Source organism: Sus scrofa, chromosome 8 (genome assembly GCF_000003025.6).
Source record: "Sus scrofa isolate TJ Tabasco breed Duroc chromosome 8, Sscrofa11.1, whole genome shotgun sequence".
NCBI classification, from domain to species: Eukaryota; Metazoa; Chordata; class Mammalia; order Artiodactyla; family Suidae; genus Sus; species Sus scrofa.
The window spans coordinates 95,655,592-96,748,994 of record NC_010450.4 but is presented as its reverse complement, the minus strand read 5'-3'; the positions used below and the strand labels follow the sequence as shown (position 1 = coordinate 96,748,994).

The window sequence follows — 1,093,403 nt, the reverse complement described above, 5'->3', positions numbered from 1 at the left end:
AAAGCATTGTTACTCTGTGAAAAGAAAAGCATTATTGACTATAAACCCAAATAGCCTTACTCAAAATTTATATAAGTTCCTAGTGACCTTAGATGCTTTCTTCCTTGTGATTTTGCAGTTTTCAATATTATTAAATAAAAAGGCATCATTAAAGTATTTAAATATAAACTACTTGTCCTTTTAAAGGAATAGGTAAAGCCATTTTTAGAATTCTTTATATTAAAAAGAATTAAAGTTGTGTTTTAAAATACGTATCATTTTAGTTTTTAAATAGATTTTATTATTTAAACGTTTTGCCAGTTTGAGACTTCGCTCTGACATTCTATATTAAATGATAATATTTCTTCCTTCTGTGTTTAATCATAGCTTTCACCTAATTTCTTCACCTTTATGAAACTGCCTATTTTTATTATATAGGAGACTGATCCAAGAGAGTAATATCTAATTATATCGCCGCTAGATGGCAGAATGGAATCAGTCAGATATGTAAGACTTGACAGATGTGTTTGTGTGAGTGTGTGTGTGCGCGCGCGCGTTTTGGAACTCGAACTCCATCTTGTGGTGATATATAATTATATCAATTACTCTTGCATTCCTAAGTCACATGTTCTCAACAACTCCTGATTACCTTGTTATGGCAATGCTAAACTGCTTAGTTATTAGTAAATAAATGCAGCAACAGGGTTAAGGTTTGCATATGGTTAAAGATAAAGATGCTATTTCTTTTTTGTCGTTTCACTTGGAAGTTAGAGGTACTTCATTAGCATTATTTGCAATTAACTCCCAAGATGTAGACAAGGCAAGAAAATTGTAAGATGCGTCTGATTAAATATCTAGCTAACCCAAGTTCCTGTCGTGTCACAGCAGAAATGAATCTGACTAGGAACCATGAGGTTGTGGGTTCCATTCCTGGCCTTGCTCAGTGGGTTGAGGATCTGGTGTTGCTGTGAGCTGTGGTGTAGGTCACAGACACAGCTTGGATCCTTTGTTGCTGTGAATGTGGTGTAGGCTGGCAGCTGTAGCTCTGATTCGACCCCTAGCCTGGGAACCTCCATATGCTGCCAATGTGGCCCTAAAAAGCAAAAAAAAAAAAAAAAGATAAACCTAAGCTGTATAGTTAAATCCTGCCTGAAACATAAAGAATTTAAAACTAGATGATATTTGTAGTTCTGTTGTAGCTCAGCACGTTATGAACCCAACTAATATCCATGAGGATGCAGGTTCAATCCCTGGCCTTCGTCAGTGGGTTAAATGATCTGGAGTTGCCATAACCTGTCGTGAAGGCCAGCAGCTGCAGCTCTGATTCACCCCCTAGCCTGGAGCTTTCCTTTGCTGCAGCTGTGCCCTTAAAAAGAAAAAAGAAAAAAAGCAGGATGTGCTTTTTGTTGTTTTGATTTTGTTTCTTCCAGGTCATACTATGACAAGTTTAAAAATTGAATACCCTTCTCAGGGTATTTTAAGGCACGTTAGACTTTCATTACAACATGAACATAATCATATTACTATAATGTTAATGTTTACGTTAATGTTAAAAATTTCTGGTTTCTACTTGAATTCCTTTGAATATAATCTAAGGTGAGACTGACTTTTAATGAGTCAGTAGAACAGTTTTTAGAGGGAAGGTGTGTGAAACCCCAAAATTTAATATGTAGAATTTTTTTTTAAATTTATTTTATTTATTTATTTATTTATTTATTTTTTGCTGTTTCTTGGGCCGCTCCCGAGGCATATGGAGGTTCCCAGGCTAGGGGTTGAATCGGAGCTGCAGCCACCAGCCTACATCAGAGCCACAGCAACGCTGGATCCGAGCCGCGTCTGCAACCTACACCACAGCTCACGGCAACGCCGGATCCTTTACCCACTGAGCAAGGGCAGGGAGCGAACCCGCAACCTCATGGTTCCTAGTCGGATTCGTTAACCACTGCGCCACGATGGGAACTCCCAATATGTAGAATTTTAAATACTACAGGTTCTTTTGGGTTGATAATCTATAATTTTATCAAATTCCTACCAGGATTTATGATCCCAAATAAGTTTAAGAATTACTCCTCTAGAAACAGTTTATTTGTCAGAAACATGAATTGAATCCTGGCTTCCCTCACTAAGTTACAGTTATTCACCTACAAAATTTCACTTACCTCATTGTGTTAAAAAGATTAAATGGGAGTTCTTTTGTGGTACAGCAGGATAAGGATCCAGCATTGTCACTGGGTCACTGCTGTAGTGTGGGTTTGATCACTAGCCTGGGAACTTAGACATGCTGTGGGCATATCAAAACAAGATTAAAAAATTAAATGTAAAGCATTTAACACAGTATCTACAAATAATCACTCAGTAAACAGTGTCATTAGAACTAAGAAGTGGATTAGTTATCTTCAGGTATGTAAAGATATTTTCTGCAATAGGCTTTGAATATAATATCGTTTAAAGTCATCATGTGAAATTAATCTACTTAAAACATTTTTAGTAGTAAATTCAGATTCCTTATATTTTTTTTTATTGTCCCAGGTTAATAAGTTATACTTTTCTGCCCTTATGGTGGCTCTCTTACCTCCATGTGAGAAGTAGTAGGGTGTTTAGATGCTGCAGATTCTGAACAACTGGCAAGGGTATAAATTCCTTGAAGCAGTCACCAGGTCATAGATATGGTCTATGGTAATATCTCACTTTTAGTTCTTTCCTCTTGTTTATTCAGTTCACAGTGGTGCTCATTTATGTTTTCCCAACATCACCACAATCTATTACTCTTGTCTCATCATAAATATGCCGTCTCTGAGTGGGATGTGAGAATCTGTCTTTCCATGACCCATGGCCTCTCCCAGGTTCAATGCCACCCTAGTGACTTTGCCACTGCCATTCATTGCTACTTTCTTTTTTTTTTAATCTTTTTTTTTTCTTAGGGGTGCACCCACAGCATATGGAGGTTCCCAGGCTTGGGGTCTAATTGGAGCTGTAGCTGCCAGCCTATGCCACAGCCACAATAATGCCAGATCTGAGCCGTGTCTGTGATCTACACCACAGCTCATGGCAACGTAGGATCCTTAACCTCCTTAACCCACTGAAGGAGGCCAGTGATTGAACTTGCAACCTCATCGTTCCTAGTCAGATTAGTTTCCACTGTGCCCTGAAGGGAACTCCCATTGCTACTTTCTTTTGCATGAACCAGTGTATACAATGTAAGAATCAAGGGAGGCATCAAAATATCTCTGAAGTTTGTCAAAAATACACTTTTAGAAACTCCTTTGTTGTAAAGGCACTGTGTAGTTACACCCACTCAAGTTGGGGGTATGCCCAGAAATACATACATACTGTCAGAGGAGTTTACATAGGCGTGGAACATTTTAAAGGAATCAATTTCCAAATTCTTAACTTCCATAAGTACTCTTTTCTAAAACTGATTTGTCTGATAATATGCTCAAGTTCCTTATTAGGAATAGTCTTTTTTCCATGATATAAAAGAAATCCATTGTCCTTACCCATCCTAAATATTATTCTAGATATGAAAGCCATCATGGGCTACACAGACGTGAAATTTTTAATGATTCATTGAGCTCTCATAACCTCATAGGATTTGCAGAATTACTCTGTATTATAAATATTCCTGTTCAGGGAAAGGCTTTGTGTGTATTTTTGGTTGATGTTCAGTGTGTTAGTGAGAGAGTAGGAACATGTTTTTTTATCAAATCATACAAAATATATACTACAATTACTGTTCTCATTTTATTTCATCTGATAAAATGTTTAAATTTTTATAATTCCTAGTTGTAAGATATTTTATTTTATTGCTTTTTTAGTGCCATGCCTGCAGAATATGGAGGTTCCCAGGCTGGGGTAGAATCAGAGCTACAGCCTCCACTGGCCTACACACAGCTACAGCAACTCAGGATCTGAGCCGCTTCTGTGACCTATACCACAGCTCATGGCAACTCCAGATCCTTAACCTATGATCAAGGCCAGGAATTGAACCTGAATCCTCATGGATACTAGTTGGGTTCGTTAACCACTGAGCTCCAAGTGGAAGCTCCAAGATATATTATTTTCAAATAGCTGCCAGACATCTCTAGAGAGCTGGGACACAGGTTTGATCCCTGGCAGACACAATGGGTTAAGGATCTGCCACTGCTGCAGCTGTGGCATAGGTCACAGAGGAAACTCAGATCTGATCCCTAGCCTGGGAACTCCATATGCCATGGGGTGGCCAAAAAAAAAAAAAAACAAACAAACTAAAACATTCAATTTTAGTAAATGAAAACCTTCTCTCTCTCTCTCTGTTTTTTTTTTTTTTTTTTTGTCTTTTTAGAGCCTCACCCACAGCATATGGAGGTTCCCAGGCTAGGGGTCTAATCAGAGCTGTAGCCGCCCGCCTACACCACAGCTACAGCAACGCCAGATCTGAGCCGCATCTGCAACCTACACCACAGCTCATGGCAATGCTGGATCCTTAACCCACTGAGCAAGGCCAGAGATGGAACCCACAGCCTCATGGTTCCTAGTCGGATTCATTTCTGCTGTGCCTCAACAGGAACTCCAAAACCTTCTCTTTCATTAGATTTCTTTTAAAAATTGGATTGTGGATCTTCTCAAAATAAGCATTTCCAAGAAAACTTTTGGTGAAGATTGTTTAGCTATTTATCCAGTCCATTTCTGCTTCCTCTGGTCACACTGCTAGACTGTATGCTTATCCCCCTGCTGTTTTAGGCTTGCCAGTATAACTGCTCTGGATACTGGGAGAGGAGGGAGAACCAGAGGTTAAGGGGCACCACTTTTAGATGTGCCTGTGTGCCATCTCCATGCTCATTCTTTCCTCTTTTGACTATGTGGAAGCTACATGTTGAAGACAGCAAAGCCCCAAGGTGGAGGAATTTGTATCCCTGAATCACCATCTAGTCCTTTTTGGGACTCTATATTATCAAGAAATAGTCTTTTATTGTATTAAGCCACCAATAACTTGGAGTTTATCTGTTAGAGTAGTATTACCTTAAATGATTATTTAAAATTTATTACCTATGTGTAGTAATTACCAAAATGTGTATATCAACCATTGTGTATTAATATTTGTAATAATAATCCAGAAGGAAAAAAAAAACTTTTATCATTAGGGAAACTTACGGTCAGAAGAAAATAAATTAAAAAATTAATTATATACTTATTTTTGTTGTAGATACATACCTGATGTTCAATAAGACTTTCAAACATTAAAATGTATTAGGATAAAAATCTGGAGAAAATGGAATGGAAATACAAGTTCAAGGAGAAAAGAGAGGTGTAAGTTTTCTAAATGTTAAAGAAGAGCTTGTTCATACACTTACAAAAATGGATTTAAATGATATAGTCAGGTTTCATTGAGTGATATTTATAAGTCAGTATTATATGCTGAAAGTTATTACCTTTAAAACTATTAAAATGAAAAAATTTAAACATCAACTTAAAGTTTGGGAGGGATTCATAAGTTTATGAAAATTATTCTAGGAGGTTTTCAAGGGAAAATATGTAAAGATTGATGGGGGAGTGCAGAATTTTGTGTCAAGTAGCTCAGCATCCAAAGATTTTGCTGGATCACTGGACAAGTTAGGTTAACCTATCTTCCCTTATTCTCCCCAATATTTAAATGAAAATACATGTATGTTACTCTCTGTATGACACTAACCTGCTCTTGCTATTAAGAATTTTAAGGGAGGAGTTCCCACTGTGGTGCAGTATGTTAAGTATCCAGCATTGCCTCAGCCTTGGCATATGTCAGAGCTGCTGCTTGGATTCAATCTCTGGCCCAGGAACTTCTATATGCTGAGGGTGTCCCCCCACCAAAAAAGAAAGAGAGAAAAGGATAAAAAAAAAGAATCTTAAGGGGGCATGAGGGACAAATTAGAAGCTTAGGATTAATAGATACACACACTACATAACATAGATCAACAACAAAAACCTTACTATATAGCACAGGGAACTATATTCAGTATCTTAGTATAAAATATAATGGAAAAGAATCTGAAAAATTTCCTGGTAGCCTAGTGGTTAAGGATTTCACATTATTACTGCTGTGGCTCAGGTCACCGCAAAGCCAAAAAAAAGAAAAAAAATCTGAAAAAGAATATATATATATATATATATATACACACACACACATATACATATATATGCACACACACATATATATTCTTTTTCAGATTTTTATATATATATATATGTGTGTGTATATATATATATGTTTGGAATATATATATCCCAATCACTGAAACTAATAAAACATTGTAAATCAATCATACAATTAAAAAAAAGAATCTTGGAGTTCCCATTGTGGCTCAGTGTAAACAAATCCGACTAGTATCCATGAGGACGTGGGTTCGATCCCTGGCCTTGCTCAGTGGGTTAAGGATTTGGTGTTGCCCTGAGCTGTGGTGTGCGTCGCAGACACAGCTCAGATCCCGCGTTGCTGTGGCTGTGGCATAGGCTGGCAGCTGTAGCTCCAATTCGACCCCTAGCCTGGGAACTTCCATGTGCCAAATTTTCAGCCCTAAAAAGACCAAAAAAAAAAAAAAAAAAGAATCTTAACTACTTCTAGGAGAGGAAAAAATAGTCACTCAGGTGAAATTCATTAAATCCCTTATATCCAAGAGTGAATTTAAAAATTAGGTACAGAGTGGAAAGATCTTTATTTGGGAGAAATGGGATTTTTTTTTTTTCTTTTGTCTTTTTGCCTTTTCTAGGGCCGCTCCCACAGCACATGGAGGTTCCCAGGCTAGGGGTTGAATCAGAGCTGTAGCTGCCAGCCTATGCCAGAGCCACAGCAACACAGGATCCGAGCCACATCTGCGACCTACACCACAGCTCACAGCCATGCCGGATCCTTAACCTACTGAGCAAGGCCAGGGATCGAACCCACAACCTCATGGTTCTTAGTCGGATTCGTTAACCACTGAGCCACAATGGGAACTCCAAGAGAAAAGGGATTTTTATTGTTTTGTCTTTTTGCCATTTTTCGGGCTGCTCCCGCGGCATATGGAGATTCCCTGGCTAGGGGTCAAATCGGAGCTGTAGCCACCGGCCTATGCCAGAGCCACAGCAACGCCAGATCCGAGCCACGTCTGCAACCTACACCACAGGTCATGGCAGCGCTGGATACTTAACCCACTGAGCAAGGCCAGGGATCGAACCCATGTCCTCATCGATGCTTGTCAGGTTTTGCTAATCACTGAACCACGATGGGAACTCCGAGAAAAGGGATTTTTAAAGCATGTAGCATGAACCAAGGAAAGAAGCTCTGTTACATGGCAAAGTGGCACTGGGAGGGATCTTAAAGGGTACTAGGAGGGATGGCAAGGCTATATGTAAAGGAAAAATGAGAAGGATGCATAAATTTGCTTTAACTTACATTGTTGGTTTTAGTCCAGCATACAATTGAAATAGCTCTTAAAATTTAAAGCTACTCAAAAGATTGGTTTTAAGTTCCTGCTGTGGCACAACAGGATTTGTGGCGTCTTGGGAGCACTGGGACTCAGGTTCGATCCCTGGCCCGGCACAGTGGGTTAAGGATCTGGCATTGCCACAGCTGCAGCTTAGGTCACAACTGTGGCTCAGATCTGATCCCTGGCCTGTGACTTACAAAATGAAAAAAAAAAAAAAAAAAAAGATTGTTTTTAAGTTGGTGTAATTATTTTATATGTACCATAAATAGCATCTGCTTTATGAATCTCCTCCCTTGTCTTCCGTGTGACTTCTATTTTAAGTAGCTCCAAAATGATGCCAGAGTTAACTAGGTCAACCGGCACCTGTGTTTGTTTCTTTTACAATTCTTTTAAATCTCTCAGAGAATTCAAGACATTAAGTATGGCAATTTCTTTACCTAATACCTCTGATTATGGCGTATACCTATTGATACAGCAGATGAATGCTGGTGGTCATGACTGGAACAGAAAAGCTTGGGAAGCCTATGGAATTGCAAAGTTCATGCCTGGTAAACAGGACAAATGCAGTACCTGGGGTCACTTGACCTTTCCATTACTTAAAATTCAGATTTACCACTAGAGTTACTGTATTTAGGAAGGGATCAGAGAAAGTCACAAGAGAACCATATTTTCATAATTGTTAGCCATTGTTGGTGGGAGTATACATTAGTACAAAAGCTCTATGATTGAAAATTTAGCAGTAGCTTTCAAAATTTTAAGCACATTTACCATTTGACCTAGCAATTCCACTTCTAGGAATTTACCCTGAAAATACAGTCTTTGCACCTGTGTACAAAGATAGACTGACTGATCTCTCCTAATTCCACTGTGTTGTCTTATCCCAGCTTGATCATGATCCCTGATATGCCCCACACAGCTTCCTGCCTTTTGCAGTTTTCCTGGTGTTCCTTCTTCCTCCACTCCATTGCGCCTATTTGCCTTTTCAGGTCCAGATCAAGGTCTGCCTCTCAGAGCCCCTTGCTCTTCTCAGCCCTTTCAGAACTTGTTCTCTGACCCCCACTTTGTGCATGTGGTGCCTGTCTTATTACATCTCTCTTTATGGCTCTAGGCTCTAGTACCTGTGCTTTTCACTCCTAAAGTGATCATTTAAGAAAAACAAGTTCAAGAAAAAAGACCCTATGGACTGCAATCATATAGTTTATATGTGGCAAACAAAGATTTATAACTTGTGATTTACAACATCCCAAATACAATACCGAAGACGGTGTGTGGTGGAGGGACTGAGATGTCCCTTCCCAGGCTGTGGAACTTAGTGTGCAATAATGGACATTTAATCTTTCTCCCCACTCCCATCTCTTGTTTCCCAGGATACTATGGCAATTGTTTGTTCATAGATGCCACATAAGCTCTTAGAGGCAGCTGAGAATTAAGTTGCTTATTAATTCATTTGGTCTTGACCTACATATGGTTGAATAATCACAGGGCCATCTGTCTTCCTTAATTAACATGCAGAGATGAGGAGATTTCTCCCTACCTTCTGTGGATCGCTTGTGAATCTTATCAAGAGGGCCCCTGAAACGACTTGGTGCCAGAGTCCAGGCAATTGCTTATAAGTGAGACTAACAGCTAATGGGGAGGGCTTTTGTTGTTTTCACTTGTTTCGTCTTTTTAAAAAGACCTCCTGTTGTGACTAGCCCTTGCTATTTCACCAGCCAAAGGCAATCTCATAAATGAATAAGCAATAGTGTATTTCAGGTTCAGGAGATGAAATGAGAAATTTTCCCAGATGCCTGTGAACTTCATCTCCCACAGGCTTCTACTTTTCCCAAAGGTCCTCACATTTACCTGTATGAAATAGATGAACTAAAGCAGTTGTATGGGCTGAAAAAAATTTTCCCTTCTTCTCTTCTAGGTTCTTTGTCTATTCTAATAAATTGATGTAAAACAGACCAACGATAGAAAAATGACAATAGTTTAATAACATGTCTACCTCCTGTATATGTGGGGGGTGCCCAGGACAACTGAGTAACTTGCCAAAATGGCTGAACCTCTCACCTTAAATACCATCTTCAGCCAAAGGCAAAATAAGATGGGGGTGGAGAGTCAGTGAATTTACCAGGAAAAGCACAGTAAACAAGGGTAAGGCTCTTAGGCAGATTTGAGTTCTTGCTTTCTCCATAGGTAAGATTTTCTAGTGATTTGGTCATCTTCCATGTATAGAGAGGGAGATACCCTTACAAACAGAAATTTTCCTTATAATTTTTTTTTTTTTTTTTTTTTTTTTTGCTTTTTAGGGCCTCACCCGTAGCATGTGGAAGTTCCACTAGGGGTCTAATCAGAGCTACAGCTGCCAGCCAGAGCCAGAGCCACAGCAACAGTAACACAGGATCTGAACTGCATCTGCAATCTACACCACAGCTCATAGCATCATTGGATCCTTAACCCACTATGTGAGGCTAGGGATCAAACCAGAGTCCTCATGGATCCTAGCTGGGTTCATTATCACTGAGCCACAACAGGAAATCCATAAATGTAAATTTTTTTTTTGCAAAAGGCCAACTTCTACTCAGTTTTCAGGGCTTCTCTCATGTCTGCTGTTTTTTTTGTTTTTTAATATGCCAAAAAGGTATATTTTGGGGTGGCAAAATCTGTGTTCCTTCACAGTCTATTATAGAGTGCTACTTCCTCTTCATTGTTGACATGAATATGATGGGTAAAAAGACTGTCAATTAAAACTAGACAAACCCTTATTTATTTTTTTATTGTAGTATAGTTGACTTACAGTATTATATTAGTTTCAGGCATAAATGTAGTAGTTTGATATTTTTATAGATTATGCTCCATACAAATTATTACAAAATATTAATTATATTCCCTGTGCTGTACATTATATCCTTGTAATTTATTTCATACCTAGTAGTTTGTACCTCTTAATCCCCTTCACCTATTTTGCCCCTCCCCCAACCCTTCTTTCCTCTGTTCTCTGTTTTCTGTTTGTTATGCAACCAAATTTGGGTCCCCTTGCCTACGCGCAGTAAAGCCAATCTTCCTACACCCAGCTGTGGTAAAGGAAAGTGCAGCATTTATTGTAAGACACCAGACAAAGAATCTAGGGCAGCTAATGCTCAAAAAACCTAAACTCTCTGAAGGATTTCAGAGAAGCATTTTTAAAGGCCAGGTGAGGAGTTCCCATCGTGGCTCAGCTGAAGCAAATCTGACTGGCACCCATGAGGACTCAGGTTCGATCCCTGGCCTAGCTCAGTAGGTTAAGGATCTGGCATTGTCATGAGCTTTGGTGTAGGTTGCAGATGTGGCTCAGATCTTGCGTTGCTGTGGTTATGGCCTAGGCTAGCATCTCTAGCTCCAATTCAACCCCTAGCCTGGGAACCTCCATATGCCAGGGTATATGACCAGCTCATGCTCTCTGATTGGTTGATGGTGAGGTAACAGAGCAGTGTCACAGGGGTTAACATTATCAATCCTCAGGCTCCAGTAGGTCTGGGGGCTGCCTGCTCATGGTCATCAGGTAATTAACTTCTTCCTTTGAGTGGGTGTTTAAGCATCTGTAAAAGCACTCACAAAATGAGCATCAGATTGATAGAATTTGCTCCAGAATGATAGAATGGCAGTTTCCTCAGTACCTGCCCTGTGATAGGAAATCATTGAAATAGCAGGTGCTTTACAAATTTACTAAAGCAAAAGTACATATTCAGAGAGAGAGTAAAAAGAGGTCCTACCTCACTTTACAATTGTTTTTATATTCCCATGTTGCAGACCTGAGTGGGGACCAAATTTCTGCTCCAGTCCCACAAATTTTTCCTGTCCCATCCCCCCTGTGCGCTGTGTAAGGGCTGAGTGTTGTTTGATCTCTGTATAGGGCATATTTGATCTTCTGATTGGCTTCCGGCAGGGCAGGATACCTTATTTGCATGGGGAACAGGTTATACAGCCGTGGGAGGAGAGATGGAAGACATTCCTTCCCTAGTAGGGAGTGAGCAGGCCAATTTGCTCAAGGTGGGGGAAGGGGCATTACAGTGAGACTCGCAGAGGCTTTTGTGTTTAATCTCCTTGAAGAGGACTTGAAACCCATAACAAGATTGTGTTATCTAAGTACTTCAGAGAGGAACTAAAGATTCTGTGACTGCCACTTGTCTGATTTACTATTTAAATTCTTACCAGTTCTCCTGGCCCAATTGCTACTTTTGTTGCTACATATTCACATCTGTTCAATCATTAATTCTTTTTTTTTTGTTTTTTGTTTTTTTTTTTTTTTTAATGGCTACACTTGCAATATATGGAAGTTCCTAGGCCAGGGGTTGAATTTGAGCTGCAGCAGCAATCTGCACCACAACTGTGGCAATGCATTATCCTTAAGCCAGTATGCCAGGGCAGGAACTGAATCCATGCCACCTATAGACAATGCCAGATCTTTAACAGGCTTTTGGAACTTAGAGGAGGCCTGGGAGACTACAGCATTTCTACAAACAAGAGACAGGCCAAGGACATGGGATGATCCCCTACATCTACCATTCTGCTGCACATAAACTATTTATGTCACTTGAGCCCTAGTATACCCTGTGAGGTAGCAGGGCAGGTGTAAAGTAAACTGAGCCCTAGAGAGGGGAGATACTTGTTAAGGTCATTGGTTGTAAGCGCAGAGTTGGAATTAGAAACCTGATTCTGGTCTTTTTTTTTTTTTTTTTGTCTTTTTGCCTTTTCTTGAGCTGCTCCCGCGGCAGATGGAGGTTCCCAGGCTAGGGGTCCAATCGGAGCTGTAGCCACCGGCCTACGCCACAGCCACAGCAACTCGGGATCCGAGCCGCGTCTGCGACCCACACCACAGCTCACAGCAATGCTGGATCCTTAACCCACTGAGCATGGGCAGGGATCGAACCTGAAACCTCGTGGTTCCTAGTCAGATTTGTTAACCACTGTGCCACAACAGGAACTCCCTGGTCTCCTTTTAAAGTACTCTTTCTGGAGTTCCCATCTTGGTGCAGTGGAAATGAATCCGACTAGGAACCATGAGGTTGCGGGTTCGATCCCTGGCCTCGCTCTGTGGGTTAAAGATCCAACATTGCCGTGAGCTGTGGTGTAGGTCAAAGATGCAGCTTGGTTCTGGTGTTGCTGTGGCTGTGGCGTAGGCTGGCAGCTATAGCTATGATTCGATCCCTAGCTTGGGAACCTCCATATGCTGTTGCAGCCCTAAAAAGACAAAAGACAAATAAAGTGCTCCTTCAGTTCTACGACCCTAATGGGGTTCCATATACATATAATATATATGTATATACATACAGTACCATAACATCATGACCAGTTATTTGTAATGTGACCACAAGCTACTGTAGGGAGCAGAATTTGCCATCCTAAAATATATCTCTTTGGCATATTCATTGTTTTAGGTTAGTTATTTTCAGATAAACAGCGGACAGGAGGAGGACTCTAAAAAACAAGTGGGATTTGTCTATTGTAAGAAACGTTTACATTTGTAAATTGAAAATGTCCATTTGTAAGGGTATCACCCTCTCTATACCTGGAAGACAGTGACCAATCTTGAGAAACTCTTATCTGTGGAGAAGGCAAGGACTTAAATCTGCATAACAATCTTACCCTGCTTTTCCTGATAACTTTACTTAACTCTCCACCCTCAACATTTTCTTTTGTCCTTAGCTGAAGATGAAGTTTAAGGTGAGGGCTTTGGCCATTTTGGTAAGGTACTGAGTTTCCTGACTTTCTCCCATGTATACATGTTATTATATACATGTTATTTCTCCCATGTATACATGTTACTGAATTTTCTCCTGTTACTGCAACTCATGTCAATTTAACTCTTAGATCAAGGAATTCTCTTCTTCTAGGTCTCCGAGAAGCTGGAAAGGGAGAGGAAAATTTCTTCCTCCCCAACACTGCTTTATACCTCTAAGAGTGCAGAGTGGGCCCGTCTGAATAAAAACACATTGACTGGGACCTTGCTAGAGGTAAAGAACTATGAGAGCATGAGTTTGAATTTTCTCCTTCTTCTCTTGAATGCTTCTGTTGCCAAAACTAGGCCTCTGTCAGCTGTTACCAAATAGAAATGTGGAGACAGTTTTTGAGTGAAGGAGAAAAAGATAGCTTTATTTGCCAGGCAGAGGGGGCCATGGTAGACTAATGTCTTAAAGACTGTGGAAGAGACTGGGAGATGGCTTTATAGTTTGGGGAGTAGAAAAATAGGGCCATTGATAAGGATCAGCATAGAGGCAAACTTGCGTTGTCTTTCAAAGCTGGTGTTTAGTGTCCCCAAGACTGGTTCTGGTGGTCCTCCTTCCTGGAATGAAGAATGATTCATCAAGTAGTTCTCCAGTTTGTTGGGTGTTTTAATTCTACCGAAAGGCTCAAAGATATTGTTATATTCCTTGAGGAGGAACCAGGACCCTGCCCCAAGCCTGCACTATTGTCTCTCTGCTCCTCTCTGGTGTCTGCATTCCCTCCCTTCCCTGATTAGCAACTACCCTTTGGAACTTAGGGAAGGTCATGGAAGCTGAAGCTTATTCCCTAAAAACAAGAAATGGAGGACACAGAAAGACTTGTGCGCCCAGGAGCCTCACAGAGCCCTGCTTGGCTATACTTCCACCACATATTGAAATCCATCTGCATATAAATGATGGGCTACGAAAAGAATCTTAAAATAGAATAAAATTGAGTTCCCGGTTGTGGTTCAGTGGTTAACGAATCTGACTAGGAACCATGAAGTTGTGGCTTCGATCCCTGGCCATGCTCAGTGGGTTAAGGATCTGGCGTTGCTGTGGCTCTGGTGTAGCCCAGCGGCTACAGCTCTAATTAGACCCCTACCCTGGGAACCTCCATAAGCTGCAGATGCAGCCCTAGAAAGAAACAAACAAAGAATAAAGTTGGAAAGCTCACACTTTCCAATTTCAAAATGTACTACAAAGTTAAAATCAAAATATGTGATATTGGCATGCACCTGGACATACAGACCAATGGAAAAGGCTAGAGAGCCTAGAAACAACCCTCACATGTATTCAGTTAATTTTCAACAGGGGAGCCAAGATCATTCAATGAGGAAAGGACCATCTTTTCAAGAAATGGTACTGGTAAAACTGGATATCCAACATGCAAAAGAATGAAATTGGACATTTCCTTTATACCGTATACAAAAATTAACTTGGAATGAGTCAAAGACCTAAGTGAACGAGCTGAAGCTATAAAACTCTTTGAAAAAAATACAGGGATTTGACAATGGTTTGAGTATGACACCCAGAGCACAGGCAACAAAAGAATATACAGGTAAATTCAACTTCATAAAAATAAAGAACTCGTGTACATCAAATGATGCTATGGAAAGAATGAAGAGATAACCTACAGAATGAGGAAAGATATTTGCAGATCATAGGTCTGATAAGGGATTAATATCCAGAATATGTAAAGGCTCCTATAACTCAACAACAAAAACAATTCAAGGAGTTCCCGTCGTGATGCAGCAGAAATGAATCTGACTAGGAACCGTGAGGTTTTGGGTTTGATCCCTGGCCTCGCTCAGTGGGTTAAGGATCTGGCCTTGCCTTGAGCTGTGGTATAGGTCAGATGCAGCTAGGATCTTGCACATTGCTCTGGCTGTGGCATAGGCTTCAGGTGCAGCTCTGATTAGACCCCTAGCCTGGGGACTTCCATATGCTATGGGTGCAGCCAAAAAAAAAAAAAAGACAGCCCACAGAATAGGAGAAAATATTTGCAATGATGCAACAGACAAGGGCCTAAACTCCAAATATACAAACAACTCATGCAACTCAACAACAAAAAAACAGCCAAACTGAAAAATGGGCAGAAGACCTAAATAGACATTTTCTCCAAAGAAGACATATGGATGGCCAATAGGCATATAAAAAAAAATTCAATATCACCAATTATTAGAGAAATCAAAGTTAAAACTCCAGTGAGGTACCACCACACACCAGTCAGAATGGCCATCATTAACAAGTCAACAAATAACAAATACAATGCTGGAGAGGGTGTGGAGAAAAAGGTACCCTCCTCAACTGTTGGTGGGAATGTAAACTGGTACAACTGCTATGGAAAACAGTATGGAGTTACCTCAGAAAATCTAAATATAGATTTACCATATGATCCAGCAATTCCACTGCTGGGCATATATCTGGGCAAAACTTTCACTGAAAAAGATACATGCACTCCTATGTTCACTGCAGTACTATTCATAATAGCCAAGACATGGAAACAACCTAAATGTCCATTGACAGTGGAATAGATTAAGAAGATGTGGTACATATACACAATGGAATATTACTCAGCTATAAAAAAAAGACAGACTAATGCCATTTGCAGCAACATGGATGGAACTAGAGACTCTTGCATGAAACTGACTAATATCAATAGTCATTAGGGGAATGCAACTTGAAACCACAAGATACCACTCATACCCATTGGGATCGCTATTATAAAAACAAAAATTAAAAAGGAAATTGTGGTGTTCCCATCATGGCTCAGTGATTAACGAATCTGACTAGTAACCATGAGGTTGTGGGTTCTATCCCTGGCCTTGCTCAGTGGGTTAAGGATCCGGCATTGCTGTGAGCTGGGGTGTAGGTCGCAGACTTGGCTCAGATCTGGGGTTGCAGTGATTGTGGCATAGGCCAGAGGCTACAGCTCCAATTAGACCCCCAGCCTGGAAACCTCCATATGCCACGGGAGTGGCCCTAGAAGAGGCAAAAAGACAAAAAAAAAAAAAAAAAAAAAAAAAAAGTAGAAAATTGCAAGTGTTAGTAAGAATGTGGAGAAATTAGAACCTTTGTGCATTGCATGTAGAAATGGTACAACTGCTGTGGAAAACAGTTTGGGAGTTCCTCAAAATGTTAAATGTTAAATTACCATAGAACCTAGCTATTCTTTTTCTGGGTATATACCTAAAAATAATTGAAAACAAGGACTCAGGTATTTGTACACCAGTGTCCATAGAGCATTATTCACAATAACTGGAAGAGGACTAACCCAAATGTTCACTGATGAATGGACAAACAACGAATGGAATATTATTCAGTCATTAAAAAAGGAATGGAATTCTGATACATGCCACAGCATAGATAAGCCTTGAAAATTGTATGCTAAATGAAAGGAAATAGGCACAAAAGTACAAATATTGTATGATTCCACTCAGATGAGGCACCTGTAATAGGAATATTCATAGAAACAACTAAAACAAGTTACCAGGGGCTGGAAGGAGGAGTAATGAGGAGTAACTGATTAATGGGTATAAGATTTCTGCTTGGGTTGAAGAAGTTTTAGAAACAAATTGTTGCACAATATTAGGAATGTACCCAATGCCACTGAATTATGCAGTTAAAAATCCTAAAATGTTATGTATATTTTACCACTATAAAAAAGTTTTGAACGTAAAAATAATGGGCTAGTTGCTTTAAAGAGATAGGAAGGAACACATAAATGTTCAGAAGATAATCACAATCTTAGTTGGAAAGAAGGGAACAGGCCTTGAGTGGCTGAAACAAGAGGAGTGAGTTGGAGACAGCTTCGTGGAGAAGGTTGAGGAATAAGAAGGAAAAGAACAAAAAGGTATTGACTACTCACTATTTACCTGACTCCATGAAAAAGCTTTCATTTTCCATTACATCTTCATAGAAATTCTGTGTGGAAGATACTGTTATGAATCTAGTTTTTTGTGTGAGCAAACTGAATTTTAGGTTAACAACTTGCTTAAGGACTTAATGTTATGAGTTGCAAAGCCAGAATTTACAACCCAGTCTAGGAGTTCCCATCGTGGCTCAGTGGTTAACGAACCTGGCTAGTATCCACTTGCTTGGTGGATTAAGGATTCATTGTTGCTGTGCTGTGATGTAGGCCAGTAGATGCAGCTCCAATCTGACCCCTAGCCTGGGAACCTCCATATGCCGCGTGTTCAGCCCTAAAAAAATCCAAAAAACAGAAATAAAACAGTCTATCACCTCCAGAACCTATACTTTTATTTGGTTGATCTCAAATTTTTTTTGGTTAAGAACTGGAACAACAGTATCCATCCCACAGGCTTATTGTAAGCTTTAAAGAATTTTCTGAGCTGGAAAATTCTGAATACACCTAAGGATTTTGTATTGTTCTTTGATTGCTCTATCTTCTATGCTATCGTTGGACGTCAAGACTTCTTTTTAAGCATTCTACTATAACAGTTCCTTTACTTGGTTCTTCTCATACTCTTTCACCATTTGTGAATTTCTCAATGGCAAAGACTCTATCTCATGCACTGTTTTTGGAAACTTTTTTTTGGGGGGGGGGTCTTTTGCCTTTTTACGGTCACACCTACGGCATATGGAGGTTCCCGGGCTAGGGGTCGAATCAGAGCTACGGCTGCTGGCTTACACCACAGCCACAGCAATGCCAGATCCGAGCCACATCTGCAACCTTCACCACAGCTAACAGCAACACTAGATCCTTAACCCACTGAGCGAGGCCAGGGATCGAACCTGCATACTCATGGATACTAATCAGATTCATTGCCACTGAGCCATGACGGGAGCTCCCCTAAAGCAGTTTTAGATTTACAAAAAAATTGAGAGGAAGGTATAGTTTACCCATATACCCCCTGCCCATCCACATGCATAGCCTCCCCATTATCAACATCAATCACTCAACTTTCTGCTACTTTTTTTTTTTTTGGACCAAGGATGAATATATATGGACTTATCATAATCATTCAAAGCCCATAGGTAATTTTAGAGTTCTCTCTTGGTGTTGCATTCTGTGGGTTTGAACAAATGTATAATAGCATGTATCCATCATTATAATATCATATAGAGTATTTTCACTGCCTAAAAATCATCTGTGCTCTATCTATTCATCTCTCCCCATAACTGTGGCAACCACTGATCTTTTTATTGTCTCCATAGTTTTACTTTTTCTGGAAGATCATATAGTTGGAATTATACAGTTTGTAGCCTTTTTAGATTGGATTCTTATTGCATGCAGTTATCGTTCCTTCATATCTTTTCATGGCTTGAGAACTCATTTATTTTTAGCTCTGAATAGTATTCCATTGTCTGGATGTGCCACAGTTTATTTATCCATTTATCCACTGAAGGACATCTTGGTTGCTTCCAAGTTTTGGCAATTATGAATTAAGCTGCTACAAATATCCACGTGCAGGTTTTTGTGTGGACATAAGTTTCCGCTCCTTTGGGTAAGTACCAAAGAGGGTGATTGCTAAATTATATAATAAGAGCATGTTTAGTTTTGTAAGTAACTTCTAAACTGTCTTTCAAGATAAGTTGTACCATTTTGCATTCCCACCACCAATGGATGAGAGTTCTTATTGGTCCACATCTTCACAAATATTTGGTATTTTGCCTTTGGTTATTCTAATAGGTGCATAGTGATACCTAATTGTTCTCATTTGTTAATCATTCCTTTTTAATTCCCCACACACCAAATGCCAGCATAGTTTTCCCAATGGATCATCTCAAGATTCCAAATATGCCTTTATTTTATTCCTGCCTAGAATGTCATCCTTCTCCCATTCAAAATCATTTAAAGTTTTTTTGTTTGTTTGTTTTTTGTTTTGTCTTTTTGCTTTTTTCTAGGACCGCTCCCACAGCATATGGAGATTCCCAGGCTAGGGGTCGAATTGGAGCTGTAGCCGCCAGCCTACGCCAGAGCCACAGCAATGGAAGATCCCAGCCGCCTCTGCAACCTACCACAGCTCACGGCAATGCCTGATCCTTAACCCACTGAGCAAGGCCAGGGATCGAACCTGCAACCTCATGGTTCCTAGTCAGATTCATTAACCACTGCGCCACCAAGGGAACTCCTAAAGTTTTTTTTTTATTACTCAATGAATCTATTACACTTATAGTTGTATAATGATCATCACAATCCAGTTTTATAGTATTTCTATCCCATAGCCCCAGCGCATCCCCCCACCCCCTAAATTGTCTCCTTTGGAAACCAAAAGTTTTTCAAAGTCTGTGAGTCAGTATCTGTTCTGCAAAGAAGTTCATTCTGTCCTTTTTTCAGATTCCGCATGTAAGTGATAGCATTTGATGTTGGTGTCTCATTGTCTGACTGATTTCACTTAGCATGATAATTTCTAGGTCCATCCATGTTGCTAAAAATGCTGGTATTTCTTTCTTTATAATGGCTGAGTAATATTCCATTGTGTATATGTACCACATTTTCCTGATCCACTCCTCTGTCGATGGACATTTAGGTGGTTTCCATGTCTTGGCTATTGCAAATAGTGCTGCAAATGAACATTGGAGTACATGTGTCTTTGTGAATCATGGTTTTCTCTAGATAGATGCCCAGAAGTGGGATTGCTGGGTCAAATGGTAGTTCTGTTTTTAGTTTTCTGAGGAATCTCCATACTGTTTTCCACAGTGGTTGCACCAATTTACAATCCCACCAACAGTGTAATAGGGTTCCTTTTTCTCCACACCCTCTCCAGCACTTATTGTTTGTAGACTTTTTGATAATGGCCATTCTGGCTGGTGTAAGCTGATACCTCATAGTGGTTTTGATTTGCATTTCTCTAATAATGAGTGATGTTAAACATCTTTTCATGTATTTTTTGACCATCCATTTGTCCTCTTTGGAGAATTGTCTGTTTAGATCTTCTGCCCATTTTTTGATGGGGTTGTTTGTTTTTTTGGTATTGAGCTGCAGAAGATGTTTATAAATTTTGGAGATTAATCCCATGTCAGTTGATTCATTTACAAAGATTTTCTCATATTAATGATGGCCGTTTTGGAGATTAATCCCTTGTCAGTCGACTCATTTGCAAGTATTTTCTCCCATTCTGTGTGTTGTCTTTTCATTTTGTTTAGGGTTTCCTTTGCTGTGCAGAAACTTTTAAGTTTAATTAAGTCCCATTTGTTTATTTTTGTTTTTACTGCATTGCTCTAGGAGGTGGATCTGAGAAGACATTGCTATGGTTTATGTTGGAGAGTGTGTGGCCGATGTTTTCCTCTAAGAGTTTTATAGTGTCTGGTCTTATATCTAGGTCTTTAATCCATTTGGAGTTTATTTTTGTGTTTGGTGTTAGGAAGTGTTCTAATTTCATTCTTTTACATGTGGCTGTCCAGTTTTCCCAGCATCATTTATTGAACAGGCTGTCTTTTCTGCATTGTGTATTCTTGCCTCCTTTGTCATAGATCAGCTGGCTGTAGGTGTGTGGGTTTAAATCTGGGCTTTCTATCCTGTTCCACTGATCTATATTTCTGTCTTTGTGCCAGTACCATATGGTTTTGATGACTGTAGCGTTGTGGTATAGTATGAAGTCAGGGAGCCTGATTCCTTCACCTCTGTTTTTCTTTCTCAGGGTGTCTTTGGCTATTATGGGTCTTCTGTGCTTCCAAACAAACCTTAAAATATTTTGTTCTAGTTCTGTGAAAAATACCCTTGGTAATTTGATAGGGATTGCATTGAATCTATAGATTGCCTTGGGTAGTACAGTCATTTTGATAATATTGACTCTTCTAATCCAAGAGCATGGTATGTCTTTCCATCTATTTGTGTCATCTTTGTTTTCTTTCATAAGCATCATAGTTTTCAGAGTACAGGTCTTTTGTCTCTTTAGGTAGGTTTACTCCTAGGTATTTTATTCTTTTGGATGCGATGGTAAACAGGATTGCTTCCCTAATTTCTCTTTCTGCTCTTTCATTGTTAGTGTATAGAAATGCTGTTAATTTCTGTGTATTAATTTTGTGTCCTGCAACTTTGCCAAACTCATGGATGAGCTCTAACAGTTTTCTGGTAGAGTCTTTAGGATTCTCTAGGTATAGTATCATGTCATCTGCAAATAGTGATAGTTTTACTTCTTCTTTTCCAATTTGGATTCCTTTTATTTCTTTTACTTCTCTGATTGCTGTGGCTAGGACTTCCAAAACTATGTTGAATAGTAGTGGGGAGAGTGGGCATCCTTGTCTTGTTCCTGATCTCAGCAGGAATTCTTTCAGCTTTTCACCACTGAGAATGATGTTCGCTGTGGGTTTGTCATATATGGCCTTTATCATGTTGAGGTAGGTTCCCATTATGCCCACTTTCTGAAGGGTTGGATTTTGTCAAAGGCTTTTTATGCATCTATTGAAATCATATGGTTTTTATTCTTCAGTTTGTTAATGTGGTGTATCACACTGATTGTTTTGCAGATATTGAAGAATCCTTGTATCCCTGGGATAAATCCCACTTGATCATGATGTACAGTCCTTTTGTTGGATGCGGTTTGCTAGTATTTTGTTGAGGATTTTTGCATTGATGTTCATCAGTGAAATTGACCTGTAGTTTTTTTGTGGAATCTTTGTCTGGTTTTGGTATCAGGGTGATGGTGGCCTCATAGAATGAGTCTGGGAGTGTTCCTTCCTCTGAAATTTTTTTGGAATGGTTTCAGAAGGATAGGTGTTAGATCTTCTCTAAATGTTTGATAGAAGTCACCTATGAAGCCATCTGGTGTAGGAATTTTGTTTGTTGGAAGTTTTTAAATCACTGTTTCAATTTCAGCACTTGTGATTGGTCCATTCATCTTTTCTATTTCATAGTGGTTTAGTCTTAGAAGATTGTACTTTCCTAAGAATTTGCCCATTTCTTCTAGGTTTTCCATTTTATTGGTATATAGTTGCATATAGTAGAATCTTATGATCCTTTGTATTTCTGTGATGTCTGTTGTTACTTCTCCTTTTTCATTTCTAATTGTATTGATTTGAGTCCTCTCTCTTTTTTGCTTGATAAGTCTGGCTAAGCGTTTATCAATTTTGTTGATCTTTTCAAAGAACCAGCTTTTTGTTTCATTGATCTTTTCTATGGTTTTCTTTGTTTCTATTTCATTGATTTCTGCTCTGATCTTTATGATATCTTTCTTTCTGCTAACTTTAGGTCTTGTCTGTTCTTCTGTCTCTAGCTGCTTTAGATGTAAAGTTAGGTTGTTTATTTGAGCTTTTTTCTTGTTTCCTAAGGTAGGCTTGTATTGCTATAAACTCTCCTCTTAGAATGGCTTTTGCTGCATCCCATAGGTTTTGGAGTGTCGTATCTTTGTTGTCATTTGCTTCTAGATATTTTTAAATTTCCTCTTTGATTTATTCAGTGATCCATTGGTTGTTTAGTAGCATGTTGTTTAGTTTCCATGTGTTTGTGTTTTTTGCAGGTTTTTTCTTGTTGTTGATTTCAGTCATATAGCGTTATTGTCAAAAAAGATGCTTGATTTCAGCATCTTTTTCAAAATCATTTTCAATTTTCTTAAAGTTACCGAGGTTTGATTTGTAGCCCAAGATGTGATCAATCTTAGAGATTTATCTACGAGATTGTTCCATGTATTAAGGATTTTGATATCAAAGATTTCTCCAGGAAGCATACATTTAGTGATTTAATGCCTAATAAATAGAAAAGGAGGGGAGAGGAAAGAAACTAGCTTCTATATTTTGGGCCCAGAATGTCAAGAGGTGACACTAAAATGTTTTCGTTATTATTAGGCAGTTGAAGTGAGTTTTCTTTTAGACTTACTGGAAAACAAACAAAGCACTGAAAGCCAATACTTTTTTTTTTATGACTCTTTACAATCACACTGTAATACCATTAAGTGTCTGTGTGGAAGGAGTAATTGCAGTTTGACTTATCTGACCAGATTTGGTGAATCTCATTTCCCTTGAGAGGAGCAGCTATCAAAATGATCTGATTTGTGGCACCCTGAGAAGGAGGATTGCTATGTGTACAATACCAGTCTAGTGAAGATGAGGAGTGGCTTGGGCCCCTTGGGGAGCATCTGTCTTCTTTCCTATGTGCCCTTCATGTTACCCCTGAAGGAATGGTTAACAGAGTTTGCAAGAAATACCTAATGTTAGGATACCTGTCTTTTACTCAGTTGATAACCTTTAGAGAGCCTGAGACTATTCAGATAATCCACTTTTTTGGATAAAATTCTTTTTTTTTTTTTGCTTTTTAGGGCCATACCCATGGCATATGGATGTTCCCAGCTAGGGGACTAATCGGAGCTATTGCTGCCAGCCTACACCACAGCATCAGCCATGCCAGATCTGAGCCACATCTGCAAACTACACCATAGCTCACGGTAACACCAGATCCCTAACCCACTGAGTGAGGCCAGGTATCGAACCTGCAAACTCATTGTTCCTAGTCAGATTTGTTTCTGCTGTGCCATGATGGGAACTCCTGTGGATAACGTTCTTGTCCTGAAAACTGAAAAGCGCTAAATGGAGTGAAAACTATCTGTCAGATATAACTCACCAGCTTGGAAGACCATATGGTTGCCTTATATGAAGATTATATTCTAGTTCGAGGACTCCCCAAAATATCAATTTTTTTTAATTTTTAAATTTATATATCCTTACTTCATTCTATAAAAGAATTAAGGTAATTTATAAGAATTTTAACCTTATGATAAATGGAAATTTAAAAAGCAAAAATTTTGGAGTTCCCATCGTGGCTCAGTGGTTAAAGAACCCAACTAGCATCCATGAGGACTCGGGTTTGATCCCTGGCCTTGATCCGCAGGTTAAGGATCTGGCATTGCTGTGGCTGTGGTGAAGGTTGGCGGCTACAGCTCTGACTAGACCCCTAGCCTGGGAACCTCTATATGCTTCCAGTGCAACCCTAAAAAAGACCAAAAATAATTTTTTTAAACTAGGATAGTAAATCAACTATAATAAAAGATAAAAAATTATAAAGCTAGGATAGCATGCAAATTTGTAAGTCAATAAAGTAGTTTATGGTTATTAAAATTGAGCTGCAAATATTTTTTTGAGCTGCTTAATAGCCATTGTAAAAAAAGAAACATGGTAGGTTAAAACCTCACATTCCATTAAAGCTATAACAACTTAGGTGAAAGGAAGATTTTCTTGTTAGTTCTATAAGATATTTGTGTGGGTTTTCATGTGTGGGCATCAGGTGCCATATGGACTTTTTTTTTTGTCTTTTTAGGGCTGCACCCTCGGCATATGGAGGTTCCCAAGCTAGAGGTTGAATCCAGTCTCAGTAACATGGGATCTGAGCTGCATCTGTGACCTACACCACAGCTCATGGCAAGGCCGGATCCTTAGCCTGCTGAGCGAAGCCAGGGATCAAACCCACAACCTCATGGTTCCTAGTCAGATTTGTTTCTGCAACACAACGACGGGAACTCCTTTATATCATATTTTATTAGATTTTACTATTAGTGATCTCATATGCTATATGTCTTTGTCTGACTTAGGTCACTTAGTATAATCTCTGGGTCCATCCATGTTGCTACACATGGCATTATTTCATTCTTTTTATGGCTGAGTAATAGTCCATTGTAGATGTGTACCACATCTTTATCCATTCATCTGTCAGTGGACATTTAGGTTGCTTCCATGTCTTGGCTATTAAAAATAGTGCTGTGATAAACATTAGGGTACATTTATTTTTTTGAATTCTGGTTTTCTCTGGATATATGCCCAGGAGTGGGATTGCTGGACTTTATGCACATGAACATCTTTAATAACATTCCTCGATAAACACAATAGTAGATTCTGTCACTGGTTTCCTCTACCATTCTTTTATAGAAACCAAAGATATAACAGTATTTATAGTTTTAAAAAGGTGTTCTCGGAGTTCCCATTGTGGCTTAACAGATTTAGAGCCCAACTAGTATCCATTAGGATGTGGGTTCAATCTCTGGCATCACTCAGTGAGTTAAAGATCCAATGGTGCCGCAAGCCGTGGCATAGATCACAGATGTGGCTCAGATCTGGTGTGGCTGTGGCTGTGCCATAGGCCAGCAGCTACAGCTCTGATTCAACACCTCCTAGCCTAGGAGCTTCCATATGCAGCAGGCGTAGCCCTGGTAAGAAGAAAAAAAAAAAAAAGTGATCTGAAGGAAAATAATAGATTCTAGACATAACTCTCTGGTAATCCAGGATAGAAGTGAGATAACTAAGGAAATAGAGTATGCTCTTCAAAATCTATTCTTTGCATATTTCCTTCAGTTGGCCTTTGTTTGTTTGTTTATTTATGGCTGCACTCACACCATATGGAAGTTCCCAGGCCAAAGAATGAATCTGCAGCTGCAACTGAACCCATAGCTGCACCAATGCCAGATCCTTTAACCCAATGCTCAGTTTGGGGATCAAACCCATGCCTCCACAAAGACCTGGGCTACTACAGCCAGATTCTTTTTTTTTTTTTTTCCCCCACTGTACAGCAAGGGGGTCAGGTTATCCTTACATGTATACATTACAATTACATTTTTTCCCCCACCCTTTGTTCTGTTGCAACATGAGTATCTAGACAAAGTTCTCAATGCTATTCAGCAGGATCTCCTTGTATATCTATTCTAAGTTGTGTCTGATAAATCCAAGCTCCCAATCCCTCCCACTCCCTCTCCCTCCCATCAGGCAGCCACAAGTCTTTTCTCCAAGTCCATGATTTTCTTTTCTGAGGAGATGTTCATTTGTGCTGGATATTAGATTCCAGTTATAAGTGATATCATATGGTATTTGTCTTTGTCTTTCTGGCTCATTTCACTCATGAGATTCTCTAGTTCCATCCATGTTGCTGCAAATGGCATTATGTCATTCTTTTTTATGGCTGAGTAGTATTCCATTGTGTATATATTCCATATCTTCCGAATCCAATCATCTGTCGATGGACATTTGGGTTGTTTCCATGTCCTGGCTATTGTGAATAGTACAGCCAGATTCTTAACCCGCCGCAGAGTGAACTCCTTAATTGGACTTTTGATAAAGTTAAGTGGAAGCCTGGTGGATGTGTTAACTAGGTGGGGGGAATTCTTTCACCACAATGACCATTTTAAAACTGAACTTATTTTTTAAAGTTGAAGAGAGAATTCATTGCATAAAATCTTACATGGCCTGACATTCAGACATTCTCTGTAGTTGTTTAAGAGAAGGTCCACAGATTCTCAGAATCAATCAAGAATAAGAGGGATGGAGTTCCTGTTGTGGTGCAGCGGAAACGAATCCGACTAGGAACCATGAGGTTGTGGGTTCAACCCCTGGCGTTGCTCAGTGGGTTAAGGATCTGGTGTTGCTGTGAGCTGTGGTGTGGATTGCAGATGCAGCTCATATCTGGTGTTGATGTGGCTCTGGCGTAGGCCGGTAACTACAGCTCTGATTAGACCCTTAGCCAGCGAACCTCCATATGCCGCCAGTGCAGCCCTAAAAGGACAAAAAAAAAAAAAAAAAAAAAGAATGAGAGAGATGGCAACATTTGCAAAAACTGAGGGTCTGGTATCATGAGCATAATTTTTTTTTTTTTTTTTAAGAACACACTGGAGGCATATGGAAGTTCCCAGGCCAATCAGAACTGTAGGTGCTGGCCTACACCACAGCAACTTGGGATCCAAGCCCTGTCTGTGACCTATACCACAGCTTACAGCAATGCCATATCCTTAAACCACTGAGCAAGATCAGGGATCGAAAACGCATCATGGATACTTTTTGGATTCACTACCCCTAAGCCATGTCGGGAACTATCATGAGCATAATTTTGATTGCAACTTCCAGGAAGCCCAAACCAAAAGACCTAGATAATTTAATATTTATTTCCTAAAATTTTATGTAAAGCTATAAATTTCCTAAGTGTTGAAAAGGTGAATCTCATAGATTTTGGCATATACATAGTGTTGTGTTCCTATTATAAGGCAATAAATGTGACACTAATATTTAGTAATATTTTTCAGTTTCTATATACAAGAGTTTTTTTTTTTTTTTTTTTTTTTTTTGTCTTTATAGGGCTACACCCACAGCAATATGGAGGTTCCCAGGCTAGGGGTCAAATTGGAGCTACGCTGCCAGCCTCTGCCACAGTCACAGCAACACTAGATCCGAGCCACATCTGTCACCTACACCACAGCTCACAGCAAGGCCAGATCCTTAACACACTGATCGAGGCCAGGGACCGAACCTGAGTCCTCATGGATGCTAGTTGGGTTCGTTAACCACTGAGCCACGATGGGAAGTCCTCTAAATACAAGAGGTTATTTTAAAGGTACTCTTTGGTTGCTAATTTCTAAGTTTATTGTGTTATGGTAAGATAATTTAGTCTGCATAAACAATCCTTTAGAATTCAATCCCTGGCCCCCCTCAGTGGGTTAATTATCCAGCATTGCCATGAACTCCGGTATAGTTTGCAGACACTGCTCGGATCCCATGTTTCTATGGCTGTGGCCGGCAGCTGTAGCTTGATTTGACTCCTATGACAAAGGTAAATGCAAGTTCGAAACAGAGATTGAGTTTGGTTATAGGAAAGAAAGAAGTTCTATGTATCGTATTCTCAACTACAAGCTTTGAATATGTAACTATTCCATATGGTTGCAAAGGGGATCTGTTGAACAAAAGTGTTCATGTCCTTGTGAGGTATGTTTCAACAGATATGAGAGCTTGCAGAGAGGATGTCTGCCTGACTCTTTGCAGAAAGTTATTTCTTGGCTGCTTTAGCTCCTGGCAGATACTCAGGTAAGAAACCCATCTTTAAAGCCCCATACACTTAGTCCCTACCTTGTATGAGGAGATATTATAAAGAGCATGACTTTTGAATAGCCTAGAGCCATAATTTATCTTAGGCCTAAATGGGTAAAACTTGTGAAATTGTCTCCTTTTTATGTGAAGTTCAGTCTGTGATTTGTTTTAGCAAGATAAGTTCTGGCTAAAGGTAACGATAAGAGAAGTCCTCGTGACCGCAAAGTTAATGTACAGAGACAAGGCCAGTGTAGAGGAAAATGTTAAAAGCCTTTATTTATTTATTTGTTTGTTTATTTATTTATCTATCTTTTTAGGGCCACACCTGCAGCATACGGAGGTTCCCAGGCTAGGGGTCTAATTGGAGCTGTTGCTGCTGGCCTACGCCAGAGCCATAACAACACCAGATCTGAGCCATGTCTGTGACCCACACCACAGGTCACGGCAACACCAGTTCCCTAACTAGATGAGCGAGGCCAGGGATTGAACCCGCAACTTCATGGTTCCTAGTCGGATTCGTTTCTGCTGCGTCACGACCAGAACTTTGTAATACCCTTATTCTAATTACCACATCCAGGGCATTCCCATTATAGCTCAGTAGATTAGGAACCTGACTAGTATCCATGAGGACTCAGGTTCAATGCCTGGCCTTACTCAGTGGGTTAAGGATTCAGCATTGCTGTGGTTGTGGTGTAGGCTGGCAGCTACAACTGTGATTGGACCTCTAGCTTAGGAACTTCCATATGCCACACGTGTGGCCCTGAAAAGTTAAAAAAAAAAAAAAATCAGAAAAGAATCAGACTGCAGAGGTTTGGGTAGCTGCTGAGGCATGGGTTACAGTCCCTGACCCAGTGCAATGGGTTAGACTCCTGCATTGCTGCAGCTGTGGTGTAGCTGTGGTGTAGTTTGCAGCTGTGGCTCAGATTCAATCCTCTGGCCCAGGTACTTCCATATGCCCTGGGTGTGGCCGTTTAAAAAAAAAAAAAAAGTCATTGTCTTTGCTAGGTCCACGTGAATGTTCCATCCTATTCTTTTACTAGCTACATTTAGGTGAAAAAATACACCATTCATTTAGCCTTGGAATCCACTTGAAAACTCTCACTAGGACTTAGATTTTGGTTCATCTTTCTTTCTTTTTTTGTCTTTTTAGGGCCACACCCGGGGCATATGGAGGTTCCCAGTCTAGGAGTCTAATCAGAGCTGTAGCTGTTGGCCTACACCACAGCTCATGGCAATGCCGGATCCTTGACCTGCTGAGCAAGGCAAGGCCAGGGATCGAATCTGCAGCCTCATGGTTCCTAGTTGGGTTCGTTTCCACTGAGCCACGATAGGAACTCTGGTTCCTCTTTCTTGTAAAGCACAGTATATGTTTGTCATCCTCTGAGCACCCTGGCAAGTGTGCTGAGGGTGATGTTATTTTCTCACAGTGCAGACAGTGTTTTCCATGGCTTTGTGCTCTGTCTCCCACTGGGGCCTGGTCAGGCAAGCTGTGTGTATACTTCTTAAGAAGGCTGATTGTTGTGAAAACCTTTGCCACAAACAGAAATATGGCATTGGTTCTTTCAGTTACGACTGCCAGCAACTTTGCTCTTATAACTTCTGGAACACAGTTGCATCAGTTCAGACATGTGACTGGGAAGAAATATTAGCTCAAGGACCATCTGGTTAAGACTGAGCAGTATTTCCCTTGGTGGATGGCAAAACAGCAGAATGCCCCAGGCACATCTGCCTTGGTTCCCAGTGCTTAAAGGATTCACAAACTGACTGGTTCTGACCCAGCCTCATAAAGGTGGGTTTGCCACAGAGGAAGATGGCATGATCCTCACCTCAGGTCTCATGCCTTTTGGAGCACTTTCAGGGGCCTTTGTGTTACTGCAGTTAACCTAAGGAGTGTTGCTTTAGGACAAATCTAATTTAGCTAAAATTATTCATTCATTCATGTACTTGTTCATTAATATTTATGAACAGATACTGTCCTAGGACTAGAGACACAGAGATAAGATTTAATTTCTGCTCCTAAGAGTTCATGCCGTTGGGTGAGGATCTAAGAGAGGGAGAGAGGAGAGATATATAAATAGATGTTGATAATACAGAACCCTTCCCTCACTTTTTAAAAATGTGAAATAGGCTTTGTCCTGCTATGACAAGTAAAGGATTAATCGGTTCATTTAATCAGCAAACATTTGCCAAATGCCTGCTTTGTGCCAGGAGATATGCCAGGTGCTGTGCCTACAAGGGAATCCACTTAAAGAGCAGCCTGACAGTAATGTCAGGAAGATCCAAGAAGCACCTCCCTCATCTCCCTTTGCCTCCTTTCCATTGCCCTTTCACCTAACCCTCTGGGGATGGTCAATGACAGTGTGATATGAGGTGGCAGCAGTTCCTAATCCTTTTTGGATCCCAAAGAGGACAAGCGCTTGAAAAGGGAACTTCAGAAAGAAACAGAACTGCAATGTAAACATCACCTCAACCCTACCAACCATTTTCCCCCCTTGCCTTTATTTAAACACACAAGCAGCTTCATTCAAGGCAGTGAGGCAGCAACTCAAGTTATTGGAAGAAGGGAGAAATAGAACATCCAGAGTATGAAAACTTTGCCAATGACTGCTTACATCTTTGGTGAGTCACCATTTTAGTAAATGTAAGGCAAACCTCAGAAATGAATGGAGGCTATCAAGGGGAGTAATGAATATGACATCTGTACAAGTATTTCTATAATGCTTTTTATTTACCAAGCACCCCCCCCAGACATATTAGTTCACTGAAAAAGAAATAAACTATTTTTTAAAAAAAGAAAATTTAGGGCCGCACCCTCAGCATATGGAGGTTCCCAGGCTAGGGATCCAATCAGAGCTACAGCCTCTGGCCTACACAACAGTCACAGCAATGCAAGATCCGAGCCATGTTGGTGACCTACATTACAGCTCACAGCAATGCTGGATCCTTAACCTACTGAGTGAGGCCAGGGATCTAACCTGCATCCTCATGGATACTAGTAGGGCTCGTTACCACTGAGCCACAATGGGAACTTCCTAGATGAACTCATTTGATCCTCCCAACATCTCCATGAATTGGGTACTGTAATATCATCCCCATATTACAGACTTGAAAACTGGGGATGGAGAAGTTGAGTGTCTTGCCTCAAGTCATACAGCTAGGATTTAAACTCAGGTAGTTCACGTGCAGATTTTGGAACATAAGCTTTGCAGTATTTCCACAGGTACAGTTATATGAATGCAATTGCTTAGAGAAAAGGTCAGAAGGATACATAACTAAACTGAAAATAATGGTTATTTTTGGAGAAGAATCAGGAATTGGAGTTTGGGCAGGGTTAAACATGCGGCCATGTTTTGAATTTTCTTTTCCCCAAAATATAATCATTTCATGTTACTTCTGTTAAATTTATTAAAGAATGAATTTAAAATATTTTAAAAAATCAATCTTGGGGTCAGTGGAAGGGATTTCAAATAAAATTACTAGATTATGCTCTTCTAAATTTTGCATTGACTTTGGTATATTTGAGAGCAGAAGGATTAATTGCGTTCATCTTTTTCCTTGTCAGCCTTATAACCTCTGATGAAATCTTATCTCAGAAATTAGATAAAAAGCTATTTCAGATTTTATCTGGACCAATGGGAGGCATATTGGTAAAAGCATTATATTTCATAACTGAAATGTCTTTCATAGTTAGAAATGGAAGCTCAGATGGCCATATCAGATCAAGTTTCAAGTACTGAACTAAAAATCAAGAAGGGACTTGTCATTTAATTACAAAAATGAAAAAAACTTAAATTTTACTTTGTTTTTTAACTTTATGGCTGCACCCACAGCTTATGGAAGTTCCCAGGCCAGGGACTGAATCCAAGCCACAGCTGTGACCTATGCTGCAGTAGTGGCAATGGTGGATCCTTTAATCCACTCTGCCAGGCTGGGGATCAAACCCTGACCTCTGCAGGCTGCAGTTGGATTTTTTTGTTGTTGTTGTTTGTCTTTTTAGGGCCCCACCCTCGGCATATGGAAGTTCCCAGGCTAGGGGTTGAATCAGAGCTGTAGCTGCTGGCCTATGCCATAGCCATGGCAATGCCAGATCTGAGCCGGGTCTGCGACCTACATCACAGCTCATTGCTAGCCAGATCCCCAACCCATTGAGCAAGGCCAGGGATGGAACCTGCACCCCCATGGATACTAGTCAGTTTTGTTATCCCTGAGCCATGATGGGAAATCCTGCAGTCAGATTCTTAACCCACTGCACCATGGCAGGAACTCCAAAAATGAAAAAACTTTTAAAGTCTTATATGTGCTAATAACTAGAAAATAGTAGCACATTAAGAGTTCTCCAGGAGTTCCTGTCATCGCTCAGTGGATAACAAAGCCGACTAGAAAACTTGAGGGATCGGGTTCAATCCCTGGCCTCGCTCAGTGGGTTAAAGATCCTGTGTTGCCATGAGCCGTGGGGTAAGTTGCAGACACAGCTCAGATCTTGCATTGCTGTGGCTGTGGTGTAGGCCAGCTGCTACAGCTCCAATTTGACCCCTACCTAGCCTGGGAACCTCCATATGCCGTAGGTGTAGCCTTAAAAAGACAAAAAAAAAAAAAAAAAAAAAAAAAAAAAAGACTTCTCCAGAGAAAAAGACCAATAGGAGGATAGATAGATAGATAGATAAATAGGGAGAGATAATATGTAAATCTTTGAACATAGATCTAAATCATTGGAAATTATATATATATATAATCTATATAGCTGTATCTCCCCTGTCTATATACTCTGATCAATAGCTAGATAGATAGATAAATGAAAGAATAATTTATTTCAAGGAGTTGTCTTACACAGTTGTGAGGGTTGGTAAACTTGAAATCTATAGGGCTGACCAGCTGGAAACTCAGGTAAGAGTTAATGTCTCACTCTTGAGTCTGAAATCTACAGGGCAGGTCATTAGGTTTAAAACTCAGGAAGCATTTCTGTGTTGCAGTCTTGAGGCAAAACTGCCTCTTTTTTGGGAAACCTCAGTCTTTACAATTGAGGTCTTCAACTGGTTGGATGAGGCTCACCCACATTATGGAGGATAATGTTTCACTTAAAGTCAGCTGATTGTAAATGTTAAATTGCAAACAAAAATACCTTCACAGCAACAGTAAGACTAGTTTTTGACCAAACAACTGGGTATCAGAGACTAGCCAAGTTGACACATAATTATCATAAGTCAAGTCTAACTTGAACTAAATTCTGACTGCTCAAGAATAAATGTTAGATATATATCAGTCTGGTGATTTTTTTCACTTAGGATTACTCTAATTCTAATTTAAGAGAGTCAGTCATTTTGTGGAAAATATTTGAATAGTACATTCACACATATTTGGCCATTCTAATCGATAGTTTTGCTTAACACAGGTTGGGTTGTGAGATGATTCTGAATTATTTCATGGCAGTTGAAATAAGGTTAACGAACAATGCATACAAATCTGTGAAGCTGGAAGTTCTCATCCTGGCTCAGCAGTTAACGAATCTGACTAGCATTCATGAGGCCGCAGGTTTGATCCCTGGCCTTGCTCAGTGGGTTAAGGAACTGGAGTTGCCGTGAGCTGTAGTGTAGGTTGCAGACAGGGCTCGGATCCTGTGTTGCTGTGGCTGTGGCATAGGCCGGCAGCTGTAGCTCCGATTCTACCCCTAGCTTGGGAATCTCCATATGCCACGGGTGCAGCCCTAAAAAGTAAAAACAAACAAACAAACAAACAAAAAAACCCAAAAACAAAAAAAACCAAAAAAAACCCCTGAAAATCTGTGAAGCTAAGCAGTAAAGATACTGCATTTATTGCTCTAGTCTAGCATTTACATTTTTTTTCCTAAAGATAGTTAACTTAAGGAATTCCCTTCATGGCTCAGCAGTTAACACACCCAACTGGTATCCATGAGGCTGCAGGTTTGATCTCTGGCCTCACTCAGTGCGTTAAGGAACTGGAGTTGCCGTGAGCTGTGGTGTAGGTTGCAGACACATCTCAGATCTGGCATTGCTGTGGCTGTGGTGTAGGTGGGCAGCTACAGCTCTGATTCGATCCCTAACCTGGGAACTTCCATATGCCACAAGTGTGGCCCTAAAAAGGCCAAAAAAAAAAAAAAATCGTTAACTTATACACAGTATGCATATTGTTCTACAGTGAAGGCGATCAGTAATGAGGTATTTTCAATTGAATATAATCACTCAGTTCTGACATCTCATCTGCAAGTTTAAAAATGATTAACCAAGTTATGCAAATGATTTCAGGGTAACCTCCACCTGAATCTAGATTCTAAATAAAGGATGAGTTGGGCATGTGAGACTATTAATAAATGTGGATCTAGAACTTCTGGCATTATTACTTAACTTGAGTGTTGGGTTGATGCTCTGTTAGTAAACATATCAATACTTTGTTACTGATAAATTGAGAAAAGCTAATCATTTTTCAGACTTAGAACAGTTTAATCAACAAAAATGTTAACTTTAAATAAGAAGAAAATTATGTGCAACATAAAAAGAAGTCTTTTTTTTTTTAAAGAAATGTTTTTCTGCTACCACAGAGTAGAGGACAGAGGGAAGAGTGTGTAGTATGTCATGGAGTTGGCGGCCTTTATCTTATTTTTCTTATTTCCTCTCTTTGAGGAAAATAAGGCTCACAGAAGTTCAGAAACTTGATCAGGATCACTAGAAGGCAGCAGACTCCAATCAAGGCCTAAACTCTTCTACAGATCCAGCTGAAACAAGTAAGGAATTAAAATGCTTACTCTTGTATTTATTACATTTGAAAGGTGATTTATTCCTATCTTGCTTTTGTCTCCTTATTCACCATTAGCAGTGTTGTAAGGACAAAGATCTTCCCCTACAAATAAGGCATTTCTTTCCAGGCAAGTGAGCAGATGGAAGTGTTTTCATTATGTTTGTGTTACATTGAAGTTTGTCTTTGGCAAGATCAAATTTAAACTTGCTTCTCACCTTAACTTGCTTTTTTCTAAATTATCACTGGAGTAGACTAGGAATTGTAGTCAGTGCCTTTGTGATGGGAGTGGTGAGGATAGAGACCAGTGGGGCGTAGCGGGAGGAAGCAAAGAACTCCTCAGGTGGAATTTGAAAAGCATTGAAGAGTACTTTCAGTTATAAGAAAAAAAATTAGGAGTTCTTTCTTCTGGTCACCCTTCAACAAAACCTGTAAGCTGTTGCTCCTGAAGTTTTGATTAGATAGGCATCTGGGGCAAGGTTGCACCATGGTGCTTATACCTTCATCTAGTTGTGTCATGAAGACAGATCTTTATTTTGTAGTCATATTGCATTGTTAGATATAAATAAGACTGCACAGTTCTCCCCCTGAATTGTATTCATAAGTTGAAAGGGGACTAGAGATCATCTAGCACGAAAACCTCTTTAATCTTATTTGCAAGGCCACAAACAAAACCAAGAAGAGGTGCTTCTCTGATGCAGTTTATAGGCTCTTTTCTCAGTTCTTTTGTTATATTTCTTTTCTCAGTTCTTAGTGTTTCCTTGGGGCCTCCACTTAAAATCCATTGATACTAGTCTACCCTTTCATTTTATGAACTTAGCTAACAAAAAGTTCTGAGCAAACACTATGTGTCTAACTAGCACTGTACTAAGTTTAGGAAGAACAGTGTAAAACATGGCCCTGGTCCCTGGCTTATCAGGGGAGATAGATTACAACATAACATAATAAATTTAGTGACAAAGAATTATGTGTGAAGTTAAGGAGGCATGGAATTGGGGCTCTTTAATTTAGTCTGGGGGCATTGAGTCTGAGTGTGAGTGTCTAACACTGAACAAATTAGCTAGGAGGGCAGTGAATTTGGGAAAGTGTGGGTAAGAGTATAATATAGACTTAAGAATGGAGTGGGTAAGTAGGGAAGGGTATATTCTGGAAGCTATGTCATTTAATGCAGCAGATAGTACGGTGGGAGCTGACGAAGAGGGCCTAAGCTTTGTCTTGAAATAGGGAGTAAGATGCCACTGAAGGCCTTTAAGAAAGAAATAAAGAGATCAAATTCATTTCAGACTGCCAACAGCGACTGAGTTTGATGAGAACAAGAAGGGAAGTAGGAAGGAAGACAAGACAGGGGAGTATATCGCAACAGCTATAGGAGAATATGAGTGGGAGCAAGTCTGGGAGGAAGATGACAATTTCAAGTTGAGGTTCCAGGTAGAAATGGCCTGCACAACTGAATGGATACCTCAAGTCTGAAGCCTCAGAGAATGCATTATGATTCTGTATGTCAGGAGAGATGTGGAAAAAGGTTAACTTTGCTTAACTCAATTTTTGGTTGTCTTCTTTTCTCAATCCTTTTATGTACACTGAATATATATTACTATCATAACTGGACAAAAGCAGTTATTTTAAATTCTGTTGAATTTATCTTCCAAACTGCTCTTTAACCCATTAGGCACCATACCATATATATATTATCCTTCATTTTTACTAACAATACTATGGAGGAATTACAAATCATGTTTTCAAAAGTATGGAAATATTTAAACTTTACAATTTGGTTTAGTTGGGCCCTATGCAAATACAGTTAAGACAGAAAAATCTCTTGTGAATATATCAGTGTTCATAGCACATCAAGTGCTCTCTTGAGTGGAGTAATCCCAGGCAGCCCAAATGTCACTAGTGATGGTAGAAAAAATGCAAAGCTGAAATCTAGCCCAGGGACTCCTCAAAGTCTGACTCAGGAGTGTGTAAGAAAGTACAGGTTTTTCTGACATTGCCTGGGAATGAGGAATCTTGCCTTAAAACAGTAAGAGTTGGGTGGATTTCACTTGAACTTTTTTTTCATGAACTTCTTTGCCGTAAAAGATAGATCATTATCTGTGATTAATGTCACCTTCCTAATTGATGTCTGACCTTAATGGAACCTACATACTTAAAAGCTATCTTTGAATATTTGTTACTTTTAATTCATTAGAGAAAAAGAATCATCATTACAATATTGAACTTATTTCCACTATGCTCAAAGCAACTTAACAAATTTTATAAATTTTATTTTTTGGCTGTGCCTGTGGCATGTGGAAATCCCTAGGCCAGGGAACCGCACCACAGCAGACAATGCCAGATCCTTAACCTGAGCTACCAGGGAACCCCTATTTTTTTTTTTTTTTTTTTTTGCTTTTTGGGGCTGCAGTTGCGGCATATGAAGGTTCCTAGGCTAGGGGTCTATTTGGAGCTAGAGCTGCTGGCCTATGCCACAGCCACAGCCACACCAGATCTGAGCTGCGTCTGCAAACTACACCACAGCTCATGGCAACACTGGATCCTTAACCCACTGGGCAAGGCCAGGGATCGAACCTGCATCTTCACATCAGATTCATTTTTGCTGAGCCACAATGGGAACTCCCTAAAAAATCAAATTTTTATGTGAAATCCCTATTTTTTACCTCAGAAATGCTATGGGAGTTTAGAGAATGATACAAAACCAAATACAGGACTTCCCTCATGGCTCAGCGGGTTAAGGATCCAGCATTGCCACTGCCATCGCTCTAGTTACAGCTGCAGTGCAGATATGATCCCTGCCTGGTAATTTCTGCCTGCTGTAGCTGCAGCCAAAACAAACTAAAACCAAAAAATCTTCACAAAGAATCAGGCCCAAATTATCTACAGTTAAGTCATTTTAAGTAGGTGGCAGAGAACACAGCTGACCCCTGAACATCAGGTGGGGGTTCAGAGGTTGCCACCCACAGAGTGAAATTCCCAAATGGCTCTCTGAATCTGCAGTTCCACATTCAGATTCAACCAAATGTGTATTGTGAAGTACTGTAGTACCTATTTATTGAAGAAAACCTGCAAATAAACGACCCAAACAGTTCAAATCCTATTGTTCAGGGGTCATTTGTGTAACTTGAATTTGTATTGTAAATATGTCACGTGGTTCTAATAATCACCTAAGTTAGGGAAAACAGGAACAATACCTCAGCCCCCACCCCTTTACTCAGTGACTGGCTATCAAACTACCTGAGAATGAGAACACTCAACTGAAACTGAGGAATTGTCCATAGAACACTGTTTATTTCAAATTCCAAACACAAAATTACTCATTTTTCTTAACAGACTGCATAATTTTTACTGAATATTTAGTTTCTCTATTCACAAATGTAGATTTACTTAACTTTAGGCTCAACTGACATATATATATATTATATATCAGTTTACTTCAGAGGACAACACGTACTTTTAACAAATCTGTTTAGAAAATATTTTACATAAAAACACACAAAGCATTTACCAACACTCTTCAGTTGCTGCAACCAGTCTTCAGCAAGGATTTGGCTGAAGTTCATTATTTTCTACAAAATGTTCCAAGATTGAATATAATAGAATGTAGTATTTTACATACTTTAGCTTATTATTGCAGTTAAAAGTTCCTCTTTCTTTGATGGCTTCTGTGTATCTTATACCCATCAAGCAAAATTCTTTTTTCTAACTGGTGACTTTTTTGGCATAGTTTGTCTCCAATTGAGAACTGAAATAGGCATGATGAAATCAAATGGACATATATAGGGCTTTTAGTAAGGGCTTTTTCAAACTAACAGAAGAATTTAATACCTATCAGTATAATATCCTTTATTGTTTTGTGTTCAATAACTACCACTGGAGTGCTAGTACTTCTAGTATAATCAGTTGGCATCAAAATATAAAGTAAAAATATGTACATTTTTTATATATCAGTTCTTACCTGAATAACCTCAGATCTCTTGAGAATGTTCCACAAAGTGGAATTTCTTCCTAAAGTTACAGTGAATGTGGTACAATGTGTACAACTTGGTTAAACAGTGCCTGCTTTTCACTTCCAAGATTTTTCCTTATCTTGAATCAGGTGCACAATCTTGACCACCATATTATAATGCACTGGCTTACAGTTTGTATATAAAGTCCAACTCAAGCTTATTTTGGTTTACGGTACATGCTTTATTAAAATGGTATGGGTATTTACAGTATCTGCAGAGTCCCTTCCAAGGCACTCTCACACACTCTCTGACACACCCATACGACATCCACACTACAGCCCCATGCACCCACACCAGTGAGATGTGAGAGTCAGACTCCTTAAATTAGGCAGCTGTTGGGGGACAGAGTTGTTGATTTGTTTCTCAATTTTTTTTTTTTTTTTGAAAAGAGAGAAGCATGGGAGAATCCATTTGGCCATTAACAATGCTAATTAAGTTTGTGTATATTAACATATACGGCAGTAACACTGAGTATTCCTTTTACATTCTATACACACAGAATGATATCAAGGTTTTGCAGTCAACAGAATATTCCAACTTCAGTCTCAATGCTGCTTGTAGTGACTTCTGAATTCACATAAGGGCTTTTCCCTAAAAATAATTCAAGTCTATGTAAGTGAAATAAGGCACAATTAATATTAATTTGATCTAGGGGAAGGAAAGGGATGAAAACTAGTTTCAAACGACTTACTTTTGGGAAATTAGCTTTGACTTAAATCCACTTCTTCTAATTTCCAAAGATTTCTTAGAAATAAAGTTTTTTCTTTTCCCTGACAAAACCCCAAAAGAAAAGTTTGGGAATTCATATTTTAATGTTTCGGTAGCCTTAACTACTCAAATTAATGTGCACCCTCACCTCTCCTCCCCAGGTCTCCTCTCTCCCTCACTGTTAAAAACACAGCACATGAAACAGGAATCACTTGTTGTTTTTTGAGGAAATTTGTACAGTTAGGTAGCAAATACATATCAGGTTGTCTTTGATTTAAGGAAAAAAAAAAAAGAAAGAAAAAAAAGGAAAAAGTAATATTGTGACTTTCTTGCTCTTTAAAAGATCCCTGTCTCCTTTTCAGGATGAAGAAGCCCCACCAGACATTACAAACAACTGCAACAAAAGAATTTGGCAGCATAAATAATGTCTAGTATTCAAATCTTCATAGTGAGACTCATTTAGCTTGTACAAACAATCTGTTGAATGTTTTTTGCAGCAGGTGAACCAAACCCAAAGACGCTGGACATTCTGTGAAAGGGAGTTAAGAATTGCAGTTCTGAAGGCCCCTGACTTTGGTTGTTTACAAAGTTCAATCCTGTTTATTGTGATCCTTGGTATCTTCTTCATCTGTATATTCTGACGGTTCTTCCCCTGGTTTTAGGAGTCTGCCTACATAATCATATTTTTCTGAAAGATACATCAAAAGAAAATCAGTAGTGATCAGATTTGTTTCACTATTCCATTATATAGCAGGGAAGGTGTTTGCTTCTTTTAGAGTCATATAGAACAAGCTAAGTTTTTCCTTTTGCTTACCTGGTCCAGTCTTTGTACTCAAGTAAGGCTTGAACAAAAGAAAACAGGATCAGAGAACTTATAAAGCTTGGGAATTGTGCTCTGCAGGAGATTGCTCCATACAACCAGTACCAACCCCCACCCCCTTCTTTTTAGAGCTGTACCTGTGGCATATGGAAGTTCCCAGGCTAGGGGATGAATTGGAGCTGCAGCTGCCGGCCTACACCACAGCAATGTCAGATCTGAGCTGCGTTGGTGAACTACACTGCAGCTTGCGCCAACACCAGATCTTTAACCCACTGAGTAAAGCAACAGATTGAACTTGTGTCCCTCATGGATACTAGTAGGGTGCTCAGCCCACTAAGCCACAAGAGAAACTCCCATACAACCAGTTCTTAATCAAGAACACTGCATCAGAATCACTTGGAGATCTTTTTAAAAAATATGCATACCTAGGACCCATCTTGGAGTCACCCATGCCAGGCTCTTGGAATATGTCTGAGGACATGTACTTTGAAAATGGTTTAACTCCAATATGCACTGTGAGTCTCAGAATAATTCTTTATTTAAAATCTATAAACATATTGGATTTTGTACAGAACCCTAGTTTGGACTAGAGAAGACCACAAAAAGGAAATAGTGGAGTTCCTGTTGTGGCTCAGTGGGTTAAGGATCTGATGTCTCTGTGAGAATGTGGGTTCGATCCCTGGCCTTGCTCAGTGGGTTAAGGATCCGGCCTTGCCAAGCTGTGGCATAATGTGGCTTGGATGAAATCCGGTGTTAGCATGGTTATGGCCCCAGCTGCCGCTCTGACTGGACTCCCTAGCCCAGGAACTTACATAAGCCCCAGGTGTAGCTGTTTAAAAAAAAAAAAAAAAAAATGGTGATGGAAATGGTGAAGAAGTGGAGAGAAGAGTACATGATGTGGAAAAATCACATGGAGAGTAGATTTAACCTGGAAATATTCTTGGGAAGAAAATGTGACACATGCTAGTGGTCCCAAAGAAAACAAACCAAATGAGAAGATGAAAATTCATTTGTTAACTTATTATCCTGTGTACTCTGAGGTCTTGGTGTGTGGCCCCTAGTCATTATTTTTCTTTCTGCTGTTAAACTCTCTTCTTAGGTTTCTGTTACGTAGCTTGTTTTATGTGAGCAGGTGTTTGAGAACATCATTATGTCCAATGTGATAACATGTTTAGTCATTTCTTGGTCAAGAATTTGTACCCAGGTTAAGTGAATTAACTGACAAACCAAGAGGATAAGATGGAAGAACTGCTTCATACAGCAGATCCAGTATATGTGCCAAAAAGCAAGAACTATTCCAATGGATCCACAGGTCACATAAACCGCTGTCCAGAGTGCCACAAGAGTATAAAGGAGAATGACACCTTTCCTTTATGGTTTGAGGCTAACTAAGATCAACAAAATCATTTTGGAACACACCAAAATTACGGTATCAGTATCAGTAATCAATTCAGTTTTAAATATAAGCTTATGTTAAAAAAATTATACCTTAATGAACAAGCCTTCTAAGAGTAAAGATGTCGAAATTTTATAGTTTATAACAAGTCAATTTTTAAATATGGATTTTATAAATAATAATCACAATAATATTGATAGCTATGTTTATCATCAAATAATGACAGCAATGAAAATGGTATTCTTAGTCTCTTAAAGACTAATGAAATAGTGTACATTTTTTTTGGCCATAAATTTAATATTTGCAAAGAACCCAACAAAATGAAGGTACCTTTAAATTGCATTTCCCATTCTCGAACACTCTCCATTTGTACGGCATTCAAATCTGAGAGATCATCATATTCATCTTTAAGTGCATCTTTATCTAGGCAAAATGTCGCCAGTCCTCTGGAGGCATCCCTACCAGCAAATATTCCATATGGACCCGCTGGAGAAAAAAAGGAATTATTTAGATTACCTAACAATATTTTGGAGTGTCTCAAAGGGAAAAGTCAAATCAAAGAAGCCTCATGACTTGTATTTCTAAACAGCCTTAATTTCAAAACATTCACAGACACTAGATGGGATATGAGAAGAAATTCTAATGAGAAGAAATTTCTTGGAAGCCTGCCTTTTGACCAAAAACTTTTCATTGAAATGAAAACTGTTGGAGTTCCCATTGTGGTTCAGTCATTACTACCCCCACAAGTATCCATAAGGATGCGGGTTCAATCCGTGGCCTTCTCAGTGGGTTAAGGATCCAGTGCTGCAATGAGCTGTGGTGTAGGTCACAGACATGGCTCGGATCTGGCATTGCTGGGGCTGTGCAGTAGGCCAGTAGCTGTAGATCGGATTTGACTCCTAGCCTGGGAACTTCCATATGCTGCAGGTGCAGTCCTACAAAGCAAAAAAAAAAAAAAAGAAAAAAAAATTGGTTACATATTACTTTAATGAAATAGTACATAGCTATCAATAAGCACAAAGAAAAAAACACCAGGAATACAAACCAAGCACTTAACAGTGGCAACATTTCTGTGGAATGGAGAGGAAAATTTTATTTCATGTAACTGGTTAAGTCTGGCTCTTTAAAAAATGACTTTATAATACACGAGTTCCCATCATGGTGCAGGGGAAATGAATCCACCTAGGAACCATGAGGTTGCGGGTTCGATCCCTGGCCCGGCTCAGTGGACTGAGGCTCCAGCTTTGCTGTGAGCTATATGTGGTGTACGTTGCAGACGCAACTCCGATCTCGCGTTGCTGTGGCTGTGGCACAGGCTGGCAACTGTAGCTCCAATTCAACCCCTAGCCTGGGAACCTCCATATGTGGCAGGTATGGCCCTAAAAAGCCAAAAAAAAAAAAAAAAAGATTTTATAGTACAAACCTTTTAAGACTTAATTCTTCCTTTATTGTAGGCTGCAGAGCAGACCACATAGATTTCTCTGTTTAAAATGCTGTTTTAAGAATTACATGCTAACAGTTAAGGGTCCCATGCTACTGTAGCTATGGCATAGACTGTCAGCTACAGCTCCAATCTGAGCCCCAGCCTGGGAACCTCCACATGCTGAGGGTGTGGCCCAAAAAAGATAACATTAAAAAAAAAAAAAATCACATGCCAAAAAAAATACTTCAAAATACATAATTTTACAAGTAGTTCTTCCTTGAGTCTCAAAGTTATCCATACATGACAAAAGTAATTTATTAATTCAATTGTTTTGGCTACATGCACGGTATATTGAAGTTTCCAGGCCATGGATCAAACCCATGCCACAGCAGCAACCCAAGCTGCTGAATGACAATGCAAGATCCTTAACTCACTGCACCACAAAGGAACTCTGTCAAAAGTAATTTATAGAAAATAATTTTTTTTTGTCTTTTTAGGGCTGCACCTGAGGCATACGAAGGTTCTTAGGCTAGGGCTTGAATCGGAAATGTAGCCGCTGGCCTATACCACAGCCATAGCAACGAGAAATCACAGCCGCTTTTGTGACCTACACTACAGCTCACAGCAATGCTGAGTGAGGCCAGGGATCAAACCTGCATCCTCATGCATACTAGTCAGATGTTTCCGCTGAGCCACAATGGGAACTCCTAGAGAAAATAACTTAAAAACTAAATTACTGGCTTAACTCTTATGAGCAACAGAGTGGCCAGTAAGAGACTATTCTCTAGTTAACAAAATAAAGTTTTCTAATGAGAAGTACACAAGTAAAAAAAAAAGGAAACTAATTGATATTTAAATGAGCAAAATAATGATTATACCCATATTCATATTTGAAAACATTCAGGAAATTGTTATGTGTCAGAAAAGTATCTATAAAGAACAGAATTCAGAAATTTACTTAAAAATTTATAAACATTAATTTGAATTACGGAAAGTACTGCACCCTAAAGTTCATTGGATACAAAAAGCTCATTCTCTGAAAAGTTTATTGCATGGAACCAAAAGTGGCATTAGCAATAAATTTAAAAAGTAGCATTATTAGGTATTAATATATTAACATGAATATAAAGGTAATACTTCCAGTAAAGTACTTTTTATCCTGCTTTCCCATTATTTTTCATACTGCTACTTAATATTAGGTGACTATCACAATTATCACTTAATGGTCATATATTTTCCTACTGAATAGATATAGCTATAATTTGTTTAATCATTCTATTAATGTAAACTTAGGCTACCATTTATACTTTTAAATTTGTCTTCTATATAAGAAAATGGGACACTATTTACAACTGGCCAAACTTTGCCCTTTATCTCAAATAACATTCAAAAGGGTATGATTAAGCATTTAAGGAAAGAAATTCAATATTGTTTCTATTTAAAGAGCAAAATCTGAAGTTCTTTAGAGTTTTTATTTTAGAGAAACATTAACTTTTAACACTAAGTAAGAAACATTGTAAATCAACTACAATAGAAAAATTAGGAGTTCCCGTCATGGTGCAGAGGAAATGAATCCAACTAGGAACCATGAGATTTGCAGGTTTGATCCCTGCCCTTGCTCAGTGGGTTAAGGATATGGCGTTGCTGTGAGCTATGGTGTAGATCGCAGACTTGGCCTGGATCTTCCTGGGAACCTCCAAATGCTGCAGGTGCAGCCCTCAAAAAGACAAAATAAATAAATAAATAAATAAATAAAACTAAGCAAGATGAGTCCCCAGGGAAAAGAAAAGCAGCCCATGTTAAAGCAGGTGTGGTTTTATTTATTTATTTATTTTTGGTATAACTCTCTGCTTTGTGGCAATCGCTGTTTTCAGGAGATGGAGGAAACACACACACACACACACACACACACACACACACAGGACTTGAGTGATATTTTTTCTTGAGAAACAACAATGAAGAAAAATCCCATTATAAGGTCTCAGTGCTGACTGTATGAGTGCTTACAAAACAGTGATGAGTCAAACACACAAAAGGAAAAATAAAACTGATCAGGGCTATAAAAACCTATAAATATAAAATGAGAATTTCAACTTTTTAAAGAATTTCCTAATAATCTCACTTTCTTCTCTCACAATATTGCAAAGTGAAATGGACCGGTTTTGCCCTGTCTACTTGGCAGATGAACAGAAGCATACAATGACTTGTCTAAAATCACTGAAAAAACTGGGAAGATTTCCACTTTTTAACTACCTCAAACAGAGCACATCTTGAGAAAACATCCAGAGACCTCACAAACTGAAAGATGGACTGACAACCCTGAAAACTGCAGCATTTCATTAATCACAAAATTTCAGGAGAATGGCTATTTCAGAATACCTGTTAAATGAAAATGGAAGAACATTAACAAAAAAACTATAGAAATCAACAGCTTCATTGTGTTATAAATATTTACCTCCCTGGCCTGCAAAAGTCAATCGACTTCAGGATACCTTCCGAGTATCAACTATAAAGCACATCCAAATGGTAAAGAGGAGAGAAGAAAACATGATCATTATAAAAAAAGGAGTCAGAATACCCTCCAACTTTGAGTATTCTATCATATAGCAATGCATTCTCTAGTAAAATTCTCTGCCAACTTCCCTTAGGAAAACAAAACTTCATAAAACATGTTATTTTCTTGGTTTGGCTAACTTAGTAAGAGTGAACTTGAGTCAGCAGTCAATAGTCCAAGTCTAATTCTAGACAGATGATGTTTTGTTAACTCTTGAATAGAAAAGAATGATTCAGTGATTAACATATTCCCCCACCCTCTAACTATATTAAGCTATTCTCTCCATGTGTTTCAAATTTCCCTCAGGAAGCATTTAGCTTCCGAAAAGGTCTTTTTGAAAACAATTTTCTTTACTTTTCCTCTAAGACCATAAAGAACCTAAATCAAGATTAAGAACTACAGTTGGACAAGGATGAGATGCTCAAAGGGGGATTTGAGGTCCAATTAAAGTATATTTCTCTGCATCCGTAACACAATCAGAACCCTATCTGAGAAGTCAGTCAGTAATCTCTTCTTTCCACAACTCCCCTTACATAACAGATTCAAATATTACTGATTCCCATATTGATAACTACACTTGGGTATCCATAATACTACAGTAACAGAGAGCTACCCAAGGAAAGCAAATTTTAAATGATATTAGGTCTTTAGGTGTGGTATAATTTAGTAAAAATAAAAATAAAGGCTAGCTTATACAAACTACTTTTACTGTTTTGACTATTAAGGCTTATTTAGACATTAACATTTCAGTAATAACTAAGAGAATTATACTCTTGCTTTATCAAAGACTAAAATATAATGCTAATGCAAAACTAGATTTATAATTTCAAGTGAGCACAATTCAGTCAAAACAGAAATGAACTTACAAAAAAATATTCTAGGCCATCATTTTAAAGATAAATCTTACTTCCATGACATTGTTAAACATACTAAAAATGACATTTTAATAGTTAGAATTCAGACTTCGTTAATAGTTTTAAGAGCTAACACAACGTATGGCACAAATTTTTAAAGTTCAAAAATCAATAAATAAGAATCCCCTAATGACGTGATGGTTAAAGGATCTGGAATTGTCACTGCTATGGCTCAGGTCACTGCTGGGGTGCAGGTTCAATCTCTTGCCTTAGAATTCCCACATGCTGAAGTGCAGCCAGAAAAAAAAAAATCTAGCTTTAAAAAAAATCTTTTTAGGGATGCACCTGCAATATATGGAAGTTCCAGGGCTAAGGGCTGAACAGGAGCTGCTGGCTTATGACACAACCACATCAGATCCAAGCTGCAGCTTGCTTCAATGCCATATCCTTAACCTCCTGAGCAAGGCCACATCCTCATGGACACTATGTTGGGTGCTTAACCTATTGAACCATAACAGAAACTCCTAAAAAATAATTTAATGAGCAGAAAATTCCAGGAGGCAGTAAATACAACATCTAAATATGTAACAGATAATTCTGTGACTATTAGGGTGATTATGTGTCTGTATTAGTGGTTATGAAGAGGAGAAAATTCCAGAATGAATAGTTTTTCCTGTGGTACAAAAACCACAGCTCTAAGACACAAACTTTTAATTAAGTTCATTATTAATTTTTTTTGTAATTTATTGTTTATAATCAGCCCAGTTTTCTGGCATGTTTTGACAGTTATCTTCTGTGATCGTTAGAGCAAGTTTTTTTTTTTTTTTTTTTTGGTCTTTTTAGGGTTGTGCCCACAGCGGAGCTATAGCTGCTGGCCTACACCACAGCTGCAGCAATGCCAGATCTGAGCCACATCTGAGATCTACACCACAGCTCACGGCAACGCTGGATCCTTAACCCGCTGAGCAAGGCCAGGGATCGAACTGGCCACCCAATGGTTTCTAGTCAGATTCATTTCTGCTGCGCCACAACAGCAACTCCATAAAGCAAGTTTAAAAAAAAAACCAAAAACTAGTAATTCTTGGTATTGAGTAATTTATTCCAAATAAAATTATAATGGGCCCAGGAGACAATATGTACAAGTGACTAAATGAAATCCAACTAATACATATTTTTTTATACTTAGTTCTAGGAAGTCCTAGGAGTTAGAATGTAGCATGGTAAAACTGGAGTATACCTCTTTTTTTTTTTTTTTTTTTTGGCCATGCCCACAGCATGCACAAGTTCCTGGGCCAGGGACTGAACCTGCACCACAGCAGCAACACAAGCCATAATACCAATGATGCCAGAACCCGCTGAGCCACAGAGGAACTCTGAGAATACCTCTTAAAGAAATCAACTTGCATTTGAGGCCCCACCCTACATTCAACATTGAGCAAATTTTACATGCCTAAAATTGGAGGTCAAACTAGATAATCTCTTGACTACCATAATTCTAAGAGGAACTGAAAACTCAACCTTGCTTCTAAAATTTAAATTGGGAAGGATGCTCTCAGTAATACTGTGGGTTGAGCTGATGGCCTGGCTGGCCCCAGGGCTCACAGCTGGGGTAGGAGGAGGGGATTTGAAAAATTAAAACTCCAGGCCTGTTCCATTCATGGAGTGGGGCCTGAGTTTACAAGGCACACAGAGAAAGAGAATTCTAAGGTGAAAAAATTGCATGGATTTAAATATCTGTTGGAGGAGTCCCCACCGTGATGTAGTGGGTTAAAGGATCCAGTGTTGCTGCAGCTGAGATTCGAATTCAATCCTGGTCAGGAACTTCCATATGCTGTGGGTACAGCCATAAAAATAAAAAATAAAAAAAATTAAAAAAAATCTGTTGGAACTTAGCAAACAGTAATGGTAATACAGCAAAGGCTGGGAAAAATAAATTATTCTATAAATGGTGTTGGGATAATTGAACAGCCCTCTGTAAAAAAAAAACAGAAGCTGGATCCTTATTTGGCCTTAAAACGAAATAAATTCCCAAAGTAACAAACCAAAACCATAAAAGTATCGAGACCACAGATTTTTACAAATAATCTTTAAGTGCAAAAAGGCTTTAAGTATGATATAAAACTTAGCAGCTATAAAATAGTCATGACTGAAAAACGGTGGCAAAAAATATATTAACATAATGTGTAGGAAAGGAAACCTAAGCGACTCAAAAATTTGAAGATGTCCAAACTCACCAAGAAAAAGAGAAGTGTAAATTGAACTAATATTGAAATACTATTTTAACTTCTCAGATCGACAAAGACCAACAAATTTAATATCACATTTCTGGCAAAAGGGTAAGAAATAGGCATTTTCATGTGAATACAAATTGGTCTTCTCTGGAGGGCAATTTGAGAAATGAGTATCCAAATAAAAAATGTCGATACCCTAAGACTCAGTAATTTTACTTTTAGGAATTTATTTTATAGATAATTATGATTTTACTCACATGCTTAAAATGTTATGTACAAGCATATTTAGAGCAGTATCATATAATATGAAGTCTGGAAAACAACCTAAATGTTTGTTAAAATTGACTGGTATGATATAGTCATACAATCGAAAAGAATGAAATGGCTCACTTTATACTGATATGATAGGCTCTCAGTATATTAAAATATTATAGATTTGAAGAGTATGCTACAATTAGTGCATGGAGTGGGGGTGGGGAGTTCATATCCACATGTTTGCACTTGCAGAGATTTGCTCTGGAACAATATTCAATACTGAGACTGGTTCCTCACTTCCAGGGAGGGAACATGGTGGCTTGTTATAGGAAGGAGAATATTTTTCACTATATAGCCTTTACAATTTTTCTATTCTGGCCATGTATTACCAAATAAAACTTTTTTTTTTTTTTCCCTTTTTAAACTTCTGTGAGGCTGTATTTTGGGACATACCCCATACTTCCACAATCCAGGGCTCATGGCATATCACAGAAAATATTCAAGAAACAAAAAGACAGCAATTGCTGAAGATGAGTTTAACTGTATGAAGAAACAAACCACCATGGAGAAGTGAGCACACAGAACAAATATGAGAAATGGCATCCTAAGAATAAGGTAACAGAAGCAGGTTAAAGAGATACAGTATGTTTTCTTAAAATCATTAAGAAATTAAGAGATGGATCATAAAGACTAAGAGACATGAAGGATGGAATGGAAAGCTAATGTGTATCTACTAAGATTCAGAAGAAAAAATGAGAATGGGGGAGGCAATAACTGAAGAGATAATGGGTTCAAATTTTCTAAAATAAATGAACATTCTCAGATTTTAGTCTGGCACAAATCAAAAGAACATTATTAAATAAAAATTTAAAAATAAAAAAAAGATTTGAGGTAAAAACAATCTTATATCTAGATATACCTAACTAAAATGAAAATCAAGTTCCCAACGTCGTTCAGTGGATCCTGTGTTGCTGTGGCTATGGCGCAGGCCAGCAGCTATAGCTCCGATTCAACCCCTAGCCTGGGAACTTTCATATGCCAGGGGTGTAGCCTTAAAAAGCAATAAATAAATAAATAAATGAGGAAAAAAAGGAATCCTGAACAAAGAAATGAGACAGATGTAAGCAATGACAGTGAATAAAGAAAATGGTAACTACGCTGGTAAACTTAAATACTGTTACAAAAAAGTTACAAGTCTAATAAACAGAAAATGGGATGGGGGAAGGATTAAAGTTTTTTAACCAGAGCCATAATTTATGGCTGTGTACTACACAACTCCAGTGGACATCGTCCACATTTGTATACATGGTAGTTTTTTATTAATGAAATCACCAATAGAAACAGTATACAGCCAAATCAGTCTGAAAAGAACTGGCAGGACCAATCTGAGAAGGAAAAAAAGGTGGGAGAAAAGGCAAAGAAAAGTATAACAAAACTACTAAATAAGATGGTAGAAATAAATCTAACACTTATAGTGACAAAACATATGAACTGATTGAGTTGTTAAAAAACAGTACTGATATTAAATTTAATGAAAAAAAAACCCAAGTATATGTTATTTATAAGAAAAAAAAATAGATTGGTTGAAAGTAAAAGGATGGATAGAGTCCCCTGGTGGCTCAGCAGGTTAAGGATCCAGTGACAAGTCCCTTTCACATCATATTTAATTACAGAGTATAATCATTTATTGAATACTTGCTGATCATCATTCTCAACAGATGATTTTCCCCATAAATTCTATGAGGGTAGGGAAGCAAATGTTTTGAAGACATCGAGAACTCTCATTTCTCAAAACATCTTATCTAGGCAATACAATACAATGAAATTCAAGCAATTCCTTCTTCTTTTTTTTTTTTTTTTGACTTTTTAAGGCTGCACCCGTGGCATACTGAGGTTCCCAGGCTAGGGGTCGAATTGGAGCTGCAGCTGCAAGCCTATGCCATAGCCACAGCAAGGCGGGATCTGAGCTGTTTCTGTGACCTACACCACAGCTCATGGCAGGGGATGATCCTTCATCTACTGAGTGAGATCAGGGATCCAACCCTTGTGCTCATGGATACTAGTCGGGTTCATTAACTGCTGAGCCACGATGGGAACTCTGCAATTCCTTCTTAAAACAGGATTTCATCTCCACCTTTAAATTCCAAGAAGAAATTGCTTGAGATGAAAACAGGAGATGAAATCCTGTTTTAAAGATCCTGAGACAGGATGCAGGCTCTAAGAGCACAGCAGTTATTTATTGATGTCTGTCACAGGTACATAGGGAAGGAGTGGTCTAGGTCACCTTATGAACTATTAAAACAACCAGAATGGCCAACTTCAGATGTTACTAAATCTACTCTTTTCCTCCAACTTCAGTACCATCTTCTGATCTCATATATTAAGCCTTCCTTTTATACTTTGTGGTAGTATTTAATACAAATATAATTCCCTCAGATTAAAAACAATGGAATGATGTTGAACTCAGAGGAGCCAACCAAGTAGGTACCTAGAAATAACTAATAAATTTGAACAGAGTATCAAAATTCATCATACAATTTAGCTGATCCCTTTGTCTTGACTGGCAGGGAATGAATGTGTATGGCATTAGCCCTACAGACCCAGCTGGCTTCAAAGCAAGAAGCTAGGATGAGAGCTAGGTAGTGTCAATAGGACATTCATGAAAGAATAGGTTTGTTTATATGTTGCAACTCTTGCTTCAGCTGTAATTCTACAAACTATAAATAAAAGTTAACATATTAAACATAAAGTTAAAACAGGAGGAAACGCAAGAAAGGTATATATGCTCATTTCCTCCATCTGCTAAATATTAGTTATCTCAAGCAGTACTTTTTCTTTCCAGTGGAATTTAAATAGTACGTTGGAGAAAACACAGCTTTGGAATATGTCAAAGAATACTGTACATGGAATAAAGGGGAAGCTATATAACTAAATATCAGAAATGAAGATAACCATTAGAAAGGTCAATTGTATAGTGTAATTTCTTGCAATTCTAAATAATTAAAAAAACCCACTGTTTTGGTAGAGTTCCATTGCAGTAATACTACCTACAAATTTTATTTATTTAGAAAAAATTTTTTTGGCTGCACCATTGCATATGGAAATTCCTGGGCCAGGGACTGAACCCAAGTCAAAGCTGTGAGCTATACCACAGCTTTGGCAACACAAGATCCTTAACCCACTGCACCACAGTGGGAACTCCTACCTCAGATTTTTAAAAAATTATACTATCTGTTGGAGTCTTCTTCATCTATTATGAAACTAGAAAGTGAAATTATGTTGTGATACAGTGAAAGACACAGCTTGCGAAGCCAGTTGGACTGAGTTTGAGTTCTAGTTTTGCCATAGAACTTTGATTTGGGGCAAAACGTCTCCGAGTTTGTTTCCACATTTGTAAAATGGGAACAATATTTATCTGCTAGGGCTGTTTGAAAATTGAGATAATAAGCTCAAAGTGGAGTTTCTTCCTCCTTCTACCCTGTCCTCATTCTAGAATTAACGCTATTGAACAGAACTCTACTGGAAGGTGAAAATACTCTATCAAGAGCGCTGTCTAGTATGGTAGCCATGTGACTACTAAGCACTTGAAATGTGGCTAATATGACTGAGAAGCTCAAATTCCAATTATATGTAATTTTAATTAATTTAAATTAAAAAAGCCACATGTGGCTTGTGGCTACCCTATCTAATAATATATATTATTATTATTATTATTTTTTAATAGGGCCACACCTGCAGAATATGGAAGGTCCTAGGCTAGGGGTAGAATTGGAGCTGCAGGCCTTTACCCCAGCCACAGCAATGTGGGATCTGAGCAGCATCTGCACCCTACATGGCAGCTTGAAGCAATGCCGGATCCTTAATTCACTAGCAAGATCAGGGATGAGACCCACATCCTCAAGGATACTAGGTGGATTCTTAACCCACTGAGCCACAACAGGAACTCCAACCATATCTACTATATTAAGCAGCACAATAAAGCATTGAAAGTATTTTTCTTTGAGGCTTTAAATCCTTATGGGAACCAGGAGAAGGTATAAAAAAATAAAGCAGGGAGATTCTCTGTAAATTTATTCCAGAATGCAGTTTACCTGAAATAGGGTAGATAGGCTTTGTGGTCATATATATCTGTGTTTAAATGCCATGTCTGTGTGACCCAAACCAATTTACCCCAAATTGCTAACACTCGGGCTCTCCATCTGAAGGATAGGAATATTCACTAAACTTACTGAACTAAAAGCACTGTGGAGATGACAAATTAATGGATTTGAGGTAGTAGCTGCTTAACAAATCTGGCTTTCTTTCCCCTCCCACATTCATTGTTTCCAACATGATCACTTTCCTCAAACTCTGGGCAAGTGCCTGAACTGTGCTAAATTTAATATCGACAAATGTAGTTAATGCCAACTGTTTGCCAATATATGTTTACTCCATTAAATGAAACTGCCAATATTTAGTTTTTTAAGAACCTAAACTTTAAAAATTATGACTAAAAAGAAAAATACTTTCAACAGAGAAAAAGCCTCACAAAACAAACTTTCAACTCTATTATTGAGAAACGGGAGTAGATATTGGCTAGGCATAGAAACTAGGTTTTCTGGCTGCCTTAATTCATTCAAGCTACTAAAAGTCCCAGATAAGGATTACTGCTTCTGAATTATCCTGCTACAAAATTTCTTAGTTGATTTGAAGATGAAAATAAAAAAATTAAAACCAAAACTGAACTTATGTTTGTTTTTATAACCAGAAATATACCTTGAAGACTTATGGCAAGTGTTATATCTTCTCTTAATGTGAAATATCAACATATTCCAAGCCCAATAAGATGTTCTGGCTACCTTTAAGATTCCTTTCAATAATGAAATATTCCAAATATCTTTATTAGGTTGTTAATCAAATACTTATAATGAAATAATTGATTATCACTCAGCCTCTTCATCAGGACTGGAAATTGGTGGAAGTTAGCCTAAAATTGACTTCTCTTGTATCTGAGGAACTCCGTCACTAGCTCAAGCCACACAAAGGCTATCTACATAATAACTACTACTCTTATCTTAATTTTAAAATGTCTGTTGCAGAACTTTTGCCACTGGATACTGCCAAACTGTGTCTACGACTGTTTCTCTTAACTTTTTTTTTTTCAGATAGTGGCAAGGCATAATGTGTGAAGACTAGTATGCTTCTTTGCACTAATATTTTGGTTGCTTCATTGTCATTTTAGATAGGGACTACAGAGGCAGATATTTTTGGTTGGGTAAATGCTATATTAAAAATCTAAACCTGTACACAATTTCTAACCACAGAACACACATTCTGTGCGAATCCTTGACTTAAAAAATATATCAAATAAAATATTTAATTTGGTCTGTCCGTTTAAATAATGTACTTTGGCCGTATTGTATTATCCCACAAGCTCTTTTAAGTAAACACACAAAAATAACTATTTCAGCTGATATGAGTTGGAAGACTTCTGGTTTTCATTTTACTTAACCAGAAGCAAGTAGTTTATCTATGACTTGCATTGAACATAGATATGCACACAAAATACAAGCAACTAAGAATCTCCACTTTCTTATTTCTATTCCAAATAACAAACAACACACCAAAGCACTTCTAAAGTATCTTCCTGCCACTAAGCACAGAAATCAGAAGTATATACTAATTTGCAATTGTCAATAAATCACACATACTAACAGATTAAGAGGAAATCAACTTGTTTTTAGACTTACCCTGGCTTGGATGTATTCTTTTGAATAACAGGTCACTTTAAGTCTCTAATTTTATTATTTTTATTGTAGCCACTTTTTAAAAATTTAGAATAACTACAAAACCAGCATGTACAATGTTGCTCAATTTTATGGTATGCCAACAAGTTCCATGAGTCTGAAGTTTATTAGTGTTATCTGGAAATGTATGTTATAACTACATTGCAAAAGAAGGGTTTCTAAACCAGCAACCTAAATATACACAGCTCTCTAAACGCAAAGTTCCAAAAACTTTTGGCTTGCAAAACTGGTGCGGGGTGGGGGTGGGGGGGTATGAATTTATAGCTCTTTTTTTTTCCTCAGTGAAAATACAATAAGTCATAATCAACGTGTATTTGAATACCTGCCTTCCTACTACCAAAAAAAAAAAAAAAAAAAAAAGAAAAAGAGAAAGAAACCGGACAGGCATGCCTGCTAGGTATATGAGCTCCACCCCCAAAACTCAGGGCGAATACCCTTGCCAGTATTTACTAGGATCTGCATTCTGGTATGCTTCATCTCACATTCATTGTTAATCTTGGAAAGCGTCTCCATACTAAAACTATTTTTTTTTAAGGTTGAAGTGTTGCTTATGTACCCGGACTTCATAGAGGGTTGGGACTTGGAGCTACGTGTACCTAAACGTGGCCCTATGAGTACTAGTAGAGAGAAAAGGGACATCAGTGGCAAAAAAAGAGTAAAGAAAGGAAAGCTGTGAATTACAGGGCCAAAAACTTTAGGTCCCTACTTTAGAAATTTTCCTTCTCTCCTGCCCACTACCATCCCAGGAGCTACAGTCTGAGGGCCAAGGTGACTGACGACAACTAAAAGGATTTTTTAAAACTCAGCACAAGAAAAAGCTGCGAGAAGAGTTGGGAAGAGAGAAAGATAAGAACTGAGAGCTGGTTCCTGGGACAACACTGGGACCCCGACTTCGGGGGAGAAACGCTGGAGGTGCCCGCGGCTGGGCTGGGTTGGGGACGGGCTGTCTCAGGTGCGGCAGACAAGGCGCGGGGGTCCAGATGTCGAGAAGGCTGCCAAACTAACCCGGTGCCCACGGGCCCTCCCATCAGAGGGGGGTCGCGCTTGATCTGCAGGGGGTCCTCACCCTCCCCTTCCAACTCCTCACCCGGGCCGTAGAACTTGCTGCCTTTGGTCACGTCGAAGACTTTCCCATTGACCGCGAGTAGGATGCGCGGCGTGCGGGACCCGTCATACTGGCGCAGCTGCTCCAAGCTGAAGTCCCGCTTCTTCATACGAGGCAGAGAAGCGGCTGGGCTCTCCTCGCCTGCCCCGGCTCCGGCGCCCAGACCCCGCCGCCCCCAGCGCACCCACAGCCGGTAGGCCCCCAGCAGCACTAGCGCCACCAGCGCCACGTTCAGCAGCATCTCCCCGCCCCCGTCAGAAGCGCCAACGCCGCTGTCGCCCAACCGCCCCCTTCTGCTGCCTCTCCCGCGCCGCCTGGGCTCTCGCTGCTGCCGTCGCTGCTGCTCTCGCTGCCACTCCCTAGGGTGCCTAGCTTCACGTCCCCATCACCCGCCGCCATCACTGCCCGCCAGCGCCTTCCTCCTCCTCCCCGCCCCCTGCCCGCCCCAACCTCACGGGGGCCCCGCCCATATGGGGGCCTCTCAGCCAATAACGTGAGGGTAGGGGGCGGGGCCAGATGGGCTCCCGATTGGGTGTTGACGGGGTAACGTTGTCTAGGATCCCTCCTCCACCTCCCTTCTTTTGCAGGCCGCGCTCGCGTGCGGCGCCCCGCCTACCTCGCCCCACACTTCCCTGCTTTTGCCCGTCATCTCTTCTAGTTGAAGTAGAAGGGGCGGTCCTGAAAAGATGCTGCGCGGGACGCGCGCGCGCATAGGCGGGGCAAAATTACTGCGCGTGCGCGGGTTCCGGGGCGCCACGCGCTCTCCTTTCCAATGCAACCCCTTCGGAAGGCACGCTCCGCCCAGTCCCCTCGCTGTGCGCGTGCGCCTAAAAGTCTCTTCCCTTCCCAGGCCTGGGTTGGCGTCCGCGAGCAGTTGCCTGTCTCTTGTCGCTCCGCCCGTGAGCTTCACGTGCGCCGAGGCTGCTGCTGAGGCGGGGCGGTCCCGGATTCCTTTCTGAGGGCATGAGTGGCTAGTGCGAGGCCTCGGCATAGTATTAACTGCTTTCGCAAATCGGTGAGGGGTGTCTCTCCCCTTGGACGCCGTCGCGCCCGTCCGGAAGCTATGAGCGTGGGCACTCAGGCAAAGCTACCGCCAGAAGTTTTGGCGATGAGCTGGTCTCCTGGCGCAGAGAGTGTACATAGAACCCGCATTGGAATTGTTTGGCAAAAGGAATCTACGTGCTGTCTGCGACAACGAGTAGCCACTCCCCAGTGGTTTTGGCCAAGGCTACTCTTGTCCAGTTTTCTTTCAGGTTTCAGTCTAAAGGTGTTATTCCTTAAGTCGTAATTTCTGGGGCGGTAGGGAAGTAGATGGGATAAGGTGGCCCTTCAATTCATTAGTTTAGCTTTATTTACAGTTTCTTTTCATCTACCTGGGCGTTGTAGAGTCTTAGCCTCACGTCCTTAAAATTCGGGTATAAGTGTCACCTGTGAAGCCTCATTCTGGATCTTTCACCTCACGCGCGCTCTCTTCATTTCACATACTCCCTTAGGCCTGAGTCTGTTTTTCTGCGTCTCAGTCTATGCCCCGCCCCGCCAAGCTGCTGTAAACTACTCTTGTGGTGAATGAAGGTTGTATCAGGGGAGTAACGGTTTCCGTTTAATCTTGAGGAATTGATGAGATGGAGGAGAGACGTGGGGGAGTATGGTATGCATATTAGGGAAACTAAGTGGTCCACTTTGGCTTTAAGTACTGAAGAGGGGCAAAGTCTGGAAAACTGAAATTTTAGTCTTTTGTATCAAGGGGTAGACTTGGGCTTTATATTGCCGGTTTTGGAGAAGCCACTGAAGATATTGAAGGGGCAAGTGACAGATGAGAGCTCTAGAGAGATTATCTACTGGGATTAGTATGAAAGATTGGAGTGGGGAAAAGAATGGGAAACCAGTTAGTAGGCTTCCGTATTTGTGCAAGAAGTGAGGGCTCACAGAACTAATTGTGCCATGAGAGCAAGGGTCTGCAGGCTTTTCTTTTTTTAAAGGGCCAGATATTAATATTTTAGGCATATTTGTCATAATTACTGAACTCTGCCTTGTAGTGAGAAAGCCTCTATTGACAGTATTTAAAGGAGTGAGCATGACTGTACCCAGTAAAACTTTATGAACACTGAAACTTCAATATATTTTTAGATATCATGAAATAGCATTCTTTTGACTTTTTTCCAATCATTTAAAAATGTAAAACTTTTTGTTGTTGTTGTTGTTTTAGGGCCACACCTGTGGCCATATGGAGGTTCCCAGGTTAGGGGTAGAATTGGAGCTGCAGCTGCTGGTCTATGCCACAGCCACAGCAACTAGGGGTCTGAGCCACGTCTGCCACCTACACCACAGCTCATGGCAACACCAGATCCTTAACCCACTGGCCCACTGGGCGAGGCCAGGAATCAAACCCGCATCCTCATGGAGCCCAGTTAAGTTCATTAACCGCTGAGCCATGAAGGGAACTCTTAGGGAGTTCCCATCATGGCTCAGCGGTTAACGAATCCGACTAAGAACCGTGAGGTTGTGGGTTCCATCCCTGACCTTGCTCAGTGGGTTAAGGATCCGGCGTTGCTGTGAGCTGTGGTGTAGGTTGTAGACGTGGCTTGGATCCCGCGTTGCTGTGGCTCTGGCGTAGGTTGGCAGCTATAGCTCCGATTCAACCCCTAGCCTGGGAACCTCCATGTGCCGTGGGTGCGGCCCTAGAAAAGGCAAAAAGTAAAAAAAAAAAAAAGTTTTTCATTTACAGATGTACAAAAACAACCTACAGGCCATAGTTTAGTGACCCCTAGTTTAGAGGTATTTCCTTTAGCCAAGAGAACAAGGTTTAGTTAGTAGTAAATAAGTGACCATGTTTAGTCTATCCTCCAATCTGAAATACTTTTTTGGAAGTGAAAGGGGCATTATTAATTCCATTGAGAGAATAGGAGTTAAATAAGATTGTCTCAAGATGCATTTTAATGAGTGGTCATCCTAAGGTTAAGAGAAGTCAGAATTGCTTTAGGACCTGGTAAAAGAAAATGGAGGATGGAGATGCCAATAATGGAAACAACGAGATTGGAAAGAGGTTGGTTTTAAGGAGAACACAGCTGTCCCAAGTGTCATATGGTTGAGACAACATCAATAGATAGGAAGAAGCCACCCCGGAGGTTTCATAGCAGGCCACTCCTTGTATTTTATTTACCAAATCCGGGTCACTTGCTAGCCCCTAAAGCAGTAACTGACAAGGAGCATGGGACTGCCATGACTATTTAGCATTTATCTGGCCTTGGGCAGTTTTTATGCAGGACTGTGGTATGCACTTCTGTAATTTAGCATGCTGATTTCTTCCTACTAATATATCAGTAGCAACCCCAGGCATTGTGACAACAAAAAGCCATCCCTCTTCCCCTCCACCCAACACATACTCCCTTAGATGATACTGGTTGAGAACCACTGGCTTATCTACAGGGGTGCTCAGCTATCTCAGAAACTCAGTTGGAACTCAGAGGCCTTCGTGAATCTACAAATGGCTTCCCTGACTCCCCCTTCCACAGCAAACCTAATCCGCTTTTCTGTTACTCCTGTCTAAACATATGCCCTCTATTAGAATGATATGTTTTCCTTTACAATACATAATCTTATTCTTTCTAGTGGCCAAGTTCATTCCCCCCCAAGACTACTATTTTGTCACTTAGAGTGCTCATCTCTCTCCTTTCCAACCATCCAGATTGTTACTTTCCAAATTCCTTCTCTAATTCTACCTCTGTACCAGGCTTGTGACTCTATCAGGCCACACTGATCTCTTTCTTCTTTGAACTTCTGTGCATTCCTTTCTTTTTTTTTTTTCCTTTGTAGAGCCACCCCTGAGGCATATGGAAGTTCCCTGGCTGGGGGTTGAATCAGAACTTCAGCTGCCGGCTTACGCCACAGCCACAGCAACTTGGGATCCAAGACACATCTGTGACGTATGCCATGGCTTGTGGCAGTGCTGGACCCTTAACCCATTGATCGAGGCCAGGGATAAAACTTGCATCCTCATGGATACTAGTTGGGTTTGTAACCTGATGAGCTACAGCGGGAACTCCCATATGCATTCCTTGCTATACCACCAGTTTTGACCTTTTATGTTTTTCTTGACTATTCTGTCCTTCTTTGCTTTTGTTTTGACTATTCTGTTCTTGAAACTGTCCTTTGGATCCTAAGGTTTATCCTTTTGCCTCTGTAGATGTTCCTTTCTGACTCCTTTTCACCCTCCTTTCCTCCTTCTATCCATCCTAGCCTTACTCAGAGGTCATCTACAAGCATCTGTTGTCATCTCTGTTTTTCTTTCTTCTTGTTACTTTTTGTTCCTTGACATTTCATCTACTCACTGATTGACTTGTCAACTCCATGGAAAATGTACCTCTCTAGGCCTGATCTCTCTGGGAGATTTCGTATAGCCAACAAATGTTTCCATTTCTTTTCCCATACACACAGTGGACTTGCATTTCCCTATTCCTTTGAGCTCAGCATAACCATTGAAATGTGATTGAAGTAATCTGTGTCACTTCCAAGCAAAAGCTTTAGAACCTGTGCAGTTTCTCATGCTCTTTCCTTTTGGCACACTGACAGAATGTTTCAGTTTTCTATTACTGCATTACAAGCCATCCCAAATTTTAGTGACCTAAAATGGTAACCATTTTATTATCGTAATGGTTTTGTGGGTTGCGTGGGCTCCTAGGCAAGTTGTCTAATATGGCTTGGGGGCTTTCATATGACTCCAGGCAGGGGAGTAATTTGGAAGTTCAACTAGGATGCTAGAATGGCCAAGCCTTGCTCCCCTTTCCAGTGTTATCCCAGGGCCTCACTTTGCATTGCTTCTTCTGAAGAGTAGCCTGACTTCCTACAAGATGGCTCAGGATTCTCAAAAGTGCAAAAGCTGTAGGCCTTAAGCCTGGGAATAACACACTTTACTGGTTCAAGCATTCACAGGGCCAGCTCAGTTTCAAGGAGAGGAGAAATAAATTCCACCTCTTGATGGGGATTGGGGAGAAGAGTGACAATTTGTGGCCTTCTTTATCTACCACCCAACAGTGTTTCATACGGTGGCAGCTTCTATCAGCCAGGATCCTAGAGTTAGGACAAAGTGAAAAAGAGCCTTCAGTTAACACACATTCTTGTATGAGCAAGAAATCCATTTCTCCTGTTCTAAGTCACTGAGATATTTGGGGTTATTTGGTAGCATATAAAGCCTAATCTCTACTACTACAAAAATTGGTATGGATAAGAAAAAGAATGCATATATTTATGAGTGGGTCATTTTGCTGTGCAGCAGAAATTGGCACAACATTGTAAAACTATAACAAAAAAAATATTGGTATGGGAAGTAGGGCACTATGGTCGTAAAAACCTAAGGTAAGGATTCCTGTTGTGTCTCAGGGATAACGAACCTGACTAGTATTCATGAGGATGTGGGTTTGATCCCTACCCTTGCTCAGTGAGTTAAGGATCCAGCATTGCCTTGAGGCCACAGACGTGGCTTGGATCCTGTGTTGCCGTAGCTATGGCATAGGTCAATAGCTGCAGTTCCGATTTGACCCACAGCCTGGGAAGTTCCATGTGCCACACGTGCAGCACTGCAAAGCAAAAAACAAAACAAAACAAAACACAAAAAACCCCGAAACACAAAAAAAACCCAAAAAACAAAACCCTAAAATATGAATTTCCCAGCAAACACAGCTTAGAAATTTGAGTGCAATAATATTTCTTAAATAAGAGAGATTGTTTCTTGTAATTCTGTTCTGTTTCTCTATTTTAGGGGAAAACACTTCTTTCCCACATCAGATGTTTCCTGAAGCATGGAGGGGGTGCCACTAACATAACACTCAATACTTTGTTCCAGCGCTTCTAGCAAGTTTCCTGATGTGTAAGTTTGGCACTGTGAAGCTCACCTTCTTCCTCTTTCCTTTCTCATGGGAGCCAGGCCGCCCACAGAAAGTGTGCTTTCTGCTTTGCTGCTTCATACCACAAGTTTCTTAGGGGTCTGCCCGGGCCAAGGGGGTTCTGCCCAGGCCAAGGGAGTAAGCTTAGCAGGATAGGCCCTGTTATATATCTAAATCTGCAGGAAGAGAAGGTTCAGGTTTGGGAGCCACGTTCAGTGCCAGAGAGTAATTAAGCCTGTTGTTTGAACTTTAATTTACAAGCACGAGAGAGTTCAATGTTGAATGTTAATAATTTAAAATTTTAGTATAAAGTTGCTACTGATTACTTTGGGTTGTAATTCAGTACAAGGTAATTTCTGAGCTTTTCATTTCTTGCTGGAAAATTCATGTTGGGAAGGGGTCATAAGCAAATTGAGGACTTTTTTTGGCTCTTAATTTTTAGAATATTTTTGTTATTATTTGATTTTTTAGAACTCTTGATAATGTTTAAACAAGGTAATGGCACATAATTTGAGGTAGTAATAAAAAAGGTTGTGAATTAGTTTTGGGTACAGAATAGCATGGGAGCCAATTTAACTGATGTATGTTCTGACCCATTCAGGGCATTTGGGGGACAACACCTGACTTTACCGGTAGCCCCACAAGATTCCACAAAAAAAGTGACTTCTTACCTAAGAGGCTAACCACATCCCAAATTGATCTCAGTGGTAAGTGGTCTTTATATATTTTTACTGACGTACAACCCAAAATAATTTTTAGATTCACATGTAAAATTTTTTTCATTAGTTCAAAAGATGTAATTTCTGGTGTAATGTAAATATGAATATGTTTTTTCAGCTTTTTTTTTTTTTTTAAGTTTTTAGGGCTGTACCTGTGGCATATGGAGGTTCCCAGGCTAGGGGTCAAATCGGAGCTACAGCTGCCGGCCTACACCACAGCCACAGCAACCCAGGATCCAAGCCAAGTCTGCAACCTACGCCACAGCTCATTGCAACACCAGATCCTCAACCCACTGAACAAGGCCAGGGATCAAATCCAAAACTTTATGGTTCCTAGTCAGATTCGTTTCCGCTGCGCCACGATGGGAACTCCTAAATATTTTATTTTATTTATTTATTTATTTTTGTCCTTTTAGGGCCGCACCTGTGGCATATGGAGGTTCCCAGGCCAGGGGTCTAATTGGAGCTGTAGCCACCGGCCTATGCCACAACCATAGCAACATGGGAGGTGAGCTGAGTCTGCGACCTACCTCACAGCTCACGGCAATGCTGGATCCTTAACCCACTGAGCGAGGCCAGGGACTGAACCCTCAACCTCACGGTTCCTAGTCGGATTCATTAACCTTGAGCCACGACAGGAACTCCAAAATATGAATATTTTAAAATAAAAAGGGTTATGTCACTTAAAAATGCTTTTAATGAAACTAAATCCCATAGAAATTGAGTACTCATCAACATCTATTTTAACAGAAATTTTACATTATTTTTTTTGCTCTCTGAATTTGTACTTTTATTCTACTTCCCCATGGAAATCTTAAAAATATATTTCATGGAAGTTCCCATTGTGGCTTAGTGGCAGTGAACCCAAATTAGTATCCATGAGGATGTGGGTTTGATCCCTGGCCTCGCTAAGTTGGTTAAGAATCCAGCATTGCCATGAGCTGTGATGTAGGTTGCAGACACAGCTTGGATCCCTCCTTGCTGTGGCTGTGGCATAGAACAGCAGCTCTGATCGGACCCTGAGCCTGGGAACTTTTTAGGGCCGCAGGTGTGGCCCTAAAAAGCAAAAAGCAAAAAGCAAAAAAAAAAAAAAAAAAAAAAAAATATATATATATATATATATATAGAGAGAGAGAGAGAGAGAGATGTATTTTATTGCTTATCGTATCATTCCTTTTTTCTTTTTTTGTCTGCACCCATGGCATACACAGGTTCCTGGGCTAGGAATTGAACCTGTGCAAGAGCAGTGACAATGCTGATACCTTAACCACTAGGCCCTAGGGAACTCCTACTGTATCATTCTTTTTTGCAATAAAAATTTATGTATATTAAAAAAATTCTATAACCAAAATGTTCTAGGTGCCAAAAATTTTTTTGCATTGAGTTATTATTATAATTATCATTAGTAATACATAATCGATCATAACTACATTATAAATTCTGTAAATGATTACTGGAGAGAACTAAAATCTTATTTTACTTTATTTTTTGGCCGCACCCATAGCCTGTTGAAGCTCCCTGGCCAGAGATTGAACCCACACTGCAGCTGTGACAATGTCAGAATCTTAACCCACTGCACCACAAGGAAACTCCTAAAATTTTATTGAAAATATGTTTCTTAATAAAATTGATGAAGATCCTCTCTCCAGTGGGGAGATTCCTCTCTCCTGTGAATGTAATTTTCTGCTAGGTAACAGAATAAGAAACATGTTTAGGACTATTAGGTGTAGGGTTTACAACAGATGAATAAATTAATTGTTGTTCAATGCTTTATTTACAACAAAAGTTTATGTATCTAAATCTAAGTTTATTACATAAAAGATGAGCATGAATAATGAGGTGAGAAATGATTAACAAGTGATAATGAACAGAATTGTTTGGGTAAAAAAATGAACATTGACCGTATTCAGTAATCTTTATGTGAAAATTAGTGAAAGTATTTTCTTCCATGAGTCTGAATAATTGTTCAAAAACCACTAAAGAACATTAACATATCTCTGATATATTTTCCTTTTACATGTAATATTGATCTTTTGGAAGAAAATTTTGAATTTTTTAAACTTCTTTTTCCTTGCAATCATCTGAAACATGCAAAAAACCCCAACAAAGACCAACATTCCCAATTTCTAGCACCATGCTTTCTCTCTCTTTTTTTTTTTTTTTTTTTTTTTTTTTTTGCTTTTTAGGGCTGCACCTGCAGCATATGGAGCTGTACCTGCTGGCCTACACCACAGCCACAGCAACGCAGGATCTGAGCTGCGTCTGCGGCCTACACCACAGCTCACGGCAATGCCAGATACTTAACCCAGTGAGCGAGGCCAGGGATCATACCTGCGTCCTCATGGATGCTAGTCAGGTTGATTAACTGCTAAGCTACGATGGGAACCCCGCCATGATTTTCTCTTAATGGAAATATATTTAGTTAAGGATAGCCAGGAAATCCTCCTGCTTATCATACCTTGGTTATATTAAATATTGACGTCAATATTTAGAATCGTTCCCTTATATGGTGACTTAGAGGCTTTTTGCACATGGGAGATTAGAATACGTGAGAGATTGCCTGTCTTTTATAAGTGATGATAGAATGATTTTACAAGTGAATTGGGGGAGTTCTGGCTGTGGTGCAGTAGGTTAAGAACTCAGCATCAGCATCTTGGGTAGCTGCGGAGGCGCAGCTTTAATTTTCAACCCGGAACAGTGGGTTAAAGGATCTGGCATTGATGCAGCCGCAGTATAGGTTGCAGCTGCAGCTTGGATTCAGTCCCTGGCCTGAGAACTTCCATATACCACAGATGCAGTCATTAAAAAAAAAACATAATGAAGAAAATTAGGGACACTCCCTGGTGGCTCAGCAGGTTAAGGATCTGGTGTTGTCACTGCTGTGGCATGGGTTCAATTCCTGGCCCGGGAACTTCTGCATGCTGCAAGCGAGCCTGAGAGAGAGACGGAGAGAGAGAGAACTGGATACGTTGAATTGTGTGACATCTCAACCTCGGTCATATTTTAGACCGCTCAGTTTTAGGAGAGTAGATGAAAGTTGAATAAATTGAATGATTTCCTTAAAATTATCTGTGTTTATATTCCCCTTGTAAAGTACTTGTAGAATCCCAAACTAATTCTGGTTTAAAGATTACTAGGTTAAGAGGATAAAATTAGGTGGGGAGGGAGTTCCCATTGTGGCTCAGTGGGTTAAGAACTCAGCACAGTGTCTGTGAGGATGAAGGTTTGACCCCTGGCCTCACTTGGTGGGTTAAGGATCCAGCACTGCCATAAGCTGTGGCATAGGTTGTAGATGTGGCTCCAATTCTGTGTTGCTTTGGCTGTGGTATAGGCTGTAGCTGCAGCTCTGATTCAGCCCCTAGCCCAGGAACTTCCATATGCTGAAGGTGTGGCCATAAAAAGAAAAACAAAAATTAGTTGGGAAATGTGGTATAATTGTTGGGGGTTCTATTAACTCTCAGGGCCTCTTAGGCCAGCCCTACCTTTTCCCCATCGAGTAAGACACTAGATAGTGAGAAACCATCTAGAGAAAGCTCAGCCCTTTGGCTAGTCTTACTTTGGGAACCAGGTTACCATCAGGAATCATGACTTTTGGTCTGTACCTTTATGCAGCAAAATTTGGAAGGATGAATTTTTGAAGTGAATGGAAGGGAGAGTCTCTGTTGTCCTGCTCTGTCAGTTAGCAACTCAGTGGTAAGTCTGCCTGGTTTGGGGTTAGTGTTGGGAGGTCCATTGCTACCATTTTGTCTCCAGCATCAGCTTTATCAGTAAGAGTGATAGTTCTCAGCTGTCTATTCTTTTTCCTATTTTTCAGTTGGTTCACAAGTTGGTAGGAAGAGGGATGTGCTTCACTGAGTCTCCTAAGCCTTCTCAGCCCTTAACAGTGCTATGACTATTAACACAACAAGTATTACTGTGACTTTTCCTTTGTTCTTTTAGCCATGAAATTATATTCAGTCTTGCATGTTTTTCCTAATATTTTGTATATATTTCATAAATTTGTCTACAGTAATGAGTGTAGTTTGTTTTTATATGTATATTGACTATTACTGGTCAATATACATATAAAAAAATCAGAAGAGTTAAGTTCAGGAAAAAGAGAATTGCTCCACATCCTTAAACAATTAGTTCTTCAAGACACTATTGTGGGGAGTTCCCATCGTGGCGCAGTGGTTAACGAATCCGACTAAGAACCATGAGGTTGCAGGTTCAATCCCTGACCTTGCTCAGTGGGTTAAGGATCCGGCGTTGCTGTGAGCTGTGGTGTAGATCACAGACATGGCTCGGATCCCGTGTTGCTGTGGCTCTGGCGTAGGCCAGTGGCTACAGCTGCAATTAGACCCCCAGCCTGCGAACCTCTATATGCCATGGGAGCGGCCCTAGAAAAGACAAAAAAAAAAAAAGTCACTATTGCCAGATTTTTGTAAAAGGTGAGTGAATATATTAGGGGGTTGACTCTAAGGAAATGAAGTTTGCCATTCTGTTTCTTCCTGAGTTATAAGGTACTTGGCCTGCTAAGCCTTCATTTTGATATATATAAAACTATGATATAAAATATGGCCCTTATATGAGAAAATAAGTTATGGTTATAAAGCAAAATAAAGAAGTGGCAACTGTAGTAGAAGCTCTGGGCCTATAGATCTCTAATATTTCAAGGAAATGGCACTTTAAAAAAATTCCTAAATTATTTATTTATTTAAAGTATAATTGATATACAATGTTGTGTTAATTTCTGTTGTATAGCAAAGTGACTTAGTTATATACATATATACATTCTTTTTTTTTTTTAATTGGTCATCCCCATGGCTTGCAAATAGTCCCAGGCCAGTGATTGAGTCTACACCACAGCAGTGACTACGCTGGATCCATAACCACTAGGCCACCAGGCAACTCCCTATGCATTATTTTTAAAATTTTAAAAATATTCCTTTTCATTATGGTTTATCCCAGGAGATTGGATATAGTTCTGTGTGCTGTACAGGAGGACCTCACTGTCTATTCATTCTGAATATAATAGTTTGCACCTACTAGCCCCAAGCTCCTAATCCATACCACTCCCTCTCCACCCCCTTGGCAACCACAAGTCTGTTCTTCTTGTCTGTGGGTCTGTTTCTGTTTTGTGTTAGGTTCATCTATACCATATTTTAGATTCTACATGTAAGTGATACTGTATGGTATTTGTCTTTCTTTTTCTATCTTCACTTAGTGTGATAATCTGGTTGTATCCATGTTGCTGCAAATGGCATTACTTCATTTTTATGATTAATATATCATTTTATATATGTTTCATATCTTCTTAATCCATTCATCTGTTGATGGACATTTAAGTTGTTTCCAGGTCTTGGCTATTGTGAATAGCTAGTGCTGCAGTGAACATTGGGGTGTATGTTCATTTGAATCATTGTTTTGTCTGGGTGTCTGCCCAGGAGTGGGATTGTTGGAATATCTGGTAATTGTATTTTTAGTTTTCTGAAGAATCTCCATACTGTTTTCCATAATGGTTCCATTAAGTTACATTTCAACTAACAATGTAAGAGGGTTCCCTTTTTGACAAACTCTCTCCATTATTTGCTATTTTTAGACTTTTTTTTTTTTTTTTTTTTTTTTTTTTGCTTTTTAGGACTGCACTCGCAGCATATGGAGGTTCCCAGGCTAGGGGCAGAATTGGAGCTACAGCTTCCGGCCTATGCCACAGCCACAGCAACATGGGATCCAAGCCTCATCTGTGACCTACACCACAGCTCATGGCAACACCAGATCCTCAACCCACTGAGCAAGGCCAAGGATCCAACCTGCAACCTCATGGTTCCTAGTTGGATTCGTTTCCACTGCACCACCATGGGAACTCCTATTTTTAGACTTTTAAATGATGGCCAGTCTGACCAGTGTGAGGTGGTACCTTATTGTAGTTTTGATTTGCATTTCTCTTGTAATAAGTGATGTTGAACATCTTTTCTTGTGTCTATTGGACATTTTTATGTCTTCTTTGGAGAAATGTCTTTTTAGGTCTTTTGCCCATTTTTCAATTGGGTTGTTTATTTTTTCGTTGTTGAGTTGTATGGGTTGTTTATATATTTTGGAGATTAAACCCTTGTTGGTGGCATTGTTGCAAATATTTTATCCAATTCTGTAGTTTGTCTTTTTTTTTTAATGTTTTCCTTTGCTGTGCAAAAGCTTGTAAATTTAAGTCCCATTTGTTTATTTATTTATTTTATTTATATTGCCTTGGGAGACTGACCTGAGATACTATTTGTATGGTTGATGTCAGAGAATGTTTTACCTATGCTTCCTCTAGGAGTTTTATGGTATAATGTCTTATGTTTAAGTCCTTAAGTCATTTTGAGTTTATTCTTGTGAATGGTGTGAGGGTGTGTTCCAATCTCAGCACTATTTGCTAAGGAGACTGTCTTTCCTGCACTGTATATTCTTGCCTCCTTTTGAGTTGAAGATTAATTGACCATTGTTGTGTGGATTTATTTCTGGGCTCTCTGTTCTGTCCCATTGATCTGTATATCTGTGTTTGTACCAGCACTGCTTTGATTACTGTAGCTTTGTAGTATTGTCTGAAATCTGGGAGAGTTATGCCTCCTGCTTTTTTTTTTTTTTTTTTTTTGCTTTGGCAATTTTGGGTCTTTTATGGTTCCATATAAATTTTAGGGTTGTTTATTCTAGTTCTGTGAAAAACGTCATGGGTAATTTGATAGGGATCACATTAAGTCTGTAGATTGCTTGGGGTAGCACTTTTTAAAAGGACACAAATCTTTGTTTTTGTAAGTACTTGGGTCTTTAGAAAATAAGCTGCTTTTTCGATTGCAAAAATTAAAAGTAATAATCAGGAACTAAAAGCTTTAGTTTAATGCAGAATAAACTGTTCTCGAATCTTCTGTAATAAATTGGCATGCACAATTCAAATATTGTCATACACTTAGTGGAAATTTTGATTGGCTTTGACTTTGTTATGGTTACTGAAAGGAAGTTCTCCAGCAGAACACAGATTTTTTTTTTTCTTTTTATTGCTTTCTTAGGGCCGCACCCAAGGCATATGGAGGTTCCCGGGCTAAGGGTTGAATTGGAGCTACAGCTGCTATTGTACACCACAGCCACAGCCCCAGCCACAACCACCTGGGATCCGAGCCACGTCTGCGACCTACACCACAGCTCACGGCAACGCTGGATCCCCGATCCACTGAGCGAGGCCAAGGATTGAACCTGCATCCTCATGGATACCAGTTGTATTCATTTCCGCTGTGCCACGGCAGGAGCTCCAGAACACAGATTTTTAACATTAAGCAGGTGCAGGAATTTCTGATTAGAAGAGCTGAAAGATCACAATTCTGATTCTTCCTTTTCTTTTGCTTCCAACATCCAATCTAAGATCAACTCCAGTTGACCCTACCTCCAAAATACTATCCCAAATTAGGGAGTCCCATTGCAGTGCAGTGGGTTAAGAATCTGGCTGCAGTGGCTCAGGTCCCTGGTTTGATCCTTGACTTGGCACAGTGATTGCTGCAGCTATGGTGTAAATCAGTCCCTGGCCTGGGAATTTCCATATGCTGTGGGTGCAGTCAAACACACACACAAAACAAAAAAACCCCAAAGCCCCAAAACAACCAAATTAGACCAACCACTTCTCACCATGTCTGCTGCTGTCATTCTGGTACAAACTATTAGCAGCTTTCATTTAGACCATGACAGTAGCCTCTTGTCTGGCTCCTGGTTTCCCCTCTTGCCTTCCTAGAGTTGATTCTCTATCATTAACCACTTAGTAGAACTCAGACTATCACTTTCCAATTTATACCTCACTAGTATCTTCCTTGTGCAATTAGAATAAAATCCAAGCTCCTTATCATGACCATATGATCTGTTCTACACCTACCCTCCGATTGCTCTCAACTTACCTTCCTTGCTCATTATGCTTCAACCAAATTGATTCTCTATCTTTGTGTCAATGCTCCAAGTTCATTCCTACCTTAGAGGTTTTGCATTTGCTCTTTTTCAGGTCTGGAGTTGTCTGTCCCCAAATTTTCTCATGGCAGATTCATCTTCATTACTTAGGTCTCAGCTCAAATATTCATCTCGCAGAGAAAGCTTATCTGACCACACATCTAAAGAGTTGTCACCCCTTCTCCCTAACTCTAATTATTCCTTATCCTGCCTAATTTTCTTCACAGTATTTAATACTGCCTGAAAGTATTTTATTTTTTGCAGGTTTATTATCTGTCCCTCTGCTAACCCCCAGTAGAATGATGGATAGGGCCGTCTTACTCCTTGTTATATTCTCAGAGCATGGAATGAAGGTTGCCATTTAGTGAGGGTTTATTACAGACTTGCTGAATGAGTGAGTGAGTCAAGGTCCACATGTAGCCAAGGAAGGCCCCCAAGATGCTTTTACCTTAATAATAATTTGCCATAGTTCACAGTTGTGACCCTTTGTTTTAAATGGTCACATTTCAGCTTTTGCCAGCACATGGAGGTTTTTTCCCTCCAGGACAGAACTTGCATTAACCAAAGTATAAGATTGACATATAAAACCCCTATGCCAGTTTATTAGTTTTCAGTGAGCAATGTAATTGTCCCATGGACCCAGACTTGCAGTGATATGATCTCTTGTGGATTTTCTGCCTGTGGGCTGACATGCATAGGATATGGAACTAAATGAGAAACTTTTGGGGACACAGTGATAGAAGAAAGAGGAAAGAGATGGCTTGTGTGTTTCAAGACATTCATTTATTTAACAAATATTTGTGATTTCTGACTTTGTGTTCTCTGCTAGGAACTGAATACTATTAAGTTCCAGCCCTTATGAATTTGTAGTTTAGTTGGAGAGGCGGACAATAAACTGACAGTTACAAATCAGTGACACAATTACTTTTTTCAGTTTAGTGCCAGGTTGATGTAGGAGAATCTAGAAGGGAAACTGAGCCTTGGGGGATCATGGTGAGCTTCCCAAGAGATGTGGTGTTTGAGCTGAGCTCTGAGGAGTTACCTAGGCAGAACAAGAAAGGTATGGGGGAAGGACACTGCTATCAGAATCTATAGTCTGAGCAAAGGTCTGGAAGCTGGAGAGAGCAGAGCTTTCTAAGTACAAGTCGTTCAGTGAGACTGGGACAAGGAGGGATAAGATCCTGGCTACCAGACTCACAGACCTAAGTAGGTCTGGATTTTGTCCGTATATAAAGAGTAAAACAGAGCTTTTGAAAGTTTCTGATTTGGTGGAGGGGCAGAGTTCATCATACCAGAGTACAGCCAATACTTTGCATTCCTCTCTTCCAAAGGATTTCCATGAATATCTGGAGAAAGTTCACAGTCCTTTTCCAAGAACACATTATTCTTCCTTTACTCATTCCCAGCCTTATACTTGCTGCCCTCCATTGCACATGCTGTGCCTCAGACCGACTGAACTTCTCAGCTTCCGGACTCACTTCCCAATAATTTTTTTCTTTCTTTCTTTCTTTTTTTTCTTTGTGGCCACATCTGCAGCATATGGAATTTCCTGGGCCAGGGGTTGACTCTGAGCCACAGAGGCAACCTATGCTGCAGCTGCAGCAATACCGGATCCTTTAACCCACTGCTAGGGACTGAGGATTGAATTTGTGACTCAACAGCAGTCCACGTTGCTGCAGTCAGGTTCTTAACCCACTGCACCACAGTGGGAACTCCCACTTCCCAGTCTTTAATTATGCTTTAATACCCCTCACTCCTGCTAGCACTCTCACACATGCCACTTTCAAAAAATGTTATTGGATTAGTCTTCCAAGCTATAAAAGCAATACATGTTCTTTGCAACAAGCCAAACACAGAGATATGCAAAGAAGGAGTTAAAACTTTCTCCTCTCCTCTCATCACCACACACATACATACAGAGTGTGCTTTAAAATATATATACCTTCAACTAAAGTAGATCTCTGCTCTTCAGTTTGTACAATTCTCCCCCACTCCCCCAGCAGTATATCCAGTATTGCTGGATGCCAGGCCCTATGCTTTATCACATTTAGCCTACAACTACCGTATGAAGTAGGTACTGTTATCCTCAGTAGATAGATGAGTATCTCAGATGTTATTAATTTGCCAAGCTTGCACAGATAATGGGAGCAGCAATTTGAACTTGAGCACTGTGGCTCTCAAGTCCGCTACCTTTTACTATCTTCTAAATAATGAATGTTATTTTTGTTCCTTTTTTTTTTTTGTCTTTTTAGGGCCTCACCTGTGGCATATGGAGGTTCCCTGGCTAGTGGTCTAATCGGAGCTGTAGCTGCCGGCCACAGCCACAGATACAGCAACATCAGATCCAAGCCACGTCTTCGACCTATGCCACAGCTCATGGCAATCCAGATCCCTAACCCACCGAGCAAGGCCAGGGATCCAATGGCAACCTCATTGTTTGTAGTCAGATTCATTGCTGCTTTGCCACAACGGGAATTCTCCTGTTCTTTTTAGTAATTGTACACTGTTTATATGGATGTCCAGAATTTATTCAATCATCCCTCTGTTAATGGATGTTGAAGTTGTTTTTTGCCACTTAAAATGCTTCAGTATATAATTCTCCAAAGTGGGATTTGAGGTCAGAGAACGTACTTTTTTTTTTCTTTTGGCGCTCTTGTGCCATGTGGAAGTTTCTGGGCCAGGGATCAAACCCATGCCACAGCTGCAAACCGCACCATAGCTGTGACAACACCGATGCTTAACGCTCTGCACCCTGAGGGAACTTCCGAGGGCATACTTATTTTTATTACAGTACAGCCAAATTATGTTTTAAGGATTATACAGCATTCTTATACCCCCAAGAAACGTGGGCCAGTGTCTATTTCCCTATATCCTCACTAATCCTAATGATACTGATAGTTTTAGATTTTGGGGTTTTTTTGGACACTGTGGTCAGTAGAAACAGTGCACCTTTGTTTGATTTGCATGTTTCCTGACTGTAGTTGAAACTGAGAATATTTCTGTGTTTTTAAGATATTTGCATTTCCTATTCCATGATTTGTCTATTCGTTTTCTCTCCTATTAATTTTTTTCTGTTGGATTGTTCTTGATCATTATTTTGGAGAGGGCAAGGGGGAGATGGGGAATGTTTATGGTAGTAGCAGTATTAACCCTTTTTCTGACATGTGTTCAAATATTTTCTCTTCTTGGTTCATTCACTTTTTAATATATTTTTGGGGGGTGTCTTTTTAGGGGTGCACCACCCATGGCATATGGAAGCTCCCAGGCTAGGGGTTGAATCAGAGCTGTAGCTGCTGGCCTGTGCCACAGCCATAGCAACGAGGGATCTGAGCTGCGTCTGCAACCTACACCACAGCTCATGACAACGCCAGATCCTTAACCCACTTGAGCAAGGCAAGAGACTAGTCCTCATGGGTGGTAGTCAGATTTGTTTCCACTGAGCCAAGACAGGAATCCCAGTTTTTAATTTTTTAAAAGCATCCTTAACCTTATAGAAATGTTTAATTTGTATGTGTTCAAGTCTCTTGGTCTTTCCTGTTATGGCTTTTGGCCTTCCTGAAATTGACAGGTTTTAGGCATTTCTTCATTAAGGACTGGAACAGCAGATCAAAATTCTCCTTGGTGGAGCTGCCTTTGTGGCTCAGCGGTTAATGAACCTGACTATATCCATGAGGATGTGGGTTCAGTCTGTGGCCTCGATCAGTGGGTTGGGGATCCGGTGTTGCTGTGAGCTGTGGTGTAGGTCGCAAATGTGGCTTGGATCCTGCATTGCTGTGGCTGTGGTGTAGCCTGGCAGCTGTAGCTCCAATTTGACCCCTAGCCTGGGAACCTCCATATGCCGCGGGGTGCGACCCTAAAAAGCAAAATAAATAAATAAATAAATAAGACTCTCTTTGGTGGGTGCTTGATGGGCTTTGATGATTTTTGTCTCAGGCTCTTTTACCTTTGCTACTTCCTCTCAGTCTCCTTCTGTGAGATCTGTTCTTTCTTGAGATTTATTATTACATTTAAGCAAAGGCTTACTGGCCTGGGAGTCATTTATCACTTAGAAAAGTTTGTTTGTATATCTTTGCTCTGATTTACTATTGGCTAATTTTGTTTCTTTCTCCTAGTTTTAAGAAGCAGTCACCATGGGATCTTCTATTTTATATTTTGAGTTTTGGGCCATTTTCAGCCTCTGAGTTCTTAAGCTTTTGAGAGGCAGTTTAGAGGGAAGATATGCCCTTGATACAAGACTTACATGGATAGTGAAGATAAATTGGTAATGGGGAAGGTGTGGGCTTGAGAGTGAGTTTGATTTTGTCTTTGATTACAGCTGTAGAATCCTGGCGAGGTTGTTATAAGCCTTAGGGCCCTTTTCCATAAAATGGAAGTGATAATAATACTCCTCTGAGTTTGACACAGGATAGGCCTCTAACAGTTAATTTAGATGTTTTTCCCCTTTTGGTCACATTTCAAGAATATTTTAATGAGGTCAAGTCTTCACAAATTACCTCGCTGTCCCTTTTGGCTAAACAAACTCTTTTCGTTAGCTGTCAACCTGTAAAAAAAGGATACAATTTCTTGGCCTTAAAGACTGAAATCCTTTACAGCCTCTGGAATGAATGCACATATTTCATTATTGAAAAGAGAGACATTTAAACTCTTAGTGGAAATTAATTTTGAGGCCATTTTACACAAACCTTGGCTTAGGACCAAGGATCCAAGATAGAACATGTGTGGGTTGGGGGTAGACACTAGGGAGAAGAGGCTGGCCTGCATTTTGGTGGATTTTGAAATGTTCACAGAATTTGGGAGTTCTAGTCGTGGCTCAGCGGAAATGAATCTGACTAGGAACCAAGAGGTTGTGGGTTTGATCCCTGGCCTTGCTCAGTGGGTTAAGGATCTGGCGTTGCTGTGAGCTGTGGTGTAAGTCACAGACATGGCTTGGATCTGACGTTGCTGTGGCTGTGGTATAGGCTGGCAGCTACTGCTCCGATTCGACCCCTAGCCTGGGAAACTCCATATGCCATAGGTGCGGCCCCAAAAAGCAAAAAAAAAAAAAGCAACAAAAAATGGAATTCACAGAATTTGTTCTTTGTTCCAGGTCATATTAATGGGCTCTTAGAGAAGAAAGTTAGAGGGATCCAGGTTTATCACCCAGGCTTGTCCCCTGCCCTTAAGCTGGTGATCATGAAACCAATTAGTGAAGGTAGTTTGTTGAATTGCTCAACTGACAATATTCCTGGATGATAACTAATTTTAGATTTGGGGCTAAGTACTGGGGTTGAGAAGTTAAATAGAAGTAGTGCTCAGGAGAGCTTACTTCTTCTTTTTTTTTTTTTTTTTTTTTTTTTTTTTTTTTTTGGCTTTTTGCCTTTTCTAGGGCCGCTCCTGCGGCATATGGAGATTCCCAGGCTAGGGGTCTAATTGGAGCCATAGCCACCGGCCTACGCCAGAGCCACAGCAATGCAGGATCCGAGCTGCGTCTGCAACCTACACCACAGCTCACAGCAACGCCAGATCCTTAACCCACTGAGCAAGGCCAGGGATCAAACCCACAACCTCATGGTTCCTAGTCGGATTCATTAACCACTGCTCCACGACGGGAACTCCAGGAGAACTTATTTCTGACCCTAGGTAATCATCTTCATTCCTGCCTCCCACCTCCACATTTGAGCTGGCATACACCTGCTCTTAGATCTGGATCCAATAGACAACAGCAAGGAGGCCTAGACCAGTTCCTAGCTTAATAGTCTTGCTGTCCCTTCAAGCTCCAGCCTTGAAAAGTTCAGACTTTATGCAAGTGTTCAAATCAACTAACATAATGCCATGTTTAAGACACTGTGTGGGATGTGAGAGAGAGACAGAACTAGGGGTGAAAGAGGGAGAAGTGAGGGTAGAAAGCAGAGTTTTTGCCCTCAAGTAGTGAAGGTTGTTAACTCGAATGCCTTTAGAGGCCAGGCATGTTGGTAATTAAGTGGCTTTGCCTGTAAAGGGAAAAAAACAGAGTAAGCATAATAATTGACAATGAATATTTGTGTCACTGACAATAGGAGGTGGTGTAGCCTTTGGCAAACTGGGTGTGCATCCCTGTTTAACAGGATTTCTCATCTCCAGGTGAGAATCTAGTGCAGGGGTTCTGAGAGTATGATCTCTGGCCAACAGCATCAAGATCACCTGGAAACTTGTGAGAAATGCAGTTTTTCGGTTCCATTCCAGACCTAATGAATCAGAAACTCTGAGGATGGGGTCTTGCAGTCTATGTTTTAACAATCTCTTCCTGTGATTCTTATGCTCCCTAGAGTTTGAGAGTTGTGGGAATCCAGACCCAGTGTTGCTAGATCTTGATTTTTTGAGGGAAGCTAGAAAACTAAAATTTTGTGGGAGCTATATGATTTTTAAATATTAAATACTAGAGAATATATGTAATGGTGGGGGGGGGAAGGGAGCAGAGGTACACACTACAGGCCAAGGAAAGCACATCTGTGGGCCTTGGCATCTCTAGGTCTCCAGTTACAACTTAAAATAGACTAGTCAAATATCTTATTGACAATAGAGTAATCAAAAATACTGTTGGCCTAGAGGACTGAATCTCACTGTGTGTTTGTAGGGCTGAGCAGAGACAGCAGGACTGTCTGGCAGGAGGGGGCTTTTAAGAGCTGCACAGATTCTGATACTAACCCAGCACAGGTGCTTCCTCACTCCCCTCCATGGTGGAATGCTAGCATTGTCAGCCACTGTTCCTCTTGCAAGTTCGGAGCATCCCTTGGATATGCAACAAAAGAGAAAAGAAGGTGGGTCACAGGTCTAGAGCACTGTGGTTTATAAACAGCATTCACATCTGTCCTTTTATCACATTCTTACAGCCTTGTGCAGTAGGTATAATGATTGTTGTCTCTATTTAAAATTGCTGAAATAGGCTGAAAAAAGGTCAAGTGATTTGCTACAGGTCACATAATTGTAAGGGGTAAACATGAGACAATATACCCGACTTTATAATTTCTAAACTGGAGTTTTTCTCCCATATATAGTTTTATGTTTTTGTTTATCCATACCACCACTAATTTTTGAAAGGATCTGATGTGGAGTTCCTGCCATGGCACAGTGGACTAAGAACCCTACTGTGGCAGCCTGTGTTGCTGCAGAGGTATGGTTTTATCCCTGGCCTGGGAATTTCCATATGCTGCGAGTATGGCCATTTAAAAGAAAGAAAGAAAAAAAGAAAGAGTCTAAAGTTCTGATGTGGCTCATTTCACTATGACCAATGACTGTTTAGTTTAGTTTTTTTTTTTTTTTTTTTTTTTTTTTTTGCCGTTTCTGTGACCAAGCCTCAGCTGGTCCCTCCTTGGCTTGGTGTGCTACCTGGGACCCCACATCTTTTTCTGTGGGCTGGGAAAATACCAGGATCTGCGCAGCTTTTAAAGGTCCCCTCCTGTCAGACTCTAATGCCTTGCTGTCTCCCCACAACCCTGCAAACACATAGAGTCATTCCTCTAGTTCAACAGTACTTTCAATTATTTTATTGTAATAAGCAAATGAATCCCCCAGACCAGCCATCCCTCTTGGGACGCTTCTCCCTATGGGCTCTGTCTATCTGCAGGGTTTTGGGTCTCCTTGTTCTGGCCTATCTTGTCACCCACCAAGCCTCAGGGAGGACACTCTGAGTCCAGAGCTGTCCCCAGTACAGGTGATATATGACCTGGACACCATTGTCTGGAACTGGACTGAGCATCCTGACTCATTTTACATAAGCTGCAGAATAGCTGCCAAAGCAATGGCTTTCTGACATAATAACAAATTTGGATGCTAGACCAATGGACATTTTTAGGGGAGCTATAATTTAGAATTCTTCAAGTATTCTCCTTAGTCTAGCTTAAAATGGCAACACAATGGGTAGCACTACCAGAAGAATTTTAGTAGTTTGACATTTTTTGGTTCTTTAAATATAGCAGTTGACCCTTGAACAGGGGACTGGTGAATTGGGACTTCATCCTGGCACAGTCAAAAATCTACATTTAATTTAAAGCCAGCTCTCCCTATATCCTTTTTGTCTATATGAGCTATCCTGCATCTGTGGATTGAGCTAACTGTGGATCAGTAATATTTATTATTTTTAAAAGTCTGCATAGGAGTTACCATTGTGGCTCAGTGGGTTAAGGATCTGACATTGTCTCTGTGAGGATGTGGGTATGATCCCTGGCCTCGCTCAGTGGGTTAAGGATCTGGTGCTATAAGCTGCAGCCTGGGTTGCAGATGTGGCTCAAATCCAGTGTTGCTATGGCTGTGGTATAGGCCTACAGCTGCAGCTCTGGTTCGACCCCTAGCCCAGGAACTTCCCTAAGCTGCAGGTGCAGCCATAAAAAGGAAAAAAAAAGTTAGTATATAAGTGGGCCTGTTCAGTTCAAATCTGTGTTATTCAAGGGTCAACTGTACTTTGTCTTTTTTTTTCTTTTTGTCTTTTTGTGCTGCACCCATGGCATTTGGTGGTTCCCAGGCTAGGGGTCTAATCAGAGCTGTAGCTGCTGGCCTACACCATAGCCATAGCAAGGCAGGATCTGAGCCGTGTCTGTGACCTGTACCACAGCTCATGGCAATACCAGATCCTTAACCCACTGAGCAAGGCCAGGGATCGAACCCACAACTTTCATGGTTCCTGATTGGATTCGTTTCTGCTGTGCCATGACAGGAACTCCATGGGTCAGCTGTACTTTGAAGAATTCTGGAATGTTCAGCGTTAGGTGGACATTCTGGCTGTCTTCACCATCGTCTTTAAAGGGGTTCTTTCTTTCTTATCTGGAAACTTGCCAGGGAGGCATGGCTGGGAGAGTTGGTTACTGCTAGGTGTCTAGGTACTTATAGCAGGGCTCACATGTCAAGTGAATGAAAAGCTGTTAAGAGGGGCAGAGACAGAGATAGAGACAGAGAGCGAGGGACAAAGGGAGAAGGGGTGGGAAGAGAAAGAGAGTGAGAGAGAGAGATGAAGAGAGGGAGCCCATGAGCCTGAGAGAGGGAAATACTTTAATGACAAGAAAACACTTGGTACATAAATGGCTTGGTACAGCCCTGCTGTGGATATTTGTAGGAGGAAATGGAGCATTTTGCCAGGACCTTGCTTTGCTTAAGATTGGCTTTGATTACAGTTTTTTGTTTTTGTTTTTAATCTGGGGGTGGCAGATCACCACTGGGAAGGGTGTGTGTCAGCCTTATCTTGAATACTTCCTTACTTTACTTAACTAAGAAACTAGACAATTTAATGTGTAGCTTGTACCATTTCCTTTGCATGTAATGAAAGTTTTATTTAAAGTCCTCATGAGCATTTTCACTGTTTTTCAATAGTAAGAATGAGCAAATGAGAATTGTAAATACTTTTGAGGCCATTTTTTACTTGACAAAACAGTTCTTCTAAGCTAGAGCTTTCTCTGTCACTCTCTGAAACACTTAGGGGCAGGAGAACCAGACATTTATAGGAAGAATATGAATTCTTGTGCACTGTCACATAATGCTCAAGGCCTTTTCAGGAGTTCCTGCTGTGGCACAAACCTCTTGGAGTTCTGGGACACAGGTTTGATCCCTGGTCTGGCACAGTGGGTTAAGGATCTGGTGTTGCCACACCTGCAGCTCAGTTGCAACTGTGGATTTGATCTCATTTCTGGTCTGGGAACTCCATATGCTGAGGCACCACCAAAAAAGAAAAAAAAAAATTCATTGTGGTTGGTTACATCTTAGCGTTCATTTTTAATCAACAATTAGCATTTGGTTCCACTTTATTTAATATACAATGTATATTTATTTTTTATTCATTCCTTTGGCCACTGTTGATGCCTTCACTGTTACAGTTGCCTACTACAGCTGCTAAGGTAGCAGAATTACTTGCAAATAGAATCAACTCATTTACAGGCATACCTCAGAGATATTGTGGGTTTGATTCTAGACCGTTATAATAAAGTGAATATCTCAATAAAGCTGGTCAAATGAATTTTTTGGTTTCACGGTACATGTAAAAGTTATGTTTACACTATACTGTTGTCTATTAAGTATTTAATAGTATTATGTCTAAAAAAACTACGTACATGCCTTAATTTAAAAATATTTCATTGGAGTTTTTGTCGTGGTTAAGTGGAAATGAATCTGACTGGCATCCAGGAGAACTCAGGTATGATCCCCAGTCTCGCTTAGTGGGTTTAGGATCCAGCATTGCCGTAAACTGTGGTGTAGGTCGCAGATGCAGCTTGGATCCTGTGTTGCTGTGGCTGTGGTGTAGACCTGCAGGTACAGCTCTGATTTGACCCCTAGCCTGGGAACCTCTATTTACTGTGATGTGGCCCTGTAAAGACAAACAAAACAAAACAAACAAACAAACCCCCCCCCCCACTTTCTTGCTAAAAGAATGCTGGCCTTCATCTGACAATGCAAGGTGGCCACAAATCTTCAATTTGTAAAAAAATGCAATATCTGGAAAGCACAATAAATTAAAGCACAATAAAATGAGATATACCTGTATATAAACTATCAGCGTTATAAAAAGAATAACTAGTAATGCCAGTTGTATAAAATGAAAGTATAAATCTGTTAGATTTTGCATGAGGATAGTAAATGTTTAATTCTGGCATCTTCCCTAGATATCTCTTATTTCAACATCCTGTAAGCTCTTTCTCACTCTCTTTGTAGGTGCTGAAGTATAAAGATAAGTAAGCCATGGACCCTGCCTTCAAGAAATGTGCAGTCCTTATTGGGAGACAGTTTGGTAAAGGGCTCTGAAAACACACAGGACAGGATGCAATTCAGAGCAGAGGAGTGGGGTGAGATGCTGGCCAGGAAGGCCTCTTGGAGAAGACAGTCCTGGAGTGTCTAGTATATTACATTGATGGGGCAGGGTTGGTGCTGAGCAAATAGACTCTGGAGTCAGGGGTATTCAAATCCTGTCTCTGCCACCTTCTAGCTCTGTGGCCATGGGCCTTGATCTGGTCTCTCTAGGCCTTTATTTCTTCAAGTGTAAAATAAGGTGACACCATCAAATTTACAGGTGGTTATGGGAATTGGGAGATGAAATCATTTAGAATAATTATATAGACATAGGCTTAGCACAGCATAAGCATTCAGTACATGAGAGCTGTTATTTTATAATGTATAACAATATAAAATCACTTTGTATCTTCGAGTTTATGGACTTAGATTCTCTTTATCTCCTCAGATATTGACCACTTATCTAGATTTTCTAGTTTCTAAAATTCTTCTACAATTCCTTTGTTTCCCAAACTGCTGATTACCATACTAAAGGCAACTGTAGGGAAGTATAACCAAGGGAGGTAGTACTTGAGCTAAGGTGTCAACCTTGCCAGGAGATGTCAAAAGTCTCATTTAAAACTGAAAGATGTATTCTAGATAAGGGTTTGGAGAAATCTGACTGACTCTTGGGTCAGAGTATTCTAAAATTAAAATAGATTTTGTTCTTTTCATTAGGTGTAAGGCAAAACTCAATAATTATCCTCAAGATAAGGAGAACATCAAACCTCAAACCAAAGTATAAAAAGAGAAATTTCTAGTTGATTCCAACTTAATTCTTTTTAGTGGAAATATTAATCAGAAAATTTGTCATCTAGGATTCCCACCATTCCTTGGAAAGTTAAGTTTTAAAAAAGTCACCTTGAATTTCAGTACAAATTTCAGATGTCATATTTTTAAACTTTGGGAGAGATGTGTAAGTTCAGTTTTTCCCATTGGCCTGGATTGGAGCACCTGTCTATTTATTTATTTATTTATTTATTTATTTATTTATTGTCTTTTTTTCCCTGCCATTTCTTGGGCCACTCCCGCAGCATATGGAGGTTCCCAGGCTAGGGGTCGAATTGGAGCTGTGGCCACTGGCCTACGCCAGAGCCACAGCAACTCAGGATCCGAGCCGCGTCTGCAACCTACACCACAGCTCACGGATCCTTAACCCACTGAGCAAGGCCAGAGATTGAACCCGCAACCTCATGGTTTCTAGTGGGATTCGTTAACCACTGAGCCAGGAAGGGAATTCCCACCTGTCTTTCTTTTAAATGGTTATATCTCCATTAACAAATTTTCTGGAAGCAAAGATCCTGGGATAGTTAGCTGTGGTCAAACAAGAAAATCCTCATGATATGCCAGTCAGGATAGCACAAGCTCAGCCAGGCCTGCCTGATAGCTCCCTCATTGAGGACCCTCCGACAGCAGCAGCTGTGTGTCAGTTTCTCTGTCTGTACATAGCTGCAGAGCAGCAAGGCTGCAAGTCTTCACAGTTTCTCTTTGGGGGGCTATATCTTTTCCTCTCTCTGCCATTTCCCTCTCTTGGCCATGATTCTCCCCACCGACACAGGGCTAGTCTCTGATGTCAGTTGTTTCCTCATTCTTAGGCCCCCAAACTATTTTTTCAGAAGCCTGGGATGCTCTTTGTGATAATTCTCCCTTTCCTATCTCTAGGCACTTTCCCCCTCTTTCTCTATCAAAACGTAGACAGATTATGAGGTTCCAGCTGTACATTTCTGCCAGAGAGCCCTGGTGTCCTTGGGAGAAGATGCCTGGGCCTGATCACAGTGCACTTTCCAGAGACCTAGGCTCCCCTCCCCACTGCCTGAGCCAGTGAGGATGGCAGCAAAGATCCTGCCCACTGTAGCAGTTAATTCCTACGTAGCAGGTCCTGCCTACTCTTTTCGCTTGGATCTTCATCCCCTTGACTAAACCTCTCCCTTCTGTTTGCCCCAGAGTCTTCTGTTGCATATTTTATGTTTTTCAGAATGTCTAGTGCTGTTTTAATAAACATTTAATTCTGTTTTCATACTGTATTAAATACTTTGTCTGAAATTGGGATATAACTCTCATTGCCTCATGTTATTTCTGTCTGAAAATGAAGTTTATAACAAAGAAATATGTTGATAGAATATCTCCATTAATAGAAGCAATTAGTAAACTGATTCATTTTTCATTAGGGAATGTTTAAATTTGCTTTTTGACAAAATAGTGATTAAAGAATATTTAATAACAAGTATGAATCAACAGTTATTAGCTTCTTATCACATCTACATTAAATAACAAGGAAATACATGTAGAAAACTTTGCTTATAATTCTACCACTCCATATAATTACTGTTTTTTATCTTCCTGTGTTCTCTTCCAGGCCTAGGCCATGTGTTTGTGAAGCTACCAGATGGTGTTCCTTGCAGTTCTGTGGTAGAGGAATTCTTGTGAAAAGTTGTGTTCCATTTGAGGATTATACTTCAAGCTTGCTCTTAGTAGTACCTACATTTTAACTTGCTGTATTAGCAAGCTTAATCTGTTATCTCAGAACTCTGGCCACACCATTATTGTATTGAGATGCATCTTTGTTTCTGTTCTTGTTTGATGGTAGTAGTGGGCTATGACTTTATCACCAGCCTCTAGAAGGATAGCTGCATGAGACTAGGTTTTCATTACATGTTTCATTGTATGTAGTGGGTTTGTGGGTTTTAATAGGCATTTACACATAAGAGTTGAAGTCTCCTATTTGTCTTGGATTCTTATGTACTGTTGACATTAGGAGACGTTCTCAGGAGTTCCCGTTCTAGCTCAGAGGGTTAAGAATCCAACTAGTATCCATGAAGATGTGGGTTCGATCCCTGGCCTCGCTCCGTGGGTTAAATGATCTGGCGTTGCAGCAAACTGCAGTGTAGGATGCAGACGTGGCTCAGATCTGGGCTTAGATATTATTGGTGTGTGCTGCAGCTTTAGTGAAGACCAGCAGCCATAGCTCCAATTTGACCCCTAGCCAGGAACCTCCATATGCTGCAGGTGCCAACCTAAAAAGAAAAAAAAAAAAGAGGAAAAAAATTTCTCAGCTCAAGATAGGCAGTGGATAGGGCCTGGAGTAATAATCTACTTTATCCTCCAAAAGGAACAACAGTGTTCATTTCCAAGCTCAATGGAGAAACAACTCCCTCTGACCTCTCCCTCTTCCTAGTTTTCTTTCTGGAATTGCAGATTTCTTATCTTAGTATTTATAAAACTTGCCTAATTGTAAAAATTATCTGAAGTGCTGGTGAAAAACACAATTTTCTGGGTCCTTGCCAGACCTATTGAATCAGAATCTGAGGGACTGCTTGGTTTAAACAAGTACCCTGGATAATTTTTACAATCCTGGCAGATTTGGGAAACAATAGTTTATTGAAGCAAATTCATAGCTGTCGACTCACACATTTGCTTAGCTCACCTTTGGAGAGAGGTGGCCGACAATTCCGTCTTCAGGAGAATAGCAGCCAGGCAGGTCCTGTTCTTATTCTACTCTGAATACAGCTGTGGCAATGACTGGATGAAGTGTAGCACAGGAGGTCAGACCAGTGTAGGAAGATCATCTTCCCCACCCAATGTCATCATCCAGATGACTGCCACAGCCCTTTGCCTCAGTGAAGAGCAAGAAATGTATAGATGGGGTTATTTTCTCTGTGTCACTTGAAACTTCAAAATTCTTCCTTATTGCAATAATTATGTACATGATAGGTTGCGTGTACATTTAGAAATTTTCCTTGTGCTTTCTCCATGTGGCAATTGGGTTATTTAAAATTCAGTTTATGTACCCAAAAAATTGCTTCTTCATTAATCCCAGTGGCAGTAATTTGAAAGAAAAGCAGAGTTTATGCAACTGTAGGTCATTGTCCAGATCTGGAATAGTATTCCCTGAAGTAGGCTGGTCCCAAAGTTGGGAAATATTGGGGATTTTTGAGTTTAAACTCACTTCCTGGAATACTCTGCTCACCCAGTGCCATCAGGGCCCTCCTGCTGTCCTCCAGCTGCCCGCTCTCTCTCCTCTCTCTCCCCTTCCTTCATGGCAGAGCCCCATGCTCCAAAATCATTTTGCTTCCCCTTTAAATTCTTCTTCTGAGTCAAAAGATGAAATAGAATGGCAACAACAAAGCATAACCCAGTAACTGATCCTCTAGATTTGGTTAGATCTGCTACTAGCCAGCTTGTACAAAGAAAGTAATGGATGAAATGAACACATGTCATCCTGGGAATGACTAATTGATAACTTACTGCATTAACAAAATGTCCCAGGGATACTGGCATTCGAAGACAATGTGTCTTAAAGGAATAAGTCTCAAATATCGCCTTTCAGGCAGTTTCAAACCAAAGCGAGGGCAAATTTGGGGCAAAGGGATCTTTAAATCACACCACAAAGGCCATAGTTCACTCTACTATCCGAGGTCAGCTGTTGCTCTTGGAAACACAGTGATATGGTGTTCAGGTCAGGGAAGCATGCTTGCTTCTGGTTAAAGGACAAGACCAGGCTTTTCTCCCCACCCTCTTGGTCTCTCTTATCTCCAGCAGGGCACTACATGGGTACACTTTGTGCAGGGTGGATTGTCACAGAAGCAAACAGTCCCAAATAGCTGGGAGTTTTGGAAATCCATAGGTAGGGTCCTTGCATTTTTGATATTTAAGGCTGTTGATTTGTGGACTAAATGTGTGTCAGAGCACTTTCACATTGATAGAATCAAGAACCTTTGGCACAGGCTTTTATCACGATGTATAAAGGTGAAAAATTGATTGGAAGAAAATGTAGTACTTTATTCCTGCTTGTGTCAGTTGAAAGTGTAGTCTCCATGTCTGTCTTTGTCACTGAAATAATAAATTTGAATTTGACCAGGTAGGCTTTTTTCCTTCATTAAAGGATTTTGCATTAGGAAATGGAAAAATTTGACAGTATAAATGCAGAGTGAATAGTAGAGTAAGCAAATTGTACCTCCTCCAATAAATCTACTCATTCATTGGGCCCTGTGTTGCAACATTTTGTGGTACAAAGCTCAGTCATTCATTAGGCCGTGAGTTGCAACATTTTAGGCTGTCCTTGGCTCCTCAGGTATCATGACTACTTGGTGATTTTTAGTGATGGAACAGACCTGCAGAGAAAAGACTGGATGTGGCTCTGTTGAATTTCATTTTTCATCCCACCCTTACCCATTTAGTCCTTTTCATATTAAAGAAAAATCTGAAATGTTGGCAACAGAACTTTGATGGGCCTGATTTCCATCTACAAGGTGCACTGAATGATACTGAGGAAATTTTTTAGCTCAAGACTAATGATTAAATATTCCAAGACACCTATTTCCCTGAGTGCCTTTGTATTTAATGCAGCTCTTTGAGTGACTTTGAGTTAGAGTGTTTAAATTACTTGTTCTTGCAGTTCCCATTGTGGCTCAGCGGAAATGAACTCGACTAGTAGTATCCATGAAGATGCGGGTTCAATCCCTAGCCTCATCAATGGGTTAAAGATCTGGCATTGCCATGAGCTGTGGTGTAGGTTACAGACGCGGCTTGGATCCCATGTTGCTGTGCCTGTGGTATAGGCTGGCAGCTGCAGCTCTGATTTATTCTCTAGCCTGGGAACTTCCATATGCTGCAGGTGCAGCCCTAAAAAGCAAAATAAATAAATAAATAAATAACTTGTTCTTCAACTATATTTAAAGAAACAAGTGTAGATATTTTATTTATTTATTTATTTATTTGTCATTTTAGTGCCACACCTGCGGCATGTGGATGTTCCCAGGCTAGGGGTTGAGTCAGAGCTGTAGCTGCTGGCCTACGCCACAGGCATGGCAACGTGGGATCCAAGCCGTGTCTGCTACCTACACCATAGCTCATGGCAACGCCAGACCCTTAACCCAATGAGCGAGGCCAGTGATCAAACCCACGTCCTCATGGATACTAGTTGGGTTCGTTAACCATTGAGCCAGGACGGAAACTCCCAAGTGTACATATTTTATTATGAATGAATGGTTGCCATTTTTGTTGCTGTTTTTATTTCATTTTTATTTTTAGTGTGCCTTTTTTTTTTTTTTTGTCTTTTGTCTTTTTAGGGCTGCACCCGAGGGATATGGAGGTTTCCAGGCTAGGGGTCAAATCAGGGCTCTAGCTGCCAGTTCCCAGCAATGTGGGATCCAAGCCACATCTGCAACCTATGCCACAGCTCGTGGCTATACCAGATCCTTAACCCACTGAGCAATGCCAGGGGTTGAACCTGCATCCTCGTGGATACTAGTCGAGTTTGTTAACCACCACTGAGCCACAACCGGAACTCCTGATGCTGTTTGAGTTGGGAAAACTGAAGTACAGGGATTTAAAAAAATTTTTTTTTCCATGAACATCTTTTTAATACTACTTTAAAACTACCAAAACATCAAACTTTTTTGGTCCATTAATTTTCTTTTTTTTTTTTTTTAAATTATTGAAGTATAGATGACTTACAGTGTTGTATTAGTTTCAGGTCTTCTATAGCGAAGAAAATCAGTTATACATATATCCATCATTTTTTCCTATAGAGGTTATTACAAATTATTGAGTAGATTTCCCTGTTACATAGTAGGTTCTTATTAATTATCTACTTTATTCAGTAGTGTGTATATGTTATTTCCCTCCTCCTAATTCATCCCTTCCAGCCACGGTTTCTCCTATAGTAACTGTAAGTTTTGATTTTGAGATCTGTGAGTTTGTTTCTGTTTTGTAAATAAGTTCTTTTATATTGTTTTAATTAGAATTCACATATAAGTAATAACATATGATATTTCTCTTTCTCTGTCTGACTCATCTCACTTAGTATGATAGATAATCTCTAGGTTCATCCATGCTGCTGCAAAAGCTATTATGACATTCTTTTTTGTGGCTGAGTCATATTCCATTACACACACACACATCACATCTTCTTTATCCATTTTTCTGTGGATGAACATTTATGTTGCTTCTGTCTTTGCTATTGTAAGTAGTGGAGCAATGAACACTGGAATGCATATATCTTTTTGAATTATGGTTTTCTCTGGATAAATGCCCAAGAATGGGATTACAAGATCATATGGTCATTCTATATTTAGTTTTTAAAGGAACTTCCCTACTGTCCTCCATAGTGGTTGCATTCCTACCAACAATGTAGGAGGGTTCTCTTTTCTCCATACCCTCTCCAGCATTCATTGTTTATAGATTTTTTTGATGATGGCCATTCTGATTGGTGTGAGGTAATGCCTCATTGTAGTTTTGGTTTACATTTCTCTGTTAATTAGTGGTGTCAACCATCTTTTCATATGCTTTTTTGGGCATCTGTCCCTATTCTTTGGAGCCATGTCTATTTAGATATTCCATACTTTTTTTTTTTTTTTTTTTTTTTTTTTTTGTCTTTTTGCCTTTTCTTGAACTGCTCCTGCGGCATATGGAGGTTCCCAGGCTAGGGGTCTAATTGGAGCTATTGCTGCTGGCCTACACCAGAGCATAGCAACACGGGATCCGAGCCTTGTCTTCAACCCACACCACTGCTCACAGCAATGCCGGATCCTTAACCCACTGAACAAGGCCAGGGATCAAACCCACAACCTCATGATTCCTAGTCGGATTCATTAACCACTGAGCCATGACAGGGAACTCCGTTGTTTTTTGTTTTTAATACTGACTTTAATTCCCTCTGTGGTATAATACATCCTTTTTTTTTTTTTTTTTTGTCTTTCCGTTTTTCTCGGGCCACACCCATGGCATATGGAGGTTCCCAGGCTAGGGGTCTAATTGGAGCTGTAGCTGCCGGCCTATACCATAGCCACAGCAACACAGTTTCCGAGCCTTGTCTTCGACCTACACCACAGCTCATGGAATGCCGGATCCTTAACCCACTGAGCAAGGCCAGGGATAGAACCCATGTCCTCATGGATGCTAATTACGTTCATTAACCACTAAGCCATGACGGGAACTCCTAGATATTCCATACATTTTTTTGATTGGGTTGTGTATTTTTTTGATATGTATGCGATGTTTGTGTAATTTGGAGATTAATCCCTTGTTGGTTTCTTCCTTTGCAAATATTTTCCTCCATTCTTTTTTTTTGTTGTTATTGTTTCCTTTGCTGTGTAAAAGCTTTTAAAGTTTAATTAAGTCCCATTTGTTTATTTTTGTTTTTGTTTTCATTACTCTAGGAGGTGGATCCAAAGAGACATTGCTATGATTTATGTCAAAGTGTGTTCTGCCTATGTTTTCCTCTAGGAGTTTTATAGTATCTGGCCTTACTTTTAGGTCTTTAATACATTTTTAGTTTATTTTTGTGTATGGTGTTAGAGAATGTTCTAAGCCATTCTTTTACATGTAGCTGTCCGGTTTTCCCAGCACCACTTATTGTAGTGACTGTCTTTCCTCCATTCTTGCCTTCTTTGTCATAGATTAATTGACCTTAAGTACATGGGTTTATTTCTGGACTTCCTATCCTAGCACAGGGATTTTGGATATAGATTGAAAAAAAAATACACAATCTAAACGTTGAGAATTATGTTTTATTTGGCAGACACAACTGAGGACTTAAGCCTGGGACGTAGCTTCTCAAATAGTTCTGAGAGACAGCTCTGAAGAGGTAAGGGAGGAGGCAGGATATATAGGAGTTTTTTTTAATAAAGACCAGGCAGTCAGAACATCAAAGATTATTGTTAATTAAAGAAAACCAGATATCTCAAGTTATGAAACTTAGTGCTTTTTCATGTATGGAAAGATGCAAGAGTTAGGGCTCACCAAAATCATTCCTCTGATATGTAGGAATGATTTCATTCCTCAGCTATCTGGAGCCAGTATCCTGTGCTTTCTCATCTTGAGTCTCCTCCGGGTGTATCTTTGAGGGTGGCTGCAGTGGCTGAGGGCTGCATCATCCTTGGTTTAAACTGGCAGGCAACATTTTTTTTTTTTCATTGGTATGAGTGACTTCAACAAGGTCTTCCCTGGCTACTGGTGCTGCTGGGCTGTGGACCTGGGCAGCACTACTCCACAGTCTTCATTCCCAGCTGGAGAGCCTTACTACCTCTGTAGCAGCAGCAACAAAAAAAACCTCATAGAAAACACTAAAACCTGGCAGGACAGGTTGTCTCTAGGCTTATGAGAAAGGGCTAGAGAAAACATTTATCTATATTACTTGAACTTCCATTTATAATGATAATGTATTCATGTATTAATGTAATTGAAACTTTTAAAATTGAAATTGTCAAAGTCCCCAGTCAGGTTATTAATTTCCATAAACTGTTGCTACTTAAAAAATTATCAATTAGACTCTTAAAGCTGGTAAAGAATTTAGTGATTGTGTTAAAGAGATCATTTAACACAACTGTTTTTCAAATAAGGAAACTGAGGTTATATGACTTGCTTAAGCCCACAGAACTAGTTCGTGACAGTAATTCTGCTGATCTTGTGTGCTTTCTGTTGCATATTTCTTTTTTTTTCTTTGTCTTTTTGCCATTTCTTGGGCCACTCCTGTGGCATATGGAGGTTCCCAGGCTAGGGGTCCAATCGGAGCTGTAGCCACCGGCCTATGCCAGAGCCACAGCCACGCAGGATCTGAGCCGCATCTGCAACCTACACCACAGCTCACGGTAACACCGGATCACTAACCCACTGAGCAAGGGCAGGGACCTTACCCGCAACCTCATGGTTCCTAGTCAGATTCATTAACCACTGAGCCACGATGGGAACACCTCTGTTGCCTTTTTCAAGGCATGTCTTACATGGAGTAATTTACAGATATTTAAATGAATACTTTGTGAATTTCTTCAAATGCAGGTACCCATGTAACCAATTTCAAAGCCATATATATTATTTAGATCCTGTGATGTAATTTCCCTCACCCCTGGACATTCCCTTGTGCTAGGAAACTCTTTGAAAACTTTACCCTTGTTCATTAGTGTGTATTAGTAAGAATTCAAAATCTTACATTTCATATATCCATACACTTTCCATTTCTCAGCAAAGATACATCTTCGTGTGTAAGAGTGTACATACTTCCTTAAAAACTGAAATAAGGTTTCACAAAGTCACATGCTCTTCTTCTTATCCTTTACAGCCAGTTCCTAATTACTGAAATTACTAATTGGTGTTCCTTGTTAATAATCATTTGCTCCAGTTGGTCTTTAGCCTGACATAATTATCATTACATACAAAATTATTCTTCAGTTGTTTGATGCTCAAGCCCCAGACATATTTAGAGTCAAAATACATGTCTTTTTTTTTTTTTTAACTAAGCAGTTTCTATATTAAAATCTTGGAAGTTCTGTAAGAATAAGACATATTGGCTAAAATCAGTGCATCTGAGCATGGGCAAGTTTGGTCTGCTGTGGTTTGTGTTAACTAGAAAAGCTTTTTAACTGAGTTGGTAGTGAGTCAACACAGCTATAGTCTGTCAGCTTGGCTCCTTGTGCATCCTTTTCTTTCTCTTCAGGCTTGGTGAATGGTGTGTGTGTGTGTGTGTGAGAGAGAGAGAGAAAGAGAGAGACTGTTGTCTGGCAGTGTACCAGTGTGTTGATGAACAATTTTCAAAACTTACTCCAAATTTTAAAGTATAGAAAACGTCCTCTGTCTTGAGTGAATCTCAATCCATATAAGTTTGACATCTAAAGCAGTATAGTCTTCTTTCCACAGAATTATTCTAAAACCCCTAGGGCCACACACTATGGCATGTGGAGGTTTTCAGGCTAGGGGTCAAATCGGAGTTGTAGCTGCTGGCCTGTGTCACAGCCACAGCAATGCAGGATCTGTGTCTTCAACCTATACCACAGCTCACAGCAATGCCAGATCCCCAACCCACTGAGCAAGGCCAGGGATCAAACCTGCACCCTCATGGATGCTAGTCAGATTCGTTAACCACTGAGCCACTACAGGAATTCCAAGACACAACATTTCTTTTGTAGTTTCTTAGCCAGACATCTAATTTCCTCATGAAGAAATCTGAATATAATCTTGAAACATAACACAAATCCAAACTGAGGAATATAATACAAAATAACTGGCCCATGTTTTTCATATATGTCAATGTCATAAAAGATAAAGAAAGATGGGAAGTTCTTCCAGATTAAAGGAAACTAAAAGAGACAACATGACTAAACACAGTACATGGTCTTGGACTGAATCCTGAACTAGAGCAGGTAATGCTAGAAAAGGACAATGTTGTAACAATGGATAATTGAAATATAGACTATATGTTATTTAAAGTATTATATACATGTTAAATTTCCTGAATTTAATAACTCTACTGAAATTACACAAAAGAACATCCATGTTTTTTAGGAAAAATGCACTGAAGAATCAGAGAGTGTATGGGCATGATGTATGCCACTTGCTCAGAGGATTCAGAAAAAAAATATGTACATCTATAGGGAAAGAAAGCAAGTAATAAAACAAATGTAGCAAGATGTTAAAAATCAGTGCCTACAAGTAAAGGGGATAGGAGCTGGGGGTGGGGGGGGGAGTTCTTGGCATCATCCTTGCAACTTTTTGTAGTTTTAAATTATTTCAAAATAAAAACTTTTCTTAGAGAAAAGACTCCATAAAACTTCAAAGCCCTGGCGTAGGCTGGTGGCTACAGCTCCCATTAGACCCCTAACTTGGGTACCTCCATATGTTGCAGGTGTGGCCCTGGAAAGACCAAAAAAAAAAAAAAGTGTTGTCTAACTTCTCCACAGTATAGTTACTATTTTCCCCCTTACAATTGATAAGCAACCTGAGGGGAGATGTGTTAAGAGCACATAAATATGCGCCTTATCCTACTCTTCCCTTCAGACTTAGTATCTATCTTGGCTCCTTTTAAAAGCCGCATTTGTCAGGAGTTACATATACCCTAAGTAAATAGGAAAACTTGAGTGATTTTGCTGAGATTGTACCTTTGCCTGTAATACCCTCATTCAAACCTGTTTAGTTTGTACCACAGTTTAAGCCTATTTCAAAATGCTATTTCCTTCCCTGTTTGTAACTAGATTTAATGTTTTCCTCCTTGACCTCCAGGAACACTTTGTACTTTTCTTGAGGGACATAATAACTTCTACTTCCTGCTTGTACTTGTAAAGGAAGAAAATGGTGTACTTCCTTTATCCCACTTACCAGACAGCCAGGGCCTTGAGGGCATGGACTGTGTCCTAATCATTTCTGCAACCTTTGCTGGGCTCAGAAGAGGCAATCAATGGGAGGAATGTGATCAGTGTTTGTTCATGAAATGCATGTTTAGGCCTTCTACTCACTGCTTCTGATGTGCCAGTTGAATGCTCAGCTGCATATTTCAAGAACTCAGTTTCATCTCTTTAACATCTCTATACCTCCTGTTTAACGTGTTGCTATTTTGCCCCTGAAGTAAGAAGGGAAACCCTTCGTTGTCTTTCATTTCCGTATTCTTAGCTCAGGTGTTAAGAAAAGCATTGCTGAGTGAATGACTTGCTTCCTTACTGTGAGGATTGTGTTTTGTGTTTTCCTCCAAGTCTCTTACTAGGGCACTGGGCCAGCTTCTCATTGCTTTGACAAGAAGGTGCAATGAGGTCTGCTCTTCCTCTGGGGCATTCTTCTAACACTCATTAAGGGTAACTCCGTTTGTATATTGATAGGAGAGCACATCCCTCCCTAAGGATTCCTTTGTGTATAGGCTTTAGAAACTGAAAGTATAGCCTGCCAAAATCACAGGAGTTAGGAGCCAAGGTTATTAATTTGTTCAGATAGTATTAATTTGTTCTGCCAAGACATGTAAGAATAAGCATTAATTTAGTTTGTAAGTTTAATGAATGATTAAAAGAACTAATTTTTTTAATTTTTCTATTTTTTATCATTTATATATATATATATTTTTTTTTTTTCTACTGTACAGCATGGTGACCCAGTTACACATACATATATACATTATTTTTTCTCGCATTATGTGTTCCATCATAAGTGCCTAGACAGAGTTCCCAGTGCTACACAGCAGGATCCCATTGCTGATCCATCCTGAAGGCAACATTCTGCATCTATTTACCCCAAGAACCCAGTCCCTCCCCTTCCCTCCCCCTCCCCCTTGGCAACCACAAGTCTATTCTTCAAGTCCATGATTTTCTTTTCTGTAGAAAGGTTCCTTTGTGCCGTATATTAAATTCCAGATATAAGTGATATCATACGGTATTTGTCTTTCTCTTTCTGACTTACTTCACTCAGAATGAGAATCTCTAGTTCCATCCATGTTGCTGCAAACAGCATAATTTGTTCTTTTTTATGGCTGAGGAGTATTCCGTTGTGTATATATACCACATCTTCCTGATCCAGTCATCTATCAGTGGACATTTGGGTTGATTCCATGTCTTGGCTATTGTGAATAGTGCTGCAGTGAACATACGGGTGCATGTGTCTTTTTTAAGTAGAGTTTTGTCTGGAAATATGCCCAAGAGTGGGATTGCTGGGTCATATGGTAGTTCTATGTATAGATTTCTAAGGTACCTCCATACTGTTCTCCATAGGGGTTGTACCAGCTTACATTCCCACCAACAGTGCAGGAGGGTTCCCTTTTCTCCACACCCCCTCCAGTATTTGTTATTTGTCGACTTATTAATGATGGCCATTGTGACTGGTGTGAGGTGGTATCTCATGGTAGTTTTGATTTGGATTTCTCTAATAATCAGAGATGTTGAGCATTATTTCAAGTGCTTGTTGGCCATCTGTATAAAAAGAACCAAAACTGTAAGTAGATCAATCAAATCTTATGGTACGACTAACTTGAGATTATACTGGAAAAAGTTGTCCAGACAGATGACACTAGACTGCTTGTTACTTTATATAGAAAATTTATAAAATACATAAAATCCATGTTTTATAAAGTATTTTTTTATGTTAAGTTTTAGAAATGGATGAAGCTATATCATTCTTCATAGTGGGGCTTTTCTTTAGATTATGAATTGGTCTTTTATTTTAAAAATAATTTAAAAATTTTATAGCAGTTTTAGATTTTCAGAAAAGTTCCACAGATAGTACAGAGAACTCTTACATATACCTCTTATTTCCTCTATTGTTTAACTCGTACATTTGTCACAAGGTAAACATAAACATTGGTATATTCTTATTAACGAAACTTAATACCTTGTTCACATTTCACCAGTTTTCCTCTAATGACCTTCCCTTTGTTCTGGGACACCATATTACATTTACTTAATATATCTCCCTAGCTGCCTCTGGTCTGTGACAGTTTCTCAGACTTTCCTTGTCTTTGATGGCCTTGACAGTTTTAGAAGTGTTAGTTGTGTTTTTTGGGAGAACGTCCATCAGTTTGGATTTCTTTAATGTTTTCCTCGTAGTTTGGCAGAGGTCAAGGGTTTTTGGAAAGAAAAGCACAGCATTTTCATTACATTATGTTAAGGTTACATACTGTCAACATGATTTATTATGTTGATGTTAACCTTGCCAAAGTGGTTGGGTTTTCTCTCCTGCAAGTTACTTTTCCCTCCTTTTCCACACTCTACCTTTGGGAAGCCAGTCACTATCGCCAGCCTACACTAAAGGGAGTAATGGGGTGGAAAGTTAAGTTTCACCTCTTGGAAGGGGGACTGTCATCATAAATTATTTGGAATTCTTCTGTAAGGGAGATTAGTTTCTTTTCATTTATTTATTCAATCATTTATTTATATCAGTATGAACCCATTAATATTTATTTTATACTTTGGGTTATAATAAAATTCTTATTTGTTTTGTTGCTCAAACTGTTCAAATTTTGGCCATTGGAAACTCTTTCAGTTGCTGTGTCTCTGATGTGCCTCCATCATTTTTGTTTTTTGGGCACTTCCTTTCTTTCTAGTACTACAGGATGCTCCAGGCTATCTTATGTATTCTCTGCTCCAGCCTTGGAATCAGCCATTTCTCCAAGGAGTCATGGTTCATTTTGTAGGAGAATGGTATTAGAAGGCAAAGATCTGGTCCATTTTTTGATAATATAATAATTTTGGAAATGAAAGTAAGAGATGCGAAGAGGTAGTGAGCATAGGCTTTGATAGCAGCTATTTGAATGACTTTGAACCATAGCTTTGCTGTGAATTAGGCTGATCAACCATCCCAGTTTGCCTAGGACTGAGAATTTTCCAGGGATGTGGGACTTCCAGTGATAAAACAAGGATGAGTTGGCTACCTTAGTCATAGAAATGACTATGTCTCTTGGTAGCAAGGGACAAAAATCCAAATAAAACTACCTCAGTTTTAAAAAAGGGGATTTAGGAATTCCTGCTGTGACACAACAGGATTGGTGGCATCTTGGGAGTGCTGGGATCCAGCTTTAGTCCCCAGTCTGGCACAGTGGGTTAAGGATCTGGTGTTGCTGTACCTGTGGCTTAGGTCACACCTGTGGCTTGGATCTGATCCCTGGCTGGGGAACTCCATATACCTCAGGGCAGCCAAAAAAAAAGGGGGGGGGAATTTAAAATAAATAAATAAATATGTATATTCATATATCCAGATATATGCATATATACTTATAAAAAGGGGGACTTAATGGCTTATTTAACTGGGAGGTCTAATGATGAAGGGGTTTCAGGAAGAACTGGATCAAGGGATCAAATGATGTAATTAAGTTTCCTCTGACTCCATGTTTCAGCTCTGCTTCTCTCTGTTACTTCTTTCTTAGGCTTTCTATATGTGGTGGGGAAAGTAGAGGCTTTCTTTAATGGAGATGAAGAGCTGTACTTATCCCCTAGGACAGGGATGAAAACTGAAATGCCTAAAGAGGTGAGAGATATAGTGTAAATGAGTGGAACAGATTGAATAAAGATAATAGAGAGTGATGGGAACAGTAAGGGGAACCTTTAGTTGTTGATGCTATGCAGGAAGGCAAGTTCACTATTACCAGATATTCCAGTTCTTCAAAAGAAGCTAGAAATGTGAAACCCTGATTTTTTTTTTTTTTTTTTGGTCTTTTTGCCATTTCTTGGGCCACTCCTGTGGCATATGGAGCTTCCCAGGCTAGGGGTCTAATTGGAGCTGTAGCTTCCAGCCTACACCAGAGCCACAGCAGCAAGGGATCTGAGCTGCGTCTGCGACCTACACCACAGCTCATGGCAATGCCAGATCCTTTACCCATTGAGCAAGGCCAGGGATCGAACCCACAACCTCATGGTTCCTAGTTGGATTTGTTAACCACTGAGCCACGACGGGAACTCCGAGAAATCCTGATTTTTAGATGTAGTGACTGACTCAATAACAACAACACTATTTATACCAAGAAACTATACTCATAGGGCAAATACTTGTGGGCTACCAGTTTATAACCTCTGCCTTCAGAAGTCCAGGGCTACTTCCTGGCTGCCTGAGAATGTACTTGGGTACATAACGTGTGGAAGGTTGTTTATTTAGTGTTCTCAGGGTATATTTACTTTTTTTTGAAAATAGATCCCATTTAACTTCTATTGGTGAATTCACCAAGCACTTGCTATGTGCCTGGCATTGTGCTAAGCAATTTACACATTTCTTTTATTTATTTATTTAAAAAATTTAAAAAATGATTTTTATTTTTTTCCATTATAGCTGGTTTACAGTGTTCTGTCAATTTTCTACTATACAGCAAGTTGACCCAGTCACACATACACATATGCATTCCTTTTTCTCACACTATCATGCTCCATCATAAGTGACTGGATATAGTTCTCTGTGCTATACAGCAGGATCTCGTTGCTTATCCATTCCAAAGGCAACTGTTTGCATCTATTAACCCCAAATTCCCAGTCGATCCCACTAGCTCCCCTCCCTCTTGGCAACCACAAGTCTATTCTCCATGTTCATGATTTTCTTTTCTGTAGAAAGTTTCATTTGTGCTATATATTAGATTCTAGATATAAGTGGTATCATATAGTATTTGTCTTTCTCTTTCTTCAGTTTCCTCTTTCAGTATTTTATAGTTTGTAGCACATAGGTCTTTCACCTCCTTGGTTAGATTTATTCCTAGTGTTTTTAAACGTGATTTTAAATGGGATTTAAAAATTTTTATCTTTCTGATATTTCATTGGTAGTATAAAGAAATGCAACAGATTTATTTGTATTAATGTTGTATCTTTATGCCTATTATTTTCTAGTTCCTAGGTAAGTTTATATATTGTACCACCATTCAGTTCACATAGCAGCGCTGTGAAACTGAGCACTGTAATTGGTTTGCTCATGTTCTCACAGTGCATTTATCTCCTCGCTATTGAACATCTACTGTGTGCCAGGTCCTATTCTAGTAAGGACTTAAAGTCTTACCGCGTAAGGAAATGAGGGAGAGATTAGGTCCATATGTGAAGAGTTATAGGGTGAAAATAACATGAAGATACAATCTAGGGAAACACCCAAGCTTTGGAGAGTCAGGGGAAGAGGAAAAAGGCCCAGAAGAATATAGATAAAGTGCAGTTATGGGGAGGAAAGAAATCAGGAGAGCATCATTTCGCAGAAGAGGAGAGAGAAGTAGAACTAGAAGGAAGAAATATTTATCTTGCCAACAATGTCAGATGCTGCAGAATGAGCAAGTATATGAAAAATGAACAAGTCTCTCAATTTTTTGGTGAGTTGGTTAGATGAATTACAGAAAAATAAGAAGAAAGTAGCATCAGCATGGCAGTGTGTATTGAAGCCAGATTTTTTAGAATTAAGGAATAAGTGGGTGAAAAAATTGAGGCAATGGACAGAGATAGTTTAGTAAACATGGGGATAGAGAGACAGTGATTGACAAAGTGGGAAGGGTAGGAGACCAAGGAACAGGGGATTCTCGGGAGGCAGTGACCATGGAACAAGCCTGGATAGGAAAGCAAATCAAGCTGAACTAACATAGATTATAGGATTTGGGGCTATTATGAAATTCAAAGGGCAGGGTGATGAAAGAATAGGAAAGTCGATGAGATGGCAGGTTATGATTTTAAAGGGTGAATTGAATTTCACTTAAAGAATTTAGAAAAGGGATAGTATGAATGATAAAGAAAACTAAGGTTTGACTATAGGAGTCAAATCCTTTGAAAAGAAGCTGAGATAGAATGAAGACAATTTGCTTGGATGGAAGAATAGGGAAGCCAGTGTCCTGCCAGGGTCATCAATAAGTACAAATTTTCCCACCTGCAGAGGAAGATCCAAGGATGTTGGTGGAGGACTGGGTATGAAAGAAGATATGGATCCTGATTCTGAAGCAATTGGGGAGGATCCTTTAGGTCTACAGACAACTATGAAGAGGGACAGCAGATAGTGGGGAAATCAAATGGGCTTCACCCGAGATTAGGAGAGGTTATTAAATAAAAGTTTTAGAAAATAGGACAGTCAGTATGTGAGGTTTAAAGCATAAAGAATGCTTATTCACATTAGAGACATTAAAGAAATAGATTAAGTGAAATAAGATGGTTGATAGCTAGAGTACATTTGGATGGGGATTAAAATGCTGGAGGATGCTAGAAAGGAGAGGAAGAAGGATAACAAACATTTGAGAAGAGGCTGGAGGGGATGGGGGATTCTAAAAAAGTCTAATTGGAATTCTGGCTAGATTATAGTTCCATGTGTGCCCTAAAGTGGATCTAAACCTAACATAAGTAACTATAGCTCAAGTGTGTCATGCCATACAAATATTTTGGAATACACAATGGAGCTGTTGTGCAATAGTGTCTGAAATGCTTACTTTGGATTGACTAATCAAGGAATAATCAACCTGAGAGGGTCAGGAGAGTTCTCCCTCTTTTTAATGCAGCAAATGTCACCATGCACCAGCACTGTTTTAAGAGTTGTGGTAGCTACATAAATAATTCTGTGCCTAGGAGGAATAATGTTCAAAATTTTTGGGGGTAGTTTACTTTCTTTTAAATATTGTAGAATTTTTAACAAGTTCTGATTTTGGGGGGATACCTGTTATTCTGCTTTAAAAAGTGCAAAATAGGAATTCCCGTCGTGGCTCAGTGGTTAACGAATCCAACTAGGAACCATGAGGTTGTGAGTTCAATCCCTGGCCTTGCTCAGTGGGTTAAGGATCCGGCATTGCCGTGAGCTGTGGTGTAGGTTGCAGCCGTGGCTCAGATCCTGCATTGCTGTGGCTCTGGTGTAGGCCGGTGGCTACAGCTCCGACTCGACCCCTAGCCTGGGAACCTCCATATACTGTGGGAGCAGCCCAAGAAATGGCAAAAAGACAAAAAACAAAAACAAAAACAAAACAGAACAAAAAAAGTGCAGAATAGTTTTGTGTGTATGTTTGTGTGTGAGTGTAGTGTTTAATAAAAAAGCAACTTTGATCAGTGAGAGGAAGTCCACCCAACTTTTAAAATCAACTTTTTTCTTCTGAATTTCAGGACTCCATCCCCCCCCATGGTTGTAAGCATAGTTGATACAACACAGGATCCTGCACATAAGTCCAGCCTTATCATACCTTAGTAGACTGACTTGTCGAAGCTACTTAACTTTCATCAGCTTCAGTTTCTTCACTTGTAAGATGGGATGAGAACAACATCTTCCCCAAAGATCAAACACAAGGATGAAGTGAGGTAAGGTATTTTAATTCATTGACTTTGAGGGCTGGGTGCTAGGAGTTTACCATTTTGACACTTCTCACTGGGGAATTCAGAGGTACATCAGAGTGTGAGAACTTACGGTCTAGGATATGTCTACTTTCTCATCTAGGTCTCTGGAATGTCATAAGGGTTCTATAACCAAGAATAAAACTGCAGTGCTTATTTACAGGAGATTAGGGAGAGTTTTATGAGCCACTGGGAGAATCAACTCACTGCAGGGCCTTCGGTGTGGCCCTTGAAACTTGCTCCTGATTTCCTTCTTGAGCTGCCACAATCCACTGGCTGATCCTTCTTGAGACGCAATGCCAGTTCCTCGTCATAATAGTGAGATTAACCCTGATTTAGAAATCTTGCTTTCCTGGCAGGAGCAGAGTTCATTTCTATTTATAGCAGATCTTTGGACTAGAACTCTCTCACTGCCTCTGAACTGATTCTTTTAGCTCAGGAATTTTAAAATCAGTTCTGATTCAGAGGTTAGGAAGACAATCCCAGAGTAGCCTTCTAACTCTTCCTTTAGGCCTTTCATACTTCAAATCTACATTTAGTCTGGAAGCTGTATTGCTTTTTTATTTTTATATTTTTTAATTTTTTAATTTTATTTTTTAGGGCTACACTCAGAGCATACAGATGTTCCCAGGCTAGGGGTCTAATCAGAGTTGTGGCTGCCGGCATACACCACAGCAATAGCAACAGCAGATCCAAGCCGTGTCTGCAACCTACACCACAGGTCACTGCAATACCAGATCCTTAACCCACTGGGCAGGGCCAGGGATGAAACCCGCATTCTCATGGATACTCCTCGGGTTTGTTACCGCTGAGCCACAATGGGAACTCCTGTACTGCTTTTTTAGATATGGATGTTGAGGAATTAGGAAATTAGCTTTCATTTTGCTAATTAGCTTTCTAAATAAGATTATCCTTTTCACAAGATTATAGAACTGGATTAATCCAAAGAATAGCTAAATATTTTTTTAGCCCTCAAAGCATTACCTAGATCTTTACTTATCTTCCCCTCCCCACTTCTCTCCTCCCCCCTACCCCTCTTTTCTGTCCTCTTCCTTTTCTTTTCTCATTCATCTTTTATCTGTCATCCATCTTTCAGTCTGCTTATCCTATTCTTTCCTTCCTTCCTTCCAGTCCCATCCTCCCTCCTTTCCTTCTTATCTATCTATCTATCTATCTATCTATCTATCTATCTATCTATCATGGGTCTTTGTCTACCTGTATTTTGTTTTGTTTTGATGGGATTGGGAGCAAAGGTTATAAGGGAGGAGTAATTATCTAAAGTTTTAAATATCATTGAAGTTCATTTGACATTTTGCATGTAGGCAGATCATTTATACTTATATGCTGAAGGCTAGAATTCCTGGTGACAAGAAAATGGTTATTCTCCTTTACCTCTTCAGAAGAAGAGAAACTAGTGGCTACAGCTCCTCACCTGGCCTCATTTTCCAATTGCTGTAGAACTTTCTCTTCTGAGAGTTCCTGTTATTGCTCAGTGGAAATGAATCTGACTAGGATCGATGAGGATGCAGGTTTGATCCCTGGTTAAGGATCTGGTGTTACTGTGAGCTGTGGTGTAGGTTGCAGACGAGGCTCTGATCCCGTGTTGCTGTGGCTGTGTTGTAGGCCAGCGGCTATGGCTCCAGTTCGACCCCTAGCCTGGGTACTTCCATATGCCACAGGTGTGGCCCTAAAAGAAAAAAAAAAAAAAACAACTTTCTGTCCTGAGATAAACTGTGGCCCTTCTGTCTGCATCTCCCATCTGGGGGAGCAACTATCAGCCTACTGGTGCTCAGGTTGTGAAAATAGTGCAATGAAGGGGGAGAACAGAGTCTGCAGGTCTCAAAAGCAACTGGTATTCCCAGTGAAACTGCTCCTTCCCCAGCTAGCACTGCTCATTGAACAGCTTACTGCCTAAAATGACCTGTTTCCCAAGGAGTCCCTCTTCTATTCTCCAGGCCCAAACACCCTTGATGAAATACTAAATAATGACCCCACACCTCCCAGCTAAATACTCTGGATGACAGTGGTTACTCACCTTCCTTCAGTTTTTCAGGACTACTCCCAACGAGACCCCATATCCTAGTTATCTCAGTTAGCAACCTCCCAGATCATCACTACCTGTTGTTTATCTTGACATACGACTTTCTACCTCCCTAATCTGACTCCATCCCCTAATATTTCCCATGATTTTCCAATTCCTTCATTATACTCTCTGGAATTTCTGGCTTGCTATCAGCCAGCTCTCCTATGTCCCAGACTCTTCTCTGAGTGTTTGCATTCCTTTTTCTTCTAGCTGAAACCTGGCTGTCCCTTTCAAATGGAAGATGTCTTTTCTTTCACCTCTTATTTGCCCCAGGACTTGTAGTAGAGCAGGTGTCTTTTTGTTTCCTTTTGATCCTTCTAAGCCATCTGTTTGAAGACCCAAGTTCATTGAGCTCATGTTTTTAGATTTATCACCTAACATCTCTCCCAAATCATCTTCGAGAATATCTTTGCCATCTCTTGTCATACTTTGGTGACTGTGTCATATAGTTTACTGTCTTTATTTATTTCTACAATTAGTTCTCTTATCTCTGTAGATGATCTACTCAAGATTCTGGTCTTTTACTTTCTTGCACTTTTTCAACTTCAGTAATTTCCTTCATCCCACTACAGCCCATATTGCCACTCTCATTGTTACATGGTAACATTATTATTATTCTTTACCAGTAGCCTCTCCTCCTTCAAAAATCTCTGGACAGCAGGCATCATCCCATTCTCTGATCACCACCTTCTAAGCCTCAGTCTCATTCCTACCAGTTCCTTTGGAACTGTTCTTTGACACCGTAGGGACATTCAAGCCATTGACCCTATGTTTTTTGTTTTTTTTTTTTAAATTTCCCTTCATCTTCATGTTGTCACTTTCCTTCTTGCTCAGCTAGTTTCCATAATCTGGCATTGTAATAACACATCTTTGCAGAAAAGCTGAACTTCATTGCCCTCTCTCTTTCCATAGAACTCATTTGCAAAGACTCAGCCTTGTGAAACCCAGTTAACCTATGCTGTGACTACATGAAGATCTCTTGATAATTCACTTAAATATAATTGAATATATGACATATTTTGATTAGTAACTGCTGATTCTTGATGGAGTAGATAAATATCTCCTGCCTTTTGGAATCTCTTTCTCCTTTAAACCACCATATTTTTCTCCAGATTTTCTCTGATATTCCTTTTATCACATGGGTTGAAATTTTGGACTTTTGCTGGTCCTTGTTCTTTACTCAACCTCTGTGCTGGAACATCCCAGCATTGGGAACATAGACTCTGGAGTCAAATTGCTTGGGTTCAAATTCTGATTATGTCATTTCCTTGAAGTATGACCTTGAGAAATGACCTTTGGAAATGTACTGTATCATTTCCCTCTTTGAAAAATGAGGGAAACTCATAGTACTTGCTTCCTAGAAATATTGTAAGGATTAAATGAATTAATATATACTGAATATCTTGAAGGATATCTGTTTTATTAGTGATATATATTAATGTGCTATATTAACGGCAGTTTGTTATTATTCCCCTTGCTTATTTATTTGGTTTTAAAGTGAAAAAGGACTTGCTTTTAGAGTCATGGAGCTGTAAAATGCCATGCCAATTAATAGCTTCTGGTGGTCCTTTTCTCTGCCATGTAGAGAAAGTCAGCTTTAGAAGAATGAGGTCAACACATAAAAGTAGCCAAGAAGTGAGTGGTATAATAGTTAGCATTCCTGGTTGTGAACATCAAAATCAATTCCAATAGTCCAGCTAAATTAAACAAAATGGATTTATTAAAAATATTAAATAGCTTGAAGAATTTCCATGATAACTGGAAAACATGCTTGTTATTTCACTGCCATGTACTTAGCAACCAGGAATAGTATAGCTAAGAACACTGACTAACCTCATTGAAAAATTATTCTATCAGAAACACCATTCCTACTACCTTCTACTACTTAACATGTCCCCAATCCTGAACATGATGGCAAAATCTATGTCAGTGATGCCCCAGAAGAATAAGAAAACTTGACCACTATTACAGTCAGAAAATCAAGGCCAGCACTGCTTGTTGATCCCATCTACACTCAAATCTTGTATGGCTGTATCTGCTCAGCAAAGCCTAGGTCATACGCTTTTACTCTAGCTGCAAAGCAGTCTGGTAAATGTAATTTTTTATATTCTACTTTTGGAAGGCAGGATTCACAATGTGGAAAACTATAAGAATATGAGAATGGTTTTGGGCAGGCACAAATGATGTATTTCCAATATAGATTTGTGTCATGAAGGGGAGACCTGTTAACTTCATGCGAATCCCTTGGTCCAGCTGCACCTAAGCCTACTCCTTGGACCTTCCTGTTTTATGAGAGGATAAGTTTCTACCTTTAGTTAAGATGGAGTTATTTATTTATTTATTTTTGCTTTTTAGGGCCACACCTGTGGCATGCGGGAGTTCCCAGGCTAGGGGTTGAATCGGAGCTGCAGCTGCCAGCCACAGTGACATAGAATCTGAGCAGCATCTTCAACCTATACCACAGTTTATGACAATGGTGGATTCTTAACCCACTGAGCAAGGCCAGAGATTGAACCCACATCCTCTCGGATACTAGTTGGATTTATAACCTGCTGAGTCACAATGGGAACTCCCAAGATGGAGTTTTTGGGTCAGTTTTGTCTAGTGTTCTTATAAGTACAACTTCTTCTGAATCAAGCCCCACTATTATCATATCTTTTCAATTGGTCTTTACTCTAGGCCTGCCCTCCCTCCCTTATGTTCGTTTTCTTCTCTGGAGTTGGATAATCTTTCATAAAAGTAGGTCTGTTTATGTCACTCTTCTAGTCAAAACCCTTGCTGGCTTTCTGTTGCTTTAGGATAACAACCATAGTCTTAGCACAGTGTACAGCTCTGTGTAATCTGGGCCCTGCTCAGTTTAGATTACCTTTTTGCTACTTTCTCTGTTCAGGTCTTCGTAGACTTCAATTCATTCTCTATACACATCACCTTTCCTTTTCATTTTTTTCTGTGCATTCAGACAGTTTCTTGCCCTCCTTACTGAGGACTTAAGCCTGGGTTACAACTTCTCAGATAGCTCTGAGGGACTGTTCCAAAGAGATAAGGGAAGAACCAGGGTGTATAAGAGTTTTTGAAAAAAAGCAAAAAGCAAGCCCCACGCCTGCCCCACCAACCAAATTAGGCAGTTGAACATCAAAAAATTACTGCTGGTTAAAAACCAGACATCTCTAGTTAATGAATTTAGTGCTTTTCTATGTATGGGGAGATGCAAGAGTCTGGGTCTATTGAAGCTGTTCCTTTGATATGCACCTTAAGTGTCAGGCCAGTTATGTGTTTATCTCAGTCCTGAGTTCCCCTCAGGGTATAACCTTGTGAGTGGCTGGAGGCTTGATGGAGGCAATATCCTTTGTTTACTGAAATGGCAGGCAGCATTCTTTGTCCACAAGTCCTCAACTTGCTTCTTTTTGGGGTTCTTGAGAGAATCAAATGATGTGCTTTGTAGGAGCTATTCTAGTGTAAGGGATTACTCAGCTACTTTTTGCATGTGTCACAGTCCTGGGCTCTTCCCCTGAGATAATGTTTTTGCTGCTCAAGCCAGGAGTGACTTAAACTCACCTGTCTCTCTTCCATTGTCAGATCTGTCCCTCCTGATGTATCTCAGCTGCTGCTGTTCTTCTCCTTCCCTGGAGGCACTGGAGCTGCATTATGCTTTAAAAGATGGACCATAAAGCCTTTGTTAAGTTGTCCCTATAATATATCCTTTATGTCTGTACTTAGATGAGACTGTAACCCCTAGAGGAGCAGAGCCAAGTTGTTAGCTCGCATTCATGGTTCTAAATTCAGTGCTCTGAGCAGATCGGGTTTATCCTTATGACGATGATGAAGAGGAGTTGGAAGATTTTTCTTCCATTATATCAAATGCAACTACTGAGTTTTATAGGCTCCCTCTTAGAATTTTCTGGATGGTCTCCTCTTTTTTTCATTTGAATACCTTACTCCCCTGGAGTAAAATGCAGGATTGAGAGGTAAATGATCTGAAAACAAATGTACGGTAATACATTCACTTTGGCTTACAAAAATAAAACAACCCAAACCTAGTTTTTCTTACAGTCTTTAAATCCAGATGGTAGTAAAATTTGACATTTCAATTCTGTTTGTGAAATTCATTTTGTTTTTAAATTGGGAAGAACCATAGAGCTAAAAATTGTCTGAAGTACTAGGAAGGCCTGGTGAGACCTCTTTAAGAATGTTATTAATAAAGGACTTGGTATTTTAAAGTGAATGTAAAGGCACTGTAGACAGAGACTGCAAATAACCATAATGGATGTGAATAAGGGTCGTGATATCAAGAAGTAATGTGCTACCCTATACCTAATATGAAAAAGAGATTTGGCTTGGACAATGAAAGAAAAGGGAAATCTGGACAAAAATATAGACTGTTTTGGTAGCCAAATTTAGTTAATATTTTTTAGTGTGCTCATTTTTGTTTATAAGTCTCATTCCAAAAGATGAGTTATTGTTCTCAATAAATCTGTCTTTGTAAAATTCTTAAATTTAGATCATGTAGGGTCTTTTTATAAATAAATATCTATACTGTAAGGATCCAATTTAATTGATTAAACTCAAAATTTAGAGGTCCAGAGTGTTCAAAACAAGGTTAAAAAAAAGGCCCTCTCACAGAATACTTTATTGGCAAGGTCTATTTCTGACTGAATCTGATCTATATATATTCCTGGAAGAAATCATAGAAACGAATCACTGTCTATATGTATAAATGTGTATCACTTAAGTTTCTTGTGGTTGAAAGTGAAGAAAGCCTAACCTAAATGATTTTAATCAAAAAGGGAATTTACTGGCTTGTGTAACTGGCAGGTAAAGTGCAGTGATTGGCTTACCTGTTGCTTGACACAGGTGTTCCAGAAATATCTCCAGGGCAGTATTTTACCTCAGCTTCTCTCTTTCTTCCACATATAGGCCTCATTCTTAGACAGAATCTTCCTTCATAGTTGGAAGAAGACTACAGCCTCCAAAGGCTTCATGTTGCCAAGACTTTAAGTCTACTGGGGAGGAGAAGACCTCTCATTCTCAGCAGATGACCAAAAGTCCTGGGTCTGGTTCTCAGTGCCTCAAGTAGGTCATCTACTCATTCTTTAATCACTTTGTGTAAGAAGAATGAATCTGGAGTTCCCGTCGTGGTGCAGTGGTTAATGAATCCGACTAGGAACCATGAGGTTGCGGGTTCAGTCCCTGCCCTTGCTCAGTGGGTTAACAATCTGGCGTTGCCGTGAGCTGTGGTGTAGGTTGCAGACGCGGCTCAGATCCCGCGTTGCTGTGGCTCTGGCGTAGGCCGGTGGCTGCAGCTCCGATTCAACCCCTAGCCTGGGAACCTCCATATGCCGTGGGAGCGGCCCAAGAAATAGCAAAAAAAAAAAAAAAAAAAAAAAAAAAAAAAAAAAAAAGTAGATTGAATCTGCTGATTAACTTAGTCATGCCTTACTCTAAATTTAAAGGTGATGACAAGTCATTCAAACCCTGTGGCTGAAATTGGTGGGCAGGTAGTTCCTTTAAGGAGATTCATGATGAATATAGGGGCCAACACAGTAGATACCAGTTATTAATTAAAGTATTTGAAATTTTAATAGATTGTTTTCTTTTTGTCTTTTGTCTTTTTAGGGCTGCACCCTGTGGCATATGGAGGTTCCCAGGCTAGGGGTCTAATCAGAGCTACAACTGCCAGCCTATGCCACAGCCACAGCAATGCCAGATCTGAGCCGAGTCTGCAACCTAAACCATAGCTCACGGCAACACCAGATCCTTAACCCACTGAGCGAGGCCAGGGATTGAACCCGCAACCTCATGATTCCTAGTCGGATTTGTTTCCGCTGAGCCATGATGGGAACTCCTTAATAGATTATTTTCTAATACTGACTATTTACTATGTGCTAGGACATGCAAAGATGAATAAGAAAGGTCTTTTCCTTCAGATTTCTTGAGGAAACTTGGGACATCATCTAATTCTTAAAGTTGAGGCTACTGTGAGAGTTTTTTGTTTTTGTTTTTTTTTTCCTTTTTATGGCTGCACCTGTGGCATATGGGAGTTCCCAGGCTAGGGGTCGAATTGGAGCTGTAGCTGCAGACCTGTGCCACAGCCATGGCAACAATGGATCCAAGCTGCATCTGTGAACCCGCATCCTCACAGACAGTGTGTCAGGTTCTCAATCCACTGAGCCACAACGAGAACTCCAAGAGCTTAATGCTTCCTAGCTCTCATATACTTAATTATAAGAGTCTGAGTACCTGACTGCTTCGATAAGTTGTAGAAAGATATATTAATGAGCTATTTTCTCCTCACCTTTAACCAGGGAAATACGCATTCTCTGGAGATGGAGAGAATAAATTTCATCATATTCTCTCTTCCTTTTCCTAACTGTATTCTATATATAGGCTAAAAGGAGAAAGAGTTATTTCTAGCATTGGGTTGAAGGAAATTCCTCTGTGTGTGTCTTGCTGCTGTATACATAAACTGTGTATTTTTGTGTGCAGTGACAGTTATAGTTTCCTCCACTGGCTGGGATTCAGGTTCTTTTCTCTCTGATGATTTCTTCTCTGTTTCCTTTCATGTCTCTTCTCTTCTTCCATAAATGCATATTACATAAGTGTGTGTGTGCCTGTGTGTATACAGAGTTGATATTGAAAATATGTGACAAATGATATGGCATTTTCATCTACCAGTCAGAGTGGATGCCACCTGTAAATGTCCAGTACAATAGTAGTGGGACATAAAGGCTATAAAGAGAGAGAAGCCATGTTTTAGCTGAGGAAGCAGAGATTCAGAGGTACAAAGAATAGGGTGAAGGAGCTAGTTAAGAATGAAGGAAGAGAAGAACTAGGTTGTGAGTGGGAGAGAGAGGGAAGTGAAGAGAGAATTCATTATCAGCTTCTACAAGTGCAGAGGCTTTCCTTCCCCCGAGGGCTGTCTGTACCATGGTACCTTGGAGATCCCTGTTTCCTTTATTGCTCCATTGATTCTTCCATTAAACCACCCCCTTCCCTTTAAAATCTACCTTGAGGGACTCCATTAGTAGAAACTAAAGCTAACTAACTAAAGTGAATGGGCTCATGATCCATATATGTAGTATATATTTTGTAAGTTGCTATAGTTTCTTTGTTTTTCTCTTATCAGTAGTAGACATCTTTCATATCAGTAGATAATGGAACAAAATCATCACTCTTATGGCACCTGGTATTTTTGTTAGACACCTCTAGCTCTCACACCTCATATCCTCTCAGGCCCAGTTTTACTCCAGCCATTGCACAGGTTTTACCTTTTTTATTTTAATTATTTTTATTTATTTATTTATTTATTTATTTATTTATTTATTTATTTTATTTCATTATTTGGCCTCCCCATGGCATATGGAGTTCCCAGGCCAGGGATCAAGTTCTGAGCTGCAGTTGCGACCTAAGCCGCAGCTGTGGCAGTGCTGGATCCTTAACCCACTGAGCCTGGCCAGGGATTGAACCTGTGTCCCTGCGCTCCCAAGACACAGCCAATCATGTTGTGCCACAGCGGGAACTCCAATCTTTTTTATAGAAAAATTTCTTATGTTTATTAATTTAGTCACCACAACTTACACAGGTGTTACCTTACATGTATCTGCTTTATCTGTACCAAGTATTTCTCTGTCTGCCCTGGGCTTTTCATACCCCTCCTTTACCTGTGGGGATCTGTTTAGCACTTGCGCATGGGTGGACTTGAAGTGTGAGGATGTTAGTTGTCATGCGAAAACCTTTATCAGTGGGGGATGAGAGCCGCGGATAAATGCTCCCTGATTCTTTCTCTGATGCTTCCTTAGAGGCCTCCACTCAAATCAAGCTCTAGTTTCTCATAGTTTCTGGTTTGATAATTCACCTTTATGTTGGGTTTTCTTTTTTCCTTTCCTCCCAATTCTTCTGCTCCCTCACTAATATTCCTATAGTGTTCACTTCTCAAAAGAAACTATCTAAACACAAGACCCACCCCCTCTTTTTTTGGCTGTGTCCTTGGCATGTGGAAGTTCCCAGGCCAGGAATCAAACCTTTGCCATAGCAGCTACCCAAGGTGCTGCAGTGACAATGAAGGATCCTTAACCTGCTTCACTACAAGGGAACTCCTCACCACAAACTTTTTGGCCTCTGCTTTCTGGCTGGAACCCAGTCTAAGACAGTTTTACATTGCCTAGATGTATCCTTAGTTGTTATTTCCTTATTAATTAACACTTAGATTATTTTCTTTTTTATTGTTTTAAACAGTGAACATTCTTATAAATACCTCTTTGCCTACTTGATGCTTATTTCCTTAGGAAAAAGAATTACTGTAAGTGAAATTGCCAAATCCGCTACTGATCCATAGGCACACACATTTTAAAGGCTATTGATACATACTGGAACAAAAACATTTGTGTTTAACAGTTCTACATATTTGTCAAAAAAACTAACCACTAACAATATCTATTAAAATTCACCCAAATGACTGATTAGATGTTGAAGGCTGGCTGCCTTCCGTAACTATAAGCTACAGCTCAGTCGTGACCCAGGTGGAGAAACTTGCTTTGCTTGGTTCAGACTTGGTTCAAATAAAATTTAGTGCTGAGTTCTTTAGGCTTTGCTTTGCCCACCACACTTTGGGTGGTTTTATTTTCTATTTTATGTGTTTTATTATTATTATTATTTTTTTTTTTGCTTTTTAGGGCCACACCTGCAGCATAGGGAGGTTTCCAGGCTAGGGGTTCAAATAGAGCTATAGCTGCCAGCCTACACCCACAGCCACAGCAACATCAGATCCGAGCCACATCTGCAACCTATATCACAGCTCACAGCAACGCCAGATCATTAACCCACTGAGTGAGGCCAGGGGTTGAACCTGAAACCTCATGGTTCCTAGTTGGATTATTTTCTGCTGTGCCACGATGGGAACTCTGGGTCTTTTTTTTTTTTTTTTTTTTTTTTTTTTTTTTTTTTTTTTTTAACACTGTGAAGTAAGTAGTGGCAAGAAATTTTAAAAAATGAAAATTTAATTGAGGCTTACTTTTAGTTATTATAAGGTGATTATGCTAGTGATACTGCCACTCAGGAAAATTTTCAAAGACACAAAGATCTTCAGTTTAATCTCTAATGCTTAAGCTTTTAAGTTTATTGCAAGAAAATTTTTCCTGAGAGAGAAAAAAAAGGGGGACAACCAATAATTTAGGTCTCTCTGTGTCAGTATCACTGAAAAAAGTCACAAGTAGCCCTGGATCTCTCTTTCTTGAAGATGCTGTCAGAATTGACCCAAAGTAAGCCTCCTAAATTCTGTGTCCTTGGTGAAGGTGTCTTTCACCTTCTGACTTACTGCAGTGAAAATAAAGTGGAAGTTATCAGGTAAGCAAAGAAATGGTATAAGTTTTGATAGCATATCATATTAAATGCATTCTTATGATTGTATTACCTGAATTGCTCCCATTACATTTTAGAAATCTTTATATATTAGAGTGCACATGGAGGTGATGTGAGTGTGTGTGTGTGTGTGTATTTTTTTTTTTTTTTAAGGGACGCACGCACTGCATATGAAAGTTCCCAGGCTAGGGTTTGAACCACCAGAGCTACAGCTGCCAGCCTACATCACAGCCACAGCAACATGGGATCCGAGCCTCATCTGTGACCTATATCACAGCTCTTAGCAACACCAGATCCCCAACTCACTGAGTGAAGCCAGGGATTGAACCTGCATCCTCATGGATACTAGTCAGGTTCATTACCACTGAGCCATGACAAAATTTAGTGTTGTGTTCTTTGGGTTTTGCTTTGCACACCACACTTTGGGTGGTTTTATTATTATTATTATTATTATTGCTTTTTAGGGCTATACCCGCAGCATATGAAGGTTTCCAGGCTAGGGGTCCAATTAGAGTCCTGCAGGTGACTTATAGTTGACAATAAATGGTGATTGTCAGTTCCATAAAAAGGTGCTGCTTGGTTAGAAGTATAGCTATTTCCACAGAAAAGAAAATCCTACTGACATTGTTTTGACTTGCAGTACTTTTCCCACTCTTGACTTTAATAAAATTGTTGGGCATTAGTTTCTTAGTCAAGAGTGAAAATAGGAGTTCCTGCCATGGCTCAGTGGAAATGACTCTGACTAGTATCCATGAGGACACAGGTTTAATCCCTGGCCTCGCTCAGTGGGTTAAGGATCTGGCATTGCTGTGAGTTGTGGTTAGGTTGTGGATGCTGCTCAGATCCCACATTGCTGAGGCTGTGATATAGGCCAGCAGCTGCAACTCTGATTTGACCTCTAGCCTGGGAACCTCCATATGCCACAGGTGTGGCCCTAAAAAGACAGGAAAAAAAAAAAAAAGAAAGGAGTGAAAATATTTGTAATAACATTGTTTCTGTGGGAAATTTTAAATCTATTTACTTTATATTGATTTAAAATAACTTTTCTAGGGAATTAACCCACATAAATGAACGAATTGCTTGTCTCACAAATCTTTTTCTCTCTTGAAAACGTATAGGATATGTGATTAATACAGTTAAAATTGCTTTTGAATAGTATTCCTGTTGATTAAATTTGGACAGAAGAGGTAGAACCAGAACTTAGAGACTGAGACATGACAGTCTCAGAATTTGAGGGAGGCTATATGGAGCCATTTGAAGCATTTGAGAATTGAACTAATCAGAATTAATCAGGATTTTCAAAACTATAAGCTGGTCAGGATACACATTTTGGATTTAAAGAAGATTTGGGAGATCAGTTCAAAAACTGGTATAGGCTGAGGTGATGAAGGCCTGAGCTCAATGTGCTGGCTCTAGAAACAAACATAAAGGGGATAAAGGGATAAAAGAGTCATCTGAAAGGAAGTAGCATACTGAATAATAGAAGGACCTGGAAGAAATGCTCAGGACTGTGACTTTGTATTTGAGTAACTAATGGCAAGGACTTTGGCTTTTCTATCAAAAAAAATCTTTGGTGTCTAAAACAGTGCTTGACACAAAGTAGAAGCTTAATAAATATTTGCTAGAAGAGTGAAGGGCATTTATATTATGAAAAATGAGATGAAATTATCCATATGACTTTCTCACAGTAATTCCTCACTTGATGTTTGTGAATCACCTACCTGAGACTCAGTGTAAATATTTATCAATGATACAGTGTGGGCTTTTTCTTCCACTGGCAGACCTGGTTTGGTAGATTTTTTTTGTAGCATGTGTATCATATTTTCATCTTCTTCGAGGAGTAAGTTTTAATCTCCTTGAGGGGTGCTTATATGACTCTTCATCTTTGGAGCAGCAAAATGATTTGCTGGTAGATCTGGTTGCTTTTTACTTCCTCTGTAAAGTCATGAAGAGAGAAACATGTTGCCATTAGTATTTACTTACTTTGAATGATATATGGGAACTGTAAGGAAAGGGTTGACTTGCAGGGAGAAAGCCTAAGGGGCCAGAGTTTATACCCACAAAAGCCATCTCTAGACAGAGATAGAATGGAAGGAGGAGGGTCTAGAAAGCTGAAATCCTTGTTCTTGAGAAACTCATTTAGAGGAGGCCAAAATTGTCTGGTGGGAAGAATCTAAAAAGGAAATAAGGAAATCTCATAAGATATTGGGCAAGAAACAACTTTCCTGGGTTTCATTTTCTTTATATATTTCATAAGAGAATCTCGGGTTAGGTACTCTCTTGTTCTAGCCCTAAAGTTTACAATTATTTTTCTGACCTTGAATACATTGATGAAAATATCATCTATTCTTCACCATGGATTCAGTTCAGCTTCTTTCTGAATACCTACCCTGTGTTCCATGTTCCTTTTAACACTTGCTTTAAGCCCGTACCAGCATTTTTACTGTGTTCCATAGCTTGTTATCATGGCAGAAACTCCTCCTCATTTTGTTAAGACTTAATCACTTAGTCTGTTTAAGTCAGACACCACAGCTGTTGTGTTTGGAACAGCTAGTTTGGTAAGGTTGCAAAAGTTACCTAGAAATTTATTAGGAGCTGCCTCAGTCACAAATCAGCTTGTCTGATCTCAGTGTTTATAATCCACATATTTACACTCCCACTGCAGTTCTCCCTGAGCCACAGTATTTCACTTAGAACTTGGTGGCTATGGTTGTCTCTTTCAACTCTAATCAATCTCTTGGAACCATCGTTCTTACCTAATGCCACATGGACACATAGTCCTAAAGGGAAAACAGGTGTCTTGTTAGGTGGCATCTCCTACTTACTGTAAAGAGAAGGTCTGAGCTCTTTCTCATATCCTTGACACAACAGATTTATTACCAGATTATTGTCTATTCTCTTTTTAAAAGGTTACTACATCATTTTTTCTCTCTGAGAAAATTCCTAAATAAATATGCATAGTATTGTTGGCCTCAGATTCCTACGTATTTATTAAATTTGAAGGGTGGAGCTTAACAAGGATGGCATAAATTTACATTGACAGTATAATATAGTCATCCCTTGGTATCTGCAGGGAACTGGTTCCAGGACTCTTCACAGATATAAAAACCCATGGATGCTCAAGTCCTTTATGTAAAATGGTGTAGTAGGAGTTCCCATTGTGGCTCAGTGGTAATGAATCCAACTAGTATCGCTGAGAATGTGGGTTTGAACCCTGGCCTCGCTCAGTGGGTTAAGGATCTGGCATTACCATGAGCTGTGGTGTAGGTTGCAGATGCATTTTGGATCTGGCGTTGCTGTGACTATTGCATAGGCTGGCAGCTGCAGCTTCGATTTGACCCCTAGCCTGGGAACTTCCATGTGCAGCCCTAAAAAAGAAAAAAAAAAGGTGGTCTCAAAAGATGGGATAAAAAACAAAATCTGTGTTTGGGGTTAGTAAAACTGTAGAGCTTTATAATGTGTTCACACTTAAATTGTTATCAATTTATGATAGACTGTCATAAATATAAGTTGTTATTTGTAAGCCTCATGATAACTAAAGACCAAAAATCTATAGGAGATACACAAAAGATAATGAAGAAGTAACCTAAACATATCATTGAAGAAAGTCACCAAACCACAAAGAAAGAAAAATAAGAAGAAAATAACAAAGGAATTACAAAACAGCCAGAAAACAATGGAAAAAAAAAAAAAAAAGACAATGAGTACATACCCTGCAACAATTACTTAAAATGTAAAGGGACTGAATTTTCTTATCATAAGATGTAGAGTAGCTGAATGGGTCAAAAATAAGACCCAGCTATATGCTACCTACAAGAGACTCAGTTCTCATGTAAGGACATACACAGACTAAAAGAGAAGAGATGGAAAAAATATTCCATGCAAATGGAAACCAAAAGAAAGCTGGGGTAGCTATACTTATGTCAGACAAAAGAGAATTTAACACAAAGACTTTAGTAGGAGACAATGAAGGGCATTATTGATAAAAGGGTCAGTGCAACAAGAAGATAAAACATTTGTAAAGATTTGTGTGCCCAACATTGAAGCACTTAAATATATAAAGCAGTATTAACAGATGTAAAGGGAAAAGTAGACAGCAATACAGTAATAATAAGGGGCTGTAATGCCCCATTTATATCAGTGGATAGATCATCCTGACAGAAAATTCATAAGAAAATGTAAAATTTAAATGACATATTAAGTGAGATAGACTTAAAAGATGTATACAGGACATTCTACCTAAAAGCAACAGAATAGACATTCTTCTCAAGTGTACATGGAACATTCTCTAGGCTAAATCACATTAGGCCACAAAACAGTTCTTAACAAATTGAAGAAGGTTGAAATCATATCAAGTCTTTTCCAACCTCAATGATATGAAACCAGAAACCAATTACAGGAAGAAATCTGGAAAATTCACAAATATGTGGAGACTAAACAACATGCTCATGAACAATGAATCAACAAAGAAATCAAAAGCAAAATAAAAATATTTTGAGACAAATGAAAATGGAAATACAATATACCAAAACTTATGGGATACAGCAAAAGCAGTTCAAACAGGGAAGTTAATAGTGATAAAGGCCTACCTCGAGAAATAAGAAAAATCTCAAAAAAACAGTATAACTTTGGGAGTTCCCATTGTAGCTCAGTGGAAATGAATCTGACTAGTATCTATGAGGATGCAGATTCAATCCCTGGCCTTGCTCAGTGGGTTGGGGACCTGCCATTGCCATGAGCTGTAGTGTAGGTCTCAGACATAGCTCAGATCCTGCATTGCTGTGGCTGTGGCATAGGCCAGCATCTGTAGCTCTGATTTGACTCCTAGCCTGGGAGCTCCCATATGCCATGGGCGTGGCCCTAAAAAGCAAAAAACAAGACAAAACAAAACAAAACAGAAAAAAAACAATATAACTTTAAACCTCAAGGAATTAGGCAAGGAAGAACAAATGAATCCCCAAATTAAGCAATGAATTATGAAATTGTGAAAAGACAAATTATGAAAATGAAGACAACCCACAGAATGGGAAAAAAATATTTGCAAACGAAATGACCAACAAGGGATTAATCTCCAAAATATACAAATAACTCATGCAGCTCAATATCAAAACAAACAACCTAATGAAAAAAAGAGCAGAAGGTCTAAGTAGACATTTCTTAAAAGAAGATATACAAATGGCCAAAAAGCACATGCAAAGATGCTCAGCATCACTAATTATTAGAGAAATGCAAATCAAAGTTACAATGAGGTATCACCTCACACCAATCAGAATGGCTGTCATCAAAAAGTCTACAAACAATAAATGCTGGAGAGAATGTGGAGAAAACGGAGCCCTCTTGCCTTCTTGGGAATGTAAATTGGTACAACCACTATGGAGGTTTCTTAAAAAACTAAAAGCAGAACTACCGTATGATCCAGCAATTCCACTCCTGGGGATGTATCCATAGAAAACCATAATTTGAAAAGATATATGCACCCCTATATTCATTCAGCACTATTTACAATATCCAAGATATGGAAATAGCTGAAGTGTTCATTGGCATATGAATGGATAAAGAAAATGTAGTATATAAATGTAGTATATGTGTGTGTGTGTACACACAATGAAATATTATTCATCCATAAAAAGAATGACACCTTGCCATTCATGACAGCATGGATGGACCTTGAGGGCATTATGATAAGTGAAAGAAGTCAGAGAAAGACAAATACTGTATGATTGCACTTACATGTGAAATCTAAACAAACAAAAGGTACAAATTTTTAGTTACAAAATAATTGTGCCATGGGGATGTAATATAGAGCATGGTCACTATTAACAATACTAAATTTTGTATTTGAAAGTTGCTGAGAGTAAATCTTAAAAGACTCATTGTGGAATAAAAATTCTGCAACTATTTATGGTGATGGAAGTTAACTAGCATTATTGTCATGATCATTTAGCAATATATAAAAAATTGAATCATGTTGTACACCTGAAACTATTATAATGTATGTTACTTATACTTCAGTAAAAAAATTAAAAAAGAAAGTATCTCATGTCTTATTTTTTCTAAAAAACATTCTTGGTACTCTTTCACTTTAGTGGAACACAGTCTCCTTCCTGAAAAAGTGTGTGCGAGGTAATTTTTTGAGCCTTGCATGCCTGAAGATGCTTTTTATATTACCTTCATTTGTGACTAATTGTCTTGGCATAAAATTCTAGATTGGAGATAGTTTTCTTTTGATTTGAAGCCATTGTTCCTTTACCTTCTCATTTCTAAAATTGTTGTTGAGATGTTTAAAACCATTCTGATTCCATATTCTTTACACGTGATTTAAGAAAAAAAATCTAAAAATTCTCTTGTAGTGCAGCGGGTTAAGGATCTGATGTTGCTGCAGCTGTGGTGCTGGCTACAATTATGGCATGGTTCAGTCCCTGGCCCAGTAATTTTCACATGCTGCAGGTGTGGCCAAAAATAAAGAAAAGAATCTCTTCAATGTTAATTTTCTCAGTGTTCTGACATCTCATAATGATATGCCTTGATGTGGATCTTTTTTTATCAATTAGCCCAGGCATTTGTTTCACCTTTTAAACTATAAATTCATGTTCTTCAGTGTCTGAAATGTTCTTGAATTATATAATCTGTGTTTTACTCTGGCAGCATACTTGAAGGCAGAGCTTCTTAATCAGACAAGTGTATAAAATTATTTGGTAGAATTTTAGAAATATACATGCCCAAGCCCCAGCCCTAGAATTTCTAACTGATACATCTGGGATATGGCTCTCAGTATGTATATTTTGAAAAAACTCTTGGGGTAATTCTGAGAAGCACCTCTGAAAAGGAGCCATTACTTTAGGGCAACAACTCTTAGAGTATGGTGTCATGAGTGTGGCATCATGGAGCAAAACAGTGTGGAAAAAATAGTCTTTTAAATCATACTTAAGTCCAGTGACTCTTCCTCAACCATCACATTTAGTTACTGCATGATCTTGGGCAATATTAAATAGGAAAAATGGCAATGATGATCTAGCTTGGGTTTCTGTGAGGTTAAGGTAGAAATACCTACCAAAGTGCTGGACAACACATTAAGACATTAAGTCCTGGATTTCCTCTCCCTGACCCCTACATGTGATATGAAGAAAATAGGTCAGGATTAGGATTGCTTTTTTACTTCAACAGAGCATGTAAACCATAGCCTTGATGTATCAGAAGGGCAGTGGCTATCAGGTAAATGCTCTAGTTGTATCTTTCATGCTTCATATTCTCACAGCAGTTGGAAATTTGATTTGTACTATATTGACTCACATGTGTTTAGATCTTATGTCACTCTATAATTGCTCTTAAATAGTTCTGATGGGTATTTTGCCTACCCAGTCAGATGGCAAATTTCACAAAAGTAATTGCATTCTGAGTAATCTGTAATGCCTGGTACAGGGTTCTGTGTATCAAAAATTTCTTTCTTGAAATGATAACAGCCTAACATTTATCCACTCTTCTGATTGAGGAGACAGAACATGAATAAAACAGAGCTTCAGAGTTTAGGAGAAAGTGATTACCAACTCAAATATGATATTTCTCAGCAGTTGTCTGGATGACGCATAATGATGCTGACTTATTGGTGCTTTGCTTTAGAAACCACTTAAGAAGATAATAGTAATAAGTTTTTAATCTGTACTCACTGTTGAGTCTGGTTGCCTTTTCATCCCTCTGCTATTCCGGGTGACATTATTGGCATATGTAAAATTGCAATATGTAAAACATGCATGGGTTTTGTTTTACTTTTAAGAACCTTCAGGGCAAGAACCTTGCTTTAATAAATTTCATATTTCCAATGCCTAGAATAGTGTGTGACACATAATAAGTACTCAGCATAAATTCTGTTGATGAATCTTCATATTTGTGCCTAATGCTGAGTAATGATATAGGCATGTTATTCTTTGGCATGCTGAGCATTTATTCATTTTCAAAATAGAACATTAGTTTTTCTCAGATTTCGGAGAATTTGTGATCTTTTAGGCTTTTAATCATAGATATCTGTAATCATCTTACAGTACCAAAAATACTATGAATTTGTGGTTTATGTTATTTGATTTTGCAGTGTTGTACTTTTCATTTTAATACAACAAAGATTGACCAAATATCTTCTATTTTTAAGATTCTTTGAAATTCTACTGTAATTATAAATTTACTTAAAAATTGAACAATTAAAGCTGACATTAGATAATTCAAGTAATTTACAAATACTTGTATTAATAAGTATACTTTAGTCAAAAGTATTATTACTGTGGAGTCTCTTAGAACTTTAATACATATTTAAAATTTATTTAGTTGCCAAATAACTTTTTTTATTGTGGTAGAATTCATGTAATATGAAATTACCATTTTAAACCATTTTTAAGTGTGCACTGCAGTGGCATCTAGGATGCTAACAGTATCATGCAACCGTTACCATTATCTAGCTCTGGACATTTTCATCCCTCCAAAGGGAAACAGGAAACATTAAACCATCACTCCCATCCATTCTACCCTCTCCACAGCCCTTAGCAACTAATCTGTTTAATGTCTATAAATTTACCTATTCTAGATAATTTATGTAAATGGAATCATACAATATGTGCCTTTTGTGACTAGCTTCTTTTATTAGCATAATGTCTTTTTGTTCATCAGTGTTGTAACCTGTATCAGTACTTTGTGCCTTTATCAGGCTAAATATTATTCCATTGTATTTATATACTACGTTTTGCTTATTTATTTACCTGTTCAGGGACATCTCTGTTTTTCCCACCCTTTGGTGAGAATAATGCTGCTATGAATATTAATGTATAAAGTGTCAGTTTGAGTCCTTATTTTTGATTCTTTGGGGTATATACCTAGGTGTGAAATTGCTGGGTCATATGGTAATTCTATGTTTCACTTATTTAGGAGCTGCTAAAAGTGTCAACTGTTTTATATTCCCACTAGCAATGTATGAGTCAAGTTCCAATTTGTTCTTAACATTATTAACATTTATTTTCTGTTTGTATTTTTTGTAATATAACTACCTTACAAATGACTTTAAACGTTATAAAAGCTTATTCTTCCAAGGGGCGTATTTGCAGCATATTTGTGCATTTTCTGGGACAGCTTTGGGTTTTGGTTCATTGCTGCATTAAGGACACTTGTCCTTTGGAAAGAGGGAGTGGGTGCTTTGTGTGATTTCCTGGTTAATACTAACAGGACTCTTCCGCCACTTAGCACGGAGTTGGGTGGCTGGGAGTGTCAGACTTGGAGTGTTGCTGTTGATTGCTATGAACAGTTTTCATCTTTGTAGGGAAAATTTATAGGTTCGTGGCTAGGGTGAAAACTATTCTTAGAGCTATTTTTACCACATCCAGATAACTCTGTTACAACAAGTATAGGATAAGTAATTATTCTTACTATTTTGATGTCAGAAAGAGTACATTAGTAGTAATTTCTACTGAAAATAAGCACTGTCTTCCTCTTATTAGAAAATTATTTTAGACTGCAGAATATTGGGGACTTTAAGAGTTTTGCTTTTTATTTTATGATAATATTTTCTCCTTTGAGAAACAGATATACACAATAAAATGTATAAGAAGTTGTATAAAGAAGCAGTGTTTAAATACATTGTTATTTGCTGATTTAAGATCCTGAGCTAAACTTTTGAAAAATATGTAAAAGAGGTTGTTTAGTTCACCTGGAGGTGATCAAGGCATTTTCAACTGCCATAGGCAGCTTTCAGAATTCAGAGGTAATCTCTGTGTTAAGTACAAAGATCCAGAGATAACCTTAGTGGTCCATTCTGTTACTTAACCGTCTCCCGTCAGGATATGAGTTAGGTGCTTAGGTCATGCACTTAAAATAAACCAACAGCATAACTTATTGATTGCTTAGGGATGTGGGTAAAGTATTAGGCTGCTATTAACTTTCTCATGCACTTCCCCAAAAAACCCATTAGGTAGAACCAAAAATGTATGGAAATATTTTAATGCTACCTGATATTGTACTATTGGAAAGACATTTTAGCTTTGTTTAGAGTGAAACATTTATTAGTAGCATAAATATCTCAAAAAATATATCTCCAAAGTGCTAAATAGCTCACTTAACTGGGACAGAAGACATTTGTTAAATAAGAAAATTAATTTAAGACCAGTAGAGGATAAAAGACACAGAAAGCCTGAATCTCACAGTTTTTAGTATATAAACATAGGGTTTTAGGAAGCACTATTTTATTGTACGATGACATGCATGGTAGGTTTTCAAAAAATATTCATAGAATTAATTTAAATAGTGTAGGAAACAAAAAAATACTATAAATTGAACTAAAATATTTAACTTAAAGAAACAGACAAGCCAAAGAGGAATCTTTATGTGTTGCTATCTCCAAAGAAGCTCAGTTATTCTGTTTACTGATGATCCAACAATGTTTATTTAGTACCTTCTATGGGCCAGGCAGAGATGAAGCGGGGAGGTGAGATGATGAAAAGATAGGGAATGAGAGGAATGTAAACAAATACGTGCAGTCATAGAAGTCATAAAAAGTCAGGATCAGACGAGGGGAAGACATTCACTCTGACAGAGTTAATGGCATATCAGAGGAAATTAACAAAGAAAATGACTCAAGCTCAGTTTGGAAGGTAAATGCTGGTTTATCAGAAAAGACAATGCACAAGGAAATTCTGGGTAGCCAGAATAGCATGGACTAATATAAAGTCATGAAATAATACAGTGTGCTCAGGAAATACAAATAATTTGACATTAGTGGTTCTAAAAGTGTGAGATTTGAGGAGGAATAGTGAAATATGAATCTGGAAAAATACTGAAGGCCTAGGTCTTGAAGGCTTTATATTCCATAATAAAGGGCTTGGAACTTAATCTAGGTGGTAGTAAATAATAAGCTGTTGAATTGCTTTAAACAGAGGATTTGAGATTCTTGCTGAGATTTTATATGGAACAGCATTTCTCCTAGGACCACACACATTACCATCTTCTGCAGTGCTTTTTAAAAATTCAGAGCCCTGAACTGTACCTTAGAGCCACTGAATCAGAATTTCTGAGGGCAAACTTGGGAATCAACATATTTGACCAGCTTCTAAAAGGATTCCTTTGCACCCTACAATTTAAAGCTCATTGCTTCTTAAGGTGGGATTGAGGAAGTGGGCAAGATTGAATGCAAGGAGATCATGTAGGAGGTGATGTGATACTCTAGGTGAGAAAGTTGGAATCATCCACAATGTGGATAGAAGGATTAAGAGAAGATGATGAACTCGAGAGAGATTTTGGAGATAAAATCAAATGCAGTAGCAGTAGACTGAGTGAAGAGGAGAGTTTTAAGCCAGACTTCTAGAATAATTGTGTTCTGTACCAATAGCTGTTATTAATGTTTTAATAAATTATAATTTTTCCTTAAAATATACGATTTAAAAATTTTTAGCATCCTTAAATTTTATTTATTGGGTTTTGAGGGGAGTAATTCATTGTTTTGTTGCTATTGAGTTTTATGGTACATATAAAGGAAAAATATGTCAATTTATTAATATCTGTTACAGTCAACTTGTCAAGAAAGAATTTAGTTTTACCTCCCCAGCCTACTTGCTTTTATGAGTAAAACAAACAGATTTAATTCTGATATTTCTGAGATAACTTATACTTGTAAGATATAAGGTCTAACTCATAACACAGCCAAAGCCCTTAGAAACATGGGCAATGAGCTGGAGAAACTATGAGGTTTAGTAGACAGATCTTTCAAGTTGGGTAAAACCCAACACAAAAAAGGTAAGTACATTTATTTCTGCACTGGTTCTTTTCTGTCTCTTCCTTTCTGGTTCTGTCCTGAAGAAGAGATTCCTTACATAATACTTGTGTTTATTGTTGTTGCTAAATCTTAACTAATATACTGACAGATAAGAACCAAAGCTGCAATTCTTTTAGGTGGGGAGTATGGTGCTCGCCCACTCTTTTGCTTTCCTCTACTTCCTATCTGCCTGTGCAGTTAGGGTGGCCATACGACTTGAGTTCTGACCAGCACAATGTGGGTGGAAGTGCTGTATTCCCTTGGTAGGGCTGCATGATCTGATGCTCTGGATCGAAAACATTCTGCACTATCTATCTTCCATGCTCACCTTATCTCATCCCTGATCCTCTTAAAGGACTCTGAATATCTGCCTCAGACTTTGCATGAGCAAGAAATACTTTTAATGTGTCAGGCCACTGAGATTCCAGTTTATTCTATAGCATAGCATTGCTTACTCTGATTAATGTGTAGGTTATTTAAATTTTTATAGGTGTGGGAGTTCCCTTCATGGCTTAGTGGTTAATGAACCCGACTAGGATCCATGAAGATGTGGGTTTGATCCCTGACCTCGCTCAGTGGGTTAAATCACATCATGAATTCTATCCTTCTTGAGGCATAAGAATATTATATTGACGTCAGAACTTGTCTCTTACTTGTTTAGTCCTGCTCTCATCACATTTTCAGTTTTTTGATTTGCAAAATGGGGTGATTAATACTAATGTAATAGGATTATTATGAGGATTAAAGAGATGCCATATGTAAAATGTCTAGACCAGCGCCTAGCACATAGCAGGTGCCAGAGCCATCCTGGGAGAGCATCAGAGATGCAATCCCATAATTAACTTTGTAAATTTCTGATGTAATTCACAGATGGGTGTTATTTACATTAGTGGCATCTAGTGGTTTTAAAATTTCTATTTAAAAATTGAACTCTCCAAGTTCTAATGTCATAGGGCTCTGACTGTCCTGCCCAAGTTGATACATAGATAAGTGCCTAAATAAATGGTACCTATTGTCATTTTCCTGTTGCTCTTCAAAGGGAGATGAAGGCAACATTGTTATTATGAGGAATGATTATTCTCCATGCTTGGGCCAGAAAGGCTGAGTCTTCATAGACTGTTAGCTGGGCAATGCAGAACTGATTGGATTGATACCATTCTAACTGATTCATCTAAAGGGCAGAAAAACTTTGTTGAGCCATGGGCATAATGACCTCATGTTCTAATCATGTTTATCCTCAAATCGCTTCTTTCTGTTAACAGTAGTGGGAAGAGTGTTAGATGGAGGTGGGGTGGTAGATTTCAAAAGACCTGCAATCAGATCTCCATAGTTTCCCACTTTACTATCGTATTCCCAGTTTTACTACTGTGTGACAATGAAAACTTTACCTTTCCAGCTGCATTTTCTCACTTTTGAAGTGCAAGCTTGGACTAGATCCTCTAGGATCTGAGGATCTTTTTTTCTAGCTCATTATAACCCAAATATAATTGAAGGCCCACATGGCTTAGTATCTGTGCAAGAATAATTCAGAGAAATAATGTGGTACCCAGAAAGTAATTAGAGTTATTTAAGTATTTTTTTTAGTTTCTCACTAAAATGCCTAGGTAGGGTATGCATTTATCTGGGAGGATACACATTTTTCTGGGTATTCATTTTCTGTGTACAATTCACATTATACAATTCACTCATCCAAAGCCTACAATTTAATAGATTTTAGTATGGGTTATACATTCTTAATATGGAAGGAGCACCTTAAAATTTCTCTTCTTCACTATCATCATCATTCCCTTCCCACATGGATATCAGGTGCTCTCCAAAGCTTTGTATCTCCAACCACCATCTCACAATCCTGCAGACTCTCCCTGACACCCATGTTATGTGATTCCCTGGTCTCTCTCCCTCCTTCTTCCTCTTGCCACTTTTCTCAGCCCTTTAATACATATATCAACTGGGACTTGTCCATTTTTGTATTTTCTCTCTGTCTATTCCTTATTCAGATTCTAAGTGATAAAAGAAAGTCCAAGAGCAACCTGACCAAGTAAGAAAATTAATTTCCCCTTTAGCAAGGGGGATGTGAGGTCTGGAGGGAAGACTGAAGTCTCACACCGAACTATTCTTTTTCCTGTTGCACTCTGGATACACCATGTCTTGGTGCCCACTTTTTTTTTTTTTTTTTCTTTTTTTTTCTGCGCTTGCACTCAACTCTGCCATCATGCATAATAAGAGTGCAGTGCAGTTTCTGAGGAAGGCCTAGAGTTTAGGGGACAATCTGTTGAATTAATTCTTTGCAAATCGACACAAATCCTACTTGTCTTGTTTGTGCTGTAACAACGCAAGTCTGTACTCATATTGGTTTGGTTTTCACTCCTGCCTAGGAGGAATGCAGCTCTTCGTAGTATCTCTGGGGATGATGTGGGTGTGTCCAGCCAGTGACAGGCCTGCCCTTGCCTGCAGCAGCCGGTCTCTGCCTGATAAGGCCACACCATGACTCTTAGCAAATTAGGAGTCATCTCTATGCATTGTGAAAATTTCACTGTGACCCAGTTTGTTCAGTGTGTTGTTTTACTGAATTTCATACTGATGAAAATCAATTAAAGAGTAAGTATTTATTAAGTACCTGCTGTGTTCAAAATATCCCTTAAACGACAAAAAGACAAATATATATATATATATATATATATGCCTTAAACATTCTGTGTAATGCATGGTCCCTGGCCTCATGCAGTTTTATTTTATTTTATTTTGTCTTTTTGTCTTTTTAGGGGCACACTCACGGCATGTGGAGATTCCCAGGCTGGGAGTCGAGTCGGAGCTGTAGCCACCGGCCTACATCACAGCCATGGCAACAGGGGATCTGAGCTGCGTCTGTGACCTACACCACAGCTCACGGCAACGCTGGATCCTTAACCCACTGAGATAGGCCAGGGATCTAACCCGCAGCCTTATGGTTCCTAGTCGGATTCATTTCCACTGCACCATGACGGGAACTCCATCATGCAGTTTTAAAATGGAAAAGTATAGATAAGCACATTGAACATTATCATATTAGACTTAAAAAGATACTTAGCTTTTAGGACAACTTGAATTCTTTTTTTTTTAAATGGAAAATACCTTTGTAATAGATTGACTAATAAATAATACATTGTTTACCGTAAAATGTTTTGTAATACATAGAAATATGAAGCAGAAAGTATAAAGGATGAGAAAATCTGCTCCTTAGAAATAACTACTGTTAGAGTTTTGATGAACATTCTTTGAGCCATCTTGCTATGCATACACACACACACACATATATTATACATACATAATTTTACATAAATGGATTTATAATATACTTGCTATTTGTAACCTGCCTTTTTTCACTCATAAGTATGTCAGGAAATGGCTTCTCTTTCTTTTTTCTTTTTTTTTTTTTTCTTTCAATAAATGTACACTGACATCATTACGCTTAATTATAGAATAGTATTCAGTTTTATCACTGTAATTTATTTAATCAATCCCCTATTAATGGAAATTTAAATTTCAATTCCTTAAAATATTTTAAATAATCATTGCCTATGTGTCCATTTATGCCCTTAGCATAAATTCCCTTGAGGTGGAATTGCTGGGTCCAAGGATATGAATCTTTAAACTTTTGATATATAATGCTACACTTCCCTTGAAAACCAAACCCTTAATTCAGATGCTGTTAGCCCTTTGGCTCACTCTGGAGGCCCCTTGGATGGAACAAGCTTATAGCCTCTAGTGTGTGTCTGCCAAGGTCATTCTGTAGCTGCAGAGCCCTTCCACAGTCAGGGAGGTGGGAAGTGCCAGGAGTGCCAGGGATTTAATATGACTCTTAACTAATAGATTACTGGATTGGTGGATAAATGCCCCAGTTTCTTTGCCCTTTTGTGGGACTATTCTAAAGTGTGTTCTACACAGTCCTTGGAGGTATTCAGTCTGTGGCCTGCAGTGATATCTAGCTCATTAACTCATTTGCTTTCCTTCCTTACTGCCTGACTTGCTCACTCCTTTACTTGGCTTCCTGGGACTTGTACTCAAATCCTAGTCTTAGGATCTGCTTTGGGGGAACTCAGATGAAGATGTCCTTCATATTATAGATGAAAAGGGTGGTAGGCAAAATAGTGGGCCCCCAAAGATGCCCATCTTAGTTTCTGGAACCTGTGGAAATGTTACCTTACATGGCAACCTGCAGATTTAATCACATATTAAGAATCTTGAGTTGGAAGGGAAGATTATCTCAGATTACCTGAATTGTACCAGTGTAATCATAAGAGTCCTTAAAAGTGAAAGTGCAGGGTCAGAAGAGGAGAGTCAGAAGGAAACAGGAAGAATAGTCAGACAAGTGCAGCATTACTGGCTTTGAAGATAAAGGAAGAGGGCTGTGAGCCAAGAATTGTGGGCAGCCTCTAGAAGTTGGAAAAGGCAAAGAAATGGATTCTCCCCTGTAGTCTCCAGGAAGGAACCACCTTGATTTTAGCCCAGTAGGATACATGTTGGATTTCTAACCTACAGAACCGTAATATAATAAATTTGTGCCAAGGTGCCAAGTTTGTATTATCTGTTATGGCAGAATAGAAAACTTAAAAAAAAAAAAAAGTTAAGCAGTAAAAGCCAACTGGTGCCAGAATCATCACATAGCAATGCTTATGATTCCGAAGAAGGGGTGAGAACAATGAAGTTCAGAAAAAGAGGAGATCATGAAATGCTTTCCTTCCTCTTGAGTGCAGTGGTAGTTTGCCTATGGGTGGGTTTAGAGTAGATGACTTAGTGACCACTAAACCATAGGCCTGTGGCCAGAAACTCTCCCAAAATGAGCCGAGGGTTTAGGTGAGTTTTAATTTACTCAAAAATTCTGTCAGTCTTTAAAAACTTTAGTGTGCATTAAAATAATCTGGGCAAATGTAAGTTAAAGAAAGAGGGGGAGTTCCCATCGTGGCTCAGTGGAAATGAATCTGATTAGTGTCCATGAAGACACAGGCTTTGATCCCTGGCCTTGCTCAGTGGGTTAAGGATCCAGTGTTGCCTTGAGCTGTGGTGTAGGTCACAGACATGGCTTGGATCTGGTGTTGTTGTGCTTGTGGTGTAGGCTGGCAGCTGCAGCTCTGACTTAACTCCTAGCCTGGGAACCTCCATATGCTATGGGTGCGGCCCTAAAAAGACCAAAAAAAAGAAAAGAAAAGAAAAAGAAAGAGCAAGAAACAGTGTCTGGGGAATTTGTTAAAAATGCATGTTTTGGTTTGTATTTGCCAGAGGTTCTGATTCAGAGGTTTAGAATAGAGCCCTTAGGAATTTGCATTTAAAGCCAGGTTATTCTGACACTTGTTGCTTTAGGGACTTTCCTATTAGAAACCCCTGTTTCTTAATAGCTGGGGTTGGGGTCTCCATGGCACTTGCTTTGTCTGGCAGGTTGTAGAGGGAAGTTCAGAAGAGAAGGGAGGCACTAGAAATAATCTACTATTGTGTTGCGCAAAAATCCTAGTTAGTTTCTGTTTGGGGGGCATCAGTCACAACTGCAATTAGAGCCAACTGATGCCTGATTTTAATAGATGAAGGTGGCCTGTGTCGCCAAAGACAGAGTATCTGGGCTCCTGGATCTCTGAGGATTGTTTGATCTTGTTTGGTTGGTTCGCCTGCAGTAGCATTTCCTCATTTGGCTAATGGGCATATCAGATGACCTTGGAAAACCAGGGTGGTTCAGTTCTTACTCACTAGAAAAAGCACACTCAAACATTGGGAAGGTCCTAAGGATTACAGATGTGCCGAAGGGTGTCTTGGATCTCCTCCAATGAGGGCTGTGGAGGTCACTTGAAAAGAATGTTTGCATTTGCCTCAAGCCTTTTTGAAGGAGGATCTGTGCTTGTCTAGCTCCATGCAGCTCTCTGAAATGTCAGAAGATAAGAAATGCCTCTCAGCCGGAAGGCTTCCAGACACATATGTGACAAGAAATTTGGCATCAGCTTTACAAGTGTCAGATGTCTAGGATAAAGCAATATGGGTATAGTATTTCTAGTGCTATTTTGGTGCCTTGTGCATGAGGCTGCAGCATTAGAAAAACTCTTTTTCAGCTTGGGGTGATAGCCTTACTGGCTTTAAGTGTGCATGTCTGAAAGTACAGTTGGGTCACAACCTAGTGGTGGGCCACAGCAAGTCACCTTACAGTCATGGTACCAAGCTTCGAGGGAGTGCCCTTGTGGGAAGCAGGCATTCCACAGCCTATGATGACTTGGGTGGTACAGCCAGGGCCTCTCATCAGATGGTGCCTCATAAGTATTAATCAACTTTTGCAAAACCCGCGTGAAGTTGGTAAACACTTATCCTCACTTATTAGACGGGGAACTAAAGCATGGAATGAGGTCCAATAGTCAGGGTCACAGAGTTAGCTGGTTTACTTACCTGGTTGTCCATTGATAAGAGGTGAGTGATTTCAGAACAAATTTCTATTTTATATAATTCAGGGAATATGTCTCCTGGTGAGAGAACATTTTTGGCAGTTTTGACTCCCTAAAAGACTTGAAGTTCCCAGTCTGGCTGTTCATTGGTTAAGAGCAAATGCCTAGGGCACTTGACTTAACAACTGTCATAAGTGGTGTGAAAAAATGTGTAAGAAAAAACAAAATATGGTAATGTACTGAGGTTGTTACAGCAATGATATCGAAATAGGAATGTTGTATATAAGGTCTAAGTTGTAATACACCCCTCTCTCTCAAGGTATTTGACACTGTCGGGCTTCTGTTTCAATTTTATTTCTGTTTGTTTATTTTTTAAAGTCTAATAATAAGGTTAATAAGGTTAATAAGGTAAGGACATCATAGTTTAGGGTCAAAAAGAACTTAGGGCAAGTCCACTGAATAATTCAAATGTGGGAAAAGAAGACCTATGAGAAAAGATGAAGGCTTTGCTATTAATTTGTATAAAGAAGGTGGATGGAGAATTATGTGGTCAGTAAATATATCACAAAGTATTATTTTGTAAAAGTCAATTTAATTATCTGCTGATGACAAAACTTGGAAAAAGTGGGTTTATCCTGGAGTATGAAAGATTTAAAGATTCAAAAGAAAGTATTTTCTGGTGTGAAAGATGGTTAAAAACTAAAATAGGCTACCCAGAAAGGAACTGCCCTTTTCTGAAGGTTTTGTATAGGTAGGCTAAGTCAGCAAGACATGGCTGGTCAGCAGGGTTAATGGCTACCCAGAAAGGAACCGCCCTTTTCTGAAGGTTTTGTATAGGTAGGCTAAGTCAGCAAGACATGGCTGGTCAGCAGGGTTAATGGCTTCATATGATGGCCCCTGTACGTAAGTGGGCTGCCTAGTAGTGATGGTAGTGGGATTTTTTTTCTTTGAACTTTTTAGTTTGAAATAATTTTAGACTTACAGAAGAATTGCAAAAGTATATGTAGAGCTCCTATATATCCTTCACATTTTATACAACCATGGTATGGTTATCAAAACTAAGAAATTAATATCACCGCATAACAAGGATGGTGCTCTTGTTACAGGGAGGCAGAATAAGTAGGGCTATGGATAGCCACAAATCCTTTAACAGAAGAGCTTACTTTTATTTGTTTGATATGTGGAATTTCATGAGACTCTGTTTAAGTGAGTGATCCAGTCACAAAAAATTTAAAAGCCAGTAATCTAGAAGAGGAATGGTTTGACCTCTACCACTAAGATTTTGTGTTTTTGGTAATTATTTTACTTGATGAATAATTACCAGGTGAATGCATTTGGGAGAGACATTTATTAATGTAACAATTGAACATATACTTTTGGTTGTTTCTTGATCTCTTCAGGTTTGTCCTGCCTCAGGCAGAATCTTTATATGTGCTTTCTCCTTGGCACCATAAATGATTCCTGGCCCATAGCCTATACTTAATTAACATTTGTTCATTGAATCAAATTGGCATGCTACTCTTTTCTCATTTCTTCATATGGCTTGGTTCTTATTCAAATATCTGGTCAGTCCTTCCCTGACCACCCTAACTAAAATAACATTCCTCTTCTCTTTCTCTCTCTTGCCACTCTGATTTTTTTTCTTTTTTTCTCTTTTTTTGGCAGCACCCATGGCATGTGGAATTTCCTGGTCCAGGGATCAAACTTTAGCCACAGCAGTGACTTGGGCCACAGAGGTGACAACGCTGGATCTTTAACTCCCTAGAGCACCAGGGAACTTCAGGTTTTTTTTCCTTTTTATTCAGAGTACTTTTCAATGCCTAAAATATAATGTGCTTGTTAATATGTTTGTTATAAGTACATGGTCTGTCTCTTACTAACAGTAAGTTCTTTGAGCACAATGACCTTGTCTTGTTTTTATTGAATCCGTAAGCTTAGATGGTATCTGGTAGCTGGGAGGTAACACTTGTTAAAAGAGTGAATGGTTGAATGCAAGTGTGGTCACCTGTACTTTAAAGATAAAAATAGTCAACCTCAGAAAACTTCAAACATCTTTCAATTTATAGTCTGCTTATATGAATAAAAATGGTTTGACTATTTTTCCAATCAGATCATTGTATTTATTAATTTCCTTATACCTGTCACTGATGTTGGAAAATTATTTCTTATTTTAATCTCAAATAGTGATACTGGCTGGTAACCCTATAGGCATATTTTTGAAAGAAAAAGAATAAATTCTATGAAAGCCTTTGAGCTCTAAGAAAGATAACTACATTCAAGATAGTTATATTATCATTATTAATTAGTGTTATACAAAAGCAAAAAAATCACACAGCCCAATCAGTGTCATGGGAATCATACCACCCACCAGAGTAACAGGAACTCAGATCCCACTAAATGAATTAAAATCATTCCAAATATTATACATATGGGCATCCCACCATATGACAGCGGGGCCATTTCTTAGGTTCAGTGTCATCTGTACACAGAGAAGGAGTCAAATGTTCTTGTTATCTGTCTTTATGGATGAGAGTGAAGCATCTAATGAATATATGCTATTTTTTTTTTTAATTTTATAACAGCAGCTGCAGAAATTCCCAGGCCAGGGATTGAATCTGAGCCACAGTTGTGACCTATGCCACAAGTGTGGCAATGCCAGAACTTTAACCCACTGCCCCTGCCTGGGAATTGAACTTGCACCTCTGCAGCAACCTGAGCTGCTGCAGTCAGATTCTTAACCCACTGTGCCACAGTGGGAACTTCACATATCTGATATTTTTAAAAAAACATTCTTTCTGCACAATGGAAAAAAAAATCCTCATGATGACTCATGTATACAAGGTTTTTCAGTGGGCAGTTTAGGGCAGCTTAGTCTGGAGCACTATGCTTTCATCGTGGCCTATATGGTTTAAGGAGCTGGATAGAAGCTTCCCATTCCATACCAAATATGGTAGGCAGAATAATGGCCTCCAACAAAGTCATATCCTAATCCTTAGAACCTGTGACTATGTTAGGTTACATGGCAAAGGGAATTAAGTTTCATGTAAAATTAATATTGCTAATCAGCTGATCTTAAAAAGGGGAGATTATCTTGAATTGTTTGAGTGGGCCCAAGGTAATCACAACATCCTTAAAAGTGAAAGAAGGAGGCAGAAGAAATTGTCAGAGTGTAGCGATGTGAGAAATAATGCGCATCGGAGGCTTTGAAGTTGGAAGAGATTCATGAGCCAAACTCTAGGGCAGCCTCTAGAAGCTAGAAAAGGCAAGAAAATGGATTTCCCCTTAGGTCCTCCAGAAAGGAAGAGAGCCTTGGTTTTAGCCTAGTAAGACCTATTTTGACTTCTAGAACTGTAAGATAATAGGTTATTGTTGTTTTAAGCCACCAAATTTGTTGTAATTGTTACAGTAGCAGTAGGAACCTAATATACAGACCTTCCATGAGGCTTACCTATCTGCCTCCTATTGCATTTCTGCTCTTCTGCTCCAGTAAGATCAGTTTTTTCCTTCCACATATACTTAACGATCATTCTCATTCCCTAGCTATTCACGTTCATGTGGTTTTCTCTGAGAAAAAATTTCTCCCTCTTGCTGGAATGAATCTGTGTGAACATGGCTTATTCTTCCCATGAACTACTAGATCGATCTTTTTTTATTTAAAATTTTTATTTTTTTAAAAAAATTAAGGACTTCCCTTTGTGGCTCAGCAGTTAATGAACCTGAGTAGGATCCATGAGGATATGGGTTCGATCCCTGGCCTTGGTCAGTGGGTTAAGGATTGGCATTGCCTTGAGCTGTGGTGTAGGTCACAGACTCGGCTTGGATCTGACATTGCTGTGGTTGTGGTGTGGGTGGAGGCTGCAGCTCCGATTTGACCCCTAGCCTGGGAACCTCCACATGTCTTGGGTGTGGCCCTAAAAAGACCAAAAAAAAAAAAAAAAAGATTAAAGTGTAGTTGATTTATACTGTTTTGTCAATTTCTGTTGTACAACAAAGTGACCCAGTCATACATCTATACACACACTCTCTTATTATTTTTTCATTATGTTCCATCTCAAGTGACTGGACATAGTTCCCTGCTGTATATATACCAGGACCTCATTGTCTATCCGTTTTTTTTTTTTTTTTGGTGTTTTTAAGGCCACACCCATGGCATATGGAAGTTCCCAGGCTAGGGGTTGAGTTGGAACTGTAGCCACTGGCCCACCCCACAGCCACAGCAACACCAGATCCGAGCCAAGTCTGTGACCTACACCACAGCTCACAGCAACGCTGGATCCTTTACCCGCTGAGCAAGGCCAGGGATTGAACCTGAATCTTCATAGATACTAGTCGGTTTCGTTTCCACTGAGCCACGATGGGAACTCCTGTCTATCCATTCTAAATGTAATAGTTTGCATATACTAAGCCTAAACTCCCAGTCCATCTCTCTCCCTTTATCCTCCTCCTTGACAACCACATCCGTTCTTTTGGTCTGTGGGTCTGTTTCTGTTCTGTAGATAGGTTCATTTGTGCCATATTTTAGATTTTACATATAAGTGATATCATAGGGTATTTGTCTTTCTCTTTCTGACTTACTCCACTTAATATGAGAATCTCTAGTTGCATCCATATTGCTGCAAATGGGTATTCCATTGTGGAATACATGGTATTCCATGTGTATATGCACCATGTCTTCTTAATCCATTCATCTGTTGATGGACATTTAGGTTGCTTCCATGTCTTGGCTATTGTTAAGTAGTGCTGCAGTGAACATAGGGGTGCATATATCTTTTTCAAGGAAAGTTTTGTCTGGATATATGCCCAGGAGCGAGATTTCTGGATCATATGGTAGTTCTATATTTAGTTTTCTGAGGAAACTCCATACTGTTTTCCGTAGTGGTTATACCAATTTACATTCCTACCAACAGTGTAGGAGGATTTCCTTTTCCCTACACCTTCTCCAGCATTTGTTATTTGTAGACTTGATAATGATGGCCATTCTGACCAGTGTGAGGTGGTACCTCATTGTAATTTTGATTTGCATTCCTCTGATAATTAGCGATGTTGGACATTTTTTTGTGTGCCTGCTGGTCATCTGTATGTCTTCTTTGGAGAAATATCTATTTAGGTCTTCTGCCCATTTTTTGACCGGGTTGTTTGGGTTTTTGTTGTTGTTCTTGTTGTTGAATTAAATGAGTTGTTTGTATATTTTGGAGATTAAGCCCTTGTCAGTTACATTGTTTGCAACTATTTTCTCCCATTCCACAGACTGCCTTTTAGTGTTATTTTTTTTTCTTTTTTTAATGGTTTCCTTTGCTGTGCAAAAGCTTGTAAGTTTGATTTGGTCTCCCCCCCCCCTTTTTTTTCTATTGCCTTTGGAGACTCACCTAAGAAAACATATGTACAGTTTATATCAGAGAATATTTTGCCTGTATTCTCTTCTAGGAGTTTTATGGTGTCTTGTCTTATGTTTAAGTTTTTAAGCCATTTTGAGTTTATTTTTGTGCATGGTGTGAGGGTGTGTTCTAGTTTCATTGATTTACATGCAGCTGTCCAGTTTTCCCAGCACCACTTACTAAAGAGACTGTCTTTTTCCCATTTTGTATTCTTGCCTCCTTTGTCAAAGATTAATTAACAGTAGGTGTCTGGGTTTATTTCTGGGCTCTCTATTCTGTTCCATTGATCCATAGATCTGTTTTGGTACTACTGCCACACTGTCTTGATGACTGTAGCTTTGTAATATTGGTTGAAGTCTGGGAGAGTTATGCCTCCTGCTTTGGTTTTTTTTCCCCCCTCAGGATTGCTTTGGCAATTCTGGGTCTTTTATGGTTCCATAGTAATTTTTGGATTATTTGTTCTAGTTCTGTGAAAAACATCATGGGTAATTTGATAGGGATTGCATTAAATCTATAGATTGCCTTGGGTAGAATGGTCATTTTAATAATATTAATTCTTGGAGTTCCCGTCTTGGCTCAGTGGTTAACGAATCAGACTAGGAACCATGAGGTTGTGGGTTCAATCCCTGGCCTTGCTCATTGGGGTTAAGGATCCGGCATTGCCGTGAGCTGTGGTGTAGGTTGCAGACGCAGCTTGGATCCTGTGTTGCTGTGGCTCTGGCGTAGGCCGGCAGCTATAGCTCTGCTTAGACCCCTAGCTTGGGAACCTCCGAATGCCGCAGGAGTGGCCCTAGAAAAGGCAAAAAGACAAAAAAACAAAAACAAAAAACAAAAATCAGTATTAATTCTTCCAATCTAGGTGCATGGGATATCTTTCCATTTCTTTGAATCCTCTTTAATTTCCTTGATTAATGTTTTATAGTCCTCAGCATGTACATATTTTACTTCCTTGGTCAGGTTTATTTAATTTTGGGGGGTGTGATTTTATTTTACTTTATTTGATTTTTGTTTTTTTTAGGGCTGCACTGTGGCATATGGAAGTTCCCAGGCTAGGGGTCAAATCGGAGCAGGAACCAAGTTGTGTCTGCAAACTTCACAGCAGTGCTGGATCCTTAACCCACTGACAGAGGCCAGTGATTGAACATGAATCTTCATGGATACTAGTTGGGTTTGCTACCACTGAGCCATTATGGGAACTCCTGGGGTGTGATTTTAAAAGATATTTTTAAAATATTCCTTTTCTAATATTTCACTTTTTGTATATAGAAATGCACCCTATTTCTGAATGTTAATCTTGTATCCTTCTACTTTGCTGAATTTGTTGATCAGTTTGAGTAGTTTTTTTATGGAGTCCTTAGGGTTTTCTATGTATAGTATCATGTCATCTGCATATAGTGATAATTTTACCTCTTCCCTTCCAGTTTGAATACCTTTTATTTTTTTTTTGTTTGTCTGATTGCTGTGGCTAGGACTTCCAATACTATGTTGAATAAAAGTGGTGAGAGTGGACATCCTTGTCTTGTTCCATATTTTAGCAGGAAGGCTTTCAGCTTTTATCCATTGAGTGTTGTTATTGGCTGTGGGTTTGTCATAAATGGCTTTTATTATGTTGTCTTTTTCTTTTCTGATTGCCATGGCTAGGTCTTCCAAAACTGTGTTGAATAACATAGGTCAACCTTAATGGCCCTGAATCTTCAGATTCCCAAATGTTAAAAGATTTTAACCACTATGAATTTCTGCCATCTGCCAGCACTGACGTCATAAAGATGAGGAAGATTAAAAGGCTTATTTTTACAGACACACATTTTGACCAGTTGAAGAGAGGTACACAGAAGCAGTTACAAACAACTGGCCATATCCTGTAACCAAAACATTTTTAAAGTACTGAAGGAATGGAGGTGAAGGAATGACTGCTTAATGGGGTAAATAAGAGGATCCCAGATTGGATTCTGCTAAAACTTCTTTGATAAGGGGATATGTGGGCTCAGAAAAGTTTTAAGATTATTTTGCTTTGCCTTTGGAAATAATAGTTGGCACGATCCAACTAAAGTACAGAATAAAGATGGCAACAGGACCAACAGAGACAGATCTGGAGCCCTGGCATTGCTTTCAGAGGGCACCATTATAGCGTGGCCAGAGCAGAAGTCCCTGCATCATTGTATATGCTGGTAGATCAAGATAACATGGGCACATTAAGTGATTCCAATGGCATTAACATACTGATTGCAGTTAAGTGCACTGCTTGTTCAACAATTCTTCGGTAGAATAAAAAATATTTAACTAAAGTAATGGGAAACTGAAAGCATTTCTTATTCATGATGTTATAAAAATACATTTCTTGTGCCTTCAACTGATAGTTCTGTTTATGATTCTCAAATATATCTATTTCTAGTCATTAATTCTCACTTTTACTCTAGTCCCTGATTAAAAACCTCTTATAGGACATTTCTAATTAGAAGTTCTGTCATTACATCAGTGTTTACATATCTAAAACCAAATTAATATTATCTAAGAACCCCAATAATCTCTACCCAGATCTCAACATCTATTATGAATATCAGTAATATAGTCTCCAGGATTTTGTAAATTGAGAATAGTTTATAGCAGAAAAATTCTGGAGTAGTTGTCAGAATCTGGGGGTGTAGTTTAGATTCTGCTGCTTGGAGATACATATTATTTTGGTTAATTCACATAGCCTTCAGGATCTGTTTCCTCATGTCCAAAATGCGGGGCCTGGGCTAGATGACTCATTTATTTAATGAATTTTCTGCATCTACAGTGTGTCAGTTAGTTGCTCACAGAGCCTTGTGTGGGGATATAACGTTGACTGATCTGGACACAGATCCTGACATCACAGACCTATTCTCTAAATGTCCCCTTCATCTGTTTCTTACTGAGTCCCATTGATTTTGTCCTCACGGTCTCTCTGCTTGGACTCTTGCTTCCATCTCCTGCTGCTATCACTTTAGTTAGCGAGGGCTCTCACCGCCTTGTGTTGGGCACCTCCAGAGCCTCCTCCCTGCCTCTGTCTATTCTCCCTACACTAAGCCATGCTGCACAGTGCACTCTTAACAGGTAACTCTCCTCCTTAAGAATCTAATGCTTCCTAATTCCTCTTATAAATGATTTCTCATTTTTCATCATTTTTTTCATCACTGTTGTCAAGAATCTTATAATTTGTTCTTACTTAAAGTCTGATTTTATCTCTTTTGTCCAATATGAAACCCATCTTTTGTCAGGCCAGTCTTCTCATTTTTCTCCACATAAAGCTCACTTCTACATCTCTGCACTTGGTGGGTCTCCTTCCTGAGACACTCCCCTCTACCTCACCTCCTGACTGATTGGACCCCCTCCGGATTCAGTGCAAACCACAAATTCTCTAGGAAGCCTTCCGCAGAACCCACAGGCCACCATCCCCAGTTTCTCATTTGTCTTCTAAGACCCCAAGTGTATATTTTATGTATTTTGGTCATTTGGCTACAGACTATTATGGTATCCTCACTTGTTAAATGTATAGGTCTTACAGCTTGAATACCTTTGGGAGCTCTTTAAGCACAGGTATAGTTAGACACTTTTTATGGCCTAGCCCAGGTTCAGGAACATGAGTATAAAAGTTAAGACTGCACTCATAAGTCTGGATGCCTCGGTTTTTAACATGGCTTCATGTTTTCCTAGCAGTGTGACCATGGTTAATATACTTATTCTCTCTGAGCTTTCCATTTTCTTATTTGCAAAACTGGAGCAACCATATTACCTGTCCCATTCAGTTATTACGCATATTACTAGTACTTGGTAGTTAAAATGAGTAAAGTGTTTAAAACAGATCTTGGGATATATTAGGTGCTCAAGAAATGTTACCTATTATTATTTAATTGGATTATTGTTGGAACTAAATGGGATAATTCATGTAAAACCTTCAGCATAGTGCCTGGCTTATGGTAAGTTTTCAATAAATTTTAACTATTCTTATTATTATTCTATGTAGCAGGCGAGGAGGCTTTGTAGATAAGAAAATGGCCCTAGTCATAGTTGTCGTCAATTTTTTTTTTTTTTTTTTGCTATTTCTAGGGCCACTCCCGAGGCATATGGAGGTTCCCAGGCTGGGGGTCTACTCCGAGCTGTAGCCACTGGCCTATGCCACAGCCACAGAAACATGGGATCCGAGCCGCATCTGCGACCTACACCACAGCTCATGGCAATGCCGGATCCTTAACCCACTGAGCAAGGCCAGGGATCGAACCCTCAACCTCATGGTTCCTAGTCGGATTCGTTAACCACTGCACCACGATGGGAACTCCTGTCATCAAATTTTTGAAGTTTATGAGGTAGCATTGTAATGAGCTCTACTTTTTTTTTGGCCATGCCCAGGCCAGGAATTGAACCTGCACCACAGCAGTGACCCAAGCTGCTATAATAATACCAGATCCTTAACCCTCTGTGCCACAAGAGAACTCTAGTGATCTCTATTTTTTAAAGATAAACTGAGGTTTAGAGAGCTTAAGTAACTTGACGAGGTCATACACCTAGAATGATGGAGCAAATTAAACACCCAGGAATCCCAGCTGCAGAAGCTGTATCTTTTAAACCATTATTCTCATGCTCCTGGTCCTTGACTAGGCAATGTAGGGGAAATTTTGATTGGGTAGTGAAAATAAATATGGAATTTGCGTTTTCACAGTCCTGTTTCCCATCCTGGCTTTACCACTTATCTGGGCAAGAAATTTAATCCTTCAGAGGTTATGTTTCCTTATCTGCAAGATGGGGACAGTAATACCTCATTCATATGATTGTAGTGGGAATTAGAGAGGTAACATAAGTAAAGCTTCCAGCACAAGGCCTAGCCTTTACTAGATATTCAGTACATTTTGAACTCCTTCTTTCTCTCCCCTTTGAAAATATGAGCCAAAGGTTATACTTTTTAGTGCCTTTAATTAGTCTGTGATATGAGTTAAAATACAACACAGCAACCAGATAAGCAGCCCATAAGACTCAGCATTCCATTGTCCTGACTTTGTGTTATAAATAACCAAACATGGCTGGTATTCATGACATGTGAACACCTGGCACAACTTATTCATGACCACTGTCAATGCAGTGTTCTTAAGTGGATGGCGTTCTTTCTACAAGTTGTGGCACGTTCCAGTAGGGAAAGTCTTTTGCCAAGCAGGTGGGGGTGAGTAAAGAATTTGAAATTGCAAATATAGTCTGAGTTGGGAATGCTTGGGTTTGCATGTGAGGAACAGAGAATGCTCCGACTTTGAGGAAGCATTTCAGTGACTCTCTTGAAGGTCATATCCCTCTTTGATGAGTATGCCACTGGAATTTTCCAAGGCTTGTTTTTTACTTTAGTCTTTGGACTAGGTTGGTGGTGACACAATCTGTGATTGAAAATAGCATGAATAATTAGGTTAGAAAGAACATTAATGTCCCAAGATGTTAATAAACCCAGCTACCAGGAATTCATAGGTAGGAATTCCCTTCCTTAACTTGATTCCTAAATAGGCACAAGTTATATGATACATTTCAACAGCCAGTGAGAGAAAATACCAACCTCTTGCCTATGTTGTAACCTTCAAGTAGGCAGTACAGAGGCTACACTTTCCTTTTCTTCCTTTTAAAAATTTAATCAAGACTGTTATCTTACACTGAATGGATTATCCCCTGTGATGTCACTGCTCCCTCTGAGGGGCAACTGCTGGCCAGTACAGTCACAGTCAGCAAAGACAATCAGCACCTTGGGTTTCCGTGTGCTTTCCTGTTCTATTTCCCATCTGAGCTCTCATTTCAAAGATTCTTCATAATAGACGTCTATCCCATTTCATGGGATTAATTTAGGGATAAAAATTACTTCCTAAATATATCCTGCATAATAATTTGCATCAACATATTTGAAATATTTCACATCTGTGATGGAATGAAAGTGGTTGATAATTAAGAATAAAGCCCTCAAAATAGCTACATAAGAAAAATGTAGTGATTTTATCAAAGCGACTAGATTAAAGAAGTAGTGCTCTGAATGTAGATTGTTTGAGTTCAAATTCTGGCTCTGACACTTATTAGTTGTCTTACCTTGGTGGGCACCTTAGCCTGTCTGCGCCTTATAGGGCCATGATGAGGATAAAATGAAACAGTATAAGTAAAACCATAAAACAGTACCTGGCTTGGAATACCTTTCAATAAATGTCAGCTATTTTTATTATTATTATTATCAGTATTGCAATGGTCAGAAAAGTTGGACTCTCCAAGAGAAAATTAAAAGGTACTTTTAAAAGCCCCTATACTTGAAACTAACTAATCCTTTTGAAGAAACATGCTTATCTGTAAAGAAAATGGTTGGATGGAGAAGGCTGGGATTCTTTTTCTGCCCTTTGAATGGCTAGGTGGAACTACAAAGGGGAAAAGGAGTGGGAGAAGTTGGTTAATTGTATTGTCATTTTTATAGTCTCTCAACATGTTATCTAGTGAAAAGATTACATCATAAAAACAAGAAATTCAGGTTCGATTTGGTCAAGCACCTGCTTCTTCACAAAGTCTCTGAGGATTCCATCTATCTGTCCACCCCTCATTCCATCCATTTAAATATTTGTTGATTATCTACTATATTTCACAGACTGAGCATTTTGCTAAGGCTACAAAGATAAACAAAACAAAGTTCCATCCCTTAAGAAATTTACAGACTGGCAGGGGAGACAGATATGAAAACAAATGGCTTTAAGGCATTTATAGACTTAAGAACAGAGACAGATAGGAAAACAAGTGATTAAAAAAATAACAATAGCGGGACATACATAATACCAAGGGAATTCAGAGGAATGTATTGTCTTTATTTGGGTTGAATTCTAAGCAGTTTGCAATTTTTTTTTTTTTTTTTTTTTTTGCTATTTTAGGGCTGCACCCGCGGCATATGGATATTCCCAGGCTAGGGGTTGAATTGGAGCTGTAGCCACCAGCCTACAACAACACCATAGCAATGCAGGATCCAAGCAGCATCTGTGACCTACACCACAGCTCATGGCAAAGCCAGATCCTTAACCCACTGAACGAGGCTAGGGATCAAACCTGCATCCTCATGGATCTTAGTCAGGTTGTTAACTGCTGAGCCATGAAGGGAACTCCACAGTTTGCAAATGTTGATGCATAATTGTAATAATAACAATGTTTGAGGGAAAAAAGGAGATGCTTTCACATGAAATGTATGTATATGTTTTATGACACATTTTGACTCCAGAAATGAGAATGGGTAAAGACCTTGTATCTTGCCCTTGTAAGGATACAGAAATTGGAAGACAGGATTCTTAAGGAGTCTCTCAGAGCACCCCTTGAATGTGCCTTTCTGTGGACAGGTCTGTAAAGATTTAGGGAATGTCTTACTTGGATTTAGCCTTCTGAAGTATCAAAGATGACACCTCCTGATGGGTGAAGACTGAAAAGGAGGGTGTAATTGAGCACAGAACTGAGAATAGTCTTGAGTGATGGGCCTGATTTCTCCACATTCTCAGCCTTAGTGAGTATTCCACACCAGAAGCTGAAAGGAACAACACATACCTTGTCCCAGCCCCTTCCCTTTCTTCTCTAAACAAGGGGCCCCCAACTCCAGTTCAGGAAGTCAGGGTCTCAGAAAGAATTAATTGATTTAGAGCCTTTCCCTGCAAAGAGGCTTGGAAAAACCGAGGGTTCAAAGTCTTTGAGATAAATCAACTGCTGGACTCCTGCTGGGAGGTCATTAATGCCTGGGGGTCATGTCTGATTACTTTTGTAAAAACACATCTTTGTTGAGTTCAAAATAAATAAAACTTCAGAGGTGATAATCTGATAGTTGTATAGTTGGCTGTGTCCTTATGAACTGTGGACAGACACTGAAACAGGCAGGAGTGAGGCAACTCTTTCGACTGTAGATTAAACCTATGAGTGTGTTGCTGATTTCAGTATAGTTATGGCACCAATAAAAAGCTCTCATATCTTCTGAAGCATGAGAGACACTGTGACTTAGTAGATAAAAACAGGGGCTTTTGGCAGCTACTGGCTTTTTTTTTTTTTTTTTAATGTAGACAAATTAACTTTGGTTAAATAACTTCAATGAGCCTATAAAGACAGTAAGAACATTTACTTTAGTGATTGTTGTGAATATTAAATTATATGATATGACCCAGAATAATACCTGGCCAAAAATAAAAAAGATTTACTTTTAAAATTTCCTTGCTAACCTCAGTAAGCTATCATTACAAAGTTACCAAAATGGCTAAAATAAAAAGTTCAAACAATAAAAAATTAAAAAGTAAACAAATAAAATTTCCTTGCTAGATATGGCAGCCAGTGATTAAATAGTCCTCTGATGATTCATCCTCAGGAAAGTAGTGAACATTTATCGAGTGTTTACTATGTGCCAGATACTATACTGGCTGCTTAATGTTATCTCATTTATTCCTTATAATAAGCCTTTGAGATAATAGTATTATCCCTATTTTATAGACGAGGAAACTGAGGCTTAGACAGGTTCAGTATTTATCCAAGTTAACAGAGTTAGCTAAGTATTAGAGCTAGGAGTCTCTCCTAGGTGCTCTGACTCTAGAGTACGTGTCCAGCAACAATATTATAACATAAAGGTAAATGGTAAGTGAGAACACCTAGAACTGTGGCATTCTCCCCTGTACTGTGAGGGCTGTACTGGTTTGTGGTCAGAAGAGCCCTGAAAGGAATGTGGTGCCATTCTGGCATCTGGTGGGTTATAGGTTTGTGAACATAGGCACAGAACCCTAGGCAAAGTCTTAGGCTTTTCACAGACTGGCAAGGGACTGTATTCTGTGACTTGAAGTGTGCTATGAGGGGTGGGCGGAGTAAAGGTCAGGGAGACTGTCCCCGATTGCACAAGTAGCAGCTACCATGTAACTAAAAAAGCTGGGGAAGGGTGGCATTGTTGAGGTCCTTCCCTATTCAAAATCCATGAGGGAGCAAGGAGATACCATCATCAATGATATCTCACGTGTACCTACAGACTGATGAAAGGTAGATTGTATTGGTGTTTAGTATGGTAATTTTTAGCGGTATGAAATTTCTCTCCTTTTACTATATGGACTGGTGAGAATGTTGGGTCTGGGGACTCAGGGAGGCTGTTTCATTCTCTCTGTGTAGTCTTAAGTTGTCACAGTGGCGTCAAGGTGGTTGCTTTGATGGAAACAACTATCTGAAAATTTTCGTATAACTTTGTAGTCCTAGCCTTTAGTTTGAGCAAGAGATTCAGTTTGTTTCTTTTCCTGAATTAGAGACTATGATAGCTGTGTTAGTGATACCAAGGATGTACCTGATCAGACAGATATTAAACATCTATTTAGGTTTAATACCCTGTCAAACATTGGATAGGATATGAAGGAAATGGAAGCCACAATCCTGTCCTCAAGGATATTTTAATCTTAATAAAAAGAAAACCAAAACCAATTTTTTTGGCTTAATTACTGTTTTATGGATTAAGATCACTTCTGGCAAAATGGAGTTAATTGAAACACTTTATGAGGACACTCATGAAATTTTACTGGCAAAATTATTTTAGTATTTACAGGTCTGAACACTTGACATTTGGATGTGAGTCTAACTGAATGTTTATGAACAGAGAATGATGATTAATAACTATTTCTCCAAAGAGGTTGAAATGTTTAGGAGAGATGAAACAAGACTCTTTTAAAATTTAGCACATTATGGAGTTCCAGCGTGGCACAGCAGAAATGAATCTGACTAGGAACCACGATGTTGCAGGTTCCATCCCTGGCCTCTCTCTGTGGGTTAAGGATCAGCATTGTGGTTAGCTGTGGTGTACGTCACAGACATGGCTTGGATCTTGAGTTGCTGTGACTGTGGAATAGGCCAGCAGCTGTAGCTCCGATTCAACCCCTAGCCCGGAAACCTCTATATGCCATGGGCGTGGCCCTAAAAAAAAATTTGAAAGCTTATTATTTTCCAGGCATTTGCTAAAAGATTTACTTATGTCATTTTGGTTCTTACTATAATTCTATGTGATAGATAGTATTATAATGTGCATTTTGAAACAAAAGCTCAGAGAGGTAAATAAACTTGCCCCAATTTGCACAGCTACAAATTGACAAACTCAGAGTTCAAACCCTTGAGTCTCCGACTCCAAAGCTAATATTTTTGACCATTTCTCCCATATATTTTATGAGGATGGTGGTTGAGAATAATGTAGGATTATTGCATGCAGCAAACTTCAGTGATAGGTTTCCAAAATGGACATTGAGGGAATGATGTGACTTAATTGGAGGTGACTGAAGCTGTTTCTCTGGTCAACATTAGCTCCCTTGCAAACATCTTGCATGTGCAAGGTGTTGAAGCTGATTCCTTGAGCTCAGCCAGATGTGGTGGACAGAGGACTCCCAGCTCTGGGAGCAGGATCCATTGAGGGATAGTGGCTGTTTAGTGACGGACTCTTTCACCAACCATCTCTTCTCCTGTGGGCTGTGATCTCTTCAACTCAGATGGATGAACTCTTTGGCCAGAAGTGCTTTTCAGCCTCTGGTATTTCTTAATTCAAGAGAGTATTTCATGAGCTTCAGAGTTAGAGGCATAATCAACATGTCTCAAAATCAATTCCCTCCTCCTTCAGAGGCTGCTGACTGGTTTATTTACTTTTGGATTCTGTGGATTAAGTGCTGTAGCAAATCTTTAATTTTTTCATCCTGTGCTTTTCTCTCTCTGTCTGTCTTCTTAATTCTTCTCTTGTACACCCTGTAATGTATTCCTTTCTTCCTCTTTGTTCTGGCCTTCTTTCCTGGTGACCTCTGTGAAATGGTGTTGAGTGATTTTGTCAGCACCATCTCATAACCCAGAGCCCTTTACTGAGCTGATTTCCTCATAGCTTCTTGAGTGGAGACGTGCTGGAAATGCTAAATATACTGTGCTGGTGTTTGACTGGGCTTCCTATCTACATACTTGAAATCAGCAGTCTCTGGGCACTTGTGGTTCATACTGTATTCAGGTCTGAATACAAATCAAACCTCCATGTTCTTCAAGAAGTGTTAGCATTCATGAAAGTTGAATATAAGTGAGCGACTCTTATTTTTATAATTTCATTTAAATAATATAATTTATTCTCATAAATTTACATGTTACTCTACTGCAAATTAAGCCATACCAGGCTTAGCTCCAAGCACAAAGTATATCCCTTGTGAATATTATCCTTTTCATAGATACTCTTAGGAGGGACATAGACTATATTTTATATTTTAAGAAGTCATTTATTTTCAGAGAATTCAGGGACTCAACCACTGTGATTATTTGCCTAGTCTTCTCAAGATCCCACAAAGCAGGCAATGTTGGACTCGATGGGATAGTGCACTTCATTTATTTATTCACTGTATATTTATTGAATGCTTCCCTGTTCCAGGCCTTGCTGTGTGTTAGAGCTGTGGGGAGAGTGGAAATGGGCTGAGCTTGATGCCTTGGCTGTAGAATGTGTCACTTGATTCCACATCAGAGAACCCAGGTGGCCAGAAGTAAAACTGCTTAGCAGTGAACACAAGGAAAATATCTTCTCACGAAGTATCTGATTCTATATTGAAGAGAAACAGGGTCTGCTGACACTCCTAGCTGCTTTAGGTCTGCCTACTTAGGGTCTCTGACCCAGGGCAACCTCCTACTTATTATTTAAAATTTACTTTTATTTTTATTTTTTGGCTTTTTAGGGCCACACCTGTGGCATATGGAGGTTTCCAAGTTGGAGCTACAGCTGCCAGCCTATGCCACAGGCACAGCAAATTCAAGCTGCCTCTGTGGCCTACACCACAGCTCACTACAACGCTGGATCCTTAACCCAGTGAGCGAGGTCTGGGATCGAACATGCAACCTCATGGTTCGTAGTTGGATTCATTTCCACTGTGCCACGAGAGGAACTCCAACCTCCTACTTTTTAGAACTGGTCATTCTTTCAGGTGCCACCACCTCCAGGGCCACAAGAGGGTGCTTTCCTCCTTTCAGGTTATGCCTTTTTGAAATACAGCTCCTTATACTTAGGACTGAATTTCCTGGGTCTTGGGAAATTCAGTGTATTCAGCTGTGGGCCTTGATTCTAGGGGGAGGGAAAGGTGTAGGTTTGGAAGTGTATGTTTATTTGTCTATGTCTATGTCCTCCACTGAGCTGTAATCTCTGGGGACCAGGTTTTGTCTTTTTGTTCATCCCTCTTTTCCTGTGTCTGGCTTAAAGTCTGTCACATACAAGACCCTTAATAAATATTTGTGAGTTTAAAAAACTAAGCTTCACATCAAATCTTAGCTCAGTGGTTTTCAAATTTTCTGCCTATCAAAATCACCCAGGGTCAAGTTGGCCCTGGGATTCTTATTCAGTAATCTGGGGTAGGGCTGGGAATGTGATTCCGGAAAGCTTTTGTGCTTTCTAACTTCAGCACTGCTGTCCAGTTGTTCCTGCCTGTACAGAGCTATTTCATCTTGCTCCTGTGGACTTTTTGGGCTGTGGGTCCTCTGGTGCTTGAGTAAGGATAATACATTCCTGCTTCTTAATCCTGCCATGAAGATCCTGTCAATACGACCCAGGCTCCTTCCCATCCTCATTTTCCTGGTCCTCTTCTCATGAGCCTCTCTTTCTATCATCCTATCCTATAGGAGAAGGGAGATGCCTTCAATGGCTTGTCCTGGGGGGACACTGGGGAAGACACCTGTAACATAACAAGATTTTGGTTACTACCCTCAGGGCACAGCCTCTTTTGAAGCCTTGTAATTGTTGATGTATGCTATCTACTTCAGTTATAGTTAAAGAGATAATCACATACACACTGACATTGGAATAAAGACCATGATGATGGAAGATAATATAAAAAAGGGAATGCATAATATATACATGTATGACTGGGTTCCTTTGCTCTACAGCAGAAGTCACCACGTTATAAATTAACTAGAGTTTCCGTTGTAGCTCAGTGGTTAACGAATCCGACTAGGAACCATAAGGTTGTGTGTTTGATCCCTGGCCTTGCTCAGTGGGTTAAGGATCCAGTGTTGCCATGAGCTGTGGTGTGGGTTGCAGACACCGCTCGGATCCCAAATTGCTGTGGCTGTGGTGAGGCCAGTGGCTACAGCTCTGATGGGACCTCCATATGCCGCAGGAGTGGCCCTAGAAAAAGACGAAAAATCAATTATATTTTAATTTTTAAAATTTTAATTAAAAAAAAAACTATCCTTGGCACAGACAAAAAAAAATGTATAAAACATCAATAAAATAATTTTTCTCTTCTCAAAAAAAAAAAGACCACCTAAAGTTGATAAGCGCTTCTCTTATCACAGAGGCTTATAATATGATCTCCTGAGAAAATCTGTTTTCTGTGTTTTTGAGAAGGAAATACATATGATCATAATGACTTTGGAGGAGAATACTTTTTTTTTTTTTTTTTTTTTTTTGTCTTTTTTAGGGCTGTACCCGAGACATATGGAAGTTCCCAGGCCAGGGGTCAAATCAGAGTTGTAGCTGCTGCCCTACCCCACAGTCACAGTCGTAGCAACACCATATCCAAGCCACATCTGCCACACCACAGCTCACAGCAATGCTGGATCCTTAACCCACTGAACAAGGCCAGGGATTGAACCCACGTCATCATGGATACTAGTCAGGTTCATTACCACTGAACCACTATGAGAACTCCCTTTTTTTCAACTGAAAAACTTTATTTAAAAAATATATGGCAGAAAAGCAATTAACTTTATTCTTCTCCTTCTTCCTCTTCTCTTCCTTCTTCTTTTCTTTTTATGGCTGCATCTTTAGTGTATGGAAGTTCCCAGGCTAAGGGTTGAATTGCAGCTGCACAGCCACAGCAGCACTGAATCTGAGCTGCATCTGTGACCTATGCCACAGCTTGCAGCAATGCCAGATCCTTAACCCATTAAGCAAGGCCAGGGATCAAACCCACATCCTCATGAACACTATGTCAAGTTCTTAACCTGCTGAGTCACAACAGGAACTCCATGATTAACCTTCTTAATATAAAATAACTATCCATTAATAAAAAGTCAAATTTTAAACATATTTCACAATGTCCAACCTTATTCATAATTAAAGAAACAGTTAAATTATATATTATTTTCACCCATCAGGTTGACAAAGTTAATAGCAGTAATAATTATTAAAAAATTATCAGGAGTTCCCGTCGTGGCGCAGTGGTTAACGAATCTGACTAGGAACCATGAGGTTGCGGGTTCGGTCCCTGCCCTTGCTCAGTGGGTTAACGATCCGGCGTTGCTGTGAGCTGTGGTGTAGGTTGCAGACGCGGCTCGGATCCCGCGTTGCTGTGGCTCTGGTGTAGGCCGGTGGCTAGAGCTCCGATTGGACCCCTAGCCTGGGAACCTCCATATGCCTCGGGAGCGGCCCAAGAAATAGCAACAACAACAACAACAAAAAGACAAAAAAAAAAAAAAAAAAAATTATCAGAGTTCCCATCATGGCTAGTATCTAGCTAGTATCCATGAGGACACAGGTTCAATCCCTGGCCTTGCTCAGTGGTTTAAGGATCTGGCATTGCTGTGAGCTGTGGTGTAGGTTGAAGATGCGGCTTAGATCCTGCATTGTTGTGACTGTGATGTAGACCAGCAACTGTAGTTCCAATTTGACCCCTAGCCTTGGAAAGTCCATATGCCATGGGTGCGACACAAAGAAAAAAAATTGTCATGGAGGAGTTCCCATTGTGGTTCAGTGGGTTACTAGTATCCATGAGGATGTTGGCCCTACTCCGTGAGTTAAGGATCTGGCACTGCTAGCCGTGGCATAGATCACACCACATTGCTGTGACTGTGGTGAAGGTCAGCAGCTGCAGCTCTGATTTGACCCCTAGTCTGGGAACTTCCATATGCCACAGGTGTGGGCCTAAAAATAAAAATAAAAATAAAAATAAAAATAAAAATAAATCCTACTTTCTATGTACTGTTATGGAGGAAAAATAACTTTCAATAGGGGAGGAATCCTTTTGTTATGTGGTTTGGCTTTGCTAGAGTAGTAGAGGTAGTACAAAGAGCTTGGGCTTTGGAGTCGGACAGCCTTATACAAACCCTAAACCTGAGTGTGCACCACATTTGATGTGTTTGTGCACAAATCAGCTAACCTCTTTGAGTCTTAATTTCCTTATCTAGAAGGTTAGAGAATAATAGTAACTTTGTGAGGGTTCACTGCTACTTTTGCATGAGGATTATTTTGAGTTAAAGGCAATTGAGACCCTGTTCAAGAGAAATTATTGCCTCTTCCTGAACTACCTAGAAGAATTTAAATTGGGGATTTTTCCCAGAAAAGAGTTATTACTGGAGATAAATTTTATCAAGGTGGACCCAACTATAGGCACAGCAAATATCTGATTACCAAACTTCAGACCCCTATCCCATTCCTTAGCTGAGATGGCATATATACCTCATTTTACTGTTCTGTCTTGAACTTGTCATGTATGTGGGGTCTCTACTGTCATGTACATGGGTTTCCTGTACAAAATTAAATTTTATTTTCTTCCATTAATCTGACTCATGTCGATTTAGTTACTAGTAACCTAGTAACCTAGAAGGGTAGAGGGAAGTTTTCCTCTTTCCTGACGACTCAGAGGGTTATGAAATAACCATGCTCTGCTCAGACTTGCTTTTAGTTAGTTATAAAATCATCAGCTTATATTCAAATGTCAGTAAAAGGAATGGCGTTTGAAATTTGTGTTTGAAATTCTATTTTAAGGATGCTAGAGAGGAAGTTGTTTTGTCCATCATGCAGTGTTCTCTTCTACTGGAGAAATTCTTATTTGGCTTTAATAATAAGAACAGTTTCACTTCTCCTGCTGTACTTTAATCTTATGGATTTAGTGATTTGTATAACTGATGATTTTTCTTTCTTTGAACTATCTGCTGGAAAGCCTGGAGCCAAATGTGTGGTCCATCAAGTGTGGACACATCATTCTGGTGTGTAGTGTTGGACTTATACCTGGTTCCATTGACTTTTAAATTGCTTGCACTTTTCATGTGTGTTATTGTGCATGTATGTGTGTGTGTGTTGTTTTTTTGTGTTTTGGCAACAGCATGCATCAGTTCAATGTGAGACCTCAGTTCCCAGACCAGAGATTGAACCTCAGGCCACAGTGGTGAAAGTACTGAGTCCTAACCACTAGACAACTTATGTTATTGTGCTTTACTTACTCCTCTAAGCTACTTTTTTAGGCTTTCTGAAATGAGATGGGATAAAAAAAATTCATTACTGATTAAAGGAGCAAACATTTAAAGCAGTTTTTACAGTGCCTGGCCAATAGCAGGTACATAACATAAAAGTTATTTTCATATTTTCTTGTGAACAAGTGTAATTGTCCTTTGTGGATCCAAGTTGTTCCCTCATGGATTATATTAGAAAGGGTGTGGAAAAGTGATTTTCACCATAGACAAGTTTCCCAAACTGGAAATGTGTTACTGGGTTAGGCATTGGTAGATATAACTCTAAAACAAGCTGAGAGCCCAAATGGTCCAATCTCTGTAGGGAATTCCCTATAAGTAAGACCAGTCTAGATCAAAAATAATTTTAAAGTGATTTCAGTCTTTGCTTGGGTCTTGTTTTTATCCTCCAGCCACATAGTATAAAATCTTGCTTCTTTTCCTTTTCAATTCTTTTTTACTCACTACTTAACCAACATATCCACTAACAACTAGATTTACCCACTCTAACACCCCACCTCCCAGCTCTTTATCATGTAGACTGAACAAGCTCCTCTGATTAGAGTCTCCCCTTTTTTCCACACCTCTCTGGACCTCTTTCCCACTACTCATTCTCTGATTCTGTATCATAAAAGATTTATGAACTAGGCTACAAAGACAGTCCTTCTACTTGCAGGTGGGTTGGAGAATTCTCCCATGTTAATAAATCTTCTTTGTCATCTAGGAAATAAAGGTAGATTAATGTGCAGTAGAAAAGGAGAGAACTTTGGAATGTGGCTCTACCTCAGGAATACACACGGGCATGCTGCAGCAAAGGTCAGAGCTTATTTCTTCTGGTCTCGCCTTTACTGAAACTTCCCTTGCCTCACAATAAGGAACTTTATGCCATCTGTAACTTGGGAGTAGAGTGGTGATGCCCTTATATTAGATGGAGCTGCAGGTATTGATGCAGAGTTGGGAGATAATGGTCCCTCCTGCTCCCGGTTTCCTGTGTTCTGCTTGGGAGTGGCCACCTAGGCTTGCCTCCCTATCAGTGGAGTAAGCAGAAAAGACACAGTTTTAGATTAATTATACTCAATTTGCTCATGGAAAATGAGGCACCCTTGTACTAATTAGTTATTTTCTTGCTCTGAGAAATTGGTAAATAGTATGTCAATTTATTGTAAACATATATGCTTCTGTATCTGTTACATCAGCTTCAGAATATCTAATCCAAAACAGTCTCAGTGTAAGGAGCACGGTGGAAGAGAAACGGGGCAAGAGCCCAGCCAGGTCAGAAAATGGAGCCACAGAAATGTTGACCCAGTACCATGGGGTTATGATCATTTTGAATTGAACTCATGATTTTTTTGCCCGTAATTTTAGATCACATTCTTTTGTCCAGTGAATATCTATTGGGTGCCTACTTGCCATTTCTTCTAAGTGCTGAGAACATTAGGATGATACGGCACTGGCTCCTACTCTGGGAGCTGTAGTGTAGATAGTAAGGGAGACTGACCCAAGAAGGATCATTAGAACACAAGGTGTTCAGTGCCATAATTGAGGTATATCAGAATGTCATGGGAACCCAGAAGAGGGAAAGACTGACTTGACCTGGGAGAGTCAGGGAGAAGGGAACACCTGAGTTGGGATTTAAGGGTAAGGAGGCGTTTGCTCTTTTGCTGGTATTATATTTACCAGATTTTAGTTTGATCACACTGCTTTATAAATATTAGAAAACATCATCTGGCCAAATATGGTCTTTAGCATTTGGTTTTTTGGTTCTGCAGTTAGTGCTAGACCAGAGTAGAATCCCTGGAATATTCTTCCGAGCTCAAGAATTTAAAAGATGTCATACATAGAGACACAGCACATCCTTGGAGCTTAGCAGATAAATGCTCTGGAATTTTGTTAATGAGGATTATGGGAAACTTTCAGTTGGGACACGCAGTATTTACTTCCTGTAGCAATAACACCATGTAAAATACATCCTGAAGGGGAAAGATGGCCATTCTGAAGCATTTGGTTCAGGTCTGGGCCAAATGGACTGAACTACTCTTGCTGAGATGTTGGGAATGACATGGGCTCAGCTTGGCAATTTCCTTCAAGCAGGAGTAAGGTTGTTATGTCCCAGCTTGAAGTTTGAGGTCTTGCGTGGTGCTTGTGTCATAATCACCACCAGGAAGGCCAGCACCATGGCACTATCTCTCTGTGGCCTTCCTTAGCAATTCAACACATTTCTTTCTATTCTTTAGAAGTAAATTCTGATTTAGAGCTTTGTGTTTCTTTAGTGTTTGTTATAAAAGTGACCATTAAATACAGAGTTTTAGTGATTGAAACAGTTGGAGACCACAGCCAGGATGACAGCTGTAGGAGAGAGTTTATTTTTATTTTTATTTTTCTCCAGCCTGGCTTCAGCTTTAAATTAGACTGTAATAATCATAACAAAACTCCTCCCTCTCTTAGTTGAAAGCACATTGCTGACCTGGACTTGTTCTGGGACTTTATTTATAACAGAATCCCATATCATTTTAGAGCTTTTATCTTCCATATTGTTTAGTATTTTATGGGTCACTGTTTTCTGTGGCATTTTAGAAACCATTTCAAAACAATATGAATTCTCTCGGGTGCTAGAAAGATCTTTAGGAAAAGCAGGTCCTCCTCGCATCCACAACTGTCTGCATTGGTATGGCTCTCACTGTGTTAATAATGGAATATACAGTAAAGTAGGTTAGTTAAGGTATTTGTTACAGAGCCCTATTATCTAGCTATGTTTTCCAGCCTTGCCATTTACTAGCTACATGACTTCAGACCCCTTACTAAACACTTCGGTGCTGCCATTTTCCCAGCTGTGAAAAGAGAATGGTGGTATCTCCAACCTCAGAGGAGGGTTGAGGGGATTCATTGAGTTAGAATACTTAAAGCACTGAGAACAGTTCTTTGCAGTAGCAAGTGCTTAACAAATGCTAGCTGTTGTTATTAGCTCAAAAGTTCATGAGTTACCTGTAATGAATGAAACTGAATGGTCTAGTAGTCGTCAAATAATTTCACTTTGGTTGGTCTGCATGTCCATGCTTGCTAATGGTATGGTTAGGAGATTTTAAACTCTAGACAACTATACTCAGTTGATGGCTACTTAGAGTTATAATTTCCTAGAGACAGTAGGAGGCAGAGTAGCTTAGAGCATTGGGTTTATTCAATTTGAGCTGTTAAGAGCATTGGGGTTAGAGTCAAACAGCTTAGTCAAATACCAGTTCTATTACCTATGTTGCCTGTTGGTGGTTTCGTTCCCTCATCTATACAATGGAGATAATTTCTCACAAGATCATTGTAAGGACAATGAATGTGAATGTGTGGAACATATACTAAATACAACTGTCGAGCGTGAGGAGAGGAGGGATTGATTGATTGTGGGTCAGACCTATATGTGATCAGTTTCCTAGCAACAAGTGATTGGAGAGGGGGATTTGCTCAGGGTGGCAGGCATCCAACAGCAAAGGGGAATCACTCAGTCCCTTTAAACTTAAAGAATGTTGAGAGAAATTACAAAACTCAGAAGGGCAATTTGTTGCTGTCAGTATTATAAGTGTGAGGGTGGACAGTTTAGTTCAGATGAATCATTATGAATTTGTTCCGTCTCATCCAGAAATTCTGCTTACATAAGATGGGGCAACATTAGCAGAGAAAAGAAGGCAAAGGACCCGGTCTTCTTACTTCTGGAAATAGTGAAGGTGGCTCTGCTATCCCAGGGTTTAGTCATTGTTACAAAATTCTCAAATGGTAGTGGTTATAAATCTCAAATGTGGATTTTGTTAAAAGTATATCTTCCAAAGTCTCATCTGCAGAAATTCAGTAGCTTGTCACTGTAGCTCTGGGAATCTGCTTTTTTTCAGATTTTCTAGATGCTTCTAATGCAGGTGGTTAGAATACACTCAGAAAGATGACTCTAGTGAGACTGGGCAGAGTAAATTCCCCTGCAGAAGGCAGCTGCCCCATTCACTGGCATTTTCCCCAGCATGATGGTCTGCTTCTGGAAAGGCAGAAACAAACAAACAAAAAATCCAGTTTTGCTTTATTTAGAGCCAAAGAACTATTTAATAACCTATGCTCTTTGTTAATTATTTCTCATAACACTGCACAGAAGACAATATTAATTCCATTTGACACAAGAGGAATCAGGGACATGAGAAAGATTTCTTAGGGGTGCAGTGTGGTTTGGTGCAAGCATGAATTATGGGCAAACATTACACAGGTCCTTCAATTTGTCCCTAGCCATCTGGGTATTGCTAAACACATCTGTTCCTTCTCCTGGAGATGATGCTCCAGTGCTGCCACATGATTTAAATTATGTCAAGAGAGGGAGTTCCGTTTGTCCACTTGTCTGGTGCATGGGGATGGCTCTGGGGAGACTTGGTTTGCTGTGTGATTGGCGTTCATTCAGCGTCTGGGTATTTAACTCTGAATTTTGATTTGGGCACTTGCCAGGTATGATATTCTGCCAAGGCCTTTCCAGTCTGTTCTCTGCTGTTTTGCTCCTGAAGATTTACAGCTAATGAAGGGATAAAGAAAGGTCACGGTGAGAGGCGGCAGCATGTGGTAGTGACTCATGGTCTGGCCTGGTGAGGAGCCAGTTTGGGTGGAACGTTCTACGAGCTGCTGCCCTTGTTTGCATGTGGCTCTCTGCCACAGGCCTGCAGGAAGCAGTTTCTCGCCTGTTGCTGGTCAGAGGGAGGGCCAGGTCATTCTCCCCATCCCTGTTGTTATGGACTCAGCTCAGGCCAACGAAGCCTGGTGGCCATTTGACAAAGAAGCCTACAGAGTAGGAGCTCAGGAGCCAGGGGGATGGGCCAGACCTGGGAGATCAGCCACAGACACCAGCTAGGGGCATATTGATAGCAGAGGCTGGGGAAAGTCAGGGGAATGCTGCTACTGGCAAGCAGGGTTTCTCAGCCTTGGCACTATTGTCATTTTGGACCAGATAAGTCTTTGCTGAGGGCAGGAGAACTGTGCTGTGCTTTGAAGGATGGTTAGCAGCACCCTGGCTTCTACCAATCAGATGTCAGTAGCACACCGCTATGCCTCTCCTTTGCCCTCAATTAATGCAATAAGTAAAGTCTCCAGACATTGCCAGATGTCCCCTGGAGGCAAAATAACCCCTGGCTGAGAACCATTATGGTATGGTTGAATCCCAGTCATGTGGCCAGTGTTAAGAAGATCCATCTTTCACCTTGTTTTCTTCATCATCCTTAAAATTTATTGAGCACTTACTATGTGACAGGTACTCTATTTTGCATTTGTTATTTCATTTAATCCACATAACATCCTTGGATGAAGAAAACTGAAGTTTATAAGAGTAACTTGCCCAAGGTCACACAGCTGGTTTTTGGGGCTCAAGCACAGGCATAGATGCCTCTTCCTCACCTTGTTGCCACATGTAATGGAACCATAACATGGGAGTCTTTGAGAAATGGTGGATGCAGGATATAAGCTGGGATGCAGGATATAAGGGGGTCTGAAGCAGGTCCTCTGCTTCAGGTCTGGCATTCAGAGTTATAGCTATAAACTCTGTGGAGATGATTAAGGGCTTAAATAAACTTGAATGCCAGGTAGGTGATTCAGATAGAGATCCAGCTACTGGAAATTAGATGCAGGTTGGGGCTTGACCACAAGTAAACTTCTGCCTGTGCCCAGTTGTTGTCACCTATCTGTTCAGGACACCTGATCCCCAAGATATGATAGCTGATGTGAGCCCAGATATACCTTTTTCATTTCAGATACTGTCCATTGGACTGTGGTCTCCTGCCCCAACCTCCGTGCCTTTCTTAGGGATCAACACTTTGCCAGAATCCCTGCTTCTGCTTACTTCCACCTCCTTGTGCTAGAGGCATGTCTGTTGAAATTACTGGCCAACACGAGGTTGCCTATCATCTATAGCCCACTAAAGATCCTGTGGCATGGCAACTAAAGCTGGTGGTATCTCTGTTTTATGTAAAATACTTATAGTTTGTGGAAACTGATGATTCTGAATCAAATGCCAATAGTCAGAGTCAAACGTGGGAAGGCTTATTGGGCAAAAACTTCATTTCTAAAAGAAAGGGCCATAGCTTCCTTTAAGGTGTTCTCGATTCCTCAGTATCAAAGGCACCAGGTGAGGATGAGGAAGATATTACTTGAAACCCAAATAAGCCTCCCCAGGGGGCCTTTTTTTCCCATTTTTAAAAAGTTTTATTGAAGTATAGTTAATTTACAATGTTAATTTCTGTTGTACCACAAAGTAATTCAGTTATACGTGCAGACATATCCATTCTTTTTCAGATTCTTTTCCCACATAGATCATCACAGAATTTAGGGTAGAGTTCCCTGTGCTATACAGCAGGTCCCTGTTGGCCAATCACTCCATGTATCACAGTGTGCATATGCCAATCCCAACCCCCCAATTCATCCTTCCCCCAATACCTGTCCACTTTGGTAACCATAAGTTGGTTTTCAATGTCTAAGTCTGTTTCTGTTCTGCAAATAAGTTCATTTGTATCCTTTTTTTTAAGATTCCACCTATAAGTGATATCATATGATGTTTGTCTTTCACTGACTAACTTCACTTAGTATGATAATCTCTAGGTCCATCCATGTTGCTGCAAGTTGCATTATTTCATTCCTTTTTTGTGTGTGTGTGCTTTTTTAGGGCTGCACCCACAGCACATGGAGATTCACAGGCTAAGGGTCCAGTCAGAGCTATAGCTGCTGGCTACAGCCACAGCCACAGCAATGCAGGATCTGAGCTGTGTCTGCGACACACACCACAGCTCATAGCAATACCACATCCTTAACCCACTGAGTGTGGCCAGGGATCGAACCCACAACCTCATGGTTCCTAGTTGGATTCACTTCCATTGCGCCACAACAGGATCTCCATTATTTCATTATTTTTTATGTCCAAGTAATATTCCACAGTATATATTTACCACATCTTCTTTATCCATTCCTCTGTCAATAGATGTTTGGATTGCTTCCATGTCTTGGCTATTGTACAGTGAACATTGGGGTGCATGTGTCTTTTAGAATTGTGTTTTTTTTCTGGATAGATGCCCAGGAGTGGGATTGCTAGATCATATGGTAGTTCTGTTTTTAGATTTTTTTAGGAAACTATATTGTTTTCCATAATGGTTGCCCCAATTTACATTCCCACCAACAGTGTAAGAGGAATTTCTTTCCTCTACATCCTCTCCAGCATTTATTATTTGTATACATTTTGATGATGGCCATTTTGGCTTGTGTAGGTAGTACCTCATAGTAGTTTTGATTTGCATTTTTCTAATAATTAGCAATGTTGGGCATTTCAGAGGTTTTTTTTTTTTTTTTTTTTTTTTTTTTTTTTTTTTTTTTGCTATCTGTCTCTCTTCTTTGGAGAAATGTCTTCTCCAAAGAAGATATTCTGTAAATATAGAGCTACCATATAACCCAGCAATCTCACTCCTAGGCATATATATAGACAAAGCATTCATTGAAAAAGATACATTCACCCGTATGTTCATTGCAGCCCTTTTCACAATAGCCAAGACATGGAAACAACCTAAATGTCCATTGACAGATGAATGGATTAAGAAGATGTGGTACATATACGCAATGGAATACTACTCAGCCATAAAAAAGAAAAAAATAATGCCATTTACAGCAACATGGATGGAACTAGAGACTCTCATACTAAGTGAAGTAAGTGACAAAGAGAAAGACAAATACCATATGACATCACTTATATCTGGAATCTAATGTATGGCACATATGAACCTATTAACAGAAAATAAACAAACTCATAGATGTGGAGAATAGACTTGTGGTTGCCAAGAGGGAGGAGGAGGGAGTGGGAGGGACTGGGACTTTGGGGTTAGTAGGTGCAAACTTTTGCATTTGGACAAGCAATGAGATTCTATTGTATAGCCCAAGAAACTATATCCGGTCACTTGTGATGGAACATGATGGAGGATAATGTGAAAAAAAGAATATATGTATATGTATAACTGGGTTACTTTGCTGTACAGCAGAAATTGACAGAACATTGTAAATTAAATGTAGTAAAAAATTTTAAAAAAGAAGATATTCTGCCCATTTTTTGATTGGGTTATTTGGTGTTTTTTATAGTAAGTTGTGTAAGTTGTTTGTACATTTTGGAGATTAAGCACTTGTCAGTCATTTCATTTGCAAGTATTTCCTCCAGTTCTGTGAGCTGTCTTTTTGTTTATGGTTTCCTTTGCTGGTCAAAAGCTGTTAAGTTTAATTGGGTCCCATTTGTTTATTGTTGCTTTTATTTTTATTATTCCAGGAGGTAGATCCAAAAAGATATCACTGCAATTTATGTCAGAGGGTGTTCTGCCTATGTTTTCCTCTAAGAGTTTTATAGTATCTGGTCTTATATTTAGGTATTTAGTCCATTTTGAGTTTATTTTTGTGTATGATGATAGGGAGTGTTTTTTGTTTGTTTGTTTGTTTGTTTATTGCTTTTTGGGGCCACACCTGTGGCATATGGAAGTTTCCAGGCTAAGGGTCAAATTGGAGCTGCAGCTGCCAGCCTATGCCACAGCCACAGCAATGTGGGATCTGAGTTTGTCTGTGACCTACATCATAGCTCAGAACAACACTGGATCCCCAACTCACTGGGTAAGGCCAGGGATCAAACCTGCATCCTCATGGATACTAGTCAGATTTGTCTCCACTGAACCACAGTGGGAACTCCTAAAGAGTGTTCTAATTTCATTCTTTTGCATGTACCTGTCTAGTTTGCCCAGCACTACTTATTGAAGAGACTTTTTCTCCATTGTATATTCTTGCCTCCTTTGTCATAGATTAGTTGACAGTAGCTGCATGGGTTTAATTCTGGGCTTTCTATCTTGTTCTATTGACCTATATTTCTATTTTTTGTGCCAGTATCATACTGTTTGACTGTAGCTTTGTAACATAGTCTGAAGTCAGGGAGCCTGAATCATCCCAGCTCCATTTTTCTTTCTCAGGATTACTTTGGTTGTTTGGGATCTCTTATGTTTCCATATAGATTTTAAAACTTTGTGTTTCAGTTCTGTGAAAAATGCCATTAATAATCGATATGGAGTGCATTGAATCTGTAGATTACCTTGGTTAGTATAGTCATTTTGACAATATTGATTCTCCCAATTCAAGAGCACAGTATATCTTTCCATCTGGTTGTGTCATCTTTGATTTTTTTCACCAGCATCTTTTAGTTTTCAGAGTTCAGATTATTGTCTCTTTACATAGGTTTATTCCTAGGTATTCTATTCTTTTTTATGTGATGATAAATTGGATTATTTCCCTAATTTCTCTTTCATGTTAGTATATAGAAATGCAATAGATTTCTGTGTGTTGATTTTATATCCTTCAATTTTATCAAATTCATTGATGAGCTCTAACAGTTTTCTGATAGTGTCTTTAGATTTTTTTAGGTATAGTGTGATTGTCATCTGATACAATGATAGTTTTACTTCTTCCCAATTTGGATTCCTTTTATTTCTTTTTCTTCTCTGATGACCATGGCTAGGATTTCCAGAACTATGTGGAATAAAAGTGGTGAGAGTGGACATCCTTGTCTTTTTCCTAATCTTAGCAGCAATTCTTTCAGCTTTACACTGTTGAGAATGTTAACTGTGGGTTTGTTATATATGGCCTTTATTATATTTGGGTATGTTCCTTCTATGCCCACTTTTTGGAGGGTTTTTACCAAAGAATGGGTGTTGGATTTTGTCAAGAGCTTTTTCTGCATCTATTGAGAAGATCATATGGATTTTATTCTTCAGATTGTTAATGTGGTGTACTACACTGATTGACTTGCGGATATTGAAAAATCCTTGCATCCATGGAATAAATACTACTTGATCATGGTGTATCATCCTTTTAATGTTTTGTTGGATTTGGTTTGCTAGTATTTTGTTGAGGATTTTGCATGTATGTTCATCATTGATATTGGCCTGTAATTTTCTTTTTCTGTGTGTGGTGTCTTTGTCTGGTTTTGGTATCAGGGTGATGCCTCATAGAATGAGTGTGGGAGTGTCCCTTCCTCTGCAGTTTTTAAGAAAAGTTTCAGAAGAATGGGTGTTAACTCTACTCTAAATTTTTGATAGAATTTGCCTGTGAAGCCATCTGGTCCTGGACTTTTGTTGGTTGGAAGTTTTTTGACCCCACTTTCAATTTTAGTACTTGTGATTGGTCCATTCATCTTTTCTTTTTCTTCCTGGTTCAGTACTGGAAGATTGTACCCTTGTAAGAATTTTTCCATTTCTTTGAAGTTCCCCATTTTATTGGCATATAGTTGCTTGTTGTAGGCTCTTATGATCCTTTGTGTTTCTGTGATGTCTGCTGTAACTTCTTTTTCATTTCTAATTTTATTGATTTGAGCCCTCTTCCTTTTTTTTCTTGATGAGTCTGGCTAAAGGTTTATCAATTTTGTTAATCTTTTCAAAGAATCAGCTTTTTGTTTCATTGATCTTTTCTATTGTTTCCTTCATTTCTATTTCATTTATTTCTGTTTTGATCTTTATTATTTTTTCCTTCTACTCACTTTGGTTTTGTTTGTTCTTCTTTCTCTAGTTGCTTTAGCTGTAAGGTTAGGTTGTTTATTTGAGATTTTGTTTCCTGAGGTAGGCTTACATTGCTATAAACTTCCTTCTTAGAATTGCTTTTGCTATGTCTTCATTGTCATTTTTCTCTAGGTATTTTTTTATCTCCTCTTTTATTTCTTCAGTGATGCATTTGTTATTTAGTAGCATATTGTTTAGTGTCCATGTGTAGTATTTTTTGCAGTTTTTTTTTCTTGATGTTGATTTCTAGTCTTATAGCATTGTGGTCATAAAAGATGCTTGATGTGATTTCACTTTCCTTAAGTTTACCAAGGATTGATTTGTGACCTAGAATGTGATCTATTCTAGGTCACAAATTCTCTAGAATGTTCTGCATGTGATTGAGAAGAATATGTATTCCGCTGCTTTAGGATGGAATGTTCTATAAGTATCTATTAAGTCCATCTGGTTTAATGCATCATCTAAGGCCTGTGATTCCTTGATGATTTTCTGTCTGGATGACCTGTCCATTTCTGTAAGTGAGGGGTTAAAGTCTCCTACTATTATTGTGTTATTGTTGATTTCTCCTTTTATGGCTGTTAGCAGTTGCCTTATATATTGAGGTGCTCCTATATTGGGTGCATGTGTATTTACAAGAGTTATATCTTCTTCTTGGATGGATCCTTTGATCATTATATAATGTCCTTCTTTGTCTCTTATAATCATTTTATTTTAAAGTCATTTATTTATTTTAAAGTGCATTTTGTTTGCCATGGATATTGCCATTCCAGCTTTCTTTTGATTTCCATTTGCATGGAATATCTTCTTCCATTTTCTCAATTTCAGTTTGAATGTGTCCCTAGAACTGAAGTGGGTCTCTTGTAGACATCGTATGGATCTTGTAGACATCATATGGGTCTTGTTTTCATATCCATTCAGCCATTCTATGTTTTTTTGGTTGGAACATTTAGTCTATTTACATTTAAGATAGTTATTGGTATGTATCTTCTTATTGCCATTGTGTTAATTGTTTTGGATTTGTTTTTGCTGGTCTTTTTTCTTCCCTTTTTCTTTTTTCTTTCTTTCCTTTTCTTGTTTTTTTCTTTTCTTTTTTTCTTTTTTCTTTTTTTATTTGGTCTTTCTGTCTTTTCCAGGGCCATTCCTGCAGCATATGGAGATTCCCAGGCTAGGGGTCTAATCGGAGCTGTTGCTGCCAGCCTACACCAGAGCCACAGCAACGCAGAATCCAAGCCGCATCTGCAACCCACACCACAGCTCACAGCAACGCTGGATCCCCAACCCACTGAGCAAGGCCAGGGATCAAAACCACAACCTCATGGTTCCTAGTCGGATTCGTTAACCACTGAGCCAAGACGGAATTCCTCCTCCTTTTTCTTTTGTTCTCTTCTCTTGTGGTTTGAAGACTATCTTTAGTGTTGTATTTGGACTGCTTTTTCTTATTTGTGTTTATCTATTGTGGATTTTTGGTTTACACTTACCATGAAGCTTTGATATAGGAGTCTATATATATACAAGATTGTTTTAAGTTGCTAGTCTATTAATTGCAAATGCATCTTCAGTATCTTGCATTTGTACCCCTCTTTTCTCACAATTGCTGGTTTCAATATCATATTTGTGTATGGATGTTTTCCTACCTTTACTATATGTTTGCCTTTACCAATGAGCCTTTTCATTTGTAGTTTTCTTGTTTCTAGTTGTGGCCTTTTCTTTACCTCATAGAGAAGTTCCTTTAGTATTTGTTGTAAAGCTTGTTTGATGATGCTAAATTCTCTTAGTTCTTGTTTGTAAAACTTTTGATTTCTCCTTCAAATCTGAATGAGAGCCTTGCTGGGTACAGTATTCTTGGTTATAGGTTTTTTCCTTTCATCACTTTAAGTATATTGTGCCACTCCTTTCTGGCCTTCGGAGTCTCTGCTGAAAAATCAGGTGATAACCTTATTAAAGTTCCCTTGTATGTTATTTATTGCTTTTCCCTAACTGGTTTCAATATTTTGTCCTTGTCTTTAATTTTGGTCACTTTGATTAATATATGTTGTGGCATGTTCCTCCTTGGGTTTATTATATATGGTATTTGTTGTGCTTCCTGGATTTGACTGGGTGATTCCTTTCCCATGTTGGGAAGTTTTCAGCTATTATTTTTTCAAATATTTTCTCTAGCCCTTTCTCACTCTCTCTTTTCCTTCTGGCACCCCAATAATGCGAATGTTGTATGTTTAAAGTTGTCCCAGAGCTCCCTTAGACTGTCCTCATTTCTTTCATTCTTTTTTTCTTTGTTCTGTTTTATGTCAATGATTCCACCAGTCTTTCTTCCACCTTGCTTATTCATTCTTCTGCCTTCTATATTCTGCTATTGATTCCTTCTAGTGAATTTTTTAGTTTGGTTATTGTGTTTTTCATCTCTGCTTGTTTAATCTTTAAATATTTTATTTCTTTGTTAAATATTTCTTGTTAAATATTTATTTATTGATATTTGCCTCTAGTTTTTTTTTCCCTGAAGTCTTGGATCATTTTTACTGTCATCGGTCTAAAGTATTTTTCATGTAGGTTGCTTATCTCCACTTCACTTGGCTGTTTTTCTGGGATTTTGTCTTTTTCCTTCATCTGGGTCATATTTATCTGCCTTTTCATTTTGTATAGGTTTTTGTGTGGTCTCCTTTTCACAGGCTGCTGGGTTGTAACCTTTCTTGCTTCTGGTGTCTGCCCCCTTGTGGGTGAAGTTGATGCAGGAACCTGTGGCAGGCTTCCTGATGGGAGGAACTGGGGCCTACCCACTGGTAGGTAGAGCTGAGTCTTGTCCCTCTGGTTGGTGGGGCTTTGTCTACATGTGTTATTAGACGTGGTTGTGTGCCTGGGAGGACTTTAGGACCTGTTTGCTGATGGGTGGGGCTGTGTTCCCATCCTGTTTATTGTTTGGCCTGGGGCTCCTCAGCCCTGATGTGTAGGGCTAGATTTTTCCACAATAGCAGCCTCCAGTGGAACATACACCAATGATTATTCCCTGGGACTTCCACCTTCAATGTTCTGCCCCCACAGTGAGCCAGAGCCACCCCTTGCTTTCCCAGGAGACCCTCCAAGATCTATGGGTAGTTTGACCCAGACTCTTATGGAGTCTCTACTTTGCCCAGGTACTCAGTGCATATAAACCCTGTGTGCACACTCCAAGAATAGAGTCTCTGTTTCCCCCTGCCCTGTAGAGCTGCTGCACTCAAGCCCCATTGGTCTTCAGTGCTGAATGTTCTAGGGGCTCCTCCTCCCAATGCTAGAACCCCAGGTTGGGGAAGCTGTCATGGGGTTCAGAACTTTCACTTCTGTGGAAGAGCCTCTGTGATATTGCTATTTTCCAGTCTGTGGATTGCCCATCCAATGGGTATGGGATTTTTGGGATTGCTTACATGGTGAAAGCACTCCTCCCACTTTTTTTTTTTTTTCATCTTTTTGCCTTTTTAGGGCCATACCTATGGCCTATGGAGGTTCCCAGGCTAGGGGTCGAAGTGGAGCTGTAACCACCGGCCTACACCAAGCCACAGCAACACCAGATCCGAGCCATGTCTGCAACCTACACCACAGCTCACGGCAATGCTGGATCCTTAACCCACTGAGCAAGGCCAGGGATCAAACCTGCAACCTCATGGTTCCTAGTTGGATTTGTTTCCTCTGTGCCACGATGGGAATTCCCTCCTCCTACTATCTTGATGTGGCTTCTTTGTCTTTGGGTGTAGGATATCTTTTTTGATAGCCATCAGCCTATTTTGTTTATGGTTGTTCAGCAGTTAGTTGTAATATTGGTGTTTTCATGAGAGGAAGTGATCTTGAGTCCTTCTACTTTGCCATCTTATTTCTCCATCCAGTGGGCCTTTTAAAAATATTTTCTCCCTAATGGAGCAGAAGAGATTTTGAAGGGCATGGTCGTTGTACAGTCTGCTTGATACCTAGAACCAAAATGACCTTTGGTTTGAAAACATTATCAGACAGCACATGCTTAAATTACATGAATTTTCCTCTATCCACACCCAGTTAATTAGCATGTACACTCATTTGTCATGTGAAAACTGTGAGTACCTTTGCAGAGGCAAAATTCCAACTGAGTTGCTGTGGGCTTACTTGGTACCAGCAATAGTTTGAGAACTTTTGCTGCTCATGTGCCTGGTAGGCACTAATGTCCTACCGAGACTCTGTAGTGTGTTAACAGGCATCAGCATTCCTGTAAGATTCCCAAGTCATCTCTGCAATTTCCCTGTGTTCTGAATTCCCTTTGTCTTTCCCTGGTGGTCTTGCCCTTTCTAGAGTATACTGTAGTTGATTCTTGCTGGTTCAATGAGGTGTCATTTGGGGGATCATCATAAAACAGAGTGCTCACCTGAAGTTTTTGTTTTGCTCACTTACCTTTAACATATCTTTTAGGATTTCCCACTGTGGCGCAGTGGCTAACGAATCCGACTAGGAACCATGAGGTTGCAGGTTCGATCCCTGGCCTTGCTCAGTGGGTTAAGGATCCGGCATTGCCGTGAGCTGTGGTGTAGGTCGCAGATGCGGCTCGGATCCTGCATTGCTGTGGCTCTGGCGTAAGCCAGCGGCTACAGCTCCGATTCAACCCCTAGCGTGGGAACCTCCATATGCCATGGGAGCGGCCCAAGAAATGGCAAAAAGACAAAAAAAACAAACCAAAAAAAAAACCCCATTTCTTTTAAATGTTAGAAAAACAATACATGTTTATTAAAGACAAATTAGAAAATACAAGTAAACAACAAAGAAAATGAAAATTACCTTATAATCTTACAACTCAGATATAGCCACTGTTAACATTTAGGTTGTATCCTCATGTTTTTGTTTTGCTTTTTACAAAGGGAGGGGATAGAAAAAATTGCCATAGGACATGTGGCAAATTCTTAGTAGAATATTCAAAATGATGCCTAAATAAATCTTTTGACTTCTTGCCAAATGGATCCTGATAATTTTTGACAATATGCATGGTTTTGGAAATCTAATAAAAAATTCCATACATATTTCTCCTTGCTGATAAAGGGTATATCTATAAGAGACAGTTTGTGTGTGTGTGTGTGTAAATGGAATGTCTGTGGCTACTGAAAAAGAATTCTGTTGCTGGATTTGCTGACTCACTGCCAAGCCCTGCTACAGGCAGGGAACAGATTCTAAGTTATTCAAGCCAAACATTTGGCCCTCATGGTTTATTGGCCACTGTGACAGACTTCTCCTCACACCTCACCTCCTCACGTCTTCCTTGTTGGCATGTGGACATATCTGGCATTTTGTTCATTTTGCCTCCTCATCTCCTCCTATTTCTTTCAGTTACTCTTTAGCAATTCTCAAATTTATATCAGTACCACTTCATCTCCCTAATGTACAATGTTAGAAATACCCAGATGCGTCCTTCCTGAGGTCACTGCAGGAATTTGCCATCTTTTTCTAGGACTTTGTTTGTGTATGTTATGCCTTTGCAGGACTCCTAATGTCATGTGGGGAGGGAGACCTACCCTCATTTGTTTGCACTCACTCATGGAGTGGCTCTCTGATTCCTTCCCTCGCCAAAAGTAATATCAGGGCACTCAACTGAACTCAAATTTTCATCATACCCTGAGGTGGACAGACTTCATGAGATGTGGGAGAAGAACTGTACAACTTTGTTTGATAATTCCTTACCATACTAGGTAAAAGTTAATTTTGTGCAGACTGTCATGACCAGCAAGTGCTGTCACTGAAAGGATGCATCCTAGGATCATAATTTTAAAAAGTTAAAAAAAGAAGTGTTTAGCTCTAGTTGGCAAAGGAACTAGACACAGGGAAAGACACTGTAGTTTGCCTTAAAGAATCATGAGGTATGATGAAGGAGACTGGAATGGCAAGGGCTTTACTTGAAGAACTTGTTTTCTAGCTCCATGATGTTTTCTCCCTCCCATAGTCTGTTTTTTTTTTTTTTTTTTTTTTTTTTTGGGGGGGGTTCTATTGGTAAATTTGGAAAGGATCTTAAGCTAAAATGAGGCTAACAGTAATTGCTAAGTTCCAATAATTGCCATTCTAAACACTGAGCATATAGTCACTCATTTAAAAAAACCCCATGGGAGGATCAATCACCCCTATTTTATAGACATGGCAAGAGTATAGACTTTAAGAAACCTACCCAAGGTCGCAGAAATCTACCACAGAATCAGCATTCAGACCAGGAGTCTGGCTTCAGAGACTATACTCTGCTCTGCCTCTTCTTGCAATAAATCAGGTGCTAGACTCTGAGCTCCAGTCAGAGCCTTGCTATGTTATCTCAGGCAAGTCAATCATTCTCTGGACCTCAGTTTCTTCACTTGGCTAAAAATCCTGTGATCTCATAGATACACTTATGCCATGCTCCTCCCTACCCCTGCAGTTCTTGGTTGCAGCTGGGGAGAGAAATGCAGTTTGCCTCAGAAGAAATCCAGACTTGTTTTTGCATCTAGCTCTTCTTTTGGTCTTGATGCCACTTCCTCTTCAGGAGAGAATTGCTCTTCTACAGGAGGGTCTCTGTTAGAAACAGAGGCAATTCCCTTGGGGCAGCCAATCTCATTGGGCCAATCATAGTTATAAATAAGTGTTTGTTATAACTTTCACAAGAAAGATTTGAGAGAGGACAGTTCAGAGAAATGGAGACATTCATTAATTAGGATGTACACTATTCCATGTTTTCAAGAAAATTTTTTAATTCACAGACCTGGGACTTGTTTAAAAGGAGAGACAATAGGAGTTCCCATTGTGGGTCAGCAGAAAATAATCTGACTAGCATCCATGAGGATGCAAGCTCAATCCCTGGCCTTACTCAGTGGGTTAGGGATCCTGTGTTGCTGTGAGCTGTAGTGTAGGTTGTAGGCAAGGCTTGGATCTGGTGTTTACTGTGGCTGTGCTGTAGGCCCGCAGCTACAGCTCCGATTTGACCCCTAGCCTGGGAACCTCTATATGCCCTGGGCATGGCCCTAAAAAGACCAAAAAAATTAAAAAATAAATATAAAAACATAAAAGGAGAGACAATATCATTTTAAGGATAAAACGCTAATTGGCTGAGGGAAATGCCTTTTTTCCTGCTTATTTAGCACCTGTTTCCCATAAGTCATTTGGCCACCTTAGTCTTCTGGTTTTGGTGAGGTTGCTATGCTAAGGCCTGAAGAATCACTTGTAAAACTCTCTGCAAATATTGACTCCTCATGGTCTCATTCAACCTCAGGAAGTGAGAATTCTTAGCATCTCATCCGTCTGTAAGTCTGCCAGGGGTCCTGAAACCCTGGCCCCTCCTGGCTGAGCAGTGCCTTGTGACCCATGTGGTTGTCTTAGCCAGTCCCAGCAATGTGGGGATCTGGGTGTGTGGAAAGTCTGCTCCAGGCAGGACAGCTGCTGATGACTTGAGCAACATAGCTCTCCCATTGTTCTTGTCGTATCTAGTGATGGGCTCAACTAAGATTGAGTTCTTTGTGACGCTGGCAATAGCAAACATGGTGAATGAGAAAAAGGCGTTGATTTTGTGATGACTCATCATAACAATTAAATAACTTACTATGTGAGGGACTATGCATATGTTTTTAAAACCAGTTCTGTTCCAGCTGCTACAATAAACTTGGTACTGACTTTCTAATTCTTTATCTCCCAGAACAAAATCCATCCCCATTCCCCCTTTCCCATGGATAGGTAGATATTACCTACAGTCATGGGTCTAGTATGTATGTATGTATGTATTTTTGCATTTTAGGGCCACACCTGAGGCAGATAGAAGTTCCCAGGCTAGGGATCCAATCAGTGCTGTAGCTGCCGACCTGCGCCACAGCCATAGCAACACCACATCTGAGCCGCGTCTGAGACCTACACCACAGCCCATGGCAACACCAGATCCTTAACCCACTGAACAAGGCCAGGGATCGAACCTCTGTCCTCATGGATGCTAGTCAGATTTGTTTCCACTGAGCCATAATGGGAACTCCCCATGGGTCTAGTTTTTAGAAAAAAAAATATTCAAGCCTAAATTTCTTTTCTCATTCTTTTACAGTGTCTTTGTTTTCTGACTTCTGTTCCATGCATGCCATGACTACTCTTGTCTCTGCTTCTGACCTTTATGAGAATGTCTCAAGACTCAGCCTCCATTAGGTGAGATCATCATTCCATAAATGTCTAGGCAGTGTGCCTAGGAGGAGAGCACATCTTTGCCCTGACACCGGAGAAGCTGAGCACAGATAGTGTGCTGAAGTGGAGGGGCAGGGGATTTTGCCGGAAGAGAAGTTTGGAATCAGATTGAGATAAATCCCCTACGTCACAATGAGGAAGTTAGATTTTAAGCTGTAAATAGCAGGAATAGCACAGGCTTTAAACAAATCACACACACACACACACACACACACACACACACACACACACACACACACATTCTCCACACAGATTCAAAACTTGTTTAATTAGGTTTAGTTTATAGTTCAGTGCAAACATTTGATAAGCACCAATTTTGTGTTAGGCTCTGCAATAGGTGCTTGGGGGTATAAAGATGGGTAAAACGTGGTTTTTGCTTTCAATGAGGAGCTAGAACTATATCATGACATGTAACCATGTAGGAGTTCACATTAAATGCTTAATATTCATGCTAAGAGAAATTTTTAGGCTAGAGAAGGACAATTTAAAAGATTTAAATAAAAGTAGCTCTAATATTGGTATGGAGAGGGTAGAAACCGACAAGTATTAACTGTAAATTTCTAGTCAGTGTTGGTTTTCTTCATTGTTATGAAGTCTCTCGCCAATTTTGGTCCTTTCGCCATGTGAAACCTGGTATTCCACAGTTTGGGAAATCCTACCCAATGGATTTATTTCTAGGACTTATGTGCTAATGTTTACTTGGACAGAAAAACAAAATGATGATACAAGTGAAGAAGTCAATTGGTGCATGGCCAGATTTGCTTTATATACCAGGAGTTCTTGCCTGTTTCCAATATTCTGGGTAGATGTAGACTTGGAGATTGTCCAACTAAGACTTCTATGAGTAAAAAATGTGACAATAATTAAAATCTTTCAGGCCCAAGTTACCTTTTCCCAATAATTCACTTGTGATTTATGCTTGGAGACATATATAATATCAAATTATCTAAGTGGGGAGGAGGAGGGAGGGAAAGAAAACTAAGCTCTGTTGTAAGGATCAGTTGTCAGAATATTGCTGACTTCATAAACCACTTGGGCTTTTTTTTTCCAGGCAACACTTGATGTATTTATAGCCTTGTAATTTGGTTACCTATCACTTATATGTGAGTTACCCATGAAATATATGCACAGAGACCAGATGGACTAATTACAAAGGTAGAGCGCTGGTTGGGGGGCCCTTTTAAGACCCCTGTTTAACAACAGTGGCAAATTGTGGGGAAAGGATCATTTATCATTAAATGACATTAAGACCCAGTGGCAGAGTTTTTGAGTCTGGCTTTAGCGAGCTAGTTAGCTTTGCTCTTATTAAGCTGGACTCCCCATTTTGGAGTCACAGTTTGCTAGTTTGATGTGGTATGCTTGTTTCGTGGAGTAGGGGTAGGCAGCAGGGAAAGGATAGTCGGGGAAAGATGGTAAGGGAGGCTACAGGGGAAGGAATAAGTAGCTATTTCAGCACAGTCATTTGTGGTAACTTAATTTTGCTTCAGAAGTGACATTCTGATATAGTTGTCAGAAATTACTTTTTTTTTTTTTTTTTTTTTTTGGTCTCTTTACGGCTGCACCCATGGCATATGGAGGTTCCCAGGCTAGGGGTCAGTCAGAGCTGTAGCTGCTGGCCTACGCCACAGCCACAGCAACACCACATCTGAGCTGCATCTGTGACTTACATCACAGCTCACAGCACTGCTGGATCCTCAACCCAATGAGTGAGGCCAGGGATCAAACCTGCATCCTCAGATTCGTTTCTGCTCTGAGCCACGATGGGAACTCCAGAAATGACTTTTTATTTATTTATTTTAAGCCTCCAGATTATTATTTTCCTGGGACAGTTTCCATTCCAGACTCTACCTGGTGAAATCTTATCCTTTCTCAAAATCCATTTCAGAAGTGACTTCCTTTATGGAAACGCAGGTCTTCCTTACATTTCCTTTCAAGCGTATACTAGCATATTAAACTCAAACTGAAGGTATTATATTTGGGAGTAAGAAAAACTTCAAGTTAAAAGTGAATGCTTTGTCTGGTCTTGAACAAAGGTATATTGAAGGTTATTTCATTGATTATTTCTAAAGCTTTCTTCTGTGACTTGTAAAATTGTGGTTCCCACCTAGCATTAAGAGGAATGAATTAGTTACATTCAGGACAGATGGCATACTTTCCTCTCCCTGTGCTTGTCCTTACACAGAAAAAAAAGAACCAGATGTTGGCGAATTTTCTTAAGCAAAGTTATGTATTCAATAGTCAGCTAGACCTGGAAAATTAATTCACTCTGCTCTGAATTTGGATGCAGTGTTTTATTTCTTGATTTAACTATCTGACGGGTCTATTTCAGCTATGGATACTTACCTTCAAAATGTTTGGACAGCAAAGGAACTCAAAGCCAGATTAATGATTAAATTAGAAACAGTGAGCCACAGTATTTAAAATCAAGTTCAACACAAAATTATGTTTTCATTTTGTTTAAAAGACTCAGTCCAAGCCTCCTTTTGAAGGTTGGGCGGTGGTAAATACACTAAGAGGTACAGAGGGAATTCCACCTTGGTGTTGAGATACTCTTTTGTGGAGCTAGAGTCAAATGTGGCACAGGTCCCTGCACCCAGTGCTGAGCATTATTGCTGGCAGATTTTAGTGATTCAGTAGCTTCTGGTGATCACTGGGAGAGATCTGAAATTATGGCTAGTGCCCAGCATTAGGGCTTTTGGATTGGAAAGATTCAGCCACGTCCATTCAAACAAAGAATCCATTGTACTTTACTCCACCTGAATTCCTTCACTGTACACACAAAGACTTCTTTTGAAACTTAGTGGCTGAAACCTGAGATATCATTCATTTATTCAAGAGGTAGTTATTGAATGCCTATTATATTCTAGGTACAGTGTGAAGTGGAAAGAAATAAATAGGATCTTTTCCCACCAACCTCCTATCCTATCTGGCTAGTGTGTGATGAGTTGTTCTTGGTGAGCTAACAGGGAGTCTAGAGATTAGCAGCTTTTTCTAGATTGCTCATGTGTCATTTTAAAAACAATTTTTTTTTGTGCTATTTTAGGGCCACACTCGTGGCATATGGAGGTTCCCAGGCTAGGGGTTGAATTGGAGCTGTAGCTGCGGGCCTACACCACAGCCACAGCCAACTCGGGATCCGAGCCACATTTGCCACCTACACCATAGCTCACCCCAATGCTGGATCCTTAACCCACTGAGCAAGGCCAGGGATTGAACCTTCGTCCTCATGGATCCTAGTTGGGTTCTTTAACTGCTGAGCCACTAAGGGAATTCCCAACAATTAAAAAAAAGAAAGTGTAAATAATCCATGAACATGATTTAAACTAAAAAACTTAAATAGTGCAGAAAAGTTAATATTGAGAAGTATCATTACTCCATCGCACTCCCCATTTCTCAGAAGTCCCCACCTTTAACTCTTTCTACTTTTAATTGTTTTGATGTTATCTCCATATCTCTAAAAACAATATGTATTTCTTGATTCATCTGTAGACATTTTATAATGATATCCTGCTATGATAGGTGAAAATTTAGTTCATTCATCATCCCTGTCTTTCTTCCTTTTTGTAATGTAATTATATCACTATTTTTAGTTCTTCTAAAGACTACTTTTGTAATTAAAAATAATGTACTTAAATCTTTTTCTTGGTCATTCAACTATTGACTTAATTTCTTGACCATTTACTTTCTAAAATGAGGATATTTATATCCATACCTTCCTGCCTTAATAAACCAAGAGCCTCCTTTACCCTCTGGCTCCTCTCAGCTATAATTTTGCTTTCACAATGTCAAGGTTCATAATATTTACACTCTGGGATTCCCCATTGTGGCACAGCAGAAGCAAATCTGACAAGTATCGTGACGATGCGAATTTGATCCCTGGCCTTGATCAGTGTGCTAAGGATCCAGTGGTGCCATGAGTTGTGGTGTAGGTTGCAGACAAGGCTCAGATCCCACATTGCTGTGGCTGTGACATAGGCCAGCAACTGTAGCTCTGATTGGACCCCTGGGAACTTCATATGCCATGCATGTGTCCCTAAAAAGCAAAACGAACAGAAATTTACACTGTGTTATGTAGCATAATTATTCTCAAAAGTCATTTAAAATAAGCCATTAGGGTTTTCTGAGGATTTATGTAAAGCTCAGTTGATCAGCATTTCTGAAAAAGCCCCCTCTTTGAAAACTGGGGCAGTATTCTGGCCTTCTTGCTACAGACTATGGTTCCTTAAAGGTTCTGAGCTCAAAACCAGAAGTCCTTTTACTACCTTTTATTACAGTATGTCTAGCTTAGAGTTTTGAGTTAAGGTTAACTCTATGATGTTTCAATATCCCACTAATCTTCCTATTTTCCTCCTGATGTTTTTATCTGGCCTTCCATACTCAAAGACATCTTTGATGTGGAGGAGACTACAGTCACCTTTTGTTACCATCTTCTACCATCTGTTGACACTATGGCACATTCCTGAGGCTTGGCCTTCCCTTCCTTATTCTTCTTGTCTAAATGAAACTATAGCTATTCCTCATCCCATGCTGCAGTTCTTTGTTGATGAAAGTGAAGGCTCGGGCCAATCGTTTGCTAAGGGTGAGAAATTTTTCTCACTGGATTCACACCATGATGATAGTAACACTATTAAAAAATAAATACTTGATATACAGAGTACTTTTCCTCTATTATCTCATTTAAATCTCATACCAACTTGAATTCAGAGAGGCCCAATAATTTAATTAAAGTCATAGCTAATATGTGATAAAGCCAGTCCAGCTCCTTAGATCCAGGACCGTCTTCCCTTCCACATGTACCATGGTGCTGGTGCAAGTTCTTACTGTTGGGAAATTTTTATAAGTAAACATAAATCCCTCTTGCTACAATATAAACTAATTTATTTCCTCATGTCTCAGATTTATTGAGATATAATTGACATAGAATATTAAGTTTAAAGTGTATAACATGTTAGTTTGATACACTTATATATTGTAAACTGATTACCACCATAGTGTTAGCTATTAGCTAATATCTCCATCCCATCACATAATTACTGTTTATTTTACATAGTAATCATATTTAAGATCTATTGTATTAGCAACTTTTGAATATATAATACAATATTATTAGTTATAATCACCATTCTGTACATTAGATCCCCAGATCTTGTCACTCTTATAACTGAAAGTTTGTAACTTTGTCCATTAGTTCCCCATTTCCCCCAAAATCCTGCTCCAGGTAATCACCTCGCTATTCTCTGTTTCTCTGATGAAATGATTTCTTTTTATTCTACCCTCAGTGAACTTATAAAAAGGGATCGTCAATCAGGCCTAAATTAAAAGATTTTCCATGATAGATGATTATTATATTGCATGGCAGTCTCATGTAGTATTAAAGTCACAGGGACTTGAGGAACACTGAAAGAGACTGACAGGTTTCAGATGAGGCTTAAATCATGTGATCATACGTTTCATTTTAAAGCAGTGAGAGTGAGTGTGTGTGTGTGTGTGTGTGTGTGTGTGTTTGGCTTACAGGATAGCGCCTTGATTGTTTCTTCTTTCATTTCTATTTAACATGCTGAAACATTTTCAACCTAAAATATAAAACTATAGTGAAGGATGAAAAATTGCAAATCTACATGTCCACAGGTATCATAATCTCATGGAGGATGTATCAAAAGAATCTATTCTGTTCTGCTTATGTATGACTCACATGACATTTTCTCTCAACCCTGTTTTCAGGAATGTGTCTTTCTTGGGCTGAGCAATGAGGACCAGGTATGTGGCTCTAAAGGGACTGGGACTCTGGTCTGACTTAGATGAAGGTACAGGAGTCAGTATTTGGAGTTGTGGTCAGGACTCAGGCTGAGTGCCTAGAGGGGAAAGACTGGTGGGTAGAAAGAGGCTAAGGCAAGTCCTAGAACAGGTAGGCTTAGGAATCAGGGAGGCCCTCAACCAGGAAGGTAGAAGAAAAGTCCTGATCTAATAGTTTCAAAAGCTGACTGGAATAAACCAGTCCCTTTTATCAGGAGTCAGCTTAAATTTATACCTCTAATATCACCCTTAAAGAAGGCCCTTTTTGCTCTCTCTCTCTTTTTTTTTTTTAATTTTTATGGTTGCACTCATGGCATCTGGAAATTTCTGGGTCAGGGGAGCTGCAACTATGGCAACCCAGATCCTTTAACCTTCTGTGCCAAGTTGGGGATTGTGACTGGAGCTGCTACAGTGATATTCTTAACCCAATATGAGCCACAGTGGGAATGCCCCTTTTTTGTTCTTGAAAGGATGAGCTCTTTAATTGGTTTGTTTATGCAGTAAGAGAGAGGCTCTTTTATGCAGACTTCCTTGATGTCTCTTCTTTTGTACCTCCAAATGGGTTTGCAGGTTTTCATTTTACCATAATTTGGAGCAAGTAGATTGCCTAGTATCCTTGTGCTTCTATTCATTGTAGTTTTTCTCCTCAGGGATTTTGCATCCCTGGGCTGGAATGAGATTGGGCAGAGCCCTGGAGCTTGTTTTTCTCCAAGCTTGAATCTTCTCCATGGAGGAAAATAGGATCTACCTTAATGCTCATTTTGTGGGTGGGGGGCTGATATATATTTTAGGTCATAACTGGCTTTGTGGGTTGCAGAAAGACTTGATCTGTTTTATTCAAATTAGAATGTTTTCCAGATAATATCTGATGAAAAAAACATTCAAAATATGCATACCCATGTAGAAATTACTTCAGAACAAGTGTTAATTGATGGATTCATTTATTGCACTCAACTGATATTTATTGAATGCCTAATACTAGCAACTGAGATAATAAGAAGGAATAAGGTATTGTCTTTCTCCAAGAGGAGGCCCATAGCAGCTGTAGAGGCAGTGAATTACCTGTAGAAAATATGATTAGTACTATAGCCATTTTGCTTTGCATTAGATACTTTCAACATAGCTCTGCAGCCAAAGGTCTTTATATCCAGTATTGTCCTCTGAATAGGTGTTTTTAAAAAATGACCAATTGGATATGTTTCCTAAGAGTAGGTTTGTTCATTTAGGTGGACCATTTCACAGCATGTGATTATTTTCATCTGTCATTATGTGTCCTACATTCCAAAAGAGACCAAAATGGATTGGCCTGTGTTTCCACACTGGTAGCTTAGCAGTACTACAAATACTGTACATTTTTAAGTTTGAAATGTCAAGGAGAAATTTTTCAGTTTAGAATTCAATCGACCAATCTTTATTTCTTCTGGAAGACCTAAATATATCTTATATTCCCCACTTCCTGAAAACAAAACAAAACCAAGCCCTGCCCTTTGTTAATTAGTGTGATGATCTTTCCAAAGGTGGCCAGGAAATTGTTTTAGCTTAATTCCTATTTAATGTAGTTTCCTGAATGAATATTTATTTTGTGATATGAGATCTGCCTGTTTCTTTTCTTTTCTTTTTTAAGGGCTGTACCCATGGCATATGGACGTTAGCAGGCTAGAGGTCAAATCAAAGCTGCTGCTGCCGCCTACCCCACAGCCACAACAATGTGGGATCCATGTTGGGTCTCCGACCTACACCACAGCTTGTGGCAACAATCTATCCTTAACCTATTGAACGGGGCCAGGATTGAACCCACCTCCTCATGGATACTAGGTGGGTTCATTACCACTGAGCCACAAAGGGAACTCCTACCTATTTTGTATTAGAAGCCCAAAGAGAATTAATTCAAAGTATATGTGTGTTGGTGGGGGTGGTGGTGGAGGCACCTATTATTTTGCAATGTATCAGTGTAACTCCTTATTCTTATTCATTATTATTCACATGGTTCCTCTTACAATATGAATAGAAGGAGAAAAACATTTATAGATCACTTAAAACATTTTACTAGAAGAAAGGGAACTAATTAGCCTACTTGAATTAGCTTTGCAGAGGAGAATGAGCAGAAGATATATTTAATCTTTCATCAAAGACTTTATTTGAAATTACTAATATACAGTTCCACTCAGAACAGTACTAAATGAGTTATTAGAACATTTAAACAAGATCATCATTGTTTTTATTAGCAGCATTGTTCCTTACTCCTTTTGTGAGAAAAACACCCTGCAGTGTGTGCAGATCTGTTTAATTGCAATGCTTTTACATTTCCCTCAAATGTATTTGACTTATTTTATAAATATTTCAAGTACGTAATTGCTATTTTGCTTTAACAAAAATCACAAGTGTACTTAGGTAATCCAAGGGGTTAGAATCCATTTGCTCCTGTGCCAGGTTTATAAGAGAGGTAAGTATGATTTGTTGACTTTATGAACTATGATCCTGAAGGAAGGTCTCCCATTCCCATGACCCCCTGTTGTACATTTTCAGAATGAACACCTAAGGAATGTAGCAAAAGCTGTAGCATCAGGCAGACTTGGGCTCCAAGATGAGTTCTTTTACTTTATATTTGGGTGAACTTGGGCAAGTTCTTTATCTTCTTGCAGTCTCTGGAATGTTTTGTAATAATTATTGAATATAATAATACCAAATTTGCCAGACTAATATGAAAATAAATAGAGACTATTAGGCACCTATCTGAGGGCCAGGTAAAAGGTAAATACTCAATGGGAGTTCCCATCGTGGTTCAGTGGTTAACGAATCCGACTAGGAACCATGAGGTTGTGGGTTTTATCCCTGGCCTCGCTCGGTGGATTAAGGATCGGCACTGCCATGAGCTGTGGTGTAGGTTGCAGACGTGACTGGATCCTGCGTTGCTGTGGCTCTGGTGTAGGCTGGCGGCTAACCTACACCTCAGCCACACAACACCAGATCTGAACTATATCTGCGACCTATACCACAGCTCACGGCAAAGCTGGATCCTTAATCTACTGAGCAGGCCGGGGATTGAACCTGCATCCTCATGGATGCTAGTCAGATTCGTTAACCACTGAGCCATGGTGGGAACTCCTCAATAAATAATTTTTGGATGAATAAGTTCTTTGAGACAGGCTCTTTTCATATTTGCCACTTGTCAGCTGTGGTTTTCATTGTCATCATTGCCAATATTATCACTGTAATTTAATCAATAAGGAACATCTGTCAAACACTATACAAAGTTTGGTGCAAAGGAAAACCTGAGACACAATCTAAGTGGAATTTTTGAGGGGTAGAGGCCAAATCTTAACTAACTTTTCATTCCTAGAGCCTAGTAGAATGCCTGTCACACAGTAGAGGCACAGCAGGTTTCTGAATGCTACCTAGAAGAGTGAATGTATAATAAGAATAGATTGGTTAAAAAGACTGAGATAGCTGAAGAGTAAGCTTTTCCATTCCTCTTTTTCTTTTTCTTTTTTTACCTTTTTTTTAGGGCCACACCCACAGCATATGGAGGTTTCCAGGCTAGGGGTCCAATCAGAGCTACAGCTGCTGGCCACAGCCATAGCCACGTCTGCAACCTACACCACGTCTGCAATCTACACCACAGCTCATTGCAATGCTGAATCCTTAACCTACTGAGCAAGGCCAGGGATTGAACCCACAACCTCATGGTTCCTAGTCAGATTCATTTCTGCTGCGCAACAATGAGAACTCCCTTATTTTTCTTTCTTTTTATCAAACTGCCTCTCTAGTGCCTTCCACCCCACACCTAAAGAACTCTTTTTTGTTTGTTTGTTTGGGAAAGGAGTGCATAGTGTACGTGCTCTGACTAGTATCTATTAAGGTGAGCACAGAATGCAGTAAGGCTGTAATGTTAGGATCTTGGCTGCCTTGAAATTTCCAGAGAGAAGAATTTCTTTATTTTTATTTTTATTTTTTTGCTTTTTAGAGCTGTACCTGTGACATATGAAAGTTCCCAGGCTAGGGGTCAAATCAGAGGTACAGCTGTCAGCCTACACCACAGCCACAGCAACATGGGAGCTGAGCCGCATCTGTGACCTATACACCAGCTCATGGCAAAGCCAGATCCCAGTCCCATTGAGAGAAGCCAGGGATTGAACCCGCATCCTCATGGATGCTAGTTGGATTCATTTCCACTGCACCATATAGGGAACTCCATAGAGAGAAGAATTTTTTTAATACAAGAAATTTATCAGTATTCTGCTCCAGCTCTTTCTCTATGCCCAGAACACGCACTAAAATCAGGAGCTGGGGGTATGTGTAGGAACAGTGGAATGGGAGCTTTTGTCTGTTAATTTGAGTTTCATTCTGTCATTTCATTCCGTAAGGTGATTTTGAATAATGAATGTATTTATAAGGCTATTAATAACCATATTCTCCCCTAATCATTATGATTAAGTCATTGGTACTGCCAGGGGCCTGCAGCTTCCATCACGAAGGCCAGAATAATTCTGCTTTACCATTTGACTACACTGAGATGCTCTGACTGACCATGCCTTATGAGTTGCTACTGATTTTTTTCCTTCTTCTGTCAGTCTATTTAAATTCATACTGATAACACAGAGTAAAGTTTAAAATAATATTCTAATCATAAAAGTCATCCTTTAGTTATGGAACAATGTCAGCTTTCCTTATATTAGACTATTTCCAAAGAAGGTTTTATGGCAAAAATGTCTCAGCTGGTTTTTTCCACTTTTACTCTTCCATCTTGATGCAGTCATTCAGTGTAACCTGCAATTCCTGACACTTCATGCCCCCATTGTATTTACTGCAACAGTTTCCCAAATCTCCGCAGATTAATTGCTGCCTCGCCCCAACCCCATCCCTGGCCAATATTCTTGCGTACACTTGGCAGCATCATAGAACAGATCAGAGTACAGGCCCTGGAGAAAAGACTGCCTAGTTTTGAGGCCCAGCCTTACAATTTACTAGCTCGTTGAAACTGGCAAATGAACAACCTCACCAAGCCTTCATTCTTCATCTGAAAATTAGAATTATAATAGTACCTATCTCTGGGTTGGTGATGAAGATGAAAACTTTCTTTTCACATTAAAAGCACTCATTGGAAGGTAGTTTTATTATTATGAGAAAAAGAAAAGTTTCCCCAACATCCAGAAGCTGGACAGACACCAAGGGGTCTTGGTGCTCTCCTGCTGAACATAAACCATTTCACAAAATAGCAACATCAGACAAGGCCACTCTGTGACCATGGAGGATTAAGAAAAACCAACAAAAAACAAGACCGCTGTGCAACCATGTTTGAACACAGACAAAATATGGACATTGTCCAATTCACAAATATCACCAAACTTTTCTTTATTCTGTCTGATATGAGTGACTGTGGATTCTTTAGCAATTATAGCTTTAGCCTGGCTCTAGTCTTCCCTTTTCCTAGATAAAATTTTTTAAGATACTCAGTCATAGAAGTGCTTCGACTTCCTGATATCATCCAGTCCAGAACAAAACCTGCTTCCTTCAACCCTCCCCTAAATCATCTAACAGAGCCCAGATTCTATAATAAGTCCCTTTTTAACACTTTCTTCTGAGACACCTTGTGATTCCTCACTGTGTATGTTTGTCATTGCTGCAGCATGCCATAATCCCAAATATTTAACTTTAGGTGTTTTTCTGGTGGTCTCTGGCTGGAGGGCATTGACTTTATTCTCTTTGATAACCGCAGGTTACAAGATTTAAGCACATATAGCATAAAGCAATGGAAAGGACATTTGGGGACCTTGGAAAAATCATTTAATGTCTCTGTTAATTTTCTCATTTGTTAAAATAGGGGATTGGGTTCATGAATTTTGTGGTCCTTTGCAGCACTAGCATGCTATGGTATTTATGTCAGGTACTTACCAACATTGGGAGTGCAATGAAACAAAAATAATTAACAAGGGAATGTTCTCAAACATCTTATCTTTCCTAGACTGCCAAGGAGAATCCTGTAATTACCAACCCAATTTCTCCCCACTCCCACCTTTTTATGGAAAACTTTCTTTTTATGGGAAATAGGCTAATATGCTATGAGTAGAGGGAAGAGAAAAAGGAAAGAAAACTACACAGACTGGGGATGGAGGAAGAGGTTTTCTGGGGATCCCAGAGGGTGGCGAAGAAAATTAAACATCAGAAGGAAGTAGATGAGAGAAAGTATGGAAAAAAGGAAAGTACTGTATAGATCATGTATGTGCATACTCTTTGTTGACTTTAAAAAATAAGTAAATGATAGGATTGATTATTACATAATTTGGGTTGTTGAGTTGTGCTTCTTGAAGGGAATGCGAATCAAAAACTGAATCATGTGGGCCTCTGAGTTTATTAGGATTTCAGCAATACATTTCTTATATAGTCAGAGAACCCACCAAAGAGGAGCCCTCATTCTCCTGGAGGGCCTGTCATATTATAGTTAGTAAAGGAAAGAAGTTTTTTCCTTAATCATTTCCAGCAGGACCCAGGATTTAACCACACACAGCTGCCCCTGATCTCCAGTCAGAAGGATTCAGAGAGGCTAGCTTTTGTTTAGGTGAGAGTGAGAATATGCTTAAACGGAGTTTGGTGGAAGGAGCAGAAATCATTAGCAGAAGGTAAGGCAGGCAGTAATCTCCCTAGCCTGGGATTCATGAGGCTTAGTTAATTAGAGCTTTTAATTTTCATGGGAATCCAATGAAGCTAATCTTTGTCAGATCCAAGCAGTAGGGTGACTGGCCATTTTGGTTTGCCCCTGACTGTGGGGTTTCTGGGGATGTGGAACTTCCAGTGCTAAAATCCGGACGTTCCTTGACAAGCTAATTAGTGTTCCTCTTCCTTCATAGCCTCAACTTTTCTTCCTCTTTTCATTCTGTTGTGGCTGAATGCAGCTTTCTAACATGTTCCTTGTACACCAGATCTCTGCCAAATAATGGAGTCTCAGAACTGGAAGGTATCTTCAAGTGTCATGAAGTCAGCCTCTGCCTCCCAGCAGGTTTCACTCAGATTGTTTTCAGGTTGCCTTTTCCCAGTGGCAGCCTGGGCAGGGATGTCCACAGATAATGAACGCAGATAATGCTACTTCTATCATAATCCTTGCTGTTTACTATTTGAATTTCTTACGGCTTATCCAATTTCTTTTTTCTCTCAAAAGTTATGGGATTGGAAGAGAGGTGTGGCTGCCCAGGTTTTTGCAGGGGAATGTGAGGATGTCCTAGAATTTAGATTGCAGAGGGCTTAGTATTTAGCAGCCACCATGATTTGAGTGAAGTTACTGCTTCGCATTGGGACATTTAATTAAAAATTTCTGGGAACAGAGGCTTAAACTGAGAGTTCAGTGTTTAGGGGATTCCTCTGGATTGCTGTTAGAACTTTAAAGAGATTGACTTGAATTTTTAAATAAGAAAGTTGCTGATATTTCAAATACTGCTGGTTTTGCTTAGATTTGGTTGAATTTCAATATTTGGCTGGTTAATTCTCTAGATAGAGTTTCCTCATGTCTTTACTCAGATGTATGTATAAGTCTCAGTAGCTCAAGTTTCAAGAAGTGGAGTTCATTTTGTTCTGTAAATACACTGACTTTTTTTTTTTTTTTTTTTTTTTTTTTTTTTTTAGGTCTCATCTAGGGTAGACAGTCTGTTTAATCTCAGTTGGTCTAACTGCTATCAAGTTCTGGTCATCTTAGCTTGGGTAAATGATTGAGAACTGGTTCAGATACTCTATAGAGAACTCTATTTGTCATATTCTAGGTCCCAAACCTTGGCTCAGTAAGACTTCAATACACACACACACACACACACACACACACACACACACATGGATTTTGGTTGTTCTTATTGTTATATAAATTTTGTCCTAAAGCTGTAACCAGTACATGCTCACTATAGTAAAATTTGCAAATTATAGAAAAATAATAGGAAAAGAGAAAAATTACCCCAGTTCCACCTAGAGACAATGACTGATTTGAGGGATATTTCCTTCTACTCTTTATTTCTTATGCAGTTTTCCTTTCTTCACATAGTACATTTTTGCACCCTACTTTTAAAAATGTGAATTATAAGTATTTTTCCATTTTACCACACACTCTTTTTAATAACATTTGGATGATTGCCTAGCATTCCACATAGTGCAGTGCATTTCAGAAAGAACATAACTTGGTGGAGGAGACTACAACATACTCATAGAGTCAGCTTTGATTGTGTTCCCAAATGAGTAAGGCAGGGGTATAAAACCTTATGGATAACACGGTGTCCTCAGAGGGTGCGAGCAGATGTACCATATCTCAGCAGAGCTTCTCTTGCTCTGCACTGACCATGTGAGGCACATGGCTTCAGCTGGTACTCTCCATATTAGGTCTCCACAACACTTTTATCATCCGTTTGCATCCTTGGAAGACTATACGCTTTTGTTGAAAATAATTATTACAGCACTAAACTTTGCTGGAACCAAACTCAGCAAGAATAAGTGATGTACCTGCCTTGGAGGATGTGTCAGTTATCTGTTTATTACTTCACAGTTATAAATTTGCTCTTCATTGCCTACTCTGAGAAAGTGGATATGGGCCCTTTAAATATTTTTTCTTTGCCAGATGGTGCCATGTTAAACTTTGCCAATAGATAGTGCTTGAGAAACACTGCAGGAGGGAAGTATTTTGCTTCCTAGTCTGGCCTGCTCCCTAGACAGGCTCCTGGAGTGCATGGGGCTTCTGACCAGCACCTACTGTCATAGTAGCCAGCAATAACCAGTGGCCAGCACTTTACTCTTTCATCTCTTCTTGGGTGACTTTGTAGTAGAATGCCTCTAGTGAGACATCTCCCTGTGAACAGCTTTCCCAGCACCCTAAAGAATGGATTTCCAGCAAATTCCATAAAGCAGATTTTCAGCATATTTGGTGAGCATACACTGTAGCTATCTCTCTGCCATTCATTAGTCTAGTCTGTGCTCTTGCCAGTCAAGTCTGGATTTTTTTTAGCCCTGTCTGTGGAGAGGATGGGGTCATACCTTGGGTACTGAATCTCAGCCCTCGGGCAGGAGCTGCTCCCCATTTCCATATCCTTTAGAGTTCCTTTTACTCCTGAGTAGCCTATTCCTTTTTATGTCGATGTCCTGATATAATTAATAGTGATTTATATTAAATATTCCTGTTCAAATCACTATGTGTCTTTTTTCTCCTGATTAAACCCAGACTGATAAAGGGGAGGAAGCAGAGTAAGAGCCCAGGTGTCTCTGTCTTTACCTTTCTCGCATGATGGAAAGGCCATTTCCTGCATTAGTCTACTTCTTGACTCTTAGCCTTCCTGAGCCCCAGAGTCCTCATCTGTAAAATAGTGTTTATAATAATACCTGTCTCATAGGGTCTTTTTGAGGGTTAAAAGAGATTAATATATACAAATTACTTGAAACATTGCCTGGCGTATAGTAAGTATTTAATGTATGTTATTTGTCACTATAGTTTAATCTAGGTAAATCTGTCACTGAGTTTGATTGGAGGACTGCAAGTACAAACTCAGTTTTTTTTTTTTGTTTGTTTTTTGCTTTTTATGGCTGCGCCTGCAGCATATGGAGGTTCCCAGGCTACGGGTCAAATTAGGGCCACAGGTGCCGGCCTACACCACAGCCACAGCAACACCAGATCCAAACAACATCTGTGACCTATACCAAGCTCATGGCAACACGGGATCCTTAACCCACTGAGAGAGGCCAGGGATCAAACCTGCAACCTCATAGTTCCTAGTCGGATTCGTTCCACTGCACTGCAATGGGAACTCCCAAACTTCTTAACAAAGCATATACCACAGTTTACTTAACCATTCCCATGTGATAGACATTTAGTTGTTTTTACCATTTTGCTGTAATAATGCTATCATGAACTTCTTTGTGTATAAAACCCATTTACTCTTGGGTTTTCTTTGTTTCTTTCTTTGTTGCTTTCTTTCTTTCTTTCCTTTTTTTTTCGGTCTTTTTTTAAGGGCTATACCTGTGGCATATGGGGGTTCCCAGGCTAGGGGTCAAATCAGAGCTGTAGCTGCTGGCTTACACCACAGCCACAACAATGCCAGATCTGAGCTGTGCCTGCAACCGACACCACAGCTCACTGCAGTGCTGGATCCTTAACCACTGATCGAGGCCAGGGATAGAACCTGTGTCCTCATGGATACCAGTCAGATTTGTTTCCACTGAGCCACAATGGGAGCTCCCACAGTGTTCCTTCTTTATGAGGGGAGACAGACTGTCATTTATCCTTAGGGAAGTGTTTTATTAATAGGAGTTCTAGTCTGGCCCGTAAGGGAAGTAGAATTAGAAAGTATAGAATAGATCATGTTGAGGATCTCAGTGATTTTTGAGTTATCACCAACTTCTCAAGAACCTCTTTCTGACTGTGTTCCTTAGCATGGAGAAGAACTAAGATTTGCTTCTTGATGAAATACCAATACCTAATACACTGTAACTCATCTTGTCACAGTTCTTAAAATGTTTTTTGGTTCTTACTTAGGCATCTCGGAGGTGCCTGTTCTCAGTCAATCTAATTAAGCAATACTTATTAAAACTACAAATGGTTTAGAAATTTAAAAATTTGGGCATAGAATTTCAGGAATGACTTAATATTGTGTGACCTTGGGCAATTTATTTTAACCTTTGTAAGTCTTAGAACAATTTTTTTTTTGGCTTTTCTGAGATGCGGTTTCTTCACAAGTAAGATGGAGATAATGCTCATATTAATCCATTAATTATTTCATTTATTCAGCAATTATCTATTGAATTTCTTCTATGTGCCAGATACTCTTCTCAGTGCCTGGGGTGCAATGGTAAAAAATAAAATCCTCTGGAGTTCCTATTGTGCCTTAGCAGGTTAAGAACCCATCTAGTATCCATGAAGATGTGGGTTTGATCCCTGGCCTCACTCAGTGGGTTAAGGATCTGGTGTTTCCATGAGCTGCAGTTGTAGGTCACAGGTGTGGCTTAGATATGGCATTGCTGTGACTGTGGTGTAGGCTGGCAGCTGCAGCTCTGATTCAGTCCCTAGCCTGGGAACTTACATATGCTGCAGGTGTGGCCCTAAAAAGGAAAAAAATAATAAAATAAAATCCCCTGCCCTAAAGGACCTTACAATACAGTGGGGATAGTGGGAAGGAGGGGGACAAATAATAAATGATAAACATAATTTTTAAGTAAATTAAAGTGCATTAAAAGATGGTAAATGTAATTGAAAATATAGAGTTGGAAATGAAATGAAAAGGAGGCTCAAATGTGCTTAGAAGAAATGGCTTTTTTAAAGGATAGTTAATGTGGGTCTCACTGAGGTAACACTTGAGCAAAGACAGGCAGATAACCATGCAGCTATATGGGGAGAATCATTCTAGGTAGAGAGGAGAGCAAGTACAAAGGTTATAAGATGAGAGCATGTCAGACATGTTTGAGGAACAGCAAAGATACTGTTGCTGAAGAAGAGTGAGTGAGAGGGAAAAATGGTAGGAGGTGAAGTCAAAGAAGTAACAAGTTCCAGATCATGTTGCACCTTCTAGACTACAGTCAGAGCTTTTGTTTGTTTGCTTTGGTTTGGTTTGGTTTTTTTGTTTTTTGCTTTTTGGTCTTTTTAGGGCTGCACCCATGGCATATGGAGGTTCCTAGGCTAGGGTCAAATCAGAGCTGTAGCTGCGGGCCTACACCACAGCCACAGCAATGCCAGATCTGAGCCTCGTCTGCAACCTATACTACAGCTCATGACAATGCCTGATCCTTAACCCACTGAGCAAGGCCAGGGATCGAACCTATGTCCTTATGGATGCTAGTAAGATTCATTTCTGCTGAGCCATGACAGGAACTCCAGAACTTTGGTTTTTGCTCTGAGTGAAATGGAGAGTCACGGAGGGTATTGCAGAGAATGGACATGATTAGACTTAAATTTTACCAGAATCATTCTGAAATTTGAGTGAGAATAACTCTGAAGATCTATCTCCATTCTTTCCCCTTCCACATTAGGAGACAGCATGACAGCTGAAAATGTGGGGGTAGTGAGGAGGCCTGGAGAGCCAAGCAGAGGCAAGAGATGGGGTTGGGGAGGTACAGGCTGGTGGGCCAGCAGCTAAGAATATTGCAGAGAGAGGGTAGTGTGGGGGTGGTAGGCAAAAGAGATGGCCAGCATAGTGGAGGTGAGTTAATTACATTGAGCAAATTGATAAATTATTTGTGCACATAAATGAATATAGTGAGGATAATGGAAGCTAAGGTTCTCAGTGCTGGAAAAGGAATCAATGAACACAGAAAGGGGAAAGGCTAGAAGGCACTCTAAAGTGTTGGTTTCTCTCAGTCTCTCTCTCAGTTTAGATATATATATCTGTTTGTCCGTGAACACATAAATACATATCTCCTAGCTCTGTCAACTGAGAGGGCTTAGAAGCAGTGGCATTCTAGAAACATAGAGTATAATGAGCACCCAGATATTGGATTTTAAATACCATCCTGCACTAAAAGAAAACTAAGGGTCCTCAGAGAAATGGCCAATGGCTGCTTCCAAAATGGGGGCACGGCCTGAAATAACTTATATTGGAAAATAAGAAAATACTCAGTAAATGATGGGGACATTTCAGAAGGACACAGGGGCTCTCACTGGCTAAGTCAGGGGCAGTTTTTGCATTAAAAATGGTTAATAATGGATTACAACTCATTGAATAAATTGGGAATCCAGGAATCCATATATATATATATATATATATATGCAAGGGGAAAGCTTGTCCTTCTTGTAGAATGCCAGCTAATAAATGTAGCATGAATAATGCAGATGGAGAATTGCCATTTGGCAGCCTACATAGATGTGGTCGACTTTGGCTGAAACGGGCAATCAGCCAAGGCTGAAGGGTAAAGATTCCATGAGGAGCAGAATATTTTTATATAATCTAAGAATAGCTCTTGGTAAAATATTAAGGCATTGCAATGGAAAAAAATGGTGAATTTAAGTGGAGAAACCTAGCAGACATCAATATGACCAAGTTACCAAAGCTAACCATCACTCATGTTGTATGGATTGATGTTCTGTATCTTTTAATGTGATGCACTGAGAAGATCATGGCATTATTTCTGTGGAATTCTTGCCAAGAATGAATTTCCTGAGCATGATCGTAAGGAAACATTATACATTCCATGTTGGAGGTTGCTATGGTCTGAAATGTTTGTGTTCCTCCAAAATTCACATGCTGGAATACCAATACCCAATGTCACAGTGTTAGGATGTGGGACCTTTGGGAGATGCTTATGTCATAATGGTGGAATCCTCCTGGATGGGATTAGAGCCTTCTAAGAGAGGCTCCAGAGAGATTCCCTAGCCCACTTCTACCATATGAGAACACAGAGAGAAGGTGCGCACTCTGAACCATGAGAGAGCCTTTACCAAAATGTGACTGTGTTAGTGCCTGGACCTTGTATTTCCCAGCCTCCAGAACTATGAGAAATAAATGTTTGTTGTTTTTAAGCTACCTAGTCGGTAGGTATTTTGCTATAGCAGCCTGAATGGACTAAGACAGAGGTCATCTTCCAAAATGTAACAGATACTATGGAATGTCTAGTACATGAAAAATGGGGAAAGACTGAGGAATTGTTCTAGATCAAAGGATATAAAGAGGCATAATAGATAAGCAAATGTGTTCTTGAGAGGATCCTGGACTACAGAGGAAAAAGAGCAATCTTGAGATAATTAACGAAATTTGAATGAGACTGGATAGTAGTGTTATATCAATGTTGGTTTCCTTATTTAAAGAGGTGTATACTGGTTAGATAGGAGAGTGTTCTTGTTTTTTTGCAAATACTTGTTAGAGAACACTTTAAGGTGATAGGACTTACTCTAAAAAATTTCAGAATATATGATTTAAATTATTTCAAAATAGTGTTATTTCTAAAAGAAGGCTATTGGAGGTGAGAGATGATGATAATGGACCAGGGGGTGACAGTGGCATTGTGGGAGATGGTCGGATTGTAGATTTTATAATTTGAGCCTATTAGGTAGAACTAGTAGCCCTTCCTGATTTCATAGGTTATGAACGAAAAACAGTACAAGAATGACTCTGAGACTTTTGGCTTGAGTGTCTGAATTAATGAGTTACCACAAACTATGGGTTGGGCAGGGTTTTGAGGGGGAAGATCCAGAGTTCCACTTTGGATACGTTGAGTTTGATATATTCACAAGACTTCCTAATGAAGATGTCCTTACATTAGGATGTAATACCATTCCTAATATTAGATACAGAACCCGATGTTTAAGAAGAGATGTAAATTTGGGTGTTGGCAGCAAGCAGATAGTATTTAAAGTCAGTAGGGGATGAAATCACCAGGGGAGGGAATGTAGACTGAGTAGAAAAGAGGACATTCTCAGGAATGGTTGGCCAGGATTTTTCAACCTAGGTAAACTAACTGGAAAATGGCTCAAAAATATCCAGCTATAGTTGGTCCTCAGTGTTTGAGAGTTCCACATTCATAGATTCAATCTACTGTGACTTGAAAATATTTGAAAAAATGTTCTAGAAAGTTCCAAAAAGCAAAACTTGAATTTACTGCACACTGCTGACTATTTACATACCATTTACATTATTTTAGAACTATTTATGTAGCATTTACATTGTATTAAGTATTATATATATTCTAGAGAAAGCTTACAGGAGGATATGCATACGTTATAAGTAGAAACTATATCTTTTTTTTTTTTTTTTTTTTTTGTCTTTTTTGACATTTCTTGGGCTGCTCCCATGGCATATGGAGGTTTCCAGGCTAGGGATCCAATCAGAGCTGTAGCCACTGGCCTACACCAGACCCACAGCAACGCGGGATTCTAGCCACGTCTGTAACCTACATCACAGCTCATGGCAATGCCAGATCCTTAACCTGCTGAGCAAGGCCAGTGATCGAACCTGCAACCTCATGGTTCCTAGTCAGATTTGTTAACCACTGAGCCACAACGGGAACTCCAGAAACTATGCCATTTTATATAAGGGACTTAAGCATTTGTGGATTTTGGTATCCATGAGGGACTGCTATACCAGGGGACAGCTGTAGGTAAAAGTCCATGCCCCAAATCCCAATTTCCAACATTCTTTTTCCTCAAAGAGCTAAAAGCTTGACTCATGAAAATAGGATTAATAGCATTAAAAAACCCCACTAATATTGGAGTTCCCCTTGTGGCTTAGCAGGTTAAGAAGCTGACATAGTATCTCTGAGGATGTGGATTTGATCCCTGGACTCGACCACTGGGTTAAGGATCTGGCATTGCTGCAAGCTGCTGCATAGGTCACAGATGTGGCTCAGATCCCATGTTGCTGTGGCTGTGGCATAGGCTGGCAGCTGCAGCTCTGATTTGACTCCCTAGCCTGGGAACTTCCATATGCCACAGGTGCAGCTGTAAAAAGAAATTTTAAAAAACCAACAATAATATTATAATAAAAATAATACTGTAAACATTAACATTTACAATGAATTTACTCTGTGTCAGGCACAATGCGAAATACTTTTTTTGGATTATCACATTTAATCTTCACCTTAACTTATAAGAGAGATAATATTTTTTTTTATTTTTAATTTTTTTTGCTGCTCCTATGGCATGTGGATATTCCTGGGCCAGGGAATGAACCTACACCATTCCTATAACCAGAGCCCTGGCAGTGACAACACCAGATCCTTAACCTGCTGAGTCGCAAGGAAACTCCTTGTTTCTATTTTTCATATGAAGAAACTGCATCTTAAAGGATTTAGAGAATTTGTTCAAGACTTCACAGCTAGTCAACAATGAGGCTGAGGTTCATACCCTTGTGCTCTACCTGCACCACTTTTCATTTTAGTGGCTGCACTGTCCTCCCTAAAGTCCTCGACAAGGGCATAAAGCCTAAAATGGGCCTCTAGATCCCCTTTGACAGGCTAAAACAACCAAACTAAACCAGCATATTCACATACACAGTTTGAGAAAATTTGAGAATTTGAGAAAACTGGAATTTGCAAAAATGCCATTCCCCAGAATGACTGGCCTTCACTTCCTGGAGGTGCCACCCTTCACAGAGGGGCCTAGAACTCTTGATGTGATGGAGGGAGGTCTACAGGGCACAGTTTCCAAAGATTACATTCCAACGATAGACAGTGGAGAGAATATTCCTGATTCCAGAGAGAACTAAAATCTCCTGGGTTCCAAACACAGGCAACCCTGTGTTTTTAAAAGCTTTATCTTTCCTGAAATTCCCTTCTTTTGGCTTGCTGTTATTTGCCACTTTTACAAGCTACTGAACCACATCACTGGTGTGAACAGCTTCAAAGCTTACATATTTTTTCTTGTAATCAGTTTCGTCGATCTTGTAACTATAAAGAGTGAGATGGTAAATCCTGAGTTCCCATTCTGAGTCAGAATTTATGACAAGAACAACGTGCTTGTGCCCAAACAGAACCATGCATGTATGGTAATATGGCACTTGAAATTTATGTACTTCCTTTTATCCAAGGAACAGAAAGTGCTTCTATAAAATGGATTAAGAGCCAACTGTCTTCAGCAGACGGTGAGAACAGTTCAAAATAGGATTGCTGAGGGAATCATTTAATTTTTGCAAGGCCAGGGTTCATGCTAAACAACCATGTTTCCCGATGTTTTACGGAAGTGGTTCCAGGAGACCACTGTCATTTCAACCCCTGCTCAGCAGTGATGAATTTAACTGCATCCTTCCCCACCAGTTGTGTAACTGAAGACATTCCTTCGTCACTGCTGTTTAGTGCTGGTTGCCGCACAGGACTAGCTTGTCATATTCGCAGAGGAGATTACTAGCAGAATGGATTCCCGTCATTCCTTTCTACAGACTAGTTAGTTCTCCTTAGTAAGGGCAACTGTATGATTTTCTTTGCTAGTTTTAAAAACCAAGCTTGTAATCAAGGCCGCTGTAATTTACAATGCTACTATAAAATAAAATGCTTCCATATTTGCATCCTTCAAAATGGCCATGGTGCAATAGGTGTTTGTATCAGTTACCTAGTGTTGCAGCATGACAATTTACCCAAAATGGAATGCCTTTAAAAATATTTATCTTCCAGTTTCCATGGATCAGGAGTCCTGGTGTGGCTTGACTGGGCCTTCAGCTTCAGGGTCTCTCACAAAACTGCAGTCAAGGTGTTACCCAGGGCTGTGGTTATCTCAAGCCTTGATGAAAGGAGAATTACTTTCATTTATAAGATTTTTGGCAGAATTCAATACTTCATGGGCTGTTGGACTAAGGCAGTGTTCCTCACAAGCTCTTGGTCGAAGGTCTATCTTGGTCCCTTGACACTTGAGCATCTCACAGGTGAGAGGGTGAGGGGGGATGCCAGTGAGAGAGAGAGGGAGGGTGCCAACGGGAGGGAAGTCAGTTTTTTGTAGCCTAATCACAGAGGTGACATCCCATCACCTCTGTCTTATGCTATTAGTTCTATTAAGCCACCAATTCATGCTTGGGGTGGAAGATTACACAGGTTATTAAAACCTTGGGTGCAAGGATTGTTGTGAGACATTTTAGAAGGCTGCCTATGTCCTTCACATACCTCTTCTCACTTTATTCTCGTAATTATTCTCCAGTGCATTATTGGTCACTCCCCCATTTTATAGAAGAGGCAATGAGTTTTCAGACTCTTCTACTTGCCCCTAGTGAGGTTACATTCATCTTTAGTGATTCTTAGTGTTTGCTCACTTATGTGTTTATTTCATGAATTTGTACAATTACAGATATTAGTGTGCTACTGTGCTGGGTTCTGGTAAGTTTGTATTCTTGGTAGAATATAGGTGTATACAAGCATTCTAATAGTTCTTAAGTGTTACTTAAGGAGAGGAACAGTTCATAAAGTATATATATCATAGTGCCTCATATATTGGGCTATATCAGTAGTAGGTATTCATTCATAAGAGTTATTAATTAATCTATTTTAAAATTTTTCCAAATAAATGAGAGCACTCTTCTGATTTTTGAGTGTCTAGGACCCACTCACTTCCATTTCAGAGATGAAACACAGATGAATAGTGGTTATGATATTAACAGTGCCCCAGAAACTGAAATGGAGAATTTCATACCATTATAGCCCATTATTTATAGCCCAACCTCTGTGTACAAACTATATGGGAAAAGCTGACATGTAACTTGAGTTAGCTCCACATAAATGTGTGAGTACCCACCCTAAGGCTCATTGCTGTATTGCTGGTGAGAGAATGTAAAAAAGTAATTTTATAAATTGAAAAATGCCTATAAACATAAGAGAAGAATCTTTAAAATTGTTGGTGCCGCTGCTTCCCTGACTTAGGTAGCCTACAATGTGCCAAGCCCTGTCCAAATTGCTTCTTAGAACGTTACTCATTTAATTCTCCTCACAATTTCTCTGAAAAGCAAGGTCCAATGTGGCAGTCACTGGTGGTACCAAAGGGGTTTAGTTCTGTTTGCTGAGGATGGTTCTGGGCTTTTTTTTTTTTTTTCTTCACTGCCACACATGTAGTATATGGAAGTTCCTGGGGCTAGAGGTTGAATCAGAGCTGCAGATGCTGGCCTACACCTCAGCCACAGCAACACTGGATCTGAGCTGCATCTGTGACCTACACTGCATCTTGCAACAAGGCCAAATTTTTAACCCACTGAGCGAGGCCAGGGATCAAACTCGCATCTCCAAGGATGCCACGTCAGGTTCTTAACCCACTGAGCCATAATGGGAACTCACCTCTAAGTGAAACTTTTTTAAGTCTCGCATATTTATTACTGAGCCAACATACTATTGCAGAAACACTGCCACAAAGAGAAAAGTCATTTTCCCAGTAAAAACACATCTAGCTGTTCAGATACTACTGATGTTTTCAGAGTGATATGGTAAGACGCAAGTGACCTGACACAGCATAAATATCTGTGCCACCTCATGTGCAGGACTCCTTATACACCCAGCTTGGGTCATCTCCAGTGTCTTCTGTTGGAGTTGTACCTGATTTTATTACCAGTAAATTACTAGTAAACTTCCTAACTGACATAGAAAATCCTAGGGTTTATGGTAGTGAGATTATACCCTACACAGAAACAGATCTCTGCAATCATGTTTTTCCTTTTTAGAAAGATAGAATACCTTTAGACATAACAGAAGATACTCCGGGATTTGAGTCAGTGAGAAGAACTACAGGTGAAAGTATTTCTTGACTAGCAGAAAGGCAGGAGTTCTTCTGGGGCCCGTTATCTTGCAAACAAGATGTAGCCTAGAGACAGTGATGTGGTCGTATCCAATCTATGCAGTTACTCTGGGGCAAAAAAAGAGACAAGCCCAGTTTAATAAAACCCAACAGCAGACACCTAGAGAATCAATAAATGTTGGTTGATGCCCATAACGCAACGTGGAAGCCAATCTACTCCAACTGGAAGACCTTTTGCAGATAGTTATTTTTGAACAATCTAAGATGTGTTAAAGCAAAAATAGAAATGACTGGTAGCAGAAATCCTGACTTGCTGCCTTGAAATCATTAGTTCATTGTGGTTGACTGCACACTTTTTATGGTATGGTCAAGAGGTCCCCATGATTCAGTACCTTCTTTTCCTACCACCTGACTCTCTTAGGAAAAAAAAAAGACATTGCTAAAATATTCTGTAGAACCAGTACTCTAAGTAGCAGCCTCTATAGCAACAGAGCAGGTAGGAGGTAGCTGCTATAGTTTCTTTTACTTTTTTCCTCCAAATATCCAGATTTCTAAGTGTTAAAAAAACACAAACACCAAAAAACTCATTAGAATTTTGGATTAAAGACAGCTATCTGTCTCTCATTTTTGATATGCCAGCTGATAATTGGGCTATAGCTGAGTCTAAAAATAACATACAGTACATTAAAATAATATTCCTTGGCTACATTTCCAAAGTGGTATTCTGGGATTTCTGTGCATTAATCTTGTAACAATAACAGGATTTGCGCTTTTAACTCCCCTGGTGTAGCTTTGAAAATCTAGCCTAAAGCAGCTAATGTTGCAGTTTAAATCATACTCTCACTATCCTTAGGGAAATGTGGAGATTAAAAAAATGACAACCCAGCTGCTCAAATGACCTATACCAGGGAGAATAAGAGAAACAACGTATTTCCCCTCAGGAACTAGGCTGATCAGTATAAATATTTCTTGTAATAAAAGCTTTAAAATTTGTATCCCACCTCAGAGAACCCACCCTAGATATTTCCAGTGTGGACATACTAGGTTTCTCACAGGCGAGGGAGACAATCTGGTTGCTGAATAACTGGAATTGAACTGGGTTCATGTGTGGGAGCCTCTGTGTGTGTGTAGGTGTGTCTGTGTGTGTGTGTTTGTGTGTGTTGTGTGTGTGTGTGTAGGGAAGGAAGGCGAAAGAAGCTGTCATTATTGTATGTTTCTGGTAAACATTCTTTTATCCCTGCAGAAATTTGGGTGTATCCCAGAAATTAGGTGTTGTTAATCCTGTCAGCTAAAACAAATGCATATCCTAAACACAGCTCTAAATGGAATCTCTGACTGGCTCTAAATTGAATTGGCAGGAGTTTTTCAATGATATCATTAATTGCATTTTATTAATTGAGAAAAAAGAGCTTTTGTGTAGCTGTGGTTGTGATGGGCTAGATTTAATCAGTGTAGGTACCACTAACAGGCTGGCACTGCTTTTGGCCTTCGTTGCCTTTGAAATTCTAAAATGGAAAAGGAGGCCAACATGCTGAGCAATTATTTCAGAACAGATTGCCCGTTAACATTTCATAATATCACCGAAATACATCCTTTCTGGGACAGAGACTTGCTTTGGCTATGAACATCCAAGAGGTGGCAGCACCCCACACTTTGTTGTTGGTTGTATCCCTCCAGGCAGAGCTCACCGCAGAGGTCTCATCATTGCGTCACCTGAAAGCCAGTTTGCAGCGTGGGGGTGGGGGGAGTGATGAAAGAGCGATATAGCCTTTTGCATCTCAGTTCTTTGGGAGAGTTCAGGAAACAGCTGCATGGATCGTTTTAAATGGATTTGAAAAGGGTTTTTGTTTTTTTCTTTCTTTTTCCCCTGAAATCTTCAGCCCTGTGTGATATCTTTCTATGAAGACCACATGGGTACACTTATGGATTTCCTGGTTTGCTCTCTGAAGAAGGAAGAGTTTCAATTGTCAGGGATCCCCTGGGACCTCATTGTCAATTGCCTGTACTTGTCTTTATAAACACAGGAAGGTGGGATTAAGACAGCATCACTGACAATCATTTTTCAGAGCATGTGTTAGTGCAAGGCACTTAACACTGCATTGAGAATGTGACACTATCCTAACCTAGAACACTTCTTTTATTCCACAATCATTCTCCCAGCCCCTCCCTCATCTCATGCTAAAAATATTCCACAGAACAAATAGCTGTTGAGATAGCATGAAAGTCTGCATAAGTTAAGTACCAACATAGCCTGACATGCTAAGTGTCAAATGCCTGGGATGAAAAGCATCAGGTGATGTGGATAAGGGAGCATCAGGGCTGGTCTAGACTAGCCAATGACCAGGTATCTATAAAACCTGGCCCTCCGCATGTGTGTTAGTTTGAGGGCAAGAGCTGGGACACAGTAAGGGAACTTTGCTGGTGGGGTTATTGGCAGGATACAAGAGATAGAACTCTCATGGGAAACTAGTCTCCAGGAGGCCATGAGGAAGCTGAAGCTGGTCCAGCATAGCTCAACCACGGGTGTTCCTATCCCCACTCTCTCCATTGTAAGTTCTTGGCTTCTGTGTCTTCACAATTGCAGCTACCAACTTGGCCTAACTTTCAGCTGTGTGCGGCTTGTCAGTAGCTCGCTTATTTATTTATTTATTTATTTATTTATTCTTTTTGCCTTTGCTAGGGCCACTCCTGCGACATATGAAGGTTCCCAGGCTAGAGGTGTAATCGGAGCTGTAGCTACCGGCCTACGCCAGAGCCACAGCAACGCAGGATCTGAGCCACGTCTGCGACCTACACCACAGCTCACAGCAACGCTGAATCTTTAACCCACTGAGCAAGGCAAGGGATTGAACCCGCAACTCATGGTTCCTAGTTGGATTTGTTAACCACTGTGCCACGACAGAACTCCAGTAGTTCATTTCTCTAGCTTAGTCTCAACATTGGCACTCTGAAACCCTTTCCCATAGCTTTCCTACATGGTCTGTGCTCTCTGTATACATCTTTTCAGCTTCTGTTCCCACTTAATGACCATCTTCCCCATATTTCCCATTCAGTTTTCATAAAGAGAAGGGGAGAGAGGGGATAGAGAGAGAAGGGGGAGGGGGACAGGGAGAAAGAGTCTCATTGGTTCATTACATAATCACATGGTCCCTGTCTGGATTGAGCTTTGGAGGCCTGACTGCCTCCCAGAGGATGAGCTGGACCGTGATTGGCAGTCCTTGAATCTCCTTTATTAAAGACCTGCTCAGGTGCTCCCCAGCCTAGTAGAGAGTTGGCATGAGTTCCTTTCAGGAGGGCTGTGGATGTGAAAAGCACTGACTGACATTTTGCCCCTTTCTCCATACAAAAGAAGGAGCAGCAGTGTTCTCAGGCTCCATAATGCTGAGTGTCCTAGGGTCAGGGTACTGCTGCCCTTGTGGGTTGCTCAAACCTAGTAAAAGATGAATTTTTCATCTCTTTTCTTCTTTGCAGGAATTCAATCATGCAACTTGGGGAATGATCTTAAGGGTGGTATTTTACACTCATAATTCCACAGACTTGGAGAAAGGGGAATAGAACCTTCATTTGAACCATGATGTCATGCAATTTTGAATAGTGCAGATTTGTTAGGGCCAGGCTGGGGGAGGGTTTTGGTTGGATTAGATGCAAATCTCCTACTGTAATCAAGTTTTCCATAATGAGATCTGACTTTATATTTTAATCCAAAGACAGGGCTACTTCTAAATGCCGTTAACACATTCAACAATGAGTAACTTACCTGTTGCCCACTGAGTTGGCAGCAAAACTGGGTGTGACGGTCAAGCCATCTGGAGCAGGGGTGAGGGAAGCACACAGGATATGAAGGAAAGATAGCTGCTGCAGTTTCTTGGCTTTGGCCTTTGCCTTCCTCTAGTTGTTTTACTGTTACATTGAGGGCATGTAGCAAAATGAGGCAGGCCCCACAAGGGGCTTATTTGCTTTTGATTACTTCCATTTGAGCCACCAAGAACTTGTGGAGCTTTTTCTTTTTCTTTTTTTTTCCTTGAGGTCCTGAATGTCCCCTCCATCTCTTCCAATATTAGCCAGTCTTAGCCATAAGGTGTTGCCGGTGTATACTAACTGTGGATGTGAGGATAAAGCAGGGTGTGAATTATGGTTGATTTTTAGTGGTGATTTGAGTCCCTTCAGCACATCTATAGAGATTTCAGTACATGGTGAATTTGGTCACTAACTGCACTGCTTCATGGCATCACATATGTCATTATTTGAAGTTTGAGAAAAATTATTTGATTTTCCCTGATGTTGTTTGAGCTCACTAATTAGATTGTAACTTCCTTAAAAGAGAAGGGGCTTCTATACTCTTACTAAGCATCTCCTGCCGTGTCAGAGTTTTATATAAGGAGTGGGCATTCACTCTTGTTGAATTGTTTTGACTCAATCTCAATTTCGTGTTCAGCTCAGATTTCCTTTTTTCTTTTTTCTTTCTTTTTTTTTTTTTTTTTTTGTATTTTTGCCTTTTCTAGGGACACTCCCATGGCTTATGGAGGTTCCCAGGCTAGGGGTCTAATCAGAGCTGTAGCCACTGGCTTATGCCACAGCCACAGCAATGCGCAATGCAAGCCATGTCTGCAACCTACACCACAGCTCACTGCAATGCCGGATCCTTAACCCACTGAGCAAGGCCAGGGATTGAACCTGAAACCTCATAGTTCCTAGTCAGATTTGTTAACCACTGATCCATGATGGGAACTCCTCAGATTTCTTATTAGGTTCCAAGGAGTCCAGATTCTTTTCAGTTATCTCTTTGGAAATCTGAAAGTTTGGATTCATTTTTCCAGCTTCCACCTTCTCTTGATCACTTTGGGAAGACTAGTACCTTAGATACTGAGTGTTCCCTCACTCAGAGTGCTAGGCCTCAATGAGATTCAAAATGTCCAGGAGTCTTCAGCCTTTGACTTTTTACTTTTCTTCTTTAGTTAACCTCCTCTTTCACTGAACAATTCTCTCCTAGCAGGACAGGGGAAGTTAGGCTTTGGTAACGTTAGCTTCCAAAATTCAGGAAAGATTCTCCTTGTCAGAGTGACTCTAGGATCTAATTGGCAGACAGTCTGTCATCTCAGCGTGTGCTGCTGGGCTCACTGCAACTGGGGAAGAAGCCTGCACAATCCTGCACTGACTTTTAACTAAGTCTCTCATCCAAAAGTGACACACTTTACATCTGATCATATCTCATTGGCCAAAGTAAGTCACATGGCCATGCTTATCTTCAAGGAGATGGAGAAGTTAATTCCTTGTCCCTGCGAGAGAAAAGAACCAGAACTACTGGTGACCTTACACTTCTTCAGAGAGCTCGGAAGTTGCTGCCTTCCAGTTCATTATTTAGGGAAACATGGGACCCTTGAGAATAATAGAAACACTTTGTTTTTTAGGTTTCATTAGAATTAAAAATCAAAATAAACCCATAATAAAGGTGACATATCAATAAAATTTTTAATATATAAGTATCAAGGGTTTTTTGGGGGTCATATCAGTGATCAGAAGTAATCACTGCCATCCTTTCTGAATGCCATCTGTATAGAGATGGTTGATGGAAACAGTCCTTCATGTTTATAGTTACCATGTCTGTTCATATTTCTGATGCTTCTTATACCTCACAATCACTTGAAGGCCGAACAGCTCAAAGACTCCTCCACAGAGCAGAGTCACTTTGAACTCATGTACTGTGAGGATCCAACTCTTCATTCCTGCTCTGTGCCTGATTAGACTCTGTTGGTTGCAAAGCAAAACCCCAGGTTCTTCAAAAGCAGGCAGGGAACTCACCTACTCACTCAGTTATCCTACATTCCTCACTCACTCAATAACTACCCTCCCTCCAAAGAATTAATTCTAATCATAAGAACGAGAAGTTTATTCATGAATTTAGTGAGTTTGGTAATCAACTCTCTTTTAGTCCAAGTCAATGGACTTACTCCTATGACGTGCCAGGTAAGATCCAGCCATGGTGTGGTCAGAAAGAGCCTTTCCATTAGGGTCTGAAGATGTTGGTCCTGGTTCTGTCATGTTCTAGTCGTGTTACCTTGGAAAAGTCACTTTACCTATCTGAACCTTCATTGGCGAGATTAAGATAGTTTTATTTACCTTCTAGAATGGAGTTTCCAGTATATAAAATGTAAGTTATGTCTACCTCTCAGGGTTGTGGGGATTTAAATTATTTTGACAAAGACAATTTCTGGGAAATATATATGTATAAGTATGTATATCCCAAGCTGGAAACTTCTTCCCTCCTTTTTTGCTTGCTAATTAAGAGTCATAAATAAAATGCTGACGAGCTGCAGTCTGCCGTCTGTGCTGTAGCTGGAGGGCTGTTTTGACTTTGCCTGACAAATGGCTAACCAGCCGCTCCCACCATGCCCAACTCAAGTGTTCAGCACTGAGAAATCCAGCTACTGCCAACAGCATCTTATAAACTTGTCACTGTTTACTTACTTGGTGACAGTGTTTTTGTTCACTGATTATCCCTGAGATTTCACCCATCAGGGTGTGTCTGTTTCCTTTAAAATGTCCAAATGCCATTTAAACACAATCATTTCCCAAACCACATGAAAATAGTGATGGTCCCTAAATGAGACTCGATGCCGTTGCAGTTCATCCCCATTGCAATACAGTTGGGGTGGAATGTTGTCTTTGCAAAGCGGTAGCTGGATATGCTTGGACTTTATTAAATGGACAGAAACTTCAGAGCTGTGTCAGTACACTACTAGCCAGGATTTCCAGGTGACCAGTTGAATAATGTGCCAGAGGCAGCTTCTACCAGCTTGGGAGAACTGATTGCTAAATTTTGAGGAATTTTGCAAGGTGGTCAATGTTATGTTGGTAGATTGAAATTAGCCATGGTGGGAATGTTTACACCATGATAATTGGCAAACGCTACAAAATCAGACTTTTTCTGCCAGAGAGCTGGTTGCTAAACATTTACCAGCACACTATATACAGTATAACCAAGTTTTTGTGCACTTGGGTCAAACCCAGATGTAACGAGGATGGGAGAAAGGTCATTGCATATCAGAAGTATAAGTGAAACGATGGTGCTGAATTAATGGAGAAAAGGATCTAACTTTTTTTTTTTTTTTGTCTTTTGTTGTTGTTGTTGTTGCTATTTCTTGGGCCGCTCCCACAGCATATGGAGGTTCCCAGGCTAGGGGTGAATCGGAGCTGTAGCCACCGGCCTATGCCAGAGCCACAGCAATGCGGGATCCCAGCCACGTCTGCAACCTACACCACAGCTCACGGCAACGCCGGATCGTTAACCCACTGAGCAAAGGCAGGGACCGAACCCGCAACCTCATGGTTCCTAGTCGGATTCGTTAACCACTGCGCCACGACGGGAAGTCCCGAAAAGGATCTAACTTTCATTGAGATTGTTTTGCATGGCAGGGTTTGCTGTAATCTAGATTGGGATTAATGTGGTGGGTCTACAAAAAAATGTGTTCATATGAAGGCTTGAGAGACTCCCAGAGCCTGACTCAAACCTGGTCATGAGAGATGAGGAACAGTATGAGGTATTGCATTATGTTTTTCCCTCAGATTGTTATCCAGGCCCAGGCTGAGACTGGTGGAGACTGGGTTTGGGAAAGGTATTAAGTAAAACTGAAAAGGGTGCTTCAGCAAGGCAGCATGTTTGGATTCGGCATCTAGGACCTCAGCTGGAACAGTGTGGGGCAGCAAAGATGTAGCTGACCCCATGGAGCTCAGAGAGATGGACTCACTTGTGAGCACATTTTCAAGAGTACTTTGCAGAGGGCCATAGTGCTGTATGAGTAGAGAGGGAGAAGGGCCTGTAGAATTTATTTTTGTCACCCCATATATACCTTAGCTGAAAAGGCAAGGGGGAAACCAGTGGCACATATATTTTCTCAATGTGTTCTCACTACAACCGTATGAGAAAGGCACGATATATACATACATCATAAGTATTTACATCATAAATATACGATATCCATCTTTTTTTTTTTTTTTTTTTTGGCTTTTTGCCTTTTCTAGGGCCACTCCCGTGGCATATGGAGGTTCCCAGGCTAGGGGTCTAATCGGAGCGGTAGCTGCTGGCCTACGCCAGAGCCACAGCCACGCAGGATCTGAGCCACATCTGCAACCTACACCACACCTCACGGCAACGCCAGATCCTCAACCTACTGAGCAAGGCCAGGGATCGAACCCGCAATCTCATGGTTCCTAGTGGATTCGTTAACCATTGAGCCACGATGGGAACTCCATGATATCATCTTATAGATGAAGAAACTAAGAATCAGAAAGCTTCAGCAACTTGCCAGATATTATGCAGAAAGTAAGTGGAAGAGATGAGATTCAAACTTGGTCTTGTCTGATTTCAAACACCCCTGGGGCCTCTGTGACCTCCCTTTACAACCTTTTTCTCTACATATGCTTCAGTCCTTTCTTCTTCATGGTCATGGGAAAGAATTGTCTCTCCTCTCGCTAAGGCCAACCTTTTCACTTGTGTTCACTAAGTCTGTATCTTCCCAATTCCTGCTCCAGAGTCTTTATAAAGCACCCCTCGCTCTGTTGGGCATCTTTGATCTGTTCCTTGCCACAAACTTCTTTCCGTCTCCAGCCTGAAATGAGTGTCTGTGTGGTGCCTTTCTCAGTCTTCTCTTCCTTAGCTTTCAGCCACATTGAACACAGTTCAGATTCTTCTTTATGCTTGAAACTCTCCACTCCCAGCATCCATGACTCGTTTGTTTTTCTCTTCCCTCTCTGGTTATTCCCCTGGCTGCTTCTGGCTCTTCTTCCTTATTCTAATCCTTGAACTGTAGGCATTACTCCAAGAGTCTGGTATTGGTTCCCTTCCTCTTCCGGTCTTTCCCCTTTGAGATTCCCTTTGACCTCAGCTCACTATGCAGACAATCCCAAATCAATAATCCACAGGTCTGATTGGAAAATGAATATGGAAATAACTTAACTGGGCCTCTAGGGTCAAAAGCAGTCTCTGGCATAGAGTAGCACTCAATAAACAACGGATTTCAGTGAAGAGAACGTTGTGGACAGAGCTTGAGCATATGAATATTGATTTATTTGAACTCATCAAAGTCAGGAACTGTGCCTTTCCCCCATTTTTGATTTCCTGATCCAGCATAATACATAATAGCTGTTCAATAAATGTTTGTTAAATGAATGAATGTGTTCAAGCTTGCTGATAACTTTGTGCAGAATTGTGGCAGTCTTTATATAGGAATTTAGACTTTTTGCTATGTGCAGTGGGCTTGGAGCCAAACAAGGTTTTTGTCATTTAAGTAACTCAATTGTAGCTTAGCTCCAGGATGACTCATCTGGCTGCAGTCAGTGTTGAAACCTTGCACCATCTTCCTCCCTTGCCCTTGCTATTCTGTCTCTAATCAGTGGTTCAGTCCTGTTGATTTTACTTCAGATATGGCTATGGTTTGTATCTGTGTTTTTGTTTCTATTCTCATGGCCACCTCCCAAGGTTAGTCCTGATTGCCTCTTGCCTGGACTTCAGTGCTGGTCACTCCCACTCCAATCATTGTTCTGTATGCCACAGGCTTTGGCTGTTCTACTAATGGCTGGCTCTGTGTTTGAAAAAAAGAAAAAAGAACAAAGCTGAATTGGTTCTGGGAAAGCAAGGATAAAGAGAGCTAATACAACTCTCCATTTTCTGCCTGTAACCCTGTAGGCTCTTTAAATCTGCTTGATTTGCCTGAGTGGGTTTATCCCCTAATTACTTCTTATAACAAAGACTAGGATCCCATTCCCACAATAAAGCCAAGTTGTAGGAGCAAGAGAGTGGACCATTGGAAAGTTGTGCTTGACTATGATGTTGAGGAGAACAAAGAAAGCACCTACAATCCAGCTGGGTAGACAAGCCCTAAATACATGCAATGTATTAGGAAGAACAATCCTTTAGGAAAGGGAGAGCAAGGGAAGGGAAAAAGTCAAGGATAGGGAGAAAGTCTTTGAGATAATATTTCTAGATAAAGAGAAGAAAAAAAAAAGAGGTAGAGAAGACAAGAGCTGAGCTTCTGCCATTTCTTCATAGCTAATTTTGGGTAAATAGGCCCTTTCTTAAAATGCTTTCTTAGAACTTTGTGGGTCCAGAATTTATCCTATCAAAACAGGGAGTTAATGACTTTGTATGTCCTATCTGGGGAGTTCTACATTTAAAAAATTTAGGTCAGGAGTTCTCTTATGGCATAGCAAGTTAAGGATCTGGTGTTGTCACTGCAGTGGCTTGGGTCACTGCTGTGGTACAGGTTTGATCCCTGGCCTGGGAACTTCCACATGCCAAGGATAAGGCCAAAATTAAAAACAAAAATAAAAAATAAAAATATTGTATCAGTATTATGTAAAGTGTGACTTGCCTTCTGTAAGGAGTTAAGTACAAACATGACAGTAAGTATTTAAAAACTTTTTAAGAATTGTACATTGCCACTGTTATGGGCTAGAGGTGGTTGGTACCAGCTAGAGAGAGCTGACTGTGGACATTTCTTTCCATCTCTGTGCCTCAGTGACTTCAGCTTGGTAGCTTGAAATCAGTCATGGATGAAGGTATTTTTATCTTGCAGATAGGCAAATGCTATAAAACAGGACTCCTCCCACCCCACCACCCTGAGTGCCGAACATTTACCAGTACACCACTGCCTGGCTGCCATATCCATACACCTGTTGTTAAATTTGCATGGTGTGGCTGCTGCTGCCTACTCCATGTTCACAGTAAGATCATGCATGTATCTGTCAGCAAAGGAATGAGGGAAAACTGGTTCTTCACCATAGGAAGTTTGAAGTGCACTGCCTTATGTCATCTTTGCCTTGTTTGAGCATTCCAGCAGAGGTCTTCGTGATAACCAAATGGAATAGTCCACAGGCTTAGAAACTTGCTACTCCAAGTTTCTAGCCTCTAACACAGGGTAGTGTGGGAATGGCAGATCCAGCCAGGACAGGGAAGTTCTGTGTGAAACGGATAAAAGTTTGTGTATTAGTTTACTAGGCTGCTATAACATAATACCATCGACTGGATGGCTTAAACAACAGAAATGTATTCTCTCACAATTCTGGAGGCTATAAGTCCAAGACCAACGTGTTGGTAGGTTTGGTTTCTCCTGAGGACTCTCTCCTTGGCTTGCAGATCACTGTCTTCTTGCCATGTGCCCACATGGTCTTTGCGCTTGAGTCTCTCTGGTGTCTCTTTTTCTTGTAAGGACATTGGGAAGGGCTCACCCTTATGACTTTGTTTAATCTGAATTACCTCTTTTGAGGCTCTATCTCTAAATATTGTGTCCCCATGGGGATTAGGGCTTCATCTCATGAATTTCAGGGGACACAATTCAGTCTATAACAGTGTGTCAGTGTTGACTCTCTGGGCTCATGCTGCATTTCATTCAAGCATTGTATAATGACACAGGACTGTGGTGACCTTATACCCAGGACAAGGATGCCTTCTCACTTCTCCTGGATGCCCCTTCCACTTTCCAGCAATCTCCAGGCTCAGCAAGTGCTACCTACCCCTCTGTCAGTTCCTAGCTCAAGTCCCATCTCTCCAATCTAGTCTTCTTTGATGACTCCTGACTCCTGCTTGGAGAGAAGACTTCCGCACCTGACTCAGCCTCACCCTCTTGCTCTGTATTGTTAAGTTAGTAATGAATCTCATCAAGCTTTGCAATACCTTTCCTGATATCATCTCAGTGTATACATTGTGTGTATTTATGACTTGTTTACCCAGCTGGATTGTAGATATCTTGAGAAATATGCATCTTACTCTTCTTGACACCCAGCCTCCTCCATTTAGTGATTAGTTAGCTGTATGCCTTTTATAGAGTAAGAAGTCAATAAATATCACAGAGTTGATGTACTTTTTTCTAAAATTGTTAAGGCCATTATATGCTCAGACATTATGTGAAATCAAACTCATAGCAGTAATTACTGAGGTTTTTTTCCCCTTTATTGTGGATATCAAGCTAGAATTTTGGTAAATGCTCCTGGAATGTCATTTGTAGATGCCATTGTCCCAGTGAGTTCTTATGACTTTCCACTTTTACTCTGGTATAAAAGAGACCTGGATTTGAGTTCTGATTTTGCAGTTACCACTGTCTTGCCTTGAGTAAGTTGTCTGAATTCTCTAAGGCTCAGTTTCTTCATCTGTAAAATAGGAGTAATAATTGTACCTTATTTCACAGAGTGATGACAAGGAGTAAAATAGAAATAGCACTAAGGAAGTAGTAGATGTTCATCATTAATATTACTCTGGCCCAGAGAGATTTAAAAAAAAAAAAAGTAGAAACATTAACCGTAGATTCCAGTCTCCACTCTGAACCAGGAATAACTTGAAAAGAAAAAACACTTGCACACCATCAGAGGATCATCCATGCAAATAGCCCATTTATTGCTTGATGCCAAGTACTTCTGAATTAAGAATATTTCAAAGAAATCAGAAGTAACACTTTCCAATCTATGATGAGTTGATTTTTAAACAATATTTGGCCTCACTTTGTTATCAACCCATTCCCATGTCCCACTTCCCTTTGTAAAGCATAAAACATTTTACTTATAAATCACTATGCGTACCGAGTTTTGTTATTTTATTCTGCCAGTCAGGTTGCATAGGAAGTATATCATTAACTGGAGATAAGTCAGCATGACATTTGTCCTGAAGTTAAGGATAAAACAAAGTTAAACTATATTCAGTGTTTTCTCAGAGATGCTCAAGAAAAACAACTTTAAAGGAAAAAGGGATGTATGCAGAGACCCAAACCCCATCGCTCCAACAGTCTCACTAAAACCTCTCAGTGCTCCAGAGAAGCTCGGGTAGGAACACTCCCATAGGGAGAGCAGGAGGGTGGTGAGTGGGAAGTCAGCACAATCCTGTGCTTCTCTAGGGCAACTGGTGCAAAGCAGAGGCCTCCAAAAAGGCTCAAAGTGGCTTGTCAGCTTTTCTGCATGTTCTAACAATTAGACATACATCCCAAAAGGTATACTGCAATATTAAAGTTCATTTATATACGCTGTAAAGTTTCCCCTGTGTGTCCTACAGGCACATGTGTGACTGGAGAGTGCCTATGGGTTGATTCCTTTGTGAATTACATGGAGCTGACACAGCTGAAACCCACTATGACCCAGATGAGAACAGAAGCTTGTGCTGGAAGAGTGGCTGTGTCCCTATGTGTAAGTAAGTAATATTCATCCCCATTGAGCAGAGTGGTGCAAAATTATTAAGGCTGCATCCTAAAGAAATTTCTAATGCAGTGTGTAATGAAAGTGCCAGGTACGATGAGTTATTAGGTGCTGCCCTGCTGTTTTGAAGTGCCAGGTATTTCTCTACCTGTTATCCAAGCAGCCAAGTCTTGTGGGGGAAGGCAGTTCCAGCCTGAAGAAAGCATCAGCAGTTATTTGTGCTGAGAGGATCATAAAGTGAGTGACGACGATGAAGCTGGAAGTGCCTGCGGAAATGGTGGGATGTCTGGGGTGGAGGAGGACTGGGAGGCGAAGGGGAGCATGGTGAAGGTGTTCAGGGGAAGTAATGTCATCGCCCAAAGCATCTGGCTCTGTGGATTTGAAAATTGTTCTCAGGGCAGCTCTTATTATTGGGAATTCAGATAGGATCATTGCAGAAAGGAATATGGTTTTGATTATTTCTGTAGTCATTCTAGAAATGCAAAGTCAATATTAGGCACTTATTTACATTTATTATTTATTTTGGACCTAGTAGAATTTTGCATCTCTCTGACCTCTATAATGCTTATCTCAGCCTGCTTCTTGGAGTCTCGCTGACTTCCACTCTTCCCTCAGTCATGTCCAGTCATTATCAAATGGCTCTAGGCAAATTCATCTTTCTTAGCCTCCATTTCCTTGGGTTCTACCTTTGTTGTGTCCTTCACAGCCTGTCCTGTTTTCTCTTTGCCCCTCTCCTTGCCTGTACTCTGCCTTGTGTAGGCTCTTTAGCTCTTACCTGGACCTCTCTGGTTTCCCTCCTCCCATCTATTTCTCTTTGACCTGCCTACCCAGAGCATGGCAGGAGGGCAGCTAACACCATTTACTAGGTGCTTTTTCTGTGCCAAGCCCTGGGGTGTATGTTACATGATATTTCTAGTATTTCAGTAACCCTGAAACAGTGGTATTACTTCCATTGTACATCTTGGGAGGCTCCAGAAAGATCATAACATGCTCATACCAGCTAGAATGATAACCTAAAGCTGGTGGACACCACAGTTCATGCAATTCCCTATTCATGTTGCTTACTCTGCTCAGAAGTCTTCAGTGGCTCCCATTGCCTAATTTTTAGATCAAGTCCAGGCTTTTTTTTTTTTTTTTTTTTTTTGTCTCCTTAGGGCTGCACCTGCAGCATATGGAGGTTCCCATGCTAGTGGCTAATTGGAGCTTCATCTGCAACCTACACCACAGCTCACAGCAGTGCTGGATCTTTAACCCACTGAGCAAGGCCAGGGATTGAACCCATGTCCTTATGGATGCTAGTCTTGTTCGTTAACTGCTGAGCCACAATAGGAACTCCAAGTCCAGGCTTTTTCATCTCAGCATTCAAAGCCCTCTGAAATCCAGTTTACTATGTTTCTAGGCTCTCCTGTCAAGCCCTGTCATACGCCCCACTCTGTAGGCTGGAAACCCAAACAGCTAAACAAACAAAACCCTATTTTTATTTACACCCTTGATTTCTTTCCTAAGTGCTTTCGTACATGCTTTTGCTCTGCCTGCTGCAGAGACACTGTCATTCCTTCCTTTGTATAAGTAAATGTTGCCCAAGAAAACAGTGAGCAACAGAGTTGGGCTAGAGATCCATTTATTTTCTGGTTCACAAAGGGTATATTTGATCTTTATTAAATAGTGTAAAATGTTCTTTCAATAATGTTTTTCTTTAATATCTTTTTAAAAGACATTTAAAGTGAATCAGAAAGCAATTAAATGATTAATTGCTGCAGCCGAATTCTGCTGCCCTCAGCCTCTGTGGATGCTATCTGACCGATTAACCTCTGTTTCTGAGCCCTGTCTGATTGAAGAAGGCAATGACGGAAAATGCTTGGCCTATCACATGACTGATCTTTGCTGTCATGAGCCATCGTTTTCTAACTGCAAGCTTTCATTTTCAAAGTCCTGGCATGATTTCAGGAGCTGTAAACCCTCATGTGAGTAAGTGAGCAGTAAGAACTGGCAGTTTTTCAATCTCAAGTCTCTTCAGCTTTAAACCTACATTTAGCTGTGATTTTTTTTTTTTTTACCTTGAGTTGGGCATTCTTTTTGATGTGTACTTTTTTGATAAATAAAATGGGGTGGAGGTGAATTTGACTGAGACAAATATGAGTTGGTCCAATCAGGACTGACTCTAGAAAAAAGTCACAGCTGCCCCAACATTAATTCCACAGTCAGAGCAGGAGATGAGAGAGGAGTACTGAGCGTGTAGGGTTCCCAGTCTTTCCACAACATCAGGGACATAGGGTGGAGAGCACTGAAAATGCACCTGAAAATTATGAATTCATTTGTGGAGATGACCCAAATGCTAGTTTGAACAGATGTTCTTTTGATATCTTGGAAAAGATCAAGACTCCAAGATCTCACTTTGAATGGAAGAGCTTTGTGAGACAGGAAAGGATGTGTCACTGAAAATATTTCTTCCCTAGTTACAATGTTTAAGTAATTGTGGTTCAAGTGAATGTGGAATTAATTTTTCTTAGTGCATTCCTAGCTGGACAATGTAATTAATATTTTTAAGGATACATTTTACTTTATTGCTATTTATTATTATTTATTTTCTTTTAAAATTATAGTTGATTTACAGTGTTGTGTCATTTTCTGCTATACAACAAAGTGACCCAGTCATACATATCTATACATTCCTTTTCTTATATTATCCTCCATCATGGTCTATCCAAAGTGATTAATATGATTTACATTAATTTAAGAAATGGGTATCCTGAAAACAAAAATATGAATATAATATGAATGACTTCCTCAAAGATTTGTCCCTGCCTGATGATTTTATTTTGAAATTTGTATATCAAGTGTCTTATTATCCTGTTTTTATTTTATTTCTTAGCTTTTAAAACAAATTAGAAAGAGGAGGGGAGAAAACTATGCATATCATCAGAATGTTATAGTCAGCAATGTCATGAAAACTAATTGTAATTTCATGCTGAGGTTTTGATTGTGGATCTATTTTTTGTTGTTTTCTTCTACTTTTATCTTCACTAACAAATAATTATTGACAAGCAAAAGTTCTTATGGTACTATCTTAGGAAATTTGATATAAGGAATCCTATAAGAAAAAAAATATTATCAGTGTATGGAGCTCATTTAGATGACAGTGGCAGACACCCGCAGAAATAATAGTCGCTTTCATTTATGGAGCACTCACAACTTGCCAAGCACTGTTCTAAGTGCTTCATGTAGTATTAGCTCATTTAATCCTCTCAAAAACTGTATAAGATTGGTGCCTATTATCTCCATTTTATAAATGAGAAAACTGAGGCACAAGGAGATTAAATTATTCACCTACAGTCACATATCTAGGAAATGGAATCATAATTCGAATCCAGCTAGTCTGAATCCAGAATAAAGAAATAAAACAAGCATAACCAGAATGAAAGTAATATTGTTCTTTTTAGATTTCCTAAACTTACCATCACCACTGTGAATTCTGAGTGAAGATTAGTATGAAACTTGTAAGAATAGAAGAGGAATTGTTTAGGAGTTCCCGTCGTGGCGCAGTGGTTAACGAATCCGACTAGGAACCATGAGGTTGCGGGTTTGGTCCCTGCCCTTGCTCAGTGGGTTAACGATCCGGCGTTGCCGTGAGCTGTGGTGTAGGTTGCAGACGCGGCTCGGATCCCGCGTTGCTGTGGCTCTGGCGTAGGCCGGTGGCTACAGCTCCGATTAGACTCCTAGCCTGGGAACCTCCATATGCCGCGGGAGCGGCCCAAGAAATAGCAAAAAGACAAAAAAAAAAAAAAAAAAGAATAGAAGAGGAATTGTTTAAAGTAGAGAGAGAGTGAGAAAGAGTGAAAAAAATGAAGATGCTAGCAAAAGCACCAGTAGTGGATTCTGAGATAAGGATTCTAGGAGGTAGGCGTGGCAGTACCCTCTGTTGTGTGCGCAGCTGGGCCTCAGCTTGGACTGGTGGGCAGTGATGTATAGTGGGTCAAGGAGTATGGCTGCTGACTGATTTTTGTCACTCACTGCTCTAGTTTCCTGCTCCTCATGCTGAGATAGATAATACCCATAGATCGCTTTGAGTTCCCATCTATCTGAAGCATTTCTAGATTTGCAGTTCAGGTTTCTTTCTGCAGAGCCAGAATGTGTCCTTTCTTTTCAGACCTCTTCCCACCTCAGAACACTGAGGACAAGCCCACCATCCTTTATCTAAACACAGTGGGCTAGATATATTCAGAAATTTAATTTTCTAGATATTAGAAAGGTAAAATGGTACATTCCCATATATTGTATAATATTTCCAGTGGTGTCTGGGTCAGCATCCCAAAACAAATACAATCACATTTCCACCAACAAATGTACAGGTTATCACCTAAGTGAGAAAAGGAATGAGTATACTCAGCTATATGTCAAGAAGGTCAGGGGAGTTCCCATTGTGGCTTAGCAGTAATGAACCTGACTAGGATCCATGAGGATGTGTGTTCGATCCCTTGCCTCACTCAGTGGATTAAGGATCTGGCATTGCTGTGAGCCGTGGTGTAGGCCAGCAGCTGTAGCTCCGATTCGACCCCTAGCATTTGGGAACTTCCATGTGTTGCAGGTGTGGCCCTAAAAAGCAAAAAAAAAAAAAAAGTCAGATTTTGCCACCAAATGCATTTTTGTACCAAATTTATGGAAATAAACTTTTGGTTGCAGGGCATTTTGGATTTTGGAATTGGGGATGGGGAATGTAGATTATATCATCATCAGTTCTTTCTACTGTAGTCAGGGATACACATGAAGATGCTGACAAAGCCATTTCCACATTTCCTGCACTGGCCAAGAAGGGGTCTGACTCAGGCTGAGCCTGAAGAACCTTAGGTCACATCTTCTCATTCCAGGTTTTAGTTGGGAAAGCAGGCTCTCAGGAAATAGATTTGATATCTATACACTGTACATTCCCTGCAGGTTTGATGGACAAAAAGTAATAAAGTAATAAAGAAATACAAACTCAGAGAAGGTAAGATTTGGCTTTTTTTTTTTTTTTTTTTTTTTAACTCATTTGAGAGATCTGTTTACACTACTTAGAAAAGCCTCTCCCCTTCTCTTGGGAATCACTTAGCTTAGCTTGGAGGACCACAGACTAAAAAGTACAATATAGTGAGGCTTATTAAAAACAACTTGTAAAAGTGCATTATCCCAAAGATTTAGCAGCTAATTTTCTGTTGCCTTTACTTCTTACATCATCTTTTTCCTCTCAATGTATAACCTTCTTTAAATTTTATGTCCTCTTCTCAAATTCCTCCTAGGTTTAATGACTAATCTCTATTTGTGTTACCCTGGTGAAGCCTGTAGAAGGAAAATCATAAATTAATGGCATATGTTTGTAGCTATAAACAGGGGACAGATTCAGAAATATACAAACATGTCAAGTACCCTATTTCCTAGAGCTGCAATGCTCAACTCCTAATTAACCTTAGATTTATAAGTCTAATCAAATAGCCTAGTCCCTTTCTGTTAAAAAGCTGTGCACTGTGCATAGTTTTTCACCTGTCCTAAATCTCTACTTAACCTTGGGAAATAAACACCTTTGCAGAGCTAGTCACCCCATTGGATGATGCCAGTGTCCCCTTTTAAGGCCCCGAGTTACCATTTTATGCACCGAAAGATATAGTTTACAAAGGAACAGTTTGTGGTATCTTATATAGGAGGAGGACCATGCTGACTGCTGACACAGGCTGTGTTCTATGATAATAGGGCTGTGCTGAGCTGAGCCACTTACATTTTGCACCCAGGTCTTCTTTACAGATAGGGTATGGTTTTGGATCATATCAGTTCCAAATATTTATTTACCACTTTTCTAGGTCAGCCAGACACTCTTCTGAGCTCTCTCCACCTATGCATTCATTTAATCCTTTTTAACAAGCAAATGGGCAGGAACCATTATGATCTCTGTCCTGAGATTAGAAAGTTCAGGTCCAGAGAGGTTAAGTAAATTTCCCAATGAGCCTCAGCTAATGAGAGGGGGTCTGTGGCTCTCAACCATGGCAGTCTTTCTCCAGAGTTGGCCCGTTTGACCATTGTTATGCTGCTTTCCAGGATACTTCAGGGCCTGTGGCAAAAACTGGAACAATGGTGTGGAGTTTTCTACTTGAGCTTCATTAGAATATGCTCTAACCCAGTGGTTTTCCAATCTTGAGGTCTGCATAATCCCTACAGGTGATGGGAATGAGAGGCAAAGAGGGCTTGGGAATTCCCATCCATGTCAGCCAGAGCAAGTCAGTGGTTGGTTGGTTGGTTTTTTCCTAAAAACAATTTTTTTTTTTGGCCATACCTGCAGCATGAGGAATTTCCCAGGTCTGGGATGGAACTGATGCTGTGGTTCTAAACTGTGCCACAACTGGAGTGATGCGGGATCCTTAACCTGCTGCGCCATGTAGGAATGTTTTAAATATTCCCCCAAGTCAGTATTTTAAATGCTACTTGCTAGCACTAAGATTTTATTTGGATAAGGGGTTCTATAACTCCCAAAAGCTTGAAATGACAGCTCTAAATAGTTGAGCCAATTACCTCACACAGGGGTCATACCAATTGCCAAAAAAAAAATGGAATGTAGGAACGCAGATCCCAAAGTTGTATGATGCTGTGTAATACTTTCTCTGACTATAGGCGGCCCTCCATATCTACAAGTTCCGCATCCATGGATTCACTAGCCATGAATTGAACATATTTGAGAAAAAAAAAAAAAAACAGAAACTTTCAAAAAGCAAAACTTTAATTTTCTATATATCAGCAACTATTTACATAGCTTTTACATCGTATTTATAACTATTTATACAGCATTAACTTTGTATTAGATATTATAAGTAACCTAGAGATGATTTAAAATATATGGGAGTATGTGCATAGGTATATGCAAATACTGTGCTCTTTTATATGAGGGACTTGAGCATCCAGGATTTTGGTATCTGTGAAAACTAACCCTGGTGGATACCAAGGGACCACTATATAGACAAAGGATATAAATGCAACATATGTGTGGACTTTGGAGATGACATTTCAGGGTGAACTCGCGTTTGCTGCCTGGGCAAGACTAGACAGAAAGCTGATAAAGAGGAAGGTGGAAAATGCCATCCTGATGTAGGGTAGAGGAAGGAGTGGTGAGAAAAGAAAGCTTGATGTGGTATAAGAGGCTTGTGATTAGGGAAAGCAGGGAACAGAGCTTAGGGCAGGTACTGATAAGAGCAATCACACCCTGTGAATTAGATTGCCGAAAACAGAGTTGGAGAAAGTAGAAAAGAAACCAATTGAGTAAGGCAAGATCAGAGAACCAGAGTGGAAATTTTCCATGGAAAACAGCTAGAGCACAAAGGACCCAGGAAAAGACTCTCAAGGCTGTATATGGATAAAGTCCAGAGGAATGAAAAGCTGGCATGTAATTTTTAAAAATAACATTTATGAGGTTAGTAGAGCTGAGAAAAGAAAAGGATTATGACAAAGGATTTTATCAGGTATTTCACTGTGCCTTCAAGTAGGTAGATTCAAAACTGGTTGAGTGGTGGCGCTGCCTGGTGGATTACTGTCAGCCTAGAGGGCAGGTGTGGCTCTGCTCTTTATTTTATAAAGCAAACCTTTACATTATAAAGCAAATTCTCTGACAAGGCTCTGACACTATATGTCACCAAATAATGTGTGATTTCATTTATCTGGTGTGTCCATTTCGTCATTATTTGTTATTAATGTGGGATTCCTGGATGAGCCTAAGAGAGTCCATGAATCCTCTAAAATTATTATAATAGGATGATCTACTTACATTTCTGTCTCCCCTGCTAGACTATGAGCAACCTGAGTAGGTGAAGCAAATTGGAACTGGAAAAAAGAAAACCGGTGTAGGAATTCCCCTGTGGCACAAGGGGGAAAACTGGTATAGGAGTTCCCCTGTGGGTTAAGGATCCAGCATTGCCACTACAATGGCTGGGATTGCCACTGTGGCACAGGTTTGATCCCTAGCCCAGGAACTTACGTGTGCCACAGGCATAGCCAAAAAAAAAAAAAAAAAAAAAAAAAAAAAAAAAAAAAAAAGGCAGTGTATTATTAATCCATAATTGAGCTATAATTCACTCATTCATTGATTTATTCATTCAACCTTTTCTTGAGTATCTCTAACATGCTTGCAATTAACAATTGGGCACACAGGAAAGAGGGATCCAAAGAAATTAACAAAGAGCAAAATAATAATTATTATTATTTTAATGTGCTGTTTGATGTAGCCTAGAGACTTGGGATTATTTTCCTGGAGAGAAAACTTCATTGCAGCTGTTTTTGGAAGGATAATGGGAGTCAGTTGGTTTGGTGGTCCAGCAGAAGATAAGGGGAAGGGAATTCCAGGAATAGAGGTGAGAAATTACCTGCCAGTGTGGCAGAATGAAAGTTGTTTGGGATGGCTGTGGCAAAGGACACACGTAGGGGCTGAAATAGACAGGGCTGGGTGATGACAGGCTTTTTATACCATACTAATATTTAAACTTTATCTTCAAGTTCACTGGGACCATTAGAAGACTGAAAGGGCATGATATGATTGAATTTCTACTTTGGAAGAATTACATTAGTAGTAATGTGAAGGGTGTAAAAAGGGCAAGATCAAGGCTCGGGAAAAGTTTTAGGAGGCTACCATAATAATTGAAGTTAACTATACTGCTGTGCCATTACTGACTGCTCGTACTACTGCCACTGCCATTGGTGCTCTTTTTCCACCTACCACAGCTATTACCACTGCCGCTACTCTCACAACAGTGGTAAGGCAACAGCAGAGTCATCTAAGACCAGGAGGTCTTAGAAGATGAGGCCTCTAAGAGAATGCAGAATGAAGACAGAAGTGATGATGAGAAGGTGTAAGAAGCTGGAGTCTGAGAAGTGTTAAGTGTGATATTGTGATTTATAAGAAATATGTATTTGGTCTTTGTCCTGTTTCTGGCACAGAGCTCCTAAAACCCTTGGAATTTCCTAAGTGATGAGAGCAATAAGGATGCTTTTTATGTTAATGAGTGACTTTTGGAAAGTTCCTGGGTAACCTAAGGAGGGGGGATGCTTGCTGGGAGAACAAATCACGTGATTAGAATGTTGGAGCTTTCAGTCCCACTCCTGACCTCCCAGCCTCCAAGGAGGGGAGAGGGGCTGCAGATTGAGTTCAATTGCCAATGACCAATGATTTGGTCAATCATACCTCTGTGATGAAACCTCCATGAAACCCCAAAAAGGACTGGGTTTGGAGAGCTTCAAGTTCATGAACACCTGGAAGTTCAGGGAGAGTGGTGCTCTCAGAGAGGCAGAAAGCCCTTTCGCTGTATCTTGTCCTATGGATCTCTTTGACTGCCATTCCTGAGTCATATCCTTTATAATAAACTGGTAATCTAGTAAGTAAAATGTTTCTCTGAGTTGTGTGAGCATTTCTAGCGAATTAATTGTATTCTTTTGCACCCAAGGAGGGGGTCATTGGAACCTCTGATCTATAGCTGGTGAGTAAGAAGCAAAGGTGACAACTTGGTCTTGCCATTAGCATCTGAAATTTGGGGGGAGCAGTCCTGTAGGACTGAGTCCTTAACCTATGGGATCTGATGCTATATCCAGGTAGATAGTGTCAGAATGAATTGTAGGACACCAAGCTGGTGTCACAAATTGCATGGTGTGGGGAAAAACCCTACACATTGGGGATGGATGTAGAATTAGAGTAAAGAAGGTAAAGGAAGGAGTTCCCGTCATGGCTCAGTGGTTAACGAATCTGACTGGGAACCATGAGGTTTCAGGTTTGATCCCTGGCCTTGCTCAGTGGGTTAAGAATTTGGCGTTGCTGTGAGCTGTGGTGTAGGTCGCAGATGCAGCTCGGATCCCACGTTGCTGTGGCTCTGGAGTAGGCCGGTGGCTACAGCTCCAATTCGACTGCTAGCCTGGGAACCTCCATATGCCACAGGAGCAGCCCAAAAAATGGCAAAAAGACAAAAAAAAAAAAAAAAAAAAAAAAAAAAAGATAAAGGAAATCTGAGAGGTAGAGAAAAGTCAGGAGATGGAAACGAAAGAGAGGATGGTGGGCACTAATAAGTGATGGGGAGAGGTGTTTTTATGTTGATAATGAAGTAGAGTTTGCTCTCTAAATGCCTCATTAACTTACTGTGATTGACTAAGTTACACCAGTGGAAGACAGAAGGTGAGAGGGTTAATACCTGCTCCCAAGACTTATTTCCATTCTTTGAATGTTTGAGAAATACTTCAACTCTTGGCCAATGACATGGGTCAATGATGGGTCCCTATTGTTGAGAACAATGCGCTTAGAGACTTCACCACAGAGAAAAACTGGCTTGTTTAAATCTGTTCTCAGATAATAAACCCAGGCAAAGACATAACTTGCAGAAATATAGCATCATGATCACAGCATGTGCTAAGTCACATCTGATAGTTTCAGATACCCTTTGTATTTTCAAGTTAGCAGGAATGAGGAAGTAAAAGCAAAACTTGCCTTTCAGTTCTCCCCATACATTTTAAAAATTGTTTCCTCCTTGGTTCTTTTGCAGCAGCCCAGTTGTCCCAGTAGTATATGTTCAGAGGCATATGGGGTGACCCATTTGTCTTAGGATCAGTCATCCCCTACCCTTCTATACTTCCCAGGTGTACTTGGGGTGGGGGGAGGGGACACAGCACTGGCATTCCATCCTCTTTTTTGAAGTGGCATTCCATTCTTTTTTTTGAAGTGTCAAAGTGTTTTGGACATCAGTTTCAGTATTAAAAACTTGCTAGTGAACCATGATGGGCTTTAATGGAGTTAGCACCTTACAGTGTTGATGAGGAACAACCACCTGGCCCATTCATGGTAAAATACCTTCTAAAAACGCATGAGCAGAACTATTTTGAATCATGAATAAGATGATTAGGGAAAAACTAGTTTTTGCTGGTTGCCTATTATTTGTCAGAGACACAGGATTTGTCCACATCTTTTCACTCTTTTCCTTCCTTCTTGCAGATATTTAAAGTATTTTACCAAGGAGAAGTTCTAAGGAGCTGTGACCAAAGGGTATATGCAAAATTCATTTATCTCTTAACTGTAAAGTCCAAGGGCTCTCCTGGCATTTACAAAGACCTAGATAACAAATGTGTTCTCCTCATTTCCTGTAATTGTTATAAAGAAAACAATTCCAGCATCAGTGGAATCTTTTTCAGTGACCTCTGAAGGGTCATTTGTCAGTTGAGTGTACAGCACATGCTTGAAGAAGTAATTCTCCTTTGCACTACTTATCTTTAGTAAATCTGGGGATTGACCCTAGATAAAGATAGGACTATGCTGGCTGAGCTCCCAGCTGACACAGCAACTTGCCAGCCATGTGAGTGAGCCATTTCAGAGATGGGTCCTTAGGCCCAGAAGAGTCACCCCAGCTGGCATCTGACTCTGCTGGAGTGAAGATGACAGGTCCCCACTGAGCCCTGCTCAGATTGCAGATTTTTGGGTGAATTAAATGATTGTTGTTTGGTTAAGCCATGAAGTTTTGGGGTGTTTTGTTATGTAACAGTAACCGATTGGAACATTTGATTTTCCAGATACCACATTACTAGTTTTCTTCCTGCCTCATTGTAGTGTTTTCTGGTCTCCTTTGATAATTCTGCCTCATCTCTCTGTCATTGTTTTCGCTTTTTACTTTAAGTAAAAAATAAATTTTATTTAAAATAAAATTTATTTAAATTTTATGAAAAATTTTATTCATACACAAAATAGCAGAGTATAGTGAACCCCCATGTACTAGCTTCATATAATTTATCGACTCCAGTCCAATTTCATTTCATCTATGCTCCTACGTACTTCCCTCCATCCTACCCTGCTTTATTTTTAACCAGTCTCAGACCATCTTTTTGCTATCATATTCTCTTAGTAATCTCATCTAGATTCATCACTTTAAATTTCTGTCATATGCTGAAGATTCTCAAATTTATTACCTGCACTGTATCACTGTGGCTCAAAGCATAGATTGTGATACTTACATGCCTGGATTAAAATCATGGCTTTTCCACAGACTACCTTTGTGACCTCAGTTTCTTAATCTCTATGTACCTCATTTGCCCAATCTGTAACATAAGTGGTGATAATATTTCCTACTACCTCTTGGATTATTGTGAGGATTAAATGAGTTAGCATATGTGAAATGCTTATAACAGTGTATACACATATATACCTGCTAGCTTTATTATTGTATCTCCAGGCCAGACCTCTTGTCTGAACTCCAGGCTTACATATCCAGTTGGTTTCTTGGTTTCCTCATTTAGATGTCAAATAGACATCTCAAGTTAATTTTTCTAAAACCAGATTCGTAATCTACCCCCCACAAATGTCATGCAACCCCTCCCTCAGTTTTCCTTATCTCAGTTAATGGCATGTACTCTTTCCATTTGCTTAGCCTCAAATACCATGCCTCATCCTTAACTGCTCTCTTGCTTTCATATCTTACATCATATCCTGTTGGCTCTGCTTTCAAAATATATCCATAGCCTTTTACCATTATTACTCCTCTATCATCTCTCACCTTCCATACTGCAGTAGCTTTCTAACTGGTCTTCCTGCTTCCACTTTTCCTTCCCCAAGCCCCTCCCCCAATAGTCTACTCTCAATACAACAATCAGAGTGGTCCTTTAACAAACTTAAGTCAGATCATGACACTCTTCTGTTCAAAGCTCTCCAGTGGCTTCTCATATGATTCAGAGTGAACACCAAAGTCTTTATAGTCCTTTCTGATCTCATCTCTGTCTACACTCACTAATTTTTCTCCAGCCTCACTGGCCTCCTTTCTGTTCCTTGAACATGCCAGGAGGGCTCCCACCATAGGTCTTTATAATTCAGCTATCCCTCTTCTTGAAATGGTCTTTGCTTAGATCTCCACAGCTAACTCCCTCACCTTCTTCAGTATTGGTTTAAATGTTGCCTTCTCATTTAATGAACATCCTTCTCAATCAGCTTGAGTCCAGGCCAACCATCCCATACCCACCTTTAACAGTCTTAGTTCCTCTTACTCTGCTCTACTTTTTCCTTTTTGCTTGTATTTATCACCATCTAACATACTTTATAATGTGCTCATTATTTTGTATATTATTTTTGCTTTGTCTCGCTCTATGAAAGTGTAAACATCATGAGATTATCTGTATCTGTTTTGTTTGCTGTTGAATCCCAAACACCTAGGACAGTGCATGCCACAAAGTAGACACTAAATAGATAGATAGATAGATAGATAGATAGATAGATAGATAGATAGATAGATATGTGTTTTAGAAAAGATCACTCGGAAGCATTATAGAGGATAGTTTGGAGGGGAGAAAGAAAGGAAGATTTGTGCAATCATCCTTGTAAGAAATCTATGATGAGAAACTGAGCTAGAAATGAGGTAAGAAGGGAGATGAGTAGCTATTTGTTGGTAGATCCAATAGAAATAGATGGGAGTCTGTTGTGAGGAAAGGTAGAGAGAAAGAATGGTGAGTGATAACTTTTCCATTTATCCTTCATTGTTCTCGACTGAGACTTCCCTATAATAAAAGGCAGATTAACAAGAGAAAACTAAACAGAAGTTTAATAACATGTATACCTCACGTATACATGGTAGATACCCAGGAAAACTGAAGGCAGGCCAGGTGATGAGAGTGAAAGTGATGTGTGCCATTTCCAGAACTTGGCCTTAAAATAGTAGGCCAATGCTCCCATTTGGTCTGGCCCTTTGCCCCTGCAATGAAATAAGACTCTTCCACAACTCCACTTTGACCATGAAGATTAAGTAGAATGCACTATAGAGGTGGAAACATTTTCCCTTCTAGGTTCTTTAGTTCTAGGTTCTAGTCTAATAATTAAATTGATATGACAGATTAATAGGGGATAGGCAAACAAAATTTAATAACATGTATACCTCCCATATACATGTTACTGAACCAAACTTGGGTCTGTTCTGTGCGCAGTAAAACCAATCTATTGACACTGGGTTGTGGTGAAGGAAAGCACAGCATTTATTGTAAAAGTACCAAAACAAGGAGAATGGGTGGCTAGTGCTCTAAACCCCCAAACTCCTCAAAGGGTTTCAGCAAAACTGTTTTAAAGGCCAGGTGAGGGAAAGGGGTTCACATGGTGTGTGATAAGCTCATGCACAATTCTCTGATTGGCTGATGGTGAGGTAATGATCTGTGTCACAGGGGTTACATTATCAGTCCTTAGGTTCCAGGAGGCCTGGGTGCTATGTACTCACGGTCATCAAGTAGTGAACATGTTCCACTGGGGGGTTTTCACACCTGTGAAACAACTTGAGAAATGTGCATCGGATACTATTACCTAGGTACTTCAGAGGGGCTAAAGCAGAGGATATGGGGAAGGGCCTGTCCTGGGAAGGTCCCATAGAGTCCGGCTCAGTTACATACATGGAAGATGCTCAGGAATACTGGGTAACTCTGAAGCGGCTGAAGTCATCACCTTAGATACTATCTTCAGCTAAAGATAAAAGAAGATTTTGGGAGTGGGGAATCAGTGATGGGAGGTCACCAGGAAAAGCACAGTAAACAAGGGTAAGGTTGTTAAGAAGATTTAAATCAGTGCCTTCTTGGAGTTCCCGTTGTGGTGTAGGCCAGAGGTTATAGCTCCGATTCAATCCCTAACCTGGAAACCTCCATATGCCATGAGTGCAGCCATAAAAAGACAAAATAATGATAATAATAATAATTGTTGCCTTCTCCATTAATAAGAGTTTCTTATGAGTTAGAGTCATCCTTCTCTTCCTGGTACGGAAAGGGAGACACCCTTAAAAATGGAGATTTCCCTTATAAATGTAAATGTTTTTCACGAACGATTAACTTCTACTCAATTTTCAGAGCTTCTGTCATATCTGCTGTTTTTTAAAAATAACCAACTTAAAAATAATCAATATACCAGAGAGGCATGTTTTGGGGTGACAAAATGTCTTTCTCTATGATGGAGAAATAACATAGAAGGAACTTGAGTCCTTAAATGACCTGGTGACTACAGAGCTGCCCTGCCAGTTATACGGGAGAGTAATAAATGTCTACCTTCTTTAAACTCCTGTATTTAGGGAGCTCTTTGTTATAGAAACTTAACCTTTATCCCAACTAATACAATAGGTAAACTCAGTTGATGTTTTTCTTCCTTAGTATCCCCCATTATTCAAAGGAAAGATGGATAGATTCAGTTGAGAAGTTCTTGAAACACTAATAAAATAATTCTCCTAATTTTGCTCCTTGTATTGGTGAATGCTTGTTCTCTGAATGTGATAAAGAATTACAGAATCATAAGATGGAAGCAGCGTTAAGAATCAGGCCACTCAGAGTAGCTTAAAATTTTGGTGAATACCATGGCATTCACAGTGGGTTAGTAATTTAGCACATCAACAGATATTCTTAATTTTTCCCAGAATATCCAGTTATTTTCTTGTAGTTTCAGTTCATTTTTCTTTTTAATCTTTTTAGATGTTCTTTTAAAATAGCCTACTCCAGATTATTTTACTATCTCAATTATTTAGGGATGCTTATCCTTCATGATTTTTGTGTCTGCTCACTCTCTCTCAAGGCAGATTATTTATACATATGCTTTGTGAGCATGTCTTCAGTTGGAATTTTTTTTTCTTCTATAAAGTTTCTGTGCCCTAGAGAATGGTTTAGATTTGCTTCTGTCATGTACCAATCTGGGACCAGTTTTTATGTTCGTTTCTAACACCTTATGATATAAATGTGAACTCCTAAAGTGGACATGGCACAGACGTGTGTTTCTTATTTTTCACCCAAATTCTCTGGGAAGAGGCACCCACCCTCCCTTGTGTCTTTGTTACTTCCCTGGAGCTGATAGATACTTTTAGTCCCTTTCACTTTGGGCATTTAACTTTCTGGATACCAGCTTTAATTAAGGATTTCAGTTATAGCTTCCTCTCTCATATGAACCCAAGGTCATATCTCCTGACACCCATTACAGCTAATATCCTAGCATTTAGTAGACTAAGGTCTCTAGTTTTTAGTTTAGTCCCTTCCCTGGGCCACTCTTACTACTTCAATTTTTATGTTTCTTTTTTTTTTATTATTATTTCTGATATCTGGGGTATCCTTTCTTTTAACCTCAACTATGTTAAAAATATTATTTGTTATATTATGTCGGTCATTTTTAGTCTATAAGATGAAGGGGTTCTGTGTTAGCTTAGTTGGCTATATGCTGGCGTAAGATGCCTTTAAGTACTTCTTACTATTTATTAGCAGAAAGGCTGAGGTCTTTTTATTTGTCCTTTTGCTCACTGGTTTATCCCTAGCACCACAAGCAGAGCACAGTATAGAGGGATCTCTCAATATACCTGTATTAAATTTATGAATGAATGCTGGGTGATAGGCTTCAACTTCTCCTGGACATTCTGGCTCTGGATCCAAATATGTAAACCCCACTCTGCAAAACAGGAGTCTAGTAGTCACCCCAGTTTCACCTTGTTGGAACACAATTGCGTACTTACCAGCCATGACTTTGTCATACCTCTCTCTTTCTCTCACCTCAAGCAGCTTTTTAAGGCATTCCTTTCAACAACATTCAGTATATTCCCTGAAAAGAAGCTTGAAAAATGTAATTCTTGATACTCTTAGGTTATATTTTCAGTGGAATTTTAGCTCCCAGTCATTATAGTTCCTAAAGGCTGTAGTCCTAAGCCTTACCTGGCTGGCCCATTTCTGGTACATCTCAGAATGGAAGAGGCCAAAATCTTTCCATACCTTTGTCTATACACAGTTCCAGGAAGAGAGGATTAACTTATAATCAGCATTATACTTTCTGTATGACTGTGAGAGCTGAATCAAAAAACTTTCCACTAGGTGATTAGGGGCTTTCTGGAAACCTTGAAATGAAAAATGCATTAGACTAGTCCCTAAGACTTCCTGCAACTTGAGAGCAGTTGCAACCACCCAGGTGCTGAAGGTGTCAGGGTTATCTTATTCCCATTTACATGTGGGTCTTTCACCTCCAGTGATTCAAGTACCAGGTAAAGTATTTAAGCCAACCAGAAGAACACATTTTATTATGTTTTATACTTTTATAAAGCTTTCTGTACCATTAACAGTGAGGCAGTCTTAGATTTATATTGGCTCTGCTACTTACTAGCTTTATGCCTTTGGGAAGTCACTTGACCTCTTGGAATCTCAGTTGTTTTTCTTTTTTTTTTAACCACAAAGTGAGGTTAACAATACTCATTTAATGAGGGTAGTTATGAAGATTAAATAACATAATGGTTGTGAAATACTTAGCACAGTGCCTTGTACAAATAGACACTCCATACATTTTAGGTACCTTTATTCCTGTCTCCTTTCTTTCTAAGCTCAGTATAGGGACAAATATTGCATAGAATATTGCATAGAACTTTTTTTTAAACCTGCAAACCTTGCTTCTGAAGAACCATAGACTTGATCCTGAAAGTTGCCTGGGAACGCTGATCTACTGAGCTTGCTGGTAAGGAGGAAAAGTAAGAGATAAGGTGTTTACAGGGGAAAAATTCAGGTTAAGGGGGAGGAACTCTGGATCAACTGAGAACCTATGGGAAGAACATTAAAAGCAAAAGGAAAAAAGAAAAACAAACAAACAAAAAAACACACAAAAGAAAGAAAAAAGGAAACACCCAGGATAATAGCTGTCATTATGAAAGCTATTTCATTAAGCATCTGTCATGTGACAGGCCCAGGCCTGGATGCTTTATCAACATTTAATTAATCTTCCTACTCTCCAATGAATTGGGCATTACTGCTCCCATTATCAATGGGAAAACTGAAGCTGCAGAATATTGTAGTCATTTAGTTACTAAATGTTGGAGTCAGAATTGGAATTCAGACTCAAGTACCCATTTTCTTTCCATGAGGTATAGACTCCATTGGGAAAAGAGTGAGAGGCCAGGACCATGAAAGTCTTGCCATAGGGCCTCCGAAATGCTGGTGAATGGTTTTTAGATAAAGCTGAGAAAGGGAGAATTAAAGTTGTGGAGAAATAACAATGGACACCCTTCCTTAAATAGGGTGCAAAGATTGGTGGCCTACTGGCATCAGACTTTTGGATGTGATCTCAAATGTGTAGCCTGGCAGAGAGAGGAGGCTGGGAATGATTTACTTTTTGAAAGAGAAATAAAACCCTTCTCTTTGACCCCTCAGATGTTGACAGAAGAAAATTACCCAAAGCACACAGTAGCAGGAACCGACTTGAGAGTTGTCATTTTATCACAGGGGTATACTATAAAGGAATCTTGTGGTGAATCGTGAAGAAAATGTAAATAACATTCTCTTCTCCAATTTATCTTTCCTGTAAACCTGACTTTTTGTATCTTAGATTTTTTGACAGTAAATTGAAACTGTAAAAAATAGATTTCAAAATATTTACCAAATGTCCTATTTATCTTGAACAATACTCAACATCATGAAACTAGTGTTGGGAAGCTATTTGGACACTTCCTCAATGTTTATTGTAAAGACTTCTAACTGAAAATAAGGTGTTAATTAAAAAACAGTTTTTTGGAACATCTTTTATTTTCAAAACTCAAAGTAAATTGCCACTTTGGGGTCAAGCCACAGCCACTGTAGAAGCCACGCCAAGTAGTTATGTTGTGAGCCACATGAGAAGTCCATAAATTGCCATTTTGAATTCAACAGTTTTTACCCTAACAGGCCTGGAAACAATGTGATATATATTTAATCACAAAGAATGCCACCCAGTGGTAACACTGGTACTGGGATTATGATTATGTTTTAATTTTCTTTTGTGCTGAAGGGCATGACCATTTACAAAGCTGTCCTATAAAACATGTCGTGTACTAGTCACCTCATGTTATCAGCATCCTCCTGGAGGAATAGTCAGTGGATTTTTTTCCAATTCATGCTGTGCACTCTCTTCCTCATATGTGTGAACTTTGCAGGATGTCAAGTGCCCCATTAAAAATGAATGGAGCATTTGAGGGGCTCCTGCAAACCCTCTAATGATCTTCCCCTTTGAGCAGACAGCATTTCATTGTGTAAATTACACAATGTAAATTACAAAACAACATAGAGCCTGGCATAAAGAAAGTGGAACGCTTGCATTAAACCAAGAAACAACCTGGACCTCCGTCTTAGACCTTGGGAGCCCTTCAAGTGTCGCTGTAGAATCATTTCTTTGAGTAGCTTGGGAACCCTGACAGAACAGAAAGTCCATTATAATGTGGAGTTTGGTGCTAAGTCTTATTCTCAGGTGGAACCCAAGTGAAAATCGTTGTCCTCACTGTTGGGCCTTATCCTCTGTTTCCTCAATGGCATGTGAACCATCCCCCTCTTCATCAGTCCCAGTATGGGAAAACCCCTCCTTTAGCAGCTGCTGTTATTCCCAGTGTTGCTGGTATCACTACTACTTGATGTTGCTGTTTTTGTTTTTTTTCAATTGAGCTTTCGTAGTAATCCAAAAAAGTAGAGACTTAGCGTTAGAATGTTCTCTAGAGAGCTTAAACTTCGTCTTTTTCTTTCTCGATTGTTATACAATTTTTAAATAAAATTATAAGATATTTAAATTGTACATCGTGTTGGAAGTTCCTGCTATAGTTCAGTGGGTTAACACTCTAGCCTTGTCTCTATGGCAGCATGGGTTCAATCCCTAGGCCGGAATAGTAGGTTTAGGATCTGGCATTGCCGCAGCTGTGGCATGGGTTGTAGCTGTGGCTCAGATTTGATCCCTGGCTTGGAAACTTCCATATGCCAAGGGAGCAGCCAAAAAAAAAAAAAAAAGAAAAGTGTACATTGTGTTCTTCACATATACGTTGTGAAGAAACTCTCACATTGAGTTAATTAGCACATCCAGCACCTCACATATTTAACCTTTTTTTTGGTAAGAACATTTACATTCGACTTTCTGAGCAAATTTCAGTTATATAATACAGTATATTATCAACTATAATCACCATGTTTTACATTAGATCCTCAGACCTTATGCATCTTATAGCTGAAAGTTTATACCCTTTTACCAGTTTCTCCCTATTTCAAACAATTCCACACGCTAACCACTTTTCTGGCAACCATTTTTATACTCTCCATTTCTATGAGTTTGGCTTTTTTTCCTTAAGGTATTGCACATAAATGATACAGGGCAATATTTGTCTTTCTCTATCTGACTTATTTCACCTAGTATAATGCTCTTAAAGTTCATCCACCTTGTCACAAATGGCAGTTTTTCTTCTTTCTCATGGCTGAATAACATTCCATTGTATATATATGACATTTTCTTTACGCATTTATCCATTGATGGACACAGATTGTTTCCATGTCTTGGCTATTGTGAATAATGCTGCAATAAGCATAGAGGTGCATGTTATCTTTTTGAATTAGTTTTTTGTTTTGTTTTCTTCAGCTATATACCCAGAAGTAGGATTATTAGATCATATGGTAGTTCTGTTTTTAATTTTTAGAAAACGCTCTATACTGTTTTCCATAGCAGCTGAACCCATTTACATTCCCACCAGCAGTGCACAAGGGTTCCATTTCTCCACATGTTGCCAACACTTGTTATTTCTTGTCTTTTTGTTAATAGCCATTCTGACAGGTTTGAAGTGCTACCTCATTGTAGTTTTGATTTGCATTGCCCTGATGATTAGTGATGTTGAGCACTTTTTGTGTACATGTTTGCCGTTTTTATGTCTTACGGAAAAATGTTTATTCAGATCCTCTGCTCATTTAAAAATTTTTTTTTTTTTGCTGTTGGGTTGTATGAGTTCTTTATATATTTTTTATGTTAACCCCTTATTAGATAAGTGATTTTCAGTCTTTTTGTTGTGTTGATTTCTTTTGGTGTGCCAAAGCTTTTTATTTACTCTAGCCCCACTTGTTTATTTTTGCTTTTGTTGCCTTTCCTTTGGTGTCAAATCCACAGAATCATTGCTAAGACCCATATAAAGGAGTTAAAACCCCTTTCAATAGCCTTCTTCCAGTTGCCTATGCTGATAGCAGTTTCAACCTATGCCTGAATGAATTTGTCTTCGTGGTCTCTTCTGAGGCTATGAGAGGGCAGGACTCTCTATGATTAGCATAGAGAAAGCAGCATGATTTATTAAACATCTTCTTCTTAGACAGTATCCCCAGGTGGAGATACCCTGGGGCTCCTTGATTTTCAGAGCTTTATGATTATTTGGAAAAGGGCGTTTTTTGACATTACGTGGGTTTCATAATTTCTATTTAATGATATATCTTACATCTGGGTATATTATTGTTGTTGTTTTCATTTGAGACAGCTAGTAATATGAGCAAACAACATGGCTTTCATGCTGTAAAATTATTAGTTTATTAAAGCTATCATCTGACACTGGCTTTGAATTATTTATATTTTTTCATAAACTGTTGACAGTGATAATAGGACTAGTACCACAAGCTGGTACAGGAAGGTGATTGACTCTTCTGCTTTTCTTGCCCTTAGGGGAAGTTGCAGACAGCATTATCTTTATCATGACTTGTTGCTTTATAAATACTGACTACTTCAGGTGCATTACAACTATAGGAGGGAGAAAGGGAAACAATACTCCTCTTTCCTTATGCCTTGGGTTCAAAGTGTACTTAAATCATGATAAAGGCTTACCTGTCAGAAGAGGCAGAATATCATGTGTCTATTCCAAAATATTGAGTCATTCCATGGCTTTTTCATGGGATCAAGAGTCCAGTCCTAAAACTTCATGATGTAACTGATTCTACTCAGTCCACATCAGACTCAACTTCTATCTTGGCTTCTCATTAATCTGTTCCTCATTCAGTCACTGGTACCCCCAGGTTATTTTCTGGCTTCCCCCTTGTTTGTCACATTTTAGCTTGATATCCCAGACACTCTAGTCCTCCTCTGTTTCATCTACCCAGCTTCAGGTGGTTTGATGGACCACCAGCTTTCTCCTGAAAGGGAGACACAGTTGACCTCTGATCCTTCTTGTTTTCCATACTTCACAAAGATTACACTCCCAAGTCTGTTCCAAGCTGAGTCTTTGGACCCTGCTTGGGATGATTGGCCTCTAACCAGAGGAAGATTTAGAAATAAATACAACTTTTCAGTGGAACTTAAGGAATGGTGTTATGTTTGAGGCCCACCTACCTTTTTGCCTCCTCCATCCTTATGATCTAGAAATCTGTTTTTACCAGCCTTGCTTCAGCCTCCCTCAAAATTGCAGGAAAAAAAAAAATCTAGGAAGAGGAATGAACATCTCAGCTAGGGGACATAGTCTACAGATAGAATAGGAGTGAAACTATGAAGGTATGTTTAGTGAACTAGCTTGACCAGAGTTCACATTTCATGTTGGAGAGTTTCATAGGAGGAAGATAAGTGAGGTAATATTAAAGACCATTATGAAAGAATTTAGAAGTTGATAGTTAACAATCATTAGAGATATTTTTATAATATTTATATTTAACATATTATATATAATATTATATATATTTATATATTTATTTATATTTAATATTTATAATTACTGATCTTTTAGATAATCATTTACTAAATAAAGGGTGTAAAAAGCTCTCACCATGATGTTAAAGTGTTTATTTTCCTTGAAGTTCTCTCAATTATTGCTTTATTTATTTTGAGGCTGTGTTATTCATTGCAGTACAACTTAAGAACTTCTGTATCTTACTTGTAAGCTGAATTTGATCTTTATATAGCAATCTCTTACCTGGAAGGATGAATTTTCTTTTGTACGATATTGATACTGTAACACCAGTTCGTTCCCTCCCTCCCTTCCTTCCCTCTCTCTCCTTCTCCCTCTCTCTGTGTTTGTCCCAGAGTGAAATATTCTCTTTGTTTTTAGAACATCTTGGAGTTTTTCCTCCTGCCTCTTAAGGCTATCTTCATTATATCATTTTCTTTTTTCTTTTTCTGCCCCTCCTACTCCTGATTACACCGAAAAGTCAGGCCTTGAACCTATAAGTATGTGTATTTTTGTTCATGGATGCACATGCTAACTTGTATTGTTGCTACTTATTTTTGTCCTAGGGGAGTTTATGTCGTGGCTTTTGCTGTAACTCTATCTTTGAAACTAGATTTCACGTCTTCTTTCCAGTCTCATATTTCTAACTGCCTCTCAGCCCAACTCCATCCTCTTCCCTTCAAAAATGAACCTTTTGCCTATATCATCTACCCCATTCTCTTTTTCTCTTGGGCTTGGAGACTTGGAATCATCTACTTTTCTCTGTATTATACTGTCCTAAATCCCTTGACCCTTGCTGGAATGCTAATAGGGTCTCAGCAGTAAGTTCATGGGGAAGCAGTAAAGCCAGAATTTCAGGGGAATGGGTAACTAATAGGAGCTATCTTACAGATTATCCACTGTGATTCTTTCTCTTACTCTCAGTTTTACACCTTTGAAACCCTGGAGTACAATCACTATCCTGGAAAGTTTTCCAGTTCAAGATTCTAAAATTCTTAATCAGGGTCTTTTTGATGAAAGTGACATTCAGTGAAAATGTCTGGCAACATTTCCCTTGATTGGAAAAGGGGTCGAGAATCAGATGAAGATTCTGGGAAACCATGATTTCACAATATGTAAAGCATGTGTTGATAGCTTGTGAAAAGAGATGGTTAGAAGTGCCTGTCCCAGTGAGGATAACTGCTTCCTAATTAGAATATTATTTCCTGGTTCTCCCTGAACTCCATGATGAACTTTAAAGAAGAAAAAGAGGAGTTCTCATCATGGCTCAGTGGTTAACAAACCCAACTAGTAACCATGAAGTTTCGGGTTCAATCCCTGGCCTTGCTCAGTGGGTTAAGGATCTGGCACAGCTGTGGCTGTGGCCAGCAGCTACAGCTCCGATTTGACCCCTGGCCTGGGAAACTCCATATGCCATGGGTGCGGCCCTAAAAAGACAAAAAGACAAAAAAAAAAAAAAAAAAAAAAAAAGAAAGAAAGAAATTCTCCCTAGAGAATTTTCCATTATTTTTCTCTTTTCTATATGAGCAGCATGGATGAAAGAGTTCTGTGATTGAAAGTTGAGGTTCATATCTAACTACTGGGCCATGACGGCAGGTATTGAGGTGTTGAGCATCACTTGTTGGTTGCTATATAAGGAAGCTAGTGGGGTTTGTAGTCTTAAATGTCATTGTTTTTTTCTATAGTAATATCCCTGCAATCCCCTTGATTATCTCTCTCAAGTGATATAAAATGCCCTGATGTCTATGAGAAGTCTCTAACATTTAGAAATTCTCACTCAGCTTTCTTTTACTGGAGAATTGGTTTCATTCTAAGAAAATACGCCTTCCTTTTACTGAACAGTGAACTGAGAGCCCTTAAGTAAAGTGGAGGGAGATGGGAGTGGGGCAGGTCGAATATGCCATTCTGTCCTCCCAGGAGAATGAGGCATCTAGTTTTCTGAAATCTAGAGTTTTGGGGGTGTATTTGAAAGGAAAAAGGCCTTCCTAGTTATTGTGACCTGCTTAAAGATTCTGTGGAAGTCACAGTCATTTGAGGTTTTCTAAGAAAAGAAAAAGAAAGTCTAAATATAATCCTAAAAGGTAGTTAACTTGACAATAAAGCACACCCAGTTACAGAGAATATTTTTCTGGAAATTGGCAATATAGGCAAAAATCTTCCCTGATTATTATTGGCTGTACCTGTGGCCACACTTTATTTTATGCTTTCTCTTTCTGGCACACTAGAGGTCTTCTTCCATGTTGGCTTTTGCAAACTTCATGCCCAGGAGCACACACATCTATCCTTCCATCTGGAAGGCTCTGCTCACTTCTCCCCAAGCTTTATTCCTACCTGCCCTCAAAAAGTGGCTTAAGAACACTTTACAGAGATACCCTGAATGCCAGCTCTTCCATTATGCCCTAAGTTCTTTCTCCCAACCTCTCAACTCTTAAAACCTGTTAGCAGTGTATCAAGTCCATTGTGCTCTGATGCAGGACAGCAGAGAATGCAGGGCCAGGCTCTTTGATCAGTGGTAGAGATGAATTTCTCCTGGTCCACCCACACTCTGCCAGTCATTCTGCCAGCAGAGGCTGCTGATGCAGGCCAACCATGGAAGAGTGTGAGGCTCACCTTAGCTCAGCTGCAGCAAGAAATGTATTGTGCCGTACTTTCCTGTCCTTGATCTTTAAGCACATTTGACCTTTATCTTTTTTCCCAGGTTGCAGGTGTTTCCATAGACTTTGTTTGCCCATATTAGGGAATGTTGGATGGTTGGAAGATGATAGTAAGAGCAGCTAACAATTATTGAGAACTTAGTGTTGTAGGCGTTAAGTGTTCATTTAATGTTTATTGAACTCATTAACTCATTTAATCCTCCCAACTATACTATGAGGTGAGTATTATTGCATTTTATAGTTAGGTAAATTAAAGTACAGAGAGATTGGGTTACTTTTTTCTTTTTTTATTTTTGCTTTCTAAGGCCAAACTCTCAGCATATGGAAGTTCCCAGACTAGGGGTCAAACTGGAGCTATAGCTGGCAGCCTACACCACAGCTACAGCAATGCCAGATCCAAGCCGTGTCTGTGACCTATACATCACAGCTCACAGCTGTGCTGGATCCTTAACTCACTGAATGAGGCCAGGAATTGAACCCACATCCTCATTGATACTAGTTGGGTTTGTTTCTGCTGTGCCACATCAGGAACTCCTAGATTACTTTTCTAGGGCTACACAGCTCATAAATGCCAAAGCTCAAGCTCCTAACACCAAGACTATACTCACTCTAGGCTTCGGGGTCATACAAGATATTCAGAGCTTAATGAACATTGATTGGACTCATGAGGCAATTCAGCCATCTGATATTCTCATTAGTTTTAATTTGAAGAAGTAGCTCAGAGAGAGAGTTTATAGATCTTAGAAATTTAGCTCTAGCTAGAGGTTGTGTCATCAACCTGAGGCCCTAGAGCAGTTAGATGAGAGTCCTATGTGCTTTATCTCATCTGACCTGGCTCTTGCTGTCAAGACTACCAGAAAGAATGAATAGGGAGCAATGCTTAGTTTGTATTGTGTATTAACAATGTTCCAGGTGCCAAACAGAAGCCTCATGAAGTGGAAATTTTGCCCTTCTGGGATGGTCTATACTAGGACATGTCTATGGCCTTAATATTTTAGCTATTCAAATCATTAAAAGGTAAATATATACAATAGTGAAAACCTTTCTTATTTTACATAAAAGGGAAACTTCAGAAACTTAGATTTAGCAGCTAACTTTTATTTAGACTTGCCATTGTAACGAATATAAAGTTTGTTACAATCTAAATCAGAAACTTTCAGGATTATTTTACTAAAATCTAAAAAAGTAATTTGTCATACTGATCTATGAAAGTGTGAATTACTCTGGGGATTAGGAGGTGAGTTTCTGTAATAATTAGGTGTGCCAGAAATAATTTCTTCCCTCCCCTTCTCCCTCCTCTTCTGCATTTACTTGCACTGGTCTTGGTCTCTAATGTAATTCTTCTGAGATTGTTTAATGTAGTGAATTTCTATTTCTCTACCCTAAAAAGTACCACTGTTTCATTATCTCATGAAGTCATATATGTGTACATTTTATTTTGTGATATTTCAAAGAACTATAAAATCTCAAGTCAGGAATGCCCAGGAAAAGTGAATTTTAATGGAACAATTTTTCTCTTGAACTGAGGGTTAATCAGGACCCTTCTCTCCATAATTTTTCAATGTCTTGTTTGCAGTTTTTTCCCTAATCCATGAATGTACTCTCTGGACTTTGTTGAAAGGAGAGGCTATCTGGTGAAAAATACAAATTGTCTGTCAGTCATAAGCCTTATATTCAAATCTATGTTTTTTCACTTGCCAGCTCTCTGGTTTTGGGGAGTATGGATCTTCATAAAGCCATCTGCAAAATGGGCACAGTAACCCTTGCCCTGCTTATCTCTTCAGGGCTATAGAGTGAATCACATTAAATAAAGAGAGTGGAAAAGCTTTGAACAAGTCTTAGATTTTATTTTGAAGAAGATGGCAACTACCAAGTTTTGACTGCCAGGGGCCAAGTGCTGTATACATATTATTGTTATTCTGTAAAAACAGAGTATATTTGTTTTTTTATAGATGAGAAAAGTAAGGCTTGGGAGATAAGTGAATTACCCAAGATTCATAAATAGCAGAACCAACTTCCTTTACAGCAAATAGTTTTCTTGATTAACCAAAGGCCTTTATTTAGAGTACCAGTTCTTGCAAATAAATTAGGTCTAGAAAATTGGCCAGAAGTATACTAACCTTAGGGAGTATTGTTTTGCTTAGGGCTCTTTCAGTTATAAGAAACCTTAGGTTTCAGAGAGACTTCAGAGAAATCCAAAGACAAAAATCAAATTATAGTTGGATCTAAAGGAAAGTTGTCATGAATCAAGGCCACTCTTGCCTCCATCTTCCTCCTCTCTTGGGCCGTACAATCAAAACATTCCTTTTGAATGTTGCCTCTACCTTTTTTTTTTAATTGCCTGACTCCCCTATAACTGAAGCTTGAACGTGGCCCATATTAGGGAGTCCAGACTTCCCTACATCATGGCATCTCCTGATATTGTCCTACTGCTAACTGAAAACTTTCCTAGAATCTTTTGGTTCAGATTCCTAAGGGAGGAATCCGATTGGCCAAACTCATCTATTTTACTCATATCCAAGGTCGCTGATTACAGACAAGCCCATGCATTGGCTGCCTTTGCCTTAGATGTCCTCCTCTTGGTTATGTCCATTTAGCATAAGTGGTAGGAAGAGTAAGAACAGAGAGTAAATATGACAGCTTTGTTTATTATATCCATTAAAGAAGGTATTTGTTTTTGCTTTGTTTCTGCATTCCCTAATTTTTCCCAACCTTATTAAGATATAATTGACATATAACCTTAATATTTTACTGTTACCTTTTAGGCTTTGTTCCTTTTTATTCCAAAATACCCCTACTTCCAGCATATTCTCAATAATTGGATCTCAGGTGATTCACATTTTATGGTATAGGCACTAGGAAATACTGCAGTTTGTTTTTATCTTCTGATTCACCATTACTCATGTCTGTTCTTTTTTTTAAATGAATTTTTAAAGTTTTATTTAAGTATAGGTAATTTACAAGGCTGTGATAATTCCCGCTGTACAACAAATTGACCCAGTCATACATATATACATATCCATTCTCTCTGATTCTTTTCCTGTATAGATTATCACAGAATACTGGGTAGGGTTCTCTGTGCTATACAGCAGGTCCCCTTTTATCAATCATTCCATATACCGCAGTGTCCATACGTGAGTCCCAAACCCCTAGTCTACCCCTCCCACCCCCTCCACCTGTCCCCTTTGGTAAACAAAAGTTTTTCAAAGTCTATGAGTCTGTTTCTATCTGAAAATAAGTTCATTTGTATCCTTTTTAAAAAAGATTCCACATATGCGTAACACCATATGATATTTGTCTTTCACTGTCCAACTTCACTTAGTATAATAGTTTCTACATCCAACCATGTTGCTGCAAATGGCAGTATTTCATTCTTTTTTATGGCTGAGTAGTATTCCATTGTATATATGTACCACATCTTTTTTTGGGAGGGGCACATCTGCAGCATATGAAGGTTCCCATGCTATGGCCTGAAGTGGAGCTGCAGCTGCTGGTCTATACCACAGCCACAGCAATGTTGTATCCAAGCTGTGTCTGTGACCTATACCACAGCTCATGGCAATGCCAGATCCTTAACCCACTGGGTGAGGCCAGGGGTTGAATCCACATCCTCATGAATACTAGTCAGATTCATTTCTGCTATGCCATATTCTTCATCTATTCCTCTATTGATGGACATTTAGGTTGCTTCCCTGTCTTGGCTATTGTAATTAGTGCTTCAGTGAACATTGGGGTGCATGCATCTTTTCAAATTATGGTTTTTCTCTGAATGGATGCCCAGGATTGGGATTGCTGGGTTGTATGGTAGTTATATTTCTAGAATTTTTTTTTTGAGGAACTTCCATACTGTTTTCCATAGTGGTCTCATGGATTTGCACACCCACAAACAGTGTAAGAGAGTCCCCTTTTCTCCTCACCCTCTCCAGCATTTATTATTTGTAGACTTTTTGATGATGGCCGTTCTGACTGGTATAAGGTGTTACCTCATAGTAGTTTTGATTTGTATTTCTCTAATAATTAGTGATGTTGAGCATCTTTTCATGAATTTTTGGCCATCTGTATGTCTTCTTTGGAGAAATGTCTATTTAGATTGTCTGCCCATTTTTCAATTGGTTTGATTGAGCTACAGAAGGTGTTTGCATATTTTGGAGATTAATCCTTTTCAGTTGCTTCATTTGCAATTATTTTCTCCCATCCTGTGGATTGTCTTTTTGTTTTGTTTAGGGTTTCCTTTGCTGTGCAAAAACTTTTAAGTTAAATTAGGTCCCATTTGTTCATTTTAGTTTGTATTTTTATTACTCTAGGAGGTGGATCTGATAAGATGTTGCTATGGTTTATGTTAGAGAGTTTTTGGCCTATGTTTTCCCCTAAGAGTTTTATAGTATCCAGTCTTACATTTAGGTCTTTAATCCATTTTGAGTTTATTTTGTGTACGGTGTTAGGAGGTGTTCTAATTTCATTCTTTTACATGTGGCTGTTCAGTTTTCCCAGCACCACTTATTGAAGGGACTGTCTTTTCTACATTGTATACTCTTACCTACTTCATCCTAGATTAGTTGACAGTAGGTGTGTAGTTTTAATTCTGGGCTTTCTATCCTGTTCCACTGATCTATATTTCTGTTTTTGTGCCAGTACCATACTCTTTTTATGACTGTAGCTTTGTAATATAGTCTGAGGTCAGGAAGCCTGATTCCTCCATCTCATTTTTCTTTCTTAGGTTGGCTTTGGCTATTCTGGATCTTCTGTGCTTCCAAACAAACTTGAAAATATTTTGTTCTAGTTCTGTGAAAAATACCATTGGTAATTTGATAGGGAGTGCATTGAATCTGTAGATTGCCTTGGGTAGTGTAGTCATTTTGACAATATTGATCCTTCATTGCAAGAGCACAGTGTATCTTTCCTTCTGGTTGTATCATCTTTGATTTCTTTCATCAGCATTTTATAATTTTCAGGGTACAGATGTTTGTCTCTTTAGGTAGGTTTATTCCTAGGTATTTTATTCTTTTTGATGCAATGGTAATTAAGATGGTTTCCCTAATTTCTCTTTCTGATCTTTCATTGTTAGTTTATAGAAATGCCGTTGATTTCCATGTATTAATTTTGTATCCTGTGACTTTGCCAAATTCATTGATGAACACTAACAGTTTTCTGGTGGTGTCTTTGGGATTTTCTAGGCATAGTATCATGTCTTCTGCAAACAGTGATAGTTTTACTTCTTCCTTTCCAATTTGGATTCCTTTTATTTCTTTTTTTTTCTTCTGATGCTGTGGCTAGGACTTCCAAAACTATGTGGAATAGTTTTGGTGAGAGCACACATCCTTGTCTTGTTCCTGATCTTAGCAGGAATTCTTTCAGCTTTTCACCATTGAGAATGATGTTAGCTCTGGGTTTGTTATATATGGCCTTTATTATGTTGAGATAGCTTCCCTCTATGCTCACTTTCTGGAGGGTTTTTTATCAGAAATTGGTACTGGATTTTGTCAAGAGCTTTTTCTGCATCTATTTGAGAGGATCATATGTTTGTTTTTTGTTTTTGTTTTTGTTTTTTGGTCTTTTGTCTTTTTAGGGCTGCACCCACAGCATGTGGAGGTTCCCAGGCTAGGAGTCTAATTGGAGCTACAACTGCCAGCCTACACCACAGCCACCAACCTACACCACAGCCACAGCAACGCCAGATCTGAGCTGTGTCTGCAACCTACACCACAGCTCATCGCAATGCCGGATCCTTAACCCACTGAGCAAGGCCAGGGATCGAACCTGCAACCTCCTGGTTCCTAGTCGGACTTGTTTCCACTGTGCCATGATGGGAACTCCTCTTCATATGGTTTTTCTTCTTCAGTTTTTTAATGTGGTGTATCACACTGATTGATTTGCAGATATCAAAAAATCCTTGCATCCCTGGGATAAATTCCACTTGATCATGGTGTACAATCCTTTTGTTGGATTTGGTTTGCTAATATTTTGTTGAGGATTTTTGCATCTATGTTCATCATTGATATTGGCCTGTAATTTTCTTTTTTTGTGGTATCTTAGTCTGTTTTTGGTATTAGGGTGAAGGAGGCCTCACTCAAATGAGTTTGGCAGTGTTCCTTTGTCTGCTATTTTTTGGAAAAGTTTCATAAGGATAGGTATTAACTCTTCTCTGAATTTATTTATTTATTTATTTGTCTTTTCAGGGCTGCATCTGCAGCCTATGGAGTTTCCCAGGCTAGGGGTTGAATTGGAGTTGTAGCCGTTGACCCACACCACAGTCACAGCAGCACCAGACCTGAGCCATGTCTGCAGCCCACACCACAGCTCACGCCAACACTGGATCCTTAACAAATTGAGCGAGGCCAGGTATTGAACCTGGAACTTCATGGTTCCTAGTTGGATTCGTTTCCGCTGTGCCACAACAGGAACTCCTCTTCTCTAAATTTTTGATAGAATTTGTCTGTGAAGCCATCTGGTCCTGGACTTTGGTTTGTTGGAAGTTTTTAAATCATAGTTTCAATTTCAGTACTTGTGATTGGCCTGTTCATCTTTTCTGTTTCTTCTTGGCTTAGTCTTGGAGGATTGTACTTTTCTAAGAATTATCCATTTCTTCTAGCTTTTATTCTTTTTTATGGATCAGTCGTAGTCCATTGTATATATATACACCACATCTTCTTTATCCATTCATCTGTTGATAGACATTTAGGTTGCTTCCATGTCTTTGCTATTGTAAATAGTGCTGCTATGAATATTGGGATGCATGTATCTTTTCAAATGAGAATTTTAATCTTTTTTGGATATATGCCCAGGTGTAGGATTGCTGGATCATGTGGTAACTCTATTTTTAGTTTTTTAAGGAACCTATATACTGTTTTCCATGGTGGCTTCACCATTTTACATTTCCATCAAGAACGTAGGAGGATTCCCTTTTCTCCACATTCTCTCCAGAAATTTTTATCCTTTTCATTGCCATACCTGTGGCAAATGGAAGTTCCTGGGCTAGTGGTTGAATTGGAGCTGCAGCTGCAAGCCTATGCCACAGCCACAGCAGCACTAGATCCGAGCTGTATCTGTGACCTGTGCTACAACTTGCAGTGATTCCAGACCCTTAACCCACTGACCAGGGCCAGGGATCAAACCTATATCCTCATGGCCTCTGTGTCAGGTTCTTAACCTGCTGGGCCACAATGGGAACTTTGCATTTAGTATTTGTAGACTTTTTGATGATGCCCATTCTCACCAGTGTGAAGTGGTATATCATTATAGTTTTGATTTGCATTTCTCTACTAATTAGTGATGTTGAGCTTCTTTTCAAGTGCCTTTTGGCTACCCATGTCTTCTTTGGCAAAATGTCTGTTTAGATCTTCTGCCCATTTTTTCATTGGGTTGTGTTTTTTTTTGTTGTTGTTGTTATTAAGTTATACGAGCTTTTTATATATTTTGGAAATAAAGCCCTTATCATTTGCATCATTTGCAAATATTTTCTCTCTTTCTATAGATTGTCTTTTCTTTGTGTTTATGGTTTTCTTTGCTGTGCAAAAGTTTTTAAGTTTAATAAGGTCCCATTTATTTTTTCTTTTGTTTCTATTACTCTAGGAGAGGGATTCAAAAAAATATTCCTGCGATTTATGTCAAGAAGTGTTCTGCCTATGTTTTTCTTTAGGAGTCTTATAGTAACTATGGTTTTATATTATACTATAGATCTTACATTTAGGTCTTTAATCCATTTTAAATATTCTAATTTCATTCTTTTACAAGTAGCTAATTTTCCCAGCACCACTTATTGAAGAGACTATCTTTTCTACATTGTATATTCTTGCCCCCTTTGTTCTAGATTAATTGACCATATGTACATGGATTTATTTCTGGCCTTTTTTCCTGTTTCATTGATCTATATTCTGTTTTTGTGCCAATATCATACTGTTTTGAGGGCTGTAGCTTTGTAGTATAGTCTGAGGTCAGGGAGCCTGATTCCTATTCTTCTTTCTCAAGAATATTTTTGGCTATTTAGGGTCTTTTGTGTTTCTATAAAATTAGAAAAAAATTTATTCTTGTTTTGTGAAAATGCCTATCAGTAATTTGATAGGGATTACATTGACTCTGTAGATTACCTTGGATAGTATGTTCATTTTAACAATATTAATTCTTCTAATCCAAGAACATGGTATATCTTTCCATCTGTTTGTGTATTCTTCAGTTTCTTACATCAGAGTATAGGTCGTTTGCTTCCTTAGGAAGGTTTATTCCTAGATATTTTATTCTTTTTTATGTGATGGTAAGTAGGATTGTTTCCTTAATTTCTCTTTCTGTGTTTCCTACTTTGTGCAATTACAAACAATGATGCAGTGACTAACCTTGGGCAAAAATTTTTTCTGAGTGATGTTGGAAATGTGTCCACAGAGTTGATTTCTAGAAGTGAGTTTACTGAGTTAAAAGGAAAGTGCCTATATGGCTTTGTTAGGTATTGTCAAATGTTCCTCCAGAAATCTATACAGTTTGCATTACCACCTTCATTGCATAAAAGTGCCTTTTCCCCATAGTTTGGCAATGGATTATGTCCTCATACTTTAAAAAAAATTTTCTAACCTAAGAGATACAACATGGCATCACAGTATTATCTTAATATTATTTCTCTATGAGTAAATTTGAAGATTTTTACATCTATTTTTTTATGACTTGTCTTTTTATGTCTTTTTTTCTGGGGTTTTTGTCTTTTGTGCCTCAATTTTTAAGAGCTTGTCATGTATGAGAATTATTAGCATTTGGTTGTATATGTTGTAAATATTTTCTCCCAGTTTGTCAGTTGCCTCTTGATTTTATTTACAGAGTTAGTTTGTCATGCAATTTAAAATGTTTTTTATGTAGTCAAATTTCTTAACTTTTCTTTCATTACTTCTGGATTATGAATCATAGTTTGAAAACTTGAATGGTTTCACTTTTTTCCATTTAGATTTCTGGTCCATTTGGATTTTTTTGTGTGTATGGTGTAAGTTACAGATTTGTAGATCTGTTTTATCTTTTTACCAGTGAATGTCCAGTTGTTTATGCTCCATTTATTATATAATCTACCTTTGTAACATGTTTAATGTGGCAAGACTTCTCTCTTCTCCTCTCCATAGGTTTTCTTTTTGATGTTTTCATGACTTTTTTTTTTTTTTTTTTTTTTAGGGCTGCACCCACAGCATATGGAAATTCCCAGACTAGGGGTCAAATCAGAGCTGCAGCTACTGGCCTACACCACAGCCACAGCAATGAGAATCCAAGCCATGTCTTCAACCTATGCCACAGCTCATGGTGACGCTGGACCCTTAACCCACTGAGTGGGACCAGGGATCAAACCTGAGTCTTTATGGATACTAGTTGGGTTCATTACCACTGAGAATGGGAACTCCTCATTTCATGTTTTTTTATGTGAACTTTAATATCAACTTGTCTAACTTTATGAAGACATTTCTTAGACATTTTCATTAAGATGGACCTAAATATATAAATTACCTTAGGAGGAAATGACATGTGCACAATGTAGAGTTGTCATATCCAAGAATAGAGGATATCTTTCCATTTATTTAAGTCTACTCTTATGTCTTTTAGAAATGTTTCTTGTCTATTCTTTACATTTATTCTTCTATATGCATTAGAATTAACTTATTGGTTCTATTTAAAACCCTGTTGATTGGGATTGAATTCAATTTATAACTTTACATGAGGCTGAGATTTTTATGATTTTGAATTTTCTAATCTATGAATAAATAAATATGTATCTCCATTTTTTTAGTTTTTCTTTTAGTCTGTCAATACATTTTTATAATTTTTTCTTCATAAAATCTTGCACATTTATTGTTATATTTAGTCCTAGGTCTTCATTTGTTTTTCTTTTTGTTGTTGCTATTATAAATGGAATCTCTTTTAAAACTACATTTTTTAGTTATTTGTGGCTGATGTATAAGGATGCTATTTATATATACATGTTGATATTTTAATCCATTAGCTTTAGTGAACTCCCTTACATCATCTACAAATAATTACAGTTCTGTTTCTTCCTTCTGAATCCTTTACTCCTTTTATTTCTTGTCTTACTGTCCTGTTTATATCCTCTAGAACAAAATTAACTAGAAGTGTTTTTAATGGGTATCCTTCTTTTGTTTCAAATTTAAACAAGAGTATTCCTGAATTTCATCATTATGTATAATATTTACTGTATATTTATGGTAAGTACTTTTTTATCAGATTAAGAAAGTCAGTTATCAGTTTAATTATTAAAATAATATTGAGTTGTAGAAAATATTTTTCCATATGTATTGAAATGTATGTATATTTTTCTTATTTAATATGTAATCATGAGGAGTTAAAACTAATAAAATATCAATATACATTCATATATATTTAGATACATTATTGAAATCTAGTTAGTAATATTTTATTTATTTTAGTGCATGTATCTTTTTTAACGAAAGTTTTGTCTGGATATATGCCCAGGAGTGGGATTGCTGGATCATATGGTAGTTCTATATTTAGTTTTCTGAGTTACCTCCATGCTGTTTTCCATAGTGGTTGTATCAATTTACATTTCCTGCCAACAGTGAAAGAGGGTTTCCTTTTCTCTACACCCTCTCCAGCATTTGTTATATGTAGACTTATTAATGACAGCCATTACCTTTACTTTTGAATGAGTTTAGCTGGGCATTGAATTCTAAATTCATGATTATTTTTGCATAGCACTTGAGAGCTCTTCTTTGATTTGCTGAAGTTTCATTATGTTGTGGCTAGATTTGCGTTTAGTTAAATTTATTCTTCTCAAAACTTACTATTGAACTTTAGGATTCAAGTCTTTTAGTCATTTAATTTAGCCATTATCTTAAACATTTTTAAAGTGTCTTATTTTCTCTGTTCTCCATTTTTTGAATTAAATATATACTAGATCTCCTCATCCTATCTTCTGTGTCTTTTAATCTTTTCTATTTTCCAGACTTTATGTCTTTGTGCCTTCTGGATTAATTCCTCAAATTTGTTTTCCAGTTTGTGAATTCTCTTGCTATATCAAATTTCTGTTTAATGCATCCATTTGCATTTTGAATTTCCCTGATATCTCCCTATACTAATGGATAGATTTTTACTTGGACTGCCCTTTCACATAGTTACGGTCCTTTGAAGGTTCTAACTTTTATGCAGTATTCCCAGTTCTGTCTCTGATCATACAGCCTGATGCCCACCTATGTCTCCACATAAGCATGAAATTCCAAGCACTTAGGTAATAGATCAACAATAAACTCTCCATCACTATAATGCAGCTACATCATGAGCAGACACTTTGAAACTTTGTTCCGTTTTCTCTTACCTCTTTGTTTCTGGTACCTGAGGATTTCTCTCTCTTGAGAACTTAGATATGAATTTAAAGCATTTAAAAATTTTATTTTATCCAGCATTTCTAGGTTTTTATAGTGAGATTTATCTTAGTCTGCATTTTGCTAAAACAGAAAGTCTTGAGTAATACTTTAATAATGAGGAAAAAACCTCTTGTTATTTGTTTTGAAAAGAGAATGGCAACCTGTGTTGATCTGGGACCAGGACAAAGATTGGCTATGCCTGTGTTTTGAAGTATGATGACCAAAAAACCCAAAAGCCATCCTGTATCTGCATCTTGGTGGCCACATAATCTGCCATCGGAGAGCTATTACATGATGGGTTTCCTGTATGTCTTTGTGAAGTAACTTGTCATAGCGTGTATCAGAATTTTGAGTTTTAGTCATGCATGGCTCTACCACTGACTAAAAAAGTCAAGATGGCCAGGACCAATTATTTGTTCAATAATTTATCATCTTAGTTAGATTTTATCGATACAGCAAGAAAAGAATTATCAAGCACCTATTAAACCAAATCCTGGAGATTTGGAAGAGAAGCAGATAAAAGTTGCCATTCTCAAGGAATTTAGAATTCACTAGCAGGAGACTGGCTTGGAATCAGTTGTGGTATAAATTTGCATGGACTGTTGTCAAGGTACAGAGGATGGAGTGGCCCATTGAATCTTGACAGTAGGGGGAATAATCAAAAAAGTTCTGAGAGTAAGAAATGAGACAATTGGAGGTATACAATCTTTCAATCACTGATTTGTAGTAGGATATTTAAGGACTGCAAGCTCCCTCAGTGAGTGTCCTCAATACTTTTGGTAGAATGGATACAAACATACAGACTTCTTATATTCTTTCCTGGGTATTAGTGGGCCTAGAGAGAGATCTACTGAAGAGCTGCCCTACAGGACCCATGGGGTCTTGTCCTTCTCTAACCATTCAATAAATAGCACTCAGTGGAGATTCTGGCTGAGGATACTTGTTTTCAAAACAACAGCTCTTAGCCAACCTACTTAAGTAGTTCCATATGTTTCTATGGAGAGTTTATGGATTGTGGCCTTTGGAATTCTTTTGTTTATCACTGGGAATCCAAGTCCTGAAAGCTGCTAACCAGCCATGAGGTTTGCTGGTTATACAAGCTGTTGGACCTCTTAAGGACTTTGACATAAAGACCACTTTCTGTGGAATAAGAATTAGTGGTTTAAAAAGAGTGCACTTAGTAGTATCATGTATCAGTTTCTATATGCCATTACTGGCCAGGCTTTTTGGGAAAGAAAAAAAAAAAAAAAAAACCCAAAAAAACCAGTCTGTGCTGCCTTGTGTGTGCATTTAAGTCCCTTAAAGAGAAATCTGAGCAGAGCCTTCAAAGACTTATAATCAGAGAGGTCTCTTTTGGAAAATGAATGACTATCTTCATCAGACCTAAGACTTGGACAGAAAGGTGGGTTTTCTCTACCTGGGGTCCCAAGGCACAGCCTCTGATGACACTGAGGACCCATCCTTCCTCTGGGCAACTTTTCCTCCTTTGCCCTCCCCACCACCATCAGTACCCAGCTTGCAACCATATTCTTCTAGCCTTTACCCATCTAATACCAAACACATGAGGGATGTATCCTGTTTCCAGGAAAGATGCTTCCATGGATTGCCCCATCAGCTTTAGTAATAGCTGCTATTTATTGAGCACTTTGTGCCAAGCACTGTACTCTTTTTATACTTTATCTTCTTTAATCCTCACAATAGCCCAAGGAGATGGGTACTACAATTATTCCTCATTTTACAGATAAGGAAATCGAAGCTCAGGGAGTCTGAGAAGTTTGCTTAAAGTTACTTAATAGCTACATTAACCTCCTACTTATAATTCCATTATGAGTGGTAGAGATGGGACATGAATTCAGGATGCCTGACTCAAAGCTCTTATCCACTATGCTCTATACCCTCCACCCTCTTAGGAAAGTACTTTTAGCTTGAGCTCTAAGCCTTCCTTCCAGCTTGGAAATGCTATGGTTCTTATCAAATGTCAGTTGTGTTGCTATTCATGCTGTTTTCATATAAAACAATGCAGGAAAGATGCTGGTTGTCTCTTTTCACAAAACAGTCCTTCACACATTTGAAAACCATCCTCGGCTCATTATAGAAGCTTCTTACAGAGTGAATTGACATGGCTGGTGTTGAAGGGTAACACCCTAGGAAGGCAGTTTGGAGATCTTGTGGCTCTGCCCAGTACATATTTCTTAGGGCTGACAAGTGAGTCAGCACAAGTGAACAGACAATACCATGTTTGGTTTTAACATGATGAGTCAGCCTGAAATCTGGCCAGCTTTGTGTAGCCCCCTGAAGTTTTAACAGAATATTAATTGCCCTGTCACTTCCTGTTCCACACAGCTGGGTGGGATTGCTACCAGCCTCACTGTTGAGAAGTTCCACATTTTGGCCCAGCCTAGAAAGGTTTCCTGTGGTGGGTGAAATGACAACATGCACAAAGGTCAAACTCCAGATGTGGGAATCTGACTTTTTCTCCTTTTGGGGAAAACATTGCCTTGTTACAATCTCAGAAGATATTCAGTACAGGTTTAAGGCCACGTTCTGAAAAGATTCCACTTTCCTTTAACCTAGAAGATGCTTGTCTGTTTTGTGTAAATTTATCTAAGTCATTGAGACCACCTATTAGATTCCTGAACCAAGGGACCAGAGGAAGGAAGGGAAGGGTGTTTAGGCATTTCTGAATGAGGGAACCTGGACTTAGAAGTTGCTGCTTGCTTCTGAAAGTTGGGAGAAGAAGAATGGAATATTTGTGGACTAATACCTTGACTGGATAGAAATGCCAGGAGGTTGTGTCAAGAGTACTTCAGCAATATGGCAGGGAGTTTACCATTCATTCGTTCATTCATCTATTTATTTATTCCACAAAAATTCTTATCAGGCTTGCAAAATTCCTATTTATTGAGAGAGGAAAAGAACATGTAACTTCTTAATTCATCATTATTAAAATAAAGTTCTTCCCAAGTTCCACCGCTGGACCCCATGGTGGGAATTAAATTTTAGCCCACTTTGGCAAACTTAGTCCAATATAATGATCTAGGTAAACACACAGTTTCCTTTCATTTTCCATAGTCCTTCTCTACCTCTGCTCCTGTGTAGGTTGATTTCTGGGTATGGATCAGGCAGTGGGTAGAATCCCTGGCTCATCGGTTTTGTGGCATTGTCAGCAGGATAAAGGGCCTTTTGAGTCCTCACTGGTCACTGTGGCAGAGAGGTTGTTGTGATCTGCTCTCTGAACTGGGAACCACTGAAGAATGTGACATCTTTGATGTACTGCCATTCATCCTTGGAGCCTTGGTCATTAAGTCTATATGCCTGAGGTAGTGAGGAGGAGGGGCTGGTTTTGTTCTGACCCTGAGCCCCTGTTGCTTCACCAGTACTCTCTACTGGGGCAGTAGAGAAAGGAATTAGCTTTCAGATGAGAAGATGTGTCAGTGAACTTTTGCTTCAGTGATGCTTTGTAACAAAATACCATTGAGCCCCAGGGACATACAGCAGTAAACATTCATTTACTCAGGGGTTAGCAATTCTTCTCCTTAAGGGACCAGGCAATAAATATTTTAGGCTTCTCAGGCCATGCAGTCTCTATCATGCCAAGTATTCTGCCCTTGTAGTGCACTAGCAGCCATAGATAGAAACAAATGAGTGTGCCTGTGTTCCAATAAAACTTTATTTATGGAACTGATAAATAAATCATATAATTTTCATGTCATGAAATATTATTTCATGTGTTATGAAATGTTATTTTTTTTAAACCATCACATTAAGCGGCCTATGATTTTTTTTTTCATAGATAGAAAAACAAGTGGTGGGTCAGATTGGGCCCATGGGCCATAGTTGGCTGACCCCTGATTTAGCTCATGACTCTGCTCTGAATTTGGCTTGGTTCTACTTGTTCATGAATTTGCAATCAGCTGTGAGTTGGCTCACAGCAGCTCTGCTGTTTTAGGTTGGATTCATTCACTTGTCTGAGCATTGGTGGGGCTCTAGGATAGGCTTGGTTGTGGGGCAACTGTGGCAACTTGGCTTTGCTATGTGACTAGCCAGCAGGTTGGCCTGAACATAGTCTCACAGAAATTGCAAAGGCACATGAATATAAGTGGAAATATGCAAGCACTTTCAAAGCCTCTGCTTGAATTATGTTTGCTAACGCCCCATTGGCCAAAACAAGTCCTCTGTCTGGACCTAGAGTCACGAGTGGGGCAGATCACTCAATTCCAAACACGAGGGCACTGTCAAGGTACATGGCACAAATGAGGTATGGGAACATCAATACAGTCAACCTAACAAAGAACCTAAATTGGGAGGGATTTTTAAAATATTCTACTTATGACCTCTTCCTTTAGGTGTGATGCTAGACCAGGGTAAGAATGTGAAGTATATAAATGGGGGACATAGGCATGTGAAACAAATAAGTGTGATAAGGAGAGTAGAGGGTGTGCAAAGGTGTAGAAACATGAAAGAGCTATCTATCTGTCTATCTATCTATCTAAGATTATAAGGATCTCCCTCCCTCCCTCTCTTTCTATTGCTTTTTTTTTTTTTTTTTTTTTGGCTTTTGTCTTTTTAGGGCCCTACCCACGCCATATGGAGGTTCCCAGGCTAGGGGTCAAATTGGAGCTACAGCTGCTGGCCTACACCACAGCCACAGCAATATGGGATCCGAGCTGTGTCTGCAACCTACACCACAGCTCAGGGCAATGCTAGAACTTTAACCCACTGAGCAAGGCCAGGAATTGAACCCACGTCCTCATGGATCCTAGTCAGGTTCGTTAACTGCTGAGCCACAACGGGAAATCCACCCCTTTTATTTTGGATAAAAGGGAGGCATGAGGAAGAACATTTGTAGTATTCAGATTGATTCTCAAGGTGAAACTTAGGATTTTAACTTCAGTTTCATGTTGTGTTGATTTTAGAGCGATAGATCAGGAAATGTTATTTTCTGGTATAAAGTGAGAGGAACCATGCTTCCTTTGCCCTTAGATCAAGATTGAACTATTCCAGGGAAAAGCTAAACTTTTGTCTTTGATCTTTAGGGGTAAATTATTTCCTTCCTCCCTCCCTTCCTGCCTTCCTTCCTTTCTTCTTTTCTTTTTTTCTTCCTTCCCTTACAAAAAAATACATTTGAACTGAATAAGAGGGGAAAATTGTGCCCTATGTACCACAAACTGACTAGAATCCTTGGCATCATGGGAAATTCTTGACTTGTTTTGTGACAATTGACTGTACACTCAAGATTCCACTGTTTCAAAATAGAGTCATGTATATGGCTTAGGTTTTGTGTAAGGACTCTGGGGGGGGAGGGTTAGTTATAAAATATAATGTGCAGTCTCCCTATGTTCCCAGTGGCAAAGTAGAAAACTGGATCTATTTGTTATAGAACTTTAGCTTTAGTTTTCTTATAATTACAGATGTGCATTTGAAGCTTATTGCAGTAAATATGAGACTGTACATCTTAAAATGAAAATCAAACATATTTGGAATGAAGCGTCATGGGTTTCAGAACAGCATATTTTAAAAGTGTAAAAAACCAAAAGATTCTGTGTTTGTTACTTGAATGTTAATTGTTTGCCCTTTTCCTTATCTGCTAAGTCCTCCTGTTAAGATCCTTCATTCTTTGGTTAGAATCAGTGATATCATTAAAAAGGAATGTTTGGAGGCTCTTTCCTACCTCTACCCTCATTATTTCACATGGCATTAGCTTAGCTAGGAAAACAGTCTTTAAACCAAATTTTAGAAGAATGATTGTGTTTTGCTTTTATATTTTGCTGTGCTTCCCTCTAGATTATCTAGTTTAAAAACAACTTTCACCACTCTTGAAGTTTCATGATCAGGTATTTTGTTCCTATAATTTCCCCTAATTTTTTCACATTGCATTAATGAAGGAAACAAACAGGCCTGAAATAAATCTGGTTATTAGCTAGTAGGATGCTTGGGGAGCTCTCCATTAATCCCAGAGCTGGTCGTGGCTGCAGAAAACACTACTGATAGGAAGCTACTCTGCCAAGGAAGTCTCATCCAGGCCCAGAACTTTATATACCATGAATATGTTGATGATTCTGAGTCACTATCTCCAACCCTAATGTTGCTCATACCTTTAATTTGTATATCCAACTATTGCTTGATATCATGAGACCCTTGGATGTCTGTCAACTTCAAACTCAACAGGCTAAAAGATATTCTTGATTTTACATCCATCCCATTCACTTGCCCCTCTCTCAACCTCCCCATATCAGTTAATAGTACCACCATCTACTCAAATGGCTTAGTCATCCTTTATTTTATACCTCACCTGTCATCCATCATCAGGCCTGCAGGTGCATGCTGTATCCAGACTACTCTCAACACCTCCACTGCTACAGTCCAACCAAGCCACTGCAAAAACCTCTTAAATAGTCTCTCTTCTTCTTCCCATAACCATTCTGTATCCAGCAACTAGAGAGATCTTTTTAATGAGTTAAGATCAATCTATTCTCACATTTAAATTTATTTTATGATTTCTTTTGACTTTGAAATAGAATGTAAGCTCCTCACCAAGGGCTACAAGGACCCATACCCCAACCTTCCTCCTCCCATTGCCCCTCTCAGCCTCCGTCTCTGCCTACACATTCTGTCTCTTGACCTTTCCAATGCACACATGTCCCTGGGCCTTTGCTCTTCCAAGCTGGAATATTCTTCCCCCAGAAGGCCTCCTGGCTGCTTTCTTCTCAATGTGCAGGTCTCAGATCAAATATGTAGTCCTCAGAGAGGCCTTCTTGAATTCTCCTGGCAGAAGCAATAGTACTGCTCTTCCCCCATCACTCTGTCCCACTTTAGTGATTATTGTATTTTATTCTTAGCACTTAAAACTCTCCAAGATATATGTGTGTTTATTGTCTGTTTGCCCTACTAGAATGTAAACTTAGTGAGAACATGGATTTTGTGTGTTCATTTTGGTATGCCTGACACCTAGACAGTGCTTAGTACAATGTTGATGCTCAGTAAATATTTGCCAAGTTAATGAAAAAACACTAATAAGGGAGGGTTTATCTTGATGACCTAGTTTTTTTTGTTTTTTTTTTTAAGTGTTCAGCTGATGTTGAATTCAACCAGGTGCAGATACCTTCCTCTTACTTTTAGATCTTAAGAGCCCAGGCCAAGTTGCTGAGCACTGGTTCCTCCTCTCCTCCTTTTTTCTTCTTTCTTCAATTTTATTGGAGTATATCTGATTTACAAAGTTGCTTTAGTGCAGCAAAGTAAATCAATTATACATATACATATATCCATTCCTTTTCAGATTCTTTTCCCATATAAGTTATTACCCAGTATTGAGTATATTTCCCTGTGCTATACAGTAGATCCTTGTTACCTATCTATTTTATATAGATAACAAGTATGTATATATCCATCCCAACCCCCTAATTTATCCCTTCTCCCCCACGCATCTCCCCTTTGGTAACTATAAGGTTGGTTTTGAAATCTTTGAGTCTGTTTCTGTTTTGTAAGTTCCTTTGTATCATATGACATTTGTCTTTCTCTGTTTGACTTATTTCACTTAATATGGTAATCTCTAGGTCTATCCATGTTGCTGCAAATGGCATTATTTCATTCCTTTTTTATGGTTTAGTAGTATTCCATTGTATATATATCTGGTTCCTTCTGATTCATGCTCTCATATTCTCTGCATCAGCATTACACCTACAAAACATTTATCTAGCTCCTGTTATATGCTAGGCACAGTTCTAGGCCCTAGGAGGTAGACCTGAATAAAGCACACACAAACACCTGCTTTCATGGAGCTTATATCTATGTATCTTGCCTGTGTGCACCTTTTTCCACCCTCCTATACCACACAAATGTGGTAGAGAGAATCAGCTCTGTACCAGGGTAGCTTCAGTGGGAATTAGTCCAGACAGGGTACACGTTTCCCCTTTTTGTCAGAAATGTAAGGGGTTGCCCAACTGGATTGCTTGGTTGACCCATAAAGGAGAAGGTAAGTTAGCCTGGGCCAGGGTAATACCAGGATGGCCTTAAGGATGTGGTGCAAGCAGTAGGACAACAGGTCTGCTTGGCACCAATGTATGACTCACCCTGCTGGCGGCTGCACCGGCCCTGTTTAAAAAGTACAGGTGAACTTAATTAGAGCTCAGGCACACAGAACAACCCAAATGTGCCAGCATCTACTTCCCCCCTCAGAGAAAGAGAGCCTCCATGGACCAAAGCTGTTGTCCTTGGTTTGTCTTTGCTGTCTGTGGGCCAAGACTGAGTTTGCTAGTAACACTGTTAGAAACCATTTTTAATTAGAAAACTCCTGTGCAGTTCAAGTAAACTAAAATTTGAGGGTAAGCTTTTGTCTTAAAAAACAACTAACTGCCAGTTTAGCTTCTAAAAGAAAAAAAGAAAAAGAAAAGAAAAGAAATCACCATATTTAAAATCAATTCATTGCCCTAAAGTGTCAACTTCTTTTCTCTACAAAAAATACAGAAACAAAGAGTCCTTCACTTGACAGTACACTTTGAGGCCATCATTCTAGGGAGCAAGAATGACAAGGTGGTAGAGTCCCCAGAGGTCACAAAGACAGGACATTCCAAAGCCCAGACTTGCCAGCCCTTCCTTTTCTCATGCACAGGCTAACTATTATCACTTTCCCCATCCCACTCCCTCCCACTCCTTGTAACTCCACTGCCTGGCAAGTTAAACTTGATCTTAAAGACTGAGTGAAGTAATGTTCTGGAATTTAGGGCGGATTAGATGTGTATTCCCAGATGAGCTGCTTCTTGTAAGTGACCAAGCCTCTTGATATTTAAGTATTTGCCTTGTCCCTTGAGACTGAGCAGATTAATGATAAAAGGAGGGTGATTTTTTTCCCCCTCTCTCTTCAGCCTTTGAACTTCCTGCTGCAACAGTCAGTTCTTCCTCCATATTTTTCACATCACAGTCACTTGCATATAGAAGGCATTTGTTTTCCAAGGCCCAGGAACAACACACTTTCATTTCACCTGCTAGAGCTGATATACACTTCCCCTCAAGTGCAGAGTTGTCCTAATGTAAGGGAAAATGATCCGACAAAAAGGTCAAAGGAGACGCCCCAGCCATGATGACTAAGCAAAATCCAGCCAAACTGCCCTAACCAATCAACTACCTTTAACCACCCCTCCCCTACACATTTGCTTCTGTAAAACTCACTCCTACGTCAATTACTTCGCCAGTTCTCACTCCGGTCCGCCAAGCATGGACCCGGAAGAACTAGCCCATAAAAGCCTTGTGAAACCCCTCTTCGCGCTCAGACTTCGGAGAGCGATCTCCTCTGAGCCCACCGTAGTAATAAACCTGAGTTCTCCAACTCTCGAGTGCTCGCTTGGTTTCTCGCCGGGTGAAAGAGCTGCTGGAGCTGGTACACTGCGGCCACAGAGCCGCTGGAGCTGATACACTCCGGCCTTGGGCTGCTGGCAGCCGCATAACACTAAGTACCCCTGTGCCCTTCTGAACCTTAGATATAAGATATCGATGGGTATTCGTAAGCTCTTTCCCCTTGTAATTTGGTCAGTTACCTTGGAATAGTCCATTATAAATATAACAAAAGGAACAATATATGTAATGGTACTAGTTTTAGAAGAAGGACACGTTCATGGCTTACAGCTGGAGATTCTAAATTTTCCTTAAGTTTGTTGTCTTTTTAAGTAACTGCTGAGATGTCTCCTATAGTCTATATTCAGTTTACTGAGTGCCTAAGAATTTGGCTATAGGGCATTATTTAAAAATTACAGCCATGTATAATTTTGGTTACTTTATTATATCCACATAAGAGTCTCCTTTCCTCTTTGTAGGTGTTCTTTAGGGTCTTTTTCAGTTCTGGATATTTTGATTCCAAGTAGTTTGCATTTGCATTTGGACTTGTTTGGATCATTTTTAGTCTGTAGAAACCCTGAGACCTAAGAATGACTGTTTCTTTGTTCATCCTTAAGGTGGTTTGCTTGTGGGTGTTTTTCTACCTCCTTAGGAGTGATAATGAGTTATCTGTATGTTATTTAAAATCACTCATCTTAAGTATAGTCCTAATATCTGTCGGCTGTCACCACCATACAGTAAACTCTCGCACTTGAGTTAGCAGGGGTCTGCTCAATTACTTCTTGTCAAATTTCTACAAAATGAGTTTTTTCCCCAGTTATTTCTTGAGCTTACAAACCCAAGTTTTTATTTAATAAAAGGAACTTCATGGGAAAATAGCAGTATGTGAAATATTCATTCACTCTTGTGAAAGTGATAGTGTGATTGAGGAATAGCAGCAGCTGCCCTAAGTCCATGGCTGTGAGAACACAAAATTTTAACACATTTTGTGAAACACTTTTCCATAGCACTCAGCTTTCAAAGTAATGAGGAAATGTATATGGTGCTTAAGTATAAACTCCTGATTAAAGCCCTTTTAATGATGAGAAAATATCTTTTTTCTTTGACAAATTCCAACATGTCAACCTTATGGATTTTGATAGTTACTGAAATTCCTAAGCTTAGTCTCAAATCTTCAGAATATTGCATGCAAAGATTCTTAAAATTTTGTGTGCACAAGAATTAGGTGGTGAATTTGCTAAAAATGCAGATTGGCGCAATTGTTGATGGACTTTTAGGTTGTACCATGTTCTTGACTGTTATGAACTGCTATGAGCATTTTAGTTGTGTCATTGTGGTGAACATATGTATGTATTTCTGTAGGGCGTATAGCTGGGAGTGGAATTTCTGCATCATCAGCTAGTCACGTAGTCAGCGTTAGTAGAAAACTATCAAAAAGTGTTTCAAGTGGCTGTATCAACTTATAGCCCCTTTTCAAATTGTAAGATTTTCTGTTGTTCCACATCCTGACTGACACTTCGTATTTTCTGTTTTAACTTTAGCCATTCTAGTGGTTATATAGAGGTATTTCATTATCATTTAAATTTGAAATGAACAAGTAAATAAATTTTGGTGCAATCACATAATGGAATACCATTCAGCCAAAGAGAATAAACAATCTATAACTGCATGCCACAAAATGGATGATTTCACAAATATAATTGATAAAAGAAGTCAGGCACAAAATGCATACTGTATGATAGACTTCAAAAAAAAAAAAAAAAACAAAACAAAAAACAAAAAAACTCCACCAAAATCAAAACCTCAGATGAAACTAATCTATGGCCTTAGAAGTTAAGATAATGGTTAATCCTGGGGCGGGGAAACAGAAGGAGGCCCCTGGGGTATGGGTGATATTCTGATTCTTGATCTGAGTGCTGGTCTTTCAGATGGGTTTAGTTGTGAAACTTCAGCAAGGTGTCCATTTATGGTAGGTGTACTTTTCTGTATGTATATTACACTTTTTATTTAAAAAACACTTAAGGACAGATTTTCAGGCCCTTACCATGAGAAGATTGATCCTTTGATGAGTCTTGGGACTTTGCATCTTAACAGGCAAGTGGGTGGTTGGGATGCAGGTGGCCTCTAAGTGTGCTCTGAGAAACGCTGGTGAAGAGGTTTAGAACAAGTCTCTCTCAGATGTGCCATATAGTGTGGTGTGTTTTGAGCAGAAGGCAATCCAGACCCAGCAGATTAAAAAAAAAAAAAAAAAAAAAGTTTTACCTTTCCCTTCGCTGCCTAAAAGAATTTAGGTAAAGGACTTGGTCTAGGAAGAGAACTAGAGAACTATCACCACAGATGACTACAAAGAATATGGGCTAGTGTGGTTCCCCCAGGGAGAGCATGGCTGAGCCTGTAGATCACATTCCTCCCTGTGTTTCATTGTTTTTGAATGGCATAGGGTGCAAACATTTGTTGCCAAACATTTGCTCTTCCCATCTTCCTGTGAATTTTCTTTTTCCCCTTTGAAATTCCAGATGCCTGCTCTTTTCTTTTTAGCTAAGAATGGCACATGAGCCTCAATTGTCTAACTGCTTGTAGTTTTCACATTCTTATAGAGACCCTGTATGTAAATAATAATGTGCTTTTCTCCTGTTAATCTGTCATATGTTAACTTGATTATTAGACCAAAGAACCAGAAAGGGAAGAGAAAGAATTTTCATTCTTCTACACTGGTAATTACATTTAGTGCAGAGTTTGTTGGGTTTTTTTTTTAAGGGCAGCAAGTGCAGTGTATGGAAATCCCCAGGCTAGGGGTTGAATCTGAGTTGTAGCTGAGGCCTACATCACAGCGTCAGCAACTCAGGATCAAAGCCGCCTCTGCAACCTACACCATAGCTCACAGCAATGCTGGATCTTTAACCTACTGTGCAAGGCCAGGGATTGAATCCATATCCTCATGGATGCTAGTGAGTTCATTACCGCTGAGCCACAGTGGGAAGTCCCAGTGCAGAAATTTTTAAAGCATTCATCAGCCCTTCAAAATTTAATCAGCTGTTTTGTATACTGCAGTTATTTTTGGTCATTTCAGAGCCCCACACCTTTCACCTTCTGAAAATGAATCAATCCTGGAAAACCAAAACACGAGGTGAGCTTCGTGTTGGAAAGAACTGCAGCTTATATTTGATGTGGAAAGGACAAACAAATGAGACATAAATCCATTAGGTTGGAAGGAAAAAAAAACCATCAAGTGCTGGAATCATAGAAACTCTCTCTGGGAGGAGGACTGATCAGTCTGATGAAAACCCATTTCATTTATTTAGCCAAGAGCGATAAAGTATGTCTGTGTCTGAGACATTTGGTGGAGGCTCTGTAAAAACTAGGTTAAGGACTGAATCAAAATCTCTTCCAATTACACGAAGGAGGAAGCTTAGAATGCAAATAACTATAAAGCTATTGCTTGTTGTGACTAAAAGTCTCCCACATGGTAAAGCCTGAATCAGCTTTCATTTCATCACTAAGGGAAAGAACAGAGCTACCAGACACAATTATAGGCAAGATTTTAAGGATGACAAAAAGAGTGGGAAAAATAATATCACTCAGTGCTTATTTAGAGCTTGTTCTACCCATCACGTCCTGAGAGAGATAGTGTTCCCAAATGTTAAAAGTGGTTCTTAGCTAATAAAAAAATCCTCAGCTTTTAAAGGGGCTATTATTCTCCCTGGAGGCACAAGGGTATAGACAATTTACCTATAAGCAGGCTGGTATTAAGCTGATAGTCACTAATGTGGCTATCTATACCAGTTGTTAGTAAAAATTGAAACAGCTTTGTATGTGTTGGAAAATCCATGGTTCCCTGAGAGCCCCTCTCAACTCCCCACACTTCCTGGCTCCTCTAAACCTCTGGATAATACAGCAACTGAAGAGTTAATGTCAGACAGTCCTGGGCCTTCCAACCCCCTCCAACCATAAGCTACCTCAGGAGTCTTTGCTCTGTGGTAATACCTGTGAAGGGAGAAAAGTAGCCTTGTTTGGGAGGGTAGCTGAGGGACCCTATCTGTGGCCCTCTCTTCCTCCATCTCTTCTATGTCTTTTCACTGACCCTCCCCTCCCCCAATGCTACTTCCCTTGGAATTTCTCATTCTTTGGCAATTTCTCACTGAAGTCATATTCTTAGGTCATGAAAGGTCAGTAATTAAATGTAGATGTTTTCTCATTAGATTAACTTTTGATTCTGTCAGTCCTGAATATCCAATGGTTTACTGCTGCTCTCTGATTCACTCACTGACTGACTGACTCACTCACTCATTCAGCAAACCTCTATGGAATGTCTGCTGCATGCCAGGCATTGTGCTTACCAGTAAGATTCCATCTTCAGCCTAAAATAAAGCCCACAGTCTGGTGGAGATGACCAACCCACAAACAGATAATTTTGGTGCAGTGACAAAGCTATGCAAAAGTATGGTGGAACATAAAGAGAAGAGTATGATGGTAGCCTGGCTGGCAGGGTAGCCTGAGGTAGGTAGGAAGAGGTGGTTTGACCTAGTCTCTTTTCTTTTTGGCCTTGGAGTGCAGCAGTTTGCTGTGGGATCTCAGTTCCCAGATCAAGGATTGATTTTGGGCTGCAGAAGTGAAAGTTCCCAGTCCTAACCACTGGACCACCAGACAACTCCTGGTTTGAGTCTAGTCTTAGTGGAAAAATAGAAGTTTGCTGGATGGGGATACAGAGTGGAGAACATTTTGGGCAAAGAGAACTGTATGAACAAGGTGAGAAATAGATGGTATGTGCAGGCAGCAGAGTGTAATGTGTGAGACTGAAGTTGGTAGGAAATGAGACCTAAGAGCAAGGTGGAGTCAAGAACACTGCTTAGGAGCTGAGATTTGATTTGTAAGTTAGAGGACTTTTGACTCACCAGGTGTAACCAAATAATGTGTTACTAATAATAAAGTGTTAGGTTTGTGATAGCTTTACTGCTTAAAAAACTTAAATTAGAGCAAATTCAAGGTTATCCCTATAACATGGTGATTCTCCCCCACTGGTATGCCATATGCTTTCTTGAGACAGAGAAAGAAAGGGATTGAGCTAGGGCTAGGAGCCAGGGCTTGAGAATAACCCTCTGCTCACCTTATCCAAGCAGCAGGCTAGTGGTGTGGCATTAACAAATGGCCTCTGCATTTCGTTACCAAGATTTTTGGGTTTTATCAAATATGGGTATACTCAAAGGACAATAGACCTCCATGTGCGTATATTACCCATCCTGGTGGTCATGAGAGGATAGTGGTCATGGAGAATGCAAAGCCATGGAAGGGTTTCCATGCTTTGGGCTCACAGGCATATTATGGTGATTCCTCCGGCTTTGCAGAGCAATGTTTGGGCATCCTTTGGGCAAGGAAATCTCAGCCACACACTCCCAACATAGTTATTTTTCATTTAAACTACATATGTTTAATTGCTATACTAACATATTGTGCCTGTTCAAAAACATCCTTCAAAATGGAAATTGTAAATGGATAAGGTAAAAGTAAGATTAAAACATTTAGAGTAATTTTTATTTTATTTACTTATAAAAAACCTCATGATTAAATATATCTAATTATTTTTTTTAAGTCTTGGTTTATTCTTGTGATACTTCGATTTATAGGTGTTGTTCTAAGCTTATTTCAGTTTTTGGTTATAATGACTAATATAGTGGAAAAGGCCTCATAAAGCGATGTCACTCTCAATGGAAGTACGATTCCTAAGTCATGAGGCTCAATTCTGGTTCTACCTAGTAATTATGCAGTCTTTTCATTGAAATTCAGGTCAGTAAGTTTCCTTTATCCCTGATGTTAATCTGTTGTTCTTGTAAGCTGATCGACAGGGGTACATATTTTTCATAGCATTAACAAATAATTTCAATTTTTAAACCTCTGTTTAAAATTTTAAAAAATAGGTTAGTAAATTCTGTATCCTGAGGCTTTTAAAATACAAATATTTACACAATTATGCCTTTATATCATTATTGGCAATAAAACCACAAATTGATGGAAAGATTTCCATCTATTTTCAAATTTCTCTTCAATAGGTGTTTCTTTTGAAAAGTAGTTATTTTCTCACTCATTGCCAAAACGTTACTTTACTTTGAAGGGACTGAATATGTGGGGTTTTGGTTTTTTTGCTTTCGTTTTTTTCTCATCAAAAACAACTGGGAAATAGGGCCCTGACACCATCAAAGAGAAGGGCAGAAGATGTAGGTTATTTGTCTTTTTGTAAAAGAAAAAATGTGGTCCATGTTTAAGTGTGGCATTTTGAAAACTGGCCTGATTGGATGTGGAATGGGTGAAAGAAAGGAGTTCAGAATGAATTTTGAGCTTTCCAGTTTGGACAACAGCCTGAATGGTGGTGTCACCAAATGAGGTAGACAAAGGAGAGGATGGAAACCAGTTTAGAAAGATAATGAAACACCAAGTGGAACTTTGGGCTTGCTGAGTTCACATGCCTACAGGACTTCCTGTCTTATTCATCCCCAACACATTAAAAAACCACACTCATTTTTGGATCTATGCCCCAAACTTCCTTTTCCTCTGTTCTTCTATGTATGTCTGTGGCATCACTATTTCCCAGTCACTTAAAACTAAAAACTTTGGAGCCTGGAGTTCCCGTCGTGGCGCAGTGGTTAATGAAGCCGACTAGGACCATGAGGTTGCGGGTTCGATTCCTGGCCTTGCTCAGTGGGTTAAGGATCCAGCATTGCCGTGAGCTGTGGTGTAGGTGGTAGACGCGGCTTGGATCCCGCGTTGCTGTGGCTCTGGCGTAGGCTGGCAGCTACAGTTCTGATTAGACCCCTAGCCTGGGAAACTCCATATGCCGCGGGAGCGGCCCAAGAAATGGCAAAAAGACAAAAAACAAAAAACAAAAAACAAAAAAAACTTTGGAGCCGTATTTGACTCATCCTTTCATTTTCACCTATATCCAACTAATGTTATATGTAACTCAGACCTTCCCTCTGTCATTTGTTCATGCTGCATATACTTCCTGAGCACCTCCTAAGTGCCAGGTACTGATGTAGGCCCAGAGGATATGTGTGAAGAAAACAGACAAGGTCTTTTCTCTCATGGAGCTTATATTCTGTTTGTCAAAACAGATAATAAATGTATATAAATATATAAATCAGAAAATTATTGTTAAGTGCTAAGAAGAGAATTAAAGCAAGTGATGTAATACTGGTTGGGTGGCTACTGTAGAAAAGCTATCCAGGACGTGCCATTTAGGGTAAGGTCTGAAAGTCCACACACTGGTAGTAGGGGAATGAACTTCCCAGGCAGATGGGCCCAAGTCCTGGATGAGCTCAGTGAAATCTGGGAACAGAGGAAGGCTAGTGTGGTGGTGGGGGGTAATCCTAGTAATCATGATTTCTTTTTAATCTCTGCTGCTTGGTTCCTGTGCTCTGTCACCTCTGTGGCCCATTATATCATGCTCTTTAATTTCTCCTCACTTTCAGTCTCTCCTCCAAAATATTTTATACATGAGTATCTGATTAGCCTGAAGTTTTTCACATCATTCCACTGTGGTAAAGACTTCAGTAGTTGAAGAGAATCAGGCATACCTTCGGGGGCCAAAAAGGAGGCAACTCTGCACCTGGGGTGTTTGCTCCCTGTGAAATTTCCAAGAGGCATTGGGGAGGAAATAGGGTCTTTTATTACCCTCTAATGATTATCCACTTGTGTATTAGTTTTCTATTGCTGATTTAATGAATACCTCAAACCTAGTGGCTTAAAGCAATACAAATTTATCTTCTTAAAGTTCTGGTGGTCAGAAGTCCAAAATGGATCTTACTGGGGTAAACATGCTGGAAGGGCTGTGTTCCATTCTGAAAGTTCTGGGGAGAATCTGTTTATCTTTTTTCAGCTTCTAAGGACCTCCTACATTCCTTAGCTTGTGGCCTCTTCCTACATCTTCAAAGCCAGCAGGATAGCTTCTTCCAATCCCTCTCCGACTCCAGTCTTCACTCTCTTTCTTCCTACTTCAACTTATAAAGACCTTGTGATTACATTGGGCCTACCTGGATTATACAGGATAAAACAATCTTCCTACTTCAAGTTTAGCTTATTGATAACCTTATTTCTCCCTTATGGTGTCACATAATGTATTCACAGGTATCAGGCATTAGAATGTGGACATCTTTAGGCATTATTATTTTGCCTACCACACCAAACTTCTTTGGCACATTAGGATTTGTTTGATATCTGTGGCTCATGGAGACTTCCTACAAATGGGAAACCGTCACCTCTGTGGCCTTCATTCCCCTGCTACTAGTGTGTGGACTCTGGAGAAACCTATTTGTAGAAGGCCTGTCATGAAACTCTGATTGCTTTGGTTCTGTAAATATGGTGCAGCTATGCCCATCACTGGAGCAGGATTGCTACTTTTTCCTGATGGGGCAGCTGAATGTGGGATGATGGGAATAGCAGACATTGCTATTAATAAAGATCATTGACCTTTAAGGTACCTCTTAACCCTGAGAGTTTATGATCTCTTTGATGATATGACACCCAAGTGAGAATGCAATGCAGGGGGTTATGGAAATAGAGGGAATTGTATTAGATAGCACAAGTTCTAAACTCTCAGAAGAGTTATTATTAAGCTTTATTTAGTGGACACATCTGTCTTTCCCATACTTGGAAATTTACAGGTGAAGAGATACCAGAATGTTCCTCAGTGACGCATTCTTTTGTTGCCTTCAACCTCTAAATTACATCTATATGCTAAAGAAATTACTCTTTGGCAGTAAGTCCAAGTAAACTCCCATTATATTGATCTCCACTGGACAATGACATTGTGTCCTGAATTTATGGAACAGATGTCATTTCATAGAACTTTATTCTCCTCAATAAAGAATTAATTAAATGTATAACTAAATGCAATTTAACTTTATATCTGCGTAAGAATTTTCATTCCAATAACTTCACAAATCAGAATAAGATCCTCTGTCTTAATCCATCTTAATTTCAGTTTGAGAAACTGTAGTCAAATATCTATCTTCCTAGTAGTAAAATCTTTTGCCTAAATAATTATATTGCTACAAAACATTCCTTGCCAGTATAGCTCAAGACAAACAAAACTTATTTCTAAGCTCTTGGTATATAAGCAGCAAATTGATGTCTGGTGATACATTTACTTTGAAAAAAAGTAAAAGAAATGTTAAGAATAATGAAATCCTACCCTCCCAATTCTTCCCTCCCCACAACAATTTTAAGATTTGTTTTGAAATCTGTGAGTTTGTATCACTTTCATTAGATTCCATATATAAGTGATATCATATGAAATTTGTCTTTCTACACACTACTGAATGAAATAGATGATTAACAAGAACGTTCTGTATAGCACAGGAAAATCTACTCAATAGTTTGTAATAACCTATATGGAAAAAAGAATGGATATATTTATATATTGACTTTGCTGTACACCTGAAAATAATACAATACTGTAAGTCAACCATACTCCAATAAAATTAAAATTAAAAAAAAGGAATAATGATACCTAATGTATATTACCCACCTGACATAATTTAGACACTGAGAGCTTTACACATTTAGTTTTGTTTCAGAAAATGAAGTATCTTCTGGAGTTCCTGCAGTGACACAGTGCATTAAGGATCTGGCATCTCTGTGGCAGCTCAGGTTGCTGCCGAGGTGCAGATTTGATTCCGGCCCAGAGCAGTGGGCTAAAGATCCAGTGTTGCTAGAGTCAGTCCTTGGCCTGGAAACTTCCATATGCCACAGGTGTGGTTGAAAAAGGAAAAAAAAAAAAAAAAAAAAGAATTACCTGCTCCTAAATTAGGCATTTAGAACAATGTGTCCTAATATATAAAGCAGAAAGGGGAGAGATGATATTTGGATTAATATAGTGCCTCCTAATACTGTTTGAACTCCAAACCTTTCTTTCTCTAAGCCCCTCAGGGAGGAGGAATGGCTTTGGATTTAGGTGTGTTTTAAGAGGGAGGTGGATGAGGTGACTGAGATAGGAAGGTGAGCAGAGCTGAGGTAGGATTATAATGGTATTCCTAAAGGACAGGACCTAGCCTGCAAAGAGAACTGATGAGTTTCTCACTGGATCAGGATCCAGGGACCTCTGTGTCTGGAGTCAGAGTTCTTGCTTGTCATCTTCTGTGATGAAACCTGCTCAGTCACTGCAAGCTGCCCCATTCCAAAAGATAGCCCACCATTCTCCCAGCCAGTCAAACCTAAGCTAGGACGCATCTGCACTCCCCCCCCCACACACACCCCACCTCCTCAAATCTTCCTCAGTAGCTAGTTCTGGTTGTCCAACTTTAAAATACATCTAGAATCTGGCCTCTTCTGTCCATTCCAATAACCACCACCTTTCTTGGTCCAAAGGTTCATCTACTCTATCTCTCCTGAACCAGTATAACAGCTTCCTAACTGCCCACCCTGCTTTCACTCCCAATTTCCTAAAATCCCACCCTAAAGTCAGCTTTTAGAAACATAAATCCGATTATGTCTTTCTCTCTCCTCCTTAATCTTCACTGACTTTATCCTACTGCATTTAGAATAAAATCCCAATCCCTTAAAAGGGCACCCAAGGCCCCATGTGATCTGGGTCTTGTCCACCTTTCTAAACTCCCTTAGATCCCTTAAGTCCTTTCCCATCTCAAGGCCAACTTTGCACTTGAGTTCCCTCTGCTGGGATTATCTCCTTCCTTGGGTAATTAACATCATCTCTTCAAAGAGGCCTCAAGTAAGTACACCTCCATATGCACCTCTCAAATACTCTATCACATCACCCTTTCAATTTTTATGTAGCAATTATTCCAATCTATTATTATTTTATTTGAAAACTAGTTGTTCCTTTATCTCTTCCACTGGGGGTTAGACCTCATTTGTCTAAGTCCTCAGAGCCTCACACAGTGTCTGACAAATTAGAGGTTCATTAACTATCTGATAAAGAAATGAAAGAATGAATCTGAAGATATTTTTTAAGGTATTATTATGGTCTTAGACTTAGGCTGCTGTCTGCTCAGCTCAAAACCCTCTTAACTGTGTTCCACAATTCAGAGAAAATGGTCCCCAGGACCATTTGGTTGAACATGCCTCTGATTTCCAGCCACATTGGATTGGACAACTGACCCAAGGTGGGCCAATCAAAATCAAAACCTTTGCAATTTGGAATTGGGACTTGGGGTAATATGGTTGGATTGCACTCTGTATCCTTAAGAGAACTGAGCAGTCATGAAATCTCTGGGGATCAGAGAAGGCTGGTGAGCAAAGAAGGAGAGGAGACTGAGTAGATATGCAAAGAGAAACTCTGACATGAGACACAGGGAGAGAGTCTAGATGATTTTCCAGGTCCTAATTCCAGTATCATCTTGCTGTCCAGCTGACCTCCTGCCCTTGGATTCAGGGAAATATTGGCTGCCTACCTATCACATGCCATCTCATGGGTAAAGTCAGTATGGTGAGGCTACTTCAGTCAATTTAACACTTTGTGAAAACAAATTTGCCATTACCATGTTGGTTTTGTTTTAGCACGTGCTGCCTTGTGCCATTTTCACCTCATAAGATGATAGATGCCTTGCTTTTCAGCTAGAAACTATGTGTAAGTGAGAGGTTTCTAAATGAAGCACATGGAGAAAAAGCAGTGAGAACTCAACATCTTTGGAGATGAGTTCAACTCAACATCTAAGGAGAGAGTAAGGCAGCATCTGAAAGGGAGAGGTATGAGTGATGAAAACGCAAGTGCTGAAGAAAATAGTAGGGAGCTCTGTGGTCCCGATCACAGTGAGCAGGGCTGCTTAGAACTGGGGGATCTGTGGAATATATAAAGTCTGGTTGCAAGATATGAGTTTAGAAGAAGCAGAATGAATCTCTTCAGGTGATGGATCATTATGCTGAAATCAATCTTCACAATGGAAGACAAAGTCAGCAAAAATGAAATATTCCCTCAGAACCAGGGGTTTAAAGTATAGTAGGCTGCTCCACTGTTGGCAACAATCAATATCAACTTAGTTTAACACCACACAATCCCCTCGTAGCCTGACCTTACTACATTGAAGCTAATGAGGGACTAAAGTCCAACGGTCATGGATGGGAAAGTTAATATTGCTACAATCACACCAATTCAAAAGCCCTTTATCAGCAGAGGCATGGGGGAGAAATACATTGGGTTCTCAGCAATGCAACCAGCTGTAAAGTATCTCTCAATGAGTTCACCAAGGTGTGAACTTCAAAAGCCCAGCAGGAGCTATTTATATCTGGACATTATTAGGCATTAGCTGCACAGACAAATCGCCTCTGAAAATGGCACCGCTAACTAGGTACTTGTGTGGTAAACCTCAGAAGACGGAGCTCTCCAGAGTAATTTTCATTCTTATGAGAGTCTGCATCTCGACTTGGAGTGTCATTTCTCCTGCTGTGTTTATTTGGATAGGATGGTGAGGGAAAATGGACTCCAAGGACCTGGGGGAGTTGAATGTCAGTTACTTTGTACAGATCGACAGACCACCTACTACTTCTGTGACTAGCATTTTCTAACCCAAGATGAGGCTCATATACACAGTTCATGTTGGCTTATAAAGACATTTGCAAAAATATCCTGGGATTCTTCAACCCAGAGAAAGTTCTGCATCTGTGGACATGAGACTTAGCTGGAGGAAGTCTCTTTGCCAAAAAAGAGAGGTTATAAGACCTGGAGCAGTGTTTTCCAAACCGAATTCAATAGGGTGTTAGTATGTATGAAGAGATGAAAGGATTATATGGGCAATGTTTGTGAGATACTGAATTAAGTTAAATTAAGGTTTAGAATATATTCATATAACATTCATGCATAACGAAAATATCTATATAAAAACAAATATCAGGTATAGAGAACAATAAAAATCCATCTTAATAAATACATTACCAATCCTACCAGTTCACCTGGGTGCCCCCCTTTTTTTATTTTATGATTTTTCTTTTCTTTTTTCTTTTGCTTTTTTTTTTTGCTTTTTTTTTTTTTTTTTTTTTTTTTTGCTTTTTAGGGCCACACCTGTGGCATATGGAGGTTCCCAGGCTAGGGGTGAAATTGGAACTGTAGCTGCCAGCCTACGCCAGAGCCACAGCAATGCCAGATCCTTAACTTTAACCCACCAAGCGAGGCCAGGGATCGAACCCTCAACCCCATGGTCCCTAGTCGGATTCACCTCGCTGAGCCATGACGGGAACTCCTATTTTTTCCATTATAGTTGATTTACAGTGTTCTGTCAATTGCTACTGTACAGCAAAGTGACCCAATCATATATATATACATATATATGTATATATATTCTTTTCTCACATTATCCTCCATTATATTCCATCACAAGTGACTGATATAGTTCCCTGTGCTATACACCAGGATCTCATTGCTTATCTATTCCAAATGCAATAGGTTGCATCTATTAGCCCCAGACATCCAGTCCATCCCACTCCCTCTCAGCAACCACAAGCCCGTTCTTCAACTCCATGAGTTTCTTTTCTGGGGAAATGTTCATTTGTGCTATATATTAGATTCCATATATAAGTAATATCATATAGTATTTGTCTTTTTCTTTCTGACTTACTTAGTAAGAGAGTATGAGAGTCTCTAGTTCTGTCCATGTTGCTGCAATTGCATTATTTTGTTCATTTTTATGGCTGAGTAGTATTCCATTGTGTATATATATCAAATCTTCTTAATCCATTCATCCATCATTGGACATTTAGGTTGTTTCCATGTCTTGGCTATTGTGAATAGTGCTTCAGTGAACATATGGGTACATGTGTCTCTTTCAATGAAAATTTTGTCCAGATATATGCCCAATAGTGGGATTGCTGGGTCATATGGTAGTTCTATATTTAGTTTTCTAAGGTACCTCCACCCTGTTTTCCATAGTGGTTGTACCCAATTTACATTCCCACCAATAGCGTGTGTGAGGGTTCTCCTTTCTCCACACCGTCTCCAGCATTTGTTATTTGTTGACTTTTTTTTAAATTTTTTTATTACTCAATGAATTTATTACATTTATAGTTGTACAGTGATAATCACAATCCAATTTTATAGGATTTCCATCCCACAACCCCAGCGTATCACCCCACCCCCTATACTGTCACCTTTGGAAACCATACGTTTTTCAAAGTCTGTGAGTTAGTATCTGTTCTACAAAGAAGTTCATTCTGTCCTTTTTTCAGATTCCACATGTCAGTGAAAGCATTCGATGTTGGTGTCTCATTGTCTGAACTGACTTTCACTTAGCATGATAATTTCTAGGTCCATCCATGTTGCTAAAAATGCCAGTATTTCTTTCCTTATAATGGCTGAGTAATATTCCATTGTGTATATGTACCACATCTTCCTGATCCACTCCTCTGTTGATGAACATTTAGGTGGTTTCCATGTCTTGGCTATTGCAAATAGTGCTGCAATGAACATCAGAGTACATGTGTCTTTGTGAGTCATGGTTTTCTCTGGATAGATGCCCAGGAGTGGGATTTCTGGATCAAATGGTAGTTCTATTTTTAGTTTTCTGAGGAATCTCCATACTGTTTTCCACAGTAGTTGTACCAATTTACAATCCCACTAACAGTGTAATAGGGTTCCTTTTTCTCCACACCCTCTCCAGCACTTATTGTTTGTAGACTTTTTGATGGCAGCCATTCTGGCTGGTGTAAGCTGATACCTCATAGTGGTTTTGATTTGCGTTTCTCTAATAATGAGTGATGTTAACATCTTTTCATGTATTTTTTTCATTTGTCTTCTTTGGAGAATTGTCTGTTTAGATCTTCTGCCCATTTTTTGATGGGGTTGTTTGTTTTTTTTGGTATTGAGCTGCAGAAGGTGTTTATAAATTTTGGAGATTAATCCCATGTCAGTTGATTCATTTACAAAGATTTTCTCATATTAATGATGGCCGTTCTGACAGGGGTGAGGTGGTACCACAGTAATCAAGACAGTGTGGTACTGGTACAAATTAGACATACAGATCAATGGAACAAAATAGAGAACCCAGAAAAAAAAAACCCAGATGCCTATGGTCAATTAATCTTCAACAAAGGAGGCAAGTATATAAAATGTGAAAAAGTGTTTTCAGCAAGTGGTGCTGGGAAAACTGGACAGATGTATGTAAGTCATTGAAACTGGAACACACCCTCACACCATGCACAAAAATAAACTCAAAATGACTTGAGGACTTAAATGTAAGACAAGACACCATCAAACTCCTAGAAGAGAACACAGGCAAAATATTCTGACATCAACCTTACACATATTTTCTTAAGTCAGTCTCCCAAGACACAGAAATAAAAGCAAAAATAAACCAATGGGACCTAATCAAATTGACAAGATTTTGCACAGCAAAGGAAACCATTAAAAAAAAAAAAAAAAAAAAAAAAAGACAACCCTCAGAATGGGAGAAAATAGTTTCAAATGAGGTAACTGACAAGGGCTTAATCTCTAAAATATACAAACAACTTGTACAATTCAACAGCAAAAAAGCCAACAACCCAATTGAAAAATGGGCAAAAGACCTGAATAGATATTTCTCCAAAGATATACAGATGGCCAATTAGGAACATGAAAAAATGCTCAACATCACTGATTATTAGAGAAATTCAAATCAAAACTACTATGGGTGCCCCTTTCTGATGTGCCCCCCTCTTCCCCCAGGTAAGCAGTTTTCTGAATTTTGTGTTTGTTTTTTTTTTGTTTGTTTTGTTTTGTTTTTTTGTTTTTTTTGCTTTTCTTGTCTTTTCTTGAGCTGCTCCTGCGTCATATGGAGGTTCCCAGGCTAGGGGTCTAATCGGAGCTGCAGCCACCGGCCTTCGCCAGAGCCACAGCAACGCAGGATCAAGCCGCGTCTGCAACCCACACCACAGCTCACGGCAATGCTGGATCCTTAACCCACTGAGCAAGGCCAGGGATCGAACCTGCAACCTCATGGTTCCTAGTCGGATTCGTTAACCACTGCGCCACGATGGGAACTCCGAGTTTTGCTTTTTATAATGGTGTGTGTGTATGTGTATATATAATATATATTATTTTAAAATTTTATTTGCTTTTATATTATCTTTATATCAATAGCATTCTGTAGATATTCTTCTAAGATTGGCTTTTCATTCACCTCTACCTTCCCGGTCTTTATATGTCTTGATATGCAGATAGTCCATTTTCATTATTATGATTCATTTCATGAAAATGCCACAATTTATTTTCAGAGATATCATAGATATGATATTGCTTACAGTGTTGTTTTTTTTTTTAATAGATATCATATTGCTGACAGTGTTTTGCTAGTACAAACAATGGAGTTAGGAACTTTCTTGAACATGGTTCCTGGGGCATATGTGCAAAAATTTCTCTTGGGTACAGAACTAAGAGTGGAATTACTGGATGTGAGCATTGGCACATCTTCATCTTTGTAGGATAAACCAAGTGATGTTCCAAAGGGATGGTTGAAATTTTCGAGGTTTTTTGGTTTTATTTATTTATTTTTTATTATGGTCAATTTACAATGTTCTGTCAATTTCTGCTGTACAGCAAATTAATCCAGTTTTATATATATATATATATATATAAATATATAAAATATTCTTTTTTTCACATTATCTTCCATCATGTTCCATCGTAAATAACTAGATATAGTTCCTTGGGCAATACCATAGAATCTCATTGATTGTCCATTCCAAATGCAATAGTTTGCATCTACTAACCCCAAACTCCCAGTCCCTCCCACTCACTCCTCCTCCCTCTTGGCAACCACAAGTCTGTTCTCCATATCCATGAGTTTGTTTATTTTCTATCAGTAGGTTCATATGTGCCATACATTAGATTCCAGATGTGATATCATATGGTATTTGTCTTTCTCCTTCTGACTTAACTTCATTTAGTATGAGAGCCTCTAGTTCCATTGATGTTGCTGTAAATTGCATTATTTTGTTCTTTTTTATGGCTGAGTAGTATTCCATTGTGTATATATACCACATCTTCTTAACCCATTCATCTGTCAATGGACATTTAGGTTGTTTCCATGTCTTGGCTATTGTGAAAAGTGCTGCAATGAGCGTAGGGGTGCATATATCTTTTTCAATGAATGCTTTGTCTGGATATATGCCTAGGAGTAGGATTGCTAGATCATATGGTAGTTCTATATTTAGTTTTCTGAGGTAACTCTGTCCTGTTTTCTATAGTTTTTGTACCAATTTACATTCCCACCAACAATGTAGGAAGGTTTCCCTTTCACTTCGACGAGCTTTAAGAGTTCATTGCTCCATATCTTCATCAACACTTGGTAATGTCAGATTTAAATTTTTTTTGCTTATCTCATTGTGGTTACTAGTCTCATTTCTTTTATTATTTGTGAGTTTAATTATATTTTCATGTATTTATTAGTCATGTCATTTTCATCTGTAAATGCTGTCCATGCTCTTGCTCAGTTTCTAATTATGCTATTTTTCCTCCTTGATTTATAGTTCTTTTTGCATTCTTCATTGGAATTCTTAAGTTACACATTTGTAAATTTCTTTTCCCAATTTGTGATTCAAGTGTTCACTTTCCTACTGGTGTCCTTTCATGAAGAGAAGTTTCACGTTTTGTAGATGGATATTTCACTTGTTATAGTTGTGCATTTGGGGTCTAATTTAAGAACTATTTCTCTACCCAGAAGTTATAAATATGTTGTCCTAAATATTCTAAAATTTTGCTTTTCACATCTAAATTTCTAATTTCAGCTTTTTGTGAATGGATTTATTCACTCTCAGTCATTAATATGCATTGTGGACCTCCCTAAAGGGAGATAATATGCAGCATTGCCTTGTGATCTGGCCTTGAATTTCTTTTTCAGAGGCATCTCCAAGGAGGCCTTGGAGCATACTTTGAGAATCATTCCTCTGTAGTGCAGAAAAAAATGAAGCCCACTCTCTATCTACATTCTTTTTTTTTTTTTTTTCTACCTACATCTTGACCAATTCTGGGACCTAGGATCAATTACTGGGCCACATCCTTGTGATTTGTTTTTTTATTTTGAAAGTATTAAGACTTTATTACTTCAGCTAAAATGTAAAAGACAACAGACTAATTCATATGTGTCATAAACACTAGCTAGAGTGAAAATATTAATGTGTTAAAAAGGATAAAAATCCACTACTGTATGAATATTTTCAAAATTCTCTGTCTCCTCTCTTCATCCCATGTCTCTCACTAGGGACAAGAGTGTTGTGTAGAAGGTTCCTGCCTGCTGAATCCTTCCCCACCCGCCAGGCTTTGCAGTGGAGAAACTGGGTGGCAGGAAGGCAAAGAGGCTAAAGTGATGAATATGATGAAGAGCTTGAGGAGGAGGGGTGGTTCTCAGGGGTTAGGGACGAGACGGACATAGACCAGCCTTGATTCCTGGCTGTTGGAGAGACACTGGGGGCAGAGTTGAGAGTGAGGCATTTATGGATCAAGAAGCTCAAAACAACCATGGAGTATGAGAGAATTTGAGCAGTGTAATAAGGGGACTATACAAAATGGTGCTGTGAGTAATAAATTAGTTCTTTTTTAGTGTCCTTGAAGAGATACAAGTAAATATCAGAAAAACTTAATTCTCAGTTGCTGGATTTCTTTTTGTTGTATTCCTTTTATTGCAATGCCAAAGTAAGACTAATTGGAGTCTCAGATATCAGAAGATTCTTTTACTCACATGATTTTATTTGATCATAACAATAATTCAGTGAGGTAGGTAGGTAAAACATCACTTTTCCTCATTTAATCTCTGAGAATACTGACTTAGTGATGTGAAGTGTCTGAAGACAGTTTGAGAGTGGTTAGACAGGATTCAAATTCAGGACTATTAAGTGTAGTATCTGTGTCTTTCTACTATACTATGCAGCATGTAAGGAAAACTATCACATGAATGCTTTTGAAAAAATACATGAAAACTAACCACCTCTAAATAAAATTGTTATTCTCTGTTATTTGGGTTTAATGATCATAATTTCTTAAGAAATTCTACTCAAAAAATTACTGGAAGTTACCTGTATCTTAATGTAATTTTGTGAGACAATTTTGTTTAACTCAGTGTTTCTCAAGTTTAACTCACATAAAGATGACTTTACTTTTTAAGTAAGTGGACATTTCCATTAGTAACAGGGGTAACTTATTCATAAATTCATAAGCATGTAGTTCAAATTTTTCTCTATATTCCTGAGAAAATGATAACAGAATGACAATGGAGGAGGCAACTTTAAATTTATGCTCAACAAGATTAAAAAGTTACCATACCTAGAGAAATTAGCTCCTTAACAATTTGATGAAATAGGACCAGAAGTCCTTGTTTGCTGAGGAATGTACTTAACACCATGGTTGAATGGATCTCACTTCCATTTCACAGAATACATATGTATATTCATGTATATTCTCAGGTGGCTAAAAAGGGGCCATCTTAAAACTGGAAGTGAATATAACTGTATTTCTCAGTATTATGAGGATGATAGTCAAAGTGTTTCAGATGCAGAAAATATTTCAATAAATTGTTATTGTTAGTAGTCTTTCCGACTCCCACTCCTAGCAATTAATTTTCACCAGTTTCATTTGAAGTCAATAGTGTTCCCTTTTTTTCCCTCTCTGAGATTTTTTTTTGTCAATAAAGCATTGGGAGTCCATTTCCTATAGTCGTCCCATCTTGGCTGCAGTGCGTAGTCGTTCTGTGCATAGCTTCCTCCAGTGAATGTAGTAAAGCTTTGAGCATACACCTCACTACAAAATATATAATGTCAGATCTGTGGCCCCAATAAGATAGCAACAAAAGTGATTAATAGTTTGTTTTAATGAGGCAACTGGTATTTAATAAGTTATTGATTTTTCTCAGCATCTTACTAAAATGTGAAAAAAAAAATCTCTACTCAGAAGGTAGTATTGATTAAGTATGAATTGAATTCGTACATTGGGATTCATGCTTTGTTATCTCAGGGCCAGTGCATATACCCTGATTAATATTGATTGCACTGTGGCCATCAGTGAATTCTCAAGGCATCATTTTCAGTCAAGAAAAAATGAATTGTTTCGTGTGACCCTGAAATCACTTTGTAGCAGATTCAGAGAAAGTCAGGTTGTTGATGACTCAGAGCACGTGGCCACAGATTTAATTTGTTGAACTGAGTTTAATTTGTTCCAGTGGTTTCAGTGTTATAGTTATGCTTAGGAATTGTTCCCTGTTGATATTCTTGGACTTCATTTTTCATGCACATTTTTCTCTCTCCGGTATGTTCCTCCTAGTTTCCACAAAGCAAACTTCTACTCATCCTTCAAGACCCCATTCAAAAGTCATCTCTGTGACCTTGTTCTTGATTCCCTTGGAAACATTTTGTTCTCCTGGGTCCTCTCACCACCCTTTATTGTATGTAAGTCCTCAGTACAGAGGGATAAATGGCAGTAATTATGTTTTATATCTGCTCTCTACTAAACCCTGAGGTTCTTTTGGACAGGGTTGTATACTATCTTTTGTGATTTATTTGCCTCTGATAATCCCCAGTACCCAAAAACAAAGTACACAGCTGGCAAAGTATAAATACCTGCTGTTGTTACACATTGGGTAGGTGTCTCTTTACAATATCAGAATCTGAAACTTGGGTCCCACAGGATTTAGATGGGATTTATACTGTCAAATTTGGGAGTCACAGGTATCTCTGTACCAAGTATCTTCATTACTCTCATTACTACCATTACTGATGCAGTGCTTGCATGGGTTACTCTGTGCTAAGCACTTTAAAAGCAAAATCTCACTGATTTCTCACTATGGAGGAAGATCACTATTATGGTCTCTGTTTTAGAGATAAAGAAAATGAGACCTAATACTTTTCTCAAGGTCAAATCACTAATAAGTGGTGAGTCAGGGAGTTAAATCAACATCTTTTCTTCAGTCCAAAGCCCATGTCTACAGTGTGATCTGAGATACTCTGGGAAAGGCTCATCTAAACCAGAAACTCAAAATTCCACCCTTAAGTGATTTTTTTTTTTTTTGAGTCTTGTAGGCTTTATAGGGGCAGTAGGGATAAGAGGGTGAAACATACCCAAAGAGAGTGTTCTAGTATATTGGAAATAGTTGGTGAACTGTAATATTTTAAGTTCCTGCCAACTAATTTCTCACTATGGGTCAGTTGACAATTATAAAAGCTTTCCCTTTAGCAATAGTTTACATGGGAAAGAGGAGCCAGAAAGGGGCAGAGAGGAAGAGAATATCTGAAAGGAGAGTAGAAGGTGCTAAAAACTAAAGAAAGGGAGGAAGGGTCCTTTTGGTCTTTATAAGGGCTCTAAGTGCCACTGAGGTAATGGTGTTACTTCAGGTAGATCAAAGTGAAGGGCAAATGCAATGCCCATCCAGAGCATTTTTTGGGTTTCCTGTTGCTGCTGTAATAATAATAATTTGTGGTAACTTGCACAGACTTAGTGGCTTAAAACAACACATATTTATCCACCTATAATTCTGGAGCTCAGAAGTCTGAAAGGCTCTCACTGGGTTAAATTCAAGGTGTCAGCAGAATTGTATTCTTTCTTGAGGCTCTAGGGAAGAACCATTTCCTTGCCTTTTCCAGCTTTTAGAGGCTGGAACCTGCATGCCTTAGCTTGTGGTCTCTTCTTCCATCCCCAAAGCCAGCAGCATAACTTCCAATCTCTCTGGCTCTAACTCTGGCCCTTACTCTCTTGCTCCTCCTTTCACTTATAAGGACCAGTGTGATTACACTGGGCCACTTGGATAAACAGGGTTATCTCCCAATTTCAAAGTCCGTAACTTAATCATATCTGCAAAGTCTCTTTTGCCATATGTAGGGTTCCATGTTCTGGGGATTTGGCTGTAGACATCTTCAGGGTGCAGTAGTCTGCCTACTGCAAGTGTGGATACAGTGGAAGTTAGGGATCAGGAGACTCGGTTCCAATCTTGGTACTATCATTGAGGAGTTATGTGCCTTGGGGCAAAGTCTCAACTTCTCTGGGTTATTGCCTCCTAGGTGCCTTTACCTAAACACTGGGAGGCACGACTCCAGCTAATTAAAAGCCAACCCTGTTTTACACACCTGCAAATGACACTGTAGCATTTATTTAAGGCCATTTCTGAACATGTCATTAGTCCTTCTAATGGTGTTTCTGCAGGTTCTCCGCTGAATTCAGCTTACCGTTCTACATTTACTTACACTTTGCCTGCAGAGTGTGTAAGTTTTCAATTTCTCGTTTTAAATAAGGGGCTCCAATTCTGTAGCATGGCTGATGCATTAAATATCCACAGCCAAATTGCTTAACGCCCAGGTTTTTTTTCCCCTTCAAATTAAAGCTTTTAAAACACTGAGACTCCATGCTGGCTGAATGACACACACAGACTTTCTGCTGGCTCTCGGGGGCAGGCGATACTGGTTCCTGTCAAGTTCTAAATCTGGATGCTTTTTTATAGTGGAACAACTAAAAGGAATTGCTTCCTTATGATATATAACTACTACTTATTATAGACTGATCCATTTTGCAGCAGGGAGGTGGCAGGCAGGGGGCTGGAGGAAGAACAAGAACCAATCTTAGAACTGAGAGAAAGTAACCTTCTAATTGCCTTTTCCATGACAGCATCATAAGCTTCTTTATGGCAGCTTTATTTCAAAGTGACCTGCCACACAGCTCTAATTTTTCTGGTGTCACTCATGCAGGTTTAAAAAGTGATTGGTTTTATGGCTTTTATTTGGGAATTTGTCAAGGTTTCACATTTGTGGCCTAATACTCCATAATTTGGTGTTTAAAGGGATATTGGTGAGTAACCTCCTTGGGCCCACAGGTGCCTTTAGTGATCACATCTTTATGCCTAGCAGGGAAATCTCTATAATTTCTTTTATGCTACAGTAAACCTTTGCTGTCAGGAAACTCCATTCCAGGTTCCAGGGGACTTCTGGCATCCTGGGATGGGAGAAAAGCCTTTCAAGCTTCGTGATCAGATTGATATTTAAACCTAATTTGCATGAAATGTACTTCAGGTGTTAGTAAACCCCACTCCGGTCAGCATATTCCGGCCATCCAGATTTACACATACGCACTCTCTTTTATGACTCACGGTCTGGAAATGAAAAGCGCTGGACTCTGAATCCAATCCCTTTCTCTCTCTCTCTCCCCCTCTCTCCCTCTCTCTCTCCCCCTTTCTCCCCCTCCCTACATCCCCCCTTCCCTCCCTCTCTCTCTCCCTCCCCCCACCCTTAGGATCTCAAAACCCCTAACAGATGTTTTTAAAAGCCTCACTTTTGAGGGCTGTTTTGGCCCCCTGCCACTGTGTGTACTTTTAGGTTTAATGAAAATTGGTGCCTCCCAAGCTCTACTCTCAAGGGGGAAAGCGGCTACTCTCTGGTGAACTTGCTGGTTCTTGCTCAGGAAGAACACACGGGGCTGGTGAGGTCGTTTGTAAACACACACACACAGACACACACACACACACACAGACACACACACACACACAGACACACACACACACACACACACACACACACACACACACACACACACACACACACACCCCTACACCTGCTTCGTTTTTGGCTCCTTGCTCTCCCGGTTGCCTGGGTTGCCTCAGTTTGGTGCATACCTGCTGGTGTTTATCACAGTTGGCATTTCTCTCCCTCCAGTGCGCCTCAGTGTAGCCGGTGCTTATTTGAGCAGCAGGCGATTTTTCTGAAGTGACCTCCGCAGGGCAGGAGATTTATGATGGCGTTAGCTTTCATTATGTGTCGAGGCTGCCTCGTGAGCTCACTGCATCGCTGTCAGAGGAAGAGCAGAACGCTTCCCAGAATAAGCCTCCGGTATTATCTTTGAACATATGTTCTTGATTAAATGAGAAGAGGAAAGTCTCTTCGTTTTTCCCATTTGGAGGTTAAAGTGGAGGGTTTGTCTAAAAACAGATTGCAGTAAATTGTGGGTTTATTTGAACAGTATGTCAACATTATTTACTCATGGAAAAAAAAAATCTCAAATTGATAGGTTTCTTTTAATTACCTCATCCTGAAAGCTGCTCTCAACAAACAGCAAATATTTCAGAAGCCATTTGGATAAGTCTGGAAATGTTGAATTACTGGAAACCTGCCGAGAATAATACCTTTGAAAATGTTTCCATAGTACTAAGTATAAGAAAACTTGATTAGGAAACAGCTTGTCTCTGAGCATACTGGGTATTGCCTTCTGCGATCTTGCTGGCCTCCTTGTAAAAGATGGCTTGCAAGATTCTTGTCTGATGCCCATCATGCCACCTTTCATGCCACCCCGAAAACAGGTACTTTTCTGGAGCTAGGTGTCACTGTCTGTCACTCAGACCAGAGAGGCCTTGTTTAACCCCACTATGATAATGTCTGCCTCTTGGGCTCCGTCCAGGAAACACAAAAGCTGAATGAAAGAAGTTCAGTAATTGAGTGAGTCCAAAGAGCTCTGCTAGCAAATCTGGGCCAAAGTCCATTTTACGGACAATGTCCTTTGACTTCATTGCTTAGTCCTGACTAGCAGAAAAGATGATCTGATAGACACAGCCATTCCCAGGGCCCAGACCCATTTGGGGGGTGAGGGAGGTAGCTGAGGGGAAGATGACAAGGAGACTTATATGTAAGCCACTCATCTACACTTACACCCCTGGGCTCATGTCCTTTTGTGCCTTCCTTGCTTGTGATGTTTGCTTTTTGTGTGTGTAAGGGACTGAGGAGTGGTGGCAAGTGTCCTATATGTGAGAGTTTGGAGTGGATTTGGGGCCAGTTCACCATGATTTACCCTGGTCTCAAGTGCTTTGCACACATTCCATACTTTGGGTGACATTCCATGTAGCAATGTATTATATTGGGTTTCCTTCTTGGGAAACTTCTAAGCTATGTATCTCATTAAGAGCATTTCATATGACATGGGCATGTGCAGGGCTGATTTCAGGACTTCTATGTGTGCTTATATAGTTGTTTGAGTATTAAAAATTGTTAAATATTGATAGCTCTACCAGTTGGTAAATAACTGCCTGAAAGCCACTACCCAGCATGAAGAGGGAGCCTTCACAACTGTGAAGGGACACTGGAGCCTCATGGCCCTCGGTTGAATGTGCAGTTGCCAGTAGCTTGAGCTTCAGAGAAGCTTTCCTGTGCCTATGTAACCCTCTAGGCAGCCAGAGTGCTGAGCTTCCTTGGCCCCAGTTTGGGTTTGTGTGGAGGAGGTCAGACAAAAGAGATTTGTCAGGGCAGTGTTCCCAGTCATGCCAACAAAATTCACTTTTTAAAAGTTTTGAGTTATTGGGGATATCAAAGCTTCTTTCTTCCTACCCTTGCAAATCTTTTCCTCCACATACCAGTGTGAAGTCCAGAGCCTTCACTGTGGAGACCAGTTCAAGGACGGAAGATGTAATTCTAGTCTCAGCTCCAACACTTAATAACTCTATGACCTTGGGCAAGGGACTTAACCTCTCCACAATGCAGTTTTCTCATCTGCAGAATATTGATGTTGGACTCAATTCCTTCCAGCTGTAACAACAAATGACTTTTAGTCTTTAAATTTCTGTTTACTAGCCCATTCACCCACCCCATCAATGGGTATGCCATTTATACTTCAGGAAAGAAAGAAAAATAATATCATCTGCTAACAAGTAATGTTTGAATACCAGGTAAGGTAAGAATGATGCCAAGTGCTCTGATGCAGCCTGAAAGAGGGAGGTGACAGGCACAGGATATGGCTGGCTTGCTCCCCCTGCTCACCATGTCAGTTAACGCAAGTGGGCACCTCAGCTGTGCTCAGCTGATAGAGCTTCATGCTAGTGGAGCCTCACACTGGTCCAATTTCTACTCCCCCTGGCTAAAGTGATCTGTTTTGTGGTCCTAGTAACCACCTTTAAAATGTGTATTGTGGCTCATCAGGGGCCCCTAAAAAGTATGTAGTTGGGTCATTACTATTAACAAGGAAAATAATCTTTACAAGTGATAATGTCATATATTTGACATAAAGGGGCATTGTGTTAGTGAAAGAGCATTTTTTTGGACTCATTTTGAGTATTGGTAGATGGAATTTATACATTATGCTCTTTCTTTTTTTTTAAAGAAAATTAAAGCTTTTTTATTTCCTTCGTTTTATTATCAGGAACACTCTTAGAGAACTGTAAATTTTATAGCAATCCTTTAAACAGAGGGTGATATAAGATCTTTTCTTAAACATGTCTATAGTTTATTTTTTATTTTTTATTAATGTTATTTTTTTGTCTTTTGTCCTCTCAGGGCCCCACCCGCAGCATATGGAGTTCCCAGGCTAGGGGTCTAATTGGAGCTGTAGCCACTGGCCTACGCCAGAGCCACAGCAACACCAGATCTGAGCCGTGTCTGCGACCTACACATCTCACGACAACACCAGATCCTAAACCCAGTGAGCTAGGCCAGGGATTGAACCCGCAACCTCATGGTTCCTAGTCAGATTCATTTCTGCTGTGCCACAATGGGAACTTCCTAGTTTATTTTTTTTTAATTTTATTATGATTGATTTACAATGTTTTATCAATTTCCACTGTACAGCAAAGTGACCCGGTTATACATATAAATGGCTCACATCCTCCATCATGTTCCATCACAAGGGATTAGATTTATAGTTCCCTGTGCTATACAGCAAGATCTCATTGCCCATCCACTCCAGATGCAAGAATTTTTATCTACCAATCCAAGACTCCCAATCCATCCTACTCCCTCCCCCTCCCCCTGGCAAACATGAATCTGTCCTCCATGTCCATGATCTTTTCTGTTTTGTAGGTAGATCATTTGTGCTGTATTTTAAACTCCACATATAAATGATATCATGTGTGTCTGTCTTTCCCTTCCTGACTTATTTCATTCAGTATGAGAGTCTCTACTTCATGTTGCTGCAAATGGCATTATTTTGTATGTTTTTATGGCTGAGTAGTATTCCAATATACATGTACCACATCTTCCTAATCCATTCATCCATCAATGGGCATTTAGGTTGTTTCCATGTTGTGGCTATTGTGAATAGTGCTGCGATGAACATACAGGTGCATGTATCTTTTTCAGTGATATTTTCAACTGACAAAGGTTTACTCTCCAAAATATACAAACGAGTCATACAATTCAACAATAACAACCAAAAAACCCAACTGAAAAATGGGCAGGCAACCTAAATAGAATTTCAACAAACAAGACATCCATATGGCCAGCAGGCACATGAAAAAAATGCTCAATGTCACTAATTATTAGAGAAATGCAAATCAAAACTACAATGAGGTACCACCTCACACCAGTTAGAGTGGCCATCATTAACAAGTCAACAAATAACAAATGGAAATAAGATCTTTAAAATCAAAGTCAATGATAGAAATAGTAACAGAAATAGAAATAAGATCCTAGTACAATGTCATTTAGGCATTTTTCCAAAAAAATCTTATTAAATCTTAGAAGTGTTTCTTGGACTAAGGGATACTAAAGAAGCAGTATACTCAAAATTGAGATACAACATCAAAATTGCAAATATTTATAATTGGATAAAATATTCTATAGTGAAAATATCCCTAATCATATATATATGCTCTTTCTTTTTGATTTTAAATAAGTTTTTGGTCTTTTACCTGTAATTTTTTTTTTTTTTTTTTTTTTGGTCTTTTTAGGGCTACACCTGTGGCATATGGATGTTCTCAGGCTAGGGGTCAAATCAGAGCTGTGGCCACTGACCTACACTACAGCCACAGCAACACCAGGTCTGAACTGCATCTGTGAGCTCATGGCAACACCGAATTCTTAACCCATTGAGCAAGGCCAGGAATCAAACCTTCATCCTCATGAATGCTAGTGAGATTCGATTCTGCTGAGCTATGACAGGAACTCCAAACCTGTAACTTTTTGTGTCGTGGGGGTATTTTAGGATAGGGGAGAGGAGAGAACTGTTCCATCTCTTACTTTAGAATAAATATCATTCATAACTTCAAAGCTAATGTACAAAAATTCATTTTGTAAATTTTTATTATCAATGTATTCCCTACATGGAGATTATCATTAGTCATATAATGTTACAGTCATCAACAAGGATGACTAGGACTAAAATACTGTGATATTTACTGTTATCTGCTATTGGGAAGATTGTTGTTTTATGCTTGTTAAGGACAGAAGAATTTATAGATCGATGTGTGAGCCTATGGTTTTCTGAATTTCGAGTTCTGGCCTAGCTTGTATGTCTAAGGGCTTCAGTACCATGACGTTGATAGAAAAGTGTTGTGGCTTTGAGGTCACCGCTCTTGTTTTTTAGGAAAGTGTGTTTTTAATCTGGATTTTCATTTCATTTCTATATTTCACTTCGGCTTCCTTTCTGTTCTATAATCAAAAATCCTACCAGACTTGAACTCCTCTTTGGTTTTAAGAATTACAGCCAGCTTTTTTTCTCAAGCAGCACTGTAGACAATAAAATAATTGAAGCTGAGAAATTTAAAACCCTTGAATTAGGAAATCCTGTGTTTTGTGTCTATTCAACACCCTCCTTGATTTAAAAGCTAAAATATTGATAATTGTCACTTCCAGATGTGTGCACTAAAGTCAGAATCTAAAAATAATTGTCAAAGTACAATATGATGGGTTGATGTTCTTTCAGCAGTTTAACCTCTGACGGTATCTCATGCTGAAGTTTTATCAGTAATTATTGTGATAACATTTTATGTTTGAACCTGACTTTCCTATATTGCCAAACTTACCAGCCAACCTTTTCCCATCCTCTTTTATATGTACATAAAGGAACCTGCAAGACCCTTTGGTAAACTGAAGCCTGATCCATCAAACCTTAGAAGTGAAGGCAGGATCTGCACCTTGGGAGGAATAGCCAGGTGTTAAGGCAAACATCTGTTCCCAGGACTCCCTATCCCCTTGGGTATTTCTTACTTTTATGCTGTTGTCATCACATTAATCTCTGTGGGACACTCCTCCAATGATGCACTGGCCCAAGGGTGGACCCAAATGTCTCCTTAATTCTCCAAAGCACATAGTGTGGCTGTGTCCAAGCTGCCACTTTTAAACAAAATTTTTAGATACCAAAAACTGGATATAACAGAAGGGAAATAAATAAATACTAAGAGTTACATAAAAACAGATGATCTGGAGTTCCCGTCGTGGCGCAGTGGTTAAGGAATCCGACTGGGAACCATGAGGTTGCGGGTTCGGTCCCTGCCCTTGCTCAGTGGGTTAACGATCCGGCGTTGCCATGAGCTGTGGTGTAGGTTGCAGATGCAGCTCGGATCCTGCGTTGCTGTGGCTCTGGCGTAGGCCAGTCGCTACAGCTCCGATTAGACCCCTAGCCTGGGAACCTCCATATGCCGTGGGAGCGGCCCAAGAAATGGCAAAAAGACAAAAAACAAAACAAAACAAAACAAACAGATGATCTGGTTTTCAAGATTCCTCTTTCTGGCTTGTTTCTGCCTCCTTTGGAGGAACTCTTTAATCTCTATCACCTGGAGGTGGCCTCAGGCCAAGTCCCAAAGAGAGAGGATTATTCCTTTCCCACCTATCTCAGGATCTCTTTTTCCATCCAGGGGCCTTTTTTCCTTGGATGATAGATATTGGGAATATCCTCCCTTTCAGGGCCTTATTTTCTGGCCTCCACAAGATCAGAATGAACCTGGATTAGCCCAGTAGCCCCATGAGACATATAGGAAGGTGAGAGGTACTGATGTTTAGATGATTCAGAAAAGTCAGGACCAGACACCAGATGCTTTCTTACAACAATGATTCTTACCCTTTTTGTGTTTACAACATACTTGCAAGTATTAGGACTTTTGTCAGTACACTTTAAAAAATGGACAATTAGCAAGTCTATAGTCATTATAAAACAATAATTTCTATGATATAACAGCTCTTACTGGTTGCATTTTATCACTTTCTTCTGTTGAATAGTGTATTGATCTAAATTATTCTTTTCAGGCCTCTAAAGGCAGAGTTCTTCCTTGTTCCAGTAAATTTTTTTGTTCGTTTTGGTTTGCTGTTACTACTGCCTTATGTCCCACTCCTGGCAAGTCCATTTGTTTTATATTATGTTACTTCTGCCCATCCCACTCTATGGTCCATCTGATGGACATCATAATAATAGCCTTCATACTTGGATGGATCCAAAATAAAAATTTTGCACATTGTTTAAAATTTATTAATACATTTACAAAGCTGTATTTGGCATAACAAAGTGCCATAGGACCCCGGTTGACAATAATGTACTATATATATTATTAGGGTAATTTGAACAAGATCAGAATTTTTATACTGCATATTTTTAACTAATCTTATTATATAAGCTTACTTTTAGCATGCATATGATAGGTATGTGAAAAGATATTTGCTTTTAAATTTCCTGCCTGTATGTGAATTTAGGGATATGTGTGTTTTAAATAAACAATATGGCAAGGAATGCTGGCTAACATACAAAGATCTATAGATGACTTTCTCAGTATGGGCCCTTGGGTTTTGTGGTGCTGTGACTACCTCAAAACAAAGGGAAATGTTTTTCTATGAATTTCCTGTTCCTGGAAGATTACACAGTTGAAAAAATCTCTTCTTTCCTCTTGAGAACTATCCATGTGCCAAAATAACAAGAAGCCCTTGAAAGGATTACTCAAACTTCCCCCCTACATTTTTTCCTCACCCCTAAAGTCTAATAATTTTTTTTGTAAAGAAACGGAAGAGTACTTGTCACTAAACTTCTTAGCACTTTAAAATAGCCAGATGCAGTGCATACATCTATGTCAGGTTTGGATTCACACCAACCATGAAAATGCTGTCTTTTTTTTAGGAAGTAAATTGCATACATATCACAAAGAGTATTCAGAAAAGTGGTTTTCTTGTTGCTTTGTCTGAACTATGCACACATCAGTTTTAACCATGCTCTGAATTCATAAATGATTTTTTTAGCTTGCCAAGCTTCACCAACCTCTTTGCTTATTCGCCAGAGTGGCTGCACTTTATCAGTTAGTTGAGGTCAAGACCCCTGAATCTCAGCCTTGGAAAAGACATCGACATGGGTTTTGAAATATCCTTATTTAATAAATGAGGAGATTGAAGCTCAGAGAGATTGACTGGCTTCTAGAGGCGCCAAACCACTAAGTAATAGACTAGGAGCCAGGCCTCCTCAGTTGATTTAAGGTTGTAACTGCTGCACCTTTGGTGAAATTTTTTGAACCCTGCTGGGGTTCTGTGAGTATAAGGTATCCATGGAAGGCTGACGAAATTGTTGTTGCCTCAATCCTTCATCAGAGGTGCAGAATTTACCAAAAGTTTGTCTGCCTCTAATGAAAGGTCCAGGGTAAAAATGACCCCTTTCCTTTAGCCAGCTTTCACCGCTTAACTTCTGAAATGGCTAAGAAAATACAATTCGTTTTTATTTATTTAAAGCCTTCAAAAGTTAAAGTTTGTGATAATCTACATGTGAACACATAATTCTTCCAGAATAATAACTCCAAAATAAGCATTTATTTTCACAATGATAAATACTTATAAGAGGAATTTTGTCTACAATCAGTAGTTCAGAAAATGGCAGATTTCATTAAAATGACTTTATCTTCCAGGTTCAGCACCCTATTGGACCAAGAAAAGAAAATGCAGTGTTTATGACATTTTACTATGCAGCATTCTGAAGCCTGTTGATTTGTGATGGTTTTCATTCATATTAATTTTTATCCTTCCTTTAAATTTGGGCTGGAATTGTTTGATATTGTGATTACACAAAAGTAACAAAGTAAATGATCCACTCTCCTGATTCTGTGATTGGCTTTCATATTTCATTGTCCCGATGAAACCCTCACTTACCTTTGATCCTTTCTCCCAGTGCACCCAAATGATTGAAGTTCAAATTTGCATTATTTTCTCAATAATATTAGAAATCTTCCAATATAGCAGAGCTCCCTTCTTTATGATGAAGATCCTGGTGAAGTGCCTTTTGCACTAACTGGGTTATATCAGACATCTTTTAAAGAATGTTTCCTGTGGGTATGATTTGGACTCTGGTATCTATAAGTCTATGTAAACATGAACAATGAAATTTGTTTTTAATTTGTTTGGCAGCCAAATTTCCTTATTTTCTTGTCCCAGGCTAATTTTCAGGGCTTCTTCATGGAATCTAACCCACGTTTATACAGTTATTTGAGACAACTATGAAGCAGGGTCAGGCTGCCTGCTGTCCAGGTGAGGGTAACTTGTGTTTATTGAATGGCTGAAACTCAGTGGAGTTTTTTCTTTTCCTGTCATTGCCTGAAAACATGCTCTAGGATCTTCCTTCGCCACACACAGCTTTCCAGCCATTTTCCGGCACCATATTAAGGTCTACTCAAGCTAAGTCTCCCTGTTCTCCTATCAGGCCTCACCCACAGCTTCCGGATCCCCTAGAGGGAAGGAAAGTGTGGTCTTTTCTTTCACTTGTTTTCTTTTTCCTCTCTCCTTACTTCTTGCCTCTAGTTCTCTCTTCTTTCTCTGAAGAGAGTAAGAGAAGAGGGATTAGGGACCAGGTAGAAATGTCTCTTACCTGTCAGTGTTATGATCTCATCTCTGTACCCTTGGTATTCTTCCAAAGCCCTTTATTCTGTGGCTGACCTACTGTGACACTTAGCAGTATACTCACAGCTGGGGTCTCCTTGCACTCTGTTTAATCCTGAAATTGAACCTACTCTCCAATCCACAGTCAGCTCCTGGACCACTGTCAGCACCTGCCTTCAGATAAATTCTGTGTCTCACATATGTGCACCAAACTTGCTACTTTGGTTTCAAATCAACAGTTTGTTATTTTAGTTTGGCTTTGTTGTTTCCACCCTAGGTGTTTTCCCTGATTTGATTTGAGTCTAGCCATGTAATTTGGATTTTGTTTTATGCCAGATCTAGTTATCGTAGGGTCTCCCACTGAATCAACTATGCTATACTGGGAAAGCAGAAGTTGGACCTTTGAGTTTGAGAAATTTTACAAATAACTAGGGAGGGAGACACATGACCATTTGCCCTCATTGCAGACTTGCCTGTCCCTATGAACGTGTCTGTTCCTTCCTGGTCCCTTCTAAGAATCTAATTTTAAATTTTTGGGGAGTTCCTGTTGTGGCTCAGTAGATTACAAACCTGGCTAGTATCCATAAGGATGCTGGTTCAATATCTGGCCTTGTTCAGTGGGTTAGGGATCCGGCATTGCCGTGAACCGTGGTGTAGGTCACAGATGTGGCTCGGATCCTTTGTTGCTGTGGTTGTGGCATAGCCTGGCAGCTGCAGCTCCGATTTGACCCCTAGCCTGGGAACTTCTATCTGCTACAGGTGCGGCCCTAAAAAGCAATAAACAAACAAACAAAAAATTAGTTTTATTAGTCTGGACAAGGTAGAATTGCTGGACTGATATTTTTGTGTTTTAGTAATCTTCTTTTAAGATTTTGTGTGATGGAGTTCCTGTCGTGGTGCAGTGGTTAACGAATCCGACTAGGAACCATGAGGTTGCGGGTTCGGTCCCTGCCCTTGCTCAGTGGGTTAACGATCCGGCGTTGCCATGAGCTGTGGTGTAGGTTGCAGACGCGGCTTGGATCCCGTGTTGCTGTGGTTCTGGCGTAGGCCAGTGGCTACAGCTCCGATTAGACCCCTAGCCCGGAAACCTCCATATGCCGCAGGAGCGGCCCAAGAAATGGCAAAAAGACCAAAAAAAAAAAAAAAAAAAAAAAGATTTTGTGTGAGTATTTAGTACTCACTGTCTCTAGCTTTGCGGCTTTAGCTAAAATTCTGAGACAATAGGAAATGTTCCATCTTGTTCTGTGGTACTTAGTGCATGGTTGAGCCCTAGTGTTTTTAGACCATAATTCTTGTCTCATTTGGAATTCTAAATACCACTTGAACCAGTTAATCCCAGCCCTCCTGAGGACCTGAGCTCTACCATTAATTTAGTTGTCTGGTGAATACTTTGGTTGGCAAAACTGGTTATATGGGTTTTTGTTTGTTTGTTTGTTTTTTGCTCTTTTAGGGCCGAATCCATGGCATATGGAGGTTCCCATGCTAGGGGGCGAATCAGTGCTGTAGCCACCAGCCTACACCACTGCCCCAGCAATGAGGGATCCAAGACGCATCTGCAACCTACACCACAGCTCCTGGCAAGGCCAGATCCTTAACCCACTGAGCGAGGCCAGGGATCAAACCCAAGTCCTCATGGATCCTCGTCGGGTTCATTAACTGCTGAGTCACGAAGGGAACTCCCCAAACTCGTTATATGTTTGACTTGAGGTTTTTGGTACTCTCTTACAAAGTGTAAAGATTTATAGTATAGCCACCATGGCATATTCAGTATCTTTAACGTAATTTCTAGAAAAGGAAAATCACCAGTCTGTCCTATGCTGTTTTTAACCTTGAGCTTGGACTTTGCTCAAACAAGCTGCATACCACAGGGACTTTACAGTAACAGCATTGGAGAAGTGGGTGTGAATGGGGAAAGATCATGGGAAGTTAGGATAATGACCACCACAGTCATTAAGAGCAAAGTTGCTGGTTTCTAATGATTTAGCAAAATTCACATCAAGAGTTTTCCCAAAGGTATGGAAGCTTAGCAAGGCTTTGACAGTTTCAAAATACATTGAGCTATATTATAGACCCCTGACTACCACTTAAGCATTGAGCCCTAGAATTTAGAGCTCTGGCAAGTTTTCTAAACACACATTTCTGAGAATGTAATAGTCTGGAGTGTCTATTATCTTATCCTAATTTTTTAATACTCCCCTCTACTACTCCACAGCCATGTTTTTAATGCTGTGCAGTCCTCTGGCCTTAATTGATTGGATTGGGGTGGACAACTTGACCCCTTCTCAGCTTCATCTTTCTTTCAAGAATTTGAAATTGGCACCAAGAAATAGTCTGTACCTGTGGCTGAAACTTAAGTAATAGAAACTCAGGAACTGTACATGGAAAAGCATAAAAGAGACAGGAAAGAAAGAGACACTTTTCCTTGTCTCTTGAGAGTTTTCCACTTCCCAGAGCATTACATAGCTCTTAGTATCCTTCTAATGATTTTTCCTTTTAGACAAAGATAGCTCAAGTTAATGTCTTTTATTTAAAACCCATACAGCCTTGACTAAGACATAGAGCCCTCTGGTTTTATAGTATTTCTTACAGTAATTAATGTGAATTCTATAAAGAGGATTATACTTTTGTTTATACTGTGGACGGGAAAGGGGTAATAGAGAGAGGGTTACTGCATTGTTCAGGGTTCTCAGTTGCAAAAAACAGACTCCAGTGGAGTCGGCCTAAGCAGAAAAGGATAAATTAAAGAGCAGTTGATAGTTTAACAGAAATCTCTAAACAGAGCCAGGCTTGGAGGCTACATGACTAAGAGCAAATCAGCCAAGTACAACACATCCAGAAGAATTGCCCAATTACACCATAGGATTGTTCTTAGAGGCACCTGTGACTTTAGGGTCCGGGTAGCAGAAATGCTTCTATAGCTTCACCAGGTGAAAAGGGTTCCCAATCCAAATTCCAATATATATATGGAGGTTTGCCACACCAGCAAGCAATTATCAGACACTAGCAGGGTGTTTGAAAATATAACTAAATTCTGACATGATCTACCTGGAGATAGAGTCAGGTTCCACAGGCAAAGGGCTAAGTCCCACAAGACCACCCTCTACTGCAGATGCCAGTCCCTTGTCCGGGTTGCTACCTGTGCTTCTGACCTAATAGCTATAAATTGGAGGTTCTTATGACCTCCCTCCTTGGGGATACACACACACACACACACATACATACATATATATGATATATATTCCATATATAATAATATCACTCTAGGAAAAACCAAAGCCTTCTTCCATTTATCGGAAGAGCCTGTCTCATTGAGGATTCAGCCACTGCCCCAAATTACTTCCTCCTCCAAATCAGTTGTTTCTTGTGAACCTGAAAAGGGTACATGATAAGAGAGTTTTGATAACACTGTTGTGATAAAACAATGATTCTGAAGAGACCTAGGAACAAGAAAAGAAGGTCACTCCTGGACATCTATCCAGAGAAAACCATGACTTGCAAAGACACATGTACTCCAATGTTCATTGCAGCACTATTTGCAATAGCCAAGACATGGAAACAACCTAAATGTCCATCGACAGAGGAGTGGATAAAGAAGAAGTGGTACATATACACAATAGAATATTACTCAGCCATTCAAAGGAATGAAATAATGGCATTTTTAGTAACATAGATGGACCTAGAAATTATCATGCTGAGTGAAGTCAGTCAGACAATGAGACACCAACATCAAATGCTATCACTGACATGTGGAATCTGAAAAAAGGACAGAATGAACTTCTTTGTGAACAGATACTGACTCACAGACTTTGAAAAACGTATGGTTTCCAAAGGAGACAGTTTGGGAGGTGGGGAGATGGGCTGGAGTTGTGGGATGGAAATCCTATAAAATTGGATTGTGATTATCATTGTACAGCTATAAATGTAATAAATTCATTGAGTAATTAAAAAAAAAAAAAAAAAGAAAAGGAGGTCACAAGGGGTGGAGACTCCTACCTGGAGGCTAAGAGGCAGAAACCTCAGAGTACAGCAGTGGGTTCCAGCACAACCCACTTAAGACCAACCACTTAGCCACACCATGGTGGACACCAGCAGAGGGCACTCAGAGACTAGACCAGACCAACAAAAACCAGCTAGCTAGAAGGTGAGGCTTCCTACTCACAACTTCTATCACTCGCTAGAGGCCATCTTGGGAAGTAAGAGGGAGAGAAGAGTCCTTTTGAGGGATTTGTAAGAATCAGCACTAATAGGGGATTTAACTTTGACTTAAGAGAGTAAGTACGATGGAGATTTTTCTAAAAGCAGAAGAGAATGAAGTTTAAGTTTTTAAAAATTCTCTCTCTCTGTTCTTGATACTGAGTGGGAATGGGGCCCATAGCAAGTTGAGATCCATAGTAGAAAATGAGAGCTACATTTTTTGCACACTTGAGTTGTAATGTTTACATTTCAGCCTCTCTGAGTGCAAACTGGGAAAACCTTAAGCTCTTTTGGAGCAGCATCTGCATCTGGTGGTGATTTGGACATGGCTTGGTGAGAGTCAAGAAAGGACAAAGGTAGTCCTTTCCTTTTCATTGCAGCTGATGTGACAAGACTTCCTATGTTTCTGGTGGACCAAGAGGAGACTAAGAGCATGCTCAGCTAGTTAAAGGGACTCACTGCCAAAGCTGAGGGAGTTGCTTGAGGTGGGGAGCAGACACACCTCCATACCATCCTCAGTGACACCATGGTGCAGAAGAGGAGCCCTGCTGGCCCCACTTATGACCACTCTCTTATGGCATGAGAGAGCCAAACTGCTAGACACTGTTAGTACCAGAGACCAGCAAGTGAAGAAACCAACACAGAACAGACTACAGGACATCCCATCTTCACTCTCAGCAGTCATGTCAACCAGATGTCCAGGCACCAACAGGGCCACGGGGGCCCCTTTCCCGTAGTCATGACTGAGCATCTACCCAGAAGAGAAAGACTGTAACTGGAAGAAGCTGTTTAAATCTGAGATGAATAGAGAAGATCATTTTAATGGCAAGTTTAATTTTATTTCTCACAGTTTAGCATGGTGAATAAGAACATGAACTCTGGAGCCAGATTTGTGTATTATGTGGCCTTAGGCAAATAACTTAAATCTCTCACACTGGTTGCTCATCTGCTAAATGGGAATCCTAATAGCACTACCTCCTATGATGTGTGAGGATTAAATGGTTAATGTATCTCAAGTCCTTGCAAGAGGACCTGGCACACAGTGCAACCAGTAAGGTTTGCTGTTATCATTGCCCTACACGATGATAATTCATGAGGAAGTTAAAAATCTGTTTGAGAAACTTATGAAAAATGTTCACATTTGCTCCATCTCATCCATGGTGTGCAAATTTTGGATCCCACCAGAGACAGATACCTGGCTCTAAAAAAGTCACACCTAAGACAGCAGCCCCTGGGGGTAGTATGTCAATAATCCTGCTTGATTCCGAAAGCTGAGCTCAGAAACACAGGCTGCAGGAGTCTGTCATATATGCCCACACCTGACTCTTTAGAGCCATTTCTGCCTTTTAGCATTCCGGGCCATTTTCAAACCAGAGACAACAGGCTGCTCCCCTGCTATGGTCTGATGGCCTGTTGTAGTTGGTATTCTTTTATCTTCCACAACTGGGTGAAGTTGCTCTCTGAATTTTTATAGAATTTCAGGATGAGGGAGACTATTGTTACAAGAAGAACCTTTAAGTGTATTGTTCATTCTTTTGAACAGAGATTTGTTGTTATTTTTAAATTCTAAACCTCTGGAGCAGTAAGAGTTTTAGGAGAGCAAACTCTCCAACGCATAATGAGATGGATCTGTGCTATTATGAAGTGGGAGAACCCTGATGTCAATTGCCTATGGTAGAGTCTGGTGTAAACAAAACTCAGGTCAGCCTTCTGTCTTGCATGGATTGAGGCTAACCATGCCCCCTGCTCCCTGACACTCTCACGTGGCCACTTAGGGATTTATACAGGTATTTAGTTATTGAGGAGCTGGTAAGGACAGGTAAGGAACCACTACAAAACTACCATTTGCTGTGACCACTTGGTATGTGCCAGCATCATACCAGACACTCAACATTAGACACTGTATTAATGTCCTAGGGCTATTAGAAAAAAATTACCACAAACTTGGTGGCTTAAAACAAATTTATTCTCACGCAGTTCTGGAGGCTAGGTCAAAATCAAGGTGTCTGCAGGGTCGTCCTCCCTCAAAGGGAGTTTAAAACCTCGAGGGTTGAATCCTTCTTTGTTTCTTCTGAATCTTGGCTTGTGACCACACACTCTAATCTCTGTTTTTGTGGCCCTATTGCTTTCTCTCTGTCTGTGTCTTCTCTTCTGTCTCTTATCAGGACACATCATTGGATTATCTGGGTGGGTCCTTATCATAGGTAATCCAGGAAGACTCAGATTCTTAGTTTAAATACACCTTTGGTATTTATCAACCCACTGTAACATCTCTGAAATTCTTACAATTACACTCTGAAAGCATGTATCACTATTTAAAAACTCAGCTTCAAAAAGTTTTAAATTGCTCAGGATATGTTCTTTATAAGTGACAAAGCTGGTTTAAAAGCAGAATTGTCTGGTTTCAAAGCAGGTTTTTTTTTTTTTCCTACTATATCATACTAAAAATAATAATAATAAAGAATTACAATAGCTATTTATCAAATACCAGCTGTCAGGCACTGTGGTAGATGTACTAGAAGTATTATTTCTAAACTTTATGACAATCCTACAAATTAGGTCTTCTTATTCACAATTTGTAGATGAGGAAACTGAGGCTCAGATGAGTTAAAAAATGCTCCAAATTATGCATATAGTAAGTGGTTAAGCAGGAATTTGAAATCAAAGACAAAGCAAGTAAAATGCTACTAGATAAATCTTCAAAGCACTGAGGAAACCTATAGATAGTGGCAGCATGATTTTTGGTAGATGAGGGATTGGCTAAGTCTCTTAGAAATGTATTAAAAAATACCTGATACCTATAGGATCAGTTTAACCCTATATGGTACAGTGTGGTTTGGGCATTTTTCATCCTGTAAGTGAAGCAGAGATTTAAAGCATTTTCTTCTTTTTGCAGCCCTTGAGTCTATTTTGGTTGTCAGGTCTGTCTGTGCTTTGACTTTGCCCAGTTAGCGAGAACTGCCTTTGACTCTATAGAAAGCATAGTAACTTCACTTTGAAAAGCACTTTAGCAGTTCAGAGCTATATCTCATTTAGTTCTTAGAGCAGTCCCTGAGATTGCCAAGGGTAAGTATCATTATCTTCATTTTACAGTTGAGGAGACTGAGTTTCAAAGTAAGTTGTTACTGGCTATTTTTTTTCACACCAAGGCAGGAACAACTTGAGGCCTGAGTGTTTGACTGCAATTCTAATTCCTTTTTCAGTGCACCGAGCCTGTTTTAGATTGGCGGGAGGGAGATAAATTTGGCTAGCATCAGCTTTAGGTAGGGTAAGCAAAAAAAAAAAAAAAAAAAAAAAAAAAAAAAAAAAAAAAAGTGGGAAGAAGGTCTCCTTTTTTTTTTTTTAAGTCTTGAGGGTAAACTATTGCATTTTTTAGTGGTGGTACCCAAAAATGATTTGCAGTTGAGAATTTTTTCTTAAGGGCAGAGGATTCCTTATGACCTTATTTTCTTCACAGTTCCAAACAAGAAGGCTAAATATGCTCCATTATGTCCAGACTGGTGTTTATAGTCCCATCCTCAGATGATAAATGTTACTTTATCAAGTATTACATGGTTCTGATTCCCCCTCCCAAGGGCTGAACATGCCAAAACTTTATGACAAGTCATAGAATTGGAATGAAAGAAATGTAATACTCCTACTAACTCAGATAATATATAGAAATATCTTTTAGGTCAATGGTTATTAGTTCTCAAGCCTTCACAGTTAAGAGGGAGGTGATTTTCTAAATAATGTTGCAGAGTAAAGCGTTTAACCCAAGGAGTATAATTGCCCCCTAAAATAATTATTCCCTGTGCTATAAATGCTTCTTTTTTTCTCTTGAATTGCTATTTCCAACATAAAGCCTATGTACCTTCTTAGTACCATGGCCAGTGTTCTAAGACCTTCAACTACTCAACCACCACCTGCCTCTTGCTCCCCGATCCAACACAGTTTCACTGGCTGAGGCTGACCAGTCACCTGTCTTGGAAACCCTTTTGACTCCTCACCTGTCAACTACAGACATTCATACACACACACAGACTTCCAGACTTGGATGAAACACCGTACATCAAGTTGTAGAGTCTAGCATCCTTAGTATTTACGAAGGTCATTTGATGTTACTTGGATATATGAAAGAGTTAATTCCCAGTGGGGCAAAGTTTTTTCTTTCTTAATCTTTTTAAAAATTGAAATATAGTTGATTTACAATGTTGTGTTAATTCTGTTGTATAGGAAGTGATTCAGTTATATGTATAGACACACTCTTAAAAAAAAAATATTCCTTTCCATCATAGTTGTCATAGGACATCGAATATAGTTCTCTGTGCTATATGGTATGACCTTGTTGTTTATCCATTGTAATTTATAGCTTATAATTGCTAACCCCAGCCTCCCACACCATCCCTCCCCCAACCCTCTCAGCAATCAGAAGTATGTTCCATGTCTGTAAGTCTGTTTCTGTTCGATAGATAGGTTCATTTGTGTCCTATCTTAGATTCCACATATAAGCAATATCATATGGAATTTGTCTTCATCTTTCTGACTACACTTAGTATGATAATTTATAGTGCATCCATGTTGCTGCAAATGGCTTATTTCATTGTTTTCTATCTGAGTAGTATTCCATTGTATATATATATACCACATCTTTATCTATTCATCTGTTGGCAGACATTTAGATTACTTCCATGTCTTGGCTATTGTGAATAGTGCTGCAGTGAACATAGGGGTGCATGCGTCTTTTTGAATTACAGTTTTTTCTGGACATATCCCCAGGAGTGAGATCGCTGCATCATATGGTAATTCTATCCTTGATTTTCTGAGGAACCTCCATAGTGTTTTCCATAGTGGCTGTACCAACTAACATTCCCACTAACAGAGTAGGAGGGTTCTCGAAGGGGCAGATTTTGACCAAAGAGAACCAGGCAATGGGAGGTGGCTGGATAAATAAATTCCTTCTCTTTTGTCCTTCATGGAGAGTACTAGAGGCATGGTTCTCTTTGTACCCCATTTCAAGAGGTCTCACATGTCAAAGGTCAGAGCTGCTGAGTGACTGGCTATACCTCTTAATGACTGCTTACAAAACAGAGGACTGTTCTGTCAGGTATCACTTTGCATTGCTTCAGATCCTTCCCTTCTTTCCATTTTCTTTAGCCTCACTGGTCTGGGTTTATACTCCCCAAATAATGTATCAACGCTTGAATCCTTGCTTCAGGCTATTTTTCCAGAGAATCTAGGCTGTTTTTTATTGGATTGGTTTTTCTTAAAGCTTTATCGAAATACAGTTGATTTACAATGTTGTGATAATTTCTGCTGTACAACAAAGCGATTCAGTTATACATGTCCACACATCCATTCTCTTTCAGATTCTTTTCCCACATAGATTATCACAGAATATTGGGTAGAGTTCTCTGTGCTATACAGCAGGTCCCCCTTAGCTGATCATTCCATTACCTCACTGTGCATATGCCAATTTCAAACCCTCAGTCCATCCCTCCCTACCCCACCTGTCCCTTTGTTAACGAGAAGTTTTTCAAAATATTTTGAGTCTGTTTTTGTTCTGCAAATAAGTTCATTTGTATCCTTTTATTTTATTTTTTTTATTTTTTTGTCTTTTTGCTATTTCTTTGGGCCGCTCCCGCGGCATATGGAGTTTCCCAGGCTAGGGGTCAAATCGGAGCCGTAGCCACCAGCCTACTCCAGAGCCACAGCAACATGGGATCCAAGCCGCGTCTGCAACCTACACCACAGCTCATGGCAACGCCGGATCGTTAACCCACTGAGCAAGGGCAGGGACCAAACCCGCAACCTCATGGTTCCTAGTCGGATTCGTTAACCACTGCGCCACAACAGGAACTCCTGTATCCTTCTTTTAGATTTCACATATAAGTGATATCATATGATATTTGTCTTTCATTGTCTGACCAACTTCACTTAGTATGATAATTTCTAGGTCCATCCATGTTGCTGCAAATGGCATTATTTCATTCTTTCTTATGTCTGAGTAATAGTCTATTGTGTAATGTACCACATCTTCTTTATCCATTCCTCTGTTGATGGGGACATTTAGGTTGCTTCCATGTCTTGATTATTGTAAATAGTGCTGCAGTGAACATTGGAGTGCATGTATCTTTTCAAATTATTGTTTTCTGTGGATAGATGCCCAGGAGGGGGATTATTGGATCATATGGTAGTTATATTTTTAGTTTTTTAAGGAACTTCCATACTGATTTCCATAGTGGTTGAACCAATTTACATTCCCACCAACAGTGTAAGAGGGTTCCCTTTTCTCTGCACCCTTTCCAGCATTTATTATTTGTAGATTTTTTTAACGATGGTCATTCTTACTGGTGTAAGGTGGTACCTCATGGTACTTTTGATTTGCATTTCTCTAATAATTAGTGATGTTGAGCATCTTCTCATGTGTTTTTTAGCAATCTGTACATCCTCTGGATTGTTGTAGAATATATCAACAAGTTGGTATTCTCACTTCCAGGCATTCCCTTTTCCATTTGAGTCCAACACACCCATTATGCACATGTTGAATGTGGCATTCTCCTTCAGTAGGCTCCAGTGTTTGTAAAATTGAGCCTATACCCCATCATTTGGCATTAAAAGCCCTATAGATTTGCTATCAAACTAATTTTCCATTTTTATTTTCAATGCTTTTTCATTCATATATACTGTTCTCTGGCCAAATTAATTAGTTGAGACTTTTTTAAATTTTCTGACCTCCATGCTCTTAATCATTCTGTTCCTCAATCTATAATGTGCTCACTCTATAATATCTAAGTCTCCTTTCCACACGTTTAAATTCTATCCATCAAGGGCAAGTTCAAATGCCATCTTCTCAGATTAATCATAAATATCCTCCCCTCTGCTGTCAGCCCACAAAATTCAATAACCTCTGAATCTATAAACCCCCAATTCATCTTGTATATATTTCCCTTGTGGTAATTACTACTTTTGAACCTACTTTATAACATTTTGTTACGTTCATTCTCTCCAGTTAGACCATAGGCTCCTTGAGGATACATCTGATATACCTTTGTTTCCCTAACACTAAGCATGGCAACTTGCACATAATTGGTGCTTAAGAAAATTTCATGAAATGGATACACAGTCCATTCATTACATAAAAGCCCAAGATTATGCGTAAAACTTATTAAATTAAAATATTTCTTTCCTCAAGCTCTAGAGCCTAGATTTTTCAGGAATATACAGGAAAAAAAAAATGGCTACAGGGATGTTTCTATTTGTAAGTCTAAAGGTCAAGAGATATTAATAGTGAGAATGCTATGGCTTTCTGCCTGGGGCCATCAAACATAACATGCCATAGAATTTTGCTGACTTTGGACAGTTGGCTAAGACACATACCAAACGATGTTGCTTCTTAAGAAATGACTAATCTACAAAGCTTCTGAATAATTATTCCTTCCAAAGAAAATTTTTATTTAAAAACTTCCAGCCTGAGTGTATTTTTACAGTGCTTTTATAGCACTTTAAAGTCTCACAGGTCAAAGCCCACAGCAAAAGAATAACCATACAGAAAATGTATGAATTATTTAAACAGGCTATTTGTAGTCACTCCATATTAATCATTTCTAAGATAAGCGAAATCTTCATAAGAAAAGTAGGCAAAAAACATTAGTATTTCTCTTGTATAAAATGATAAATTATGAAATTCAAATATATTTGGGAAATCAAATCATACATTTGTTAATAACAATTGATGAAACTCAGAAATTCAGTAGCATTGGGAAAGTAAATAAATAGCACTCATGGACATTATTATTTTCCTATTTATATTAAAACTTTCATGTGTATATTGCTGACATACATGTTTATATATATATGTGTCATATATATATTTATAGGATAGTATTTGAGATTAGGAAAATTTATTTTATTAAAATAGAAATAATTTCTACTTAACAAATTAATATGATTGGGAAATTAGGAAGTTTCATATGTAAAACTGTATAACTATGTGGTCATGCATAGTTAGATTTTGTTGGTAGAAAAAGGCTTTATTAAATAAGTAGAATCAGGCTAATATGGCTGGGTTGACAAGACACTTGGAAAAATAGTTATGATGAAGAAAAAGAGATGGCCAGGTTTTCATTCTTATTAACACAAGAGAGAGGGAAGAAACAAATTTAGTTGAGACAATAACAGAGATCACATAGGAATGACTGTGCTGGGGATCAAAGAGGATGCAATGAGCCTGTGTGCTCAGGGGTTCCTTGGGCAGATCTGTCTGTGCTTTCTCCCACTAGCACCATCATGACTAATATAAGTCGTGTCCATATTGTTTATGGATCCAGATGGCATCACTGGTCCCATCTATAAGTGTCCCTTGGTGGCATGAGAGACAGCAGATCACATTCTTTTAAGGGGTTTCATGGGTTAATTCCCTTTGGGAATCACTGTGATAGACTGCTGCCTCAGTGGTTCTCTTTGCTCCTGATTCCTGCTAAAAATGGATGTGTTCTCCTGGGGGAGTCAGCAACAACCTAAACCAAGTGACTGAAGTCTGGGACCAGGCTCATAAGGTCCAATTCTGATTAATGCCTGCTATAAATAAAAGGTCATACTTTTTGCTGGCATGATTTCAAAAACATGTTTTATAGCTTCCAATTTTTTTTTTTTTTTTTTTTTTTTTTTTTTTTTTTTTTGGCCATGCCAACAACATGTGGAAGTTCCTGGGCCAGGGATCAAACCCTTACCACAGCAGTGACCCAAGCTGCTGCAGTGACAACAGTGGGGATCCTTAACCCACTGAGTCACCATGGAACTCCTATAGCTTCCTCTTAAAATGGTCAAAATATTTGCTCTTTAAGAGATACTCCATTCTTCATAGCTAGGTACCAAGTAGTTTTCCCACCATTTTTTTTTTGTCCCCCAGAAATTGAGACAGACCACAGTATTTGAATCATTTTCATTGCTTCCTTGAAATGCTTTTCTCTGCCTTCCCTGATGGTGATTCTTTAGGTTCTCTGCAGTGTTTACCATATGACCAAATCAAATCACTAAAGTAGGTATACTTTGTGTGAGATGTCAGCAAAGAAAATCTTGCTAGGGACAGAATAAGTGTGAAATAAGAAGTGACAATACTTCCACCCTAACAAAAAACAGAAACTCTTTTCCTTTTTTTTTTTTTTTTTGCTTTTTAAGGCTGTACTCCCAGCATATGGAGGTTCCCAAAGTAGGGGCCAAATCTGAGGTACAGCTGCCAGCCACAGCCACAGCAATGCAGGATCCGAACAGCATCTGTGACCTACACCAGAGCTCACGGCAATGCCGAATCTTTAACCCACTGAGCAAGACCAGGTATCAAATCCACAACCTTGTGGTTACTGGTTGGATTTGTTTCCCCTGTGCCACAATGGGAGCTCCTCTTTTTCTTTTTAATTGAAGTATATTTGATGAATAATCCTATGTTAGTTTCTGGTGTACGGCAAAGTGATTCAGTTATATATATGAAGATATATATATATCCTTTTTCATATCTTTTCCTTTGTGGTTTATTATAGAATATTGAACATAGTTCCCTGTGCTATACAGGAGGACTTGTTGTTTAACAGTTTTATATATAGTAGTTTTTATCTACTAATTCAGAACTCCTAGTTTATCCCTCCTGCACCCTTTTTCCCCTTTGGTAACCATAAGTTTGTTCTCTATGTCTGTGGGTTTGTTTCTGTTTCATAGATAAATTCATTTGTGTCATACATTAGATTCCACATATAAGTGATATTAAATGGTATTTGTTTTTCTCTTTCTGACTTACTTCACTTAATAATTTCTAGGTCCATCCATGTTGCTGCAAATGGCCTTATTTCATTCTTTTATGATTGAGTAGTATTCCAATGAATAGATATACCGTATCTTCTCTATTCACTCATCTGTCAATGAACATTTAGGTTGCTTCCATGTCTTGGCTATTGTAAATAGTGCTGCTATGAACATACAGGTTCATGTATCTTTTTGAATTAGAGCTTTGTCTAGATGTATGCCCAGGAGTGGGATTGCTGGATAATATCGCAACTCTATTTTTAGTTTTTTAAGGAACCTCTATACCGTTTTCCATAGTAACCACAGCACCAATTTACATTCCCACCAATAATGTAAGAGGGTTCTCTTTTCTCCATACCCTCTCCAGCATTTATTATTTGTAGACTTTTTAATTATGGCCATTCGGACCAGTGGGAAGTATAACTCATTGTAATTTTAATTTGCATTTCTCTAATAATTAGTGATGTTGAGGATCTTTTCATGTATCCATTTGCTATCTGTATGTCTTCTTTGGAGAAATATCTGTTTAGCAAAAAAAAAAAAAAAAAAGGAGTTCCTGGCATGGTGCAGTGGTTAACGAATCCAACTAGGAACCATGAAGTTGTGGGTTCCATCCCTGCCCTTGCTCAGTGGGCCGACGATCTGGCGTTGCTGTGAGCTGTGGTGTAGGTTGCAGACGTGGCTCGGATCTGGTCTTGCTGTGGCTCTGGTGTAGGCCAGAGGCTACAGCTCCAATTAGACCCCTAGCCTGGGAACCTCCATATGCCGTAAGAGTGGCCCTAGAAAAGACAAAAAAAAAAAAAGAAATATCTGTTTAGGTTTTCTCATCTTTTGATGGATGGTTTTTTGTTTGTTTGTTTGCTTGTTTGGGTTTTTTGATGTTTTTGTTTTTGTTGTTTTTGTTTGGTTATTGAGTTGTATGAGCTGTTTTTATATTTGGAGATTAAGCTCTTGTCAGTTGCATCATTTGGAAATATTGTCTCCTAGTCTGTGCATTGTTTTTTGTTTACAGTTTTCTTTGCTGTGCAAAATCTTGTAAGTTTGATTATGTCCCATATTTTATTTATATTGCCTTGGGAGACTGACCTAAGGAAATATTCTGACAATTTATGTCAGAGAATGTTTTGCCTATGTTCTCTTCCAGGAGTTTTATGGTGTCATGTCTTATATTTAAGTCTTTAAGCCATTTTGAGTTTATTTTTATATAGGGAGTAAGGGAGTATTCTAACTTCATCAATTTATATGTGGCTGTCCAGCTTTTCCACTTGCTAAAGATATTGTCTTTTTTCTCCATTGTATATTGCCTCCTTTTTTGAAGATTAACTGACTGTAGGTGTGTGAGTTTTTTTCTGGGCTCTCTATTCTGTTCCACTGATCCATATGTCTATTTTTGTGCCAATATCACACCATTTTGATTACCATAGATTTGTAGTATTATCTGAAGTCTGAGAGGGTTAAGCCTCTAGTTTTGTTCTTTTTCCTCAGGATTGCTTTGGTAATTCTGGATCTTTTATGGTTCCATACATATTTTTGGATTATTTGTCCTAGTTCTGTGAAAAATGTCATGAGTAATTTGATTGGGGTCACATTCAATCTGTAGATTTCTTTGGGTACTATGGGCATTTTAATAATATTAATTCTTCCAATCCAGGAGCATGGACAATCTTTCCATTTCTTTGAATCCTCTTTAATTTCCTTGATTAATGTTTTATAGTTCTCAGCATATAAGTTTTTCACCTCCATGCATCTATCATCACAAATAAGAGGGACTTAAGTACCAGAGACAAATCAAGAGTAAAGTGTAGAGTGTCCAAAAATTTAAGATTACATCACCATCAACCTGATTGGACATAAAACTAAGAAGGTCGAGGAGTGGAAGTATGATTAGAGAAAAACCAAGTAGTAGGTTTTTATTGCTCAGGGGTTTTTTTTTTTAATTATTTATTTATTAAAGCTAAATATTTGTGGCTCAGTGATAATGAACCTGACTAGTATCCATAAGGATAGGAGTTCAATACCTGGCCTCATTCAGTGGGGTAAGGATCCAGTGTTGCTGTGAGCTGTGGTGTTGATTTGACTCCCAGCCTGGGAACTTGCACATGCTACAGCTGTGGCCCTGAAAAGCAAAAGTTCCCAGGCTAGGAGTCCAATCAGAGCTGTAGCTGCCAGCCTGTACCACAGCCACAGCAATGCAGTATCCAAGCCTTGTTTGCAAACCTACACTACAGCTCATGGCAAATGCCAGATCCTTAACCCACTGAGTGAGGCCAGGGATCGAACCTGCATCCTCATGGATATTAGTCAAGTTCATTACCACTGAGCTATAATAGGAACTCCTCCCAAAATTATTAAAGTTCATGTGAAACTGATACCATGATTTGGAAGGAATGTTTAAAAGGAAGCCTCAGAAATATTGGCCTGTTTTCACCAGCAGGGCAGTCCTTAGTTTCTTACACATTTTGGTCTTAAGGACGCTATACCAGTCTCCCCACCTCCACCATCCCCCCCAGTTGAGGAGTCTAAGAATAACAAATGGAGTATGCTGACTTAGTTTAATTCTTAAAAGCACTCCTGAAGGTCTGGAACACTAAAGTTCTCTAGCAGATTGCATCATAGTATCTAATTTCTCTACAAAGTTTAGATAAATTACAGGACTTGGGAAGAAGAAATTCCAGAGTGTGCAATTAACTTTTATTATTCAAGGTCAGAATAAGCTGCTTAAATACTTTGTATTATTGGAAGTTCGGTTTGTACTTAGCTCTGAACAAGGAATGCCAGGGTCTACCAAGGACATTGATGGTAACAGTCTGCTCACTTTCTAGAGAGAATCTTTTTCCCTCTCCCTCATTAAAAATGCTGAATAACGAAAAACCACAAATTTTCTCAGTCTGGGCAGTTGAGTTATGAGTTAGTTACATCAAGGCTAGCAAAAATGTCCAAATGCCTAAATAGTGCCATTGTTATGAATAGTGGGAAAGTAGAATGAATGTAAGAAATAGAGGTAGTTCCAAAGAGGGGTGATGTGCAAATGAAGTCCCCACAGCAGCCATGAGAATGACTTCCAGGGATTCTTGACCCTTCCTCCTTCTCTAACCCTTTCTATTACTCTCCAAAGACAATCAGGTAGGATATAAAAACCAAGTCTATCAGAAAACACTGATGTGTTTTAAGCTCCTGAGAGAATTCCAGAGAGAAGCAGACAAATAAATACGTCAAGACTCTTGGTTTCCAGGCTATGAAGTGATCTTACATCGAAAAGCTAATTCACAGAGAAGTCTCAGCTCTTGTTATAGAGCATTTTCAGTTGGACTTTTAAGTGTCTGAATGTCCTCTTCCCCCCTTTTTGGGGGGCAACACTCCCCAGTCCCAGACTAGACCCAGCACTTAACTTTAAGGAGAGTTATCTAAAAGCATGAGAAAAATATGAAGTCATCCTTCCTCACCAGAAAGGTACAGGCCGTCTCAAGTGAATTCTGATGAGGAGAATGTATGGCCTTGGGCTTATGGGCTCTATAAAAGGCCAGAGTTATAACAGGGTGGAAGTTTAAAAGTGCATCTTAAAGACCAACAAATGCATTCCATCTGGGGGGTTAGATGTTTGGGTGGGCATTAGTACTATGTATTAGACATAATCTAAAACAAAAACACTTTCTTCTTTAATATGCCACATTTGACATGAAATTTTTTTTTGTCTTTGGGAACTGGATTCTGAGTTTTAGCTCTCCATGTAAATTCCATGCCCCACAGCTACCCCTAGCATGACACTAGTGCTCCACTGTCTTTCTATGTCAGCATCACAGGAAGAATGCCCTGGCATCCAAACCATTAAGAGTAAAGATCTCAGAAATCAGCTAACCACTGCAAGGGGGAAGCCGCTGAAGTGTCGTTAACTTGTTTTCTTCCAACACGAAAAAGGGCATTTCTTATCTCCTCAACTGGCGAAAAAAATGCTTTTAAACATGCTGGTGGGAGCAGTTTGCAAATGGCCAGTCTGCTGATGGTAGTTATCAATTTGAGTCCTATTTCCCAGGTTGAAGAAGCCCATGTGTGTGGTTGCCTTTCTGAAAGCACACCTCCTGCAGAGGTGTTGACGGGAAAGAGGAGGAAAGGAGAATAATGTGACCTGCTTTCACCAGGAAGCCTCAGATCATTTCCCTTTGTCTCCGCGCCCCTTTGTGAGATTTTGATCCAGTCTGCTGTGGTGAGAAGAAACTCTTGAAATTAAAAAAAAAAAAAAAAAAAAAACACCACCTCAACTTTCGTTTTCCTCCTAAGAAATGGAACTTTATTTCTGGATGGCAAGAGCTTTGGAAGGCCATGACATGGTATATAAGTGATCCTTTCACAGCTGTCGAACATCAGTAGAGTACTTATCCAAAGTACAGAGGTAGTTCTTAAAATATCAGCCAAAGGAAGAATTTAGAGAGAGCTGAATGTCTTTAAGGAACTATATGAATGTTATTGAATCTTTCAAATAATGGTGTAGCCTCTGCAATAAAGCAACAATCTTCATGGGCTATATTTATACAGAATTGAGATCATGGAGATAGCACAGGGGGTCTGGAGATACAGGACCCTTTGTTAGCCATTATCTATTATTAGTCTTGTTCTACACGTGTTATCTATTTTTCCAGTTCCCTGAATACTTAGCAGAGATGCTTTAAGAATGTCTGTACCTTAATCTCTCACCTGGCATCACCTTACAGTATAGGAGGACAGTGACAGGAGATTAAGTGAGCTCTTGGGGAAAAGTGAGGTGGACATAGAGGTACAAGTTGGCTGGAGCGACACATCCCTTGGTGACAGGCAAGAGGAAATCTGAAATCCCAAAGTGCTTTCTGACATTTGCCACCCACATAAATTGATTAGTTATTAAAGGCCTTTCTGTTTAATTAGAAATCAAACCAAAGACCCTGGTGTTATAATTTATTCTCCTGTAGGATGATGTGACCCAGAGGTTCCAGCCATAACCACAGAAGAACTGGAGGTGGGTAAATGACTCTCTGACTCAAAACTTCAAAGACATAGGGGAGGCAGGGGGAAGAAAATGTCTTGCTAATAAGCAGGATGAGGCAAGTGGGCAAATCTTCACCTATGATATCACCTATGATAAAATGTTACATGGCCAGTTTCAGAACACTATGCATATATCATAGGACTCCATTTTTCATTACTTCAACAATAAGTGATACTAAGTTAATGTCATTTTTCATAGTTAAACAAAAGCTCAATTCTGTCTATTGCAAGCCAAGGTGAGGGAAGTACATGACATAGTTATAGTATCATTTTCTCAGCTACTACCGTATCAGTGGGCACCAGAACTGATCCAAGTTCTATAAACAATGCTCCAACACACATCCTTGTTCACAGAAGCTTACATAATGAACCTTTTATTTCTTATCCTTCAGGTTATAGATATTTCAAACATATAGAAAAAAACAGGTAATTCAAAAACCCTAGAGTATTCAACAGTATTTTAAAACAATTGTTAACACTTTTCTATATTTACTTCAGATTTAAAAAATAATGTTAGAATTATAAGACCTGTTTTTTCCTCCTCCACTCTGTTTCTTTTCCTCCCTTGACCATTACCTTAAATCAGGTATATGTCGTTCACCTGTATATACTATGTATATACTGTTCTGTGTAATTTAAAATTTTACATAACTAGGCTCATATTCTAGGTATCTTTCTGAAATTTGTTTTTCATTCAACATTATATTTTTTAAGACCTATCTACGTTGACACTTGCAGCAAATTCTTTAATTTTGATGAATTGAATCTACCAATTTTCTTATCTGATAATCACTTAAAAGATGAAATGCTATTTATGTTGTTTCCAATTATCAACTATTCTAAACCTTATAATATCTCCTTGAGGTATAATTATAGGAATATACATGGTTATGTATATACCCAGCTCTGAAGTTGGTGGGTCAGATACTACTGTACTTACCATCAACTTCATATGGTATTGCCAAGTTTGTAACAATTTACACTCCTATAGTGTGTAAGGATTCCCATTTCTCCACATTTTTACCAGTGCTTTTTAATCATGGTCAACCTTGTGATGTGAACAGTATCTCATGGTTTTTATTTCCCAGATTTCTGGTTAGTTAAGCATATTTTCAAATATTTATGGCCATTTGTTTTCCTCGTCTGTCAGTTCACATCCTTTGTCCACTTTTTTTTTTCTTTTAGGTTGTTGTCTTTTTAAAATTGATTTGGAAGAACTCTTTGTATTAGGTTGAATTCTATGAAATTGCCATTTTTGTAGGTCAAAAATCATTGAATATTAGCAATTAGATATGTATATAAAACAAATATTTCCTAACATTAATCTTTGGACCATTATATGAGTGTCAGCTATCTTCTGCCAGTTTATGACTTTTCTTTTAAATGTGTTTAGGACATTCTTGGCATGTATGAGTAAACATTAATATAGCTAATTTATCAACATTTTTCTTTATGTTTCATGGTTTGTTTGTTTTTTTCTTGTGTCTTATTTAAGGAATCATTCCCTACCCTATGCCCTGAAGAGATAGCTCAAATTTCTATGGTTTTGATTTACAGAAGTGGAATTTCTGGGTTAAAGAATATATGTGTGTATTAAAATTTTACTTAAATTTCTGACACCAATGCATTAGATTATCTCTTTCCAAAAACTACCTAGATAATAAGGGAGAAGAATACATCATTGTTTTTAAAAATTTATATTTTCCTGTCAACTAGTGAAATAAAGCATCTTTTTATGTACTTAATCACTATTTAGATTTGCTCATCTGTGAATTTTCTAGTCATATTATTTGGTCTTATGTTTGTTGGATTGTTTATCTTTTTCTTATTAATTTATAGTTTTTTGCATTTTACTGATATTAAACCCTTATCTGACATATCCATGCCAGTTTTTTCCTTATCTACATGGTTATGTAGCATTTATATTTTAACTCTATCAATTATATGTTTTTTTAACAAAATTTTTTATATTTTATACACCCAACATACCCATCTTTTCTTATATCACTTTTATTTTTTTTGCCTTGATATAAACTATATAAAACCTCAATCCTTAGCTTATACATATATTTTCCTAAAATTTCTTCTGAGGTTTTGTTTATTTTAGGTATTTAATCTCTCTTGAATACATTTTTATATTTATTGTGAGGTAGGTGTGTGCAAATAGAAATAACTTTTGGATTCCCCTTGTGGCTCAGCAGATTAAGAATCTGGCCTTGTCACTGCTATGGCTCTGATTACTGCAGTGATGTGAGTTTGATTCCTGGCCCAGGGAGCTTCTGCATGCCATGGGTGCAGCCAAAAAAAAAAGAAAGAAAGAAAGAATTTTTGCATCACTGGTGTCCTGGTACATAAATAAGATCATATCATCTCATGTAAGTTACATGTTTTATTTGTTCCACAGCTCAAAAGTAAAAGAGTCATAACATGGCTTCCTTTTCCTTTTCTTTTTCTTTCCTTTTTTTTGGCCACCCATGACATGTGGAGTTCCCATGCTAGGGATCAGATCCAAGTCACAGTTGTGACCTAGGCCACAGCTATGACAACCCAGATTCTTTAGCCCACTGTGCCAGGCCAGGGATTGAACTTGGGTCCTGGCCTTGCAGAGATGCCATCAATCCCTTTGCACTACAGTGAGAATTCTGCCTTTATTTTTCCAATTCCATTTCAATGGGACTCAGTCCCCTCTATCATGGTTTTTGGGAAATCTATTCTCAGTCATTTTCCAGGGAGCCTCTTTTACTCATTTATAATCGTAAAAGAACTCTAGGCCATAGTGATCAAAGATAAATGGAGATGAAGTCCCTAGTTACCAGTCAGTTGTTTCTCTCTGAGAACTTGGTCTTCCTACCCAAGTAGCACATTTGTGAGTGGGCAACTCCTCTGGCAATGTCTAGTTCTCTGTGCCTGGGCTGTGGCCCTGATATCTTTCCTGAGACTTCCCCTCAGGGTGCTGAGTTCCCAGCCTGCCTAGGCACACACATCCACCACTACTCGAGTTCCTATCAGCTCCTGGAACCTACCAGCCTTGGAAGGTTCATCCCCATCCTACTGAATTCTGGAAGCCAGTGCTCGCCTCTCCCTCTGCCAAAGGTGGGTTCCTCTGCCTTCTTACTCTTCAAGTACACAGCCTTGTTCCAAACTTAAATTCCCACCTTTGGGCTTGAAAAACATAAAATATATTACCAATTAGGGTAGTGGGAGTAAGCATAATAGGGAGTTGTGGTGAAGAGAATCTAGACTTTATGGATAAATCCCTGGCTATCTATTCTCTGGGTAAGAAATCTTTTTAGGTATTCAATAGCTTGTCTCCTGTCCACCAAGAGCGAATAGCATGCTTTTTCCCAAAGAGCAAAAGCTTGATAATATGGCTGATTAACCATATTTTTAGGATATGTTGATTTTTCCTACCCTGCTGCATTTAATTGTCAACAATTCACAAATTATACATCACATTATATACATATTTATACATGTATTTGTAATATATATTTATATAATATGTAAAATATATAATCTTTAATTTTATATAATCTTTAATCCTTCCAGATCATATATTTAGGAAAATGTCACAAAATGCTAAAAGGATGTTGGTAGCAAATAAGAGCTTTCTAAATAGAACTTGCAAAACTTTTTAGATATTTACCCTTAGAAAGACTCTTTTTAGATACTTAGGGGAAGGAAGCAATGACTGGACAGTGACAAGGGAGAGATGTCTTATATATTCTAAAAAGCTGTTGTGCATAGTGAAAATATCCCAAAATTAGCAGTCAGGCCATTTGAGATCTTGTCCTGGCTTTACCATGAAATTTTGATAAGTCTCTGAAATTCTGGGTGCCTAAGTCTTACCTAAATCTAAATCTCCAGTCTCTTTCAGCTCTAGAATTTTATAATCTATATGATTTAGAGATTCTTAGTTGGTAGCTATGACACCAGTTGCAATTATCATAATGTCGCTAGCCATAAAACATCCATACTAACTTTCTTCCTTAAGAGGGTAGATGTATCTGCCTGCCATTGCTTCAGCCTCCCTGATTTGCCATGACCACTGAACCAAATGCTTACAAGAGATTTTGCCTAGAAAATCCCTCACTGACTGGAGAGCTGGAATTTTGCTTCTAGTATGGTATAGTTAAACATACTGCCACAGACCCAGAGCTGGCCTGGCTCCACCCAGGAAGCCCACCAGCACATGACAACAGGGATATACTTGCTGGGCTCTAGGATCTCCACAGATATTCTCACCTCTGCTCATTTTCTCTCCTCAGGCCTTCAAGGCCCAAGAGGCTCTGTAAGTCATGTTCTGGTCACTAGGAGAAGATACCTCCATCCTGTAGGGATGGCTCTGAGACACCACTCTCTGAAGCAAATTGCACTTCTGTAATAGATTAGTTCTCAATTTCTACCTTACTCAACTTTGCTCTGGGCAGTACAAACAATTTTTAGTTTCCTGCCCTATCTAATTGAGTATTTCTTCACAGCAAGGTAGAAGAAAGATCTATTTCCACCTTTTGAATATCACGTCCAACCCATGTTTATAGCTGGGGCTTCTTAAAAATAGCATTTTGGAGAACTGGACTGAGAGTGGCAAAAGATAATACTGTTTCCCCATAAAAGAACCAATATTCTTTTATCCCTAAAGTTGAGACTGCAGTTATAGAGGGGGGTTTAGCCTAGAAATATGGGATTTCAAGGTTGGGTGAGTCAATATCATGCTACCTGACTAAATTTCTGTAGACTCTATTGGTTCCTGTTAAGAATATATGAATATTTGGGAGCTCCTGTTGTGGCTCAGCAGGTTAAGAACCTAACTAGTATCCATGAGGATGTAGGTTCAATTCCTGGCCCACTCAGTAGGTTAAGGATCTGGTGTTGCCATGAGATATGGTGCAGGTCCAAACATGGCTCAGATATGGCGTTGCTGTAGCTGTGATATAGGCTGGAAGTTGTAGCTCTGATTTGATCACTAGCCTGAGAACTTCCGTATACTGCAGAGGCGGCCCTTAGGGGAAAAAAAAAAGCAAGAATATATGAATATACTTAATTCATATGACTGAATGAATATATAACCTGCCCTAATTCCTACTAACCGATCCAGCTTAGAAGTATGGTCTTTTAAATCAACAAGTATTTACAGTACCTCTGTGCCTGTTTATAGTAGATAATAAGATAGAATATGATATAGTTATAGGGTATCTTTTAAAGTTAGAAATGTCTAGAACCTAAAAAAATTCAGTCTCCTTTATAACTAGAAGGGTGTTAGGCATAAAGAAATGATGCTTCTCCTTTCTCCTATACTTTTGGTGGATTTGGATGTACTAGTGGACTTATGCTGTGCTGTTGCATATCCAAGCAATCCTGTTGTGTCTTTGAGCCTATTGTTATGAGAAGCATAGGAGTGGGGGAACAAAGAGTATAGAGAGATGAGGGCCTTATGAATTTAAGTTATGAAAACTTGGTATGTATTTCTCTCAATACATAGAGACAACCATTTTAATAGTGCTGGTGATTCTTTCTGACATTTCCGTTACTGAGGGTCTGTTTGAGAGACTGCCATCTGGGAGACATGTGTAGCTAACTTGTAATGTATAGACCATTTACATAAGCAGAAATGTGACTTTGTTTTTTCTATAACTGAACACAGCTAATCTCTCAGGTCCTCGTTTCTAGTAGGCAATGTAAACATTATTATTTCAACAGAACTCAGTCACTACTAGTTTAAAACTTAGTCTCTTTGGGTACATACTTGGGCAATGGTAGGATACTTCCCCTCACCATCCTTCCGCTCAGGGGAAGCCAAGTCATAAGTCATGTGCAGGTGTTCTCTGGTCTTTGCTGACTTCACTTGAGGTTGGCTTCTCCTTCTCCGTTTTTGGGCATTCCTCATGATTGGCAGTCCAGGCTCCAAGTTCACACTCTGCACACTGCCCTTAATCCAATACAGGCCTCTTCTGGCCCAGTGGCCACCTCAGCATGTCTGTACCTCCTTGCAGGACTCAGGAACCCTCAGCTGCTTTTCTTCTCTATGCAATGGAGTGCATGGGGTGATGGGCAGGGCGTGAGGCTGCTCTCAGACCCCTCTCTACAGACACATGGGTGCAATGGATGCCTTTGATTCAATGGTTGGGAGCTGCATTGCCATTAGAATGATCATAAAAAAAAGTAACTCATCAGTTACCATTTCAGAATAGTCCACACACTGATCTTCTCTAAGTCTGATCCTATTTATTATCTGCTGAATGAAGTTCTAGTGTTTTAAAGATATATTTTTGTCAATAATAGTGCCCCTAAATGAAAGTCAACCATTTGCTTTAGTGTCTTAAGCGAAAAGCCAAAGGAAACATTGGCTGAGTTAAATTTACTCAGATGTAGCACATGTTGGTTTTCACCATGGTACCCTTCTAAAGGGAATTTCAAAGCTACTTTGGCTTATTCACAGTTTTAACCTTATATTCTGATTTGATAATGTTTTATAACATTTTGAAGATGTGATTGCACAGACTTTTTCCCTGCTCTGTGATTAATGACTTTATTGCTGAAAAAAGATGCAGTATCTAAAAGAGAACTAATGACAACAGAGTTCTTACAGCATTGCCAGAGGCAGAATTTCTCTGCTGGAGTTTAAGGGACCCCATCTAAGAAGCCCAAAGAAGTGTTTCCTATACCTTCTTCCATGCAGGAGGGCAGAGGCTTACCTGTCTTGTCTTCCTCTGAATCCCTAGCACATGGTGTTATACTTAGCACAGGTTGGGTACTCAATATATTGTTGAATAAGTGAACTAAAAAACCTTTAAACAGCAGTTTTATATCAGTAAGACATAGAATGTGCTGGTTATTGAAGAAAAATAGATCGGTTTGAGCAAAGTTAGCTTCCTAGGGAGCTGGTCATTGGAGAGAGTCTGTGTGTCAGAGATACTGACTTTTTAGGCTGTTCAAAAAAGGGAAGGGGAGGGCAGAAATAATGTGTTTTACACGTACCCTTTATTAACTACCTCCTTCAAGTTTGCAGGCAAGACAAACTCCCATGACACCTGGCCTTTTGATTTTACATTAAGAAATTACATTTACTTCATGCAGAATATTTTGTGCCTGTTAGAATTTCAGCCAAATCAAACCCATGGAAACATAACATAATTCTTACCAAAGGCTCCTGAGTACCCCCAAATTCAAGGTATGAGTGGTCCTCCTTAAACTCTCCTTCAAAGTCATTTTCATACCTATATATATTTTGTAAAGGTCTACTTATTTGGTTGCTTCACCATAGAAATCCAAGGCAGATGTCAGGGAGGACAGGGAAGCCTGCTGAGGTGAACAGAGGGGTCACAGGAGATGTGGCCATTGAACCAAAAGGTGGTAAAACCAAGGCCCAGACATGAAACTGCAACCTTGCTTGTGGACTTTTTCCCAGCCCAGCTTCCTTTCCTTTGGAGGTACCCTCCTCTTTATGTGGTCTGGTGTCATCATTCTATGGATAATGCCCCCACCCCACCTAACGCAGAGGTGAGCACATAAGCGATGCCCAGCCCCCTTGAAACATGGACAGCAGAAGCCGGCGCTGGGAAAAAGCCACACCTGTACATTACTAGCACCAAAGAATGCTAATGTGAGGCTGCTGATGGCCTTTTCTCAACCACATGAAAGAGTTTTTCAGCATACAGTGATGAGAGAAGAGAAGATGTCTTGATGTCTCTAGGCCCTGGTGCAGTCCTGAGGCCCTGGTCCCTATTCACTAGCTGAAATGAAAACTAAAACTGCTTATGCTTTTCCCCAGGCAGTTTTCAATAGCTTTTGAACTTACACCTAACAGTCCTCATGGGCCTACAGCAGGCCTGTTGTCTGGCTTCAGGCTTGACGCAGTCTGCTCCCTCGACCCTGTCTGCATGTGCCCACCCCTCCAGGGCAGCTGCCTCTCCTCTGGCCACACTGCTCTCCCTGTCCCAGATCTGGAAGGACCAGCTTCCTGATTCCTGTCAAGTCCTTCCCAGGTCACAGAATTCTCCCATGATGCTTTTAGTCCACATTCATTTCTCACCTTCTCTAACTTCTTTTGCATGTTTTATCTTTACCTCACAATTAGCACCTCATTACATGGCACCTCCTCCCTCTTCACCCCTCAGCCCTTTACTCTGCTTTATGTTTCTGTACAACACTCACACCTTGACGTATTATCTGTGTGTATGTGTACAGACATACTATGGGACTTTTTTATCTATTAATTGTCTTTTTGCCCATTGGAATATCAGCAACACAAGGGCAAGTGATAGAGGCTCAGTATTTGTGAAATGAGTATCTGCTCTCTGATTATCAATAGAAGACTATGAGAATTCCATTAAAGTGTGTCTTGTTTGGACTTTCCTCTTTAGAGACTCCATAACAATTGGTTTGTGAGGCTTTGATAGACATAACTCACTCAGCCTTATGTCTTAACTTTATCCTTCTGCTAATTGCAAATGTGAAAGCAGAGATTGTTTCTTACTCACCTTTGCATTCAAGCTGCTTCTCATATATACAGTTCCTTCTCATATTAGGCCCTGTAAACAGTTTGGTATATTTCCCAAGTACACAGAATCTCTCTAACTAGCCTTCATATATGCCATGGATAAAATTTTGCCTTGTAATTCCTCTGTGTCCCTGAAAACACACACAGAGAATTGTTCAGAAAAGCATCGTGATTTGCTGGACTGGTTAAATGCACATACTGAGGCATCATACGCCAATCAAGGCTCAGTGGCTCTCAGTGACTTCAGATACTTGGAAGATTGTCAGAGAAAGTTGACTAGTTTCTCTTCCTCTACAGGACAAGGCCTGAGATGTCCTAAGGACTGTATACCTCAGTGGGTTTGGACTAAACCACCAGAATGCACAGCCATCCTGCATTCACTTCTCTCACCTCTCCAGCACCATACTAATAACGCCCAACTCCCGGTGAGTACTCACCATAGTGCCAAAAACTGATTTAGTTCTTTGCATACATTTTCTCAATTAATCTTTACTTGAGGCAGGGACTATTATTATCTTCCTTTTACACAAGTGGCAACTCAGGCACAGAGAGATTAAGCAACTTGCCCAAGGTCACGCAGTGAGTAATTGGTGGAGCTAGGGTTCAAACTCAGGCCAACTGCTCCAGAGCATGCACACTTAATCTCTTTGCTCTGCTGCTGCTGAGTTATCTGGTTAACACATCCAGTGACAAGACCCTGGCAGCCAGGTTAGCTTCCTGTTTAATGTCTAATCCATAAAGATAATATTATATAATGTGATTAAAAGTTTAAAAAACACAGTAATTCCCATCATGGCTCAGAGGTTAACGAACCCAACTAGCATCCATGAAGATGAGGGTTCAGTCCCTGGCCTGGCTCAGTGGGCTAAGGATCTGATGTTGCTGTGAGCTGTGGTGTAGGTCACAGATGCAGCTCAGATCCTGTGTTGCCATGGCTCTGGTGTAGGCTGGCAGCCACAGCTCTCACTGGACTCCATATGCTGTGGGTGTGGCCCTAGAAAGACAAAACAAAAATAAAAATAAAAAAATAAAAGTTAAAAAAACAAAAAATCACAGCCTGTGGTTGCGTGCCTCTTTAGCTGCAGGGTGTAGGGAATACAGGCTACAGTGCACTACCTAATCCTGACACTCTCACAGTCCAAACTCCACAGCAAGCCCAGGCCTATCAATGTTTGAAATCTGCTTCTCAGTTCTGACTTTGTGATTTTATAATGACTTCCACATGCATTAGCATCCCATTAATGGCCTAGTATATGGGAACAGTTGTCTTATGAAGTGAGGGGATTTTTTTTTTTTCCTTTTCTTTTCCATTAAAACCACAGGTCTACAGAATGAAAATGCTCAATCTAATGAGTATAACCTGGAAAGTAATTTCATGGGCTGTAGTACTTTGATGGTAATAATTCTTGGATGTCAAAAGGATAAGGACACACTTTTCTGCTTCTAATTTTATTCTTAGAAAATGATGGTATTGAGCCATCCATAGAGTGCCCCTGTAGATTAATTCCAGTTTTTCTTTTGTAGAGGAGATTTAAAGGGAAGTCTTAATCTGCTTTACATTTAACTCTTATCTCTTCACTATGAATTAAAAATAGAAAGCTGGGCTCTGGTTTCACCTTTGCAGACTCTCTGAGTACTGAAGTTACCCCCAGTTAGGATGGGCTGAGAGCCACTCCAGATCTCTCTCTGGCTTAGCACCCCTCACTGACTTTCCCAACAGTTGCTTCTTTCTATTTTTCAGTCCAAGAGCCTCATATGAACGTGTCTAAAATGAGTCATCCTTATGTTGTGATGCTTGACCTTTAGCATTTTCCTCAGGTATTTTCATTGGTCAGGAAACTCAATTCATTCTGAGTCCTTTCAGACTCTGCAATCTGAGAAGTTTCCTGCATCCTCTGGTTGTTTTCTCCTAAATCCATGCTTAAGGTGGGAAAAGAAGTAAAGAGCATTTACTCTGTTTTCTCTTCAGCCAGTAAAAATTGCTCTGAAGTGTTTCCCTGATTTCCACCTCCCCTCTCCTCCTCCTCCTTCATTCCCCATTCCACACTTTTTCCCAATCCTCTTTTGCATTCCTTGTCTCTTCCTTTGTCAAACCAAGGTCTGAGATAGCAGGAAGGGCGGGGATTGTTCAGGAGCTGGGGAGGAGCCGAAATCGGCAGTTCCTTCTCACATACCTGCCCCATCTCCTACTTGCAGCTTCAGAAATACAGTTGAGAGTCATTCCTCCAAGAACTAATCACCTAATTAGTCTAGATCACAAAGGGTATGAAAACCTCTACGGTTTTTGGGTTTCTGGTTTTCCAACCTAGCAAGCAAAGTTAGCATGTCTGGTGAATTGTGGCTTGTGCCATGTGAGGAGAAAGCCAACCACATAATAAGCCAGCAGAACATCTCTGTATGTGATGTCCTCCATTAATTTATATCTACTCTCTCTCTATCACTTTTTTCCTCCTACATCTTACACCTAGTGGTAAGTTTATGTGAGTGAAAAATAAATTCTGTTATGTTAAGCCAGATTGTTTCACCTATCTCATACACATGTATGTGTGTGTGTGTATGTGTATCTGTGTGTGCATGTTGCATGCATGCACGCTTGCACATGTGGCTTATCTTATAACATTTATTTCTAAATGTAGATTTTAGTGAGAAATATTTAAAAGGCACTGCTCTGGACAGAGTGTTTCAAATGTGGCCTTAGATCAATTGTAGTGGAATCACTTGGGATGCTCTTTATAAAAGCAGATTTTTGGACCCTCCTAAGATCTACTGTGTAAGGTCTTGATTCTGCGACCTAGGAATGTTTAACATATTTAATAAACTCCACAGATAAACCTTATGAACACTCAAGCTTAAAGAGCACTTTGGCCCCAGTATTGGTAGGAACATATTTTTTGGCAGACCCGGGGCTGGATAAATCCATCAAGCTTTATATCTATTTTCTTTGGTCACTGTCCAAAGTATGAGTCTCTCTATATTTCCCTACTCTATCTATACTCTATATAATCTTATTACAATGAAGCTCTGTACTGATTCACATAATCCTTTTCTAAGAACATTTTCCACTCCTCCCCCTTCTTCCTAAACACTCTAACTGTCCTCTAAAAAGCCTGCTGTGTAATTAACAAATGCTCCTATGCCTACAACCTCTTCCCTGGACATTCTCTTAATCTTCTGGCTCTCCTCTGAGTTTTTATTCTGCTCCCCATTCAAATGGGAGTTGTTCATTTTCTACATGTTATGTACTGTGTATTCTCAAGGTTGGAAAGTGGGTGAAGTCCCTTCCTCAGTATTCACCTGCTGCTTCCCAAACATGACACCCTACCCTTTTAGATAGCCTATACTAATTAACATGCCTTTGCTACAAGTAACAGAATATCTCACTAGAAGAGGCATAAACAAGGAAATTCATAACCTTACATTATAAGAAATCTAATTCTTGATGGATAACTGGCTAATTCAGCAACTCTTCCCATATTTCTATTTTGTCTTCTCTAGCATGTTTATCCTCAGGCTTGTTTCTTCATGGTCACAAGATGGCTGCCACAGTTCCAGACATCATATTCCTCACAGCTATGTCAGTATACATTTCCTTTGGCTGCTGTAACAAATTAACACAAACTTGGTGGCTTAAGCAATGATAATTTATCTTGTCACTGGTTGGAGGCCAGAAGTGTGAAATCAGTATCACTAAGCTGAAAAAAAGGTTATTGGCAGGGCCATACTCCCTTCAAAGATTCTAGGTGAGAATCTATTCTTTGTTTCTTCCAGTTTCTGGTGGCTGCCAATATTCCATGCTTTGTGGCTACATTACTCCAATTTCTACCTCTATCTTCGCATTGCCTTTTCTTCTGTGTTTGTCTTCTCTTCTGTCTGTATCAAATTTCCTCTGCTTCCTTCTCGGAAGTGACATTTAGGACACTTGAGATTACATTTGGGGTCCACCTGGATATACCAGGATAATACCCCCATCTCATGTTCTAACTTTAATCATATCTGCAAAGACTCTTTTCCCATTCAAAGTGACATTTATAAATTCCAGGGATTAGCACCTGATAACTCTGAATATCAATATTTGACTTATTACAACGTCCAAAGGTAGAAAGGGCAATTTCTCCTCATCTACAATTTCTTAACAGGGAGAAAGTCGTGCCCAGAAGCCCCCGTCTTAGTCAGTTCAGGCTGTTATAATGTCAGGATACTATAGACTGCGTGGTTTAAACAACAAACATTTATTTCTCACAGTTCTGGAGGCTGGGAAGTCCAAAATCAAAGCACTAGCAGACCTGGTGTCTGATGAAATCACTTCCTGGTTTGTAGACAGTTGAATCTTGTTATATTTTCTGAGAGAAAAATTTCCCTCAATCACTTTTTTTCTTATGAGGGCACTAACCCCATTCATAAATTTCTACTTTCATGACCTAATTACTTCCCAATGGCTTCACTTCCTATAGCGTCACTTGGAGATGGTCAGAATTTATATATAGAAATTTTGAGGGAACACAGACATTCAGTCTGTAACACTCACACCCCAGCATATTGCCGGATAGTCCTTTTGGCTGGGGTTGGGTCATAAACTGTGTTTGTGGCCTCTGTGGGGGAGCTGTGATCTATAAGCAAAAAAAGGAGTTCCCTTGTGGTGCAGTAGTGGTTTGGGGATCCAGCATTGTCATTGCAAGTTCAATCCCTGGCCTGGGAACTTAAGGCATGCAGTGGGCATAGCAAATAAATAAATAAATAAATAAAGGATAAGGGAAGACCATTGGAAGACCATTAATATCTACCTCAGATCCCTGCTTCTTTAAGGTTCATATCATTAGAACTGCCATTCCATGATGCTCTTCTCCTTTGGTTTTCTGCTCACTCCTTCTCAGGCATTGAAGACTTGGGCATTTGCATCAGTCTTTCTATGTAGTTTGTCTAACCACTGATCATTCAGTTGTTTGACCTCTTCGTCTTCCAGTGACAATACCATCCATACTCTATTCCTGCCTTCCATTCCCACAGCTTTACTCAGGTCATGAACATCACCTGAAACATCTCTTTCTCTGAAATAGCAGCTATAGATAACTGTCCTCTGAGCACGTCCTCTATCCTAGCTTACTCATTTCACTCCTCCTCTTTCCTTTCTGCCTATCCATCAGCCACTCTTGTCTTGAGTTTTCTCCTATCCATAATATATTGCCCATATTCTAAACTCCCTTGACTTTTGGTCCTTCCACTGAAGTTATCTAGTAAAATCTCAATCCACTTGCTCAAACTTCTTCCTTGTCTTTAATTCTCACACCTTCACTCTCAGCAGGTAACATTACTTCATACTTAATTAAAATAGAAAACATCTGATGGAAATTCTTCAACATCTCATCACTACATTTACTTATCTGTGTACTGAGATGTTTCATCTTCCAGCCTTGGTACAGTGGAGTAGAATTCCTTTTGCTAGAGGCCAGTCCATTTGCTTGTTCTATGAAATATGACCAAGTTCTGGTCAGTGAGATGTAAGTGGAAGTGTAGTATAGAAGCATTTAGAAAACTTCTTTAATAGACAATGGGCACATATTCTTTGCCCTGTTCTTCTAGTCCTTTCCTCCATCCAGATACCTGGGATATGAATGTGATCACTGGAGTTTTGGCAGCTATAAGAATAATGTCCATGGAATGGCAGAAGAGTTAGATTGTACTTTAAATCATTTTTACCTTCTTTAAATCATTGAAATTTCTAATCCACACAAGTACAACTCTTCTCTCAGATTCTAAAACCCACCCTCTTAGGATATGTTTAAATTTTTGCTATGCTAAAATAATTTTTTATGCTAAAAGAACTTCTTCTTCTTCCCAACCTGTGTATATATTGCAAAGTCTGCTTCCATTAACTTAACTCCGGAAGATTCTATGTCCCGTTGTCCTTTCCCAGTTCCGGGCTTTCCTCTCAAGAGGTGATGAATGTTGGTGGGTGGGTGGGGGTAGGTAGTATTGGGTATGAAAAGAAGAAAAAGTATCATAATGTGTCATACTTTGTTACAAAATTATTTGACATGTTTGTATCATTCTATTTGACTATAAGCTCACCAAAGGTTTATTCATTCTTTCTTGCCCAAATAATTCACAAGTATTTTCTTTTTGTAAAAGGATCAATTAATACAGAAATGTAACATGAACATCTCCTTTCACGTCTAACCCTCAGCCTCTCTCCCCTCCGCATCTTATTAATATTTGGACCCTCAATGCCTAGTTCTGTGTCTGGCACACAGAAGCCCCATAACTCCATTTTGAATGAATGGGTGAGTGAATGAATAACTTATCCTTTTAAGATTGTTCTCAACCAGTGACACATCTGATCATAAATCTGAGTTTAAATTACTATTCACAGTGTGCAGCTTCCTCACTCCAAGGTAGCATCACGTGTGTGCTCTTTTGTGGTTTATTTTTGCTAACTCACTGTCTGAGTCTTCAGTCTCCTCCAGGTCCTGTTTACTTAACTATTCAAAGCTCTGCTCCTCTACTGGAGCAGTTTACATTGGGCGGAAGTTTTCCCGCTGTCTGTGCAGTGTAAATTGGTTTCTAAACAATCTTGCCCACAGTCTCCATTAATACTGTACTGTATAGCAAAGCAGGATAAAATATTCAAAGTAGCAGGAGTTACTTTTTAGGATGATTGAATATGATGAAGGAGCCAAGGACAAAGGGTAATTTATTCCAAAGGAAGTCAACACCTTTGCTTTGCACTAGCTCTTACAGTTAAAAAATAGGGCTGGTAATTGGACTTGCTTTATGAAAATCTCATTAGCATTAGCATATAACTAAAATGCACAGCTCCATAGTTAATTGCAATCCTGCACTGCGGTTAACAACTACAGTGATGACATTTGCATATTGCACATAAAATTAAAAATGCATGTCAGATAGGTGCTGTTTCAGAAAAAAAATCCTTGAATAACATTGCATTCACTACAATAATCGGAAAGATTTTGAATTTGAATGGAAATTATATGTATAGTGTGAGCTTTAGAAAGACAGAGGAGCCTGATCAAAGAGGAGGGGAAGCTAAATATGAAACATCGCAGAGGCAAAACTCCAGCAGCTGGGATCTTCTTCAAGGGCAGGGACCTGTAATACTGAACTGTATGTGCTTTGTATAAACACAGCTCTTTCATCTCAGAGTCTCATTTCACTTCCCAGGCAATAGTCTCGTCTTGGTGCTTTTCCTCTAGACTGTAAGCTCCTTGAGAACATCGACTTGATCTTTTAAATCTTTGAATCCTACAATGCTTAGCATGTACAGGCACTCAGTGATTTAGAGGTATGAGCTGAACTCAAGCCCTTTTGAATTGAATCTGGTGGATACGAGAGCCTGTGAAGTGAAGTGGTTAAGAGTGGATATTTTCTCTTACATGTCCTTGAGCCAGTTATCGTCAGTTCTTTCAACCTCCCTAAGCGTCTGTTTCCTCTATAAAATGTTTTTTGCCATTAGGTTTTCTGAGAAGATTCAGGAAGATAATGCATATGTAATACCTGGCACATACCAAGTGCTGTTATTGTTGTTGCTACAGTTGTTTGGGGGTTGAAGATCATGGAAAGGGGTATGTTGAGGCTGAGGTATATATCACTTTGAATGTTAGTCCTAGTGCCGGTCAACCACAGGACAAAACAACGTTACCAGGAATAATAGTATTTGCCACAAGGGCTGATAACTTTTGTTCTATTTCACCAAGAAAGAAAATGAATCCCTGAAGAGTTCCTGTCATGGCGCAGTGGTTAACGAATCTGACTGGGAACCATGAGGTTGTGGGTTCGATCCCTGGCCTTGCTCAGTGGGTTAAGGATCCAGCGTTGCCGCGAGCTGTGGTGTAGGTTGCAGACGTGGCTCAGATCCCGCGTTTCTGTGGCTCTGGCATAGGCCGGGGGCTAGTGCTCCGATTAGACCCCTAGCCTGAAATCACCGTATGCCACGGGAGCGGCCCTAGAAATGGCAAAAAAACAAAATAAATAAATAAAAGAAAATGAATCCCTGAAAAGAAAATGGAGGAGCATAAGACAACAATACCATTTCTAGTAGATGACGCAAAAATCCATCATCAGGATTTGTACACAAGAATCTTCTATGACTCTAAATTGTCTGCTTCTTAGAAGACAACAGTGGGCCAGGAACCAGAGTCAGGACATCAGGGAGGAAAGGCAAGTTCGGCCTTTCTGTGGTGAACTGGAATATTTCTTTCATTCATTCATTCACCATTCAGCTAACATTATTTATTTTGCCCTATCTATGCCATGCAACTGTGCCAGAAACTCAGAGACACAAATGACCATGGATGTGGACCTGGTTGGTATACAGTTGGCAATTCTGGGCTTGAAATAAAGTGAAGGGTCAGATTAGAGATAAAGATATGGGTGTCATCAGTGTGGAGAGGAGTTGTAACTCTGAACCTAGGTGAGATCCCTGTGACTGTTCATTGGGAAACACTCTTTATGAGGGGATGGGAAAGGGAATTGATGCCAATGAAGCAAAAAGAGAAGAAATATGAGAAGGAAAGTGGCAGAGAGGCCTGGGATTTGAAGGAGAGGACAGTTTCAACTTGCAGGGTAGTAGTTGCCAGAGTCAGCTTTGTTGCGTGAGGTTTGTGAGGGTCATTGGATTTGGTGAAAGGTGGTCACTGGTAACTCTTCTCTGTGAGGGGTTACTGTAAAGAAGTGTGGGTGAGAACTTGATGTTAAGAGTAGTTAAAGAATGGCAGAATGAGGAGAAAATGTAGGCTATACCTTGGCAGTAAAATGTAAAGCTCAGCCAGATTGAGGGCATAGAAAAGTTGAAAAAGAACATGTATGGTATTGGAGAGACCTAAAGTAGGAGCCAGTGAGAAAAGAGAGAGACAAGATATGAGACAGCTGGAGGTGGTGATACCATTGGAATCAGCCCAAGTCCCAAGCTGCACAAGGATCTTATAAGAAGTTCTGTTCTGTGGGCCAGCATCTTCTCATTTAGGTGAGGTGCCTATTTTCCTTGACCTACAGCCTGGTTCTTACCTGTATCCTAATATATCACATTGAATTATAATTTTTTGTTTATACTCTGTCTCTCCCTTGATGGTGAGCTCCTCCACTGCAGGAACCATGTCTTATTCATCTGAACACCCCCATTGCCTCGTTCAGGGTCTGGCACAGTCAATAAGGATTATTGAATTCATAGCCAGTCCCTCATAGCCAGCCTGTTCAATCAACTGGAGTTCCCACTAATTACACAACCCCTTTAAAAATTGTCCACCTCTTGAAAACAACAGAGTCAGAAAGGGAAGGCAACGTCGGCCTTTCTGCGGCAGACTGGGCTATTTCATTCATTTATTCGTCATGCAGCTAATATTATTTATTGTGGACTTACCTATGCAATGCACTGTGCAAGGAGCTCTGAGACACAGATAACCATGGATGTGGACCTGGTTGGCATAACATTGGAAATTCTGGGCTAGAAATAAAATGAAGGATCAGATGAGAGATAAAGATATGACCACTTTTGCCACCACCTTACATATTTCTGGTAGTAAGGTAAGAGCTACATGAAGTCCGGATATATAGTTCACCCCCCTTCCCAAGCTCAGGGGAGCAGAACAGAACAGAACAAACCATGGGAGGCCTGTCTCACCATATACTAAATGAAGTGTATGAGGCACTAACTGAAATGAAGCCAAGAAGCCACTATCCTGCTCTCTCATAGCTTTGCTTAGAGTCTCTGCCCTGGAGTCTTTCTACTTCTCTCCCTACTCTTTCCATTCTGGCTAGTGTGTTTTTTCAACTCTCCACTTCCTGTATCCAATTTCTACTTTTGGAAGCCTGTTTTTAGACCCAAGCCTTTCATTTGCCTTTACTCAAAGTTTTCTGCCGACTCACTATCTCTGAGAAAATGACTGTGAACCATAATCTGACAATTGAGATTGAGCCAACGTTTTTCACCCCTCCAGATCTCATGTGGGTCCAACTCAGACAAGACCCCAAAACCTCAAAGCTTCTGTTTAGCAGCTGACTCTGGGGCCTGCAATGTAGAGCGATAGGTCTTGGGAAGGAATAGACACTACCACCCATCAAAGCTGTGTATCAGACTGTCTTGATTTTCTTCAATAAGCCAATACTTGCAAAGCTTTCCAATTAACAGCAAAGAAACTTTTCCTTTTTCACTCATGCTTTAAAAATAATTATTGTTCTTTTTTCAGAAAATGTTTTATTAGTAATCTCTTTAGGTCTAATCCTGTACTATTCATCTGAACACGCTGGCTTTCCACATGTTGTGGAATTAAGACAGGCCTGGCGGTGACCCAGGGACACAAAGGGTCTGTCAAAGTGGGGTGTAATTCCATTTCAGTCACTGACCACCTCCTGCCTTCTCCAGGCCTCTGCACACCCACCCCTCTGTGAGTCACAATTTGCAGAGCCTGGGGTCCAAGAAAAGGAAGTATTGTCTCACAGCTGTAAATCAGGTTGTGTTTGTGGATTTTGTTTTCCAGCTTCTCGCTCATGCTTGCTCTTGTTTTCCTGGCACAAGGGCATCTGTGCCCAGAACAGTTGCTTATCTCAGCTGACTGCTATTTGCCCTTACCTGGCTCATTCTGTTGTTTGGAAAAGTCACATAAAGGAAAGAGTTGGGAATTCTTTCTGATGCTACATTAAACTTATCTGTGCTAAATATGTTATAAATACCCAAACGGCCTTAAAACCTAAACCAAGCTCAACAAATGACTCACTCTCAAGCATGCACAGTGGGGAAGGTTGGGGGGGGGTGTTGGGGAGTAAAACACGCAGACACTGATTGTCTAATTATACAGTTCTAGTCCATTTTGCTCTGCTGCAGACTTATACCTTCAACTTAACTCTGTCTTGAGTTTCTGGGTTTCTGACTAACACAAGGGTCTCTTCTTCAGTGGAGTCCAAAAAATTCAGTGCCAAGTGCCTTGGGTGGGAGTAGCCACACACAGCACCTTCTACTGTCTCTGAGTGGTACTGCCAGGAACTGAGAGGCATCTAGCCAGCTGCCTCTCACAGTTGATATGTCTAAATATTTGCCATCTGACCTCTTTCTTGTTGCTGGTGCTTCTGCCAGAGGAGAGCTTCTATAGGTGCCTTGTAGGTGTCCCTGCCTGATGCTGTTTTGTAGCAGCCCATGGCAACATAGAGTCATCTGAAGCATATACCTAAAGACTTTATTCTATCCACTCTGCTTCCGCTACAGCTCACTGTAAAAGGAGCTGCTTATTTATCCAGCTGTCAGCCATTTCCCATAAACTTCTGGCCCAGCTTGTGGCGCCATGGCAGGCACTGCTTTAGTACCAATAGGCTGGCCTTCTGCCAGGTCCTCATTGTTGGTGACTCAGTCTTGCTATTGAATGCTAAGTGTGAGTCAGAGGTGATGCTGATGAAACCCCAGGCAGGTCCTGACAACAGGAGCAGACTAAGCCACACAGGGAGAGTGGACCTGACCTCCACTCTGCAGAGCTGTGATTAGTTCTGAAACTTGGTGCCATGTTAATGCAAACAATGTGAAATGCAATTCAACTACTCCTGTGCACTCACCACCCGGCTGAGCTGTCAGAGTCACAGAGAAGTATATCTTGGTTTCTGTAGGAGTTATGGGCAAGCCCAGCTTCTTAATTGGGTTTAGTTTGAAAATGAATGCCTTACTGGACAGTGACACTTAGCAACTCTGTTTTGTAAGAAAATGTTGCTTTGCGTAGGCTGATGTGTAACTTTAATTATCTTATCATTAGTCCTGATTACTGCACTGTTTCTTCATAGTTGTCCTTTGTCTTTTGTATGTATTATTGTATTTATACAGCAGCAGCTGGTGAAAGACTGTATCATTAGATAATGCCCATATTTTGAGACATTAAATTTCCTAGGAATCAGTTTCTAGTTTTCATGTATCCTTGCTTGTGCTCTTCAAAGAGACTGAAAAAGAATGTTCTCCAAAATCCCCATCTTATTCTATGGTGGTGAGGTCGGGCAGACCTCCCGAAGAGGCTGACTAAAGCTGTCGTACAACTGTGGGATGGCTTTGGAAACGTGGAGACATTTGGGGCATGCTTAGTTATCACAACAGCTCAATCCCACATCTCCTGTCACCACTTTTGCATGTTGGTGGTACAAAAGAGATGTCATTGTGGTAGGGCCTGGAATGAGGACAGTCACAGGGCCATTTTCCTGTTAAAAAGAACAATAAGTTTTTTCTAGTTATTCTCTCTCTCTCTCTCTCTTTTTTTTTTTTTTTTTTTTTGGTCTTTTTGTCTTTTTAGGGCCACACGCATGGCATATGGAGGTTCCCAGGCTAGGGATCCAAGCAGAGCTGTAGCCGCCAGCCTACACCACAGCCATAGCAAGGAGAGTTCTGAGCTGCATCTGCAACCTACACCACAGCTCACGTCAACGTCAGATCCTTAACCCACTGAGCAGGGCCAGGGGTCGAACCTGTGTCCTCATGGATACTAGTTGGGTTCGCTAACCACTGAGCCACAACAGGAACTTCTAGTTATTTCTTATTAGAAGGAATTTCCTAGTGGAAAATTCTCCTCTGCTAAAGAGGATTTAATCTGTACAAAACTTTATTGCTTATGACTATCAAGGTCAACTCCCACTGGCATCTGAAAGCTAGAAAATGACGTCTGTCATCACAATAGAAAGAAGTATTTTTTTTCCATGTTGATCAAAAGCCAAGTCATTAATTGCCAACCAATAAAGGCACAAGGGGAAAAAAGAATTAAGAGTTTTAATTGCCCCTAAAATTCCAGATAGAAAATTTTACATTCAATTACACATGAGGTAGCAGACAATTCCAAGGGACTAAGTTCGTTAACCAAACTAGAGTTTGGTTTGTATACCATTTCCTAGAAATGTACCACTGGGACTTGGATCTTTTTGTTATACAGAGATTTTTTTTTTCTTTATAACTCAGGTGGATTATAATAATATAATCAATTAATAATACAATTACTATATCATTATCATATGTGTGTGTATATATATATATATATATATATATCTATCAGTTTGGTATATTAATTATAAGATACCAAATTATTCAAAGTATTTTCAAAGACAAACTTTATATGAGGGTAAATGTATTATCATGTAAAATGCAAAAATACTTCCTTGTTATGCTAATATTTTATGACAACTGAATACAGAATTTAAGAAAATAAAATCATAAATTTGTCAATTAAAATGAGATGAAATGTTGATCAGCAATGTAGAAAGGACAGCAATTCAAGTTGTGGAATCTGGGTTCTTTCTTTTTCAGTGATTTTGTTTATAGTCTTAATGTTAAAAAGTCAGGGTTTTCCCACACTATAATGCATGGTAGTGTTTTCAATCAATTCCTACCTACTGGAGTATAATGTATATTCTTGTGTGTGCTTTATTAATTCCTAGAAATCATTCTTTGGATTGCTGTTTATAAGGTAAAAAAGAATCACTTGGCATATTCCATGGGTTTTTATTAGAGCTGAGATTAAAAAAAAAAAAAAGGAAGAAGAAGGACTAGAAAAGTCCAGAGTCACCTTAGATTTTGGTCAGAGGAGCAGAAGAAGAGTAGTGTGGGTGACAGTGGTGGTTGTGGTGGAAGCCATCATGGGGCGCTGCGGCAGCAGATTGCTTCGTGCGATGACACTCAGAGGTTGTCTTTGATTTTAGTTTATATATCAAAAAAATTTTTATGCTGTTTCAGACAAATATCTTGACAACTTAATATGTCACAATGTAATGTATGCAAAGCACTTAACACCCTTCCTGGAACATAGTGAATTCACATTGAGATGCTGGGAAAGGAGTAACACAACAGCATGGAAGGCAGCCTTCCCCACACCTGTAAACGCTGTGGTTTATAGAAAAGATCTGATCCTTTGTTTTCCCATCCAAGCCTACAAATTCATTCATTCCTTTATTCAGCTAATATTTTTGAGTACCTATCATGCTAAAACAGTCTGGGAAATAGGCTTTTATGGGTTGTGAAAGGCAACAATATTAATTGTTGGGTTAATAAAGGAACCTGAATTACCCATCCATATAAAGGAGTCAGAAATAGCTCAGAGCTCTACCCAGAGGCATGCCATATAACCTACCTGTATAGAAATTGAAATGATACGCATTTTTGCTATTGGGACAGTTGGTGCTGGTCAGATTGCCACTATGTGTCTTGAAGGATGAATAGGCAAAGAATTCTATCAGCAAAGTGTGAGTCTCCAAAACTAGGGTGCTTTCATTTTGAGATATAGGCAAAATGGATTTATTTGTAAAGGGCTTGATCAGGGACGACCTCAAGATAGGGATCTACCTTAAGCATCATGAGTTTACATGATGAAGAAGGAGGTGACAGAAGTTCATAGTCAGCACAATCTAAATAAACCCAGTCTTAGAGGAACAGCTGTTTCTCTGACTCATTTAGGGTGCCTTATAAAAACCAGGAGCTCTAGAACTAGTGCTTAAATTATAGGAAAATTAACTACAAATGGAGCAACATTTAATAGCACAGCCCTGTCTGTACTGTATAAAGGAAGCGTGCTTCTTTTGTTGTCACCTAGGTATGTTTCTATTGAAATACAAAGTAATATACCACATTTTGTAAAACCCCAAAAGCTCCTAAAATGGAGAAGTTTTCAGGATGTTGTTCTCATGATGTGTGTCATCACTCACTGATGTTATACTCATCATAACTAGGAAGGGTGGGGATAGATTTCTAAGAATGAAGGCATTTACATGCACAAACAAAACTGATATAACCCATTATCATAAAAAAAGTGGAAGAAATCTCGTAAGTGAATGCCCCATGGCTGGAGTCCAATTTCAATCAGCAAAAGGCAGGTGCTACTATCTAGGAGATACTCTAACTGATGGGCTGGTCTATTGTGAAAGACACTGACTAGATTTTTGTACTCCTTAACATACCTGTATATGTTGGAAATTGATAATTTTCAATGGCAATAGTCATAACTGGAGAGGGAATACTGTTTTTTTTTCTGAATATGTTAAAACCAGTGTAAAATAGTAGCATTGTTTCATTGCTGAATGCCCCAAATCATCTAGCTATTTCTATTATGATTGATGTAGACACAATTTTATTGAATTTTAGGAAACAGCTCAGATAAACTCTTGGAATGTCTCCGAGGTCTATAATACCCTTGTGAAAAGTATAATAGGAAAAAAAAATTTTTTTTTAATTTTTCCTAAGACTGTCTCTGCTCAGTGATTCCATTTTCCTCTTTATTCTATTTTCTGAGATACTGAACTACCAAATACATAACAGAAAAAAAATAATGGTTAAAAGTCTCTCCTAGTGGTCCCCCACTTAAGAGCTGTGAATTGTGGTGGAAATACTGGAGTATGGGAGCAAGTGTGTGTTTTCACTATAAACATTTATGTTGTAAATAAATAATATGATGCACATATTTGTACTCTTATTTTTTAAGTGTATATTATTCATTTCAGAACATTACTAGGTTTACAGACATCTTATCATTACATTTTTTCTCGCCCATCTGAACAGTAAAAATGTAACTATGATAAAATGGAAAGTCCTCAAGAATTTTTGACTTTAGAAAGGAATTCTCAAACTTGTCACAGGAATAATTAAGGTGTTAGATGTGGACGGACCTCCTTGAGGTTAATTTTTTCTTATTTTCTTCTGAGGAGAAATGTCAGTATGAGATGCAGTAGGAATATTTTAGGCTGTTCTCGATGATATTATATCTGTTTCCACAAAAATTACATGCCTACATTTAATTATGTAACCTTTAAATGGGGGAAATTTTAATTCTATCCATTTGAGAATGTATAATCTTTTTCAAACACATTTAGATATAAGCCATATGTTAAATTGAGTAAATCAGGTGTTGAAAATAATGTGCTTTACTTTCGAATATATTACCCTAGTATTTTTAAAATTATGAAAAGTCAGTAGCAGCCTGAGTATATCGGAATAAATTATCGGGCGCATGGCTCTGCTGGAGGAGGATATTGTTTTGACAGTTGAAATTTGGCAGTTGGTAACCTGATAGGTGGTGGATAATAAGATGATACCTATAGTTTGAAAGCAAGGAGCTTGCCTCCAGGCTGTCAGTATTATCTGTCCTTGTATCCACTGGCACCAGCACTGACCAGTCGAAATGGGATATGGGTTGTCCAGTTGACTCTTAAGTGTCACCCCTGACTCTAGTCGCACAGTCTTCTTTCTTTGGAAAGATTATCCATTGAAGATTATTGGCAGCAGTTTTAATGTATACCTCTCTTTCTCCCCTCACACTGTTCATTCATTCATTCATACATACATTGAAAAATATTTTTGATGTGTCAGGAGCTATGATAGGTGCCAGGATACAATGGTGAGCAAATACAACACATTCAAATAATCATGCAACTAATATACAATTACAGAGTAAGACAGGTGCTGTGGGAGAGAATAAGGGCCATGAGGGAGAGGACTCTAAGCCTAGATGGGGACTTAGAGAAGGTTGCCCAATGGCAGTTGAGCTTGAGTAAGACCTAAAGTTATGCCAACAAAAATGTTAACCACAAACTGTGTGATTATTTAAATTTAAAGTAATTACAATTGAATATATGGTAAAAAGTCAGTTTCTCAATCACACAAGCCACATTTAATGTGTTGCATTTGCCCCAGAGTCTTCAACTTCAATATCTGCTGGACTGATGGTTATCTCAGAGGTTAGGTGTTAAGAATCCCACAGATTGAAGGAGTTCCCATCATGGTGCAGCGGAAACGAATCCGACTAGGAACCATGGGGTTGAGGGTTCGATTCATGGCTTCGCTCAGTGGGTTAAGGATCCAGTGCTGCTGTGAGCTGTGGTGTAGTTCACAGACTTGGCTCAGATCCTGCTTGCTGTGGCAGTGGTGGAGGCTGGCAGCTGGGTCTTGGATTCGACCCCTAGCCTGGGAACCTCCACATGCCGTAGGTGCGACCCTAGGAAAAGCCAAAAAAAAAAAAGAATACCATAGATGGGGAGAGGGATTCACCTGAAGTGTTAGGAAACTCAGAGGTTTGTGTTACTCCAGTCTCAGAGAATGGAGTATTGGCAATCCTATGTATATATGGCATATATCATTTGCTGTTCAGGTACAGACATGCATTCCCTAGGATTGCCGATATTCCATTTCTGAGTGTGTGTGGCTTATTATTAGAACTCCAGGTGTTAGAATTTACTCCGGGTCATTACATACAAGCTTCTCAAACTTTTAGAATCAACAGCATCTCCTCATTAGTCTCTAATCAGATCTAATCAGATCAGATCAGATCAGATCAGAGAATCTTATATCAAGTATAATCATTGGGTCTGTAATTCAAGAACTCTGGTTGCAGAACATCCACAATTTTTAAATTGTGAAAAGTTGTAGGAACTGGAAGTTGCATGCTATTTTTAATTTAGTTCTAACAAAATGTAGCTAGAGTTTTCATCACAGATAAACACAAATTATTAGGGAGGTTATTTATTATTTTAATCATGTGAATTATCTTTCCCACTGACAAAAGCAATCAAAATGACTAAAACTGAATCAATGAAAATGCATAGATTCCCAAAGTTTCGAAGTGTTGTTGAAAAACAGCATACATTGATTAAATTTCTTACATGTAACCCAAAAAGGGACAGTTAGGTAAAACCCCCTCCTTATGGATTCAGAGTGTGACTAGAAGTAGAATTCTGAAGATCATTTCATCAGTCTCTCATTCTTTGATCACGAAACCGACTCTTAGTTCAGGTATACTGGCCATTTCCAGTGACTTTAACCTGTACTGATAAAATGTCAGGCAAGACTTTGATAGTAACAGGAAAAGACTGAATGACAACAATATTGCAAGCATTAAATCTCCAATATTGCAGGATTATAGCATTTTAGGCTTTGGATTACTATAGCAGTATCTGGTCCATTGTTGGAATCCCCTTGACGAAACCTTGCAGGTGGTCACCTGCAGCTATTTGAACACTTACCCTGATGGGAAGTTGCATAGCAGCCCATTCAATTATGTGGGTAGCTGTTAATATTGGAAAGTCCTTACACAGAGTCGGTATTATTATCCCGATGAATTCCACCCATGGGCTCTGCCCTCTTGGAGCCAAGATCTGCAAAGTGTTTGCTGACAGCAGTTATGTTTGCTCTAATTCTCTTCTTTTCCAAGAAAGACATCTCTAGTTCAGATTTATATGTTATATGTGGGGCAAAGGTGAAGTGAAAAAAAGGGAGAGAATAATGTGCTATGGTTTATTACTAGAACTCAAGGAGTTAGAATTTATCCTGGGTCATCAAAATACAAGCTTTTCAATCTTTTTGAGTCAACAGCATGTTCTCATTAGTCCCTAATTGTAGATTAGAAGATCTTATATCAAATATAATCACTGAGCTTTGTAATTCAAGAACTCTGGTTGCAGCACATCTTTAATTTTTAACTTGTGAAAAGACTAGCTGTACTGAAAAGAAATCAAATGCCATGAATTGCAACATGAATGGGAGATCCAATGAAATAAGAAGTGAGAGTTTTTACTTGTAAAGAGTATGATCTGAGACACCTAAATAAATATCAAAGTCTGTAGACTTTATGTTGCACTGAAACACAAAAATACTCAAAATGTTATAGCTTTGTTATAAAAAAATTAAATACTTACAGTTATTTAACTCCATCATTAAAAAAAGAAAGAAAATATCTCTTCCCATCTCTTCCAATAGTAATTAAAATTCCAGGAATAAACTGATATGTTAGGATATTCTCAGCTAAGATTTAAATTAGATCTGGGGAGTTCCCGTTGTGGCCCAACTAGGAGCCATGAGATTGTGGGTTCAATCCCTGGCCTTGCTCAGTGGGTTAAGGATCCGGCGTTGCTATGAGCTGTGGTGTAGGTTGCAGATGCGGCTCAGATCCTGTGTTGTTTTGGCTGTGGTGTAGGCCAGCAGGTGCCTACAGCTCCCATTAGACCCTTAGCCCGGAACCTCCATATGCTTGCTGCAGGTGGGCCATAGTAAAGGCAAAAGACAAAATAAATAAATAAATAAATTAGATTTGGGAAAGTTGTATCATTTTCAAATGTTTTGTGGACCATAAAAATATGTTTACTTTGATTTTTAATTTTAATTTAAATTCTAGAAGGCACTTTTTATTCTCTAGAAAACCTAGTATATAGATGACACATCTAAATATCTGCTAATATGCTTGTCCTCATGAATTCAAAGTATAAAATTATTTATTTTCTAAAAGAGAAGAGGATAGATAACACATATTTATCTGGCAAATCCAGCCACAAAGATGTTTATGTTTGTTCAAAAACTGATTTACCAACAGACAGAAGTATTTTTAAAACAGTCTAAGAGACCTGAGACAAATAGTTGAAATGAAATTTTGTTATAAATTGCTTTGAGTCTGATGGGATTTTCAAATTCTGACTATAATTGGCTCTATGTAAATTTGCTATTAAAAGGTTTAACTATATATAGGCCTATAATCATTTATTTATCTACCCATTACACATCATTTTGCCTAGTGAGAACTGGCAAAAAGTGGATGCTATTTATTAGATTGCCCATGGGAAGGAGTAGGTCCAGCGAAAACATTTTTGCTAAATGTTTGCTATTTATTTGCTAGAATGATAGCAATATTAAACTTGGGGGATGTGTGTATATATATTTTAGAATCAAATTTGGTAATTAGGCTGTTTTACACAATGACTATTCAATATATTTTGAGTCCTCTACATCCCAGCCACCTTGCCAAATGTTAGAGGGGATATTAAGATGAATTAGATAGTTCCCACTCCACATTGCATTTGGTGAAGCCAATACCCAAAGAAATAATTATGATATAGCATGCTGTCTTATAGGGTGCACAAAACGTTATGATATAACAACATATTGTAACAGTAGAAAATTTCAAGTACAAGCTCCATGTTGAATGAAGGCTTTGAAGCTATGTACATTAAGTCATGCAGAAAGGTATGTTTTTTTAATTGTAAAATGAAATTTTCCAACTTTCTAAAAATCTCTTATTTCCCATATATTTCTTCTTTGAAACAAATGTACTGTTTATTACTTTATAGCTTTCTGAGCATCTTACTTCTTTGGTTTTTTGTTTGTTTTTTGATGAGCATGATAGAAAACAGTTTGAGAAAAATAATGTTATATATGTATGACTAGGTCACTGTGCTGTACAGAAGAAATTGACACAACATTGTACATACATCGACTATCTCTAATTTAAAAATTTAAAATATTAAATAAAACATAAAAATAATCCTGGAGTTCCCTGGTGGCCTAGCATTAAGGAGTTTGTGTTGTCATTGCTGTGGCTTGGGTTACTGCCGTGGCTCAGGTTTGATCGCTGGCCTGGAAACTTCCACATACCACAGGTGTGCCAAAAATAAAAATAATCCTAACTAATTCAGAGACTTTCCATATAAGCAGAATTCGAAATTGACAGTATTGAAATTGATTCATGGTATCCCTGATGAAATTAAGAGATTACAAGTTGGAAGTGTTTTCTTTGACACAAGCTAAAAACTCATTAGCAATAATAAGATTGCAGTTTCTGAAAAAATAAAGAAGTAATTAGAAGAAAAGAGGGACCTCAAAGAAGAGATGAAACTCTTTGAAGATGAAGTCAGAAATGTGGAATTACATTACCATTATGTTGCCTCCAGTTAATATGGAGAGATTTTTCAGCAGCTGGAAAAATTTGCACAAAAATATGTTCACAACTCATTTGTAGTGTTAGCAATGCACTTGCAAAATTGTGCCATCAAAAAAAAATCAAATACATTTTTTAGTTTCTGAGCATCTTACTTTTGTCCTAAAATCTTTCTTTAAGATTTTTCAGAGAACTTCCTGGAAGAAAAGATAATTTTGAGTTGGGGCTTAAGGAAATGAAGATTTTTCTGAGCAGAAAGGAGTAGACTTGCACTCCAGGCCTAGCCTAAGGACTTGCATGTGCAAAGGCAAGAACCTGTGATCTGAGTTTGGGGCTTGGGAAACACTGGGCTCCTTACTGGGGCATGAGTGGGGAAATGGCAGCTGATGCAGCTAGGAAGGTTGCAAAACCAGGCTATTAAGTGTCCTGTCCATCCTCAGATAGTGGGGGAAGAGTGGAGGACTTTTTATTTTGTCTTATTCTTAATTATTTGCAAATAATTTCAAATTTACATGAAGTTCTGAGTGTAAATAGTATAAGGAACAACTGTGTATATATATCCTTTACCTAGATTCACTTATTGTTAATGTTTTGCCTTTTTTGTCCCATTCACTTTTTCATTTAATCTCTCTCTTTCTTATTATACATACATATGAAAACATACACACAAAAACCGGTGTTTTTCATTGCCACAGAATAGTTATCAGCTTTAGTAAATTAAATCCCAACATAGCACTTTTTGATCTAACCCAGAATTCAAATGTTAATTTTGTCTACTAAAGCAATAACATTTTTCAATAGCATTCTGTACTTTCCAGTACAGGGTTCTAAGATAAAATATTGCATTTAGTTGTCATATCCTTTTACCCTTTTAATCTAGAACACTTCTACAACCTTTCTTTGACTTTTATGACATTGATATTTTTGAATAATATGGCCCCCTCCCTTTTTAAAATAGAACAATCTTCATTTTGGTGCAGAGAATTTTATATGGGCTGTGTGTGACATAATCAGATCTGAATTTTAGAAAATGTCATTCTAGAGGCAGTATTAAGGATGGACCAGAAAGCAAGGGACTACTGATAAGACAATGAGAAAAACTATTGTTGCCCAATATTTCCTTCTGGTCAGGGTATAGTGTAGACCCTGGCCAAATGCCTGAAAGTTTGGGCAGGCATAGGAATGGAGAGAAAGGAATTAGAATGTCTGGGTCCTTCATAAGGCTACTTCAAAAAGAAAAGAACAGTCTGAATTGCTAAGTCAAGGGAGTTGGTGGAGAAGCAAGACCCAGATCTAAAACAGTGGCCCTGAGTTTCAAATTTTAGCATAAATCAAATCACATAATGTCAAGACACTTCTGAAAAATAGCATTAAATGCATAGTTGAGCTTATAATAATGAAAAGTAAATCCCCAAGGACTAAAAATTAAGATGTGAGAAAAAACAAAAAACTAGGCATAAACTGAATTCTAGCAAACTTGAGGGTAGCTCTTTGGTCTTGATATGACTATGAAAACCCCGTGCATGCAGGAGGTTACTCCTTGAGTGCCAGTGAAGCAGGGAATGGAAAAGGGACCCATGCATAAAGCCAGGTTCATTGAGGCTACACCTTCCTTAAAGAAACCAAAAAACAAAAACAACTATGACACTGTGAGGTGATAAGGAAGCTTGCCTTCCTTGGCCTGGGCTTTGGGTGAAGTTAAAAAAAAAAAAAAAAAAAAAGTCTTATGTAGGTTTGGATTTGAATTTACTCCACCTGAATAGTTTAGGAATCTTTCAGCCTAGAAACCCACATAAAAGAAGACAGAGATAACACAGATTTGCCAAATAGAAGCAAATAAAAAACTGCTTAGGAGAGGCACATCTTCAGATTATCTGTAATCCATGCAGATTCCTACAGATAAACTCTTGATGAAGATGAACTCAATCAAAAATTATAAAACACATGTGGAGGAGGAGAGACTCCACTGTAAGAATCCACAGAGACAACAAAACAGTAAAGTTCCCAAGATGCTTGAGATAATAGAACTACTGACCTAAGACTATAAAATAAGCATTTAAAAATTCTTAAAGACATAAAAGAAACTAAATCATAAGAAAAGAATGAGATACTTGGGGGTAAAAACAGGAAATTTTGAAAAATGAACAAGATAGAACTTCTAGAAATACAAAGTACAGGTATTTAATTTAGAAATTCAGCTAAATAGAAAATTAGTTACAATAAAAGGAAAATTAATAAATTGAAGACAGAAAAGATATTGAAAAGAATAAGAGGCATGGAGGAATGAAAAGAATTATTTGAATATCAAAAAGAGAGAGCAGAGATAATCAGTAAGATACAATATTCAAAGAAATAATGGATGAGAATTTTCCAGAATAGAGGAAAGCTATGAATCATCAGATTCTGAAGGCACAAATGGACCCAAATGAAAACAAATATACACCTGGACATGTTGTAGGGAAACTACAAGGAAAATTAAAGGAAAGGAAAGATATTAAAAGCAGCCAGAGAAAAAAGACATTATCTTTTAAAGTTGATGGCACTGATAGCAAAAATAGAAGCCAAAAGACAAAAAAAATAAATATTTTCAAAATGCTAAGAGAAAATAACTGTCAACTACAAAGTCATACTCTGATAATCATTAAAGAACATGAGGGACATGAGAAACATTTCTGGACATATAAACACCAACAAAATATATATGTATGTGTGCACATATACACTAATCAACTTTTTTTTTTTTTTGGTCTTTTTTTTTTTTAGGGCCACACCTGAGGCATGTGGAAGTTCCCAGGCTAGGGGTCGAATTGAGCTACAGCTGCTGGCCTACACCACAGCCACAGCCACAGCCACACAGGATCTGAGCCATGTCTGCCATCTACACCACATCTCATGGCAACACCAGATCCTTAACCCACTGAGCGAGGCCAGGGATCAAATCCACGTCCTCATGGATGCTAGTTGGGTTCATTATTTCTGAACCACTATGGGAACTCCAGTATACAATCAACTGTTAATAAAAGAATTTCTAAAGGATGTATTATAGGAAGAGAAGATTTTTACCCAGAAGATTTAAGTTCAAGAAAGAATGATGAGCAAATGAAATTGTTAAATATGTAACTAAATAAATACATAATTGAAAAAAATCACGAAATTACTGTATCTAATTTCAGGTTAATAAAAAGAAAAATCTAAAATTTGTACAAAAATTACAGGTAAATGAAGGAGGATGATTGAAGCTAAAGGGATCTAAGGTTCTTGTAGTATTTAAAAATAGGTAAAGCACTTGATTGATTTTATCTTGAGTATAAATGTAAGGATAAATACTAAGAGAATAGTTACAGGTAAATACTGTGTAAGACATTAGTAACAGTCTTTTGTTATTTTTTTTTTTTTTTTTCTTTGTACTCAGCATCCCACTATATTTTTTTGGCCACATCCATAGCATGCAGAAACTCCAGGGCCAGGGATCAAACTCTGCACGGCAGTGACAATGGTCAGATCCTTAACCTGCTAGGCCACCAGGGGACTCCACCTATTGCATTTTTATGTAAAGACCACCATATATTCTAGCAATAGTTTATTTCATGTTGATTTTCCTCTCACTCGTGTTCCATTTATTTATTTATGTTTAAAAATAAATAAGCAAACATGAACTAACATTTCATGTTTGAGACACTGACAATAATCTACCTGTTTACTAGCCTTCCAGCCCATCTCCTTGACTCACCACACCTAATATAAGCACTATTCTTTGCATGTTTATATAATTTTATCAGTCTAAGTATACTATATATCTGCTAAATGAAATTTTTAGTTACTTTTTTACTTTAAACTGGCTATAAGTAATCTTTGGAGCTTGCTTTTTCATACAGTATTATGTTGTTAAGATTCATCCACATTCTGTGTATAGCTATAATCCATTCATTTTTACTGCTTTATAATATTCCATTTATGACAATGCCGCACTTTGTTTTCCTGTCAATGGTCATTTAGCTTATTTCCTGATAGTGTAGTCTATTTTGAATAGTGCTTCTATGAACATTCTTGTACCTGTCCCTTGGTATATATTGTGAGGACTTCTGTTGAGTATATATCTACTTATATTAATTTAAAACTCTTCACTAATTATTAGAGAAATGCAAATCAACACTACAATGAGGTGCCTCTTCACACCTGACAGAATGGCCATCATTAATATGTCTACAAATAACAAATGCTGGAGAGGATGTGGAGAAAAGGGAACCCTCCTACACTGTTGGTGGGAATGTAAATTGGTATAACCACTATGGAAAACATTATGGAGGTACCTCAAAAAACTAAATATAGAAATACCATATAATCCAGCTGTCCCAGTTTTGGGCATATATTTGGACAAAACTTTCATTGAAAAATGTACATGCACTCCTGTTTATCGCAGCACTCACAATAGCCAAGACATGGGAACAACCTAAATGTCCATCGACATATGAATGGATTAAGAAGATGTCAGAGTTCTCGTCATGGCTCAGCAGTTAATGAATCTGACTGGCATCCATGAGGATGCAGATTCACTGCCTGGCCTTGCTCAGTGGGTTAAGGATTGGCATTGCTGGGAGCTGTGGTGTAGGTCACAGATGCAGCTTGGATCCTGCATTGTTCTGGCTGTGGCTTAGGCCAGCAGCTACAGTTCCGATTTGACTCCTAGGCCGGAAACCTCCATATGCCATGGTTGTGGCCCTAAAAAATAAAAAAATAAAATGTGGCATATATACACAATGGAATACTACATAAAAGAACAAGATAATGCCATTTGCAGGAACATGGATGAAACTAGAGACTCTAATACTAAGTGAAGTAAGTGAAAAAGAGACAAATACCGTATGATATCACTTATATGTGCAATCTAATATATGGTGCAAAAGAACCTATCTACAGAAAAGAAACAAAACTCATGGACATGGAGAACAGACTTGTGGTTGCCAAGAGGGAGGGAGTGTGATGAACTGGGAGTTTGGGGTTAATAATGCAAACTATTGCATTTGGAGTGGATAAGAAATGAGAGCCCGCTATATAGCACAGGGAACTATATCTAAGCACTTGTAATGGAATATGATAGAGGATAACATGAGAAAAAGAATGTGTGTGTATATATATATATATATATATAAAACTGGGTCACTTTATAGAAAAAACTGACAGAACGTTATAAATCAAGTATAATTTAAGATTTAAAAAAAAATAAAACTCTGTGAAGCATCATGCATTAAAATGGCATTAGGTGAATTTTTTGATTATGGAAATTCAAGTCTAAAATAACATTTTTTCTGAAGGTAATAGATTCAAATACATCCTAGGAACCTTATATGGTGCACACTCTAGATAAGGGATATTTACCAAGTGTTTTCTCAGAGAGCAAAATTATAAGCCAGAGTTGGTCACTGATTTTTTTTTTTCCACTGACCCAATTTAATGTCAGTGCTATTTTTGGGATACGAAAGAAAAACTGAGGGCCAGAGGCAAGGAAGAGAGGTAGCAGGTTAACTGAAACTTAGCAATGCTTGGCAGCTAGTCCAGAAAAATCCACCTTCATCTCCTGCGAGGGTCCTCTTACACTCCCAAGCAGCCCTCCTTGTGTGAGGGTGAACAATATGAACAAAAAGAACCAAGGAAAAGGACTCTGTCAGATTTGTTCACTCAGAATCAGTTGATTGTCTGCCAAGAAACATTTCTTATCCTCAAGAGGTTCTGAGCTTAACTTTCGCACCTCTTTGTGGACACAGAAGAAAGGATACTTCTCTGGTTGGGGATCCTGCATGTGTGTATGTGTGAGCACACAGGCTTGGACGGACATGCAAAGGAAAAGCGAATACTGGATCAACATCGAAGCTATACTGCCGTTCCCTTTTTTATCCTCTTCTAGTTTTTAAAGTGTTACAAATGCATTTTTACTCACAGAGAAATTGTTACCATAAGCTAAATAACGATAACCTTGTTGCTGAAACTTCCCATTAATTTTAACTTGTAGTAATCATACCTTGAAAATCCATGCATGTTTTAAAGTCAAACTTCCTAATTTCCTGCCTTGATTAAGCATCTTTACCTTTGTGCCCAATGACAGTTTACTCCATTTCACATACACTTCATAGGATATCACAATGGAAGAGAAAGAATGGTTATCTAGTTATGTGAAGATGCAGAAACAGAAGACCATCCAAAGGGGCCAGTGAATCAGCAATGTGACATGAGCCATATTGCCTTAGAGTGAGGTCTTCTTTGACAGGACCTTAGGGAAGAATCTTGTGGTTTCTAATTTCTAGTCATTTACTGTACTCTTTTTCTTTTCTTTTTGAAAAGTAGATTTTTTTAAAGTTAAATATATACAAATGGCATGCGTTTAGGTGGAACACAGTGCCAGTGAATTACCAATTATTCCAAGCCCACACACAAAACATACACAAAGAAAGTATTGTTTCTGAAGTGCAATGTGCAGTCTACAAGGAGATATTTAAATCAAGATGGAAACAGGAGAGATTTTTTCCTTCTTTGGACTGTACTGTAGGATATAACAAGGAACTATGGCTCTTTTCCTTAGTATGTAGAATCAGGATGCATTTCCCAGTTTGTTTACCACCCAATCAAAAGGGCTGATGTAAATTATATCCAGTTAAGGATATACTGTGCTTACAAGTACATTCCTGTAGAGTGACTATTATTTGGAAATACTTTAAGTAACACCTATTCAGCATATATCTAAACACATTGTTAATATTTATGATTTTAGACTCAGCTCTATAAAATAATATTATTATCATTGCATATTTTCCCACCTCCTATTTCCTGTAACAAAATATGAAAATTGACTGAAAATATGTAGAGTAGAAAAGGTGAATTCCTCTTGTAGAAAGAGCATTAACTGGAGCATTCTGATTCTCATTGAGAATTAGTACAGCAATTTTTTACAGATAAAAGAGCCTCTTATCTTATGAAGAGCTGCATTAAATACAGCCTGAAATTCTGTTTCATGTGTCCTCTTTCAGAACCAAGGAGAGAGCAGAAAAGATGTGTGTTGTGAGAAGTCTGTACTCCCATTTTCTTTTTCTTCTTGTAAAATAGCTTTTCTGAAAGGTAAATAGTACACAAGTGCCATGAGTTTAGGTGGAACACAGTGCCAAAGTAATACGAATTCCAACAATAGCAGTAGCTATAACTTTAAAAACAAAAAACAAATTCCAATGTTATGAGTAACTTTACTGATCATAATAAAAGAAGATAAAATTTAATGTCAATAGCAGTATGAGTGTAGGAGGTAATTCTATTTCATTTTTTTTTCAGACAAAATAGAACATGGTGATACAAGCAAATAAAAAAAAAAAACAGGTAATAAAGAGTATGGACATATCTTTGATCCACATTGTGGCCAAAAGCTTTGGATTTAGAGCTATAAAGGGCAGTTTTCATTTTCTAGAATTATGTTAAGATCTAAAGTTCTTCTTATTGCTCACATTACCCTTATTGTGTAATAATGATCAACCAAATAAATGGATATATAGGAGGGAAGTGAGAATAATCTATTAAGCAGATGTCCTCTATGACAGCAAAAACGATTGTACATGCAGATTCACCAATACCTATGTCCTGTTTTCTTTGCACCTCTTTGTGAACTTTGTCTCTTTTTCCTATTTAGCACCATTTCTTGCCCAGGCTTTGTCCAGTGATTGATTTAAGTCCAACTTTGTGTGCATACAAGCCTGCTATATAATAGTGCTACCTACAAGCTCAGGGTTGGGAGGAAAAATCTTTTCTCATTTATTTATGCATCTATAAAAGAAGCCAGGATATTTTTATGCCCTGTTATTATAGACCACATTCTCCACAACACATATAGGAAAAGGATTGGGTCAAATGGAATACTTACAAGATACAAAAGAATTTAAAGTAGCAGCAGGAAAGCCTAATTCTATCAGAGAAAATCCAAATAACAATCCTATTACTCTTTTGTAAAAGTCCTGGATAAATAAACATGTTGACTCTGGTAAAATAACCAAATCCAATGTGGAACTGAGAGTCATCAGAGCAAAGCCAATGCCCTTTGGTGCTCAGAATGGGTTCACATTTGCAAATAGTGTTGCCTGGTGTAGTAGAAAGAGTCCCATAAACCTAGGTTTGAATTTCAGATCTGCCATTGATTGGCCAAGTGACCTTCAGATCCTCAATACTCCCACAATGGACAAAATGATACTTAGCTTCTAGAGCTGTTGGTAAGAGTAGATATATGGTTTAAAGTGTCTAGAACAGTGCACAGATGAGCTCAAAAGTAAGTTACTTTTATTGTTACTACTGTTAATCATCTTGGCACACTGCTTTTCTATCAAATGCCTCTAATATTATAATGAATATGAAGACCCCCACTGAACTTGAAATAATAAAATGCCTTAAATTCAGAGAACATTTTTGACCTAAAGTATTCAGATTCCTTCCTTCCATTCCTCCTCTGATTAGTACTATAAAGTGAAAGGAATGCTATCATGAGGACATCTGAGTACAGGTGCAGGGGTAGAATGGAATAGCACTGCCTGGCCACCTCTGGTTGCACCACTTTTACTATCAGTCCAGGTTAAGTGAAGGAACAAAATGGCACCAGGAGGAAGAGGGTGGGCAGAAAGAAACAAGGAGTGAACTCTTCACATCTTAGGCCACCAAGGATGTCTCAAAGGATCCAATCCACTTACACAAAATGCAAATCAGTTTGAGTCATCTGAAAAAAAAAATAAAGAATTTGGAAAATGAGCAGTTTAGGCCACAGCTAAGAACTGAGGCAAAGATGTGGATTCCTCTCAGATATCATTTTTAAAAATTTTGTCCAGAATTAGCCCAGTTATTGCATCCATTCTCAGCTCTTCTCAAGCTGTCAAAAGAAAGCCAAACTTAGTTTTAGTTCCTTCAGGTTTCTTGCTGGCTGCAAAATGATATGAGGCCCTTCATCTCCTTCCTGGTGTTGCAATCCCTTCTCTTTGCGATTGCTTAATCCACCAACTGCCTCATGCCAACACTTTGCCTACTATTTTCTTCTCTGTCTCTCCTTCTCTGTGGCCACTTCGCCAGCTTGCCAGCAGTGGATTGGCCTGGAATGGTGGTCACGTGACCAAATCCTGACTGCTGTGAAGCACCCACAACTGAGTTTTCCATGACGCACCTGCTGCTGTCACATTGGCTCTCAAGTAAATAAATGGTCAAATCTTTCCCAAAAGTGCTTTTGACAAAGAACAGCTTAAATTGCCAAAGATGTTGACAAATGGGCTGCTATCTCGGAGAGCGAGTAAAGTAACCCATTTTAGCGACAAGAACAGATAAGGCCCACCTCTTCCACCTCTTTGTCTCCTTGCCTTTTTACGCTGATATTCCTGTGGAGACAAAGAAAAAGAAGAAAAGGAAACAGGCAGATCTTTAGCGCTGGCTCTCCGAGGGTTGATTAGGATGCTGATCTGTGTGACAGGTTTCTAGGTTCTCACCCAACTTCTTGGCTGCTATTCAAAGGATTTAACAGTGCGCTTTGTAAATAGTGGTGTACAAAGCCAGTCTAAAAATAGTACATTTCCAGGGTCTGAATTGGGTGAGTGGCAGCGGCTGTATTGTACAAGACAGATTACAAGCAAGTTATTTGATAGCACTTGATATGCGGGGTTATTCACATGCTTCCTCTGGTTTGGTTAAATAATGCAAACCCATTTACCAACACGCACTATTTTGTTTATTTGTGCTCTGGAGAGCTTGCATGTGTTTATGACCAACAAATGTACATGTTCTATTTTCTGACAATCAAACAAAGCTCTCCGGATGAGGTAAACAGCTGAGTTAAATAGTGGAGCTGACACTCCTGAGAATCGCTGATGTGACACTTTGGTGGTTGTTAATGACAGGTTTCCTGCTGCGCTTGCTGCCCTAAAGGATTTTTGCTGAAGGTGGGAATCAACAAGAGACTCTGATGACTAGGGGGGAATGCTAGGTCTGGATGAAATCTCTCTTGAAACCATGTGCATGAAGGCTTGTGCTTCACTAGTAATTTTTCACTGAGAGAGCTACTTTGCTTGTTCTTTCTCACCCTCAGGCCCGTGGTTGGGCTGTGTGGGACCACAGAGAGAAGAACAGTCCTTGCTGTTGCCACTGTGGAACAGAGGTCAACCGTACCTTTCACAGGAGACTCAGGCTCAGGGAGAATCCCAAAGGAACTTTAAATAAGGACATAATTTTCTGAAGTAAAGATACTGGGAATGTGTTTTGCAGTCATTTGAAAGCAAAAGACACTGCTCCCATTTGTGTTCCTATATAATTTGAGGAGAGAAGTGTTCTATGTCAAAATACAATATAATTATTCCCAACATAAATAATTGCCTTGCAGGCAATTTGAAGACTTTCTTATTTCATACAATGTGGAAACTCTTAGGTGAAGCCCTCGGTTGTTCTGGCAGGTTGATTTCCTCTTAGAAGATGGAAACTGAGAACGGGGACAGTTCTTGAAGGGGCTGGACCAGAGAAATACACTAAAGAGAATTTTTTAAAAAACCCAGCCTGTCACTTTAGCAAACATTTCTCCTACCCAAATTTCATGCCTTTAATTTGATATAATCTCAGGTAAATTAGGTCTGACTGTCTAGGAGTGTACATTTTCACACTCTTCTCTCCCCTACTTATGTATGAAGTTGAGAACGGTACAAAAACTCTTTTGACCCTCCAGTTTACTCATCCACAAAACAGTGAGAATAAAACCTACCTCGTTGTGAGGATTAAATTAGGTAAGGTAGGTAAAGCACCTGGTCCATGGGAATAAGTGAGCGCCTGGGCACGGTATCCTGGACATGGCCTCTCACCTACCCAATAACGCCCTGGTCTCCCTCAAAATAGGTATCATCTCACAGGCTAAACACTGTGCAAATGTCCAATTCCTTTTGAGCATTACCAGTATCACCATTATTATCATCCTGGTAGTTAAAGAATGAATAGTTCAGACAACATTAAATCAGAATTTCCTGGCATTTTCCTCTTTATCACCAACTACATGATAGTGGGGATTATTTTTTCTTTGGAGCTGAAGATAACATAAACCATGATTTGGGCCATCCTGGAATTTCCTCAATCTGGCTTTTAGTTCTTATGCAAAGGAATTATGTTTTTTTAAGGTAGACATTTGCTTACATCCCTAAAGAGACAGAAAAACACAGGTTTCATCTCTTATTTGAACTGAATTTTTCAAACAAACAAAAGAATATAACCGAATAGACTTGGGGGGGCATACCCTCAGGCATGAGCAAAGTGAACTCTCAAAGAGCCTGATACAGTTATGAAGAAATGAACAGCCAAGTAACACCCTACACGTCATAGTAACGGCAAAAATATTACAAACCCACCATGGTTATAAAGTTAAGAAGAGCATATGACGTAGCTCCATAAATGGAAAACTCACACTATAAAATAAAATGAGATGGTACCACTACTAGTAACTCTTCTCAAGATTGGCTTTCAGTATTTGAGCTACAGTTTTCTCAGCTTATTCTACATGAAGGATCACTTTGGATTTAGTGATCATCACCCAAAGTTAACTAAGTTCCTAGAAACAAAATCTCAGTCAAATATGTGAAAATATTGGAATTGACCTTTTTAATAAAATTTTCACATCGTTGTACTTAAAAACTATATTGAAAAGACAGTATTTTGTTTTTTATTTTTTTTAATTTTTTGCCATTTCTAGGGCTGCTCCTGCAGCATGTGGAGGTTCCCAGGCTAGGGGTCTAATTGGAGCTGTAGCTACCGGCCTACGCCACAGCCACAGCAATGCCGGATCCTTAACCCACTGAGCAAGGCCAGGGATCGAACCCACAACCTCATGGTGCCTAGTCGGATTTGTTAACCGCTGAGCCACAACAGGAACTCCAAAAAGACAGTATTTTGAAAAATGTCCAAGTTTCATTTTCATTGGCCAAGTTGAATTGATTCCTCTGTTTTCTCTTCAAAGGGGTACAATCTTGCCTCTAAGAGGCTTCTCTTCTCAAAGGGATGAAATGTACTAACACAGAAACTAAAAGAATGATACTTTCCCTTTTAATTCATTTGAGGTTTATTTTCCTTTTCTGTTTTATCATAAGCCTACCTACTAATGTGCTGACCGTGTTCTAGGCATTGAGAGGGATTAAGAGCTGTCACTATATGCATGGATCTTGTTGAGGGAAAAAATTACTTTCATGTAAGAACCATTCAAGACAGTGTCCATAAATGCCCAATTAAATTTAGTCAGCTGCTAATATAATGGCAGAGATCACCAAGGCTGTAGATGGTTGACACCTGGTAGGCTGGTATGGCAGAGAAGTGGAATTTAGTAAAAGTAGATGGGGTAGCTGTTATGAGCTGAATTGTGCGTGCACCACCCCCATTCATATGTTGAAGTTCTAATTTTGTACCTCAGAATGTGACTGTATTTAGATATAGGGTCTTTAAAGAAGCAATAAATTAAAATGAGGTAATTAGAATGGGTTCTAATCCAATATGACTGGTGTCCTTCTTAGAAGAGATTAGAACACACACAGGGGAGAGATCATATGAGACACAGGGAGAAGATGGTTATCTGCAAGCCCTGAGTCTTGCTTCTTTCAGAAGAAACCAATCTGCTGACACCTTGATCTCAGGCTTGCAAGCAACTAAGTTTCTTTTGTGTGAGCTACAAAGGCTAAGGTACTTAGTTATGGGAGCCCATGTAGACTAATACAGTGGCCTTAAAAGATGAGATTTGTTTGGGGGCAAGTGGGTGCTAAACTTCTCTCTCCCCTATTATTAAATATCTAATTCTTATTTGCACTCCCCCCCCCTTATTTGTATCCTTGTGTAGAAGTTAGAAGATGGTGGGGGAAAGGAAGATGGGAAAGGAATTTGGGAAGGGTAAAATGAGAGCAGAGAAAGGATACTATGACACCAAAGTAGGTTTTACTAGAGATCATTAGATATGGAAAAGCAACAAAAAGCAGCAACTATAAAAGCTGTGAGCAGTTTTAAAACTAAGAATGACATTAAGAGTAAGGAACTATAGCGTGTTTAACAAGATTATCAAAAATCTGAAATTTATCTGCACTCAATAAGGAGGTGTTATTGCTCACTTGTGGCCTCTTGATAAGTTCAACCTCTATCTTCTAAAGATAAATTCCAATATTATAATTATAGTTATGACTTATTTGATATTTATAATACCCCAGGGTTGCCTTCTTGCCACATTATTTTTACACTGTTGAAATACATTTTTTTATAATGGATATAAATGATGTAAATGTAATATGGAAGCATTTATATTGATAGTAAAGACATGGCTGAGCTACTTAGTCAAATAAGACTTGTCACTCAAGTGAGTCTCATTACCCATTGAGTAGTTCCCAGTGATTGAGGGGTTTTCAGTTGGTTGAGAAAGATAGTAGGGATAAATGCTAGTACATGAAGATAAACTGCTGCCTCAAATCTAAGCTGTTAATCTAGGGAGACCCTGAAACTCACCTAATATATTCTACCACCCAGATATATTTTGTTTTCAGTGGTGATATCAAAAAAATTTGTTAAGTGGCCACATGCATGTTGTTGTTTCTTAAAGAAAGAACTTATGTTTGGTCTAAGCTCCTGTGAGTAGTTTAGTCTCAGTAGTGAATTTAGGAAAATGTTTCTTTTTTTCTTTCTTCTTTTTTTTTTTTTTTGGTCTTTTCGCCTCTTCTAGGGCTGCGCCCGCCGCATATGAAGGTTCCCAGGCTAGGGGTCTAATCGGAGCTGTAGCTGCCAAGCCAGCCTATGCCAGGGCCACAGCAACATGGGTTCCGAGCCGCGTCTGCAACCTACACCACAGCTCACGACAAACCAGATCCTTAACACACTGAGCAAGGCCAGGAATCGAACCCGCAACCTCATTGTTTTTAGTTGGATTCGTTAACCACTAAGCCACTACAGGAACTCCTAGAGAAATGTCTCTTTCATTACAGTTGTGCAAACTGTGTTGGGCAAGGGGCCAGGAGAACTACTGAGGAAGGTTTATATACTCTGGTCTAAACTATTAGGAATTTGGTATAGAGAATGTTAATATCTTCAGAACGCTCCTTGTTTTCCCAAGGACCAAAAGCCTGGGTGCCTTCAGAGGTCCCTTTCTGGCCAAGGCTGTAGGTTCTTATATGCAGTTGCTGCCTAGAGCATCTTCTAGCCCCTGGCGGTCTCACCAAGCTCTGCCTCAACCTGTTACCCCTGCCTTACATATTTGCTGTTGTTGACACTTTGTTACAGATTCATGCATTTCATTCATGGAGTGCTTGATATGGATGCTTCAACCTTCCTCAGTTTCTGGGCTGAAGTGCCACTTTAATGAGCTTCCTATAATCAGGGGACAGTATTTACTCTCATGCCCAGCCCTAGTTCCAGAAATTCTAGAGTGAGCCTCTGCTTTCCCAGAAAAAAAAAAGATGTGTTTTTCTTTGTATCTCTATCAGTAGTAAAATGCTCAGTAAATATTTATTGCATGAGATAAAGAGAGAGAAAAAAAAAAGGAAGAAAAGAAGGAAGGAAGGGGAGAGAAGGAGGGAGGAAGGAAGGAGGAAATAAATGTTGGCTTTTTGCACGATTGCACACTTGAGAATGTGGTCTGCAGCAGCAGGAAAAAGACAGCTAAGTTTCTGTAGCAATTCTGTTCTTGATATTCTCTTTGACCATTAGCCCCAACCATTACCTCCTAAGCCACCCACTTCTGTAGAGAGCACTTTTCTCCACAGAAGGATTGTTCCTGCCATCATATCACTAGACAGAAGGGATTTTCCAAGGGTAGGCAGAAACATTTCAAAAAGACAAAAATAAAATAAAATAAAATAACAGCCCAAGCTCAGGACTCCTCCTGTTTTAAAAAAAAAAAAAGAAAGAAAGAAAAAAGAAAGAAAGAAAGAAAGAAAAAGAAACATTTCAGAGAACACAGCAAGAAGACAAGGAAGGTCTAAAAAGTACAAAGCCTGCCTTATTATCCTAGTGGTGTTATTATTGCCAGACACTGTGTTAATCCTAATGATTTCCATTTCAGTTATCATAAGGTCCTACATGCCCCTAGAGTATCTGAGTAATTTTCCCCAATTCTCTTAGATTCATCATGCCTGGTGTGAGAGGAAGGGAAAAGAAAAATAACACCTCCTTTATGTGACAGACACTGGGCTAGGTACCTGTAGAAATCACAGTTTGGAATGTCTACACAGTCCACAGGATACCCTCAGTACACTGCTCTCACCTTCAGCTGTGTTTACAGTAAGTCTACACTGCACAGTCCCAACCACCATCTACTCATGCCACAGAGAACTCTTGTCATAAGGGAAAGAATCAGACTGTCTTATGAGACTTTAGAATTGGAGTTATGAATTCCTGATCCTTCTGTGTTAGTGTCTTGGAAAGGGATACATGAACCTAAAAGCTGTGGGCCTGTCAACTCTTTTGGCATAGAGGAGAGAAAGCCAATTCTAGCATAAGAAGGAAAAAAATCAAATACAGCAAAGTTCCTGCTGTGGTGCAATAGGATCAGTGACATCTCTAGAGTGGTGGGCTGCAGATTTGATCCAGCTGAGGCGTAAGTTGCTACTGCGAGGACCTGATCTCTGGCCTGGGTACTTCATATCACTATAACCTTATACTTAATTTCCTCTCTGGCTCAATCTCTCTCACTTTTCCCCTTAAGCCAGCTCAGGTTGGTTTCTGTTACCTGGAATGAAAGGAATCCTAACTAATAAAGCAATGCACATGCTTTACTTTAACATGATTTTCACGACACATCTGAGTTATCTTCTATCTCTATTCTACCCAGGAGAGAACAGGAATTAATAACTAAGTTGCCCAGGCCTTATGCCTCATAAATTTCAGAGATAGCTTTTGAACCCAAGTTTTGTGGCCTCTAAAACCTGAACTTTTTCTCCCAGGCCATTTTTCCTTTGGAGGTGCTCCCACAGTTGGGAGGATCTTCCCCCAGGGCCTGGGGAAGACACTAAAGTTTTGTAAACTTGAGGTAACAAAGATTCCAGGGATCACAATCACCCCCTGGCTACTGATTCCTGCCAGAACACCAGTTTCTGCCTGTTCTGTCTTCCCCTCCCCAGTGGGAACACAGACTGTGCATTCTTCTGGGGTTGGAGGAAAAGCTCCTAGGCCCCATGGGGAACAGGATACCCACTCCCCCACACCCACAAAGTAATGAAATCAAGTCCAAAATTTTGTCTGTCCTTTGGACATGTCTTCTGACCTCTATTAGTCAGCAGGGACCCACAGCACCAGACTTGTTGCATTGTAAGTTGTCTCCCCTTACAAATGCTCAGAATCTCCTTCCACTGAAAAATTTGACCAAGATGGGTCAGTCTGTTCTTTCCCAGGAACACAGGATCCTTTTTCCTTCACTGAAAACTGTTTTCTGATTCATTTGGTGATGACTTATTTGGAATCCATCATTCACATCCTGTTGGGGACGTGAGGATGCTGCTCCGTGGGGCTGGTGGCCTATTTCTGGCCATGGAAGTGCTCTGGGACTCCTGTCCTGACCAGGGCCTTTGGTACCTTGATATTGGCTTAAGAACCTGTTATAAGTTAAAGACACGGACATATTTCCCTGTCTTCTTACTGACTTGAGTGATCATTAAATGATGATTTTGTGCTCAATGTAGAAACAAAAAATATGATTCTCCTTCCATGAATCCTGAGCCCAAGTTCCAGGGCCAAGTTCTTGGGGTTGGAATTCTCTCCCTTCTGAAGTAGATCGAGCATAACTCCACAGAGATAGTAGTTGATTTTTTTTTTTCCCTATGTAATGATTGAGGGTCATTTGATGATTTCTAGAACCACAGTAGCTTGGCCAAGGTTTACAAAAGGAATAATAATTACAACTTAGAGATCACTCTCCACTCCCACCTACATCATTAGTTCCCTTGATATGGCAAAACTTTGTGGCAAAGTGGTGGCCCATTCAAGAATCTGGATTAGTTGTTAATGTTCCGCTGATAGTGTTCTTAATTACCTGAGGGAAAAAGGTAAAGGAGACAAAGATTAATGTGAGGTTAATCTCACTTTAGTACCTGGCACACAGTAGTTTCTGAATAAATGTTAAAAAGATGAATTAGAATAATAGATTATAAAATATTGAATAAAAATAATCTGTGATACTTCATGATATTCAATAAGAAACAGAAAAGGAGAAAGAGGAAAATCTGCAAATAAATTGCAGTAAAATTTGATATATAGTACATATAGTATGTGTGTGTGCATACTGGGACGGGAAGAGAAAGTAATTAGAGCAAAATATTGACGGTTGTTAAACCTAAGTAAAGAGTACATATTGATTGTACTATTCTTTCAAATTGTCTGTGGTTTGAAAATTTTTAAATAAACTGAAAGGGGAAAAGGGTTGAAGAACAGGCTGACTTTTACCTTATGAAGGAGTTAGAAAGCATAGATAGTTCTTTTTCTGGAATAGGTGAGAGAAAATGGAAAGTTAGGCAGAATAAATAGGAAATAGAATCGCAGAATATGATCAGTTGAAGGATCTTTAAAGTCTAATGTTCAGACTGGTTCTGAGCATGATCCACAAGAAGTTTTCTGGCTAAATAAATTGCGGAAATAAGGCATTACTCTCTCTCTCTCTTGGAGTATTACAATGAATATTATTAGCATATTAAAATTCTGAGTAAGGAAATGTGTTTAATATTGTTTAATGTCACAACTCCTAAACTAATTTGACACAGGACCTCTATTTATTCGTTTGTTTGTTTTTGTTTTTTTTTTTAGGGCAGCACTCTTGGCATATGAAAGTTCCTAGGCTAGGGATCCAATCAGAGCTGCAGCTGCCGGCCTACACCATAGCCCCAGCAATGCAAGATCCAAGGCGAGTCTTTGACCTACACCACAGCTCATGGCAACACCAGATCCCCCACCTACTGAGTGAGGCCAGGGATAGAACCTGCATCCTCATGATAGTAGTCAGATTTATTTCTGCTGCACTACAGCAGGAACTCTAGGACCTCTTTTTAAAAGTGTTACCCTTGGAGTTCTCTTGTGGTGGAGCAGGTTAAGGATCTGGTGTTGTCACTGCAGCAGCTTGGGTCACTGCTGTGGTGCAGGATTGGTCCCTGGGCCAAGAAATTCCACACAACACTGCTGTGGCCAAAAAAAAATGGTTACCCCCATTAATTTCCTCAGAAATAATGTCCTGCAGAATAGACCTAGAGAAACCCTGATGCAGATCAATACCCTATTTAAGAAATGAAGAAATAGACTCAGAATATTTGGTTCTCTCAACGTCACAGTGGAAGAGCTGAGCCAAGAACTCAGGTTAGGAGAAAAGTGATGGAAAGATAGTGCTTGGTGGCATTCACAAAGGAGGAGAAAATGTGTCTTACAAAGATCATGCTGATTGAAATATTTAACACCATTTCAACCAATGAATACTCCATATTTTATCCCATTTATAGACATTCTACATATAGGATCTATTTTGCAAACATGACACCTTTGTTTATAACCATGGAGACATATGATGTTTGCTCCTAATATCGTACCATACGTGAGAAAATGAAATGTCTTCTATATATGACACAAAGCTAAGTTTCATCCTATTACACGGACTAAATATTACATGGAATTGTGATAGAATCACCCTGTCTTAAGTTACACTGTTTACTCTAACAGTTGTGATAGGCTGGTGGGGGGGAACCTCCATGTTTTACTGCTTTACAAGCCAACCACATTAAGAACATACATCTGCTTTAAAACTACAGTTTCTTTTCTAGTGCCCAAGCAGATTTGCTCTGTGCTCAAGCAGTTATCAAACCCCGCTCTGTCTCTGATGGCTGCAGTTTGCATTTGGTGCATGAGCTCAGCCCTGGTGCAGGGTGGGCAGCCTCAGTCAACAGATGTCAACTCCCCTTGTAAAGGCGCTGCTCTGTCTCACAACTGGTGAAGAGAACTGAAGGAGTTCCCTTCCCTTTATGGCTTTTATCTCTCTGGTTAATAGGGGATGATGCTTAGAGGAGGCAATTCTTGAGCAATAAATCCAGACAGCAAATAAAGCAAGGGAAGAGGGAGGAAAATTACTATGTAAGAAGTTTCCTTTGTTTACTATGTTTAATTGGGATTCCACACATGAATGAAGAAGAGAAGAGGTTCTCTCTCAGGGTGACTGGGAAGGAGAAAAAGGTGGGTTTCCTCTGTCTGTGTGCTTTTTAATGTGCAAATTAGTCAAAGCCTTTCCCAGCCTGAGAGAGAGTTTGTAGTTCTGAGTACAGAGCCAGTGTCTCAGTGGGTGCTCAGTAAATATTAATTGAAGAGGATGATGGCTTTGAGGAGTGGGCTTAATTACATTCTCTCAGGCACAGTCCTCTAGATGCACACAAAGGTCACTCTGTCTCTTGCCCCAGGCGCTACCCAAATGACCTCTTGGGTTAATGAGAAAGGTCTCTGTTCTCTCATTTTTCTTCCACTTCATCTGCAGTCTCCTTCCCAACCCACCCTGCCTTCTGTGTTTAGAGGCTGATGAGAACAAAACAGGGGAACGTGGAAACAACAGCTGCTGCAGCCTTGCTGTTTGTGTGGTCTTCCTCCATGGGAACTTGCCCCAGTACCTCCTTGAGCTGCCAGGAAATGGAGGGAGCAGAAGGAATCAACTGGAGAATTGGGTAGGGGCTGCAAGAGGGAGCCTGGTGTGGTGGATTGTGCTTTCATTCTCAGCAACTCACACTTCTTCTAACAGGATTATACACCCTGTAGTGCCTCCAAAGGGGGCGTATACACTTTCTGCACCTTTGACATCAGGTTTGGGCATGTGAGTACTTTGGGCAGTGGTATGTCATACTTAACTGTGCCTCATCCAAGGGAAACTTTAAAAGCCTGCCGTGGATTGAATGTTCTCCTTCCAATAGAGAATGTTTGTCTTCCCTGCCCCCCCAAATTCATACGTCGAAGCCCTAGCCCCCAGTGCAATGGTTTCAGAAAGTGATTAGGTCATGAAGGTGGAGGCTGCATGCATGGGATTAGTGCCCTTTATAAGAAGAGATATGAGGAGTTCCCGTCCTGGCTCAGTGGTTAATGAATCCGACTAGGAACCATGACGTTTCGGGTTCAATCCCTGGCCTCACTCAGTGCTTTAAGGATCTAGCGTTGCCATGAGCTGTGGTGTAGGTTGCAGATGTGGCTCAGATCCTGTGTTGCTGTGGCTGTGGTGTAGGCCAGTGGCTACAGCTCCAATTCGACTCCTAGCCTGGGAACCTCCATGTGCCATGGGTGTGGATCTAGAAAAGAAAAAAAAAAAAGGAAGTGATATGAGGAGTTCCCATCATGGCTCAGCAGTAATGAACCTAACTAATATCCATGCGGATGCGGGTTTGATCCTTGGCCTCACTCAGTGGGTTAGCTCCCATTCAGTCCCTAGCATGGGAACTTCCATATGCTTCAGTTGCAGCCCTAAAAAGGAAAAAAAAAAAAAAAAAAAAAGGCATGAGAGAGATGATCTCTTTATTTCAGCCATGTGAGGATACAGTGAGAAGACAGCTTTCTATAAGCAAGGAAGCAGACCCTCGCCAGACTCTGATCTGCTGGTACCTTTTCTCTTGGACTTCCCAGTCTTGAGAATTAGGAAAAATAAATGTGACTCAATTAAACCACTCATTCTATGGTATTTTTATTCTAGTACCCTTAACTAAGACACAATCATTGTTTCTATCAGCTCTCTTGCTGTTTTCTCTTTACCATAAGAGTGGCATGTCCAAAAATGGACTATTATTTCAGCGTGGATCTGGAATGAAAAAAACACAACACCAGATTTGATGCACATGTTTTCTTCATTACAGATCCTAGAAAAAGACTTTGTAATTGTAACTAAAATTTGGATGTTGTTTGTTACAGCAGCAGAGCTGACTGATTCATGCCCTTTGAGTGGAGTAGGAAAATTAAGTTAGATACAGACTTACATACTCCATCAGTATTGGTTTTTGCCTGTCAGCCTGCCAATCTGTGATGCATAATAAAAATTCCTTCATCCCTTGTAACTGGTATTTTGACACTACCCCCACAGTCTCCTTGAACTAAATAAAGTTGTAGGATATAATGAAGGGGCTTGTATGTGAGGGTGTGCTTCTCCAAGGTTAGGAAACCTGAGCTTTCTTCAGAGACCCACATGAAAGGCATTTGCATCTTTCACTTCTCTGAGCATCAATCCAGATTAGCCTAAGTACCTCCTCAAATACTGGGGATACCGACAACCTTCCAAGACGAAAAAATGGGCCTATGGTAGAGTAGCATGATGACTTGGATAACTTTGATTTATTTGTGCTTGACCTTAGTATATATGTTCTTTTCCCAAAGCATATGCCTGGTGTAAATTATAACTAAATACCGGCTTAGACTAATGTCCTAAACAGGGACGAACTGAAACATTTATAAATTTGAATCCAAGTATAGCTTCATGTTAATTTTATTAAGGATCAATGGTTTCCATTAATGCCATGCCTTTATAAAGATGGTTATACGAAAATAGTGAATCAAACAGCTTCTTTCAGGAACTCTTTGACTACGAATTCTCATACCCTTGCTAAATTTAATCATATTACATATTACCAATAGATTTTGGAGCTATCGTAAAATAGACAGTTCAAACCAACATATGATTATGTGACAACAGGAATATAACTGCAAATTTTAAAAATATGTTAATGCTTATCTTTGTATAGAAATATTAGCCTACTTTCTTTCTATGACATATGTGTATGTGTTTATAATCTATTTTTGTAATAGGGTAAAAAAAAATCGGATCCAAAAATATCACTCTCCCCTTTGACATTTATTAGTGATAGCAATGTCAGGGAACATTAGAACACTGAAAAGGTACAGAGATGCTGCCTAAAACAAATCTTTAGGTTTTATTTTTAAAGAATTTGAAGTAGATGCAAACTATTACATTTAGAATGCATGAGCAATGAGGTCCTGCTGTACAACACAGCAAACTGTATCCAGCCTCTTGGGATAGACCATGATGGAAGATAAGAAAGGAAATATATACGACTGGATCACTTTTCTGTACAACAGAAACGCCACAACATTGTAAATCAACTATACTCAAATAAATAAAATAATAAAAATAATTCGATATGTATCCTGAACGTTCACCTAATTTTAATGATCAAATTCTAAAATCCTGGATGGGGACTATGTTGAGCTTTTGAATTTGGCCCTATTCAGCTTTGTAGGCTCAGGAACTGGCATAAAGTTCAGGAAATAAAAAGGCTTTAAAAAAATAACTTGAATGGACAGACAGACAGATGGATGGGTGGGTGGGTGGATGGAAGAACGAGTAGAAAAATAGGTAGATGGATCTCCTTTCCTCTCCAAAAATAAAATAAGGGGGAAAAAGTAATGTTTCTGTATTGATATTAATTTAATCAATTTCAGAAAGAAGGCCATATTTTCTTTCAAAATAAGTGAGACAAATCCAAACTGATTTAAATTGAATTGTGATAACCATTATCATAGTAATAAATTAGAATTCTTATCTGAAGGCATCTTTTGCTTTCAAGTGCTTCTCTCTTATTACCCCTGAGGACTCAATGGTGATGGGTAATTTTCCTCATGCCCTCCAAGGTTTTCCTTGACCCCACAGTGACCTCATAGGAAGATAGGACTTCATCATCTAGGGAGGGCATATGTGTTGGAGTTCTCTAGTTACTCTAATGTAGTCACAGTGTGTAAACAAAATTTCTCTTATTCCTGTAATTCATTTTATAAGGAAGAGCAGGGAAATTCATATTGGAATATAGATTTCCTGATGAGATTTGATGAAGTCTATAATTGTCTTAATGAAAGTTTGGTTCCCATACCCCCTGAAACCATAAGGTGTTTGTTTGTTTCCTGTATTTTTTTTTTTTTTTTTTTTTTTTTATGGCAACACCTATGGCATGTGGAAGTTTCTGGGGATGTAGGTTGAACGGGAGCTGCAGCTGCAGGCCTACACCACAGCCATGGCAACACCACATCCAAGCCACATCTGCGACCTATGCTTCAAGGAAGAGTGTGCAGCAATGCCAGATCTTTAACCCACTGAGTGAGGCCAGGGATTGAACCCACATCCTCACAGAGACAATGCCATGTTCTTAACCCAGTGAGCCACAACAGGAACTCCATGTTTTTGCTCTATTTGTGGGAGAAGGTAAGCTCCATGTCCTCCTCCTCTGCCATCTTGATCTGATTGCCATTAGGTTTTAATCATTGCTATTTGTTTCATCCTTGTTAAAAATTTCTGACTTCTTGCTCTGTTCATCCATTCTCCTCCCAAGTTCCTTGATCATCTTTACAATCATTGTTCTGAACTCTTTCTGGGGTAGATTGCCTGTTTCCACATAGTTCTTCTTTTGGGGTTAGTTACATTTCTTGACCTTAGAGAAGTGGTCTTTTGTAGGAGATGTTCTATGTATCCCAGCAATGCACTCCCCTCTGGTCACCCAAGCTATACACTCTAGGGATTCCCCCTAAGAGGGCTGTATGGGTCCTTCTGTTGTGTCAGGCTGACTACGTGAGTGGTCTGGTAGGCTTGGTTGGTCCCTATTCTGGTTGGTTGACAGGCCCTGCCTTATACAGATGCTGCCAGCTGCCATTTAATGGGCCCTGGTCACAAGATGGCTGATTGCAGAAACTTAAGGGGCTGATTTAAGTTTGGCAGAGTCAGGGTCTCAAAAACTCTGGGATTGTTGCCTACCCACTGGCAAGTGAAACAAGATCCTATGGCCATCTGGCAGGTAGAATTGGTTCCTGAAGTCTGGCTGTAGGTCTCAGGGATGCCAGAGCTCATTTTATGTCACTACTGTCAGAGTGATGGTTCCTGACCCAGTTGCGTATGGAGTCTGGGGTGTCCTAAAGGATGCGATGGTCTGCTAATGGGCAGGGCTAGGGCCCAGCTGACACCAAGGCAAGCCCTGACCTGCTACGGGTGGATTTAGAGCACGAGCTGTAAGATTATAGTCTTGCATGTGGTGTGTGAGGCTGGTCTAGAGCTTTGTTTCAGGCTTCCTGGTGGGAAGGGTTGGTTCCTACCCACCAGTGGGTAAAGCTGGGTCTTGGCTCTCAGGTCAGCAGGGCCATCTCTGGAAGCATGTCTAGAGGTGACTATGAGCTCAGAAAGTCTTTAGCCTGCCTGCTGATGGGTGGGGCTGTGTCCCTGCCCAGTTAGTTGTTTGGCCTGAGGTGTCTGGCACCTACAGGCTGTTGGGTAGGTCTATGGCTTGGCATGAATGATCCAAGGTAGAAGCTACCAGCAGCAATGTTCATGTGGTTGAATGTTCTCAAATATATCTTCCATCGGTGTCTTTGTTCCCAGGCTAAGCTGCAGCTGCCCTCTGCCTCCCCCAGGAGATACTCTAAGACCAGCAGGTAGGTCTGGCCCAGACTTCTAAGAAATTACTGCTTTTGCCCTTAGTTCCAGTGTATGTGAGAGTTTGTATGTGCCCTTAAAGAGTGAAGTCTCTCTTTTCCCCAGTCCTGTGGGCCCCTGCAGTTAAACTCCACTGTCCCTCACAGTCAAATGCTCTGTGGGATCATCTTCCTAGTGCCAAACCCCCAGGCTGGGGAGCCTGACATGGAGCTCAGAACTCTTGCTCTTGTGGGAGAACCTCTACAATATAATTATTCTCCAGTTTGGGGGTCACCCACCTGGGCTATGGGATTTGGTTATATCAGAAATAGGCCCCTTTTACTGAGGTTCCTTCTTTATGTGTTTAGTTGTAGAAGGTCTTTTCAGGTAGGTTCCAGTCTTTTTCATTGATGATTGTTCTACAGATAGTTGTGATTTTGCTGTACTTGTGAGAGGAGTTGAGCTCAAGGTCTTTCTTTGCCAAGGAGGTGAGTTCAAGGTCTTTCTTTGCCATCTTGGCCTCTCCCTCATCCTTGAAAACGAGAACCCACCAAAGAAAAGTAGCACTTCCCTCCTTTGAAAATTCTATATTGACCTTGTACTTTTTGAGCTTGACTCCTCCCTTAGCTTCCATGACCTTACTCCCTTCTTATTCCCCATCTTTTTCTCAAACCATTCCTTCTCAGAGTCCACTGCTGCACCCTGTCCATCACTCACACTTAAATACTGACTTTTCTTAGGGTTTGTCCTTAGTGCTCCTTGTCAGTGCTCTCACCCACTCCTGTAGTTTTAATTCTCACCTCTGCGCTAATAACTCCCAACTCTATATATCTAGTCTTGATCTCTCTGCATGAGAATATACCTTCACCTTGACCTCCTGCTATACATCCTGTGTCTTGGTTGGTGGACACACTCTGTCTGACCCTCAAGCTTGGAATTGAAAGTCATTCTCCCAAAACTTAACAAGCCAAAGCATTAGATATTTTAGCACTTATCTTATGGCAACCATTACGCTATATTTGTGCGGTTCGGAGATGAAAAAGACATGCCTTACTATGAAGGAACTGCATTGTAAGGGGAGAGGAAGACAAGTAAATGGAAAAAAGGCCAACAGAGACAAAGTGAATGTGGCATTTAAGTAAAACACTGTTGGAGTTCCCTCATGGCTCAGTGGGTTAAGGAACCAGTTTTGTCACTGCTGTGGCTCTGGTTACAACTGTAGCAAAAGCTTGATCCATGGCTTGGGAACTTTAGCATGCCCCAGGCTCAGCCAGGGGGAAAAAAAAATGGAGTAAGGAGGAGGGAGACAGTAATAATGAGTGAAGACTTCAAGAAGAGGCAGCAGCAAGCTGGGCCTTGAAAAATGAGTAGAAATTTTCTCAATAAAAATGGGTTAGTGGGAAGGGTAGTATTCCAAAAACAGGGAAAGTATGAGCAAAGACACAGGGTATAATTGCATAGCTTATTTCATTATTTATTCACCTAGTTGGAACTCAGAAATTATTCTAAGCTCAGAAAAAACAGAGTAATATGATGTACTAATAGCATTGTAGGAGGGACGAGGAGGGGAATTTGGGAGAGGGGAAATGAAGGAGTATGGTAGGAGAAGAAACTAGAAAAGCAAGTTGGGGCCAGCCCATGAAAACAGATGTTGTTTCATTTATTTGAATAAAATGTACTTTGTACTTCCTGTGAGAAGGGTACGCAGCTAAATTTTAGGGCTGACATTCACTTATGTAGTTACAAAATAATACAAGTTGACATTAAGTTGAAAAAGTACTATCACATGACTTCCTGCCATACACCAGAGAGATTCCTAGCAGTAAAATAAGTATTTAGTGAGCCAGTACCTTGCAGATCCTTTCCCAAGTGTCATTGTTTTCCTGGTCAGCTTTGGATACAAAAAAAAAAAAAGGAGGAGGAGGAAGAGAATAAGGGGAAAGAGAGCTGGAGGAGAAAGTGTGGAGGATCAGGGAGAGGAGAAGAAGAAGGGGAAGAAGGGAAGAAGAGGAAGAAGAGCAACAACTCTATTTTCCATCTGGAATGTTCTTAAACTGAGACAGTCATCCAAGGAAAGAGAATGCAGATTGATCACACTGGTTTTAACGAACTTTCCATACCTGGAAGCCTCACCAAAAACGTAAAATTTGGGCTTTTGGATCAGAGGTGGCTATTTTTACTCTGCCAGACTTAAAGAGACATGAAACATGATGACCATTCTCCACATCAGGATTTACGTTGAGACTCGCTAGAAAAGGTCTCCTTTATGGAATTGATCTCTTTGGAGGAAGGAAGCGAAATAATTTTCTGTGAAGAACAGCATCATCCAAAGCTTTTAAAGAGACAATGTGGAAATTTGAAAATGTTTCTAAACCTGGTTTATGCATACCATTGAATAAGAGACAGTATTTTACAAAGAGAGATAATATATATTGTCTGAAAGAACTAGGGTTCAAGAAAGGGAACAGCCTAACATAGATGGCAGTTGGTTGCCATGATGGACATGAAAACCAAAGTGATAGAGGGAGAGTTCTTTGTTGGGTTAAGGTCAACTGAAGAGGACATCTGGAGAGGAAAATAAATCAGAAGTTGGGCTTCAATGGGTCACTTCCCCCCAAAATGGGAATAACTTTTATATGAAATGACTGCCAGTGAGCAAAGCAAAGTCATTTCCCATTTTTGTGACAAGTGGTTGTGTGACAGACAGGAGAGCACAGTTTTTATTCATAGTACTAGGATTGGTTTATCTGAAGAAATTGTTACTGCTGTTTGAACTGAAAAAGAAGTTGCACTTATAGTATGTATGAATGCAGAAACTTGCACCTCAAAAGTTTCATAGGGATTTAGAAGTAAGGCTTGAGAGTCCAGAAAGAAGCAGTGACATTAACATGGTATATTTAAAAGAGATGAAATCCAAGGGAATTTGCCAGATCCAAGAGGAACTCCTCTGTGTTCTATCCAAGCTGAACATTCCATTTTTACAAGGGCTCCTTTGTTGTCATGTTTATACACAGACTAATAAATGCTTGACCTTTTTTAGTGATGAAGGAACAGTCTGTGCCTCAGGAGCATATTATTTCAAGAAGCACAAATGAAGAGAAAGTCCAAACCTCTCTGGGACAGATGGACTAAATATTTTGATATTGAAACCACATGGGGAAGGGTAGGGATTGGGAAATAGAAATGGAGCCTGATAAGGTAGTCTGGAAACAGCATCATTCTTCTCAGATGTTTCCAGGGACTCCAGGTATGTACAGAACTGGACACCAACCTCACGTGAGGAGGGATCAAAGTGAGCTAGAGATCTATCTTGTTGTGTAGTAAAAATGGACAATAAATGAGAAAACCTAGAGTTCCCTTTGAGGCTCAGAGGAAACTAACCCAACTAGTATCCATGAGGATGTGGGTTCAATCCCTGGCCTTGCTCTGTGGGTTAAGGATCCCATGTTGCTGTGGCTGTCGTGTAGGCCAGTGGCTACAGCTCTTATTGGACCCCTAGCCTGGGAACTTCCATATGCTGCAGGTGCAGCCTGAAAAAGCAAAAAAAAAGAGAGAGAGAGAGAGAATTATTTGTGGTCTAGCAAAAGTGTTGATTTCTCAACTTTTGTATTCTGTTTTAAAAACTCTAGTATTGATCAAGCCTTTACTGCGATTACTAGATTCTCATTTCCCTCCCTCCTTTGATGCTGCTTTATTCCCCACTCCCTACTCTAAACAAAAACTGCTGCTAAATTAAGGGTGGACTTCAGAACATGCACAATGCCTATGTAGTTGCCCTTAGAGTACTCCGCATATTTGTGTGTCTTTGAAACAGTAAATCCATGGCAATCATTACAGTGATGTGGGGCATGCTCAAAATGTGGTATTTCATTGTTACTAACTCAGTGTTGTTTCAATGTTGATTCTGCTAAGAATCGTTTTGAAAACAAAGAATACTAATCGATAGTGATGGTGACAGAAAGTTTATTTTTAAAATTAAAAATAACTTGATTCAAAATGTCTTTACTTTGGAGGGTCAGAGACCAGTGATGAAATGTGGGACCTCAATCACAGAGCTGAAACCACAGGTATCTAAAATGCAGCGGAAAGAAGCAATGAAGATGTGAAAGCCCTAAATAACATGAAGCAATTGGTCTCGCTGTTGGGCATAATGAACTCCTGCCTGCACTCAGTGCCACCTGATGTAGAGTTTATGGCACTGCTGAGACTGTTCTTAAAGAGCAGTGTCAATTGGGACTGGTAGCAGTTCTGCCCAAGGGTAGCAATTTGTTCGTTGGGGGGCCGGGGGTGGGGTGAGGTGGCGGAGGTTTCTGCCACACCCTTGAGTCAATGTCAGCCTGGCCTCCTCACCAGTTCCCCCTCCCAGGAATCTAGGTGCTCAAGCCTTGACTCTATTTCCTCCATTCTCCCCTTACCCAGCCAAGTTTTCAGAAGCAATCAGATAAATCCCTTCATTTTGAAAAGTTTAATGAGTGACTTTTCCAAGCAGAGTTGGTTTTAAAAGAAACCTCAGAACAAGAGGTGCAACATGCTCTCAAATTTGACTCACTCTAGTCAGGAGTGTGAAAAACAAAAGGTGGCTTTTTCGTTTTCCAGAAAGGATCTAATATTACTTCTCCAGCCTTCCCCACTCTGGGTAATGTGGGGAAAATTTGCCATTTAAAGCCTTCTTAATCTCCTCCAGTTTCAGATAGTCTTTTGAGTGATTATTCAATCACAATTTGCCACCTGTATTAGCTTTCTGTTGCTGCTAAAAAAATTAATGCAAATTTAGTGGCTTAAAACAACACAAATTTATTGCCTTACAGTTCACAAGTCTGAAATGGGTCTCATTAGGCTAAAATCAAGATGTCTGCAAGGCTGGTTCCTTTCTGGAGTCTCTAGGGGAGAATCTGTTTCTTTGCCCTTCCCGTTTTCCTCGGAGTGTGGCTCCTTTCTTCTATCTTCAAAGCAATTGGGAGGAATTCTTTTTTTATTTCTTCCCTCTGCCCTGACTCTTCTAAGAACTCTTACAATCAAGGGCAATCTCCCTACCTTAGGGTTGCTTGATTAGCAACTTTAATTCCATCTGCATTTTTAATTCCCCTTTGCCACATAAAGTAAATATTCACAGGTTCCATGGATTAGAATATGGACATTTTGGGGGTGGTGGTGGGGATTATCCTGTCTACCACACCACCCTTTCTGATTTGTTTCTCTCTCTCGCTGTTTTTTCCTAAAGTGGCACACACCTGCATTGGGATGGGGATAGAGGGCGTCAGACCGAAGGGTTATCTCTCCTCTGGATCCTCACTGGTTTCTATTACAAAGTTCTGGACTGGGCTTGTTTCTGGTTGAATTGGACCCCACTGATTAAATCTGTGACTTCTGAATTTGTATTTGTTACAGTTATCTCATGATGTGTAACAAGCCACCTCAAAACTTAGTGGTTTAAACCAGCAGTGTTTTAATCACTAAAACAACAATTTCTCACAATTCCGTGGTTTGACTTGGCTCAGCTGGGTAATTTTTCTATTCCACGTAGTACAACTGAGGTCACTTGTGTAGCTGTATTCAGTTGAGTGCTTTGTTGGGACCGGAACATCCAAGATGGCCTTTTATCCACCATTGGCTTTTCCCTCGTGTCCTCTTATTGTTCAGGAGTGTAGCCTGAGTTTCTTTACAACATGGCACTGGCTTCCAAGAGAACAAAAGCAAAAGCTGCCAGCTATGGCCTCATACTGGCACAGCATCACTTCAGCTACAATCAATCGTTCAAGATAGTGCAGGGTCAGCCAGATTCAAGAAGGAAAACAGACTCCATGTCTTTGTAGATACAGGTATGAGAGGAAAGAATAGCAGCTAAATTTGCAGGCCAACTGCCACATAATCAGTTCTTTTAGCTTGATCAGGTACTGTGAATCTCGAGTCAGTCAGCACTTTCATCATTCTAGAGAGCTCTAAATTTATGACCAGTCTGGGTGGTGTGCCCTGCAGCCCTTTGGCCCAGGGTGACTGAACTCCCATGGTAATCTCCTGGTAAATGCTCCATTTGGCCCCATTTTATACATTCTGTAGCTCTAGGGCTGGTGGGAACTCCTGGACACTTATGGTGCTACAGGCTGCTAATAGGATTGAAGGTTAGGAATACTAATTTAGCCCTTTCTAACTGACTGTACTGCGCCACTATCATTACTCTGCTGAGGTTTTGTTTCCTTGGTCTTTTTTTTTTTTTTTTTTTGTCTTTGAGGGCTGCACCTGCGGCATATGGAGATTCCCAGGCTAGGGGTTGAATCAGAGCTGTAGCTGCTGGCCTAAGCCAGAGCCACAGCAATGCAGGATCTGAGCCACATCTGTGACCTACACCACAGCTCACGACAATGCCAGATCCTTAACCCGCTAAGCGAGGCCGTGGATTGAACCCACATCCTCATGGATGCTGGTCGGATTCGTTAACCACTGAGCCACAACAGGAACCACACCCTCCCTTTTTTTTATTATACCCACAGCATATGGAAGTTCCCAAGCCAGGAATCTAAATTATGCCAAAATAGCAACCCAGGCCATTGCAATCACAACTCCAGATCCTTAACCCACTGTGCCACAAGGGAACTCCTCTGCAGAGGTTTCTTGGCCACAGTGGAGCACCTTGCATAGTGATGTCCTCTGGGAGCTGTAACTGGAGAAACAGTTTGCCTACTTATGAGTTATACAATTAATATTTTCTGATATGAGGAGAGGGGTATGAACTCTCTCTACTTTTGGATTTCTCTTCAAGACTATCTCCTTGTTCTCTCCTCTAGGATTTTAGCCCAAAAGATCAAATCAGAGCACAGTTGGCTAACTGCTTGATTCTCATCATCACCAGGACAGGAAGATTTTCTCCCTTCCCTTGCTACTGAGTAGTGGCTTTTCTAATTTCATAACTCCTTTATTAAAGGTAGCATTTGTCTGGTCCTCTGCCTAAGCTGCTGGGAATGATAATGGGGAAAAAGGGAGATTACAAATAAAATGGAAGAATAATTTCAAAAACACCATCCCCATTAAGAAAATTCATCTATAATTAGGACATTTAAAGCCATATATGTGTGACTGGGTCACTTTGCTGTACAGTAGAAATTGACAGAACACTGTAAACCAACCATAATGGAAAAAATTAAAACTTTTTTAAAAATAAAAAGCAAAGCCATTCAGCCATTCAAGTTGGTAGACTGGAGGTTCTCCTCTGGTGTTGCCCTGCTCTGTGATGCAGCAGCCATTTCTCTTTGGAAGGTGGCTATGGCTTATTAAGAGATTCCAGGAAACCAGGGCATAAGAGGAAGTGCAGAGCACCCGAGGATGCCCCACCGCCATGTTCCCCCACCAACCAAACACACATATACCCAAATGTACACTCTGAGAGTCTGCATCACCTGGGCCTCCCAGAGACCAGTCACTCATCTTTCTCAGTCCATGGACCTTACCTCTTTTTTAGACAGTGAGGGCCCCAGCTACTGTTGATGCTGCCCAATAAGGTGGCATCAAGCACAAGTTGGAAATGGAGATAAAACCGTAATTTGCATGGTAATGCATTTTCCAAGGACTCTGTCCCCTCTGCCTTTGTTTGAATGGTTAGAAAATGAATTATTTTAGACTTGTAGTATGTAGCTGGAAAATTCACCTACAGTTATACTCATTGCCCTGGGTATATGTGTTATAGGTATTTCTCATAAGAATCCTCATAAGCCTAATTTTGTTAGATTAAATTATATACTGATGTGTAAATATCATTGTCATAGTACTTTCATCATTCTAGGGGGCTCTAAACTGATGACATTAAATATTGAAAAAAGAAGAGGAATATACCTCCACAGAGCTTAACAATGGAAAAAGTGTTGATGCTATAAAGTTCCCAGAATGTTAGAACTGACCTTACATGCCTTACACAAAAGCTACCTAGCTTTACTTCCAAATTAGCTGGCTTTGATTTAGAAGACTCAGGAATTGTACCTTGTGACTCTTCAGCTCTCCTGAGGCCTGGAGATGTGTTGGGGCTACTTAGATTTAGCATAGATGCAGTCCTCCATAATTAGATGGGTAAGAGGACAAGAACCTAGCAATAATTGGATCCAAGCTGAATATAATATGAAAATCTAGGAGGTGAGCATCAGAAGTGTGACTTTTGTGAGGGTTCAGAGAACTCTGCTCACCAGCCAAGACCTGCTTTGAATTACACTTTGCTAGGAAGAGGAACAAGGTACCCTGGCAAAAGCACTGGATCAGAATTCAGGACAGCTGAATTTGAAGCCACTGTCTATGCATATGAGCTTGGGTGACTCAATCTCTCTAAGCCTCATTTTTTTTTTTTTTAATGTCTTTTTGCCATTTCTTGGGCCGCTCCCACGGCATGTGGAGGTTCCCAGAATCGGAGCTATAGCCGCCAGCCTACACCAGAGCCACAGCAACGTGGGATCCGAGCTGCGTCTGTGACCCACACCACAGCTCACGGCGATGCCGATCCTTAACCCACTGAGCAAGGGCAGGGATCAAACCCGCAACCTCATGGTTCCTAGTCAGATTCGTTAAACACTGAGCCACGATGGGAACTCCTAAACCTCATTTTCTTTGTCTATAAAATGAAGAAGTTTGGGCTGCATGTACTTCATGGTATAAGGCTCTCTTCTGACAATATTCCCATAATAACAATGCACTAGTAAGAAGAAATGGAAGACATGAAGTTATACTAAATCCTTTTCCCTCTGGTAGATTGATGTTGCGATCTCTGATATGCCAAATGAGAAATAGTCACAGAGCCCATTATAATCCAAATACCTGCTTTCTTGCTGAAATAAGCTGGACCAAAGAATAGGACTGCAACTGAAATCAGGCCTTCCACTCCTTTTGCCTCAAGTCTAAACCTTGAAACTCATGGAAGGAGCATATTAGATCTGCAGGGCACATACCCAGGCAGCTGAATGGAGGGGACATGGTTTACTTCTCACTCTCTAGTCCTCCAGACCACATGGAATACCACGTGGAAGCTGGAGCAGAGGGCCAGCTTGTCATGTAGGCAGGCATCTCTAAAGAGAAAGCCAGAGAAAGTGAGTAACTCTCTGAGATGACCCAAGATACCAATTTAAATACCATCTTCCCCTAAGGACAAAAAGAAGATTGAGAGGGTGAGGAGGCCATTGTGGGAGGTTACCAGGAAAGGCATGGTAAACAAGGGTAAGTTTTGTTATATAGACTTAAGTTAGTGCCTTCTCCATTGATAAGTGTTTCTTCTGATTTAGAGTCCTTCTCCTCTTTCTGGTACAGAGGAAGAGATGCTTGCCAATAGAGACTTCTTTTACAAATGTAAATTTCCCTTATTGCAAGGTAACTTCTACTCCGTTTCAAAGCATCTCCTATATCTACAGTTTCCCAAAAACAATCAGCTCAAAATAATCCTTATGTCAGAGCTACGACTAGACCTCAAATCTTACACCAAACTCTGTGCTCTTTAAAAATACTACACGTTGCTCTGAGTTCTTGCTGTGAACACCAGCTATACTACTGGGCAGTGGTACAGGATGTCCTCAGGGGTTGGTGAAGTATGCAGGGTCCCACTGTAGTCTTTCCTGGGGGCCTAGAGATGATGCTTGTCATTCCTGTCTATAACCACTACGGTGGTTTCCATTCTTAACCTCAGGTCCCACTTATGTGCTGGTTTCTAGTCTTTCTAACTCTGACCAGTAATGTTCCCAATACATTATATGTAACTTTGTGTGAACTGATAGCTGTTATAGAAATCAAATCACCGATCTTTTTAGAACTTCCACCATATTTTTATAGAATTCTTTATCAGAACATTGTGATATAAAGGCTTGGTTATGACCTGGGCTTTTGCTGTAAATAAGTTACATAGACTTTGTGGCAGGGAATTTCCTCAACGTTTGGACTTCTTTTACATTGGTGCTTACCTAAATTCATATGCATAATCTGGATGCTTTTGATTTTTGGAGTCTATCACCAGAGAAAACATTATTCGAATTTACAAGTTTTTTTTTCTTTGTTTTCTAAGATGATGTTACTTAACACTCTGGTCTCATGCTACTAGTTCAGAATTAAGTTAGTCCAGAGAATAGGTACAAAAGGAAAGTACCTCATTGTATCAGCTTTTGCTGTGTAACAAACCATCCCAAAGTGTAGTGTCTTACAACAACAAATATTTCTTATCTCTCTCCATTCTGTGGCTCACTGGACAATTTTCCTAGTTTGGGCAGGTTCAATTGGGACTGAAACAGCTGGGACCTTTCTCCATGTCATCTCTCATCCTCTAGTGGACAAGCCAAGCTTGTTCATATGGTGGACAAAATAAAGTGAACCCTATTACATGCACTTTTTAAGCCTCTACTTGTGTCATGTTTGCGAATAACTCAGAGGTTAATAGCCAAATCCAGATTCCTGGGAGAAATAGACTATATCTTGATGGGAGAGGCTACAAAGTCACAGTGCAAAGCAGCATGCATAAAAGAATAGGATTTTGTGCTCATTTTGCAGTCTACCACATTCATAGTACTTATGCCATGACTCAGCATGCACACCTCATGGTAACTTCAGCTCTGCAACCCCTTAGACATACTAAGCTGGAGCTGTCCTTCCCATCCCATCAGATCTCTTGGAAGAAAAGCTTTTCTTACCCCCTCCACTTCCTTTTCCTACATTCACTTTTTAATTCTTGAAAGCCAGTTTCTGCAGCAAGTAGGTTAACTAGCCACTGCGCAATTATCAAGGACATCTTCTCAGATTCTTATCTTCCTTGGCCATTCTGTAGTTTCTAAACAATTAACCTCCTCTTTTGGAACTCACTTCTTACAGCTTCTATTACAAGTAAATATTCATTTTCTTTCTAGTTCATCAACTGCTTTTTCTATTCTCTTTTCAGAACTCTTTTCCTCTTTCCGTGATTAAATGTGTGGTTCTTTCCTCATCCATCTCTCACTCACTTTCACAGCTTCATTATAAACCTGTAGGTATTTGATTTGTCCAGTTTACATTGCAGTTCTACATTTTTTTCTTCAATTAACTCCATTTTTCAAATGCCCCACTGAACAGTTCCACTCAAAATTTGACCTGTTGTTCCTCCGAAATCTGTTTGGCTGCAAACTAAGAAGATAGTGCTGAGAACTGGAATGTCCTTATAGCCTGTAGGTTGTTTGATTCTAGATTTTATTTCAGGTAAAAGGGACTGGGAGTGGTAGAAGGAGGCAACATGGGGCTAACCAACATTTGCTGATGCCTACCGTATGCAAGGCATTGTGGTCTCTCTTAATTGACCAAGGTGAACATCTAGGATTGCTTTCAAATAGGAGGAAAGGGGGCAAATTGGATGCAGATATGGAATCCGCACAGGTACCATTGCAGATAGCAACCGATATCCCAGTGAAGGTTGCAGTAATGCCAAAGGAAATGAGGCTATAGAGGTCTCTGTTTGTTGTAAAAAATAAAAGGTATCTGGAGTTCCCTTCATGGCTCAGCAGAAACGAATCTGACTAGTATCCATGAGGACTTGGGTTCGATCCCTGGCCTCGCACAGAGGGTTAAGGATCCGACATTGCCACGAGCTGCAGCTTGGATCCCAAGTTGCTGTGGCTGTGGCATAGGCCGGATTTGACCCCAACCCTGGAAACCTCCATATGCCGCAGGTGCAGCCCTAAAAAGACAAAAAAAAAAAAAAAAAAAAAAAAGAGTAACTGACAGCCTCAAATAGCCTCCCAAGAGCTTCTGCTAAAGGTATCTTAGGGTTTGCAAAAAAAGAAACATTCTTCTCTTAAGAAAAATCTGGTTTCTGGGGAAATGGATTATAAAATAAAATTGCAGTTCTCCTTTATTTCCCCCTGATAAAAGAGTTTAAAGACTTCTAGGGCCCAAACTAAGCTCCTGGTAATATTTCTTCTGTTCTGAGTAGATTTCACTCAATGAAAGTGAAATTTCTGATGGTCATAAGATGGGTATAATTCCAGTTATTTCCTGTGCTGCATTCCTTGATGGAGCCCTTATTGATGGGCCAGATGTAGAACTATATTATGTGTACTATGTACACTGGCATCACTTTTCTGGGGAAACGCTAAGTATATTAATTAAGCCATCAAGCTTGATATGAAACAGATTCTGAAGATGATATGAGAGGACACTGACGGCGCAGTAATAAATTATGAACATTTGTTTTCCAGGATAACTTTTTTAAAGTGTAGTTTTGTCTTTCCTTAAAAATGTAAGATGAAACTACCTTTGTTTTATTTTATTTTTATATCAATAATGCATGTAGAAGTTCCCCAATGCTAAAATAGAACTTGGTGTGATAGAATGCAGGCTGACTGGTAGAATGAATGAAACACCATTCTCCAAGAAGAAGCAAGACTAGGTTGCCATATGGCTTGAATTATATTAGTGCATTCCTCCTTTTAAATTTTTTTAATTTTCTATATTGGATCGGATAAGACTTTGTGGGTGTTACTGACTCTTTTTTCCTCCTTTTTGGTTTGTTTATATTGCTGTAAATATTCTTGCAGAGCAATTGCAACTCTTCTCATTGACCATACATATTCTCTGAGGGCTTATTCTAGGAAACTGCTGTTTAAGTATTGTGTATAGTGTATGAATTATCCTGTATTGTGCATGTCTGTTACTGCATTGTCTTTCTTATCGTCAGTGACTGTAAGCACCATGGTTAGTGAATTTGGCTAACAGTGTTTGAAGCAGATGAGATTTTAGCTCACTCCTTGATAGCTGCATTGGCTCAGTCTAAGCTAAAGTCTTATTTTCATTAAAGGAGCAGACATGCTGAGGAAGAAGGTGCTATTTTTACATAGGGACTTTTTCTACTGAAACCACATGATAACACTATGCTGTTAAAATGATCTCAAGCATGCTGAGTTAGCTGAAAAAACAATATGCATGTTGCCAAAATCAAGGCAGTACTATTCTGAGCCTCCTCTAAGGTCCTCTAGCTCTCCTTGGTGGTCATGAAGAGGAGACTAGGAAAGAAGCTGGTAGGAATATACAAATTATAGGTAAAATGAGGGTCACTTACAGTTCCCTACAAGACATTATTAAAATTCTTGGATTTCGTCACCAATTATTGAGACATGAAAAGTTTTGCTACTCAGTTATTTGCATATCATTATTTGTTGAATACTGATTTTATTCTCTCTCTGTGTGTATATATATATATTCAGCAAAACTAGCACAAAACAGTACTAAGACTAACTTTAGAACATTAGAAACAAAAGAAGTTTAGGCAGAGGCCCTCCAAATCCAATTTTTTTAAAGCCTTTATTATTATAGATTGCTGTGATTGAATATCTATTATATGACAGATACTGTACTAAGCATTATTTCATTTAGTCCTCACAACAGTCTTACAAAGCAGCTATTATCTGCATTTATAGAAGACAATGCTTCCCTTTCTTTTCTTCTCTTCCTTTTCTGTTAATAACTGTCACAGTATAAGTTATACTCAGCCAGAAAGTGACTGAGTTGAGATTCAAGCTTCAGTATAAATATCTATCTCCAAAGTGTGTTCTTTCACTAGGCTGTGTAGTATCTCTGAGGATGACATGTAGAGTTAATAAACTGGTCTTCTATCATATGGCATTTTTATTCTTCATTCAAATGAAGATTTCATTCAAATTTCTCAAGAAATGTTGAGAATGAGTTACAGTACTCCAAATGGGAAAATAAAATTCTCCCTTCTTGGTAGTCTTCAATTGCTAAATGTAAATCACCACCAGATTTGTCTTCCCTTGTCTTCCAATACTGGAAGTTTTCTCTCTTCAGCCACACCAGAATCTGAATCAACTACTTGGTCACAAATAGGTTTTGTCCTTGGCAGACTATCTTTGGGGAAGCTCCTGAACAGATAAAGAAGTTAACATTTAGGAATTCATATCACTCTTCCCTTCTGTCTGATAGCAGAATTCCTTTTGTGACCAACATATTTCCCATGACTTTGTGCAGATCTGGGGTTTTGGGTAATGAGAGTGCTATAGCTGCTTGACTGAGAAAGCCTGAGTTTATAGCCACACAGAAGTAAATAGCTCTGGGATATGACAGAGGAAAGGAAGCAGCCTTGGATTTGGGAAGAAATGGGGGATTTTGCAGAAAAAGGACATAAAGAATTGAGGAGTAGCTTCCACACATATGAGAAATAGGGAGAGAATTGTAGAGAGAAATATTTAAGACATTTACTGAGTTGTATTAATAAAATCCCAACTCCAGAGTCATTTTCCTTAAACTATCTACAAAAAGATATTAATTGATATTCAATTATTTTTGGAGACTGAACTAAAGTTTCCTTGCTAAGACTGGACCACAAGGTAGATGGGCTTTATTTGGGCTATACTCTTATAGAATCATGAGATGTTGAAAATGTTTGCAGAGATATTAGCAAAAAAAATATGCTTTGGATTTCATGTGAAAGCCCAGAGTCAGACATAAGGAATTCTGGCCTTTTAGGAAAGAGGGAACCCATGGCATTTTGCAGACTCTATACCTATGCAAAAAGGATTGGATTGACCTAATGGATGCATATACATGTCCCCTCAAAGACTGGTTGTGATAGTGGGAAGTAGGAAAGAATGAGAGAAGGTGGGTGAAAGCCTTCTGCTTTTTAGAAAGACCTTGTCTCTGGGTCTTTTTTAGCAAGAGAAGGGACCTTTATAATTGTCATCAACATTGCCCCAGGACATACTAAACTGAGATAAAAATAGAGGCATATGTCATTAGCAAAACAGTATTTCTCTGACCCATTCCTCAAAAACTCTGCAGAAAACCCATTCCCTCTCAAATTCCTCCTTAGATTAGCCAAGTGTCTTTAATGTTTTGTCTTCTAAGAGGACTTAAAGAATCCTTCTTAGCCTCCCTCATTTAACCCCTTTCCATCTCTGGCAACTTATGGTGGTTTTTATTGCAAAAGACACCAATGTCAATGATTTTATGAGAACTGATATTCACACACCTATGTTTAACAAATATTTTAACAAATTTCTCAGTATATCTTCATTAATAGTTAATCAAAGAACGCTTATGATTTAGTTTAATTTCACTTGAAGCAATAGGCATATAAATAGGGGAAGTCTTAAACATAAGGTTAAGTTTAACAGAGATTTATAAAAATCTCATTTTGCAATAAATTCCAATAATCGCAATAATTTTCAGGTCTTAGTTTCTTTGGGATCAATTCTTATGATTTTCAAATGTCTCCCTGGTCCATATTTCCCATTAAAATATCTTCTCCAGAAAAAAATCATCATAGATTTCATTTCTTAATTTTTTAATTTATTATTCTACCAGAGCATAGTTGATTTACAGTGTTGTGTCGACTTCTACTGTACAGCATAGTGACCCAGTGATACATATATATATATTCTTTTTCTCATACTATCTTCTATCATGTCCTATCCCAAGAGACTGCATATGGTTCCCTGTGCTATATAGTAGGACCTTATTGCCCATCCATTCCAAATGTAACATTTGCATCTACCAACCCAATCTCCCCATCCATCCAACTCCCTCCCCACTCCCCTCTGGCAAACACAAGTCTGTCTTCCATGTCTGTGAATCTGTTTCTGTTCATTTGTGCCATATTTTAGATTCCACATTTACGTGATATCATATGGTATTTGCCTTTCTCTTTCTGACTTCACATAGTATGAGAATTTCTAGTGGCATCCTGTTGCTGCAAATGGCATTATTTTGTCCTTTTTATGGCTGAGTAGTATTCCCTTGTGTATATGCACCACATCTTCTTAATCCATTCATCTCTCTTTTTTTTTTTTTTGTCTTTTGTCTTTTGTTGTTGCTATTTCTTGGGCCGCTCCCACGGCATATGGAGGTTCCCAGGCTAGGGGTTGAATCAGAGCTGTAGCCACCAGCCTACACCAGAGCCACAGCAATGCGGGATCCGAGCCGCGTCTGCAACCTACACCACAGCTCATGGCAACGCCGGATCGTTAACCCACTGAGCAAGGGCAGGGATCGAACCCGCAACCTCATGGTTCCTAGTCGGATTCGTTAACCACTGTGCCACGATGGGAACTCCTCCATTCATCTCTTGATAGACATTTAGGTTGTTTCCATGTCTTGGCTATTGTGAATAGTGAATGAACATAGGGGTACATATATCTTTTGATATATGTTTTGTCCAGATATATGCCCAGGAGTGGGACTGCTGGTACATATGATAGTTCTATATTTAGTTTTCTGAGGAATCTCCATACCATTTTCCATAATAGTTATATCAGTTTACATTCCCACCAACAGTGAAGGAGGGTTACCTTTTGATTTCATTTATATTTGGTAAAAGTTTGTAAAATTTTTCTTCTTAGAAAATATCAAAGAAAATGGCTAAATGATAGTGAATGTTCATACCTTAGTGAAAATGATAGGAAATTCAAGGAAAATTCAAATTTTACCCTTTTGATATCTTCTGGCAATGTCAGAGCAGCATCTTTGGTTTATTTTGATTGTTTCTGTCTACCTAACAGTTTGAACTTTCATCTGTTGGTTATAATCTAATAACATTTTGTATTTGAATTTTTGATAACTAAGAGTAAATTTTAATAACACCACAATTTCAGCAGAAGTTACCTATTTAAGTAACTACTAAATTATATCATGGATGTGATATTTTCTTTATTTTTAGTTTAAAAACAACAACTTAAAAAGAATAATTTTTATTTTTAAACTAGCATTTAAAGTAAAAATGCTTCATGTATGAACTAAAATCTGCATTTAGCAAAATTACCGCACAAATAAAAGCAAATGATCACACAGAATGGCAGAACTGAAGTAACAAGTTCTGTTTCTTCATCTTTAAAGTTGTTATGCTATCATTATTTATTACACATCAAAATTTTAAATACGTATATATGAAATACCATAGCGATTGCAGAATTTATTATCAAAACAAACATGTGGAGCTGAGTACATACATGCCAGAGGCTAATTAGGTAATCAGGAGTTCTCCGAGTTCATTTCTGTATGGAACACAATGTTTATTAAGGAAAATGTAACAAAAATGTGCTAATCTGAAGCTTACTTATATATTAAAACTCAATAGTAACTGCAGCTATTTTTTAGAATTTGGGCCAGAAAATTTTTTTTAGGGAGGGCAGTTCCATCACTGATGTTGTTTAGAATTGCAGAGAATGATGCTAATAAAAAAGACCAACTCTTAATTGGTTTTATTATGGTTTTAAAATTCTCTAGACAAGTCTTGCCCTGGCTGCCTGCCCCAGGAAGGCCTATTCCAGTGGCTCTGTCCTTGATAAGTATGCCTAAGGATTTCTGCAAAGAAGCAACCAAAATGAGCAAAGTGCAGATAATTTTGAAATTAAGAACTATAAAAAATATTTAATTGTACATAAAACTCTTATTTAAAAGTTGGGGTTAAGATAGTAATTTAATGATCAAAAAAGTCAAAAGAATATTGTTTTCTTGATTTTCCTGATTTTCATTATTAGCCAAGTTTTAGTAAGAAGAGTCATTTAAATATATATCATAGGAGTTCCCGTCATGCCTCAGTGGAAACAAATCTGACTAGCATCCATGGGAACACAGGTTCCATCCCTGGCCTTGCTCAGTGGGTTAAGGATCCGGCGTTGCCATGAGCTGTGATATAGGTCGCAGATACGGCTGGGATCTGGTGTTGCTGTGGCTGTGGTATAGCTCTGATTGGACCCTTAGCCTAGGAACCTCCATATGCCATGGGTGCAGCCCTAAAAAGTAAAAAAAAATAAAGTGAAAATAATAAATATATATCATAAACACCCTCTGTAGGATTTTAGCAAATGCTTCCTTTGACTACATAAGCATCATTCTTAGTGTAAATTGAAGGATTGGTCTAGAATTATCTTTCAGCCCCTTTCAGGTCTAACAATCTGTGATATCTATTTTTGTGTGTGTGTGAATGAAAGAAAAAACTATCACACACTCTTTACCTCCCACAGTTCTCCTCCCTTCTCCAATCCTCAGGGGTTTGCTTGAAGAGGAGATTAAACCCCGCACATCTTTCTGTACTTCTATAATCTCCACCACAGAAAGATGTGAGACCTGGGCTAAATAATAAAGGGAAAAAAACTATAAATTCCAAAGCTTTTTCCAGGACTTAGTGAGCCTAAGGTTGTCCGTGGAGACATTGATTGCTCTGGAATTGATCCCATTTCTTATGCAGTGGTAGATCCCAGGATACAGTCTGAGGAAAAACAAAGAGAACTGACATTGCTATGCATAAGCATGTCAATAAGAGCTGTCCTCTTCCTAGAAATAAGCAGCTCTGAAATTATGTTGCATATGGAAAAATGGAATTTGATTCTACTGTTTCTGAAAATTAGTTTTTGTCCTTGGAAAATGTGGCGTGTGTGTGTGTGTGTGTGTTATGCAACAGGCACCCACTGGACTAACAGAGGGGATGTAAAAGTATGTTTTCACCTTACACCTTATACTGAAAGGAAAACTTGAAGTGGTTCATATTTTGAGTACCAAAGCCCTCCTTCAACTGTCCTACTAAAGGTGCTTTGATACAGCTCTTGACGAAGCAACTCATACTTTAGAACATATAGTGTTGGAGAGTGCTGTGTCCTGCTGATTGTCTGGAGGCCAGGAGAAGAGAGGTGAATCCTAGAGTAAGACACAAATCCTAGGGAGTATAGTTGTCTTTTTTCTCCTCCTCCTCCTAGTGCTCCTTCTTCTTATTTTTTGATTGACATACATCAAAAAAAGACAGAATAGACTAATGAACCTTCACATTCCCATAACTTGTTCACAACCTTTGGCTAATCTTACCCCCCTCCTCCCACCTCACACACATAATTTCCTGGAGGCTGAGAATCTCCTCATCGCTTAGCTGATTTTGTGGGGTTTTTCCTTTCTCCCTCATCTGAGTTATAGTCCTCTGTCTTTTAATTTTTATAGGATTTTTGGTGTGGTGACCTTTTTACAGATAATAGAGTTGTAGCCTCTCTTACTTCTGGTGTCTGCCCCCTTTGTGGCTGAAGTCGGTATGGGTGGCTTGCTGTAGGCTTCCTGATGGGAGGGGCTGATGCCTGCCCACTGGTAGGTGGAGCTGATTCTAATCCCTCTGGTGGGTGGTGCTTAGTCTCTGGATGGGATTAGAGGTGGCTGTGTGCCTGAGGCAGCCTGTTTACTGAGGGGTGGGGCTGAGATCCCACCTGGGTTGTCGGTTTTTCCCTGGGGCTTCTCAGTGCTGACTGATGGGTGGGGCCAGATTTTCCCAAAATGACCACCTCCGTTTCCCCCAGTCCCCATGGAGCTCCTGCGCTCAAGCCCCACTGGCCTTCAATGCCAGATGCTCCAGGGGCTCTTTCTCCCCGTGCCAGATGCCCACACATGGGAGTTTGATGTAGGGCTCAGAACTCTCACTCTTGTAGGTGAGTCTCTGTGAACCACTTAGTTTCCAGTCTGTGGGGCTTCCCACCTGGGAGGTATGGGGTTGTTTATATCGTGTAATCGCTCTTCCTACCTCTTGATGTGGCCTCCTCTTTGTCTTCTGGAGTAGGATATCTTTTTTAAGGTTTCCAGACCATTTGGTTGAAGATTGCTCAGCGTTTAGTTGTGAATTTTGTTGTTTTTAGGAGAGAAGTTGAGCTCCAGTCCCTCACACACATAATTTTAAAGCAAATCCCCGGCACATGTGATTTTATTCTCAGCTTAAAAATGATTCTCTTTTATTACATGACTCTAATATTCTTATCTAAAAAAATTCATAATAATTCCTCAAACCATCAAATACCTGGTCAGTGTTCACAGTATTCTCATTTTCAATTGTCCCCTTACTGCTTTTTGGGTTTTTTTTTTAACATTTGTTTTTTTTTAATCAGTTTATATAATGTGAATGGTTGATCTTTCTTGTTTTTTCTTCCCCATTGGGGCAGAGATTTTTAAAGGAAGGTAGAGGTTTGCATTGAAGGAGTATACATATCTAATAATTATGAATGTAGTAATAATAATTGACACAACATGTACTTTGTATCCATGCTATATGTAGTACTTGGCACGTATTGACTCATGTAATCCTTACAGTAACTTAATGGGTTGGAACTACTACTTCCCAAGTTTGCAGATGAGGAGCACAGAGTTCAATAGCTTGCCATAGGACATATACCTTGCAAGCGGTAGAGTCAGAATTAGAATCTAGTTGTTTTTTTTTTTTTGAGACTTTTTTAAAATTATAGTTGATTTGGAGGTCCCTTCATGGCTCGGTCATTAACAAACCCAACTAGGATCCATGAGGTTGTGGGTTCAGTCCTTCACCTTGCTCAGTGGGTTAAGGATCCAGCATTGCTGTGAGCTGTGGTGTAGGTCGCAGACGTGGCTCAGATCCCACGTTTGCTGTGGCTGTGACATGGGCTGGCAGCTGTACCTCTGATTTCAACACCTAGCCTGGGAACCTCCATATACTGCAGGTGCGGCCCTAAAAAGCAAAAATAAATAAATAAATAAAATTATAGTGGATTTACAATGTTCTGTCAATTTCTGCTATACAGCAAAGTGACCCAGTTGTAGATATATATTACATTCTTTTTCTTGCATTTTATCATCCTCACGTTCCATCACAAGTGATTAGATATAGTTTCCTCTGCTATATAGCAGGATCTCATTGCTTATCCACTCTAAATGCAATAGTTTGCATCTACTAACCCCAAACTCCCAGTCCATCGCACTCCCTCCCCCTTGCCTTTGGCAACTACAAGTCTGTTCTCCAAGTCCATGAGTTTACTTCTTTTCTGTAGATAGGTTCATTTGTGCCATATATTAGATTCCAGATATAAGTAATATCATATGGTATGTCTTTCTCTTTCTGACTTACTTCACTTAGTGTGAGAATCTCTAGTCCCATCCATGAGAATCCAGCTTTTAAGCCATGCTGATTCTTAACAGCTAACAATTACCCAAACTTACTAGCATCAGGCACTTTTCAAAGTGCTTTACTTGAGTTAATTCATTTAAACCTCACAAAGTCCCTGTGAGGGTAATACAATCATGGTCCCCATTTCATAGATGGCTAAGTCAAGACACAGAGAGTTTATCCATTTTTGTCTTTTTAGGGCTATACCTGCAGTATGTCAAAGTTCCCAGGCTAGAAATTAAATCAGATCTGCAGCTCCCAGCCTATGCCACAGCTACAGCAACACCAGATCTGAGCCATGTCAGTGACCTACACCACATCTCAGGGCAACACCAGATCCTTAACCCACTTATCAAGGCCAGGGATCGAACCCACGTCCTCATGGATACTAGTTGGGTTCGTTACTGCTGAGCCACAATAGGAACTCCAAGTCACAGAGTTTAAACTTGAGAAAAGTCTAAGGAAAACAGCTACCAGATGGACAGCTCAGGAACAGATTCAGGAGACTACTCACTCTTGCCCCCAAAATCCTAAAGGAAGAGGCCCTTAAAGAGGAAGGGGAGGCTGTATGTTATATCCTTTGTTGCCCCTCAGTTCATCTTTGTACTTGGTCTCTTCCTTCTGCTGTCTATACCATTCAGACACTTACGGGAAACTTTAAAAGACTATGCCATCATTCTCAATATTATTCTCTTTTAAAGTCTATTCTAAACATGAGTTCAAGACATTTAGAAATGACTTTGCACTCTTCAGCCCATGAGGCCAGTTACTGCCCAGCTACAAGACTCTGCAAGGGATAACACTGCTTCCACAGGGTCACCTCAAAAGATCATCACTGTCCCATACACTGCACTCTCCTTTCTTCCATCTTTTTTCTCCACTTTTCCCTTCCATTTAGGGTACTTGTAAAGACTTCTGTGAGCAGACGTTGGTTGTACTTATGTACTTAGAAGCTCTGCAAATTCAGATTTAGTCCCAGCAAATCTCAGACATGGCTTTACATTATGGCAGAATGGTTGCAAGAGATGCTTGCCCACTTTAGAGAAAGAGATTTGTTTCAGTTCTGGAACAGGGTCTCCTTTAATAGATGCTAGAAAAAATCTGGGGCTTCCTAGGGGGAAAAAAACCATTATTAATGACTGCTGGAAAGAATTAATATATACTTAATTGACATTGGAGTTGTTAAAAGATAATTTTTTAAATTAAAATAAAACTCTCATACAAATATGAAATGAACAAACACCAAAGATTTTATTGAACTCTTTATTAATGAAGAAACCAGTAACATGTTACAACCAGTTTAAAGAAAAATCTGAAGAACAAACACTTTTATAAGGCAATGGGGAATGAGAAAATGAAATTGCTAATAGTTGTGAAAACTTCATAGGCCAATAAAATATAATAGTTGGAATCTTCTTTTCTGCAAGGGAAAATCAAATGTATCTCTACAAGACAAAATTCATTTGCATCTCTGTGGACAAGAATCACTTGTGTTACTATCCATTTTCTGCAATTTAGAGTTGTAAAGTAGCCTAGTGAAAGACAGTAAAAGAAACAGATCCCTATAAAATCAGATAAGCCACAAAGGTCTTCTAGACAATGCCTAGCTTTCCACCAAAAGGACATCCAGTAATCTTTTGCCTGTTTCAAAGTCTTTCACAAATTTTCCAAACATATCAAGTATAGTAAACAAGTTAGGTGATTTCTTGAATAGATTTCTTAAAACAGTAATGACGTTCCCAGAGGATCTCTGTTATTTCCTTTTTCCCTGACACTGTCTCTTTCTTTTAAGCCACCACCATGAAAGATTTGGTACTGGACAAAGGCAGAAAACTTTAACTTCGTATTCAATGAAATTTTACTTAAGAAAAGTGAGTAACTATTACATCCTTGTTGGCAGGTAACTTAATTCTATCGCTCAAACCACCCTCAAAAAGCTGATTATTTACCCGCTTGTTACCTGCACAGTAGTCTCAAAATCAGGCAAACTTAGTGCAGTTTCTTAGCATAATTTATATTCATTCACTAAATTGTGCTGACATTTGCTATATCCAACTGGAAGATAGACAGTTTATTGGTCTAGAAAGCTCACTCTCTTTGTTCTTGTTTAATGACAGAGGCCATAACTGGGATATAAAGCGTAACCCCGGAAATAAATTTCATATGTTAACTCTTCCCAGGCTCCAGGCTCCAGACATGTTTAGGGCATTGTTCTGTCCTGCTGGCTCAGACCTTCAGTGATGCCAGTCCATTCCTGTTTCTCCCACTCATCTGGATCTTCTTTTCATATGTGGTGCCAGAAATTTTCAGGATCACAGAGTTAGAACCTCTGGGAATTTCCCTTGTCTTAGGGGCAAGGGATCATGACCAACAAAGCCAAATATCAAAAGTCCATGCCAGAAGGGATGCTTATCCAAATAAAAGTGAGCACAAGATACTAAAACTTCAAATAGCAGCACAGGAATGGCCTACTGGAAATAATTCTCAAGTGAAAGCACAATGAGATACTACCCCTCCACACACACAAAAAATTGGAAAATACCAAAGCCAAGTAAAATATCCCATACCAGTGAGGGTGTGGTTAGTGGGTCTGTATTTTGGTAAAGACATTTGGGAACTTGAATGGCTCCATGATCAAGAAGCTTAGAACTCCATACCTCTTGATCAACCAAGTCCTCTTCTGGGGATATAAAATAGAGTGAAAAGTTTATACACAGATATAGTTTCATATTATTTATAACAATAAAAAATTGAAGGCAATCTAAATTTAGATTGATAGTATAAAGATTGATAGTATCAAATAAAGATTGATGCTATAGTTGAAATAAGATGTAAGTATTTAAATAGTGATTATGAAGAGCTTAAAAAAATATGTGATAATGGGATTTTTTTTTATTTTATTTTTTTTTTTCTTTTTTTTTGGTACATGCTCATGGCATGTGGAAGTTCCCAGGCCAGGGATCAAACCAATTGCTGCAATGACAAAGCCAGATCCTTAACTGGTTGTGCCACAAGAGAACTTCCTTAGAGGGTAGAGGGAAGCTATTTTTAATATTTACTATGGAAAAATATCAAAATAAAAAATAGACAAACTAGCATGATGAACTTTCATGTACTCATCACCCTGCTCAACAATATCAATACAACAAATTCACTTTCCCGCCCAATTATTTGAAGCCAATCTGAGACATCATATCATTTCATATGAAAATGTTTTAGTATGTACCTCTAAGAGAAAATAATTCCTTAGGGGAAAAAAAAAAACGCACTTGCCATCTAAAAAATTAATAATATACTCATCAGAAAATAGAGCATTAAAAAAAGATGTTCCAAACAAAAACCCACAATTATTATATTTCTTTCATCATTTTCTTTGATCCTATATAACTAATTCTTGTTCTACTGGGTCTTGAGTTAGCAATTTGAGTTCACAAAGTTATCAGCTTCAAGACCAAAAAACAAGTCCTGGAAATCCTGACTCAGAACCTTGGTACAGTCTGAAAGCTGTCGAAGGGTTTTAGTTCAGAAGCCTGTATTCTGAGTCTATTCTTTAAGGTATCTTTAGTTAGGAGTACCCAGGACAGTCCTTTTCTTGAGGCTCTAAGGATTTTTTATAAAAGATCCAACCTCTGGCTTGTAACTTACAGCAGAGCCTTCAAGCACGCATGAAAGGAAAGCAGAAAGGACCTCTAAGACTGAAAGGTTGTGATTAATTTATTATAGTAACCATAATATCAGAACAGAGAAGAAGAAAGTAGTCTAATGTGTGCATGTTTCATAAATGTTTGATCACTGTTCCCCCTGAGGAAAAAAGAACATATTATGGACAGCAAGGGCAGTGCCAAATCTTAAGAACCTCCCTATAAAGTGTAACTATCTCTGAAATATTTATATTTCATATAGCATTTTACCTCTACAAACCTAGGGAAGGTTAAGCATCTCTTTTGATTGGACAATTCTTCCTCTGCTACTCTTACAATAGAATTGAACTTATTAAAAAATATTATGTTACCAAACAAACCTAATTATTTCTAATATTCTTTTTATAAGGTAAGAGAACAAATCTTTGTGATTTTCCAAAATCTCTTGAGAATCTCCAAGGTCGTTTTAGGTGTAGGGACAATCTGTGAATTTTATTTTTTCTGAATTTAGGTTGTAATTTGGGGAAGGCAAAAGCAACAAATTTAATAGAGGAAACTTGGTTCATGATTAAAATAGAACAATGGATGCTTGAGAAAAAAAAGTTTAGTTACTTAATCATTAAAGCAACAACATAATATTTACAGTAAACATGGAAGTAGGTCAAACAATTTTAAGCAATGTTGGCTCTTTCAGATGTGAAGAGACATTGTTCTTTGTTCTTTAAAAGGTAGTCACAGACATGATGAATCAACACAAATTATATAAAATTATTCTGGTGCAGTATAAATCTCTGCTCTCTAAATGAATTACACAAAAGGTAAATAATAACTGCTTAATACCCCTTGTTATGAGCTCTAATACAAATTTAACATTTTCATAGAGAGAAAGCCAAATTCTATTTTTGCATTAATTCAATATTTGGCAATAAAGATTTCCAAGTTCCTTTTTAAAAATTATCTTTCAAATAAACTCATCAAAACTGAGAGCACTTTGCCAAAATTTTAACATTTTTTTATTGCTTCTTTTCAGAAAACCACGACAAATATGGTTTATTTTCCGTAAACTTTCTGAAATTCTTTGTTCAAGTTTTGTCTTTCCCTATCCTGTTTCTTGTTCTGGAACAGACATTTTCCTTTAGAACAAAACCGTTCACTTTTTTTTGGAAAAAAACAATCCCTTTACAAACATTATTGTTCTTGTCTTCATTATCACTTATACTATTGTCGCTGTTGTTCTTAGTATGGTCTTACCACCCACAAACTATAACTTGTATAAAACTAACCTCCACTTCACAGAGAAAACTGGGAGATGGGTAATTGATAATTGAGTGCTATATACAAGCATAAATGAACATGTTCATTAATAAGAACAAAAGGTATGCCACTCCATAGCATGGTAACAAGAAAATTATATATATATATATGTATGTTTATATATCTACTATGTTTAGTAATCACTGTGTTAGTAGTCTATCTTGGAGATTATCTAGGTTTCCAAAAATAAGTAGATTATCAATTAATTAAGTTGATTTAATATTAGGCCAATATTTTAAAGTTAAGAATATTAAAAAAATATATTTCAGCTAACATACTATAGTATATAATGATTGTTGATATTAAAAAGATTGTCAAGATTATAATTCTTTTTGGTTAAACATGTAATTTTATATTTTTCATAATTCTTAACATTATTAAGTAGTAATGCTAACTTATTTTATCAATAAACCAGTAGAGGAAGTTGAGGACACTCAGAAACCAAATTTAAATCTTCTAAAAACTAAAATGTTCAAGGAATTCCCATCATGGCTCAGTGGTTAACAAATCTGAGTAGGAACCATGAGGTTGCAGGTTTGATCCCTGGCCTTGCTCAGTGGGTTAAGGATCTCACAGCATTGCCGTGAGCTGTGGTATATGTGGTATAGGTCACAGATGTGGCTCAGCTTGGATCCCACGTTGCTGTGGCTCTGGCATAGGCCTGCAGCTACAGCTCCAATTCGACCCCTATCCTGGGAACCTCCACATGCCACTGGGGCGGCCATAGAAGAGACCAAAAAAAAAAGTTCAAATATACTTACAAATCAAAGAGAAAAGATATAGATTTTTTTCTTAAACAAATATTATAAACTAATCTGATTTACCCAGTCATATTAATTGTGTGAATTTAGATTATTATGAGTTATTATATTATGCAAATATATGTATATTATCATGTAAAATACTTCTCAGCACTTTCTGAAAGAATTTTTTTTTCCTAAAATGGTAGAATATTTAGAATACTCTAAGTATTTAGTTTCTTTATTTCCTAGGAATTCTTGAAATATTAGATTTATGTAACCATACTATAACTGACTTATTCTGAGTCAATCAGAACAGAGTTCCTTAAATTTATTAAAACTCTTGTAAAGGTAAGAAAATATTTTACACACATAATGAGAGATAAAATCTTTTCTCGATTATAGAGAACTGGCTAGCTTCCTTTCTATAACCTTAGCTAAAGGTCAGGAGTAAACTCAGAAACAAAACCCCCCCAGTCCAGTTCTCAAGGGGCTTTTTTCATCTAGTGGGCACAAAGTATTTTCTTAATTAATTTGAGTTCACAATACATAAAGAGCCAAACAAAAAGACTGACAAGTTGGATTAACTGTCATCTCTCACCTGGTAGAAAATAGATCCCCACTATCCACCTGATAGAGATCATCAAATGGTCAGATCATAAAACCAAATTCCCCATAATAATCAGTCATGTGCATATCAGAATTATATATTTACACAAGGTCAATTTTCAACTATGGATTTAAGATCCAGTTAGCAGTCCTGGAGCTGGCTCTAGAACAAGATATGGCCTAATCCACAAGTTTTATAAGGATGCTGTCTGGATTATGCAGTTGAGACCTATCTGGCGATTAGAGATAAGATATGGACTTACCAGTGCCTGGACCTAGTTGTGCAAAATATTCTTAGGTTCATGTATACCAGCTGTCCCAAAAACAAGCCCTAATGTGTAGCATTTGACTGTTTCTGTGATGTAAATTTTCCTGTAATTGCTGTTTTCAATTGCCTTACCAACACAATATCACAAGTGCAAAATTGGGACAGGATATATGTGTTTGGCTCTCACAAACCAGGATAATCTGCTCCAGGACACAACTGTGCTTAACCATAAATTAATCGAAACAGACAGACTAGCCGACTTGGCTAAGAACAAAAACAAAAATACAAAATTAGAAAAAAGAAAGAAATGTTTAGAAATGTAGACTTGTCACTTGGCATTCACTCTGGGAGACGTGAAAAGATGTGCCTGGGTTTAATCCGATCTTGAGGTACACTTCTTGGGCCATGTAGTTTTATGGTGCGGTAGGTAAGTGCACTTGAATATCTCAATGGATCTTCCAGAATGGCCCCAGTACTCAGTATTTCACAAGATAACTTGCTCTATTTGTGAACAATTTTCATAGTTAGAAAACTTTTATTTATACTCAGCCAAAAGTATATTTTCCTATAACTTCTGACCAGAAGGATTAGTCATGCTCTTGGAAAATACACAAAACCTAATCCTTCCTTTATTCAATAAACTTTCAATATTGATTACAATTATCTTAGGATTTTAGTGCTAGTCCAACTCATTTATTTAACAAATAAAGAAACTGAGACCTAGAAAGGTTAATGATTTTCCTCAATTCATACAGCACTATGATTTGTCACATTTGATGCAATCAGAGGTGAAACTTAAAAACTGTCACAACAACACATCCCTCTTAAGTCTTTGTTCCTCAGTTGTTTTACTACTTCATCTAACATATTTTCAAGACCCCTCATCTTAGTTGCCTTCTTCTTCTTAAATAATGTCACTCTAAAAGTTAGGTATGCAAAATCTAATCAAATGCCACTGGTGTTAGCTGATTAGTTCAGGGAACAGTATGTGTTTGGAATTCTTAATTTGTTAATACTTTCTTAACCGTTTAGACTGCCACTCCACTTTTTAACTCATATCCTTGCCACATGTAATTTTTGAAAGTTAAAAACATGACTTTCATAGAAATATAGAATGAACATAAGTCAAAACATTTATTCAATTCATTAATAAAGGAAACATAAGATACTAAAGCTGGTTTAAAAAACATTTGAGAAGCTAAGAAATACCTAGTCCATCAAGAAAGGCACATTTTTAGAGTTCTCACTGTGGCTCAGTGGTTAACAAACCTGACTAATATCAATGAGGATGCAGATTTGATCCCTGACCTCACTCAGTGGGTTAAGGATCCAGCATTGCTGTGAGCTGTGATGTAGGTCACAGACACCACTTGGATCCTGAGTTGCTGTACCTGTGGTGTAGGCTGGCAGCTGTAGCTCTGATTTGACCCCTAGCCTGGGAACCTCCATAAGCCACAGGTGTGGCCCTAAAAAGACAAAAAAGAAAGAAAGACATGCACTTTTTTTAGACATATCATTGTTCTTTAAAGTGTTAATTTTAAAAGCACACATTTTTACCATAGCAAAGCTATAACATTTTGATAGCTATGTTATTTATTTGTTTGTTTGTTTATTTATTTATTTATTTATTTATTTATTTATTTATTGTCTTTTTGCCATTTCTTGGGCCGCTCCTGCAGCATATGGAGGTTCCCAGGCTAGGGGTTGAATCCGAGCTGTAGCCTCCAGCCTACGCCAGTCACAGCAACGCCAGATCCGAGCCGCATCTGCAACCTACAACACAGCTCACGGCAACGCCGGATCCTTAACCCACTGAGCAAGGCCAGGCATTGAACCTGCAACCTCAAGGTTCCTAGTCGGATTCGTTAACCACTGAGCCACGACAGGAACTCCGCTATATTTTTAAATGATTTTTATTTTTTCCATTATAATTGGTTTACAGTGTTCTGTCAATTTTCTACTGTACAGCAAAGTGACCCAGTCACACATACATATATACATTCTTTTTCTCCATTATCCTCCATCATGCTCCATCATAAGTGATTAGATATAATTTCCAGTGCTATACAGCAGGATCTCATTGCTCATCCATTCCAAATGCAATAGTTTGCATCTGTTAACCCGAGATTCTCAGTCCATCCAACTGCCCCCCCCCTTCCCCTGGGCAACCACAGTTCTGTTCTCCAAGTCCATGAGTTTCTTTTCTGTGGTAAGGTTCATTTGTGCCATATATTAGATTCCAGATGTAAGTGATATCATACGGTATTTGTCTTTCTCTTTCTGACTTACTTCACTTAGTATGAAAGTCTCTAGTTCCTTCCATGTGGCTGCAAATGGCATTATTTTGTTCTTTTTTGTGGCTGAGTAGTATTCCATTGTGTATATATACCACATCTTTTTCATCCATTCACCTCTCAATGGACATTTACATTGTTTCCAAGTCTTGGCTATTGTGAAGAGTGCTGCAGTGAACATACGGGTGCATATGTCTTTATCAGGGAATGTTTTTGTCTGGCTATATGCCCAAGAGTGGGATTTCTGGATCGTATAGTAGTTCTATATTTAGTTTTCTGAGGTACCTCCATACTGTTTTCCATAGTGGTTGTACCAATTTACATTCCCACCAACAGCACGTGTGAGGGTTCCCTTTTCTCCACACCCTCTCCAGCATTTGTTATTTGTTGACTTTTTAATGATGGCCATTCTGACTGGTGTGAGGTGGTATATCTTATGGTAATTTTGATTTGCATTTCTCTAATAATCAGTGATGTTGAGTATTTTTTTCATGAGCTTGTTGGCCATCTGTATATCTTCTTTTGAGAAATGTCTGCTCAGACCTTTTGCCCATTTTTCGATTGGTGTGTTGGCTTTTTTGCTATTGAGTTGTATAAGTTGTTTGTATATTTTAGAGATTAAACCCTTGTCAGTTGCATCATTTTAAACTATTTTCTCCCATTCCGAAGGTGTCTTTTTTTTTTTTTTTTATGGTTTCCTTTACTGTACAGAAGCTTGTCAGTTTAATTAGGTCCCACTGGTTTATTTTTGCTTTTATTTCTGTTGCCTTGGGAGACTGAGAAAACATTTGTACAGTTGATGTCAGAGGATGTTTTGCCTATGTTCTATTCTAGGAATTTGATGTCTTGTCTTACGTTTAAGTCTTTAAGCCATTTTGAGTTTATTTTTGTGCATGGTGTGAGGGTGTGTTCAAGGTTCATTGATTTACATGTGGCTGTCCAATTTTCCCAGCAGCACTTGATGGAAAGACTGTCTTTTTCCCATTTTATATTCTTGCCACCTTGGTCAAAGATGAATTAACCGTAGGTGTCTGGGTTTATTTCTGGGTTCTCTATTCTGTTCTATTGGTCTGTATGTCTGTTTTGGTACTTGTACCATACTGTCTTAATTACTGTAACTTTGTAATGTCACCTGAAGTCTGGGAGAGTTATGCCTCCTGCTTAGTTATTGTTCCTCAGGATTGCTTTGGCTCCATATAAATTTTTGGATTGTTTGTTCTAGTTTTGTGAAAAATGTCATGGGTAATTTGATAGAGATTTCATGGAATTTGTATTGCTTTGGGTAGTATGGCCATTTTTAGAATATTAATTTTTCCTACCCAGTAGCATGGAATATCTTTCCATTTCTTTGAATCCTCTTTAATTTCCCTGATTAATGTTTTATAGTTCTCAGCATATAAATCTTTCACCTCCTTGGTCAGGTTTATTCCCAGGTATTTAACTTTTATTGGTGCAATTTAAAAAGGTATTGTATTTTTGTATTCCTTTTCTAATATTTCATTGTTTGTATGAAGAAATGCAACTGATTTCTGAATGTTAATCTTGTATCCTACTACTTTGCTGAATTTCTTGAAATGTTTGAGTAGTTTTTTCTCTTTTGCTTTAACTTCAAGTATAATAGGACATTTCTTAACATATTTTTATATGAAACATTGTTTTGCCAGTCTTCTAGAATTAGTTAAAATATAATAAGACAGTGCTTCACATTTATTTATATGAAGTTATTTTTGTCTATTATTCCAGTTTATCTTCCTTCTTATCAATGTAGGATTCTTTCCTGTAATGTCCATGAAAAGTGATGATCAATGTTGAAGAACTCTGTGCATTGCAAAGAAGCTCAATTTATTGTTAGAAACTCTAGTTCTTAGTGAGATCTTGCTCATACAGGCAGAAATATGCTGCCCTATAATTTTCCTCTGTGGAGATTTGAATTAGGAGGTAGAAAAATGCAGCTCCTGAGCATTAATTTTAAAAAGGGTGCTAAAATATCCCAAAGCTCAATTGTAAAATGGTTCCACTTAACACACATCACTCTTCATATAACTGAGATCATGTAAACTGGTCTAGCTATATGGAATTAGTTCTTTAAGGAAAAATATAAAAACGTGTATTCCGCATTTACACTAAACAATCTCAGTTGGGTACTCAGGCAAATGCATGAGTAGCACAAGGCAGATAAAGGCCAGTCCCCCAACTTCAGCACTTGCCCTCTGTTGTCTAACAATATAGTCATCTGAAATTCCAAAACCCAATAATGTCATAATATTTATTAGGAATAGGTGGTTTATTTTATTATCTAAATTACAAACTCTTTATTAGAATGTAACTTTCCCACTTAGATAATTATAAAATAACCTAAGGTTATGACAAAGTAAGTATTGGATGAAAGAAGAAAATGTGTGCCAACATAAAAGTCTGATAATGAAACTAAAATATATTTAGACAGGATATTTAATGACACCTATGCAAATCATCTCTATTTGTACTTAGAGAGTTTAAATGACTTACACTATCCAGTTGTGAGTGACATAAAAAACAGAAAAAAATTTCAAGAAGTTAAAAGTATGTTGTCGTATTATTACATTAATAAATCCTTTATTTTGAGCATATAGAAACTATACTTTTTCTTTTTTTTTTTTTTTTTTTTTTGGTCTTTTTAGGGCCGAATCCATGGCTTATGGAGGTTACCAGGCTAGGGGTCAAATCAGAGCTGCAGCCACTGGCCTACACCACAGCCACAGCAACACCAGATCTGAGCCATGTCTGTGACCTACACCACAAGTCACAGCGTCACAGCAACACGGGATCCTTAACCCACTGAGCAAGGCCAGGGATTGAACCTGCATCCTCATGGATGCTAGTCAGATTCATTTCCACTGAGCCACAATGGGAACTCCTAGAAACTATACATTTTATTGGCAGAAAAAAAAATTTCTTCCTTCTTGTGCCAGATACCAATATTAAAGAAATAGAGATTTGCATTACTACTAAATTGTGAGCCCTTATGTCTCATTCTAGCACTGCTGATTGGTTCCAGTTCTAACATCTGGAGCCATGAAAAATGAGTTTAATCCAGCTTCCATGTGACTGACCTTTAAATACTGGAAAACAGTTACCCATCCTCTTCTAGACTTGTCTTCTTCAGATTCAAAAAGTATGCCCCTTGTGAATAGCTTCAAGATTGGTCGTTGTCATGATTACATTCCTGCAAAGACTTTATCATTTTCATTGTGTCCAAATATGACTCCCAGTGTCAAATGCAACAAATATCTGATGCCATGTTTACGCCAGGTGGTCATTTCACTCAACCTGCTTTGCCAACTCTGTTAAATAACATGGGAAATTAAAGGAAAAAATAAACATCCCATGTCCTTTTAATGGACTTGCTTAGCCTCTTAAACTTCCTGGAGCAATTTAGAGTTCTCAGGGGTACTCACCCAGGGTCTAGTCAACAGAAAGAAACCACATCAATTATTTGAAGAGAGAAGATTTAATATAAAGAACTGTTAGCAAGGTGTTTACTAGGAAACTGAAAGGGTAAAGAGGAATTTTAAAGCATACAGCAGTAACTCTATGAAGTTGTTACTACCCTGTGTTAGCCTACCTCAGGGTAGATACTAAGACAGGATTGAACCTGCAAGGATTTTATTAAGAGGTAATGCCTGTAAAGGAAACCCGGAGGGAGCAGGGAAGGCTGAAATATAACCTGGGTGAAGGAGAAAGGGCCATAAAATCTGAAGAAGTTTTTACAAAGCTGCAGGAAAGTTACTGAGCCAAAGAGGCTGGTCAGAGGAGTCCCAGGTCTCCCTAGAATCTGCCCCAGTGTTCTGTCATGTTCCATCAGTATGGTCAATTAACTTCAGGTTTGCCAGATAAAAGATAAAACATCTAGTTACATTTGAATTTCAGATAAACAATGAATAAAATTTTAGTGTAAACATGCCTCAAATATTACATAGGATATCCTTATATTAAAAAGTTGCTTGTCTTTCAAAGTTAACTGACATCCATCCTATATTTTTATTTGTGAAATCTCTTTCTCAATCCTTATTATATTCCCTATCGCTGAAGATCTGTGAGGAGCATTCTCATGGCTACCACACACACTTGGGGCGAGAAGATGAAAGGTAAGAGGTTGGAATTATTAAAATTTCAAGACATAAAAGAGGACCTTGAGAAGGTGAAATTCAGACATCTAAGGAAAGGGTCCCTACTAGCTGGGTGGGGATAAAACCAGTTCTACAGAGGCTGGAAAACTACAAAGTGGATTCAGTTACTACTATGGGAAGAACTGCTGCTTCAAGGATGAAGAAGTGTTGCCAGATAGGACCACAGCAGAGAGGAAGGCAACCAAGAGCAAAGAGAAAACAGGAAAAAGCAAATCCATTCTACCTCTTCCAGCCTTGCAGTCTTCCTTAGCACCTGCTGCTGGCAGAGCCTCACATGGAGCTGCTGGAAAAGCAGAAATGCAGAGCAGAATATCAAGACTGGGTTTAGAATTTTAAGTAAAAATTTAGCCACTGGCACAAATGCAGATTACCAAAGATCACATCCAGTTAATGAAATGCTGGAAAATGATTGGCTCTTGGTCCTACATGATTTCAACATGACTCCTGACTTACAACTCTCATGATTTGATGGCGATGAGGTTTGGGACATGCCATCCCAAGGTATGGCACCTTGGCATATTGAATCTTTTAAGCTGAAGGAACTTGAGAAACAGCAGGTGTTGAGAGGACTCTCTCACCTTCTCTTTAAGCAGGTCCTAGGACCCTAATGTAAAATGTGCTTTCTCCACACCCAGAAGAAAGGACCATTCTTATCTCCAAAGACAGAAGGACTTTGGGAGAAATCTGAAAAAACAGGCTTTGCCAAGGGTCTCCCAGTTTATACCCATGGCTTATGTCCTTTGTCCTATCACATTTCCCCTCTACTTTATACATTTATAAACACCTCCTACAGTTCAATACCAAAAACAAAACAAAACAAAAGACAAAAAATAACCCTATCAAAAAATGGGCAGAAGATGAAAGACTTAAATATATGACAGGACGCCATCAAACTCCTAGAAGAAAACATAGGCAAAACACTCTCTGACATCAACATCATGAATATTTTCTCAGGTCAGTCTCCCAAAGCAATAGAAATTAGAGCAAAAATAAACCCATGGGACCTCATCAAACTGAAAAGCTTTTGCACAGCAAAGGAAACCCAAAAGAAAACAAAAAGACAACTTACAGAATGGGAGAAAACAGTTTCAAATGATGCAACTGACAAGGGCTTAATCTCTAGAATATATAAACAACTTATACAACTCAACAGCAAAAGAGCCAATCAATCAATGGAAAAATGGGCAAAAGACCTGAATAGACATTTCTCCAAAGAAGATATACAGATGGCCAACAAACACATGAAAAAATGCTCAACATCGCTGATTATAAGAGAAATGCAAATCAAAACTACCATGAGATATCACCTCACACCAGTCAGAATGGCCATCATGAATAAATCCACAAATAACAAGTGCTGGAGGGGCTGTGGAGAAAAGGGAACCCTCCTGCACTACTGGTGGGAATGTCAACTGGTACAGCCACTATGGAGAACAGTTTGGAGATACCTTAGAAATCTATACATAGAACTTCCATATGACCCTGCAATCCCCTCTTGGGCATCTATCCGGACAAAACTCTACTTAAAAGAGACACGTGCACCCGCATGTTCATTGCAGCACTATTCACAATAGCCAGGACATGGAAACAACCTAAATGTCCATCGACAGATGATCGGATTCAGAAGAAGTGATATATATACACAATGGAATACTACTCAGCCATAAAAAAGAATGACATCATGCCATTTATAGCAACATGGATGGAACTAGAGAATCTCATCCTGAGTGAAATAAGCCAGAAAGACAAAGACAAATGCCATATGATATCACTTATAACTGGAATCTAATATCCAGCACAAATGAACATCTCCTCAGAAAAGAAAATCATGGACTTGGAGAAGAGACTTATGGCTGCCTGATGGGAGGGGGAGGGAGTGGGAGGGATCGGGAGCTTGGGCTTATCAGACACAACTTAGAATAGATTTACAAGGAGATCCTGCTGAATAGCATTGAGAACTTTGTCTAGATACTCATGTTGCAACAGAAGAAAGGGTGGGGGAAAAATGTAATTGTAATGTATACATGTAAGGATAACCTGACCCCCTTGCTGTACAGTGGGAAAAAAAATATATAATTGCAGAAATGCAAAACACAAGGCATATAACATAGGATAGATTCACAGGAATCAAGTTTTATAGAACGCTTTTAGTGCATATCAAGGAGGCTGAGCTGTACTCTTTAGGCTCATTGATCCACTGAAAAGTTCTAAGGGATAGCAATTTTGCATTTTAGAAACACAGGTGGATCAATGGAATTTTATTTGAAATTGGCAAGGTGTAAGAGAGAGCCATTAGGAGGTGGTCACAAAATATGCACCTGTAGAGGAATGGAGATGATAGGAAAAATCTAAGAAATTCTAAGGAAGTAAAACTGGCAGGTGATGGGACATGAAGGGTGAGGGAAATAGCACTCAGATTTGTTTCCCAAGTGATGATACTGTGATAAAGATTACAGAAGGAGGAGTGCATCTGGTTTTGAGCATGTTGAATCTGAGATGCCTGTAGGAATCCCAAGGGGATATGTGTAACACAGAAGAATTCGCATCTGGGGCTCAGAGGAGGGTTAAGGAAGAGTGATGTGGATTGGAGAGCCATCAGATTGAGGATTTGGGGTTAACAGATGCAAACTATTGCCTTTGGAATGGATTAGCAATGAGATCCTGCTGTTTAGCACTGGGAACTATGTCTAGTCACTTATGATGGAGCATGATAATGTGAGAAAAAAGAATGTATACGTGTATGTGTAACTGGGTCGCCTTGCTGTACAGTAGAAAATTGACAGAACACTGTAAACCAGTTATAACGGAAAAAATAAAAATCATTATAAACAAACAAAAAAAAATGGGCAGAAGATCTAAGACAATTCTCCAAAAAAGACATATGGATGGCAAAAAACTCATGAAAAACACAGTTCAACACCCCTCATTATTAGAGAAATACAAATCAAAACCACTATGAGGTATTACCTTACACCAGAATGGCCATCATCAAAAAGTCTACAAACAATAAGTGCTAGAGAGGGTGTGGAGAAAAAGGAACCCTAGTACACTGTTGGTAGGATTGTAAATTGGTGCAACCACTGTGGAAAACAGTACGGAGATTCCTCAGAAAACTAAAAACAGAACTACCATTTGATCCAGCAATCCCACTCCTGGGCATCTATCCAGAGAAAACCACGACTCGCAAAGACACATGTACTCTGATGTTCATTGCTGCACTATTTGCAACAGCCAAGACATGGAAACAACCTAAATGTCCATCGACAGAGGAGTGGATCAAGAAGAGGTGGTACATATACACAATGGAATATTATAAGGAAAGAAATACTGGCATTTTTAGCAACATGGATGGACCTAGAAATTATCATGCTAAGTGAAGTCAGTTCAGACAATGAGACACCAGCATCAAATGCTATCACTTACATGTGGAATCTAAAAAAAGGACACAATGAAGTTCTTCACAGAACAGATATTGTCTCACAGACTTTGAAAAACTTATGGTTTCCAAATGAGACAGGTTAGGGGGTAGGGGATGTACTGAGGGTTTGGGATGGACATGCTGTAAAATTTGGTTGTGATGATTGTTGTACACCTATAAATGTAGTAAACTTCATTAAGTAATAAAAAAACTAGTATAAAAATGTTCAGATTTAACCTGTTCTTCAAGTCATTTCCTTATGAAGGCTCCTGTGTCATATAAAACATATCAAGTAAATTTGTATGCTTTTTTTCCTTATTAATCTCTCTTTGTTTCAATTCCCAGCCAAGAGCCTAAAGGGGCAGAAGGAAGAGGTATTTTTCCTCCCCTACATTGTTTTACCAAAAGATGCTGGTCACCAATTTCCATCCACCATTTCAAGAGGATTAAATTAACAGTCAACATGACTAGAGATGGATTTGCCTTTGCTTTTGAAATTCTCACCTTGAAAAAGCAAATGAGTTAAGATCTCAAGCCAGTAATGAAGACTGACAGAGGGTTGGGAGAGAATTCCAGTCTTGTGTTATGTAGAAAATAGCAGTAAATCTGAAAGTCTCCAGTAAACCTCATCACCAAGGAAAACAGGTATTACTAACCCAGGTTGCCAATGGACTCTAATCCTTTAGGAAATGGAAGACCTTATAAGGTGTTATACAACATTAAGGAAGAGGATATATCATACCATACTTATGGTTTATAAAACATTCTCCCAGACACAGAATTGTTTTGAGCCCTGTATACAACCCCACGTGGGGTGGGGGAGCTGATGACTGACCTCAATCCAGAATACAAGGAATAATTTTTGAAAGTTTTTAAGTGAAAAGGTGATACAGTCAGTTCTGTGCCCTTGAAGAGAATCTTGCCAGAGGGCAAAAGATGAGGACTTATCAGTAATTCACTCAAGGTAATGAGGCGAAAAAAATAAAATAAAATAAAGTCTGAAAGACAGGCCAAAAAAAAAAAAAAAAAGGTAATGAGGCTCTAAACTAAACCAGTACCTGGGAGCTAACACCAATCCACAACTGATGCCTTTTCTCCAAGTCAAAAAAAAGATTTTAAAGGCAATAAAAGGTGTAAAATATTTAACGACTAAAAGGGGAATTATATCTAGCTTTCAGTTTTCTTAACCTTTTTTTGGCATTCCTGCACCATTCACATCCATGCATTCACATGCAAATAATGCACATCAACCTTTCAAATGTGAACAGATGGAAAGAAAAGTAGGATCATTTTGGGTGGGATTTATGTGATCCAAATGAATGAGGATAAAATGTAAATAGCTGGAAAAAAGAATTCTCTGATTGTTCAATAATTGTTATTTTCATTTCAAGGGTTTCAAAAATAGAACAGTATCCTTTGCTAATTGCTTCCTCTATTAGTTATCTATTATTGCATAACAAATTTCCCCAAAACTTAGTAGATTAAAACAACAATAAACATTTATTATCTCTGGCAATTTCTGTGGGTCAGGAATTCTGGAGCAGCTTAGTTGGGTGTTCTGGCTTGAGGATTTTCAGGAGGCTAGGGTCAAGATATTAGCTGAGGCTACAGTTGTCTGAAGATTTGATAGAGCTGGAGGATCCCTTTTTAAGATGGCTTACACATGTGATTTGATTTTGAGGGGAGGTGTCCTCCTCGTAATTCTCTCCCAGGGGTGCTCCAGTGTTCCTTTGATGTGGCAGCTGGCTTCCCCCCAAGCAGGCAATCCAAGAGAGTGAGAGCCTGGCAGAAGAAATCGTTTTTAATGACCTAGCATTGGATATCACATAGCATCACTTCTACCACGTTCTATTCATCAGAAGCAGTTCACTAAGTCTTACCCACATTCAAGGGGAGGGGAATTAGTTTCTGCCTTTTTTTTTTTTTTTTTTTTTTTTTTTTGGCTTTTTGCTCTCTCTTGGGCCGCTCCCGCGGCATATGGAGGTTCCCAGGCTAGGGGTCCAATCAGAGCTGTAGCCACCGGCCTACGCCAGAGCCACAGCAATGCGGGATCCAAGCTGCGTCTGCAACCTACACCACAGCTCACAGCAATGCCGGATCGTTAACCCACTGAGCAAGGGAAGGGATCGAACCCGCAACTCATGGTTCTTAGTCGGATTCGTTAACCACTGCGCCACGACGGGAACTCCTAGTTTCTGCCTTTTGAAAGGAGGTGTATTAAAGATTTCGTGAACATATTTTAAGATCCCCACACTTCCTTAACTTAGAAAAGGTTTTGGAATTTTGTGCTCCAAATAAAATTCCCAACTCATTGAACATTCACAAAACAGTGACCTGGGGATTGATATTTCAGTTGTCTAGTCAAAAACAGTTTGTCACTTTGCTCTGAGATGTTTAAGAGTTGTGTAGTTATAGATGAGAAAACTATAACCTTGTAATCCAAAGAGGAAAAAAGCCTAAAAAGACTAATAGTTTCATAACTTGAATTATTTTTCTTGAATTTCCATTGAAAGGACAGTTTTTGAAATTTAAGCTTCAGTGTCAGAGGAATGGAAAAGCCCTAATTCCTAGGAGTTTGATACTTATTAGGAATCACGAAGGATATTCTTACCTAGAAAACTGAAACATCATTACAGCCAAACAAGAAACATTTCTGCATTTATGTTTTAGGCAATTCTAGCTGGGAGGCTGGGAAATCAAGATCAAGGTATTGGTAGATACCCTGTCTGGTGACAGCTTGCTTCCCAGACAGCTGTTTTTTTACTGTAACATCACAAGGTGGAAAGGGTGAGGGATCTTCTGGGATATCTTTTATAAGGCACAAATCTCATTCATATAGGATACACCCTCCTGATCTAATCACCCTTAAAGGCCCTACTTCCTAATACCTTGGAGGTTAGGGTTTCAACATATGACTTTGAGGTGATATAAACATTCACTCCATTGCAATTTAGCTAAGTGGAAAAGAAAAGAATCCTCAAGATTTTGAGAATGCTATCTAGGAGAAGAATCAAAGATCAATACCCTAATGACTTTGATTGCTTCTTATCTTCACTGATATGGCAATAAAACTTGCAGGCATGATTTGCTTTATTATTGCTTTCTCCTTTGGAAGGTCTGCAACTGTAGCTATTAGACCTAAAAGATAGGTAACCCTTACCTTCTGCTTCTTGGTTTGATTCTTGACTTCTGAGCTGAAATTGGGAGTTAACTTCAGAAAACAAACCTCAGAAAGTTAAGGCAAGTCTAGCTAAAAAGCAAAATGATACTTTGCCTAGAGCAGCAGTATTAACAAGGACCTTTTCAAACTGGTATCACTTCTTCCCTCAGGAGCAAAATCCAATAGCTATTGCTCTTTTAATAGAAAACGTGCCCCATGATTATGGTGGGGGTGGGGGAAGGGGGGCTAGAGACTTTGGGACCATAAAAGGAAGAATGAAATGAATTTACAGAGACTAAAAAGCAATAAGATCATCCAGCATTGGCAGAAACCTGAATATCTACTTGTAAATCATGGGACTTGGTGGCAAAGGCACCATGGTGTTTGTTGTAAACATGTAGGAGAGAGGCATGCAATGGGGAAACTGAATACTAAGAGTTTAAGAGCTTGTGATATTAGGGGATCCCAGAGGCATCCTCTCTCACTTGGCTTCTACACTGAGTTTGAGAAGAAAAAAGTATTGATCTAAGTCAAATTAATCTTCTACCTCCTCAATCCAGGCTCATTTATAACTTTACACCATCTATTGGTGTCAGTGGTGTGATTCTCTCCAATACTAATTAATGGCTCATAAAGGGCTCTGTATACAGCAGGTAAACAGTAACTTCAAGGACCTAATCGTGAATTTTTACCAGTTTCCACTATGAGGAAGTTAAGTTTTCATCTCGATCTAAACCAGTGTCCTTCTACTTATCTCCAAGCCCTCAGGGATCTGCCTTCTCACTTGCAGGAAGTTCAATTCTCTCCCTTTTTCATTGCATCCCTGCCTCTACTACCATGTTTCTATTGGATAGTTCAAGAAAAAGTTTAAAGTCTGGGCCTCTAAGCACAACTTTTAGGAAAGGTCCTTTTTACCTCTAACTTCAGTTGTCTTTCCTTTGTCATGTCCCTTCATACTGGAAGGGGAGTTTGACAGTATTGTAAAAGAGTGAGAAAGCCAGTTGGAAAGAAGAGAAACTTAAAAAAGAAAAGAAAAAAGAAAATGTTAGCTTTCAGAATCACTGTTTCACAGTGCAGTGCACTCACCACAAAAATCGAGAGTCTTGCCTTACACGCCAAGATTTGCCACTGAATTACATATGACTTTGTGAAAGTCATTTAATTTTCTGGGTCTTAGTTTCCATCTCTCTCAAATGAGAAAACTGGACCAATTAATGTAAAGTATGTTGTAATTCTAAAATAATGTGATTCTGGAGTTCCTGTCGTAGTGCAGTGGTTAACGAATCTGACTAGGAACCATGAGGTTGCAGGTTCAATCCCTGGCCTTGCTCAGTGGGTTAAGGATCCAGCGTTGCTGTGAGCTGTGGTGTAGGTTGTAGACACTGCTCGGATCCCGCGTTGCTGTGGCTCTGACGTAGACTGGTGGCTACAGCTACCCCTAGCGTGGGAATCTCCATGTGCCACTTGAGAGCAGCCCTAGAAAAGGCAAAAAGACAAAAAATAAAAAAATAAAAATAAATAAAATGATGTGATTCTATATCAACATCCCTCAAAAACATTGAACTGTGGTATTTGCCACTATACTTAGGGCCTAACAAATTATGTTCTACATCTGGACATGACCCCTTTTAAAGCCAGTATGAAAACTATTCTGAAAGGTACTTGAGAAGTAAGCGGCAGTTGGGGGGCAGCTGCATAACGGTTGGTTGCTTAATTTCATAATACAGTTGACCCTCCATATCCATGGGTTCCTCATCTGCTTGAGGAAGGCCAACTCTACTGGACTATTTTATACAAGAGACTGGCACCTCCTCAGATTTTGGTGTGAGGGGTGGGGGCAGGGGGTACTCCTGGAACTAGTCCCCTGCAGTTACAACCACTCTGCCCCTCCAAGACCTATCACTTCTTTCCCTTTCTACTTCCTTCTATACTTCTCTACCCCAGATTCCTAACATCTCTCCAGGGGTTGAAATCACAGTGAGAATCACCAGTATCTTCAGAGCCCTCCCAGGGCTGCCGGTTAGATGGTGGGGGCAGCAAAATACCTTACATTTTAAAAGTAAGAATCATCTGATGGAAGAGGTAGAATTGTTTTTGGACTTATTTAGTTAGTCCCTTTTGCTTCTCAAAATAAACATCTTTGTGCTCAGTTAAAAAGCGTTCCAAGATGTTCACAAGAGAAGGGGAAATTCTTGCCAAAAACTTAAGCCCAGCCAGACAGGGATACTGAAATTTTGCTGCCTGTGGAAGCACGTGGCCAGGCAGGACTTTGGCATAAAAACAATAATCTGTGCTTGAATGATGGCAGTGTAGACTTCTGGTGGTTCAGAAGCTATGATCAGAGGACCCAGGCAGAGTGTATGGGATCCAACAATCCATCGATAGTTCCCATTCACTTACAGTTCATAGTGCACTCTTGTCTATTTACAGAACTTACAACTTGACAAACCTTGGTCCTTATGGTTGGAGGGGTAAAGAAAAATACTTCTCTCACTCTTCTCACAGTTTTAGTTCTGCTTCCAATTCTGAGCAGTTGCAAAACGCTCCAGAAGATTTAGGCCCAAGAGCCCTGTCTGCAGTTTTATAGTGTTGTGACCCTGGACAATATAATTTATCTCTGAGCTGCAACTTTCTCATCCATAAAATGATGATAATAATACCTGTTCTACTTTCCTTATAGGAATGTTGTGAAGATAAAATAAAATAACATAAATGAAAACACTTTGTACATTAAAAGGAACTGTATAAACACAAGCTATTTTTAGTTATCAGTGTCTCCTCTGCTCTGCTCTTTCCTTTACTCATCTGTTTCTGTGGTGTACTTTAAGCATCTTCATAGTCTGAGATTCAGCGTTTTCTTAGTCTGAGATTCTCACTTGGTTGATACCCAGTTTCTTAAACATGATGGGCTTGTTACCAACCAAACAACATGCATCTGTAGGTCTATCTAGCACCTCATTCAGAAGCAAATATACAACCTTTAGTAGAAACTCATTCATTTCAGCAGTAATGGGTGGAGTGCTTAATGAGTTGGTGTCCTGTGTTAGGGATACAAAACGAATGGGCAGGTCCAACCCTGAAGGAAAACATCATCAGATCCAAGCATCTCAGAGCCAAATAGGTAATCAGATCTATTACGTAAACTGCAGCTGAATCTTCTCTCTCTGGCCTCTGCTCCTTGAAGCTCAGATCTCTTTGGACAATTTGGGTCAAAATGTGAAGTCCTTCAAACCTGTTTTTTAGAGAAAGCAGGTAAATCTATTCAAGCCTCCTTGAATTTATTTAGCACATCCCTATGTTAACTGACCCCATATCTCCCTCTTTATTCCTAACTCAATACCTAATTCAATTCTGAGGTTCTGCCAGTGTGAGATTCCACATTAGGCAATGAGAACTTATTCCACTTACATCTACATAGCTTATCTATCAGGACTGAGAACTAAGACCACCTGTGCAGCATGACTTACTGCTCTAGAAAATTCTTGCTCAGGAAGACAAACTTGTAGAGCAATAAATAATTTCATTGTTTGCCTCAGGAAATTCCCCCAAACCAATCTATTTGGTTATGTTCTCAAGACCATAGATTAATTACATGCTAATTAATTACCTGGTAGTGAATTAATGGTTCTCTTATCAAATGGCTATTTTTCAAGATTTGCTTTAAGACACTCTCTTAGCCATGTCCATCAGTCTCAAACCACTATATCATAAACTTTTCCCAATCTTAACCCAATCCCCACTTTAAAGACCCACATCCCAAACCCTATAAATTTCTGCCTCTGACCTCCTCTTCTGAGGTATTCCTAAGTCTGTTCAAAGTGGAACTCTCCCTCACTGCAGTAGCTTTAACCAACTTAGCCAAGCTTGAGCAACAGGTTATTTTGGTGACTTCTTGGAGAGTTTGCAGTTGACAGCTTTGTGAATCAAGTAGCAGAGCAAGAAAAACAGGGAAGATTAAAAAATTTTTTTTACATCTGCCATTTCTTTTTTTAAAAAAGAACTTTAGGGAGTTGCCATTGTGGCTCAGTGGCCTAAGAACCTTACATAGTATCTCTGAGGATGCGAGTTTGATCCTTAGCCTTGCTCAGTGGGTTAAGGATCCCTGTTGCCATGGCTATGGCATAGGCCTCAACTGCAGCTCCAATTTGACCCCTAGCCAAAGAAATTCCATCTGCCGCAGATATGAGCCTAAAAACAAAAACAAAAACAAAAAGCAAAACATCTATGGTCATCATCATGTGAAAACTCAGAATTTTGTTGGCATTCCTTATTATTTGATTTCAAATAGTTTTTATTTTGAATTACCTATGAGGTAGTACACCATAATTGTTTTATTGCTTGGAGCTTCTAGAGGGTTCCATTCAGTCTTGGCTATCTATAAAAATCGTTCTGACACAAAACCCTCTCTATCCTATCCATTATGTTTCCATTATATGTTAGAAAGTGGTTAGCTAGTTGTGTTCATGCTAAAGTATTTGACTAATATTTGAGGAACTTAACTGAAAATCTTAAGAGGGGCTATGTTAGAGCTAGCTCACTGTTCACACTAAGCAAAATGGCTTGAAATCTGGCTCTCTTAACCAGTTTGAAACTTGGAAGCTTATCAAAAATGTCATACATGGAAATGCGCATTGTGGCACTTGTTTAAATTCATGAAATAGCAGTCATTTCAGAGAGAGGAGGTTGGTGAGTCAGAAGCCAATCTTACAGTTCTGTTTGATCCTTGCCAAACATAGCCTATTCTGAGTTTAAAAACTGAGAGTTGAAGCCAATATAGCAATCATCATAGTTGTCATGCTCCATGATACCACGATCCTGATATCATAATATTACATCTATGTATTTTCTAAATCATTTTAAGTTGCAAAAGGAAATATTTAAATTTAATATCTGTCTTTGACTTCAGAAAACTTAAAATCCTTCTTGTAAGTATGCATCCCATTATAAATTGAGTCAATTTTTTTTTCCTTGTGGATACCTTTTATTTAGGTTTATTTCAGAAAATCTAAAGTATGTAGTATTTTAAATTCTTTTACATGTAGAAATTTAACATAACCTCATTTGCTAAGTAGGTAAGCTGAGAAAACTACCATTTCTTGAGTACTTGTGTGCCCACTGGAGACCAAGATACTTTCAAACAAATTAAGTTTATTTTGACAACAACCCTGAGATGGGTGATAATCTCCCTGTTTTAAAGCTGGCAAAGCCAAAGCTCAGAATTCAACTTATTTATTTTTATTTTTATTTTTAATTTTAATTTCTAACCTCCTTCCTTCCTTCCTTGGCTGTACTTGTGGTATGCAGACATTCCTGGGCCAGGATCAAACTCATGCCACAGCAGTAACCTGAGCCACAGCAGTGATAATGCTGACTCTTAACTCACTAGGTCACAGGGAACTCCTAACCATTAAAAAAAAAATTGAAATTAATAATTTATAATGCTGTGTTAGGAGTTCTCATCCTGGCTCAGTGGAAATGAATCTGACTAGCATCCTTGAGGATTCAAGTCTGATCCCTGGCCTCGCTGTGGCTGTGGCATAGGCCAGAGACTACATCTCCAACTCGACCTCTAGCCTGGTAACCTCCATATTCCTCAGGTGGGACCCTAAAATAAAAAGACCAAAAAAAGAGAGAGAGAAACAATGCCATATCAGTTTCAGGTGTGCAGCAAAGTAATTCTGAAATATATTATACAATAATATATACATATTATAAATTCATATGTGTACACATATATTTTCTCTTTTAGATTATTTTACATTATAGGTTATTACAAGATATTTAATATAGTTCCCTGTGCTATATAGTAGGTCCTTGTGCGTTAACTAGTTTATATATAGTAAGGTATATATGTTAATCCCAAGTTCCTAATTTATTCCCCTGCCCCACTACCCAGTGTAGTAACTGTACTTTCGTTTTCAAAGTCTATATGAGTCTGTTTCTGTTTTGTAAATAAATTGTTATATCATTTATTTATTCATTTTTCTTTATTGGCTGCAGCTGCAGCATATGGAAGTTCCTGGGCCAGTGATCAAATCTGAGCTGGGAACGTGAACCACGCCACAGCTGCAGCAGAGCCGGATGCTTAATCCAATGTGCCATGCCGGGAATTGAACCAGTGCCTCCTTAACCGGCTGCACCACAGCAGGAACTCCATATGTCATTTTTTAAGATTCCACATATAAGTGATATCATGTGGTATTTGTCTTTGTCTCACTTACTTCAGTTAATATGATAATATCTAGGTTCATCCATGTTGTTGCAAATGGCATTATTTCATTCTTTTTATGGCTAAGTAATATTCCATTGTGTATATGTACCACATCTTCTTTATCTGTTCCTCTGTTGGTGAACATTTAGGTTTCTTCAATGTCTCGGCTATTGTAAATATTGTTGCAGTGAACACGGGGTGCATATATCTTTTCAAATTATGGTTTTCCCTGGATATATGCCCAAGGAAGTGAGACTGCTGGATCATATGATAGTTCTATTTTTAGTTTTTTGAGGCACCTCCAAAATGTTTTCCAGAGTGGTTGTACCACTTTATGTTCCAACCAACAGTGTAGGAAGGTTCCCTTTTCTCCTCACCCTCTTTAGCATTTATTTGTAGACATTTTGATGGCCATTCTGACCAGTATGAAGTAATGCTTCATTGTAGCTTTGATTTGCATTTCTCTAATAATTAGTGATATTGAACATTTTTTCATGTGTTTTTTTGGCCATCTGTATGTCTTCTTTGGAGAAATGTCTATTTAGGTCTTATGCCTATTTTTGCTTGGGTTTTTTTTGTTGTTGTTGTTGTTATTGAGTTGTAAGAGCTGTTTATATATTTTGGAGAATAAGCCCTTGTTGGTCAAATCACTTGCAAGTATTTTCTCCCATTCCTTAGGTTTTTTTAGTTTCCTTTGTTCTGCAAAAGCTTTTAAGTTTAATTAGATCCTATTTGTTTATTTTTGCTTTTGTTTCCATTATTCCACAAGACAGATCCAAAAAAAATTGCTGCAATTTATGTCAAAGAGTGTGCCGCCTATGTTTTCCTCTGGGAGTTTTGTAGTATCCAGTATTACATTTAGGTCTTTAATCTATTCAGAGTTTATTTTTGTGTATGGTATTAGAGAATGTTCTAATTTCATTCTTTTACATGTAGCTGTTCAGTTTTCTCGTCACCACTTATTGAAGAGACAGTCTTTTCTGTGTTGTATATTCTTGCGTTCTTTGTCATAGATTAATTGACCATAAGTGCGTGGATTTATTTCTGAGCTTTCTATCCTTCTCCATTGATTTATGTGTCTGTTTTTGTGCTAGTACCATAATGTTTTGATTACTGTAGCTTTGCAGTATAGTCTGAAGTCAGGGAGCTGGATTCCTCTAACTCCATTTTTCTTTCTCAAGATTGTTTTGACTATTTGGGGTCTTTTGTGTTTTTGTACAAATTTAAAAATTTTTTGTTCTAATTCTGTGAAAAATGCCATCGGTGATTTGATAGGATTTGCTTTGAATCTATAGATTGCTTTGGGTAGTTTAGCCATTTTAGCAATCTTGATTCTTCCAATCCAAGAACACAGTATATCTTTCCATCTATTTGTGTCATTTTCAATTTTTGCCTTAGTAATTTATTAAAGATCTTGTAAGTGGTAGAGTCAAGATGTAACCTAGTTTTACCTGATTTAAAAGCCTAATCTTGTTTTAATATCTCAATGTATACTTTAAGACAGTATCACAATGGCTGCGCCCATGGCATATGGAAGTTCCCAGGCCAGGTACTGAATCCCAGTTGCTACTGCAAACTATACCACAGCTTCAGCAATGCCAGATTGTTAACCCACTGCACCACAGCAGGAACTCCCAAGTTCTAACAATTTCGAATTGTCTTTGTCTTCCAATTCTATCATTAGTAAGCATTAGCGAACTATATCATTTTCAAAAAATATAAAATTTTTTTAAAAAACAGGAACCAAAGCTCGAATAATATCTTTATATACTGATGGGCCAATGAAGATTAAGGATCTCACTTAAGCAAATAAATTGTTATCCTAAGATGAAACTATGAACCATAGCCTATTCTTGAATTTGCTAATTTGTCTTCTCTCTTTGAAAACATTTACTCTCTGTTTCTGATATATACATAGCCATTTTATGTATTTTTAAATATTTCGTCTTTGGAATATTATATGTCCTTTATCTTATCAAAAATTACTTTTCTAATCTTGAAATTCTATTACGTTTTATAATCAAATGGAAAGATATTATTTTTCAAAAATCCACATGATTAACAACAACAGTTCATATAATAGGAAACTCTAGTATCTTTATTTAGAAGAAGAAACATCTTTACTACTATATTCAGTACATCTGCTTTTTTTAGCTAAAGATTCAAGATACTGAAGAAACAAAGTTGCATTGGACTATTTCTCTTTTTTAAATGTTATTTAACAAGTCTCTGAGTGATCAGGAAAGATTCTTCTTCTGCTTATTTTTGTCTTATGCTTTTTTCCTCTTGTCTGTTTTCTATCCCATTTCATTTTTACGCCTTCTTACTTTTAAGGACACATATCACACCCTGAAAATGCTGCTTGCACATCTCTATTCTGTTTATGACTAGGGTAATGTCATTGGCATTTTAATATTTTACAGCAGCAGTCATGACCAGACATTCCTCTCCTCATTTTTCCTTTTTCCTTTCTATCTGTTACTCTTTATTTTGCTTAAGCCTGAATAATAGAATACCTATATGAAATTGAAAGAAAGCTAATTTTTAAAAAGGAATGGCCATAACTTTGAGAAAAAAAAAAACAAAAACAAATACATAGCCTGACTACTTCACAAGTAGCAAGCTGGCAGGAACCTTGGAATGTGAAGCCAGTGAAAAGGATGCAGCTCTGCTGGAAGAGAATAGTTTTCTGGTTGGCCTGACTACTTGAGAGAGGTTATAGGGAGTGTGGAAAACCTGATAGCAGATGGAAGTTCCCAGGCTAGGGGTCAAATCAGAGCTGCAGCTGACGCCTACATACGTCAGCCACAGCCACAGTGACACTGGATCCGAGCTGCATCTGTGACCAATACCACAGCTTAGGACAATGTCAGACCCTTAACCCACTGAATCAGGCCAGGGATCGAACCTACATCCTCACGGAGACTATGTAAGGTCTTTAATTCACTGAGCCACAATGAGAACTCTGGAAATCTGACTTTCTTGTAATAAGAAATGCCTTTTGGGAATTCTACACAGAAAACAAATAAAGGCTCACCAATCACCTATGTGGTTCCATTCTACATTCAGAGCAAGGCAGCAATCTCTTGGTTATTCTTTGGCAGGTTTCTTTTACTGTGGCAAAAAGCCTGAACTGAACTGATGACCTTCCAGATGTGTATTTAAAATAGTGTATCTGAATGGGTAAAATAACATAACTGCTGTCTTCAATTCAGACATAGTATAAAGGGAGAGAAACCACCACTGGCTTCTTTATTTACACAGTGACACTTCAGCCTTTCTTTATCTTTCACTCCCATGTTCTTACTCTCTGAACTTTAAAAGTCTCAATAGTAGAAGTTATAAGTGGCTTAAAGAAAGCCAAGCTCTTGATGAGAGAAATCTGTTACCAAAGCCCTGAATTGCTACTAGTAATAGCAATTGTGGAATTTAAAAAATTTTTCCCAGTACTATCAAAATTATCCATTCACTTGTCAACCATTTTTTTGTTTGTTTTGGGTTTTGTTTGTTTGCTTGCTTTTTAGGGCTGCACCCATGGCATATGGAATTTCCCAGGCTAGGTAGGGGTTAAATCAGAGCTACAGTTGCTGACCTATGCCATAGCTACAGCAACTCAGGATCTGAGCCACATCTGCAACCTATACCACAGCTCACAGCCAGATACTGGACCCACTGAGTGAGTCCAGGGATCAAACCCACATCCTCATGGATACTAGTCAGATTCATTTCCACTGAACAACAATGGAAACTCCAACCAATATTTATGGAAAACCTACTATGTGCTAGAAACTCTTAGGTGATGGGAGATACAGAAAGGTACAAGACAGGCAAGGCTCCTGAGCTCACAGTGGGGGATGGGAGGAGATACACAATAAACACATAAATGATAAATGAACAGAATATTTTCAGATAATAAAGACAATAAGACAAGGTGATGTAATGGAGAATGACTCTGGGCTGTGATTATTTTAGATTGGGTCATGTAGGTCACAAAGTCTCTATAACAGAAAACAGGGCAGAATTTCTTAGACTTTGTGGAGAACTTTAAAACCTGTCTATTCTACTTTACCTTCATGGTAAGGTATTTTCCTTGCTTTATAGAGGAGAAGACATAAGTCCTGGAAATTTATCTACGTTATGGATAAGAAAACTAAGATTAATGGAAGTTAAAGTTGTGTCACAAACAGGTGGTACACAGCTATCTCATACAGTGCCTGAGCAGGTATGGCCCTATAAGCAATGGCTTGGCCATCAGACATCTCCTTTGTACTTATTAGAAGGCAGTGTCCTTTTCTCAGGACAAATGTCCTTATCCACTGCATAACCTATGCAATTGTACATGACGCTGGTGTATCTTGGAACCAGAAGGTGATTCCCTTGCTTTTCTGATTGGGTAGAAGAACAAGTCCTCAATGAACAGACAGGCTTTCCTTATGGAATGTGTGGGTGACTGATGTCCCTTTAGTTCTACAAGTTAGGAGTCATTTTCTGGGAGAAGGGTGTAATGAAAATTTGAGGGACCCGTCAAAGGCAGGCATGTCTTAACTGTTGGTAAGCAGAGATTTTTGCTAAAAAGGATAAGGAAATCATCCTTAGAGAATTTTCCTAGGGAAGGAACTGACCTCGCTTAACTAAAATTTAAAATCAGAGAAAACTATTAGCATGGACCAGAGTATCCAAACTAAGGATAAAAGCAGATAAAAGAAATACCTGGTATAACATTGGCTTGAGGTATAAAAAGGTGGAGCCAGAGAGTATTGAAGTAGAAAGAAGAAAAGAATTCAGTGGTATGGATCCATAAGTGATCCTACATAATATCTGAGAGGATTAGGTTCATGTGCAAGTAAGAAAGACCCTAAATACAGGCATACCTCATTTTGTTGTATTTCCCCTTATTGCGCTGCACAAATAATTGCATTATTGTTTGTTTTTATGAATCGAAGGTTTGTAGTAACCCTGCATTGTGAGATGATGGTTAGCATTTTTTAGCAATGAAGTATTTTTCAATTAAGGTATATACACTGTTTATTTTAGACATAATGCTATTGCACACTTAATAGACTAAAGTACAATGTAAACATAATTTTTTTTTTTTGACTGCACCCATGGCATATGGAAGTTCCTGGGTCAGGGATCGAATCCAAGCTGCAGCTGTAACCTACACCACAGCTGCAGCAACACTGGATCCTTAACCCACTGCACTGGGCCAGGGATTAAACCCTCACCACTGCAGAGACAAACCAGGTCCATAACCTGTTGTGCCACAGTGGGAACTCCTAAATATAACTTTTTATGTGCATTAGCAAGTCAAAAAATTTTTGTGACTTGTTTGATTGCTAAACTCACTTTATGGCAGTGGTCTGGAACTGAACCTGCATTATCTCCAAGGTATGCCTGTAGTGGTTCAAACTAAATAGCTTATTTCTAGCATAAAAAAGGAAGTCTGAAGGTGAATAGTCTATACCATGGACCCAGGCTGCTTCTACTTTATGTTTCTTCCATATTTAACTTGTATTCCCAAAGTAACACCATGGCTCAAGATTATATCCATTGTCTAGGACTAGAGAGAAAAGAGACAAAGAAGATGCATGGCCTCCAGAAAGTCTGCTTGGCACTTCTACTCACACCTTATTTGCCAGAATGCAGTCATGTATGTGATCAACGAGCAAGGGAGGCTGGGAAATGAAGTCTGTTAGTTAAGTGGCCATGTGCTCAGCTAAAATGAGTTCTGCTTTTAAAAAAGAAGCAGAGAGTTGATATTGGAAGGCAAACACTACCTCTGCCACACTGTTAAGACCCAGATCTTCTGTGTTGGATCTGAGCTCAGGCAGTGTCAGTTTGTGGAAGACACTGGACATTAAGAACTGTAATATTTGGGGGCTCATTCTACCACTTACTTGCTGTGGAACCCTGAGCAACTGACATACCCTCTTTTCACCTGAGGTTCTTTACCTAATGGGAGAAAGAAGGCAATATCTAATGTACAGAGTTTCCTGATGACTAGGAGGTAATATTAATTAAAAAATAGAGCATCTAGGTGTTCCCGTTGTGGCGCAGTGGTTAACGAATCCGACTAGGAACCATGAGGTTGTGGGTTCGGTCCCTGCCCTTGCTCAGTGGGTTGACGATCAGGCGTTGCCGTGAGCTGTGGTGTAGGTTGCAAATGCGGCTCGGATCCCGCAATGCTGTGGCTCTGGCGTAGGCCGGTGGCTACAGCTCCGATTCACCCCTAGCCTGGGAACCTCCATATGCCACGGGAGCGGCCCAAGAAATAGCAAAAAACCAAAAAAAAAGTGTAAAAAAAAAAAATAGAGCATCTAATAGTATTTGGCATGTGAGAGGTACTTAGTAAATATGATTTTCTTTATTTGTTATAGTTTCCCCAGCTCTGTCTACTGTATTTTCTTTTTTTTACTGGTTTGTCGTTGTTTTTAAAACAAAATTTTGAAATGGCCTGTTAATCACCATCTCTCCATGTCCCCTTCTCCACCAATCCCAAACTCTGAGCTTAGGGAGCTGGTTATGCCTTAAAATTCCTACAACAGTAGGGCGAGCTGGAAGATCATTTCTGGGTGGCTTAGACATGACCTGGACAAATGCCCCTTTCAGGATGGGACAACCAAAGGACTGATAAATTGCATAGCTGCCATGCAGTGATGGTCACAACCTTGATTGTACAGGTTGTGTTCAGCACAGAGCAGGGCCCAGTCTCTGGGAGGGTCTGACATCTGGCCTTCTGGTATCCTTTTATATCAACTGGAAGAAGGAGGCTCTTTTCTAAAGGGTCTACTCTGAAGGAGATATTCATATGCCTGTAGGGGCCCTATTTTCTGATTTCCACAGAGGAGTCTTCCTCATAGGCATTGTCTCCTGCCCATCCCCCACCCCCAATCCCTGTCAAAGAACATGTAAACTTCAATCTCTCCTTTCTTCAGTGCCTGGCCACCTTCCTCCAAATATCATCGAAAAGCATAGGCTCCTCTCTGCTTGCTCAGTATGGACCTTTTACTGCTGCCTCCATTACCTATGAGTCATGAGTATGCATAGTGGTCACTTCGTTCTGACTTTTTTCTTTGAAAAAGGAAAAGGCAAAAACTTTGTGGCTTAAAAGTAGAAGTGTCAAGATGGTGTTACAATTTTAGCACCAAAGTCTGGAGAAATGCCTCAGACATGGAAAGCATTAAAATATAGAAAGCTAGTTTTCTAAAATAGTTTTATGGCACTGATTTAAATGGTTTGGATTTTTCCCCTTTTTTTTAAGGCTTATTTTAAAGTTTATTTTACTTTTTTTCTTCTTTTAATTGTAATCAGTCATCTAAAAGACAGCTGGGAGAGGCCTTTGGGAACAGTAGTTTTTAAATGGTGATGAGATATCAAAGTGACTTTAGGAAGGAAAAAAAAAAAAAAAAAAAGGAAACTGCAAGTACAATGACCCAAAACAGTAGCTACATGCATGCAAGGAGGTATAAAACTCCAGAGCTTAGGTTCAAGGCCCTTTCCCATTGCTTAAGGGCTTGAAAACAACGAAGAAAATTCTACAACCCCCAAACAACACTAGTATAAAAAATCTGTCACCCAAAGTCTTTCTTCCCAGAGGAAACGTGTCAAGGATATTTCTAAGTTAATTGGACAAGCAAAAGTGACAATTCTTTTTAGATAACTCTGTCCTTTGAAAGACTTGTGGGTTGATATCTCTAAACCAGTCTCGAACATATTTTGTCTTATTTTGTGCTTAACAAAAATATGTAGCAAGTCACAGGTATTTTCTAATTTTTAATGTTTTTAGAGCTAATTCTTTTGCACTACCATTGATTTGTGGTCTCCTGCTCTAGATGGTGCTAATGTTAAAAGTCACATAACCCTAACTCTTGCAACACTTTGGAAGTCTACCTAAGGGGCACTCTGTCATTGTCTGCAGCTTCATGAAGAACTTGTGATATTTTTCTGTCTTGTTCCATCATCTTCTCATTATATTAATGAATGCCACCCACAATGAAAAAGTAACATTTTGTGAACCAGAGAAAGGAAAATAAGGTAAGATTCTAATATTGCTAGCCATTTCTTTTGGCTACATATTAGCACCTGCAACATATGCCATAGCATTTCCCGTTTCATATAAATACAGCCTCAAAAAGTGCTCTTTTTTGTCCCACGCCTACATTGCAAAAAGATAAAAGTCAAATTTTTAGTTTAAAGTTCATTTTTTTTTGTAAAATTTATGTAACCGACTTGTGAGAGTTGGTATTGTAACCAGAGATAATTCAAGTAAAAAAGTCTGGTTATGGTATGCTTGAAAAAAAGAGTAGCAGACAGATAAATGTAGAATGCAGCCTCAGTGATAAATGACTCTTTGAGCAGAAGTGTCAGGCAGTTCACAAAGCATAAAGCAAGCTGTAAACAGCATCAGGCAGAGGGCAGTCCTAATATGCATGTTGTTGTTTGAAAGGCCTGCAGGGCATCAATCATTTCAGTTACAATACACAGATACATAATACAGAAAACCTCTATGATAACACCTAACAGAAAGGAAAATTGACAGAATTGACATGTGTATAAACAGATTTCAAAGACACTCCAAAATGTATTAATTTGGATGGTATGGCATTAGGTCTTAAAGAAAAGATAATGGGCTTCAGGGATCATCTGTTCCTTCATTCATTTAGCAAAGATTTATTGAGTTATTATTAAGTAAGTGCATCCTGGAATCACAAAGATAAAGAAAATATGGTTCCTGTAGTATAAATCTCAAGTTTTATTAAAATAAATGCCATCTACATATACTCCACAGATAGGCATTCATATGTGCACCAAAAGATAGCACAAGAATTTCATTAACAGCACAACTTGTAATTCTCCAAACTGGAAATAACCCAAATGCCCATCAACGACAATGGATAAACTATGGGGAATTCATACAAAGAAATACTAATCTAGCAACAAAAATAAAAGCACCTACAACAATACGGATGAATTTACCAACAATGTTGAGCAGAAGAAGGTCTATACGAAAAATTCATAGTGCATGATTCTATTTATGTAAGGTTTAAAACAGGCAAAAAAAAAAAAAAAGTGGTGAAAGAGCACAGAATAGGGCTTGCAATGGGATAACAGCAGTTTGAAACTGGTGGAGAACAAAGGCGGTTTCTGGGTGTTGTTTTGTTTTCTGATATAGGTCATTGTGATATAGATCACAGCTGTGATCACTTGGTGAAAATTTTTTTATCTATATCACTTCTGTGCATTTTTGCACATTTTTATTAAAGAGTGTAGTGAAAAGTAAATGCCAGATATTTTAAGGGCTATATATTAATGTTTGTCAATTGTTGGTAATGTTTCCATCCTAGAATCTATTCTTGGCCTCTCTGTGACTTGCCTCAGTTTTCCCATACTGGGCCTCTGTTCAAAACAGATGAATATTTTGAGATATATCTTGTTATTAAAGACCTTCAAAGAATTAGTGCTTTTTTTTTCCAATTCTGAAAAAAAACACAAAACACATTTTGATTCACTGATACTTAACTAGCTATTCTAGAATGTTTAGGATGCTGCTAAAAATTTGCCCTAAAAGAAAATTAGTGTACAAAAACTTGGCTAATATTTTTTTTTTGTCTTTTTGTCTTTTTTGTTGTTGTTGTTGTTGTTGCTATTTCTTAAATCAAGTTCAGATCTCAAATTAATAGTTATTTGATGCCTGCCTTCTTCATATTAAAAACCTATGAAGAGGCTTTGTCAGAATTTTAGATTCTGAGAGATATCTGTTTTGGGCACAAGAAAGTCACATCCTGCCAACAACTGTCTATTAGTTTTTGTTTATATGGGCAGAAACCTATATGAACCCAAAATGTGTCATTGAACAAGGTTAAATTTTCATATGGTGTTGGGAGAGCACCACCATTCATATTTGCCCAGGGCTAGGACCTTGAGTTGACAAGTTTTGCTTATTTAAACTAGTAAAGCTCGGAATTTCCAGAGTGCCATGAGTATGTTCTCAGAATGAAATGTACTTTGCAGGCATTCTGGAGGAATAAGAATTCCTTCTGTTTCATAACTAAGTGGCCTGGCTTGGGGACTCACACTTTAACTGAGTGAGTTTAATTACAAATGGTATTTCACCAAGCACAGAGTTCAAGAACTAGAAAATGGTGTGTTACAGAAACAGCAAACAAGAAAGAAATAAATAGTCCTTCAACAATAGTGAATTATGACACAGAAACAATACTGAAATAAGCCAAACCTAAACCATGGCCACATGTGTCCTTTAAATGCTACTACATTGTTTGTTTTAAAATAGAATGAAAAATTCTCAGCTGTAAATCCAAGGAGCAGGTGGACTGACAGCAACATCATATTCCCCCAAAAGCCCAAAGCACCCATTAAAATATATTTAATTGTGGAAATTTTCAAACACACACAAAAGTAGACAGAAAAGCATAATAAACCCGTATCAATTATGCAGTCAACCTTTAATCAATCTTGTTTCATCTATCCCCTCCATACATATTTTTCCTCTTTTCTCTTTCCTTCCTTTCCTTCTTTCTGTTGAAAAGTTTTAATGAAGAGTCAGATATTATGTCATTTCCCTTGTAAATACTTTAATAAAAATCTCTAAAACATTGAAAAACCACATATCATTATCACGCCTAACAAAATTATGAATAATTTCTTAATAACTAATACCCGGCCATCTGCAGATTTCCCTAGCTGCCTCAAAGATGTATTTTCCAGTTGGTTTGTTTGAATTAGGATCCAAAAATTGTCCACACCATGCCTTTGTTTGTTATGGTTCTTAAGTCTCTTTTATTCTATAAGGACCTCCCCCTTCCTATTTCCCTCATTTTTTTCTTCTTATGCATCAGTTTGTTATAGAAGCTGGCTCATTTTTCTTCTGTCAGATGTCCCCCATTCCGGATTTGGCTGTTTCCTTGTGGTTATTTAACTCGTTCCTCTACCCCACTAAAAAGAGATAGTTCGGCCTAAAGGTTGATGAAATCAGGGATTTTTTGGTTTTGTTTTTGTTTTTTTTAGCAAGATAGCCATTTTAAATCTTAAACTGCTCAGTCTGCTGTAGTTTATTTAATATGCACTTGGACTCTGCATAATTTCCCTGTTTGTAACTCTTATTTTATGAGGTACTTTGTTCTATTAGTGGTCACCCAGCTACCTATCAGCAGAGTTGAAGATAGAACCTAAATCTTCCCAGGCCTCTTCCCTGGCCCTTTCCATCACAGAATCCTTCTGGAAGGAGAAGAGCTCCCTTTCTCCATTGCTCACATCTTCTGTAATCTTTTGAAACTAGAACCCTGCAGCAGTCCTGTGCCACTCTTCCCAGTCGGGGTCTCACAAAACCTACAGCAAAAACAATGTTTATGTTGTTGTTTCAGCTGAAATTTTCTTCATCATTCAGCAATTTCTTTCACAGTATTAAATAAAACTGCATTCTGGGCCAGAGTAAAGCAGATTTCTAGTAATTGACTATCATTTTTTTTCTTTTTCCTCCTGTACAGTTTTCCATATCAGCTTGTCATATTTTCATTGTGAATATCTTAATTACTGTTGCTCTCCCTAATATTAAATTGCTTTTTTTTCTCCAAGCTGGCAAAATGTTGATCATTGTTGAAGTCAGAAAATAAGTAATGGGGTTCAGTATAACAATCTCTCTTTTAAAATAAAACAATAAAATGGAAAACTATTATTTTTTTCTCCTCTCACCATGCCTAAATCAGGTGTCCAGAAGAGAGCAAAACCTTAAGCTGGGTTATTTTTCACATTGACTCAGAGGTTGTGGAAGTTGTTTTTTGGATTGATCACTAAAACGAGCTTTGGTGTAGAAAGCCACTGCATTTGATGCTATTAATTAGAACTGAAGTCAATTATTGTGATATTAGCCTTGCGTCTGTGGAAGCCTATGTGTTATCAAAAACTGCACTTTATCTTCAAAGGCACCCAGTAATGGATATGAAGTCAATGTTGTTCTAGATCAGGGTTGGGGGCACGGTTACTGCATTGCCAAAGGGCTGAGGGAAGGAGATTACAAGGCACCTGTCTGAGCTCTGCAGGGTTCTGTTGAAATGAAGCCATAAAACTCATCAGGCACAGTTTTTCAAATGAAAAGAAGCATGCCATTTTGCATGCAATTATGTACCTATTAAAGCAAATATACGAGCATTAGAGAAGCATTATACTTCTTGCCTGATACTGAAGATCCTTAAGACCTCTGCGTGAAGAAACTCTCCAACACTAGAGATTGGGAAAGGAAAAAAAACAAAACAAAAAACCAAGGCACATTTTGTGTATATTCAATAATCAATGGATATTTTAAGAATTAATTAAAACTTTCATGATATTTACAATTTCTGCAGTATATGTTTTATTGTTTCATTCATTTGTTGCATTTAAAAAATCTTTAAATGAAAGAATCTCTTTGCAGGAGAGCAGTCAGGAAAAATAGAAATATTTATCCTGTCCTACCTCAAGGGAGGAACTATGAGAGAAAGGAAAACTGGTTACAGCTGCAGAAAGAGGTCCTCTAGCCAAATCCCAAGGTGCTTTGTAAAGAGCAAAATATATTAGCCGGGGATGAAAAAAGCAATGGAGAAGCAGGTAGGAAGCTTTAACCAGCCTGAGATCTAATCATTTCCTCAGTAGGTGATGGATTTAGGTGGTAGTCCTCAACTCTGGCTGCACATTAGAACTTCCTGGGGAACTTGTTCAACATACCCATGCAAAGCTGGTATAACCAGGTGGAGGTAGGGCCTGGGTGTTTTAAATGCTCCAAAGTGTTTCTTCTGTGTTATCAAAGTTTGGAACCACTGAGTTAAGGTCTTTCTCACTTAATATGTTTATTTTTGCAAGTTCAGCATCTGAAGATGTTTCTTTCTAGTTTATTATGTGCAATTACTATATCCTGCTGTTACATGAATAATGACCCCTTAGTTCTGTGAGTCACTGTCTAACTAGGCTTTAAGTGTAAGAAGCTAAGAAAAAATATTAGCACACTCGAATTTTTTAAAGAAAAAATAAAGGGTACATTTGAAAAACAGTTAAATACAATTTAAAAAATACCATACTCCCTTTTAAGATAATACCTAAAATTAAAGAAATCGTAAAAACCAAATTAATCCCTAATTGTTACCAATTGATGTTTATCCTCAGTTTGGTTATTTATAATCAGACTTCTTTAAAATGTTTCCTGCGCTCTCTTAATCCTTATCTTAGAGATAGATCTCTTCATATTAAACAATAGTATAATCTTAGATGACTGCTTTCATCCAAAGGAAGTTTCTGCTTTTTGGAAAGAAAACTGAAATACTTGTCCATTTTCCCATACCCCTTTAATTTCCTTTTTTATGTCTTTTTTTATGTGAGTTTTAAAAATGTGATGCACTTTTTTTTCACCTTAACTGCCATAATACAAATTTATTTCTGATATAACTGCCATATAAAGAATGCATTTATTTGCTACAAAACATTACATTTTAAAACAGCATTTAGTAAAAGAAATTGTAGAGTTAAAAAAATTATCATTTAGAATTCCCACTATGATGCAGTGGGTTAAGAATCCAACTGCAGCATCTCGGGCAGCTGCAGAGGCACAGGTTAGATCCCTGGCCTCGTGCAGTGGGTGTTGCATAACTCCCAGCTATGGCTAGCATTCAATACCTGGCCCAGGAACTTCCTTATGCTTGGGTATGGCCATAAAAAAATAAATAAATAACTGTTTTGCAACCATCGTAGAAATAATTGATTCAGCCCAGAATCATCAATGAATACTAAAACCATTGAGTTCAACTTTGGCAGGGTATTTATTTTGTCTCAAAGTACTTTCCCACAAATTACAATGACAAAGGCAAAAATGGTAACCTTGTAGAGGAGAAACCTGGTGGACACTACCTTAACCAAGAGGGAGCACAGAAGAATGGACACACTGATACCTTATGTCTCCCAATGTGATGCACTGAGAAGGACACAATATCACCTGAGTGGTATTCCTGCCAAAAATGTGTTCCCTAAAACTAATCATTAAAACGAATCAGACCAACTCCAATTGAGGGACATACTATAATTGGCTCCATACTCTTCAAAACTGTTCATTTCATGAAAGGCTGAACTGTTCCAAATTAAGAGACTAACAGGAGTTCCCCATTGTGGCTTAGTGATAATAAACCCAACTAGGACCCATGAGGATTCGGGTTCGATACCTGGCCTCTTTCAGTGGGTTGGGATCCAGCATTTCAGTGAGCTGTGGTATAGGTCACAGACTCCACTCGGATCCAGCATTGCTGTGGCTGTGGTGTAGGCCAGCAGCTGTAGCTCTAATTCAGCCCCTAGCCGAGGAACCTCCATATGCTGATTTGTGGCCCTAAAAAGCAAAAAAAAAAAAAAAAAAAAAAAAAAAAGAGAGAGAGAGAGAGAGAGGGAGAGAGAAAGAGACTAACAAACACAACATTTGAACTAAACGCATGTCCTAGATTAGATTCTGGATAGAAAGATAGTTATCCTTTTCTATAAATGATATTAAGGAGGTGGCTGGAGAAATTCATATATGTATTATATAGTACTACATCAATGTTAAATTTCCTGAATATGAACATTGTACTGTATGTAGCTATGAAATATAAAGTCATTTATTTATGACATACATATTAAAATTATTTAGGGGTAAAGAATCTTGATGTTTGTAGTTTACTCAATAATCTTCGATAGCTCATCAAAAGTAATAATAAAATTTTATATATATATGAAGAGAAAGACAATTTGACAAACTGTTAACTGATGAACCCAGAAGACAGATATATGAAAGTTCATTGAACTATATCTGCAAGTTTTTTTTTTCAAAAAACAAAATATTTGGAAAACCTATATAAACAGCTTACTCAATAGCCTTGTAAAGAGAGAGACATGGTTTTGCAATGGTCTAGTATATTTTCTTTTTTTGTCACCTTTTCCTTTTCCCCACTTTTGACTGCTTTAACAAATGTTTAAGGGTTTGAGAAGAGATGGTGATCAGATGTTAAGGGTGGGAGTTGAGAAATCTGATCAGATATCAAGAGTCAGGATTTCTCTCTAGCAATTGGGCTATACATGTCTAGCAAGGATGGGGGCCAAGGCCAAAGCCAAGGTGTGGTTAAAAAAAAAAAAAAGGCTCAGAGGAGCCTGTAAAGTTTGGTCAAGGAGAATTTTTGTCAATCCCGCCTCTCATTCACAGAAAGAAGACACATTCTTTCTTCCCTTAGGCAATATAAATCCATTTCTTATCAATCTTTTTTGTGCATTACGGACTAGCTGAACTCTCAGTTGAGACTTGGTAGTAGGGCAGCCAGTTGGGCTTGAAACTTCCTAAGATGGTGGAGTGAGGACAGAAGTGGTAATGCTGAATTTCCTGGTTTGTAGTTTGAATGTCTCTGTTAGACATCAGTGTCACAGTTGATTATTTCCTGAAGCAGAGCATGGAAAATGTGGATTTTCTAGAGAACTTTCTGAGTCGCCCACACAGCAGCAGCTCCAGGTGCAAAGGTTTCCCAACATCCAACTTCATCTTACAGGGCTTCTTTAGGGACAAGACAAACTAGAATTCCAATAAGGATCTGGGCAGTTAGATTCTAGTTCTTGGTGGCTCTAAGGCAGGCAAGTGGGAGAAAAATTTGAAGCACTAATTTGGAGAGTTGTAGCCAGGTATTGGAGGAACTAGAAGAAGTGAAAATTTATTAAGGACTGATACAGTCTGCAATACAGCAGGATCCAATTTAATTTATAGGTAGAGAGCAAAACCTTGCAGACAATGAATAGGACCCAAACCTGATAACCCATAAGAGTGCTAAAGTTTTCCCTATAGTTTATGAAACAAAATTTCTCTATATAGTCACCCTCCTTTTTGGTTCTTATTTACAAAATAAATCTGGTCTCAGTAGAACGGGCCTGATTATTTACATAATTTCAGCAACAATGTAATTGACCACAAAGGCTTTTTAAAATCTGTTCTGAAAAAAATAAAAAATAAAAATAAATTAAAAATAAAATTTTTCTTAAAAAATTAAAAAAAAAAAAAAAAGGAATTCCCGCTGTGGCTCAGCAGAAATGAATCCAACTAGGAACAATGAGGTTTCAGGTTTGATCCCTGGCCTTGCTCTGTGGGTTAAGGATCCGGCATTGCCATGAGCTGTGGCGTAGGTCACAGACTTGGCTCAGATCTGATGTTGCTATGGCTGTGGCATAGGTCAGCAGCTACATATAGCTCTGATTCAACCCCTAGCCTGGGAATTTCCATATGCCATGGGTGAGGCCCTAAAAAAAAAGTTAAAAACAAATCTTTTCTGCTGGAACATTTTTTTTTTTTTTTTTAGGGCCTTAACTGCAGCATATGGAAATTCTCAGCCGAGGGGTCAAATTGGAGCTGTACCTGTCAGCCTATACCACAGCTCACAACAACTCCAATCCTTAACCCACTGAGTAAGGCCAGTGATTAAATCCATGTCCTCATGGATACTAGTCAGGTTCGTTACCACTGAGTCACATTGGGAACTCCTGCTAGAACTTTTAATAAGGAATCTCAAAAGACTTCTAAAAATCTCTTGAAGCTAGAAAGCCAAACCAATAACTCACCACCAAACTGCCTGCTATACCTATCGATTTAGGAAATTTCCTCTATTCTTGAGGTCCTCAAAATATCTTAGGGTTCCTGGACCTGTTAGGAAGTGACTTTTTTTACTTACCTGTAAGACCAGGAACCGTCTAAGTCAAGTACCAGGCTAATTTTCCCAAGAAGTCTTTGTGAGCTTTGACTCCATAAAGTCAATCTTAGTTCCTTAAAACTGTCTAGTTTTATCTGGCCATGTCTGACTCATTCATACCATTCTCAAATATGAGAGTCTAGTCAAAGATTGGTTATATAACTTTTTTTTTTTTTTCTTTTTAGGGCTGCACCTGTGGCATATGGAAGTTCCCAGATTAGGGGTCAAATCGGAGCTGCAGCTATACCAAACCTCCAGCCTATACCAAAGCCACAGCAACACCAGATCTGAGCCACATCTGTGACCTACACCACAGGTCACGACAACAGTGGATCCTTAACCCACTGAGTGGGGCCAGGGATCGATCCCACATCCTCATGGATAGTAGTTGGATTCTTAACCTGCTGAGCCACAATGGGAACTCCTATGTAACTAATACTTACAATTATGTTTTATTACAAAAAGGACAGATTCTTAATTGAATTCATGCAAATAATTATTTTGCCATGGAAATATTCATTAAGAATTTCTTAATTCTGGAGGAATCAGGCAGGGAGAAAAAAATAAATGTTCAATTTCTTTTATAAAAATATAATTATTAAATTATTGTGGGTTTTGCATAGCTTGAGAGAAAACAGAATGGGATATGTTATATCAGAATATAGAACATTAAAGAACCAGCCAAGTTCTAGAGAAAAAGCCACAATTATCCTTAACCAGATCATTCAATCCCGTGTAATTAGTTTTTCCCCTGCTTGATATTAGGTTGGCAGTTTTATGAATCTGTCAGCTTCTCAACTTTAGTTCTAGAAATTCTCAGTCATTTCAGTGGTATGGTCCCAAAGTTATTTAAGCAATATTTAGTGCTTAATTATTTGGTGCAATATGTAGTGAGAAGCCCATATCCCAGAGTATGTCACATTTTTCCCCATGTGTTTCTGAGTATCTCTTTTTACTGAAGATGAAGAACTCTGACCTGTAGTTAATTGCAAACAACTTTCAAAAAAATATGGGAGTTCCCGCCATGGTCAGCAGAAACAAATCTGACTAGGATCCTTGAGATGCAGGTTCAATCCCTGGCCTTGCTCTATGGGTTAAGGATCCGGCATTGCCATGAGCTGTGGCATAGGTCGCAGACTTGGCTTGGATCTGATGTTGCTGTGGCTGTGCTGTAGGCCAGCAGCTGCAGCTCTGATTTGACCCCTAGCCTGGGAATTTCCATATGCCATGGGTGAGGCCCTAAAAAAACAAAAAATAAAATAAAATAAATAAAAATTTAGAAAAATCAAAGTAAAACAATAATTACTTGCGGATAACAAAACACTTAAAATGGCCATGGTTAAAAATCTTCACATGAGTTCATCTGACTGGAGAATTTGGTTATTTCTGTGGCATACAATATTTAAAATAATAACTGAAGAGTTCCCATTGTGGCTCAGCAGTCTAAGAACCTGACTATTAGCCATGAGGATCCAGGTTCCATCCCTGGCCTTGCTCAGTGGGTTAAGGATCTGGCATTGCCACAAATTGTGGCATAGATCACAGATGCAGCTCAGATCTGGCATTGCTGTGGCTCTGGCACAGGCTGACAGGTGCAGCTCCAACTCAACCCCTGGCCTGGAACTTCCATATGCTACAGGTGTGGCCCTAAAAAGCAAAAAAAAAAAAAAAAAAAAAAAAAAAAGTAGTAAAATTATGACTGATAACATTATACTGGACATATCATGGACAGCAAGAGTATTGACAAGTTTCTATAAACTTCACATAATTTCTAAAATATTTAAATTAATGACATTTACCCATATAAATTTAATCTAGAGAAAGTTAAGCATCCCTTCTTACTTGACAACAATTTTCATGTCATTCAACATACAATAAACCTAATTATTTTTTAATATCTCTCTTTTTACAAAGTAAAAGGACAAAATCTTTGAGATTTGCCAGAGGCCCTCTGGGAAATCTCAAAGTCAGGTCAATGTCAAGATTTCATCTACTTTTTAATTCGGGGAGGCAAAATAGTCAAAAATGTCAAAAAATTTGGACATGATTAAGTAAGATCATAGATCACTGTGAAACAGTTTTGAGCCATCTATTTAACTAAAATGACAAAAGAATTCAAAAGTAACTATAGGAGGTCACATGATTGTAAAAAAAAGACCTTAGTTCTTTTAAAAAGTGAGAAGATTTGGTCCTCTTAAGTAATCAAAGATGTGATAAAGTCTAACATAAAGCACAAAAAATTATTCTGATAAGACAAAAAATCTTGTTTTCCTAAGCATGATACAAAAAAGGTAGAGAAAAACATTCTACAATCTCTTATTCAAAGCTGATCAATAATCCAAGAAAATTTTATCATTTTTAATAGAGAAAAAAAACAAATTCTAGCTTTGCATCAGTATACTTTTGATATCAAGGTTTTTTGTTTTTATTTTTTTTATAGAAAAATCTTATAAACACATCCAGTCTGAGCCAGCTTTGACCACATGAGGTAAGATTTCTTTTTGGCAAACTTTCTACATTTCATATTCATTCAGCTTTTGTGCTATACTTTTCTTCTTTCTCATATTGGAGCAACCAGTCTTTTAATTTAGTACAAAATTATTCTTTGTTCTTAACAAAACTATATCCTACATTTCTTGCATTCCTTTCATGCAAAGTTGTTTTTCTTCACCCTTATTATTTGGAGTACTTTATTTACATATACTTATTATGATTCTTAGCCATTAGTAATCTTTTTTTGGCAGAGAAAATTACGAAGTAAACAATTATGATTGTCACATACCACTACTCTGTAGACTAGCAAATTTTATGAATATACAATTTGTATTAGTCAGGTGTCTCCAGAGAAACAGAACCAGTAGGATATACATGACATATATAAGAGAAGATTTATTATAGGAATTGACTCAACAGTTAAGGAGGCCTAGAAGTCCCACAATCTGCTGTCTACAAGCTAAAGACCAGGAACGTATTGGTATAACTCAGGCTGAGTCTGAAGGCCTGAGCATTGAGTGGCTGATGGTGTACCTCCCAGTCTGAGTCTAAAAGTACCAGAACCAGGAACCAGCAGTAATGAACCCAGCTAGTATCCCTGAGGACATGGGTTTGATTTCCAGCTCAGTGGGTTAAGGGTCTAGTGTTACTGTGAGCTGTGGTGTAGGTTGCAGACACGACTCAGATCTGGCATAGCTGTGGCTATGGTATAGGCTGGCAGCTGTGGCTCTAATTCTACCCCTAGCCTGGGAACTTCCATATGCCAAAGGTACAACCCTAAAAAGACAAAAAAAAAAAAAAAAAAAAGGGAAAAGATGGATGTCTCAGCTCAAATAAAGAGGGGGAATTCATTTTTCCTCCACACTTCTGTTCTTTCCCAGCCCTCTTTGGCCCACTAGCATTAGTGATGGACATCTTTTTTGCTCCGTCTACTGATTCAACTACTAATCTCTTCCAGAGACACCCTCACGGACATACCAGGAAATAATGTTTTACCAGTTATGTCAATATCTCTTAGCATACAGTCAAGTTGACACATAAAATTAACCATCACACCATCTCATAATTTTTGTCAGTATATACCTCCCCATAGTCCTTTTCCATGTGGCAAAAAGAGCATTAACAGACCCAAATACATTTAGCTTCTCTTGTACCATATAAGAGGGCAAAATATGTAAATGTAAATTTATGCTTAATAATGAATATTTCAGTAATTTATCTTATTTAGAAATGATCTATATATTTAACACATATCTGTTACTGAACTTATCATAGCTCTAAGGTTACAAGTTACCAAAAAGATTTTGGGAACTATTTTCAAGTAGACATACTATTAAACCAAGTTAGTCATCATTTCAAGTTATTTACCTGTTACCTATTTTTATAGCATATGCATGTTAGGCAAGTATCACAAAAGCAAAACTTGTAAAAGTTAAATACATGGGTTTTTTGTTTTATTGCTGTGCTTGATATGCATGAAGTAATAGATAATGGATATCAAAAGTTTATACTGCATCCTTACTTGTTCATTTGTTCCTAGGTTGAATTTATAATTTTTTATAATCTTAAATATCTAGTAGATTGTAATATTACCATATTTGACTAGTAACCCAAGTAAAATAAAAGAATACTTAATGCTGAGACTATGAAAAGGTTTTGTTGTTGTTGTTGTTGTTGTTGTTTGCCATTTCTAGGGCCGCTTCTGCGGCATATGGAGGTTCCCAGGCTAGAGGTCTAATCAGAGCTGTAGCCACTGGCCTACGCCAGAGTCACAGCAATGCAGGATCCGAGCCGCGTCTGCAACCTACACCACAGCTCACGGCAATGCTGGATCCTTAACCCACTGAGCAAGGCCAGGTATCGAACACGCGACCTCCTGGTTCCTAGTTGGATTCATTAACCACTGCACCATGACAGGAACTCCTGTTTTTGTTTTTCAATGGCTGCACCCCAGTCATATGGAAGTTCCCCAGCCAGAGATTGAGTCTGAGCCACAGCTGCAACCTATAGCTGAATTCTTTTTCTTTTTTTTAAGGATCAATGGATTTTATTCTTTTTTTTTTTCTACTTTGACCCAGTCACTCTCACACACACACACACACACACCACACACATTCTTTTTCTCACATTATCCTCCATCACAAGTGACTAGATATAGTGCTGTACAGCAGGATCTCGTTGTTTATCCATTCCAAAGGCAGTAGTTTTCATCTTTTAATCCCATATTCCCAGTCCATCCCACTCCCTCCCCCTCCCCTTGACAACCTGTTCTCCAACAAGTCTGTTCTCCAAGTCCATGAGTTTCTTTTCTGTGGAAAGTTTCATTTGTGCCATATATTAGATTCCAGATATAAATAATATCATATGGTATTTGTCTTTCTGACTTATTTCACTTAGTATGAGAGTCACCAGTTCCATCGATGTTGCTACAAATGCCATTATTTTGTTCTTTTTTATGGCTAATTAGTATTCCATTGTGTATATATACCACATCTTAATCCATTTATCTGTCAGTGGGCATTTAGGTTGTTTTCATGTCTTGGCTATTGTGAATAGTGCTGCAATGAACATGCAGGTGCTTGTGTCTTTTTCAAGGAAAGTTTTGTCCAAGAGTGGGATTGCTGGACCATATGGTAGTTCTATATTTAGTTTTCTCAGGTACCTCCATGTTGTTTTCTATAGTGGTTATACCAATTTACATTCCCACCAACAGTGCATGTGAGGGTTCCTTTTCTCCACACCCTCTCCAGCATTTGTTAAGTATGGGCTTATGAATGATGGCCACTCTGACAGGTGTGAGGTGGTACCTCACAGTAGTTTTGATTTATACAGCTGAATTCTTTAATCCACTGTGCTGGGCAGGGGATACACAATGTCCTGAGCCACTGCAGTCAGATTCTTAACCCACTGCACCACAATGGGAACTCCAAAAAGTAATTTTTTGAACCAGTGATATCAAACTAATCTTATTCATCAAAGATTTACTCAAGTTACATGAACTTCAAAAACATTTGAGTTAGTTTTTATATTTTTGAGAGTTTTAGAAATTTTATTTATATAGGTGCTTACTTATCTCTAAACAAAATTAAGAGCTACTTCATAGGATATTGTAAATTAATTTGGTAATACCTTCCAGAGGTAGCAAAATATTACATATACATGACATATATACATACCTAAAAGTACAGACACAAATAGAAACCAAATAACTTCTATTCCAAAATCGTAGCTGTGAGTCTGATAAAATAATGTAAACTCATTGGTTTATGTGAAATAGTCAGGGCTCATCTTTGCTGTACTTTGTATTTTTAGCTGAATTGTTTCTAGGAAATGAGGCAACTTAAGATTATTACTCAATAGAGAGTCAAAGGATTTTACAATATTTTTGGGAGGAATGTTAAGATTTTCTTTTGTCCTGATATGTAATCTTAAGGAGGCTGTGGAATGAATTTAGGTGAGAAACTTGAGGGGATGTCAGTCAGTTGTTGAAATGTCTCCAAAGTGCATCTGAATGAATAAAATATCCGGTCTGTTTACAATTAGTCCTTTTTTTTTTTTCCCTTTTCAGTCTCAGGTAGTTGCTTCCAGGGGTTCCCAGGCTCCTTGGGAGCCTCATATGAGGGCAAGGGGCCTAAAGTTCTAGTGACTGTAGGGAGTTGAAGACCTAGATGAGGAAGGAGAAGGACTAACAGGGGTGGATAGATGGATGGAGGAGGCAGATGTTTGAAGGTGGACATATCAAAAGATTCAAGGAAAGAAAGGAAGAGTGAAGGTGGCAAAAGGAAGAGAAATGATGGAAAGGGAGAGGCCTTAGATGGGCCATTCTGAGAGATGCTTAGTTCCAAATTATCTTTTCTAAAATCATGCCAACAAGAAAGGAAGTGGACAGTTAGTACAGTAATGGTGGAGCATGCAGTTAGCAAGAGTACGAGAAGGGAGTTTCAGTCAACTGAGAAGTTTTTATGGGAAAAGCAGCATCAAATAGAGAGAATAAAGAGGGTTCACAAGGAGCCGGGAAACAAATTTCCAGCCTGAGAGTTGGGGAATAAGTCTCCATTTGAAACAAAGAACCAGGGAGAACTTCCAGCCCAGCGATCTGCTGATGAATCTGATTCTAAGTTGTAGCACCATAACTGTTAAAGAAAAAGTTATCCCAACACTTGTTAAAACAGCAAGGAAGTCTTTATTCAGGACTATGGCAACAGGGGAGAGATTCTGAGCTCAACTCTAAATGCAGCATGGACGCTTGGAGATTTACAGCCAAGGAGTAGTAAAGGGGGGCCGTGGGTAGAAAATTACTAAGAGGAGGTGTCAAAATAGTGGGATTTGTTATACTGACTTTACAGGATTCTTGTTAAAGGCAGGCCAGGATGATCAGGTATCTAAGATGGGGATTCTTGCTACAACTGTGCAATATAGCAAGCCTGGGGGCCATAGGTGAGGCCTGGTCCAGAAGATGGTCAAAGGATTCTAAAGTTTGGCCAAGGAGAGAGTCTTTGTTACTCCTGGTAAGGATCTGCTCTTGCTAATGAATACCTCAGTGCCAGAGAGAGTGTGACATTAAATAGCAAATAAAAAACGTTGTGAGGAGTTCCTGTCGTGGCGCAGTGGTTAACGAATCCGACTAGGAACTATGAGGTTGAGGGTTGGATCCCTGGCCTTGCTCAGTGGTTGGGGATCTGGCATTGCTGTGAGCTGTGGTGTGGGCCACAGACGCGGCTTGGATCCCACATTGCTGTGGCTATGGTGTAGGCCGCGGATACAGCTCCAATTAGACCCCCTAGCCTGGGAATCTCCATATGCTGTGGGAGCGGCCCTAGAAAAGGCAGAATGACAAAAAACAAAAACAAAAACAAAAAAACAAAAAACATTGTGAGAGGTAGAGAAAGAAACAATAGAAGGAAGGAAAAGCTTTATATTTTAGTACCTTGAATGGCATTTTTTTCTTGCTTTTTGAACAAGGGACTCCATGTTTTGATTTTGCACTGGGTGCACAGATTGTGTAGCCAGCCCTGTGTACAATCCAAGTAGCATGAATACATACTCATCTCTTTTCTTGGAATTCTATTTCCTCAGCATAAACCAGAGGAAAGTTAACCTGAATATCCTTCTTGCCACAATCTTATTTCCTGATCTCCTTGTGAACAGATGCTTGGACAAGGCCAACCACAAGTCTCTGAAGAAAGAAATAATTATTGGGCATTGGGCTGTTGAAATTCAGACTATGGAGGAAAATATTTTCTACTCTGAAGAGACATTACCTATCTCTGATAATGAACTAATTTAAATTGCTAAGCAGAACACTGATGGTTGTTATTTATTTATTTATTTGGGCCATACCTGCAGCATATGGAAGTTCCCCAGGTAGGGTCAAATTGGGAACTGCAGCTGTCAGCCTTTGCCACAGCCACAGCCACATCAATGCCAGATCTGAGCTCTGTCTGTGACCTACACTGCAACTAAGGTCAGGGATCAAACCTGTATCTTCATGGATTCGTAACCTGTTGAACCACAGTGGGAGCTTTGATAGTTTTTGCATTTGTGTAACTTGCTGGTTCAGGGGTGAAACTGTGGTCTGAAGGTTTGTGTTCCCCTCACATTCTTATGTTAAAACCTATGGTTTTTGTAGGTGGGGCTTGGGGGAGGTGCTTAAGTCATAAGAGTGGAGCCCTCATGAATGAGATTAGTGCCCTTAGAAAAGAGCCCCCAGAAACACCCCCTAACCCCTCCCTCCTCTTGAGGACACAGTGAAAAGGCACTAGCTGCAAACAAGGAAGAGGGTCCTCACCAGAACATGGCCATGCTGTGGTTTGCTTGATCTTGGACATCTCCTCCAGAACTGTGAGAAATGAATTTCTGTTTTTTATAAGCTATACAATCTATAGTGTTTTGTTATAGCAGCCCAAATGGATTAACTCAAGTGGCCTTACATTTGTGTTAATAAAAGATTTACCAAAGCGATACTTCCTGAACAGAAATGAGAACTTGACCTAAGGACAAATTCCAATTCGTTGTCCCAACCCAGAATGCAGAAAGAAGCAGTCCCCGAAATCGCAGATTTCTACCTTCAAACACTGGAACATGCAGCCTCCATCAGTTCCCTGATAGCAAAATTTTTGCTGTTGTAATTATTATATTAATATTCTTTGATTTTATTTTAATCAGTCTTTATGTATGCATCTTGTGTTATAGTTTTGTGCCTTCTGAACTTAGCCTTCAACACTTTTCTTCACTTTCTCATTTGTAGAACAGGAAAAACTTCACAGGAGAGGTGAGAATGGAAAAATTATTATTGAAAATAAAATTATTTCCTGGTCTCTCCTTTCTGTCCACATTTCAAATATTTATTAAAAAAATATATTATATCTTAGTCTCTGATTAAGTAAAATAGGATAACAAGTGGATTGAAAGTCTAGTGTTTTCTTTCTGAAAAATTACTGCTTTATGAAAACTTCATCTGCAGCAGACAGATAGCAGAGGGAGTGATTATTCATATTGCAGTCTAATCTTCCCTTTTTTAGGATATTTTACAGAAAACTGCCCCTTGCTCCAAATTTATGCCCCAATCTTTCTTTTTCTACCAAATGTTTTCACATTTTAGCATAATGTAAGCATTTGAGCCTTAGTTTTTATGCCTGAGAATGACATTGTGTCTGATACTTCATTTAGTTCTTAAGACTTCAAAGTCTTAATCTCAGAACAGAAAATAGTTTCTTCTAGAGGGCTAAAACCAAAAGTTGATAGTGGCTCTTTGTAGTGCATTGAGAAGTACTGTAAGGGAAATCTGAGTTTAACAAAACAGAAAATCATGGTTGATGAGTGCTGTCTGCCTGGGAGTGGAATTAGGAGTGATGACATGGGTGCCACGTAGTTTCTAAGCTTCTCTACCCCAAAAAGAGGGTGATATGACATTTTCAAACACGGTAGTGGAAACAGGCTGTGGTAGGAACAGTAATGGAAGATAGTCTGACTTGAGAAGGTCTTTCAATGTCTTTAAAAATCTCATTCTGCCTACTTCATGGCTTCTAAGTATGTATCCTCATGGTTTTGCCTCCTTCTGGCCAGCCACCTTTTGATGATTTTCCTGTTATTACATGTAACCAGTGATGGAATGGATGATAGACCATCTTATGTAAGTTGTAATACAAATCTGTCAAATGGGACATTTTAATTGAGCCAATTTTATATATTTAATAAACTCAAATGCCTCTTTGGGATTATGTATTTCTCTAGAATTTGATAGGGGAGGAAAAAGAATAAACAGAGAAAGAATAACCAGAGGGTGGACTTAAGACATGTATTTGAATATCCTGGATACTGATCCTGCTCAAGCTGAAGGTGGGTGACATGGTTAAAGTGGAAGGGAACAGGGGAAGTCAGAAGACCACAATAACTGCAATTTTCGTGAAGAAACAGATAGAGAATGAATTTAAGAATTTAGGCAAAATGAATCTTGTACTTTGTTTTGCTATACCTATCTCTGATTACTGATAATAAGCTTCAGGATATATAAAATGAAGTTATCTCTCAATCTTCTCAAATGTTTTCACTTACCCTTTAGTTGTTAATTTAACCTATCATGATAGTGATGCTTATTTGACATGAATTTTCCTAAAATCTGGTGTGAATTCTTTTGATTTGAAGACCACATAAGTGCTTACCAGTCTTTAGACAGCACAGCCAAAATATAAAGGGCCCAAGTTCTTCCACAGATTTTTCCTGAGTTTAAAAATTTAAGAGGGATGAAGGAAAAAGAGCTCTAGTTTGGCTTAAAGAGACCCCAGAAATAAAAATCTAGATTTTTATTAGATTCTCTGTAAACTGCTTTTTTTTTTTTTTTTTTTTTCTTTTTAAGGCTGTACCCATGGCATATGGAAATTCTCCAGCTAGGGGTTAAATCAGAGCTGCAGCTGTCAGCCTACACCACAGACACAGCAACTCCAGATCAAGCTGCATCTGCAACCTTGGCAATGCTGGATCCTTAACCCACTGAGTGAGGCCAGGGATTGAACCCACATCTTCACGACACTATGTAGGGTTCTTAATCCACTGAGCCACAACAGAAGCTCCAAGTAAACTGCTTTTGAATAAAGTTTAGTTTTGAGGATTAAACTGGGTCAGGTTAACTCTAGAGGACCTCAGTTTTTTGGGGATACCTCAGAATCCCAGAAAGCTACTTCTCTTTAGAAGACTCAAATCAGGATAAGCCTGGAAGTTGACCAACCAGATATGGAGAATCCTGAATATAGACATTAACTCCAAAATAGCTTTTCACTTTCAAGACCTCAGTCTCCTCTAGGACTAAAATAGGAGCAAGCCAAGCAGTTGCCGGATAGCCAATTCAGTGTTTTGAGCAACAAAGGAAAATGTATATTAGGTTAGTGGGCACAGGAAGTCCTTTTGGTCACATTGAGATGGCTCATTATATTATATTCTTTGAGTAGAGAAGATTCCAGAAGGAAACTCAACACAAATCACAGTGGCTTCCATGATGGCAATGATGTTTGAGAAATGTCGTGTTGCTTGACGTGCAGGCTTTTTGAACTGGGAGTTAAAGTATTTACGTAAAATACCGCTCTGAGGGTCCTTCCTGCAAAGATATCTATAAACATTTTCACTTTCTTGTAAATAATTACTATAGGGAAAAAAGAAAGTAAGAGTTCAATGTCCTAAGTTCTTATGCCCATCCAAATTGCTTTATAAAATCTCTCTGGAAAAACCAGGAGTATGAATTTAATGGCCTGAGTGGCTTCTTGCATTGTTAAGTCTATAAAGCAGTATGTTGAGAAAGTTTAGTGTTCAGAATCACCAGTGTACTTTATATATTTATTTAGAGAAGAATAGTTTAGTTTTAATTATTTATGATAATAGCTCTCAGTACACTAGTAAATGTCCTTGGGTGCATATTTTGTAAAAGTAATGAAGTCTTTTTATGTGAGCTTTCTCTTCAGCTATAAGCTGCCCTCTCTTTGCTAAGGAACCAGGGACAGAAGAGTGTGTATAAATTACTAGGCTTGAGGTTTAGCAAGATGCTATTTAACTTTTTTTTTTTTAAACAATTTTATTCATTTATTTATTTTGGCCAGGATGTCCAGCAGCTTGATGTGGGATCTCAGTTCCCAGACCAGGGATTGAACCCAGGCCACAGCAGTGAAAGTGCTGAGTCCTAATCACTAGATCATCATCAGGGAACTCCCGATGCTACTGAACTTGATCAAGGATTTCTAAGAACTGTTCCTGGGTCTACTCACTACCTGCATCCCCCATTCACCCTCCCTCCCAAGCATAACATTAGCAACATGACCAAAGAAAATGTTACTGTGAAGGGGATGAGCAGCCTGTCAAAATATTGTTGTTGTTGTGTTTCAGTATTTTTCTTGTTCTTCCTTCATTGCTACAATCTTTGGTATTGCAATAAAACACACAACAAGAAAGAATATAGGAAGTTCCTATCGTAGCTCAGCAATAACAAACCTGACTAGTATCCATGAGAAGGCAGGTTTGATCCCTGGCCTTGCTCAGTGGGTTAAAGATCCAGCTTTGCCATGAGCTGTGGTGTAGGTTGCAGATGAGGCTCGGATCCCACGTTGCTGTGGCTATGGCTGGCAGCTGCAGTTCCAATACATCCCCTAGCCAGGGAACTTCCATATGCCCCAGGGGCAGCTCCACCCCCCAAAAGAAGAAGGAAGGATGAAAGGAAGAAAGGAATATAAGTCGACTTTATTTCCCTCTGGCCTAAGTTATATATACTATGGTATATGGATAAATCTTAGGTCAAGGAACCTTCTTTCTGCTTTGGCTTCTTACTTCTGTTCCCCTTTCTCAGCACCTCTGCCTGGGATTAGCTTTTCGTTGTTTTTTTTTTTTTTTCACCTCTGGGAATCTTCTACATACCAGAAGTGTGAGAATGTCCACAGAGCAATCGCATGTATCATCCATTTAGTTAACAATTTGAAGGGCTAAGGCCACCAAAATTACAAGTTCTGTTTTATGCATTTTTAGTAGCCCCCATAGTGCCTAATCAGGGGTCCAACAAACTTTGATGATGTGCAAGAGTCAATGGAGCAAACTCCTGGACATTTTAAATTTACTATTTATAGCTCTGGTATTTGCAGGTGACCCAATAGGTGCTGGTACACTGTTGTTTGCAATCAGAATTCCTATTTCATAGAAGTTTGGGGAAGGTTAGATGAGATGATGCCTTTAAAGTACTTTGCAGGAAAGAATTGGCCAAGCTTGAAAGCTGGTGGGTGAGATTCACTTAGCTAGTAAACAAATCTAGTCATGTCTTAACTACTGATGTTGGAAATCTGGAGACTCAAGAAGTCTCTCGGTATAGCCTTTAAAATTTTGCTGTACAAATATTACTCCATTTAGGCTCACCATCAATCCATAGGCTCCAAGACAGAGACTGATCGTTAAGAAATATGTATATAAGTGCCTTATACCAAATGCATCATCATCATTCAGATAGGAAAACAGTTCCAGTAATATCAGAATTACCCTACAAATTAGCCACGACTTCTGTGTGAATGAAAGAGACTGCTCTATTTTTTTTTTCTTTTTTTTTTTTTGTCTTTTTGCTATTTCTTGGGCCGCTCTCGCGGCATATGGAGGTTCCCAGGCTAGGGGTACAATCGGAGCTGCAGCCACCGGCCTACACCAGAGCCACAGCAACGCGGGATCCGAGCCGCGTCTGCAGCCGACACCACAGCTCACGGCAATGCCGGATCGTTAACCCACTGAGCAAGGGCAGGGACTGAACCCGCAACCTCATGGTTCCTAGTCGGATTCGTTAACCACTGTGCCACGACGGGAACTCCTATTTTTTTTTCTTTTTAGGGCCACACCCAGGGCAAATGGAAGTTCCCAGGCTAGGGATCAAATCAGAGCTGTAGCTGCTGGCCTACACCACAGACACAGCAATGCCAGATCTGAGCCACATCTGCAACCTACACCACAGCTCATGGCAGTGCCAGATCTTTAACCCACTGAGTGAGGCCAGGGATTGAACCTGCGCCTCATAGATGCTAGTTAGATTCATTTCCGCTGAGCCATGACAGGAACTTGAGACTGATCAATTTTGCTTAAAGTTCTATCTTCAAAGAAAGAGCCTCCTGGACACTGGATTTGAAATAAGTGGGTCACCAGTGAATTAGAAGCAATGGCAGAAAATACATAATCTGGCTATAGACAAGGGGCTGACTCTCAAGAGGCATGATCCACGAGGCAGTGATGCCAAAAAAGACGTAAGGGGAACATGGACTGATCAGGCAAGCTGCTGCACATGGATGGACATAAAATGGGGAGCAGTTACTAAACTAATGGCAGTGCCACATGCCCATCAGAGATGGAATGCTATCTCAAGGATGCAGTAGAAAGGACAATGCAAAAAGCTTTATTTTATTTTTTGCTTTGTTTTTTGTTGTTGTTGTTGTTTTTAGGGCCAAACCCACAGCATATGGAAGTTCCCAAGCTAGGTCAAATCAGAGCTACAGCTACCGGCCTGTGCCACTGCCACAGCAACTCAGGTTCTGAGCCACGTCACTGACCGTGTAGGTCAGCTCACAGCAACACTGGATCCTTAACCCACTCAGCAAGGCCAGGAATCAAACCCGCATCCTCATGGATCCTAGTCGGGATTGTTAACCACTGAGCCATGAAGGGAACTCTCCAAAATGCTTTAATTAACACTTCTAGTCACAAAGTTTTCTCTTTAAATGAAAGGGGACAGTTGTAATGATCTACTACCATGTAATAAACTACTCCAAAATTAGTGGCTTAAACCACTTTATTTATTTGCTTACAATTCATGTTTAAATCCATTAGTTCATAGTGAGATTCCTCCTTTTCTCTCCCAAAAATATGGACTCCTAGCCCATCCATCACCTTTGGAGGATGCTGAGGACCAATTGGCTAATTTAAAATTTGGTTAATAAAGAGACAGAATTAAGAAGGTATCCTGGGAGTTCCCCTCAGTGCACAGTGGAAAGGAATCCGACTAGGAACCACAAGGTTGTGGGTTCGATCCTTGGCCTCGATCAGTGGGTTAAGGACTGGCATGAGGCTTAGATCCTTATCCCTGCGGCTGTGGGATAGCCTGGCAGCTGTAGCTCTGATTAGACCCCTCGCCTGGGAATCTCCATATGCTGCAGGTGTAGCCCTAAAAAAGCAAACAACAACAAAAAAGAATGTATCCTGTCCTTTCTATATGGTCTGCATTTCAGTATAACTAAGGATTTGATGGGGAGGTCATTTTTCTACAAAAACTTTCCAGCTAATAAACAAAGAAGCACAGAGAAAAATACATCATCATTTGTAGTCCCTAATTAACCACTGATTCTAGAAATAGTATCAGTCATTACTACTGATAGTAATGACCATCAATGTCTGATAAGGTCATAAGAAGGGACAATCAGACATTATGTGTCTCCTGACAGACGTGTGAACACCTTCCTGGAGCCATTTTGCCAACACCACACACACACAAACAAAGCCTCGAATCTGCTCAAGCCCTTAGATCTGACTACAATTTCACAGGAAACATGAGAGACAGTGGAACATATTTTCTTAAAAAACATTATGAGAATGAAATCAGCAAAATTTAGACTGTGGAAACTCAGTAGGTAAAAAAACAAGTTTCTTCACTTAAAAAAGAAATTATAAGATAAAACAGAGAGAGTGAAGGAAGAGTTACCAGGAGGGGGAAGAGACTTACTATACTTATCAAACAATTGTGATGTGTGGCCCTTATTTGGAGACTGACTCAAAGAAATAAACTATAAAAAAAGAAAAAAAATTGTAAAACAAGTGAAGACAATGAGGGAAGTGTGAACACTGAATGGATATTTAATAATATTGAGATAATATTTTTAGGTGTGATAATAGTACTGTATTATATATACGTACGTGTAATTTTCTATATGTATATATTTTAAGAGTCCTTTTCTTTTAGAGATACACAGTAACACGTGTAGGTAAAATGATATACTGTATAAGATTTCCTCATTCAGAGATGGAACAAAATTGGCTATTTATTTATATCTGATAAAGCTAGGCAATAAATAACACTGAGAAATGTATATTATTCACTCTATTCCTATGTGTTTGAGGAATCCCATTGTATTTTAATTATCAGAAACCACTGAAAGAAATGAAACATCATAGCTTCCAAGACGATATAGGATGAGGGGAGGATGGAGAGGGTGGGGGGTGGGGAACAACAGAAAATGTCATTATCTAACAGAGGCAGAAAAGAAGGGGCGGGGGGGGGGGGCTGCAAATGAAACCTTTTTACTAATCCTTACAAGTCCATGATTAGACTCCACAAATCTTGACTCCCTACTGAAAGTGCCTTTTGAGTTAGGACACCGGTTCTAATCCTGAGCCTCCCTGTGGCAAGCCATGAAACTCTCTATGCTAAACTGTGCAGAGTTCCTCTTGCTATAGAAGTACCCAAGATAGCCTTTGGCTGTTGGCAGCTTTGTGACAGTGGCTGGGGCTAGACATTAAATTTGCACCACAAAGAAAGCAAAGCCAACTGGGTCGCCTGAGGAGGTAATCTGAGCCCTTGGCTGTAACCTGGTGAGCTAACTTCCAACCTGCCCCCTGCTGTTATGGCTACTCAGAGAGAGCCAAAAGCTGTGGGACCCAACAGTCAACCCCTAAGACACGGTTCCAAGACATCATCTCTGGCAGACTTTAGAAATGTGAATTGGCAAGTTTCTCATAAGAGTGATCTGCAATCTATTTGAATATAAGTAAGTATTAAATGGTGGGGGTGGGGTTGGAGGCGTGAATCTCACAAAGACTGCTGCATCTTAGTGACTTCAGAGGGCATGGGAAACTTGAAAAGGAAAAAAAAAAAACCTTTCATCTCTCTCAAACATTGTGAATTTAAGCTCTCTCCTTTCTAGGTTTATCTTTTCAGGTGCTTTCTATTTATTTTCCCACACATTCTCTGATTTTTCCCCCTTTTGGTTTCTCTTTTCAGAGTAGAATTGTGCTTATTGCCATCTAATAAGCACTGCATTTAGTCCCATATTTCCCCTTGGTTATGCAGCTTTCTTAAGCATTTCCCATCTCCATTCCTGTTTCCATCACCTATTTGTGAAAACTTGCTCTTAAAAAAAAAAAAAAATTCTCCTCTTTTTTTCTCTGTATCACTGTACCTTATTCTGTCTGAAACTCTATGGCTTATTCTGCTGTCCCCTTTAGTGCCTAAGATGTCCACGAAAGGATTAAGTAGCAAAAAGCTCTCTGAGGAAGGTCAGATGTGCTGTGATGTGGAAACACTTCTGTAGTAACTGAACTTTATCGGCTGAGGTTGTCTTTTTTCTCCTCCCAGAGCATTCACTAAGTATAATGTCTGGATCTTTCTTCATTTTGCTCATAAACTGTCATAGGTCTCTAAAAGTCAGATTGCCTTTTCCTTCTAACTTGCTTCTCAATTTGTGATTATCACCTTAAGTGGCATCTGGTTGAAGATAAGAAATAATTCAGAGAAAGAAATAGAATGAGAAAAACATAACCTGTGTTACCTTCCAAAACTGAGCTTGGGCTTTGATAAAGTCATAGCTAACTTCTGTGGGAAATTGAAGTCCGCAAGCATAGGCCCTGAATAATATATTTTGATGATGATGGGGATCTAGAGATTTTCTTAAAAAGGAAAACCAGGAGTTGCCATGTGGCTCAGTGGGTTAAGTATCCAGCACTGTCCCTGAAGTGGCTCAGGTAGCTGCTGTGCCACAAGTTTGATTCCTGGCCTGGGAACTTCCAAATGTTGTGGGTATGGCCAAAAAATAAATTTAATAAATAAATAAAGAAAAACCATATGAAATAAAGAAAAAAAAAGACATTATTTTAAAAAAAGAAAAGTAAAAAATCCCATATAATAGACTCATGATTACTGGTTTGAGCAGGAATAATAAACTTACTACATCAACACTATTCTAAGTACATTACATTACTTGTGATCTTCTTAACGATCTTATAGGGTAAGTACGATTACTTAGCCCAACTTCACAGATGAGAAAACTGAGGCACAGAGAGGTTAAATCTCTTATCCATGGTTGCACAAGTAGTAAACGGTAGCCCTGGGATCTGACCCCAAGCAGTCAGGCTATATTGTTCATGTAATTAACCACAGTAGCATTATTATTTTTCTTAAATAGAATTTGTACTTGCTTTCATTAATAAAGCTTAAAATGAAGTTTATTTATCCAATATTTTAGTAGAAAATGAGTTTTAGAGTATGGGCATCCTAAACATTTTGTCTGGATCTGATCACATTCCAAATCTTTGTTCATATCCATGATTCCAATTAAACTATAATGAAACATACTTAAAATAAGGCACAGAATTTTCACCAGTAGTGGTAAGGAACATAAGAAAATTCTTAAATAATAGTCTTCAGAGAAAAATATTTTATGTGAAAAATTCTAGGAGCTCCTATTGTGGCTCAGCAGTAACAAACCCGACTAGTATCCATGAGAACATAGGTTCAATCACTGACCTCGCTCAGTGGGTTAATCCTGGCATTGCCATGAGCTGTGGTATATGTCACAGACATGGCACAGATCGGTGTTGCTGTGGCTGTTGTGTAGGCTGGCAGCTACAGCTCTGATTCCACCCCTAGCTTGGAAACTTCCATATGCTGCAGGTGCAGCCCTAAAAAAAAAAAATTCTAAGTAGAGCCATACCATAGAACATAATTCAAAACTTCAAAAAGAGCAAGAAGAGTATCTATTAAGATTAAACTCTAAGAAATGAGAATGCATATGCTGGAAGAAAATAAATGATTTTAAAAATCAATATGTAGGAGTTCCCATTATGGTGCAGCAGAAATGAATCTGGCTAGTATCTATGAGGTTGCAGGTTCAATCCCTGGCCTCGCTCAGTGGGTTGGGAACCCGGTGTAGCTGTGAGCTGTGGTGTAAATCACAGATGGGACTCAGATCCCAAGTTGCTATGGCTGTAGCGTAGGCCAGCACCTGTAGCTCCAATTCAGCCCCTAGCCTGGGTACTTCGATATGCTGTGGGTGCATCCCTAAAAAGCAAAAAAAAAAAAAAAAAAAAAATCAATATGCAAAAGTTCATTTAGAGGAATTTTAATATAGAAATGTACAGCTTTGATGTGGATATGCTACTGATGAGTGTATCCCAGGTAAATTGTCAAGATGATGTAATTTACCAACACTGATGGTAGCAAGGATAAAGCTCAGATATACAAATAAGGCAAGTTTAGAATTACCTATCACTCAGAGAATTACCTGCAAAATATAAGATTTTTGACTAAGAGTTAGAAAAAGGCTGCTGAGTTACTGTTAGCTCTTGCCCCTCTGAAGCTACAGAAATCTGTCTCCCTTTTAATGGTTGGTAATGAACTTACTGAGATAACTGAGTGATAATCAATTTATACTATACAGATCAATACTCCATCATTAAACTTAGGACATAGATTTCAACTGGCTGAGAGGAAAAAGCTAACCACGTTGCTTTCCCAGCATCCTTGTGTCAGGTGGAATAGAAGAGTAAACTGAGATTGCAGCTCATAGTTAAATATCTTTCAGACTCTAAAATTCAGAAGATTACTCTTGGACATTGAAGGTGTAAATACTTAGAACCACCTCTTCAGTATCTGGTTCCTGGTTCTACTCTATTCATGTTGGTGAGTCTTTGGTGTGGCTTCTCTAGGCCTTGATAACAGACTTGGTATTTTTACCATGATCCCTTCTTTTTCTTACTTACAAGATAGGGTTAAATTAGTGACATTGTGGTACAAAATTATTTTGATGTGTGTATGCAAGTGTGTATGCATGCATGCAATGCATGCATGCGCTGCTGACCCATTCCATATCATGAGTTTTCAGGAAATTTCCCTTTCTAATCCAGCAACTTAAGTTTAATTTTTAAAAATTTAAATAGATAATAGTTCGATTTAAAAATTAAAAAGTGTATATGGTAAGAAACCTTTCTCTTCTCTCTGTTCTCATTCCAACCAACCCATTCCCATTCTTGCAAACAATCAATGCTATTAGATTTTTTGTATCCTCCCAGAGGTATGTTTATACAAGAGAAAATATATAGATATACACTTTTTTCCCCTTCTTCAAACAAATGGCAGTCTATTTTATACATTTTTTAGCTTATTTTTTTCAGGCAAAAATAAATTTTGGCAGTTCCTGTTGTGGCTCAGCAGCAACGAACCCAAGTAGGATCCATGAGGAAGCATGTTTGATCACTGGCATCGCTCAGTGGGTTAAGGATCCAGCGTTGCCATGAGCTATGGTGTAGGTGGCAGATGCAGCTCAGATCTAGCGTTGCTGTGTCTGTGGTGTAGGCTGGCAGCTATAGCTCCGATTCAACCCCTGGCCTGGGAACCTCCATATGCCATGGGTGTGGCCCTAAAAAACAAACAACAACAACAACAATAAAAAACAAGGTAGTATTGGCACAAGAACAAGTCAATGAATAGAACTTGTATGTTCTTTTAAAAAATTAATATTTTGCTTAAGGTTACTGAGTATGGAGACAGAAGAGAATAGAATGGACAGAGCTACACTGGTGTATAATTGTTATTAAATTTTTGGTACCATAAAACAATGATGAGAAGATAATTTTTTAGATGCTTTTGGGAAAACTTACCCATTATATAAGAAAAAATATAACTGGATACCTGCCCAAAACCACATATGGCTTGAAGACCTAAAAATGAAAATTGAATTTATAAAATTAATAAAAGAAAATATAAAAAACTATTTGTGACCTAGGGGAAGGAAAGAACTTGTTTTTCATTTCTTCATGTTGAAAATGTTCAAAAATGTCAAAAGCAAAATGGAGCAATGAGCTTCCATATAGCCATCGTCCAAAATTTTTAAATTAATGAGATTTTGTCATATTTGCTTCGTCTATTCTTTTTTCATTAATTTTTTTTACTTTGTCAAAATATCCTAAAACAAATTCAAGATTTCATACCATTTCATCCTATATAGTCCATGGTGTACTCTTAAAAATATGGACATAGAGTTCCCGTTGTGATTCAGCAGTAATGGACCTGACCAATATCCATGAGGACATGGGTTCAATCCCCGACCTTGCTCAGTTGTTTAAAGGATCCGCCATTGCTGGGAGCAGTGGTATAGGCTACAGATGCTGCTCAGATCTGGTGTTGTGGTGGCTGTCGTGTAGGCCAGCAGCTGTAGCTCTAATTCGACCCTTAGCCTGGGAACTTCCATATACCACAGGTATGGCCCTAAAAAGACACACAAAAAAATATGGACACATATTTACATGTGTCCACAATGCTATCATTGTCCCTATAAAAAATAAGAATAATTATTATTTGATTTGGCTCTTAAAACAATCAAAACAATGTACATTAAGTACCTTAGAATAGTTTCCTGATGTAGGGGAAGGAAGGAAAAATCAGAATGGAGTATGGAGACAAAAGAGAATGAATAAGTAGAATAGGAGCAAAACCTTGGATATATCTGTAATGATAATGTACCATAAACTGAGGAATATGATGAACTCTCTTTCTACGCCCAGGGAGAGGCAGGAGTGTGGGATGAATAGAAGAGACAGTTTATATCATTGCATGAACCCAAAGTAACAGGCACCTTCATCACGGGAGTTGAGAAACTAGACCCAAATATCTCAACTAATCTAAATCTCTCTCATACTTCTGAATCTGAGTATTTGAGACTAACTATAAAGGATTTTCCCTTAGACTGGAAAGGGGTCAGGAAAACAAAATACCATATTGATGGGGGAATGTGAGAGGGTCACAGGAGCCAACTAAAGAACTCCCATTAGCCAAAGTTGAAAATTCAAGCAACAAAATAATAAAATACTGTGGTATTGGATTAAACTCAATATATAAATATCCATGAGTTTATACTAATAAAAATAAGTTATTGTAGGAGTTCCTGTTGTGGCACAGTGGAAACAAATCTGACTAGGAACCATGAGGTTGTGGGTTCAATCCCTGGCCTTGCTCAGTGGGTTAAGTATCAAGTGTTGCCGTGAACTGTGGTGTAGGTCATAGATGCAGCTCGGATCCCACATTGCTGTGGCTGTGGCATAGGCTGGCAGCTATAGCTCCAATTAGATCCCTAGCCTGGGAACCTTCATGTGCCATGGGTGCTGCCCTAGAAAAAAACGAAAAAAAAAAAAAAAGTTATTGTATAAATTAATAAATGGTGAAGAAGAGACAAATCTCTCATGCTTTCATGCCAAAGTTGAAGGCAGATGCCTTAGGACCCTGGAATAGATAATATGACCATATAATTTTGTAGAACTTGGAGAGACTCCCAAGACAGCTGAGAAATGGTTGGTAGTATACACTGATGGCCAGGAGCTTCTAAATTTTAGAACAGGGGACCCATTCTTTGCAATCTTTAAAGTTTAATCATGTGCAATTATAATGATAGTTTCAATCAATCTGAAGTAATGTAAGTGATTCTGGTCACAGGATCTGAGCAAAGTGTTCAGACAGGATTACCTGTTGGGGTTTTGGTCTCCTGCTTCTAGCATGGTGCCTGGCACCTATTAGATACCTAACAAATGTTCATGAAATAAATGGTAATGTGCTGTAGAGTTCAGTGCAGTGTTAGAGTATTTCACATATGGTTCTAATAAAGCTGTATAGCCTGGCTGGCAAAATAATTATTGCCTGAAAAAACACTTATTAAATATCTTTTTTTTTTTTTTTTTTTTGTCTTTTTGCCATTTCTTGGGCCGCTCCCGCGGCATATGGAGGTTCCCAGGCTAGGGGTCGAATCGGAGCTGTAGCCTCCCGCCTATGCCAGAGCTACAGCAACGTGGGATCTGAGCCGTGTCTGCAACCTACACCACAGCTCATGGCAACGCCGGATCGTTGACCCACTGAGCAAGGGCAGGGACCTTACCCGCAACCTCATGGTTCCTAGTCGGATTCGTTAACCACTGCGCCATGATGGGAACTCCTTAAATATCTTCTAATTCATGGAACTTATCTTTTATTAGCTCATCTACTATTCGTTTCAAATCTCTGAATAGCAGAACTGTGTCTTTTATTATGGGGAATGTTGTACCATGTGTCACTTGAAAAGTATCTTTCCCTAAGTATTTATTAATGTGCTAACTTGAACTCAAAATTGGCCTATCAGAAGTGGTTAATGTTCTCCTCATGAGGAACCTTGACACGGATGAAGGTTACAATTTTTTGTGTATTTTTATTAGCTCAAAACCTTGCCAGTTCACTCATGCTAATCTGCAATTCCTGCAATTATCACAAAAGAGTATTCTGGTAAATTAGCCCTACTTCTCAATGTAGGCTTAATAGGAAAAAGTTACTTTGAAAGCTCAGTGGATTCTAAGTGCTGCTTTACAAAACGCACTGCAACACTTATACTTTGAGATACGCCTTAAATAGTTAAACAAGTTCATTGATATTAAGTGGGTATGTTTCCATCCTTTATTTTTCCCTGTTGACTTCATTACTTAAAATATATCTGACTAGATCCTGGTAAAGGACTTCCTGGAGGTATTCGGCCATGGTGGAGGGGAGTGGACATTATTGGAGATAAGTGTGATTTGAGCAACTATGGGATATCATTGAGAGAATAATAATTGGTTATAATCAGGGATTATGCAGTGAATCTGTGGATTGAAAGTAACTAATAAGTGCCTAATATAATCTAAGACTCAGGAAGACCCACGATAAAAGAACTACAAAGAAGTAGAATCAAAACGCAGTCCTGGATGTTTTGATCACTGAAGCTGGAACAATAGGGATAACCATGAAAGCTTATTTCTAAAATAAGCCCTTGCAGCAGTCAGTGAGCAAAGACCAAAAGCAGACTTTTAGAAGAACTAACTTCAAAAAAGACTCTCTATATAATAAGGGTCAGATTGTTAAACTGAATGTTCAAGACCTCCTAGGGATTCTAGGTCATGCCTAAACTGTCACCATCAACTCGGACATTTCTAGAGACCTAGTGTACTCGTTCTTCCACCCTTCCCTCCACTTACGGCCCAGGAAGGGCATTGAAGTTCCCCATCAGTCAGGTGGACGGTGCTACAGGACAGACCTCTAAACCAAGAACTCCCTGGGTACTTTGGTCCACTGGGAGAGCTCTTGTGAGAGCAGGTAAGTGCAGCCTGAGTGAGGTCAAACCTGAAGAGAGTGTAAGATAAGGGGAGAGTTGGGTCATTAGTCACTTCTTTTAACTAACTCTCTGAAGTTGGCTGGCTTCACACTAGACCTGGTGATTAATGGTAAAGAGATAGTTCTTACAATTCAACTTCTGAATGTAGAAAGACATTTAAAGCTTCCCCTGAGCATTTGCTTCCTCTTTAAATGCTTCAAAACAAATCTCAGTATCTCTAGGCTGATGCTGGTTCTCTCACATGGTCTTTGATGGGGGAGAGGGAGTGGGCCAGGCATCCCTTATTGGACAGTGACCTGTGGTTCCCTGGTTTTCATAGCAGTCCCTCAAAGGGAGAAACAGAGTCACAACATCACAGACAAAATGGCAGCCCTGAGAGGTCATTCTACTGTCAGAAAACACGTACACGTGATTGCTCTGAAGAGGAGAAAACTAATTGCAGTTTTCTAGGAGGATAGTGTGGAGTTTGCCAAAAAAGTGCTTTTTTGTTTAATTATCCCTTGTAGAAAAGGACATATGTAAAAGTTATGAAGATTCAATACAGAGAATAATTTTTTTCTGGCTTTGAAAATTTTTCTAATAGATAAGCATGATTCTTAGCTCCAGAGACTCAATTACTCAGTTATCAAAGATGATGTGGATAAGGTGACCAGACTCCCCATCCACCTGGCTGCTCAGGTAGAAATCTAGAATTCATGCTGTTTCTTCTTTTCTCATTCCCAATCCCCAATCCATTAGTCTTGTTAATTCTCCCAATTATTTATTTATTTATTTGCTTTTTAGGGCTGCGCTTGTAGCATATGGAAGTTCTCAGGCTAGGGGTCGAGTCCAAGCCACATCTGCTCCCACACCATAGCTCACAGCAACACCAGATCCTTAACCCACTGAGCAAGGCCAGGGATCAAACCCACATCCTCATGGATACTAGTTGGGTTCATAACGTGCTGAGCCACAATGGTAACTCCTCAAAATATTTTAATTCATCCACTTTTCTCCATTCTCATGGCACCATCTTAATCTAAATCACAGTCATATCTCACCTGAACTATTACAATAACTTCTTAAATGGAACTCACCCTTGTTTCTCTATAATCTGTCTCATGGTAGCCAGAGAGATATTTTTAAACCTTTATGAGATCACACCATTCATGAAGTCATGTTGTCTTCATTGGCTTCCTTTCAAGGCCATAGGTGATCTGGCCTCCCCTACCTTCCAACTTCATTTCTTACCACCCTATCCTAATACTACTGATATATTTGGGTTCCTTGACTAAGCCAACCTCTTATCTGTCTCAGAGACTTTGCCCTCATTTCCTGTGGCAGTGATGCAGATCTCCACATGACTGGTTCTTTCCTGTCTTTTAGGTCTTAGCATAAATGTCATCTCCACAGATAGGATCTCCCTAACCAAACTATCCCCTTTCCTTCTTATTTTTCCTTTATTAATACTGTCCACTTATTTTGTTTACAGAATTTATAATCTGAAATTGTCCTTTTCATTTATTAACGTACATGCTTACTGTTGCCTCTTCTCATAGCAGAATCTAAACATTTCTAGGGCACAAATCATGTTTGTCTTGTGACATCAGCATCTACAATACTCAGAACAGTGCCTAGAGCATAGTAGATAATTCATCAAATATTTGTGAAATGAATGACGATAGTAAGCTCATCTTGAGCAAGGGTTGGCAAACTTTTTCTGTAAAGGACCAGAGAGTAAATATTTTAGCATTCATCACTTGAAATCTCTTTGCTCATTCTTCTTCCTGTAAAAACTGTTTTTCTTCACTCTTATGAAAATACCACAGGCTGGATGTGGCCCAAGGGCCATGGTTGCCCCACCCTGATCTAGATTAAGGAGTTTATCCATGATCCAATTACCTCAAATGTCTAACTTTTGCATATGAGTCTGAGTTCTAGATTGTAGTTGACAAACTGGAGCAGATGTGCCTCTTGTTACTTCCTTGTCCATGATCCCTTCTTAGTGAACCTGTTCCACCCATAGTTCCTGGAGTGGAATAGCTTTATATGCTACCTGATTCCTCCATGTCTCCTACTTCCTACTAAGGGCTGATTGTACTGGAGCTGAACTCTACCCTAATCAGATGATATATCTCTGGAATTTGGAATTGGGCCACTAAAATTGAATCGATTAGATGCTGATAGGCCCTTGAAATAAAATAGTTGGGTAGATCCATTGTGAACCAAAGCCAAACATAAGTTCATATTTTCAGGGAATAGAGATAGCACAATAAAAAAGAAATCAGTCTATTGAAGATATTGAGAAAGAAGGAGATACACAAGTAGAAGTATGAACCTGAAGCCTCCGTATCCCAAGGGGAAAGGACTAGTTTGGGTCCTGAAAATCCACATGTGCCACATGGCCTAGGTGTGCTTTGCTTATGTCCTTGGATATCTGTGAAGTGGTCTGTTGTTCTCTCTCCTTAACTGACCTAATTTGAGAGAACTTCTGTTCCTGACAAGAGGACTGGGTGTTTCAAGTTACTATCAAAACTATCAATCACCTAAACACATATTTAACAGATGTCTGCTGTGTTTAGAATATCTAATAGACATCATGAAGGCAAACAACTATGTATAAGAAATTGTTATTGCCTTCAGGGAGGGTAAGTCTAGTTGAGGGATAAGATAGAAATACATGAAATAATAATCAACAGTGAAAGGCTGGAGTTCCCGTTGTGGTGCAGCAGAAACGAATCTGACTAATATCCATGAGGATGTGGGTTGGATCCCTGGCCTTACTCAGGGAGTCAGAGAGCCAGCATTGCCGTGAGCTGTGGTGTACATCGAAAACACGGCTCAGATCCTGATATCCCTAGTTGCTGTGGCTGCGGTGTAGGCTGGCAGTTGCAGCTCTGATTGGACCCCTAGCCTGGGAACTTCATATGCCTCGGGTATGGCCCTAAAAAGCAAAAACAAACAAACAAAATAATGTAAGGCCATGGGCGCTGAGTACCTCATGGCAGGATTCTGTGTGTTTTAAGACATTTTAAAAATCAATCTTAATAGTATTTAAAGCAGAAGGAAAATATATGTTGAGGAAATATTACTATTTCAAAAGAATGACACAGTAGTGAATTCTGACAGATAAAATTGGTTTTTATCAAGAATTATACTTTTAGGAGCTCCCTTCATGGCTCAGTGGTTAACAAACCTGACTAGGATCAATGAGGATGTGGATTCCATCCCTGGCCTCGATCATTGGGTTAAGGATCTGGCGTGGCCATGAGCTGTGGTGTAGGTCACAGGCACAGCTCGGATCCCACATTGCTGTGGCTGTGGTTTAGGCCAGCGGCTACAGCTCCAATTCGACCCCTAGCTTGGGAACCTCCATATGCCTTGGCTGCGGCCCTTAAAAAGCAACAAAATTAAATTAAATTAAAAAATAAGAATTATACTTTTATCTAGGTGTTTAAGGCATGTTTTAGCAGAATTTTGAAACTGCTAACCATGAGTCAAATCTATTTAGATTAACTGAAAACAAACCATTCCTGTGTTGTCTCTGAAAAGATAATGACTATCCTCAGAGATCTAAAAAGTGTTTGGTCTTAACAACAAAGGATAGATAAAGTCCCTGGTGTGTCCCAAGTGAACTCATGGGTATTTTATCAGTATGGGCATCAGGTTACCAATTGCTTTAAAAATGTACTCCCTGATATTGTCTCTGTGTGGACAAAACATTCACTCAGAAAAGCAATCTCTAGAGACTTGTGTCTGATATGAGTGCATATAGGAATTTTTCCTGAACCAAGATCTGTAGAAATACCACCTTCTAGGGATGCTTCTCATAAGATCTTATCAGTCTGAAGTGGAAATAAGCTCCATAAAGGCAACAAGTTTATCAGAACTTTTAAAATTCTTTTTCAAAAACATTTTATTTTATTTTGGCTGAATGTGGAATTTCCCAGGCCAAGAATCGAACATGCACCACACATGTACCACAGCAGCAACCCAAGCCGCTGCAATGACAATGCCAGATCCTTAACCTGCTATGACATGAGATCTCCAGAGTGGTGGTGGTGGTGGTGTTTTTTTGGCCACACCTGCAACATATGGAAATTCCTGGGCCAGGGACTGAATCAGAGCTGCAGCTGCAACCTATGCCATAGCTGGGGCAATGTCAGATCCTTGACCCACTGCACCACAGTGGGAACCCCCTCCAGAATTTTTTTAAAGTAAATTTTTTATCAAAGCATTATTTTCTTTTTTCTTTCTTTCTTTCTTTCTTTCTTTCTTTCTTTCTTTCTTTCTTTCTTTCTTCTTCCTTCCTTCCTTCCTTCCTTCCTTCCTTCCTTCCTGTCTTTCTGTCTTTTTAGGGCCGCACCCACTGCATATGGAAGTTCCCAGGCTAGGGGTCTAATCAGAGCTGTCACTGTTGTCCTACACCACAGCCACACCAGATCTAAGCCACGTCTGCAACCTACACCACAGTTCATGGCAACGCTGGATCCTTAACCCACTGAGCGAGGCCAGGGATGGAACCTGCATCCTTATGGATGCTAGCCAGATTCGTTTCTGCTGAATCATGACGGGAACTTCACACAGCACTATTTTAAAAGGAAATAAAGATGGGATGTGGGAATAAATAGAATTGGTTGCCTGCCATGTCAATGCATTGAAATTCAGCATATATATCATAATCTACTATTTAGGCCCTCAGTGGTTTATCTTCATTTAGTAAATATATACACTTGACGCAGAACAGGATATGAGCCAGCAATTAATTTGCATTCGTGTGCCAATACCGATAGTACTACAGCAGTTAACTAATCAGTGGTTCTCCAACTTAAGTGTGGATCAGAATCACTTGGGGACTTGTTGAAACAATTTGCTGGGCCCCACTCCCAGAGTTTTTGATTGAGTAGATGGGCCTGAGAACATGCATTTCCAGCAAGTTCCTAGGTGATACTGATGTGGTCTGAGGTACCACGCTGAAAACCAATGAACTAACAACATTCAGCCCTGGCTTCGGCCCTATCACTAGCCTGGACTTCCTGGTGAGTATACCTAGAGAATCCACTAGAACTGTATGAAGAAACAGTCTGAGATGGTTTCCTTATAAATTCTATTGCTCAAAGGTCATACAATGGTTCGGGGGATTCTATCTGTAGTTCTGATTAATTTTTAATTCCCTCATCTTCATATAAAGGTCCCACACCAGCTGATAGTTGTTTTTCAGGTAATGAGGCACATATAGCAGGGTCCAGTGAGAGTCTCCAGCAAGGGACCACAGCAAATGAAAATCTCATCACCAAACAAGTTCACGCTGATCACTCCAGTGGCAGTGCTGGGCCAGTCCAGATTTGGTGTTTGGAAGGGACTATTTAAAGGAGTGGAGTACTGACATAGGCTATACAACATGTATGAACCTTGACAACATTCTGCTAAATGAAAGAGGCCAGTTCCCAAAGACTACATATTATATGATTCTATCCATATGAAAAGTCAGAACAGGAAAGTCTATAGAGACAGAAAGTAGCTTAGTAGTTTTAGGGCTGATGGGGGCACGTGAGGAGGTAGGGGAGGAGGCGAGGAGGTTAGCTAAAGGGTACAAGTGTCTTTTTGAGGTGATGCAAATGTTGTAAAATTGTAATGATGGTTGTACACATCTTTAAATATACTAAACACCCCTGAAAGTACAGTTTAAATGGGTGAATTGTATGCTATATGACTTATATTTCAATGAAGCAGTTAAGAGAAAAAAGAGGACTGTCCACTGGAAGTTTGTTCAGCCTCATACCATGCTCATCATCTTCCTACTCTCCAAAGAACGTTCCTTAGTACTTGTGCACGCACAGACCATCTCAAACAAATGGGAAGGCACTAATAGTAACAGCCATCTCTAAAAACAAAGGAGTTCTCATTGCGTCTTAGAGCGTTAAGAGCCCAGCCTAGTCTCCATGAGGATATGGATTTGATCCCTGGCCTCGCTCAGTAGGTTAAGGATCTGGTGTTGCCTGAAGCTGGTTGCAGCTTGGATCTGGCATTGCTGTGGCTATGAGTGGAACTACAGCTGTAGCTCCGATTCAACCCCTAGCCTGAGAACTTTCATATGCTGTAGGTGAGGAAGCTCAGCTTTGGAATCAATCGTGATTCACCACTGGCTGTGGCTTAACTCTGTCATGGTCCCAAAACATGAGAACAGGTCTACCATGGCTCTAGATTTCCCCAGGTAACCCTGACCCTTGGGGGTCTGGTGACACCACTTCCTCCTTATATTCCTCCAGTCGCAGAACTTGCTATTGGTGGTGGCTTGCTACTGTTTCTCACTTCTGCTTGCCTCTGCTTGCCCCTGATTGACATCTTAGCTTTTCCATCACCTGTGTAACCAATTATTATAGTAAATGTCCTTTGCTCCAAAACCAAAAAAAGCGCAGGTAGGATGGCATGGAAACAACAGTGTCATTTCAGATAGGAAACTGCAATGACCTACCTGTCAATGGCTGGGGTGACCAGATATGTGAGAGGATAAGAACAAATAAAACAAGAGAAGCTGAAAGCAACAGGGAGCCACTGAAGGGCTAAGCAGAGGTCTGATTAGCATTTAGTAAGATCACCTGGGTAGCAATGCAGATAATGGGTTTATTGTGATTGGCTGTGCACAGATTAGCAGTAGAAAAACCATTTAGGAAAGTTTCAAAAACCTGGTGAGGGGTGATATTGGCATGGACCAGGCAACTGTTCTCAAACATTTTGGTCTCAGGAATTCCTTACACTCCTGAAAATTATAGCTGCCTTAGTGCTCCACAGCACATGCAGACATAACAAAGTGAAAGAAAAAAAAGATTTCCTATTGATGAATATTTCTGTTTAAGAGCCAGGATAACTTTTCTCAAAAATCCTTCAGTTGATTCTCTTCCAGTACTCAAACCAGTCACTGAAAAGAGGGGGCGGAGGAAGCCTCATGTTTGGTTTAAACCAATCGTGATCCACTCTATGGGGCCAGGGCTGGGTGTGGATTCAGCCTTCTCTAAAGCTTATAGCAAGGAAGGCAGTGGAAAGGGTTGGTGCTAAGTAGGCAACTATTGGTGGCAGCCATAGGATTCGTCAGTGGAGGAGTTGTCAGTTAGAGTCCTGTGTCAAGTGGTGATAACCAGGCAGGAATGACTGAGGGCCGGACTCTAAGGAACACTGACACTTAAGGAACAAACAAAGGATGCGGAAGCTCTGAGAGAAACTATTGGTGCAGAAGATGGTTAGAAGCGGCTCTAAGACTGTTGGAGGTGGGTGCTATGAATGCTATTAGCTGTCTGGTCTTGAGAAAATCACTTAGATTTTTCTGAACCTAAGTTTTTTCATTTATAAAATGGTGGAAATAATTATGCCTATTTCAATAGTATTGTTAAGAGGGAGAATTTAAATACAGTAATTGTGTAGTTGGCACGGAACTCTTAATAAATGAGGGTTATTGTCTTATTAGTGTTAGTATCAATGAGGATCTGCTTCAGAGATGGAAAGATAATCAGATATAACAGAAGCCAGTAGAGAAGAGAATTTTAAAAATATCTTCACTGATAAATACTGAAAAGAAGTCGATTAAGGTAAGGAACTGTTGTAAAATGGTTAAGCGTTGTCCTAGTCACATTTTTAGCCTTGAATATTGGCTTATATTACACTAGCAGTCAGATTTTCTGTTGTGGCTCAGTGGTAATGAATCCAACTAGTATCCATAAGGACACAGGTTAGATTCCTGGCCTCCCTCAGTGGGTTAAATGAGCTGGCGTTGCTGTGGCTGTGGTGTAGGCTGGCAGCTACAGCTCCGATTTGACCCTAGCCTGGGAACCTCCATATGCTGCAAGTGTGGCCCTAAAAGGACTATATATATATATACACACACACACACACACACACATCACTAGCAGTCAATTAAATCCACAAGAATTTTTATAAAAACTCCAGCCAAAAGTAGGTCTCTTTCTGAATGTATGTAGCCAGCTGTGGGATTTAGTATCCACTACAGTGTATCTAACCCTTGGTTTTAGTCCAGTGTTCTAGCCGGATAAGATTAATTTGAATCTTTGATCTATTGTGTTTACATTAGGATTTCCCTTGTGGCACAGCAGGTTAAACAGGTTGTCACTGGTAACTTCCACATGCCCCATTCAAGGGCAAAAAAAGAAAAAAAAAATCATGCTTATATTAGATGGCTTTCCATTGTTAATGTCATTTGTATATTTGATGTATGTATCTTGTATATTTTTACCTATTTTATAACAGTTAAATAGTGGTAAGAATGTTTGAAAAGGAAGTTACTTTTCTCTAAGCTTTAGTTTCCTCATCTGTAAAATGAGTATAACTATATTTCACGTAGGGTCGTGATAAATAAGTAAATGCCTGAAGCACAAAGATGTTCCTAAATTCTTCCTAGTTCCTGCGTCCCTTCCTCTTTGTATCATTCTTTTCCTTTCCTTTCTTTTAAATTTTCTTTCTTTTTAAATTTCTTTAAAACTTTGCTTTAACATATTGCCTTGCTTTACAAAGAGAAACCACATCTAAACTAGAACAATGTTTTGAAATCCAGTTGGCTAGAATAGATTAAACTGAATTTCATGCTTTGAATTAGTGATAGCTACCTCAAGTGAGGATAAAGGCATAAATATACTTCTGCCTCCTTTTCTCTGATTCCCCTAATCCCTACTCACACACTCTATCCCCTATCGCTTCCTCCCACATCCCCTCTAGCCCCTCAAAGCAGATCACAGTCACTTCACTATTAATAGAAATATATCATTGAGTATCTGCAATGTGCACAGCATCAGGTTAGGACTGAAGTTAAGATCCTAGAAGCCAAAAGATCCTCTTTGCCTTTTAGGACCTAATGAACTCTAGTATCTGGGTTTAATCTTATCAAACTAGAGTCTCTCCATTTTCTCTGTAAATTAACTACCTCATGCTAACACCTGAGGGAAGGAAATAAAGAAGGCCCTTTCTGGATTTTTCCCTCTCTCCCAGGTAATATGCATATTTTATATGTGCATTCTCTCATCCTTCCAACAAATATTTCTTAAACTTTTATTATATGCCAGGCATGATTATAAATACTAAGGAACTATGGAGAACAAGGTAAGGTCCCTGTTCTCATGGATTTATGGTCTAGAGTAGGGAAATAGATGATAAACACAAAACAAAATGCATGAACAAAACAATATTACACATAAAAGTGATACAGAGCATTTGAATAGGGAATATGCTTTAGTATGGCTCCTTTAGTTGGGTGGACAGGAAAAGCCCCTCTGAGCTGGTAACATTTTCAGCTATCTGAATCATCACAAGAAAGAGCCAGTTGCACTAAGATCTAAAGAACATTCCAGGCAGAAGAAACACTAGTATAAAGCCCCTGAGGTAGGGATAAAATCACTGTATTCACAGAGCTGAAAAGAGGCCAGCATGCCTGGATGACAGCACCTGAGTGGGAGAGTGGTATGAGATAAAGTAAGGAGAGCCACGATGACTGGCAGGGCCTTGCAAACCTGGAGGCCTATTAATATGTCCTGGGGAACATACTTGGACGTGGAGCCCTCCTCCAGAGATTCTGATTCACTTGATGTGAGGTGGAGCCTAAGTAACAAAAGTTCCCAGAGGATTTCTCTGTGCAGCCAAAGTCGAGAATCAGTGATGTCTGGGTTTCACAAGCTGTGGTAAAGAGTTTGCATTTTCTCCTAAGTGGGATGGGAATTCACTAAAGGGTATTAAGCAGAAGAGAGAAGGGATTTGAGTAATTTATTTAAAAGATCCCTCTAGCTGCTATATGGAGAATGGATTGTAGTGGATCAAGAGAGGAAGCAGGCGATTATTATCATTTTGTGGACATATGCTTTCAGTTCTCCTGGGTAAATACCTAGGAGTGGAATTGTTGGAAACAACCCAAGTGTCTATCAAAAATTGAATGGATAAACAAACTATGATGTTCATACAATAAAATACTACTCAGCAATCAAAGTAAAGACCTGCTGATACATGCAATAACATGCATGAATCTCAAAACCATTATGTTGAGGAAAATCAGTCAGACACAAAACAGTATATACTATATCAATCCTCTTATGAGGTTTAAGAAAAGGTAAAACTAATCTGTGGTGGTAGCAGTCAGAAGTGGCTGCCTCTGAGGGTAGAGACTGACTGGAAGAGGGTTAGTTGGGAATTTATTAGGGTAATGGAAATGTGCTACATCTTCATTACATGAGTACACATGTTTATCAAAACACATTTGAATTGTACACTTAGGATCTGTACATTTCATTGTATTTTTTAAACCTCAATTTAAAAAAAATGAAAAAGGACTGCTATACATCTATTAGAATGGCTTAAAATACAAAGTGCTGGAGAGGATGTGGAACAACTGGAACTCTCATATGTTACTGGTAGGAATACAAAATGGAAAATAGTTTGGCAGTTACTGAGGTAATTACCCAGGCCCTTACTATATGATTCAGCAATCTCACATCCAGTTATTTACCCAAGAGAAATAAAATATGTCACACCAACACCTGTATGTGAATGTTTATAGAGAGGAGCAGCAGAGGTTACATTTAGGAAGCTATTTGCAGTGTCCTGGTGAAAGATGATGGCTTAGTCTAGGCTAAGGAGATGGAGATGAAAGAATGGAGATGGAATGGAGATAGGCTGCGAAGATGAAGAGAAGTCAACAAATTCAGGATATACCTGGGAACCCCTTTGTTGACAATGTGAGAAAAAGAGAGGAGTCGAGAATTAATCTTAGGTTTTTGGCATAAACATCTGGATGGGTGATGATGTCATTTATGGAAGCTAGGATGGCTAGGCTAGATAAGAGGAAAATCAAGATCTCTTTTTTAGGAGTTCCCCTCATGGCTCAGTGGTTAATGTATCCGACCAGGAACCATGAGATTGCGGGTTCGATCCCTGGGTTAAGATCTGGCTCAGTGGGTTAAGATCTGGCGTTGCCGTGAGCTGTGGTATAGGTTGCAGACCTCGACTCAGATCCTGTGTTGCTGTGGCTCTGGCATAGGCCGGCGGCTACAGCTCGGATTAGACCCCTAGCCTGGGAACCTCCATATGCTGCAGGAGCGGCCCTAAAAAAGACAAAAAAAAAAAACAAAAAAAAAACCTCTTTTTTACCCATGTTAAATCTGAGATAGTTATTTGACTTCATAGTTATTTTGAGCAGTGGATTTCTGGAAAAGATGCTTCCATCTTTTATCGTTAAAATGTAAACTCTCAATCTGGTCAAGTGGAGGATGCTCGATGATAGGTGGCAGAAGAATGCAGTTCCTTGAAGTTGTGTTAGAGTCAGGAACAGGCTTATGAGAAGCAGAATTAGATATAATTTAATATTTCTGTATAATGTAAACCCAACAGAAAGAAAGAATAGAAAAAAAATTGAGAATGAGATGAAAAAATAGTTTAATTCAAGCAAATAGTATAGTCACCTGATGGGAGGTTTATAAGAAATTATCAGGCTTGAAAATTAGATAATGGTATGATTTGGATTTAGGGTTGTGGGCTAATATGACCATTCCTTATTAGTTGTCTATTGCTACATAACAAATTACCCCAATATATATATATGTATAAATGACAATATAAATGTTTATTATCTCACAGTTTTCTGTGTATCAGGTATTTGGGAGCAGCTTAGTGGGTTTTGTTTTTTGGACAAAGTTGTTTTAATATTTTTAAGGTTTAAAAAGTGTTTAAACTTTTTAATTCCTAATAGGAAAACATTATCTGAATGATTCCTCTAATGGCAAACACTGTAAAATGTTTTAGCTGCATTTGGGGCAGAGGGATAGGGATTATCTTCAAAGCACCATAGCTTTCTTCATTAGAAAGTCAGAAGTACACTAGTTTGTATTATTGCAACATCCACTAGGTGATCTAAGTTGCTTTTCCTTCCGTATGAGTTTTATTTATCAGAAGGGAATTGCATTTGACCTCCAAATTTGGCTGATGATTTACTGATAAGATTCACAACCTTTGGGTTGCTCTGATATTTCAACATCTTTGCTGAGTTCTGGGTCACATCCTATAAGGCCACCATAACTTCTGGATCCTGCATAGCTGTGGATTTGAATGGCTGAAAGAACCCCTGGATCACTAAGAATTTCATTGAGTCCAGGCATTCCTGGCATTCCAGGCATATCCACTACCAATCCCAGACATTCCTCCAGGAAAATTGCCAGGCATTGCCCTAGGAAAGCCACTTGGAAAACAGCCAGATCGAGCTCCTGATTGCCTTCTAGCTTTTTCCTCCCTCTGATATCTCTTTTGCTCTTACTGGGTCTTCTCAGCCCTTTCTATTTTTGCTTTGATCTTCATGTTTTCACCCATGCTTTCTCTGATGTTCAGCAATTTCCTAGGCCCTTGGTTGAACTTCTTTCAGCATTGCACTAGTATCTTCATCATAATCCATTTTATAGATGAGGGCAATATCATGAGCTACTTCTTTCCAATGGCTCAGAAGGCTGTGCTTTTCCTCGCCACTTGTAAGTTTGGGCTGAATCAGGATTTATTACAATATCTCTGTCATAGTCTCAGATGGTAATTTGGTGAAGGCACTGGCTCTCCTGGCATACAGAATGGCCAGGCAAGGATTCAGCTTGATGACATCTGTGAATAAGTCGAGGGCTTTCGGTAGTTCACCATCATTTAGGGCCTTAATGGCAACCACATTTTTTTTTTTTTTTTTTTTTTTTTGTCTTTTTAGGGCCACACCCATGGCATGCAGAGGTTCCCAGGCTAGGGGTTGAACCGGAGCTGTAGCTGCTGACCTACACCATAGCCACAGCAATGCAAGATCTGAGCTACGTCTGTGACCTATACCACAGCTCACAGTAACGCCGGATCCTTAACCCACTGAGCATGGCCAGGGATCGAACCCATGTCTTCATAGATGCTGGTCAGGTTCGTTAACCACTGAGCCATTACGGGAACTCTGCAACCACATTTTTATCATGCGCCTGATCCATCATCTCCTCAATTATCTCTACATTTTCATTTTCCATTCTTGAGGGGCATCAGTGTCTGGTTCAGTCACATCTTTGATTTCCAGATCGCTTTCCTCACTTGATGGTTTGTATGTCTTTACGTTTTCCTCTGCCTTATCACCATCTGGTTTTTCTTCCATGGTATGTTCTCCTGATTTAGTTTTATGAGTAGCAGGTGCTATTTTACCCCCTATGCCCACTCCCTCAGGAAGCACATTTCCTCGGTGTGCAGGATGCTGGCATCTTGCTTACACATTTTCATGAAGGCTCAAAGCTCACTCACATTGGGAGGGCCCATCTTCTGGCCAGGATGAGGCTGTGGCTGGATTCCAGGTCAGGGCACTAGCTCAGCATGACCACAGGAAGGGTGGGGCTGCTTAATTTTGAGTCTGGTTTTTCTTGAAGTCGCAGTCAAAATATTGGCCAGGGCTACAGTTATCTGAAGGCTTGAGAAGCTGGTTCCCAGATGGGTGATTCATATATGTGGCAGATTTATGCTGGCTGTTGGCAGGAGGACTCAGTTCCTTACCACACCAACCTCTCCCTGGGCTGCATGAGTGGCTGGACCCTCTACAGCAAATAATTCAAGAGTGTGCAAGGTACAAGAACCAATGTCTTTTGTAACCTAACTTCAGAAGTCACTCTCGGAGTTCCCGTCGTGGCGCAGTGGTTAACAAATCCGACTAGGAACCATGAGGTTGCGGGTTCGAGCCCTGCCCTTGCTCAGTGGGTTAACGATCTGGCGTTGCCGAGAGCTGTGGTGTAGGTTGCAGACGAGGCTCGGATCCCACGTTGCTGTGGCTCTGGCGTAGGCCAGTGGCTACAGCTCCGATTGTACCCCTAGCCTGGGAACCTCCATATGCCGCGGGTGTGGCCCAAAGAAATAGCAAAAAGGCAAAAAAAAAAAGTTACTCTCCATCACTTCCACAATATCCTATTGATTACAGGTCAGCCTCATTCACAGTAGAAGTGTCTACACAGGGAAATGATTTATGGGAGGTAAGAATCATTAGAGGCTATTTTGGAGGCTGGTGTAAACTCTCTTTTTAAGTTTTGGAGCTTACAACATAGTAACGGTATAAAGGAACTCATCTTGGTATTGGTGTACAAGAAAAACTCCCCTAATCCATGAGGATGCGGGTTCCATTCCTGGCCTCACTCAGAGAGTTAAGGATCTGTGAGCTGTGGTGTAGGTCACAGACACGAGATCCCATGTTGCTGTGTCTGTGGCATGTAGGCCAGTGGCTACAGCTCCGATTCGACCCATAGCCTGGGAACTTCCATATACTGCAGGTGTGACCTTAAAAAGCAAAAAAAAAAAAAAAGAAAGAAAACTCCCCTAGATATTTGTGGCTCCAGACCTCATATGCAATTCAGCCAACTTCAGAAGATATACTCAAAGGAATTTGAGAGAATAAACTTTTTTTAACCAATAAGCTTTTTAAAAAACATTGGGAAGGTTTATAATTAAGTATAGAAATGTTCTAAAAATAAAATGCCTGGTATTAGTATTTTTGGTAAAAGAATCTGTATATTTAATATTTTAAGTTATCATAATGTTTAGGAGAATATGACCTATTGGGATAACACATTATATATGTAATGCTTATTTAAAATGTATAACTAAGTAGTTAAAATATTTATAGTATGTTAATTAAATATGACCAAACATTAATCATAAATCTTCTTAGGAGTTTCCATTGTGGCTCAGCAGAAACAAATCTGACTAGTATCCATGAGGATGCAGGTTCAATCCCTGGCCTTGCTTGGTGGGTTAAGGATCTGGTGTTGCAGATGAGGCTTGGATCCCAAGTTGCTGAGGCTGTGGCGTAGAAGGCAGCTGTAGCTCCAGTTAGATCCCTGGTCTGGGAACCTCCATATGCTGCAGGAGTGGCCCTAAACAAATAAATAAATAAATAACTTAGAAGAGATTGTTTAAATTTATCTTATCTATAAAATTTTACAAATGTATAAGCTTACATAAAAGTCTCCTTGTGCTTTGACGTATTCGTTTTTCAAAGCCAAAGTAACTTTTAAGGAGTTTCCATCATGGCTCAGCAGGTTCAGAACCCAACTAGTATCCATGAGTATTCGAGTTTGATCCCTAGCCTCGCTCAGTGGGTCAAAGATCCAGTGTTGCTGTGGCTGTGGTGTGGTATAGGCTCGGATCTGATGTTGCTGTAGCTGTGGTGTAGGCTGGCAGCTGCAGCTCCAATTCGACCCTAGCCTATGAACTTTGATATGCCGTGAGTGCAGTCCTGAAAAGCAAAAACAAACAAACAAACTAACAACAACAACAAAAAGTAATTTTTGAATACTTTTTCCTTGAATGCACAGAAGTTAACCTTGAGTAAATAGATTTACTTAGATTGCAGATGGAGAAGGGAGAGAAGAGAGATTTTGGCTGATGGGCCAAGCCCTGCCTGAATACGTTTGGGCCTGACTCTTGCTCCTGCCTGATGGCTGAGCTGGTCCATCAATATGAGTTCCTCCCTCCCAGGGCCAGAAGGTATGGGCAGAAGGCAGGCAGCCAGGTCTCTGTCTGGATTGTATGACCCCCTTTCCCACCGTCTTGATCTGATTGTGCTCTGTGTGTGTAATAAGTCCTGCACTAGTCTTTCTACCGATTCACAGCATGATTCTTTCTTTCTCCAAAGAAGCTGAGCACATGGTATAATGGTCTTTATTAACTTGCTCTTTGATTGTCACAGAGACATGTAACTGACCTGCAGGACTAATTGTGGCTGTATTAAGCAAAGAGTACAGTTAACCAAAAAAAAAAAAAAGTCAGAGGGTCCTGGACATAAAAGCTACAGATTCACCATATTGCAGTAATATGACTTATTGATATGAAACAAAAATATAGCCAGACATTGACTAGTATAGGGAAGCAGAGTCTCACATTTAGCTTTTGTTATAATATTGAAGTTTTAAATTTATTATAACTGATTTTATGCCTAAACCCCCTCCTCAACTGGGTTGTGGGCAGGAGTGCTCTTAAACTTCCCATTAACTGAATTTTTGTGTTTTCCATCAAAGTTCGACTCCTGGTTTGTGCTCTTCGCATGAGATGTCACCTAGGTGCCTGAGCAGAGCCTTGGATTCCCCAAGAGCCGGAACAACAGGGACTGTTCTTTTACACAGGATGGCCTGCTCTTCAAAATGGCACCTACCCAGTGCCCAGCCCTGCTGCCCTTCTTACCAGTTTTAGCATCCACTGAGGCTGACTGGTGAGCCACCAGGACCTCTTCATCCTGTCTTCTCCCTGGAGGCCTCCTCTTTCCCACCTGGGCCCTGCCCGTCCAGGCATCCAGGGTACACCTCCCCAACCCCATCTTCCTTTTGAAGGTTCATGTTCTAATGGCAGAGCTTAATGTATTTTGTGGAAAAGGTGACATTTAAACTAGACTTTATGATCAACAAGCAGAGATAGAGAATAAGAGAAAAAGGGATTTCCAGAAAAAGGGAAACATGAATATCAAAACCACAAATAGTTCCTTTTCCTTTCCCCCTCCTAGTTCTTTTTTTCTTTTTATGATTTTTATTTTTTTTCCATTAGAGCTGGTTTACAGTGTTCTGTCAATTTTCCCCTCCTAGTTCTGCTTCATCTACATGGTTTCTATAAAAATCATCACCTTGATGATTTCTGTAAAAATCACCTTCCGGCAATATAATATTGGTTGGTGAATGTTGGTAGAATTCTGACTCAATAGGCTGATTGGTTTTTCCTTGGGAAATTTGGAACTGAAACTAAGGAAAAAGTAGTCAACTTCTTTGGATTATTAGAAGGTGAACTTTGGATCTCTTAATCACTATGACCTTAAGAAATGTAGGTAGAGAGAGCAGGCAGAGAGAAAAGAGGAAGAGTAAGAAAAAGAAAAAGAAAAAAAGAAATGAAGCAAAAACAGAGGGGGAAAGAATCATAGGTCAAGAACTCTAGTGACCTTTGTGTCTGATTTTGACATTCCTGAGATTTAGCTGCATTTCTATTCTTGGGATACCTGAAATACAGTGGCATCTTTGTGATAAATTTCTTTTTCCTTAAGCGCAATTGTGTTTTTTGGATGTTGTTTTTGCTGTTGATTTTTTGCCGCCAAAATTCTCCTAACCAATTGTGTCAGTTTCCCGAGGCTGCTATAACAAATTGTCACAAACTTGGTTGCTTAAAGCAACGGTTTATTCTCTCACGGTTCTGGAAGGTCTAAGTCCAAAATCCAGGTGTCAGCAGTGCTATGCTCCTGCTAAAGGTTCCAGGGAAGACTACTTCCTTGACTCTTTCTAGCTTCTGGTGGCTGCTGGCAATCCTTGGCATTCCCTGGCTTGTAGCTGCGTCACTCTCATTTCTGTCTCCGTCTTCACATGGCCATCTTCCCTCTGGTGTCTCTGCATGTCTTTATATGGCCTTCTCATTAGGACACTAAATCTATTAGTCATTGGATTTAGAGCCAGGACTAATCCAGCAAAAATCTCACCTTAACTAATTCCATCTTACAGATTTAATGTAAGATGGAATTATTTAATTTACACATTAAATTATTTAATTTAATCATGTGACTTTATTAAATTCCTATTTAATAAAGTCACATTATGAGAGACGGTCCAGGTGGACATGTATTTGGGGTAACACTATACAAGCAGTACACCAATTCAACATCCAAAGGCATTGGAACTACCACAATGTTTAGAGCCAGGTGCGTGGGGAAGGAGCGTTGTGCTAAGAATGCTGAGGCCTGCTCTCTACCCAGAGAGGAGGCATGGAGTGCTCTACGCAGAAGAATATCATGGTTCAAGTTTCCTAAAAGATTGCTTTGGTCACAGTGTGTAAAATAAATTGGAGCAGGGAAGGCTAAGGAGGGAAGAAAACCAGTTTTACCACTGGATAATTCAAGTGATGGGTAAGGTAGTCTTGGTCAGCATAAATGGTAGAAAAAGACAGGGAAGGGACAAGTGGGAGACATATTGCAAATTCAGGTTAGTCAGTTCATGTGTGGTTGTGGGGGAGTGAGTGAAGAAAAGGAAGGGTCTAGGTATGTTTTAGAATATATGACTGGAAAAATAAACATCCTTTTCTATATTCTTTCTATATTCTTCTCCCTTAAACTTTAGCTATTAAGAGTCAGAATGCTTCGATTGCAGAATTCTCACTTGAGCAAGGTTTTTTTAATAAAATTATTCATATTCTTGGCCTTGGATGCCAATTAAGTCTCTCAAGTTTAAAATTGCTTTGTTTGCTTTTAAAGAAATCTGCCCAACTTACAGACCTACAAGTTAACTAACCAGCCTACTTCCCTTCTCCTCCCCCCAGAGGACTTTACTCTGTTGGTTTTCTGCCAGCTCTTTCAAATTGAAATAGTTCAGTTTCTCTGTTTCTAGAACATAGAATTCATTACTCCTGGATTTTTGCCAACAATGTCCCTCTCATGTTTTTAAAACTAAGATGAATGTTACAGAGTGACCTTCTGGGCTCGACCCACGATTAGAAGTCAGTAAGTGATATATTAGATGTCTGCATGGATGCTCTGTTCTGGGTAGTGGGGCTGCTAGGGGAATGGGAGGAACTCTGGGAAGGTGGGAAAGGCATTCAGGGCAAAGCCTTGGAACTGAAGTGGAGAAATATGCATGAGAGATTAGGTAAAATTTGGCTGAAGTGAGGCAAGGCTCAGATTCTTCCTCTACCCTCAGGGCCCTGGTGAGTTTACCACAGAAAGGACATAGTCATTAATTCCTTTTGGCCATTTAGATAGAAAACAGAAAGCCAGGTGACAGAGAATATTTTTAAAGGGCTCTAGGAAGAACCACTCCATATTTTTTTCAGTGTGCATGTTCCCTTTCTCTTCCCACCTCTGCAACCCCGCTTAGCCTCTTGTTTCTGCTAGCACTGAAAAGACAACAGAGCACAAGTCTTAGGAATGTATACATCTGCATAATTTTAGGCCAGATGAATTTTTCATTCATATGGCTCTGTTGAATTACATAAGGAAATTTCTTTACCTTTTAGGTTACTTTCTAGGAATACATTAATACTTTAATTCTTTTTTTTTTTTTTTTTTTTTTTCTTTTTGCTATTTCTTTGGGCTGCTCCCACGGCATATGGAGGTTCCCAGGCTAGGGGTCGAGTCAGAGCTGTAGCCACCGGCCTACGCCAGAGCCACAGCAACTCGGGATCCTAGCCGCGTCTGCAACCTACACCACAGCTCTCGGCAACACCGGATCGTTAACCCACTGAGCAAGGGCAGGGCTCGAACCCGCAACCTCATGGTTCCTAGTCGGATTCGTTAACCACTGCGCCACGATGGGAACTCCAATACTTTAATTCTTTTCTCTTCCAATTGGCTATATATTTTTAAAGTAAACTTTTCATTTTGAGATAATCATAGATTCACATACAGTTACAAGAAGTAATGCTAGGAGATCCTGTGTACCCTTTACCCAGTCTCCCCTAATAGTAACATTTTGCAAAACTATAGTAAGTTGTTGTAGGATACATTCAAGTATAATACCATTGACATTGATACAATCAAGATATATGACATTTCCATAACCACAAGTATCCCTCATATGGCCTCTTAGAGTCACATGTACTTCCCTCCTTCCCTGACCCTCATCATACCTTGATACTCACTAATCTATTCTCCATTTCTGTAATTTTCCACTTTCAAGGATGTTATGTTAATTGAATTATATAGTATATAAACTTTTGGTATCAGCTTTTAAAACAGCATAAATTCTTATTGATTTGTGTATGTATCATAGTTTTTTTTAATTGCTGAGTAATATTTCATGGTATGGATGTACTACAGTTTGTTCACTATTCATTCATTGAAAGACATCTGGGTTGTTTCCAGTTCTTGGCTACTATGAGTAAAGCTGCTATGAACATTTGTGTACAGGCTTTTATGTGAACATAAGTTTTCATTTCTCTAGGCTAAATGCCCAAGAGTGCAATTGCTGGGCTTGTGGTAGTTACATGTTTAGTCTTATGAGACACTGCCAAACTGTTTTCAAGAGTGGCTGGACCATTTTACATTCCCACCAGCAATGTATGAGCAATCCAGTTTCTCCACATCCTTGCCAGCATTTGGTGTTGCCGCCATTTTTCTTTTCTTTCTTTCTTTTTTTTTTTTTTTTTTTTTTTTTTTTTAGCTATTCTGATAGTAATGTAGTGATATTGCATTGTGGTTTAAATCTGCATTATTTTCCTGATGGCTAATGATGTCGAACATCTTTTTGTATGCTTATTTGCCATCTGTATATCCTCTTTGGGAAATGTGTTCATGGTTTTTGCCCATTTTCTAGTTGAATTGTTTGATTTTTTTTTTAATTTGTTGAGATTTGAGTGTTCTCTATATATTCTAGATGCTAGTACTTTGCTGAATTTGTGGTTTTGCAGTATTTTCTCCTAGTCTGTAGCCTGATTTTTCATCCTCTTATAGGGTGTTTTGGAGAGAAAATTTTTAATTTTGAGAGACCCAATATACCAAATATTTCCTCTTATGGATTCTAAGATTGGTATCAAGTGTAATAACTCTTTGCCCAGCCCCAGATTCTGAAGAGTTTCTCCAATTTTTTTTTCAAAGTTTTAAAGTTTTACATTTTACATTTAAGTCCATGACACAAATTTTTAAGTAACTTTTTAGATCTTTACTGTCTGAAATAGGCCTCAGCATGTGAAATCCTTTTTGTCCTCTTTTCTTTCTCAAGCATCTGATCACCACCTATGACTCAAGTCACTGATTCCAAGTCAAGGGATACAGTTCCTGAGTAGGTACATGATCCCAAGTTTGTAATGAGTCAGTTGAGTGATGTACTTGAACTATGTGCTCTGGAGGCTGACTGTTTGCATTCAAATCTGTGTATCACCACTCAAAAACTTTGCGATCTTTAGCAAGTTACTTAATCCCTCTGAAAGTCGATTTTTCATTTCATTCAGATCTGGATGAAAATAATAATACCTACTTCTCAGGACTGTAGTGAGAAGACAATGATATCTTATGTATAAAATACTTAGTGCAGTGCCTAGCACATACACAGAACACCTTCGCTACTTGTTAATCTCCCTCCTTCCTGCTCCTGGGCAGGCAGATTCTCCAGGCACTTCCCCAGCTCAAAGTCTCCTTCCTCACATCTCCATTCTTTCTTTCTACCTCTTCTGGTCTTAATCACTCCTCTTCTCTCTATGAAGACTTTTAACCTATTTCAGCATTTGATAGAATTTCCTATCTCCAAATCATTGTGGTATTTATATATGTTGTCAGATTACCTTTACTGCTTTCTGTATGTTTTATGTATCTCCCCAAATTCATATCTCCTTGAGGGCATGCTCCTAGCCCTCCACAGAGTTCAGCTTTATGCTGAGTAATTGGCAATTACTCAGCAAGTCCCCAGAGCACTGATACAGGAAATAAGTATTTCATCAAAGCAATTTGGCAAAATGAATCCAAAGCCTTAAAACCTTTGACCTAGTAATTTACATTTTCAAAATCTATCCTAAGAATGGTCAAATAGTAAAAACAAAAACTTATGCATAGGATAGTTCTTACATTTGTAAAAGTATGGATTTAGACAAATATGAATGTGTGACAATAAAGAATCAGGAATCATGTATATTCCATTTATATTGTGGAATATTATACTGTCAGTAAAATTCCATTTTCCTAATCATGGGTTAGAAAACTATAAGGTTATTCACTGAAGCACTCTTTATATTAATAAAAACATAAAAATAACCTAAACCCCCAACTATATGAATAAATTAAATAAAATACTGTCACAAAATAGAAATGCGCTATGATCCTATTTATCTCAAAAATGTGTGTCTATATAAATATACACACAGGAGTTCCCATTGGGGCTCACCAGTAACAAACCTGACTAGTATCCATGAGCACTCGGGTTCAATCTCTGGCCTCACTCAGTGGGAAGATCCAGCATTGCCATGAGCTGTGGTATAGACTGTAGACATGGCTCTGATCTGGCATTGCTATGGATGTGGCGTAGTCTGGCAGGTGCAGCTCCAATTTAACCCCTAACCTGGGAACTTCCATATGTCTCAGGTGTGGCCCTAAAATAAATAAATAAACACACACACACACACAAATATACAAAAATAGGAAAAATATACACCAAAATTTGGGGGGTTATTTTCTTTGAGTAATAATTTTTGGTGATTTTAATTTTAATTTTAGCTTCTCTCAAACATAATATTTATTTTTTGCATAAGAAAATAAGAATGAATGCTATAATCTGTTCTTTAAATGGTGTTTTTGAAACTATTTAATTACATGAATATATTGATCATTCATCCATTGCATTCAAAATATTAACTGCCTATCAATTGTTAGGCCCAGTGCTAGAAACACAATTGGGAGAACAGTTGAAAAAGTCCTTGAATCACAGATAGCCTAGTGAGAGGTACAAAAAAATGAGAGACGTGAAAATATAGTGATACCTCTGAGTATCATGGACACTTAGAAAGAGATGGGGATTAAGGAGGTAGGATAAGACTACTTGGTAGAACTTCAATGAATTAGAGCCAAAAGAAGGGATGCAGATAGGGAAGAATGATCCAAGTTAGGGTTAAACATTTTCAAAGGTTCGGAATGCATACCACTGAAGAAATGTGAAAAGCCATGGAGCAGAGGGAGGGTTTGGAAAGGGAACTAGCAGAAATAAATAGCTATGTCTACAACACATTCTACATGTAAGAATAAACAAGGAAAAAATGGCAATTAATTGTTTTAAATGGGGATGGTGTGGTCATGTTTTTGCTTTAAAAGATCACACTACTGAGTAGAGAATAAATTAGAGGGGGACTGCACTGGAGACAGGCAGACCGGTTAGGTGGTGATTTAAGTAACTGAGATGATGATCATGGATGTAGGGATGGAGAAATGAAACCTGATGTAGACATGATCTGATGGTAGATTGGATTGGTGGTGCTGATGGTGGAGGAGATGTCAAGGAAAAACAAGTATCAAGGATGATATTTCAGCTCCCAGGTTTGGCAATTGCAGATGTGGTACCACTAATGAGATATGGGACAGATGAGGAGGCACAAAGTGAGAGGGAAAATGAGTTGGGTTTGGATATACTGCATTTGAACTGCCTGTGGGAAGTCCAATGGGGGTGTTCAGAAAGTTATTGGAGATACAAGTGTAGATGTATGTTTTAGGGGGGTGGTCATGAAAGTAGGTGAAAACACCAAGAGATACATGTAGAATGAGAGGAGAGTAGGGCTTAGAAGAAAACCCTAAGGAAAACCAATATTTAAGAGACTGAAAGGGAGAAAGAAAATTGACTCAAACCTGGTCTGGGACAGAAATTTTTTGTGTGATGTAATTTACAACTCCTTCTGGGAAGCAATTAGCATTCCTGATAAAGTGCGTGAACAGTTTTCTGACAGACTTTAATAAGACTGAGAACTCCTTCTGGGAAGCTAGGGTTACCCATCCAGCTGATTGACTAGCCTAATAATCTTTAACCAGATGTTCTTTTTTTTGTATCCATTCTAAACATGGTTGGTGAACCATTCCTTTTTTTCTTATAAAATGTCTCAACCAAAATTAAATAGAATTTTTTAAAAAGCTTTTCATGTACTCAAAAATAATTTGTCTGAGGCATTGCTTTAACAAAAGAGAAAGAGGAGCCTGCAAAAGAATTAGAAGAGGCCAGAGAGACAGGATAGAAACCAGGAGACTTTTGATGTTTTAGAAGCCAGGTGAAGTATTTCAAGAAACAGGGCGTGAATGGACAACAGTGTCAAATGTGAGTGAAAGGTCAAGTAAAACAAGGATGGGAAATCACCATTGGATTTAGCAGTAGGAATGTCAACCAACAGTGATCTTGGCAAGGACAGTTTCACTGGGGGGACTGTGGCACTGGGGGGCATAATTCAGAATTCAGTGGGCTTGAGTGAGTATAGACCATTCTTTCAAAACGTGGGACTATAAAGAGGAAAGTAGAGGGGGAGAAGAGCTTTGAGATTGTTTCTTTTTAGTGGGAGACAGAAATATATATATATATATTTACACACACACACACACACACACACACACATATATTTTTTGGCCATGTCCATGGCATGCCAAGCCCCCCCTCCCCCGAAGCAGCAACCTGAGCTGTTGCAGTAACACCACTGGATCCTTAACCCACTGTGCTACAAGAGAATACCAAGACAGACATATATTTAAAAACATTTGGGAAGCAGTCAGCAGCCAAGGGAGTCGAAGATACCTGAAAGAGAAGGGCTAATCTTAACCAAGCCAATCTTTTGATTCTGAGCCCAGGTGGAGGGAAGGTCACTTGTCTCCCATTGTGATTGAAAAAAAGGGGGAGGATGAGTCTGTAGGGAAGACCTTTGGCAAGTTTGGTGGTGGAAGATAAGAGGTATTCCTGTCCAGTAGCTTCTGTTACTTCTGTGATACAGAGATTAGGAGCTCTGCTGAAAATGCATAGGTAAGTAGCAAGATGGCAGACTGAGGAGAGGAAGAAACCTCTGAGAAAGATTCTGTGGAAAATGGGAGGCTGAACTGTTTGTGTGTGTTGGGGGGAACAGTGATTTCAGGACACGCTGGAGGGAACAATCAACGCAGGTCTGTGATTTTCTCCTGTGGTGCTTAGAAGTCTTGATTTAGGCATGAGGACAACTAATCTGGACTGTCTTTAGTGAAACTATTGAAGCTTTGCAGCTTCCTCTGGCCGTCTTTTAAATATAACTCCTTGGTTTGGAGCTTAGGTTCTGTTTTCTTTTTACTTCATAGACATTTCCAGTTGATCTAATCCACTCCCATGGGTTCAGTTAACCTCTCTATGCTGATAACTCCTAAACCAATACTTGCAACCCAGCCTTCCTCTGGAGCACCAGACTCTAGAACCCATCTGCCTTGTGGGCATCTTCAATTAATGTTTCCTTAAGGTGAACAAATCATATTTCTACTCTTGCATTTCCTTTCCTTAGGAATTTCCTCCTTTCCTTTGCTCCAGGTGGCAGGAGTTTGTTGTTTTCACCTACTGGTGGCTCAGTGCTTAATGAATGTCTTTTTGGAATTTCAAATGAAGGAATCCACGGAGTCCTCAGAGCCCTGGGAGTCATCTTTTACTCCAACTTTTCACCTCAGCACATGGAACCCCTCACAAGTCTGGTGCACCACTAACTGTCTTGGGGTAGAAAAACAAATAGAGGTGAATTATCAAACAATTTTAATACAGAAACTTAAGTGCTGGCTTTACCTCCTTTTCTTTGCTTCATTAGCATTGGAATAAACTAGGGTGTGAGGTCACCTCCCTCCCTACTTCCTCTCCCCCTCTGCACCCTGCCCTCTTAGCCTTGCAGAAAAGGGGAGCTAGTTTTTCATTTGCTAATGATTGGGGCTCAGGTTATAATGGGCCATTAAGGTGTTTTGTGGAAGAAAAGAGGAAAATGGAGCTTTCCGGTGGAGGGATAAAGAGACTGTGGGGCGGGGATCCGGGGACTTTAGGCAGGGGGGGCCTTGGATCGGATCCAGGCTTTTTCGAAAAGAGGGGCCACGAAGGACCCTGGGAGGGACATTGCCGTCCCGACCTTGGTCGGTTCTTTGTCCGCCCAGCCCGCGCAGCTTAAGCCTCTGCTCTGCGTGGGGAGACAGAGCGTTGTGCTCAACCTGTTCACTGCCCCACAGGACCTTCGTTTGGTTGCCCTGGACGTTGCTCCCTCCCCGGATGACTGCCTTTATCTAGTGGGGACCCTCCTGAGACTCCACAGGGTCTCCGTAAGCCCCAGAGACATCCTTTGGGCCCTTGGTTGGTGGAAGGAGCTCTCAGACTCCTGCCTGGAGCGGGTGCTGAACTGGGTGAGCTGGAGACCACTGGAGAGGTTAGGACAGTGTTAACTTGTGCCTCCACCTCGGGCCGTTTTGTCTGCTTGCCTCCATTCCATGATCAATGGCTGTCGTCCAAGCTTCCGTCTCTCACCTGGTAACTGCAGAAGCCTCCTAACTAGCCTCCCTACCTCCTGTCTCACCTTCACCCCATCCATTTCCTCACACAGAAGCCAGAGGTTTTGTTAAACACAACAATCGATGCCCATCCCCCACTCATATGGCTAACAGCTGGAATCCTTCAGCTTTCAGTTTTAGCATCACTTATTTTGAGGAATCTTCTCTGATCACCCTCCTCCCACCTATCCCCCCCCAATACCCACATACCTGCCCCCTCCCACTAATAGGGATCCATTATGTACTTTCCCCACACCCTGTAGTTAACTGTCATCATCTGTTTATGTTTTTAACTGACCTGTGGGCAGAGAATAGATCTACTTGCCTGTTAACCTGCAGTGCTGTCTCTGGTGCCTTGCCATGTGCGTGGAGTGTGGTGGAAGTTAAGACCCACTCAGGTGGTTCTCGTACCTGAGTGTGAATCATAATTACCTGGAAGGCTAGTTAAAACAGATTGCTGGAGCCCCCTTTCCAATTTGGTTGGTTTGGGGTGGGGATGGGAATGATGGATCTCTGACAAGTTTTGAGGAGCAGTTGCTGCTGCTGGTTGGAGAGCACATTTTGAATTACTGCCGCTCTGCATCTAGTAAGGGAAGACTGGAGAATTAGATTGGAGTGACTTTTCAGAAAAGAAAGGTTGGTGGAAAATAAGCTTTGGATGTCTTGGAGGTAGTAGCTAAAAGAGAGCTATTTGAATTTGGAATAAAGATGGCAAAACTTGCCAACTGTTGACAAGGAGTAACTATGAGAATAAAGGGTTTAAGAGATCTTTAGATGAAGTTAATGTTACAAAGGTACACAAAGACCTCAAAAAAAAAATAGTAGAATACTGAAATAATTAAAATGAAAAAGTGAAAAAATTGTAAAATGAAATAGGTGACATTCAATTTAATTAAAAATGCCTAGATTAAATTATTTTATTTTCAATTAAAAAACTTGAAAATATATGGCAGTGTTTATAATAATTATCCTTATCAGTGAGTTTTTATCACTTTCCTTCATCCTTCTAAATTTTGAAAATTCTCTCCGTATTTTTCTTTCATAATTGAGAAAAGCTTTTTCTATTTTCTTTTTTTTTTGATTTTTAAAATTCAGCCAGTTTTATTTTCTTATTGAGGTATAATTGATAGATATATTAAAGTATATAATATAATGATGATGTATGTATGTATTGTGAAATGATTACCACAATAATTCTTGTTAACATCTGTTACCATATACAGTTACAAAATATTTTTTTCTTGTGATGAGAACTTTTAAAATCTATTCTATTAGCAATTTTCAAATATGCAATATAGTATTATTAACTATAATCACCATCTGTACATTATGTCCCATGACTTATTTTTTTATGGCTTTTATTTTTTCCATTACAGTTGATTTAGTGTTCTGTCAATTTCTGCTGTACAGCAAAATGACCAGTCATACATATACATATTCTTTTTCTCTTATTATCCTCCATCATGTTCCAACACAAATGACTAGATATAGTTCCCCGTGCTATACAGCAGGATCTCATTGCTTATCGACTCCAAATGCAATAGTTCGCATCTATTAATCCCAAACTCCCAGTCCATCCCACTCCCTCCTCCTCCCTCTTAGAGACCATAAGTCCATTCTCCAAGTCCATAAGTTTTTTTTTCTGTGGAAAGGTTCATTTGTGCCATATGTTAGATTCCAGGTATGTGATATCATGTGGTATTTGCCTTTCTCTTTCTGACTTAACTTAGTGTGAGAGTCTCTAGTTCCATCCATATTGCTGCAAATAGCATTAGTTTTTCTTTTTTTATAGCTGAGTAGTATTCCATTGCGTATGTATACCACATCTTCTTAATTATTCATCTGTCGATGAACATTTAGGTTGTTTCCACCTCTTAGCTATTGTGAATAGTGCTGCAATGAACATACGGGTGCATATGTCTTTTTCAACGAAAGTTTTGTCCAGATATACACCCACGCTTTTTCTGTGTCGAATCTCTGCAGTCTTAGACATTTCCATCTTGTTGAATTAAATTATTTCCTCTCCCTGTCCCTCTGTCAGACCTGTTTCTCTTTGACCTCTTGTGCTAAAAACATGAAAACTGACAAAATTAAAGCAACAAAATTATAAGACAAGCAAAAGAAAATGAAAAGGAAAGGAAGAAAGAACATGAAGAAAGAAATAATCCTGACACCAGCAAGAAAGTATTTTGGTTATGCCTTCTAATCATTACATAAATTGGAAAGTTGTAACCACCTACCAGGAGGATCTTACCATGCTGTTCATGACTGGTGACCTCATCAATCAGTCAGACAGGGAACTCTATTCCTAATCTCTTAGCCAACACCTCCTGTTTCTTATGGGGTTCAGACACGTGCTGAGTGTGGTGCCCAACTTTACTCTTACTGTTCAGATTCATACCTACTTATCTCTTTGAACTAGATGGCCTTCCACCCAAATAATATCATTCAAAAATGCTAATATAGTTATTTTGTTATTAAAATTGTTTTAATAAACTACATGACAACTTAAGCTCTCTTTATAACAAGGCTTATTTGGGACATAAATTCAAAATTTTGAACAGTTAAAGTGTAAATAAACTTTTAGAACACAACCTATTTTATCCACAAGAGCAGCTGTGGAACAAAAATTGTGTATACATTACATGTTGTAACATATCCACTGGCAATGGTATTTGCTAGTAGGAATCTCTTGTTCATCTCTCTAAAGGAATAGATATACAGGACTTGAGCATATGTTTCTACTTCATTTCAAATTTGAACAATTCTGAACTTTGTGTCAAGGCCTTATAATTTTTCACCTACAGAGTAGGTAACATGATATTAATATTAGTAGTAGACACAAATGAAATAACATTTATAGGTTTAATTATGTATGGTTTCAAAATCAGGAATATGAATATATGTTTAAATTTGTATTCCTTAAAACTATTATTATGGAAGAAAGAAATCAAACCGTATGCCTACAGCAAAATGAAAGGGGGATATAAAATGATAATTATCACCATGAACACTGATCAGGTCCAGTCAGGAAAGACTAGAATCTTGATACTTCAACTACATTTACAACTTTGTACCTATTTTCTTAAATGTCCTTTCATCTCTGATAATGAAATGTGAATTAACAGGACCATTCTAGAGACTAGGAAATGGTGTGGTGATCAAGAATGATTTGGTAAGTTAAAATAGTCAGTGACAGAGTGGAACCAGAAACTCATTTTCCTAATTGCCAGCTTAGTACTTCTTATTCTAGGCTGTATTAAATATGCTGCTGCAAGGCAAACCATGTTCGTTGCTGTTCCAAATTTAAAAATAGGTTGTAAGAAAGTTTTCTTTGTGGTCTGATGGCAAAAGACACCTATTATTTTAAAAATGTCAGTGGCTGATCATTAATGACAAAATGTGGAGTTCCCGTAGTGACTCAGTGGTTAACTAACCCCACTAGTAACCATGAGGTTTCGGGTTTGATCCCTGGCCTCGCTAAGGGGGTTAAGGATCCAGCGTTGCTGTGAGCTGTGGTGTAGGTCTCAGACGGGGCTCAGATCCTGCGTTGCTGTGGCCTAGGCCAGTGGCTATAGCTACTATTAGACCCCTAGCCTGGGAAGCTCCATATGCTGCAGGTGCACCCCCCCCCCAAAAAAAACCCACCCCAAAACAAAGCAAAAAACCTAAATGTTTTCAAATGTTCTTTATTGATTCAAGTTGTCTTCTATTTCTTCAAATAATCATCACATTCTAAGTTTGGTAAGAACAATCAGAATTTACTGAATGTTAAAAAGGGTGTTGGATATCATCTTGTCTATCATTTCAGTGGGGAAACTAAGACCCAAATAAATTTGTCCAGAGTGGTAGTATGTATGAGTTGATGGGAGTCTCCAGACTTTTAGTCTAGGGCTGTTCATGGCACATGGCACTATCTCAGTGAATCAGTATTCAGAAGCCATGGTGTAATAGAGTTTGTTCCTGGGAACATCAGTCTTCATCCATGTATCATTGTTGGGAGTTTTTAGCTCATTTTTCTCATCCATTTATTCAGTACACTTTGATTTTGTTGCCTGATGTTTTGGGATTGAAGATAGTGATAAAAAAAAAAGTACAAAGGCTAAGTGGCAAATGAGCTTTATTTATATTTTGCAGGGGAATGAGTGAAGTAAGGCTGGCTGGAGTGTAGAAAGTTTGCAATTTTCCAGGGAAAGGAGGCCAAGAAAGAGAGACACAGGAGGGATGGCCCTCCTGCTGCCAGGTCCTCTGCTGGGCGGTTACATGGAGTTATCTTCTTCCTCTTAGCAACCCTTGAGGTGTAGGGGCTGTTAATCTCATTTTATTACTCATGAACAAATTGAGGTTCAGAGAAGTTTTGTAATCTACCCCACAATCACATTACTGATAACCTGTAGAGCCAGATTCATGCAATATCCATCTGGCTATGAAGCCTGTGTCCTTTTACTTCTATAGTAGAGTATAGGTAAGATGAACCAATAAAAATAACAGTAACTGCAGTGCAATATTAACAGCAGTAATAATGATAGTTAGCATAGTGCTTTACATATGTGATCTCTGAACAGGATTAACTGAGCCCATGAACAGGACAGATAGGGTGTCTTTGTACTCTTCATTAGTGAAGCAGGAAAGGGAGAAAGAGGACATTTACCTTAAGATTTCCTTTGGTTTACTTTGCTTTCTGAAAAATGGTTGAAAGGCTCAGTTTTGTTATGCAGCGTTTGTCAGATTATTATGTTCTTGATGTGGGTGGATGGGTTGGTGTGTGATTTTGTGAAATCAATCCTGATATATTCAGAATTCTTCCATTGCATAAGCATGCCTTTGGGTTTGATTTTGTAATTAGTGATCACTGTTCCTATTTACTGAATGGGATTTTTAACCTGTATCCAGGTCTTTTCCTTTTTGCAGCTGAAGGCCATATATACTCTTTATTTCTTTAGGGGGTCCATGAAAGAAGTTCGTTAACGTCCACATGAAAAAGTAAGATTGTATTGTGTGGAAAATCAGTAACTTTTTTTTTTTTTTTTTAAGTAACCACACAGTTTTACACATAAATGCCTTTAAATTAATCTCTGATGTCTAATTTTATGTTAGCCTGCTGCTCCAGTTTTACCATTAGGCTCAGTTCTCATATTTGGAAGGCAAAGTCCAGTTCTGTAATACTGTAATATAAAGGTGGTGTCAATTTATAAATAATTACTAATGAATTAATGTTCATTTGCAATTATAATTTGTATACAAGCTTAGGTAAAAGATGTGTTCCAGCTCTAAAACTGGATTCTCTGTATTTAAAAATGTCATTCTAATTCGCAACTCTCCAAACTGTTACTACGAAAGAACTATTTATCTTGTCATTCAGCCTAAAAATAAAACCTCACCCAAACTACTCCTTAATAGCCACATTTTTAGCGACATAATTTAAAACTAATTTGAAATAATCTACTTCTAGGTGCAGTGATGTCGGACAAGAGTTGGAACTGGGACAGTTTGAAAGAGATAATTTAAAAGCCCACTACCATGCTTGGAGACACCTCAAGAATTTCTAGGCTTTCAAGGGAGGTTAAGGAAGAGATTTTAAAAGCTGAACAGTGCCACTCTTCTCAAGCGCCGACGGACATAAGCCGAGATGGCAGCGGTGAGGGCCGTGAAGAGTTAATGAGGGACGGAGCCCCCTGCGCCGCGAGCTCCCCGCGAGCTCCCTCCGCCCTCCTGTCCCCACCCTCTCGTTTTGGCAAGGGATTAAAGTGCTCCCCCCTGTGGCAGCAGTGACCCAGAATGAGTTTGATTCACACAGTCCTTCCTCCATAACAAGCCAAACGGCCGTCCGAGAGTGCCTCCCTGCGCCGGGTGTGTGCGCGCCGGCGAGAGCAGGGGCCCGCCCGGCTCCCCGCCCGCCAGTCGGTCCACCCGCCTGCCTCGGCCTGAACTCATGCGGCGCGGAGCGAGCGGCGAGGAGCCCAGCGCCGCGGCCGAACCCCTACGCAGCAGGTACGCGCGCGGGCCGCGGGGGGCGCGCGGGGAGGGCACGCCGTGCCACAGTCCGCGCGTGTCCGCGTGTGGGTCCGTGTGCGCGTCCCGATCCCGCGGCGCCAGCGGCGGCGGCAGTAGCGGCTGCGGCGGCTGCAGGACGAGCCGAGAGGCTCAGCCATATTTGATGGTTTTGTTGCCTTGCTCGGGAGTTCTCGGGAGTAATTTAATGCCGAAGGTCGCTGCCTAGTGGAAATAATATAGTACGTCATTAATATGGCGCCAAAAGATTGGGTTCTTGATATGTAGCAAGGAGGGAGGGCAGGCAGTCGCCAAGCGCAGCGTTACTATCCCACCAGTAACTTGGGCATTGCTGGGGCGGGGGCCAGAGGAGGAGGAGGAGGAGGAGAGGATGATTTTTGGATCCTGGGAATTGATCTATGTTGGATTAGTAAGTTTTATGATGATTTTTTTTTTCAGTTTTGGGGGGGCTGAAGTCTTAGAGCTTTTTCTTATTTTAGGTTTGCGAAGAACATGCGATTTTCAGGTGAATCATCAATTAAAACGCTTTCAGGAGCAGAAGCCCAGTTTAGTTGGCTTTAGTTTATAGAATTTTTTAAAAAGCCAAAGTGCATTAGGTTGCATGAAAGTAGAAAGCATAGTAGTAACTTGGTAGACAGATGGCAATGGCAGAATACAGGTCCATGACATATATGAATCCAGAGTGTGTGTGACCGTGGTGGTGGTGGTGGTGTGTTGGGGGGAAGGGACGATTGTATTTGTCCAAAGATAGGTGTGTGTGTGTGTATGTAGATACATCTGTGCTGGGTGGCCGCAGCCCTGGCTCTTGTCCCCGGGTCACCCCTTGTCCAAAATACTCATTGCATCAATTCAAGGGCAGTGAGGGGAGGTGGGGGGGGGGTAGGGACAGCTTAGCAATTAGGTTTTTCCAAATTGGGTTTCCAGTGATGAGTCCTTTTACTTATAGGGAGACTGTAAAGTATAAAACCCTTTATCAGTGAAATTAGGAAGGAGTTGCATTGAGTAAGCAAACTACCGATTAACCACGAACTTAAAACGGATTGCAAATTGCAACCTTTGGCACCATCTGCAAATTGTGGGGGGTGGTGTCGCTCGGTCGTCGATGCCTGAAATGAACGTGCAGTGTGCACTCCAGGACTGCAAGTTGCAAAGCCTTTCAGTGCACGTGTCTTGTGCCTGTGAGTGTGTGTTCGTGAGTTGGGGGCTGTTGTTCGGTAGCCAGCAAGCTTTCCGGGTTGTTGGCGCTGGCTTGCAGATGCGGGAGAGGGATGGAATGTGGAATGTTGACCGGGGAACCGAATCCTGTCGGAACGGTCCCATTTGCTAGAGAAATTCGATCCCTTCCACCTCCTTCCCGCTCCCCCCGCCCGCCTGCGGGCAGGAGGCGGGGCCGAGGACGCGGCTGCTGCTCAAAGTGGCGGAGCGCAGCGGCGGGAGGCAGGTGCACGGCACCCGCCAGTGGGGGTGCCTCAACTTCCGCGGGCGTTTAAATAGCAGCCTCATTCCCCTCCCACCGGTAATAGGTGACCTGGCGGCCGAGGGCGGCGGGGGGGAAGGAGACGTGTGAGACCCGGGAGCAAGCCTCCCGTGGCACGTGGGCAGGTGCTGAGTGGCCCCGGGGCCAACTTTTGTGGCCCGCCTCTGGCATTGGCGGAGAGGCGGCTCCTTGTGGAAATGGGGGCGGGCGGCGGCCGAGGAGCTGCTTTCTCTGCCGCGACTGGAGCGTCACCTAACGGTCCGAGCAGCACTGCCGGGCCTGGGGTGGGGGGCTTCGGGGGCGGGGACGCCTGGCCCACCGCGCCCGCGCCGCGGGAACCCCGCACAAAGCCCGCGCCGCGGGGGCGGCCACCACGCTCCCGCCCAGGGAACGGCCTGAAGCCCGTCGCGGTCCCCGCGCTCATTCCGGCGGGCGTCCGCAGGCGTTTGTTTGTTGGTTCCGCGCCGCCTTCCTCGCCGGATGGCTTCCTGTGACAGAGGTGATACACAGTTTCCAGAACTGTCTGGGGGCGGGAGCGGGAGCCGAGCCCTCTCAGGGCTGCTCTCTGTCGCCGCCGCTCCCATCTCATAACCGTTTCTCACCGGCGCGCCCGCCCCAGCCTGGAGGTGCCGCCCGGGAGGGATTCGGGGAGGGGGACGGCGCGGCCGTTTCCAGCGGCGCAAGTGGCTTCCCGACGCGAGGGAGCGTTTGATTTGCAACTGGGGCCGAGCGGATTGGTGCAGCTGGCGGCGGCGGGGCGGGAGGAGCGGTAGCGGTGGCGGCGGGGGGTGGCCACTTTCAAATGGAGAGGGCGCGACGGGGGACGCCGCTGCCGAGGGAGTGGGGCTTGGTAGCGCCGAGAGAAGGTGTCATCACTGCACCGGGGCTAATTCCGGCGGAGGTGCTGGGAGTTACTTTCCCCTCCTCCCGCTCTGTTGTTTCTGTCGCCTTGGGAGGAGGAGGAGGAGAGGGAGGGGGCGGCGCCGCCGCGCGGAGCCTCGGCCCTGCGCACACCCCGGCTGGCGGCTGGAGCCGCGCGGTGGGTTCTCTGGGGCCGGGCGGCGGCCCATTCCTCCCCTGCCTGGGATCCCCCCTTCCTGGGGTCCTCAGTTTTCTGTCTCCAGCCCACCCGGCTACCCGCAGTCTCCCTGGGCTCCCCACACGGGCTTCGCATCCCAGAGTCCTTGCCCCGGCTCTCCTCGCTCCGGGTTTCCCCTCCCCCGCCGACCTCCCTCCGCGGGGTTTCCTACCCCGGGCTCCCCTCCCCGGCGCCGGGTGAATGCAGCGAGCAAACAAAAAAGCGGGCGATTTAAACGTGCCTTCGAAACCCGTTAGGAATGCGTCGTCACCCGGAGACCGTTTAAAAGCAGCTTTGGCTGGCTTTCTAGTAACGAGGCAGGCACCCCACCTCGCTTTGGCGGGTTGAGGGTCTGTCGCCTTCTGTTTACCTCAGCCAAAGGGGAATTAAAAAATTTTTTTTTTTGTAAAATGACAGCTGTAGTTGAATGACTTAAGACGGCTACATATTTAGAAAATTGAGAGAACCTGAAATTTCCATTGAATGGGAATGCTTTTAGGGGCTTCTTTCCCAAAGGGTTTCATTAGGTGAACTATTTTTTCTTTTTAGAAAACCCGCTGTGAAAGGCTGGCTCTCTAGTTACTTGTAGCTCAAGGCTAATATCTTTCGAAGTTAATGAACTAGTTTTAAGATACAGAGAAATTAGTTCCCTGAAAGCTGATTTAGGTGTTGATCCACCAGTGGTTACAGATTAGTAAACTGTATTTGGTCGAATCACAGCTAATCAAGATTTAATCACTTTTAGGTGGAGAAAGGAAGCCTTCAGTGAAACCATACTTAAACTGACAAAACTTGTGATAGGATAATTTGTTGTTGTAGAGTGGGCAACACAGACTAGAGAAACACAGAGGATGTTGAGTGACTAGAGAAATACATAGCATGTGGAGGGACACTTTCTAGCAAATACCTGCACCAAGAATTCTTAATGCTCTTTTGTCCCAAAGATTTCAGTCTCATCTATTGCCCCTTTTAATGTTATGATTGTTAGGTTATTTTGCTTTCTTCCTTAAGTTATGTATTTTTATATGTGGATTTGACTTTGCATTTTCGTTTCGAATTTCCGCTACTTGTTACATACCTCCCTTCCTTCTAACACCAGCCAGAGATAAAAGGAATTGCTTGAACTTGTAGTATAACTTGAACTTGATTCCAGCTTAAGGTCAAAGGCTGCTTTCTAAGAGGAAAAGTTGGGTAGGTTGCCTCAGAGATTTTAACTTTGACAAAGATAGATATATGTGTGTTTTTTTTTTTTATAAAGAAAAAGATCCCTCCACTCTCACAAGTTCTTCCACTATCACTTGACAGATTTTTCAGCCTATAAATGAGTGTTTTATGTTAGTTAAAAAAAAAACTCAATGTGTCTCACCTTGATAAATACTAATTTTTGACTTCAAGGAGACTTTTGTGGCTCCACGTATTACAGAAGTGATGTTATATTGTTGAAAATTAAAAATTGCAGAGAAGCAAATATAAAAACACATTCCTACCACTTAAAAGTTACCATGGTGTCATTTGCCAGATAATTATGTATGCCTATGTATATTTTAATCAGAATAAGTCATATTGTACATATAGTTCTGTAAGGAGTCTTGTCCTGCTAGCTAGCTTGCCTATTGGGATGTGTTCAGATTTCCTCACTTATAATAGAGCAGCTTTGTCTAAAACACTGTCCTAAAATCATTTATTTCATCTGGTTATTTCCTGTAAGTAGATTTTAATCTGTAGTAACTTTTTGACAGAACCTCTGACATTGAGGCATGATTTTGAAATTACTAATGATTGGTTTTGGAAAAAGTTGGAATTAGCATTTTATTGTCTTTGATTTGGAGATTATCTGTTTGAAAACTCCTTCAAAGAAAGTTGCCTGATGTATTTATTCACAGGCTTGCTGGAAAAAGAATTATCAACTGTTTGTGTTTCTGTACTCAGATGGTTGGAACAGCAAACATCAAGACCTCAAACACTGGCCATATCTTACTCTCTTTAGGTTTGTCAGAAGTGAGGAGGAGGCATATGAATCTCAGTTTTGCTTGCTTCCCTAATACTATTGGTGAAGCTCTTCTCTCATTTAGTAATATGGGGCATCTGTTACACTATTACAGTTAATAGTCTGTTAGAATTTGCACTATAAACCTGGTTTTCCCCATAGTTAATAAAATAGACATCCTCAGGAGGGAAATATGACATTTTAGCCAATATGTTGCTTTTTATTTGGCTTGGCATTAAAAAGTTAGGCTTGATTGTTGAAGCAGTAGGAATTATACCAGCATTCTTCTTTCCTCCCTTTCCTGACCAAGCCTATGAAGTTAGAACATTGTTGCCATGTGTTTAACTATACTTAATTTTTTTTTTTTTTAAATGAAGGCTGGTTTTGCATGGAGTTGTTTGTTTCTTATATGGTATCAGAAGTGTGGTAGAAACCTTAATTGAGAAAGTTTTCCTTCCTGGGACAGTTAAGTTGTTTCCTTGAAGGTGTCGGTGTCAGTCTATTTTCTCCATTTTCAAGATCTTGCTGCACTGTTTAGTCATGTACTTAAAATTTGGACATTTTAATTTGTAGTATATATTTCAAAAAGTGGAGACTTATTTGAAAGAGAGCCTTGCCATTTGCCTGGTGTATGCAAAAATACTGATCTGTGATTATGAGGGGTATATATTTTGATGTTCCCAAGTTGGTGGGCTCTGATGGAATAAGTTAATTCTGCATTTCTAGTAAGTGGAAGCATGGCTCTGGAGGACCTTTTTAACCTCTTAGTGGAAGTGGCGTCTTGTCTTTTAAGTTTAGTTAGGGTTGAGTGTCATGGAACAGAGAAAATCTAGTCTCTGATTTAGAAGATATAGATCCTGATTATTGTGGCCTCTAGCCTAGACCTTGAGTGAGTATTAAGAATGTCTTTCCTCACCTGAAAGCAACAAAGATAGATTGCCAAAAATGGAATGGAAAACAATCTCTGAGGAAGAGACTTATTTCCATTTGTGAGTCCTTTATTAACTCTAGACAGGTGGTATATAATGTGCACTTAAATGCATCAAGGACCATACCTTTCTTTTTTGCTTTTATGGCTGCACCAGTGGCATATGTAGGTTCCCAGGCTAGGGGTCTTATCGGAGCTATAGCTGCCAGCCTTCACCACAGCCACAGCAACACAGGATCTGAGCTGTGTCTGCAACCCATACCACAGCTCACGGCAATTCCGGATCCTTAACCCACTGAGGGAGGCCAGGGATTGAACCTGAAACCTCATGGTTCTTAGTCGGATTTGTTTCTGCTGCGCTGAGCCATGACGGAAGCTCCTCAAGGACCATACTTTTGATAAATACTTTAAACCAGTCCCATATTACTTTTTGCTTTTAGTTCTTCAGGTAGAGTTAAGATATGGTAAGGTGACTGAGGACAGTTGAAACAAGTTCTTTTTGAAACAAGTTCTTTTTTAAAACTTCAGGTTCTTTGGGGTTTTCTTGTTGAAGGAATTAAACAGTTTTGTTTTGAAAGTTCTCCCAATTGGCAGTAATACATACTTTTTAATATTGCTATTTAATGTCTGCACAGATTTTATTAATTTGAAGATTCACAGTGGCTTCAAAGATAGTTTTAAAGCAGTTACTTTAAGTGAAGATTTCAGTGGTAGGGTCCAAACCGAAGATTAAAATGAGCTGAGTTTTTTTTTTTTTTCCTTTTACTAGTTACTCCAGGGTAAGCAGGAAGAATTGGCAAGTTAGTAAGTTTTTGGCGTTTGAGTTCCATGGAGTTTAAGTTGTATGGTTTGCTTTTGTTTAACACAAAGTATACTTAATATTTAAGTTTTTTGATTACTCATGGTCATTTTTATGAGCATAAATTATTTCAGTGTTGAAATAAAATGATGCACTTGCGTTGGCTGAGTTCTGGTGACTTGTAACTTTTTTGAGGTCAAGGAAACTTTTCAAAACCTATGGAACCTCTCCCCCAGAACAAGCAAGTTGCTCTGAAATTTGCTTATCATTTCAGGGTTTGGATAAATACCTTTAAGTGCATTCTTGCATTTCAGTTTAGCTTTTAAATTCTGGTGACTTTTTTTGTTGTTTTGTTTTGTTTTTTGTTTTTTTTTTGTCTTTTTGCTATTTCTTGGGCCGCTCCCGTGGCACATGGAGGTTCCCAGGCCAGGGGTCCAATCGGAGCTGTAGCCACCGGCCTACACAAGAGCCACAGCAACACGGGATCCGAGCCGGATCCGAGCCGTGTCTGCAACCTACACCACAGCAGGGACCGAACCCGCAACCTCATGGTTCCCAGTCGGATCTGTTAACCACTGCGCCACGACGGGAACTCCTGGTGACTTCTTTTTATAATTTATTTCTGATCCTTTTACATCCCTGTTAACCATGTATTGTAGTTAAAATGCTTGTCTAGAACGGTCATGTTTCTGCTTATTGGTTACTGGCTTGAAAATCAGATAGGAGCCTCAGGGGTTTTCCTTTGAGGAAAATTCACAGGTTTGTAGACATGACCTTTATTTAAGTTGCTTAGAGCAACTCTCCCCACTCCCTCTGCCAGTCTGTTGATTTGTAGCAGGGCTCAGTAAACTTTTTTTGGCCATACTGGCTGCATGAGGAATTCCCAGGCCTGAGAGTCAACCCATGCCACAGCTGTGACCTGAGCCACTTCAGTGACAGCGCCAGTATCAGTAAGCTTTTTTTCTTCTTCTGTTTCTCTGGTTTTTAGGGCTACATCTGCTGCATATGGAGGTTCCCATGCTAGGGAGCTACAGCTGCTGGCCTACACCACAGCCACAGCAACACAGGATCCAAGCCATGTCTGCCACCTGCACCACAGCTCATGGCAATACCGGATCCTTAACCCACTGAGCGATGCCAGGGATGGAACCCAAAACCTCACCGTTCCTAGTCAGATTCGTTTCCACTGCGCCACGACGGGAACTCTTAGTAAGCTTTTTAAGTAAAGTGCCAGATAGTACATTTTTTAGGCTCTGTGGGCCTGACGGTCTCTATTAACCACTGTGAAAGCAATCAGTGGACAAAAGGTAAATGAATGAAATGAGTATCTTCCAATAAAACTGTATTTATAGACAGTGAAATTTGAATTTTGTATAATTTTCAGGTGTCATGAAATGTTCTTTTGATTCCCATCCCTCAAACCATTTAAATATGTAAAAACCATTTCTAGCTCAGGGGCTGGACAAAAACAGTTGTGAACCTCTGATCTTAGTGATACAGCCTTCCCAAAGTATAGTATATGCCTGTAGTATAGTGTTGTATAGCATTACCTAGTCACTGGATTGTTTTTGCCTAGGCTGAATTCCCTTTCTGGTAGGAACCTGAAATGTCAGGTTGAAATCAGAATTTGTTTGATAAATACGGAGGGAGTTGGCTAGTCTGAGGGTTGTGGTTCTTAACTCTTTGGTTCCTGGATCCCCTTTGAGGATAGGATGTGTAATGCAGGACCCCGCGAACTTAGGAAGGCAGAGCTAGGTAGTCATACCCTCCAAGGGGGCAGGGCCAGAAACCCAGTGTAAGGTAATATACCCAATAACCTACGGAAGGAGATAACCTCTCTCCAAGTAGGGTGTGTGTCACACCAATCAGAAGTTAATGCCTGCTGCTCAGAGAACTTGTACCCCTTTGACAGTGTTTAGGGAGCTACAAGCATATTATTCTCCTTTCAGCTCTACCTTTTGTATGCTCCACCCCAAAAAATGGTTTTTGCAACTATCTTCACATTTGCTTGCCATGAAACCATGTTTCAATTTCCAAGTTAACAGACTGTTGTTTATTGAGTGCATTTAGTCAGTTGTCTGCTCTCTAATTACGTATAATGCATGGCCTTAATCTTTGAGGTATCCTTTTTCTATATCCCAGTAGGTGTCTAGGAGCAAGAATCCCATGGTACAGGCACCTGTGTGGAAAGTAACATAATGTCTTTTTCAAGGAAATCTTGGTTACTCCATTTTGCTCCGGTTTTGGCTGAATCAACCCTGTGACACCCTTCTTCTTTACCTTTTTTCCCAGTGACAGTTTGTTTCAAATTAGCCAATTGGGAAGAATGTGCACCCTGACCCTATCAGTGGGAAGGGGACAGGTAAATCACCTTGTTAGGGATAAATAGGGGTTCTTTGTTCGCTGCACATGCTTTTTGGAGTACCCGTGCCCTTCTGCTGAAGAGCCTTGTCAAGATCCTCCCCATGTTCATGTGTCTCATTTTTCGACACTGATGCTCCATGTCCCCAACACCTGGGAGGAGGTGGGTGGCATAGGAGGACCACCCACCTTGGGAACTGATCTTTGGTTCAGCCACTGGCTTTGCCCTAGACATGTCTGTGTGTCTTTGCTCATGTTGCTTAATATCTCCAGTATTTATTGGACATACTTGCCTTTAAAATTAGGAAAAGTAGATTAACTTATTTCTGAAATGTTTTCTAGCACCACACTTATGATTTATGGGTTTCTTTGGGGAAGATTTCCTGTAGACATGATCCATCCTGAGACTTTTCAGCTTTAGCTTCAGAGAATACCTACTTTCCAGACCTTTCTGCTAAGTTTTGAGATTGCCTTTTGTTTCCGTGACCATAATAGCAAGACTTGTACAATTGTGATGAAATGTTTGCTTTTATATGTAATTCAGATGATGTGTAAATACTTTTTTTGTTAAGTGTGCCATTTAGGTCTTCCAGTGTAAAACATTGGGGGTCTGATTTTTTTTTTTTTTTAAACAGTACTTTAACAATTTTTGGTGACTGAACGATTGTTAGTGGTAACTGATAGTTTCTGAACAACTAGCTATAATCAAGGAACAAAGTTCCTCAAAACAGCTGCATTTAAATCTGTGCACAGTGTAATTGTCATTAGCTGTTTGAGTCTGGTTTCTGCAGAAGCTGCTTTGTATATCCTGTGTAAGAACATCTGGTTTGAGCATTTAAAAATCTTTTAAAATTACCCTGTAGGCACTTTGCATTTATTGGCTTATTCTTCCAAGGGTGGAATAAGGGGTTGTAGACTCCTTTGCCATCCTTATCCCTACCTTGGTGCATTCAGAAACTATCTCCTGCTGTTTCTTTCTAAAGTGTTATTTATTGAACTTTGAGTTTGACCTGAAGATTTGCATGAATGTGTTACAAATTAGAATTTGGTTCAGAGACCCAGGAATGGAACACAAACTTCTGATTTCAGGGAAATGCTTTGGAAAAAACTTTATTTTCATATATTCTGAATAGATTGGTCTTATCTTAGTTTTCTCTGGTAAATTGTCAAAAAAAAGTGTGAAAATAGGACCTTAAGGGCAAGTAGCTTTATCACTCATGAATTCTGAGTGATAGCACTGTGTTAGGGAGGATTCTGAAGTCATGTCTGGGCTTGTGGAAAAAGAATGACCTAATTTATTAACCATGTCTGCCATGGGTAAAGGAAATTGTGTATTTGGTAGCCATCTCTGGAATGCAGCTTTTTTTTTTTTTTTCCCCCGAAATAATACTGCTTTTGAAATGGGTAGGAAGTTGAGTATTTATTCTTTAGAGGTAGTTTAAACCCTAGTTTTCCTGACCGGTTTTAGTTTCTTTTTTCCTACTGTATATACTTTAATATTTTTAGTGACCTCTTATTGGCATTGGCTATTCTTATGTTTGGAAACTTACTTTTTTTTTTTTTTTTCTTTTTCTTTTTAGGACTGCACTGTGGCATATGGAAGTTCCCAGGCTAGGGGATCAAATTGTAGCTGCAGCTACTGGCCTTTGCCACAGTTACACTGGATCCACTCTGCATCTGTGACTTAGGCTGCAGCTTGCAGCAGTGCCGGATCCTATTAACCCACTGAGTGAGGCCAGGGGTCTAACCCTCATCCTCATGGATACAAGTCCAGTTCTTAACCCTTTGAGCCACAATGGAAACTCTTAGAAACTTAGTTTTGAAGTAAATAATGAATGAGTGATAATAGCATTTTATGGTATTATCCTGTTACCGTTTCTATTTTTTTCTTCCTGTGCTGTTTCATCAGGTGTTTCTAAACAAGACAAGCCTTTGATCCCCACCTCAGGAAGGAGGTGGAATATATGTAGTTTATTGGCGGCTGCTCTTTTTAGGCTGGTGCCTGCACAGGGCCAAGAAGTTGTGCTCTTAGGGTCTTCTACAATGTGAAGAGCAGGGAAGAAATATTTTGGATTTTAAATCTTTACTATTTTAAATAGTGTGGTACACAATCGTGGTAAAAAACTAAACCATGCAAAAGGTCATAGAGAGAAGTGAAGTTGCCACCCTACTCTTTCTGACTGTAGTTAATTTCTCAGAAGTAAACACTATCAACTTTAATGCTCCTCCAGAAATTTTCCATGAGTATGCAAGCCGTTGGTTTATGTTTAATATGTAAATGGGCTGATACTTCATTTTTTCCCACCTGCAGCTTGCTGGTGTTTCTTGTTATATCTTTGATATCTTCGTACCTGAGCATATAGATCTAACAGAGAGGAATTCTGAGTAGATGGAGATAGGGATAGAAGTTCAAGATTGGAGGTCATGGTGCCCGATTGCCTATTTATTGTTTTGGGATGAATTCATTTACTCCCGTGTAAAGGGAAGTTAACAAAAATACAAATAATTTCAAATACATTCCAAATACAAATAATTGGAATATTTTGTCATGACTGCTGTCCGGTTGCTGACTCTTATTTGAGTCATCAGTTACAGAGACCTGGAAGGGTTTAATAGATTGTTTTAGGGTTTATAAGCAAAGATTGGATTATTTATAAATTGGCAAGTGGAAACTGCCTATGATTCATTCAGAACCACTCACACAAATTCCTTAAAATAATGAAATAGTCTTTAAAACAATGGTGTTAGATTAACTTGTGAACAATTGATTGATTGATTGATTGATTTTGTCCACACCTGTGGCACGTCTAAGTTTCTGGACCTGGGATTGAACTGTCACCATAGCCTCGATCCAAGGTACTGCAGTAATAATGCTGGATGCTTAAGCTGCTCAGCCACAGAAGAGCTCTGAAAAAATTATTTTATTGACTTGTAAAGTCTGAGTTAAAACATAATTTATAAGGAATTTATGGTGAATTAATGTGTTCTAGCACTTGGATTGTATTGGTTACATTCCTAGAAGTAAATATTGCAGTTACGATTATCTGGTCAGTTTTTATAATCTTTTCTTTTTTGGGAGAACTGGTTATTTATTTCTAATATAAACTTTTCAGCTGAATATTTTCAAGTATGATATCTTTGCAAAGGCTCTGTAGTAGCTTGGGTAGTATTTCCTTTAAACAAATTTTGATGTTTGACATTATAAAGGACACATTTAAAGGTTCTGTATTTCTGGGTTGAAATATTTAGACAAGGTTAAAACTTTAACACTTGAGATTTAAGCACTTTGTCAGTTAAATCAAATCTATGACTATCTTTATACCAGATATAACCCTTTGGTTAAAGTGAGAAATCTGGGTTTGAATTGTAGTCATACTAGTATTTTTAGACTCTGAGCATATGATTTAGATAATGATGTCAATTTAAAAACTTACTGTCTAGGTGATTAATGTTTACTTTAAAAACTAAGGTAAGAAACCAGCTGGATTTCCTTCACCTTCGTTTAGGAACAGGAGATTACTAAAGTATAGGTCATTATCATATTTACATACTTTGTTACATTGGGTACTTACTGTATGCTCCATAGAAGACTGATTAAGAAAACATAAATCTTTTCTTGTGGGAGAGGCAGTCGTTGCTGACCAATAATTTAGGAATCAAATTATCAGTTGCTTAGTGTTTAGGAATAACATGCATATAGTGTGAACTTAGCAAACAGAAACATTTCACTATAAAATACTTTTATCTTTAAGGTACATTGGTGTCTGAAAATACATTCTTTAATGCACATTTTTTTCCTTTTTTTTTTAGCTGCACCCGTAGTGTATGGAAGTTTGCAGATCAAGGATTTGAGTCCGAGCCACAGCTGAAACCAATGCTGATCCTTTAACCCACTGCACTGGGCCAGGGATCAAACCTGCACCTCCACAGCAACCCAAGCCGCCGCAGTCAGATTCTTAACCTACTGCATCACAGTGGGAACTCCTAATACACATTTTTGTGTTAGACATTTTCTAAATACATTTTAAAATATTGTACATTTAAGTATTAGATTATTAACTTTGACAGTGAATGGAAAGAAATTTGAAAATAAAGTAATGGAAATAACTTCAGTTAAAGGTCAGTGAGATATTAAAGCGAAGCATCTCACATTCTGTAAAGCTGAGCGTATGATACAGTTTATGTACAAGATCTGTCGACTGAAAAAATACAACCTGGAAGTTGAAAGGTTTATTTGGGGTGAAATTGGGACTTAAGCCCAGGAGACAGCATCTTGTTTAGCCTTGAGAAACCACTAGGAGCAGGTGAGGTGGGTGTCCCAGGATATTTGAATTTTGCAACAAAGGAAAGGTAGTAGGAACAAAAAATTTACAGATAACCAGACTTACAGAAAACTAGTTTCTATGGGAAGATGTAAGTGCCTGGGCTTACATGAATCACTCCTTTGATAGGCATCTCAGCTGTGGGCTGTTCCTCTTTGTTTTTTCCCTGAGTTCCCTCAGGGGTCATTGGCCTACCCTTGGGAGTGGCTGTTGTCACAGATGGCCATGACATCTTTTGTCCACTAGCTACAGCTCAGGAGGCAGTATTTTAGAGCTATAAGGGAAAGGGGGAATTATCAAGATACGTCATAAAGGTGAAGAGGGAGTCACATGCAGCTATGCACACATTTTATAGAAGTTTGCTGCTGGTCTCGTGAAGGTTACTACTAGTCACAGACATCAGTCATCATTGAAGGATTTTCATGTTTTTCTAGTTATGAGGAGATACAAGAATTGGGCTTATAAAATCTCCTAAAAATATCTGACTATCTGAAGACCTGTTCTTCCAGTTTTTCCAGAGCACAGAGTGCCTCACTCCTGGTCTCCACCCTGAGCATTCAGCGGTGCTGCGGGTTGGCTGTTGGAGTGGCTCCTGTTTTACTCCATGTAGAGGCTGCTGGCAAGTGCAAATCTCAGTTCACATATCCTATAGGTTGTTACAGCTAATCCATTACATTGCAATAGGTGATACATAGAAAAGTAGTATGTAGATGTCTTTCATTGAATACCTTCTAGAAAATGAAAACGTGGATAAAATAGATACTTTGAAGATAAAAACAGCCTTTCTACATATAAATCATAAGATAATTAAAATCACTAGGGTATAATCCTTATATAGCTGTAGAGTTTATGGCCTGATATAATGGTACCTGTTCTACCACAGAGAGTAATTCTAGTAACTGGACAGTTTGTTTTCCTCACATCTGCCCTTTCCAAGGAGTAGCATTGAATAAACATCCTCAAATTCGTAATCATCCCATTCTTTTGTAAAAGCTCTTCTCTCTTTGTCCTCCTTGTCATTTCTCTTTCTTTCTTAGCTGGAGTCACATACCAGTCATGCCTCCCTGGTACCACACCCAGGTCGCTGACTTGTTCACTTGCAAATTCCCGAGCCACTTGCGGGGGATGGGTTCTTTTGGCTGATGCTGCTCTTAGTTTAGTGCCTGCTGATACCCCACCCCCCAGTCTTCAGTCTGAGGAAGCTTAATTTTCAAGGTTTTGAGTTACCTTGCTATCTCCCATACAATCTCATGTCCCATGTCCCATAACCCATGAATCCTGTAACCTTTAGCAGTTAGCGTGCTAAAGCCACTTATCTAGTTATTTGCTTACTGGCTCTCCCTGTGGCCCATTCTGTATCTTGTTCACTGTATCTTGGGCATCTAACTTGATGCAATTATTGAATTAATATGTTAGCTAATTTCACTGCATTTAAACTGTGACAGAAGAGGTTGCAGAGAGTAATCTGCATGTGGTCTAAACAGAGTTCAGGGCCAGCAGGTAGGACATTATCTGTGTTTGTTGAGGAGATGGTGCTCTGAGCAGCCACCACACAATCCTGGTTGTCTTGGCACGTCCCTACCTACTGCCAAAGGAGTGTCACTTGACCAGTCCAGTCCCAGGGTCTTTGGCCAATGACCTCCTCTTACTTGGCCTTTCCAGGCAATATTCTGATTATAATCAGGCTTCCTTAGGTAGTCTTCTGCTTTTTGGGTAAAGTCCAAGATGCCCAGTAATTAGTATTCTGTCTGCCTAGCTGTTTTGCTTAAATTGCATCACTTTGAGTCAATTTTGGTGAAATCAGGCAGGATGTCAGGACAAGCCCTGTTGAGGACTGGACACAAAGTTCTGTGGGGCATCTGTTGTTGCTGCCCTCTGAAGCTTTGTTTTGCTCAAGACCCCTCTCTGTGATGTCTTTATTGCTCATTTAATTTGAGAGAATCTCCATTCTCCAGAATTTATTGTAAAATTTAGTTTACTATTTAGAGACACCTTTTATAGAACACTTAAGTGATGATGCAAGGCAGGAGTTGATTAACTGTTTAAAGTACATTAAAGGGAATTCTCTTTGTAGCTCAGCAGTTGATGAACCTGACGAGGATGTGGGTTCAATCCCTGGCCTCACTCAGTGGGTTAAGGACTGGCATTGCTATGAGCTGTGGTGTACGTCACAGACGTGGCTTGGATCTGACATTGCTGTGGCTATGTCGTAGGCTGGCAGCTGTAGCTCCAATTCTACCCCTAGCCTGGTAACTTCCATGTGCCACAAGTGTGGTCCTAAAAAGACAAAAAAGTTTATTAAAAAGCAGGGCGAAATAGTTATAAAAGAAAATAGACTAAATGAGTGGTAGAGAATGTAAATGCTTTTAATTGGAACTGCGGGTGGTACTTAGTGGCTTTGAGCTGAGCCTTGGAGAAGAAGGATTGAGAGGGATGGGTGGGGAGGGGAGAGCAGAGGGGCATGGTCAGCAGAGGCTGTTTGCAAGGATAGAGGGCAGGCAAGCTGGTTATGGAGGCTTGTTAGGGTAGATGGTTGAGTAGTGCAGGGAGGGGCCAGGTGGTGGAAAACCTAAGTTTCTATTTAGACCATTTGCAGTGTGGAGCAGAGGGAAAGATTGGCATAGGGAAGAGCTTCATGAGGTCACTTCATAGGATGGATTAATTTGTTGTAATAACTGGAAGGGATAAGAAATGTGGACATGGAGATTGAAAGGGTGGTGCTTAAAGCAGTCTAGGTATGGGGCAGTGGGCAGATTTGAAAGGGTCTTCATGCATTAGGAAATAACAAGCCTTGTCAATTGAATGGAAAGGTAAGAAGGGATTTATATTAGTAAATAAATGAGCAAATGGTAAGATCCTGAATGTGAAGGTGCTGCACAGAGTTATGTGCCAGCTTATATATACATGTTGTAGAGTATTATAATGTTTTGCCCAAAATGTGTTGCTTCCTGTAACCTCCCCTTTGTTCTTCAGTACTCTTAGAATCTTACTGACTCCAACCTGTGTCCTGGAGAGCCTTGTGTTTACCACTATCAAATACTAACTATACTGAATTCCTGTTGACTTCTCTTCTCAATTAGACCAGGAGCTCCATAAGGTCAGGGACAGTCATTTTGCTATAGCACCTTTAATAATATATTAGGTATTAAGGTGTGTGTTTGTAGGATACATTATATGCTATCATATTTTCTTGCTGCTTTCTCTGGAGTGTTGCAAGTAGCCTTTTTAATTGATTATTACTTATCCTACTAGCGTCTAGATAATAATCAGCAATTGCCCTAAATGATGCTCAGGGCCCTCTGCTTTCTCTTACTGGCTTTCATTGGACAGATGGTTGCAGCACACAATCACTGTATTGTGTGCCTTAAAGATACGAACATGTGCGTACTTTGATTTCTTGAGTGCGTAAGTAATCCCAGGTGAGATAAATCAGCCTGATGTCAGGTTTAAGTACAGAGGAGGCAGTTCTGGCATGCACTCACCCTGTTACCATGCCAGGTTCCCTTAGTATAGCACAGTATTCTCAGCCTTCTTTACTTAAGATCTTTCAGGGTGGATGAAAATGAAATTCATTAGAAGGAAAATACTATTTTTTTTACTCTTTTACCTGTGTGAGAGTATTTATGTGTGTTTCGGAGCATGGTTCTATTTTGTCCAATGCTTACATTTTGCATATAGTGACTGCTGAAGTACATGCATTCTCTGGAATCCGTGTTTGAAACCTGATTTTCAAACACGGATTCCAGGCATATTGATTTAAAAAGATTATAAGTTCTCCAAAATTTTCTATGTAGGTAAATGTTAGTTGTCCAAATCAATGAAGATGTAACCGGCATTGGCTTCCTTGTTTCCAGCAGGAGAGCTCTTATGGGCTTTATTAGCCTCTTTCTCCTCTTCACAGTTTTGGTACCTGGATTTCATGAAGTGGGACCTGCATTCTTTTTGCCCTGATGCTTCATTCACGCTGTTACTTTTAAGGAATTCCTCTTTAGGTAGCACTTTCTTTTTATTTTTAAAAAGCTCTCTTGTAGGCTCTAAGGAGATAAAGCTGAAGTAGTTGCAGGAGTGAGTGGTCTTTGCCTTTCCAGTTTTCTCTTGTATCTCCTGTTGGGTCTGGAGGGGAGCCGGGTGCTTTCTAGAAGGCTGGAGGAGAATTCAGCTGCTATCAGTTGGCTTTGGCACACAGTGACCGGGCAGGGAAGGCAGTCATTCAAGTAGAGAATGGCCACAGGAGTTTCTTGGCTGTGGAAGTTTTTCTGGGGTAGGCCTGCCCTGGGCTGGGTTGTACATTGCTGGGTGTTAGAGTTCTGGTGGGCGTGAGCAGGACCGGGGTGGGGGGGTGGTCCATAATAGAACTGTGACCCTGCCCCACAGTATGAAACGCTAGGGCTCAAGACAGAGCAGGACTCATGTCTTGGCTTTCTCTTGGAAATTCTTTTTGTGGTTTTTGAAGAATCTTTTGATAGAAACACAAGTCTTAGCTGGGTAAGTGTCTCAGAAAATATAAAATATAGGAGTTCCCTTCATGGTGCAGCGGAAACAAATCCAACTAGGGTTCATGATGTTGTGGGTTCGATCCCTGGCCTCACTCAGTGGGTTCAAGATCCGGCGTTGCTGCGAGTTGTGGTCTAGGTCGCAGACTCAGCTTGGATCCCACCATTGCTGTGGCTGTGGTTTAGGCTGGCAGCTGTAACTCTGATTCAACCCCTAGCTTGGGAACTTCCTTGCGATTTGGGTGCAGCCCTAGACCCCCTCACCCCTCCAAAAAATAAAATATAGATTAGGAGCCTATTTGAAAGAATCACATAGGTCAGTTTTGTGGTGGGAACAGATTGTGTTGTCTGATGTGTTTTGTGCTTTTTTGGATTTATACAGTTTCACTTAGAGTGGACCTCTGGGTTTTTAACTTCTGACTTGTAGAACAATTTCTGTCTTGTTTTAGCACAGTGATTCTCTACACTACTCCTGTGTGCCGTACTCTTTTTTTGGAAACACACCACATTGTAATGCTGTGCTTCCCAATGAGGGAGAGGTTGGGGTGTATTTTCTGAGGGGCTGAATGGTTAGGGGGCACATGGCCGTACTTTTGACCCGGAAAGCCCTCTTCCCTCATTGGGCATCCTTGATTGGCAGTAAGATCAGGGCCCTAAAGATGCCACAGTGAACAGTAATTTTAGTTTAGAAAAGCTTTTTAGATTTGTTTAAAAAGCTGCTCTGTGTGAATGTTAACCGCAAGTTCATGTTAAGTCCAGGGACTGGCCATTCAAGGTTCACTGCCCTCTTTACTAAATGCAGTCTTTCTCTCCTGTTGTGCTGGAGGCCTGTTATCACCAGCTACAAGGCAGGAGTTGGCAAGGTGGGCTGGGTGTCTGAACAGAGTGCTTTCGTGTGCTGAGTTGGGTTGGACAAGACCTAAAAGGAGTTGGGGTGAAGGGTAGTGAAGTTGATTTGGAATTAGAATTTCCTTGCTCACAATGTGACTGTGGGCCAGTCACTGCTTAAATAAACCTTTTTTGGGGGGCTTTAGTGTCTTAATGAGTAAAGGGGAGGGATCTGGATCAGAACGAATTGCCGAAGTGTTGGAGATGACTAGGGGAGGCATTTGCATTCCCAGTGCCCCGTTTGTTTTGTTCCTAGAACTCTAGGTATTCAGCTTTTAGAATTCTTACAGCAAAATTTGCCCAAGAAGCATAATTATGCCCAGTGCAGTGTAAATATTCACACATTCAGGCACAATGCCATCCCCATCCCCCACATACACATGTAAAATATGAATCTGTAGTGAGGAAGTACTGTGCTCATTGCCATGAGTTTTTTTCTGCAGAGCTTGCTTCCAGTCAGCTAAAGAGACTTCTCAAGTAGTTGTAGTGATAATGTCACAGGAATGAGAGAGAAACCTGGCACCTTTGGGGGACCTGCCGATATATGACTTCTCAACCCCTCCCCCTCCTCTTTGAACCTGTTAATAATTGCGCCTAATTATGTATCTTTATTCTTTTTACTATTTATAATTCAAATGCTACCTGAAGCCGATTGTTTGCTTTTGTATGCTGTAAATCCTGGGCTGCCATCTGAAGCACAACTTGATGATTGTGTATTATCATCTTGGGTTAAGTGCTGTCTCATTGCTTTGCAGGCTGCCTGCTGCTTCCCGGGGAGATCATGAAACGAGGTCGCCTTCCCAGCAGCAGTGAGGATTCTGACGACAATGGCAGTAAGTCCTGCTTTGTTGTTCTTGGAGCCTACCAGGGTTTGGGTCAGTGTAAAAACATGATTTTTTAATGTCATGCTTTAAATAGCTGAGGCCCTTCGAATATCAGGGAGGTCAGAGAAGAGGCAAGACCTGTGAAACACATCTGAGTGTGATACTGCAGGTCTGTAACCAAATCTTTCCGGTAAGGTTGACTGCAGGCGGGCGTTCCTCAGGCTTCCTGTTTGTTATCCAAAGATGAATAATCCCGTTTCAGGAGTCACTGATGTGTCTGTTTTTCCTAGACATCATTTATGGCACTTCACAGTTGCCCTTTATGAAAAGGGAACTTAATCATTCGAAACCAGTTAATTATTAACTAGTCCATCCTGATACAGAGGGAGCTTGAAGACTGCCTAGTGTGATGTGAAAATGTAAGGTCACAAGCCAGTGCTCTTCAGTTGATTTGAATATGACTATATTTAACGCTACTACTGTCTGCATCCTCGCTCTCTGGCATCTTCATATTTTCACAGTGTGGCTGAAAACCAGAAGTTAGTTGCCTTCCAGGCAGTCAAAATAGATGTCACACAGTGTCTGTGTATTGAGAAGCTAACAGACGACCTAGGAAGAGATCCTTTGAAATAACAGGGACATTTTGTACCTAGCAAAGTGCCTGAGCTTACGCTTTATATTTACGGGTCAAATTTGGGAAACCTTGAAAGAATGCTGGCTTTGCTGAGTGATGGGAAAAGTATCGGGTCTGCTTTCAAGGAACTGTGTCTGACAGCTCCAATGGGAAGTCACTGGGACAGTCGCATCCTTTTTTGATGGGCTGTGGAAGTGTGTATGTGCAGACACAAATTTAGAGGAGAGGGCCAGGGACACCTAGAGAGAAGCGGAAATTTGGGCAGGGCTGAAGGATGAAATAGTTTTAGGCAAACAGGGTTGTTTCCCTGGACTCCATGTTTTTGACAGATTAAAAGTGACAAATTAGAAAGCAAGGCTTTTCTATGGGTGGCCACACTCACAGCCACCAGAAACATTAAAAACAGGACTCTAACATAGCAGTTTGATTGGAGCTTTCGGTATAGGCATGGAGCAGCGGGAAGTAGAATTGGTGGTCAGGGGAGGGTTTTGAGGGTACTGTGAAGTAAGCTGTGACCGAGGAGCCGAGGGGTGGAATTTCTTGGGACTGACAGTGGGAGCTGATGTTTGGCTCAAGGGAGGAATGAACTGGGTGAGGGAAGGATAGACACAGGAGAAAGGGCTTGGGAGAAGGGCTTTCCTTCTATTTCAGGGAGAGGTATTAAGGGGCTGTGCCCCACCTGTCAGAGCCTTTAGCAGTGCCTTCTGAACTTCTTAGTACTTGTCACTTCACAGTCCTCAGTTTTCTCTAATATTTACTTGGTCTTTTTATTCCTCGAGGCAAAAACAAGCTTGGGTATTTCTTTTCTGCCCCCTGTGGTGCCCATCAAAGTGTCCTCAGAACTTAGACACACTCAATAAATGCTTACTGCTCACTCAGTACACAATTTTGCCCTGCAGTAATTTAAAAAAAAATCTTTCTTTTTTAGGTTCAGAATTAGTCAGAAGGATCCTTTCTTTAATTACTTCCCATACTAGTAGTGCCCAATAAAAGGCTAAGAGTCTTATTTTCCTATGTTTTTGTTCTGTGCTCACTCTGTTGGCTCTCAGCACTGCCTCATTTCCACCTCAGGAGACTGGGTTAGGAAGGGTTCCCCTGGAACGTTCTCTCACAGTCAGAGTCTTCCTCTTTCTGGACTAGAGCTGCCCAATAGGAGGGAAGATCTAATCTAGTGTAACTGAGAAACTGAATTTAAAATTTTTATTTAGTTTTAATTAAGTGTAAAAAGCCACATGGACAGTAATAATCATATTGGACAGTACTTCTAGTTCTGGAGTATGTATTCTTGAGGCTGGAATTCCAGATTAAGGTGCCAGCAGGTTTGCATTCTCCTGAGGCCTCTCTCCTTGGCTAGCACTCAGCTGTCTTCTCACTGAGTCCTCTCAGGCTCTTTCCTTTGGTCATGTCATCCTTGGGGCCTCTGTGTCTAAATGTCCTTCAAGAACACGAGTTATAGCAGATTAAGGCCAGTCATTTTAATTTAATCATCAATTTAAATGCTTTATGTCTAAACACCATCACATTCTGAGGTACTAGGGGTTAAGCTTCAACATGTGAATTTTAGGGGGGGACAGTTCAGCCCTAACAGACCAAATGCTTTGTTTAGACATGTATTTTCACCCAGAATTCTAGGAGTAAGAGAGTGCCCGAAGTCCCCATCAAAAGTGTGTCCATCTAGAGTCACCTGATTAGTGATGGCCTTTTTCCTCCTCCTAATATGCTTATGTCTACCGTGACCTCCCTGAAAAGGGTTGGCTAAGGGGCCTAGAGTAAATATAGGGTGCTGGAGTGTTAGTGGAGGTTGACCACAACACTGGGTTTTATTCTACCCTAGGCTCCATGTGGAAATAGAGTGGTAGTGATGGAGAATGAAGATGAAAGCTGATAGCGGAAGGGAGGTAGCCTGGCCTTGTGTCATACAGTTCATTCAGTGTAAAGCATGTGGGGATAACTTTATGGCTTTGCTGTCTGTGCAGACCTGTTTGGTTATTATGATGGATGATGGTTGTAGCAGACAAATGGCTTAAGAACCCTTGGCATGCCAAGCCACATAAACACAAGCCCATGTCTACACTGTGGAACACACTTTCCACCCTCACTGAGGGCAGCTGCTGCACAGTATGGGCCTCTGCCACTAGCCTGCCTGTTTGAGTTGGAGCCCAACCTCCTGTGGGCCTGTGGTTGTGTGAGTGCGGTGCTTCTTTAGTCCCTGCAGTCAGTCAGGTTCACAGACTGAGAACTGAGCCTACTCTTGGCCAATTCTGGGTTCTTGGAAGCCCTGCTTGTAAGAAGGGTTAGTTCTGTTCATTGGCCACTCCCAGCCTTTTCAGCCTGCATGCCTGACACAAGGTTGGCAGCAGCTCCCAGCGTCATGCAGAGCATGTCCAAGTGGAGAAGAGGCAGCTGCAGACATCAGCCAGGGGCCCCAGCACCAGCCACAGGCATGGCTGCGCCCGGCTGGCCTCCTGGGCTGGAGCCCTTTGCTTTGATTTCTGGCCTGGTCCAGGGGAATACCAGTGTGGTATTTACAGTTGGGGATGGATGGGCATTTTCTCTGCCAGTGCAAATCCTCATCCAGTTGCAGTAACAGTTGTTGGAGTCTTTCTCCAGGTGCCCTGGACTGCTGGCCTTGCCAGTTGGATGAAGTAACATTGGGGTGTTAGCAGGCAGTGTCTGTAGTTGCTGGGCTCCCGGTGCTGGTGGAGTTATGCATTGTGCCAGGGTGTGGCCTAGGGAAACAAGTACTTTATTTTCCGCTTCCCAGTCCATGGTCCTCTGTCCTTAGGGGTTTCGGCAAGTGTGGCAGTGGGGTCCACTGTCTGTTTCTGTCCAGCAGAGAGGGACTGGAGGTTGAGGCAGTCATCAGTGTCTGTGTAATGAAGCTTTCATAAAAACCCCAAAGAACAGGGTTCAGAGAGCTTCTGGGTGGTGAACATGTGGAGATTGGGAGAGAATGGTGTGCGCTGAGGGGGCCTGGAAGCTTCATGCCCTTTCCCCATGCCTTGTCCTGGGTCTCTTCATTTGGCTGTTGATTCATATCCTTTAATGTCCTTAAATTGGTTATCTAATAAGTAGCAGCTCTGGGCTCCCTGAGCTGCTCTAATAAATGAATTGAAGCTGAGGAGGTGGTCATGAGAACCTCTTTCAGTCAGAAGCACAGTCAACAGCCTGGCAACTAGCCTCTGAAGTGGAGGGTGGTCTTGTGGGACAGAGCCTGTGGAATCGAATTCTGTCTCTGTATCAGAAGTGAGTTGGATTCTTAGACACTCTGCTGGTGTCTGACAGTGGTTGTTCGTGTGGGGAAGCTTCCATGAGCACACGCTGGGACTCGGAACCATTTTCACTCACCTAGTGCTCCAAACTTTAGGGCTGTGTAGACCTGTTGTGGGAAGATCTGGGGTATGGCTGGGGGTCTTGTGGGAAGACAGGCACCTTCTGGGGGCCTCCCTAGCCCCCCATCTCCACAGTTATGCTGACCGTGAAACACTTCTGTCTTCTCCAATTATCCAACTAAGTTCTGCTCCATCACTTGTGATGAAGGCACAGAAGAGTAAAATCCAAAACTTCTAATTTTGCCCTTGGTAGTAATGCAGGTCGGTGAATGCAGACATGAAGTCATGTGACACTTTTGTTTTTCTAGCTTACAGATAAAGAATGAAGACTGACCAAAATTTTTAGTGGATGAAACATACTTTCTGCTTTGGACCTTTTATATTGCATGTATGTAATAGATTCTCTTATATTTTTTGATTTTTTTTTTTTTTTTTAAATGTTTGGCTGTGCTTGGACCCTCCAAAGACTTGCCATGGAGGTTTGGAGGTTTTTCTTTTGCATAAAAATAACTCTCCTTCATTTCTATTCCTATTTGACTATACCTTTAATTTTCGTTTTTTCTTCCATCAGTTGCATCTTGTGACACCAATGAGTTGTGTAGGAATTCTTGAAATATGGGAATTTTGGCTCAAGTACTGCAGAATATGTGCTGTACCCATCTCCTCAAGGCATACAGAAATGGCTTTACTCCTTTTCACACTCGATTTGTAGCTTGTCTTGACACTGATGGCCAGAGCTTAATCTTGGGTTCAGGAACAACTGGCAAAGCATGGTCTGGTGCATGGACTTGGACTTAATAGAGGGGCTGGGTGACTATGAAACATTTATGTCAGTTGATTGAAGGCCCAAGTATGTTGAAACATTCCTGGGTTAGTTCTCTGAATGTACCCATTAAGCTTTGTTTTTTTGGAAGGTGGGAGGGAGTTGGACCATGGAGCCCACCCATGCTGGGATGGATGGGCTGGGACGTGGGAGGTGTGAAGTCAGCCCTTGATAGAAATGATAGTGGTGTGAGGGGCTTGTCTTCTATCATGCAGGTAAGCAGATAGCCAGGAACTACATTAAATTTGCTTTCTTTCAGACAGGACTTTCCACAACACCCTTTCACTTGGACAGGGCTGGCCTCCCCTTGCAGTAACTCTTCAGTCTGTACTGTTGTAACACTGGCTGGCCTGCTGGGCTCCACACTTGTGAGTCCTAAGCATCTTACGTTATTAGCTGGTGTAACACACCTAAATACATTAGTGGTAGCATCTAGAAACAGAACACTGGCCCTTCAGTCAGTGCTGAGGTTCTTTCATAGTTTGCATTTTTGGTGGTGTGAGCACCCACCCAGGCTGCCGTTCATTCTAATTTCTGAACCTTACATGTGCTGCACAACCTGGGAGGCTTAACACACATGAAGTACCAAGTGTCGGAGGTGTGTGCAGTTTGCATTAGATTTACTCTTGAGGCTTTCCCTTATTTTAGATCTAGGGCAAGATAGCATGACTATTTTTAATATTTCAAAGGAGAGTGTTTGAGATAAATGCATAATGGGACCAGAAAGCAGGGTTCAGAATGTAGTGCATGCAAAGTATCCATGCTGAAAATGCTGCATGCAACCTGTGAACCTTTTAGAACTTTTATTATTACACATAATAATAAATGCCCACATTTCTGTTTTAGTGGAAGTTAAGGATAGTAAAACAAAGCAAGACTTTCTTAAGTGTTTTTTTTTGGTCTGTTTAGGGCCACACATATGGAGGCTCCCAGGTAGGAGTTGTAGCTGCTGGCCTACGCCATAGCCACAACTCGAGATCTGAGCCTCGTCTTCAACCTACACTGCAGATCACAGCAATGTTGGATCCTTAACCCACTGAGCAAGGCCAGGGATTGAACCTGTGTCCTCATGGATCCTAGTTGGGTTTGTTAACCACTGAGCCATGACGGGAACTCCGACTTTCTTAATTCTTAGTGTTTAATAGAGACTAATTTTTGATACTCAAGCAACATACATATCAAGTCATGGCTTGTCACTAGAGTGGACTTAATTTTGGGTAATAATATCTTGCGTATGGGCAATAAAATAAGTTTAGATATCATTGTCAAATTTTTAGAGTTTCTAACTACTTTCCTGAAAGCAGCAGGAAAAGAAAACAAGATTTTGCTTGCCATGTTCTTAATTTAGTTATTAGGTATTAACACTTTGAAAGCAAAAACAAAATGCAGGAGTTCCCATCGTGGCGCAGTGGAAATGAATCAGATTAGGAAACATGAGGTTGTGGATTCCATCCCTGACCTCCATCAGTGGGTTAAGGATCCGGCGTTGCCGTGAGCTGTGGTGTAGGTTGCAGACATGGCTTGGATCTGGCATTGCTGTGGCTGTGGAGTACGCCCGCAGCTATAGCTCTGATTGGACCCCTAGCCTGGGAATCTCATATGCCACAGGTGCAGCCCTAAAAAGACAAAAAGACAAAAAAAAAAAAAAACCCCAAAAACAAAAAAACAAAATGCAGCACCAATCCAGCATAATCTTAGCATATGGCTTTTAATAACAAGTGGCTGGTGTTTAACTATAGTGTATGTCACTATCTCCTAGTCCTTTAGATGTTTGAAATATTCTAATTTCTACTTTATTTTTTAAAAAGTTTTATTGAAGTATAGTTAGTTTACAAGGCTGTGATGATTTCTGCTGTACAACAAAGAGACCCAGTCATACATGTCCATTTTCTCTCTCAGATTCTTTTCCACATAGATTATCACAGAATACCGAGTTGGGTTCTCTATGCTATACAGCAGGTCCCAGTTGGCCAATCATCCATACACCTCTGTGCATATTGCCAGTCTCAAACCCCCAGCCCCATTCTTTCCCCTGCCCGACCTGTCCCCTTTGGTAACCATAATTTTTCAAAGTCTGTTTCTGTTTTGTAAATATGTTCATTTTATCCTTTTTTTAAAAAAAAGATTCCACATAAAGGTGATATCATATGATGTTTGCGTTTCACTGTCTATAACTTCACTTATATGATAGTTTCTAGGTCCATCCATGTGGCTGCAAATGGCATTATTTCATTCTTTTTTATGGCTGAGTAATATTTCATTATATATATACTACATCTTTTTTTTTTTTTTTTTGTCTTTTGTCTTTTGTCTTTTGTTGTTGTTGTTGCTATTTCTTGGGCCGCTCCCGCGGCATATGGAGGTTCCCAGGCTAGGGGTTGAATCGGAGCTGTAGCCACCGGCCTACGCCAGAGCCACAGCAACGCTGGATCCGAGCCGAGTCTGCAACCTACACCACAGCTCACGGCAACGCCGGATCGTTAACCCACTGAGCAAGGGCAGGGACCGAACCCGCAACCTCATGGTTCCCAGTCGGATTCGTTAACCACTGCGCCACGATGGGAACTCCCAATACTACATCTTCTTTATCCATTTCTCTATTGATAGACATATAGGTTGCTTCCATGTCTTGGCTATTGTAAATAGTGCTGCAATGAACAGTTGAGGTGCATGTATCTTTTCTTTTTTTTAATAATTTTTTTATTATAGTTGATTTACAATGTTCTGTCAATTTCTGCTGTATAGCAGTGACCTAGTTTTATATATATACACACACATTCTTTTTCTCACATTATTCTCCATTATGTTCCATCACAAGTGACTAGATACAGTTCCTTGTGCTATATAGCAGGATCTCATTGCTTATCCACTCCAAATGTAATAGTTTGCATCTACTGACCCCAAACTCTCCGTCCATCCCACTCCCTCTGTCCCCCACTTGGTAACCACAAGTCTGTTCTCCAAGTCCATGAATTTGTTTCTTTTCTGTAGATAGGTTCATTTGTCCCATATTTTAGATTCCACCTTTAAGTGATATTGTATGGTATGTCTTTCTCTTTCTTTCTTTTTTTTCTTTTTTTTTTGCTTTTTAGAGCCAAACCTGTGGCATATGAAGATTTCCAGGTTAGGGGTTGAATCAGAGCTGCAGCCGACAGCCTACACCACAACCACAGCAATGTGGGATCCGAGCTGCGTCTGTGACCTACACCACAGCTCATGGCAATGCTGGATCCTTAACCCATTGAGCGAGGCCAGGAATCAAGCCTGCATCCTCATGGTTCCAAGTCGGGTTTGTTAACCACTGAGCCACGAAGGGAACTCCTATATGTACCACATCTTTATCCATTCCTCTGTTGATGGACATTTAGGTTGTTTCCATGTCTTGGGTATTGTAAATAATACTGCAGTGAACATTGGGGTACATGTGTTGTCTTTTCAAATTATGATGTCTCTGGATAGATGCCCAGGAATGGCATTGCTGGATCAAATGATAGTTCTATTTTTAGTTTTTTGAGAAACCTCCATACTGTTTTCCACAGTGGTTGCACCAGTGTACATTCCCACCAATAGAGTAAGAGGGTTCCCTTTTCTCGGCACCCTCTCCAGCATTTACTATCTGTAGACTTTTTGATGATGGCCATTCTGGCTGGTGTAAGGTAGTACCTCATAGTAGTTTTGATTTGCATTTCTCTAATAAGTAGTGATTATTTTTGAACATTTTTTCATGTGTTTTTTGGCCGTCTGTATGTCTTTTTTTTTTTTTTTTTTTTTTTTATCCAACATACTTTCAAAAAAGTTCTGTAGGGAGTTCCTGCCATGGCACAGTGGGTTAAGAATATGACTGTGGTCAGGTCCTGGTGAGTAGGTGCGGGTTTGATCCCCAGCCCAGCGCAGTGGATTAAAGGATCCAGTGTTGGTTCAGCTGTGGCGTGGATTTTAGCTGTAGCTTGGATTCAGTCCCTGGCCTGGGAACTTTCATATGCTGAGGGTGCAGCCATAAAATTAAAAAAAAAAGTTCTATAACATAACTTTAAAAATGGGGGTGAATTATTTTTGTTTGGGTTGTATTCTGGGATGTAGCCAAAGAGAACATGACAGAGAAATGGTGTCAGAATGTCAAGGCATTGCTTTGAGTCTCCTGAGCCCTCATGGTGGATGGTTTTGTAGATGGAGGTACATTCCGGTCAGGCAGCAGTGGCCCCACCATGCTGTCTTTAAAGGCATTAGTGGTTTTCCATGACCTCATTTTCCTTGAGCTCAAAAGCGTATCTTCTAGTAGGAAAAATGGAGTGTGTGTTTGGTACTGGCCACCTTCAGTTCTTGAGTTACGGTCCTGAACAGTAATACTGTTTTTGTCCACTTAAAAACCTTTTTTTTTTTTTTTTTTTTTTTAAATTGAGAATCTACAGAGTTCCTGCTGTAGCACAGTGGAAAACAATCCAACTAGTATCCATGAGGATACAGGTTTGATCCCTAGCCTCGCCCAGTGGGTTAAGGATCCAGTGTTGCCATGAGCTGTGGTGTGGGTTGCAGATGTGGCTCAGATCCCATGTGGCTGTAGTTGTGGCTGTGGCATAGGCTGGCAGCTGCAGCTCCATTTAGACCCCTACCCTGGGAACTCCCATATGCTACAGATGTGGCTCTAAAAGAAAGCAAAAAATAAAAGAATAAAAATAAAAAAATTGAGACTCTACTTTGTGCACAGCACCAGCTTAAGTATACTGTATGTTGTAAATAATTATTACATTATTACAGTTTTAAGTGAATTAGAAGGGGGAAATCTCCAGCAACAAGTACCTGCTGCTGGTGGTGGGAGAATCCTGTTTCATCAGCAAAGTCTTATAAAAAATCGCCTGTGTAAAGTAAAATGAAGCTTTTCCTTTTCCTTCACTGTCAATGGATGATGGAAAATCATCAGTTATTTTCTGCACACATTCATAGTGTATACTTTGATACATTTTGACATGTTTATATCCATGAAATCATGAAACGCAAGAGAATCCTTCCCTCCCTGCTTTCCCCATTCAGCCTCTGATGCACTTTCTGTCAATGTAGGTTAGTTTATATTTTCCAGAGTTTTTTTTTTTTTTTTTTTTTGTCTTTTGTCTTGTCTTCTTAGGGCCGCACCCACACACAGCATATGGATGTTCCCAGGCTAGGGGTTGAATTGGAGCTGTAGCTGCTGGCCTACACCACAGCAACAGCAGATCTGAGCCTCATCTGTGACCTACACCACAGACCACGGCACGCCGGATCCTTAACCCACTGAGCAAGGCCAGGGATCTAACCTGTGTCCTCATGGATACTAGTCAGCTTTGTTTCTGCGGAGCCACAATAGGAACACCCCAAAGTTTTATATAAATAGAATAATAATAATGTTTTCTTTTCATGTGGCTTCTTTCACTCCAAATAATTATTTTCACCTTGATCCACGTAGTGTGTATCAGCCACTTACTCTTTACTGTTGGATATGCCACTGTTGGTTTATTCATTCCATCTGTTGCGGGTACTTGTGTGGCTTCTGGTTTTTGACTTTTATAAAAAACTAAGAACATTTCTTGTGTCAGTGATAATTTCAGCTCAGCTTTCCCCCTAGTCTTTACCTTTCTGCAAAGTGAGTTTAACAAGATGAACTTTTCTCTTCCTCCTTTTGCATTAGGCAAATTAAAAGAAGAGGAACAGACTATTTCTAGTGGACCTGAGTTTCTCTTGAGTAATACCATCAGATACCAAATTTGTAGCATGTTTGAATATCTGTTTTTAAAAGCAGGCAACATTTCAAGAATATGAAAGCAGTCTTAGGAAAAGTTTTTAAGTGATTACTATTAGGTTATGTTCTATGCCAGCAAAGCTGCAAGCTTCCTGAGAACCTTGGAAACTACCCTGGGGGGATCCTGACAGATGCCTAAGAAGAGGCAAGAGGGTCACAAAGACTGAGAATAAACAAATTTGAAAGCATTTGACAGTAGTGCTTGCCTCCTCCCAGCCCCACACTAGGTTTTGAAGTATAGCAATGGAGTAATTTAAGAAGTGTTTCTGGTGTGTCCCTCATCATTTGTAACCCTTTGAATAGTAAGTCAGGTAAAGGAGCCCTCCCGGGAGTTCCCGTCGTGGAGCAGTGGTTAACGAATCCGACTAGGAACATGAGGTTGAGGGTTCGGTCCCTGCCCTTGCTCAGTGGGTTTAGGATCTGCCGTTGCCGTGAGCTGTGGTGTGGGTTGCAGACGCGGCTCGGATCCCGCGTTGCTGTGGCTCTGACGTAGGCCGGTGGCTACAGCTCTGACTCGACCCGTAGCCTGGGAACCTCCATATGCCGCGGCAGCAGCCCAAGAAATAGCAAAAAAAAAAGGAGCCCTCCCTTCCTGCCCACCATCACTTTCTCCTCCCTGAGCCTGTGGGCTGGCTGGACATTGGCCTGCAGGTCGAGAGGGTGGAAGAGGCTTATCTTGAGAAAGGAGCTGCCCAGCTGACTTCCTCTCCAGGTTCCTGACCTGGCTTCTGTCTTCCTTTTTCCAATGAGGACCAGATTTAGAACTTCCTGCATGTCAGGCTCATACCAGGGTGCCCAGGATATTTTTTTTCAATGTGTGAGTGAAATTTTCTTTTTGTTCGCTTAAGAATCTAAAAAGATATACTTAGGATTATTTTTTAAAGAATTTCTAGGGAGTTCCCATTGTGGCTCAGTGGGTTAAGAATCCAACTAGTATCCACGAGGATGTGGGTTCGATCTCTGGCCTCGCTCGGTGGGTTAAGGATACATACAGTATTGCTGCAGGCTGTGGTGTAGGTTGCAGGTACAGCTTGGATCTGGTGTGGCTGTGGTGTAGGCCTGCACCTGCAGCCCCAATTGGACCCCTAGCCCGGGAACTTCCATATACTTCAGGTGTGGCCTCCCTCCCCCCAAAAAAACCACCCAAAGCCAAAACCAAACAACCAAAAGTGGGGAAAAAAAAGAATTTTCTAAAATATTACTGAACAGTATAGTAGGGCCACTGGTAGGAAACTAATTCTGCTGCCCCAGTAAACAGACCTCAGAACTGGTCATCAAGGGTAGTGCCAGCCCCTTCCCTGTCAGGGGAGGTTGGCAAATCTGATGGTAGGCTTATGTGCAGAATCTATTTGTTAATGTCTCCCAGGTCTTAGAGGTGCGTTGATTCTGTGTCTCTTGTCTCCGGAATCTGTAGAGATAAAGGTTTCCTGTTGGAGAAACAAGTGATTTTACTGGTAGAATAACAGTTTCTTTAGGCTTTAGCTCTGATTTTGGGAGGTTTTGTTAATTTCTGGGAAATGGTTCAACATGGAGGCAAGTTATTAGGAGATCAGATAGACCACAGGTAGTTGTTAAGCTCAGTTACTTTAGTGCTGAAGTGACTGATCTCAGGACACCCTGGGCTTTACCGATGTCTGATCTGAAGGTGAATGTGGCCCTGCTGCTTGGGAAGAATGTTAGTGTGGGAATGTAGGTCTCACAGTCTCCTGGATTGCCAGCTAAGACTGGGTGTGGATGAGCACTCTCTGGGGAGGGCATCTGGAGCAGGAGGTGAGAGAGTTCACACACTGAAGACAGGGACCCACCCACATAGTAGGGACACCAGGAAGGAGAATTTAATTGCCACTGTGGCTGCGGGAGCATCTCAAGCAGGATGGAGCCAGTGCTGCAGAGGGGTCTTAGGCCCTAGAGACCCTCAGGCTTGGTGGCAGTTAGTTAGAGACATAGGTGGCCTGGTAGGGCTTCCAGTTTCTGTGGCTTGGTAGGGGAGAGAGGCCACATGACAGGGGATAAGAACATCTTGTCATCAGAGCTCAGAAACGAGCTGACAGGCATTTTCTGGAAAGAGGAGTAGGTGATTTTAAAGGTGCTATAGCCATAGCACCCAGTCTGCAGTGGGTCTGAGCTGCCCTGTTCTAGGGAATGCTAAGTTCTTTCGTGGAGTCAAAATTTTCTCATGTTTTAGGGGAGGGCTTTAAGATTTAGCACAGTGATCTTAGCATTTAGAAAGTTACTGAAAACTCACAAAAATGTTTCTGAATTTTTATTTACCAGGGTGAGACTTTGAACCACTTAAGGAGTGTGGGCTTATGGATGAAGGTTCCACCTGCATGGTGTGGTTTTGTTTGTTTTCTTTTTTTTGTTTGTTTGTTTTTTTGCTTTTTAGGGCCGAACCTGTAACATATGGACGTTCCCAGACTAGGGGTTGAATCAGAGCTTCAGCCTTGGTCTATGCCACAGCCACAGCGATGCCAGATCCGAGCTGAGTCTGTGACTTACACCACGGCTCACGACAATGTCAGATCCTTAACCCACGAAGCAAGGCCAGGAATCAAACCCATATCCTCATAGATGCTAGCTGGGTTCTTAACCCACTGAGCCACAGCAGGAACTCCCTGCATGGTGTTCTTGAAAGGCCTCTCCCTCCTGAGCTGTGCCTGCAGCTCAGCACTCCTGAGCACTGTGCATACACAGCAGCCTTGCAGGCCTGCTGTGGGCTCTGCGTGTTTAAGTGGGAAATGGAACTGGAGAAACTCTGGGGGAGAGAGGGGAGCTCTGGCAGAGCATCAGGCTCTCTCTTGGGGTAGCACTGAGGGGAGCCTTGCTGACTTTGGTTAAAATGAAAGACCCTTCCTTGTAAACACTCAGTGATTTGTGTACTCTTTTTTTTTTTTCTGTCTTTTTAAGGCTGTACCCATGGCATATGGAGGTTCTCAGGCTAGGAGTCGAATCGGAGCTACAGCTGCCAGCCTACACACAGCCACGGCAGTGCCAGATCCTTAACCCTGACCGAGGCCAGAGATCGAACCTGTATCCTTGTGGATGCTAGTCAGATTCATTTCTGCTGAGCCACGACGGACACTCTGATTTGTGTACTTTTAATTGTTCTTATTTGGATGTTTGTTTCCTTAGGCCTGTCAACTACTTGGTCGCAGAATTCCCGATCTCAACACAGGAGAAGTTCGTGCTCTAGACATGAAGATCGAAAGCCTTCAGAGGTATTTCCTGAATGCTGGTGTGACTGCGTGTAGTACATGTGTGCATGAGTGCATGTGGTTGACACACAAACCTGATGGATTGATACTGAAGTCTGTGCATTCTTGGGTAAGTTACTTAACCTCTCTGTGCCTTAGTTTTGAAATCTGTAAGATGGCAATAACACAGGTGTTTACCTCATGGGATTCTTGTGAGGATTAAGTGTGTCAATACACAACAGAGCAAGTAAGTCGTGCTCAGTCATTGTTAGCTATTGTTATTAATTTTATATATATATATATACACACATACATATATATATATATACATACATACATATACATACATACATATATATACGTATATATATATGTATTTTCTTTTTCGGTTCTGCCTTCTGGTTCCCAGTAACTTTGCCTCTGGCCAGGAGATCAGTGTGTTTCATTGCCACACAAGTTAGTTTTAGCCATGAATTTGTGGCTTATTTGCAAAACCCAGTGTAATTCTGGGGGTTTTGTTTAGGGGTTTCTGCTTAAGGCTTTTACTCCTTCTTTTAAAATTTGTTTCTCAGTCTTACATTTCCCTGTTCTCTCACATTTTGTTATTGTCTATCTACCAGTCTGTCTTCTATCTAAAATTGTTTTTTGAGTGAATTTCTTTGTTGGCTTTTGTTGGTTAGGGACTCCTACCAGCCCAGAGACTTGTTGCTCTGAAAACCTTGGGCTGGGCTCTGAGGTTCTAAATAATAACGGAAATGGCATTTTCCTTTTTCATGGTGTTTAGGGGAGCAGGTTATGGGAAAGAGAGTTTTTGGTTCAGCTCCTTGGTTTTGTGCTGCCTTTTCTCGGGGTGACTTGAAAACTAGCCTCATCCTGTAGCAACTGAGCAACTCCTTTTTCTTCAGCATGGGGGAAGCTGGGGGCTCTGTTGAGGAGTATAGGTTTATTTAGCAGTGAATAACTTCCTCCACGAAGTAGTAGTACGTATACTTTAGAATTGTGGAAAACCATCCCAAGGAACACTTCAGCATTAGATCAGATGTTCATGAGACCATAACCTTGATTTTATTTATTTATTTTTTTTTAGGGCTGCACCCGTGGCATATAGAGGTTCCCAGGCTAGGGGTCTAATTGGAGCTATAGCCGCCGGCCTACGGCCTATACCACAGCCACAGCAACACCAGATCCGAGAGCCGTGTCTGTGACCTATACCATGCGACCTATACCACAGCTCATGGCAATGCCAGATCCTTGACCTGCTGAGTGAGGCCAGGCTTCGAACCCGCGCCTCATGGTTCCTAGTTGGATTCGTTTCCATTGCGCCACAATGGGAACTCCAAACATTGGCTTGATTTATTCCAGGCCTTTGTCCTTTCGAACTGCAGTGCTGCCTTCCTTTTCTCTGGTATCCAAGTGCCTCTCCTGCTTTTTTTTTTATTTCTTTAATTCCCTGTGTTCTCTCCACAATCCCCTCAATACCTTTCTCACTTTGCTCCTTTTATTTCAGGGCAGGAACACAGGGAACTCTAATAGGAAGGTGGTACCCTGGTCACAGCTAGAACCCCTTCCACTGGGCAGCGTGGACGGCCTGTGTTTTGTCCCACTGAGTTGAAATTACTCTGTGCTTAAAGTACTCATGTTGAGCTCTGCTGGGGACTGAGCTCACATCCATTTGAGGGCCTTTGTTTCAGTCCCTGACCATCCTTGTCTGAGTCTTTTCAGTGCGGGAGTAGTGAGCTGCCTTTTTTCATCTCATTGCTTCAGTTTGATTTTCCTTTTTCTTTGGCTAAACTCCCTTATTTTTTTACTTATCCAACTTAGTTGGAAGGTGTTTTTAAATGATTTGCATCCTCAGGTTGTAATCCTGTGACTTTGTTGGAAGAGACTTTGTAGGTGGGGAGGGCATGGCTGACAAAGTTAATGCACAACCAGGGCAAGGACACCTGCTTCAGGGCTCAGTGCTCAAAGGGGACCAGATCTTACTTGTGCTTCTGTGGAAGGTACACAGCCAAGTTCTTGCTTGTTATTGGGACTTAAGAAATGAGGAGTGGCATACTGGGGAAAAGCCCAGGTCCAAAATGACAGACTGGAGAAATGACCCTTCTATTCAGACAGTGCCTCAGACTTTATTATGGTGAAGTTTATTAAAGCGATCACCAGCCTGAAAAGCCACCAGGAAAAACAAATACGGACCTGTTAGCCGGCATATAATGTGAACTGTGCTTAGCAGCCCAAGAAAGAACTCCCTGTCCCAAGAAGAGAGAGTTCTGCATTGTGACTTGTGTAAACAGAGAGTGTAGCTTACAGATGCAGGCACATTTCGTGCCAAATACAACTTTGGACCAGCGCTAATGCCAGGGTCAGAGCTTCCTCATGTGGCCCAGAGACAGGAGTGGACAGAGGGCGAGGCCCTGGTGGGCAGGCAGTGCTGTGCTCCTGTACTTCCCAACCCGTCAGGAAGAGCAGGCATGCGGGGCCTCCTCTCTGGTGGTCCCCTCTTGGCCTGTGATGAGGCATTGAGGTGCCCTCTAGGCTGAGGGGTACTTGTGAGTCTTGGGGTTTTTTTTTGTGGCAGAGTGAGGAGAGGGTAGTAGCTTGCTTTCTTTTTCTCGCCCACTCCTTCCTCCTTCCCTCCTATCCTTCCCCCACAAATGCCACTTCCTTGCAGAAGTTATGTCAGGTGAAGGTGTGCAAACAAACATTCTTTATAAGCTCATTTTTTGCTTGGACTCCATCGGTCTGTCATTGCTTCTATCCCAGATTTTTCCAGCCTGTACCTCTGCCTGGCAGTAGCTGACCAGGCCCTACCCTCCCCAAACACCTTGTGGTAAGCCGTGTGCCCAGGCAGGCAGGGGCTGGGTGGAGGCAGTCTGAGTATAGAAGAGGAAGCCCTGGTGGCTCTGGGTTTTGGCTTGGAGTTGTTACATGGTTAGTGGAGTTTTATTCTTAAACATTTACCAAAAGGGCACCCTCGAGTGAAATATGTTACTCCAGAGATTTTTAGGCACATGTTTTTAGTAGCCTGCTTAGTGAATTGGGAGTCGTTGTAAGTTTTTCCAGGGAGGACAGCAAGGTTCCTTTGTTGCTATAGCTGGTGCAGACACTGTCATCTCTCAGGGTTGGTGAGGGAGCAAGGACAGTGTGAGCTGCTGTCACCCCCAAGCCTGAGCGAAGCCAGGGCGTGGCAGGTTGAGAGGGGTTTCCTGTAATAGGTCAGACTGGTTCTCTGTTGAAACAGTGACCTTGTTATATGGGCAGCTCCATGGTTACCCTGCAGCTGCCAGTGCTCTGAATAAGAATGCAAATATCAAATGTCAGTGACCCTCTCTCTCCCTTTCCAGGTGTTTAGGACAGACCTGATCACAGCCATGAAGTTGCATGACTCCTACCAGCTGAACCCGGATGAGTACTATGTGCTGGCAGATCCCTGGAGACAGGAGTGGGAGAAGGGGGTCCAGGTGCCGGTGAGCCCTGGGACCATCCCTCAGCCCGTGGCCAGGTAGACACACCCCAGGAAAGGCCTGCTGCCTTTCCCCCAACAGTTGCCTTTCTGCCCTGATGGCCAGGTGCCTGAGAGGAGCAAGGTTTGGTTAGCAGTGAGGCATCTGGGAGAAAGAGGTGCAGTAAGTAGAAATACACCTCAGGTCCACAGGTAGTGATTTTGAGGGCCATGGACCTCCAGACTTATTGCAGCCATCTTGGGCTGCTCTCTTAAGAGAGGAAGGTAAAATTCTAGGACTTCTGGGAAGTGATTGGCTGGGGAGGAGCACTTGGCTGTTGGCACAGCTTCCTCCTCTTTTTCCCTGGAGAGCATGCGGCTCTCTTGGAGAGAGGTGTCTGGTGGGTTGGGTCTTGCTGTGGTCTATTCCACCTTTGGGGGTGCATGGGTGGAACAGGCCTGCCAAGTTAGGGTCCTGTTGATGGGGAGTTTGGAAGAGCAATGTATTGAGTTTTTCTTTGGATGGACTTTGCCCAGTTGTCCTTGGGGGGCTTTTTCTGGATTTACTTCCAAACCGCTTTTCCCCTTCAGGGTCTTGAGGGTCAGGTCTTTGATGATCCACCTCAGCTTGAAGCAGGACCGTTTGCTCATCACCTCACCAGGCTGGCTCTGCTGGCCTGGAGGCTCCTCCTAGGGAGAGAGGATTGAGTGCCCTCTACTTAGCTAGCAGCTGGCTTCTCCGCTGTGTTGTCAGATGCCAGTTTTGTGAAGTGGCCTCTTTGACCATTGCTGAGCGTGAACCGAATTTACTCCTTGGCCCTCACCCACACTGTGTCCCCTAGGCGCTTCCGATAATCGAATCTGATGATTGTGTTTGGGATCTCTGTGGCAAATGTCCACATAAGTACGCAGGCTCACATGGCCTCTCCAATGGAGTGGATGGAATGTTTCACTGGGCTCTGTAGCATAAACATGTCTCTTTGCCTTAGAGTCTACACCTGCAGCACAGCACCATCTGTTCACCACTGGCCATCCCAGTCCAGGAGTTTCGAGCCCGGTGCAAGAGAAGTAAAGGTTAACGCAGCTTATGGAAGTTTTTAGCTGAAACCTTGCTCGTAGTTGAGTAGGAGGAATAACTCCCTTAAATTTGCCTGTTTCAGTGGCATGCAGATAAGATCACTCTGGTTATTATAAGGGTGTTGGAAATACTTTGACAACCTCAGGACAGCTGGGTGTTAATGCAGACTGCTGACACCCTGAGTTGTGGGGGGATCGTGTGGATGTGGGGCCTCTGAGGCCGCCTCTGCTCTCAGGAAGAGGACCCTCGTTCCCACTCAGCAGTGATTTCATCTTCTCATGTGTCATCTTCCTTTTGATTGGGGTGCAGTGGTTAGAACTCCTCTAGGTGTTCACAGGCTAGGGGTGAGGGCGGAGCATAAGGAGCAGAGGGTACCTGTTTTCCTGTCCTGGAATCCCCAGTCTGTGTTGGGAGTGTCCCCTGCTTACTTAGTAAGGGGCAGAACTGGTTTTAGAACCAGAGGTAAGGGGTTTCTCCCCTTGGTTCCCTAACACACTGCCATGTGTACCCTGCCTGTATGGCTGCTCTTGCCTCCTCCATGTTCCTGAGAATCCAGTGCTTGATGGCCTGCAGCAGGGGCAGGCAGGGCTGGTTAATGGAAGGTAATTTAATCATAAACTCTTGACACCTAGGGGGTCACTATTTTGGTGTTGCCCACAGACCCACGACTGCTGTTGTCATTGATGGCAGGCAGGCACTGTGGTGTCCTGGGAAGCCACGTGGGAGAAGCTGGTTTTGTTTTTGTTTTTCTTATGGCTGCACCTATGGCACGTGGAAGTTCCCAGGCTAGGGGTTAAGTTGGAGCTGCAGCTGCCTGCCTACACCACAGCACAGCATCGCCAGAGCTCAGATGTATCTACAACCTACACCACAGCTCATGGCAATGCCAGATCCTTAACCCATTGATTGAGGCTAGGGATCAAACCCAAATCCTCATGGATTCTAGTTGGGTTCTTAACCTGCTGAGCCACAGTGGGAGCTCTGAGAGGCTGGTTTTGAAGACTTCTACAGTGTTTTTACTTGTATCTGCATCTTAGGGTGGTCTTAATGACTTGTGCTTCATTTTATTAGCTGTGATGCTAGGGTTTTAAGTCTCTTTTTTTTTTTCTTTTTAGGGCCACAATTGCAGTGTATGGAGGTTCCCTGGCTAGGGGTAGAATTGGAACTATAGCTGCCGGCCTATACCACAGCCACAGCAACTTGGGATCTGAGCTTTGTCTGTGACCTACATCATAGCTCATGGCAACGCTGGATCCTTAACCCACTGTGAGGGACCAGGGATTGAACCTGAGTTCTCATGGATGTTAGTTGGGTTCATTAACCACTGAGCACAAAGGGAACTCCAGATTTTAAGTCTCTTAATCTGACAATGACCTGGGGCTTGGGGATTGGAGGTAGAAGCTAATGAGGGACCTTCTGACAGTCTTTCTTGTGGCAGAAGGAAATCTGGGTGCCTTGTTTTCTTATTTACTAGGGTTGTGTCTGAAGAGAAGTCCCTTATGTTCATCAGACCCAAGAAATACATTGTCTCTTCGGGCTCCGAGGCTCCAGAGCTGGGCTACGTCGATATCCGGACGCTGGCCGACAGCGTGTGTCGTTACGACCTCAACGATATGGATGCTGCGTGGCTGGAACTGACCAATGAGGAGTTCAAGGAGATGGGTGAGAGACTGTAGGCTCTGTTGCTTTGTTAACAGGTGATGGGTAGAGATGTTAGGCCTGTGGATGGGAGTAGAAGCTCCTCACTGCCTGAGTATACCCGCTCCACCACAACTTCAGCTGGTCTCGGAATCTTGGGCTCTTTAATGGAGAAGCGCTTGTCTGGCTATGGCAAGCGTGCTGACACGGACCAGAGTCTGTGTGTGGCTCATAGGCCAGGGTGGTGGGTTTGATGAGGGATATTTTCCACAGGCACACAGGTGGGACTCACAGTTCCTGCCCTGATTTATACGCCCCTCCCCACAACAAACACACAATTTAACTCAAGGGAACTGAGGCCCAGAGAAATGAAGTGTTTCCCTGAGATCACAGAAGGGTCCAGGCCCCAGTGTCCATCTCCCCTAGCAGTGCTATTCAGGTCCCTTCTGTTTCTGTGAATTTACTGCTGTTTCTCACAGTAAACTCCACTCCAGCCAAGCTCACCATTTTCCAAACACATCCCTTGTGTTTTTACTTCAGTGGTTCTCTTTAGGTCCTTATCCAAATCTGAGTGCTTTCTCCTCCTACCTGTTCATCTATCCTTGCTTGCTTTTGGTGAAGCCTCACCTTAGCTGGGTGCCCTACCTGTCTCCATCTCTTTTCCGTGAGCTGTTCGTTTTTGTGTATCTACAGCGAGGGCTTCTGGGCCTCATTTGGTTGCATTTCCCATGTCGAGACCAGGATAACTCTTGGTGTGTGATCCAAGGTTGCACACCACTCCTGATTGCTGAGGGTTGCCTGACGTGTGGTGATGGCAAGTCTGTGAGGTCAAGTCTAGACTCCCTGTGGGAGACTGAGGATTAATTAGCATTGGGCTCTAGGTCAAGGTTGGGCAGTGGTGGCATAGGCTATCTGTTTGCAGTCTAGCACATGGTAGATATTTACAAAATGTTGCGTGGTGAATTTCAAAGCTCTGAAGGATTAACACTGTTGTTTTGTATGGATCCCAAGCCTAGCACAGAGCCTGCCATGTAACATGCTCCTGTTGGGCTGCCACGCTGCTCCCTAGCCTTTGGGAGCTGGCAGTGTGGACTGAGCTGGACAAGTGTTCCTCTGATATTTTTCTGGGTGTCCTGTGTTAAGGCATAGGGACAGGCAGCTGGGACACTGCGGGCTTCTATAGATGGTTTAGGTGGTGAATGCTGGACACTGGCAGGCGAACGATGCACTTGAGTAACATAAACTGAAACATGCTTACAGGTGTTTGTATTAGCATTTATTGGTCTTTTTAATGGTAAAAATTACATAGGATTAAATTTTCAAAGCCAGTGGTATTTTCAAAACTGGTAGGAGGAGTTGGGATGAAAGCTTCTGGCCACACAGAAAAGACCTGGTCATTAAATAGGGTTTGAGATGATAGATGGCTTTTTTGAATATGTGTTTAGGGCTTATCCATGTGTTCTCTAAGGTTCTAAAAATTTGAGAAGTGTTAATCAAATTTATGGTAATGCACAAAAGTTGTTGAGGTTCCCAGGCTAGGGCTCTAATCAGAGCTACAGCTGCCGGCCTACACCACAGCCACAGCACCAGTGTCTGTGACCTGCACCACAGCTCACGGCAACGCTGGATCCTTAACCCACTGAGCTAGGCCAGGGATCGAACCCTCAACCTCATGGTTCCCAGTCGGATTCATTTCTGCTGTGCCACGATGGAATTCTGATCTAATGATATTCTTTTGTTTCTTGCCACTTAAATGTGTTTGAATATTTTCTTACAGTCTGTTTTTTCTTTCTGCATGAGTATTTTCATTGCAGGAAGTTTGAATACATCCACAAATGGAAGAAAATAAAAGTCATCCCACCACTAGCTATGACCATGATAACCACTTGAAGTTTATTTTTGATCCTTCTTGTATAAGAATGCATTTTATTTGATTCACAAGGAGCTGTATTTACTTTAGACATTCCTTGTGTTTCTGTCTTTCATGTGTCTGATTAACTATGCATTTCAGCTTAGTAAATTCGGTGAGTGAAGAGGAATAAACCAGGTAGAACTATTTGAGTGTTCACAGTGAAATTTTAAGCATCAAGAAAGGAATGTTTTCCAGAAAAAAAAAAACCCAAATCATAATATGTGGTCATAGTTCGAAGTCACTTAAATGCTACTTGGCATATGTAGTATTGTATTGACTCGACAATCTAATGATACATGTATTTTAATACCCTTGGATTTATCTTTGGCTTTTCTGCTTATAGCACTGCATAAGGAACAGTGCCTGACCATGAGGAATAGACTGTTGTGTGGAAGACGCTTCCTGCGTTTAATTTAAAGAACCTTCCTTGGAAGGGTCTGGGGACATTCAATAGAAAATATTTGGGGTATAGGATAGATCTGATTATAGTATTATTTATTCACTGAGGTTTTTTTAAATAAATCATCTTAAAGTATTTATTAATGTGGATTTATTAAAGTAGGTTTGTGGCATTTTTCCTCCAGGAATGCCTGAGCTAGATGAATACACCATGGAAAGGGTCCTGGAGGAATTTGAACAGCGCTGCTACGACAACATGAATCACGCTATAGAGACTGAAGAAGGCCTGGGGATTGAGTATGATGAAGACGTTGTCTGTGATGTCTGCCAGTCGCCTGACGGTGAGGACGGCAACGAGATGGTGTTCTGTGACAAGTGCAACATCTGTGTGCACCAGGTATGAGGGCGGCAAGGCCTGGAAAGAGCCACCGGGCCAGTTCCCCCAGACAGGGTGATGACTTAAAGACAGCTGCCCGTCTTTTTGTTCATAACAGGTGGCCTCTTGAAGTATTTGTTACTTTTACAACCAGGAGAATAGCCTTTCCTGTGGAACTCGTTCTTCCTTAACATAGAGTTTTTGTTCCTGCCCACAGAAGTCAGGTTATATGAGCCCCTCTGCCCTGCTCTTCTTACACCTGGGTGTAGCTATTAAGAACACCGGGACAAAACAAGAAAACAAAACCCCACAGGTCTTGAAAAAGTGCTTAGCTTGCTGTGTCTGAAATGAAGGTGTTGGCGGGGCCATGCTCCTTCTGACACCGTAGGGGAGTCCTTCCTCACCTCTTCCTGGGTCCTGGTGGTTTGCTGACAGTTGTTGGAGTCCTTGTCTGCAGCTGCACAGCTCTGGTCTCTGGCTTCATCATCACCAGGTGTACTCCTGTGCTGTGTCTTCATAATCTTGTAAGGACACCAGTCATTGGATTAAGGGCCCACTCTACTCCAGTATAACCTCATCTTAACTGATTACATCTTCTGTTACCCTCTATCCAGATGAGCTCATGTTCTGAGGTACTGGGGTTAGGACTCGGTTTAACATAGATTTTGGGGACACAATTCAATATATAACATTTGCTGACGTGTTAGTATATAAACTGAGCCCTTGAACAAGAGGAAAGGGACTCCTTTTCTGGAAAGTTATTTTCTGTCCTCTCTGATGACAGTAGGATTTGGTGGTTTCTTCATTAAGGATGGGCACTAGGTAGTTTAAAAGCTTGGGAGAATCTCAGTCTTGACTCTGTCTCTTTCATTTATTTTTCAAGTGCAATAATGAAGTAATTTATATTTCTGTAGGAACATGTGTTCACATGCACTCTTTAATCAGAAAAGGCTGTTCTGAGGTACTTGATTTTAATTCATCTTTTGATCCTAATATTTAAAACAAACTTAAAGACTTGTGTGGGATAGTTGTTTGGGTGACTTCTTGTGAAGAAGAATCAAGTTTGCTTTGTGAGGTTCTTGATTATCGTTTTCTTTATAATATATCTGCCTCCTGGGTTCCCCCTTTGCCAGAGGACTTTACCAGCTGTGTAGCCTTACCCCATCTCATCCTGATAAGATGTGAGAACACCATCTGTTGTTGGTAAGTTGTGTTATAGCCCATCTCATAGCCCTGGATTTTCATACTGTCTAGGAGCTTGGAATGACGGAGAATCACACGGAGGTTTTGTTCTTTGAAGATTATGAGCATGGTGACTTCCTTTGTTGCTGGTGCTGTTTATTTGGATGAATGATTTAGTTTTTTCCCTGAGAAAAATTTTGTTTAGGAAAAACCACTTCTGCCTGAAAACTCCTCAAACCATCTTTTATAAATGAGTTAATTGATGTCAGGGTGGGCTGTCAGAGTCCTGCTGTGGTCAGTGGCAGAGCACCAGCTCTTGGGAGCTCCAGATCCCTCACCGCAGCCCCGTGCCTGGCCTCCCGTTCTTTTGGCCATACCACATTGTTCCTTAGCGTTTCCTTGTGGCTCTTTTTTCTTTTGAGATGTTTTTCATAACTTGTCTTCAAGAAATCCTTTATTTAATCTCCTAATTTACCTAGACTTGCATTTGCAGTTAAAAAAAAAAAAAAATTACCTCTTCAAATGAGACTTTCTCTAAAGGGCCGGATATAGACCGTTTTGGTATTTGAAACCTTAATAGTGTCCTTTAGCTCTATTAAAAAGTTATTTTTTTCCAGTAAGTCTGTGTTGACAGTGCTTCATTCATGGCATCGACACAGAGCTCCCAAGCTCCAATCTTAGTGTCACTTAACTTCACAGAACTCTCATCCTGTGGTTTCCTTTTTGCGTCCTGGATATTCAGATTGCAAAGCGGCTGTGTTTTTCCTGTCTGGAGAATTGGAGCTGTGTTACTCTGTCTCTCCACTTCCTGACTTGTAGTTCATTTAAGGATAAAGTTCTGAACAGTTTAGTGTTTTTAAAAGACTGTGAATGTGCTCCTGGTACCATCAGGGTTTTGTTTCTTCACTTTAATGTTTGCCTTTTCTTTCTTTGAACCGTCTTAATGACTTGAGTTGCCTTGATTTCTGCAGTTTTTGCTGTCTTGTGTAATTTTGCCATCTTATGCAAAGCAGGCTTTGTTTTAAATATCGGCCTAAGAGACCAGATTCTCTCTGTCTAGAATGTCTCATTTTCCTGCGACTCTTGTGTTCATTTGGGAGTGTTGGGACCTGGTTAGTTTGCTGAGCCTAGGGAAGGAGGCTGCTCCTTATTAGTTCTTTCTCGTTTCCATTGCCGTCTCGAGTAATAGCTTTGGGAGACTTGACTGCTTTGTGTTTTTTCCCTCACTGTATCCCACTGACATCGGCAAATCCGAGGGGTACTGCCCTCATCTAGTCCTAGAGTGTTTTGAGGATTTACTACCCAGGACTTAGGAGCTGGGTAGAGATAGGTATCTGTAGTAATATAGCAGATTTTTTGCAAACTTTTCTGTCCTCAAGTGGTTTTCAGAACTGTCTCCAGTAAGTAAATATGTTGTATCCAGAGACACCGGATACCTCCTGACCACTGCTCTGAGTTGCCTGGTACCCTTCCTGAAGGGAGAGAGTTGCAGCTGGGTGGGCCTTGGGAGGGCCCCTGTTTTGGTGGTGGTTCTGTTAAAATCTTTCTAGATGTTTTAAAATTAATAGGCATACTGGGAAAAAATAACTCTTCTCCTTCTCTCTTTTCCTTGGGGTTGTGCTGTGGCTTTATAGGCCTGTTACGGAATCCTCAAGGTCCCAGAGGGCAGTTGGCTGTGTCGGACATGTGCCCTGGGGGTTCAGCCCAAGTGTTTGCTGTGTCCCAAGAAAGGCGGAGCGATGAAGCCTACCCGCAGTGGGACCAAGTGGGTCCATGTCAGCTGCGCACTGTGGATCCCAGAGGTGGGTGTACTTCTTATTGGTTCAGGAGCTGAGGCTGTTCTTTTCACGGGGAGCCATTCATCAATAGGCCACCTTATAGATGATGAGTAAAAGGACACCTTTGAATTGCTAAATTGAATCTCAAGCATGTTGTCATCTGGTCATCGTATGCAAATTTGTGGAAGTGTTAACTGGAAGCAGCAGTGAGTTGGATTCCTTTCACAGGCCACCGCAGCTGACCCTCCCCTGCCCACTTGGTCCCAGAAGTGGACCTAGGGCGTTTTCGCTGCGGCCTGGGTGCGGCTGAGTCTTTCCCCGGGGATGGCTGTAAATCCCTGGGTCTAGCGAGTACAGTCATGGTTAAAAACCACTGCTCTAGGTCACGTTTTTTGTGATTTTTATTAAAATTCTTACTTGGCCTCAACCTTTGTAATTTCAGGTCTGGTCTAATTTATTTCAAGTCCCAGACCTTGACTAATTTAATTTGCACAGCTCACTTTGAGAATATCATTTGTGATTTCAGATTTCAGCATTTTTTGGCATGTGTGATTTTGGTGCATTTTTCCTCCTGAGGAAAGTACCTGGGGTGATCTGGGTTGAGGCCTCATGACTTGGGTTTTGGTAGCTCGGGATGGGCTCTCAGGGCTTGGTATTAACAGGGATTCAGTCCATTGGTCCAGGCTGAATGCAGGCTGGCCCTTGTGCTGTCCTGATGCTTTACAGTGGGATTTCACCTGTGCTGGGAGGGGAGTGCCCCTTGCCACCCTCTGGTAGGAGGGCTGAGGGGAAGGAAGGGATCTGTAAATTTCTACTGTCTTATGTAGACAGTTGGTCTGATAGCCTCTGCCACCCTGTCCTGCGGTTTCTTGGTCCTCTAGGTGAGCATTGGCAGCCCCGAGAAGATGGAGCCCATCACGAAGGTGTCTCACATCCCCAGCAGTCGGTGGGCGCTGGTGTGCAGCCTCTGCAATGAGAAGTTTGGGGCCTCCATCCAGGTAATCACTTTGTCAGAATGGCGTCTTTTCCCTTCCCTGTGTTCTGGGGAGCAGGACAGGGAGGGCTGTGAAAGAACCATCCTTTCAGGATTTGGAGATGGGACTGGAATCCAGGAAGCAGGACACGGGGAAGGGCAAGGACGCCTCAGCCCTTCTGAGGTTGCTGAGGAAGGTCTCCAGCCCAGTACACATGCCTTTATTGGTGGATTATATCCAGTGTAACCAGAACCCCAGCTCGAACTATCACAGGGCAACTCAGAAGCCTTCCTGAGCTGCAAAGCAGTTCCAGTTCATATCTGGTTTCTCCCTTCCTGCTCCAAGCCTTGCATCTCAGCTCTTTGCACAGGCTCTTGTAGGGAAGAATCAGAGTTCTGGCACTGGAGGGTCGGCTACCCTCTCACCTGCCGAGTGGCAGACCTGCCTTTTGGGTGCTCCGACACTGCTGGGTTTTGAGGTATGCATGTAAGGCTGCCTTGTCTTATGCACACTGCTTGAGATCAGCTTGGCATACTGAGGCTTTTGCATTTGGTAAAACAGAGACTCTTGGAGCACCTATGAGGTGCTGCACCAAGGGTCCTTTGCAGAGCTTGTTAACTTGAACACAGTCTGGATATCTGACCCCATGGTAACTTGTGTCTGGGAGGTTGGGGTTGGAGGAGAGGAGCTTGTATATAAAAAATTTTGCCTGCATTTCTCTTGGTCAGCATACTGGCAAACGTAGGTAGAATTAAGGAGAGACTATAGATGGCATGCTGGTTTTTTGTAATGCTGTCTGAAATACTACTTGAGAAGTTAATTTCTGGACCTCACATTTTTGGCATCTAGACAGTCATGACCTATGAGCCTGAAATGCTGTTCCACCAAGGTCTCCAAATGCTGTGTGGCTGACGTTGGTCTGTCGAGTCTGGCTTCTCCTGTGGGAGGTACCAGCTCAGGGCCGCTGTCTCTTCCTTAGCCCCCAAGTCACATTCTAAGAGCAGAGGTGCTATTTTGGAGTGCCTTCTCTCTTGATGCTGAGAATACACAGCTTTGGCATAGACACAAATTCCCAAGCTTGATCACATCACCAGTAGTGGGTTTTAAGGAAATGACCTCATTTGGCTAAATCAATTTGTATTTTGGCTGATAAAAAACCATTTCCCCTGGTAAGGTATCTGCCCACTGGTGGCTTTTCAGAAGTTTTCATTTTGCATGCCAAGTGGTGGTACTTTTCTTCCTTATCATTTCCATTGGTGTTCAAGAACCCAAAATACACAGATATTCAGAGGGTGAGGCCTGAGACAGCTGGTTGGATTTGGCTGTGGACCTTGAAAATAGTGCAGATTTTTGTGTGTGAATGGAATCTGGAAACCAAAACATGACAAAAGCCTCTGGCCTGAGAGTTTTGTATTAGAGAATGGAGGAGAAATTTTTTAAAAGACTCAAAAAAAAAAAGGCATTAGGGCTCTGTGTGTGTATACATGTGTCTTTTACCCATGTGAACACTTGAAGGAAACAAGCTGTGGCAAACCAAGGCAAATGGAAATCATTTTCGTCAAGTTACCTGATGTTCTTCTGAGGATAGAATTTAGGCCCTCTACTGAGCATGCCAGTCCTGGTCTTAACTGATTACAAGAGGCGGGTGAATGGGATCGCTCTCTCTTTTGAAGAGAGATGATAAAATGACTTTTGTTGCCATTGACCTCCTTTTCCCAGAACATTAATTTGAAGGAGAAGAGGCCAAGGAAAGTTGATGATTTTTCATATCTTCACAGAATAGACTGATTTTATTAAAGAATTCCTGTCTGAAAATGTCTGCATCTGGGAAGGCTCTGGCTTACATTTCTGTAACATCTGTTTGCTGAGTCAACCTGAATAGGAAAACCCAGAGGAAGGCCATTTGGCATCTTTACAAAGGCCTGCATAAATGTCCTGGTGCAGCGTGTTCGTCTTTAAGGTCGGAGTGCTGAGTTAAAATGTAGTTTAAGCCAAACACCAATGGTGTCTCCATCATCTCTTCCCACTTCCCACTTGGCTGTGTGCTTAAGAGTGAGGAGCACTTTGTCTTTTACTGATATTGGCCAGGTGTGTGTGTGTGTGTGTTGTTCTGCTACTAAAGCAGATTTCACACATTTCTTGGAATAGAGGTTATTATAGATAAAATTACAGATTTATGTTAGTTCATACACTTTAAGTGTTTGCAGTGGGTGGGGGAATTGATTTTCTGTGAAGGGAGCTGGATTTTTCAGTACTTCTGATAAAAGAAACTTTATAATTGTGGACGAGATCATGGCAGTAAGTAGCAGTGAGTCACCTTTTAAATACTGAAATGATTAGGGGAAGAAGCCCCCAGTCCAAGCCCCTGCCGTTTGCGGTGATGCTGTGCTAGGGCCTATTGAATGAGTTTAATTAAGCTTTTCAGCTGGCCTGGGGCCACTCGGTCTGCTCTTCTCTGCAGCCCTGGTGTGTCAGACATAACTTGACCTCACACAATACAGTGTTGCTTTTTAAGGGATTGGCTGCAGTCACCACAAGAAACCTCCTTCCAGAGATTCAGCCAGTAAGATCAGGTGGGGAGAGCTTAATCACTTTTCTCCTGCTAGGCTTCGGGCTTGCTGTCTGGATCAAAGTCACTACATTGTACCCCTAGTGAGGCAGTGAGAGGGAGAGGGGAGAGGTGTTTGGCGAATGGGAAGGCAGTCTCTAGGCTGACTCCCTGCGACCCACAGGTAGCAGGTCCCTCACAGTTGTGCTGCACACAGGTCTCAGTGCTCGGCCCCCGCTGGCCTGAAAGCTTTCTGCTTCCAGTGATGCTTCCTCACGGATGCGGAGACCTCTCTCATCCTTTCTGTGCTGGATTGTCCTGGTGTCCTGTTCCTTTTTAATTCACCCTCTTCGGTCTGAGCTGCCTTCGCTGCTGGGAGGAATGTACTGTTTATTTTCCCACTTGGTGTGGGGACTCATCCTGGCTGGGGGGTAATAATGAGGATCCGCATTGCTTTAAAAAACTCTGACTAGTGGCCATTCTTCCTGAGGAGATTCTCACCACTCAGGCTTTTTATATAAACACAAAAAAGCACATATTGATAAGAAAAAAATTAATGTATGCTTCAAATATACTCTGCATGTTGAGCACATGTTCTGTTGAGTGAAATCTGAGTGCCAGCCCCGCTGTGTGCACATCCTGTTTCTGTAACTGTCCGCTTTAAGAGGTGGTTTGGATGCTGTTGCTTTTCTAAGTGAGTTATAGTTTGCTTTATGAAAAAGAATTCCTTTAACTCCTAAGCCTTAGTTATTTAAAACATGACAGATCTGCCAAGGTTAATCCATATGAAGCTTCTCTGTCCTGTCCATGTTCGAAGTGCAGCTCTTCTTGTGCCTGTGTGTAGGGGTGCCTGGCACCGGGGCTTCAGTCACTCTCACTCCCTAACCCTCTTCTCTCGCTCTCTGCGTGTTCTTGCCAGTGCTCTGTGAAGAACTGCCGCACAGCCTTCCACGTGACCTGTGCTTTTGACCGGGGCCTGGAGATGAAGACCATCTTGGCAGAGAATGATGAAGTCAAGTTCAAGTCCTACTGCCCAAAGCATAGCTCACATCGAAAACCCGAAGAGAGCCTTGGTGAGGCGGCCACTCAGGAGAATGGAGCACCTGAGTGCTCCCCCCGGGATCCTCTGGAGCCCTTTACCAGCCTTGAGCAGAATCAGGAGGAAGCCCACCGGGTCAGTGTCCGGAAGCAGAAGCTGCAGCAGCTGGAAGATGAGTTCTACACCTTCGTCAACCTGCTGGATGTTGCCAGGGCCCTGAGGCTGCCTGAGGAGGTGGTGGATTTCCTGTACCAGTACTGGAAGTTGAAGAGAAAGGTCAACTTCAACAAGCCCCTGATCACTCCAAAGAAAGATGAAGAGGACAATCTAGCGAAGCGCGAGCAGGATGTCTTGTTTAGGAGGCTGCAGCTGTTCACTCACCTGCGGCAGGACCTGGAGAGGGTAATGATTGACACTGACACCTTGTAGTGACTTAGAGAAGAAGATCGAAAAGAGGCACCTCCTTGCCCAGAGCAAGGAGTGGTGGCCAGTTCACTCACTTACTCTCAGACCCTTGTACATACTGCAGCATGAGGTTGTGTTGGTTAAATGGATTGATGGGCTGCAAAACTCACTGTACATACATGCAAGATGGCCATGGAGTGGCGGCTTCTCTGATTTAATTTTAAACACTTTTTTGTTAGTCCCTATCGTTCTTCTGCAAGATCAAATGGGGTGCGTCTTTCCTCCCCCACCTTCATTCTAGAACTAGCTGGAACTGAGCCCCAGGAAAATGACCAAAGAATTGGCTCAGAATTGTTTACACATTGAGTTAGAAAACCAGAATAGATTGAATTAATGGTGAGGGTGTGGGGCAGGCAAAGGTAGGAGAATTTCTTATTCCTACCTGGGGAAGCACTAGGTGCTGGTCATGGGCTCATTAAGGAGGGCGAAGCACTGCCTCTCTGGCCCAGCTTTGCCTCTTGGCTGACTCTCAGGGGCCTTCCCCGTAGTGTCATGAGCAGAACAGGCTGTGGGTGCTGATGTGTGTGCATGAACTTCCAGACACATGCGTATCTGTTCCCCAAGGTACTCCTGGCAGTGAGGTGCTAAGTCGTCACTAAGGCTATGTATATAGTGGGTGTGGCTGTGTCCGTGTGTCTGTGTGCTGTGTCTAGTGTGGGTGTGGGGTGGGATTCCTGGTGCACCAAGGAGCCCTAGTCATGCTTGGCACACTATTGCTGTTGTGCCACTGGACTGCCCAGTGTAGTGGCTGGTGGCTGCCTGGAGTCTCAGCTGGTGGCCCTTCTTCGTTTAGATGTTTGCTGCTTTGTGCCTCCTTCACCCTCTAGTACCTTCGGAGTTCCAGTCTGGACCTCCCTTCCTGCTGCAGGAATAATTAGGAATAGCTCGTCTTTACCCCAGGGCCTCCTGTTCCCTGTAGGTAGTTTCTGACTGAGCCTTGCTAATTGGGGCTGTGTCTTCGAGCGCCTTCTGCGTCAGCTCCCCTGACTGGGACAGCCGGATTTAAGTTCATTAGTGCATAAGAGATGGACTGAGGCTTCTGGCCTGAAGCAGCCTGCATTGAAAGGCACTCAAGGGGCCTGAAACAGTTAATGCATCTCCCCCGAGCACCTAACTTATTAGCAAGTAGTGATTCACCTGCCTGGGAGAGAATCTGACTCAGAGATGATTTGAAAGGAGAGTGCAGGCAAAGAACAGGGATGCATGGAAGCAACATTGAACCAAAAGATCCAGCTGTCACAGGCACCACTACTGACCTGGTAGAGAAGGCACAGCAGGGAGGTTATTTGTGAGTCTTCTTTAGAAGAGATGCTTTTAATAAGTGACAGTGTAGGCTTCTTGTGCTGCCCCTTTCAGCCCCAGATTAAGATCCAGTGGAGGCCAGGTGGAAAGGGTGGGTGTGTGAGGCTCTTGTGCTCCCGTGCCCCCCCTGGTGGTGAGTGTAAAGAAGCCCTTGCCTCTCAACCACATGTATATGTAGCTTTTTTGTTAGAGATGAGAGGGATTCAGAAGGATAAACTGGAATCCTGGTGAGAAGCCTTATCCCAGCTCGACAACTGCTGTACTTGGGGTGCATGAGCTTTGGAGTCAGATAGGCCTCAGGAGGGGGGACAAGAAGTCTAATGTTTGGACTGTGTTTGTCTCATAATCACCACAAAATAAAAGTGTAGAAAATGCTTGTGGTATACTAACTCTTTTCTGTACTTAAGTTACTCAGATTAACATACACTTATAATTCTAAACATTTTTTTTTTGTCATCACTGTTGCTTTTTAAGTAGAATGATGTCATTGATGTACGAGAAACAGGGAATAAATCAGGATTTTTGTGTGTGTGGCATTACTTACATTTACTTTATTAAAGAACCTAAGAGATTTTAGGGCATTTAGTGTCAGTTTAAAATGCGCTTATTATAATGAAAAATGTATTTTCCAGAAGTTGCCATAAGCCTGTGATGGTAGTGGCTTTAAAAAATGAAAATCTTGGCCGCACCTCAGAGAGCGCACAGTTACTTGTAACCATAAACAAGATGTGTATCAGGCAAAAGGCTCATCGGGGCAGGGGTGACAAAAAGAACAAATAATAAATTACTGCTTTGTTTTTCAAGTAAGGTATAGTCCTGCCTACTTCACACACTAGCATTTCAGAGCAGGTTAATTGCAGGACTGTGGTCAAGGCAAGTGGTCACTTCCTAACTGACAAGTGAGTAGCCTTCTTTGGAAACGCAAACAACTCTGAGGATGATGATGGTAGTTGCTCTTTCCTGCAAATAGACACCTTGGGGCATTTTGCACACCGGGTTCCAGTTCTGGATCAGAAAGTTAGATGACAAGAATGGATTCAGGAGGGTTTGAGAATCTGCAGACACTGTTGCCGATATGTGGCAGGTGCCATGTCAAGTTCCCTAGTTCCCACAGCTGCCACTTCACGCTGGTGGGACTCCTTTCCCCTGAAGATTGTCTTCTAAAGGATGCAGTCGACAGGAGTTCAGCAAATGAGTACTTGCTCAGAAAAAACACACTACCTCTGCACTTCTGCAGGGGCCCTGAAGGGGGCTGGGTCCTGGGGGACTGTCTGGCTCTACATTCATTGGAATGGTCACTTTTGAAAGGCTGACAGAGGCTGTAGTTGACCCCAGATAAAAGGCATGTTAAACTTTAGTGTTGCAAAGTGTTTGGGATTCAGGGAAACTCCTTGGGATCATAGTTGAGTTCTTGAGGGCAGTAGTTCTCAGCATCATGGTCCTCAACCAACAGCAGGAAGACCTAGAAACTTAATAGAAACGCAAATTTTTGGACCCCCCCACTTCTGACCCCAGAAACTCTGGGGTTTGGAGCCAGCATTCTGTGTTTTAGATCCCCCACATGTTTGTTTAGGAACCACTGCTTTTGGGCAAAGCCTGACCTGACTCGGGTTTAACATGGTATGAGAGTGCAGCTGAGAACTGGTTGTTTTGGATAACACCTCACTGGAAACTGGAAGATGAAAGCGGGAGGAAGTTAGGTCTGGTGATGTGCAGGCTGAGTTTGGAGGAGAGAGCCTCAGTTCAGCAATCCATGCAGGGGCTGCTGATGGAAATTGCCCTTTGAGGGGTGTTTTACGCCTAAGGGAGCTAAGGTTTCAGGCACTCAATATTCTAAGTGTGGTCACCCAGACCTGGGTTGGTCAGGGGCTGGTTTGGAACACCATTGAAAACTCCAGCCTTTGCTTTTTGGGGTCATAGTTAGATGTCTTCTATCAGAGATCATGGGGCATGGAAATGAGATTTTCCCACCCAGCAGCCAGGGTGGAAAGCTTTCCTGGGGGACGTGGTTGAAGACACTAAAATGAACTTTGAATAATATACCAAGTTCAGGTTCTCTGGCTTTGGTATTTTATATTTGCATTGACTATTAATTTTAAGTAAGAAAGATGTATCTCTGTCATACATCTGACTTGAAGAGGAGAGTAACCTTGTCCACTCCTAGGGTTTCAGAGAATTTGTTTCTATTTCCTATTTCCACAAGTTGGATGCCCTGTCTTAATGTAAAAATTGTATTTGTTTTTCAGTAGTTTTGAGTCTGTGATAAGGATCTAGGCCCTTTCCTCTTTTTCAGCTTCTACTCTTAATCTCCTCTGGGTGGAACATATTTGTAAAGAGAAAACAGTGTGTCAGCCACTTCCATCCCCCACACTGGTCAGAATTCTTATAAAAGGACACGCCTAGGGGTGTGTCCTTTGGGTTAGGGGTTTGAGGCCATCAGAGAAAGAGTGTACTTTAACCAAGGTTAATGACACCAAAACAATATTTGAGATAGGAAGAGTGATTTTCTTCTAAATTTTTAAATTTTAAGATAGTTTTTATTTTTACCAAGAAGTATTAGGAAGATCCTACATAAACAGTGCATCAGTTAGGGTCAGGAGAAGACTAGCTTGAGGTTCCTGCCTTAGGCCTGGAAATAACCCCAAATGTACAAAATGCAAATGTGAAAGCCAGCTGCCCTGTTCCTCTTAAAACTTCATGTCCTCTTGCAAAGGAGACTTGAACACAACTGGGGAAGAACAGCAGGCATTGTTCAGGCTTCTTTAGGGGAAGTGTCTGTACATAAAGCCAAAATGCAGAGTTTTGCATTGCCACCCTTGCTGCCAAAAACAAGGTTAGTGAACTGCTTCCATTTGGAGGAAGGAGGTAGGGAAAGGCATTGCCTAAGCATTACAAGTGTGCAGTCATGCCTCCAGTGTAGGTGCAGAGGGGACACAGTCACTTTTTTCAGTCTTCAGACTGAGCTTGGAAGGGAGGTCTTACCCATATTTCCTGAAGAAAGGTTTAAATGTATCTGGTTTGTTGCATTTGACATTTGTTTTCAGGCCCATGGAATCTCTTCAGGTTTCTCAATAGGCTTTAAGACTGAAAGATTTAAGGGGGTTTATTGACTAAGTCATTACATTTTGATTCTGATTACAGGGGCTTTGAAAATGGAGAACAAATTTAAGCGTTGGTTAGTTAGTATTGGTTAAAGAGCCTGTGTTTGCAGATCCCTGGTGGTTGCACATCAGGTGCAAAGTGGAGCTTGGGTGACTTTACAGTTACTGACAAATGAATCACGAAGTGAAGTATCAGTTTTTGAAGTGGTGATACGGAGAGCTGGGATGTTGACATAGCAAATCAATGGCGAAGCAAGAAGGATGTTCCCTAGGTGTTCATGCTCTATAAGAACACATTAGCTACCTGTATGTTCCAAGGTAATTCAGAGTTAAGTGACCAGCTGACAGAAGTTTACTTGGATTCTTGGTGACCACTTGGTCTTCTAGTGGGCCCTGTGCAGAGACATCTCTTTGTGCGGGGCTCCTCCCTCTCATGGCTCTTGACCCTGTGCTTACCTAGTTCTGTCTTCCGAAGATGTTGGATAAAGTGCAGCAGAGGTGGCTTCTGAACTGCTCTAAAACCTTTGACAAAAGAACTCATGGGATGAAGATACTGAAGGGTGGTAAGCAGTCCTTTGGCAAGAGTAGCAAGTCTGGACCTGGACACCGATGGGCGTCTCTTTGCCAGGATGAGCCTCCGGGGTGTGGAGCAGGGGCAGGGCTTCCTCCCACAGTCTCGTTTGTGCTGCTGCTGCCCACCCTGAGGGTGTGTGCAGAATACTTGTTGGCATCCCAAAGGGAGGTTACAGGTTAAATGTTTATATTTTGACTTGAAATGTTAGTCAGGGACCTAGTAGGACACTTTTCTCTCAGGTGGGGGAAAAAAAAAAAAAGCACAAAGTACTGTTATAATGTATTGCTTACTTAGAATCTTTATTCTCTACGTTCTAGGTTCGGAACCTCACTTACATGGTGACCCGCAGGGAAAAGATTAAACGATCTGTGTGCAAAGTCCAGGAACAGATATTCAATCTTTACACTAAGCTTTTGGAGCAAGAAAGAGTTTCAGGTATGCATTAAGCCCTGGTAGGTCAATAGGGCAGGGTTTTGTAAGCCTTAACACGCTGTTAAGGAAGAAAAAATGCTAGTTTCTTTAATTTTCTTTTTTTCGCATGGAAGAGTCAAAGCAGCACAGGCTTTTGTTTTTGAAGAAAGTCTATAGGCACCTGAGGCATCACAGTCTAGGGGAGAGGGCTGTGAATTTGGCCTCATGGGCCAAGTCCTATATTCTCTACTTACAGGCCAAACACAAGCAGGTCTTAAGTTTTCCTGGCCTCTACTTCCTGGGAACTGTTGTGAGACCCAAATGAAAGAGTAACTTAGATTGCAAAGCACTTGATAAATGTTAAGTATCAAGGGGATATGGAACAAGTCTGAATGATTCTAGCTTCTGGACCTCCTGTAACATGGTAAATTTATCTTAAGACTATGTACTTAACACACATATCCATGTTTAGATGACATTCACAGTGATTTTCTTTGGGGGGGTATGGTTGGAATTTTGAATATTTTTGAGATTCAGCACACAGTATTTATTTAGTGCCTCTATATTACACTGTCTGGCAAAGAGAAAAAGAAAACTAAGATACTGGACTTCCTCCTCTCTGGAGAACACTTCATTGACTCTGAGATCAATTGTGCACAGTTGGGCAAGTTGTTTAACCTCTCTGTGACTGTTGATCTGTGAAAGAGGTTTGTCCAGAGTCCTGGCCTCCGAAGTGCTTTTCAGCAGTAACATTCTGTGATCAGAAGCCCCAGAAAGCAGGCATATTAAGATTTCAGAGGAGGAGGAGGAGGAGGTCTGTCTGTTGAATGTGGCTCAGGTGAACGGTGACTTGAGAGCAGGTAGGTCTTAGGGCAGCTCAAGTCTGCTGGTCTTTGAAGCATCTGCACTGCTTGCCTTGTAGAGTCAACCGGCTTGCTCTTTTTTCTGTTTCTGTGGCTTCTTGTCTGCATATTATTGTGAAACAGATACAATAAAACCAAGAAGTTGTTATAACCTATTATGTTGAAATCCAAATTCTGGTTTACTTAAAATTAACCAGATAGATGTTGACAGGAAGTAAACTGGTCAACCCAAACAGAGATAAAAGCTTATGTTTAAATGATATTCTTGAAATGTTACTTTTTTTTTTTTTTTTTTTTTATCTTTTGTCTTTTTAGGGCCATACCTGTGGCATATGGAGGTTTCCAGGCTAGGGGTCCAATAGGAACTGTAGCCTCTGGCCTATGTCACATCCACAGCAACACCAGATCTGAGCCGCATCTGAGGCCCTACACCACAACTCACGGCAACACCAGACCCTTAACCCACGGAGCGAGGCCAGGGATCGAACCTGAGCCTTCATGGATACTAGTCGGGTTCATTAACCACGGAGCCACAACGGAACTCCTACATTGTTTTGATAGCATTAAGATTTATTAATAATATTATCCTAGAAATTTCCTTCCCAGAGTAAACATTTTCCAGATGTATCAAGCTTATATTATCAGCTAGATTTCAGAGTTTAGTTTTTTTCTGAGTATCATAAAAGTAAATAAAATTTTGATTCAGACTTCTTTAAAATGAACTTTATCTTCATTTTTTCCTACTTGAATGCAAATAAATGGGACTTGTTTTCTCCCTTGCCGTTGTGGTCTAGCACCATCAGCCAGCCTGCAGCAGCAGAGGCCGAGCTACTCTTGCCTAGGAGCTTTGCCATTGGAGAGCTTTCTGTGGCTCTTGTTAAAAGTTCTTAGGTAATGAGTGATTACCTATAAAAATAAGCCATAAAGAACATTTTCATCTGGTTTCACTTGAGTCATTTTTCATGGATGTTGCAGACAGCTTTTTTTTTTTTTTTTTTTTTTTTTTTGCATTTCATGGCTAAGGTTTCAGCTTGGGTAAGTGGTTAGGAAGTGTTTTGTGTAACAGAGCTGAAATGCAGATCTGTGTTCAGAAGTCTGGCTGCTGTTCCAGCCCTCTTGAGGAATGAACTGTACTAGGGATGATGGGTTGAAAGCAATGGGACTCTTATGAATTGCCCCCAGGGAACAAAGTGGAATGGGATGCCTTTTTTTCTTTTTCCAGTTCTACATCTTCAGTTGTGTTCTCATTTGTGCCTCATGTTGATCTGCCTGTCAGAGAGATGATGCCAAGTGAGTCAGTGCAGATGGCCATGACTTCAATGTGCCACTAGGGCCCATGGTTTAAATTGTCACATGATGCTGAGACTGGGCAGGGCTGTTCTGCTGGATAAGCGTCCTCAGTGGAGACAGTGCTAATGGGAGTCATGAGTTAGAAGCTCTTCACAGACATGGATCCAAGTCAAGGAGACAGGTATCAGAGTTCAGAAAATGTTAGTCCCTCTGACCTCTGTTTTCCCATAGCAGGTGACTGAGTAAAGAAATATAGGTGTGGTGTGAAGGTTGACCCTACTACATTTGATTATGGAGAAAGCAGATTGGTATCCCCCCCCCCGCTTGGTCATGATGATTTTACGGTTAGAGTTGTGAGCTAAACAACTAGTGTGTCTGTGTCTGCTCAATACTAATTTACCCAGGCTCCTTCCTGCTGCTATGGGGCAAACAAAACCTTATTTTTCTGGTGGTTCATTACTCATGGGAGATAGAGAACATGAAAACTGTTCTCTGAAGATGATCTGGAGAATTTTGCAGGTATGTGGGTCTCATGATGAATTCCAGTATGCTTTGAATTCGCCCCGTATTTTTCAAACTGATGGCTTACAGTTTATAAGCAGGTTGTGAGATGAATTTAGCAAGTCATCACCAGCATTAAAATGAGTGAAACAGGGTAGCAAATGTCAGTGCATATAAGATATGAAGGCTAATATGATTGCATGAAAAGTGAGTTTTTACTGGGTTACACTGTGAAATTTAGTTCTGTCATTTGCATCAAAAATGTTTGAAAAACACCAATTGAGCTTGTGTTGGATGACAATTCAGTTGAATTGCACAAATGAGTTTTCCATATAAACTTTAAAAAAAAATTTACTCTTTATCAAAAATGATTTTAAGTACCTTCCTTCACAATTTACGTGTATTTATCCTCATCATAGGATAACACCCAGTGAGGGTGTAGATAATTTGGAGAAAGCAACTTCAAAGCCCTTGTGGTTGTGCTCCCAGGCTGTAGGCAAGGCAGGTGCTGCCCCATGAGGGTGGAGGATAGAGGCAGTGCTTGACCTGGATGGATTCTGCTGTGACTCCCATTTGAAAATCAGATCAGTTATTTTGTTTGAAAGAAAATGTATTCCTTGAAAAGATGTTTTGTGAAAAATTACGGGAACTAAGCTGTTTTAGAAAATATAGAGCATATTGAATTGAGTATGCAGATTGTAAGGTAGGTAGTGTCTTTATTTTTACAGACAGGGTGGTTTATATGTTGTACTGTGGGGTGGGAAGTGTGCATTAGTAGGCCACGCTAAGGGGCTAGAATTTTATTCTGGATGTGCTTCTGCTCTAATTTTTCTTTATTTGTGGTTTTATGTTCATAGGTGTGCCTTCTTCTTCCTGCTCCTCCTCGTCACTGGAAAACATACTTTTGTTTAACAGTCCTTCTGTGGGCCCTGATGCTCCCAAGATAGAGGATTTGAAGTGGCATTCTGCATTCTTCAGGAAGCAAATGGGTACTTCCTTGGTTCACTCGCTGAAAAAACCCCATAAACGAGATCCATTGCAGAACAGTGCTGGGAGTGAAGGCAAAACCCTGCTGAAGCAGCCTGACCTATGCAGTAGGAGGGAAGGGATGGCCCCAGAGGGCTTTCTGAGTTTTGAAAAGACCTTTGCAGAAGCGCGTCTTATATCAGCACAACAGAAAAATGGTGTGGTGAGGCCCGACCACGGGAACAGAAGAGACCATCGTTTGCATTGTGATCTCAGTAAGGGAGACTTAAAGGACAGACCTTTTAAACAGAGTCACAAGCCTCTCAGGTCCACAGATGTGTCCCAGAGGCATCTGGACAACACCAGAGCTGCCACGTCCCCTGGAGCGGGGCAGTCAGCACTGGGCACGAGGAAAGAGATGGTGCCCAAGTGCAACGGCTCCCTCATCAAAGTAAACTCTAACCAGACTGCAGTCAAAGTGCCTACAACACCTGCCAGCCCAGTGAAAAACTGGGGAGGATTCCGGATTCCAAAGAAGGGGGAACGGCAGCAGCAGGGAGAGGCCCACGAGGGGGCCTGCCACCAGCACTCAGACTACCCCTACTTGGGCTTAGGCCGAGTTCCAGCCAAGGAAAGGGCAAAAAGCAAATTGAAATCTGACAGTGAGAATGACGGGTATGTCCCTGATGTAGAAATGAGTGACTCAGAGAGTGAGGCATCAGAAAAGAAATGTATACATGCCAGCAGCACTATCAACAGGAGGACAGACATTATCAGGAGAAGCATTTTAGCCTCTTGATGAAACAGGTGGCGTGGGAGAACTGCAGGTTTGTCATCCAGTAGACTGAGAGCTCTGACATGGGGTTGAGCAGAAACCCATCACTCCTGAGCTACACAAACACATTTACTTGCAATTCAGATTGATTTTTTTTCAGAGTCATTTATAAATCATTGTTGTGAGAAGTGTGTGTTATTTGCAACTTGTTAAGGAAACACAAGAGTAGATTGTAACTGTAAGACACTGCTAAGACTAGAGGCTGAATTAAACACTAAAATAAGAATGAAATAAGTTTCTAAAGAGAGCAAGGCTTAAATAAGCCTTATGAGTTTTTATTGCCCTATGTTCTTCCCAAAGCACAAATTCTTGATTACCTGAATATATGGAATCAGATATGGTTCTTGAGAAACTCTCACATATCATTTAATAGCCCATATAACTTACTTTCTAGGACTGTGGTGGATCTTGAAGTCATATTTATACTTTGGCCCACAAGGCTGTTTTTGTTGCATTATAGTATATAGGCAGTAGCTCTGAAGCTTCAGTAACTCTAAGGAATTCATGTGTGTATATATAGCAGATGGGGAAGAGAAAATTTTAAAAAATGGTCATTAATGAAAGGTCTGAAGGGACAAGGTAGAGCTGCTGGAGCTTGGAGACCAGTAAGCAAGGTCCTGCTTCTGGAAGCCCTTGAATGTACTGTGGATATAGGACTGGTGGAAAGTGAAGCCACTGAGAAGTTACACCTGTGAGAAAGGGTAGTTTGGGTCCCATTTTTACCAGTCCTCTTGACCTCCCTCTTCCCTTGCCATTGCCTTTTGGGTGCGCTTGGGATTTCCCTAGCCATTGGCAATAATACCTGGCCATCTGGCTTCCAACAATACAATGGCTATTCAAGTTCAAGCAATGAATTTCTAGACTCTGGTGACTCATACTTCCCAGAGCCAACCACTAGTGTCAGGGAATCCGGCCTTCCAACATGAACGGATTCCTTAAAAAAAAAAAAGGAAAAAAAGAAAAAAAGGAAAAAAAAAAGTCAAATAGGTTATATTTAAAAAACAATAGAAAGGCAATAAGTTGTGATAACCTCTTACCATTGACCAAGGTTATACAGGAAAGAGATTGAAGTGTAATAAGTTTTCTGGAGTCAAGAGTTCTAAGCTCTAATTTGTAACTTGGACTTATTAATTGCAAATGGCAATAACTAGTAAGTTATCAGCAATAATAAATTTAGCATTAAATTTGAGTACAATGTTCTGTTTTTTGCACTCACTGTGGTGCATTATGTATTAAGACAGTGGATAGTGTTAAGGTCCTGTTAATTTTCTTTGGAATTCAATGTAGTTGTGAATCAAACTTAAAAGAAGGAAAGTTTAAATAGCAATGAGATTTAGAATTATGGGCGCTTGGAACAAGCCCAACTTCCCTTAAATTACCCCTTAGTTTGTTAATATCAGTATTCAGATTCCTGATTCATTTATACATCTGTTTCCATGTGGCAGGGACATTCTGATACTTAAAGAATAATGTTTTGAGTTCTGTAGTTAACTTTCAAGTCTTCCAGATGATTGTCAACAAGGAAAGAGGCTTATTATTGAATTCCATCTTGCTATGCAAGTTTTATCAGATGATCAAATAGTAGATCTGATACACCCCCATTGTATGTATGACATTTTCAAACCAAGTCTTAACTTTTCCAATACATTTTAGTAGTTAATTCAGGGGAGGGGAAAGAATGACCCAGGTTTTTAGATTGATATTTTTGAGCTATGGGGCTCATTTTGAAAGACTGTTGTCCAGATAAACTGTTGCTACAATATTAGAAGCTTCTTATGAATCCAAGCTTTACATTCACTCATAATTTAAAAATCAGATTTTTTGCATATGAGCAAAAACTTTTTGCTGGATACAGAAGAAGGTGAACTCTATTTAGTTATCTTTTGACTGCAGCAACAGTTCTGGGTGAGAGTAGAATATATAGAGGGATAATTTGTCAAGCCATAGAAAGAAAATCTAAATTCTAGTAAGTATATGACCTCTCACCATTATAAGAGGTACCAGATTCATTTGCACTATTAGGAATGCTAGTTTTGTGCAAAAAAAAAAAAAAAAAAAAAAAATGCCTTACCTGTTTTTTCCCCACATTTAGGTTGAAAAGCTTTCAAACGTTCCAAGTTATGCTGAACCAAAAAACAAAACAAAACAAAACAAAAAAAAATAAAAAAAAAACCCCACAAAAACAAAAAGCCCACACTTTTTATTCCTGCTTTGAAATGCAAATGATATGGAGCATGGTTTCTCTGACAGTGTAACTATAGCTTTGTAAGTTAGTTTCACATCCTGCTGGGAACGCTGTAATGAGGTGGGCCATGAGTGGCAACTCGCCCAACCTGCCCACTTGCACTCTGAGGATGGAACCATTTGCTCTTTTCTTCTTCTTCTTTCTTTCTTTCTTTCTTTTTTTTAATAGCTTTATCTTTCCTTGTGCATCCTGACCAAGAAATATCTTTGATTATGATCAATGTATTATGTCAAAATGTAGGCTAGTTAAACTTCTGTAAAGTTGCCTGGAATGTCATTTGTTAGGTTATAACAAAATCTAAATGAAGGGTTATATGTGTTGTGTACAAATCTTAATTATTTTGAAATGGACAAACTTGTCATTACATTTGTAACCTTGTACAGAGGATTTTTTCACTATGTGCCTAGCTTGGTGTCCATTCAGCTAAAATTGAAAAAAAAAAGGTGCATGAAGAGTTAAAAATCAGAATTAAACAAAGTATATGTAGAGATGACTATTTTATATTACATGACCCAATCCTGTATTTATTTCTACCCCCTTTTTGAAAGTATTTATAAAACTAGTTGAGGACAGCTGTATTTTTCTGTTGGACTATTTAGTAGAATTTGTGCCTTTTTGTCTGTATGTGAATAAATGCTGTACATTTTGCAATACATTTTTAAGTGTCTTTTGGAATCTGCTTTTGCTAAGTATTTATATGAACATGACTTAGCCATGTATGTATATGACTGCTTCCATGAATGGTGTGTGTTGACTCTCAACAGTTTTGCAGGGAACATGACAGGACTGGAAGAGCACAGATTCACTGGGCTGCCTTCTGGCTCAACTTTGATGGTAAGACCCTGATAAATAATAATGGTTGGATTTTAGTGTTCTCTGCCTGGAGTTCTTTCCAGAATCCAATTTTAGATTTGAAAACAGTTTAAACAACTTAGACTTTAGGGTTGGGGAGACCGGGTTTTAATAGCTAAACTCTATAGTCTGCCAGCCATGTGACCTTTGCCAAATCATATAACCTTTATAAGCCTCCATTTTCCCTTCTGTAAAGAGAGAGTGACACCCTGCTATCTTCCTGGGGTTGCTGTGCTATTTAGAGCAAGTTCATAGAATATCTCATATAAAGCATGTAGTACACTATTCTTATGAGTAGGAGTGAGACACTGATTTCTCCAGCATTGATGAGCCTTCTGAAGCAAAATGTTATTCCTGAATGACAGAGAGACTGCATTTGTAAGGCTCTTAAAAATAATTTTTCTAAGGGCTGTTTCATTAAATTCATTCTTTTGACCACAGGGTTCTGGAACATTAGGGCAAAAAAGAGAAATTCGCATTTTACAAAAGGCAAGTCCAAAATTGCAGCATGAGGCATTGGCAGAACTGGACCAAGGTGTTAGTTCTATTTCTGGTTTTCCCTGCCTGAAACAGTCTGTTCAACCACTGCAGGCAGACATTTGCTGTAATGCAATCAATGTACCTTTCTTTGTGTTGGGAACAGCAAAAGTAGTGAGGATTACATATTCTCATGTAGATGTGATGAACAGGAGCCACAACAGGGTAGTGGTACCTAGTTTACAATTTTTGTAAAAATTTGGCCAGTGCTTTTTTTTTTTTTTTAAAAAACACGAATTGTTCATACATTTGGCTAAAAGGTTGTTTATTTCTCCCTGTTTCTCCTTAGTGACTATTTACTTCCATGTTGCTTGCTCTGAGTAAGACCCCAGAGAGACATAACTGTGATTCTTCCTACAAGGTCTTAAAGTTGAATAACCACAATAGTTCTCCAGGGAAATTAAGTCCCCAGGAGCCAAAGGAAGGGCTGCTGCTGGCAATTCTGCAACATGTGATGGGAAATGTGGCACCAGGGACTCCTGTTCGTGTTTCTATCCAGATCACTTAGAAAACGGTTTCTACCTTTGACTCATTAGCCATCTGTGGCAAACTTCGCAATTAACTTCAAGGGTGAAATCTTCAATATGATTTCCCTTCAATGCTCAGAACTGCATTAGATGATGCGTTCCAGTCTGGGCAGAACAGACCTTTGATTAAAAAAGAGGGTAAAAGCAAATCCGTTAACTGCTTCCTTGACTTCAACATTCCCTAGGCTGCTGAGTTTGATGTTGCTGCCATCCAGGTTTTCCTGAGTTCCTCTCAGGTGGCTTGTTGGGCATTTCCTCTTGGATGTATGCAGGTACTTCAGATTTTGGAATTCATCCTTTTCTATATCCTGCCTTAAGAGAATGCCATCCGAGCTTGGAATCTGGGAGTGCTTTATGAGTCCCTATTTCTTTGATTCCTTCAGCCAAATGGGATCTGGGTCTATGACATCTCTTCAGAGTTACTGTCTTCTTTCAGTCCTACTACCACTTAGCGTATAGTTCAAGCCTCCTCATTTCTTGCCTGGATTATTGCAGCAATCTCTTATCTGGTTTCCTTGATTCAAGTCTTGCTGAAATTAATCCCTCTCAGTTAGCTGGAGCCTTGCCAATGCCATCTCCATAGTGATAACTTCTACAATAAAAACTGACTTTGTCATTCCGGTCTTCAGAGAACCTCCAGACTTATGTAGATGATTACGAAGGGCTTATCAGATGGCAAAAGTACTGCTGTGTGTTTTATGCATATTAATTTGTTTAAAACAGCATGTTAGGTAGGCACTATTATTTATTTACAGACAAGGAAACTGAGACACAAATTAAGAAATTCCTCAAGGTCAGATAGGTGGTAGAGCTGGGAATCACTCTTAGCCAGGCTGTGATTGAGGCCCCTGGACCCTACTGCCTCTCAGAATGTAAAAAAAAAAGAGTTTACATAAAGTAGTTCATGTGTTTTTTTGAGTATACTGAGGATTATACACGTGAACTTCATTTGGTTCAATGAATTTCTATAAAGTCAATGATCTTGGCTTAAAATGTTATGTTAATGTACTGGTTGAATGACTATGAACATAACCTAATGGATAATGAACAATATAGTAATATATCCATATATGCCACAGCCACAGCAATGTGGGATCTGAGCTGTGTCTGTGACCTATACCACAGCCCGCCAGTGATTGTGAACCGGCACCTTCATGGATCCTGGTTGGGTTTGTTACTGCTGAGCCACAATGGGAACTCCTATCTTTTCATTATTATTGTTTTAAACAAAAAAAACCATTTTTTACACATTTATTGATGATGAATCTGTGATGAGGACTAGTGTCTTGAGACTGATGCTATGCAAAACTTTCAAATCAGTATTTCTGTGATATAAAGTACAACAAACCTGGTTAACTTTTAAGAAGTAGGTTAAGCAATGCCAAATTAAATAGCAAAGATAAAAAATAATGTGTACTGTAAATCCTAATGTATCTCTATTATATCCTGATACTCTACTACTTGGTTTACATATAGCTGAGTTTTAAGTAGTACAGTTGTAATTATGGGTTAGTTATGTTTATTTTACCCATTAATCTGGCTGATGGTTCTAATTTCCAGACTGTTATCAGAGTGAAACAATTTCATCATGAAGCGAATCTTTTTCTCTGGTGCTTCCCTCCCCAATGTAGCAGCCTCAAAGTTGCCTTCCTTTTTTTGTGTGGTTTTTAGGGCTGCACCCTCAGCATATGGAAGTTCCTAGGCTAGGGGTCAAATGGAAGCTGTAGTTACTGACCTACACCATACACAGCCATAGCAACTTGGGATCTGAGCTGTGTCTGTGACCTACACCACAGCTCATGGCAAGGCCAGATCCTCAACCCACTGATCAAGGCCAGGGATCGAACCTGCATCCTCATGGATACTAGTTGGATTCGTTTCCACTGAGCCACAATGGGAACTCCCCTTCCTTTTTTTCCTTGCTTATTTTGCCTCTGCTCCAGCCTCATTGTTTGAGTTGTCTGAGCTTCTCTTTCTCATATCAAATGTTGTGGGTCAGATCTTTGCCTCAACTAGTCCCAATACTCAAAGTAAGTAACTACTTTTTAAAGACTTTGCTTTAAAATACCATGCTTATTTTGACATAGGAAATCATACAGTATTATATATCAACCACTTTATGACTACTAAACACAATTTTAACATATTTATGATTTTTTTCGTGAAACTATCACCACTATTAAAGAAATCTGTCAATATTTTGGGGGGCTTGTCTCCTAAAACAAAGGAAATTAAAATAAACAAATGGGACCTAATGTGTATATGTACATGTAACTGGGTCACCATGATGTACAAGTAGAAAAAAAATTGTATTGGGAAATGAAAAAAAAAAAAGGAAAAAATAAATTTTAAAAGCTTCTGCACAGCAAAGGATACCATTGCAAAACAAAAAGACAACCTACTGATTTGGAGAAAATATTTGCAAATGATATGACCAATAAGGGGATAATATCCAAAATATGTAAAGAGCCCAATTAACATCAAAGAAAAAAAAACCTGATTAAAAAATGGGCAGAAGACCTGAATAGACAGTTTTCCAAAGAAGAAATGCAGATGGCCAACTGATACCTGAAAAGATGCTTAACATCACTAATCAAATGCAAACTAATAAAACCACAATGAAATATCATCTCATACCTGTCAGAATGGCTGTCATCTAAAAGAACACAACAAATTTGGCAAAGATGTGGAGAAAAGGAAACTCGTGTACACTGTTGGTGGCAATGTAAATTCCATACTGTGGAAAACAGCATGGAAGTTCCTCAAAAAACTAGAGTTACTAAGTGATCCAGCAATCTCACTTCTAGGAATATATCTGGAAAAGACAAAAACTATTTGAACTATAGAGTTCTTGGTTTGAACTCCAATGTTCATAGCAGCATTTACAATAGCTAGACATAGAAACAACCTAAGCATCATCAACAGATGAATGGATAGAGAAAATATAAACAGTATAGTACTCAGCCATAAAAAAGAATGAAACTGTCATTTGCAACAACATGGATAGACTTGGAGGGCATTATGCTAAGTGAAATAAGTCAGAAGGAGAAAGACAAACACTGTAGGATATCACTTACATGTGGCATCTAAAAAATACAACAAACTTGTGAATAAACAAAGAAGCAGACTTACGGATATAGAGAATAAACTAGTTACTGCTTAACCAATGAGGAGAGAAGGGGGGAGAAGCAATATAGGAGTGGAGGACTAAGAAGTAAAAACTATTACATAAAAATAGGCTATGAGGATATATTGTACAACGTGGGGAATTTATAATAACTATAAACTAACTAAACATTACGAATCACTATATTGTACACTTCTAACTTATATAATATTGCACACCAATTATACTTCAATTTCCAAAAAAGAAAGCTTTAGAAGGTCAATCAGAAGGAAAAAAAAAAAAATCCGGAAACCTTCAAAAGAGGTAACCCAATAATTTGTATAACTTCCTTTGCTTAGATTTATATTTTTCACTAAAGTTACTTGACTTTTTAGGTTACAGCCAATTTCTTTTCAAGGTTTGAAAAAAAAAAAAAACCACCAAATCCTACTAGATATGAAGTTGTCATAGGAAGTTTTCTATTTAATGCATATAAATTGATAATCAAAAGGGCTTTTAGGGTTAGAGCAGAATCAGAAAAGGCAAAGAAAGACACTCTTTAAAATAACGTTGATGAATGAAAAGTGAAAGCATTTTTCAAAACCTATTTTGCATCTACATTTTCTATCAAGAACACAAATTCTTGAACGGAAAAGGAAAGAATGGGCCACTAGTAAGCTTTACCTGAAGTCTAGGATGTGGGAAGCAATGGTATGAGAGCACCTAGCTGTTCACAGTGAGTTCAAGCCTTCTGACCCAGAGGAATTAAGTCTTGGGGCACTCAGAGAACCTGTAGAGGTCACCACTCAATCACAGTCAGCAAATGGAGAGCCGTCAAAAGCATGGATTCCACAGACTTTCAGGATGCAATGCTGGCAGCAGGAGGAACCTGGTGTTGGAGAGAGCTGGTTTGAAAGCCTGCAGTGCTACTTTCCACCCATGTGGGAACCTGGGGCCAGGTGTTTAACTTTTATGGTACTTTCATATCTTTGGAAAAGAAATAGCAATACCTACCTAGCAGGGCTGTTGGATTATATGAAGTAATAAATGCAAAATGCTAGCACAGTGCCTGGCATATGGTAGGTGTGCAATAAATAGACATTATTAATATAGATCAGCATGGTTATTATAGATCCATAAAAAGTTTCTCCCATGGATTCTTTTGGTTATTTGTAAAAACAAGACTCATCTCTTTCATCCTCTACAGCACAGTTTATATGAGAGTCTGTTCTCATATTTTTAATCTTCACAGATCTAAGTGCTAAAAGATTTCCTTATACATCATTACGCTCTGATGGCTTTTTATTCTTTGAAGAAAGGATAAAAATATTGACCAAGAACTTCCATAATGCCATACTAAAAGGTTTAAAATAAACGTAAAAGTAATGAGCAGGGATTACTAGGATGCTACATGGATTTACTAAGAAGAAATCCATCTAACTTGTTTTCTTGGATAGGATTACTAGATTAGGTCTGAGAAGTATGATAGTTGTAGCATAAATGAACTTTTGCTAGGCAGATGCCTAATTTTTTCGTGTTTTTATGACAGTGTGGAAGCAACAATACAGACTAGTTAAAAACAGGCTGACTGGAGTTCCCATTGTAGCTCAGTGGTAACGAATCTGACTAGTATCCATGAGGATGCAGGTTTGATCCCTGGCCTCACTCAATGGGTTAAGGATCCAGCATTGCCATGAGCTGTGGTGCAGGTCGCAGACTCCGCTCAGATCCCAGGTTGCTGTGGCTGTGGTGTAGTCCTGCAGCTGCAGCTTCGATTTGACCCCTAGCCTGGGAACTTCCATAGGCTGCAAGTACGGCTCTAAAGAGACAACAACAACAAAAAAAACCTTTCCATCCTATGATTTTTGTTATCTTAAGTATGTGTATGTTTATTTAGTTTTTTCCTATATAAATATTAAGAACATTAATATTGTCAGAGTTCCTGTCATGGCTCAGCACTTAATGAATCTGACTAGCATCCATGAGGACACAGGTTCGATCTCTGGCCTTGCTCAGTAGGTTAAGGATCCAGCATTGCCATGGCTGTGGTGTAGGACAGCAGCTACAACTCCGATTTGACCCCTAGCCTGGGAAATTCCATAGGCCATGGGTGTGGCCCTAAAAAGCAAGAAAAAAAAATAACATTAATATTGTCATATAATCTGCACATCTGTAAGGAACAGATTTCATGGGTAGCACTGGGGTACTGAAGTGTCTGTCTCCTCTCTGTATATACATCTATATGCATATATACATTTTTAAGTAAACTAAAAAAAATCATTACTTTTGATAAAGAGATTTACAAAAAAGCTGATTACAGATTTATTTTGGAAAAATTGATAAAACACATTATGGTTAAAGAACAGAATTCATAATAAAAGGTTTAAAAGTGTTTTTTCACTCTTCCTTGGTTTGTCCGAGAGTTGGCTTGCCAACTTGGAACTATGAAATAGTCCTATTTGCTGAATAAATGAATGACTGCATTGTTACTAATGTTCTCCCACTGTTCTTACACCAGAGGAGAAATTAGAAGATTGTTGGCTGCCCCAATTTGCATATTTGTATACAAAGAGAAAAAGAGGTAATCATATTGCTTTTCTTCCTCAGGGAGACACCATAAAGAAACATGAATAAATAATAAATTAGCTGCGTGGTCCTCAATTCAGAGGACATTTCTTTTCTCTTTTCTCTCATTCCTATTCATTTCCCTGCCTTCTAAAATAAAGTTCACAGAGTAGGACTTACTGTCTGTAAATAAGGTCAAGACTGACCCATATGAGGAATGTCAAAAACTCCACTACATTTTCACATTAGAAATCATTAGCTAACAAACTTTTCTGGGGGTTAAAATAACCATACATGTTTAGTTCTGGTGCTAAACATAGTATAAGTCTGTTCAAACTGAACAGAGGCCAGAAAGGCCTATTATCTGCATATTAGTAACTTTCTTATCCTGAAGAATAAGTATTCAAGAAAGATAGCCAACTGGTGAGTTGATATTAAAATGTAAAGAGTGGTGCCTATGGCCAAAGTTTAGAGAAAGTGGTTATGTTAAAAGATTTCACCTTGAAGGAATAAATCTGGAAAGTTAAATTTTCTTTTTGAAAAAGGATAATAATGATACTTATATCCCATTTATCTAGAATGTTAGTTTTTGAAATGCTTTGTCCTACTGTCTCACCCTTCTTGTCAGATATAATTCTAACACTTCCTCTATTTTTAAAATAAACTATATTCTATAAATATAAATATGAACATAACTCCTATTGCACAGAAATCAGTCTGTGAATGACACGGGAAGGAATTTAGAGAGTCAAAGTGAAAACTCCTTTAAGAAGTAAGCTAAGTGTTTATCTACCATTTAACTGTCATGCCTGTACTATTTAGTCTCATCATTGTATTTGACATTAACAACCATTTGCTCCCTCCTGCTTTTAAGATCAGATATCCTTCCTTTTCCAGTTTTTATCGTATTGGGTTCTCTTGGTTATGGCCTCTGTCTCATTGCTCCTATTCAGTCTCCTTCAATGACTCTTCTTCCTGAGCTCGTTCTATCATTGAGACATTTTCTAAGGTCTAGTCCCTAAAGATTCTTTCTCAATTTCTGAACAAACAGTTACTGAGTACCTTCCATGTGCCAGGAAGCATGTTGAGTGCTAAGAATACAGTGATGAATAACAGTAGATATGAGTTCTGCTCTCAAGGAGCCTGCAGTCTGTTGAGGAGGAGATGATATTAAACACTTCAAAAAGAGTTAATTACAAATTTTGGTAAGTGCTATAAAGGAAAACATAGAGCATATATTAAGAATAACGCAACGAGAGGACCTAACTAGTCTGGAGTCTGAGGCTCTCTGAGGCAGTGGTTTCTGAGTAGTAATCTGAAGAACCTGCAAATGGCAAAGCAAGAGCAGAGATGCCGTGTGGGGAGGAGGATAAGGTAATGATGGAAGATAAAGAAGGCCATCACCAGGGGTAGAGCCCAAGAAATGGAGGAGAAGAGGTAGTCCATATGTCACATAAGGCCCCGAGGTAAACCCCCATGCTCCATGGCCAAAGACCCCATGACTATCCCAATTTGTCGGCACCAGTTCTAAACTTCTGACTGCTGGTGGAATATATTCCGGTGCATGTTTTCATGTTGCCTCAAACTTAAATCATCATCTTTTATCTGGACTACTGCAATGGTGACCAGAAAGCAGGGTACACCGCATTCAAACTAAGAGCAGAGAATTCAGTCTCAGAACTTAAGATTTCATGTGACTAACACTGCTTTAAGTAATAGCCAAAACAAAACAAAACAAAAAACCTCTTCGGGAGTTCCTGTTGTGGCTCAGTGGTTAATGAACCCAACTAGTAACCGTGAGGATGCGGGTTCCATCCCTGGCCTCGCTCAGTGTGTTAAGGATCTGGCATTGCCTTGAGCTGTGATGTAAGTCATAGACAAGGCTGGGATCCCATGTGGCTGTGGTGCTGGCCAGCAGTTGCAGATCTGATTGGACCTCTAGCCTGGGAACTTCCATATGCTGTAGGTGCAGTGCTAAAAATACCACCCCCCCAAATAAGCAACAAAAAACTTCCCCAAACCCCAACCCAAAACAAAAACCTTTCCATTTTCCTCTAAATAAAAACCTTCCCAAATTCTTAAGTATCTGTATGTGATAAATACTGGAAATCATGTAAGTTAAAAATGAATTGCTATAATTATACATTAAAATAAATGACAGCATCGTTTTAGAAAATGCATAATTTATTACATGTGAGTTCATAATAAAATGGACACTTGGGAACTTTAAAAATGAGTTATAAGTAACAGTTAAATGTAAAATTCTCAAATCCTGGAACTTGAAATATTATAATTCCAGCATTTTCTTAAAATGCTTTCTCATGATTAGCATAGTTTGAAAATTATTATGCTCTTCCAAGGGGAAAAGGAGGAATTAAAAAATAGACACATTGATGAAGGCAATGAGTTCTTCCCAGCTGGCTTTATTCTCCACTGAAGCCCAATATAGGATTATATTTCCTTACAGGAAGCTGTCACTGCTCTGTTTTCCAATAACCCTCAAGACAGAATGGAAAATGCTTATGCAAAATGACACAAGCCTTAACCATTCTATGCAGGTTTTACCATTTTAATACACTTCTAGTTCAACAGCTTTCCCAACTCTAAAGTTCTGTGAGTTATGAATACTTTTAAATTTTTTCCAGATTCATCATGGAGGCTGCTTTTCTTCTCTGCACTGTTATCACACTGAGCTGCAATTGAAATAAACAATCAGTAAGTAGTTACTTTTTCTACAGAAAAATCTTAGACTAATACAAAGTATAATGCATCACAACTTGCAATTACTGAAAATAATCTTATTGTAAGGGGTCTTGTAAGAGATCACTTTCGGGGTTCCTCTCTCTCTTACTCTGGAGACTTTAAAACATTTGCATTTCTCTAGGGATATGCATGTCAAATATGACATTCCAAAGCTCAGTGATATACTTAGAACTCCAAAACATATATTTTACAAATGAATGAAAATCATCTAGGTAAAAGTTAGTTAGAAAAGACGCTAGAACACAAACTAAGTGTGAGCCAGCACCATGCAGGGCTGGTAATAAAAAGATGATGGCAGATCACATTAAGTGGGATGAGAAAATAATCTTTAAATATTAAATGGAATTGATAACACATACACATGGTGAAAAATGTCTAACAGTACAAAAGAGCATACAGCATAAAGGCAGTTTTCCTATCTCTGTCCTTCATTCCACAGCCCTGCTCCAGATACAACCACTATTTCCAGCCTCCAAGTACATTTCTTGAAATATTCTAAATGAGGATATACCCATTTTCTTCACCCCTTTTTATTTAAAAAGTGATAAAGCACTATACATACTTTTCATATTTTTTTCCTGCTAAATGATCTACCTTAGAAATAGTTCCACATCAAATCTACTTTAGTCCTCTAAATAGCTGCAAAATTTCCCTTGTATGTATATTCCATAGCATTTAGAAGGTTTTTAATCTTTTAAAATTACAGGCAATGCTGCCATTACTATTTTTACATGCTTCCTTGCACAGACTTGCCCAGGTGCAAGTCCTCCACCTGCAGAATAAATTCTTAAAACCGCTGGGTCACAGGTATGTACATTTACAATTTTCGAGAGATACTGCCAAACTGGGTGCCAAAAGAGGCTGTACTAATACACATTTACATCAATGATATGTGAAAGTGCCACAATGTATTATCAAACTTCATGATCTGACAGGTGAAAAATGATATGTGATTAGTTTAAATCTGTATTTGTGTTACAGGGGAGAATGAGTTGGAGATCTTTTTAAATGTTTAAAAGCCATCTGTCTTATCCTTTGCTCACTCTATTGTACTGTAGCACTTTTGGGGTTGATTTAGCCAGTCTTTGTATGTGTTTAGGATATTAGCCTTTTGTTATTTGTGTTGTAAATATTTTTTTTCACCTTGTCACTGACTTTATGACTTTTTTCTTCAGCAGTCTGCAATTTTACATAGTCATTTATTAATTTCTTTTCATAGTTTCTAGGTTTTGGGTCCTGCAGAGAAAGGCTTCACTGCCCTCATTTTTAAAAATCCCTCACATCACAAGAACACAGTGTGGCATTTGGTAGTTTAGAATGATACATGCAGAACATCTAACCATCATTCAAAGAAAAATCAGAACAGCACATTTCGAGGATGACTGAATGAGACCACTGCAGGGCTTGTACTGAACCACTGACATGATGCTGAACTGCATCAGTGAGGATGACATATTAGGGACAATATAATATTTTAACTCCTTCATTTCATTACATATCAAGCCCTTAGCAGGATATTATTCCTATTTCAGTTTTTAGAAGAAAATGGGAAAATCTGAAAGGATTCAGAGAGGTAAAAGTTTAAAGTTTAAAAATATTGAGTATATGTCATAAAGACAGTTTATGACTTAGACACACTTAAAATAGAAAAAATAAAACTTAATTATTAAAATTATTAATTTTGTGAATGGGGAAAATGCTGAATGATTACCTTCCATCTTCACATGAGAATAGAATGGAGGGAAAAAAGCTTATGGTAAAATCTGTGAGGTGGTTACTTCATAAAATATTAAAAAAAAAAAAAAGCTTACAAAGAAATGGTAGAATATTTGCCATTATAGAGTTTAAATAACAGAAGGGACATCAGTGTTGGATGTGTGGGTTTAATTCTTGTCGGGAAGGAGACTAGACTAAATGCCAATTGGATTATATAATCAAATTCTTGTAATGGTACCCTTTGCACTATAGAACTCCAGATGGGTGATTTTAAATAGGCGTTTTCTTTACCAATATTCTTTGAAAAAGGTAAACATGAGGCTTAAAGGACTGTGATACAGACGTTTAATTTCTATATATCTGAGTATCTACCACTTGATAACTATGCAAAGTGCTTTGTAAGTGTTAACACCTTTAATCTTTCAATAGCTAGCAGAGAGGTGCTATTATCCTACATTAAGCATGAAGAAACTGAGGCTTAAGAGAAGTGGAAATGGCCTGAAGTCACATGACTACTTGATGGCACCAGGCTATTTGCCTGACACCAAAACACAAGCTCACAAGATACTGCCCACTACACCCTGGCTCCTATTAGCTTATAACCTAAGTGAATACATGAATTCTTAAATGAGTAGTTAATTCATCCATTAGTTCACAATTTCATAAGAAACTAAACTTACTTGATAAAACTATAATTACTTTCAAGAGGGAAGGTAATAGAACAATAAATGATTACAGGATTTCCTGTTAAGTGCCATGCCATGTTCATACCAGAAATAGGTTTCAAAAAAAAAAAAGAATCTATAAATATCACAAACATAAACTAAATTCAGTGAGTATTTATGGTTAGGTGCTTTACTATGTATGAAATAGCTGTAATAATATCTAAGAATCATACTAATTCTGATTGAAACAATTATACAGTTATAAGCAAATATAATTAGTAATAGAGTAAAACCTGGCTTGTTTTTGTCTCGCTATCTAGCTATCTATTTAAACTGTCTGTTTCCAGCCTATCTTTATCATTGCTAAACTTCTCATTTTGTTCCTAAGAGAGACCACTGTTCCTACTTTAGAATAAATGGCCCATTTAATTTATATGATATGTGTGTATTATGAGTAATTGTCCTGTATTATTTCATTGATGTTCTGCATTTTCTACTCTGTTTCCCACTGGACAACTTCTATGCGGTATTTTAGATTTATATGGTCATATACAAATTGTGCATTAGATGAAGTTAAACCTATAAGCCAAGTAATTTTTTCCATTTAAAAACTGCAATAAAAACAAAGAGCAATTTGAAACACTACATTCAAAGCAATGTCATCTACCTCCAAATCTGTCAGTGACTACCCACCTAGTTTGAGACAGAACATAATTCTAGAGGAGTGCAGACCTATTGGGATGACAGAGTTGTTCTCTTTTTCCGCTGTCCAGTATGACAGTCTTGGCTACATGTGGCTTTTGAGCATTTGACATCCGGTAGTGTGACCAAGGATGTTGACTTTAGTTTTATTTAGTATTAATTAATTTAAACAGCTGCTTGTGGCTAGTGGCTATCATATTGGATAGTACAGTTGTAGATTTAGGTGTCGACAGAAGGAAACTGATGTTTATTTCTGTTTGTTTCTGAAGTTTACTTTTTAGTGCTGAATATTAAAGTGACTAATTTTAAATCATTTAATCAAATAGAAATAACACTGCTCATTCTCTGGGAGCTTTTGAAGAACTTTTCTTATCTTTCATCCACTCAGACTGTCTATTATTCTCCAGGGATAACGAGGAAGCTCCCTACCTGCTGGGAGGCTGAAGCAGCTCTCTGCTCTGCTTCAATTAGTCGCCTCTGAAGTCTGTCGGATTTTTCTTGATGCTCTAGAATTAACTTTTCATTCTATTAAGGAGAAATATAAAATAAACAAGTTAGAAATCCACATGTGGCATGGAGATGTTTTATGGAATAATCAATGAAAAATCTGGACATCACTTTACCACTTAGGAAATACAAAAATAGTATCTCCAAATTTACCTTTTCCGAGTTAGCAACTTTCAAAGTTCAAGGTTGGTTTTACATTATGATATTATGACTAAATTGTTTTCTGTTCCCCACTATGTACCACCAAAGAACATGAATTAAATCCAAAAGCAAAGTGAATCTGAAGTGAAGGGCAAGATTTCCAGTCTGTGATCTGTTAATGCTGAGATGCTGGAACCTGCTTTGGGATCCCCTGGAGAGCATGAGAACACAGGCCTGGGCCTCAAAGCCAGATTACCAGCCTGGGGATGAGTCCTGAGAGCCTACACTTCTATCAGGCTCTTAGGTGGTGCTGTGCTGTGTGCTAGCACATTCAGAATGATTGTGCTAGGACAAGCTTCCAAGGAAACTGTGACACATGCATGCATGATTAAAGTTCAAGAAACAGAAAACATTCATTCTAGAAATCCTGATTGTCACAGTTAAGACTTGTCTTTAATGACTTATATGCTAAAGGTATTAAATAATACTTTAAAATTTTCTTAAAAGAGGAAGAAATCTGTTTCTACTTGCTTCTCAATATTTTTGTATACTCCAGGTGGTATTAGGGTCAAGAGTTATTAAGGCATTTTTATGGGCTGCATTATGTACCTAAAGAAAGATGTTGAGGGTGTTCTTTTCTGGCTCAGTGGGTTAAGGAGTCAGTTCTGTGGCTCTGGTTACAGCTGTGGCATGGGTTCGATCCCTGGCCTGGGAACTTCTGCATGCTGCAGATGTGGTAAAAACAAATAAACAAAAAACGTTGAAGTCCCCGAGTATCTATGAATATGACCTTATTTGGAAACAGGGTCTTTGTTGATGATTAAGTTAAGATGAGGTCATTAGGGTGGGTCCTAATCCAGTATGACTGGTGTCTTCATAAAAAAGGGAAATTTGGACACAGAGACAGACACACGTCCAAAGGGAAGAACACATGAAGACATATGGAGGACACCGTGTACGAGACAAGGAGCTCCGAGGTCACCAGAAGCGAGGACGGAACCCTAGAACAGACACTCCCTCAGAAAGAACCAGTTCTGCTGTTTCCTGATTTTCGACTCTTGGCTCCCAGAACTGGGAGACAATCCACCCGTCAGTATAACTCTGCTAGAGCAGCCTCAGGCACCTATACAGTCATCATGAATATAAATCTGTCACAATGTGCTGTTCTGCAGACAAGTTCAAACCATCTGTCAATTAAAAAATGTATTAGCCTTCTCCATGCTTACTAGCCTAAACAAAGTTTTTGTACTTCTAGAATCATTATAAAGTTTTTTGAATTAGATAGTTCCCAGGTACTAACTCACAAGTGATAAGAGTGAATGTTATGTCTAGTAATACAAAATATTAAAATACCAGTATCCTGTTAAAATATGCTTATTCTATTTCTTATTGCGCCCAAAAGCAAAATTAAATTGAATGAAGAGAACTATATTGGCTGTTCCACTTTACCAAGATGTTTAAATATGTATTTTTTCCCCCTCCAAGTTAAATATGTAGTTTTAAATTTAAGAGATATATCATTAACACTAGAGAAAACCTGGGGGGGGGAAATGCCATCATCTATAATCATCATTTTCATAGTTAAAATTACTACATATATAATGTACATTTTTCTATGCTGCTACCATAATGGTTAAGGCACAGTTCAGATTAGACAACTCATAATATATGCAACTGTTCTTTTTTAACTGATCATTTTAGCTGCTTTTGATCTTTCAAAATAACTACCATTACTGCGTTGAATATTTTCCTTTATTTTTTTCACATTTTATATTATTTCCTTAGAACAGATTCCCGGCAGTGAGAGATATATCAAAGAGTATTTTAATAGCTACTGTTTAGTTGCTTTCTAAATTGCTTCTATCAATTTATAATGCTATAAAACTGAAGAGTAATTACTTCTCTATGACGCCAATAGAAGGGCGCAGAAAGCTAGTGAACCATACAGACTGTGAGGGAAATTCCAACAAATACATTTGAAGTTAGAACATCAAATAAAGAGCTAGAGTTCTAGAAGTTCTAGTCATAATCTAGAAATTATTTACCTTTTTTTCTCTCCAAGAAAAGAATTAGAACTAAATATAGCAAATGTTCCTCAAGTATTAATCTAAAGGAGTATTTTAATATATTCCAGTAGGCGAATGTGTTTTCTCTATGTCTTCTATGATGGATTAAAATAAGAAGAGTTGGTTTTTTAAAAAAATTCTTAGACATGCACAGAAATAAAGAGGATCCTAACAGCTCTGAAATAACACAAGGTATGCTGATAGCACTGAAATAAGGGCTCTATCTTTGTCATTTAAATATGATGAATCATTGACTTTCAAAGCTTTTATTCACATTATATTATGTGTGGACTTCTAGGGCTATGCATGATTTCTACAAGAAATGCATCTGCATGGCCACTTCCAAGTAGAGAATTAATTTGGACTTGGCTCAGGTAAAATTCTATAATGTGTGTATCAAGCTGTAGCAGAAAGGACTTCCCTGGAGAGTCATTATCTTACCTCAACTACCTTTTCATTTGCCATTTCCAGCTGAGAAAGCAGCTCTTGGGTATGAAGTTTCTGTCGACTCAGCTCACTCCTATTAATCAAGAGGAGGGGAAAAAGAAAAAAAGCCATTAATGTAACTATTCAAAAAATCTAACAAAAGAGAATTTTTATTAGTGATATACATGCTCATGTTTTCAACAAAAATATCATCTAGGGTACAAAACAAAACTTGCTTATTAATAGGCCATATCAAAAAGCAAAAAAAAAAACAAAAAACAAAACCCAAAACACACACATACTTTAAAAGTGCCAGTGTCTTTTTTTAATATTATTATCTTGAAGTGTTATTTGGCATTAATATGAACGTATATTTATATTAAACAGATCCAGTATGTTATTTTTTTTGGCTGTGCCTGTGGCATGGGGACCAGGGATTGAACCAGTACCAAAGCAGTCTGTATGGTTCACTTAGTGACAATGCTGAATCTTTAACCTGTTGCATCACCAGGGAAACTCCAGTATTTGTTATTTTAAGATTTACCATATAATGCTTCTTAAAAGGGCTCAAATCTCGGAAATTTTAAGGTAGTGTTAATCACTACAACACCATTTCAGTGTAGTATATTCAGGATTAAAATTTGTTTTGGTTGTACATATGCTTTATTTTATGCATTTGTATCCTTTGTGCTTTATTAGCTGGAATTATCCTAAGTACAAAACTGTCTTTTGTTCAATATCTAAGCATTATCTTGTTTTTGCCCAAAGATAATTTCAAGAGCTTCAGGTTAGAAGTAGATACAATGTCATTTTGAAAAAAACTTCAAAAAAAGATCAGGTCAATTTCTGAGTATTAAAATAGTTAATTCAGGATTGGATTTACCCTCTGACCTTACTTCTGCTTCTAAAATACATCAATAGATTAACACTTCCAAAATAACTTCAGCTTTGATTTTTTTCCAAGTGAGCCTAAAAACCTGGTAAGGCTCTCTAGTGTTCTGTATTTGAGTAGACAATTGTTAAAGTCAGCAAGCAATTTGGTATAAATACATAGGAGGGAACAAAAAATAACAGTGTCCACAAATAAAATTCTAGGTATTTACTAAACACTCTTTATGGCCAAGTGCAAGGCATATGGCGATAAACACACAGATGCTGCCTTAATAGGACTTGGTAACAAAGAGGAAAATGACTTATTCTTTACTCAGTGTCTTCATAAGTACTGGTCACTATGAGGAGCATTTATCACTGATTGGATGACAGACAAGCTGAAATCTTAGCTTTATTTTGGTGGTAATAATATTGCAGGATGAATTACTATGCTTACTTTGTCTTTTTTAGGGCTGCACCCACGGCATATGGAAATTTCCAGGCTAGGCGTCAAATAGGAGCTGTAGCTGTCACCCTACAACACAGCCATAACTTGGGATCTGAGCTGCGTCTGCAACCTATACCACAGCTCATGACAATGCCGGATCCTTAATCTACTGAGTGAGGCCAGGGAATGAACCTGTGTTCTCATGAATACTAGTTGGGTTTGTTACTGCTGAGCCACAGTGGGAACTCCTTTGTGCTTACTTTTAAGTGTCTTGTGTAGTTTAAAACCACTGCTGCTCCTCAACATAACAACAAAACATAGAAAAGCAAAATAGGAGTTCCCGTCGTGGCGCAGTGGTTAACGAATCCGACTAGGAACCATGAGGTTGCGGGTTCGGTCCCTGCCCTTGCACAGTGGGTTAACGATCCGGCGTTGCCATGAGCTGTGGTGTAGGTTGCAGACGCGGCTCGGATCCCGCGTTGCTGTGGCTCTGGCGTAGGCCGGTGGCTACAGCTCCGATTCAACCCCTAGCCTGGGAACCTCCATATGCCGCGGGAGCGGCCCAAGAAATAGCAACAACAACAACAAAAGACAAAAAGACAAAAGACAAAAAAAAAAAAAAGAAAAGCAAAATAACTGAAGTGGCCAGTCTTTTAAGGTCAAAAGGAATTAAATGTAAAAGTCAGGCCCATTGGTGCTGATGAGAAATAACCCTTGAGCACCATGGAGATGAAGATGACACAAAGACTATATTCGTAAAATTCAAAACACTCATTTATATAAAACCTTTTCAGAATACACCTACTGCATAATTTGATGCCCTAAACTATTCACTTACCCATGACAATTTATCTGAGTAACAGTAATAACTTCCAAGAATTACTACTGTTGCAGAAACGGTGGCAGCGGAAAGAGACAAGCAGCACTTGGGGATGCGGAATAGCCAGGTTTATTCAGCGCCAGTGCAAGGGCTCAGAGGAGTCACCTCCAGCGTCTGAGCACCAGGTCTTTGTTCTGGGCAGCTTTTATGCAATACAGACTCCTGGGGTCTTGTTTTTTCCCTGTGCAAGCAGTCCGGTCCCCCCTTCCCTGAGCAGACAGTTTCTGCCTAAGAAGCTGAGCAAACAAGATTACAAAAGTGAAACTGACAAGCAATGCTTGGTGCACCATTAGCAGAGCTGCTAGCAAGGACATAAGGTACATAGTTTCTACACGATTACAAGAAGGGTGGTATATGGCCAGCAAAGGCTGCTGACAGGCACATAGCTGCCTCTTCAGCCAGGGACGGGGGCGGGGGCGGGGTTGTGTCTCAGTTAAAATTCTTATTCTGCTATATAATAATAATTGGGAGTTCCCCTTGTGGCTCAGTGGTAATGAATATGACTAGTATCCATGAGGATGCAGGTTCGATCCCTGGCCTCACTCAGTGGGTTAAGGATCTGGCATTACCATGAGCTGTGGTGTAAGTCAATAGATGCAGCTTGGGTCTGGTGTTGCTGTGGCTGTAATGTAGGCCAGGAGCTGCAGCTCTGATTCAAACCCTAGCTTGGGAACTTTCATATGCTGCAGGTGGGGCCCTAAAAAGACAAGAAAGGAGGAAGGAAGGAAGGAAAGGAAGGAAGGAAGAAGGAAGGAAGAAAAAATTGCCCACAAAATTTAAGATCATAAAGATACAAATGATTAAGTTACTTCTTATCTGCAGCTGCTAGCCTAAACCACAGCCATAGCAACACCAGATCCTTGACATGTCTATGATCTATACCACAGCTTATGGCAATGCCTGATCCTTAACCCACTGAGAGGGGCCAGGTTTGTTTCTGTTGAGCCACAACAGGAGCTCCCAAGATTCTATCACTGCTCCACTTTTCATGCTTCCTTCTTAGTTCTCTTCTCACATCACAACACTGATACTTATTTTATATAGAAGACATTTAACAATTCTGTATTATATTTCTTTATAATACAGAATTGTATTTATGCATATATACATCACACGTACACATGTATGATGGAAACTTTAAAAAAAAGGGATTGTTTTTAGTTTCCACAGTATATACCACAGGGCTTTTACATAGAGGGGATTGATATTTGCAGATTTATTGCTAAATTTGTATAGGAAACCTAACAAAATTTTATTCCTTATTTGCGCAACAAACAGTTACTGAAGAATCTGCCACAAAACATACTTTAAAGATTACTTTTATTTATTTAAATTTATAGTCACTACTTTCTCCAAAGGATTTGAAGTGGCTAAGAAACGGTTATTTTCAGGTAAGCATTTCCTTCAGTCTCACTTCTGAATGAAATTTTAGAAAGTATTAAATGGTAGAGAGAAAAGTGATTTCACCAACTCTATCCCCTGAGACTTTCCTAGAGCCTCCCTGTCAGTACTTTGCAGCTCCTTATTTCTCTGTCAGGATATTTCACTGCAGGGATAAAGGAAAGACCCAGGAGGATGATCCGACTCTGTATTATCTATGAGAAAATGTCTCTTCATTACAGAACATAATTGAGAGTTCCCTATATCATTAGTGATTTAGGATAAACATAAAATAAGACTTTCCAGAAAGTTTCACCATGGTTTCATACTTCAAACACTGGCTAAGTAAAGCTACATAATCTCTTCACTGGGAATCTTTAAAAACAGAGACATTCTTACCTATCAGGGGTTATTTAAGAAGAGCCTGCTAGAAGGTAGAGACAGATGACATTTCCGGTTTCTATAGGATGTTATGGCAGTTAAAGGGCACTTTTACTAAGTAAAGAACTTAGATGGAATTGTACCCAGTTTTACTATAATTTCTGCTATGTTACAGAACAGGTTATAAGGTTTAAAAAAATTATCTTCTACCAATTTCAGTGTAACTATAGAAGAATGAGGAATTCCTTATAATAGCACTGGAAATTGCTTAGCCCATCAGCAAACTAAATAAATTAACTTTTATATAATTCAGGTATGTATGATGGAAAATCCTAGTCATGTCTACAAAATTATAACTTAAAAATTTAGTTGTAAAATATAATTGATTTACTATCTTCTGGGTAAGTAAAATTTTACAAAATAATTTATAAACAAAGTAATTAAAGCTGTAGATATTAAGAAAATATTAAAATCGACATGGGGGAGTGAGTCATCTAATTCTTCAATTGGAGATGAAAATAGGTGAAGGGTGAGCAAGGGCTCTTCATCTGGGTCCGTGCACAGGCCTCAGGGATGTTCATAAACACCCTGAAATACATGCAAGATCTTCCTATTTCCTCAGATTTTTAAGAGATCTGATGCCTAAGGAAGGATAAGGATTTTGTCTGGACTTTTTGTTTGGAATATACAAAGTTTTTTTAAAAAATTATTTATTTATTTTATTATAGTTGATTTACAGTATGGTGCCAATTTCTGCTATACAGCAAAGTGACCCAGTCATATATATATGTGTGTGTGTGTGTGTGTATATATATACACACACACACACATATATATACATACATTATTTTTCTTTTTTTTTTTTTTTTTTGTCTTTTTGCCTTTTTCTAGGTCTGCTTCCTGCGGCATATGGAGGTTCCCAGGCTAGGGTCTAATCAGAGCTGTAGACACCGGCCTACACCACAGCCACAGCAAATCGGGATCTGAGCCACATCTGCAACTTACACCACAGCTCACGGCAACGCTGGATCTGAGCCACATCTGCAACCTACACCACAGCTCACGGCAACGCCGGATCCTTAACCCACTGAGCAAGGCCAGGGATTGAACCTGCAACCTCATGGTTCCTAGTCAGATTTGTTAACCACTGCGCCACGACAGGAACTCCTATTTTTCTCATATTATCTTCCATTATGTTCCAGCCCAAGAGGCTAGACTTAGTTCCCTGTGCTGTACAGTAGCACATTTACATTTAGTTCCATTCTAAATGTAATAGTTTGCATGTACTAGCCCTAAACACCCAGTCCATCCTACTCCCTCCCTGCTAAAAAGAAAAAAATGATGCCATTTGCAGCAACATGGGTGCAACTAGAGATTATCATACTAAGTGAAGTAAGTCAGAAAGAGAAAGACAAATACCACATGATATCACTTAAATGTGGAATCTAAAATATACAAAGTTTTTTAAGAATTTTTTTTTTTTTTTTTGTCTTTTGTTGTTGTTGTTGTTGTTGTTGCTATTTCTTGGGCCGCTCCCGCGGCATATGGAGGTTCCCAGGCTAGGGGTCTAATCGGAGCTGTAGCCACCGGCCTACGCCAGAGCCACAGCAACGTGGGATCCGAGCTGCTTCTGCAACCTACACCACAGCTCCCGGCAACGCCGGATCGTTAACCCACTGAGCAAGGGCAGGGACCGAACCCGCAACCTCATGGTTCCTAGTCGGATTCGTTAACCACTGCGCCACGACGGGAACTCCAGAATTTTTTTTTGAAGTATGAGCACACTAATTGGAGCATTTCAATGTTGAAGGTCTTTCTTATACAAACCACATCCACAATGTTATCACCTATAATTATTTCCACTTTTGGTTTCATTAAGGTGATATAAGAATTTAAAGCACTTGATAAGCAATCCAAATGCAGAATTATTCTAGATTTTTATAGTATTCCCTCTATTTTATGGTTGCTTGTCCAGACTTAATTCAACAGCAAATTTGCCAGAGTACAAAACGCAGTTTAAAAAGAAACAATAACTTTCTCTTTTTATCCTCATGTATTCCTTATTTAATTAAGTATTTATAAAAAAGTATAACTGGCTTAACCTGGTTTAGGAACAAATCACTGATACTGTAAGGCAAGCGCCAGATGACACTAGGTGAAACTGACCAGGTATGGGCATGTAGAATGCCTTGGGTACTTACTGGTCAGCTTTGTACAGAAACTTCACTGGTTAATGTTGCCCACAATTAGGTGCCAAAGGGTTTTCTACACCAGCTGAACATTAATACTGTACTTTATTATTACTTCAATGCTGCAAAAAAGCTATTATTCTCATGTTATAAGTAAAGGAATTAAGACTCAGAAAAGAGTTTTAATGTTCCTAAGCTTATGCAGTGATTGAATGAAAAAAATGGGGTTCATACTCAGTCTTTTAATCAAAATGTTCTCTCAACGAAATCACATTGCCTTTCATCTTAAGTCCAATCATTTATAAGAGATGTTAGTAAAGCATATCTGTGGCATTATATAATACCAAGATCTTAAAGGCAAAATGAAGATTCTCCAAAAAACAAGCTAAATTCTGAGTATGCAGCAAAATGGTCAATGACTGTAGACTGTGACCTCAACTTTGCGTATGGCTTCAAAAGACCTGACTACTAAAAGAGGAAATTCATCCTAAGGTTTCAAATCTCATTCGGCTAACTAAAAATACCACAGGTTACAGTAGACAGGACAGTTTTAGATATACTAGAGCACCCTGGGCACAGTCCAGGTTCCGTCTTTCCCTATCTGCACATTCCCCCAAAGTGATCTCATCTGGGCCAGGACTGTAGAGGGACACTAATGAGCACCTCGAATGCAACCTGCCCCAAACTGCACCCACTTCTTGTCTATACCTTCAAAGTGTCCTCCCTCCCAGATATACATGTCAAAGTTCAGGCATCACCTTTGATTCCTCCCATTTCCTCATCCCGTACATTCAACTTACAAGTTCTACCCTACACCTCCCTAATAAATTTCATAACTGTCCATTTCTCTCCATTTCCACCAACAACCACTGTTCTAAGCCACTATCATCTATTGCCTAGAATGCTGTAATAATCTAATATCTGGTTTCCCTGAATCCATTTGTGCCCCTTCTCTAGTCTGTTTGCCACACAATAGCTAGGGTGGTCTTTTAAAGATCCAAGAATATTAAAAATTCTCCAATGATTCCGTACTGCTACACTTTGGGACTTCAACTTAAAGAAGTCTTAAATATCTTTCTTAAAGTAAGTAAAAACGGCTTACTTAAAATACAAGATTCTCAGGGTCTGATCCTTGCCTAGTTCCTCAAACTGACAGCAGTCTCTCTCCTCACTCAATATACTTTAATTAATTGGGTCTGCTCCTTAACACTGGACCTTTGTATGTGCTATTCTTCCATCTGCCTGAATATTTCCCCGGCCTTTTCATATAGTTGATTTCTTTCTATCATTTGGGCCTCAGTTTAAATCTCACCTTTTCTGACTATTTAAAAAACAATCCACCCTTTCCTTTCAGCTCCCATCCTGTCCAAGTTACTGTGTATCACACCATGTCATTTGTCATGCCATTTAAAACATCTAAAATTACCTTATTTGTTAGTTTACCTTCTTATGATTTCTCTCCCCACAGTGGAATGAAAGCTCTAAAAGAGAAGCTACCTGGGAGTTCTCTTGTGGTGCAGTGGGTTAAGGATCTGGCATTGTCACTGCAGTGGCTTGGGTTGTTGCTGTGGCTCAGATTTGATCCCGGGCCAGGGAACTCATATGCCATGGGCGTGGCCAAAAAACCAAAACCAAAACCAAAAAACCCACAAAAAAACAGAGAGAGAAGCTACATTTACAAGGCTTAGAACAGTGCCTGGCACATGTAAGGTTGTTTTTAGCCTACACAAACTTTAGTTAATTCCACAGGATCAGTAACCAGTCCATTCAATAACATTTCTAATATACCATATCTTACTTTTTCAAAGATTTCGCAACCTACTTGCTCTCATGTCACAATTAAATACACAGTTCAGTGATTACATCTTAAGGTAGTTGTGTAAAAAATTTGGGAGACTACTGCTACAAAAATCAATGTGTTATAGAGCTTTATTTATAGATACCATTCTTAGAATGCTCATTTTAAGTTATTTGAAGAATTAACTCAAAGTTTCAAAGTAATGTGTGAATTTTCCTCCCAACACCTAATTTTAAGTGCTGGTCTTAGGATAAGATTGAGGAAATTACAAAGTTCGTTCATTCAATAAATACTGAAGTGAGTGCCTTTGCTAGGTGGTAGGAAGACAAGGAAGAACAAGATCCCGTCGCTGTCACAGTGAAACTTAAGAACTCCTAGGAATACTGAAAAGCTACAAATTTATAATATAGGTAGTAAATGCTATAAGAAGTTCACAGTGCTGTGGAACACATATGCAGGATTAGGGGATTAGAGCTGTCTCTCCAGAGGAAGTAGGCTTTTAAGCTGATGTATGAAAGATAAATAGAAGTTGGATGGGCAAAAGCAGGGTAACAAAGAGTGTTACAATCAAATCCATGTGTGAAAGCCAGAAAATAAGATGGGATAATAAATCTAGGAAACTGAAAGAAGCTCAGTATGAATTGGACATAGAGTGTTTCCAGGAGGTGGGAGTGGGGTGGCAGAGGAAGAAGCTCGAAGCACGAAGAAATACAGGTTGCATTTTATGTGTAAAAGGTCACATAAGGAAATATAAGGACCTTATAGGTCTGGATAGGAAGTTGAGACTTTATCATCAGTACCCTGGGGAGACACTGAAGTATTTTAAGGAGAGAAGAGACACGATTGATTTGAATATCAGAAAACTTTGCTGATTAGAGCGCTAATCTAGGTGAGCAATGTTGATAGCCTGACCTGTTGGAGGGAAACGGACAGATTCAAGTGTTATTTAGGAGACAGAATTAGTAATACTCGATTTAGGGGTATGAGGAGGAAGAGGAGTTCAGGATGACATTTGGAGTTATGCTTGAGCAGTGAGGTAGATATTATCAGTTACCACATAGAAATGGAAAATGCAGGATGAAATAAAGACTTGGGCTAGGTGTAAAGCAATAAATTCAGTTTTGAAGATACTGAGTTTAAGGTACTCATGGAATTGTTCAGTGGATAATTGGACAAAAGATTATTTCAAAAAGGTATGCATTATAAGCTGTTTTATAACAATAATCAGCCTTTTTCTGATAATCTGTCATAGAAATAGATATCCTAACCCATGCTGAAAGAGAAAATTTCTAAACATACTTCAATTCTCAATGTCAGTGTATACATACACACACACATACTGAAAAGGTAGTTATAAGGTTAGAAGCAAAATTTTCCCTACAACGCACTAGTCTTTTTGAAAACACCACAAGTATTTTAAATAAAAGAAGTTATGGTTCCTTAAGGCATGGAATAAGAGTTTAAAATTTGGGCCAGTATCTTAGGCATTATAATTAATTACTATAATTGCTTAGATCATTTTGCTATTATTGAGGCATAATTTAAGGATGGATCATGTATATTTTGGTTGATACACCATAAGGGAATATTTCCTTAGTGCATGAACTCCTTTAGTGATGAATAAAGAGTAAGTCACATAGACTCTATTCTCTATTATACAGGAGAAATAAAAACAAAAGGTGTACTATTCGTTTCAGGGAAATGATGGATCTGCCAGCTGCAGCAAATGCTTTCTTCGAAACTCTCTTATGATAAACTAACATAGCATGTGCCAGATGTTTTTTTTTCCTGTTAAATTATACTTTAAAATGCTTCAGTTGCTTTTAGTAATTATGCCTTTTGTAATCTGCCAGTACCTGCAGCTGCCTCTCATTCTGTTAATTAAAAAAAAACTTAAATTAAAAAAAAGCAGTTATGGCAGCCAAAGATTACAGATATATAGCCAAGAATAATGTTTTAGAAATTGAAGAAAATTTCTTAGACCGAAATGCTGTGTAATTCATACAATTATATATGAATTGTCCAGTCACGGCACATGAGAAGAAAATACTACACATTGTATATGCATTCATTCATTCATTCATGCAAAAATTTTATTGAACAATTAACTGTATGCCAGGAAAGATGTTACCTTATGGTTTTGTAGAAGAGATAGATGTAAATGACAGTTATACTACAATTCAGTAAGTGTTGTAAAGAAGAATGAAAAGAATGGAATGGGAGTGAATGAAAAGGAAGGATTTAATCTGGTGGGAAATAAAGAATGCCTTACAGAAAAAATGATATTTGAGTTGGGTTTGGAAAGAAGAAATTTTTTTCAGGTGGGGAGTTGGGAAAGAACATCCCTAGAAAGAAATAGCATGTACAAATTACCCTAGAATCACCTTGATTCCTTTCCTTTCCTTCATACTCCACTTCTAACTCATCGCCAACTTCTGTTACCTCTAAAAACAGACTCCCAACGAATCCATCTTTCTCTTTCTTCTAAGTCTTCTCAGTGTTCACCAAACATGCCATGTGCTCCATTTGTGTTTCCTAGGCTCCTATGCCATTAGATTGGGTCCATATGCCTAGTTTGGCAAATGAAAGCAAAAGGAAATGATGTGCATCACTTCAGAGCTGAGTTAGAGTCAGTGTTCTTCTTCCATTTCTCTCTTTCCTTGTTCCAGTGATCACGGAAAACCATGTGTTCAAGATGATGGAACCTCTATCAGTATAGCCTTCCTGCCAAACTGCCTTAGACATGTAATAAGAGCAAGAAATAAACCTTTGTTGTGTTAGGCCCCTTTGTTTGCTGTGGTGGCTGGCATTCCTTAATATAACACATCACCTACAACTTGTATTATTGCCTTCATTTAGCATACCATTTCTTTTAATTCAAGCATATCAAGTGTGTTCCTGCCTTGGAGTCTTCTCACTAGCTCTCTGCTTGAAATGCTCGAATTTCCCTGTTATTTAAATGACAGGATCCTTTTTATAATTAGATCTAATCTGAAGATTCATTTTCTCACAGAATCTTCCTTGTCTACTAGTCTCAGGTATCCACCCATCCATTATCACACTGGCTTATTTTAATTTTATGTATAATACTTATTACCTGATTTTACATGTATATATTTATTTATTTGATAATCTCCACTTTTCCCTTAATACTCCAATAGCTTCGGAAAAGGTAATTGGGGGGGGGGACCTTGGCCTCTGCAATATCCTTAGTACTTCAAGAATAGTGACGCTCAATGAATATGTAATGAGTGAACAGAGAGCAGACTAGGAGTGATAGAAGGGCTGGTCCAGCATGCTTGGTTTATTGGGGTGGTGGTTTAGTGTGGCTGGACCATGCCCTTTATGAGGTAGACAGGTAGACTGGTGAGAATAAGGTGGGGGAAAGACTGTAAAAAACCTGCAGGCAACAATAAAATAGAAATCGTTAAGTAAGCAGGGCCAGGATTGTATTTGCTTTTTTTTTTTTTTTTTTTTTTTTTTTGTCTTTTGTCTTTTTTGTTGTTGTTATTGTTGCTATTTCTTGGGCCGCTCCCGCGGCATATGGAGGTTCCCAGGCTAGGGGTCCAATCGGAGCTGTAGCCACCGGCCTACGCCAGAGCCACAGCAACGCGGGATCCGAGCCGCGTCTGCAACCTACACCACAGCTCCCGGCAACGCCAGATCGTTAACCCACTGAGCAAGGGCAGGGATCGAACCCGCAACCTCATGGTTCCTAGTTGGATTCGTTAACCACTGAGCCACGACGGGAACTCCGTATTTGCTTTTAAGGAAAATAATTCTGAGAGCAGTATGAAAGAGGGAATAGAGTTGGGGGGGGAGAAAAAAAAACAAACCCAAAACAAAACTGAGGGCAGAAACCAGGGTGATCCACGATACTTTAATGGCCATGGTTAGAGATATGAAAAGGTCTCACTGATGGCAGAGACAAGTATGTTACTTCATGTTTACACATATGCAAGCATTTCTGCAGGTCAGATTCTTTTACCCAGTACTACAAAAGGATATGCACAGTTTAAATTTTGTTAGATACTGCTACATTATCTTACACAAAGGATTTGCCAATTTACACTTCCAACACTGTATGCCCCATTCCTGTTTCCTCATGTACTTGCAGATGCTGCACGTTAACCATCTTTTTCCATTTTTGCCAATTTGCTGGGCAAAAATATTTAAATTAGCATTTCTTCATAGAAATAATGTGGCTGAATTTACTTTGATATGTTTAAAGAAGCTTTGTGGAGTTCTCCTGTGGTGCAGCAGGTTAAGGATCTGGCATTGTCACTGAGCCAGCTCAGGTTCAATCCCTGGCCTGGGAACTTCTACACAACATGGGCACAGCCAAGAAGAAAAAAAAACAAACAAAAAAAGGAGCGTGGTATTTCTGCTTTTGTGAACTGCCTGTTCACATACTTTGTCCATCTATTTTTTTTTTTTTTTCCTCTTTTTATGGCTGCACCCACGGCATATAGAAGTTTCCAGGCTGGGGGTCGAATTGGGAGCTGCAGCTGCAATGCAACAGCCACAGCAATGGCCAGATCCGAGCATCATCTGCAACTTATGTTGCAGCTCAAGGTGTTGCCAGATCCTTCACACGCTGAGGGAGGCTGGGGATGGAAACTGCATCCTCATGGATACTAGTTGGATTCTTAACCCACTGAGCCACAACAGGAACTCCTCCATCTATTCCTAATTATGGAACTCCATGGATTCTGCATATTAATCTTTTATTTTTTGTCATTTGTCTTTTATCTTTGTTGAACATCCTTTTTCATACAGAATTTTAACTTTTATGGTTAAATAAATTAATCAATATTTTCCTTTTTCTGCCTTCTGTGTTTTGATTAGAAAGATTTTTTTATTCTGAGATGACAAAAAATTTTCTTTGAAAACCTTTTTAAAAATTTAGCTCTTAAATTCTTCTAAAATTTATTTTGTATATGGAAAAAAAAAATTCTAAATGATTTAAATTTTTTCCAACATCATCTTTTCACCATCAATTTGAAATATATTATCATGAACAAAGTTTCCAATTTTACATGGTTTGTTTTTCTATTTTCTGTTCCAGCTATCTATTTCTGGGTCAATACTACCATAAGGTTTTATATATTTTAATATCTGGTAAGGTAAATCTCATCTTGTTTTTTTCCACATAAAAAGTTTCAAAATTTAATCTATAAACATAACAATAACCTCTCATTCAAGTAAGATTATTACAGATACATTATAGTTACAGATGTTATATGTTTTTTTTTTTTTTTTTGTCTTTTTGTCTTTTGTTGTTGTTGTTGTTGCTGTTGCTATTTCTTGGGCCGCTCCTGCGGCATATGGAGGTTCCCAGGCTAGGGGTACAATCGGAGCTGCAGCCACCGGCCTACGCCAGAGCCACAGCAACGCGGGATCCGAGCCGCGTCTGCAACCTACACCACAGCTCCCGGCAACGCCAGATCGTTAACCCACTGAGCAAGGGCAGGGATCGAACCCGCAACCTCATGGTTCCTAGTTGGATTCGTTAACCACTGAGCCACGACGGGAACTCCGTATTTGCTTTTAAGGAAAATAATTCTGAGAGCAGTATGAAAGAGGGAATAGAGTTGGGGGGGGAGAAAAAAAAACAAACCCAAAACAAACTGAGGGCAGAAACCAGGGTGATCCACGATACTTTAATGGCCATGGTTAGAGATATGAAAAGGTCTCACTGATGGCAGAGACAAGTATGTTACTTCATGTTTACACATATGCAAGCATTTCTGCAGGTCAGATTCTTTTACCCAGTACTACAAAAGGATATGCACAGTTTAAATTTTGTTAGATACTGCTACATTATCTTACACAAAGGATTTGCCAATTTACACTTCCAACACTGTATGCCCCATTCCTGTTTCCTCATGTACTTGCAGATGCTGCACGTTAACCATCTTTTTCCATTTTTGCCAATTTGCTGGGCAAAAATATTTAAATTAGCATTTCTTCATAGAAATAATGTGGCTGAATTTACTTTGATATGTTTAAAGAAGCTTTGTGGAGTTCTCCTGTGGTGCAGCAGGTTAAGGATCTGGCATTGTCACTGAGCCAGCTCAGGTTCAATCCCTGGCCTGGGAACTTCTACACAACATGGGCACAGCCAAGAAGAAAAAAAAAACAAACAAAAAAAGGAGCGTGGTATTTCTGCTTTTGTGAACTGCCTGTTCACATACTTTGTCCATCTATTTTTTTTTTTTTTCCTCTTTTTATGGCTGCACCCACGGCATATAGAAGTTTCCAGGCTGGGGGTCGAATTGGGAGCTGCAGCTGCAATGCAACAGCCACAGCAATGGCCAGATCCGAGCATCATCTGCAACTTATGTTGCAGCTCAAGGTGTTGCCAGATCCTTCACACGCTGAGGGAGGCTGGGGATGGAAACTGCATCCTCATGGATACTAGTTGGATTCTTAACCCACTGAGCCACAACAGGAACTCCTCCATCTATTCCTAATTATGGAACTCCATGGATTCTGCATATTAATCTTTTATTTTTTGTCATTTGTCTTTTATCTTTGTTGAACATCCTTTTTCATACAGAATTTTAACTTTTATGGTTAAATAAATTAATCAATATTTTCCTTTTTCTGCCTTCTGTGTTTTGATTAGAAAGATTTTTTTATTCTGAGATGACAAAAAATTTTCTTTGAAAACCTTTTTAAAAATTTAGCTCTTAAATTCTTCTAAAATTTATTTTGTATATGGAAAAAAAAAATTCTAAATGATTTAAATTTTTTCCAACATCATCTTTTCACCATCAATTTGAAATATATTATCATGAACAAAGTTTCCAATTTTACATGGTTTGTTTTTCTATTTTCTGTTCCAGCTATCTATTTCTGGGTCAATACTACCATAAGGTTTTATATATTTTAATATCTGGTAAGGTAAATCTCATCTTGTTTTTTTCCACATAAAAAGTTTCAAAATTTAATCTATAAACATAACAATAACCTCTCATTCAAGTAAGATTATTACAGATACATTATAGTTACAGAAGTTATATGTTTTTTTTTTTTTTTTTGTCTTTTTGTCTTTTGTTGTTGTTGTTGTTGCTGTTGCTATTTCTTGGGCCGCTCCTGCGGCATATGGAGGTTCCCAGGCTAGGGGTACAATCGGAGCTGCAGCCACCGGCCTACGCCAGAGCCACAGCAACGTGGGATCCGAGCCGCGTCTGCAACCTACACCACAGCTCACGGCAACGCCGGATCGTTAACCCACTGTGCAAGGGCAGGGACCGAACCCGCAACCTCATGGTTCCTAGTCGGATTCGTTAACCACTGCGCCACGACGGGAACTCCAGATGTTATATGTTAATAAGTAATTTTTAAAACAGTTTCCTCTTGGAAGCTCAAAATCCTCTGTGTTGCATACATTTCAAGATAAAAATAACTAAGAGGGAATAATTACAGATCAATTAATAAAATTTTATAATTCAAAGAAAACCTCAAACTTAAAGTTACCACAAAGAAGCTCAAATTTTTTTTTTTTTTTTTGTCTTTTAGCTATTTCTTGGGCCGCTCCAGCGGCATATGGAGGTTCCCAGGCTAGGGGTCGAATTGGAGCTGTAGCCGCCGGCCTATGCCAGAGCCACAGCAACGCGGGATCCGAGCCGCGTCTGCAACCTACACCACAGCTCCTGGCAACGCCGGATCGTTAACCCACTGAGCAAGGCCATGGATCGAACCCGCAACCTCACGGTTCCTAGTCAGATTTGTTAACCACTGCACCACGACAGGAACTCCGAAGCTCGGATTTTTAAAGAGCTTCTTATACTGAGCTTTTTATACTAAAAAAAAAAAAACTTCTGGAGTTCCCATCATGGCTCAGTGGTTACTGAACCCAACTAGCATCCATGAGGATGCGGATTCAATCCCTGGCCTTCCTTAGTGGGTTAAGGATCTGGTGTTTGCCATGAACTGTGGTGTAGGTCGCAGACTGGGCTCAGATTCCATGTTGCTGTGGCTCTGGCGTAGGCCAGAGGCTACAGCTCCAATTGGACCCCTGGCTTGGGAACTCCCTATGCCGAGGGTGAGGCCCCAAAAAGCCAAAAAAAAAAAAAAAAGAAAAGAAAAAAACCCCAAAAAACAAACCCCCCAAACCCCCAAAACAAACAAAAAAACTTCCCTCTGTGGGAAAAGTTTTATTATTTTATGTTACATTTAATTTTGGCCATACTTACTAATGGATAGCACTTAAAAAAACACAGGTACCTAGTAATCAAAGGTTCCTAAAGGCAGCAAAACTAGTCCAGAGAGGACTCTAGCATCTTAAATGTTTTGTGGTAGTTTTGGTATTTGGGATTTGATTTGGTCTCTAATACTCTCCTAACTATAGTTAAATAGGTGAACATATAGTAAGCAAGATAAGAGTCAATTTATAAGAATTTAATTGTTATGAAGTAGAAAGAACAGAGAAAAACAGCCAAGGAGTTTCAAGATTTGCTGAGGACAGAGTAGCAGTAAGTTTTTAAAGAGCATGTTTTTTAGGAGGAAAGCTTTGATGCTAAATGTGGTACAATAATGGTACACTGGTAAGCAGAATGCTGGGATTTAACGTGGAAAAGCTCATTTTTGATAGCTATTAATAAACACTTTTTACATGAATGTAGAATGCATAATAAATTCATGGTACATACAGAGAAATCCTTACAGGGAGGGTCAAATGTATCAAATAAGCCACTTGCATTTTTAATGTATTGCTCTGTGTTTGTTTTGTAATTTATTATAAACAAAAGACCTACCTGGTTGAAGACTTGGAATTGTGTCACTGAATCATTCTAAAAACAAAACCATTCCTAAGGAGAGCAACAAACCCTTTCCTAGAGATATTGAAGCATCATCCAGTAGTTAGCCTGTTCACTACACAGCAGCATAGCATAGGTATAATATAGCATACATCAAACTGCTATGTCTAATATGGATGCTACTGTAAATATGATCAGCATAGACCAACATATTCATAACATATTTTTCCACTGGAATAAGCAAAAATTTTAATTTCTACTTCAAAAATATAAATTTACTGTGGCTGCCATGTAATTCTGTATTATGACCAATAAATGAGATATATCAGTGAAAATAATTAAGTAGCTACTTTTTTGTTACAGATTTCTGACTTGATTTTGTATATATTCCTCAGTGTTAAATACATCTCCAAAGAGGAGGGAGATAAAATTTATATATATCTTGTATAAAATCTAGTGTTTTCTAGAGCTAGAATGTTTTTGTGCAATTAAAAATAAAATAAGCATACATATGCTTCTGATATACAGGTCTCAGACATTATATCATGGTTTACTTTGAATACAATATTTTAGCATTTATACAGGCTATTCCTTAAGCCCAGTGTTTGCTGTTTGCTTCTTAAATATTTCACACACCAGACATAAAGCCTTGTAATAACATATGGAGTGTATAGATAATTGTAAGGGGCTGGGGCTAGATGGGGTTGAAATTCAGGTTTGACTGACTCTTGAGTTAGTGCTCTTGATCTACAATGCTGTGTTGCCTCCTTATGTGCTAAAAATATTATATTGTTTCTCAATATTATTAAATATATAATCCTTTCATGAAAGGAAAAAATCTTATGGCAAAATCTTGTGAAATTATCTTCTATTTTGAAAGTAAACATTAATTTTGACATGTCAGAGCATGTGAACGCAATTTTTGTGACACAATTTTTGTGACGTAGCAGAAACATGCTGAAAGTTTTTCTTCGTATATACTAGAATGTATCTCCATTTTCAACGTGTAGCTTCAACAACCAATGCAGGCATATCAAGAAAAGGTTAACTACACCCTACGAAAGCCAGATTTTCCTATGCAAAATCCTAAATATATACAATGAAATACTGTTAGAAAACACTTTCTCATATTTTAATAATTCTATAAAAATTACATAACCAAGAAATATTTAACCAAAGCATAAAGAAATATGACTAAATCTAAATATTCAAAGCATGTAAAAAAGTGACCTACTTATTTCTGATAACCATTTTACTTTTAAGTGATCTTCCTCAACCTATCCAAAATGTCACAGAACATGACTTTTAAATTGAATAAAAACAGTGCTCTAATCCATGGAACAAAGATCATACCAGACTGTCAAAAAAAAGAGGTGATGGCTGGAAATATGTGGTTCTTTTTTTCCTATCTTTAACAAAAGCATTCAAAGAAGGATTCTTTCCCTATATAGTTACTGTGAATTTATTCCAAACTATACTACACTGAACCAGGACAGGAGAAGAAAAAGCAATTCAATAATAATCCATTTAAACTTGAAAGGATAAGATCATGATAAGAATTAAAAAAGATGTTGAAAAGATCTCAAGGACAGTCAAAGACTAGCAATTTGGGAACAACAGGCAATTAAAAAACTAAAAAAAAAATCTGAGTATAAAACATGTCTAATTCTACTAATAACATGATGCTTTACAGTTATAAGAAGCATTAATATTCACCTTATTTCATAAATAACCCTAGCAAACCAAGGTGGTTTTTGTTGTTGTTGTTGTTGTCTTTTTGCTATTTCTTGGGCCGCTCTCACGGCATAAGGAGGTTCCCAGGCTAGGGGTCCAATCGGAGCCGTAGCCACCAGCCTACGCCAGAGCCACAGCAACACGGATCCGAGCCACGTCTGCAACCTACACCACAGCTCCCGGCAACGCCGGATCGTTAACCCACTGAGCAAGGCAGGGACCGAACCCGCAACCTCATGGTTCCTAGTCAGATTCGTTAACCACTGCGCCACGACGGGAACTCCCCAAGGTGGTTTTTAATTCTTATAGATGATAAAATTGAGGCTTGAGAAAATTGATTTATATATAATCACATATTTCTGGTACAGACCTTGGACCTGAATCTAGTGTTTTAGATTTTTGTATTCCCAATTGATTCCTTCACCAAGATCTAAGTAATGTTTAGGAGAAAAATTTTAGGTCTTTAAAACTGGTATTTCAGTAGTTCCTTATTTAAGACCACTGGTAAATATGTAATTCTAAGCTTATGTTTTTCAATATTTAAAAGAGTTATGCATAAAAAATGAAGACTATTTCAGGAAGACATACATAGTGCTCTAGAATTCTATGCAAAGTGGAAAACAACTGAACATGATGCCTTCAGTTATGTGCTAAATGGATGATCTGAGAAGTTCATATTAATTCTGAAACTACTGAAGTTTTGAGACTAGCGTAAGTCGGTAGCAATGACATATAAATTGAGTTTGATGCAATTCATAGAAATAGCAAAATAAATAAAGAATCCATTCACTAAAAGTAGAGATTGAATTGCTAAATATCTAGTAGCAGAGTAAACCTCCATGAGTACAGATCTTCATGGGCTGCCGCCCCAACTAGAATATAGTGTCTTTGATGACAGGGAACACTTACTCACTCTCATACTGATGTTAAAAAACTACTTTAAAAATAGTGCATAGTAGTAGAAAAACAATTTTACTGATGTTCAGTGTCAAGTAACAGTATTATTCTCTTGATTTTGAAGGATATAGTCTATTTCCTTTTTTCCTTTTATCAAAGAGGTAAAAAAAAATCACTAAATTACTGGAAATTTTGTAGTTTTAATTTGTTTAGGATTTGGAAGGCAGTTTAACAATGGTTTTTTCAATTTTTATTTTTTGGCTTTTGCCTTTTTAGGACCACACCCGTGGCTCATGGAATTTCCCAGGCTAGGGCTCTAATCAGAGCTGTTGCTGCTGGCCTACGCTAGAACCAGAGCAACATGGGATCTGAGCCCCGTCTGCATATCAAATTCAATAGTACATTAAAAAGTATTATACACCATGTTTAAGGAGAATTTATCCCAGGAGTACAGATAGTTCAGTAACAATAAGTCAGTCAATGCGGTATGCAACATTAAATAAATGAATAAAAAGCATTTGAGGAGTTTCCGTTGTGGCACAGTGGAAATGAATCTGACTAGTATCCATGAGGATGTGCATTCGTTCCTTGGCCTCACTCAGTGGGTTAAGGATCCACATTGCTGCGAGCTCTGGTGTAGGTCACAGACACAGCTTGGATCCTGCCTTGTTGTGCCTATGGTGTAGGCTGGCAGCTGCAGCTCCAATTAGAACCCCTAGCCCAGGAACTTACATATGCCACCGGCATGGCAGTAAAAAAAAAAGACAGAAAGAAATCATTTGATCATCTCAGTAAAACATTTTGAAGAAATTCATCCATTCATGATAAAAAAAATCAACAAAGTGGCTATAGAGAGAACATACCTCAACATTAGTAAAGGCCATATGTGAAAACCTGATACCCAATATTGTATTCAACGGTGAAAAACTGGAAGCATTTCCTCCAAGATCGGTAACAAGATAAGGATGCACACTCTCACCCCTTTTCTTCAACATATCATTGGAAGTTCTAGCGACAGCAATCAGACAAGAAAAAGAAATAAAAGCTACCCAAATTGGAAGGGAAAAGATAAAATTGTCTACTCTACATAGAAAGTTCTAAGGATGCCACCAGAAAATACTAGAGCTCATCAGTGAATTCAGAAATGTCGAGTATACAAAGTTAACACACAGAAATCCGTTGAATTTCCATACTCTTAATAACAAACTATCAAAAAGAGAAATTAAGGAAACAGCCCATTACCATCACATCAAAAAGAATACAATACCTAGGAATAAACCTACCTAAGAAGGCGAAAGACTTGTACTCTGAAAACTATAAAACGTAATGATAGAAATCAAAGATGGCACTAACAGAAAGGTACACCATGTTCTTAGATTGGAAGACTCAATATTGTCAAAATGACTATATCACCCAAGGAATTTACAGATTCAAATACAATGTCTACCAGATTACCAATGGCATTTTTCATAGAATTAGAACAAAAATATTTAATTTGGGGAAACACAAGAGACCCCACAATGCAATCTTGAGGAAGAAAAACGGAGGTAGAGGAACCAGGCTTCGTGATTTGAGACTATACTACAAAGCTACAGCCATCCATACTGTATGGTGCTGGCACAAAAACAGAAATTAAGCTCTCCAAGGCTTAAGTACCAAAAGTTAAACATGGAGAGATGAAAATTCCACTTGGACTGAGAAAGAATATTGAGAGAAACAAGATTCAATACAGAATGGTAAAACATTTTTTAGAAGAGAATAAGCAATAATAGTGGGATATACTTATATTTTATAGAGAGAGAAACTGAGGCTGAGAGAGGTTAAGGAACTTGTTTAAGGTCACATAGTTAACAAAGTGACAGATTTTATTTTCAAATTCAGGCAGTTTTGAAATAGACAGTATGTTCTTAACCTTTAAGGTGGGTTTCTTGCAGTTTTTTTTTTTTTTAAATTAAAATGTTGCTGCTATACAACAGGATGTAAGTTATAGTTATATGGGGATTCACAGTGTTTAAAAGTTATACTTCATTTAAGGGTACTATAAAATACTGGCTGTATTCTCCGTGTTGTACAGCATATCTTCTAACCTGATGTCTATATAGTTTATATCTAAGTTTGTGCCTCTTAATCCAGTACCTCTATATGCCTCTATCCTCTCCCCTTGCAATGTTATCAATATTGAACATATTTTCATGTGCCTGTTAGCAATATGCATTCCTCTTTGGAAAAATGTGTATACAAGTATTCTGCCCATTTTTAAATCAGGTTGTTTACTTTTTGATGTTGAGTTGTATGAGCTGTATGTATATGTTGGATATTAACACCTTACCAGTCATATCATTTGCAAATATTCTCTCCCATTCAGTAGGTTTTCTTTTTTTTCTTTTTTTTTCCAGCTGTAGCAAAATCATTCACGGAGTTATAATAAAATATAAAATTTACAAGAAGCAATTGGTAATTCAGTCTATGGGAATACAGATCCTTTTTAACAAAGCAATAAATGCCATGGGGCAGACAGATGACAATTTGAATTTCACTCTGACCTTGAGTAGCTATGCAACCTTAAGGAAGAAAGTTACATTTGTTATGAATTTCAATTTCCTTAAAATTTTTTAAATTATTATTTCCCCAATACAATTTTCTTTTCTACTGTACAGCATGGTGACCCAGATACACATATTATGTGTACAGTTTTTTCCTCACATTATCATCTTCCATCATAAGTGACTAGACAAAGTTCCCAGTGCTACACAGCAGGATCTCATTGCTAATCCATTACAAAGGCAATAGTCTGCATCTATTAACCCCAAACTCCCCAATCCACCCTATTCCCTCCCCCTCCCCCTTGGCAAGCACAAGTCTATTCTCCAAGTCCATGATTTTCTTTTCCATGGAAAGGTTCATTTGTGCTGGATATTATATTCCAGATATATGTGATACCATATGGTATCTGTCTTTCTCTTTCTGACTTACTTCACTCAGAATGAGAGTCTCTAGTTCCATCCATGTTGCTGCAAATGACATTACCTTGTTTTTCTTTATGGCTGAGTAGCATTCCATTGTGTAGTATATACCACTTCTTCCTAATCCAATCATCTGTTGCTGGACATTTGGGTTGTTTCCATGTCTTAGCTAATGTGAATAGTGTTGCAAGGAACATGCAGGTGCATGTGTCTTTTTTAGGGAAAGTTTTGTCTGGATATATGCCCAAGAGTGGGATTGCTGGGTCATATGGTAGTTCTATGTATAGATTTCTAAGGTATCTCTATACTGTTCTCCCTAGGGGTTGTACCAGTTTACATTCCAACCAACAGTGCAGGAGGGTTCCCTTTTCTCCACACCCCCTCCAGCACTTGTTATTTGTGGACTTATTAATGAGGGCCATTCTGACTGGTGAGAGGTGGTATCTCATGGTAATTTTGATTTACATTTCTCTAATAATCAGGGATGTTGAGCATTTTTTCATGTGTTTGCTGGCCAGCTGTATCTCCTCCTTGGAGAAATGTCTATTCAGGTCTTCTGCCCATTTCCATTGGGTTATTGGCTTTTTTGCTGTTGAGTTGTACAAGTTGTTTGTATACTTTAGAGATGAAGCCCTTGTCGGCTGCATCACTTGAAACTATTTTCTCCCATTCTGTAAGTTGTCTTTTTGTTTTCTTTTGGGTTTCCTTTGCTGTGCAAAAGTTTGTCACTTGATTAGGTCCCATTGGTTTATTTTTGCTCTTATTTCTGTTGCTTTGGGAGATTGACCTGAGAAAACATTTCTAAGGTTGATGTCAGGGAATGTTTTGCCTGTGTTCTCTTCCAGGAGTTTGATGGTGTCTTGTCTTATATTTAAGTCTTTCAGCCATTTTGAGTTTCTTTTGGTGCATGGTGTGAGGGTGTGTTCTAATTTCATTGCTTTGCATGCAGCTGTCCAGCAGCTGTCCAGCAATACTTGCTGAAAAGACTGTCTTTTTCCCATTTTATGTTCTTGCCACCTTTGTCAAAGATTAACTGACCATAGGTGTCTGGGTTTCATTCCAGGTTCTCTGTTCTGTTTCATTGGTCCGTATGTCTGTTTTGGATCCAGTAGCACAGTGTCATGATGACTGTGGCTTTGTAATATTGCCTGAAGTCTGGGAGCGTGATGCCTCCTGCTTGGTTTTTGTTCCTCAGGATTGCTTTGGCACTTCTGGGTCTTTTGTGGTTCCATATAAATTTTCGGATTGTTTGTTTAAGTTCTGTGAAAAACGTCATGGGTCAGTTGATAGGGATTGCATTGAATCTGTAGACTGCTTTGGGTAGTATGGCCATTTTTCCAATATTAATTTTTCCAGCCCAGGAGCATGGAATGCCTTTCCGTTTCTTTACATATTCTTTGATTTCCTTGATTAGTGTTTTATAGTTCTTGGCATATAAGTCCTTTACCTCCTTGGTCAGGTGTATTCCGAGGTATTTGATTTTTGGGGGGTGCAATTTTAAAAGGTATTGTATGTTTGTATTCCTTTTCTAATATTTCATTGTTAGTATACAGAAATGCAACTGATTTCTGCGTGTTAATCTTATATCCTGCTACTTTGCTGAATTTGTTGATCAGTTCAAGTCGTTTTGGGGTTGAGTCCTTAGGGTTTTTCTATCTATAGTAGTATCATGTCATCTGCATGGAGGGACAGTTTTACCTCTTCTCTTTTTTAAATTTCTTTTGTTTGTCTGATTGCTGTGGCTAGGACTTCCAAAACTATGTTGAATAAGAGTGGTGAGAGTGGGCATCCTTGTCTTGTTCCAGATTTTAGTAGGAATTCTTTCAGCTTTTCTCCATTGAGTATTATATTTGCTGTGGGTATGTCCTAACAACTTTTTCCTCTGTTGAGGTATGTCCCCTCTATACCCACTTTGGTAAGAGTTTTGGTCATGAATGGATGTTGGACTTTGTCACATGCTTTTTCTGCATCTATTGAGATGATTATGTGGTTTTTGACTTTTCTTTTGTTATGTGGTGTATGATGTTGATTGATTTGGGTGTGTTGAATGATCCTTGTGCAGCTGGGATGAGTCCCACCTGGTTGTGGTGTATGATCTTTTTTATATGTTGTAGGATTGGTTGGCTAAAATTTTTTTTTTTTTTTTTTTTTTGTCTTTTCTAGGGTCGCTCCCACGGCATGTGGAGGTTCCAAGGCTAGGGGTCTATTTGGAGCTCTAGCCACCAGCCTACACCAGAGCCACAGCTATGCGGGATCCGAGCCATGTCTGTGACCTACACCACAGCTCATGGCAACGCCAGATCCTTAACCCACTTAGCAAGTCCAGGGATCGTACCTGCAACCTCATGGTTCCTACTCGGATTCATTAACCACTGTGCCATGACGGGAACTCCAAATTTTAGTTGGCTAAAATTTTGTTGAGAATTTTCACATCTATATCCGCCAAAGAGATTGGCCTCTAGTTTTCTTTTTTGGTGATATCTTTGTCTGGTTTTGGAATTAGGGTGATGCTGGCATCATAGAATGTCTTTGGTAGTGTTCCTTCTTCTTTAACCTTTTGAAAAGTTTTAGGAGAATGGGTATAAGTTCCTCTTCGTATGTATAGTAGAATTCACCTGTGAAGCCATCTGGTCCTGGACTTTTATTTGTAGGGAGTGTTTTTATGCCATAATAATTTCATTTCTAATGACTGGTTTGTTCAGTTGATCAATTTCTTTCTTTTTTTTTTCTTTTTTGGTCTTTTTTTCTTTTCCAGGGCCACACCTGTGGCATATGAAATTCCCAGGCTAGGGGTCTAATCAGAGCTGCAGTCACCAGCCTACACCAGAGCCACAGCAATGCGGGATCTGAGCCGCTTCTGCAACCTACACCATAGCTAACAGCAACACTAGATCCTTAACCCCCTAAGCGAGGCCAGGGATCAAACCCTCAATCTCCTGGTTCCTAGTCAGATTCGTTAACCTTGAGGCATGATGGGAGCTCCCTGTTTTTTTTTTTTTTTTTTTTTTTTTTTTTTTTTTTTTTGTATTTTTGCTATTTCTTGGGCCGCTCCGCAGCATATGGAGGTTCCCAGGCTAGGGGTCGAATCGGAGCTGTAGCCACCGGCCTACACCAGAGCCACAGCAACGCGGGATCCAGCCGCGTCTGCAACCTACACCACAGTTCATGGCAACGCCGGATCTTTAACCCACTGAGCAAGGGCAGGGACCGAACCTACAACCTTATGGTTCCTAGTCGGATTCGTTAACCACTGCGCCACGACAGGAACTCCAAGCTCTCTGTTTCTTTTTGATTCAGTTTTGTCATGCTTTAAGTCTCTAGAAATTTTCCATTTCTTCTAGGTTGCCAAATTTGTTAGCATACAATTGTTCATAGTATTCTCTCACGGTTTTTTGTATTTTTGTAGTATGGCAATGCTGAATCCTTAACCCATTGAACAAGGCCAGGGATGAAAACTGTGTCCTCATGGATGCTAGTCCGATTCGTTTCTGCTGAGCCACGAGATGGGAACTCCTGGCCAACCTCTTCTTGTGAGCTGTGGTATAGCTTGCAGACACGGCTTGCATCCCATGTTGCTGTGGCTGTGGCGTAGGCCAATGACTACAGCTCTGATTGGACCCCTAGCCTGGGAACCTCCATATACACAGGTGTGGCCCTAAAAAAAAAAAAAAGACAAAAGACAAAAATAAAAAAAAAAAACAGGAAAAAATTCCCCTCTATTGTAAAAATGACGATAAACACAAGGAACAGCAAAAGAACAAACATGAAGATGTCAAAAAAAAGTACCTCGAAATCATAAAGTGTGGGGAAGGAAAGTAAGAAAATCCAGAGTTTTTTTTTTAGGATATGTTTGAGCCTACATGACTATCAGGCTAAAGCCAGCAGATATAGGAAGGGGTTAACATACTTCAAAAACAGGGCAACCCCAAATCAAAACCAAACATCACATTCACAAGAAAAAAAAGAATAGGACACAAGCATAAAATAAAAGGAAATCATCCAAACAAAAAAAGAAAGAAACAAAGGAGAAACAGAATTAACTGGAAAACAATGTTTAAAATGGCAATAAATGCATATTTATCAATAATTATCTTAAATTTCAATGAACTGAATGCTCCAATCAAAAGACATAGAGTGGTAGATTGGATAAAAAGAAAGCAAGAACCTACAATTCGCTGTCTAGAAGATACTCACCTTAGGACACATAAATTGAATTGAGGGGATGGGGAAAAGATATTTCATGTGAATGAAAAAGACAGGAAAGCAGGAGTTGCAATACTCATACCAGACAAAACAGACTTTAAAACAAAAGCCATAGGAGTTCCTGTCATGGCGCAGTGGTTAACGAATCCGATTAGGAACCATGAGGTTGCAGGTTCAATTTCTGGCCTTGCTCAGTGGGTGGGTTAATGATCTGGTGTTGTCGCGAACTGTGGTGTAGGTTGCAGACGTGGCTAGGATCCCGTGTTGCTGTGGCTCTGTGTAGGCCTGTGGCTACAGCTCCAATTAGACCCCTAGCCTGGGAACCTCCACATGCCGCAGGAGCGGCGTTAGAAATAGCAAAAAGACAAAAAACAAAAACAAAAACAAAAAAACCCAAAGGCTGTAAAGAAAGACAAAGAAGGACACTATTTAATGGTTAAAGGATCCATTCAAGAAGAGGATATTACAATTGTCAATATATATACCCCTAATATCAGAGCACCCAGATACCTTCAACAAATACTAACAGACATAAAAGGAGAAATTGATGAGAATACAATTATAGTAGGAGACTTTAACACCCTACTCACATCAATGGACAGATGCTCTAGACAGAAATCAAAATGGCAACAAAGATCCTAAATGACACAATAGAAAAGTTAGACTTAATTGACATTTTCAGGACATTACAGCCAAAGAAATCAGAATATACATTCTTTTCAAGTGCACAAGGAACATTCTCAAGGACTGACCACATACTGGGACACAAAATTAACCTCAACAAATTTAAGAGAACAGAAATTATTTCAAGTATCTTCTCTGAACACAATGGGATGAAACTAGAAATCAAGCACAGGAACAGAAATGAAAAAAAAAAAAGGACTACATGGAGATTAAATAACATGTTACTGAAAAAACAATGGGTCAATGAGGAAATCAAAAGAGAAGTTAAAAAATACCTTGAGACAAATGACAATGAAAATGCAACCACTCAAAATCTATGGGATGTCACAAGAGAAGTGCTTAGAAGGAAGTTCATAGTGATACAGGCCTTCCTCAAAAAGGTGGAAAAATCTCAAATCAACAATTTAACCTACTACCTAAAAGAATACGAAAAAGAAGAACAAACAAAACCTTCAGGAGAAGGAAGGAAATCATAAAGATTACAGTGGAAATCAATAAAATACAGATTCAAAAAAAAAAAAAAATAGAATCAATAACACCAAGAGCTGGTTTGTTGAAAGGGCAAACAAAATTGACAAACCCCTGGCCAAATTCACCAAGAAGGGGAGAGAAAGAACTCAAATAAACAAAATAAGAAATGAAGAAGGAGAAGTCTCAATGGACATTGCAGAAATACAAAAAAACTCTAAGCAAATACTATGAACAGTTACATGCCAACAAATTTGACAACCTAGAAGAAATGGACAACTTTCTAGAGACCTACAGCCTGCCAAAACTGAATCAAGAAATAGATCATTTCAACAGACTGATCACTAAAAATGAAACTGAATATGTAATAAAAACACTTCTTACAAACAAAAGTCCAGGACCAGGTGGCTTCACAGGTGAATTCTATCAAACATACAGAGAAGAATTTATACCCATCCTTCTTAAACTTCTCGAAAAGGTTGACGAAGGAACACTCCCAAAGACATTCTATGAAGCTACCATTACCCTAATACCAAAACCAGACAAAGATACTATCAAAAAAGAAAATTATAGGCCAGAATCTTTGATGAATATAGATGCAAAATTCTCAACAAAATTTCAGCCAGCTGAATCCAACAACACATAAAAAAGATCATCCACCATGACTAAGTGTGTTTCACCCCAAGTTCACAAGAATGGTTCAACATACACAAACCAATGTCATACACCACATTAACAAAAGAAAAGTAAAAAACCACAGGATCATCTCAAGAGATGCAGCATCTGACAAATATCCAACATCCATTTATGATGAGAATTCTTACCAAAGTGGGGATAGAGGGAACATACCTAAACATAATAAAAGCCATTTATGACGAACCCACAGACAGTGTAGTACTCAATGGACAAAAAGTGAAAGCCATCCTGCTAAAATCTGGGACAAGACAAGGATGCCCACCACTCTGAACACTTCTATTCAACATAGTATTGGAAGTCTTAGCCACAGCAATCAGACAAATAAAAGAAATAACAGGTATCCAGTTTGGAAGAGAAGAGGTAAAACTATCACTCTATGCAGATGACATGATACTTTATATAGAAAACCGTAAGGACTCCACACAAAGACTACTCGATCTGATCCACGAATTCAGCAAAGTAGCAGGATACAAGATTAACATTCAGGAATCAGTTGCATTTTTGTATACTAAAAATGAAATATTAGAAGAAATATAAAAATATAATACCTTTAAAAATCTCACCCCCCCAAAATTTAAATACCTAGGAATAAACCTGACCAAGGAGGTGAAAGACTTACATGATGGGAACTATAAAACATTAATCAAGAAATTAAAGAAGAATGGAAAGAAATGGAAAGATATCCCATGTGCCTGGATGGGAAGACTTAGTATCATTAAAATGGCCATTCTACCCAAAGCAGTCTACTCATTTAATGTAATCCCTATCAAATTACCCATGACATTTTTCACAAAACTAGAAAAAACAATCCAAAAATTTATATGGAACCACAAGAGATCCAGAATTGCCAAAGCAATCTGAGGGGGAAAAAAAAAAGCAAAGCAGGAGGCATGACTCTCCCAGACGTCAGACAATACTACAAAGCTACAGTCATCAAGACAGCGTGGTAGTGCTACAAAAACAGACATACAGACCAATGGAACAGAATAGAGAACCCACAAATAAACCCAGACACAAATGGTCAATTAATCTTCATCAAGGAAGGCAAGAATATAAAATGGGAAAAAGTCTCTTCAGCAAGTGGTGCTGGGAAAACTGGATAGATGCATATAAATCAATGAAACTAGAATACACCCTCACACCATGCACATACATAAACTCAAAATGGCCTAAAGATTTAAACATGACAAGGCACCATAAAACTCCTAGAAGATAACATAGGCAAAACATTGTCTGATATCAACCATACAAATGTTTTCTTAGGTCAGTTTCTCACAGAAATAAAAACAAAAATAAACCAATGGGACATCATCACACTTACAAGCTTTTGCACAGCAAAGGAAACCATAAAAAAACAAAAAACAAAAAACACCATCACACTTACAAGCTTTTGCACAGTAAAGGAAATCATAAAAAAACCCCAAAAAACCTACAGAATGGGAGAAAATAGTTTCAAATGATGCAACTGACAAGTGCTTTATCTCTAAAATATACAAATAACTTATACAACTCAATATCAAAAAAAAACCCAACCCAATCAAAAAATGGGCAGAAGACCTGAGTAGACATTTCTCCAAAGAATACATACAGATGGCCAACAGCCACATGAAAAAATGCTCAACATCACTAATCATTAGAGAAATGCAATTCAAACCTACAATGAGGTACCACATCACAGCAGTCAGAATGGCCATCATTAACAAGTCAACAAATAATAAATGCTGGAGAGGGTGCACAGAAAAGGGTACCTTCCTTCACTGTTGACGGGAATGTAAATTGGTACAACCACTATAGAAAACAGTATGGAGGTATCTCAGAAAACTAAATATAGAACTCCCACATGGCACAGCAATCCCATTCTTGGATCCAGATAAAATTTTCATTGAAAAAATATACTTGCACCCGTATGTTTACTGCAGATGCAAACTATTACATTTAGAGTGGATAAGCAATGAGATCCTGCTTTATAGCATGGGGAACTCTATCTAGTCACTTGTGATAGAGGAGGATAATGTTAGAAAATAATAACATGATAGAGGATAATGTTAGAAAAAGAGTGTGTGTGTGTATACACACACACACACACGACTGGTCACTTTCTTGTTCAGCAGATATTGACACAACACTGTAAATAACTATAGTAAAAAATAATAAAAATCTTAAAAAAACCCAAAAGAACAACAACAACAACAAAAATACAAGAGGAGAGAGAGAGTGGGACAGACAGACACAGGAAGGGAACTATTTATTTTTTTATTTTGAGGGCAAACATCATATTTTTTTCCAAATGGATCACATATGAAAAGTTAGGAGAGAGATTAGTCATTCAGTAATGAAACTGTTAACAGAAGTCCTGAACAGAGAAAAACAAATTCAAATATTTGTGGGAATAATAATCCCATAATATAATTAAATAATTCCCTTTTGTGATATTTCTTTCTTAGATTTCAGCACTATCTTTGTATCAAGATATTTGTACCTTAAAAAACCCCCAAAATGTAAATGTATTTCATTATATAAACATTCAGAATTTATAAACCAGGAATCATTAAAAATGCTATTTACTATTAATTTTTGATTATGAGTATCTTTATGTTCCAGTAAATACATTCCTCTAAAATTGTGATTTAGTGCTGAACTTTGGATCATTTCTTCCCACCTTCAACTCTCAAGCCAGATAAATGTTTAGTCCTAAAATCTATTATATTTCTCAATATTTGAAAACTGGGTTTGAGTAATCAAAGGAGCCTTCTGTTACCTTAATTTAGCTCATTAGGAGGACTTTTATTAAAAGATGAATGATTTTATCCATCTAGTATCACTGTTAAAATTATCAGTAGGTACTAAAGGTACTGAGTGATCATAGCAAATAACCTCAGTCACCAGGGTTTCATATTTTGAGATTTACCCACGTATTTTCACTAATAAAGTATTTTATTATTTTATTTCAACTGTAGCCCATATTTTGGGATTTACCCATGTATTTTCACTAATAAAGTATTTTATTATTTTATTTCTTTTACAACTATAGCCCATCTGGTTTATAGCGTGACTGATGTGTTTTCTCATCTTCTTCCAAGTTGATTCAAGTCTACTCTTCCTTTCCATCTTTGCTTTCTGGTTTGATCTTTTGTGTGTGCCATATGTAGAAACTTACTTTTTGTGCTCATGCCAGATCTCCACCTCAGTTTGTTTGGGAGGAGAAATAATTCATGAGGATTACTGATTTGTCTATAATTGAAAAGAGAACTATACAGATTTTCCTTTGCAGTACACTTACTTTAGAGTTTTTTTTTAAAACATGAACCATCTTACAGCATTTAAAATAATCTTAGTTATATGAATTTAATGTATAGGGCATTTGTTGTAAAAATTAAGGTGATTCTTGGTCAAATATATGTAATCCTATATATTAAAGTATATATGTATAGAATCTAAGATGTATATAATTTAAAATCTAGGATATCTATAATTTTTGAATGCTTTGATTTCTCTGAACTAATAATATTCTCCAAAAATATGGATGATCTCACAACTCACAGGCTCCTATAAAGTAATTAGGTAACTCATGAAATCATGTGAAAACTCCTTGATGGTAAAATACATGTATAACTGGGTTAAAATTACTTTTCAAAAAATCAAGTAGTATTCTTGAAGCAAAAGCTACAAAGGGCCTTAACAATCTTTCCAGACGAGACTACAAAGCAACAGACAGGGTTGTATTAAAATTATTTTGACAGACTCAAGGCAATTAAATTCAACATTCTATGTGTTTGCTTTTGGCAAGGCACTTTGCTTGATACTTCAGGGAATACAAACTAAAATAAAACACATTCACTATCAATAGTCCACTGGGAGTGATTAGTTGGTGTGCAAAAGTTACATATACAATACAGCAAAATCCAAGACATCCAAGAAAAATATGTTAAGGGTTTAGAGTAGGGTAGAGATTATAATGGTCATAAATATTTCTCAAACATATGAATAGGCACAATAAAGGAAATATATGTTTCGGTGTATCTCTATGTGTATGTGAATGTACACACAGATATACCTGTATTACAAATAGCCTCCTATCACTTCATGTCAGGTTTTGCCACCAAAGTGTAGGCACCTAACTTATGAAAGGATTATTTTCAGAAGGTTTTTTTTTTTTTTTTTTGGAGGGGGGATTTGGAATTGCAGATAATGAATTGCGGACTTGTATAGTTTTTTTAAAGTCCCAGTTTCCGCATGTATGATTCAGGGGCTGTCATGGTTAATTTTATATGTCAACTTGGCTGGGCCATGCTGCCTAGATGTTTGAACAAATGTTATTTTGGATGTTTCTATGAGAGTGCTTTTGGATGAGACTTACATTTAAGTTATTGGACTCTGAGTAGAGCAGAATGTCCTTCATAATGTGGGTGGGCCTGATAAAATCAACTAATGGCCTGAAAAGAACAAAAAGCTGACTTCCCCAAGCAAGAGGGACCTCTGGAGCTGACGGCCTTTGGACTTGAGCAGTAACAATTGTTTTTCAGGTTTTCAGTCTAATGCTTTTGGACTCAAAATGCAACTCCTTAAAACTTTAGTCTGCCAGTCTTCTCCATCAGACCTTGGACTCACCAAGCCTCTATAATCTCACTTGAACCAATTTCTTAAGATAAATCTTTATATACATACACATACATGCAAATGCACACACACACACACAGACACACACACACAGGTTGTTTCTCTGAAGAACCCTAATGCAGGGATATAAAAGCATTTACTTCATAAAGTTTTTGTGATGATTAAAGAAGTATGTAAAGTGGCAAACAGTGTTTATTCAACAAATTAAAGCTATTATTAATATAATCCTTAGACTGATGTTAAGTATACTTTATCTTATATGGTTTCATACTTCCTTATGTAAACATTGTCAACTGCCCAACATCAAGAACTACTAAACTAAGACAAATACCTGGTGGTAGCTTCAGACTGCATCAACTTAGTTGAGCTGAAATTGTATTTCCCAGGATCCCCTTTTCTGCCTGGTCCTGGGCTAGTGTTTACCGTAAGAGAAATTTATGCAGTAGGTTCTGAAAGCTGGAAGGGCACCTGGCACTGTGGCTACTCATGCACAGCTGCTGATAGGCTAGGTCACTATGCTGGTATGAATCCACAGCAATTCTATTTTCTGCCTCTTGGCAGACGTCCTCTTTTGGACTCTTGGGTCATGTGCAGAACCACGGGGAAGGGCAGTGGCGTCTCCTGCAGGTTGACCATGAAAGTGGTGAAGGTGGAAGTGGTATGAGACAGGTGAAAACAGAGTTCCAGTTTGTTCTTGTGAGTTACTCTCATCCACAACCAGCTGGTTTAGCTGACCCACAGTGACTTCAGGCCTAGCACCAGACACAGAGACAACTACACTGCACTGATTTCTCTACCAGTTCCCACTGTGTAAAGCCTTATTCCCAGATTAAGCCCCATATCCTGTATCACCCAGAGTAGTTCTGTTTCCCTGAATAAAGCCTACTTCATATAGGAATTAGTACCAGAAGTAGGAATATAACCTTATGAATGGGTATTCTAACTAGTTATGGATTATTTAGAATTGATTCTATGATTGATTAAGTGTAAAGGCTAGTGGTAATGGGGCTACTGGAAGTCCATAATTTGCAAAAGTAAAACACTTTTTTAAAATTATTACCCATATAATCAAGTGCCCGTAGAACGTAAGGTTTTGAGTGACCAAGTAATTAACGGCATAGAATACTTTAGGGAATGAAGAGTATAATGCAGCTTTTAGATACCATGGAGAACTTTGTACTTGAGTTCAAACTCAAGAACTCAGAGTTTTCAATTCTGGGCTCAAGGTTCAGGTTAAGGGCCTTAACGCTACAATGACTACCCTAAAAAACCCCTTATCTCCACTGGCTGCAAAGCTAAGCTTTCTGATAATCAAATCCAAAGTCTAGTCTCATGGATGGCTGAGTTACACAGTAAGCTGAATTCCCAACCTGGCAGGATCTCTTCTTCCCTACAAATTGGAATGGGGACATGTGAACAGACAGACATTTTATCTGTTGGAGCCTTGAACCCCTAAATTCTGCAATGCTTCTGTTGCCAGTAGAACCAGTCCTTCCACTCTATTTGGAAAAGCAAGTCCTCTTCACTTGAACAACTTGCAATAGCCTCACCTAAGGAAGTTGTGCAAGGAATAGGGGACTACCTTCAAGATTTACCTTACCATCATCAATTGCTTCTACATTTATAGCCATAACCAAGGCGAGTAAGAGCTAGGAAATTAGGTACAAAACAAGAACTGTGAGAAGGCAGAGTGCACCAGTATAATTACATAATTTTGACAATTCTACACAGACAGCACTGGATATGTGTGGGAATATATCCTAAGAGTGTTAAAGTAGAAAGAATAAAATATTGAATTAGATCAAATTTACCAATATGGGCTCACAAAGGAGATATTCTAGAGCCAATGAATTAGCTCTAGTATTTTGATTTGTTTGTTTGGTTGAACAAAATCTGGATATAATGGTGACCTATATTGAATACTAAAATGAAAGAAGCTCCCTGTTATAGTGTAGATCAGGGTTTCACAACCTTGGCACTATTGACATTGCTGGCTGGAAAATTCTTGGTGAGGGTTATCCTGCACATTGCAGGATGTCTAACAGCATCCCTGCCCCTGTACACTAGATGCCAATAGCATTCCTACCCCTGTACACTAGATGCCAATAGCATTCCTACCCCTGTACACTAGATGCCAATGGAATTCCTAAATGTGTCTGGATATCTCCAAGACAAATGTTCCTGGGAGGGTAGGACAAAATCAGAATCACTGGTGTCAAGGAAGTTATCAAACGTTAGGGAGACTGGAAGCTTAGGGTAGATTTTTTAAATGTTAAAACCAACTTATCTGTCCTTCAACTATGTCCCTCAGGAGGACCAGAGAACATTCCCCTCATCAAGACTATGAGAAATACAGTCCTATGGGTTACACCAGGATCTGAAGAGCTCTGTGGTGGTTTGTCTCTTTGGGATAGAAATGACAGTGGCAATTGCTACCATGGAACTTGGCTTCCTGAATTTAATAAAAGCATGATTCTCAACAGAAAGGGCAATGTGGTGACATTAAAACTCCAAAGAAAATGCAGTTGTCATTATTGGAATGGGCAATAGAATTGTAGTAGTAATCAGTAGAATATGATTTGCAGAGATCTTTGAGGCTTGCTAATTTGATCACTGTCACCCTAGAAGTGAAATAGATGGTTTGTTAAAGTCCTATTTGATTTGCAGAAGTACAAAAGCTCTAGGTCTTATGAATAGTAGTCTTGAATCATTATAAAAAATGTCATGGCCCTTTGACCAACCCTCAAACTTAAATCAGTCAATTAACAGACTCAGAGCCCCTTTGAACAAAGGAAGGAGTTGTAGGTTCCTTTGAAGGAATACACTTCCTCCTGGCCTACCCCTAAGAAGAACCTATGAAGAACAGGCAGGGTAACCATGTGCATGGTTAAGGGGAAATTCAGATGCTTTCAGGATTACTGGAACTGTTGCTAGAATGACGAATTCCTGGAGAGCCCAAATACCACTGTGGTCCACTAGCCAGAGGAGAGGTTTATGTAGATAAGGTCATCAAAGGAGTTTTGGCTCAAGTCTCACAGTGAGCTCAATGTGTCCATAATCCTACCCTATGATTATTTCCCTGGTTGTGAGATGCATACTTGGGAGAAACATACTGAACAAGTAACCGAAAAAATCCTTACAGTGAAGTAAGAGCTATTATGGTATGCCAGGTAGCATCTGATGAAGTATAGTGACTACGAGAAGAATAAATGCTTGATTTTCTTCTTTATCTTTGTTTGTTTGTTGTTTGTTTTTAGAATGAGTTGATTCTATAATATCTCCCAAAGGTAACCAAAGCCTTTTTTCTTTCTTTCTTCCTTCCTTCCTTCCTTCCTTCCTTTCTTTCTTTCTTTCTTTCTTTCTGTCTGTCTGTCTGTCTGTCTGTCTGTCTGTCTTTTTAGGGCTGCACCTGTGACATATGGAGGTTCTCAGTCTAGGGGTCGATGTTGGATCTGAGCTGTGTCCGTACCTTACACCACAGTTCATGGCAACGCCGGATCCTTAACCTGCTGAGCGAGGTCAGGGATTGAACCTGTGTCCCTGTGGACGCTAGTCAGGTTTGTTAACCATTGAGCCATGATGGGAACTCCAAGGCTTTTTTTTTTTTTTTTCTGTATTTAATATTCTGAAGTCACAGATTTTTTAATATATTTGATATGTCACACTTCACTACAAATATTCTTTTTGATGCTCAAATTGTCCCTACATGGTTCAGTGGGAGTGTCTTCAAGTTGACTCCTGGGTCCTTTTAACATAACCTTAATGATCTTCTCCTCTTTTGCTACCACAAAGTGTTTTCTAGGTTCATCTTGTACTTTCCTATCCCAGATCTGCAGTCATTTTTCTGAGGAGTTCTGGTTTCTTTGAAGGTACTTCAGTACACCAGAATACTGGTCACTGTATCTAGGTCCTTTTAGAGGATAAAGCTAGGAAATACATATTTTAAAGAGTAAAACATCATAAATTCATATACTAATATTTCCAATTCCAATTTAGGATTATGAGTTTAATTTCTTTGAGTTTTTTCTCCTTATGATGAAAATCTTGGTTCTTAAATAAGTTTCACAATAATAATACCAATATTATTTCTAATAAAGACTACTAAAAACATTTGGTGATTTTTTTGCATTTCCTTTTATCCCTAGGATTTATTTCACTAGAGGTATACAGTCTAATTACTGTATGTAATATTACTTGAAATAGCTTATCTGTGTAGTTAAGCCATGAACTTCCTATAAACTAAGTTCATGTGTTTAATTTTACTTTCAATTTTTAGGTATTTTTAAATTCTTGGTTTAATAATTATATAAACATTTATATAGTTTCAAAGTCAAGCTTATCGATCTATAAAATAAGGTTCATTTAAAGAAGTCTATTCTCTTTATCCTCTTCTTTCCCCTCACAGATAACCATTTAAATTATTTTTGGCCTCTCTTTGTTAAAAAAGCAGAATGCGCATGTATGAAATGTATGTCCGAATGCAGTGTATATGTAGCAGACACTCAAATGACATCCCTGCTAAGGGGAGAATCCTATAACACTCTTGTATACTATTTTAAAATTTTTCGCTTAATATATTTTGGATACTGCTCGATGTGCTAGTATTTTGACTGGGATTACACTGAATCTATAGATAGTTGGGGGAGGGCTATTAAAATTTTATAATATTGATTATTCTTTTTTTTTTTTTTTTAGTCTTTTTGCTCTTTCTTGAGCCGCTCCTGCGGCATATGGAGGTTCCCAGGCTAGGGGTCCAATTGGAGCTGTAGCCACTGGCCTACGCCAGAGCCACAGCAACGCGGGATATGAGCCGCATCTGTGACCCACACCACAGCTCACGGCAACGCCAGATCCACAACCCACTGAGCAAGGCCTGGGGTTGAACCCGCAACCTCATGGTTCCTAGTCAGATTCATTAACCACTGCGCCACGACGGGAACTCCCAATATTGAGTATTCTTTTTAAAAAATTTTTTATTACAGTTAGTTTACAATGTTGTGCTGAGTATTCTGATCAATTATCATGATCTCTACTTAAGCTTTCTTCAATTGCTTTTAATATCATAGTTTTCATGTAGATGTCTTACACATCATTTGTTATATTTATTCCAGGTATTTAATATTTTTTGATGTCTTGTAAATTTTACTATTTTCAAAGTTTTATTTTGAAATGTTTGTTGCTGGTATGTAGAAATACGTCTGATTTTTTGTATGTTCATATGAATTATTTTAGATTTTCTCTATATATAATCAATATTGTCTGTGAAGAATAACTGTTTTCCTCCTTCCTTTCCAGTTTGTATACATTTTTGTGTCTTTTTATTGCCATAGTGCACTGATTAGGACTTATGGTACAGATACTAATAGAAGTGGTAACAGTGGTCTTGTCTTCTTCTCAATCGTCAAAGGAAATTTATTAACATTTATTTCCATTATGAATAAGCTTTGCTTTAGAAGAGATACCTACATAAAATTAAGGGAATTTTATTTCTAGTTTGCTAAGAGATATGTTAAAAATCATAAATGCATAGTATTAAATTTTCTCAATTACTTTTTTTGCATCTATTGAAGAGAACTTACGATTTTTCTTTCAATAAAACATTAATTTATTTTCTTCTTCTTCTTCTTTTTTTTTTTTTTTTTTGCTTTTTAGAGCCTCACCCGCAGCATATGGATGTTCCCAGGCTTGGGGTCGAATTGGAGCTACAGCTGCTGACCTACACCACAGCCACAGTAATGCAGGATACAGGCTGTGTCTGCAACCTACACCATGGCTCATGACAACACCAGATCTTTAACCCACTGAGCAAGGCCAGGGGTCAAACCCACAACCTCATGGTTCCTGGTTGGATTTGTTTCTGCTGAACTCCTAATTTATTTTTTAACACTCTAATAATTTAGCATTCCTGGGATAAAGCCAAATTGGCAATAAATTTTTTGTTAATTCTTTAATGCTCTTTATAATTCATGTAATTTTTTCAGTTGTGGTAGAGGGCTGGTCCAAGTTTCCTAGCTCACCATTAATTAACTGGAAGCAAAAATTTTCCTTTTCTCTTAAAATTCATTCTAAATACATTTTCATTTCAGCATTCCATTGAAACTGTTCTTAACATAATAAACAAGACCACCACAGGGTATCAAACTGAAAGGTTCATTCCCAGTCCTTATCTTACTTAACCAATCAGTAGCATTTTATAAAACATAGTGGCTAAAGGAGGACTGGTCAAGCTAGTGGAGCAGAAAGACCATGAGCTTACCTGTTTTCATGAGCACATCAAACTAACAACTATCTCCTGAAGAACCATTGATAAAAAAGACCAGAACCTACAAGAAAAAAAAATCTCCAACTAAAGACATAAAGAAGGAACCACAAGACTGGTAAGAAGGGTGGACTCATGATATAATCAAGTCCCATAACCTGGGTGCGTGACCCACAAACTGGAGAACGTTCTATTACAGAGGTTCTCCCACAGGATTTGGAGTTCTGAGCCTCACTTCAGGCTTCTCAGCCTGAGGTTCCTGCATCAGGAACATGAGCCTCCAAAGCATTTGGCTTTGAACCCAGCAGAACTTAACTGCAGGAGCGCCACAGGACTGGGGGAAATAGAGACTGCACTCTTTTTTGTTGTTGTTGGGCCGCACCCATGGCATATGGAGGTTCCCAGGCTAGGGCTCTAACCAGAGCTGTTGCCGTGGGTCTACACCACAGCCACAGCCACTAGATCCGAGCCATGTCTGCAACCTACATCACACTCATGCAATGCCAGATCCTCGACCCACTGAGCAAGGCCAGGGATCGAACCCGCAACTTCATGGTTCCTAGTCAGATTTGTTTCTGCTGTACAACGACAGGAACTCTGAGACTTCGCTCTTAAAGGGCACACAAAATATCCGTGCACCAGGACACAGAGCAAAAGCAAGTGACTTGACAGCAACCTGGGCCAGACTGACCTGCTGGTCTTGGAGACTCTTCTGGAGAGGCAGGGAGCAGCTATTACTTATCCTGGGGTCATAGACACTGGCAGCAGCAATATGTAGAAGTTATTTACTGCATGGACACTTCTGCTGGTGGCTTCCATATTGGGATCCTCCCTCTAGCTCATTAGTACCAAGATAATCACCAACACATAGGCACCAATGTTGGGACACCTCAAGTGAAACAGCTAACTAGTTGGGGACACAGGCTGCCCACCAGCAGAAAGGCTGCCTAAAGACTTCCTAAACTCACAGCTTCTTCTAGACATGGCCTTGCCCACCATAGGACCAAGACTCAGTTCTACCCATAAGTGGACAGGTGCCAGCACTGTCTTCCAGGGAGCCTGCACTAGCCTTTAGGTCAGTCTCACCAACCAGGGTGCAGACACAAGAAGCAACAACCACAATCTCAGAGCAGAACAATGCAAGCTTCAGAACACCATGGACTCCATAACCAACTGTGTTATGGAGCCAGCCCCTCTCCCCTGACCCCAGTAATCTGACACCAACTCTGGGAACCCCAGGGCCCTATAGCTAGTATGGCATTAACCCCAGGATCTAGCTTCACCCACCAGTGGGTAGTAGCCCAGAGTCTTCTGGACCCTGAGCCAGCACTATCCCTGGGGCTTCCCAGGGTTTGGTAGCAACTCCTTTTGTGATCAGGTCTCATTAATAAGTAGTAAGTAGCATGAGCACAAGGCAGGGCCTGGCAATCAACCAGACTTGGGAACAACCAACCTGACTAGACTGCCCACATAGCCTGCCACAGAAGGACCCATGTAGCCCTCTCAAGAGGAACCCCTAGAGTATTCAGCTTGGGTGACAAGAGGGGAGAGTGCTGCTGAGGTGCATAGGATGCCTTCTACAGAAGGCCACTTCTTTACAGTTGACAAGTGTAACTAACCTACCACATACATAGCAAAATGAGGTGGCTTATATCTAGTCAGTTGTGATGGAACATGATGGAAGATAACGTTGGAAAAAGAATGTGTGAGACAGAGAGAGAGACTGGGTTATTTTGCTGTACAGCAGAAATTGACAGAACATTGTAAATCAACTATAATAGAAAAAGTAAAAATCTTACAAAAAAAAAATGAGGTTGCAGAGGAGCATGTTCCAGACAAAGAAACAAGAGGAACTAAGTGAAATGGAGATAGACAATGTACCTGAAAAAGAGTTCAGAGGAATGATGGTAAGGATGACCAAAGAACTCAGGAGAAGTTCTTACACAGAGCAAGAAGTTACTAATTTTTATTTAACAATGACTTAGACAATAGAGACAGAGATGAAGACTATGACAGCTGAAATAAAAGATACACCAGAAAGACTCAACAGTAAACTAAATGATACAGAGGAACAGATCAGTGATCTGGAAGACAAAGCAGTGGAAATCACTGCTGCTAAATAGAAAAAAGAAAAAAAAAAAAAAGGAACAAAAAGAAATGAGGACGGTTTAAGAGACCTCTGGGACATCATCAAATTCACTACAAGAAACTAGTGAATATAGAAAAAAGAAATAGATTCACAGATATAGAAAACAAACCAGTGGGGAAAGGAAAGATGAGAGGGTCAGCATAGGGGAAGGGATCAAGAAGTACAAACTATTTGATATAAAATAAATAAGGGATATATTGGACAACATGAGGAATATAGCCCATATTTTATAATAACTATAAATGATATATAACCTTTAAACACTGAGAATCACTACATTATACATCTGTAACTTATGCAGTATTATACAGAAACTATACTTCAGTAACAACAACAACAACAACAAACAACTAAAAGGAAAGAAACCTTAATTATAAAAACCATATTGTCTTTACCCTAAACTGCCTAAATTTTAAACCAGGATCTGTCACTTTGTTAGGTATGTGACCTTGAACATGTTCCTTAACCTCCCTTAGACTCAGTTTCTCTAGCTAGAAAATGTTAGGTATCTTTTTTTAACCCCATGCTGTCTTGATTCCTTTTCTCTCCAGTCTTCTTTCTCAGTCTCAGTGGAATTTTCTTATCTCTAAATTTTAACTTGTGTAACTTAGTCCTTAGACAGTTTAATTTATTTAGACTTCCTTTCTATACATTCTCATTCGATGACTTTAAAAATCATATGTATGTTAATGACTCTTAAATTTATAGCTCCTGTTGCAGTCTCTTTTACGAACTCCAAACAACTAACGAGTTGATACCTTGACCTAAATATCTTTTACGTAACTCATATTAACATGGTCTAAAGCAGGAAAAAAAATTAAATGATTTCCAATCCTTTAAAAATCCAAATTATCATCATTTTATACATGGATCATCACAGTACTTGTCTACCTTCTTTTTTCTTCTATTCTGGACCCTTTCCCCAGTCTATTCTTCATACAGCAGTCCAACTGATCTGTTGAACATTTAAGCGTGATCATATTACTTTGCTCAAAGCCCTTCATAGCTTCTCATTTCATTCATCATAAATGTTCAAAGATCTTTCCAGGCAAGGATCAGTACATTTTTCCTTAAAGGTCCAGAGAACCAATGCTTTAGGCTTTGCAGGCCAAATTGATTCTGCTGCAACTATAGAAAACTACTGTATTTACTCTATATGCAAATAGTATTAAGATTCTAAACTGCCATGTCCAACAGAGATCATTGTATTTTCTGAATATGCATAAAATTTACAAAACATACAATATTAGTTTAATAATCCTTAATATTTTTTGTAGTAGTTCAATAAATATTTGCTGAATAAAAATATAAGTACAACATTCAGACTTTTCCCTTCTTACGAAAAGATTAAAGCAAGGGCATTAAACTAAAGGTTAAATAATCTCTTTGTAAAATGCATCAAATAATTAATAGTGGACTTACTTTAGATTACTGATTCTAATTTCTGCACTTTCAGTGAGTTTCTTTGTTTCTTCTTTCCACCTATTGGCTGCCTTCTGTTGAGTCACTAAGAGATGCCTCAGTTCAACAGTAGAATTTCGGTTACTGTCTTCCATCTCTCTCAACTGAACTTCAAACCCATGTTCCTTTATTGAAAATTCATGTTCCATTGTACTGATCTAGAGAAGAAAATGAACACAGTATTTTTCTTTTCTATTATTCTAGGAGATAAATGATCAATGACATATACAAAAAGAATAATTTATTGTATTGTCTGTGGCATAGATATGTCTGGATGAGAAATCTATATAAAACAAGTTTACAATCTGTCTCATCACAGATGAAGACTAATCCTGTATTATAATACAAACTTAATGACACCAGAATTATGATGAACTACAAAATTTTCAACATTTTTGGTAGCCCGCTGGATTCTGGGGGCAGAGCCTCCTTGCCTGTTTGCTTGCATCTCTCACAAGCGTCCTATCTTAATAAATCTATTTCTTGCCTATCAAAAAAATTTTTTTCAATACTTTCCCAATACTTTAAAATGCCAGTAGGAAAAATGTATACTGTCTAATATAAAGCTGCTCTCATCATCTCCTTTTACTTTTTTTTGCCAGAATCTACAGAAAATGTTTATACTCTCAGTAACTGAGAGTTGGGTTTTTATGTAAGTCACTTAAAAATATTTACTGGTTTATTATAAAAGATACAACTCCATATAAAAGAGATACGCAGGAGTTACCATTGTGGCTCAGCAGGTTAAGAACTTGATTAGAATCCATGACAATACCTATTCAATCCCTGGCTTTGCTCAGTGGATTAAGGAACCAGCGTTGCTGTGAGCTTTTGTGTAGGTCACAGATGCAGCTCGGATCCTGTGTTGCCGTGGCTGTGGTGCAGGCCAGAGAGCTGCTGCTCTGACTCAACCCCTAGCCTGGGAACTTCCACATGACACAGGTGTGGCTCTAAAAAGAAAAAAAAAAAAAAAAAAGAAGAAGAAGAAGACAAGATACACAGAGCAAGGTGTAAGATATAGGGGATGTGCATAGCTACCATGCCCTCTTCAAGTGTGCCATCCCCGGCACCCTGATGAACGCAGCTGATGAAGCTCCTCTTAGGAGTGACTCAAGTCACTTTTGATTTATATACTAAATTTAAGATTGTCTTTCAAAGGACTCTGTAAAGTCAAAAAAATTATATACAGGAATTCCTTTACCACTTTAATTACAGTACAAATGAACAGTGCATTTTTTTTCAGGAAAAGACCATAATGATTTTCAGATACTCATATGGAAATGTCTTCTAAATAACTTAGAAGTAAAGTTATTTATGTCATTATAGTAAAAATACTTTAATGCAGAATGAACATACAAATAAATGCTCTTTGGATAGTCTAAAAGCTTTCTCAGCTGGGGTTCATGGAGAGAATTAAGCCTAATGCCTTAAAGCACCTCATGTATGCAATGAATTGTCTAATCTTGTATGCATCTAGGATGAAACTATCTATTACCATACTTGAGGCAGTTTAGAAAATGGTTAAGTAGTTAGAACAATTTCTTTGGTGTACTCTCAGACCATCTTTACCTTGCTACACTAAAGAAATATTAAAAAGAATATCTATCTTGTGATATTTTAATGTGCTTTGAAAATGGTCACAGCTGGAATGCCTTTTATTCATTTATTAAATATGGCCACTTTTAAACTCAAGAAAGAATGAATAAGAAATTCAATTTTACCGACTCAAAAAACACCAAGGAAAATCCCATCACAGCAAAATCCATGGCTTACGGGGGAAAACTGCAAACATTTGGTCTTTACTACCCTGCTAAATGCCATATGCTTCCTAAAACTCTTAAATTTGCTTTCCTAAATAATACATAAGTAAAAATTTGACTTTATACATACTGGCACCAGAAAAACCTTGAATTTATTCATTTCATATTGTATTATTGCTGTGCTAACCTCCTGAGGCTCCATGACTCCCGCTCTATTTCAATGATTTTTTTTGTTTGTTTTTGTTTTTAAAGGGCTGCACCTGCAGCATATGGGAGGTTCCCAGGCTGGGGGTTGAATCAGAGCTGCAGCTGCCAGCCTACACCACAGCCACAGAAACAGAGGAGCTGAGCTGCATCTGTGACCTATATCATAGCTCACGGTAAGGCCGGATCCTTAACCCACTGAGCAGGGCCAGGGATTGAACCCACATCCTCATGGATCCTAGTCGGGTTTGTTCCCACTGAGCCACAGTGGGAACTTCTATTTTAATAATTTTTGAATTATTGAATTCACAAATTTAGAATCGAATATTCTTCCCTGATTCAATCTTCTCTGGATATCTTTCTTTCTCTCACTCTCACAATGTATTAAAAACTGATCACTTGAAAAGATACATGCACCTCAATGTTAACTGCAGCACTATCTACAACAGCCAAGACACAGAAGCAACCTAAATGTCCATCAACAGAGGAATGGATAAAGCAGATGTGGTGTGCATACACACACACACACACACACACACACACAGGAATATTATTCAGCCATAGAAAAAGATGAAATAATGCCACTTGCAGTAACATGGATGGACCTAGAGATTATCATACTGAGTTAAGTAAATCAGAGAAAGACAAATATCATATGATATAACTTATACATGGGCTCAATAAAAAATGATACGAAAGAACTTATTTGTAAAACAGAAACAAACTTACAGATTACAAAACCAACCTATGACTACCATAGGTGAAACTGTTAGGGGGAGGGAAGAATTTGGAGGGTGGGCATAACATATACACACTTCTATATAAGTAGATGATTAATGAGAACCTACTGTACAGCACAGGAAAAATCCACTCAATAGTTTATAATAACCTATATGGGAAAAAAGAATGGATACATTTGTACGTATGACATCCACTTTGCATACACCTGAAACGAATACAACATTGTAAGCCAACTATACTCCAATAAAATTAAATTTAAAAAACCCCCGGTCTATGAATCTATATAGCTTTAGAATTCTGCTTGCCTAGTTAACACATTTCCACTTGGAAAATCTATTTGCAGCTTTACAAGCCTTGTTCTAAAGTCCCATGATGGAGTTCCCGTCGTGGAGCAGTGGTTAACGAATCCGACTAGGAACCATGAGGTTGTGGGTTCGGTCCCTGCCCTTGCTCAGTGGGTTGATGATCCGGCATTGCCATGAGCTGTGGTGTAGGTTGCAGACGCGGCTCAGATCCCGCATTGCTGTGGCTCTGGCGTAGGCCAGTGGCTACAGCTCGGATTAGACCCCTAGCCTGGGAACCTCCATATGCCGAGGGAGCGGCCCAAATAAATAGCAAAAAGACAAAAAGACAAAAAAAAAAAAAAATAGAGTCCCATGATAATGTGGTCTCTATTTACTTCCACAAGCTTTGGTTATGTCACTATTCCCTTCTTTTTCTTTGTTTCTGCCATAATGCCTTCTCATTCTTTTTTTTTTTTTTTTCCCCATGTTGTTCCCTTTGCTTTGAATAATCTTTCCCTTCCTGTTTCTCTTAGTTATTTCTATTCAACTTTTAGAACTCAGCTCAATTACAGCTCCTACAGGGAAATTCTCTTACTATGTATCTAGAAAAAGTCAGGTCCCTCTGTTATAAGCTCTCACAGTGTCCTATGGTCTTCCTAAAGAGCATTTATTAATTTGTAAAGATACATTTAATGTTTGCCCACTTCCATGCAAATAATAAGTTTTTAAGGATGGGGACCATGTCTTTTTTGTTTACTATTACATCTTCAGAACTTGAATTTATAGCAAGGATGTCAAAACACATCTGCAGATTCAATCAAAGATAGCTTTCGGGTATCAAAATTTAGTCTTTAAATAAACCCCAGATCCTTTAGCTGACTGATGCAATTCTCACTGTTAAACTGGACAGGTCTGCAGTTATGTTGGAAGGATAAGGGCCAAAACAACCGGGTCTCCTATAAAAATAAAAGCACCTCCAATGACTCAATTCAGAATGTTGGGTTGGAAAAAGGGATTTATGGTCTCCTTCCCTTCCTCCTTTGTGTCCCTTTTCTGCATAAAACTATTCACTCAAGTAGACAGGATTGCAAATACTACCCATTTCCTAATTTTATATCCTTATGAAGGATACTTAGACCATAAAGACTTGGAGATCCTTTGCAGAAAGAAGGAAGTTAGGAAAGGAGAAAGCTGGGGCTGAGAGAGCAGCAATGGCTTTAAGATCAAATGAAAACTTGATATAAATTGTTAAGGCTCTTAGCCAACTGACCTCTCAATATCCAACTATCTTGATCTTTTCAGCTTTCAGTTTATCTATGAAAGATCACACTCTTTTTTCAAGAGAAAGAAAAGTAGCAAAGTGTAGCACTAGATTCCCATGTCATAAAAGGAATCAGCTACAAAGCAGCAATTTATCTGAAGCCCTCCTCCATAAAAGAGAATCACAACTATCCAGTTAAGACATTCTTTTTTTTTTAAATCTATTTTTTATTGTTATTTCCCCCAACACACTTTTTTTCCCCCATTGTACAGCATGGGGACCCAGTTACACATACATGTATACATTATTTTTTCTCCCATTGCCATGCTGCATTGTAAGTATCTAGACATAGTTCTCAGTGCTACACAGCAGGTTAGGAGTTCAGTGCCTCATTTACCAATAATCCTTCTCTTAAGCTAGATGCAGGGTTGGCAAAAGGGGACAATTTTGGTAAGAAGCTGTCATTTTTTTGTTTTCCAAGAAACTTAAGTTACTATCCTGAACTGTTAGAGTGGATCAAACACAGTACCAAATAGGGGGAATTCATTCATTCCCCTCCCTTCCATTATAGAAACCCCAACTGTCAAACAAGTATATTAAATGGAAATACAAAAATTTCAAAAGACAAAGTCTCTGTAATCTATAACTCAGAGATAACTACCTTAACTTCTACATAATTGCTATTTATGTCTTTTAAAATTGAGATTAGTGTATACAGGATTATGAACATATATAAATATATATTTTCTGGAAACCTGGTTTTTAATGATGACTCAATATAGCACTTTATAGATATACCATAATTTAACTATTTATTTCTAGATAAGTTGTTTTTAATTTGTTACACATAATACTATAATGAACTTTAATTATGGGATGATGTATTTTCTTAAAAATTTATACATGTGTACCATTTTACATGTGCAGCTACACATTCACTTATACTGATAATTTTGTACTGACTAAACAGGGAGTTTTAAACTTAAAAAAATCTGTTTATCAGCAATTTGTTTTGTTTTTGAATTCTGTTCATGTCTCATACATGTTTTCCTACTGGGTTACAAATATTTTTTATTTTTAAAAGCTCTTCATATGATCTTTGTCTTTTATCATATTTATTAAAACTATTTCCTCTAGTTTCTTTTAAAAAATACTTTTAAAAACTGGTTTTAAATATTTTTAAACCTTAGGAGTTCCCAACCTGGTACAACAGAAACAAATCTGACTAGGAACAATGAGGTTGCAGGTTTGATCCCTGGCCTTGCTCAGTGGGTTAAGGATCTGGTGTTGCTGTGAACTGTGGTGTAGGTTGCAGACGTGGCTCGGATCTGGCTTTGCTGTGGCTGTGGTGTAGGCCAGCAGCTACAGCTCTGATTAGACCCTTAGACTGGGAACCTCCATGTGCCATGGAGAGAGAAAATATTTTTAAACCTTATATATAAATATTTTTAAACCTTATAAAAAAAAGAGAGAGAGAAAATATTTTTAAACCTTGTATATAAATCTACCAATATATTTGTTCATTTGTAAGTTATTTCATTTTTTTGTTTTACTGAGGAAGTTATTTCCATCTATCAGTTAAATATTCACCTCATTTCTTATTAATTCATATGAAATTTAGAATATGGAATTTATTTTTTGTCTGTTGTCTCTTTAGGGCCGCACCTGAGGCATTTGGAGATTCCCAGGCTAGGTGTCTAATTGGAGCTGTTGCTGCCAGCCTATACCAGAGCCACAGCAACGCCAGATCTGACCCTTGTCTGTGACCTACACCACAGCTCACAGCAATGCTGGATCATTACCCACTGATAGAGGCCAGGGACTGAATCCGCAACCTCATGGTTCCTAGTCGGATTTGTTTCTGCTGCACCATAACAGGAACTCCAGAATATGAATTTAAAACATAAGATGAAGATTTAACATTTTTCCAGCAAGTACATTAATTTTTTAAAAATTATGGGTATGTTTTAGCATAGGTGTTCTGAAGCAAACACAAAATAGGAAGTTTTTTTTTTTTCTTTTTAGGGCCGCAATCATGACATATGGAGGTTCCCAGGCTAGGGGTCTAATCGGAGCTGCAGCTGCTGGCCTACACCACAGCCACAGCAATGCCAGATCTGAGCTGCGTCTGTGACCTATACCACAGCTCACCACAATGCCGGATCCGTAACCCATTGAGCGAGGCCGGGGATAGAACCTGCTACCTCATGGTTACTAGTCGGATTCATTTCCACTGTGCCATGATGCAAACTCCCAAAATAGATTATTACAATGAATCCCTATGTGTTTTTCACCCAGCCTTCACAATCATCAAACTCATAGCCATTCTTGTTTATCTATAATCCACCCACTTTCCAGGGCCAATATTTCTCTCTCTTACAATAAAGTATATAAATCCTAAGGGTACAACTCAATTTTTACACACATATTGATAGACCAGAGTCACCACCCAGATTTAGGGACCCCAGGAGGCTCTCTCAGGTGCCCTTCTAATACTAATCTACCTAAAATGTAACTACTATTCTGCTGCCATCCTTATAGGTAACTATGCCTATTCCTCACTTCACTATGCCTATTCTTCATATTATGATACTAATAAACTATAAGCCTTTTTATATCTGGCTTCTTTGTCCAATGTTATGTCGATGAGACTCATCCACCATTGCTTCTAGACATCATTCATTCCTTTTCACTGCTGCATCTATTCCATTATATGAACATACCACAACTTATTTACATTATTTCATGTTGATGGACAACTGAGTTATTTTCAGTGTTTTGATATAATTAAATCTTTCATGAATATTCTTCTATACATGTTTTGATAAGCACTTACAGCCACTGGTTATTAAGTAGTACTGTTATTTGGCATAGCATGTGTATATGAATGTATGTATAACTTTAAAAGATACGGCTAAATGGTGGTTGTACCAATTTATATTCACCAAAATAACTTAAGAAAGTATCAGTTGTTTTACATCTTTGTCACCATTTGATATTGTCTGTTTTAAAAATTTTAGCTATTCTGGTAGATATGTGGTAGTATCTCATTGTAATTGTAATCTTTTTTCCCTGATAAATAATGAAGTTGAAACTTTTTTCAATATTTTCTTTTATAATGTGTGAATGTAAATCTTTTGCCCATTTTTGGAAATGGAGTGTCTCTTTTTTCCTTATTGTTAACTGTTTTTTTCTTTATTAATTAGTAAGAGTTTTTATATTCTAGATATGAGTCTTTTTTTTTTTTTTGGTTGTATATATGAGAACTACTTCCTCTAACTTTTCACTCTCTTAATGGTGTCTCTTCTGATGACTGAAAAATCTTTTAATGAAATCCAATTCATCTATCTTTTCATTATGATTAGTGCTCTTTTTGTTCTGTTTAAGAAATTCTTCCCTAGTCAAGGTCATGAAGATTTTGTACTTGAAGTCCCATTGTTTTATGTTTTGCATTTAGGTCAATAAGGCAGCTCAAATTAATTTAAATGTATGGTGTGATACAGGGGTCAGAGTTTATTTTTAAAAATATAGACCCAGTTGATCTAACATAATTTATTGTAAAGATAATTCTTTCCCTACTGAACTTGTGTGGTTCCTTTGTTATAAATGAGGTGGTTATGAAAAACGAGTTTGGGGTGGGTTAGGAGCCAACATTGTCTCTATGAGGATGCAAGTTCGATTTTTGGCAGCACTCAGTAGGTTAAGGACGCTTTGGCGTAGTCATGGATGTGGCTCGGATTCACTATTGCCATGGCAGTAGCCATATATTATGTGGCCACAGCTGCAGCTCCAATTTGACCCCTAGCCTGGGAACTTCCATATGCTGCAATACAGCCATAAAAAGAGAAAAACAAAAATGACTTTGTTTCTAGACTTTGTTTTGTTCTATTGATCAGGTTGATTTTTATTATTCTTATGTTGATTACACACTGTCCTAAGTCCTATACTTTTATATCAAGTCTTGAGATCTTGTAGTTGTGATCCTTCTTCCCCTTTGTTTTTCAAAGATTCCCCATGGCCTAAAGCATAAAGTACAAACTTTATATGATAAGTAAGGGTCTCTTTTTCAGAGTTTGAGCTTTTATAAATAACCACAATGTTTGATACTTACAATAGGAAGCATTCCATAAATATATGCTGATATGAATTACGCTGGAATGTGATTTCTTGTGAGTCCTTGCAGTAACAAAAAACAAAGCGAAACACTAATGCTACCACCCCACATTCTTGCTATGAAGCTGGAAGATACAGATCTTTATCATAAAAAGGTAATACCACTTTTTACAAAAAGTCACATAGAATGGGGAAAGGCAAACAATATGTTGATGTTGATACCTGAGATTCTTAAAACTTCCTCAAACAAGTTATCATGTTCTTATTGCCAAGCCATGTAAGCATTAGAGCAGAAGGGGGACAAGGAGAGAGGAAATAAAATGGATTTTTTTTTCTAGAGGAGATTTTTATTCCTTGCTTTCTTCCTGGCATGGAATTTTTAGACTACCTATGAGTGGTTTTCAGGGCATACTGATGTACCATCCTCTATACAGCTAGTTTTAAGAGTTCTATTTTTGAGAGGCTATTGTAGAGGAAAAGAGAGGATAGCAGTCTGTAAAGTTATCTAATCTATAGTTTTGCTAGCACTGCTTAAATTGCTTTGGCAGAAATACCAGTGTATTTCATGGTTGAAAAAGAATTTTTTTGTGTGTGTGGATAGCAATCATTTTCAAGTATGCCTGCCAAGTTCTACAACACAGAAAAGACTGGTTAATGCTCTCCTTTATGATTTAGTGCTATCTGATGAGAAGGCAAAAAAAAAAAAAAAAAAAAAAAAAAAAAAAGGGCTTTAAAAATGTTTTACTAGGTCTCTCTAAATATTCTCAGTATTTTGATTTTCACAAGTATATATTTAATCCTAACTAGTCTTGAAAATACCTTTAATTTGGCTTGTTTTTGAGCCTCAAGAGCAATCTTTCTTAACTCTTCAACCTGTTTCTGTAATTGTTCATTTTCCTGCTGAAGTCTCAGCCTTTCTTCACTGACAAATCCACAGTTCTCTCTCTCTGACTCCAACACCTTTTGAAGTTTCTGAATCATTTCTTGGCACCGTGATAGCTCTTCCGAGGAACTGATTACAAAAACAAAACAAAAGTAGCCTTTAAACTTAATGATCTGTAGTAGAAATCAGAAGTCTGTATATATTTCATACTAAAGACCCGTTTTCTTTGTTCTGAGCCATTTCTTTTCACTGTAGATTTAAATTACGTGGCTTCACAATGTTATGTCACACTAGGCATATATGTTCAATTTAGCAATCTTACTTAACTAAGAAAATATAGATTGAACCATTATCACTCACCTAGAAAATCAATGGAAACCTCTTTCGAATTTTTACTAACACCGAGAATCACTGTTTTATTTGACTTTTAACATTTTGATAATAATGTGTCTCAGTGAAGCGCTTGATGTTTAGCCTACCTGAAGTTTTTCAGCATCATGGATCTCCATTTGTTTGGGGTTGGTTACTAGAGCTTTATTAAATAGTTTCCTTTGGTGGAGTCATGTTTACTAGATTCTTTACTAGTCAGTCTGGAGTTGGCAGGTCTGTTTTGGGGGCATCCACGGGCATGATTTCTTCTAGTCCCTTGGGTGAATCCCTGGCCATGTAAGACTGCCTTAAACTGTGGTAGAACAGTCTGGATCCATGTCTTGTGGCTTTTGCCACAAAGGCTGCCTCAAATACTTGTTTCTGTGGAGGGACATAGTCTGAGGACCTCCTGCTATATTGCCAATTATCATTCCTCTTTATTTTTAAAATATCTATTAAACATATTCTATGACAGAGATCAAGATTTCATGCAACTTAAATAAGTTTTACTATACTAAGTAACACTGCCAGAAATGGGAAATTTAAAATAAAATGGTAGAGTACTGTACCTTTTCTTCCTGAAAAAGTCATTTCTTCCTCTAAAATAATCTTGAAAAAACTCTATTTGATGCTAAAAAGTCTTGCTTTCAACATAAGATATAATAATGAGCCCCATAAAAGATAAAAATGTCAAAATTATATGAGTTTGAAAATCCAAAAGAATAACTTACTTTATTTCAAGTTGTTTGAGTTTATTTTCTGCTGTTCTAAGTCTTAGCTGAAGATCATCTTTTGAACGGTCTGCAACCAGACACCTTTGGTGCATTTCTTCCAGTTTTCTGTAATCACTTTCATTTATTCTGCCTTCATGGTAAATCTGCAGAAGAGGCTTTTATGTCTATTACCTTGCAGAAGGAAACTGTCTTAAAAATTATACAGTTTAGAAACTGAAATAAATGATGACAAATAAAAACCAATGATCATGTGTTCATCTATTCCCACTATAACATTAAAATATATCAATAATTAATTTTGGTTGTTTCACATTTACAAAATAAATGCTGAAAATTGACAAAATAATTGCTTATTTTTGAAATTATTCATATTCACTGTAAACTAAATAGTTTTAACATTTTATAAAGAAATGTAAACTAGCTGAAGATAAAAAAAAAAAAAAAACAACAACAAAAAACCCTCCAAATTCACCACCTGGAGCCAACTGCTTTATTTGATGAACACCTTTAAGACAAGTCTGTACTGAAATATTCAAAAGTACAGATACATGCTGTACTGTATAAATAGAACTACCCAAAAGTGACAAAGTGACTGCAGAATCCACTCTAGATTAACCAGACAGTGAGCTGAGCAAAATGGGGGTTTTTCCTCTCCTAGCTCTGCTTCCTATGAGACAGGGCTTCCTCCTACAACATAAGGCTGTACCATCTCATGAACTGCAAGGTGACCAGGTGGTAGGCAGCTCATATTTTCAGACAAAGTCTACAACACACAGGTACCCTCAAAATCGAGATTGCCTGGCCAAGTAACCTGTGTCTTCTCCCACTGATGAGGCTGTCACTCTTGCTCTACAAAGAGTGTCAGCATATCTATGCCCTATGACTGAAATACAGACCTTTACTGCAGTACCAGCAGTACTTTGACTTACCTTTACCGGTTGCCTTTAGTCTTGTAGGTTTTACATTTCCCAAACAAAACCTATTCCTTAACCTATGCCATGTGATATCAAAAAATTCATCCCCAACCCTGACGTATAGCAGGTGCCAATCTAAATGGGATCTATTCCTATTCCATAACAGAGGACAACTCGGAAGGGATCAACCTTGCAGGAGAGGGGTGACCATGAAGGACCTACCTTGAACATAACATACATATATATTTCCCTCCTCCATGAATGGGATTACATACTATATTCTGCTTGTAAATTACTCTTTTACTATATGATGTCATAATCTTTTTATGTCAATAATGTAGATATATGTCACATTTTTTGAACTACATAGCTCTGATTCCACATTTTCTTTTTTTTTTTTTTTTTTTGGCTGCCCCATGACAAGTCCCTGGGTCAGGAATGAGATCAAGCTGCAGTTGTGCACAACTGTGGCAACATCAGATCCTTTAACCCACTGTACTGGGCCAGGGTTGAACCTGTGTCCTGGTGCTGCAGAGATGCCACAGATCCCATTACACCACAGTAGGAAACTCCTATGTTTGCTATTTTTTTTTTTAAACCACTGGGCAAGTTACTTAACCTCTCTATGAAAGTTCTTAATACAATGCCTAAAGCACAGTATGTGCCAAATCAAATTTAGCCTTATTTTCACTGCAAGGTATTTTAAATGAATGGGATATTTACTGCTAATAAAAAGTTATCTAAATAAGAAAATTTATATTCTTTTCCTAAATGTCACTGGGGTAGGAGTTCCCATCATGGTGCAGCAAAAACGAATTCGACCAGGAACTGTGAGGTTGCTGGTTAGATCCCCCACCTTGCTCTGTGGGTTAAGTATCTGGTGTTGCCATAAGCTGTGGTGTAGGTCGCAGACATGGCTCGAATCTGATGTTGCTGTGGCTCTGATGTAGACTAGCAGCAATAGCTCTGATTAGGCCCCTAGTCTGGGGACCTCCATATGCCACGAGTGCAGCCCTCAAAAGACAAAAGACAAACAAACAAACAAAAAATCACTGGGGTAAATATTTTTTTCCAGCTACAAATAAAAATCTGTACTTTGAAAAGGTAGAAATCATAGCAATATTGTAATTTTGGGATTATATATACTTGCTATATTTATAGATGGTCCACGAAAAGTTGGCAGGAAATTTAAAAAGAGAAGAAAGACAATAAAAAAATATGGGAATGAGGTCTAAACAAATATGTTTACTTTGTAAAACTTAAACCTTTAGGTAAAAAGTTTAAATAATGTGTCCACCCTTGTAAAGAAATGTATTTAGGCAATACCATCTAAATGAAGATTCTGAAAATATTCCAAGCAAATAAAAGCACTCACCAGGAGAATACTTATAATATAAGGGTTGCTAGTAGATAGTATGATGAAAGCAGATAGTAATGTTGAATATTTGCAGTTGGGTTTAGGTATTTTTTTCCTTTTCTTTTTTACCTTTTCTAGCTCTTCTTCCACTGCTCTTTTCTCTCTAATGGCTCGTTCAATTTGGCCTTGTTTTTCAGCACACTCCTATAAATTCGAATCATATTGTAAATAAATATATTTGTAAAACCTTAAAAAAAAAAAAAAGAGGGAAAGGAGTTCCCATCGTGGCTCAGCAGTATTGAACTCGACTAATATCCTTGAGGATGCAGGTTCGAGCCCTGGCCTCGCTCAGGGTGTTAAGGATCTGGCCTTGCTGTGAGCTGTGGTGTAGGTCACAGACGTGGCTCAGATCCCAAGCTGCTGTGGCTGTGGTGTAGGTGGACAGCTGCAGCTCCGATTCAACCCTAGCCTGGGAACTTCCAGATGCTGCAGGTGTGGGCCTAAAAAAAAAAAAAAAAGGAATAATGAAAAAGTAAAATGACTTGTTCATAACAGAAATACCACACTCACCCTCTCTGTACAGCAGGACCATAGTGATTAAAAAAATATATAAAAACAACTCAATCTTCAAAGAGCTACCTATCTCAGGATTTCAGAAATCACCTTAAGTACAGAATGCCAAGGAATTCTAAGTAAACATACCAGGTAGTTAATAGAGGTTGAGGAATTCCAAGGAGAAAAAAATAAATGAGCTCCTTTCTCGTATTACAGTTTTCCTTTCCATATACTTGTATCATATATTTAAAAAGGAAGCATAGAACTAGACAGTGGTACCACACCATAGACAACCTAGAGCCTGAAAGGTACATGGGTATATGAATTCTAAAATGGTTAATTTTCTTTTGCAAAGCTTATCAACAGCCAATGGAAATAATAAAAATGTTTTATTAATGTGAACATAAAATATTTCTGGCTCAAAAGTTTTTAATCAATAAAATCAGGCAAGCTTATCAATTATACAACAAAATTTAAAATTTTGCAAATGAAACTAAAGCTAAGATCATTATAATGACTTGTTCTTCATAATTATTTGCTTCTATTTTTAAAATGGGTGTGGTTATTTGTAACTAATTGTAAATGATGCTTTGGATAAACCTACTTTGTTGACAATACACTGCTAATTAATATTCAGTTATCTTTATTATAACTGAAGTAGTGCATATCAGTATGTCTTTAAGGTTTAAAATAAGCTTCTAAATTGACTCCAAATTAATACACTCTTATTATAATGAAGATCTTTAACCCTATGCTGTAAATCAGATGATTAAATTTATCTTTTATTAACACAACTGTTAGCATATAAGAAATAAAACTTTAATGTTTCATGTATGTTCATGTAATAAGTTGCTAGCCCATGAAAAGGTAGTTTTATGGTGTGATATTTGAGATTTCTCCTATGTTCATCATAACTCATCTCATGCAAATTTTTTTTTTTTTTTGCTTTTTAGGCTGCACCTGCAGCATATGGAAGTTCCCCGGCTAGGGGTCAAATTGGAGCTACAGCTACCAGCCTATGCCACAGTCACAGCAACGGGGTATCCGAGCTGCATATGCAACCTACACCACAAATCATGGCAATGCCAGATCGATGACCCACTGAATAAGGCCAGGGATCAAACCCGCATCCTCATGGATACTAGTTGGATTCGTTTCTGCTGTGCCATGACAGGAACTCCCTTTCATGTAATTTTTTAAATAGACTATTTGTTAGAGCAGTTTAGGTTCACAGCAAAATTGAAGGGAAGTTACAGATTTCCCCAATACTTCCTGCCTCGGTACATGCATAGCTTCCTGTTATTATCAACAGGCTGCAATACAGTGGTACATTTGCTAAGACTGATGTACCTCCACCACACGATATTAACATCTGGAGTCCACAGTATACATTACAGTTCACTCTTGGTATTGTACATTTATGGGTTTGGACAAACTGATAATGACATACTCACCATTACAGTATCATATACAACAGTTTCATGGTCCTAAAAATCCTCTATGCTTTGCCTACACTTATTCATCTTCCTCTCCTCCTTAATCCCTAGTAACCACTGATCTTTTTCACTGTCTCCATAGTTAGCTTTTTTCAGAATGTCATAGTTGGAATCATATAGTATGTAACCTTTTCAAACTAGCTTCTTTCACTTAGTAATAGGCATTTAAGATTCCTCCATGTCTTTACATGGTGAGACAGCTCTTTTCTTTCAAGTGCTGAATAACATTCCATTGCTTGGATGTACCAAAGTTTAGTTACCTCTCATCAACTAAAGGACATCTTGGCTGATTCCAAGTTTTGGCAATTATAAAAAAACAAAGGCTGTGATAAACATCCATGTGCAGATTTCTGTGTGAACGTAAGTTTTCAACTCTTTTGGCTAAATAGAGAAGAATGCAATTATTGGATCCTACAGTAAGAATATATCTAGTTTTGTAAGAAAACACCCAACTGCCTTCAAAAATGGCTGTGCCATTTGTATTCCCACCAGCAATGAATGAGAGTTCCTTTTGCTCTCTGTCAGTGTTTGCTGGTATCAATGCTTTGGATTTTGGCCAATCTAATAGGTATGTGTAGCACTTATTTGGTATAATGAATGGTGTCTCATTGTTTCAATTTGCATTTTCCCATATGATTTAGAGTGTTTTTTCGTATGTGTATTTACTATCTGTAAATCTTCTTTGGTAAGGTGTTTGTTAAGGTCTTTGGCTCATTTTCTAATCAAGTTCTCTGTTTTCTTACTGTTATGTTTTAAGAGTACTTCATGTATTTTGGATAACAGTCCTTTATTAGGTAAGTTTTTGTAAATATTCTCCCTCAATCTATGGTTTGAATTTTCATTTTTTGATACTGTCTTTTACAGAGCAGAAAATTTTAATTTTAATGAAGTCCAGAGTTCCCCTTGTGGCGCAATGGAAATGAATCCCACTAGGAACCATGAGGTTGAGGGTTTGAACCCTGGCCTCACTCAGTGGGTTAAGGATATGGTGTTGCCGTGAGCTGTGGTGTAGGTCAGAGATGTGGCTCAGATCCTGTGTTGCTGTGGCTGTGGCATAGGCTGGCAGCTACAGCTCTGATTAGACCTCTAGCCTGGGAACCTCCATATGCTGTGGGTGTGGCCCTAAAAACCAAAAAAAAAAAAAAAAAAAAAAAAAAACCTTAATGAAGTCCAACTTACCAGTTATTTCATTCATGGATCATCTTTTTGATGCTATAACTAAAAACTCATTGCCAAACCTAAGATAATCTAGATTTTCTCTTATGTTATCTTCTAGTTTTAGTTTTATATTTTACATGTAGGTCTGTGACCAATTTTGAATTAATTTCTGTGTAGGTCTGAATTTAGATTCATTTATTTTACATGTGAATGTCTAATTGTTCTAACATCATTTGTTTTAAAGACTACCTTTGCTCCATTGTACTGCCTTTCCTCCTTTATCAAAGATAAGCTGACTGTATTTATGTGGGTCTATGTCTGGGCTCTATATTCTGTTCCATTGATCTATTTGTCTATTCTTTCCCCAATATCACCCTCTCTTGATTACTGTAGGTTTAGAATTGGTATTGAAGTCTGGTACAGCGTCAGTCCTGAACTTTGTTCTTCTTTTTCACTGTAGCATTGGCTATTCTGGGTATGGCACCTCCCATGCAAACTTTCAATTCAGTTCTTTAATATCCATAAAATAACCTCCTAGAATTACAGTTGGAATTGCACTAAATTTATAGATCAACTTGGAAAGAAATGACATTTTGAAAATATTGAGTCTTCTTATCCATGAACATGGACCATCTTCATTTATTTAGTTCTTTGCTATCTTTCATGAGAGTTTTATAGTTTTCACACAAAATCACAAAACAGATCTTGTATATTTGATTAGATTTACACCTGTTTAATTTTGGGGGTGCTAATATAAATGACATTGTGTTTTTGTTTCAAATTCCATTTGTTCATTGCTGCTATTTAGGAAAGCAAATGACTTTTGTATATTATCCTAGTATTCTACAACACTGTTATAATCACTTCTTTGTTCCAGTCTTTTTTTCTTTTTTAAATTCTTTTGGATTTTCTACATAGACAATCATATTATCTGCAAACAAATTCTTCTTTCCCAATGTATATACCTTTTATTTCCTTTATTTGGAGGGGAGGGGTCAAATGGCATTAGCTAGTACTTTCAGTGTGATGCTGAAAGAAGTGTTAAGAGGACACATCCTTGCTTTATTCCTGATCTCAGTGGGAAAGCTTTCAGTTCTGCAGTTGTAGGTTTTTTGTAGATATTCTTTATAAAATTAAGGAAGTTTCCTTTTGTTCCTAGTTTACATGAGAGGTTTTTTTTTTTTTTTATCATGAATGGGGGTTGGATTTGTCAAATGCTTTTTCTGCATCTATTTATATAATTACTGAATTATATAAATACCAATTTTTCCTTTTATTTTTTTCTTTGTAGGGCCACACCTGTGGAATATGGAAGTTCCCTGGCTACTTCCAGCCCTGGGTTGAATCAGAGCTGCAGCTGCCTGCTTACGCCACATTTACAGTAATGTGGGATCTGAGCTGCATCTGCAACCTATGTCGCAGCTTGTGGCAATGCAGGAACCTTAATCCACTGGGAGAGGCCAGGGATGGAATCCGCATCCTCACGAGTACTAGTCGGGTTTTCAACCCGCTGAACCACAATGAGAACTCCACTATATGATTTTTAATATAGATATTAATAACAGGATTGGATCATACTTCTGGGTCTGGTGAGTAGTATACAAAGAAAGATAAAAATGTGTTATGCACCTCTCTTGATCCAGTCCACAGTTTAACTGCCACATGATGATGGCTGAATATTTACTTAACCTGAGATAACAAAGTAAAAATGAGGCAAAAAAGTTGAAAACTCTTTGGAGAAATACAAGAATTCTTTTAGAAATGGACTAAAGCAAACATTTAAAATTACTGTTAAAAGGCTTTTACGGATATTTGCTATTAATCACTACCAACATTCCTACTTTTGGGGCAAGAAATGACCAAATGATACTAGATATTTTCTCAAGTACTCATGAAATGTTTCCAAAATCATACTCCCATGTCTTATCATAAAAAAGTCTTAATGAATATTAAGAATATCACATAGACTATGATCTGTGGCCTCTAATTAATCAGATTAGAAATGAATAATAAAAAGACATTTAAACATCTTTGTATTGGGAAATGCAAAATTTTTAGATTTCTAAAAAATTCATGGATCAAAAAAGATCATAATGAAAGTTTCATTCACTTGTATAAATTTAGGCATTTATAACCAATCTTCTTCCTCATTTGCTATAGATTAATAGAAATCTCTGCTACTTGGCGGAAGTAAAATGTTAAGAGAAATTACATCAGTGTATATTGCCCGCCAAAGGGAGATATGTGGCTTCAGATACACTGGCTCTGGTCTTTCCTTAAACCTAACAAAAAAATCCACACATTAACCTAAAATATAAGTTTTTCTCCTCCCTACAAACATGACTTAGTTTTGGTTAGCTAATGTATGCTTAACTTCCCTCCCTGACTTCATCTTTATAGCACAGGTGGTAAAATTGGTACCGAAGAATATAAATCAATAGTCTACATAGGTTATTATACCTCAAACTGTAGTCTGAGAGAAAAATCTGCTTTTTAAAGTAGTTGAATATGGGAGTTCCTGTCGTGGCTCAGTGATTAACGAATCCGACTAGGAACCATGAGGTTGCAGGTTCGATTCCTGGCCTTGCTCAGTGGGTTAGGGATCCGGCGTTGCTGTGAGCTGTGGTGTAGGTCGCAGATGTGGCTTGGATCCCAAGTTGCTGTGGTGTGGCATAGGCCAGCGGCTACAGCTCCGATTAGACCCCTAACCTTCGAAACTCCATATGCTGCGGAGCGGCCCTAGAAAAGGCAAAAAGTAGTTGAATACGTCTTCTTTCAAGTACATCCCTAGATTTTTAATATTTCAAACAATTAACAGTTTTCTTCACCAAAGACATCATGACATCAGACAATATTTAACATCTTTGGAAAAATCCGGTTAGCTATAAATTAAAACTGTTTTACTATAAATCCTAAGTAGTACCTTCTGTAATCATTTGAAATTACAATTTTTTGACTCTAAAGTGCATTTATATAGCTCTGATGGTTACATGGCTGTGAATTATTTTTAAAATCCCTGTGGGTCTTATCTAGTACACATGCCTAAATAGAAAGATATCATGTTAGTTTACAGTCTATTAAATAATCTTAGGCTGGTGTAGACCCTTCTTCTTCAAAACTGTGAAACTTTTGATCGTTAAATTAGTCCATAAGAGAACAAGCAAAATAGCAAGGAGATAGATGAGGAAGTAAAAATGACAAAGAATTAGGCATGACTAATCAGCCATACTATATTCCGTTAATTTTACTTAACGTTTCTGCCACTGTTTCTTGTTCTATTACTCTTAGAGGCTATAGAGAAGACTAAGGTCCCATCATGCACATTACAGAGTTTGCAGAAATGTGGAAAAGATGTGATCATTCTTTCAGAAGTGTTTAAATATCAATCTGCCAATAAATACTTATTGAAAACATACTGTGTAAAATCCTGTATTAAGCAATGTGGAAAATAAAGGAACGCCTAAGACCCTTCTACTTTGAAGTGCTTTCAATCGAACTCAAAAAATTTTCATGAAGAAAGAGAGCGGGAGGAGTTCCCATTGTGGCACAGTGGAAACAAATCCGACTAGGAGCCACAAGATTGCAGGTTCTATCCCTGGCCTCGATCAGTGGGTTAAGGATCTGGCATTGCCGTGAGCTTTGGTGTAGACAGCAGTCTTGGCTTGGATCTGGCTTTGCTGTGGCTATGCTATAGGCTGGCAGCTGTAGGTCTGATTCGACCCCTAGCCTGGGAACCTCCATATACTGCAGGTGTGGCCTAAAAAGAAAAAAAAAAAAAAAAAAAGAAAGAAAGAGAGAAGGAGAGAGAGGGAGGGAGAAGGAAGATGAGGAAACAGAGAAAGAGAGGTCTAATGTAATGTATAATTATTACAAGACACAATTCATTATTAAATTGTATAAGAAAGATTAAAAGTGAAACAGATTTTGAGAAAAGATAAGCGTGTGAAAGTTGAAAATATCTTCCCAATCTCTAGAGAGTCTGGTACTTTCATGCTCTGTAAGCAAAGTTATTAGATTCCGTTTTGTTAAATCTTTAGGTTAAATTTATATATTCAATCCCACCTCTAGTCACACAAGTACTCTTCCCTCTCCCCTCTTTGTCCACTCGTTCTTCAGTACTCATTTCTTCTGGGAAGACTGTCTTTTCTCCTTCCCACTGTCATGTATGCTTTCTCTTTCTTTCTCCCTGGTTTCTCAGATGAACCCAACACATGGAAGCAGCTGCAGCTGAATGCTTCAATAGCACCCTGTGCATTCTTTGCCCAAAATAGGGAATCACAGTAAAATGTGACAAATACCATCCATCTTTCCTACTAGACCATAAGTTCCAAGAATGTGGGTAAAATGTTTTAGCCTGATTTTTACTCTTTTCCTAGCATCTAGAATAGTTCTTGGGAGGATAAATATCTTCTGAATAAATGAATACCCAATAATACATATCTTGGCTTTAAAAATAAGCAATATGCAGAAGAAAATATCAATATAGTCTTCTAACATACCGTTTGAAGGGCTGAAAGTTCTGCTGCTAGTCGAGAAATCTGTATATTATATTGTTTTCTTGTGTTTTCAACCTATAAATTAAGATATTTATGAATTATTTAGGTCTACAATAAAAAAGCTTATTATCCAATAAAAATATTTAATATTGAAAAAAATAAAATTATAACTTTTTTGTAAAAGTCAACAATTTATCATGACAGTAGAAGTAAGTGAACAGGATGATATATCCAAAAGGATAGTGATTGTCAAGTTTTTGGTCTTAGGATCCTTTTACACTACAAAAACACATTTTATAATGGGTTCTCCTTCCATTAAAATTTACCATATTAGAAGTGAAAACTGAGAAAATTTCAAAATATTTACTTATTAATCTCTTTATAAATAATGATAAGCAAAGTCATTACAGGTTAACATAAAAATGCACTTTTTGAAAATATGTATATTTTCCAAAAATTAAAAATAATTTAGAATAGTTATATTATTTTACATTTTTGCAAATTTCCTTAATGTCTCTGAGGCAAGGAAAGTATAAGATGAGAGAGAAACATCATTTATGCAAAAAAAACTAGAGATAATTTGAAAATAAAAACAAAGATTGAAGGTAATGGATCACAAAATAAAAAAAATTAAAAAGGGAGTTCCTCTTGTAGCTCAGCGGTTAGCAAACCAGACTAGGATCCATGAGGATGCGGTTTGATCCCTGGCCTCGCTCAGTGGGTTAAGGATTTGGCGTTGCCGTGAGCTGTGGTGTAGGTAGCAGATATGGCTTGGATCTGGTGTTGCTGTGGCTGTGGTATAGGCCAACAGCTGTAGCTCTGATTTGACCCCTGGCCTGGAAACCTCCATATGCTGTGAGTACGGCCTAAAAAAGCAAAAAAATAAATAAAATAATTAAAAAGGTGCATGAATCCATGGTGAGACTAAAAAGGGGGGGGACTCTCCCTTATCAAAAATAATAGCTAATAAATGTATAGAAAGACTGACAGACTTAGAATATAATCATTTCTAATTACCCCACTTAATATTTAGCATAGGCAAGGATTATCAATGGATGATAAAACTACTGAATCAAAGATTTTGGTGGAAAGATACGTGCATGGTCAACTATCTTCCTCAATTATTTATAAAGTATATAATATAAAGATCTGATATTATCACCTCAATCATATGGTCAAGCTTAGCAGCATCCAGGTTCAACTTGACATTATAGATTCCTGGTGTGATAAAGTGGAATGTAAGTATGCATATCACTCTGCCAGAAAGACCTGAATCTAATCAAGATGAAACAGTCACACAAACCCAGATGTGGAATATTCTGAAGGACAACTGGCCTGAATTCTATACAGGATTCTTTATCAAATACAAAGGGAAGAGATTACAGACATGGTGGTCAAATGTAACGAGGCATAAACAAGGATTGCTTCTGAATAAAAAAAAAAATAGCTACAAAGAATATTTTAGGAAATTCAAGTGTGAATTGAAGTAATGTTGCTTTTTTTTTTTTTTTTTGTAAGATGTGGTAATAGTGGTGTGATTGTGTAGCAAAGTTCTTTTTCTGGGGAAACAGAGGCCAAGATGAAATGCATGTGGCTTGCAGCCTATGTCTGAATATTTGGTAAAAGGGAAGAGTCTGTATGTACATAATGAGAGATGGAATGCGTGCAGCAAGACACTAAGAGTTTTCTGGGTGAGGGGTAAATAAATTCATTGTATAGGTCTTCCCTTTTTATGGATTTGAAAATTTCTAAATGTAAAATATATATATATAAAAATTAATGATAACAATTCTCATAGTGACTAAGCATAGAGCTCACTTGCATCCCAGTTCTGTTACTTCCTAGAGACAGAACCCTACGCAGTTAATTAACTACTGTTTTGCAGGTTTTTCATCTTTAAAATGGGTTTTTGTGGTTTCTTCTTCCTAAACTTACCTTATACTTTCAAACCTTACCACACCACTTAAAAATTAATTCATATCCATACTAGAGGAAAAGGCAAATAAATATCTTTATATGAAAGCACACAAATTTCTAAGACAGCTTTTATTTTCATAAGGCTTGCAGTTCAAACCAAGAAACAACTCATCACCTTAACACAAAAATTTAAGACTTAGTCTTGATAATGGAATTGCAAACAACAACACAATTCACAAACGGTTTAAATATCAACATGATGTGACTGAAACAACGCTGTGCTCAGTACAGCAAGGAGAAGGTATGAGTCTAAGTTCTGGCTTTAGTTAGTATATAATTAATTAATTAGTTTATTTATTTATTTTTGGGCTTTTCAGGGCTGTACCCATGGCACATGGAGGTTCCCAGGTTAGGGGTCTAATTGGAACTGTAGCCCCTGGCCTACACCACAGCCAAGGGAGATCTGAGCCTCGTCTGTGAGCTACACCATGAGTGAGGCCAGGGATCAAATCCACCACCTCATGCTGCCTAGTTAGATTCGTTTCTGCTGCGCCATGACGGGAACTCCATTAGTATGTAATTTAAAGTGAGTCAATAAACTTTTCATGAGTTTCAGCTTCATTAGCAATAAAATAAGGGGTTAAAGCCTATCAGGTACTCCAGTCCTAAGATTCTATAAGATACTGCAAATAACAGTAGGTTTCCTTCTCTTGCTCTTATGCATTCTAAGTTTCTTTCTGACCCTTCTTTTTAACATTATATTTCGGGCATGGTATTCTTCACTATATTCCTAGCCTAAATCTTTTCCTCCCCACTTCCCCTACCCTAGTAATGTATTTCTGCATCACTACCTCAAATGTTAGGGGATATTATCAGGAAATGATTTTTATTTGAAATTTAACACAATTGATGCAATCTGCTGAGAGTTAACTGGCTATGTCCATCAGGCATAAACTCAGGTAGTATCTAGTCTTAAGCTGTAAAACTGTATAAAATTTTGGATTTTAAATATAAATAAAAAACTCTTACTTCCTTCCTGGTTCTTATGGCAGACTCTTGCACAATCCGAGAAAACGATTCTTTCATTTTCTCTATATCTTCTTCTTTCTGCTTCTCCTCAAGTAGAGCCTTCAGAAAATAAGAATTTGATGTTATTATAGATCACATCATTATTAATAGAGTCTAACATAATAAATGGGTAAAAACCTACACTAAGCGCTTTCTGGAAAGCAAACATCTTATTTGAAACTTCAGTGACATCACTCAGAGATCTTTGCCTAAGTGATGATATTTTTCCTAACCTCACTCTGTCCTAACTAAAAATTTATTCTTTTCCTTTGATATTTATTTCAGCCAGTGCCATTATTCTTCTAATTTCTACTGGTGGAAATTTAGAATTATTTTTGAACTTCATTTTTCCTTCATTCTCTCTTTAAAATAAGTAATCAAATCTAAAGATTTTATTTCTAGGAAAACCTTTGGGACTTTCCTTCCATTATTTGGTTTTATTCAAATTGTCACCCTTATCTACCTCCATCACTGTAGACACCACTTACTTTGTCTCCGTGACATTTCTAGTCAACCAATCATCTTCATCTCACCTAAAAAAAACTCTTATAGGAGAGCTCCCATTGTGGTGCGGGTGGAAATCAGACCGACTAGGAACCAGGAGGTTGCAGGTTCGATCCCTGGCCTTGCTCAGTGGGTTAAGGATCAGGGTTGCCGTGAGCTGTGGTGTAGGTCAAAGACACGGCTCAGATCTGGTGTTGCTGTTACTGTGGTGTAGGCTGGCAGCTGTAGCTCCAATTTGATCCCTAGCCTGGGAACCTCCATGTGCCATGGGTGTGGCCCTAAAAAAAAAAAAAAAAAAAACAGAAACACTCTTACAATCCTAGTTTCATTGTCTTGTCAACATCCCGTTTCTTTGCTTCCCTGTGGAGCAAAACTGTTGAAGTCTGCACTTGCTCATCTCCAAAACTTTTCTTTTTCTTTCTTTCTTTTTTTTTTTTTAGGGCTGCATGTGCGGCACATGGAAATTCCCAGGCTAGTGGTGGAATTGGAGCTGCAGCTGCCAGCCTACACCACAGGCACAGCAACGCAGGATCTGAGCCTTGTCTAGAACCTACACCACACCCTGTGGCAGTGCCTGATACTTAACCGGGGATTGAACCAATCCCCAGGGCCAGGGATCGAACCCCCATCCTTATGGTTACTTGTTGGGTTCATTACCACTGAGTCACAATGGGAACTTCCTCCAAAACTTTTTCTTACGTTCACTCCAATCAGGCTTTCCCACCCTCCATGATATCTAAACTGATGATCCATGAGTCAATTTTGAGTAATTATCTTATTTGCTCTGTCAGCAGCACTTGAGATAATGGATTATATTCTTTTCCTTGTTTTACTTTCTCTGCTTGGCTTTTAGCATGCCATGGTATCGGTTTTCCTCCTAACTCACTGATTATTCCTTTTTAGTCTGCACTGCTGTTTCTTCCCTTTCTCCTGAACCTCTTTAACAATGAGCTACCCAAGACTTAGTCTTTGGTCTTTCTGTCTATCTACACCCATCCCTTGGTGGTCTAATCCAATCTTATGGTTTTTAAATAACATTTATATGCTGACAATTCTCAGTTTACATCTCCAGTTCAAATATTTTCCTAGGCCTGTAACTTCTCCAATTTTATGTTTGAGTGAATCGTTTTTTAAAAAAACATCATTACATAAGAAGTGGCTCTGTGTTCTGATCCCACTATCTTCCAATGAATCTGTATGTTTCTTTTTTTAAAAAAATTGTTTAATAAATTTTCTATTGCTTAAATAGGTTAAAGTAGTGAGAAGTAGTATCTGTTTTGACCTAACAACCTTGTCAAGGAGAAAGGGACAAGGGAAAAAAGGGAAGCTTCATAAGAAAAGTATCCTAAGACTGTACTCCACGCCTGGTTTTACGACTGAGAGAACCCTTGAGTTCTTGGAACAAGCAACTGAAAGTGAGAACCCTCTGGCACTTAAGCAATGAGTAAGAGGGAATTAATACTGTAGCCATAAACATCCAATGCATGGTCTGTGGACCTGAGACTTGGATGAAAAGACTTAAAGAACGGGTAATGAGTATCACAACTACTTTCTCTGTCCATTGTGCTCCACAGAAATGTTCATTTTTATGACTTGATGTTAAAAATGATTATATGATTAGGCTTCAGAGGAGAGAGATAAACAATTCTTCCCTTCTTTAATTGTTCTGTTTTACTTAGGTGCTTACAGAAATTCCCAAGCACAGAATGTCTATTTTGTGCCTTTCAAGCATTCTCAAAGTCAGTTCAGATCACAAATGGGAATATTAGCTGAAAGGTATAATGAACACCTTGGCATTCCCACAGCTTGGGTTTGGAAAATTATTTATTTTTATTTTTTAGTAGCTTCTTAATATGCAGCTTTAGCTTGTTTTGTTTTTAACAGCTCTCCCCCTACCATGTAAAAAAGAATATACAAATAAAACAAAGTATTTCCTTTGTACTCTCATACTTTTCAATGGAGTATTATGCAAATACTAGGTATTCAATAGATGTTGACTAAGTGAAATAATAATATAATGACCTCTACATAAGGGAGGAAGCAACATTAAACACAAATGTATTCTGTGACTTCTATAAACTATGGAAGTGGTAAAAGACAAAAGCTATGATATGTGATAGCATAGTAATCACAATTGTTAGAGGGTTAAAAAAAAAGAATAGTGACATGAAGTCTCCAGCTAATAAATCTTTACAGATAAATTTAATTCATGTCAATTAAGCTTCTGTTCTATTAGAATAATTGTGTAGGTAATGAAAGGAAAATAAAGAATAAGATTCATCTGATTCAAGTGACTAAAAGAAAGGGTATACATACCGTGGTAAAGTGCTATAACAGATATTTTTTAGGGATGAGACTATAGGGGATGATTTGTTACACAAGGATTGGAGACATTTAAAAAAAGGTCTAATATAAAAATTTGGAGTGAGAATTGACCTTTTGTCGTATTTTATGATATTAAGTCTTTCTTTTTTTTTTTCTTTTGCTTTTTAGGGCCGCACCTGTGGCATATGGAAGTTCCCAGGCTGGGAGGTCAAATCAGAGCTACAGCCAGAGCAGTGTGGATCCAAGCCACATCTGCAACCTAAACCACAGCTCATGGCAATGCTGAATCCTTAACCCACTGAGCAAGCCAGGGATCGAACACACATCCTCACGGATAATAGTCTGATTTGTTTCTGCTGCATTACAACAAGAACTCCCTGAGATATTAACTCAACATAAAGTAATACGTCTATCAATGGTGAGCAGGGCAATTTCATTCTTATGTGTTTATTCTGTAGTTATTGATTCGCTCACTATCAGGTCATATGGGAGAATGTTCAGTATTTCATTATTTATTTACTATTATTTGTAGACATGTTCACAAGTTTTCCTACCTGATTTCTTTGAAGATTAGCTTCTTCTAAGAGTTGTATGCTATCTCTGGCTCTTATAATAGCTTCGTATTTCTCATTTTGTAATTCATTGCACTTCACTTGTAACTCTCTGCTCTGTTTCTCCAAATGTGCTTTTTCTTCTCTTAATTGGGTGGCTTCTTGGGTGGACAAATGTAATCTAAAAATTAACAGTCACACTGCAAAAGTTAAATATTTTTAAAAAGAAGGTGGGAGACAGGAGATTTACAAAGCATCTATTATAGGACAAGCATTATTCCAGTTACTTTCATGTGTATTTTCTCATTTTATTCACATACACGTTCTATAAAATTCCATTATTTCCACTTAAAAGAATAATAAACAGACCCAGAGAGCTTAAACATTTGGTTAAGGTTATATGAATAATGAGCAGTGGGGCTGAGACTGAGCCTAGATATTCTAACTATGTTACATTTTCTCCACTATTTTACTTAATTTAATTCATACTGTCTCATATAGCTACACAACAGTGTTACAGAGCAAATCCTTAAAGAATAAGTTATTCTATTTATATGGTCTTTTTTCTTTTCCGTTTTTGCTTGGCTCCCCTTTCCTACTCTCTACTCAGGTAGTCCATGTTAACTTACTAATTATATCTTTGAATATTTTTCTCCAATATTTATAAAATCATATGTATGATTTTACACTCATATACATATAAATATACATATATAGCATATACACATCTATCCACAGGTTTTTAAACATATTTTTTTTGTGTTATACAAATTAAGATCACAGTATACATGCTTTTCTGCACTTGCTTTTCTTATTCAATAATATCTTGTAAAAATCCCTTCAAGCAATACATCCAACAGCGCTTTCCTTTCCTTTCCCAGTGATGGATATAATGTCTCCTCACTGTTAATTTGTATTTCCCTAATTACAGGAGAATTTAAGCATATCTTAAAAGTTTGTTAGCCATGTGAACTGTCTTTGAATTTCCTCTTCATATACTTTGCCCATTTTTTTCTGATGACTTAATTTCCTTTGTTCCTTTACAAGAAATTTCTGAATATTTAGATATTAACTCTTAGTTTTGTTCTGTATGCTGCAAATATTTTCACCAAAACTACTTTTTCTTGGAGTAGGGGCCACACTTGAGGCACATGGAATTCCCGGGCCAGGGATCGAATCTGAGCTATGGTTGTAGGAACACTGGATCCTTAACCCACTGTGCCACAGTAGGAACTCCCCAAATTTACTTTTTTATTGTTGCCTATTGATTCTATTTAGGAAATCTTTATTACACTAAAAATGCTCTCTTTAATATAGCTAAATCTGACCATTAATTTCAACATCTGGGATTTTGGTTTTTATAAAGATCATCTCCCTTATTCATAGATTGTTAATCTCCTAGATTTCCTCAAAAAGTTGCTATGTCTTTAATATTTTTACCTGTAGATCTTTAATCTGAAATTTACTTCTGAATGTGGTATAAGAGTTCAATTTTACTTTTTTTCCAGACTGATGGCCATTTGTATGTGTTTCATTTGTAACTGACGGATTGAAGTGATATATCCTTTACTCTTAAAATATGCAAATATCATGATTTACTTATGGACTGTCATGTTTCACTGCTATATTTGTCTATTCTACACCCAAATCATATGAATTTGATTATAGTAGCTGACATGTTCTGGTAAGACAATTCGTCCCTACATCACTTTTCTTTGTTATTTTCAGGCATTTCTTTATTTAAGCGGCGGCAAAAAAAGCCATGACTATAATTGTATTTTCATCAAATCACCCTTGCATTTCTCAGCTTTTGCATCACATATTTAGCTGTCATATTACTTGACATGGTTTTATTAATATTGTATTATTAATATCGTATTTCTCAAAATTGTGGCTTTTTATTACATAAAGTCTCTCTTTATTCTGATATTGCTTTTACCATTAAACCCTACTTTGTGTGTTATCAATATTGTCAAACCTGCTTTCTTTTTTGTTTATGGTTGTTAATATTCTCCACCAAAACCTTTATTTTAAATTGAAAACAAATACTCTCATCTTTCCTTTCTTAATATCATTGTTCCAGTTAATTTATTCTTTGTTTCACTTTTTTTTTTCCCTAATGGCCACATCCGTGACATATGGGAATTCCCAGGACACGGACTGAATCCGAATCATAACTGTGACCTATGCTACAGTTGCAGCAATGCCGGATCCTTTAATTCACTGTGCTGAGCCAGGGATTGAACTCGTGCCCCCACTGTTGGATCCACTGTGTCATGCACAACTCCTGTTTTAGGTATCTTCTAAAGTAACATATTAATAGGCCTTGCTTTTTAATCAAAATCTGGCTTGTAATGGAATTTAGTCCTCTCACACTTTAATGATTTACACATATGACATTATTCATTCCATCACTTTGGCTAAAGCACTGTGGTAGAGGATGAAGCAACCTCTACCTTTCCCACAGAAGTATAGGGCATCTGGCACTTTATCAGCATCAGTTCAGCCATTTGCTCCACCATGGTCTATTGAGGACCAGGCAGAGGAGGTGGACTTATGAAGGGTTTACACCAACCTCATCTCCCAAAAGCCCATGGGTCTCAACAAGGCAAGCTTTGTTTATGACTCCGTGAATTCCAATCATCAATCAAGGCTCTCTGACAGTCCTCTCAAGGTTTCATACCCATCCATGTTAGAAAAAGCCTTGCAACTAAAGGTCTCACATGTATTCAACAGTCTATCAACCCCAGTAACTATTTGGCTCTGAAATGTCAGATTGGTTTTAGGAGTGGAGTTACCAAAAAGCAGATGCAGATAATCACCTTCATAATTTATAGGTTTCCATAATTTTATAATATAAAAGATGTATTATTACTATTCTTATTCTCCTGAAGCACTCCTACATGCTCTAAAGATTTCTTTCAACTTATTAAAAGTGGGCCAGGTTTCTTATTTATAATAACAACAATGATAATAGCAAACACTTGTAAGAACATTCTTTGAACTAGATACTTTACATCTTAAAAAATATTGCTCAATATCTTCAACACTGCTATGAGATAGGTTATATAGCATTAGCCCAAGAGGTAGAGTATGAGGTTATATCGTATAACCTATGAGGGTAGGTTAAGTCATGATATTTATTTTATAGACAGAGAAACTTAAGTACACAGAGAGTAAGCAATATGCCCAAGATTACTGATCTAGTTATTAGTAAAGCTGGAGTTTGAGCTCAGTTAGTTTAGGTCCAGAGTTCAGTGTTCCTAATAAATATGTTATACTGCCAAAGAGAAACTTCCATTTAAATTATATAGATTCAACTACCCAGCCATAAAATATTGAATCAATGGATGCAACTAGAGATTCTCATACTAAGAGAAGAAAATCAGAAAGAAATCAGAATGACTTGTATGTGGAATCTAAAATATGACACAAGTGAACCTATCCACAAAACAGCAATAGACTCACAGACACAGAGAACACACATGTGGATGCCAAGGGGGAGAGGGGAGGGAGTGGGATGGAGTGGGAGTGTGGGGTGAATAGATGCAAACTATTACATGTAGAATGGATGGGGCACGAGGTCCTGTTGTATAGCACAGGGAACTATATATCCAGTCTCTTGGATAGACCATGATGGAAGATAATATGTGAAAAAGAAACATGTGTATATATGTGTGTGTGTATGACTGGGTCACTCTGCTGTACAGCAGAAATTGGCACAACATTGTATATCAATTACACTTTAATAAAAGTTTAAAAAAATTAAAAAATAAATAAATTACACAGATTCAACTCACAGATCTATATATCTATAATTACAGAGCAAGGGGCTCTCATCTGAAGTAAAGTTGGTGGTGAGAAGATGCACTAAAGCCCAGGAATGAAAGTTTGCCTACTGAACATTAACTCCCAAGACCATTTCTTCAGTTCCTGGAACACACTCAGGCTTGTGCACTTCCATTCCCAGCCCATGTCAAAAGACTGATGGATCCTACCCTGCAAAAATTGGCGCAAGAAAGAGTACCCTCAGATTCTGATATTGGAGGATTATCCAAGGAAAAACCAAGCTCACTGCCTAAAAGTAATACATTAGGTCTGCCAGACTATAAGTGTACCTATACCTACCTACCTATTTAGCCACTTCTTGGGGAAAAAAAAAAAAAAAAAAAAAAGGGAGAGAGACATAATTGACAGACAACATTACAGTAGTTCCAAGAAACAAACGAATTTACTGTGCATTGCTGTTTATGTAGCATTTATATTGTATTAGTAAGTAAGCTGGAGATGATTTAAACTATACAGGGCAGTGTGTGTGTGTGTGTGTGTGTGTGTGTGTGTGTGTGTGTGTGTAGGTTATATGCAAACACTATACTATTTTATATAAAGGACTTGAACATCCACTGGTTTTGGTATTCAAAGAGGTCTTGGACCCTATACCTGGTGGATACTGAGGGACAGTTATATATTAATTTCAGGTGTTAAACATAATTTGATATTTGCATATATTTTGAAATAACCACCACAAAAAGTCTAGTTAATACCTACCACCACATATAGTTATAATTTTTTTTCTTGGGATGAGAACTTTTAAGATCTATTTCTCTTAGCAACATTCAAATATACAATATTTAAATAAGCTTTTAAGAATACAGCATTAACTACAGTCACCATATTAAATATTACATCCACGTAACTCATTTATTTTATAACTGGAAATATGTACCCTTTGACCACCTTAACCTATTTCACCCACCCCCTCTTCTCTGCCTCTCACAACCACTAGACTCTTTTCATATATATGAGTTCGATTTTTAAAAATATGGAATGTTTCAAGAATTTGTGTGTGGGCCATACTCATTTCCTTTGCATGTTCCAGTTTTTCGTCTATGTGTTGCTGAAGCAGGCACTGTGGTGTCTTAATTTTAAATATCAATGGATAGAAAGGATCACCAAGCATTTGAAGGAAGAGAGGCATGCAGAAAAAAGGAATGTTAGAGAAAGAAGAGACAATGCATACAACAGAGGAAAACCTTAAAAAACATATTTAATATGCTTCAATAAGAGATGATACAACCCTTGCACTGATACTATAGAACAAGAAACATTCAAAGGGTAAGAAATGTCTCCTTAAAAAACTAATAGCAAAATAAAACATTTAACAAATTGTTAGAAAATTTAAAGAAATTGCCAAGACAAGAGAAAGTAAATGAAGAAATAGAAAATGGGAGAAGAAAGACTGGAAAATTAGGGAGTCAATCCATTAGATCCAATATCCAGCTGGTATTAAGAAAAAAAGGAAAAACAGAGAAAAAAATCATTAAACAAACAAACAAACAAAAAAAAATCCCTGAAAAATTCTCAGAATTGGAGTTCCCACTCTAGCACAGTTAGTTAAGAATCTGACTATAGTGGCTTGGGTTGCTGAGGAGATGTGGGTTCAATCTCTGGCCCAGCACAGTGTGTTAAAGGATCTGGCATTGTTGCAGCCGTGCTGTAGGTTGCAGCTACAGCTCGGATTCAATCCCTGGCCTGGGAACTTCCATATGCTGTGGGTGTGGCCATAAAAAAAATTCCCAGAACTTCAGAACATAAATTTCTATACTGAAATATTTCTAGTAAAATGAATGAAAAGGGATTTTTACTAAATATGCACATTGTGCAATTTTAGAATATTAATTGTGGTAAGCGGTGGGATGGATGATCCTGTAAGACTCCAGAGTGAAAAACAAAACAAAAACAGATCAAATGTAAAGAATTGGAATTTTGAGTGACATACAGTTTTTGTTTTTCTGCAGCTGGAAGATAGATAATGTGAGGAAAATGTCAACATTTTAAGGAAAAATGATTTCAAAGCTAGGATTTCCAATCTAGGATTCATTACTCAGCCAAACTATCAAACACCTTTAAAAGTAGGATCAAGATATTAAAAAATGTATCTTCCATGTATACTCAGGAAGCTGAGGGAGAATGGTAACCATTAAAATGAGGGGGTCAACAAAAAAAGAAAAATGGTTAGAATGAAAATCACTCTTCATTTGTCGCTTAAATGAAGATTTCTTGGTCTTATATGCATATCCTTATTTTGAAATAAACACTAAACTTATAAATATGAAGAGGAAGTTTAAAGAAATTCTATGAACTTCACTCCAGCCTTATTCAGCAGATCATATCCAAAACCATCATCCCTAGAAAGAACGGTTATTCCCTGGAGGTAATTTTCAGTACTCATGAATCACCTAAAAAGCTGGGAAGGGGGCCCTTTCTTTGAAAAGGAAATAACTTAATGCTTCTTAGATTTTTGTGGCATTTGAAAGGATCACAAGTAATAATTTTAGAAATAAACAATAAATAAAATTTTAGTAATTCAAATAGTATTTACTAAGTATTTACTGAGGGCAAAATGTCTTTGATTATATGAACAAAGATGCTCATTAAAAAATACAGCTTTTTAATCTGGTAGTTCCATTAAATAGGACATCTTCATAACTAAAACACTGGCTGAACATTGTTTAGAGATGCATATCAACCCAAACTAATAACTCTGGTTTTTCTGATATAAAATGCAAGTTTTTTTTTAAACTTTAAATTGTAACTTTTTGCATTTCACTAATAATCACTGATGTTGGGCTTGTTGGCCATCCGTATATCTTCTTTGCAGAAATGTCTATTCAGGTATTTTGCCCATTTTTCCATTGGCAATTGGAAATTATTTGCCACTGTTGCTTTTTTTTTTTTTTTTGGCTATTGTGTTACATAAGTTTGTATATTTTAGAGATTAAACCCTTGTCAGTTGCATCATTTCAAACTATTTTCACCCATTCTGCAGGTTGTCTTTTTGTTTTTGATTTTATGGTTTCCTTTGTTGTGCAAAAGTTTGTCAGTTTGATTAGATCCCATTGGTTTATTTTTGCTTTTATTTCTGTTGCTTTGGGAGACTAACCTGAGAAAACGTTTGTAAGGTTTATGTCAGGTAGTGCTTTTCCTATGTTCTCTTCTAGGAATTTGATGGTATCTTGTATTATGCTTAAGTCTTTAGGTCATTTTGAGTTTATTTTTTGTGTATGGTGTGAGAGTGCGTTCCAGTTTCACTGATTTCTGTGTGGCTGTCCAGTTTTCCCAGCACTACTTACTGAAAAGACTGTCTTTTTCCCATTTTCTATATGTGCCTCCTTTGTTGAAGATTAATTGACCATAGGTGTCTGGGTTTATTTCTGGGTTCTCTTCTATGTTCCATTAGTCTCTATGTTTGTTTTTGTACCAGTACCACACTGTCTTGATGCCTATGGCTTTGTAATATTGCCTGAAGTGTGGGAGAATTAAGTCTCCTGCTTGGTTTTGGTTCCCCAGGATTGCTTTTGCAATTCTGGGTCTTTTGTGGTTCCATATAAATTTTTGGATTGTTTGTTTTAGTTCTGTGAAAACTGTGATGGGTATTTTGATAGGATTGCACTGAATGTGTACATTGCTTTGGATAGTATGGCCATTTTTCCAATATTAATTTTTCCAACCCAGGAGCATAGAATATATTTCCATTTCTTTGAATCCTCTTTAATTTCTTTGATTATTGTTTTATAGTTCTCAGCATATAAGTCTTTCACCTCCTTGGTCAGGTTTATAACTAGGTATCTAATTTTTGGGGGGTGTGATTTTAAAAGGTATTGTGTTTTTGTATTCCTTTTCTAATATTTCATTGCAACTGATTTCTGAATGTTAATCTTGTATCATGCTACTTTGCTGAATTTGTTGATCAGTTCCAGTAGTTTTTGTGTGAAGTCCTTACAGTTTTCTATATATAGTATCATGTCATCTGCATACAGTGACAATTTTACCTCCTCTCTTCCAATTTGGATACATTTTATTTCTTTTGTCTGATTACTATGGCTAGGATTTCCAATACTATGTTGAGTAACAGTGGTGAGAGTAGGCATCCTTGTCTTGTTCCAGGCTTTCAGTTCTTCTCCATTGAGTATTATATTTGCGGTGGGTTTGTCATAAATGGCTTTGATTATGTTAAGGTATGTTTCGTCTATACCCACTTTAGGTAAGTTTTTTTTTTTTTTTGTCTTTCTCCATTTCTATGGCCACTTCCATAGCATATGGAGGTTCCCAGGCCAGGGGTCTAATCGGAGCTGTAGCCACAGGCCTACGCCAGAGCCACGGCAATGTGGGATCCGAGCCGCGTCTGCAACCTACACCACAGTTCACAGCAACACCGGGTCCTTAACCCACTGAGCAAGGCCAGGGATCGAACCTGCAGTCTCATGGTTCCTAGTTGGATTTGTTAACCACTGAGTCATGATGGAACTCCTGGTAAGAATTTTTATCATGAATGGATGTTGGACTTTGTCAAATGCTTTTCCTGCATCTGTTGAGATGATCATGTGGTTTTTGACTTTTCCTTTGTTAATGTGGTATATGATGTTGATTATTTGAAATGCGAATCAAAACTACTACGAGATACCACCTCACACCAGTCAGAAAGGTAATCATTAATAAGTCTACAGATAACAAATGCTGGAGAGAATGTGGAGAAAAGGGAACCCTCCCACACTGTTGGTGGGAATGTAAACTGGTACAACCACTATGGAAAACAGCATGGAGGTACCTCAGAAACTAAATATAGAACTACCATGTGACACAGCAATTCCACTCTTGGGCATATAACTGGACAAAACTTTCCTTGAAAAAGACACATGCACCCGCATGTTCACTGCAGCAATATTGACAATAGCCAAGACATGGAAACAACCCAAATGTCTATCAACAGATGAAAGGATTAAGATGTGGTACATATACACAGTGGAATACTACTCAGCTATAAAAAGAACAAAATAATGCCATTTGCAGCAACATGGATGGAGCTAGAGACTTTCATACTTAAGTAAGTCAGAAAGAGAAAGCCAAATACCTTATGATATCACTTATATCTGGAATCTAATATATGGCACAAATTAACCTTTACACAGAAATGAATCTCACAGACTTGCAGAACAGACTTATGGTTGCCATGGGGAGGGGGGAAGAGTGGGATGGACTTGGAATCTGGGGTTAATAGATTCAAACTTGCATTTGGAATGGATAAACCACGAAGTCCTGCTGTATATAGCACTGAGAACTATATCTACTGACTTGTGATGGAGCATGAGGATAATGTGAGAAAAAGAACGCATATATGTATGTGTGACTGGGTCATTTTACTGTACTGTAAAAAATTGACAGAACACTGTAAAGCACCTATAGTGGAGAAAATAAAAATTATTTTAAAAAATTAAAAAACAAATTCATCTTTAAAAAAATAAATTTTAACTTTTTATAATAGAAACAATATTAGTTTAATAGTTCCAAAAGAACCCATGTAAAAATTTACTTTTCAGAGGCAGCTAGCTGAATACTAGACTTCAAAAAAAATATCCTTAGATGTTCTTATATATGCAGTTATCTCTTCTTAAGAAGCTTTCGGTTATATATTATATAACTTTATTGTAAAAGTAAAACAAAATACAACAATAAAAATCTCAAAATCTTTAGTACCAAAAAGACAAAGTATTGCTGGACGACTTGATTCCTTATGTGAAATACTATCAGGATCAAAGGAAGTGACAATCACTCATTCAGATTTCACTGTTTCAAGTCTCTAGCATTTATTTCCATAGTGCAGAATGCTAAAATAACAAATGAAAAAACTTACAACTATAGACTCTTTTCTCCAAGGTTAACCAGAAAAGTTCAAGAAAGCTGTCAAATAATTAACTACTGAAAAGTTTACAAAAATAAAAAACACCCCTCGCCAAACCCTTGGACTTAAAAAGTACAACTCCTTTCATCAGAATCTCAAGTTAGCAGTTAAATTCAATTAGTTCTGAACCCATCGTGAGCAAAGAAATTACTTTCATTAACATTTTGGAGAATAAGAACAGAAGTTCAAAGATACTAATTTTTTTCTAAACAAACCATATTAGTCATGGACCTGTGACTAGAACTGAGATGACAATTATTGATATGCTCAGATCAACAGACTATTTCTGAGTGAGTGTAACAGATTCCAATCAGAGTTGATTTTTCAGTCATAAACCATACTGTGCTTTTATAGGCAGTAGCCACAGTATCTTTAATAGAATGCAAATGACAAATTTATTAAGGGAGTATCTAACAAGGACTAGAAAACAACAGCAGAAGACTCCAGAGTGAACATTTGCATTAAGATATAGTAAAGACAAGGCTACATATATTTTATATATTTAAAAAGTAGCCCAGACCTTCAAAGCTAACTGAAAATTACAGTTTCATAAGACTCCAGGAAAAACATCTATGATTATTTCTCAAGTATTTTTTCCTATTGTGTATCTGTTTAGTAAGAAATGATTTTTCTATATAATTTTTAACAAACTTCACTATTTTTTTTTCCTGCTGCAAGATGAAAAGAACATTTTCCATTTTGATACTGACTAAACTTGACTGTTACTATTTTGGGAAAAAGGTAAAGACAAAAATGATCTTTGAATGTATGTTAAATACCAATCTTTTGAATATGCTGTTTTCTAAAATAGAGAATGTCCAGCAAAACAGATTTTAAACCTATGATTATAGTTCGTTTAGCACTGAGAAAATATATACTCTAGACAACGTCATAAACAGAAACTCGAATGCAGAATAACTTTTGAAGTGTACAGACACATATATATAACAATTTACCTCATTTCTAACTGTTTTATACTAGATTGTAACTGCTGTAAGCGTCTATCTGATGCTTCTTCTCTTCCTTGAGCAGATTCCATATCCTCCTCCTAGAAAATAAAGAAATTGGATGCTTATTTTGAGTATGTAAAAGTTAATTCATCATTAAACAGCACACAAAATGTTCACTCTATAAAGTTATTATATTGCTAGAATTTCATATGTAAGTTTAAAGAAGCATTATCTCTTTGGGAACAAATCATGCATACTTGAAAAAAGAGGGGAGAAAACCTCACTACCAATTCTATTAGTAAAACAATACTCAAAATAGTCACTGCATGTAGATTTCTACCAATGCTCCAATTATTTCTATAGTGCAAGTATAACAAAAAAAGGCAAGGTTTATTTGCAGATAGACTGTCCTTAGAACTTTTTTTCAGGGCCGCACCAGCGGCATATGGAGGTTCCCAGGCTAGGGGTCTAATCGGAGCTACAGCTGCCAGCCTATGCCACAGCCACAGCAACTCGGGATCCGAGCTGCGTCTGCGACCTACACACCACAGCTCACGGCAACTCTGGATCCTTAACCCACTGAACCAGGCCAGGGATCAAACCCGCAACCTCATAGTTCCTAGTTGGATTCTTTTCCGCTGCACCACAACAGGAACTCCCAGAACATGTCTTCTTAACTAGGTTATTATGCATCTTGTTATAATCATAGGATATCTCTTTTTTAAATAGTAATGCTTTAAAGTAAATTAACAGGTTTTAATGTATCACCTTTAATAAAAATTTCCTGTTTATATTTTCCTGCCTTCTGCTGTATTCTTCTATTGGCTTTTAGCTATATCTCTTTGAACTATTTTTAGTGGTTGCTATAGGGATTATAATTTGCATCTTTAACTTATCCCGATTTATATAGTTAATGTTTAATTAACTCAGAGAAAACACTGGAATATTGCTATGGTGTATTTATTTCTATGTATCATCCTATTCTTTAGTACCACTGTTGTCATATATTACATATGTATACTTTATAAACCCATCAAATGCAGTATTAAGTTCTGCTTTAAAGCAGTCAAGTCTTTTCAGGTATTAACAAGAAAAAAGAAAAATATGCACATATGTTATTTCACATTTATAATTCCTGTTTCTCTTAATTTCTTCCTATATCTGAGTTGCTACCCGGTGTCATTTTCTTTCAGCCTAAGGAATTTCCTTCAGCATTTTTGAAGGATAGCTCTATTAAGTACAAATTTCTTCAGTTTTTGTTTACCTGAAAATGTATTTATTTTACCCTGATTTTTGAAGTTAACTTCCACTGGACATAAAATTCTTAATGAGCATTTTTCCTTCAGTACTTCAGATATATTATTTCAGTGTTTTCTGCTTCCACAATTTCTTGATTTCTTGAATCAGCTATTATTCTTATCTCTGTTCCCTGTTCGTGCCATTTTTTTTTTTATTGCTGCTTTCCAGTCTTTTCTTTATAACTTGCTGTCAGTGTTGTCACGATGTGTCTCAAGTGATTTTCTTTGTGTCTATCCTACTAAAGATTCATTGAGATTCTTGGTTCTACTGCTTTCCATTAAATTTTGGAAGTTTTCAGCTATTATTTCTTTAAACATTTTTTCTGCCTCCTACGTCTGCAATTCCACTTACACTTACGTTTGCTTGCCTCATATCTCTGAAGTCCTGTTCACTTTTCTCCCATCTTTTAAATTCTATTTTTTGAATAGGAAAATTTATATTGACTGTCAAGTTCACTGATTATTTTGTCTACTTGTTAGAATTAATTTCTGAGCTCATCTAATGAAATTTTTATTTGGGCTGCTATAATTTTAAACTCTAAAATATTTATTTTTAAAATTATTTTCTAGTTCTCAATTAAAAAACTCTCTACCTATTCCTTCATTGTAATCTTATTTTAATCTAATTTAAAAACACATTTCTTTAATTCCTTGAACATATTTATAATAATTTATTTGAAGCCTTTGCCTGCTAAATCTAACAGCTAAATCCAAACTCACTGAAGTTTCTATGACTTTCTCTTCCTTTCACCTGCTGCCAGTCACACATTAGTGTCTAATAAGTTTTGGTTGAGAACTGGATAATAAAAATAATGCATCACAGTTTCTTTGGATTCTGTTTTATTCTTTTGAAGATCATTAGCTTTTTGGTTCAGTTAGGCAATTATCTTGCCTAGACTCAAACTCTGGTATTTTCCACAGAGGGTGTAGCAGCTGCCATCTGTGACAGTTCTTATTTCTTTCCATTGCTGATTTTCTAGCCAGGCTCCCACAGAATTCACTTGTGGGAGCTTGTATGTGCTAGTATAATTTGAGGATTGTCAAGATTTGGGCAGAGGTAGGGCTCTTCCTCTTTGTGGTTTTGTTGCTCTTACAGATTCTTCTGTTATTTTCACCTGCTCTGCCAGCTTTGGACTCTGTCCACTGATACTTAAACCATTTATGCTTTAGCTTTTGGCTGCTCAAGCTGCAAACATCTCAGGAACATACTTTATTTATTTTTTATTACTCAATGAATTTTATTACATTTATAGTTGTACAACAATCATCACAATCAAATTTTATAGTTATTTCCATCCCAAACCCCCAGTGCATCCCCCGCCCCCCAACCTGTCTCATTTGGAAACCATGAGTTCTTCAAGGTCTATGAGTCAGTATCTGTTCTGCAAAGAACTTCGTTTTTGTCCTTTTTTAGATCCCACATGTAAGTGATACCATATGATGTTGGTGTCTCACTGCCTAACTTCACTTAGCATGATAATTTCTAGGTCTATCCATGTTGCTGCAAATGCCTTTACTTCTTTCCTTTTAATGGCTGAGTAATATTCCATTGTGTACAGGTACCACATCTTCTTTATCCACTCCTCTGTCGATGGGGCATTTGGGTTGTTTCCATGTCTTGGCTATTGTATATAGTGCTGCAGTAAACACTGGAGTACATGTATCTTTTCAAGTCATGTTCTTCTCTGGATAGATGCCCAGGAGTGGGATTGCTGGATCAAATGGTTAGTTCTATGTTTAGTTTTCTGAGGAATCTCCATACTGTTTTCCACAGTGGTTGTACCAATTTAGGAATATATTCAATTTAAAAAGCAGTAAACCTATCTTTTAAGAACAGACTTCTTTCAGCTCTCTGACTACTTTTTCACTAGATTCCCCGGGGAACTGTTCCCATCCACATAGGCACAGTTTGTCTGTTCGTCGTGGACTTGATCAGAGTTTATATTCAGAATTTGGGTCTCAATTGCATGTGTGTGTATAGTTCTCTTGCTGCCGATATTTCTTCTTTTAAATTTTCAGCTTTTCTAGCCCTAAGTTTTGATTTTGGGTACCACATAAGTGCTTACATAAGCTTTTATTTTGTGAGGCCATAGCTGTGGGGTTAGAGAGAGCTCTCAGGACAGAAAGTTAAAAACTCAAAATTCTTACCTCTTTCAGTGCCTTTTTTTGTTTTTAAGTGCTTTCAAGCATTTCAAAAAACTTATCCTATTTTTATAACTATTACGTATGAGAAGGTCTGCATATGCCTTTCACAAATATACCATTACTGGAAACCTATAACCAACTTTTAAAGATTAGGAAATAAGGCTTAGAGAAGTTACACAGCTAGTAAGTGCCAGAGTTAGAATTTTTTAAAAATGATTTTTATTTTTTTCATTATAGCTGATTTATAGTCCTTTGCCAATTTTCAACTGTACAGCAAAGTGACCCAATCACACATACATATATACATTCTTTTTCTCACATTATCCTCCATCATGCTCCATCACAAGTCACTAGATATAGTTCCCAGTGCTATATATATGAGGATCTCATTCCTTATCCATTCCAAAGGCAATAGTTTGCATCTATTAACTCCAGATTCCCAGTCCACCCCACTCCCTTTCCTTCCCCCATGGCAACCACAAGTGTATTGTCCAAGTCCATGAGTTTCTTTTCTGTGGAAAGGTTTATTTGTGCTGTATATTAGATTCCAGATATAAGTGATATCATACAGTATTTGTCTTTCTGTTTCTGACTTGCTTCACTTAGCATGAGAGTCTCTAGTTCCATCTATGTTGCTGCAAATGGCATTATTTTGTTCTTTTGTATGGCTGAGTAGTATTCTATTGTGTATACATACTACATCTTCTTAATACATTCATCTGTCAGTGGACATTTAGGTTTTTTCCATGTCTTAGCTATTGTGAATAGTGCTGCAATGAACATATGGGTGCACATGTCTTTTTCAAGGAAAGTTTTGTCTGAATATATGCCCAAGAGTGGGCTTTCTGGGTCATATGGTAGTTCTATACTTAGTTTTCTGACAGTTGGAATTTTAATGATTAGATTCATCTAAATCTAAAGCCCAACTTCTCTTTGACACCTTCTTCAAATTTCATTATTACACATAAAAGAAAAAATGTCTTATGCCAATAAATAACACAAAATGTAGTATTAAACAGAATATAGTATTAAATAGTTCTTTTCCATCTACCTATAACCAATTAACTAAAGCTTGATCTTGCATTAACACGCAGTTCAGTAATGATGTGTTTAGGGATGATCACCATCTTACATTGTTCTATTGATTTAGGGTAAAGTAATACAAATAAAAAATTATTTTCAGTGTTATAATTGAGCTTTCTTATTTCATATTTTATATTTAGAGGACAATAAAATGATTAATTCATTATCCAGCAACCCTCTTAAATACCTAATCCAAACGAGATCAACAATATAATACATAGAAAATTAGCTACAAGCGGCCATATCCTATTGTTTTAGAAAAAGGGAAAATACCTTCTTTTGCATCTGTTCTTGAAGATCTTTGGTCATTTTAGATAACTCTTCCACTTTTGCTACTGCCATTCTCAGATCTAATTTTGCTTTCCTAAAATACAAAGTAAATTAACAAGGTGTTTTCATAGACCATAACATTTTTTTTTAATTAGAAAAAAAATCTAAATTTGGTAAAGTCAGTACTAACCACTGTGCCTTTAAAAATGAATCTAAGGGATAAATTTGGAAAGATTCCTTTATTACTAATAAAATATATGTGGAAGAGAGTAAAGAATATAAATATAAAGCTGCAGGGGTGAGTGCAAAGTAGGAGTCATTACTACTTTATTTGGATAAATTATGTTTTATACTCAAATAATTCAATAGATTCCATGAAGAACAACTTTATCATCTTGATAAATTACCTAACAAGAATATCAGTGCATTCAGTAGAATATAATTATCTATAATTTCCCGAACAGAATTAGAGAAGTATCACTGATTGGCCTTTGTATGAAAATGAACCTAAGCTTTAACACTTTGATCATTCCTTAAACACCAGAAGTAAGTATTATATAACCACTTAACATAATGAACTAAAACATGTATCTCAAGATAGTCTGATATTTACTTTCTTCAGAGATTGTAGCTGCAAAGGATAAAAACGACAGGTTTTTGAATGTTGTAACAGTACCAAGTAAGTTCCAGGATCTTATTGACTCTCCATAGAAAAAGATTTTAGAATAATAAGACTTTCTAAAACAGAAAAAATTAAAAAAAAAAACCATACCAATTAAGTACTAAATGTAAATATAGAACATATGGATTAGGTAAAAAAAAAGTCACATTTTTAAGAAGGGAGATATTTTAGTGTAGTAATTGCCCATATTTCTTTCTTTTTTTAATATAATGATTTTTTTCATTATAGCTGGTTTACAGTGTTCTGTCAACATATTTACTTAATTATATTTTATGTATATATATATTATAAACATAAGTCATATTAGTGCTGTTGAACTTAAATTTCTGATGCAAAATTCATAATAAATGCTATAATTTACTTTTCATTATAATAGTATTTATAATTACATAATTTTTTTTTAGCATAAAACAACAAGAAATAACATCTAATAATAGCTAAAGTGTATCAAGTGGTTATTAGGTTCCAGGAACTGTCCTAAATGCTTTGTAGACATTATCTTACCTAACTTTGTAAATTAGGTATTATTTTTATGTTAAACTGAGGTCATGAGAGTGAGGTTGACAGAGGTTTGCCAACCTGCCCAAGGATTTACAAATTATCAACGATATGGATATTGAAACAGAATCCTCTATGATATGCCTACTTTCTACCAAAAAATAGTATCGATAATATTCCTTAAGATTAACAATTTAAGAAAATGCTTTGCTTTAAATAGTTCAATTTATAAAAATATGACTTTATTACACATAAAATAATTTTTTTCTATTTGCAAAATGAATCACCAAATGACAAAAACAAAAAACCCCCAAACAACCTTACATCAATGCATGTAAAATCTAAGCTTAAAGATAATTTCAGTTTGTCTCCTACATGAACCAATCAATAAATCTACCAGTTATAAAATTCTTTAAATTTTAAAAGGAAAACCTTAAGGAATAAGATATTTACATAGTAATGATAAAATGAGTAACCTCTAAATAACCGTATCACTCACTCTGACTTGATTTTTTTCTTGCCTTCAGAAAGGGGATAATAATGCTTATTCTACTTGAGGTTGCCATGAGGTCAAAACAGATAATGTACATTAAAGTGCACTGTGAAGTATAAACAAAGGGGAAAATTATGTGTTAGAGACAGTGGGAATGACATGCAATAGGAAGAACCCTAGAGTCAGGAATCCAGTTCTGGCACTAACCAGTGATGTGACTTAATGCGATTCACTTGACCACAGAGTGTCTCAGTGGGAAGTGGATTAGATAATCTGCCAAAACCTGAACTCTCTAATAGTGGGTTTCCTGGTTTCCATCTAATTTGTCTAATAATTCTACTACTAAGTTGTCCTTCAACTGTATATTCCATTTCCACTTCTATTGGCACAACTGCGGGCCTCATCATTACTTCCCAGCACTATTCCAACAGATTCCAAATTGATCTATTTACTGCTGGTTTCCTCTTTAACACATCCTCTAGAATGCATCTTATCTGAAAAAAAAATCATCTGGTAATAAAAACTCTTGCTTAATAATGATTTCTAGATATCACTCTTTTTTGGGCATATAATCAACACTCTTCTGCATGGCAGGTAGTCATCATCTGGCTTCAAAAGTCTCATCTCTTGCTAATTTCCCTTACGTAAATTATGTTCCAAGTGTAACACACTACAAAATACCTGCTTTTTAAATACAACCTTATCTATTTTTTCAAGTTTTTTTTTTTTTTTTTTTTTTTTTGGTCAGAGGCTTGATGTGGGATCTTAGTTCCCAGACCAGGGAGTTCAGGCAGCAGTGGTGGAAGCGCCAAGTCATAATTACTAGACCAAAAGAGAACTCTCTTTTTTTTTTCACATATTTGACTTGACTAGCCTTCTTCCACTTTTTCTGATAAATTCAACAATCTTCAAGACTTAACTCAGAAGTCTTCTCATTTCAAGTCTTCCTTAACTTCTCCTACACAAAAGTTCCTACAATTGCAGTCCCCATAATACTTTATACACTCTTAACAGATACTCCCCTCATAGAACTGTGAGTTTATGAAAAAAATATGGAATGTAAGATCATTAAAGGCAAGGATCACATTTTATTAATTTTTAAATGCTCAGAGATAGCACAGTACCTGGCATATGGTGATATGTAAATATATCGTAATTAAATGAACAAGAACACAAAAAGAAAGGAGAGAGACAGAGAGCCACAAGGACAACTCTGCCTTGATATTTTACTTACATCCTGATGTCCAATTTTTATTCATGTGTGGAAATCCTAAAATAATAATTTTGTGAACAATTCTTTCAAATATATTTCATTTGAAATAGAAATGCTCTTTGACACAAGAAAAAGAAAAAAAAATCAGACATTGGTCTTAAGACTTGTTTTTATAAGCTATTACAAAGAAAAATAGGAGTTCCTTTTGTGGCTCAGCAGTTAACAAACCCAACTAGGATCCATGAGGATGCAGGTTTGATCCCTGGCTTCGCTCAGTGGGTTAAAGATCCAGTGTTGCTGTGAGCTATGGAGTAGGTAGCAGATACAGCTCAGATACCACGTTGCTATGGCTGTGGCTTAGGCTGATGGCTGCAGCTCTGATTTGACCGCTAGCCTGGGAATCTCCATATGCCATGGATGCAGCCCTTAAACAACAAAATAAATAAATAAAATAAGATAAATAAATAAAAAGAAAAATACTCTGACAGCATTTAAATTATCACATGCCCTAAAACACACACTGAACTATGATTTGGGGGCTTGGGGGAATAAGTAGTAGTTTTATATATGCCTATTTATTCCTACATTGTTCCAAAAGATAAAAAAGAAATAAACAGTTCTTTAAATCTACTTCTGACATGAAATACTGAAAAATATCTAAAATAATAGTTGTAAGGTTCATCCTCTAAACCTGGCCCTAACACCATAAAAGGCCATGTGAACTCAGCCAGTTACTTCTTTGAGTCTCAAAATTGCAGCTGTAAAAAAGATAAGAAGTAAATTTCCTGCATAGCTCCCAGAATTATCATAAAGTTCAAATAAATTAATGCATATTAAATCATTTTATGAACTTTATTGTAGTTTACACAAATGTAAGCTATCATCATAATCTTGCCCCTTTTTATATTTTAAATTGTTAGGAATGGTGCAGGAATTTACAGCTGGTGTGAGAAAGCTTGGGAGAGGCCTAAATGTCTGGCCTTGACTCTGGGCCAAAAAACAAAAAGTGGGATTTATGGTGTGCTGCTTAAAGTCTAAATCCCCTCTCCTAACCCCCAAGCAGGATCTGTTTACTGATAGCTTTCACCTGGTACAACTAGTTAGACAGCCGGCTGGACTAGGTGATCAGAGAGGCAAAAAAACCCCTTCTGCTTTCCTGAAGCCAAGAGTCACTTACATCTTGCTAGTTCAACCTGAAGACAAAGCACGTCTTTGTACATAGAAAGACCCTGAGGCACTTTGTGCCTGGATGTCACTAGGGCCAGCTATATTTTCCTATGCTCTTTTTCTAACTGCACAATATCCTTTGCCTTTATATGAAAGCCTTAAGTGAATATGCTCTGTGAGACTTGTGAGTCATTTTAAATATTCAAACTTGTGAAATCTTTAAAAGTTGCCAACAAAAATAATTCTAATTTTATTTTATGAAGGAACTTAACTATGTTTATATTATTTTACAAGTGAATGTTTTAGATATACGTCTGCTTATGTACATAATTTTATAAAGGTCAAAACCAGTTTTCATTTTAGAAAAACAAATTTGATAAAAATAAACAAGAAGAGTTAAATAGTAAAAATGTTTTTTCTTTTTTTTGTCTTTTTGCCATTTCTTGGGCCACTCCTGCGGCATATGGAGGTTCCCAGGCTAGGGGTTGAATCGGAGCTGTAGCCACCGGCCTACGCCAGAGCCACAGCAACACAGGATCCGAGCCGTGTCTGCAACCTACACCACAGCTCACGGCAACGCCGGATCGTTAACCCACTGAGCAAGGGCAGGGACCGAACCCGCAACCTCATGGTTCCTAGTCGGATTTGTTAACCACTGCGCCACGACAGGAACTCCAAATAGTAACAATCTTGATGTCACAACTACTCACATATTTTATTTTTGCTAACAAAGGAGTATTTTAAAAGCGCATTATTTCATTTCCAGCTTGCTTCCTTGTCAAACAATAAAATTTCTGAGATTTTCATTTAATATATTTTTATTGCCTATAATATTAAAAAGGTTCGAATCAAACCTTTAAAAACAAAGCTTTGCTCTGTTAAAGTATAACCAAATATAACATAAAACCAGACAAACTTAAGTGTGCTTTATATACAGCATATACTTAAATTACAGCATTATCCTGGACATAAATTAAAATGCTTTAGGAGTTCCCATTGTGGCTCAGTGGAAATGAATCTGACTACATTCCATGAAGATGCAGGTTCAATCCCTGGCCTTGCTCAGTAAGTTAAAGATTTGGCATTGCTGTGAGCTATGGCGTAGGTTGCAGACGTGGTTCAGATCCTGCATTGCTATGGCTGTGGCATAGGCCAGTGGCTACAGCTCTGATTCGACCCCTAGCCTGGGAACCTCCATATGCTGTGGGTGTGGCCCTAAAAGGAGAAAAAATAAAAAATAAAAAAATAAAAAAGTAAAAATGCTTTAATTATGAATAATTTCTTTAGATTTAATATCAAATAAAATGAGTCCATCTTAAGATAAATTTTTGTCTGTCTTTTGCAAGCTCATATCAACAGAACCCTAGAAATGTTTACAGTATTTCTTTCATAGTATGAAAGTAGTAATATTCTGAGAAATGAAAACCCAGCTTTTATGGATGTGATAAATATTCTAAATTTTAGAATTTAAAATAAAAGAAAAATGCATACATTAAGTACTTTAGTAAGTTCTTTGGTAATTATCCAGTAAAATAAAGCCAATCATTTATACTGAAAAACTTCAGAAAATCCCCAACAATTTCAGACAAAGTTTTGAACTATTAAGATTACTTCCAAATCTGGGCAGACAGGATTAAGATGGTGGAACAGAAGACTGGAGGTCAACTTCTCTCATAAAAACAGCAAAATTAGGAACCATGAGGTTGCAGGTTTGATCCCTGGCCTTGCTCAGTGAGTTAAAGATCCAGCATCGCCATGAGCTGTGTTGCAGGCCACAGACGCGGCCTGGATCATGCAATGCTGTGGCTCTGGTGTAGGCCGGCTGCTACAGCTCCGATTAGACCCTAAGCCTAGGAACCTCCATATGCCGCAGGTGCGGCCCTAGGAAAGACAAAAAATATGGCAACTGCTAACAACCTTAAAAGGACAAATCGACAACACGATGACAGTGGGGAACATTAACACCCAACTTATAGAAATGAACAGATCATCCAGACAGAAAATCAGTAAGGAAACACAGGCCCTGAATAAAACATTAGACAGATGAACTTAATAGATATTTATAGGACATTCCATCCAAGAGCAGCAGAATACACATTCTTTTCAAGCACACATGGAATAGTCTCTAGGGTTGATCGCATTCTGGGCCATACATCAAGCCTTGGTAACTTTAAGAAAATTGAAGTCATATCAGGCATCTTTTCCCATCACAATATGATACAACTGGAAATCAACAGCAAGAAAAAAACTGCAAAAACCACAAACACGTGGAGACTAAACAACATGCTACTAAACAACCAATGGATCACTGTAGAAATCAAAGAGGAAATTAAAAATACCTAGAAGCAAATGCCAACAAAGAGACAACACTCCAAAAGCTATGTGATGCAGCAAAAGCAGTTCTAAGAGGGAAGTTTAGAGCAATACAACCTACCTCAGGAGAACAAGAAAAAGCTCAAATAAACAATCTGACTTTACATCTAAAGCAGCTAGAGACAGAACAGAAAGACCTAAAGTTAGGAGAAGGAAAGAAATCATAAAGATCAGAGCAGAAATCAATGAAACAGAAATGAAGAAAACCATAGAAAAGATCAATAAAAAGAAAAGACGGTTCTTTGAAAAGATCAACAAAATTGTAACCACTCAGCCAGACGTATCAAGAAAAAAAGAGAGGACTCAAATAAATAAAAGTAGAAATGAATAAAGAGAAGTAACAATGGACATGACAGAAATACAAAGGATCATAAAAGATTACTACATGCAACTATATGCCAATAAAATGGAAAACCTAGAAGAAGTGGACAAATTCTTAGAAAAGTACAACCTTCCAAGACTAAAACAAGGCAAAATAGAAAAGAAGAACAGACAAATCACAAGTACTGAAATTGAAACTGCTACTAAAAAAAGGTCCAACAAACAAAAGTCCAGGATCAGGTGGCTTCACAGGAGAATTCTATCAAACATTTAGAGAAGAGCTATAGCCCATTCTTCTGAAACTATTCCAAAAAACTGCAGAGGAAGGGATACTCCAAAACTCATTCTATGAGGCCATCATCACTGTGATACCAGAACCAGACAAATTTACCACAAAAAAGAAAATCACGGGCCAATATCATCAATGATGAACATAGATGCAACCATTCTCAACAAAATGCTAGCAAACCAAATCCAACAATGTATTAAAAGGAATTTACATCGTGATCAAGTGGGATTTATCCCAGGGATACAAGGATTCTTCAGTATCAGCAAATCAATCAGTGTGATATACCACATTGACAAACTGAAGAATAAAAACCATATGATCCTCTCAATAGACACAGAAAAAGCTTTTGACCAAATCCAATACTCATTTCTGATTAAAAAAATAAAAAACCTTCAGAAAGTGGGGTTTCTGTAAAGGGAACCTACCTCAACACAGTAAAGGCCATATACAACAAATCCAGAGCTAACATCATTCCCAATGGTGAAAAGCTGAAAGAATTCCCGCTGAGATCAGGAACAAGACAAGGATGTCTGCTCTCGCCACTACTGCTCAACATAGTTTTGGAAGTCCTAGCCACAGCAATCAGAGAAGTAAAAGAGATAAAAGGAATCCAAATTGGAATGGAAGAAGTAAAACTATCACTATTTACAGATGACAGGATACTATACCTAGAGAATCCTAAAGACTCTACCAGAAAACTGTTAGAGCTCATCAATGAACTTGGCAAAGTCACAGGATACAAAATTAATACACAGAAATTGACTGCATTTCTATATACTAACAACGAAAGATCAGAAAGGGAAATTAGGAAAGCAATCCCATTTACCAATGCATCAAAAAGAGTAAAATACTTAGGAATAAACCTACCTTACGAGACAAAAGACCTGTACTCTGAAAACTATAAGACACTGATGAAAGAAATCAAAGACGACACAAACAGGTGGAAAGACATACCAGGCTCGTGGATTGGAAGAGTCAATATTATCAAAATGACTATTCCACCCAAGGCAACCTACAGATTCAAAGCAATCCCTATCATAGTACAAAGGACATTTTCCACAAAACTAGAACAAAATATTTTCAGGTTTGTTTGGAAGCACAGAAGACCCAGAATAGCCAAAGCCACCCTGAGAAAGAAAAATGGAGCTGGAGGGATCAGGCTCCCGGACTTCAGAGTATACAACAAAGCTACAGTCATCAAAACCTTGTGGTACTGGCACAAAGACAGAAATACAGATCAGTGGAACAGGATAGAAAGCCCAGAATTCAACCCACACACTCACAGTCATCTAATCTATGACAAAGGAGGCAAGAACATACAATGGAGAAAAGACAGCACCTTCAATAAGGGGTGCTGGGAAAACTGGACAGCCACATGCAAAAGAATGAAATCAGAACACTTCCTAACACCATACATGAAAATAAACTCAAAATGGATTAAAGACCTAGACTTAAGACCAGACACTATAAAACTCTTAGAGGAAAACATAGGCCAAACACTCTCTGACATAAACCACAGCAATATCTTCTCAGATCCACCTCCTAGAGTAATGACAATAAAAACAAAAATAAACAAATGGGACTTAATTAAACTTAAAAGTTTCTGCACAGCAAAGGAAACCCTAAGCAAAATGAAAACACAACCCACAGAATGGGAGAAAACATTTGCAAATGAGTCGACTGACAAGGGATTAATCTACAAAGTTTATAAACACCTTCTGCAGCTCAATACCAAAACAAAACAAACAAAACAAAACCCTCCACACACAAGAAAACCAACCCCATCAAAAAAATGGGCAGAAGATCTAAATAGACAATTCTCCAAAGAAGACATATGGATGGCCAAAAAGCACACGAAAAGATGTTCAACATCATTCATTATTTGAGAAATGCAAGTCAAAACCACTATGAAGTACCACCTTATACCAGCCAGAATGGCCATCATCAAAAGTCTACAAACAATAAGTGCTGGAGAGGGTGTGGAGAAAAGGGAACCCTATTACACTGTTGGTGGGAATGTAAACTGGTGCAACCACTGTGGAAAACAGTATGGAGAGTCCTCAGAAAACTAAAAATAGAACTAACATTTGATCCAGCTATCCCACTCCTGGGCAGCTATCCAGAGAAAAACATTTCTTGAAAAGACACATGGACTCCAGTGTTTATTGCAGCACTATATACAATAGCCAAGACATGGAAACAACCCAAATGCCCACTGACAGTGGAGTGGATAAAGAAGATGTGGTACATATACACAATGGAATATTACTCAGTCATTAAACGGAAAGAAATAATGGCATTTGCAGCAACATGGATGGACCTTAGCACTTCATGCTAAGTGAAGTCAGATGGTGAGACACCAACATCAAATGCTATCAGTTACATGTGGAATCTAAAAAACGGACAAAATGAAGTTCTTGGCAGAACAGATACTGACTCATAGACCTTGAAAAACTTATGGTTTCCAAATGAGACAGGTTGGGGGGTGGAGGGATCCACTAAGGGTTTGGGATGGAAATGCTACAAAATTTGGTTGTGACGATTGTTGTACAACTATAAATGTAATAAAATTCATTGTTAAAAAATCACTTCTACTTTTAGGAAACTGAGAGTAAGTAGCAAAACTGGCAAAAATTTATTTTTTCTCCTTTCTACCTTTAGTAGTTTAATGATTAAAACTATTCAAAAGACAGAAACCTACAAAGAGACTCTAATAGCAGTATCAATAATCTGCGTGCTGAGTTATCAAAACTTTAAAACAGGGGCTCTTCAGGTTTGAAATAGCTCATCTGCATATATAATTTTTACATAACTCAAAATTATACACAATTCAAATTAGTTCAAAATTCTAATTTCCATGTTGGAATATATAATTTTCTATCATATTGTAGGAGTTCTCTATACTTTCTGTGTATGAAAGCAAACTTTTTGCAACTGTGTATGCTAAATCTTTGAGTCTTATTCATTCCGAATGTCTGAGAGTGGTACTTGCTCATCTCTGTTTTTCAGAACCTCTATTGGTGATTCTGATATATGGATGCTGCCTTTCATCTCACATTATACAATCAACATGTTTATCTTAACAAGAAAAACTGCAAATAATTACTAGAAATATAGTTTTAGAGTTATATAACTTTGGGTACTACTGACAAAGTGGAGAATATACAAATTCATTTTTTGTTGTTGTTGTTGTTGTTGCTATTTGTTGGGCCGCTCTCGCGGCATATGGAGGTTCCCAGGCTAGGGGTTGAATAGGAGCTGTAGCCACCGGCCTAGGCCAGAGCCACAACAACGCGGGATCCGAGCCGCGTCTGCAACCTACACCACAGCTCACGGCAACGCCGGATCGTTAACCCACTGAGCAAGGGCAGGGACAGAACCCGCAACCTCATGGTTCCTAGTCGGATTTGTTAACCACTGCACCACGACGGGAACTCCCCAAATTCATTTTCTATTATTAAATAGGCTTATGCAATGGACATGCTCAAAAAATATTTACCATATGCCTGTGATATTTGGAACATAGAATGTGTTTTTTAACGTAATACAAAACACAAAGATAGGTGAGATACAGTAATCTTTAGGAGAGCCTAAAAACACATGTTAAGCATCGTAAAAGATTACAATAAAGTATGATTCAGAGTAGGTAGTATATCTGCATTTAGTTCAGGGAATATTGAAGTGGAAAGTATTTAAAGTTAGAACTGGCAGAGGAACAGCAGATCTCATAAGCAGATATAAAGAGAAAGCTTTAGGAAGGAACAAAATATTTACAAGCATAAAGCCAGCAGAGTGTAGAGCTGATTTAGGGAAGATGGGAAATATGACTGAAAAGTCAATGGGGGCTACAATGTTAATGACCTTAACTGACAAGTGATATGTATTAATTCAAGGGTGATGGAGAGCTACTCAAACAATGGGATCAGAGCTGCACTTTGGGAATTTAAACTTGGCATTTGTGAAAAAGAATAAACTAGAATGATGGTTCTGGTCTCTCTCTTTAATCTATAAATCTTAATAAAGGCACAAGTGGCAGGAAATGTTTAACTAGAGAGATGGAAACAATAAGTACAGTTCCCTGGGAGAGAGGGCATAGATTTTATAGAGACAGAATTTAAGAGATTCCATCCATCCATTCTTTGAACAAATATTTATTGAATGCTTATAATATGCCTGGCACTATGAATATAATCTGGACACGTTGACCTTAGTATGTTCCAAGCTCATTCAGTTTTTGTTTGTTTGTTTTAAACTGTATTTCAAGGAGCCCTACACTTATTTGATTGAGCACCTACCTAAACTATACTAAGTGCTATGGTCAGCTCTGCGATGCAGCGGTAGACACAGGAGACAAAGCCCCTGACCTTATCAAATTTTCATTGTATTAGAGGGAAACAGATAGTAAAAATGTAAACAAATAATTTCAAAAAGTGATAATACAATAAAACAAATGATATACAACAATGGGAGAGGGACTTGGGTCATCAGTGACAACCTGTCTAAAAAAGGAGTATTTGAGCTAAGGTTTAAAGTATAACGTTCCTGTGATAAAGCATAATGGAAAAGAATATGAAAAAGAAGATATGTATAACTGAATAATTTTTTGTACAGTAGAAATTAACACAGCATTATAAATCAACTCTACTTCAATAAAATTTTAAAAATAAAAAATAAATGCTAGTGGGGAACTAACAATAAATGCAAAGAGTATGAGAAAGTCACTTAAATAAATGACAATTAGCTGGGATATATCAGAGAGAGAAAAGTATAAGGAAGTCAGAAAGGAAGGCAGAGAGGTCAGATGTTTTAAGTCCTTTGGGCACAGAAGTTTATAATTTGTTACAATTGCAAAATCCACTGAGTATTTTAAGAAGGTAAGTGATGTGATTTGATTCACGCTTTGAGGAGACTTCTTGGGCTACTGTGTGAAGAATAAGTAACAGTGGGATAAGAGTGAAAAGCAGGGAAACCAGAGAGGAAGCATTGATGACTGTGATGACTGCATTTGTCATAATCTGGATATAAAGCCAACATGACTTGGATGTGAGGAACAAAAAAGGGAGGAATCTGGAGCTCCTGTTGTGGCTCAGCAATTAACAAACCTGATGAGCACCATGAGGATGTGGGTTCAATCCCTGGCCTCGCTCAATGGGTTAAGGATCCAGCTTGCTGTGCGCTGTGGTGTAGGTTACAGACGTGCCTAGGATTCAGCATTGCTGTGGCTGTGGTGTGGGCTGGTGGCTACAGCTCTGACTGGACCCCTAGCCTGGGAACCTCCATATGCCACAAGTGTGGCCCTAAAAAGCAAAAAAAAAAAAAAAAGCAAAAAGGGAAGAATAAAGCAAATTCCTAGGTTTGATGACAGTATTAGTTATTGAGATGGGGAAGACTTCCACTCCTTACTTCAATCACAGCAATTCCGCTTTTACAAATATATTGGGGTTCTATGTGCAAAAATTTTAAAAAGGGTTCTGCTGTTAAAATTTGAAAACCACTGTCGCAGTGATTCAAGTACAGAGCTCAACAAAGTGATCAAGGCCAGAGGTACATACATGGGAAAACCTTATTATTGAGATGAAATTTTAACTTGGGTAGGGTAAAGGTGATCACCTAAGAGGAGAGAAAAAGTCTAACATGGCTAGAAATTTAAGAAATATCTACTTTTAGCAGGTGGAATAAGGAAATGGGAAAAGCAAAGGAGAAGAAACGGTGACAAAGGTCAGAGAAGAAACCAGGACACAAACACAAAAGACCTAGTGGAAAAATGTTCAAGAAGGGCAGAAAAATCATCCAGCAAAAAGAATCAATAACCAAAGAGAATGAAAGATTTTAAGGCAAAAAAGTCACCTGTAATCTTGAGAATAAGAACAGAGATGTGAGAACAAATCAAAATTGAAAGAAATTCCGAAGAGTGACTATAGCAAATACAGGTTCTTTTTCCAAGCAATTTCAAAGAAGGGGAAGAAGAGAGTATAGTAATCAGAGGAATCATCAGGGGAGGTATATACATCTGAGGTCTTGGAAGAAACCCAAAAGACTAAGATTTAAAAAAAGAATGAAAATAATTGATGGAACAACATATAAGAAGAAACAGAATTTAGGGTGTTACATTTGGCAGGACAGGGGAACATAACAATAGGAAGGAGATAAAAAGGAAAATGCTTCATCTGGTTCCTAGAATTATAACAGAAACCACAAAGGTAAGGCTGATTTTCAGAGCTAGGGTGAGAAATATCTACTGTCTATTTATTACATCAATACTAACCTGCAAATCTATTTGCAACTGATTTGTAAATACTGTATAAGCCTATCTACACAGGTTGGATACTAAAGTAGAATAGAGAAGAGCAAAGATAGTAAGAGTTATAGCACATTGCAACACTGCAAGGAAGCTCATTTTATTTCTAATACAGAGATCATGAAACTAAGGTTCATTCAGTTAAACAACCTGCCCAAGTCAACAGAAAATAAAATATAAGAACACCAATCAAGGGCTGTCTGACTTCAAAGCCTACACTCTTTATGTGTCATACAACAGAGGAGCACATTTTTAGGTTAGGTGTGCAAATGTAGAGTATTTGCAAAGTAAAATTATAATTATCGCTAAAACGTATTTTTTAATTTTTTAATTTTTTGCTGTTTAGGGCAGCACTTGCGGCATATGGAGGTTCCCAGGCTAGGGGTTGAATCACAGCTGTAGCTGCTGGCCTACACTACGGCAATAAAAGATCTGAGCCGTGTCTGTGACCTACACCACAGTTCACGGCAATGCCAGATCCTTAACCCACTGAGCGAGGCCAGGGATGCAACTTGCGTCCTCATGGATGCTAATCAGATCCGTTTCTACTGAGCCATGACAGGAACTCCCAAAATATGTATTTTGAAATAAATCACTAATTAGTTACCAAAGGTAGCCAAAGTTCCAAACAATGAAGTTATGAATTTGTTTCTACACTTGACCAATATGCTCTAGAATTAAAGTTTCATATTCTTCTTTACGTTCTGGAAAGATTAAGCGGGACAGTTACAAACATTTTTGAATAAGGGGTACTAAGTTACCTCTTAAATAACCTTAAAGTAAAACAGTGTGGAGAGATAGAAAACTAACAGTAAAGTCCTACTTCTCATCTTAAAACATGTTTTCTATGCTCAGAAAACTAGCTGCCAACACATAAGGAACTGTCTGGCAATTCTTATGATTAAGCACATCTGCTCAGGGCCACTTTTCAGATGGGATAGTTTCCAAGAAACACATGAATCAAAACTAGTGATCCATGAATTCCAGATTTCCATAGCATTTTTATAAAAAAAGACAATATTATTCAAATTGGAACATGAAACATCTGAGAAAAATCTGTTATCTCAGATAAAATAAAACTATTACCTGGCAAAGGTACATATACAGTAGTCCTTCCTTATCTGTGGGAAATACGTTCCAAGACTTCCAGTGGATACATGAAACTGTGGATTGGACTGAACCCTATGTATACCATGCTTTTTCCTATACATACATATCTATGGTAAAAATTAAATTGGGACTAATTTAAGAGACTAATGAGAATAACTAATAACATAATAAGATTCTAATGACAATAACTAACACAATTACGACATCATACTGTAATACAAGTTATAAGAATGTGGTCTTTCAAGATATCTTACTGTACAAATTTAATGACTTTTGCATCTTAACTAAGCCCTTATCATGCACTGCAACCTTAATTTTTGCAGTTTAAGGTGTGACAGCAAAACCAGCATGAATTTCTTTTTCCTTCTTCACAATTTCCAGATACAAGATTCATTTTTACAATCGATCTTGGTAACCTCAGTGGAAGATTTTTATATTTCTTTATTAAATAGAGAGCATTCACCTTTTCACTAAAGGCACTTTAAACTTTGGCATATCCAAATTGCCAACACCACTACTCCTGTGTTTTGGATCATTATTAAGTAAAATAAGGGTTACTTGAACACACGCACTGCAGTACCATGAGTGATGATCTGATAACTGAGACACCACTAAGTGACGGGAAACAGTGGACAAAAGGATGATTCATGACTAGGCAGGACAAAGAAGGGCATTTCATCACACGGGACTACTAAGTGGACACACATTACTGCATGGCTGAAGAATATAAAATTTTCTAAATAATGATAGGCTAGGAAAACAGTTGTGCCCCAAAAGATTAATGGCAAAATATGTAAGTAGAAGGCTTATATAAATTAACTCAGATTTACCCCTCTAAAAAATTACAACCAACCAGCTTATTGACTTAAAAAAATTTTTTGAGCACTTGCCATGTGTCTAGCACTGTCTTAGATGACGGCAAGATAAGAATGGCTAAATTGTGTCCTACACCTTTACAGAGCTTAAACACTAACAAAGTGATTGATTTATAGAGAGTTAAGTATGTTAAAGTGTTTAAAAATACTGTGACAGATATATGTGCAGCCTAGAGCTGAGGCACAATGGAAGGCATGTTTGGTTCTACTTAGGAGGAAGAAACCATAAAGGCTCAGAAAACAATTTTCTAGAAGATATTACACTTTAGAACTGTGGAAGTTGAGATGATATTTATTAGGAAAGGGCCTGAACAATGAGAGCCAAGGTGGGGATTTATGAAATAGCACGGCTTGTTTGGGAAACTAACAACAGTTTGGGAAATTGAGATGAAGGGTGACAAGATACAGAGTTAAGCAGTCCGAGGTCAGGTCATAGAAGACTTCATGTCATACTAAGTAATTTGGATTACACCCCACAGGCATTTGCTAGCCATTGAAGGAACTGATGTGACTACATTTTATTTTTGAAAGATCATTCTAATGACAGTACAAAAAAGGAAGATGGGGAAAGGGTAAGCCAATCTGGAGGCTACCACAGAAGCTCAGATGAGATAATGGACTGAGCAAAGGCAATAATATGATGATGCAGAAGTGAATCAGAGAGATTTTTAAAAGGTTAGAGTTGAGACAAAAAAGAATTTAGGATACCTCCTACTTTTTTCAAGTAGAACTGGATGGTGCCATTTACAAATACAAAGAGAAAATTCAGGAGATATAATAATAAGCTTAGTGACTCTGACCTATCCGGGCAGAGATAACCAGAGAACCTACAAGATTTTTTAAAAATTATTTTTAATTTTTAAAAATTTTTGGAGCATAATAATGTGAGAAAAAAAGTATGTATACATGTATGTGTAACTGGGTCACCATGCTGTACAGCAGAAAATTGACAGAACACTGTAAACCAGCTATAATGGAAAAAATAAAAATCATTATACATATGAAAAAATCAAGCTACAAAATTTCATGGGGTATCATTTTTAGAGATTGTTGCAACCAGAAAAGTGCACCTGCGATAAGTCAAATTTCAACAATTCTGAGGCTGTCATATCACACATAAGCTTATTAAAGACTGTTTATAGTTGATACAGTCAGGGCACAAATGTATATGTTTCAGTTCTCAATAGATACAAAATAAAGATTGACAAGTTATAGATTTTTTTATATACAGACAGTATCTATGTCTACTAATGAAATCATTCTTTAGTGGTTAAAAATTTTTTAAAATAAATATTCTGATAAAGACCTTCTGATGAGAGGATAATATGGACCCCTATACAAATGCTTTAAAGTCAGCCTTAACAGTATATCCTTTTACAAAGATAATATTACTCCTGAAAGATATACACATGTGACAACAACACTTTCCATCAAAGACCTCACATAGCAGATATGAAATCTGAGCATATACAGCTAGAAAAATAATTATTTCCATAACTCAGCTAGATAGACATTATAAGCAAATATATATGACAAAAAAAATCACCCAAAGAAAAATAGCACAAAATCTCGGTTAAAATGAATAAATGTTCAGTACAAACACAAGAAAAAAAGAGTAAAAATTTGGAGGAATGAAAGAGAGAAGTCTTCCTGGAGAAGGGAAGTTTTAATCAGATTTAGAAAATAATAGATTTTCTAAGAAACAGAACAATGATGTAAGGCAAAAACAAACCAAAAGTTTTTCCATGAGAATAACAGCAAAATGACAACTTCAGGGTTGGGAAGGACTAGGTGAATGAAGGTTTTTTGTAACTAGGCTGAGTTTTATCTGCTATGATAGGGTATCACCAGAACCTCTTGAAAAGGAAAATGATAAAGCTTTAATTAAAAGTTAATACAATTTTCATTTTTTTCACCATAACATCAGACAACAAATGAAACTAATGTTTTTGGTATAAATATAAACAAATCTAATGTTTAAAGAGTTTTTCATTTAGTTATTCTTGGCATGGTTATATAGGGCATCTCAAAACGTAAATTCTAGTAATATCAATATGCCCATCATTCAGAATCTGTCAAACTTGAAAGCAACATCCTTTTCCCTAAAAGAAGCATCTGCTTATCCTTATGTTCTTTCAAATCTGTGGCAGGAAAAACAAGCATAGTTATGTACACAACTCTGAACTGCTTAGTGCTAAGCTATGGAATATTGTCAGTAAATATTATGGCAAAGTTGCTCGTGAACAATTAAACACAAGACATTTTAGGCTTTAAAAACCACAACCAACTTTCTTTTTTTTTTTCCCTCTTTCGTATTGAGGGATAGTTAATTTACAACATTGTGTAGTTTCAAGTGTATAGATAGCAAAGTGATTTAGTTATACATACGTATTTTTTTTCAGATTATTTTCCATTGTTGGTTATTACAAGATATTGGGTATAGTACACTATACAGTGGGTCCTTGTTGTTTACCTATTTTATACATGGCAGTGTATATATGTTAATCCTAAACTCCTAATTTATCTCTGCCATCCCCTCTGGTAACTGTAAATTTATTCTCTTTGGGTGTGGATATGTTTCTGTTTTGTAAATAAGTTCATTTGTATCATTTTCTCTAGATTGCACAAAAAGTGGTATCATATTTATCTTTCTCTCACTTACTTCTCCTAATATGGTAATCTCTAGGTCCATCCATGTTGCTACAAATGGCATTTCATTCTTTTTTATGAGTAATATTTAATTGTATGTGTGTATTTGTGTCTATATATACCTATATAGACATATATATAGACACACACACACACCATATTTTCTTATCCATTCATCAGTCGATGTAAATTTAGGTTGCCTCCTAAATTTGGATATTGTAAAAAGTGCTGCTGTGAACATAGGGGTACAAGTATTTTTTCTAACCAGGGTTTTCTCTGAATATATACCCAGGAGTAGGGGTTGAAGGACCATATGGTAACTATTTTCAGTTTCTTAGGGAATCTTTAGACTGTTCTCCACTTACACAGACTTCTCAGTCCTCTGCTATACCATTCTCCCAGTCATTCTTGATGCCTCATAATCTGTGTTGTCACCACCAATTTATCAGAATATCTCCTTCAATTTACCATACAAAACATTAAAAATCATATCCAGAATCTGACTACATCTTACCATCTCCTACTGCTACCACCACAGTCCTACAAAACATGATCATTTGCCTGGGTTACTGCAATAGCCTCGTCACTGGTGTCTTTGCTCTCATTTTTACCTTGCTAGAGTCTATATTCTTTAACTTTATTTTACTACAGATGATTTACAATGTTCTGTCAATTTCTGCTGTAAAGCGAAGTGACCCAGTCATATATATATATATACACACACATACAGACCCACATACATTCTTTTTCTCATAATATCTTCCATTATGTTACATTACAAGTGATTGGATACAGCTCCATGTGCTATACACCAGAAACTCATTGCTTAGCTACTCCAAATCCAACAGTTTGCATCTATAAACCCCAAACTCCCAGTCCATACCTCTCCCTCCCCAAACCCCTTGGGAACCACAAAAGTCTGTTCTCCATGTCCATGAGTTTGTTTCTGTTCTGTAAATAGGTTCATTTGGGCCATATTTTAGATTCCACATATAAGTGATATCATATGGTATTTGTCTTTCTCTTTCTGACTTGCATCACTTAGTATGAGAACCTCTAGATCCATCCATGTTGCTGCAAATGTATTTCTTTTTTTAATGGTTGAATAATATTGCATTGTGTATATGTGCCATATCTTCTTAATCCATTCATCTGTCAACGAACATTTAGGTTCCATGTCTCGGCTGTGAATAGTGCTGCAAAGAACTTTCTTTCTGAATGAAAGTTTCGTCTAGATATATGCCATTGAGTGGGATTGCTGGACCATATGGTAGTTCTATATTTATTTTCTGAGATGCCTCCATAATGTTTCCATAGTAGTTGTACTAGTTTATATTCCCACCAATAGTGTAGGAGAGTTCCCTTTTCTCCACACCCTCTCCACCAATTGTTATTTGTAGACTTATTAATGACAGCCATTCTGACCGGTGTGAGGTGGTATCCCATTGTAGTTTAGATTTGCATTTCTCTAATAATTACTAATGTTGAGAATTTTTTCATGTGCCTGTTGCCTATTCATATATCTTCTTTGGAGAAATGTCTATTTAGATCTTCTGCCCATTTCTCAATCAGGTTGTTTGGATTTTTTGCTGTTGACTTGTATGAGTTGTTTGTATATTTTAGAGATTAAGCCATTGTAAGTTGCATCATTTGAACTATTTTCTCTCATTCTGTAGGTTGTTAGTTTTTCATTTTTTTTATGGTTTGCTTTGTTGTGCAAAAGCTTGTCAGTTTGATTAGGTCCCACCAGTTTACTTTTCCTTTTATTTCTATTGCCTTGGATGACTGACCTAAGAGAACATTTGTATGGTTGGTGTCAGAGAATGTTTTGCCTCTGTTTGCTTCTAGGAGTTTTATGGTGTCTTGTCTTATGCTTAAGTCTTTAGGCCATTTTGAGTTTATTTTTGTGCAAGGTGTAAGGGTGTGTTCTAGTTTCAATGATTTACATGCATCTGTCCAGTTTTTCCAGCACCACTTGCTGAAGAGACTGTATTTTTTTCCATTTGATATTCTTGCCTCCTTTGTCAAAGATTAGTTGACCATGGTTGGGTTTATCTCTGGGCTCTCTAATATGTTCCACTGGTCTATATGTCTGTTTTTGTACCAGTACTACACTGTCTTGATTACTATATCTTTGTAATATTATCTGCAGTCTGGGAATGCTGTTATGTCTCCTGTTTTTTTTTTTTCCCCCCTCAGGACTGCTTTGGGAATTCGAGTTTTTTTTTTTAATGGTTCCATATAAATTTTTGGATTGTTTTTTCTAGTTTTGTGAAAAATGTCATGGGTAATTTGATAGGGATTACATTAAATGAGTAGACTGCTTTGGGTAGAATGGCCATTTTAATGATACTAAGTCTTCCCATCCAGGCACATGGGATATCTTTCCATTTCTTTCCATTCTTCTTTAATTTCTTGATTAATGTTTTATAGTTCCCATCATGTAAGTCTTTCACCTCCTTGGTCAGGTTTATTCCTAGGTATTTAAATTTTGGGGGGGGTGAGATTTTTAAAGGTATTATATTTCTATATTTCTTCTATTTCATTTTTAGTATACAAAAACGCAACTGATTCCTGAATGTTAATCTTGTATCCTGCTACTTTGCTGAATTCGTGGATCAGATCGAGTAGTCTTTGTGTGGAGTCCTTACGGTTTTCTATATAAAGTATCATGTCATCTGCATAGAGTGACAGTTTTACCACTTCTCTTCCAAACTGGATACCTGTTATTTCTTTTGTTTGTCTGATTGCTGTGGCTAAGTTTTCCAATACTACGTTGAATAGAAGTGTTCAGAGTGGTGGGCATTCTTGTCTTGTCCCAGATTTTAGCAGGATGGCTTTCACTTTTTGTCCATTGAGTACTACACTGTCTGTGGGTTCGTCATAAATGGCTTTTATTATGTTTAGGTATGTTCCCTCTATCCCCACTTTGGTAAGAGTTTTTATCATAAATGGATGTTGGATATTTGTCAGATGCTGCATCTCTTGAGATGATCCTGTGGTTTTTTACTTTTCTTTTGTTAATGTGGTGTATGACATTGGTTTGTGTATGTTGAACCATTCTTGTGAACTTGGGATGAAACACACTTAGTCGTGGTGGGTGATCTTTTTTATGTGTTGTTGGATTCAGCCGGCTGAAATTTTGTTGAGAATTTTTGCATCTATATTCATCAAAGATTCTGGCCTATAATTTTCTTTTTTGATAGTATCTTTGTCTGGTTTTGGTATTAGGGTAATGGTAGCTTCATAGAATGTCTTTGGGAGTGTTCCTTCTTCAACCTTTTGGAGAAGTTTAAGAAGGATGGGTATAAATTCTTCTCTGTATGTTTGATAGAATTCACCTGTGAAGCCACCTGGTCCTGGACTTTTGTTTGTAGGAAGTGTTTTTATTACATATTCAATTTCATTTCTAGTGATCAGTCTGTTGAAATGATCTATTTCTTGATTCAGTTTTGGCAGGCTGTAGGTCTCTAGAAAGTTGTCCATTTCTTCTAGGTAGTCAATTTTGTTGGCATATAAACTGTTCATGGTATTGTTATTTTTTTTTTATTTCTGCAGTATCTGCTGAGATTTCCTTTTTCATCTTATTTATTTGGGTTATCTCTCTTTTTCTTGGTTAGTTTGGCCAGAGGTTTGCCAGTTTTGATTACCCTTTCAACGAACCAGCTCTTTGTTTTATTGATTTTTTTCTATTGATTTTTTGAATCTGTATTTTTATCGATTTCCTTTCTGATCCTTATGATTTTCTTCCTTCAGCTGACTTTAGGTCTGGTTTGTTCTTTTTTTTTTTTTTTTTTTTCTTTTCCAGGGCTACACCTACAGCATATGGAGGTTCCCAGGCTAGGGGTCTAATCAGAGCTATGGCTGCAGGCCTATGTCAGAGCCACAGCAATGCAAGATCCGAGCCATGTCTGTGACCTACACCTCTGCTCATGGCAATGCCAGATCCTTAACCCCCTGAGTGAGGACAGGGATTGAATCCACAACCCCATGTCTCCTAGTCGGATTTGTTAACCACTGAGCCACTTCCTGTTCTTCTTTTTCTACTTCTTTTGGGTGGTAGGTTAAGATGCTGAGATTCTTCTTTTTTAAGGAAGGCCTGTATTATTATGAGCCTCCCTCTAAGAACTGCTTTCACAACATTCCACGGATTTTTCAATAGTTGTGTTTTCATTGTCATTTGTCTTGAGTATTTTTTAATTTCTTTCTTGATTTCCTTGTTGACCCATTGGCTTTTTACTTGCATGTTGTTTCATCTGCATGTAGTCAAGTTTTTTTTTGTTTCATTTCTTTTTTTTTTTTTTTTTTCATTTCTGTTCCTGTGGTTGATTTCTAGTTTCATTCCATTGGGGTCAGAGAAGATGTATGAAATAATTTCTTCTTGACTTTGTTTCTATACTCTTGACTTTGCACCAGTTTTGTGCCCCATAATGTGGTCAATCATTGAGAATTTCCATGTGCACTTGAAAAAGAAAGTATATTCTGGGTTTTTTGGATGTAATGTCCTGAAAATATCAATTAAGTCTAACTGTTTTATTGTGTTATTTAGCATCTGTTGCCTTATTGATTTCCTTCTAGAGAATCTGTTCATTGATGTCAGTAGGGTGTTAAAACTCCTACTATTATTGTATTCCTATCAATTTCTGAGCCTATTTTTAATATGGCAGAGTGAAAAATCCCATTAAAATATAAGTCAGAGCATATTAATATATTAAAACCCATTCCTGTTTCATCCACAATAAAAACCAAAGTCCCCACAATCGCTTACAAGGCCCCATATCACCCCACCTCCCAGCTCTTTAACATTTCTGATTCATCTCCTACTACTCTCATTTCCTTGTTCCAGATATACTGGTATAAGAAACTGTAAAAATGCCCAAAAATCTTCTCTCTATAGATCCCTATCTTTACAACATGATGTTGAAAATCTTTTCATCAAGAGGGGTATCTTTTTCCCTATCATTTGAATTTGGGTTGACCAGCTGACTTGATTTATTTACCATGAGTAATTACCAAATAAGATTCAAGGGAGGCTTGAAAAGTATTTGTACACTAAGATGTGCTCTCTTGTTATTCTGGGGAACGCTACCATGGCCAAGTGAAGACATAAGATCTGCCTTTTTGACTGGGTGAAGAGACTGCCAATTACCAGACAGGTTTACTGTTTATTTATTTATTTATTTTTGTCTTTTTGTCTTTTTAGGGCTGCACCCGCGGCAGGGGTTCAACATGGAGCTATAGCCACAGGCCTATGCCAGAGCAACAGTGCCACAGCAACATGGGATCCGAGCTGTGTCTGTGACCTACACCACAGCTCATGGCAACACTGGATCCTTAACCCACTGAGTGAGGCCAGGGATCAAGCCCAAGTCATCATTATCCACTGAGCCAGGAACTCCAGGTTTACCATTTAGATTTCAGTTGGCTAGAGATAAGCAGGCAAGTTCTGTAGATATCAGCCATGCAGCTCCAGGACAGAAAACCTGCTCTACTGTCTCCCAAATCATAATCTAAATACATTAGTGTTTTGAGTCACTACATTTTACAATGGTTTATTATTCAGCAATAGATAAGAGGAATCTAGCTTCTTTGCTATTCCTTAAGCACATTTCCACCCCTGGTGAGTTCTTTACTCTGAACATTCTTTGCATTGTTCATGGTAACATCCCCATATTGCATGGATAATCTGTTCATATCCCTCAAGTTTTTGTTCCAATCTCAACCTCTCAGTGAATATTCTATTCTATTCAACATCTCTCTGAATATTTTATTAAAAATTGCAACCCCACCATTGCCCCTGCACTCCAGATCTCTCATCCTGATCTTGTTTTGTTTTTCTGTAGCACTTATTGCCTCTTAACATACTGAGATATTGTGTTTGTTTACTGTATGCCTGCTCCTGATAGATGAAAATTCCCAAAGAAGGGAGGTCTTCAACTGTACTGCACACTGATATGCCCCATGTGTAGAGACTGGCACACAGTAAGCTTGCTAAATATTTACTGAATAAGTAAATGGATTAACTGTTTTAGAGATGTCTTTTAGATCAACTTGTTAATCATATTAAGTTACATTTTCTATATCTATCAGTCACTTAAATATAAAATCTTTTTGTTGTTGTTGTTATTGTTTTCTTTTATGGCCACATCCACCAGTATAGATAAATTCTTGGGCTAGGGATTGAATCTGAGATGCACCTTCAACCTACACTGCAGCTGTGGCTATACCAGATCCTTTAACCCACTGAGCCTGACTGGGGATTGAACCCTTGCCTCCACAGTGACCCAAGCCACAGCTGTCAGATTCTTAACCCACTGTACCATGTCAGAAACTCTTAAAGAGTTAAAATCTACTATGACAATGGACATCTTATGCTATGCCTTATATTTCTATCAGTTTATGATTTAATATCTAGTATTTTTATCATAAACAAATTTAAAAGAAAGTTTAAAAGAAAGTGTAACAAAACATTCAACCAAGTTGGCCTTTCTTTTAAATGTCTTAAATTAGGTAAGTTTCACTTTAATTTCTTTAACGGTATTAAAATTTTGTTTAATAATAGTACACAAAAATAATAACTAAGACTGAATTAGGGCTATTATATATTCACTTTTTTAATACTGTTCTAATTGTAATGTTCAATTAATAGGTAGCCTATAAAGGAACTATTAAATATTCTATTAAAGATGAAAAGTAGGGGAGGACACGATGGCGGAGGAGTAGGGGGACACGCTCGCCCTCTCCCACAAACACAACAAAAAAAGCACATCTACAGAAGAAATGACTCGCACAGAACAGCAACCAATCGCTGGCAGAGGAACCTAGACTCCAATAATGGCAAGAAGTTCGTGACATTACTGGGCAGAACAGGAGAAAAGAGGAGAGTGAGAGAAGGTGAATCCGAGTGGGACGGGCGCTCCCGAAAGGGAACTGCGGAGGAGAAAGGGATCCCACACCCTGGAAAGTCACCTACACGGGGGAAAGATCAAACGAACCGGAGGAATCTCCAGATGCAGAGAAGAGTGTAGCAGTAAGTTGGAGTACAGAAAAGCCGATCAAGAACTGAACGGACCATCTGAACTATGGGCACAGTCACCAAAAATTGAGACGCCTGGGTGGGGGCTGGGCACTGAATCCTCGGCTCCAGAGGTTAGTTCCTGGGAAAGGGCTGGGGGACGCCTGGGTGGGGGCTGGGCACCGAGACCTTGGCTCCAGAGGTTAGTCCGAGAGAACGGGTTGGGGGGCGGGGTGGAGCGGAAACTGCTTGGGAGGTCTAGAAACCATTTGATGGGGCAGAGACTGCTTGGGAGACTAGAAAACAAAGCTGTCACAGAGGAAGGGAGCAATACTCTAGGGGCGGGGAAGTGGAAAGCCGCATCAGAGGGAACCTGGGAGAAGAGCCTGGTCTGCGCTCCTGCTGGGGAGGGGAGAGAAGAAGGGGTGGGTCCCCATAGAATACCCCCCATGTCACAGCAAGCTTACAGGCCCACTAGCTAGCTGAAAGCTGTGCTTCCCAATGCATCCCCTCCCCCCCACCCCCACCACCCCCTACGCCCTGGGGCTGCCTGCCATCTGGGAGGGCAGGCCTCAACAATTGCCTGAAGCCTACCACCACAGGGGCTGTCCCTGCACAGGCCTGCTTGCCCTTTGGAGGGGCTACACTTCCGCAGAGCAGCACCAAACACCACCAGCCCCCGAGAAAAGGCCTGCAGCCCAGAAAAGCTGCAACAAGCCTAGCCAGGCCATGAATAGATCTGTCTAATTCTCGGAGGGATTTTCTGAGTCGGGCTGCCCCGGGGAGGAGCCTCTTGGGTTTCCAATGGCCCTGCTACCCGCCCAAGCCCCCAGGGGGTGCCCCACTCCTGCGGAATAGCTGCTCAGCACCACCAGCCCCCTGGAAGAGCCCCTGCAGCCCAGAAAAGCTGCAACAAGCTCGGCCAGACTGTGAAAAGATCCGCCTACATTCTCAGCCCGTCCTTCTGAGTTGGGCTGCCCTAGGGAAGAGCCTCTCAGGTTCTCAGTGACCCAGATAGCTGCTCCAGCCCCCAGGGGGTGATGCACCCCTAAAGAGCAGCTGCCCAACACCACCAATCCCCTGCAAGAACCCCACAGCCTAAAAACACCAGAGCAAGCTCTGCATGACCAAGTGAAATCTGCTACCATCGTGGTGTGTACCTCCCAGTCCTGTCTGCCCTCAGGAAGTCCTCCTTTGCTTCAAAGAAACACTGTTAGCCCCATCAACACTCCAGAAAAGCCACACTGCCTCAAAAAAGATTGACCAACAACGCCAGCCCTCAGGAAATATTCCACGGCAGTGACAAGGCAAACACTGCCCGATAACGGAGAGTACAACTCCCTCAGGAGAAAGAAAACAACAAGCAAGATGAAGAAGCTGAGAAACCACCCCCAGTCAAACCAACAGGAGAACTCACCTAAAACAGTCAACAATGAAACAGATCTCTGCAGTCAGACAGACCTGGAGTTCAAAAGAGAAATAGTGAAAATACTGAAGGAATTAAGAGAAGATATGAACAGTAATGCAGATACCCTCAGAAAGGAACTAGAAAATATAAGGAGGAGCCAAGAAAAACTAGAACATTCATTTGCAGAGATGCAAACTGAACTAGGGGCAGTAAAAACCAGAATGAATAATGCAGAAGAACGAATCAGTGATATGGAAGATAGAATAATGGAAATCACTCAATCCGGTCAACAGACAGAAAACCGAATCAAAAAACTGGAAAGCAATATAAGAGACCTATGGGATAATATAAATCAGGCCAATCTACGCATAATAGGAATTCCAGAAGGAGTAGAAAAAGATAAGGGGATGGAAAATATATTTGAAGAAATTATCGATGGAAACTTCCCAAATCTAAAGGATACTGGGTTCAAGATACAAGAAGCACAGAGGGCCCCAAACAAACTGAACCCAAACAGACCCACACCAAGACACATCATAATAAAAATGGCAAAAGTTAGTGATAAAGAGAGGATGCTAAAGGCAGCAAGAGAAAAACAGAATGTTACCTACAAGGGAACCCCGTAAGAATATCAGCTGATTTCTCTACAGAAACACTACAGGCCAGGAGGGAATGGCAAGAGATATTTAAAGTGCTCAAAGGAAAAAATATGCAACCTAGAATACTCTATCCAGCAAGAATATCAATTAAAATAGAAGGGGAAATAAAAATTTTTTCCAACAAACAAAAACTTAAAGAATACAGCAACACAAAACCCAGGTTAAAGGAAATGTTGAAAGGGCTTCTCTAAACCAAAAAGAAAGGAAGGAAAGGGAAGAAAAAAGAAAAGAAAAGAAAAAAAAAGAAGAGGAAGAACTAGGACTGAGAAAACTGCAATCAGAGAGCAGTCACTCAAATAAGCCAGCATACAGATTTAATCATGAACATGCTTCAAACAAAATAAAATTAAAAAGAAAAAAATAAAAAAGAGTCATCAAAACCATAAAATGTGGGCAAGGGATGTTAGGAAGTAAATAACCCTTTTTGTTTGTTTGTTTGTATGTTTCTCTTCTTAATTTTAATATAGTAATGAAGTGTTTGAACTTACAGGACCATCAGGCTAAAACACACAATTATGGGAAGGGGTTAGCATACTTAAAAATCAGGGCAACCACAAGCCAAAAGCAAATACTGCATTTGCAAAAAATGAAAAAAAAAATACACTCAAGCAGATAATAACAGGAGACCATCCAACCAAAAAAAAAAAAAACAAAAAAAAAAAGAAAGGAAGAATGGAGAACCATAGAATCAACTGATCAACTGGAACACGAGGTTCAAATGGCAATAAATAATCATCTATCAATTATCACCTTAAATGTCAATGGACTGAATGCCCCAATCAAAAGACACAGAGTGGCTGAGTGGATAAAAAGGCAAAAACCTTCAATATGCTGCCTACAAGAAACTCACCTTAGGACAAAAGATACATATAGATTGAAAGTGAAAGGGTGGGGAAAAATACTTCACGCCAATAGACATGACAGAAAAGCAGGAGTTGCAACACTCATATCAGACAAAATAGACTTTAAAACAAAAGACATAAAGAAAGACAAAGAAGGACACTACTTAATGATTAAGGGATCCATCCAAGGAGAGGATGTTACTATCGTCAACATATATGCCCCAAATACAGGAGCACCCAGATACATACAACAAATATTAACAGACATAAAGGGAGATATTGATGAGAATACAATCATAGTAGGAGACCTTAATACCCCCCTCACATCAATGGACAGATCCTCTAGACAGAAAACCAATAAAGCAACAGAGATCCTAAAGGAAACAATAGAAAAGTTAGACTTAATTGATATCTTCAGGACACTACATCCAAAAAAAGCAGAATACACATTCTTCTCAAATGCTCATGGAACATTCTCAAGAATCAACCACATATTGGGACACAAAGCAAATCTCAATAAATTTAGGAGCGTAGAAATTATCTCAAGTATCTTCTCTGACCACAATGCCATGAAATTAGAAACCAACCATGGGAAAAGGAAAGAGAAAAAACCTACTACGTGGAGACTAAACAACATGCTACTAAAAAACCAATGGGTCAATGAGGAAATCAAGAAGGAAATTAAAAACTACCTTGAAACAAATGATAATGAAGACACAACCTCTCCAAATCTATGGGATGCTGCGAAAGCAGTGCTCAGAGGGAAATTTATAGCAATACAGGCCTTTCTCAAAAAAGAAGAAAGATCCCAAATGGACAACTTATCCCTCCACCTAAACGAATTAGAAAAAGAAGAACAAAAAAGTCCTAAAGTCAGCAGAAGGAAGGAAATTATAAAGATCAAAGAAGAAATCAATAAAATAGAGACTCAAAAAACAATAGAGAAAATTAATAAAACCAAGAGCTGGTTCTTTGAAAAGGTGAACAAAATTGACAAACCCCTGGCCAGACTCACTAAAAAGAGGAGAGAAAGAACCCAAATCACCAAAATTATAAATGAAAAAGGAGAAATCACAACGGATACAGCAGAAATACAAAAAACCATAAGAGAATACTATGAACAACTATACGGCAACAAGTTTGACAATCTGGAAGAAATGGACAATTTTCTAGAATCTTACAGCCTGCCAAAACTGAATCAAGTAGAAACAGACCAACTGTAAAGACCGATCACTAGAAATGAAATTGATGAGGTCATAAAATCACTCCCTACAAATAAAAGTCCACGACCAGATGGCTTCACAGGTGAATTCTATCAAACATATAAAGAGGAATTGGTGCCCATCCTCCTCAAACTCTTTCAAAAGGTTGAAGAAGAAGGAATACTCCCAAAGACATTCTATGATGCCACCATCACCCTCATTCCAAAACCAGACAGAGATACCACCAAAAAAGAAAACTATCGGCCAATATCATTGATGAAAATAGATGCAAAAATTCTCAACAAAATCTTAGCCAACCGAATCCAACAACATACCAAAAAAATTATACACCATGACCAGGTTGGGTTCATCCCAGGTTCACAAGGATGGTTCAACATACACAAATCAATCAGCATCATACACCACATTAACAAAAAAAAAAGTCAAAAATCATATGATCATCTCAATAGACACAGAAAAAGCATCTGACAAAGTCCAACATCCATTCATGATCAAGACCCTCGCCAAAGTGGGTACAGAGGGAACATTCCTGAATATGATCAAAGCCATTTATGATAAACCCACAGCAAATATAATCCTCAATGGGGAAAAACTGAAAGCCTTCTCACTCAAATCTGGAACAAGACAGGGATGCCCACTCTCACCACTGCTCTTCAACATAGTTTTGGAAGTCCTAGCCACAGCAATTAGACAAACAAAAGAAATAAAAGGCATCCATATAGGAAGAGAAGAGATCAAACTGTCACTGTATGCAGATGACATGATACTATACATAGAAAACCCTAAGGACTCAACCCCAAAACTCCTTGAACTGATTAATAAATTCAGCAAAGTAGCAGGATATAAGATTAACATTCAGAAATCAGTCGCATTTCTGTATACCAGCAATGAAATATTAGAAAAGGAATACAAAAATACGATACCTTTTAAAATTGCACCTCACAAAATCAAACACCTCGGAATACACCTGACCAAGGAGGTGAAGGACCTGTATGCCAAGAACTATAAAACTTTAACCAAAGAAATCAAAGAAGATGTAAAGAAATGGAAAGATATTCCATGTTCCTGGATTGGAAAAATCAATATTATAAAAATGGCCATACTACCCAAAGCAATCTACAGATTCAATGCAATCCCTATTAAATTACCCATGACATTTTTCACAGAACTAGAACAAACAATCCAAACATTTATATGGAACCGCAAAAGACCCAGAATCGCCAAAGCAATCCTGAGAAACAAAAACCAAGCAGGAGGCATAACTCTCCCAGACTTCAAGAAATACTACAAAGCCACAGTCATCAAAACAGTGTGGTACTGGTACCAAAACAGACAGACAGACCAATGCAACAGAATAGAGAATCCGGAAATAAACCCTGACACCTATGGTCAATTCATCTTTGACAAGGGAGGCAAGAACATAAAATGCGAAAAAGAAAGTCTATTCAGCAAGCATTGCTGGGAATCCTGGACAGCTGCATGCAAAGCAATTGAACTAGAACACACCCTCACACCATGCACAAAAATAAACTCCAAATGGCTGAAAGACTTAATTATACGACAGGACACCATCAAACTCCTAGAAGAAAACATAGGCAAAACACTCTCTGACATCAACATCATGAATATTTTCTTAGGTCAGTCTCCCAAAGCAACAGAAATAAGAGCAAAAATAAACCCATGGGACCTCATCAAACTGAAAAGCTTTTGCACAGCAAAGGAAACCCAAAAGAAAACAAAAAGACAACTTACAGAATGGGAGAAAACAGTTTCAAATGATGCAACTGACAAGGGCTTAATCTCTAGTAGAATATATAAACAACTTATACAACCCAACAGCAAAAAAACCAATCAATCAATGGAAAAATGGGCAAAAGACCTGAATAGACATTTCTCCAAAGAAGATATACAGATGGCCAACAAACACATGAAAAAATGCTCAACATCGCTGATCATAAGAGAAATGCAAATCAAAACTACCATGAGATATCACCTCACACCAGTCAGAATGGCCATCATTAATAAATCCACAAGTAACAAGTGCTGGAGGGGCTGTGGAGAAAAGGGAACCCTCCTGCGCTGTTGGTGGGAATGTCAACTGGTACAGCCACTATGGAGAACAGTTTGGAGATACCTTAGAAACCGATACATAGAACTTCCATATGACCCCGCAATCCCACTCTTGGGCATCTATCTGGCCAAAACTCTACTTAAAAGAGACACATGCACCCGCATGTTCATTGCAGCACTATTCACAATAGCCAGGACATGGAAACAACCCAAATGTCCATCGACAGATGACTGGATTCGGAAGAAGTGGTATATGTACACAATGGAATACTACTCAGCCATAAAAAAAGAATGACATAATGCCATTTGCAGCAACATGGATGGAGCTAGAGAATCTCATCCTGAGTGAAATGAGCCAGAAAGACAAAGGCAAATACCATATGATATCACTTATAACTGGAATCTAATATCCAGCACAAATGAACATCTCCTCAGAAAAGAAAATCATGGACTTGGAGAATAGACTTGTGGCTGCCTGACTGGAGGGGGAGGGAGTGGGAGGGAACGGGAGCTTGGGCTTATCAGACACAACTTAGAATAGATTTACAAGGAGATCCTGCTGAACAGCATTGAGAACTTTGTCTAGATACTCATGTTGCAACAGAAGAAAGGGTGGGGGAAAAAATGTAATTGTAATGTATACATGTAGGGATAACCTGACCCCCTTGCTGTACAGTGGGAAAATTAAAAAAAAAAAAAGATGAAAAGTAAATAACATTGGAAAGTGAATAAGAATTTAACTAATAAATACAGCACAACCATATAATAATATACTAAATAATATTATGGTCCATGATATTGATATGATGTTCATATTACCAATAAGTAAAAAAAACAAGGGTTTTAGAAAGAATGTATATCATCTCATTTTTAACAAAAATATTTAAATACATAAATCTAAGTTATAAACTTAAAGACTTAAATAATGGAACTATATGATTTTCATCTTCCACTTAAGTTGTATAATAAAGAATTTGGTCTTTGTCTAAGTTTCTAGGATGGAGCATGTAAACCCTTGGAATTTCCCAAGTAGAGCAGTATATTTATTATTCATGGTAGGATCTTGGGACCATACCTGAGTTTATGCTAATGAAATACCTCAGAGTAGGTCCTTAGAAAGTTTCAGGATGGGATCAGGTCTATGTTGAGAAGATCAACCATGTAATTAGAAGGTTGAAGCTTTGAGCCTTGCACTACAGGGCTAACTCCTGACCCTCAAGGACTGGGAGAAGTCTGGAGATTAAGTTCAATCAAGTGATCAATGATACATTCAACCAGTCAAAACACTTAAAATTCAGAAGTTTACTTATATAGGGTTTTATTCTATGTTGCGGTCACTACAAAAACATTTAATTTTAACATATATCGTTTATATTTAATAGAAATCATATGCACATAATAAACCCAAATAAAAACTCAAGACACTGAGGCTTAGGTGAGCTCCTTGGTTGGTGAAAATAAGACATGTCAGGAGGATAGTACATACCCTGATTCCATGGGCAGAGGACATGGAAGCTCTGCTTTTGGGACCTTCCTAGATTTCACCCAGTATGTCTATTTGTTCTGGCTAGTTCTGATTTATGTCCTTTATAACAAAATTTCAATCATAAGTATGGTGCTTTTCTGAGTTCTCAGAGTCATTTTAAGATAACTATTGAGCCTGGGCGGGGGATAGTTTGTGGCAACACCATATTTGTATTCAATTGGTCAGAGGTGTGAGTGGCCTGGGGACCCCTGAATTGGGGGCTGATGTTTGAGTTAAGTGTAGTCACACTGGGCACTGTGGTCTTAACCTGTGGAGTCTGTATTAATTTACTGCCAGGATTGTATTGCAATTTGACATACTTTCATACTATCTAAAGTTTTTTTTATAATGGAATTATATTACGTTCGTAATTTAACAAACTATTTTAATTTTGAAAAAGTAGGAATAAGATCTTGCAATTAAATAAATCATTACTATTTTAAACTGCAAAATTAAAAACATTGGAGGAAATAAGAAGGACCACATAAGAGATCACAAGTAAAAATGCTAGGGGAAAAGAAGATAAATTCATTAAATTAAATTTAAAAGCTCATGAAATTAATAAAAATATAAAAAGTGATATATAAAATTTCATAAAGTAAGTTATTTCTTTAAAAAACCAATATATTATTTTGCAGGATACATGACGGTAGGAAAGCAAAATAAATAGCAAGGTTCATTTAACAAACTAATATTTTTGTAAAATATAAATTTACATTACAATTTAAAGGTATTTCGACATGACAGCATTATAGCACAAACCCTTATATGACTATGCTTCTGAATTTTAAATATTATCGAGGAATAAAAAGTAAAAAAAGAATTTTTTTGGTCATTTAGAGCTTTTCCTGTGAAGTGTATAAATGTAATAATTATTAAACAACTGTATACTTACAGTATTAAGTTGCCTGATTTTCTAAAACCCCTTATGGCTGCTTTCTCCTCCCCTTCCATCTCAGTTTCCTCTCCTCCACTGGTGGTCCCTGGTATTACCTCTAAATAAGCTATGTGCTTTGGAAGTCTTAGGGTCTGCTTACGGGAGAATCCAAAGAAAGGTGCGTATAGAAGAATTTTTTAAGGGAACTTATTTTCTTCCATAAGCACTGGTTTTCTCATCATGGAACATGTCCGTGCATATATATTAAAATATATTAAAGTTGTCTCCTGAGCAATAATTCTTTTTTTTTTTTTTTCGGCTGTGCCTGTGGTGTGTGAAAGTTCGTAGGTCAGGGATTGAACCTGGGCCACAACAGTTAACCTGAGCCTGCAGTGACAATGCCAGTTCCTTAACATTCTGTACCACCAGGGAACTCCCCTAATAGTTTTGATTTAGAACTCTTCTTGTCTCAAAAGGTGATATATACAAAAAACTACTAACAAAAACTTTAAACAGACAGAAAAAACACTCACTCAGGGAAAAAATTATGACATCATCACTTCCCTTGATGAAAATAATTATTAACAAAAATAATAAAAGTCATCTTTGAACATACCTAAGTTGTTTTCGGAGTTGCTCAATCTCCACATTTTGTTCAGTTACAGCTCTCAGAAAATGTTGATTAGTCTGCCACAAGAAAAAAAAATTCAATATTAAAATATTTAAAATTATATCTTAAAAGACTAATTAAAGGGTATATAAACAGACAAAAATGAAATGAGTCATAATAATGATTATATTTTTTGATAGTAAATATAACCCTGGCCATTTTTTCCTGCCTTTATTACCTCAGTGGACACCCACTCCACTTCAGACTACCTGCATCCACATTTTTGTGCCTTCTGTTTTTTTTTCCTGGTCTTTTGAGCCTCTTTTGTTCACCTAACAGAAGGTGACAGGTGGTACAAAATTCATGCCCCCAGCCTATGCTGAAAGAACCAAAAAAATGACTGAAGGAAATTGGTATGCAAAAACTCCAAACTCTTGTGCCCCATGGTGGAATAACTCTGAGCCTATTTCTAAATTGACTTCCAGAGTTTATCAGTGGGATTAAGTTTCAGTTAATTTGCTTGATTGTTAAAACCCTTTATTGGCTGCCTTCTCTTCACTTCCTGGTCTGGTTTCTTCAACTTCCCTACTGGTACTCACTGGTATTATCTCTTAAATAAATGACAGTTTGGACTCTTCTCAGGGTCTGCTAAAGCTAAAGTAAGATATTACACAGTCTTCTAAGTCTAAAAAGAAATTTTCTATGGAAATTGATTATCTTCCATAAGTGCTAGTTTTACCATGGTGGCACAAATTCATCATCCTTATCTTTATATGCCATATAGGCAAAGTCATATAAAGTACAGTTACCTATTTTTAAAATCCTTCTTTATTTCCCTGTACTTGGGATGTCCTCAGTCTTCCAGCATTCATCCCTGCATACCCTGTGCGGTCTACTCACTTTGAGGCAAAATTGTTTCACTTCTGCATTTTGATAAAAACTTTAGACACTTTTAAAAATGCACATTTCACTGTATTTAAATACTATATTTGAAGTTTACGTATTCCTAGCTACAACATGAGCCTAATGAAGAGGACCAGCTTCACCCAGAACTCCAAGCATCTAATACATGATTTAGTACATGCTAAGTACTTACACTTTAATGAATGACTTAATTGAGAAATGAAAGAGACCCTGAGGACTGCATCTTCACCTAATGGGAAGTAGACTACTCCAGACTGGAATTTGGTATTTAATTTACAGACCACAATTTAAGAGATAAATTACGGCATGCAGAGAAAAAAGGATATAATAATGAGAGGTAGGTTAAGTTATACCACACCAGAAAAGTCAAAACAAAAACTGGGTGTAACACTGGGCATGGGTCATAAAAGATATACAGTTATATGCAAATTATTGGTGGGTTGAATTGAAAAAGAACTGAGTTTTTCTGTTACTCAAAAGGTAAAATCATGTATCAGTGGGAGGAAATCTGGTAATAGAGATTTCAGCTTTCTAATAATTAGAGTTCAAAGGAACAGGCTCTTTGGGGGAAATGACCAGATCTCTTAACAAGGAATATTCAAAGCAGGGGCTGGAGAATCATCTAACCTGAAAAGCCTTTAACAGAAGGATGCCTACATCATTTGAGGAAATAGATGATCTTAAATATAGTTTCAAATTCTCCAATGAAGTTGTTTCAACAACTTCAGCCCAAACTGACTCACCTCTCTGAATCTTTATGACGTTTATAATGTACCATTAATGTTTTATTATATATAGTCTTGGAACTGGTATAATTAATGCTTGGTTTTTTACTATTTGGAACACCATAAAGGTAGATTATGTAGGGTAATTAGCATAAGTTTAAGTCAGAATTGTGAATTTTAAGAAGCTACATTTGAGAAAAAACACATGTAACTTGCTAACAAGGCTAGCAAGGGCTCAAAAGCTGCATATGAATATGGCTTTATTTTTCTGTATATATGATCACAAAGAAAATTATATACTATATCAAAACCACAGAATGTGGAAATTCATAAAGGTCCAGGGTGTTATCCCTTTCGATCATCTGTTTTAGCACCTTATGCACAGATTATTTTATATGTCATTAATGTTTTTACCAACTAGACAGGGGCTTTGTGGATAGATGCACATTTCTCTTGCCCAACTAGAGAACTTATGACAGTGGAAAGAACTAGTACACAACCGACAAATATTTTTGAGTTACTTTATAGAGATAAGTAAATCTCAAGAAAACTATGATTTCCAGTAAAGACAATCCCTAGGAAATATAAACTTTTAATACATCTATAGTAATAATAAACAAATATAAACTTGTATTTTTATGTACCATTCAGGTCAGGGCATTTTACCTTCTGTATATTACTATACCACATTGGTTATAAAATATTTTATTTATTGTATACTCATCAATTTATTGTACATCTATAGGAACCTATTCCTTTAATGAGCTTATTCATGTAATCAGAAAATTTTTTAATGGAAATTATTTTATTTTGACTCAAACTTCCTCCTACGACCATGCTCTGAATGCTCTTTGAAACTTAGAAAATATTTATCAGCACTTCACTAGCTCCCTTTACATTTAGTAGTGTCTTGTTTACTAACCTTAATGTTTGATACATTAAGAAAAATTCCAAAGTCTTAAAATTTCTCTTGGCCATGTTCCTTTATTTTAACCAACAGGACAGTCTTTTCACTGTTCTTTAGAACACAATGCTTTATCCAACTTGTCAATCCTTAATCACTTTTATTGTATCCAGAGCTTATTAATCTTAGTTTTGGCCTGAAACTATGTCTACCTTACAAATTTTTAAAGTATGTCCTATAAATATTCAAATGTTCTTTCCTATGACTTTTATCAGAATGATTTGGGATTGTAAAATACATGCTCTGTGATATAAAATACTAAAGGATTATATAACCTGAACAATTCTAGAAAAAAAATATTTTTTTGGTCTTTTTTAGGGCTGCACCCATGGCATGTGGAGGTTCTCAGGCTAGGGGTCAAATTGGAGCTACAGCTGCTGGCCTACGCCACAGTCATCAGCTTACGCCACAGCCACTGCAAGGTAGGATTCAAGCCATGTCTGTGACCTACACCACAGCTCATGGCAACACTGGAACCTTAACCCACTGAGCAAGGCCAGGGATTGAACCCACGCCCTCATGGATACTAGTTGGGTTCCTTGACCACTGAGCCATGATGGGAACTCTCAATTCTAGGAAATACTGAAAGAAGGAATAAACAATTATGAACTATTAATGTCACGTAGAAATAGGCTTTCTCTCTTTCTTTCTTTTTTTTTGGTCTTTTTGCCTTTTCTAGGGCTGCTTCTGAGGCATATGGAGGTTCCCAGGCTAGGAGTCGAATCGGAGCTATAGATGCCGGCCTACACTAGAGACACAGCAACGCAAGATCCGAGCCGCGTCTGCGACCTACACCACAGCTCAAGGCAACACCGGATCCTTAACCCACGGAGCAAGGCCTGGGATGGAACCCGCAACCTCATTGTTCCTAGTCGGATTCATTAACCACTGCGCCATGACAGGAACTCTGAAATAGGCTTTCTTAATTATGGAAATCAGTCGCCATTTTATTCTGGAGTACTTTAATATTTTAAAACTCCAATAAGTATATTATTAAAAATTATAAGTGACTAGAAGTTCTGAATATTACAAAAGTAGTATTAAATAGAGAAAAAATTATCTAATAATTTCTTACATGGTAAATGAGAACACAAAATTTTTAAAGTAGAATAAAATTGGATAAACTTACTTCTATGGGCACAACTCCACTTTTAAACAAAGACATTTTCATTAGGTATTAACAAGAATTAGCAGAGTAACTAAGCAAAGTAAAGAAAGGAAAAAGAGGAATTACCTGGAATGTCATAATCCTATTACTCAACAAGGTAAAATAAAATTCCAGGAAGGAAAAGAGAAAAAGAAAAGGAAGAAGGGGGAAAAAAAAGGTAAAGAACAGATTTGGGAAGGCTAATGCTATTTCTTTTGGGAAAAAATTAAAGAGAAATTTATGTACAGCAATTAGGTGACTGATGGTCAATCAACTAATAAATGGTTCTTAATGTCTTACTGTTTCAAAGGATTTGGGTTACTCATTTGTCTAACAGTTCCACTATTCTGATTGTATTCCTAATTGTGCTCTAGAGGAAATACTACGAACAAAGCATGAGTCCTCTCCTTGAGGAGCTCACAGTATAGAATATTCTCAGGAAATTTTACCAAGGACCCTAAGAGGGTTTTCAGGTTAGGTTACTTTTCAGATAGATGATAGCTTTTTTTTTTTTTTTGGTCTTTTTATCTTTTAGGGCTGCACCAGCAGCATTTGGAGGCTCCCAGGCTAGGGGTCTAATCGGAGCTCTAGCTGCCAGCCTATCCCAGAGCCACAGCAACACGGGATCTGAGCTGTTTCTGCGACCTACACCACAGCTCAAGGCAATGCCAGATCCTTAACACACTGAGTGAGGCCAGGGATCGAACCTGCATCCTCATGGATTCTAGTCAGGTTTGTTAACCACTGAGCCACGATGGGAACTCCAGATGTTAGCTTTTGATCTCTAGAAACTACCATGAACTTCATGTTATACTACTGAATGTGAAAGAAAGAGACAAAAAGAAAAGAGCACTGCCTACCTTTTTTAAATTTGAAGTTTTTTTTTCTTATTGATCTGACTTAGCAAAAATAAATATTATTACCATTACAGTGACGACTTCTAGTTTATATAAAAGTGCACTAAATGGATATTTTCACTTACCATTTCCATGTTCTCATTAGTAACATGAAGTTGCTTGGTCAGGTGTTGAAAATTGGTCAGCTGATCCTACAGGAAGAAGATGGGAGGGTACATAAACAGCATTTTGTTTGTAACCCATATTTAAAATTAAACTAAGATCAAAACTAAAATCATTATGGCTAAGTTAATGATACCTGTTGTATTTCTTCTAACAATTATTGTGTGAATTAACAGTTGGAGAAATGAAAAGAGAAATTTTTTTAATGATTACAAAATAAAATAAGGCGGCAATGTAGAAACTAATGTAGCTATTTATGTTTTATGTGAAACAATTATTTCTAGAAATCAATGCATTAGTAGGTAGATATGCTAGAGAGACCTTATCCAATAATGGCAAGCCACATTCAAACCTATTCGAAACCTACAAAATACAAACCGCAAAACAGGAGTTGTAGTGCCTTTCCCCCTTCTTTAAAATTCTCATGGCTTGTATGCCCCACATGCTCTAAATATTTCAATTATCTGTTATGATCAGATTAAACATCGTATGTGCAGGTGACACTAAGTTGAGAGGAGCTTTAATATTTTGAGTAACATAATTCAAGACTGATGGATAATTAAGGAAATAACAACACAGTATTATTTTTAAAGTTTTACACAAAAAACAAAACAATCCCAAAACACCAACCCTAACTGCATAGCTATAGTATAAGAATGATCTTAGGTGGAAATCCCTCCACCAGCAACCTAACGGCTTAGTTGACTGACCTACATGAAGAACACACTTATATTAGAAATGGTTTCTAGATCTCAGAGGTGAAAGTGCTATGGCTCAGTTATTTCCAAACCAGGGAATGTATGGAAAAACCATTTTGTAAACTGTGAAACACTGTTAAGTATTATCATGATCTCTTTAGGTGGAAATTCCCAGTTATAATGATAATAACGGGAACAGTCATAAATTGGAATTTCAAAAATCTATACATGAAAGTTGAAAAGAGGCATGATAACCAACATATTTAAACAGCTGCCTTCTCAAAATCCAGGGGCAAGTGAACAGAATTGGAATTACCCCATAATTTTCAATACCAAGCAGAAAAGAATCAATGGAAAGCTAAGGGAGGCAGATTTTCCAATGGTCTTGTGAGACAGTGAGTTCTTGTCAACAGACATAAAAAGCAAAAAGCTAGATACCCACTTTAAAAGAAGATAAAATGATTCTTGCTTTGAATAGAAAGAAATCCTTAGTAACCATCAAAATCCCTTTCTATTGTAAAATCCTATCTGATTAATTTATGTTAGGCAAACTTTACATCTATTTTAGTAAAAGATCACATTCAAGATTGTTAACATTTTCATTTTATATAGCATTGTTACCATATCTGAGCAGCCTTCTTCACTTTCATGATCTGATGAATAGTTTTTGTCATTTTCAAACAGGTAGAAAATCACAATATAAAAGCTTTCGAGGCCCATTTAAACATAATAATCTTATAGCTGCTTCTTAGCACTAAATACAGCTTTCGATGCTAATCACACTATAAAACGTAATGTACACTAGGCACTGCTGTGATTATCTTATGTGTTCAAAAAATTTCTAAGCATCAAAGATCTATTTATTGCTAACATAAATAACAAGGTAGAGACTGGACATTCTTCTGCAAAAGTGAGTTTCTACAGTATGCAACTTCTCATTAATATAAAGGAAAATCATTAAATATAAGATTACCTTTTGTTTCTGACTTTCAACTACATGAATTTGAGCCTCAGTCATATGTTCCTGGTAAAGTTTCTGTAGTCTATCCAACTCCTGAGAAACAGTCTGCCAGAGTTCCACAGCCTGAGTTTTTTCCTATGAAATAAAAACATTTGAGAACTCATTCAAGTATTAGCAGGTTATTGCATTGTACAAATGAATCATATTCTTTTACAGAACATAAACAAAACTTGTATAAGATGCTATGGTTGTAATATTCTTGATATGTAAGTTGCATTAATAATTATTTAGAGAATAAACTTAAAGATTAAAATTGTTTAGTTTGAAATTTTCTTTTAATTCCGATTTAACAGTTAAAATTAAAATGCTTCAATCAGAGATAGAGATTTAAACCGCTGTCCATGATCCTAAAAAGTGTAAGCTATAGAAATTACTGAAGAAAACTCTCCCTGCTAAAGTACAAGAGGTTTTTATTCTGACTGCCAAAGTAGAAAATTTTTTTTGGTAGAAAATTAGGAAAATGCAGAAAAACATAGAAGAAAATAAAATTACCTGATATTTCTTACCACCTGATAATAAATATTGCTGACATCTGTGATACAATAATTTTTATAAATGTTGGAAGTATTCTTATTTATAAATGTGATTTGGGGGGAGAATTTTGTATTTTTTTTCTTTTAAAAAAATAGGAATCATATAGAGTTCTATTTGTATTGCAGTATTTTCACCTGGCCTTTTATAATGAGAATTTTCTCAAGTCATTAAATATTCTTTCAGTATAGCAATTCTCAAAGAGTGGTATGAGCACCCTTGAAGATAAAATTATGTCCACAATAATATGAAGATACTACTTGCCCTTTTCACTCTTATTCTCACATAAAGTGTACAGTGGATTTTTCCAAAATTTATATAATATACTTTGTGCTGTTGTCACTGCTCTGATGGCTACCAAAATGAACCCTTACGCTCCATTTCTAAAAAGTCTTAGTTTTAATTAGTAATATGATAAATATCACACAAAAATAAAAAGCTCTCTGGAGTTCTCAATAATTTTTTAGCACACTGAAGAAGCGTCCTGAAACCAAAAAGGTTGAGATACTATAAACTAGCATATGGAAAGCATTATTCTCGTGTGTGTGTGTGTGTGTGTGTGTGTGTGTGTGTGTGTGTTTTAAGAGATGAACTTGCGGCACATGGAGGCTCCCAGGCTAGTGGTCAAATCAGAGCTGTAGCTGCTGGCCTACGCCACAGTCACAGCAATGCTAGAGCCAAGCTGCATGGGTGTACACCACAGCTCACAGCAACGCTGGATCCTTAACCCACTGAGCAAGGCCAGGGATTGAACCTGAGTCCTCATGAATAACAGTGAGATTCACTTCCATTGAGCCACCCAGACACTCCACATTATTCTCTTTTTAGAGAAGTGGAAACTGAGGTTCAGGCCATTTCCTTGGAGTCCCTTAGCAAGTTGTTGACAGAGTCAAGAAGAAACTTTCATCTCTTTGTCTTTAAAGCCCAAGATTTTAAAGCTCAGGTTAGAGCTAATCCTCTCTCAGTTTTAGTAAGTAGTTGAGAAGGTGTAGTGAAAAGATAGTCATTTTAGGAACGTAATGAGTATACATTTCAAATAAATGCATGTTTTTAAGTTTTAAGGAAACTATTGCTGTGGTATATAACATGCATTCGGAAACACACAAATCATGAATTTGGACAATGAGCGCACCCATGTAACCAGCACCCAGTTCAAGAAAACATTATTACTAGCACCTAGAAGACAGTTGCCCCTTTCTTTCGGATAATACAATGCTCACAAAATAACCATTTCCCTGACTTCTAAAATCATTGACTAGTTTTGCCTGAAACTTAGGTAGTTTTAGAATCTGGAGACAAAAGCAGAATTTGGAACCAGAAGGCTTAGGTTGAATTTCTAATTCCTGGCTGAATGACCCTGTGCAATTTATTTTATTTCTTTAAGACTGTGTTATTTTCAATAGAATGGCCATAAAATGCCTCATACTTCCAATGATTGCAGTTTCCCAAACTTATCTGATGGTAAGAATCATCTGGACTACTAGTTAGAAAAACCAGATTCTCCTAAGCCAGTGGTTCTCAAAGGACTAGCAGCAATACCTTAGAACCTGTTAGAAATATAAATTATTGAGCTATATTCCAGACTTCCTGAGCCAGAAATTTGGGGGAGGGGGAGACAATTTTTATTTCAATAAGCCCCTAGGTGATTATGATACACACCAAAGTTTGAGAGCCACTGTACTAATACACAATCTATCATTTGGAAACAAATAAAATTTAAGTGACTCCATATTTTCAGAATTTTAAACTACATCCAACTTTTCACTATCAAAATAATACTATAATTAATATATTTATTTATATATTTTATATACACTTTCTTAGGACAGATTCCTAGAATTTATGTGGATGTCATCATCTAATTAATTGGTCAAAGGATCTGAACATTTCTAGGACTCTTATTGCCAAACTGTCCTCCAGAAAGATTTTTATAAACCACAATACTTTAATAGAACAAAATACTCTAAACTGAAAATATTAAGTTAGGTACTTGATATTGTACTAGTGCTATCAGCTTCCAAAGCAATTATACTTGCCCTATACAGAACCTTTGGCACCTAATTTCAATTCTTCTTTATCTTGTTGTTTAGGCATAATGATGATAAAAAGGATAAAAATAGTAGGTAAATTTATGAACTTACATGTGTGCTGGGCATTACCCTATGTGCTTTATGAGGATTTAAAATTTTAATTACCGTAAGAACACCATAAGAATTATAATCTCTCTATGTAAACAAAGAAAGTGAAGCACAAACAAGTTTCTAAAGATCACAGAGCTAGAATGAAGAATGGGGACCAAACTCAAAAGTCTGACCATACTTTTTTTCCCAAAAGCCTGTGTGCTTCACAAAAGTGCCGCCATTCTCCTCTATAGAATCAATACTAAGCATAGTGCCTCATCTGTAATAGATACCTAATAAATATTTGTGTAATAGGTGAAAATATTTGAATAGTCAGTTAAATTCTCTACATTTATTAATTTCATAAAGTATAATAAAGAATTCTCCACTTTCTCTCCATTTTCTGCTATAAATTATATTTTGTTTTTAATCTGTTCACTTTGTATTCACCCAATCTTCACACATTACACAAAGGCCTTTCAATCTAGAGATGGATAACAAAACAATTGCATTGTGTTTTACTAGAACTTTAAAATTAATAAACATGCATGTATAAGTAATAAGAGTAGTTAACATTTGACATTATTATTTTATGCATTTATTAACATTTTTCTATTATTCATACTTTATAAAATTGCCTAAACTCTCAGTAAGCAAAATTTCATATTGATATACAAAGTACTACACAGATTTGGCAAAATTTGTTTTTAACAAATCTGTTTTTTAAATTTCTGACTACTGAAACTTGGATCTCACCAAATCTATGAAATAATGATTCAAAATGTAGACAAAAAGCAGGACCATCTTCAGAGAAATAATATAACAACTAAGATGGAGATGGAGAAAGGCAAAGATAGGAGAGAAGGTAGGAGAAAGGGGTGAGAAGTGAGGAAACAAGTGCTTAAAAAAATAAAATTTAGCATTAGAAATTATAGTAAAAAAAGTACTAGAGAGAGGTGCTTTTTAGAGATAGAATTTTTGTTTTGTATGCTTTTTGAAACTACAAATCTTATCTAGTTTTGCACTCCTCTTTCTTTTTACAAATTAAATTAAGAAGTTTTAGTTTTATTAAGGTATGACCAATAATTATTGCTTATATTAGAGGTGTAACAAGTAAGAGTTCTTTTACACTCTTATGGTCTTTTCTTACACTTATCTTTTATGGTATGTCATAATATTTTGCAGGAGTTATAAGAAATGCATATTCTGTCATAGCTTTCACAAGACATACTTAAAATCTGGTTAGAAAGTATTTGTAAGTCTAAATTAATTTTCATTTATATCTATATTGAAATTAACAAATATTTCCTGAAATACTAGTCTAGAACTGAGTAAAGAACATGCTTTCCTCATTATTTTTCCCCTATTGCTTTTTCAAATTCCTTCCCTTTACAAATTAAAAACTAACTCAGTGCTACATAATGTTCCTTTTATCAACAGCCTATCTGATTAAAGTATCACTTTCAAAAGCAAAGAATTCCAAAACCAAATTTCCAAGTAAAAAAATGATTTTTCATAGATAACTATTAAATCAGGAAGTAGAATGAGATTCAAATCCATACAAGATATGAGATACCTAAGATACAAAAATTATAAATTAAAATAAAATTGCCTTACATATTAGCAAAACAAATGTAGTGCTAAAAACAGGATATACACAATAGAGCTTTCCAAATATTTCAATTACTATGAGGGAGGGTACATATTGCAAGTTTTGCTACGTGTTAACTACACTGCAAGCTGTAGAAAGCCACTAAGCTAACAATTTTGATATTCTGTTATCATTCATAAAAAATGACTGATACATATCTTTAAAACTTCTCTGATATTTGAGATATAATTACAGACATACGTGTGTTTGTATATATCACTCACTTGATTGGCCAGTTGTAGTTGTTCTTGAAGATTCCTGACTGTTTCATCATCTGTATATATCTCATTTCCCACCTCTGTGGCAAAGGGAAGGGCCTCCAACTGCTTTTCAACAGCATCTTTTAATTCACTGTGCAACCTTTTGAACAGTTAATACAATAATAGATTATAAATATAGACTCAGTAACAGTAATTATTGATTCAGTTGTCAACTAAATAAACATTTGGGTCAAAAATCACTGTTTACATAAACATCGGAGTTCCTGCTGTGGCACATTAGGATCAATGGCCCAGTACAGTGGATTAAGGATCTGGCATTGGCACAGCTGCAGCTTAGGTCACACTGAAGCTCAGATCTGATCCCTGGCCAGGGAATGCCATATGCCACCAGACGGCCAAAAACGGAAAAAAAAAAAAAAAAAAAAAACCCCACAAAAATCATTTTTAAATCAACCTCAGAATTTAGAAGTGATTTAAAAAACATTAAATAATATGCTACTAGAAAATATATATCACAATTGTGAATGAATTAAATTGGTCATAATTAATTCCAAGATACATAGTTCAGTTTTTCCTAGAAAGACTAATTTTTCAACAGAGTTATACCTTATTAATTGATAAAACAAGTGATTAAGGAAAAAATTTAAGTATGATAATAATTTCATCTAGTTAATTAAGTGGAAATGGGATTTTAAATCTTCTAGGATTGTTATTTTTTTCATTGTATTTCATAAAATTCATTTGATTTCTTACTAGTTCCAGTTAATAAAAAGTAAAAAAAAAAAATCTTCAGGATTATGAAATTAAGAATAGAGGCTTTATTTGCCAGCATATCCTTATATAACTCTTTCATAATTTATATAACCTCTGAAAGCCTTAAATTCAACTTTAATCTTAAATTAAATTATAAAGATTTCACACTTTAAAATTACACAAAAAAGCATAGAAAATTTCAAATTAAAAGACTGATTAGATCAAAATCATATAAACCCAGAAAGAAAAATGTGTTATAATATCAGAAGAACTTCAAGACACTGAATTCATATAATTATAACCAGAAAACATCATTTAAAACAAACACATATCAAGGTAAAAATTTTCCCAAGGAATTGCAACCATCTCTAAAATAACGTAAACAGAGTTATCTACTAATATTACAATCTCCATTGAAACTAGAAAAAATGAAATCTTAATTTTAAAACCATTTTACTGAAAATAAAGTTCATCAAATACAATAATATAGGGATTCAAGGAATCAGTATTGTTAAACTGACCATACTACTCAAGGCAATCTAAAGGTTCAGTGCATTATGTATAAAAATACCAGGGGTGGAGTTCTTGCTGTGGTGCATGGGTTTAAGAATCTGACTGTAGTGGCTCAGGTCACTGTGGAGGTGTGGGTTCAATTCCTAGCCTTGAGCAGTAGATTAAAGGATCTGGTGTTGCCACAGCTGCAGTATAGTTTGCAGCTGTGGTTTGGATTCAGTTCCTGGCCTGGGAACCTCCATATACCACTGGTATAGCCATTTAATATATAAATAAATAAATAAATAAATAAATACCAGTGGTAATTTTCACAGAACTAGATCAAATGATTTTAAAATCTGTATGGAAACAAAAGACCCTGATTAGCAAAAAAAAAATCTTGAGAAAGAAGAACAGAGGTAGAGGGAGAAACTATGATTCCTGATTTCAAACTATACTAAAAAGCTACATAATCAAAACAGTAATGGTACTGGCACAAAAACAGATATAATGATCAATAGAACAAAAAAGACAGCCCAGAAACAAAGCCACACACTTATAGTCAATTAATCTATGACAGGAGGTAGGAATATACAGTGGAGAAAAGGCAGTCTCTTCATTAGGTGGTGCTGGGAAACTGAATAGCTACATGTAAAAGAATCAGTAAGTGTGCTGGCAACTTGGACAGCTACATATAAAAGAATGAAATTAGAACATTCTCTAACACCATACGCAAAAATAAACTCAAAATGGATTAAAGACCTAGGGTAAGACTGGAAACCATAAAACTCCTAGAGAAAGACAGGCAGAATATTCTTTGACACGAATTGTGGCAGTATTTTTTTGGGGTGGAGGGGAATTTGTCTCCTAAAACAAAGGAAATAAAAGCAAAAATGAATAATTAGGACCTAATTAAATTTAAAATCTTTTGCACAGCAAAGGAAATCATCATCAAAATAAGAAAACCTAGAAAGAGAGAAAAGTAATCAGGACAGGACTAGCATTCCTGAGAGGGAGTTGTGAGAGAGAAAAGGAACCCACACCCCGGGAAGCCACCTAACAGACGGAGAGGTCAGCCAAGTCAATGGGACCTCAAAGTCGCTGAGAAAAGTGCCTCAGCTGTACCGAGAACAGCAAAGCAGAGTGAGAGCCACACAGATCATCAGAACCATCAGTCTGGACACCACAGCCTGAGATGCTTGGCCGGGGCTAGGCGCTGAGACTCAGGCTCCAGAGGTCAGTCCCAGGGAGAAGACTGAGGCTGGCTGTGTAGGAACAGCCTGAGGGGCTAATGAGCAGTGCACCACGGGCAGGGGAGCCACGGGCTCAAGAGAGGAACACCACCGGCAGAGGGAACCCGGGAGAAAGTCTGGACACTTTCACACACTGGACACAGGAGAGGCAAGGCGCCATTGTTAGGGAGGGGAGAGGAGGAAGGGCGGATGCCTTAGGAAACTCCCTGCAGTGGAGGGTGCGCATGCCTATGGGCTCTCAGAGGGTGGGGTGTCTCTGGTGCAGACTAGGGGTGGCAATAACCCTCTTGCTTGTTTAGGGCAGATGGGTGCTTCCTATGCAGGCTACTGGTGGCCAGGCACCTCTTGTGTGGGCTAAGGGCATTAGGGGGCTAAGTGCGACATGGTGCCTCTTGCACGAGCTACAGGGGACAGGGACAGACTGCGGCAGTCATCTCAGAGGCCAGAGGGAGGCACAGTTTGCCACTTCTGGGGGCCTGGAGTGGGCTCCACCTGTGACCCCAATCACCTCAGGGGTTGGCAAAAAAGAAAAGAAGGCACTGCAACCAAACACCATATGCTGATGCTCTCACTCCCCTAGGAACACACCTGCCCTCTGCAGCTGCCACTGTCAAACACTCTGGGTGGCACCCACTTTGTCACTGTTCCTTCCAAAGACCCTACAACTAGGAGCAGCCGGTGTAGCACCTCCTGCGTGGGCTAAGTGGGACAGGGTGCCTTTTGCGTGGTCTGCAGGCATCTCTGATTCCAGAGGTGGGCGTGGCCCACTGCCACTGGGGATACCTGAACAAAAATCACTTGCAGCCCCATTCATCTCAAGGGCACTACAGAGGAGGGCACCGTGACCGAACACCACCTGTTGGTGCTCTTGCAACCCTGGGAACACATCCGCCCTGCTGCTGCCACTGCCAAACATTCTGGGTCCACATGCCTGATCTCAGTCACTTCCCAGGATCCTGCAACTAGGAGCAGCCTGTACAGCACCTCCTATGCGGGCTAAGTGAGACGGGTTGCTTCATGCATGGTCTACACGTGGGGTGGGAGTGGGGGAACCACCACAGTTATCACTGACTCTAGAGATGGTCATGGCCCGCTCCCAGTAGGGGTCCTTGAACAGGAACCACCTGTGGTTCCAATCATCTCAGAGGAGGGCCTTGGAATCAAACACAGCCGTTGTTGCTCTCATTCCCCTAGGAACTCATGCACTCTGCTGCTGCTACTGCCAAATGCTCTGGTCACCTTGAAGATCTGCCTAGAGCTTATTACCACTTCCCAGGGTCCTGCAACTAGGAGTAGCCTGTGCCACCTTCCTGCAGATCCTTGCTGCTGTTGAGAGTCTAACGACCAGGCACTGACTGCTGGCCCTACCCATTGCCTCCTTCTCCCTGAAAACACACTGAGCATCCTGGAAATAATGGCCTGCCCAAACCGAAGAAAGAGACAGCAAATATTCACACTCCCACCCCCAAAATAATTAATAACCCTCCACAAAATACAAAGGGGTGCTCTTGCATAGAAGCAGTCGCCCAAGACTACAAGTTGGATTCCCTAAACTCATAGAAAAAGAAAAACATAAGAAAGATGAAGAAGCTCAGAAACCATTCCCAGTTAAAGGAACAGGATTGACATGAACCAGCAAACAATGAAACAGACCTCTGCAGTCTGACAGACACTAAGTTTAAAAGGGAGATACTGAAAAACTGAAGAAATAAAGAGAGGATATGAACTGTAATGCAGATTCCTTTAGAAAGGAACTAGAAAATATAAGGAGGAGCCAAGAAAAACTAGAAAATTCATTTGCAGAGATACGAACTGAGCTAAAGGTGATAAAGACCAGAATGAATAATGCAGAGGAACACATTAGTGACATGGAAGATAAAATAATGGAAATCACCACCCAATCAGGACAGAGGACAGAAAACAAATGAAAAAACATGAAAGCAATATAAGAGACCTATGGGATAATATAAAGCGGGCCAATGTACGCATAATAGGAATTCCAGAAGGAAAGGAAAAAGAAAAGGGGATTGCAAATGTATTTGAAGAAATTATGGCTAAAACCTTTCCAAATCTAAAGGATACTGATATCAAGATACAGGAAGCACGGAGAGCCCGAAACAAATTGAACCCAAACAGGCCCACTCCAAGACATATTATGACAAAAATGGCAAAAGTTAAAGAGAGGATTCTAAAGACAGCAAGAGAAAAGCAAAGCATTAATTATATAGGAACCCTCAAAGGCTATCAGCTGATTTCTCTACAGAAACACTACAGGCCAGAAGGGAGTGCAAGATACATTTAAAGGGCTGAAAGGAAAAAAATATGCAACTTAGAATACTCTATCCAGCAAGAATACCATTTAAAATACAAGGGAAAAAAAAGAATTTCTTCAACAAACAAAAGCTAAAAGAGTACAGCAATACTAAACACAGTCTAAAAGAAATACTGAAAGAACTTATCTAAATTAAAAAAAAAGAGAGAAAGAAAAAAGAAAAAAAGAAGAATTAGGATGGAGGAAACCACAATTAGAAAGCAGTTACTTAAATAAGCCAGCATACAGATCTAAACATGAAGATGTAAAAAACAAAACAAACAAAAAAACCAAACATCAAACGCATACAATGTGGGGAAGGAAAGTAAGGAAATATAGATTCTTTTTTTCTATTTTAATGATGTCTTTGAGCCTATATGACTATCAGGCAAAAGCAAGCAGATATAGGAAGGATTAACGTACTTAAAAAACAGGGCAACCGCAAATCAAAACCGAATATTACATTAAAAAAACTGAAAATAAAAATACTCAAACATAAAATAAATGGAAACCATCCAACTAAAAAAAAAAAAAGGAAGAGAAACATAGAATCCACTGGAAAACAAGGTTTAAAATAGTAATAAATACATACCTATCAATAATCACCTTAAATGTCAATGGACTGAATGCTCCAATCAAAAGACAAAGAGTGGCAGACTGGATAAAAAAGCAAAAACCTACAATATGCTGGATACAAGAAACTCACCTTAGGGCAAAGGACACATATAGATTGAAAGTGACGGGAAGGGAAAAGATATTTCATGCAATGGACAAGACAGGAAAGCAGGAGTTGCAATACTCATATTAGACAAAATATACTTTAAAACAAAGGCCATAAAGAAAGTCAAAGAAGGACACTATTTAATGGTAAAAGGATCCATTCAAGAAGAGGATATTACAATTGTCAATATATGTGCCCCTAACATAGGAGGACCCAGATACCTACAACAGATACTAATAGACATAAAAGAAGAAATTGATGGGAACATAATCATAGTAGGAGACTTTAACCCCACTCACATCAATGAACAGATCCTATAGACAGAAAACCAATAAGGGAACAGAGATCCTAAATGACACAAGAGAAAAGTTAAACTTAATCGACATTTTAAAGACATTTTACATCCAAAAAAATCAGAATATACATTCTTCTCAAGTGCACATGGAACATTCTCAAGAAGTGATCACATACTGGGGCACAAAGCTAACCTTAACAAATTCAAGAGTATAGAAATTATTTCAAATATCTTTGACCACAATGGCATGAAACTAGAAATTAACCACAGGAAAAGAAATGAGAAAAAACTTACTACATGAAGACTAAAAAACATGCTACTAAAAAACACATGGATCAATGTGGAAATCAAGAAGGAAATTAAAAAAATACCTCCAGACAAATGATAATGAAGACATAACCACTCAAAATCTATGGGATGCCACGAAAGGAACGCTCAGAGGGAAATTCATACTATATAGGCCTTCATCAAAAAAGAAAAATCTCAAATTGACAACTTAACCCAACGCCTAAATGAATCAGAAAAATAAGAACAAACAAAACCTAAAGTCAGTAGAAGGAAGAAAATCATAAAGATCAGAGAGGAAATCAATAAAATAGAGATTAAAAAAAATAGAAAGAATCAATAAAACCAAGAGCTGACTTTTTGAAAAGGTAGACAAAATTGACAAATCCCTGGCCAAACTCACCAAGGAGAGGAAAAAAAAAAAAAAAAAAAAAAAAAAAAAAAAAAAAAAACAAATAAAATAAGAAACAAAAAAGGAAAAGTCACAGTGATACTACAGAAATACAAAAAAACATAAGAGAATACTATGAAGAACTGTATGCTAACAAATTCGGCAACCTAGAAGAAATGGAAAACTTTCTGGAGATTTACAGCGTGCCAAAACTGATCAAAAGAAACAGGGAGCTCCCATCATGGCTCTTTGGTTAACGAATCTGACTAGGAACCATGAGGTTGCACGTTCAATCCTGGCCTCGCTCAGAGGGTTAAGGATCTGATGTTGCCATGAGTCATGGTGTAGGTTGCAAAGTGGCTCAGATCCCGCATTGCTGTGGCTCTGGTGTAGGCCGGCGGCTGCAGCTCTGATTAGACCCCTAGCCTGGGAACTTTCATATGCCACAGATGCTGCCCTGGAAAAGAAAAAAAGACCCCCCCCGAAAAAAAGAAAATGATCAATTGAACAAACCAACCACTAGAAATGAAATTGAATATGGCATAAAAACATACCTACAAATAAAACTCAAGGACCAGGTGGCTTCACAGGTAAATTCTACCAAACATACAAAGAGGAACTTATACCCATTCTCCTAAAACTTTCAAAAGATTGAAGAAGAAGACTCTTTTCAATTTTAATGATGTACTTGACCCTATATGACTATCAGGCAAAAGCAATTTCTACCAAAAATACAAAGAGGTACTTAGATCCTCCTTAAACGTATTCAAAAGGATGAAGAAAAGGAACATTACCAAAGACATTCTCTGATGCCAGCATCACTCTAATTCCAAATCCAGACAAAGATATCACCAAAAAAGAAAACTAGAGGCCAATATCTTTGGCGGATATAGATGCGAAAATTCTCAACAAAATTTTAGCCAACTGGGAGTTCCCGTCATGGCACAGTGGTTAACGAATCCGAGTAGGAACCATGAGGTTGCAGGTACGATCCCTGGACTTGCTAAGTGGGTTAAGGATCTGGCGTTGCCATGAGCTGTGGTGTAGGTCACAGACATGGCTCGGATCCCGCATGGCTGTGGCTCTGGTGTAGGCTGGTGGCTAGAGCTCCAAATAGACCCCTAGCCTTGGAACCTCCACATGCCGTGGGAGCGGCCCTAGAAAAGACAAAAAAAAAAAAAAAAAAATTTTTAGCCAACCAAATCCTACAACATATAAAAAAGATCATACACCACAACCAGGTGGGACTCATCCCAGCTGCACAAGGATCATTCAACACACCCAAATCAATCAACATCATACACCACATGAACAAAAGAAAAGTCAAAAACCACATAATCATCTCAATAGATGCAGAAAAAGCATGTGACAAAGTCCAACATCCATTCATGACCAAAACTCTTACCAAAGTGGGTATAGAGGGGACATACCTCAACAGAGGAAAAGTTGTTAGGACAAACCCACAGCAAATATAATACTCAATGGAGAAAAGCTGAAAGAATTCCTACTAAAATCTGGAACAAGACAAGGATGCCCACTCTCACCACTCTTATTCAACATAGTTTTGGAAGTCCTAGCCACAGCAATCAGACAAACAAAAGAAATTAAAAAAAGAGAAGAGGTAAAACTGTCCCTCCATGCAGATGACATGATACTACTAGAGATAGAAAAACCCTAAGGACTCAACCCCAAAACGACTTGAACTGATCAACAAATTCAGCAAAGTAGCAGGATATAAGATTAACACGCAGAAATCAGTTGCATTTCTGTATACTAACAATGAAATATTAGAAAAGGAATACAAACATACAATACCTTTTAAAATTGCACCCCCCAAAAATCAAATACCTCGGAATACACCTGACCAAGGAGGTAAAGGACTTATATGCCAAGAACTATAAAACACTAATCAAGGAAATCAAAGAATATGTAAAGAAACGGAAAGGCATTCCATGCTCCTGGGCTGGAAAAATTAATATTGGAAAAATGGCCATACTACCCAAAGCAATCTACAGATTCAATGCAATCCCTATCAATTGACCCATGACGTTTTTCACAGAACTAGAACAAACAATCTGAAAATTTATATGGAACCACAAAAGACCCAGAAGTGCCAAAGCAATCCTGAGGAACAAAAACCAAGCGGGAAGCATCACGCTCCCAGACTTCAGGCAATATTACAAAGCCACAGTCATCATGACACTGTGCTACTGGATCCAAAACAGACATACGGACCAATGAAACAGAACAGAGAACCTGGAATGAAACCCAGACACCTATGGTTAGTTAATCTTTGACAAAGGTGGCAAGAACATAAAATGGGAAAAAGACAGTCTTTTCAGCAAGTATTGCTGGACAGCTGCTGGACAGCTGCATGCAAAGCAATGAAATTAGAACACACCCTCACACCATGCACCAAAAGAAACTCAAAATGGCTGAAAGACTTAAATATAAGACAAGACACCATCAAACTCCTGGAAGAGAACATAGGCAAAACATTCCTGACATCAACCTTACAAATGTTTTCTCAGGTCAATCTCCCAAAGCAACAGAAATAAGAGCAAAAATAAACCAATGGGACCTAATCAAACTGACAAGCTTTTGCACAGCAAAGGAAACCCAAAAGAAAACAAAAAGACAACTTACAGAATGGGAGAAAATAGTTTCAAGTGATGCAACCGACAAAGGCTTCATCTCTAAAGTATACAAACAACTTGTACAACTCAACAGCAAAAAAGCCAATAACCCAATGGAAATGGGCAGAAGACCTGAATAGACATTTCTCCAAGGAAGAGATACAGCTGGCCAGCAAACACATGAAAAAATGCTCAACATCCCTGATTATTAGAGAAATGTAAATCAAAATTACCATGAGATACCACCTCTCACCAGTCAGAATGGCCATCATTAGTAAGTCCACAAATAACAAGTGCTGGAGGGGGTGTGGAGAAAAGGGAACCCTCCTGCACTGTTGGTTGGAATGTAAACTGGTATAACCCCTAGGGAGAACAGTATAGAGATACCTTAGAAATCTATACATAGAACTACCTTATGACCCAGCCATCCCACTCTTGGGCATATATCCAGACAAAACTTTCCCTAAAAAAGACACATGCACCTGCATGTTCCTTGCAACACTATTCACATTAGCTAAGACATGGAAACAACCCAAATGTCCAGCAACAGATGATTGGATTAGGAAGAAGTGGTATATACTACACAATGGAATGCTACTCAGCCACAAAGAAAAACAAGGTAATGTCATTTGCAGCAACATGGATGGAACTAGAGACTCTCATTCTGAGTGAAGTAAGTCAGAAAGAGAAAGACAGATACCATATGGTATCACATATATCTGGAATATAATATCCAGCACAAATGAACCTTTCCATGGAAAAGAAAATCATGGACTTGGAGAATAGACTTGTGCTTGCCAAGGGGGAGGGGGAGGGAATAGGGTGGATTGGGGAGTTTGGGGTTACTAGATGCAGACTATTGCCTTTGTAATGGATTAGCAATGAGATCCTGCTATGTAGCACTGGGAGCTTTGTCTAGTCACTTATGATGGAAGATGATAATGTGAGGAAAAAAACTGTACACATAATATGTGTATCTGGGTCACCATGCTGTACAGTAGAAAAGAAAATTGTATTGGGGAAATAATAATTAAAAAAATTTTTAAGGAAATTGAAATTCATAACAAATGTAACTTTCTTCCTTAAGCCTGCATAGCTACTCAAGGTCAGAGTGAAATTCAAATTGTCATCTGTCTGCCCCATGACATTTATTGCTTTGTTAAAAAGGATCTGTATTCCCATAGACTGAATTACCAATTGCTTCTTGTAAATTTTATATTTTATTATAACTCCGTGAATGATTTTGCTACAGCTAGAAAAAAAAAGAAAAAAAAGAAAACCTACTGAATGGGAGAGAATATTTGCAAATGATATGACTGGTAAGGTGTTAATATCCAACATATACATACAGCTCATACAACTCAACATCAAAAAGTAAACAACCTGATTTAAAAATGGGCAGAATACTTGTATACACATTTTTCCAAAGAGGAATGCGTATTGCTAACAGGCACATGAAAATATGTTCAATATTGATAACATTGCAAGGGGAGGGGATAGAGGCATATAGAGGTACTGGATTAAGAGGCACAAACTTAGATATAAACTATATAGACATCAGCTTAGAAGATATGCTGTACAACACGGAGAATACGGCCAGTATTTTATAGTACCCTTAAATGAAGTATAACTTTTAAACACTGTGAATCCCCATATAACTATAACTTACATCCTGTTGTATAGCAGCAACATTTTAATTTAAAAAAAAAAAAACTGTAAGAAACCCACCTTAAAGGTTAAGAACATATTGTCTATTTCAAAACTGCCTGAATTTGAAAATAAAATCTGTCACTTTGTTAACTATGTGACCTTAAACAAGTTCCTTAACCTCTCTCAGCCTCAGTTTCTCTCTCTATAAAATATAAGTATATCCCACTATTATTGCTTATTCTCTTCTAAAAAATTTTTTACCATTCTGTATTGAATCTTGTTTCTCTCAATATTCTTTCTCAGTCCAAGTGGAATTTTCATCTCTCCATGTTTAACTTTTGGTACTTAAGCCTTGGAGAGCTTAATTTCTGTTTTTGTGCCAGCACCATACAGTATGGATGGCTGTAGCTTTGTAGTATAGTCTCAAATCACGAAGCCTGGTTCCTCTACCTCCATTTTTCTTCCTCAAGATTGCATTGTGGGGTCTCTTGTGTTTCCCCAAATTAAATATTTTTGTTCTAATTCTATGAAAAATGCCATTGGTAATCTGGTATAGATTGTATTTGAATCTGTAAATTCCTTGGGTGATATAGTCATTTTGACAATACTGAGTCTTCCAATCTAAGAACATGGTGTACCTTTCTGTTAGTGCCATCTTTGATTTCTTTCATTACGTTTTATAGTTTTCAGAGTACAAGTCTTTCGCCTCCTTAGGTAGGTTTATTCCTAGGTATTGTATTCTTTTTGATGTGATGGTAATGGGCTGTTTCCTTAATTTCTCTTTTTGATAGTTTGTTATTAAGAGTATGGAAATTCAACGGATTTCTGTGTGTTAACTTTGTATACTCGACATTTCTGAATTCACTGATGAGCTCTAGTATTTTCTGGTGGCATCCTTAGAACTTTCTATGTAGAGTAGACAATTTTATCTTTTCCCTTCCAATTTGGGTAGCTTTTATTTCTTTTTCTTGTCTGATTGCTGTCGCTAGAACTTCCAATGATATGTTGAAGAAAAGGGGTGAGAGTGTGCATCCTTATCTTGTTACCGATCTTGGAGGAAATGCTTCCAGTTTTTAACTGTTGAAGGCAATATTGGGTATCAGGTTTTCACATATGGCCTTTACTAATGTTGAGGTATGTTCTCTCTATAGCCACTTTGTTGATTTTTTTATCACGAATGGATGAATTTCTTCGAAATGTTTTACTGAGATGATCAAATGATTTTTTCTCTGTCTTTTTTTTTTTTACTGCCACGCCGGTGGCATATGTAAGTTCCTGGGCTAGGGGTTCTAATTGGAGCTGCAGCTGCCTGCCTACACCATAGGCACAACAAGGCGGGATCCAAGCTGTGTCTGTGACCTACACCAGAGCTTGCAGCAATGTGGATCCTTAACCCACTGAGTGAGGCCAGGGATTGAACACACATCCTCATGGATACTAGTCAGATTCATTTCCACTGTGCCACAACGGAAACTCCTCAAATGCTTTTTATTTATTTATTTAATGTTGTATACCACATTGACTGACTTATGGTTACTGAACTATCTGTACTCCTGGGATAAATTCTCCTTAAACATGGTGTATTATACTTTTAATGTACTACTGAATTTGACATGCTAGTATTTTCTGGAGAATTTTTACATCTATATTCATCAGTGACATTTGCCTGTGGTTTTCTGGTTTTGTGTATATGTGTGTTTGCGTTGTGTCTCTGTCTGGTTTAATATAAGGGAGATGCTGGAAATGTTTCTTCCTCTTCAATTTTTTTTTGGAATTAGTTGAGAAGGACAGGTATTGACTCCGCTTTAAATCTTTAGTAGAATTCATTGAAAATCTCTGGTCCTGAAATCTTGATTCTCAGTTTTAACTGATTCAATTTCAATATTGCTAAGTGTTAGGTTCATATTTTCTGTTCCTGAATTGGTCTTGGGATTACATGTTTCTAGGCAATTAGACATTTCTTCTTGACTTTTCATTTTATTAGTGTTAACTATTCACAGTAATATCTTATAATCTTTCATATTTCTGTGTTGCTGGTCATAACTTCTCTTTCATTTCTGATTTGATTTATTTAAGTCTTCCTTTTCCATGGTGAGTCTGGCTAAAGGTTCATCAATTCTGTCAAAAGAACCAGCTCTTAGTTTCACTGATTATTTGTATTTATTTTTAGTCTTCATTTATTTCTGCTCTGATCTTTATTACATCTTTCCTTCTACTAACTTTGGATTTTGTTACTTCTTTTCTAGCTCTTTTAGTTGTAAAGATAAAATTGTTTGAGATTTTTCTTACCTCCTCCAGTAAGCCTGTACTGCTAGAAGCTTTCTTTTGATAACTGCTTTTGCTGCTTCCCATAGCTGTTCCTTTATTCTATTTTCAATTTAATTTGTCTCCAGGTTTTTTTTAATTTGCTCTTTGATTTTTTCAGCAACCCACTGGTTACTCACCATCATGTTGTTTAGTCTCCACGTGTTCATGGGGTTTTTTTTCCTACAATTTTTTCACTGTAGTTGATTTCTAGCCCCATTGGGTTTTGGTTATAAAAGACATTTAATATGATTCCAAACTTCTTAAATTTCCGAAGACTAGCTCTGTGGCCTAGAATGTGCTCTATCCTGGAAAATGTTCCATATGCAGTTTAATGTTTATTATGTTGCTTTGGAATGGAATGTAGATAGATAGACAGATAAACAGATAGAGAGAGGCAAGGGGTCAATCTGATCTAATGTGTCATTTAAGGCTAGTATTTCTCTGGATGATCTTCCATTTATGTAAGTAGGTTGTTAAAGTTCCATATTATTATTGCAAAACTCAATTTCTCCCTTTATGTTTATTTTTGATTTTTGTATTTAAGTGCTCCTAAGTTGGCACATAAATATTTGCAAGTGTTTCATATTGATAGATTAATCCCTTTATCATGTAATATCCTTCTTTATCTCAGTCTTTGAAGTTTATTTTGTCTGAGAACTACTATCCTAACCTTCTTTCCATTTCCATTTGTATGGAAAAAACTCTTTCCATACTCTCATTTTCCATCTCTGTATGTCTTTAGATCTGAAGTGAGTCTCTTCTAGGAAGCATGTATATAGTTCTTGTTTTTGTACCCATTCAACCATTCTGTCTTTTGATTGGAATATTTAGTCCAATACACTTTAAATTATTATTGATATGTATATACGTACTGCCATTCTGTTATTTACTGGTTTACGGGAATTCCACCAGCTTACTTTTGAATAGCACTTGCATGGTATATCTACAGTTCATCCCCTTTATTGCAACCATTCAACATTCGTATATTTTAGGAACCTAACAAGAAGTACATACTGTAACTGGTTTCTTTTTTAATCTCTAATAAATTGCTATCTTTTAATTGCAACATGTAGTACACAGAAATTTAATTACTAATATATTTGACTTTATCTCTACAATCTTAATATTTGCTTTTCTATTACGATTTTTCTCTCCTTTCATGCTTTATTTTAGATTAGTTTTTATTATTCCACTTTTCTACTCTATTATCTCAGTTGGCAGTTATATATGATTTTTGCTTTAGAGATTATAACATACATCACTGAGTTATCAAATTCTAAAATAGATTAGTATATTTCCTTTGAGTAATGCTAGAATCTGAGAATATTTTCTCTCTTTACCCTTTTCCTAAATTTATGATATTGTTTTAATTCTTCACAGATATGTTAGAGACATTATTATTGTTTTAGAATAGTAGATGTTCACTAGAGTTTCTGTGAACTCTTTTTTTTTGTCTTTTTGTCTTTTGTTGTTGTTGTTGTTGTTGCTATTTCTTGGGCCGCTCCCGCGGCATATGGAGGTTCCCAGGCTAGGGGTCGAATCGGAGCTGTAGCCACCGGCCTACGCCAGAGCCACAGCAACGCGGGATCCGAGCTGTGTCTGCAACCTACACCACAGCTCACAGCAACGCTGGATCGTTAACCCACCGAGCAAGGGCAGAGACCGAACCCGCAACCTCATGGTTCCTAGTCGGATTCGTTAACCACTGCGCCACGACGGGAACTCCTTTTTTTTTTTTTTTGTCTTTTTGTCTTTTGTTGTTGTTGTTGTTGCTATTCCATTTCCTGTAGTTCTAAGCTTCCATCTGGGATTTTTTTTTATAACATCCTTTTAAGGTTTTCTTTAGTTTTGCCAATAATAATTTTCTCAATTTCTTTTCAATTGATCTTTCTTCTGAAGGCTATTTCACAAGGTAAAGAATTATATAGAGTTCCTGTTGTGGTGCAGCAGAAGCGAATACAACTAGGAACCAAGAGGTTGTGGGTTAAATCCTTGGCCTTGCTCAGTGGGTTAAAGATCTGGTGTTGCTGTGAGCTGTGATATAGGTCACAGACATGGCTTGGATCCTGGGTTGCTGTGGCTGTGGTGCTGGCCAGCAGCTGTAGCTCTGATTTGACTCCTACTCTGGGAATCTCCATATGCCTCGAGTGTGGCCCCAAAAAGCAAAAAAAAAAAAAAAAAAAGTATAATATATATCAGTTTTTCTTTCAGCACTTTAAAATTATGGCTTAGTCTCCTGATTTCCAGCATTTCTATTGATAAGTCAGTTACTATCTTATTGTTGCTACTTTAAAATTAATCTTTTTCTGCTTTGAAGTTTTTTCTTTAGTTTTCTTTGGTTTTATAACAACATATGGGCGTTTTTATTTGCATTATCCTGCCTATGTTGCATAGTATTTCTTTAGTCTGATGTCTTTCTGTCCTCTCTTATTGGGAATCTATATAATGAATATATGAATTTTACCTCTTTTTACTATTTCCCATTTATCTTACTGTTTGCTTGTTTTTGCATTTTCTATACTCTTCACTCTCCAACCTTCATTCTGAATATTTTTTTCTGATTGGGTTGCACTTCATTAATTCTCTCCTCAGTTATGTCTCATTTCCATTACTGTATTTTTTTCAGTTCTGGAATTTCTACTTGGTACTTTTAAAAAGAGCTTTTAGTTCTCTTACAGAAACTCATACAACTGTGTCTTATTTAACTGAGCATAGTAAGCATGGCTATTTTAAAGACCAAACCTATGGATCTGTTTCTACTGCATACTATTTTTTATTGTGCATGATGTTTTCAGTGTTTCTGTTACTAGTGCTTCTTATGCTAGATATGAGCCAGATAACACAAGAAGTACAGAGATATTCTTAGGACTGGCAATGATGTTATCCTCCTGTAAAAATATTCCATCTCTTCAGGTGGGGAGTAATATTGCAGTGCTATCACTCCATTAGCATATTATACCAAGATCAAAGATTCAGATAATTCAGTCATGTTTCAGATATTTTTTTTTTTTTTTTTTTTTTTTTTTTTTGCTTCTTAAGGCCACACGATGGCATATGGAGGTTCCCAGGCTAGAGGTCTAATTGGAGCTGCATATGCGACCTACACCACAGCTCGCCACAATGCTGGATCCTTAACCACTTAGCGAGGCCAGGGATCAAACCTGCAACCTCATTGTTCCTAGTTGGATTTGTTTCTGCTGCGCCATGATGGGAACGCTATGCTTCAGGTCTTTTATGACTAGTCAACTTTGAAAGAAGTCACTCTTATTTAAAATCCTGGATGTCCTGAGCCACCTACCATGACATCTGATGGGCTCTGAATATCAATTTGTTCTTTCTTTTTATGCCTGCACTTGCAGCATAGAGAAGTTCCTGGGCCAGAGGTCAAATCAGAGCCACAGCCACAGCAACACCAGATCCGAACTGCATCTGCGATCCATGCTACAGCTTACAGCAATGCTGGATCCTTAAATCACTGAGTCAGGGTAGGATCAAATCTGCATCCTCATAGAGACAATGTCAGGTCCTTAACCTTCTCAGTCACAACAGGAACTCTCTGAATTTCAATTTTTACTTCACTAGATCCATACATTTTTTTAAGTTCTGCTCAATTTTCAACCTTTCTTCACCTCTTCCAACACAGGGAGATACTTCTAAAGGAAAGTAACTCCCAAATGCAGGCTTATATCCCTAAGTTTCTTTCTTTTCCTGGTCTTTGTCCTACCATTCTACATTGACTCCAGTTCACTTCAACAGTAAAATTTTTGTCAAGATTTTCTAGTTTTTGCCCAGATTCTCTAGTTAACTCAGAAGTCTGATGCCTTAAGTGTAAACAAAAGTATAATTCACTTATTTTCAATTAATTAAAAACATTCTGAATAATAGATTGGCTGCATCTCACTAGTTTGATATGCTATTTATTTTATGCAGTTTCCAATTTTAGTTTTTTCTTTTTTCTCTTTTCTTTCTTTTCTTTTTTCTTCTTTTTAGAGCTGCACCTGCAGCATATGGAGGATCCTAGGCTAGGGGTCGAAGTGGAGATACAGCTGCCAGCCTATACCACAGCTACAGCAATGCCAGATCCAAGCCGCAAACATATAGCTCATAGCAACACCAGATCTTTTACCCACTGAGTGGGGCCAGGATTTGAACCCACATCCTCATGGATACTAGCTGGGTTCACTTCCACTGAGCCACAGCAGGAATTCCCCAACTTTAGTTTTCAATTGTACTCTTCAATTCCTTTTTATCTCAGGAATTAGCTGAAAATATAGTGAAAAGAAATTATTTGCATCCATCTGTTGTTATTTCTAACTTTATTGTAGGTGTGATTTACATTTAATTTGTATGTATGTATGTGGTGGGGGGGGGCATGCAGGCCATATTTAGGTAAATTTTCATGGGCCTTTAAAAAAAACCAGTATATTTCTGTTGGTTCATATATGAGTAGTATAAACAGAAAAATATACATACATATACTTAAGCTTGTTCTTTACTCTTTATAATCTTTAATATCACAGCTTATTTTTACCCTTTTCTTTGAAATATAACTTAGTTGCAATAACATATTTGTAAATATTGAGGAAATAAATTTTATCCAATTATCCAAATATCATGCCAGTATAATTAAGAAAATGAAACCAGGAGTTCCCGTCGTGGCGCAGTGGTTAACAAATCCGACTAGGAACCATGAGGTTGCGGGTTCGGTCTCTGCCCTTGCTCGGTGGGTTAACGATCCGGCGTTGCCGTGAGCTGTGGTGTAGGTTGCAGACGCGGCTCGGATCCCGCGTTGCTGTGGCTCTGGCGTAGGCCGGTGGCTACAGCTCCGATTCAACTCCTAGCCTGGGAACCTCCATATGCCGCGGGAGTGGCCCAAGAAATAGCAACAACAACAACAACAGACAAAAGACAAAAAGACAAAAAAAAAAAAAAAAAAAGAAAAGAAAATGAAACCAATTAAGTACTGCAAAGGTTTAAGGAATCAATCTTTTTCAAAGCATTATTTTTTCTCTGTGGTTGACAAATCTTGAAAATACATATCAATAATTTAAGTAAGTTCAACAAACATTTGAAGAGACATTGCATACCAGATAGTAAGACAGTTCTGGTCCTAGCTGAATTTATTCAAATATATAAGCAAGTCAAAATTTAAGAACAATGGCAACATTAAAAAGGACAAAGTTCCATCAGATAGCTTCACAGTAACAGGAGAGAGGAAGAGAAACCATATAAAGCTTTGTGGAAGTAAACTGTATTATTATTAATAACACTAGTAGCACCACATTTTTTCTGCAGTAGCAGCTGCTTTGTCTGTAGTCACCATCAACTAGGTGATCTCTATTTCTAGTGAAAATTCTAAAAACCCCTCAATCTTAGTGGTTTAGCTACCTGCATAACAGTTTTGCTGACAGAAATGACGCAAAGTCCACAGTTAGGAAACTGGACAATCAGGATACAGCTATACCAACTGCTAGTTCCAGGAGCCCACCTCTTTAAGCTAAGATGCTGGGATCAGGAAGTTACTGCTGGAACTACTGCCTGCAGGAACACCCTGCCTTAGCTTTGACAGAAGAAGTGCCAGAATTATTGGTTCCAGGGCCACACTACACTTGTTAGATTCTTATCCACCAAAATAGGTCCCCAGTGCTTTTCCTCCTATATATCTCCTAATTTAGGTCACTTAAAATCATTTATCATTAGCAAAACCTAGTTCATGTCCTGAACTAGTTTTTGGTTTTTCAGCATTTGCAGTACAAAAAGGTACTCTAAAAGGAGGTTAGAACAGATGTTAAGCCAGTCTACTGTATATGCTATAAACTGCTATTACAATTGTACAATTTAATTAAATGTGACCTAAAGTAATAAAAGCACAAAGGAGCTGTTTTTTTTTCTATGAAATCTCAACTGAATATGAAAGGCTCAAGAAAGATGAGTTGTTAAATAGATTCTGTTGAATTAAAGATAGGTTAAATAATCATAAAAAGTCAGAAAAGTTATAAAAATACAGAAGATCAAAAGGATCTCTAAGTTCTCACTCTTCTTCGAAGACCCTGACACTGGAAATTATAAAGAATGAATTACCCTTTATGATTTATGTATAAAGACAACAAAGAACTATAATTAGTAGCCTTAAAGATCTTGGCATTATATAAAAAAATTAAGTGCACATTTAAGTCAAAGCTACATTTTTTTCAAAGTATGTTATTTCTAATGATTCTCCATTTTATTGCCTCTTTCAATGTACAGACCATTTATTAATCTAGAAGGTAAGAGAAGTGGTACTATATATTATGCTAGGCACAATATGATTAAATTTAAAAGAACAGTGTTTTTGACCTCGTGGTATTAACTTTTTCACTGGATATTCCTGAAAAATGCTTTTCTTAAAGAAAATATTATCCCATAATATAGTGTCTTTACATTAAATTACTATATCTTTAAGCTTTTAAAGTTATCATTTATAGTTTTTATTATTTTCTGTCTTACCACCTATAGTATCACTTCAAAAGTAAAGAGCACTTACTATAATCATAAAAATATATAAACAATAAAAACAAAATCTAATCAAAATTGCTCATTTTATAGCTTAAGAAACCAAGCTCAAAACTGATTAAAGTATCAACACCAGGAAAATCATCTAGCTAGTAACTGCATTCCTGAAATTATAATTGATTCTCATAAATAGGGAAAAGAAATTTAGCAAAGGTGACTTTCTAAATTTTTGATACCTCAGGTGACAAAGATGAATCAAACACAATTCCAACTTGTCTTTGAACTGGATTGGTCATTGATAGAAAGATGGACCATTCTTTTACATACTATTAAAAAGAAAAATCACTGCCTATTATTTTTGACATGCCATTCACTATGGCTACATCTCAATTTTGTAGATCTTAAAAGGGGCAAATATTGTTAGTGAATCCTAGAATTAATTGAGAGAGGATGGAGAGTAGTACAAATGCATACCTCGCTACATACCTTCCCTCACAGATTATTTATCCTATAACTCCAAGTTTCCTCAGTGAAGGTGTTCACATTCCTGCTATGGAGTAGTGCTTCTTTGGGGGATTAATGCAGGACACACTCTAATTATTAGAATTATTGCTTCCCTTCTTAAGCTCCTGCAATGAATAATACACATTCTTTCCAGAACAATCTGGAATTTTCAAGTTCTAAAGTGCAACTAAATATACTCCAACAGTGCACCTCTCTCTGTTGAAAACCCTTAAAGAGCTCTTTCTTTATGTGTTGGACAAGTTTAAGTTCCTTAACAGAGCATATAGGATGTTATAGAATCTGGTTCCTGCCCACCATCTCAAGCTTCCCATGCATAATTCCCCTATATAAATAAGTTGAAATATAGCCATATTAAATGATCTGCATTTTATTAAACATACTTTTTTTAGTTGTGAACTCTAACTCATTCATAAAGACTCTCCTCAAATTTCGTTCTCTCAGTTAAGCCTTCTCTGATGTCTCCAGCCAGAATGATGTCTTCAACACTATAATTATACATATTGGACATATTATAGTTAAAGTGCCTGGTATGCCCAGACTTAAGTAATCCTTGACTATAGCCCTGCTCTTGGAAATAGCATGTGCTATTCTTCCCATAGAGAAGTCAATGATTAGACTATTTCTTAAGGGCAGCTCTAGCATAAGCTGACTAGTATTAAAGGGGTGTCATTAGTTAAACCAACAAGAATGGATACCTTCAAGGATTTGGCCTCAAGAACAGAGAGAATCACTTTTTGATTGGAAGAGTAGGAGTATCAGCTATATGGCAGAGGTGCCATTATTAAGGGAGACCATGAAGGGTATATGAGAGAACTAGTAAGAGGATCATATCCTTAGAGATGGTCTCCTAGTTCTTATTGTATTACATGTATTTCCTTATTATATATTACCAATTACTTATTTTTCTTCTTGAAGCAAAAAGAGCCAAATATGAATACACGTATGTGTTTATGTTCCTAATATTTAAAATCATCCACTCAAAAAATAGTCATTGAACATTTATTATGTATAAAGCACTGTTCAGTGGTAGTAGGTATACAGAATAGAAAAGAGCCCTGCTCCATGAAGATATCCTAGTAAATAAGATAAGTAATAAGTAAATAAATAAATATCCAAGAGAAATCATTATCAGAAATAAAATAAAACTGGATTATAGAAAAAAGAAGTTGAGAAGGGAACAGCAGTGCTAGATATATGATCAGGGAATGTTTTCCTGATTAAAAAGGAGAAGACAGTCCTACATAGGTCTGGAGAAGAACATTCCAGACAGAAGAAATAAGTAACAGGTTTCTGGTGAAAAGTGGTTTGCCACATTAAAAGAACCCAAAGTAAGATGGCCAGTGTGACTGGAGACTAGACTAGGAGGGGGTGTGTTAAGAGAAATATATGTATACACACACACATATACACACATAAAAATATACAAACACATTATAAACAGACAGATACAGAAATCAGGGTAGCTCTGACTTTATATGATATTATCAGAGAAATTTTAAACTTTTTAGAGAAAGCTCAGGATTGTGGTTAATTTGGGGTGATGGTCTTCTGTACAGTATAATGACCTAAATCAGCATCAGAACAGCAATGTTCACCATGTCATTCCAGAGATTTCTCCCTTTCATTGGCAAAGAGATCAAATACATTCGTGTTCTACAATTATATAAATAAAGTTTTGGGGTAGAGAATACCATTTTTGGTTAAGTATTAAAAAATAATGGCTTTATTATTATTTTTATAAATATATACATGAACTCCCCAAATTTCAAATAGATAACATTTATTATATTGTGTTTATAGTAACTATGAACACACACTAATGATATAATAATTGCAAATGGTGAAATCAAATGTAACAATCATACCTTTGATGCATATTATTATATTATTATTCAATTATCATTTGTCAATGAGAACAAATCACTGAAAACAGTGCTAGAAAACAATCCTATTTTACAATGCCATTGAAATCTTCTACATCATAAAGACTTAGTTTTAATCTTAAAAGAGATAAATACTAGACTATTAGAAAAAAAGTAAAAAAATTAGCAAAATAAATAATATGCCAAATATAATTGGTTTTAATTTACTATATACTAACGTAATACTTCTGTTGAAGTTTTCTCTTTCTGTGCTCTAAGACTACATATACGGCTAAATAAAACCATAAAGACAATTACTAATTTCAAAAAAGCTATTTGGTGAAAGTTAAAGACTCGTAAACAGATTGTGCAGCAAAAGATCATAACATGTATCAAAGAACAATAAACTTTTTCTGTAAAGGCCCAGATAGCAAATATTCTAGTCTATGTGGGCTATTCAGTCTCTGTCTCAACTATTCAAATCCAACACTGTAGAGCAAAAGCAACCATAGAAAAATATAAATGAACAAGTGTGGCTGTGATCCAATAAACTTCTATTTACAAATCTAGCAGCAGGTCAGATTTGGCCCCCAAGCTGTAGTTTGTGAACCCCTGACAGATGCAATCAAGTCTCTGAATCAGTTAGTGTACTTCGGCTATAAGTAACAAAATGCCTAACACAAAAATTGCAGAGATTTTTGTCTTTTTTATTCACTAACATATTTCAGAGCCTTGAATAGTGTGTGTACTTTGTAGGAACTTAATATATATTAATCAATGATTGAACAAATGTTTTATTACTTCAACAAACATTAAATCTGAAGGTAAGTGGCTCTAGTTTTATTTCAGCAATGTACCAATATAATTTAAAGATGACAAGGGTTTCCCCATCTTTCCCTTCTTCCAATCTCACTGTCTTGTTTTCTTTTTGCCTGTCTTTTTATCAGTGAGAAAATTTTTTCCTAGATGCTCTACAACAAACTCTCCCTTATACTTCACCATGTAAAATTTGCATGTTCATACTTGGACCAATACCTGGTAAAAAGAAAGATGAACTGGTTTAAACCAAAGATTTATCACCTGAGACTATGGAAGAATTACAAGAAACAATGAATGAAGAAATACATTTAAAGATTAAACAAGTAGAGATGCAAAATACTGTAACTCAAATAAAAAATTCCCTAGAAGGAACCAAGAGCAGAAAATAGAAGGCAGAGAACAAATAAGTGAGGTGGAAGACAGACTGGTGGAATCACTGACATGGAATAGAAAAGCGAAAAAAGACTGAAAAGAAATGAAGACCATCTAAAAGAATTTAGGGACAACTTTAAAAACATCAATATCAGCATTATAGGGGTGCCAGAAGGAGAAGAGAGAAAGGGCCAGAGAAGATATTTGAACAGATAATACCCGAAAACTTCCTAACATGGGATAGGAAACACTTACTCATATCCAGGAAGCATAACGAATACCATATAGAAAAAAACCCCAGGAAGAATCAAACTGACCAAAATTAAATACAAAGAGAAAATACTAAAAGCACATAGGGAAAAGCAAGAGATAACATACAAGAGAACCCCAATAAGGTTACTGGCTGATTTTTCAGCAAATACTCTGCAGGCCAGAAGGGAGACACACAATATATTTAAAGTGATGAAAGGAAAAAAGCTCTAGCTAAGAATACTCTACACAGCAAGTCTCTCATTCAGATTTGAAGGAGAAAGCAAAAGCTTTATAGACAAGCAAACACTAAGAGAATGAAGCACCACTAAACGAGCTTTACAAAAAGTATTAAAGGAACTTCCAAGGGGAAAAGTAAAGGCAACAACTAGAAATAAGAAAATGACAAATGAGAAGGCTCACCAGTAAAGGCAAACATATAGTAAAGGTAGGAAATCATTCATACACAAATATAACGCCAAAACCAGCAATCATGACAAGAGGAGGGTACAAATGCAGAACACTGGAGATGCATTTACAATTAAGAGACCAGCAACATAAAAATTTAAACAATCTTTTCTGTGTGTATGTATGCATGTGTGTGTGTATATGCACACACAGGTATTCCTATATCAAAAGCACATAGTAACTGCAAATGAAAAACCTACCAAGGATACCCACAGAAATAAAAAGCAACCCAAACACAACACTAAAGATAATGATCAAACCACAAGTAAAGAGAACAAAAGAAGGGAAGGAAAAAGATTGACGAAAACTAATTCAAAACAATTAACAAAATGGCAATAAGAACATATTTATCAATAACTACCTTAAATGTAAATGGTCTAAATGTTCCAATAAAAGACAGACACTGGCTGAATGGATAAGAAAACAAGACCCACACATATGCTGTCTACAAAAGACCCACTTCTGTTCTATAAACACATACAAACTGACAGTGAGAGGATGGGAAAAGATACTACATGCAAACAGAAATCAAAAGAAAGCTGGAGTAGCAATACTCATGTCAGACAAAACAGACTTAAAATAAAGATGGTTACAAGAGACACATTACATAATGATTAAAGAATCAATACATAAAGATATAACTTATGTAAATATATATGCACCCAACATTGGAGCATCTTAATAGATAAGGCAACTGTTAAGAGCCATAAAAGGAGAAATTGAGAGTAATTCAATTTAACAGTGGGGAAATTTAACACCCACTTACAGCAATGGACAGATCATCCATACATAAAACCAATAAGGAAACAAGATGGATTACCATATGGATTTAATAGGTATTTATGGAAATTCCATCTAAAATAAAAGACTACATATTCTTCTCAAGTGCACATGGAATATTCTGTAAGATAGATCACATTCTGGGCCACAAATCAAGCCATGGTAAATTTAAGAAGGCCGAAATCATATCAAGCATCTTTTCTGACCACAATGAAGTAAGATTAGAAATAAACTACAAGAAAAAAAATGCAAAAAAAAAAAAAACCCCATGAACATGAGGAGACTAAACATTATGCTACTAAACAACCAATGGATCACTAAAGAAATTAAAGAGGGCATCAAAAAATACAAGGGATACAAGGATTTTTTCAGTATCTGCAAATCAATCAGTGTGATACACACAAATGACAACAAAGACACAGAGATCCAAAACTTATGAGACATAGCAAAAGCAGTTCAAAGAGGGAAGTTTATAGCAATACACGTCCACCTCAAGAAATAAGAAAACCTCAAACTAACCTTAAATCTAAAGTAACTGAAAATTAGAGAAGAAATAAATGGAATAGAAACAAAGAAAACAATGGAAAAGATAATGAAACTAAAAGCTGCTTATTTGAAAAGACCAATGAAATGGATAAACCCTTAGCCAGACTCATCAAGAAAAATAGGCAGAGGGCTCAAATCAATGAAATTAGAATGAAAAAGAAGTTACAATGAACATCAGAGAAATACAAAGGAGTATAAGAGTCTACTATAAGCAACTACATGCTGATAAATTGGAAGAAATGGACAAATTCTTAGAAAGGTACAATCTTACAAAACTGAATCAACAAGAAAAAGAAAAGATGAATAGACCAACCACAAGTAATGAATACAAAACTGGGATTAAAAAAAATTCCAACAAACAGAAGTCCAGGACCTGATGGCTTCACAGGCAAATTATATCAAATATACAGAGAAGAGTTGACACCCATCCTTCTGAAACTCTTCTAAAACTCTGCAAAGGAAGGAACCATCCCGAACTCATTCCATGAGGACATCATCACCCTTATACCAAAATTAGACAAAGAAACCACAAAAAAAAAGAGTAATACCAGTCAATATCACCGATGAACATAGATGCAAAAATCCTCAACAAAATACTAGCAAACCCAATACAACAATATGTTAAAAGGCTCATTCACTATGATTCAGTGGGATTTATCTGAGGGATACAAGGATTTTTTCAGTATCTGCAAATCAATCAGTGTGATACACCACATTAACAAAGTGAAGAATAAAAATCATATTATCATCTCAATAGATACCAAGAAGGCTTTTGACAAAATCCAAGACCCATTTCTGACAAAACCCTGAAGAAGGTGGGCATAGAGGGCACCTATCAACATAATAAAGACCATATATGATAATCCCACAGCTAACATCATTGTCAACAACGAAAAACTGAAAGAATTCCTGCCAAGATCAGGGACAAGACAAGGATGTCCATTCTCACCACTTTTATTCAACATAGTTTTTGGAAGTCCTAGCCATGGGAATTAGAGAAGGAAATAAAAGGAATCAAAATTGGAAAAGAATAAGTAAAACTATCACTGTCTGCAGAAGACATGATACTACACTTAGAAAATCCTAAAGACACTACCAGAAAACTGTTGGAGCTCATCAAGGAATTCGGCAAAGTTACAGGATACAAAATTAATACACAGAAACCTATTTCATCTCTATGTGTTAATAATGAAAGATCAGAAAGAGAAATTAGGGAAATAATCCAATTAACACTGCATCAAAGAGAATAAAAATACCTAGGAAAAAAGCTACCTAAAGAAACAAAAGACCTGTACTCTGAAAACTACAAGACCCTGATGAAAGAAATCAAAGATGCACAAACAGAAGGAAAGATATACCATGTTCTTGTATTGGAAGAATCAATATTACCAAAATGATTATACTATCCAAGGCAATCTACAGATTCAATGCAATCCCTATCAAACTGTCAATGACATCTTTTTACAGAACTAGAACAAAAAATTTAAAAATTTGTATGGAAACACAAAAGACCATCGAATATCCAAAGCAATCTTGAGAAAGAAAAATGAAGCTGGAGGAATCAAGTTCCCTGCCTTCAGACTATGCTACAAAGCTACAATCACCCAAAGAGTATGGCACTGCACAAAAACAAATAAAGATCAGTGGAACAGCATTGAAAGCCCAGTAATAAATCCACACACCTACAGCCAACTAATCTATGACAAAGGAGGCAAGAATACACAAGGGAGAAAAGACAGTCTCATCAATCAGTGGTGCTGGGAAAACTGGACAGCTACATTTAAAAGAATGAAATTAGAATACTCTTTAAAGCCATAAACAAAATAAACTCAAACTAGATTAAAGACCTAAATATAAGACCAGATACTATAAAATTCTTAGACAAAAACATAGGCACAATGCACTTTGACATAAATCACAGCAAGATCTTCCTTGATCCACTGCCTAGAATAATGACAATAAAGACAAAAATAAACCAATGGGACATAATTAAACTAAAAAGCTTTTGCACAGCAAAGGAAACCATAAACAAAATGAAAAGACAACTCACAGAATGGGAAAAAATATTTGCAAATGAAATGAGTGACAAGGGAGTAATCTCCAAAACAAACAAGCAACTCATGTAGCTCAATATCAGGAAAACAAAAAACCCAATTTAAAAAATGGGCAGAAGATTTAAATAGATATTTCTCCAAAGAAAACATATAGGATAGCCAAAAAACACATGAAAAGATGCACAATATCACTAATTATTTGAGAAATTCAAATCAAAGGTACTATGAGGTGCCACCTTATGCCAGCCAGAGTGGCCATCATCAAAAAGTCTACACACTATGAGGTGCCACCTTATGCCAGCCAGAGTGGCCATCATCAAAAAGTCTACACTCTGTGAAGAGAGTGCACAGCAAAGGGAACTCTCTTATACTGTTGGTAGGGGTGTAAATCGGAACAACTACTAAGAAAACAGTATGGAAGTTCCTCAAAAAACTAAAATTAGAACTACCATATAAACTAGCAATTTCACTCAGGGGCATGTATCTGGAGAAAACTGTAATTCAAAAAGACACATGCACACAAATGTTCATTACAGCACTATTTACAATAGCCAAGACATAGAAGCAAGCTAAATGTCCATTGACAAGAGGATTGGATAAAAAAGATGTGGTACACATATACAATAAAATGTAACTCACCCATAAAAAACAATGAAATAATGCCATTTGTAGCAACATGGATGGACCTAGAAATTATCATACTAAGCAAAGTTAGTCAGACAGTGAAAGATAAACATATGATATCACTTAAATGTAGAATTTTTTAAAAAGGATACAAACAAACTTATTTGCAGAACAGAAACAGACTTACAGACTTTGAAAACAAACCCATGGACAGCAAAGGGTTCAGGTAGGACAGGAGGGATGGGATGGGGGTTTGGGATGGGCATAGGGAACTCTACCCAATCTTTTGTGATAATCTATGTGGGAAAATAACCTGAAAATGAATGGATGTGTGTATATGTATAACTGAATCACTTTGTTGTACAGTCAAAATTATTACAACACTGTAAATCAACTAAACTTCAATAAACCTTTTAAAGATGAGAAAAATGGAAGGAAAGGTGATAAAATGACTATTTTTCACCTCTTCCTAAGTCTTATTTTATAAAATGACTTCATTATTTTCTACCTGTAATCAATTCCCAGATAATATACACCTATATACAAATGTGTTAAAATGTTTCCCAAGCCCAGTAATGTGTAAATGTGTACTATTACATAAACCATGCCATTACTAGCTTCTATTATTCAGACCTGACCATATGTACATATTTAAGATACTTTCCTTAAAAAAGAAAAACTCTTTTGATTTTGCAGTATAAACTACAATACTTAATTAAAAGCAGGATGTTGCCCTAAAGGTAGAGAGTTCACTTTAAAATCTGGTAACATTTAAAATTATTAAAACTGCCTTTTATAAGCTCAGAAACCATTTTTTCTCATTTCCCTACTATACTAAAAATTAATACATTCATGAGACTTGACCACACTACTATTAAAGGTGAAGGCGGATTTTTAAGACTGGTTTCAAAAGACCTAGACATAAATGGAAGAGTATGGAGTCAAGTATAGGAAACAACTGAATCATTTGCTCAATCATATAACACCATATTATCCCTAATGTATTAAAATACGAACTTAATCTACATATCCCAGTGATTCAAAATCTTAATAATATTCTTTACTAGGAATATTATAGGCTATTTAACAGTTATTTTGAGAAAGAATGGTAAATCCTAACAAGATAAAGCTGGAAAAACTTTCCCAGGGAAAAAACACAAATACATGAAAAAAACTGAAAGTTCAATTAAGAGCTATACACAGAAGAATACAAACAAAAGAAAGCCAAACTTTAAAAGAGTCTATGCTTTACATGAATTTAGAAGTTAAAATATTATTTATTCATTTTTTGCTTTAATTAAAAAATTTTTTATTGAAGTATAGTTAATTTACAAGGCTATGATAACTTCCGCTGTCCAACAAAGTGACCCAGACATATATCCATTCTGATTCTTTTCTCACATAGATTATCACGGAATACTCGATAGAACTTCTGTAATATATGTTGCTATAGTTTTATAAGTCAAAAATAAAAGATATCAAATTTCAGTCCAGTTGTTTGACCTTTAAACGTTAAACTTGGGATAGAATAAAATTCTAAACATTCTTAGAAAAAAATGTAAGAGAAGTTCTTAATGAGCATAGTCTGAGAGAGGACTTGTTAGTGACACAAACATCAACAGCTTTAAGGAAAAAAAAATGGTACAACTACCTCGAAATTTTTAAAAAAGGAAAATTCTGTTGATCAAATATATTACAACCTAGGAACAGACATCTGAAAAGTACCTATTGTCTACAATGTAGAATTAGGACACTGGCACTCATTATTCATTGCCATCCCCTCTTCATATCCCAGCACCTTTCATAGCAGCTGGGAGTCTAAAACTAAGTTTCTCAAATGTCCTAGCAGCTGAAGTTATGGATGGGATTAAAGTTTCACCAGTGATAGGCACCTGAGGGAGATATTAAAGGCAGAAGTGAGCTGAGAACATTTTTCTTCTGGTATGACAGATGGCAAGCAAAACTCATAGACATTAGTGTCTTTCTCTTGAAGTCAGTACCTCATGATCCACTTATGCTAGGGTCAAGTTTCCAACTTCATGGAATGATGCTATAGTGGTAGCTACAGAGATGGGATTAGCAGCATAAATTTTTGACCTAAGGATCTCAGGCTCTAAGGTATGACTCTAAAACCAATGATCTTACTTACATAGCACTTAACTGTAAGGAACTAAATCACTTCTTATTTGAAATTTCCATAACAGTTACTGTTTACACTGATTGGTACACCAATAAATATTCAGAATACAGTTTACATAAAGCTCTTTGACAATTCAACAAAGAGAAGATAAACAAACAGACAATAGGAAAAAGAAATGAACAAGCATTTCATAAGAAAGCCACAGGGCATAAATAAAAACATGAAAAATGGTTAACCACATTGGTATTCAGGAAGATGTAAATTAAAACCACAATGAAACACAATTTTGGATTCCAAATAACAAAAACCAAGAATCCTAATAAGTGCTGATAAAAGACATTAATCAATAAGAACTCAAGTATCACTGGTGGGAAAGTAAATTGGTGTAGCCACTTTGGAAATTAACTTGGCAATATACTGTACAATTCAATATTCACATAGCCTGTGACAGAAATTTCACCCGTTGGAACTCTTCTACTGAGTGAAAAAAAGTTGTCTAAAATGGCTAAACAATACCATTTTAAGATAGTTTTTAGAAATAAACTATTATTAGGAATACAAATACCTATAAAATTTTGTAAATTTTGGTAATGATAAACACAAAATTCAAGGCAGTATTAACCTCTGGTAGAAGGAAGGAGTAGGATGGGATAGGTAAGGAAAATATGGATCGGTGAACTAGTATTGATAACATTTTAGCTCCAAACTGGATGGTGGGTTATCAGTATGCTTCCTAATACACAAACATATTACACACTATACTATTAACTGCTAATATTTATAAAGTGCTTATTATCTTCCCTATGTTAAACATTTACTTTATCCCTCATAGTCAGCTCTATGAAATAGATTCTATTATTATCTCCAATTTATAGGTGAGGAAACTAATGCACAAATAGGTTAAATAACCTGTCCAAGATCATATAGGTAGTAAGTAAGGGATCTAGGAGTCAAAGAGGAAATCAGGCCTCAGAGTCCACATTTATAACCAGTATACTACATGAATAAAATACCAAATAATAATAAAGTTACTTAAGACAATAATAAAATAATCAATAGTTAACTTATCTACCTTTCATTTTCCTTGATGACATTTTCAAGTTGTAGTTTCATCTCGCCCATCTGTTTCTGAAACAGTAAAATATGGTTGTAGGAAAATATTTTCCAGACAATTAGATCTATATTAAGTAGTTAATTCATATGCAAGCAATCAGATTCTATGACACTAGTCTGTAGATAATAATCATTCATCACTTCTAACAAGGAACGTTTAATATAGATATTTTAATGACACTTAGAACATAACAGAACACTTTGAATAGAATTTAAATAAAACTATTTTATATAACATATTAAGAAACATTTTAAAATATAATTCCTATGATTCATAGACGTTTATAGGAAAACAGATGAAAGATATTCCTCATTATGTCACTATAACAAATATCAGATGATCCTTAGACCTTGCATGTATATCTTAATTAATTCATCTTAGTTTAAGTGAAGTCCATTAAGTGCTTGAATTTCAAAAATGAAAATGTTAATGGCAAAAAAAGAAAATAGAGATCTTCTTTAGGAGTGTTGACCAACTTTACTGGCTGTCTAAACTGTAGTATACAAGGCTGCAATGGTAAACCAGTGTGGCCACTAACACCTACATTAGTAGGAAAGATGGTAAAAAAAAAAATCACTAAAATACAAATAAGAATAAAAATACACTACAAAGGGAATTCTCTTGAAAGGTTATGATTAATTTTCTCTGAAGGAGATAAAGAAATTGTAGGATTTCAACAGAAAAGGAAGGGAATTTCAAGGAGTGAGAAATATATGTAAGAGCAAAAAGCAAAAAATATTAGATAACAAAGACATTGTCACCAGCTCTCAAACATCAATGAGCAGGTGGAGATCAGGAAGGAGGTCATGTAAAATTACTTAAAACAAAACTGCAATCAATTCATGACATGTCCATTAATCTTGATTGGGTACCCTAGGCTAAAGGAGAAGAGCCAAGCCTGGAGTGAACCTGGCAAGGGAAGGGTGGAACAGGCAATGCTCCAAGCCTTTCTCGTTCCCTTTCAACCAGAGAAGCTCCAGGCAGCTTGGTCTAGGAAATTAGTAACAGCCAATCATAACTACAAAGCTTGCTTGAAAGGAGAACGTTTCCCAGGTCCCTGCTGAGCCTGAATCACAATTAAATCAAAATGAATGAATTCACTACAAGATAATTGAGAACTGACCATACGTGGAGAGATGTAATAAGAGATAAAATTGGAAGGGCAGGTGGCAGGTCTTGAATACCACGCTAACTAAGAGGTTTGGATTTTACAGTAGCAATAATCCCCATTTTGTAATTATTTTTAAAAAATGATATTCAAAAATTGCAAAAGCATCAGTGTATCCTGAAAAATATTTATTATTCAAATAATTAGGGAAAATATATGCATTAACTAGGATTATGGGTAGATCATTACAGTCACACTAAAGATTCTTTACTGTAAAATATTTCAAAATATTTAATCATTGGAAGGAAAAAGATTCAGCAGTACCTTCCATACTGCCAAATTTCCCCTGATTATTTACATTTTATGGAAAAAAATCTTCCATATGTAGAGAACTATTGTGATGCTGTTCTTGCTTTTAAGGTATACTATTTTTTGGTTGGGTCAATACGATAAATCATAAGAACTACTACTAATCAATAATACCTATGTGAACATGTGTTCTTAGAAGTAGCTGTCAACATCTTTTTTCTTTCTAAAAGTAGAAACTATTCTTATCATAGACCCTTGGGCTTTGTGCTACAGTTTCCTCTCTCTTAAAATTAATTTAGTAATCACTCTTAGATGGAGAATGCCAAATGGGAAATCAAAGTTAAATACCTTAGAAAAATAGCTAATTAAAGAAAATATATGAAAGTTTAATTTCAAGATAATTGAGAAAATAGCTATTCTATTTTATAACAATCAAACCATACATCATTATGGCAATTTTGAGAGAATGGGAATTCAGCAGAAACTTTAGACTCACTATCCCTAAAAATAAAAGCAAAACGCCAATTGTGCCAAAGAAAGCTCTCTGTTGTTCTTTGCCAATTAAAAAATTTAAATAGTTCATAGAGCTCAATATCAAAAAATAACAACCTAATTAACAAATGGGCAGAAAACCTAAATAGGGTCCATTAACAGATGAATGAAGAAGATGTTGAGTACGTGTATACACACACACACACACAATGGAATATTGCTTAGCCATAAAAAAGAATGAGATACTGGCATTTGCAGCAATATGCATGGACCTAGAGATTATCATACTAAGTGAAGTGAGTCAGACAAATACCATCTGATATCACTTATAGGTAAAATCTAAAAAAGTGATAAAATGAACTTATTTATAAAACAGGAACAGACTCACAGACATAGAAAACAGAGTTACCAAATGGAAAAGGATGGGGGTGGGAAGGGAAAATTAGGAATTTGGGGTTAACATATACATACTATTATATATAAAACAGATAAACAACAAAGACCTACTGTATAGCAAAAGGAACTATATTCAATATCTTGTAAAAATCTATAATGGAAAAGAATCAAAAAGATATATACAGATATAGATATATAGATATACACACACACATATACTAGGATTTCTATATATATGTAGACATAGATGGATGGGTATACAAACCTATATAGGTCTGCCTAACTATCCATCTATTTACCATAATCACTTTGCTGTATACCTGAAACTAAAACGACATTGTAAATCAACTATACTTAAAAACAAAAACAAACAACAACAACAAAAATGTTCAAAAGACATTATTATAGTTGACTAAAATTTAAATGACCACAGGCTAAAAAGTATCCAGTAAGGACTAGTAAAACAACCTATGATTAAATAGAAAGCACAACTTAATGAAATGTTTGTTTTTGACTAAAAGCTGCATCTCCTGGATCATTTATACTTAGAGGATTAACCTTGGAAATAACAGTATAAATCATTTCAAATGTAATGGAAGAATTTACCTTAATTTTTTAGAAGATGTAAGTATTACGTGTTCTCTCAGTAAAGCTACATACCTATTCATTAATTTAAAAATAGGAAACTATTAAACTAGATCTATTAAACTAGATCATTTTGTTCCAATAAGCCTGGGCATTTATTCATTCATCAAAAATTAAGAGCCTAATAAATCCACACAAAACTTTCCTTGAAAAAGACACATGCACCTGTATGTTCACTGCAGCACTATTCACAATAGCTAAGACATGGAAAAAACCTAAATGCCCATCGACAGATGGATAGATTAAGATGTGGTATATATACACAATAGAATACTACTCAGCCATAAAAAAAGAACAAAATAATGCCATTTGCAGCAACATAGATGGAACTGGAGACTCTTATACTAAGTGAAGTAAGTCAGAAAGAGAAAGACAAATACCATATGATATTACTTATATCTGGAATCTAACATACGGCACAAATGAACCTTTCCACAAAAAAGAAAACCCATGGACTTGAAGAACAGACTTGTGATTGCCAAAGGGGAAGGGGAGGGACTGGGATGGACAGGGAATTTAGGGTTATTAGGTGCAAACTATTGCCTTTGGAATGGATAAGCAATGAGATCCTGCTATATAGCGCTGGGAACTATATCTTGTTACTTATGATGGAGCATGATAATGTGATAAACAAGAATGTATACATGTATGTGTGACTGTGTCACCTTGCAATACAGTAGAAAATGGAAAGAACACTGTAAACCAGCTATAAAGGAAAAAACAAAAATCATTAAAAAAAATTAAGGACCTAATATTATTAGAACTTAAAGCATAGAATAGTATTTCTTTCTGTCCAGATATGAAGAAAAAAGTAAGATAAAAAATAAAATTACTAGTATCTGCCATATCCACAGCCCCATTCTAAGGAAATCAGTCTCGAGGGGTTGCTTTTAAACAACATTATACTTTCCTCTATTTGCATTAAATTAAGTCAACACTGCTACCCATTTGTCACAAGTGAATTGATGCAGAAATTGTTATCTTAGCCAAACACGATGATGACTATATTTAAACTCTAAGAAAGAGTAGTCATTATATCCTGGTGGCTTAGCTTAAGACACATACTATCTATTTAAGAAATGATTCTGCTATAATAATCAGAAAAGTCAAAATTTGATTTTCAAATCAAAGAAACAGAACAAATATTAGGTATACTCTAAAAACATAGCTCAATGAAACTCAGATTGTATCCTGAACAATAATGTGCTATTAGTCTGGTTGTGCACGAGCCTCCTATATATTCTAGTCTTTGAAATTCTGGGACCCAGAATGATAATCTGCTTATATAGACAGCTTTCTTGGTTTCTTGACTCCCTTCACTCTGAAATAAACCTTCATTACTAAAAGTATTTCAGCAAAAAGCTGCCACATCTTAAGCCTATATTAGAAGTAAATCAAAAGCATCTAAAATCTGAAAGACAAACATTCGAAATGCAGCGAAAAGTCCATTCTCCTAATAATGAGAAATACAGGAAAACGGGGATAAAGAGAAAGCTCTAAAATGATTTTGAGATGGTTTGGGTCATCCTGAGGTAAAAATAAACATGTAATAAAATAATAATGATATTAAGAAGAGATGCTTCCAAACATCTAAGAAATATTCCTACCAGATAGCAGGAGCAAGGAAGAACTGGATTAAAAGACAAAAACCAAATATAATCTTTAATGTGTGTGCACACATGCGCACGCGCACACACACACACACATACACACAGTTTCTCTCCCTCCCTCTCTCTCTGTCTCATACTTACAGAGGGCCAAGAAGTGATCAATTATAGGTAAATATTTTCTTCTTCATGAATATTTTTGAAAAGAAAGGGAGTCTATTTACTTTTTCCTTTTTTATAAGAAAATATTAAAAAGGTTAATAACAATGATTTCATACCTGATAATACTGGAGCTGACCATTTATTTCTTCCAGATGCTTATCATACTCAGTAATAAGAGGAACTAAAAAGCTAAAGAAAAAATGCAGAGTTAAAAAGATGCATATTCTGTTTAGTCTAGTTTAATAAATATGCAACATGAAATAAATTAAACATCAAAACTTATGTTAGTTTTATCTGTAGCAATGTATACTTTGCCTTTTACTTAAACTATATGTTCTTTATTATTTTACTGTAATTTTTACTTATTTATTTTTCTTTTTTTATCTTTTATTTATGTGCATATTTTTTTCTACTGTACAGCATGGTGTTTGAAGTTCTCCCACCAACAAGGAGGTCAGCCGGGACAGAGGAGTAACTTTAGCATATTGGAGGAGAACACAGAAAATGGTGTGAAGCAGTTAAAATGGAAACAATCCACCACAAATGGTCAGTGCTATAGCAACCCGCAGCCATATGCTGGTGCCAGCAAGTACTAGGAACTAAAACTGGCCTCAGAGATCAGACTCAAAGAGCTGGGGATGACTATGTGGGTAAAAACTGGGGTTGGCCAAATGGAAACAGACTGGAGGGACTAGAGTATAGGGTGACCACACTTGAGGACATAAGGTGAGACAACCCAGGTGGGCTTAGAGGCTAGGTGCCATTGTTTGGGGGTGCTGAAGGAAGGGGCAGGATCCATCCCTACAACCTTGTTCACTGTACGCACTTTCTCAAGCTACAGTAAACAGTCTGCTTCAACTCTGGGAGCTACCTGGCAGCACTGGCAACCTAACAACAAATGGGGAGCAGTCCTGCCCTAAGGGCTATAGAGAATAGTTGGAGTAACCACCTAGGGAATAACACAAGGTCCACAGGCTCCTGCCAGTAGCTCCAGGACTAGCAGTGCCCATTCCATGCCAAAAGAGCCCTGAGAGGACAACTTGTGCACATTCCTTGCGGGAACCACCAACAGTCCCACCAGGAAAAACACCAGCTATGTGGCTCTGCACAGCAGCTCTGCAAGGGCTCACGCTAGAAGTGCCCTTTACACACAGAAGAGGCACAAGAGGGCCACTGGCACACATTCCCTGTGAGAGGTGCGGGCTGGCCAGGTGGTGAACAGCCTAAGTTCCACAGCTCCTGACAGTGACCTTGTATGGACCCGTGCCAGTGGAACTCCTCTACTGCACCAAGAGAGCCACAGGTGACCCACTGGACCACATTCCAATCTGCAGCAGCTATAGAGACCACTCCTGTCAGCATCCGGACCAGGGGAGGGACTGCCAGAAGTGCACGTACTGCAGCTATAGAAAGAGTCTTTCAGCAACAGTTAGCGAGCAGCCCCCACTGCTGGGGCTACAGAAAGAGATCCCTAGAGTGGCCAAACAAGGGGAATAACTGCAGAACATCTCCAGCCATGACAGCTACAGAGAGCAGTTCCAGGGCCACCCCAGCAAAGGGAAGGACTGTAGGAGTAGCTGCTGATATTGCCAGCTATTACCAATAGTCCTGAAAGGTACCTGAGAGCAGGAGGGGTCACAGGAGTCACTAATGCCCCTGAATGGTACAAAAGCAATCCTGTGAATCACTGCCACCTTCCTCACAGCCCCAGACGTGGCAGTGTGATACTACTGTCCCCATCATATGCTCTAGTTACACGTGAACTACTACCACTCCTGGGAACTCCAGACTTAGGACCTGATGCTGCATCTACACAACTGCTGTCAAGGAGATGACAAACATAGAAAGTTAGACATTATGAGATGACAAGGAAATAGCTTTCAGACAAAGGAATAAGACAAAAACAACAAAGACAATTAAATGATAACAGAGGCAGAAGAATGCATCAGTGAGGTTGAAGACAGAGTGGTGGAAATCACTACCACAGAAAAGAGAAAAGAATGAAAAGTCTAAGAGACCTCGGGGACAACATTAAACTTATCAATATTCACCTCATATGGGTTCCAGAAGAAGAAAGAAAGGGCCAGAGAAAATATTTGAAGAGATTACAGCAGAAAACTTCCCTAACACAAGAAAGGAAATACTCATTCAAGTTGAAGAAGCACAGAGAATCCCCTACAAGATAAACCCAGAAGAAATACAGTGAGACACATACTAATCAAACTGACAAAAAATAAATATAAAAGAAAAAATATTAAAAGCCACAACAGAAAATCAACAAATAACATACGAGGGATAAAAACTGATTTTTCAGCACAAACTCTATAAGCCAGAAGGAAGTGGCAAGATATATCTGAAGTGATGAAGAAGAGGAACCTAGGACAAAGAATACTCTACCAAGCAAAGCTCTCATTAAGATCTGATGGAGAGAAAAAAGCTTTCCAGAAAAGAAAAAGCTAAGAGAATTCAGCACCTCTAAACCAGCTCTATGAAAACTACTAAAGGAACTTCTCTATGTAGAAAAGGAAAAGCCACAATTAGAAACAAGAATATTACAAATGAAAAAGTTCACTGGTAAAGTGAAAGATAATATAAAAGTAGGAAATAACCCATTGACAAATATGATGTCAAAACTAACAAGCATAAGAAGAGGAGAGGTCAAATGTGGAACATTGAAAATGTATTTGAAAATAAGAGACCAGCAACCAGAAACAATTCTGCACCATATAGATGGTTATATCAAAGCATAATGGGAACTACAAATCAAAAAACTATAATAGACACATGCATAAAAAGAAAAACAATCTAAACATAACATCAAGATAGCAAATCACAAGAGAAGACAATAAAAAAGGAAGAAAAAAGACCCAAATAACAATTCAAAAAGATTAAGAAGATGAAAATAAGTACATACTTATCCATAATTACAGTGAATGTAAATGGATTAAATGCTCCAACTAAAAGACACAGACTGGCTGATGTAAAAAAAAAAAAAAAAAAAAAAAAAGCCCTGTATATATGCTGTTTACAAGAGACCCACTTTGCATCTAGAGACACATATGCACTTAAAGTGAGGGGGGAGTTACAATATTCATACGATGAAAGAGACAAGTAATAAAGGACACAAGAGACAAAGAAAGACATTACAAAGACGACCCTGAATAGTCAGAGCAATATTGAAAACAAAACAAAACAAAACAAAACAGAACTAGAATAATCAGGCTCCCTGACTTAAGATTACACAACAAAGCAACAGTTATCAAAACAGTATGGTACTGGCACAAAAATAGAAATACACCTCAATGAAACAGGATGGACAACCCAAAAATAAACCCAAGCACCTATGGTCAACTAATCTATGACAAAAGAGGCAAGAACATACAATGGAGGAAAGACAGTCTCTGGGAAAACTGGACAGCTACATGTAAAAGAATGAACTTAGAACGTTCTTTAACACCATTCACAAAAAAATAAACTCAAAATGAATTAAAGATATACATGTTAAGACCAGATACTATTAAACCCTTAGAGGAAAACAATGGCACAACACTCTTTGATATAAATCACAGCAACATCTTGATTGATCCACCTCCTAGAATCTGAAAATAAAGACAAAAATACACCAATGAGACCTAATTAAACTCAAAAGCTTTTGCACAGCAAAGAAAACCATTAAAAAATGAAAAGACAACCCACAGAATGGGAGAAAATCTCTGCGAATGATGCAACCAACAAGGTCTTAATCTCCAAAACCACAAACAACTTATACAACTCAACAACAAAGAACCCAACTGAAAAATGGCTAGAAGACCTAAACAGATATTTCTCCAAAGACAACACACAGATGGCCAGCAGGCACATGAAAAAATGCTCAACATCACTAATTATAAAGAAATGCAAATCAAAATGACGAGAGACCACCTCACACTGATTAGAATGGACATCATTAACAAGTCAATAGATAACAAATGCTGGAGAGGATGTGGAGAAAAGGGAACCCTCCTTCACTGCTGGTGGTAAAGTAAATTGGTACACCACCATGTAAAACATTATGGAGGTTCCTCAGAAAACTAAGTATAGAACTACCATATGATACAGCAATCTCACGCTGGGCATACATCCAGACAAAACGTTCGTTCAAAAGATACATGCGGGACTTCCCATTGTAGCTCAGCTGTTAACAAACCCAACTAGTATCCATGAGGATGCAGGTTTGATCCCTGGTCTCACTCAGTGGGTTAAAGGATCCAGAGCTGCTGCAAGCTGTGGTGTAGGTTGCATACATGGCTCAGGTCTGGAGTTTCTATGGCTGTGGCAAAGGCTGGAAGCTGTAGCTCTGATTCAATCCCTAGCCTGGGAACTTCCATATGCCATGGGTGCAGCATTAAAAAGGAAAAAAAAAAGTTACATGCACCCGTGTGTTCAGTGCAGCACTTTCACAATAGCCAAGACATGGAAACAACCCAAATGTCCACTCACAGATGAATGGATTAAGAAAATGTGGTACAGAGTTCCTATAATGGCTCAGCTGTAATGAATCTGACTAGCAGCCATGATGATGCAGGTACAACCCCTGACCTCACTCAATGGGTTAAGGATCTGGCATTACCGTGAGCTGTGCTGTAGGTCACAGACGTGGCTCAGATCTGGCATTTCTGTGGCTGTGGTGTAGGCCAGCAGCTACAGCTCCAATTTGATCCCTAGCCTGGGAAGCTCCATATGCCACAGGTGAGGCCCTAAAAAGACAAAAAAAAAAAAAGATGTGGTACATATATACAATGGAATAATATTCAGCCATAAAAAGGACAAAATAATGCCATCTGCAGCAACATGGACATAAATAGAGATTCTCATACTAAGTGGAGTTAGAGAAGGACAAATACAATATGATATCACTTATAAGTGGAACCTAAAATATGGTACAACTGATCCCATCTACAAAACAGAAACAGACCATGGACATGGACAGCAGACTTGTGTTTGCCAGGGGAAAGAGGGGACAGAAGGTGGTGGAGAGGGAGTTTAGGGTTTGATAGATGCCAACTATTACATTTATAACAGATAAGTAATGGGGTCCTACAATACAGCACAGGGAACTGTGTACAGTTTCTTGGGTTAGAAGATGATGGAAGATAGTATAAAAAAAAGACACACACACATATGGCTGGGTCGCTTTGATGTATAGCGGAAATTAAGGAACACTGTAAATCAACTATACTTTAATAAAATATTAAAAATAATATCTGAGGAGGGAAAATCCCCCGGTTGAGAACCACTCAGAGATGGTAATATTGGCTTTTTTTTGCTTATCGATTCAATGTTAGATCATTTAAACCAATTACAGCAAACTATGAAATAAACCATCTTAATACAAAAATTTATATGAACAATAATTAAACATAATTTTAAAATGTTATTTAATGGTAATTCAATCTTACCTTTTGTCAACGACTGAGTTTTCTAATGTGTTATCTCCATTTCCTTTGAGGACATCTTTCTATAACAGAAAATACTGCATCTTAAAATTTTATTTTCTCACATCATTCTAGCCAAAACTGACAGTAGTTTAAAATTAAATACAATTAAAACCTTATAAAATGTTACTGCAATTACAAAAGAGAAAAGAGGAAAAAAAATCATTTCAACTGATGTTAAAAAAATGTATTTAGTAAATTTTAACACCCATACACAATATATATTATTTATATATATTAACAACCAGAAAAAGTAAAGTGGCACATGGAAGTTGCCAGGCTAGGTACAGAATCGGAGCTGCGGTTAAGACCTACACCACAGCAACACCAGATCTGAGCCTCACCTGCAATCTATGTGGCAGCTTACAGCAATGCTGGATCCTTGATCCACTGAATGAGGCCAGGGATGGAACCTGAATCCTTACAAAGATAAGGCTGGGTCCTTAACCTGCTGAGCTACAACAGGAACTCCCAACAGAATAATTTATGAAACTTGATAATAAACAGATCTTCAAGTTCCCATGCATGAGTAAATGTGCATAAATAGCCAAGATAATCTGGCCAAAAAAGAAAAAAAAAAAAAAAAAGAGGGAAGAACTTGTTCTACTATTTATCAAAACACTGTAATGATAGAGAAATTTAAAACTATATGGTACAGACACAGTAACAACAGAACTGCACAGAAAATTCAGACGCAGAATCAAGTATTTATGACTATGTAGTACACAAAAGAAGTGGATTTATGACTAAATGGACCAAGTATTGCTCCTCAACTAAAAGTACTGGGTAAAATAGTAAAATCAGGTTGCAGCACAGACTAAATGGAAAAGTAAATTACATATAAAGATTCAAATGTTTTTTAAAAAATTAACAACTATGCAAAGAATATTTGTCTTTTTCTGACTTCATTTAGTATGGTAATTCTAGCAACCATCTATATTGCTGCAAATGCAATATTTCATTCTTTTTATGGCTGAGCAATACTTCATCATACAGACACACACACCCCATCTCTTTGTTGATTCATCTGGGGATGGACACCTGGGTTGCTTCCAAGTTGTGGCTATTATCAATAGTGCTGCTATGAACATTAGAGTGCATATATCTTTCTGAATTAGAGTTTTCATTCTTTCTGGATATATACCTAGGAGTTGGATTGCTGGATCATACAATAACTCCATTTTTAGTTTAATAAGGGACCTCCATACTGTTCTCCATAGTGGCTTCACCAATTTACATACCACAACACTATAAAAGAGGGTTTCCTTTTCTCTACATACTCTCCAGCATTTATAACCTGTAGACTTGATGATGGCCATTCTGACCAGTGTGAATACCTCATTGCAGTTTTCATTTGCCTTTCTCTGAACATTAGCAACGATGAGCATGTGTTTATGGCCCATCTGCATGTTTTCTTTGGATTCTGCCCATTTATTGCCTGGATTTTTGTTTTGGTGATACTGAGCTGTATGAACCATTTGTGTATTTTAGAAGTTAAACCCCTGTTGGTAGCATTATTTGCAAATATTCTCTCTCATTTTATAGGTTATCTTTTTTGTTTGTTGGTTCTTTTGATGTGCAAAAGCTTTGAAGTTTAATTATGTCCCATTTATTTATTTTTGTTCTTATTTTCATTACTCCAGGAGATGGATCCAGAAAGACATTGCTGTGATTTATGTCAAAGAGTGTTCTGCCTATGTTTTCCTCCAGGATTTTTACAGTTTTTGTCCTTATATTTAGGTCTTTAATCCACTTTGAGTATTTTTGTGTATAGTATTAGAAAACGTTTTAATTTCATGCTTTTACATGTAGCCGTCCAGTTTTCCCAGTACCACTTATTGAAGAGACTATCTTTTCCCCATTGTATATTCTTCCCTCCTTTGTCATAAACCAATTGACCTAAGTGTGTGGGTTCATTTCTGGGCTCTCTATCCAGTTTCATTGATCTATATATCTGTTTTTATGCTATTTTGATGACTGAGTTTGTAGAATAGTCTGAAGTCAGGAAGTTTAATTCTTCTAGCTCCATTTTTCTTTCTCAAGTTTGTTTTGGCTATTCAAAGTCTTTTATGTTTCCATACAAATAAAAAATTTTTTTGTTCCAATTCTGTGGGAAAAAAATGCCGTTGGTTGTTTGATAGGAATTTTAATGAATCTGTAGATTACTTTCAGTAGTAAGGTTATTTTAACAATATCCTTCCAGTCCAAGAAGATGGTATATCTTTCCATCTGTTTGTGTCATTTTCGATTCTTTTCATCAGCATCTTATAGTTTTCAGGGTATAGGTCTCTTTAGGTAGGTTTATTCCTAGGTATTTCTTTTTGATGTGATGGAAAACAGGATTGTTTCCTTAATTTCTCTTTCTGATATTTTGTTGTCAGTACAGAAATTACAATAGATTTCTAAATTTTAATTTTCTATCCTACAACTGTACTAAATTCATTGATGAGCTGTAGTAGTTTTCTCGTTGTGTCTCTCAAATTTTCTAAGCATCAGATCATGTCATCTACAAGTGACTTCTACATTTACAAAAAAAGGCTTCCTGGCAAGAAAAGCTAATGCCTTGTCACCTGGTGGATGGAGCTGGGTCTTGGCACTCTGATGGACAGCACCGTGTCTATGGGCAAGTCTAGAGGTGGCTGTGATCTCAGGAGGTCTTTATACAGTCTACCTGTTTATGGGTGGGCTGTGTCCCTGCTCAGTTAGCTATCTGGCCTGAGACATCCAAGCATTATAGTCTAAGACTGTTGTGTGGTGCCAGGTCTTGACACTAATGAGCTTGAGGAAGGATCCTAAGGTGTCAGCTGTCACAGCAGCAGTGTTCAGGCAACTGAATGTTCCCCAAAATGTCTTCCACCAGAGTCTATGTCCCCAAATAAGCCACAGCTGCTCTCCGACCTCTCCAGGAGACTCTTCAATACCAGCAGATAGGTGTGGCCTAGGCTTTGATCATATAACTGCTTTTGCCCTGGATCCTGGTCTACATGAAATTCCCTTCAAGAGTGAAATCTCTATTTCCCCCAATCTTGTGGGGTTTCTGCAGTTAAGTCTTGCTGGCCTTCAAAACCAGATGCTCTGGGGGCTCGTCTTCCCAGTGCCAGACCCCTGGGCTGGGGAGTCTGAGGAGAGCTCAGAACTCTCGTTCTTGTGGCAGAACCTCTCAAATTTGTGAGTTGTTCACCAAGGGGATATATGACTTCATTATATCATGAGTCTTCCCCTCCTACCTGAATTGTTGTGTTTCTTCTTTATGTCTTTAGCAGTACAAGATCTTTTGTGGTAGGTTTCGGTCATTTTCACTGATGGTTTTTCTGCAGATAGTTGCGATTTTGGTGTGTTCATGAGAGAAGGTAAGCTAAGGAGCTTTACTCTGCCATCTTCAAACTTGAAGTTATTTATACGTGAGTTCCTCTCTTGATCTCTGTATTTTCCTTCTCCTAATTTGTTTCTCTGGGTAGTTGTTAATGTCCACTGGTGAAGCTACTGAATGAAAGAATCTTGGGACCAGAGCTCCCTGCTCTAATCACTACTTTATTCTTGTCATACAAAGAGATCCATCTTCTTCAGAAGTATCTGAGAGCCTCGACCCTTCTTTTTATTCTATCTACTCTTCCCTTCCAAAGAAGAGGTTGCCGTATCGAATTGTGCAATGGGGAGAAGACTCATCACTGACCACACATACTGTATGTTTTTGATTTGTGGTTACTCTGGATTTTAAGTATGATGACCCATAGCCACACTTATTTGCTTTAAAGCGATAATTATACAAGTTCAAACACATTTTAAAAGATGTATGTTTTTATACTTCTGCATATCTTGTGACTTTGATGTCCTATTTTACATTTTCATGTTTATCTTTTTGATATTAGATGTACTTATAACTGCTATTACAATTAAAACATTTTTAAATCCATGTACTTACTGGCTTAAGTGATTTTCAATAATTTTACATATTTGTCTTTCCTACTGTGGTCTTCCGTTTCCAATAGATGCTTTTTTTTCTATTTAGAGTAGGGTAGGTTTTTGTTTTTTTTTTGTTTGTTTGTTTGTTTTTTTTTTAAGGGTAGGTATGGTGTTACTGTATTTTTTAAGTTTTTACTTCTCTGAGAAACTCTTTATTTTACTTCTACTATAAATGATAATCTTCCTATGTAGAATATCTTAGATTGCAATTTTTTCCCTTTTAGATTTTAAATATAGCATGTCACTCTCTTCTGGTATGCAACGTTTCTGCAGAGAAATCAGTTGATAGCCTCATGGGGGTTCCCATGTAACTTACTCTTTGTTTTACTCTTGATGCATTTAGAATCCTCTTTTTATCTTGAACTTTGCTATTTTAATTATGATATGTCTTGTGTGGGTTTCTCTGGGTTCATGTTTGGGACCGTCTGTCTATACTTCCTGTGCCTAGCTATCTGCTTCCTCATTTAGGAAGTTTCAGCCATAATTTCTTCAAATACATTTTCAGTCCCTTTTTCTCTTTCTTCATCTGGAACTCCTGTTATACACAGGCTGGCACACTTTATGTTATCCCGTAGATCTCATATGTTCCTCTGATATTTTTTTCATTTGTCTATCAGCTGCTTTGATTGGGTGACTTCCATTATCCTATCTTTCAGATCACTTATTTGTTCTCCTGTATCATTCAGTCTGTTATTCATTGCTTCTAGTTTTTTGGGGGGTGGGGTGGGTTGAGGCACGCCTGCAGTATGTAGAAGTTCCTGGGTCAGAGATCATATCCACATCACTGCAGTGACTTGAGCTACAGCAGTGTCAACACCAGATCCTTAACCACTAGGCCAATAGGGAACTCCTAGATTGGTTTTTATCTTAGCAATTGAATTGCTTCATTTTGATGGATTCCTCTCTAAATTTTCTAGTTCCTTGTTACAGTGATCTGCATTTCTCTCAATCTTTCTTAGGTCCTTTAGCTTTTTCATTACCTCCTTTTTGAACATGGGTTCTGGTAAACTGAAAAGCTCTGTTTTATTATTTATTTCAGGGGATTTCTCTTGTTATTTTAGTTGGAAATAATTCCTCTACTTTTTCTTTTAACTTAATTTTGTCTATGAATTTAGGAGAAACAGTTATCTACCATAGTCTTGAAGGGATGTTTTTATGTGTGAGTGTCCCTGTGTAGACTGAGTGTTTCTGTAAGTCTAATCTTTTTGGTATGAGGGCCAGTTTTAGTATGAATCCCAGCCACAACTTTCTTTAGAATGTGCCCACTATTACCATCTTGATGGGGGGTATAATTAGTGTTGTGGTGTACAGAGCCAGTGCTAGGTGAAGAGTGGGGACTTCTCTTTGTTCTGTGGCTGTCAACACCTGTCAGAAGCAGGCTATGTTCCTTAGTTGTTCGAGCAGAAGTCCTACAGATTGGATTTGATCAAACTCTGTTGCCCTTGACTGTGTGGTCACAGTGAACATTTATACCACCAATGTAGGCATCTGCAGTTTTGCTCTGAAGCAGCCTGAGGTTACATCCCTCTCTATGTGTGTTTGTCCCAGACCTGGTGCTAGGCTGTGATGTGGACTAGGCTGAGGCTGGGCACTGTGGCTGCAAGAATCAAGGTAGCTGTGCTGATGACTGGAGGCTCAGCTTCCTCTGTAGCAAACCTCTTCCAGGACACAATGGCCCCAGATCTGGCTCCTAGTTGTGATATGGAGTAGGCAGAACCAGAGCTTTCATTTAAAAATGAACCACCACACTCTTACCCAAGACCTGTCCCTGCCATGAGCACAATGACAATGGGCTCCGATGCCAGAGCCGGCACCATCCTGCAGGCACTATTAGGCTCTGTGATTCCCCCTGCACCACAGCCCTGGCCAACTGGGCTATTTCCAAATAGCTAGATCAAGTCCTCTCCCAGGGCCTGTCTTCCCAAGATTCAGCACTTAGCTGCTGTACATTCTGTTGGTGCTACCCAATGCATGTTCTGACAGTATCTGCCCAGGTTGCCCTGCCATCCAGTGTGTGGACTAACAATGCCTGCCCCTGGGTATTCACTGACTATGGTCTCTGTAGTTTGACATGGCTAAGAACAGAAAACCCTGGTCTGTTCACATAGCTAGACAGAATCTCTGCACTGATCTCATGCTAGGCTGGGGTGTTGGCTCCTTTGGATGGGAAATGCAGCAAGGTGGCACCCACAAGCACAAGTCTTTTTCTGCTCTGATAGTTAGCAAGCCAGCACACACGCACTCCCAGTGGGTTTCGCAGAAGGCAAGGGGATAGCCATGGCAAGGATTTACTCATGTGGACCTTCTCTCTTCCTTTCAGATCCCTCCCACTGGTGCCAGTTCCAGTCTGATGTCTTTTTTTTTTTCCTTTTCCTTCTGGTAAAGAGAAGATCTTTCTTGCAGTTTTTATTGTATATGAGATCTTCTGCAAGTTTCCAACTGGTTATCTGTGAGAACTGTTCCACATATAGATGTATTTTTGATGTGGGGGGAGGTCAGCTTCACATCCTCCTACTCTACCATCCTGATCCCTTCTCCCCACAAAGGGCTTTTTAACTTCATCTGCAATAGACTCGGGGCTTTTGTTTTTGTTTGTTTGTTTTTCTTTGTCTTCTGTCTTTTTAGGGCCACACCCATGGCATATGGAGGTTCCCAGGCTAGGGGTCTAATCAGAGCTGTTGCTGCTGGCCTGCACCACAGCCACAGCAACGCCAGATCCGAGCTATGTCTGCAACCTATACCACAGCTCATGGCAATGCCGGATCCTTAACCCACTGAGCAAGGCCAGGGATCAAACCTGCAACCTCATGGTTCCTAGTCGGAATTGTTTCTACTGTGCCAAGACAGGAACTCCCTGGGTTTTTTTTTTTTTTTTTTGAAAGGAAAGCCTATTCATGATCAGGTGTGTAATTAAAAACTAATAAAAACATAACTCAATGAAGCTTCTGAATTCTAATGTTTCACTAACTTTTCAACATCTTAACTCTGTAAACACTCATTTTATTTATTATGCACAAAGGGCCCATGTTAGGCACAGTAACTAATACAAAGATGAACAAGGCATGTTTCTTATCCACATGATAGGTTACAGAGTTGTAGGAGAGGCAAACAAGCAAGAAATAGTACGAATAAGGACACATATGATAATAAAGAGGGACAGAATAATGAGAATGGATAAAAGGATGATAACCAACTTTTTTAAATTCAAGGGCTAACTAGATATAAAAAAGTACAAGAAATATATGTGGTCAATTCTCTGTATCTGTGGTTGGTTGTATGATTCTATTTTATATAAAAGACTTGCGCATCTATGGCTCTTGGTATCCTTGGTAATCCTGTAATCAACCTATCATGGATACTGAGAGAAATTATATACTACTAAATTTTCACAAAGCAAATATATTGGTGTAACCAAAACTCAAATCAAGAAACAGAAAACAAGCAGTCTTTACTTTGCACAGTAGGTACTATTTTAACCAAAAACTGTGCATACTGGTACTAGTGTCTTCATTTTGCACAAATCCATGGAAACATCAAATTAAAGCAATGACAGTTCTGATACACACAAGTTTCAGTTAACATGGTGTTGTGCAAAGTGAGAAATACCTATATGACCAACAACCCCAAAAGCCCACCTGCCCTTCTTCCAGTTAGAACCTCAAGTCTCCCAAGTACAACTAAGTATCAAGACTTCTAACACTAGAGATAAATTTGCCTGTTTTTGAAATGTATAAAAATGTAATCATTTAGTATATTCTCTTTTGTATCTGGATTCTTTTGCTCAAACTGGGTTTATGAAACTCATTCTAGTTGTGATTTTGGTCCCTTCATTCTTATGGAAATATACCATTCCATTTTATGAGTATCCCAAAAAGTATGCCTTCGACAGTTAAATGAACATTTGGGTTGACAAATATTTAGCTATTTAACTATTATGGGTAGTGCGGCAACACCAGATCCTTAACTCACTGCACCAGGCTAAGGATTGAACCTGTGTACCAGTATTCCAGAGACAATGCCAATCCCATTACACTGCAGTGGGAACTCCTATAAACATTATTGTAAAGGTCTTTTGGTATATGCTTTTCTGATGGTTATACTTAGGAATGGACAGATGATTTAGAGTATTACTCAGTCAGTTTTAATAGTGATTGTACCAATTTACTATCCCCGAGGCAGTTTAAGAGAGTTAATCTACATCCCTGTCAACACTTGGTATTATGCCTTTCCCTTTAGCCAGTGGGTTTGTAGTAGTAGTTCACTGTGTTTTTGTTTTGTTTGTTTGTTTTGCTTCTTAGGGCCACACTCATGGCATATGGAAGTTCCCAGGCTAGGAGTCAAATTGGAGCTGAAGCTGCTGGCCTATTTCACAGCCACAGCAATGTGGGATGAGTCATGTCGGCTACATACACCATAGCTCACAGCAATGCCGGATCCTTAGCCCACTGAGTGAGGCCAGGAATCGAACCAGTGTGTCCTCATGGATGCTAGTCAGATTCGTCAACCACTGAGCAACAGCAGGAACTCCTCACTGTGGTTTTTAATTTGCATTTATATCATAAATGATGAAGACAAACACCCTTTCATAAGCATATTGACCATCTGAATATTTTCTTTCGTGAAGCACAATTCTTTTGCCTGGTTTTCTAATTAATTTTTGTTACTGATTTAAAGGCATTCCTTATATATTCTAATACAAATTTCTGTCAATGCAAATATATTCCCCTATTCAGTAGACTGCCTTTTACTTTTAAAGGTATCTCATAACAAGATAAATTATTTTTATGCAGTCCAATTTATCAACTACTTACCTTATAAATACTGTTTTCTGTATCCTGTTAAAAACATTTTGCCTACTAAAGTTGAGGGACTTTTCTCCTAAATTTTCATATAAAACCTCTATTACTTTACGCATTTAGATATACAACCAATCTAGAAGTAATATTTGAGCATAGTATGGGTAGGGATCAAGATTTTTTTTCTTGTATAATAATCTCACATGTGTACAGCTACATGTGAACTTTATTCTGTTCAATTGCTTTACCACGCCTAACCTTGGCCAATATCACACTGTCTTAATAATTAGAGCATCACACTGCTGCAAAAGGAAATTAATAGCAATACAGGTCTTCCTCAAAAATCAAAACTTTCAAACCAACAACAAACCTACCACCTAAAAGAATTAGAAAAAGAAGAAACAAAACCTAAAGTCAGCAGAACGAAAAAATCATAAATATCAGAGAGGAAATAAATCAAATAAAAATTTAAAAAATAGAAAGAAAATCAACAAAACCAAGAGCTGGTAAAACAAAACAAAATTGATAAACCTCTAGCCAGACTCATCAAGAAGAGAAAACCCAAATAAACAAAATAAAAAATGAAAAAGGAGAAACTTCAATGGACACTGCAGAAATACAAAAAACCATAAGAGTGTACAAAGAACAATTATAAGCCAACAAATTTGACAGCCTAGAAGAAATGGACAAGCTTCTAGAGACATACAGCTCACCTAAATTTAATCAAGAAGAAATAGATAATCTGAACAGACCAATCACTAGAAATGAAATTGAATATGTAAAACAAACAAAAACAAAAAACCTCCCTACAAGCAAAAGTCCAGGACCAGATGGCTTAATAGGCAAATTCTACAAAACATACAAAGAACTTATATTCATCTTCCTTAGAGTCATCCAAAAGACTGAAGAAGAAGGAACACTTCCAAAGCAATTCTATAAAGCCACCATAACCCTCATACCAAAATAAGACAAAGACAATAGCAAAAAAGAAAACTAAAGGCCAATATATTTGATGAACATAGATGTAAAAATTCTCAAAATTTTAGCCAACTGAATCCAACAACACATAAAATAGATTATACACTATGACCAAGTGAGATTCATCCCAACATCACAGGAATGGCTTAATATACACAAATCAATCAATATAATACACCATATTAACAAAAGAAAAGTCCAAAATAACATGATCATCTAAATAGATGTAGAAAAATCTATTCAGCATCCCTTCATGATAAAAACTCTTACAAAGTGGCTATAGAGGGAATATATCTCAACATCATAAAAGCCATTTATGATAAACCCACAGCCAAGATAATACTCAATGGAGAAAAGCTGAAAGCCTTTGCACTAAAATCTGGAACAAGACAAGGATGCCCACTGTTTTGTTCCACTTTTATTAAACATTGTATTGGAAATAGGAGCCACAGCAATAAGACAAACAAAAGAAATAAAAAGTATCCAAATTGGGAGAGAAGAGATAAAATTGTTACTATATGCAGATGATCAACAAATTCAGCAAAGTAGCAGGACACAAGATTAACACTCGGAAATTGGTTGCATTTCTGTATACAAACAATGAAATATCAGAAAAGGAATATTAAAAAATACCTTTTAAAATCATACCCCCAAAAATTAAATACCAGGAATTCCCCTTGTTGCTCAGTTGTAATGACCCTGACTGATATCCATGAAGACGTGGGTTCAATCCCTGTCTCCACTCAGTGGGTTAAGGAGCCAGCATTGCAGTGAGCTGTAGTGTAGGTTACAGATATGCCCTGGATCTGGTGTTGCTGTGGCTGTGGTGTAGACTGGCAGGTACAGCTCTGATTCTGATCCCTAGCTCAGGAACTTCCATATGCATATGCCATTAGTAAAAAGACAAAAATTAAATACCCAGGAATAAACCTGACCAAGGAGGTGAAAGAATTATATACTGAGAAATATAAAACATTAATCAAGAAAATTAAAGAGGATTCAAAGAAATGGAAAGATACTCTATGCTCCTGTACTGGAAGAACTAATATTGTTAAAATGACCATTCTACCCAAACACAATCTACAGATTTAATGTGATCTCTATCAAATTACCCAAGATATTTTTCATGGAACTAGAACAAATTATCCAAAAATTGATAAGGAACCATAAAAGACTCAGAACTGCCAAAGCAATCCTGAGTGTGGTGGGGGGGAAGTACGAGGTATAACTCCCAGACTTCAGACAATATTACAAAGCTGCAGTTATCAAGACAATGTGGTACTGGTATGAAAACAAACATACGGGCCAATGGAACAGAATAGATAACCCAGAAATAAACCCAGACACCTACTGTTAATTAATCTTCTACAAAGGTGGCAAGAATATAAAGTGGGAAAGACATTATCTTCAGTAAGTGGTGCTGGGAAAACTGGAAATCTGCAATGTAAATCAATGAAACTAGAACATACCCTCACACCATGCACAAAAATAAACTCAAAATGGCCTAAAGACTTAAATATAAGACGTGACATCATAAAATTCCTAGAAAAAAACATAGGCAAAACAGAGTTGTGAATGACAACATGGGAAAATAACCGAGATTAGTTGCATAGAGACAGCCTAGAAGGACTGAATTCTAGAATGACCACATTTGAGGAAGTAAGCTGAGGAAACCCAGTTGGGCTTGAAGGCTAGGCACCATTGTTAGGGGGTTCTAGAGGGAAGTAGTTTGACCCACCACTACAGCTTTGTTCCCAGCACACACTCTCAGGTTGGAAGACACCAAATATTCCAGCTTCAAGAGCCACTGAGGAGAAGCTGCTGCCTAGCAACAGCTAGGGAGCATCTCCCTCCCCTTAGGGCTACAGAGAACATGGAGCAGGCAGAGGGAACTCAGAAATAACACAGGCCCCACGACTCCTGCCAGCAGCCATGCAGGGGGATGCAGAAGTGGTATACGTCTTACTTCAGGCCACAGAAAACAATAATGGCCCAGTGGGCGGGCAAAGCAATCACAGAAATATCACAAATAGCCCCAGGAATTGCAAATGGCCTGGTGGGAAGGCAGAAAGCTATAAAGGGCTGGGTGGGCAGAGTGATCTCAGGAATAACACAAGCTCTGTGATCACTGCCAGTGGCCAGGCAGGGGACTACAGAAGTGGCTGGGCAAAGGAGCCATTAGGGGCCCACCAGTGCATGTTCTGCTTGGAAGCAGTTACAGGGAGTACTGCCATCAGCTCAGCATGGGGAGAGGCCACAAGAATGCCACAGTTCCTACAGCTAGGGAGAGCCTTTTATCAACAGTTAGGGAACAGTCCCCACCCTTGGGGCTACAGAGAATGGTCCCTAGAGCAGCCAAAGGGAGTGACTAATGAAAGGCATCTGCTACCTCAGCTACAGAGAGCAGTCCTGGGAGCTACCCTGGCCCAGGAGGGACTGCAGGAGTACTTGCTAATGGGTGTCAGCTATGGAAAAGGATCCTGAGAATTACCAGGTAGCAGGAGGGGTGGCAGGAACCACCACTGTCTCCCTTCCCCATCCCACTATCAAAGGTAGCCCGTGAACTGTGGACAAATTCCACCTTTCTCACAGACCCCCTTCCTAGCTGCTACTCAGCTCCAGGGGAGGCAGTGTGATACAACTGCTCCCACCACATGCTCTGGGTACATGTGTGCTGTTACCACCCCTGAGAACTCTAGGAATGGATACCTAGTGCTCCAACTACATACCTACTGTCAAGGGGCTGACAAACATAGAAAGCCAGACATAAGACAACAAAGAAATAGCTTTCAGACAAAGGAACAAGGCAAAAACACACAGAAACAACTAAATGAAGAGGACACAAGCAATCTACTGGCAAAACAATTCAGAGTGAAGATAGTAAAGATGATTTAAGATCTCAGAAAAGAATGGAGGCACAGATAGAGAGATTACAAGAAATGTTTAGCAAAGAGATACAAGATTCAAGGAATAAGAAAACTAATATGAATAGCACAATATCCAAATGAAAAATACACAAAAAGGAATCAACAGCAGGATAACAAAGGTAGAAGAATAAATAAGTGAGGTGGAAGACAGAGTGGTGGAAATCACTATTACAGAAAAGAATAAAGAGAAAAGAACTGAGGAGAGTCTAAGAGACCTCTGAGACATTAAACTTATCAATACTCACATCACAGGGGTTCCAGAAGAAGAGAGAAAAGGCCAGAGAAAATATCTATAGATATTATAGCCAAAAACCAAAAACTTCCCTAACATGGGAAAGGGAATACTCAAGTTGAGGCAGCATAGAGAATCCTATACAGGATAAACCCAAGGAGAAACACAGTGAGACACATACTAAACAAACTGACAAAAATTAAATACAAAAAAATATTAGAAGCCACAGAGAAAAGCAACAAATAACATACAAGGGAACCCCCATAAGGACAACAGCTGATTTTTCAGCAGAAAACTCTGCAACCTAGAAGGGAGTGTCAACATATATTTAAAGTAATAAAGGAGGGAACCTAGAACCAAGAATACTCTATCTAGCAAGGCTCAAATTCAGATTTGATAGAGAGATCAAAAGATTTTTCAGACAAGCAAAAGCTAAGAGAATTTCAGTACCTCCAAACCAGTTCTACAACAACTAAAGGCACTTCTCTATAAGAATAAAAAAAAAAGCCACAATCAAACACAAAAAAAATTCAAATGAAAAAACTCACTAGTAAAGGCAAAGATAACATACAAGTAGGAAATCACCCATTGACAAATAAGATATCAAAATTAGCAAGCATGAAGAGAGGAGAGGACAAATGCATAACATTGAAAATGCATTTGAAATTAAGAGACTAGCAAACAAAAACAATTCTGTACACATACAGATGGTTATATCAATATCTAATAGGAACTACAAACCAAAAAACTATAATGGACACCCACATAAAAACGAAAAAGCAATCCAAAAAAAAAAAAAAACAAACCCCACTAAAGACAGTCAGCAAATAACAAGAGAAGACAACAAAAGAGGAAGGAAAGGAAAACACCCAAAGCAACAATCCAAAACAATTAAGAAAATGGCAATAAGTACATACCTATCCACAATTACTCAAACATAAACAGACTGAATGTTCCAACCAAATGACACTGTCTGGCTGAATGGATTAAAACAAAAATGAAAACAAAAACAAGACCCATATACATATAAACTGTTTACAAGAGACCCATTTCAGACCTACAGACACATACACACTGATAGTGAGGGGAAGGAAGAGGTATTAAATGCAAATGGAAATCAAAGGAAAGCAGGAGGAGCAATACTCATATCAGATAAAATAGACTAAAACAAAGAAGGTCACAAGAAACAAACAATGATACTACATAATGATCAAAAGTTCATCCAAGAAGATAAGAAATATATAAGCACCCAACATTACAGCACCACAACACTTAAGGCAATTGCTAACAGCCATAAGAAGATAAATCAACACCAACACAATAATAGTGGGGGATTTTATCACCCCACTTACACCAATGGACAGATCATCCAGACAGAAAATCAACAAGGAAACACAGGTGTTAAATGATATCCTAGAACAGAAAGACTTAATGGATATTTATAGAATGTAGCATCCCAAAGCAGCAGAATATACATTCTTCTCAAGTGCACATGGAACATTCCCTCATATAGATCACATCTTGGGTCAAAGATTGAGGCTTGGTAAATTTAAAAGAACTGAAAATATTTCAAGCATTTCCTCTGCCCACAATGCTATGAGACTAGAAATCAACAAGAGATAAACAGCAAAAAACCACAAACTCCTGGAAGCTAAACAATATGTTATTAAATAACCAATGGATCATTGAAGAAATCAAAGAGGAAATGAAAGGATACTTAGAGACAAATGACAATGAGGATGCAACTATCCAAAGTCTACGGAACACAGCAAAAGCAGTTCTGAGAGGGAAGATTTAAGTAATACATTCTTATCTCAAATAAGAAAAAATTCAAATAAAAAACTTAACCTTATACCTAAAACAACTAGAGAAGAAAGGACAGGCAAAGCCCAAAATTAGTAGAAGAAAAGAAATCATAAAGGTCAGGGCAGAAGTAAATGAAATAGTGACCAAGAAAACAACAGAGATTAATGAAACCAAAAGTTGGTTCTTTGAAAAGATCAACAAAATTGATAAATTTTAGCCAGACCATAAAAAAAGGGGGTGGGGAGAGAGGGTTCAAATCAGTAAAATTAGAAATGAAAAAAGAGAAATTACAACTGAAACCACAGAAATACAAAGGACCATAAAAGACTACTATAAGAACTATATGCTAATAAAATGGACAATCTAGAAGAAATAGACAGATTTTTACAAAGGTACAAAGTACCAAGACTGAACTAACGAGGAATAAATAGACAATATGACTAGACCAATTACAAGTACTGAAACTGAAGATATGATTTAAAAAAAAATTCTAGGAAACAAAAGAACAGGACATGATGGTGACACAGGCAAATTCTATTAAATATTCAGAAAAGAGTAACTACCTATTCCTCTGAAATTCTCTGAAAAAATTGCAGTTAGGAACACTCCCAAGCTCATTCTATGAGGCCACGATCACTCTGATACCAAAACCAGGGAAGGAAGGAAGGGGAAAGAAAGAAAGACAGAAAGACAGACAGACAGACAGAAGAAGGAAGGAAAGAAGGAAGGAAGAAAGAGAAAGAGAATGAATATAAATTACAGGCCCAAATCACTGATGAACATAGAGGCAAAATTCTCAACATAGTATTAGCAAACCGAACACAAATATATATTAAAAGGATCACACCCCATGATCAAGTGGGATTTATCCCAGGGATGCGGGAATTATTCAATATCCCCAAATCAACCAGTGTGATACATCTCACCAACAAACTGAAAAATAAAATCCATATGATCACCTCAACGGACACAGAAAAACCTTTTGACAAAATTCAACTCATTTCTCATAAAAAAAAAAAAAAACTCTCCAGAAAGTGGTCATAGAAGGAACCTACCTCAACATAATAAAAGCTATATATGAAAAACCCACAGCAAACATCATTCTCAATGGTTAAAACTGAAAGCATTTCCACTAAGATCAAGACTGAGATAAGGATGTCCACTTTCAGCACTGTTATTCAACATAGTTTGGAATTCCTAGCCATGGCAATCACAAAAGAAAACAAAATAAAAGTAATCCAAAACTGGAAAAGAAGTAATAAAAAAGAATAATTGATTGTAGATGACATCATATCAAATCCTAAAGACACTACCATAAAAGTGTTAGAGCTCCTCAATAAATTTGGTAAACTTTCAGGTTACAAAATTAATACACAGAAATCTATTGCATTTCTATGTACTAACAATGAATAATCAGAAAGAGAAATTAGGAAAACCATCCCATTTACCATCACATCGAAAAGAATAAAGTACCTAAGAATAAAACTACTTAAAGCGACAAAGACCTTTACTCTGAAACCTGTAAGATGTTGATGAAAGAAATCAAAGGTGACACAAACTGATGAAAAGATATACCATACTCTTGGACTGGAGGAATCAATATTGTCAACATGACTATACTATGCAAGGCAATCTACAGATACAATGCAGTCCCTATCAAATTACCAAGGACATTTTTTCACAGATCTAAAAAAAAATTTTTACTTTATATAAAACACAAAAGAACTTGAATAGCCAAAACAGAATTAAAAAAGAAAAATGGAACTGGAGGAATCAGGCTCCCTGGCTTCAGACTATACTACAAAGCTACAGTTATCAAAACAGTATGGTACTGGCACAAAAACAGAAATACAGCTCAATGGAATAGGACAGAAAGCCCAGAATAAACCCAAGCACTTATGGTGAACTAATCCACGACAAAAGAGGCAAGAAAATATAGTGGAAGAAAGACAGTCTCTTCAATAAGTGGTGTAGGCAAAAGTGGACCACTACATGCAAAAGAATGAAATTAGAACAGTCTCTAACATCACACACAAAAATAAACTCAAAATGGATTAAAGACCTAAATGTAACACCAGATACTATAAAACTCCTAGAGAAAACAAACAGAATGCCCTTTGAAATAAATCACAGCAAAATCTTGTTTGATCCACCTCCTAGATTGATGACAATAATGATGAAATAAACCAGTGGGGCCTAATTAAACTCAAAAGCTTTTTCACATAAAGAAACCATAAACAAAACAAAAGGATCAACCCACAGAATGGGAGAAAAATCTTTGCAAACAATGCAACAGAGAAGGACTTTATCTCCAAAATATACAAACTGCTCATACAACTCAATAACTAAATTTCAATCCAATTGAAAAATGAGCAGAAGACTTAAATAGACATCTCTCCAAAGAGGACATAAGGCTGGCCAGTAGGCACATGAAAAAATGCTCAACACCACTAATTATTAGAGAAATGCAAATCAAAACTACAATAAAGGTATCACCTCACACTGGTCAGAATGGCTATCATTAAAAGACTATGAATAACAAATGCTGGAGAAAGTGTGGAGAAAATGAAACCCTCCTACCCTGTTGGTGGGGATGTAAACTGGTACCACTATCATGGGAAAAAAGATTCCTCAGAAAATTAAGCATAAAACTACCATATGATCCAACAATCTCACTCTTGGGCATATGTCTGGACAAAACTTTCATTCAAGAAGATGCCTGGGGAGTTCCTGTTGTGGCTCAGCAGTAACAAACCCGATTAGTATTCATGAGGATGCAGGTTCAATCCCTGGCCCCACTCAGTGGGTTAAGGATCCAGCATTGCCGTGAGCTGTGGTGTAGGTCACAGATGTCGCTCAGTTTCCAAGTTGCTGTGGCTGTGGTGTAGGCTGGCAGCTGTAGCTCTGATTCGACCCCTAGACTGGGAACTTCCATATGCTGCAGAGGCAGTCCTAAAAAGAAAAAAAAAAAAGATACATGCACCTGTATGTTCATCACAGCACTATGCACAATAGCTAAGACATGAGAACAACCTAAAGGTCCACTGACATGAATGGATTAAGAAGATGTGGTCCATATACACAATGGAATACTAGTCAGCCATAAAAAAGACAAAACAATTTCATCTGCAGCAACATGGATGCAATTAGAGATTCTCATAGCAAGTCACATAAGTCAAAAAGAGAAAGAAAAATACCATATACTATCATTAAATGTTAAATCTAAAATATGGAATAAATGATCTCATATACAAAAAGGAAATAGATCACGGACAGGGAGAGTAGATTTTTGGTTCCCAGGTGGCACAGTGGAGGAATTGGGATGGAAAGGGAGTTTGGGGTTGGCACATGAAAACTATTATATTTGGAATGGATAAGAAATGGGTCCTACTATGCAGCACAGAGAACTATGTCAAATCTCTTGGAAGAAGGAAGATAGTTTGAGAATGTATAAATATGTGTGACTGGGTCACTAAGTTGTACAACAGAAATTGACCCAACATTGTAAATCAACTGTATCCTGATTAAAAAAAGGGACCTAATCCAACTTATGAGCTTTTGTACAACAGAAACTGACCCAACATTGTAAATCAACTGTATCCTGATTAAAAAAAGGGACCTAATCCAACTTACAAGCTTTTTTGCACAGCAAAAAATAAGACAACCTATGGAGTGGGAGAAAATAACTGCAAGTGATGCAACAGACAAGGGCTTAATCTCCAAGATATACAAACAACTCATACAACTCAACAACAGAAAAACAACCCAATCGAAAAATGGGTAGAAGATGTAAGTAGACATGTCTCTAAGTAATGCATATGGATGGCTAGTAGGTACATGAAAAAATGTTCAACACCATTAATTTTTAGAGAAATGCAAATCAAAACAACAAGGTACCACTTCACACAGGTCAGAATGTCCATCATTAATGAATCTACAAATAACAAATGCTGGAGAAGGTGGGAATGGCTAGACTGTTAGTGGGAATGGAAATTGGTACACCCACTATAGATAACAGTATGGAGGTTCCTAAGAAAACTAAATATAGGACTACCGTATGATCCAGCAATCCCATTCTTAGGCATAATTACAATTCAAAAAGATACATGCACTCCTATGTTTCTAGCAGCACTATCCACAATAGCCATGATAGGGAAGAAACCTAAATGTCCATCAGGAGTTCCTGTCATGGTGCAGTGGATACGAATCCGACTGGGAGCCATGAGGTTGGGGGTTCCATCCCTGGCCTCACTCAGTGGGTTAAGAATCTGGTGTTACCATGAGCTGTGGTGTGGGTTGCAGATGCAGCTCGGATCTGGCATTGCTGTGGCTGTGGCATAGGCGGGCAGCTACAGCTCCAATTAGACCCCTAGCTTGGGAAGCTCCATGTGCTATGGATGTGGCTCTAAAAAGACAAAAAGAGCCAAAAAAAAAAAAAAGTCCATCAATGGATCAATGAATTAAGATGTGGTACATATATACAATGGAATACTACTCAGCCATAGAAAAGAACAAAATGTCATTTGTAGCAACATGGGTGGGACTAGAGATTACCATACTAAGTGAAGTCAAAAAGAAAAAGACAAATAGAATATGATATCACTTATGTGTAAAATCTAAAGTATGGCACAAATGAACCGATCTACATAACAGAACAGAGTCACAGACATGGAGAACAGACCTGTGGTTCCCAAAGGGGAGGGGAGAGCAAGTGGGATGCAATGGGAGTTTGGGGTTAGTAGATGCAAATTATTACATTCCCAATGGATAAGCAATGAGGTCCTACTATAAACAGCCCAAGGAACTATATCCAGTCTTTTGGGACAGACTATGATGGAAGATAATACAAGAAAGATTATATATATATATATATATATATATATATATATATAACTGGATCACTTTGCTATACAGCAGAAATTGGCACAGTAGTGCCACTCAGCTATACTGTAATAAAAAAAAATCCAAAAAAAGAGAAAAAAATTAACTAGAGCATCAGAGTAAGTTTTGACATCTGCTACTATCTGTTCTCCAGCTTTGTTCTTCTTTAAAATTGTCTTAGCTCTTTGCCTTCTGCATAAAAATCCTGTAAATAGCTTGTCAAATTTGAATAAAAGAATTCCCACCTTGCTTTATAATTTTGTTGACTTCAATTAAGCCTTGCAATCTATGAACAAAGTATATTCTTATATTTGATTTTTTTTTCTTTTGACGGTCACACCTATATATAGTACATCAAAGTTCCTGGGCCAGGAATTCAACTGGAGCCACATCTGCGACCTATGCCACAGCTTAGGGCAATGCTGGATCCTTAACCCACTGAGCAAGGCCCGGGTTCGAAAACACATCCTCACAGAGACAGTATTGGGTCCATAACCTGCTGAGCCACAATGGGAACTCCACATTTACTATTCCTTACTTTTTACAAATTTTTTTAGTTTTTAAGTTATACACTCTTTTCACTAGAATCCTAAGTATTTAATGTATTATTATGGTACAGTAAATAGTATTGCTGTTTAAATTTCATTGTCTATTGAACTGTTGTTATTTATAGAAATAAAATTAAATATGTAATTTTGCCCTGTATCCAAAAACACTGCTAAATTCATTTATTAAGTCTAACAGTTTGAAGATTTAATTGTCTATATATAACCCTATATTCTACAAATAATGACAATTTTTATTTCTCACTTTACAGTTTTTATATCTTTATGCATCTTGCTTAGACTTCAATATGATGTTAAGTTATTTTATCATGTATCCATGCTTCATTCCCATTTTCAAGGGGAATACTTTCGAAATTTTACCATCAAATACAATGCACATCTAATTTTTTGCAGCTATTTTATCAAATTTAGGAAGTTTCTGTTCTTAGTTTCTTAAGAGTTTTTATTGTGATAAGGAGTTATATTTTATTAATAATTTTTTTTAGATCTCTGCTCCTTCCATCTATATTCCTGGTAGCATAAGCAACTGACTAAGATGTTCAACCTTCACAGCTTTGATGAGAACAAATTTAGCCCCCTCTTCCCCCATTTTTGCAGGAGGATTTTCCCAAGAGCAGAAAGTCCCTGGCAAGGTTCTAATATCATAGGATACAGGACAAAAATGGAGTCTTAGATAAAACAGCACAAAAACCTAAGTCCTAATCTAGCTACAATAGGGGATTTGTGCCCTATGTATGAGTTTTCAGATGTCATACATTCCTATACTTACTCTAACCCAGGGTAAATCAATAAATGTATCCTCCCAAAGATTAGATTAGATTTTCCCCCTCCTTACTCTCCTTTCCCTTCTCTGTCACTGTTCTTGCTGTTTTCTTTGTGGTAAAAAACCAAGTTCTATAAAGAAGTCAAATACAAATGTAAAGAATTATGCAGGTTGGCTGATCAGGCAGTAAAGGAAAGGAAGAGACTGTAGAAAAAGGAAATTGTTAAATGTGTTTCTGGTATCTGAAGAGGACTGATTAGGATGAAGTTAAAATAGAGACAGTTGGAAAATAAACCAAAGGGAAAATATAGACAGTTATAAGATAACCAGGATCTGGTTACAGTTGAAAATACCATCATATAAAAGAGGTCCTGTAAGTAAATGAGCTTATCCTTCAAGCTAAATGTTGTTTGGCCACTGCCTTCAATTCCCTATGTTCATCAGGTCAGGCTTCTAGCAATCTCACCATCCTGGCAATTCTGAACTGCACCACATATAGCCTACTAGTACCTAAATCATCTCTCCAAGTTGATATCTATGAATTGTCAAGACTGATAGGGGGTGGCTGGAGTGTTGGCTAGGACCACAGTCCAAGGAACTAGAAAGAAGTACTAGGAAAAGAGGCAGGGGCAAAGAAAAAGGAGCAAGATGAACAGGGCAGCAAGTGGATGGTCTGGAAGGAACAAGAAAAGAACTAGCAACAAAAATCCTAAAAGGAGGGCTGACAGGAAGGGATAATAGTAGTCAGAAGAGGGAAACAGGTAGGGTACAAAGCTGAAAGAGGTGGATGATGTTGAGGAGTAGACTGAGAGCTAAATGACTGAGGAAGGTGGGGTGGATAATGAAAGCAAGATGGAAGAGAAAGAAGAGGTGGAGGCGGGGACTGGAATTGAGAAATTAGAAGCAGCTTTCCTGTCATTTTTCAAAAGCCATTTCTCTTAGTTACTCATCTTATGAAAATGAGTAGCCAGCATAAGCTTAGAGCTACTCCAGCCATTATCTTACACACTACCGCTGGAATCACCCCATTTTGTACTGCCCATTATGAGATGCAGAAAAACAAGTCAGATTTGTGGTTACCAGAGGTAGGGTGTAAGAATAGAAGGGAGAAGTGGATGAAGGTGATCAAAAGGTACAACTTATAAAATCCAGTTGTAAGAAAACTAAGTACTAGGGATGTAATGTACAACATAATTAACACTGCTGTCAGTAGGCCCTGCCAAACAGAGTTTGCTAAGAGAAGAAATGGAGCTATAATCTTAGTTACTATTCATTGGGATAACATGTAGTTTTGTTCCCTCAGTAGGCAAATATTGATCAAAGGGCTAGGATAAAGCTGAGGGTTGGGACCTAGGGGAACGGATCTGAAGCAGAAATAGCCCAAATGGGGAGAAGTCAGTGCCTTCATCTATTAAATTTATACTTCCCAAAGCCCTTTCACATCTTTTATATCACACCATGAATATGCAACATCCAAATTATAAGACCTTTTAGTCCTCTATTCTCTCCTGTAGTCTTTTTTTCATCATCTTCTAGTTTTATTGAGACACAATTGACATATGGCACTGTATAAGTTTAAGGTGTAGAGCATAATGACTTGACTTAGATACATTGTGAAAGGATCACCACTATGTCTAGCGGACAACTACCATTTCATGTAGATATAAAAGAAAAAAAATTTTCTTGTGATGAGAACTCTCAAGATTTGCTCTCTTAACAACTTTCATATATAACACAGTAGTGCTAATTTTAATTATGTTGTACATTACACCACTGGCACTTACTTATCTTATAAATGGAACTTCTAAGTTGTACGTTTTGGACACCTTCATCAAGTCCCCCCTCCCTCCATCCATCCCCCCTACCTGTTGTAATCACAAATCTGATCTCTTTTTCTATGAGTTCGTTTGTATTTGAAGTATAATTGGCCTACAATACTATGTTAGTTTCAGCATGTTCCCATACATTAGAAAATGATCACTATGTTAAGTCTAATTTTCATTGGTCACCCTACAAAAACATGATATTATTACTGATTATAATTTCCCCACAGTGTACATTTGATCCTGTGACTCATTTATTTTGTAACTGGAAGTTTATAATTTAACTTCCCATGGCTATTTCAAACATACCTCAACCCTGCCTCTGCTCTGTTAACCACCTGTTTGTTCTCTTTATCTATGCCTCTGTTTCTGTTTTGTTATTTTTTTTCATCTGTTTTGTTTTTTAGATTCTACCTATAAGGAAAACTGTACAGTATTTGTCTTTGTCTGACTTATTTCACTTAGCATAATATCATCTAGGTCCAACCATGTTGTCATAAATGGACAGATTTCATTCTTTTTATGGCTGAGTAATATTTTCATTGTATATACACATCACATCTTCTTTATCCATTCACCGATTGATGGGCACTTGTGTTGCTTCCATATCTTGGATATTATGAATAATGCTGCAATAACAAAGGGATGCATGTAGCTTTTAAAATTAATGCTACCAATTTCTTTGGAATTACCTAGATAAGGAAATGCAGGAGTGCACGGTAGTTATATTTTTACTTTTTAGAGGAACTTCTGTGCATTTTCCAAAGTGGATGCCCCATTATATATTCCCAGCATAGTAAAGGAAGGCTTCCTTTTTTTCTCCACATCCTTAGCCAACACCTGTTATTTCTTTTCGTTTTGATAATAGCCACTCTGACAGTTATGAGTTGATATCTCATTGTGGTTTTGATTTGCATTTCCCTGATAATTAGGGATATTGAGCATCTCTTCATGTGTCTGATGATCATTTATGCCTTCTTTGAAAAATATCCATTCAGCTTCTCTGCCCATTTTTATTGGGTTATCTGCTTTTCTGATGTTGAATTATATGAGTTCTTCATATATTTTGGATATTAACCACTTATCAGATATATAATTTGCAAATATCTTCTCCTATTCATGAGGCAGATTTTTTGTTTTGTTCATGGGTTCCTTTGCTGTGCTGTGAAAAGCTTTTTAGTTTGATGTGGTACTATTTGTTTACTTTTGCTTTTGTTTACTTTGCCTGAGAAGGCAGATCCAAAAACATACAGCTAAGGGTGATATTGAACACAGTATTGCCTATGTTGCCTTCTAGAACTTTTCGGGTTTCAAGGATTATACTTAGATCTTTATTATATTCTGAATTTATTTTAGGACATGGTGCGAAAGTAGTACCATTTAATTCATTTCCATGTACCTGCCCAATACTGTGGCCTCCTTTGTCATAGATTGACAATAAGTATGGGTCAATTTCTGTTGTCTTCTGTTGATCTGTTTGTCTGTTTTTGTGCCAGTACCATACTTTTTTGACGACTCTTGCTTTGTAGTATAGTCTTAAGTCAGGGAACGTGAACTCTGTTCTTTTTCAAGATTGCTTTGGCTATTTGGATTCTTTTGTGTTTCCATACAAATTTTAGAGTCACTTGTTTTAGCTCTGTGAAAATGTCATTGGTGTTTTGATAGAGACTACACCAAATCTGTAGACTGCCTTGGGTAGTATGGTCATTTTAACAATACTGAATCTTTCAAACCATGAACACAGTATATCTTTCCATTTGTTTGTGCTGTCTTAAATTTCTTTCATCATTGTCTTTTAGTTTTCTGAGTATAGGTCTTTTACCTCCTTAGATTTATTCCTAGGTGTTAGGATTTTCTGTATATAGTATCATCTCATCTGTAAGCAGTAGAAGTTTTATTTACTCCTTTCTGATTTGGATTCTTTTCCTGCTATGGCTGCTGTACCTACGATTTCTAATACTATGTTGAATAAAGGAAAGTGGGCATCCTTGTCTTATTATCGATCTTAAAGGAAATGTTTTCAGTTTCTCAACCTTGAGTATGCTATCAGCCATAGGGTTTTCAAATATGGCCTTTATTATGTATCCCTCTATATATACTATGTTGAGAGTTTTTATCATGGATGAATTATATGAGTTTTTCATATATTTTGGATATTAACCACTTATCAGATATAAGATATATTTCTTCAAAAGCTTTTTCTGCATTATTGAGATAATCATATGATTTTGATAATTCAATTTGTTCATACTATATATATTACTGATTGATTTGCAAATATCACGCCATCTTACCATTCCTGGGATAAATCTCAAGTGATCATGATATAGGACACTTTTAATGTCTTATTTATTTATTTATTTATTTATTTTGCTTTTTAGGGCCACACCCACAGCATATGGAAGTTCCCAGGCTAGGGGTGAAATCAGAGCTACAGCTGCTGGCCCATATCACAGCAACAGCAATGCAGGATCCAAGCCACATCTGCGACCTATAGGACAGTTCATAGCAACACCAGATCCTTAACCCACTGAGCAAGGCCAGGGATTGAACACGGATCTTCATGGATACTAGTCGGATTCATTTCCACTGTGTCACAAAAAGAACTCCCCCTTTTAATTTAATTTTGAATTAGGTCTGCTAATATTTTGTTGAGTATTTTTGCATCTATGATGTTGGCCTGTAATTTTGTGTGTGTGTGTGATATCCTTGGTTTAAAAATGAGGGTGATGGTAGTTTAATAAAATGGGTCCAGATGTGTTCCTTCCTCTTTCATTTTTTGGAATAATTTGAGAACAGTAGCTGCTAATTGTTCTTATACTGGACTTCTGTTTATTGAAAGTTATTTTTATTATTACTAATTCAATTTCACACTGCCATATGGTTTGCATATTTTCTATTTCTTTCTGATTCAGTCTTGGGAGACTGTATATTTCTAGATATTTATCCATTTCTTCTAAGCTGTCCCATTTGGTGAATAACTTTACATAGTGATCTCTAAGGATCCTCTGTGATTATCTGGTGTTGGCTGTAACTCCTTTTCCATTTCTAATTTTATTTGAGTACTCTTTTCTTGACTTTTCTGGCTAAATGTTTATCAACTTTATCTTTTCAAAAAACTAGTTCTTAATTTATTTGATCTTTTCTATCATTTTCTTCTTTTCTATGTCATGTATTCCTACTCTGATCTTTATTATTTCTTTCCTATTAACTTTGAGTTCTGTTTGTTCTTTTTAAAATTCCCTTAGATAGTAGCTTGAGGTAGTTTTGTATCACATTAAACCTCCCTTTTAAAACCACTTTTGACGCATTCCATAGATTTTGGATCATGGTGTATATAAGTTTTTTTTTTTACTTTACTCTTTGATTTCTTCAGTCACTCCATGGTTGTTTAGTAATATATTGTTTAGCCTCCATAGATTTTTATTTCTGCAGTTTTTATTTGACAGTTGATTTCTAATCTCATAGATCTGTGATCAGAAAAGATGCTTGACATGTAAAATTATTTTTAATATTAATTCAGGTTTTTTAACTAGATGAGAGACTCCTCGGATATTCTACTTCTTTTTTTATTAAATTTTGCTTTTTGAGGCATTTTGCCTATTCCATCTAAATTGTCAAAGATACTAATGTAAAGTCATTTATAATATTCTCATAATCATTTTTAATGTATGTAATACCTGAAGCAATGCCAAAATTTTGGTCCAATCCTTATAATTTGCTTTCCATCTGTTTTTTTTTTCCTTTAATCTACTCTGGTAGAAATTTATTAATTTTATTCATTTTTAAGTCAACCACCTTTTTGCTTTTACCCTTATCATTTTTCCCATACTTAACATTTACTTTTTTGTTTGTTTCACTGATGTGTACCTCCCTTCTTTCCTCTTTCTTTCTTTGGTTTTAAGTTACTCTCCTTTCTTGTTTTCTATTCTTTTTGTTTCTCAAATATATATAATAAATTTATAAACTTCCCTATACACACTGCTTTAGGTACATTCTACAAGTTTAAAAATATTAATTAAAAATTTTAATAATTGAAACAATTATTGATTCTTGATTCACAAACCATGATAACAAGTAATAGAAGTTTCATTAAAAAAGATTAGCCAAAATGATGGAGTAGAAAGATACTGAGCTCATCTCCTCTTCCTGAGAACAAAATCACAACTATCTATAGAATAACTGTCAATGAAAAAGATCAGAATCTACCAGAAAAGATCTGTAATTAAAGACATAAAACAGGAACTACAAAACAGACAGAAGGGGACCGACTTGAGATATAACCAAGTCCCATACCCCAGAAGCACAACCCACAAACTAGAAACTAATTACATTATAGAGTTGCTCTCACAGGAGTGAGAGTTCTAACCTCCATCCTGGGCTCCTCAGCCAGGAGTCCTGCACTAGGAAGAGAGCCCACAGAGCATTTGGCTTTGAAAGCTAGTAGAACTTAATTTTAGGGGCCTCACAGGACTGGGGGAAATACAGATTTCACTCTTAAAGGGCACACAAAAAAATCTCATGTGCACTTGGATGCTGGGCAAAAGCAGTAAGGTTCATTGGTGCCAGGGGCAGATAAACCTGGTGGTCTTGCACAGCCTTCTAAAGAAGCAGGGTACAGCTGCAGTTCACCCTATTGTATGAGGTACCTGCCACATGGACACTGACACTGGTGGCCACCATTTTGGGATCCTTCCTCAAGCACAAAGCACCAAGACCTGGCACCACAAAACAGCCTGTAAGCACCACTGCTGGGATGCCTCAGGCCAAACAACTAAATGGGCAAGGACACGACCTGCCCATCAGCAGAGGTTTCCAAAAGAATTCCTAAGCACACAAACACCTCTACACATGCCTACAGACCAGAGGCCCAAGACCCAGCTACACCCACCAGTGGGAAAGGATCAACTCTGTGCTCCAGGAAGCCTGCACTACCCTCTAAACTACATAGGAGATACCAGATGCAAGAAAACCACAACCCTACAGCCTGCATACCCAGCCTACCCACAGCAGGCTATACCCTACCCTAAGACCAGCACCCTCGTCCTGCCCTTTAGCAGGTCAATGCAAGCCTGGGAATCCTGAATCCCATACCCAACTGTGTGAGTAACTGGCCCCCCCAAACAGCTATCTGTCAGCAGCTCTGAGAGCTCTAGGCCCTGCAGACTCCAGGAACCAATCTGCCTGCTTGTAGTCTGGCACTAACCCTGGGACCTGGCTTCACTCACCAGAAAGTAGGCAACATCCCCAGCATTATTTAGACCAGGGAGCCAGCACCAGGGTCCCCTAGAGATCTGCAGCCAGTCACATGTGACCATGTCCCACTAACCAGCAGCCAGCAACATCGGGACAAGGCAGCACCAGGCAACTAACCAGGATAGGGGCCAAACCGACTCACCAGAACACCCTCAGAGTCATTCCACAACAACAGAAGGACCAGGCAGCCCTACTGGGGGGACCCCTAGAACACAGACCTTTAGTGACAAGAAGAGAGTGAGCTGCTGGGACATGTAGGATATCTTCTACAGAAGGCCACTTCTCCAAGACTGAGAAACTTAACTAACCTATCACATACCTAAAACTATGAGTAGCAACATAGGCAAAACGAGGTGGCAAAGGAAGATATTCTAGACAAAGGAAGAAAATAAAACTCCAGAAGAATTAAGTGTAGTGGAGATAGGCAATCTATCTGAGGAAAAGTTCTGAGTGAAGATCATAAAGATGATCAAAGAACACAGGAGAAGAATGGATGACAGAGTGAGAAGTTAAGGCATTTGTAACAAAGATTTAGAACATATAAAGAATAAGCAGAGATGACAAATCCAATCAATGAGTGAAAAAATACACTACAAGAAACAAACAGCAGATGAAACGACACAAAAGAATGGATCAGTGAGGTAGAGTAGTGGAAATCACTGCTGATGAGTAGAAAAAAGAATGAAAAGAAAGTAGGACACTTTAAGAGACCTCTGGGACAACATAAAGCTCACTAATAATCACACTGCAGTTAATGCCAGAAAAAGAAGAAAGGTCTTGAGAACATATTTGAAGACATACTGCCTGAAAACTTCCTAACCTGGTAAAGGAAATAGTTACTCAAGTCCAAGAAGCACAGAGAGTCCTGTTAAGGATGAACCCACATAGGAACACACCAATATACACTATAATTTAAGTGATAAACAATAGAGATAAAGAAAGAATATTAAAATCAGCAAGGGAAAAGCAACAAATAACATACAAGAAAACTCTCATAGGCTATCAGTGATTTTTCAACTGAAACTGTGCAGACCAAAAGGGAGTGGCACAATATTTAAAGCAATGAAAAGGTAAAAATTACACCAAGAGCACTATACCCAGCAAAGCTCTCATTCAGATTTGCTGAAGAGTTCAAAAGTTTTACAGACAAACAAAAGCTAAAAGAGTTGAGCACCATCAAACCAGGCTTACAGCAAATGAAAAAGGAACTTCTATAGGCAAAAAAGAAAAAGCCACAAATAGAAACAAGAAAATTATCAACAGAGAAAGCTCACCAGTAAAGGCAAACATAGAGGTAGAAAATCATCCATACATAAAATTAAGAAGAAAGTTAAAAGACAAAATGTGCTGAAATCATCTGTATCCACAATAAGCAGTTAAAGGATACATAAAATAATAATATGTAAAATGGGGTATCAGAATCAGTCATTTTAAGGGGAGGAGAACACAAATGTAGGTTATTAAGATGCACTTGAAATTAAGAGATCAGCAATTTGAATCATGTATATATGACTGCTATATAGATTGCTATAGAAAAACCTCACAGTAACTGCAAAATAAAAATGTATAATAGACATACATACAAAAAGAAAAAGGAATCCAAGTATAACACTAAAAACAGCCATCAAATCACAAAAGAGAAAAAAGGTGATTAAAAAAACCTACCAAAACAAACTGATAATAATATCAACAAAATGGTAGTAAGAACATACATAATATTAAATGTAAATGGGCTACATGCCCCAACGAAAAGACACAGAGGGGCTGAATGTATAAAAAAATAAGGCCCTTATGTTATGCTGCATACAAGAGACTCACTTCAGATCTAGAGACACACGGAGGGTGAAAGTGAGGGATAAAAAAGGTATTTCATGCAAAGGAAATCAAAAGAAAGCCAGAGTAGCAATATTTATATCAGACAAAACAAACTTTAAAATAAAAATTGTTATAAGAGGCAAAGAAAGAAACTATGTAATGATCAAGAGATCAATCCAAAAAGACATAGCAATTATAAATATGTATGTTCCCAACACAGGAGCACCTAAACATCTAAGGCAAATATTAATGGACATAAAAGGAGAAATCAATAGTAAAACAGTAATTGTGGAGGTCCTTAATATCCCACTTAAAAAAAATGGGTAGAACATCAAGACAGAAAATCAGTAAGGAAACAGAGACCTTAACTGACAGATTAGGCAAAGGTATTCAATAGATATTTATATATTAGGCAAAAGTATTTCACCCGAAAGCAGCAGAGTACATAGTATTTCCAAGTGAATATACTCCAGGATAGAACATGTGCTAGGCCATGAAACAAGCCTCAGTACATTTAAGAAAATCGAAATCATATCTTTTCTGACAATGCTATGAGGGTAGAAATCGACTACAAGAAAAAAAATGGAGGAGGCTAAACACTTTTCTCTTAAACCAATGGATCACTGAAGAAGTCAAAGAGATAATCAAAAAGATACCTAGAGACAAATGACAACAAAACCATGAAGATTCAAAACCTCTGGAATGCAGCAAAAGCAGTTCTAAGAGGGAAATTTATAGCAAAAGGAGCTTACCTCATAAACAAGAAAAATCTTAAATAAACAACCTACCCTTACACCCAAAGGAGCTAGAGAAAGAACAAACAAAACTCAAAGTTAATAGGAGGAAAGAAAGAAACAAAGTTCACAGCGGGAATAAATGAAAAGAGACTTTAAGATATAGGAAATACATAAATGAAATTAAAATCTGGTTCTTGGAAAAATAAAATTGATAAATCTTCATCCAAATTCATCAAGAAAAAAGGGAAAGAGCCCAAATCAATAAAATCAGAATTGAAAAAGGAGACATTACAACTGACACCATAAAAATACAAAGGATCTTAAGAGACTACTAAGAGCAACTATATGCCAACAGAATGGACAAATTCTTAGAAAGGTACAATCCCAAAACTGGACCAGAAAGAAACAGAAAATATAAACAGACAAATTACTGGTACAGAAATTGAAACTGTAATTTAAAAACTTAACTCCCAGCAAATAGAAGTCCAGGATCAGATGACAGCACAGGTGACTACCAAACATTTACAAAAGAGTTAATACCAATTCTCAACCTACTCCAAAAACTGCAAAATCAAGTACCCATCTGAACTCATTCTATAAAGCCACTAGCACCCTGGCCACCAGCATGAAAACCAGACAAAGGCATCAAAAAAAATTATACACACCAATATTACTGATGAACATAGACACAAAAATCCTTAACAAAATACTAGCAAAATAAAGCCCACAATACATTAAAAAGATTACGCACCATGGTCAAGTGGTATTTATCCCAAGGATGAAAGGATTTTTCAATATTCACTGAATAATGTGATAAACCACATCAACAAGATGAAGAATAAAAACCATATGACCACCTCAGTATATGAAGAAAAATCTTCCTACAAAATTCAACATCCATTTATGATAAAAACTCTCCAAAAAGAAGGCATAGAGTGACCGTAATTCAAAATAATAAAAGTCGTATATGACAAACCCACAGCTTAAATCATACTCAAAGGTGAAAAGCTGAGAGCATGGCCTCTAAGATCAGGAACAAGACAAGGATGTCCACTCTTGCCACTTTTATTCAACATAGTATTAGAAGTCACAGCCACAGCAATCAGAAAATAAAAGGAATAAAGTGAATCCAAGTCAGAAAGGAAGATGTAAAATTGTTTACTATATATAGGAAAGCCTAAAGATGCCACCAGAAAACTTCTAAAGCTCAACAATGAATTTGGTAAAGTTGCAGGGTACAAAATTAATACACAGCAATTTGTTGCACTAACAACAAACTATCAGAAAAAGACATTAAGGAAACATCTTTTATAAAAAGAATAAAATACCTAGGAATAAACCTACCTAAGGAGGAAAAATACCTGAAGTCCAAAATCTACAGACACTGAAGAGAGAAACTGAAGGTGATGCAAACAGAAAGAAATACTGTGTTCTTGGATTGGAAGAATCAGTATTGCTCAAATAACCACACAACTCAAGGCAATCTACAGATTCAATGAATGCAATCCCTATTAAAAGACCAATAGCATTTTTCACAGAACTGGAATAAATTTAAAATTTGTATGGAAACACAAAAGAACCAAAAGAATCACAAGAAAAAAGAACAGAAGTGGAGGAATTACACGCCCTGACTTCTGACTATACTACAAAGCAATAGTCATCAAAAAAGTACGGTAAGACACAAAAACAGACAAAGAGATCAACGGAACAGGATAGAGAGCCCCAAAATAAACCCACATATTTACGGTCAATTTATCTACAACAAAGAAGGCAATACACAATGCAGAAAAGACAGTCTCTTCAATAAGTGGTGCTAAGAAAACTGGATAGCTATGTGTAAAAGAATGAAATAAAACATTCTTTAACACCGTATATACAAAAATAAACTCAAAATGGATTAAAGACCTAAATGCAAGACCAAATCCTACAAAATTCCTGGATAAAAACACTTTGACATAAATTAGATCAGTATTTTTTTGGATCCATCTAAGTCAAAGAAACTAAAAGCAAAAATTAACAAATGGGGCTCAATTAAACTTAAAAGCTTTTACACAGCAAAGGAAATAATGGACCAAATGAAAAGAAAACCTACTGAATGGGAGAAATATTTGCAAATGATATGACTGATAATATCCAACATATACAAACAGCTCATATAACTCAACATCAAAAAACCAAACAACTTGCAGTTCCTGCTGTGGCACTACTGGTTAAAAGTCCAGCACTGTCACTGTAGCTCAGGTCACTGCTGTGGTGTGGATTCAGTCCCTGGTCTGAGAATTTTCACATGTCATGGTGCAGCCAAAACAAAACAAAACCAAAAATCAAAGCAAAACAATACAAACAAAAAAACCCCAAACAATCTGATTAAAAAGTGAACAGAAGTAATGAACATACATTTTTCCAAAGAGGAAATGCAGATGGCCAACAGGTACATGAAAAGATGTTCAACATAATAATCATCAGGGAAATGCAAATCAAAACCACAGTTATATAGCACCTCACACAGGTCAGAATGGCCATCATTAAACAGTCTACAAATAATAAATGCTGGGGAGGGTGTGGAGAAAAGGGAACCCTCCTACACTGTGGGTAATAATGTAAACTAGTATAGCCACTATGGAAAACAGTTTTGAGATTTCTAAAAAAAAAAAAAAAAAAAAAACTAAAAATAGCACTACCACATGACCCAGAGATTCCACTTCTGGGTATATATACGAAACATTAAAAAACACTAATTTGAGGAGTTCCCATTGTGGCTCATCAGGTTATGAACTTGACTAGTATCCATGAGGATGTGGATTCAATCACTGGCCTCACTCAGTGGGTTAAGGATCTGGTGCTCCCATGAGCTGTGGTGTAGGTTGCAGACTCAGCTCAAATCCCATGTTGCTTTGGCTGTGAAAGTGGCGTAGGCTGGCAGGTGCATTTCCAATTTGACCCCTAGCCTGGGAACTGCCATATGCCACAGGTGTGGCCCTAAAAAGCAAAACAAACAAGACCCAAAACAAAAACAATTAATAAATATAACAAAAAACTAAAACACTAAATTGAAAAGATACATGCACCTCAACATTCACAGCAACATTATTTACAATTGCCAAGACATGGAAACAACCTAAGATTCCATCAATAGATGAATGGCTAAAGATGTGACGTACACATACACACAATGGAATGCTACTTATCCATAAAATAGAAGTATATTTTGCCATTTGCAGCCAACATGAATGGACTTAGAGGCATTATACTGAAGGAAGTTAAGTCAGAAAAAGATAAATACTGTATGATGTCATGTCTATGTTGAATCTAAAATATGGCACAACTGAACCTATCTATAAAACAGAAACAGACCCATGGACATAGAATCTGTCTTATATTTGCTTTATATGGTATGCCCAGAGCTTTTAAAAACTGTACTTAGTAAGAGATACAGGAATAAATAGATCTATTTCATCTTCCTGAAAATCAAAGTATATCCTACAAATTTTGATATGTCATATTTGATTAAGTTCAAGTATTTTCAAGTTGCATTTATAAATCTTCCTTTGACCAAGAAGGAAATTAGAAGTATATTGCTTAATTTCAAAGCAATAGGGAATTTTCCAGTTTATTTTTGTTGTTGTTGCTTCACACCTTAATTCCGTCATCAGAAAACAAAATATAAATGATATGAATCCTCAAATTTGTTGAGGAATTTATGACCAGCTTATGATCAATTTTGGTAATTGTTCCAGGTGCAATGGAAAAGATTATGTATTCTATTTTTGTTGAGTCTAGTGTTCTTTATACGTCATTTGGATTCACTTTGCCAAGTATGTTATTTATATCTTTTATATTGTTATTAATTTTTTGTTTGCTTATTCCATTGAAGAGAGGTGTGTTAAATTCTCCCCTGAAATTCTATACTTGCTGGGATTTTTTTTTCTTTTTCAGCTACACCCACACGATGTGGATCGAATCCAAGCCACAGCTGTGACATGTGCCACAGCTATGGCAACAATGGATCTGTAACCCACTGTGCCAAGCCAAGGATAGAACCCACACCACCAGAGACAATTCTGGATCCTTAACCTGCTGTACCACTGCAGGAACACCTATATTTGCTTCTTTTAATTAAAAAAATTTACTTTTATGTATTTTGAAGCTATGAAATTGGTTATATATGGATTTAGAATTGTTGTAATTTATTGGTGATTTAACACCCTCACCATTTTAAGATACCCCTTTTTATCTCAGGTAATATTTGTTTTGTTTTTTTACTTCTTTATATATGTATTTTTTATACTGCACAGCATGGTGACCCAGTTACACATAAATGTATACATTCTTTTTTCTCACACTACGTCACACTACATCATAAGTGCCTAGACAGACTTCCCAGTGCTATACAGCAGGATCCCATTGTTAATCCATCCCAAAGGCAACATTCTGCATCTATTTACCCCAAGCTTCCAGTGCCTCCCAGTCCCTCCCCTTCCCCCTTGGCAACCACAAGTCTATTCTCTAAGTCCATGACTTTCTATATGATTATCAGGCTAAAGCAAATATATATAGGAAGGGGTTAACATACTTAAAAAACAGGGCAACCACAAATCAAAACTGGACATTACATTCAGGTAATATTTCTTACCTAATATCTACTTCCTCTGTTACTAGGGCTATGTCTGCTTTCTACTAGTTAGGTATTTTCAAGGTATAACTTTTCCTACCCTTTTCACTTAAGTCTGTTGCCGACATAGCTGGATTTGTGTGTGGGGGTGGGGTGGGGGGTGGGTGTGTGCATTTTAAATACTTAGAGTATTTAATTCATTCACATTAATATAATTTCTGTTCATAATATATTTGAATTAGAACAAGAGTTAGGAAAGTTCTTCTTTAAAGGGCCAGACAGTAAACATTTTACACTTTGTGAATAACATGGTTTTTTCCACAGCTATTCAACTCAACTGACCTTGTAGCCCAAAAACAGCCATAGGTAATATGTAAAAAAATAAGAGCACAGCTGTGTTCCAATAAATTTCTATACACTAAAACAGATGTCAGGTTAGATTTGGTCAATGGAATACAGTTTGCTAAACCCCTGAATTAGAAGGTGGTTTGAGAAGGTCCCTTAGGAGGGAAAAAAAGGCTCAAAGCATCAATACCTTGCAGAGGATATGGAGTTTTGATTCACAGGAAAACAAAGTTTAAGTGTGAATTCTAACCTTAAAACCAACAATTTTATGACAATTTGTTTTCCAGTTGTAGTGATTAGAGTGCCATTTTGTAATCTTCTAGCACTTATTAAATTAAATCCTAATGGTCAACTTGACTACATTTCCAGTTATACTGATTCAACTACTATTACACACTAATTACACTGACAAAAATAACATGTATGACAATGTCACCCATTGGATGATTCACAATTAGCACTCTGAAACACCAGGAATCAGTATGAAAACTAGTACAACCACACTGGAGAGCCCTTCTGGTTTCTAGGAAACCTGAAGATGAGAAAACTCCAGTTTTAGGTATACATTCTTAAAAAAAAAAAAAAAAAAAAAACCCACCTCTCATATGGAGAGTGAGAGGCACAAAGGCATTTTCAAAAATGTGTTTAAGCATTTTTAGAAAAATGAAAAAAAAAATGTATAAAACCTAAATGTTCTCCAGAAGAAGAATGGATAAATAAACTGTGACACAGTTATATGATGGAATGCAGTAGAGAGCACTTACAATGCATGGAATGGTGATATATGCATCAAATATTTTAAAATAATGTTGAGCAAAAAAGCAAATTTTGCCAACAAATACATACATCACCTGTATTTATTTTAAAAACCTTCAAATGATACAATAAAATGATTTGAGATATGAGCATATATAGTAAAAGAATTAGTGCATGCATAATATTGAAAAACACGAAATTCAGGGCACTGATTATCAGTGGGAAGAGAAAGTAGGAAATGGGCGATGAAACAGAGGTACAGAGATTCAATAGAGATTATGCAACACTTCACTTTCTAAATAACAAAAACCTTTAAGAAAAGTTACGATACAGCTGAGTGGTAGCTGTACAGATATTAGTTTTTATGACCTTCTATATTTTGAAGTATGTTTGAAATACATAAATTTTTAAATTTAAGGAATAATGATATATACATATATAAAGCATTTAAATATACAAAGCATTCCTGACACACAGCTCTTAATAAATCATAGCTCATTATTTAAAATTTTTTTTTCTGAATATGGGGCAGAATCTATTGGCTAACAAAGGTATATAAGAATTCAACCAACATGGGAAGGATTAGCTCTCTAAATGTAAAACCTCAACAGACATGCACACATGGATCCAGAAGAACTACAAATGAATTAGACTAAAAGCAAGGTAACCTTTCAGAGAGAACTTTTGAGTTAAAGTATAAATGTACCCAGAAGTCTGTATAATTTCAGGGAGTGATTTATTCAATCCAAGACCACTGAAAAGTGTATTTTATTTTTTTAAATAATTAAGAGATAAGTGAAATTTTAACTTAAGATTGTTTGAAAATTAGTTAAAAAGCTTCTTGGAATAACTAAAAACAGCTGATCCTTGTACAACTAGGAGGTTAGAGGAACTAACCAACAGTGAAAAATCCACATACTGCTATCTCTGCTTCAAAAACAATGGAATTGATAAATGACTCGCCCAAGGTTAGGAAGCTGAAACAATCAGGATAGAATCAGGATTCAAACCTTAGATCTTTTGATTCCAAATACTGTGGTATCTAACCTAATACAAACCTTTTCCCACATTTAGATAATTTAAATACTTATAAAATGAAAATATAGGCACTATATTTACTAAAAAAAAGTGTGCATCTAAGAGGACCCTCACAGTTCAAAGGTCAACTTAGTTTAAACTTTAAAAATAGTATTTCTTAAATTACTTACAAAATGTTATAAAATCAAAATCAACTACCAATACTATGACTGATACTGGAAATGAGTGACATTTTGCAAAAAAAAAAAAATAATAATAATAATTCAAGCCCTCATTATCCCCTCACCCAATGGTTACAAGTTTCCTAATTGTTACTCTTATTACACGTTTCTCTCCACTTTATCTTATAGATAACATAATACTATAGGCATGGTGCTATCAGAGTGTAACACAATGCCTTACAATAGATGGACAATAATAGATTAGTGATAGATAAATAAATGATTTCAGGTTATTTAGAAAATTATTCTTATAATATTTAGTAATTTTATAGTGCTTATTAAATTCAAACTATTCAACTTAACCATTCAAAGTCCTCTACAATGTGGAAATAACCTATACTTCCTAGCGTTATTTTCAATTACTTCTCTCACATATGCCAAACAATTACAGAAACTTAAGTAAGTTTTAGTCCCTAAACACAAATCTCATTTTCCCACCACTTTGGGTTCTCATCATGCCATCTACAATGCTCTCCACCACCCCCTCTTTTGGCTCCCAATGAAGTTCTTTTGAAATCCTTCCTATATTTCTGTGCTCATAACATATGCTACATCCTTCAGGAAACTTTCCCAGATGTCCAACTACATATGATGTCCTTTTTTCCAACTTTTCAGCTATGTATGATGTCCTTCTGTCCCTTAATATCCACAAATGTTTTTAAAGTTCCTGAGATTCAAGTAATATGCCCTTTACCTAATTATTGCTTAATAGTTCTCATCTCCTATTTTCTAGGTTCCTATTAAATCTTAACTTTATTTTGCATACCTTTGTATCACTAAAGCCCATGGCATAGTGCCTTACATAAAGATGTGCTCAATATATACTGGCTAAACTGAATTCTGTGAAGACACTACTCCAAAACTATTTTCTAATAGTTGCCAAGAAAATACGAATGTAAGAACAATTGACCCAATAACCTAAATAATTATAAAAGTTTTAGGATTCCAAAAATACAATAAATCAAAACCTAAGAAAATATTTGAAAATAAAAATACAGATTCAGCAATCCTCTCCCACTTGCTAGCAAGAATTTTGGAATAAGATACTGCATTACTTAGTTACTGGTGAACTAGTAGAAAAAAGCCAGGTTGGGAGAATAAGATTGAAACTGACTACACATGCATTTATGAGCCTTTTTACTTCTCTAAGAGAAAAATTTAAACAAACTAAAGAAACATTTATATAGAATTTTACAAATGTAGAATAATGGATACTGTATAATTAATTTCTATCTATTGTGATACCAAGATGACTTCCTGAAATGACAGTGATGGTACAGAATGTCAACAATATAGGAGACAGATAAACATATTTTCTGGACACATTTATTCTTCTCATTAAGAAACTGCTCTTAAGTATTGTAATTATAATTCTGAATGTGTAATTTTTTTCCCTGACTTTAATTAGTATCACTGGCTATCAAATAAGTAAGTGGCATCCTTTCCTCTATTCCTTGGAAGAAAATAAAGTATAAGTTGACTAGCATTTTTGTGAAGGTGTTCTTGTACAGAGGGTGGCAGCAAACCCTTATGCCTTTCATTCCTATCTTGAGGAGACTCATTTTCATCATTTATCAATAAAGATGAATGCAAAACCTAAGAAACTGATAAACTCTTACACTCAGACTCTTTAAAGCACAAAATTATTGATTTTCTATCTTCATCTTGGGATAATGCAAAATCAACTCTTCAAGGTTTTACTTGAGTTATTCATCACATGGAGAGCTTTGAATTGCACTGTCCAACACAATAGCCATAAACCGCATTAGTCTATTCAAATCTAAATTTCTCTTTTTTTTAAGTGAAAATTAAAGAACCTGTCAGTTGTGCTAGCCTAATTTCAAGTGTATTGAACCATACACAATTATTCAACATTTCCATGATCACAACAAGTTCTATTGATAGTACTGGTCTGGAAAAAAACTAATAATTTGACTTAAATAGTAAAAGTAGTTTGTTATATTTTTAAACTCATGATCTACAGGAGTAGCCCTACCATTCCTTCAATGTAAATTTCAAATAATTATTATTTGGTGTCAGTTGCGACCAACTCTTACACATTATACAAGACCTGCCAAATTTTTTCCTGCCTCATTTTTGTCCATTCTTTGGTTTGTTCTTCACTTTCAGTGCCAACTTGAATATTACTGCCTTACAGATGTCTTCTCAACCTTTCTTCTAAAAACAGGGCTCAGCCACCATCACTTTACATAAATATGAATCTCAATCTCTTTCTCAGCACCCTCTTTATTTTGTTAATAAAATACCAGTTTTCATTCATTCATTCACTCATTCACATATCTTCCACTGATGGATGATCCTTTATCTATTTTATTCATAGTTCTGTCCCCAGAGCTTACCTAGAACAGGCTGGGCAATCAAAATTTGTTGAATTAATACACATGCCTGCGAAATCAGTGAATAAACTGGCACTATGACTGTCCTTCCGCTCCACAAGCAACTCATACCTCCTGGTGCTATGCTTTTATATTTATTTCTTCCTTCTTATTCTTTCCAATTTATGTTTTCTTTCCTGGCAGACTCTCTCTCAATATTTTTTAACTTTAATTTTGACTTGAAGGGGTAACAAGTAGAAAGAGAGGTCCCAAGATAGAAGAGGAAGATACTTTTTAAAGGGCCCTCAGAAAAAAATTAGCTTATTTTTCATATCCCACCCTGTTTCTCCAGCAAGAATGAAGAGTACAAAAGCACTAATCTTACCACTCAGTACTCATATATACTAGAGTGGCATAGATTACAGAGGATTCGATTAGCTTGCATGTGAGAAAAGGCAAGGATTTAAAGGGTGAAAAAAGGAAGGAAAGAAATGGGAAAAGATATTTCCCACTCACCTTCTTGAATGAGAGTATCTGTCATCTAGTACCCACTACTACATTTTCAGAGAGCAATATGACTTGAAATACTTTTTATTTATGTAGAAAACACAAAGTAATCAAACAAAGACAATTAAATTTTGTAACAACTTGAAGGGACCATTCAAGAAACTAGTTGTTATTTAAAATATCTTTACATTACACACAATTATAAGAATGTAAATGATTTTTAAAAAGATGAATAAATTACAGAAATATTATGAAAAAAATATATTAAATACACAAGCTATTCAACACACTGGAAGACTCCAAGCTTTCAGTTTAAATCCACAGAATTTATGTACCATTAGCTATTATAAGGGTATCATGTATTTCCCCCAAAAATAGTAATACTAAACAAAAAAATTTAAGGCAATTCATGAAACTTCCTTTGATACAAAAGAAGCCTAAATGATTATTATGGATTAACAGCACTAAAAAATTTTAACTACCACTTAATTCTTTTTTGTCAGAAATGTTTTTATTTGAAATGAGCCACAAAATAAGTAAATATGAACTCTGATATCTGGAAAGTAGGGTTTATGGTCTTAAGAGAGGTAATATTTAGCTATCACTTATACTACAGTTTCTATAGAAAACTGAAGGTCTGACATAATATAAGACATAAATACTAAACTCTTGCAGCTTTTCTTTTTTTTCAAAATTAGAAAAGGGTTTCATAAAATATGCCCATTTAACACAAGTCCTGGGAATTTCGTGGTACCTAGTGTGAGAAAGAAGGAATAGTTCATTGAGATTTTATCTTGAAAAAATAGAACTAAAAAGCATTAACTATTTGTATTTTCCAAGCTCATCATGACTTTTTACATCTCTACTTTCACTCGATTTGTCACAGAGACTCAAATGATTCGGAAGATAAGTAGGTAGAATGAAGAAGAGGAATGATAGAGGTGTTTCATCGATTCGACAAATATTCATTGAGTATCTAACTAGAATTGCTCTAGGAACTTGGGAAACACAGCTGAACAAAAAGGGAAAACAAATTCACAAAGAATTTCTGTTGCTAGCAGCAACAACTAAAGTTACAAGAGATCTCCACCAGTGCTCCTGGGTGCCATTTACTCTCTGATTACAAATGGTTTAACTCCTACTCTTATGTCTTCTTTTACTACAAAACAAACAGAAAACAAAAACACAAAAAAGAATTTCCTCCTGAGCATTTTCATCAGAAATAAAAATGTTTGCAAGGTGAAAAACCCCAATGATGGACTAAATATGGCCAGGTATATGAACCTTTCCACCAGAAAGCAGATTAAACTTCCTTTTAGGCTCTTGTAATCACCTCCCCTTTCACTAGCTCAAACTATGCAGTAAAAGGTAAGACCCATGGGGATTGACGTCCTGAGACAGCAAGATGTTCTAAGGAGATGGTAAACTGCAGAGGAATCTTAGGTAGTAACAATATACTAACAAGATTTGATTGCATGATTACAGAAAAGTACAAGTAAGAGAAAAATGTACACGTCAAAGAATTAAAGGAACTATAATTACACTATTAAGCAAGAGAAAACTTGTCCCTACTTGGGATGTTACCATCATGCTTTAATTAATTATAACCACAATACATAATGCAGGTGCATCTAAAGGCAGTCTAGAATCATTATCTTATCTGTTAATAACATTCTTTTATAATTAAGTCAGCCACAGATTCTAGTAGATACAATGCAATACCATAACCTGAGGTCTTCTCAGGCTTTAAAAGCAATCTTTTGTTTGAATCCTCCCTTCAGGTATATTTTATATGATATCAAGCAAAAACAAAAGAATCTAAGAATCTAAGCAAAATTTAAAGCCTGTTGGATTGTGAGAGTCTATATCACCTAGTATCTTAAAAACAACTTCCTATTACTACCTTAAAAGCAACTTCAATATTAATTACAAGATTCATTTATGTAAAAAGCAAAACACTTCTTTATAGATTCAGTAGTGAGCTACCACTAATTTAGGACCTATTTTTTTCTTTTAATATCCTGTAACTCAAGAGTCCACCAGTAAGTATACCCTATTGGTCACAAAAAAATTTTAAACACAGTATTTAAATTAAAACTACACCTCCTCAATATTAAAACAATGTCATGTATTATTTACTGTTTTGAGTTAGTTTATGCTTCTGCTATAATTAATGAGAATTCAAAAAGTTAAAGTTTACAAGTAGATGTTCTTGGAAAAAAATTTTAGGATGTTGGAAAAGTCCAACTTTCATTTTAACACCATACATAACATATAAGTCCAACTTTGGGGGGAAAAAAGCAATTCCTATGGTCAAAGAATTTATAGTCACTAAACAAGAACAAGTCCCTTCTTTTCAAGAAACAAAGTCGTAAGCAAAATTTCAAAGTACTCTAGGCAACTTCACATGGAATAATCTTAAACAGAATTTATTTTGCATTCATATTCATGTAGATAAACTTATAACCATTTGAATTTAGTTTGTTAGACCTCAATTTAATTTACATACCTGTATAGATGAACATTTGGAATCATTTTCCATTTGATTTTGCCTAAGAACTTCATGATCTGAAACAGAAAAATCAATTTGTAGTTCATTAGGTAACATTCAATTTTTTGAAAAGTAGAAATAAAACAGGTATTATTTGATATATCTAATGCAAAACTACTAGTCTCTGTTGCTGTTCAAAATAAAATGAATCATCAAATTCAACATATCATTTTAGAATTTAAGACTAGGCTACTCTATACAGTTAAGCCAGAGAGCCACTACCAATGGGCAAAAGAACACTACAAAGAACTAATTTTTCTGATCCTATAAACTTTAATTCTCAGTCTCTCCTGACTTGCTCTTCAGTTACTAGAAGTCAAAAAAATATTCTCTACATACATTTTTTATTTCTGCAACTAGAAGTGAAAAGAGTTGGAAAGATAAGGCTGTAATCATAATTTTTTGGAAGTTAAGATATTCTGAAATTCCCTTTCAGGACAAACCTTCAAGCCGAGGAGAAACTGTAGGACAAAACACTCAAATTAAGCAGGAAAGGACAAGAGAAAATGAACAAGAAGGTCCAAAAAAAATAGCCCTAAGTACAAGAGGATATTTTTATTTGAATCAAGAAGCATATAAAAGAACATAGCACTCAGCAAATACACAAAACTCATTCTTTCAAGTCACATGGAACATTTAAAACTAGTGGTTTGCTGTTAAAAGAATTAAGTCTCTTTTGCGTTTCTGAATATTCAAGTGGGATTCCGAGGGATGCAAGGATTTTTCAATATCCACAAACCAATCAATGTGATACACTATATTAGCAAATTGAAGGATTGAAAAATATACAGTCACCTCAACAAATGTAGAAAAAGCTTTTAATGAAATTTCACATCTATTTTATGATAAAGACCTTCCAGAAAGTGGGCACAAAGGGGCCATACCTCAATATAATGTAGATCATATGTGAGAAACCCACAGCTAACATCATACTCAACAGTGAAAAGTTGAAAGCATTTCCTCTAAGATCAGAAACAAGACAAAGATGGCCCACTCTTGGCACTTTCATTCAACATAGTTTTGGAAGTCCTGGCACAGCAATCAGATAAGAAAAAGAAATAAAAGGTATTCAAATTGCAAAGGAAGAAGTAAAACCATCGTCATTTGCCCATGACATGAAACTAAATATAGCACATACAGAAAATCCTAAAGAAACCACCAGAAAACTACTAGAGCTCATCAATGAATTTGGTAAAGTTGCAGGATAAAAATTAATATACATTAATACTATTGCATTTCTATACACTAACAACAAAGCAAAAGAAAAATAAATTAAGGAAACAATCCAAATTGTCAGCATTAAAAAGAATAAAATACACAGGAATAAGCTACTAAGGAGGCAAAAGACCTGTACTCTAAAAACTATTATTGAGACACTGATGAAAAAAGGTAAAGATGTACAGAGAGATGGAAAAGTATACTATGTTCTTGCATTGGAAGAATCAATATTGTTCAAATGACCATACTATTCAAGGCAATCTCTATCACAATACCAATGGCATTTTCCGCAGAACTAGAACAAATAAATTTAAAATTTGTACAGAAACATAAAAGAACCCAAACAGCCAAAACAATCTTGAGAAAAAAGAACTGAAGTGGTGGACTCATGCTCCCCAAATTCAGGTTACAAAGCTACATAAATCAAAATAGTACAGGACTGGCATAAAAACATACACACTGATCAATGGTACAGGATAGAGAGCCCAGAAATAAACCCACACAATAAGAATCAATGAATCAGTGATGAAGGAGGCAAGAATACAATGGAGAAATAGAACCTTCAATAAGTGGTCTTGGGAAAACTGGACAGGTACATGTAAAAGAATGAAATTAGAACATCTCTAACACCATATACAAAAATAAACTAAAAATGGATTTAAGACCTAAATGTAAAACTGGATACTATGAAACTCCTAAAAGAAGACAAAGGCAGAAAACTCTTTGATATAAACAGTGGCAATATTTTTTTGGATCCATCTCCCAAGGCAAAAGAAATAAAACTAAAAATAAACAAATGGGACCTAATTAAACTTAAAAGGTTTTGCATAGCAAAAGAAACCATTGACTGAAAAAACCCTACTGAATGGGAAAAGAAATTTGCAAATGATATGACTGATAAGGGGTTAATATCCAACATATATAAACAGCTCAATATCAAAACCAAAAACCAGAAACCCAAAAAATTGGTTAAAAAGTGGACAGAAGTACTGAATAGACATTTTTCCAAAGAGGAAATGCAGATGGTCAACAGACACATGAAAAGATGTGCAACATCACTGATCATCAGGGAAATGCAAATCTAAACCACCCTGAGATATCGCTTTATAACTATCAGAATGGCTACCATCAAAAAGAACACCAATAACAAATGTTGGCAATAATGTGAAGAAAAGGAAACTCTTGTATACCGTTAGTGGAAATGTAAACTGGCACAGCCACTGCGGAACAATATGAAGCTTTATCAAAAAACTTAAAACAGAACTACCCTATTACCCAGCAATTCCACTTCTGAGTATATATCTGAAAACAAAATGAAACATTAACTCAAAAAGATACATGTACTCCAATGTACACAGCAGAGTAATTTACACTTGCCAAGATAAAGAAACAACCTAAGTGTCTATAAACAGATGAATGGCTAAAAAAGATGTGGTGTGTATATGTACACACCATATATACATATTTATACACACACACATATATATTCTTTAGTCGTGTGTGTGTGCACATCTATGTGTGTATATGTGTGTAGGTATATATGCATACATATATATATACATATATATACACACATATATAGATATACACACATGGTCGTGTACAGTGACAAACATCCACTGTGTAAAGTACATATACACACACGCATACAAATGAAACACTACTCAGTCATAAAAAAGATTTTGCCATTTTTAGCAACATGGATGGACTTGGAAGGCATTATGCTAAGTGAAATATGTCAGGCAGAGAAAGACAAATACTGTCAAACACTATACAAGTATTTTTCAGCTATCACTTATATGTGGAATCTGAAAAATACAACAAACTAGTGAATACAACAAAAAAGAAGCAGAATCACAGATTCAGAGAACACATTAGTGGTTACCAGTGAGAAGGGGGAAGGGGCAATATAGGAGTAGGGGAATAAGAGGTACAAAGTATTAAGTGTAAAATAAGCTACAGGGATATACTGTACAACACAGGGAACATAATCAATATTGTATAATAACTATAAATGGAATATAACCTTTAGTGTTGTGAATCATTATACTATACACCTGTAACTTATATAAGTTCACTCTTACTTACTATGCTTTTCCTGGTAACTTCTCATAACTGCTCACCCTCTCTCCTACAACATCTTTTTTCTTTCGCTGAAGATGTTATTTAAGATTGCAACTTGGGCTATTTGGGGGAGTTTTATTCAGTTTTCCTGGGTGTCTCTAACAAACACAGAAAGTATGCATGATATTAAACTTGTTTGTTTTTCTCCTATGAGTCTGCATTTTTTTACATAGGGTCTTAGGTAACAACCTAGGAAGATACAGGAAAATTGTTTTCCCTCCCTGCAAAGCCAAAGAAAACATCTTACCTGATAATAGCACAATTAGGCTAGAATCAAGAACCAAAAAAAAGAAGAAGAAAAGAAAATAGCTATATACACTTTGAAGTTAAGACATTACTTTTCAGAGTTCCAATTGTAGCTCAGCAGAAACAAATCTGACTAGCATCCATGAGGACACAAGTTCAATCCCAGCCTTGTTCAGTGGGTTAAGGATCCAGTGTTGCTGTGAGCTGTGGTGTAGGTTGCAGATGCAGCTTAGATTTGGCATGGCTATGGCTAGCATCTGCAGTTCCAATTTGACCCCTAGCCTGGGAACCTCCATATGCCACAGGTGTGGCCCTAAAAAGACAAAAAAAAAAAAAAAAAAAAAAGGGAGAAGAAATTACTTTTCAGTAACCTATTGCTTAAAAAGGCAAAAGCTTCTGCATAGCAAAAAAAAAAAACCATCAATAAAATCAAATGTCAACCTACTGATTGGGAGAAAACTGTAAATTATATTCTGATAAGGGTATAATATCCAAAATATAAAAGAATTCACACAACTCTGTAGCCAAAAAAACTAAACAATTTGATTAAAAATGTGCAGAAAACCTGAATAGACATTTTTCCAAAGAAGACATATAGATGGCCAGTAGATACATGAAAAGATAATCAACATCATTAATCATGACAATGCAAATCAAAACCACAGTAAGATATCACCTCATTCCCATTAGAATGGCTATTAGCCAAAAGACAAGAAAAAAAATTTTTGGCAAGGATGTGGAGATGTGTACTATACGCAAGAAGTGTAAATTGGTGCAATTTACACTTTCATGAAAAAAACAGCACATAGGTTTTGGTTCCTCAAAAAATTAAAAGTAGAGCGACCACATGATCTAGCAATTCCATTTCTGGGTATTTATCCAAAGAAAATGAAAACACTAATTTGAAAAGACAATACGTATCTCCACGCCCATGTTCACTGAGGCATTATTTACAAAAACCAAGATACGGAAACATCCTAAGTGTCCATTGCTGAGTGAATGAATAAAGAAATTGTGGTAGATACATAATGGAATACTGTGGTAGATATATAACAGAATTTTTTTTTCATAAAAAAGAATGAAATCTTGCCATTTGTGACAATACTGATGGATCTTGAGGGTGTTATGCTAAGTGAAGTAATAGAAAAAGACAAATAGCATATGAAAAGAAAGAAATCAAGGTCATATATAAGGAACTGGTGATTGCAAGAAACAATGGAGATAACATGGATGGACCTAGAAATTACCAAGCTAAGTGAAGTCAGTCAGACAGTGAGATACCAACATCAAAAGCTATCACTTACATGGGGAATCTAAAAAAAAGACACAATGAACTTCTTTGCAGAACAGATACTGTCTCACAGACTTTGAAAAACTTATGGTTTCCAAATGAGACAGGTGGGGGGAGTGGGGGATGCACTGGGGGTTTGGGTTTGAAATGCTATAAAATTGGGTTGTGATGATTGTTGTACAGCTATAAATGTAACTGAGTAATAAAAAATGCCATAAAATTTAAAAAAGAAAGAAAGAATGGCAGGGAGATATGGATGACCTTTTTTTAAAATAAATTGAATAAATTTTTTAAAAAGAGAAAAGACACAAAACATTCTCAAAAGCAATGAAAAAAGTAAGCAATTTTTCTATATTCCTTGTTTAAAATTAAAAGGCACAATATTAAGATAACAATTCTACTTAAACTTATTTAAAGATCCAGTATAATTCCAATAAAAATCTCAGTAAGCATTTCGTAGATATGGACAAACTTGTTTTAAATACTGTGCTGATGAAGAAGTTGATGAACTCACACTTCCCAATTTCAGGGTTTACTAGAAAGCTAAAATAATCAAGAGAAAATGGTATTTTAAACAGACTGACACACAGATAAATGGAATGGAATAGAGGGTCCACTAGTAGACATATGCAGATACAGGCTACTTGACCTTGGTCAAAGGAATAAGGGCACATCAATACAGAAAAAATAGACATTTAGTCTTTAGTCATCATCAACAAATGATGAGGGTACAAATGGACAACCATAAGAAAATAAAGACACCAACTTTGCACCTTAGACATAAATTCATTCAAAATCATTCACTGCCTTAATATAATATAAAACTACAAAAATCATAGTGGAAAACTTAGGGAGTTATAATTTGGTAATTACTTTTCATACACAATACCAAAGAACAATCCATGAAGGAAAAAATTTGATGACATAGATTTTATTAAATTTAAAATGTCAGTTGCATGAAAGATAATATATAAAGAGTGCAGAACTTTGGCAGACAGGATTAAGATGGCAGAACAGAAGGACTGGAGGTCAACTTCTCTCATTAAAAACAAAAAATTAAAACCAAATGCTGAGCACCCTTCAACCAAATGGACTGGAAACTTATAAAAAGAAATCCTACTCCAGAAGACAAAGAGGAGGCCACATCAAGAGGTAGGAGGGGCCATTATGTGACATAAGCAACTCCATACCTCCCGAGTGGGAGGCCCATAGACAGGAAAGTAACTGTATCACAGAGACTCACCAAGAGGAATTAGAGTTCTGAGCCCATCACATTCCAATGCCTGCGGGCCTGGCACTGGGAGAAAGAGCCCCCGGAGCATCTGGCATTGAAGGCCAGTGAGGGTTGTGTGAAGGGCTCCACAGGACTGGGGGAATGGGAGACCCCATTCTTGAAGGGCACACAAGGCTTTCATGTGCACTCGCACCAGGACAAAGCAAAGCCTCCACAGGAATTTGGGACTGACATGACTGCAGTTCTTGGAGGATTGCCTGGGAAAACAGGGGGTGACTGTGGCTTGTTGTGGGGGAAGGACATTGGAAGCAAAGCTCTTGGGAATATTCATCAGTGTGTGTTTCCCTGGAGGTGGCCATTTTTGGAAAAATCTGGCCCCACCCATCAGCACTGAGAAGCCCCAGGCCAAACAATAATTCAGGTGGGATCACAGCCCCATCAGTGAAGACACTGCCTAAAGGCACCCCACCACCAGGCACACAGCTGCCTCTAATCTCACCCAGAGACAAAGCCTCACCCACCAGAGGGATAGGAATCAGACCCACCTACCCCGGGGCAGGCACCAGTCCCTCCCATTGGGAAGCCTACAGCTAGCCCCCATATTAACTTCAGCCACAAGAGGGGCAGAATCAGAAGTATGAGAGGCTGCAACTCTATCATTTGCAAAAAGGACACCATGCCAAAAACCTAAAAAAATGAAAAGACAGAAACCTATAACTCAGACAAGGGAGAAAGAAACAAAACAAAACAAAACAGAAAAACAGCTAAGTGATCTGGAGATTATCAGCCTCCAGGAAAAAGACTTTAGACTGATGATGCTGAAGATGATGCAAGACACTGGAAATAAACTGGAGGCAAAGACTGATAATTAATAAGAAACACGGAGCAAAGAAATACAAGAATAAAACTTAAGCAAACAGAGATGTAAAACACAATAACTGAAATAAAAAATTCATTAGAAGCAACCAAGAGCAGAATACAGGAGGCAGAAGAGTGAATAAGCAAGGGGGAGGACAGACTAGTGGAAATCACGGATGCGGAATAGAAAAGAGAAAAAAGATTGAAAAGAAATGAAGACAGTCTCAGAGAACTCTGGGAAAATGTTAAATACACCAACAACTGCTTATTACAGGGGTGCCAGAAGGAGAAGAGAAGAGAGAAAGGGACAGAAAAAATATTTGAAAAGATAATAGCTGAAAACTTCCCTAACATGGGAAAGGAAGCACTCACTCAAATCCAGGAAGCATGAGTACTATATAAAATAAACCCAAGGAGGAACATCCTGAGACACATATTAATCAAACTGACCAAAATTAAAGACAAAGAGAAAATACTGAAAGAAGCTAGTGAAAAGAAGCAAATAACATACAAGGGAATTCCAATAAGGTTATTAGCAGATTTTTCAGCAGAAACTCTGTAGGCCAGAAGGGAGTGGCACGAAATACTTAGCATGATGAAAGAAGAAACCTCGGAAGATTACATTACCCAGCAAGGCTTTCATTCTGATTTGAAGGAGAAATCAAAAGCTTTACAAATAAGCAAAAGCTAACAGACTTCAGCAATGTTAAACCAGCTTTACAACAAATACTAAAGGAGCTTCTCTAGAGTAAAAGGAAAAGGCCACAAATAGAAACAAAAATGCACAAATGACAAGGCTCACAGGTAAAGCATATATACAGTAAAGGCAGGAAATCATCCAGCCACAAGTATGCTACCAAAATCAGAAATTGTGGAAGAATAGGGTACAAATGCAGGACATTGGAGATGCACTTGCAATTATGAGACCAGCAACTTAAAACAATCTCATATTTACATAGATTCCTATATCAAACATTCAGGGCAATTGCAAACCAAAACTCTACAATTGATATACAAACAAATAAGAAAAATCAACTCAACTACAACACAAAAGATAGTCATCAAACCACAAGAGGAGAGAACAAGAGAAGGAGGGAAGAAAAAAGAGCAACAAAAACAAATCCAAAACAGTTAATAATATGGCAATAAGAATGTACATATCAACAATTACCTTAGGAGTTCCCATCATGGCTCAGTGGTTAACGAATCCTAATAGGAACCATGGGGTCGTGGGTTCGATCCCTGGCCTCGTTCAGTGGGTTAAGGATCTGGCATTGCCGTGAGCTGTGTGTAGGTTGCAGACGTGGCTCGGATCCTGCGTTGCTGTGGCTCTGGCATAGGCCAGTGGCTACAGCTCCAATTAGACAACTAGCCTGGGACCTCATATGCCATGGGTGTGGCCCTAGAAAAGGCAAAGAGACAAAATAATAATAATAATAACAACAATAATAATAATTACCTTAAATGTTAATGGACTAATAAATGCCCAACCAAAAGATATAGACTGGCTGAAAGGATACAAAAACAAGATCCATACATATACTGTCTTCAAGAGATCCATTTCACTTCTAGGGACACATGCAAATTCAAATAGAGGATGGAAGAAAACATTCCATGCAAATGGAAATCTAAAGAAAGCTGGAGTAGCACTACTCATATCAGACAAAATAGACCTTAAAATGAAGAACATTTTAAGAGACAAGGAAGGACATTACATAATGATCAAAGAATCCAAGAAGAAGATACAACAATTTTAAATATTTATGCACCCAACACAGGATCACCACAATATATAAGTCTACTGCTAACAACCTTAAAAGGACAAACTGACAATAACACAATAATAGCAGGGGACTTTAACAGCCCATTTAGAACAATGAACAGATCCATCCAGACAGATAATCAATAAGGAAACATAGGCCCTGAATGAAACATTAGACCAGATGTACTTAATAGATATTTATAGGACATTCCATCCAAGAGCATCAGAATACACATTCTTTTCAGGCGCACATGGAACATTCTCTAGGATTAATCACATCCTGGGTCACAAATCAAGTTTGAGTAACTTTAAGAAAACCGAAATCAAATCAAGCATCTTTTCTGAACACAACACTATATGACTGGACGCCAACAACAAGAAAAAAACTGCAAAAACCACAAACATGCAGAAACTAAACAACATGCTACTAAACAACCAATGGATCACTGAAGAAATAAAAAAGGAAATTAAAAAATACCTAGAAGCAAATGAGTACAAAGAAAAAACACTCCAAAACCTATGGGAAGTAGCAAAAGCAGATCTAAGAGGGAAATTTATAGCAATATAAGCCTACCTCAGGAAAACAAGAAAAAGCTCAAATAAACAACCTAACTGTAAATCTAAAGCAGATAGAGACAGAAGAACATCCAAGACCTAAAGTTAGCAGAAGGAAAGAAATCATAAAGATCAGAGCATAAATCAATGAAACAGAAATGAAGAAAACCATAGAAAAGATCAATAAAAAGAAAAGACGGTTCTTTGAAAAGATCAACAAAATTGATAAACCCTTAGCCAGACTTATCAAGAAAAAACGAGAGAGGCCTCAAATCAATAAAAGTAGAAATGAAAAAGGAGAAGTAACAATGGACATCACAGAAGTATAAAGGATCCTAGCAGACTACTATATGCAACTATACGCCAATAAAATGGAAAACCTAGAAGAAGTGGACAAATTCTTAGAAAAGTACAGTCTTCCAAGACTAAACCAAGATGAAATAGAAAAATGAATGGACCAACCACAAGTACTGAAACTGAAACTGTGATTAAGAAAACTTCCAACAAACAAAAGTCCATGATCAGATGGCTTCACAGGCAAATTCTAACAAACATTTAGAGAAGAGCTAACACCTATCCTTCTGAAACTATTCCAAAAAATTGCAGAGGAAGACTCCCAAACTTATTCTATAAGGCCACCATCACCCTGATTCCAAAACCAGACAAAGATACCACAAAAAAGAAAATCACAGGCCAATATCATCAATGATGAACATAGATGCAACCATTCTCAACAAAATACCAGCAAACTGAAAACAATAATACATTAAAAGCATTGGACATCATCATCAAGTGGGATTTATCCCAGGGATACAAGGATTCTTCAGTATCAGCAAATCAATCAGTGTGATATACCACATTGACAAACTGAAGAATAAAAACCATATGATCCTCTCAATAGACACAGAAAAAGCTTTTGACCAAATCCAATACTCATTTCTGATTAAAAAAAAAAAAAAAAAAAAAAACCTTCAGAAAGTGGGGTTTCTGTAGAGGGAACCTACCTCAACACAGAAAAGGCCATGTACAACAAACCCAGAGCTAACATCATTCCCAATGGTGAAAAGCTGAAAGAATTCCCGCTGAGATCAGGAACAAGACAAGGATGTCTGCTCTCGCCACTACTGCTCAACATAGTTTTGGAAGTCCTAGCCACAGCAATCAGAGAAGTAAAAGAGATAAAAGGAATCCAAATTGGAATGGAAGAAGTAAAACTATCACTATTTACAGATGACAGGATACTATACCTAGAGAATCCTAAAGACTCTACCAGAAAACTGTTAGAGCTCATCAATGAACTTGGCAAAGTCACAGGATACAAAATTAATACACAGAAATTGACTGCATTTCTATATACTAACAATGAAAGATTAGAAAGGGAAATTAGGAAAGCAATCCCATTTACCAACGCATCAAAAAGAGTAAAATACTTAGGAATAAACCTACCTAACGAGACAAAAGACCTGTACTCTGAAAACTATAAGACACTGATGAAAGAAATCAAAGACGACACAAACAGGTGGAAAGACATACCAGGCTCGTGGATTGGAAGAGTCAATATTATCAAAATGACTATTCCATCCAAGGCAACCTACAGATTCAAAGCAATCCCTATCATAGTACAAAGGACATTTTCCACAAAACTAGAACAAAATATTTTCAGGTTTGTTTGGAAGCACAGAAGACCCAGAATAGCCAAAGCCACCCTGAGAAAGAAAAATGGAGCTGGAGGGATCAGGCTCCCGGACTTCAGAGTATACAACAAAGCTACAGTCATCAAAACCTTGTGGTACTGGCACAAAGACAGAAATACAGATCAGTGGAACATGATAGAAAGCCCAGAATTCAACCCACACACTCACAGTCATCTAATCTATGACAAAGGAGGCAAGAACATACAATGGAGAAAAGACAGCACCTTCAATAAGGGGTGCTGGGAAAACTGGACAGCCACATTTAAAAGAATGAAATCAGAACACTTCCTAACACCATACATGAAAATAAACTCAAAATGGATTAAAGACCTAGACTTAAGACCAGACACTATAAAACTCTTAGAGGAAAACATAGGCCAAACACTCTCTGACATAAACCACAGCAATATCTTCTCAGATCCACCTCCTAGAGTAATGACAATAAAAACAAAAATAAACAAATGGGACTTAATTAAACTTAAAAGTTTCTGCACAGCAAAGGAAACCCTAAGCAAAATGAAAACACAACCCACAGAATGGGAGAAAACATTTGCAAATGAGTCGACTGACAAGGGATTAATCTACAAAGTTTATAAACACCTTCTGCAGCTCAATGCCAAAAAAACAAACAATCCCATCAAAAAAATGGGCAGAAGATCTAAATAGACAGTTCTCCAAAGAAGACATATGGATGGCCAAAAAACACATGAAAAGTTGTTCAACATCACTCACTATTAGGGAAATGCACATCAAAACCACTGTGAGGTACCACCTTACACCAGCCAGAATGGCCATCATCCAAAAAACTACAAACAATAAGTGCTGGAGAGGGTATGGAGAAAAAGAAACCCTATTACACTGTTGGTGGGAATGTAAATTGGTGCAACCACTGTGGAAAACAGTATGGAGATTCCTCAGAAAACTAAAAATAGAACTACCATTTGATCCAGCAATCCCACTTCTGGGCATCTATCCAGAAAAAACTATGACTTGAAAATACACGTGTACTCCAATGTTCATTGTAGCACTACATACAACAGCCAAGACATGGAAACAACCTAAATGCCCATCAACAGAGTGGATAACGAAGATGTGGTACATATATACAATGGAATATTACTCAGTCATTAAAAGGGAAGAAATTATGGCATTTGCAGCAACATGGATGGACCTAAAAATTACCAAGCTAAGTGAAGTCAGTCAGACAGTGAGACACCAACACCAAATGCTATCAGTAACATGTGGAATCTAAAAAAAGGACACAATGAAGTTCTTTGCAGAAGAGATACTGACTCACAGACTTTGAAAAACTTACGGTTTCCAAATGAGACAGGGTGGGGGGTGAGGGAATGCACTAAGGGTTTGGGATAGAAATACTATAAAATTTGGTTGTTAGACTGTTGTTACAACTATAAATTTAATAAAATTCATTGTGTAATTAAAAAAAGATGAGCATCACAATAAAAAATAAAACAATGAAAAATAAAGTGTGGAAAGCCCAGCCCAGACTAGAAGAATATATATTTAAAATACATAACTGAAGATATATTTGCTTGCGAAATACTCAAAGAACTAGAAATACCTCACAGCAAGGAAACAATTCTGGAGACATATCAAGATGGTGAAGGAGTAAGACATCGTGCTTACCTTCTCCCATAAACATACCAACAAAACACATCTACATGCACAACCACTCACACAGTCCATCTACCGAATACTGGCAGAACAATTTAATCCTCCAAAAAGGCTAAGAAACTGTTGACATAACTGGATAGAACAAAAGAAAAAAAGACAGAGAGAGAGAAGGAATTGGTACGTGACTAGCATTCCTGAGCTGTGAAAGTGAAAAGGATCCCATATCCTGGGAAACCACCTAATCCACAGGGAGATTGGCCAAGATGGAGGGAGCTCAAAGTCACCTAGAAAAGTGCAGCAGCTGGACTGAGGAGGGTAAGTTGAGTGTGAGCTGCACAGATCATCTGCACTACTGCCTGGGACACCACAGCCTGAGACACTCGGGTGGGAGCTGGGCACTGAGACTTAGGCTCCGGAGGTCAGTCCTGAGAAGAGGACTAGGGTTGGCTGTGTGCGGACAGCCTAAGGGGCTAAGGAGCACTGTGTCATGGGCGGGGGAGTGGTCTGCTACGGGCTTAGAAGTGGAATGCCGTGGCAGAGGGAACCTGGGAGGAGGTCTGGGCCTGTAGGAGAAGCAAGGTGCCATTGTTGGGAAGGGCGAGAGCAAGAAGGGTAGACTGCCATAGGAATCACCCTGTACATTCACATGGGCTCACAGAAGGCGGGACATCTTTGGTGCAGGTTATGGGTGGCAGAAGCCACTTGCTCAGGCTATGGGAGACAGGGCACTTCTTGTGCAGGCTACAGGTGGCAAGCACCTCTTGTGTGGGCTAAGGACAGCAGGGGGCTAAGTGTAACATGGTGCCTCTTGCATGATCTACAAGTGGCAGGGACTGACTGAAGCAGTCCTCTTGAAAACAGAGGGAGGCGTGGCCTGCCACCAGTGGGGACCTGTGTGTGGGCTCCACTTGCAGCCACAGTCATCTCAGGTTTTAGCCAAAAAAAAAAAAAAAAAAAAAAACAGAGGGCACTGCAACCAAGCACCACATGTTATTCCTCTCACCACATGTTATTGCTTGATCACTGTCCCTTCCCAGGACCCTACAACTAGGAGCAGCTGGTGCTACACCTTCTGTGGGGCTAAGCGGAACAGGTGCTTTTTGCAGGGTCTACAGGTGGTGGGGGCAAACCACTGCAGTTATCCAATGGTGGATGTGGCCCGCCACCACTAGGGGTCTGTGAACAGGCACCACTTGTGGCCCCAATCACCTCAAGGGCACAACAGAGGAGGGCACTGTGACCAAACATCACCTGTTGTTGCTCTTGCACCCCTGGGAGCACATTGGCCCTTCTACTGCAACTGCCGAATTCTCTGGGCAGTGCCCACACACTTGATCTCTGTCACTTTCCAGGATCCTGCAACTAGAAGCAGCTGTTGCAGCACCTCCTGTGTGGGCTAAGTGAGATGGGATGCTTCTTGCATGGTCTGAAGGGGGCAGGGGCAAACCACCAGAGTTATAACTGACTCCAGAGGTGGGCGTGGTCCACTGCTACTAGGGGTTCCTGGACAGTCACCACTTGCGCTCCAATTACCTCAGAGGAGGGCACTGCGATTGAACACTACCTGTTGTTGCTATCACTCCCCTGGGAACTCACACACCCTGCTGCTCCCACTGCCAAATGTTCTGGGCACACTGCAAATCTGCCTAAGGCTCATTACTACTTCCCAGGGCCCTGCAACCTAGAGTAGCTGTGCCACCTTCCTGCAGGTCCTTGCTGCTTTTAAAAGCTCAGCAACTAGGCACTGAATACTAGCCCTATCCATTGCCACCTTCTCCGTGGAAGCACACTCAGCACCCTGGGGATAACAGCCTGCTCACACCAAAGAAAGAGACATCAAATATTCACACTCTCACCACAAAAATAAATGGTAAGCCCCCACAAAATACAAAGGGGTACTCTTGCATAGATATAGCCTCCAAAACTACAGATTGGCTTCCCTAAACTCACAGAAAAAGGAAAACATAAGCAAGATGAAGAAACTCAAAACCATTCCCAGTAAAGGAACAGAATTCACATGAACCAGCAAACAATGAAACAGACCTCTGCAGTCTGACAGACATTGAGTTCAAAAGGGAGATAGTGAAAATACTGAAGGAATTAAGGCCGCATATCAAGGAATTAAGAGTGGATATGAACAGTAATGCAAATTCCTTTAGAAAGGAACTAGAAAATAGAAGGAGGAACATAGAAAAATTAGAAAATTCATTTGCAGAGATGCAAACTGAGCTAAAAGCACTAAAGAGCAGAATGATTAATGCAGAGAAAGGAGTTAGTGACTTGGAAGATAGAATCATGGAAATCACCTGATCAGGACAGCAGACAGAAAACCAAATGAAAAAATACAAAAGCAATAAAAGAGATCTATGGGATAATATAAAGTGGGCCAATCTATGCATAATAGGAATTCCAGAAGGAGAAGAAAAAGAAACGGGAATTGAAAATATATTTGAAGAAATATGTCTGAAAACTTTCTGAATCTAAGGGAAACTGCTATCAAGATACAGCAAGCATAGAGGGCCAAAAACAAGTTGAACTCAAATAAGACCACACCAAGACATAGTATAATAAACATGGCAAAAATTAAAGAAAGGATTCTAAAGGCAGCAAGAGAAAAACAAAGCATTAATTATAAGAGAACCCCCATAAGGCTATCAGATGATTTCTCTACAGAAACACTATAGGCCAGAAGGTAGTGGCAAGATATATTTAAAGTTCTTAAAGGGAAAAATTTGCAGCCTAGAACACTCTATCCAGCAAGAATATCATTTAAAAGAGGAGAAATAAGAATTTCTGCAACAAACAAAAGCTAAAAGAGTACAGCAATATTAAACCCATTCTAAAAGAAATACTAAAAGGTCTTCTATAAATAAAAAAAGAAGTAAGAAGAAATAGGATAGAAGAAACCACAATTGGAAAGCAGTCACTTCAATAAGCCAGCATACAGATCTAAAAGAGGGTGGGGGGAAAAAACCCACTATAAAAGCGATGATAAACACGAAGAACAGCAAAAGGACAAATATGAAAATGTTAAAAAATGGACTTCAAAATCATAGTATGAGTGTAAGCAAAGTAAAAAATATAGATTCCCTTTTTTTTTTTAATTAATGTGTTTGAGCCTATACAACTATCAAGCTAAAGCAAGCAGATACAGGAAAGGGTAATATACTGAAAAAACAGGGCAACCACAAATCAAAACCAAACATTACAGTTACAACACTAAAAAGAAAAGTACTCAAGCATAAAATAAATGGAAATCATCCACCTAAAAAAAGAAAGGAAGAAAGGAGAACATAGAATCACCTGGAAAACAAGGTTCAAAATGGTAATAAAGACATACCCATCAATATTTAGCTTAAATGTCAATGGACTGAATGCTCCAATCAAAAGACAGAGTGGCAGACTGGATAAAAAAGCAAAAACCTACAATCTTCTATCAGCAAGAGACTTGCCTTAGGGCAAAGAATACATATAGATTGAAAGTGAGGGGATAGGAAAAGGCATTTCATGCCAACGGACAAGACAGGAAAGCAGGAGTTTCAATACTCATATCAGACAAAGTAAACTTTAAAATGAAGGCCATAAAGAAAGACATAGAAGGACACTATTTAATGGTAAAAGGATACATTCAAGAAGAGGATATTATAATTGTGAATATATATGCCTCTAATATAGAAGCAACGAAATAGCTACAACAAATACTAACAGACATAAGAGGAGAAATTGATGAGAATATAATCATAGTAGAAGACTTTAACACCCCACTCACATCAATGGATAAACCCTCTAGACAGAAAAAATCAATAAGGCAACAGAGATCTTAAATGACACAACAGAAAAGTTAAACTCAATCGACATTTTCAAGACATGACATCCAAAAAAATCAGAATATACATTTTTCTCAAGTGCACATGGAACATTCTTAAGAATTGATCACATACTGGGGCAAAAAGCTAACCTCAACCAATTTAAGAGTATAGAAATTATTTCAAATATCTTCTCTGACCACAATGGCATGAAACTAGAAATTAACCACAGGAAAAGTAATGAGAAAAAACTTCCTACATGGAGACTAAACAACATGCTACTAAAAAAACCCATGGGCCAATGAGGAAATCAAGAAGGAAATTTAAAAATACCTCAAGACAAATGATAATGAAGACACAACCACTCAAAATCTATGAGATGCTGTAAAGCAGTGCTCAGAGGAAAGTTCCTATCAATACAGGCTTTCCTCAAAAAAGAAGAAAAATCTCAAACCAACAACTTAACCGACTGCCTAAATCAATTAGAAAAAGAATAACAAACAAAGCCTACCTAAAGTCAGAAGAAGGAAGCAAATCTTAAAGATCAGAAAGGAAATCAATAAAACAGAGATTCAAAAAACAATAGAAAGAAATCAATCAAACCAAGAGCTGGTGCTTTGAAAAGGCGAACAAAATTGACAAACCTCTGGCTAGACTAACCAAGAAGAGGAGAAAAAAACCCAAATAAACAAAGAAATAAAAAAAGAATTCACAACAGATATCGCAAAAATACAAAAAATGATGAGAAAATACTAAGAACAACTGTATGCCAACTAATTTGACAACCTAGAAGAAATGGACAACTTTCTAGAGACTTATAGCCTGCCAAAACTGAATCAAGAAGAAACAGATCAATTGAACAGACAATCACTAGAAATGAAATTGAATATGGCATAAAAACACTCACTGCAAATAAAAGTCCAGGACCAGATGGCTTCACAGGCAAATCCCACCAAGCATAGAGAGAGGAACTTATACTCATTTTCCTAAAACTTTTTCCAAAGGGTGAAGAAGGAACACTCTTAAAGACATTCTATGACACCAGCATCACCTTAATTCCAAAACCAGGCAAAGACATCACCAAAAAAGAAAACTGGAGGCCAATATCTTTGGTGAATATATATGCAAAAATTCTCAACAAAATTTTAGCCAACCAAATCCTACAACATATAAAAAGATCATACACCACAACCAGGTGGGATTCATCCCAGCTGCACAAGGATCATTCAACACACCCAAATCAATCAACATCATACACCACATTAACAAAAGAAAAGTCAAAAACCACATAATCATCTCAATAGATGCAGAAAAAGCATGTGACAAAGTCCAACATCCATTCATGACCAAAACTCTTACCAAAGTGGGTATAGAGGGGACATACCTCAACAGAGGAAAAGTTGTTAGGACAAACCCACAGCAAATATAATACTCAATGGAGAAAAGCTGAAAGAATTCCTACTAAAATCTGGAACAAGACAAGGATGCCCACTCTCACCACTCTTATTCAACATAGTTTTGGAAGTCCTAGCTACAGCAATCAGACAAACAAAAGAAATAAAAGGCAACCACATTGGAAGAGAAGAGGTAAAACTGTCCCTCCATGCAGATGACATGATAATACTATAGATAGAAAAACCCTAAGGACTCAACCCCAAAACGACTTGAACTGATCAACAAATTCAGCAAAGTAGCAGGATATAAGATTAACACGCAGAAATCAGTTGCATTTCTGTATACTAACAATGAAATATTAGAAAAGGAATACAAACATACAATACCTTTTAAAATTGCACCCCCCAAAAATCAAATACCTCGGAATACACCTGACCAAGGGGGTAAGGACTTATATGCCAAGAACTATGAAACACTAATCAAGGAAATTAAAGAAGATGTAAAGAAACGGAAAGGCATTCCATGCTCCTGGGCTGGAAAAATTAATATTGGAAAAATGGCCATACTACCCAAAGCAGTCTACAGATTCAATGCAATCCCTATCAACTGACCCATGACGTTTTTCACAGAACTTAAACAAACAATCCGAAAATTTATATGGAACCACAAAAGACCCAGAAGTGCCAAAGCAATCCTGAGGAACAAAAACCAAGCAGGGGCATAACTTTCCCAGACTTCAAGAACTATTCCAAAGCCACAGTCATCAAAACAGTGTGGTACTGGCATCAAAACAGACATACAGACCAATGGAACAGAACAGAGAACCTGGAATGAAACCCAGACATCTATATGGTCATTACTCTTTGACAAAGGTGGCAAGAACATAAAATGGGAAACAGAAAGTCTATTCATTAAGTATTGGTGGGAAACCTGGACAGCTGCATGCAAAGCAATGAAATTAGAACATGCCCTCAACACCATGCACCAAAAGAAACTCAAAATGGCTGAAAGACTTAAATATAAGACAGGACACCATCAAACTCCTAGAAGAGAACATAGGCAAAACACTCTCTGACATCAACCTTACAAATGTTTTCTCAGGTCAGTCTCCCAAAGCAACTCTCCCAAATAAGAGCAAAAATAAACCAATGGGACCTAATCAAACTGACAAGCTTTTGCACAGCAAAGGAAACCCAAAAGAAAACAAAAAGACAACTTACAGAATGGGAGAAAATAGTTTCAAGTGATGCAACCGACAAGGGCTTCATCTCTAAAGTATACAAACAACTTGTACAACTCAACAGCAAAAAAGCCAATAACCCAATGGAAAAATGGGCAGAAGACCCCAATAGACTGTTCTCCAAGGAAGAGATACAGATGGCCAGCAAACACATGAAAAAATGGTCAACATCCCTGATATAACAACATCCCACAAAGAACAAGTGCTGAAGGGGCTGTGGAGAAAAGGGAACCCTCCTGCACTGTGGTGGGAATGTCAACTGGTACAGCCACTATGAAGAACAGTTTGGAGATACCTCAGAAATCTATACATAGAACTTTCATTTGACCCCAAAATCCCACTCTTGGGCATCTATCCAGACAAAACTCTACTTAAAAGAGACACATGCACCCGCATGTTCATTGCAGCACTATTCACAATAGCCAGGACATGGAAACAACCCAAATGTCCATCGACAGATGATTGGATTCGGAAGATGTGATGTATATATACACAATGGAATATTACTCAGCCATAAAAAAGAATGACATAATGCCATTTGCAGCAACATGGATGGAATTAGAGACTCTCATACTGAGTGAAATGAGTCAGAAAGACAAAGACAAATACCATATGATATCACTTATAACTGGAATCTAATATCCAGCACAATGAACATCTCCTCAGAAAAGAAAATCATGGACTTGGGGAATAGACTTGTGCTGCCTGATGGGAGCGGGAGGGAGTGGGAGGGATCAGGAGCTTGGGGTTATCAGATACAACTTAGAATAGATTTTACAAGGAGATCCTGCTGAGTATCTATGTCTAGATACTCATATTGCAACAGAAGAAAGGGTGGGGAAAAAAATGTATACATGTAAGAGTAACTTGATCCCCATGCTGTACAGTGGGAAAAAAAAAGAAAAAAAGAAATACAAGATGATTAAATTTTTAAAGTTTTATTATTATTGAAAAAAATATATTTTCAGAATTTTGTTGATCAAGAACTAACAGTAGTGGAACTCCTCTGTGTTTTGTCCCTAATTCTTCTGATAAAGGCAAATTTTATAATTTTAGAGGATTGTTAAAAAAAATAAAATACGGTTCAAAATTCAAAGAGAATTGCTAATATTTTTGTAAAAGAAGATCAAGTGGGAATATTTATTTCACCAGATATCATGATATGTTTTAAAGTATAGGCATTTAGATTGTGTGCATAAGGATTAAAAAAAAAAAATGACCAATGGAAGAGAATCCACGATCCAGAAATACAGTCATGTATATATAAACACCTGAACTGTGATCAAAGGGGCACTCCAAAGCAGTGAGGGGAGAAGGAGAATCTCTCCGTACATGGTTCTAGGTAAATGGATATGCTTATGTAAGAGAACATAATGTCATTCATAAAAATCAATATTACGTGAATGAAGATCCAATCATAAATGCCAAAAAATTAAATTTTAAAAGAGAACAAAAAAGAATATACTTACATCCTTAGAAGAGGGAATGATTTTTTTTTAATTAAAACACAAAAGTACTAACCGTAAAAGAAAAAAAAAATGATACACAGGGCCACATTAAAATTAAGAACTTCTGTTTATCAAAAAGAGATTAAGAGAGTAAAAATGCAAGCCACAAACATGGAGAAGATATTTCCAACACCTATAACTGGCAAAGGGCTTTTTTCTAGTCTATACAAACAGCTTCTATCAATTAAAAGACAGACAACCCTTTAAGCAAAGTGGTATATAGACTTGAATGAGTACTTCGCAAAAAGGTACTCTAGTGGTCAATAAATACAGAAAAGCTTTTCAACCTCATTAAATATCAGAAAATACTAATTAAAATTACAATAAAGCAAAGGGCTATGATTAAAAAAATTTTTGATGACAATGTGGAATAAAGAAAACTCCCATACACTGTGGATGGGAGTGTAAATTAGTACAACTTTAAGAACACCTAATTCCTAGGAATACACACAACCAAAGTGTATGCATTTGAGCTCCCAGGGCTGTAACAAAAAAATGTTGATAACAGCATTATTCTCAATGGTCCACAAGCTGGAAACTGCAAATATGTACAAAACAAGAATGGATAAAAGTGGTAAATTTATAAACTAGCATGTTCTACAGTGATGAAAATAACCATACTACATCCCATACAAGAATATGAATAAATCTCAAAAATGTACTATTGAATGAAAGAAGCCACACAGAAGGATATGCAGTTTATTATTCCATTTACATAAATTTCAAACACAAGCAAAACTAAACTACAGTGTAAAATTAAAGATATTAGTTATCTTTGATTATTTTGGGGGAGGAGGAAGAGGTTATGATTTCAAGAGGGCTTCTGGGGTTCTAGTCATGTTCTATTTTTGACCTAGGTTGTAGTTATATGCGTTTTGAGCTTTGTAATAATTCTCTTAGCTTTGTATTTGTTTCCTCTACTTTTCTAAATGTTATACATAAGCAAATATACATATATATGTACATTTATATTAAACTATATAAAGTATATGCATGTGTGTGTGTGTGTGTGTGTGTGTATATATATATATAAAGTACACCACAAAATACATACACATTATAGTTTCTTCCTTGAAAGTACACATAATTTAATGGAGAAATATGGCAGATACACGTGATTCTGATAGAAGAATAAGTAATTGTAAAGTAATAATTTAAATGATTTTCAACTTTTTACTGAATTAAAAAAGAATTATCCTCTTTTTAATTATTACCCTCAAGACTGTGAGTTACTTGACACATAGCACTAAAACTAGCATCTAGTTTCTGCTTATTACTCTTCTGAGTCTCAAAAGGAGGTTGGAGATATGACTAGAGATATAATAATTCAATACAAACTACTTTAGTTTTCCTGATAGAGTTTTCTGAGTTCTCAGTAATTAAAATATGTTAAGTCAATTGTGGATTAATGAGGGAAATACAATTTTTCAGAGACTGACTTTAATCTGGGGAATATTTTGCTCTAATTTAAATCTACTATTTTCTTCATCAAGTACTTATCTCTTTATTTAGTTTGCATTTTCTGCATTACTGATGAGATAAACATCTTTTCATGTTTTCAGTAGCGCTTCGGGTTTAATTTTTGTAAATGGCCTGTGATATTCTTTAGCCATTTTTCTATTAGTGTGAATGTATTTTTATTTGCAAAAGATCTTTTAAGATTCTGAATGGTAATCAGCTTTTGGTTACATAGAAAGATGATAGCATGTATATGTATGTATAAAAATAGTATACGTAAAAAGATGATAGTATGTATATGTATACATACACGCACACACATGTGCTCACATACATCCATCCATACACACACCTATATTCATTGCTGGATTCAATTTATTAAAATTTTACTTAGAATTTTAGCCTCTATGTGCATAAGTGAAACGGGCCTATATTTTTCTTTCCATTCAAGTGTCTTTTTTTTTTTTTTTTTTTTTTGTCTTTGCTATTTCTTTGGCCTTCTCGCATATGAGGTTCCAGCTAGGTCGAATCGAGCTGTAGCTGCCAGCCTACGCTAGACCACAGCACGCGGATCCGAGCCGCGTCTGCAACCTACACCACAGCTCACGGCAACGCCGGATCGTTAACCCACTGAGCAAGGCAGGACCGAACCCGCAACTCATGTTCTAGTCGGATTCGTTAACCACTGCGCCACGACGGGAACTCCCCCCATTCAAGTGTCTTTATCAGGCAATATTTAAGAACACAAACACTGGAACTATACAGCCTGCACTCAAATCCCAGCTCAGTCATTCACTAGTTATGAGTTAACCTTGAAATTGTAGTGGTACTTATCCAGGAGATTTTTTATCTATGGTTACTGAACAAATGAGTATGAGAACTGTAAAGGCAAAAGAGGGATAAGGTGTTACCAAGCATGTGCTACAGAAAAGCAGATGCATAGTCATATAAAGATTGCTGAAGAGAGCAGATGAACCACTGGACAACTGTTACAGTCTGTGACAGCCTTCTTACATAATAAAAATAAGTTGGGGAGTTCCCATCATGGCTCAGAGGTTAATGAACCCAATTAGTATTCATGAGGATGTGGGTTTGATCCCTGGCCTTGCTCAGTGGGTTAAGGATCCGGCATGAGTTGTGGTATATGTCGCAGATCCCGCGCTGATGTGACATAGGCCAGCAACTGCAGCTCCAATTCGACCCTAGCCTGGAAACCTCCATATGCTGCAGGTGGAGTCCTGAAAAGACAAAAAGACAGAAATAAATAAATAAATAAATATAAAAATAAAATAAGTTGGGAAGGAGTTAAGGAAATGGAAAAAAATGAAGGGTTCAAAGGACAGAGGTCTTAATGAAGTCAAAGTAGGAGTAAGATATTTATGTTTAAGATTTCAAAAGTAGGGCAAATTGAATAGGACTTCTGCTTATGTTCAAGATAAAGCAACATGGTCTGCTTTCCCATCTAACATGACTAAAAAACAAATAAATGAAACAGTGGTTTGCAAGACACCCAAGACATGAGACATCAGACACTGGTAATGAAGTGAGATTTATGATGGCCTCAGCTTAATGACTTGAGTGACACTTCGGGCCATGGTACAGGGAGGGAAAATGTAGGCAGAGATCAAGAGACCCTCTTAGTTATGGAGATGAAGCTTAGATTCAGTGGAAACCAAGTAAACTAGAATTGACAGGACAAAGACTAGGAGAGAAAGCAGCACAGAGAGAACTCTATACACAAGATCTGTGAAAGGTCTGTCTTGTGTAAACAACAGAATACTGAGTAACTCCTTAGTAGAGAAATTGAATTTATGGTTTAAAATATTTCCACAAAAAAAAATCTAGGTCCAAGTGGCTTTACTGGTAAATTCTACCAACCATTTAAGGAAGAAGTAATACCATTCTACCCAAACATCTAGAAAACAGAAGAGGACAAAATATTTTCCAAGTAATTCTATGAGGCCGGCATTACCTGACACCAAACCCAGAAAAAGACATTAGAAAAATTTTATTCAAAGGTTTTATGAGCAGAGACATTAAAATTTTAAATAAACTTTTAAAAGATCAAGTTCAACAAAGTATAAAAAAGATAATACATTATGACCAAGAGGAGTTTATCCTAAAAGGTAAACAGGTTTAACACTTGAAAAGTAAACAATGTAGGAGTTCCTGTCGTGGCGCAGTGGTTAACGAATCTGACTAGGAACCATGAGATTGCGGGTTCGGTCCCTGTCCTTGCTCAGTGGGTTAACTATCCGGCGTTGCCGTGAGCTGTGGTATAGGTCGCAGACGTGGCTCGGATCCTGCGTTGCTGTGGCTCTGGCGTAGGCCGGCGGCTACAGCTCCGGTTTGACCCCTAGCCTGGGAACCTCCATATGCCGCGGGATCGGCCCAAGAAATGGCAAAAAAAAAAAAAAGAAAAGAAAAGTAAACAATGTAAATCGCTCTATTAAAAAACTAAAAACAAAACAAACAAACAAAAATCTGATCATCTCAATAAATGTAGAACAAGCATTTGGGAAAAAAAAATCCAACATCCATTCTGATAAAAACTTTCGGAAAACTAGGGACAGAAAGGAGCGTCCTCAACCTAATAAGAATGCTATGAAAAACTAGAGCTAGCATATTTAATTTTGAAAAACAGATGCTTTCTTCCTAAAATCAGGAACAACATAAGGATGTCCATTCCAACCATTTATGTTCAACACTCTACTTCAGGTTCTAGCTAGTACAATAAGGCAAGAAAATGAAATGAAAAGCATACAAAGTGGAACTGAAGAAGTAAAACTGTCTTTACAGGTAAAAATATTGTCAATGTAGAAAATAAAACCTACTAGAACTAATCAGTGAGTTTAGATATACTGCAGGGTCAAATACACATACACACACAAAGTATATCTATATACTTATAATGGTAAATCAGAAATTAAAAGAATAATACCATTTACAATTGTATCAACAACAATACACAGGGAAAAATCTGACAAAAAATGTGCAAAACCTATGTACTAAAAACTATAACATACTGCTTAGAAAAAAATAAGAGAAATATTTTCTCATTAGTCAGAGTACTCAATATCATTAAATGAATTCTATACAAACTGATCAAGAGATTCAACACAATACCTATCAAAATTCCAGAATCTTTTCTGTAGAAACTGACAAGCTGTTTCTAAAATTTATATAGACATGCAAAAGACCTATGATAGTCAAAACAACTGTGAAAAAGAAAAAATCTGAAAAGCTAACGCTATCTTACTAAAAAACTGTAATAATCGACACTAGGATATTGGTTTCCAGATAGATCAATGGAAAAGAATAAAAGAAAAATGGATCTACACAAATTAAGTACAATTGATTTTTAACAAATAATGCAAAGGTAATTTAATGGAGAAAAGATAACCTTTTCAACTGGGCATCCAAACACACAAAAAAAGTGAACCTTGACACTTACCTTATACCTTGTACAAAATTTAGGTCAAAATGGATCACAGATTTAAATGTAAAACCTGAAACTACAAAAATTCTAGAGGACTATATAGAAAATCCTTGCAGCCTTGGTTAAGGCAAAGATTTCTAGATATGACATGTCCATAAAATAACAAACTAATGAATTGAACTTCATCAAAAGTGAAAACTTTGGCTGTTTCAACAGTTGTGCAGTAGTTTAAGAATCCGAGTGCAGCAATTCCAGTAGCTGTGGAAGCACATGTTCAATCCCTGGCCCAGCACAGTGGGTGAAGATCTGAGGCTGCTGCGCTGCAGCATAGGTTGCAGCTGCAGCTCAGATTCAATGCCTGGCCCAGGAACTTTCAAATGCCGCAGGTGTGGCCATTAAAAAAAAACCAAAACCTGTAAACTTCAGCTCTGTGAAAGACCCTCTTAAGAGAATGAAAAGAAATGAAAAATATGCCCACTGCTCATACCCCACTACAAGAATGAATTCTTCATTCCTTAACTTGATATATGAGTTTCTCCTTGAACAGGTCCCTAAGGACTATCAGATCTTTCTTCTCAGAGGGAGGTGGAAGAAGGGTGTAATATGCTACAACAAGTAAAAGGAAGCTCAAAATCAATAGAAATCAATGTAGAAATAGTAAGAGGTAGGTGGGAAAAGGGCAAGCTTCCTATATTTACCAGAGTTGGTCAACTAATAGGGTCACTCACCAGCTACGACTGCCATGTGAGGTCCAATTAAAAGAAAAGGGGAGATTCATAGACGTCAACACTCAAATTTCATTTCTTCATGTAAACTCTATCATTCCATGCCCCAACTTCCTGAATAAGCAGTTATTTAAAGTGTCCAAGCCTTTGCTTCTGCCATTCCATCTGAGGATTTCCTTCTTCTACTCACTTGTATTCTGGTGAACTACAACTCAATTTTCAAGAAGTAATTTACTATGCTTCTACAGTTCTCTCTGGTATTTGAACTTAAGTTTTATTTAAAAATTCTGGCTGGTATATTCCTCCAAATCTCTTAGTTTGAGTGCCTGAGGTACTCTTTCCACCCAAATCAAACTCTTCACCACCCAATCTTACCCTACAATACTCAATGGTGGCCAGCTAGTCCTTCATATGGGATATTTCCACTTCACATCTGAGAAATAATGTTAATGTTATAGTATCATTATAGTGTTATTAACGATTTAGATGATAAAAACTGTGCACTTAATATATCCTAGATATCATGCTAAGTGTTTTATTTGCATCATCTCATTTAATTGCCATGTCGACCCCATCAGGGTTATTGTGCTATTATACCCATTTGACAAATGAGCAAACTGAGGCACAGAGAAGCTAAATAACTTGTCCAAGGTCAAAAACCTAGAAAGAGAGCTAAAATATGAGCTCAGACTGAATCCTGAGGCTGAGTTCTTAACCACTGGTCTATAATACCTATACTCTGTGCAGTGGTCCTAAAAACAAACAAAAAACAGCAAATAAGGCCCTTCGAATTTGTCCCTTTCAGCTCCACTTCCATTTCCCCATATACAACATATTCCATTCAAACCAACCTTTTTAAAGTTTTTAACAAAGCATGTTCTAGTCCCTTCAACGTTGCAGATACTGTTTAATTTTCCTACAGTTCTTTATTGAGTACATTCATATTAATACTTCAAGTTTCAGCTAAATAGCACCTTCCTTGACCACAGTAAATTATAACCCTGTAACAACAGTTAATGTTTGTTTAGCACTGTCAGAAATTACTCTAAATCCTTTACATATTTTAACAATCATTTAATCATTCCAACAATCCTGTGAGGAAACCGAGGCAAAAGAATTGGCAATTGCTGTCACTTCATTGTATTTATGGAATTTATGTATTTCCCTCCTCATATTCTTGGAGGGTAGAACAGCCCTCATCTTTGTAGTTGCTATGCTTGTATAGCTTCTGGCATATAATAAAAACAGGAGGCGCTCAATAAACATCTTTTGAACAAATGGCCACAGCTTTCCCTTAGGTTCTAACTGCAGACTTGGACACTCTTCCTGGCCATCAACCCTCTAATTTCCCCAGAGCACGCGAGAAGCATAACAAACAAGCGTGTAGTGGAGTCCTACTTAAGGCTAAGGAACCTTTAAGTATTTACCAAACGTTTTGCAGAAGTATATATCCATCCTCATATATACCACCAAGCTCTTTCTGCAGCTAATTTCTTAAAGTTTTTACAAATTTCCATGCATCCATCAGGCATGTAGAAAACATTACTCAACGATGACGACATTAAACATTACATATAAGAATTCTCAAAAAAGGAATGTGGAGCTTACTTTGATCTCGCAGAAACTTGATTTCAGTGGCCATGTAGATACAATTTTAGCTTGGAGCTTTCACCACTTTTACTTTTCTCAAAAAGACACAAAGCAGGCTGTACGGGGAAAACAAAACCAAAGCAATGCCTCCGAGGTTGTCTAGCACTCGAGTGCTGTAATCCGAATCCTACTCACGCGGCATCAACAGCCCCGCCGCGCCTTCCTTCTTCAGACTCTCAGGCGAGTCCCTCGCTCAAATGAGGCACTAAAGATTTCAGGTTTGCTGGAGACCCGCTAAATTAGTTCCCTTCCACGTTCACCCGAATCCCAGCCAGTGGGGAACAGGGACGCGTGTGAATACAGGCGTCCGCGGGTCACTCCAGGTCGTGTCGGGCCACTCAGGAGAGCGCCGAGGTAGCCAGCGGGCAGCCGTGTGGCGGCGTCCTCGGTGGAGCCAGGAGCTACTCCAAAGCGTCCAGGAATCCCGGGACCAGTATCGGAAATCGACTGGGCCCGCCCAGCGACTTTGAAACCGGTGCCCCAGACCGCTCCTTGGAGACGGTGACGCCGCCTGCGTCTTTACGCGTGCGTCAGCGCTTACGTCACCACGCTTCCTGGAGTTCTCTCACGCTATTGGCTATCAGTCAAGCGATGGGCGGAGCTGTAGGAACCTGGATGACAGCGGGCTGAGCCACCTGTGAAGCGGCGAGCGCGCTGTGGGGCCTGTGTTCTTTTTTAAAAGAACGCCCGCCCCTCCCAAATTTAAACGTAGGTAGGGAATTAAATATATAGTTTAAGTACCACAGTATTTTTGTTACTGGGAGAACCCGCTGGCCAAAGGGGTGGTGAAAAACGCTTAGTTTCTGCGTCTGGGGGCGGAACCCAGACTTCAGAGTCTGCTTCCAAACCTGTCCTTCTGGAGGATTTATGAGTATGAATTTGTTATCTTCAGAAGCTAGGTACGTGGGTGTTTGGAGAACTGACACAGCTGTTGTTTAAATAGTTAACCGTGAGCAATAAGGGAGGTAGGTAGAAGTACTACAAAGATCCTGCAAATTCAGCAGTTATTTCTTTAGCGATAACTTTGCTTCCTCAAAAAAAGAAACAAAAGTTACGTTCTTTGCAAGAAAAAAATTAGGTAAAACTTTACATTTGTAAATGGATTACAATCCCCATTTTTAAAAATTGATTTTGTCTAGATGTGTCTAGATTTAGATGTCTTTTTTTTTTAACAGCATTAGAGGAAATTTCAATGCCAGCAATAAAAATGTTAACTTGAGGCCAGCCACCAGTTAGTGCTTTTTAATCAAATATGTGTGTTTATGGGTTAAGTTTATGAGCAGACCATAGATACAGCTCGATTTAGCTTTCTCTTTAACAGATTAAGAAGCTTTTGTTGTCTTGTACTCGTTATGCTCTATAAACAAAGTAATGCTGGCAGAATGTATTAAGACGTTTTTCAAATGCATCCAGTGGTATCCACTTAGGTATTTGAAGTCCTGTTACAGGTTTTCTCTATACTCGCTATTAAGGGAATGAGATGGTCCCTTCCTCTAAAGACTGGTTGTAAACAGGGAGGTTTATCTAATAACTATAGAAAGTTTAATTTAGCATTGAATAAAGATTGTACTTGATTTCGTTTTCAGTTGCTATGAATTAACACAAAAACTTGTTGGAAGGAGAAACTGAGAGTGCTAGCTGCAGCTCTTTTTTGCAGGTCAGTGTGTGTATCTTTCCATGAATCTCTCACTTCTCAAGGTCTTACTTGTATCTTCCCCTACAATTGAAACATATACTATCATAGGGTGATTTAGCTTGGCACCAAGCAATAGTCATACACTTAACTCTACATTTACACTACAAGTTGATATTAGTTTGGGTGAGAGCAAGCAGTACTTTCTGGGTATAAATGATGAGGTGGTCTCTGCAGTGAATAATTGAATATCTGAAATTGGAATTTTACCTTTGTACTTGAATTATTTGGCCTGTAGGGTCAAGGTCAATACAAACTGTAGTTTTAGGGGTTTGTGGTGTGTTTTTTTTGTTTGATTGTTTGGGGGGGATTGTTACAAGATTTTTACTGGTTGAATTTTAATGAAGTGTTTTCAAAATAGTTTTCAACTTTTGGAAACAAGTGCTATGATTCCAGTTATCTTTAAAGTATACCGCTAGTCTTTTTCCTTTTAAAGCTTCCCTTGGGTTTTCTACCTAATTACCCCAAGGTGTCTTCTTCCTGCAGCTTCTATCTTACTGTTTGGCAGTTTGACTCCAGACTCTATCTTAGTACCTAGAACACACTGAGCACACAATTAGTATCTGCTAAAGGAATTAAAGAATTTGGTGAACGGGAGTTCCCATTGTGGCTCAGTGGGATAAGAATCCAACTAGTATCCATGAGGATGCAGGTTTGATCCCTGGCCTTGCTCAGTGGGTTGAGGATCTGGCATTGCTGTGGCTGTGGTGTAGGCCAGTAGCTGCCTGATTCGACCCCTAGCCGGGGAACTTCCATATGCTGAGGGTGTGGCCCTAAAAAGAACAACAACAAAAAAAGAATTTGGTGAATGTGCATGGAAAGTATCTATTACTGTAATTGAGTACAGGAAATGAGAAAAGGAGAGAAAAGTACTTTGTGTTTAAACATTCTCTAGTCACTAATATGTGTTTTTATATTAAATGTATTTCTGCAATAAGGAAAGCCCTTGAAAATTATTAATAGATTTCATTAATATTACTTTATACAATAAATTGACATTGAGCATTGAGTATGTAGAGAAAGCATCATGAAGAATACAAAGTTGGAAATTTAAGGTAGGATCAACACTTTAACATTGTCTGATATTATTAAATGCCATAAAAAGTGATTTTTAAAAAACTCACTAATTATATTTGATTAGCCAAGAGAAGAATGGCTTAGAAATTCAATCTCTTTTTAAACTTGTCTTTTTATTATAATTATTGTAGTAAAAAACATAGAGTATGAAATATACCCTTAATTTTCAAAGTATAGAGTACAGTGTCATTAACTATATGCATACCATTGTACAGTAGATCTCTAGAACTGTTTCACCTTGCATGACTGAAACTCTATACCTAGGGAACAATAATGCCCCATTTCTTCTCCCACCAAAAGTGATTCTTATAAAACAAAAATAGTCATTCTAGTAAAACAAACACAAAAGCTATTTTTCCCCCCAAGAAAGTTTTTTTAAAGTATGTTATAAGCAGAATATATTTAGGCTGAACCATGTAAAACTGTTGATTTTTTTCCAAAACTTCATATGGTTTAACTTAATACTTTAGTTAAAAACACTGAAATAATGGTAAGACACCAATGTAATGTCTGATCTTGCAGATCAGGAGAAAATCATGGTGACTTTATGTAAACAGGTAGAATATGTACCCTCAGAGTAGCTATGAAGTTCAGGTGCAATGACTCCTTGCTGAATTAAACCTACAAATCCTATTAAAATTTGGTAACTTAGCAACTAAAATACAGAGGAATTCCATTATTTGGAAATACTGTAATTCTATAAATTACTGCCTTTTTTTGAGACATTTAAAACTTTATATGTGATTATGGTATGAATTTATTTCTATTCCTATATAGAAGCAGTCAGTTCATACTGCCTTGGTAAAAGAGACCCTAAATAAAGGAAATGCTGAAATAGCTAAGATAGTTAAGACTGAGCCAAACAGAAACATAGCTTTAGAGCACTTAACCATATTTTATGATCTCAAATCTAAGACTATCCCAATCTCAAGACTATCAGAAATATTTAATGATTTTAACAGAAAAATATTTTCTTTAGGCAAATCTATATACTTTAATAATAATAATCTTTTTTTAAACCACTTACTATGTACCAGGTACTGTTGTAAATGCCATGTATATATGTAAATAACTCATTTAATCCTCACAAAACCTTGTAAGGCAGGTGATTTTTTTTGTTTTTTTTTTTTTTGTTTTGCTTTTTAGGGCTGCACATTCGGCATATGGAAATGGAAGTTCTCAGGCCAAGCGTGGAATTGGAGCTGCAGCTGCCAGCCTAGCCACAGCCATAGCAAGGCGGGATCCGAGTGGCGACCTAAGCCACAGCTCAGGAGAACAGGGGATTCTTAACCCACCAAGTGAGGCCAGGGATGAAATGCGCATCCTTATGGATACTAGTTGGGTTGTTTCTGCTGAGCCACACCATGAACTCCGTATAGTTGATTTTAACATTGTGCAGTAATTTAAAATGTTGCTGAGTCACCCTGCCTTCTTAGAGAAAACAGCTCAAACGCAAGTGAGAAGATTAAGTCCTCAGATGTTCACCGGAGGGTTTTCAACAGGTGTCTTCTCCTCGATCCTCCACGCCCCTCCCCTGGAATGGGCGGTTAGCTGTGGGCTAAGCCTGACGAGGAGCCAGCGAGTGTTGGACTGAGAAGAGCTTACTGGTCTGTGCTCTCTTCTTATACGTTTTCACTCTGTCATTCCTCTCAACTTCTCCCAGTCTTGTTGATACTTTCTCCGGCAACTTATTTTTCAGCTGCTCCTTGTGCCAGCAGTTTACTCCCACTTTCACTCTGACTTCCTCATTTCTCCATTTCTCTCTTAAATGGGCGGGCATGGGGCTGGGGGTGGAGAAGGCATACTGAAAAAAATATCGTTATTATAGAAACCTAAAAAAATTTCGTTAATAGAGGATTTGGAAATTTTCCTCACGAAATGTTCTGTTGACAAAATACCTCTCCATTACTTCCTTCTTTTAATCTTTGTGGAATTTTTTTTTTCCTTTCTAGGCTCTAATGCCCCGGCGTTCTGTTTCCATTCTCTTCCTTCGTTTCCTTTTAAAGGTCTTCCCATAGTACAAGTAAAGCGTGAAAACAATTTAAAAGCTATTTTTCACTTAAATTTTTTTTTTTTTTTGTCTTTTTGCTATTTGTTGGGCCGCTTCCGCGGCATATGGAGATTCCCAGGCTAGGGGTCTAATCGGAGCTGTAGCCACCGGCCTACGCCAGAGCCACAGCAACGCGGGATCCGAGCTGCGTCTGCAACCTACACCACAGCTCACGGCAACGCCGGATCGTTAACCCACTGAGCAAGGGCAGGGACCGAACCCGCAACTTCATGGTTCCTAGTCGGATTCGTTAACCACTGCGCCACGGCGGGAACTCCTAAAATTTTTTTAATGATTGCACCCGAGGCATATGGAAATTCTCAGGCGGGGGATCGGACCCAAGCCACAGCTGCCCGCCGGCCAGGGATGGAACCTGCACTTTGGCAGAAACTCCAGCAGCTGCAGTTGAAATCTTAACCCACTGTGCCATAGTGGGAACTCCGAATTTTTCACCTTTGTTTTGATGAAAAAGTAATTTGAAGAATAAAAGTTAAAATGTGGAAAAACACAGATTAATACTAAAGCTTCTTGCTAAGAAAGTCTAAATAGCCAACATTAAAATTGTATAATAGGATGGTGTTCACCTTGAAAGAACTTATTCTTTCAGTAATATTTCTAATGTTCATTCTGACTTTTTAGAAGTGTTCAGCCTGTGTACAAGGGAGAGAAGTAGTCACCATGCTTTTTGAGAGATCCAGCCTTAAATTGGACTTAAAATATTTTTAATTATTTATTTTTGAATAGTAATGCAGTTTCATTATAGTATAAAATTCAAATAGGTTGGAAAAAAAGTGATACAGTTGAAAGTAATTCTTGCTTCCTCAGCTGTTGTAGGTAGATAATTCCCTCCAAAGAGGAAATCACTGCTACAATGGTTTCTTGTATGTGCTTTCTGAGATAGTATATGCATTCACAAGTGTATATGCAAATACTCTTCCTTTTTATTAAATGTGTACCTTTGGCGCTTTCCTTTTTACAGTTATGTTTTAGATGTATATGTAGAGCTGCTTCACTCTTTTAACAGCTGTATGATATTTCATTGTGTGATGTGACATAATTTATTTACCAGTCTTCTACTCATGGGTATTTAAGTTGCCTAAAGTATTTTATTATTCTAGACAGTGTTACAGTAAATATCCTCATATTTGCGTCATTTTAGATATATGTAGGTATAATAATCCATAGAACTAGAATGGTTCAAAAGTTATTTGTATTTTTCATTTTGATAAATATTGAGAGATTGCTCTTGACAGAGGCTGTACCAATTATGCTCCAATGATAATATGTGATTATCACAGCATTTTGTCAAATTATCTAATCCTTGACAATCTAAGTGGAAATAGTAATTTATTTTCATTTTAGTTAGCATTTCTATCATTTTTAATGAAACTGAACATTTTGCATTTTCCTTTTGTGAACTGGCTGCTCACACCTTTACTTATTTTTCTGTTAGGATAATCTTTTCCTTATTGATTTATGGGTAGAAGCCCTTTAAACATTACAAAAATTAGTTATTTGTCTGAACTATGAGTTGCAGCTATTTTTTTTCCTAAACTGTCTCTGATTTTGTAATTGGGTTTTTTGGTAGAGGTAGGCAGCCTTTTGCTTATATTTTTAAATTTTTCTATAGCCAAATGTATCATTCTTTTAGGACTTCTAGGTTTGGGATTATGTTTTAAACGGGTTTTTCTATTATAAGATAATCTTTTTTAAAATGCTTTTTAGGGCTGCACCTGCAGAATATGGAAGTTCCCAGGCTAGGGGTCCAATCAGAGCTACAGCTGCTGGCCTACACCACAGCTTTTGGTAGCGTCAGATCCTTAACCCACTGAGCAAGGCCAGGGATAGAATTGGCATCCTCATGGATGCTAGTCAGATTCGTTTCTGTTGCGCCACAATGGGAAATCCTGTAAGATCATCTTTTAAAAACAATCTCCTGTTTTTTTCTTTCTTGTTTTTATATGGTTTGATTTTAATGTTTATATCTTTGGTTCTTTTAAAACTTAGTTTTGTGTAGGGATTCAGCTTAATTAAATTGGACTGCAAAATGAATCAATTGATAATGGATCCGATTGGTTAGGTATGTGAGACCTTGTTGATTAGCTACCTGAGAACCATTCCCAACTTCCCATAGACTTTCTTATACTTTGTTTTCTTCAGCACTGGTATGGTGCCTAAAACAGAGTAGCTAAAAAATCTCTGATAAACTAATTTGAAAGGATGTTTCCAGATATGATATATGATCTCAGTTATTTGCCATTGTTTTGGTGCATAATATTGAAAGAGGTAGTGGTACCACTAATACAGTTGATTTCTCCTGCATAACATCTTAGAATAATGAAATTTTAGATCCAGAAACTAGAACTGTTATTCACTCCACAAGTAAAAATGTTACTTACAGGCATTCTAGCTGGGGAGCTGGGGATGGGAAAACGGTAAACAAATATATCATGCAATGTAAGGGCTGTGAATCAAAAAAAGAGCAGTGTATTGGTAATGGAAAATGACAGGGAGTGGAATGCTGCAAGGATGCCCAGTAGCCCAAGTCACAAAGACATGAATAGTTGAATCGTCTCTACTTCATATGAGTACACATGCAATCAGTGAGGTTAAGCCTCCACAGCCCTCAGTGGCCCCAGGAAGTCAAAAGAAGAATCAATTGTCTCTGTCTGGGTCTCTGTTACCTCTGAATTGTATTGTAAACTAGTGGGCAGGACTATAATTTTTAGGTTAATTTTGTTATAAATGTTGCATATACTTAGTGACATGAGTGTTCTTTAAGCAAATTAACGCATTTTTTATTCTGATAAAAAATAAAGCCATTTATGCAGTTAAAGCCAAAGCGATAGTCTGTCCTTGGACGTGTCAACCATGGCACTCCTCCCTCCTGGTTGATATTTCTTGCAGTAATTTTCAAACATTGCTCAAAGAAATCTTAGGGGGAAGGCAGAAGGAACCAGTAGAAAGACTTGTGGTACCGCTACCGTAAACTGTCAATAAGAGTAGCTCTGCTTTTATTGTTTATTTCTTCTTCCATTTAAAATTACATTTTGGAGAGTTCCCACTGTGGCTCAGTGGTAACAAACCTGACTAGTATCCACAAGGACATGGGTTCGATCCCTGGCCTTACTCAGTGCGTTAGGATCCAGCATTGTGGTGAGCTGTGGTGTAGGTTGCAGAAATGGCTCAGATCCTCCATTGCTGTGGCCATGGTGTAGGCTGGCAGCTATAGATCCAATTCAACTCCTGGCCTGGGGACTGCCACATGCTGCAGGTGCGGCTCTAAAAATAAATAAATAAATAAATAAATAAGATTACATCTTGAAGTAATTGGAAACCTCTCTCTCACCATGAGACTCATCATGTGTGCCTGAAAGTGATGAGCTATTTTTAAGGCACTTCTCTAGATGTGGTTTTATTCCAGTTAGATGTAGAGATATGGCCTAAAAGAACTAGGAGTTGAAAATGCCCTGGTGGAAATCCACTGATTAGGATAGGGATCCTTTTGCTGCATTTTTTTGTGCAGCATTTTTGTGGATATGGTGGTTGTGTGGAGACTTATAGTGATCTACCAAAATTTCCTAGTCACTGAGCTATATTTTGCCAGGATTATCAAGAACTGTCAAATCCTAAATTATGATTGTGGCATATTCTCTCAGCATATTGGTGTCAGAATCAGATTTAATCTGCATTTCTAGCGTCTTGGTTTATTTTTATTTCTCCCTATATGCTGCAAGAGGGTAATTACTAATACCAAAATTTGGGGTTGAAGATGATGCATTTATTTTTGAAGAATATTTCAACTAAAGAAAATAAATTTATTATTGAGATACATTATTCCATGCAAATCAGGACTAAATTCCACATAAATCAGAATCAATTTATACACTTTTATCACTCACTGAACTTATTTCAATGACAGAGAATATAAATTGCTGAACACATGCTATTGGTTGCAATACAGGAACTATTTTTTTAATACTAGAAGTTATCAAAGTTGGTTAGCATATAATGAAAATTGAGAAAAGCTACATACTTTACAAAAAAGTTTTCAGAAATCTTGTGTTTTTTATGTGACACAAAGCTTATATATTTGGATCTCCCAGTACTTGGTACATACAGTACATATTTGCTGAAATCAATTTATTCAAGTATATTTTTATAAAACTATCACATTGCATACCTTAAATATATATAAATGTGCCTGTTATACCTCGGATCTGAAAAAAAATTGAAGAAATTATTCAAAATGTAAAACGTTATTACCTGCAGTAAAATTAACATGAAGCAAGGGTATGCATTCAGAGACTTCAGATAAGAGAAATTAGTCTGGAAGTATCATTTACTAATCAAGTTTATATTTTGAACAAAACATAAGGACCTAGTATCATTTAGGGGGATCTGTAACTCCTAAAATAAAAGTTTTCATGTGTTTGCATATTTCTGAAATGCATTATTCTGGGAAAGCATGGCTGTCATAGGTTTAATTTCTTGATTTATTAGCTATTTGACCTCAAACAAATCTATTTCTTCATTTGCAATGAGGATGATAATGGTTCACCTGTAAGTTCTTATGAAATCGAATGAAATAATGTTTATAAAATACCTGATCCATAGTGTTCAACAAAACATAATTTTATTAATATAATACTATGTCTTTCCATTTAATCCTTAGAGTAATAATTGAAAATGCAAATATTGCTTGTGTTAGATGTACCTAGTCTGTTTCAGAATTTAAATGAGAGCAGATTTTGTTCCCGTATTTCAGTTAGAGAGAAGGGATTAACCAAGCAACTTGTCATTTAGCACTTGAAATACCAAAAATTGAAAAGGCTAAGAAAATCTACACCCTGAGACTAAGGAAGACAATTTTAAATTCTGCCTACCTTCAAAAGGTTGAAGCCCCTCTCCACTCCCAGCCTAAATAGAAACGCGTTTTAACCAAAAGAACAGGTGTTAGCAGTAATGCTTATACTCATTTGTGGAGATTTTTAAAAATCAAATTGAATTTTATTATAATGATCTTGATTCTCAGGGAATCCAGTAATTAATTAATGTGCTCATTTTACAATAAGGCAATGATATCAACTCATAGTGCTTATAATTGTTAAGTGTATGAACAATTTGCAGCAGATTTAATTGCATTTCTTATTTCTTTTTTTTTTTTTTTTTTTTTTTGTCCTTTTTTTTTTGTTGTTGTTTTTTTTTTTTTTTCGCGCATATAGTTCCAGGCTAGGGTTGAATCGGAGCTGTGACCGCTCGCAACACACAACCAGGATCTTCACTAGCCAGGCAACGCATCTTTCCTAGCGGATTGTTAACCACTCGCCACAACTCTCTTATTTCTTATAAATGATTTTGATATACTCTTTACAAGGTAGCTCAAGCTGGACATAAACTTAAAAAGAAAAGAAGTCTTAAAGCTTTTGGAATCCAACCACCTATTTTGTAACAGAATTCTATGTCTGGAATTTACCGTAACACACATGGCCTTTTGACTCTCAGAACCATGCTGTTGTCACTCTGCTGCCTTCGTTTCTTTCTAAAGGAAACACTTATAAATTATTAAAGAGTTTGTTTTAATGTTTTTTCCCTTAAAAATCTTCAGATGGATTTTAAAATTGAACACACTTGGGATAGTTTTCCAGTGAAGCATGAGCCAGTGTTTGTCAGGCTGAATCCAGGTGACAGAGGAGTGATGATGGAAGTTAGTGCTCCATTTTTCAATGATCCTCCAGCCCCGCTAGGAGAACCGGGAAAACCTTTCAATGAACTGTGGGATTATGAAGGTAAGTGGAAGTACTGTATTTTATTGCAAACATAAATCTTTTTATAATAACCTCTCAGAACTATTATTTTATCTTGCTGCAAGGCAGTAAAGTGCTTCTGAGCAACTGACATGTGCAGTTCTGGTATTTCCTACCAATCTCTCATTCTGACTTTTTCACCATTACCTATATGACTTCAACTATATGACTAGAACTGTGAAAAATGTCAATTACAAATCCAGATTTTTAAATTGCTATTATATCTCCTTCCTTTTCCTCTGTTACCTATCTTAAGAAGAGTTTAGCATTCCTGTTTTGTTTTTAAGTATCTTCAAATGGCAACTTTAACCTTAAAAAGTTTCCATAAACCTTCTTTATGGAAGTTTAGGTGTTTTACTTATTATAAAAGCACCATCAACTTCAACATGATATGTAGTTTTTACTATAAACTGGCAAGTAATCTCACACATCAAATGAAGGCTAAAAGACATGGCATGAAATTACAGTTTCAGGTTTGATATATGATCACCTTCTAATATATCATAATTAAGCTACCAAACATATCTTCATGAAATGCTCTTTATAATGCCATTCCCTAGATTACAAATCATATATCTCCCTAAGATAAGATTCAGATCCTTCCCATAAGCTTTCAGGGTATTCATGAATTGAGCTATCATATTAAACCAAGAGCTTTTGATTCCCAAAAGACCGATAGTCTCACTGTGCATATTCTCACTCAGTTACCTTTTCTCATTCTAGTGCCGCTGCCTCTAATGCATATGGTTCAAGGCGTAATTCAGGTTTCATTTCTTCGGAGAAACCTTTGATGACTCTTCCAGTCCATACTAACATCTGCTTTCTCTATCTGTATAGCATACAATTTGTCAGTGTTAATTTATCATGTTAAACATATATTGTCTTTTATTGATACAGAATTTATATGTACTAGTTTCCTTTGGTGTACACATTATGAGGTATCTATTATTTGGTATACACAGTATGAATTATCTAATGGAGGTACTACAGATGCTAAAGTCAACAAGTCCTAAACTCAACTCATCCACTTCTCTCATAAACCTGCTTCTTTTCCTAATTGCCCAGTCTCAATCAATGGCACTCTAATACATCAAATGACAAATAACAGAAATGTGAGATCTAAGAAATACTTCTCTCTCACTCTCCATATTTGGATCTATTTATTAAGTCCTACCAATTTCACCTCCCAAATGTTTTTGTGATTCAGTATCTCTTCTTCAACCTGCAATCCTTACCGTAGGTAAAAGACTAAGAGGGACAATAAGACACTGAATTGTTGATGGGACTATATCTATGTCTTAGATTTTATTATTATAAAAATAACACAAGGAAAACTAGAAACAACTTAAATATCTATCAATAAAGAATTATGTGGGAGTTCCCTTTGTGGCTCAGCAGTAAGAAACCTGAGTAGTATCTATGAAGATGCAGTTTTGATCCCTGGCCCCACTTAGTGGGCTAAGTATCCAGAGTTGCTGTGAGTTGCAGTACAGGTCCCAGTCATGGCTCAGATCTGGTGTTACTGTGGCTGTGGTGTAAGCTGGCAACTGCAGCTCTGATTCTGCTCCTAGGCTGGGGACTTTCATATGCCATGAGTATGGCCCTAAAAAGAAAAAAAAAGAATTATGTGAATAAATCATAACATTCATAACTTCTATAGAGGAATACTGTGCAGTAATGAAAAGGAAAATATCTATATGCTGAAACACTGTGTGTGTGTTTGAGAGAGAGAAGAAAAAAAAGCAAGTTGTAAGCAAGAAATGATTTCATATATATTTTCTTACTCTATGTGGGTAAAATAGGTTGTGGAAGGACAGAAGTCTGACAGGTTTTAGAGCAAAATGAAAAGAAAAGGACTTTGTCTTTTTAATTCATATATGTTTGTATTATTTTAATAGTTTATAAGAAACATCTATCACTTACATAATTATACAGTTTTTAAAATAAACATGGAAATTATAAAGAATTATATAGAAATTATAAAGAATTACAGAGAAAAATCACCTGCCTGTATACTACCTGACAGAGATAACCAGTCATAACCTTTTTGTGTACATTTTACAGGCATTTGAACACAGGCACATATGCACATTTTTGTTTCGTGTGCATTTGGTTGTTGCTTTGCAGTCAGCTTATCAAATATCATGGATATCTTTCTGTATAAAAATGCTTACCTATATATTTGATTTTAATGACTGCACTGTATTCTATTGAATAGAATACAGAAATTCCATAACTTGTTTAACAACTCTCCCATACAATAGGAGATTTATATATATTACAGGAGTTAGCCATTTAGACCAGTTATTTTTGAGCAATACTTTGATGAATTGCATCTTACTTGTTTTTTAGTTTGATTATTTTCTTAGGATAAATTCATAAAATAAGATGACTGTCTCAGAGTCTGAGGGGTAGTGTTCATTTCTGTACAACCTCAGCACACTAGAATTTATTAATATTTTTATTTTCTAGCAATCTAATATGGAAAAAAATGATGCCATATTTTCTATGTCTTTCTTCTTCCAGGCAATGTCTATTTGTTTTCTCTCCCTTTTTCCTATTGGTGATATAGTTATAATTTAAAATAATGCATTAATTTGTTTTATTTTATTTTGCTTTTTAGGCCACACCTGCAGCATATGGAAGTTCCCAGGCTAGGGATCGAATCAGAGCTGTAGCCACTGGTCTACATCATAGCCACAGCAACGCAGGATCCAAGCCGCATCTGTGACCTACACCAGCTCACAGCAATGCCAGATCCTTAACCCACTGAGTGAGGCCAGGGATGGAACCTGCGTCCTCATGGATACTAGTCAGATTCGTTTCTGCTGAGCTACGACAGGAACTCCCCATTAATATGTTTTATATTCTAAAGGTATAAACCAATTTTTTTTATTGTTGAAGCAACATTAAATTTCTCAATATGTCATATTTCTGTTTTCAAAAGTTGTGGAAGCATTTTTCTTGAATGACATGACTGAACAGTATTTAGAAGTTGAACTTTGTCCGTAAGTATAAAATATTTTTTCTAACTCATTACTACATATTTTGAACACATTATTCTCTAGTTATAAATCGTATGGTTATAATAAAAGCTCACTAAATCCAGCTTACTAGAGAGAATGCTAACCTGAATTAATCTCAATTATATGTAATTTCTTACTTTCTAGTAAACGTATAAGTTTTTGAAAGTAGTATATTGTGTACAATATACTACTATATTATAGTATAATAGTGATAACTTAGCACAAGATACATCAGATAATTAGATTCTCTTTTGTTAAGAAATTATACCATGTGGAGTTCCCGTTGTGGCTCAGTGGGTTAAGAACCTGACATAGTGTCCTTGAGGATGTGTGTTGGATCCCTGGCCTTGCTCAGCGAATTAAGGATCTGGCATTGCCACAGACTATTGCATACATCACAGATGCAAATCAGATCTAGTGTTGCTGTGGCTGTGGTGTAGGCTGGCAGCTGCAGCTCCAATTTGTTAGTCCCCTAACCTGGGAACTTCCATATGCCACAGATATGACCATAGAGAGAAAAATAAATTTAAAAGATTGTATAACTGTTAAAAAGATTTAAAAGATTATATAACTGTTATGTATAAAGTTAATAAATTCTAAAAGTTAAAAAAATCTTTAGCGTAATTTGGTTTTAGATACATTGGGACAGTTAAGAATCATGGTTTTGCTTCAGGCAATCTACTCCTGTGATAGCCGCTAGGAAAAAATCTGAAGAATATCATTGTTTGAATTTACAAGAACTTTTTTTTTTTCGTCTTTTTGTCTCTTTTTTTTTAGGGCCGCACCTGGCATATGGAGGTTCCCAGGCTAGGGGTCTAATCGGAGCGATAGCCACCAGCGACAGCCACAGCCACAGCCACAGTCACGTCGGATCCAAGCCGTGTCTGCAGCCTGCACCACGGCTCATGGCAACACCAGATCCTCAACCCACTGAGTGAGGACAGGGATCAAACCCGCAACCTCATGGTTCCTAGTTGGATTCGTTTCCGCTGCACCATGATGGGAACTCCCTGAATTTGCAAGAACTTTTATCCTCTTAGGATATTCTTAAGGTCACATAATAACAATAAAAATAAGCAGAGAACTTTTAAGTGGAAAGAATATTTGTTTTCTGTTAGAATAGTCTCTGGAAGGAAATCCTTCCTGAAAAACTCCCAACAGACCATCTGTGTCAAAAATGTTTAGATAAGGTTTTTTCTGGAGACAGTAAATTTGCTTCATTTAACCATTTGCTTCATTTAATCCTTTGATTCTTACTGCCCAGGCTAATCCCAGTTATGCTCCCATTAAAATTGTCTTTTGAGGATATATTATGCTTCTCTTTGGAAACATGATGTCAGTGTCAGAACTGGTGGTAAAAAGCAGGACAACACAACAGGCAGACATGTCGAGGGCAGTTGTGTGAGAAAATAGAAAAAAAATTAAGTCTTCAGACTGTTGAGTAATTTTAGACAATCTATACTTTTATTTTCTATCTTCCTAGTAAGCTTCAAGACCATTTTCTTACAGAAATAACCCTTAGTAAAGTTGTTGGATTTTGACCTGGAAATTGGTTCCAGCTTCCCTTAGGATACCTTACTTTTTGAAAAGAGTTTTATTACCAACTCCAAATACCCCACCCCTTTTCCATATTTGTATCATCTAATTGAAGAATTTCATATAATTTCTTATTTAAAGAATATAGTTCCTGTCGTAGCTCAGCGGTAACAAACCCAACCAGTATCCACAAGGACACAGTTACAATCCCTGTCCTCTCTCAGTGGGTTGAGGATTTGGCATTGCCTTGAGCTATGGTGTAGGTTGCAGATGTGTCTCAAATCCCACATTGCTGTGGCTGTGGCATAGGCTGGCGGCTATAGCTCCGATTTAACCCCTAGCCTGGGAACTTCCATATGCTACAGGTGCAGCCCTAAAAAGACAAAAAAAAAAAAAGAAGTAAAAATCAGTCTGAGCATTTGTAGCCTTGTACATTTGACTGCAGTTGCCTGGAAAGTAAGTGTTAAACTCAAAAGATGCCAATTCTAAGTGACTGAATACATTGGCTCTCCCTATAATTATCCAATATTCATATTGCATATTTTAATCATTTGGAAATTTAGTTCTAATCATGCATATTGCAAATTGAGGGATAGTAAAGGAAATGTTTGTTTCTTTCTAACACTCACGAAGAATTTTTATTTTGACAGCCATGGACAGCATTTGGTGCTTTTACTCTCTGGAAGAAGAAATGTGTGGAAAGTAAGTAAATAAAAATATGAGACAGAATCCTTAAGTGTAATATATATATATTTATATTTTTAAAATATTTAAAGTATAAACATGAATTTTCCTTTTGTGTTTCATATGTTGTTTCTGTAGCAAGAACTTGATCTATCATTCAAAGTGTACAGAGGAGAGACAAAATGGGAAGGCAGAGCTTATCTTCCTTGGAGTTATTTTCCACCAAATGTGACAAAATTCAATTCATTTGCAATTCATGGATCAAAAGATAAAAGAAGCTATGAGGCTCTTTACCCAGTACCTCAACATGAAATACAGCAAGGACAAAAACCTGATTTGTAAGTAGAAAATAAATGAAAATATGCCCCAACTGTAAGAGCATTTTTTGTTTGTTTTTGCTTTGTGTGTGCGTGTCTTTCGTTAGGGCCACACCCGGAGCATATGGAAGTTCCCAGGCTAGGAGTTGATTCAGAGCTGTAGCTGCCAGCCTACCCGTAGCCATAGCAATGAGGGATCCAAGTCACATCTGCGACCTACACCACAGCTCACAGGCAACACCGTATCCTTAACATGCTGAGCAGGGATTGAACCCACATCCTCATGGATACTAGTCAGGTTCATCACCCCTGAGCCATGATGGGAAATTCCAAGAGTTTTTTAAAATTAATTCTTGGTGGAGTAGTAGTAAAATTTTTTGGCCAAAGCAGACACATGTGGAATTCCCGTCTTGGTGCAACGGAAACAAATCCGCTAGGAACCATGAGGTTGCGGGTTTGATCCCTGGCCTCGTGTAGCGGGTCAAGGATCCAGCATTGCCATGAACTGTGGTGTAGGTCACAGACGCGGCTGAAATCTGGCATTACTGTGGCTGTGGCATAGGCCGGCAGCTACAGCTCCTATTAGACCCCAAGCCTGGGAACCTCCATATACTGCAGGTGATGCCCTAAAAAGACAAAAAGACAAGAAAAAGAAGACACGTGTAAAAGCACCAAGTAGAGACTTAAGTTTCCTGATGGTCTTCATTAAGTATTTGACCAAATGACTTTGTACAAATATAGCCTCTCACGGCTGTCAATAGAGCACTTGTATTTCCATAGCAGTGTGAGAAAAGTCTTGCTTAGTGAGGACTGCAACAGCTGGTATAGAATTATGGTTGCACATTTATTTACAATCCCCTTCAGGGCTGAATGGCCAGAGGCATCTTTGTTTCCTGGTGTAAGCAAAGGGTTAATTAATCCTTTCCCTGGCTGCTTGAGAATCTGACCTTAGGTTAACTCTCTAGTTCTTATCTCTTGGTAACCTTCTAAGGATAAAAATGTCAACTATATTTCTAGGCAGCATAGATGAGGACAGCACAGCTTTGGGATTTTCCTTTAACAGTAGTGTTCCCTGTGGGGGCCCTGTAAGCTATGTCTAGGGAGTTATTACAAGAAATATACTGTCTTCTCTGGGCAGCAGGTCTACAAGCCAAGGTATTTCCTATATTTTCCCATTTGGAGTCTGATCTCTTTGCACATGAAGCTGTCACTTAAGGAGAATGTAGCCCCTGGCCAACTTTATGAATGCTTCATGGACTGCTGCAAACACTGCCCCCTTAGGGAGGAAATCTAGATGGTGTCCTGAGGCAACCTGAGATTCCTGCTCTATAGAGTATGCTCAACGGGCCAAGATAGTCCAGTGAGTCTGCATGTTTAGGAACATAGACATCCTGGTGGGCGTTGCACCATGGAAGACTGACTTTCCTGCCTTTTACCCTTGGAAAGTGCTCCTCTGTCCATCCTGTTATGTTCTTACTTCAATCTACTATGCTTTTAATCTCTTCTAGCCTATCTATTCTGCCTGACATATTTTCCCCTTTTCTGCTTGCATTTCTCCCTTCTTTTCTCTTATCCTTTGCAGTTGTTTCCTTAACCTCTTAATCTGGATTGACAGTTGTGACTCTAAAACTGGTTCAGCCTGTTCAGGTGGGCAGAGTGGGACAGAAATCTAGACAGAACTTACTCAGGGCTTGTTTCTCTGACTCTTCACAAGCTAATGCATTCCTGTATTCAGGCTTCTTATTTACAGGTTATTGGAGGCTTTTACTCTCAGTAGAAGTGTGATCATGTTATTGTGTAGATGGAGTGATTCCTACAGAGCTGAGTTCCACTGCCACATGTTACCTAATAAGCCTTTCTCTCCTTTATTAAACCACGATAACAAACTTCCTAGTAATTAAATGGTTTTCCTAGAAAGAAAAGAATTAACACTCTTTTTCCATAAACCTGCCTTGCTTTGACAAAGAAATCTATCCGTCAATCTGTTGACCTGTGGAGTTCCCTCATGGCTCAGTGGTTTAAGGATCCAACTTTGTCACTGCTATGCTCTGATTACAGATGTGGTATAGGTTTAATCCCTGGCCTGGGAACTTCTGCATGCTGTGGGCAAAAATATGTTGAGCCAAAACTTTTAAAAACAATTGTTTATATAACTGATATAAATTATATAAAAGTCTGAATATGATAACATCTGTGAGAGTATAATGTGATTTGTTTAAGGCTAGATGGAATGAGTCAGGTTTGAGGGTTGATTTTTAGTTCTCCCTTCAGCTATGAGGGAGCAGAATTGAAAGGAGAGTGTTTTGAGATATGGGTGAATATTTGCAGAGTTGATGTTTGATTGCTGCAGTCAGAAAATTGTACATGTAGTCTACATCTTACTTCTGATATTCTTAAAATAAAATGTTGTCCTATTACAGGTGTTACAAAGTAAATAGCCCTTCAGGACAATTTTTCACAAATGCACAATTCATTTCAATTCAGACCATCTTTTTCTTTGTGTTTAGCCATCGTCTGGAATACTTCAAGCCTTTCAGTTTTAATGTACTGCTTGGAGAAGAGTGGAAACAACCAGAATCGGACCTGTGGCTAACAGAGAAACCTGATGTATAGCAGTGTAGTAGATGACCATATCAATCCTTTCTTCTCTATACCTTTTAAGGTAAATCAGTAATAAATATAATCTCTTTCATGACTGTGAACACATTTCAACAAGAAATATTTCGAGTATTTCAACAAGAAAATATAGTGTCTCTGTGTATGAATTAACAAGCAAGTAGAAATTTCATAGATGATTTTAACTGTAAAGTGAAAATGTTTCTTAGAATCACTTAGTTCAGAAGCCATCCTGTCAATGGGGTCTACCATCTGCTTTGCTTCACCTTCACCCCAATACACCTGACTCTGTAAACCAAAACCATTATTTCCCACTTCCCTAAACCTCAGCCAGTTTGAGACTGAACATCATGAACCCCATTGTAGTGTATGACAATTCTGCCCTCAGAATCCTCTCTCCCTTCTTGAAATTAATAGAAAACAATGACACATTTCAGTTGAACAGGAGATGTACATCTGTTAAGACACTGTTAAAATACATGTGCTATTTTATCAGCTACTTTTCCTGTCTTATGACTACTTTTCTTCTGTGAAAGAAATGGAATGAAGTAGTCTTGAATTCAGGACACAGATTCTGCTTTCATTTGCAGATAAATGGCATTTTCTTAATGCAGTTAAACAAGATGTTAAAATGTCTTCATCTTGCTTTGTAAACATCAAACACTCCTGGTCAATAATTTTCAAGTTTTGTGTTTAATTCATAGCTTGAAGCCATCTAGTAGATTATCTACGAACTTCCTTCTGCCAAGCTTCATCTTTCACCAGCATTCTTTCTCTATTTTTTTTTTTTTTGTCTTTTTTGTCCCTTTAGGGCCACACCCACGGCATATGGAGATTCCCAGGCTAGGGGTTCGAATCAGAGCTGTAGCTGCTGGCCTACACCAGAGCCAGAGCAATGCCAGATCCGAGCCGCATCTGCAACCTATACCACAGCTCACGGCAACGCTGGCCCACTGAGCGAGGCCAGGGATCAAACCCGCAACCTCATGGTTCCTAGTCGGATTCGTTTCCGCTGCGCCACGATGGGAACTCCTTTTTTTTCTCTATTTTTTTTTTCAGGGTTCTTATCTCAAAGATTAGCAGTCTTACAGAAGAAGGACCCTTACTATTTGTACAGATATCTAGCTGCCTACTCAATGATATAATTTTTCCTCTTCTTTGCTCTTACTTAATTTAATTTTTAGGAGTGCTTCTCAAAAACTACATTTTTCCAGATTCCTTTGCAGATGGAAATGACACTATATAGCAGTTCAGGTCAATGAGATATACGCATACAGGCTTCAAGAAGAGATGCCTCACATAAAAGATTCAGAGGTCATCTACCTTTTTCATTTGCAGAATTGATACCTGAAGTAACACACTAGCTCCATTGTGTTAATGAAAAGACAACTGAGGGATAGCTCGATAGCAAGACAAAGGAGCCTGGGTTGAAAATAGCACAATAGAGTAACATATCATTTCTGGAGTGCCTACCTACAGACTTCTTTATAAAGAAGAGGATAAACTGCTTAATTTGTTTCCCCAAATTGATCTGTAGATTCAATGCAATTCCAATTAAAAAACTCAGAAGGCTTTTTTGGGTAGAAAATGAAAAATTGATTCAAATTTTATGTGGAAATGCAAAGGACCTGAAATAACCAAAACAATTTTGAAAAAGCACAAAGTGGAGGACTTATACCACCTGACTTCAAGACTTACTAAGTTTCAGTGGTGAAGACAGTATGATCTTGGCATAGTTTTAGTCAAATATATCAATGGAATGGAATAGAGAAATGAGAAAAAGAACCACATACAATCAGTTGCTTTTTGACAAGGGTATTAATGTATTAAGAAGGGAAAGGATAGTCTTTTCAACAAATGGTGTTGGAATAACTGGAGAAAGATGAAAAAAATTAACTTACCTAACAGCCTATAGAAAAATTAACCTAAATGTGACTGGTGAAATGAAAAAAAATTCTAGGAAAAATACTCACACTCTGGGGTAGATAAAGATTTTTTTTCAAATAGGGCATAAAAAGCACTAACTAAAAAGAAAAAAAATGAGAAGTTGGACTTCATCAAAATTTAAAATTTCTGTTCATCAAAAGCTTCCATTAAGAAAGTGAAGAGGCAATCTAGCAGTTCCACTGTGTGTGTGTGTATGTGTGTGTATGTATTCAAAAAGGTACATGCACACCCCAGTGTTCGTAATAGCATTATTTACAATTGTCAAGATATGGAAGCAACCTCAATGTCTATCAACAGATAAATGCATAAAGAAGATGTGGAATATATATATACACAGTAGAATATTACTCAGCCATAAAAAGAAGGAAAATTTGCCATTTGCAGTGATATGAATGGACTTGGAGAGTATTATGCTAAGTGAAATAAGTCAGAGAAAGACAAATATGGTATGATATTACTTATATGTTAAATCTAAAAAATAAAACTCACTAGAAAATATAACAAAAAAGGAACATAGTCACAGATACAGAGAACAAACTAGTGGTTACCAGTGGGGAGGGGGTAAGTTAGGAGTAGGAGATTAAGATACAAATAACTGTGTATAACATAAGCTAAAAGGTTATGTACAATACAGGTAATATAGTCAATATTTATAATAACTATAAATGGAATATAACCATTAAAAATTGTGATTTACTGTGTTGCATACCTTAAACCTACGTAATATTGTACATCAACAAAAAAATTTTTTAAAAAGAATTTATAAAGACAGTGAGGAGAAAAACCACAGAATGGGATAAAATATTCCAAAGAGACATATCTGATAAAGGATTCTTCTCAGAATATATAAACAACTCCTACAAATCAGTAATAAAGGACAAGCCACTTAAAGAGCAAAAGACTTGAACAGACATTTCACAGAGGAAAATGTACAAAAGGCAAAAAAGTATAGAGAAAGGTTCCCGATCTCACTTATCACCAGGGAAATGCAAATTAAAACCACAACAAGATACCAGTAAATAACCGAAATTAAAAATTCACATAATGGCTAAAATTGGAAATGATTGACAGCACCAAGCATTAATGAGAATGTGGATAATCTGGATCACTGGTTCTGATATAAATTATAACTTTATAATACAGGAGCAACGTAAAGCACAGACATCCTAGATATGATCAAAATCATATAAAAATCTTGAATTTCAATATTGTGGTTTGTGAGCTTTCCAAAATCTAATACGTATATCTTCCTTTTATCTGTTTGGATGTTTTGAAACATCTCAACTTTCTTTTATCTAGGTAAGAAGTATTTTCCTTCTCCCAATAACAAGTGAGCAAGAACACATTATATGATCATTCTCTTTTGAAAGGAGCATGAAGTTGAACCACAGAATTTTGGAAAATTTGCCCATTAGTAAGATACAAACAATGAGCCCTATAGAGACTTAGTATTTGAGAGTGGATGTTGTTAATAGCTGTTTCAAACTTGTTTTTCAACTTTAGGACCATGAAAGAGTAATCATTCTTTTGTTTAGTGTATACATAAACACATTTCCTTGCTGTGCTGTGAATTGTTCAGTACAGTATCACACAGATTCTCTTTTCTCGCCACCTAGATTACACAGTGCGTGTGTTCAGGTGCTTTCTCATGCTTTTTCCCAACTCCAGTAAAGTGTAAGTCACAGTCCAGAGGGAAACATACTTTCTATTTTTAACCCTTAAGTATTTTTTTTGACATTAAAAAAATGTTTGCCACAGGAAAATTGAAGTTTTTCTCCTTTTCTTTCTTCTTTTTAAAATGTTAGGCTTTGAGGGAAGAAAATAGTGTGTAATTAATCTGGTATTTAGAAAAAAAAAAAAAGAATACAAGTGATGAAGCAATTACAGTAAGCCCTCAACATTTCTACCCAGGCCTCAAAGCCCAAGCATCATCTCCTCTTTCCCATTTAGGTTTCCATAGTATTTTAATATCACTTTGTTATATCACTTATCCCACTGAACATTAGAAATCTCTCCTGACCCACCTCCCATCCTCTCAGCCTTAACATTTTATTCCAGCAACCAATTGCCCTCATTAAACTGAGAGTACCCTGCCTCAGCTTGCATCCTGCCTCATGGCTTCACTGCTGACTCAGCTTGGGTGGAACACCTGCAGGAACCCACTTAGCCAGTCTCAATGCATAAAGGGATCACAATCCAGTTGCTCACAGCAGTGGCCAAATAGCAATTTATATTGCCTTTTTCTCATTTCCTGTTTTACAACTCCTGATTTCTTACTCCTGTTGAAATTTCTTAACAGAATCCACCTACCTACAAGCCCTTGCCCAGATCTCCTTTGTGGGGAACCCAGGCTAAGTCATTTGTTACCTGAAGTGGCCTCAGTGGTAGCCCGTTAGGGTGGAAATCAGGAACTATATCACTCATGGGGCATTCAGTGATACGGACCTCGTTGGTAGTGGTGACTACAGTGTAACAACACAGTTACTAAGATTTGCACCGTGGTAGACTGGCTTGGATAGCGGATGAAGGTCAAACATCATCTTAAATGATAGATAGCACTTAGCATAGAAATAGTGGTGATAATAGGGACTGTGGAGTTAACAGCTTTTTTTAAAAAAAAAAAACATTCTGCATTGAAATAGTTTCATTTGCTAATTTTCCATTATTAAAAATATTTTGGAAGGGATTCTGAGAAGATAGTGGAGTAGGAAGCACCAGGAATCTCTCTCCCCACCTAGACAATTGCACTAACAGAATTGTCTAATATAATGTTTTGGAACTGTGGAGTCTATTGAAGGTGGAACTGACTGCTTTTTGATAAAGGCTTTAGAAGCCTTGAAAAAAGAAAATTACCAACTAAACTCAAGGCACACTGCAAGCATCAGAAAAATGCATGTCAACGTTTGAATAAGCCCTATTTCCAACTGCTGGGGGCAGATGATGTGGAAAATCAAGATCGGGATTTAGTGGTAAAGGTAGTTAGTTATACTACAAAGGAGACTGAAAGCTCAGCTTTCACAGGTGTCCTGTGTTGAAATGAGGAGCTTCATAAGGAAAGAGGAGGAGGACATTTATATGGATGAGCCCGTTTGGGCACAACTTGAACCCCAGATTTTCCTTCACTCTCCAGGCCGGCAGAATCATCTTCTTTACCCTCATTTGAAGCAATTGTCCTCAACTCGCCTAGGCACTCCCCAAAAATCCTCACCTGAGGCAGATGCCTTTTAAATAAGGTGTATCAAAATATGCCATCTCTTCACCAGACTGAAAATGAGGGTCAGATTGCAACACAGCTCAAGGGGCAATGGCCACAGTCAGTACATGCTGTGGGAAGAAGTGCTATATATAGACCTGGAAGCAGGAAAGCACATGTTGAAGTGGATCTAGTTATTTTATTAGAGAAGGCTCTATGTATGGCTGGAAAGGGAAAAATTTATTTGCATGGGATGTTAAACTTAGGGCTTAACATTTTGACAAGGATACCTGGAACTTGACTTGGTGTGCTGCTGAGGTGATCTCTTGAACTTGGATTTAATGACTTTGATTTGTGGTAAATGAGGCAGAAGTGCTAACATTGCCCTTGGCGGAGTATTGAAGAAAGGTTGAAGGCTATGTGATATTGTTAGAATGTTAGAATATAAATTTAGAATGTTGCATGAGACCGGAGAACCCACCATCTGATTGTTCACCAGGAGAGAAATGGAATAGAGGAAACTGTAGACAGGGAAGCACCATCATTCTTGAGAAACCCAGTGGTGACCCCTCAGTAAATACAGGTAGCCTCTGTAGCCCAGGGCTGAGTAGGTAGTGTTGCCGCAGAGCTGGGATGTTTAGTGTTCATGAGTATCATAAGTTTCAAATATATCAGAGGAGACACCAATTCACAGAAGCCATGTGAATGTAATTTCTATAATGAACAACAAGGCAGGAGTGTCAATCAGGGTGTATTAGTATCAGATATCCATGAATATGGTTAATATTCCAAAGTGTACCTAAGGTTATACCTAAAGGAGTAGCCAACCAGCTTGAATATATATCAGAAAGATAATTGAGAGCTGGTGAGCAGAAGGCTGTTTTCAGTCAAGGAATAGGTCATTTTGATTTGTCACCCTTTCTGTACATCTAATCCAGTGTTCAGACCTAGAGATAATTGATTAAACAAGAAACTGGATCCCTTGATAAAATAACCAGCAGTGTCATCTAAAGAATACACAATAAATATCCTCCTGATTATTCCCCAGAGAGGTCTGAAGAAAAGTGATTGATAAGACATTTGGGTATTATTGAATACAGTGAATTTAGAGACTGAGCTGACACTGATGATAATGTACCTGAATTACATTTTGGCCCTCTGATAGAATGGAGCACATGGAGGCCAGGTGATCAAGGGAATCCTGGCCAAGAACATCCCATAGTATGTTCCAATGCCCATGCCCTCCCGCCCCTAAGTTATTCCTAGGAGCAAGAAAGGGAATTGCAGCACTTTTGGCTCTGGCACAGGTGGCCCGGTCACAGACAGATCTGATAATGCTGAAGGTATCTATGATGAATAAGAATATGGGGGGGGGGGCGCTCTGGAAATCCCCAGTGGGAGAGGTATGGTACAGTGTAGTGACTGTGTGATCAGGGCTACCTATCATGGATAGGTATTAGCAGATTTACCAAGTCCTAAGACCAAGAGGATCAGGTCTGAGCAAGTATAAAGGGGTCAGGTCTGAGCAAGTGTAAAGGGCACACATAATTTGCATGAGTAGGAGTCCCAGAATCCCATGTCACCTACTTGATTATTGCATTCATGCTGTGCGTTATTGCATTGATGTCTTTCCCTCAATTCACACTCACGGCCTCATGGGAAGTTCCCTACAACCAAATAATGAAGGAGAAAACCAAGGCTCATGGGTTGGTACTAGCTGTAAGTGAACTGTTGCTACTCTACAAACCCAGTCAAGAGAGTCCCTGAATGACAAGTGAAGGAAAGCCTTCCAGTGGACAGATATGTGAGCAGTCTACTTTGTCATATACTTTTGTTTTGGGGAAATGCTCTTCGGTACAAATATTAGGGACCCCTGGAAAATGGTTTGGCTGGCTGGTTGGGGTAAGATTTGAGGTTGGAAGGCAAGGAAGTTTGGGAAGGATGACTTAGGGAATTGGGCACAAGGTATGGGGGTCTTTACATTTCACATTAATTCCTACCACAGCAGATCCATTGTAGAGGAAGCCCTGAACAACGAGGTGGTCACAGTGACTTATCCAGTGATATCAGCTAGCCTCTGTCCTTAGCCACTCTCGAGCTGCACAATAAATCCATGAAGAGAGTAACCATGTTGGCTGGGTTAGAGGCTGTGTGTGCATGTATGCTTTCTCACCATGCTGGAACTAGTTACTTTTTCTTTTCTTTTTTTTTTTTTTTTTTTTTGTCTTTTTAGGGCTGTACCCATGGCATATGGAAGTTCTCAGGCTAGGGGTCAAATGGGAACTGCAGCTGCCGGTCTATGCCACAGCCATAGCAACATGGGATCCAAGCCGCATCTTCAGCCTACACTGCAGCTTATGGCAATACCAGATCCTTAACCCACTAAGCAAAGCCAGGGATCAAACCCACATCCTCATGAATACTAGTCAAGTTTGTTACTACTGAGCCGCAATGGAAACTCCGTGGCTTACTCTTGACTGCCCCAAATCTCAGCAATCTAGACCAATGCCAAGACCTTGAGCAGACTTTCCAGTCACTTGAGAGCAAGGTGATTATTTCAGGCTCCTATTTGAAAACACAACAGCTCATCTGTGTTGAAATCAGCATCTACTTCAGACTTGGATTTGCCACCAGCATCACCATCGAAAAAACTTATAGAATGTCTCTTTTCCTGACATGGGATCCTATCTAGTGTCACCTCTGACCAGGTATAGGAGTTATAAAAAATAGTTACATTCTCACGTAATCTACTGGTCCTTACCATATACTGCATCACTTGGAAAACAGCCAACCTAATAGAATGATGAAATGTCCTATTAAAGGCCTAAGTACAAGCTCGGGACAGCTCCCTGGAAGGTTCAGCTACTGTTCTTAAGGGATAGTATTTGCACTGAACCAATGATCCAAGAACCTGAAGGTGGAAATTGGCAACTCTCTACATCACTCACAATGATGCAACTATGGGCTTTTCTGGATTGGAGATAAAGTGAGAAGCCTTCCACAATGGTACCCGTAAGAGTTCCATTGAACAAGAAGCTATGAAAACCACCTAGTTGTTGTAATTGGTTCCTTATGCTAGTAGTTCATCAGGCAAACACATGTTATTGGAAGGAGCTGTTGACTGGCTCCCATGAATACCTAGCGTTATAACTTTAATGGAGGCAGAATGGAGTATGCCCTCCTTAGGGGATCTATTGGGGCATCTCTTGGTGCTTCAGTGTCAAGTTTAACCTTAAATGGGCAACTGTAGCATCCACAGCCTGACAAGGTAAGACAGCTAAGGATATTGATCCTTTGAGGGTGAAGATCTTTATTATTTCCCTGGACCCAAGGAGAGGAGCTTGGTCAAATGTAAGGGAAATGTAGAATTTGTGGTAGAGGAAGTATAAAATAAATGTCAGTTATACGTGTGAAATCAATTGCAGCAGTGGAGACTGTAGTTTATTCTACTAGATATTTTGTATTAAGTCTTTATATGGTGGCTGGCCATGAATTTGAAGACTACATAATAAATTTGATTCAGTATGGAACATGTGTGCTTATGAATACTACAAAGAGTGGACTGTATTTGATAGCTCTTGTGTCCCACCTCACATATTCTCAGGTCAGCTTTTAAATCCACTTATATTGCTCTTTGATAGCTCCTCACCTCTGTTATACTACATGTCTCTTGCTTTCTGCCTTGGTGCTTTTATGATACTGCAACTACAGGGACAGCTATGGAAATATGTTCAGCTATTCTGACATGTGCGCAGCTGCAAGTTTGAGGGAATTACCATTCTAGGTCAAATGGGGAAGGACTTGGTGGTTAAGTACTCATCTCTTCTATCTTTTGGGCAGACTGTTTGAGGTACATTCCATATAATTCCTCAGGGATCTTCAGTGGGACTAAACTTCAGTTGCATACAGCAATGACCAGCTCAAAAACATAACCTTGTATTTATCCTGTTTACTTTTTCCCAAATCTCCATTTTCATTCTTTAGAATCACATTCTAAAGTTAATGATTGGCATGTTACTGTTTTTCAGGCTCTGGTTTTTGGGGGAATCCAAGCTAAAGTGTATTGCATTGTAATCATTCATCTTTACGTCTCTTTGTTAATTCTGAAGGGCATCTATCTATACAAAATAACCCAGAGCCTAGTGCATAGTGGGAATTCAATAAGTGTTTATTGGATTTCATCACTTTAGAGGATATATTTCAAATTTTTCTGTGTAGGGAAAATCCCAGAATATTTTCCTGTGTGACACTGGTTTTAATGAGAGAAAGAAAGAAGGTAGAGACATATTCACATATCACTTTTTTCTCCTTCTATCTCCTCTTTGTCTTTTACCCTTATATTTTATTGGAACATAGACTGGAGACCCAGGACTGGTTAATTTTGACTGGGTGAATGAGTCTACATAGAGGAAATTTAAAAGTTCTCATTTTCCCAAAATCATAACTCATACTTCAGCAACCTGCAAAAGGAATTTTTTTCCCTGTCACACAAGCCACTTTCAGTGTCCTAGATAAAACAGACAGTAGACAAAAAAGGAAGAGATCCATGTCCTATTAATTTATTCTAGTTCTAGCAGTGCTTAGACCAAACATTATTTACATAGTATAATCATTAAGTATTGACTTTTAGATAGAATTCTTTTGGAGGTCCTCTTCTGGCCCCTAAACCCAAGTGTTCCCCCACTCCTTCTATTTGTCTCAAATTTCTATTCTTCAATCCTCTCTACCACCCCTAGCTTTTCCATTAGTCTTCATCAAAGCAAAATTTTCACTTTGTTAAGTGCTTATTTTTTGTAGGTATTGACTCAGTTACTTCATTAGGGTAATTTACACAATGGATTTTGGACTTGAGTCTGAGAAATAGCATTTGCATTTTGAGATGGATATGTCTGCATAATGAATATTCTAATTGAAGATATATGTGGGGAGCACATTTTTGTTAAACCATCATTTATAGGTACTACACATTTTCTTTTCTTTTGAATGGCATAATAAATTTTTTATAATATAAATGTATGACATAACCTCACAGAAAGTGATAGAGAAAAATTAGCTTTTTAAGTAACTTAGGAAAATGGTACTTTGAATGAAAACAGACTAAAGAGAAACAAAAGCAAAAACAACTGTATATAAACATGGTATGCCAGTTAGTAAATTTGTCATGTGAGTACCAGTTAACAATTCTGAAACTGTTTATACTAGGGCTGAAAGATAAGAGGATAAATACAAAAATAGGTAGGATTTAGGTTACTTACAAAATAAGCAAGGGAGGAAGTCTAGGATAAACCTGTGGTACTTGTTTAAGGTTAGAGACATCAGTATGATTCACGTTTAGTATAGATATAGATATAGATAGATAGATAGATAGATAGATAGATAGATAGATAGATAGATAGATAGATAGATAGATAGATAGATGATAGAGATAGATTGAGAGGTAGATGATATAGATGATAGGTAGGTAGAAATAGATAGATGGTAGATAAATAGAATAGATTACAGATAAGTGTTTATACATTTTATTTAACTTTTTAAAAAAATTTATACTTGATTTACATTGTCAATTTCTGCTGTACAGCAAAGTGACCCATTCATACATACATGTGTATACACACACACACACACACACACAAAATCTTTTTCTCACATTATCCTCCATCATGTTCCATCACAAGTGACTAGATAGAGTTTCCTGTGCTATACAGCAGGATCTCATTGCTTATCCACTCCAAATGAGATAGTTTGCATCTACTAACCCCAAACTCCCAGTCCATCCCCCTTGGGCTACTGGCCTAAGAAAACATTTGTACAGTTGATGTCAAAGAATGTTTAGCTTATATTCTCTTCTAGGAGTTTTATGGTGTCTTGTCATATATTTAAGTCTTTAAGCCATTTGGAGTTCATTTTCGTGCATGGTGTGAGGGTATGTTCTAGTTTCATTGATTTATATGCAGCTGTCCAGTTTTCCCAGCACCACTAGTCAAAGAGACTTTTTCCCATTTGATATTCTTGCCTCCTTTGTTGAAGATTAATTGACCATAGGTGTCTAGGTTTATTTCCGGGTCTTTATTCTGTTCATTGGTCTGTGTGTCTATTTTTGTAGCAGTACCACACTGTCTTGATTACTGCAGCTTTGTAGTATTGACTGAAGTCAATACGCCTCCTGCTTATTTCCCCCCCCCCCAAATTTTTTTGGCAATTCTGTGTCTCTTGTGGTTCGACATAAATTTTTGGATTGTTTGGTCTAGTTCTGTGAAAAATGTCATGGGTAATTTGATAGGTATCTCATTGAATCTGTAGATTGCTTTGGGTGGTATGGCCGTTTTAATGATATTGATTCTTCCTATCCAGGAGCATGGAATATTTTCCCATTTGAATTCTCCTTAATTACCTTGATTGTTTTATGGTTCTCAGCATATAAGTATTTCACCTCTTTGGCTAGGTTATCCCAAAGTATTTAATTTGGGGGATGAGATTTTAAAAGATATTATATTCTATATTTTATATTCCTTTTCTAATATTTCATTGTTAGTATACAGAAATGCAGCTGATTTCTGAATGTTAATATTGTATCCTGCTACTTTGCTGAATTCATTGATTGGTTCAAGTAGTTTTTGTGCAGAGTCTTTAGGGTTTTCTATATATAGCATCATGTCATCTGCATAGAGTGACAATTTTACCTCTTCTCTTCCAAACTGGATAACAGTTATTTCTTTTGTTTGTCTGATTGCTGTGGCTAGGACTTCCATACTATGATGAATCACATAGTGGTGAGAGTGGGCATCCTTGTCTTGTTCCAGATTTTAGCAGGAAGTCTTTCACTTTTTGTCCATTGAGTATTATACTGTCTGTGAGTTCATCATAAATGGCTTTTATCATGTTAGGTACGTTCCCTCTATCTCCACTTTGGTAAGAGTTTTTATCATAAACGGATGTTGGATTTTCTCAAATGCTTTTATGCATCTATTGAAATGATCATATGGTTTTAGACTTTTCTTTTGTTAATGTGGTGTATGACAGTGATGGATTTGTGTATGTTGAACCATCCTTGTGAACTTGGGATGAGACTCACTTAGTCGTGGTGGATGATCTTTTTTATGTGTTGTTGAATTTGGTTGGCTAAAATTTTGTTGGGAATTTGTTTCTATATTCATCAAAGTTATTGGGCTCTAATTTTCTTTTCTGGTAGTGTCTTTGTCTGGTTTTGGTATTAGGGTGATGGTGGCTTCATAGAATGTATTTGGCAGTGTTCCTTCTTCAGTCTTTTGGAAAAGTTTGAGAAGGATGAGTATAAGTTCTTTGTATGTTTGGTAAAATTTGCCTTTGAGGCCATCTTATCCTGGACTTTTGTTTGTAGGGAGTGTTTTTATTGTATACTCAATTTCATTTCTAGTGATCTGTCTGTTTGAATGATCTATTTCTTCTTGATTCAGTTTAGGTGGGCTGTGTGTCTCTAGAAGTTTGTGCATTTCTTCTAGGTTGTCAATTTGTTGGCACATAATTGTTTGTAGAATTTTTTTTTTTTGTAATTCTCCAGTAACTGTTGAGATTTCTCCTTTATCATTTCTTATTTTGTTTATTTGGTTTCTTTCTCTCCTCTTCTTGGTGAGTCTGGCTAGAGGTTTGTCAGTTTGTTTACCCTTTCAACGAACCATCCCTTGGTTTTATTGATTTTTTTCTATGACTTTTTGTATCTGTATTTTATTGATTTCCTCTCTGCTCTTTATGATTTACTTCCTGCTGCTGACTTTAGGTATTGATGTGTGCAATATCCTCTTCTTGAATTGATCCTTTTATCATTAAATAGTATCCTTCTTTGTCTTTCTTCATGGCCTTTGTTTTAAAGTATATTTTCTCTGATATGAGTATTGTAACTCCAGCTCTCCTGTCATTTCCATTTTCATGAAACATTTTTTTCTGTCCCTTCATTTTCACATTACATGTGCCCTTTGCCCTAATGTGAGTTTCTTTTAGGCAGCATATTGTAGGCTTTTGTTCTTTTATCCAGTCTGCTACTCCATGTCTTTTGACTGGAGTATTCAGTCCATTGACATTTAAGATAATTATTGATAAATATGTATTTATTGCCATTTTAAACCTTGTTTTCCAGTTGATTCTATGTTTCTCTTTTGTTACCTTCCATTTTGGTTGGATAATTTCCTTTTATTTTTTGCTTGTGTCCTTTTCTTTGTATGTTTGGTAAAATTTGCCTTTGTGAATGTATCTTTTGGTTTTGATTCATCGTTGCCCTGTTGTTCAAGTATGTTAATCCTTTCCTATATCTGCTTGTTTTAGCTTGATAGTCATATAGGCTCAAGAACATTCTTTAAAAAAAATATATAGATTTTCTTACTTTCCTTCCTCACATTATATGATTTTGATGTCCTTTTAAATATCTTCATGTTTATCCTATTGCCATTCCTTGTGTTCATTTTCACTTTTACAAATAGGTTTTTTTTTTTTCCTTTAGATCTGTATACTGATTACTTTCCAGTTGTGATTTCCTCCATCCTGTATCTTCTTACCTTTTTCCTATTTAGGGAGACCTTTTAATATTTCTTTTAGAGTGGGTTTAGTATTGCTCTGTTGTTTTAGTTTTTGTTTGTTGGAGAAATTCTTTATTTCTCTTCTATTTTAAATGACATTCATGCTGGGCAGAGTATTCTAGGCTGCAAATTTTTCCCTTTTAGAACTTTGAATGTATCTTGACACTTTCTTCTGGCCTGTAGTGTTTCTTTAGAGAAATTAGCTGGTAGTCTTATGGAGGTTCCCTTATAATTAACCCTTTGTTTTTCTCTTGCTTTCATTAGAAACCTCTCCTTATCTTTAACTTTTGCCATTCTTATATTTCTTGATGTGGGTCTGTTTGGGTTCAACTTGTTTGGGGCCCTCTGTGCTTCCTGTATCTTGATATCTGTTTCCTTTAGATTTGGGAAGTTTTCAGCCTAATTTCTTCAAATATGTTTACAATTCTCTTTTCTTTTTCTTTGCTTTCTGAAATCCCTGTTATTTGTAGATTGGCCTGCTTTATATTATCCCATAGATCTCATATATTTCTTTTATGTTTTTTCATTTGGTTTTCTGTCTGCTCTCCTGATTGCGTGATTTCCATTATTCTGTCTTCCATGTCACTTATTCCTTCCTCTGCATTACTCACTGTGCTTTTTAATGCCTTTAACTCAGCTTGCAACTCTGCAAATTAATTTTCTGATTTTTCTTGGCTCCTTCTTATATTTTCTAGTTCCTTTCTAAAGTAATCTGCATTACTATTCATATCTGCTCTAAATTCCTTCATATTTACTCTTAATTCCTTCAGAATTTTCACTATCTCCTTTTTTTTTTTGTCTTTTTAGGGCCACACCTGTGGCACATGGAGGTCCCCAGGCTAGCTACAGCTGCTGGCCTATACTACAGCCACAGCAACATCGAATTGAGCTGTATCTGCGACCTACACCGCTACTCACAGCATGCCGGATCCTTAACCCACTGAGCAAGACCAGGGATTGAACCTGTGTCCTCATGAATGCTAGTCAGATTTGTTTCCTCTGAGCCATGACAAGAATTTCCTTACTGTCTCCTTTTTGAGCTTGGAGTTCTGTTTTATTGTTTGCCCTTCAGGTGAATTTTCCCATTCTTCTAACTGGGAATGGTTCCTAAGCTTCTTCATTTTGCTTATATTTTTCTTATTCTGTGAGTTTGAGGAAGAAAACTTATTGTAGCCTTGGAGAGCTATTTATGTGCTTGAGCCCTCCTGGGTAGCTTGTGAGAACCTACTATTTTTTTTTTTTAATTGATGTAGGGACTGCTTTTGGTTCAGATGCTTGCTGTTCTTTCCTCAGTGTGTGCAGGCTGTTATCCCCTGATAGGGGGATGTGCCAGTGTAAGCTCTGAGCTTACTTCCAGGAAGGTGGAGACAGTGGGCTGTGCTAGTCGCCAGTGCCTTGTGCCAGGCCCTTGACAGTGGCCAGGACCCACAGGGAAGCGGTACAGGCTGCTCCTGGTTTCAGGGCCCTGAGACGTGGCAGTGACCCTCAGAGAGCTGTAGGCAGTGTCCAGAGCCTTTGGCAGCAGCAACAGCGTGGTGTGTGCATTCCCAGGGAGTGAATGCAACAAGTGGTACTCAGCTGCAGTGCCCTCCTCTGCAGTGACCCCAGAGGTGACTGGAGACATAAATGGTTCCTGTTTATGGCCCCTAGTTGTGGCAGGCCACACCCACTTCTGGAGTCTGAGATGCCTGTAGTGGTTTTCCCCCAGTGCCCGTAACCTACACAAGAGGTGCACTGCAGCCCGAGAGGCTGTGCATGCAGAGAAAGATATTTTTATGGTGGTTCTGCCCCTCCTTCCTTTGCCTTCCCCAACAAAGGCAACTTGCTTCTCTTTGGGCGCAAGCCTTCTCTGATCCTCCTCAGCTGTGGACCTCTGCTTCCCAGCCTGTGGTGCACCATTCCCTAACCCCTCAGGCTGTATCGAAACCCCTCCCTGGAACTGACCTCCGAAGCCTGAGTTTCAGTGCCCAGCCCCTGTCTGAGTGTCTGAGGCAGTGGTGTCCGAGGGTGGTGGTAATGATGGTCTGTGCAGCTCTCTTTCTTCTTTGCCCTCCTCAGTCCAGCTGCTGCTCTTTTCTTTGAGGCTTTGAAGTTCCTCTTCCTGTCCCAATTCCTTATTTTCTTCCCTCTTCTCTCTCTCTTTTTTGCTTTTTTTCCCCATTTGTTCTACCCAGTTATGTGGCAGGTGTCTTGCCCTTCTTGGAGGTTTAAAATCTTCTGCAAGCATTTAGTATATGTTCTGTGGCCATCGTTCTACATGTAGATGGTTTTTTTTGATATGTGTGAGGGAGAAGGTGAGCTCCACATTTTACTCCTCTGCCATCTTGATCCAGCCCTTGTTTATACATTTTAATATATATATGCATGTCTTCAGAAAGCGCCTAGAGGCAGTGATACCCCAGTAGCAATAAGCACACTTGGTACTCAGATCTTGGTACTCTGAATATAGTTTTCCAATAAAGGAATCTATGGATCTTTGGAGAAATGGGTGATTCTAGGGCCAGATCAGGGAAAATATGAGCCTAGAGTATCTTCTAGTATAAAAAAATAAATAAGCACTAAAAAAAAAAATTGAGCACTACCTGTTTTCTGATCATTTCCTGTCCTAATTTTTCTCTATAAGAAGAAATTTTGTAAAAAAGTGACTAAGCATTTATTATCACCAGCTATCATTTTTCATATAAGGAATTGTGAAAAGATTATCACTAGAGCTAGGATAATACATGTATGAAGAATAAAAGAGTAGAAGTTATTAATCTATGAAAAGTGAGGATGTCTATAAATTTCACCTTCTGATTTCATGATAGTAATTAAAATACTGTTTTCATACATTGTGATCCATAGGTAAATTTTATGCCTGATATTTATAAATCTGATTTGTAATTTAAAAGAGAAATAGTAGAAAGTACTGTCAAAAGATATTTCACTTTAGCATTTGTATGAATTACAATAATATATAATTACATCATTGGCTATTGTGAGAGCTTTGATGTTTTTCTGTTAATTTTTTACCTTATACTAAAAAACTCACAGAGAATGCAGAGTTTAGTAGAAACTGATTTTCTTTTGGCAGCCCATCACCTGAAATATCTGTTAAGTAGTATTTCTGATTCAATAATACACTGAAAACTCACGTTTCTAATAATGCCCTAAGGCACTCTGTGCCTGGAGTACAACTTTTGAAGAGATATCTTTGCAGAAATATAAACGCAAACTATAACTGGAAGCATTCCAAGCAGTAAAAAAAAAAAATGTGCTAAATACAAATGTATGTTTTCAAACTTTGAAAAAAATATCCTGAAGAAAAAAGATTATTACTACCACAAGTAGTTAGCCTTGGTGCATACCATAGAAATACTGAGGGTCCTGTATTTCTACAATAGTCCTGGCTTTTCTCCTAACTGCTTGATTTTGTCCAAATCACTTCATCAAATTTTCTAATACTTATTGTCTTTCAGGAACCATTCAGAAACTTTAATTTTGACAGAACCTCAAAAAAAAAAAGGCATATATCTTGGAATGCTCACTTTTAAAGTTAAGAAAACCAAGAGCTTCAGAGATTAAGCATCTTGCCCAAGATCATACACCTAAGGAGATACGGATTTGAACCCAGGAAGTTTTATTCTGGAGATCAGGCACTTGTGAACTATGCTACAGCCACTGTGAGTCTTAACTACTCATCTACAAAATAGAGCTACTGAGCTAAGTTCTTTTCCTTTCTGATTCTATAAATAAAAATAACATAGAAGAAAGAAGTTAATAAGCCCTTCACTTTTTTGTGGTACATTCACAGAGAAGGCGAGTGTCCAAGTCACTCCTTATTAATGAGCCAATTGTTAAGAGAAACACATTTTTCTCCTCAGTCCCTCTAAGTAGCATTTATTGCAGCAGTCCATTGTCACACTAAAAAATGTCATTGTATCAGGTGTATTTTGGTAGTGGACTAGTGGCTATTTTGAATGCACATCACTTAGGATTTATCCTGAGTAGTAGAATATCAGAGAAGAAGAAAACCCAAGCTGCAGCTATACTAAATGCTTTTTCTAACTAGATTTTTGTCAACGATCAAAAGACTAGCTTCAGATGGTATGAAAACTTTGGCAAGCAAACTTCACAACCTTAAGTAAACTTGCAATAACTATAATAGCCTTTTATTTCCATGTATCAGAAACTGAAAAACTTTAGCAGTAATCTATTCTAAATGATTTTGTAGTCTGCTCATGAAGAAAACCTAAAGGTAGTGAGTGTCTACTTTCCTGTCCTTAATATTTTACTCTTTGCAACAGTGACAATTCATCCATTTTCCTTTCTGAGAGGATCATCTCCTGCTAAAAATAATTAAGTAGATTAATTTATATCAATACCTTTTCAAATCAGGTTGCAAATCCTTCAGGGAGCAGATTATAGAATATGTGTAGTCAGTTATAACCCATAAATAATAGAATAGAAGATAGAAGAGTGCAGTTTCCATTGTGGCTCAATGGGTTAAGACCCCAACATGGTGCCCATGAGGATGAGGGTTCGATCCCGGCCTTGCTCAGTGGGTTAAGGATCTGTGGTTGCCACGGCTGTTGTGCAGGCTGGCAGCTGAACCCCTAGCCAGGGAATTTCTTGTGCCACGGTGAGGCCATAAAAGGCAGGGGGTGGGGAGAAAATAGAGGAGTGTATTACATTTATCGTGTATACATATTGTTTCAAGAGTTTTTTCTTATTTTGGGTATAGTCACCAAAGTTCAAAATCCATCAATTTAGAGTGTTTACAAACATAGGCTTTGAACACTTTGGTTATTCTGGGTAATTAGTTACTATCTTCTGGGTAACTTCTGGGCAATTAGTTAATATGTTCTGAGTACTATCATCTGGGTAACTAGTTAATATCTAAAAGATACTCAGTGATTAGTAACTGAAGAAGATTTGGAGGGGAACCTCACACTCAAGTGTGTCTCTGATGCATCTTAAAGACTAAGGAGTAACATATGGCTTTTTATTTTATTCTTCAGTTTTATTCATATATCAAGATAGATGATAGGTAGACAGACAGACAGACAGGACTTCCATAGATATAGGGCCTCAAATTATAAAGATATTCATTGGAAGTGCTTCCTTTTCACAGTAAGTAGCTCCTTTTCTAATCTATGAGGATGCTTTGGTTCATAATTAAAAGCTCAACTCAAGCAAGCTTAAAGAGTAAAAGGAGATATGGCTGACTTCTGGCAGTTTGATGTAGAGGTTGACAATCTAAGTCATCAGGTTTCTAGCTTCATTTATGTGCAGTTTTCTTGCTCTGCCATCTTTTAGGTCATCTTCATCCAAAGACATCTTTCATTTTTGTGTATGAAATGACTGTGGGTATTATAGGTCTCACAGTAACAACTGCAAAATCCAGCACAAGAGAATACTTAATGCTTTATGACACCACTCTGGATATTTTCCTCATTTACCAGGAAAATTATTTTTTTCAGTCTGTATTTTGGTAATTGTAATCGCATACTTCCATCTGTATCCTGTATTTCTGTTAATTAAATCTAGAAGCTTGATTATATCCAGGTTCAATTTTTGATGAGAATATTTCATAGATGGTATTATAGTATTCTTCTCTCAGGAGATGTATAATGTCTGGGGTTGTCTCCATTTTGTGATGTTGGAAGCCACTGATGAACATTGCCTAAATCCATGAACGATAATCCAATTTTGCCAGTACTTCTGCATTTCATAGCTCTTAAGATATCCTAATTCAACGATTCAGATACAAGAAGCACGTTTTTTACAAGATAAATGCTTGATTCTTTTCGTTGATTTAAATATTTTCTGAATACTTGGTCCTCTAGCAACTCCAGTGACCAATGAGGTTTTTAAAGGTATCTTTCTGAGCTCATAAATTTAGAAGTACTTTTTGTGTATTAATTCATTGCAGTTTTATCATTGATGTTCAATGTGTTCCATATTTGGCCAATGGAGTCTCTTTAAGTTGGTTTCTAAGTCTTTTTTTTTTTTTTTTTTTTTTTTTTTGCTTTTTAGGGCCACACCTGCAGCATACGGAAGTTCCCAGGCTAGGGTCAGATTGGAGCTGCAGCTTCTGGCCACAGCGACAGTCACAGTAATGTGGAATCTGAGCCATGTCTGAGACCTACACCACAGTTCATGGCAACACCAGATCCTTAACCCACTGAGGCCAGGGATTGAACCCACATCCTCATGGACATTAGTCGGGTCTGTAACCTGCTGAGCCACAATGGGAACTCCAGATTTCTAAGTCTTTTCACATGATTTCTGTAGTCTTTAATAGCTTATTTGCTTTCTGGTATGGCAAGATGTTCCAGGTTTATCTTGGATGTTGCCTGCTATAGACCTAGAGCTAGTCATTTCTAAAGTAAGTCTTGGTTTCTCTTTGTGGCAAATGATATTTAGACACCATTATTTGGACACTAGGAGTGCCTGTTGCTGATGCATTGGGTACATTTTTCTAGTCTTTTAAAAAGTTACAACATGGTTTCATATTGATAATTCCTATTTAATCTTATACATTCTACATCTCTTTCTCGTTATGACCCAAACTGGTTTTCAGTGATTTCAACATTTCTCATTTTCTTTTTCCCACCATATGCACCATAGACTTAGAATAAATTAATGCTATCAATAACAATATGATTACTAGAAAGAGTGTAGGATTATTTTTGTTTTTTTGGTATTCTTTTTGACCTTAGAGTGTATCCCACCAAAATTACACAGCCAAATCCTGTGTTTAAAGACACTTGAAAGTAGTTTCTGTGTATTATGTTACCAAACTCAATAGAGTTTGGTTCATTGGTTTCATTCCCATTTCACTTTGAGAACTTTTTTTTTTTTTTTTTTTTTTTTTTTTTGGTCTTGCAGCATGTGGAGTTTCCTGCTAGGGGTCAAAACAGAGCTGTAGCTGCTGGCCTATACCACAGCCACAGCAATGCCAGATCCAAGCCACACCTGCAACCTGTGCTGCAGCTCATGCCAATATCAGATTCTTAACCCGCTGAGTGAGGGCAGGGATGGAACCTGCATCCTCATGGATACTATTCGGGTTTTTAACTCACTGAGCCACAATGGGAACTTAGACTTTGGGAATTTTTTAAATTTAAAATAATTATGAGGTTTCAATTCAAATCTATGAATCAATCAGGATATACTCAGAGAAGTCTGGCCTCTATTCTGGTACTCTCTCACCTCTACCTTCTCCCCTACCAACCGTTAAAAAGATTTGTAGTTCATGCTTCCATTTTTAATATAAGAACAGATATATAAATGGTTATATCCTCTTATCTAAGGTATAAATATTAGCATACTGGAGCTAACAAAGAATTTCACTATCAAATTAGGCTTATAATTAAGGGGTCTTATCCAGATTTACTAATAAACAAGAGGTTCTTATCCAGATTTACTAATAATTTCAAAGACATAAAATCAAAAGGCTCAGGCAAATCAGAGTGGAATATAATCCATCTGTGTGTCTATCTTGGTTTCCTTTCTGCCTTGGACAATCTACTCCGCTAGTAATAGAAGAAGTCTTTAAATGAGATTTGTGGCTGGCCTTACATAGCACAAGAGGGTTAAGTTATGAAACATCTCCATTTTAGATAGCGAACATCTGCCTATTTAGACTGTTTTAAAGAGTTTATGTGACATTTTCCCCAGAGCCTTGCCTTATAAGTCCATAGATTCTAGGGGTAATCTCACTAAGAGAATTCCACAGATAAGGGCACTCCTACTAGCAAATATCTTTAGCCTAAAGAAGTCAGTTATCAGCATGTTTACCAAAAGATTAGACTGGGACACCTGTGTTTTTTTCTATCCCAGAGAAAGTTCCCTTGGTAATCAGAGAGAAACACATCACAGGCCAGCAGCTTTAATAAGAGGCAAGAATTCCCTCTGTGAAACACCTTAACCATGACCATACTGCTTCATAGGTCTTTTAAGTTTCTTTTCACAACTCACTCTCTTTCTTCCTTTATCCACAGCTATTTGAACCTTTTTATAATGTGCTGATGAAATTATTTAAGTTGAGTGTACAAAATTTCAAGGCCAAATTCACTGCCTTCTCTGGTCAATGAGTTTCCATAAATGTTCTATCTATTAGGAGATTTAATTCAGCTTCCTTAAAATATTTTCTTATCCTGGAGAATCATTGTTTACATAAATCTTGCTTTTTATTTAATTATATTTATCTATCAATAGATAGATATAAATTTACAAATTCTTTGTAACACCACCTAGCTGTAGAAGAGGTATTAAAGTGATGTTTGACACACCATGTATTAGTTAATATTACAACATCATTCTATTACGTCTCAGCATAAATGACTTTCCTATACCACGTTCCCCATTGTAGGGATGGTAACTGGAGTCCATTGTTCAATAAATTCTGGATCCCATTTGGTGTGTTCCAGATTTTATGGTACAGGTCTTTACAGGCATCATTATGCTACATTTACCCTGCTGGAGAAACCATAGATTGCTGCTGTATCCACACCTCCATACTTGCTAGTTTAAGAACCCAGGTGACTAGCTCAGGAATCTGATTAAGGCATCTGCCTTAGCATTCCAGTTTCCTTTCAGAGCGGGGAACTAGATGTTTTTGCGAACATACATATGACCCACTTTAATTCTTCTTAATTCTCACAGACATTCCCTTAATGAGTGCCCCATAAGGATATCCTCTGTTGTCTATTGATCTAGGACCTGTTTGCAGTTGAAAACAGCCCAGAGACTGTAAATATCCAAATACTCCTCTGAGATCAGGAGCTAATTCTTCTCCCACTGCTAAACTAGCAACTCTCAACTCTGCCAAATTTGCAGACTTGCCTATTCCTTTTCCCTTCAAGTTTTTTTCTGTCACAAGACACATAGCTGCCAATTTCTGAACAGTAATATGGTCCTCAAGGCAGGAACTCCCATTAATGAACTGGGCAGCTTGGCTGAGGAAAGAATCACAGGGCTTAGACCACTGAGCAGTGTAGGGAAGGGAGATACTTGCAGGGCTCTCTCACTGACCATTTGAGCAACTTGCTGTTGTATTTGATGTGTTCCCCCTAAACTTCCCACATAGTGCACTCTTCCATGTAGCATCGTGTCTTGGTCAACAAGCTTTGTTATACTGCTTTTCTCTATTCAGTATCTCTCTGACATCATCTGAGGCAGGATTGATATCTAGCCTCAGAATTATTTGATGCCCTTCTGTTGTGGGGGCCAGTTTGACCAAGACCTAGTAATAAGCTACAACTACTTTCAGATGGGCTTTAATTAGCAATTGCCTCAGTTAGTTTTCAAGTCCAAATTCAAGAGGTCTTTGCTGAGTGGCACCATTTGATTTCTCCCAAAGCCTTCACATCTATATGTATTCTAGGAGATGAATATACTTGCATAATTTGAACAGTTGAATCACAAGGTCTTAGTTGGGCTCCCTCTGCCACCATCCTGTGTAAATCTTTTTTTTTTTAAATTGTTCCTAAGGATTCCTTTAAAATAAGATATATTTTTGATGACATTGTAATAGGTGCTATAAATATCTTTATAGGAGCAAGGTGATTTTGCCAAAACTCAAATAGCCCTCCTAGCTGTGAGTTTGTTGCTTGGTGGAAGGGTCTGTTAAAAATAATAACTTTACTTTTCACAGTTTGGGGAATGTCTCTGGTTGCTCCGGAATTTCTCAAATTGGGCTGGACTTGCATTTTAGATGGATATATCACCCACCCTCTATTTGTCATAAAGGTGACTATAGTTTTTAAGTCCTCTTGACCTTTTTTCCTCTGAGGAGTCAGTTAGCATTATAGCATCTATGTGATACATTAACTTGCTCTTAATGGTGTTTACTTTAAGTCCTGACTCACTAGATTATGGTAATATGCTGGAAAATATACTGTTTGTACTGTGGCAATACAGTCAGTTTACACTGATTTCCATTCTTTGAAAATGCACTGTGTCTGCCTAGATTCTAAATTTGGAATTGATAAGAAGGTATTGTGTTAGATATTAAGTTAGAATGCATAATGGCATAACAGGCCCACTTCCTATATAGTTTTTGCCTTTTTTTTTTTTTTTTTTTTGGTCTTTTCTAAGGCCGCACCTGCTGCACAGGGAGGCTCCCAGGCTAGGGGTCTAATCAGAGCTGCAGCCACCAGCCTATGCCAGAGTCACAGCTGCAGCTGTGACCTATACCACATCTCATGGCAATGCTGGATCCCCAACCCACTGAGCAAGGCCAGCAATTGAACCCGCAACCTCATGGTTCCTAGTCTGATTCGTTAACCACTGAGCTACGACGGAAACTCCAGTTTTCGCCATATTAAGTCTAACGGAGGCATCAGAGGAATCACCCTGCTTGATCCTTGACAGTCTATTGTTTACCTTCAGGAATCTTCTGCCTTGTATGGTAGCTAGGGATGTTAAAAAGGGGGGTCAGTGGGAATCAAAACTTCCACCTTAACTTTTTTCCTTAAGTAGAGCAGTGATCTATTATTGCCTTCCTGGAATTTGTATTGCTTAGCGTTAATGCCTGAGGAGGATTCAGCAATTCCAAAAGTCCTCATTTAGCATGGCTGAATAAAATTTGGTGAGAGGTGGATTTGGGCAATATCCTCTGTAAAAATGGGCAAAGGTAACAGGCCCCATGTTTTCAGTTATGGGACTTAACACCTAAAGGGGCTATGTTTTAGTCAGTTAACATCTCCATTTCATATTCAGATTATTGCATTGCTTATGTAACATTTTCTGAGGAAGCATACCCCATAAATCCAAATCTAGGATTTTTTTTTTATGTCATAAGCAATCTTAAACCAACCATATACATGCCACTGAAAACATTCCATTGACAAGGAATTTTTTTTTTTTTTTTTTTGTCTTTTTGCCATTTCTTGGGCTGCTCCCCTGCGGCATATGGAGGTTCCCAGGCTAGGGGTCGAATCGGAGCTGTAGCTGCCAGCCTATGCCAGAGCCACAGCAACGCAGGATCCGAGCCATGTCTGTGACCTACACCACAGCTCACGGCAGTGCTGGATCGTTAACCCACTGAGCAAGGGCAGGGATCGAACCCTCAACCTCATGGTTCCTAGTCGGATTCGTTAACCACTGCGCCACGACGGGAACTCCTAAGAAGGAATATCTTGCTAGCAAATATTATTTCACTAGATTTATCATGATCTGGTTTACAGGGAGATTTGACTGGGTCACTTTCTTTTTACATGGGACATCCCTATATAAAAAAGAAGAAAATAGATTGCTGTTTTGCTGCTTAACTATTTACTTCATAAAGATTTTTGTATTTTTTTGTCGCTGTATCTTTGGAACATGCTCCAAGGGAGAGTTATTTTCTGAGTTGAAGGGGAAACACATACACAATTTTGCTAGAAAGTACATAGCTATGTGCCGTGGGGAAATTTGCATTTCTACCATTAAAGTATGTATGACAGCTCCTATTATCCCACAGCTTCTCCAACAGAGTATATTATCATGCTTTCAAGAGTTTGCTATTCTTATAGGTGAGAAACGGTGTAATGGTATAATTTGCTCTTAAGTTACAATCTTTTTGACATCATCTCGCATATATATACACTAAGAATTTGACAATGTTAGTCATTCCCTCCTAGATATCTTTCACTCATCTCAGGAGACATCACTTTCTCAGTTCTCCTTCTAATTCTTACTGGTGAATTCCTTCTCTTTTCACACTTTAAAAATGAAATTTGCCAAGGCTTAATCTTCAGGCCCCTTCTTTCTCTGTATTTACTCTGTTGATCATCTCATTCAAAATTGTGGTTTAAAATACAGTGTATGTGCTAATGAATCCCATTATGTGTGTATGAACATCACAGCTCCTCATATGGCCACTAAGTTGTCTAATGAGCATCTCATATTTGCATGTCCAAAACTGAACTCGTTTTAGCCACTATACCTGATATTCCCCAAGTTCTCTTACCTTATGTGGGAAGCCTTTCTGTATTTCAGGATGAAAATTTCTTTCACATTTGACCCAAATCCAATTGACTGACAAATCTCATCATTTCCCCTTTTGAAATATATCCAGAATCTCACTTTTTAACACCTTCATTGCTACCATTGTAGGCCAAACCACTATTATCTTCCCCAGATTATTGCAACCCTAAATTATTGCTATTGTCTTTGAACTGGTCTCCCTGCCTCTCCACTTCCTCTGTTCTCCTGCACTCCTACCCCAAGCCTGTTCTCTAAACAGAAGCCAAAATCTCCTTTTGAAAAATTATATTATTCAGGTAAAATTTACATAAAATAAAATGTACTGATTTTATTTATTTATATCTTTTTTTTTGCTTTTTAGGGCTGCACCTGTGACATATGGAAGTTCCCAGGCTAGGGGTCAAATTGGAGCTGCAGCTGCTGTTCTATGCCACAGCTACAGCAAATGTAGGATCCAAGATGTGTCTGCAACCTATGCTACAGCTCATAGCAATGCCAGATCACTAACCCAATGAGCAAGGCCAGGGATCAAACCTATGTTCTCATGGATACTAGTCAGGTTCATTTCCACTGAGCCACAACAGGAATTCCCAAATGTACTCATGTAAATATAGTTTGCTTACTTTAAAACATCCCCTGTGTCTCTCTGTAGTCAATCCCTGGTCCCACCCTCATACTCAAGCAACAAAAAATTGATTTTCTGTCCCTACAGATTTATCTTTTCTATAAATTGTATATAATTATATACTTGATTGCAGTCTTCTGTGTCTTGAATCTGTCACTAGCATTGTTTTTGAAATTTAACCATGTTTTTGCATGTAATGAAATTTGTTCCTTTTTTATTGCTCAGAAGTATTTCATTGTATTCATCTATTACAATTTATTTATCATTTCACCTGTTGGTGGATGTTTGCATTGCTTCCACTTTCTGGCTGTTTTGCATAAAGCAAGTATGAACATTTGTACCAGAGTATTTTTGCAAACATAAGCTATTACTTCTCTTTGATAAATATCTAAGAAAATTACTGGATCGGTAACTGTACGTTTAGCTTCTAAGAAAATGATAAATTATTTACGAAGTGGCTTTACCATTTTATAGTACTAACAAGTGAAGTCTAGTTATTCCACATTTTCGCCAACCTTAATATTGTTACTCTATTAAATTTTAGACCTTCAAGTAGGGGTGTGCTGATTTCTCAGTGTGGTTTTTATTTGTTTTTCCTGGCTGATCAATGATTATGAGTATTGTTTCGTGTGCTTTCTGGCCATTCACCTATTTTTGTGTGTGAAATTTCTCTTCAAATATTTTGCCCCTTTTTGGTCTTTTTATAATTGAGCCACTTTTAAAAATATGTTCTGGATACAAACCCTTCAAGAAATACCTGTATTGCAAATATTTTCTCCTAGTCTATGATTGGCTTGCTCTTTCATTTTCTTAAATGTATCTTTCAAAGGGTAGTTGTTTTGTTAACTTCTGTAATTTTTTTTAAATGGAGAAGAGTAGTTTTTTATGTATACCCCCATGTTTACCATTTATAGCACTCTTCATTCTTCTGACAACTAAGTTGTTTTTTTTTTTTCATCTCAGATCATTTTCTTATGCCTCACGAACTTCTTTTAATATTTACTAGTGTATACATCTGCTGAAAATTCTCTCAGAATTATTGTGTCTGAAAAATTAATTTTAGAAGATATTTTCACTGGGCATAGAATTTTAGGTCGACTTTTTCTTTTGGTATGATAAACATATAATTTCATTGCTTCTTATTTGCAGAGTTTCTGATGAAGCATGCTATATTCTTATTTTTTTCCTTTGTAATGTGTCTTTATCTGGTCACTCACTTTTGTGATTTTCCTTTTATCGCAAGGTTATGGCAGTTTGTCTATAATATACCATGGCATGAATTTCTTGGTATTTATCTTAATTAGGGTTTTGTTGAGCTTCTTGGTTCTCTGAATTTGTAGTTTTAATAAAATTTGGGAAGTTTTTAGCTATTAATTTTTAAAATAATTTTTTTCTGTTCCCTCCTCTACTCTGTCAGGCCTGCTTGATTTAGTTATATGGATCATTGAGAGTCTTTTAATTTCTTTTCCAGTCTTTTCCTCTCTATGCTTTATTATAGAGGGTTACTGCTGCTCTGTCTTCATTTCCCTGAATCTTCCTTTAAAGTGTCTAATCTGCTGTCAATTCTGTCAGGTTAAATTTTCATTCCAGATATTGTAATAGTTACCTATTAGTGCATATAAAATTACTCCCAAAATAAATATGTTTAAACAACGTTTATTATCTCACAATTCCTGTGGGTTAGGAGTTTTTGAGAATGTCATAACTGGGTGGTTCTGATCCAAGGTCTCTAATGAGACTGTAGTCAAGCTATTAATAGGGGCTGCAGTCTCATCAGAAGTTTTGACTGGGGGATGGTCTGCTTCAGGCTCACTCAGGTGGCTGTGAACACACTCAGTTGCTCACAACATGGCCTTTCCATAGAGCCACCTCATGACATGGCTTCTGACTTCCCCCAGAGCCAGCAATCTAAGAGAGTAAGAGAGAAATGTGCACACTCAAGAAAGAAGTTGCAGTCCTCTTGTAACCTACTATTGGAGTGACATCCCATTAATCTACCAGATTGATCCTTTTGAAACTTAAAATCTCATCCTATGCTGAGTTCTGGAAATTGCTTACATGCCAACAACCAGAGTGATTATGGATTCACTTTATTTCCCTTTTCTTATACTGGTTATTGTCTGATATCTAATAATGATGGCTACATGTAATTTATCTAGCTTTTCTGCTTGTTTATGCAGGAGTCAAAGCAAGTCCTACATACAAGTCCTATAGCAATTACCCCTTCATGGGTAGCAGCAGAACTTCAGAGACTGTTTTGTAATGTTAGGTCATGCCCCACCTGTGCTCAGCAATATCAAAGGCTTACCATGTCAATTACTGGTCTCAATCTCTCAGACCTCACATATAACTAGTCTTCGCCATTTCGGCTTCATCAGCTCCACTGTTCCCAGAATATCATTAGTGTCGTCTTGCTGCAAGGTCTTTGTTCTTGCTGTTAATGTTGTCTAGAACATACATTCTCCAAATATCTGTGGGACTAATTTCTTCATCAAAATTTGAATCTATGCTTAAATGCTACTTAACATATAGGCTTTTTCTGATTAGATTATATAAAATAGCAGGTTCTTTCTTGTTCATTCTTTATTTTACTTACTCTGACTTATTTTTATTAATAGCACTTATTGCAACCTATCAGTAAATTTTTTTTATTGTATTTATATTCCTCTCACTCAAATATAAGCTCAAGTGATATATTCCCCTGAACCATGCCTGATACAGTAGGAATTTGACACATACTTGTTGACTATTTGAATATGTAGTAGATAGAAATTTTGCTCTTATAAAGAAATATTACATTTATTCATTTATCTAAAACAAATGATCTATTTCCAGACCACACCTACCTAGCTAAAAGGAAACTCAGTATTAATCATGTTTCAAGGGTCTTCTCATCTTTCCTAGGATGCTTTTAAGCATTTGAGGCGTCTTGCTTAGTGCAAAAAATTTATGGAAGGATTCTCTGTTCTTTCATCTACATTGGTTACCATTGATATTTTGATAATACAAACCACATTGTTTCCTATCCAGGTTTGGAGATGGAAGTCTTTTATTCTCTGTGGTCAGCCTCTCTCCCAACCAGTCAAAGGCTCTGTCACATGCCAAGGGTTTTGCATAGGAGTGAGGCATGGATCTCCACGTCCATACAAAATCCTCTTATTCCCCAAACCTCTGTCTCCAGTTTTCACTCAGAAAATTCTCTAAATGTTCCTTCTTTATACAGTTGGCCACTTAAATCATTCTGAGCCTAGTATTATTATCTACCTTTCTATACACACACTCATACATACATGTACACACATACAAATACAATGGACATGTTAATTGAATTCTAGGTTTCTGGGTATTTCCGCTTTTGGCCATATAGTGCAGGAATGAAGAAGTTCAGAACTATACCACATAGCCTGGTTATATTCTGGTTACTGGTGAAGTAAATTACTGCACTTTTTTTTCTTCTATTTTCTCTCATAGAGTTGGCAAATCTCAATTAGTGTCCAATAGACTAATTGGCCCAAACATAAGTGTGTGAATGAATGAATGAATGAATGCCTTTTTCTTAGAACATACATCCTATCCGAATTTCAATGTTCCGTTGCTAGTCAACTCTCTTTCCAAAAGTTTTATAAAACAATCTTTCTGCATGTTTTTCTCAATGCACTTTGTCTTATTCAGTTATCTCTTCAACTAAACTGTGAGCTGCTTGGGGACATGATTTGTTCCTAATGTGCCTTTTTCCCACTGCAGGATAAGTTAAATGTTTTGTTTCAAGAGGCCCTAGAAATAATTTTGAATAAATTAAAACAATTTAATGAAGTTCTGTCCCCAGTTTTAGAGCAGGGGTATAGCAAATATCATACTAAGGCAAAAGACTAATCATAAGTTAAGAACTGCTAAAAATGCTTCCTCTAAACATATGCAAATAATGAGATGATAAACAGAGAATATCCCTCCTTTAATAACATCCTCATAATATTTTAAAAGATCAAATATCTTTAAAAGAATTAAGCATTGCTTGTGTGGACTTTAAGTGGCCCTCTCAGAGTTAGGCTAAGTGATATCTGTCTGGATACCTTGTTCTGACCGTATATTTGCCACACTGATCTGTTACCCTTATCAATAAATGAACACAACCAAGGAAAGTGAACATTGTTAATTATAAACTTTCTAGTAAATAATGAAACATAATGCTTTAACCTTGATATGATGTATTAAGTTATAAATAATGTTCAAATGCATTTTTAGTTTTTAAAAATGAAGACTATCCTGGAGTTCCTGTCGTGACTCAGTGGTTAATGAATCCGACTAGGAACCATGAAGTTGCGGGTTCGGTCCCTGGCCTTGCTCAGTGGGTTAAGGATCTGGCGTTGCCGTGAGCTCTGGTGTAGTTTGCAGACACGGCTTGATCCCACATTGCTGTGGTTCTGGTGTAGGCTGGCGGCTACAGCTCTGATTTGACCCCTAGCCTGGGAACCTCCATATGCCGCAGGAGCGTCCCTAGAAAAGGCAAAAAGACCAAAAAAAAAAAAAAAAAAAAAAAAAAAAAAAGAAAGAAAAAGAAGACTCTCCTCATCTTAGCTCTTATTGCAGCATGCTGTGAAGTCCCTACATGCTGCTCTTTACCAAACACGTATTTGACTCATTTGTTCCATTTTCCAATCCTGCAGGAACGTGACTATTTTTTAGAGGGGGTCATAGTTCTTCCTGTCCTATGAAAACTTGGCTTGTGTACTTCTTTTTCTTTTTTGCCATGTGTTTATAACAAAATTGGTGCAGTAAAATTTCTAATAGATATTACAGAGAAATGGAATATATTGGTTATACTGGTAATATTTCTAATTATTAGAATTTTAGGTAAAGTTTTATTGTGAAAGGATTACATTTAAGTGGTTGTCAAGTTGGGTTAAACTTTTTCAGTGTGACCTATAGTAAATTCTAAAAAAATTTAATTATTTAATTCCAAAGATGAGAAAGAGTCAGCCTTGAAAATCATTTACAAAAATCACCATCCCTATCCATGAAAAGATGCTGAATATCACTAATTATTAGAGAAATACAAATCAAAATTACACTGCGATATAACCTCACATAGGTCAGAATGGCCATAATCAAAAAAGCTACAAATAATGAATGCTGGAGAGGGTGTGGAGAAAGGAGAACCTTCTCTTGGTGGTAATGTAAATTTATGCAGCCACTATGGAAAACAGTATGGAACTTCCTTAAAAACTAAAAACAGAGTTACCATATGATCTAGCAATCTCACTTCTGAACATATATCTAGAAAATACAAAAGCTCTAACTTGAAAAGATACTTGCATCCCAGTGTTTGTCGTGACACTATTTATAATAGGAAGATATGGAAGCAACCTAAGTGTCCATTGACAGATGAGTGGATAAAGAAGATATGGTATACATTTGATCTGGCAATACCACTCCTGGGCATCTATCTAGAGAAAACCATGACTTGCAAAGACACGTACTCCAGTGTTCATTGCAGCACTATATACAATAGCCAAGACATGGAAACAACCTAAATGCCCATCAACAGGGAGTGGATAAAGAAGATGTGGTACATATACACAATGAAATATTACTCAGCCATTGAAAGAAATACTGGCATTTTTAGCAACATGGATGGACCTAGAAATTATCATTCTAGGTGAAGTCAGTCAGACAGTGAGACACCAACATCAAATGCTATCAGTTACATGTGGAATCTTAAAAAGGACACAATGAAGCTCTTTGCAGAACAGATACTGACTCACAGACTTTGAAAAACTTATGGTTTCCAAATGAGACAGTTTGGGGGGTGGAGGGATACATGAGGGTTTGGGATCAAAATGCTATAAAATTTGGTTGTGATGATCATTTTACAACTATCAATGTAATAAAATTCATTGAGTAATAAAAGAAGATATGGTGTATACATACAATAGAATATTAGTTATAATAATGAATGAAATAATGCCATTTGCAGCAGCGTGGGTAGACAGATATTATCATACTAAGTAAATCAGAGACAAATAGGATATCACTTATACATGGAATCTAACAAATAGTGCAAATGAACTTACTTAGAAAGCAGAAACAGACTCACAGACATAGAAAATAAACTTATAATTTCCAAAGGGGAAGCGAGGGGAGGGATAAATTGGGAATATGGGATTAATAAATGCACACTACAATGTATAAAATAAACAGTAAGGATCTACTGTATGACACAAGGAACTGTATTATCTTAGAATAAACTATAATAAAAAAGAATATAGGTATACACATATATGTATAACCAAGTCACTTTGCTGTAGACTTGAAGCTAACACAATATTGTAAATCAACTATACTTAAACAAAAAAAAATCACAATGCCTATATACAAAGGCAAGCTAATATAAGGAAATATTTGCATCAAAAGAAGCATTGTTAATTTTTTTCAAACACATATAAGTAAATGTTAAATACCATACTCTATGCAGGATAATGTACAAAAAATTCTTCATTTATATTAATTACCCTGTAAATAATAATATTTAATACCTACTGATTTGCCAAGCACTTTTTTTTTCTGGTTAATCAGGAAACGTTTTATTATTTGTATTTGCATTTAAGAATTCTTTTTTTTTTTTCCCCCGCTGTACAGCATGGGGATCAAGTTACTCTTACATGTATATATTTTTTTTCCCCACCCTTTGTTCTGTTGCAATATGAGTATCTAGACATAGTTCTCAATGCTACTCAGCAGGATCTCCTTGTAAATCTATTCTAAATTGTATCTGATAACCCCAAGCTCCTGATCCCTCCCACTCCCTCCTGCTCCCATCAGGCAGCCACAAGTCTATTCCCCAAGTCCATGATTTTCTTTTCTGAGGAGATGTTCATTGTGCTGGATATTAGATTCCAGTTATAAGTGATATCATATGGTATTTGTCTTTGTCTTTCTGACTCATTTCACTCAGTATGAGAGTCTCTAGTTCCATCCATGTTGCTGCAAATGGCATTATGTCATTCTTTTTTTATGGCTGAGTAGTATTCCATTGTATATATATACCACTTCTTCTGAATCCAATCATCTGTTGATGGACATTTGGGTTGTTTCCATGTCCTGGCTATTGTGAATAGTGCTGCAATGAACATGTGGGTGCATGTGTCTCTTTTAAGTAGAGTTTTGTCTGGATAGATGCCCAAGAGTGGGACTGTGGGGTAATATGGAAGTTCTATGTATCGGTTTCTAAGGTATCTCCAAACTGTTCTCCATAGTGGCTGTACCAGTTGACATTCCACCAACAGTGCAGGAGGGTTCCCTTTTCTCCACAGCCCCTCCAGCACTTGTTATTTGTGGATTTATTAATGATGGCCATTGTGACTGGTGTGAGGTGGTATCTCATGGTAGTTTTGATTTGCATTTCTCTAATAATCAGCGATGTTGAGCATTTTTTCATGTGTTTGCTGGCCATCTGTATCTCTTCCTTGGAGAACTGTCTATTCAGGTCTTCTGCCCATTCTTCCATTGGGTTATTGGCTTTTTTGCTGTTGAGTTGTACAAGTTGTTTGTATACTTTAGAGATGAAGCCCTTGTCGGTTGCATCACTTGAAACTATTTTCTCCCATTCTGTAAGTTGTCTTTTTGTTTTCTTTTGGGTTTCCTTTGCTGTGCAAAAGCTTTTCAGTTTGATGAGGTCCCATGGGTTTATTTTTGCTCTTATTTCTGTTGCTTTGGGAGACTGACCTGAGAAAACATTTGTAAGGTTGATGTCAGAGAATGTTTTGCCTATGTTCTCTTCTAGGAGTTTGATGGTGTCCTGTCTTATATTTAAGTCTTTCAGCCATTTTGAGTTTCTTTTGGTGCATGGTGTTGAGGGCATGTTCTAATTTCATTGCTTTGCATGCAGCTGTCCAGGTTTCCCACCAATACTTAATGAATAGACTTTCTTTTTCCCATTTTATGTTCTTGCCACCTTTGTCAAAGAGTAATGACCATAGGTGTCTGGGTTTCATTCCAGGTTCTCTGTTCTGTTCCATTGGTCTGTATGTCTGTTTTGATGCCAGTACCACACTGTTTTGATGACTGTGGCTTTGGAATAGTTCTTGAAGTCTGGGAAAGTTATGCCCCCTGCTTGGTTTTTGTTTCTCAGGATTGCTTTGGCACTTCTGGGTCTTTTGTTGTTCCATGTAAATTTTTGGATTGTTTGTTCTAGTTCTGTGAAAAACGTCATGGGTCAATTGATAGGGATTGCATTGAATCTGTAGATTGCTTTGGGTAGTATGACCATTTTTACAATGTTGACTTTTCCAGTCCAGGAACATGGAATATCTTTCCATTTCTTTATATTTTCTTTAATTTCTTTGATTAAAGTTTTATAGTTCTTGGCATATAAGTCCTTTACCTCCTTGGTCAGGTGTATTCCGAGGTATTTGATTTTGGGGGGTGCAATTTTAAAAGGTATTGTATGTATATTCCTTTTCTAATATTTCATTGCTGGTATACAGAAATGCGACTGACTTCTGGATGTTAATTTTATATCCTGCTACTTTGCTGAATTTATTAATCAGTTCAAGTAGTTTGGGTTGAGTCCTTAGGGTTTTCCATGTATAGTATCATGTCGTCTGCATACAGTGACAGTTTCATCTCTTCTCTTCTTATATGGGTGCCTTTTATTTCTTTTGTTTGTCTAATTTCTGTTTGCCAAGCACTTTCTATGCATTTCCTCACTTAGTTCCTCTTAAAAACCTTATCAGATGGGAATTACCATTATTCCTATTTTATGGATGAGGAAACTGAGGCTCAAAGAGGTATAATTTGACCAAGGTCAAAGAACTGATAAACATAATGAATAAAATATTAATGCAGTGACTGCATAGTTTGCCTAAGAAATTCTCTTCTCAGGAACTGAAAATGTTCATTGTGAAAGAAAATTTTAAATACCAAGATGTCTAGTTTTAGTGAAATAATGCTATAACACCAAAAGAGACACCTACACATTTAATTGCCTGTAATGTGGGGACACATGATTGTGAAGTAAATTAAATGATAAGTAGAAGCTAGTTTCCACCACAGGTGCCAGCAGTCCTGCTGGGCCACCAGATTCCATCTTCCTTTTGGCTCTTGCTGGCACCATATGGTAACAATGGTTTGTGTAAATTTAATTATTGGGGATGAAGCTTTAGGTCTTGTGGGTTTTGGGGACATTTAAAAAAATGGTAATTCTAGTGACCTCCCAGTTAATTGGTACCCTTTTCTTGGCACAATCCAGGGAGACTGGCCCTAAGAATCCTGGGGAAATGGGAGCCCCCATCTGCTTTGCTGTTTTCCCAAATGTCTTTGCCCTATGATCCCATCTTCTTTGTTTTACCCTCTGCTCAATGTCATTGCTCCATTTCCCTTCCTTCTCTTTCATATGTAGCAAACATAAAACTTTAGCCTGTTTCCCTTTGATAAGGGAGGGTGGCTAGGGAGAGGAGAAAACCCAACAGCCAATCCTTCTGTACTCAAATTGCCTTTAAAGTTTGAGGATGTTAAGGCAGGATTTTTTAGTTCTTGAAAATTAGGAAACAAAAAGTCTTTTAATACAAAATATTGAATTTCAAATAATCATGGTATTCACCAATACTTTTATTTTCCTTTATGTACATTTTCAACTTAATATATTGACAACCCCTAATTTATATTACCATTACACATTGTTAGCTGGCTAATGTGAACAGGGGAAGGGGAAAAGCATGCTGTCTTGGAGAATGTTTTATCCATTTCTTCATAACCCACATTTAACTTCTAAAACATTAATTACATTTGCAGTGAGGCAAACGGAAAGTGTTAGAAGGGCAGTCAGAACTCATGTATCAGGGATTAGCCCGTGGCCTTTGGGAGTGCAAAGAATGCATTGTGCGTCGCATGTTACTTCTCATTAATGCCTTTGAAGCAGCTCTAACAATGCAGAACAGCTGATTGTATCTGTTTTGAACTTTGCCTCTTTTCCCCTCCAATTGACCCCATGCCTCAAGTATTTCATGCCTATTGTTGCAAATGTATTTTAACTGGTAATTTCAATTGGACAGGTCACATTCAGTGGCTTTTAGTTGTTCCTCTTGAAACTTATAATAGCACAGTAACCCTGTACCAATAGCTGAATTTTAAATAGTTATCCAACAATATGGTCCATAAATATAATTATGTATCAAAAACAAATCCATTCCAATTTAATACAAGGTGATATATACTTTTATATATGTAGCAGAAGTCTTTGTTAAAATCTACAAGTACACTTATGAATTTAAGCAAATTTGACAGTTACCCTATCTGAACCCTTCCAATTTGCTAGAATTATTTCAGTAATTATTGTATACTCATAACTTAAACCTTATATTTTGGACTCTCAGCATTAAGTAATTCCTGAAATGGCATTTAGAACCATTTGATCATAGTGTTTTTCTAGGACATTGTTTCTTACTGCTTTTTGCCACTAGATGGAAGAAGCAGGTTAACAAAATGATATTTTTGGTGCTTTGTTCAACTCTACCAAGAACAACCACAAGACTGTTTAAAATAATGACAGTCTTAGCATTCTTTTATTTATATGTATTTTACTGCAGTGGTTTTTAAATATAAATACTGTATGTAAGAATTATATTTATTTTTATGTTTTTTGTAGAGATTAATTTTCTTTTTATTATTTGAAAGGACTGAAATTTTCAAAAGTAACCAAGAAAGAAAACAATTGCCAGCTGGAAGAGGATAGGTAAGAATTATATAAAGATATTGGTAACAAGTATGTTACAAAATAATTTTTCTCATATATTATTGCCCAATAAATAACAAACCTAATTCATTTAATTATTTTGTGCTGCAAATGCTTACTGAGCAATTGACACACCGAAGACACTAGACTAGGTGCTGCAAAGCATCCAAGGGATGTTTTAAGTACAGTAACTATTTATAAAATTTTTACATTCTCTGAGACCTAAGCAAGAGGTAAGCCATATTCATTTATGCATACATTTAAAAAGTGGATAAAAAATACAAATGCAAAAGTTTGGACACACAGGGTGAATGGGAGGGTGGGTTTGGAGTATCATTTTCATCTTAAATATGGAATTTAAATGGACCTTTGATGTGGAGAAGCACAGAAGGGCATTCTGGTAGGAGAGGCAGAATGAGCAAAGGCACAGAGGCAGGAATTGGCTGTCTAAAAACATGTTTTGGAGTTCCCATTGTGTCTCAGCAGGTTAAGAACCCACCATAGTCTCTGTGAGGATGTGGGTTCAATCCCTGGCCTTGTTCAGTGGATTAAGAATCCATTGTTGGGAATTCCCATCGTGGCACAGTGGAAACGAATCTGTCTAGGAACCACAAGGTTGTGGGTTCAATCCCTGGCCTTGCTTAGTGGGTTAAGATTCCTGTGTTGCCATGAGCTGTGGTGTAGGTCGCAGATGTGGCTTGGATCCCATCTTGCGGCAGCTGTGTGTGGCGAAGGCTGGCAGCTGTAGCTCCAATTTGACCCCTAGCCTGGGAACCTCCATGTGCCATGGGTGCGACCCTAAAAGAGAAAAAAAGAAAAGAAAAAGAATCTGCTTTTGTTGCAGTTGTGACATAGGTCACAGATGCAGCATGGGTCCAGAGTCACTGTGGCTGTTGTGTAGGCCTGTGACCTTAGCTCACATTCAACCCCTAGCCCAGGAAATTCCAGCCATTAAAAAAAAAAAAAAAAAAAAAAAAAAAAAAAAAAAAAAAATTTAATGATGAAAAGACAGTGCGTTTTAAGAAGCAGTTTAAATGTATAGGCAGGACCTAATAAAATGTATGTTTTGAGCAAATGATAGCTGCTGGAAGTATCCTTATAAGGAAAACACCATGTAGAGGATAAGAGTGGGCATTCTGGAAAAGTGAAGCTTCCGCTTGGAAACAGAAGATCACTCAGATAAATAACCTGTAAATGGAAATAATAGCATCCATCTGATCCAGTGTTTTATAAAGTATAGGCTTTCTGTGTACATGGGCCTATAAATTGATGGGAAGACTCCATAAGAGAAAGAGGAATTCTGACTTATGAAGGCTTCCTGTGATTCCTATTCTCCTTCACCACTCCATGTGTGTTAGGGGACTAATGTGGTAAACAGTGTCCTTTGACTCCGAAAAAATAGCATTTAATCCTTAAAACAACACATAATACCACCTACCTAGTGGTCTATTGATATGAATGATCAAAGAATTCTATTCCACCTGCTGAAGGCAATGAGCTTGAACCCTGATATTACAAGTGGCTATAAAATTATCCAGCTTTTAAATCCAACCACAGAATTTGATTTTATGACTTCCTATAGAACTGTAGCTATAGGTTAACTAAAGGTTATGAAGTAATATCTCCTTTTTATGGTTTTGAATTCACTGCCTTGTAATTTCAGAGATCACTGTGTCATGCAATGGGATAAGCTTTATAGTTTTATAATTTTGTATAGCTCAGTGAGGATCTTGTAACTTTTTCTTTTCCAAATTCAAATTCTATATTATTTCCATAAGATTATTCACATCTAGTTCATCACTACTTTGCTAGAAATGTATGTAGGCAATCTTATATAATTTTAAGCCTTATTTTCATATTTTGTTCCATGCCTTGTTTATAAGCAATGTATAATTAAAATTTAAAATTAAATGTTGCCTTATATCTTGAAATAAATATTGCTCTATATCATAAGTATGTTTATATCTTAGAAATGCTATGCATTAAGTTCTATTTAAATTTTTTTTTTCTTTTTAGGGCCATACCCATGGCATATGAAAGTTCCTAGGCTTGGGGTTGAATCAGAGCTGCAGCTGCTGGCCTATGCCACAGCCACAGCAATGCCAGAGCTGAGTTCCATCTGCAACCTACACCACAGCTCACGGCAATGATGGATGCTTAACTCACTGAGTGGGACCAGGGATCAAAACCGTGTCCTCATAGATCTCATAGATACTAGTCAGGTTCATTTTCACTGAGCCACAATGGGAACTCCCAGTCCTATTTAAAGTTGATAAATATGTGATAGTACATAGGCTTACTAGATTACCTGGTATATATATTCATATATATATTTTTATTATATATTTCAGATGAATAAATTCAGATTATAAGCAGCCTAACCATTTTATTCTACAAAGCAACTGTGCAGTAATAGCTAAATATATGCATATTTTCCCCAATTTAAAAGTAGTAACTTCAGTGATTTTAGTACTTATATGAAATATTAGCTGTGTTTAGATCTTATTACATAAAGCTAATTATTTTGTTGACACTTTATGTACCTTATAAAACATAAGCTGATTCCCCTACAAGGAGAATGATATCTGTTTGATTTCATAACTGTTTTCCATCTACAATTAAACCTTAAAAAAAAAGAATTTTAACTTAGTAGTAGTATTTAGATTTGAAAAAATAAAACTTTAAAGGTATTTATCAGAAGGATGAAAAATGGCTATAGAAGCCTACATAAATTATTGTCTTTCTCTTGGGGCTATGCCTACATAGGCAAGATAGAGAATAGAGGTACTTCTTTTAGAAGATCTGGGCAAAAATTTTAAGTCTATAATTGAAGAAATGACACAGTAAGGAGTTTGTAGCCTCGTTACCCAGACTGTGTCTTTACATTGATTCTATTGACTTGACATAATTGTGTTAACTCTCTGTAAGTCTTTACCCTTAGAGATGTGGGTGGGAAATCTAGAAATAAAATTCTCTAATTTGATACAAGCTAGCCCTGCCTTTAATGCAGCTTGGTTTCCTATTATTATCATTTCAAAAATCATTGGCGATTTTCCTAGAGAGACTTTTAAAAAAGAAATATAACAAGAAAAGTTTGTATAGCTCATAAAAGATGTCTGTTAAGAGTGTTATTTGCTCTTTTATTGACTTTTAGAAGTTTATTTCTTCCATTTTGAAAAATGTAGTTTTGCCTTTCAGGAGCCATAGCATTTTTTGTTATTTACATTTATGTGTAACTACAGGTGATATAATATTCCTTTGTGGAAACCGAATTAAAACAAGACAAAACAAAACTAATCAGTCCAAATTCTGTTCTTTGTAATGCTGACATCAAATGGGGATTTCATAAATTTAACAGAAAGCAGACTTTAAGCAGTTGAGAATTTGATAAACATTCAAGCTATTTTAGAAAGTGGGCGCCATCATAATTATATCAGCAGTTGAGCATAAGGACACCTAAGACTGTAGTGTATGGGGATTTTGTTTTGTTCTGTTTTTGCATTTAAAGTTTTCTTTATATACAAAGTAGGTTTAATAAAATAGGCATTTCACTTCAGAAGTTTTATACCAGAAAACCTTTGAATACTAGAATAAAAATATGTGCTTCTTTTTCACACGTATTAATGTTACTTTGTTCCATAAATTTTCTTGTTGGAATTTGATAGTTCCAAACTATATAACAAAACAACTAAAATTTCCTATGAAATTATTATTTTGGCATTTTGAATTTTTACTAAAGGTGATGTTTTTACTGAGATTGCAAGTTGCAGGAAGAATGCCTTTGAACATTTTGGGATATTAGAAAAACATAATCTATTTATAATAAAAGAAAAAAACACCTTCAACATAAACTTTTAAAAATTGTTCCAACTCTGTTTTCTAAGCACAAGTAGCTCAGAGCTAGACATAACGAGAAAAGAATAATCATACCACTGAATATATGGAGTTTTAAATTTCTTTGGCTTTTATGATGGGATAGTTTTCTAAATGGCTGTTAAATGAGCATTCAATGCTTACAGTAATTTATTCCTGACTCAAAATTTTGCTTTCTTTCCTTCAGTCAGAATCACTTTGGTTAATTTTCTTTACATAATGAGAAATGAATAATTGAGAAGGCATAAGTGTATCTATAGCACTAGGAGATTCAAGAAGTATTATGTTGTAGAGAGGGAATAAAGAGTCCCATTGTTACTGAATTGAGTTCAATTCTATTCTTTAAGATCCTTTTCTCTTACAGACATTTCACAGAATCATTTGAAATAAAGACCATAACTTTGAAAACAAAAGCTTACCACTGTAGTTAGGGGAAATTGGAATAGAAAAATAAATTTTGAGTAAGACTTCAAATTTCTTAGAATATTTTTGTTCTTCCCTACATCCTTCAGAGTGATTCTTCTAAAACATAAACCTCGTCAGTAAGTTCTTTACTTAAAACCTGACAATGGTTCCACATGGCTTCCGCATAAACCTAATGTTAGCCCCCAGGGTCTGCACCCCCTTCTACCAGCATCACTTCTCTCACTATATTGCCCCCATCATCCACCAGGCATCTTACGTTCCATTTATATCTGATCTCCCATCTCCTTTCAGCTTTCATATTGCTCTGTGATTTTGCTCAAGCAGTTTTCTCCATTTGTAATTATACTTGTGTCCTTTACTGTCCTACTCCTATACATCTTTCAGTTGTAACTTCTGTGAAGTCTTTGCCGACATTCTCTAGTCTTTGGATTTCTAGCGTCAGAACTAGAGGCTCCTTGCTCTGTGCTTCCATACTTCTATTAAAACGCTGTCACAGTTTTCTCACATGTTCACAGTTCCCTTTTCCACTAGATTGTGAGTTACCTAAGGGCAAGAAAAGTGTCTTGTTTTTGTAGTTCTAATGTCTAGCACAGAAAAAGCAGATGGTGTTATATAAGAAATGTTTGCTTAAGTTGATTAATACTTAATTAGCATTTACTGTATACCCAGGTAAGAACAACACTCTAATCCATTTTGGGGGGATACACAGAAGTCAGAAGCTAGCATAGATGTGAGTAATAAATGGTGACTAATTGACGCCAGTGTTTTCAGTTCTTAAAAAAAGCTTGAAATTAAAGTAGACAAACATCCGGAATAAACTATCCAAGATGTATTTACCATATATATTTTTTCCTTTCTTGTGTAGCTCAAGTCCCAGGAAGCATTTTCTGCCTGCTCTAACCTGTATTTATCTCCGTGTTTCTATTACTTTTCTCTGTTGTCCAGTCAAGTTCTAAAACTACGCTTCGTTGAATTGTTCATTACTTTTAGATGTGCATTTTGTTTTTCGTTCTGATTATAAACATTATATGTTCTTTTAGGGCAAGGGTTACATGTTATACTTGAATTTCTCTGCATAACCTAGTGAAAAGCTGCACATATAGTATGTCCTCAAAAATTATTTGTGGACTGTATAGGGGTTCAGAATGAGCCTCCTCAGAATGTGCTGCTTTTGTAGGAAGATTGTTTTGAGCTGAGGGCAGTCAGGTCCCTGCAGGTTCAAGAGAAACCACTGCCTCTCCCTTAACTACCTAGAAAAATTTGAATTGGGAATTTTTCCCAGAAAAGAGTTATTACCAGAGATACATTTTATCTCAATGGCCCCATCAATATAGTAGAAAAAATTTCTAATTATCTAACATCTGCTTTTCTTCTTCTTGTCCTGTGAGTAACCCTCCTATCCTTGGAAGCCCTAGACCCCTACCCCATTCCTTAGCGCAAGATGACATCTGTACCTCAATTTACCTTTCTGTCTTTGAATCACCCTGTATGTGGGTTTCTCATATGTACAAAATTAAATTCATTTTTCTCCCGTTAATCTGTCTCATGTCAGTTAAATTCTTAGACCAGCGAGAAGAACCTAGAAGGGTACAGGAAAGTTTTCTTCCTCCCCAACAAATGAATAAAAGCAAATTCATATTGTTAAACTTTGTAAATACTACATAAATAAAGGTACCTGTGTATTAAGTAACAAAAAGCAATTCCTCAAGATATTTTCAGTACAAATTTTGCTGTGGTTGAATACTGCACAAGAATATTTTACTGCAATTCATAGAATTCCTTAAAATGTAATGGGGTGTTGATTGCCTTGAGGATATTAGTAAAAAATGTTATTTCACTTTAATTTGATCAAGACCAGGGGAGCAAGAAAGACATTGCTTTACTCATATCGTGACATCTGCTCTTCTCTCTCGTTTTGACAGTTGGAATATAGAATTACCACAACATGGGACAGTGTCCAGTGCTACAAAGGCCTATGACTCTCAGGTTTAAATCTGGGGTCCAAGGCTTACTGATGGAAGTGAATGCTCCTTTCTTTGATGATCCTCTAGCATCACCAGGCGAAGCAGACAGGGTTTTTATGGACTCTGGGAATATGAAGGTGAGAAATTTTCTATTTTGAGTGCCCAGGCTAAGAGAAATAGAGAGCACATGTGATATATGGCAGTGCTCTTACAATATTATTAATCTTCTCAGAGTTTCCTAGTACCTCATGCTACTCATCCTGAGTATCTGAAAATTTGGTGATATGGAAGAATGAGGTCAGAAATTGTGGGACCTGAAGGGGAATGATAGTTAACAATTAATATTTATTTTGTGCTTATTTTATAGCATTGTTTTGTTATAGTATTTCTGTTCAGCTACAGATAGAAAGAACCCCCCTCCTCTGTGCCACCCAAACCCCAATATAATTAATTATAATAATCTCCCAGTTTAAAATAGCAAAGAGTACAGAAACCTAGCAAAAGCAAGCACACAAAAAGCAAGAGAAGGTACAGGATCTCTCTGAGCAGCTTCCTTTGGCCCCAAAGGCTTGGTAATCACAGCCCCAACAAGGCTCAGTCATGAAGGTTCTGAGAAGGCGAATGATTTATTATGTCATGGCCTTTTATGGTCAGGATTTATGTTATCATTCCAGAAAATCTCAGACTAGCAATAAGGTGTCCTTAACCAGAAATATTTGGAGATATGTGAATTCTCCCAGTTCTCAAGTCTTACATGACATCAGAAGGTCGTGGCCTTATCAGGATGGGGGTAGAGTAATATAGACACTCCAGTGCACAGGAGGTCCTGAGCAGAATCTCTGTTCCTGGCCTGACAGTGTTCTAGCAAGTGCTTTGCATATATTCTTTCCTTTAATCCTCACAGCCATCGTAGGAGATAGCTACAGTTACTATCACTATTTTACAGATGAGGAAGCAGAGCCTCAGAGAAGTTCATTGTCTTGACTTCACTCACACAATGCATAGGATTCAAAAAGCTAGGTGCTCTGATTTTAGAAAGAGAATTTTTTAAAATTCCTTACTAGATTGATTACAGTAGATAAATTTGTATTACCTTTATAAAAAATTCTTTTTGAAATTCTCTTTTTATTCATTTATATCCCTAAGTCTGTTTTTTGACATTAAGTTTGAAAAATATGCTCAGGGGAGAAAAAAGATTCCATGAAAAAAGTTCGGAAAACACTGCAAACTCTATTTATCCCTTGGAGAGTCACTGTGAATATTACCATATTAATAATTCCCAAATCCTTCAGAAGATAAATGGATTTCATATTATTAACCCAACATACACAAACATATTCTCTACTATTTTATATATATATATATATATATATATATATATATATATATGTTTATGTCAGTAATACTGATAACAACAATGGCAATTACCATTTATTGAGTACTTACTAGGTGTCAGATGCTATTCTAAAAACTTCATATATTAGTCCTATGATGTGGATACCATTTTTACCTCTATTGACAGATTAAGGAACTGAACATAAGGCAGAGAAATTTTCCAAGGTCACATAAGTGACTTAGGCACAATTTGAAGTCAACTACTACTCTAAGCTTCTTCTCACATTTAATACCCACTGTTTATAGAAATTCTGTGGAATTAATGCTTCAATGAAATCACTTTGGGAAACAATTTAAACAGGATGTTTTGTATGGACGACAGAAAAATTACTTTAAATTTTAATATTCATATAGTCCTGAGAATGTTACATTGGATTTTCTAAAATAACTGGTTTGCAATAATGTTGAGTATAAAACTTTAATTTTATAAGGTACTATATTTCCATTCTTTAGACTGTGACTCTTTACAAATGTTTACTTTCTTGACGCCCTGTGAATCCAATTTCTCAGTATGATGACTGTTTTTTATTTGCAGTTTTTGAATCATTGTTTTTGAACAGCAAGACTAAACAGTATCTGGAGGTGGAACTCTGCCTGTAAGTTCTCTTTTAATGCACACAAGCTGCTCTCTGCTTTAAACTAGCTTCCCAAATACTTTTTAAAAGTCATTAAACTATCAAATGTTCTATTTGGTTTGAAAAATATGCATGAGTCCCACCCATATTTATTATTGTAAACAACATACAAAGTTAGAAGCATTAAAGTAAGTAGATTGTGCATTTCCTCTGAAATAGAGAATCACAGGTGATTGAGATTATGGTATTGCCTTAGGGCTAACCTCCTTCCTGCTTTAAATTCTTCATGATTGGTGTGTTTTCATGAAACTAGTCTCAAAAATCTTAAAATTATAGAGAGCTTCTAGTGTAGTTACAATACTTAATATTGAGGATAGTTGAGGCCTTACTCAACTCCACTAAGAAGGTTCCACCCACCCCACACACACACACACACACACACACACACACACAGTAGACCTCTTACATTTTATAGATTTTGTCTGAGTTAAAAAGCAAACAAAGTTTAGAAGATAATTTCCTAATGAGATTAAGTTCTGAGCCACAAAGCATTTGTTTTAAACTTTAAACTTTTAAGATTTAAAGCCACCTGTTTAACTCTCTCCAGGGTATCATTCATTTCTACACAAAGTCCTTAGAAGGGTGTATGGATTCTTCTGGCCCTTACTGTGCTAAGCAAACAACATTGATATCTGTAAAGATTCTTAGTCAAGGAGGATGGTTTAGAGACACATTGCATGGCTGTAGCTTTAAAGAAAGAAAAATTTCTTTAGATAGTCATTTTGGATTGTTAAATACAATTTTACCACACTTAAAAAGCACTTAGCATACTCAGTCTATTTGAATCACTTCACGTCTTCACATTCTGCCTGGTGAAAATGTTATTCTGGGCTTTTCTCTGTGACAGCCAATCATCTAAGGATGTTCTTTACCTCCTCAAATTAACCTCCTCCATAGACTTTCTTTCTTTTGGTAAAAGTTTTTCTTAAAGTGCTTATTTATTCTGTCCTTTTCTCCAAGGCTTATTTTATGACTGTCTTGGATGTAATAAATTAGCAAATTCAGTTAGGTGTGACTGACTCACTGAACCTATAATTTTTTTAAGTCACTTATTTTGTGTGTTTTTCTCCTTTGATGATAAAAGGAAATTATATACATTGTAAAACACTTAGGAAATAATAAAAGGCACATACACAAATAAAAATCATTTGTATTGCTACCCAGATAAAAGCACTATTCACCTTTGGTTATATAACCAGGCATCTCAATGTCTGAATATGGCCAGCAGTGTTATAGTGTGTTTTTATAACCTTGGATTTAAGTGCTTATACTTTGAGTGCTTCTCAGAGTTACAGGACATGCCTGGTCCTATAGTATATTTGAGCATAAGATCTCTAGAATCACATTATAGCATTTTTTTGGGAGCACATTATCATATTGTAGAAAACAAGCAGAATCAATAGATACTAGATTCCTCTCTCTTAAGTCCCAAGTTCCAAGTCAGATAATTTGCTTTCCATCCCATTACTTTCCCTTAGAGGAAAAAGAGTAAGTGGCAGAGGAACCACCATGCTATTTTGGCATTGGCACTACTACCATTGCTAAAATACTCCATCAATTTAGATGTGTACACCTGAACTTCTGTGCATCTATCGGGCAGTTCTCACCCTCATTTCTTTCACTGAAGCCAAGTGTGAGATGATAAAATAAGCCAATCAATGAGGCATTTTAAAGCACTCTTTTGTTGTTGCCAGTCATGCTGGTGAAACCTAGGATCTACTAATTGCAGCATCAGTTATTTTAGGTAACAGCAACAATAAGGACTAACTAATATAATGCTTACATTGTGTCAAATGCTATTCTAAGCACTTTTCACATATTAAATCCTTTAGCCGCACAATAATCCATTTTACAGATGAGTAAACATATCTCTGTTGAATAACTTGACCAAGGTTTCATAGCCAGCAAGTAGCAGTCTAAATCTGAATCCAGAAAGTGTAGTTTTAAAGTCTGTGCTCTTTAATCACAGTAATGCCAGAGTTGACAACCTAAAACTTATATTAACTTGAGTTGCTAAGAAAATTTCTTCAAAATGAGTCAGTTATGTTACTCACTCTAATTAGTTGTGCTGATATTCACATCTCAAAGAGGAGAATAGTTTCAGTGAGTTAAACCCAAGTGTTTTACAGTTTTAATCATGTATATGCATGACATTAAAAACAAAACAAAAAAATAGTGCCCAAAGTTGAAAATCCTGAATATTTGTAAGACTTTAAATATTTTGATTTAAAAATCTATACTGTGCCTCTAGATATTCTGTGTCTAAGTAAAACTGAAAGTCTTCTGTATTCATCAGAATTATTTTATTTATAAGTGAAAGAGGTACAACACAAAGAATTTGAGCAGAAAGAAAAAATTGTTGGCTCGATACCTCAAAAGATCAGAGGTAGACTACCTGGCCTCTTTCAGTTTGCTTCAATTCAAAGATCAGAATGATGCCCATGAGCATTCCTCTCTTGCTTTTTTTTGTTTCTCACACCTCCATGTCCTACCCACCTCCCATTCATCTCTAAATCCCTTTCACATCCATGTGTATCTGTGTTATTCTTTCCTCCTATAGAAAGGGGCTTCCTTTATGAGATGGGAGTGAGGGAGGTGACTCGGGCAGTTGAAAATTTGCAGCAATTCTAACTTAGCCACTTTAAAGGGATCGGATTTCTTCTTCCCGCTTCAGTGTGTAAGGAGGCTGTGATAGCGCCATTGCCAGCCCTGCCAGAATCACAGAAGTTTGAAGCAAGAGGAACAGTTCTTCAAAGACACTGAGGGTTCTGAGAAAAAGAAGAAGGAAAATCTGGCAGAGAGAAGTGACTGGTGTCTATAGCTCTACATCTCCAGCACAGTCATTATATAATTCTTAAATATAACTCCTTATGGGTTATTCAAGTTCTTCATGTTTTCTTTCCTTTTTTTCTACCTGGAACCCTGCCTTTTGGCAGATTTTCTGGAGTACTAAATTAAAAAGCAAATGTGCATAAGCTCTTTTACTATATACCAGGAACTACTAAAGTATGTTTTTTTGGGAGATGATTCAACTTTTAGCCTTTTATTTTCTTCTTTTTAAAAGAATTTGTCTTGTGTAATCTTAAGATTAATAAGAAAATCAAGAACTTATCATTTTGAGTTTTCAAGTTCTCCAATGTTAAGACTTCTCCAAATGTCTTAACAGGTATGCTTCATTAACTCACCACATTTATTGCCAGTTTGAAGATTTTATTATTTATATTATATGAAAGTAGGCATTTTACCCTAAGTGGTTATTGCCTATATTGTCTTTCTAAGGCAGGATCCTGGAAGGAACTAGATTATCTTGATATATTTAAAGTCCTGCTTCATTTAATTTTAATGCAGCATTGTCCCGTGTAGCTTATAATTCTTGAAATGAATGTCTATAATAAAGAAAATAAATTATTTTGATGTAAAAACATCTTGATTACTGATTAATTTATTTAAAACACCTTTCTTTAGTACTTAACTATGTTGTGGGCATTGTTTTAGGCACTAGAGATAGTTATGAAAAAAAAAATTGAAAAAGCCCTTTCCTCCTAGAATGTTTAGTCAGTGAATTATAGTACTTTGATTTGAATATGAATGGTTGTATTAGTCACATCATTTTATAGATACAATGTGATTGACTAATAGCTAACATTTATTGAGGACTTACCATATGCCACTATGCTGAGCATATACACATATTATCTTATTCAGTCTTCACCTGAACAGGTAGTATTATTATTTTGCTCAGGAAACTGAGGTATAAGAAACTTAGGCATACTAAGTGCAGAGCAGGAATCCACAGACTCATCTGACCTGAAAGCCTGCACTCTTAACCACCATGCTGCTTTGCTTCTAGTGCCCAGAGCATTGGTAGGAACAGCATAAGACCTTAATAAACAATCATTGCATGAAAGTATTTCTGAGCCACACTTATAATAATGGCATTGTGTTAAGCACTAGAGACAGTGTAGAGAGGAGCATGACAGAGTCCTTTACCTTATTTGCTTTAATTAAACTTATTAATAACTTTGAGAGAGCCATTAACTAAGATGTCTGTAAAGTGACAGAATCTAGGGCAGATATAAATATAAGTATGGCAAATGTCAACAGACATCATGTTATAAATTAGAATAGTAAATTACTCCATGATTATAGCATGAATCAATCAAGCCATTTAAAACTGCTCTTATAAATGATGAATAAGAGGAATTTTCAATTCCAGTAAAATTAATCTCAAAGCCATGATACATGATTTTATTTCTATACTCTGAATCTAGAGCTTGCCCTCTAGATTTTCAAATATATTTGTTTGAAAGATTTTGTGGTTATTTTTTGTTTTTTTTTTTAAATGTAGGGATATATGAAACCTGGTATTATATAAAAATGATAATTAAAGACTTTTTTTTCTAGTTACCCAAATGTATTTCCTAGTGATCTGTTCCCTGGTTCTCAATGTTACCTTTTCTTTATCCTTCCTCTTCTTTGCCTCATTCTCTCTGGTTCTTTTGTCCTGCATACCACTCTCTCTCTTTTGTCCCAACTTTGCCTATGTGGCATAGAATGGAAGAATGTTAGGGCTGGAAGAAACTTTAAGGGACATCTATTCCAAAGTTTTATTCAGTTTAAAGATCTCCTTCTATCTAGTTGTTGGAGGAAGGGTTGGTATCTAACATTTGAGATATAATTTAGCCATAAAAAAGAATGAAATCTTGCCAATTGTGACAACATAGATGGACCTCCAGGACATTATGCTTAGTGGAATCAGGCAGAGAACGATAGGTACCTGATGATCTCTCTTATATGTGGAATCTAAAATCATCTATCCATCTATCTATACTGATAGAAAGATGGGGTGATAATCTAAGTTCACAGATGAAGAAAACAGATTGGTGTTCACCAAAGGTGGGGGGTAGGAGGGTAGAAGACATGGATGAACTGTTGGTTTTATGGGGTTTTTTGGTTGTTTGAATAAATTGAATTTTTTTAATTATAAAAGAAAAAATTAAGATATGCTTTTGTATATTTGTCTTTCTAAAGAGTGTACATTCATGTGCTTTTGATGTTTCTTAGAGTATCAGTAAAGTAATGGAGAAATGTAAAAAGCATATACAGTTTTCTTCAAAAAATGTATTCTCTGGAGTTCCTGTTGGGCCCAGCAGATTAAGAACCCAATTAGTATCCCTGAGGATGCAGATTCAATCCCTGACCTCACTCAATGGGTTAAGGATCTGTCATTGCTGTAAGCTGTGATGTAGATCGCAGGTGCGGCTCAGATCCCATGCTGCTGTGGCTATGGCATACACTGGCAGCTGCAGCTCCGATTTGACCTGACCCCTAGTCTGGTAACTTCCATATGCCACAGGTGAAGTCCTAAAAAAAAATATATATATATATTCTCTATTATTTTTACTGGTCACTATAAATTATTTTTAAATATAAATAATACACATTACTGCAAGAAATTAAACACGTAGGTCAAATAGTGCTAAATTGAGTGTCATCATTTTTTTATCCATCATTACAAGTGAATAAGCATGACATAATAAAACTTAAAGAAATTAAGTATTAAAATTCTTCAGTTTAATTTGTTATGTTACCAACTTTGAACACTAATTTAATTTGATTAATCTGATTTTTAATTTTAAATACATCATTATTGGGAAACTGAATTCTTAAGGGATACTTCTAAAATGTTCATCCCTTAACATTTTTGATGAAGCAGTTTAATTTTTGACTTTGTAAATACGACGTTTGGCAAGTATGTACTTCGGTTGAAATGCACATACCTCTTGTGTGCAAGGCAATAAATTGACTGAGGCTGGATTGATGCTGATACTTGGCCACCTCTGACTGTTTTGTGAGCAGAATACTTTAACAGTTCACACTAAACTGTGTTGAACATTATTAACATGACCCTAAACAACTGGTCTTGACCTTAATGTTCTTTTATCTAACTTCCCTTAATAGAAATAGAACTGAAAATTTAAAAGAAGCTTAGATTTATTGGCAATGCTTAGCATACCTATAATATTAGGAGTTTTTGTTTGTTTGGTTGGCTTTTTTTTTCTTTTTGGCCACATCTGTGGCATGTAGAAGTTCCCAGGCCAGGGATCGAACCTGTGCCACAGTGGTAACCAGAGCCCCAGCATGACAATGGATCCTTAACTCCCTGAGCCATCAGCAAACTCCAATAATAGGTTTTTTAAAAGTTGAAGAAATTTATATAACCTTTGCAAATGGGAAAAGACAAACCTCTCCTTTATTACTGTGTAAATCCAAGTGTTCTGGGTCCCACCATCACTTGTTCTTGGCTTCAGTCAGTTACATAGCCTGTAATTTTTGGAGAATGAGCTACTGGAAAATCACAAATATACTTAGATAAAATTTAAATTAGATGACGTTTTAATTTGAAAATGCATGAACTAGGAGTTCCCGATGTGGCTCAGTGGTTTAAGGACCTGAAGTAATCTCCATGAGGATGTGGGTTCAATCCTTGGCCTTGCTCAGTAGGTTAAGGGTCTGATGTTGCTACAAGCTGCAGCGCAGATTGCAGATGCAGCTTGGATCCAGTGTTACCATGGCTGTGGTGTAGGCCTCAGCTGCAGCTTCAGTTTGACCCCTAGCCTGGGAACTTTCATGTGCCACAAGTGTGTCCATTAAAAAAATAAAAAAGAAAATGCCAGAGATCCCGTTGTGGCTCAATGGTAATGAACCCCACTAGTATCCATGGGTTACAGGTTCTGGTGTTGCTGTGAGCTATGGTATAGGTCACAGACACAGCTTGGATTCTGCATTGCTATGACTATGGCATAGGCTGGCAGATGCAGCTCTGATTCAACCCCTAGCCTAGGGATTCTATATGCTGCACGTGTGGCCCTAAAAACCAAAAAAAAAAAAAAAGGAAAGAAAATGCTCAAACTATTGACCTCATGTCAACTCTATCATTATGATTTTCTTTTTGTTCACTTAGGCACAGACAGCACCTGGTCCTTCTGCTCTCCAGTGGTGATGCATTTGCAGTGAGTACTGTAGATCTTTACTCAAACAGATTTTTGTTTTACAATGACTATATTTTAAAATGGAGGTTTAAATGATTTTGGAGATTTAACTATTTATATACTTGAGGTTTAACCTTCATTTTCTCCTCAAAGTTAGGGAAAGAGGAAGCAAAATAAAAGAGTTCAAGAGCTTGAGCAGGACTGAAGTACATAAGGCTAATACGTGTATGTGTGTTTATATATATATATATGTATATGTACCAGTGGTGTGGCTGGTTTATGGGTAGGTTGTTAATATGTCTCACTGTTTTATATGTGCTCTTGCACATTGGATTTAATAATGTTAACTTCTCTTCTGGGATTAAAGTTTCTACTTAGTCCTCTAAATAGCAGCAGAGAATAGTATGTATTTAGAAATTATTACATAAACTGAGGACACTTTCAACAATGAAGAAAGAAATTTTTTTAAGTGAAAAAATATTTCAAAATAACTGAAAAGTACAGAAAATAATGGCACCATCACTTAGATTTAACATTCCCCACCTAGGTTTGACAGATATTAAAAAATAAATCCTTATAGGTACAACCAATACCCATCTCTTATTCCTTACCCTTCCTTTTCTCCTTTCCTATTCCCACCTCTTCCAGTGTGTATCCACAAAAACTATTTTTAAAATATTAAAAAAATTTATGACATGATATATTCTTAATAAATTGAGAAGAGCCATTAAGTAAGATATTTTGTAAATGGAATCTAGGGCAAATATGTAAATATTTAAATATGGAAATATGGAAAAAGTCAAATATTTTGCAAATTCACATATTTTGCAATGGTTCACACATTTTATTCTAGTACATAAAATAGATATGTTTCTCATTTGGTTGACAACCAGGTTGTTTCAATAGCTTTGTTTTAGAAAGCAATTTTATTATTTAAAAAATTATTTGTAAAGTGCACATGGTTTAAAAATCTCCTGAAAAGCTTGTAGGACTAAAAACAATATTCTTTTGGCCCATATTCCTCATTCCAGTCTTGTTCCATGGACAACTGCTTTCATAAGTTTTAGCTGACTTTTCTAGTTTTCATATTTAAAGTACTAGTTGTGTGTTTTGGTTAATTCTTTTTTTATCATTAAGAAAAGACACAATAGATGATGTATCTTTTTTCTCTAATGGAGATACATTCAGACCTAATTTTTTGTTGTCAAGGATATCTCAAAGAGTTGTGGTAAGAAGGCCATGATTAGAAGTTTGAAGTGTATGTTGGCCAGTTATCCTTTATGTAGTCTGTGACTATAGATTACAATCCTAACTTTTGTCAGTTTTTCACATGTGTGTTCTATTGGTTTTACACTCTTCAGAAAATAGGGAAGCAGGGGAAAAAATCAGAAGCCTATTTTAATATTCCTGACAGTGGTAGAAATATAGGACTTAGGAGGCTGAAGTAATGACCTGTGAAAAGTGTAACGCACTATTGAGGAATTCTTTTCCAACCTAGAAACAAATTCTTAGCAAAGGACCGCAGGGCTTTAAGAAAGAGTGGTCTTATCACTGGAGTTTGCAAAGGGTTGCATGCTCTATTAGGAAGACTTGTTTTACTTTGTTATTTAAGTCTTGGAGCAAGGGTGAATAACAAAAGGTGATTCAAGGTCTACTGGCTATTTTGTTTAAGAAGCCATAGGAGATTTTTTGAATTGGAGGATATTTGCATTATTGATCTTACATTGAAAAATATTGCCAAGTCTGTTATATAAATGTGGTAGTGAGTAGAATAATTTTTAATGACTAAGGGTTGGCAATAAAAAAAATGTAGGAAGGAAGATAATCTTTTTTAATGATAAAATACTAATTTAAATATTATCTGTTATTTGTTTGCCTCAGAACCATGCCAGATATAGCCCTATTTTTTAAAAAGTATTTTATTGTACTAAGAACAAAAAGCTCAGAGTTCCCTTCATGGCTCAGTGGTTAACAGATCTGACTAGGAACCATGAGGTTGCAGGTTCAATCCCTGGCCTCGCTCAGTGGGTTAAGGATCTGGTGTTGCCGTGAGCTGTGGTGTAGGTCACAGATGTGGCTCAGATGTGGCTCTGGCATAAGCCAGTGGCTACAGCTCTGACTGTACCTCTAGCCTGGGAACCTCCATGTGCCTCAGGAGCAGCCCTAGAAAAGGCAAAAAGACAAAAAAAAAAAAAAGGAACAAAAAGCTCACGATCTACCCTCCTAAAATTTTTTAATATAATGATTTTTATTTTTTTCCATTTAGCTGATTTACAATATTCTGTCAATTTTCCCCTGTACAGTATGGTGACCCTCTTAAATTTATAGGTACAGTGTTGTACAGCAAACCTTTAGAGCTTATTCATTTTGCTAAACTGAAACTTATGTTTATTGATTAGTAATTTCCCATTTCCCATTCCCCCAGCTCCTAGTTTTTACTCTTTGATTCTATAAAGTTGATTATTTTAGATAATTCATGTAAATGGAACCATACTGTATTTGTCCTTCTGTGACTGGCTTATTATTTCACTTAACATAATGTCCTCAAGATTCATCCATGTTGTCACATTCTGCAAAATTTCCTTTTTAAAAGTCTGAATAGTATTTTACTGTATGTATATATCACATTTTCTTTATCCATTTATGGAGAGGGAATAATCTTAAATAGCAAGACATAATAAAGATTGACTTATCTATTGAATCTTCTTAGCTCAGCACTATCCAATAGAAATTTCTATAATGTTGGAAAATGTTCTGTACGTACTCTGCCCCAAATGGTAGCCACTAGCCACATGAAATGTGGCTATTGCAATTGATAAATTTTAACTTTTATTTAATTTTAATTAATTCAAATTTAAATTTAAATTGCCACTTGTGGCTAAGGGCTACCATACCATATCGAACAGTGAAGTTCTAGAGACCGTATCACATAGATAGAGGTATGGCATCTTCTTTTTTCTTTTAAATATAATTGTACTTTTTGATCTTTAATGTATTGAGAAGATACAAATATAACTAGCATTCCAATGCTAGTGAAAATTAAAGGGAGGGAAGAATTATAAAAGGAATGTTTTTAAAAAAACAGTTTATGTATTAAGAACTACTTAACATAAAACATGCTATTGGTTTAATACCATTAAATTACATGTATGTGCATATAAATATATTAAATATGATAAAAATAAAAAAACATTCACACTAAGCTACATAATATAAAGACATACTGCTAACAATACCATTGAACTGTGTGTATATATATGCTTATGTTATAGATACATGATATTTGTTATATCTGTTAAGAAAGAATATATGTACTAAAATCAACTCTAGAAGATGAGGGAATCATAGTATTAATTAAAATTTAAGGACTAATTTCAAATTGTGGTGATCTTATGCACATTTATACTATGTGTCAATAAAGAAGAATGACGGTAATTAGGATAGAGGAAAAATAGGGGGAGTGATAGAGAGAAAGACCCATTAAAACAAGTTGGGTCTCTTTCGAGACAGGGTATTACCTGATAAAGTATGAAGAGAAGATCAAAAAAAGAACAAAATAATTCTTGAATTTCTATCCTTTTGAGTATTTTGCATTAGGATGAATCAGAATTAACAGAGGCTTGCTTTCACAAATGAGGATTTAATTGTTTTGTTTCAATAATGAAAATACATTGTGACAGTTGATATTGTTATAAAATAAGACTAAAAGGATTAAATGTGGTAGAACTTTCTATAAGATAAGTGGTGAACATCAGAGTGAACCAGATGTAGGTACAAATTTCAGCTCTCTTCCTTACTTGTTGCGTGACTTTGGATGAATGACTGAACCTTTCTGACACTGTTTCCTAATTTGTGAATTGGAGAGAATAAAAAATTCACTTTAAAAGTTTTTAGAGATGATGAAATGAGATAATGAATAGCAGATACTATATGCAATGTTTAATACATAGAATAAGCCATCAAATGGTAGTTAATATTAACTATTGATGAAAATATTAAAAGAAATATAAATTCGAAGAAACAGACCATTGCAAATTCTATGTAGTGTATTTCAAATATGGTGATGCAAAATATGACTTAGGAAATGCTTATGAAAAAGATATACTATTCATATACCGATGAATGGAGGTATGGAAAATTCCTGAGGGAAAAGTGTGAAGTTTATTAATTTGAAGTAAGGAGACTATTAAAGAAGATGTGAAAATCTTATTATAACTTAAAATCTCAAGAGGAAGGTTATTGAAATGGAGAAAAACGATGCTTTAAAAAAAGAAAATTTATGGAGTAGGAGGGAAGCTAGAACTGATGGGAAGTAGAAATGGAGAAAGTGCTTGGTTGTAGAATGCCCAAATGCTCTTAGGCTTTCTGGGAACAAGGCTAACATGAAATAATCAATCATGATCACTGAGGTCCTACATACAAAAGTTACAAACTCCATTAAAAATCCATCTGAAGGCTTTTTCACAAGCTATAATATCCTAGTCATGAAAGAAGACATCTTTAAGAAGTAGCAGGATATCAGAAATCAATAAGACCTGTATATGTTTTATATCTACTGTATAAAAAGCTTTCTCCTAATCCATCTCCATAAAGTTCTCTTAAATCTTTTCTTGTTTGATTTCTAATAGGAGAACTCTATACTTGCAGCTCCTTTTTCTTAAATGTGTTTCTTAGACTCTTTTAAAAAATTTGTTGGGGCCAAGCCTGCAGCATGTGTAAGTTCCTGGGCCAAAGATCAAACCCACACCACAACAGCAACCCTTGCTACTACAGGTACAATGCCAGATCCTTAACCTGCTGCACCACAAGAAAACTCCTCTCAGACTCTGATGTTTTGTTTTTGGTTATTGAAGTTATCTTGGTCAAGATATTTAATGGAATCTTCTCATTCTTGATTTCTCTGTAGCATGTGACATTGATGATAATTTCTTTCTTAAGATTCTTTTCAGGCTCCTCCTAGCTCTCTGATTAGTCCTTTCTGATCTCATTATTTTCTTTTTTCCTGGTCCTCCAAATATGTCTTCTCTTTGTTTCTGTTATTATGTCTTTTGTTTTTTACATCCCCCCACCATGGCCATCTTATCCTCTTCAATGCCTTCGACCTTAATTTTGATTCAGATTTTCCAACATCCATCTATATATCTGGACTTAAGTTATCTCCAGAGAATTAGTCCTACATTCCTAGTAATATTCATTGAATAGCTGCATCTTGGTGTCCTGACAACAACTCAAACTTAACATTATTGAAACTAAGTAATCAATTCCCAGGTTTGGGTTGTACACCTCTGTCTAAAGTTGCACCATTATTTTCTAAATCAGGCAGGCAAGAAAGTTCTGGCATCTTTGATTGTTCTATCTCTCTTGTCTGTTAATACAATCAGTTGCCATGTCTTGTAACTTTTTGAAGTTTTGCTATGCAATGCTTTGTGAAGTAGTGTGAATTACCACTAAATGGAATTACCATATATTGAACCAAACTTAGCAAGTAGTGATGAGAAGGTCCATTAGACCCCTAAGTATTCCCTGATAGCGTGTCAGTCATGCAAGGGAATGAGTATTAGAGATAAAGCCTGGCTAGATTGTAAAAGTAGAAAGTGATGGAAGATGGAGAGAGGAAAGGGCCATGGGTCCAGGAAATTGGGCATTCACATTGTCTCCATCCTCTTGACAATTGCAGTGCCAGAGCTATGACTCTGAGAGTAGGTTCCTCTGTATAGCTTTGTTAGAGTTCTGTGGAAAGCAATGTCTCTGTAAACATCTTTGAATATCTTAGCAGACTTTCAGTGTTGTTTGGATATGAATGGGATGAGAGAAAAATATTCAGTTAAAAAATTACAGATGTAGTTTCTTTAGTTTTATTTTTTTCCCTTGCTATAAAACATTGAAAAAAAAAAAAAGAAAATGACAAAGAAAAAAAGAAAAAAGAAGGAAAGAAAGGAAGTGACTTGCAGAGCAAACTGGGCCTTGTGATTGGCCCAGAATAAATTTGGTCTAGTGTGTATTTTGACACCTCTCTGCTTTTTATGTCTAGAGGCTACATTTTGTCAGCTGTTTTCCTAAATCACACTTCCTGGCATCTCCAGTTTACATTTTGTCATTTGTTTTTTGAACTCCCTCCCCTTTTCCTATGGATTGATAACAATATAGTAAGGTCCACTTTGCACTTTCTTTTTTTTTTTTTTTTAAGTAAAGCAAATGGATTTTTGCATCCTGCCTTACTGACAAGTTTGCAAATTGCCAATCTTTGCTCTTTTTTCTCCCTCCCAATTTTTCATGGTGGTAATTAAGGACTGTAAATTTCACTTTATCATTTGTGTTAGGAATAGTAGCATAAATCATAGTAATAGCACCGTTTATTTCAGTAATGCCAGCCTGCCTGCAAATCACTTGTAAATTGGTTCCATGGATGTACCTCTATCAAATTAATCAAAAATCACCTGCATACATTTCCTGAGCTTATTTCAAAGGCTTAGTAACAGTGAGGAAGAAAGACCATTGCTGACCTTTCCATTTTTATTTATTTGTGAGTTTGGAAAGGCTCATGCATATGTTTTCATTTTGAACCCTGGCTAAAATCTCACTGAGCTTTTTATGTAATGCTTTTCTTTTTGAAAACATAGGTTGGGATTTGAACCCCAAATAATATGCCTGCAAGATGGTCCTGCTATGGTTCTTCCATAGTAATAATAATGTTTGATTGGGCATAAAATTGTAAACCATTTAAGAATTTGTGAGAAGTTACCACTTTTCTGCTGAAAAAATATTTTTCACATGAGTATAATTATTTTCAACATTGGGAAGTTAGGCAACAATCACTTATGTTTGTCCTCTTGTACCTAGGAAGGTGATATCAATGTATTATTCTGAATATGGAGGGGAACAAAAAATATTTCCTAATGTGCTTTCCATATGTTCTCACTTATACTTTCTGGACAGTAGCTAAGACAATTCCAGTTCATGTGAGGCTGAAGCCAGTGCACTGTTGATATAACATGTTGAGTTCTGTCCTGGATACAGTGTATTCTTTGGGGAGACATCCTGATATTTAGGAATCATGTCCAGCTTACTTCTTATTTATTGGTCCTGCCCTAAGAAGAGAAAAAGAATTTAAATTAATTAATGATTTACTCTTACCCTGAGTCAAACCTTCTTGGGGAAAATATACACGTTATTTATTTTAATTTTACATATGAAATTTAAAAATATGACAAAATCAAGTTCTAGGGCTCAGATAATAAAAATGTAATAATAAACATGATATTTAATTTATATTTTTATGTGTACCTTCCTTCTGTTTCTGATCTATAAACCAGGTTTTGAGAAACTATCATTGATTAGTTTTAGTATTTCAGTGAGTTTATATTGTAAAGTTTTTAAGGTTAGCATAAGAAATCAGAAATAAGTATAGGGGGCTTAATTTTCATAAACAGCTTGGTTTGCATCTAATTAAGATAATAACAAGTTTCCTTTAAATTCTTGTTAGTGATAGTAGCTAGTTTTAGTTTCTGTGTATTTTCCATTCTAGTCTGTACTATTTAATAGCCTATGTTGAAGACTTCACGCTTGAGAAGTTGGAATAGTCTTTTAGGCAAATCCACTCACTATTTTTTCTCTCCTTCTCTCTGGATGAATGTGTAATGGGCATTAATTTACTTCAAAGAATTTCTTTTATTAGAAAAAGGAGACACAAATGCAACAGATGGCCTTGACTCTTGCTATTCTCAAAGTATTAAAGAAATAAAGAAATAAATATTTTATTTTGATGTAGCAAAATCAGAAAGCCCGGAATGAGGTTGATACATTTTGAAATACTGTTTAATAATTCTTTCAGTAACCATTTTATAATTTAGTCCTAAGTATATATGCAATAATTTTTATGGAGAAAAAGCTTTGGAAAGCAATGGATTAAAATATCAGGATATTAAGTAGAGGTCTTAAAGAGGGATGATTTTGATTATTATGGGCTCAGAGTTCCCATTGTGGCTCAGTGGAAAACGAATCTGACTAGCATCCATGAGGATGCAGGTTCAACCCCTGGCCTCACTCAGTGGGTTAAGGATCCAGTGTTGCTGTGAGCTGTGGTGTAGGTCGCAGATGTGGCTCGGATCTAGCATTTCTATGGCTGCAGTGCAGGCCAGCAGCTACAGCTCCAATTGGACCCCTAGCCCAGGAACCTCCATATGCTGTGAAATGGCTCTAAAAAAGATTAAAAAAAAGAAGTTTTAAAGAGTAACGATTTTGATTATTATGGGCTCATTTGTGTATGTGGAAGAAGATACCGTTGAAACCATTTGAAAGGATACCTATGAAGTAAATAATGGTTGTCTCTAGATCCATACATGAAAAAATATATTTGTAAATGTATTTATAAATATATATAAGGTTAAAGCATATTTTCATTGTCTGGTTTGTGGTAATCCATTTTGCCATATTAACGTGAGAAAGGATAAATTAACATTAATTTAGCCATGGGAACTTTTGTAGCCTACTGGATTTACTCTATTTATGAGACTAAAGTGTTTCAGTGTTCCCTCTTAAACAAGATAAAAACAATAAAATTAAGTGTTGAAAGCCATCACATTTCATTTAACAACAAGCCAGTGATAACTGATAAGTTCTCAAATATGGTGGAATAATGGTCTTTCTTTCTACTCCTCACACCTCTATTCTCTTCCGAAATAAATCATTTCCAGACTGTCAATAACCATGAGAAATTTTTAGCTAAAGACCTTTCTCTCTCAAAGATGCTGAAAAGAGGGGCTTAGAGTAAAAAGTGCCATAACTACAATAGTAACTGCATTCTACCAAGAATAAATAAAAATTGCAAAGCCTGACAGTGAAGAGTACAGAGAGGAATTCAAGTGACTGAACCTCAAATAAAGGATTATCCTTATTTGTGAAGAATCTATTCCAGTAAGAAATCAATCTAGGAACCTCTGCATACAAAAACAGCTGGCAGCTTTTTGAGTTATGAGGAAACTGGCACTGAGACCAGTAATCCTAACTGGGCAGTGATCTGCTAACAGGTCTTCAGGCCCCAGCAATAGACATCTGCCTTGGCCTTTTTCTGTACATTAATTAGGCCCTGAGTCTATTTATTGAGAGAGCAGCTATCTTAAATCAATGACACACTATCACTAAAATAAATTTGGTACTATATTTTTTACAGCTCTATTAACTTTACCATTTGACTTTCTAGTTTGTAAAAGGGGAAAAATGAAAATTGAGGACTGTGAGTATATTGTTCGTTAAGTGGATGCCAACCAGATTAAAATCCTATCAACAGTAGTGGAGGTAACAGAAACAAAGTGACAGATTTAACACTACTCTCTATTTACATGTCAAATAGAGTTAAGTGTTTTGCTGAATTCTTAAAATGGTTTGGCTCTGTAGTATCTAGCATAATCAACACTGAAAATTGCAGCACAATTTTGTCTTAATATGTGGAAAAACGTATGCACACTTAAAGATCAAGCAAATTGCTCCTGAAAGGGGTGTGTTAAAAAAATGGGTTTGATTAATGAAAACAAAATTAGTTACTTGAGTATATTTGATAAGCAGAATTGAATTTATTTATTTATTCATTCATTTACCAAACTTATATTGAGTACCTTTTATGAGCCTGGCTCTATGTTAGGGGAAGTGGACACAAAGTCAAATAACATGCAGTTTCTACTCTCTTGGAGCTTTTACTCCAGTGGCATATACGTACTTTATCAAAATGTTTTGTTAATTTAGTTAATGTCGATTGGATCTCTTACAAACGAGTTTTCTCCAGAATTTTTGTTATGTTTTCTTTATATATACTTTATTTTTTAATATTTTAATTATTTATTTATTTTTATGGCAATACCTGCAGCGTATGGAAGTTCCTGGGCTGAGGTCGAACTGGAGCTGCATCTGAGGCTTAACCTACAGCCATGGCAACATCAGATGTGAGCCACATCTGCAGCCTATGCTGCAGATTTGGCAATGCCAGATCCTTAACCCGCTGAGGATGCCAGGGATCAAACTTGCATCCTCACAGAGACAACATTTGTTCTTTAAATGAGACCAAATGGGAACTCCTATATCTGCTTTAAACATCTCTGTTCCTATTTGGATTACAAAATAAAAAGCAAAGCAAAACAAAACAACATCAAGCCATGCTACTATACTGGGAGTCTACAAAATAAGGAAACCTCTTTAGCTCTAAAAGGAAGAAAAATATGTTTTCTTCTATGTCAAAGACTGTACTTTTCTTCTAGATTGATTCTTTAGGTTAGATGTTCATTGATATACTTGTGCTACCTGCAAAATCTGCTGCAATATTTATAAACTAATAGACTTCACCTTTTTAGCTATAGGTGTATAATTCTATAGGACATTATTATACAGGTTTAAATAAGAAGAGTTAGATTTCTAAATGATAGCCATTATAATCCTTCTCAACTTTATTATTACTGGTTTTGAAAAGGGTTTTTGGAAAAATGACATCCCAAACAATTAATGCCTGCTTCTTATAAAGCACTTATCATCTTAAAATTAATCAAGAAATTATATAGCCATAATGGAGAACTCTTGGGAATTTCTGTTTTGAAAGGAGATTAATCAAGTTACTCAAGTTTGTCCTGGCAGCTTCATAGTATGTTGGATTCTAATAATTTGACAATGGACCCTTTATTTTTATTTTGTTTTGTTTTATTTTATTTTATTTTATTTTTGTCTTTTTGCCATTTTCTTGGGCCGCTCTCACGGCATATGGAGGTTCCCAGGCTAGATAGGTCGAATTGGAGCTGTAGCCCCTGGCCTACGCCAGAGCCACAGCAATGCAGGATCCGAGCCATGTCTGCAACCTACATCACAGCTCATGGCAACGCTGGATCCTTAACCCACTGAGCAAGGCCAGGGAGCAAACACACAACCTCATGGTTCCTAGTCAGATTTGTTAACCACTGAGCCACGACGGGAACTCCTGGACCCTTTATTTTAAAAAGCTCTCTTTTTAAACGTTTCTAAAAGGGAGACAACTCTTGGCAGCTCTATGAAGTTACACTAGAACTAGCAACAGAGCATCCCTGGATAAAATTCCTCACATACTCTCTTCTTAGATACAGAAGAGACTGTCAGGGGAAACAGCTATGACCAGTGGATTGTATTTATCAGACACCATAGATTTTGGTTTATGGGTCTCTTCATAGACATTGTCAGTCGTCTTGTGAACAATATTGTTACAGCAGTTCCTCAAACAATTTTTTTTTCTTTAAATTAAGTTGTCTTGATCTTTAAGGGAGTCGAATTGGAAGAGCAGAGAAGGTAATTTGGCTCTTGACCATCACTGTTTTCCAAATGGGTAATTTTTAGAATGGGATTGTCAGTGATTCTGGCTGACTTCAGTTAATAGTAGATTCTTCATTAAGGTTGACAGAATCTGTTTGGGAGCAGGGGCAGAAAGTCTATGGGGAGAATATCTAAATTAAAAAGGAGTTCAGAATTCTCTATTTGGGACATGGATGGTTTCCAAAACCTCCCTTTTATGCCTTATCCCCGTTAGAGAGTATATTAATAAGCATCAACAAGGAGATGAAGGATTAAAAAAAGTAAAGGTTGATATCAGCAAAAAAAAAAGTTATTAAAAATTTACAAGACTGATAAAATAGTTGTTGACGAATGAGTGAATGTGACCATGATAATAAATATGATCAGCTTCTCAAGTTATGAAAATGAAATGATTATCTCAAGCAGGTAGGGGCATATAAGGTCCATTAGAGATCATCTCTGTGATTAAGGTCAGGTTTCTTGGGCTAAGGTGGCTGTTTAATAGGTCTCCAGAATCTGAGTTTGCCTGCCAGGGATCAGCATGGGTACTAAGAATTACAGTAAAGTTAGCGCTAATGAGCAAACAAAGCAGTTTCACTTGCCTTTCTTAGAGCTCCAAGCATGAAGAACCAATACCTAGGTCAGCAGTATCATTATCCCCTTATAAGAATTAGCTGTTTCCACAAATTGAATCTGAATTTGTATGTTTTATAGCAGACCATAAATACTTTCACCTTTTTATAAATAATAAAACTATGAATGGAGTGGATAATTAGTGGCATTATTAATGGGTCTTCAATTTAGGAACCACGAGTGACAAGCTTGCCTTACAAAGCAATTATGTCGTTTTTGTTTAAACTTTGGTTCTGTTTGTTTAACACATTAAATCTGTCAATTGAAATTATTGCTGTTTTGATGATTTCCTCCTAACTATGAAAGGAAGGGCTGAGTTTACAATTTAAAGTCAACATTACCTGGAACCAGTGGAATGGGATTACATTTCTTCTTTGGGAATATTTTCCACCTGGTATTGATAAAATGAATTCATATGCAATTCACGGATCGGGGATTGGAAGAATTTATGAAGCCCTTTATTCAATACCACGTGAAGAGATTGAGGACAGACAAGGGCCTAACTTGTGAGTATGGAAATAATTTGATTATATATTTACTTTCAGCTTTTATCTACAGTGAGTTGTGAAAGGGAGATAAAAGATTTAACAATAATTCTTAATTCTTTTTTTAATCTTGGAAAAATCTTCATTGTGTTTCTGGTAATAAGAATAAGTAGCTCAATTCAAAAATACATGAGATTTTTCACCAAATTATTTTAAAACTTTTTCTGGTTTACACTATATCAGACTGTACTGGGCACTTTATAGGACTATATGGTTTCTATTTGCATATATGAATAATAATATTAACATTGCTGCTAGTAGTAAAAGCTTGCAGACTTTGGTAATCCATAGGTAAATCTCATTTTATAGGAGTGTTGTATGAATGAACATAATTAGTATACAGTACTTTTGCGTGAACTGAGTGTGTTTTGTAGTAATCAGGAACTCACAGAAACTACCAATAAGACATAAAGGGACACTTTTATTATTGCATGGTGAACCTCAGATTCAGACCATCTCGACATGTCTTAAAATGTGAATTCAAGAAACCTCTCAAATAAATGTTTTTAGGTGAGATTTGAATTAAGAAAATAATACATTTTAGGAGTTCCCGTCGTGGCGCAGTGGTTAACGAATCCGACTAGGAACCATGAGGTTGTGGGTTCGGTCCCTGCCCTTGCTCAGTGGGTTAATGATCCAGCACTGCCGTGAGCTGTGGTGTAGGTCACAGACGCGGCTCTGATCCCACGTTGCTATGGCTCTGGCGTGGGTTGGTGGCTACAGCTCCGATTCGACCCCTAGCCTGGGAACCTCCATATGCCGCGGGAGCGGCCCAAGAAATAGCAAAAAGACAAAAAAAAAAAAAAAAGAAAATAATACATTTTATTTATATATACATTTAATCATTAGCTAACATAGAAAGAATGGTTTGAACATATGTTTTCAAACAATTTTTAAAGTAATTAAGGCACAAAACATGTTTTAAATTTTATTAATGAATAAATAAAATAAAATTTTATTTAATGAATATGTATTGAATACTTAAATTTGATTTTTTTTCTATATGACCCGAAGCCATCGTATTGAGTATTTCAAACCTTTCAACCTGGAGTGGATTATGGGAGACAACTGGAAGCAGCAAGACTCAGAACTGTGGAAAGAGCTTTGCTGTGATCCTTTACCTTCTGACAACCTGGGTTATAACTCATAAAGAAAGGCACTTAACAAATAGAACTCTACTCACTACCACCTCAGTTGGACAGCTGAAGTAAAATCATTGTTTGCTACCACTGTAAATATTCCAACAATGTGCCAGAAATAAATCATTTAATTGAGCATGACTTTTATCCTTTATCTTTTACTACATAATGACTTTTTAAAATAAATGATAAGAGAAAATAATTGTTAGGGTCCTTCTTTCCCATCAACTCAAACTTCCTGGCAAGTTTTCTGTTCCCTGAAATAGATCTTTGGAAAATCAAGAAAGAGCATGAGATGTTACAATGCCATTGAGATACATTGTATAATGCTGAGACCTGAAGTAGAAAAATGAGCTGCTGCAAATTTTGCCCTAAGGACATTTCAGTGCTTTGGGAATACATGGAGGTGAACATTATAGCTTCTACTCAGTGTTACACTTTAATACATTATTTAATTTCTAAACTTGACAACTTTCGGATAGGGATGGCAGGAAGGTCATCTGTCAGAATAACCCTAAAATACTCTGAACACTATTGATTTAAGGAACTAGAATAAATCTTTTAGGCATTACTTTATTAAATGTTTGGGCCCTTGTTGGATTCAGGAATATTTTATATGTTAAAGTTATATCTAGTCTTCTTCAGCTACCAACACTTCCACTGACTCTCTAAGGAAGTAAATTGTTTATATTGGCAATGATAGTTGATTTTGAGGAGTTCCTGTTGTGGCTCAGAGGAAATGAATCTGACTAGCATTCATGAGGATGCAGGTTCAATCCCTGGCCTTGCTCAGTGGGTTAAAGATCCGGCATTGCCATGAGCTGTGGTATAAGTCACAGAAGCGGCTCAGATCTGGATCTGGTATTGCTGTGGCTGTGGTGTAGGCTGGTGGCTACAGCTCTGATTCGACCCGTAGCCTGGAAATGTCCATATATGCGGGTGCAGCCCTAAAGAGACTAAAAAAAAAAGTTGATTTCGAGACCTTCAGCTTAAAGATAGTTTATTTTCCACATCAGCCTTTGAACTGGTATGGTAAGGGAAAGAAGAACAAGGTAATAACACCAGACAGTTGTCATAAATAACTGTTGGCCAAAGATTCTTATGTTGCCTCAGAGAGACGTGGAATATGATCCTGAGAAATTTGCCTTTCCTGTCCTCTTATTTGCCTCTCTGGAAACAGTTTAGATTATTCATAAGTTAAAATTTGTTCTAAAAAACACAGTGTAATTCTAATCTGTGAAAGCAGATAATCATTTCAAGGGATTGCAAAAGTAAATATTCCTAACAAAACAAAAAACAAAAATAGCAAACAACAACAAAAAAGCTCAAGATAATTTAATGAAACTTATATGAAGTACTCAAGTCCTGAAAGAAGAAATGAGAAAAACAAATTCCATTATTTCTGAACATAGTTGATATAAATCTCTAAATTCCCAACACTTCACAGCATACTATATGTTAAGTTTGAAAACATACTCCAGGTTAAATATGTGGTGCAGTGAAATTTAAATGTGAAACCAGGAGTTCCCGTCGTGGCGCGGTGGTTAACGAATCCGACTAAGAACCATGAGGTTGCGGGTTCGATCCCTGCCCTTGCTCAGTGGGTTAATGATCCAGCGTTGCCATGAGCTGTGGTGTAGGTTGCAGACGCGGCTCGGATCCCGCGTTGCTGTGGCTCTGGCGTAGGCCGGTGGCTACAGCTCCGATTCGACCCCTAGCCTGGGAACCTCCATATTCCACAGAAGCGGCCCAAAGAAATAGCAAAAAGACAAAAAAAATAAATAAATAAATACAAAAATAAATAAATAAATAAATAAAAATGAAAATAAATAAATAAATAAATGTGAAACCACCCCCTTCCAGACCACCATCCTTCCTAGCTAGAGTGAAAATAGCATTTTCACTTGTCCTGATTCATCAAAGTCTGGTTTTTAAGTGTTTTGATGATTAAATTTGTCTGCTGAGAGGCCATCAATATTATATAAAGGTTTTTCTGCAGGGCTGCCTTGTCGTACACTTCTGTAAATGGGAGTTTGGGAACTTTAAATGAAAGAGTATGTAAAGTTTTCGTTGCTGAGTATTATTAACCGAGGGACTCTGGATTAATTTAGCAGCCAGGTCTGTTCTTTCAGCCATAAGCCATGCTGTCAGAGAAACTTAATTACACTTTAAGTGGGATGCAAATGAGTTGTGACACTACATCATTTCACATGAAAGGTTCATTACTTACATTAACTTGCACAATGCTTGTTCCTAAACCTAGACTCATTACAATATTCCTGGGATTATTTTTTTTTAAACATAGCTAAATGCAAGTAGGGTTTTAACTTTTAATAGCCTGTTTCTTTCTTAATATTTAAGACTACAAATGTTCAGTTTATTAAATGATTATGAATTGAGCTACTAGATACGTAAATGTATTAGGGCTGGCAAGAAAAAAAGTACTCTATCATTTGTCTGCTCAATAGCACCTTCTCAAGACCAGGTTATTCCTTAAAGTAACTTTATGTCGATAACTTCTTTAGCGTTAATATCCATGACTTGAAACAGGAGATTTAACAAGCTTTAAGATCAAGAGTCTAAGGAATTTTAGGGCTTAACATATTTTTCTGAGGATCAGTTGGGTGATTTGGGATGAGGAACTAAACCAATGTAAACGTACAAAACATGTTTCATATTGATAATTGAAACCTTGAGTGACAGTAAATCAGTCATAACTAAGACAAGGTGTTAGGACAAGTACAAATGATATGTTTAATCCCATTCTGAAGAAATAATCAAATGGTCCTGGAATTCTAAAGGGAGAGAAAATTCATTTTAGACTCATCCTTCTATGCTCTGATAGGGTGATGAGAAAATTTTAGGGAAAATTAGTTGTTTCTTCTTAATCAGCATAATCAATCAAGAGTGCTTGACAGTTGTTCTTAAGGATATAGGTAGTGGGAAAAACAATAATAACAAACTCTTATTTTCATTTGTTATGCTCGTGGCAAAGTCCTAAGCAATTTACCTGTATTAGCTCACTTAATATATGCAAAAACCCTATGAGGCAGGTACTCTGTCCCCATTTTACAAATGACAAAACTGAGAAAGAAGGGGTTTTAGCAAGTTGCCCAAAGTTCCACAGCTGAGAGAGCCAGGATTCAAACCTACTCAGTCTATATTTAAGGCCCATGCTTTTAACCACTATGACACACTGCCTAAATTACATGGGGATTTTATATTTATTAAATATAATAGTAAAATTTTTTAATATAAATTAATGATGAGATCCAGGGAAATCATAGGGGAGAACAGATCTTCATTCTGTTGAGCAACATGATTTTTTAAAAAATTGAAGTATAGTTGATTTGCATTGTAGTTGAGGAACATGATATTTTAGTGCTATCATACTATTTCTGTTTATGCAAGTGAATTCCTAGAGATTAGAGTCAAAGGTTATATAATTATTTATTATAATTTATTATACTAAGCTCTAAATGCTATTTCATTTTAAGTCACAAGTCTGTCTTTTTTCTCCCAATGAATAGCTTATGGTATTTATTAAAAATTGATTTTTATACCAAATTGGAACAGATTTGGAAACAATTTTTCATCTGCAAAATTACAGAATAAGTTAAAATCATACAATGCACTGAGCTGCTTCACTACAATTTATTTAAATTGAAGTTTATTAACTAGTACTTTGGTGTTTGAAAGAATTATACAATTTTTTAAATCCAAATTTGCTTCCTCATAACATAGCCATTCCATCTTTTTTCTTTTTTTTTTAACTTTTTAGGGCCACACCTTTGGCACATAGAAGTTCCCAGGCCAGGAGTCCATAGTAAATCTGCTCCTAAATTGAGGATAAATGTATGCAATGACATTTATATTCCCTGTTGTAGGTGCCATCAATTTATTGCCTCTCAGCTTTGAATCCATCCTGCATTGCCTGCTCTGTAATAAAGAAGCTGAATCCTATAATCATTTTTCATTTGCAACAGGCACAGTGTTAAGCTAAGACAATAGAGGGCAGTGGAGAAACACTATAGAAGGAAGGAGTTTATCTCCCTGTTTGCAGTGTTTTCTGTTTGTCTTTTATTTGCTTCTATAGCATGTCTTCCAGCAATGCATGAAGGTGTGTGTGGGGGAAGCATCCAGCTGTACCACACCATATTAATACTCCTAGAGCACCCAGTTTCTTGGGGAGCTTCCATTCATGACTCTTACCGATGTCTGTCTCACTGCCAATGTGAACACCATGCTGCCTGAGAGAAGTATTCATGAAAATGCATCTGAAGTTGAAGAATATTAGCATTTTAAAGGTAAAAGAATCCTTAGGAGTCATCTAATCTAAGCCTCCTTTCTGCAGAAATCCAGAGATGTTTCTTACATGTGTTGTCACACCTTTTATGTAGCATGTAACACTTTAAAATCTTCCCTTTCAGGGTTTATATTTTAAATAATAACACTGTTTATAACTATTTAAAACATTCAGTTTGAATTGCAAAGGATCTTTATCTTGAAATTCAATGAGAATTTACTGAATTTCTACAAATTCTCAGTGTTTCATGGACTATATAAGAATGAAAAAGAGACACTTGCTTTGTAAGCTAAAACAAAATATGAAACCCCATTGAAGCAATAAATCAAGATAGAACATGATAAAACCACAAGAGTTATGCAGAAAGAGGCTGGGGTTTATATTTGGGGCAATCAAGAGTGTTTTCATGAAGATGACAGACATTTAAAGAGGCCATGAAATGGGTATGGTTTGAGAGTTGGATGTGAGAAGTGTGGAAAAACTTGGCAAAATAACCGATTTTTGAATTCCTAATAGAACATGACAAGTAATATTTAAATGAAAATCAAGAAAACGTAAGATGAGGAGTTTCCTGGTGGCCTAGCATTTAAGGATCCAGGGTTGTCACTGTTTTAGTGAGGATTTAATCCCTGACCCAGGAATTTCTGCATGCAGCAGTCATGGCCAATAGAAAAAAAAAAAGAAAAGCAAGATGAGATGAGTTGAATAAATGAGTTAATCATACTTATATTCATATAAATTAAAATACATTAATAAATTACGTGAGTTAAATAATAGAAAGCAACCAAATTCATCTTTTGCTCTGAAAAAAGAGCTTTAAAAAGGCTAAGAAAGAGCTAAACTATTTTGGATGTGACATTAAAGATTTCTCACTGAATCATATATGGCAAATTTGGTTTCATTTTTAGTAATCCTAAACTTATCTTCTCCCCACTGAATTGAGTATTAAACATAATATCTAATATTGACTTATATTAAAATAACTTAAAGAGCTTCATTTTTTGGATAGTGAAGATTAGATGACTTGAACAGCCTTCAGTTATTAAAAACTTAGAAATACTAGACAAAACATAATAACTATTCATTTAAATGCTCAGAAGGCAATTTGAAAAAAATCCCAAGAGAGATAAATGGTGAGGAAACAAAGCCTCAGAGCAAAAGCTGATGTGGCAGCTGACTTGGGAGGTAGGGATGGGGATAGGGGTTGTTTCCATCCCTCAGTTATCAAGAATTGGAATGTAACGGCTCTGTGGGGACAGAAAATGATGCTGTGGATTCATAAGTCTGGGAGTTGAAAATGAAATAGAAAATAAAATGGAAAACTATTGAAGAGTTGCAACACCAATGAATAAGTCAAGGAACTGGAAAAATATCAATTCACTGGCACAGAGAACCAGCTAAGCAACTTACCAGTTTCAGCCTGAGCTGGGGGTTGGGATAGCAGAATTTTCCTCTGAGAATTTACAAATATAGTTCCGCTTTCACATTCATTTGGTGCTCAAGTTTACACTATCTAGGTGGCTTATACATTGAGAAATTAGCCTAAAACATGATGTCAGCTGGTGATACCTCTGGGAACTCTGGGTTGAAGCAACCACAAAATAATGTTGGAAGTCAGGCTTCATAGAACTTAAAGCATTTTTTAAAAATTGAAGTACAGTTGATATATGATGTTCTGTTAAATTCTGCTGTACAGCAAAGGGATTCAGTTACATATAAATATGCATTCTTTTCAATTACGGCTTATCATAGGTTATTGAATATAGTTTCCTATGCTATAACCATAGGACCTTGTTGTTTACCCATTCTATATAAACTAATTTGCATCTGCTAACCCCAAACTCCCAATCCATCCCTCTCTTACCCCACCTCCTCTTGGCAACCACAAGTCTGTTCTCTATGTCTCTGAGTTGTTTCTGTGTTATAGATAAGCTCATTTGTGTCATATTTTAGATTCCACATGTAAGTGATATCATATGGTATTTGTCTTTCTTAGTATGACTGATTTCATTTAGTATGATAATTTCTAGGTCCATTCATGTAGCCACAAATGGCGTTAGTGCATTCTTTTCTGTGGCTGAGTAGTATTCCATTGTATTTACATACTACATCTTCTTTATTCATTAGGACGTTATGTTGTTTCCTTGTCTCGGAAATAGTTGTTCTGTGTATTGTAAATAGTGCTGCTATGAACATAGGAGTGCATGTTATCTTTTTGAATTTGAGTTTTGTCCTGATATATGTCCAGGAGTGGGATTTCTGGATCATATGACAACTCTTTTGTTAGTGTTTGAGGAACCTCCTTACTGCTTTCTATAGTGGCTATACCACTTCGTATTCCTACCAACAGTGTAGGAGGGTTACCTTTCCTCCACACCCTCTCTAGCATTTGTTATTTACAGACTTTTAAATGATGGCCATTCTGACCTGTGTGAGGTGGTACCTCATTGTAGTTTTGATTTGCATTTCTCTAATAATTAGTGGTATTAAGCATCTTTTCATGTGTTTTTTAGTCATCTGCATGTCTTTTTTGGAGAAATATCTATTTAGGTCTTCTGCCCATTTTTTCGATTGGGTTGTTGTAACCTAGAGCATTTTGATGAAGTGTAGAAATTTTTTTAAGAGGTTGGAGATACAGATTAACTTCAGACTTTGTTAAGTCAATTGGTTATTGTAACCAAAAATGTGTTTATAGATTATAACATAAATAAAAATCAATTCCAGATGGATTAAAGATCCAAACATAAAATGTAAAACTAAACTCCTTTTAGAAGAAAATAAAGAGAAAAATAATGTTGACTTTATGTTATAAATAGAGTTCTTCAACAAAATCCAGAAAGCATAAACACCACTGGTTAATTTAAAAAATTTTCTGTGTATCATAAGATACTATAAACACTGTTAGTGAGAGTCTAAATTAGTATGACAACTTTGGAGAGCAAATGGAGATACAAACTTGAAGATGTGCACAACCTTAGAACCTAATAATTCCATTCCTACACATATATATAATCTAGGGTCACTTCTTACATTATGTAAAAGATACACACACACACACACACACACACACATGAATGCTTATTGAAACATTTTTTAAAAAATTGTAAACAAATGTCTATCCACAGGAGAGTAAACAAGCAAATTTTTCACATTCATTAAAATAGAACAATTAAAATTATGAGTTAGAGAGTTAGAGCCAAATAATTAGTGTAATATTCAAAATATAACCTTGCAGGAGTTACCATTGTGACACTGTGGTTAACGAATCTGACTAGGAACCATGAGGTTGTGTGTTGATCCCTGGCCTTTCTCAGTGGGTTAAGGATCCGGTGTTGCTCTGAGCAGTGGTGTAGGTTGAAGACGCAGTTCAGATCCCATGTTGCTGTGGCTCTGGCATAGGCCGGCGGCTACAGATCCGATTAGATCCCTAGCCTGGGAACCTCCATATGCCGTGGGAGTGGCCCTAGAAAAGGCAGAAAGAAAAGAAAAAACCTTGCATATATATAGCATAAGTAAAATATGCTACTATTTTATAAAAAATAGGCAAACACAGAGTTCCTGTCATGGCTCAGTGTTTAACATACCGAACTAGTATTCATGAGGATGTGGGTTTGATCCCTGGCCTTGCTCAGGGTTTAAGGATCTGGCTTGCCATGAGCTGTATTGTAGGTTGTAGATGTGGTTTGGATCTGGTGTGGCTGTGGCTGTGGCCTAGGCCTGCAGCTACACCTCCGATTCAATCCTGGCCTGGGAACTTCCATATGTTGCGGTTGTGGCCCTAAAAGACAAAAAGACACATACACACACAAAGAATAGGCAAATGCAAGGTATCACTTATTGTATATGCATACAGAGTTTATATAGTAAAATTATAAGAACGTGATTAGAAATGATAAACATCAGCTTTAGGAAAATGACTGTTTTTGAGAGGGAAAGGGAAATGAATGGCATTTTTTTCTTAAATTGAGTGTGTTTAAAAATATTTAAAGCTGACAATTAAGGTGATGCCAACCAAATTTTCAAATGCTTGATGAAGCAGACACTCCATCCAGAGAACTGCAAAATGAGGTGGAAGGTAGGAAGCAGTTATAGGGTAAAGAATGAAGTACAAGAGAGAGGAAAACAGAAAATATGTCATGGGTTGGGGTCCCATAGTCAACCTTGTTTGGAGTAAGAAGGGAAAAGAAAATAACTGTAGAACCTAGAACTGGCTTAATATTTGGGGGTTGGCTGATTGGCTAGACTGCGTTTCTGGTCAGTGGAACATTTATAGGAACAAGAAAGTTGTTTAAAATTTGTTGACTTGAGTCTGGGGCAGGAGTGGCCCCTGTTGTGGGTCTAAAAGTTATTAAAACAGGTGGTAGATGTTTATCATATCTATACTTTCAAGTATAGCTGAAATATTTCATAATATTAATTAAAACAACTAATGACAGCATCTTAATATCATAATTTTAATATTGAATAAAAATTATCACACTGGCCTGCGGATAACAAATTTTCCCAATATCCATTGTGGGCATGATTTTTAAAACTATGTAAATCAAAATATTAATATTAAAGATAGCCAGAAAAATTATAAAAAATATAGATAAAATCTTTGAATATTCTAAACAGATAATATTGTAGGTTAATATCCCGTGGGAATGAGGATGTTTTGAAAATACAACCAAACATTTTTGGACTTGGAAGGATTTTTAGAGTTAATGTCTCCTCTTTTTTCACTTTATTTTTTGATAGATGATAAAGCCTTAGATGCACAAAGATCAAGTAATTTACTCTAACTACTCAGTAAAGTAGTCAGAATCCAATTCTTTTGTTCCCTAATCTAAGGTTAGATATCAGTACTTTAGACTTCCTTCTTGCTAGATTATGTATTTTAAAATAAAAGGCAACCTGAAACTATACTGATTGTTATCCTTAATAACACATTCTTCCTTTAATTTTTTCCCTCATTTCATGCACACACAGTTCCAAGTTTCAGTATGTAACAAAATTACAAAGGTCAATCAATAATGGAAAATGCACTAGAGTGGCAGTCTTTCAGAACTTTCATTTTGTACATTACAGAACATAGATAACAATGGCTCATTAACCATGAAATCTGGGCAATTTGTCAAAGAGATATCAGTGTCGCAAAGCACCATTTGACTCAGCATTCTAGTCCTCCCCACCAACTCCCTACCTGAAAACTAAATAATAATCTACCACTCCAAGCAGTGACCTGAAGTATGGGTCTTTCTCTCCATTGGAGAAGAACATTAGGAGGAAAGGTTCTTAAATGTTTTGTTCTTATTTCAGAACCTCAGCAAAACTGCTTGTCTGCAGGTTTTCTGAACAATTACCATAAGACCGACAATCTCACCTCCCTTAAGGGCAAAGAAAATGTAGCCAAGAATTTCAGGCCTGAAAAATGACATATACATAATCATCACAGTCCCACCAGCAGCCTTTAATCTGCTCCCTGCATTTTTAACTGTCTGGGAATCCTATTTTAAAGTAATTTTCTCTTCTAGCAAGAATATCTGGTTCTCCACACAATGATTTTTCCTAAAAGAAGATTTTAGAAAGCAGGTTTTGGGGGAAATGTTAGGATTTTCCAAGCCTTTGGTTGCTTTTAGACAAAGCTGCTAAAAAAGCCTGCTTAAGTTAAAACTATTTGGGCATGCAGTGAGGCAAACCTCCATTTGTGGTATAGCATTAACAAAGTGAGTATCTTTAGAACTGAGAATGGTGGTGATGGTGGTTTGTTTGTTTTTAAATGATGCTCAAATGTTTTAGACCTGTACATGCACTAAGATGAAAAATAACTGCAATTGGAGAAAAAAACAATGGTTTAAAACAGTTTGGAAAAAAAGAAAGTATCCCAATAAATCACTTGTCATTGTGGATAATAGAATACTGCATCATCTTCTATCAGCAAGAATAAAGGTTAAAACACTGTGCTTGCTCTCTAAACTCTGTGATCTTGCTGGCATATTCAATAGTGGATTCCATCATTATTGTCTCTCTGGTAATGGAAACACTTTTCTTTCCTGTAATTGTTTATAATTCTTGAAAACTCTTAAGGAGTGTCATCTGCTTTAATAAGTAATAAATTCTCTGCTGAATGGGTTGAGAGATAGCAATAATAGGAAAAGGGAAGAAAATTTCTTTTCCCAGCAAGTATAAAATGTTGACAGAGTGCATCACAAATTATTTAAAGCATTTTGCGTTAAAAAAAAGGAGTTTCAGAAAGAAAGATTGTCTTGGTATGAAAAATGATAGGTTTAAAATGCAAGGGTATAGCATTGAAAACTTAATTTGAAAACCTTGAGTCATTCCATCTAGACCATGATCAGCAGCAATCTATCACTCAGTCCAACCATTAGTCCTTCTGAAGTTCATCTCCTGACTGATCACCTTTTAATCTCTTTTGCATCACTCCCATCCTCTCTTAAAATTTTTGAAGATTTTATTTAAGTAAAAATTGTGCATGCACATCATTTATGGAGTTGAAATATGCTGCCAGGTTTACTACAAGTCATCAGTCTTTGGATATGCCTCCCACTATTCCTTCCACCCCAGAGGCACCCTTTATAACCCTAAGGTGATTAGTTAACCCCTTTTATATTTAGAGTATAGTTGGTTAGATATTTAGTGAACACGATTATAATCAGGTAAATGCTGTTCAGAGAGCCAAGTCAGGTAATTAACTATGTTTACATTAATTTTCCTATACAAGTTATGGTTTTCCTGGGGAGGGGGAAGTTGTCTAATTTATTGCTTTGTTCTTCTGTGTACCTATTATTAATTAAACCTCAGATTGGAGTTCCCTTCCTGGCTCAGTGGAAATGAATCTGACTAGTAACCATGAGGACGTAGGTTCTCTTCCTGGCCTCGCTCAGTGGGTTAAGGATCCAGGAGTGCCATGAACTATGATGTAGGTTGCAGATGTGGCTCGGATCTGGCGTTGGTGTGGCTGTGGCGCAGGCCAGCAGCTACAACTCCGATTCAACCCCTAGCCTGGGAACCTCCATGTGCCCAGGTGTGGCCCTAAAAAGACAAAAACCAAACAAACAAACAAACAAAAACCCTCTCAGATTATCTGCAGTTGTGTAAATCTCCTCTCTGTATGTTCAGATGTACTAGGCATTCTACGGATTAGTCTTTTTGGAGTGAAATCTCCTCTCTGTATGTTCAGATGTACTAGGCATTCTACGAATTAGTCTTTTTGGAGTGATTTCTTCCAGTCTGGGCTCTCTCCCTCCATATCTGGGGTACAGCTGACATTCTGGGACTTATTTACCATCAAGCTGGAGATGCCTTCACTTTCTCTTCTTGGTTTGATCTCCTATTTTTTCTATCCCAGGTCTTCCTTATTGTTGATTTGTTCTCTTATTTTGTAGAATACATCCAAAAAATAGCTTTCACAGAAAGTATATTTGTGACTTTACATGTCTGAAAATGTTTTCATTCTACCCTGAAACATCAATTAAGCCTTTCAAATTTTATCAAGGTAAAATTTATGTAGAGTAAGCTACGCAAATCAAATGTGCAGTTTGATGACTTTTAATATATGTATATACCTGTATGCACCACCCAAATGGAGATATAGAACATTTCCATCAGCCAAAAGTTTTCTTAGTACCCCACACTGGTCAATACTCTTTAGGGGTTACCCTTACTCTGACAACTAGACTTGGGCAATTTTGCCCCCTTTGGACCTCATAAACACGGAATCATATGGTATATATTTTTTGGCATTTATGTTTTTTTTCACTCCATGTTTTTTATATTAATTCATATATATGTGTATATATTTTTTTGTCTTTTTGTCTTTTCTAGGGCCACCCCCTTGGCATATGGAGGTTCCCAGGCTAGGGGTCTAATTGGAACTGCAGCCGCCAGCCTACACCAGAGCCACAGCAACGCAGGATCCGAGGTGCGTCTGTGACCTGTGCCACAGCTCACGGCAAAGCCGAATCCTTAACCCACTGAGCAAGGCCAGGGATCGAACCTGCAACCTTATGGTTCCTAGTCAGATTCGTTAACCACTGCGCCACAACGGGAACTCCTATATTAATTCATATTATTGAGTTTACGAATGCTTTCTAATTTTTTGTACTTAAATTACATTGTATAAATAAATCACAAAATATTGTGTTATATTTTCTTCTGGAAGCTTTAAAAAAATTCATGTCAAACATTTAGGTTTATGATCTACTTAAAATTAATTTTTTTGAATAGGATGTAAAGTATGGACCAAGATTTATTATTATTTTTTTCATATTGGTGTTCAATCTCCAGCATCCTTTACTGAGAAAAACATCATGTGCTCCACTGATTTGCAGTGATACCTTTGAGTAAATCAAGTGTATATTTATGAATCTTTTTCTGAACTCTGTTCTATTCTGTTGATCCATTTACTTATCCTTGGACCACTGACATAGCCTTGATTGCTATAGACTTATAGTGAGTTTTGATATCTAAAAGTATAAGATCTCAAGCTTAATTCTTCTTCAAGTTTGTCTTGGCTATTCAAGGTCCTCTGCATCTTCATATAAATTTTAAAATCAGCTTGCCAGTGTCCACCAAAAAACCAAAACAGCCCTGTAGTGGATTGAGAAAGTTCTGTTGTATTGCTAGTTTGCTGAGCCTTTATCATGAATAGATGTTGAATTTTACCAGTTGCTTTTTCTTAGTCTATTGATATGTTTGTATTGTTTTTCCCCCTTTATTCTATTGATGTGGTAGTTTACATTGATTGTGATTACGTTCAAATGTTCATCCAACCTTGTAGTCTGGGAATAAATTCTGTTTGGTGTTTATATCTCATCTTGTTAATATATTTTGGTGATTTGACTTGCTAATATTTCACTTAGGATTATTTAATTTAAGAGAAATATTGGCCTTTGATTTTTCATTTCTTGTATCTTTGTTAGGTTTGGATGTTAGGGTTACATTAACTTGACACTTGAATAGTAGTTTAGTTAGTTATGGAATATTAGGTTGGAAATAATTTCTTTCCATTGTCTTCTAGTGTTTAATGTACTCTTTTTTTTAATTACTCATGAATTTTATTACATTTACAGTTGTGAAACAATCATCACGACCAAATTTTATAGCATTTCATGTCCAGTGTACTCTTGAGTAGAATTACATAATTCTGGTTTATGTTTTAGCCTATGTATCTTCATATGTTTCTGATATTTAACATTTCACTATACTGTGCCTTTAGGTCTCTGTTTTCATTACTCTGCTGGGAAGTAAGGTATATTTTAATCGAAACTCAGATCCTCTAGTTGTGGGATGTTTTCATGAATTACTTCATCCATAGTGTAGTAGGCTTAATAATGCTCTCCTGTCCCCCTCATGTCTCTCCACCCAGTCTCAAGATGTTCATGTCATAATCTCTGGAGCATGTAAGTCTTATATGGCAAAAGGGGCTTTGCAGGTATGGTCAAGTTAATTATCTTGAGGTAGGAGAATTTTCCTGGTTTATCTGGATAAGCCTGACATAATCATAATGGTTCTTATAAAAGGTATGCAGAAGGAATGAGAGTCAGCGAAAAGGCCGTGTGGTGACAGAAACAAGGTTAGAGTGATTTACTTTGAGAATGGCAGAAGAGAACTACTTGTTAAGGAATATGAGTCCTTTCTACAAATAGGAAAAGGCAAGGGAATGAATTCTTTCCTAGGACCTCCAGAAGGAACCAGCCAATACCTTAAAGTTAACCTAGTGAGACTGATTTTAGTCTTCTGATCTCTAGTACAGTCCTGAAAGTGAATAAGTTTATGTACTTTTAAGCCACCAGATTTGTGGTACTTTGTTACAGCAGCCATGCAAAACTGATACAAGTAGTTGTTTCCTCTCTCTTTTCTCTGTACTCTGTTTGTGGACCTCTTATTTTACTATAGCTTTTTGACCTCACTGGCAATTTTCTTTATTGCCAGTGAGGGGACAATTGGAAAGACTTCCTAGAAGGTCATGCACATAGAGACCCAAAAATTAGCGAGTATGTTCGGTATAGAAGACACGGCCCATGCCAGGGTCTGAAGTGGTGCGCATATATTATAGACTGAGAAGTTCGATGTGGCTGAAGTGGAGAGTAAGAAGAAAATGGGTTAAAGTAAATCTGGAGAAGTAATCAAGAGCTAGGTCACTTAGAACCCTCTAAACCAATTTTAGGAGATAGGGAATTTCTTCTAAGAGAAGCAGGAGACAAACAGGAAACTTTAAGATTTACTTTGCATTTCAGAAACATTTATATTTCTCTGGGGGAATGGATTAAAGTTGGTCAAGTTTAAGAAGGAGACCAGTTGTAATAATCCAGTTGGAAACAGGGCTAGGGAAGTGAAGAGTGGGAAAAGTAGTTAGTACTGCAGGATGTTAGGAGGTAGGTTCTGGAGGATAAAGGAGTGGGAGGAATTAACAAAGAGACACAGCAGGGTTTGAAGGAATTATTCAATAATGAGATAAATTTTGGTTATGCTGAGTTTGAAGTGCCTGCAGGACATCCATGTGAAGGTACACATAAGACCACCAGACATAAACACACTCTATAGCTCCCTGCTGGTTTCTGATCATATATTCTCAGGCTTAAACACACTCCATAGTACCCTACTGGGTTTCAACATAAAACTAGACCCCTTGGCATGGTACACCTTTCCATTCTCACCACAGCACATCTTTCTGGCTTCATCCCTTAGTAACAGCTCCTAACTTCTTTAGCTACTTATTCACACTTCTTCATGTCTCCTTATCTTTACAAATACTGTTGCATATTTGACCCACACTACATCAGTATCTTTGTGAAACTGAGATTTGTCATTTATTGCAACAAAAATCCCTCACACCAGGTACTTGTGAGGATGGTATCCTTTACTGAAGATTGTGAGGGGTTACAGAGAGCTTGTATTACACAGTACACAGGCTTCTGCCCTCACATTGCTTACTGCTTCTCTCAGCCACTAGACCTGTACTGTTGGATACTCCAGCCACTTACCCTTTGTGGTAGCTCTTGAGCATTTTAAATGTATCTATTTTAAGATCAGATGTGCTATAAGAATAAAATACAAGCCAGATTTTGAAGACTTTGAAAAAAAGAACATAAAATATATTGGTAATAATTTTCATGTATTGAAATGACAGTGTTTTGGATATATTGAGTTAAAGTATGTTATTAAAGTTAATTTCATCTTTCTTTTTTTTAATGTGACCACCCAGACACTTTATATATTTGGCTCATAGTATATTTCTACTGGACTATGCTGACCTAGACCTCTCTCCTAACTTGTCAAATTCTTCCTCTGTTATGCAAAGCAGTTAAACTCTTGAGGTTTTCTTTAAACTTGTCTACCTAATCCTATTAAGGCTTGCATTTCATGGACTGTCCTTAGGAAGAAGTTATTATATATAGCAAAAAAAAAAAAAAAAAGTTCAAACCCCCAAACATTTAAATTTCTACTTTGGTGCTCACTACATTGTCCTGTGATTACTTTAAAAATTTCTCCTCCCCCCTCCCCCGCCCCACTAGATTGTGAACAAAGAGCACATCTTATTCATCTTTCCATTCCCAATACTGTTGTGAGTGCATAGTAGCCACTAAAAAATGTTTGTTAAATAACAGGATTGGGTTCTTTATTATATGAAAAGAAAAGATTAGCTGAATTTAAAAATTATATTCATGGCAGCTGGTTTGTGTAAACTAAGAATAGTGGTAAACATATCTTGATGTCCTTTATGTTTCTCCATTTTCCCTCAACCTTACAGATTGATCCAGCAGTGATCACGCTAAGTTGTTCATTGCATCTTTGTCACTAAGTCTGTGCTAATATTCTTCTCTAGACATATAAGTAGAAGTAGAGAAGGACTTTAAATCAATAAAGCTAACAAATAAATAACAAGCTAGAGAAGTGGAACATGTCACTTAAGAACGTGTGAGGTGAAGGGCATATTGACAGTTTTCGGTAACTAAGTAGATTGAGTATTGATAGCAGAAGTCATTATGAAATGAACACTTACTTGAAATTGTGTTTACATAAAGTTGTCACAGCAAGTAGGTATTATAAATACCACTACAGAGTGTCCTTGAATCTGTTAGGCTAGGGTTTTAGAGCTTACTACAATTACTGACTGCATCTATAATGCCTTTAACGCATGTATTAAAGTTTGATATGCACTTGATGACTTCACACAACAGTAGGTCCCTAATGACAGAAATTTCCTGTACTTCAGAAGAAAATTTTAAGAGAGACTAAGCATAAAGTGGTATGGTGAAAATGATAATACAAACTGAGCCAGATTTCCCCAGTGGTTTATGTACACTACGACTTTAAATTTTAAGCTTTTGGAAGCTGCATTCACTTTTTAAGGCCACACATTCAGTAATCCCAAGAGATGTCTCATGATTTCTGTCTGAGGAAGACTCTAGGTTCTAAGAGAATACATATGAATAGGAAGAGTGAGACAAATATTAGTTTATATTTTTGCATTGAATGTATTAATGTCATCATGAAACCCTCTGATATTTCAGATAGGGTGTGTATGTCTTTCTTTCAAATGAGGGATACACGCTTAGTACACAGTAGCCCTGAGGCAGGTAAATGGATGCTGCCATGAGCTTGAGAATCATTGTCATCCATGGCACAAAGAGCTTCAGGAGTTATAGCAATGTCTATGTTTTCTCTTCCTAAAACTTGTTCTCTAAGAGAAAAAGAGCAATCTTAAGTCACAGCATCCCTCCCGCACCCTCCATCAGTGTTTAGGGAGTATTTTGCCCATTAAAAAATTGAGGTAATGTTGGTTTATAATGTTATATAAGTTTAATGTGTACAACATTATAATTCTACTTGTCTATAAACCACGGCATCCTCAATTCCAAAAGTCTAATTTCCATATTGCAGCATATATGGACCTCCTTTACCCATTTTGTCTCCCACCACCACTGTTCTCCGGAAGCCATCAATCTGTTATCCATATCTAAGTTTTTTGTTCTGTTTATCTATTGTTTAATATTACATGTATGAGTGAAATCATATGGGATTTGTTTTCTTCATCTGATTTTTTTTTTTTTTTGGTCACACCCACAGCATGTGGAAGTTTCCGGGCTAGAGATTCAGCCTGCATCACAGCAGCAACCTGAGCTACATCAATGACAACACTAGATCTCTAAGTGCTGAACAACCAGGGAACTTCTTCTTCATCTGATTTATTTCACTTGATACAATCCCCTTAAGGTACATCCATGTTGTTAAAAATGGCAAGATTTCATCAATTTTTTTTTTTTTTCATTTTTGGCTGCCTTGCAGCATATGGAGCTCCTGGGCCAGGGATCAGAGCTGAGCGACAGTTGTGACCTAAGCTGCAGCTGCAGCAGCATTGATCCCTCACCACTGTGCCAGGGTAGGGATGGAAACCATATCCCAATGCTCCAAAGATGCTGCCCATCCTGGTGCACCACAGTGGGAGCTCCAGACTTTCATCATTTTAAATTGTTGAGTACTATTCCATTGCATATATAAATATCACACCTTCTTTACCATTCTTTTTTTTTTTTTTTTTTTTTGTCTTTTTGCCATTTCTTGGGCCGCTCCCGTGGCATATGGAGGTTCCCAGACTAGGGGTCTAATCGGAGCTGTAGCTGCCAGCCTACACCAGAGCCACAGCAACGTGAGATCCGCCACAGCTCATGGCAACGCCGGATCCTTAACCCACTGAGCAAGGGCAGGGATTGAACCTGCAACCTCATGATTCCTAGTCGGATTCGTTAACCACTGCTCCACGACGGGAACTCCTATCATTCATTTGTTGATGGGCACTTAGGTTATTTCCACATCTTTACTATTGCAAATAATGCTGCAGTGGACTTAAGGTATATATATATATTTTCAAATTAGTGTTTTTGTATTTTTCAGAAAAAAATACACAGACGTGGAATAGTTGGATCATATGATTAATTCTTAATTCTTTGAGGATTATTTTCTTAATTTATCTTTGTGCTTGTTATTAATGTACAGACATGCAACAAATTTTTGTATATTGATTTTGTACCCTGCAATGTTACTGTATTTGTTTATGATCTAATAGTTTTTTAGTGGGGTCTTTAGGGTTTTCTATATATAAAATCATGTCATCTGCAAATAGTGACAATTTTACTTCTTCCTCTTCAATTTGGATACTTTTTATATCTTTTTATTGACTGTTTGTGCTGCCTAAAACTTTCAAACTATGTTGAATAAAAGTAGCAAGAGAGGGCATTTTTGTCTTAATGCCCTGACTTTAGAGCTTTTATCTTTTCACTGTTGAGTATGATGTTAGCTGTGGGTTTGCATTTATGATTTTTCATGGTGGTTGGTAAGCTGTTATTCTTCTGGCGCATTTCAAGGGAACACCTTTCTTATTAAGGTAAAGCTTTTGCTTATTTTGATTCTAACAGTTCAACAGATTGGTAATTAAAGGTCTTTCTTGTGCTTTTCGGTAGGTGGCACTATAATACAAGTTTTTGGTTTCCCTTACCTGATCTGCCTTTAGCTATATTTGAGAATCTGCACTTTCCAACTCTATGACCTCAGCTAGAGGTATTGCCAGTGACCTACTCATTGCTGCTTGCACCTCCAGGTTGCTGGTGCCTTTTGTTACTGGTTTTGCTGCTGTCACTGGTGTTGCTGCTAGTGGCACCAGGATGGAGGTACCTCCACTGCTTCGGAGGTTACCTGGTTGCTGGCATCACAATGGTGGGGGCATAGAGAGGTGGAGAGGAGCCAAGGTCTTGATTGCTTCCACTGCACCAGGGTTTTCAGGCTTATAGGCACCGCCACTGTGGGTGCAGTGCTGGAGCTGCAGGCACTACCATGGTTGGAGGAACTGGGGCCATAGGCCCTGACACCACTGCTGCCTGTTTCCTGTGGCTGTGGGTACTGTTGCAGCTGGAAGGTCAAGTCATGTATGTCACGTTTGCTGCTACAAGTTTTCTGGAGCTGTGAGCTCAGCCACCTTGGACAGGGGTATGGAAATATAAGCACTGCCTCTACTGTTCCCTCATTCTACTTCCTTTGTGTGCTCCAATCCACTCACTGTCAGGTATACAGATAAGTAGATCTATCTCTCTGGCATGCTAGTGTGTTGGACAGAGAAACCTTTGTGAGTTATGGATGTTTTTACTGGTTGCAGATTGATGGAGAGGGACAAAGGGAATGTCTCATGCCAACCAGTACTTTGCATATTTGAAGCATGCTAAATAAATGAATACATACAAATTTTTAAAACTAACAATTTAGGAGTTCCCGTTGTGGCGCAGTGGTTAACGAATCCGACTAGGAACCATGAGGTTGTGGGTTCGGTCCCTGCCCTTGCTCAGTGGGTTAACGATCCGGCGTTGCCCTGAGCTGTGGTGTAGGTCGCAGAGGCGGCTCGGATCCCGCGTTGCTGTGGTTCTGGCGTAGGCTGGTGGCTACAGCTCCGATTCGACCCCTAGCCTGGGAACCTCCATATGCCGCGGGAGCGGCCCAAGAAATGGCAAAAAGACAAAAAAAAAAAAAAAAAAAAAAAAAAACTAACAATTTATAATGTCTCTATATCCATAATTACTTTTGTAGCAAATGCTTTGATTTTCATTGAAATGAGTAAGTTTACCAGAAGCAGAAGTGAAGATGTGAATATTATCTCTATTTCACTCGTCCCAAAGCATCAGAAAGCCAACCAAGTAATAGATCTTCCTGGCAGTTTGCAGAAATCTTAGTATAGGCTGAGATGCATGGAGAACTTATTACAGTGTTACATTTTAATGTGATATTAATCTAAAGTTGAGAAAGCAAAGTTTGACATAATAAAATTTTCTCAAATGAAAATCAACAATCCGTTCATTCAATTTTTTAAAAGTCTTCTCCGAAGAGAGAAATTTTATTGCAGCACAATGATTTCATTGTTAATTTAGAGGATTGGTAAAAGCACTTATTTGTCATTCATTCCTGGATATTACAAATCTAAACAAGTTCAAACTAAAACCACGCTGTGCAGGAGAAAAACTATTGATTGACGTGGGGAAAATATTATAGTCATATACGTAACTATCCATTTAATCTCCTGGTTCTCCACTTCTTGTTTTCTTCCTTGTATCTGAACAAATAGAACTAAGCAACTAACTTATTGCCTGGCAACTGCTGATTTTTCACACTTCTCTGCTACTTTGGCCAACACATTTCTATGTTGCCTTTTGACTGGATAGTCCCTATAATAAAAGTTATATGGTAATGACTATCCAAGTTTCAAATGTAGTATAGTTTTTTAAAAATCCTGTATTGCACAGAGACAGAGAGAAAGAGGAGGAGTCAACAGGCAGTTTAAATGATAAGTGGACTTTGTATAACAATGGCCACAAGAAAAATATCTCAAAAATATGGAAATTGGCCACTGTAGTAAACCTATCATTTATCATGCAATGAGAAAGTGGAGTAGGAGGGAATAGTAATTTCATTCTAATGCTTCTCTAACTCAAAAGCCATTTTCCATTAGAAAAAAATTTTTAGGTGTTCATAATATTCATTCTCCCTGAAATTAACAAACTTTTGTATCCTGAAACCTTTAAATTTCCTCTGTTCTAGTTGATCACTTTTGTGGTTGTGATCCAGCAAAAACCCGGAGTAAACATTTCTTCCACAGTGTTTTTCTGCAGGCATTCCATAGTGGAAAACAGAGCAAGCTGGTGGATAACCCCATAGGAGCTGGAAACTTTACTGTTCTTCTGGAGCAATTCACATAATGCTCTCCCCTCCTTGAAATAGTACTTAGCTATAGCACCAGTTAAACCGAATGGCTATCATTTAAGATTATTTCTCCTTCATAGATCCTAAGTGAACCTTTTATATTTAAATAATGTGATTCAGTCATTTTGTACAATCCTTATGTTTTTGGTACTGCTGCAGCACGGTGTCCCACAGTGATTAATATTTATAAAAGTCTCAAGATTTAGTACTAGAAATAGAAAATCAGATGAAGACACCATAACTTCAGGTAGGTGATAAGGATAAGTAGAATTATGATTTGAGTCCCCATGGGTAAAAAAGTGGAAATCAGAAGATCAAATCTCTATGAAGTTCAAAGAAACCACACAGGAAGCATATGAACTGAAAAACAATAAAGATGGTGTGAAAAGGATCACGTTTCAGAAACATAGACAGGAATTTGAATGACTAAAGCCATGCTGATGGACTTTGTGGAGGAGATGGAAATTGTGTGCAGTAACAGGTTTTGGATAAGAATTAATATGGTGATCTTAAAAGATAAGTTGCATATCACTGAAGCATCTCCAAATCAAGTGAAAGCCACCAGAAATTTCATTTTGATGGCAGCTCAGATTATTCACACAGAGGGTAGATGCAGTTTTCTCTTGGTTTTCATGTTTATTTTTTGGCCTGTGGCATTTTTTTCAGTTCTCTTTTCTAGCTTTGAATAGAAAAGGTAAAAGACCTGATCCAATGTCAAAGAAAAAAATGAACAGTGATAACAGAATACCCATTTTTGCTCACTGGGTTAAGGACCCTACCTTGTTTCTGTGAGGAGGCAGGTTTGATCTCTAGACTTGCTCAGTGGGTTAAGGATCCACTGTTGCTGCAAGCTGTAGTACAGGTCAGAGATGAGACTTGGATCTTGTATTGCTGTGGCTGTGGTGTAGACCACAGCTGCAGCTTTGGTTTGAGCCCTGGCTCAGGAACTTCTATATCCCACATGTGTGGCCATAAAAAGAAAAATGAAATAAAATGAACAGTGATGAGCTCTGCAAAGAACTTTTGTTTTTGTTTTTGTTTGTTTTGTTTTATTTTGTTTTGCTTTTTAGGGCCCCACCCAAAGTATATGGAAGTTCCCAGGCTAGGAGTCTAATCAGAGCTGGAACTGCCGGCCTACATTACAGCCATAGCAACGCAGGATTCAAGCCGTGCCTGTGACTTATAGCACACCTCAAGGCAACGGTGGATCCTTAACCCACTGAGCAAGGCCAGGGATGGAACCCACATTCTCATGGATACTAGTTGGACTTGTTTCCTCTGCCACAGTGGGAACTCCTGCAAAGAACTTTAATCTCTTATCCAAATAAGGTCTTACCAAACTCAAAGAACCTGACTTGACTGCCTTCCAAAAGAAAATACATTCAAAGATAGTCTTTTTTTTTTTTTTTTCCCACTGTACAGCAAGGGGGTTGGGTTATCCTTACATGTATACATTGCAATTACATTTTTCCCCCACCCTTTCTTCTGTTGCAACATGAGTATCTAGACATAGTTCTCAATGCTATTCAGCAGGATCTCCTTGTAAATCTATTCTAGGTTGTGTCTGATAAGCCCAAGCTCCCGATCCCTCCCACTCCCTCCACCTCCCATCAGGCAACCACAAGTCTCTCCAAGTCCATGATTTTCTTTTCTGAGGAGATATTCATTTGTGCTGGATATTAGATTCCAGTTATAAGTGATATCATATGGTATTTGCCTTTGTCTTTCTGGCTCATTTCACTCAGTATGAGATTCTCTAGTTCCATCCATGTTGCTGCAAATGGCATGATGTCATCCTTTTTTATGGCTGAGTAGTATTCCATTGTGTATATATACCACACAAAGATAGATCTTTAAAAAGAAGCACAATCTTTGTGTCAGTCGTTTTATAATTAAGCCCTGTGGAATTAAGGTAGGTACCAGGAGGTTAGGAATCTAGATGATGGTCCAATATTGGTGTGCTATTACTAACATTTGAGACAAAGGAGATAATGATCTTCCACATAACCCTGGAAGGAGGAAGAGAGAGCTCAGTCAGAGTGAGAAACATATTCAGGAGGTCAGTTACCTGGGCTGAATTGAATTCATCAGACATGGTAGCCTCATCTGTATCTAGTGGGCGTTACTGCTACACAGTCCAGTATCCTCCCCTCCTCCTCCTCCTCCCCCAACCTGGTGCTCACCATCTCTTCATCCTGTTCTATTATTTCTTCCTAGCACTAATCTCCATTCAGTACCCTGTACACTTACTTGCTTATTTGTTTACTGACTTTCTCTGAGTACTAGGGTTTAAGTTCAATGAAGGGTAAGGACATTGTCTTGTCATTGCTGAATCTCCTGCATGTCATGAGTAAATGTTTGTTGAATAAGTAAATCAATTATATTTGGCTTAGTTAGATGTTTAGAATGTGGCTCATATGTATCTTTTGAAAATTAAATATGGATATCTGAATAGCTAGTGTGCATAAACAGTTATACAAATACATAGATGGGGGTTAAGTCATGCCTAAAAATTTTATTCAAGTATGAAATTTAAGGTTATTTTAATAGGAAATATCAAAGTGAAATTGCAAATAGGCAGAGACATGGAATGTCACACATTTTAAACTATATTAGGTGCAGAAAATAACAAATGCTACTTCTAAACAAATAACTCCATTTGTAAATCATGTTGCAAGGTATTTCACTTTTACACAGACACCATGGGTTTTGGAGACAAAGACTAAGGAAGTATACTTGTGAATTGAATTTCATTTTCCTTCATTGACTGTATTTTTAGCAAAAAGATTCATTGTGATGACTTGGTTACCTCATTCAGCTTGCTCTGGGTACACCAAATGAACACTTCAGAAATCTGTTGGAAAAGAAAGAAGTATATCCTTTTTCATTCTCTTTATCATAATGAATCAAAGCCAAGGTTATAATAAGAGTGAAAAATAGAACATGAATAGCAATTTTTAAAGTAGAAGTTATTCTCTAGAAAGCTAACTCTGGGTTCTGTCAAATTTAATAAAAGCAGTTCTTAAACTATTTTGAGGTGTAGTTCAGAAGATGATTATGATATATAATTAAACTTTCCACTTAAAATATATGATAACTTTAAAACAGTGTAGTTTTTCCATGGAATGAAAAAATAAAATATAAAGCAGTATCTTTGGAAACCTCCCAGTAACAAATTGTAAATAGGTGGGAGGCAAGCTACAGCCCTAGGGAAATTTTCTATTCTATTTTATAGACAGGTGAATGAAGCACTGAAGTGTTAAACTCCAAATCATTACTGAAGTCATAAGTACAATTCAACTGCTTCGACTTTCTAAGCAACTTTAGAATTATTTCAGAAGATTAAATTTAATTCCTCCATTATGTCTTATTCCCCACACCCCCTCCTGCCAGCTACATGGGGGTAGCTGGATTAGGTTAGTTACCGAGAGACATGGAAGCAGGATGGCACTGGAGAGAATATTACATTTCTGTGAAGACTCCTAGGGTTATGCCAGACAAATTCTGTCAGCTAATGGGAGGGGGAAACATGGAGAAAAAATTGGGAGACAAAGAAAAAGATCAGGAGTTAGAGAAATACTATATCAATTTGGGAAGAAATGATGCAAAGGAAGGGTGAAGTGATAGAATCTAGGAGGTTGAGTACCAATAGGGCTGAAATTCTTACAGCTTATTTTAGAAGATAACTGGTCTCAGAGTGCATGGGTAGCTGGTAAATTAAATATCAGTACAAATTTTAGACATTGGATTTTGTTATGCTGTGATTGGGTCTTGAGAGAGAGGGAGTAATTTTTCATGTGCAGGGAATGTAAGTAATTGTGACCAGAGGATAGACTTTACAACAAATCTCTGCAGCTCCTCTCCTCCAACCCATTTCTTGAATCTGGGTTGGTTTTATGTCTTTCTTTGACTGACATGTGTGGCAGAACTAATGCTGTGTGAGTTTTAAAGCTTAAGACTCAAGAGGTCTTGCAGCCTTTTGGAGTCTTTCATGTAAGGAAACTTGTCTAACTTATTAGAAGATGAGAGGCCATATGAAGAAGAACTGGGGCATCCCAGCTGACAGCCAATACCCACTACCAGCCATCTGAACATGGCTATCTTGGATCTTTTATGCCTGCTGATCCTGCAGCTAAATACAGCTGAATGAATGAGCCTGGGCAAACCAGCAGAAAATCTGCCTAGCTAGCCCATAGATTCCTAAGAAATAACAAATCATCACTGTTTTAAGTTGTAGTTAGCTTAAACAAATGGGCCACATTGAGTTTGTTTTTCTTTTATTTATTTGTTCATCTATCCATCCATATATCCATCCCACATTTTAAAAATGTCTGCAGTGTGAAGATCCAGATAGATATATTACCTCTTTTCATCTCTGCTTATACTGCACTTTTCAAGGCAATTAGAAATCTATGGGTAGTGAGTAAGAAGGACTACATTAGACCATTTCTGTTGTAAAAAGCTGAGACTGGATCTTAATGGTGAGAAGATACAAAAATTACTATTTCCAAGTTACAGTTGTCTATTCCCCAGGGACTGAAGTTCCACATTGGGGAAGACTGATTCTATGTTCTGGGGAAAGAAAGCTCAAGCCCTCCCTAGCCCATCCACCCAAGTCCAAAAAGCCAAAACCCAAAAACATTGTAATAGGTCTCTTAGTTGTAGGAAGTAAATATCTATCAATTGTTTTATCAAAAGACTATGAAATAACTTGAATGCAGATATTTTAAACTAAAAAATATGTACTCTGTTTAGGAGTTCCTGTCGTGGCTCAGAGGTTAATGAACCCGACTGGCATCCATGAGGACGCAGGTTCGATCCCTGGCCTCACTCAGTGGGTTGGGGAACTGGCGTTGCCGTGGGCTGTGGTGTAGGCTGGTGGCTGCAGCCCTGATTGGACCCTCTAGCCTGGGAACCTCCATGTGCCGCGGGTGTGGCCCTAAAAAAAAAAAAAGTACTCTGTTTAAGGTTATATAAATTGGGCATATGTTTTATCAACTTTATTCTGAAGTTTTTTGGGGTTTTGAAGACTAGAAGTATGAAGATAGAATTGCATCTTATATATAGTAGTCCTCTCTTATCTGCGGGGTATGTCTTTCAAGATCTTAGTGGATGCCTGAAACCATGGATGGGACAGAATTCTATGTGTTTGTGTGTGTGTGTGTGTGTGTGTATACACACACATGTATATCCTATACATATATATATTTAATTTTTTATTAAAGTATAGTTGATTTACAATGTTGTGTCAATTTCTGCTATTTATATTTCTTATCCATATTTATGATAAAGTTTAATTTTTAAATTAGGCACAGTAAGAAGTTAATAATAAAATAGAAGAATTATAATAATATATTGTAATAAAAGTGATGTGGCTATAGTTTCTCTCAAAATATTGAACAAATTTAATGCCTTCTCCATCATAACTAAGCACTTAGTATTTAGTGCCGTACATTGTGGCTGTAATGTTTGCAGTTTGAGGCATGACGGCAAAATGAGCACAGATTTCTTTTTCCTTCCTCACAATTTCATAGATTTGTTCTTACTGTAGATCTTAACATACTTAGCATGTGATTTTTTTTTCTTATTAAGAACTTTCATCTTTTCACTTAAATGAAACACTTTATGGCTTTTCTTTGGCATATCTGAATTGTCAGCATTTTAACTCCTGAGCTCTTGGGCCATTATTAAGTTGAATAAGGGTTACTTGAGCACAAAACACTGCTTTATGTACTTCAATAATTGATAACCAAGATGGCTACTAAGTGACTCATGGGTGGAATATGCTGAACAAAGGGATGCATCACATCCTGGGTGGCATGGAGTGAGATTTTATCACACTATTCTGAATGGAGTGCAATTTAAAACTTATGAATTGTTTACTTATGAAATTTTCCATTTAATATTTTTGGACCACAGTTGACCATTGGTATCTTAAACCACAGAAAGCAAGACTGCAGATAATGAGGGACTACTATGTAGATTTAGAAAGCTTCATTGCTTGTTCCTGGAAAGACATGTACATGCTCTTCTTTGAGCATATGCATGTCAGAGATTAAGTAGAAATTCTGAAGACTGTAAGCCTCGTTTCCATGGGGCTAGAGGGAGTCTTGTTAAAAGAAAATAGATTGCTGATCTCCTTGGGTCCAAGTTGGAATAGATCTTTGGGGTCTCATACAAGGTATTGGGAACAGTTGACCATGCAGACACTGTGTATTTAGGGAATTGATCACTTGACAGTAGTGGACCAACTCCTCCTCTTATGTAGAGTTCTGGTATTCCCGTAGAGAAAGTGGGCATTCACTCTTGAAAAAGCCAGATTCTGGGCAAGCAAATAGAAATTTAGAAAGCAGGCATGAAGCTGAAGCAGAGGAGGATTCTCTTCCTGTTGAGTGGATCCAAGTAGAATGAACTTACTTAAGACAGTCCCCTTCCGGAAGTGGGCTGGTTGCCTTGGATGTACCCCATAGCAACTTGGAGGAAGCAGTCATTTTTTACCTTTCTGCTATCACTCGTTTTAACTAGTCTTTAAAACCTGCAGCTTTGTCTTAGTTGAACCATGAGAATTAGATGTGGAGTCTGTGCTTATCATGATCTTTGCCATTTCCTATCTTTTAAGAACTTGGGTAAACCATTTTTCTTCCATGAGCTTCAGTTTTCTTGTTTTTCAAAATAAGGATAATATGTGACTCAGGGTTATTATATGGATCAAATGGAATAATTTGTTCCAAAAATACTCTGAAACGCTAAAGAACCATGAAAATATAAGGAATTATAATAATCCTTATGTTAGATATAGTTCATATAAATCTTCCTGATTCTGACAGAACCTTTTTTGAAATCACATCTTATACAGTAGAGTTGCACTTATATTGAAAATAAATTCCATGAGTCAGTACTTAGAACCAGATATTCCGTAACAAAACCAGTCTTAGTATAACTTTAAAATTTAAATAGGTCAGAAAACAGAGGGGAGAGAATTGTAAAATGGTGGCAGAGCTCTGTGCTTCTCTATAATGAAAGATTTTTGGGGAGAAAAAAAGAGAAAATTCTTAGAGTAATACAGGAAAAGAAATATTTTTCTGACTAAGGTTTTATCTCTAAGAATCTATTATTCAGAAAAGAAAATCCCAAAGAAATCCTTTTTTTTTTTTTTTTTTTTCCTTAAAAAGAATGGCCAAACTCTCAGAGCAAGGGCACTCAACTAATATACTGGCACACTTACAAGACCCTTGGGAAGTCTGTGTTTTGTCAGATTTTGAACCTAATCTACTGGAGAACCAATCAAGTAAATATGTCATTCCCCCTTGCCTTAGTCTGTTTGGGCTGCTATAACAAAGAACTACAGACTGAGTAGTTTATACAAAACAGAATTTTTTTCTCACAGTTTTACAGCTGGAAGTCCAAGATTAGGGCGCTGGTATGGCTGGATTCTGGTGAAGGCCCTCTCCTGGGTTGTAGACTGCTGATTTCTTGTGGTGTCCTCACTGGGTGAAAGGGCCTCTTTCACAAAGACACTAATCCCAGTCATGAGGGCTCTACGCTCATGACCTGATCATCTCCAACGATCCCCACCTGTTAACACTATCACTCTGGGGTTAAGATTCCAACAGATGAATTTTGAGGGGACATAAACATTCAGGTCCTAGCACCCCTAATTGTAGAACTTTCACAAAAATATTAGTATTTGCATAGTTAGAGAAAAATTGAAAAAATCTTCCAAAAAGCATAAATCCACCTTTGTGAATCGTTAAAATTGTTATACCTATTGTTACTCTTTCTTGTATCAAAGAACTCTCTTAATTTCCACCTTTAGTATTTATGAAAAAATAGTAATAGGAATTATTCTTCAAAAAAATAATGTACCAGGACACTTAAAAAAAGAGAATGATTGAAAGAATAAAAAGGTAAAATATCAGAGAATAGAAAAATGTATCAGGAACCCAGAAAAATCACTGTAAGTGGATATTACATTTATTTCTGGGCTCCCCTAGTTCTCCCCCCTCCCAAAAAACGGGTGATGAAATGGAGGGTTTAATGTAAACAGAGAGTAAATGGAGAGCCTGGACATTCTAGAGGAACAGCCACATAATGCACTCCTGAGAAAGCCTCTCATGTGTAGTAGGTCTCACAAGTCAGCTTTTGGCAACTCTTATCTTCAATTTACTTGTGACTTCTCTTAGGAAAATTTAATGAGTTGAACATCTAGGTTTCTGATTAATGCAGTAGCAATCCAAAGTGCAAAAGGGAGATTTACAGTCAGGTGCTAGAATTTAGATCTACATTCTTCTCTTGAAGTTGGTCATTTTCTCATACCATAGGGTCTACAGAGTACTGAGGTAGGATATATTAAAAGAAAAAATCCTGAATCTTGTCACACACTATACAATATTTGGGTTGGTGTCATGTAGTATAGAATAAATTATATTTTTTATTATCGAACATGTGTTTCTAATTTATTTTCTAACCATAAAGGTACTTTAATAAAATTTTAAGCCTAGTAGTTGAATAAAACTGTAATTGAATGATTTCAGTGTTGCAAAATATATCCCAAACAGCTAAATGATTTTTCCTGTTGGTTGGGATTATTTTGACATTTTTTTAAAAAAGAAATACACAATTTTATTTATTTATCTATTTATTTATTTTACCTTTTAGGACCGCATCTGCAACATATGGAAGTACCCAGACCAGGGGTCAAATCAGAGCTACAGCTGTGCCACAGCCACAGCAATGCAAGATCTGAGCCACTTCTGCGACCTATATATATACCGCAGCTCATGACAATGCCAGATACTTAACCCACTGAGTGAGTCCAGGGATCCAACCTGCATACTCATGGGTCCTAGTCGGTTTCATTATCACTGAGCCACGATTTACACAATTTTAGTTTTAAGTTTAAGCACCATAAATATTTGTTGAATAAATAAATTAATTAAAATGAGTAAAATGGCAGGACCAGCTGTTCCTTTTAAAATATGCTAGGTTCGGAGTTCCTGTCGCTGCGCAGTGGTTAACGAATCCGACTAGGAACCATGAGGTTTTGGGTTCAATCCCTGGCCTTACTCAGTGGGTTAAGAAGCTGGTGTTGCCGAGAGCTGTGGTGTAGGTGCAGACGCGGCTCGGATCCCGCGTTGCTGTGGCTCTGGCTTAGGCCGGTGGCTACAGCTCCGATTAGACCTCTAGCCTCGAACTCCATATGCTATGGGAGTGGCCCCAGAAAAGGCAAAAAGACAAAAAAATAAAAAAATAATAAAATATGATAGGTTCTAAAATTAATATGCTTATTGTAAATTTTCAAATAATACAGAGGTATGTGAAGAAATGATTCCTAGTTTCTCCTTCTACCTCTAGTTCTATCTCCCTGAAAAAAAAACCAATATTAACATTTAGGGGTATCCTGATATTTTCCATAGTTTAAAAAATATGAATATGTACACATGGATATATATATATATATATGAATATATATACACATTTATAGAGGTTTTTCTTTATATCGTAACAAGATCATACTATACATATTGCCCTACAACTTACATTTTTTTCACTTAATTACGTATCTTAGGTTTTCGAGTCAGTACAAAAACTCTTCAATAATCATAGAATCCTCTTAACTCCTCTTTAACAACTGCAGAATTATCTGTCATGTGGATTACCTTAGCATATTTTACCATTACTTTATTGATAGCTGTTCAGGTTATTTCCAATTACTTTTGGTGTTACTGACAATGCTTCAGTAAACAGTCTCCTACATACATCCTTTCATATTTGTGATTTTGTTTCCAGACAATGCATTTCGAAGTAGAATTACTAAATCAAAGACTATGCACATTTAATATTTTACAGAAACTGTCAGATACTTTCTAGAAAGAAGCAGTTCAAACTCCCATCGTCAGCGCATGAGATTGCCTGGGCTCCACATCCTCATTAGCACTGGAAATACCAAATGTTTGCAACAATAATGGGCAAAAAATGATATCTGGCTATTTTTACGTTGCATTTTTCTTGTTATTGTCAAGAAAACATTTGTGTCTTTGTGAACTGCATTTCTTCTTCTTTAAATTGCCTTTATATTTTCTTTGCCCACTTCTCTATGGCAGGATTTGTTGTTTTACTTATTAATCAGTAGAAGCATTTACATTATAGGGATATCATTATTTGTCAGTCATCAGTTTTGTACCTATTTAATTTTAGAATATAGTTTTTTTCCTGACTTTGTGGTGTTTTACACCAAGCTGAATTCTTTTTGTTTTACTATTTCCAGGAAAATTAGTTATCTTCTTCGTGGCTTCTGATTTTCCTTTCTTTTTTTTTTTTTTTTTTTTTTGTCTTTTGTCTTTTTTGTTGTTGTTGTTGTTGTTGTTATTGTTGCTATTTCTTGGGCCGCTCCCGCGGCATATGGAGGTTCCCAGGCTAGGGGTCCAATCAGAGCTGTAGCCACCGGCCTACGCCAGAGCCACAGTAACACTGGATCCGAGCCGCGTCTGCAACCTACACCACAGCTCACGGCAACGCCAGATCGTTAACCCACAGGGCAGGGATCGAACCCACAACCTCATGGTTCCTAGTCGGATTAGTTAATCACTACGCCACGACGGGAACTCCTGATTTTCCTTTCTAAGCTACGTATTTCCCCACCTTGAGGTTTTATAGATAATCTCCTATTTAAAAAAATATTTTTAACAGTTTTATTTTTAGGTTTCTATTATTAACCCATCTGAAATATGTTTTTATATGAAGTGAAAGTCTGCCTTTATTTTCTTCCATTTGTATATACAATTATACAAACACCCTCTTTCCCACATATTGAAATACTTCTTTTATCCTATATTGTTATTATTACACTTGTATCTGTTTTGGATTTTCTGATCTGTTTCACTTATCTGTTCAGATATTCCTATGACTACATTCTTATTCCTATTCAGATTTTCACTTATCTATTCAGATATTCCTATCCAGTATTACACTGATCTCATTAGTGTAGTTTAATAATTTAAATGTCTTATAGATATAATTTCACTATCATTTTCTCTCCTCAACCCCCAAATATCTTGGCAATGATCACATATTGATTTTTCTATATAAGTTTTAAAATATTTTTCCAGTTCTTCAAGAAACTCATTGGTAATTATATTGAATTTATGTAATTATTGGGAAAATTTTCCATTTTGGGGGTATAGCTTTGTCCCTTTCTTTTTTTTCTCTGCCTTGAGAGGGTAGTTTGTTCCTGAAATATCCTTCAGGGATGAGTTCTCCTAAATCTAAAATGTAATTTCCACAGAAAATTTTTGTGCTTCAACATTTAACTGACAGAGCATTCTCAATTTTATGAATTGAACTGTTAAGACACAACAATAAAGGTAAAGGAAAAAAATGATGGAAAGATGCAGAAGATCATCACTACTGTAACTAACAAGGCTTCTTGGAGGAAAAAGTGGAAAGACATCATGGGCGAGCAGGTCACTGCAAAGATGGCAGCACTTTGGTGCTCATCTCCAGGTACTCAGCCACTACTGAGGATAGAATCCAAGTGAATTCAAAGAATTGCAGAGATTCCTCATTAGCTAGATTAGGGTGGAAGATAAATAACTCACAAAGTCACATTCTTGTAACTTGAACAGGCTTTCCAAAAACATGATAGGCCTCTATAAATCTTTTCAGTCTATTGTGTATCCTCACCCATTACCCTATACAATGTCTCTACACTGTAGGTTAGTAAAAAATGTTTATTAACATTGTGAATCAATTCATTCAGGAGAAAAAGCTAAATAAATTAATTTCTGAAGAACTGGTAGACATTTTTTTTTCCTTCTACAATTTCACTTGCACCAGCCATAGGAACCCATATTTATCTTTGGCAGTCAGCTGTCCTCTAAATTTCCCATTAAGATCTATTATAATTCATGTTTTTGAAAGGATGATCTAGTTTATATACCAGGTTTAGTTTACCACATGTTCATAATTGCATCTGAGTTCTCTTTGGCATGCCACCTTCACTGATATTTTCTGGTTTCTAAGCTGACTTCTTGCACAGAAACATCAGGACTTGGACAATCCTATATGAAGTGTTCATCTAAGATACGAACAAATTTGAGTGGTTATGGGGTTCAAAGTCAGTATTCATTTTAATTTTAGTGACTTTCAGAGGTATCACCAAAATAGGCAGAGTTCTGATTGGGAGCTGGAACGAAATAGAGAAAAATTCTTGTCAAAAACCAACAGTAGGGAAATACACAAATACAGAGGTTTGTTTGTTTGTTTATTTATGTCTTTTTAAGGCTGCGCCTGTGACATGTGGAGGTTCCCAGGCTAGGGGTCCAATCCGAGCTATAGCTGCCAGCCTATGCCACAGCCACAGCAATGCAGGATCTGAGCAGCATCTGCAACCTACACCACAGCTCATGACAACACCATATCCTTAACCCACTGAGCAGGGCCAGGGACCAAACCTGCATCCTCATGGATACTAGTCAGATTCGTTTCCACTGGGCCATGATGGGAACTCCCTAGAGGTAATTTTAATTCAGTGTGACAAAAGTCACTGAAAAGTAAGTACTGAGTGCCATAGGCACATAAAGAAGGCATCTAACTATTTTGTGAACCAAGACAGGATCAGGAGAATCAACTACAGGTCTTGTGATCAGAGATGAGTGAGGTTCAAATAAATCAAAAGGAGCAGTTAGGAAATGGATTCTGAGGTAGTTTGAAGGGAAAATATATTCTGAAAGATTGTGGATATTTAGACCTTCAGTGATTACCTGGTGGAGACTGCTTGCTCCTATCTCTTTTTTCCGCTTTGTCTATACAAATGTCCCTTGTGAGATTCCAGCTGATGCCTCCTAACCAGCTTAGCAGAAAAGATTAAACCTGCTCCAGTGGCTGTGGGGAAGAAGGGCAGTGGGCTCAGAGAGTGGATATAGAAGGATTTGGTTATCATTTGTCGCCTCACTTTTGATCCAGCTGGAAATGCTATTCATGGTGCTACCTGCTAGAGTCCAATTGTTACACATGGTGAACGCATGGTGCCCTGTTTTGATAAAGCATTTTGCTATCTCCACTAGACTGAGCCTTCCTATGCCTAGACTAGGTACCTTAAGGCTGTCCTAATAGAAGAGTGGATTAATGTCAAGTTCCTGTTTCTCCAACCAGCCAATCTTGAGAAATCATATTTTGACTCTATTATGAATTTTTTATCTCTGCAATACTATCTGTTTATCAATTCATTTTGGTGTATATTTATATTTGTGGCACAATTTTGAGAGCCTGAGAAGTTTGGGGAGAAATCACTTTCAACTCAGTAAAAATAAAAACTACCTTATACAGTTCTTTTACATTTATAAGCACTATGTGTGTGTGTGTATATGTATATACACACATATATATATATATCTTATTTGATCCTAAGAAGTCCATGAGATTATTGATTAAAGAAAAAAAAACTGATTAATATTATAGCATAGAGAAGGGGAAAATAGCCTGAAAGGAGAGTGTAATTAATGAAAAATTATTTTGAGGGTTGAATATCACTTTTGTGCCATTAGTTTTGGGGAAGTTATAGGGTGTAGGGGGAATTTGGTGTTTCGTGGAAATATGTTACACATCCTGAACATTAGCACATGCATTCACTGGGCATACACTTTGCAGTATGCCAGTGTATATTTTATAGACACATTTTCCATAGTTTACATGTGTAAAAGTGTTGGTAAACAGGGTCTATTATCCAACTGATATACTAAAAAGTTTTTCTCATGCCAACTTAAATCAATATTAAGATATCAATTTTATTTCTACAATAAATGGGAAGAACTGCGGGGCTCTGCCTCTTCTTGTGTCTAGTACTTAATGAGATGGAGGCTAATTATCAGACAAGGACAAGGATGAGCCCCTTCATCCATTCAACATGGGTCCATTTACAGAGGCCGGTATAATTGGCAGCTCTGCTGGAAGAGTTGTTCTCTAGGCAGATAATAGCCAAGAGTGATTATATTTTAGACTAATTTATAATGAAGAAAACTGTTTATCTATTCCTTTGGCCTAATGTAAAAACAATGGACAGAAAAAAAAATGTACAAACCTTAAGAATCACTCGTTTTCCTGGTCTGTTTGGGTGGTGTATAGACTACTTTGTTTATAAAGTAAGTTTGATGTTTATGCAAACCAAGCTTGTAGAGTTTTCAAATTTATGAGACATCAGTCTTTTATTCTTCAAAAAAGTCATGAAGTCCTCTACGAGAGTCTAATTGGTTTCCCTTGAAAGTATTCTGTAATTCATTTGCACAGTGGAGTCATTGCCTCCTATCTGTCCATTATGTGTGTTGTATGTGCCCTGATGTCGTCTTTTACCTAATTCTCCCTGGTTTATTTTCCGAGTTAAGGCCTCTGTTCTATAGAGGGGTCGTTAATTGCCTGACTCATTCTCTCTGTTGATTTTTTCTTATGATGATTTATTTTTTATCCCCTATTCTTTACAAGTAAATCATGTTAATTGTTAGACATTTTTCAATATTACAAAAATAGGATTAGAAAAACTATTAGTATTAACTTGTAATACTCTCACATTTATTTTTCACATTGACAGTGGCTTAGTTTCCATAGAGAAGTCTGCTTGTGAGCGATCTTTCTTTCCTTCAAAGGTATAGCAATTTGCTTCAAAATAATGACAGTTGTCCCAAGGATTACAAATGTTATTTTAGAAGATTTATAAGCCATCATCAATGAATAACTTTTAATGCCATATTTATTGTATTCAGTCAAGTTCAGCAGACATTTTTTTTTTTTTTTTTTTTTTTGTCTTTTTGTCTTTTGTTGTTGTTGTTGTTGCTATCTCTTGGGCCGCTTCCGCAGCATATGGAGGTTCCCAGGCTAGGGGTCTAATCAGAGCTGTAGCCACTGGCCTACGCCAGAGCCACAGCAACGCGGGATCCGAGCCGCGTCTGCAACCTACACCACAGCTCACGGGCAACGCCGGATCGTTAACCCACTGAGCAAGGGCAGGGACCGAACCCGCGACCTCATGGTTCCTAGTCGGATTCGTTAACCACTGTGCCACGACTGGAACTCCTCAGCAGACATTTAAAGATGGCATATTGCATCATACATTTTGCTAGGAACTAAGATAATAGATAAATAAGACACTGTCCCTGTTGTAAAAATTTTACCATCCAGAAGAGGGGAAGGTTGATGTGAATTCTGATCTTGAGCATGGACCACCTAGACTTCACATGTTAAGAGTCCCTTGAGAGCTGTATTCTTTTCTATTGGGCATTTAGGATATACCTTTTACCAGAATATTTAAGGATTACTGTATGGTCTTCTGTTAAAAGATGAAAAGCTTGGTCAGATAATCCATTACTTTATCTGAAGTTTAGACATGTATTGTTCAGATAACAGATGTTATCTTTAGAATAAAGAGTTGTGCAGTTATCTGCAGCATAGATTGTGACTGTGGTTTGGATCTGATCTCTTGCCCAGGAGCTCCATATGCAGTGGGACAGGCAAAAATGATAAAAAAATGAATAAATAAAAAGGAGTTGTGCAATTATTATATTGCATATGTTTGACCAAACATAAATAATTAAGTCATAAACGGCCCTCTTTCTTTCCCAGGTTAGTCAGTCATGTCCTTAGTGTTCGCTACACTGACCTTATGTACAGTCTGTGCCTTGTTATAGATGACATTGAGCCTCAGTGTACTTGCTCCCTGTTCCTGACTGAGAAGTACCTTGAGCTTTCCCTAGGGACAATAAGAACTTTTGCCCTTTTCTTTACATGCCAATATAGGGGGCCTGTATGGCAGTAAACCCTCTACAGGCAGAAGTTTACTGAGTTTAAAAATCCTTAGTCCCGCTTTCCCATCTCCCTGATTTAGAATCTTTTAAGAAAAACCACAAATTCCTGCCTTCAGCTTTTTCTTATTATCCTCTTTTACAGTCACTAGCAAATGGAAGTTCAGTGTGCATTGTCTTCTTTACAGAACTTGTCCACTAAAAAAAGGATTTAAAGTTTTAGTAATTTGATATATTCAATACAGACCAATTTGCCATTAATTCTTTGGTCTGTTACAGCATTAAAAATATTCATGACAAACTATTTTTTCTATTATCCTTAATAGCATGGAAATTAGACATGCTATTTTAATGGGATTTCTTCTGAATTTCATGTTTTGCTAATGAAACTCATTTTTAAAGTATGACTTTTATTTACAAATAACCAATAGCTATTGCATCAGTGATCTAATAACCATTATTAGCTGCAAATATTTTGAATTTCCAAAGGTTTTTCTATTAAAGATGCTTTCAGATATGATCACTTTGGAAATTCCAAGATTTTTTTTCTAGGGTTTTAACAGCTGTCTAGGTTTGGGCTGTTTTTGTCATCGCAGTTTCCTGGAGATGGCAGCAAAGTACACAGAAGCAAGGGGACCAACCATAACACATAAACAAGTGGTGAGATTAATGGCGCTGTGCAGTTCTGGGCATGACTGATGAAAGCATCGGCCTTTTCTGCTCTCAAATGACAGGGCAGGTAAATAGAGAGCTGATGTATATATTAATTTGATTTTTAATTATGTTGGATAGCTTCCAAAAAATCTTGTACAAACTGCTGGTGTTATTTTATTCCTCACCTATGGTCAGGTCCATGATTCTCCTGTCTCCCTGCCTGTTTGTTGCTCTTGTTTCTTTTATGGTAAAACTATTGAGAGATCTCCAGAACAAACATTTTTTGAAGCCTTTATTTTATGTACCAATCTACAAAATTTGTTACCCTTACTTTATTTTCATATAGCTATTTCTAATCTTGTAGCACACTGCATTTCAATCCCTCTGGGTTGTCAGATTTTCAGAATCTATAATGGGATGATTAACTGGCAAGGCGATGCACAGGCTAATAACAGATTGCAAAGGACATCATATTAGACATTGTAAAAGGCCTCTTTATTCCAAAGTATACATCTAATAATGCCCCAGTAGACATGAGTAATGAGCATTGTACCCAGAATAACAGGGACCCTATCGTTTTGGAATTTGTGCAGAAATGTTATTAAAATGAAAAAGAGAGAACTTTCTACTGAATTGCAACTGTTGGTTTCAATGCTAAACTTGTTTGTTGAAATGCTGTTGCCCAGAATCAGTAAAAGCTTACAGAAAACGGAAATATTTTACAAGTTGGTTGAGTCCTATAAGAAATTTTGCTTTGGTGGAAGTTCAGTGAAGGATTTTTAAAGTTAAAGATCCAGTACTTTTCAGCTAAAATGAATAGCTATCTTCTGAGTGTATTTTTGAAGTCGGTTTTACATATGAGAAAAGAACACCCTGATGATGAGTAAAGATTTCTAACATCAGATCTTGAATATAAAGTTAAAAAAAATAGGATATTTACTTTCTCAGGCAGTAGATAAATGAGGTGAATTGATTAAATTGTTAGTTTTGGTCAGATTGTTTAATTAGTACAATACATTTTGATGCGATGAGAACCTGCTTTTTAACTGGAAATATACCAGCAGCATTATTATGTCCTTATATGGTGTAGAAAGTTCTGAAGCACTCATTTACATTCAGGCAGTTAATGGGCTAAATAAAAATCATTTCTACCTACTCAGTTGAAGGAGACAACTTAAGGTAAAGGAGCACTAAAAAGAAACACCTGAAAACTTGACTTCAAATTTGGGTGCTGTGTCTTATGTGTAGTCATTTAACCTAAAGATTTATTTTTTGTTGGTGAGGACTAGTCTACACATGTACTTTCCTGACATTCACGTTTCTTCATCCTGTTGTAATCGAGCAAACTAACAGACTGGAATAGACATATGAAACCAAACATTGCTTGGTAAAAGAGAAATACATATTTAAGGGTGTTAAAGACATAGTGTAAATAATGAGTTTTTTTTTTTTTTAATTAACTAGCAATAGTATTTTCTTTCTCCAGCCTTACTCTGGGAGAAAAAAAATCTCAGGAAAGACCTTTTGAAAGCCCCAAATTTCCTTTCTCTCACTCTAGATATGTTTTTACTTCAGAATCTTTGTGAAGGTGGTAAGTAGGAAAGCTTTATAATTGATAGGCAAAGGTGACCAAACTTAAAAGTGACAGTGGTGGGGACTGTTGAAAGTCCCTGAGACCAAGAGCAGGATTGGGAGTTTATGACCACACTTACATACCACATCTTGGACAGGGGCTGTTACAGCAGATTCTTGCAATGGTATCAATAGGATGATGGTTCTTTATTACACAGTTGCCAAGTACCACTCTATAGACAGCAGGGTGCTTTATGATTGTTAACAAATTCAATGCTCACAATGTCTTTTGTGGTAAATTCTGATACAGGTGTAGTCTAGAAATTTTATAGATTTGAGGCATAGACAAATAACTTGCTAAAGTCAAAAATTAAGTGGATTTGAATATGGTAGTCTGAGCCTGTTTTTTTTTTTTTTGTTTTTTTGTTTATTTGTTTTTCTTTTTAGGGCCGCACTCATGGCATATGGAAGTTCCCAGGCTAGGGGTTGAATTAGAGCTGCAGCTGCCAGCCTACACCACAGCCACAGCAATGCCAAGCTGCATCTGCTACCTATACCAAAGCTCATGGCAACACTGGATCCTTAACCCACTGAGCAGGGCATGGGATGGAACTCGGATCCTCATGGATACTAGTTGGCTTTGTTTCCATTGCGCCACAGTGGGAACTCCCTGAGCCTGTGTTCTTAATGACTGTGTACTTGCATTATGTGGCCTGAAGTCCATCTATGTGTCTCTGTGGACAGTCTATGAGCAATGACTAGAGTTCTTGATATCATCATGAAGGAGGAGAAGCAACTGCAATGTTGGAGTCACTAAGGACTGGGTTCCTTCCTGGTTTCTGGCATAGGCCTGTGATCCTCATATCCAACAGAAAGGAAAATAACCCTGATAATGACTGAGATTGGATTTCTTACTAGTCAGGTGGATGAGAACCTACAGCTGAATATGTCCAAGCCATATATTTAACTGACTTCTCGACATCTTTATTTGGCTCTCTGATAGGCATTTCAAGCTAAACATACCCCAAACTGGGCTCTTGAATTTCCCCTTGTGTATTGTGATTTATTCTAAGAAATACATATTTGATCTTTGGTCTTCATTCCCATTTCTGGAACAGAGCTCCTAAAACCCTTGGGATTTCCTAAATGAGAAGAGACCAAGGCCTTTGTTATGTGCATGACTTTCAAATGTATCAACGGGTAAGGGATGGTTGCCGGGAGAACCAACCTTCTGATTAGAGGATTGGAACTTTCAGTCTCATACCCCCCACCTCCAGGGAGGAGTGCGGGGCTGAATATTGAGTTCAGTTCCCAATGCCCAGTGATTTAATCAATTAGGCCTATGAAATGGAGTCTCCATAAAAACCCAAAAGGGAAGAGTTTGAATAGATTCCAGCTTGGTGAACACATGGAGATTTGGCAGAGTGGTGTGCCTAGAGATAGCATGGAAGCTTCTCACTCTGTCTCAATACCCTTGCCAATGTATCTCTTCCATCTGGCTATTCTTGAATTATATCCTTGCATAATAAAGGTAGTCTAGTGACTAAAATGTCTTTCTCAGTTCTATAAGCCATTCTAGCAAATTAATCAAACCTAAGAACGGAAGGTTTTCCCTCTTCTGATTTATAGCCAGTTGGTCAGAAGCACATAACAACCTGGGATTGTGACTGACATCTGAAGTTGAGGTGGGAAGATTCATGTAGAACCCAGCCCTTAACCTGTGGAATGTGATGCTGTCTTTAGGTAGATAGTGTCAGAGTTGAGTTAAATTATAGGACACCAGCTGGTGTCTCCAGAATTGCTTGGTGGTGAGTGGAAAGCTCCCTCCCCTGCCCCACATGCTCTGGAATTGGTGACCAGGACACTTTGACCTCTCAAATCAGTTCCTCCTACAGTCTTTTCCATCTCAGTTATGACAACTCCATTTCTTTTCCAGTTGTTCAGCCCAAAGCCTCGGAGTAATCCCTGATTCATCTCTCTCTCACGCTCCAAATCTTTGTTTTTCAGCAAGTCCTTTTGACTTTCTTCTATCAGAATTTGACATTTCTTTCAACTCCTACTGACACCACCCTGGTTATAGTCAACATTATTTCTAGATTATTGCAGTAGCTTTTGTCCTGTTCCTTGATTCTGCTCTTACCCTCCTTTGATTTATTTTCAATTTTGAAGCCAGACAGGCCCTGTCAAGCATGGGTCAGATTATGTCACCTTCTGTTCAGAATATTTCAGTGCCTTCCCATTTCATTTAAAAGCCTTAACCATCACCTACACACTCCAGGACATCTGGTTCCTCATTTTCCCTCTGATTTCATTGCTATTGCTCCCATCATTTTCTCTCAGCTCTCACTACCAGCTTTCTTGCTTCTACCTGCAGTCCAGTGTCTTTGAACTTTCTATATCCTTTGTGAAATGTTCTTTCTCAGATATTTGCGTAACTAATTGATCTCTCTTACTTTCCATCTTAACTAAAATTCACCTTTTCAGTGACACTGCCCTTGGCTACCCTGTCCAAAATAGAGTCTCCTCACATCCTCAAGAGTTCACATCCTCTTTCCTGTTTTATCTTTTCTCTTGGAATAGAGCACTATCTAATATATCCCTTATTTATTAATCATATGCATAGTCTATAGTCCTCATCAGAATGTTAGCCCTCCACGAGGGCAGGCATTATTATCTTTTTATACTAGTCCAGTGCTTAATACTCAAAAAATGTTTTCTGAATTTATGAATTTATAGAACTGAACCTTAGGGGTGTACATAACATTCATACTCACTCAAACAATGTTTGGATTAAGTGAATATTAGTTACATTTTTAATCTAACTTTACCAGCAGACTGATAAAATAAATAAATGAGTAGCCTAGCCTGCCAATTAAGTTTCTAAGGCATTTAAAATATGTAAAAATCAAGATCATTCGTCACTGATCCTATCAGCTTGACCTAGGACACACGAAACACACAGAATACTCTGTGTATTGTTTTCTTGTATGCACTTATGTATGTTTGTATTTATATAACTTATCGGAGCTGGTATCCAGTTAGGTGATGACCCTATTGATTACTCATTAGCTGTTAGTTACTCTGTCATCTATTCTGACACATTTAATTTCCACATGTTCGTTAGGTAGGTGACACTAATGGTTGGGGGTCTGGTACAATGGGTTGCTATGGATCTCTCCAGGAACATTTATCCAGGATTATTGTTTATCCTGCTACTCAGGAACTCTTTTTTTCTCTTGTGGAACTATATGTCCTTCACATATATGAATGCTTTTTAGGGTCCGAAAGGGTAAGCTAATATATAAAAACATAAGATTAACAGTGGCTACCCCCAATGAACCTTTATTTCTGGCTTAACTTTGCTCAGTGTATTATTAACTCTGCATTTAATGAAAAGGTGGAAAGCTTGAAATTGCCGTGGACTCCAACTTTTCCTGGAAGGGACTTCTATAAACAATGGAAAGGACTTCATAGAAAGAGAAGTAGGGATTTCTACTTCTATTGAGAGTAGAAGGGTCAGGAACTTGGATGGTCAGGGAAAAGAACCAAATGGTTATGTCTGTGTAAGAAGGCAGGTAGGAGGTACTCATTTACATGGAATTGTGCATTTTAGTTTGTTTGATTTAGGAACACATACCTGGACACAGATTCACTTGGTATTGATATTCATATTGGAAACATCCATCCATTGACTAGGCACAAGTGAAAACTGGAAGTAAAAACTAGCTCTGTGACAGAATCTTAAACATGCCATTTCTGACATTTTTATAGCTCTATAAAAATTGAGTTAATAAAAGTAGTAATTGGCTTCCCTTGAGAAGCTGTTGATGTTTTAAAAATGTAAATTAAAAGAAGTGGAGGGAAAGAATTCCTCTGCCTCCCATTTAAAACATAAACCAAACCAAACAAAACAAGACCATCACCTTTGCAGGAGGCAGAATTATGGGCCTCCAAAAATGTCTCCATTTGAATCCCTAGATCCTGTCTATTACTTTATATGGCAAAAGGGAATTTGCAAATGGGATTAAGCCAGGAACCTCAAGAGGGTGAGATTATCCTGGGTTATCTGGATGAACCCAATATAACTACAAGGGTCCTTGTAAGTATGGGGCAGAATGGTGGAAGAGATGCAGAGGTTAGAGTGTTGTGGTCGTTAGCCAAGGGAAGGGGCCACCACTAGCAGCTGGAAATGACAAGGAAACAAATTCTTCCCTAAAACCTCAGAAGATATGAAGCTCTATTGGCTAGTTTTATAGTTCTGACCTCCAGACTGTAAGGTAACGAATTTGTATTGTTTCAAGCCATTGATATTTTGGTAATTTAACAGCAGCAGTAGGAAACTAATACAGGAACTGAAAGAAAATCTTTAGAATTGCTGATAATTTTCCCAGTTTTGTGTTTTTCTTCCATAAGGTTTTCATAGATTTAATAAAGGAAATGCTATAGCTCTTCTGATTAGTGATAACAATTATTATCTGGGTTTACAAAGTACCCTTTACTTCCAGAAAAAAACTGAATATATTAGATACATATTTCGAATGACCATGTAGTATTTATTCAGTGGGTATCTGCTTAACTTCTGTCCAGGTGGCTGATAAATGAATAGATAAGCAGCATAGCCACCAATTAAGTTTCCAAGGCATTTAAAATACATGACGTAAAAAGAGAAACAATAGGTTTCATTCAATTCTTGCAATTTCAGAATGTTTAAAGCACCAATCTTTCTTGTGATAAAGAGTGTTAAAAAACCAGGCAAAATGGAGCTGTTTGAATCCACTTTTGAGTCAGAGACTAGAATAAGAATGGACAAACAGTATGAAACCTTTGTACTATTTTTACAAGTCATTCTCATTAAAGTCTGAAGACTGTAAAGCTATTGGGCTCCTTCTAGGATAATGTCCCCCCTACTGTTATATTTCTTCCAATGAAACCCATCTGTGAGGTTTTTGCAGGATGTTCATGACATGCATTTAAATTGCCTGTTGTGTTCCAGAAACCTCTTCTTCCTGCAAACAAGTGGTGACCTTTCTGCTCTATGTTCATTGAAGGGACAGTCACTGTACATCATCCTAGGCAGGCAGCCAAATGATGGCCACATCCTGTTCATTGCAAAAATACACATTTTCATTAAACCAAGATAATTAGAAAAAGTAGCATAGAGGAATATGAGTAATTCCATCAGTAATTACAGCAATTATACCCTTAATTGCCGTACCACCTCCAGTGTCACATTATATATATGTACCGGCATTTTATAGAAAAAACACTCAATGTGTTCTATGTTAAAGATATACCTACTTACATCAGGTACTCCTAGTGGTTAAAAGATAATTGATATGGTATTGTTTCATCCTTGCAATAAATCAAATCAAAATGCACTGTATTTTCCTCATCATTGTCATTAATGAGTGCTTTTTCAAGCATGAATTTCTATGTATTCCAGAAACACAGGCAAATAAAAACCAGTATACTAGAAACCATCATTTCTTCAGTTTCCTCCCCAAATTGGTGAAGAACAGTTTCTCAAATTTCCCAACAAAAGAAAAATACTTGCCATTAGATGTTTTTTCAGTCCTTTTCCTAGAGCTTATATTTAACGTATTGAGATTTTAAATATTTACCACTGCAAACCAACTTTAATAGAAAAAAATAAAAATCATTAAAAATAAATAAATAAATATTTACCTCTGGATTTGGTGTTCTAATCTCCCATTTCTTTGCTAGTGTATCCAAAACAAATCTCTGTGTTCCCCCAGTACTCTTAGAGTAGGAAAATCAAGCAAGGCTTTATCTGCCTCCTGAGCTGATACCTCTTCCTCAACCTACAGCCTGAGTAAGTGGTGAAAGACTTGCAATTCATTTGTCCTTTTGCTCAGCTATTAGGAGTGATTTTTGGCTTGGCTCCTTTGCTGCCACACTTCCTGGTAAAGGTTCATCCTTGTGAGGCAGGAGGCAGAGCTGAACAGTGAGGGGAAGATGACCCGTTTTTGTATTCCGCTAAGGCAGGTTTTCATAGCATTTGCTCTTTTGATTCAAAATTTTTGTAATTGATTGGGATGATTTTATAATCTTACAATAAAACACACTCTCATGTTGTGCCCCTGGCTGCTAGCGTCCCCCCACTGAATGATCTCAAGTTGTCTTGGTGGCTGCAGGCCAGGGAGAGAGTCCAGGCAGTGGCAAGCCCAAACTGCTAGGCACAGGACGGGGAGAATATACTTTACTATGCCTTCAGTCTGGGATTGCACTTCATGACCAGCAGCTGCTGGTAGAACAGGTGAAGTAATATGAATTCACAAATATCTAGTTGATTTACATTAAAGCCCAAGAGTATGTTAGATTGAGATACAGTGGCTCTGTGATACCTCAGAAGTTCTCCCAGACGGGGAGAATTTAATTATAATGTATAACTGAGACCAGTCTCTTGTGGAAACACCCATTGTCTGATGCACAAATCCCTCCCAGGTACTTTCTAAAGCCTTCCCTGAAGGTGAATATAGCTGGAATATGTGTTGCTCTCTCCCTTATTACTCTCTGCTCACTTTGCTTGTAGATTTTCTCTTAATATGGCTAACTTTCAACTTTGTTCTTGGGTGATAACATCTCACTTTTGAGTTTTCAGGAATGTAAACATCCTGCTGTTTCCTTCTCTTTATTTTGTCTGTTTTTTCCTCAATATCTTGATGATCTCTGCTGCTCACTTAACCAAATGACCAAAACTCTCCTTTTCTCAGTTTCCTCATCTGTAAAAGAAAGGAACATAATGCATACTTTATAGAGTCATTGTGCAGATTCAATGAGTTAAAATTTAAGTGCTTAGATGATGTCTGGCATATAGTTAATGCTCAATAAATCTTAGCTATCTTTATCATCATGATTAATGTTACTCCGAATTCACCAAACTTACGCTTTCTCTTTTTGTTAAAACTTTCACCTCTTAGATACAATATATATTTTTTCTGATCAAGACTTCTCATTGAAACATAGGTATTGAACCCATTTTAAAGCTCTAAACAAGTGGTTTTCAGATGATCTGAAGATCTTAAATATAGGAGCTTAGTTTCTATATTTAGATAGCCAGTTACAAATTTGTCTTTGCCTGTTCACTTTGTGATCCTGAATAAATTACTTAATCTCTCTGAGCTTCAATGTCCTCATCTATAAAGTGGGAGTGATGATAAAAAAAATATGCCTTCATGTGATTACCATGAGGATAAAAGGAGAAAAATCCATTAAATGTGCTCACCTAAAACAGTTCCTAGTATATAGGAGGTGTTCAATGAGTATTTAAATATATTATTAGTTTGCAATTAGATCATAGATGACACTCTGTGTTTTGGGGCATGGACAATATAGAATTGATCCTCTATTTTCCATGTGATTATTTTTTTCCTTCTTTTTACTGAAGTAAAATTTACATGCAGCAAATGCGCAAATCTTAAAGGTATCAGTCAATGAGTTTAGACAAAGGTAACCAACATGGGTACATGTGACCAACAACCCAAACAAGACATAGAACATTTCCACCATTTCAGAAAGTTCTCCTGAGCATCCTTTTAGTCAGTCTCTACCCCTTGATCGGCAACTACTGCTCTGATTTCTAACACCATCCATCAGTTTTGTCTGTTTTTGAACTTCACTCATGCGATGGAATAATTGAGTCTTCTTCTACTCAATATGATATTTTTGTAGTTTATTTATGTTGTTGCAGCTAACAGTAGTTCATTTTTTAAAAAAGTGATTAGAATTCCATTATACAACATACCACATTTTGCTTATCCATTTTTCTGTTGATAGTATGTGGACTGTTTTGACTTTTTGGCTATGACTAATAAAACTGTTTTGAACATTTCTGTGCAAGTCTGTGTGTGTACATATTTCATTTCTCTTCAGTAAATATCTAAGAATGGAATAGATCATAGAATAGGTACAGTTCAATTTAAGACATTGGTGTACATCTTTCCAATGTGGTTGGACTGTTTTATTGTCCCTATGAGAGTCTTTTTAATTTTAGCTTTTTTAGTGAGTTTTGAAGTGACACCTCATTCTGCTTTTGAGTTTGCCATCCCTGCTAACTAATGATGTTGAGTATTCTTTCATGTGCTTATTGGCCATTCTATATCTTCTTTGTGAAATATGAATTCTATATATTATTTATAAAGTGTGAATTTAAAACTTTTTCTATTTTCAAAAGTGGGTTGCTTGTCTTTTTTATAACTGAGTTTTTAAAATATATTTAAGATAAAATCCTTTGTGAGATGAGAGTATTGCAAATATCTTCTCCCATTCTGCACCTTCGTTTTTCATTTTATTAACTGCTGTCTTTAGATGAGTTTTAAATTTTGATAAAGTTAGAATTTCATAGTTAGTACTTTTTGTGTTCCCTAAAAAAATCTTTTTCTATACCAGTCATATAAATATTCTTCTATTTTTTTCTTCTAAAGCCTTTAGAATTTAAGCTTTAAGCTCAGGTCTATATCCATCTTTTTATGCATGGTGTGAGGAAGGGGTCAAAGTTCTTTTTTCATATATTTGTGTAGTATTTCAGTGATATTTATTGAAGAGACTTTCTTTCTCCATTGATTTGCCTTGGATTTTTGTCTAAAACATGTTCACCATTTATGCGTTGCTCTATTTTTGAACAGTTCATTCTGTTCCTTTTATCTATTTGTACATTATTACTTTGATACTACACTGCCTTGATGTTTTTAATACTATTGTGAATGGTATTGGTTTTTGAATTACCTTTTTCAGTTGTTAGTTACTAGTATACAGAAGTACAGTCAATATTTTTGTGTATTGATTTTTATATTCTTACTTTGCAAAGTTTACTTATTAGGTCTAGATGTAGCTGTTTCATAGATTTCTTATGATTTTCTACATTTTCTTCATTTGCCATTTTAGTATGCAAATGAAATGGTTTTATTTCTTCCTTTTTAGCCTTGATGCCTTTCTCCATTCAATTAAATTGGTGATTTTTATGATAAACTGAACTCAATTTATCCAGAAAAAGAACTGTTGAACAACTGATTGCTTCTATTGCTTATCAATCTAAAAAGGGTTTTGGAAGACATACCTGATTAGAATGTACCACAGGAATCACTTCTTTGCTAAAAGAAAAGTTCTTAAGGTTGTAAAAATCTAGAAAGATGAGTGCTGTTGATGCTGTTCTAAGTAGTTACCTGGGAAGCTTGTGAATAACTATTTGTTCTGTAGACAGTTGGGAGTAAAGATATTTTATTAGTCTGATTTCCAATGTTAGGATTTCATGTCACTACAAAATTTTGTTGAACGTACAACTTTTCGTGTTATTAGGCCTCCCTGTCTTTCTACAGGTGTAACACCTGTAGAAACCTCATTTCAGACTGAAGAAAATTTGGCAGAACATCCTGAAATAAATCAGCAGCACTGCAAAAAAAAAAAAAAAAAAAAAAAAAAAAAAAAAAAAAAAAAAAAACTTGATAAGAATTTCTATCCTGGGCTCCTCCTTCTTTTACCAGATACTATGGGTTATCTAAATTAATCCAAATGATGACTCTCCCCCACAGAAAAAGGAAATTAAAACTTTAAATCAACCCATCATGTTTCTGCATGTGTGCTTAGGCTCCAGTGGAGAAGGTTCCTTGGATGCTCTTTCATTATCTTAGGCAAATAAGCAGCAGGGGCTTCTGTGTAAATATGCAAATGCACAGGCTGAATTAAGGCGTATTGTTTGCTCAGTTAATATGTGCTTTGGAAGAGGCATTATTTGCTTATAAAGCTCTGAAATCCCTTTGTAGATACATCATCTTGGGCTGACAGCTTTGAGAGGCGGAAGTTGATGGAGTACTTACTCTAGCAGCCCTGCTTGAAGTGCCGTTGGCGTGGCTGGCAGGGAGGGGGTTGCTGATGGGTGATGCTTCTTTCTGTCACCCCAGCAATGGCACAACCAGAAATAGCAGACAGCATGTGAAGAGACGATGATAGAGTATGAGGGATACACAGAATGAAAATTACCCAGAATATGGCAGCCTTCTCCATCAATAATTGAGAACTTGATGAACAGTCACTCCCAGAGAGGCACAAAGTGGGGATCTTTCTATGGGTGTGCTTGCAGGAATGACTTCTCATATTCAGCAGAGAGGGAGTACTAAAGGCAAGACCTATTGTTTACCTTCTGTCTCCATCCAGCTCACAGTTTCTAAAAGAATGACACAGAAGAGAGAGCTGTTGGTTTTTTGCTGAATTATGGCCATCTGGCTATTATAAGTACAAACGATTAGAGATAATCACAACTTCCTTTCTCTTCTCTTCCAGAAGTTGGCATGCGGAAATTTGGGCTTGTGGTCTTGTATTTGGAAACCCAGCAGGTGTATTCTGAGTCCTTCTGTGTAAAGAAATGTGGTCTCAGAATAGCACTGCATATATTCAACCCAGATTAATGATCTGTAGGTAATCAAAAACTTGGCCCGACACAGTTAAATGTCACTTTGACCTAAGTTAGGAGCAGTAGATTTTCTTTTAATGACAGGACACTTTAAATCAAAAAGTGCGTGGACAAAAGTACTCTTGCCAGTTGTCTCCCGTAGATGTGTATCCTGTGGCTGATGCTTCCATTAAATGAGTGTTGCAAACATCCTTTAGTCTCGAGCTTCCTTTTACTTCTGCCTCTGGTGAGTGCTCAAGAATACAGAGGCTATCATAATAAGACAGGAGTAATTTGAATAAAAATTAAGGGTAAAAAGGAGTGAGCTTACTCACTTTGCTGAATTTGCTAAGAAAAGTGTATCTGACTTTGGCATATTTTTTTCTGGCCAATTTGTTTGAAAGGAAGTTATAGAATCAAAAGTTTTGAAAAGTGTGACACACCAAGTGAATTTAAAAGCCAACTTTCTATATGAAACAAAGCTCAAAGGCACAAAAGCACAAAGCAAGTTTTCTGTGCCTGCCACAAACTCACTCCCTTGAAGTTGTCCTATTGCTTTTATAAGCTAAATTGCAGCATAGCCAATGGGCAGATAGAAGCGGGTGGGGTCTCACTGTGGACATAGTCCATCTGTAGGCCATTAGGTGTCTGCTCCAGCCACCCTGTACCTTTCTCATTAAACACTAATCAAAAGGCTGGGGCTCATCTTTTTTTCAGGGCTCCCTATTTCTTTTAATGCACCTGCAAATAAAATGAAATGGGCTTAATGGACTGAGGCTTTGACTGATTCTCATAGCTCTGCTGCATGGTCACTAGTTGCTTCTCTTGGTAATTTACAAGGTTTCCTGCTGTATGATAAAACACAGGTGCTCAGGCAGTCATCCAGAGCGATGATTTATTAGCTTTAGTGGTACCACAGACTTCAGGCAGCAGGTACTAAATCAAGAGAATATATACTGAAATAATATGTTTTCCAATGATGACCCATGGAGACTCTTTAGTTGTTCATGCCCTTTACCCACTGCTGTTGGTTTTGCCATTTCTCCTCATTATTTTAAAGCCCACAGGATTCACTTCCTGTCTTAATTTCTCACCTGCCAGGATGGCCTCACCATCAGCTTTATTGCTGTAGATTTCTACTTGATCCTTCACACCATCAAAGAGTTCCAGCTAATGAGGAGGAGAAGGGGAACCTCAGGAGCTTTTTCAGGCCTCAGGGACACTCAGAATTCCTATTCCAGGCTTTACTTTGATATGGTTGTCAGATAATAAAAGCTCATGTTGTCTTTTTTTCTTAAAAAAAAAAAAAACCTGCTTTGAGGTTAAATATGTCTGGACATTCATTTGGAACATTTCATCTACTAAATATTTCTTCATGGAAATTTGCTCAGAGGTCCTGCCTTCCTATTTTTGTGACAGTGACTATCAATCAAAGTGACTTCTTGTTGATTATCCGAGAGCCCTATGAACAGATCAGAGAAATCTTTAATTACTATTAAATGCCTGCCAAACATGGGCACAGGGAAGAATCACTTAGTCAATCAAAGCAGAAGCCTGGTGTGGATTCTGAATTTTAATGAGAGGACAGATCAGAGATGTAAAGGGAGTCCTAATAGGTAAGGAAGTGAATATGGGAGCAGAATGTCTCAAATTATACTGAAAACTGAAAAGCAGGACTAGAACAGAAAATTCAATGATATAAAATATTAACATAGCAAAAATGAACATTAATTTTATACAACAGATAAAGAAATCCAGAACTTTGTCCTAAATAGCATAAAATAGGGAGAGCCAAAGCTTCATTCAAAGCCATGGGGAGTCAGCAATTATTGCCTTGCCTGTGTAGGATGACAGGTATAGAGTGGGCGTAATGGAGCAGCAGAAGTAGGGAGGTGTGAGAATGTTCATGACTAAGGATCTTGGGGTCTGCTAACACTAAAGTGAGATAGCCAAGTGCTGAAGATGGTGAGGATGGTGACCACTCAGAAGATTTCTGAGTACTCTCAAAGCCAACAGTTACCCAATTTATTAAAAGGAAGAAGTGGAAATATTTGATTCCCCAAGGGGATATTCCAAACATTCAACAATTGGAGTTCCTATTGTGGCTCAGTGGGTTAAAGATCCAACATTGTCTCTGTGAGAATGTGGGTTCGATCCCTGGCCTCACTCAGTGGATTAAGGATCTGGTGTTGCAAGCCGTGGCATAGATCGAACATGTGGCTCAGATCTGGTGTTGCTGTAGCTGTGGTATAGGCCCCAGCTGCAGCTCCATTTTGACCCCTGGCCTGGCAACTTCCATATGCTGCAGTGTGCCCATAAAAAAGAAAAAAAAAAATCAACATCTGGCAAGGCATGCCCTGACCCTTCAGAATAGATAACTGCCATGCCCTGGAATAGGATCCTGGATATCTCTTGGGACAGGCATGAGGCCCTTAGTGGCAGTGTCATTGGGAAGTCTGGGAATCCTGGGAGAAGACTGGGCAGCCAGGGCTGTGAGGAGCTCTTGGAGGTTTCAGGGTAGTGGCTTCCTATCAGCCATTAAGAAAAAATTTCAAATGCTGATAAAATTTGTCATGGAACCAGTGCACACTGTTTGATTTTCAGTCCCATCAAATTTCTCTTTTATGAATGTTAATTCATGATGTTGCAGAAAACCTCCCATTTATCTTTTCCTTTTAAGTTATAGCATGAGACAAAGAGCTAAGATTTTTAAGAGCAAATAGGTGCTCAGCGGTAATGACTTTCCCCTTCCAAGTCCCTTCATACCCAGCAAAAAAAGCAACATAAGTACCATGGCAGCAGTAAGAAACAACCCTCTGGCATTCCCAACTAACTGTGTAGCCAGCCTGTCACAACCAACCTTTAACTGTACTCCCTTTCTTGTTCCTGTCTTTTGGTTTTTATACTGAAGATTAATTCTGCTGTTATATCAGATATGTCAACTTCTCCGTTTTTCTTAAATAGTAACAAACACCATCTTCACCGTATTTGAAAAAGAAAACTGACTGAAAGAGCTAGAGGGGAAATTGAGAAACTAAACCATTTTCTAAAGGGGCATTGTGTAGAATAGGCCCTCAAAAATATTTGTTGAAAAAATAAATGGGTAAATAAATGCAGTGGAATTATCATTAAGTTCTGTAATCAGAGAGAATGTCTATCATCAACTATCTTTTTTTGTTTGTTTTCTTGCCTTTTCTAGGGCCGCACCCGTGGCATATGGAGGTTCCCAGGCTAGGGGTCTAATCGGAGCTGTAGCCGCCAGCCTATGCCAGAGCCACAGCAATGCCAGATTCAAGGCGCATCTGCGACCTACCCTGAAGCTCATGGCAATGGGCAATGCCAGATGCTTAACCCATTGAGCGAGGCCAGGGATTGAACCTGCAACCTCATGGTTCCTAGTCAGATTCGTTAACCACTGAGCCAAGATGGGAACTCCTCATCTGTCTTATTATTCATAGTATTGTAAAATCAATACAAACAAATTAAAAAAGTATAAGCAATGCAGAAATGTCTTTTTATTTTCTTGGCTCTGGTTTTCCATTGAACAGAAGAAATGTTATTTATCTGACATGCATCTTACTGGTAGACATTTGAGTTTTTTCTAATTTTTACCCTTCTCAACAATGCTTTAATGTTCATTTAAAAAAACTCATTCAAATATTTCTGCAAGATAAATTCTGATAAGGGAATTGAGGTGAGAAAGGTGTAAACCTTTCAAATAATGATACACATTGCCAGATCGCTCTCAAAAATGTTAGACTAGTTTATACTCTAATCAGAAGTGTGTGAGTAATTGTTTCCTCATGTTCTCAACAAATACTAGTGATGCTCTTTTAAAAATTGTCAATCTGAGAGGTGAAAAATTGTACTTCTATTTTTTAATTTAAACGTTTCCAACTAGTGGTGAAGTCGGACATCTTTTCATATGTTTAGTGACATTAATGTTTCTTCTAAGCCTGTCCAGCTTTTTTTTCTTTTGCTGTTTTCAGTTGTGATGCTGGCATCATTTTTCTTATTGATTTGTTAAGACCCTTTTGTATATCAGGGATATTGACCTTTCACTGGTGATCTGTGATGCATTTTTATTAGTTTGTTTTTAACTTTGGTTATGTCATATAATATCATACTTTGTTGTATATAAGTTTATAATTTTCATGTTATTAAATTTATTATTCTTTATTTTTTGTCATGTTTAGAAAATATTTCCTCACTACAAAATTAGCATTAAATGTGACTGGATTTCTTCTAGTCCATCTATATTTTTATGATTTTATGTTTAAGTCTTTATTCCATCTAGAATTTTCTAATTTACATTTTAAAGACTTTCAGAGAAAAATGTAATCCTATAGGCCTTTCCTGTTAACATATTCTAATCATTACCCCCAAGAATGCTTAGAAGAGTCTTTCTTAGAAACATTGAATTTAAAAGCTAAAGAAATAATCTTCTTTTTTAAAAATAAAGAAACTGTGTTTGAAAGTTTAGTTAATGTAGTGATTTAGGGGCCAGACAGAAAGTAGACCCCATATCTCTAATTTCTGGTTTAAGAATCTTTTCCTTGTGTTATGCTGATATTTAAAGAAAATATTAATAGAAAAGCTCAAATGCCTCCTTTCTGTTTTTTCGTCTTTAGTAGGAACATATTTTATTCTACATGTCCATGAAAACAATACCTATGTTAATTTTTATTCAGCCATTTTCATCCCACATTGAGTTGGTACACATATTATAGAGTTGAGAACTATAAATGTGATGATGGAGAGTACAGTGGAAAAAATTTAGAATCTCAGGAATGTTCGATCATGACCACTATTATTAGCATGTGTGTGACAATTTAACTTTGAGAAATATCAGTGATCCTAGGGAAGCAGCAGAAAATGTTCTCAAAAGACTGGAATCACTAATCATTTAAGAAAGAAGAAAAAGGACAGTAAATTATAAAAATGTTTGCATTTATTAAATAGTATATTCAATTATGCAAAAAGAGGAAAGTTCAGAATTCAGTGTTAAATGGCTTATATTGTTAGAATCTGTATTCAGCTTCTGCTACTTTTGTGCATAAACAGGCACACCTTTGTCATAGATTTCTACATGTCTGTAAATCTGTTTTCTCATTCCCTTTGCCCTGTCCCTTCACTCTCTGTGGAACTTTTGGTCCTCCCCTCCTGTTCTGGGCTCCAGCCATCTGCTTTCCTTTGCTCTGTGATGGTGATGCCTTCTTCTTTTGGCCTGCCTGTTTGATTTCTGACCTGTGTTTGCCTGATCTTTGGGAGCTGTGAGTCTCTGCCTTCCCTGTGTCTTCCTGATGCCTAGCTCGCTGCTCTTGCCTGCCCTCTGATGTGTAGTCCTTCTGGACTCCTGCCTGCCTGCCTCCCTTACACCTAACTCACTGTTTAGCTCATAACTTCTCAACTAGGGTGAATTCCTGGCTCTCCCGGTTTCAGTTGCTCCACATTAACTGTGCATGTGTATTATAGGCACCATTCTAGCATTCATGCCTAGGATTCAAGACTGCTTCTTTTGCTTTTACCTACTGTGGAGAATATATAACGTAACTACAATTTCAACCTCCCTAAGGCATGAGGATATTTTGAGGTGGGGTCAAGTTACACACAAGTTAGATAACTCACAGGAACACTTTCAAATTGTTTCTTTAGCTAGGCATAGACTTAATATAAATCATAATTCTTTGTGGTTTCCTCTGTTTAAAATTTTCTCCAGAAGTTCCCATCGTGGCTCAGTGGTTGACAAATCTGACTAGGAACCATGAGGTTTCGAGTTCGATCCCTGGCCTCGCTCAGTGGGTTAAGGATCTGGCGTTGCCATGGGCTGTGGTGTAGGCTGCAGACTCAGATCAGATATGGTGTTGCTGTGGCTCTGGCGTAGGCCGACAGCTATAGCTCCGATTAGACCCCTAGCCTGGGAACCTACATATGCCACGGGTGCGAGCCTGAAAAAGACAAAAAAGAAAAAAAAGAAAAAAATATTTTTCTCCAACTCTTGGGAGCATTGTTGTTTTAAAATAAGTTTCATCCATGGAATTCCCATTGTGGTCCAGTGGTAACGAACCTGACTAGTAACCATGAGGATGTGGGATCCATCCCTGGCCTCGCTCAGTGGGTTAAAGGATCTAAGTATTGCCATGAGCTGTGGTATATGTTGCAGACATGTCTTGGATCCCAAGTTGCTGTGGCTGTGGTGTAGGCCAGCAGCTGTAGCTCCGATTTGACCCTTAGCCTGAGAACTTCCATATGCTGTTGTGTGGGCCTAGAAAACCAAAAAATCATTCTACTTCCTCCTGAAATCTCAGGATGTCTGATTTCTTTAGATAATATTCCAAGTTCCTGGAGAAATCATCTTGGTACCAAGTCAAAACAGTTCTTTTTGAACCCATCTCACTTATGCCTCCATCGGTGCTATGTGCGTTCTGCCCACAAAAAAAAAAAATCTCTGAAGAGTCAGTATCCCCTCTGCATGACCCTGACATCTAGCTTTTTTAAAATTACATTTGCTATCTCCATGATTATTTTTTAAGGATATGAACTGAATCTAAAAAAAAAATATTTTTTGTTTTTTCATAATATATGTCTTTTCCTCAAGCTAAGTAGTACATTCAAAATGAATTATAAATAACATAAAAAACTGCAGAGGTGGAAACCTTAAAAATTAAAACATAATATTATTCTGAATAAGGCATTGCAAATGGATAGTAATTGTATAATGCCTATTATTGCTAATTTTAGATGTGTAAAATACCATTGGTATCCTATTTGTTTCCATTCTTGAGTTTTTGGTTGTTATGAATATAAGGGTTTTTATAGGTTTTCTCATAACTTCAGTCCCCTCACCCTGATTTCCTTTAAGATTTAAGTTTTTCAATTCATGGAAAGGTAGAATATCTCTGACAGCTCTGGGAGGCCTATGCCCTCTGTTCCTTAGACTTGTTTAATGATGCTAGCATACTCCAGAAGTGAATTTTCCAGCCATCAAGATTTTCAGGGTAATTCAGTGTAATTTGGAGACAAGTCTGTGACTGAGGTGATGTGGGAACCAGAGTCTTGTTTAGGGGGCTGGAGGACCAGGGCCTGGTAAAGGTATCAGCGCTGCAGATGCTGAGTTCAACTCACTCCATTATTGATCCCAGAGGAAAACTAGATAAAAGCCAAGGCAGAAGTTTAAACACTACACAAAATTAGACTGAAATAGAGTGACTACGGCCCATGGGTAAAAATTTATTCCAGGCTGACTTTTTTTTTTTTTTTCTTTTTGCCTTTTCTAGGGCTGCTCCTGTGACATATGGAGGTTCCCAGGCTAGGGGTCGAATCGGAGCTGTAGCCACCAGCCTACACCAGAGCCACAGCAACACGGGATCTGAGCTGTGTCTGTGACCTACACCACAGCTCCTGGCAATGCTGGATCCTTAACCCACTGAGCAAGGCCAGGGATCAAATCCACAACCTCATGGTTCCTGGTCAGATTCGTTAACTACTGAGCCATGACGGGAACTACCCAGGCTGACTTCTCACCAGGAAGGGAACAGCAGCTTATATCCAGACACTTAAATTGGAGCTCATAAAAGTCTCTGCAGAATGGAATGAAGTTGTTTAGAGTTGGGAGTTCAGACTTGTTCTACACGGTGTCTTGGACAAATATTTTCTCTGGGTTTCAATTTCCTAACATATATAATGAGATTAATCATACCCATCTTATATAAAATTGAAATTGGTAGTGTTGTAATTACATTTGATAATATATGAAAAATACTTAGAATAATGACTGGCATATAATAAATACTCAATACATGGTAGATACTCTTATTATTGTTATTGTTATTATTGTTACTATTTTTATTGTTAGTTAAGGCTGACGATAAGGGCCAGAGGCAAGCAAGAAGCCTTACACAGTGACTTTTAGCAGTGAGGTTTTGCCACTCATCCTTATAGAATAACTCCTTCTAGTGATATCTAAGCCTTTATTTTTTATTTTTTACTTTTTGCTTTTTAGGGCCTCACCAGTGCATAAGGAAGTTCCCAGGCTAGGGATTGAATTGGAGTTGCAGCTGCCGGCCTATGCCACAGCCACAGCAATACAGGATCTGAGCCATGTCTGCAACCTACACCACAGCTCATGACAACGCCAGATCCTTAACCCACTGAGTGAGGTCAGGGATCAAACCTGCATCCTCATGGGTACTAGTCAGGTTTGTAACCTGCTGAGCCACAATGGGAACTCTTGGTGTTTTAGCCTTTAAAAGTTCCCTAAGATAGAGTAAGCAGTGACTTTATCAATATTTTCTCAGAGAATCTTTCTAAGTTTTTATATTAGATCTCCTTCCTAAAAGCTGGATGTTGGCAAAGGATATATAAGGTGAGGAAGTTATATGAAGAGCTTCTAGTCCTGTCAGTCAATAAAAGTCTTTTAAGTTACATTCTGGCTCATTTGATCCTGAACCCATATAGGAAACATTCTATCTGTTAACTGTAAGGGCTGAGCATTGTAGACTAAGTGGGGGACAAGTACAATAAACCATAAGATCCCTTTAGTAGCTTGTGTGTGTGTGTGTGTGTGTGTGTGTGTATCTAATGTTAATTGAGAGAATGGGCATGGTGTACAAGATCTGTAAGAAATTGAGTCTGCCTTCAAAGATCATACATTCTTGTAAAAAGAGAAGGTATATACAAATGTATTAGAAAAAAAGTGTTACCTCTCCTCTTTCTTCATGGGTATGGTTGGAGATAAAGTGGTGGGCATAACTAGAAGAGGTTTGCAAGAAATAGACAAGTCTAATGGAACATTTTGTTACCTATTGTCAAAGGACATCAGAACAAGCATTATATTTATTGTTATTTAGGATGGAGGTTGGGGGCAGGCAGAGATAAGCAAGAAGCTAATACATGATGACTTTCAAAGTGAGGAAATAGTCCATTCTGCTCCCCCATGGAGCCCGTCTGGGGGAAGAAAGCAATGAAGAGTGACTATGAGGGCAATCATGTCCAGGAAGACTCCCTGCTGAGTCTGTCTCCTGCTCTCAAAGGCTGGACAGGAATTAGTCACATAGAATCAGGAGAATAAGGGTTTTAGAAACAGTGCTAAGCAGCTGCCTGGCAGAGAGTTCACAGGCACCAGACTTAACAAGCATTAGGCCAAATCTGCAAAGGCCTGCTGTGTGGTTGAAACATATGAGGTGAATTATTTTCCTTTTCTTTCTGTGAATCCATAAAAAATTGACATTACTCACTGCTAGTGCTTTTGGAGTTGATATTTTGGGGAGAATTATAAGGATAGGTAGGGGAAAATTACTGAATCTGGCTTTAGGTCAACATGGAATATAAATAGAGGCTGCTCAAAGGATCCTGGGACATGCTTGGATTACAAACCAATAACCTTAATAAAGCGTAAGATTGAGAAGTGCCTTAAAAAAGTATAAAAGAAACATCAGAGCTCTGGGTAGTGAAAGGTTACTTCTAGCCGAGGAGTAGAAAGAGGAGAGACAAAGGAGGAGGAAAATTTGCAAAGGAGTTCATTGGATTGGGCTTTGGAAGATGGTGTAGTGGACATTGTGGCTAATTCCCTAGTAGCCACTCTACCCCAGATGATTTGTGTAACTGATTGTTGTGATTCCATGCCCTTTGTCCAGGATTAGTTCAGAGATGAATAGACCCATGCTAATTTGGACCAATAAAAGGGGTAATATTTGCTGGGACTTTTGGGAGGAAGCAACTCTCTTTTGCTCTTGGATGGGAACAAGGAAATATTGAGCAGCAATTGCTACTGGCAGGACTCCTGCTTCTGCTCCCATGAGAAAAAAATTGTCTTCTTGTGAGGCCATAACCAAGGAGACCAGACTGGAGGGATAGAAAAAGACTGTCTCTCTGCTGTTAATGATACAGAAGGGTGGGATTCAAATGTACGGAGTTATAAATTTCATCACACTATGAGTAAATGTGAGGAAGTTTAAGGTGTGTGTGGAGAGCACCCAAGAGTTCGCCACTAATAATCCCCTCCCCATTCACTAAACTTGTCTATCCAGCATCTGAAAACAGTATACAACAAATGATTTTTGTTGTCTCAAAAAAATGTTTAGTTGTTTAAACATCAAGAGTGTGTTTATTATTGCTTTTGAGCTTTACAAATTGGAATACGGTAAGGAAAAAAAACTATTGTTTGGTGATTCGTCACTTAATGGTTACTTCATTTTGATGTGTTTTAAGAAATCTCTGTATCACTATTTGTGTTTGAGTTTCCATCACATTCTCCTGGTCTACTTTCTGCCACAGCAAGATGTTGTGGAAAAAGCTTTGGAGAGTTATATGTGGCTTTGAATCCCAACTTTTGATAGCATGGTAGCTAACTTTTGAACTGCATTTTCTTCTACTAGAACAATATTTTCATTAAAATAAATAAAATCTTGTTCATGTTCTAATGTCACTGTAGTTCCTAGAATCAAGAGGACGTTATTTTAGGTTTCTGCAGAAACAGTGGTCCCTCTTCTATAGTTTTCAGGATAAGATGGCTTTAGGAAGAGTCTATTATGTCACAGGATGAAGAGGTTGTTAATTTGGTAGTCTGGCCACATTCTATTAGAAATATTTGTAGTATACCTTATTAAATTTTATACAATTTAAAAAATTAGCCATTTCCAGGTTGTTACATCATTTCTTTTATTTCTTATTTCCTGTTTTACTGAATGGTTCTTGATGACTGGAATGCAAGTTTAATGAACAAATGCATTTTTTTGTTTTGTTTACTGTGGTATAACTAACATCCAGAAGAGTGTTTGAAACATAGTCAGCTGTCAATATATGTTTGCTGAACGAATTAATTATTCAGCACTATTATATACCACATGAGAGCTGGATATTTTTCATGTTAAGAAGAAGGATTTCTTTATCACTATATTTTATTAATCTTGTTAATTGAATTTAATTGTTGTTCTTGGAAATTTATTTTCTAGATGATAAACAATTACATAAACTATTTAAAATTAAACTACGTAAGCTTTTCTTTACTACATTTTAAAATAACTTTAGATTATGAAACCACTATAATCTGTACATGCAGAATATCATCTTTGTTAAGAAGATGCAGGTGAATAGCTTGATTTAATTAATACTGTCTATTTTGATGATCTTACTTTTTGAACAAAGTAAAAAGTAGAAAATATTTAAATTCTTCTTCCCTTGCTTAATCTAGATATACTTAATTTCATTGGCTGCTGTCATTACCCCTATATTCAGGTTCAAAAGTATCAAAGAAAAGGAAAATGTTAATTTAGTAAAATGAAGATTCTCCTCCACTTTTCTGAACAACCAAAAAAAAAAAAAAAACAAGATAAAAAATAATCCTTTAATGGCAAGTTAACTGAAACAAAAATATTTGCAATGATAAATGTCTCTAGATACCTAGATTTACACTGTTTGCCTTGCTGTAAATAAATAGCGACTGTTGAGTAAGAGCAGGCATGAATGACGGTGACTGCATTGTAGGTATAGTGAAGGCATACATCTTGGTGGGAAACAAGGGACAAAGAACATAATGCAATTCAACTGAGAGGGATTTGGGACTTAACTCCTCTTCATGTTGGAGTAAAACCAGATTCATAGCAGTAGAAGGACTCCATAAACGTAATTCACTGAAATGAGAGGGTGATAAAAGGCCTTTTTTCTTGCCTTTTGCAGGGATAAATTACACCGAAAGCTGCAAAAATGCTTCTTTCCAGCTTCAAATTAAGTGTGCTTGTATAATAAACATTTCCGTAACATTCGCTTCTTTAACCTAGACAGCTCAATTAGGGCTATACGATAAAATACAACTTCCAAACACTTTGTGAGCACTTAATGTAACTGAGGGCTTGTTTGCAAGAAATCTCTCAGAAAATAGGTCTTGTCAATTGTTTAAGAAAATTGAATTAGCATTGTTTTTAACAAATATATATGTGTAATATATATATTCTTGAAGATTATTTGTAATTTAACTATTTTAATGTATTTTCGTTTCCTTGCTTGTGAAAATCTCTTATTTATTGGAAATCTCCTATTTGCTGGAAAACTGTGAAAGAAACTTGGGAAATTATTACATGTAGGCACAGATGTTTAAAGAAGTCAGAAACTCTGATGACTAGCAAAGAGTACCGAAAAAGCTTTAATCCAAATCTTGAAATTGTCATTAATGGAGGCAAAATCAGTAATCCTCTTGACTTGGAGTTGTGTTGCTTGACTAATTTGCATAGTTCTTTTCTAGAAGAGAGTAAATATCAGGCCTCTGTAGGAGTGGTTGAAAAAAAGACCTCAGATGGATGAGTGTTCTGTACTGTGTACAAGAGATGTTAGACTATCAGCCCAATCTATTCACCTGTGATGTATATATATTTATATACAGATTCTATTTCCATATTTATAAATAGATCCTGCTTTCTGAGAACAATGACAATAGCTTTTTGAATATTCATAAATACCATGTATATGTATAATTCAAGTACCTATAGCAATGTTGTAAGACATTAACATAATGAAAACCCGAACACGGATTACTTGTAGAAGAAAAGGATCATCGTATCTTTTTGAAAAATTTGTTGTATCTAGCTTAAAAGAGGACTCTTCCAGACTAAACAGAGAAAGTTCAGGGAACATCAAAAGATAAAGAGATTAATTTTTAATGTTACACGATGTCTCTGGAAGGAGGTAATTCACATGTCAGTTGCACTTCTTTTCTAGATTGGTTTATCATCATGGTGAGGAGGAGGTGGGAGAAAGTGCCTGAGTTTTTCAAAGGGCTTGTTTACCAGTGTTTCAATCACATGAGATAAATGGGCCTTTAGGGAATTCTTTATTTGCATGTCTAATTATTTCCTTAAATGTGTCCATAAAAATTCATTCAGAAAACTGTAGCCGATTTAAGGAGATAAAATAAGACCTCAGATGGCTGTTAGTAATACAAATAACTTAAAGTGTTTTTGCAAATTGCATGTCAACCACAATTAACAATATGATGTTTATTTTGGTGTGGATGGATACCCTTGATAACACTCCCAGTTATCAGTGGTTCTTTTTTATAATGTCCTCGTAATTGCAGCATTTTGTCTTGCATAAGACAGATGGGTGTGTGGCAAGTGTTGATGACCGTTTGTGCCGATATAGCATGCAGACGCCAACTCCACTTTGTCCCGTGTGCAATGGCTGTCCACTCAGAGAAAGGATCCATGCAAACAATGGAGCTTGGATCACAATCGTGAGACTCTAACAGTTCTGCCAGGTTGCAGCAATTTTAGCATTGTCTAATTCGCAGGCAGTGCGATTGTGGGAAGATTTTGAACAAATATTGATTGGTGAGAAGCAGATGAGTGTCATGATTATCATGTTTGGTACTCCCTTTTCTCACGTGGTGTAAAAATCATCTACCCTCCCGAGAAGAAATAAATAAGATATGGAAATGTTGCTCTACTGTGTGAGAAACTAGACAAATATTTTCTTTTCTACCACAGAATGTTTTCTGATGCTTGTCAAAATTTCTTGCGTGTGCTATGATTCTACACTTTACAGCAGTGCTTGCTTTGTGATAGCACTGAGCTTGCACTTGGTATTAATAAAAGCCATATTTGGAGACTTATTGAAATGGATTTAAAAACCAATCAATTAGTCTGGTAATTAATCTGTCCTGCCATCGCAATGCTCTCCATAAACTATGACTGAACCAGCAACAGCCCTTTTCTGATGAGGCAGGCCTTAATGATAATGATTGTATCTGTTCTAGGGACGTTTTTGTGCCTACATTTAATCATCTTGATAGCTTTGTTTTCACCATAAACATCAAATGGCGCTATATTGGGAACATTATGTAACAATTAACCACATTTTAATTCATCTGACAATTATGGAGACATGGTGTTGTCATGGAAATGGACTGCTTCTCTGCCATATTAAAAATGAGACTTATAAACGAAAATATTGCTCCCATCAGTTAAGAGGGTGTTTGGCTGCAAATAATAGAAAACCCTACTACATACAGAGTTTGAACAGGCTCTCTTGTTCTTAGTATGTAGAATGACAGAAATTTTATTGCAAGCTCATTGCTGCATCTCCACAATCCTGTATGGGTCCCAGGTAGGAAGAAAGAAGGAAGAAGAGAGGGCCAGCATTTGCATCAGGAAATCATATCTTCCTAGAATTCTTGGTTTATACATTATTAACCCTTTAGATACTCCTTGCTTTAGTAGAATCTGGGAAATAGTGCACCAAGTCAGATCTTGATTCTGTATCAAATGAAGACAAGATAATGAGATTGGGTAAATTAATAGTATTAGTCATGCTGCTCAAATATGATTTTTTTAATTAAAAATTTTTAATGGTTTTTATTTTGTAGTTGGTTTACAGTGTTGTCAGTTTTCTACTGTTCAGCAAAGTGACCAGTCACACACACACACACACACACACATTCTTTTTCTCACATTATCCTCCATCATGTTCTATCACAAGTGTCTAGATATAGTTCCCTGTGCTATACAGCAGGATCTCATTGCTTGCCCACTCCAAATGCAATAGTTTGCATCTATTAACCCCAGACTCCCTGTCCATCCCACTCCCTCCCACTCCCCCCTAGCAACCACAAATCTGTTCTCCAAGTCCATGCATTTCTTTTCTATGGAAAGGTTCATTTGTGCTGTATGTTAGGTTCAAGATATGTGATATCATATGGTATTTGTCTTTCTCTTTCTGACTTAGTTCACTTAGTATGAGAGTTTCTAGTTACATCCATGTCGCTGCAAATGGCATTATTTTGTTCTTTTTTATGGTTGAGTAGTATTCCATTGTGTATATATATACCATATCTTCTTAATCCATTCATTTGTCAATGGACGCTTAAGTTATTTCCATGTCTTGGCTATTGTGAATAGTACTGCAATGAACATGTGGGTGATGTGTCTTTTTCAAGGATAGTTTTGTCCAGATATATGCCCAAGGGTGGGATTTCTGGGTCATATAGTAATTCTATATTTAGTTTTCTGAGGTACCTCCACACTATTGTATCAATTTACATCCCACCAACAGGGTAGGAGGGTACCCTTTCCTCTGCACCCTCTCCAGCATTTGTTATTTGTTTACTTGTTAATGATGGCCATTCTGATGGGTGTGAGGTGATACGTCATAGTAATTTTGATTTGTACTTCTCCAATAATCAGTGATGTTGAGCATTTTTTCCTGTGCTTGTTGGATATCTGTATATCTTCTTTGGAGAAATGTCTATTCAGGTCTTTTGTCCATTTTTCAATTGGGTTGTTGGGTTTTTTGCTGTTGAGTTGTATACGTTGTTTGTATGTTTTAGATATTAAATTTTATCATCAGTTGCATTATTTGAAACTATCAAATATGATTTTGAAACAGAAGAATTGAATACTTGTTGACAGAGGCTTTTCCATGTTGTGGAATCTCACTCTGCTGAACTGAATATTCAGTTGGAAATGGGCTGTGTGGGGAAGAGTTATAGAGAACTAGAAAACTGGAACTGTTTGATGCTTTTAGTTCCCGGGTCATTTGGTTTTAAATCCAAGGAAACAGAAAAGTCCTCTGCTGACTGAAATATGGCTCCATATTTTCATTCGTCTTTCCTTTTATGGACTCTAGCCTTATCTTTGATATGAGGAAGCTTATAAAAATTGCCACTCCATTGATCATGACCTGCCCTACGAAGACAGACATTTTGAGAAGATAGGTTGTATTCAGGTAAGAAAAGCCTAGACTAATGCCTGCATGAGAGAATAAAAGAAAGGAGAATATAAGGAGAAAAAAAGAAACATGAAATGCTGGCAAATATCTGCCAGGAAATTGATGTTTTTAAACCTTTGCCTGGTTTTACTTTCAATATTTATGATTTTGCTAAGATTACAGAGTGCTTGACATTTTATTGTATCAGTAGTTTCTGAGGCAAAGACAGGTAAATGATCAATTGCTTTGGGTAAAAGTCATTCGTTGGTGTCAGAAACGGTTAATTTTATATTCTGACAATTACGTAAATTAATCCAGTAAACCCAACAAATCTTACCAAGATTTGTCTGGATTTGTCATGAACATTAAAATGTCATCAGCATACATGGTAATTTATACTGCCTATGATTAGCACTAATCCTTCCCATCTCCTGTGAGAATCTAATAACCAGAGCTAATGGCTTTAATGCTAAAATAAACAGTAGAGGATCAGAGCAACATCTCTTCTTCGTAGCTTTGGGAAGTGGTCTGGCGTGTGTAGAATATTTTCATGGCATACACTTTTTCCTGGAAGAATATCAGCTGCTTATTCCTCTTCTAAATCAATGTGTTTTAATGCACCATAGAACACATTATTTCATTTGGTGAGTTATATGTCTTGTATTCAATAAAATGTTAATTAGAGTTCCTATGATAAGTATTTAGAATGCTCTAACAGGACTTTATGTGAAATTTTAAAAATACGTCCCTAGGTAGATAGAGATTGGGGTGTATAGATTGACAAGCAATACTTTAGGCTGTCTTTTAGCTCCTGCTTTGCCCAACTTCAGCTGGGTACTTGTGCAGAGCACTACCTACTTGTGATGTGAATCCACCATGATAGTAGATTCTATGTAGTTAATGAGCATAAATGGCACAGTGGTAGATGATTTCTATTAGGTGCCAATACATCTGGATAACTACCTCAAAGAAACAATATTGTATGGCAAAAGTCAACTAATTATCTGTTTATTGAATATGTAAAACCATGCAAATATTTTGATGTTGGAAAGGCTAAAGTCCTTTTTATTTTTGTGGACTAAATATATATAAATTCCTTATCAGTTATATGCCAGGCACTTTCTATATACTTAAACACACTAACAGTCACAACAAGCTACATTTTGTAAACAGTGAAACTTAAGCTCAGGGAGGTATGCAGGAAAGGGCTAACTAGCAGGCCTGGGCCGCTGTGCATTTTCTAAGTCTGTTGGTTTTTGGGAGATGACCTCTGAGCCTTTGGAGAATTCCACCTGCTGCAAGTGTCTTTGTAGGCCTGAGGCCTTGCACCACATCTGATAGTTTGTGCCAATAATATGATTTTTGGTGAATAATTTTTTTTGTATATCTGAAGATTTGGGCCACTTTAGCAGTTTGACCTGTGGGACACTGTTTTCTGAAAGGCTGAGGTCAGTCGCACCCATGTTGTATCCTGTGTGACTGATACCCATTAAAATCTCTGGACCCCAAGGTTTGGGTGAATTTCCCTGGTTGGCAACATTTCACATGCTTTGCCACATCTTGTTGCTGGGAAAAGGAAGCATTGTCCATGTGACTCCACTGGGGAGAGGACAAATGGATGTTTGTACCTAGTTTCTCTGGGACTCCTCCTAATGTACTTTCCCCTTTGCTGATTTGAATATGTTCTCTTTCCCTGTGTGGTTACCAAAGGGGAAACGTGGGGGAAGGGAAAATTAGGAGTTTGGGATTAACATCTACACACTACTATATATAAAATAGATAACTAACAAGGACCTACTGTATAGCACAGGGAATGCTACTCAGTATTTTGTAATAACCTATATGGGTAAAGAATCTGAAAAAATGGATATATATATGTATATATATCTGATTCACTTTGCTGTGTGCCTGAAACTAACACATCGTAAATCAACTATATGCCAATAAATTTTAAAAAATAAAAAAACCATATATGAATATAACAGCTTTTTGAGTTCTGTGAGTCCTTTAGGCATTTATTGAGCCTGAAGATGGTCTTGGGGATACCTAGCATTGGAGGTTGTGTGACTTACCTTGGTCATATAGATAACTGTGGTATATCAATGATTTGAATAGATACCTTTGGCTCTGAATCAAATGTTCTATTTGCACCAGTTATCTGTTAAAAACTCAACATGTTAACCCCTTCCTATGCTCTCCTTTTTATCCTTCAGTGAGGAGCATTTCTATAGTATCTAGAAGGTAGATGAGAAAACAAAACCATATTTTTGTTCCTCTGGCAGTGGGAGGAAAATGCATGGGCTTAAGCAGATATGAGATTTTGCAGTGACCTTCAGGCTTTTTCTCTGCAAGTCGCTTGTCTTTGTGGTGGAGGTGCCTAAATTTATTGTTTGCAGTTTCCTGCAACTTCCCAACTTTCTCAAAGCTAATAACAAAGCTTAAATAGAGGAGTGGCCTTCTTGGACATTATTCTTTTAGGATTTCCAATGGCTTAGTTATCATCTATTTCCCTGTATTAAATCCATCCTTACTTGAAATACTAGATTGTATCTACTTTTCTAAATGAATATTGAGAGTATTTGGTACTTGAAGTGTTTCCAGAAAACCATCCAAAAGCTAGGACTGTAACCAATGAGAGAAGAAAAACAAACCAGATGAACTTTGATTATCCTGGCTTTCTTCTTGGGAACAAACTAAACTATATTGCAAGCAGAGTAGAGCAATTTCACTGGGTTGAGGAGACAGAGATTGGAATTTAGTAGGATTAGACATCTGGAATTTATGAGGCATTGTTCTGGAGAGAAGGGAGCTATATACAGAAAAAGCTCCAGAATTCTGTGCAAGTATTTCCTTAAGATCTTGCCTTAAGACTAAGTTTCTCTTCATACACAGTTGAGACTCTATGACAATGAAAAACTACTAGGTATCTCTAAATTGAATAATTCCAGGGTTCACACAGGGCCTAGAATGGTTTACAGTCTGACAAATGACCAAGGAGAGACTGTACAATTTTATTTTTATGCATGTTGCTGTTAGGTTTTTTGTGCAACAAATAAACTAAATAATTTGCTAAAATAACTTGCTAAAAACTGGCATTTACCCTGTAGATATGCAGCCCCAAAACAATTGCAGGAAGCTTTGCAGCCACAGTGAACTCTCCCCATTCCCCTCCTCTCAATTTTCTCACTGCCATGAAAAGTTGGATGAAGAACCTGATTGGCATTTCTCCAAAGGAGACATACAAATGGTTAACAAGTACGTTAAAAAAAGGTGCTCAATATCAGTAGTCATCAGAGAAAAATCACACCTATCACAGCGGGGACTTTAAGTAATCAGATGGATGAGATGACCTGTTCTGTGGATGTGTAAGCCTCTTTCCCTGGCAATGCTAGTGTTTACTTGATGGGATCATTGATAAAGTACACATGATGGAATAAAAGGAGATTACGCAGGTACACAAAAAGATTTTTTTTTCCTCACTAAGACTGGTCTGGCCACTTGTACTGCTATGTTTATGGTATGTCAGAAGCCAATGTTAAGTCCCAGATATGGCACTATTCCTCACAAGAATCAGCTAGCCCCACCATGGCAGGTTGTTTACATTGGTCTTCTTCCATCACTGAGGAATCTGGCAGTTTACCCTTTCTGAAATATTACATTCTATGTTTACAATCCTTTTGTTACTATAACACATGGGGATATAGTATATATATTGAACCAGTTACTCATATATGTTGCTGTTTTTCCAAGGACCAGAATATATGGAGATGGGAATCAAGGTGTGAGGGTGAGAATGACTCCGTTCAGTATTACTTCTTATAATTCCCATGGCCAATTTATCTTTCTGTCTCTATGCATTTCACCTCTGTTTGTTGAGAAGTCTTAGTTCCCAAGGGAGAAATATTTCCCACAGGGAACACAACATTGATCCCATTGACCTGGAATTAGAGGTGGTTTCCCTAGTTAGTTTGGCATTCTTCTGCCAATCAGCAGGCATGAGTTTGTCAATAACTGGCAAAAAGATTATCACTATGTTGACTGGATTACTGATTCTGATTAAAGAGTTGTATGTTGCAACCTATTGACTAAGCGTGTCAGCTGTTTGGAGTTCTTAAAATCATAGGGTGACCTAAACCTTTATTCCTGAAGTTTATGAGTCATTAGTAGTTCTGTTTGAAATTGAGTTGCTTTAATTTTCCAGTAAGTTTTACCACTGGATGTAAAGTCTATTGGGGGAGATAAAAATTATATGAGCATAAAATAAGCACATAATTACAAAATCTGTTAAGTGTTAAAAGAAAGAGAATAACTTGGAAATTAATTTAAATCAAGGGATCAGGGAAGGACTGAAATAATAAAAAAAAAGCTGAGGTCTTGATGATATGCTTCAGCTAGCGTGAGGAAGACTGGGGAATGAGCATTCCAGGCAGAGTGAAATCTTGTGGAAAGAATTTGTCTTGGTTAAGGAATTACATAAGGACTGATATGACTGTAATGTGTGCACCAGGGTGATAGATGGAAATAGACGGGGCTAGAGAAGTTGGCAAAAGCCAGATTATATGGGAGTCATACAAAATGTAAGGAGTTGGGACCACTTTTATTAGCTAGGAGAAAACTTGAGGGGTTTAAAGTAAGGAATGGTAAGAAGCAATTTATGTTTTATAAAGATATTTGCCTTTGAGGAGGGTGACTGGATTAGAGGTGACAAGAATTGATAGAAAGAGGATGATCATGAGGTTATGGCAATGATCTTTTAATAGATAATGGTAATGGAAAGGGGGATGGAGAAAAAGAACAAATGGATGGATCAGAAATATATTTACAGGAAGAGTGAATAAGACTTGGTGATGTACTGGAAATGAGGAAGAGGAAGAAATTGATGACAATTTCCAGGATATATCATGAAAAACTGGGTAAATGGTAGAATCAGTTACTGAGATGTGGTGACAGTGATTCAAGTAGATTTTGTTTTGGGTTAAATTTTAGACATGTTATTTTTTATATGATTGGTGAGATATCAAGTAAGATACCCAGAGGACATTTGGATGTATGAATTCTAGTCAGCTTTATGATTGCTGGCCACTAACAAAAATGATTTTTGAATCCCTGAGAATAAAAGAGGTCAGCTAGGGAGACAAGAAAGAAAAAGAAGGTAAGTGGACTTAGGACAGAGCCTTGGGGAACCCTAATGCTGTGAAGAGGAAAAGAGGAGAGCAAAGGAGAATTACAGTGAACACTTGGGCTAACTGAATAGTCACTCCATATTTATATTATATAACTTATGTTTGTAAAGGATATATACGTATATACTATCATTAATTATCAAAGTTGTATGATATATAATTTCATATAACATACTACTGCATGTTTTTGTCAGTGTAATTGTTCATTTAAGAGGTAAGTATTTGGTTTAGAGTCAGGAACTTGAGTTCAGGTTCCACCTGGGCCACCTCGCAGTTATGTGATCTTGCAAGTCAATTAATTTTTAGACTTCAGTTTCATTGTATGTATAATAGCTATATGTTATTTTAGGATTAGAAGATTTGATACCTAATATGTATGAATGACATTAATGAGTACAGAGCAAATACTTTAAAACTGGTTTAACTATTACTGTGTTGTTATTGCTATTGTAATCTTTAGGATCTTGTGCTTGTCACAGTTTCTCTTCTGTTCACAGGGAATCACTGTACTGTTGTCAACTCCTGACATCTTTTGTCTGGACTTGAGCATTAGTAGGATTGCTGTATCCCTTCTTCCTTCTTTTATTCTCTGTGTAACAGCTGTCTTAAAGCATGCATTGAATTGATTTAATCTCTGTTTAAACATTTTCAGTGCCTTCTTTTTCCTACTTAACCCCCCAAGTTACTCTCTATCTCATTAACTTAATTATTTACTTATTTTCCTGTCTCTCCCTCAAATGTGAGCTCTTTAGGACAGTAATCTAATCTTTTATGTTCACTGCTATATCTCCATATTTAGCATAATGGATGGCACTTATTAGAAGCTTAATAAATACCTTTATTGTATATGCATGGTAATCACCACCACTTGGAATTGCTGAGGACAAGAATTGTTTCGTTAACCTTTCTATTGTTAGCATCTAGCATATTGACCAGCACATAGTAACTACACAATATGTATCTGCTGAATGAAACAATGCATGAATAAATGAATAGATCAGTTAATCAAAAGTGATTCTCTAATCGTAGCATCTCCAATAGCTAAGTTTACATCTTTCATCGTAATACTTGAGTGTATTATTACATTGGAAAATAAAAAAAAAACATGCCAGAAGTACTTAAAATCATTGCATCAAATGTGTAAAATATGAAATCAGCATGTCCTAATATGACCTCTTTGAGAACAGAGAAAGCATTTGCCCTTCCTCACTATGTTACAGCTCCTAGCACGCAATCATATATACACCTTCCCTCTTCAGCTGATCTGTAAGTAAGGAGGAAATATAATTTGTATTACAGCACAATTTTAGATGGGTTTTCTCTAAAAATGTTTTTGAACCAGTTCTTTGGAGCAACCAGGAAATATATTGACCCACATTTCTGGGCAGTGTATTTTCTTCCTTCTCATCTGTTACTGTCATTCAAATAGTGTGATGCTTCCATAGACTGGTAGGCAAACCTAATTGGAAGTTAATTACAGAGCTCTCAGCTGGACTGTTTGACTTGCCACACATATTCCTAAACCTAATGGGGATTAGGTTATTTTTAAAATAAACTTCTACTGTAAAGACAAAGTTTAAATAAAAAAAAAAACTCATGTGTATAGATCTAGATTAAGTCCCTTACCAATTCATACTTTCTGACATCTATTGGGACTGTTGTAACCCATGTTTCTTGGTTCGATTTAATAGAAGGCAAAGTCTCATGTGTGAGAATTTATATTACACCTCTGTGAGGTGCACAGTTTCTTTCCTTTCAAAACTAAGTTCAGGTGTGCTCTGGGATTTCTTTGACTTAAAAGGCTTGAGTGTGTTAAAACTATATAGCTACTGCTGGGATTTTAGGATTTTCTGAGATTTAAGTCTCTGATTCTAGACCCCATATCTTAAGAGTTTTTTTCCTTGTTAGGAAAACACCTGGTCTTAGACCTCCCAGTAGTGACAGGTATGTTCTGAGGATTAATATTAATGTTTAAAATATACAGAGTTCTGTAGATGAAATATGTTTCTTTGGTTCAAAACATTAGTGATCCAGCTGAGTCCTTTCAGGTATAAAAATCGAATCAAATGTGTTTATCAGAACATTGCCTTCAGTGTGAATGCTCCCCACATGGTTATATATATCTAGCATATGCACAATTTATTAAAATATCTTATAGATGCAGATGGATGAAAATAATGCACTTAAATTTAATAATGTTTAATTTACCAAGTACTTCATCACAGCCATGGCATAAAAAATCTCAAATTCTGTTTTGTAGATTTAGCAATAGAGCTGTAGTAATAGAACTGAATCTTCTAGATGATTAGTCCTCTCATCTCACTCTGTCCTCCTGGTAGAAATTGCATCCTTCCTTGCCTAAATTTTTACCCGACTTTAAGACCAATCTATATGATAATAACTGCCTGAAGTCCTCAATTTGACACACCCTTTCTGTACTTTACCTGTGTTCTTTTAATTTATTACTGCTGGTGTTTTCTGCATTGATTTGATGTTTTCAGATGTACCAGAGAAGATTGTGTTTCTTTAGACTCTGAAAATTAAGAATCACTGTTCTTTGATGTCTAGCAAAGCATCATGTTTACAAACAGGGAAGTTATTAGCATCTTACATATTACAAATTAGGCACAGCTGGAGACTGTGTCAATTTCCTAAGGCCAATTAACATAGAGAAGCAGTAAGTTACTAATAATACTGGACTTTGTCCACTATTGAGTAGGCATAGAATAAACTCTTCTAGAACCATTCTGTTCATATTCCATTTGTTACCTTTAGAATAGAATAGGAGATTTTTATAAACTGAAAGAACTCCAGTGCCTTTTACAGTATGAAATATTTTAGGGTCGGAGAGTCAGGCTCTATAACTACCATTTTGGTGGACATTTTGGCCATTAAATAAGAAAAAATATTCGTGAATAAATATTATACACTTATAAATATATACAAACAAAATAAATACTTAACAAAGCAGTTGTCATCTTTTATGGAAACAAGTCATAAAGGAAATAAAAAAATCTCATTTCAGTTCTTTGAAAAGATAGTACATAGTCGATGCAAGGTCTTCTTTGATTAACTTTTAATAAAATATTTGTATTACACCTGTAAAATAGTTTATCTCATTGAATATTATTATCACACTTATTAGTGTTGTGAAATATTTATTGAGTTTCTTGCATAGTACTTGGCGCATAGCATTAAACAAATAATTCTTGAATTTATTAAATTATATTGAAGAACCATTAATTTTTAATATATTCTGTATTAGCAGTAAGGTGTGTTTAGAGCCAAATGCAAACAATACATTTAAAATTAAAATCTATTTAGTCTGTTAACTCTAGACCACATGCTATTTAGAACGGTTGTATTTTGGATCCAAATTACCCATTTTTTTTCCTATTACTTTAGTATATTAGGTCAACTTAACACATGCATAGAAGATGAATTTAGGTGCTTGAGTAAGAGACTGGCCACACTGAAGCAGCTGCCTTAACAGCTGTAGGAGTTGGTAAACCTCAGGGGAGAAGACTCCTCAGCAATTTACCATACTTCCCTTCCCTGGGTTTTCTCAGAGTGTGTTCCAGAGAACCCCAAATCCTTCTCACTTGTTCCGGAAAAAAGAAATTCTATATCCAAATAAGTTTGGGCAATCTTGTTTACTGTAGCTCTCTCCTGGTGAGTCATAATGCATACTAACATGTTAAAGATCTGAGACCTGTTATATACATATTTAACACAGCATTTCTTAAAGTGTATTTGCCCATGAGATCTTTTTTCAAGTAAGTGCTATTAATGTCCCAAGAGTCTAATTTCTCTTCAGCATTCTTTGGGCAATGCTGTCTTAAGGTGCTATTGATAATTTACATTGCTTATGAAGGCAAGATGAAGAAAAAGAAAACATGAAGATTTTGGACATTAGAAAAAGTTGGAGGGGATGCCCTTGAGGGAGCAAAAGAAGCAGCATGGGAATCTATTGGGGTGATGGTCAAGTGGTAGTCTGTCTGTGATTTCATAACTGTTAATAAGTACCATATGTAAAAGGGATCTCTTTTGATGCTGGGTCTATTATCCATCTTAATTCAGAAATAAAATTCATTTGAACCAAGGGGCAAAGGTGATTACAATATTTTAACTTGTAACACAGACAGAATTTAAATGGAGATGGAAATCAATAAAAAAAATAGTAAAATCACAACACAGGAAGAAGCCTTGACAGATATATTCTATCTCTATTCTGTTTTGGAAATTATTTAAAACAAAACACATCTAATTACTTTGTTGATATATTTTCCCAATTTTCCTAACTATGTCATTAAATTCTTTATAATATTAAATCCAAATCACTTCTCTTACAATTCAAACCTGTTTCCTCATGTCTTGTCTTTGTGTGAATATTGGTTTACTAACACTTAATGGAATTTTGTAATTTTTCATCTGAATTTTTAAATTAAACCCTTGTTGTGCTTAGAAAAGGGGATTCTAAATGTGTTCTGAAGCTAGATTTCTGCCACAGAAAAATGACAGCTATGTCCTGTTCATTTTTGACTGAAGTATTTTCACAGCCTCCTACACAAAACAAGAGACATAAGTGCCTATTTGCTGGGAAGAGGGCGAACGAGGTTTGGTAACATACTTGAGAAAGTGATAGGATTTCTCTGTATCTGGCACCTGGAAACACAAAAGCAGTTTATGTGAAGATAAGTTACTGACTTAATAACCACCCAGATAAATAAAGTTAGGTAGCATGTGGATTTTTCAATTCTCTTTCAAGTCAAGTTTCTAGTGAAAAAGAGGGACGTCGTTGGTGTCAGGTGGTGCTTCAAGGACAGGAAAAGCACCTTGGAAAACAGACCCAGGTGCTCAGAAGGGATTCTGGATTGAGACTCGACTCCCAGAGTGCTTTTGAACACCATGAAGAATGTATTCATCTACCTTCAGTTCAATAATTAATGTCGCTATTCATACAGATACTCTTAGAATAACAAGTACAGGTGACTCAAGACTTTAAGAGATTTCATTTAAGATGCTTCTTTTCATGGCATATTTTGGCCTCAGTGGGTATATTGTTATGTCTTAGGGTGACACAAAGTGGAGATAGTGTTTTTAAAAATTAGGAGATTTTTTATGACCTCTGAAAAAGAAGAGATAGTGGACTATTTGATAGAATGTTTTACTAAATTTTTATTTATCATCCAAAGGAGAGCAAAGGCTTCAAATGATTGGCATAGCACTATGGAAGCCAGAAGATTATTTGCACTTGACATGGAAGGTGACTTTGCCTTCAGAACTCTGGAGTTTTGTCAGGCAAAGCTTGGTGCCCCTGAAAGGGGCTTCTGTCCTATGTCTCATCTGAATTCTAAGGAGTCTGAAACTGAAACAGCTTCATGGAGAAAAGAAAACAGACAAACAGCAAACACACACACACACACACACATGCACGCACACACACAATCTGTCTCACTTTCCTGGGGTTTTGAAGAACATCTTGTTATGGCTGTTGTCATAGAGAGGAGAGCTGTTCTCTGGTATTTTCTCTGGAGTTCTAGTTCTACCAGCCTCTGGCTCAATGGCGCTATTTCTAGCCAGCATCTTGCATGTGTTTTCCTTTGTATATAAAGGACATTTTACTTTGTGGATAAGGAGATAATCATCAGATATAGCATGTGCTGGACATGATTTTCCAACACGTACATCAAATTTTCTGCCGTATTATCAAATGTGTTTTTCATATTTTATATATGAAAATTTATTTAACCCTATGATTATATTTGTAATTTGATTTTTAATTTATTCATCCTTGTATTCACTGATGCACAGAATTTTAGTTCTGATAGAGCCTTTGAGACCATATGCTATAAACTTCCACTATTTACCACTGTGGTGAAGTTATTTATTTGTCTCAGGTTACATGATAGCTTGTTGAAAGAGTGGCAGTTAGAACATAGACTATCTGAAATCATATGCGATCATAAATTGTTGAAATGCCTGTTCTGAACTTAAGAAACGATTTCAACATTAGCCGATTCTTTTATTTCAAAACAGTATTGGACAAATGGTAAGTTCTCAATCAATATCAGTAGCCTGAATTAATATTATTTGTTGAATGATAGTGATTTAAATAGTGATTCTTGTGCACTTTTAAATTTAATATTTAAAATAATCTTTTGGAGTTCCCGTCGTGGCTCAGTGGTTAACAAACGTGACTAGGAACCATGAGGTTGTGGGTTCAATCTCCGGCCTTGCTCAGTGGGCTAAGGGTCCAGCATTGCCATGAGCTGTGGTGTAGGTTGCAGACACGGCTTGGATCCCACATTGCTGTGGCTCTGGTGTAGGCCGGCCGCTACAGCTCGGATTAGACCCCTAGCCTGGGAATCTCCATATGCCGTGGGATGGCCCTAGAAAAGGCAAAAAGACAAAAAATAAAATAAAATAATCTTTTACCTATTTATTTTTGTGCATAAATTAGTAAACTCACTTGCCACATAAATCTTTAAATTTAACCTCTTGCACATGGAGACGAAGGTGTCAACCACAGTGTTTTTTTGATTCAAGTAAATTATGTCTCAAATGTCCGTTATATCTCTGCTGACCCATTTGGCAAGACATGCTCACTTTTAAGTATAGAAACAGTCTTCCCTGAGTTGGAAGATAATATCCGTTACACATTTGGAAGTGTCTCTTTGCAGATGGAAAGATGAAAAGTAACTGAAATGACAGCTAGTACTTTGACACTTAAAATGTTATCCAGGCTTTATCAACCAATTTACATCGCAAAAAAAGGTAAAAACAAAACCAGTTTTTAGGGAGTTCCCGTCGTGGCTCAGTGGTTAACGAATCCGACTAGGAACCATGAGGTTGCGGGTTCGGTCCCTGCCCTTGCTCAGTGGGTTAAGGATCCGGCGTTGCCGTGAGCTGTGATGTAGGTTGCAGACGCGGCTCGGATCCCGCGTTGCTGTGGCTCTGGCGTAGGCCGGTGGCTACAGCTCCGATTCCACCCCTAGCCTGGGAACCTCCATATGCCGCGGGAGCGGCCCAAGAAATAGCAACAACAACAACAACAATAATAATAACAACAACAACAAAAAAAGACAAAAAAAAAAAAGAAAACCAATTTTTAATCAGAGGTTTATATATTTGGTTCAAAAAATCTTATAAAGGTTTTTTTGTTTTTTTTTTCTATTAAGCAATTGTACACTAACACTAATAGGACGAAGTCACCAGTAGGAAAAACAATAGCATCTTTGATTTAGATAGGTCTCTTAACAATTAGGTGTTATAAAAAATGGAAAGGTTTATTTTACTTGTCTATTTGTATAGGTGTCCTATGTCCATCAGAGATACAGCATTTATTATTTAAATAAAATCTAGCTGGGCCGATACTAGTGAGAGTGACATCATTTATCTTTGTATTAGTGTCTTTATGATGACATTATACATGCAGTGATAGAGGTGAATAATGAAAGGTATATCAATTTCAATAATATTTTAAAGGAACAGAGTTAATCTTTTAAATTTTGTCTCATTCCTGATTCTTAAAATTTTGTTTTTATGTGTCAACTTTGTTCATTAAATAACCTCTTTTATTCATCTTTACCTTTAAATTTTGAAAATGCCATAATAGATGCAGAATGTTGCCTTTGGGATGGATCAGCAATGGAATCCTGCTGTGTAGCACTGGGAACTCTGTCTAGTCACTTATGATGAAATGCGTAATGTGAGAAAGAAGAATGTATACATGTATGTATAACTGGGTCACCATGCTGTACAGTAGAAAAAATATATATATATAAATAAATGATAAAAAAAGAAAATGCCATAATTAACTTCTCTCTCAAAACTGCATTTATTGTGTCTCTAACCCCTTCTTTATGACATCCTCAGAATCATCAATTTAAAGACTGGGATACACCATCTTGTGTTTAATTTGCTGTTACTCAGTTGGTTATGAATACTATTACCACTTTTAAGTCCTTTATGCCTTACTCTGCTGTTCTCTCTCATTTTCACATAAACTGGTATGTGAGCTGAAATAGATCCTGTTATGTGGAAAGAGTCAATTAATGCACACTTTGATCTAATAAGATAGGCTCTATCCTTGGATAGGATTTATGGGCATGACAGTAAAGTCTCTCACTCTATCCCAGTAGAATCCTCCCAGTTGAACAAGCTGTTAGGCATTTGGAAATCTTTTCTGATTTTCTATATATGGCTTCTCAGCCTAGCTTTCCAAACTTTCATGGTGTAAATTATCCTTTTTAAAATCTAAAATGTGCTTGAGATATTTCTGAAATTTGTTCTCAATATAGACAGTGTTTAATTGAAGATGTAACTGTGGGTTCAAATGCCTTCTCCTGAATTATCATCAGGTGTCTAAAACAGCAGGCAGTAAACTGTCTTCTTTTCAGCTAAGCGCCTATTAAAGCTCCTGGCTGTATTTGTTATAATACCAGTCAGTTGGAATGAAGCCATTCCAGACTGACTTATCAATCATATATACTACAATTTTGACCCACTCTTTCCATGCAGTAATCTCTGCCATTTCCTTTTAAAAATTAGCCAACACATCTTATTTTTTTTTTAACCTGTAAGTTCCTTGAGCCTCTCTGATGTACTTAGTGGACAAATGGATAGAACAACACAGTTTCTAATTTATAGAGAGATTGTATTCTGCAAGCTCATTTGTAAGTTAGTTTAAAATAATGACACTCATCCCCCACCAAAGAATGCTGTACTTGTTACTTAGGTTTTGGGGGGCAGTCTTCAAGTCTTTATTCGTATAATTTACCATAGCACATGGTACATAGTACGTGCTAAATAAAATTTGTGGAATGACTGACTGGATGTAAAACTAACACTATAAATCCTAACCACAATGTAGAAACCCATTCCTATGAGAAAATGCTTTCATAGTTTCACCTATGAGTGATGCCAGCAACAAAGTTTTCTGTAATGTACTGGAGTAAGACTCATTACCAGTTTGCACAATGTGAATAGAAACTTCTTTGGGTCCAGTAGGTCTGTCTTCCTGGGAGGCCTTTTAAGTCCTGCAAAGCTTGTGCTCCTCCCTTTCTTTTCTTCTGCTGGTTCCATGAATTGGTTTCCTATTTCTCTGACCCTCTATGTAGTTTCTTATTTTTAAACTACTGGTCCTGACATAAGGAGGAAAAATTCCTGCTTTTCAAGGGGTTTTCCTCTTTGTCTTCTCTTCTTTGTGCTAATAAAAAGAAAGCAAAGTGTACCAAATATTTAAAAAGAAAGAAAACAATACAAAAGACTCCCAAACTTCTTTCTGTGTTTACTTTTTATGTTTTATTTTCTGGTTGTTCACAATAAGGAAGTAGGATTTTGGAGTTCCTGCTGTGGCCAGTGGGTTAAAGATCCAGTGTTGTTGCAGCTGTGGTGTAGGTTGCATCTCCAGCTCAGATTCCAACCCTAGCCCAAGAATTTCCATATGCCTCGGGTGCAGCTGAAAAAGAAAAAAAATAGGAAGTAGTTTTATGTAAACACCAAAAGACAGATATTTTACTGTCAAAGGACAATTAAAAGACTTTTGTATTTAGAATGTTTGTGGTTAGGCTTTCCTGGGCCAGAGTCCAGTAGTAGAAGGATGGACAGAGGCCTCATGGGTCTTAAGGCAGAGTTTATCAATTAACTTTGGCCATATTGATGCTGGAAAAAAAAAAATAAAAACATTCTGAAAGTCAAGAACAGGCAATGGCAAACAATTCTCTCTAGTTCCTGCATCTGAGTTTTGACAGGGACTCAGCTGATGGAGATGCAGGTGAGGCTTAGGTCTGCTCCTGGGGTCTCATTCTTCTGAGATCAGTGGACTACACAGGCCATGTTCTTCTCATGTCAATGGCAGAATGAAAGAGGACACACCCAGTTCTATAAGCACATCTCAAGCCTCTGCTTGTTAATATCCCATTGGCCAAAAAGACCTGGCTCCCAGTCAAGGACCAGAAAATGAATTCCCCATCTTGTAGGAGGAATAGCACAGTCACATGGCAAAGGGTAAATATAAGGAAAGGTGAAGAATTGAGAACAATAATGCAATCTACCATCCAGGACTATATGGAGAACATGTGCAGGCCTCAGGGAGACTAATAATTTTGTACCACTTTTCTTTAGACAGTTGTTTAGTGTTTCTTTAGTGAAAGCGGAAAGAAAAAACAAATGTCTATTGCAAGAAAATTTTCAAAGAAACATTTACTCAGCAATTTACTTTTGCTTGCCAAACCAGTGCCAATATTTTGAGGAAAAAAAAGACCAAAAAGTAGTGTAATAGTGAAAAGTTCAGGTTCTGAGGGAGGTTGCCTGAATTTAAATCCCAGCTCTGCTCCTTATTAGCTGTGTGACAAAGGCTAAATCCTTTAACCTCGAGTTAGATATAATTATTATTAATATGCTGTTCTTTTTCAAGCGTTCTTTTTCTATAAGCCAAGCAGTACAGCTTCTTAGGAGGCAAAGAATTTAAAATTACTTAAAATTTGGGCAATAAAATAGCATTTCAATAAACATGCATCAGTCAGTTTTCTGAATTTCAGCTGACCGCAACTGACTTTTATCAGCCATCAATAGCAAATGTTCATTAAAAGAAAATAGTAGAGCATTAAATACGCAGTAGAGAGAGGTGTTTACTTGAGGGTGTTAGAAGATTGTAATAGAGGATGAATTTAAAATATGACAATCCATTCATTCCAATGTTATTTTAATCCCTTTACGGATTGGCCCCTCATGTAGCTGTTGGCATGACTTTCCCTTTAATCTGCTTCTCTGGTCCTAGACAAAGGGAGTGAGCTGAACCTGTTTAACAAACTGACCATTCAGGAAACTATGTGCTGACCTGTAAGCGGTTCTAAAACATCACTGGTCATATAAGGATATGTATTCTTTTTTTTTGTCTTTTGTCTTTTGTCTTTTTAGGGCCGCACCCTCGGCATGTGGAGGTTCCCAGACTAGGTGTCGAATTGGGACTGTCAGCCTATGCCACAGCCAGAGCAACACGGGATCCAGGCCACATCTGTGATCTACACCACAGCTCACAGCAAGGCCGGCTCTTAACCCACCGAGCAAGGCCAGGAATCGAACCCACATTCTCATGGATGCTAGTCTGGTTTGTTAACCATTGAGCCAAGATGGGAACTCCCAGGACATGTATTCTACTGAGTTGCAAGGGATATGTTTATAAACTGCTTGGAGTGGGAGGTGAGATTGCAAAAAGCATATTTGAAAAATGAACCTAAATTATTCTACAAGAAAAGAGAGTTAGGTTAACATAGGGATTTTAATTTTTTTGTGTGTGAGATATAAAATTTGGGACCAGGGTTGAATTGCCAAGGACAACAGAAGAAGGTGACCATGTTTTCAATAGAAGGTGGAGGAGGACTCCAGTGACTATAACATTTTCTCTTCTAAAAGGTGGTAAAGTATTTAAATAATTTTTGTTGACATTAACACCAAAGTTTTACACCTTTCTGAGTCATTTTTGTATCTTCCTTGATCTCTGGTATGTGGCTCACTTTCCCCCTTTTCATGTCAATTCTTCTGAATTAATCTTGTACCAAGGGGAAAATTAAGGTACAGAAGCTATGGGAAATGGTTTATCAAGCATTTATAAAATAACTGATGTGTACTGGACATTCTTTATACATGAAAGAGAAAAAAAAATTCCTATTTTCAATAAGCTAATAGTTAAAAAATACTAGATTTGTCATGTAAACCAGTTACTGCTATTTATTTATTATTTATTGAAAACCTAGCACTGGGGCTGGGCACCGAGACCTCAGCTCCAGGGGTTAGTCCCCGGGCTGGGGGGGCGGGGCGGAGCGGAAACTGCTTGGGAGGTCTAGAAACCATTTGACAGGGCAGAGACTGCCTGGGAGACTAGAAAACAAAGCTGTCGCAGAGGAAGGGAGCAATACTCCAGGGGCGGGGAAGTGGAAAGCCTCATCAGAGGGAACCTGGGAGAAGAGCCTGGTCTGCGCCCGTGCTGGGGAGGGGAGAAAAGAAGGGGTGGGTCCCCATAGACTACCCCCAACGCCACAGCAAGCTTACAGGACCGCTAGCTTACAGGCTCCTCCCCCAACCCCCGCCACCCCCTACGCTCTCGCCGGACCTGGAGCTGCCTGCCATCCAGGAGGGCTGGCCTCAACAATTGCCTGAAGGCTACCACCGCAGGGGCTGTCCCTGCACAGGCCTGCTTGCCCTTTGGAGGGGCTACACTTCTGCAGAGCACCACCAAACACCACTGGCTCCCGAGAAAATGCCTGCAGCCCAGAAAAGCTAGAACAAGCCTAGCCAGGCCGTGAATAGAACTGCCTAATTCTCGGATGGTTTTTCTGAGTCGGGCTGCCCCGGGGAGGAGCCTCTTGGGTTTCCAACAGCCCTGCTACCTGCCCAAGCCACCAGGGGGTGCCCCACTCCTGCGGAATAGCTGCTCAGCACCACCAGCCCTGGAAGAGCCCCTGCAGCCCAGAAAAGCTGCAACAAGCTCGGCCAGACTGTAAAAAGATCCGCCTACATTCTCAGGCCGTCCTTCTGAGTTGGGCTGCCCTAGGGAAGAGCCTCTTAGGTTCTCAGTGACCCAGATAGCTGCTCCAGCCCCCAGGGGGTGCTGCACTCCTGAGGAACAGCTGCCCAACACCGCCAACCCCCTGCAAGAACCCCACAGCCTAAAAACACCAGAGCAAGCTCTGCATGACCAAGTGAAATCTGCTACCATCATGGTGTGGACCTCCCAGTCCTGTCTGCCCTCAGGAAGCCCTCCTTTGCTTCAAAGAAACACTGTTAGCCCCATCAACACTCCAGAAAAGCCACCTGCCTCAAAAAAGATTGACCAACAACGCCAGCCCTCAGGAAATATTCCACGGTAGTGACAAGGCAAACATTGCCCGATAATGGAGAGTACAACTCCCTCAGGAGAAAGAAAACAACAAGCAAGATGAATAAGCTGAGTAACCACCCCCAGTCAAACCAACAGGAGAACTCACCTAAAACAGTCAACAATGAAACAGATCTCTGCAGTCAGACAGACCTGGAGTTCAAAAGAGAAATAGTGAAAATACTGAAGGAATTAAGAGAAGATATGAACAGTAATGCAGATACCCTCAGAAAGGAACTAGAAAATATAAGGAGGAGCCAAGAAAAACTAGAACATTCATTTGCAGAGATGCAAACTGAACTAAGGGCAGTAAAAACCAGAATGAATAATGCAGAAGAACGAATCAGTGATATGGAAGATAGAATAATGGAAATCACTCAATCCAGTCAACAGACAGAAAACCGAATCAAAAAACTGGAAAGCAATATAAGAGACCTATGGGATAATATAAAGCGGGCCAATCTACGCAATATAGGAATTCCAGAAGGAGTAGAAAAAGATAAGGGGATGGAAAATATATTTGAAGAAATTATCGATGGAAACTTCCCAAATCTAAAGGATACTGGGTTCAAGATACAAGAAGCACAGAGGGCCCCAAACAAACTGAACCCAAACAGACCCACACCAAGACACATCATAATAAAAATGGCAAAAGTTAGTGATAAAGAGAGGATGCTAAAGGCAGCAAGAGAAAAACAGAATGTTACCTACAAGGGAACCCCCATAAGAATATCAGCTGATTTCTCTACAGAAACACTACAGGCCAGGAGGGAATGGCAAGAGATATTTAAAGTGCTCAAAGGAAAAAATACGCAACCTAGAATACTCTATCCAGCAAGAATATCATTTAAAATAGAAGGGGAAATAAAAATTTTTTCCAACAAACAAAAACTTAAAGAATACAGCAACACAAAACCCAGGTTAAAGGAAATGTTGAAAGGGCTTCTCTAAACCAAAAAGAAAGGAAGGAAAGGGAAGAAAAAAGAAAAGAAAAGAAAAAAAAAAAAGCAGAAGAGGAAGAACTAGGACTGAGGAAACTGCAATCAGAGAGCAGTCACTCAAATAAGCCAGCATACAGATTTAATCATGAACATGCTTCAAACAAAATAAAATTAAAAAGAAAAAAATAAAAAAGTCATCAAAACCATAAAATGTGGGCTAGGGATGTTAGGAAGTAAATAACCCTTTTTGTTTGTTTGTTTGTATGTTTCTCTTCTTAATTTTAATATAGTAATGAAGTGTTTGAACTTACAGGACCATCAGGCTAAAACACACAATTATGGGAAGGGGTTAGCATACTTAAAAATCAGGGCAACTACAAGCCAAAAGCAAATACTGCATTTGCAAAAAATGAAAAAAAAAAATACACTCAAGCAGATAACAACAGAAGACCATCCAACCAAAAAAAAAAAAAAAAAAAAAAAGAAAGGAAGAATGGAGATCCATAGAATCAACTGGAACACGAGGTTCAAATGGTAATAAATTGATGATTATCTATCAATTATCACCTTAAATGTCAATGGACTGAATGCCCCAATCAAAGACACAGAGTGGCTGAGTGGATAAAAAGGCAAAAACCTTCAATATGCTGCCTACAAGAAACTCACCTTAGGACAAAAGATACATATAGATTGAAAGTGAAAGGGTGGGGAAAAATATTTCACGCCAATAGACATGACAGAAAAGCAGGAGTCACAACGCTCATATCAGACAAAATAGACTTTAAAACAAAAGACATAAAGAAAGACAAAGAAGGACACTACTTAATGATTAAGGGATCCATCCAAGGAGAGGATGTTACTATCGTCAACATATATGCCCCAAATACAGGAGCACCCAGATACATACAACAAATATTAACAGACATAAAGGGAGATATTGATGAGAATACAATCATAGTAGGAGACCTTAATACCCCCCTCACATCAATGGACAGATCCTCTAGACAGAAAACCAATAAAGCAACAGAGATCCTAAAGGAAACAATAGAAAAGTTAGACTGCATTGATATCTTCAGGACACTACATCCAAAAAAAGCAGAATACACATTCTTCTCAAATGCTCATGGAACATTCTCAAGAATCAACCACATATTGGGACACAAAGCGAATCTCAATAAATTTAGGAGCGTAGAAATTATCTCAAGTATCTTCTCTGACCACAATGCCATGAAATTAGAAACCAACCATGGGAAAAGGAAAGAGAAAAAACCTACTACATGGAGACTAAACAACATGCTACTAAAAAACCAATGGGTCAATGAGGAAATCAAGAAGGAAATTAAAAACTACCTTGAAACAAATGATAATGAAGACACAACCTCTCCAAATCTATGGGATGCTGCGAAAGCAGTGCTCAGAGGGAAATTTATAGCAATACAGGCCTTTCTCAAAAAAGAAGAAAGATCCCAAATGGACAACTTAACCCTCCACCTAAACGAATTAGAAAAAGAAGAACAAAAAAGTCCTAAAGTCAGCAGAAGGAAGGAAATTATAAAGATCAAAGAAGAAATCAATAAAATAGAGACTCAAAAAACAATAGAGAAAATTAATAAAACCAAGAGCTGGTTCTTTGAAAAGGTGAACAAAATTGACAAACCCCTGGCCAGACGCACTAAAAAGAGGAGAGAAAGAACCCAAATCACCAAAATTATAAATGAAAAAGGAGAAATCACAATGGATACAGCAGAAATACAAAAAACCATAAGAGAATACTATGAACAACTATACGGCAACAAGTTTGACAATCTGGAAGAAATGGACAATTTTCTAGAATCTTACAGCCTGCCAAAACTGAATCAAGTAGAAACAGACCAATTGAACAGACCGATCACTAGAAATGAAATTGATGAGGTCATAAAATCACTCCCTACAAATAAAAGTCCAGGACCAGATGGCTTCACAGGTGAATTCTATCAAACATATAAAGAGGAATTGGTGCCCATCCTCCTCAAACTCTTTCAAAAGGTTGAAGAAGAAGGAATATTCCCAAAGACATTCTATGATGCCACCATCACCCTCATTCCAAAACCAGGCAGAGATACCACCAAAAAAGAAAACTATCGCCCAATATCATTGATGAATATAGATGCAAAAATTCTCAACACAATCTTAGCCAACCGAATCCAACAACATACCAAAAAAATTATACACCATGACCAGGTTGGGTTCATCCCAGGTTCACAAGGATGGTTCAACATACGCAAATCAATCAGCATCATACACCACATTAACAAAAAAAAAGTCAAAAATCATATGATCATCTCAATAGATGCAGAAAAAGCATTTGACAAAGTCCAACATCCATTCCTGATCAAGACCCTCGCCAAAGTGGGTATAGAGGGAACATTCCTGAATATGATCAAAGCCATTTATAATAAACCCACAGCAAATATAATCCTCAATGGGGAAAAACTGAAAGCCTTCTCACTCAAATCTGGAACAAGACAGGGATGCCCACTCTCACCACTGCTCTTCAACATAGTTTTGGAAGTCCTAGCCACAGCAATTAGACAAACAAAAGAAATAAAAGGCATCCATATAGAAAGAGAAGAGGTAAAACTGTCACTGTATGCAGATGACATGATACTATACATAGAAAACCCTAAGGACTCAACCCCAAAACTCCTTAAACTGATTAATAAATTCAGCAATGTAGCAGAATATAAGATTAACATTCAGAAATCAGTTGCATTTCTGTATACCAGCAATGAAATATTAGAAAACGAATACAAACATACAATACCTTTTAAGATTGCACCTCACAAAATCAAATACCTCGGAATACACCTGACCAAGGAGGTAAAGGACTTATATGCCAAGAACTATAAAACTTTAATCAAAGAAATCAAAGAAGATGTAAAGAAATGGAAGGATATTCCATGTTCCTGGATTGGAAAAATCAATATTGTGAAAATGGCCATACTACCCAAAGCAATCTACAGATTCAATGCCATCCCTATCAAATTACCCATGACATTTTTCACAGAACTAGAACAAACAATCCAAACATTTATATGTAACCACAAAAGACTCAGAATTGCCAAAGCAATCCTGAAGAACAAAAACCAAGCAGGAGGCATAACTCTCCCAGACTTCAAGAAATACTACAAAGCCACAGTCATCAAAACAGTGTGGTATTGGTACCAAAACAGACAGACAGACCAATGGAACAGAATAGAGAATCCGGAAATAAACCCTGACACCTATGGTCAATTAACCTTTGACAAGGGAGGCAAGAACATAAAATGGGAAAAAGAAAGTCTATTCAGCAAGCATTGCTGGGAAACCTGGCACCTGCATGCAAAGCAATGAAACTAGAACACACCTTCACACCAAGCACAAAAATAAACTCAAAATGGCTGAAAGACTTAAATATACGACAGGACACCATCAAACTCCTAGAAGAAAACATAGGCAAAACACTCTCTGACATCAACATTATGAATATTTTCTCAGGTCAGTCTCCCAAAGCAATAGAAACTAGAGGAAAAATAAACCCATGGGACCTCATCAAACTGAAAAGCTTTTGCACAGCAAAGGAAACCCAAAAGAAAACAAAAAGACAACTTACAGAATGGGAGAAAACAGTTTCAAATGATGCAAGTGACAAGGGCTTAATCTCTAGAATATATAAACAACTTAAACAACCCAACAGCAAAAAAACCAATCAATCAATGGAAAAATGGGCAAAAGACCTGAATAGACATTTCTCCAAAGAAGATATACAGATGGCCAACAAACACATGAAAAAATGCTCAACATCGCTGATCATAAGAGAAATGCAAATCAAAACTACCATGAGATATCACCTCACACCAGTCAGAATGGCCATCATTAATAAATCCACAAATAACAAGTGCTGGAGGGGGTATGGAGAAAAGGGAACCCTCCTGCACTGTTGGTGGGAATGTCAACTGGTACAGCCACTATGGAGAACAGTTTGGAGATACCTTAGAAATCTATACATAGAACTTCCATATGACCCCGCAATCCCACTCTTGGGCATCTATCCGGACAAAGCTCTACTTAAAAGAGACACGTGCACCCGCATGTTCATTGCAGCATTATTCACAATAGCCAGGACATGGAAACAACCCAAATGTCCATCGACAGATGATTGGATTCGGAAGATGTTGTATATATACACAATGGAATACTACTCAGCCATAAAAAAGAATGACATCATGCCATTTGCAGCAACATGGATGGAGCTAGAGAATCTCATACTGAGTGAAATGAGCCAGAAAGACAAAGACAAATACCATATGATATCACTTATAACTGGAATCTAATATCCAGCACAAATGAACATCTCCTCAGAAAAGAAAATCATGGACTTGGAGAAGAGACTTGTGGCTGCCTGATGGGAGGGGGAGGGAGTGGGAGGGATCGGGAGCTTGGGCTTATCAGACACAACTTAGAATAGATTTACAAGGAGATCCTGCTGAATAGCATTGAGAACTTTGTCTAGATACTCATGTTGCAACAGAAGAAAGGGTGGGGGAAAAATGTAATTGTAATGTATACATGTAAGGATAACCTGACCCCCTTGCTGTACAGTGGGAAAATAAAAAAAACTATTATATAAAAAAAAAAGAAAACCTAGCACTGGGCTAAAGCACTCATCTCTACTATCATTTTGGTAATAACCACTTCGACAGTCCAGCCATACCTTCTCCAGTCAATGCCTTGACTTCCTTACTTCCAGTGGTCTCATACTTCTCATCATGCACCCCAGGGTCATACCTGAAATCTTGTTTTTGGCAGTAGGGGTTCCTACTTCCAAAATATCAATTTCAAGTAATTCCATTTGAAACCATTTCTTACTATTCTTTATCTCACTTTCCCTTGTACTCCCACTTCTTTCGGTCTTTTTTCTTTTTCTTTTCTTTTCTTTTTGTATTAGTGTATGGTTGATTTGCAGTGTTGTGTCAATTTCTGCTGTACAGCATATTGACTCAGTCACACACACACACACACACACACACACACACACTCTTTCTTGTACTATCTTCCATCATGTTCTACCCCAAAAGATTGGACATAGTTCCCTGTGCTGTTCGGTAGGTCCCCATTGCATATCCATTCTAAATGTAATCGTTTGCATCTACCAACCCCAAACTCTCTGTCCATCCCCCTTCCACTTTATTTGTTTTTGATTCTCTCAGGATCTTCAAGTCACTGACCCTGCCTCACTTCTACAGCTCTTTTCCACAGTTCATTTCTTCCCACTCTCACCAACCTATGTCCTCAATTCTCTCCTTGTCCACAGAGTCAGTAGTCTTTGACCACTCCTTTGCATACATCTTTAACTTCCCTACTTTTCTCTCACCTGTCAAAAGTCTACCTCATTCAAATATAACTCTGTTTTATTTCATGTCTGGAATCAAAAGAGCTGAGGGTGGCTGGAAGGAAATACCCAGCTATGCTTCCTGGCCTCTTTAAATTTATAACCACAGATCTCAAGTAAGCACTCAACCCTGCAGGGCAACCCTACTGTATTTCTCCAGTAAATTCATCTTTCTTCTCTCTGAGGTGACTTATTTTTATACTTTATTCTTTTTCCTTTAAACTTCTATACTTATCTCATCATAGTCTGAGCTATTTACAGAAATACTAAGATGAGAACTACCTCTACTTCTCATCATTGAATCTACGTACTTCTTTCTACTTTCCTTCTGGTTTCTGTAGATGAACCATCCCTCTTTCTCCCAGCAGCCAGCTTCTGCACTTATGCACTGGAGCCTCTATTCACTCTTATTTTTTGGCATTCTCTGCCATCACAATATGCCATCACTCATCTGCTTCATCATTTCTTTTCTACTAAATCATTCTCATTAGCTTATAAACGTGGTGCAGTAGCTTCCATCTTTAAAAGGAAAACTTCCTTTTCTTTATTTTCCCTTTCTGCTACTACTCTATTTCTTTGTTTCTCTTGACAGTAAAATTCTTTGAAAAGTTGCCTAGACTTGCTGTGCCCATTTCTTCTCTTCTCATTATTTTTAATACATATACTTTAATCACTATTTTCTCCCTATCCTTCTATTGAAACTGCTCTTGTCAGGGTCATCCCTGACACTTGCTTGCCAAAGCCAATGTCAGTCATTTGCATTCATCTTATTCAACCTCTCAGTAGCATGGTGACACTTTGGCTTATGGGGTCCCACTTGGCTTCTGGGACCCTGTATAGTCAAGCTTTCCTTCTGTTTCATTGGTTGCTTCTGAGCTTTTCTTACTGACTTCTCATTCTCCATTCTTTTTTTTTTTTTTTTGACTACATATTCTCTTTAGATGACTTCATCCTTTTAATACAATTAAAGGGTGATGACAGAAATTTATAACTCCAGTTCCTGTTTCTTCCTTGAGTTCCAGGCTTTCAATTGTCCATTTTACTCTTCTTTCATGTCAAAAGGGTACCTCAAACGTGGCCCGTTAAAAGGAGAGCTGTTGGTTTTTGCTAGCCTCCTTGCTTGTTCCCAGTTGTTCTCTTTTTGATTACTGTTCCTACATTTCTTCAGTTGCTCAGGCCTGGGAGTTACTCCTCCCCCACCTCTAATCCCTTAAAAAGCCCCCTTGGCACTTGTTAACTTAAAAAATCTGTCTCAGGTTAGCTACCTCTTTCTACCTGCCTGCTGCCACCCTTGCTTAAGTCACTGTTTTTTTCTATTTTGGATTATTTGAATTTTCTCCTATCTTGTTTCTTTGCTTTTACTCTTGTCCTGGTGCTGTTCATTCTCCATAGAGCAGTTGGAAGTGTTAATAGGATTCCATCATTCCCTTGCTTAAAATCCTTCAGCACTGTGGGTATGGTTTATGCATGTGAGCAGAACTCTAATCAATGGGCCCAAAATTGGTCTATATCCAAAATTTGGTGAAAGAGTGTACATTTATATTTTAAATTATGTGTTTAGTATATATACAGTAATTTTTATGAATTTTCTCCTAACGATTTTTTTTTTCTTTTTAGGGCCACACATGCTGTATATGGAAATTCCCAGGCTAGGAGTCAAATCAGAGATATAGCTGCCAGCCACAGCCACTTCACAGCAATGTGGGATCTGAGCCACGTCTGCAGCCTACACCACAGCTCATAGCAACACTGGATCCTTAAACCACTGAGCGAGGCTAGGAATGGAACCCACATCCTCATGGATACCAGTTAGGTTCGCTTCCGTTGAGCCACAACAGGAACTCCTGCTCCTGACAATTTTTAATTAGTCAAATATGGGTTACTTTGAAGAAGAGGATTTCTATTGGGAAAAGGACACTCCTTCATTTGATCAGTCTCCTTGAAAATAGCTATCTATGGAGTTCTGTCGTGGTGCAGCAGGTTAAGGATCTGGTCTGGGAACTTCTGCATGCTGTGGGTGTGGCAAAAAAAAGAGAGAAAATGGGTATCTAATATTTCATTGTATGCATGTGTCATGATTGAACCTCTCATATTGTTGGACATTTTGGCCATTTCTACATGTTATTATAAAAAATAAGGATGTTATGGATATCTGTACATAAAAGTATCTATCTATCTATACACACACACACACACACACAACACACACACACCACAGCTTTCAATAATATGTCTGGGGCTTTGTTTAGAAGTCTTTTAGAAAAGGGTTGGTCCTAGGTTAAAGAGTCATGAGACCCAGTATGAAGAACAGAAATTTGTGGGCTGCTTGATATCATTCTCTGATCTAGATTTTTCTTCCTGTTTCCCTGAATTCTCCCTACTTTTTTTTTCTCTTTGGAGAGAAAATTATGATGTGATTAACAGTATTTCAAAGATTTTTATAGGGAGAAAACAGGGTTTGATAGCCTTATGACACTGGTGATGTGAAGTAATTGTTGAGGCATGGAACAGAGAAGCAGAGTGGGTCCAAGCACTGCACCTCCATTTGGGAGTATCACCAATTTGGTTTAGGATTAGCACTTAACATCCAGGGCTCTATGTTTGTATCTGAACAGAGAAGGAGAAAGTGACTGGTGCCTATTGCCTGTAAAGAATATTATATAGAGCTGGGTCAGTTTTTTGGCCTCTGTTGAACAGAACTTGAGAACGTAATGAGTGAGATGGGTGCTAGTGAGGCTAAGTTTATCTTTGCAATGAGGAGCATTTCTGGGTAGTGCAAGGGAGAGAAGAGAGGAGAGATGGATCTGAAAGGGCATGAGAGAGACACTGGGGAAGCTGTTATATTTGGGAAAGTTGAAAGAGAGATGGAAAAAGAAGATTATAAGTTTTTCCATATCTCATGAATATTTCTAAGAGGCTACAATAAAGCTCTAAATTGCTTTAATTGTTTTTCAGTTATTAGATTCTTATTTATTTGGATAAGACTCCATACTGTGGCTTGCTTTTAGGCAAAGAGAAAGTTGGCCTGGATTAATGTGGCATACCATTATGATCAGGTATATTTATCTTGATGATTTTGAGAGGAGTAGGAATTGAGGCAGTGGCTGTTCTGTTTTTGTCACTGGCCACAATTGTTATCTTCAGGTTGATGTGATCTAGGGAAATGTTATGCTTGGAATTGCTGGAATTTATCAACTATTAAAAGATATTTGGATATCATGTGTATAATATAATGTATTCTGTGTTTTCAATTTAAATTTTGTCACAACCCACACTATTTTTTAAATTGACAATTTTGTGCATTTTAATGAATATATGTGTTTATTAATTCCAAGAAAAATAACAGGGATTTTATAACAGGTTCTAATTAAAAGTTAGCTAATGGCACAACATTCAGAATGACCTACTTGACCAGGCAGAGTTCTGAGAGTTAAAGAAAAAAATTAATGGTAAAAGGAAAAAAATTTACAGGAGACAAACAGGCTATGAGCTAAACACTTACTATTTTAGTGATGACTGCAATTAATTGTAATTACTTTTAAGAGAATAAGTATCTTGATAAATGTTTATTTAACTTGCCTTCATGGGAATAAGACATTCCTTTAAGTTGGAATGCAAGTTTATTAAATAAGTAACATAAGGCATCACAGTTTCATAGCAAATTAACATTTACAAATGAGGTTTTTGGAATATCCTGAATATATTCTCTTTACTGTGCCTCAGTGACATTATAGGTATTTGAAATGATGTGATGCAAATAAACCCAAGGCATGATTAGAGTTTTAAGTGCCGAATTGCAGAGCAGGGTGATTTGTTTTTTCTAAGATGCAAATAAAGAGAGCATGCCCTTGGAACCTCCATCACCTTGTGTGTCCAAGCAGTCCAAATGAGTTGTGATGAGTCTGCTTTTAATACCTTGGAACAACTGGTTTCTGAAATGTCACAACTGGAGATTTTATGGTGTCACTTAATGTGAAATAAAACATGAAGGGATTTCAGAGGAAATGTGTCTGTTTGTGGATGTGACAGCAGGCCTAGTTTGGCCGTGCAGTAGGTGAAGGCCAGGGGGCCTTCACGGTCCACCTTGTCATGTAGCACTTGTCTCCCTGCTCTTGATCGTCTCTTTCCCTCTCAGAAGCAGTCCCCTGAATTCACATTTTGTTAAACTCAACACGTATTTGTTACTGCTTTAAGTTTCGTTTGGAAAAAAACAGAATATTAAACATATCCATTCATTTTAAAAGTTTACATGAGATTCTAATGAGATAAGTTGCATGAGCAATCATCAAGAAATGCATAAATTAATTGGGATACAACATATACAAACATGAAACAGTCAAATAGCAAAATAAAGATCTCTATTGTTGAGTGGAGAATGAATGTTATATGTGAATGTTACTATAGGAATCCAGAGGTGGGAGTGTGTCCTGACATGAAGTGCTTAGGAAAAGCTGGTATTCATGTGAATGTTAAAGCTTAGGCAAAATCCAACACCCATTTCTGATAAAAACTCTTCATAAAGTGGGCATAACGGGAACCTACCTCAACATAATAAACACCATATATGACAAACCCACAGCGAACATCATTCTCTATGGTGAAAAGGTGAAAGAATTCCCGCTGAGATCAGAAACAAGACAAGGATGTCCGCTCTCACCACTACTATTCAACATAGCTTTGGAAATCCTAGCCATAGCACTCAGAGAAATAAAGAAATAAAAGAAATCCAAATTGGGAAGGAAGAAGTAAAACTATCACTACTTGCAGATGACATGATACTATACCTAGAGAATCCTAAAAACTCTACCAGAAAACTGTTAGAGCTCATCAATGAATTTGGCAGTTGCAGGATACAAAATTAATACACAGAAATTGACAGATTTCTATATACTAACAATGAAAGAACAGAAAGGGAAATTAGGGAAGCAATCCTGTTTACCATCGCATTCAAGAGAATAAAATACCTAGGAGTAAACCTACCTAAAGAGACAAAAGACCTGTACTCTGAAAACTATAAGACACTGATGACAGAAATCAAAGATGACACAAATAGATGGAAAGACATACTATGCTCTTGGATTGGAAGAGTCAATATTATCAAAATGACTATACTACCTAAGGCAATCTACAGATTCAATGCAATCCCTATCAAATACCAAGGACATTTTTCACAGAACTTGAACGAAATATTTAAAGGTTTGTTTGGAAACACAAAAGACCCAGAATAACCAAAGACATCCTGAAAAAAAAAAAAAAAAAAAGGGAGGTGGGGGAATCAGGATCCCTGACTTCAGACTGTACTACAAAGCTACTGTCATCAAAACCATATGGTACTGGCACAAAGACAGAAATATAGATCAGTGGAACAGGATAGAAAGCCCAGAATTAAACCCACGTACCTATAGCCAACTAATCTATGGAGGCAAGAATGTACAATGGAGAAAAGACAGCCTGTTCAATAAGTGGTGCTGGGAAAACTGGACAGCCACATGGAAAAGAATGAAATTAGAACACTCTCTAATGCCATATGCAAAAATAAACTCAAAATGGATTAAAGGCCTAGATATAAGCCCAGATACTATAAAACTCTTAGAGGAAAACATAGGCCAAACTCTCTCCAATATAAAAGCAGCAACATCTTCTCAGATCCACCTCTTAGAGTAATGACATTAAAAATAAAAATAGACAAATAGGACTTAATTAAACTCAAAAGTTTCTGCACAGCAAAGGAAACCCTAAGCAAAATGAAAAGACAAGCCACAGAATGGGAGAGAATATTTGCAAATGAATCAACTGACAAGGGATTAATCTTCAAAATTTATAAAACCTCCTACTGCCCATTACCAAAAAACAACCCCATCAAAAAATGGGCAGAAGATCTAAACAGATGATTCTCCAAGGAATACATATGGATGGCCAAAAAACACATGAAAAGATGTTCAACATCACTCATTAGAGAAATACAAATCAAAACCACTATGAGGTACCACCTTACACCAGCCAGAATGGCCATCATCAAAAAGTCTACAAACAATAAGTTCTGGAGAGGGTGTGGAGAAAAAGGAACCCTATTACACCATTAGTGGGATTGTAAATTGGTACAACCACTGTGTAAAACAGTATGGAGATTCCTCAGAAAACTAAAAATAGAACTACCATTTGATCCAGCAATCCCACTTCTGGGCATCTATGCAGAGAAAACCATGACTCAAAAAGACATATGGAGTTCCCATGGTGGCTCAGTGGTTAGCAAATCCAACCAGGAACCATGAGGTTGTGGGTTCGTCCCTGGGCTTGCTCAGTGGGTTAAAAAAAGATCCGGCGTTGCCCTGAGCTGTGGTGTAGGTCGGGGATGCGCTCAGATCCTGCATTGCTGTGGCTCTGGCATAGGCTGGGGGCTACGGCTCCAATTCGACCCCTAGCCTGGGAATCTCCATATGCCACAGGAGCGGCCCAAGAAATGGCAAAAAGACAAAAAGACAAAAAAAAAAAAAAAGACATATGTACTCCAATTGCAGCACTATTCACAATAGCCAAGACATGGAGACAACCTAAATGTCCATCCACAGAGGAGTGGATCAAGAAGAGGTGGTACATATACACAATGGAATATTACTCAGTCATTAAAAGGAACAAAATACCAGCATTTTCAGCAACATGGATGGACCTAGAAATTATCATGCTAAGTGAAGTCAGCCATACCATGAGACACCAATATCAAATGCTTTCACTGACATGTGGAATCTGAAAAAAGGACAAAATGAAGTTCTTTGCAGAACAGATACTGACTCTCAGACTTTGAAAAACTTATGGTTTCCAAAGGAGACCGTTTGGGGGGTGGGGGGATGCAATGTGGTTGTGGGATGGAAATCCTATAAAATTGGATTGTGATGATTATTATACAACTATAAATGTAATAAATTCATTGAGTAATAAAAAATATTGGACTTGAATAAAATGAAACTAAAAATAAAAAATAAAAATAGTCCATTGTAAATAAATAAATAAATAAATAAAGCTTAGGCAGGCTTTCTGTCAGAAGCAAAGAAGGGGAGTGGCTTTGCAGAGGTGAGGAAGGGTACCTGAGCAGAACAAAGGCAGGTGTCTCTTCCTCTTGGATGCACACTAGCTACAGCTAATGACAAATACATTTAGGTTAATGTGCTCCTGAAATCACTTTAGGGCAGATGTTACATTTGTTTTCTTATCCAATAGGAATCTTAAAGGTGAGAATGTCATGCCAGAAGGAAAGCAAGAGCCACAATAACGTGAAGGCAAGTTTCCTGGCAATTAGGAGGTCTGAGTTTTAATCCTTATGCTGTTAAATCACTACATTTATAACATGAATTTTGGGGGTAGGATGCTCTTTGAGGTCCCTTCCAACTTATAGGATTCCATGAGTTGGTACTATAGCAGGGTGATGAAAGCAGTTTCTGGACTGAAGACTCTTTAGGCACCTTTTGCTATTCAAGTGACCTATTATTATGTGTGGTACAGATAGAGCTGTTTATCTTACACTCTAGAAAGATCATGGATGTCCTACAGGCCTTGTGTTTTGCACTTTTAGACTAACTAGACTGTTCAGTTTAGAAAGCTGATGTAAGAGTTCCTTTTTGGTTACTCTTCAACAAGAATGAGGTTACTTTTACTCTTTTATAAGGGAACCCTGTGAGAATAAAAAGGCTTTAATGTTTCATAGGGTCAAACAATTCTGAACAGCCCAGAGTGCATTCTTCTTATCATGGCTTAGCAGGTATCTCTGAGTAAGAAGGCTCTCTAAATATTTAATGTGAAACTTTCGAGAATCTGTCCATATTTTCTTCTTGGACCAGTCCTATCCTTAGTATTTATTAAGAAATATACATATATTCAGATTTATAAAAGTTCATTATCTAAATTTGGTTCTACATTCACTTTTTCTTGAGCATTAGGGACTCTGCATATTAAGGCCTTTTTTTCTCAAGGACTCTGAAATCATCCTTTTAAGGTTAGAAATAGGAGCTGAAACTGGGATAATACTAAAATCAAATGACACAATAGGTCATTGCAAGGTTTATATACTTTTATCCTCATTTGATACGCTGTATTCATCTACATATATACAATTATTATATATTCAATTTCTACTCCTGTAATTTAAATGTGGCAGCTGTAACTAATTTGGATATCAACCACCTGCTGTGCTGTGCACATCTCTATAAAACTTTATTCTACAATCTGGAATATATCTAAAAATATTCAGAAATACATATATCATCATTAACCTGTCATATGCAGTGACAGTCTCAGAGAAGTAAAAAATGAAAGCAAACTGGATGAATTGTGAGATAGAAGCCCTGAATTAACCCCTAATTCTACATCTGACCTAGAAGGACGGCTTAAAGCCAGGGCAGCATCATGGGAAGCTGGGAGTAATTTCTCTCCCATCTGTCTTTGTGTTGTCACACAAAACACAAAGCATGAGGTTGTGAAGAAACTGTTTCCAGTCAGGTTAGTAACTCCTATCAGGATATCCATCATCTAGGGTTCTGCTCCTTCCTCAGTGGAGGACATAATGCGAAAGTGAATGAATTACATCTCCTCTGTTCTGTGGACATATTATATGTAGCTCTATGGTACCAAGACTATAATAGTAGAATTTTACTATTAAAAAGTAAATAGAATTTTACTATTAAAAAGTAAAGAGAATAATAGAGTAGAATTCTGCTATTTAAAATAGTAGAATTTTACAAACAACCTTGATAAAAATCATTCCTCTTCTAATGGTCCAGCAATAAGTAGTCTGTCAGCCAAATCCTACTGTCTTTTATTTTTTTTACCATTTTATCCTTGATGAAATCACCCTTTTTGAAGTTCTCAACACTGTTGGCCATTCTTCCTTTTTAAAACAAAAAATTCCCTCTTTGCTAAAATAAACAAACCCTGCTACTGAAAACCCTAGAAAATGAAACTGAAAAGAATTTTAAAAAGGGAAATGGATCCATAGTGTTACCATTCAGAAAAAGCCATTCTTAAAACATTACATAGCCCAGCCTTTTCTTTCCAAGCATATTTATCCTTAAAAAAAATGGAACCATGCTATAAATACTGTTTTAAAACTAATTTTCTCATTTAATAATGTTATAGAGCATTTTTCATGTTATCACATATTTGTAATAGGTATAATTTGAATAGCCACAAACCAGATCTCTGCAAAAAATGGAAGTATTTCGTAACTGCACAGGCTATCCTTGATTCTAAGTGTCTTTTTTTTTTTTTTTTGGCTCAGCAGCAAAAAATGTAATGAGTCTTGAAGTTATTCTTGTCTTTTCCAATTTAAAACTCAAGCTGTTTTTCCCCATCAAATTCAAGAACTATGATCTCAGGTATTGTTCAAAGTTTGTTCTCCAAATTTCTTTCCTTTCTCAAGAGCTATTCTCTCCCTTGTCCTTTCTCTAGTTCAGAGGCTTGTATTCACCTGCGGTATCAGGGAAAGAAAGGTGGAAAGTTAAATAAAGAGTGGGTGGTAGGTAGGACGTGCATCTCATCCACAAGTTCTCCCTCTGCGATTTCTTGTCACTAGTGTCTTTACCTTCTTTGGCCCTGGGGATGCTTGCTGCAGTCACAGCACAGGGCCAGCAGGGTTTCCACTGATCTCCAAATAGAATTCTTCTTGTCCTTTTCATGTCTCTGTACAGCTGCTGCTGATTCTTGGCATTGATGGACCTGCTGGGATCTTAGAACATATGACAGTAAGGGTGCCTACCTGGGTCCCTGTGAAGCTTCAGAAGCATCATGGCTGTTCCTTTCCTCTCTCCAACCTCAGATTTGTCCCCACCCCCTCAACACTTCTGCTATTTGGGGTCCCTTTGCTCTTAGGCAGTCTTTTGGGATAGAGACTGGCAAATTGGCAGATGCTTCCAACCAACTTCAGTAGCTTGCTCTGGGTCTGAAAAAATCCACATCTTTTCATCTTGTTGTGCCTCTCAGCCACCTCTTAGGATCACTTTCCAAGTTGTCCAGCATCAAGAGAAGATAGTGGGGAGAGAAATACCAGAGGTTTGGCCAAGATGAAGGAAAAAGGACATGTGCTCACTATATAGTTTCCAAAAGATGATCTACCATTCTTCACTTCCCTCATTTTATCTCCTGTCTTGAAGATGACTAATAAACCAGCTTTACCTCTGGTACCAGAGCAATGGGAAAATTGGAGACAGAGGTAGGGATTCCTCTGAGTTTATCCTTCTCAGTTGTCCATCCTAGAGGTAGATCAGCAGAGATCAAAAGAATCTATGTTTCATTTTGTAGTGACAAATAAATACTTCATAACTTGTTTGGCATGATTTTAATTGTTACAAATTGTTGTATGGTGTTCTATCTATGTGCCATCATTTGTTTTATAAATTCTTCTTTTTCACTTACCATATCACCCTCCACATTATTTATTATAAACAAAAATAAGTAACTTTTTAAAGTGCTATAAATCATACCTCTATTTTAAAAACTATCTTCTCTTTAATGATTTACTTTAAAAAAGTTTTTCCAGGGAGTTCCCATTGTGGCTCAGTGGTTAATGAATCCAACTAGGAGCCATGAGGTTGCGGGTTCAATCCCTGGCCTCGCTCAGTGAGTTAAGGATCCGGCATTTCCATTGAGCTGTGGAGTAGGTTGCAGATGAGGTTCAGATCCCGTGTTGCTGTGGCTCCGGCGTAGGCTGGCAGCTATAGCTCCGATTAGACCCCTAGCCTGGGAACCTCCATATGCCTCAGGAGCAGCCCTAGAAAAGGCAAAAAGACAAAAAAAAAAAAAAAAAAAAACAACAACAACAACAAAACAAAGGTTTTCCTTGTTTCTTTTCTCTTCTCATCACAAAACACGTTCTTGGTCTTGCTCTAATTTCCTTTCTTTATAGTCTCTTTTTAGAAATCCCATCCAGTTTTAAAGCTTCAACTCTCACCTGTAGTCATACAACTCCTGAAATTTTGTCTCTGGATTTGGGCACTCTCTCTTAAGAATGAGTCCCAATATTAAACCACTTGATGCAGATCTTTACCTGAGGGTCTTTCTGGGACCTTTAAGTTAAGATATTAGGGCTGAACTCATTGTCTTTGATATTGTTGTTTGATAATAGCATTAAGCTAGTGACATAGCATGGGGGAAATGACTGGTATATAACTAGACCTACCCACTGAGGACAAGGGCTGTATGACCTAGGACATTCTGACATTGTTTTTAACCCTGCTGTTTTGGTCCAGTACACTTTTCTTTTCTCTGTTTCGTCAATGCCAAACAGTTAGTACACAAAGAACTAAATGATTAAAAGGGTAAAGATTAGATTAGCAACTAAATAAGTCAATGCTGGAAAATGGAGTGACGTTGGAGTTATCCGAGAGAATTATAATTAAGGCACACCACTGACTCCTTAGCACATAAAATAATGCCTGGTACATAGGAGATACTCAATAGATATTTTGAATTAATCAATAAATGAATATATAATGCTTAAAACTGACCATATCTGAAAACAAACATTTGTTTTTGACAAATAAACAATTATGTTAGTCCATGTAGGCTGCATAAAAACAAAACAAAACAAAACAAAAACCATAATCTGGGTGGCTTTTACATAACAGAAACTTGCTTCCCACAGTTCTGGAAACTGGGAAGTCTGAGATCAAGGTGCCAGCATGATCTGGTTCTGGTGAAAGCTCTCTTCCTGGTTGTTTCATAGCCAGTGCCTTTTTGCTGTGTCTTTACATGGTAGAAGGGATGATAGAGCGCTCTGGGCTCTTTTTTATAAGGACAGTAATCACCCCCCAAAGGCCCTTTCTCTAATACCATCATATTGGAGTTTAGGATTTCAACATACGAATTTTGGAGAACACAAACATTCAGACCATAGCATTCTGGCTCTGGCTTCCTAAAATTCATGTCTTTCTCACATGCAAAGTACATTCATCCCACCTCAATAGCCTCAAAAGTCTTAACTAGTTCCATTATCAACTCAGAAACCTAAACTCCTAAGTCTCCTCTAAATTAGATATGAGTGAGACTCAAGGGCTGACTAATTTCTGAGGCAAAATTCCTCTCCAGTTGTGAACCTGTGAAATCAAACAAGTTATGTGCTTCCAAAATACAGCGGAGTGGCAGGCATAGGATAAACACTCCTATTCCCAAAGAAAGAAATAGGAAAGAAAAAGGTGACAGGTCCCATGAAAGTCCAAGACTCAGTGGTGCAAATATTAAATCTGAAGGCTTGAGAATCATTTCCTTTTCCTGGATGCTCTGTCATCAGGCCTGCTGGGGCAGGGATCCCACCTTCTGGATATACTGGGGAATCCCTACCCCCATGGCTTTGCTAGGTGAAGCCCACCTGGCAGCTCTCACAGATTTAAGTTTTATGTATGTGGCTCTCCTGAGATGGAGTCACACACCACAGTCTCTACTGCTCTGGTGTGGGGACTTGGGGGAGCCCTTCCCCATGCTTTACTGGGCATTCTCCTAGCAGGGATTTTCTATAGTGATCTTGCTACTACCACATTGGCCTTCTACCTGCATCATGTGTCTGCAGCTCCAGGTAGCTCCATCCTTTGAAATCTGGGTGGAGGTAGCTGTTTGTATATTTTGGATCTTGTTGGTTGCATCATTTGCAAATATCTTCTTCCATTCTGTGGGTTGTCTCTTCATTTTGTTTATGGCTTCCTTTGCTGTGCAAAAACTTTTAAGGTTAACTAGGTCCCATTTATTTTTGTTTTTATTTTTGTTATTCTATGAGGTGGATCCAAAAAGATATTGCTGTGGTTTATGTTGGAGAGTGTTTGGCCTATGTTTTCCTCTAAGATTTTTATAGCATCTGGTCTTATATTTAGGCCTTTAATACATTTTGAGTTTATTTTTGTGTATGGTGTTACAAAATTTTAATTTCATTCCTTTACTTGTAGCTGTCCAGTTTTCCCAACATCACTTATTGAAAAGACTGTGCATTGTATATTCTTGTCTCCTTTGTCATAGATTAATTGACCATATGTGTGAGGGTTTATTTCTGGGCTTTCTATCCTATTTCTTTGATCTATATGTCTGTTTTTGTGCCATACTACACATCTTTGATGACTGTAGCTTTGTAATATAGTCTGAAGTCAGGGAGTGTGATTCCAGCACACTGTGCTTTCTCAAGATTGTTTAGGATATTTGGGGTCTTTTGTATTTCCATACAAATTTTAAAATGTTTTGTTCTAGTTCTGTCAGAAATGTCATTGGTAATTTGATAGGGATTGCATTAAATCTGTAGATTGCCTTGCATGGTATGGATGTTTTCAACAATTGATTGTATTGTTTCTTTGATCTTTATTTTTTCCAGTCTAAAAACACAATATATCTTTCCATCTTTTTGTGTGCTCTTCAATTTCTTTCATTAGTGTCTTAAAGTTTTTGAGTACAGTTTCTTTTGTCTCCTTAGGTACATTTATTCCTAGATTTTTTTTTTTTTTATTCTTTTGGATGCATTGGTAAATGGGATTGTTTTCTTAGTTTCTCTTTCTGATATTTTATTGTTAGCCCATAGAAATGCAAGTAATTTCTGTATATTAATTTTGTATCCTGCAACTTTGCTGAGTTCTTTGATGAGCTCTAGTAATTTTCTGTAACGTCTTCCAGATTTTCTATGTGTGGTATCATGTCACAAACAGTGACAGTTTTATTTCTTTTTTCCAATTTGGATTCCTTTCATTTCTTTTTCTTCTCTGATTGCTGTGGGTAGGACTTCCAAAACTATGTTGAATAAAAGTGATGAGAGTGGGCATCCTTATCTTGTTCTTGATTTTAGAAGGAAAGCTTCTGCTTTTCACTCTTGAATATGATGTAAGCTGTGGGTTTGTCACATATGGCTTTTATGACCCTGCTGAATTTTATGAAACTCCCCCCATGATCAGGCAAAACTTGTACTTTTATAAAACATTTTTATCATTTTAAAAAAAACATATTGATGATAATTGTGATTGTTTTTCTCCTCAAAGACCTTCCCAATGGGCTGTAGGAGGAGTAATATTACTACTGAAATCAACTATTTAGAAAACTGTTAAAATCTCACTTGTTCCAATGAAGAAGTGAAATACAGTATCTGTAATGAACATTGGTTGAGGATGATGGTAATTTATATTGAGAATTATGCAAGAATAAATTTTGTGTTTTCTGTGTCTTTAAAACTTTATGGTTATTGTATCACCATGGGTTGACACACTGTTTAAAGAGATATTATTGTCTTCATTTTATAGATGAGGAAAAGAGTCTGTGGTTGAGAGAAGTAAAATAAGTTGAAGTCAAGATTTGAACTTTTCTTTGTTTTGGTCTAGGATCTTACAGTTGAGCATGTGCTTGTGCCTGTACAATGTTTTCAAATAAATTACCTTATTTGCATAGATAAAGGTTTAGTTTAGTTTTATTGATGTTCTTCTAAGATCCTTAGAATTTCAGAGTTCATTTTAGCCAACAAAACTTGCTCTAGATTTATGTTAGAGTTACATCTTACTGATCCTCCTAATCCACGTCTTTGTTGTTTTCCTGAAAATTAATAGGTTAAAGGAGCATAAACTCCTGCCCACTAGAAATCTTGTGGTTTTTCTAGGAAAACAAACTGCCATGAAAACTTGATGAGAAAGAACTTAAAAATAATAATAAAAAAAAAGAATACAGTAAATAAATCTTCTTGGATATTAGCAGGATTTTTCTTGTCTCCCTTCATTTTTTTTAATGAAACATTTTCATACTTGATATATGCAAAAGAATATATGCAATATATATATATAACTATATAAGCAAATTAACAAAAGAAAACCAGCTCACTCCCCCAACCCTGAGCTGGATACGTTGAAGCTCTCTGAGGCCTCCTCCCAAGTCCTTCTTCTTGCCCTCCACACAGAGGAAAACATTATTCTGTGTTGGTATTTATGATTTCTTTGCTTTAAAGATGATGCATCCCTAGAAAATACATCTATTCTATTCTTTTTTCATGTTTTTGAACTTTACAAAAATGGCAGTATACAGTATCTGGTTTTGTGCATCTTGTGTTCCTGCATTATCTTTTCTTTTAGACATATCTATGTTTTCTCCTTTTGACAGTTTCAAACTATATTATATAGTATAGTACATAGTACATAAGCTTATGTATATTAACACAGTGTTGAATAAAGTGCTAATAGTGGATAATTTGCCTCCTAATTTATTTACTTATTTTTGATGTGTTATATTTCACTTTATCTTTTCTGTATCTTTATAGGAGTGTAGTTGACAAAATTGTGCATATTTGAAGTGTGCAATGTGATGATTTGATATACATACACATTGTGAAATGATTAATCCTCATACTTGCTCTACAAAGAAATATTTCTACTGTTTCACCATTTAGGATGATTTTTTTTCTCAAGTTCCTCTTAATTGAACCAAGTTAATTTTTATTCCAAGTTTCTAAGAGTATATTTCAAAAAATTGTAAACAAGTTTGAGTATTAGAAAAACTTTTTTTTTTTTTTTTTTTTTTTAATCCCGGGTTAGGGGTCTAATTGGATCTGTAGCTGTAGACCTACACCATAGCCACCATACACTGGGATCCTTAACCCATTGAGTGGAGTCAGGCATTAAACCTGCAACCTCACAGAGACAAAGTCGTGTTCTTAACCTGTGGAGCCACAAAGGGACTTCTCAAATCATTTATGCAATGACATTATGGTTTTACTTTTTAATAAGCAAATGTGGTATTTTACAATCATGGCTTTTATGTTAAACTTTCTTCCCATTCCTGGAAAAAACTAATTTGGTCTTGAAATTTTTTTTTTGTCTTTTTGCCATTTCTTGGGCCGCTCCTGCGGCATGTGGAGTTTCCAGGCTGGAGGTCAAATCAGAGCTGTAGCCACCGGCCTACACCAGAGCCACAGCAACGCTGGGATCCGAGCTGCGTCTGTGACCCACACCACAGTTCATGGCAATGCCAGATCCTTAACCCACTGAGCAAGGCCAGGGATTGAACCCGCAACCTCATGGTTCCTAGTTGGATTTGTTAACCACTGCGCCATGATGGGAACTCCTCAATGCATTTTTTTTTTTAAATACTATGCTATTCAGTTCCCAATATTCTGTTTAGAGATTTTCATCTGTGTTCATTTGTGAGGTTGTCTCTTTCTGTCTTATTGGTTTTGGTATTAGAGTTATATTGACCTTACAAATTAGTCATTTGTTATCTCTTTTTCTATTCTCTGGAAGAATTCATAAAATTTTAGAATAATTTGTTCTTTGAAAATTCAATAAAATCCATTGGTTAAACTGTCAAGCCTGCCAATTTATTTGTATTCATACAAATTTAATTCATGGTTCACTTTCTTCATAATTATGGAAAAGCTACAGCTTTTTATTTATTCATAAGTCACTTTTTGGTAAGTTATATTTTCTTGAAATTCAGTCATTTTGTGTAAGTTTCCAAATTTAGTGGCATAATTTCTTTTTTTAAAAATTTCAATCCCATTTATTAGATGATCTATTTTTCTCACCACTGGTTGGAATGTTTATCAAATATTTTAAAAATATTTTTAATTTATTTTTTTATTGTTATTTCCTCAATATGATTTTTTTCCTACTGTACAGCATGGTGACCCCGTTACACATACATGCGTATATTATTTTTCTCACATTATCATGCTCCATCATAAGTGACTAAACATAGTGCTACACAGTAGGATCTCTTTGCATAATTTCTTATTGTATTCTTGTTGTCTTTTTCATTTCTATTATATCTTCAGTAAATCCTTCTTTTCATTCCTAATATTGTTTGTGTTTTTTTATCAGTCATGTCTCTGAAATTTGCTTATATTAATCATTTTTTCAAATGAATACCTTTCTATGTTGAAATAGACTTAACTGGCAAAAAAGGGGCAACAATGGCACAGAGAACCTTTGCCTTATTTTTTATTGCCCCCTCCCACCACGCATGCTTACATACACTCATTTTATTTTTTTCTGATCCATTTAAAGAAAGACTGCATGTATCATGACTATTTAATTCTTAATACAATAGGAACAAGAATATTCTTACCATGACCACAGTATAATTATCCAAGTCAGGAGATGTGATATAATATTTGATTTAATCTATAGTTTACATTCCATCTGTAGAGCTTTTAACTTTGACTATTATATTTTTCGTATAATAATTTTTATTTTGTTCCTTTTAAAAACTGGTCATTGTGATGATTCGTTTTTTAAAAGAGTTTCATTGGAGTTCCCTGGTGGCTCAGTGGGTTAAGAATCTGGTGTTGTCACTGCCGTGGCGCAGGTTCCATTCCTGGCCTTGGAACTTCTAGGTGCTGTGGGTGCAGCTGGGATAAAAAAGAGCTTTACTGAGGTATGATTTACGTACTATAAAATTCACCCAGTGCAAATGTGCAGTTTGATATTTTTTAGGAAATGTATCCTGTTGTACAGTAATCACCACAGTCCAGTTTTAGAACATTTCCATCAACTCAAAAAGTTCCTTCATGCCCATCTGGAGTCAGTCTCCACTCCTACACCTAGCTCCAGTTAACTATTGTCCTACTATTAAAAGTGGGCTATATAGGAATTCCTGTTGTGGCACAGTGGAAATGAATCTGACTAGTATCCATGAGGATGTGGGTTCCATCCCTGGCTTCGCTCAGTGGGTTAAGGATCTGGCATTGCTGTGAGGCATGGTGTAGGTCACAGACGTGGCTCAGATCTGGCATTGCTGTGGCTGGCAACTGTAGCTCTGATTTGACCTCAATATGCTGTGGATGTGGCTCTAAAAAAAAAAAAAAAAGAAAAAAAAAGTTGGGTCATATAATGTATGGTCTTTTTTATCTGACTTTTTTTTTTCCTTCCTTTTTTTTGGCCATACCCGGGCTAGAGATCCAATCCAAGCTGCAGCTGTGACCTGTGCTGCAGCTGCAGCAATATTGGATCATTAATGCACTGTGCCACAGCAAGAACTCCCTGTATCTGGCTTCTTTAATGTGGCATGATATTTTTGAAGTTCATCTATCCTGTTACATATATCAGCAGTTTTTTTATTGCTAAATAATAGTATTTTTTTTGGATATGCCATATTTTAAAAAATCCATTCATCAGGTGATGGACACTTGGGTTGTTCCTAGGTTTTGATTATTATTAATTATTGTTAATAAGGCTTCTATGAATAGTCACAAACAAGACTTTGTATGGTATATGTGTTCATTTCTCTTTGGTAGATAGCTAGGTGTGGAATTCCTGGGTTATATAGTAAGTTTGTTTAACTTTTTAAGAAACTATCAAACAATATCCCAAAGTGGTTTATTATTTTACCTTCTCACTGTCAATATATAAGGGTTTCAGTTGTTCTGCATCCTTGCTAACATTTGGTATTGTCAGCCTTTTAATTTTAGCTGTTATAGTGGATGTGCAGTGGTATCTTATTGTGGTTTAAATTTGCATTTCCTTATAACTACTTATACTGAGCACATTTTCATGTCTGTAGTCATTTAGATATTTTCTTTTGTGAAGTGTCTAATTCTTTGTCCTGATTCTTAAAAATTAGGTTGCCTTTTTATTATTGAGTAATAAGAATTCTTTTTATTTTTTAGATTTTTTATCAGATATATAATTTGCACATATTTTTCTCACACCCTGTGGAAAGTTTTTTCTTTTTCTTAATAGTTTTTTTTTGAAGAACAAAACCTTTAAATTTTGATGAAGCTGCCTAAATTATCAATGTTTTCTTATCTAGATAATTCTTTTAATATCGTATCTAAGAAATCTTTTTCTAACCTAAGGGAAAAAAACTCTTCCAGAAACTTTCAGCTAAATTACAAGCTATAACTTATACTTTTAGTTCATACATTAGGTGTTTAATCTGTCTTGAGTTAGCATTTGTATGGGGTATAAGGTAAAAGTTTAAATTCTTTGTTTATATGTATATTAAATTATTCCAGCACCACTTGTTGAATAATTTTTTTTTCATCCCATGGTACCTTTGTTGAAAATCAGCAGACCATAAATATGAGGGTTATTTTTGGACTATCCTTTCTATTCCATTTATGTGTATTGTTATACTTATTTTGATTACTTGCTTATTTTTCATTCCATCTTTTTTATCTTTAAATAGTTTATATTAGTTATCAGGTATTCAGATACCTAAAGTCCTTTTTTTTTTTTTTTTTTTTGGTCCAGGAAAAATGTTTAATTGTTTCTGCTGATTCTACATCATTGTACTTGTTACTTTGTGGATCTAGTGGCAGGTGTGAACTCCTATTTGGCTGAACTTTATCTGTGCCAGTCTTGAAAGCCTAAGGTAGAAATTCATTCATTCACAGAAGATTTGGATTTGCTTCTGGCAGAGCCAGGGCTGTAACATCAACCTGAGACCAAGGCTGGGACCAGGGTGCGACAAGCGAGGCTGTCTAGGCTACAAATTTAGGAAGCGCTCACTTCAGAGTCATACCCAGTCCTTCTTAAGTTGCACTCTACCTGCCTCTCTTGCTTCCGCCTAGTCCCGGCTCTGCCAGACACTGCTTTAATCCATTTTGAAAGTCTACATTTGTTGTGCATGTGAGGTTATCCTGCTTCTCCTGCCAATGGCCCCTCAGAGTCTCCGTCTGCTGAAGCTTCCTTAATCCACTTCCAGGTTCTTGACACAATGCAGGAGTTTCAAAGTCAGTTTCCCCCTCAAGCAAGGGGCCCCAAAGCTTTGTTTCCTGATGTTAGTGACAAATAAGATTGAGCGAATTGGCTTTCAAATTGCTTAGAGCTCACCATTGCTGTTTAGCTCGATGTTTTTTTCTTCTGTTGTTAGATTTTATTTTATCATAAACCATCAATGCATTGAAAAATATGTTGTTTACCCAAGATTTAATTTTATTATGGTGACCAAAGCCCTCAAAATATGTAGCCTATGGTATTTTTAAAATAGTGATACTTCATTTCTTTAAGGACCATAATTTTCATGTTTCCTTTAAAAAAAAATAAATTAGTATTTTTAAAAGTAGGTTTTTTTTCCCAGAATGATTACTAGCTGAAAATATAGACAGTAGGCTGACAATAAATATTTGCCAAGTGATTGGTTTGACCTTAAATAATAGAATAATTTTTATTTTGACCCATTCATCAGTCCTCAAAATAGTAGTTAAATACTTAGTGATTTTCTATCTTGACTGTGATTAAGCCCCTGCTAAGCAGGTGAGCCTAACCATGCTCAGAGAATGCTGATTTGCTTTCTTAAGTTACTTTGCTCACAAGCATGGTTTCTGGATGTGGTATATGATCTGAAGCCCAAGAAAAATGAAATATGAAGCCTTGCAAAGTAGAACAATTTCACACCAAACCTAGGGTGAATACTCTAATTATTAAACGTTCTACTTCAGTGATAAAAGGAATGAGAAACAGTTGATTTAATTAAGAAACTAAAGTATTTTTTGGTTGGAATATCTGAACTCTTGTTAGAGAATAACAGGAGGAAGAAACTTGAAATGATCTTGTGTCATTTAGAGAGCAAAAGCCGAATCAATTGGCCCAAATTTCAGATTTGTCTAATAATACTATAGGCTCTCTCTTGGTCCCTGTGTCCTTTCCCTATATAAAGAGGCATTAGATCAGAAGGTCTCTAAGCTGGGGATATACTATGTACATCCTGCTGGTCCATACGACCTGTTCCATGGGCATCATAATCAGTATTCATAGCTAGAGACAGATAGGCCTGGCTAGAATCAAAGTTTGACCACTACTAGTTAGGTGAGCTTGGATTGGTTAATAAGCATGGCCAGCCTTAACTTCACCATGAAAAACTGATATAATAACAAACTTACCTTACTGGGTTGTTTTGAGGATTACCTGAATTATTACATAAATAATGCTTAGCAGAGTAGTTGATACAAAGTAAATGCCAAATATGTGTAGTCAATGTTATTGTTGTTTTTTTTTTTTGCCTTGCTTGGGGGAATTTATCGGCATGGATGCCTTATAAAATTTTCTTGGAGTAGCTGAAATTTGAATATTTCATTAGTGATATTATGTTTCAACTACCGTGTTGAGGAGTAATTACCGTAGTTTAATTATTGGCCTTTAGAGCTAAGCCAATCAAATGATCATAATTCAAAAGGAAAACCTGAATATTTTGGTCAACATTGTTTTTTTATGTAGACACAGCTAGATGTTGGTTTTAAATGAGATAACCAACTCTATTCTAATCATATTCTTCATCTTGTTATTTAAATGAAAAATTTAACATACATCTCATGATACTGTGCTCCTGTTTATTGAAGGCCTGTCACCAGCACAATGTGAGTGCAGGCCTTCTGTCACTTCCCAACACCACTCACTACAGAGTGGCATAGAGTAATTGCTTTAGTTTGGTCACTTTAGTTTATTTCAAATCTCCATGAAACTTGACAGAAACATTTTAGAAAAATTTTCTGACAAGAAATTGGTTAAAAAACTGATTTTATATCTCTGAGACTTGAGTGTTTTTCTCCTAAAGAGATGGGCAAATGCAAAAAGACTTATATACATATATAAATTATGAAAATTTTTAAAATAATTAAATGAAGTCTATCTATCTGTCATCTACCAGGTACATGAAGCTCTTTTTGGAACAATCAGTTTGAAGCTATCAAGAGACTTTCCTGATTGCTGAGTAATTGACTTCACTTGTGGGCCAGGCCAAATTGCATTAATTGAGTTGATCACAAATAATAGTCTCAAGCACCACTACATCTTGTGAATAATTACCTCAGGTATACAATACTATAATTAAGACTCTAGTTCTAAATCATACTTATCCAATTTGTTCTTGCTTGCTAAGTGAGGCATCTCGAGTGGCTTAAACTTATCAGCTAACACTGTAGGGTTGTTCCTGTAGGATTGAAAAGAGGAAACATTCTACTGGCCCACAGGATGATTATAGAATATAGTTATAATAGGTATGCAGATCAAGACCTTAGTGAGGTGAAGAATGATGCATCAGCTGGAGGCAGCACTTAACACTGTACCTGAGCAGTTTCTGAAACCATCTCCTAAAAAATACTGCAAGCTTCCATTTTCACCCAAAATTCTGATGGCTTTTAAAACACGTAGTGGGAGTTCCCGTTGTGATTCAGCAGGTTACAAACCCGACTAATATCCATGATGATGCCAGTTTGATCCCTGGCCTCACTCAGTAGGTTGCAGATCCGTCGCTGCCATGAACTATGGTGTAGGTTGCAGACTCGGCTAGGGTCCCATGTTGCTATGGCTGCAGTGTAGGCTGGCAGCTGCAGCTTTGATTTGACCCCTAGCCTGGGAACTTCCGTATGCCTTGGGTGAGGCCCTAAAAAGAAAAGAGAAAACCACGTAGTGGATCTTGGATTTTGCCTACCGATCTCAATGGGCTTTTCAGTGATAAAAGAGCCTCTGGCCACAGAAAGGTTTGTTCCCTGAGTGAAGGGTGTTCCCTTTCCTCTCTGCTTCTCTTCCTTCCTCATACCAAGTTCCTCCACCAGCACCTGGTGGACTGGATAATACCCTGAATTCCAGTCAGAGGAGTTGCGGTTATTACTGGATTCCTCTACTGACTGACTCAGTTATGTGGGCGAGCAATTTAGCCCTTTTAAGTCTTTCCTCATGTGGAAAAGAGGAGGTTTAGGATTATCTGTTAAAAATTATCTAATTGAGACTATCAGGATTTGAGTGTAATCAAATCATGGCCCAGGGAACTTCCTTATGCTACACAGGTGTGGCTGTTGAAACAAAAAAAATTTCTATATTTGTAGTTTTCCTATATTTCTTTCTGCGATTGATTTCTAGTTAAAGTCCATTTTGGTCAGAAAACCTACTCTGTATGATTTCAATGCTTTTAAATTATGGAGCTTTGTTTATTGCCAGCATGCGATTTATCTTGGTGAATATCCTCTTTGCACTTGAAAAGAATGTGTTCTCTGCTTGTGGTTGGGTGGAATGTTCTAAAGATGTTAATTGGATTAAATTGTGTGATAGTGTTTTTCAGCTCTTTTATATTCTTTATATATCCAAACTGTGTGTGGGATGAGGTATGTATTCCGAGGCCCAAGATATTCACCTCTTCAGGCTTTTAATATTTGCTAGGCTCTCTGGAGGTCTCCTGCATTCATGCTTAGAAATTATCTAGGGATGTTTGGGGATTTATTATCTCAGCACTTCTAGTGCTCTTTTACTTCCAAAATCTCCCAATTAAGCTTTCAGCTGTTCTCTTTCCTGCCCTAAACTGAGTCCACCGTTTCTGACAAATAAAGCTGTTGATTTTTGCAGTCTGAGCTGTGTGGCTTTGGAGTGGTAACTGGCAAGAAGGCCAAGCAATTTGCAGTTGAGTAACCGTTTTCCACTGAGTATCTGAGGTTGTTCTTTGACTTTGGTTGTTTTCCAGTGCACTGAAATTGCTTAAATAATTTTTGCCTTTCTAGTATTTTATTTCTGTGGAATGGAAATACCCAGTCTTCTCTTCCTACTATCACAAAAAGTAGCTATCTGTTCCTTCTCTTAGAAACATTGTTTTTTCTTTGCTGTCATGACCCTGAACATCTTGCTACCTTTAAGTTTCCTTTAAATGTTAGACTGTCTTGGCATTTGGAAGAAACTACTTTTTTAAAAGAGGCAGAGATTCATTTATCTTATTCCACATATTCCTCTTAGGTAATCTCATTGATTTCCACGGCTTTAATTGCCACTATATGTTAATTCTAAAATTTATATCTCCATCCTAGATGTTTCCTTTGCATTCCAGACTCTGAAGCTTATCAATTTATCCCTTTTCACTTAACTCTTTTGTTGGTAGCTTAAATACAAGTCCAAAATAGAAAGCAGTCTTTTCTCCCGAACCTGTTCTTCCTCCAGGATTCTTTATCTTACTAATACAACTATCATCCACCGTTATTATTGGTATGTCCTTAGTATATTTATTCATCTCTCTACCACTCCATAAATAATGTCACCGCATAGTGCCAATTTCATTTCTAAGTATCTCTTGAATATGACCATGTTTTTTCATTTCCATTGTCTTTGTATGAATCTAAACCATCATCTCTTTCTTGAACTACTAAAGAGCATTCTTATTTTTCTATCCATACATCTTAGATAATCTTTTAAATATCTTATTATAATCCTTACCTGAACACATCTATATCTTTCTGACACTTTAAGTATAGAAAGCAGAATTTTCAACGTGATCTCTGTGATGCTGTATGATATACTCCTGGTCACTCCAGGCTCATGTCACCCTCTATTTCACTTTGAAATTTAGTTCATAAGGATCTTTTTTCAGTACTTTCCCCGACTCCCTAAGTCCACCCTATTATATGCTTTTGAGTACACTGTATCTCTTCATGGTTCTGTCACATTTTTCATGCAGTTATTTGTATAATGTTTTCCCTGCTTATATGTTGGCTACCCAAAGACCTGTGTCTGTTTTGTTCACTGCTGTATCAACAATATTTAATGAAATACCAAGTGCAAATAAGGCTCTCAAATGAATACAAAGGAATGTAAGTTTGTACTTACTGGCCTTAATGCCAGTGTATTATTTCTGATTCACTATATGGCCACTAAAATTAGAAAAAAACACAAAATTACACAATCAGGCTAGTCCAAAGATTCTATAAATAGAGGAACTTTCTGGGGTGTTCCCTCTTCTAACAGCCTCCTGAGTGTAGATAGGTCTTCTATCCCTAGCTAAGCTCCACATCCTTTCCTTACCTCTTTGTGATATTTTATGACTCTTAGTTGGGGTTGGGTAGGAAGTTATTGGAATAGTGGAGATAACTCCTATTCTTTGGAAATTTTAGTCAGGTATTCCTTTTTTTTTCTTCAATTTTTTTAAATATGAAGAGTGATATATACCTAGTCACTTGCTCTAGTATATATATCTTGACTAGATATATATCTAGTCACTATCTAGTCACTTGCTCCATCACAAGTGGCTAGATAGGTTCCCAGTGTTGTACAGCATGATCTTATTGCCCATCCATTTTTAGATAGTTTGCATCTATTAACCCCAGATTCCCTGTTCATCCCACTCTCTCCCTGCCCCCACTGGCAATCACAAGTCTGTTCTCCAAATCCGTGAGTTTATTTTCTGTGGAAAGGTTCATTTGTGCTGCATATTAGATTCCAGATATAAATGATATCATATGGTATTTAGCTTTCTCTCTCTTCAGTCAGGTATTTCTTGACAGCCTTCCTTAAGGTCTTTGTTATGTTTAGACACAATGAAATTTTATTCTATTCAATATGCAAGTTTCTCCCTTTAGAGTTTAGTATGTGTTATTATCTACTAAATAGTTAAAACATGCAGCCTTTTACACCAGCAAATTCCACTCACCAGCTGTGTGACCTTTAGCAAGTTTCTAAAATTTTCTCCTGTTCTCTCACCTATAAGATGGTGTAAATGATAGCACCTGCTACATAGACATAATGTGCTTTAGAAGAATGTTTGACGCTTATTAAATACTTAATAAATATTAGCTTATGTTTAATATTTGGATCACTATTTAGTTTCTCTTGCCATATATCACCTTTTCCCTCCCAAATTATAGGACCTAATTGTCAGTTGATTGTACAGAATCATAAATCTTGAAGGACAGGGATCTAATTAATTGTACATTCCAGAGAAGTAAGAGCATGCCCTATAACAGTGCCTAGCATATAAAAAGTACTTAGTAAATATTTAGTAATGGGCTTTCTTTGAAAATATGATCTAATTCCCTCTTTCATTCAAATGATCTCTCCCTCAATTAGCTTAGTTTAGTGTATTCTATCCCATCAGAAACTCCCAAATTTGTTTGTATTAGATTACTGTCAGAGGTCATACCTTTTTAATTAGCACTAACTAAGGCAATTAGTTACCGCTAAAAACCAGGGAAAATTTGGAATAAGCTGATTCTGGATCTTTGGGCTCTTTAAAATCTTTGGGCTGCTGGGCCTTGCTGAAAGTGCACTTATTAAAATGTTTAAAATATCAAGGACCATGAGACTGCCTTGGTATCAAAGCAAGGCCAAACAAAACAAAAAGAAACATGGAAAAAAGAGATGTCAGCTTCAAATAGGGTAACCAGCAGCTGTGGACACCTTTCAATCAGTCGGAGTTATGAACCAATCGCGCTACAGACAGTTGAATAGAGGTGAACAGAAATTAGGTCAATTGATTGAACTATTTTAACAGCCTAGTCAGAGTGGGAAAAAAAAAAAAAAAAAAAGAACTTAACTTAGTGTACTGGCATCCATCAGGTAGGAAGCTGAAGTCGAGTGTGCTTTTTTGTTATTAAGCTACTCCACATTTGATGAATTTGAAGGAATTTTCCATCTCTCTCTAATTGGTTGGTGTCATACACTTAGGACCTACTTTACTTTTATTGCCACTTTTGCTCCTATCCCCAGCAGGAGGCACTGAGAGCTAAGGCTAGAAAGAGGAATAATAAAGAGGCTTGGCTTGGTTCTCTGTGGTCTTCCCATCTTCAGTTCTCCATGGGGAGCAGTGCTGATTGAGAAAGAAAGGGTCTTCTGGAGTCAGAGAGGGACACTGACATCTGTCAGACCCACACCTCCTTACGCTGCTTTAATCAGGACTGAGAGTTCATGGGAGATGAAAACAGTTCCTCATCTTCTACTCTCCTTTGTATGGTATTTATCATGTTTCCTTTCTGAAATTAAGGGGAAAAAATCCCCCTTCCCTTTGTGATTCAAATCTGAAAAGTTGCTTTTATTTTTCAATTTTTCCAAAACTCACTTTCCATGACTTCCAGGAACTGCGTGTGTGTGTGTGTGTGTGTGTGTGTGTGTGTTCAAATCTGCACTCCCCTCCCCACGGCTGTTCAATTTTCTCTTCCACTCTATTTAAATGTATTCCTAGAGAATGCGATAAGACTGGTCAAAAAGTAGATACTTGTAATCGCCAACTTCAAGTAAATCATGGAAGATTAACTTTATCTTTCTATAAAAGATGGAATAGTGTGTGAAATGGGCAATTTGAATATTTTCAGGAAAGAGGATTCTTGCCTTACTTGATTGCTTTAAACCAATTGGAGAGATAAAAACATTGAACACTTGCTCCCCCCAGCTCTTCTCCTACCAGGCACTGTCTCCTTTATGGAGCTCACATTGACAACATAATGAACGCACAGCACAGCTGTCAAAGGAAGTGTTTGAGCACTTGTGAAATTACAGGCTGCTGCAGAAATGACTTAAGCATGCCATTACCTCTTGCTGCATTTAGAACAAATAAGCCACCTGCCCTTTAGGTATTATCTGATCTGTTTGAATAGACTGCAATATAGAACCACATAGAAGACTTCCAAACATTCTCTCCTACGATTCTGCTCCAAGAACTGCAGCCTCAGCATCTCACACTTCCTTTTCTCAGTGCTTTCCTCTCCGACTCAGCCTTTGCATACATTATATAAACAGTCACACGTCTGCCTCCTGTGTTAAAAGAAGCGTCATTTTTGTGCTTGCAGTTACCTGGCCCTGAGCCACTGTATCTGAGCTCTGCTAATCTGACTTCAAACCTGTGTAGCCACTTACTTCTAAAGCAAATTGTTTGAACATGAATCCACCTCACAACTAAAAAGCCTTTTCCTCTCAGACACGGATTAAGTTTCAGAAATGTTTAGGATTGCATCATCGATCTGAGATGGATAAATTAACTAAAATGCCACAGCTGCATTACCATGGCTATTAGCTCCTCAGCAAGGAAGAACATTTTAGCTCTGTGCTCCTGGGAGCACTACTCTTGCCTTTTGTGTTCTTGGCCAACACCCTGGCTCAAGGGCATCATAGTGCTCCCTGCAGCAGTCAGGGCCTGGGAAGATAGCATGGCACACTGAAAGCGGTAAGTGGAGGAAAGTTTGCTAAAGGATTATTTGCTAAGGAAGGGGCAGGGTGTAGGGAAACAAGGATAGAGTGGTACTTCAGGGGGATGGGGTGGCTGCTGTTACCACCCTTGAACCTTTGAGAAAGAGGGTGGACTGGAGCAGACCAGCTGGCGGGACAGGACCTGGCCCGCCCGAGGTAACCCCACAGGGAGAGAGCTGAGGAAATATGCACCTCAAACGTAGTCTCCTACTTCCTCTAGATCTCCTGTGGGTCCTCACCAGTGACCATACAAAACAGGAATACAGAGAAGAAGTCAGTCTCTCAGGTGAGAGGGGGGTGGAAGTTAGAGGAGAAGGGCTCTAAGGGCAAATGGAGGGTAACCAGCTCACTTGCTGAGGAGAATAAATAATGGTTCTAATGGCTCCTAATGATTTGTTTCTTAGTCACCTTCCCCAATTCCCATTCATTCTTTAAACTGGAGTCCAAATAATATTCTTAAAGCATAGGTAACTCTATCACATCCTTACTCAAAGCCTTTACTGGCTCACTCCACAGGGCTTAACATCCAAATCCTTATCATGGAATTCAAGGCCACACAAATCTCCTCTTCAACTAGCTTTTGAGCTTTTGCCAACCACCTCCCTTCTACTCCAGTCTATTTCTTTAAACTGATAGTGTCCCAAAGTTTCCCCCACTCCCATCCTTTATTTACTCTCTTCTCACCTAGATTGCTCTTAACTCTCACTTTTCCTTCTTTTTAAATGGTCACAAACATCACAGTTCCATGAAGCTGCCTCCTGTCATCCTGGTCACAATTATCATTTCCCCAATGTGTTGCCATGGCATTTTTTTTCCTTATAATATTATGGCATATTCTGTTTTATGATTAATTAAGGATATGTCTGCACAGGTCTCTGAGAGGCTATGAACTGTACAACACCCTCTTTGTGGCTATGGATCTGATTAAAAAGAATTCCTATTCACATGGATAGAATTGTACTGGGTTGGAATAGGCCAGGAGTGGCCAGAGACAGGCAGAACTCAGGATGAATCCAGGTCATGTCTGAGTAGGAAGTTAGAGAGAAGGGGGAGAGGTGCCATGTTAGTCTGAGAGTGAATGAAGATCTGACTACAAGAAAAAAAAAAAAAAAGCCAAAAGTGAATCAGCTGTTGGAACAGTTCTGGAAGCAGTGATTGTGAGGCTGGGAATAATGTGAATGAGCTGACCTGAACTTCCTGACCGTGAACAGAGCTGTGAAGTCCAGAACTAAGCTAATGGGTTCTGGTTATCTGGAACATCTTCCCCCTGGCTGGCCCTAATGAAGAGCTGGGTCAGTCCATGAACATGAGTCTTCAAGGCAGGGGCCATGTTTTATTCATTTTTGTCATAATCCTTCTCCTCCCCCTACGCCCCCTTAACACAGTGTCTGGAGTTTAACAGGTGCACTAAATATGTTTGTTGAATTGACTGGAAGTCAGCAGATTTTATTTATATAAAAATATTGTATGGAATGGGAAAAGATATGTGTGTACATAATGATGATATTTTAAGAACAGTTAAAAGATAGCCTGCTGTAATTATTTTTCAAAAGTTCATCTTTTGTATTTTCTATGTAGGCTGTGGTACCCACATTGAAGGTAAACTTACCTTCAATAATGTTTGCATAATTGAGGTACATTGGGTACCTGATGTCTGTATTCATCAAATGCTCATTGGAGGCTGAGTCACTGGGGATGGGGAGGAAACAAGGAAGTGAATTTGACTACTGTGGTCCTGAGCATGTTGATGACATAGGAAACCTTTGCTTGTTTTTCAGATGTCTTTACTCCATGGCACATTGGAGTGGTATAAGAGAATAAGAATTCCACAGTTCAATGCTGCCTGAATCAAAATTGCCTGGAGTGGGTCCTGATGAAAACGTCAGTTTCAGAACCCTCAGGTATGCTTCTCTATCAGAATTTAAGATGATTTCTATGAACACTAAATCTTGTGAACCTTTTCCCTGAACTGGTGAGGGTATATTAGAATCACTTGAAGAAGTTTAAAAATATCGATGCTCAAGTTTTGCCTCCATCCCCTCCATTGAGTCTGATCTAAGGTGTCTAGGGAGAATCCCTAGCATCTGCAATGCCCCAGCTGTCTGCAGTAACAGCACGTTTGCTATGGGCCTTAGAAGCCTACCATGTTGATGGATAGGTTAGAAATAGATCCTCCTAACCTCACAGGATATAAAGGACGGAGTAGCAAATGTGCTGAGAAAAGCAAACAGGGTGGTAGGAAAACATTATGGCCTAGTCACTAAGGGTAACAGCTCTGGAGTCTGAAGTCTGGGTCTCCATAATGGCTCTGACACTTTTGAGCTCTGTGCTAGCAGCATCCCTGTGTGCCTTCTGAGGATCAAAACAGTGCACATCTCAGAGGATTGTTCTAAGGATTCAAATAAGTTAATATAAATAAGTATTCAAACAGAGCCTATCATATAGTAAGGGCCCCATGAGTGTTACCCATTGCTACTATCATCCATAAATACAGGAAAGAATTCTGTTTTCCAAATATGTAATAGGAAGATCTGGCATGATAAAGGAGTCTCCAAAGGGATAGAGGTTGTACGTATTTTACGAGATCAGTGGTCAGAAAGAGGAACAAGGAGTGGAGATTGCTGGGATTTTGATGAAGATTATTTTGCAGAAGAACATTTTAACAACCAGGGCCCTTTAAATGAAGGAATGAGTGGCTGTGTAAAGTAGTGGTTCTCAGTACTTGGAAATATTCCAAAATCAGTTGATTGCCCATTTATTAGGAACTTTGTAGAAACAATTCATGTAAAGGGTAATGATTTAAACTATAAATACAATTGATAAACCCTGAAAATGGTTTTTAAAAAGGCACTAAAGTCTAATTATTTATTTTTACTACCATAATTACATGTAAGACATAGCTCTTAGAGTCCACACTCCTATGGTTTATCTTGGCTTTTAGAAATCATTTTGGTCACTATTCACCAAATCTTGATGGAGAAGCAGCTAAGAATGATCACTGAAAGACAAAGATGTGTAGATGACTTATTTAAGGCTTCCATTTATTATTAAATGTAACTCTAGCTAGGTTTGAGCAATATAAGAGAGGATGCTACACAGCACACATGATAAAGGCCCACTCAGAAAATTAATTCTGATAGGATTAATGTTTTTTAGTGTAATGCTATATTTTCAACATGAAATCAAAGAAAACTCATCTATATGGCAATAAATCAATCAAGTTACCAGCACTGGAGATTTTATTTTATTTTTGCTTCTTAGGCTACACTCGTGGTATATGGAGGTTCCAAGGCTAGGGGTCGAATTGGAGCTATAGCTGCTGGCTTATACCACAGCCACAGTAGCGTGGGATCCTAGCCACGTGTGTCTGAGACCTACACCACAGCTCACGGCAACATCAGATCCTTAACCCACTAGGTGAGGCCATGAATCAAACCCTCATCCTCATGGATCCTAGTTAGGTTTGTTAACCACTGAGCCATAAAGGGAACTCCCCAGCACTGGAGATTTTAATTAAATAATATGTTATATGCAGACCTCCTTGGGTCCCAGCTCTGAGACATAGCTATGTTTTCACGAATTTGTTTAGCTCAAGTTCTAAAAACAAGCAGAATTTCATTAGATCTGTCATTATTTGCTTGAAAAGGATGGGTAGAGTAGTAGGAAGAATTAAATAGGAATGGAATTGAGTGTGTATGTGTATGTATGTGGGTATGTGGGTGTGTGCGTGTGTGTAACTATATGAATATATATTAGTGCTGTGGATTGAATTGCATCCCTTCAAAATTTATATTTTTCAGCCCTAACTCCCAATGTGAGGGTATTATTTAGAGATAGGGCCTTTACAAGGTAATCAAGGTTAGATGGTGTCATTAGGATGGGGCCCAGTTTCAGGATTGGTGCCTGTTGGTTTGTAAACTGGCAATTACCACGTTAGAGGAAAAGGAGAGCCCAATGAAAGAGGAAATAACTCTGGATTGGTAGGTGGCAGTTATTAAAAGCAAGGAAATTTACATAGGAGAAGTATTCTGAGTGGTTACAAAATGCATCAATCTCTGCATCCACCCACCAGAATTATAAAAGTTCATATGGAAGCTTTAACTGGATTCAGTCATCTGTTTGGTTCTGTTGGTCTCAACAACATATTCTCTCAAGGCTGTGTCCTTGAAACTTGCAGAATGTATATTCCAAGGACAAGGGAAGGGGTAATGAACCTCTGATTGCCCAGGTCCAGCTTTGAGGGTCACCCAGCAATCATGTCTTCTTGATTATCTTTTCTGACAGTGCCCTTATAAGATGAGGAAGAGAGACAACCTCTCTCTGTTCCCACCTGTGCATACAAAGAACAGGTCTTATGAGCCCACAGGAGATGAGAGCTACTTACAGACTAAGAGAAGGAGCCTCAGAGTGAAGCCTGCTTTGCTGGCACCTTGATCTTGGGCTTGAAGCCTCTAGAACTGTGAGAAATAAATTTGTATTGTTCAAGCCATCCTATGTATGGTATTTTATTATGATGGCCCAGGCTGACTAAAACTATTATCATCTGGAGTTCCCGTCGTGGCGCAGTGGTTAACGAATCCAACTAGGAACCATGAGGTTGCGGGTTCGGTCCCTGCCCTTGCTCAGTGGGTTAACGATCTGGCGTTGCCGTGAGCTGTGGTGTAGGTTGCAGACGCGGCTTGGATCCCGCGTTGCTGTGGCTCTGGCATAGGCCAGTGGCTACAGCTCCGATTCCACCCCTAGCCTGGGAACCTCCATATGCCGCGAAAGCAGCCCAAGAAAATAGCAAAAAAGACCAAAAAAAAAAAAAAAAACTATTATCATCTAGTTTATAGATTACAAAGCAATTTGTACTCCTTTCTTCATTCTGCAAACATCAACTGAGCACCCAGTATGCACAAGGCCTGAAGTGTTGAAAGACAGATTAACCACACCTTCTGCCCTCCAGAAATTTATAAAGGTATATGAACAATGTAAAACAGAATAGAATAGGTGAAATTTGTAGAAGGTACATGTACTTGATTTAATCCTGACTGAAGGATGGTTTTCTTGGAAGTTTTCATGGAGACTGTAGCTTTTGACCCAAGACTTCAAGCAAAAATAAGATTTTTTAAAGGTGGAGAAGATGAGGAGAGAGGCTGTTCCAGAGTGGGAGCAAAGGCAAAGCAAACTGAAAATGTGTAGCACTTTTAGAAAACCCATAATGGGGAACTCCTATAAAGAGAGATGTATATCTGTGATCCCTACTGAGAAGCCTCCCTTATTTCTGCATCCTGGATGGCAAGCCCACTGTATAATGAGAAGTTGAGAGGTCAAGAAGTAAAACATAATGTTTTCGGAGTGAACCTGAAATTTGGAGAAACGGATAAAAATGTTATTAATGTAGAATAAATATTCTTCTAATTTAAAGAACTACTGTGTCATAAGAAAAATCCAATTTTAATTGGCAGAAAGACAGACTTGCCTGAAACTCATATTGGTGTATTTACAAGCAAAAGGGTGAGCTGCCAGTCCCAACAGTGAGGTAGCTGTAATGTTTTAGATGGCGCTTTGGGGTGAATATTTGTAGAGGATGAGTGAGGCCTGTTATCCAAGGGGCTTCCATTTGGAAGACAGAAATGTAGATAGTGCAAGCTGGTGGCAGAGTGTAGGTAAGGAAAAGGAAGATTTAGAATAACCTTATAAGAACACAGATAAGTCCAGTCAGTCATTTCTCATGTTCTCAAGCCAACTTCTGCCGAGTCAGTTGTCCCTTTGCCTATACTCCCAAAGCAGTCTGTCATTCTTCTGATGAGACACTTTCCACATTGTTCCCTGTTTGCCTTGTCTGTTCCTCCAGCTAGACTGTGAGCACCTTAATATCAGGACAGCAGCAGTTATTTTGTAGTTTTGGGTTTAACATGGTGCCTGGCATATATTATTTGCTTACTTAAATATTTACTGAATGGTGGATAAACTAATGTATGGCATTGTTGAAATTTTGCAAAGCAAAATTAAGAGTTCTGTAATATAGATTAATGAGTAGAATTTGAGAGTATGAGTGGTTAATTTTGGGGCTTGAGCCATTGAAGAACATAGATTAAAGCTGCAGGGGTAAGCATTAAATTGATTTAGCATTTTTCAAGGTATAGAACCCTTGCTGAGGGAAGGAGGAAGAATCATTAACAAATAACTGTTTTCCCAATCCAAATAGTGGAGCAAACAGGATGAAAAAGACAAGCACACAGTAAGCCCTCAAAACTGGTGTTATATTAAATATAATGGAGAATCGTATTTAAGCTGTGATTTTATGGGAGTTCCCGTCGTGGCGCAGTGGTTAACAAATCTGACTAGGAACCATGAGGTTGCAGGTTCGATCCCTGGCCTTGCTCAGTGAGCTAAGGATCCTGCATTGCCATGAGCTGTGGTGTAGGTCACAGATGCAGCTCAGATCCTGCGTTGCTGTGGCTCTGGCGGAGGCCGGCGCTACAGCTCCAATTAGACTCCTAGCCTGGGAACCTCCATATGCTGCAGGTGCAGCCCTAGAAAAGGCAAAAAGACCAAAAAAAAAAAAAAATCTGTGATTTTATGGTATCAAGACCAATTTCCATTTACTACCTGGGAAAAATATCATCATGAACTCATAGAAACTTGATATACAACTTTCTAATAAATGTCCAATTTTATTGATGATTCACATTTGAAGATGAGAAGATGCTCTCAAAGTAAGGAAGTGCTCACTTAGCCACCACTGACTAGTTTTATGAGGGGCTATTGGGGACCCCTACCCATCTGTATGTAAATTGCACTCCTTCAAAGATACTGAATGAAGATTTATTCCAATGAAAAGGGCTTATTCTACTGAGTGACTGGCTTTACTTTATCAGTTATGCTGCATCATATCCCACACTGAAAACAATCTACTTACATCAGTTGCCATTTTCCAATTATTTCCTAGCACTTTTTCCCTCCTCTGTACCTACTGAGACAAAATCGAAATTTAAAAAATATTCAGAATTCATAGCTCATAGTAAAACAGACTGTAAAATGCTGAGAACTTGAAGCTTTCATCTGGCTTGTCAGGAAAAACCCTCCAATTCTAATTTGAATTAGGCCAGACATGCACAAAATAATTTGAGTAGCTGCTGGTTAATGAGCTGTGGTTTACAGGTTGGGCCTCTGCATGCTTCCCCTGGAGTACATGGCATGCTAAGTAATCCACTCTCATTATATCCTCAGCCCAAGGAGCAGCCCATTTGGAGCGATGCAATGATGTGATGTTATATATCACAAAAATTAGAGAGAGAGAGCAAGAGCTGGTAGGTCATCTTGACTCTCCCCTGCCAGGGCAGGCTTGTTCCCCACAATGTTTCCTTGAACACTTCTGTCCAGCCTTGTTTTAAATGACCTGGGCAATGGAGCTCAAACCTCTTCCCCTGAGAGGCCATTTGGCAGTCTAATAGGCTTCGCTGTTAGCAAACTTTTCCTTGATGTTCAGCCTGAGTTTTTCTTTGCTCAATTTCATCTCATTACTGCTGTTATTCCGCTTTTGTGCGCCCCAAACAATCCCTCGCTCTCCTTCACGTTCGCCCTTTTCTTATGCTTGTAAACGTTTTCCCTGTTCCTCTTAGTTATTGCCAGGCCCCTGATTGTTTGCCACAGTCTACAAACTTTCTGCTCTTCCTCCATCCATGTTTGTGACTCCCCTCTGATTTCTTCCTTCTTTGATCAAAACTTTTCTGATTTGTGAGGGCCGGGAATAGCATGCCGTATTTCAAACTAGATGATGTTCCTAAGGGCAACATCGGGGTGTTCTTTCCTTGCTCTATGACAAATGCATTTGTGTACATAGCCTAAAATTGCATTGCTTCTCTAAGCTGCCAAACCATCCCAAGGAAGTGAAGGCCTGATGTACAATCAGGGCTCACACTCTATTGAACCATAGAGAAGAGTTACTCACCTGGAAGTGGTGATCAGGCAGGTGCCTTTGGCCATTTTTCTTTTCAAAAGTCTGCTTTAGGCTCTTGGCTTGATTAAGGTTTGATTAAGGGCTGAAGAGAAAAAAATTGCCCCCAAAATAACATTAAAAATAATACTTTGTACTCTGAACCAGAGCATTCATTTTCTTTTAACCCTGTAATTGCAGTGTGATGATGGTGAGGTGAATAAACTGTAACTTTCCCTGTTCTCCTTCATGAAAAGGAATGAAGCACAGGGTGTTGGAAAAGATATTCTCTTCTTAAAAAAAAATTTCCCAGTTTGAAGAACAGCTAAATGAGAGAAAAACAGAAGTAAGAAGTTATGAAACCTCACCTTCCTTTTGCTCTCAAAGATGAGTTCATGCATATGTACAAGACCAGCTCCAACTGAAAACATTCTCTGAAATATTTTGCTGAACTTAAATTATATTACATGGAATAAAAATGTGTGTTTAATAAATATTGTTACAACATCATTTAACAGGTATCATGCATATGTGGTAATTATCTCTATTGTTTACTCCAATAATCACAGTATAATGAGGCAAGAGCTATTTGCTATTTATTACTCTTTGTGATTCTACTTCTTTGAAGTACAGTTGACCTTGTTTGAATAAATTTATTTGGGGGTTACATCCTAGATTGGTTCCTCCATAATCAGCAAAGACATGGTATCACTTGAAACGATGGTTAGGAGAAATTTGTGCTTTTCTTCTTCCTGATTTTCCTTGGCTTAGCATGTAGGTAGATGAAGCTTGGGTTGGCACATCAGCCCTCTGCAGAGCTATGCCATAGTAACAGTTGCTAAATCTAGGAAGTTTGACTGATGGTGAAAGCTGTTGTCCCTCTGCTAGCTTCCAGTTTTTGATCTGTAGTAAAAAAATTGTTGACAATATGATTAAAGTAAAACCCTGGGTTATGCTATATAGCATTTTGACCAATCATATGATACTGAGGTTCACTGAAACTGTGGTGGTCACTCTTGGGTTCATGGAAAAGAGTAAGCTTTAAGCTTGCCTCCCAAGGAAATTCACATTTCTTGTTCAAGACAAGACTAATAAGTGGCAACTAGAAAAATATCAATGGTATTAAACCCAATGCTCTATAAATTCCTGCTTTTAAGTGATACAGGAAAAGCTTGAAAGTGTGATTTTTGGTGAAGAAAATGTGAGATCTTGGGACACGGCCTATATGGGCTATAATGAGAATTTGTTAAATGTTTACTACCTGCCAGGCATAGTGCTAAGTACAATGATGAATTATCTCTTTTAATCTTTGTTTAAAAAAAAAACACATTTTTTTTTTTCTTTTTTCTTTCCTTTTTTTTTTTTTAACTGATGAGTCTCAGAGAAGCTAAATAACTTGACTAAATTCACACAAGTGTTAAAAGTGGAATTGGATTCATACTCAGGGCTTCTTCAAAGTAGAGCTTATGATATTAATTGCTATAAAAGAAGGAGTTGAACTGGGCCTTGAAGTCTAAATATTATCAGCAATTCTAGTAAGGATTTTATGGTATTACTTGGCATCTTACCAAGGACTCTCATAATGCTTGACTTCTTCTTCAAGCCCATGACTACTTTTCTTGTGAGTTCCCAAAGGAGAGATATACACAAGAAATAATGGCACATGGTATATGAAGTACCACTCTGCCCACAGTGTAGAACTTTGCACATGGCCCAGCCTAAATGTGGTTCTTCCTCCATTTCCAAATCTTAATGCCACCTGGACATAAAGAATGCCAAATTCCCTGACAACACTGTAGCAAGAGGAGAGACAAAGATGAATAAGCTTATCCAACGATACAGGTACTGGCTCAGTCTAATGCTGTAGAAGATCCCAGAGAGAGAAGCCGCTCCCACCTATGTGACTCATAATGCACTGTCCTCCCAAATGCCAATTGTGGCCCAGTTATAATCATTGAAACTGGTTCTGCTAAGATTATTTATTTATTTATTTATTTTGTTTATTTTTTAATTTTTATTTTTTTGTCTTTTTGCTATTTCTTGGGCCGCTCCCGCGGCATATGGAGGTTCCCAGGTTAGGGGTCCAATCGGAGCCGTAGCCACCGCCTACGCCAGAGCCACAGCAACGCGGGATCCGAGCCGCGTCTGCAACCTACACCACAGCTCACGGCAACGCCGGATGTTAACCCACTGAGTAAGGCCAGAGATTGAACCCTCAACCTCATGGTTCCTAGTCGGATTCGTTAACCACTGCGCCACGACGGGAACTCCAGATTAATTTTTTAATTTTTTTTTTTTTTTGCTTTTTAGGACCGCATCCACGGCATATGGAATTTCCCAGGCTAGGGGTCTAATTGGAGCTATAGCTGCCAGCCTACCTCACAGCCACAGCAACGCCAGATTCTTAACCCAATGAGCAAGGACAGGGATCAAACCCACATCCTCATGGATCCTAGTTGGGTTCATTAACCACTGAGTCATGAAGGGAACTCCCTGCTAAGATTAATATTTGAGAGACAAGAGGCATGGACACCCTTCTCTTCTCGTTATGCTCATGATAATAAAAGGAGGAAGAGAAAGAACCAGGCATCCCACATTGGGGGAGGAGTATGGACATTGACAGCATTAGAAATATGGAGGGTCTTTGGTTTTTTAAATATAGAGAGTTTGAGGGGCTGTTGGGTTATCTGAGTGGAGATGTCAAGTGGTGAGGAGCCAGGGCTTGAGGTACAGGTTTGGAAGTCATTTGTTTAAAGATGTCAGGAAAGAGCAGAGGGTAACTAGGTTGAATCTTCAAGAGAATTCATTGAAAGGGGGTCATTAGTAGCAAGACAGTCCATCAAAAGGAATACAGGAAAAATAGCAGTAGAAAGAGGTAGGGTGGGTGCAGACAAAGCAGCAACTCCAAAATGAAGAGGATTTGGGGAAGCCAACCCTAATTATCTATACCCAAGAGTTTAGAGAGGCCTAGAGGGGTAGTTTCTAAAAGAACTTGTCATCAAAGGGGAGTTAATAATGACCTTTGGGAGAGAAGTTTCAGTAGAATGGAGGGAATGTAAATTCAGGTTATGGGAGTCTGGGAGGGAATGTTCATAAACAATAGAAGTTGTAGAAGACATACATCGCAGTGGTGAAGGAAGAGTGAGATGGTGCAAGAGGGAAGAAGAGTTAAGATTATTATGATTGTACAGAAGAGAAGTAGGAGAAAATGGATCAGTAGACTGATGATGAGTTGTGGTAATACTTATCACTACCTGATATTTTCTCATTTGTTTGCTTGTTGATTGAACAATTTATTGTCTGTCACTTCCAACTAGAATGTAAGGTTCAGGAGAGTGGAGACCTTGCCCATAATGATCAAAGGAGAAGACTTCCACTAGAATGTTAAGATCAATAGGACCTCTCTCTTTTGTTCTTGGCTATATCCCCAATGCCCCAAACAGTGAAACAATGCCCGTCACACTGTAAGTGTGTGATAAATATTTGTTGAATAAATGAATATATTAATGAATCAGTCTTCAGTGTCTACAGTAATGCTTAGCACATAGTGGTGGTTCAAACTCCATATTCCTTGTTAATAAATTATTGGTGAATAAGAGATGAATAAGAATTGAGAGACAGTGGTGAGATCCATCTGAAGGTAAATGGCATATCTTTGTAGTGAGTCAAGGTAGCATGTTCTGTCTCTTCCTCTAGGAGTACTTAGTGGCTCAAAGTAATGGAATAATACTATTAAGAAGAAAAAAACTGTTCATGTCTGCAGTGACACTGAAATGTTCCCGTTGCTATTCTAAGTGCTCCCTGTGTTGAAACCTGTTTTATCCTCACGTAGCCATATGGTGAGCACCATTATCTTCCTCTTTTATAAGGAGGAATGGAAGCCCAGAGAGATTTAGCAGAAAAAATGGTCAGGATGAATCAGGATTGGGAGTCATGACTATGTGATAGATTAAGGGTGATAAATTCTCATGTGGTGGTGAAGACAACATTGAAATGGCTTCCTCTGAAGTTCAGCGTGGAATGGAGAACATTGTCATCAGGAGACAGGCCTTCAGAAGGTGAGAGGAAGTGAAGGTGGACAGAGGTGGACAGCTTGGAGAGAATCACAGAATAAGAATATGAGTCAAAAATATCTTAGAGACATTTTGGAAGAATCCCCTTATTTTACAAAACCACTATTTTGACTAATTCCTAATGGAAAGTTTGCATTTCCTTGAATTAAGAATGTAGCCCACAAATCACAGCATTGGAGCAGTAGCTGTAATTTTGTCATCTATGGAAATCACAGCTATTTTCAGATGTTTATAACAAATATTTTGAAGTATCGTTTATAATTACCCTGCTTCAAAATTATAGTTTTTATTAGACCTGCCAGTGTTAGACCTGCCATTTTATTGATTGAATTAATAAAGAAACATAGATATTACTATATCACAATTTTGATTTTTAAATATTTGATAACTGGTTTTCTTTATATTTCATTTATTTTTTTTGTCATTTAAACTCATTATTCTGAGAGGGGTTTTACAGGCTTCATCAGCTGTCAAAGGGGGTCTATGGCCCCAAATGATTACCCCCATGATAAGGAAATGGTGGCATAGAGGGGTTACAGGACCAAATCTCCTAACCTAATTGGTGTCAACACTGAAGCCAGCACCCAGATCTCTTAAATTCTGGTCCAGTGAGATTCTCACCACTGCCATGTTGATACCATTTGGTGTAGAGGAGAATGAGAAGTTCCGGCAGAAATAGAGTAGTTCTGAGGGCATCAGAGACTGAACGTTCGTGTGCCCCCCAAATTCATATGTTGAAAAATCCTAACCCCTGATGTGATGGTATCAGGAGGTGCAGCCTTTGGGAGGTAATTAAGTCATGAGGTTGAAATACTCATGAGTGAGATTGCTCTCCTTGTAAAAGTGACCTCTGAGAGCTCCTATGCCCTTTCTGCCACGGGGGAAACAGCAAAGAGACAGTCACGTATGAACCAGCAAAGACTGTCCCCAGACACCGTATCTGTCAATGCCCTGCTCTTAGACTTCCCAGCCTCTGGAACTATGAGAAATATACGTTTGTTGTTTAGGCCACGCAGTCTATGGTACTTTCATAACAGCAGTGGGGATGGACTAAGACAGAGGACAAGTGGTTGAAGATGGGCAGCCAGGCTCCCTGATTATTTCATCTCCTTCTCCAACTCTCTTTCACACACATTGAATAAAGAAAAATAAATCCTTCTGTCTATCCTGGGGGAAAACTTTTTGTGAGCAGCCTCTATGTGGGAAATTTGTGTCCAGTCTTTAATGAATTACCTTGCTTTTTATTCTACTATCAATTACCAACTTGTCTGTTCATTCTCATCAGAGCCTGGGTCAGGATCCAGCTAGTCTTTGATTCTGACTTGTCTTTCTCCTGTGTTATGTTTTCATAAATCTAGCAAGCTTTTCCAGAGATGTTTTAATATTATAACTTTCCTATTTTGAACACTATCTCTATGGGAAGCCTCCCAGTCTTTTTTGTCTTGGTGGAGAGGAATGGACTGGCCTACTCCAAGAAAAGGGAATTGGGTGATAGGAAGCAAGAAGGTGATAGAAGGAGGGGGTAGGGGAGAAAAAGGGTGATTGGGGAATTGGCCTGTAATGTAAAAAACTCAGTAGGGTACAACCAAAGGGTCTAGCTGATGTGAACTAGGTGGCGATTAGGTTTAGGTTGTAGAGGCATGGTTGAGAGATTTGTTTGGGAACATTTTATATGAAGAGTTTTTTGGAGGAGGAAGCTCTGAGGAGCACTTCGCTGAACAGGTAAGCACTATGGATGGGTCTGGTGTGCTGAGGGAAAGCAAGAGGAAGGAATTAACCTTGACCTGGTGGGCGCCTATCATGCTGCAGATATTGTAGATACTCCAAGTCTTATCTAATCTTTAGCTGTGTGGATAGTTGTGATCCCCATTTTACACAGGAGGAAAATCAGATGCAAAGAATCAAATGGTACAAACACAAGTGTTACAAGGTTGGAAATTGAGATTTCAACTCAACTTATTCAAAATCCTTTGTGTTTTTCTTCGTGCCTTGATGCTTTCCAAAGAATAAGGAAGCATTTGGAGGATGAGGAAATCAGACAAAGTAATAGGTGATGTGTGTGGGCATATGCATAGATTGGTAACACAGTCTGGGAAGTCTGCCCAAGAAAGAGACAAAGAGAGGCATTAAAGGTTTTGTCACTTTCCCTTCCAGGTGCCTGTTATTGACTACTCCCCCATTTGAAATACAGTTTTCTTTCAGAAAGAAAATGACTACATTCCTGTATTAAAGCAACACAATATAACAGCCCTTTAAATAGGATGCTAATAAAATAACAATGCATTGCACATGTCTTTGCTTCTGGAGACTTTTATTATAACATCCTGCTAAGAGTGAACTTTGTTTGAACTGCAATGAGCAAAGTATTTGGGAAACAGGTTTTTTTTCTCTTTCTTTCTTTCTTTCCTTCTTTTTTTTTTTAAATAGTACATAGGAATAGACTTTCTTCACCTCCAAATTTCAGTATCACATAAGCCTGAGGAGACACTGTCCCATTGCCAGGAATGATATGTAGCCTTTGGATAGACAGAGGTCAAAACAGGAGAGTGCTAATCCCTGGAAATGGAAGACAATGGGTGGAAATGTTAGGGAAAATATTAAACATTTAGTATTTATAGAGGAGACATACCTATTTATGATTTCTGAAAAAGCAAACATTTGAAAATTTATTTCTGAGATTTTTCTCTCATCTGATTAATTTTTCAGAAAAATGGCATATTTTCCAATTCAGATTCTAATATTTTGTGCCATACTCTATCAGGAAAACAAAATTTCCTTAATAAAAATAAAAAGTCAGAAATAGTATATTTTTATATTTCAATTTTCCTTTGTAATCAACAGTTTAAAAGTTAAGGAAATAGAAATAAAAGTGTGGAGAACGAGATATTTGTATAACAAGTCAAATTAATATAAGTCCAGTTTGTCAAAAATGCTTTTCGTAATCCTCTTTGATTTTTTCATTAAGCCCAGTGAATATAATCAGTTGAATAAAACTTTAGTCATGCAAAGCTTTTTTTTTACGTCTGTATAAAATGAGAACCAACAATTTAATACTCAGTGATCTTTTTAAGTCTGTGTGTATGTGAGTGAGGAGAGGGAGATCTTTCTTTACCTCAAATACCTCAAAAAAGGGTTTTTTTTCCCCCTTTAGATACTCTGGGCAAATCTAAACAGCACCAGTGTTATCATGAAACGGAGTTTCTGTTTTTATTTCTTCTTGGATTAACATTTTGCTCTCCTGTTCATTTATCTTATTTATTTCTTTGTTTATATGTGTCAAGTAGCTAAAGGTATAGAAAAACAATATTTTCTGCTCTTTGCAATTTTTCTAGGTTGCCAGTTTCTGTGAGAGGGCTTGCTGGCTTATTAATATACCTGACTTTTCCAGCATTTATCACAAATGTAAATGAACAGTCTGTGGTGTAGCCTGTTTTCAGGATTGCTCTGATGATCATGTTGCTATGGTGATAACAGAGCATACAGGTTCATGAGACAGTATTAGTAATGCAGCAGCTTGAAACTTAATCAGTGCACTGCGACTTCTCCCCCATATTTCAATATCACTTCGGCAAATTGAATTTCAGGCAGTTGTCAGTCCAATGTATTCCCTGTGGTTTCTCCTCTGCAAAATTGCCTCTTTATTCTATACACTGATGATCATGGAGTAATTGAAATCTGCAGCTGTTTGTCATGCTATTTATACAACTCTGTCTTGTAGCCAGCAACCTTTGTATGGTGTGCACTGCAGGTAACAATTAAACCTAGAAACCTCTTTTTGGTTGAACAAGTGAATGATTGTTTTCCGCTAATACTCCTGATTTTGGATACTTTATGTGATACCTTGTTTTGTGGGGGAAAGTTCAGCCAAGGTTTAATCACAGTCTGTTATGGCAGCATAAGTGGGCTTTGCATTCTTTGCTTCCAATGGTTCTGAGACAACTGAAATGTTTAGAAAAAGGGCTCCCTCCTCAGGGGAGGTGCCCCTAGATCCCCCACCAATCTGCTCTCCTGAGGTGTCAGGATCCTGATTCTCCAGCTTCTAGTGGCCCTGAAACATTTGCAGCAATAGATGTGAAAACACAATTCAGTGTGGAAGAGAAAGCAGCTATCTGGGGCATGTGGCATGGCTCAGGTATGGAATAATGCTTTCTCTTTAGGCTGCTTTGTAACTTGGGACTTAAGTCCTCTGCTCTTTCCCAGTGAACTGTTCCATTATCAAATCTCCCCGTAGCTCTTTTGGGATTGTTTTGAGGGTCACTACATGACTTTTTTTTTTTTTTTTTTCTGAATGTGAACTCCAAGGGAATATAAACTGCACTGTATTTGGACCCAAGCAGGTAGAAAGTGTCCCTTCTCTTCTACTTCCTGAAATGTGTGCTGACATAAGTGGGAAGCTATTGCCTTACCCCTCTCAGCTGAAGGTAGACGATTTCATTTTACATGTTCCTCTCACCAAAAAAGTGGGCATGAGCTGTGCATGGAGGATTTCCTGTTTTAATAAAATAAAATAATGAAATGACTGGGGAAGAGCTGGATCTTTAGAGATCCAGGAACAATTTGGTCTTTTCTGCCTTCCTAGAACCCATCAATAGTCTTCTCCACACAGTCTGTCCTCTTCACAGCCTTGGCTAAGGACCACAGTTACCTGCTTTCTGGCTAAGCCCCTTCCCTGCTGTGTGCTTTCTTCTCTTCTTTTCCCCCCAGCCCGACAGTCTCTCCTCCCTCTTGCTGGTGTGGTATTCAGACACTGACACTAAGAGTTCATTGTACAGTTTAAAAGTAACTGAAGGTCAGTCTGTGAGCAATCTTTTTGTTGTTGTGGAAGGCCAACTGGTATAGAAAAGAAAGTCACTAGAGGGCTCGTAACACAATAATCAGCAACAAACAGGGATTGTATCTCTACATTGCATAACAATGCAAATATGAGAGCTAAGTTTTGCACTCTTGAAATATCAGGTTATTTTTTTTTTCAATTTATTGAGAAAGTTATCCAGCAACTTGAAAGTGTTTTTATTGGCTCATTTTTGCCTTCTGGCCAGTATGGGTGTCATGCTTGGCAGATGGCTTTGTGTGTTCATAGGCGAGCCCATGACAAGTCCGAAGTTTAGTGGGTTTTAGTGGCTTAAAACTGGCTGGTGATCTGGGGAGTCTCTTTAGCATCCTTTAGATATATCCTTTCTTTATTCCCCTCAGGACTTCATAAGCATTCCCCTTCCTCATTTCCTTTCAATGACTTTAGTTCAAATGCCAATGAAACATGTTTCCAGGGCAGAGCAGTAATTAGAGCAGAGGGCAGGAAAACGTAGAGGACGCCCAAATTTAAAATAATGTTTAAAAAGATTGCTACATTTACAAGTTTACAGCATATGCACTCCTTCGGCATTACAAGAACAAATGATCTTAATACCTACTTAGCAAGAGTGATTGGCTCAAACAGGAGGCTACCAGATGGCTCAGCATTGTTAATAATGCACATCTGAGAGCTGCATCATGAATCACAAAGTTGAGGGCAAATTTTAAGGCTCCAGGTGGCAAATTTAAACCAAGAGATGGTTGAAAATCTATTTTAAAAAAGAAAAGAAATGAATACCACATTGCAAAGTGAAAACACTTTTTAGTCTTCTTTGTTATATACTTATGCTTCTTGGTTATATAGAATTTGCTGTAAATTGACTTAATATAAACAAGCAGAAAAAAAAAAAAACCTGGTTGTTTAAAAATGCTGTGCCAGTTTTTTCTTTTCATTTTAATTCTTTCTTCCTTCCTCCTTCCCTCCTTCTCTCCCTTCCTTCCTCCCTTCCTTCTTTCCTTTCTTTTTTCCTTCCTCCTTTTCTCTCTTTTTTTTTTTTCACCTCCCTCCCTCTTTCCCTCTTTTTTTTTTTTCCCTTGTGAGCTAGGGTTATCTGTGACAGGCAAAATTATATGCAGGTGATACTTAGGGAGTCTGTAGGGTTATCACTTCAGGTTTGTGGGGGTTTGTTTTGACAACCCCAGGTACCCTTTTTCATACCACAGAAAAAAATCATGTTTAATTCCACTTAAAGGTTCTTCTCCAAGTTTGAGACTTTCCTAGGTTCCAGTCTGAAGAGGTTCCAGAGTTTCTTAATTAGGAAATCTTGGAAGTCTGAATGAACTGGGCCTGTATAAACCCCTCCTTGGAATTCTTGAGGAAATCCTCCCGTTCTTTCCCTTTAGGAATTGACTAGATCAAGAGTGAATAACTTGATTCCCTAGTCTGCCTTTAATCCCAGATTTATTGAATCAATTTAAACTGATGAATACTTCTTAAAATTATTCTCATTTGCCTCATGAGTAACATACCAAAACATTGCCTGGCCAAGCAGCCTGTGCGTTTTCATTCACTTGTGGGTCAAAATTACATTTCTCTGAGCCCTTACCCATTCTACCCATATGGAACTTGCCCCTTCGAAGTTTCCCAGGCTATTTCCAGGAGTCCCTAAAGGAGTGCCTTGCATATGTGCACAAACACATCCAATATGCCCTTCCATTTTTAGGTCCCAGGGCCTCTGAAAGTGACATTCAGTTACTCTCAGAGTGCTCACCTTTTGGGTCAGAGGCAGAGGAGAGGAGAACTGTTTTCTTTTAAACTCTAAGTTATGTTGGGTTATCTAGGCTCTAAATCAGTTCTGTTTGGGCCAAATGTAGATATTAATTTCAACTTTTGAGTGCTTATTATGTATTACTGCTTTTTCTTTTTGGTCTTTAAAAAGTATTGTTTCATCAGAGCCGGTCCTTCAGACCCTCTCCAGCCTCTCATTAAATTCATCTCTCAGTCATGGCCCTCACCCCACAAATATTCAAATATGCTCCAAGTAGGCAGATGGGGGGGGATTTTCAACACTCCATCCCTGTTCTCCTAAAGCAACCTATTCTTTCTAATGTGATTCATCTTATCCCCCAAACAACCTATTTTCTTCTCTTTTTTCAACTCTCTTCTGTCTATGCTAACTAGGCCAGGTTGTATTTTCTCCTTGGAACTACAGTAACTTGCATATTTCAAGTCTAAAATAGGTGCCTTGCTTTATATTCTGCACAATTTTGTAGAGATTTGTAGGCTTTGTAGAATGAGTAGTTTCTTCTAAGAATTGCCTGTTCAATAGATAAATTCAAACTTCTTGCAAAACAGAGAACTGCTTAAACCTCTGATTTGCATTTTTTCCAGATTCTAAAGCAAGTGTAGTGCTGTGGGTTGCAATTTTAAAGGGTCATACGCTGAGAAGGCGATGCCTGAGCAAAGATCTGAAGAAAGTAAGCCATGAAACTACCTGAGAAAAGAAGAATCCACATTGAGGGACAGCAAGGGTGAGGGCTCTCATGTTGGAGTGTGCCCTGGTGCTGGCTGAGTGTATGAAAGATTAATGGGAGAGGAAGTCAGAAAGCGAACGATGGGGTGAGATTGTGGAGGGCTTCCTGGAGAGCTCAGCTTTTCCTGTAAGTGAGGTGGAAAACCATTGGGAGAGTGGAGTTGCATTTCCTGAGATGGAGAGATTGCAGGAGATGCAAGACTGGGATCGGGAGTGGTGACCAGCCGCTTGGCTTTTGTCATATTAGGTCTGAGGTGCCTGTTAGACCTGCATGGAGAACTGCTGAAAAGGCATTTCTATACATATGTGTGCAGTTCAGGGGAAAGAGAAGGGCCAGAGACATACATTGAGAGTCATCGGTGCAAATGGTGTTCAGAGCCATGAGGCTGGATGGGATTTACAAAAGCAGCACTAGGCCCACCTGGAGTCAGTGTTGGCAGATTTAAAGTGGGATCAGTGGCAAGTAGACATGTTCCTTTGGCCCTATTTATCTGCTGGCATATGGGCCAGAGCTCACAGATTTATATTCAACCAAGACCAGAGTTTCACCAGGACAGAATGACAAAGCAAGAGAGGGCAGTGGAGGGGAGAGTGTGCAAGAAGTGTTATGTTAAGGGGCCATGGAATTTATCTGGTATGGAGGATAATGAGGATATGAAGGGATGGATTCAAGGAAGAGTGGTAAGGTTAATGGATTATATATCCTGATAGGGTAGAAGAATTGTGGGAGCTGGCATTCTCAAGGATAGGCTGGAAAGATAAGAGGGTAAAACTGGGGCTCAGAGTGTTTCAAGCAGACTGCGGAAGCTCGGAGTCATTTGTAATGACAGAGTTTATGGTCATCATTTCAGGTGGGCTGTGACCCACTTCAACCACTGTGGAATAGGTTTCGTGAGTCAAGATCAGCATTATGAAAATGAAACAGGATAAACTGGGAGTGTGGGATTGACCTCAAGGGCACTGCTTTTTGGATGCGTATATAGCTTATAAGTTAACCACATCATAGATCTTCTATTTCAAAGGTCACAGTTACACTGGGTAGGAATAAACAAATACAAGAATTTTATATTTTAAGGAATTTATAGTCTATGAAATTGTCTTCTGAACTATGTCCTAAAAGGTCTCATTTCTCCTCTAAGTCTCTAACAATATCATCATTAGATGAAGTGAGGTATCCGGCTTCAATGAGGACTATGCAGAAAACCAGGTGTGTTACATAATGGCCAGTAAACTGAGGAATGCAGGAGCAAAAGTTGTGAGCTGAAGGCTTTGCCTCCTTGGCACAAAGCTCCTGGGCAGTGGACAGAAGTGGCTAAAATGGCTAAAAGCAGAGGTGCGCTTTGAGGCAAATTGCTCTTTTTTCAAATGTTCTTTTCTTTCTAAGCTTACTTCAGTGCAGATTTGTCTCCTGAATAAGTAAATTTCAAGGACCAATTTATAATCTGAATCCACTCTGTGGATGCTCTGCCAGTCATTGTCGGCAGCAAATTTGGGAAGTAGCAGAAGATACCAAGGATTTTGGTTCAGACAGGGGAACAGGGGATTAACATCAAGGTGGCTTTTAATTCTTCATTGGTTTCTTAGAGAAATGTTCTTTCGTGTGAAAGGATCTTGGATGCCCCAGATTTTTTTCTCATCCTTTCACAAGTAACATGATAAACGAAATTAAAATCGTGAGTAATATCACATGTTTACAGCACATTGTTATTTTTAGCAGTCTTTGTAAAAGTGGAACATGTGCAGGGCGAAAAAGGAAGACTGTAAAAAAGGTATAGACGGAAAAGTCAATTTCTTTCTTACCTCAACAGTATATATTCTTGTTTTACCTTCATCAGAAATAAGGCAAAATGTTCCTTTTAATGTTGTCTTCATTTGCTGTGTTGCCACATCTGGTTCCCAGTCACTGGAACTGGTGTGATCAGATGCTTTTCCAGGACAAGAAAATAGGTTGCTGATAAACAGATTCTTTTCCCTTTGGTGGTCAGTTTTAAAAGGTGATGGTCAGAGAGGACCAGAATTTGGAACCCTATCACCTCTGGCATCCCCTGATGTATCCAGAAACTCTGGGGGAACTACATACAGAAAAGCCCACCCAAATTGAATCAGAATAGGATAATTCCCTGAGGTATAAGTTTTATTTACCTCATTAGAAAAAAGAATGGGCCTGAGAGCCTTTCCTTATTTGGTGGGAACTCTAAAAAGCCAGCGATGCAGCTAGTTCCTCATTAAAATACCACCTATGTACTTCAGTCCCCTCGTGATATCTACCAACACCAAGGAAGGGTCAAGCCTGCTCGGGAAATTCTAAATCACATCAATTATTCTTATGCAGCCCCAGAATCCAGTTTCTGGTTTAAAAGGTTGAAACTTGCTAAGGGCTTTTTTGCTCTTGCTGTGTGGACCCCAATGAGAAGGTATTATAAAAGGTTATTGCAGCCAGGTCTTTGAAAGTTCTGTCGATTAAGAGGGAAGAAAATGCAAGTAGACATTATAAAAGATGACTTTCTGTGCTACTAATGATCACTTTTGGTTTTGGTTTTCCCGAATGATCAGGAAAGAAAGAGAGCTCACAGGAACAGAATTTGTTGCAAAAGAATAATTGCCCAGTACGTTACACAGCCCAGTAGGGTTATAATAAGTATGAGAAAGTGCAATATCTAACCAACCCTCAGAGTTACAGTCAGAGTTTGATTCAACTTCTTATACAGAATGCTGAGCAACCAGATCATTTTGCCCAAAGGATTGGTCTGCAATTGTTTTGGAAGTTTCTTGGGGGAAATGCAATTAGTGACAAGATTTAATAAAACTAAAACAACTGAATGTGATGATGAGCCCCCATTCTTTTGTTCTTTCTGCGTAATGTAAGAAAATAGCAAGAAAGCGATTACATTATAACGAAACGAATTAAACAAGGCTCCAAAACATAAATTAGAATTTAACTATGCCATTAAAAACTAATTTAATTTGCAAGCCATCATTACTAGATAATAAAGACCCATTGCAAAATGTATAACAGTATCTTGTGAACATGTGAAAAAAAAGTAATAAATCTCATTGAGCAGATGAGTTTCTGTTACATTAGCAGATAAAAATGCTGAATGGATGTTGCAGGATATAATGAAAAGCAGCAAATAATGGAACAATTGGTTGGCTTAATTTTTTTTTTTGGTCATAAATAGTTTTATAGTTAAAGGAAGGCCTCAGGGAAAGTTAGAGAAGCACACACAGTGTATGGATTTGGTGCAATGAAGGCTGACCCCAAACCAAGGCAAAGAAAAGGCATTTAGATATTTCGTTTGTCAACATATGAGATATAGTCTGCTTCATTCAAGTGCCAGCAATATCTTGTTTTAGCTAATTGAAATTCTGATGAAAAATGTTACCTTGTCCCTATAGCATATTTTATTAAATTGTACTGGAAATAATAAGGTATATATAAAAAATTCAAGAGATGTGAATTAAAAATATGTTTAGTTTCTGGGGTTAACAGTTTTAAAACTTACTAAGAAAAATATCATTAACATTTCCTTATCTGATTAGAATACAGCCAGACGAGTTTCAGAAAATTTACTGTAATGGAAATGAGTTTTAAACATATATTTTTTAATAAAATAGCTAATGATAAGTATTTCCCCCCCTACCTGTACTTTTACTGCAGGCAGAGCTCAGTCAGAGCCTGCAGGTAGAATCCAGCACCCTGTTACTGACAGTCATCCTGGAGTGCTACCAGCAGATGGCAGTATAACCCTACTTTTCTAGTCTGGCCTGCTTTAGCATCTAAAATTGTTATAACAGTTTTTGTGTGTGTGTGGCATCACAGCATTAACATACAGCAGAGATGAAGACTTTCCCCCTGGTTTTGTCATTCCATCTGAGGCTGTGCAGTGGCTCTGTGTAGTGATCTGCTTCTGAAGAGAGGCCCGACTGTTTCTTCATCCACACAGTGATGCTTCCTTACAGATTTTCACATGCTAAGTTATTGTGGTAATGCTTCTATTACATTGCTTGGTGATTTGATACAGTTAGACATGCTCATTGCTATGGACTGAATGTTTGTGTCTCTCTCTTCCTCCCCCTCCATTTATATATTTCAGCCCTAACACTGATTGTGATGGCATTAGGGGGTGAGGAATTTGGGGAGGTAATTAGGTTTATTTACGTGATGGTAGAGGCCCCATGATGGGTTTAATGACCTTAGAAGAAGAGGCAGAAACACCAGAGTTTCTTTCTCCACCATGTGAGGATACAACAAGAAGACTCTCTGCACCTTGATCTTGGACTTCTAGCCTCCATAACTGTGAGAAATAAATATCTCTTATTTAACCCACCCATCTATGGTATTTGGTTACAGCAGCTGAGCTGACTGAGACATTCATGTTTACACTGTCGTGAAGTCTTAACATTAAAAAGAATTAGCATGTACCTTAAACGTCATCTCATCTATGCAGCACTTCCTAAAGTACCCCATCAGGCTGACACTCTTCTTCTTTGCTGCATTTTTCTGTTTACAGGCCTGGATACTTACTGTTTTCTCTGGAGATTTTCTGCACATATATTTGGTTTCTCAGTGGACTGTAAATAATTTCTCCAGGACAGTGCTACATTTTGGTCCTTTTTTTTTTTTTTTTTTTTTTTTTTTGGTCTTTTCTAAGGCCACAGCTGTGGCATATGGAGATTCCCAGGCTAGAGGCCTAATTGGAGCTGTAGCTGCCAGCCTACGCCAGAGCCACAGCAACACAGGATCTGAGCCGCTTCTGTAACCTACACCACAGCTCACAGCAATGCCAGATCCTTAACTCACTGAGCAAAGACAGGGATCGAACACACAACCTCATGGTTTCTACTTGGGTTCGTTAACCAGTGCGCCATGATGGGAACTCCTATTTTTGTTCTTGAATCCCTGGCTTTCCACCCGATGTTGGGCATTCTGTAGTCACTCAAAAGGATTTGTTGAACTGACTCAAGATTCATCTGAAGGCTTACAGGATGAAAGTTTTATGTATTTCTCCAGTTTATAGAGCAGCTCAATGATGTATTTAAAGAGAAACCAGGAATTCTAGCCTTTCAAAATGAAGCAAGACTCCTAACTTTAATTTTGCTGAGCAAACAAGAAACCTTACTGATTTAGTAATTAACAGAAAATGGTATATGGAGTTGCATTGCCCAACTCTGAAATGGGGCCACTCTCTAACATAGCAACTTTCTTACAGTTCATTACCAAGAATGAAAAATTTTAAATCTAATGAAATGGCAGAGGAGGCAGAATGTCAATACTAAGGTGAAATGAACCTTTAAATGCAGAATTGTCAATAAATGTATTATTGATTTTGGGAAGGTAGTCATAGATACAGTCATTTATTCGTGAAACCACTTTTTATAAATGATTTGTTGCGGAAGAAGTGAGGAAAGACTATATTTCATTTCAAAATTCTGGTAGCAAGAGATGAAATAATTACCCACATGATCCTTATGCAGACTACATTTCCTTTATTTATATTACTTTGAATGTCCTAGCATTTTTTATTAGATTATGTACTAAATGACATCTTAAAATTTCGAAGTTGAAAGACTCCATGTATAAACTATTATTAATATGAAAACGTTACTGGGCCCCTGGGACTTTTAGCAGGAGAACATTCTCCCCACAATTCAAGTTTACTTGTCTTCACAGCCAGATTTACTGCATTCATATAGCAAAGAGGAATGCCAATGTCTTGCTTTGCCCATTCCTCATTGCAATAGCATCTTGCTGGTACCAATTCCGGGACCCTCTTGTCTTAGAGGAGGTGGATTCTTCCTGGCAGAGGATTTTCCTGTCAACATTTGGGCAGGCATTGTGGCTCAGCGGGCCGAGGTGCGTGTGCTCTGCTCATGTCATGGTCTCTTAGTTCTCCTGCAGTGACTCAGCAGATCTTTTTTTTTTTTTTTTTCTTTTTTGGCCCCCCGGTGGCATATTGTGTTCCCAGGCCAGGGATCAGATCTGAGCTGCAGTTACCACCTAGGCAGCAGCTTAGGATGCTTAACTCACTGTGCCGGGCCAGGAATTGAACCTGTGTCCCAGCGCTCCCAAGAAGCTGTCAATCCCCTTGCACCACAGCTGGAGCTCCTTGGTAGATCTTCTTTTGACATCACTCACTTCAGGGTAAAGGAGGCTGCTGCATATGAAACACAAATTTTGCCTCTTCCATCTTTCTGTATTTGAAAAGTGGCTTGCCATTTATTGCCAGTGACTGGATTAACTCAAGTCCCATGAATAGTTAATACTCTGTTTTATAGAGAGGAAAGCTGAGGTGATCACTGAGTCATCCACTTGTGGTAGAAATGGGGCAGATCATCACCTACTTATCTCTGTTTCTGAGGATCAAGTGAAAAATAGAAATAAAAATGCTTTGAATGTGAGCATGGCAGTTTACATTATAATTGTTGCTATTGTTAACCATGAGTACAGGCCTTGGGGTCAAATAAATCAAATGTCATAAACCCAAGTTATAAGCCCCAGGATTTGAGGACCAGTGATTCTAGTCGGATGCAACTCATGTCATTCTGACCCAAATAGCCTCAGATTCCTTTGCCTTTTACAGAGAAACAAACTAGATTATACTTCCATAAAAACCAAACAGGACCATCTTCAGGGATCCTGTCCAGCTCCTGCTGCTCCTCTGTGTTCAGGAGATAGAGGGTGGTTTGTGGGGGGGGGGGGATCCTGTGTCAGAAATAATTTTCTCTTGTACCTTCTTAGTGGCCAAGGTCATCAGCAGCAGGGAATGGTTGTTAATCTAGAGGCCCCTGCTTATTTTTTTTCACCACATTAATTTACTAAAGAAGCCAACTTAGCATTCATTGGTTCCTAGTAGGGGAATTCTGCATTCAGGTGGTGATATTTAGCAGCAGGTTCTCCTATTTCTTCTCCATCCTGGTGGTACATTGGTATTGCTCCTCACAGAGTTAAATTGTAGTCGGGAAATACGAAAAGAAAGCTCAAAGATGCTGTCTTGTATGGAACATAATGCACGGTTATAACAAACAGAGCTTGATAAAATACCAGCAGCAGGGAGCACAGTTATTTATTGCTTCAAGGGAAAATCAAGCAAAATAGCTACAAATTGTTTAAAGTATGTTCCCCCCATCTTTCTCAAGTTTCGGTCTCTTTGGCTATGAAACAGAAGAGACCTTTTTTATTTCCTAAGCCAAGATTTGCCTTGGTTGGTGTGCAGTGCCTCCCTTGGCCTCATGTGAAAGAAAGAGCTTAAAACAAATTCTGGGAGCAATTACCTCGGCACCATCACAGAATACATATGCACCCCCACAAAGCCAAATGGGTGCCCCCAGGGGGGCAGTATCCTGAGGAGTGTGGCATGGGAGCCCTGGCTGGGAGCTCTCTCATCATAGTGCTGCACTGTGCCCCTGCTTTCCACCCTACCTTGGGATATCAGCCAGGATCCTGAGGGGGCCTCTCCTATTTCATGGGTAGTATTAAAGAGCAGAGCTGAGTGCTGGGCCAAGGGGGAGAAAACATTGGGAGAAATGTCAGATAGTGTGGAGAACTTCTCATTTCTGTCGTCTCCAAAACCCTGTTGTGGATTTCCACCATTTCTGATCCCCACTGCATCCTTACATCCTTACACAGGACAGTGACAGGCTTATTCATGCATCGGCATGGCCACCTGGCAGAGAGCCATACATCCCATGGGTCATCTAAAAATACTCAGTGCTTTGCTGACATGGGCAGCTTCACAGATCTCGAGTGACTAGGAGAAAAATTGCCTCGATGAGGCTGAAAGTGTGACTCTACTGTTGTGAGAGTATGTGGAAATGCCTGTGTTCAATGACTGCAGCCAATGACCACAGCTCACCACTGAAATAACACGTATTGTATTAGTCATACATTCTACAATCTTCACTCTGTTCTTCTCGTCAGAATATGAGGTCGATTTGAGTAAAATTATTACAAGTGGAAAATAAAGGGATTTATAGTAAATGATAGGGACTGGTGACACAGGAAGACTGGTGAAATAACTGAATGTGAAATTTGTGTCTTTGGGCCACTGGGGATTAGATCAGTAAGCAGAGCATGCTGCTGATATTACACATTTGCCATTAATCCTCAAATAAACATTAAGAAGTAGAAAAGCAAAGTAGAAGTACTACTCCAAGACCATTTAGAGACCATCTGCTGTAAAATATGGGTTAGAACCCTCTGACCTCGTCAGGAAGTGTGGACAAACCTTTGAAGTGCAGATGTTGCTATTTAACAAAATCAGTAATGCAAAACATTGGTTTGTTTAGCTTTCTTTAAGTGGAAACAGGATAAAACATTTTGCAGAAATGAATGAGTAAGAATGTGGTGATAACCCTTATCAAAACATTGAGAATGACTGCCTAAAATAACACAGCTAGTAAATGGCAGAGGAGTTAAAAGGCAAATGCAGAAATTGAGTATTGCTCAGCTAAAGCCAGTTATGATATTTCTGAACATTTTTTTTATCACATGAATGAACACTTTGGATATCTTGTCATTGTGGACAGTTGCCATGCTTTGTTATCGGTTAACCATACGATGTCTTCTGTAGCGCTTGTATTTTTCAGGCCTAGATTATGGATGTGTGTTTGGTTAGTAGGGTCCATTCTGTCGTAAGATGACCACAGATTACTGTTTTATTCATTCCACAAGTATTGATAGACTGCTTAGTCCTGCTGGGGTTACAGAAATATTTAATAAGACTTGGTCTCTGTTCTCAAGGAGTTTATAGCTTAGTAGGACATAAAAAAGAGGCTTGTAAATAATGAATAATTCCGAGAAGTGCATAGTTAGTGCTAAAAGTTAGATCCAGTAGGTTTGGGGCAGCTCCTTATAAACCTGGAAGCTATTGACTGGATCCTCAGCCACATGCCAGTGGTTGGATCTTCGCTGGCTGCATAACTTTTCTCAGAGAAATTTCATTTATTCAAAATGGATATTATAACTTTTTGTGAATATCAAATGATAATAATACATGAAAAAATGCTCTTTAACATACTTTGCTACATTACAGACCACTTTTATAGTCAGATGAGGGTACAGTTACATCTGGTTGAGACACTTCAGTAAGAGGAGTTCAGAAGCCTTGAATGGAAGGTGGGATTTCAAAAGCTGGTGGTAGGACTGGGACATTTCAGCCTAAAGGAGCAAAGCTACACAAAGCAGGAAAGAATGAGATATTTTTCTTTTTTAATTGACACATAGTTGCTGTATAAGTTACGGGTACACCGTAGTGATCACAATTTTTAAAGATTACCCTCCATTTACAGTTATTACAAAATACTGGCTGTATTTCCCATGTTGACAATACATCCTGAGCCTATCACACACCCAGTAATTTGTACCTCCCACTCCTCCACACCTATATTCTCTTACCCTGGCCTCTCCCCACTGGTAACCACTAGTTTGTCCTCTACATCTGTGAGTCTGCTTCTTTTTTTTTGTTGTTGTTATATTTACTAGTTTCGTGTGTTTTTAAGTTTCCACAAATAAGTGATATCATGCAATATTTATCTTTCTCTGACATTTCACTTAGCACAATGCCCTCCAAGTCCATCCATATTGCTGCAGATGGCAAGATTTAGTTCTTTTTTACCATATTTTCTTTATCCATTCATCTGTTGATGGACACTTAGGTTGCTTCTAGATCTTGACAATTGTAAATAATGCTGCTGTGAACATCAGGGTGCATGTATCTATTTGAATAGTGTTTTTGTTTTTGTTTTTGTTTGAACATATACCCAGAACTGGAGTTGCTGGATCATATGGCAGAGATTTTTTTTTAATTGTAATAAAATAGTCATACCATAAATTTACTATTTTAACAATTTTTAAGTGTACAGTTCAGTAGCATTAAGTACATTCTCATTGTTTTGTAACTATTACCGCTATCCATCTCTGTCTTTTTTCAGTTATTTTTTTTTTCTTCTTGCAAACCTGAAATTCTGTACTCATCAAATAGTATATCTATTGGAGGAGGTAATTGAGGGGACCCAACTTCCAGCTGACCCACCAAGTTGGATCCAGGCAATGGGAGGCTCCTCACCCCCTCTCCTGTCCTTGAAATGTACCTTCTCCCCATCGTTTCCACAGTAGGAACTGGTTTCAAGGACACAGCTTTGAGAGAGCAGTGTGTTGTTGAGACCATCTAGATAGTGACTGAAGGCTGCTAGATAAATTTTAAAGATTCTGGCAGGTGAATATGGAGATCTACCTTCTTGTTTCTGCCAAGACAAGCCTTGTAAGTTCCCTTGCTTATTAAACCTACCACCTACCAATCTGGAGTTGTCTGCTTCTTTCTTTGGTCTCTCCTTGAACGCCTTGATAAGCAGTTTTGCCCAGGGAAGTCCTGAAGTTGCAAACCAACATTCCTCATTCCTTCTTTTCTCCAGCCTCTGGCAACTAGCCTCTGTTTTCTATCTCCATGAATGTGACTTCTCTATGTACCTCACGTAAGAATCACATGGTATTCTTCTGTGACTGGCTTATTTCTATTAGCATAATGTCTTCAAGTTTCATTCTTGTTCTGGCATATGTCAGAATATTTTTTTAAGGCTGATTAATATTCCACGTTTTGTTTATCCATTTATCTGTTAATGGACACTTGGGTTCCTTTCTCCTTTTGACTATTGTGAATAATGCTGCTAAGAACATGGGTGTACAAATCTCCCTTGGAGACCCTCCTTTCAATTCTTTAGGGTGTGTAGCCAGAATTGAAATTGCTATATCATATGGTAATCCTGTCTAGCTTTTTGAGGGACCATACTGTTTTCCACAGTGGCGGTACCATTTTACATTTCCACCAGTGGTGCAGGGGGACTCCAACTTTACCATATTCTTGTCAATAATTGTTATTTTCTGTTTTTTTCTTTCAATAACAACCAAGATAACGTGTGTGAAATAATATCCAATTGTAGTTTTGATTTTTATTTTCCTAATAATTAGGGATATTGAGCATCTTTCCCTGTGTGTTTTGATTCTTTGTATATATTCCTTGAAGAAATGTCGACTCAAGTCTTTGTCAATTTGTGGACCAGTGTGTTTTTGTGTTGTTGAATTATTGAAGGAATTCTTTATGTATTCTGGATATTAAGCCCTTACCAGATATACAATTTGCAAATATTTCTCCCATTTCATAGGTTGCCTTTCACTCTGTTGGTAGCATCTTCTAATGCATAAAAGTTTAAAATTTTAATGTAATCCATTTTGTTTTTCTTTTCCTACTTGTGCTTCTGGCATCATCTATAAAAAATCATTGTCAAATCCATCATCATGAAGATTTTCTCTATTTTCTTCTGAAAGTTTTATAGTTTTAGCACTTAACATTTTGATATTTAATCCATTTTGATTTAATTTTTTTATATGATGTAAGGTAAAGGTCCAACTTCATTCTTTTACACATGGATATTCAGTTTTTGAAACACCATTTATTAAAAAGACTATTTTTTCTCCAATAAGTGAAAATGTTTTTTGAAGAATGGAACATGCATGGAGTAGTTAAGGATCTAGTCAAAGTACAAGCTGACAAGTTTGTTTGCGGGCATATTCTAGGCTGAATGTCAGGCTCAGCAGTTTTGACTTTATTTAGTAGAGACTAAGGTGTCATTGATTAGGTTATAGTTTAGGAAATAAATATGCTGACCAGTGTAGGATGGGTAACAGTGGGAAGGAGTTTGCAGTATAAATGTGTTTGAAAGTGGAAAAGAATATTGTAGAAATATTTTCTTTTTCTTCATTAATACTCTTCATGTCTAGTATGGAAACTTAAAATGTTATTGACTAATACTTCCACATTCTTATGATCTATAAAGTACTGTTAATGAATTTTGTACTTTGAATTATTTTTCTCATCAAAAAATTTGATTGCTCATAATTTGGAACTTGGAAAATAAAGAGAGGCATGAAGAAAAAACCCCCAATTACCAACAAACCAGGCGTTATTGTGGCTAACATTGGCTGCCCATAAATCCAAATGAAAAAAAGTATGTACTTTACGTAACTAAGAATGATGTTGAATGTGAAGTTTTCCATCCTTGTGTTCGTTTTAAAATTTCATTTGGCATTGTTCTATGAGCACGTTTATTGCTGTTTTAATGAGTTTTAAAGTGTATTTAAGTAACAGATATTGCAAAAAGAGGTAGGAGAGCTGGTTCTAATCTCCACAGCAGCACAAACTTGCTCTATGACCTTTACCCAGATGTTCAGCCAATCACAGCCTCACTTTTACTGCCTGCAAAATTGGATAATACTTGCTACCTATTCCCTGGAGGCGCAATGAAGAGCAATGAGGTAATGCCTGGGAATTGCTTTTTCTTCTCAGTACGCAAGGTGCTATGCACGTAAAAATTGTTATATCACATTGAGCCCTTGCTGAGCCAACGATGGAGAGAGCGAAGGCAGAACCACCTCCTTCCATTCTTTACCATCAGCCCCTGCATCCTATCTCTGTGAGCTTTATGGGTCTGCTTTCTATACGAAGGACTTATCACATAAACACACAGCTGCATTGTGTTTCTGCAGCTACTGAAAATATTTATGGCTTAGAAAGCAGTCATTCTCGATGGTGTGATAAGTGTGTTATGAACACACAGACAATATCAGGAGCATCCGGTAGCATTTCCGTATTCCAAGTTCATCTATTCCTCTAGCAATATTTATCATTGTTCTTTGAATCTGGGGTGGCTGCCACTGCCTCTGCTGAGAGTGTTTCTATCTGTGTGGATAAGTGTGACTGTGTGACCTGCTGTCCTTGCTACGCTCCCTAACTGTGTCATTTGTCTGCTCATTGCAGGGGCAGCATCTGTCAGTGTGTCTTCCTTTTGCCACATAATGGAGTGGAGACGGTTTCATCCCTTTCCTCTGATTGCAGGCTTCCAGGATTATCTATCACATTTGCCCGAAAGTATGCCTAGAATGATATGACTCTCAAGTATACATAGAGTGGGCTTCTTTAGGGATGTTGACGCCAACATTCATTTTGTGAGACCAGAGTTTTTGTGTTTTCTGTAAACTTCTTTCCAGTTTGAATCCATATATTGCTCAGTTTTCCATAGGTTTTTAACTGATTTCTCTGAAGTCTTCATGAAATTAGAAAGCTTTCTTCTAACAGCTTCTTACATAGAGTGCTTGCAGTTGACAGCATCTTTGGAATCATTTTTGTTATCCTTTAAACAGCACGTGGTATGTTTCGTTTGCACCACTATTTTATTTTTTAATGTTTTAATATTTAAAATTTTTTTCTTTTTTTTTCTTTTCTTTTAGGGTGGCATGTGTGGCATATGGAAATTCCCAAGCTAGGGATTGAATTGGTGCTGCAGCCACAGTAATGCCAGATCCAATCTTTGTCTGCAACCTACACCACATCTCACAGCAATGCCAGATACTTAACCAATGATCGAGGCCAGGGATTGAACCTGCAACCTATGGATACTAGTCGGGGTCATTACTGCTACAATGGGAAGAGCCAAATGGGAACTCCCTTAAAAATTTTCAATCGAGGTATAATAGATATACAGTATCTTGTTATTACATATGTGTATTTTAAAGATGAGGAAGCATAGACTTGAAGCACCTAAGACTTGCCGTACATAAATGGATGAGTCTGCAAGCTAATCCAGGGCTTCCAACTCTAGCCCAGTCCTCTACCCACTGCAGAAAGAGAGGAGGTAAATTCTTTTCCAAACAGAGCAATAAGAAATAAGAAATCAAAATAAGAATTTTGGATGTCTGTGTTTTATTCCAGCACTTTTGTCTCTTCTCTAGTTTATGTGATGTTAGTCTACAGAGACTCTTTCCTTTTCAGCCTGTACATAGTACAGTATCTGAATAGCACTCTGGACAGTCAGCAGAGGCTTGTAGTCATATTCTGTTCTTCAGATCAAACAGTGAACTGTTTGTTTTTTCCACAGAGGGCTTTAAAAATCCTACACATCTGGACAGTGCCTCAAGCATCTAGAGAGATCTGCCCAAGTATCAAGAATATTTGAAAGAGCATTTCTGAATAGCAGTCTTTACACTTTATTTCTATCATACTTCATCTGTGTGTTTTGAAATGCATTCCCAGCCCAGTTTTATTAATCCTACCACCTCTGATATGAGGACAGGAGCTCACCTTTTATCTCCATTTTACAGATGTGCAGACTGAGTGGCAGACTGTGTCGAGGGAGGCCTTTAGGCATTCTGACTTGCAGAGTCTAATAACGAGAGCCTAGCTCCTCTTGTGCCCTCTTGCTCCATTATTTCCAATTTGCTTTCTCATCTTGAGAGAACATTTTCATCTTTTATTTTTGGATGATAGTTTCAAGTTTCATTTGCACCACTAGACCTGTGAATTCTTTTGTTCTGTAGAAGGCCTGGTCAGGGTGACATCTCTTCTTTTGTTGGGGTGGAGGGGATCTAATAGAGAGGAAGATCTGCACCAAAAAATGAATCATTTTCCTTGCTTTTAACTTTGCTTAGTTTATCATATGCTGAATGCTTAGGCTTAGCTTTAAAAGAACTGGCAATAATATCTACAGAAGTGCAATTTAAACGTGTAACACAATACCTAACTTATTTTTTCTTCTAGAACTGCTTATAAATAATAAATATAGATACACCTTAGAAAAGTAATTGACAATCAGAAAATATGTTTACCAAGTTTTTTTTTTAAACTATTCTTAGTGAGACTAAGAATGACTTTCCATTTTCCATGTATAAAGCTATTGGTAATTTGTATTAGAAACTGGTTCTTGCTGGCTGTAATACTATGGAATGTGGTTTTTGTCTATGTTTATTTTATTTATTTATTTATTTATTTACTTATTTATTTATTTACTTTTGCTTTTTAGGACTGTACCATGGCATATGGAGGTTCCCAGGCTAGGGATTGAATCGGAGCTCTAGCTCCTGGCCTACACCACAGCCACAGCAAAAATGCAGCATCCAAGCTGTGTCTGCAATCTACACCACAGCTCATGGCAATGCCTGATCCTTAATCCACTGAGAAAGGCCAGGGATCGAACCTGCATCCTCATGGATGCTAGTCAGATTCATTAACCACTGAGCCACAATGGGAATTCTGATTTTTTTTTTTTTTTACATAAAGGAGCTATGTAGTATGCTTCATGACCCAACCAGCACAGAGAGATCCTATCTGCTAGATCCTGTGTCTTGTTCAGTAAACACACTCTTGAAGGGATGAGTGAATGAATGGGTGAATGAGTGTATAAACTGAGTCGGACAAAGAAGGCTGATAGAAATCAACTGGCATTGGAGGGCAATTCATGTGATACTTGTTAGGAAATCAGTAAGACTATATTAACTGACCTAAGGAAAGTCAGGTTGGAAAAGCTATAAACTAGAAGGTGATGTTTAAGAGTAAATTTCCAGTGTGGGAAAATAATGTGGAGAAATGGCAAAGGCATTTAGCCCAGCAGGCAAAACACAACTCTCCTAGATTCTTTTATTTAATGATCAAATATGTATTAACTATTTTGTGCCAGGCACAGTGCTAGTGGCTGAGTCCACAGATGTCAATCCAGTTTTGGCTTCTGTCTTAAGCTTAGTTCAAGTAGAAGACACAGACTGGAAATCTGCTGATATCAATGCAATATTATTATTGACAGAGTAGAAATATCTGTATGATTTGTCAAAATACCTAGAAAGGGAATGATCAGTTTTGCTTGGAAGAAGGTTTTATAGAGGAAGGAGTAGTAAAGATTTTGTGGTGTTTTTGTTTCATTTAAAACTTTTCCATTTGTAGGCAACCTACCATGAGGAAGCTTGATGAGCTCTTTACATCCAGCATCTTTTACCTTCGCAGCTCTGCTATTCTCTTATAAACAAGAAAATTAAGCACACACACACTCTCCCCCCCCCAGCCAAGTAGGGTTACCAAGATTACCCAGCTAGTGGATGCATCAAGCCCAGTTCTGTGGGGCTCCAAAGCTCATGCCGCTCCTGCCACTTTGCCACCCTGAGTCTCAAAGGATCAGGAGGAATTCATCTGGCTGGTACAGAGCAGGAAGAGGGAGTTCTCTACTGGGAACAACATTTCAGAGTGGGGAAAGCATTCAAAGAGCATGGGCTATTGGGGAGTACAAGCTTCTCCTTGGATTAGAAGATAGGCCTACGTTGTGTGCCTGGCTGTCTGAAAAGCACTATAGTTGATGAGAGGATTTTAATGTCCCTTCCAGCCTTGAGGTTTTATAATAGTTAAGAAATTATTTATCACTGGCCTCGAGGGGCATATTAAATCTTTCATTAATTTGCCGAATACTATGAACTATTTGCTGGGCTGTATTCTAGGTGCTGGTGATACAGCAATAATCAACGTAGAAAATGTCCATACTCTTATGGAGTTTGCAAATAGAGGGAAGTAGATACCAAACAAAGGAACAAAGAAAGAAAGAAACAATGCTAAATTGTGTAAGTATTATGAAGGGAAAAAGCAGAGAAAGAGGATAAAAATTGATGACGTAGGTTACATATGAAAGTCATAGAAGTCCTCAACAGTAAGGTGATGTTTGAGCAATATTGTCTAATACAGATCAGACCTGTGTATAAATAACCACAGAATAAGACAGTATGTGGTAAATACTATTAAACGCTAAAAAGGGCACAATAGACTTTTAAAGAAATGAACATTTATTGAACATGCTTTTATTTTGGACAACATTCACAATATGCTTGAAAGACATTACCTGCCTCAATTTGACAAATGAAAAAAAGAGATTCAGAGAGGTTAGGTAACTTTTCCAATAGCACAAAACCTAGATTCAAACTCAGATTTATCTGAATCTAAAGCCTATGCTCTGCCCCTTGTTCTTCTGGGATGAAGATGGAAAGCTTAAAGGAGGATTTCTTTGTAGAAAGGGTGGGCTTCGAAAGATAGGTGTGATTTTGATATGGGAAAATGAGAAATATAGATGGGAATGGAACACCCAAAGCAAAAGATATTAGAAGGGAACAATGCAATTTGTATAAAAACAGGTTGACTGGAGTCCAGACTAAGAGGAGACTCACAAGTGGAGAGAAACCTCAAGACAGGAACAAATGTCAAGACAGAACTGAAATAGAGCCTGCCCTTTATTTGGTAGGGCTTGGAAGCTGCTTAAGGTATTCTTCAAGAGATTCTGCTCATCCATAGGATGGATCAACCCTTTGGCGGGCTCTCGTAGTTCTCTATTTCTCTGATTATTTTATTAAATGCATCAGGTTATTATACTGAGTTATTGTCAGTGAGTATTATCCACACTTGCTCACTTCACGATTAGATCTGGCATTAACCCGAAGCAGCGTTATATCAGGGAACAGTACTTGGACATAGCTTTGCATGAAAAACTTCAGGTGTGCCAACTCTCAATTGATTCTTGAGAAACGGCATTGTCCCAGATGTCGCCCTGCCAGGTGGATGAAGGGTATTGGATGAACTCCATCTGGCAATCCATCCCCCAACAAGTTGATGGGATGAGGAGGTAGAGGCTAGAAGGGCTGAGCAGTCAGGAAGATGTTATTCAGGAGACAAGAAAGAGCACAACTAAATTCACCTTTGTTCCCTGTTGGAGATCAGATTGCATTCTTTACAGCAGTGTGATGACTCAAGCCACCCGCCGTGGAGGGAAAATAGGCTGGGGTGACAGCTCTTTAAGGAAGAGCTGAATGGTATCATGAGAAACCGATATGTGCCAACGTGGTGCCATTCAGGGTCAGACTCCTAGAGTGCCCTTCAGGCATTTTGGTGGCCTATTATATAATCTGCCCTTTTTGTGCTTTCTGTCTATATTTTTCCCCTGTGTACTGTACATCCCAGTCTCTGTATATCAAGCTGCTTTGTGCCAAAGGCGGCAGCCAAAATGCCTTTCAGAATCATCTTTCAGATATATTTTTCATTCAGAGACATAGTTTTACAGTAAATCTCAATGCAAGGGTTCAGTCTATGAATGGACTTTGGAGAGAGGTCTATGAACTCTTGAAATTGTTTGCACATTTTTGTATTTATATGCATTTTCAGGGAGTAGTCATAAAACTTAAAAAAAAAATTCTGTTACCCTGTTAAGGTCAAACCCTTTCACTTTTCTTAGAATTGCCTGTTTTCTTCCCTCCCTCCCTCAATTCCCTTCCTCCTTCCCTTCTTCACAATCTCCTTACTTCCCTTCCCTTAATTGCTAACTAATGTACTAATACTTTCTAGGTAACTTCTCAGTTTTCTTTTCTTTCAATTCTGCAACTCTTCTCTTTTTCCATATGGTATAGAGTGGAAAGTTTGGGAAACAATGAAGGCAGGAGAGTGGAAAGTAATGGAAGTCAGTCAGTCAAAATCATAGGAAGTCAGGCAGTATGATTTGAATTTGGACACTAAAGTATTGGTTATCATTTCTTTCCTCCCATACTTTTCATAAACTCTTGGTAAAAGTACTTACTGGCATCTATTTAAAAAAAAGCGGGGGGGGGGGAGAAAGAGAAAAGGGAAAGGGTAATTAAGGCCTAAATATTGCTTCATACAAAATTAACAAGGATAAAAAGGGTTAGAAATGGAGTTTTCTTATTCATAAAGGTTAAGATTTCAAGTAGGTCAAAAGAAATGTTTGAAACAAATGTGAAGCAACAAATAAATAGAAGCAGAAACTGTAATGAAGACAAATTGGGAAAAAAAAGGACTGTAGTTATTTGAGTTAAAATATATCACAATATGTTACTCTAACAAAATATGCATAAAGTCAAAATTTCTCTAGAATTTTTCTCTAATTTCATAATACATCAGGAATTTCAGTGTGTTTCTCTGTTTGCAAGATCTGGATACATTGATAGTATTGTAAACTTGAAAACTGGTATTATTTATACATTAAACTAGCATTACTAAAAATAGAAAAAAGGAAACTAGTTAGGATTAAATAGATCTGGTTTTGAATCCCAGCTCTGACAGCTGCTATTGTTTTGCTACAGACAATTTACTTAAACTGTATGAACCTTAATTCCTTTATATATGAAAGAAGACTAATGATGTTTAATCCATTAAGTTCCTGTTAAACTAAAATTGAATGATTTGTACTTGGCATATAATAGGTGCTCAGTAAATGTTTGCTCACATCATAAAAACAGATCTAAAGCAAAACAAATACAAACATTTAAAATTAGTAAACTGTCTTTTGTATAATTTAACATTTTTCTCAATAATCCAGGATTTTTACCTTATCCATGTGTTTTTTTTTAAGATTTTTATTTCTTCTATTGTAGTTGATTTGCAATGTCAATTTCTGCTGTACACTTATCCATGTGTTTTAACTCTAATCATGTACAGTGGTTGTTTATATTTTTCTTTCTCATTCCGAAGGTAAATGGCTTCAGGCTATCTCTGTGCTGATTTAGCTATTACTCTTTAATTCTTTTCCCTCTTTCAACCAAAGAAGAAATAGTCAAAGGAAAGTGAATCACAAAACATCCACTCTGGTCTTGTTTTTAGTTTTACTCACCCTCCTGCTTGCCACATGGTGAGAGTTCAAAATGTATTTATTGTTATTATTGCTGTTATTACTCAATTTCTCCATGCAGCAAAAGCAGGAAAATAAGAAATATGTAAGTAATGGTAAGGGACTCTTGAAAGGGTTGGAGACCCTATGTTGGCTTTCCCTCTAATTAGAATAAAAGTATTACTTCTGGTGCTCAAGTGGAGGAGTAAAAATATATTTTCTTCCTCTATATCATGGGTTATTTTTTTTATGCAGTAGATTGTTCACTCATTAAACACTTCACACTTGGTTCCCCTTAGCTAGACCCCTACACACATTTTAAAAGAAGTGTTAGATGATAGCTTCTATTAAAACTGCTTCAATCATACTGTTTTTAAAGGACCATTATCCATTAAACATAACAAAATATTTTTTAAAATTTTAAATAGAAAGTTTTAAGTAGAGGATTTAACTTTCTTATAAATAGATGAAGAATATGTGTGGATTTAAATACTCAAGTACCTAAGGGATTATCGAAAGACAGTTCTGATGATGGGACAGTTCTGAAGGAACAACTCTGCAAACAAGAGTGACTCCAAGAGACCTGTACTGGGCGGATTTGCCTGTTAATCACAGCCAATCTGAAACATCAGTATCAGAGGCTGGATGTCCCAAATGCATCCCTTCTTTCCCTCTTGACCCCTGTTTATTTCAGATTTCTATCAACACCTCGGACTATTCTCTATCTAAATCCCACTCAGATAATAAGAAAGACCCTTCAAAATTGCTGTCTACTTCTCAGTTCAGATCGTTTCCGGTTGCTGCCTTTGTTTATAATTATAGATTTGAGAAAGGCTGAATTTTTTTTCTCTAGTTTACCTTCTGTCAGTGGAAATACTTTCCATGGTGTTGCATACTAATTAGGTCCATAGTAGTAATTTTATCATTCTGATGAGTTAATTTAGTTTACCTGACTCAATATTCAGACTTCATTATAGTTTCTTTTATTTCTCTCAGAATGGAGACATACCCCAATACCACAAATATTTTATGTCATTTTGCCCTTTGCATGGAATTATACCCAATGTTACAAGGTTCTGTTCATAAATATTTGGAAATGCAAAAAATAGTTCCACATTGAACTTTTAGGGGAAACGATCTGAAAACAATGGTGCATCAAAGTTTAGTTTACTTCTTTTATAGGTTTCACTTTAGATTAACTTTATTTAGACTTTCCCTAAGGTGAATTGCATGAGGCACTTTTTAGCCCATATAATTCTAGCCTGTTGAAGTCATTGTTAGTTTTATTGTTTTCCTACCTTGTATTGACTAAATTTCTCCACTGTGTATCATCAGCACATTTCATCACCTTACTGTATTTTCCTTCTTTTATATCAGCAAAGTAACTAAAATCAATACTGGTGCTCATCCTTATGACATGCCACAAGTCAGTTCCCTCTGTTTGGTACTGCTGTTTCCACAAACCCCTTTGGCTTCAATATCCTATCTGGGTCATTATCCACTTCAGCAACTTGTTTCTTCTGGTTCACAGTATGTCTTCCCTCAGTACACATTGCTCAGAGGAGAGCAGGCTTCCTTTTAAAGGGACTCTCATGTCTAGAATCAGAGATCCTTTTAAACCAGATATAAATACCTTTGAGAAAGCAATGGCATGTTACTTCTCAAGGAAATAAGAATTCAATTATACTTCAATGGAAGGGTAAATAACTATTGGACAAAATTCAGGCATAGGAGACAGATTATACAGATACCACTCTAGTCCTTGATTCACTTTTGCCACTGGTGATTCCAGATAAGACACTTCAATGTCTAAATTTGATTTCATATTGGAATCCCCAGTACTACTAGTGAATGCATTAGGTTGCTGTAAAATATCAGTGTAATAATAATGATTTGAGAACATCATCTACAAAGAGAGGGATTTAACCCCTTTCATCAGAAAGTGAGAAAGAAGAGCTGCATTCCTCCCATAAAAAGGGATTTCACAGACCTTTACCATAAAATATTACAAGGTCCAAGATCATGGAAAAACCCGACCACCTAATAGACCCAGAAATTTTATAGTAGCAGTTCTGAAGCTGACTCAAAGAGCTCAATTAATTCTTTCACAGCTTATAATTAATGAACAGAAACTTTAAAGAAGTTGCTTATACTACTTTTTTCTCCCTCTGTAAATGTTTCAAAAGAGTTAGTAAAAAAACAAGTTTCCAGGGGACCTCCCCTACCACCATGTCACTGATAATATTGTGGATTTTCAATATTAGGTGTATAATCTGTGCTCTAGATTTCATGGTTTTAAATCCAGTTTATTTTCTTGTGATGTTTTGAGTTTGGTTTATGATCTATACAACCTGGCACACTTCATTTGCATTAAGAACAGTGTCCATTGTGCAAAATTATAACATGTCTATAAATAACCACTTTGCTCTGATTTCATCAAAATCAAAGCATTGGATGACTAATTCTGTATTTTTAAAAAATCACAGTGGTTACTGCAGTTTCAGCCTGAAATGATTCAGCTGGTAGATAATTTTGTAGCATGTGTACAATATTGGCTAAATCAAATTCCTTAGGTTAATTCTGTCGGAAAAAAAAAAAAAAAGACCATCATCTGAATCTTGAAGGAAATGAGTTAGAAACACAAGAACAGAACAAATAACTTAAGAATCACAAGAGAGGGAAGAAGGAAGAAAGGTAAAATTTATGCAGCTTGTAGAAAAATCACGTTACACTTCCTCCCTTCGGTTAGACACAGGCTAGATTAGAGTATGTCTACCTCTAATCATTTTAGCTGTTGTTTTAATGAATGTCAAATTACCACAATCTCCTAAGATTTCAGCTAGGAAGACCTTCTGATGAGTCTTTTACCTTGTTTTCTTTCACTGCAGTAGGAATTATAATGAAGAAATTAAATCATTTTTTTACAGACAATAGGAATACAATCCCCAAAGCTTTTATGATTAGATGTCCTCTTGGCAACAGCATTAACTGTGTTTCAGCTTTGTATTTAATATCTTGGAAGGTTGCTTTTTTTAAGATTAAAAATAAAGTTCTGAAATAATAGTGGCCTTAAAGTGAATACAAATTCTCTTATCTTTGTGTTAGTAATTTATGACTCGACCCCATAGAAACACCCAGACACAACGATACTTTTATTTACAATTAAGAAAAAGCTGGAGTTCGCATCGTGGCTCAGTGGTTAACGAATCCGATTAGGAACCATGAGGTTGTGGGTTCGATTCCTGGCTTTGCTCAGTGGGTTAAGGATCTGGCGTTGCCATGAGCTGTGGTGTAGGTCGCAGACGCGGCTTGGATCCCATGTTGCTGTGGCTCCGGCGTAGGCTGGTGGCTATAGCTCTGATTAGACCCCTAGCCTGGAAACCTGCATATCCCGCAGGAGCAGCCCTAGAAAAGGCAAAAAGACACACACACACACACACAAATACAGACACATTAAAAAAAAGAAAAAGCTAAAAGATACTTTATTTTTATATAAAAATATTCAGTGTCTATTATGTTGCAGGAATTGTGATAAGTACCACATATGTAATTAAATATACCTGCTTTTATAAAGCCTATGTTATAATGGAGAATTCAGAAATATAAATAGGCAATTGTATAACAGTGTGACAAAAGTTGTGATAGGGAATTGTAATTATACCTATTTAGGTATAATTCCCCATTCCCTCTCATATGGAGTACCAAAGAGGGCATGACTCATCCTGAATTTGGAATTCAGGGAAGTCTTCCTATAGGAGGTAACAGATAGCTAAAATATGAAGGAAGACTAGGAGGAAAATGGTGCTCGAATAATGAACATGTGAAAAGTTTTGAGAGAATGCACAGAGCAGAAGTAGTGAGTTTGACTCAGTATGACTGAATGGCAGTAATATTGGTAATTGTATTGATCATGGAGAAAGGAGAGGCTAGAGAGGCCGACAAGATCCACATATATTGTAAGACATGTTAGGGTGACTGAACGTTATCCTAATGCAAGAGATGGGTTTAAAGGGGAAAAAATAGCATAATTAGATTTATTTTTGGAAGCTTAGCTGAATCATTAAGCAATATGTAGCAAGAAACTGAGTTTTCTGTATCTCTAATTATAGGGAACAATACATGTATGGATTTATGTTTAGATTCAATATAAATGGACTTCTGTTTAGCAATAGCACTCTAGGTTCTTTGATAGACCTGGATAAGAACAACTGAAAATCTTCCACATTGCTATATCACTGATGTTCTGGCAAGGACCTAGGAAATTATTAGAGGCAAAACCTAAGCGTAAGCGAGAATTCAGACAGATAACTGGAGCATCTAGGCCAGCTTCCTCTCTGAAAAGGTGGCCTGATCTTTAGTTTTTATGTATCCACAGGATATGGAAAACAGGATAAAAGGCCCAGGGCCTCCTCATATGGGGATTTTAAAAAGACACTCCATATAAAATTGGGACCCCCAATGCCCTATACCCTCAGAATAAGAATGAAATAAAAATTAGGAATAATACTCCTTGCCTTGACACTCTTACCACAGTAAGGGAAATCTCTTACAGTTTGACACTGCTTTGAAGGAAAAAAGATCTCTTTAGAATTTCTTGCAACAGGATAGTCCTCAGGTAAGTCTGAAGTGGTATAAAATTGATATGTTTTAGGATTATGGAAAAAGCAAATTCAAATCCTCATCTTCAACTCAATTCTCAAATAATTCCTATGAATATCCTAAGGAATATGAATTTGCAGCCCAAGAACCCAAAACACAAAAGAAATAAAAACAACAATGTGAGAACTATCAGAAATAGCAGATGTTAGTGTCAAGTTTAGAAAGCCTTCAGATATTAATGATATTGGATATAGAAGGGAAAATAAGCATGTTTACTCAGTGTGTTTTTAAATAATTTTAAAATTATTAAAGAGCAAACTAATAAAAATGACTAAGCAGATATGGAAAAATTAGAATTCTAGAAGTGTAAGACGCAACTTTTTAAATAAAAAGCTCAATAGGTTTAACAGAAAACCAGAAACAGCATAATAGAAACTTAGTAAGTTAGAAGACATTGCTGAAGAAAGTGTGAAGAACAAGGTGCCAAGATACAAAGGGAAATTCAGAGCATAGAATAGGAAGGGAAAGTAGCATATATCCAGTCAAAGTTCCAGATGGAGAGAACAGAGACTGGGAGAAATAAAAAATTTCAAGGAATAATCGCTATAAATTTCCCAGAATTAATAAAAGATACCAACACTTAAATCATGGAAGCCTAGTTAATCCATCTACAAAATGTGTATAAAAGAAAATCTGTACCTAAATTTATCATCATAAAACTGTAAGATTAAAAGACAATTTTAATATAAAAATTTTCTGATAAATTTTATCCAATCAATGTCATAAATTTTTATTTATAGAAATTTCTCTATACTAACATAATTATAACTAATTTTCTAATTGAGTAAAACTTTGGCACTACTCATTTGTTTATTTACCCCTGTTTATTTATCATTTTATTTTATGTTTTAATTAAAATGTAGTTGATTTATAATGTTGTGCCAATCTCTGTTGCACAGCAAAGTGACCCAGTCACATATATATATATATACATTCCCTTTATTATCTGCCATCATGGTCTATTCCAAGAGACTGGATATAGTTCCCTGTGCTCTATAGTAGGACCTCATTGCTTATCCTTTCTAAATGCAATAGTTTGCATCTACTAACCCCAAACTTGCAGTCTATCCCACACCCTCCTCCTTCCCCCTTGGCAACCACAAGTCTGTTCTCTATGTCTGTGAGTCTGTTTCTGTTTTGTAGATAGGTTCATTTGGTCCAAACTTTAAATTCCACATATAATAATATCATATGGTATTTGTTTTTCTATTTCTGACTTGTATGTATGAGAATCTCTAGTTGCATCTATGTTGCTGCAAATGACATTATTTTGTTCTTTTTATGGCTGAGTAGTATTCCATTGTATATATGTACTATATCTTCTTAATCCTTTCATCTGTCAATGGACATTTTATGTTGTTTCCATGTTTTGGCTATTGTGAATAGTGCTGCTAGGAACATAGGGGTGCGTGTATCTTTTTGAATTGTAGTTTTGTCCAGTTATTTGCTTAGAAGTGGATTGCTGGATCATATGGTAGTTCTACTTTTAGTTTTCTGAAGTACCTCCATACTGTCTTGCATAGTAGTTGTACCAAATTACATTCTTACCAATGTGTAGGAGGATTACCTTTTCTCTACACCTTCTCTGGTAATTGTTATTTGTAGACTTATTAATGATGACCATTCTGACCAGTGTGAGGTGGTACCTCATTGTAGATTTGATTTGCATAATAATTACTGATATTGAACATTTTTTCATGTGTCTACTGGCCACCTGTGTGTCTTTGGAGAAATGTCTATCTAGGTCTCCTATCCATTTTTCAATTGGGTTGTTTGTTTTTTTGTTGTCGAGTTGTATGATTTGTTTGTGTTTATTGAATACTAAGCCCTTGTGAGCGGCATTGTTTGCAACTATTTTCTTCCATTCTGTTTGTTGTCCTTTCATTTTGTAAAAACAGTTTCCTTTGCTGTGCAAAAGCTTGTAAGTTTGATTAGGTTCTGTTTGTTTGTTTTTGTTTTTATTTCTATTGCCTTGGGAGACTGACCTAAGAAAACATTTGTACAGTTTATGTCAGAGAATGTTTTGCCTATGTTCTTTTCTAATTTTATGGTGTCATGTCTTATGTTTATAAGTCTTTAAGCCATTTTGAGTTTATTTTTGTGTATGGTGTGAAGGTGTGTTCTAGTTTCACTGATTTACATACAGCTGTCCAGTTTTCCCAGCACCACTTGCTTAAGAGATATTTTAGATTGTATCTAATTTTTTATCACATGACCATGTGGTAATAAAACCAGGATCTTGGACTCCTAGACTGAAAAGAGATCATAAAGTTTATTTATTCTAGTACTTGCTTTTTTTAAATGAGAAATATTACTTTCCTGTATCATAGAGTAGCTTGATAGTTGTAGATTAATGACTCAAATAAGAAATCATTCTAAATGAGTAATTACCAGTGCCATTCCCTTCTTCAGTCTGATGAAGGAAGGACCTTAGTTTAAATGAAAGCACTGGTAAGATTCACATGATAGGGCAAATATTCTTTGCTGAAACAGTGTTGGTAAAACTGAAGTAAAATTGGAGTCTTTTAGAATATAAATTTTAAGGGCATGGTGGGAAGAAATATTGCTTTTCTGGCTCAGTCACAAATTGAATTTTAATCAGCTCCTAAATAATGATGTTAACTACAGGGATTGCTATTATGGTTCACAATAACTCCTTTCCCTAAGATGCTGAGAACAGAAAAGAGATACATTCTCTTCCAAGGGACAGAATGCTTTAAGACATGCAGCTTTGTTCCAGGTAGATGACATTCTATTTCTAAATTAAACGTACATTCTAAATTAAACAATTAGTGGAATGGATGGGGTGTTTGGGGTTAATAGATGCAGACTATTGCCTTTGGAATGGATTAGCAGTGAGATCCTGCTGTGTAGCACTGGGAACTATGTCTAGTCACTTCTGATAGAGCATGATAATATGAGAAAAAAAATGTATACATATATGTGTAACTGGGCCACCATGCTGTATAGTGGAACATTGACAGAACACTGTAAACCAGCTACATGGTAAAAAACAAAAATCATTATATGAAAAATAAACACCTGTATGTCCAAAGTAATTAATAACATTCTGAAATAATCCCTGTCTTCTCATTGTACCTGGCCTGAATGTTAATGGAAACATCAACAGCCTTATTTTCTTAGCCTACCACTCCCATAAGCTCTGCAAGCCTAATAATGTTTTCAAATTTGGAATCTTTTTTTGTAGCTATACTTCTTCTTAGTTTCATAATTTTCTAGGCCATTTTAATTTAATATATATTAACCATATTCATAACTTTATTTAGGTGAATGGCAAAAATTTTAAAAAAGGAAATGTTTTTTATTCTATAAGACAAATTATGCTGTGAGGGAGAAATGTTATAAAGGTATAGAAAGAAATACTACAACTTATTCTGGGTGCAGAGGGCTAAAGAAAACCCACAAGTGATCCTCTGAATGTCAGAGCAAAATCATTGTACCCAATCACATGGATATTCATACTAACTCTGTACTTGTCAGTAACTCAGGCAAGCATCTTGCCAGGAGAGAACTACTTTTTATGAACTCCCACATCCATTTATCTCCACTAAGTCCATATTTTTCTTAGAACAAAGAATGAATAAATGTGACTTCTGCACACCAAGTGAATAGGATAATTACTGGCAATGTAGGATGATAATTAAAATTTCCCCGCTTGAGTTGATAACCGGCTACTCTCACTTCTTCCTCTAGATGGCAGTAGCACTCTTTCATTCTGAGATTGTTTTGTCTTTTTTTTTTTTTTTTTTTTTTTTTTTTTTTTTTTTTTTTTTTTAATCTGTTCTCTTTCACTCTCCTGGATAGTTGATCTCAGCTCTGCTGGGCGATGATTTAAACAACACTTTGATGCTGTAGGATGTTGGTGTTCACAAATCAGGTCTATCCTTTTCTTTTTTCTAAAAAGATAATATACTGCTTTTTCAAAGTCAATTAACACTTAGGGCAAATGAAATGGGGAAAGCAAAAGGTCACTTTCTAAAGGGTTGCCTTGAAACCTTTTGGTATTATTCAGGTTTCATCCAGGAATTGTAAATCATCGGGAAGAAAAAGAAATAATAATTAGTTCATTTTGTTTCTTGATAACATCCAATAAGAGGGCTTAATATGACTTTTCTGCTTAATTTCCTATGAAGCCCATGGTGTGCTCAGAGTGTTGGCTGGTAATTTCTATATGTCTTGCAGGCTTGAAGGCAGTTGAGATGCTTTTGGGACAATTTATGCATTGGAAGAGGACTGCTGAAGAGAATCTTTAAGCTTTCTGAATTGTGATGTGGTTGAATATGTTTAAAAGAAAATTGCACAGTTTGTGGCATGGCAAAGGATAGGAGGTGATAGTCAGAATGGCAAAAATGACAGGGTCTCGTTTATAATGTAATCATCACCCATTCCTATCTGAAATCAATGCTAAATGGACTGAATCTCAGGAGTTAGTAGAAGGCTGCATAAACGTGGAAGAAGTCCATGTTCTGACTTCAGGAGCACTTCGAAATCATCGCTTGAGTATCAAGATGGTTCCCGAATGAATGGCTAAGAAAGTAACAGCTCAAGGTTCTAATAACTTACTTGAATTTCATTTAGAAAACAAGCCTGGACACCCCCAAACAATCAGCAGATATTAAAAAATAACTGAACATATTACAAATTAGATTATTAACAAATTGACTTTTAAATTGACTTCTGGCTATGTGCCAGATTGGACAGGCCAGCTTGGAACTGTGCATTGCTCATACCTCTCACGTTGTGCCTCAGTTAAGATTGCAGTCACAGTTCCCTTCTTTTTATTTTAATATTGAAAGACCTTCACTTGGTTTAATAACCTTTTCCTTCTTGAATAAGGAGTTTCTGTTTGCAATCACATGAATAGAAAAAGACCTGCTCCAGAAGCTCTGGGAGATTATTTCACGCCTAGCTACAAAAATAAGGTTTTGAAAGAGCAGAAGGGATGGAATAACTACATAATGAGCAAATTCTTGTGAGGTAAATTATTATTCAGGATTTTTGAACTGATCTTTTAAAAAATCAAATAATAATAATTAGAATCCTGTAAATACTGTAGCCTGGTGGGGACAAGAGTAGCTTTGCTGGAAATACTGCTGGGTGCTTGCACTTTGTTCTGCTCCCACGTTGAAGCCTGAAACATTATAAACCCAGGAAAAGATCTGTATTCATGGGATGGGCAATGTTTCCTAGCTTTGACTCTGTACCTTTCCAATTGCACAGGGATGGACACGGTAATGCATGCCTTTTCACCCTTTATAGGTCAGAGCGAAGTTTGAGGCTTCAGGTAAATTGTATGCTGAAAGAAGGGTTGGTTCAAACTGTGATGTTTCATCATTGGAAATATTTCTGTTGAGTGTCATTAGAACTTCCATGGTCAAAACCAGCAATTGGGTAATTGAAATTAATTGAAGGTGCCAAGAGGGTGAGTGCCAGCCTGCATTCACAGGTCACAGTCTCTCTTTCTAGTTCTAATACTCCCATTAGAATCTTCTGCATCACTAAGCCTGGGCCTCTGACCCTCACCCCTTCTTTTCACATATAATAGGACCAACTTGATTCCTGTTCTCAAAACCTTTAAAAATGACAAATATCTCCCTTTGCATTCAATTGAAGATTTTAGCTGCATTTTGGAGCGAGGCTTATATTCAGAGCTGGCTGGAGCAGTTAGGAAGTTGTGGTAGGCATGAAGAGGGTGTGGAAGAGGGGTTTCTCTGTTGTCATCAGAAACTCTGGGTGGGAGAGGTGGTGGTTCATCTGAGGGCAGCCGCTTACTGTGCTCTTGACCTGTTTCTGGTCTGAGCATGCACACTCTCTTTCTTTTGTCCCAAAGAACTTTGGTGTCTGTCTTCCCCCTAACTCCCACATCAGCACATTCAGTACATGTGACACAAGATTGTCACTGGAATCAGCCTGGGCCTCCCCTTGTCAAAAGGACCATCACCACCTGACCGCCCTCTTCCCAAGTGACTCAGTCTCTGGCAGGTGTTACGAACAAAAATTGAGTTCTGTGGCAGCTGCTTCTGGAACCTCTGAGACAGCACTGCATGCCTGGAACGCAGGGAACAATGACGAAGCTGCCCATCACCGGCCTGTGCCAGTGCCTGCTCGCCCTCCAGGGATGTGGCTGCTTGCAAAGAAAAGATATTTAATCTTACATGAAGATAATGTTTTTCTCTTGCTTGTTTACCCAGTGTTCACCATTTAAAAATAATGCAGCCTCTTCATTAAGGGGTAAACTTACTCCTACTTGCATTTTTCTCTAGGTGCCAACACACCTCAGCAAACTTTCAGACAACAGTCACCTAGCAACAGTTTTTTCATACATTAAATGATTTCAGACTCTTGCATTTTCCTCTATGAGAGCTATCTATTTTACCTTTTCTCTCTGTCTTACAGCTCAAGAAAAGAACCATGAAAAAAAGAGAAAGTGTATTCAGTTTCATCCCCAAATATCAGCTTTAAATGGTTGTTTTTAAATGTGAAAATGTCTCTGTAATAGTTTGCTAATCCATTTGTGACTTCTATTTAAGGAGCCAGGTATTAGTTAGGATGATGTTCCATTGCAAGTGACAGAAATACCAGAATACAATGAGTTGAGCCAGAGAGAAAAGATAATGCAGGCAGTCCTGGGCTGGTATGACAATTCAGGTTCATCATTTTTGATTCGTCTGCATCCTTAATATGAAATATCTTAGTTCTCTATCTGAGGTGGCTGTTAGAGGCCCAGCCATTGTATCCTCACTTCGGGAGATCAGGAAGAAGAAAAGAGAAATAAAAAGGCATACTCCCTCACCTTAGCAGTACTTCCCAAGAATTTCTATTGTTTGCCTACATTCTGTCAGCTAGAACTTAGTCATAGGGTCACACAGAGCTTCAGTGCAGTCTTTATTCTGTGCCTTCATGTGACCAATTAATATCCAGGGGTCTATCATTGGGGAAAAAGAAAGGATATTGAAGAACAATAATAGTCTCTGCTACAGATTAAATATTAAAATTAAGGCAAACTACAGAATTTATATCTCATCACTAGATCTTTTGTTCTTCCAGAAGAAGAAATACTTTCTTCTTTCCCTTGAGAGGAACAGATGACTGGGATGAAAATGCAGACATGATTTAAGTTGCAAGTGTTAGCAGGCTCTGAAACCATCCTAGTGGATTACACAGAGGCTTAAACAATATTGCACTGAAACAATATTGGAACTTGATTGTGCTATTTGTTGCCCTGATGAATTCAGAGTAAGGTCCATCTTGGTGCCCATCCAAGGGAATTTTCATTAAATGTCTTACTAAAAGAATTTCCTGTGTGTTATGTGTCACAGCATGAAGACGAAGTTATAGAATCCCAATCATGAAAAGCAAACTCATCTAAACTAAGGAATGTGTGTGAAAAGTATCTGGGTTCATGGAAATTTTGAAGACTTTTAATAATATACCTGAGTTTGGGAGTTCCCGTTGTGGCGCAGCGGTTAACGAATCCGACTAGGAACATGAAGTTGTGGGTTCGGTCCCTGCCCTTGCTCAGTGGGTTAACGATCCGGCGTTGCCCTGAGCTGTGGTGTAGGTTGCAGACGCGGCTCGGATCCCGCGTTGCTGTGGCTCTGGCGTAGGCCAGTGGCTATAGCTCCGATTCAACCCCTAGCCTGGGAACCTCCATATGCCGCGGGAGCGGCCCAAGAAATAGCAACAACAACAACAAAAGACAAAAAGACAAATAATAATAATAATAATAATAATATACCTGAGTTTAAAGATGGTAAGGATCTAAAGTAGAATAGATAGAATGTGGCTTCTCATCTAGGTCTTTACCAGCTGCCAGCTTCCTGAGTCAGCACAGTCACCCCCAGTTAGTTGAATACTTTGATTGGTTAGATCTATGCAGTTAAAACACGTATTAGTGTATAGATGCCTATTCGTCACCACAGAGGGGCTGCCTTATTGGTTTGGAATGGGTCCAGATAGTGGCTTTTTTTTTTTTAAGTTCCTCACATAATTCTGCCACTCGATTAGGCTTGAGAACTAGTAGATGCCCCAAATCAGAACCCTATGACTCTATGTGATAATCTCTTAGAAAATATCATCAATTAAACATTAATGCCGTAAATAACTTCCTAGTCTTTAAAAGGTGGCTTAATCGTCCACTAAATAATTTATCCTTTCACATTTATATTTTGAAGATTCAGTAGCCGTTAAAGGCAAAGACTTGGAGTCACACTGTGTATATCCCAAACCCAGTTCTACCAATAAATAGCTGTGTCCCTACCAGTCACTTCATCTTTATATGATTTTCTTTCCTTACCCAAAAAATGGGGTTTTCTTGCGTGAAATGGGGTTTATGTGATGACTAAATGAATAAGTAGAATGCTTAGTGAATTGCCTGACATAATACAAAAGCTATTAAAATTTTATAGTATGGCTTTAAGACATCATTAGCATACTTTGGTGATTAAATAATTATAGTTAAGTTAAATACCTTACTCTGGATAATTTGATCATATTTGTTTGAGTCTCTCCAATGTGGAAATCCTGAATGCCCCAGACCCTGTGAGAACATGAAATATATATGCAATATCCAGTGCAGTTAGGGAGTCAGGTCATGTGTTTAGAGGAATAAAGTAGAAATAGAGAAAGTATATTTGTAGCAGAGATTGCATATTAACTACCGAATTATTTTTTCCATGTTCCATTTTTGAGTATGTGGAATATTTCTAAATTTCTCTTGCAGTTATTGTGGGCAGATGCCTTATTTCTTGTAATTGGAATATGAGTAGAAAGGACATGAGTTACTTCTGGATCTGGACCTTAATTTATTGGGTACACCTTCCCATTCCCACTTGATAGATCCTACGTGTAGCAGAGTCCCAGCCTCGACTATGTAGAAAAAGTGTTGTAAGGAATGACAGAGCAACAGAATGAAAGAATTTTATATCCTGAATGTCAGTCCTGATTGAGCTGACCTGGATGGTTATACAAGAAATAAATAATTTTTGTTCTTTAAGTGGCCCAGTTGTTGCATTTCTGTAATAAGAACACATAGCCTTTGCCCTGAAAGATACTATTTATTAAGCCTCAGATAAATTGAACATTCTACCAACAATGATTCTGTAGAATCATGGTTCTCAAAGTGAGGGTCCCAGGGCAGCAGGATCAGTAGCAGTAGCACCTGTGAATTTGTTAGAAATCAAAATCTCGTAACTATTCTCCATTGAGGTTGTACCAATTTACATTCCCACCAACAGTGTAGGAGGGTTCCTTTTTCTCCATACCCTCTACAGCTTTTAATATTTGTGGACTTTTTAGTGATGTCTGTTCTGACCAGTATGAGGTGATGCCTCATTGTAGTTTTGATTTGCACTTCTCTAATAATTAGTGTTGTTGAGCATCTTTTCATATACCTTTTGGCTATCTGTATGTCTTTGGAGAAATGTCTTTTTAAATCTTCTGCACATTTTTCTGTTTTTGTTTTTTTTTATATTGGGCTGTATGAGTTTTTGTTTATTTTGGAGGTTAATCCCTTGTCAGTTGCATTATTTGCAAATATTTTCTCCCAGTCTGTAGGTTGTCTTTTTGTTTTGTTTATGATTTCTTTTGCCATGCAAAAGCTCTTAAGTTTAATTAGGTCCCATTTTTTAATTTTTGTTTTTATTCCCAATATTGTAGATTTTGTTTTTATTCCAATTTTGAAAAAGATATTGCTGTGATTTTTATCAAAGGGTGTTCTGCTCATGTTTTCCTCTAGGGGTTTTATAATACCCAGTCTTATATTTAGATCTTTAATACATTTTGAGTTTATTTTTGTGTATAGTGTTAGAGAATGTTCTAATTTCATTCTTTTACATATGGCTGTCCAGTTTTACCAGCATGTATTGAAGAGACTGTCTTTCCTCTATTGTATATTCTTGCCTCCTTAGTTGTAGATTAATTGACCATCTGTGCATGGGTTTATTTTGGCCTTGGGTAGAATAGTAATTTCGACAGTATTGATTCATCCAATTCAAGAGTATGGTATATCTTTTTGGTACATTTGTGTCATTTTTTATGTCTTTCATCAGTGTCTTACAGTTTTTGGAGTACAGCGCTTTTGCCTACTTAGGTAGTTTTATTCCTAGGTATTTTATTCTTTTTGATGAATTGGTAAATGGGATTGTTTCCTTAATTTCTCCTTCTGACTTTTCATTGATAATATATAGAAATGGAATGGGTTTCTGTGTATTAGTTTTGTATCCTACAACTTTACCAAATTCATTGATGAGCTCTAGTGGTTTTCTGGTAATGTCTTTAGGAATTTCTATGTATAGTATCATGTCATCTGCAAAAAAATTATAGTTTTATTTATTCTTTTCCAATTAGGATCCACTTTATTTCTTTTTCTTTTCTGATTACTGTGGCTAGGACTTCCAAAATTATGTTGAATAAAAGTGATAAGAATGTATATCCTTGTCTTGTCCTGATCTTAGAGGAAATACTGATTTTAGAGGAAATAGCTTTTCACTCGAGTATGATGTTAGCTGTGCTTTTGTCATATATGGCCTTTATTTTGTCATATATGACCTTTATTTTGTTGAGGTAGGTTCTCTCTACGACCACTTTCTGGTGAGTTTTTTCTTAAATTTTCTTAAAAGCAAAAGCTTTTTCTGCATCTATTGAGATGATCATATGGTTTTTTGTTTTGTTTTGTTTTGTCTTTTTGCTATTTCTTTGGGCCGCTCCCGGCATATGGAGGTTCCCAGGCTAGGGGTCGAATCGGAGCTGTAGCCACTGGCCTACGCCAGAGCCACAGCAACGCGGGATCCGAGCCGCGTCTGCAACCTACACCACAGCTCAGGGCAATGCCGGATCCTTAACCCACTGAGCAAGGGCAGGGACCGAACCCGCAACCTCATGGTTCCTAGTCGGATTCGTTAACCACTGCGCCTACGACGGGAACTCTGAGATGATCATATGGTTTTCATTCTTCGATTTGTTAATGTGGTATATAACACTGATTGCTTTGTGGATATTGAAAAATCCTTGTATCCCTGGGATAAATCCCACTTGATCATGGTGTATGTTCCCTTTAATGTACTGTTGGATCAATTTGCTGTATTTCGTTGAGGATTTTTGCATCTATGTTCATTAGTGATATTGACCTGTAGTTTTCTTTTTTTGGGGTGTCTTTGCCTGGTTTTGTTATCAGGCTATAACGTTGGCCTCATAGAATGAGCTTGGAAATGTTTCTTCCTCTGCAATTTTTTTTTGAACAATGTGGAGAGCTACCACATTGTTCAAAAAAAAAAAAATTGAGCTACCATATGACCCTACAACCCCACTCCTGGGCATATATCCAGAGAAAAACATAATTCAGAAAGATTCATCCACTCCAGTGTTCATACCAGCATTGTCTATAATAGCCAAGACATGGAAGCATCTGAGGTATCCATCAACAGAGGAATGGATAAAGAGAATATGGTTCATATACACAATGAAATATTAGTTAGCCATGTATAAAAATGAAATAATGCCATCTGCAGCAACATGGATGGACCTAGAGAATATCATACTAAATAAGCCAGACAAGGACAAATATCATATGATATTACTTATTTGTGGAATCTAAAAAAGGATACAGGAGTTCCCATCGTGGCGCAGTGGTTAACGAATCCGAATAGGAACCATGAGGTTGTGGGTTCAGTCCCTGGCCTTGCTCAGTGGGTTAATGATCCGGCTTTGCTGTGAGCTGTGGTGTAGGTTGCAGACGCGGCTCAGATCCCACATTGCTGTGGCTCTGGCGTAGGCCAGTGGCTACAGCTCCGATTCGACCCCTAGCCTGGGAACCTCCATATGCCGTGGGAGCGGCCCAAAGAAATAGCAAAAAGACAAAAAAAAAAAAAAAAAAAAAAAGGATACAAGTGAACTTATTTACAAAAACAGAAACAGACTCATAGACACAGAAAACAAACTTTTGGTTACCAAAGGAAAGGGGTGGAGAGGGATAAATTAAGAGATTGGGATTAAAATATACATACTACTATATATAAAATAGCCAAGGACCTATTTTTAGTTATATTCAATATCTTATAATATTGTAATAACCTGTAGTAGAAGAGAATTAAAAAAAGAAAAAATATGTAACTAAATCACCTTGCTGTGCACATAAAATTAACACATTATAAATCAACTATACTTCAGTAAAAATTAAAAAAAAAAATTAAAAAAGCAAAATCTCAGGCTTCTCCCTAGACTTTCTGAATCAGAAACTTGGCAGTGGGGCTCAGTAGTCAGTGCTGTAAGATGCTCTCCAGATTAAGAGCCACTGTTTTAGGAGAGAGATTAGGAAAGAGTAGAGAGTACAGAGAATAAGCTAGTAGTGCTTTAAGAGAATGGACTTTGGAAATAGCCTGAATTTCAGTCCTGGCTCAGCCACTTACTCTCTAGGTGACCTTAGGCAGGTTAGCCTCTCTTTCCTGTTTTATCTGTAGAATGGGATGATAATTGTACAATAATCATAAGATTGTCAAGAGGATTAAATGCATCAATATGGATAATGCATTTAGAACAGTGCCTGGCATGTAATGAGTATTGGCTATAATTGTTATTTAAACAGCAAAGTTGTGTTGAAGAGTGGAGAATTAATCTGCATGAACAAAGGTATAAGGTGGGACACATAATTTGTCTATGGAAAACAATGGGTCTAAGATGTATTAAATAACATAATACATATTTATTCAATAGTTCAGGGACATAAGTCAACATTTTCTTTTTTGTGGAGCTCTTCCTAATACTGAGTGGAATCTGTCTTTCTGTTCTAGCTATAACTTTCCAAAGTTGCGTAGAATTATTTTGATTCTTCTTGTACATTAACAAGCATTCTTTTGGAACAATAGCAGTGAGTACTCCAGGGGAATCAGTCTATTTATAATCCAGCCTCATTCTTTTAAAACATGCTTCAACATAATAGCTACAACTTCCCTCTCTACTAGCCATTCCTCCACACTCAGTCAGCTTTATTATTGCTTCTTTCCTTCCAGATCTCAAAGCTTGGTGGTATTATTCCAGTATGTCCAAAAGTCTGGAGTTTTTGAGGTCTCTAAGCTAGTTTTCAGCATTGATGTCCTGGGGAGGAAGGGCTGCATTTCTGCTAATATGTTTGAATATGTATCAGAGACAGTAGCCTGCAGGGACCACCTCGCAGAACCCTTTCTCTGTTTCTTAGTTCTGCTGCCCTCTTATGAATAGCTGTGAAGTCAAAGCCACATTCCCAGTGTGGACTCATTTCCTTTCATTAAGAAGGGTCTCTATCACACAGCACAGTTGTGACTATACTGTAAACAAGTCTTGTGTATTATATCAACAATCAGTTAAAGGTCTCATTTAACTTCCAGACAATAGTACAAGCTATCTTGTTTCCTTTATGTCCGTCCACCCGTCCACGTCCTAGTTGGTATCTTTCCATTTTAAGTTGTCTCTCATCCAAATAAATAAACAAATACATACATACATAAGGTCCATTCCCTTGATGTCACATTCTTCCTCTAGCTATCACTCCCCTATAGAGAAAAATTTCTCCAAAAATTTCGTTCGTACATACTGTCTCTAGTTCTTCATCTGTCATTCTTTCTAGTGTAAAAAACCCACATATTTATTGAAAATTAGCTCTATGCAAGATGCTATGTTATTTGTGGGGGTAAGCAAAGAGGAAAGAAATCCAGATCAGATATCAAGGGCTTTAAACTTGGGTTTTCTGACAATTACCTCCAAGCTAGACTCCACTGTCCTGAAAAGCTGTAATATCCATAATTCTAGCCAATTTCCATCAGTTTCAAGATGTGGTTCTCAATTATTCCTATATTCATCAGAATACACACCAGGGGACCAGAGTTACAAAGCACAAAGACATTTAACTGCATATCTATCTGATTTTAATGTTCTATAAAAGCTGCTTTTTATAAAAAAAAATCTGGCTTTTACATCAAGTGATGATTTGACATTAATGGATATACCTCTTCAGAAGTAATCAAAGAACTGAGGTTTTCTATCAAAGTACCTGATTGCACTTTAAACTTTATTTTTCTATGGTATGGCATGAACCGAGAATACCTCTTATGATTTAGGAACGATTATGCACTTCTATATTCCATCCTACTCTATATATAGTAAGTTCAGGCTTACAAGCATGGTAAACTAATCACAGAAGGGAAATGCTAAGGGTTAGAATGAAGCACGGTTCATTTTACTGCAGGAAGGACATGTATTTCAACATTAAGAAGGCCTTGCCAGTTTATTTTAGACTAAAACATTAGCAAATGTACACAGAAGAGACCATAGGGTTTTCATTTCTTAAGAAAAAAATTTGTCATATCTTAGAATCTTTGCTCTGTTCTGATATTGCTTTTAGAACCAGGAGATACTATTTTCCTCTGAGATTCATGCTTTTTCTTATTAGAAGCTCAACATCTGTTCCTCTGCGGCAAAAGAGAATGTGGCTAATAGATTTAAAAAAAAAAGAAAACTCAAATCAACAACAACTTCAAATCTCAGCAATTAGAATGTAGTCCTCTGTGACTTGGCATCCTTAGAATATATATTCTGAAACAGGGTACAGAAAAAGAAAGATTTGGGTTTAATATGAGAAAACAATTTAGAAGGGCAGCATTATTAGAAAGGAATAAAAGTCTCTTGAGTAGTAGAAGACACACTTGGAATCAGACTAAATCAAGCTTAGAAAAACATACTGAGAAGTATTCCTGACCAGTAGGAAAATGTGTACTATGACCCAAAGATGATTTTTCCATTATTAATATGGGGCTTTCTAAGTAATTTTTAGAAATCTGAAAATCTATTTGGTTTGAGATGCATGTAGCTGGTTTGAGAAAACAATGTGAGAACTTATCCTAAGCATTTACTGTTACTCTTTTCTTCTGTTTGTGATTAAATATACACACAAAACATCATATGTTTTAAATTTTTTCTCTTTCTCTCTGTGCTTGAACCATGATGAAAATAATGAGTTGTTATTTGTCATACAAAATATGGAATAGAAACTTGATATGTTATGGCTTCGTCCTAGAAATGAGCCATTGTTACAAATGATGAGAAAAGAATCAATCAATTATCCAACTACATGCAAGGATACATGAGGCACTGAGCAGACAGATTTACACAGTTACAGCTAATCTGTCCCCTTGGCAAATGTGGGTAACTGAAAGCTTATCCTTTTTTTTTTCTTTCCTGAGACAGAAAGATTCGGGTGAAATTCACTAATGTTTGGTAAGAAGCCCAGTTGCCTCTGTCTTGATTTGTTCTGATTTATTGTTTTGAAGAAAACAGTGCAAGCTCTTGGATTTGGTTAATGCAGGCTTTGCTTTCAATTAATTTAGAATTTCAGGCACATTGTAATTTCGGAGCATTATGACTTACTGTTTGTACATTCTCACCCAGACTTGGAGATCCTTAGACCATTGCTTATGCTAACCAGCCTTAGGTTTAACACTTTCTGTTTACAACTGTTCATAACTCAGTTCCTACCAAAAAGGGGGATATTCACCCAGGGATCCCATGCTCAGTCTAATCTCAGATTCTTGAATGGCTTCCTTTACTGCTTGTTAAAATCCTAGCACTCTCTCAACGGTCCAGTCCAAAAACTTCCTTCTCCATGAAGCCCCTTCTGCTCCTTATTACTGCAAGCCATCCAGTCTGCTTGTCTGCCCCTGGCCTTCCCCTTGTTTGTGGCCTCCTGATAGCTCTTAACATAGTCTGCCTTTTGTATTTGCTTGAGTCTTTCCCTTCTCCCCAGCAGACTAGACTTGAGGTAGAGCCTGGATCTTCCTCACATTTCCTTTGGCATCAAGCGAGTGCTGTGCACAGACTGTGTGTTTGATAGTAAACCCAACCTCAAATAACATGAGGGCAGACTGTATTTCAGGGACTGTGTAGGCACAATGAAAAACTATAAATTTTTACCCTCAAAAAATGAAAAAATTGGTTAAGACTTGTGAAAAGATTATATGAGGAAGGATTTAAAGGAAGTCCAAGGAGAAATAATAAACACCATGGGTATTCGCAAAATAGGAACATTATTGCCTGTGTGTGTGGGTGGTGGGGGGTATGAGTGCCAAAGAAACCCTCAAGGAGAGAATGCAAGATAAATCACAAAGGATGCTAGAGCCAAAGACAGAAATTGATTGCGACTTTAAAATTCCATGCAAAAAACTTTTAAGGAGGAGAAATCAAGTTGTGTGATCAAGGGTATTCAAGCTTCTTACAAGGCTTTGGAAGGTTATAAAAGCCCCTCTATGCCAGTCAGAAACCATTGCAAAATAATGTGCTAGGAAAGATCATCTGGTTTTTGTGTGTGAGATGTTTCAAGGGAGATGAGACTTGTCACATTAATATGTTATCCATGTGGTCAAGTCCTTCTGACACACATGTAGGGCAGTTCTCCATGTAAAGAATAACAATTATTTACATTTGTGAACAGTAGAAATATTCACAAAAAATTTCTTGCTTTATAAGAGGCTTAAAGTAAAATTCTTTTAAGAACAGTGAGCACTTTGGTGAGTTTAAGATTATTTTTCTTCAACTTTTACAAAACAGAAACATAACTGGAGTGTAATGCAAGGCACCGCTGTATGCTGTTAGCACACCTCTGTTCCTGGTTTTCAAGGACAAAGACAAAGGCTCTTGTATTATTTCATTTAGACTGTAAGTCTTCCTCAGAGTCCTAGCCTTCAAAGAATCTCAAGTATGACTATTTCAAGCTGCATAGAGATAGACAGGACAGTGTAGAAACTGCAGAATTCAGATTCTTTTTTTTCTCAAAAAAATGTTGCAATGTCTTCTTAACTTCCTTGGGATAAATGAGATTCACAAGGCCCACTCAGCCATCTGCTTTGCTTGATTTCAGATCATTTCCATCTTTTCCAGGGACACAGAGGCAGATAGCATATGTGCCTATGTGTGCATGTGTGAGCAAGTACATGCATTCACACACGTACACACACAGCACTCAGGTTGTGTTCTCTATATCAGGTTTGTGAAATTGTTCTTTTCTTGAGGTTTTGTGTAACCAGTTATTTACCAATGATGTTTGCCCTAAAGTTATTGTTATTTTAAAATACAGAAACTTTTTTCAAACGTTTTTCTTCTTTTGACAGTTAAAAAAAACAGCTTGGATGATTATAGCATACTTTCAAAGTCCCTGCTACTAAGTGTCATTTTCATGGTAGTAGGATGATGTAGTTTTATGCAGTGTTCAGGGCTTGGTGGGGGCGATGTTATTGAAAGAGCTCTTGTTAAGAATTATGAGATTTTTATCTAAATATCTATTATAAGAGGGTTATGATTTGGGTTGTGTCCCCTCAAAGGATACATTGATGTCGTGACTCCTGGCACTCAGAATGTGACCTAATTTGGAAAGAGAGTCTTTGTAGATGTACCCAAGGTAAGATTATGAAATGGTCATTAGGGTGTCTTTATAAGAAGAGATGAGGAGATACAGACAGAGACCTGAAGGGAGAAGAGGTTCACATGGAGACACAGGGAGAGAAGCCACAAGAAGTTAGAGGCAGAGACTGAAGTGATAAGTCTATAGCCAAGGAGCCATAAGGATGACCATCATGTGGCCAAAGAACACATCCCTAGATCCTTCAGAGAGATCATGGCCTTGCCAATACTTGATTTGGGACTTGTAACATTCAGAACATGAGAGAATGAATTTATGTCATTTTAAGCCTTTCTAGTTTGTAGTACTTTATTATGACAGCCCTAGGAAAGTAAAACAAAGAACAATGAGCTAAGCTCTGGAAGTAGGTGAATCTAAGAATGCCACAGAGGACAACACTTTCACCCGTAACAGTTGAGAAGAGCACAGCAACCTCTCCCCTCTAAGGACAGTGCACACCACTGATTCTTTGTTTTTATGGTCTAAACTCTACAGAGAAGTTGTTTAACAAAATAACGATACCAGCTAACATTTATTGAGCACTTATTAGGGGCCAGATTCTAGTCTAAGCACTTTATGTGTGTCATCTGGTTTAATGCTACAGCTATCTATCTGAGGTAGATTCTATCATTATCCCCTTTCACAGATATGGAAATTGAAGCATCAGAAGGTTAAATAACTCACCCAAAGTTACAGAGCTGGGGAGAGATGTGGTTTGAATCCAGATTGTTTGACTTCTGAGACCATCCTTATACCAAGTGTTCAATTCCTTTTCACTCTTTCCAGAATCCTATGGCAGTGTGCTTTTTTGGAGGAGTGAAAATAGGAAGAAGGAAATTAATGTTGATAGAGCCCCTTTGTAAGTGACATGCTCAGATCTGCTATCCTATTTTTTCACTTAATCCTCACAATGACTCTTTTAAGTAATTGCTCTTGTTTTGCTTACAAGTAAAGGAACTTGTCTAATGGTTTGTCAGTGGTACCAGGATTTGAACCTGAATCTAATAAATGGTATTTATTCAGTACCTGTGGTATACTAGGGACTATATATATATCTTTATTAATTTACAACAACCTACTAAGGGAGTTGTCTCTGGGAGTCATAAGAATGAGGTATTGAAAATGAACAGAAATCCTAAGTAGGTTTAGACCTGTGGCAGGCAGGCTAGCTGGGCTGATGTGCTGTATCACAAGAAAGAGATGTACTTGCCCATGGGTTGAGTAGGATTCAGATGTATCTATCACCTAGAACTTGGCTTTGGGTAAAAGAGAGAGTGTGAAAACAGTGAGGAAAAAGATCATTGGCTTAGTGTCAGGCCATTGGCATAGACAGGTGGGAAGATGGCTAAAGGCAGGAAAAATACCATTAGAAAGGAAATATCCCATATGAGACTATGCCATCTTCTGGCTGTGGAGAACATAGTTCCCATGGACACATCTGACATGAAATGTTTGATCCTGAGGCAGAAACACTGTTTTTTGTTTTTGTTTTTGTTTTTGTTTTGTCATTTGTTTTGTTTTGCTTTGTACATCCTTTCATGTATCTGTGTGAGATTTTCCATAGTTTAAGCCAAGTGGGAGCTGCCCATGTACAGCCTCCATGATGTCTAAACAGTACTGATGACTGTAACACTTCCCAAGATTTTTTGAGTTATATTGGCTTCTGCCTATGTTTAAATTACCCGAGAACCCTAAGTGTATATAGCTCATGAGAGAGGTTCCTGGTATCAAAGAGGTTTCTGGTATCAAATGAGTTATGACTCATTTGCCAGGTGAGGATCTGAGACTTAAGATCCAGGATCTTGTGCAAGGTTAGAGAGCTGATAAATGGGAGAGCTAGGATTTGAAATCAGGTCTATTGACAGCTGGAATATATATTAGAATATAGCAACACACTCTGTTGCTTGCAGAATTTCACCTCTCTTGCTTGCACAGTTTTTTATCATGGTGATTTCTTTTCTCATCCAAACTTTATGTGAAGCTATTCCTGCAAGCTTATGTAATGGAGAAGAGCGTCAACTGCTGGCCAATCTGTATTTAGGAAGTACTTTGGCTGCCACTCATCCTTAAACTATTGCAGAACTTCTCTCTAAGCATTCTCCATCCTCAACTTTCTTTCCTTCACAGAAAATTGTCAGGAAAAAATGTTAAAATAGATCATATCACAAAAACCTGTAGTGGCTCACCATTACCAATAATAATTGTTCCTGGCTTCTGTGCCCATGAGGCCATGAGACTCAGTTTGAAGTGTTTTAAACATGCAGACACTCATGTTTCACCATGGATAGAAGCTCTTAAGCTGAGTATTGAGCAGATAAGTGTTGTGTGTATATATGTAATTTTTTAATTATAAAGGATTACATGCACATGATAATCTCCCCCTCTAGGCACCCCCTCCCCCACAAAAAATACCCCACTCAGCACCACAGGGCATCAATATGAAAATCAAAAGTCCAAATTTCACCAACAAAACTGTTTCCAGGACTCAGGAATGACTTTCATTCCTTTTATGGCTAGCTCCATAGAGCTGGATAGTAGTTCTCATAAGAAAATGCTTCGTGGATGAATGTGATTCACACCAAAGGTTGCCACACACTGATAATAGAATGAGGAGCAAACTCATTGGGCTGACATTTAAAGTTCTTTATAATCTTACTCTTTAACTGTATCTTTCTCTGGGTCTGATGTTACAGCATAGACATTTTCAAGATCCCAGTGTCTTTCCTCACATTGTTCTCTCAGCCTGTTATGTCCTAACTTCCATTCTCCTTCTATTATTATTATTATTATTATTATTATCATCCTTCATGTACTCACTTCAAACGCAATTCCTTTATGTAAGTGTCATCTAATCTATTTTCCTACCATTTTTTGGGTCATTTTCCTTAATACTTTCAGACCATTGATTTTAGCTACTCAGAACTATTCAGTGGCATCATACACTATGCTCATTTAACTCATGAGACTCAAACTGCAGACCTTCAGAAGGAAGAGAGACAGAGAAAGAGCAAAAGATGATGAGTAGAAATCCGATGTTCCTGCAGTTGAAATCAGTCCTCCTGGTGCTTCATATGGTGTTGGTTCTTATGAAGATTTTTAAGCAAAGTTTGACTCCACTCAATTTTCACATTCCTTGCTGACTTTAGAGCCCCACTCCCCCAGCAAGATACTAGTCCCAGTTAATTTGTTGCTTGCACATGTCAGTGCAATCTTATTTTATTCATATTTGATTACTTGCACACAATATACTGCAATGCTTTCTAGGCACATGATTCCCACATTTCTTCTTTGTTTCTTGAAAAAGTAGTAACCATTAAGTATAGCATAATGGTTTTGGTTCCAGGCTCTAGGGTTAGTCTGTTTGGATTTGAATCTCAGCTGTACCTTCTGAGTAGAGTGACTCAAGATAGTCCCAGGATAGTCCCTTTTTACACCTACTGTCCTAGCCTCCTTTCCTGTTAGTTCCTCCTTTCATTCTCAAAAATGTTCTGGTTTTAGATGATAAACCATATAATCATGGAGTCACTTAGTCACTTGAAACTGGAACTTTTTCACCTGTAATGTGGAAAATCCTGCCATCTACTTAAAGGCTTGTTTCTAAAGCATGAAGAACAGAATTTTGCACTAGAAAACACTCAATAAGCATTAGCCATATTTCTTTATTGTTTTGTTTTCATGTGGAGTCTGCATCTAAGTCATACAGTTTAGAACTTGTTCAGCAATATTCAGCACTATGGCTTACTCATGCAATTTCTTTTCAACTTTCAGGAAATTGTCGTGATATACAAATTTTGTTGGAACAAGAAGTTTCATTGTCACATATCAAAAGTTGTCATTATATTTACATTCATACATATATGGAGAGAAACACATGTACACATATTTAATTATCCTATCAATCTACAGATATATAGACACATGCAAACAGTCAGGCACCCTCAGACAGGCCGCCCTCATGCACTGAGAAACATACACAACGTCACGTAGTGGTCTGCAATATTCAGATAATCTGAGGAACAGGGATAACAAGATATGATCAATATTTTATGCCTTTATGAGCTCAACTTTTGAGAGTTTTTAAAGAGCTAAAGGGGTTGAAGAAATCAGAAGTCAGTACTATTTATAACTAATGAAATTTTGGTTTAACAAGTTTGGGATTGAAAATCACATTTTAGGAAAACTTTGTAAATAATACAAGACAGAGAAAAAAGATAGTGATTAATTAGGCCACAAGCTCATTAACATAAAACTTCATATGAAATTTATAGATTTCTAAGCTACTCAGTAGACCTCAATAAGTGGTTGAGAATCTGAGCTGTAAGAAATGAAATGCAAATAAATAACTACCAAGATCAGAACAAGTGGTCTTTGGTTTGTAAATCTTACTCTGCATGCCTTCCGAGTTGAGGCAGAAGCCATCTAGAATGCAGTCTCATTCCTAAACCTCTGAGAAGCATGTCATTACTCTTGCTACTTTGAGAAGGGAGCCTGTCAATCAAGCAAGCTTATTTTGCAGGTTCTGGAGGGGAGGATAACACATTAAATTTTACTCTCTCTTATGTGCAGGAACACTTTATCTCAAGTGCCCATTAGCCAGCACACTCTCTAATTTGAGCTGAATTATGAGAAAGCACTCTCGTGGGAGGCCAAAGCATCTGCATCAACCAGCCACTGCCATTAGTTTACAAGAATGAGTTTCTGATCATACCCAGCAAGGTGAGGTGCCCCTTCCAGGAACTACACAGTCTACCCTATTGACAATCAGAGGAAACCTTTGTTCTTTGTTTCTCTCACATCACCTGTGCTACCTTGAGAAGCCAGGAGGCTTCATTTCTTCTTTTTATAATGACATATGTGACACTTCACCCTGGGATTCAGATCTTAATTTTTCAGTTCCTTTTTTCATGTCATGATAAAAAATTCTAGGGAATATATAGTGTCAGCTTCCTTTCAGATTCATCATTTCAATATTTTCATCTGCTACAACTGTTTAATTAGGAGAGGCTCCTTTTGGTAGGCTCCTTTTGTATAACTTTAATGAAACTGAAGAGCATGAAATGTGGTTTCCCTGCTTTTAAATGAAGCTACTTTTATAGAAATAAGATGAGAAATGGAGAAATTGTTGAAGTCACAGTGCATGAAATTAAGGGAGACCAAACTATATTGGCAATAGTGCTTTTTTTTTTTTTCTCTTAAGTTGATGTTTTGAGGACCAAGGTTGTGGCTGCTAACAAACAGGGCTGATGCTACTCTCTCTCTCTCTTTTTTTCAATTTTATAGACTTCTGACAGACATGCCCTTAAGGATTCAATTTGTTGTTGTTTAGGAAAATTGTATGAAGCAAACTATGTGTGATGGAGGGCTATTTTCAAACAACACAAAAGCAAATTAATGATGGCATCTAGTTATGAGATAAAACCTGAAATTGTGCTGGAATTCATGTAAAGCAGGATTCAATGTGTGGAACTGAAACAGAATAATTACAGAAGATTTAAAGCAACTTATGTTATAATCACATGTCATGCACTAGGCGGTCCCACCAAACCAATAAGGTATTGTTTATGTGGGTATTCTAGTCATCCTCAAATTTTCTACCATGCTGTTCTGTCTCTCAAATACAAAGGAAAGAGATGAAGCTATACTTTTCTCAAACATTAATCAAGGTAACAACCATGCTAGAAATTCAGGGAGTTTGCATTGCCTTGCTATACAATTTAGGCATTTGGGTGGGGGTGGGTGGATGCAGGTACTGGTTTTAATTGCCAGTTTCAAGTTATGAAGATACTGAGTGAGGTTTTCCTACTGACCTAGAATAGAATAGATGGTTAGTACTCTAAGATTAGAACAAAAAGCTTTTAAGCCCTGAGTTTAAAGAGAGAACTTCAAAGACCCAGCAAGAACTGGGCCTGAAATCTCCATTGGAAATTATTAGCTCATGAAGCCCAGCCTTCACTCCAGCAGACTGTGTAAAGGAGAACTGAGGAGGCAGAGAGAGTAAGAGAAGCCCTGCGGGCTCATGTGTATGGGACATCTGGGTGTTTGTCAGCTCCTACCTCATCTACCTTGCATATGGGGAAAACAAGATCTGAGAGGATTGGAAGATAAGACCAGACCTTGCTTCCTTTTTCAGAAAACTGAACAGTAGAACGACTCCCCAAGGCCTCCTGATAAACTCTGAAAGACAACCCTCTAGGTTGGTTGGTCAGTTGGTTGGTTGGTTGGCACTTGGCCTTCTGATATTGAGGACACATAGATGGCCATTCAGGGTTAACTGGGAAAGCATTGACAAGCAATGGGGAGTGGCTAAAGTCGGGGCATTTAGTTTAGAGAACTTTGCACCTCCCTTCCATCCCTTCTCTCACCTACTCCAACTGCAAAGAAGTACAGCCTTGAAAAAGGACAAGGATGAATTAGTGTCCTACTCTCTTCCCCTCAAAGGTGCTGGTTAAGAGTGAAAAAGCCGACCTGCCCTGCTCTCCCACCCAAGCTTTTGAAGCTGCAGACTTGGCCTTGGCCAAGGGAGAGCTGAGACAGAGATCATATCTAAATGAGATGTGAGAACAGTTTTAAACTGGAGCATGTTCTAATCATTGAGAATGAACCAAAATGCAGGAGACTTGCTTAAATGTTGGATAAAACAAGGTTGAAAACAGTGACTGGGGAAAAAAAGTAGTAGTTTATACCCAAAAAGTCAGTTCAATTAATTTCTATTGGGTTCCTTTGATAGCTTTTGATCTCTTTTTGTAATTTTCTTTTGATTTTAGGATAAAACGATGGAGGTAATCCCTCTTTAAATAACTGAAATTAAATAAACCCAAATGCTGAATTTTTTCCTCAAACAAAAACTTCAGAGGTTTCCTACATTTAATGTCACATTAAAAATTTCCCCAAGAGAAGAGATTTCTGGAAAAAGAGAGCAACAAAAAAAAAACTCCCTACAAATCCCACAACATTGTTCTACCGTCTCCGTTTTTAGCCATTATTTTAAACAGTGCCAAGTCAAGTAAACATTGTATTATAACTAGTTAGTTTTCTAGGATGATTAATTTTCTATTTTATCACTGGGTAATAAACTCTTTCTTATCCATTTGCCCCAGGTTGGGTTTTTCTTTTTTTCTTTTTAGGGATGCACCTGTGGCATATGGAAATTCCCGGGCTAGAGGTCTAATCGGAGCTGTGCCACTAGGCCACCTGATCCAAGCCACATCTGCAACCTACTCATCAGCTTGAGGCAATGCTGGATCCTTAATCCACTGATCTAGGCCAGGAATCGAACCTACATCCTCACAGACATTGTGTGGGGTTCTGAACCATCTGAGCCACAACAGCAATTCTCAGGTTGGGTTTTTCGAGAAGCAGTGTCTGTGTTGGAAATTTGTGTGTGGGAGATTTGCTGGAGAGAGTGTCCGGATCCACACTGGTGAGGGAGTAAAGGGAGCAGGAAGAAGTATAGGGAGAAGTCAGTCATGAGGTAGTCAACAAAGGCTGTGGTAGCTTTTTGGAGCTGTTCTGAATTGGGGCTGGAGGGCTAGGGCTTTAACACTGTCTGCTTGGGCCAGTCTTGGATGCAGGATGTTCCTTGGATGCAGGGTGTTATCTGACTCCAGTGAAGACTTCAGCTGCCAATACTCCCAGCAAACTCTCTGGAAAAAAGAAAAAACAAACCAAACCAACCCCTCTGCCCCATCCTTATTTTTTTGTATGATGCTGATTTCTATAGTGTACAGAATCTATCATGGCTGATTTCAAACTATTGTTTCAATGTCATCAAATGTGAGTTGGGAGGAAATGCTCACAGTTGGCTCTCAGGAAGCAGGAAGAGCGGTCCCAGCACATCATCGTTTAGACCTTGGAGAGTGGGAGCATCTTGATAATGTCCCACAGCATCCACCACACTGACTGCTTTTCATGTCAAGAAATACTTCTAAAACTTTAAAAATTTTCATCTATATCGGGTACACCATAATAAGAAATTGCAAGTTTCAATTCAGTGAAATTAAATCACCCCGAGTGAGAAAGTCATTTATATTCCATGATATTCCAGCAGCCTATTCTTATTTGGCAGTCTCAGGCTCTGAACCAACAACAACATCTGCTGGCAATTTATTCTCTATTATCTTCTGCCTACTACTTAACCTACTGGATCAAACAATTCTGTGTTCACTGTTCCCTATCACCTGTAAGTTGGAGTGTTCACTTGTAAAAATTTAAATGTAGCTTTGGAAAAAATTTCATATCCTGATTGGAATTAGAGTATAAAAATTTCAAATACGTAATAATTATTTTCCCCAATCCACTGCTCCTTTGTCCAATTTATAATTTACTTCCCTATGATGTCAGCCTGATTGACTTTCTGAAGGCTTAGGAAGGGCAAATCATATAAAAGGACTGTTGAAAATAAAGTGGAGAAATGCTAAATGATGGTGTATGCTGTTGATATTCTGCTGTTTGGGACCCACTGAGATCACTGACCTCAGAGCCTTATTTGCTTTTCTCACACACCCATCAGAGATGGGCCTTTATTCTCTCTGGGATGCTCTTTTCCCTTGTCCACTTGGAAATGAATGCTGTAACGTAACTCTCATTCTTGTCTCTAATCTAAGAAAAGAGTGTGTGCTTCAGTGTAGGAGATGCACACAGCACTATGTACTGTTTTGTTGGATTACTCTAACAAGTAATGGAACAGGTGGCAAGTATTGTTCTCACAAGTAAAGGAAGGCAGACAGGTCCTATGAAATAAGACACAAAAGGAATTTTCAAAACAATAAGGTATTTTCACTCTTTATAATAATAGTTATCTCCGGTCTTCATTAAGGTGTAAAATGGGCCCCACTTTGATTTTTCACCCATTGAATATCTTCGTTTATTTCCTCTGAATTTGTGGTTTTCTTTATTTCTGGGCATGGCTCCCAGAAATGTACTACCTTAGACAAGAAAGCCCCATAGTCCCTATGAAGGGGCAGAAATGTGAATGATATATTAGTTATGGCAAAGGCTAAGCTGTTATAACAAGGGAACCAGAAATAAAATGGATTGATTAACATAGAGTTCACTTTTAGGTAATACCTTGGCCAGTCCAGGCCTGAGTGATAATGGATCATCAAGGACAGAGTCCTTGAAGAACCCAAATTTCTTCTGTAGTGTTCTGCCATGTTCACCATCTTCTAGATTACTGTAATAATTGGCAAGGCTCCAGGTGGAATCTGAGGTATAAATATGGCTGTGCTCCAGTTCATGCAAAGGGAAAAAGTCCAGAGCAAGAAATTTATTTTTAACAAAGAGACAACAAACTTTTAAGACACAAGTGTTACCTCTACTCACATTCCACTGGGGGCTGGAAAATGTAATTTCAAATGGATGGCCATGAAATTATGTGAGGGCAGATTTAGGGGGATGGCTAGAAGTCTGCCATTCTGTCCCCCCAAATATCCACATACACATTTCTTACCATCTTCTGGTGTCCCAAGGGAAACAGTCCAGCGTCCCATCCATTACCACATCAGATCGAAGTTGAGGAACTCTGGGTGATGAGGGAGGGTTCTCTTCAACAGGTCAATGAAATTATTTGTCGTCTGGTGAACATAAACCAATAGACTAATTATCAGCCTAAAATACAATAACTTCAATTTAAAGCTTTTATTCATACAACAGAAGAGCTGGAAATGAAGCAGTCCTTAGTGACAACAAACATGTCCTACCCCAGCAATGGAATATAGTTTGTAATTAACCATCTGGCCACCTCTCTTAGTGCTTTTTTGGAAGAGAGACCTTGTCCATTTTCCTCTGTGGATCCCAGCTTTATTCTTTATAAAAGTCTTACATGATAGTTCTTCTCTATCTGGAGTGGGTGTTGAAAAAAGTGAAGGCTTTTCCGTCTGCTCTGAAAGAAGCAGCCCTAAGACCTAACATGTTACTAGACTGGTGATTTCTTTGGTCATATAATTTTTTTAAAAATATAGGCCTTCAACCTATTTTCTTTCATTAATTTCTGTTGATAAGTAACCTTTAATAAAGGTTTTTTTTCCCCTAGATATAGTTTTATGCCTGCTGATTCTCTTTTATTCTGGCATCGTTACCTAGTCTATCTCCCAATTCTTCGGTTAGTTTGGCTTGAAAGAAAATGCTCTGATGTCTATACTGGAGGCATCTCATGCCAAGACATCTTCACAGGAAGTGTTTGAGAGAGGATCCAGGTAATTGACTTATGTTCTGCTATTCTCGGTATAGAACCAATCCAGCTTGTGTTTCCAATCTTGTGAGTCTCCAAATTTCTGGATTTTCAGGTGATTTAGATGGGCAGAGAATGTCTCACTTAGCAGATTTGTAGCTCTTTACATGTCTGCTTTCAAACTGACAAATTCTTGCCCGAGTCTGTCTCTTCTGTATCTTATTAAAAGTGTCAAGGAACAACTACCTTCTAAATTTCTGGGTGTTTCTCACCACTTCCTCCACAGCCATAGGCCCCTGGGATATGCTTTCTGAATTGACACAGGTGAGAGTTTTGCTAAATGCTTTACTGGGCGTAATAGGGGATATGGAAGGCCAGCAGGCAAGCTTTTCACTACCCACCAGCCAATTTCTAAATCCATTTACATATGTATTTTAGGTTTTGTTACCTAGTATCCTGCTTCTAGGTGCTAATTTCTATATTAACCAAGCTAAGTCAAGGTAAACATTGTTGCTATAAAAAAGAGATCCCAAGATATGACTTATATGAGAAGTTTTAGTTTGGCTGGTCCAGGATCTCAGGGAAGTTCTGCTACTCAAATTCAGTGGTAGACATAGATTTCTTCCATTGTGTCATTCCACCCTCCCCTATACCCCCCGCCCCAAATGCTTCTTTTTATGGAAGAGAAGGAGAATGGATTTGAGAGAACCAACTAGTATTTGGACAAATTATTAGGAAATAAGCCCAAAATGTTACATGTAAGATTAATTAATACTTTAGAAATCATGACACTATGCCATCAATCTCATTGCCTTCCTCTTTCACAAATGATTAAAATCTTAAGCCATTCTGCACAAGTGCCTTTTTGACTAAAATCATCACATCATCCAATTGGATGAAATCATCTAATCAGCTCCAATAGGAGGCATTTGTGTGTAATTGAAATGTCTGGGGACTGTTACTACCATTTTAATGCCCAAGAGGCCTGAATTATGAGTGAGGGACATGACCTCAAAATAGAGCATTGTCTTACTCAAAATGCATGAAAAACTAAATTTCTTAATTCACAAGACTATAGATTTTATGACTGTTAGGATCACTTTCTAAATTCCAATCCTTGAAGAATAGTCTTGAGAGAAATTACACTTAAAAAAAAAGTTAAAAAATTTTTTCCTGTACTCTTGGCTTCCACCTGTTCTATAGCAACAGCACCTTACCTGCATAATTCAGTCTTTTTCTACCATATTTGAAGAGTCAAAAATTGGTTAAAAATAGAATGACAGTTGTAGGGGAAGGAAATAAAAATCTAAATACAGTATCTCTATATGCATATCTAAATAGGGATATAAACAGACAAATATAGACTATGACTATAACACACTAAGACTTTATTTTGGTATGAGATTTATGGCATCAATGTCATATTCAGGCTTATGTATATGAAGGTACTATGCTTTCCCTTTTCAAATAAAGAAGGTTGGGGAGTGAAGAGTGGAGGCACTGGGATGGGAGTGAACAAGCCCACAGGCACTGGGCAGCAGATGTCTGAGGCTCGAGTGTCAGGTCAGAGGCTTGGTGTCTAGGAGGCTGAGACCAAGGAACCAAGGGAAAGAGAGAAGGCAAAGGAGAGACCCTGAGTCAGGAAGACCTCAGAGACCAGTGCAGAAGCAAGCCAGCAGCAGGCTTGCATGCAGGCAAGTGGGCAGGGAAACAAGCCATGAGGTACCAGGAAAAGGAGGACTCAGTACTGGATGTTTCTGCAAACCAGGTAACAGCAACAACAAAATTATGGAGAAACAAAACATGGCCATATCAACAAGAGTAATAAATACCGTAACAGGATTCCCAGGGAAAGCACCGTGTTGCTTGGAAGGGAGAATGAAATAAGGAATGGTAAATATGTTATCTACACTGGAGGCACAAAAGTTAGAAGAGCCAGTTGTGACATATTTATCTTAGCCTGTTAAATATGCAAAAGAGCATATTGTGACGGCAGGCCCAACGGTGCCACCAAGAAGGGACAATATAACCATTTGGCTTAGTATCTTTGTGTCTTTCCCTTTTATGCATTGTTTAAGCGATGAAAAAAAATCTGATAAAAATAGAGATGACAGGTTTTGGAGAAGGAAATGTAAAACGAAATACATTATGTATGTATGCATAAATAGGACTAAAACACAAATATGGAAGAAGATACAGTGAGAAGACCATGGCACTGATGGCAGAGCCTGCATCAGGAGTGGGTACAAAGATGCATCCTTTTCTGTAGGTCCCTGTGAGCTGTTTATTTTAATTTGCTGAGAGGATTGAGAATGTGTGAACTTGCTCGCTCTTTTCAGCGTCTAAGACTGTCAGGTTCTGGAGTTCCTTTGAGTTCCTATAATGTTCTGATTTCAGATAGTTTCATATATGTTTGAAAAAAAATGAGTAAGTAACTTTTTATTTGCCTCCTTAAAAACCTGTCTCATCTTTATAGTATAGTTGCTGCTGGCTGGCATTTTCCAATCTGGTACCAGGGAAAATCACCTACGCTTTTTCTCAGAACCCCAGCACAATTGGACGTCTATCTTTTCTCTGTGAATGGCACCCTCTCATACCCAGGCACATAGAATTTTACTTTTTTTTTTTTTTTTTTTTTTTTTTATAGCTTCAGTTTAACAGCTTACTTTGTGGGCGTGCTTGAAAGATGAGCTGGCTAGCCACTCACCAACCCACGTACCAAATTTCTCTTGGTTTATGTGGTCTATTCTGGAGTTCATGACTTTAGATCAGGAAGAAGTGGGTAATGCAGGATCATTCACTCTCCTTCCCCTGTTGCTGAAATTTCTTGCTACCGTGAACTGCAGAGCCATAGTTGGTTCATGACAGCCAGGGTGGCAATAGCTTGTTTCTGAGGTGGTCACATCCATCTCATTCTTGAGTCTTCTATGCCACAATTATCAGGTGTTTCTTTGCCTTCCTCTGGCTGGATTCCAGCCTGCCCTGTATCATGTCTAGTGATCAATCTGGCTGCTAAGAGAGAACCAAGAAAGAGAATCTTGGAAAGCTATAGCTTTAGGGAGAACTTAAGGATCATCTGCTTCACCTCTTCTTTTGTAGACAGGGAAAAGGAATCTCATGAAACACTCACTGGAGATGCTAATAAGGGCAGTGTTAGTCCTGGAACCCCGGCCTCCTTCTGGCCTATTTCCAATAGGCCACACATGTTTCCTTGCCATAAGCAGGAGACTGCACAATGCTATCCAAGTATTTGCTTTATAAATGACTTCCAGGGTGCTTTTTTCTTTATATTTTATATAATAACACTGTCACTAGCATCAATTTTCTGCCACTGCACAGTTAGCAAAGAGAAGAAGGAAAAATCCCTATCCTCTCCTTTTTTTTTTTTTTTTTTTTTCTGTTTTGGGACTCTTCTCCGAGGTATACCTAAATATAAAAAGAGGAGGAATGTTTGATCCCTCTTTTTTGTCCTATGTAATTTTTGCCCTTGGGAAAAAAAAATGTATCCTTATTCCAGTTTCCTGAGAAGACAGTGGATTTCTCTGCTCTGTTGGAGATCTTCTCTTCTCTTCATATCAGCATCTTCTTGGATTTAATCTCGAAGTGCAAAATGTTGTTTGACTGGCTTGGCTAATGTCTTGAGTAGCTCCTGCATTGTAACTGGAGTCATGGAAATCACTCTTTAAAGATGGCTGCATCCCCTTCTCTTTGTGACAGTGTCTCAGCTAAAGCACTTTCAGGTGTGTTTCCTGATGGGTATTTGGGATTGTGCTGCCATATGGTGTCAAGAGCAACATCTACATCAATAGCTTCTGGATAATAAGTACCTGAAGAGCATTTGTTACAGATTCATGGGAACCCCACGGGTCTGGTGTGCAGTCATAGTGTGCTATTCTATTTGTTCATTTATTTGTGCTTTTTTTCATTTAGCAGATATTCAGTGAGTTCCTACTTTGGGTGGGTGCTGGGCTTACTGCCCTAAATGAGATACAATCCCTGCTCTCCAGAAGCTTAGAGTTTAGTTGGGGAGATGGATAAAAACGTGAGTGACTATATAATTTGGTGTGATTATTACTCTGAAAAAGACAAATTGAAAGAATCATAAAGGAAGCACAAAGGCATTGCTTTTCATTTGAACTGAGAGGGCAGAGAACTTTTCCTGGCATGGCAATGCTTGAGCGAGTGTTTAAGGATAGGTAGGCACAGGCCAGATAGTCAGAGAGGGAAGGAAACCCCAGGCAGAGGAGAGAGCATGGCAATGGCACAGAGGAGTGAGAAAACAGGTTCTCTTTTGAAATGGCAATGTTTGGGTACAGTAAAGGGGGACAACATGAGAGAGAAGACTGGTAAAGCAGTTGGGGCTCAGATCACAGATAGCCTTCTCAGCCAAACTTGAACTTTATACTTTACTGTAAATTTAATGGAAGCCATTAAAACATGGTATAAAGAGATTTGTGGGTTGGAAAACTGACATGGGCAATCAGGGTGGTTTGCAGGGAAGCTGTGAAACTGAATGCAAAGAGATGGGTTAAGAATCAACTATAGTAGTTTACACAGAAATGTGGGTGGCTTGAAACAATGTTGTAATCACTGGGGATAGATAGAGGGGGCTTAGTGCTGTCATAGTTTTAGAATTGATAGGACTTGATAACTGGCCAGATGTGAAGAAGGAAGCAGACTAGAATGTCATTCAGCAACTGTATTGGTATCATTTACTGTGGCAGGAAGTGAAAGGAGAGGTTTTCTGATAAGGGTGAGGTTGGGGTTGGGACAGAATAAAATGCCTGTGGCCCGTGTCAGAGACTCTGTCCAGGAAGTAGTGAGCACATAGGTCTATACAGCTCAGCAGAGATGTTAGGCCAAAGATATAGACTTGTAGGCCACTGGCAATCTGGGTGCTGAAAATCTACAAATGGATAAGATAGCCAGGAAGACAAGCTAAATGAAATCGTGGGTATGAATCTGGCTTCCTGGATACAAATCCCAGCTCTACTACTTATGGGCTGTGTAACTCTGGGAAAGTTACTCACCTCTCCAAACCTTGACTTCCTTCTCTGTAAAATGGGACTAATCATAGTAACTACCTCATGCATCATATCAGGTGTCCTTGTCAGGTGCATGGCATGTGATAAATGCTGATTGATCTTGACTACTATTATCGCTGTTATTAAATTGATTGTCTAGGGTGGGAGCTGAAAAGAGGATTGCAGATGAGGGCTATTTAACATTTTAGAAAGAAACAAGTGAGAGGAATCAGGAGCTTTGGGGGTAAACAAGGAGCAACTTAGAACTAGGGAGGGAATACATTTCAGAGTAAGTGGCCAACAATGTCAGATAGTACTGTGAACTCAAGAAACAGTAGGTTCAGCAAACAGTGTGATACTTTTCAAGGACAAATGCATCAGAGGGTGGAAAGAGGAGGCAGATCCTAGTGGATTTAAAAGCAATTAGAAGGGGAGATAATAGAGACTGGAGTACTATTTTAATAAGTTTGACTATAAAAAATAAAGAGATCTCGGTATCTAGAGGAAGTTTTAAGGAAGAGAGGGGGCTTTTGTAAAGTTGGGAGGAAACTGGCAAGTTCATAAACTGAAGAAAAAGATATACATGCAGGATCCTGAGACCCAGCTTAAAACTCTACATTGATCTCTCCCTCCTATGCCAGATAAAATGTGTTATGCCCTAAAGTCCAAGGTCAAGGCAGAAAAGAGGAAGAGAACCAACTTTAGCTAATTTCCAGGCATTATACAAGGGCTTTCCCTTTAATCCCTTATTGGACTTTATGGAGACTTGCCAAAAGAGTTGCCCATTAATAATTCATACTTTCCATCAATAGAAACTAAAACTTACTGAGAATAGATAATTCACCCAAGGTCACAAATAAAAGTTGGGAATTTGACTATACTCTGTTGCTTTCAAAACTTGTGTTTCCCGAGCTATTTAGTAGTTTCATTTATGAAAATGATTTTTGGAGAGTGCATATTTATTATGATGGATGCTTGTAACACACACCGTCAGCATTCTGCTCACATCCCCTTAGGTCCCATTTTCCTGCACATGGGCTCTCACTGGTCTTTCTTTACAACTAGCACTTGCATCTCTGTTGGAAGGCTGTCCTTAAGCTGTAAGAGTGTACTTTCCTGGGCAAAGACTAGGAAATTCTTGGAAAATTAGATTTATTACTGCCACACCACACTCCTAGCCCTTAAGCAGTGCCTAAAGGTTGCCATGGTTTAATACCCAGCTCTTTGGTCCCTGATATAAAATTCTGAGGTGTGATTTATAGTGTCACCAGATTTCTTCCAGGGAATTGAGCTGGTTACCTTCTCTGGTCCTTTTATTACATCTTCATTTCGCCTCTATATTAGTTTCCTATTGCTCTTGTAACAAAGCATCACAATATTCATGACTTGAAACAAAAAAAACTTATAATTTTATATTTCTACAGAAGTCCTATCACAGTAGGGTGGAGGTGTTGGCAGGAATTGTACTCCGAATGGGTGGATCCTTTTCTGTGCAGAAATTCTTTCCCATGTTCCTGTGGTCTTGTTTCCTTGCTGGCTGTCAGCAGGGCCCCACCCTGAGCTCCTAAGGCCTCTTTCTGGTCCTTGCACATGGCCCCAGTATCTAAGAACCAGCACAGGGCATCAAGGCCTTCTTATGCTGCCATCTTCCTGATTTACCTTCTTAAGGACTTCTGTAATTAGATTGGGCCCATCCATATAATTCCCTATTTTATGACCAGATAATTACTAACTTCAATTCCATCTGTAAACTTACTTGCTTTTTGACAACTTAGTCATAAATTCTGTGTATTAGGAGGTGGGCATCTTTGGGGGAGGCATTATTCTGCTACCACAGTCTCCTTGTGGTCTCACTTCCCCAATCCCCCTACTGGTTTCTTCTGGAAACACTGCCTAATAAATCACTTTCAGAAGTGATTTATTTGAGGGTCTGCTTTTGGGGAATTCAGCCTAAGGTAATGCAGAATGCTCTGAATTCAAGAATTGTCTCAGTTGCTGAATCGGGAGTGACCAGTAGGGAGGTTAGGCCAGCTCTCCAAGAATAGGCAGCAAACAACCACTCCTGTGTCTGTATGGGGACCTGCTGGGCTCATTGGCTTTCTGGCAGTCAGGCAGGAAGAACAGGGGAGACCTCGCTAATGAGATTCTCTCTGCTCACCTGAAATCCTCTGCACATCATCGGTGTGGCACCCTCGGCAGCTTGCCTACCCGTGCGAGTCTCTGTGCTCGGCATTTATAAATATAAGCAGGCGGTTCTGCCACAACTGTCAAAGGCGGCAGCTCGTTAGTGAGCAGCAGATACCAGCCAGGGCTGGCCCAGCCCTGATGCTATGTGGTGAGGCATAGAAAATGAACATGCCACCCAGTTCAGGGTCAATATGCAAATGGGAAAGGGAAAACTGGAAGCTTGACAGTCTGTCACAATGATTATTAGCTGTCTCCCAGATCCTGTGAGCTCCTAGCTCCCTACGCACTTATCCAGTCCGTGCTCTATAACAGCTCTTTAGCACACATCCTTCGCTGTGTGTATCACTTGGGTCTGTTTCATCGTGTGCCAGATTCCTTGTCCTCTAGGTACTCAGGTGCTCTGTTACACCCACTACAGTAGGGCCCCCAGTGATCAAGGCACATATATTTAAACTTGGGATATTTTTCTGGTGTTATCCAGGTTAATCACACGCTCTTCTGGGTGACGAAAGGACGGGGCTCAAACAGAGCACACCTGCTGAGCAGAGTTTACATCTGGTCCTTGAAAATATTACTTCAGAAACCATTAGTTGGGAAGGTCTCAACTGAAGGAGGCCCCAGGTAATGATTGTAATAGATGCCCCACTCTTACCTTTCCTTTGCCTGCATTCCCATTCTTTCACCAACCTAGAGCTCCAATTTATACCTCCCTTTCCCGTTAGTACATAATCCTCACGGCCTGAAATTTACACCTACATTCCAGACTCCACATGACAGCTACATTCATAACACCACCCATGAAAAGGCTTTTATGATCTTGAATTTTGTACTTCTCAACATTTTTTCCCCACTACTTTCAAAATATGCATTCTTAATATTCCAACAAAGGGAAGCAGATTAAAAGGAGAAATACTATAAAATAATTTGGTGAAGACCTAATAAAAGATGCAATCAATCAAGCAAGTGACAGTAGCAGTTCCTTTTAACATCAAATCTAATGGTTTCTTTTTCTAGTACAAAAGTGCTCCATTAACAGTGTGAGTCTTTTATTTAGGTAATTCACACAAGTGGTTGCCAGATGTAGTTTATTTTCAGGAGGGCACACTTATAGAAGCAGCACACTGAGCGGAGACAGAGTTATCTCCAACTAACCTACTCTCTAATGACCTTTCAGAGTGAAAATCTCAGTGAAATCCTAAAACCAAAACCCTCAGAATCAGATCCAAGTAGCACTTCACATTTAAAATGATGGTTGTATGTCAGGGCTGGTCTACAGAGAATGGTAGGGTGATTCTTCGCCTCACCATCTATCCTCAATGCACAGCCTTGATTTATCAGAGCTTCCCCTGCCCTGTGCAGCCAGGTCTGCCTCTAGCTTCAGCTCTGTTTTGACTCCCTTGCTTCAATCAAAACTCACCTTTTTGAACCTTCTTTTCCTCAAATGCTTCGTTTCTACTAGGTACTTCAATCAACTGCTGTTCACTAAATGTATTCCCTTTGTGCAGTGATTGATAAGTTTCTACTAGGAGTGTCCATTAGGAAAGGACACCTTTTCAAGAGGATGCCTTTAACCGAGAGCGGTGGCTGCAATGGTGTCAAGCAGAGAGGGATGTAAATGGGTTTGGTTTTTAGAGAGATTTGAGCTGAGATCCAGACTTGTTACCTCTGGATACATTATATGTCCTATTTTGATGATAATGCGGATAATAGTACCTAAATTTTCCTTCTTTCAAAATATATATATTTATATTTTAGAGATTAATCCCTTGTGAGTCGATTAATTTGCAAATATTTTCGCCATTCTGTGGGTTGTCTTTTCATTTTGTTTATGTTTTCCTTTGCTGTGCAAAAACTTTGAAGTTTAGTTAGGTTCTGGTTTTTATTTTTGTTTCTTTTTTCATTACTCTAGGAGGTGGATCTGAGAAGATATTGCTGTGGTTTATGTCATAAAGTATTCAGCCTATGTTTTCCTCTAAGAGTTTTATAGTATCTGGTCTTATATTTAGGTTTTTAATCCATTTTGAGTTTGTTCTTGTGTATGGTGTTAGAGGTGTTGTAATTTCATTCTTCTACATGTAGCTTTCCAGTTTTCCCGGCACTACTTATTGAAGAGACTATCTTTTCCCAATTGTATATTGTTGCTCCTTTGTCATAGATTAGTTGACTGTAGGTGGCTCCTGCAGCTCAATATATATATATATATAAAACACAACTCAATCAAAAAATAGGCAGAGGTCTAAATAGACATTTCTCCAAAGATATACAAATGGCCAAAAAACATATGAAAAAATGCTCAACATCACTAATTACTAGAGAAATGCTAATCAAAACTACTGTGAGCTACCACCTTACACCAGCCAGAATGGCCATCCTCAAAAAGTCTACAAACAAGAAATGCCAGAGAGGATGTGAAGAAAAGGGAACACTCTTACACTATTGGAGGGAATGTAAATTGATGTAACCATTGTGGAAAACACTGTGTAGTTTCCTCAAAAAAACTAAATAATAAAACTACCCTATGATCCAGCAATCTCACTCCTGGGCAGAGAAAATCACAATTCAAAGGATACATGCTCCTAATGTTCATTGCAACACTATTTACAATAACCAAAACATGGAAGCAACTTAATTGTCCTTTGACAGAGGAATGTATAAAGATGAGGTAAGTATATACAGTGAAGTATTACTTAACCATGAAGCACAAACTGTTTTCTCAAGACTTCCTTAAACATCTAACTGTAAGAGCTGCCATTGACAGATTATATTTGAATTGAGGCTTGATAAAAACCTTCGTTAGCATTTCTACTTCTTCCCACATTTAGTTTTTCTGGCTTTTCTCCCTTTTTTTCCTGCCACTTTTTCTCACTCCCCATTAAATCTCCTATCTTGGATAGGTCAAGCTATGAATAGAATTTACTTTACATATGGCTTGCTAGACCGTTGCATCTTTGAGGGATTCAATCAACCACTTCGTTAGCATAAAGGCAAGGAGAAGAATACTTAAGACAGATGAGTGGGATATATTATGGGAAGAATGGGGAAGGAATGTTTTCTAAACAGTCAACAATTGTAGGATGAGGGAAAGATGTTGGGCTGAAAATAAGCAGAATGAAGAAAAGAAGAGTAGAGCCATGTGGCTTGTCCAGTAGGGAATAATAAGAATAAAGGCTAATATTTGCTGAGTTATCACCATGTTGAAGGGACTGTGCTAAGTGCTTTACTGAAGACTTAAGAAGATGATAACTTAATAATCTGACAAAGAGAGGAAATTGAAGCCCAGAAAATTTAATTTTATTACCCCAAATCACACAATTAGGAAGTGGCATTGCCAACATATGTATTCAAGGTACTTGACTACAAAGCCAAGGCTGTTTGCCACTATAGTCTTTATAGGACCTAAAAATATGAGTTTAGACAGAAATGAGGTATGAATTCTACATGATATTCACTTGAATGTGACAGATAGGCACTGAGCAAATCAAAAGGAACCTAAATTGTGTTAGATCGGGCAGGATATTCCTTTTTCTTTACTAAAGAAGCCTTTTTTAGGTGGGTGGTGGGGATGGGAAAGGTGGCCTTGTCTGCTACTTACATCAGAATAAAAGGGAACATAGAATATTAGACATTGACATCCATAAGTTTTATGAGGTTAGTCATGGGTAGCATGGAAAAAATAAGGTAAAATGCACACTAAAGTGAGAAATAAAATCTGTGTGCCTGTGCCTGTGCATGTGTGTGTGTTTGCTGAAGTTTTTTTGGATGACTCACTGAGAAGACAGGTTAATGCATTCACTGAATTTTTCAGTTGTTTAAAGAATAATCTACTTTCGTGCCTTATGCCAGACTAAAAGGTCTTCCTAAACAGTCACACAGAAAAATAAAATACACCAAACTGTGTTGTCCTTGAACCTCTCTTCATACACTTGCTTAAAATTAATATACTTAAACAGAATAACCCACCTATCTGTGGCACCCAGTGGCTTAGAACTATACATAATACATATTAATAAACTAGGAGAATGTGGTTCCTGCCACACTCATTTTGTTTTCCTTCTCCTGACGGTGCTCTTGCTGTCAGAGACTTCTCCTCAGATAATGAAAGGCAACACAAGACACACACATTCATTCCTTCCTCCCTTCAATCCTCTGTCCTGTCATCTCTGAGCAACAGAACCTTCCATTAGTGTTCACTTTAACAAGCCAATTTCTTTGGGTTTATTAGTGACAACTTTTAAATTAGTGGGGATCCATGCCAGTTTTTCAAAGCAGGGTATCTACATGTTGCTCTCTCACAATTATATTTTAATTAGCAAGGTCACTGCTAATTTTAAGAGAATGCAGCAGGCCCTTTTCCTCTCCCTCCCTATTTTGGTAACATATGGTTGGTAATGGAAAGATAGATATGCTATAACAGGATGTGCCTAGACAATGTCAATAAGATCAACAAGGGAGTAAGCCAGAGCGCATTCTCTGAGTACCTCTACATAGATTTCCTTTCTCATTCTAATTCTGCCCTCTGTGTATGTCCTACTCCTCTGACTTATGTATACACATCAAGAAGACTTTGTTGAGTTCCCGCTGTGGCACAGTGAGTTAACCATCAGGCTTGTCTCTGTGCAGATGCTGGTTTGATCCCCAACCCAGGGCAGTGGATTAAGGATCCAGCATTGCTGGAGCTGTGGCGCCATAGGTCACAGCTCTGGCCAGGATTCGTCAATCCCTGGGTCCCTGGCCGAGGAGGCGGGAGGTGAAAAAGGAAAAAAAAAGACTTTGTAAAGCTGAGCTTTTTTATAATTTATGTTTTTGTTTTCATCCCATTTAAATAGGTTAGAGCTGTTCAGAAACACGAAATGAGTTTGGGCAAAAGTCACAGGGAGAAAAACCCAGTTTGTTTACGGAAAATAATCCATTTTCAACTGGGAACTCAAAGTGAGGGTGAGTCAAATCAAGGCTGTTTGCTGGAGCAGTGCTAGCCATTTACATCTTTTCTGCAGAGTAGAGGGTGGTTAGTGGGAATGCTGAGATTTGCTCTTGTTTTTTTCCTTCCAGTTACTCTGGACCACTTGACCGTCAATATCATTATACCACACATGCTATCATCGGTGAACTTTCCAAATCTCTTTGTCTACATGTCCATATCATGTGGAAAAGACTTGAATTAGATTCTCAGATTGGGCTATGGGAGAGTATATATCATTATAACCCCCTTTCTGAAAGCTCGGCTCTAACTAGTAAGGGCAGGCCAGCTGCTCAAACAAATAAGAGCAAAAACATAAACATTCAAAAGACATTTATTTCTCTCTCCTATAACTAGTCCAGGCAGGTGTTCCCAATTTCATGCTTCTTTCATCCCATAAAGCTAACTTCATGTGTAACTCCTAATTATGAAAGATAAACTACATTAAGAAAAAACTTTTCCAGTCCAATATGATATATACTCTTCTTTGTAAGTCACAAAACTCTTTGTGATAAGATGTTTGAGGTTCATTGGTGTGTTATTGTGGTGTTTAAAAAAAAAACCAAAAAACTGAAGCCTTGGTTTGACTTGGAGACCATCACTGTGGGCTTCTGTGAAACAACAGTAGCAGATGGTATGGTCTGGAATCCAGTTCTTGGAAATGTGCCTTTTAGAACTGGAAGGGCCCACAGATCTTCTAGCCTTGGAGGAACAGACAATGACTAAGTGTTACTAAAAAAAAACCAAGTTTGTGACTACAAGTTAAAGAGTCATTCTGGGAGTTCCCTATGTGGCTTAGCAATAACAAACCCAACTAGTATCCATGAGGAAGAGGGTTAGATCCTTGGCCTCGCTCAGTGGGTCAGGGATCCGGCGTTGCTGTGAGCTGTAGTGTAGGTTGCAGACGCTATCAGATCCCATGTTGCTGTGGCTGCAGTGTAGGCCAGGAGCTGTAGCTTCAATCAACCCCGAGCCTGGGAATTTCCATATGCCATGGGTGCAGCCCTAAAAAGACCAAAAAAAAAAAAAAAGGAGTCATTCTGTCAGAGTGAATTTCCTACTTATTATTAATTTTTTTGTTTGTTTGTTTTTTTTTGTTTGTTTTTGTTTTTGTCTTTTTGCTATTTCTTGGGCCGCTCCTGCGGCATATAGAGATTCCCAGGCTAGGGGTCCAATTGGAGCTGTAGCCACTGGCCTACGCCAGAGCCACAGCAACACGGGATCTGAGCTGCGTCTTCGACCTACACCACAGCTCACAGCAACACCGGATTGTTAACCCACTAAGCAAGGGCAGGGATTGAACCCGCAACCTCATGGTTCCTAGTCGGATTCGTTAACCACTGAGCCACGACGGGAACTCCTGGTTATTAATTTTTTAATTTTTATTTTATTTTATTTTTTCACTGCAGTGTGAGTATTGTTGCTGAAGTAATTTTTGAATATAAATGAATGTCTATGTTGGAATTTAGCCAGATGTGTGATATTCCTGTATCTTAGTGTTATGGAGGTGGCCAGCTCTTGAAAATATTTTGTCCACAAAGCTATCTCTTAATGAGGTCCCAGTCTTCTGGGATTTTCTGTGGCTTCTCTTGGCTGTGTAACTTGGAGGAAGTAGAAAGGTGATTATGTTTTGTCAGAAAAGAAAGCCAGCATAGAATTTCAGCTCAGTACTTAACAACTTCCAAGTTGACAGTGTCATTCAGCCTTCACTGCAAACTTTCTAATTAACTCAAGCTCCACTGAATTCTGACTTGTATTATTTGAAGCTTGTTTTTGGTTAATTATTTTGCTTTCCAGACCTATGTTGTTGAAATATCACATGCATATTTGTAAATAATGTTGGCAACTTTTCTTCTTTTAGTACTGCTAACATTCTTTGCCATGATAAGTAGCCACATCTTGCTATCTTTAGGTAAAGCTATCATTTTCTCCAAAGAAGGACTGGGTGTTATTGTAGAACCTACTAAAAAGTTTGGCAGGAAAAAGTGTGTGGAAGGCAGAAAGTGAAAATACTGTGTCTCCCACCGTGGGCTTTCACACTGCTCCCACAGAGCTACTGAACTCCTCCTGAAACTGATCGATTTTATCTGTGAAATAGGTGAAAAATGTATCCCAGCAAGATAAACCCTGAACTGTTCCTGAGTTAAAAAAGCAACAAGATATAAGTAGGGCTTTTATTTGAAGGAACAGAAACACATGAGATAGTATGTAGTGACAAAGCTGGATGCCAACCCAGGTTGAGTGCCAATGTCAGACATGTCGAGAAAGCACTTAAAATTGTCATCTATATAAAGAGTTTATGTTTACAAAACAGTCTGGCAAGGTGAATCTTTTTTCTCTGTAGCCCTATCAAGATCTCTGTGGTGGTGAATAATTAAAGACAAGTATTTATTGAACAACTGTTATGAGGAAATCAGTGTGTAAGATTCTACAGAGTTTAAAAAAATAAGCAAGATGCAAACCATAGCATCAAAGAATTATAAAATTAATTCAGGTAAACAAATAACAATATAACAAGTTATGATATGTCCTTAGACTCCATACAAGCATATGTTTTGGACATTGAAAAGGATTAATGAAAATATTTTAGACAGTTAAACATCAACTCTTAAAGGGCAAAGCTTATGTCTTATGTTCTTTATAAACACTGCATACTCAACACAGGTGACATTTGTAAGTTTTAAAAATCATTGCGCTTGTATTCATTGGAAGTGCATTAGCAACTGTTAACGAGAAAATACTGGGAAATAAAATCATCTCATATAAACTGTTGGATTTGCCTCAGTGAAGAATGCCTCTAGCCATTTCTTTCCCAGATTTAAGTTACAGGGCAATTGTAGGTACATAAAGTATCTTTAAGATACTAAAAGAGTCACTTCTGACTAGGGATCTTGATAATTTCCTTTTGAAGATTATGGTGGAGTGAATTCCAGATGCAAATATGGAGTCAGAATTCTTGACTTAACATCATTAACCTTTGGAACAATGATGTGCCCAAGACTGGGTAGGTCTTGAAGAAGTGGCAAGAGTTGGGTATTTGCATCCTAACATTAGCCTGATATCAGTTAGAGATCCTAGTGGATGAAAATCCTAAAATAATCTTCCCTGGGCTTCACAACCATGGATACTTTTACTTCTATTTTTTTAGTTATTCTAGTAGCTTCCCCATGTAACTTGTATTTTTAGTTCTTCTGAATGAAGCTCTAAGGTTGTATTTGAAATATATATCTAGTTGGGAGGAGTGGCACTGGGGCTGGGTTTATGAAATACCCAGTAAGGTGGGAGAGTCTTAGCTTTAAGGCTATAAGTTGTTTGAGTGCAAGGACTGAGCTTTATATTGTACTAACATTCCCAACAGCATGATTCAAAAAATACTCATGTTGATTAAAAATGTCAAAGGTAGGGGCCCTTCTGCTTTAGGGATCAAGTCTAGGAATGACAACACTTTGCTCCAGTTTTTAATTAAACTTCTAATTATTTATTTTATTTTATTTTATTTTATTTTTTACTGTTTAAACAGCCAGTAGCTGTCAAGCCTTTGAAGGAATCACTGCATCAGACAAACTTTGGAATATATGTGTAAGTCTATTTTCCTCATATACTATGTCCTACCAAGCTAGTGAAAAAGGCAGATAGCACAATGGGATGATATGGCATTGAGTTCAAATTAGAATTCAAAATTAAAATATTAAAATATATGTGAAGTTGTATCAGGCTGTGCTTCTATCTTGCTAATAAATCACATTTTCTACTTGCTGCTCTGATTTTAAGAACTAGCAATTGGAAACTAGGAGCATAAAAGAATAGGCTTGGAGTGAATTTTAAGGAATAATCTAGTTCGTTTTTCTGCCATTGGCAGATTTTGGCTAAACACTTCCTTAGGGGGGGAGAATCTCTCCTATTTGGAAATACCTGCTGGGAAGGAAATTCTAGCATTCCCTATAATGCTATTATGATCCTTGGAAACAACTTGTTTCCTTCAAAAATAAATAGTTTTCTCAGTTATTCTGTTTCTGGCAATGCCATTTCAGGCATAATAAATCCAGTATAAGTGCCACTTTTTAAAAAAGGTTTTAGTAGAATATATTAGTTGGAGAGAAATATGTATTCAACAGTGAAGAAAAAAGTTTTTTCTTCCAGATCAAGGTTAATTCTAATAAGAAAATAGAAAGTCCATTACTAATGCCTTTGCATTAAAGCTCCCTTCCTCTCGAGTGATCCTGAGGGATGTTCTTGCATATCAATGTTGTACCAAAAGCTTTCATTATCTCTGTGGTTTTGTTTATTCAAATGTCTTCCCCACATGTGATTTTTCATATATAAACTAAATAGATGTAAATACATGTCTTTTAAGAAGCCTGCAAATCTTTCTTTAATGAAGGTGCCCTTCAGTGCACCGGGCCTATTTGGGGATCTTTCAAAGATGGGTTTATTTTCATTAATGTCTTTTTATTTTACTTTTAATCAAGGATGGCAAAGTCAGATCAAATAGAAGCAAAATTTCTCCTTTTTGATATGATTCAACACTCTTCATTTTCATGGTGCTCCAGATAGCTGACCGTTCTCGACACAGCAGGATTTAGGCCAATATGGAGAAAGAGTGAGCACCACAAGATATTGGTGACCCCAAAAAACTGATAGAGTTAAGCAGAGAAAAGAATATTATTTGGTTAGTTGGTTATATAATTGACATCATTAACCACATAAGCATGACAATGTGCTACAATTGAAAAGCAAATAACTCACCCCTGTCAAAAAAATATAGCTTTCCCCCCCCAGCAATGAAATTAACTATCAATTCATATGCAATCCCAGATTAAAAAAAATGGTGGTGAACCAGATGCAGTGGTGCATGAGAATGGAAGTAATTGTTTGTGGTTTTCATGAGAAGATTGCCAGTTTGCAGCATTTAAATTACACACAAACTGCTTTTTTACATCTCTAATTGTAGCTCTGTTGTTTTCGGGGAGGGTTGAATTGACATTGACAAACAGACTTAGAAAAAATACAAAGACATGAAAACAGCACTAAATTTACCCCCAAAATGATTCAGTGAATAATGCTGCAACATTCTGTTTATTCCTTGATATGCCAAAATTTCCTTTTTTCCCCTAAGGAGCAATGCTGACTTTGGTAAGTTAATGAGAAGTAGTAACTGCAGAGATGTTGAGTAAATCAAGCACATGACTTTTGTGAATTATTATATGCCTACTCTTTCATTTTATTTTTAGGAATTGCTTAAATTTAATGTAATCCTTTGCCTGTTCCTTTAACTCTTCGAATTCTTGATTTACCTTCAGTGTTCAATTCACCTACAGCAGCTTTTCTCCATTCAAATCTTGCTGTGATAACATTTTAGTGCTGGGGAAGAGTAAAAACAGGGTCCTATTGATATTCTGCTCATCACCTTTTGCTTTAATTCCTGATTTTTCTGTAAAATAAGGCCACTAACCTCTTGGGCCTAAAGAATGAAAAGCTAGCTTATCACAGAAACAAAATAATGAAACAAAGAGGTAATTTAGATTTTGATTTTGTGAACCCAATTGAGTGTGTGGTGTTAATTCTAGTGTACAAGCCACTGCACCAAAAAAAAAAAAAAAAAAAAAAAAAAAATTTCTTTCAAATCTGCAATTCAGCATTGGTTTCTTTTGAAAAAGACTTTTGTTTCTTAAAGGGTCATACCAAGTTAAAAATACAATTATGAAGATAAACAATAGCTTAGCAAGAGGGAATTCAAGGTACATATCCTGGGGGAAAGGGCCATGTTAAAAGCAGAAAACAAATGAAAAAAAAATTTAAACCATCTACATTTGGGCAATGCTACAAGGAAAACTCCCCACAATTTGCTTGGCACAGCCTTTTGAAAGTTCATGCAGTGAAAATAATTAGCAGAAGCCATTTTTGTGTGTACTTCCAGAAGAGCTGGGCTCCATGAACACTTTCAGAGGACTGCACTAGGGAAAGAGTTGTCCTTTACCTTTAAAACTTGAAGGAAAGCAAGGAGCCCTTTGTCCCATAACATTCACAAGCTCTGAAGGAAGCAGAGATGTGGGACACTGACACAGCAAGCTGACTTGATGCTTCTCTAATGACGTGCCCCTTGCTGGTTTTCTTTGATTTGTATCTTGATCCAGACAGGGGCTTAATTTGAGTAGGACCAAAGAGTGGAAATTGTAGGATGACAAGCTTTAGCTCAGTAACAGAGACCTTTCTTTATAGGCTGAACAGTTTAAAACTGGAAAGGGCTGCCTTGGGGAGTGTGAGCTCTCCACGGGTGCAGGTGCAGGAACAGGCGGGATGGCCAACTGTCAGGGAGATTTACGGGAAATTGAGTAGGAGGACAGACTAGATGACCTATAAAGTTCCTTTCCCTTCCAATACATACTCTATTTTGGCTTATTTTAAAATTCATTCTCAGCTTTTGCTTTCTTGGCTTTGGGTCAGCTACTATTCCTGGTTCTCTAGAAGCTGCAGGGTGGTGCTGCATTGTATGGCAGTAGAGGTGGGGGTACGGCATCAGCAACTTAGATTTTTCCTAAAAGTTTCATTCGCTTCGTCATGTGTGATGCCAGCAGAATGGCTTTTGGTATAAGGCACTTAAAGAAATTCACACCAATGTCCCTGTAAACCTAATTTTTCTTTTATTTTTTTTGGAAACATCTCTTTCTTGCCAGTCTCACATATGGCTCAGACTAAATCAGCAGGAACTGTAAATTACAGCACTAAAATTTAATTTGGAAATTATTCTACTAAGCAATTATTATGACCTCTATGGTTACCTGACAGCTCACTCTCTCCTCGACAGAGGATTTTTTTCAAAGACAATTTGTTTTTCAAACATGATGATAATTCTACTAACCTCCGATTGAAAGGCAGGTGACCTCAATTTATTTTCCAGTAGATCTTCCAGTAGCCTTGTCTTTTGGTTATTATTTGGTTTCTATTTTTATGTGAATGATTGGGCTGAGTCACCTAAACTCTCTTGTCTTGGTTTCTTTGTGGCGACTGACAGAGGTGACAAGAGATTATTTTTAAACATTATGATCTGTGCTTTCCTCTTTTCCTCTCAGGACCTTTCCTCTATCCAAGCACGGATACCTACTTTGCCTCTGGGGAGAGATAGACTTGTTTCATGGGAATGGAAATAAGAAGAAGTAATCATTCTGGTGTTGCTTTTTTTTTTTTTTTTTTTTTTTTTTTTTTTTTTTTTTTTTTCCCCCTCAACTTTCCTAACAAACTTTTGAGAATCAAAAGAGAAAGCCAGGAGTGTAGCAGGTTAAAGTGTTTATAACAATGGATTTGGAGAAATAAAAAGAACCATTCTAGCTTACTTTTCCCCTTACTGTGTGACCTAGAAGGATAGTTATATTCCTGGAGAGGAGAGGGAGATAATTGGGTATGAATTGAAGGGAAGTCTCTAGTGGAAGATGAGAGGATTTGGGTAGACTTTTTGGAAGACCAGCTTAGAAGCTTTTTATGAACCAACCTTGGAAGTCAAGCAATATCACTTCCACTAAATGCTGCTGATTAAGGCAGTTACAAAGATACACTCAGGTTCAAGAGGAGGGAACATAGATCCCACCACTTAATGGAGAAATATCATAGGGAATATGATATATATTATTACAGATTTCCATGAAAAATACCATTAGCTCCAATGGCTTAGTGCCTCCAGAGGACTCTAGATCCCTAGAAGACATGGTGTATTCCACCAGTGTGCAATTCTCAAAGACATCCAAGAGCTAAAAACTGTTCAATGTTTTATAATAAATTTCTTGGCTATTTTGGATAAAGTGATATTCTCCTGAAATAAAGAGAAACTTTCATCAAAATAGACTTTCACTTTCATAGACATGTAATTAATTTGTCTTGTAAAGTAATAGAGATATTACACATTGTGGTGATTTATAGCTACCAGTTTTATCTCAAGATGCTTTGTTATATTTTTCTACTTTTCTGATTTTTCTTATTTAAATTAAATACTTTTTTTGATATTTGGGATGGAAAGATATCTTCAAAGGGTCAAGCAAAATTGTTAGGCTATAAAGTGGGATTCATGTTTTATATATTTAATTTTAATGCCTATATGATGAAGAGGTAAATTATTAAAATGCAGTATATTGAATTTACCTCAAAGGAAGAAAATGAACTATTCCTATCTTTTCTCTATTCTGTATCAGATGGGCTGCTTTAGGCTGTGACCGCTCATAATGATTTAACCAATGTGAATTATCTATTATCTTACTAACAAGAATTCAAGAAACAGAACTTCTCAGGGTTGTACTTGTCTGAGGGTCTCTTAGCTCTGCTTCCTCCGTGTGTGTGCTGGCTTTATGTTCAGCCCAGTAGCAGTACAGCTGCAGCAGTTCTAGGCATCACTTCTAAGCATAACAATAAAAAGCACAAAGAGATGATCTTTTCTGATGTTTCCTTCTCAGAAATGAGAAGCTTTTCCAGAAGACAACCCAACCCCCCAACCCCCTATATCTCTTTGGCTAGAACTGGGTCACATGCCCACCTCAAACAACTACTGGCGAAAGAATAAGATCAGCTTGATGGGTTTCTACTGAAAAAGATTTGACATGCAGAGCTGGAATTGGGTCATGCTTCCTAAATCAAGAAATTTACCTCTAGGTCATATCCAGCCCTCCACCTGTTTCTGAAAATAAAGTTTTATTGGCTTACAGCTGTACACATTTGTTTACTTATTGTCTATGACTGCTTTCACACTACAACTGTTGAGTAGTTGCAACAGAGACCATGTTACCTGCAAAACAGAAAATGTTCATTCGCTATTGGTCCCTTTATAGAAAATATTTGCTAACTCTTAAACCACAGAACAAAATTGGGGTTTCAAAGAAAAAGAGAGGAGAGGGTATTGGATAGACATGTTTTACTAAATTTTCTGATCACTTTTCAAAAAAGTACCTTATAGTAATTTCCACAAATCTCGTAGACATTATTATATGTACATTGTGACATTTTATGCTATTACTCTATGTCAGTGATCCTATTAGGTTAT

At 38.2% G+C, this 1,093,403-nt stretch overlaps 4 protein-coding genes, 1 long non-coding RNA gene and 1 pseudogene across 37 annotated transcripts; 3 read left to right on the top strand and 3 right to left on the bottom strand.

Annotated features, from left to right (window-relative positions):
* Positions 38,777–56,172, bottom strand: PGRMC2 (progesterone receptor membrane component 2). Its single transcript, NM_001097521.2, is given in 4 exon segments — positions 38,777–40,012; positions 41,871–42,026; positions 55,731–55,996; positions 55,999–56,172. Coding segments are annotated over 4 exon segments (669 nt in total). The 5' UTR covers positions 56,148–56,172; the 3' UTR covers positions 38,777–39,914.
* LOC102166663 lies at positions 55,427–107,787 on the top strand. 2 transcript variants are annotated; one of them, XR_002346425.1, is made up of 5 exons: positions 55,427–55,555; positions 61,504–61,611; positions 62,229–62,334; positions 100,323–100,514; positions 107,545–107,787. It is a non-coding gene; the product is annotated as an uncharacterized LOC102166663 (long non-coding RNA). The 2 variants fall into 2 exon arrangements; XR_002346424.1 differs by lacking the exon at positions 107,545–107,787 and adding an exon at positions 106,207–106,667.
* Positions 184,863–540,778, top strand: JADE1 (jade family PHD finger 1). Of its 16 annotated transcripts, none has more exons than XM_021100682.1 (15): positions 184,863–185,096; positions 208,381–208,511; positions 314,521–314,648; positions 425,126–425,173; positions 477,740–478,278; positions 497,388–497,465; positions 511,148–511,233; positions 514,551–514,708; positions 517,201–517,388; positions 519,861–520,072; positions 522,868–523,035; positions 523,893–524,009; positions 527,453–527,974; positions 533,332–533,449; positions 536,937–540,778. In XM_021100682.1, exons 6-15 carry the CDS (start codon positions 497,414–497,416, stop codon positions 537,842–537,844), a joined length of 2,529 nt encoding a protein of 842 aa, XP_020956341.1. In that variant the 5' UTR covers positions 184,863–185,096; positions 208,381–208,511; positions 314,521–314,648; positions 425,126–425,173; positions 477,740–478,278; positions 497,388–497,413; the 3' UTR covers positions 537,845–540,778. The 16 variants fall into 16 exon arrangements, with proteins under 16 accessions (XP_020956341.1, XP_020956349.1, XP_020956339.1 ...); XM_021100690.1 differs by lacking the exon at positions 184,863–185,096 and adding an exon at positions 501,731–501,810; XM_021100680.1 differs by lacking the exon at positions 184,863–185,096 and having other exon boundaries at positions 511,148–511,339.
* Positions 457,402–460,015, bottom strand: LOC100518205 (annotated as a pseudogene).
* SCLT1 (sodium channel and clathrin linker 1) lies at positions 549,879–799,535 on the bottom strand. 6 transcript variants are annotated; one of them, XM_021100692.1, is made up of 21 exons: positions 798,974–799,535; positions 771,136–771,194; positions 728,233–728,291; positions 722,911–722,983; positions 718,034–718,089; positions 686,940–687,075; positions 682,366–682,488; positions 680,658–680,723; positions 675,922–675,992; positions 641,722–641,812; positions 636,929–637,020; positions 626,237–626,414; positions 622,815–622,913; positions 619,872–619,943; positions 612,182–612,367; positions 609,890–610,035; positions 608,726–608,918; positions 599,505–599,701; positions 556,714–556,792; positions 553,988–554,083; positions 549,879–550,405 (listed from the first exon to the last, which is right to left on the bottom strand). In XM_021100692.1, the coding sequence occupies exons 1-21, from the start codon at positions 799,005–799,007 to the stop codon at positions 550,343–550,345; spliced, it is 2,169 nt and encodes a 722-aa protein (XP_020956351.1). In that variant the 5' UTR covers positions 799,008–799,535; the 3' UTR covers positions 549,879–550,342. The 6 variants fall into 6 exon arrangements, 5 of the variants coding, with proteins under 5 accessions (XP_020956351.1, XP_013844788.2, XP_020956353.1 ...); XM_013989334.2 differs by having other exon boundaries at positions 612,293–612,367; XR_002346423.1 differs by lacking the exon at positions 549,879–550,405 and adding an exon at positions 567,087–567,214 and having other exon boundaries at positions 554,069–554,083.
* Positions 799,597–883,855, top strand: C8H4orf33 (chromosome 8 C4orf33 homolog). 12 transcript variants are annotated; one of them, XR_002346797.1, is made up of 14 exons: positions 799,614–799,727; positions 800,602–800,672; positions 809,444–809,624; positions 812,590–812,650; positions 814,855–814,906; positions 815,027–815,226; positions 817,713–817,867; positions 834,966–835,169; positions 854,762–854,819; positions 861,041–861,219; positions 863,013–863,073; positions 870,077–870,125; positions 882,342–882,541; positions 883,595–883,855. XR_002346797.1 is itself a non-coding variant. In XM_021101594.1 (8 exons), exons 4-8 carry the CDS (start codon positions 809,444–809,446, stop codon positions 817,816–817,818), a joined length of 600 nt encoding a protein of 199 aa, XP_020957253.1. In that variant the 5' UTR covers positions 799,614–799,727; positions 800,602–800,672; positions 803,288–803,392; the 3' UTR covers positions 817,819–818,445. The 12 variants fall into 12 exon arrangements, 5 of the variants coding, with proteins under 5 accessions (XP_003129240.2, XP_020957253.1, XP_020957254.1 ...); XR_002346799.1 differs by having other exon boundaries at positions 799,614–799,914; XR_002346802.1 differs by lacking the exon at positions 800,602–800,672 and having other exon boundaries at positions 799,614–799,723.

Excerpts from the sequence above, each read along its gene's own strand:
- SCLT1 (XM_021100692.1), bottom strand. The coding sequence starts at position 799,007 with ATGGCCACTGAAATCAAGTTTCTGCGAGATCAAA. Across the intron at positions 771,195-798,973 it reads CAAGTTTCTGCGAGATCAAA|ATCATGAAGTTCTTAGGCAA; the intron begins GTAAGCTCCACA and ends TTTCTGTTTCAG. Across the intron at positions 728,292-771,135 it reads CCAAATGTTCATCTATACAG|AAAGATGTCCTCAAAGGAAA; the intron begins GTATGTAAATTA and ends TTTCTGTTATAG.
- JADE1 (XM_013989331.2), top strand. The coding sequence starts at position 501,772 with ATGAAACATACTTTCTGCTTTGGACCTTTTATATTGCAT. Across the intron at positions 517,389-519,860 it reads TGAGGAGTTCAAGGAGATGG|GAATGCCTGAGCTAGATGAA; the intron begins GTGAGAGACTGT and ends TTTTTCCTCCAG. Across the intron at positions 523,036-523,892 it reads GCGCACTGTGGATCCCAGAG|GTGAGCATTGGCAGCCCCGA; the intron begins GTGGGTGTACTT and ends TTGGTCCTCTAG.
- C8H4orf33 (XM_003129192.4), top strand. The coding sequence starts at position 809,444 with ATGGATTTTAAAATTGAACACACTTGGGATAGTTTTCCAGTGAAGCAT. Across the intron at positions 812,651-814,854 it reads TTAGAAGTTGAACTTTGTCC|CCATGGACAGCATTTGGTGC; the intron begins GTAAGTATAAAA and ends TTATTTTGACAG. Across the intron at positions 814,907-815,026 it reads GAAGAAGAAATGTGTGGAAA|CAAGAACTTGATCTATCATT; the intron begins GTAAGTAAATAA and ends TTGTTTCTGTAG.